Source organism: Pinus tabuliformis, chromosome 2_2 (genome assembly GCF_031772625.1).
Source record: "Pinus tabuliformis cultivar Carrire ecotype Pingquan chromosome 2_2, CPIR1, whole genome shotgun sequence".
In the NCBI taxonomy this organism is placed as follows: Eukaryota; Viridiplantae; Streptophyta; class Pinopsida; order Pinales; family Pinaceae; genus Pinus; species Pinus tabuliformis.
The window spans coordinates 1,282,312,748-1,283,197,747 of record NC_142300.1 but is presented as its reverse complement, the minus strand read 5'-3'; the positions used below and the strand labels follow the sequence as shown (position 1 = coordinate 1,283,197,747).

The following is an 885,000-nucleotide window of genomic DNA, read 5'->3' as shown; positions in this document are numbered from 1 at the left end:
CGGAATAAACACTTAAAAGAATCGAAAAACTTTAATACCCAATAAATCATATCTCCGGCCATTGATGCTACTCACACTCCAATATCAGACTTTCCGCTACGCTTGAGGCAGTCCATTTCCCTTTCATTTTCTGGCGTTGGCTCGATCAACACCGGTAGTAATGAATTCACACAATTACAGTATTATAGAACAAACTAAAACCATACTTCATTCGCCATCACCTGCTATAAAACATTCGCAGTTCGAATCACATTTTTTCTAGAAAATATGCATGTGAACAGAAAGAAACTCATTAGCTGTTAACTCGAAGTTACAATGAATTCACACAGGATCCAAATCACAGAAATGTCCCTCCACGCACAGAGATAGGTTGTCCCAAGCGCGAACTTTAGAGTAACAGCCAAGCGGAAAGACAGAGACGAACAAATTTACAAATGTCGCCCTTAGATTTACAAAATTCAGCCAAAATCTCTCATTCGTGTGGCACTTCCAAGCTCTGCTCACTCTAATTTGATGGTGTAAGGCTGAAGGGAATTGAGTGGTGAGCTTGGGGACCAAACATAAGTATTTATAGCCAATCTTCCATCAAGCTTTTGTTGGCTATGTGTGAAGTGTTCCACAGAACATGGTAGAGCACTGCATAGGGAGTAATGGACCACTCCAGGAGCTCCCAACAAGAAACTAATGAATTGCAATCAGTTTTTAAATTATCTGCGGCCGAATGGTCAGTTGGTTTCTAAATTATTGGCGGCCATTATGGGAGCTAACAGCCGTTATGGGAGCAACATCATTCCCATTGTAATTGCTCTCACATTGGTAAACAATCTCGATTTGGGCACCACATTAATATTCACAGGGGTCTACAACATCATCACAGGCATGCTTTTCGGAGTTCCCATGCCGTTCCAACCCAGAAGTCCATTGCTGTGGTGGCAATCAGTGAAGGAAAACTTTTGACCATTCCACAAATAATGGTGGCAGGGATTTGCACACAGGAACTCTGTTGGTCCTGGGAGTCACAGGCCTTATGGGCCTTATTTATAGGATCATTCCTCTTCTAGTGATCTGAGGTGTGCAGCTATCACAGGGACTGTCCTTTGCATTCACTGCAGTGAAATACATAAGGAACAATCAGGACTTGGCGAAGAATAAGTCTGGGAATGCAAGGCCTTGGTTGGGCTTGGATGGAATTCTGTTGGCTCTAATCTGTCTGTGCTTCATAGTGATTTTCAATGGCTCTGGTGATGATTCAAGACAAAGGATTGAAGAGAATCCAAATGATTAAATCCCTTCAAGTGTTGCTGCGCCAAGAAAAGATACCCGACACAATAAAATCGCTCTGGAATTTGAGAATTCTGTATGCACTACTATCTGCTCTCATTGTTTTTGTTCTCGGCATTGTGTTTGCAATTTTGTGCAAGCCCAGTGTTCTCAAGACATCTAAAATTAGGCCCATCCAAGCCCCAACTGATCAGGATTTCAAGGCATAATTGGAAAATAGGCTTTGTCAGATCTGCAATAAACCAAATCCCTCTCTCCATTCTTAATTCCGTGATTGTTGTCTGCAAATTGTCATCTGACTTGTTTCCCAACAAGGAAGTGACTGCAACTTCTGTGTCTATGAGTGTGGGGATAATGAATTTAGAAGGGTGTTGGTTCGGGGCAATGCCTGTTTGCCATGGAGCAGGTGGCCTTGCTGGGCAATATAAGTTTGGGGCCAGGAGTGGGGCATCTGTAGCAATTCTTCAAACTGGAAAACTAGTTTTGGGGTTGATTCTAGGAAGCCAACTGGTGAAAATCCTAAGTCAGTGCCCAATTGGGTTGTTGGGTGTATTGCTGCTCTTTTCTGGTATCGAGCTGGCTATGACTTGTAGGGACATGAATTCTAAGCTGGACTCATTTGTCATGCTCATGTGTACTGTTGTTTCGCTCGCTAGATCCAGTGCTGCCCTGGGATTTGGTTTCGGTATTGTTCTGTATGTGATTCTCAAATTCAGAGACAAAGGCTTTTCCGATTGCATAAACATATTCAAAGCCTTGTTGAACAGAGGAAAACTCTCGGACGAAACCTAAAAAGAAAGTCCATGGATACAAGGGAACCTGCTTATGATTCATATCCATTGCCCATTTCTGTCACATATTCCAGCTTTCTATATATACTGCTAATGTTTACCTTTCCTCTGTTGTTTTATAGTCCAACCACAAGTCAAATGGTTGGGATAGTTTATGTAAATACATGGATCCATAAATTTAAGAATACGTGAGAGTGAAACCTAAGATTGATCAAGGGAGAAGTTTTATCTTCATGACATTAGGCCAATAATATTACTGAATGCATGTCTTGAAGGTGTATTAGTTGTGTTACGAAATTGTTGGGACAGAAAGGAAGGATTTAAGGATTTAGGCTCTTGTAATTGATATGTCAACATCAGAGTGCTTCATGGCATTACAGGCCCGAAATCAGTTGATGAGAAGAACCGCTTGTTCATACATATTTAGAGGACGCAGATCCATCAGTCTGGCAAGTTTGAACTCTTGTAATAATAATCCTTTTGCTTTGGATATTGTGTTTTCTCAATGGATTTTATAGAAATTTTTTTTAATAATTTATGTTATATATATCTAGTAGTTCTTTTCAACAATGTTGGTACGTTGAATATATTTTAATAGGGAGGAATAATTTTATGAGATCATCTAGCTACTGTAATTTATTATTTTGCTGGAATAATGAATTTTGTTTAGATCCATTGAAAATACTCTTGGAATTTGCATTGATAGGTCATAGCCAAAGGTAGGTAAGTTTTCTTGTGCCTTAATGTGTAGAGGTAGACTGGGAGAATTTTGTTTAGATCCATAGAAAATACTCTTGGAATTTGCATTGATAGGTCATAGAAGGTAGGTAAGTTTTCTTGTGCCTTAATGTGTAGAGGTAGACTTGGAGAAAGCTTTGTTTAAAACAATTAAATTAACTTCAGATAATTGCAACCATATTCAAAAATTAGACTATGAATAGCTTTTTTCCAAGTGCAAGAGCAACAAAAAAACTAATAAAAAAATAAAAAGATCTTCAAATCCTCTTGGATCTTCAACACCCTTGTATTTAGCAGTTCATTTTGGAAAATTCATTCTTATGGCTAATGTATTCAAGGTTTTATTCCAATCACATCCTTTGATCTCTATTTCCATGAGGGAAACATTATGGTCTTACAATCAATTCTAATTGGAAATCATTCGGAAATATTATGGTCTTACAATCAATTGTAATTGGAAATCATTCAAAAGGACAAGCTAATGTTTTCTCATCTTCAAGATGCCCCATCCAAATCTCTTATTAAAACCTATGCACCTCCAAAATCCAGCCCCAAATATTCCACTCAAAATCCTTCTAACTCAGCTACAATCCCCTTCTCTAAATCTCAATTAGTTGTTAGAAATATTGAGAGGGGAGGAGAGGGGTTAATTCATTGGGGTAGGGGGTGGGGTTTGGGTGTGAATCAGTGTTTCATGCCCAATCAAATTTTACTTAGTTTATGCTTTCATTTCAAATTTATCTAATCCATTATTTCATTAGCAGTGTAATGTGTTGAATATCTAGGCATATCCAGTTAACCATGAGAAACATTAAACATAAGAGCATATAAACCACAAGTATGCAACACATCAACACATAGGGACACCAGATTTTTAGGTGGAAATCCCATATGAGAAAAACCATCATTATTGTTGTTTTCTCTTCTTCTTTTATTAAGAAAATATTCTTACATTTCGCACTAGCACAGACTCTTACCAATGCGCGGGCTCCTACTTGCTGGAGGCTGCCACCTCCTCTTTTCTCCAGCTACGACTGGAAGGAAGATACTACTCTCTGATCAAGTTTACTAGCCACCACCAGAATGAAGTTGCCACTCCCTCATTGAAGGCTCTAACCCTCAGTCCCCTTTTGGACCTTGTTTCAAAATATTTCACACTGGATCCACCTGAGTCAATCACAAATCAAACCCTGCAGGTCACGTTTCATCCAATTTCCAAACTAGATCCAAAAAAAACAATATACTCAATCTGAATAACTGAATACCAAAACCTTTTTGTGATAAATAACTGATCAACCAACAAATCTTCCCAAACAGTCTACAATAAAGCTATTATCGATAAATCATAAAACCCAGATTTTATGCAATAAATGTCATCAAAGTCTAATTCACCGAATGCCAAATATCAAGCCATACACTCTGCTCAAACAAAACTCATCAATGTTGTCGAATACCATGTCAAATCCTTTTCTCAACAACACCAAGCCAAACTCTTCTCTCATACTCATATATCATCACCATACTCATCTAGGCAATCACCAACAAATCAACTCTCAACAATATTGAATATAAGACACAACAAGATCCCCCATAACTCTACAATTAACTCAATGCAACCATCATGATACTATTCTCAATCTTAATACATTTCAACAAGATTTGTGACAATATAAAACATCACTATCAAGCCTTTCGTTGAAAAGGCTCTTAGACACATCACAGTAGCACCATCATGAGCTCTTCAATTTGGCATGTGAACTCTACAATAGGCTCATATTCATTAACAGAAAACATCAACATAAATTCGTACCATCAGTACCCATATAGGTCTCTACCATACCATGGTCATGAACCATCAACAACAAATAACTACAAGAAACCCTCTTTGCAGCAAATACAATCTCTGAAACACAATCATTATGAAGATACACTTGCATATTACAAATCACTCATAACACTGCCATAAACTCAATGCAATCATTCACATACTATAAACAACCCCTACAGAACATTCATGTCAGTCATAGAATTCCGCTACAACACTCTTCTACCAATGGCTCTCTACATATATCTCAACACTCAACCTCTTTGTCAAAAATACGAGCATACATGACTCCCTTATAAGAAGCCTATTGAAATCCAATCTTAATCATACAAACATATATAAAATGTGACAACAGTAGATCAAACATAAAGGGTCAACATGTCATTGTCAAATCAAGCGACTCAATCAATCAACAAATCCAATGATAACTACAATAGTTTTAATCCTTCATATCTTAGTGCATTAGACTAATCTCAGAAGTATATGCAAGATATGGAAGCAATATGAGGCTAAGTTATACATAAATAATTAGATTTATGAGATCTGAAACACATGGGTCAATATTTGTTTAGACTTTGCAAATAAAAAATCAAGCACTGCCTCACACTATATCCTTAGTCTGCATTAGATCTACGCAATCACATAACCAACCATTTGATCTTTTCCAAATAGTAAATCAAGCTTTGCCTCTCTGTTCAAATCAATCATATCTTTGTGATCACATAGCCAAATCTACAGTGAAATAGTATGTTAAAACCTTCAGCAAGATCTTCGGATTGTATCTAACCCCTTCAAACAAATGACCTCCCATATTAAAGGACAAACAAGCAATGGATAATTTTAAGCTAGTTTCCTTCATATCTCTCATTGAGTAGTTAGATCTTCGACTCCTCCTTGCGACCTGGTGCAAACCTGTTCCATAACAGATCACGAAAAATAACTCATCAAATGCACACACTAGTTGATTGGTCTCCTTATCCTTTTATAGCCTCTTTGTCTTGCCAATAGCAAAGGAAAATCCAAGCGATTTGTTGATGGTAATCCTTGACAAGTTCAAATAGACATTACTCATCGTTCCACACAAGAATGCCTTAGGCAATTCCATGGTTTCATCAGAGGTTTTTTATTTTTCTACACTTACAGGCAATAACGCTCCCTCTCATTTCGGGAAGGGGGTTATAACGCTCCTCTTGAACATGAAACCTACTTTACTTTGGTCTATAACACTCCCTCTACATTGGAAACCTACGTTATTGTGTCTTCTAAGCCTAAACTCAGTTAAAATTTAGCCAAAGCTTCACTCAAACTTCTTCTAAATTCTAGCATGCCTTCTTCAACACCTATGGGTTCTATCAAGCCTTGACAATGTGAAAATTTCACTACATAAATCATATTCCAACAACTAGAATTATTTCTTCTAATTGTAATTAATTTAACAGTTTATTGCTACGACAACAATGAATTAATCACACTACAATCTTCACAAAATTAAATACTATGGAAGATAAATTGGAATCTGAGAAAATACTGGCACACACACAATAAATTTGACACAGTTATTTTTTAACAAATATTCCTGGAAAAACCCAACTTAGGAAAATTGGTGCAATAACTGAGGGTTTTTATTATTAAGCAGCAAAGAGAAATTCTTAGTACAATAAAAATCGCCAAAACTAGCGAATCTATCCAAGAGGAATATTGAAAAAAAATTATCTAAGGGAATTTACCCTCACTCCGAGCAATCTCAACACTCTATTGCCTCTAAAAAGCTAGTTGTCCAACCAGCTCTACGCAGACCCTGCGTCACCCTAGCGCAGTCCCTCAAATGCTCTACCTAAATCAACTTTCAATCTAGTCATCCTACATGTTGCTAATTGGGAAAACACTTATCTAGCTCTCTATACATATTTCCTAACATGTGGAACTGAAAACGCCTTCCTCTTTGGCTTGATCAAATTTCCTTCTTGAGACTCTGTATTTCCTTTGTGCAACCTCTTGGAGAAAATCTTTGCCTCCTCTTTCTGACTCGCCAGAACTGGAAAAATTCCTTTAGACTCATAATCCCTGCCCCTCTCTGGATCGAACTCTTCTGGAAACTGTTGCTACGCTCTGGAAAATTGAACTGTCCTAGAAATGGATCTCAAGTGTGCGTTGTCCATTTATCCATCGACCTCCTCTTATAATATCTAGTTGTGACTCCATCGACCAAGATTAAAACATAATCGATGGCTGAGATCATATCTGGATTAATCCATGCGAGTTTCTAGATAATTCACACCTTTCTCAATTAATATTGATTAATTAACCCATTTTCCTATGTTTAGACTTAGGAAATATTTAAAAATAGGCTAATAATCTAATTGAGACACTTCTAGGTGGAATTTCCATAAATGATTTATGGGTTATGGAGAACTCCTATGCTTTAGTCTCTCCAAAAAGTTTCAAGACTAGAACACCTCGGATGCTACAAAAACTAACACTCCTTCTTAGCGAGGATGATGTTCTAGTGTTGCACTACTGCTACAACACCTTGTTTCTGTATCACCCTTTGTATACGTTGTTGATGTTTGGTCATTGTGGTTGCCTTCCACTGCCCACCAACCACTTCATAACTCAGATCTTGCATGTGTTGTTGTTGACACTACTATACTGCTGCCAACTCTGCATCTGCATTGCAACTCCCTCTCAATTGTTGTTGTTGCAACTGCAACTACTACAACTAAGAAGCACCCTAAATACTAGATTGATTGTATCTTCGCACTGCATCTACCTCTTGAGCATCTAACTACTACTAGCATATGCATTTTCCACTAGAGAATATACATTGTTGTTGACTCTACTAATGAGCCTCCTTCTCTGTTGTCAACACTACACTGCACTCCTCAGCACATGATTGCAACTAGTATGCAACTATTACTCGAGAATCTGACTACATCACTGACACTAATCCATCTTGCTACTAAATATTATGGGTCCATGTAGCAAGGTAATGATCCATGAGGAGGACATTTCAATGCACCTTGCCCAACCTCTGCAACTCTAGGACTATAGCTTCGTATCGCCCCACCTCACTCCTAGAGATATAGCTGCTAACATGGAAAAATCTTACTCCAACCTGGAAGACAACTTGTCTATCTCTACCAACATTTTTGCCTGGTCCTGCTTGTCCTTCTTCCTAAGAGGACACTAGGTACTGTAGTTTCCAAACTCACCACACCTGAAACACTTGACCTTAGATAGGTCCTTCTTCTTCTTCTTCTCCCCTTATCCTTGACTGGGACCCTTTGATGCTAAGGCCACATTCTCCTCCTCCTTCTTATATTTTGAGCCCTTGTTGCCGCTTCTACTGATGGTGCTCTTTAATAGAGCTTGCTTCAACTCCTCTTTTTGTAGGTCTGACTACATCTTGTCCCATCTAGGCAATGTGTCTCGGCCCAATATACTTTGGACAAAGACTTGCCACTCCTCTAAGACACTGTTAAGTGCCAATAGTACAAGCTTTCTCGGTTGAGTTGCCTCCTCAATGGCTGCAAGATAATCATGAACCTCCTGAATCTTGGTGAGGAAGGAATTTATTCTTTCACCCTTCTTCATCATGTTGCTTCTTAGCTTCTCCTACAAAAACATCTTTCGCTAATCGGAAGTGTTCTGATATAGCTAGAAGAGAGCATCCCACATCTCCTTGGCAATGCCTTTGCTAGATATATGTGAAACTATGGTCTCGGAATCCATCCATGATCAACCTCTTCGCCTTCACTATCTCTCTCCTATATTCTTTCAACTGATCTGCATCTTGGGGAACTGCCACTAAATTATCTATATAGGTTTTCAGGTCGTGTTCATCCAGAAGGAAGGATATCCTAGCCTTTTAGATGACAAAGTTGGAGTCTCCCTCAAACCTATCATGATCTCTAAGCCTAGTTGTGGCCATCTCTGAATATAATAAAAAATATCGCTCTTCCTTTGCTTGGTTGTTGAATCTACTATTCGCACTCCCTTTTGGAGTGAGAAAAAATGCTTGTAGCAACTACCAAATGCAAGTGGAAAAAATAGATTTCTAGGCTAGAAACCCTTTGAGACAAATTCTCTCTCTCTTTGTGCCTTTCTCATCCACCCAACGTTGATTCTACTACTAAAAAACCCTTCTGTGTCCAAACAAGGAATATGCTCAATGAAAATCCAAGCTACAGTTTCCCCTTTTCATGCTAGAATCGCTCGAACTCGTAAGCAGAATTTTTCTGCCAACCTGCACTGAAAAATCGAACTTTCTCAAGCAACTCGCACTGCCTAGCTTAGGCTCTACATAGTCACCAAAAAAATTTCCTGTTTCTCCCTCTGAACAACGAATTTCTTCTTCCACTTTTGAGCTTCCCTGTCTGATCAAATTCGCTCTGATACAATCTGAAAATTTCACTACTTAAATCCTATTGCAACAACTAGAATTATTTCTTCTAACTGTAATTAATTTAATAGTTTATTGCTATGAAAACAATGAAATAATCACTTTGAAATATTCACAAAATTAAATATTGTGGAAGATAAACTGGAATTTGATAAAATACTGGCGCACACACAATAAATTTGACACGGTGATTTTTGCACAAATTTCCTTGGAAAAACCCAACTCGGGAAAATAGGTGCATCAACTGAGGGTTTTTATTATTAAAAAACAATGAGAAATTTTGAGTACAATAAATATTTCCAAATTGGAAAATCTATCCAAGAGGAATACTGGAAAAAATTATCAGAGGGAATTTACCCGCACTCTGAGCAATCTCGACACTTGACTTCCTCTGGAAAGTTAGTCGTCTAATCAATTATGTGCAGGAACTGTATCATCCTAGCACAGTCCCTCAAATACTCTACCTAAATCAGCTACCAATCTAGCCGTTCTACCTGCTGCTGATTGGGAAAATGCTTCTCTGGCCCTCTAGAAAACTTTCCCAGCCTCTAGAACTATAAACACCTTCCTCTTCAACTGGATCGAATTGCCTTCTTGAGGCTCTACACTGCCTCTGTGCAACCTCCTAGAGAAAATATCGGCCTCCTCTTTCTGACTCTCTGGAACTGGAAAAATTCCTTCGATCTCACTATCATTTCCCCTCTCTGCTTCCCTTCTCTAACTCGAACTCTTCCAACAATTGTTGTTTCTCTCTGGAAAATTGAACTACCCAAGGAAATCAATCTCAAGTGTGCGTTCTCCATCAACCAAACGACATCCTCTTATAATCTTCAGTGGGACTCCAACGACCAAGATTAAAATATAATCAATGGCTGAGATCATATCTGGATCGATCTGTGTGAGTTTCTAGATAATTCACACACTTCTCAATTAATACTGATTAATTAACCCCTTTTCGTAAGTTTAGACTTAGGAAATGTTTAAAAATAGGATAATAATCTAATTGAGACACTTCTAAGTGGAATTTCCAAAAACAATATCTGGGTTATGGAGAACTAATGTGTTTTAGCCTCTCCACAAAGTTTCGAGACTAAAAAACCTCTGATGCTATAAAAACTAACAGACAAGGCTTCAATAAAACCTTAACAACCTCAGTAAACATTCTTCAATTAGTCACCTGTCTCCTCAATTGTCTACCAAGAAAAATATTTTCCATCCTCCTGCAACTGCTCCAGAGCCTGTGCAACCTTTTGCACCTCCTATTCTATCATCAAGACTCCTCCAACTCATTTGCAATCATGAAGAGTCATCATCCATCCATGACCCATCTAGGCACATCAATTTTGCATACTTGCCAACATTGTTATAGTGTGACAAGGTCATGATGACATAAGGTGACAAGAGTAACGTAATGTGACAAAACCATGATGAAAAAATGTGGCATGAACACGATCCAGGTTGACATCGAGGTTGACATCAAGGCCAACACATTAGCCATAATGTCAACACTAGAAACTCTTGTCTCTCCCTCTTCTCATTTATTAAATGTGATCCAACCTAAGAAATCCTAATCATAACCAATATTGGTAATCATAAGAAAAAAATCCTAACAATTAGAGGAATAAAAATTGAAGATGGGATGCCAAAGAAGCTGTGAAAAAAACCCTACAAAGACAAGCAAGAAGGTGTAGCCCTCAAATAAAAAAGTTTAGGTATCCAATCATCTATGGAAAGCATGTTAAGAAAAAGTAGTAGGTACATCCTCACACACTTTGAAGGGTTCCAATTTCTGAAGAGATGAAGGCCTTTACACTATTATAGGAGTTAGATCCTTGGAAGAAATTGAAGATTGTGGACCAGATGTAAAGATATGTATTATAGATTCAAGAATTTCACACTATCATCAAATTTCTTGAGATTTTATGTACTCTGAATGCTTCATATTAGATCTACAACTCTTGTACACTATTTTCAAGGTTAATGATTGATTGGTTGCCTTTGTTTCATTCAATTTTGATTCAATTTTTGATCTAGATAAGTGTTTAATTTGTGGGTTTTGCACTACTGTAAATTCCATTGAATTGTATTGATTAAATAAATCATTGAAATACTATCTTTTCATGGTGGAACTGCTAGATATCAAAATTGAGCAATGAATTTAGATAGATATGCATGTTATCATTGGAAACTATTTGGTAGTTTGATGACACATCTATCTTTGTTTTAATTGTGATTGCATTATGAGGACTATTTCCTTAATGAAATTGTACTGTGGATTTTGAATTCATTCATAATTGAATTGAAGTATTTTTTCATTTGAATCTTCATAACTATTTATGGAGATATGCATACCTGCACATCTTCCTTATTAGCTATAGACCATATGATCTATTTCTTTGATAAGTTAGCTCATCCTAATCTTAGGTTCAATTTTGGTCCATTTCTTTTTATCTTTGCTCTTGATTGGGACAATATCTATACCTTTTCCTAATCGAGATAAATTATATTTATGTTTATTGTTTGCTTATTAAGGTAGATTGCATTTGCATTTAGTTTAATTAAATACATTTTTGAAAGTCTCATTTCGTAGGAGCAAACATCCATGTGGCTTTGTTGTGTCGTTGTTTCAACTAAATCAAAGGATTACCTTGTTTAAGCAACTGCAAGTGGGTAATTCCTTTTTTTCTATTTGCTTATGACTACAAGCAACATCATACATTAGCAAACATAGGATAATTTTAGAGTTAGTTTATATTTTAGATTTAGATTAACATTTAGTTTAGACTAGTTTTAGAAAAAGGGTAACTAGACCCATTTTAACCAATGGAAATCACCATCCCAAATGGATGAGGGCCTACTTTGGGCCCTGAACAGGTGATGTCCCCAATGTTGATCATGGCTAATTTTGGCCATCAACAGTGTTGAAGGGGAATGCATGTGGAGATGAAAAATGTGCTCCGTTATTCTGCATATCAAAAATTTAAAAGTTACTTATCCTATGGAGTCAAGTTACAAAATTAGCTCTAAAATGCCAATCTAAAATTAGTTTTACAATTATGAATTTAGTTTTAACAATTCTAGGATTTGAAAGCCTAGCCACAAAACGTTTTCGTAAACTCCATGCATTTTAAACATGCAAAAAGAAGCATAACATATGGATGAAAAACATGAAGTTCCAAACCCAAATTTTAAATTGTAAAAAACCATTAAACAATGATTAATATTATGACATGAAATCATTGTAATGGCAACAGGTAGCGTAGAAATAGTTGGTAGCATTGAGTACCACAGTGTGCGAAAAAAGACAAATGCCAGAAAACAATCATCTGGAATAAATTGTATTGGAAAGAAGTAGTGTGCAAAGTAGATATGTATGGAATAAGTATATGGAGATGGAAATGCCTATGGATGTGTGGAACTGGGAATGTGTGCGAAAGAAACATAAAAAAAAACATGTAAAAATTGGACACAAATCTAGTCAAAGTAAAACATTATCTAGTAGCGAAGCAAGTTATCAGAGTAAATGCTATTAAGAACTCGAACGATATCTTGATTATGCATCTATTCGCCGAATAAATGCCGAAAAGACTTACATTTGCAAGCATCAGAGCTTTGGTTAATCATAGGATTAAGCCTTAATTAATTTTTTAATATGCGCTAGTCCGCAACGCGAGAACTTGATTGAGTTTATGTGACATTTCGCCAAAACGTTGCCGCGAAACGAGAAAATATGTGTGCCAAATAACATGAAAATTGACGTTCTGCAGTGTGTAGAAGAAGTATGCGAAGGGGGAATCTGTGTGGAGGTGCAGATGTGGGGGACTAAAAGTTCTCCCACACATACCCCTATTGTGCACATCATTTCAATGTGCTACAACGGATACTAGCTATGGAGCCCTCTACATCTTCTTGGTTTGTTTAGAGCTAGTGAGAATTATACAATGCTTTAGAGTAAATGCTATTAAGCACTCAAAAACGATGTTCTAATTACGCATCGATTTTTCGAATAAATGTAAAAATGACTTATATTTACCGACATGAGAGCATTTGTTAATCATAGGATTAAGCCTTAATTAATTTTTTAATATGCAGTGATATGTGCCACGAGAGGCTAGTTGAATTTATGTGACATTTTGCCAAAACGTTGTTGTGGAATGTAAAAATATGTATATAAAAAATGTGAAAGTTGATCTTTTGTAGTGTGCAGAAGAAGTGTGCAAAGGGGGAATGTATGAGGCGGTGAAGAATTGGGGGAATAAAGGTTCTGCCGCACATACGCCTCTTCTCCACATCCTTTATTCTGTACACTAAAAGTTTAAAAGCTATATTAAATTAAAAAATTAAAAAAACTGAAATTAGTTTTAAAATTCTTGTTCTTAGCCTAATGTGAACTAATATAAAATGAAAGTACTCATGTAGCTCCTAGTTAACCATTGATGTTTTGCAATGTGTGGAATAAATGTGTCGAAGGGGGAATTCATGTGGAGATGTAGAATCTGCTTTGTTATTTTATATACTAAAAAGTTAAAAGTTGTCTACTCTATGGAGTCAAGTTACGAAATTAGCTCTAAAATGATAATCTAAAATTGGTTTTACGATTATGAATTTAGTTTCACCAATTATAAAATTTGTAAACCTAATCACAATTGTTTTTCATAAACTCCATACAATTTAAAACGTGCAAAAAGAAACATAGCATATGGATGAAAAAAATGACTTTCCAAGCCCATTTTTTAAATTGTAAAAAACCATTAAACAATGATTAGTATTATGCCATGAAATCATTGTAATGAAAACAAGTAGTGTAGAAACAATTGATAGAATTGAGTACCACAATGTGCAAGAAAATGCATGCCAGAAAGCAATCATATGAAGTAGAGCATATGGGAAAGAAGCAGTGCGCAAAGTAGAAATGTATGGAACAAGTATATAATGAAGGAAATGCCTACAAATGTGCGAAAGTGGAAATGTGTGTGAAAGAAACATCAAATAAACATGTAAATATTGGACAAAAATATAGTCAAAGTAAAACATAATGAGGCAAGTTATCAAAGTAAATGCTATTAAGCACTTGAACGATGTCCTATTTACATGTTGATTCATCGAATAATTTCCGAAAATAATTAGAGTTACGAGCAGTATAGCTTTGGTTAATTGTAGGATTAAGCCTTAATTTTTTTTTAATATGCACTAGTCCACAATGCGGGAATTTGATTGAGTTTATGTGACATTTCACCAAAATGTTGCCATGGAATGGAAAAATATGTGTGTCAAATAATGTGAAAATTGATGTTTTGCAGTGTGTCGATGGGGAATCTGTGTGGAGGTGTGGATGTGAGGGAATAAAATTTATCCTACACGTACCCCTCTTGCGCACATCATTTCAATGTGCTACAATGAATACTAGTCGTAGATCTCACTGCACCTTCTTAATTTGTTTAGAACCAATGAACATTACACAATGCTTCTGAGTAAAAGTTATTAAGCACTCGAACGATGTTTTGATTACACGTCGATTTTCCAAATAAATGCCAAAAAAGCTTATATTTACCAACACGAGAGATTTTGTTAATTGTAGGATCACTAGTAAAAATGGGGTGAAAATATGGCGTATATTTGTCAGCTATTTGACTCATTATCATCTGTTATCTGACACATTAGAGCCATAATTTTCGTCAGTGGAATTTCTTCAAATAGTCAACACTTCACTAAGTTTCAGATATTCGACAACACTGACATCGAATATCCGACATCAAAGATGACAAAAAATGTGTTTAATCACTCAACACTTTTTGTTCAGATATTTGATGCAACAGGCATAAGATATGCAACAGGCCTAACATTAGATATCCACTGCCCAAGATGCCATGAATGTGTTTCATCATCCAATGCTTTTAGGTCAGATATTCAATGGCAACACCTTCGTTCTCTCGAAAATTTGGCATCAGATAATCGACATTATAATAGTTAAGTGTGACAGGAGTGTTATGGATTTGACGGTTGTTTGTCGGTATGGAATCAGAGATTTGATGGTTTTTTCTATCGATATGGAGTCAAATATTTGATGGTTACGATTTAAAATTCGAATATCTAATGGGTACATGAGCATTAAAAAAAATATAATTCACATATGGCATGCATGTATGGCGTGTTCCTTATCAACGTCAACATGGGGCCACTTGTCCTTCCCTTCAACATCCTTAGCCATGAACTAAGTTGGGAGTTAATTTCGTGTTCAAAATGGGCCTACATATATGTTTTCACTCCCAGAGACAACCTCAGATTGCTTACAAGACCAGTGCCTACGCACATCTAGATTTTGTGTGTCTCATATGATTCTCAGGAAACTGGAGACATCATATAATAAACAACATGGGTTGGTTCATTCATCTAAATGCGTAAGCCATATATTTCTGGTACTTCTTCACATATATAACTCACATAAATATATGCATAAAATAGTGGAGGCTGAGTAGTTTAAGGACCTACAGTTTAATAAGCTTTAAATAAGCAATGAGAGAGGATAAGGAGAATGAGAAACTCATCACATAGAGCTTGAAGCGTCAATAATTCTACACTTATCACATAGAGCTTGAAGCATCGAGGATTTCTACACTTATCACATAGAGCTTGAAGCATCAAGGATTTCTACACTTATCTGAGTTACAAGTAGACGCAATGGACGAAAGCGAGATTATGTGTGATGATTCATGGAGCGCAAGTTTAAAGATATAATCTCAACAATCCATACATGCACATGCATTAACCAGTCAATTCAAATGAATCTGTAAGAAAGCATGAAACATTTCTAGTGGCTATGATTACATGAATTCAGAGAGGAAACATGAACATAATGGAATTTAACAGAGGGATAACATACTGTAGTACTCGAAGGAGGAATCACCACAATTTCCTTAATATTCTGAAAGATGCATATCATAAAGGCAAACAATCTGAAAATTACATGTAGTTCTTTCTTTAGGATTATGAACTTGTGTAAGTGTTGCTTCCCACTATTTATCTAGAGAGGGGGGGAATTGATGCAGGAGCATCAAGGGTGTTTTTTTATTTTGTAAATATGTTAAAAGGGGGGTGTGATAATTTTTAATATTTTATTAATTAATTTGAATAAAATAGGAGAAGATGAGGATTTTTGTAAATATCTTTTTATTTAATAAAAGGATATGAGGGAATTTAATTAGTTGAAGGGTTTTAGGGATAAAGATCTATCCTTTAAGGATGTTGAGAGATTTAGGGGTTTGTTGAGGAATTGAAGGGATTGAGCATTTAATTAAATGGTTTTTAAAAATTGTATAAATAGGAAGGGGTTTTGAGAGAAAAACACATTGAGATTGTGAAAGAGTGTGGTCGAGAATAGGTTGAACAGCCAAGGCTGTAAGTCCTCTGGAAAATTGTAAGGGCCATGAACGTTGAAGATCTGGCCAACAAAAGGAAAAAATTTATATGCCACCATAAAGCGTGCTGATAGCGTGTTCATGAACAGTGATTGTTAATACTGGAGATGCAGAATCGACTTATGAAATTCCAACGAACAGCCGAAGAAACTGAATGTGGAAACAGGTAAAGGTGTTAAGGTCACAGAGAGAGTGGTTTTTGTTCAAACGCAGAGCAGAAAGCAGCGTTGAATGGTAAAGGAATGCGTGGACAGTTGAAATTGCAGAAATTATGAAGCCCAGGACTGCGTTGTGTAAGTTGCAGATGTGAATCGATTTGGATAGCGCTTGAAGGTAAAATTTGTTTAAATTGTGAGTCGAGTTGAATGAGAAGTAATCAATTTAAATTGCCGTCAATTGTTACTGTGAGGTCGATGTAAATGTACAGTTTTCAAATTCTGTTGTGTATATATAGTGATCAGTTTTCCTGAGATAATGGATCGAAGTTTGCAATGATCGAGTGGAGTTGGGTTTTTACTACTAGGACAGCCGATTTGAATATTGATTTGGTTTTGCATAAATGAATCTTGAGTGTTGTTGTGGTGATCGATTGTTATTGCCAGAAATTTTTAAATTCCATGGTGTAGATGTCAAGACACTTGTGGGAGAGTGCGCGCCAGCCAGTGAATGGGCGCAAAGGACCGGTTGGTGATTCATTTATGATACAAACCTGTGGCAAATATATAATTAAATGTAGCACTGGTGCAAATGCGTGGAGGAGGTAAGGTGACAAATCCAATTGTGGAATCCAAATGCTTGGTTCAAAGTTAATGTTGGATCCTTTGTTATTTTAAATGATGGTAGCAGTATGGAGTTCTATCCAAAACTCATCGATATCAGAATGCAGTGGTGTGAATTTGGCAGATTGCGCTTTTAAAGCATGGGCACATTTTGTTGACTTTTGATTGTAAAGAGAAACCCAGTTCTAAAAGTCATATGTGATGTTTATGAATGAAAGCTTGAGAGTTTAAATGGAAGTTATGATTGAAAGTTTGGGATGAAGTGTATAGATGTGTATTAATAATGGTTTCATAACCATTGTTGTTTGTAGCCAAGTACTTACCAAAAGATGATGAAATTGTCGTGTGTTGAGAAATTGTTTGAGGTGCAGGTTTGTATATGCATGAGAGAAAAAGATCCTGGTTATTTGCAGGCTAGCCCTGCGTCAATTTTTGGTATCAGAGCTTGGCTCTGTTGAAATGAAGAATGTTTGCTTTTCTGAATGAGGACAGAAGGTTTTGTTGAAAACTAAAGTGTGTTTGAATGTGTGATGAACGACTGAATGGGAGATCAGATTCTAATCTGATAGTCAAGCAACCAGAGTACAGCTGAATGAATGAAGAATTGTGCAGGTATTGTGTTGTTTAATTTTGATTTAAGTTTTACTGACAAAGAAATGGATTGAGGATTGATGGTTGCAGCAATGAAGTATCTCAACAAAGGAGATCAAGGGTTAGTAATGAAAGAAGCTGTTACTGATTTCTGAGTGGAAGAAACTCAACAAGGAAGGAATTGTTGCTGACAGCTAAAGTTTGCAGATAAAGCCAGAAGATTGGAAGAAAGGAACAGATTCTAAAATCTAATTGACAGTGAATTTTTGCAGAGGAAGAATAAGGATTTGCTGGAACAGATTTGCAAGAGTGATGAGATTCTGAAGGTAAATGAAGTGCAGGTGAATGGAAGGACAAGATCAGATGAGATCTTGGAGGTAAGATGATATGGTTTTATTTGAATAGAATATTGTAGTCTTTGCATTGAAGTATTATTGCAACTCCCAAAAGGCAATTGCTAATAGATAAAGGAAGCTGGTGAAAGTTTCTAAGTGAAAACATAGAGGTGGCAGAACCTTGAGGAATTCCAATAGAGATTGGAAAAGGAGGACAGTTGTGTTCTTAGAACATGCAGATGAGTTGAAGCTAGGAAGAGCAAAGAGAAGTGCTCAAAGGAGGTTCCAGAGATAGAGAACCAATTGCTTTCCAAAAGACTGAGTGAGGAGAGCTTGGTGAGGTAAGTGGCGGCAGGACAGGAAACGCTGCTAAAGAGGCTTTAGTGCAACTCATAGTAAAGTGAGTGAGGAACTCATAGAGATGGAAAGGATGACGACTAGTGATAGTCGTAACAGAGGTTCTGAAATAAACCACAGCAGAGGACAAAAGGAGAAGGATGCCAAGGCAATTGGCATACAGAGACAGTTAAGCAAAGAGGAATATGAGAAGGAGAAGGTTGAGATAGAAGTTCAGCTTGAGGTGTTAATGGAGATGTTGCAAAGAAATGAGGAAGACCAGAAGCATGGTTATGTCATAAGAAAGAAGCTGAAGTGGCATAAGCTACAAGAGAAGAGGAACCATCAGGTGAATATGCAGTTGATAAAGGAACTAAGGGAACTTGAACAGGTTATTGATGCCAGACAGAGAATAGAGAAGCTCGAAAGAATTGAGCTACAGCAAAAAGAAGATGTTGAAGTTTCGATATGTTACCCAGAGAGTGGACCATTACTTTTTGAAAGTGATGAAGAGCTAGAGGAGTTGAATCATATGAATGATTCGAAGCAGCCCGAGAATTTGATGACTGAAGCATCAAACAAGACCGTAAGGTCTTGTGATTTTAAAACTAACGATTTGTGTATGATTGCAGGTTTGGAAGAAAATGAAGAACATCTACTGAAGGATGTTAAGGAAGATTTAGCAGAAGAAAGACCATGTGAGGAAATGGAAGATCGTGTAAAATTTCCAAAGTCTACTCCAAGTAAAATCATTGAGTTATATAGAGAATTAGACTTTCAAAGGAGGAAATTGGAAAAGCAGAGGATGAATGTTCGGGATAGATTGCTGAAGAAGGATGACAAAACGATTTTCATAAATAATAATCAAAAAGAAATTGCAGATGGTGAGCAAAGGAATGTTGCAGAGGGAAAGGAAGTTTGGGAGGCCGCAACATTTATAGTAGCAACGACAGAAAAGGTGCACAACAGCAATAAGGGTGAAAAGGAAGCAATCAAAACAAGTGAAGAACAAGCAAGAATGAGAGTTCAGCAATCAAGAAATGGAAACAATCAGCAGACAGAGGACATACTGGACAGAGAAATTGAGTTGATAAGGAGGTTAATGATAAAAACATCCCAGAGAAAGATAGTAGCAAGAAAGAAAAGGAGCGACAACAAGAGAATGACAGCGAAAGATTGCAAGAGCAGAGCAAGTGGAGCACTACAACACAAAATATGGAAACCTGGAAGACAACAGCAGATAACAATAGCAGTAAAGCAATTGAAAAGCACAGAAAGATTACAAAATAAAATTTGGGATCCAGGAGGAAATATCCAGACTTATGACCAGGTGGTCATGAATTTTCTTACATGGGGATTCTGATGCAGGAGCATCAAGGGTTTTTTTTTATTTTGTAAATATGTTAAAAGGGGGGTGTGATAATTTTTAATATTTTATTAATTAATTTGAATAAAATAGGAGAAGGTGAGGATTTTTGTAAATATCTTTTTATTTAATAAAAGGATATGAGGAATTTAATTAGTTGAAGGATTTTAGGGATAAAGATCTATCCTTTAGGGATGTTGAGAGATTTAGGGGTTTGTTGAGGAATTGAAGGGATTGAGCATTTAATTAAATGATTTTTAAAAATTGTATAAATAGGAAGGGGTTTTGAGAGAAAAACACATTGAGATTGTGAGAGAGTGTGGTTGAGAATAAGTTGAACAGCCAAGGCTGTAAGTCCTCTGGCAAATTGTAAGGGCCATGAACGTTGAAGATCTGGCCAACAAAAGGAACAAATTTATATGCCACCATAAAGCGTGCTTATAGCGTGTTCATGAACAGTGATTGTTAATACTGGAGATGCAGAATCAACTTATGAAATGCCAACGAACGGCTGAAGAAACTGAATGTGGAAACAGGTAAAGGTGTTAAGGTCACAGAGAGAGTGGTTTTTATTTCAAACGCAGAGCAGAAAGTAGCGTTGAATGGTAAAGGAATGCGTGGACAGTTGAAATTGCAGAAATTATGAAGCCCAGGACTGCGTTTTGTAAGTTGCAGATGTGAATCGATTTGGATAGCGCTTTAAGGTAAAATTTGTTTAAATTATGAGTCGAGTTGAATGAGAAGTAATCAATTTAAATTGCCATCAATTGTTACCGTGAGGTCGATGTAAATGTACAGTTTTCAAATTCTGTTGTGTATATATAGTGATCAGTTTTCCTGAGATAATGGATCGAAGTTTGCAATGATCGAGTGGAGTTGGGTTTTTACTGCTGGGACAGTCGATTTGAATATTGATTTGGTTTTGCATAAATGAATCTTGAGTGTTGCTATGGTGATCGATTGTTATTGCTAGAAATTTTTAAATTCCATGGTGTATATGTAAAGACACTTGTGGGAGAGTGCGCGCCAGCCAGTGAATGGGCGCAAAGGGCCGGTTGGTGATTCATTTATGATACAAACATGTGGCAAATATATAATTAAATGTAGCGCTGGTGCAAATGCGTGGAGGAGGTAAGGTGACAAATCCAATTATGGAATCCAAATGCTTGGTTCAAAGTTAATGTTGGATCCTTTGTTATTTTAAATGATGGTAACAGTATGGAGTTCTATCCAAAACTCATCGATATCAGAATGCAATGGTGTGAATTTGGCAGATTGCGCTTTTAAAGCATGGGCACATTTTGTTGACTTTCGATTGTAAAGAGAAACCCAGTTCTAAAAGTCATATGTGATGTTTATGAATGAAAGCTTGAGATTTTAAATGGAAGTTATGATTGAAAGTTTGGGATGAAGTGTATAGATGTGTATTAATAATGGTTTCATAACCATTGTTGTTTGTAGCCAAGTACTTACCAAAAGATGATGAAATTGTCGTGTGTTGAGAAATTGTTTGAGGTGCAGGTTTGTATATACATGAGAGAAAAAGATCCTGGTTATTTGCAGGCTAGCCCTGCGTCAAGAATTGAACAGTAATTACAACAAAATATCTCAGCCAGGCCTCAGTTTTCAGATCGACTAGCTGTCTCAACTTGGGGTGGCTCTGTGGCCCAAAAATGACTACAAAAATTAATTGCTTCAATAAATGGCAACACATCACAGGGAAAACAAAACAAGTTAATCGATCAGATGAATACGCCAACAAAATATCTCCATGCCCATCCTCGTTATCGCTTTTGCATCAGGTTGTTTCTTGCCCACTGTTTGTTCATTTGTGTCACTCAGTTGTTTCCCATTGCTTCTACCTTTATAGCTCGAATCGTTTGTTCTTCAAAACTGGGAGTGGTCAACTATCAGTTTAATGCCATAGTACAGAAGCATAGGTCGTTTGGGTGGTACTTCATCTTCCCTCTGCGTGGAGCACCATGTTGGATCATCAATTCCTCCTGACCTTCCATTCCTTCATTTACTTTGTATTCATCGACCCTTGTTTCGTGTCACAAGGGGCCTTTCTGGGTCAAGCCATGCCGATTTTGAAAGGTACACCTCCTTTCTTAAATGCCTTAGCTGTCGACCCACCCCGCCTTTAAATCTTTGCATTACTTCATCATAGAGCTATCGCATCAAAGTTTTCCATTAAAGGTCCTTAGGGGATGGGAGTGCCTCCCCTTGATAATGGCGATCATCGATATGCGGGATTGGGCCCACTTGGGATATCGCAATTGGCCATTATCTAGTATTACCTTTGTGTGCCCTGTTTGGTTACCGTGCTGTTGAATATATGCCAAAAAATACCCCCGTCGTCCCACGGAGCGGAAGCGAAAGAGACGTCTTAATGCTCATTGATCTTGGTCGTTGATCCGGGTCAATTCAATCTGGGTTGTTGATTCAGGCCTGTTGGTATTGCAATCGCAATACAGGAGAGGGCCATTTTACCCTATTTCATAGTGCTTGCCGATTGCTCAGACGCGAAACTTCAATAGGGCATGATACATCAAATATCGCATCCGAGAGGGTTCTCACACATCACAATCGTAAGATGGAAGGGACTTCGACGGAGGAGGGAATTTATCGCGTGTGATCCCCAATTTTGATATCTCAATAGGGGGGAAAGAATTATCGTAATCGGCGAGGAGTGGTGACGGGCGGATATGGAGAACAATAGGGAAACATTGTGACATGCGATATCAACGGAGGAGGGATTCCATCTCAATCGGCGAGAAGGAGTGGTGATAGGAGGATAAGTATCACAAAAAGGGAAAGGGTCAATTGCGATTATGGTTTGTGGGCCCCGATTCTTAAAAAGGGTTTCAGCATGATTTCTGAATGTTTTAAAAATTTTCAAAGGGGAATGGGAAACACGACTAGAGTTGGGTATGCAAAGGGATTTCGGCTAAAGTTAAAAATGGGTCACTTGTTCCTCCTCCTCTCTGTTCTTTTGCCCTTTTCGTACAACTGGAACTCTATTTTTAGAAGGTGACATCATTAGCTCCATTTGGGGATGGGGCATTAGATTGCAATGTGTCGAGAACCTGCAGACTGTGAACTTATCTTTTGGGCATGGAGTCTTTTCTATACAAATGATAATTTTGTGAAAGTGGAATTTTCAAAAGAAACTGGAAATTTCATATAATAATTACAATATACACACTGGTATTTACAATGAGTGCAATACAGGTACCTCTAATTTTGGAAATAGAGTTTGAGGAACTGACCATTTACTGGCAACTCAAAATATTCACCGTCCAGATTTCAAGCAGGTATGTGTTATTTCCTTTCTCTTCTAAAATTTTATAAGGGCCAAACTAGAGTGGATCGAATTTTTCATGTTTTCCTTTTTCTTCCTTCTAGATGTCCCATCAGAGAACTAAATCTCTTGGTTGAAGAGTTCAATCCTTGGCCTTTTTTTCAAATAGGGATTTCATCTTCTGCTGGTAATTTTCCAATTTAGCTCCCACCTGTTCTATGTTTTCATGGAGTTTGACCAGTTGGTTTATCCTTCACATCAAGGCACTTGGATCTTCCTCAACTTCTTGTAATAACTTCGCACTGACATTTCTAATTGGATTGGGAAGACTACAGCCTTACCATATACTAACTCGAAAGGTGATTTTCCAATGGATCGTTTTGGAGTTACTCGGTTAAGCTAGAGGGAAAATTTCAGTTTTGAATCCCAGTTCCTCTGATTCGCGGTGATGGTCTTCTTCAACACTCTCACCACAATTTTTTTTAGGACTTATCCAAGCCGTTACCTTGAGGATAGTAGGTAGTGGAGTGCCTAATGATGATATTGAATTTCTGGTAGAAGCTGGTGAACTTTGTAGATTTAAAGACTTGAGCATTGTCAGTGATAATTTTGATAGGACCACTGATCCAAAATGGATCTTGGATATACTTCTAAGTCTAAAGTGTTCCTCACAGAGGAAAATGAAAGTCCAAGGATGCTCTTGGAAATAGTCACATTGCATAGATCTTCTCATTCTGAATCGACTACAACTTGAATGGGCTAAAATGCACTTTGGATGAAGAAGTTATCGTAGAAAGAAGGTTGCCTTTGTCCTTTGAAAAAGGAGGCATTTCTTCTAAAAATGGGCTAAAGGCCTTATAGAGGAAAATCACATCAGAAGGGTTAAGCGGAGGACTTAAGGCAAAGGCAGAAGGAACCCTCTACTGTGACCTTCGACTTATTGCATCGGAGGTAGGCCTTCGCCCAATATTGGGACCCCAGGCATAGCGACATGCGACTGGGTGATATGCGATTAGAGATTGCGATAATCGGTAATCAGAGAAATTGGAGGAGTAGAAGGCATAGACCCCTGGCGATGCGATATGCGAGGTGCAATATCGACAATCGGTAGATCGGCGGATCGACAGATCGACGATCGGGTGATCAGTGATCCCTGATACAAAGGGTCATTGGGCATGCGACTTGCGATAAGCCAATAAGGGTCAAACCCGATGGGAATTATAAGCCCAATTGCATAATATTTGAAATCCAGAAATTCAGATTTTCAATGTATTTCCCGTGTAAATGGGTTTTTAGCCAATACGCATGTGCGATCGCGAGATGTGATAAAGCCGGACCTGAAAGCTTTATAGATGCGGCCTTTGTGTTGTTTGAGTTCCATGGTAAGCGGGATTTCGGGAAGGCCTCAGGTGGTAAGTGGTATTGAACGGGCTCCGCACGAACCCATACACTGGCCGACACATGGCATGGCGTGATAGAGAGAAAACTGCCTTTTCGGGCGGGTAATCTCTGTGCACATAAGCCACCCGAAACGAACTATCAGCCGTTGGATCGGAGATCACGTAGATCAACGGTGGGCTTGCGACAACCATAAAAGGCAGACCTGAAAGGGTTTATAGGGGCGATTTCATAATGTTTGAAGTCCGGATTTTGCGCCCGATAGTGTATTTTCGAAAAATCTCTATGTATTGGAATTTTGTTCCATTTTTGGGTTTTCGCCTGAAGAAAGGGCCTGATTCCTTTGTAACTACCCCTGATCTTTGCGCCACGGTGCAAGTAGGAATTTTATAGGTAATGATGCATTTGTAATGCAGAGAGAGCCACAGAGCCACAGAGCTAGATGGCCAGTCGAAGAGACAAGGAGCAGAAGAAGCTGCAAAGCTGCAAAGGAATAATTACACGCAGAGAAACGGACAGGAAGCCGCAGAGTCGGAAGAATGCCTCAAAAAATCCAGATAGCATGATTGAGGGGTAGAGCAGGAAGCGCAGGTAGCTAAGGGAGTTTTTGGAGTCGCTTGGGGTCGAGCGAAAAACCAGAGAGCTAAAAGTTGTTGAGACAGTCGCTTGGAGGTCAAGCGAATTACAGAGGCACGCAGAGGCTGAGAGAGAGAGCTCAGAGAAGCCATACCCGAAGATCCGAGAGCTAGAGTGAGAGCCAGAGCTAGAGCCAGAGCCAGAGCCAAGAGCCAAAGCCAAGAGCCAGAGCTAGAGCCATAGCCAGAGCCAAGAGCCAAAGCTAGAGCCAGAGCCAGAAAGCCTGAGAGCTTCAGAGCCAACGATAAGATGTTGTTCTAAGCCCATTGTGTTCAGTGTAATCCAGTGGAGTTGAGAGTGGAGCTTGTAAAAGGACTTTGCGATAATCCCAGAGAGCCTAGTCGAGACGACTAGAGCTCAAGGAGACGTAGCCCAAGAGTTTTGGGTGAACTCCAAATTAATATTGTTGTTATGTGTGTTTGTTTTGTTGCTGCATTATTTACTGTCACATGTATTTAAATATCAGCATAAGTAACAGAACTCAAAGCACATAAACAGTTCAAAAACAAACATAAGCATACACCTCTTTCAAGCACTTTTAAATCCATAAATGGTTAATCATAAGATCTTGGGAATATTTAAGCTTTAGAAGTGGGAGAGGTTCTTGTAAGTTGACAAGAAGCCTTTAGTGCCCCATTTTCAGATCAGGTGGTATCAGAATCTGAGATTGATTAACCCCATCTTCAGGAAGGTGATATGAAAGTTGATTATACCAGAGCAAGTGGTATCAGATCAGAATTCTTGGTTGACAGAGCAAACATTGCTTGTCTAAAAGGTGTTTGGGAAGTCAAGGATTGATTGTCTGATTGATTGTATTCTTGTTGCAAACTGACTATTGTTTGAGTTTGTAGAGGTAAAGGGAAAGCTATTGATAGCTCAATCTAAGAGAGGATAGAAAGGAAGAAAGGCTGAAGGCATTCTTCTTATCCCAAAGGACCTCAAAGCAATCCTTGAAGCACAAGAGGTTTGTTGCAAAAGGTTGCTGAATAAGCTCTTTATTAATCTTGTTTGAAGTTCTTTTGTTCATTGGCATAATGAAAAGTTCTACAAGTGAAGCCTCAAATTCTTCTTTCTTCACAAGATTCTTTCATGAAGACAAGAAGAAAGACTTATTCACCATAATGGATATGGTGAGGGAAATGTATGAGGATGGAAGGAAGAGCAACATACTTCGAGAGTAGTTGAATTCCGTGGAGGAAGAGAAGCAATTGCTTTCTGAAAAATTGCAGGAAATGGAGAGGCAACTTCATATTGCAAATATGAACCTAAAAATGATGCATGAGTTGGAGACAAAGCTCTTTGTTTCCAAGGAAGCCCTAGTCAACACTTTCACCACGACAACTATGTAACTTCGACAACGACAGATTCAACCACGGAAACTATGACAATTTCAACCACGGAAACTATGATAGATTCAACCATGACAACTACAGCAGCTTCAACGATGACAGCTACGACATCTTCGACCACAACAACTACGACAACTTCGACTACAACAACTACGACAGCTTCGACCACGAAAACTACAGTATCTTCGACCATCGCAACTACGGCATATTCGACTATGGAAACTACGACAACTTCGACTATGGCAACTACGACATCTTTGACCATGGAAACTATGACAGTTTCAACAATGGAAACTACGATAGTTTCGACCACGACAACTATGGAAACTTCAACCAAAATTTTATGCCCAAACATAATTATCCTTTTTTTTCATCGTAAACAATAGTCTCCTTGTTCTTCTTGTCCTTTTGTCTTCTTTTGTACTTCGTATCTCTGAATTCTTGTGCAAATTACTAATCAAAATGAACTATTTAGACATCTATTTATAGATATTTCATTTATAACTAAAGGGACACGTCTATTTGAAGTGAGGTCGACTTGTATGACTAAGTATAGGTTAGCTCACTGCTAGGAATAATTTCCTTAACTTAAAAATTCAATATCTCACAAACTATTGGGAGTTTCAAGGCAAATAAAGGCTTGTTAGAAAGAGGAAAAAATGCTCTTTAATATGGTCTATGATCCATTTTGAAAGGATTCCTCCAAGGTGTCCAAAATAATTTCTCTTTGTGACTGTCCTTAAATTTTATGCATAAAAATGTTGGGGCAGGGTGTCTTCTTCATTGTTATCAATGTCATCATAGGATCATAGAGTCATTATGTAGGAGTGCAACATCCATGTAGCATGACACATCAACAATGTCATCATATACTAGTGCATTCATAGTGCAACATCATTAGGAGAACTCCAAAATAATCTTCCAACCATCAAATTATCTCCAACCATGTTATCAAGACCTCATCAAGTGCCATCATCAATTGTGGTCATTCATCAAGAGTATGACATCATCATCTGGAACCATGCATATATTGTCTCTAACCTTATCATCTCATTCTAGGGTTTCATGATATTCATTAGGCATCTCAAGAATTTTTCCATCTCGGCCAATGCCATATTAACATTAATTAACATTAGTGAGTTTTGTATCCAGCATCGACCAAAGACTTGACCAAAATGCACTCAGGAATCTGTTGTCCCAGTCTGAGATAATGGAATGTGGGATCCCAAAGTGTACCCACACTCGCTCAAAGAAGAGCTTAGAAATAGCCCCTATTGAGATACTCTTCTTGCAGGCCGCCATGATGGCCATCCTAGAGAATCTATCGATGACCATGAAAATGCAATCGTTGTCGTGCTTAGTAGAAGGAAGGCCCAATATATCATCCATGGAGACATATTCCCAAGGTCGGCTAGGAGTAGGTATAGGAGTATACATGCCTTGCTTCTTAATTGTTGGTTTGGTAATGGCGCAAGCGGTGCAGGATCTAATGTACTTCTCAACATCCTGACGAGGTTTCGGCCAATAAACATATTTCTACAATACCGCCACTGTTTTCTCTACTCCGAAATGTCTAGTGACTCAACTGTAGTGCGCCTCCCAAATCATCTTGGCATGCTCACTTGAAGGAATACATATGTGTCCCAAGTGGCATAACAGTGCATCCTAAAGGTGAAAATTTGGAACTTTCTTCCCTTCCAGGAGTGTCTGGTATATGCTGCTGAATTCTGGATCGCTCTTGTAAACATGCAGCTACCCTGATGTCTCATACCCATAGGAGTCGAGAACAGTGATCAGCACCATGACTGGTGGTCTGCTGAGGAAATCAACGACATTATTGGTGTTGCCCTTCTTATACTTAATGTTCAAATGGAACAACTGCAGATACGTGGACCATTTCTGACGGCGACCGTTCTGCAACTTCCCTTGTGTCTGTATGAACTGTAGTGGCCAGTGGTCTGTGTGGATGATTGTTTCCTTCCCCAGAATGTAATGCTTCCATTAACGACATGCTTGCACAATGGAATACATTTCTTTTTCATAATTGGGGTACTTTCGGACTGTGTCTAAAAGTGTCTCACTGTGGTAAGCCATTGGATGCCCATGTTGAGTAAGAACTGCCCCAATAGCACAGCCGGAGGCATCTATCTCAATCTCAAATGGCTGTTGTAGGTCTGGTAATGTGAGCACTGGTGCAGAAAAGAGGCAATTCTTCAACTCGAGAATGCTCGCTGCTGTGTTTCCAACCAAAAGAACTTTTCTTTCGCTCTACCTTTGGTGACTTGACTTAAAGGCCAAACGATATGAGAGAACCCCAACATGAACTTGTGGTAGAAATTGGCAAGACCCAAAAAGCTGCAGAGCTCTATTAGAGTGGTTGGGGCTGGCCAATCTTGAATGAATTGTATCTTGGATGGGTCCACATGTACACCCTCCTCATCAATGATGTAGCCCAGATATTGAACCTGGGTTAGGCCAAAGGTGCATTTCTCCAATTTAGCACACAACATGTGTTGTCGAAGGGTTTGAAGGACCTACCGAATATGGTGGAGGTGTTCTTCCCAACTCTGGCTAAAGATCAAGATGTCATCTAGATAAAACACCACAAATGCATTGGTGAAGGGTCGCAATATGTCGTCCATCAGTCTCATGAAGGTTGCAGGGGTGTTCGTCAATCTGAACGGCATGACCAACCATTCGAAAATGCCCTCCTTGGATTTGAATGCAATCTTTGATAGGCATATCAGAGGGTTCAATAGGCACCTAGTGATAACCTGACTTCAAGTCAATCTTGCTGAAATATTTGGCCCCCTTGAGCTGGTCCAGAAGGTCATCAATCCGCAGGATTGGGTACCTATTCCAGACAGTGATCTTGTTCAGCGCCCAATAGTCAATACATAGTCTCCAGGTCCCATCCTTCTTCTATACTAATACAATTGGGCTCCCACATGGTGATGAGGTTGGTCTGATGTGCCCTTTCTACAGTAGTTCCTGAATCTGCCTCTTGATCTCATCGTTCTCTAGAAGAGAGTGTCGATAGATTGGTCCATTGGGCAGCGATGCACCTAGGGTCAGATCGATGGAGTGCTTGGCCTGGCAATGCAGAGGTGCTCCTGTGGGTGAGATGAAAATGTCCTTGTAGTCCTCCATGAACTTTTCCATCTATTGTTGCTGTGCAGAGGAGCCCTGCCTGGAAGTCGTGGCCACAACCTTATTCTTGCCTTGGGGGCAAATCATAAGGAAAACAAATTTCCTAGTTTGGGTGATGGGCCTCTAAATTAGACATAAATTAAGTTCTATGACTATCCTTCAGCACATTAAACCTCTCTTTTTGCATTAGATAATTTATTTTTAACTTTAATATATTCATTAGGAAGGTTTATGAATAATTGAATATTTGTGCCTAATACTATTTATTTTTGTGGAATATTTTGAGAATATTGGGCAGGTTATGAAGAGTTGGAGGAGGAGATAATTTAAGGAATTTTTCCCTACTACTGGGGGATCAATAATAAATAATAATTCAACAAGATATTATGGAATTATGGCACAAACTGTGGAACTTCAGTGATTGAGAAAATCTAGGAATGTGTTCCACTAATCAAGGATTTCGGTGGGGAAAGCTTCCTCAATTCATGGGGAATGATTCTTAATCATTTTTTATAAGTACCAAGTCGAATTTTCCTCTAGGGAATGATTGAAAAAATCTAGGAATGTGTTCCCTGTCATTTAATGCAAATTCCTAGTATTGGACTAGATCCACTAATCAAGGGATTTTGGTGGGAAAAGCTTCCTCCATTCATGGGGAATGATTCCTAATCATTTTGTATAAGTACAAGTCGAATTTTCTTCTAGGGGGATATTTTTCATTAGTTTTATTATGGAGAGAGCTTGTATTTTTGCAGCTCCATTGTATTTTCTTGCAGGGATGTAATTCTATTGATGAAAATAATGAAGGTTGGTGTCATGTTCAGCTTCTAAATCTTGTTCTCCTCCATAGGTATCTGAATTTCCTTGGGCTTGGCCATCCCAGGAACCTCAGAGCCCTTTTGTATCATTTTATTTCCTTCTTTTCATTGCTTATTCACATGCATCTCTAGTTTTTATTTCTTTCCAATTCTGCATTTAGTATTAATGATTTCTTGTTGTAGGATTGAGTTAAATGGTTGATGTAAGTTATTTTGCAGGATCACAAGCATTATTTAATCCTTGGAAAATATTTTGAAGTTCATAAGAATCATTGATTTACTTGGATTATTCTTCTTATTCCCAGATCTAAATTGTTGGACCTCCTTTTTAGCGAAGAACAATAAATTTATGCTATTTTTTAGAGCATGCGAACGAGCTTCAATCGAATTAATTCCACTTAAATCAGATAAAAAAAACATTCTAGTTCATAACAAAAATTACCCATTGCAGTTTCACTTGATTTGGTTAGGCATTTTTTAGATTTACTAGCTAACTAGTTCTCGAAGTTCTAGATTTTCAACTAGTAACGTTTTTTATTTTTTTTTGCATGGGTTAATAGAGATCCTTTTGAATGATTCCACTTGGAATAGGGACCTAAGACATCCTAGTTAATAATTTTTTTTTCCCATCCAATTTGGATTTGATTTTCTTGGTCATTAAGCCCTCACCAATTTCATCATTTCACAAGGAAACTTCTCCAAGCTTTTTGAGCAAATCCATCCATCTCCCAACTTTGGTTTTGAGTTCTGAGTGATCCTAGGAATTTTCCCACTCCATTCCACCCATCACACACCTTTCCTAAGCCTCCCATCACCTCCAACACTTCACATTTTTCTCTCGGTTGTATCCTATAGGTTCACTGTAATTCCTATAGGATCATCCTGTAGGTTTCTAGTACATCCTGTGTGTTTTCCTGAAATGGCCTGTTTTGAGGCTGAATTGAGAGAAAACCTCTAGGAAGTCACCAAAAGCATCCCAAGGGTCTCCCACACCATCCAACCATCTCCTAACTCTTCCATCCATCCTCCAACATCCTTAATTCACCTGCCACATCACCAAAGGAAATTAGTCAGCATACTTGATTTTGCATGAAAAGACAAAAAGACAAAAACAGATTTATTTCAGTCCCTTTACTTGCACATTAGTGATGTTTTATGCTTCTTACTTCCATGCTTAGATAGTAGCATTTGGTTCATGATAATTTAGAATTATTGCAAAGCATAGTTTCTTGGAAGTTAATTAGGAAATGGTGGGATTTAGCATTGAATCTCCATCTCTTTCCTTGTACTTTCTTTCTTGCAATAGGTTAAGGTTCCATTTCGAACATTTCATTTTTTGCAATTATTTTAGGATTTGACTTCAGTACATGCACTCCATTACATCATGACAGCAAAGGAAGGACACATTGTATGCCACACATATAGTGTCGACACCTCTTAAGTTTGTACGAACCCCAGGTTGATAATTAAAGTCGGTAGCCTTGGGAGTTGTAGCATTCTTGTTACAAAACAGAGGTTCATCACTGGGAAATGATATTATTGCAATGCTTTGAAGTGATCAAAGAGATGGCGGTAGGCGGGGCTACCTACAGTATCCTGTACAACTTATTAGCCAAAGTAATAATCACAGAGCGAGGTCTAGACTCATATCAGCACGTCGCTTCCACAAGTATGGGTGTCCTAACAATACATCAGAAACTTCAAGAGGAGCAACGTCACACAATACCACATTCGTGAAGCGCTTGATGCTATATTGAAGGCAACACTATTGGTTGACGTGAAGATCTTGTCCTTGCTGAAGTCACCGAATGGTGCATGACTGTGGATGTGTTGTAGTCTTTAGGCCCAGTCGCTTCATGACTTCTGCTAAAAGGAGGTTCTTTTGGCTCTCGCTGTTGACAATGAACTGTAGTAGAGAACCCTTCACCCACATTTGTGAGTGAAATAGGCTGTTATCACTGAAAATTTTGTTGCCTGGTTGCTCAGACTAGCTTAAAGACAAAGTGTTTTCGCAGCGCATGAATCCTTTAGCAGTTTCGCAGCGCAACCTGTTTTAGTGATTTCGTAGCGTGCTACGAAATTGGGGATTTGTTCGAATCCATAGTAGCTGTCATGCAAAATAGTTCTGGGGTGGATATATTTTACAGGTGGCATGTTCTCAAGTTCCTGCATGTATGCTTGTCATCAGTTCTGAATCTGAAGGGAAATATTACGGGTGAAGGAGTGTTTTGAGTGGGATGGTGACTTTTATGCTTTGCATCCACCACTGTTGCTAAGCAGAGACAAGGGAAAAGTTTGAAGTGTTGCAGCCGCAAAACAACCTAATCCCCAAAGGTGCAGATATAACAAGATACAGGGACTACTTGAAGGACCTTGGTAAGAATGAAAGGATTGAAGTGATTGCACTGCCGAGTTCCTTAGTGCAGCGTTCTGTTTTTCAAGATGCACTAGATTTGCTGGTTTCTTTAGATGCTCTAAAGACACCATCTCATCATAGGGGAAAGCATGAACCAACATTATATGGCAATTTGCTTGGGAGTCTTCCCCTTTCTTTGAAGGCATCAATGCTTGTCATTAAGTTTGGTCAGTGTGAGTTTCTTAGAGAGGGTGCAATTATTGGTTCATTGATGGATGCATGACCAATGCCTATCATACAGCCAGTTGGGCAGCAATCTTTGTTCAATAAATATGTGGACAGCTATTACAATGATGCTAATGGATCTGTTGGTTCTTCATATCATACAAAGACACTTAAACTCACCCCAGCACGCAGAGGCATAATTTTGTACCTATGGAACCATCATGGACAAAGAATATTAACCTCAATGTACTTATTTTCTGTGTCTTGGTTTATAACGATGCGCATACATGATACAAACCATCTGTGTGAAGTTAAATAATGCTTCTCATTCTGGGGAGCAGTGAAGGAAGTACATTGTTATATGTTGAGAGATGAACTTGGCTCAGATGCAATCCGTATAGTTCTCTGTCGCAAGCATATGGCGACAGAAAAGTAGTGAATCAAGTCCATGACCACATGCGCAGACATGGACTTAGCTAGAATATCAATCTCGATACCAAGTCTGTAAGCAAGTATGCCACTTGCAGTAGTATGGAGAACGCATGCCTACTGTTTGGTAAAATGTATAAACCAGATATGTTCTTATGGAATGTTAATGTCAAAGGCTACATCTCAAGTGGTCTGTACAAGGAAGCCCTCACATTCTATATCTGAATCATTGTACAGGCAGATAGCCGGATAATTCTATATTTCTGTTTGTATTCAAGACATGTACTAAGCTCCCTGTTCTTCTAGAGGGGAAAAAGATTCATACCCATCTGATCATGGTTAGCGTATTGCTAGTGTGTGCGCACTTAGGGGTTCTACGACGTCGTGAATGGATCCATGCCCACATGATGAAGATTGAACTTGATCAAAACATTATCCCCAATCTTGTGATTATGTATGCCATGTGCAGTAGCATGGAGAATGCACGTAAACTGTTTGACAACATTAGTATTAGAATTTTCTCTTACGGAATGCAACGATTAAATGCCATGTGGCAAGTGGTCTTTATGAGGACCCCCCTTGCCATATTACCAAATGTATGGAATGAGGGAAGAGGCACGCATATTCAGGGTCTGCAGATTGTTGTGAAGATGCATCTCTTGCGGAACCTGGGCGACAAGCAACAGAGAAATCATCGGAAGCTTCTCCTCAGACTATCCTTTCTCTTGATCATCCTGTAAATCAGCCAATGGAGACACTTCTATTCTCAATTTATCAAGTATTTCTGTAAGCTGGAAAAACGGGACTTACAGCCCGAGAAGCGGTTTCAAGAATTCTTGAAAGGGGTCTACCTGGCCTTCATGAAGGAGGGGTGGTTCCAAGAATTGAAGTGGCTAGGATTTTAAGAACATCGCCATATTTTATGCAGCTTGAAGAATCAAAATTTGTCCTTTGCAGTGCTATCATTGGAAATGAAGGGCAGCATTTATGTTCTCCAGCTAATCTCATGGAGTCAAGAGAGGAAGCAGTAGCAGACGAAGTGCATGAAGAGGATGACTTTCGAATGAAAGAGAATCAGAGTGGGAGTTGGCAATATTTGGCGGCATTGGCAACAATTCGAAGGGCGAGAACAAGGAGACGGAGTTTAACATTGAGCCAGTTAAAAGTTGGCCCATTCTTGTCATGAACCTGTAGGTGAAAAGTGGAAGTTCATTGTTCCTAGGAAGCGGTGACTAAATTATCAAGCAGCAGTGCAAGACCCGCTTCCTAAATTTTGAAGCAACAGTATGAGACCTTAGCAACCGACATGATGTGAAAGGCTGGACAATTTCCCATCAGCAGCTAGATGCTACATTCAAGATCTAAATGGTGAACATACTTTGTCACTCTAATTGTTCAATAGAAGAATTATTTTTGCAAAAACAAGCCGAAAGAGGTTGCCGTTGGAGAATATTTGAGCTCTCAAGTAGATTATGGTAGGGGAAGTTTTGGTCATCAAGATTCTTCCAGCACAGTGCTTCGCTATTGAACTCTATTTGAGCATGATACTTATGTGCTTCCACATTGGAAGTAGATTATAAAATTTAATTTGGCTTAGGCCATTATTTAGTACTGCAACAGGAGGCATGTGGCGTGAATCTGGTAACTTCCATGATTCTTCTTTCCACTGTATACCCTTCTGCAGCAATTCATTAAAATTCCTAAAGTGTTGGATGCATTTAGGGCAGTGGTCAAAGTGAAATACACGAGGAAGTTAGAGGATGGCACCATATTTGAGGAAAAGGGATCTGATGAAGAACCATTTGAGTTTATGGCTGGAGAAGAAGCAGTCGAAGCCCTTGAAGGTCACTTGTAATCTCAACAATGCAGCTTGTAAACTAAAATTGAAAGACTATACACAAGCAGAAAAATTATGTACAAAGATTTTGGGTTGAAGCTATGTTTTTTAAATTACACAGCAGTTTCGTAGCGCGCTACGAAACTGCTGTAGGTGGTGATTTTAACGCAGAGCAGCTATTGTGATACTGTGAGCGGGAATTTTGAAAGAGAGACACCTGTCCATCAATACAACCTACAGCACATCAGAAACATGGCAGCGTTCCATACCTAGGGTTATTAAAGAGCTGGGAACATGTTCTTTAAATAGCGAAGAATGATGGGAGACAAGGACCGTGGAAACAGGGCACTTATCCTAATTGATTTATGAGCCATCTTCGCAACCAGTATCCAAAGCCAGCTCGTTCAGTGTATTCTCCTCCAACATATCTCGGCCAAAACAGAAAATATACAGGTGTCAAGGATCAGAAAGTCATCATGCTACGAGGAGGACAGATTTGAGTTTTGAATTAATTAGGATCTTTTGTAATTACAGTTCAGCACTTTTGTAATTAATGAAATAGTTAAACAGTAGATAGGAGTAGTGAATAGCAGCCTTTGAGCTCGCTCTAGGTGGTTAATAGTGTGTTCCTATATATGGATCAGAGATGAATGTAAAAAGGGTTGGATGTTTTTTGGAAAAAACAGAGTTTATATTGGCTTATGTAAAGACTTGTTACAGTAATATAAAAGACCACTTTTTTCTTCTCAGGATTCATACTTTGTTCAGATGCTCAAGATGTATGTGGCTTTGTCTTACCCTTTATGTTTTACAGCTTTATAGATACACAATCACTCTGAATTCACCTAGCTGCTCAGACTTCCTGTGTGTATTTATGAGTTGAGGTTCATTTGAGAAATGTTTTGAGTGTTTAAACATTACATGCCCTGATTTCCATGAATGAGTAGTTTTATGGTTTACTGAAATGGTGTTTGACTCCATGAGCCCAATGGAAGAAATCTTATGTTGTCTGTCCAACCAGCATGTTTATTAAGTTTTCATTTCAAGAGTTAGCCCTCTTAGTGTTAATCATGATCAATAGTTTGTTTGAGAGAGCCCTCTCAGGCTAGGGAGGCTAATCCTTAGTCAAGAGTCTGGTCTGAAATAGTTACATAGAGTCTAACTGATTAGCAGCCATCAGTACATGATTTTGTGATAACATTTTGGTGCGTCTGCCGGGAGCCTGAAGATTACTCATTCCCGTAGTTATAAGATTGAACTTCTGAAGGTAGCAGGAGCTCAGAAGGTTTTTGAGGTTGCAAATCTACCTTGGCGACTCCATTGTTGAAGAATTCGAAATTCATAGGTTCATGGTGATTCCACTGGAGTTATGAAGGACCCAGATGCTACCATTCTTACTTCAAGGTATGCATGCATAGATTTTTCAGGAATTCATGGTTTCCCAAATCTTTTTCCCAAGGATGCATATTTTCTAAGGAATGGTCCCAAATTTAATGGAGAAGATTTGAGTTTAACTCTGCAGCATATCTCAGATTTCTGTCATTTTGCTGAGCTTCTTAGAGTTAAACATGAGGATGTTTGCATTATGTTATTTTATGATTCACTTCAAGGGAAATGCAAACAATGGATTGAAAGTTTTCCTATCAAATCCGTTAAGTCATTTCAAGACTTATGGCTTATGTTTTTGGAGGAATGGATAGATAGGTCAGAGGTGGTGGAAAACTCTCCTTCGGTTGAGGGTTTCAAACAATGGAATGATGATCATATTAATGAAGAAATAGGTGAAAATTTTTCTTTGTCCCTGTCCTCATATCTAAAGTCATTTGACTGTAAAGCAAAGGATAAGATGAGATTTTTGGATGAAGTTGCTGAGGACATTGAGAAAGAAATTGAAGGTTTAGAAGGTTAAATTCAGGCATACAGTTTTCATAATCATGATCATTATTTTCGGAAGTTTTCTATGGCAGAACGCAAGGAGACAATGCTGGTTCCTTTCTCTTTCACGATTGAGGAACTGAACACTGTTGTTGAAGATCAGTTTGCACAACCTGAAAGTTACAAGAATCATCAAGCTGATCATGTATTCTGGGATCCTGTAGCTGACTACATGGAAGAGTTTTACTCTCAAGTTTTTCAGTTTTTCTATGAAGATCAGAGGCAATTTCAGTGGCAGTGGTCATCACAATATTATTGTGGCTCTGAGCTCCGATGCAGTCAAAAAACTCAAATATCAGATAAAATAGAGGATTGGCTACATTGGAAATTTCATATTGATTGAGCAGAAAGAAGTTGAAATTGTTAGGGTAGGTAGGTAGGTAAATGCAAATAAGCTCAAGGTCAACTGAGCATTTTTCAGTAGAAGTAGTTTTTTTTTTTTTTTCTTTCTCCTACAGTCATGCTGATCAAGCAAATTTCTGTTTGTCAAATAAATTTTATAAGGCACTGGAACTGCAGGTTCTTAGTGTACCACAAGGGCACACTATCCCAAGTGGAGCCACTGTTATCACTGAAAATTTTGTTGCCTGGTTGCTCAGACTAGCTTAAAGACAAAGTGTTTTCGCAGCGCATGAATCCTTTAACAGTTTCGTAGCGCAACCTATTTTAGTGATTTCGTAGCATGCTACGAAATTGGGGATTTGTTCAAATCCATAGTATCTGCCATGCAAAATAGTTCTGGGGTGGATATATTTTACAGGTGGCATGTTCTCAAGTTCCTGCATGTATGCTTGTCATCAGTTCTGAATCTGAAGGGAAATATTACGGGTGAAGGAGTGTTTTGAGTGGGATGGTGACTTTTATGCTTTGCATCCACCACTGTTGCCAAGCAGAGACAAGGGAAAAGTCTGAAGTGTTGCAGCCGCAAAACAACCTAATCCCCAAAGGTGCAGATATAACAAGATACAGGGACTACTTGAAGGACCTTGGTAAGAATGAAAGGATTGAAGTGATTGCACTGCCGAGTTCCTTAGTGCAGCGTTCTGTTTTTCAAGATGCACTAGATTTGCTGGTTTCTTTAGATGCTCTGAAGACACCATCTCATCATAGGGGAAAGCATGAACCAACATTATATGGCAATTTGCTTGGGAGTCTTCCCCTTTCTTTGAAGGCATCAATGCTTTTCATTAAGTTTGGTCAGTGTGAGTTTCTTAGAGAGGGTGCAATTATTGGTTCATTGATGGATGCATGACCAATGCCTATCATACAGCCAGTTGGGCAGCAATCTTTGTTCAATAAATATGTGGACAGCTATTACAATGATGCTAATGGATCTATTGGTTCTTCATATCATACAAAGACACTTAAACTCACCCCAGCATGCAGAGGCATAATTTTTTACCTATGGAACCATCATGGACAAAGAATATTAACCTCAATGTACTTATTTTCTGTGTCTTGGTTTATAACGATGCGCATACATGATACAAACCATCTGTGTGAAGTTAAATAATGCTTCTCATTCTGGGGAGCAGTGAAGGAAGTACATTGTTATATGTTGAGAGATGAACTTGGCTCAGATGCAATCCGTATAGTTCTCTGTCGCAAGCATATGGCGACAGAAAAGTAGTGAATCAAGTCCATGACCACATGCGCAGACATGGACTTAGCTAGAATATCAATCTCGATACCAAGTCTGTAAGCAAGTATGCCACTTGCAGTAGTATGGAGAATGCATGCCTACTGTTTGGTAAAATGTATAAACCAGATATGTTCTTATGGAATGTTAATGTCAAAGGCTACATCTCAAGTGGTCTGTACAAGGAAGCCCTCACATTCTATAGCCGAATCATTGTACAGGCAGATATCTGGATAATTCTATATTTATGTTTGTATTCAAGACATGTACTAAGCTCCCTGTTCTTCTAGAGGGGAAAAAGATTCATACCCATCTGATCATGGTTAGCGTATTGCCAGTGTGTGCGCACTTAGGGGTTCTACGACGTCGTGAATGGATCCATGCCCACATGATGAAGATTGAACTTGATCAAAACATTATCCCCAATCTTGTGATTATGTATGCCATGTGCAGTAGCATGGAGAATGCACGTAAACTGTTTGACAACATTAGTATTAGAATTTTCTCTTACGGAATGCAACGATTAAATGCCATGTGGCAAGTGGTCTTTATGAGGACCCCCCTTGCCATATTACCAAATGTATGGAATGAGGGAAGAGGCACGCGTATTCAGGGTCTGCAGATTGTTGTGAAGATGCATCTCTTGCGGAACCTGGGCGACAAGCAACAGAGGAATCATCGGAAGCTTCTCCTCAGACTATCCTTTCTCCTGATCATCCTGTAAATCAGCCAATGGAGACACTTCTATTCTCAATTTATCAAGTATTTCTGTAAGCTGGAAAAACGGGACTTACAGCCCGAGAAGCGGTTTCAAGAATTCTTGAAAGGGGTCTACCTGGCCTTCATGAAGGAGGGGTGGTTCCAAGAATTGAAGTGGCTAGGATTTTAAGAACATCGCCATATTTTATGCAGCTTGAAGAATCAAAATTTGTCCTTTGCAGTGCTATCATTGGAAATGAAGGGCAGCATTTATGTTCTCCAGCTAATCTCATGGAGTCAAGAGAGGAAGCAGTAGCAGACGAAGTGCATGAAGAGGATGACTTTCGAATGAAAGAGAATCAGAGTGGGAGTTGGCAATATTTGGCGGCATTGGCAGCAATTCGAAGGGCGAGAACAAGGAGACGGAGTTTAACATTGAGCCAGTCAAAAGTTGGCCCATTCTTGTCATGAACCTGTAGGTGAAAAGTGGAAGTTCATTGTTCCTAGGAAGCGGTGACTAAATTATCAAGCAGCAGTGCAAGACCCGCTTCCTAAATTTTGAAGCAACAGTATGAGACCTTAGCAACCGGCATGATGTGAAAGGTTGGACAATTTCCCATCAGCAGCTAGATGCTACATTCAAGATCTAAATGGTGAACAGACTTTGTCACTCTAATTGTTCAATAGAAGAATTATTTTTGCAAAAACAAGCCGAAAGAGGTTGCCGTTGGAGAATATTTGAGTTCTCAAGTAGATTATGGTAGGGGAAGTTTTGGTCATCAAGATTCTTCCAGCACAGTGCTTCGCTATTGAACTCTATTTGAGCATGATACTTGTGTGCTTCCACATTGGAAGTAGATTATAAAATTTAATTTGGCTTAGGCCATTATTTGGTACTGCAACAGGAGGCATGTGGCGTGAATCTGGTAACTTCCATGATTCTTCTTTCCACTGTATACCCTTCTGCAGCAATTCATTAAAATTCCTAAAGTGTTGGATGCATTTAGGGCAGTGGTCAAAGTGAAATACACGGGGAAGTTAGAGGATGGCACCATATTTGAGGAAAAGGGATCTGATGAAGAACCATTTGAGTTTATGGCTGGAGAAGAAGCAGTCGAAGCCCTTGAAGGTCACTTGTAATCTCAACAATGCAGCTTGTAAACTAAAATTGAAAGACTATACACAAGCAGAAAAATTATGTACAAAGATTTTGGGTTGAAGCTATGTTTTTTAAATTACACAGCAGTTTCGTAGCGCGCTACGAAACTGCTGTAGGTGGTGATTTTAACGCAGAGCAGCTATTGTGATACTGTGAGCGGGAATTTTGAAAGAGAGACACCTGTCCATCAATACAACCTACAACACATCAGAAACATGGCAGCGTTCCATACCTAGGGTTATTAAAGAGTTGGGAACATGTTCTTTAAATAGCGAAGAATGATGGGAGACAAGGACCGTGGAAACAGGGCACTTATCCTAATTGATTTATGAGCCATCTTCGCAGCCAGTATCCAAAGCCAGCTCGTTCAGTGTATTCTCCTCCAACATATCTCGGCCAAAACAGAAAACATACAGGTGTCAAGGATCAGAAAGTCATCATGCTACGAGGAGGACAGATTTGAGTTTTGAATTAATTAGGATCTTTTGTAATTACAGTTCAGCACTTTTGTAATTAATGAAATAGTTAAACAGCAGATAGGAGTAGTGAATAGCAGCCTTTGAGCTCGCTCTAGGTGGTTAATAGTGTGTTCCTATATATGGATCAGAGATGAATGTAAAAATGGTTGGATGTTTTTTGGAAAAAACAGAGTTTATATTGGCTTATGTAAAGACTTGTTACAGTAATATAAAAGACCACTTTTTTCTTCTCAGGATTCATACTTTGTTCAGATGCTCAAGATGTATGTGGCTTTGTCTTACCCTTTATGTTTTGCAGCTTTATAGATACACAATCACTCTGAATTCACCTAGCTGCTCAGACTTCCTGTGTGTATTTATGAGTTGAGGTTCATTTGAGAAATGTTTTGAGTGTTTAAACATTACATGCCCTGATTTCCATGAATGAGTAGTTTTATGGTTTACTGAAATGGTGTTTGACTCCATGAGCCCAATGGAAGAAATCTTATGTTGTCTGTCCAACCAGCATGTTTATTAAGTTTTCATTTCAAGAGTTAGCCCTCTTAGTGTTAATCATGATCAATAGTTTGTTTGAGAGAGCCCTCTCAGGCTAGGGAGGCTAATCCTTAGTCAAGAGTCTGGTCTGAAATAGTTACATAGAGTCTAACTGATTAGCAGCCATCAGTACATGATTTTGTGATAACATAGGCGTTCCCCCTCCTCTGAATCTTCAAGCTCAATTTTCTGGATCTTTGTGGTGGCCACGGTGGCACTGGGCTCCGGATCAATGATATGCTTCCCTTTGTCAGTCCCCTTATTGGGTTCTGATTTAGAGTCGGAACCTGCGTCTGATTTGGAAGCCTTCAGCTCGGCCACCAATCACTACTTGGCCCGACACTCACTTGTATTGTGAGTGGAGCTCTTATGGAACTCACACCATTTTCCCATGTCCTTCTTCATCTTTGTGGTGTTGTTCTTTGCTTGTGGCTTCAGCGGGTTGTCCTGGGTAGCCCCACCTTGGCTTGGTCCCTTGTTCTGTGGTTTGGGGGCACCTTTTCCTTGCTTTGGATTCACAACTCCAAAGTCTCGCTTCTTCTGTTTAAACTTCTGCTCAATCTTTACAGCATACCGATATGCTGTGCCGAGCAAGGAAATGTCTAGGAACTCCATCTCGTCCTATATGTACTTGTGTAGATAGTCGTGGTACTTGAGCACCAAATTCCGCTCAATATCCTTGATACCCAACTTCGTGTGAAGGGTATGGAAAGTATTTGTGAACTCTGACACATCTTGGTCCCTTCCCTGTCGTAGCGTGGTCCACTTTATGTATTTATCTTCATAGCTCCCGATAGGGTAATACTATTCCTTGATGGCATCTTGGAAAGAATTCCAAGTGGGTGCAACTGAAAACAATGAGGGTTCACTCTCGTCCTTTTGTTCAAAGTAGGTTTCCCACCAGTTCTTGATGTGTGGGGCGACTTTGAGAAGTGCAAACGTAATCTTTTCCCGATTGGAAAAGTCATGAATTGAAAAATATCATTCCAATAGATTTAACCATTTATCTATGACATCTGCATCGATCAGTCCTTCGAATATGGGAATATAGAAGTTAACTTGTACCTTAAAAGGAGTGGCGCCTCCAAAGTGGCTGCTAGATGAAGATGCATTGCCTATGGGTAGTCGTTGAAGGATCTCAGAAAATTTATCCATCATCGTGTCCCTTTGTCACTCAAGAGCTTCTTCGAGCAACATTTTGAAAGGATCTCCTTCCCCCTCGTCTTTCTTTTCTTCCACCATGGGAGGTCGTCAGGTTTTACGAGGCTGATCCTACAATGGTTCAACCAAATTGAGCCCTAATTCCTTATACCCTAACCTTGTTGGGGACATGCAAAGAAAAACAGAGAAAGAACAGATCGCTCTAATCCCACTGATTCGAACTTAAACAGGAACACAACAACTTATAGATATAATCATAAACACAGAAATGCGGTAGAAAAACACTTCATTTCATTAATGGAAAAGTACTGAACTATGCTTACAAACAGAATGGAAATAATATTGCTCAAGCGATGTTAGCCTATCTCTGAGGAGAGATGTGGCAGCTACATGCCTCTGAACTGTTTTACAATGAGGCTAAAAGGCCTATTTATTATTGAGAAACAATGGAAAACCCTAAACATCCAAAAACCGAACCCTAGGAGATGAAGCGCCAAAACTGTGGGCCCTGTTTGGGTAAATTGGTACATCAACTTCTCGGGGTCGTAACTTTTGCATACAATCTCCATTTGGCTATCATAATACCTCGTTTCAAAGATCACAAAGATAAGGAAAAAAACAAATGGGCATGCTGGTTTGGGACGTTTTCAATCTCTCCATTTTCCCTAAAAAAAGTTAATCTACGTTGTAATTGATGTCAATATGACATTATTTGAGATGGAAAATATTCTTGTGATGTCAATGAAGCTCATGCAAACCCTGGAGGTTGCCCTTAAATTATGAATATGTCAAACCATTAATGAAGAAGTCTAGTCTAAGATGCCCATGATGCCCTACACATAATAGATTGATGTAAATCCTAAGTGCCAATCAGGTGCCTATGATGAAAAGCCCTCCTTGATTGATTCTCATAATGATCTAGCCTTTAAGTACCAATTATGTGCCTAATATACAAGCCCTTTCCCTAACAATATGATGTACTTACCCTTGATGGATACTACACATGATGATGACATGAATGGTGATACCTTTGATGATAACCCTCATTCTAGCTCCATTAATATTATTCCCAATGTCTATACAAAAAATCAAAAAAAGTCACAAAAAAAATACTTTTTGACACCTTGGAGGCATCCTTTCACATTGGCTCCTTCACCATCTTGAAGAGGATTTTTTCCCCTTTCTAATGAGCCCTCACTTGCCCTCAAACTCCTAGTAGTTGAAGAGAAAATGAATTTTTATGATTGAGAAATATATAATTTTATTCTAAGTCGACCCAAGTTAACATACATATGTTGGCTCTCATTCTCCAACAGTCATGTCCTCTCTTCAAAGAAAGATATCAATATAAATAAGGTTTTAGACTTCATTTCTTAGGATCAGATTTCGGTGATCAATTAAAAAGAAGAATAGAGGCTGAGTAGAAGAAGAATATCAGAGAAGGAAGAAAGAGGCCGAGAAGAATTTTGGTTGGGCAATTTCAGTGATAAATTATCCTCGAACTTGAGACCTATTTGTACACCTGTTGTGAAGCTCGGATTGCATATTACAACTCGGTGCTTGAACCCCAGTCACATTTGGAGTTTGGACAACTGCCAAACCTTACCTCATTAACTCGGATCTGTGGGTAGTGTTGGAATATTAAGGCTTGAATCCCAGTCACATTTGGAGTTCGGACAGCTGCCAGACCTTACCTCATTAACTCAGATCTGTGGGTAGTGTGGGAATATTAAGGCTTGGACATGTAAGCACATATGTGATTGAAGGCTCGGACTTGGTGCAAACTTCAGGACAAAGGGGCAGTCACCTTTGAGAGGGCTTGGTACAATGACGGGTTATTGAAGCATAGACCTGTAGCTTAACCTATGAATAGTCAAAGCCTCAGACTTAGTGATAGTCTCAAGGCTAGGATTTTGATTATTAATTCAGGCTTGGGCCTATGTTTAAAAATACTCGGACTTGTGTAGAGAGGAGATTGGTCCTGTTGCTCACAATTGCATAGAACTATTATCATTGTGGTGGCTTGGACTTAGTTGAAGGCTCAAATTTGTATGAAGGCCACAAGAGCTCAGACCAGTGATAAGTTCACAATGAAGATTGACTATACTCAAACCTTTGAATCTTGGACAATAGATAGTTATCCTTGAAGGGCTTATACAACTACCTTGAGAAAGGCTCGGACTAAGGCTTGGAACTGTGGCACTTTTATGGTGCAAGAATATTGTTGTTGAATAGATGGTGCATAATTGGTGAGTTGTGGTGAAGAAGTGTTGGTGAAGTGCTGGTGCAGTATGGTGCAAGAATATTGTTGTTGAATAGACGGTGCAAAATTGGTGACCTGTGGTGAACAAGTGTTGGTGAAGTACTGGTGACATGTGGTGCAAGAACATTGCTGCAAAATTGATGAAGAAGTGTGGTGCAGAATAGATGTTACAGTATGGTGTATAAATATTTGTGTAGAAGTATTGGAACAGTTTAAACAATGGCCTGGTGTAGTGTGGTGCAAGGATATCTGTAAAGAAGAATTGTCACAATCAAGTGTTGAAGTCTTGGTGCAGCAGTGGTCCAATAGTCTTGAGGTAATCTGGTGTTGAACTTGGAGCAGTGCAGAAGTCACAGTGCACCTTTGGAGGTAACTTGAAGTATTCTTTGGAGCTGACCTTGGACCAGATTTGAAGAAGGTGCAGAACTATTATTAGAGCTGGTGCAGAACTTGGTGCAGTTCATTGAGGACACATTGAAGTGTTGTATTGAAGATCATAATACAGAACTGATGTCATCATGAGGTGACAATGGAGATTTTGATTAGGTACCATGAAGAACAGTGATGACACCTTCTAAGTTAAGGTTCTCATTGATGATGTGACATAGAGACTATGTGAAGGGATAACTGAAGATTGGTAGGGCTCGGTGAAGAAGACTTTGGGAGTTGTGAAACCAAACATATCTTGACAAAGTGAAGCTATAGGATTGGTGTCCTTGGAGTTGGTGCTCCTAAACTCAAGGTTGGTGCCTTGGATAAGATAGGGTCGAATCCCTAGAGGTCAGAGCCTCACTAAAGTCCAAGTTGGTGCTTGGTAATAGGTTGGAGCCTGGGAAATTGAAGATCGATGTCTTCATCTAGGGTTGGAGCCCTATATAAATTGTACTTAATTCATTGTAAATACTATATTAATAAAAGTGTTTATTCCTATTGTTCGTTTTATGTTCTAAATATAAATGATCTAACTGGTAAAAGTAACAATTGAAAAGAAATATTGATTCGCCCCCCTCTCTATATTTCCAACAATTGATATGAGAGCCAGTACCTTCACTTAAAGCCTAACAGCTTGAAGTTTTATCATTAGAGCACAAATGGTGAAGCCAAGGAAGAAAGTCTCCAATCCTCCTAAAGATGTGTCTCCCTCGACCACCGAAATTGAAATCAATCAATTTGTGAAGGCTCCATTGTTCAATGGAAACTTTGATATATGGGAGGCAAGAATGAGGAAATTCTTAAAGACTCAAGGAATTGAAGTCTGGAAATCAGTGATCATTGATAGCATGACGGATGGAGAATCCAAGGAACATAATACAAGAGTAATGAAAGCAATCTTGAATCGTCTCCCTGATTCTATGAAGGCCAAATTTGAAAAATGTTCATCAGCAAAAGGCATATGGGATAAACTTCATGATCTTCACTCAAAAGGAGCCTTGACAATGATCTCTAGTCAAGAAAATGATGGAAAAAAAGAAGGAAATCCAGAGCCCATCAAGGAAGTTGAAGATAAGAGTGATGACATCAAGGCTAAATAAGACCTAGAAGATGAAGAGAATGAAAAAGATTTTGAAGAAAACCTCCTCACTAAAATTACGGCTACCATGGAAGATATTAACAATTTAAAAAAGGAAAATGAGGAGCTTAAGAAGAAAGCACAAGTTGGTGACTAGGACAAGACAAGGAAGGAAGTTGACCTTGTCAAGCTTCAAGTACAAGGAAGAGATGAGGATCTCACCAAGATTAAGGAAGAATTTCATCAAAACAAGAGAAAACATCATGAAGAAGTCATATCCATGACAAATAAATTGGATAAGGCAAAGAAACGAGAATATACCTTGTTAACCCACCTTGAACAAAGGCACAAGAGCTTGAACAAAATTGAAGTAGAGAATGGTCAATACAAGGAAGAGGTCTCCTCCCTTAAATATCAACTAAAAGAAGCAAGGAAGCAAGCACAAGGAGCTGAGAAGGTGACGGAAGCTTTGACATCCATAGAAGGACAAGTTGATGAAGCAGAAAAGGACAGAAACACCATGATATGCCACTAGAAGAAAAGGATGATGACATCACCAAGTTAAAATCAGAAATCACTTATCTTAAGGCCCAATCATGTGAAGCAACCAAGATAATGGAAGAAATGAAGAAGCAACTAGTTATGAAAGATGAAGGTTGTGAAAAGTTGAAAGGAGAATTGTCTTTATTGAAAAGGAAGTTGACTTGCTGAATAAGAACTTGAAAATCTCTCAAACCCTAAATGACATCTTAAGTCATCAGAGGTCTCCCCTTGTTAAATCAGGGCTTGGCTATGCAGGTAAATCCTCAAGAAAGAATGATGCAAACCCTAATGTTTCAAACAACAAGGATGTGAGGAAGCCTGGAATAAATGTTGATGCTCCCAGTTCCAGAAAAGTCAAGGAGAAGAATCAAGACAACAATAGAAGAAATCCTACTCCAAGAAGACTTGCAGATAGTGTCAAGAATACAAGAAGCAATGGTTATCATCAAAGGATCCCAAGGAAAAAAGACTTCAAAATTACATTAAGGAAACCTTCTTCTCCCAGGTACCAAAGTTTATTTCTTGGTTATTATTATGCTTGTACAAACTTTGGACACATGGCAAAAGATTGTAGGGAATATCAAAAAGATAAATATTATGGTCCCCATCAAGCTCCGAGAAGAAATTTTGCAAGAAAAAGTCATGAATTTTTATACATGAACAATATAGAGTGCTTCAAGTGTCATAACATTAGACATATGGCATGCGATTGTAACTTGACTTGGGCCCCTACACAAGCTAGAACCATACCAGAGAAAAAGGTTACGCAAGTATGGAGAAGGAAGCAAACACAATCCAGAAGTCTCTTGAACACTCAGGCAAACAACACATGTTGTTGATCTCATAAAGTCACCCTTTATATTCCAAGTGTTTGATAATGAGACTCTACCAAAGGAGACCATGCATATTGTTAGGGGGAGTTTATGATTCTTAATCATTCTTGCAGAAGCTATCCGTGAATGGGCCCTATGAAATCCTTGATAAGCCACATGGACAATCATCCTTTGATAGATCGTATCTCAGGAGCAATTGCATTGAAGAACATGATCCCTTATTCATCCATGGACTATTATTGAAGATCTCTTCCACTTGATCACTAAGCAGGTAATCTTTCATGAAGTAGAGAAGGTCGTACAAACATGGGGAGTTGGTTCATCACATGAAGGAATGTAAGAACATCTATCATGGACCACATTGCCAGAAAGAAGAGCACCACGACAAGGGGAGTAACATAACCACGAAGATCTACTATTCATGAAGAAGAGAAGCAGCTTGACAAAGGGAGTACTTGGGCACCCCGTTTGGCATTAATATCAAGGGGGGAGAGAATGTTGGAAGCAAAAGAATATTGCCATCAATGAAAAAGGGGGAAATTGTTAATCTAGGTTGTCATTGATGTCAATATGACATTATTTGAGATGGAAAATATTCTCATGATTTCAATGAATATCATGAAAACGCTAGAGGTTGCCCTTACATTATGAAGATGTCAAACCATTATTGAAGAAGTCTGGTCTAAGATGCCCATGACACCCTAAACATAATAGATTGATGTATATCCTAAGTCACAATCATGTGCCTATGATGACAATCCCTCCTTGATTGATGCTCATAATGATCTAGACTTTAAGTACCAATTATGTGCCTAATATACAAGCCCTTTCCCTAACAATATGATGTCCTTACCCTTGATGGATACTACACTTGATGATGACATGAATGGTGATACCTTTGATGATAACCCTCATTCTAGATCCATTAATATTATTCCCAAGGTCTGTACAAAAATTCAAAAATAGTCACAAAGAAATATACGTTTTGACACCTTGGAGGCATCCTTTCACATTGGTTCCTTCACCATCTTGAAGATGATTTTTTCCCCTTTCTAATGAGCCCTCACTTGACCTAAAACTCCTAGTAGTTGAAGAGAAAATGAACTTTTAAGATTGAGAAATATATAATTTTATTGTAAGCCGACCTAAGTTAACATACATTTGTCACCTCTCATTCTCCAATAGTCACATCCTCTCTTCAAAGAATGAAATAAATATAAATAAGGTTTCAGACTTCATTTCTTAGGATCAGATTTCGGTGATCAATTAAAAAGAAGAATAGAGGCCAAGGAGAAGAAGAATATCAGAGAAGGAAGAAAGAGGCCAAGAAGAATTTTAGTTGGGCAATTTCAGTGATAAATTATCCTCGAACTTGAGACTTGTTTGTACACCTGTTGTGAACCTCGGATTGCATATTACAACTTAGTGTTTGAATGCTAGTCACATCTGGAGTTCGGATAGCTACTAGACCTTACCTCATTAACTCAAATCTGTGGGTAATGTGGGAATATTAAGGCTTGAATCCCAGTCACATTTGGAGTTCGGACAACTGCCAGACCTTACCTCATTAACTCGGATCTATGGGTAGTGTGGGAATATTAATGCTTGGACATGTAAGCACATATGTGATTGAAGGCTCAAACTTGGTGCAGACTTCAGGACAGAGGGGCAGTCACCTTTGAGAGGGCTTGGTACAATGACTAGTTATTGAAGCATAGACATGTAGCTTAACTTGTGAACAATCAAAGCCTCAGACTTAGTGACAATCTCAAGGCTAGGATTTTGATTATTAATTCAGGCTTGGGCATGTGTTTAAAAAGACTTAGACCTGTGTGGAGAGGAGCTCGGTCCTTTAGCTCAAAATTACAGAGAACTGTTATCATTGTGGTGGCTTGGACTTAGTTGAAGGCTCAAACTTGTATGAAGGCCACAAGAGCTCAGACCAATGATAAGTTCACAGTGAATATTGACTATACTCGAACCTTTGAATCTTGGACAATAGACAGTTATCCTTGAAGGGCTCAGCCAACTACCTTGAGAAAGGCTTAGACTAAGGCTTGGACATGTGGCACTTGCATGGTGCAAGAATATTGTTGCTGAATAGATGGTGCATAATTGGTGAGCTGTGGTGAAGAAGTGTTGGTGAAGTACTGGTGCAGCATGGTGCAAGAATATTGTTGTTGAATAGATGGTGCAAAATTGGTGAGTTGTGGTGAACAAGTGTTGGTGAAGTACTAGTGACATGTGGTGCAAGAACATTGGTGCAGAATTGATGAAGAAGGTGCATAATAAATGGTGCATTATGGTGTATAAATCCTTGTGCAGAATTATTGGAACAATTTAAACAATGGTCTGGTGTAGTGTGGTGCAAGGATATCTGTAAAGAAGAATTGTCACAATCTAGTGCTGAAGTGTTGGTGAAACAGTGGTCCGGTAGTCTTGAGGTAATCTGGTGTTGAACTTGGAGCAGTGTAGAAGTCATGGTGCAAACTTTGGTGCAAACCTTTGGAGGTAACCTAAAGTAATCTTTGGAACTGACCTTGGACCAGATTTGAAGAAGGTGCAGAACTATTATTAGAGTTGGTGCATAACTTGGTGCAATTCATTGAAGACACATTGAAGTGTTGTATTGAAGATCATAATGCGTCGTTGATGTCATCATGAGGTGGCCTTGGAGATTTTGATTAGGTACCATGAAGAACAATGATGACACCTTATAATTTAAGGTTTTCATTGATAATGTGACGTGGAGACTAAGTGAAGGGATAACTGAAGATTGACAGGGCTCGGTGAAGAATACTTTGGGAGCTGTGAAACCAAACATATCTTGACAAAGCAAAGCTGTAGGATCGGTGTCCTTGGAGTTGGTTCTCCTAAACTCAAGGTTGGTGCCTTGGATAAGATAGGGTCAAAGCTCTAGAGGTCGGAGCCTCACTAAAGTCTAATTTGGTGCTTGGCAACAGGTTGGAGCCTAGGAGATTGAAGATCAGTGTCTTCATCTAGGGTGGAGCCCTATATAAATTGTACTTAATTCATAGTAAAGACAGTATTAATAAAAGAGTTTATTCGTATTGTTCATTTTGCATTCTAAATATAAGTGATCTAATTGGTAAAAGTAACAATTGAAAATAAATACTGATTCACCCCCCTCTCATTATTTCCAACAAAAAACGCCGTTTAGGGCCTTAAAATAGCTCCAGGAGTTCAGGACCTGAAAAACTGCCAAAAATAGTAAACTGTGCTACAATTAAGGAAACTGGAAAACTAAAAGAGACAACATTGGGGATCCAAGTGGAATAGGCAGGTGGCCACCAATATCCACTTGGATCAATTACATATTTGTGATATGTTTGACAAAATTCTTGTCATGGCTAGTCGGGGTCTGGTTAAGGGCTTGTTCAAGTATTTACTTTTGCATCAATGTTTCCCTGTTATCTTATTGTCATGAAGGTGTCATTCAATTTTGAGCAGTGGCCTGGGCTCTGGGCCTGAAAAAGTGGCTCAAATCCCTAGGACGCTGGCACAACACTGAGCAAAATAGTCACTGGACGCTGGCAGGTCTATAGGATGAGTGCGTCCAGAGGTCAAGTGGTTAAAAAATTTAGTGGGACCCAAGGGCTAACTACCTGAGTGGTTGGGATGGTTCTTAGGAGTCTTGTAGCTGATGTGGAAGGTCTGTATGTTTTTTTTTTTTCGTCGATTCCACTTCCTTAAGGCCACATAGGAGGCTTAATCTAATGATAGTAGCCTCTCGTCACATATTTACCTTGGTTGGCCGATTACTTGGGTAGATGTGGGAGGATGGTGTTACAGATTTTTTTATGGTAATCTTTGACCAGATCAAATATACATTACTCAGCCTTCCGCACAAGAATACTTTGGGCAATTCCATGGTTTTGCCGAAGGTTTTTTATTTTAATTTTCTACCCTTACATGCAATAATAATCCCTCTCCTTTCAAGAAGGGAATTATAACACACCTCTTGAAAATGCAATATATGTTACCCTAGGATATAACGCTCCCTCTACGTTAGAAACCTGTGTTGCCGTGTCTTTTAAACCTAAAACTCAATCAAACTTTAGTTAAAGCTCCTCCACTTCTAGGATGCCTTCTTCAGCACCGGTAGGACCTGTCCAAGCCTTGACAAGTCTTAATAACATCCCAACAACCTCATCAACCTCTCTAATAATCAATAAACCTTCCTCAACCAATCACCTTATCTGTCATCAATTTTCATTACTTTCAAGCATTTACAAACTTTGTCCATCCTTTTGCAATTGTTACAAGCCCTGTGTAACCTTTTACAACTCATATGCAATCATCAAGACTCCTGCAATTCCTCTCCAATCATTAATAGTCAACCTTCATCCATGACTTAGATAGGCACACCAATTCTGCACATTTATCAATAAAGTCATAGTGTGACAAGATCATGATGACATAATGTAACAAGAGTGTCATACAAGAGAACAATCCAAGTTGACACCTAGGTCAACATCAAGGACAACACATTAGCCATAATGCCAACATTACCTAATGTACTATCAATAAGTGTCCCATTATTTGACATAGCTTCAAAGTCATTTATAGTTAGGATTAAGGTTCAAGTTTCTGCATGCCTCAACCATCAACCAATATTATGATTTTTGATCCTCTAGAACATTTTCTAAAATCATCACAACAATAGCCCCACTTGTTTGAGTACTAGGGATTGATGTGGCATCCGCTCAGTGCCACAATGGTCAATAAGATAAGTAAATGTAATTGTTTAAAAAAGTTACTGCAGTAAAAACTGAATGATATTGAGAACTTATTTTCTTTTAAAGAGTAATTTGTTGATTTGAATTATGCATTAAAGCAGTGTTTAAAGAATTACTCAAGAGCATTGAGCTTCCCAAAAGGGAAAACAGTTATTAGAACTGAAAGTAACCACCTTCCTTAACTGGAAAGATTTCCAGGAAAAAGGAAGGGGTGAATGGTTTTCTTTTTTGTGCTGTAGAGACAGACAAAAAGAGAAAAACAGAAAGAAGAAAAGAACTGGTTGGACTAAGTCTGGTAAGGACCAGATAGTCAAGCACACAGTGCTGGCTTACTGAGGATGGTGATCCGGTAAGCAGAAGCTTGGGGGGAGATTCAGGTCTTGTGAGACTGATCTCATGGTTGGGAGGATATCAAGCTTTACACAGATCTAGACAGGAGACTAAGCCAGACTCACCGTGTCCGAGCAGATCAGGTAAGTATCTGACCCTTATGTTTCCAAGGCTGTCTGTGTAAATGGTAAAGGTAGCTGTTACTGTCAGTTTACTATAGCTACAGATAGTAAGTAGAGTATAAGTAATACTATCTAAACAGAAGCAAAGACAGAACGAGAATGAGTATTGGACAGTTGTAATTATTTAGACATAAGTGAACATTGTGTGTCTATAGACAGGCTGAGCCAGCCTAGTTAGTAAACTGTGAACCTAATATACAAAGATTACAGCTATCGGTAAACTAGCAGAACATATTACAGTATCGGTAAGCAAGAAGCATATATGTTTCTGCATGTAAGAAATGTTATACTTTAGAGTGCTGTAGAACTCAGAGGACTAACAATTTAGGGACTGTCCACTAATAACTATAAAGAAAGACGAAGACAGAACAGTCTGTAGAAATAAATGATAGCCCGGTTCTGTATTAAGGATGGGTTACAAGAAACAGTTATATCTGAAGCGGATGAGGAGTTACCCTCATCTTGACCATATCCTGGTCGGCATAGCCATGCCTAAATAAACCGATAAGGCTCGAACCTATTCGGCTCGAATGAGCGAATACCTTCCCTTACAGCCACTGAATATTAAAGACGAACATGAATCATGTATGACCAAGGACGAACAATATTAAACATTGAAAACTGGAAAATCGATTCAGCTAACCCATGAGGGTTCTAGCAAGCCGTAGCAACGGCAGCTTAAACATCGTAATAGTTAAAGACTGTGAGGAGAATAGAGTTATAATATGTGCAGCATCCATAAAAGAGACCTGAAATTCATATTAAAAAAACGACAGTCGTCTTTGAGACAATGTAAACGCCGAATATAGATAACGAAATACATTCAGAAGTAACAGAACTCGATTACATTGAGTAGAGCCGTAAAGACGGTATTATTCTGTAAGAACTGTGGAAAATAACGCTTCGATAAGCAAAGAAATAAGATTCAGATACATTGACAGTATGTAAACAAGAGAACGAGGAATTCTGAATTTGACAATAACCATTAAGCAAGTTACAGCCATAAGGGTTTCCAACCTCGGAAGGCATCGCAGGTCACCCATACATCTATAGGGTCAGATGCGGGCGTGACCGCTTGCTGCCAGGGTGCATGAGCAAACCCTAGGTATAAGCACAAACCCTTAACGGGTGCAACCAAATATACATGCGAATAACCGGATTGAAACCAGATAACAAATATATGCAACAGAGCAACCATCAAACCTGTGTAATATAAAATAGGCTATATTCAACTCGTGTCCGAGAAAATTAACAAGCATATAAATATATACAGAAGTATGAAAATTCATAAAACTGAGAATTCGCAGAGGTTCATAGTTCAGTAAACCGAATACTGCCAACATCTAAACTCACGGCCGTAGCCACCAGCATATTCAGGATTATACATCGATTTAAGTAAAACAAATAGAACCTAAAGCTACAGAAGGCAGGGTAGTAACCCAGATCTTCATACAAGAGATGGTGCCGTAAATACCCCAAGACTTTATAGCCGGAACGAGACCAGGTCTTTGTATACCTGCGGCCAACCAGATATGTTCAGGTTGGGGTCTCATCCTTAAGCTAGAGCAAACCTCTGACAAACCGAGAGGGATAACGATGCAACAGTCATAAAAACCAAACCCTGATATCAGTTAAGTACCTGGAAGCTCGGCGGTCCTTGATGGCAGGGCTCTTCCAGATCCATCGGAGCAAGAGAAGTTGCTCATACCTGGCAAGTAACAGATCCGGCGTTAATCCGAGTTCATTAAAACACCAAATCGAAAAACAAATCTTTAAATTGTGAACATTTACCTGGCTAGGCCCGGACTGGGACTCCATGTGGAGAAATCTTGCTGTAAGAGGGTAAGAACTCGAAGTTACAGTGGCCTCGGGGCGCAATGGCACAGGAAACCCTTTGTCGTGAGGGCAGAGGAAGCTGATGGACGCGGAGCAAAAGAATAATCGCGAAGAAACCGGAAAAAAGATCTGTATATACCCTACCTGCCAGAGACAGAGACGTGGCGTAGTATTAACCCTCGATCTCTCATAGATCATACCCACCGTCGATGAGGGCGATGTAATCAAGGAGGAAGGCGCGGGAAAGCCCAAGTGTCGTGGCCATGCCACCGTCACGTGAACCGGACAGGGGAGACTCCACATTGCTGCCAAATGTCCCACGATGGTATTGCCAGATCCCAAAGTCAACACCGATTTGAAACATTAAAATGACAAGATTGATAATCACAGCCACGTTAACACCAGTCCATAGGTTATGGAAATCTATACCTGCCGCCATAATGTAATTGCCTTTGGGTTAGGCCGAATACATGGTTGTGGCAGCCAAAATTAATGTTCAAATATATTAATCAAGAATAGTGGAAACCTACGTTATAACAAATGCAGAGATACACCTATATGTAATTGCTGTCGATATTTATATTACACCAAAAAAAAAATTTACATGTGTAATTATATTCGTATAGGTATGTGACAACCTATAGGGGGCACAACTTTTGCAAGTGAATTATGATTGAGGTGATTTTCAAGTAGTGTTGGAATTTTTTGAGTGTGCCGAACAACTTTGAGGAGTTGATATCTATTATAGGATTACGAAAAGTGTGATTGGATGCCTAAAATCACTTTTGGAAGTTTTTAGATTCTAAATCACCAAACTAGGTCTAAATATTCTACACGCATACTATCCTTCTCAGGCTAAAGACTAACCCCAACTCTTACCTCCCCTGAATTTTAATTCCATAACTATTAAAAAAAAATGTGTAATAATAATTATTTCCATAAATATTAAAAATAAAATTGTATAATAATAACTACTTTAAAATGTAATTAATTTTAAACAATAATACCACACTATAAATGTAATTAATTAATTTAATATTTATAATTAAAAAAATAAAATATTAATTAACAAGCAAATAATAATATTTATTTTTTTAAATTCTGTTTTTTAAATGCAAATTCATTTATATATATTGGATTCTTCCTCATAATTGATTTTGGCGTCCATTATACTTTACCTAATTCCCAAAATATATATTCTCTAGAAGTACCCACTCCAAAAATTTGGGTGATTTGATACCACTTTGTAAACAAAAGGGTTGTTATTTGATGGAATCTCCCTTCAAATCTTTTTAAGTTGGTTCAAGTATCAATTTACAATACATTAGAAATGGAATGATTAGAATGGTTGGCTTTCTGGAAAACTAATCCACCATCTAAAACCACCTAATGTCCCCCAAGCAAGACTTAAACTCAATAAGAACCAAAGGAAACACTTCCTAAGTCTCTCATTGAAGCACTGTCTAAACAAGGTGATGGCCCCCGCAAGACTTAAGCTTAATGAGAACAAAGGAAAACACCCCCTAAGTCTCCTACTCAATAAATAAACTTTGTGTAACAAATGGCATCAATAAGTCACAAAAGTCCAATTAAATAAAACAATTGTGTGATGGAGAGCTCATTGGTTTTAGCACCACCATAACTCTCAAGGTTATGGTGCGCAAGAAAACTTGAGCTCTTACTCTTTGTACCATAGTACTTCAAATAGTGAAGTTCTTCCTTCTATCAAGTGTCCAAGTTCAACATTGAGCCTAAGTACCTCCCTAAAATTAGGTACACCCAAAACATCCTCTTACCCAATCAATTGATGTTGAAGTAGTTTTCAAGTTGCTCCCACTAATAATAAATCAATAACAATTCTTCTTTCTCAAGGAAACAACCATCATCCAACCTTCCTCCTTAGTGATAATTTTCCTCTTTTCTGTTTTCCCATAAGTAACAATGTTTTTCCAAGAAAAACTATTATTTTCCAATCCCCCTGTTCAACCCCCTTCTAAAATCATTTAACACACCTTGATAAGTTTAGGGGGAGATTAAGGTTAAAATTAAGAACATTGAGATTATAAATTAAGACTTTATTAATTAAAGCCTACCCCTTAGGTCTTTCACCCTAAATTAATTTATGAACCAATAATTAAAAATTTTAGATTAATAATTCTCAATCGTATGCCTTACAAGATCATAAAATAAACTTACACTTTTTATTGAAAAGTCCTTTTCCAAGAATGTGATTTCCACCACCTTATTAATATTTATTTAGATTACTTGTAACATCTAACTTAAACCAATATAAATCTCAAAATAATAAATATATATTTTGTCATTCTTCAAAACAAATAAATTAATACCTCAATAACATTACATTAATACACTAAGTATAAATCAACATAAATAAATCAAAAAATATTTCTTTTAATCATTAAAAAACAAATTAACACATAAATTATAATCATAAATCAATATATTAATTATACCTCTTCATCATCATAATATCTCTCTCATATATATATATAAATACTACAACCTCTCCTAATCAATTAGATAAGTGAACATTTAAAAATATATATATTTAAATTATAATTATAATATCTATAAAAATAACAATAAATATCCAACTACAAGAATATCCATATTTATAAAATTAATAAAAAAGTGCATAAATTAAATGTTTTTTTCAGAGAGACATAAATTAAATGTTATTGCTTTCAAAATGTCTACCAATGTAAGGCCACCCATTAAACCGTAGATTGAGAATTCCATTTTTTATTTTATAAATTCTATTTGATACTTTCCACTCTAGGCCATGGTTAAAACAATAATGAAGTACAATGACGATGACAGGAAAATAAATTTTTTAAGATTTAGAATATGACAGATGGAAGGTCCATTGCGTATAAAAATGGCGATGCATGATGCGAATGGCCGCCATATTTCAGGGGAGATACGTACAAATGCCATCGTTGAGCGTTACCTGTAAGTTGACTCTCAAAATTTAATGTTTCTGTCTTATTATTGCAAGAAAAATTGGCGGCTATGTGATGAATAAACCTGAAAGCAATTGATATGTGATCAATAAACCTGAAGGCAATTGATATGTGATGAATAAATCTGAATGCAATTGATATATAAAATGAATATATACTTTAATCATTAGATTTTTAGCTTTAAGTGGACAATGTATGGACGTCATTAAATTTTTGAATTAAGTGGCTCTGCTTTGTAATCAAGGGCCAAGTCAATGAAGGAAAAGCCACTGTGTGGTGCTTGTAGATCTTTATAAATTCTACTGCAAACAATAAAACTACTATCATATGATACTTTTATATCCTTGAGGCTTCTCAGTTTGAGAATCTGTATTGCTAAGATCAGTAGCTAACAAGTTTGTAGATATGTCACTGGAAATCCAGCAAAATCCATTGGGTTCCGACGCAAAATTTCAAGAAAGTGGTGGAGATAGACAAATCCTTGTCAAAAATGACTGTGAGTACCCATCAGAATTCCCAGAGCCAAGTTACAGAAGATTCTGGGAAAGATTGAAGAGCAATTTGCATTTTAAAGCAAGATGGGCAGAGGTGAATGGATCGTTGGGAGACTTGGGTACATTCATTCCCATTGTAATTGCTCTCACATTGGTAAACGGACTCGATTTGGGCACCACATTAATATTCACAGGGGTCTACAACATCATCACAGGCATGCTTTTCGGAGTTCCCATGCCGGTCCAGCCCATGAAGTCCATTGCTGCGGTGGCAATCAGTGAAGGAAAACTTTTGACCATTCCACAGATAATGGCGGCAGGGATTTGCACCGCAGGAACTCTGTTGGTCCTGGGAGTCACAGGCCTTATGGGCCTTATTTATAGGATCATTCCTCTTCCAGTGATCCGGGGTGTGCAGCTATCACAGGGACTGTCCTTTGCATTCACTGCAGTGAAATACATAAGGAACAATCAGGACTTGGCGAAGAATAAGTCTGGGAATGCAAGGCCTTGGTTGGGCTTGGATGGACTTCTGTTGGCTCTGATCTGTCTGTGCTTCATTGTGCTTGTCAATGGCTCTGGTGATGATTCAAGACAAAGGACTGAAGAGAATCCAAATGCTTCAATCCCTTCAAGTGTTGCTGCGCCAAGAAAAGATACCCCTGACACAAGAAAATCGCTCTGGAATTTGAGAATTCTGTATGCACTACCATCTGCTTTCATTGTTTTTGTTCTCGGCATTGTTTTTGCAATTTTGCGCAAGCCCAGTGTTCTCAGACATCTAAAATTAGGCCCATCCAAGCCCCAACTGATCAGGATTTCAAGGCATGATTGGAAAATAGGCTTTGTCAGAGCTGCAATACCCCAAATCCCTCTCTCCATTCTTAATTCTGTGATTGCTGTCTGCAAATTGTCATCTGACCTGTTTCCCAACAAGGAAGTGACTGCAACTTCTGTGTCTGTGAGTGTGGGGATAATGAATTTAGTAGGGTGTTGGTTCGGGGCAATGCCTGTTTGCCATGGAGCAGGTGGCCTTGCTGGGCAATATAAGTTTGGGGCCAGGAGTGGGGCATCTGTAGCAATTCTTGGAACTGGAAAACTGGTTTTGGGGTTGATTCTAGGAAGCCAACTAGTGAAAATCCTAAGTCAGTTCCCAATTGGGCTGTTGGGTGTATTGCTGCTCTTTTCTGGTATTGAGCTGGCTATGGCTTGTAGGGACATGAATTCTAAGCTGGACTCATTTGTCATGCTCATGTGTACTGCTGTTTCGCTCACTGGATCCAGTGCTGCCCTGGGATTTGGTTTCGGTATTGTTCTGTATGTGATTCTCAGATTCAGAGACAAGGGCTTTTCCGATTGCATAAACATATTCAAAGCATTGTTGAACAGAGGAAAACTCTCGGACGAAACCTAAACAGAAAGTCCATGGATACAAGGGAACCTGCTTATGATTCATATCCATTGCCCCTTTCTGTCACATATTCCAGCTTTCTATATATACTGCTAACGTTTACCTTTCCTCTGTTGTTTTATAGTCCGACCACAAGTCAAATGGTTGGGACAGTTTATGTAAATACATGGATCCATAAATTTAAGAAATACGTGAGAGTGAAACCTAAGATTGATCAAGGGAGAAGTTTTATCTTCATGACAGCAGGCCAATAATATTACTGAATGCATGTCTTGAAGGTGTATTAGGTGTGTTACGAAATTGTTGGGACAGAAAAGAAGGATTTAAGGATTTAGGCTCTTGTAATTGATATGTCAACTTCAGATTGCTTCATGGTATTACAGGCCCGAAATCAGTTGACGAGAAGAACCGCTTGTTCATACATATTCAGAGGACGCAGATCCATCAGTCTGGCAAGTCTGAACTCTTGTAATAATAATCCCTTTGCTTTGGATATTGTGTTTTCTCAATGGATTTTACAGAAAGTTTCTTTTAATAATCTCTGTTATATATATCTAGCAGTGCTTTTCAACAATATCGGTATGTTGAATATATTTTAATAGGGAGAAATAATTTTATGAGATCATCTAGCTACTGTAATTTATTATTTTGCTGGAATAATGAATTTTGTTTAGATCCATAGAAAATACTTTTGGAATTTGCGTTGATAGGTCATAGCCAAAGGTAGGTAAGTTTTCTTGTGCCTTAATGTGCAGAGGTAGACTTGGAGAAAGTTTTGTTTAAAACAATTAAATTAACTTCAGATAATTGCAACCATATTCAGAAATTAGACTATGAATAGATTTTTTCCAAGTGCAAGAGCAACAAAAAACTAATAAAAAAATAAAAAGATCTTTAAATCCTCTTGGATCTTCAACACCTTTGTATTTGTAGGATGAATAAGTGAAATAATGAAGAAAATAAGAAACTCAAGGATGAATAACCAAGATAAGAAACTGAATTAGAAACTGAATGTGTTATTCAACAATGGTTCTCCGCACTACATTTCATGGGCATTTGATAGTTTTATATCACCATCTATCGTTACATAACTAATTATTCAGTATACAACTGTCTATTTACATTTTACCTAAAGTTACTAATTCGTTGTCAAACTAATAAACTCCACCTTGACAACAATTTTCCCATTCATCATCTTTCCTGCAAGCCAAGAGAAGCTAAACACCATCGCAGCTTCTCTACTGTAACTGGCTTTGTGAATATGTCTGCACAATTTTCTCGTGTATGGACTTTTTTAAGAGCTACTTTTCCGCCATAGATCACATGTCTCAGAAAATGATACCTTACATCAATGTGCTTGGTTCTGCTTTGATAGGCAGGGTTTGTAGCCAAGTGAATAGCGCTTTGACTGTCACAAAGTACATTCACTTTCTCTTGCGTTCTTCCAATCTCATCGAGCAGACCCTTTAACCAAATTGCTTCTTTACTGGCATCTGAAGCAGCTATATATTCAGCTTCGGTAGTGGACAACGCAACTGTTTCTTGAAGCTTTGACATCCAACTAATTGCTCCACCTGCAAGAGTAAAGACATAACCTGTAGTAGATCTTCTTTTGTCCAAATCACCTGCATAGTCAGCATGTACATATCCGCAGACTGATCCTTCACTACCATTAAAGACGATGCAATGGCCACTTGTGCCTCTTAGATATCGAAGCACCCATTTCACTGCTTGCCAATGTTCTTTACCTGGATTTGCCATAAACCTGCTGACAACTCCAACTGCATGTGAAATGTCAGGTCTTGTAGATACCATCGCATACATTAAGTTGCCTACAGCGTTTGCATATGATACATGAGACATATACTGCTTTTCTTCATCAGCTCTAGGACTCAAAACCGAAGAAAGCTTAAAATGGGAAGCTAAAGGAACATTAACAGGTTTCACATTATTCATAGAGAACTTTTCAAGTACCTTCTCCACATACTTCTGCTGTGACAACCAAAGCTTACCATTTTTCCTGTCTCTGTGTATCTCCATGCCCAAGATATGTTTTGCTGCTCCAAGATCCTTCATATCAAACGTCCTAGAGAGTTGAACCTTTACCCTGTTGATCTCTTCCATGCTTTTGCTTGCAATAAGCATATCGTCAACATATAAAGCTAAGATAATGAATATGCCATTGAAACTTTTGAAGTACACACAATGATCATACTCACTTCTTATAAAGTTCTGGCTCACCATGAAGGAATCAAACTTCTTGTACCATTGTCTGGGAGACTGCCTCAGACCATACAATGATTTCCTGAGCTTGCAAACTAATCTTCTGCTGCGACCTCGTACAAAACCTTCTGGTTGTTCCATATATATCTCTTTGTTCAAATCACCATGTATAAAAGCTGTTTTAACATCTAACTGTTCTAACTCAAGATTAAGCAACGCAGTTAGTGCCAACACAGTACGTATAGAAACAAGTTTTACAATTGGAGAAAAAATCTCATGAAAGTCTATACCTTCAACCTGAGAATACCCTTTTGCCACCAGTCGCGCCTTATACCTTTCAATACTACCATCAACTTTCCGTTTCAGCTTGAAGACCCATTTACATCCAACAACACTTCCCCCTTCAGGAAGCTCTACAAGATCCCAGGTATTGTTCTTGGCTAAGGAGTCCATTTCTTCTTCCATAGCCATTTTCCATTTCTTGCTATCTGTATCATCTACTGCTTCCTGATAACAAGAAGGTTCCCCATCTTCAATAATCAAAGCAAAAGATGAAGCAGAATCTTCATACCTTTTGGGAGTTTTCCTTTCCCTTGTAGACCTTCTCAGAGCGACTGGTTGCTGAACTGGTTCAGAAACTTGCACTGGTTCACAAGCTTCAACGGCTTCCTTTGTGTCTTCAACACCTTTTTCTCCAGAAGTCTCTCCTTCCTTTCGACTGTCACCGAAAGGTCTAGCCTCCAACTGAACTCGTTGACTCGGCGATACCTGTTCCTGTTCAATTCTTTCAACATTTGATTTTAACAAAGAGGATTCATCAAATGTTACATCTCTACTAATGACTATCTTCTGCAATGTAGGATCCCACAACCTATATCCTTTCACTGCATAGTCATATCCAACAAAGACATAACATTTCGACTTTGGATCTAATTTTGAACGCTGATTTTTCGGAATAAGAGAATAAGCATCACAGCCAAATATCCTCAACTGTGAATAGTCACAAGACTGACCTATCCAAACTTCTTCAAGAATTTTACAATCAATTGCTACTGAAGGTGATCTGTTAACTAAATAACAAGCAGTAGATACGGCTTCTGCCCACAACTCCTTTTGCAAGTTAGCATTGCTAATCATGCTTCTGGCTCTTTCCATAAGAGTCCGATTCATACGCTCAGCAACACCATTTTGCTGAGGAGTATAAACAACAGTTTTGTGTCTAACGATGCCCTCATCCTTACAGTATTGTTCAAATTCAACAGAAGTGAACTCACCACCATTGTCAGTTCTTAGACATTTAATAGATTTGCCTGTTCTTTTCTCTACCATTACTTTAAATTGTTTAAAGACATTTAATACATCAGCTTTCCTTTTTAGCATATAGACCCAAACTCTACGGGAGTAATCATCAATGAACGTTAAAAAATACAATGCACCTCCATATGACACAACAGGGGAAGGCCCCCACATATCAGAATGAATGTAGTCTAAAACATCTTTACTATTATGATTTCCAACTTTAAATCTCTGTTTACACTGTTTTCCATACACACAATGTTTACAGAAATCTAAATTCAAGGATTTCAGACCTGGAAGAGATTTACGTTTCATCAGTATATGAAGACCTTTCTCGCTCATATGACCCAAACGCTGATGCCACAGACGAGTACCTGCTTCTTCCTTTTCTGACGCAACCGCTGCTTCACTGACCTGAGTACTTCCTTTTAACCTGTAAAGATTTCTGACCTTTTCTGCCTTCATAACCACAAGGGCTCCTTTAAAGACTTTCAATACGCCATCCTGACCTGTAAGCTTATAACCATCTGAATCCAACACTCCCAAAGAGATTAAATTTTTCTTCAAATCAGGTACATGTCTAACACTAGTTAATGTCCTAACTGTGTTATCATACATCTTAATCCTGATATCTCCCATCCCAACAGTCTGACATGACACATTGTTACCCATAAACACAGAACTACCGTTTACATTTTCATACGAGGTAAACCAATTTCTATGTGGGCACATGTGATGCGAAGCACCAGAGTCTAACAGCCAGCTATCAAAACTCTGAGAGACATTACATTCAGGTGAAGTTTCATCTATCATACATAATTCTTCAGCAGATAAAACTTCGTCTATCATACCTGAATCGACCTGATTCGCTTCGTTCTTTGGGTTTTCGAATTCCTTCCGTTTCCAACAGTCCTTCTTCAAGTGTCCAACTTTACCGCAGTTCCAACATTTTGCCTTACACTTCTTGCCCTTCGATTTCGACCTGGAAGACCCCCTTGGTTTTTCTCCTCTTTCCTTTGAGCGTCCTCTAGCGACCATGGCTTCTGATGTAGCTGTTTCAGTGCTGGATTTCCTTCGTACTTCTTCAGACAAAAGAGCTCCCACGACTGATTCAAACTTCAAAGAATCAGCAGAGCTGAAACTGATTGAAGTTACGAAGTGATCCCATGATTCAGGCAGAGAACACAGCAAGGTTATGGATTTATCTTCTTCCTGTATTTTGACTTCCATATCTGTTAATTGAAAAATTAGTGTATTAAAAACATTCAAATGTTCTGCAACGCTTGAACCTTCTTTCATTCGAAGACTGTATAACTGTCGTTTCAGATAAATTCTGTTGGTTAATGATTTTGTCATATAGAGGTTTTCAAGTTTTTCCCACAATCCTGACGCCATAGTCTCTTCAACAATGTTGAAGAGAACTTCATCCGCTAGGCATAACCAGATGGTACTGAGAGCTCGGGCATCCAAGTCCTCCCAGTCTGAAGTAGTCATGGTTGCAGGTTTCTTAGTTACCCCATCCAATGCCTTGTGCAACCCTTGTTGCACAAGCAGATCCTTAACCTTCAGTTTCCAAAGAGCAAAATTGCTCTTTCCGGTGAATTTCTCCACCTCGAATTTTGCATTCGACATCTTGGCCATTTTCTAAGACTTTCAATCTTCAGTCTAGGGTTTAAAAAAAATATTTCAATTTTCTTCTTCCAAAAAAAATTCAAATGCCAACCAAGGATTTCCCAATTGTTGTAACTCTCCCTACTTCAATTTTTTTTTTTTTAAATTCTGAATATTTTTCAGGGAAAAACCTTTGTTTTTGTCAATTCAAAGAAAACCCTTAAAAAAAAAAACTTCTTTTCTCCTTTCCTTTAAAAAAAACTGTCTTCTTTTCCTCACTATCTCACATTCACCACTGTATTCAAAACAATTTCTGAAACAAAAATTTCCTTTTAAAAAAAAAAAAAAAAATACCCGGATTTCTTTTGCTGATCGAAATCCTGACAGCACGCAGAGTAGTCAGCGAATGTCTGGCAAATACAGGTCACACCTTCCCAGCGTATACCTCACGCAGACTCAGGGGTTTTCTTTGCACGCAAAGCAGCCCACACTCTGGTCTTCAGACGCAGGAGAAACAGCGTTCTGGTTTCTGGTCTTTATACGCAGGTTCTGAACACTTCAACCTCACGCAACCTCACGCTCTGATACAGCCACCAGCTCTGTGCCTTTTTTTTATATATAACACGCAGCACTGAAAGCAGCCTCACGCAGGGCTTGACAGCGACCAGCTTAACACGCAGCACTGAAAAACTCCTCACGCAACCTCACACTCTGACAGCCACCAGCTCTGTGCCTTTTTTTATATATAACACGCAGCACTGAAAGCAGCCTCACGCAGGGCTTAACAGCCACCAGCTTAACACGCAGCACTGAAAAACTCCTCACGCAGGTCTTTCAGCCTCACGCAGGGCTTGACACAGTCACGCAGGTCTTTCAGCCTCACGCAGGCTTGACACAGTCACGCAGGTGGTACAGCCGCTTTATTCACAACAGACAGACAGCCTTTCACGCCCTCGGAGCTCTGATACCACTTGTAGGATGAATAAGTGAAATAATGAAGAAAACAAGAAACTCAAGGATGAATAACCAAGATAAGAAACTGAATTAGAAACTGAATGTGTTATTCAACAATGATTCTCCGCACTACATTTCATGGGCATTTGATAGTTTTATATCACCAACTATCGTTACATAACTAATTATTCGGTATACAACTGTCTATTTACATTTTACCTAAAGTTACTAATTCGTTGTCAAACTAACAGTATTTAGCAGCTCATTTTGGAAAATTCATTCTTATGGCTAATGTATTCAAGGTTTTATTCCAACCACATCCTTTGATCTCTATTTCCATGAGGGAAACATTATGGTCTTACAATCAATTCTAATGGGTAATCATTCAAAAGGACAAGCTAATGTTTTCTCATCTTCAAGATGCCCCATCCAAATCTCTTATTAAAACCTATGCACCTCCAAAATCCAACCCCAAATATTCCACTTAAAATCCTTCTAACTCAGCTACAATCTCCTTCTCTAAATCTCAATTAGTTGTTAGAAATATTGAGAGGGGAGGAGAGGGCATATTTCATTGGGGTAGGGGGTGAGGTTTGGGTGTGAATCAGTGTTTCATGCCCAATCAAATCTTACTTAGTTTATGCTTTCATTTCAAATTTATCTAATCCATTATTTCATTAGCAGTGTAATGTGTTGTAGATCTAGGCATATCCAGTTAACCATGAGCAACATTAAACATAAGAGCATATAAACCACAAGAATGCAACACATCAACACAGGGACACCAGATTTTTGGGTGGAAATCCCATATGAGAAAAACCATCATTGTTGTTGTTTTGTCTTATTCTTTTATTAAGAAAATATTCTTACATTTTGCACTAGCACAGACTCTTACCAATGCGCAGGCTCCTACTTGCTGGAGGCTGCCACCTCCTCTTTTCTCCAGCTACGACTGGAAGGAAGCTACTACTCTCTGATCAAGTTTACTAGCCACCACCAGAATGAAGCTGCCACTCCCTCATTGAAGGCTCCAACCCTCAATCCCTTTTTGGACCTTGTTTTGAAATATTTCACACTGGATCCACCTGAGTCAATCACAAATCAGACCCTGTAGGCCACGTTTCATCCAATTTTCAAACTAGACCCAAAAATAACAATATACTCAATCTGAATAACTGAATACCAAAACCTTTCTGCGATAAATAATTGATCAACCAACAAATCTTCCCAAACACTCTGCAATAAAGCTATTATCGATAAATCATAAAACCCAGACTTTATGCAATAAATGTCATCAAACTCTAATTCACCAAATGCCAAATATCAAGCCATACACTCTGCTCAAAACAAAACTCATCAATGTTTTCGAATACCAAGTCAAATCCTTTTCTCAACAACACCAAGCCAAACTCTTCTCTCATACTCATATATCATCACCATACTCATCTAGGCAATCACCAACAAATCAACTCTCAACAATATTGAATATAAGACACAACAAGATCCCCCATAACTCTGCAATTAACTCAATGCAACCATCATGATACTATTATCAATCCTAATACATTTCAACAAGATTTGTGACAATATGCAACATCACTATCAAGCCTTTCTTTGAAAAGGATCTTAGACACATCACAGTAGCACCATCATGAGGTCTTCAATTTGGCATGTGAACTCTACAATAGGCTCATATTCATTAATGGCAAACATCAACATAAATTTGTACCATCAGTACCCATATAGGTATCTACCATACCATGCTCATGAACCATCAACAACAAATAACTACAAGAAACCCTCTTTGCAGCAAATACAATCTCTGAAACACAATCATTATGAAGATACACTTGCATATTACAAATCACTCATAACACTGCCATAAACTCAATTCAATCATTGACATACTATAAACAACCCCTACAGAACATTCATGTCAGTCATAGAATTCTGCTACAACACTCTCCTACCAATGGCTCTCTACATAGATCTCAACACTCAACCTCTTTGTCAAAAATATGAGCATACATGACTCCCTTATAACAAGCCTATTGACATCCAATCTTAATCATACAAACATATATAAAATGTGACAACAGTAGATCAAACATAAAGGGTCAACATGTCATTGTCAAATCAAGTGACTCAATCAATCAACAAAGCCAATGATAACTACAATAGTTTTAATCCTTCATATCTCAGTGCATTAAACTAATCTCATAAGTATATGCAACATATGGAAGCAATATGAGGATAAGTTATACATCAATAATTAGATTTATGAGATCTAAAACACATGGGTAAATATTTGTTTAGACTTTGCAAATAACAAATCAAGCACTACCTCACACTATCTCCTTAATATGCATTAGATCTACGCAATCACATAACCAACCATTTGATCTTTGCAAATAATAAATCAAGCTCTACCTCTCTGTTCAAATCAATCATCTTTGTAATCACATAGCCAAATCTACAGTGAAATAGTATGTTAAAACCTTCAACCAGATCTTTGGATTGTCTCTAACCCCTGCAAACAAATGACCTCACATATTAATGGACAACCAAGCAATGAATAATTTTAAGCTAGTTTCCTTCATATCTCTCATTGAGTAGTTAGATCTTAGACTCCTCCTTGCGCCCTGGTGCAAACCTGTTCCATAACAGTTCACGAAAAATAACTCATCAAATGCACACACTAGTTGATTGGTCTCCTTATCCTTTTATAGCCTCTTTTTCTTGCCAATAGCAAAGGAAAATCCAAGGGATTTGTTGATGGTAATCGTTGACAAGATCAAATAGACATTAATCATCGTTCTGCACAAGAATGCCTTAGGCAATTCCATGGTTTCATTGGAGGTTTTTTACTTTTCTACACTTACAGGCAGTGACGCTCCCTCTCCTTTTGGGAAGGGTGTTATAACGCTCCTCTTGAACATGAAACCTGCTTTACTTTGGGCTATAACACTCCCTCTACATTGGAAACCTACGTTACTGTGTCTTCTAGGCCTAAACTCAATTAAAATTTAGTCAAAGCTTCACTCAAACTTCTTCTAAATTCTAGCATGCCTTCTTCAACACCTGTGGGTTCTATCAAGCCTTGACAATGTGAAAATTTCACTACAGAAATCGTATTGCAACAACTAGAATTATTTCTTCTAATCGTAATTAATTTAACAGTTTATTGCTACGACAACAATGAAATAATCACACTGCAATATTCACAAAATTAAATATTGTGGAAGATAAATTGGAATCTGAGAAAATACTGGCACACACATAATAAATTTGACACAGTTATTTTTGAACAAATATTCCTGGAAAAACCCAAATTAGGAAAACAGGTACAACAACTGAGGGTTTGTTATGAAACCAGCTCAAGAAAAGATAGATCAACGCCTTAGAATTCAGCCTCTTCGAGGGGGCAACCTCCTTTACATTACATAAATGAACAATTCTTGAATGATACAAATGACAAAAGCTCCTTTCTATATATAGGAGTCTAAGGAGTCACAATATAACCCAGCCGACCTAACAATAATAATATAAAGCCACAAAATAACAATAGAGGGATTCTATGGGGCACAATAATAACAATATGGGGGCAATAGGGGCACAACAATATTAATAAGGGGTATAACTACAATAGTAATGGGGTAATCACTAGTATTATAGGGACCCAACATGCCCCTCTCCTTCAAAAAAGTGTTGTCCTCAACGCTTGAGTAGTTCTGGATACTTCTGTATAAAATTCTCATCCTCCCATGTGGAATCTTCAGCAGATAAGTTCTTCCACTTGATAAGATAATCTGAAATTGATCGATTTCGTAGTTGTTGAGTTCTTGTTTCTGTGACTGCTTCCGGTTCCAATATAATTTTTCCTTCCTCGTCAAGTTCTGGCAATATTGTTTGAACTGGGAGCTTGTCGCCTATAACCTTCTTTAAACATGAAACATGGAAAACTGGGTGCAATCGAGAAGCTGCAGGAAGCTCCAATTTGTATGCCATAGTACCAATCTTTTGCAACACCTTGTACGGACCATAATACTTTGGTGATAATTTATTATCCTTCTTAGCTTGCTTGAGGGACATTTGCTTATATGGTTGTAGCTGTAGGAATACCCAATCACCTACATCAAAACTTCTTTCACTGCGATGTTGATCTGCCTGTTGTTTCATTCTATTCTGTGCCAACACGAGGTTATCCTTTAAGAGTTGGAGGACTTGTTGTTGATGTTCGATGTGATGTTCCACTGCCTGAACCTTAGAATTTTCTCTTAAATATGATGTGATGGATGGTGGTTGATACCCATAAAGTGCCATAAATGGGGTCATTTTTGTTGTTGTATGGAAGGAAGTGTTATACCACCATTCAGCCAGAGGCAACCATTTGACCCATTGTGTCTGTTTATCAGATACAAAGCAACGAAGATATCCTTCCAAACATTTGTTTACTATCTCAGTTTGCCCATCAGATTGAGGATGATAAGATGAGCTATGAGCTAACTGAGTACCAAGACAAGAAAATAATTTTGTCCAAAAATTTCCAGTGAAAATGGGATCTCTGTCACTTACAATAATCTTTGGGTTTCCATGTAGCTTTTGAATTGTTTCCATAAATGTAGTAGAAACTGTACTGGCTTTAAATGGATGTGATAATGCACAAAAGTGTGCATACTTGGTAAGTTTGTCAACTACCACCATGATGACACTCTTTCCCTCAGACTTGGGTAAACCTGTGATAAAATCCATTGAAACCTCCTCCCAACGTTGGCTTGGAATGGATAAAGGTTGTAATAGACCCGTTGTCTTAATTGTTTCAACTTTATTTTGTTGGCAAACCAAACATTCCGCCACAAACTTTTGAATATCTGATTTAAGGCCATCCCAAAAAAATTCCTTCTTAACCCTGTGGTAAGTTTTTAAAAATCCTGAGTGCCCTCCTAAGGGAGAAGTGTGCAATTCCATAAGAATCTTTTGTTTTAGCTGGGAATTCTTACAGAGGTATAAGCGATCTTTGTACCATAACGAATCATTTTTCCAGCTAAATGTATCAGACGTACTGGAATCTTGTTGTAACTTTCGAATAAGTGCCCACACTTCTTCGTCATTCTTCCATTCCTCCCTTGCTTCGTTTATCCAATCTGGTTGGATAATAGAAATGGCGCACAACAATGCTTCCACATCCTCATCCTTTCTTGAGAGTGCATCTGCCACCACATTTTGCTTCCCTTTTTTGTAGATGATTTCAAAGTCATAACCCAACATCTTTGTGACCCACTTTTGTTGCTCTTCAGAGGATAATCTTTGTTCTAAAAAGTATTTAAGGCTATCATGATCATTTTTTACCTTGAAGTGTCTTCCCATTAGGTAGGGTCGCCATTTCTTAAGTGCATGGAGTATTGCCAACATTTCCTTCTCATAAATAGCTTTGCTTAAAAACTTTCCCTTGATTGGACGACTTTCAAAAGCAATGGGTCTTTCATCTTGCATTAGAACAGCACCAATTCCATTTCCTGAAGCATCACATTCCACAATAAAGGTTTTTGTGAAGTTTGGTGTAGCTAAGACCGGTGCTTGGCACATTGCCTCTTTAAGATGTTCAAAGGCCTTTGTTGCTTCCGGAGTCCATGAAAATGCATCTTTTTTCAATAATGTTGTTAGAGGTGCTGCTATTCTTCCATAATTCTTAAAAAACTTGCGATAATACCCTGTCAACCCGAGAAATCCTCGCAGATGCTTTATGGATGTGGGGATTTTCCATTCCTTAATGGCTTTAATTTTTCTAGGGTCTACTTTAACTCCTTCATGAGATACAATATGACCCAGATATTCCACCTCCTGGACTCCAAAGAAACATTTGGATCTTTTTGCATATAATTGTTTCTCCTCCAATAGTTGTAGCACCCTGTCAACATGTTCAACATGATCCTTCCAAGACTTTCTGTAGATTAGTATATCATCAAAAAATACTAACACAAATTTTCTAAGGAATGGTTTGAAAATTGAATTCATCAAACCTTGAAATGTTGAAGGTGCATTGGTAAGGCCAAAAGGCATGACCAAAAATTCATAATGACCCTCATGAGTTCTAAATGTTGTTTTCGGAATGTCTTCAGTCTTCATTCTGATTTGATGATATCCTGAACGAAGATCCAACTTGGTGAAGTAAATTGATCCATGCAATTCATCCAGTAATTCATCAATGACAGGAATGGGGAACTTATCTTTAATAGTGAGCTTGTTGAGCTCCCTATAATCCGGACACATGCACCATGATCCATCCTTCTTGTGCACCAATACTACTGGAGCAGAGAAAGAACTTTGACTCGGTTGAATTATACCAGCCTCTAGCATTTCTGCAACCATATGTTCAATTTCACTCTTTTGGACATAGGGATATCTGTACGGCCTGATGTTTGGAGGAACACTTCCTGGAATCAGATGAATAGCATGATCATGATCACGCATAGGTGGGAGACTTTGGGAGTCTCAAATACCTTGGAATGATTGTCCAGGACTTTTTGGAGATCTGGAGAAATAGATGATTCCGATGTGGAAACATCTAGTGAACATAATTGTGCAATTACACCTCTTTGTTCCTTTTTTAGAAGCTTTGTCATACCATTAGAGTTGATTATCTTTCCTGGTTTCCCTGCAATACCCCTTAATTCAACTTCCTTTCCTTCCGTAGAAAATTTGATGAAAAGTTCTTGAAAATTAAAAGCTATTGTACCCAAGGATTGTAGCCATTGGACTCCTAGTACAACATCAGCACCTCCCATTGGAATGGAAAGCATTGGGCTAGTCAATACATATTCTCCCATGGATAGCTTGATATTATGGCACTTTCCAGAGCAATTTATTTTTCCTCCATTTGCAATCATCACTTGACACTCTAGTGCTGGATATAGGAAGCAATTCAATTCTTTTGCTACCTTACAATGAATAAAATTGTGGGTGCTTCCTGAATCAATAAACGCTATTACCTTTTTCTTCTTGATTTTTTCTTCATCTAGGCTTTGTTCCTGGAGTATATCCTCTTCTTTTGACCTTTCTTGCTCCTTTTCTTCTTCCTCTTCACAATCTATGTAGAATAATTTCTTCTCAACACACTTATGACCTTTAGTGTATTTGCTATCACAACTGTAACAAAGCCCTTTTGCTCTTTTTTCTTCCAATTGTTGAGGTGTCAACCTTATAGGTTGTGGAAGACTAGGGGCAACAACACTTCCGTCTTATAGTTGTGAGTGGTATGCTTCCTAGCTGCCATAATTTTGCTTTCCATTTTTCTTGCTAACCTGAATGCCTTCTCTAATGAATCAGGTTCCCAAAGGCGAACATCATGTTGGATATTATCCTTTAAAGACCCTATGAACACATCAATCCTATGTAGGAATTTACAGGGTAAGTTCCTCAGACAGAACACCAAAGGACACCGCTCACAAACAGATCACAGATCAATACACCAGTATTTTGACGTGGTTAAAACCCTCAAAGAGGGAAACAGTCCACGGCCTGAGCCAACGCGGCCACTTTAGGCAATTTATTAATAAAAGAATGAAATTTACATAAGCTTCTCTCATGAACAGTTAACCTACAAATGACCCTCCATGCTCTTTAAATAGAGATCATGGACCAATCGGGTGTTAAGCCACAGATCAAGTGTCGATAATACCGAGGAGAGATTGAACCGTCAGATCACTACATATCGTGACTGTCGGATTGTAAGTTACAAAAGTACATAGTAAAGAAACACACTTTACCTAACTCTACACTAGACCAAGTTATACTTAACTATTTCCTATGTGTCGGAATATCCTAACACCCTATGCTCCTCTGGAATATCTTTTACCCTTATGTTCAATTTTTGGAACTCCTCAATGTGCTCCATTATTGAACCCTTTTGTTTGAGACTTATCAATTGGCTAAAAAAAGTGTTGCTTTTTGTATCCTCATAATGTGCTATCAATTCTTCTGTAAAAATTGCCCAAGTTATAAATTGTTTACCAGTGCAAAGCCATTGATACCATACAAACTGATTTGGTTCCAAATATAAAGTTTCCATACGTACCTTTTGTGTGTTTTGCACATTATTGAGATCAAAGAATTGCTCCATTTGTAATATCCATGTGGCGAGATCCTTGCCATCAAACTTCCTCATATCGATTTTTGGAATATGGTGAGTCTTCGATCCAACATTAGAGTCTATGGAATCATGATTAACATTTCTTTTGTTCTCATCATGAGTTTCCTTTAGTACCCTTTCACCATTAGTGACCATTTCTTGTAGCAACTTATTCATATTTATCTTCAATTCTTACATCTTATCATCCATGCCATCAATTTTAGCGTCCATGCCATTCACCTTAGCTTCCATTCCATTCGTCTTAGCTTCTATGCATTTCTTTAAACAATCCATCTTAGCTTCTACACATTTCTTTAAACCATCCATCTTAGCTTCTACATCCTTCCTTAAACCATCCATCTTAGATTCTGTTGCTTTTTGTGCAAGTGACACTTGTTGCACTTGTTCTTATAATTTTGATATATCATATAGCATTTCTTCTTCTTCATGAGTCATGCTAGAGCTTTCAGGTTCCTTACTAGGTGTTTGCATTTTCTTTCCTCGGGGCATCAGTTACCGATAATAATGCTCTACTAGCCCTTTGAATTCCTTCAAAATAATTTTTCAAACCACTCTTAAGCAAAAATTTAAAAGAATCTACACACCTTTTTTTTCAATTTGTAGGAGCTTGATATTGCCTCTGATGTATCTCTGTACTTTGAGATCATCTAGTTCTGAAATTGCAACCTGTGGTAGCCCTCTGTGTCCTCTTTCCAATGCCACCAGTCTGATCCAATTTGGATTCTCCAAGGAAGAGTTATGCGAAATCTCCCATAGTGACCTGATTATAGACTAGTTCAGTAGAGCGAACTTGTACGACGTGCCACGAGTCACTGTTTCGTCCTTTGGCTCTGAAAAATATATACAAGAAACTACAGTCCGTCCTCTTTCTACACCTTCTTACGAAATTTCAATCCAATGCTTAGGAAAAACGTTATGATGATTTTCCCCAGGTCACCTATTTGGAATGTAATTCAGGAGTGTGCAAGAAGACCAAATTCCTCAAATCATATCTCTGCAAATATAGTGCACAAAGCTCTGAAATTAGGACCCAAGATTCAGTGCGATGTCTTCTCAAATGGGTTTTTTTTTAGCTTCTGAAACGTCGCAGAAAAAAATTTATAGCGAAAATGCCACGATGACCTGTTTGGAGCAGTGAAACCCTAGAATCCAAAGCTCCCATACCAAATGTTATGAAACCAGCTCAAGAAAAGATAGAAAAGATAGATCAACGCCTTAGAATTCAGCCTCTTCGAGGGGGAAACCTCCTTTACATTACATAAATGAACAATTCTAGGATGATACAAATGACAAAACCTCCTTTCTATATACATGAGTCTAAGGAGTCACAATATAACCCAGCCGACCTAACAATAATAATATAAAGCCACAAAAATAACAATAGAGGGATTCTATGGGGCACAGTAATAACAATATGGGGGCAATAGGGGCACAACAATATTAATAAGGGGTATAACTACAATAGCAATGGGGTAATCACTAGTATTATAGGGACCCAACAGGGTTTTTATTATTAAGCAGCAATGAGAATTTCTTAGTACAATAAAAATCGCCAAAACTGGCGAATCTATCCAAGAGGAATACTGAAAAAAAAAAAAAAAAAAAAAAAAAGAGAGAGAGAGATATATATATATAAAAGGGAATTTACCCTCACTCCAAGCAATCTCGACACTTTATTGCCTCTAAAAAGCTAGTCGTCCAACCAGCTCTACACAGACCCTATGTCAACCTAGCGCAGTCCCTCAAATGCTCTACCTAAATCAACTTTCAATCTAGTCGTCCTGCATGTTGCTAACTGGGAAAACACTTATCTAGCCCTCTATAAATATTTCCTAACATATGGAACTGAAAACGCCTTCCTCTTTAGCTTGATCAAATTTCCTTATTGAGACTCTACATTGCCTCTACGTAACCTCCTCGAGAAAATCTTTGCCTCCTCTTTCTGACTCGCCGGAACTGGAAAAATTCCTTTAGACTCACAATCCCTTCCCCTCTCTGGATCGAACTCCTCAGGAAACTGTTGCTACACTCTGGAAAATCAAACTGCCCTAGAAATCGATCTCAAGTGTGTGTTGTCCATTTATCCATCGACCTCCTCTTATAATCTCTATTTGGGACTCCATCAACCAAGATTAAAACATAATCAATGGCTGAGATCATATCTAGATCGATCCATGTGAGTTTCTAGATAATTCACACCTTTCTCAATTAATATTGTTTAATTAACCCATTTTCCTATGTTTAGACTTAGGAAATATTTAAAAATAGGTTAATAATCTAACTGAGACACTTCTAGGTGGAATTTCCATAAACGATTTATGGGTTATGGAGAACTCCTATGTTTTAGTCTCTCCAAAAAGTTTCAAGACTAGAACACCCCGGATGCTACAAAAACTAACACTCCTTCTTAGTGAGGATGATGTTCTAGTGTTGCACTACTGCTACAACACCTTGATTCTGTATCACCCTTTGTATACGTTGTTGATGTTTGGCCACTGTGGTTTCGTTCCACTACCCACCAACCACTTCATAACTTAGATGTTGCATATGTGTTGTTGTTGACACTACTATACTGCTGCCAACTCTGCATCTGCATTGCAACTCCCTCTCAATTGTTTTTGTTGCAACTCCAACTACTGCAACTAAGAAGCATCCTAAATACTGAATCGATTGTATCTTCGCACTGCATTTGTCACTTAAGCATCTAACTACTACTAGCATATGCATTTTCCACTGGAGAATCTACACTGTTGTTGACTCCGATACTGAGCCTCCTTCTCTGTTGTCAACACTACACTGTGCTCCTCAGCACATGATTGCAACTAGTATGCAACTCTTACTCGAGAATCTGACTACATCACTGACACAAATCCATTTTGCTACTGAATATTGTGGGCCCATGCTCCAAGGTAATGATCCATGAGGAGGACATCTCAATGCGCCTTGCCCAATCTCTGCAACTCTAGGACTATAGCTTCATATCGCCCCACCTCACTCCTAGAGATATAGTTGCTAACATTGAAAAATATTACTCCAACTTGGAAGACAACTTGTCTATCTCTGCCAACATTTCTGCCTGGTCCTGCTTGTCCTTCTTCCTAAGAGGACACTAGGTATTATAGTGGCCAAACTCACCACACTTGAAACACTTGACCTTAGATAGGTCCTTCTTCTTCTTCTTCTCCCCCTATCCTTGACTTGGACCCTTTGATGCTAGGGCCACATTCTCCTCCTCCTTCTTATCTTTTGAGCCCTTGTTGCTGCTTCTGCTGATGGTGATCTTTAATAGAGCTTGCTTTAACTCCTCCTGTTGTAGGTCTGACTACATCTTGTCCCATCTAGGCAATGTCTCTCGGACCAATATACTTTGGACAAAGACTTGCCACTCCTCTGAGACACTGGTAAGTGTCAATAGTACAAGCTTTGTCGGTTGAGTTGCCTCCTCAATGGCTTCAAGCTAATCACAAACCTCATGAATCTTGGTGAGGAAGGAATTTATGCTTTCACCCTTCTTCATCCTAATGCTTCTTAGCTTCTCCTACAATAACATTTTCCGCTAATCGGAAGTGTTCTGATATAGCTGGAAGAGAGCATCCCACATCTCCTTGGCAATGCCTTTGCTAGATATATGTGAAACTATATGGTCTCGGACTCCATCCAGGATCAACCTCTTCGCCTTCACTATCTCTCTCCTATATTCTTTCAACTGATCTGCATCTTGGGGAACTGCCACTAAATTATCTATATAGGCTTTCAAGCCATGTTCATCCAGAAGGAAGGATATCCTAGCCTTTCAGATGACAAAGTTGGAGTCTCCCTCAAACCTATCATGATCTCTAAGCCCAGTTGTGGCCATCTCTGAATATAATAAAAAATATCCCTCTTCTTTTTGCTTGGTTGTTGAATCTACTATTCGCACTCCCTTCTGGAGTGAGAAAAACTGCATGTAGCAACTACCAAATGTAAGTGGAAAAAATATATTTCTAGGCTAAAAACCCTTTGAGACAAATTCTCTCTCTCTGTGTGCCTTTCTCATCCACCCAACGTTGATTCTACTACTACAAAACCCTTCTGTGTCCAAATAAGGAATATGCTCAACGAAAATCTGAGCTATAGTTTCCCTTTTTCATGCTAGAATCACTCGAACTCGTAAGCAGAATTTTTCTGCCAACCTGCACTGAAAAATCGAAATTTCACAAACAACTCACATTTCCTGGCTTAGGCTCTGTGCAGTCACCAAAAATTTGTCCTGTTTCTCCCTCTGAACAACGAATTTCTTCTTCCACTTTTGAGCTTCCTCGTCTGATCAAATTCGCTCTGATACAATGTGAAAATTTCACTGGTTAAATCCTATTGCAACAACCAGAATTACTTCTTCTAACTGTAATTAATTTAATAGTTTATTGGAAGATAAACTGGAATTTGATAAAATACTGGCACACACGCAATAAATTTGACACAGTGATTTTTGGGCAAATGTCCTCGAAAAAACCCAACTTGTGAAAATAGGTGCATCAACTGAGGGTTTTTATTATCAAACAACAATGAGAAATTTTGAGTACAATAAATATTGCCAAATTGGCAAATTTATCCAAGAGGAATACTAGAAAAAAATATCAGAGGGAATTTACCCACACTCTGAGCAATCTCAACACTTGACTTCCTCTAAAAAGTTAGTCATCTAATCAATTTTGTGCAGGAACTGTATCATCCTAGCATATTCCCTCAAATACTCTACCTAAATCAGCTGCTAATCTAGCTATCCTACCTGCTGCTGATTGGGAAAATGCTTCTCTAGCCCTCTGGAAAACTTTCCCAGCCTCTAGAACTAAAAACACCTTCCTCTTCAGCTGGATCGAATTGATTTCTTGAGGCTCTACACTGCCTCTGTGCAACCTCCTAGAGAAAATATCGGCCTCCTCTTTCTGACTCTTCGGAACTGGAAAAATTCCTCCGGTCTCACTATCCTTTCCCCTCTCTACTTCCCTTCTCTAGCTCGAACTCTTCCAACAATTGTTGTTTCTCTCTGGAAAATCGAACTACCCAAGGAAATCAATCTCAAGTGTGTGTTCTCCATTTACCAAATGACATCCTCTTATAATCTTCAGTGGGACTCCAACGACCAAGATTAAAAAATAATCGATGGATGAGATCATATCTGGATCGATCTATGTGAGTTTCTAGATAATTCACACATTTCTCAATTAATACTGATTAATTAACCCCTTTTCCTAAGTTTAGACTTAGGAAATGTTTAAAAATAGGATAATAATCTAATTGAGACACTTCTAAGTGGAATTCCCAAAAACAATATATGGGTTATGGAGAACTAATGTGTTTTAGCCTCTCCACAAAGTTTCGAGACTAAAACACCTCTGATGCTATAAAAACTAACAGACAAGGCTTCAATAAAACCTTAACAACCTCAGTGAACATTCTTCAATCAGTCACCTGTGTCTCCTCAATTGTTTGCCAAGAAAAACCTTTTCCATCCTCTTACAACTGCTCCAGAGCCTGTGCAACCTTTTGCACCTCCTATGCTATCATCAAGACTCGTCCAACTCATTTTCAATCATGAAGAGTCATCATCCATCCATGACCTAGCTAGGCACATCAATTTTGCATACTTTCCAACATTGTTATAGTGTGACAAGGTCATGTTGACATAAGGTGACAAGAGTATCGTAATGTGACAAAACCATGATGAAAAAATGTGACATGAACACGATCCAAGTTGACATCGAGGTTGACATCAAGGCCAACACATTAGCCATAATGTCAACACTAGAAACTCTTGTCTCTCCCTCTTCTCATTTATTAAATGTGATCCAACCTAAGAAATCCTAATCATAACCAATATGGGTAATCACAAGAAAAAAATCCTAACAATTAGAGGAATAAAAATTGAAGATGGGATGCCAAAGAAACTGTGAAAAAACCCTACAAAGACAAGCAAGAAGATGTAGCCCTCAAATAAAAAAGTTTAGGTATCAAATCATCTATGGAAAGCATGTTAAGAAAAAGTAGTAGGTACATCCTCACACACTTTTAAGGGTTCCAATTTCTGAAGAGATGAAGGCCTTTACACTATTATAGAAGTTAGATCCTTGGAAGAAATTGAAGATTGTGGACCAAATCTAAAGATATGTATTATAGATTGAAGAATTTCACACTATCATGAAATTTCTTGAGATTTTATGTACTCTGAATGCTTCATATTAGATCTACAACTCTTGTACACTATTTTCAAAGTTAAAGATTGATTGGTTGCCTTTTTTTTCATTCAATTTTGATTCAATTTTTTACCTAGATAAGTGTTTAATTTGTGGGTTCTGCACTATTGCAAATTCCATTGAATTGTATTGCTTATTTAAATCATTGAAATACTATCTTTTCATGGTGGAACTGCTAGATATCAAAATTGAGCAATGAATTCAGATAGATATGCATGTTATCATTAGTAACTATTTGGCAGTTTGATGACACATCTATCTTTGTTTTAATTGTGATTGCATTATGAGGACTATTTCCTTAATGAAATTGTATTGCGGATTTTGAATTCATTCATAATTTAATTGAAGTATGTGTTCATTTGAATCTTCATAACTATTTATGGAGATACGCATATATGCGCATCTTCCTTATTAGCTATAGACCATATGATCTATTTCTTTGATAAGTTAGCTCATCCTAATCTTAGGTTCAATTTTGGTCCATTTCTTTTTATCTTTGCTCTTGATTGGGACAATATCTATACCTTTTCCTAATCGAGATAAATTATATTTATTTTTATTGTTTTCTTATTAAGGTAGATTGCATTTGCATTTAGTTTAATTAAATACATTTTTGAAAGTCTCATTTCGTAGGAGAGAACATCCATGTGGCTTTGTTGTGTCGTTGTTTCAACTACATCAAAGGATTACCTTGTTCAAGCAAGTGCGAGTGGGTAATTCATTTTTTTCTATTTGCTTCTGACTACAAGCAACATCATACATTAGCAAACATAGGATAATTTTAGAGTTAGTTTATATTTTAGATTTAGATTAACATTTAGTTTAGATTAGTTTTAGAAAAAGGGTAACTAGACCCATTTTAACCAATGGAAATCACCATCCCAAATGGATAAGGGCCTAGTTTGGGCCCTAACCAGGTGATGTCCCCAATGTTTATCATGGCCAATTTTGGCCATCAACAGTGTTGAAGGGGAATGCATGTGGAGATGCAAAATGTGCTCTGTTATTCTACATATCAAAAATTTAAAAGTTACTTATCCTATGGAGTAAAGTTACAAAATTAGCTCTAAAATGCCAATCTAAAATTAGTTTTACAATTATGAATTTAGTTTTACCAATTCTAGGATTTGAGAGCCTAGCCACAAAACGTTTTCATAAACTCCATGCATTTTAAAACATGCAAAAAGAAGCATAACATTTGGATGAAAAACATGAAGTTACAAACCCAAATTTTAAATTGTAAAAAACCATTAAACAATGATTAATATTATGCCATGAAATCATTGTAATGGAAATAGGTAGCGTAGAAACAATTGGTAGCATTGAGTACCACAGTGTGCGAAAAAAGACAAATGCTAGAAAACAATCATCTGGAATAGATTGTATTGGAAAGAAGTAGTGTGCAAAGTAGAAATGTATGGAATAAGTATATGGAGAAGGAAATGCCTATGGATGTGTGGAAGTGGGAATGTGTGCGAAAGAAACATAAAAATAAACATGTAAAAATTGGACACAAATCTAGTCAAAGTAAAACATTAGCTAGTAACGAAGCAAGTTATCAGAGTAAATGCTATTAAGAACTCGAATGATATCTTGATTATGCATCTATTCACTGAATAAATGCCGAAAAGACTTACATTTGCAAGCATCAGAGCTTTGGTTAATCGTAGGATTAAGCCTTAATTAATTTTTTAATATGCGCTAGTCTGCAATGCGAGAACTTGATTGAGTTTATGTGACATTTCTCCAAAACGTTGCCGCAAAATGAGAAAATATGTGTGCCAAATAACGTGAAAATTGACATTTTGCAGTGTGTATAAGACGTATGCGAAGGGGGAATCTGTGTGGAGGTGCAAATGTGGGGGAATAAAAGTTCTCCCGCACATACCCCTATTGTGCACATCATTTCAATGTGCTACAATGGATACTAGCTATGGAGCCCTCTGCATCTTCTTGGTTTGTTTAGAGCTAGTGAGAATTATACAATGCTTCAGAGTAAATGCTATTAAGCACTCAAAAACGATGTTCTGATTATGCATCGATTTGTCGAATAAATGTAAAAGAGACTTATATTTACCGACAGGAGAGCATTTGTTAATCATAGGATTAAGCCTTAATTAATTTTTTAATATGCAGTGATATGTGCCATGAGAGGCTAGTTGAATTTATGTGACATTTTTCAAAAACGTTGTTGTGGAATGTAAAAATATGTATATAAAAAATGTGAAAATTGATCTTTTGTAGTGTGCAAAAGAAGTGTGCAGAGGGGGAATGTATGAGGTGGTGAAGAATTGGGGGAGTAAAGGTTCTGTTGCACATACGCCTCTTCTACACATCCTTTATTATGTACACTAAAAGTTTAAAAGCTATATTAAATTAAAAAATTAAAAAAACTGAAATTAGTTTTAAAATTCTTGTTCTTAGCCTAATGTGAACTAATATAAAATTAAAGTACTCATGTAGCTCCTAGTTATCATTGTTGTTTTTCAATGTGTGGAATAAATGTGCCGAAGGGGGAATTCATTTGGAGATGTAGAATGTGCTTTGTTATTTTATATACTAAAAAGTTAAAAGTTGTCTACCCTATGGAGTCAAGTTATGAAATTAGCTCTAAAATGCTAATCTAAAATTGGTTTTACAATTATGAATTTAGTTTCACCAATTATAGGATTTGTAAGCCTAATCACAATTTTTTTTCGTAAACTCCATGCATTTTAAAACGTGCAAAAAGAAACATAGCATATGGATGAAAAACATGAATTTCCAAGCCCATTTTTTAAATTGTAAAAAACCATTAAACAATGATTAGTATTATGCCATGAAATCATTGTAATGAAAACAAGTAGTGTAGAAACAATTGATAGAATTGAGTACCACAATGTGCAAAGAAATGCACGCCAGAAAGCAATCGTATGAAGTAGAGCATATGGGAAAGAAGCAGTGCGCAAAGTAGAAATGTATGGAACAAGTATATAGTGAAGGAAATGCAATGTGCGAAAGTGGAAATGTGTGTGAAAGAAACATCAAATAAACATGTAAATATTGGACAAAAATATAGTCAAAGTAAAACATAACGAGGCAATTTATCAAAGTAAATGTTATTAAGCACTCGATTCGTCGAATAATTTCCGAAAATAATTAGAGTTACGAGTAGTAGAGCTTTGGTTAATTGTAGGATTAAGCCTTAATTATTTTTTTAATATGCACTAGTCCACAATGCGGGAATTTGATTGAGTTTATGTGACATTTCACCAAAATGTTGCCATGGAATGGGAAAATATGTGTGTCAAATAATGTGAAAATTGATGTTTTGCAGTGTGTCAATGGGGAATCTGTGTGGAGGTGTGGATGTGAGGGAATAAAATTTCTCCTGCACGTACTCCTCTTGCGCACATCATTTCAATGTGCTACAATGAATAATAGTCATAGATCTGTCTGCATCTTCTTAATTTGTTTAGAACCAATGAGCATTACACAATGCTTCAGAGTAAATGTTATTAAGCACTCAAATGATGTTTTGATTACACGTCGATTTTCCAAATAAATGCCAAAAAGGCTTATATTTACCGACACGAGAGATTTTGTTAATTGTAGGATCACTAGTAAAAATCGGGTGAAAATATGACATATATTTGTCAGCTATTTGACTCATTATCATCTGTTATCTAACACATTAGAGTCATAATTTTCGTTGGTGGGATTTCTTCGAATAGTCAACACTTCACTAAGTGTCGGATATTCGACAACATTGACATAAAATATTCAACATCAAAGATGACAAAAAATGTGTTTAATCACTCAACGCTTTGTGGTCGGATATTTGATGCAAACACGCGTAAGATATGCAACAGGCCTAACATCAGATATCCACTGCCCAAGATGCCATGAATGTGTTTCATCATCCAATGCTTTGAGGTCGGATATTCAATGGCAACACCTTCGTTCTCTCGAAAATTTGGCGTCAGATAATGACATCATAATAGTTAAGTGTGACGGGAGTCTTATGGATTTGACGGTTGTTTTCGGTATGGAATCAGATATTTGATGGTTTGTTCTATCGGTATGGAGTCAAATATTTGATGGTTACGATTTAAAATTCAAATATCTAATGGGTACATGATCATTAAAAATATATATAATTCACACATGGCATGCATGTATGGTGTGTTCCTTATCAGCGTCAACATGGGGCCACTGGTCCTTCCCTTCAACATCCTTAGTCATGAACTAAGTTGGGACTTAGTTTCTTGTTCAAAATGGGCCTACATATATGTTTTCACTCCCAGAGACAACCTTATATTGCTTACAAGACCAGTGCCTGGGCACATCTAGATATTGTGTGTCTCATATGATTCTCAGGAAACTGGAGACATCACATATTATATATATATATATATATATATATATAAACAACATGGGTTGGTTCATTCATCTAAATGTGTAAGCCATGTATTTCTGGTACTTCTTCACATATACAACTCACATAAATATATGCATAAAATAGTGGAGGTTGAGTAGTTTAAGGACCTACAGTGTAATAGACTTTAACAGAGCAATGAAAGAGGATAAGGAGAAGGAGAAACTCATCACATAGAGCTTGAAGCATCAATAATTCTACACTTATCACATAGAGCTTGAAACATCAAGGATTTCTACACTTATCACATAGAGCTTGAAGCATCAAGGATTTCTACACTTATCTGAGTTACAAGTAGACGTAATGAACGAAAGCGAGATTATGTACGATGATTCATGGAGTGCAATTTTAAAGATATAATCTCAACAATCCATACAGGCACATGCATTAACCAGTCAATACAAATGAATCTGTAAGAAAGTATGAAACATTTCTAGCGGCTATGATTACATGAATTCAGAGAGGAAACATGAACATAATGGAATTTAACAAAGGGATAACATACTGTAGTACTCGAAGGAGGAATCACCACCATTTCCTTAATATTATGAAAGATGCATATCATAAAGGCAAACAGTATGAAAATAACATGTAGTTCTTTCTTTAGGATTATGAACCTGTGTGAAGTGTTTCTTTCCACTATTTATCTGGAGAGGGGGAGCAATGAACAATAATTACAACAAATTATCTCATTCGAGCCTCAACCATCAGATCGACTAGATGTCTCAGCTTGGGGTGGCTCTGTGGCCCAAAAATGACTACAAAAATTAATTGCTTCAATAAATGGCAACACATCATAGGAAAAACAAAAAAAGTCAATCGATCAGATGAATACACCAACAAAATATCTCCATGCCCATCCTTTTTATCACCTTTGCATCAGGTTGTTTCTTACCCACTGTTTGTTCATTTGTGTCACTCAGTCGGTTCCCATCGCTTCTGCCTTTACTGCTCGGATCGTTCATTCTTCAAAACTGGGAGTGGTCAACTATCAGTTTAATGCCACAGTACAGAAGCATAGGTCGTTTGGGTGGTACTTTGTCTTCCCTTTGCGTGGAGCACCATGTTGGATCATCAAGTCCACGTGACCTTCCATTTCTTCATTTACTTTGTATTCGTCAACCCTTGTTCCGTGTCACAAGAGGTCTTTCTGGGTCAAGCCATGCTGATTTTGAATGCTACACCTCCTTTCTTAAATGCCTCAGCTGTCGACCCACACCGCATTTAAAGCTTTGCGTTACTTCATCACAGAGCTATCGCATCGGGGTTTTCCATTAAAGGTCCTTAGGGGATGGGAGTGCCTCCCTTTGACAATTGCGATCATCGATATGCGGGATTGGGCCCACTTGGGATATCACAATTGGCCATTACATAGTATTACCTATGTGTGCCCTGTTTGGTTACCGTGCTGCTAGATATATGCCAAAAATACCCTCGCCATCCCACGGAGCGGAAGCGAAATAGACGTCTTAATGCTCATTGACCTAGGCCGTTGATCTGGGTTGATTCAATCTAGGTCGTTGATTCAGGCCTATTGGTACCGCAATCGTAATACAGGATAGGGCCATTTACCCTATTTCATAGTGCTTGTCGATTATTCGGACGCTAAACTTCAATAGGGCGTGATACATAAAATATCGCGTCTGGGAGGGTTCTCACACATCACAATCGTAAGTTGTAAGGGACTTCAACGAAGGAGGGAATTTATCGCGTGTGATCCCTGATTTTGATATCGCAATAGGGGGGAAAGAATTATTGCAATCGGTGAGAAGGAGTGGTGATAGGAGGATATGGCGAACAACAGGGAAACTTTGTGATATGCGATATCAACGGAGCAGGGATTCCATCTCAATCGGCGAGAAGGAGTGGTGATAGGCGGATAAGTATCAAAAAAAGGGAAAGGGTTGATTGCGATTACGGTTTGTGGGCCCCAATGCTTAAAAAGGGTTTTAGCATGATTTCTGAATGTTTTAAAAAATTTCAAAGGGGAATGGGAAACACGACTAGAGTTGGGTATGCAAAGGGATTTCGGCTAAAGTTAAAAATGGGTCACTTGTTCCTCCTCCTCTCTATTCTTTTGCCCTCTTCGTAAAAATGGAACTCTATCTTTAGAAGGTGACAACATTATCTCCATCTGGGGATGGGGTATTGGATTGCAATGCATCGAGAATCTGCAGATTGTGAACTTCTCTTTTGGGCATGGAGTCTTTTCTAAACAAATGATAATTTTGTGAAAGTGGAATTTTCAACAGAAACTAGAAATTTCATATAATAATTACAATATACACACTGGTATTTACAATGAGTGCAAGACAGGTACCTCTAATTTTGGAAATAGAGTTTGAGGAACTGACCATTTACTGGCAGCTCCAAAGATTCACCATCCATATTTTCGAGCAGGTATGTGTTATTTCCTTTCTCTTCTAAAATTTTGAAAGGGTCGAACTAGAGTGGATCAAATTTTTCGTATTTTCCTTTTTCTTCCTTCCAGACGTCCCATCAGAGAACTAAATCTCTTGGTTGAAGAGTTTGATCCTTGGCCTTTTTGTCAAACAGGGATTTCATCTTCTGCTGGTAATTTTCCAATTTAGCTCCCACATGTTCTATGTTTTCATGGAGTTTGACCAGTGGGTTTATCCTTCGCATCAAGGCACTTGGATCTTCCTCAGCTTCTTGTAGTAACTTGGCACTGACATTTCTAATTGGATTGGGAAGACTGCAGCCTTACCATATACTAACTCGAAAGGTGATTTTCCAGTGGATCATTCTGGAGTTACTCGGTTAGCCCAGAGGGAAAACTTCAGTTGTGAATCCTAGTTCCTCTGATTCACGGTGACGGTCTTCTTCAACACTCTCACCACAATTTTTTTTTGAGGACTTAGCCAAGCCATTACCTTGAGGATAGTAGGTAGTGGAGTGCTTGATGATGATATCGAATTTCTGGTAGAAGCTGGTGAAATTTGCAGATTTAAAGACTTGAGCATTGTCAGTGATAATTTTGATAGGACAACTGATCCAAAATGGATCTTGGATAGACTTCTAAGTCTAAAGTGTTCCTCACAAAGGAAAATGAAAGTCCAAGGATGCTCTTGGAAATAGTCCCATTGCATAGATCTTCTCATTTTGAATCTACTACAACTTGAATGGGCTAAAATGGGCTTTAGATGAAGAAGTTATCGCAGAAAGAAGGTTGCCTTTGTCCTTTGAAAAAGGAGGCATTTCTTCTAAAAATGGGCTAAAGGCCTTATAGAGGTGTTATCAATCAGGTTGTCCCTTGGCTCCTTTAAGGGATACGGCCGAGGTAACCACAAACCAATCTTTGGACTGCAGGTCCTAGCCTACCTGCAATTAGAGAAGGCTCTCTCTTTCTGTTTTAACTTTTTTTTGGGTTGATTTTAGGCTAGTTATATGCTTCTTTGGGTTTTTGTTTAAGTTTTGGTGGGATGATTGATGTTTTCAAGTAAGGAGGCATGCATAGTGTGAGAGGTTCAAACCATTGGGCATGGAGTCATAGAATTGGGCTTCTGGTGCGTTTTCTTGGTCACAAGAGGAATATAGAGCAAGATAGCTACACATGAAACAATCATTCAAAGCTAAAAGGATGAAATGAAGGCTATGGAATGAAAGGCAATTAAGAATCTCTCATTCAGCTTAACATAGGGAAGGCGAGTGAAGTATATCTAGGAGCAGTCAAGAATTCCTAAATAACAGTCATGCATGAATGAAATAGAGAAAATATGATCCATGAAGAATTCATATTTATGCCTAAATCAGAAGAAATTCATATTTATGCCTAAATCAGAAGAAAACATATAGAAGTCACAGAAACTGAGCATAGAGTGCAATCACGCAAATTCTAAGCCAATCTTTCTTTCTGTAACTTAGATGGTGATATATGTATGATATAAACATATATGAATTGAAAACAGCGGTAAGAAACACTTATTGGGCCATGTAGCAACGCAAGAATTCTATACTTCACTCTTCAGCCATTAACAACACAATAGACAGTCCAACCTCCAATCTTTTCAGCAGTCTTTGATTATAGAAATTCTCAAACATACAGTGCGAGTACCGCATCTAGATTATCAAACAACCAACCCTTTAAACCATGAATTAGGGTGGTTTATATAGGGAAAATATCTAGAAATATCTATTACAGCAGACCTTAAACAGGTCTGAGGGAAATGCGTTCTTTAACCTAATCTTGTCGTGGAATTAATGCAAGAAGATATCTAAGTGTTGCGCTGGGGCAGCCGCCCCAAAAATGAGTCGAAATTTGTCCTTATGGCTCTGTGCTTTTCATTTAGCCATAACTATGCTTTGGGCTTTGATCAGGTGAGCTTTGATGGCCCAATACTACTTTATTGACTTTGATGGGGGCCTCTCAATGTTCACCCGCTTTGGTATTGCAGACCTGATACACTTTGCCGCTTCACTGATACTCTTTGATTGAATGTGGGCTTTATCTTTCCTCTGATACCCTTTAACACTTGAATCGGGCCACTTTCTCTCGCCCTGATATGCTTGAAACTGTCAGATCGCCCCTTTTCTGCCCTTTCAAGGTAAGAATGGCTGCTGTAAATGATTTTCGTGGCCTCTGGAATGCTACCGGCGCTGGCCGATTTGAATAGGAATCACAAATGAAGAATTTCTATCAAACTGCGATTTTTCGGGCCTGTTGGTAGCCGAGTAATATGAAGCCTTCCATTTTGGTCATTTTTTCTTAGCGATGCGCGATTAGCACTTACTGCCTCAGTTTCTCATTCCGGGCTCTCTTTGCTGTGATTTGCACCCTTCGCGCCTTCCTTTAGTGATGATGTCAATATGACGTCAGTAGTGGGTCCCAGTACGGTAGTGACGTGGCAGGGTGGTGTGGCAGGGTGACGTGGCAGTACGGCGGGGATTAAATCGGAGATCGACAATCGGCGGGGACAGGGGGCAATGGCTTTTATATATGTGATGCAATGGGAGCGATCGCCGATATCGGAAAAGCGATAAGGCATGCGGCTGTGCGAAAAAATGGGAAATATTTGCGGAAATGAGTGGATCGCGATGCGATATGCTTTCGGGTGCGATAGCAATATCGCATCGGTGGATGAGAGGGGCGCATATGTATATAGGTACGCGACTGCCGATCGCGAAATCGCATCGGTGAAATGATATCGGGGAGTTGCAAAAGGGGGCCGATGAATGAATGTTGCGACCTCCGACAACGATATCACGTCGGAGGGGGGGAAAACTCATCGGAGGAGGGTTAATGCGATCGGAAAAGGCTTTTCAAGGCTTTGGAAGGGTTCCTGAGGCCTCAGAAGGGGTCTGATAACAAAAAAGAGGGACTTCATGCCTTGGAAGGAGTCCAAAGACACTTTGAGGGAGTTTTTAGAAGCAAAACTGAGGGTTTTACTTAAGTTTCAGGCAAACTTAGTAATCCCGAAGCATATTTATGGTTATATCTCAACCAGAGGAGGGGATATGTAAATAATGGGGATTTTTTACTATATTTTTTAGTATGGGAAGGGGAAACAAGGAGGGATTTACATAATAGAGTTAAGAGAATATGAATTTTGTGAAAAAGGCACTAAGGATAGGAATCTTAGGCTTTAAAGGGGAAATCGGACCTGTATAAGAAATATAAGCATCCTTAAGCAAAGCAGATCTTTACTTAGGCAATGATATAACAAATGATGAAATTTAAGAGATATCAAGCAGATCTTGACCTCTTTGGGGAGGTTAGTGAATGATTTCGGGAACAAGAAGAAGGGGGAGTTAGTCATGCCTCGCTTGAGCTGCTCCAAGGGAAAATTGCCTTGCACTTGTGATCTGAAGTGAAATAACACTTTGAGATACAAAATTGATCACACTTATTCATTCTGCAACCTCAAAAACTACTTACCCAGCCTACTTACCTAACATTTTTTCTTCTTTTTGGTTTGGGTGCACTTAGACTTGCAGACCCTATTTATCTTCTTTTCTTTTGACTGCCCTCCTATCTACATCTACACTTATTTCATCCAGGGGCTCAGATTAAGCTGTTGAGCACCCTTGTTTCACTACCTATCTACAAATCTGCCAAGATTAAGCTGTTTGGACAGATAATGATTCTCTATATTCTACAACAAGAAATTGAAACCTAGGGAAGCCAGGATTAAACTGTTTGGCCTTCCCTTAACTGGAAATTTGTCAAAAATGGAACATAGCAGTGGCACTTAGACTAGCACACTTTCATGGCCTCTTCTTTGGCCTTCTAAGGAAATATGGAACATTGCAGCATGCAAAGTATGACATATTTGGTATGTAAAAATGTCGATCATGAAAGATGAATACCTGTTGCAACAGGAGGCTAACAGTGGCTCCACTTGGGGATGGCTTTTCCTTGTGAAAAGCCAAGAACAGCAGGTCAGACTGCCTTGATCTTCTATTGTTGCTGTGGAACTGAAAACAATTCTTCGTTGGCTGCTAAAAGACTAGAATTTTGAGATCTGAACAACACTCTCCTCAACTGAATTGCTGTGAACTATATAGCGTCGCCTGCTTTCTTCTACGTGCTTAATGTTATGTACAATGTTGCCTGAGCACTGCCCTTTGAAATAGTCTCAAAACATGGATAAAAAGGAGCATTTTCTCTAATTGGCTTCCACCTTATTTAAGCTTGAACTCTGAACGCTGCCTCATTTAAACATGACTCGCTGCATAATACAGCGCTACCTCTTTTTAACACTGAGTGCTATAAATACATCTTAATTGATCCTGAGCATCCTTCTGCACTTTATTTGCAGCCAGGGGTCAAATATGGATAATTATTTTTGGATTTGAATTTCACAAGAACAAAGAGCTGGGTGTTGCGTTCTATTGCTCCTTTTACTCAAAACTGCGCTGCGCACTTATGCTGAAACTAATGCAAAGACAGAGCGTTTGAAATGGATGATTTGCATGGACTGTGCCTTATAAACTTTGTTGTGTTGTTCTCCTAAGAATGATGCTTTGACAACCATTAAAATAGAGGACTACCTTGTTCTGCCTCCATAACTTCTCTGCTTGGTTCCAAGCAATCGGATTGCTTAAAAAAAAGGAAAGCGATGACATATATGCAAACATTAATATACAAATATATACACAGGGGCATTGTATCCCTTAAAAGGGATCTCAATAATGTTTCAACTTTCAGCCATTCACAGGGCCTTCTTCAATTGTGCTGCCATCTTCATGTTTGAGAAAATAGGTGTTATTGCCTTGCGCAGCGCTGATAACAAATAGGCCTTTCCACAGAAAATCAAATTTTGCATGCTTTCCCTTGTCTTCTCTTCGTGAGTCCCACCTTAGAACTTTGTTGCCAATGCAGAAATCCTCAGCCTTGGTCCTTTTGTCAAATGCTTTCTTCAGCCTCTCTTGCACAATTTGAGCTCTGTCATACACTTGTTCTCTGGTTTGCTGAAGATGAATGGTCTGATTTATTCTTCTTTAAACATCATTTGGTTCAGCTTGGATTTATTGTAACAGCTTGGTGATAGGGATACCCAAGGAAGATGGAAATCTGGCCTCCATACCATATACTAGCTCATAAGGGCTCATCCCAATGGATCTCTTAGTTGAAAGTCTGTCTGCCCAAAGGGCATTTGTGAGCTTTCTATGCCAGTTCTTCTTGTTTTCTTCTAAGATCTTCTTGATAATATTAATCAGGCTCTTGTTGGATGATTCGGCCAAGCCATTACCTTGAGGGTAATAAGTTGTAGAGTGGCCTAAGGTGATATGAAATTTATGGCAAAAATTGATCATCCTTTTGGATTTGAAGGTAGCAGCGTTGTCAGTGATGATCTTCTCAGGGCAGCCAAATCTAGAAAGGATGTTGCATTCAAGGAATTGGATAATGGTGGTGTCATTAGCTTGCCTACATGGGATGGCCTCAATCCACTTGGTGAAATAGTTTGTGGCTGTTAGAATCCATTTGTGCTGGCCTGAGGAAGAGGGATGGATTTCTCCAATGAAGTCAAGACCCCATTGTTGAAAAGGCTTTTCGGTTGAGATGGGCTTAAGGGGTAAAGGCAGCAGCTTTCTTTTGCCCTCAAAGATTTGGCATTTGTGGCATGAGGTAGCAAACTTCTTTACATCTGCAAACAAAGAGGGCCAATAGAAACCAGCCCTTAAAATTTTATCAGCAGTGGACTTCCAATATAGATGTCCTCCACAGTCCCCCGCATGGAATTCTTTCATGACATTGTTAGTTTCATTCATGGTTAAACAATTAAGCAATATGCCTTCATGATTTTTCCAAAATAATGCACCATCTAAGACACAAAACTTTAAAGCCTTCATTTTTAAAAATATTTTCTTGGTTCTGGACAACCCTGGGGGAGCAAACAGGTTTAATAATACAAAGCATATATCAGCATACCATGGGGATTGCAAAAAGGTTTCACTGATCTGTGGAGTCGCCAGCTCATGTTCATTGTCCAGTTGGTTAATGTCTAAGGCTTGAAAGTTTGTTTCGGACATCAGTTTGGCTAAACCTTGTCCCTTTATGAGTTTGGTTGGTTTTATTTCTATGTCATACTCAAGGATGTTAGCAATCCACTTGCCTCTTTTGCCTTCTAACCCCTCTTGGGTTAATATGTCTTTTACAACAGCATTTGGGACATAGGCAATCACATGTGAATATAAAATGTAAACTCGGAAATCTTTGATTGCTTTAACAAGGGCATAGGCCTGCTTCTCCATGATTTGGTACTTCAAAGGGGCATCTCTTAAGGCTCGGCTGAAAAATGCAATTGGCTTTTCATTTCCTTGGTCATCTTTTTGCAAAAGGACAGCAGTTATGGTGTGTTCAGATGCAAATGAAAAAATTATGAAATCCTTATTAAATTGAGGACTTGTAAGAACTGGGGCTTGGGTTAAGGCAGTTTTGATACTCTCAAAGGCTTGCTTGGTTTCAAGAGACCATTTTACCTTGGCATCCTTTTTTAACATGTTGCTTAACAGTCTTATCAACTCGGCTAGATTTGGGATAAATCTCCTTAGGAAATTGATCTTTCCCAGGAATGCTTGCAACTCTTTTATGTTTCTTGGAAATGGAATTTGAAGGATGGCTTGAATTCTTTCAGGATCAATTCTAATCCCCGCTTTTGAAATGATATGGCCAAGTAATTTGCCTTCTTCAAGGACAAAGAGAGACTTCTTGGGATTCAAGGAAATGCCATATTTCCTACATGTCATGAATATTTGCCTTAGGTGTTTGAGGTGCTCTTGATCAGATTTGGAGAAAGGGGTAAGGTCATCAAGATAGACAACCAAGAAATCATGGATTTCCTTGCCAAATGCAATGTCCATGGCCCTTTGAAAGGTAGCACCAGCGTTTTTAAGTCCGAAAGGCATCTTCACATATTTACATGTTCCCCACGGTGTGGTAAAGGTTGTCTTGTCTTGGTCATCCGAGTGAACCAGTATTTGATTAAAACCTGAAAAGCCATCTAGCAAAGAGATTCTAGATGACCCCACTACTCTTTGTAGGATGTGGTCCATTTTTGGCAATGGGTAGTGGTCTTTTAGGGAGACTTGGTTTAAATTTCTTAGATCTACACATAGCCTAATCTCACCTGGCTTCTTTCTTGTGGGAACAAGATTGGATACCCATTCAGAAAATCTGATGGGTGCTATGATACCTGCTTCAAACATTCTTTTTACTTCCTTTTCAATCAAAGGGAGAAGCACAGGATTGATTCTCCTTAGGTTTTGTTTGAGGGCCTTTTGATTTGGTTTTAAGGGAATGGTGTGTTGGATCACTGAGGTGTCATAGGACTTCAAGTCCTCATAACTCCAAGCAAATACATCTTGGAATTCTTTGAACAAATCAACATATTTGGGCTTTTGATCGGGTGGCAGAGATTGAGATAGTTTGATCATTTTTGGCTTCTCTGCTGTCCCAATGTTGTGTTCTTCTATAGAAGCGTTTAAGGGCTGCAATTTTTGCTTTTTGGGAACATCATTTGCATCAAACATATCTTCTAATGGAGTGAGGCCAGCAGGGAGAAAGTTATCCTTTAGATCAATGATCTCGACCTCTGTTTTGGCTATTTCCTCCAAATGCATTTGTTTCAGCTCTTCTATGTTTGCATTGTCAAAAACAGTTGGGTTTAACATTTGTTTGGTTGTTACAGCTGTTACAGCCTATTGATTTTCATTTGTTTGTTGTTGTTCATCCGTCATAGCATCCATGTCAATGTTAATATTTGAAAACTCATCCTCAAGAGTGAGGAAATTGTTAATCTGGGTATCATTTTTGAACACTTGCCAATATTTAACATTATTTGGGACAGCAGGCCTATGTTTTATCTCAGCAGTGAAATGGTGATTTGGCTCAAAGGGAAGCTTGCATGTACTAGCAAAAGTGGCTAGGCTGTGAGCATGAATGTTATGATTTCTTGAAATCTTGGCAAGCTTGGATTCAGAGAATGCACTGAGTATATTAGTGGCAGTTGTCCTATAGACCCTCATTCTATTGTCATTAGTAACAAAGTTACCTTTCATTTGTTGGATTACTAGGTCGGAGTCACCTAGAATAGACACTTTGGCAACTCCTAAAGCTTTGAGAAGCTTAAGGCCTAAGAGGAGTGCCTCATGGCTAGGCTGTGAGCATGAATGTTATGATTTCTTGAAATCTTGGCAAGCTTGGATTCAGAGAATGCACTGAGTATATTAGTGGCAGTTGTCCTATAGACCCTCATTCTATTGTCATTAGTAACAAAGTTACCTTTCATTTGTTGGATTACTAGGTCGGAGTCACCTAGAATAGACACTTTGGCAACTCCTAAAGCTTTGAGCAGCTTAAGGCCTAAGAGGAGTGCCTCATATTCAGTCTGTATGCATGACCTTGTGCATGATTGTTGTGTGTATTGTGAATCCATACACCTGCCCCTGCTCCTAACTTGTTAACAGAGCCATCAAAATCTAAATACCATGTGATTTCTTGCTTGTGATTAGTATTAAGAGTTTCAGTCATTCTTGAAGTGGGCAGATTTGAATTTTCTATTTGGGGAGGTTCTTCTTGTATGTTGGTTGCCTTGATTGTTTTGACAGCTTCATCAGTATGGGCAACCGATTCTTCATTGATGTGTGTGTCCAGTTCTAAATCCAACGGCTTATCATTAGTGGGAGGACTTGTTTCCTCATTAAATCAAATAAAAGAATCCATATCAGAATGGATTGAATAGATAGGGAAGTTTTGGGGCTTTTCCTCACTACTTACCACATACTTCATTAGTGTTTCTCTATACAGTCTCTTTGGTTGCCCAAAGACTGAAATAGTGGCATAGGAAAGGTCTAATTGGAGAGATCCTTGGAGTTTTGTCGTACTTTGGTGGAATGTCGACAACCACCACGTCCATTAGGATCGTTTTGTTGGGAAAATGGACTAAAGATACACAAAGGTCTTTGATTAAGCCTAAACACTTGACCTGACTAGAATCAAATGAGAACAAGTCTTTATAGGGTCTAGTGACATCAAGGTTTAGCTTCTCCATTACAGCTCTGGGCATCAGGTTGTGTGAAGCACCTGAATCAAACATAGCATTGTGTAACACTTTATCATGAATGTGCAAACTAACATAAAAGGGTAGAACAGCTCCATGTCCTGATTTACCATTGACTTCAGGACCAAAAAGTAATTCTGGTTGATTATCTAAGACATTAACATCATCCCTGTTCTCTGGCATTTGAAGTGATCTTTGGATTTTTTGCCTATATACATCATGCTTAGCAAGTTCAGATAGGGGGATGGATATCTTAAGTTTACCTATTTCTGCCTCTAAATCAAATGTTTTCTCTGATTGGGTTTTAGTGTTGTGATAGGCAGGCTTCCCTTTTTCCATGGGAATATCAGCGATTTGCTCTTGTTCTTCATTGATTTCTTGAATTATTTCTGATTTGGAAAGGCTTTCAGGAGTGTTGTTTATGTTTTCCTTTGAGGGAAAAGATACAAAAGGCTGATTCTCAGAGGGCTGAACATCTGTGATATCCTCTATGGTCACTTGTTTTGGATTTGGGACTGTTTTATCAGCAGTGTTTATGAGGGCAGCCTTTTCTTTGATCTTCTTAGGCTGCTTTGATTCCTTCTGCTTGATGGCCTCGGGCACATCAATTGTTCTAGTTCTCAGTTTATACTGTTTGTGGACCTCATAGACAGCTGAATCATAGCCTTGTTTGAAGTCAAACGACTCACCAGACTGAGTCTGAAATTGATTATAGTCATGCTCATCTTGGTCTTCTTGGGTCAGGAATACTTGTTGTTCACTTTTCAAACCCATCAAGTTTATATGAGTGTTTTCTGTCTGCTCACTAGATGTGGATGCTTCTGTATAGTTTTCTTGGAAAGGAGGCCTTATATCCTGGTCTGGGCTAGACCTACCAGCGTTTGTGTTCTGAGTTTTCCTGAAATTTGGGTTCCTTATGGTATTGGGATATTGTCCTTCCCATGTAGACTTCCTTTCAACGCTTTCCACTCTATCTCCCAGCCTGTGCATGCCACTGATAATAGCATCCAGCTTTTGGTCCTTAAAAGTGGTTCTTCTCTCAGTTCTAGCTCTGTTTCTTTTAGCAATTAGATTTGCCTCTAGACTGACAGCAACATTTTGCATGTCTGCTAGGCTTTGAGGGGCTCTTTCCCTTCACTGATAAGCCATGTCAGTATCAAAACCATCAAGGAATTTATACAGAGCAAGATTAGGTGGAGGCCTAAGGTTCTGTGGTATTGCATTATAAACATTGTTAAATCTTGCACAATAGTCTAAGACAGCCTCTTGAGGGCCTCTTTTGATGGTGTCATATTCAGATAATATGTGTAAGGGATCTTTCTTTTTCTCCCATCTGTTAAGAAATGTTTGGTAAAGGGCCTCTGGGTTAGCTATGGAATTTGCAGCAAGGCTTCTAAACCAGGGCCTTACATCTCCTGTTAAACTTTGGACAAAAATCTTCATTCTTACATTGTCATCATCTATCTCGTAGTTCTCAAAATAGTCTTGCATCTTCTTGGTATGTTGCAGGGTTGTGAAAGAACCAGTACCATCAAAATATGTGATTTTAGTTTGATAATCCTGAGGCATAGCCCTTGGATTTGCTGGAAACTACAACGGTGCATATCTATTAGCCATGTTTACAGGGATAAGTGGAGCAGTAGGGGTAAATGGAACGACTGGAACAGCGGTAATAATAGTGGTAACGGGAGTATGTGCAGTGAATGGAGGTGTGGAAGGAGTGCTTTGAGAGGTGGATGATGAAGTAGGCGAAGTAGGGTTTGAGCGAAATAAAACTTTGACAGGGGTTGGAAAACAACTAGGCTGAATTGTTTTAGGACTGGAATCAGCAAGCTCTCCTTGTTTTTGCTTGCTGAGGTTTCTGGAGATTAAATTGGGATTTTCAAAAACAGCTGGTGGATTTGGGTTTGGGTTTGACCTGGTATTATGTGTTTTCTTATTAGGAGCCAGCTCCTAACTTGCTTTTTGGAATTTTCTGAATAAGTCCCCAATGGAGTCGCCAATGTTGTTATCACTCAGGTTGTCCCTTGGCTCCTTTAAGGGATACAGCCGAGGTAACCACAAACCAATCTTTGGACTGCAGGTCCTAGCCTACCTGCAATCAGAGAGGGCTCTCTCTTTCTATTTTAACTTTGTTTTGGGTTGATTTTAGGCTATTTATATGCTTCTTTGGGTTTTTGTTTAAGTTTTGGTGGGATGATTGATGTTTTCAAGTAAGGAGGCATGCATAGTGTGAGAGGTTCAAACCATTGGGCATGGAGTCATGGAATTGGGCTTCTGGTGCGTTTTCTTGGTCACAAGAAGAATATAGAGCAAGATAACTACACATGAAACAATCATTCAAAGCTAAAAGGATGAAATGAAGGCTAAGGAATGAAAGGCAATTAAGAATCTCTCATTCAGCTTAACAGAGGGAAGGCGAGTGAAGTATATCTAGGAGCAGTCAAGAATTCCTAAATAACAGTCATGCATGAATGAAATAGAGCAAATATGAGCCATGAGGAATTCATATTTATGCCTAAATCAGAAGAAATTCATATTTATGCCTAAATCCGAAGAAAACATATAGAAGTCACAGAAACTGAGCATAGAGTGCAGTCACGCAAATTCTAAGCCAATCTTTCTTTTTGTAACTTAGATGGTGATATATGTATGATATAAACATATATGAATTGAAAACAGGGGTAAGAAACACTTATTGGGCCATGTAGCAGCGCAATAATTCTATACTTCACTCTTCAGCCATTAACAACACAACAGACAGTCCAACCTCCAAGCTTTTTAGCACCCTTTGATTATAGAAATTCTCAAAAATATAGTGCGAGTACCGCATCTAGATTATCAAATAACCAACCCTTTAAACCATGAATTAGGGTGGTTTATATAGGGAAAATATCTAGAAATAACTATTACAGCAGACCTTAAACGGGTCTGAGGGAAATGCGTTCTTTAACCTAATCTTGTCGTGGAATTAATGCAAGAAGATATCTAAGTGCTGCGCTGGGGCAACTGCCCCAAAAATGAGTCGAAATCTGTCCTTATGGCTCTGTGCTGTTCATTTAGCCATAATTGTGCTTTGGGCTTTGATCAGGTGAGCTTTGATGGCCTAATACTGCTTTATTGACTTTGATGGGGGCCTCTTAATGTTCACCCACTTTGGCATGTGGGCTTTATCTTTCCTCTGATACCCTTTAACACTTGAATTGGGCCACTTTCTCTCGACCTGATATGCTTGAAACTGTCAAATCGCCCCTTTTCTGCCCTTTCAAGGCAAGAATGGCTGCTGTAAATGATTTCCGTGGCCTCCGGAATGCTACCAGCGCTGGCCGATTTGAATAGGAATCACAAATGAAGAATTTTTGTCAAACTGCGAGTTTTCGGGCCTGCTGGTAGCCGAGTAATATGAAGCCTTCCATTTTGGTCATTTTTTCTTAGCGATGCGCGATTAGCGCTAAGCGCTAATCACGCATCGAAAACTGCCTCAATTTTTCATTCCGGGCTCTCTTTGCTGCGATTTGCGCCCTTCGCGCCTTCCTTTAGTGGTGACGTCAATATGACGTCAGCAGTGGGTCCCAGTACGGAAGTGACGTGGCAGTACGCCGGGGATTAAAACAGAGATCGGCAATCGGCAGGGACAGGGGGCAATGGCTTTTATATATGTGATGCAATAGGAGCGATCGTCGATATCGGAAAAGCAATAAGGCATGCGGCTGTGCGAAAAATGGGAAATATTTGCGGAAATGAGTGGATTGCGATGCGATATGCTTTCGGGTGCGATAGCAATATCGCATCGATGGATGAGAGGGGCGAAATGATATCAGGGAGTTGCAAAAGGGGGCCGATGAATGAATTATGCAACCTCCGACAGTGATATCACGTTGGAGGGGGGAAAAACTCATCGGAGGAGGGTTACTGCGATCGAAAAAGGCTTTTCAAGGCTTTGGAAGGGTTCCTGAGGCCTCGGAAGGGGTCTGATAACCAAAAAGAGGGACTTCATGCCTTGGAAGGAGTCCAAAGACACTTTGAGGGAGTTTTAAGAAGCAAAACTGAGGGTTCTTACTTAAGTTTCAGGCAAACTTAGTAATTCCCAAGCATATTTATGGTTATATCTCAACCAGAGGAGGGAATATGTAAATAATGGGGATTTTTTACTATTTTTTTTAGTATGGGAAGGGGAAACAAGGAGGGATTTACATAATAGAGTTAAGAGTTAATATGAATTTTGTGAAGAAGGCGCTAAGGATAGGAATCTTAGGCTTTAAAGGGGAAACCGGACCTGTATAAGAAATATAAGCATCCTTAAGCAAAGCAGATCTTTACTTAGGCAATGATATGACAAATGATGAAATTTAAGAGATATCAAGCAGATCTTGACCTCTTTGGGGAGGTTAGTGAATGATTTGGGGAACAAGAAGAAGGGGGAGTTAGTCATGCCTCGCTTGAGCTGCTCCAAGGGAAAATTGCCTTGCACTTGTGATCTGAAGTGAAATAACACTTTGAGATACAAAATTGATCACACTTATTCATTCTGCAACCTCAAAAACTACTTACCCAGCCTACTTACCTAACATTTTTTCTTCTTTTTGGTTTGGGTGCACTTAGACTTGCAGACCCTGTTTATCTTCTTTTCTTTTGACTGCCCTCCTATCTACATCTACACTTATTTCATCCAGGGGCTCAGATTAAGCTGTTGAGCACCCTTGTTTCACTACCTATCTACAAATCTGCCAAGATTAAGCTGTTTGGACAGATAATGATATTCTACAACAAGAAATTGAAACCTAGGGAAGCCAGGATTAAACTGTTTGGCCTTCCCTTAACTGGAAATTTGTCAAAAATGGAACATAACAGTGGCACTTAGACTAGCACACTTTCATGGCCTCTTCTTTGGCCTTCTAAGGAAATATGGAACGTTGCATCATGCAAAGTATGACATATTTGGTATGTAAAAATGTCGAACATGAAAGATGAATACCTGTTGCAACAGGAGGCTAACAAGAGGAAAATCGTATCGAAAGGGTTAAGCGGAGGACTTAAGGCAAAGGCGGAAGGAACCCCCGAATGCGAGCTCCGATTTATCGCATCAGAGGTAGGCCTTCGCCCAATATCGGGACCCCAGGCATAGCGACATGCGACTATGCGATATGCGATTAGCGATTGCAATAATTGGTGATCGGAGCGATCGGCGATCGAAGGAGCAGAAGGCATAGTCCCCTGGCGATGCGATACGCGAGGTGCGATATTAGTGATTGGCGGATCGGCGGATTGGCAGATCAGCGATTTGGTTATCGATGATCCCCGATACAAAGGGTCATTGGGCATGCGACTTGCGATAAGCCGATAAAGGTCAGACCCGATGGGAATTATAAGCCTGATTGCATAATATTTGAAATCCGGAAATTCGGATTTTCAATGTATTTCCCATGTAAATGGGTTTTTGGCCAATACGCCTATGCGATCGCGAGATGCGATAAAGCCGGACCCAAAAGGTTTATAGATGCGGCCTTTGTGTTGTTTGAGTTCCGTGGTAAGTGGGATTTCGGGTGGGCCTTAGGCGGTAAGTGGTATTGGACGGGCTCTACCCGAACCCATACACTGGCCGACACGTGGCATGGCGCGGGAGAGAGAAAACCGCCTTTTCGGGCGGGTAATCTCTGTGCACATAAGCCACCTGAAACGAATTGTTAGTCGTTGGATCGAAGATCACGCAGATCAACGGTGGGCTTGCGACAGCCATAAAAGGCAGACCTGAAAGGGTTTATAGGGGCGATTTCATAATGTTTGAAGTCTGGATTTCGCACCCGATAGTGTATTTTCGGTAAATCTCTGTGTATTGGAATTTTGTTCCATTTTCGGGTTTTTGCCTGAAGAAAGGGCCCAATTCCTTTGTAACTACCCCTAATCTTTGCACCACGCTGCAAGCAGGCCTCTTATAGGCAATGATGCAGTTGTAATGCAGAGACAACCATAGAGCCACAGAGACAGATGGCCAGTCGAAGAGACAAGGAGCAGAAGAAGTTGTAGAGGAATGATTACACGCAGAGAAACGGACAGGAAGCCACAGAGCCAAAAGAATGCCTCAAAGAAGCCAAAGAGCATGATTGAGGGGCAGAGCAGGCAGAGCGGAAAGCGCAGGCAGCTGAGGGAGTTTTTGGAGTCACTTGGAGGTCGAGCGAAAAACCAGAGAGCTGAAAGTTGCTGAGACAGTCGCTTGGAGGTCAAGCGAATTACAGAGGCACGTAGAGGACGAGAGAGAGAGCTCAAAGAAGCCAGAGCCGAAGAGCCGAGAACAAAAGCAAGAACCAGAGCCAGAGCTAGATCCAGGGCCACGAGTCAGAGCCAAGAGCCAGAGCCAGAAAGCCTGAGAGCTTCAGAGCCAGGGATAAGATGGTGTTCTAAGCCCATTGTGTTTAGTGTAAACCAGCAGAGTTGAGCATGGAGCTTGTAAAAATACTTTTCCATAATCCCAAAGAGCCTAGTTGAGCTGACTAGAGCTCAAGGAGAAGTAGCCCAAGATTTTTGGGTGAACTCCAAATTAATATTGTTGTTATGTGTGTTTGTTTTGTTGCTGCATTATTTACTGTCACATGTATTTAAATATCAACATAAGTAACAGAACTCAAAGCACATAAACAATTCAAAAACAAATATAAGAATACACCTCTTTCCAACATTTTTAATTCCACAAATGGTTAATCATAAGATCTTGGGAATATTTAAGCTTTGGAAGTGGGAGAGGTTCTTGTAAGCTGACAAGAAGCCTTTAGTGCCCCATTTTCAGATCAGGTGGTATCAGAGCCTGAGATTGATTAACCCCACCTTCAGGAAGGTGATATCAAAGCTGATTATACCAGAGCAAGTGGTATCATATCAGAATTCTTGATTGACAGAGAAAAGATTGCTTGTCTGAAAGGTGTTTGGGCAGTCAAGGATTGATTGTCTAATTGATTGTATGCTTGTTGCAGACTGACTATTGTTTGAGTTTGCAGAGGTGAAGGGAAAGCTATTGATAGCTCAGTCTAGGAGAGGACAAAAAGGAAGAAGGGTTGAAGGCATTCTTCTTATCCCAAAGGACCTCAAAGCAATCCTTGAAGCACAAGAGATTTGTTGCAAAAGGTTGCTGAATAAGCTCTTTATTAATCTTGTTTGAAGTTCTTTTGTTCATTGGCATAATGACAACTTCTAAAAGTGAATCCTCAAATTCTTCTTTCTTCACAAGATTCTTTGATGAAGACAAGAAGCAAGACTTGTTCAACATGATGGATATGGTGAGGGAAATGTATGAGGATGGAAGGAAGAGCAGCATACTTAGAGAACATTTGAATTCCATGGAGGAAGAGAAGCAGTTGCTTTCTGACAAATTGCAGGAAATGGAGAGGCAACTTCATATTGCAAATATGAACCTGAAAAGGATGCATGAGTTGGAGACACAGTTCTTTGTTGCCAAGGAAGCCTTAGTCAACACTTTCACCATGACAACTATGTAGCTTTGACCACGAAAGTTTCAACCACGGAAACTACGACAACTTCAACCATAGCAACTATGATAGCTTCAACCATGACAACTACGACAGCTTCAAGGAAGACAACTACGACATCTTCGACCACAACAACTACGACAACTTCGACCACGACAACTACGGCAGCTTTGACCACGAAATCTACGGCATCTTCGACCATGCCAACTATGGAAACTACGACAACTTCGACTATGGCAACTACGACATCTTCGACCATGGAAACTACGAAAGTTTCGACCATGGCAACTATGATAGTCTCCTTGTTCTCCTCGGCCTTCTGTCTTCTTCTCTACTTCGTATCTCTGAATTCTTGCACAAATTACTGATCAAAATGAACTGTTTAGACATCTATTTATATTCATTTATAACTGAAGGGACACATCTATTTGAAGTGAGGCCGACTTGTATGACTAAGTGTAGGTCAGTTCACTGCTACGAATAATTTCCTTAACTTAAAAATTCAATATCTCACAAACTATTGGGAGTTTGGGGGCAAATAAAGGCTCGTTAGAAAGAGGAAAAAATCCTCTTTAATATAGTCTATGATCCATTTTGAAAGGATTCCTCCAAGGTGTCCAAAATAATTTCTCTTTGTGACTGTCCTTAAATTTTATGCATAAAAATGTTAGGGTAGGGTGGCTTCTTCATTGTTATCAATGTCATCATAGGATCATAGAGTCATTGTGTAGGAGTGAAACATCCATGTAGCATGACACATCAGCAATTTCATCATATACTAGTGCATTCATAGTGCAACATCATTAGGAGAACTCCAAAATAATCTTCCAACCATCAAATGATCTCCAACCATGTTATCAAGACCTCATCAGGTGCCTTCTTCAATTGTGGTCATTCATCAAGAGTATGACATCATCATCTGGAACCATGCATCTATTGTCTCCAACCTTCTCATCTCATTCTATGGTTTCATGATATTCATTAGGCATCTCAAGAATTTTTCCATCTCGGCCAATGCCATATTGACATCAATGACAACATTAATTAACATTAGCGAGTTTTGTATCCAACATCGACCAAAGACTTGACCAAAATGAACTCAGGAATTTGTTGTCCCAGTCTGAGATAATGGAGTGTGGGATCTCAAAGTGTACCCACACTTTCTAAAAGAAGAGCTTAGCAATGGCCTTTGCTGAGATACTCTTCTTGCAGGCTGCCATGATGCCATCCTAGAGAATCTATCGACGTCCATGAAAATCATTTCCGTGTTTAGTAGAAGGAAGGCCTGACATATAATCCATGGAGACAGATTCCCAAGGCTGGCTAGGAGTAGGTATAGGAGTATACATGCCTTGCTTCTTAATGGTTGGTTTGGTAATGGTGCAGGCGGTGCATGACCTCATGTACTTCTCAACATCCTAACGAAGTTTCAGCCAATAAACATATTTTTGCAATACCGCCACTGTTTTCTCTACTCCGAAATGTCTAGCGACTCAACTGTAGTGTGCCTCCCAAATCATCTTGGCACGCTCATTTGAAGGAATACATGCGTGTCCCAAGTGGCATAATAGTGCATCCTAAAGGTGAAAATTTGGAACTTTCTTCCCTTCCAGGAGTGTCTGGTATATGCTGTCGAGTTTTGGATCGCTCTTGTAAACATGCAGCCACCGCGATGTCTCGTACCCATAGGAGTCGAGCACAGTGATCAGCACCATGACCAATGGTCTGCTGAGGAAATCAACGACATTATTGGTGCTACCCTTCTTATAATTAGCGTTCAAATGGAACGGTTGCAGCTAGGTGGACCATTTCTGATGGTGATCGTTCTGCAACTTCCCTTGTGTCTATATGAACTGTAGAGGCCGGTGGTCTATGTGGATGACCGTTTCCTTCCCTAGAATGTAATGCTTCCATTAACGACATGCCTGCACAATGGAATACATTTCTTTTTCGTAAGTGGGGTACTTTCGGACTGTGTCTAAAAGTGTCTCACTATGGTAAGCCATTTGATGCCCATGTTGAGTAAGAATTGCCCCAATAGCATAGTTGGAGGCATCTGTCTCAATCTCAAATGGTTCTTGCAGGTTTGGTAATGTGAACACTGGTGCAGAAAAGAGACAATTCTTCAACTCAAGAATGCTTGTTGTTGGGTTTCCAACCAAAAGAACTTTTATTTTGCTCCACCTTTGGTGACTTGACTTAAAGGCCAAGCAATATGAGAGAACCCCAACATGAACCTGCGGTAGAAATTGGCAAGACCCAAAAAGCTACGAAGCTTTTTTAGATTGGTCGGGGCTGGCCAATCTTGAATGACTTGTATCTTGGATGGGTCCACATGTACACCCTCCTCATCAATGATGTAGCCCAGATATTGAACCTGGGTCAGGCCAAAGGTGCATTTCTCCAAGTTAGCACACAGCTTGTGTTGTCGAAGGGTTTGAAGGACCTGTCGAATATGGTGGAGGTGTTCTTCCCAACTCTGCCTGAAGATCAAGATGTAATCTAGATACACCACCATGAATGCATTGGTGAAGGGTCGCAAGATGTTTTCCATCAGTCTCATGAAGGTTGCAGGGGTGTTCGTCAATCCAAAAGGCATGACCAACCATTCGAAAAGGCCCTCCTTGGATTTGAAGGCAATCTTTGATAGGCACATCAGAGGGTCCAATAGGTACCTAGTGATAACCTGACTTCAAGTCAATCATGCTGAAATATTTGGCCCCCTTGAGTTGGTCCAGAAGGTCATCAATCCGCGGGATTGGGTACCTATTCCAGATAGTGATCTTGTTCAGCGCCCAATAGCCAATACATAGTCTCCAGGTCCCATCCTTCTTCTGTACCAATACAATTGGGCCCCCACATGGTGATGATATTGGTCTGGTGTGCCCTTTCTACAGTAGTTCCTGAATCTGCCTCTTGACCTCATCGTTCTCTAGAACAGAGTGTCGATAGATCGGTCCATTGGGCAGCGACGTTCCCGGGGTCAGATCAATGGAGTGCTTGGCCTGAAAATGCAAAGGTGCTCCTTTGGGTGAGGTGAAAATGTCCCTGTAGTCCTCCATGAACTTTTCCATCTATTGCTGCTGTGCAGAGGAGCCCTGCCTGGAAGCCGTGGCCATAACCTTATTCTTGCGTTGGGGGGCGAATCATAAGGAAAAAAAATTCTTGGTCTAGGTGATGGGCCTCTAAATTAGACATAAATTAAGGCCCATGCCTCCAAATTAAGACATAAATTAAGGCCTATGACCATCCTTCAGCACATTAAACCTCTCTTTTTGCATTAGATAATTTATTTTTAACTTTAATATATTCATTAGGAAGGTTTATGAATAATTGAATATTTGTGCCTAATATTATTTATTTTTGTGGAATATTATGAGAATATTGGGCAGATTATGAAGAGTTGGAGGAGGAGATAATTTAGGGACTTGTTCCCTACTACTAGAGGATCAATAATAAATAATAATTCAACAAGATATTATGGAATTATGGCACAAATTGTGGAACTTCAATGATTGAGAAAATCTAGGAATGTGTTCCACTAATCAAGGGAGCAGATCCACTAATCAAGGGATTTCGGTGGGGAAAGCTTCCTCCATTCATGGGGAATGATTCTTAATCATTTTTTATAAGTACCAAGTTGAATTTTCCTCTAGGGAATGATTGAGAAAATCTAGGAATGTGTTCCCTACCATTTAATGCAAATTCCTAGTATTGGGGACTAGATCCACTAATCAAGGGATTTTGGTGGGGAAAGCTTCCTCCATTCATGGGGAATGATTCCTAATAATTTTGTATAAGTACCAAGTCGAATTTTCCTCTAGGGGGAGATTTTTCATTAGTGTTATTGTGGAGAGAGCTTGTATTTTTGCAGCTCCATTGTATTTTCTTGTAGGGATGTAATTCTATTGATGAAAATAATGAAGATTGGTGTCATGTTCAGCTTCTAAATCTTGTTCTCCTCCATAGGTCTCTGAGTTTCCTTGGGCTTGGCCATCCCAAGAACCTCAGAGCCCTTTTGTATCATTTTATTTCCTTATTTTCATTGCTTATTCACATGCATCTCTAGTTTTTATTTCTTTCTATTTCTACATTTAGTATTAATGATTTCTTGTTGTAGGATTGAGTTAAATGGTTGATATAAGTTATTTTTCAAGATCACAAGCATTATTTAATCCTTGGAAAAGATCTTGAAGTTCATAATAATCACTGAGTTGCTTGGATTATTCTTCTTATTCCCAAATCTAAATCGTTGGACCTCCTTTTTAGCGAAGAACAATAAATTTATGCTATTTTTTAGAGCATGCTAATGAGTTTCAATCGAATTAATTCCACTTACATCAGATAAAAAAAACAAACATTCTAGTTCATAACAAAAATTACCCATTGCATTTTCACTTGATTTGGTTAGGCATTTTTTAGATTTACTAGCTCACTAGTTCTCGAATTTCTAGATTTTCAACTAGTAATGTTTTTTATTTTTTGCATGGGTTAACGGAGATCTTTTTGAATGATTCCACTTGGAATAGTTACCTAAGACATCCTAGTTAATAATTCTTTTTTTTTGCCATCCAATTTGGATTTGATTTTCTTGGTCATTAAACCCTCACTAATTTCATCATTTCACAAGGAAACTTCTCCAAGCTTTTTGAGCAAATCCATCCATCTCCCAACTTTGGTTTTGAGTTCTGAGTGATCCTAGGAATTTTCCCACTCCATTCCACCCATCACACACCTTTCCTAGGCCTCCCATCACCTCCAACACCTCACATTTTTCTCTTGGTTGTATCCTGTAGGTTCACTGTAATTCCTACAGGATCATCCTGTAGGTTTCTAGTACATCCTGTAGGTTTTCCTGAAATGGCCTATTTTGAGGCCGAATTGAGAGAAAACCTCTAGGAAGTCACCAAAAGCCTCCCAAGGGTCTCCCACACCATCCAACCATCTCCTAACCCTTCCATCCAACCTCCAACATCCTTAATTCACCTGCCACATCACCAAAGGAAATTAGTTTGCATACTTGATTTTGCATGAAAAGACAAAAAGACAAAAACAGATTTATTTCAGTCCCTTTACTTGCACATTAGTGATGTTTTATGCTTCTTACTTCCATGCTTAGATAGTAGCATTTGGTTCATGATAATTTATCATTATTGCAAAGCATAGTTTCTTGGAAGTTAATTAGGAAATGGTGTGATTTAGCATTGAATTTCCATCTCTTTCCTTGTACTTTCTTTCTTGCAATAGGTTAAGGTTCCATTTCGAACATTTCATTTTTTGCAATTAGTTTAGGATTTGACTTCAGTACATGCACTCCATTACATCATGACAACAAAGGAAGGACACATTGTATGCCGCACATATAGTGTCGACACCTCTTAAGTTTGTACGAACCCCAGGTTGATAATTAAAGTCGGTAGCCTTGGGAGTTGCAACATTCTTGTTGCAATACCGAGGCTCATCACTCGGAAATGATATTACTGCATTGCTTTGTAGTGATCAAAGAGATGGCAGTAGGCGGGGCTACCTCCGGTATCCTGTACAACTTATTAGCCAAAGTAATAATCACAAAGTGAGGTCTAGACTCATATCAGCATGTCGCTTCCACAAGTATGGGTGTCCTAACAATACATCAGAAACTTCAAGAGGAGCAACGTCACACAATACCGCATCCGTGAAGGGCTTGATGCTATAGGGAAGGCGACACTATTGGCTGACACGAAGATCTCGTCCTTGGTGAAGCCACCGAATGGTGTACAACTGTGGATGTGTTGTAGTCTTTAGGCCCAGTCGCTTCATGACTTCTGCCAAAATGATGTTCTTTTGACTCTCACTGTCGACAATGAACTGCCTGCAAACCAAGTTGATGAACCAACAAAATATTAATAAGAGAAAAATGATAGACACTGTTAAGTTGCTGCTGAGGGCTTTTATGTTGTATAAAGGTGGTCATCCTCTCTATGTTCAGGCAAATGAAATACGGAATGTTCATCATCTATACCCTGGTGAAATGCATGAGCAACCTGATGTGATAAGCATAAAGACGAGAGAACCGTCCCTCACAGCTGAAATATTTCATGATCAATCTCATTAATGGAGCATATTCATCTTTCAGATATTGGAATGGAACACTCTCTTGAGCTGCCTCAAGAAACTAGTTTTGATGTATGGCTCATAATGTTGTCGGTCGATCTTCTGTTTCTTGTGCCATGGTTCACCAATGTTTGGTATACCAGTTGCTAATGAGACAGATTCTGGTGTAAGTGTGAAGGTGACACCAGCCAATATAGCTTGATCTCCGTGCAAGTGCAGCACAAAAAGACGAACCAACTCATGATGAAATTGGACACTAGCCACCTTTTGACAAAACTCATAGCATGACTGGTGCTGAAAACACTGCATAGCTAGAGGGCAGGCCTGCAATTCTGTAAGGGTGGTTGGTTCTTCCCTGACATGTCTGCCACTTCTATAAGGTCTACGGGGTGCCTGTTCTTCCAAGGGAGAGTCACTTTGGGTTTCCACCTCATATTCTGATGAATGCTCAGATGCCATGACTGTTGTACAAAATACCTTGAATGAAAGATGCTGTTGTATATGAAAACTGTTTTGACTGCTCTTTAGGGTGCAAAGTCTGCCAGCGAAGTCTGCCACCAAAGGGAAAAAACCAATGCAACAGGGACTGTTAGGAAGGGGAAACAGTAGTGAGGAATGGGAATTATTGGGAAAAATTTAATAGGGAAATATGGGAGAGGGTTTGAGGGATTGATGTATGGGAATAGGGTTTAGGGTTTGGGCTTATTGTATAGGTTTTGAGGTGTGAGGTTGGAGGATTTGGGATAGAGCATGTAGGAGAGGGGAATAATGAATTTAGGTGATAGGGAATTAGGGATTGGTGAAGACAAGGGAACAAGGGGAAGGAGAAATGATTTTGGTGGAAAAACTGTGAGTTCTGAAACCCTGGCAGCAAGTTTGTTTGTGTTTATAGAAAGAGGGTTTGAATTTTTGTTTCAACCTTTATCACCCCTAAACCACCATCTCTTATCATAAAATTTGATGCAACAGCAAGAAGAAGGGCCTACCTGGCAAATTCACGCAAGGTATGAGCAAATTGGTGAAGTTTCAAGCAATTTTCGGGCTTTAGGCTATATGCGCCGCGCTAAGAACCCAGTGCGCCGTGCACTCTCTGTGCGCCGCGCCCGTTCAGAATAACACTGAGCAAAACCTCCCAGTGCACCGCGCCACCTGTTATGTGCGCTGCGCTACCTTAAACTCACACAGTCGGCCTCTTTCAAACACAGTTTTTCTCTTACACTTTCAAAACACGATTTCTCCCTTGGATTCTGAAGGACACTTGTTGCAAAGGAATAAATAGCTTTGAGAAATATCTTGACAACAGATGGTTTTGATTTTTACTTCTTCAAAACCCATTTTGTAATTTTTTGAATCTGGCACTTTTTGACAATTAATAGAACTCTGACTTTTTTGTTTCCTCATTGATTTTTGGTTGAAATGATGAATTTTTTGGCAAATTTCTGCAAGAATAGCTGACATGGAATTTGGCAAAGGAGACCAGGGCTGCGCCTGAAGAATTCAAGAACTGAAAATTTTGGAAAATTATTACAAAACAAAATGTCGACTTGTCTTCAAAACAGAGTTTTGAAGAAAAGTCATAATCCATCCGTATGAAGATAAAAATCTTTGAAATAATAACTTATCAAGAACCTCCCTCTGGCCTGCTAGCTTTATTAGACCTTGTGAAGACACAGCTTGACTAACCCTAGACCTAATGACTAAAATGACTGTAATGACCTAGAAACTGAAACAGGACTGCAAATGACTTTTAAGACTTGATTTTGATGGACAGACCTGAGCCAGTAGTGCAAAGCATGAGGGGGATGAATGACAAAAGCCCTTCCGACAGATTTATGGCATGCTCCTAACGAAATGCAACTGATCAAGCGAGATGGGACACCTAAACATGAAATGCAAAAAGAGTTTTGATCTCTGACGGAGGGATGACCAAACCGACTCTAACACGGCACATCCTCTGATCCCTTCTCTGGTACGTTTTCTAATGATGAGAGCATCATAGAGATCATGATGCCAGATGATGCACCGTGGGATGACTATCACCATTGTTCCTCCTTGTCAGATTCCTCCGAGGATAATCTTAGTGATCTTTATTGGCCCAATACATTGAGATGTCTGCAAATTTTATATATATCCATGATATCGATTCTGAGAAGAATTTGTCAAATATTGAAGAGACTATTCCTCTTGATATTTCGATCAAACCCGGAATTGTCGAGAATGTACATATTGGTGCATCTTGCTCTCCCAATGAGATCAAGACCTATAAATCCCTTTTCCAGGAGTTTAGAGACATTTTCGCCTGGTCTTATGAAGAGATGTTAGGTATTGACCCAAACATTGTTGTACATGAAATCAAAACATATCATGATGCTATTCCATTTCGACAGTGCCTATGTCTAGTCCATCCTAAGAAGGTTGTTCCTATTAAGGTTGAAGTTTAAAAACTTCTACGTGTTGGTTTCATCTACTCAATACCTCTAACTGATTGGGTGTCGAACATTGTTCCTGTAATGAATAAATAGGGAAAAATTCATGTGTGTGTCAATTACCGGGCATTAACTGCGCTTGTTATAAGGACAATTATCCTACCTCATTTATTGACTAGATTGTTCATGATTATGGTGGAAGTGAAGTATTTTCGTTTATGGATGGTTTTTTCGTCTACAATAAAATCAACATTTTCCCATCGGACTAACATAAAACCGCATTTAATTGTCCATGGGGCACATTTGCATATCGAAAACTTCCTTTCACATTGAAAAATGTTGGGAAAACTTTTCAGAGGGCAATGAATTATGCCTTCCATGACATTAAGCACATCATACAACCATATTTGGACAACCTACCTGCTCACTCGAAACATCGTGTTGATCATCTGATGCATCTTAGGGATATATTTTTACATTGTCGACATTATAACATTAGGCTCAATCCACACAAGTGTGTGTTTTGTGTAAGCTTTAGTCGACTTCTCGGCTTCGTTGTATCGAAGCAAGGAATTCGTATTGACCCATTGAAAGTCCAGGTGATCCTAGATCTGCCTACTCCTTCCTCTCTTGTTCAGCTTCAATGACTCCAAGGGAAGGCTAACTTTCTACAGAGATTTGTTCCCAACTACGCCGAATTGACCAAAGGATTTACTCGCTTGTTAAAGAAAGGGGTTCCCTTCCATTAGGATGACACTTCCCAAAATGCATTTTATGCCTTGAAATATGTTATGATTTGGGAATAATTGTTATATCCCCCAGATTACCAACGTGATTACTTCTTGTACCTCGCCACTGCAGTTACTACCATCACTATGGTATTGATCCAAGAGGATGATGTAGGGAATGAACAACCTATTTATTATTTTAGTCATAACTTAAATGATACCGAGATCAAATATAATCATGTCGAAAAGTTAGCTTTTGCGGTTGTCCAGGTTGTCCACAGGTTTCATCACTATATCTTGATTCTAAGACTGTGGTTGTTTTTGATTGCAATGCCATGGCATACATCTTGTCACAAAAATTGTTGGGGGGCAAGTACTCCAAATGGATTTTCATCCTCCAGGAGTTTGATTTGGAGTTAGATTTTAAGTTCATCAAATCCAAGTCAAATAAATCCTTAGTCTTCGACCTTCCCAATGCCGAAAATGAAATGACGTTTGACAATTCTATTCCAGATGAGTCTTTATTCCTAATAGATTCATCTGACCCGTGGTAAGGAGATATCATCATACATCTCCAAACCCAGAATTTCCAGCCTGATAGCTCTTGCTCTTACCAGCGATGTATCTAATATCAAGCTAAAAATTATATTATAATTGGCGACACCCTTTATTGTCATAGTATTGATAAAAAATTTCGAAGGTGCCCCACTCATGAGGAGGTCGAGAAAGCTCTAAATGAATGCCATGTTGGGGCATGTGGTGGAAATATGTCTAGTTACGCCACCAAACAAAAGATTTTTTGGGTTGGATACTTTTGGCCTACTATGTTTCACAACCTCATCCTCGTGGTCCAAAAGTGTCATGCCTACCAGATATACGATCATAAAACCCATGCTCCACCAGCTCCTTTAAAACCTGCTATCATTGTTGGACCTTTCGCGAAATGGGGCATTAACTTTATGGCATGTAACCCTCACTCGGTCGGGGGACATGGCTACATCATTGTGGTGGTAAACTATTTTACCAAGTGGGTCGAGGTGATGCCTACATACAATAACACCAACTAAACAATTACTCTTTTTCTATTCAATCGTGTCATTGCAAGGTGTTCTTGGGCATGACCAACTACCAACGAAAGTTCGTAGAGGGGTACTCCAGGGACATTTTTCGGTTCAACCCAGTCCTCAATCGCCTTCACTCTGCTTGGCTCCATCCGTATGCACCCCTGACCAACAATATGTCCAAGGAACGGAATCTCGGTCTGAGCGAACACACACTTAGATTTCTTCAAGAACAACTGATTTGCCTTCAGTGCCTCGAATACCATCGCCAAGTGTTTCTTATGATCCTCCATGTTGTCACTGAACACCACTATATCATCCAAGTATACTACCACGAACGAATCCAAGTATGGCCATAGGACATCATTCATCAAAGTGAAAAATGTAGCAGGAGCATTACACAATCCAAATGGCATAACAAGGAACTCAAAGCTACCATACCTTGTTACTATCGCGGTCTTCTTCTCGTCTCCCTCAGCTATCCGCACCTGATAATACCCATGCCTCAAGTCCAGCTTGGAAAACACTCAGGCTTTCGCAAGATTGTCAAAGCAATCAGCCGCTAATGGCAAAGGATACCTGTTCCTTACTGTCTGCTTGTTCAATGCACGGTAATCACAGCACATCCGTAGTTCATTCGAATCCTTCTTTCGCTGAAACAATACCGGAGCTACATAAGGGGACCTCGAAGGTCTAATGAAACCTGCCTCAGTTAACTCCTTTAACTGGCATTTCAATTCCTCCAATTCGGGGCCCGACAATTGATAAGGTACTTTGGCCGGGGGCTGCTTCCCTGGCTCAAGCTCAATGCTATGGTCCACTGCACATCTTGGTGGAAGTTTCTTCGGAAGCTCATCAGGCATCAAGTCTGCATACTTGGTAAGTACACGAAGCGCACCCACCCGCCCGACGTCGGAGTAACCGGTTACTATTTGGGTATTGGCGGTGGGTCGTGCCCGGGGTGCGCCCGCCCGCCCACGACCAGTTCGTGCAACTGTTGAGTGTTGGTCTGTTGTGTGTCAGCGGTGGGTTGTGCACGAGGTGCGCCCGCTCGCCCAACGACGCAAGGATTGTGTAACGACTTTCGGTGGAGTCTTGGCGGACCGTCGTGCGGGTGTGCACGGGCGGTCGCCCTCCCAAGTTGTAAATTATTACCATTGTAATAAAGGATGATTTTTATCATATTACTGTGTTGGTTATTATTATGATGATGTTATTATCAAACATTGTTAATGATTTACGCATGTTAATGTTATAAATTCATAATTGTTATAAGTTGTTAAGGCGTAGTCCGTAAGATCGTTAATGATGGAATATCTTAATGGTTTAGGCGGTGCCGCACCCGCCCAATTAAGAAAAAAAAGAATTGGGGGCGTGACAGGTGGCTCGGGTGAGCACGCTCCTACCAAGAGAGGTTGGCATTGGATTGTAAAAAGGCTGTCTATGCCTATATTGTAAAAGATTCTAAGTGTTGGCCGAGGACTTTGCCCGGCACACTTGTATGTATTATTGAAGAATTTCATAATATATTATTATTGGGCGGACTCGTTCGGGAGTTGCCCCTCCCTCTATAATTGTGTACAATTGTTATGTTCATGGTTTAACTGCATATTGGTTATGAACGTGAATGATGATTAATGCATTTTACTTAATTGAGAAAGATGAATTAAGTATGTTTATGTGAAAGGCGTAGTCCATGTGTGCAAGTATTAATAAAAAGAAAGTACACGGTGGTGCCGCACCTCGCCAGACACGGTTGGAAGACTACCGTAGGCTTGGGGGCGTGAGTCGGTTTCCAAAGAACAAGAACCCATTTCAGTCCTCAGGATGAGCGGGCGGGCGACTCGTGAAGAGCTTGAAGAACTCCATGCACAACATGATGAGCTCAAGACACAGTATGAGTACACCGATCTTATGTGTACACAACTTGAAGTAAGGGTCAAGGAGGTCGAAGAATCAAGAGATCAGGGTCTTGCAGAGATCGTGAACTTGAAAGGAACTCTTGACAAGGTAAATAAAAATCTCGATCAAGCCAAGGATGAGATTGCGGTATTGAAGAGGGCCATGAGGCATAACTCAGGTGGAGGAGTGCCCCATGTGAAGGTTAAAGAACTGGAATCTTATGATGGTACAAGGAGTGCGAAGACTCTTGGAAACTTCTTGTGGGACATGGAGCAGTACTTGGAATGGTTGAGTCTACCTGATGGGGAGACACAAGTCAAGGTGGCCGCTCAATTCCTGACAAATGATGCCAAGATGTGGTGGCGAAGGAGGGTGGATCAGATTATCAATGGTAATGCTGATGACATCACTTCGTGGGATGACATGAAGAAAGCTTTGCAGACCCATTTCAGTCCTCAGGATGAAACGTGGGAAGCAAGGACGAAGATCAAGTTCATCAAACAAACCGGAAGCCTACAAGCATACCAGCGAGAGTTCTCAAGTGCAGCTCTGGAACTTCCCGACATGGCGGAAAGGGACAAGGTGTTCAACTTTATTATTGGGTTGAAGCCTTGGGCACGCAATGAGGTGAAGAGGCAGAAAATTAGAACACTTGAGGAAGCTTTTGCTGCGGTTGACAGGTTGGTGGACCACTACGATGAGACTTCTAATGAGAAAAAGAAGTCCGACAAGCCAAAAGAAAAAAAGAAGGAGGATGCTCCGAAATCAGATGATAGTCCGAAAGCAAAGAAGCCTTTGAAGTGTTGGATATGTGCAGGACCACATGTGGTGAAGAATTTCCCCTCTAAACCAAAGTTGGCCGCTGTTACACAACCTGATGAGGATGACAATGCTTCTGTAGGGATGATGCAGATACTTGGTGCCGCTGCTACTACGGAAGTGGCTTCTAGAAGAGATCCGGAAAGAAACAGGTTGGAGTATGTTCAGATGAAGATTGGTGATGCCAATGTACTCACTATGGTCGATAGTGGGGCTTCACATAACTTCATGAGTGAAGATACTGCAAGGAGACTTGGGCTGAAATTTGTACCAGTGAAGGCACAAATGAAGACAGTGAATTCTCCTCCTATGGAAATCCTTGGTATGGCCGAAAAGGTGGACACTACACTTGGTGGATGGACCGGAAAGGTGGACTTCACTATAGTGCGGATTGATGACTATGAGGCAGTATTGGGGATGGAGTTCATGAAACAGTTTGAGGCTATGGTTGTACCACATTTGAGGAAACTCTTCATTTATGATGGAAGGGAAGATGTGCCCATTGGTGTTCCAACCATTGGTGTGACAAAACCTGATCATAAGTTAGGAGGAATGCAAATGGAGGACAAGGTGAAGGTGGACAAGCGGTTGTCTACGGTGGAGACAAAGCTTGTGGAGCAGTCATTGGTCATCCAATCACTTTCGGATAGCATCTTGGACTTGTCAAGAAGGCTAGAGCTGGTGGAGGACGATGATGATGATGATGAGATATATGTGAGGCCGAATATCCAGAAGGAAGATCGGGAAGCATATCTACAAAGGATGGAGGTTGAGGATCCTGACAGATGGATTGAGCTGATTAGTGAGGGAGAGCCTTCAGGCTCTTCTCCCTCCACATCTTCTTAGATGACATAGAAGATGGGGCTCATTGTTAAGCTACTCATGGCAGTGAGCCCTCAAACATGGTTGAGCAGGTATGATGATCATAACGTGCTGCAGAAAGATGGGGTTTCCATGGACCTGAGCATGGGATCGTGGAGATGAGTGTTGGCACATGACTAGGATGTGTAGCACTTGTTGATGTACATGGGCAGTTTGCACATGGAAATGACTTGATGGAGACGGGTCCTTATATATGCAGTGATGTTGCCTTATATGGAGGAGTCTACATCATGGTCGATAAAGTCTTGGTGGAGAGCTATTGGGATGATGTGTTGTCTGGATGAAAACGTCTTCGGGTGGAGGAGAGTGTAACGCCCTCGCGACTTGGGCAAGTGCACGACGGGAAAAACGTCTTCACACGACGGTTAGGCAACAAGGCAACCCGTGGGCGACCCGTGCACGACGGGCGGGCGACCCGAGCGGGCGACCCGTGGGCGACCCGTGCACGAAGGGCGGGCGACCCGGGCGGGCGACCCGTGCACGGTGAGCCGGCAGACATACACAGCGAGCCGAGTTGCGGGTGCGGTCACCCGAGCTGGTGAACAGGCACGGCAAGTCAAGGTTCGGTGCGAGCTGCGGACAGGGCGAGCTGGTGCGGCGGACAGAAGGGCGACCCGTGGGCGACCCGCACACGACGGGCGGGCGACCCGTGGGTGACCCGCGCCCGATGGGCAGATGACCCGAGCGACGGACAACGCGGATGGACAACGCGGTTGTGTGGAGCGCGGGTATGACAGCAGCGGGCGCGATTCAACAAAGGCGGGCGCGGTTCAACGACAGCGAGGGCACGGTGCGAAGGAAGGGCGACCCGGGCACGATGGGCGGGCGCCCCTTCACACGACAGGCGACAGCAATGCAACGAATAGCGACCGGGCAGCGTGCGACAAGGACGAACAGCAGTGTGACGTAAGGGCGAGCTAGTTGCGACGTTATGGACAGGTCCTTATATATGCAGTGATGTTGCCTTATATGGAGGAGTCTACATCATGGTCGATAAAGTCTTGGTGGGGAGCTACTGGGATGATGTGTTGTCGGGACGACAACGTCTTCGGGTGGAGGAGAGTGTAACGCCCTCGCGACTTGGGCAAGTGCGCGACGGGCAAAACGCCTTCACACGACGGTTAGGCAACAGGGCGACCCGTGGGCGACCCGTGCACGACGGGCGGGCGACCCAGGCGGGCGACCCGTGGGCGACCCGTGCACGACGGGCGGGCGACCTGGGCGGGCGACCCGTGCACGGTGAGCCGGCGGACATACACAGCGAGCCGAGCTGCGGGTGCGGTCACCCGAGCTGGCGAACAGGCACGGCAAGTCAAGGTTCGGTGCGAGCTGCGGACAGGGCGAGCTGGTGCGGCGGACAAGGCGGACAGACGAGCTGGTGCGGCGGACAGAAGGGTCGACCCGCACACGACGGGCGGGCGACCCGTGGGCGACCCGCGCCCGATGGGCAGATGACCCGAGCGACGGACAACGCGGATGGACAACGCGGTTGTGTGGAGCGCGGGTATGACAGCAGCGGGCGCGATTCAACAAAGGCGGGCGCGGTTCAACGGCAGCGAGGGCACGGTGCGAAGGAAGGGTGACCCGGGCACGATGGGCGGGCGCCCCTTCACACGACGGGCGGCAGCAATGCGACGAACGACAGCGACCGGGCAGAGTGCGACAAGGGTGAACAGCAGTGCGACGTAAGGGCGAGCTGGCTGCGACGTTATGGACAGCACATATGACACTTAAGGAATTATGCGATGGAGTTTGCAGACTTTATAAGGGGCGTAGGGAGGCCTTGCACTTGGGCAAGGCCGACCTACTAAAATATAAAGTAGGGGCTCCTAAGCATGAAATATGGGGGTCGGCCCAAGAGCTGACACCCCTCCATCGAATGGATAGCCAGCGTATATATTGGCAGCGCAGAGGCTTCATTTCATCATCAAGCACTTCGCTCTCTCTCTACATTCGATCTAGAGGTAAAGAGGACGCAGCAAGAAGTGCGCATCTCTCATGCGCATAAGAGAAGTGCGCAGTTTTACCAAGGGACTGTTTGTGGGACGACGGTACACGGTAAAAGGCAGTTTGGTGCGGAATCGAATTGGAGGAGTTCTGGTGGCTCGGGTGAGCACGCTCCTACCAAGAGAGGTTGGCATTGGATTGTAAAAAGGTTGTCTATGCCTATATTGTAAAAGATTCTAAGTGTTGGCCGAGGACTTTGCCCGGCACACTTGTATGTATTATTGAAGGTTTTCATAATATATTATTATTGGGCGGACTCGTTCGGGAGTTGCCCCTCCCTCTATAATTGTGTACAATTGTTATGTTCATGGTTTAATTGCATATTGGTTATGAACGTGAATGAAGATTAATGCATTTTACTTAATTGAGAAAGATGAATTAAGTATGTTTATGTGAAAGGCGTAGTCCATGTGTGCAAGTATTAATAAAAAGAAAGTACACGGTGGTGCCGCACCTCGCCAGACACGGTTGGAAGACTACCGTAGGCTTGGGGGCATGACAGGTATAGTTACAAACCATGGGAAACATTTCCATAATCACATGATGTCTGACCTCACTACCAAGTTAGGCCTCCACCATGAAATCTCAACTCCCTACTACCCTCAAGCAAATGGGAAAGTTAAATCAATCAACAAAGTTTTGAAAACAATGCTTCAGTGCATGATAGGGATCCACAAATTGGATTGGCATCTTATCCTTTATGCAGCCTTGTGGGCATATCGAACCTCTGTTCAGACTGCTACCAGATTCACACCATTTCAATTGGTGTATGGTCTGGAAGCAATCCTTCCTATTGAGTGTGAAATTCCATCTCTGAAACTTGTTGTTGAACTCCTCCCTGCCACTTCCGTAGAAGAAGAGCGTCTCTTGCATCTGACACGCTTAGATGAAACCTGGCGTGATGTCGCAATGGATAATGAGGCCCATAAGAAACGCATTAAGGTGCAATACAATAATAATTTCAAGCCTCGTGCCTTCTCAGAAGGTGACCTTATCATGTTGTATGACCAAGAGTCTTATAAGTTAGGATCTAGGAAGTTTGAACCAATGTGACTAGGCCCATACATTGTTAAATCTATTCATGCTAAAGGGGCCTACAAGCTTGTTGATTCCGATGGACTTCTGTTGGCACGGCCTAAAATTGGGTTGTACCTCAAAAAATACTATGTTTAAGTTATTTTTGTGTAGTTCATTGTGTACATGTTGTATATAGGTGTGTTAAGTGTGTTTGCAGTGTGTTCCCTTCAAATTTTCCTACGATTTATATTAATTATGTTTACATTTGGTTTGCATATGTCAACATCCCTTTAACCATATGTTGGTTATGCTGATGGTGCTGGTCATAGTACTCGGAACCTTTCCTCTGTAGCATGGGTTATACATGCTCCAAGTGGTGAGTTAGTGAGTTTACAAGGGATTTGTATCAGTCGCTCTACCAATAATATCACTAAGTATAGCGCAGTGATCGAACTATTGTCTGATGTTATTTCTCATGGTATTTTTCGTATAGTTATCATACTTGACTCACAATTTGTAGTACTATAGTTGGCTAATGTCTATTTAGTTAGTAGTCCAAATATGCTTCGTATGTTATTGAGGGTTCGCCTTCTGGAAAGATATTTCGATTATATCCAATATCAACACATTCCTAGAAATCTAAATACATTGACATATGCATTGGCAAATCATGTTTTAGACAAACATTTGTGACATATGTAAATTAAAATTCAACACATCACATAAAATGAACAAGATAATAAAACGTATAAGAAACATCGATAGGTAGATAGTTGTATATATATCAAAGTTTGGTTTTACAAAAAATTGTGCTCGAGACACATATGGCCACATGGCCTGTCATATCAAAAATATACATGCAGTGAAAATATGGATATATAGCCTCCTAGTAGACTAATCATGATGATTCTCATGATAACAAGCAATTGTGTGAACCATCTTGCACAGCAGTCGACTGATACGTCCAAGCACACCAATAGTATGATGTTGCAGTCTCATAAGGATCTGATCGACCCTACTCTCAACTATGCCCTAGGACAATCCCTCCATATTCCGCTCAACCTCTACAAGAGTCTCAGCCACATTAAGATCCTGCAATACCTCTCGTCCCCCTACAACAACTTGTACTCCAACTGGTGCCTGTTGTGGGTCTCCAACATGCTAAAGATAGGATGAACCCATTGGTCGAACAAGTTTAATGTCTGCATGTAAAAATCTATTATCAGTCTTGGATACATCAAAAATAAGAAAAAAAATTATAAACTCAAAAAAAAATGATCAAAATGATTTTGTTTTACCTATGGCACCCCATCACTCACCATTAGGAAGCACGAGCTCTAGGTCCCCGCAGAAATCCATCCCAGTATATGGATAGTCTTCAAACATAATGAGTTGCATGTGCAGCCATCAGAAGAAGACTGGAGTGAAACTCATGGAAGATGGACTTGCATGTCTGGACATGAGATCCACCCATCGCCTCATCCATGGGATTCTAGGATCTGGAAGCTTGAGCGAGATATGTTGTGGTTAGAGTAATGGAATCTGCTCCAAGGAAAATGAGATCAAAATGGAACCATACCCGAATTTTTTCAATCGTCCATCCTTCGCCTTGGTGAGATGTTCCTTCATATTTGCTAGTACTCCCTTGCTTCAGTTTGTAGGAATTTACAGGGTAAGTTCCTTAGATGATCCAGATTTAAACAAGAACGCAATAAAATACAGAGATAACCATAAAGACAGATATACAGCGGAAATAATACCTCAATTCATTACTGTAAAATACTGAAATATGCTTACAAACAGAAATGGAAATAAACCAACTAGGGCGATGGTAGCTTATCTCTGAGAAGAGATGTGGTGGCTACATGCCTTTGAACTGTCTTACAATGAGGCTCGAAGGCCTATTTATTGTTGAGAAACAATGGAAAACCCTTCACATTCCAAAACCTAACCCTAGAAGATGAAACGCCAAATTGTGGGCCCCGTTTTTGGGTAAGTTGGTACATCAACTTCCCGGGGTCGCGAATTGGTCATACTATCTCCGTTTGACGTGCATGATAGCCTGTTGGAAAGATCTCTCTGAGGACTACGACGAAAAAGACGATTTTTAAACAGAAAAATCGTTGGCGGTAGATTTCCCAAAAAACGTCGTTTAGGGCCTCAAAACGGCTCCGGAAGTTTAGGACCTGAAAAACTGCTAAAAATAGTAAATTGTGCTATAATTAAGGAAACTGAAAAAACTGTAAGAAGCACTAGAGGGGATCCAAGTGGAATTAGCGGGTGGCCACCAATATCCACCTGGATCATTCCTTCCCCCCTTAGGAAGCAATGGTCCCCATTGCGTTGAGTTCCTCCATGAGATGAGGGAACTTCTGCTGCACTTGGTCCCTGGTGAGCCACTTGCCCTGGTGAAGGAGTTGTCCTGCTTTAACAACTCGATACAGTTTGATATTCTGTTGGTGAGTGTGCTTGATCTGTGTGTCCATGATCCGATCAGTTGCAGCTTCTTCCATGCAAGCTGGATTTAACTCTGTGGGTGTGAGTTGTTCTGCAATGTTGGACGTGTCTAGTAATGGTGGAAAGTATGGCCGAAGGCGGTCGACATTGAACACCAGGTGCAGGCCAAGGAATGGAGGAATGTTGAGCTCAAATGCATTGTCTCCCACAGCCTTGGTAATGGTGTAAGGGCCATATCGGAGTGGTCTGAGTTTCCGATAGGCTCCGGTAAGGCGTTCCTTTTGCAAATGCAACCAGACTTTGTCGCCCACTTGAAACTTGTGTAGCACCCGATGTTGATCATGTCGCTGCTTGTACTTGGCATTTGATTTCTCCAGAATGTCATGGACCTGCTGGCGAATATGTTGGATGTGCTCAATGAAGTTGTTTTCCTTATTTGTTTCGGACTGGACATGAGCAGAATCTGCGTGAGTAGCTACAGATGGCATGGCCACATCGATGGGACATAGTGGCTGGAACCCCAATCCCACCTAAAAAGGGTTGTGGCCAGTCGAGCTGTGGAGAACCCGGTTGTAGCTGTGCTGAACATAGGGGAGGCTCTCGTCCCATGTGCATGGATGCTTTGAGTTGTACACACGCAAAATGTGTACGATCATCCTGTTGACGACCTCAGTCTGGCCATCAGTTTGAGGATGGAAGGCTGTGGACTTAGTGAGTTTGGTGTCCAGCATCGACCAGAGGCTAGACCAAAATTTACTGAGGAACCTGCTGTCTCGATCTGAAATGATAGACTGTGGGATCCCAAAGTGCACCCATACTCGTTAAAAGAAGATTTTAGCAGTGGCTTCTGTTGTTATATTCTTCTTGCAGGCCGCCATAATGGCCATCTTCGAGAACCTGTCGACGACCACAAAAACACATTCATTTCCATGCCTAGTGGAAGGGAGGCCTGACATGTAATCCATGGAGATGGATTCCCAAGGTCGACTAGGGGTAGGCAGCGGGGTATAGAGACCTTGCTTCTTGATGGTCGGTTTGGCAATGGCGCAAGCAGTGCATGATCTAATGTACTTCCCGACATCCTGTCGAAGATTCGGCCAATAGAAATATTTCTGCAGTACTGCCACCATTTTTTTGACCCCAAAATGCCCAACGGCCCGACTGTAGTGTGCTTCCCAGATCATCTTGGCACGCTCGCTTGAAGGAACACAAAGGTGACCCAGGTGGCATAACAAGTCGTCCTGGAGGTGAAAATCTGGAACATGCTAACCCTCCAAGAGTGTCTGGTATGTGTGGCCGAATTCCGGAGCGCTTTTGTAGAGCAGTGGCCAATCAGAAGTCTCGTGCCCACAAGAGTTGAGCACGGTGGCTAACGCCATGATCGGTGGTTGACTGAGGCAATCTGCAACATTATTGGTGTTGCCCTTCTTATACTTGATATTCAAATGGAACTGTTGCAGGTATGTGGACCACTTCTGATGGCGATCATTATTCAATTTCCCTTGGGTCTGTATGAACTGCAGGGGTCGGTGGTCTGCGTGGATGACCGTTTCCTTCCCCAAAATGTAATGCTTCCATTTTCGGCAGGCCTGCACAATGGAATACATCGCTTTGTCATAAGTGGGATACTTCCGAACTGTGTCTGAAAGTTTCTCACTGTGATATGCCACTGGATGCCCGTGTTGGGTAAGGACTGCCCCAGTAGCATAGCCAGAGGCATCTGTCTCGACCTCAAATGGTTGTTGCAATTCTGGTAATGCAAGAACTAGTGCTGTGCAGAGTCGATATTTCAACTCTGTGAATGCCTTTTGTTGAGATTCAGACCAAAAAAAAATTGCTTTCGCTCCTCCCTTGGTGACCTGACTCAAGGGCCAAGTGATATGAGAAAATCCCAACACGAACCTGCGGTAGAAGTTGGCAAGGCCTAGAAAGCTGCGAAGCTCTGTCAGAGTGGTTGGAGATGGCCAATCCCGAATGACTTGGATCTTGGCTGGATCCACATGCACCCCCGTTCATCAATAATGTATCCCAGATACTGAACCTGGGTCATGCCAAAAGTGCATTTCTCCAAATTGGCACATAACTTGTGTTGTCGCAGTGTTTGGAGAACCTGTCAGATGTGGTGGAGGTGCTCTTCCCAAGTCTTGCTAAAGATCAAGATGTCATCCAAGTATACCACTACAAAGGAGTTGGTGAATGGCCACAAGATGTCATCCATTAGCCTCATGAAGATTGCAGGAGCATTCGCCAATCCGAAAGGCATAACCAACCATTCGAAAAGGCCCTCCTTGGCTTTGAAGGCAGTCTTCCACACATCAGAGGGTTCGATTGGTACCTGGTGATATCTTGACTTCAAATCGATCTTGCTGAAATATTTTGCCCCCTTTAGTTGGTCCAGGAGGTCATCAATCCGTGGGATTGGGTACCTATTACGGATAGTGATCTTGTTCAGCGCCCGATAGTCAATACAGAGTCTCCAAGTCCCATCCTTCTTTTGTACCAGCACGATCGGGCTCCCACAGGGCGATGAACTCAGACGGATGTGACCTTTTTGCAGCAACTCCTGAATCTGCCTCTTGATTTCATCGTTCTCCAGAACAGAGCACCGATAGATTGGTCCATTGGGCAGCGGCGAACCTGGGGTTAGATCAATGGAGTGCTTGACCTAACAGTGTAGAGGAACCCTTGCGAGGGAGGTGAAGATGTCCTCATACTCCGCCACGACCTTGTCCATCTGTAGTTGTCGTGCGGAGGGGCCCTGTCTGGAGGTCGTGGCCACCGTCTTCTTCTTTTCTTGAGGGCGTATCATCAGGAAAACAAACTTCCCGGTTTTGGAAATGAGCTTACTGCATTGTTTTGCAGTAACCAAAGAGATGGCGGTAGGCGGTGCTACCTCTGGTATCTTGTACAACTTATTTCCCAAAGTAACAATAACAGCACGGGGCCTTGACTCATACACAGCATGTCGCTTCCACAAGTATGGTTGTCCTAATAACACATCACAAACTTCAAGGGGAGCAATGTCACACAATACCTCATCCGTGAAGGGCTTGATGTTGTATGGAAGGCGACACTGTTGGCTCACGCGAAGATCCCGTCCTTGGTGTAGCCACCCAATGGTGTATGGTTGTGGATGTGCTGTGGTCAGTAAGCCCATCCGTTTCACGACTTCTGCCGAAATGAGGTTCTTTTGGCTCCCGATGTCAACAATGAACTGTAGCCGGGAGCCCTTTACCCACATCTAGGAGTGGAAGAGACGCTCCTCCTCCTCTGGATCTTCAGGTTCCTCCTTCTGGATCTTCGTGGTGGCAACAGTGGCGTTGGGCTCTGCATCGATAATCTGCTTCCCTTTGTCATTCCCCTTATCGGGTTCTGACTCAGAGTCAAAACATGCATCTGATTCTGAAACCTTTAGCTCGGCCACCAGTGACTGCTTGGCCCGACACTCACTTGTGTTGTGAGTGGAGCTCTTATGGAACTCACACCACTTTCCGGTGTCCTTTTTCGGCTTTACGGCGCTGTTCTTTGCTTGCAGCTTTGGCGGGTTGTCTTGGGCCGCCCCGCCTTGGCTTTGTCCTTTGTTCTGTGGTTTGGGGGCACCTTCCCTTGTTTCGGATTCGCAGACCCAAAGTCTCGCTTCTTCTGTTTAAACTTTTGCTCAACCTTGATGGCATATCGGTATGCCGTGCCAAGTGAGGAGATGTTCAGGAATTCTATTTCTTCTTGGATGTACTTGTGCAGGCAGCCGCTGTATTTTAGTACCAAATGCTGCTCTGTATCCTTGATACCCAACTTTGTGTGAAGGGTATGGAAAATATTGGTAAACTCTGGTACGTCTTGGTCCCTTCCCTGCCGTAGCGTGGTCCACTTTATGTATTGATCCTCATAGCTTCCGACAGGGTAGTACTGCTCCTTGATGGCATCTCGGAATGAATCCCAAGTCGGTGCGACTGAAAATAGTGAGCCTGTACTTTCATCCTTCTGCTCGCAGTAGGTTTCCCACCAATCCTTGACGTGGGGGGCTGCTTTGAGAAGAGCGAAAATAATCTTTTCCCGACTGGAAAAATCATGAACAGAAAAATAACCCTCTAGCACATTTAACCATTTATCGACGGCATCTGCGTCTATCTGACCCTTGAATATGGGGATTTCAAAATTAACTTGTACCTTAAATGGTGTGGCGTTTCTAGAGTTGCTGTTGGAAGCCGATGCGTCGCCCCTAGGTAGCCGTTGAAGGATTTGGGCAAAGTTGTCCATCATCGCGTTCCTTTGTCGCTCGAGGGCTTCTTCGAGCAAGATTTTGATAGGATCTCCTGCCCCCTCGTCTTTCTTTTCATCCGCCATGGGAGGCCGTCGGGATTTGCGAGGCTGGTCTTGCAAAGGTTCGACCAGTTCAAGCCCTAACTCCTTATATCCCGACCTCGTCGGGGACATGCAAAGAAAAACAGAGAAGAAAAGCAGACCGCTCTGATACCACTGATCCGGATTTAAACAAGAACGCAATAAAATACAGAGATAACCATAAGGACAGATATGCAGCGGAAATAATACCTCAATTCATTACTGTAAAACACTGAAATATGCTTACAAACAGAAATGGAAATAAACCAGCTAGGGCGATGGTAGCTTATCTCTGAGAAGATATGTGGTGGCTACATGCCTCTGAACTGTCTTACAATGAGGCTCGAAGGCCTATTTATTGTTGAGAAACAATGGAAAACCCTTCACATTCCAAAACCTAACCCTAGAAGATGAAACGCCAAATTGTGGGCCCCGTTTTTGGGTAAGTTAGTACATCAACTTCCCGGGGTCGCGAATTGGTCGTACTATCTCCGTTTGACGTGCATGATAGCCCGTTGGAAAGATCTCTCCGAGGACTACGCCAGAAAAGACAATTTTTAAACAGAAAAACCGTTGGCGGTAGATTTCCCAAAAAACGTCGTTTAGGGCCTCAAAACGGCTCCGGAAGTTTAGGACCCGAAAAACTGCTAAAAATAGTAAACTGTGTTATAATTAAGGAAACTAAAAAAACTGTAAGAAGCACTAGAGGGGATCCAAGTGGAATTAGTGGGTGGCCACCAATATCCACTTGGATCATCAGATAGAACACCAAAGGACACTGCTCACAAATAGATCACAGATCAATACATCAGTATTCTTGACGTGGTTAAAACCCTCAAAGAGGGAAACAGTCCACGGCCTGAGCCAACGCAGCCACTTCAGGCAATTTATTAATGTAAAAGAAAGAAAAATTACATAAGCTTCTCTCATGAATGGTCACCCTAAAAATGACCCTCCATGCTCTTTAAATAGAGATCATGGACCAATCGGGTGTTAAGCCACGAATCAAGTGTTGGTAATATCGAGGAGAGAATGAACCGTCAGATCACTTCATGTCTAGAGCATATCGTGACCGTCAAATTGTAGGTTACAAAAGTACAGAGTAAAAAAACACACTTTACCTAACTCTACACTAGACCAAGTTATACTTAAATATTTCCTATGTGTCGGAATATCCTAACATCCCCCCTTAAGAACAACTTGGGATAGGATTGAAGGATGTATAAATATGACACAATAGGAGAAGGAAGGAGGCATTAGATCCTATCCCCCCTTAGTGACAACTTCCTGAACTCCAACCATAAATCAAAGTTTAGTAAACTTCATCTCTTTGAGAGACTTTGTAAAGATGACTGCAACTTGATCATCGGTTGAACAATATTGCACTTCAAGAACATGGTCATGAATGAGCTTTCTCATGAAGTGCATGTGTAGTTCAATGTGTTTGCTATGCTGATGTTGGAATGGATCTTTGCATAGCTGAATGGCACTTTAATTATCACACCAAAGTGTAGTCGGATGCTGTTGCTGAAAGCCAAACTCTGACAGGATCTGACGAAGCCATGAGGCTTCCTAACTAGCTTCTACAACGCCATGATACTCTACTTCTGCTAAAGAAAGATAAATTGCAGTTTGTTTCTTGCAATCCCATGTAATAGGTCCAGAACCAAGAGTGAAGACATAATCTATAGTAGACTTTCGATCATCAGGGTCACCAGCCCAATCAGAATCAGTGAAACCAACCAAGAGAGGAAATGCTTCTGCACTGTAATGAATCCCAAACTGAATTGTACCTCAAACATAACGAAGTATTCTTTTTGCTGCTTTCCAATGACTTTCATGTGGGTTTTTCATAAACCGAGCAATAAGGCCAAAAACAAAGGAAAGGGCAGGAAGGGTATGGGTCAAATAAAAAAAAATTCCTACAAGTTAACGGTATAAGGTAACATCAACTTCAGGGGAAGTACAAGTGGCTGAAAGTTTAACTCCAAATTGAAAGGGAGAAGGGGATGGATTACAATCTTCCATGTGAAAGTGGCATAGAAGATCACAAGCATACTTGGACTGGAAAAGGGAAATATCTTCCTTGCATTGCAAGAAAGACCAAGAAAATAATGCAAGTGTCTTAAGTCTTTCATTTCAAACTGTTTTTTAAGGCTGGACTTCACATGGTTTATAAGGTTAGGATCACTACCAGTAAGGATAAGATCATCAACATAAAGAACAAGAATGATAAGAGACTTACCCACTTTCTTGGTGTAGACAGTATTGTCATAATGACACCTAAAAAAGCCAGTATCTAAAAGAAAGCCATCCATTTTGACATACCAATCCCGAGGGGCTTGGGCTTGCTTGAGATCATAAAGGGATTTCTTAAGCTGACATACAAGGCTAGAGTCTGTTTGTATAAATCCAGGAGGTTGTTCCATATAGATTTCTTCATGTAAGTGCCCCTCTTTTGATGTTCTACCTTCAAGGGTGGCGTAACGTATTGATACAGGAGTAAGTCGAGGAAAGATGAAAGAGAAGATCAAGTAAGGAAAGAGAAGATCGAGTAAGTCGGGAGGGACGTTGGTTGCTGTGTACCGACCACCACGATTAGGAACGAACTAGCGGAAAAAGCTCTATTGCTATTTCTGAGGGTAATCCACATTGGTACAATGATAGAAATGGACCCACCACAATAACGGAACGATCCGAATAATCAACTCGTTTGCCTAGTAAATTTTCACGAAATCTTCCCTCTTTGCCTTTTTGATTCTTTAATAAGAGAACAAGAAAAACTCTTACATCTTGGTCTTCTTAATCTGGAAACTCTTCTAAGAAACCCTTAGCCGCCCAGCAACAACCAAATTCAAAGAATCCTAAGAAGCAGTATCATAAAAAGATTGGTCCTAAACCAAATGTGTCTGTGCTACTCGAGATGTAGCAGGTGTTCTTGCAGGTGATCCTACAGATTAGTGACGTACACGTTCTCAGTTCGATAATGTGCGGAAGTGAATGATAATGTTATATTTTAAAAAAATCCCTCCCCTTTCCAAACTTAATCTAATTAGCTCAATTTAAAAATAAAAAAATAAAGATTTTATGTGACCCACTTTTATAAATAAGTGAAAGTCACTTTTACAATGGTACTTTATGAGCTACCCACTAAATTGTAACTTCAATAAAAGATAAAGAGACTTTAGAATTATAAGTGACTCACTTTTTATAATGGTTGAGAACGCTTTTAGAAAAAGTAACTTTAAAACATAAGTTACATGTGTTTTTTGAAAAAATAACTCGAAAAAAATAAAGACTTGAACTCAAGACCTTTATTCTCATAAAGTAACTTTGGACCAAGTGAGCTAGTTTAAAAGGTTAGTAATTTTTGGAAAAGAGAAAGGGGTTTTCTTTAGTCATTGAAGCTTTGGGATGCGTGCTTACTTGAAAAATCACTTTTTGCATACAAAATAAAAAAAAAACACACAACCCAACATGGACATACAAAAAAAACCAAACCTTATGGCTTGAAGTTAGCTTTTGTCGAAAACTAAATATTTTCCTCAATGTTTCTGATTTTCCGAGATCACACTAAGGTGCGGTGGAAAAGAGCATACGCATGAGAAAAATCATTCCTTTCTATTTTTAATTTGCCCAGATTGCACAAAGTCGCATGGCAAAGAGAATATACATAAATGAAAGGTATAGATCCAGTAATAAAAAACAGTGAGATAAATAAACCAAAATAAACATCTACAAATAAAGACTATATACCTCCAGATCTTAAAAATGACGTTGCTAGGGCTATCAGAAACCTTTTCGCATGAAACAAAAGGGATTCCTCACTGGAACAGATGCTCCTAACAAAATAGAGCAGTCCACTCAACCCAAAAGCAGTCAGAAATAGTAGATCTAGGAAACGACAGTCGTATGCAGTTGTACCAGCTTCCGATTTGGATCACCAACGATGCGGCCCTCAAATAGCTCTCATACCATGTACGAATTTACAGGGTAAGTTCCTCATATAGAACACCAAAGGACACCGCTCACAAACAGATCACCGATCAATACACCAGTATTCTTGACGTGGTTAAAACCCTCAAAGAGGGAAACAGTCCACGGCCTGAGCCAACGTGGCCACTTCAGGAAATTTATTAATGTAAAAGAAATAAAAATTACATAAGCTTCTCTCATGAACGGTCACCCTACAAATGACCCTCCATGCTCTTTAAATAGATATCATGGACCAATCGGGTGTTAAGCCACAGATCAAGTGTCAGTAATACAGAAGAGAGAATGAACTGTCGGATCACTTCATGTCTAGAACATATCGTGACCGTCGGATTGTAGGTTACAAAGTACATAGTAAAGAAACACACTTTACCTAACTCTGCACTAGACCAAGTTATACTTGACTATTTTCTATGTGTTAGAATATCATAACATAGTTAAATATTGTCGGCTCTATGCATTCTAAAGCATACTACATTTCGGACCCGTTAGCCAAATGCAAGGTAGTGTTGCTGGCTAATCTAGAAATAATAAAAAAACGTTGTCCTCAGAGGAAAACATACCACATCCTTTATCTTGATTGTCCCATAATTGGTTGGTTGGAATCGAAGTCTATAGTGTGCAGTGATATAGTCCTTGATAGTCTCTCCAACTCTTCTCGAACCAAATAGCGAGATAGGAGTGTTAGCGCTCAAATCTTGCCTCAGGCTGAGGAAGGCAAAACTCAAGGCAACATCAAACCAAGCTCAGCCTCGTAGCTAGCCCTACGAGGACAGGGTAGGGCTCTCTCCGGGTCTATCTCGGCAAAAGGTCTTCAAAGGGGCTGAGATGACCAATAAAGAATACTGATCTTAGGCTAGTAAATTGATAGGGAAAGTTTGATTTCAAATTTTTAGGGTTTTTTTGGACAACAGGGCAAGGCAATTTTGGGTGCGGGGATGAGACACAGTTTTTACAGAGGTCTTTTTGGGGGCAAGTTAGGTGATTGTTTTGATGCCTTTAAAGGAATTGAATGGATAGGTATGACTGGTGAGGAGCTAAGGAGAGAAAGAAACTTTCAGGAGTTCTCCTTAAACAGATGAAAACATAGATATTAAGCAAACTTAAAGGCAGAGCATAGAAAACCATGAATTCTACCTTAACAATTCATTTACTTAATTTGCAAAAGAGAATAGTAGGAAAATGATACACATAAAAAACTTACAAGTACATGAGAGTAACACACCATCAACACAAATAACCACAGGAATCCCAAATAGTGTTGCAAAACCCTGGTCTTTCCTTTGCCAAAATTGCAGAGATACAATGTGTAATACAGTCTAAGCTTATCCCTCAAGAGTCCAACCCTGAAAATGACTAAGAAGATACATAATATAGGCAATCTAACACATTTCCTTGCCTCTAGGGGTCGAGCTCATCATCCTAGGAGTTGTTTCAACCAATTCTAAACTGAGCACTACAATCTAGGCAATCAAAACAACTTGCCTCTATAAGCTAGGAAACCAATTCATTCATTAATTTGTTGCCATTTTATGAATGAATCTTCTAGAATGGGTAAAAAAGTGTCATGTCAACATGAAAATACATTAATTACATCAAAGAGGGTGAAAAATCCCATAAAAAGTCAAAACTGGTCAAATAGTTGCGTTGTCCTGTGCTGTAGATGAAAAACTGGAAAATTTCCCTGATGCGTAGCGCGCCTTTCAGCCCACTTTTGGGGCACTTCCCGGCATCCAAATGAGGCTCAAGTGGGCTTGTTGGAAATTTCTGGATGTCTACTTTCCAACCCAAGTGGAATTTCTCAATTTGGTGCCCATTTGCCCCTCCAAAAATGAATTCTCCCAAGACTGCTTCCTGTGTGTCCAAAAAGGGGCAGAAGGTCATTTTTTGCATGTTTTTTGACCTTTTGGGGGCCCAAAACTTGATGAAATGTCTTGGCAGTGGCTGAGCAGGTGTATTTTATCATGACAAATCCAAAAATGCAAACCTTTCTTGAATTGGGCCTCCCCATCTTCAGGGTAGCGCGCGGCGCGCTACGCGTTGAGGGCAAAAACCTGTTTTCAATACAAAAATTTCAAAATTGACCAAAACTTCTCCAAATTTTTTGAGATTTGAGTTGGGGGTGTATCATCAAGTACCATGCTCCTTCAAGGAAGCTTCGGCCAAAATTTGGAGTGGATCGGGCCTTTTTCACCGTTTTAATGCCTTGCTCAATCAGCTCTTAAGGATCTTCATTTTCGCTTTGCAAACATGCATGCGGGCCCAGTAATGATTCTTCATATGGCAGAGCATATCTTTGTCTCTGTTTGCCTTGGCTAACAATTTCTCTAAATGAGTGTTCACCCGGATGAGCATAGACCCTTGCTCAATAGGTGTCAAATCACCGGGTCTCTTGCGGGCCAAGTTTCGGTCTTCTCGGATTCGCCGCAACTCATCAAGAGTGTGTTCATCTTCTAGCTGCTTGTTACGCTGCTCCAAGTAGTTGATTGTCCAATTGGCCATTTCCAATTTCTGTTGCAACAAGCGATTTTCAGCCTTCTGTTGCTGAATGATCTCCTTTAGCTCCGAACTAGGAGAGCTGATGTCAAGGTCGATAATATCTATGTCCGGATCTCCTGATGGTCCCTCGTCAAATATGGGTTGCTTGCCTCTGCCCTGTACCTGTACCTGTGCTGTTGTCGAAAGCGAGGCCCCTTCCACACGAAGTGGAGATAACACTCGTTGTGCTGATGAAGAAGGCGAGACCCCTTCCACCTGATGTGGAGATAATACTCGCCGTGCAGATGCAAATAAGGCCCTGTGGCCTCTCTGATATGTAATACATGCTGGAGTGCTGACATGCTCGGGCTCTGGAATGTCAAACTGATGTGAAAGCCCTCCCTCATCATGGACAATCTCAGGAGGTGGTTGTGGCACCGTGAAAAAGTCGCGAGAAATAAAATCCTCCCAAGTAATACCCTGTTGTGCCAACTGATGCATCACTATGATTTTAATCAGTGCATAATGATAAATACTCTTGTGCTGCTATGCTGGGCTCTTCCTTTGTACCAAGGGCACCATCCTTTCTATATTGCGACACATGAAAAAAGGAATGTTCATCATTCGTACCCTTGTGAAATGCATCAAAGAACGAATATGGTACGAATAGAGACGTGAAAATCTGCCCTCACAAGTGAAATAGCGAATAATGAGTCTCATCAACGGTGCATACTCATCCCTTAGGAATCTGAAAGGAAAAATAGCAGTTAAGTGTCTCATACACCCGGGTTTGATATATGGCTCATAGTGAAATCTATCTAACTGTTGGCGCTTATTCCATTCCTCCCCTACATTTGGTATCCTGGTGGCTTGAGCAACAATCTCGGGTGATAGGGTGAAGTCCACTCCTGCAAGGTTCACATGACCATTCTGAAAATGTAGGACAAACAAGCGAGCTAGTTCTCTGTGATGTTGAATTTGTGAGATCCGCTCACAATATCCAAAACATGATTGGTACTGAAAACAGTTCATTGCAAGTGGACAAGCTTGCAAATGAGCCAAAGAAGTGGGCTCCTCCCTGACATGCTGACCACCTTTACCACCCTTGTGATGCCTCCTTGGCACTTCTATCTCTGGTGTTGAATCACTATCATAACTCTGCTCATAATCTGATTTGGTTTCTGACATAGTTTTGAAGACAGGATGGCTGAAATGTATATGCTGACTGTGCACACAATTGATTACTGTTTGACTTTTTCAAATGCTGTTACCAAGGGGACATAAATACAAGGGAATTGTTAGGGAAAGGGAAACATGAGGGAATTAGGGGCAATGAAAATAAACAAGGAATTTATGGAAGGGAAAGGGCATAGGAAATTACGATATTGTAGGGTTTTGGGGTGAAGTAGGTTTTGGGATTAAGTAGGGTTTGGGATATTATAGAATTTTATGGGAAATTTGAAGGGAAATGTTGGTGAATATGGGGGGAAAAAGAAGGATCAAAATGGGAAAACCTTGGGCAGCATATCACTTTGAAACCCTAGCAAACTTGGCCTTTAAATTCACACAGCAACTTAGGGTTTTTTGCTTTTAATTTTCATGGCATATTTATCATATTTCTTTCACATTCATCTTGCAAAAACAAAACCAGCCATGGAAAAGGAGCTTACTTGTATTTTGCTTGAGTTAAGAGAGGATTTGTGTACTTGCTGGCAAGTTACAGGGCGAAAAACCCAACGCGTAGCGCACCTTGCCCAACGCGTAGCACCCCTCTAGTGCGTAGCGTTTGAGCAAAATTACACTGAGAAAATCGCGCTGATGCGTAGCGCGCCTCTGGTGAAGGGCTAGTAGACCGACTCTAACATTGGCCCCAATGGGGATGGTAGCTCCTTGGAGATGCCAAGAACCTCAGACCTTTGGGAGAGCAGACCAGTGCTTTTAACCATTGGGCGATGGAGTCATTATTTTCACATTTGACACGAACTTTGACAGCTTTATTGACTGCAAATTTGACTGAAAATTGGACACAACTTTGACCCAAACTGACTCAATTTTGAACAGAAAATGGACTGATAAAAAACAACTTGACAAACCTGAAACCAACTAACCTTCATCTCCAGAATTATAGCCTTCACTGCGGGCCCCAGACTGAAGATGAAAGATCAGTACACACATGCGATAAAACAGAAGTAAAACGGTATGTACAATGATGATGACAAGAGCAGAAAATGCTCAGACATGGTACCTCTTTAGCAGCCGACCATTGACCGACCCTCCGGGGTAATCATCTCCGTTCATTTCTTTGAGAAGAAAAGCATTTTGGCCACGATATGCTGCGATCTTGTAGGGACCCTTCCATAAATTGTCAAATTTTCCGTGCTTCCCTTTGTCTTCATTCCGAGCATCCCACCTCAAAACCACATCATCTATTTGGAAGTCATCTGGTTTTGCCTTCCTATCATAAATCTTCTTTATGCGCTCTTGCAACTTGAGAGTATTTTGAAGTACTTCCTCCCGTGTCTGCTGTAAATGGATCATTTGATTAATCCACCTCTGCATGGGATCTTCCTCACTACCAGCTTCTTGAAGCAATTTGACCACCGGAATAGCAAGCGAAGTAGGAAACACCGCGTCTGTCCCGTACACCAACTCAAAAGGAGACATTCCAATTGACTTTTTCTGACTTACCCTATCAGCCCACAGTGCATTCACTAACTTTTTGTGCCAGCTCTTCTTATTGATTTCCAACAAATTTTTAATGATATTTACCAAGGACTTATTTGAAGATTCTGCCAGCCCGTTTCCTTGCGGATGGTAGGCGGTAGAATGCCCCAAGCTGATATTGTATTTGTAGCAAAAGTCAACCATTCTCTTTGATTTGAATGCTGCTGCATTATCTGTGATTAACTTACTAGGACAACCAAAACGTGACAGTATATTATTTTCAATGAAAGAAATAATTACCGCATCCGTGGCTTGTCGGGTGGGAATAGCTTCAATCCATTTTGTGAAGTAATCTGTAGCTGTCAATATCCATCTATGTTTTCCTGACGATGTCGGATGAATTTCGCCGATAAAATCCAAGCCCCACTGCTGAAATGGTGCGCTGACCTCAATTGGTTTGAGAGGCAATGGCTGTAATTTCTGTTTTCCTTGAAAAATTTGGCACTCGTGACAATTCTTAACAACTTTATATACATCTGAAAACAACGAAGGCCAATAAAAACCTGCCCTTAGAATCTTATTTGTTGTAGTTTTCCAAAACAAATGGCCCCCGCAGTCACCTCTATGAAAATCCTCCACAACTTTTTTGGCTTCCTCCTCGACCAAACAATTCAGCAACATTCCACCGGGGTCCCTCCAATATAATGCAGAATTTAGGATGCAAAACTTGGCAGCTTTCAATTTCAATGTCCTACTTTTATTTCGGGGCATCCCAGGAGGTGAAGACAAATTTTGAAGTACATATATAATATCAGAATACCAAGGAGAGGAAATAAAAATATCGGATACCTGTTGTGCTGAATTCTCCTCATCTTCATCGGACATGGCAGCCATCAAATTGATATCTAGGACATGCAGATTTGTTTCAGCCATTAATTTAGCGAGACCTTGACCTTTGATCAACTTTGTTGGTTTAATCTCCACGTCATACTCTAACAACGCAGCGATCCACTTACCCCGCCTTCCTTCTGGTTCTGCCTGTACCAAAACATCCTTTACTGCCGCGTTAGGAACATATGCTATAATGTGGGAATGCAATATATACACACGGAAATCCTTCAAGGCCTTCACAAGCGCAAGTGCTTGTTTTTCAATGATGTTATACTTTAATGCTCCGTCCCTTATTATACGGCTGAAAAAACCAATAGGCTTCTCAACTCCATCTCTTTTTTGCATTAGTACAGCTGCCAATGTGTGCTCAGAAGCAAATGAAAACAAAATAAAGTCTTGTGTGTAATCCGGACTGATTAGAGTAGGGGCTGAAGATAGAACCAACTTTACCAAATTGAAAGATTTTACCGCCTCTTCTGTCCACTTTAATTGACTGTCCTTTTTCAGCATGTTTGTGATTTCTCTAAGATGCTCAGCAAGATTTGGAATGAAGCGACGCAGAAAATTCAGTTTCCCGTTAAAGGACTGTATTTCTTTCTTGTTCCGAGGCTGCTCAATTTGCTGAATAGCTTCAACACGTGCAGGATCTATACGGATGCCGTCTTTGGAAATGATGTGACCCAAGAGCTTGCCTTCACTCATGGCGAAAAGACTCTTCTTTGGATTCAGCGAAATACCATATTTTATGCACTTTTGAAAAACAATTTTCAAGTGATATAAATGTTCTTCATCAGATTTCGAAAATACAGTCAAGTCATCAAGGCAAACAACCAAAAAAACATCTTTCTCGTTGGCGAAAGCCATATCCATCGTACGCTGAAAAGTGGCACCTGCATTTTTCAAACCAAACGGCATCTTTGCATAATGAAAAGTTCTCCATGGAGTGGTGAATGCAGTTTTGTCACGATCATCCTTATGCACCAAAATCTGATTGTACCCGGAATAGCCATCGAGTAGCGACATCCTTGATGCTCCAACTACTCGCTGCAATATATGATCCATCTTGGGCAGCGGATAATTGTCTTTTAAAGACACCTTATTCAAATTTCTAAAGTCAATGCATAAACGGATCTCACCGGTCTTCTTTCTTACGGGCACCAAATTTGATATCCAATCGGAAAATCTGATAGGCACTATGATTCCAGACTTGTACAACCTGTTCACTTCTTTTTCTATCAATGGCAGCAATTTAGGATTGATTCTCCTCAACTTTTGACGGAAAGGTTTCTGATTTGGCTTTATAGGAATAGTATGTTGAATGATATTGGTGTCATATGTTTTCAGATCTGAGTAATCCCATGCAAAAACATTAGAAAATGAAGATAACAATCTGATATACTCCTTCTTTACCTTTGGTGACAATGACTTTGATAGCTTTACCATCTTGGGATTCTCAGCTGCTCCAATGTTTACCTCTTCAACACCTTCTTCAGTTGGTCTCAATGTCGGTTTGCGGGCCACATCATCTTGATCAAACAACTCCTCCAAAGGAATCAATCCCTTAGGAATAAAATTGTCCTTAAGTTGCAGCACATCCATTTGATTTACTTCATCTGATTCTGTATCTATGGAGGTATCTTTAAACTCACCTTCAATCTGCAGAAAATCTTTGATTTCTTCATCATCCTGAAAGACTTGCCAACATCGTTGATTATCCGGAACTATGGGGCGGTGTTTCACATAAATCTCAAATTTGTTGTTGGAATTCATTGGAATTTTTAAATTACTTGTTGCCTTGGCCAGCACATCCGCAACACCATTTTGTATGCGGGGCACACATGTCAAAGTATGCTCAGAAAATAACTTCAAAATATCTAGGACAGCATTTCGATATGCCCTCATACGAGGATGCTTGGCCTGAAACTCACCTTTAACTTGCTTTATCACCAACTCAGAATCACCATAGACTGCAATCTTCTTTGCTTTCAGCTTTCGAAGAATTTTAAGGCCAGCAATGAGAGCCTCATATTCTGCCTCATTATTTGAACAATCGAATGCTAGTTTATAAGAACACACTCTCACCTTGCTTGGGACTTTGTCTCGGGCAGAGAAGGGACTTCGAATCCACACACCAATACCAGCGCCATCGCTGCCCACAGCGCCATCAAAATCCATGGTCCAAAGACCATCTTCATCCTCCTCCAAGTGCTGAAACTGTGTTACCTCTGTTTTTTCTGTTTGCTGCCCCTTATCTTCAGCTGTTTGCTCCATAGCAGCTGGCTTTTCTTCTCTTTCCTTCTGCAGAACCTCTCTAAAATTTTCAGTAATCTCCGGTATATCTTCTGCCTGAACTAACTGACTATCTATCTCATTAAAACTATCAGCAAACAAAACAAACGACTCCAAATCTGTATGTACATAATTTACAGGATGATTTATTGGCTTTTCTTTGCTAGTTATCATATATTTCATCTTTTTCTCCCGATATAACTTTCTCATTTGACCGAAGACTGGAATTGTAGCATATGAAAAATCTAGCTGAAGTGTACCTTTCAACTTAGCTCCCCAAGATCTTGAAAGCAGCATACCAAAACGCGGAGGAATATCTGCCACAACCACATCCATCAAGACATTCTTAGCTGGAATTTGATCTAAGCTTACCACCAAGTCCTTGATCAATCCGATACACTTTACCCGGCTGGAATCAAATGAATACAAATCATGGTATTTTCTTGTGATGTCTAATCCCAGCTTTTCCATGATTGCTTTCGACATCAAATTGTTCGAAGCACCCGAGTCAAACATAGCATTATGTAAAACATACTCGTGCAACCTCAAACTGATATAGAAGGGAGGAACATCACTTTCAGGAGACTCACCATCTAAAGCAGGCCCAAAAACTAATTCTGGCTGATCATCTTCTACATTTACCGTGTCAAGCATTGGATCAAAATTCAGAATTTTGGAGATTTGACCTCGGTAGCTGCTGTTTTTCATGATTTCAGTCAAAGGAATCAACACTTTCAGCTTTGAAATTTCATTCTCCAAACTAAATGCTGAAACCTTTTCACCCTCCTTGGCCGGAACTTCTCTTCTTTCAACTTTATCCCTCATTGTGCTTGGTGGCTGATTTACCTTATCTGCTGATGATTATTAACCTGCTGCGAGATCACTTATCTCTTTTCCTTTTTTCTGTGGGACAGTTGAATCATTTTTTGCTGAAGTATCTTTCTTCTTCTGAATAGGATTTATGGGCACAGCTCGATTTCTTAATTGTTTCTGCTGGGCAGACAAAGCGTTCAGGTATCCTCTTTGGTACTCCTCCGATTCTTCCTCAAGCGCTGCATCATTTGATAAGATATAATTCTCATCTTGGTGGATGATGGAGTTTCTCACAAATTCTTCCTCTTCCGTAACATAGGTAGGCAGATCATCAGGAGTAAAGAAATGATTTTCCTCCCCTACAGTATCACCTTCATCCTCGGATTCTTGGCTAACGAAATTCTGCTGAAGAGAAGTTTTTACTTGCTGCTGAACTGCTGACTCTTGTGTCCTTGTTTCACGCTGCTTAATTCTGTATTGTGGCTGCTGCGGACCTCGGAAATTAGGATTGCGAATCTGCGGCTCCGGCTTGTCGAGAGTGACCTTTTCGAGCATCCTCTCTACCTTGCGAAGAAGCTGATCTGATGTAGAGGCTTCTTCTTTGATTGTTACTCGCTTTTCAGCTTTCATCCTTGCTCTTTTATCATTCAAATTCGCTTCAACACTAACAGCGATTTTCTGCATATCCTCCAAGGTAGGCGGATCTCTATCTCGCAATGAATAAGCCATCTCCGGATCAAAGCCATCCGGGAATTTGAGAAGAGTTGATTTTCTAGATGGTCTTAAATCATCCGGAATAGCATTATAAACTGTGTTAAATCTGATAATATAATCTTGGACAGACTCACCATGATTACGTTTGAGATTGTTGTACTCGGCATTGATCTGAAGTGGATCCTTTCTGATTTCCCATCGGTCTAGAAACTGTCTCTGAAGTTCATCCAATGTGGGTATGCTTCTAGCTGTCAAACCTCTGAACCATTTTCTTACTTCTCCTCCGAATGTTTGCACAAACAAACGCATAGTTACATCTTCTTCGTCTATCTCATATAAATCAAAAAAAGTTTCCATTTTGTCTATATGCTGCTGAGCGGAAACACTTTGAGGAGTGCCATCAAACATGGGAATTTTTCTCTGATAATCAGCTGGCATATCATGCAGATTTTGAGGAAGAGCAAGAGGAGCAAACCGAGCAGCCATTGCTTTGGGTAGATTGGGTCTAGGAGTAGTAGGTGGAGTAGGTGTAGCTATAGTATGAGGAGTATGGGGAGGTGTAGGCGGAGGAGAAGCGATATGGGATGAAGGGGGAGAATTGACTGTAGATTCAGGATGTGTGACTATAGGGGAAATAGAAATAAAAGGAGGATTGGTCTGCTCGTGCGAAACAGAAGCCGTGATAGTAGATCCAATATTGACAGATACAGTTTCGAGGAAATCAGCAAGATTAGTGACTTGGATATCTGTCTGAAGGTGTCTTAGGATGAAATTTTCAACCAATTTATTGTGTCTCTCGATTTCAAGGGCAGCAACAAAATCAGGGTTGGGAACTAGAGAATCAAGTGCACTTTCAAATTTGGTTTTGAATAGGGACAACTCGAAGCTCTCGTCAAAATCAATGTCTTCAAGATACTTAAAAACAGCCGGACATGAATGAGATTTAAATATATGACTAGGATCTGAAGCCAGCTTGTTATTCTCAAAATATCAAGGAACAAATAGCCAATCAGCCTGTGAAAACTCTCAACTTATCATCAAAAGTTCAGAGTTTACAAATGTACTGGGGTAAAATGCAAATGAAGTGTTGTATTCACAAGCTCACGGAGATTGACTGAAGCAGCGTTTATCTACTTTCGCTTATGCAAAGCAAAAGCGTTTCGAAGGCTACCTGGCATAACTTCAGGCTCCGTCTAAGACTTATGAAATAAACACATCAACTGGCAAACAATTTGTTCTCCCCAGTATGGTCGCCAATATGTTAGCGCTCAAATATTGCCTCAGGCTGAGGAAGGCAAAACTCAAGGCAACATCAAACCAAGCTCAGCCTCGTAGCTAGCCCTACGAGGACAAGAGAGGGCTCTCTCCGGGTATATCTCGGCAAAAGGTCTTCAAAGGGGCTAAGATGACCAATAAAGAATACTGATTTTAGGCTAGTAAATTGATAGGGAAAGTTCGATTTCAAATTTTTAGGGTTTTGTTGGACAACAGGGCAAGGCAATTTTGGGTGTGGGGATGAGACACAGTTTTTGCAGAGGTCTTTTTGGGGCAAGGTAGGTGATTGTTTTGATGCCTTTAAAGGAATTGAATGGATAGTTATGACTGGTGAGGAGCTAAGGAGAGCAAGAAACTTTCAGGAGTTCTCCTTAAACAGATGAAAACATAGATATTAAGCAAACTTAAAGGCAGAGCATAGAAAACCATGAATTCTACCTTAACACTTCATTTGCTTAATTTGCAAAAGAGAATAGTAGGAAAATGATACACATAAAAAACTTACAAGTACATGAGAGTAACACACCATCAACACAAATAACCACAGGAATCCCAAATAGTGCTGCAAAACCCTGGTCTTTCCTTTGCCAAAATTGCAGAGATACAATGTGTAATACAGTCTAAGCTTATCCCTCAAGAGTCCAACCCTGAAAATGACTAAGAAGATACATAATATAGGCAATCTAACACATTTCCTTGCCTCTAGGGGTCGAGCTCATCATCCTAGGAGCTGTTTCAACCAATTCTAAACTGAGCACTACAATCTAGGCAATCAAAACAACTTGCCTCTATAAGCTAGGAAACCAATTCATTCATTAATTTTTTGCCATTTTATGAATGAATCTTCTAGAATAGGTAAAAAAGTGTCATGTCAACATGAAAATACATTAATTACATCAAAGAGGGTGAAAAATCCCATAAAAATTCAAAACTGGTCAAATAGTTGCGTTGTCCTGTGCTGTAGATGAAAAACTGGAAAATTTCCCTGATGCGTAGCGCGCCTTTTAGCCCACTTTTGGGGCACTTCCCGGCATCCAAATGAGGCTCAGGTGGGCTTGTTGGAAAGGTATGGATGTCTAGTTTCCAACCCAAGTATAATTTCTCAATTTGGTTCCCATTTTCCCCTCCAAAAATGAATTCTCCCAAGACTGCTTCCTGTGTGTCCAAAAAGGGGCAGAAGGTCATTTTTTGCATGTTTTTTGACCTTTTGGGGGCCCAAAACTTGATGAAATGTCTTGGCAGTGGCTGAGAAGGTGTATTTTATCATGAAAAATCCAAAAATGCAAACCTTTCTTGAATTGGGCCTCCCCATCTTCAGGGTAGCGCGTGGCGCGCTACGCGTTGAGGGCAAAAACCTGTTTTCAATACAAAAATTTCAAAATTGACCAAAACTTCTCCAAATTTTTTGAGATTTGAGCTGGGGGTGTATCATAAAGTACCATGCTCCTTCAAGGAGGCTTCGGCCAAAATTTGGAGTGGATCGGGCCTTTTTCGCCGTTTTAATGCCTTGCTCAATCGCCTCTTAAGGATCTTCATTTTCGCTTTGCAAACATGCATGCGGGCCCAGTAATGATTCTTCATATGGCGGAGCATATCTTTGTCTCTGTTTGCCTTGGCTAACAATTTCTCTAAATGAGTGTTCACCCAGATGAGCATAGACCCTTGCTCAATAGGTGTCAAATCACCGGGTCTCTTGCGGGCCAAGTTTCGGTCTTCTCGGATTCGCCGCAACTCATCAAGAGTGTGTTCATCTTCTAGCTGCTTGTTACGCTGCTCCAAGTAGTTGATTGATCAATTGGCCGTTTCCAATTTCTGTTGCAACAAGCGATTTTCAGCCTTCTGTTGCTGAATGATCTCCTTTAGCTCCGAACTAGGAGAGCTGATGTCAAGGTCGATAATATCTATGTCCGGATCTCCTGATGGTCCCTCATCAAACATGGGTTGCTTGCCTCTGTCTTGTACCTGTACCTGTGCTGCTGTCGAAAGCGAGGCCCCTTCCACACGAAGTGGAGATAACACTCGTTGTGCTGATGAAGAAGGCGAGACCCCTTCCACCTGATGTGGAGATAATACTCGCCGTGCAGATGCAAATAAGGCCCTGTGGCCTCTCTGATATGTAATACATGCTGGAGTGCTGACATGCTCGGGCTCTGGAATGTCAAACTGATGTGAAAGCCCTCCCTCATCATGGACAATCTCAGGAGGTGGCTGTGGCACCGTGAAAAAGTCACGACAAATGAAATCCTCCCAAGCAATACCATGTTGTGCCAACTGATGCATCACTATGATTTTAATCAGTGCATAATGATAAATACTCTTGTGCTGTTGTGTTGGGCTCTTCCTTTGTACCAAGGGCGCCATCCTTTCTATATTGCGACACATGAAAAAAGGAATGTTCATCATTCGTACCCTTGTGAAATGCATCAACAAACGAATATGGTACGAATAGAGACGTGAAAATCTGCCCTCACAAGTGAAATAGCGAATAATGAGTCTCATCAACGGTGCATACTCATCCCTTAGGAATCTGAAAGGAAAAACAGCAGTTAAGTGTCTCATACACCCGGGTTTGATATATGGCTCATAGTGAAATCTGTCTAACTGCTGGCGCTTATTCCATTCCTCCCCTACATTTGGTATCCCGGTGGCTTGAGCAACAATCTCGGGTGATAGGGTGAAGTCCACTCCTGCAAGGTTCACATGACCATTCTGCAAATGTAGGACAAACAAGCGAGCTAGTTCTCTGTGATGTTGAATTTGTGAGATCCGCTCACAATATCCAAAACATGATTGGTACTGAAAACAGTTCATTGCAAGTGGACAAGCTTGCAAATGAGCCAAAGAAGTGGGCTCCTCCCTGACATGCCGACCACCTTTACCACCCTTGTGATGCCTCCTTGGCACTTCTATCTCTGGTGTTGAATCACTGTCATAACTCTGCTCATAATCTGATTCGGTTTCTGACATAGTTTTGAAGACAGGATGGCTGAAATGTATATGCTGACTGTGCACACAATTGATTGTTGTTTGACTTTTTCAAATGCTGTTACCAAGGGGACATAAATACAAGGGAATTGTTAGGGAAAGGGAAACATGAGGGAATTAGGGGCAATGAAAATAAACAAGGAATTTATGGAAGGGAAAGGGCATAGGAAATTACGATATTGTAGGGTTTTGGGGTGAAGTAGGTTTTGGGATTAAGTAGGGTTTGGGATATTATAGAATTTTATGGGAAATTTGAAGGGAAATGCTGGTGAATATGGGGGGAAAAAGAAGGATCAAAATGGGAAAACCTTGGGCAGCATATCACTTTGAAACCCTAGCAAACTTGGCCTTTAAATTCACACAGCAACTTAGGGTTTTTTGCTTTTAATTTTCATGGCATATTTATCATATTTCTTTCACATTCATCTTGCAAAAACAAAACCAGCCATGGAAAAGGAGCTTACTTGTATTTTGCTTGATTTAAGAGAGGATTTGTGTACTTGCTGGCAAGTTACAGGGCGAAAAACCCAACGCGTAGTGCACCTTGCCCAACGCGTAGCGACCCTCTGGTGCGTAGCGTTTGAGCAAAATTACACTGAGAAAATCGCGCTGATGCGTAGCGCGCCCTGGGTGCGTAGCGCGCCTCTGCTGATGCGTAGCGCGCCTCTGGAACTGCCCGATTTGCTCAAGAATTTGTGAAATCGCCTTTGCAAGGATCCATTTTGCTTGTAAGAGATGAATGAGTTGTTAATGAAGAGGAATATGCTTAAATAGGCTCCTTTTTAATTTTTGCTTGACCAAAACCCACTTTGTGATGTTTGAGTGTTGACACTTTTTTGAATTAATAGGTTCTGACTTCTGGTTTCACTTTTTAAAATAAATTGGTTGAAATAATGATTTCTTCTGATGATTTTTGCAGGGATAGCTCTGAAATGCTTTGGCAAAGGAAACCAAGACTGCGCTTCAACCTTTGGAGAACTTGAAATTTTGACAATTTTTTACAAAAACGAGATGGTGACTTGTGTTTTTCAAAAACATAGTTTTGAAAACAAAGTCCAAATTTAGTTGTACAATGATGAGAATTGTTGAAATGATGCTCTATGAAGGACATCCCTCTGGCCTGCTGGTCCTTTATGACTTCTCAAGACAAAATTGACTCAACCCTAGACCTAAGACCTCGAAATTTAAAACAAGATGATGAATGACCCTTGAAGACTTTATTTACTTAAACATACCTGAACTAGCAGTGCCAAACACGAGGGGAATAAATGACACAAAACTACTCCACCAGAGTTATGGCATGCCTAATGGAATGCAACTGATCACACTGATGGGACACCTAACCATGAAATGCAAAGAGCTTTGATCTCTGGTGAAGGGCTAGTAGACCGACTCTAACAAGGAGCACCTCTCCTCGATAAACCTGTCAAGAAATAGATGTCTTCCACCTATATGTTGAGCATATCTGCTCCAAACCTGATAGCTTGTGCCCAAAAATCCCATGTCCGAACAAGATATTCTAATAATTCCATTTGTTACCTCATCTCAGGAAGCCAAAAGAATTTCAGAAGCCCACAGTTTCTTAACGTGTTGATGGTGGCTAGATTATTAGTAGCATTCATGTCTTGTTATTCATGTTCTCTTTCTCTCCATATCAGAGCCATTTTCGTTCCAATGGATACCTGAAACATGACAAGAAAAATCATTAGAGTGAATCCCATGAAAAAAACTGAGAGAAATTTGAGTGAAAAGAGCAAAACTATTTTTTGAAATGCTCACAACACACCCTGCCAAAGGGAGACAGTGCAATACAGTGCCCTCAATAGTTCAAATTTTTCTAGCCCAATGCACCTTTCGACACTCTTGGGGTGTGTTGGAGCTAGGGTGCAAAATAAATCCCTAGGTCACCCAAAACTTGAAAAAATATGCATGAAAAGAAAAATTGGAACCATAAAAATAAAGAGGAAGGTGAGATCTCCTACCTGGAAGTGATGACACTCGAAATGATCCACCAAATTAGCCGCAATCAACTGTTGAATATCGGGGGCAAAATGTACTCAAAGCTGACTCGCCTAGAGGTTGTAAAATGGTAAAAATGAAATTATTTTTTGCCTATTTATGGTCATTTTCATGATTATTTTATTAATATTTTATTATTTTGACCTAAATATGACTTAATTTTACCATGTATAATATATTTTAATATTTTAGTGATGTTTTGAGCAAGTTAACAATTGTTTGACGAATTTAATGATGTAATTGAAACAAATCATTTTGACCAAAGAGCATATTTTTATCACTTTTTTAGGCTCTTTAAAGTCACGAAAAAGGAACACCCTGGAGTCCTCTTTAAGCTTTTTTCAGAATCGAAAAATGTAAAAAGCTTGTCGAGCACTTGCCTTTTCGAACTCGTTAAAGTAAATTAAAGGATGTCTACTAAGTTATTGTGGCGGTTGCAACACCCTCCAAAATTTTGGACTACACTCTAATTTTGGAGCCTACTATGGATCATGTGATCACTCATTCCTTAGTCACGTATTAATCAATTGATGAGTTCAAGCTCCCTTCTTGGATCTCAAGTGTCGTTCACACTTTTATATTTATATAGGAAGTGTCGTATTCGGGCATGGGAATTATCACTTGTCATGCAAAGGGGAGTTATGGTTTGCTTCAAGGGGCTATCTTTGTGAAAATGAGTTGTTCTCATCATATAGACAGGTTTCGCAGTCATTTCCAAAGTTTCATGCTCTATTCTACAAGTGTCATCATTATCCTCACAAAGTCTATCGTTAGAGCCACACTTGTCATCAGTTGCCATAAAGGTTGTTACATTAATGGAAGTATATTTTCATATGTTCTCGATGATCTATGTTGTATCACTAAGTGTCCAAGTGTGTGGTTATAGTCAAGTTCTATCGCTGCTCACATCAGTTGGATTGATCCTACACTTAGCCAAATTCTAGATGATTCTTAGGAACCTATCCTCATCCAGACTTCCCAAACTACTCACTTCACATCTTCAACTTTCAATTTTTTCATTTGTCTACTGGAACTATGCAATACGAAGAAAGACTAGCCTCCCTTGGCCTCCAAAAATGAGTGAATGCTTCCTCCAGTGTCCTTCCCTCAGTCAGAGCTCACTGCCTCCAGAAACAACGTAGTTCTATCCCTCAATCCACTCAGTTGCCCAGTCCCCCTTGCCTCCTGAAATTGTGTAGTTTTTCCTCCTAGGACCCCATCCCGCAGCAACTACAACTACTTGAACTGCGCAATTTTGTCCCTCATTGGGCACTGCACAATTTTTTCTCTCTATGAGGACTGTGCAGAAATTTCCCTTAGTATGGCCTAAGTTGCGCATTACACAGTCTCAATGATCAAGCTTGACCCTTGGTTATTTGAACTGCACAATTGTATAGTCACTGGGCCTTCTCCCCTAACCTGTCACTCAGTCCTAGCCCAGTTCATGAATCCAAGTGCTTTATCTTAGGCTAAGGGTTTTCAGACTAATGTCGTCTTGTCATGATGAGTTGCAGATGCAAGTACTCTCTTACACTATGGTAATATGATGAATAAGTATGACATTCTAGATGACACTTAAGGATCTGAGGAGAAAAGATAATCATCATATAAGAATACCAAGGAACCCTAGGGTATGATAGAAGATCAAAGACCAGGACCACATGAAGACTCCATCTGATTCACAACCCTTTGGAGGGTAGTTACCATGACAAAGCACATATTTCATGAAGTTGAAATGCACCTCTTAGTGTAGTATGAAGGAAAACTTATCATTGTCTTATCATTATGTCTTCAATGAAATGTATGGTCGCAAACACTGAAAGTCATTCCATGTGTTTTCACTAAGTGTTTCGCTCCCTTTCGCAAGATAGGCAAGATGTCGTCTTTTTGCATGTTGGTTGTCGCACTTTATGCATAAGCTCATTCTGGTGGTTTCAAGGGCTCATATTTATGTTTATGAGTTTTCCTAACCATATAAACACCTTTCACACTCATTCACAATGTTTTGAATACTGTTGCACAAGTGTCGTCACAGTCGTCATAAAGTCTACCTTAGGTTTCACACTTTTCGTAATTGTTCATGAAGTGGGCACACACAAGCGAAAGTGTTGTTCATGTGTCATGGGTGATCAATGTTGTTGAGTCATCAAGTATTCTAAGTGTTGGGACACAGTTGAAGCTTTACCACTTCACTTGTTAGTCCCACTGGTCCAACACTTAGCGTTTTAATAATAAGCTTCCCAACCCTTCAACTTGGCTTCACCTAGCCTACCTAGACTACAGATTGTGCAGTTGCAGTCACCAGGTTGTGACCTTGACCCCTGAATCTGTGTAATGTGCACTTCTTGTCCCCCAGGCCTGTGTTGAGGTATAAAAGGTGTCTTTTTAACTCCTAATTATCTTCACATTAGTTATCAATCCGGGCAAGATTTTCTATTTCAAGAGTGTACACAGTTTGTGGCGGCTATTTACTCAAGAGTAATGTTTCTAAATTGCAATACAGTGCTTTCAAATACAAGAGTAAATAGATGCTTTAAATAAAACTCACTTGCAATTAAAGGAAACTCAATGCTCTGAAACTAAATCATTTATTCGACAAAGTAACAGCAATTATCAGTCAAGGATACAGTAGCAATAACTCATTCCTTGTTTAACTAATGTAAACTAAATCAAGCATAAATAAGATCCTCAATCTGAGAGCTTTGACAGTAATAGCCAATGTTCTTTACAGTTGTTGATCTCACACACACCACACTAAATAACCAATTGGAAATGGCAATGAATTAAATCAATAATTCTACTGCAACTGATTGAAATGAGATAATTATGCTAACTGTAAGAATGCTAAAAGGCAAACCTAAATGATTGCAGAAAGTAAATGAGCATCAACGCTATATAATAGAAATGAACAGCAAAACTTATGTAACTACAATGAACAACAATGAACAACAAAGCTAAGTTACTGAAATGAACAGCGAAGCTCTGTAAGTAAAATGAACAACAAAAATATACTTGCAAAAAGCAGTGATCTTGTTATGAGGGAAATGAACAACAACGCAATTCAATTAGATCATATAAAACCAATCAATTCATTAAGTCTGGAAATATGAAACAGTAAAGCGATGCAACTACAATAGATAGAAATGAAACCAAACCATCACACGGCAGAAATCGTAAAGGAATGATACAAGAACAGCAAGTGAATCCACCAGGGCTAGGCCCTTAGCTGCTAGTGAACACCGCCAAATTACTTCAGTATGAAAGAAGGAACAGCAACTGTATTATATATTAATCATATGCAAAATGGTTACAGCCAGTTCATACTCTGTTTCAACAATGAGAGTCAATGATCAAAGTAAAAATACAAAAGTAATTTCTGAATAATCTCCTCCTGTTCTTTACAATCGTTGTCCCTTTTATAATGGCCAGGTGGATAAAATAGTAACAACGGATAGAATAGTAACAGCGATCCCTCAGGATCAAGAGATCCTGAGAGATCCGCTCAATCTTCCATCTTTAGTTAGCTCTTTGTCTTTTGCGCTGATGTTGTGATCTTCTCTGTTCTTATCCATAACTATGTGCTCCATCCTTGGCTTGCTGCCTGTACGCTGCTTCCTAGTGAGGGAACAACAGTTACTCTACTTTGTCTTTTTCCTTCTCTCGGGTAGGGAACGGTAGTTTTCCCATTTCATCTTTTTCCTGCATGAGAAAAGACAATCATTAGCTAAATTGTAATAATAAATAGTTCCCTAGTTTTTACTATAATCCCTTGATATATGAATATCTTTAGAATATAAAGGGGATATAATTAAAGGAAAGGATGATGAAATAAATGGCAAATTCATACCTTTTCCATAGCTCAACACACTCCCCTGCTTACCCTTTTTCATGCCCTCATGAAAACCATGTAGTTTGTGTGCAACGCAGTCAAAGAATAGGCTAGAGAAGGGATGTCATGAGGTGGTCTAAAACCATGATTTTCAACTGTTCCCATGCTTGTTCTCAATCTCGAAGAGTGTCTATGTTTTTGTGGTCTGTTTGTTGTGCTGGTGGTCCTTTTTATTTTTGGGTAGGTAAGGCTAACCCCCCGTCTATAGCAAACACTAATTCTTCCCAACTGGTTTGCTGCTGGACAAGATTGTAGCTTACTATCAACCGAATTAGACAATGATGACTTACAACCGTATCTATATGCTGGGATTTCTTTATGCTTTGAGCAGCGTCATGCAACAAAAAATTCAAATATGCAAGCAAGTTTACAGAACATTTCTGTTTTAAAATTGCTAGTAATTTAAGGTGGCGTGGTCTTACCACATCCTTTCTTCCATCGCATGTAATGTAGCTTTGAACTACTCTAGCCAGCTCTATCCATGGTTGATCAGGTGCTCATGTCCTAAGTGTCGTAAAATGCTCAAAATTTAAAGTGCTTAGAACTAGTTCAAAGTTGAATGACTGGAAAGTGCTCGTCTTCCCGATTCCAGCACCGCAAACGGTTCGAAAAATAGTCGCCGTATGAGGAAGTTATGGCAAAAAGAAGAATTTGTCCATAACATTAGAAATTTTAATTTTTCACAAAAAAAATAAAAAAGGAATATTCTGCCTGGCACGAAATCCGAGGCAACCACCAAACATTAAATGTAACTGCAATTAAGTTGGCAGAATTTTGGCAGGAGCACCAAATTTGGTGGACTCGCCATAATTGGCGGAGCTAACTGGAGTTAACTAAAGTTAGCTGGAGTTTTTCTAGGGGAACACTGGAGAAACTTTAAATGGCCATAACTTTGGCTAGGAAAGTCGGTTTTGGACGAATGTTTTTTTTTATTTTGGATATTTTCGACCTTCTGAAGCCATTGGTGCAGGTTTCACAACCATCTGAGGTCATTTTCAGGTGTTTTAGCTTCGTGGAAGTTCCAGGAGCCACCAGGGCCAAATCAGTTTGGGAGCTACATTGGGAATTTTGCAGCCAGTGAATGTGGAACGAGGGTCATTCCTGAAGGTTTTCAGCATTTTTAATCCATTTCTACAGCTCATTTTTCCTTCTGAGGAATTCTTCTCACTGTTTAGCTTCAGGGAAGCTTTCAGGGCCACCAGGGCCATTTCAGGGATTGAGTTGTTTGAGGGCTATGTTCATCCGTTTTTGGTGATTCAAAAGCCTATGTCTGCTATTTTCGACCTTCTGAGTCTAATGGCAGAGGTTTTAGAACCAATTTAGGTCATATTCACCTCGAAATTCTCCATGCAAGTTTAAATGGACACCAGGGTCAATTGGGGAAAGTACTGTGTAAGGTACAAATTCACTATTTAGTGTTTTGGGAAAGAGCATGTTTGGCTAATTCCTATCTTCTGATTCTGTATTTACAGTTAGATCTATCCTTTGAGACACTCTTATTCTTGTATTAGCCTTTGTAGCAATTTTAATACAAGAGGACAAGCCTAGTTGGAGAGGTTTGGTCCAGCAGATGTAGCCCAGAGGGGGGGGTGAACTGCTTTATCATTTTGATGTCTTTATTTTCTGAAGATGATATGCTAAACAAAACTGATATAAAGTATTAAATAGCAAATAACTATAACTTGCATACACACATAATCACATGTTCAGCTGCAGAAAGTTACTTGTCTTTTTCCGCAAGACCTTAAACTTCAAGTATGTGTATGTCAAAGACTTCTAAGTGTTTACTTTGTTATTTCTTTAGCCAAAGCCTGTAGAGGGCCAGGTAGCCTCTGGAACTCATCCTCTTTTTAGAGGTGACATGTCCGGTGAATGCCCCTAGAGTCTATCTCTGTATAAGAAATAAGAAGTTTATACATTTTTAGAGGTCATTTGGAGTGTCTAGCTCACAGTTGAAATTATTGGAAATGGATACCTTGCACCCTTAAACAAGTACATTCCATTTTCAGATCAGATGGTATCAGAGCACTAGGTTGCTTGACTGACATCACTAGCTTGATTGTGTAGCTTGAAAGGTGTCTTAAGCAGTGTTGGAGATTGACTGCCTTATTATTCTGCAAAGTACTTGTTGTTTGAGTTTGTTGAAGCTCTTTGGTTCATTTTTATAATGACAATTTCCATAAGTGAGTTCTCAAAATCGTCCTCCTTCACAAGATTATTTGATGAAGGCTTTAAGCAAGAATTTTTCATCATGATGAATATGGTGAGAGAAATGTACAAGGATGAAAGAAAGAGCTCTAGACTTCAAGAGCCGTTGAATTCCATGAGGGAAGAGAATCAGTTGCTTTCTAACCAATTGCAGGAAATGGAAGGCCAACTTCATATTGCAAACATGAAGCTGGAAAGGATGCATGAGTTGGAGACACAACTCCTTGTTGCCAAAGAAGCCTTAGCCAAGTATCAACTTGAAGAAGAGGTAAACAATTCTAGTTTGTCTTCAAATTCTGATAAGAATGTTTATGTTGGTTCTTTTGAGAAACATACTAGAGGCATAGGGTCCAAGTTGATGTCCAAAATGGGATATGAAGGAAAAGGATTGGGCAAACATGCACAGGGTATAGTTGAGCCAATAATGGTTGAGGTAAGGCCTAAGAATTTGGGTCTTGGCTATGGACAATCTTGTGGAGAAAGTTCTAAAGCAGCCATGAAGGCAATTGAAACAGTTCCTAGAAGGAGTTTCATTTCAGATTCTCTATCTCAAGGTTGTAAAGGTTGTATCCTTGATGAATGCAATAGTTTGAAACAGACCTTGCAGGAAGAAGGTGTGCATAAGCATGCACTTGAACAAGGAAGTGGTGAAAGCTCTAAAGCCATTGCAAGGATTCATGGTGTTCCAAAAGGAGCTTCTTCTTCGTTTGATTCACCTCCTCATGAAGGTAATGAAGGTGAAAGGGAAAGGTATAAATCTGATTTCAGACATATTTCCTTTGATCATGTAAAGCATGGAAAATTTCCACATAAGCATTGGAAAAGAATTGCATGTTATTTTTGTGGTTTGTTTAACCATAGTGTTTCTAGATGTTGGAAAAGAATGGCAACATGCAGGAAACTTTTGAAGGAAAGGAGGCAAGAAGCCAAAGTTCCATTGAACAATGCAAATCATGCTGTCAAGAAGATGAACATGTGTTGCACTTATTGCCATAAGCAAGGACATACTATTGAAAGGTGTTGGACTCTGAATCCAACAATGCTTCCACGAAAGTTGAAGAAATTGGAGAAAGAGTATGGCAAGAATGGGAAGGAAGTTTCCATCATTGATATGTGTCAGGATGATACACATGTTGAAATCGATGTGCAGTTAAAGGAAGCGCCTTTGAAATGGATTGGTAATAAATGGTTAGAATTCTTATCCAATTAAAGTTGCATGTCTTTTGATTGAATGCATTTCTTGGTTAAGGGAATGCAAGTTGCAAGATGGAAAAGCTGAGTATGAGACTCACTCTATTTCAGCGAATGTTATATTCATTTCACCTTTGAAAGTACATGTACATGTGATCGAGGATATTGTACTTAAGAGAAAGTTGAAGGATAAACTGCATGCATGAGAATGATATGCATGAGCACAGGGATCATGATGATTTGCTTGTATTTTAAACATGTATGTGTGATTAACTTGAAGGGTTGATTACTTTGTTTTTAACCATGCATGTAATGTAATATTGACTTGGAAAAAGTTAATTTGATCTCCAAGATTGTAAAGAGGAGAAATGATGAGGTGTTTCATCTTTGTAAAAGCCTTCTCATTTGGGAGGCAGCTCTTCTTCTGGAGCGAAGGTGCCATGGATGGGCATCATGACAGCTGGCAAGCGCACATGTTCAGGGGAATATTTCAGCTCATATATCAGAAAGTTTCTTTGCTGGTTTCTGCAAACTTTCAGTTTGTCGGGCGAACAAGCTTGGTCGGGATTCGACGAATACTTGGTTTATGCAGCAACATTCGCCATGACGATAGTTCATAAGGCAGGACATTTTGGCATCAGTATGCTCTTTTGGCAGAACGGAAGAGGATATTTCTGTTCCTCAAGCGCTGTATAGTTCAGTTCAGAGATTCAGTGACCTTTTGGGGACCAAAAGCCTTCTCATTTGGGAGGTATGATCAGGTGCTCATGTCCTAAGTGTCGTAAAATGCTCAAAATTTAAAGTACTTAGAACGAGTTCAAAGTTGAATGACTGGAAATTTCTCGTCTTCTCGATTCCGGCGCCACAAACGGTTCGAAAAACGGTCGCCGTATGAGGAAGTTATGGCAAAAAGAAGAATTTGTCCATAACATTAGAAATTTTAATTTTTCAAAAAAAAAAAAAAAATGAATATTCCGCCTAGCACGAAATCCGAGGCAACCACCAAACATTAAATGTAACTGCAGTTAAGTTGGCGGAATTTTGGCAGGAGCACCAAATTTGGTGGACCCGCCATAATTGGCGGAGCTAACTGGAGTTAACTAAAGTTAGCTGGAGTTTTTCTAGGGGAAAACTGGAGAAACTTTAAATGGCCATAACTTTGGCTAGGAAAGTCGGTTTTGGACGAATTTTTTTTTTATTTTGGATATTTTCGACCTTTTGAATCCATTGGTGTAGGTTTCACAGCCATCTAAGGTAATTTTCAGGTGTTTTATCTTCGTGGAAGTTCCAAGAGCCACCATGGCCAAATCAGTTTGGGAGCTACATTGGGAATTTTGCAGCCATTGAATGTGGAACGAAGGTCATTCCTGAAGGTTTTCAGCATTTTGAATCCATTTCTACAGCTCATTTTTCCTTCTAAGGAATTCTTCTCACTGTTTAGCTTCAGGGAAGCTTTCAGGGCCACCAGGGCCATTTCAGGGATTGAGCTGTTTGAGGGCTATGTTCATCCGTTTTTGGTGATTCAAAAGCCTATGTCTGCTATTTTCGACCTTCTGAGTCTAATGGCAGAGGTTTCAGAACCAATTTAGGTCATATTCACCTCGAAATTCTCCATGCAATTTTAAAGGGCCACCAGGGTCAATTGGGGAAAGTACTGTGTAAGGTACAAAATTCACTATTTATTGTTTTGGGAAAGAGCATGTTTGGCTAATTCCTATCTTCTGATTTTTTATTTACAGTCAGATCTGTCCTTTGATACACTCTTATTCTTGTATTAGCCTTGTAGCAATTTTAATACAAGAGGACAAGCCTAGTTGGAGAGGTTTGGTCCAGCAGATGTAGCCAAGAGGGGGGGGTGAACTGCTTTATCATTTTGATGTCTTTATTTGCTGAAGATGATATGCTAAACAAAACTGATATAAAGTATTAAACAGCAAATAAATATAACTTTCATACACATATAATCACCTGTTCAGCTGCAGAAAGTTACTTGTCTTTTTCTGCAAGACCTTAAACTTCAAGTATGTGTATGTCAAAGACTTCTAAGTGTTTACTTTGTTATTTCTTTAGGCAGAGCCTGTAGAGGGCTAGGTAGCCTCTGGAACTCATCCTCTTTTTAGAGGTGACATGTCCGGTGAATGCCCCTACAGTCTATCTCTGTATAAGAAATAAGAAGTTTATACATTTTTAGAGGTCATTTGGAGTGTCTAGCTCACAGTTGAAATTATTGGAAATGGATACCTTGCACCCTTAAACAAGTACATTCCATTTTCAGATCAATGGTTCTCCCAGAGATGAAGGCTAGACTCCTTTACCTTTGACAATCAGGTTCTGTCCCTCATCCCAAAAGACGGCCATGGCATCTTGAAGCCTCAATTTTTTATGTGTCCATATGGGTCTGACTGCTGGTAGTCCAGATACCTTAGCTATTACTGTATCTGTCACTGTTATTCGTCTTCCTCTTACTATAGAATGATCATCCTGCAAATTCTGTAAAAATTTGATAGCCACGGTTTCATTGGGTTGTTGCAGTCGTGTAAAATATGCGACCCATCCAGCCCTTACTAGAATTTCTCGTGCGACATCGGAACTGCTAGTGTCTGTGGCTCACTGCGTACTGATCGTCCTCCCATTTTGTCTGAATTCTGCACACTGTTATTTTTACACAGCAATGCACAGAGCCAACAATGGAACAACAAACTATGAATATCGGATAATACCTTTTTTTTTAACATAGATACCGTTAAAACTTGCTATTATGGGATATCATGCAGCCTGGTACAACCAAATAAAAGACTGACACATATGCAAAAGTGCTTTGGAAGTCACTTGCACCCCCTTGAAAAATGATAGGTCGCCTTCGACCGGTTAAATGGAGGAACGACGTACTAACGGCAATCGTACCGTGGTGAAAAAATGGCAAGGTGTACATATTTATGACAAGATCACAAAAATATCGAGTTGCTGAAATCAATGCATTAGAATGGAAATTATGAATAAATATGGAGATGCTATGGAGTGATGCGAAAAAGGGAAAAGGACAGCTGACGTAGGTAAGATGCTATGCGGTCATTATTCCACTTAAACCGTTATGATTGACTTTTTAAACGATATTTCATGCATAAAAGGTTCAAAAGGAATTGGGAACATAATCTCTTTTGAAATAAAGATAAAGAAATAAGAAAAGGGTTTATAATTACTATTGATGTTTGAAACATATGACTCCAATACCATCAGCAGAGCTCTGTTGCCCACAGGTGTTTATAACCTTGACAAAGTTGCTTTTTCACCCTTTGGAACCATAATCCTTTATGTATGCCTAGGAAAGTGCCTTGTGATGTCAGGATGGAGGCCATTGTGCTGGCTTGGTAACCAGATGGATCACAATGCCATTCACTGGGAAGGAGTGAAAGGTGGACAGGTCGGCTCGTGATGAGACCTCCTGTTCCAAGGACTTTTATTTTTCTGATGTGTCCATTGGATCATATCCCTGGTGTGGTGGCCATAGTGGGAATGCCACTTCACTGCTTCCTTATGATCATGGTAGGCTGGCTCTTGATGAGACCCCCTATCCTCCATCTGAAAAATCATAGAATTGTGAGTAAACATTTTTTTTTTCTTTCCTTCTTTTTCTTTTTCTTTTATATAGCACTTCCTATTTATATATAGAGGATGGCTCAACACTCCTTAAGTGTAGGGATGGTGGAAGAAGTATGAACATATCAATAGAAGAAAATATGCCATTGTTCTTATTTACTAATAATAATCAAAGAGAATTATGAGAATTAGGGAAGAACCAGCATGATACAAGTAATCAATCAATTTGAGTTCTAGTGAAGATAAGGACAGCAAAGTAATATAGATAGTTGTGTCCTTCCCTTTTTCTAATCAATACAAAGCAATCTCATTAAAGATGATAATCTTTCTTTGATTTTCTTATTCCAGTAACCTCTAATTTTGTATCCTTGCATATATTTGTATTCTTGCTTTCAAAGGATCATGAAGAGTGAAACATTATTCTCACAAGAACAGCAAGTATACAAACAGGCGAGATTGTTGTTCCTTAACTGGAACAGCTGTTATTCCTTAAGAGGGACAGCAGTTGTTCCTTAAATGGAACAGCAAAAATAGACCACACGTGGATCTGTTGTTCCTTAAATGGAACAGCTATTATTCCTTAAGAGGAACAGCAAAAATGCAAACATGCAACATTGGTGTTCCTTAAATGGAACGGTTGTTGTTCCTTAAGAGGAACAATAAGAATATAAACACGGGCAAAAATGTTGTTCCTTAAATGGAACGGCTGATATTCCTTAAGAGGAACAGTAGTTGTTCCTTAAGAGGAATAGAAAAAATACAAACACGCAAATTGTTGTTCCTTAAGAGAAATGGTTGTTGTTCCTTAAGAGGAACGGTTGCTGTTCCTTAAGAGGAACAACAGTGGTTCTTTAAGAGGAACAGCAAAAAGAAAACACACGCAAAAAATGTTGTTCCTTAAATGGAATGGTTGTTTTTCCTTAAGAGGAACAGCAGAAAAATTTATACAAGAAAATTTAAAAAGAAAAGTTTATATACAAAATTCAAAAACAAATGAGTTGTTTACTGCATTGATGTTGAGGATGGGTTAACCTCCTCAGTGAGAATTTACATGGTGGAATCTTCCCATAACTGTTGGTAAAAGGACTCCCTGGTAAGAAGTTTGTGATAAAGTCGCACTCAATGACCATTCGCTTTGAAAGAATATCCAGATCCATCAATGGTTGTCAATGTAATGGTGCCATTATCATGCACTTTTTGTATCTCGTAAGGTCTTAGCCATCTGGTCTGGATTTTTCCAGGGAAATCCTGGAACCTTGAATCGTATAGGACTGTCCAATCTCCTTCGTGGAAGATCTTCTTTTTAATAAGGGCATCATGCCATTTCACCCTCTGCTGTTGGATTAATGTAGTGTGTTGAAGAGCTGAGAGCCTAATTTCATCTAATTCATTGATTTGCTGTAATCTATTGGTTTGAGCTTCATTTAAATTCAAACCCACCTCTTGCACTGTTCTTAATGTTTGAATCTCGAATTCGATTAGGAAGATGGGTTCCTTACCAAATACTAATTGATATGGTGAATATCCCGTGGTGTTTCTCCATGTTGTGCGGTATGCCCACAAAGCTTCTGGAAATCTTGAAGCCCAGTCACATCTGTGTGATGCAACTATTTTTGTAAGTATTGCCTCAACTACCTTATTAGTACTTTCTACTTGGCCATTTGTCTGTGGGTGGTATGGAGTTGTAATTTTGTGCAGGATATGGTAGTTTCTTAATGTTGCGGCAATCTTGTTACCTACGAATTGCGGTCCTCCATCTGTAATTATGTCTCTCGGAAGGCCATATCGCACAAATAATTGGAAAAGAAAATGTATTATTGAATCCTCTGTAGCTCTTGGCAACGCCTCTGCTTCAACCCATTTAGTAACATACTCCGTTGCAACCAGTATGTATGTTTTTTATTGGATGATTGGTTAATAGGACCAATAAAATCTAGCGCCCACTGCTCAAAAGGCTCGATTACTAATTGCAAGTTCAGAGGCATCTCATCAGATTGTCCATGGCTATCACAGGCTTGAACAAACTTTTTAGCATCTTTAAAGATAGTGGGCCAGTAATAGCCTATTTGTAAGAATTTTTTACCGGTTATGCGGTCTGCAAAATGTCCGCCACACAGCCTATCATGGCATGCTTTTAGAATGTCAAACACTTCATCTTCCCGGACGCATCTTCTAATGTGCATATTTGCCCCCGTATGGAATAAGTAGCCCCCGATCCAAGAGAATCGGGTACTGCGTTACACTATTTGTTTTCTTTCATTAGGCATTAGGTGCTTGGGTAATTGCCCACTGCCAAGTAATTTGCAACATCTGCATACCATGGTGTTCTGACAGTAACAACAAATAAATGTTCATCAGGAAATTGATCTTCAACTGTTGCTATGTCTGCTGGCTTTGGCATTCGCGAGAGAAAATCAGCTACATGGTTTTCTTTTCCAGGTCGATCCTTAATTGTGATGTCAAATTCCTGCAAGAGAATCAACCATCTTGTCACTCTTCCATTTGTAACAGGTTTATTTGCTAAATACTTTTTTTTTTTTTTACAAAATCGGGTACTGATATATTATAAAAACTTCCAGGGACTGAGTCCTATTACATGGATATGACAAACCAAGGCATTAAGGATCCAAAACGGGTTCGCAGACCCTTGATCCTTATTGCTACATAAACGGTAACTAAAATGAAAAAGGTAACGGCTATATTGCCGGATAAAAGAGCCTGCCAGCCAACAAAATTTGCAGTTCATGAGTCCTAGGGGTACTTCTGATTAACTGAGTCATCCGGGAGAGATTCCTTCCTTGCGCTGGCTCTGGTTGAAGCTTCCGCTTGCATACTTTGGGTAAGTGTCCTGATATGAGCTATAGCTTCCTCTAGGTGGGTGCATCTGTCCTTCAAGGCCTCGATCTCAGCTTTTTGTTTTTCCAGCTTCTTCCTTTTTGATCTGTTGTCCGCCTGATAATCATCTTTGAGGTCGTTGAATCGCTTGATGAATCTGGCTATCATGAAGGTGTGTGCTTTGCAGAGAGTGCACTCACTATTCGTGATGACATTTTCTAAGGGATTGGTAGCAGGCTCCTGAGCTCCCTGCTGTTCCTGCTGATCCGCCATTTCTCCTAGCTGGGAAAGAAAGCCAAAGTGCTGGTGTTGCAGATAGGGGCGGTTTCTGGGGATGAGGGCGAAATAGGGGAATAAGGCAAACAGAAAGGGGGAATGCAGAGCTTTGCACAAGGAGGGGACCAGAAGGGAGGGGGAGGAACAGGATGACGGAGGAGCAGAAGAAAGAAAGGGGGGAGCGCTGTGACAGCCAAACAAACAACCTGTTAGAAGGAAAAGAAACTCTGTAATTAAAATTGCCTGATTTTACCGCTGTCGAGGGTCGTGATCCAAGCTCCAGATGGCTGCGCCCTGCTTCATGAGAGAGTCTGTGCTGGGAGGAGGCGCGTGCCAGGACCTTCGTAGCGGTGGAGGATGAGATTAAATAGAGAGCCATACTGCTATAAATAGAGGGAGAGAGGTAGCTCGAGTGAGTGATCTAGTGCTGATCGGTTCGATTCCTGAGGTGACTGTGAGTCTAGGTAGAGATTTTGCTGCGCGCGATGGAGATTTTGGAATGATGTTCGTCTGAGCAGAACCTGAGAATGACGACGGAGGTCGAATAAAACACAAGATCAGGGCTGGGAGAGGTGACATATACGATCACAGGGGGAGGATCTGAGAGAGGAGGGACGAAGTGGCGCAGTCGAGGAGATTTGGTAGAGAGTGAGGAGATTCGGGGATGAGCAAATTTCGAGAAGGATGGGGTCTGAGGTGGCTCAGAATCTGAGAAGAGGGAGTGGGATAAGATTCTTTAAGGGATTGCTTTGTCATAGAAGGAGTCGTTTTCTCTGACTTGGCCTACGGGTCTACTGGCTGCCTTGTTGGCCTGTTCATCAGCCTCTTTGTTGCTGCTCCTTAGCACATGTTTGAGGGTGGCCCCATTTATGTCTCTTATGTTGTCGATGATCCTAGTTTTAATATTGTTCAGGGCAGTTTGCTTGAAATCCCTCCCCGAAACCATAGCAGCTATAATAATAGCTGAGTCACCCATTATGAGCGGATTTTGAAGACCAAGTCTCTTCAGAATGGAGGTTCCCAGGAGAAGACTATAGGCCTCGGCCCTATTGTTGGACATTATGCCCAATCCCCACTCGTAAGTCACTATAATTTCACCTTGATGATCTTTGATGACTCCTCCTGCACCTGCCTGACCCAGATTGTTTTTTGAGGCCCCATCGAACTGAAGGGAGGGCCTCTTTTGGTTTTGAATCCATTCTCTGATTTCCTCATTAGAGCCTCTTAGCTTCCAATCAATCTTTTTCTGACCTGTACTTGCTGCTTTGTGATTCCTTGATTCATGACTGAATTTGCCCATCCATTCAATTTCCCTTGGGTTCCCAGATTCTTGATCTGATTGGACTATTCCATTAGCACTGATGGTCTCAGAGATGAAGGAAATTGTTTTTGCAAGGGTGCTAGAGATGATGGCCTTCTTATTGTTAAAAATGCTTTTGTTTCGGGTGTTCCAGATTTTCCAACAAAGGGTTGGAGGGATGCTATTCCACAGTCTTTTGGCAAGGGTTTTGTTTTTCTTGGGGTAGGGATAGTTGTTCCCCCAATTTTTTTGAAGGAGGGTGATCTGATTGGGCAATTCACCTATCCTTAACGGACTGGTAATGAGCTTCCAGCAATTTCGGGCAAAGGAGCAATCTAGGAAGAGGTGATTGCTGCTTTCTTCCGCTGCTCTACACAGGCAGCATATTGAGGGACCGAGGATGCCTTTCTTCCTTAGATTTTCCGCTGTGAGGATTTTGCTTTTAAGGAGGGTCCAATTAAAAAAATTTATCTTTGGAAGGCATTCCGGATTCCAGGCCGCTTTATGAAGAGGCCAATTATTGGTGGCTGTGGCATTTTGGAGGATTTTGTATCCTTCTCTGACTGTGTAGTTTCCGCCATTGGGGTCCCAGACATACTTATCCTCGGACAAACTGTTAAGGGGAGCTGACCCTGAGAGAGATAGCTTGAGGTCGGCCCACAGTTCCCTTAGATTGTTTGGGAGGGGGAGATGCTTCCAGCCCAGCCACCTGTTTTGGTCCCAAGAGGAAATGTCATATAGGGACTTAAGATTTTTTCCTTCCATCCACAATTGCAGAGGTCTGAGATTTGGGAGAGCTTCCCTTGCTTCTGAGCCCATTATACGATCAGTCCAGATGTTAATGTCTCTTCCACTGCCCGGAGCTCTTGAGATATAATCTTTGAAATGGGGGAGAGTTTTTTTTATAAGTTTCCAGACTGGGGTGCACTGCCTCTCAACGATAGATTCTGATAGGATGTTGGAGTTGGGGCCATTCAGGTATTTTCTTTTGATGCTTCTGTCCACCAGGCGCCTTTTCCGTTGAGAATTCTCCAAATCAGCTTGAAACCCATGGCCATGTTGGCTAGTCTTGGGATTCTTATTCCTAGCCCTCCTTTTTCGAAAGGTAAAATAACCTGGTCCCATTTTACAAGACTGAATTTTTTGGAGTCCTGCCTTCCTCCCTGCCACAAGAAGCTCCTGATAATTAATTCCATGTGCTTATGAGTGTTGGCCGGGGCGAGAGTGGTTGCGAACTGATATATGGGGAGAGCTGAGAGGATGGATTTTATGAGAGTTGTTCTTCCAGCCAGGTTGAGCCAGGACACACCCCAACTCTGAAGTTTCCCTCTCAGCTTCTCTATTAGTTTCACCCAAATTTCAGTTTTGACCGATTCCTTTGCTAATGGCAATCCCAGGTACATGAAATGGCTCCAGTTCCTTTGAGCAGGGATGTCCAAGATTGAGGAGATTCTCTGAATAATCTGCCTGGGGACGTTCCAGGTATATATCATGCACTTATTGTTATTGAGCTTTCCTCCAGACACTTGTAGAAAGAGCTCTAACGTTTTCTTGAACCTTCTTGCCATGAGACTGGAAGCTCCTCCAATTAGGAGGGTGTCATCAGCGAAGAGAGAGTGGTTTATCCCCTTGGTTCCACGCACTATGCTGATACCTGTGATTTCTTTTTGCCTGCGAAGATTTTCCAGGTGTATGCTTAGCGTTTCGGCCATAATGATGTAGAGGAATGGGGAGAGCGGGCAGCCTTGTCTCAATCCCCTTGAGCTTCTGAAGAAGTTGCTTGGCCTGCCATTAATCAGAGGGGTTGTCCAAGGGAATGATAGACACTCCATGATCCTGCTGATGAAGGTGCTGGATATCCCAAATTTCCCAAGAGCTGCCTTAAGGAATTGATGGTTGACTCTATCAAAGGCGTTTTCCATGTCTAATTTAATAATCATACCCTTTTCCTTTCTATTTATGCTGCTGTGAATTGCCTCTTGGATAAGGATAACGTTATCCGTAATTTGTCTTCTGGGGACGAAGCCTCCTTGATTCTCAGAGATGAGGGAGGGGAGGAGCTTTTTTAGCCTGTTGGCTAGAATTTTGGTGATAATTTTATAGGAGACATTGCACAGGGAGATTGGGAGGAATTGGTCGAAGGATTGGGGGTTGGGATCCTTGGGGATAAGGGCTAAGTGAGAAGATTTAATGTTGTTCCCCATTTTGCACTTTGAGAAGAAATTCTTTACCATTCTAATGAAGTCTTTCTTGATGGTTTCCCAATGATTTCTGTAGAATGCCACTGTGAACCCGTCTGGGCCCGGTGCCTTGTCCTGCGCCATGCTGAAGATCGACCCCTCAATTTCCTCTGTCGTGACCTCTTGGTCCAGCTCGTTGTTTTGGTCTGCTGAGATTTTATTTTCGATTAGGCTGAGGAATTCCGCATTATCGTTGGGCTGAGTGTCTGCGGATAGGAGGGCGCAGAAGTGTCTGGACGCAGCCTCTTTTATTTCCTCTTGGTCTCTGAGCTCTCTTCCATCAATCATGATTCTCTCTATATGGTTCCCTGCCCGCCTGAGTTTTAGGCTGTTGTGAAAAAAGGAAGTGTTTTTGTCTCCGGCTTTGAGCCAAAGGCAGCGAGACTTTTGTCTCTGCTCTTCTTCTTCCATCCTGTTCTGCTTATACAATTCTTTGTACATTTCATTCTCTTTGGCCTGATCTTCCTCTGTATACTAGATTCGCTCCTTTTCCTAACTCCATTGTGCAAGCTGTGATTGGAGATCAGTTCTTTTTTTACTTTCCTCTGCAGCGTGGTTTCTTGCCCATCGTTTGATGACAGTCCTGAGGGATTTGAGCTTAGCTTCCCAAATATAATGGGGCGAGCCAATAATTTCTTTTGCCCACTGCTCCTTGATCAAGTTTCGGAATTCTTCTTTGCTGTCCCATGCCTTGTTGTATTTAAAGGGGAGAGGCCCCATGTTCTTTCCTTTGTCTAAAGTCAGAGCCACAGGTTTATGATCTGAAATGTATCCTTGGATGATTTTGCTTTGGATATTTGAAAATCTTGCCACTGTTCTTTCTTGAGCGAGGATTCGATCTAATCTCTCTTTTATATTGTTGTTGCCGGTTCTTTTATTGCTCCAGGTGAATCTCCCGTTGTGCGGAGGAATATCCACTAGATTATGGGTTTGGATTATTGCTTCTAGTGAGTCTCTTGAGGGATCAGCATAGTAGTTTCCTCCCAATTTCTCGTCAGCATTCCTTATAAGGTTTAAGTCACCTCCAAGGAAAATGTTCCTTCCCTGTACTGTCATGAGGTCTGATGTTATTGATTCCCAGCATGAAGCTTTGTCCCTATAATGATTAGGAGCGTATATGTTGTATATAGAGTATTCCTCTTTTGAGGCTTTGTTCTGCATGTCTGTTCTTACCCACCAGCTGTAAGACTTTTGCTCTTTGAGTTCCCATTTGCTTTTGTCCCATAGTGTTCCTATGCCTCCTGAGGCGCCAGCTGCACTTGTTGCTACGCCTGCATAGCTTTTGCTTCTTTTTATGTGATTTTGGAATTCTTGTTCCGTGATTTTGGTCTCCTGAAGTAGGAGAAGGTCTGGATGTTCAGATTTGAGGAGATCCCGGACTGCATTTGTTTTTAGGGAGGAGCCCATCCCCCTACAATTCCAGGAGACCAAAATCATCATTTTCCTTGTTTGGTATTTGCCCCGCTTTTCTCTTTCATTTTTTCTCCGCTTCCTTTTGATTTATCTAGAAATGTGTCCATTGGTTGCTGCATTCCGGTGGCCATTTCTTTTGCAGCGTTTTCATCTCTAATCTCTTTATTAGACTTTCTTCCAACTTTTCTGGGGGGATCTGTGGAGAGGTTGTTTTCCTTTGATTTATTTCTGGTTAAGATTCTTTCCACTGTTGGGGGAGGAGAGGGCTGGGGGAGGGAGATAGGGGAGGAGATAACGATGGCGGTACCTCGAGGGGAAGGGGGGGGGATGGAGGGTCCTCTGCGGACAGGGTTTCAAAGGGGTTGGAGGAGGAGGGGAAAGAAGGGGCAGAGCCAGAGGGATGAGAAGGAAGGGAGGGGTTTTCAGGGGGAACCTTTGAGCTTGGGCCTGGAGGGGGGTTTGATTTTTTCTTTTTGACGTGCTCCCAAGCTCCCTCGGGGGTTTCGACATTGCCTTCAGGAACATTTATTTTAGATTTGCTACATCTATTAGCGAAATGCCCATATTCATGACATACCTTGCACTTGAAGGGTAGCTGCTCGTAGTCCACTTGCTGAATGTGCGTCCACTGATCGACTTTGAGTTTGATTGCTTCCGGCAGTCCTTTCCCCAGATCTACTTCAACACAGATCCTTGCGCATGCATGCATGTTCTCCTTTGGTTCAGATCTATCAATGTATTTGCCAACTGCGTTCCCTATGGCTTTGACTGACTCATCCCCCCAGCAATGAAGCGGCAAGTGGGGCAGACGGACCCAGACGGGGACAGCGTTGGGGACATCCATTTCTGGGTCAAAGTCTGGAGTCCATCTGTTTAAGTAGAGTCCCCGGGAGTCCATGAAATAGGGGTCGTTTCTGAAGATGAGGTTCCTGTCCTCCATTGATTCGAATAGAAAGGTGTAAAATCCTCTGCCACAAAACCTGATTGCTATTTTCCCTTGCACCATCGAGTTCCAGTTTCTCTCGACCCATCTCTGAACTGATCTTGGGGAGGGCCACAGTCCCGTGAACTGGCCGACCAGGCCTCTTTCTGCTAAGGAGATTGCTGCTCTCCTCGGGAGGGAAGGAGGTAGAGATACTTCTGGTATTTCATCTAATTTCTTGATGAACTTGGAGGCTGTAGGACGGATTTTTCCCGCTGCGCTCTCGGGAATGAGAGAGGCAAACATTTTCTCAAAGTCTTCTGGATCCTGAGGCGGGGGATCCATTTCTGCCATTGGAGAGTCAGATCTCTGGGAAAACCTCGAGAGGACTACCGGGGGGAGGCCCCGGTGCTGGGGGAGGGCAGGAGGCCCAGGAGCGAAGAAGGGGAGGTCAGCAGATGAGGGGCGCGGGCCTAGCAGCAGCGCTGCCAGGCGCAGAGGCGCTGAAGCGGTGTCAGGGATTCTAGGTCGCGCGCAGGTCCTTCGATCGCCAGAGCATTTTTCTCCAAAAAAAAAAAAAATAATAAATAAAATTTATTTGCTAAATACTTAATGGCAGAGTGATCTATATATAAAACTACAGGATATCCATTTATATAATGTCTAAATTTATTTACAGTATATATTACAGCTAAAAATTATTTTTCAGTCACAGTACAGTTTAATTCAGCAGAAGATAGATTTTTGCTGATATAATATATTGCATATGGCTTTTCATCTTCTTCATGTCCAAGAACTACTCTGATTGCTGTGTCTGAAGCATCAGATGAAATCTGGAATGGCAAATCCCAGTTTGGGCCCCTTAGCACTGGGGCTGTTGATACAAGCTTTTTTAGATCCTCAAAAGCACAGTCACACTTATCTATCCAAATGAAATCAATATTTCTTGTTAGTGCATATAAAGGTGCAGCAATTTGAGAAAAATGCTTTATAAATCTTCTATAATAACCAGAAAATCCCAAAAAACTGCGTACCTCTGTTTGTGTGGTAGGGGTAGGTATTAACAAAATTATCTGAATTTTAGCCGAATCTACCTGTATTCCAGCTGCTGAGATATAATGACCTAAGATGAGTCCCTCGGTCATCATCATATGACACTTTTCATGGCTCAAACAGAGCCTGGTGGCAATGCATCTTTGCAGCACTTTTTCTAATGTTTGTAATGCTGGCTCAAAGTCATCCCCATAAGGTGTGAATTCATCCATATATACTTTGAGCCCTTCATTTATTAAATCTGAAAAAATGTTGAGTACAGCCCTCTGAAATGTGGCAGGTGCATTGCATAGCCCAAAGGGTAAGACCCTGTAAGCAAATGTTCCCCAAGGATAGGTAAAGGTAGTTTTATCCTGATCTTCAGGGGCAATCTGGATCTGATTGTATCCACTGAAGCCATTTAGGAAAGAAAATAATTTCTTTCCTGCTAAAGTGTCCAAGACCTGATCAATGAATGGAAGGGGGAAGTGGTCTTTCTGGGTTGCTTTATTCAGTTCTCTATAGTCAACACATATCCGCCACTTTCCATTCTTTTTTGGCACCACTACTAATGGAGAGACCCACTTGCTGTCAAATATTGGGTAGATAAAGTTTACATCTAAAAGTTTTTGCAATTCAGCTTTCACAATATCCTTAAGATGAGGATTTAATCTCCGTTGGGGTTGGCGAACGGGTCTAGCATCCTTTTCTGTATAGATGTGGTGCGTACACAACTGGGGATCAATTCCTTTCATGTCCGGGTAATCCCATGCAAAGGCTTCTTTATATTTTCTCAGGAGTTGAACCAGCTTTTCTTCTTGTTCAGCAGTCAGGTTTTTGTTAATGTTCAAAGTTTTTCCTAGCTCAATTTCTATGGTTTTGTTGTTATAAACAGAGGTGGTTGGTATTGATTGATCATGAGTATCTTTTAGGGGATCTTCTTCTACTTCATTATCGAATGTTGCTTCGATCATGTGACATTTTAGATGGGATCTAGTTTCTGGTTGGTTAATGAAGCTATTAATGATGTCGTCCTCTGTTTGGTCTTTAAATTCGAGGGCATCTTCTATGGTTAGTGGTGATCTAATGTTTTCAGTTAGGTATGATACAGGTTGTTTTTTTGTTTTGATTATTGTTAAACTTGGCTGGGCTGGAGGATATAAGGCTAAATTCTTTACATTGCTTCCTCTTGCTATAGTCATGCTACCTTGTCGACAGCCAATGTAAGCGTCAGCAGTTGCTAGCCAAGGTCTACCTAGAATTAAGGGGTGTCCATCCAGTCGGTTTCTAGGATTGATGATCAGAAAGTCTATAGGGTATTCCCAGGAGTCTACAGACACCATTACATCATGTAATGTGCCTTATAGTCTGACTACCGATTGGTCAGCCAACTCCAATAAGGTTGTGGTTGGGTCTAATGATGTAATGCCAAGTTTTTGACAAGTCGCGGTTGTAAGAATATTGATTGTAGCTCCTAAATCAACTAAGGCATTGGGGAAGGAGCATCCATTAATTTGCACCGTGACTATAGGATTTCCTGGGTCCTCATATTTTACAGGTGCTTCTCTTCCTGATAGTAAGTCAGATAAGGTGCCGACTACATGGACAATTGGATTTGTTGTTACTTTCCTCCTTGGCTTTTTCATACATAACTCTTTGATAGTTTTTGCATAAATCGGAATGTCTTGAATAGCCTGGAGGAGTGGAATTTTTATACACAAATTTTCTAGTTCTCCCAAAAGATCAAAATCAGGATGTTCTATTGGGCGAGGTATGATCAGTCGTTCTGGAAATGGCGGAGAAGAGGTGGTTGCTTGTTCATGAGTTTTCTGTCTAAGTAGATTCTCTTCTTATAGTGTTTGTTCTATAGGTAACGGATTTTTAGTTTGAACATTTTTATCTCCCTCTAATTCTATTATACGCCTAGATCTTAATTGAAGGTCATTGCACTCCCTTAACTCGATTTCTGGTTTTGGTCCTTCAATTATTTGCACAGATTGAACTTGTCTGTTGTTGGGCTTCGGGTTGGGTTGGGCTGGGAGCTACGGTCTTAAGTTGGTCTGGGGGTTTTGTTGTAATGTATAAGGTGCTAGCAGTGTGGGTTAAGGGAGAGGGATCATTCCAGCTGGCTGATTTATAGGTCTTTGCTAGTTCGACTTCTAGTTTTGACTCTGCGAAGTGGAGGGTGACCATTGTGTTGAATATGCATTATTTTGCCAAAATGGTGGACAGTAAGGAAAGTTCAGCCAATTGGTTTGATTTGTTTGATTTGGCCATGGTGATATGGGGAATGGCTGTTGTGACTAGCTGGAGAAAGGTGGCTGATTCTGCCACATTCCATTATACTGTTGAGCATTATACTGAGGAGGCTGAAAAGAAGAGGATGGATCAATGGGCATACCTGTTTGTCGCGACTGCCAGTGGCGGCACTGATTTAGTAGGTAAACTGGTTATGTTTCTTCTTCTGCTTCTTTGTAGACTGCTTTCAGTCCTAGGAGTGATGGGCAGCTTTCTATGGCGTGATCTTTCATACAAATAGCGTAGATTTTGACCGTATCCAACGGGCACTCTTTGTGGCTATGTTTCTTTCTGCATCTAGGGCAGAATATCGCCAAATTTTGTTCCGCTTCTGCTTGCTTTTGTTTAGCTTGCATAATGTCCAACTGCGTTGTCAGAGTCCCTAGAATATTAGTTTTGAAATCTTCTAGTAGATTGCCGATTTCTGCGCGGGTTATACCTCCACCGGAGATCTTGTTATCCCTTGTGATCATGTCACATTCTATTGGCTTCAGTCTTGTGCTGCCTCTTGAACTCCTGATACACAAATCAATGATGTCAGCAAAATTTTCCTGATATATGTCACCTTTACCCATAATGTTTAATGTTTCAATCCATTGTTCTTTCATCCCTTTAATTAGTGTAGTTTTTAACACATTGTCAGGCAAGGGTAAAGATGCATAAGGAGATCTCTGGAGATTGTATTGAAAGTGTTCTACATATTCCTCCAGTGTTTCACTAGGTCTTGCTGTCATTTGAAATATCTCATCCTTTAATTCTCTAGATCTGCAATAGTCCTGATATTTCTTTAGAAAAGTAGTTTTCATCTGATCCCAGTCGTTTATAATGCCCCCACCTAACCCCATAAACCATCGTAAAGCTGCTCCTTTTAATGTGGAGGGAAATAATTTTAGTTTTTGGGGATCGGTGGTATAGTCATACCCCCAACATAATACATCAAACTCAAACAGAAATGCATCTAGATCCTCTAACATTAGACCATAGAATGTAGGGATATTCTGGAGAGGAATGGCTTTCATAGGTGCGTTAACTGTTGTGTCCACGATGGGATACTGCAGTGTGGAGGTTTGAGGTGTTTGTTGGTTCTGGGCCATTTGATCAAATATGTGCCAATACCCTTCTGGGATTTCTAGAGATTTATTCCTAAGATGACTAGAAGGAATAGGAATGAACTTAACAGCACTTCCCTGGTCTAGGATAATGAGTGTTCCTTGTTGAATTACTACCTGAGGGGATCTTGGCTCCTCAGGTTCTCCTACTTCGTTTTGGATAAACTTAACAGCACTCCCCTTATCTGGGCTGCTGAGTTTTTGAATTATTTCAAGAGGGGATCTTGGCTCTTTTGTTTCCCCTGTTTCTCCTCCTCCTTCGCGGAGATTACTAGAATTCCCTTCTTGTAAAGAAATTGGATGAGAATTCTCAATTTCTTGAAAATCTTACTCATTTTCTTCTGTTTTGCTATGCACCTCAGCAAAGGCTACAAATGGTGAGTCTGTGGCCCAAAGGGAGCCAGTAGGTTGTCTAGAAGCAACTTTTCTAGGGCCTACTGATGGCTGAGATTCAGCTTTCTTAATGATATCGTCTATGAAGGTTGATCGACCAAGGGTCACCGGTCCCTTAGCTTTGTCAGGTTTGGATAGTGGTTTTGGATTATTTTCAAGTGTTTTCTTCTTAGTCATACACACAAATCAAATATTATTTCTACCCTAAGTTCTTTAACAATCCTGCTGGAAAGCGGGCGGGGGAGCAGGGCTTTTACATGCTCCGTACGCAGGTTCTTACCTTCCGTTTATAATACCCAACTCTTTCCTAACCGACACCCATCATATGTACACTACTCTTTAGAAATGGCTACACTCTCCCCGACAACGGCACCAAAATGTTGAGGTATAAATGGTGTCTTTTTTAACTCCTAATTATCTTCACATTAGTTATCAATCCGGGCAAGATTTTCTATTTCAAGAGTGTACACAGTTTGTGGCAGCTATTTACTCAAGAGTAATGTTTCTAAATTGCAGTACAGTGCTTTCAAATACAAGAGTAAATAGATGCTTTAAATAAAACTCACTTGCAATTAAAGGAAACTCAATGCTCTGAAACTAAATCATTTATTCGACAAAGTAACAGCAATTATCAGTCAAGGATACAGTAGCAATAACTCATTCCTTGTTTAACTGATGTAAACTAAATCAAGCATAAATAAGATCCTCAATCTGAGAGCTTTGATAGTAATAGCCAATGTTCTTTACAGTTGTTGATCTCACACACACCACACTAAATAACCAATTGGAAATGGCAATGAATTAAATCAATAATGCTACTGCAACTGATCGAAATGAGATAATTATGCTAACTGTAAGAATGCTAAAAGGCAAACCTAAATGATTGCAGAAAGTAAATGAACAGCAACGCTATATAATAGAAATGAACAGCAAAACTTATGTAACTGCAATGAACAGCAAAGCTAAGTTACTGAAATGAACAGCGAAGCTCTGTAAGTAAAATGAACAGCACAACAATATACTTGCAAAAAGCAGTGATCTTGTTATGAGGGAAATGAACAGCAACGCAATTCAATTACAGCATATAAAACAGATCAATTCATTAAGTCTGGAAATACAAAATAGTAAAGCGATGCGACTACAATAGATAGAAATGAAACCAAACCATCACACGACAGAAATCGTAAAGGAATGATACAAGAACAACAAGTGAATCCACCAGGGCCGGGCCCTTAGCTGCTAGTGAACACCGCCAGATTACTTCAGTATGAAAGAAGGAACAACAACTGTATTATATATTAATCATATGCAAAATGGTTACAGCCAGTTCGTACTCTGTTTCAACAACGAGAGTCGATGATCAAAGTAAAAATACAAAAGTAATTTCTGAATAATCTCCTCCTGTTCTTTACAATCGCTGTCCCTTTTATAATGGCCAGGCAGATAAAATAGTAACAGTGGATAAAATAGTAACAACGATCCCTCAAGATCAAGAGATCCTGAGAGATCCGCTCAATCTTCCATCTTCAGTTAGCTCTTTGTCTTTTGCGTTGAAATTGTGATCTTCTCTGCTCTTATCCATAACTGCGCGCTCCATCCTTGGCTTGCTGCCTGTAAGCTACTTCCTAGTGAGGGAATAGCAGTTACTCTACTTTGTCTTTTTCCTTCTCCTAGGTAAGGAACGGTAGCTTTCCCATTTCATCTTTTTTCCTGCATGAGAAAAGACAATCATTAGCTAAATTGTAATAATAAATAATTCCCTAGTTTTTACTATAATCCCTTGATATATTAATATCTTTAGAATATAAAGGGGATATAATTAAAGGAAAGAATGATGAAATAAATGGCAAATTCATACATTTTCCATAGCTCAACAGCTTGTTGCATTGCGCAATTTTTTAGCACAAGACCCATCCTTCCCTTCACGGATTGTGCTATCCTTTCAGTTAGCCTTTCCTTCCAGAATTGTGCAGAAGTTGTCTTTAGTGGCCCTCCCCTCATCCTGACCTACTATCTCCTAGAAATGTACAGAAGTTAGTCAAATTTCCTCTCCAGAACTACGCAAAAATCTTCCACAGTGGCCCCTCCTTCAGCCGAACTCACTATCTCCGAGAACCGCACAGAGATTGTCCCTCAACTTAGCCTGAACTATGCATTGTGCAGTTCTAGGCCTCAAGCCTCAACCCTGGCTACTGGGACTATGCTATGCATTGCGTACTTCTAGGCCTCAAGCCTCAGCCCTGGCTACTGGGACTATGCAATGTGCAGTCACTGAGCCTCCCTTCCCAACTTGTAACTTAGTTTCGACTCAGTCCTCGGACCAGAATGCACCATCTTAAGCTAGGAGGTTTTCGGGTTGATGTCGTCTCGTCATGAGTGAATTATAGATATAGGAACCTAGCGGGATGATGAAGAAGGATATGAATGAGGAAGCCATGTAAGTGAAATTCTTGTAGCTGAGCATGTAAGTTGATCTATCAAGGCAAAGCAAAGGGACACCAACTCGCGACCACAACCCAAGACTTGAGATCATTGAAGATTCTTGTCACCAAGCCATGAGGAGGTGGAAGACAAGAGTATTCTCAAGCAGACATCATTCACAATAGCAACAGTGGCTTGACATTGCCATATCACCAAACAATCCATGTCAGCAGTGTCATGTCATGTCATGCCATGAGCGTTCATATGCCACATCATCATTGTGGACCATGTATATTATATTCAAATGTATTGTAAAGTGGAAGTCCAAAGGACACACATGAATATGGAGAATCATGTAAGTTGAAAAGTCATAGGAAGTTGAACAGTCATGAGGGTAGTCAAAGAGTCACAAAGGGGAAACATCACCCCTTTGGTTACGTATACCCCCTCATTATATGAGAAGAGGACTTTTCACCTTGGCTCCTCCCGTAAGGCATTAGAGAGATCAACTAGTTCTTTGAGGAACAAGGAGTGGCTCCATTTTCCCACTATTGGGGCTAGTGATGTACATTGTAAACATGTGTCTTGGAAATTTTTCTTGGTAACAGAAGCCTTTTAAGGCCAGCACATTCTTCATGCATGAACTATGAATGTTTGTAAGATAATTTATGGATGTTTGCATTTCATGTTTGCTTTCACATGTACTAAGATAATTGAACTATTTTGGTTATTTTAGTGCTTATCTTATTGAGTAGGTGTTCTAATGGTTGTTATCGTTGTCCCTTCCTTGTGGACTATTCCTTGGGTACTAAACAGATATTTCCTTGATGTTAGTTATAATGATCGTCGCATCTGTTGTGGACTATTTCGTTGAATGTTAGACGAAGATTTCCGGTTCATGTGTGTCTCTTCCTAGGTGGTACTATTACCTCTCACTTAGAGGCTCACTTTTCTCCCCCCTTTGCAGTAGAAGAACCTTGACACAGTTGCAACTGCACACTCACCAGGCACACCTCCCTTTCTTTTCGAAGACACCATTGCATCACTCTCTTGTGCTGACAGCTAGAGCCAAGGCAAATCTTTAAGGATTTGGCAATTGAGCCTTTATACTAGATGGGACTCCTACACCAAATGGTGTGAGGTCTAATTGGGACTTCATATCGAGGAGATCCCCTTGGTTGATGGATTTCCAGCACTGTCAACAAAATGGCACTAGAAGGAGGGCCAGATGACAGGTTGTGCATATTGAGTCTGCTTTGAATCTATTATTTAAAATGGCTCTTCCCCAAATCATAATCCTGAGATGTTTTTCTAAAGAGCTTAATTGTACCATCCTTGCGGAAGTTATTCATAACTTGTCCGAATTTAAGTTCGATGGTGAGGGTGAATCAACTTTTCGTGAACATCTGTTTCAAGTTGTCTGTCTTTGTCTTTCTAATAGAATATGTTGCAAATATGTCATGGCTATATTACTCACCCTCACATTCGAAGGTCATGTTAATCGTTGGTGTCATACATTACCAATTGCTTCAATCCATTCATTCAACCAACTTGCCAAGAATCTTTATAAAGCTTTCGATAATTGTAACTACCAAGATGTTTTTTGAAGAATCAATCTTTTAAGAATGGATCCTGATGAATCAATTGAGTATTTTCTGATTGATTCCTTCACCTCTGTTATGAAATTTCTAAAAAACATCTGAACTGGTATTTCTTGAAACAAGAGTTTAAGTGCTTGGTTCTTGTTTTTTCATACGGTGAACCTGAACCTCATGATTTTCTGCTTCCCCAACTCTTGTGAATCATGAGACACCTCGAATTGCAAAGTAGGAACTTACTGCCCCTTTTGTTCTTTGTCCTCCTTCCTTTCCAGTCCTGATGCAAGTATCTACTTGCAGAGGTTGTAAAACTAGGAAATCTGCAAATCAAATCTCCAATCCATCTTCTCTTTCTTCTTCCACTTTTCATGATTTATACTCAATGGAGGAAATTCCATAATGGCTCATGAATCCTATGGTGAAGACTCACTCCTCCATCCCACAAGATGATGTCAGCGTTCACAACTCTAGTCTCAAAGCTAATCCGGATTTATGTTATCATCTATCATCTACACATCTTGACTCTTTGTACCATGACCTACTTGTTGGCATTATGATACAGGTGTTGTCCTTGATGGCAACTCACTCAGAGGTATGATACAGGTGATGGCAACTTAATCAGATGGCAGATCTAGTGCATTAGGTCAAAAGAAAGGTATACGCAGGTTAGACTTGATGAAAGCGTGTATACACACAGTTGAGCGGAGCAAAATGCGCGTATACGTACACACGCAAGTTCACAGAAGTAAATGCGCGTACATGTTGGAAAATGAAGTTTTGGGTCCGTGGTATTTAGACCTATGGTTTTGGTCCTTGGTATTGCGTCCGAAGTGTTGAACCCAGGTATTGGGTCCAAGGTATTGTTTCTACATGGTTTTGGACCATGGTATTGAGAGAAGCCTAAACCTATATAAGGAGAAGATCATTAGGCCAAGGGGAGGGTGAGAATGTGATGAATATCTGATGAAGTGGGAGATCTAGTATGCTAGTCATGAATTAGTTTTGCTTAGCTTGATCTGAACCAAGGATGCACCTATGCGGATGATGATGGATGATGGATCAGGATATTAAGGCTTGGAAGGTGTATGATTATATGGTTTGATTATGGATAGACTAGATCTAAATTATTGACGCATGTTTATTCTGTAAATGTTATGTTCTGATGTCTGAAATAGCTGCAAAGTTTTAAGTTAGAGTTTGCAGATCTGTACGCGGGTTGTATTTGGTAAAAGCGTGTATACACGCAGGTCGAGTTCTCCCGAGTAGCGTATACAGTATGAAGTATGATATTTGAAGATGCAGTTGGATCTAGTTGTTGTTGCAGAGTTATGTTGTATGTTCTGTGTTCTGGTGACTATGTTGTTGACAGGGTTTCAGTATTGGGTGATTCAGAGATTGATGATGCAGGTGTAGTTTTATGGATCTAGTATGAAAATGTATGAAACGTGGTCCCTGGAAGATCGTAAAGTTCAGTAGGCAGGCACCTACATACTTGTAAACATATTGGCCAGTACAAGAGCCAGGGGGTTGTAGCTCCCTTCCAGGAGCAGTTGGAAAACGAGTGAAGGTTGGAGCCTTCAGTAGGCCAGCGCCTACGTACTAGTAAATGGATCGGCTAGTACAAGAGCTAAGAGGGTTGTAGCCCTCTACAGGTTTCAGCCTGCGTACTGGTAAAGGACTGCACCAGTACATTGTAAAAGAAGTTTCTAATTGAAAGGAAGATATAAACAAATTGCAGCAGGTGGTTTCCACCTTATATCATGGTGTTCATGTGTGCTCTTTATGTGTGATGATCTGTTCTGTTTACTGTTCATATGGTTAATAACGTTATGATGCATTCACTGAAGATGAACTAACTAAATTATAAAGTCTACTGGATGTATGCTAGTTGCTTTAACACAGTCGCGTATATACGCGGATATCCTTAACTGAAGTAGCGTATATGAATCAGAATATGAAAATGAAAAAGTATCTGATTTGCTAATACTGATTTACCCCCCCCCCCCCCTCTCATTATTATTTCCAACAATTGGTATCAGAGCAGGTCCTTTGGTAGAAGCTTGATCGCTTGAAGGAGATCTGTAGAACAATGGGAAAGAAAGCATGTCAAAAGAAGAAGACAACTCAAAGGAATAATAACAGCCTGCTATTGAGTGGAAGAAAGTATTCAGATCCTGAATCACCTCAGATTGAAGATGGACAAGCAAATGAAGCATCAGACAAAATCATAGATCAACAAGATCTACCTAGCAAAAGGGAGAGTGCCCTCAAAGAAGAAATTATCAGCTTAAAAGCTCAGCTGGAATGTGCCTCCAGAGTACGACAAATGCTGCAGGTGCTAAATGAAGAGCAAGAAAATGAGATTCTCAAACTAAGGCAACAAGTGGAAGAAGGAAGAAAGTCTGAAGAAACTTTGACGAAGCAATGTCTGGAAAAGGAAGAACAACATCAAGTTGAGGTAAATATCTTGAAAGGTAAATTAGAAGAAAAAGATAAACTATTACGATTTCAAGATAGTACTAAGATCTTGGATGATATTATTAGTAGTCAAAGGTCGCCTGCTATCAAAACTGGTCTTGGTTTTTATGAATCTGCTAAAGGTGAATCTAGCTCACAAGGTGAGGCAAGGAACTCTAATGAGAAATCAAAAATGATCAACAAGGAGATGAGAAGACAACCCCATCAACAGCCAAGGAAAGGAATTCCTCAAAGGAAATTCTTTGCTCCTAACTTTGGAATTGATAGACGATTATTTCCTCCAATGAATAATATTGAATGTCGTGTATGTCATAATCTTGGACATGTTGCAGCCAGATGCAGAAGTAGAATGGTTCAAGACTGTCAAACAGAAAGATCATCACGTTCCAGGTACTTTAAGGGATATTGTTTTGCTTGCAATATGTTTGGTCACAAAGTTGCTGATTGCTACAGAAGGAATATGAAACATGTAAGATGTTATGCATGTAACAAGTTGGGACACATAGCGAAAGAATGCAGGAGAAGATTGTGGACACCAAACCAAAAAACACCATCACAGTTGAAGATATGGAAGAAAAAGGAAGTACAGCCAGAAAGATGTGGCATAGCAGTATACACAGACATGACAGACTCAGAGGAAGTTGAAAATGTGGAACCTCTGTGTTCTAAATCTCATACGCTTGTTTCATGAAGACAAGTCGCGTATATACGCGAGTTATATGCTGCACAGTCGCGTATATGATGTTCTGAAGAAAAGCAGCAGTACATAAGTCTGATATGTTTCAGTCACTGTTTTGATGATGGCATGGCACAGGTTCAGGGGGAGCACATACCTCAAATAATGCATTGTTGGCATTATGGTTAGAAGTCTTTGGTGATGATGCTTATTGACATATCTTGCTTGACCAAAAGAATGGATTGCAGGTTACAGGTCTGGATGCTAGATGCTTATAATGTAGATCATATGGTGTATGATAGCTGCTGATAACTATCATGGTCTTGTTTAGGTCCTTGGTCTTTGTGAGTCATATGATGTATTTTGTTACCCCACTATGCATGGGATGGATGATGTAATGAGTCATGTATAAACATTTGGTATATCCCCACTTGGTTGGGTGGATGAGTCAAAAATGATGTATGTATAGAGTCATGTTATGCTTTTGCAGACCTTGCATGTGCTCAGGGGGAGCATGGACAGATTAGTACATCTTGGCATATACAAAGGGGGAGCTCAATCAGAAACTTCAGCATGTACTCAGGGGGAGTATGGACAGCAGAATGTATATCAAAGAAGAGAATATCTTGGTCCGCACTTTGCCCTTGATGTCAAAGGGGGAGAGTGACTTGGTGTAGTGGTTGCCATCAAGTCCAAAGGGGGAGATTGTTGGCATTATGATACAGGTGTTGTCCTTGATGGAAACTCACTCAGAGGTATGATACAGGTGATGGAAACTTAATCAGATGGCAGATCTAGTGCAGTAGGTCAAAAGAAAGGTATACGCAGGTTAGACTTGATGAAAGCGCGTATTCACGCAGTTGAGCGGAGCAAAATGCGCATATACGTACACACGCAAGTTCACAGAAGTAAATGCGCGTACATGTTGGAAAATGAAGTTTTGGGTCCGTGGTATTTAGACCTATGGTTTTGGTCCTTGGTATTGCATCCGAAGTGTTGAACCCAGGTATTTGGTCCAAGGTATTGTTTCTACATGGTTTTTGACCATGGTATTGAGAGAAGCCTAAACCTATATAAGGACAAGATCATTAGGCCAAGGAGAGAGTGAGAATGTGATGAATATCTGATGAAGTGGGAGATCTAGTATGCTGGTTATGAGTTAGTGATGCTTAGCTTGATCTGAATCAAGGATGCACCTATGCGGATGATGATGGATGATGGATCAGGATATTAAGGCTTGGAAGGTGTATGATTATATGGTTTGATTATGGATAGACTAGATCTAAATTATTAACGCATGTTTATTCTGTAAATTTTATGTTCTGATGTCTGAAATAGCTGCAAAGTTTTAAGTTAGAGTTTGTAGATCTGTACGCAGGTTGTCTTTGGTAAAAGTGCGTATACACGCAGGTTGGGTTCGTTCGAGTAGCGTATATAGTATGAAGTATGATATTTGAAGATGCAATTGGATCTTGTTGTTGTTGCAGAGTTATGTTGTCTGTTCTGTGTTCTGGTGACTGTGTTGTTGACAGGGTTTCAGTATTGAGTGATTCAGAGATTGATGATGCAAGTGTAGTTTTGTGGATCCAGTATGAAAATGTATGAAACGTGGTCCCTGGAAGATCGTAAAGTTCAATAGGCAAGCACCTATGTACTGGTAAACATATCGGCCAGTACAAGAGCCAGGGGGTTGTAGCTCCCTTCCAGGAGCAGCTGGAAAACGAGTGAAGGTTGGAGCCTTCAGTAGGCCAGCACCTACATACTAGTAAATGGATCGACTAGTACAAGAGCTAAGAGGGTTGTAGCCCTCTGCAAGTTGCAGCCTGCGTATTGGTAAAGGACTGCACCAGTACATTGTAAAAGAAGTTTCTAATTGAAAGGAAGATAGAAACAAATTGCAGCAGGTGGTTTTCACCCACATTAGGTTTCCACCTTATATCATGGTGTTCATGTGTGCTCTTTATGTGTGATGATCTGTCCTGTTTACTTTTCATATGGTTAATAACGTTCTGATGCATTCACTGAAGATGAACTAACTAAATCATAAAGTCTACTGGATGTACGCTAGTTGCTTTTAACACAATCGTGTATATACGCGGATATCCTTAACTGAAGTAGCGTATATGAATCAAAATATGAAAATGAAAAAGTATTTGATTTGCTAATATTGATTCACCCCCCCCCCCCCCTCTCAATATTATTTCCAACACTGCTTGATCGATCTGCTCCACCAGCTGATTTTTCACATCCTCTTGATTCTCAAGATGTTGGCTCAAACTATGATCAGGTACAAAGCAATCACATTACGCAAGTAGAGGAGCAAAAAGGTGAAGACACTTTCAATCTTCCCTCTCTTTTTCAGAATGTTTCGTGTCAAGATATTATGTTTCCATTCTTGAATGATTCTCAGTCTACTAATCTTGGTAGAGAATCCAATGCAATCAGTTCTTTCAATCAACCCCCAGCCTTGGGCAGTGATCATTCCAATGATGATAACTCTATTTCTATATGTCGTGATGAATTCCCAAGCACATCATATGATCTTTTGGTTTCTCATGAAGATTTTGATTTAGATCTAGAATATGCTTTAGTCAAAGAAGATGTTCATATTGAAACTTCCTCTTCACCTCACTATCCATTGTGTCCTACCATTTGTAATACATCTATATGTGATGGAGATACTCCATGCTCTTTAGTATCTTCATCCGATGAGTTATCCCCTCGATTGGCACAAGGCAGTGAGGTTGTCCATGAAATTGAAAATGTTTGAACCATGGAGAACCCTTCCCACCCCTCATCATCTCTTCTCTTGCATGAGGACAACTCTTCAAATAATCTTGCTCATGAGATCTCACCGTTTCATTTATCTTTGAATTTGCAATCAGAGGAGTCTCCCGACTTGAGAAATTTGGTTGTTGAAGTTGAAAAATCCAGTAACATCTGTGACAGAGATAACTACTATCCAATGAGTAATGATTTTACTGAAACCAACAATAGCAGCTATCCTCAAACCATGCATGATCTAGTCTAAGATTCAAAATGTGATTCTACAATCCTGGGAAGTTCTAGGACCTGCCACGGAGTCGAGGCACTTCAAATTCTATTGATGGTTATGTTAGGATCTTGTGACTCTAGTAAGCCCCCAAAACTAACTTAGATCTAGTTTCTCTCGTACAATCTGTCTCTCTGCATGGTTTCACTCGATGTAAATTTCCTTGTGAAAATGTTTGGTATTCCAAGTGTGACCTTTCAAATTTTCAAGATTTTACTTCTGACTAAATTCAAGAATATGTTACAATTCATTCATCTTCATGAAAATCTCTCGCATCAAACTTGGGTTGGGAAGATGCATCTCTCATAGATTCATGGAATTACGATGTTTATCATCTCAAGGACTATATTTGCCCGAAGGAATCATCCTTATCGAATTTATCCCTTAATTGTCAGTTCATGGGTCTTCTTGCAAATTTGATGTTGCAAATTTGTCCTCTCATCGCACCAGAAATCCTCTTGAGTGATAATGAAGTTGTGCATTTGTGGTGTTAGCATCCTTTTTAAAATCTTTTGATGAATACGATGCTTATACAATTTGTCACAAGTTACGGGAAGGTGGTCTGTCATATTTGGATCACAAGGAACTTGGTTCGATTGTTCAGAGCATTTGCAAGATTGTTCAAATCGATTTTTCTTCATTTATTGCAATCTGGGAATCTTATGCTTCAATCAGATCATCTAACCATTTCTCTGTCTTTGGTGATTGTCATTCAACTTATCATTTTCCCATCAGCACATCCAATGACAGTTGTTTCACACCCCTTGATCTTCATTATTCAACATCTCTCTATTCATATTTTTTTCAAGCAGGCGAGGCACTTCAACCTCCACTAATGGTTATGGCAAGTCCTCACTATCTTGACATGACTGTCAAGTATGATCAAATCTATTTTTCCTCAGACAGTTCCCATCTTGATTCCACTCTTCTGATTGAAAAATCATCTTTTCCAAGATTTCAGGGATTTCAAGAGGACCATCATGAATTTTACGATCCAATCATTAAATGGCTGGAACAATATTACCTGGAAAACTCTATAGAAAACAACAAGTTTCAATCTTTCCTTGTTCCTGCTAAGGAGCTTGGTGTAGATGAAGACACATCCACAAGAAGCTTTCAAGGTTTGTTGAAAAATGGTATTCATCGGAAAGGTAAGCATGTGGATTGGATGAAAGTAGTGGTTGTGACACACCTTTCTGCCCACAGGCAATAACTTTTTTTTTTTTTTTTGCACATCACTTTATATATGTTTTAATTATTCATATCTTTGTAGATGTAGGTTGGGAATGAGTACGGTGGCTTCACTGGAAATTTCATTATACGTGACCTTGACCTTCTAGCTGTTAGGTTAGGATTAGGATTAGTTACATCCTAATTTTCCCTTTCTTGCACTCATTCTGCACTCGTTCTACATCATGTTTTCTTTAGCCATTTTGTTCTCTTGTCTTCTGGTTATGTTTCCTTGTTGTTTGTTTGATTCTTTTCATCTTGTTTTCCCTCTTGTTCAGTTTTTCCTTTTGTTTTCATCGTGCGAATAAGTGTCTTGCCTAGACCTATTTTTCCTTCTTAGTGTGTGTGTGGCCGAACTATAAAGAGTCTTGTGACACTTCAACATTTGGCTAGCCATCTATCTATCTTCCTTGTGTTGGTTACATCTTTTGGCCAATGAAGTTCCGATGGAAAATATGATCTGTACGTAAGGAGAGTTTTTGTCCAACCATGAACCCACGTCTAGTCTAGAAACCTCATGCCTATACTCAGTTTTTCTGCTTTGGTGTTCTTAATCTTATCCAACTAGTAGAAACAGAGAAGGGGAAAAATCTAAATGAGCAAACCTAAATCAAAGGTCTCTATATGATTCTGTGAAGGAACAACCTCTTGTGCTCTCAATAAGTCAGGATCCCTCTTACGCCCAAAAATAAATAAGCGTCAATGCATATTTCTCTTTAAATAAATAAGCGCAAAGAGGTGAAGTAGGAAACTTTGTCAGCGTATTGTCCATGCTCGCTGGTAGCGGAGCAATGTTTGTGTTCCTATGTGACTCCATCAGGGTACCGTCTAGGCTCGCTGGTAGTGAAGAAACACCAAAGATGAAAAAATTATACTTTGAAAATCTTAAGCTCACGAGCTACACTACCCTTCACAACTCGAAACATTATGATTATGTTGAATCTTATGTTGTGTTCGACCGATAAGGAACAAAGGGGACCATGTCTATTCATAGGGTAAGTGGAAAAGGCAAAAATGATCTACATGATGAATCAATACTCCTCGAAGAACCAAGGCTCTGCACGAAAGAGTTAACCAAAACAGAGAAGTTGGATTCTACCATTGTGTCACCAAGTGTTGTTGCGGTTGCAACACCCTCTAAAATTTTGGTCTACATTCTAATTTTGGAGCCTACATTGGATCTTGTGATTAGTCGTTCCTTAGTCACTTATTGGTCAGCTGATGAGTTCAAGCTCCCTTCTTGGATCTCAAGTGTCGTTAACACTTTTATCTTTATATAGCAAGTGCTGTCTTCGGGCATGGGAATTATCACTTGTCATGCAAATTGGAGTTATGGTTTTCTTCAAGGGAAAATCATTGTGAAAATGAGTTGTTCTCATCATATAGACAAGTTTCGCAATCATTTCAAAAGTTTCACACACTATTACACAAGTGTTGTCATTATCCTCACAAAGTCTATCATTGGACCCACACTCGTCATAAGTTGTCACAAAGGTTGTTGCATTAAGGGAATTATGTTTTCATATGTTCTGGTTGATATATGTTGTATCACTAAGTGTCCAAGTGTGTGGTCACAGTCAATTTCTATCATTTCTCATATCGGTTCCACTGATCCCAAACCTAACCAACGTAGCAACCTAGCCTCATCCAGCCTTCCCAAAATGTGCATTTCACATATTCAACCTTCAATTTGTTCCTTTGTCTGCTAGAACTACGGAATGCGCAGAAATCCCAGCCTCCCTTGGCCTCCAAAACAACACAGATGCTTCCTTCAGTGTCCTTCCCTTAGCTAGAGTTCACTACCTCCAGAACTATGTAGTTTTGTCCCCCAAGCCTCTCAGTTGCCCAGTCCTCCTTGCCTCCTGAAACTGCATAGTTTTTCCTCCCAGAGCCCCATCCCGCAACAACCATTTCTGCTTGAACTGCGCAATTATGTCCCTTAGTGGGCACTGCGCAAATTTTTCCCTCAATGAGGACTATGCAAAAATTTCCCTCAGTATGGCCTGAGTTATGCATTGTGCAGTCTCAGTGATCAAGCTTGACCCTTGGATGCTTGAACTAAGCAATTGCGCTTCTCCCCTGCCCTGTCACTCAGTCTTGGAAGAGTTCATGAATATAAGTGTCTTATCTTAGGATAGGTGTTTTTAGGTTTATGTCATCTCGTCATGAGTTAATTGCATATGCATGTACTCTCTTACACTATGGCAAGATGACGAAGAAGGATGAAATGCTAGATGACACTTAAGGAGATGAGGAGATAATATAATCATCAGATAAGAATACCAAGGAACCCTAGGGTATGATAGAAGATCGAAGATCAAGACCGCATGAAGACTCGATATGATTGACTCCAAAGTGATAGAAGATCGAAGATCAAGACCGCATGAAGACTCGATATGATTGACTACCCTTTGGAGGGTAGGTACAAAGAACAAAGCACATCTTTCATGAAGTTGAAATGCACCAATTAGTGTAGTATGAAGGACAAAATATCATTGCCTTATCATTATGTCTTCAATGACATGTCTAGTCATAAACACTGAAATTCATTGCAAGTGTGTTCGCTAAGTGTTTCACTCCCTTTCACAAGATGAACAAGATTTTTGCATGCTGGTTATCACACTTTATGCATAAGCTCATTCTGGTGGTTTCAAGGGCTCATCTTTGTGTTTATGAGTTTTCCTAACCATATAAACACATGTCGCACTCATTCACAAAGTTTTGAACGTTTTCGCATAAGTGTCATCACAGCCGTCATAAAGTCTACCTTAGGTGTCGCACTTGTCGTAACTGGTCATGAAGCAGGCACACACAAGTGAAAGTGTTGTTCATGTTTCATGTTTTATCAATGTTGTTGAGTAGTCAAGTATTCTAAGTGTTAGGACATAGTTAAAGCTTCATCACGACACTTCCTAATCTTACTGGTCCAACACTTAGCCTCTTCCGAAGAAGCTTACCAACTCTTCAACTTGGCTTCACCCAGCCTGCCTGGACTACTCATTGTGTGGTTCTAGTCAGCAAGCTATAATCTTGACCCCTGGATCTGTGCAATGTGCACTTTCTGTCTCCCAGGGTTGCTGCATTGTGTAATTCATGATCCCAATACCCAACCTTCCCTTCCAGAAGTGCGCAATCCTTTCAATCAACCTTCCCTTCCAGAACTGCGTAGAATCTATCTTCAATGGTCCTCCCCTGATCCTGACCCACTGTCTCCTAGAAGTATGCAAAATTTAGTCAGCCTTGCTCTCCATAACTACACACAAATCTTCCACAGTGGCCCCTCCTTCAAAGCGAACTCATTGTCTCCTAGAACTGCATAGAGAATGTCCCTTAGCCCAGCCTGAATTGCACATTCCACAATTCCAGGCCTCAAGCCTCAGCCCTGGCTTTTGGGACTGTGCAATGCATAGTCACTAAACCTCCCTTCCAAACTTGTAACTTAGTTTCGGCTCAGTCCCCGGACCAGAATGCACCATCTTAGGCTAGGAGGTTTCCGGGCTAATGTCATCTCGTCATGAGTGAATTGTAGATACAGGAACCTAGAGGGATGATGAAGAATGAGACGAAGGAGGAAGACATGCAAAGGACATTCTTGTAGTTGATCATGCAAGATGATATATCAAGGCAAAGCAAAGGGACACCAACTCACGACCACAACCCAAGACTTGAGATTATTGAAGATTCTTGTCACCAAGCCATGAGGAGGTGGAATACAACAGTATTATCAAGCAGACATCATTCACATCAGGAGCAGTGGCTTCACATTGCCATATCACCAAGCAGTCCATGTCATCAGTGTCATGTCCTTCCATTCCATGAGAAGTCATATGCCACATCATCATTGTGGACCATGTATATTATATTCAAATGTATTGTAAAGTGGAAGTCCAAAGGACACACATGAATATGGAGAGTCATGTAAGTTGAAAAGTCATAAGAAGTTGAACAATCATGAGGGTAGTCAAAGAGTCACAAAGGGGAAGCATCACTCCTTTGGTTATATATACACCCTCATTATATGAGCAAACGACTTTTCACCTTAGCTCCTCCCGCAAGGCATTAGAGAGATCAGCTAGTTCTTTGAGGAGCAAGGAGTGGCTCCAATGTCCCACTATTGGGTCTAATGATGTACATTGTAAACATGTGTCTTGGAACTTTTGCTTAATAACAAAAGCCTTTTAAGGCCAACATGTTCTTCATGCATGAACTATGAACGTTTGTAAGACTATTTTGTGGACGTTTGTATTTCATGTTTGCTCTCACATATACTAATATAATTGAACTATTTCAGTTATTTTAGTGCTTATCTTACTGCGAAAGTGTTGTAATGGTTGTTATCATTGTCCCGTCCTTGTGGAATATTCCACAGGATACTAGACAAACCTTTCCTTGATGTTGGTTATAATGATTGTCGCATCTGTTGTGGGCTATTCCATTGAATGTTAGACAGAGCGTTATGGTTCATGTGTGTCTCTTCCTGGATGGTACTATTACCTCTAACTTAGAGGCTCACTTTTATCCCCCCTTTGCAGTAGAAGAACCTTGACATGGTTTCAACTGCACACTCACTAGGCACAACTCACTTTCTTTTCGAACACACCATTGCATCACTCTCCTGGGCTGACAGCTAGATCCAAGGAAAATCTGTAAGGATTTGGCAACCCGACCTTTATACTGGATGGGACTCCTACACCAAACGGTGTGAGGTCTAATTGAGACTTCGTATCAGGGATCCCCTTCGTTGACGGATTTCTAGCACCGTCAACATCATTATATGTTTAATCATTTTCCATACTGAGATGGACTATTTACGAAAAAGGAATACCTTAGTCGAACATGGCTAATAGGTTCTCCTGAGCATCATTTTTTGCTTTTTCGGACTCAAGAGATTATTTACGAAAAAAAAAAACAAAACAAAACAAAAAACAAAAAACAGAAAACAGAAAACAAAACACAAAAACAAAAAACAAAAACAAAAAACAAAACAAAATAAAACAAAACAAAACAAAAACAAAAAACAAAAAAAAAAATCAAAAAAACAAAAAACAAAAAAACAAAAACAAAAACTTTGGAGTTTTATTTTTTGCCTCTTTTTCAAACTCTCTAAACATGAAAAAGGAGTCGAGTTAGACCTTCATTGGACTCGTAAAAACATCAAACAATGATGGACTCGTCGAACATGACAGGGTTGAACCACTCCTTCTCAAGGTTCATTAAAAATACTCAGAGGGAGTCATCCGAAGGATGAACTTACAAATCAAGCATATGTTATCCTCCTCAAGATTTTTAAAAAATAAAGAGGTATTGACCAGAAATAGTTGGGCAAATTGGGAACAGGGTACTCTATCTATTAATGGCAGTGAGTCGCCCTTGAACATGTCACTCTTTCACTTCATCTCTGTGACTGTTGGGTTGGGAAATCTACTTGCCTTTTTTATTCATCACACCATATCAAAAGCCTTTGCATTCGATTTTGGGTCAATACTGCCAACTCCATGAAGTGTCGTCGGTATGTTCAAGAGAAGTCCTTTAGTTGATATCTTCTACGATACTCCTAAGCCTTCATTCATGTCTGTCATTCATGAATTAGTTCCACATAAGCATCATTTTGTCTCAAATCTTGATACTCATTTTGTGTCGTTTATCGAGGATACATCAAGGCACTCCTGCGACGGGCCGCTTCCTGTCAACATCAACTCATTATCCAAAAATTTGACTTATATAATCCCTTTAATACCTTGGTGCTTGCACACATCAATGGCAAGCTTCCTTTCTCTTAGCAACAGGTTTTCATCATTGACCTTTGATCGAAATATTCTGTGTGTTGTTCGACTTCATCTCATTGATTCATAGCATACATATTGTACTACAGTACCTTGAGAGCCATTAACATCATTGATGGTTTCTCTCACATTTGTTAACGACTTACATCATTGGCCAGTAATCAGATGGTGTCTACCATGTTCGACTCTAGATCATTTTTTCACATGGTTAGACTCGTACATTGGACGATTAAGTGAACGAGATAGAAGACCCCAAATCTAGTTCCATCCATCTGGGTTGCGATTTCAGGATTAATGCAAGATTACAAAGCATGATGGCCATGATCATATAGACAGTCATCCAAGCATGGGTCCACACTTTGTCATCAGTGGACACAACTTCTTAATCATTGTACATGTAATGTTAGCTTATATGTTGAGCATGGGTATGCCTCCTGTTGGAAATAATATTGAGAGGGGGGTGAATTAGTATTATCAGATCAATAATTTAATTTTCCAAACAGATTTGTATACGCTACTTCAGCTAAGTGAACTAGCATGTATACGCGACTGTACTTAAGGCAACCAACGTATATGCAGAGAAGTTTTGATTTACCCAATTTATCATGCATTGAACTTTAATCAATATATCATAAATTCATTAGACAGTGCAGTAAAAGCAAAATAAAGCATCATACATGAACACCAAGATATAAGGTGGAAACCCAATGTGGGTGAAAACCACCTGCTGCTGTCATCTTTGTATTCTTTTAATAATAAGAAATCTATTTACAATTTTGTACTGGTGCAGACTTATACCAGTACGCAGGCTTCTACTTGCAGAAGGTTACAACCTTCTCTCGTTCTCCAGCTTCTCCTGGAAGGGAGCTACAACCCCCTAGCTCTTATACTAGCCGATATGTTTACTAGTACGTAGGCACCGACCTACAGAAGGCTACGGCCTTCTCTCTTCCTCCAGGGACCACATTTCATAAATTTTCAGACTGGATCCATCAACAACATCATAACTGTAATTCAGTCATCAAATACATCTGTATCAACCAATCACTTTCTGAACCAACCACAACTGAATCAATCAATCACTTTGACAACCCATCAATCTGATCATTTAGAATACTGTCACCAGAATACAGTAACCATAACCCAAACCAGAACCCAGAACTTTGCAACAGTAAACAGAAACAACTAAAACATATTTTATAAGGTATACACTACTTCCATGTGTCGAACCTGCGCGTATACACGTTTTCTTCAAAGCCAACTAGCATATACATCTGCAAATATTAATTCATAATTCTGCAGCTATTCCAAACTTCAGTTATACCTAGATCATAATATTTACAGAACAACACATGCGTCAGTATACAGATCTAGAATAAACATGATCAAACCATATAAAGATAGTTCATTTCAAGACTTAAGATATCGATCCATCATTAGATCTTATCCTCCATCAACCGCTAAAGTTCATCCTTGGTTCAGATCAAGCACAGCACCATAAGCTAATAACCTACATACTAGATCTCACACTTCATCAGATATTCGATACTTGCACACTTTGGCCTAATGATATTCTCCTCCTTTTATAGTTTTAGGCCTTTCTCAATACCATGGACCAAAACCACCTAGGACCAATACCTTGGACCAAATACCTAGGGTCAATACCTCGGACCAGATACCTTGGACCAATACCATGGATCAAAATACCATGGACCAAATACTTCGAACCAAAAACTTAGTTTTCCAAGGTATACGTGCTTTTCCTTCTGTGAAAGTGCATGTGTACGTATACGCTACTTGTGGTCAGTGAACCTGCGTGTATACGCAGCTTGGTCAAGGTGAACCTGCGTATACCTCTCTTTCTTCATTCTGTGTAGACTGATCTGTAATTCTTTGTTGTTAACCTGTTGTACTGTGATCTTTCATCTGAGTGAGTTGCCATCAAGGACAATACCTGTATCATAATGCCAACAATCTCCCCCTTTGGACTTGATGGCAACAACAACACCAAGTCACTCTCCCCCTTTGACATCAAGGGCAAAGGGTCATGCTCCCCCTGAGCACAAGCAAAATCTGCAAAAAGATTTGCTAAAAGAATAACATACATCACCAATGACCTTCCTATCACCAATGACTCATACATACATCCATCTCCCAACCAAGTGGGGATATACCAAATTTGACTCATCCACCCTGTTGTAGCATTTTTTGGTTTTGATTAGATAGAACATTTCAAAAATGTTAAGTTAGGATATGGACATAACATAGTGAAAAAATATATTTTTAATGATAATGTCCATATCAAAGAAAATGTTAGGTTAGCTACTCTAAAAAAAATCAAGGCAAAAGAAAATGTTAGGTAGAAAGAAAACAAATAAACTCTGAAAGTGAGCAAGTCTAAATGCCACTACTCTGTTTCTGCAAAATAATGGATGTGTGCAACTTGTTTTAAATGCCACAACCCATGACAGTCAAATTGTTTAATCTTGACTACTTCATGCTTTAAATTTGATGTTATAGTTAGAGAATAAAGATCTGTCCAAACTGTTTAATCTTGGTAGATCAGTAGTTAGGTAGAGAATAATAAGGTGTTCATCAATTTAATCTGAGCCCTTGGAGGTTATAAAGGTAGAATTAGATAGTTTGTTTTTATTAAATAAGAAGAAAGGATAAGGTTTTGCTAGCTTAAATGCACCCATTAAGTGAAGGAAAAAAATGATAGGATAAGCAAAGGGTAAGTAGAGAAAGGTTGCAGAAGTTTGATTATTCATTGGACAAAGTATACATTTATCATGTTTCATCATATGTTTCTATGTCCATGAGGCCATTACACAAAGCAAATTGAGGTCTGCAAGATCAATTACTTAACTTCCCTCATCCTTATTCATCCATATATTGACTAATTTCCCTTCCTTTCATCATACAGTTTATATTTATTCATTTTGATAAAAAATCCCTTTTTTACCTAGGAAAAGTAAAAAATCCCATACAAAATCCCTTTTTACCATTAAAATCCCTTTTTACGATGTAAAAACATTTTTTACTATGGAAAATCCCTTTTTACCATGTAAATTCCCTTTTATCCGAAAAACCCATAAAAATAACTTTACCCTAAGTATAAATGCTATATGAAAAGTCAAAACATTCATAAACCAAAAAGGGCATTTTACTTAGTGTTATTCCCCTTTTCCGCTATATTCCATATTAACACTAACTTAGTGTATTAAACCCTTAATTTTCCCTTTCCTGTATAATATAACTCCATTTATTATAATAACCCGAAAATCCTTAGTTTTTGTTTAAAAACTATGTAATATATACAAATATCGCATCGGCAAGACCGCGGGCTTTTAAACATGCAAATACCATAGTTTTATTAATAAAACTATGTATTTAAACATATATCGCATCAGCGGGATCAAAGAACCCTTTAAACATGTATACACCCACGCATTACGATATGAGATGGGAAGCCCGGACCTGACGCATATATATATCATGTTTCATTCCATATCGCATCTGCTTCCCTCGCAGTCCCGCTAATAATGCATTCCCCTCCGCCTATTGCGATTCCCGACTACGATATGGAAGACCCGGACCCGAAACAATATATATCACAACTCAGTACTATATCGCATCCGCCCCTCATCGCAGTCCCGCTAATACCATAACCCTTTGCGCATTCTGATCCCTGACTGCGATATTAAAGCCCAGACCCGACATAGTTATATGTCATATATTATTTCACGTTGCATCCGCCCATTATTATATGCCTTTGCGAAGCGCTTTCCCCCGCCATACTACGATTGCGATATGCGAATAAAGCCTGGACCCGATATCATTATCTGCTTCGATTTATATATATTCAAGTCCGCCCATATGCGTTTTGTAAAGGTTTTCTGTGTAAAATCGATTTTTTGATTTAAACGAGAAATGACCCGAAACCTCCATTTTAATGCTAATCACGTTTTAACCACCATTAAGCTATTCCCGCCATGATTAATCCCTCCGTACTCTCTCCATCACTGTTCACTTTCGCCCGATAGTTCAAAGGTTAACTGTTTTTCCCCATTAAACACATAAAAGCCATCTTTTGCTCTATTTTTCCTGTTTTACACAGCGCAGCCCAATAATGCCTCTGTGGCTCATAAAAACCATCATTTACCCTCCGATACGCCCCAGACTCCTCCGATAGCATTTCAAGCTCAGCAGAGCCATTAAAGACCTCCTTTGTCACCATATTTTTTCTTAATGATTTCTGGATTTTGCAGGTGAAGACTAATGTTCCAGGTTTATAAACAAAAAGCCTGCGTAACAGTTTGAAGACAAAATATGAGCGATTTACTGTAAAAACACAGTAAAAATTGGAATGCACAGTAAAGATAGAAAGGAGCACAGTAAAGGTCACTCAGCCAGGTCAAAAGAGATTAAACAGAGATTTTAAACATATCAAATAAAAGGTTAAAAGAAGCAATCGGCCAGCGTGAAGAATGTAAACAACCAAGCAGCATAAAGGGGCAAAATATCATACAAAAAGCCAGCACAACCTGAATAAAGGGGACAGCAAGAAGCAGTTCAAACAGCTGCCCCTATCTTCTTGCCATGAAGATCTTTTCCTTTCCTTGAATAAATCTTAAACAGTTTTAAGATATTTGTAGTTTTATTATTGTATAAATAACTCTCTTCTTGAGATGTTATGGGTTCGGAGTTGAAGATTCATAGTTCATTGCTTGTAAAGTCTTGACTGTTAATTCTACTTTGAACCTGGAAGTCACCTTTGAAGGAAGCTTTTGTAGACACTTGATGTACTCAGTCTTTCTGGGGCCTTAATACAAAACAGAGGATTTTGAATCTGGTTTTACATAGTTTTGTGTTATCCTGTAAGTTTTTCCAGTTTTCAATCATTATGTTTTTCTTCATATGCTTATGACTTATAGAGATATCTAGGTAGGAACAATTAGAGTTTCAATTGATTCCTATAAGCTCCTGAAGTGATCATCTATTAAGAGATTGGATTAATGCAACTGTCTGTGTAGCTAATCCCCTCTAATCAATAAATCATCAGCATCTTGTGTAAGCTTAAGTATACTGCCTTGAATCTTTTGAACGTAGTTTAGAAGGTTTTCCAACTTATGATTGTTCTATTTTATAGTTTGGAAACTGTGATAATCATATTTTTTGTTGTCTTCTACTCACCACTATTTTGATCTATATCACTGTGTAATGCTTTATAGCAGCCCTCTGCTGAAGTATTAATATAACCCAAAGGATTAATTACTTTAATTCTACATCTGTCTTCTTTCATTGGTCTTCCAAAATTAAAACCAAAAACCCCCAAAACAATTATTTTAGATGCTCTGGCATTGGTAGCTTGACCTACTACTATCTCAGAGGTACAACATCAGACTGGCGCCATTGCCAGGGATTTGAATTTCATTCAAGTTTCCCTTGGGACAACGATATTCATTCATTCTTTCCTTTAAAGGTGATTAAAGGTTTAGAAAGGTTAAAATCATTCACCTAGGTGACTCCACACTCCCAAGCTGGCACCTTATAAACATACCAGATCTCGTTCAGAAGCTGACATAGTTAAACCTCTGTTAGATCCTGAAAGGCTTCTGAGAAAAGCCAGTTCTAAAAGGGGACACCAACCATCTTCTTCTTCCTCTTCAGTCCTACAGTCTGAAGAATTAGAATCATTTGACCCTTATAGTAATATCCCATCTGATCCTGATTACTCCCATTTATCACCTAGGGTTGCTAAAATTCTAAATAAAGGAGTTGATTTTAAGTCAGCATACCTTATTCATTCATTAGAATCTCATCCAAGACCCACACCACCACCAGGATCACCTAAAACGGAATCTGATTTGGGTGTCAATCTTCCTGAATATAAACCCACAGATTTCATATCCCCTACCACCTACCCATTTCCTTCCATTTTTTACCAACTTGAAGCTTCTTCTTTTGAACAGACTGAAGAGACCTTTTCTGTATATACCAATCCTCTCTTTGAATCAAAATAAGGTATTCCTTTACAAGTCCCAAAGCTAGTTCTTAAGACTCCTTTGAAGTCTTTCAGGAGCTCCTCCTCCTTCACCTCAAACTAGTTCATCAGCTCCTAAAACACCAACTTCTTCCTCTATTTCTTCTTCATCCTCTACATCCACACAAACACCTCAAACACCACCTGCTATCATGGCTTTCCGACCTATTGTACAGGCTAGATATGTTGCCTTAGTCTTACCTAATAACCTTGATGCATTCCCACCTAGATACTTAAAATACCTTCCCAAGTACAATGGAGAAACTAGTCCCTCAGCTGAAGACCATCTTCAAGCTTTCCTAGACTTTGTAGACAACATGAATACTAAACAAGAGAATGTTTATATGAGATTGTTTATATAGTCACTTGAAGGAAATGTGAGGATTTGGTTTAGGCAGTTACCAGCAACTACCATTAGAAATTGTAAGAGCTTACAACCATATTTAAAAATCAGTGGGGTGTCAAAAACGGTCCTCTTTACTTCCTCACAGAATTTGAAGAGCTTAAAAGGAACTTCGGTAAACCAGTTTCAGATTTTATCAAGAGATTCAACAAAATCTATTACAAAATGCCTACTGATTGTAAGCCTCCTGTATCAGCAGCTAGGTCTAGATTTTCCAAAGATTTCGATGATGACTTTGTTGTTATGCTACGAGAGAGAACTTCAAGAACTCTTGAAGACATGCAAACAAATGCTATAGAAGTAGAAGCGAATAGGGCAGCCTCAACTTCTTTAAAACTTAAGGAAGAAAAGTCCCAAAGAAAACTCAAATCTGTTCAAGAAGCCTCTAGTTCCTCTAAGACTAAATCAGAAGACTCAAAAATAGATGAAATAACATCTCTTCTTAGAAACCTATCAAATAGGATTTCAAATATTGAGACCCAACCTAGGACCATACAACAAACAGTTACTAGGCCCCAAAACCAAAATCAAGGTCAGTATAAAAGAAACCAACCACTACAAATTCTTCAGAGACCTACCAATGATCAACAGGTTCCTACTCCTCTATTGATAGATGACCAACAACCTGATGATAATACTATGACAATTACTGAAGATATTAATAGTATGGATTCTTCTTCTTCCAATCAAACAGCCATCATTCCTCTCTCACAACAGAATCAGGTTCAAGAAGAACAGGAAGCTGCACAGGTATCTAAATATCATGCTTTTTCTGAATTTTTAATTGTAGAATTAAACAAAAGGTATGATCTTAGGCCTAGGCTTGGTCCTGGGAGACCTCCAAAGGAAGCTCCAATGATTGAACCACGTGCCAAAACTACTAAAGCTCAAACAACTCTTATTCAGCCCTTAGATCAGTTAATTGATACTACCCAAGCTGGTAAAAACATTTTGACTGCATTTAATGTTGAAAAATAATTAGAGAGGGTTAAAATCCTAATTCCATTGTCAGAACTTTCTAAAAACCCTGGTTACAAAAGCCAAGTCACTAAATGGATTCAAAATACCTCGGTAGATGCAGAAGGTGATGTCATATGTCTACAAGATGAAAAACCAGCAGTAGTCTTTGGCCCTAGTTCAGACATGATATATGAGATAGTACTGCCTTTCTATGTAACTCTTAAAACAAATGACTCCATGTTATACAATTGTATGCTTGATTCAGGAGCATCACACAACCTTATGCCAAAATCCATTATGGACCTTTTGAAATTAGACATCAGTAAATCCTACCATGACCTGTACATCTTTGATTCTAAAAGGGTGCCCTGTCTAGGATTGATCAAGGATTTAGTGGTTACCCTTGCCCAAATCCCAGTCAAAAGTGTAGTACTTGACATTGTTGTCACAGATATCCCTCCCAAGTTTGGAATGCTCCTTTCTAGGTCATGTTGTGCCAAACTAGGGGAACTCTACAGATGGACATGTCATATGCTACTATTCCTGTTTATGGAGGAGAGCAGTTAAGATTATATAGAGAGGTAAAATTTGCACATACTATTTGTAAGACTGACCAGCCAAGGAACCATCCAATTTATGCCATAGCTCAAGACTTTGGATGTTTTCATCTCACTTCAAACCAACATAAAACTCAATTCAAGATTGAAGAGGTAGTTGAAAGTTCTGAACCAAACCAAACCGATATTTGGAAATTGTTCTTTGATGGCTTTTGCACGAAAGATGGGGCAGGAGCTGGAGTAGTTTTAATTTTGTCTAAAAATGAAAATATAACACAATCATGTAGATTAGATTTTGAAGTTACCAATAATGTTGCTGAATACGAAGCTTTCCTTTTAGGATTGCAGCTAGTCAAAAGCCTAAAAGTTCAAAACTTAAACGTTTTTACTGATCTTAGCTTATTGTTAGGCAAGTAAAGAATGTTTGTCAAACCAAGCACCCAAGACTTAGGTCCTATCGAAATGAGGTATGCAATTCAGTTGAAAACCTGTTCAATGCTTTTAATTTGACTCACATTCCCAAAGATCAAAACGTTCACGCAGATGCCTTAGTTGTCTCTGCCGGCGCTTTTAAAATTCCTGATCATACTGATGTACTATATCATATTCAAGTCAAATACAGGCCTTCTATCCCAGATAACCTCAAACATTGGCAAATATTTGAAGATGATGAATAGCTGAAATCATTTTTGCAGGTAATAGATGATTTTTCATTTCTGCAAATCGATGAAGATAAAGCTGAAACAAAAGAAAACGCATAAGCGAATGATACTTCAGATTTTAAAGCCCAGATTGCTAATCACGACAATATCCAATTATCAAATAATTTTATTCCAAAGGGACTCATTCCTTTAGAAAAATTATTCGATCAAAACGATGTTTTCAGAAACCCGCAGTCTATTTCTTCAGAAGATGACGTAGAAGAAATTAACGTTGGAACTGATGAAGATATTGAAAACATCAAATTATGCACATCTCTAGACCCAGAAATCAAAACTCAATATTTTAAGTTGCTGCAAAATTATAAAGACATTTTTTCCTGGACTTACGCTGATTTAAAAACCTATGATACATCGTTAATACAGCACAAGATTCCTCTGAAGCCAGAAGCAAAACCGTATCAACAGAAGCTTAGAAGGATAAATCCAGCGCTTTTACCAACTGTAGAAAGAGAAATTAAGAAAATGTTAGATGCACAGATCATCCTCCCTCTTAGATATTCTAATTGGGTTGCAAATCTGGTTCCTGTTAGAAAGAAAAATGGAGAAATAAGACTCTGCATGGATTTTAGAAATCTGAATAAGGCATCATTAAAAGATAATTATCCTTTGCCCAAAATGGATCAGTTACTGCAAATGGTTTCAAGAGCACAAAGACTGTCTAGGCTTGATAGTTTTTCAGGCTATAATCAGGTAAACATTGATACAGCAGACAGAGAGAAAACAACCTTTACTACACCCTGGGGTACATTCATGTACGCAAGGATGCCATTCGGCTTAACAAATGTTGGAGCAATGTTTCAGAGAGCTATGGACATCACTTTCATGGGTTAGGTAAATAAATTTGTGTTTATTTATCTTGATGATATAACTATTTTTTCTAAGTCTGATTAGAAACATTTAAAGCACCTGATGAAGGTTTTTGACAGGTGTAGAAAATTTGGAATATCATTGAACCCAAAGAAGTCCTTGTTTTCTGTTAAAGAAGGAAAATTGTTGGGCCATATAATTTCGAAGGATGGCGTAGTAATTGATCCCAAATGAGTATCTGCCATAGAATCATTGACCTTGCCTAGAAACAGAAAGGAGATTCAAGCTTTTCTGGGCAAGATTAATTTTCTAAGGAGATTCATTCCCAATTATGCAAAAATTGTCAAAGATATACCAGACATGCTCCGAAAGGATCATGAATTCAAATGGACTCCTTCTTCTAGGCATGCATTTGAACAAATAAAAAGGGCTATCTTCGAAGCTCCCATCTTAGCCAGACCTGATTATACTAAGCCATTTAGTATTTTCTCTTTTGCCTCTGAAACAACCCTTGCTGCTATTTTATTACAGAAAAATGAAGATTCCCATGACCAACCCATAGCCTTTTTCAGCAAGGTTATGAGAGATGTTGAGCTAAAGTATGACATCATTGAGAAGCAAGCCTATGCCCTTATTCAAGCCCTAAAATCATTCAAGATGTATGTCTTACACTCACCTATTATTGCTTATGTCCCAAATAGTGTTGTAAAAATCGTCTTAACCCAACTAGACACTGATGGGAAGAGAGGTAGATGGATCACTCAAATTCTGGAGTTTGATCTAACTATCAAGACTACCAAGCTAGTAAAAGGTCAAGGATTAGCTAAGCTTCTGGTTGAATCAAACTGCAAAGTTCTTGGAATCAATTATGTTTTAGAAATACAAGGTAAGAATCCACAAGAACCTTCTGTCCTTGCAGAAGGGGAGAATCCACAAGAACCTTCCCTTCATCCTACAGGGGAGAATCGACAAGAACCTCCATATTCAGAGTAGATCAGTCCTATACACATTGATGAAAAATTCTTGTTGTCAAAATGGTATCAAGATATTATAAATTTCTTGATCCATTTTGAGTGTCCAGCATCATTCTCCAAAACCCAGTGTAAAACCCTCAAGTTAAAATCAGTCAAGTACTGCATTATAAATGCAAATTTATACTGGAAATATCCACTTAAAATTTTGTTATTATGTTTAACAGAATCAGAAACTGAAGGCATCATTGATCAGTTTCATACAGGATTTTGTGGGGGGCACTATGATTGGAGAGCAACAGCATACAAGATTTTGAGGGGAGGATTTTATTGCCCTACATTATTCTTACAAGTAGGGGCAAAGGTAAGAGGATGCATTCCTTGTCAAATGTTTGCTGGTAAACAAAAATTAACAGCTCTTCCACTCATTCCATCAATAGTTTCAGCGCCTTTTTCTCAATGGGGATTAGATTTTATTGCAGAGATTCACCCCACTTCAAGTAATCAACATAGATGGATCCTCACTGCAACAGATTACTTTACTAAATGGGTGGAAGCAATTCCAGTCAGAAATGTTACTGATGCAGTAGTAATTAAGTTTATTGAGGAGAATATCTTGTCTAGATTTTGTTATGCTCTTAACCTGCAAAATGATACCCCAAATATAGAATATGCGAAGAAAAGAACACAGAACAACAATGATTTTATTATTCAGAGAGTAATGTTCACTTGTCTCTTCGAGGGGGCAACCTCCAATAGAGCAGAGCTCGCTTACAAAAATAAGACACGATGCTCCTTGCAGGGAGTCTCTATCCTTTATATATGACTCATACATGCAATACCACGGATCAATACCGTGGGTTTTATTAATACCATCTATCTAATACTACGGCCATTTGCAACTAACTGTGGTCCCGTCATTAATTGTGGGTTAACCACTTACAAGTATTAATATGGGCTTTATTGACTCTTGACTATGACGTGATCCCATTACATAAATAAGGGGGTTAGGGTGGGACCCTAACATGCCCTCCCCCTTAAGACTAGCCTTGTCCTCAAGGTTGAAGCTGCGGAAACTGCTGAAGAATAGTGGTCGGTTCCCAAGTTGCATCTTCTCGAGAGGTGTCTTTCCATTTGACGAGGACTTCCTTAATCATGCGGCCGCGCAGGTGCTTGTCTCGTGTGTCTAGGACCTGTTCGGGTTGAAGCCAGATTGACCCTTCTTCGTCCAATTCAGGTAGACTGGTCTGAATTCTGCAATTGTTCCCAATCACTTTCTTGAGGCATGAGACATGGAAAACTGGATGGATTTTTGCAGTAGGCGGCAAGGCCAACTTGTAAGCCACTTCTCCAATGCGCTGAAGTACTTGATATGGTCCGTAGAATTTGGGAGATAGTTTCTGACAACCCTTGTCTTTGAGTGATGTTTGCTTATATGGTTGCAGCCGTAAAAAGACATGATCCCCTTCTTGAAATTGGCGCTCTGAGCAATTATGGTCTACTTGTTTCTTCATGCAGTTTTGAGCTTGATGAAGATTCTCTCAAAGATGGGAGAGCATGGTGGCGCGGTGTTGTAGGAGTTGATCCACTGCTTGTACCTTCGAGCATCCCTTAATATAAGAAGTAGGGGAAGGAGGGAGTTGACCATAGACTGCTTCATAGGGAGTCATTTTGGTGGTGGCATGATAGTTGGTGTTATACCACCATTCAGTCAGAGGTAACCATTGTACCCAAAGAAGTTGCTTTTCTGAAGTGAAACACCTAAGGTAGGTTTCCAGACATTCGTTGACGACTTCAGTTTGACCATCCGTTTGTGGATGATAGGAAGTACTGAGTTTCAGTTGAGTGCCTTGTAGCCTAAAGAGTTCCTGCCAAAAATTACTTGTGAATATTGGGTCACGATCGGACACAATAGAAGTGGGCATGCCATGCAATTTGAAGATCTGATCCATGAAAGATTGAGCGACCAAAGTTGGTGTAAACAGGTGGGGTAGGGCGCAAAAATGAGCATACTTCGAAAGTCTGTCCACAACCACCATGATGACTGACTTGTTTCCTGACTTTGGAAGACCTGTAATGAAATCCATAGAAACCTTTGTCCATATTGATGTCGGGATGGGCAATGGTTGTAATGTGCCTGGTGTATTGACTGTCTCCCCTTTGTGTCGTTGACAGACATCGCATTCGGCTACGAAAGTAAGGATGTCCTTTTTCATACATGTCTAAAAAAATGATCTTCTGGTGCGAGCATATGTCTTCTGAAAGCCTAAGTGTCCTGCAATGGGGGATGAGTGCAATTCTGCCAAAATGCGACTTTTGAGGGTGGAGGTTGGTGATATGACGACTTTGTCCTTATAGCGAAGAATCTCATCCTGCCACGAGTAGCCCTTGTTGGAATTTGGATCCGTCTACAATTGAGAAATGAGTTGGGAGAGCCTGGTATGTGAAAACCATTCCCGGCGAGCTTCTTCAATCCATTCTGGAATGGGAAGGGAAATTGCTAGCAGGGTACTTTCCTCCTCAAATTGGCGAGACAATGCATCTGCTACCCTATTTTCTTGCCCTTTCTTGTAAATGATCTCATAATGATATCCCAGCATTTTGGCTAGCCATTTATTTTGTTGTGGGGAGGATAGGCGTTGCTCCAAAAAATATTTAAGACTGTGATGGTCTGTGCGGATTTGGAAACGTCACCCCAATAAGTAAGGTCACCAGGTCCCGACTGCATGTAAGATGGCCATCATTTCCTTCTCGTAGGTAGATTGGCCCAGATTCTTCCCACTGAGTTGTTGGTTGGTGAAGGCCAAAGGTCGTCCTTCCTGCATTAAGACTGCCCCAATACCTGTACCCGAAGCATCACATTCAATGACAAAAGATTTGGTGAAATCAGGTAGTGCTAAGACTGGATTGGAACACATGGCATTTTTGAGAGTTGTAAAGGCCTGTTGTGCTTCCTCATTCCAGAAGAATGAATTTTTCTTCAGGATTTGAGTGAGGGGCTTTGCTATGCAACCATAATTATGGACAAATTTGCGATAATAGCCTGTGAGACCCAAGAATCCTCTCAGGCTTTTCAAGGTCCGAGGTTGAGGCCACTCCTGCATTGCCTGGATCTTTTTTGGGTCCACCTTGACACCTTCACGCCCCACAATGTGGCCCAAATACTCAACTTCTTTCATGCCAAACGCACACTTCGACATTTTAACAAATAATTTATGCTTGCGGAGCAGTTGTAGGAGTAGATCTACATGCTGAAGATGTGCGGCCCAAGTGCAACTATAGATGAGGATGTTATCGAAGAAGACAAGGACAAATTTCCGGAGATATGGTTTGAGAAGGTGGTTCATAAGGCTCTGAAAAGTAGATGGGGCATTACAAAGACCTAATGGCATGACTAGGAACTCATAATGGCCTTCATGAGTGCGGAAAGCAATTTTTGGAATGTCGACTTCCTTCATGCGAATTTGGTGGTAGCCTGAGCGCAGATCCAGCTTAGTGAAGAATTGAGCCCCATTGAGTTCATCCATGGTTGAAGGGAAAGTACCCCTAGAGTCCTTTGGGCTGAGACTCTACCAGACTGAAAATTGCTTATACAAAGAAACACACACACACAGCCATCTTTTTTACTTTTAAGCAAATTCTAATGTTTAGGGTACATACCTAAGGTCCTACGTCCGAGAAGACCGTTAGGGTGCAAACCCTTCTTGGAGTTCCCTTCTTCTTTCTCTGACCTGCAAGACAAACAAATCAAAGAACACAACAGTACATGTATAAAAGTTTATGTATAAATCATCTTTATGCTATAAAGTTAGTTATAAATAATCTTTAAGTAACTACTTTCATAAGAATTCACCACAAGAATCTCATAAGCATAAAGAAAGATTATTCGGGAACAAAGACGTGTTTCTTTATATATAAAGGCAAATAAAGTACATATATCGGAAAGATATCACCTGAACACCTTCAGCAGGCTCCAAGCAAGCTTCCTCCCGGATTCGTTCCAGCCTCCAGCCTTCAACAAGAGCTCCTTCCAAGTCTTACTCAATGATGATGTCAAGGATGAATGATCACCAATACACATGGAAACAAGGGTTTCCTATGCAAAATGGGGGAAGTGCAGGATGCACCAAGGACTTCAGACCTGGTCTAAGGGAAAAATCTCAGCATAATAATCTTGCTCTCCTTTCTCTCTCCCCTTGGCCTTCCCTTTGATGTCTTTTTATACCCTCTCCAAAGTAGTTTTTTAGTTAGGAGTTGGTTGGGAACAGTTGGGCCACGGGCACTAACAAGTGATCCAGCAGGTAAACCCGCGATCACCGCCCGAAAAAGAGGAAATTATATTTTTTTTAAGTGTTTTAATAGATACACGCGGGTTGGGTATGACAGACCCGCGTGTACACGCGTTTAACACAGGGCAAAGTCGCGTACAGGGAATAAAACACTGTTTTTTAAATTTTTGGACCAGGTCTGGAAGGAGGGGTTGCCCTAGGCCATAAGTGCAGCATCACAAACCATAAGTGTGAGATTTGGAGCTATAACAGATGCCCCCTAATGTATGAGGTCAGAAGGGGAACATGATGGCCGAAATACATTAAGTAAGTACAAGGGAAGGAACTCTGCCGAAAAACCGAGGAGGACTTCACCAGAATTCAGCCTGCCAAGCCACCGAAAGGAGATCAGAAAGAAACACTGTCTGAGGCGGGCATACCCATGCTCAGGAAAAGTAAAGCATGTCCGCATATCAAGTACAAGCGGATCCACTAAGTATACAAGTATAAATGACTGTAAAAATACATAATGGATCATCTGATCATAATGAGTAAGTACATGTCTGAATATCACATATAAAACTGTCAATGATGCTGAAAGATGCAACGGATCACTGAAATCAAAGACTGATCCCATAAGGTACCAACTGAACATGATGGAATAGGATGGTACTACACTGCAAACTCAGGTGCCAGCATATAGAATGTCGCCATGACTGACTGCAACATATAAGGTGGAATGGTATCAACTAGCAGCAACAGGAGCAACTGTCAAGTGAACCAATGAATGCTGATACAACCTGAGGTCTTCACCGACCGCCGTGGTACATTTCTACACCATGGGAATAAATGATCTGAAGTCGACCATGTGAGAAATCGTTTGATTACCGGTCATTGATGTATACCGTTAACAAACGCGAGACTACTCACCGATAATGATAATGAGCGTCAAGGTACCCAGTACAATCTAACAAGTGTGAATAGATGAGCTGAAGTCGAACACCTGTAAGAATCTATCAATCAGGAGACAATGATGGTTTCCCACTGTCGATAGCGAGGAATCTGCCACTAATGACTGCAAACCCCAAGGTACTGCCAAATGGACTCTAGATCTTTGCCCCAGAGCAATGAGTCGGAGTCGATAGGGAAAGATCCGCTAGAAGGAAGGCATTAAGGCATCCTCCATCAATCTAGCGCGAGTGTAACCCGTAGGCCAATAATGTGGAAGGAATCGGACGAAAAAATGTAGTAACCCAACCGAAGTACGTTTCCGGCGTACACAAGATGTGGCTAGCGCACGGCAGAAACCCTCTGAACCAACCAATAATGAAAGCTGACACAGAGGCGAGGTATCCACCAATAGGGTCAAATGGAAACCAAGGTACTGCACGAATCCCAATGTGTGATAATGTATGCTGATGTCGAACACAAGGGAAACCACTCAGTCAAAGACCCATGATACTGATCGATGCTGAGCACAAGGTGACCTATCAATAATGAAAATAGGGCCAGGGTGCGGTCTCTAGGTCTGCCCTCAGAGCAATGTGTCGTCGTCGATAAGGACAAGACCCGCCAGCAAGAAGTCAATGGGGACCTTCTCAAACCGGCACGAGTGAAGGACCAATATAACTGATGTGATGATAGACATGACACTGACAACCAGGGATGGCCGACTGAAGAATGAGTCAAGAGACACCGCAGAAAGGCCGACTCAGGCTAACTTCCCTTGAACAAAAGCACGACTCAATGTGACTATGTGGCAGCATATAATGAATCTGTATAAGTTCGTCATGCAGGAGGCACGAACGAACCCTCCATATGATTGGAAGAGATAACCAATCGGGGGAGAACTGACGCGATAACAAGGTTATGGCTTACCTAAGTCAAACTAAATCCCACCCAAGCGGAGGAGACTTTGTTTTGAGTGCTTTGTTCAAGGGCGACACGACTGACTCTAGCTGCCAACAATAAATGGAAATAATGTCCCTGTTCCCGCTCTTTTTGGAATATTTAATTTTTTTGTCTTTTTCTGATAAGCCGGAAAAAGAATAAAAGAATGCTATGGTACAGTGGAAAGAACGAGTGTCGGTGAAACAGATGCTCTAGTTCCTGGGAAAGGAACGTTCCTATGCTCAATGCAGGGAGGTGAAAAACTGGTCAGTGACACTCAGAGGTATGTCCCTTCCACGGATCTGGGTATGTCAAGCTGCAGAGTTCAAGGGTATGCAAGGTTGATTTTTTGCAGACGTCATGGTCAAAAGTGGGCTTAAACACGAGTCCAAGTGAAGCCGGCTATAGGCCAAAAGGTGCAAATGGTCAACATGCAATGCAGAAGTACAACTCAACACACATAGGAGCCTCTAGGGTATAAGGCCAGAACGAAGCGAAGAAGCAAGGAAGAATTAGTCTTCAACGCATAAGTCATGGCGGGACTACAGAGGACTCCCGAGCCTACTCAAAACGAAGCAGCATGGGCAACAAATGTCAGTGAGGTGCTAACTAGGATGCCCATGTAAAAGGATGGCTCTACCATCATGTCATGATTTAAAGAATCGGCGAGTGAAAATGGCTTGCGAACCATAACATGATGGGGTCGACCCTACGGCAGATGTATCGGTCAAATGGAGGCTAGTATGCATAATGCAACGGAAAAATGGTGTCCCTAACCTATATGCCAGTGAGAACACGATACCTGCCATGACGGGTCAGCAGTCATGGAACCGTCTCGAACCGTCGAAAAATGTCCAAAATGTCCTGAAAAAACAACTCAATCTCGACATTCCAAGCTCCCAAGTTAAAAGTGACATGAAACCAAACAAAATAAAATTTTGAAAAAATTTTGCATTTTCAAAACTTATAAAAAGAAATTTTGGACTTACCATTTTCACCGTTTGACTTGGAGAGCAAATTGTGGAGCAAAAGGAGCAAACTTTCCCCGTGACTTATTCAACCGTTCAAACTTGCCGAAAACTTCCAGGTAAGCACTAAACTTGTCTTGCAATCAATTGTGATAGTTTTTAGGAAGTTTAATTAATGTTTCACCGTTAGATTTTTGCAAAAAATTGCTCTGCGGCGTACACGCGGGTTGGATGTATATAAATCGCGTATACGACGGCCCTACACGCGACTGTGTATAGGGTAAACCGCGTGTGCGCAGCGAAAAATTTTTATATAAAAAACTAATGGATGAAATTGATTTTTTCTTCCAGGATGACTCTCACATGGCGTGAAAGAGAGCACTCAGCTGTAGATAATGAAGTTATGGAGAATGATGAGGCATTAGATGCCTTACGGGGATGCGGATTGTTAAAATTCTTTAAGTTGCCGAATATGAAAGCAAATGTGCGTCTGCTCGAGAGACTTATTGATTACTGGGATGTCGAGGAAGAAGCCTTTATGATTGATCAAATGCCACTTAGGATAGAAGTGGAAGATATATATTTCATCACGGGCCTTTCCCGAAGGGGAGAGGTAGTCCACTCCCGGGGCAGGACCCGGAATAGTCTCAGCGTAGACGACTATGTACAACTTTACTGCCCAGGTCATCGGAAGGTCGGGAGTCAGATCTCGATCCCACACGTGGCGAGTTTGTCACTGCGGATAATCCTGTTCACCATAGCTCGAGTGAACGGGTCATCTTTGCTACATCAGGCATCACGAGTAAACATGAGCGTAGCAGTGGACTGTCTCACCACGGTGTTTGACTGGTGTACTCCCCTACTTGCCAACATGAAGGAGCAGCTTGCTTCTATCAGGAAGGGACAGACCAAGAACTTTGGGTATGGGACCATTTTATGCACATTTTTCTTCGAGAAGGTTCCTGCACTCCGCCCCAGGGTAGCAGTTCCCATCAGTAGTCCACGTGATCCACGTATGGGCCGGTGGGCTGACTTGATGAAACGTCTGGGGGGTGGGGAAGTGCCCAGGAATGCATTCGACGACGACTTTTTTGCTTGGTGGGAGCAACAGATCATCGCCATAGACGACTACCCCTATGCTGGACTGGATTTCCGAGGAGATCCTGACCTAGTGCTGCCACCAGATGCAGCATGGGGCGAGATCGGTAAGATTTTTTTGATTTTTATGATTTTATGATTTTTAGGATTTTTCAAGCATAATGATGAACTTTGAAAAATATATTTTTTTTTTGATGAGATTCAAATGACTGATATGATGATCATGTTTCAGACATTGGGCCTGTGCGACCAGATGGATTCCCACGGCACGGACGGCGTGGCCGAGGAGCCGAAGAGGCGGCTGCGGATGCGGAAAGGACCCTCGCCAACGTCCAGCGACACTTGGCGAGATTGAGCTATCAAGTACCGATGGCCGAGATAGAGGACCTTCCTCCAGATATGCAGCGTCATGTGGTTGGGATGCCACGTGACTGGGTTCGCGTTTTTCGGCGCGTGGCCAATGCTATAGTTAGTTATTTAGCTGCTCATCCAGAGCCGAGGCATTAGATATGCCTGACATGATTATGGGCATTTGAGTCCCAATTTTGTATATTTTTGGACACACATATGTACACTCGAGACGCTTTGTGATATATATATATATACAGTTTGACTTTTTGATGCATGATTTTATGATGATGAATGATTGATATGCCAGTCTAATGCTTGATTAGCGATAGAATCAGCTAACCAATTTTGAGATCTTGGAATGTGCAAATAATTAATGTAAATAAATGATCTTTGCAACAACCTCACCCTTAAATATTGGCGATATAATGATGGATCTCTAACCCGATAAATGTTATTTAACTGAGACACTATCAATTGAGAATCAAGATACACTACCAACGAGTCGATCCCGTAAGAGATTGCCTCGGATAATAAATTGATAACAGCTGTATACTCGGCCATATTGTTTGAAGCAGGACCGATACACACGCCTCTCGATGTCACCAACTGACCAGATGGGTAATAAAGTACCCAAGCTGCGGAAGCAAGATTCCGAGTGTGCCGACTAGCACCATCGGCGAATCCAAAATAAACCAAATCATCCATCAACACCTGCCAAAGCAGACAAAAAGTGCTGATATCAGAAAAACGCTCGATAAGATATGTACAAATATACATAAAATACAAAGAAGCCATTGCCTGGTAAAACTAAGCAAAATACTTCTTTAAATAGAGCCCATTTCGGGGCTCCGCCAGCTTGTTTCCTTCGAAATCAATTAACTCATACGATCCTTTTTCTAAGACTCGTTTGATAATGAAAGGACCGTACCACATAGGCTTGAATTTGCCTGCCCCCAAGGCGTCCTTATCTTGGTCATAGACCAAGACAAGGTCACCTTCAGAAAAAACACGAGGTCTGACAGACTTATCATACTGAGTTTTGACCCTTTTCTTATGGGCCTCATTCGTCGTGGCGGCATCTCGACGCTGCTCATCGAGATGTTCCAGATGAACTAGGCGCTCCTCGAGACTCGAAGTCTCAGGAAGAAGCTCGACAGCCAATTTCAGAGATGGAATTTCACATTCGACCGGAAAGATAGATTCCACCCCGTAAACTAACTGAAAAGGAGTAAAACCAGTAGCCGTTTTAACGGAGGTTCGGTATGCCCAAAGAGCCGGATACAACATAATGTGCCAATTGGACCGATTTTTATCGATTGTCCGTTGGAGTATCGTCTTAAGAGTTTTATTGACCGCCTCGACCTGTCCATTGGCCTGAGGATAGTAAGGAGACGAATGCTCTTGACGGAAACCTAATTTAAAAGCCAATTCGGACATTAGCTGATTTTGGAAATGACTGCCATGGTCAGTGACAATCTCTCTTGGGATACCGAACCTTGAGATAACTTGATTGAAAAGAAACAAAGCTGCCGTGTCACTGTCGTTCTTATAAGTAGGCATGGCTTCAGCCCACTTCGTGAAGTAGTCTACAGCCACGATAATGTACTTGTGATTTGCCGCTGAAGGCGGATTACAAGTCGTAAAATCAATACCCCACTTAGTAAAGGGACCGACGGTGACAACGGGAAAAAGGGGAGCTGGATGCGCGCGCATCTTGCGAGTAAAAATTTGACACGGGTGACAGCGTTTTACCGCTTCCACACAGTCCTTAAAGAGTGAAGGCCAAAAGTAGCCGGCACGTAAGATGCGCTGGGCTGTAGCAAGCCCGGATAGATGACCACCACAAGCTCCACTGTGGCAATCATTAAGAACAGACTCTGCTTCCTCTAAGGTTAAACAACGTCGAAGAATTGAATCAACCCCTCGACGGTATAAAGTGTCACCAATGATAACATAGTTTTTAGCCAGGTGACGTAACTTGCGACGTTCATCCTTGGAGGAAGTAGAGGGAAACTTCGAAGTCTGGAGATAAACAAATCAAAGAACACAACAGTACATGTATAAAAGTTTATGTATAAATCATCTTTATGCTATAAAGTTAGTTATAAATAATCTTTAAGTAACTACTTTCATAAGAATTCACCACAAGAATCTCATAAGCATAAAGAAAGATTATTCGGGAACAAAGACGTGTTTCTTTATATATAAAGGCAAATAAAGTACATATATCGGAAAGATATCACCTGAACACCTTCAGCAGGCTCCAAGCAAGCTTCCTCCCGGATTCGTTCCAGCCTCCAGCCTTCAACAAGAGCTCCTTCCAAGTCTTACTCAATGATGATGTCAAGGATGAATGATCACCAATACACATGGAAACAAGGGTTTCCTATGCAAAATGGGGGAAGTGCAGGATGCACCAAGGACTTCAGACCTGGTCTAAGGGAAAAATCTCAGCATAATAATCTTGCTCTCCTTTCTCTCTCCCCTTGGCCTTCCCTTTGATGTCTTTTTATACCCTCTCCAAAGTAGTTTTTTAGTTAGGAGTTGGTTGGGAACAGTTGGGCCACGGGCACTAACAGGTGATCCAGCAGGTAAACCCGCGATCACCGCCCGAAAAAGAGGAAATTATATTTTTTTTAAGTGTTTTAATAGATACACGCGGGTTGGGTATGACAGACCCGCGTGTACACGCGTTTAACACAGGGCAAAGTCGCGTACAGGGAATAAAACACTGTTTTTTAAATTTTTGGACCAGGTCTGGAAGGAGGGGTTGCCCTAGGCCATAAGTGCAGCATCACAAACCATAAGTGTGAGATTTGGAGCTATAACAATCCAGCAAATCATCAACCACTGGGATGGGAAATTTGTCTTTGACTATCAACTTATTGAGAGCCCTTAAGTTCGGACACATCCGCCACTCCCCATCTTTCTTCAGCACCATAACCACCAGTGATGAATAAGGACTAATGCTGGGACGAATGACACCTGCTTCCAAAAGTTCCTTGATTATTTTTTCTATTTCATTCTTTTGGGTGAACGGATATCTATATGGGCGCACATTTGGGGGTTGGGCCCCTGGAACCAAGGTGATGCTATGATCATGTTCCCCTCTTGAGGGTGGAAGCTCATGAGGCTTGTCAAAGACCGGTCGATGGTTATTTAAAATCTGTTGCATCTCCGGATGAATTGGCAGAGACTTGGTTGCGACTGCCTGGATGGCATTAAATTGAGCTATAACTCCATGATGGCCCTTTTTTAGCAATTTTTCCATCCTATGCGAGCTGATGATAGAGGGAGCTCCCGCCTGGAGTCCCCGGAGGGTATGTGTGGAGTTTTTCTGCTTAAAACTCATATATAACTCATGTAAATCCATTGTGATAGGCCCCAGAGTGTGGAGCCAGTCAGCGCCAAGGACAATGTCGCATCCTCCCATGTGTATGGAAAACATATGGGTCTTCAACTGATAATCCCCCATTTGAAGTTTGACATTTTCACAACGGCCTTCACAATTCATTGTGCCCCCATCCGCAATTTGAACTTGGAAGTTAGAAACTGCTCGTACAAAACAATGCACTGCTTCCGCGACTTTTTGATGGATGAAATTATGTGTACTTCCACTATCAATCAAGACTACTACTGGGTGATGTTCAATAAAACCTCTGATTTTGAGAGTTTGAGGTGAAGAAATCCCTGCCAAAGCATGCAGCGAAATAACTGGTTCATCAGGTACATTGTCCTGTTGGTTGTCCTCTTCTACCTCCTCATGTTTCTCCAGTGGTCGATCTTCCTCCGATGAGCTATAGTCAGTGGCATCAATTTGAAAAAATTTGGGCTCTTTGCATTTATGACCTGGGGAGTATTTTTCATCACAGTAGTAACATAATCCTTGCTTTCTTCTTTCGGCCATTTCTGCAGGTGACACCTTTTGGACCTTAAGTGTTTGAGTGGTGCTGTGAGCCTGTGGGGAGCGACCCTTAGCGGGGAAATTTGGGCGACTATACTGGGTTGCTAACGCACGTTCCACGTTAAGAGCTACCTTGCAAGCCTCTATCCACGTGGGAGGGTGGTGCAGTTGGACTTGGGCTTTTATGGCTTCTTTAAGGCCGCTGATAAAACATTCCGTGTAGAACGCATTTGAGAGATCCTAGGTGCGGAAGGCTAAGGCTTCGAAGGCTGTAATATATTCGTCCACTGTGCTAGTTTGTTGGAGCTTAGTAAGACGACCCAAAAAATAAGATTCTTGGTCAAAGCGGTCTTGAAGAGCTTTTTTGAAGGTGGTCCAAGTCCGAAAAGATCCACTGCAACGTTGATGCCATTCCCACCATTGCCACCTTTCATTGTCCAAGTACATGCTCGCCACCATAAGTTGAGTATCATCATCTAAGATGTTATTCACATTGAAATGCTACTCCATTTGTGCTATCCATGTCGTCGGCTGAGACCCATCAAATTTATGCATATCCAACTTGGGACGTCACTGACGAGATTGTTGGTGGGTGCCCCAGGCGTGAGGAGAGTGGCTAGACTCACCCTCACTGTGTCCCTTGCCATTATACGCCTCCTCGTGGGCTTCCTCCTTGCCCTTCAAGATTAGTTTTGATAGGCTTTCAATTTGATTTTGGATGGATTGCAAGGTTGTTTCAAGGTTGTCCATCCTCTCATTGGCCATAGCTTGAGCTCTAGTTTCTACCATGCACCAATCAGATGTTCTTGAGATTTGGGACCGCCCAAAAAAAATTCAGTAAGAATTGAATGGTACCACCTTGCTCAGCTCGTCGTCCTGATTCTGATGGGCTAGATCACCAATAAGCGCCCCGAGAGATCTCAGACTAAAACTCCTAACGGAGTTTTACTCCTTCCTTATGAATACTGCAGTCGCCAAATCTTCAAAATGTCAATGCTGCAAAAAGTCCTGCGAAAATTATGCCCCGGTATAGGAACCCCACACACTACTCAGATCCGGTATCTGAATGGCGGATATGATGGCTTTGCAGCTCTGATGGATCTAATAGATCCGAATCACTGATCTGCGAACTTGAGACTGTGGGACTGATGTCTGCTGCTGTTGCACCCCTTTTTCACAAGCAGATCTGGAAGAGATGATGCGTGATCCCCCGATAGAAAAGGGAACTATGGTCTTGAGGAGTGTCAGGTGCTACAGATCGCAATATACATAAGGGTCTGGCAGTAGTGCTCAGCCCAATGTTTCAGGGCTCTAACTAAGGAGGATCGACCGTACCCTTAGCCATACAACCCGATTACCCTATCGTACAGGCAAGTAATCTCTCCGAGTGCTGTTCTCGGTGTATTGTAGCCGCAAGACGGCCGACGGTTTATCTATGGCGAGGTTTCAAGGGAGCCTAGGGGGCTTCCTATATACCCAGAGGGTACGTGGAAGACAGTCCGTGAGATTTAAATGAACATTTAATCTCAGCCTTAGATCTCAATCTATTTCAGCCATTGGATTTAGGGATCACCCAAAAGTCACTTGGGGTTAGATTAAAGGAGGAAAAGGTCATTCATTCTTTCATGAGCAGATTGAGAGAAGGAGAGCAAGAGAGCAAGGGAGATTTCTGGACAGTGAGCTGCGGAGTTTCAGCAGCGAAGTTTCAGCAGAGCGGAGTTTCAACATAGTGGAGTTTCAGCAGCGGAGTTTCAGCAGGGCGGAGTTTAAGCAAGTCTGTACAACGAAGTTTCAGCAGGGCGAAGTTTCAGCAAGGCGGAGTTTCAGCAAGGCTGAGATAAGTTGTAAAAGTTTGCTTGCTGATTTTTGCTGAATATTTCTCTTACTGTAAAAAGGAATTTTCCAGAAATAAAGAAGAGCTCTCAAACTAGTTTTCCCCAAGAGTTGTAGGGGGTTTTTCCAGGGTCACATTGACCAAAAATCTCAGTGTTTAAATGTGTTTTAATGGCTGTTTATTACTGCTAATTTTTATTTCTGCAATTTCCTGCATTTTGTAAAATTTCCAGAATTTGTGTTTTCAGTAAATTTATTTTTTCCAGCTTGTTAAATGTATGGTTATGGGAAAGGGCATTTAACTATATGGGATAAATAAGGAGAAACTGAAAACCGGGGTGGGAAATGAGAAATTTCTACATGGTATCAGAGCTTGAGTGCTGAAGGACAGTTTGGGACAGCAAAAGGAAAATTTCAGCTGCTGATTTTTCACTCAGAAAATTCCAGCAAGCTGATTTTTTTCATAAACAACAGTTTTATCTTTACTACAGCAGTGCTATTTTTCAGTTTTAGGACAGCAGGATGTCATTGGGATTGAGGGTGGAGGATAGGCTGGATGGGCATACAAATTACAGCGTTTGGAAGGAGAGAATGCAGAGTATCTTTGAGGAGGCAGAAGTCTGGGATATCATGGTGCATACCACACAAAACCCTGTTGTTGTGCCTACTGATGCTACTCAGTTGACAACTTATAATAAAAAGAAAAACAAGGGTAAGAGGCTGATTCCAGACGGAATCAAAGACCATTGCATTCCTCATGTGAGAGGAAAGGGCAATGCCCATGAGATGTGGACAACATTGTCCAATCTCTACCAGAGTACCAATGAGAACCGGAAGATGGTCCTGAAGGAGAAGCTGAAGAACATTAAGATGGGTAATGATAGTGCAGCTGGATATCTCACAAAGATTACTAATGTGAGAGATGAGTTGGCAGCGATTGGAGAGGCCATTCCACCCACTGAGTTGGTGTGGATTGCAGTGAATGGCCTCCCCCGTTCATGGTTGAACTTTGCTGATGGGGTTTGTGCACGTGAGGCCCTTCCCACATGGGAGAGGTTTTGGGATGATTGCATTCAGACAGAGATCAGAAAAGGTCAGCTTGGGGCAGCGAAGCCAGTTGAGCAGGATGAGGATGTAGCACTGGTGGCAGGAGGCAAGAAAGGCAAAGGGAAGAAGCAGGCTTCCACAAGCAGTGGTGGGGGCAAAGGCAAAGGCAAAGGTAAACAGGGGAACACACAGAAGGACTATTCCAAGGTGAAGTGTTGGAATTGCCAAAAGATGGGACACTATGCAGTTGTGTGTCCGGAGAAGAAGAAGAAGAAGGGGAAGAACCAGGACGTGGCAGCTTCAGCAGAGATTGAGGACTTTGCAGGTCGTTTTGACCGGGAGTTTGTGTTCACTACATGTGAGTCCTCTAGTGCAGGATCACCTGCCACACAGGTTCAGAGGGAGCATGCTTTTCCCTCGATTAGCAGAGCATCTTCAGGTATCTGGTATGTGGACACTGGGGCTTCACGTCACATGACAGGAGTCCGTGAGTACTTCTCAGAGCTTTCAGAGAGTGGCACTGATATAGAGGTAGTACTCGGTGATGACAGAGTTGTTAGAGTAGCCGGGGTGGGGACACTAACATTTCAGAGGGAGTCCAAACCTCCCTTGAAAGTGTCAGATGTTCTTTATGTGCTAGGGATGAGGAAGAACCTCATATCCGTCTCAGCTTTGGAGGACAGAGGATATGAGGTACTGTTCAGGGGAGGACAGGTGTTGATGTATCCCAGGGGCACTCCAGCTGATTTAGCTAGAGTGATAGGTGTACGCCATGCAAAGGTGTACAAGTTTGCATTCCAGCCCCTTTTGGCATTAAGCAGTAGTACCGATAGTAGAGCTAGCAGTTCTGAGCTGTGTGAGATTTGGCACCGCAGGATGGGACATATGTATCATGGAGCCTTGAGGACATTGCGGGAGATCATTACAGGTGTGCCAGATTTCAGTACTGATCACTTTGATACTTGCAGAGGTTGTGCGATGGGCAAGTTTTCCAAATCCCCTTTTCCCAGCAGTGACAGCAGAGCGACTGGGATACTTGATTTGATTCATTCCGATGTGAGCGGTCGGATGTCTCATGTTTCCTTGAGTGGATATGAGTACTATGTTTTATTCATTGATGATCACTCTGTTAGAGTTGGTCCTTACATCCCTCCGTCAGAGATCTTTTCGCTTTTGCACGTCATTTTTAGGTGTCTCGCTTGTTCCACTTCGTTGCATTTCGCTAGGGGCATGCCATTGACTGGCGAGGGGGTCTGGTTGTCTTGTGTTTCCTCATGTTTGTCCCTGCAGGGTTAGTGAAAAAACAAATTTTCTCAAAAATCACTGAAGTCCATAATCATGCATTCATTGTCATAAAAGTTTTGTTTCCTTAAAAAGTCCTAGAGTCTAGGGTTGTCAGTCCTTTGCATATACATAATACAAGCCTGCAGGCCATGAGGTTGATTTCAAAAGACTCTTATTTAATAGTTTTTTCATAAAGCATTTTAAAACATTTTTAGTCCAAAACTCTGTTTTGGAACTAAAATTTGTTATTGTAAATAATTGTAATTGTTTTATCTCAAAGGGTTTCAGAGCAAGCCTCTGATCTTCTCCAAAGCCAAAATGCCAGATCCCTGCAAAAATCAACAAAAATGATTAGTCCAAACCTCAGAAAAGCATGAGAAAATCAAAAAGCAGTGTTGTATTAAAAGACCAAAGGTGAAAAAGTGCCAAACATTACAAAGTGGGTTATTGGATCAATTTAAATCAAATCAGATTTGGTGAGATATTTTGTTTGTATATAAAAGGGAAAACAAGTCTATTTGTTCACAAATTCCCAAAGCAAGATCGTGTTCAAGTGTTTGAAGGCTGAAACTGTGATTGCATATCCGTGGACAGCGTTGGAGGTGTGCGTTGCGCATAGGAAGTGTGCGCTGCGCATTGGGTGGTGCACTACGCATTGGGCCTCACTGGCCAGTGTATATTTACAAGGGCGTTGCGCATAGAAGGGTGCGCTGCGCATTGGGTTTGCGCGCTGCGCATTGGGTAGCAGCAACAAAAAAAACTTGGTACATGCGCCCAGATCATACCCAAATTCACTCCAAGCTTGCAAGTAGGTATTTTATTGTTGCCTAGTCAATGTTAGGATGTTTGAAGTATGTTTCAAAGATGGGAATTTGATGTATTGGGTCTTGGAAAATGAAACCCTAGGTTCATGATAAAATCATTCTTTAAGGGTTTTTTAAAGATATGTGGGTGGTTTAGTGAAAATTTCTCATCCTCCATTGATGAAAACCAGCTCCATGCTCATTTGTAAACCCTAGTCGACATTTCAAAGGGCACACATTATATTTTGTTCATTTGTCAAGCAGTGACTGTTTTGTGCCAATTCATTGAAAACAGAGCATTATCATTATGGCTTAGTTTGTAGGATGCTTTGGTAAACATAGTAGAGTTTTGAGTATACATTGAAGTTTGACTCCACCACACCTATATCACTATACATATCACAGACATCTTGACACCAAAGCCATGTCGGACAGGGATTCAGAGTATGAGCAGCAGTATGACAGTGATTCTACAACAGAGGGTAATGTGCCACGAAGGTCTCGCAGAGGTGGCAAAGGTGGTAAGCCTCTCAGGGAAGAGCCTATTTCTTTGGTTCAATTGCAGGCTTGCCCACTTGCAATGGATTATTTTCGTCGTCAGTCATGCTATCACTATTGTGAGCTAATTTCACAAATTCAGCATCATCGTGAATTAGCTCGCTTGTTTGTTCTACATTTGCATGATGGCCATGTAAACCTCACCGGAGTTAATTTCATTTTGTCACCAGAGACTATTGCAGAGGCCACTGGGATACCAAATATTGGAGAGCAATGGAATAAGCGTCAGCAGCTAGAGAAGTCCTATTATGAGCCATACATCAAACCTGGGTATATGAGGCACTTGAGCAGGGTTTTTCCTTTCCAATACCTGAATGATTAGTTTGCACCTTTGATGAAACTCATCATTCGGTATTTCAGTTGTGAGGGCAAATTCTCTCGTTTTTATGCATACCATGTTCGTTTGTTGATGCATTTTACAATGGTACGTATGATGAACATTCCATACTTCATGTTTCGCAACATAGAGAAGATGGTGCCTCTTGTACAAAGGAAGACCCCAGCACAGCAGCATAACATATTTATCATTATGCGTTGATCAAAATCGTAGTGGTTCATCAGTTGGCACAGCAGGGCATCACTTGGGAGGATTTTATTTCTCGTGACCTTTTCACAGCACCTCAGCCAGCTCCAGAGATAGTTCATGATGAGGGAGAGTTCTGAGAGGTGCGTGGACGAAAACAGAGCTTCTATTATACAGTTTTAACAGAGATTTTAATGAAAAGATACAGCTCTAGCTCCTAAGATTCCTGTGGTATGACATTTGACATATGTTTCTTCTCTATCTCATACATTCCTTGTTATGTTTACTGTTTCATTTCATAATCATTTCTAGATGAATGCTTTTAAGTAGAAGGCCAGAATCCAGTTTACTGCTCTGCCTTGGGAGGTATTCATTTTCTATGTTTTCTTCAGTTTGATAAGGATTCAACTATTGCCCTTGTCAACCTCGCAGCGGTCTTTCACTACATATAATTCCAATTTGATTGTTAAACTTCATGCTTATCTTGCCTCAGGAGATAATATGCGTTTTTCATTTAATCTCTGCTCTTTCTGTATTTGCCCCATGCAGCCCAGAAAACCCAATCATTTATTAAAAACCCCTTTCCATATCAATTTACTAGCCTAAAATCAGTTCCCATTCTAGAGTCATCTCGTACCCTATTGCTCATTTTATCGAGATTGACTGGAGAGAGCCCTCTCCTGTCCTCGTAGGGCTAGCTACGAGGCTGAGCTTGGTTTGATGTTGCCTTGAGTTTTGCCTTCCTCAGCCTGAGGAAGATTTGAGCGCTAACATAGTGGCGACCATACTGGGGAAAAACAAAAAAAATTGTTATTGTTTGCTGGTTGAGGTGTTTTTTTTCATGAGTCTTAGACGGAGTCTGAAGTCATGGCAGGTAGCCTTCGAAACGCTTTTGCTATGCATAAGCGAAAGTAGATAAACGCTGCTTTAGTCGATCTTCGGTGAGCTTGTGAATGTAGCACTTGATTTGAAATTTACCCCAGTATACTTATTCGTTCTAGACCTTGGATGATTGAGTCTAGAAGTTGATAGGCTGAAAAACTTGTTTGTGTCCTTTTGATTGTTCGAAATAATTCCACACTGGCTTCCAGAAGACATACAAGATTAAATCCTGATCCAGATCCACCCCTAGTATATGAGAACCCAAATCTGATTGCGAGAATACACCGACGAGAAAGTCCCATTATTCCTTTGTTTAAGTCTCATTCTTGTCCTGCAATTTTTAAATATCTTGAAGAACTTGACTTTGACGAGAAGTTTGAATTGTCGTTGTTTAAAACTGAATCCGAAAGTGCACTTGATTCTCTCGTTCCAAATCCTGACTTTGCTGCAGCTCTTAAAGTTGAAAAACATAATAAATTAATTGAAAATTTTATCTTGAGGCACCTTCAGAGTGACATTCAGGCTGCAAATCTTGCTGATTTCCTAGAAGCTGCATCTGCGAATATTGGATCTGCTGTCACGGCTTCCGCTTCGAAAAATCCTACCGAACCGCCTTTCATTCCCACTATTCCCCTGCAACCTATAATCACATATCAACAGTCCGCAGTGAATTCTCCTTCCTCATCCCACATCGCTTCTCCTCCTCATACTCCTCATACTTCAGCTACACCTACTCCACCAACAACCCCCAGACCAAATCCGCCTAGAGCAATGGCTGCTCGTTTCGCACCTCTTGCTTTACCTCAGCAATTGAATGATATGCCCACGGATTATCAGAGTAAGATTCCTATATTTGATGGCACTCCTCAAAGTGTGTCCGCTCAGCAACACATAGACAGAATGGCAGATTTTTGTGATTTACATGAGATTGATGAGGAGGATGTAACTATGCGATTGTTTGTGCAAACATTTGGAGGAGAAGTAAGAAAATGGTTCAGAGGCTTGGGAGCTAGAAGTGTACCTACATTGGCTGAGCTTCACAGACAGTTTCTAGATCGTTGGGAAATCAGAAAGGATCCACTTCAAATCAATGCCGAGTATAACAATATCAAGCGCAATCCTGGTGAGTCTGTCCAAGACTACGTTATCAGATTTAATACAGTTTATAATGCTATTCCAGATGATTTAAGACCATCTCGAAAATCAGCTCTTCTTAAATTCCCGGATGGTTTTGATCCGGAGATGGCTTATTCATTACGGGACAGAGATCCGCCTACCTTGGAGGATATGCAAAAGATTGTTGTTAGTGTTGAGGCGAATTTGAATGATAAAAGAGCTAGGATGAAAGCTGAAAAGCGAGTGACCATCAAAGAAGAAGCTTCTACATCAGATCAGATACTTCGCAAGGTAGAAAGGATGTTCGAAAAGCTCACTCTTGACAAGCCGGAACCGCAGATCCGCAATCCCAATTTCCGTGGTCAGCAGTAGCCACAATTCAGAATTAAGCAGCATGAACAAAGAACACAAGAGCCGGTAGTTCAGCAGCAGGTAAAAACTCCTCTTCAGCAAAATTTTGTTGGTCAAGAATCTGATGATGATGGTGATACTATAGGGGAGGAAAACCATTTCTTTACTCCTGATGATCTGCCTATTTATATCACGGAAGAGGAGGAATATGTTGAAAGTTCCGCCACACACAAAGATGAGGATTTTATTCTATCAAATGATGCAGCACTTGAAGAAGAATCGGAGGAGTACCAAAGAGGATACATGAATGCTTTGTCCGCCCAACAGAAGCAATACTCATTAAGAAATCGAGATGTGCCCATAAACCCCATTCAGAAGAAGAAGGAGATTTCAGCAAAAAATGATTCAGCTGTACCACAGAAGAAAGGAAAAGAGATAATTGATCCCGCAGCAAGTAAATCATCATCAGCAGACAAGGTAAATCAGCCACCAAACACAATGAGGGATAAAGCTGAAAAAAGAGAAGTTCCGGTCAAAGAGGTTGAAAAGGTTTCGGCATTTAGTTTGGAGAATGAAATTTCAAAACTGAAAGTATCTATTCCTTTGACTGAAATCATGAAGAACAGCAGCTACCGAGGTCAAGTCTCCAAAATTCTGAATTTTGATCCAATGTTTGACACGGTAAATGTTGAAGATGATCAGCCGGAATTGATTTTTGGGCCTGCTTTAGATGGTGAGTCTCCTGAAAGTGATGTTCCTCCCTTTTATATCAGTTTGAGGTTGCATGAATATGTTTTACACAATGCTATGTTTGACTCGGGTGCTTCGCACAATTTGATGCCAAAAGCAATCATGGAAAAGTTGGGATTAGATATTACAAGAAAATACCATGATTTGTATTCATTTGATTCCAGCCGTGTAAAGTGTATCGGATTGATCAAGGACTTGGTGGTAAGCTTAGATCAAATTCCAGCTAAGAATGTCTTGATGGATGTGGTTGTGGCGGACATTCCTCCGTGTTTTGGTATGCTACTTTCAAGATCTTGGGGGGCTAAGTTGAAAGGTACACTACAGTTAGATTTTTCTTATGCTACAATTCCAGTCTTTGGTCAAATGAGAAAGCTATATCGGGAGCAGAAGATGAAATACATGATAACAAGCAAAGAAAAACCAATCAATCATCCTGTAAATTATGTACATACAGCTTTGGAGTCGTTTGTTTTGTTTGCTGATAGTTTTAATGAGATAGATAGTCAATTAGTTCAGGCAGAAGATATACCAGAAATCACTGAGAATTTTAGAGAGGTTCTGCAGAAAGAAAGGAGTGAAAAACAAGCTATTATGGAGCAAACAGTTGAAGATAATGGGCAGCAAAAAGGAAAAACAGAGCTAACACAATTTCAGCACTTGGAGGAGGATGAAGATGGTCTTTGGACCATGGATTTTGATGGCGCAGTAGGTAGTGATGGTGCTGGAATTGGTGTGTGGATTCGAAGTCCATTTTCCGCTCAAGATAAGGTTCCAAGCAAGGTGAGAGTATGTTCCTACAAACTAGCATTTGACTGTTCTAATAATGAAGCGGAATATGAGGCTCTCATTGCTGGCCTTAAAATTCTTCGAAAGCTGAAGGCAAAAAGAATTGCAGTATATGGTGATTCAGAGTTGGTGATAAAGCAGGTGAAGGGTGAGTTTCAAGCCAAGCATCCTCGTATGAGAGCATATCGAAATGCAGTTTTAGATATTTTGAAACTCTTTTCTGATCATACTTTGACGTGTGTGCCTCGCATACAAAATGGTGTTGCTGATGGACTGGCTAAGGCAGCAAGCAATTTAAAAATTCCAATGAATTCCAGCAACAAATTTGAGATTCATGTGAAACACCGCCCAACTGTTCCAGATAATCAGCGATGTTGGCAAGTCTTTCAGGATGATGAGGAGATTAATGATTTTCTGCAGAATAAGGGTAAGTTTAAAGATACCTCCATAGATACGGAACATGATGATGGTAATGTTGATATACAAGTAAATCAAATGGACGTGCTGCAGCTTAAAGATAACATTATTCCTAAGGGATTGATTCCTTTGGAGGAGCTGTTTGACCAAGACGATGTGGCCCGCAAACCGACATTGAGACCGACTGAAAAGGGTGTTGAAGAGGTAAACATTGGGACAGCCGAAAATCCCAAGATGGTAAAGCTATCAAAGTCATTATCACCAAAGGTAAAGGAAGAGTATGTCAGATTGTTGTCTTCATTTTCTAATGCTTTTGCTTGGGATTACTCAGATCTGAAAACATATGACACTAATATCATTCAGCATACTATCCCTATAAAACCAAATCAGAATCCTTTCCGTCAAAAGTTGAGGAGAATCAATCCTAAGCTGCTGCCATTGATAGAAAAAGAAGTGAACAGGTTGTATAAGTCTGGAATCATTGTGCCTATCAGATTTTCCGATTGGATATCAAATTTGGTACCCGTAAGAAATAAAACCGGTGAGACCCATTTATGTATTGACTTCAGAAATTTGAATAAGGTATCCTTAAAATACAATTATCCGCTGCCCAAATGGACCATATATTGCAGCGAGTAGTTGGAGCATCAAGGATGTCACTACTCGACGGCTATTCGGGATATAATCAGATTTTAGTGCATGAAGATGATCGTGACAAAACTGCGTTCACCACTCCATGGGGAACATTTCATTATGCAAAGATGCCGTTTGGTTTGAAAAATGCAGGTGCCACTTTTCAGCGTGCAATGGATATGGCTTTCGCCAATGAGAAAGATGTATTTTTAGTTGTTTACCTTGATGATTTAACCGTGTTTTCAAATTCTGATGAGGAGCATTTATATCATTTGAAAATCATTTTCCAAAAGTGCAGCAAATATGGCATTTCGCTGAATCCAAAAAAGAGCCTTTTCGCCATAGATGAAGGTAAGCTACTTGGCCACATCATATCAAAAGACGGCATTCGTGTTGACCCTGCACGTGTTGAGCCTTCACAGCAGTTTGACATCCCCGAGACCGAGCATGTCAATGCTCCAACATATGTGACATATCAGCGAGGCCACAGGGCCTTATTTGCAGCTACACGACGAGTACTATCTCCACATGGTGTGGAAGGGGTCTCGCTTTCTTCTTCAGTACAGGTACAGGTTCAGGACAGAGGCAAGAGACCAATTTATGAGGAGGGCCATTCAGGTGGTCATGATGTTGATGTTGCATTGGGTGATGTGGATAAGAGCTCTCCTAGATCGAAGCTGAAAGAGATCATCCAAGAGCAAAAGACCGAGATTGATAGCTTGAATGAGAAGTTGCTAAAGGCAGAATGTCTAATCAAATACTTGGAGCAGCACAATAAACAGTTAGAGGATGAGCACACACTTATAGAGCTGCGACAAATCCGTGAGGACCGAAGGCTAGCCCGAAAAATACCTGGTGATTTGACACCTGTTGAGCGGCAATTTTCGCTTGAGAAAGTCAATCGACATTTGGAGGAGTTGTTGGTGAAGGCCAATAGAGACAAAGATATGCTTCGTCACATGAAAAAATCATTATTGGGCTCGCATGCATGTTGGCAAAGCAAAAATGAAGATTTTGAAAAGGAGGTTGAGCCAAGCACTAAAACGGCGAAAGAGGCCGGATCCACTTCGAGTTTTGGCCGAGGCTTCGCTAGTTGAGCATAACACATGATGGAGGGTCTTCACTCCAAATTTGAGCGAATTCGGAGAAATTTTTGTCATTTTGAAATTTTTGGTCCCAAAAACAGGTTTTTCGGCTATACGCGCAGCGCGCATGCGCGCTCGCTTTTGATTGGGACACTTTCTGGAGGAAAACTTTGTATTTTTTGGTTTTTCATGGTAAGTTACGCATGCTCAGCTATTTCTGAAGTATTTCATCAAGTTCTGGATGGTCAAAAGGCACAAAAACACCATGAAAACCACCTTGCTGCCACCTTTTGCAACAGCAGGAAGTACCTCTGGGAGAATGCAGTTTTGAGAGGGAAAATGAGCTCCAAATTGGAAAATTCCACTTGGGTTGGAAAGTAGACATCCAGGGCTTTCCAACGAGCTATCGTGAGCTCAATTTGGATGCCGGGAAGTGCCTCAAAATCAGCCTGAAAAGTGCGCTGCGCATAGAGATCAGGGCGCTGCGCATAGAGGATTTTGGCCAATTTTTCACCTTCCAGCTCAGAATTTCGGCCAGTTTTCACCAGTTTCACTCCTTGATGTGATTTTTGACTCAACATGATGTAATTTGATGTATGTAAGGTAACATGGCACTTGTCTACCTTCTTCTAGATGATTCATTCACAAATTAGTAAGAAATTAATGTAATGAATCAGTTTCCTTCTTTTTAGAGGCAGGTTGATTTGGTCACCTAGATTCTTGCTCCATGTTTAGAATTTGTTCAAACTGCTCCTAGAAGGAGGAGCTCGACCCCTAGAGGTTAGGGAATGGGTTGGCATGGTCTATGTAGTGGTTCTAGCTAGGGTACTAGACTAGACTCTATATTTAATATCGACCGAGGTGCATAAGCTTAGAGGCGTGGTCTAAAATATATAGACATAAAGAATCTCTGGCCAAGTGAGTAGGATGTAGGATACAATGCTTCTTTACGGAAGACCGGAATATGTAGCCTATCATTCACACACCTAGATTACCCTACTGATATGCTTGATTACAGTGCTTGTTATGAGATGCATCTATCAAATCAAACCATGAACCTAAGTACTGTGTATGACTGTAACAATGGTTTTAACCTCCTTACAGAGATATCACTCAGAAAACCCTTGTTTGGTAAACACACACACAGCATGCAAAGATATTTACACTATCAAACCATATAAAGAGAGCATAAATGAACTGTAAAGAAAAACAGAGTTTATGATATAATGTCTCTGAGTCACATAGGGATTGAATCCCTTACAAGACTCCCTTCCAGATCCTAGCGCTGACCATTCAACATAACCATAAACCATTCATAAGCGCACACAATATACATGCAATGAAAATCAAAGGCTATTGAAATCAAAACTATGTAACTGCTATGCAAACCGTGAACTGTATAAATCGAAAGCTATGTAATCGTACTGTGATGCAAACCATATGCGATATAAATCAAAAGCTATGTAAATATTGTGCGAACATGTGATAACTGGAATGTAACAAAACAAGTGAACAGTATACCAATCGAAGAACGCAGGGCCCGTCCGCGCCTAAGGGTATACTGGTTACAACTGATCAGCTATCAAATCAACGCAAGAAGGATACACACGGTCGTGACTGTAAATAGGTCTGTGTATTAACTTAAAACTCTGTTCTGAGAAATACAATTTAACAATTCAACAACTAAACTCTAAACATAACCCTGACTGTATTTACATATGCGTATGCACAGCCATGTCATCGATACAATGAATGTACATTTGGCTGTTGCCGCTTTTACCACATAAGCCTTTTCAAAATGTTTCCATGCCAAGTGTTTCAAAAAGAACAAAAAGACTAAAATGAAAATGGAACGATGTTGTTTCTGCTTTTGTCTGTCAGAGTGCCCTGCTTTGACTTGAGTTGACCGCATACATAGGAGGCTCGATTTCGCTGGGAGAGAGGTGTTTGTCCATGCTTGGACATTCTGCTTTTCGCCCATGCCTTTCGTTCCAGCTCATCTGCTGCGCCACATGTCAAACGATAAGCTCATTACAGGATGTGGGTACTTCCTGTAACCAAGTCATCAAAAACTTCCAATTCTTGAACATAAAACCCCTAAATTAATTTCTATGCAATTTAATAACTATAAAACGATTAATAATCAATATTCAAGGATTTTGAGGGATATATGATGAAAATGTATGGATAAATGACATGTTTTTGGGAAGGAAAAAGGGTCTTGGGATGATACCAACATCTCTCCCCGACTTAAGGACTTAGCATGTCCTCATGCTACCCCAGAAGTACTCCCCTTGAACTCTGTCCCTGCATGGATCTCTGCTGCCTTGAGCAAGGTATCTACATTCTTCTGCACCTGGTGATCTTTCTGTCCCTTGAGCTCCTGCTTTAACTTTTTATATTTTTCTTTAAGAGCTTTCTTCTGATTATACCACTTAGTGGCCTAGTTGGAAATCTCAGTTTGCTCAGTCTCCAACTCACTGATTCTTTCCTTTAGCTTTTCATTTGTTTTCTGTGTTTCTTTACTTTGCGCCCTGAGCATTTCATTTCCCTTTTAATAACTTTTTCCAACATGTTAGCTTCCATGAGCTCTTCCTTCAATTCTTCAATCTGTTTTTCTAATTTCTTCTGTCTTTTGGTGGGAGGTGGTGAACATTTTTCTTGTTTGTTATGGCTCTCCACCTCTATGTCAACTTCTGGTGCTGGTAGTGAATGGTCACCACTCTCAACATCCATTTGTGCAGGTGCATGAGATTCAAACTGGTCTTCTTGCAGCTGAGTTTTTGGTGTCCTCCTTGTTCTTCGTGAGTAGGTGGTAAAAATTTTGTCTTTCTCAGCCCTCTTGGCATCCTCTTTTTGCATGTTCCTGGTCTTTATGCTGCCCACAGGTAGAGGTGCTCTGCTGGCTTTGGACACTGGAAGTTCCTCATCAATGTCCTTCATAAACCCTTAATCTTCTTGCACTTCCTCTTTTTCCTCCTCATCTCTGATTTGATTGATAGCTAAGAATTCTTTCCATGGCTTCCCTCGCTTCTGCAACTCATGTTCAATGAGGATTTTAATTAGGCCAAAATGATACAGGCTTTTGTCTTCATTCCCTTTTTGCTTCTGGATAGTTTTGGCCATCTTTGTTAAACTTTGCAGCAGAAAATATGGCACACTGATTACACATTGTTTCTTTACATGGAGGAGTAGCTTGATGTGGTATAGATAAACAATACTATACCTACCTTCACAGGTTATGAACGTTTGAATAATGTAAACCATTTCATCCCAAGGATGAACTAACCAGCTTCTTGGAACACCCTTCTTCCAGTTTACTAAAGAAACTCTAGATCTGGACATGAACTGTGTCCATGATTTCTCCTTGAATTGTTTGGTTTTAAAGTACTTCTCTCCCTCAGGACTGAGTCCAATTGCCTGAGCTATAGTATCCTCTGAGATTCTGAAGGAGAAGGTGCCTATTAGGGCCTTTTCTCCATTAAAGGTGAAGGCAAATTGTTTGGTGATTTCCTCATTACTCCCATGGAATTTTTCCAGAAAAGGTAACCACTGTGCTTCTCTAAGAATCTCAATGCAATCTTTATGGTATTGTGAGCTGTCAAATGTACTGGGTTCGACCCTATTAGTCATGGTGATGGCAGAGGGTTGTGCCTCGAACCCTTCTCTGTCTATACTCTTTAAAATTTAAACACAGAAATGCCAAGTTGGTTACCTGGTATATATCGCTTCTTTCAGCCTTCAATATGGTGCTTGGCCGGTCGATATGACTGTGATGGGAGTTAGAAGTAGAATGGTGATGCTGTCCCCTTTCGGCGCTCACTGGTTTCACTGTGTAAACCGACCCCAAACGGTGATACTCTCCTCGACGCTCCTTGCTTCAAATTTTCACTTTGTAACTCCACCAAATGATAATAATCTCCTCGCGTTCCTTGCTTTTGATTCTCACCAACTCCACCCAAATGATAATAATCTCCTCGCGCTCCTTGCTTTTGATTCTCACTTTGGAAGTTATGGGAATCGAGGGTGGAAAGGGTGATGAAATAACCCTGTACTCACTTCACCATATAATCATTCATTTAAAACAGAGTGTTGTACGCTTGCATGCATGTCATCACAAGAATGCTGAGAGCGTACCCATAGTGCTGGGCTATAATGCTGGGTGGCGAAGTTATGATTCGGCTGTGTGTGTGGAGTCAAATATATATATAGGCCGCTTTTTATGATTTGACTGTATGGAGTGAAAAATATATATATAGGCCGCTTCCACATCTATCTCATCCTTTCTATTTAAAAATACACAGCTCACCACGTGCCCTCTCCAATTAGCATTCGGTCACATAGAGAATGTTGGTATGCCTGTAGGGTATATGACAAGGTAGATGTGTTGGTAATGGATATGGATAGGTTAATGTAGGGGAATGATGAGAATTGGTGGGATAAGGGCAATGGATTGATGTATATGGGTGTCCTTGAAATCAATTACAACAGCTTATAGTCACCAAAGTTACATTAAAAACCAATCTAGGAAATTAAATGCTTAAGAACAGAAATACATTACTCCTTTATTGATCATTTGACATGCTGAGTTGCTAATTCTTTTTTACTGTTCTTTTTGGCAGGTCCTCTGAGGGAGGTTGAATGCACAGGTCACAGGTCTTTTGAGAAATTTTTTTGAAGATATAACAGGTCCCTTTGAAAGATTTGAATGTACAGGTCCCTTAAGAAAACTGAAGGTGTTCATGCAGCTCTTTGTATTGTTACAGGTTCACTGAGCTTGCCATTTGCTGAAGTGTTGGTGCCCAAATCCTTGTAGAAGCTTGGTGGAAGTCTGTTGAAGTAGCCTTAGGTGTCAAAAACTTTGTTTTAACAGGTCCCAACTGAATGTTTTAAACAGGTCCCATTACTGCTGGTTGGAATGTCTTAACAGGTGTCAATTGCTGAAACAGGTCCCTTCTGAAAATCTTAAACAGGTCCCATGACTGCTGGTGTTGGACTACTGGTGTTGGTAGCATAGATGTCTGAACAGAACAGGTCCCTCTGAAATAAAATCATGACAGAACAGCTTATTTGTTAAAGTCTGGAATTACTGCTGGTAACAAGCTGCTGTTGGAAAATTTACAGTGAAATATAGAATAAGAAATCTGAAGTATTTACAAGGGAGAGATAAAAGTAACAGAACAGGCATGCTGATGCCTCTCTCCCCGACTTAAAGGTTGACTTGTCCTCAAGTCATGATGCAACTGAGAAATGAAACAATAAACAAGAGAAAGAGAATTCATACCCGCCAAGAAATTGGTTTTCAGGTAGGAATTCGGGGTTAGATTGTGCCAGATACTGGTTTTCACAGCTAACCCATTATTATTTTTTTAGTTTTTGTTTTTTTTCTTTTTTTTCTTTTTTTCTTTCTTTTTTTTGATTTTGAAATTGAAAGGAAATGAAATTAAGGCAGTGATACTGCAGCTGAGGGCTGCAGTATCTCAACCTCTTCTTGCTGAGATAGTGTATGGAGAAAATCTTGCTTGCTGATGGGCTTGTTGTACAGCTTCAGGCGATGACCGTTGACTGTGAAGGAATGACCTTCGCCATCAATAGTTTGGAGTTTTACTGAACCATTGTCATAAGCCTGAACAATTTCATAGGGGCCCATCCAGTGGGTGGTGAACTTAGCTTTATGATCCTTGAATTTTGAATCAAAAAGCAGAGCCCAGTCACCTTCCTTGAAGTGCTTCTTCTTAATGTGTGAATCATGCCATTGCTTCCTGTGTTGTTGCATGAGGATGGTGGTTTGTTCTGCTTGCTGCCTCATCTCATCCAGCTGGTTCAACTGCTGGATTCTCTCTTTTTGTGCTTGATCCAAATCAATTAGTAAATCTGCAGCTAATTTAAAAGTGTGAATTTGGAATTCAATAGGAAGCATGACATCCTTACCATACACCAATTGGTATGGTGTAAATCCGGTGGTATCTTTCCAAGTAATCCGGTAAGCCCAGAGTGCCTCTTTGAGCTTTTCCTCCCAGTTTTTCCGGTTCATTGCAACAGTTTTGGTAATGATCCCCTCCAAAATCTTGTTGGTTGATTCCACCTGCCCATTGGCCTGTGGATGGTAGGGGGTACTTTTCCTATGCTTTATTTGGTACTTGTCTGTGATGTCTTTCATGAGTTTGGAGGTGAATTGAGTACCTTGATCAGTGACAATTTCTCTAGGCACTCCATACCTCACAAAGATCTCCTCAAAAAGGAAATTGACTACTGTGTGTTCGGTTGCTCTTACCAGTGCTTTTGCTTCTGCCCACTTGGTGACGTAATCAGTACATACTAGGATGTACTGCTTACCATTAGAGGCTGGGTTGATAGGTCCTATGAAGTCCAGAGCCCACTTATCAAATGGTTCCAAGTGAACTTGGGGCTGAAGGGGCATCTGATCGGTAGCTGTTGGTCTGCCCATTCTTTGGCAGTTGTCACAACTCTTTACATACTTCTTGGCATCCTTGAAAATGGATGGCCAATAGTATCCAAGAGTAAGAACTTTGAAGGTTGTCCGCTTTGCTGCAAAATGCCCACCACAAGGTTCATCATGGCAAGATTTTAAAATGTCAATTACCTCATCATTGCGTACACATCTCCTAATGATCATGTCAAAACCAGTGTAAAAGAGATCGCCATTAAGCCATGAATATCTAGCACTTTGTTTGATTAGTCTTTTCCTCTCCTTTGCAGTGAAATGTGGAGGTGTTCTACCTGTAGACAAGTAATTAGCTAAATCAGCAAACCAAGGAGTTACTATGGAAATTGCAAATAAGTGCTCATCCGGAAAAGAATCCTCAACAGGAACAATCTCACCTGGATTTTGCAGTCTAGACAGGAAATCTGCCACCTGGTTTTCTTTGCCTGGTCTATCTAACACTGTGATGTTAAATTCCTGTAACAATAGTAACCATCTGGTAACTCTGCCACTAGTTATTGGTTTATTCATAAGATGTCGAATGGCAGAATGATCAGTATGTACAAAGACTTCATAACCAGTTATGTAATGGCGGAATTTATTCACAGCATAAATGATGGCAAGTGTTTCCTTTTCTGTAACTGTATAGTTTAGCTCGGCAGGTGTGAGATTTTTACTAATGAAATAAATTGCATATGTACAAGATTCTTCTTTTTGGCCTAAGGATGCACCTATGGCAGTGTCAGATGCATCGGTAAAAATATGAAATGGTAAACTCCAATTAGGCCCCCTCAGGACTGGTGCGGTAGATAGTTTCTTTTTGAGTTGTTCAAATGCATGCTGGCAGTTTGCAGTCCAATTGAAAAGTACATCTTTGGCTAAAAGTTTAAACAAAGGTAAGGCTATCTTGCTAAAATGCTCAATGAATCGGCGGTAATAACTAGCATAGCCAAGAAAACTTCTTACCTCTCTCTGATTCTGTGGAATAGGCAAATCGGCAATAATCTGGATCTTGGCTGGGTCAACCTGGATGCCTTGAAAAGAGATATAATGGCCCAACACTATCCCTTCATTTAACATCATGAAGCACTTTTCGTTGCTGAGGGACAGGTTAGCTTCAATATATCTTTTTAAAACTCTTTCTAGATTTTCTAATGCATGTTCAAAAGAATTCCCATATACTGAAAAATCATCCATATACACTTCAACACAATCATGAATTAAATCAGCAAAAATAGCTAACACAGCTCGCTGAAATGTAGCTGGAGCGTTACAAAGTCCAAATGGCAAAACATTGTAGGCATAGGTACCCCAAGGACAGGTGAAGGTGGTTTTGTCCTGGTCTTCAGAGGCAATCCGGATCTGGTTATAGCCACTGAAACCGTCAAGAAAGGAAAATGATGATTTGCCGGCTAGGGTGTCTAACACTTGATCAATGAATGGCAGTGGGAAGTAGTCTTTGAGCGTTGCTTTATTCAGCTGTCTGTAATCAACACAGATGCGCCACTTGCCATTTTTCTTGGGCACAATAACCAATGGGGATACCCACTGACTGTCAGAAATAGGATATATAAAGTTGACTCTCAAAAGTTTTTGCAACTCTTCTCTGACAATGTCTTGGAGCATGGGGTTCATTCTTCTTTGCGGTTGCCTCACCGGTTTAATGGTGTTATCTGTGTAGATGTGGTGAGTGCATGTGTCGGGGTGAATCCCATGCATGTCAGTGTAATCCCAAGCGAAGGCTTTTTGATACTTCGTCAAGAGTCTAATCAATTTGTCTTGTTGAGATGAGTCTAGGTGGTTGCCGATGTTCAAAGTTTTCCCTGGACTGATCTCTATGACTTGACTCTATGTATTGGTGATGGATTGAACTAGAAAGATGTCATGAAATGTAGATTGCAAGGAGTGGATAGTGCATGTTTCTTGAAAATTTTGGGCCAGAAGTACATCTGCAGCATTATATTGTTCATTTCTCAAATTTTCAGATACATCAGGTTGAGAAAGAAATAGTTCTACCAAATCATTATTGTCTTCGTGGAAATCATAGATCTGGTCAATGCTAAAAACAGATTGTACTTCCTCTTTGTCATTAAATTTATCATCAAGCCACAAGTTATGTGTTACTGCACGTGATTGTGCCGATGGATAGAGGGTGAGTTGTTTCCTTTCGGTTCCTCTAGAGATAATCATGTTACCTGATCGACATCCAATAAATGCATCAGCAGTCGCTAACCATGGTCTACCTAGAATGATAGGATGTCCTCCTAGATTGGATTTGGGTTGAAGGACTAGGAAATCCACTGGATACTCCCAAGAGTCCAGTGAGACAATGATATCTTCCAAAATCCCCTCAGGAATGACTTTGGACCTATCAGCTAGTTCAAGAACAATCGTGGTATGTTGCAAATTCATAAGCTGGAGTGTTCTCATGGTTTCAAGGGTCATGACATTGATTGCGGCTCCTAGATCTATCAAAGTGTTTGGAATCCGTATGTTGTTAATGATGGTGGTCACTTTTGGAATGCCCTGATCAACATACTTCTCCATGGAGATGGTATTGGTCATAAGGCCTGCTAAATTTCCTAAAACATGAATGGTCTGAGGATCAATCCTCTTTCTAGCAGGTTTCTTGAGACACATGTCTTTGATGGCTTTGGTGTAGATAGGAATGTCCTTTATAGCTTGCAGCAAAGGGATTTTTATGTAGACATTTTTAAGTTCATCCAAGACATCAAATTGTGGCGGAGGCAGTGGTGGTTTTACTTGAACCAAACGGTCCGGAAAAGGTGGTTGCAGTGATTGCATCTGTTTGTCCTTGGTTTCACTGCTTGGTTTTGTTTGAGTGGTCATTTCATTTTCTTTTTCTAAGTTTTCTTCTTGCTGATCTGTTATTAGAGAATCCTTCTGAAGCACCCTACCAGACCTCAGATTAATGTTTTGCAAAGGCAGTGTGGAGTAGGAGGTTCCTTCCTCTACATTATAAGCTGGCCTCTCTGCTCTATTGTTCGGATTTGGGACAGTTTGAGCAGGTATTTGTGTGGGTCTGGGAGGTTGTGGGTTAGTTGGAAATTGAAGTTGTGGTACATTTATTTCTGGAGGAGCAGGCAAGGTCTGTTGAGAGGGTTGGGGCTGATAAACAACTTGCTGAGGGTGCTACTGATATGTTGGAGACTGTGATTGATATGGTTGTTGGTACTACTGATAAGGCTGTGAATAAGGTGGGTATGATTGCGGATATGGATGGTAGGATTGGGAATACTGTTGAGACGGTCTCCATTGATTTTGTTGTTGGTTTCCATGCTGCCATGGCATAGGTATATTCCATGAGTTTTGTGCATACATCTGATCATTCATAGGAAATTGCATATTTTGATTAGGAAACATACCTTGGGGTGCTTGCCTTGGCTGCCATGGTCGCTTTGCACCCATGTAGTACACGTTCTCCATCTCTGTGCTGGCTGCCATGTTACAGTTCTGCAAAATTTTAACTTTAGGACAGTTAAACATGTCATGATGCTCAGTACAGAAAGCACATACTTGGATATTCTCTAGGGGGCAGTCTTTTAATGCATGTTTCTTGCGACACTTGGGGCAGAAAATAGCCATGATATTGTCTTCTTCCTCTTGTTTCTTTTTGGCTTTTAAGGTATCAATTTGGTTTCCTAGAGTGCTCAACAAATCTGTTTTGAACTCCTCTAAAAGATTACCAATTTCAGCCTGGGTGACACTAGCAGAGGCAGTTTTTGTGACCCTAGATGACAAGGTTCTCTTTCCCATTTTGGCTTTACTTCTTGAATATTTTTCACACAGTTCAGCTATTTCTTCAAAGGGTAAGGCAGAGATGTCACCTTTGCCCATTAAGTTGAGATCATCCATGTATTCTTCCCGGATACCTTTCAAGAATATTGTGCGGACTAGATCAGGAGGCATTATTCGGTGTTTTGATTTTTGCAAGTTATAGACAAACCGTTCTAGATATTCTTCTAAGGTTTCATCCTCCTGCTGACTCATTCTAAAGATGTCATCTTTAGAGTCCTTGGATCTGCAATAAGGCTGATATTTCCTCAGAAATATTCTCCTCATGCCATCCCAATCTACTATGGCATGCTCACCTAGCCCCATAAACCATTTCAAGGCTGCTACCTTTAATGTAGCTGGAAACAATCTGAGTCTATGAGCATCATCCGTATAGCCATAAGTTCGACATACAATGTCAAATTCGAATAAGAACGAGTCCGGATCCTCTGAAGCCATACCATAGAAATTGGGTAGCACGGATGGGGGTATATTTTTCATTTTGATCTCCTCATCCTCCTGTGGTTCTTGTATAGGGAATTTAAAAGTTGATTCCTCCTCCTCTTGATGGGGAACTGATCCAGATCCCTCCTCAGCCATTCTAATTGGTCTCTTGGCGTCTCTTGGTGGAAAAGAGAGAAAGGAAGATTGCTTGGTAATGGTACTACTTTTCCCTTGTGTAGAAGATTTAGGAAAGTGTTGCTGCAGTGATTTATATGCAAATAGAGTTTCCCTCTCAGCAAGAGTAATGTGCTGTCCTGAATAGAATCTTTCTGCCAATGTTTGAATATCCTCCTCAGATGGTGTTGTATTCCCTGGAGAGTCTGCTCCTGATGATGATGGGTTAGTTTTGAGATGGTGGGGGGTTCTCACAAATCTCCCTTGATTGTCCCTAAGTCTAGGCATAAATGAACATGATTTCTAGCTGTGTTTTTGTTTGTTTTTGTGTATTGAAATTTTTTTTATTTTTGTGTTTGAATCCTTTACGTACGCCTCCCCGGCAACGGCGCCAAAATGTAGTGGTTCTAGCTAGGGTACTAGACTAGACTCTATATTTAATATCGACCGAGGTGCGTAAGCGTAGAGGCGTGGTCTAAAATATATAGACATAAAGAATCTCTGGACAAGTGAGTAGGATGTAGGATACAATGCTTCTTTACAGAAGACCGGAATATGTAGCCTGTCATTCACACACCTAGATTACCCTACTGATATGCTTGATTACAGTGCTTGTTATGAGATGCATCTATCAAATCAAACCATGAACCTAAGTACTGTGTATGACTGTAACAATGGTTTTAACCTCCTTACAGAGATATCACTCAGAAAACCCTTGTTTGGTAAACACACACACAGCATGCAAAGATATTTACACTATCAAACCATATAAAGAGAGCATAAATGAACTGTAAAGCAAAACAGAGTTTATGATATAATGTCTCTATGAGTCACACAGGGATCGAATCCCTTACAAGACTCCCTTCCAGATCCTAGCGCTGACCATTCAACATAACCATAAACCATTCATAAGCGCACACAATATACATGCAATGAAAATCAAAGGCTATTGAAATCAAAACTATGTAACTGCTATGCAAACCGTGAACTGTATAAATCGAAAGCTATGTAATCGTACTGTGATGCAAACCATATGCGATATAAATCAAAAGCTATGTAAATACTGTGCAAACATGTGATAACTGGAATGTAACAAAACAAGTGAACAGTATACCAATCGAAGAACGCAGGGCCCGTCCGCGCCTAAGGGTATACTGGTTACAACTGATCAGCTATCAAATCAACGCAAGAAGGATACACACGGTCGTGACTGTAAATAGGTCTGTGTATTAACTTAAAACTCTGTTCTGAGAAATACGATTTAACAATTCAACAACTAAACTCTAAACATAACCCTGACTGTATTTACATATGCGTACGCACAGCCATGTCATCGATACAATGAATGTACATTCGGCTGTTGCCGCTTTTATCACATAAGCCTTTTCAAAATGTTTCCATGCCAAGTGTTTCAAAAAGAACAAAAAGACTAAAATGAAAATGGAACGATGTTGTTTCTGCTTTTGTCTGTCAGAGTGCCCTGCTTTGACTTGAGTTGACCGCATACATAGGAGGCTCGATTTGGCTGGGAGAGAGGTGTTTGTCCATGCTTGGACATTCTGCTTTTCGCCCATGCCTTTCGTTCCAGCTCATCTGCTGCGCCACATGTCAAACGATAAGCTCATTACAGGATGTGGGTACTTCCTGTAACCAAGTCATCAAAAACTTCCAATTCTTGAACATAAAACCCCTAAATTAATTTCTATGCAATTTAATAACTATAAAACGATTAATAATCAATATTCAAGGATTTTGAGGGATATATGATGAAAATTGTATGGATAAATGACATGTTTTTGGGAAGGAAAAAGGGTCTTGGGATGATACCAACAGTCTATATTATGTAAATTTTCAATCAGTAGCAGAGGTTGGACTCTTGGGAAGATTTTGGCACACTATTGTACATATTTTTCATATTTTGGCTAAGGAAAGATCGGAGATTTTGCAGCACCTGTTGGGATTCTTGTGGCTTTTAGCTCTTGATGGTGTTTTTTCTTAGTTATTGTAAGTTTATTCATGTTTACATGTATGCCATTCCTTCTTATGCTTCTGAAACTAAATGAATGAGTAAATGAGGTTGAATTCATTGTTCACAGTGCTCTTCCTTTAAAATTTGTTTAGTTTTACATGTTTTCGTCAGTTTGGAGAGGATCCATGTTCTCCTTTGCCCTCTTCAGCCCCTTGTCATTCTAATCCATCTATACACCTAATCAAAGGCATCAAGACTATTGCCTACCTCGCCCCAACTCGATTTCTGCAAAGATCTGACCTCAATCCCCGCACCCAAAATTGGTTTTCCCATTTCTCCAACAAAAAACTCAAAGATCTAAAGAAAAATTTCCTATCTCTTTACTAGCCTAAGATCAGTATTAAATTGGATTCATCTCAGCCCCTTTTGAAGACCTTTTGCCGAGATAGACCCGGAGAGACCCTCTCCTGTCCTCGTAGGGCTAGCTACGAGGCTGAGCGTGGTTTGATGTGGCCTCGAGTTTTGCCTTCCTCAGCCTGAGGCAGATTTGAGCGCTAACATAGTGGCAACTCCACTGGGGAAGAAAATAGTTTGTTTGTTAATGTCATTTGTTTTATAAGCTACAGACGGAGCCTGAAGATTAGCCAGGTAGCCTTCGAAACGATTTTGCTTTGCATTAGCGGAAGTAGATAAACACTGCTTCAGTCAATCTCCGGTCTAGCTTGTGATCGTGACATCTAACTTGTTAATTGCCCCAGTACATGTATCAAGTTCAGATCTGATTGTTGATGGTGGACAATGGTCAGACACATATGAAGGCTGAGACATTCACCTGGCGACTCCAGCTCGATCCAGAGATTCCAGTGCTCACTGATCCATTCATGCAATGGTAGGGTATGTGGCAAACCCTGCACTTTGTGAAGTTGTAAAAGAAATTAGAGATCAGTTAGCAGATTTTGAAATTGATGAAAGATTTTTCAGTGTCGTGCTTCAATGTTTAAAATCTCTGAAGTTTCCTCTTGAAGCTAAAATGGGTGTCTGTGAGTTAATTGTTGAAAGAATTGAGAAGGAGATTCAGTGTTTAAATGATCAGATCCAATCATATGATTTCCGAGATCCCAGAAAGTTCTTGGAAACTCTTCCTCCTTCAAAACAAGAAAAAATAGAGCTACCCGTAGATGTTTGCATTGGCAGTTTGCAATTGGAGGTCTATGTTGAGGAATTAGGGCAGCAAACAGAGTCTGGTTACTTTGATCCTATTGCAACATACATGGAAAAAAAATTCAATTTGAATGATAGATCAAATTGTCTTTTACACAACCAGACTCGTTATGTGCATGTAGGGCTGCAAGAAATTGCATCTGTGATCTGGTTGATGCACTCTCAAGTAGCATTCTTCTCAAATTTACTTGATTGGTTGATATGGCATTACAACATTACTTGATCTATCAATTTTGCAGCAAAGTAGGTTAGATTTATACATAAATAAGATGCCCGAGGCAACATTTCAGTTTGCAGTATTTGTTTATGTACATGTTGTAGCATGTATATGTTTTTGGATTGGTATGAGTTGTTTTGGGTTTACAGTTGTTTGAACATCCATGCCCAATGGAAGAGGCACTGTCTACTTTCCAGAGATCTGTAGTTCTTGGCACCTCCAAGGAGCTACCATCCCCATTGGAGCCAATGTTAGAGTCGGTCCTTACAGCCCTCCGTCAGAGATCTTTTCGCTTTTGCACATCATTTTTAGGTGTCTCGCTTGTTCCACTTCGTTGCATTTCGCTAGGCGCATGCCATTGACTGACGAGGGGGTTTGGTTGTCTTGTGTTTCCTCATGTTTGTCCCTGCCGAGTTAGTGAAAAAACAAATTTTCTCAAAAATCACTGAAGTCCATAATCATGCATTCATTGTCATAAAAGTTTTGTTTCGTTAAAAAGTCCTAGAGTCTAGGGTTGTCAGTCCTTTGCATATACATAATACAAGCCTGCAGGCCATGAGGTTGATTTCAAAAGACTCTTATTTAACAGTTTTTTTTTCATAAAGCATTTTAAAACATTTTTAGTCCAAAACTCTGTTTTGGAACTAAAATTTGTTATTGTAAATAATTGTAATTGTTTTATCTCAAAGGGTTTCAGAGCAAGCTTCTGATCTTCTCCAAAGCCAAAATGCCAGATCCCTGCAAAAATCAACAAAAAATGATTATTCCAAACCTCAGAAAAGCATGAGAAAATCAAAAAGCAGTATTGTATTAAAAGACCAAAAGTGAAAAAGTGCCAAACATTACAAAGTGGGTTATTGAATCAATTTAAATCAAATCAGATTTGGTGAGATATTTTGTTTGTATATAAAAGGGAAAACAAGTCTATTTGTTCACAAATTCCCAAAGCAAGATCGTGTTCAAGTGTTTGAAGGCCGAAACTGTGATTGCATATCCGTGGACAGCGTTGGAGGTGTGCGCTGCGCATAGGAAGTGTGCGCTGTGCATTGGGTGGTGCGCTGCGAATTGGGCTTGCGCGCTGCGCATTGGGTAGCAGCAACAAAAAAAAACTTGGTACATGCGCCCAGATCATACCCAAATTCACTCCAAGCTTGCAAGTAGGTATTTTATTGTTGCCTAGTCAATGTTAGGATGTTTGAAGTATGTCTCAAAGATGGGAATTTGATGTATTGGGTCTTGGAAAATGAAACCCTAGGTTCATGATAAAATCATTCTTTAAGGGTTTTTTAAAGATATGTGGGTGGTTTAGTGAAAATTTCTCATCCTCCATTGATGAAAACCAGCTCCATACTCATTTGTAAACCCTAGTCGACATTTCAAAGGGCACACATTATATTTTGTTCATTTGTCAAGCAGTGATTGTTTTGTGCCAATTCATTGAAAACAAAGCATTATCATTATGGCTTAGTTTGTAGGATGCTTTGGTAAACATAGTATAGTTTTGAGTATACATTGAAGTTTGACTCCACCACACCTATATCACTATACATATCACAGACATCTTGACACCAAAGCCATGTCGGATAGGGATTCAGAGTATGAGCAGCAGTATGACAGTGATTCTACAGCAGAGGGTAATGTGCCACGAAGGTCTCGCAGAGGTGGCAAAGGTGGTAAGCCTCTCAGGGAAGAGCCTATTTCTTTGGTTCAATTGCAGGCTTGCCCGCTTGCAATGGATTGTTTTCGTCGTCAGTCATGCTATCACTATTGTGAGCTAATTTCACAAATTCAGCATCATCGTGAATTAGCTCGCTTGTTTGTTCTACATTTACATGATGGCCATGTAAACCTCGCCGGAGTTAATTTCATTTTGTCACCAGAGACTATTGCAGAGGCCACTGGGATACCAAATATTGGAGAGCAATGGAATAAGTGTCAGCAGCTAGAGAAGTCCTATTATGAGCCATACATCAAACCTGGGTATATGAGGCACTTGAGCAGGGTTTTTCCTTTCCAATACCTGAATGATTAGTTTGCACCTTTGATGAAACTCATCATTCGGTATTTCAGTTGTGAGGGCAGATTCTCCCGTCTTTATGCATACCATGTTCGTTTGTTGATGCATTTTACAAGGGTACGTATGATGAACATTCCATACTTCATGTTTCGCAACATAGAGAAGATGGTGCCTCTTGTACAAAGGAAGACCCCAGCACAACAACATAACAGTATTTATCATTATGCGTTGATCAAAATCGTAGTGGTTCATCAGTTGGCACAGCAGGGCATCACTTGGGAGGATTTTATTTCTCGTGACCTTTTCACAGCACCTCAGCCAGCTCCAGAGATAGTTCATGATGAGGGAGAGTTCTGAGAGGTGCGTGGAGGAAAACAGAGCTTCTATCATAGAGTTTTGACAGAGATTTTAATGAAAAGATACAGCTCTGGCTCCTAAGATTCATATGGTATGACATTTGACATATGTTTCTTCTCTATCTCATACGTTCCTTGTTATGTTTACTGTTTCATTGCATAATCATTTCTAGATGAATGCTTTTAAGTAGAAGGCCAAAATCCAGTTTACTGCTCTGCCTTGGGAGGTATTCATTTTCTATGTTTTCTTCAGTTTGATAAGGATTCAACTATTGCCCTTGTCAACCTCACAGCGGTCTTTCACTACATATAATTCCAATTTGATTGTTAAACTTCATGCTTATCTTGCCTGAGGAGATAATCTATGTTTTTCATTTAATCTCTGCTCTTGCTGTATTTGCCCCATGCAGCCCAGAAAACCCAACCATTTATTAAAAACCCCTTTCCATATCAATTTACTAGCCTAAAATCAATTCCCATTCTAGAGTCATCTCGCACCCTATTGCTCATTTTATCGAGATTGACTAGAGAGAGCCCTCTCCTGTCCTTGTAGGGCTAGCTACGAGGCTAAGCTTGGTTTGATGTTGCCTTGAGTTTTGCCTTCCTCAGCCTGAGGCAGATTTGAGCGCTAACACACTCCAGGAGGACCTGGATTTATTTTTTGAAGACCAAGAGTGAGGTCTTCAAGCGGTTTCAGGAGTTCAGAGCTCTTGTGGAGACACAGACAAGTTGAAAGATCAAGTCCCTGAGGTTGGACAATGGAGGAGATTAAACCCTTGGAGAGTTTGTTGACTATTGTGCGGAGACAGGCATTAGGAGGGAGTTCACTGTTCCTTACAACCCCCAGCAGAACGGGGTTGTAGAGAGGAAGAACAGATCCATCATAGGGGCTGCCAAAGCCATGTTACATGATCAGGGGTTGCCATTGTTCTTGTGGGCAGAGGCCGGCAACACAACTGTTTACTTGCAGAACAGGAGTCCGCATCGTGCATTGGGGCACATGACTCCGGAGGAGGCTTTCTCTGGGAAGAAGCCTGATATTGGTCATCTTCATATCTTTGGATGCAATACATACTCCTATATACCTAAGGAGAAGAGGACCAAACTAGAGCCCACCGCAAAGAAGGGTATCTTTGTGGGCTGAAGTGAGACCTCAAAGGCCTTTCGGATTTACATTCTTGCACAGAGGAGAGTTGTTGTCAAACGGGATGTGAAGTTCGAGGAGGACAGGGCCTTTAGGAGGTCACGGGAGTTAGAGTATCTGGATCAGCCAGACCCTCAGCAGCAGTTGAGTCAGTCGCAGGGATCTAGTTGGCAGGGATCAGGAGGATCAGGAGGTACATCTATGAGGATGTTAGGTCCGTCAGTGAGCAGTGGCTCACCGAGCCAGAGGGGTGGTGCTCCGGGCAACATGCAGAGCAGTTCACATAGCAGTTCACTAGGGAGTCCACTGATGGACAGTTCACACGGTACCTCAGCTTCTACAGGTTCAGGTGCAGGCAGGAGGACAACAGAAAGACAGTCAGGAGTTCAGGCTCATGATGATGATGAGGAGGAGGAGTTTCATTCTCTGGTGGGAGAAGTGCGCTTAGGGAAGAGGAAGCCCAAGTGGCTTAAGGACACCTTGAGAGATGCCTCATCTGTTGCTAAGCCGAAGAGGCCGGTCAGAGAGAGTAGACCACCTGAGAGGTTTTGTAGCTATATGGCGATGGTTACCAGCATCCTTGACTCTGAGCCTTCTAGCTATGAGGAGGCAGCTAGCCAGCAAGTCTGGAGAGAGGCCATGCAGGAGGAGTATTCTTCTATCATGAAGAATGATGTTTGGGAAGTGGTGCCGAGGCCTAAGGGCAAATCCGTGGTTACTTCCAGATGGCTTTACAAGGTAAAGCATGCTGTAGATGGCAGCATTGAGAAATTCAAAGCAAGGTTTGTGGCTAGAGGGTTCTCCCAGGTAGAGGGAGTTGATTATGAGGAGACCTTCGTTCCCGTGGCTCAATATACTTCGATCCGCTCCATTATATCGATAGCAGCAGAGATGGGTTGGAAGATCCACCAGATGGATGTGAAGACTGCAATTCTCAATGGCTTCATACAGGAGGAGGTGTACATTGAACAGCCACAGGGCTTTGAGGTGCATGGGAAGGAGTCCCATGTGTGCAGACTGAAGAAGGCCCTTTATGGCCTGAAGCAAGCTCCCAGAGCTTGGTGCTCCAGGATAGATACATATTTGCAGGGGATGAGTTTCACAAAGAGTGAGGCAGATCCGAACCTTTACTTTATTGTTATTGGTGAGGAGCCTCTCATTCTGGTGCTGTATGTGGATGACTTGGTCATTACAGGTGCAGAGAGACTCATAGAGCATTGTAAGAGAGATCTTGCGACGGAGTTTGAGATGAAGGACATCAGCTTGATGCATTACTTTTTGGGCTTGGAGGTGTGGCAGGAGGAGGGGCATTTCTTCCTGGGGCAAGGGAAGTATATTGTGGACATCCTTAGCAGATTCCACATGGAGGATTGTAGACCCATGTCGACACCGATGATCACCAACTGGAAGAAGCTTCATGCTTCGGATTCCGAGTTGGTGGATCCCACATTGTACAGGCAGCTGATTGGTTCCTTGATGTATTTGGTCAACACTAGACCAGATATATGTTTTGCAATCAACACGATGAGTCAGTTTATGTGTGAGCCTAGGAAGGTTCACTGGGTGGCTGCAAAACACATTTTGTGGTACTTGTAGGGGACAGTGGATTATGGTCTGGACTACAGGCAGGGAGATGGAGTGAGATTGGTAGGATACACTGATTCTGATTGGGCAGGTTGTGCTTCTGATAGGAAGAGCACTTCAGGGTGCTGTTTTGGGTTGGGTTCAGCAGTAGTGTCATGGTTCAGCCAGAAGCAGCAGTCAGTAGCACTGAGTTCAGCGGAAGCAGAGTATATGGCAGCCAGTCTAGCTAGTTGTGAGGCTATCTGGCTTCGCAAGATGTTGTTTGGCTTATTTGGTCAGCCGTTGAGACCTTTAGTGATTTACTGTGATAATTAGAGTTGCATTAAACTCACGGAGAATCCAGTATTTCATGACAAGTCAAAGCATATCGGGATCAGATATCATTTCATCAGAGACTATGTTCAGAAGGGAGCTGTGAAGTTTGAGTATATTTCCACTAATGAGCAGGTTGCAGATATTCTTACCAAAGCCTTACCACGGGGCAAGCATGTCTACTTCAGAGACAAGATGGGTGTGGTGAGGAACACCTTCCTCGGTAAGAGGGAGTGTTGAAATTTGGTACCGGAGGACAGGTGGTTCCCTTAGGCTTTGATTTTTGGCCTAGGGAAAAGTGTCCAAAAGAATTTAATTTTTCTCCTAAAGTGACTTTATAATTTTATAAAGTTAAATCTAATTTAAAAGTGACTTTAAGTGATAAAGTTACTAAGTCTAATTTTAAAGTGACTTTTATAAAGTCAATGAAAAATTAGAAAGGAAAAGTGACTTTGGAAATAAATGACTAAGTGGGTCTTTATTAAAGTGGGGTGAATTAAAAAATAAAAAGTGAGATTTAAATGAGCATTTAATCTCAGCCTTAGATCTCAATCTATTTCAGCCATTGGATTTAGGGATCACCCAAAAGTCACTTGGATCACCCAAAAGTCACTTGGGGTTAGATTAAAGGAGGAAAAGGAGGAAAAGGTCATTCATTCTTTCATGAGCAGATTGAGAGAAGGAGAGCAAGAGAGCAAGGGAGATTTCTGGACAGTGAGCTGTGGAGTTTCAGCAGCGGAGTTTCAGCAAGTCTGTACAGCGGAGTTTCAGCAGGGCGGAGTTTCAGCAAGGCTGAGATAAGTTGTAAAAGTTTGCTTGCTGATTTTTGCTGAATATTTCTCTTACTGTAAAAAGGCATTTTCCAGAAATAAAGAAGAGCTCTCAAACTAGTTTTCCCCAAGAGTTGTAGGGGGTTTTTCCAGGGTCACATTGACAAAAAATCTCAGTGTTTAAATGTGTTTTAATGGCTGTTTATTACTGCTGATTTTTATTTCTGCAATTTCCAGCATTCTGTAAAATTTCCAGAATTTGTGTTTTCAGCAAATTTATTTTTTCCAGCTTGTTAAATGTATGGTTATGGGAAAGGGCATTTAACTATATGGGAGAAATAAGGAGAAACTGAAAACCAGGGTGGGAAATGAGAAATTTCTACACAGAATAAGATGAAGGTCTTGTTTGATAGAAGAGCTAGGGAAAGGGACTTTAAGGAAGGTGATCTAGTTCTAAGATGGGATGCCAGGAGAGAAGAGAAAGGAAAGCATGGCAAATTTGACAATTTATGGTTTGGACCTTTAGCAATTTCTAAAGTGAAGGGTAACAACACTTTTGTGCTGCAAAATCTTGAGGGGCTATATTCCACTTATCCTGTAAATGGAAGGTTTCTCAAACATTACATTCAGTACTAAGAAGTTGAAATAGTTTTCATTGTAAATACTCTAGTTTTCTTTTCCTTTCCAAGATGTCAGTGTGATATTTTTTACAGCAAGGACTCCATAGCCCGAGGAGAAGGCACATGGATCTGCAGGTTCTTTGCATTCTATAGGAGAAAGCAGTCCCCAGATGGAGCCAATGTTGTAGCATTTTTTGGTTTTGATTAGATAGAACATTTCAAAAATGTTAAGTTAGGATATGGACATAACATAGTGAATAAAATGCTAGTGAAAAAATATATTTTTGATGATAATGTCCATATCAAAGAAAATGTTAGGTTAGCTACTCTAAAAAATCAAGGCAAAAGAAAATGTTAGGTAGAAAGAAAACAAATAAACTCTGAAAGTGAGCAAGTCTAAATGCCACTACTCTGTTTCTGCAAAATAATGGATGTGTGCAGCTTGTTTTAAATGCCACAACCCATGACAGTCAAACTGTTTAATCTTGAATGCTTCATGCTTTAAATTTGATGTTATGTTCAGATTTGAAGATTCATAGTTCATTGCTTGTAAAGTCTTGACTGTTAGTTCTACTTTGAACCTGGAAGTCACCTTTGAAGGAAGATTTTGTAAACACTTGATGTACTCAGTCTTTCTGGGGCCTTAATACAAAACAGAGGATTCTGAATCTGGTTTTACACAGTTTTGTGTTATCCTATAAGTTTTTCCAGTTTTCAATCATTATGTTTTTCTTCATATGCTTATGACTTATAGAGATATCTAGGTAGGAACAATTAGAGTTTCAATTGATTCCTATAAGCTCCTGAAGTGATCATCTATTAAGAGATTGGATTAATGCAACTGTCTGTGTAGCTAATCCCCTCTAATCAATAAATCATCAGCATCTTGTGTAAGCTTAAGTATATTGCCTTGAATCTTTTGAACGTAGTTCAGAAGGTTTTCCAACTTATGATTGCTCTGTTTTACAGTTTGGAAACTGTGATAATCATAGTTTTTGTTGTCTTCTACTCAACACTATTTTGATCTATATCACTGTGTAATGCTTTATAGCAGCCCTCTGTTGAAGTATTAATATAACCCAAAGGATTAATTACTTTAATTCTACATCTGTCTTCTTTCATTGGTCTTCCAAAATTAAAACCAAAAACCCCCAAAACAATTATTTTAGATGCTCTGGCATTGGTAGCTTGACCTACTACTATCTCAGAGGTACAACACACCCAACCAAGTGGGGATATACCAATTGTTTATACATGACAAAAACAAGAAATATTACATCATCCATCCCATGCATAGTGGGGTTACAAATTAGGCCTTTTCATGACCTTTACATTAAATGATATGCATGAAATTTATATTAAGGACAACCGATCTAAACAAGACCATGATAGTCATCAGCAACTATCATACACCATATATGATCTGCACCATCAGCAACATCAGGATCAACAGCCTGTATATTTCCATCATCAAAGGAGTCACCTAAATCAAAACAATTATGCAGATTTGTACCAAGATCTTCTAAGATAATGCCAACAATGCATTACTAGAAGCATATGCTCCCCCTAAACTTGTGCCAGATGTTCACTGTCAGATCTGATTATTGCATATATCAGTAAGAGATATCAAAGCATCATCATCAATCATATATATATCAAGTTATCAACAACTTTATGAGGACCAATATATTTCCACATGTTATCAGCAGATTGTAACCATCATCAAACAGAGCAGATAATTGACAGAACCATATTAGACCCCTTTTTCTTGAGTCTGGCCCACTGCTTTTCCTCAAACCAACATATACGCGACTGTGCCCACAGAAACCCACGTATGTACGCGACTACGCTTCATGAAACTCACGTATAGAACCCTTTCTCTGAAAAATAAGATTTAGCAACAAGATGATGCAGCAACTACTCCTAGATTTTGTCTGAGATATTCAAATGTCTCTCTGGGCAGTGGTTTAGTGAATATATCAACAACCTGTTCTTTGGAGGGAACATACTCCAGTTTGACCTTTTGTTCAAGCACTTGTTCACGTAGAAAATGATATTTGATGGGTATGTGCTTGGTCTTGGAGTGCATGACTGGATTCTTTGAAATACTGATGGCACTTGTATTATCACATAGAATGGAGATGGGTGGAGTACATGTGATCTAAATGTCTTGTAAGGTTTGCATCATCCAAAGTAGTTGTGTGCAACAAGATGCAGCAGCCACATATTCTGCTTCAACTGTAGATAATGCAATTGAACTTTGTTTCTTGTTGAACCAAGACACTAACCTGGAACCCATATAGAATGCACCACCACTAGTGTTTTTTCTGTCATTAGCACTTCCTGCTCAATCTACATTTGTATATGCATGAAGAGTAAGATCTGTATCTCTAGGATACCATAAACCAAAGTTCTGTGTTCCTTGAAGATATTTGAAAATCCTTTGACTGCCTGAAGGTGTGATTCCTTTGGATTTGCTTGGAATCTTCCAACTATTCCTATTGCATGCATCATGTCAGGTTGGGTACCTGTTAGATAAAGCAGACTGCCAATCATGGATCTGTAAGTTGGTTGATGTACTGCTGCTGATTCATCATTTGAGCTGAGACTACATCCTGTTACCATTAGGGTACATACTAGTTTAGAATCTTCCATGCCGTACTTTTTCAAGATTTGTTTGAGATATTTTGTTTGTGAAAGAAAAATACCATCTTTATTTTGTTGAACTTGTAGACCAAGAAAATAGGTAAGCTCACCAAGCAAGGACATTTCAAATTATTGCTACATTACTGAAGCAAAATTATGACTCACGGATTCTTCATTGCTACCAAAGATGATATCATCAACATAAACAACAATTATTAGCAATTTACCAGTGTCAGTCTTTGTATATAGATTGCTATCTGCTGACCCCTTTGAAAAACCTTGTTGGTGGAGATATTTGTCAAGACGGTAATACCAGGCCCTTGGAGCCTTCTAGTTGTTCAATATAGACTTCTTCTTCTAAGTCTCCATTAACGAAGGCAGATTTTACATCCATTTGGTATACTTTGAATTTCTGAAAACTAGAAAGAGCAAGAAACATCCTTATGGCTTCAAGTCTAGCAACAGGTGCAAAAGTTTCTTCAAAATCTATACCTTCTTGTTGAGCATATCCTTTACAAACAAGTCTGGCCTTGTTTCTAATAACTTCTCCATTTTCGTTCAGCTTGTTTTTGAATATCCATTTAGTTCCTATGATATTCTTATCATGAGTTCTAGGAACTAATTCCCAAGTATTATTCTTTTCAATTTGCTCAAGTTCTTCATTCATGGCCTTGACCCAACATTCATCTTTGCATGCTTCATTTACATTTTGAGGTTCGGTGGAAGATAGTAATGCTAGATAGCTTGAGGTTTCTGTAATAGTTCTTCTTGTCTGTACACCTGCCTCTTTTTCCCCTAAAATTTGAGTTTCTGGATGATTTTTCTGAACATACCTGGACAGAGTCTTTTCTTCTACCATTATCTCTTCTTCTGGTGCTTCATTGGTTTCTTCTTCAGAATCAGTGTGATTTGATGTGGGAAAATAATCCCCATCTTCTTCATTGTCATAATCTTCAGTTTTTATCTGTTTTGGAATTTTGCATGCTTCATCAACCACAACATCAATACTTTCAATAATTTTCCCAAGTCTTTTATTATAATATTTATATCCTTTTACTTTGGGAAGAGTAACCAATAAGAATACCTTCATCTGCTCTGGGTTCAAACTTACCAAGTTTTTCATCAGTCCTTTTGATGTAACATTTGCTTCCAAAAACTTTAAAGTATTTTACAGTAGGAGTCTTACCATACCAAAGTTCATGTGGAGTTTGAGTGTTGTTTACCTGAACATTTGCTTGGTTGAGAATAGTGACGGCGACGAATGCAGCTTCACCCCAGAAGGTTGCAGGAGTTCCAGATTCATCTAGCATAGCTCGAGCCATTTGTTGAACAGTTCTATTCATTCTTTCTACCACTCCATTTTGTTGAGGAGTCCTTGCGGTGGAGAACTGCCTTTTTATTCCATGTTGTTCACAAAAGTCAAAGAATTCATCCGAGGTAAATTCCCGTCCTCGATCAAATCTGAGGCATTTGATTCTGTGATCTGATTCATTTTCAACCAAAGCTTTGAACTTTTTACATGCTTCATCTTTATGCTTTAGAAGACCTATCCAACACATTCTGGAAAAATCATTAATGAACAATATAAAGTATTCTTCTCCATGAGGTGACTTTTTCCTTGATGGTCCACATAAATTAGTATGAACAAGTTCAAGAGGCTTACTAGCTGACCCTTCTTTTTCAATGAAGTGAGATCTGGTTTGCTTACTGAATTGACATGGTTTGCATATTGTATTTTCAGGAATGCTGATATCTGGAAGATCATGAACAACCTGGAATCTACATGCTTTTGTTATTTGAGAAAAGCTTAGATGTCCCAATCTTCTGTGCCATAGCCAATTTTCATCATTTTCGCTTAGATAGCACTGTTGTTGTACTCCCTTGAGTATGTATAAGTTGTTTGGAGTTCTTGTACCTTTGATCACGGTTTCTCCTGTATCAAGCTCACGAACAACACATCCGTTTGATCTAAACACCACATCATTTCCTTGATCACACATTTGACTGACACTCAATAGGTTATGTTTTAGACCATCAACATACATACCGTTCCCAGCTTTAACCTTTTCTTTCAAGAAAACAGATCCTTTACCTTTTATGATAGCAGGAGTGTCATTTCCAAATGAGGCATTCTTTTCCTTTTCTAAGGCACTATATGAGTGAAGTTTTTCTTTGTTACCTATCATGTGTTTTGAGTATCCACTATCGATGTACCACTGATTTTCTTGTCATTCTGCATACAAGGCTATACCACATCTTTCTGTTTGCAGTTCTTTCTTTCTCCATATTTTGGGATTTAATGGAGTTTGCTCCTTTCGAGATATTTGCCTAAATTTACTCCTGCATTCAAATTCTTCATGGCCAAAGTTGTTACAGATTGAGCATTCCATTTCATTTTCAAGAAGAGAAAAGTTACTGTAGGAACTTTTCTTGATCCCTGTCACATTCCTTTGATTTCGTGCTTCTCTATTCATGATGGTATTGTAAGCAACACATTGAGCAGCTTTCTATCCAAAATTATGACATGAGAAACATTGACCATTAAAGAAGCTCTTGCGATTATCGAATCTATTGACCTGGTGATTGTAGTTTCTATTGATATTCATCTTTGAAGAAAATTGAGTATGATTTACCTGAGGTTGGTTGTGGCTTTTGTTCATCCTTGAAGTAAATTGAGCCTGATTTACCTGGTGATCTGCTTTATGCCTTTGCTGACGATTGTCATACTGTTCACTGTTCTTTGCTGCATCAAGATAGCTTTTAGTGGAGGTTGACGACTTCTGTGATTGAGATGCTTCTTTAGTATATCCAAGACCTATCTTTATCAGAGGAGAACGCTGCACTTTGATAATTTCATTTAAGGTTTCTGATCCTTTAGCAAATCTAAGATTGAGAGCTTTTGTTTTCTCAAGATCCTTTCTTAGACCCACAATTTCACATTCTAGTTTTTCATTGTGTTTTTCTCTTTTAGCAAGTTGGTATGTCAAGGTATCTATAATCATATTCTTTTCTTCTAAACAGATTTTGATTTTAGAGATTTCTTCATGAAGGTCATCTTCTTCTAAAGCATCCCAAAAATTATCATCTTCATAAGCCATTAGAAGTCTATAGTCATTACTATTTTCATCTTTATCACTATTTGATAAACGATCGCTATCTTCAGTATAGTAGCTCTTTTTACTTACACTTTGTTTTATATTCCATTTTGTAGATTCCTTCCCTTTATCATATTTATCTTTATGAGGACATTTGGCAGCATAATGACCGACTCTACCACAGGCAAAACATTTGAAAGGTATTTTACCTCTAAATCTTTTGGAACCTCGTTGAAGCTTCTTGACAAAGTTTACTTCATCTTCTTCTTCTGAAATATGTCCTGATTCATTGAGTTCTTCCTTTCCTTTTGCTAAAGCTTTAAATGCGGCTTCTCTCATATCTGATGGGCCTCCTTTTCTCATCTCAAAGGCAGTTAAGATTCTGTGAAGTTGTGTCATAGTGATAGTCTCTAGATCTCGTTTTTCTTCTATGGCAGATACTTTTGATTCAAATTTAGTAGACAAGGATCTTAAAACTTTCTCAACTAAGGTAACTTCCTTTATTTCTTCACCCATATTCTTCATGCAATTAACAACCTCATCTATACGTAAGAAGTAACTAGCTATACTTTCATCATTGTGCATCTTAAGAGTTTCATATTGAATTCTGAGATTTTGCAGTTTAGCACATTTTACCTTAGAGTCTCCTTCGTAGCTTAGAACGAATTTGTCCCATATTTATTTGGCTGATTTGAGCTGCATAACTTTGACAAACTTTGATCATGACAGACTTCCCAATAATATATTGATAGCCCTGGCATTGGTTTCATATTGCTTTTTACCTGTTGTATCTGTAGGAATTGCTGATGGAAATGTATATCCTCCTTCCACGATTTCCCAGACATTTGTTCCAAGTGATTGTAGATAGGTTGTGGATCTTATCTTCCAATAAACAAAGTTGCTCCCATAAAAGATTGGCGGTCTGATGGATCCCATGCTTTCTTGATTACTCATGATGATGGATCTCCCTTCAAGCGATCAAGCTTCTTCTGAAGGACCTGCTCTGATACCAATTGTTGGAAATAATACTGAGAGGGGGGTGAATCAGTATTATCAAATCAATAATTTAATTTTCCAAACAGATTTGTATACGCTACTTCAACTAAGTGAACTAGCGTGTATACGCAACTGTACTTAAGGCAACCAGTGTATATGCAGATAACTTTTGATTTACCCAATTTATCATGCATTGAACTTTAATCAGTATATCAGAAATTCATTAGACAGTGCAGTAAAAGCATAATAAAGCATCACACATAAGCAACACACATGAACACCAAGATATAAGATGGAAACCCAATGTGGGTGAAAACCATCTGTTGTTGTCGTCTCTGTCTTCTTTTAATAATAAGAAAATATGTTTACAATTTTGTACTAGTGCAGACTTATACCAGTACGCAGTCTTCTACCTACAGAAGGTTACAACCTTCTCTCATTCTCCAGCTTCTCCTGGAAGGGAGCTACAACCCCCTAGATCTTGTACTATCCAATATGGTTACCAGTACATAGACACCGACCTACAAAAGGCTACGACCTTCTCTCTTCCTCCAGGGACCACGTTTCATAAATTTTTAGACTGGATCCATCAATAACATCGTAACTGTAATTCAATCATCAAATACATTTGTATCAACCAATCACTATCTGAACCAACCACAACCGAATCAATCGATCACTTTGACAACCCATCAATCTGATCATTCAGAATACTGTCACCAGAATACAGTAACCAGAAACCAGAACTCTGCAACAGTAAACAGAAACAAATCAAACATATTTTATAAGGTATACGCTACTTCCATGTGTCGAACATGTGTGTATACGCGTTTTCTTCAAAGCCAACCAGTGTATACATCTACAAATATTAATTCATAATTCTGCAGCTATTCCAGACTTCAATCATACCCAGATCATAATATTTACAGAACAACACATGCGTCAGTATACAAATCTAGAATAAACATTAATAAACCATATAAAGATGGTTCATTTCAAGCCTTAAGATCTCGATCCATCATTAGATCTTATCCTCCATCAACCGCTAAAGTTCATCCTTGGTTCAGATCAAGCACAACACCATAAGCCAATAACCTGCATATTAGATCTCGCACTTCATCAGATATTCGATACTTTCACACTTTGACCTAATGATCTTCTCCTCCTTTTATAGTTTTAGGCCTTTCTCAATACCATGGACCAAAACCACTTAGGACCAATACCTTGGACCAAATACCTAGGGTCAATACCTCGGACTAGATACCTTGGACCAATACCATGGATCAAAATACCATGGACCAAATACTTCAAACCAAAAACTTAGTTTTCCAAGGTATACGCGCTTTTCCTTTTGTGAAAGTGTGTGTATATGTATACGCTACTTGTGGTCAGTGAACCTGCGTGTATACGCAGCTTGGTCAAGGTGAACCTGTGTATACCTCTCTTTCTTCATTCTGTGTAGACTGATCTGTAATTCTTTGCTGATAACCTGTTGTACTGTGATCTTTCATATGAGTGAGTTGCCATCAAGGACAATACCTGTATTATAATGCCAACACCTCCATCAGCAAAGATATCATGATGAAAAATTATTGTAACAGATAATGATCTTGACGAGTTATTCTTGATCTCAACTTGTCACAAGGTAAAGTACTTCAATCATCAACTAGCATTTCTGACTTTATGCTTTAGGGGGAAATCTGTTCTAATCCATTTTGTCACATATGGTCAATAGGCCTACAAACTGGATTAATCCACATTTGTGAACATGTTGTGATCATCCCTACATAAAGCCTTAAGCACGAACTTTCCAAAAAGTTCGAGTTTATGGGATTAACTGCTCAAAATCAATGTTTTTAGCCCCAATGAACCCTGCCTCTTTAGCCACATGCATTCAACACTGGTTACTCCCTTATGCACCAGCAGTGGTCAGCGCTAGTTACTCCTTGCTTAGGGTGCTTTGATTCTAGAAATTCAGGAAAATTAAAAAGATTTATGAAGCGTCCCCTTCAGAAGCTTCCAGGGGTTGTTTTAACCATTTATCTCGGATAACAAGCTCGAATCCTATTTGATCCTACCTTAGAGACTTCACCTATTATCCCTTGAGTTCATCCTCTCATCATAAGTGTATCTCAAGCTCATTATGGTAAATCCTAAACTACCATCCCTCTCCTATAAATTTACTGCCATCCATGGCATGAGGGTTGGCTTTTGGAGATTGATTATGCCCTCATGTTGCTGCCTTAAATATAAAGGAGTTATCATTTCCAGGCATTAGGGTGACATTGAGGTGTGCTTTGTGACCAAGAAGGACAAGTCAACTTGGAGAGATCTCTACAAGATCAACTACTATTCTTGGTTGTAAACTCTCTCCTATTTTTAGTAATACAAAGAGTATCTTGTTTTCCTATATGTGTTGTGTTATATTTACATTAATTTATTTCAATGCCTTGTTGATTCATTGAATAAAGTAGTTGAATTATGCTACGTAGATGTTGTGGATCCTTGGCTTGCTTTAGTTGTATGTGCAGTAACTAATTATAGTAATTGAAGCTATGATTGGAGTTTACAAGCAAGGAGGAAAGTAAAGCATGCGGCGAATTCCAAGTACACTTCTTTCCCATTCTTCAACTTCTCTAAGGAAAACTCTATATTCTTTGCCTTATGTTGTTCTAGACGAGTCCACTAGGTCTAGGGAAATTACTTTTTTCTACAAGCTTAAATTCTGCATAACACTTGGGAAGTTTTTTACTACATAGGAAGTGTCCTAAAAATAGGAGGACAAAATGAAGTTTGGAGGGATGCGTTGAGAAATTAGTGCTAGTAGTATTCAGGTTAGATTTCTCTTTCTTGATAATTACTTGTGAATTACGTTGGCTTCTTTTACTTCTTTATTATATTATCTTTCATCAATCAATTACCAAATTATGTGTGTATGAAGATCACAAGAACAAGAGACACAAATGTAGGCACTCAGCCAGGGCAAAACCCTTATCTAGGGGATAATCCAGTCAAACTTATTCCTTCAATAGTTAAGATGAGATAATCCAAGACTCTTCGACCGAGACACAAACTTCCTCCAACCACCAAGTCAACCCTTCCTTCCAGCAACTTTGTTCTAGACCTTTGACCTTGCAGCAATAGAATTTTGACCTTACCAACAGCAGAACTTCGACCCAACAAATAGCCCAGTAACTTCACATAAAAGAGAGAGAGAGATAACCCAGAAACTTCGACTTGTTCTTCTTATACAATCCTTCCTTCTTCTCCTTGAACTTCACACTTTTCTGCACTTCCTTCTTATGTATCGAACTTGTTGATTTGATGTCCAAATAGATCGAACTGTTCTTTTATATATAACCTCTTTTGTTGGTTGAATTTTCCTCTTATAGGATGACTTTATCAGGCAAGGGCCAACTTGGTGTGGAGGTGACGAATTACATATTTGACTCAATAATGATTCTTTTTACATGATTCAAAAGCCCAAGAAGGGTCTCATTGAATGGACAATGACTCCAATGACTCAATATAAAACCCAGAAGTCCTCAATGGGGACTTTGACCTATAAAATGATGACCCAAGCATGAAACGCATGCTTTAATAAGTCATTGTAATAATAATAAAATTTTATTTTTCATTCTTTGACTCAAATATAAATATGAAGACCGAACCTAGTTACATTCTTCAACACTCCCTCTTAACTAGGTAGGTATTCCTAACCTACACATGTGTACATGTATAAGGAAGATCTCAAAACACAACAACTACGAAGAGTTTAGGCACACACGGTGCCACGGACTAGATTCCTAACTAGGGCAATCTATCCGGGTGGGACTAAGATGGACTAAAGCTTTTAGCCTCTCTAGGTACCATCAGACTTACTTGTTAACTATAAACCTAGGGAACCAGGTGTGTAATGCAAGGTTAGAGCTCTATGACCAACGCCACCTTCCCTACTTCCGGAACTAGACATGAACACATAGGCTGTACAGATGTCCTCCCTGACATTTTACACAATATGCCTCCTCAAATCTCTTTCAAACACTTATCATCAATGAGATTAGTGATATCAACCAAACCAAGAATGCTTCTAAGATATTCAAATTTATTATTAGGAAGGGACTTTGTTAACACATCAATTACATGTTCGTCGGTCGGGACATATTGTAGCTTCACGATCCCATCTTGTACAAAACTTCTAATGTAGTGGTACTTATTGTTGATATGCTTCGTCCTTGCATGGAACATAGGATCTTCAGACATCTTAATGTTGCTTTGATTATCACAATTTATCATAGTAGGACTTAAAGGTTTCTCAAATAAATATGACAGAAGTTTCCTCAACCATATAGCCTCCTTTCCTACTTCACATGCAGCCACGTACTCAGCTTCAGTGCTACTCAAAACAACAAGATCTTACTTTCTACTCATCCATAAGATCATCACAGATCCCAAACTAAAACATCCACCAATAGTGCTTCTTCCATTAGTCTCACTGCCACCCCAATCAAAATCTGTAAAAAACTGTCAACTTGACTTCCTTGCTATCATACTTTAGGCAGTGATGTATCGTGCCATGTAGATATCTTAATATATGCTTAGCAGTTATCCAATGATCATGACAAGGCTCCAACTGATATGGACTAAGAAAGTTCACAACAAAACATATATTTGGTCTAGTATTTACCAGATACATCAAAGAACCCACCAACTTATGATAGGTGGTAGGATCTACGAGACTCGAGTCAAAGCTTCTCAACTTCTTGAGATTGGTGATCATGGGAGTAGTCATGGGCTTGGAATATATCACATTGAATTTCTACAACAACTTGATTATATACTTTCCTTGCCCCAGATATATCTCTCCAGGTTTCTACCATACTTCTAGACCTAGGTAATAATGCATAAGTCTCAGATCCTTCATCTCAAACTCGGCTGCTAACAACTTCTTACATTCTTGTATCCTTCGCTCTACACTTGTAATAAATAGATCATCCACATATAGTAGAATAATGACTCGTTCATTATCCACAACTTTGATATAGAGATTTGGATCAACAGTGCTTTTGATGAACCCAATTCACAGAAGTATGCATCCATTATTGTAGACCATGCCCTAGGAGCTTGCTTCAAACCATATAGGGCCTTCTTGGGTTTACAAACATGAGTGTATTTTCCATTTATTTCAATGCCTTCAGGTTGTTCAATGTATACTTCTTCATTGATGGTTTCATTCAAAAATGTTATTTTTACATCCATTTGGTGGATATTCCATCCCATTGTTGTAGCCAACGAAACCAAATATATTATTGCGCCAAGAGGCGCTCTACAACCCAGTATGGGGGTAGATCTCACCTAAAAACGTAAACGCGTAAACATGTAAAGGTAAACGTAAAGTAATGTTTAACATTTAACATTTTTAATATAATGTCGGCCATATTTAAAAATCAATCTAATTATTATTATGTATAAACACAATATAAATTTAAAATCTAAGAGGTTTACGAACACTAAAAAAAGATGTATGGTAAATAAACAAAACCTTTTTTTTATATTTAATGCAATATGGTAAATAAATAAAAATATAAATAAACTAGAGGTATGGTAAATAAATAAAACCTCTTTTTATATTTACTCTATAACTCAAAAAAGAGGTTTTATTTAGGTGAAGCCTATGGGCCAAATACCATATTTATAAAAGAGGTATGGTAAATAAATAAATATAAAAGAGGCATAAAAAGGTATGGTAAATAAATAAAAATATATCAAATAGGATTAGAAATCAACATCTAATTATATACCAAGCCTATGGGCCAAATACCATGGTAAATAAAGAGATTTGATAAATATATATATATATATATATAAACCATAGGTATTGTAAATAAATAAAACCTCTTTTTATATTTACCCCATAAACCTCTTTATACTTACTAAAACTCAAAAAAGAGGTTTTATTTTGGTGAAGCCTATGGGCCAAATTATTATTAATACCATGCAAAAAAAACATTATTAACCCTAATATTAATATGAAAATATCACTATTATTATTATTATTAAATCTAATATTCATATTAATATATTTTTTTCCTAGGAAAAAATCGAACTTTTTATTGCTGTGACAAAAAGTTACATTGTATATGCTGTTAGGCATTCAGATGACTGTATGATTTTCAATCATAGAGTTTGTTGAGATGTTATTTGAAGGTTTCTCCTTCTACCATCTCACTTGTCTAACATTGAATCACTGATCTATTTTGAAAACAAGGGCCTCCTCAGAGAGGAAAACAACCCCGTTTGATCAGCTTTCTGAGTAAAATAAACGACATCATATGTCTCAAATATAAGCAAGAACACAAACTGATGGGGCTGAATCATTCCTGGGTCTCCTCAAAGAGGAAAACAACCCAAACAGGAATGAGTCAGCTGAATGTTTTATGGGAGTTAAAAGTTTGTTATGGAAATGAAAAAAGAGTAACTGTCTGCTGTTTTTTGAACGGAAAAAAGTGAAACAAAGGAAATTGCCTGAAGCTAGGCTGTAGACATAGAGAATATGGATTTTTAAACATATGGTGGAAGATCTGACACACGGATCGCATCCATATCAGATTCCTCTATCCTCCAACTACCCAGATCTTGTTGCAAACCCGCTTTAGAAAGTTGGTCTATTGTATCATTGTGTTCCCTGTAAATGTGACATAAAGAAAATTCATTAAAAAAAGACTTTAAATGCATGGTTTCTTCTAACAATGGTGATAATATGTAGTTCTAACATCTGCTTATTCCATTAAACCATTTGATAATATTTAGTGAGTCCCAAAATATCTGAATCGTGGGTATGCCCAGGTGGGTAAGCCAGCAGAGTAGAAGTTTTAAGGCTGACAGTTCTATGAAGTTGTTGGTTTTGGTCCCTAATCCCACTGAGGCTTTGAGGCATCTATGAGAGTTTAGATGAATAACCAACCCAACGCCACATTTGTTATTTTGGTTGGAGGCCCCGTCAAAGTATGCCCAAGGGACTCCTTCCTTAATGCGTTCTTCTCTAACAGGGCGAGGTATTTCCTCATGGGATGGCTCAGGAATACTGGTGAAGATAGTCGCGCATCCAACAACTGTGTTCCCCACCGAGGGGGTTTGTTCTTTAAAGATACTTTTATTCCTTGTGAGCCATAGCCCCCAGGAAATGATTAAGGGAAGGTTTCTCAGGTTCTCTTCAGGGTGTTTCTTCCACCAAGATTTCCATACTTTAGCTACCGTCCTCCCATCCCATGATACCCTTTTATGGATCAGTCCCCCAACAACTTGCCATACCTCTCTTGAGAAAGAGCATTCTACAAAGAGGTGATGAATTGATTCAAAGGCAATTTTGCAAAGGGCGCATCTCCCTAGACCTGACTTATATCTTTTCTGAAGAATATCCCAGGTTGGCACCTTCTCCTTCAGGATGCACCAAAAGAACAATCGGGCTTTTGTCGGACATTGCAGTTTCCAGATTGAGGTAGCCCACCAATCCTGATTTCCCCAACCTTTCTTCGTCATTAGGTACTTATATCCTTGTTTTGGGGAATAGTTACCCAAGTCTGCATGTGCCCAGACTAGATGATCAGGTCTATTTCTAAGCCGGACATTGGATCGAGACAGCTCTGTGATGAAGGTGTTCCATTCCCCTCTCCATTGATGATTGAGGTTTAGGTCTATCCCTGAAAGCCAAGCTTGTCCCCAAATGGAGGAGTGGCCATGGTTCTCAATCTGACTGAGATTTTGGATGCCTCTTATGTCGAGTTGGTTGATGAGGCCCGGGGATAGAGTGAAATCTTCGTTGCATCCTACCCATGGATCCTTCCCTATTCGGACTTGTTCTCCATTTCCTACCTGATAGGATAGCCCTTGTTCAATGATCTTGAGGCGCTTCCTTTCTTTTTATTTGGGCTTCTAATCCAGTCTTCCAACGACATTGGATCAATGTATTTCCTCTTGACCACCATAGTCCAGAGATTCTCCATTTTGATTAGCCTTCATCCCAGCTTTGCTGCTAGCGACGACCCGAAAGCAGTTAGGTCTTTTATTCCCCATCTACCCCAGTCCTTTGGCCTTGCCACCTTCTCCCAAGCCACCCATGGTAGTACCGAGTCTTCCTTTGAGCCTGTCTATAGAAATCTGCTACAAACTCTTCTAATTTTTTCCAAAATCCCTTTCAGAACCCAGGTTAAAGTAGCCCAGTAGACAGGTATAGCTAGTAGAACCAATTTAATGAGGGTCAGTCTACCAACTCTAGATAGCCATTTAAAATTCCAGTGGGTGATCCTTGATTCGATTTCTGCAATCAGTCGGTGCCAATCCTGCTTCCTATATGAGCAGGGCTTCAGGAAGAAACCTAGGTATTTAAAATTGTCTTCTAGCTTCCGATCTTCGAAAGGAAAATCTTCTTTAATTTGGTTTGCTTCCTGCCTGTTGAAACCTTCCAGCAGTAGTTGTGATTTTTCTTTGTTAACTTGCAAGCTTGTTGCCTTTAAGAAGAGATTCAGTATCCTTTTTAATTCCTGTGTTTCACTCCTTCTTCCATTACTGAAGAGAAGAATGTCATCCACGAACAAGAGATGGGTAATTTTTAAGTTGACTGCCACTTCCAACCCTTTGATAACCCCTTTTCTTCTGGCTTCTAAGAGCAGCTGACTGAGTCCTTCCACCGCCAGAAGGAAGAGGAAGGGTGAGAGGGGGAATCCTTGTCTCAATGCTTTTTGACCTTGAAAGAAAGGAGAGGTTGCTCCATTAATAAGCACCGCAAAGCTTACACTGTTTAAGCATCCCATCACCCAGTTTATAAAGTCAACTTGAAACCCCAAGTGTGTGAGAAGCATCCAAATATACATCCAACTGACCCTGACAAAGGCTTTTGAGAGGTCTATTTTCACTACTGCTCCTTTGCTTTTCTTTTGTTTGATGCTATGGATGGTTTCCTGGGCCACTCCAATTGCTTCATGGATCTGCCTCCCGTTCAGAAAGTCGAACTGTTATTTTGACATGTGCCTAGATAGAATTGGTTTTACATGGAGAGCTATCACCTTCGCTATGATTTTGTAGATATAGTTACAGAGGGAGATCGGTAAGAAATCCTCAAAGGAGGATGGGTCTTCTTTTTTCGGAATGAGGGCTATGAAAGTTGAGTTGAAAGGGGGATATATTACCCCTTTCCTTCTAGATTCTTCAACAACTTCGGTGAGTTCGTGTCCAATTTTCTCAAAGAAGTGCTGGAACAGCTCCACCGTCCATCCATCTGGACCTGGGCTCTTATCCTTTGGCATTGCTTTTATAATTCCTTCCACCTCCCCCCTTGTGACTTCTCCCATTAGTTCCAATGAATCCTCTTCATCCACATAACGAGGAAAGTTCTAGGTTGTTTGGATTACTTCAGCCAAGGAAGCTTCCGTTGGGGCAGTGAATAGGTTTTGGAAATGTCTTATGCCCATCTGAGATAGGTCCTCAAAGGATCGAGCCTCTCTTCCTCCCTCTTCCTTCAGTTTCCAAATGGTGTTCACATTCTTCCTTCCTCTGGCATAGTTTTGGAAGAATTTGGTGTTCTCATCCCCTGCCCTTAGCCATATGGCTCTGCTCTTCATTCGCCACTGTTCTTCTCTTGCTGAGAGGATTTTATTCCTTTGGGATTCCAGCTGCATGATTCTTTCCCTTTTTTCTTGAGTTTCATAACCGTCAGCTTCAGGGCTTTCGAGCAATTGAAGATTCCTTCCTATTTGGATGAGATCTTCATCTTCTTTCAGTTTCTTCTCCTTGGCCCAGCTCACCATAGCTTTTTTAAGGTGCTTCAGATTCTCCATGAAGAGGAAAGCTTTATCTTCGGAGTCACTGGCCCTTGCAGGTCTCCAGGTGACCTTAAAGAGAGAGTTGAAGGATTCCTCTTGTAGCCAAGCAGGATTGAATTTGAAGGGGGCTGCCAGTTTTTTGGGGGCTTGGATAGTTCTAGCAATATTGGCATATGATCCGAGATTCCCCCTTCACCCACCCACTGGCAAAAGGTTGGAATCTTTGTTGCTGCTTCCTCACGAAGGAGGAAGCGGTCCAACCTTTTTGCAACACGACCTTCCCCTATTCTCCTATTCCTCCAGGTAGGTCTAATCTTCAATAAGTTTATGTCCAACAGCTTGTTTTCTCTTAATAAATTGGTAAAAAAAAATCTGATAACTGATCTTCTTTGGCCGAGGGGCCCCATGTTTCGGATGAGCCAATGGAGAAGTTTAAATCTCCCCCAATGACCAGATTCAGGTTGTGTTGACATGGCGAATGTTCATTATACCAACAACGGGAACTAACCCGATCACAAGCCCCAATTAGACCTACTTTCGTTTGGAATGGCTAGTTCCAACGGGTTTTAAGGGACCCCGCAAACTGTTAAATGCATTGATAGATTGCTTCCGGGAGGAAGACTTCAATTAAATCAACAAAATAAAACAGCTAACCTCTATGTATTAAATCCTATCTACACTACTTCTAACTACTCTAATCTAGTTCTAGCTATCCTAATCTATCCTGCAGGAGCATGATGAAAGAGAGGTTAAACATCATATATGAATCCCAAGTCTAAATGAGTCAATTATTGGTTCACATAAGAACAAGGCTGCATCAATTCTAAATTGCAATCCAATGACTCATACGAGAATACACATTCCTTTTATGGCATTAAAGCTTACAATTGATGTTTAACATAGTTTCAAATCACAGACTACTCATGAATTAACTATGATGAAGAATCACATTCAAACAACCAAAGCTAATCATAGACTGTAAGTCATCAATGGGCACAAACACAAATCACATTCATATTTATGCTCACAACAACATCATGATTCTTAACATATAAATAAGAGGAAAATCAATCTGAGAAAAGGCTCCTTCTCTAACCCAAACAATCTTCCTTACTCACAATAAACAAAAGTTGTTCTGCCAAATGAAAAAGCCCCCATATCTTCTTTGGAGGGAATATTTATGCCCCTGGAAATGACTCTTGGTCTTCCCTTTCACCCTTCGCCTTCCCTCTCCTTCCTTCATTATACCAATCAGAAGAAACAGAGGAAGACAGTCGGTGTCACTGTTGACACGTAGAGGGCGTTTCCTGTCATTAGAGCGCTTCATTTCCTGGGAACTGAATGGTTATTGATTAGAGAGGATGACTGTGTGTCATCTCTTCATGATGCAATCTGGGGCGGTTTCACTTTAGGAATATATAGGCAACATCTGGGCATATGACCGCCACGCCATAGAGCCCAATCTTCAAATAAACATATCCGCAAGGGTAAACTCTTCGGATCTACGCATGCATCTTTTATTTGGAGTCAAGCTTGAAACTTATGCATCCATACTTAGGTTTCACTTGCCTTCTCTCGGTCCTCACCTGCAGAGATGGCCAACATCAGTTACACATATATAGATATGATAAAAAAATGCTTAAAAGCACAAATTTTGCATTTATGAAGCATTTATAACATCAAGAGTAGCAATCGCGAAAGAATCGGCCCCTGGTCTTTAATCTACGTATTGATTTGGTCTTGTAGGTGAAAATCCGATTTACACTGAAAGTCCTCGCAAAACACAGGGCTGCATCCAAAATCCAGACTTGAAATACTATAGGCAGGAACCTATACCCTATCGGGTCCGCCATATCGCATCACATCGCTTTAATGGGCTTTCCCTTTGAAAAACCCGACTATGGCATTGTATCGAATACATAGGAAAATACGGGAAAAACCCACGTTCGGCCGTACAATGGATTTCAAAAATTATATATCGGAGCCTATAATCATTGGTAGGTCCGACGTATGGTGTCGCACCTTATGCATGAGTGCTAAACCCTGCCAATAGCGATTTGCAATGGGGAAGGGCAGACCCGATAACATATATATTACATTTAGTCGGATCGGCGTGTCTACCATATTGCATACCGCAATATGCTCAGGCCTAGGGCATCGCCGATTGCGATATGCGATTGGTTCCAGACCCGATAATGTATATGTTGCAGTTGATAATCTTTGCGCGTCTGCCTTGTAAACCTTCCCTTTGAAAAAGCCCAATTTCCATGTTTTTTCGAAAACACAAGGGTATATGGCAAAACCCACGTTCGTCTGTATAGGACGGATTTGAGATATTATATGCCAGGTTCTATAATCGTCGGTGGGTCTGACATATAACAATGTGCCATATATATAGGCCCGGGGCCCCGCCGATTACGATATGCGATGGGGCTTTCGGAACCGAAATATATGAATTCTAGTTTATAGCACCGTCGGGTCCAGTGCCCCATGGTATGCGTTGCGCGCCAATGTTGCATGCGATAAGTGAAAAGTGTTAGGATATTCCGACACATAGGATATAGTTAAGTTCAACTTGGTCTAGTATAGAGTTAGGTTAGAGTTAGGTAAAGTGTGTTTCTTTACCGTTGTACATTTTGTAACTTACAATCCGACGGTCACGATATGTAGTGATCCGACGGTTCACTCTCACCTCGGTATTACCGACACTTGATCCGTGGCTTGACACCCGATTGGTCCATGAGTTCTATTTAAAGCGCATGGAGGGTCATTGTTCGGGTAATCCGTGCATGAGAGAAGCTTATGTAAATTTTCATTCTTTGATTAATAAATTGCCTGTAGTACCCACGTTGGGACAGGCCGTGGACTGTTTCCCTCCTTGCACTCTGAGGGTTTTAACCACGTCAAAAATACTGGTGTATTGATTTGAGATCTGGTTGTGAGCGGTGTCCTTTTGGTATTCTTTCTGTGGAACTTACCCTGTAAATTCCTACATGGTATCAGAGCTATTTGAGGGCCGCGTCCGTTGGTGATCCAAATCTGAAGCCGGTAGAACTGCATGCGGCTGTCGTTTCCTAGATCTGCTGTTTCTGACTGCTTTCGGGCCGAGAGGACTACTCTGTTGCGTTCGGAGCATCTGTTCCAGTGAGGAACCCCTTTCGTTTCACGCGAAAAGGTTTCCGGTAGCCCTAGCTGCGTCATTTTTCAGATCGGGAGGTATACAGTGTTTCTTTTGCAGTTTACTGTTATTTTCTCTCTGCTTATTTCGGTCTCAGTTTATTTAGCCTTTTTTTTTAACCGGATCTATACATTTCATTTCTGCGTATGCTCTTTGCCCTGCGACTCTGTGCGATCTGGGCAAATCAGAAACAGAAAGGAAGGATTTTTCTCATGCGTATGCTCTTTTCCCTGCACCTTAGTGTGATCTCGGAAAATCAGAAACATTGAGATAAATATTTAGTTTTTTGGTTAAAGCTAACTTCGAGCCGCAAGGTTCGTTTTTCTTTGCATATTCGTGTTTGGTTTTGTGTTTTGTGTTTGGTAGGGAAAAAGAGCTTTCTCAAGGCAAGCACGCAAACCAAGGCCCCCCCGCCCCCCCCTCTCTCTCTCTCTCTCTCTCTCAAATTTTTTGTATAGATCAATTGGTTCAAAGCTATTTTAAGAGAGTAGAGGTCTTGGGTTCAAGTCTCCATTTTGTGGGGGCGGATTTTTTTCATTCCCGCACATTCGCGCACTTTGCCGGCAACGTCAACAATTTTTTTTCAAAAAGCCATAACTTGTTCATCCGGAAGCCTTTTTCAGAGCCGTTTTTTTTAAAACCGCCTATTTTTTCGAGATCTATCCGTTGGAACACTTACTTTCAGCATCTTCAGCTTCAGTTTTTTTTTTAAAATGGAAAGTCCATGCCAAGTCATTCTTGACAGCACTAACTACTTCCAATGGGTAGAATACATGGAAGATTTACTAAGAAATAAAGGTCTCTTCAGAATAGCCACAAACCAAGAGAAGAAACCAAAAGATGAAGACAAGGTGGCAAAATGGGAAAATAGACAAGATCAAGCACGTGGTTTGATAGGTATGTCTATTTCTCCTGATCTTAGATTCCACATTGCAGGACTTGAGACTCCTCATGAAGCATTAGAAAAACTTGCTAAAGTTTTTGGGATTAAAAATGAAATTAGAGCCCATCAACTTGAAAATGAGCTGCTTACTTTGGATCCTAATAATTTTTCTTGCATTGAAGATTTCTTGTCCAAATTCAAGACCCTTAGATATCTCTTGGAAGGTGTTAAAGTTAAGAAAGAAGATGGTAACCTTATTTATTCCATCCTTACTAAGTTGGGACCAGCCTACTCTGTATTTGTTTCCACTTTCCATTCTACAAGGGAAGCTTTCATTTGTCAAGGACAAGACTACAAGGCCCCTTCCTTTGACTCCTTTTGTGATTCCTTAATAAGAGAACAAGAAAAACTCTTACACCTTGGTTTTCTTAATCTTGGAAACTCTTCCACGAAAGCGTTAGCCGCCCAGCAGCAACCAAATTCAAAGAATCCTAAGAAGTCATATCCTCAAAAGAATGGTCCTAAACCATCTCAGCCTCAAAATGAAAGATCATTTCAGCAAAATGATAAGACCAATAAAAACAAATGGAAGAAGACTGATAGACATTGTAACTTTTGTAATCGAGATGGCCACTTAGAATCTAAATGCTTTAAGAAGATGGAAGCCTTGGAAGCCGCAATGAAGAAACATAACATCCATGTGGAGCCTACTTCAACTTCAACTTCCGGAATGGCACTTTCTGCATCTCATTGTCAATCATCTCAGTCTGGTTATGCATTAAATGTATCTTCTTCTTCTTCTCATTCTCATGAGTGGCTCATTGATTCTGGAGCCTCTTGTCACATGGCCAAAAACCAAGCCATGTTTTCTTCTTTAAATGATTGTAACACCAAAAATATATATATTGGTGATGATAGATCTCTTAATGTTGTAGGGACTGGAACTGTTCATCTAGACAATGGTCAGTTTAATGATGTATTATGTGTTCCAACCTTATCCTGCAACCTTCTATCTGTCTATCAGATAACTCACTCAGGTGAAGGTAAAATTGTTGAATTTTCACCTCATGATGTTGTAATCAAGGATCTAAAAGATCCTAAACAGATTCTAGCTACTGGTCTTGCTGATGATTCCAAAAGGTTGTATAAGTTTCACAACTTTGGGTCATCCAATCTTCCCTCAGTATTTGTTGCTCATAATGATGAAGTGAGCAAACTTTGGCATGAGCGATTTGGTCACTTAAACTATCGCTCCCTTCAGCATCTATGTAAAGAAAATATGGTGACAGGTCTTCCTATGGTATCTTGCAGAGATGGTGTTTGTTCCGGATGTGTACTCGGAAAACATCATCGGGACAGTTTTGACAAACGTGCCTCTTGGCACGCCTCAGCCCCTTTACAGCTTGTGCACAGTGATTTATGTGGTCCTCTTCCTGTTGCTTCATTCTCTGGCTGCAAGTACTTCTTAACTTTCATTGATGATTTCTCCAGACGCACTTGGGTATACTTCTTAAAACTCAAGAGCGAAGTATTTAACACTTTTTTGGCCTTCAAAGCCTTTGTTGAAAAACAATCTGGACATCAAATTCTTAAGCTAAGAACTGATAATGGTGGAGAATATGTTAAAAACACATTCATCAACTTTTGCACCGAAAATGGAATTCAAATGCAACATACTGTTCCATACACTCCACAACAAAATGGTGTAGCTGAAAGGAAAAATTGCACCTTAAAGGAAATGGCTAATTGTATGCTGCAATCTAAAGGACTCAGTCTTAGTTTTTGGGCCGAAGCAATTAATTGTGCAAATTATATAATCAATCGCACTCCTACTAAGGTTCTAGAGAATATCACTCCAGAAGAAGCTTGGAGTTCCATTAAACCAGATGTAAGTCACTTTCGTGTGTTTGGAAGTGAAGCATGGGCCCATATTCCAGATGAAAAGCATAAAGCTTTAGAACCTAAGAGTGAGAAATGTACTTTTGTTGGATATTCTGAAGATGTAAAAGGTTATAGACTTATTCCATTTAAGTCCAAAAATGTTATCATTAGAAGAGATGTAAAATTTGATGAAAATAAATCGGCCTGCGAGCCTAGTCCGGCGGATGTGCCACCTCTTCCTATCTCTTCTACTTTTGAAAACCTTTCTTCTTCAGATGATGAAAGCGAGGATGATAATCCTCGTCCACCTTCTCAGGATCCTCAACTTCCAAGATGGGTCCGTGCTACTCGGGATGCAGCAGGTGATCTTGCCGGTGATCCTACAGATCAGCGACGTACACGTTCTCAGTTTGAAAGAGCCTCTTCTTTACTGGCTCAAGCTCCAGTAAATCATGATCCTGACACTTTTGCAGAAGCTTCAGGCCATCCACATTGGGACGCAGCTATGAATGAAGAATATCATTCATTAATGACAAATGATACATGGGATCTTGTTCCTCTACCAAAGGGACGCAAACTTGTTAGATGTAAATGGGTTTACAGAACCAAGTATGGACCAGATGGGAAAGTTGATAAACATAAAGCTCGTCTCGTTGCTAAGGGCTTTTCACAGGTTGAAGGCATTGACTACACTGAAACCTTCTCCCCTGTTGCCAAAATGAACTCTATCTGCCTTGTTCTTTCCCTTGCTGCCTCTTTAAAATGGGAAGTCCATCAGATGGATGTTAAATCTGCCTTCTTGCATGGGGACTTGCAGGAAGAAATCTATATGGAACAACCCATTGGCTTCATACAAACAGACTCCAGCCTTGTTTGTCGACTTAAGAAATCCCTTTATGGCCTTAAGCAAGCTCCTCGGGCTTGGTATGCCAAAATGGATAACTTTCTTTTAGAATCTGGCTTTTCTAGGTGTCATTCTGACAATACTGTCTACACCAAGAAAGTGGGCAACTCTCTTATCATCCTTGTTCTTTATGTTGATGATCTTATTCTTACTGGTAGTGATCCCAACCTTATAAACCATGTGAAGTCCAGCCTTAAAAGGAAATTTGAAATGACAGACTTAGGACATTTACACTATTTTCTCGGTCTTCAAGTCTTGCAATCCCAAGAGGGTATTTTCCTTTCCCAGTCCAAGTATGCTTGTGATATTCTTCGTCATTTTCACATGGAAGACTGTAAGCCAGCCCCTTCTCCCTTTCAGTCTGGAGTCAAACTTTCAGTCTCTTGTACTTCTCCTGAAGTTGATGCTACCTTATACCGTCAACTTGTCGGAAAACTCTTGTATTTAACCCATACTCGTCCTGATCTTTCCTTTGCTGTTGGCCTTGTTGCTCGTTTTATGCAAAACCCCCGTGAAAGTCATTGGAAAGCAGCTAAAAGAATACTTCGTTATGTTCGAGGTACAGTACAGTTTGGGATTCATTACAGTGCCAAAGCAGCTCCTCTGTTAGTTGGTTTCACTGATTCTGATTGGGTTGGTGACCCTGATGATCGGAAGTCTACTGCCGGTTATGTCTTCACTCTTGGTTCAGGACCTATTACATGGGCTTGTAAGAAACAGGCTGCCATTTCTCTTTCGTCAGCAGAAGCAGAGTATCGTGGTGCCGTGGAAGCTAGTAAGGAAGCCTTGTGGCTTCGTCAGATCCTATCAGAGTTTGGCTTTGAGCAGCAGCATCCAACCACACTTTGGTGTGATAATCAAAGTGCCATTCAGCTATGCAAAGATCCAGTCCAGCATCAGCGCAGCAAACACATTGAACTACACATGCACTTCATCAGAAAGCTCATTCATGACCATGTTCTTGAAGTGCAATATTGTCCAACAGATGATCAGGTTGCAGACATCTTCACAAAGGCTCTCACAGAGGCGAAGTTCACTAAACTTCGATATATGCTTGGAGTTCAGGAAGTTGTCACTAAGGGGGGATAGGCTCTAGTGCCTCCTTCCTTCTCCTATTGTGTCATATTTGTAAATCCTTCAATCCTATCCCAAGTTGTTCTTAAGGGGGGATGTTAGGATATTCCGACACATAGGATATAGTTAAGTTCAACTTGGTCTAGTATAGAGTTAGGTTAGAGTTAGGTAAAGTGTGTTTCTTTACCGTTGTACATTTTGTAACTTACAATCCGACGGTCACGATATGTAGTGATCCGACGGTTCACTCTCACCTCGGTATTACCGACACTTGATCCGTGGCTTGACACCCGATTGGTCCATGAGTTCTATTTAAAGCGCATGGAGGGTCATTGTTCGGGTAATCCGTGCATGAGAGAAGCTTATGTAAATTTTCATTCTTTGATTAATAAATTGCCTGTAGTACCCACGTTGGGACAGGCCGTGGACTGTTTCCCTCCTTGCACTCTGAGGGTTTTAACCACGTCAAAAATACTGGTGTATTGATTTGAGATCTGGTTGTGAGCGGTGTCCTTTTGGTATTCTTTCTGTGGAACTTACCCTGTAAATTCCTACATGGTATCAGAGCTATTTGAGGGCCGCGTCCGTTGGTGATCCAAATCTGAAGCCGGTAGAACTGCATGCGGCTGTCGTTTCCTAGATCTGCTGTTTCTGACTGCTTTCGGGCCGAGAGGACTACTCTGTTGCGTTCGGAGCATCTGTTCCAGTGAGGAACCCCTTTCGTTTCACGCGAAAAGGTTTCCGGTAGCCCTAGCTGCGTCATTTTTCAGATCGGGAGGTATACAGTGTTTCTTTTGCAGTTTACTGTTATTTTCTCTCTGCTTATTTCGGTCTCAGTTTATTTAGCCTTTTTTTTTAACCGGATCTATACATTTCATTTCTGCGTATGCTCTTTGCCCTGCGACTCTGTGCGATCTGGGCAAATCAGAAACAGAAAGGAAGGATTTTTCTCATGCGTATGCTCTTTTCCCTGCACCTTAGTGTGATCTCGGAAAATCAGAAACATTGAGATAAATATTTAGTTTTTTGGTTAAAGCTAACTTCGAGCCGCAAGGTTCGTTTTTCTTTGCATATTCGTGTTTGGTTTTGTGTTTTGTGTTTGGTAGGGAAAAAGAGCTTTCTCAAGGCAAGCACGCAAACCAAGGCCCCCCCCCCCCCCCTCTCTCTCTCTCTCTCTCTCTCAAATTTTTTGTATAGATCAATTGGTTCAAAGCTATTTTAAGAGAGTAGAGGTCTTGGGTTCAAGTCTCCATTTTGTGGGGGCGGATTTTTTTCATTCCCGCACATTCGCGCACTTTGCCGGCAACGTCAACAATTTTTTTTCAAAAAGCCATAACTTGTTCATCCGGAAGCCTTTTTCAGAGCCGTTTTTTTTAAAACCGCCTATTTTTTCGAGATCTATCCGTTGGAACACTTACTTTCAGCATCTTCAGCTTCAGTTTTTTTTTTAAAATGGAAAGTCCATGCCAAGTCATTCTTGACAGCACTAACTACTTCCAATGGGTAGAATACATGGAAGATTTACTAAGAAATAAAGGTCTCTTCAGAATAGCCACAAACCAAGAGAAGAAACCAAAAGATGAAGACAAGGTGGCAAAATGGGAAAATAGACAAGATCAAGCACGTGGTTTGATAGGTATGTCTATTTCTCCTGATCTTAGATTCCACATTGCAGGACTTGAGACTCCTCATGAAGCATTAGAAAAACTTGCTAAAGTTTTTGGGATTAAAAATGAAATTAGAGCCCATCAACTTGAAAATGAGCTGCTTACTTTGGATCCTAATAATTTTTCTTGCATTGAAGATTTCTTGTCCAAATTCAAGACCCTTAGATATCTCTTGGAAGGTGTTAAAGTTAAGAAAGAAGATGGTAACCTTATTTATTCCATCCTTACTAAGTTGGGACCAGCCTACTCTGTATTTGTTTCCACTTTCCATTCTACAAGGGAAGCTTTCATTTGTCAAGGACAAGACTACAAGGCCCCTTCCTTTGACTCCTTTTGTGATTCCTTAATAAGAGAACAAGAAAAACTCTTACACCTTGGTTTTCTTAATCTTGGAAACTCTTCCACGAAAGCGTTAGCCGCCCAGCAGCAACCAAATTCAAAGAATCCTAAGAAGTCATATCCTCAAAAGAATGGTCCTAAACCATCTCAGCCTCAAAATGAAAGATCATTTCAGCAAAATGATAAGACCAATAAAAACAAATGGAAGAAGACTGATAGACATTGTAACTTTTGTAATCGAGATGGCCACTTAGAATCTAAATGCTTTAAGAAGATGGAAGCCTTGGAAGCCGCAATGAATAAACATAACATCCATGTGGAGCCTACTTCAACTTCAACTTCCGGAATGGCACTTTCTGCATCTCATTGTCAATCATCTCAGTCTGGTTATGCATTAAATGTATCTTCTTCTTCTTCTCATTCTCATGAGTGGCTCATTGATTCTGGAGCCTCTTGTCACATGGCCAAAAACCAAGCCATGTTTTCTTCTTTAAATGATTGTAACACCAAAAATATATATATTGGTGATGATAGATCTCTTAATGTTGTAGGGACTGGAACTGTTCATCTAGACAATGGTCAGTTTAATGATGTATTATGTGTTCCAACCTTATCCTGCAACCTTCTATCTGTCTATCAGATAACTCACTCAGGTGAAGGTAAAATTGTTGAATTTTCACCTCATGATGTTGTAATCAAGGATCTAAAAGATCCTAAACAGATTCTAGCTACTGGTCTTGCTGATGATTCCAAAAGGTTGTATAAGTTTCACAACTTTGGGTCATCCAATCTTCCCTCAGTATTTGTTGCTCATAATGATGAAGTGAGCAAACTTTGGCATGAGCGATTTGGTCACTTAAACTATCGCTCCCTTCAGCATCTATGTAAAGAAAATATGGTGACAGGTCTTCCTATGGTATCTTGCAGAGATGGTGTTTGTTCCGGATGTGTACTCGGAAAACATCATCGGGACAGTTTTGACAAACGTGCCTCTTGGCACGCCTCAGCCCCTTTACAGCTTGTGCACAGTGATTTATGTGGTCCTCTTCCTGTTGCTTCATTCTCTGGCTGCAAGTACTTCTTAACTTTCATTGATGATTTCTCCAGACGCACTTGGGTATACTTCTTAAAACTCAAGAGCGAAGTATTTAACACTTTTTTGGCCTTCAAAGCCTTTGTTGAAAAACAATCTGGACATCAAATTCTTAAGCTAAGAACTGATAATGGTGGAGAATATGTTAAAAACACATTCATCAACTTTTGCACCGAAAATGGAATTCAAATGCAACATACTGTTCCATACACTCCACAACAAAATGGTGTAGCTGAAAGGAAAAATTGCACCTTAAAGGAAATGGCTAATTGTATGCTGCAATCTAAAGGACTCAGTCTTAGTTTTTGGGCCGAAGCAATTAATTGTGCAAATTATATAATCAATCGCACTCCTACTAAGGTTCTAGAGAATATCACTCCAGAAGAAGCTTGGAGTTCCATTAAACCAGATGTAAGTCACTTTCGTGTGTTTGGAAGTGAAGCATGGGCCCATATTCCAGATGAAAAGCATAAAGCTTTAGAACCTAAGAGTGAGAAATGTACTTTTGTTGGATATTCTGAAGATGTAAAAGGTTATAGACTTATTCCATTTAAGTCCAAAAATGTTATCATTAGAAGAGATGTAAAATTTGATGAAAATAAATCGGCCTGCGAGCCTAGTCCGGCGGATGTGCCACCTCTTCCTATCTCTTCTACTTTTGAAAACCTTTCTTCTTCAGATGATGAAAGCGAGGATGATAATCCTCGTCCACCTTCTCAGGATCCTCAACTTCCAAGATGGGTCCGTGCTACTCGGGATGCAGCAGGTGATCTTGCCGGTGATCCTACAGATCAGCGACGTACACGTTCTCAGTTTGAAAGAGCCTCTTCTTTACTGGCTCAAGCTCCAGTAAATCATGATCCTGACACTTTTGCAGAAGCTTCAGGCCATCCACATTGGGACGCAGCTATGAATGAAGAATATCATTCATTAATGACAAATGATACATGGGATCTTGTTCCTCTACCAAAGGGACGCAAACTTGTTAGATGTAAATGGGTTTACAGAACCAAGTATGGACCAGATGGGAAAGTTGATAAACATAAAGCTCGTCTCGTTGCTAAGGGCTTTTCACAGGTTGAAGGCATTGACTACACTGAAACCTTCTCCCCTGTTGCCAAAATGAACTCTATCTGCCTTGTTCTTTCCCTTGCTGCCTCTTTAAAATGGGAAGTCCATCAGATGGATGTTAAATCTGCCTTCTTGCATGGGGACTTGCAGGAAGAAATCTATATGGAACAACCCATTGGCTTCATACAAACAGACTCCAGCCTTGTTTGTCGACTTAAGAAATCCCTTTATGGCCTTAAGCAAGCTCCTCGGGCTTGGTATGCCAAAATGGATAACTTTCTTTTAGAATCTGGCTTTTCTAGGTGTCATTCTGACAATACTGTCTACACCAAGAAAGTGGGCAACTCTCTTATCATCCTTGTTCTTTATGTTGATGATCTTATTCTTACTGGTAGTGATCCCAACCTTATAAACCATGTGAAGTCCAGCCTTAAAAGGAAATTTGAAATGACAGACTTAGGACATTTACACTATTTTCTCGGTCTTCAAGTCTTGCAATCCCAAGAGGGTATTTTCCTTTCCCAGTCCAAGTATGCTTGTGATATTCTTCGTCATTTTCACATGGAAGACTGTAAGCCAGCCCCTTCTCCCTTTCAGTCTGGAGTCAAACTTTCAGTCTCTTGTACTTCTCCTGAAGTTGATGCTACCTTATACCGTCAACTTGTCGGAAAACTCTTGTATTTAACCCATACTCGTCCTGATCTTTCCTTTGCTGTTGGCCTTGTTGCTCGTTTTATGCAAAACCCCCGTGAAAGTCATTGGAAAGCAGCTAAAAGAATACTTCGTTATGTTCGAGGTACAGTACAGTTTGGGATTCATTACAGTGCCAAAGCAGCTCCTCTGTTAGTTGGTTTCACTGATTCTGATTGGGTTGGTGACCCTGATGATCGGAAGTCTACTGCCGGTTATGTCTTCACTCTTGGTTCAGGACCTATTACATGGGCTTGTAAGAAACAGGCTGCCATTTCTCTTTCGTCAGCAGAAGCAGAGTATCGTGGTGCCGTGGAAGCTAGTAAGGAAGCCTTGTGGCTTCGTCAGATCCTATCAGAGTTTGGCTTTGAGCAGCAGCATCCAACCACACTTTGGTGTGATAATCAAAGTGCCATTCAGCTATGCAAAGATCCAGTCCAGCATCAGCGCAGCAAACACATTGAACTACACATGCACTTCATCAGAAAGCTCATTCATGACCATGTTCTTGAAGTGCAATATTGTCCAACAGATGATCAGGTTGCAGACATCTTCACAAAGGCTCTCACAGAGGCGAAGTTCACTAAACTTCGATATATGCTTGGAGTTCAGGAAGTTGTCACTAAGGGGGGATAGGCTCTAGTGCCTCCTTCCTTCTCCTATTGTGTCATATTTGTAAATCCTTCAATCCTATCCCAAGTTGTTCTTAAGGGGGGATGTTAGGATATTCCGACACATAGGATATAGTTAAGTTCAACTTGGTCTAGTATAGAGTTAGGTTAGAGTTAGGTAAAGTGTGTTTCTTTACCGTTGTACATTTTGTAACTTACAATCCGACGGTCACGATATGTAGTGATCCGACGGTTCACTCTCACCTCGGTATTACCGACACTTGATCCGTGGCTTGACACCCGATTGGTCCATGAGTTCTATTTAAAGCGCATGGAGGGTCATTGTTCGGGTAATCCGTGCATGAGAGAAGCTTATGTAAATTTTCATTCTTTGATTAATAAATTGCCTGTAGTACCCACGTTGGGACAGGCCGTGGACTGTTTCCCTCCTTGCACTCTGAGGGTTTTAACCACGTCAAAAATACTGGTGTATTGATTTGAGATCTGGTTGTGAGCGGTGTCCTTTTGGTATTCTTTTTGTGGAACTTACCCTGTAAATTCCTACAAAAAGGAGTGTTATGTGTATTCCTGTTATAAAGAGTCATGATGGAAATAAGGACGCAATGGAATATTTCGTGGGTTAAGGACACAAACGATTATAATAAGGGTGGGGGTGATTGTTTGTGCGTGCATAAATGTACCATGCATGTTTGTGAAGATTAAAAGGTCCCGATGAAGGGAGTGAATAAAGGGCTACGTTGTGTCAGGAATGAACCATGCAGCAGAGGTTTATTCAATGGCTTAGCCATGAGGCAAAGAAAATTTGACTCGGCAAAGAGTTAACATCCCTATAATAAAACAGATCATTCCGAAAGATGAAAGATCAAACTTCTAGGGGACCCATTCAAAAATTTGCTATCAGAGCATGTTTTAATAGGGTGGTAGTTGTGGCCACAACAAATGGCGAACCGTTGGGTGAACCAGTTATCTTTGTTTCCAAATAATCCTCAGATCAATAAAACATCAAGGTGTTAAGATAAACTTGAAATGCAAACTATATAGATGGACAAGCATGGGTTCCACTTCAACATCAATTGCTTCAGGTGGGATAGAGACAAATAGCTTCTACTTACTGATAGGATTTTGATAGGCATTCTCCAATGGCAGTGTTATGGGATTTATTAACCTTCCTTTACCTATTTCCTACTTTCAAAAATCCTTTTGGGGCCATCACTGGTCTGTCAATACCTGTTTAGGTGTGTACCTCAGCTCTTTATTGTTCATCAAACTTGATGTAGATATGTTTATCTACACTTTATATGAGAATTTCAGTGCTATATTTTCATATGATTGAATGGGGCGCAGTCATGGATCATGCCATATTTTTAAACTGCTTAAGCAAGGTTGGGCTTGTTGTATCAACCGATACTCTGAGTCTAACAACAGTCCTTACTCTAATCGGCTTCCCAAACAACCTATCCTTCCAGATTGGCACAAGGACTTGACATTTCATTTTCTTTTAAATAAGTCCTTCCAGTTTCAGGCACAAGGACTAGAGCACAATTGGATTTGCCACATGGTATATGACAGTGAGCTTAGCCCATGAAAGGAGGTTTACTTGTAGATAATAGGTATTGGACAATTTAGTGTGGTGTATGGGACCAGTGGAGAATGACTGTAAACCTTATAGGCAAGTATATGCTAGGTCTGAGTGGGAGTTATTCAAAATGTGGCATCCCTCCATGCCAGTCCAGCTATAGTTACACATTCTTGTTTTATAAAGATGCCCCTACATGCTCCAGATATCTAAGTTATCAACAGATCTTACCTAGTTCTCAACAGATGCCAATGAGTGGCTTGGTTTGAATTCTACAGCTTATTTTCAAGTTCTCATGGGCTGATAGAAAGTTTGTTTGATTTGCAAGGTAACGATGGATTTAGGATCAGCAGATCCATCAGTAGGTTAATGAGGGATGAAAAAGCCGAAGGCAGTGAATGAAGGCAATCTGAAGAGGTTTGAGAAGGTGAAAACAAGGCTGGAAGATAGAAATCAGATGGATGCAAAAGACTAAAATTGCAAACAGCAGAAAAATAAACTTTGCGCAAAATGGGAATGGACAGGATGAAAATGAAACTAAGCTAACAACAAAATAAAAGGAGTCCTAACCTACTCAGGAGGTAACCACCGTGCGTGGCTACTGGAAGTATCTTTTGAGGTGTTGGCCATTAACAAGGAGTTTTTCAGTTTCTCCCTGTAAAATTTTCAGTCTGTAAGTTCCCTGACCAATTTTTTCTTTTATTTGGAATGGGCCCAGCCATAAGTGCTGAAACTTCGTGTGTTCACCTTTCGGCTTACTCAGCTTGCCCCAGTTTAGGACTAGCTCTCCGTTTCCTTGGGGATAATAGCCTGATGCGTGCCTTATGTGGATTGGTTATAGCAAATCCAGTCACTTTAAGAGATGAAAGGTAAGAAGCACTATCAAATATGAGAGCGTAAAGGATGATGAACCTGTTGATAATAGATTTCTCCATAAAAGATATTACCTCGTCCTTATTAACCTTCCGAAGCGGGATGGCTTTGGTCCATCTGGTGAAGTGGTCGGTTACCGTGAGTATATACTTACGCTCCTTTTCACCAATGAATGTATTTTTGAATGCCTTTTCGCAATGCAGGAATTCAGGGATTTGATTATCACCTTCGAACACCTGCCAATTTGAGATGTTATCAGGTACGGATGGTCTGAAAATTAATTCAACATAAAATTTATTCTTGTTCAATGTAAGATCAGGCAAAAGTTTAGCCGCCATAACAGCATCTTGGTTTTTCCCTCGAGGTATATATGTGATATTAAAAGAGTCAAAACTGTCAATTAAGTTCCATACCTCATGCTGGTACCTCACCAGGTGTGGTGAATTGCAATGTATCCTTTTCCTTACTTGATCCACGATTATCTGTGAGTCACCAAAGGCTTTAAGATTTTTTACATTCATATCAATGGCTTTCTTCAGGCCTTGCAGCAAGCCTTCATATTCTGTTGTATTGTTGGTGCATGCAAACTCCAACCGGCTGGCCATCAAATGTTGGTTCCCCTGTGGGTCTATGAGAATACTCCCATCACCTGCACCTTCAAGGCAGTTAGAGCCATCAAAATAGAGTGTCCAGAATATAGAATATAATGTTACATCAACTGAACTACTATCTAAGAAATTAGTCCTATCATCTACTATAATACAGGACAGTTCATCAGTTGGATTATGGGAGGGAATTTCCAACTGTGTGTATGTCAAAGTTTCTTCAACTGTTTCTGCCTGGAATTCTCCGAAACAGGTTTCGGTGGTACAAAGGTCGAAACTATAATTCCCAAGGATGGAGTTAGTAAACATTACAGGTTCATTGGGGTTGTTTAGTTCTGTTACCACATACTTCATGTATCTTTCTCGATCAACTCTCAGCATATCACCTTTTCCCCTCTGAGGCAACAAGAGATGGGACCAATCAGTTGAGAAATATCCATTTAGATTTGATGACCAGTCCCTACTGAGCAACATTCCATAAGCCTCGGGTATGTCGACTACCACTATATCAACGAATTTGTGTATCTTATGGTTTAGTAGCCATCCGAATCAACACATCCTTTAACTCCCCAAGTACTTTCACATTTGTTCTGTCCAATTGCATAATTCGGGTTCCAGTTCTCTCAGGTATTGCATGCAGTCTTTTAGCAATAGCGTAAGGCATAACAGTGGATGAGGCACCAAAATCTACCAAGCAATTGTGTACATTCATGTTGAATATTTCAAATGTGATAAGGAAAGGTGGAGTCATGGATTTTGATTTCCTCCCTATCATGGCTGCACTGACATCTTGGGGGTTTCGATTCATTTTGGACAGAGTGGCTTCCATAGCTGATGGCTTTTGGGCTGTGCTGGGGGTACTAACAGGTCTGGATGCCGACTTCTTGGTTTGGCTACTCGGATTGGTAGGAGGTTTGCAATTCCGCTCATTCATAGCTTTCAGGAGCAGATCCCTTTGCTGCATTAATTTTAGCAAATCGAAGTATGTTATATTAGCCCTAGATTTCTTAAGATCATCTACAATGTTGTAATCAATGTTATAAACAGGGTAGGGCAGAGTAAACATACCAATTTTGTTGTTCTTAGGCGGGAGTTTACCATTTTGGGTCATCTTCGTTGCAGCCGGAGACGTATTCTCTTTCTCTGGATAGTTCGCGACTGGTGTACTCTTGGAATCGCCACTAGGTTTACCCTTCTCAACAGGGACCTTGGGAGTGGATGCTTTCAAAGGGCGAGTATCTTTCTTTGTCTGGTCTACAGGCTTCATGGTGCCTGCAAGTGGCCCTTTGCTTCGTGTGTGGATTTCATTAGCGTTTATTTCTGTCGTGCTACCTCCTTCATCGTCATCGTTCTCATTAGTGTAGAAATCCCACAATACATTGATTTGAGATTCTTCATCCGAGGGTTCTTTTACCTGGTACTCTTCCTCATCTTCTTGTTCTGGTTCAAGCTCCACTATAGGTTCTTCTTTGTTAAGGAGAGATCCAATAAGAGATAGCTCTTTTGTGTTTAAATCTCCTTCATTGGGTGGAGCAAGAAGTGCAAGTCTATCTTCTTACGATAGAAAGGCTTGAAAGGTCTTCTGTTGTTATAATCTCCTCCATTCCCACTAGTACTCTCTCCAGAATTCCTTTTCATATCGATGACTGTGTTGGTCAGTTTCTTAATAATCCGATGCAAACCTTCCACATCTATGGTGTCCCTCTCTTTGCCCTCAGCCACTTTGTTATCACTTCCACTACTCTTCTTGGCTGACTGAGAGGCTTTCTTTCCTTCAGTCGTATGATGACATGTCGTGAGACTAATCATTTCATTCTCAACTTTTATTGCTTCCTCGATAACACATTGTAAGGTTTGTGAATTACTTCTCTTAACCCACATCGCAGTAGGGATAGGGAGAGAAGAGATGTATAATTCCATGAGCACCTCATCAATAGGTCTAGCAGTAGCCAGGATTCTGTTGAACAAAGTATTGAACCAGATGTTAAAATCCTTGACCCTTTCTTTGGTGTCCATTTTCAAATGGGATAGCTCTAAAACTAAGGCCACAGGTGTTTTGTCATTGCCGAACTTGTCTAAGAAGGCCTGTTGAAAGGCACCCCATGAGGTAATCGATCCTATTCTCAAGCTAAAGTACCATGTGGAAGCCGAACCAATCAGAGTAAAAGGGAACAAGCGACATACCACATCCTCATCGGCTACCCCTAACATGTGCACAGCCAGGAAGAAAGAGTGAATATGGTTATCCGCAGTGTCTCCCTGCTCAGGGTCGAATTTGGGCAGTACTCTTTCTGCATTTTTGGGTAAGGCATGCTGCTGTCCAGGTATCGCTACGACATCCTGTGCAAGCCAAGGAGGGAGTGCTCCCGGAGGAGGTGGAGGTTGATTCCCACCTGGAGGAGGCAGTGGAGGTTGATTCCCACCCGGAGGAGGAAGTAGAGGTTGATTCCCACCAGGAGGCGAAACGTTAGCCATATTATGGATAGGGAGGTTCTGGTCGAGGGTTTCTTCATTAGGATTTTCCAAATCGGGCCAGGGATTGCCTTCAGAAGGGGAATCTTCAGGAATTTCTTCCCAAGGAGACTCAATACTTTGCGAAGAATCAAGCACAATATCTTCAAGAGAAGGGGCTACAGATGTCTCTTCGTTTATGTGATAGACCCTTGGCTTTCTTTTTGTTGTCGGAGGTAAAGACTGAAAGATAGCGAGTTGTGATAGGGAACAAGCATAAGCCAGAGTAAGTCTTCTGACTGGTTGTCCCTGAGTGATAGGATACTCCCATAGTGTCTCTTCCTTGGGTGACCTAGAAACATGACTTAGAAGGGTCTTTGTTTCGTCGAAATGAGGCTCTTTCAAATGGGTGGAATGGTCTTTTCGGCCTCTACGATCCATACATTAATCCTTTTGAATCCATGGGTGGCATTTATAGATGAATCTTGAAAAGCTGTGGACGGCGGTTCAAGCCCTCCTTCTAGCGCCAATTTGTTGACATGGTGAATGTTCGCTATACCAACAAAGGGAACTAACCCGATCGCAAGCCCCAATTAGACCTAGTTTCGTTTAGAATGGCTAGTTCCAATGGGTTTTAAGGGACCCTGTAAACTATTAAATGCATTGATAGATTGCTTCCGAGAGGAAGACTTCAATTAAATCAACAAAATAAAATAACTAACCTCTATGTATTAAATCCTATCTACACTACTTCTAACTACTCTAATATAGTTCTAGCTATCCTAATCTATCCTGCAGGAGCATGACGAAAGAGAGGTTAAACATCATATATGAATCCCAAGTCTAAATGAATCAATTAATGGTTCACATAAGAACAAGGCTGCACCAATTCTAAATTGCAATCCAATCACTCATACAAGAATACACATTCCTTTTATGGAATTAAAGCTTGCAACTGATGTTTAACATAGTTTCAAATCAGGGACTGCTCATGAATTAACTATGATGAAGAATCCCATTCAAACAACCAAAGCTAATCATAGATTGTAAGTCATCAATGGACACAAACACAAATCACATTCATATTTATGCTCACAACAACATCCTGATTCTTAACATATAAAGAACAGGAAAATCAATCTGAGAAAAGGCTCCTTCTTTGACCCAAACAATCTTCCTTACTCACAATAAACAAAAGCTATTCTGCCAAACGAAAAAGCCCCCATATCTTCTCCGAAGGGAATATTTATGCCCCTGGAAATGACTCTCGGTCTTCCCTTTTCACCCTTCGCCTTCCCTCTCCTTCCTTCATTATACCAATCAGAAGAAACAGAGGAAGACAGTCGGTGTCACTGTTGACACGTAGAGGGCATTTCCTGTCATTAGAGCGCTTCATTTCCTGGGAACTGAATGGTTATTGATTAGAGAGGATGATTGTGTGTCATCTCTTCATGATGCAATCTGGGGCGGTTTCACTTTAGGAATATATAGGCAACATCTAAACATATGACCGCCACGCCATAGAGCCCAATCTTCAAATAAACATATCCGCAAGGGTAAACTCTTCGGATCTACACATGCATCTTTTATTTGGAGTCAAACTTGAAACTCATGCATCCATCCTTAGGTTTTGCTTGCCTTCTCTTGGTCCTCACTTGCAGAGATGGCCAACATCAGTTACACATATATAGATATGATAAAAAAAAATGCTTAAAAACACAAATTTTGCATTCCTGAAGCATTTATAACATCAAGAGCAGCAATTGCGAAAGAATCGGCCCCTGGTCTTTATACGCATTGATTTGGTCTTGTAGGTGAAAATCCAATTTACACTGAAAGTGCTCACAAAACACAGGGCTACATCCAAAATCCGGACTTGAAATACTATAGGCGGGAACCTATACCCTATCAAGTCCCCATATCACATCGCATTGCTTTAATTGGCTTTCCCTTTGAAAAACCCGACTATGGCATTGTATCGAATACATAGGAAAATATAGGAAAAACCTGCATTCAACCGTATAGTGGATTTCAAAAATTATATATCGGAGCCTATAATCATCGGCGGGTCCGATGTATGGTGTCGCACCTTATGCATGAGTGCTAAACCCCGCCAATAGCGATTTGCGATGGGGAAAGGGCGGACCCAATAGCATATATATTACATTTAGTCGGATCGGCGGGTCCGCCATATCGCATACCGCAATATGCTCAGGCCTAGGGCCTCGCCGATTGCGATATGCGATTGGTTCCATACCTGATAATGTATATGTTGCAGTTGATAATCTTGGCGCGTCTGCCTTGTAAACCTTCCCTTTGAAAAATCCCGATTTCCATGTTTTTCCGAAAACACAAGGGTATATGGGAAAACCCGCGTCCGGTCGTATAGGCCGGATTTGAGATATTATATGCCAGGTTCTATAATCGTCGGCGGGTCTGGGGTATAACGATGTGCCATATATATATAGGCCTGGGGCCCCATCGATTGCGATATGCAATGGGGCTTTCGGACCCGAAATATATGAATTCTGGTTTATAACGCCGTCGGGTCTGGTGCCTCATGGTACGCGCTGCGCGCCAATGTTGCATGCGATAAGTGAAAAGGAGTGTTATGTGTATTCCCGTTATAAAGAGTCATGATGGAAATAAGGATGCGATGGAAGATTTCGTGGGTTAAGCACACAAACGATTATAATAAGGGTGGGGGTGATTGTTTGTGCGGGCATAAATGTACCATGCATGTTTGTGAAGATTAAAAGGTCCCGATGAAGGCAGTGAATAAAGGGCTAGGCTGTGTAAGGAATGAACCATGCAGTAGAGTTTTATTCAATGGCTTAGCCATCAGGCATTGAAAATTTGACTCGGCAAAGAGTTAACATCCCTGTAATAAAATAGATCATTCCGAAATATGAAAGATCAAACTTCTCGAGGACCCATTAAAAAATTTGCTATCAGAGCATGTTTTAATAGGGTGGTAGTTGTGACCACAATAGGTTGTTCAATAAAGATTTGGAGAGAAGGGTCTTCCAGAAGAGGGCTCTTCCTTGGCATTGCCCGTATATGTTTACAATCAACATATTAGTGCATAGTTATTGGGAATAGACTTCCATCCCCATTACTTGGTCCATCCCCCAGGAATTTAGGGCTTTGAATTTCCCTTCCTTAAACCCCATAGCTATGCCCCAGAGTGACCTTTGGCATCCAAGGCCTGGATGCTCCAGCCAGGCAAAATTTTTGACAGTGATTTTGAGACTTCTTCTCCTGCTCCCAAAGTTTCTTGAAGGAGGAGTATGTCTGGATTGTAGGTCTAGATTACCTCTTTTAAGGCCAACTTTTTAGGGTTGCTAGCTAAACCTCTACAATTCCAGGAGAGGATGATCATTGATCGACCTCAAGGGGGGGTTTTGTTGCTCTAAGCGCCCCAGAAATGGACATTTGCTTGCCGTCTGCAATATCTAGCTTGGCTCTTAACTGAGCCTTCGACAGGTTTGTTTTCCTCCCTCTCACCTTACGGTCGCCTGGCTGGGTGGATTGCATGTCGATTCCCCCCACTACCCCCACCACTCCCCATGGGGGAGGTTTTTTCTCTCGAGGCCTGATGTTATAAGGGTTAGATGCAGTGAGGGTTTCATCTCTCAAAAAGGCATCATTGCTTCTGGCATATTCACGATTCAGATCTAGATTGGGAATAGAAGTGATTATACTCTCAACTTGCATATTATCTTAACTTAAAATAGGAATGACAATGTTCTGTTGCCTGGAGGGACCAGGCACAGATTCAACTAAATTTAAAGAAATAACAGGAGTAACAGAAGGTAGGGTTAAATCCAGACCCATACCCTCTTTGTCGATTGATTGGCTCTCATCAATGTCTGCTACTATGTCCTGGTTCTGTACATTCCTTTAAAACTGTTGAGGTGTCGATATCCCCGGGTGGGTTCCTTCTGCTCCTCCATATTTCCGACTGGATCCTCCAGAGTTCCGTCTGTTTCCATCGGCTCCTCCCCCTTGCCTTTCCCCGAGGGTTTATTTTTTAGATCTTCCTCAGCTGCCTCCCCTGTCTCTGCCTTCCCTTGCTTCCTTCGACGTCTGAATTCCATCGGGCATTCTTTTGCCAAGTGTCCATAAATGTGACACCTATGGTAGCAAAATGGCAAATGCTCATAGTCTAATTGTTGCAAGTATTTGAAGTCTTTGTATTGCAGCTAGATTTCTTCTGCCAGTCCTGCCCAAGGGGCTAGGCTTACCAGGATGTGAGCCATCCCCTGGTCTCTGGTTTGCAGAAAGGAAATGTTTGTTTCCATATATTTCCCAATAGTCTTGAAGACCAATTTTACCCAGAGAAACGAAGGGAGCCTTGGCAAGTGGACCCAAACTGGTAGTTTGTCAACTCGTTCCCTCTACGCATCAAATAGTGGGTTCCATCGTTTGATTAGGATCGGGTACCTCCCAAATGCCCAATTCCTTTCCAACACCCAATTCGTTGCTTTTTTTTTTTTTGAATTTTACCATAAACCATCCCTTTGCTAGCGTTGAGACTTGAAAGACTAAATCCGAAGCCGCCTTCCAGTGGTGGGAAGCCCATTCTTGAATGTAGTTAGCAGAATATTTTTTCCCTCTTGCCCTTCCAACCAGCGTTAGATCTGCGACTTCCATAGCTTCATCTATTGTTACATCCATGCCAAGGACCAGATTTGCTACTGATTCTTTTCTCTTTATTATTTTGGGCTTTTTCCTCTTCTCCCTCACCTGCCTCTGTCGTGTCCCTTCCTCCCTACGTTGTGTGGTCACTTCCACATTTTCTGTTGCTACTTGGAGTGTTTTTGCACTCCTTTCTTCTTGAGTAAAACCGCTCCCTCCTTTTGGTCTGCCTTCTGCTTGTCCTCCTTCACCCCTTCCCTCTGTCTCTACCAGATCTGCTTCCTTTCCCTTCTTCAGCCCCCCCTCCACAGCCTTCCCTTCTGCCTCGAAACCCTCTGTTAATTTCAGAATCCCCGCAAACCCAGACCCCGAGACCTGGTTTTGTTACTTTACCTAACTGTGGCTGAGGGAATTTTGGAATTTTACCATCTGATCTAGACTCCAACGCGGCTCTTCAGCTTTACCTTGCTCCACTCCCAGCTTAAAGCCTGGGTTGTGTTTCTCGTTGCTTCTAAAATCGCAGCTAATCACTACATCCTCTAACCCTCCAGAATAGAAGAGGCTAAGGGGATGGGGGTTTTCGAAAAATCACTGCTTCAAGTTCTTTTTGAGCCTGCATCTCCTGAATGAAGGGGATTTCTTTCCGGCTGTTCAGAAACGATAGACCTAGGCTGTCCTCCAACAGCCCTAGAGTTTCCTTTTGTTTCCAGGCCTCCTCTGAACCTCATGTTTCCTTCCCATGTCGTCCATCTGGACATATATACTATTCAATTTGCTGGTCTGTGACCTCCAGACCCTAGACCGACAGGATGTCGCCAGGTTCGGGGTCCAGATCAACGGTGTCATTCGGGTTGACCATCCTCTTGCTGACTGCGCCTTGATAATTGCTGGCTACACCTTGGTAACTGCTGAGCGTGAAAATCACCCTTCTCCAAGCTTTCGTCGTTTGCGTGTTGCGGGTTGAGAGTGGCAATGCTACTAAGCCTACTGCTTAACCCCGTTTTCCTTCCAACCTCCATTTTCTTAAGCCGCACATGGATTTTGGATTTACTGTTCCGGGGCTGATCCCATCTGTCGTCTGCATCCACATGTCTCCTGCAACGAACCCGGTTCTGACATCCTTTTCCGTGCTACAATCATCTGTCTTCCTCTCGTACGCCTCCCTGTCACTGTCCCGGCCCTATGGCCTCCACCTGCAAGGCCTTCTTGACCCTACGCCTGCCATCTTCCTTGCTTCAAACCCTAGCCATATTAATATATTATAATATTCATATTATTAAATTTAATAACTTTGGATTAATGCAATATTAAAATTGTTATATTATAATATATATTAATATATCATGATATATATTAACTCTAGATATATATGGGAGGGAAGAACAAAGACATAAAGTGATAGAGGTGGAGAGAGGAGGAGAGTGATGGGGTGAGAGAGAGGATTGGAGGGAAAAGATAGAGAGAGAGAGATGGGGTAAGAGAGAGGGAACTAAGAGAGAAAGGGAGAGAGAGAAAGTACGAGAGAGCAGACTTGAGAGACAGGAGGAGAGATGGAGTTGGAGGGGGAGAGAGGGAGGGAAGAAGAAATACATATAGAGTGAGAATTGGAGAGAGAGAGGGAGTGACAAGGGAGAGATGGAGAGAGAGAGTGTATCTTTGGGGGTGAGATAAAGACACAAATAAGGAGAGATGGAGAGAATGGGGGAGAGAAGGAGAGAGGAGAGAGGGATGGATATAGTAACAGAGTTGGAGGGTGAAGAGAGATAGAGAGAGGTGGAAGAGAAAGGGAGAGAGAATAAGGAAGAGAGGGAGCATGTGAGAGAGTGGAGAGAGGGATGGAAAGAGATATGGAGTTGGAAGGGGGAGAGAGGGAGGTAAGAAGAAATAAATAGAGAGAGAAAGGTGGAGAGAAAGAGAGGGAGTGATAAGGAAGATGGAGAGATAAGGAGATAGGATAGTAGGAGGGAAGAGAGATAGAAGTGGGGGATAGGGAGAGAAGGGGCAGAGAGAGAGAGAGAGGGAGAGAGGAGGAGGGAGGGATAGATAGATAGATTGGAGAAAGAGAGTGCATGTTTTGGGGGTGATATAGAGAGACAAAGGGAGATAGAGATATATATGGAAAGTAAAGAAAGGGAAGAAGAGAGATATGGAGAGAGGGAGGGAAGGACATAGGGATTGATAAATATGGAGTGAGATAGCATGTGTGTTTAGGGGGTCAAGATAGAGAGACAAAGAAGGAGAGATGGAGTGATCTAGGTGGATATTGGTGGCCACTCGCCTATTCCACCTAGACCCCTAGTCAGTTTCATTTGTTTCCTTGTTCATTTCAACATTTACTATTTTTAGCAGTTTCTTGGGTCCTAAACTTCCGAAGTAGTTTTGATCCCCTAAACGGCGTTTTTTGGGTTTGTGGCAGGTCCATCACCACAAGTAAGGGCATGCAACAAAACTTGTAGCACTCAAGGAGACCTTTCCAACAAGGTATCATACGTGCCAAATGGAGATAATATGACCAAGTTACAACCCCGGGAAGTTGGCTGCTCAACTAACCTGAACAGGCCCCACAAACTCTTTGTGTTACATCTCTTGGGGTTAGGGTTTTAATTGTTTATGGTTTTCTCATGTTTTCCAATAATAATTAGGCCCTTGAGCCTCATTGTAACACAGTTCAGAGGTATGTAGCCGCCACATCTCTTCTCAGAGATAAGCTACCATCGTCCGAGCTATCTTATTTCGATTCTATTTGTAAGCATAGTTCAATATTTTTCTATTAATGAAATGAAGTGTTTTTCTGCTGCATCTCTGTGTTTATGATTATATCTGTAAGTTGTTGTGTTCCTGTTTAAGTTCGGATCATGGAGGGAGATATAGATATAGATGGAGGGGGAGCGAGGGAAGAAGATTTTTTGCACTAGATGCATTGATTTCAGTGTAGATGGTGATTTCTAATCCTATTTAATTGCTTGCACTAGATGCATTGATTTTAATGTAGATGTTGATTTCTAATGATATTTGATTGCTTGCACTAGATTCATTGATTTCAATGTAGACGATTTCTAATCCTATTTGATTGATTGCACTAAATGCAATGATTTCAGTGTAAATGGTGATTTCTAATCCTATTTGATTGCTTGCACTAGTTGCATTGATTTCAATGTAGAATTTGATTTCTAATAATATTTGATTGCTTGTACTAGTTGCATTGATTCCAATGTACATGATTTCTAATCCTATTTGATTGCTTGCACTAAATGCATTGATTTCAGTGTAGATGGTGGTTTCTAATCCTATTTGATTTCTTGCACTAGATGCATTGATTTCAGTGCAGGTGTTGGTTTATAATTCTATTTTCTTACTTGCATTAGATGCATTGATTTCAGTGTAGATGTTGGTTTATAATCTTATTTGCTTACTTGCACTAGATGCATTGATTTGAGTGTAAATGTTGATTTCTTGTCCTATTTGATTGCTTGCATTAGATGCATTGATTTCAATGTAAATGTTGTTTTCTAATCTTATTTGATTGCTTACATTAGATGCATTGATTTCAATGTAGATGTTGATTTATTATTTGATGTAATTGGATTTATGATGGTACATTAATTTTAAAGTGGTTGGATTAACATTGTGCATTGATTTTAGTGTAAGCACAAAAAAATATTGACAATGTACATTGATTTTTGTGTTATAGTAATTCAACCTATTAATATTGGAGAGAAAGAGAGACAAGGTATGATGTTTACTAGAATAGCTCGAGCTAAATATTTAAATGGTTTACGATTTAACCTGTCTTTTTCATATAATTGATATGAAAATATGACAATCGTTATGAAAATATGACAAAAGTAACAAGGGTGACAATAAAAATAGTAGAAAAAAATAGTTTGAGATTAATCACAATGAAGACTATTTGTAATTGACTATATTCTTATTATTCACATTTTCTATCATTCAACACTATTACATTGTCACTTTACATTCCAAATTTTCATCATTAAAGTTATTAACAATATTTATCATCTCAACAAACTCAGATAACTAAGCAAATTTAAAATTATAATGACCAGATTGACCTAAGACATATTTAACATATTTAAAATGATTATATTAATAGTAGATGAATTTACATATTATTGATAAAATTAATCATATATTCATTAGATTTTCTTTGGCCATACACCACTGAAACCAACGTAGATCCATCTTAACTCTGAATCTATCAAGCACCGAGAGGAATCAAATCTCTTGAGGTGCAAAACTTTCTTCAAGTTTTGCACTAAAAAAAAGGTTTGCATCTCTATAGATTTGATCCCTCTCGGCACTTGATAGATCCGGAGTTAAGATGGATCTAGGCTGGTAGTAGTATATCTTGCAGTAGGTGCAAAGGCTTCTTCATAGTCTATGGCTTCCTTGAGAGAAAACCATTGCAGCGAATCTAGCTTTGTACTTGTCTATGCTTCCATCAACAACATGTTTGATCTTGTAGATCCATTTAGAAGTGACAACCGATTTGTCACTTGGTCTAAGAACGATTTCCCAAACCCCATTCTTCATGATGGATTGATATTCTTCCTACATAGCATTCTTCCATACTTCTTGATGAGCAACTTCCTCAAATGTAGTTGGTTCAACTTCTATTAGTTTAGTCATGTATGCAACATATCCATAATATCTTTTTGGACTTTTTCTTTCTCTAAAAGTTCCTTTCGCAACCCCATGTCTTTCGACTCACAGGTTGAATAGGCTCACTTGGTCCTTGTTCTTCTTCTTTGTGATTTGTAGTAGGATTGTCGTGGTGCTCTTCTTCTTCAAATAATGGTATATCTTCATCTTCGTAATTAATAGGAATATCCTTGGATATTTTGTAGGCATGATTTTCATCAAATATAACATCCCTGCTTACTTCAGTATGTCTTCCTTCCTTGATGTAGATTCTATATGCCTTTGAAGAAAGACTATAACCAACGAAAATCCCTTTAATGCTTGTAGAATCTAGATTCTTTCATTTGTCCTTTAGAATGCGGATATAGGTGGGACATCCAAAGATTTAGAGATGGTCCACACATGGCTTCCTTCCTGTGAATTCTTCTTCGGGTGTCATATTATCAAGGATTCTTATACAACAGTCATTGTTGCTTCTCCCCATAGAAATTTTGGTATATCTTGATCAAAAATCATTGTTCATATACATTCTTCAAGTGTTCTATTTTTCCTTTGTGCAACTCCAATCTATTCAGGATTGTAGGGAATAATAAGCTCCCTCTTAATTCTTTCTTCTTTGCAATATGCAATTATTTATTTTGAAGTGTATTCTCCACCATTATCAGATCTCAAAGTCTTTATTCTTCTTTCGCTTAAGGTCTCTCCTTCAAACCTAAATTCCTCGAACTTTTCAAATACTTCGTCCTTTGATTTGAGTAGATAGAGCCATGTCTTTCTAGAGTGATCATCAATGAAGGTTACATAATAAATATGACCTCCAAGTGATTTGTCAACTATAGGTCCACACATATCTGAATGAATGAGGTCCAATATTACCTTAGACCTTATTTGACCGCTTGTAAATGGCTTCCTTGTATTCTTTCCCAAGGTACATCCCTTACATATTCATTCACGATCTTCTTTGGTATTGAGAATTCCATTTACCAATTTATTGAGAGAGGGAATAACCTTATAATGTAAATGTCCATATCTTCTATGTCATAGTTCAATGGGATTGATTTCCATGTGAACTAGGGCTTGAGGAGATGGTGTTATGACTCTATATAGACTTCCTTCACGTATTCCAATAACGCTAGCTTTATCGATGCTTGAATCTTTTCCCCAAGCCAAAAATTTTCCATCTACAAAAGCAATTCTATCACCTTTATCTTCTAAGCAAGAAATTGAAAGTAAATTATTTTTCAAACTTGGAACATAAAGTATATTGTTGAGATTTAGCTTTGCTCCATTGTCCAACTTCAAAGAAGTTGATCCCAGGCCTTTAACAACATAGCTTTTATTGTCTCTCAATTCCACTGCATGAGAAGATTGTTCCTTTGATAGAGTGTGAAGTTGTTTGCTATCTCCTGTCACGTGTCTTGATGCTCCATTATCAATAATCCATACTTTGTCATCATTAAGTGAACCTATGAGTGCAGCCAAAAGCCCTTTGCTTTTGACCTTATTGAATAAGTTGTAGATGACTCTTTTGATCCAACTTCATGCAATATTGAATCCCATTTTCAAGTATCTCATCATAGAGGGAGTAGCCATTTCTTTTAAGCTAACAGAGTGATCTCCAATTTTCCTCGACCTTAGCTTTGATACCATGTTGAGAAATCAATGCTAGTAATATTAGGGTTAGATTTCTCTTTCTTGATAATTACTTGTGAATTATGTTGGCTTCTTTTAATTATTTATTATATTGTCTTTAATCAAGCAATTACCAAATTATGTGTGTATGAAGATCACAATAACACGAGACACAAGATGTAGGCACTCAGCCAGGGCAAGACCCTTATCTAAGGGAAAACCCAGCCAAACTTCTTCCTCCATTAGTTAAGATGAGATAATCCAAGATTGTTTGATCTAGACACAAACTTCCTCCAACCACCAAGTCAACCCTTCCTTCCAGTAACTTCGATCTAGACCTTCAAACTTGCAACAACAAAACTTTGACCTAACAAATCCAGAATTTTGAACTTCCCAACAACAGAACTTCGACCAAACAAATAGCCCAGTAACTTCGCTTAAAAGAGAGAGAGAGAGATAGCCCGGAAACTTCGACTCATTCTTCTTTTGCAATCCTTTCTTCTTATCCTTGAACTTCACACTTTTCTACACTTCCTTCTTATGTATCAAACTTGTTGATTTGATGTCCAAATAGATCAAACTACTCTTGTATATATAGCCTCTTTTGTGGGTCGAATTGTCCTCTTGTAGGCCGACTTCATCAGGCAAGGGCCGACTTGGTGTGGAGGTGAAAAATTACATATTTGACTCAATAATAATTCTTTTTACATGATTCAAAAGCCCAAGAAGGGTCTCATTAAATGGACAATGACTCTAATGACTCAATATAAAACCTAGAAGTCCTCAATGGGGACTTTGACCTATAAAATGATGACCCAAGCATGAAACCCATGCTTTAATAAGTCATTGTAATAATAATAAATTTTTATTTTTCATTCTTTAACTCAAATATAAATATGAAGACTGAACCTAGTTACATTCTTTAACAAGATGCTCAAGGCTATGTTTGGCTCTAGATATGGTTTGAGCCACAAATGTTGAAAGTATAGAGGCCCAATTGAAGGTTGTACTAGTATGGGTAGTTGCATGGATCAAGGGCATCAATGATTCTTTAAAGTGTGTTGCATCTTCCTCACTATATAGTCTGCTAATCAAAGGCATTGTTATTTTATATTTTGTTCTTAAATTCTTTTTTGAATAATCTCCCAATCTCCTAGATTTGGATGCTTTGGGACTGACCCACCAACTCTTGAGGATCTCAACAATTCAAGGAAAATTGTGGAATCCAATCCTTTATGAGGTTGACAACTGGTTGGAGACTTTGTGGTGGACTTTTTGGATTGAGGGTTGGAATAAGGGGATAGCTTTCCTGAAAGTGTCTCTAACTAATTTGTTCCCAATGTCCTCTTGGATGATCAATCATAAAATGACTTCAATGCAAGGGAATATTGCAGGATTGGCTACAACCTTTGTGTAACCTTGATTTCTTAAATTTTTAGTAGAATCTAGGTTTGGGTTTACCTCACCAGGAAAAAGAGAGCGTTTTGGTTAGGTTCCCTCCTTGAATATTTGATAGAGTACATGCCATTTGTAAGCGATGTCCACATCCATCCTACATAAAAAGTCTCCATAAATAGGTCTATAGATGTTCACCCCTATGTCAAGATTTATTATTTCTTCCATTCCTAGACTTAGATCAATCACTGGTTCCTTTTGTTTGATGCTATCTCTAGATCCTATGACTCATCCATTTCAGAAACACAACACATTAGTAAATTTAAGAGCAAAATCAATGCATAATTTCCATTTTGATGAAATATTTTTCTATTTAAAATAAAGACTTCCAAAGAAGTGGTTTTAGGATTTGTATCTTTCCATGTTGGACAATCTATGGGTACTTCAAGTGCTTCAACTAAAGATTCCACTTTGTATGTGTTATTGAGCTTTAGGGTCAAACATTGCAACCTTTGGTTCAAAGCAATGCTAAATGGTGTGAGAAACTTGTGCTGAAAGGAAAAACAAGATTTGAAAATCTGGGGCCTATGACATTTTAGGCTTATCTCTAATGATTGAGAGTTGAGTGCTTTTTACATTGGGATTGATGGTTAATTTGTATTTAATTCATTTTGTCATGTTTGTTTACTATGAATCAAATCATAAATGTGGTTTTGATGAAGGAAGAATCATCAAAAGGTGGTGTTACTGCTTGAAATATCACTAAATGAAAAGTTTTGACCTTTGCAGGAGATCCCAAAAGAAACTACCAAAAAAGCCACCCATCGTCACATCAATGTCCTTGCCTCTCACTTTAAGGCTAAGAAAGGGGCTCTTCTAGCCTAAGGGGGGCTTCCCTATGGTCAAATTAAGCTAGATGGTTGGTGGGAGTGGGACCTTCTTCTAACTTAGATTCGATAAATAATAACTTTTAGTTCACAAGGTATGAGATAAGTTGGAGCATGCAACATGTTGCTATATTAATGAGTTTTAAATGATTTCAAAGGACTATGCTTAAAATGGAGTTATATCATACTAGAAAACCACATGAATGCCTTAGTAAAACCAAATGCCAATGACAAATGATTATCCAAACCATACACTAACCAAAAGATATCAATGATTTACTCCAGTGTTTTTTGTTTTCTAGAGTGACCTCAACTTGCAGGACCTGCCTGTGGTTTAAGAAATCACAACCTAGGGGCATCCAAGCCTTCAAAATCACCCAGGGATGTCACGTGGCCTAGGCCACACGAACCCTTAACATGGTTGGATATTTTTGGTGTCTCCTCCCAACTACACAAGTTTCAAACCTTGGTTGCCTTACAGAATGAAACCCTCCCTCCATTCACGCTAGTGGGATTTCACAATGATATACTAAAGTTAATTAAATGTGCATAATGAGATATATGATCATGTTAACTGTTATTGTTAATAGCATAAATGTAAAGCAATAATAACCTATTCTTCAAAGTGGTTCCATAGTTTATGTAAATTTGAGTAATGTTGGATTTAGGTCAAAGGGCACTTTATAACAATATCATAGGGAGATGCTTAAATATTATCCACGAGTTGCTATTGCTTATAAAGTCATTGTCCTAAATTAAAGAGATTGAGTGCAAGCATCATAAACTTGTTATGCGTTTAGACCATTCATAAAGTAGATTAATTTGAGAAAGTAAAATATTCAACATCTCATGGTTAAGTAAATTAATTTGAGAAAATAAAATATTCAACATCTCATTACCATGGAAACATATAAATGCCAGAGGTGTTGTTATTTCATGCGCTCAATTGTCAAAATGAAAATTGGCCATGACATATAAATGATTATATCATTCATTCACCATGGTTTTAGAGTAATTTATTTATTTATTTTTCTATCCATAATATTTAGAAGAGATTTTTTCGGAGAGATCATATCGAATAATTTTTTGGAGCCAACGTTTCGAACCCTCTATTGTGGTTCATCATCAAGACAAAAGTGGAGTATCTAATCTAATATTAACAATACATAGGTGTAGATGCTTTAGAGAACAAAAAAAAACAAATTGATCTCTTAAAAACTCAAAATATATATATATATATATATATATATATTTTTTACTCTATAGAGTCAAAGTAAAAGTAAAATGAGACATGATTCCATCAAGTGCGTCGTTATTCTTGCAAAGGGTGAGGTCAACAAATTTATCATTCAAAGTATCGTTCAATAACGAACATTAAAATATCAATCCAATACATGATTAAAATGTGAAGTTATGTCATTAATTGGACATGCAAAATACATGATTAAAATGTGAAGTTATGTCATTAATTGGACATGCAAAAAGGATAAATCGCTGGTATGCTGTCCAACCGAAGCTACTGCAATTGCCGGCTTCACTCTAAAGAAATCGCTGGTATACTGTCCATTCGAAGCTACTGCAATTACCGGCTTTACTCGAAAGAAATCGCTGGTATACTGTCCATTCGAAGCTACTGCAATTACCGGCTTCACTCGAAAGAATTCGCTGGTATACTGTCCATTCATGGCAATTTCAATAAACGCATTCCTACTGTTTTTCTTTCAACATTACATCTACATAAAATTAGACAGATTCAGCTGGATTTCCTCAGGATTTCATTTGAGAAGTTTTGAAATTTGTAGGGTTTAGCAAGGTTTATAGATTCAGACTCGGGAGATGGTGCGCTTCAACCAGAAAGCTAAGAGAACTGGTTCTGACTTCAAGGTCGTTTCACTTGATCTCTGTCTGTCTGTTTATTATAACCATATGATGGAAGCCAAATAGAGTATTTTACTGATTAAACTTTTTACTCTGCCTATTGCAGAAAATAAAGCACAAAGTTGGAAGAAGGTTGCCACAGCCAAAAAATGCAACGAAGATTGAAATAAAATGGAAAGGTAGTTGATCCTTACATCTTTGAGCATGAGAGTGTTTTACTATAAATTGATGTAATTTTTTCCAGGCTTAATTAGATATATAAACAATGTTGCTCTGTCTACAACGTACATTCAGTGCTCAGTCTTGGGTTCAAAACACTCTGAAGGCTTTACTATGTTAAATGCCCCTACCAGAGTAAAGTACCACATCCGAGACACTGTGAGAGGCTTTGTGAGTTTGACGGCCTGCGTATTCATCGCATCTCAGTCAAAGTCACCACACTTGACTTTGCACAAGAGTCGTTTTTGGCCAGCGATAAGCAACATGCAGATCAGCTTTCTGGAATCTTGCAAATTTGCATGGTTCCACTCACCCTGTCTATCACATCGAGGTTCTGGGCAGAAAGTTTGCCTTGTGCATATTAATCACCCTATTTTTGTTCCAACAGTCAAACTTGACTTGTGACTCAGCAAAATTTGCCGTCAACCCAACAAAAACTTGGCTTCGAGAGGAAAACAAAGATGTAGATTTCTAGAAATATATTTTCTTTTGAGGCTGTGTGAAATGGTCTCGTTGGCTTCTTATAAAGAAGGCACACTAGTTGACCTGCAAACACCTGTAGGGTCTAGCTGAGTTTTTTCAGAACTGGTTGGTTCAACACAGGGCAAGGTGGCTTGACCATACCTCTCTGGTTCTAGCCAGTTCAGGACCCCAATTCGACCTGGTAGAGGGCTTGAATAAGGTCAAATCAACGGTTTCTAGTCAATTTGGCCAAATCCCTGTTATCATGATCTCAATCAATGTGATCAATTCAGAACCGGTTTGCCAAAACTGGCAGGTTCTACCAGTTTAGAAGGCTCACTGGTTCAAATCAAGTGCCCAGACTGGAAATGACCGGTTTTGGTCTGAATAGGAACGAAACTGGTCTGAGCAGGTCCAGAATCTGTCAGAACTGGCTGGGTTGGGTTAACCAGTTTTGCACTTCCTTCATCCAAAAAGACCAAAAATTTGAGTGATCATAGAGTTTGATTTGATTTTAGCCTATAGTATAATTAATTTTTGGACTTTGCAGGTCATTTAGAGCCTCAATGTAGTTGTATTTTGGTTTAGATATGTATTGCACTTGGTGTCATTTTGCTATATTTCACCCTTACAATGCTATATACATGAGAAACTTTTGTATATTTGTGTCTAATGGTTTGGATTCACATGGATGTACATGAAGATATTTTTTAGTTGAAATTTGAATGTTTTAAGAATTTTTTGGTTGATCGTTTTTTCTGTCTGGGTTTTAACTGGGTTTGGTCTGCTTCATATTTTTGGCGTCGACCAGTTTGGTCACTAGTCCAATTTTGATAGGGTTGATATCAATCGATGAGGCCAGGGCAAGTCTTGGGTGAATTTGATGGAATGGATATGCCTTCCTCGGTCATGGCATCTAAGTTGAAGGTAAAGCCACTTTGTTAACAAAGGCCCATAAAAAAGAAAAGAAAGAAAACTCTATGACTAAACAAAAATTGAGAAAATCATAATGCAATGTTACCTTGAGTTTTCTGGATGTAGTGATGCAGGAACACATTTTGGAGACATGTGAAGACACCTCCCAAATTTTAGGGAATGTCACAGGAGACCCTGCCCGTACTGAATGTTTAAAATTTAAATATATGAAAAATGACAGTATTACTCGTAATAGAATGATACATTGATATATAACATTGGACATGCATATATAACATACATAATAAGTCAAAATGGTGCATAGCATAAATGATAATAAATTAATAATTACCAACCAACAAGCGTCGTTGTGTTTCTCATTTTATTTATAAAATTTAAAAGATACTCATTAGCGATACATCAAATGACAAAATGAAATATACTGATGGTGATATTTATGCATTGAACTTTTCAAATGTCTGGACTCTGAACACTATCATAGTAAAAACTTCACAGTTTGAAGTTTTAAATGGTATTTTTTACTCTGAGTGTCACAGCTTTACTCTCAAAAGGAAAATGAAAATAATTTAAATGGAAAGGGTAAAGGGTAAGAATTAGGGTTTACTGTAGGGTAGGCATCTTTTTAGAGTTGATTCTTTTCATGTTTCTACTTTTTCTTCTCAAAGCTTGTTTTTCTTTTTGAGGAGTGCCCTAATGTACCCCTTCTGGTGGGATACTTCTTAGAGTACCTTTTCAAAGGGAATGGCCCCCTAGGAAATTTCAAATGATACCTAGCGCATTTCCTCACATTCACTTCAAAAGTGAATGGTAGGAATTATCCCACCTGGAGTTTCTGTGTCCTGGGAGTGTGCTTCTTACCCTCTAGAATGTGCTCCCGAGTAACATTGATAAACTGTCAAAATGCCATATTGTAAACAAAATTTAGGAAATTGAATAGTTCAAGCCTATTAATTAATATGAATACTTTGATTGTCAAGGTAGTGTTGCTTGAAGGAGTTTTATCTACTGGAGTGGCATCGTTTCAACCAGCATGATAAAGTTTTTGTCAAAACTTGATGCCTGTCTTTGGTCGCTTTTTCTATCTGAATAATCCCAATTGTCCTCAGGTTTGTTGCTTTATCCTCTCTTTCATATCTTATTGTCGGTAATCTCTCTTTTCTAGCTCCCCTTAATTTTAATAACAATCCCTACTCGAGTTTGAAGCCTTACCAAGTCCCACAATCCATGATCATTTTTATCAAAGTGCATGTTAATGTCCATGATAGCATACATTTGGTGGAATTTTGAGGTTATCCCGATTCCCAATTACAGTTCATGGCATTGTAATCACTATTCTAACACAGTAGAAACTAGATCAATCATGGCAATAATCAGATTCTCTCATCTTGCTTACAGATAAGCTATATGAGAATTGTCTCTTTACTCCAGATCAAGTTTCTCTTGACATGACTCTTCCTAAGCTTCTTCCTATAACCAGGGTGCATAAAAGACAACTTTGATTCTTGTTGATTCATGCTTTGATATATTTGAATCTAGGGGCGTCTTAGTTTCCTCTATGATGTGATAGTCACGAGAAACCCACACAAGTATGTGGGTAAGAAATGCAAGCCGCAATTTAATAGGAGAAAGATATATTTTGTTCTCTTTTAATATGGCATGGATGTCAATACATATATGGGAGACAATGTCTTGTATCAAAATCCATACAACAACTTTAACAATTAGAATTTAATCTAACCTAATCCAACTTAAATTTATTTAAGACATGTGACTTAGTTAACTCAATTCGCTTTATTATGATGTCACTTTATTACATGACTAAACTCCCAATAAATCATTTGACCATTACAATATGCTAAATGCTAACACCCTCCCTCAATGGTGTTGAAGTTTCTAAGTCTACCAGTTAGAAACCCTCCATGCACTTTATTTGATTTATGCCTACCTACTTGTTCCGTTACTTAACAAGTTATTTACAACGTAAATACTGAAAATAAACACTAGTGCATGCTCACCATATTACAGATCAACAACTGAAGGAAACAAAAACAATCACACCAAATGACACCGTTATTTTTGGACCAATGTCCCCGGAAAACCCAATGCGGGAAAACCAGTGCAGCTATCTGAGGGTTTTCTTATTAAGCAATTTCAGAGTACAATTTGGGTGCCCAATTCGGGTTACCCAACAGAGAATTTCCTTGGCAGTAATACCTCTCAGTTTGAGACAAATGTCCCTGCTGAAACCCTAGATAAACCTTTCAGCAACTCCATAGCTCCAATCTGCCCCAGAAACCCCAACGTTTGCCTTTCTGGATTGCGTCAGCCTCTCTCTGCCCAGCGCTGGCCCTGCATCACCCTGGGGTCTGCGTCAGCCTTCTGGCCCTCTGCGTCAGCAACGCTGACCTCTCTGAAGCACTGCACAGCTCCTGTTTGCCTCTGCGTGGCCCTGCTTGAGCTCTAGCTGCTACTGTGTCACTCTCTCTGGCTCCTGCGCTGCTCTCTCGGCACCATCTTTGCCTCTCTGTCTCTCTATACTCACTGCCCCTCAGCTGCAACTCCGATCATTGATTCTATCTCTCTTAGCAAACCTCGCTTTAGAGAATAGAATCACTGATCATCTGGTGTACTCTCCAAGTGACCCTCAAACCTCCTCTTATACTTTTCTCGCTGATATATCAACGACCGAGATTAAGTCCCTAATCAATGGCTAAGATTAGATCTGGCTTGATCCATATCTTTTGGACCATTCTAACACAGTTTTATATTAATCCACATTAATATTTCAATTTCCCTAAGTTTAGACTTAGGGACTCCATTAAAAATATTAATTATTTTAATATCTCTTGAACTGTTTAGAATCTGCCCAAACCCTTTCTATGTATTGGAGATCTCATGTGTCCCAACCTCTCCACCAAATTTCGTGGCTAGAGCACATCCGATGCTAGTACAAATCAACACTCCCTCTTAGCGAGGACTGTGCTCTAGCAATACTCCTCAATGAGTATTACTCTGATCATCCGGCATCGGTCCCTGTGCTGATGTTAGGCCTGTTGCCCACCATCCTCTGCACTGCTGCATCCTGTACTGCTACCCATGGCCCTGCCACTGCCACTGCTGCATCCGTACTGCAACTCCCTCTGCATCTGTGCTGCTGCTAGTCCTTTCTCCCAACACTGCATCCGCACTGCAACTCCTCTCATCATGCTGCATCGTGTTGCCCACTGCTGCACTGCAACTCAGTTACTGAGAAGTAACTGATCTCCCAACTCTAACCTCTCTGTTGGGCTAGAGACACCCTCTGAAGCTCCCTCTGCTACTGACAAGTGCTCCCTCTCTGACCTCTGTGCTGCTGCAACAACTCCCTGCATCTTGCACCGTTGCACACCTCTCTGTGCCATCTTGCACTGGTGCAACACTCCCGTGCCTCTCGCACTGTTGCAGCCTGCTAGCCTTGTGCTGTCCTGGGAATCCTGCACTGTAGCTCTCTCTGTCACTTCATCCGCATCCATCTCTACCCACATCCGCCAGTCCTGCTACTCCTCTTCGAGGCGCTTGTAGCAAGGTCTAATCCAAGAGGCTGGGTACCTCTAGGATTCTGCCCCTCATTGCCTGTAGTTCGCCTGACTACAACTCGATGTCTCCCCACTTTCGCTCAAGTGGTGCGTGTGCACTCATGGCACAATCATCGTTTGTCAACACTTCCTTCTTTGCCCTTGTTGGTGCTGCCTTAGTCTTGGAAGACTCTCCCTTACTCTTCTTCCTTGGACACTGGGTCGCATAACAATCCAACTCCCCACTGTGGAAGCACTTGATCTTGGAGAGATCCTTCTTCCGCTTTTCTTGCTTTCCCTCAGATGCTAGGGCAACATCTTCCTCCTCCTGCTTGACTTTGATCCCCTTACTACTGCTTCTTGCCTTTGACTGCCATCTGATCTCTTCCTGGCGAAGAGCCGCCCACATCTCATCCCAAGGTGGAAGTGTCCCTCTGCAAAGTATACTCTGGACAAATACCTCCCAGTCTTCTAAGACAACATTCAGGGCTGTCCTCATCATCAATTCCTGATCCGGCGTGGCTTCTATAGCAGTCAACTGTTCTTGGATCTCATTCAGTCCTCCGAGGAAGGTGTCAATCAGTTCTCCCTTCATCTGATACAACCTCAACTGATTTTCTAGTACATTCTTCTCTGCACAGAAGTGTGCTGGTACAATTTCTTAAGGGCCTCCCACATCTCATATGTCGTTTCCTTCTCGGCAATGTGTGGTACTACATGGTCCTTGATCCCATCAAAGATGATGCTCTTGGCCCTTACCATTGCCTCTTCGGACTTATCGTTATCATTTGGGTCAAATGGGATAGCTATTGTCTTCAAGTTGAAGTGCTTGACACGATTTCTGTCAAGTACGGATAAGATTATGGCCTTCCAGACTGCGAAGTTTGATCCTCCATCTAGCCCATCCTGGTCTCTTACTCTGTGTAGTGCCATGATGCTCTTCTACTTCCCTCCTGGAAGTTCTCGATCTGACTCCCTCTGAGTCTTGATTTCCCTCCTGGAAATCCTTCTGCCGATGTCGAGATGCCCCCTACTCTGATCGTCTGTGCAACTGCACCACTGATCTGGGTTTCTCGGCTAGAAACCCTTGGTAGCAACTCCCTCCTCTTGGCCTTGCCCTGTCAGGTACTGTTCTGACTACAGTACCTCACCAGCTCCACTCTGCAATGTTCCCACAACCTTCTAAACCCCAACAACCTGAAGGTGAGAGCTCCTAGGCTCTGCGCAATCCCGACACCAGCAACCCGGCCTCCTCAGCCAACTGTGTCAGCCCTCCTAGCTTCTGCGTGGCTCTGCGTGAGGCTCCCTTTGCCTCCCTTAGCCTCTGTGCTGCCTCTTCCTGGCTCACCCTTGATGACGCAGGCATTGTGTCACCCTTCCCTTGTTGCTGCTCTGCTAGAAACAACTTCTGTCACTTGGGACAACTGTTTTCTGCTGCTATTGCTTCGCTCGTTTGATGTCCTCAGTTCTCCTGTGATCTGCAACCACATTTTGATACCATGTTGAAGTTTCTAAGTCTATTAGTTAGAAACCATCCATGCACTTTATTTGATTTATTCCTACCTACTTGTTCTGTTACTTAACAAGTTATTTACAATGTAAATATTGAAAATAAACACTAGTGCATACTCAACATATTACAGATCAACAATTGAAGGAAACATAATCAATCACACCAAATGACACCGTTATTTTTGGACTGAGGGTTTTCTTATTAAGCAATTTCAGAGTACAATCTGGGTGCCCAATCCGGCTTACCCAACAGAGAATTTCCTTGGCAGTAATACCTCTCAGTTTGAGACATATGTCTGTCTACATGTGATTTACGGCGAAGTTATTCTTTCAACTATTATGGATCACAGAAGCCTCAATTCAACTATTGAGACAAATGTCCTGGCTGAAACCCCAGATAAACCTTGTGGCAGCTCCACAGCTCCAATCTACCCCAGAAACCCCAGCCTCTGCCTTTTTGGACTGCGTCAGCCTCTCTCTACCTGGCGCTGGCCCTGCTTCACCTTGAATGGGTCTGCGTCAGCAACGCTGGCCTCTCTGAAGCACTGCGCAGCTCCTGTCTGCCTCTGCGTGACCCTGCGTGAGCTCTGGATGCTACTACGTCACTCTCTCTGGCTCCTGCGCTGCTCTCCCGGCACTATCTCTGCCTTTCTGTCTCTCTATACTCAATGCCCCTCAGCTGCAACTCCGATCACTGATTCTATCTCTCTTAGCAAACCCCGCTCTAGAGAACAGAATGACTGATCATCTGGTGTACTCTCCAAGTGACCCTCAAGCCTTCTCTTATACTTTTCTCGTTGACATATCAACGGCCGAGATTAAGTCCCTAATCAACGACTAAGATTAGATTTGGCTTAATCCAAGTCTTTTGGACCATTCTAACATAGTTTTATATTAATCCACATTAATATTTTAATTTCCCTAAGTCTAGACTTAGGGACTCCATTAAAAATATTAATTATTTTAATATTTCCTGAACTGTTTAGAATCTGCCCAAACCCTTTCTAGGTATTGGAGATCTAATGTGCCCCAACCTCTCCACCAAATTTCGTGGCTAGAGCACATCTGATGCTACCACAAATCAACAAATGGTCACATGGAAAACAATATTTGAATGCAACTTTATCTAGATCAGTCACTAAATGTGTCAAGGATGTCTATAGTCTACTTCCCAAGTGCACTCCAAAAACCAGATTTTGAGGCTATCCACAAATGAGTAACAACGTTGACTGCATGACATGTAACTGACATCATTGAGGCAATGTAAATGCCTCATCAACCATCGACTCTTCATCTAGATGAGAGTTAACGTTGGTGGAACATTTTAGGTCATATAGCACGTATGTAGAAGTTGTCCTCTTCCATAGCTAGGCACCAAAGTGTTACAAAATCCATAAACCATTCTTTTAAAGCATGCTATAGTATGTAAAGAGCCTCATCCACACTTGCAAACTACACCTTTTGTGGCTAATCCACAACTTCTTGTGACTGAACCAAATTCTTCTGTGGCTCATTTTGAGTCCCTTTACATCCATCCACCAATCGTTGCTTTTCCACAGTTGGGACTAATTGACACACGTCCAGCTACCCAGGCTTAAATGTAAGAACCATGAGTGTTTTACTACACTCTTCTTTTACATCAACCTGGATTCAACAAATTTGAAGAAGCAACCTAATCAAAAAAATGTTGAACATATTGCTGACCTTCACTACCAAGCATGCCACTAACTTCTCCATCATTGAAATTTGGAATCTCCTCTCTTCACGTCTTCAAGCCTTCCACCTTTTCCTCCATCATTGGAATGTGGTAGGTCTTCCTCTTTCTCATCTGCCTCGTCTTTTGACCCAAAAACATCTCTCACTTGGTACATTCTTTGTGGTTTGGGCTAGCTATTTGGTCAACAAAGGTCTCTCACTCCAGCATTGAAGGCAGCCTCACAAGCGAAGGATAAGGGACTGGTTTTAGGGTCATACACAGTCACATGTGCGGAAATCTGAAGCTGTTCTTGCAGCTAGGGTAGCAGAAAACTACAATCACACATCCACCCTTGGTTGAGGCTGAAACTAGGCCTACAAGGCCTACTACTCTAGAGTAGAAGAAAGACCTTCAAGCGAGGAAGAAGGGCACTCCAACAAAGAAGAAAAGGAGGCTACAATAGTCACACGTGCAAGGTGCAGGAAGGGCTTGACAACAGTTTAGGGCAGCAGCATAAGAGGCCTATTTCGGATGAGCAGTTGGGTCTACAAGGTCTCCTAAGGACAACAAAGAAGGATCTCCTTATAACGAAGAAGAGGAGCCCTAACCTAGGGTATCCTAACCTAGAAGAGAAAGTGCCGGAAGATGTGCCGGAAGTGACAGTGCAAAAAGAGGAAGGATTTGGCTTATGCTTGGAGGAGATCTTAGTCAAGGGTCTAGGGTTTAGCAATTGTTCAAATAAGAAGCTTCAATAAGAGAAAACTTACAAAGGGTTTCCCTCTCAAGAGTGGAGAGGGTTTGTCCCTGGCAGAGAGCCAAATTCTGTGTTCTTGTTATTTTGTTTTGGTAGCAGTTTGATGAAGCACACACATATGCACTAATAAGATGAAGAAGAAGTATCAACTAACTAAGAAAAGTAAAAAGACTTCACAAATTGTTATCAAGTCTCAAAGAATCATCACAACACTACTTTGCCCTAGATTCTCTAACATGGTATCAGAGGGATAGGTGACACATCAAGGAAAGGGCAACTCAAGAACACTCAAGCATCTACAAAGTTGAAACATCAAGCTTAGAAGGCTCAACCACTTCAAGGACAAGAAGGGTCTTCAACTCATCATTCATCAAGGAAGGCTACAAAGCTAGAAGAAGAGCCTCATATAAAGGCACCTACAAAGAAGAGCAGATCTACATCAAGCTACAAGTCTTCAAACAAACCTCATCACCAAGCAGGTCCACTTGGAGAAGACAACTTGAAGGACATCAAGATCCAGGAAAGACAAGCCATCAAGCTTTCAAGGAGGAAGCAAATCCATCAAATCTCAAAATCTATCAAGTAAGTACATGTCCCCTTTTGAATATACATCAATGTCTTTTTACAAGGAAAGCAACAAATTGGTAGGCACTAATAACTTTCTTACATGGAAGAAGAGGATTGATCTACTTCTCAAGGAGAATGAGCTCCTAGAATATGTCAAGGGGAACATCGCTGTCCCTGCTAAGGAACAGACTCAAGCCTTAGCCAAGTACAATAAGGATGAGACAAGAGCTCAAAGGATTCTGATAGAATCAATCAAGGACTCTCTCATTCCCTATGTCTCCAAGTTTGAGACATCAAAAGAAATTTATGATAAGCTAGTAGAGCTATTCGCGGTATCCACCACCGGAGAAGTATTATCTCTGAGGAATGAATTATACAAGATGAAGATAACAAAGGAAGGAATAGCTCCCTACTTCATGAAAATCTTTGAGATGAGAGATCAACTTCAAGAGCTTGGGGAAGTCATGTCTAACAGAGAGATGACAACTGTTGTACTCAATGCTCTACCTGAGGAGTGGGGAAACTTCACATCAAGCATTTATGCCAAGAAGGAAGCAACCACTCTCAGTGATATGTGGTCTCTATGCAAAACAAAGGAGACTAGACTTAAGGCGAAAGAAGATGTGGGATCAAAGGAGCAAGCATTTGCTACCATGGCCAAAAGAAAGGGTAAATTTGGCAAGTTTGGTCCACGAAGAACAAACAACAAAGACATGTCCAAGATCCAATGTTTTGGATGCCAAGAATATGGACACTACAAAAGGAATTGTCCCAAGCTTAAGAAGGACAACAACAACAAGAGAAAGAGAGAAGAAGCTCATATAACTCAAGAGGTGGAAGAGGAAGGAAAGAAGCAAAAGAAGGAAGATCCTTCGGATCTCTACTATGACTAGGTCAAACTCTTTCCTTCTAGACTTCTTTCAAAGTTTTGAGTAGAATAGGAGCATGTAGGAATAAATTAAATTGCATGGCTAGAATTACCCTCTAGAATCTAGCAGCATGATGTACATGGAGTTCTAGACACTCATGTAGATGTAGCATTTATGAGAAGAACAAAAATGCATAAGTAGAAATATCTTCTAGAATATAGGAGCATGGCAAATATAGCTCAAAGATATTCATGTAGAAGGAGCATACCTAGAATAGGACCTCATATATGATGGAAGAAAACTTGATCATGACAAGAATCTTAGAAGACCTAAATCATCAAAGGTAGGAAACATTTGCAAGGCGAGGATCTTTAAGATCCTATGATGGAATCTTCAAGAGAAGGTTCGTGAACCAAGGCAGATGTCTCATTGGGAATCCCACTCATGGGATTCAAGAAAAAGGGATGATATGTAGGCAGGCTAAGATGAAGCAAGAAGGGCTACACCAAAGAATGATCAAGGAGGATCAAGATGAGGTATGTATGCATCAAAGTTTAAGTCATGTCATCATTTGTATATTATTGAGTCATGGGTATAGTTCTATAACATGATCAAGCATGAAAGGATCTCTTTCACCAAGAACATGCTCGAAGGCATGTACCACGATGCAATGAAGGTCAACAAAAGAACATGCTCACATAAGGAGCATAAGATTGCTGACTAAGAAGCAAGAAGAAATGCTGACAAGTCCAAAAAGCAAGGGATGAAGGAATGCTTCCACAAGAAGCATTAGGTGGTTGACCGATCTATCTGAGAAGAAGCAAATGAAGAAAGAGATCAAGCATGTGAAGAACATCATGATCACTGAGAATCACTATCTGACAAAATGCCTTGAAAGATATCTTCCGAAAGAAGGTAGGATAACTCTAATGAAGGAAGAAAGGACCCTTGACACCTATGAAGGCCTTGGAGATATAAAAGGTGCAGATAACTGATTCTACTCTATGAAGATGTCATAATGAAGAAGCCATCCAACAAAAGGAAAAAAAAAATGTTGAAGCAATATCAATATGAAGTCATGATGGGCTACCAGGTCAAAGCATATAACCTAGAAAGTATGATGGAGCATCCATGAGGAGAGCATTTCGAAACATGGACAAGATGACAAAGGAGTAGCCAAGATGACTAGAAGAACCTGATAGTCACTTTCCATGAAGCAATGACATGACTAACCAAGAAGGAAAGTGATGGATGGATGGTGCCCTACCGAGAAGAAGTTTGATCGAAGACTTCATGACATCAAGAAAGGAAGGAGTTCATGCAATTGAAGGACCCACGAAGAAGAAGCTGCTGATGAAGGAAAGAGTCTCGAGTTAAGAGGGAGCTCTGACAAGTCCCTGATCAAGAGGGAGTTTTGAATCAACCCTGATTACAAAGGAGTGACTATTGTGTTTTCCATGTCATGGGTCATGCAGGACTAACAACCATAAGTCTAGATGAAGGCCATGAATGGAAATGTAGACACAAGATAGACACAACATTTTGGTCTTCACTTGGGAAGAAAGAATGGGAGGATTAGGTAATCATCTGGCATCCGATACTCTTTGAGCATGTGTAGGGCATCCAAGACAAGAGTAGGCAAGAGGACCGATATTCTTTGAGGGTTGGGAACCCAAGATGAGAATAATCCTAGAAGGTCATACTCGAGAACACCTGAGTGGGTATGTAACTTGAGAGAGAATGATGAAGGTGTCTATAAATCATTGGTCTCGCTAGCATTGTGGCTCATGGTCTCGTAAAGAGATGGAGCTGTTAGTCAAGGCCTTGCATTATGACAATGCTGATGAATATGATGCTATAACAGATGGATTGCTAATGCGGTTTCTCTTATGTGAATTCTTCAAGATTGAAAATTGCCAAACACCTTGTAATGTTGTATGAATACCTCCCTAGTTAAGAGGGAGTGTTGGAGAAAATGTAACTAGCTTCGGTGTTCATATATGTAATTTTGGTATTTGTACTTATTCAAGAAAAGAGATTTTTTTTGTATTATTTATATTATTTGTCAATGAGTTTCTTGCTCATTGAAAATAAGTTAAGCACATTTTGAAGTGCTTCTAGAGAGTCAAAGTCAAAATGTAATTATGAAAAGACCCTTTGAGGGCATGTACATCATGTAAGTCATCATAGAAGGTCAAGGAAATAACTCCAAGCATTGTCAAATCCTCTCCAAGCTCCAACGAAGTGTACAAGCAACAAAAACAATGAATAAATGTGAAATATAATGCAACTGTCAAGTCAGCCTAGAAGACAGTCAAGTCGGCCTAATGGACAGTCATGTTGGCTTGAGAGAGGAGGGTCAAACCTCTATAAATAGAGGCTGTCCACTCCTCATTTGGATAGATACACTCAAGCTCTGAAATCCGCAAGAAAGGAGGTGACAAAAGGGAATAAGGACAGCCAAGTAAAGGTGGATAAGAAGTCTGTTAGGGCAGCGAAGGAACAAGGAAGAACAACGAAGTTAAGGGGCTACTTTCTAGGGTTTCTGCAGCCACACGTGCGAAGAAACTAAGGATAGTCTGTGGCCAGATCAACAGGGGTACATTCTTTGTGGTTTGGGCTAGCTATTCGGTCAACAAAGGTCTCCCACTCCAACATTGAGGGCAACCTCACAAGCGCAGGATAAGGGATTGGTTTTAGGGTCATACACAGTCACACGTGCGGAAATTTGATGCTGTTCCTGCGACTAGGGCAGCAAAAAACTACAATCACACATCCACCCTTGGTTGAGGCTAAAACTAGGCCTACAGGGAAGAAAAGGAGGCTACAACAGTCACACGTGCAAGGTGCAGAAAGGGCTTGACAATAGTTTAGGGCAGTAGCATGAGAGGCCTATTTTGGATGAGCAGTTGGGTCTACAAGGTCTCCTAAGGACAACAAAGAAGGATCTTCTTATAACGAAGAAGAGGAGCCCTAATATTCTAGGGCATCCTAACCTAGAAGACAAAGTGCCAGAAGAAGTATCGAAAGATGTGCCGAAAGTGACAGTGCAGAAAGAGGAAGGATTTGACTCATGCTTGGAGGAGATCTTAGTCAAGGGTCTAGGGTTTGGTAGTTGTTCAAATAAGAAGCTTCAATAAGAGAAAACTTACAAAGGGTTTCCCTCTCAAGAGTGGAGAGGGTTTGTCCCTGGCAGAGAGCCAAATTCTGTGTTCTTGTTATTTTGTTTTGGTAGCAGTTTGATGAAGCACACACATATGCACTAATAAGAAGAAGAAAAAGTATCAGCTAACTAAGAAAAGTAAAAAGACTTCACAAATTGTTATCAAGTCTCAGAGAATCATCACAACACTACTTTGCCCTAGATTCTCTAACATGAAGGTGGGCCATCCAATCCCAAAGGTATGGTTTTTCATTATGTAATGTTGATTTGGGGTAGCATCGGATATGCACTAGCCACGAAAATTGGTGGAGAGGCTAAAGCACATGAGATCTCTAAGACACAGAAATGGTTTGGGCAGAATCTAACTAGTTTGGGGGATATTAAAATAATTAATATTTTTAATGGAGTTCCTAAGTCTAAACTTAGGAAAAATAAAATATTAATGGGTATTAATATAAAACTGGGTTAAAATGGTCCAAAAGTCATGGATCAAGCCAAATCTAATCTTAGCCATTGATTAGAGATTTAATCTCGGCGGTTGATGGACCAACGAGAAAAGTATAAGAGGAGGCTTGAGGGTCAGTGGGAGAACACAACAGAGTGACCAGTCATTCTATTCTCTAGAGCAGGGTTTGCTAGGAGAGATAGAATCAGTGATCGGGAGAGCAGCTGAGGGGCTTTGAGTACAGAGAGACAGAGAGGTAGAGATAGTGCTGGGATTGCAGCAAAGCAGCCAGAGAAAGAGACGCAGGAGCAACTAGTGCTCACGCAGGGCCACGTAGAGGCAGCTAAGTGTTGCGCAGAGCACCAGAGGGGCCAGTGTAGTTGACGCAGAGGCTCAGAGAGCTGATGCAGGGCCTCCTGGGGCTGACACATGGCAAGATAGGTTGACACAGTGCCAACGCTGGGCTAGGAGAGGCTGATGTAGTCCAGATTGGGCAGACGCTGGGGTTTCAGGGGCAGATTGGTGCTGAGTAGCTGCCAGAAGGATTATCTAGGGTTTCAGCCAGTAGATTTGTCAGAAACCGAGAGGTATTACTGCTAAGGAAATTCTCTGTTGGGTAGGCCAGTTTCAGCACCCAAATTGTACTATGATATTGCTTAATAAGAAAACCCTCAGATAGCTGCACCAGTTTTCCCGCATTGAGTTTTTCCGGGGACATTAGTCCAAAAATAATGGTGTCATATGGTGTGTTTGTTCTTGTTTTTTTTAGTTGCTGATCTGTAATATGTTGAGCATGCACTAGTGTTTATTTTCAGTGTTTACATTGTAAATAACTTGTTAAGGAAAAATAACAAGTAGGTAGGAATAAATCAGATAAAGTGCATGGAGGGTTTCTAACTAAGTAAACTTAGAAACTTCAACATGTAATTGGGTGTTTATGCTTGTTTTTCTTAGGCACACTTGGGCATGGATGTTTGGGTGACTTGGAAGAAGGAAGGGCTTTGACTGTACTCTTGTTCCTTTACCTCAACTGGGGGGTTAATCCTGAATCCTAGTCCCATGGGATCTTTTTTATTGGCTATTAGCTTTAGGAGTGGCACTATACGAGAAACTCTGATTTTGGTTGAGTGGTCCCGCTTTCTGATACCATATATCTCACTCCCCTCCATTTATTACAATCCCTTTTCACATTTTCCCTATCTAGGTCCACAAGGTGTTAACATCCCCTTCCCCTTGCCCACACCTTGGTTAGGCTTGGAACGATGCCCCGGAGGTTGATGCAGCTAAAAAAAGATAAAAGCATAATATGGCCACATACAACAAGAAATGTACCACAAAATGCAAAAGATGGTTGGGACAATAAAATTTAGCATGTGGGAAAAAGCCAAACATGAGCTCTACCCCCTTATCATTATGGCCATCACCCTGGTTCCTAGGGCCCCTATGAGTGCCCCTTGCATCATTAAGGAACCCATGAATGTCCCAACCCTTGGTGGGCGATGAATTGCCCTACTTTAAGGGGGTAATCACTGCTATATCTTACACATCATGCTCTCATCCCCTTGAGCCCCGAGCAGTAAAATGAAGAAAAATCAATAAAAGGCAAAAGGAAAATGAAGAAGGGTGGAAAAACAAAGGTTGGGGTAATTCATGTACCACAATTGCTCCCTCCTACATTCATACAACCAAGGTGTGTGGCTCCCTCATCATAGCTACCCTTGTACCATGGCATGTGGCTTGGAGCCTTTCCTTTGCCCCTACTCCGTTCCACTATTATTCCATATGACACCTGCTACTTAAAGGATCTATCGTGGACATGTCATTCCCTTACAGGTTGAAACCGCCTAATAGGGTCCTAACCATTCCTACCCAGGAAGGTAACACAAGTACATGTTCAAAGCTCCAAATTTGGAAGGGACCCCCACTATGAAGTGTCCATTTTTTCCTTTGATTAACAAGCTTACTCACTCAATTTCACTAATGAATCTTTTGGAATTTCTAAGTCTGACACGTTAGAAACCCTTCATGCACTTTACTGATTTATTCCTGCCTACTTGTTCTGTTAATTAACAAGTTATTTACCATGTAAATACTGGAAATAAATACAAGTACATGCTCAACACATTACAGATCATCAACTGAAGGAAATAGAAACAAGCACACAAGTGACATTGTTGTTTTTGGACTAATGTCCCCAGAAAAAACCAATGCGGGAAAACCGGTGCAGCTATCTGAGGGTTTGATTTATTAAGTAGTTTCAGAATACAATCTGGGTGCCAAATCTGGCTCACCCAACAAAGAAAAATTTCGGCAGTAGTACCTTTCTACTCGGAAGCAGATATTCCGACTTGAACCCTGGATAAACACTCCGGCAGCTCCACAGCTCTAATTTGCGCCACGAAACCCCAACGTCAGCCTCTAGGGACTACATCAGCCTCTCTCTGGCCCAGTGTTAGCCCAACGTCACTCTGGCTTGGCTTGCGTCAGCCTCTGGAGGCACTACGTCAGTCCTCTGGCCCTCTGCGTCACCCACGCTGGCCCTCTGAGGCACTGTGCAGCTCCTGGCTGCCTCTGCGTGAGCCCTGGCTGGCTCTGTGTGAACCCTTGGCTGCTTCTACGTCCCTCTCTTCGGCTACTGCGCTGATCCTCCCAGTGCTATCTCTGCCTCTCTGCTTCTGTATTCATTGCCCCTCAGCTGCAACTCTGATCACTCTCTCAACTTTCTCAGCAAACCTAGCCCCAGAAAGTCGAAATCTTGATCTCTTGGTGTGTTCTCCAAGTGACCCTCAAGCCTCCTCTTATACTTTTTTCGTTGACAAATCAACGACCGAGATTAAGTACCTAATCAACGACTAAGATTAGATCTGGCTTGATCCATGACTTTTGGACCATTTTAACACAATTTTATATTAATTCACATTAATATCTTATTTTCCCCAAGTTTAGACTTAGGGACTCCATTAAAAATATTAATTATTTTAATATCTCCCAAACTGTTTAAAATCTGCCCAAACTCTTTCTGGGTATTGGAGATCTCATGTGCCTTAGCCTCTCCACTAATTTTCGTGGCTAGAGCACATCCGATGCTACCCCAAATCAACGCTCCCTCTTAGCGAGGACTGTGCTCTAACAAAACTCCTCACTGAGTATCACCCTAATCATCCGGCATCGGTCCCTGTGCTGATGCTAGGCCTGCTGCCCATCATCTGCACTGCTGCATCCTGTACTGCTACCCATGGCCCTACCACTGCTACATCCGTACTGCAACTCCCTCTGCATCCGTGTTGCTGCCCATGGCCCTGCCACTGCAACTACTGCGTTTGCACTACAACCCCTCTCATCATGCTGCCTATAGCACTACCATTGCTAACTGCTGCATTGCAACTCAGTTACTGAGAAGTAAGTAACTGATCTTCCAATTTTGACATCTCCGTCAGGCTAGAAACACTCCTGATGCTGAAGCTCCCTCTGTCATTGACAAGTGCTCCCTCTCATACCTCTGCGCTGTTGCAACAACTCCATGCATCTTGCACCATTGCACACCTCTCTATGCCATTCTGTACTCGTGCAACACTCCCGTGCCTCTTGCATTGTTGCAGCCTGCTAGCCTCGCGTTATCCTGGGAATCCTGCACAGTAGCTCCCTCTATCGCTGCATCCGCATCCGTCTCTATTGACATCGCGAATACTGCTACTCCTCTTCGGGGCTCCCTTAGCAATGTCTAATCCAAGAGGCTGGGTACTTCGAGGATCCTGCCCCTCATCGCCTGTAGTCCACTTGACTATAGCTCGATGTCTCCCCACTTTCGCTCAAGTGGTGTGTGTGCACTCATGGCACAGTCATCGTTTGTCTCCACTTCCTTCTCTGCCCTTGCTGGCGTTGCCTTGGTCTCGGAGGCCTCTCCCTTACTCTTCTTCCTTGGACACTGGGTCGCATAATGACCCAGCTCCCCACAGTGGAAGCATTTGACCTTGGAGAGGTCCTTCTTCTTTCGTTTCTCCTGCTTTCCCTCAGATGCTAGGGCAGCATCCTCCTCCTCCTCCTCCTTGATTCTGATCCCCTTGCCGCTGCTTCCCGCCTTGCTCAGCCTTCTGATCTCTTCTTGGCGAAGAGCAACCCACATTTCCTCCCAATCTGGAAGGGTCGCCTTGCCCAGTATGCTCTGGACAAACACCTCCTAGTCTTCTGAGACTGCGTTTAGGGCTGTTCTCACCATCAATTCTGGATTTGGTGTTGCCCCTATGGAAGTCAGCTGATCCCGGATCTCCTTCAATCGACCGAGGAATGGGTCGATCTGTTCTCCCTTCTGCATCTAGTATGATCGCAGTTGATTTTCTAGTAGCATCTTCCTCTGCACGGAAGTATGCTGATACAACTTGGTCAGGGCCTCCCACATCTCCTGTGCCGTGTTCTTCTCGGCAATATGTGGTACTATATGATCCTTGACCTCGTCAAGGATGATACTCTTAGCCCTCGCCATTGCATCCTCGTACCTGTCGTTATCAGCCGGGTCAACTGGGACTGCTATCGTCTTCAAGGCGAAGTGCTTGACACGATTTCTGTCAAGTACAGATAAGATTCTGGCCTTCCAGACTACGAAGTTTGAGGCTCCGTCCAGTCTGTCCTGGTCTCTTACTCCGTGTAGTGCCATTTCGCTGCTCCTCTACTTCCCTCCTGGAAGTTCTCGGTGTGACTCCCTCTGAGCCTCCTAAACCCCAACAAACTGAAGGTTAGAGCTCCTAGGTTCTGCGCAATCCCGACACCAGCAAATCAGCTTCCTCAGCCAACTGCGTCAGCCCTCTTGGCCTCTGCGTGACCCTGTCTTTACCTCCCTCAGCGTTTGCGCAGCCTCTTCTTGGCTCAATCTTGATGACGCAGGCACTGCGTCGCCCCTTCCTTGCTACTACTCTGCTGGGAACAACGTTTGTCACTCGGGACAGCTGTTTTCTGCTATTGCTGCTCTTGCTCGGTTGATGTCCTCAGTTCTCCTGTGATCTGCAACCACGCTCTGACACCATGTTGGAATTTCTAAGTCTGACACGTTAGAAACCCTTCATGCACTTTACTGATTTATTCCTACCTACTTGTTCTGTTAATTAACAAGTTATTTACCATGTAAATACTGGAAATAAATACAAGTACATGCTCAACACGTTACAAATCATCAACTGAAGGAAATAGAAACAAGCACACAAGTGACACCATTGTTTTTGGACTAATGTCCCTGGAAAAACCAATGCGGGAAAATTGGTGCAGCGATCTGAGGGTTTGATTTATTAAGTAGTTTCAGAATACAATCTGGGTGCCAAATCTGGCTCACTCAACAGAGAAACATCTTGGCAGTAGTACCTCTCTACTCGAAAACAGATATTCCGGCTAAAACCTCGGATAAACACTCCGACAGCTCCACAGCTCTAATCTGCGCCACGAAACCCCTGCGTCAGCCTCTCTTTGGCACAGCGTTAGTCCAACGTCACTCTGGCTTGGCCTGCATCAACCTCTGGGGGCACCACGTCAGTCCTTTGGCCCTCTGCGTCACCCATGTTGGCCCTCTGAGGCACTGTGCAGCTCCTGGCTGGCTCTGCGTGAGCCGTGGCTGGCTTTGCGTGAACCCTTGGCTACTTTTGCGTCCCTCTCTTTCGCTACTGCGCCGATCCTCCTGGTGCTATCTCTGCTTCTCTGCTTCTGTATTCATTGCCCCTCCGCTGCAACTCTGATCACTCTCTCAACTTTCTCAGCAAACCCAGCCCCTTGGTGTGTTCTCCAAGTGACCCTCAAATCTCCTCTTATACTTTTCTCGTTGACAAATCAACGACCGAGATTAAGTCCCTAATCAATGGCTAAGATTAGATCTGGCTTGATCCATGACTTTTGGACCATTCTAACACAATTTTATATTAATTCACATTAATATTTTATTTTCCCTAAGTTTAGACTTAGGGACTCCATTAAAAATATTAATTATTTTAATATCTCCTAAACTGTTAAAAATCTGCCCAAACCCTTTCTGGGTATTGGAGATCTCATGTGCCTTAGCCTCTCCACCAATTTTCGTGGCTAGAGCACATCGGATGCTACCCCAAATCAACAAGATCATTGTATTTGAAGGTGAGGAGATGCATTAGATCTTACACGGGATTGTAGGTGGGTTTTCATCTTGGACTTGGCCTCCCTATACGGGATCCAAGCTCTCAAGAGGATCACACTAGCATTTGTAGGGTGAGCGTTGAGAGCCATGGGCCTCCATTCATGCAAAGCATTGATTGCCACACCATGGGCTTCTTTAGCACCACCATTCGCTTGTTCGTGCCCCAGTTATTTGAGATGATGATGCACTTGGACCACATTGCCTCAGTCGGCTACACATTGCACCCGACACTTGGTCACTGATCCAAGGCCCAGAGGAGATTATGTCTTTCCTAGGGAAACATGGGAGGGCATGTGTCATCTTCTAGCCCTCATTGATGGGGCATCGACTTGATTATTGAGCTGCTTGGAGACCCATGAGACCCATTTGGAGCCCGCAAAGCCCAAATAGGGGTTTGGAGATGTTTTGCAGCATAAGGAGGGTATCACCCTCTTCATCATTATTTTTGAGGCCCTCTCCCACATTTCAAGCACAAGAGGCCTCAACGCTGCCCCCTCTAGGCCTCCACACATGCTTGACGTCAACTTTGCGTGGGCTTAGGAGGGGGATTTAATTTAATTTTGAAGCTATATAGCATGGTTGGCTTGTAACCATTGGTGGGTTACTTAGCACATTAGGCATGTAAAGGGGCTTTGTCTTTTGAAATTTGAACTCATAACACTTGTATAATTAGACGAGTGTTGGAAATACTGAGAGGGAGATGAATCAGTATTTCCTTACTTTTAACAATTGGTTAGTTAAACTTTTAAACATTCAGAGCATTAATCAAGACAAAATCATAAATATCACATCAAAGATCACTATACAGGATATACCGTCTCAACAAGTGCTTGATTATGTATGATGTACATACAAGTTTACTAGATGATTAGTTCTCCTATGGTTTGGGATGATTAGTTCTCCTGTGGCAATTGTGGAACAGGATGATTAGTTCTCCTGTGGCAACTATGGAACAGGATGATTAGTTCTCCTGTGGGCCGGGATGATTAGTTCTCCCATGGCAATTGTGGAACAGGATGATTAGTTCTCATGTGGGCCCGGATAACTAGTTCTCCTGTGGCAACTGTGGAACAGGATGATTAGTTCTCCCGTGGGCTAGGATGATTAGTTCTCTCGTGGCAACTGTGAAACAGGATGATTAGTTCTACTGTGGGCCGGGATGATTAGTTCTCCCGTGGTGACTGTGGGGCAGGATGATTCATTCTCCTGTGGACAGGATGATTAGTTCTCCTGTCGAGGCATCCTACCCATGCAGTCTGGGACTCATGGGAAGTACCTCTCATCTGAGCAATGAGCAGGGAAATGGAGTTAGGGACCATAGTAGTACTATCGATGGACGCATCGATGTATCTACTGTACTCCCTATGCTAGGATGACCTCCATTGATCTGGGATCAGTATGAGTGGTTTGAGACACTCTCTTGTGATATTGATCTGGGATCAATAAAACTGACTTCGAGCTAGTAAGAGTTATGTGACACTCTCTTCAGATGAAACTGACTTCGGGTTAGTAGAGAATGGTATGAGACATTCTCGATCAATTCTTCTTCTTCATGGTTCAGCAGAGCAGAGCAAAGCAGAGCTCAGTAGAGCAGTGCAGGGCTCTGATGGCAGAGATAGTACAGTCGGACATATGGATCGGCGGATGGAGTTCTCCCTAGTTGAGAGGGAGTGGTAAAATTGGCAACTAGGGCCAAACTCCATGTGGGTCATCTTATTAATGGAAGCCGATATTTTTCTTGGATCCCTCTCATCGAGAGGTGTAGGATTGATTTAAAGATCATCCGATTTCGATAAGTATTCATGGAGATATGAATTTATGTGTTATGGGACAATACGTCAAGGTCGGCCAACAACCAAATAAACCCCACTTGTGCTCAATGTTTTAGTATAAATAGAGGTGGCCTTCAAGTCATTTCAACACACTTGGGATCTCTTCCTCTCTACTTGTCTTTGGGTTTTAGTAGGAGGAGAGATCCTAAGGGATAACGCTGTCCTAATCCAGAGGGCAGAAGACGGAACTGCCGGGAAAAGCCAGAACTGCCGAAACTGTCGGGAACTGCCGAAACTACCTGGAATAGCCGGAATTGCCGGGAATAGTCGGAATGGCCGGAACTGTCGGAACTGTTGGGAACAGCCGGAACAATTGGGAAAGTTGATACAGAGGGCAGAAGCCGAAACTGCCGGAATAGCCAGGAAAGCTGATACAGAGGGCAGAAGCCGGAACTGCCGGGAACTGCTGGGAAAAGCCGGAACTGTCGGAACAGCCGGAACCGCCAGGAATAGCCGGAACTGCCGGGAACTCTTGGGATTGCCAAAACTGCCAGAACTACTGGGAACTGCCGGAACAGGCGGGAAAGCTGACGTAGAGGGCAGAAGCCGGAATTGCCGGGAACAACCGAACTTGTCGGAACTATCGGGAACAGCCAGAATTGCCGGAACTGCCGGAACTTCCGGGAACAACCGGAACTGCGAGAACAGCCAGAGCATCTGTCTCCGAAGGAGAGCAGCATGCAAGGGACAACTAACTAACATTGGGACAGTTGTATGGTACTTAGCAGCAAATACACCAAGCATGCAATGTTACAGCGAGCATGCAAGGGACAGCTAGCATGCAACAACAAGCATGCAAAGGACAACAAGCATGCTAGGGACAACAAGCAAGCTAGGGACAATAAGCAAGCAAGATGCAGCCAACACATAGGTCAGTATGGCAACATGGTGCAACAATGGCACATAATGCAGTACAATGATGGGTACAGTCATGATTAATGAAGCATGATGAGATGCAACATAGTGATGATGGGTGCAGCATGGTGCAGCATGATGACGAAATGCAGCACAACAATAGGTGAAGGAGTCACCTTGGAGAATCAGTTGAAGTAGCATGTCTTCAACTGATCTCATGTATTATCTTCTTAGAGATGATCTATGCTCTTATCTAGATAAGTCAAAGTGCTGACTTCTGTTGTAAACATACTATCTCTCTCTCTTTCTGCTGAACTATTGAAGAACATATAAGAAGAATTGATCAAGGGTTTCCCCACATTGGGGTTTGTCCCTGGCTAGCGTCACATCTTGTGTCCTCTTGTCTTGGCTTGTCTTTTGCAATTTATGTTTATGTTCTATTTGTAGTTTACTTTAATGCTGATGTGATTGCTAATCTGGAAAAGATATTGAGCTAACAGTGAAAATTGAAATAAATTGCTCTAAGCATAAAACATACCTAAAATTAACATCCATCCACCCAAGGACTAGGCACTGGCCTTGCCTATTAGGTGATCAACCTTCTCTTATCCATATATTGATTTTCTCTCCTATCTCTCTATTTTCGGCCCTTTCAAGGATAAGCCCACTCAAATAGGGCTTGGAGCAAAATTGGCTAGACGAGGAATTTTAGGGTTTGGAAGGCTTCAACATCAAGTGTAGGATTGGTTGCCTCAAAATCATTCCCCTTGGTGGCTAATCTCTTCATTTTTCTCCATAATTATCTTGCCCTAACTATTTTGCTCTAGGAGAAACCCTAATTTGGTCAAGCTTCAACTCGAGGGCTTCTTGAAGGTTTCGTGTGCCATTGTTTTGCTAGCATACATTGTTCAAAACCTTTCTTGGTACCTTGACCTCAGGCCATTCCATTTTACACACTATTACTCAAGCCCTAGCCCTAGCATGCCCTAGATTGCCTTATCTAAGGATGCAAATTGCCTCCTTTTTGTTCGAGTCATCCTTTAGAAGCCTATTGTGTCACCTTAACTCTCTAAGCTTAGAATACCTCTTATAGGTGACCTATATATGGGGACTCCTCCCATTGATGAAAATCCATAAAGAGCAGGGGGTAGTGGCTGTGGTGACAGTGGGCCACTACCTTATTGTTGTCACTTGGTCTAGTGCTTGCCTTGTAGGGTACCCCTCTACAAGACCTGCTAGATTTTGTGGCAATAAACCCTAAGGAACGCCACACTGGTCTAGGGACAAGGGACACATGGTAACCACCAAGGTGAAGTAGGAGAACAAGTGCACAACTAGTAGCAGTCTATAATCCAATTTCAAGCTGTGATCCATACTAGAATGCCTTAGACATTAAATGAAAGCACTTGAGTGCAAACATGGTTATAATACTTGACAATAGATGATCCACCTTCATCGAATGAGTAAGTTGGATCAGTGAACACTGAATACTGACCAGATCATGGATCAGAGGCATTTGAGGCTGGCTATCTGTGGATCATGGTAGGGCTGCAGGCTGGCAAACTGAAACATAGGAGACTTTTTTTCTCCTTGGGTTATCCATGTATCTGGATCGGTAACAAGGCACAGGGCAGAATTGGAGCAGCTGAGGCATCTTCAAGTCATCCAGAACCAAGCATAGGACCAAGAAATGAGCTTCATCTTTAGTTCCTTGACAACTTATAGAACAGAGTTTTCTAGTCTGAAAAATGAAAACAATACTTTGAAATGCAAAATTGAAAATTTGGCCACTGCTTCCACTGTTCAGAGACAGTCTTCCAAAGGTTCTTATGTTCTGGTTGAAGAGGGCACAGTCAATCAATGGCAGTTGAATCAGGAGCAAGAGCAGATGAAACAAGAATGGTCCAAAGGAAATCAGCTTCTGGTGAATCTAGACTTAAAACTGTAACACTTGAATTCTGTTAGATGCTTTGCTTTGTAAGGATCTAAACTAGTTGTTTCTTAAGGAAGCTTAGTCCCCTTCAATTCTATTTTTGTATGAGGAGGGAAGACTGTATCAGTCAAATTTTGTATCAAAGCATATTGAAAGCATCTATATCTCTGCTGTCTTTATGCGGCATTTTATTAAATTATATCATTAACCATTTCTGAAAAAAGGAGCAACAGACAATAAACATTACAAAATATGCCATTCAGATGACTCTCAATGGCTGTACCTCTATATTAGCAGCTGCAAATCCTAGTGGCAGGTTTCATGATACTTCAAAGCCACTGAAGTACAATGTAGCACTACCCTCCTTGATTTTTTCCAGGTTTGACTTGGTTTATATAATGATAGATGAACCAGATGATCAGACAGTTCACCATATTGCAGATCATATGTAAAGTTCACCAAAAGCATGAAGAGGCATTATCTCCATCTTTACTACTAGTTAAATTCAGCAATACATTGTTTATGCAAAGACCCTTGAGCCAAAGCTAGTTACTGGAACTAGAAAGCCTAAAGGTCCTAGTTGATGCATATTTTTCCTTTTGGTGAGGTGATGCCGCACCTGGTAGTCAGGTTGCTAGGTTGGTGGTCCTAAGTACAAGAGCATTTTTCGTCTTTTAGAGAAAGTAAATTTGATTATGAAAATATTCTCTTTCCTCCTCCAAATTTCACATGTTTTCTCATCATCATTATGCTTATGTGGTGAAGCTTTTGTAGATTCTTTGTGTGAACTTGGATGCAGCTATTATGGCTTATTTAAATTTAGATCTGTCAAATCTAAGTTGGGTTCTGAGGCATTTATCCTCCTTGGATGTATTCTGGCAGTTTGATTAAATTTATTTCTAGTACCTTAATAACAATTGCAATGCATGATGTCTACTTAGACAGCAATACTGGACAAAATTACATGTCAGCATGCAAGTTTCCAATTTTTGATGATTTACTTTTGTGGGCAGCTATTATTCTACCTGAGCAGAGCTTGACTGTAGAGAAAGAAGGCTTGGCTGTCAACAGGAAGCAGCAAACCTTGAAAGAGCTTCTTATGCAGACTACTCATCATAATACTAGTGTTCGCAAAGGTATCTAGTTGACCACACAATCTAATGTTTTGCAGTTGTTATGGTTAGATCAGTTCTTTACATTTGAGCTCAGTAACTTAGTAGGACTTACTAGGAGAAGCTTGCTGGTGAACTTATCAGTTTACAAATACTTTCTTGATAGTTTCAGTACTTCTTTTCATGGTCTCTCTAGGCAAAATGTCCTTGTGTAAAACTTCATAAGATCTTCTCACTTTTAAAGTTGTACTAAAGCTAGTTCTCTAGAGTGGGGAAAATGTCCAAGCACAAGTGCACTACACAAGATGCACAAGTGCACATAAAAAAAAGAAGTTCTGATCACAAAAGAATGCCAAAGATGTAGGTGCCTTTAGGCAAAATACTTTATGAGAGAGATAAAAAAGATTACAAGGTGATAATGTACAAACAAGGTTACTTGGGAGCAGGAGCGGGGAGTGACATTTTCAAAAGCTCCCGGGTCCGGAGCGAATTGGGAGCACATTTTTATATACTATATATTTTTATATATTTTGATGCATACATGTCAACAAAAGCATGTAGAATGATGAATTAGATATAAAAAAACATAAAAATATGGATTAAACCATATAGCATCAATCATCTAGAAGTTATAATCTTCATCAACCATGTCCACAAGTTACAAGTTCTCACTTATATAGTATGTAAGGTTGCACATAACCAAAATAGCATCAAGTGCAATCCATCTTTGAACTGAAAATAATTGACAAATAGGCTCTAGATGGCCTCTAGCATCCAAAAAAATCATGCAACAATAGATAGCTACATATCATCAAAATTATTGCCTATCTTGGGATCTTTGTCATTAATATCACCCTCTAAGCAATTAACATTAGATAGAAAAAATGTAGCATGTCAAGTCAGGATTTTGTTTGAGTGATGGGTACATTTTTAGTAGGGTCATGATAGAGGAGTTTGACAACCAATGTCACTAAAATCAAGGTACATAGAGGGTTTGGTGCTCTTGATTAAATACGAGTTCCATACCCTAGTACATGACAACAGCCAATGGAAACATTGCAATCCCCCCAACCCTGAAAAACTAATAAGTTTGCTGGATTTTGAGTGAGAACTAAAATTCTACTTTCTCCATATGAAATCAAATGAGGTTGGAACCACTCTCAAACATCCTGAGTCATTTCATTGTTAATGTTAAAAATTTAAGTAAAATGATGAAAATGAAAGATAAAGGAGAATGTCACTTTTACTTTAAGAATTTAACATTACCATGCATTGCATATCAATACTAGGGCCATAGGCTTGAATATTAGGCTGCCCTACTAAAAAACTCTTTGTTTTGTTTTGTTTTGTTTTTTTGTTTTTTTTGTTTTGTTTTGTTTTTGTTTTTTTTTTTTTTTTTTTTTTGTGTATGGAACATCTTTGTGACAAAAAAATTGTGAAAAAGCTAGGGAGCGAATTCTTTTTTTGCCGAAGAGCTTTCCCCGGTCGCTCTCGCTTGAAGCGCGCTTCGGGAGCGATTCGAGGGGGGGCGCTTCCCTGCAACCATGTGTACAAATGAGAGTCATGGTGTATTTATACTTAACTCAAGTACCACATTACCCTTAAGAGGGGTTAATGATACTACATGTACAGTTTTGACTAGGTCATCCTTAATCATTCCCTAGTATTACAATAAATGATAATAAATGATCAAATGATGCTATAAGCCATGATTAGTGTTGCGAATAAAGTTCATAAATGCAATAGAATACTCATAATATCTGATATATGTAAATATCCTTTATAAGATAGTAATATTTATATATAAATGTTTAAAAGATATGAGATGATTACAACCGAGGGTCTAGTATATATACCTAGGTAGGTACCCTTTAATGATTGGTCATGTCCTTAGAGACATGCCTCTTCTATACTAATCACTAATTAATTAATCATTATCATAATTATCATTATTTTTTTTTTATTCATAACATTGCTGTTGATTTTGGTAGCTTGGGAGGTACTCCAAGCCCTAGGGTTCGAGGATTGGAGGTTGGAGCGCCACAAAAGTGACTTGTGGGCTTGAAACCTGTTGACCCCTACTGGTCAACTACCCATGCAGTGCACCCCGTTTTTCTTGACAGAAAGAAGCAACACCTGATCAGCATGTCCGTGCCATCCTGCCATCATCAGCAGTTTGATCTTTTTTGATTGTAAACCCAGTCTGCATGTATTAACTGTAAATAATCTTAGCAGACATGAAGTCATGTATGTAATTTGCCTAGGTGGACCTAACTTTCTGATGATAATCTACGTCCCGGAAGGTTTTTTGTCTCACCGATCCACGGATCGGCAGAGTTTTCCTTCAAACCTGACCCCAAAGCTGGGATTGATTTTGTCATTAGAACTTTAGGAGAATCCTAGTGTGTTGATCTGCTAGATTATCGTTGTGTCGCAGAGCTGGGTGTTTTGTGAGGGTCTGTATTAAATGGGTTTGTCCCTTAAGATGTAATTTTGTAAAAGTCATGATGTAATGTGTCCTGAGGGTCGAGAAATGTTTTAAATCCCCTCATGAGTCCTAAGTCCTAGGTCCTAGGTGATGTTTCCGAAGGCTTAGTTCAGTGATCCATTTTAAAATGATTTAAAAAATTAAAAAAATGAATAAAAATAATAAAATAATAAAAAATTAAAAAATGAAGCAAAAACCCTAACTAATAAAATAATAATATTTTAAGTTAATAAATCGACGGATGAGATCAAGAGATGTCTTGATCCTCATCAACGATCGAGATCATTTCTACATGGATCACTCGAACTAGCCGTTAGGATCATTTCCTTTATATAGGGTCTTAGGGGGTCATTTCAAAGGATCTGATCTGTGAGTCTGTACTGAAAGCTCTCTTGTAAGCTGATTTCTGATTAATAAAGAAGACTTTGGGGTTCAAACTGGCTGGTGTTACTCTCTGGAATTGCTGTGAGATGTTTGCTTTTCTGCATATTTCAGTTTTCAGCAGTTAAAATAGCTGGTTTTTTGTCAGAGCATTGTGAGTACAGGTATCTTGCTCACGTGTTAGGGTTTGAATGTTGTAGGGTTTCTGGAATAATGGCAGGTATCTCCATTATTCCTTGAATTCTAGCAGCATTTCTTGCCCTCTTTGCTGATGTTTGCTTGAGGTGTGCAGGAAACCTTTAGGTGCAGGGTATTTGTGGGCGTCTGGGGAAGTTCTGGGCTGAACCAGCCGACTCCCACAGGCTGTTCTGTGCAGAGCCCAGCTGATTGTGCCCTGGGTTAATTGTTTTTTTAAAGTTTATTTCATGATTTACATTGAGAAATTTTCTTTCTGCTCACAGTAAAGTTCAAATTTTCTGATATTTCAAAAGTATTACTGCAATTATTGTCAAATCTAGCTGTCCAGAGCTGTAATTTTTGTGATTTTGGGCAAATTTGCAAGGGTTTTACTGCAAAAGTTTGTGTATGTCCGCCAAATTCCGTTTTCAGTTTTGCAGGTTACAGGTACATCAAATCTAGAAATTTTTTTTTTCAAGTTCTCAGAAGCAGGGATCTGTGGGTCGTGTTTTTCGAAACGCATTTAGCACCAGCAATATCGTCAAAATCTGGATGAGATATCTGCGAACCAAGGCAACCAAGGCAAGGTCATCTTTGAAATCGATTTCCATTCATCAGTGACTGAGACAAGGCCCACTCGTTCTCGCGCAAGAGCAGCAACAGGTGAAAATTTTGCGTTTCAGGTGAGTACCCTTCTGTCCATCGCTGCCATTGAGAAATCTCGTGCTACACATTTCCTTTCACGCCATTTTAAAAAAAAATAAAAATAATAATAATAATCCCTTTGAAAAGTATGCACTGCTCACTGGTCTGCGTAACTCTTTGAAGCGTAATTGTGAGTTTTCGATTCCATAGTATAATTTCAAACCAGGATTTACGCTCCAGCGTTTGTGTGTCTCAGTCGTTTGGCCTTTGCTTAATACGTTTGCATTTGAAACCAAGAAGTGCCGTAGGAATCCATTTTAAGCTGAGCCGAAATCGCATTGAGTTTTGGTTTATGCCATTACGCATTGTCAGTTCTCGTCTTAGTTTCGTTTTCCTTACGATTTGCTGAGCCGTTTTTTAATAGCATCAAAAAGAAGAGTCGAGCGCAGTAGCTGGGTTCCATTTGCGCACAGCTCACCCCTTCAAACGCCTGGTTACACTTACCCTCGTCTCGCCTTCGAAACCTGTCACACAAAGCTTCCTTCGTTTTTCTCGCCTTCGATTCTGCGCATTGAGTCTGACTGTCATACCCTTTCCTCGTTTTTCTTTGGTGAGCGTTAGTTTGGAGTCGGTCTTCGTATCGTGCCTCAGACGTGAAGCGATTGCCCTTCAATTTTTTACCTGTCGTCATTTTTGCTGGGGTCGCACTCCGTCTTACAGTCCAAACCTGCATTTAGTCGTTTTTTCATAAATTGGGCGTGGTTACGATAGCGTATATGCATTTTTAGATATAGACGTAGGTCATTTTTTAGTTTAAAGTTTTTTTTTAGATTTCGTTAAAATTGTTTATAGTTTAGACTTTAATATTTAGTTTTGTTTAGATTTTAAATTTTAATTTTTTAGTTTAGATTTTTTTTTTGTTAGGATTTAAAGCCTTTTATTTTATAAATATAAAAATCAAATAAAAAAAAAAAAAAGAGATTGACATTCAGCTGGAAATTTAGCTTGAAATCTTTTGCCTGAAAATTTGGTGGAAATTCTTTTGGTCAAAGTTCAGTGATTTGGGAAATTTTTTTATGCTGAGATTTAAGGTTATTGATGCGGAATGAATGCTTTACCTGAACGATTATCTTGACGTGGTATCTGGTTAACAATTGGTGGTCTATAGCTGTGTTATCTTTCTCCTAATTGCCTGATATTGTTATTGAGTTTCCTTGATTTTTGTGGTTTACTGAATTTTCAAGCGTTGTTCAGGCTATTTGATCGTAAGTGATTGTTGTTCATGGTTTTACATTTTATATCATCTAACAAGTAATCGCTTTAAAGGCACTGGTCTGCTAAATCAAATTATCTTAGTGTTTGCCATATCGTGTCTCCGCCCAACTAGTCGATAGTTGGTCTCCTTCACCTCGTAGGGTCTACCCCCCTTAGCCTCAGGAGACAGGCTTAAACGGAGAGGCCGGGGATCAGAGTGACAGCCCCTGGTCTGAGCGTTGTCGTGTCAATCCGCGCGACAACAAAACCCAAGCCTGGGGTTTTGCACCCATAGTTGTTGGGCCAAAACCGTGAGGAGATTTCTACATGTGATGGATGGAGATGATAGAAGACGCTGAGACAAATTGGACGCAACGAAAATCATCGAAATCCGAGTTGTAGAAGTTGAGATATTAATTTTTGAAGTTAATGTATGGTTTGGTCAAGGTCGGCTAGGCGTTTAGAGGCCTTGTGACAAGTTGTCAAGCCCACACGTGATTTGATGGAGCCCTTGTATTGTGGATAAATATAAGGTGGAGGAGAGTCATTTGACACATCCAAGGAGCATCACATCAAGTCTCATCTTTGAAATACAATGCGAGTGCGGGTAGCTCGATTGCGGGCAATGTGAGTGCATGCAACACGAGTGTAGGCAATGCGAGGGGCGAGTGTAGGCTAAGCGTGCAACAGATTGCACTAGGGTGATGCAGAAGTTGCGCAGGGTTAGGTATGTATTGTATTGATGTGTTTTTAGGTGGATGGGTGTCCAAGAAGAGGACTGATTGGTGAAGTCTGTTAGCAGCTAGGAGGAAGGGTTTCCTAGGTGTTGGATGCCCTAACCAAGAGTAGATGCTACAACAAGCATTGGTCACTCATGGTCTGTTGGAGGGAAGCATGAGGGTGGACCAAGTGTGGATAGTGGATTGGGCATTTATGGTATGTTGGAGGACAACATGGTAGTGCCCAAGTTGGAGCTTGGTGTGTAGCACTTTGATGGACAAAAGTCGCTGCTAGAGTGGCAGTTGTTAAGCTCAAGGGTCTGATCAACTAGGACCAATGTGAGTAGCCCTACACTTGTGTGGAGAAGGACATCTACAATAGAAGATGGGCAGTCCTCATAGCCCATGTTCATTGTGGGATATGGACATCTTGTAGTGATAGATGGCAGCCCTCCGTACCTTATGTTAGTTTTCATTGGAGCAATGTAAGAAGACTATTGTGGGCTGAAGTCCTTGAGTAGTTGAGGAGCAGCAGTGGGCAGCTAAGAGTTGTTCACAATCGGAGTTGTGAACAACTCGACATGAGTCTCGATGTGTTGTGCCCTTGATGGGCTAAGGCACAACTATTGAATGAGAATTTGTGTAAGAAATATCTAATTTTCGATATATATATATTTTAAATATATATATATATATATATATATATATATATATATATATATATATAGTTTTTTTTTAAATAATATATAACATATCCGAACGTGTCCTGTTCTGGGGGGTCAATGTGTCCGTATCCGACACTTGAATCCCCGTATCCGTGGAATCTCGAATCCACGTGTCAGGTGACTTAGTTCATATGTGATGATGGACAAGAATATGTGAAGGCACATTATCATTCATGGCCCCGATGATTCATGTAGTTGCCAACACAACTACTAAGTTTACAGTTCAAACATACTAAGGATTTCAGCTTCCCTTGGAAAAGTACACGTGTCACAAAAACAAAGTCTTCTCTTCCCTCCCTGCTTCCCCCAAAGAAACCATGTGGTAAACATAAATCTTCGAGGTAGTTGGATCTTATTCTGGATAGAATTTTCTAAGGCTTTTTTTTAACACATTTGAGAATATTCTACTTTAAATGTTTATCATCCTTATTTTATATTGAATTTTACTTCAACAGCTTGAGAGTTGATTTTCATTAGATTCTTTTCACTATTTGTGACTTTAGTTGTGGATGTTGTCTTCTAGTTTTTTTACCAAGACATAGAATTCTTGTTGATTTGTGGTAGCATTGGATGTGCTCTAGCGATGAAAATTGGTGGAGAGGCTATGGCACATAAGATCTCCAAGACCCAGAAATAGTTTGGGGAAATTCCACCCGGATGGAGAGATATTAAAATAATTAATATTTTTAATGAAACCCTAAGTCTAAACTTAGGAAAATTAAATATTAATGTGTATTAATATAAGATAGGCGAGAAAGTTCTAAATGATGAGGATCAAGCCAAATCTAATCTTAGCCGTTGATTAGTGAATTAATCTCGGTCGTTGAATCGTCAACAGGAAAAGTATAAGAGGAGGCTTGAGGGTCAGTTGGAGACACACCAAGTTGATCAAAAATTCGATTTTCTGGGGTAGGGTTTGTTGAGAGAATCGAGTTAGTGATCTGTCGCAGCGAGGGGCAGTTCGACAGAAGGCCGAGAAAACATATCAAAGTGGCAAAGAAAGTGCCGCAGAGATAGCACAAAGCCCTGGAACGCTGACACAGAGGCAGCCAGGACTGATGCAGAGGCTGAGGAGGCCAACGCAGGGGACTTAAAGGGCCAAGAGGCTGACACAGAAGCAGTAGAGGCTAGTAGAGCTGACGCTAGGTTGAAGAGGCAGCGCTGAGGTACTTTCGTGGGGCAGACTGAGAGCTGAGAGGCAGATGCAGAGCTGAAGAGGGTGACGCAGTTCCAGAGAGAGGCTTGGAGCAGCTTTCAGTGTCCAGCTAAGGAGTTGTCGAAGTTGCTGTGGGATCAATCATCCGATTGCTGATTAGCCGGAATATCTATCTCTGAGGAGAGGTACTTCTGCCAAGGAAATTCTCTGAAGGGTGAGCCATTTCTGGAACCCTAGTTATATCAGAAAATTGCATAATAATAAATCCTCATATTTGTTGCACCGGTTTCTCGCATTGGGTTTTTCTGGGGACAATTGTCTAAAAATAACGATGTCCCTTGTGCGATTGTCTCAGTTATTTCAGTCGCTAATATGTATATGAGTTAAGGCTGCATTTGTGTTTATTCCAGTATTTATATTTATAAATAACTTGAGCATCACCGATGCAATGAGTGCTAAGTGAACTATTCAAAAATCATGAGAAATTAGTCAGTTACGACTACCTCTCATGGAAATGGTCATACGTGAATGACTTACTTAACGCAGTTGAATCCCAAAATGATATCTAATATAATGCACTGCGTAAACCCCCATACTTATATAAATAACTTGTTAATAGAAAGAACAAGTAGGAGATAATAAACCAGATAATGTAGTAGGGATTTCTAATGTATCAGACTTAGAAATTTCAACATGGTATCAGAGCATTGTAGATCATAGGAGGACTGAAGGCTCTAGCAGCTGTCCCGAGAGACAACGCTATTCCAAGTAGAAGCGGCAAGAGGAGAGGTGACGCAGTGCTTAAAGGGTGACGCAAAGGCTCACAAAGAGCCTGCGTCAGCATTTCGAGCTAGGAGGAGGGTCAACACAGAGGCAAAGGGGGGCAGATCAGACCTACGCAGTGCCCGGTCATCTTTCTCAGCCAGGAAGGATCAACGTTGTGGCCAGGAGGAGCAGATTCAACCTTTGTCGGGATTGCGCAGAGCCTGAAGGGCTCAGTTTCTTCAGTTGCCGGGGCTTGGGGAGCTGTGGGCAGATTGTGAGTTAAGGAGCTGGTGGGATGCTGTTTCTGTTGATACAAAACATTGTCCAAGGGGACAGAGCTAAGGTAGAGGGAATCACTACCTCAACGGATTTCTAGCCAAGGAATCCAGATCTGAGTTGCAGTTGTAAGGAAAATTGGAAAGGAGTGATTTGACAGCTGGCTAGAGGATTTCCAAGAGGGAAATCAGGACTTCGAGGGAGATTTCCAATAGGGGAATCGAGATTCAGAGGGAGTCCAGAAGAGGAGCTGAAATGGCAGTGAATGGATTGAGGGATCAGGGCAAGCTGGACGGGGCTTCCAAATTTGTCATTTGGAAGGCCAGGATCTTGGCAGTCCTGGATCATCGCATCAAGGACTATGCCTTGAAAACCGTGGCTATCCCAGTTGACCCATCTAAGAACAAGAAGTATGAGGATGCAATGGCGAGGGCGAAGTGCATGATCCTAGACGGGGTCAAAGGTCATGTCATACCACATATTGCTAAGAAGAACATAACAAAGGAGATGTGGGACACCCTGACCACCTTATACCAAGGCTCTTCTGTGCAGCGGAAGATGCTATTGGAGAATCAGTTGCGGTCATATCAGATGCAGAAGGGAGAGAAGATAGATCCATTCCTTCTTAGGTTGCAGGAGATTTGCGACCAACTTACTTCCGTGGGGTCTACACCGGATCCAGAATTTATGGTCAGGACTGCCCTGAATGCAGTCTCCGAGGAGTGGGAGACATTTGTCCAAAGTATTTTGGGCAGGGCTACTCTTCCTGGTTGGGAAGAAATGTGGGCAGCCATTTGCCAGGAAGAGATCAGGAGGATGACCAAGGCGAGGAGTAGTGGCAAGGGAGGTCGAATCAAGAAAGAGGAGGAGGAGGATGCGACTCTAGCATCTGCGGGACAACAAGGGAAGAGGAAGAAGAAGGACATCTCCAAGGTTAAGTGCTTCCATTGTGGGGAGCTAGGACATTATGCATCCCAGTGTCCCAGGAAGAAAAACAAGGGAGAGACTTCTGATTCAAAGGCAACTCCAGCTAAGGCGGAGAAAGAGGTCGAGACTGATGACAACTGTGCCATGAGTGCTCATGCACCTCTAGAGAAGAGGTGAGGAGACATCAAGTTGTAGTCAGGACGACTACATACTAGGGGCAGGATCCTTGAGGTGCCCAAACTCTTGGTTCACATCCGGCTACGAGAGCCCTTGACGACAATAGCATGATGACAGATGTCGGGTGGAGCAAAGTGTGAAGGAGTGCAACAAGGCAAAGCTAGAGTGCAGAAGTCTGTAGTAGCGCAGTAGAGGTTGTAGCAGTGCAAGAGGCACAGAGGTGTTTGCAGCAGCGCAGTGGCAGCAGAGGGAGCACGGGTTAGTAGCAGAGGTAGCTTCAGCATCACGAGGCTTCCAGACTGACTGGGATGTCAGTATTTGGGGGAAGTCAGTTACCTACTTCTCGGTAATTGAGTTGCAGTGCAGTAGTTAGCAGTGGCAGTGCTAGGGGCAGCATGGGCAACATGTTGAGAGGGAGCTACAGTATAGATGTAGCAGTGGTAGTGGCAGTGTCATGGGCAGCAGTATAGGGAGAAGCAATGCAGGGGATGTGAGGCAGCAGGCCAAGCATCAGCACAGGTACCGGTGCGAAGGATCAGTGTGATGTTTCAGTGATGGAGCATTACTAAAGCCTAAGTTGCACGATACGGGGAAACGAGTACGAGTTTCCGAAATGGGAACGGGTACGAAACGTGGCCCCCCCAAATTTTGGAAATGGGGAAACACAATATATATATATATATATATATATATATATATATATATATATATTAGGACATTTAAGAAATATGTGCAATAATAAAGCATACATGATACATTCTAATTTATTACATTATGATTAAATTGTCAATTGTCAATGCATAAACTATAAGTCTCTAAATTTACATCACATTTACTCATGAATGATCACATAATGAAAATAGCAATATCCAAAATCAACCACGAGAAATTTCTAATTTCTTGTCTCGTGCTTGATTGGGAGTCTCCTCCTACATAGTCGAACGACCTTAGTGCTCTTGATTAAATACAAGTTCCATACCCTAGTACCCTAGGTGCTCTTGATTATTGGGAGTCTCCCCTGCATAGAGGGTTTGGTTCTCTTGATTAAATACAAGTTCCATACCCTAGTACATGACAAAATCCAATGGAAACATTGCAATCCCCCCAATCCTGAAATCCTGAAAAACAGACAAGTTTGCTGGATTTTGAGTGAAATTTAAAATTCTACTTTCTCCATATGAAATCCAATGAGGGCGAAACCACTCTCAAACATCCTGAGTCATTTCATGGTAATGTTAAAAATTTAAGTAAAAGGATGAAAATGAAAGATAAAGGAGAATGTCACTTTTACTTTAAGAATTTAACATTACCATGAACTGCATATCAACACTAGGGCCATAGGCTTGAACATTAGGCTGCCCCACTTAAAAAAATCCTCTTTTTTTATAACTTGAGAGAGGCATCTAGAAGCATCCAGAAGATATTTTACTCACCCAATAAAAAATTAGAAGTGAAAAAATAAAAAATAAAAAATAAAATAAAAGAAAACGTCAAGTGTTAACTGGAAACTCTGTCGTACGGCTTGGAAACTCATTTCCAGCCGTAATGGCCACATTTCCCTGGCTTGAAATGGGCCAGTATGGCCGGAATTGAGTTTCTAGGCCATACGGTACGAGTTTCTTCGTTTCCGTTTCGTTTCCGGCCAGAAACAGACCCCTAAGCAACATTTCTTGCAACTTAGACTAAAGCACATTCCTCACTAAAAGGGAGTGTTGATTTGTGGTAGCATTAGATGTGCTCTAGCCATGGAAATTGGTGGAGAGGCTAAGGCACATAAGATCTCCAAGACCTAGAAATCGTTTGCGGAAATTCCACTCGGATGGAGAGATATTAAAATAATTAATGTTTTTAATGAGTCCCTAAGTCTAAACTTAGGAAAATTAAAATATTAATGTGTATTAATATAAGATGGGTGAGAAAGTTCTAAATGACGAGGATCAACCCAAATCTAATCTTAGCCGTTGATTATAGACTTAATCTTGGCTGTTGAATCGTCAACATGAAAAGTATAAGAGGAGGCTTGAGGGTCAGTGGGAGACATGCCAAGTTGATCAAGAATACGATTTTCTGGGTCAAGCCTTGCTGAGAGAATTGAGTTAGTGATTTGTTGTAGTGAGGGGCAGTTCGACAGAAGGCCGAGAATACATATCAGAGAGGCAGAGAAAGTGTCGGAGAGACAGCGCAAGGACTTGGAAGGCTGACGCAGAGGCTGAGGAGGCCAACGCAGGTGATGTAGAGGGCCAAGAGGATGACGCAGAAGCAACGAAGGCTAGTAGAGCTGACGCTGGGCTGAAGAGGCAGCGCTGAGGTACTTTTGTGGGGCAGATTGAGAGCTAAGAGGCAGATGCAGAGCAAAAGAGGGTGATGCAGTCCTTCAAGCGTGACAGAGTTCCAGAGAGAAGCTTGGAGCAGCTTTCGTTGTCCAGCTAAAGAACTGTTGAAGTTGCTATGGGATCAATCATCTGGTTGCTGATCAGCCGGAATATCTGTCTCCGAGGAGAGGTACTTCTACCAAGGAAATTCTTTGAAGGGTGAGCCATTTTTGGCACCCTAGTTGTATTCAGAAAACTGCATAATAATAAAACCCTCATATCTGTTGCACCGGTTTTCCCGCATTGGGTTTTTCCGGGGACGATTGTCCAAAAATAACGGTGTCCCTTGTGTGATTGTCTCAGTTATTTCAGTTGCTGATCTGTATATGAGTTAAGGCTGCATTTGTGTTTATTTCGGTATTTATATTTATAAATAACTTGTTAATAGAAAGAACAAGTAGGAGATAATAAACCAGATAACGCAGTAGGGATTTCTAATGTGTCAGACTTACAAATTTCAACAATTCTCTGTAGTAATTCTGTTTTCATTTCTTTCATTTGCTATATGCTGCCAATTTTGAAAATTAATTCTGGTCGTTTGAATAGTTAACATTTTTGCATTTTCCGTTCTTATTTTTGTATGGTCTTCACTTTCAATGCAATTAGTTAGATTTTTATTGTCATGGAATATCTTGTAGCTTTTTAATAATTTAAAATGTAAAGTGAGAAGGGTATCTTTTTAGGGCATGATTTCATGCTAAGCATGAAGACTTTTACAAGAGCTTTAGATGTCTTACTGTTTTTTTTGTATTGCAGATGCATTGTCTGGAATAAAAGATTTGTTTATACGGCATCCGAAAGAAATAAAGTTGCATAAACTTGCAATAATTGAGAAACTGAGCCCTCGTATTAGTGATGCTGACAAGGGTGTAAGGGAGACTTTGTTTCTACTGTTTAAATCATCAATATTTCCATGTCTCGAAGAGGTACAGATATGATGTTTGCTGGTTTTGCACCTTTAGGTATGGATTATGTTGCTAGTTAGTATCATCATATACAAGGGTTATTAAAGTTGCAGTTTTGGGTTAATGCTGCGTATTTGATAAGAAGAAAATGGATGTGAAGTTCCTTAGCATTTAGAGGAGGACAACGAATAATTTTTACAGCTGAAGTTTTGTTCTTTTGCCCCTTTTCTTTCCAAGTGAAGTCGCAATTTCTGGATGCATAGAAAACAAAAATGATTACAGGATCTTTGAAAACAAACATGATTGTATTGCACACATTCCTAAGAGTTTAACATTCAATAAAGAGGGTACTTTAGAATCTAGATTAAACTGCAAAATTAAGATACATAATTTTTTTTGATACAAGTTCAATTCTTTACTTTTTTGGTCATAATGAGTGTAAAATTTGCTACCACTGCATGTTGATTCCGTTGAGCAAAGAGATTAAAATAAGAGAGAAAATTGTGCACAATGCAAGTTAATAATTTCATCATAGAAGATGACTTTATGTATGTTGCTTTTGAGATAATGACATAACTCCGAAAAGTACATTAGCATGCCTTAATATCTATTCAACTCATTTAACTGACATATGCTTTATTTACTAGTCTAAAGACACATTAACTTTATAACTATCCTGCTGCATAACACTAAATTTAGTTGCAAAAGTACGTTAACATTTGTCATTATTCTATCATTTCCCCTTTATAACCAATTCAGTAACTTTTTACATCAAGCTTTTCATGGAATTTTACAAATTTGTTTCTTGACAGATGATTGATAAATATGTCAACTAACTGGTCCAATGAAGAACAATACAATAATAAAATTTCGCTGTTCTGAACATTCTTTCTCCCAAATGAAGTGATGGTGAACTTATATATGTTTTGTCCTTGATTGGAAAGCCGATTTTTTCATCATCTGCAAAGAGAGAAAACCCTTGATGCTGAGAAGAGACAGATCCACAGTCCAACACAGAGTGCAGTAGCAGACAAAGATGCAATTCAATTTCTCTGCTTTAAACAAATGTGGAAAAAGTTGAAGTCGGGATTAATTCGGCAAGGGTCAAAAAGTTGAAAAACTCGTCAAAGTCGGGAGTTTTTTGAAAAAGTCGGCAAAAAGTCGGCAAAATTAAAAAAACACAAAATTATTCATTTTTATTTTTTTATTTTTTTTAACATCTAGAGTATCCACAACATCAAATAAATGCATTTCCACATAAACATGTAAAGAAAGCTAATATATAATATGTATATGAAATCTAATGCTACATCACATATCAAAATAGTGAATCAACACCTGAATTTTGAGTCCTGTCCGAGTCTCAACTCTCAAGAGTCAAAATATCAACAAAAAATATAATAACTGTATATCATGAATCATCTAAAAGTCATCAAGTAATTAGTCACTGAGATCCTCTTCCCCTTTTAATTTTTGTTTCCGCTAATTGTATTAAGAAATAAGTCATGCATTTATTCAGTAGATTGTAATCTGCTTGGGTAATAAGGTGTTAGGTGGTAGGTCCAATGAAAATTGACAGTGAGTATCACAGTAGATGTGAAAATTAACGCTTTGTGAATCCAAGCTACTTATTTTCTGAGAAAACAGTGGATGTCAAATTATTAACCTAGCCTTGGCATCTATTATTCAAAAACTCTTGGAGGTAAAATCCACTTCTGATACATAACCTTTCCCCACATTTACAGGGAATTCACCACTAAAGAAGATTCCCTTTCAAAACCTGCTCTCATTGCAGGAAGGATCTTTGCTGTCACAAGATTTCACAGGTACTTTGTTCCTGTCTGAAAAATGGGTTCTTTTTTGAGGCATTGGTTTTGTTTTTTTTGGACAGGTTGTTGCTATTTGATCTTCATTACCTCCTCTTTGTTGTTTCGTCTGGAAACATTCAAGAACTGTAACAATGTTTTTGATGGTGTGGGGTTCTTTCTATGGAAGACTGTTGTATGCTTGTCCTTTTGGTACTTTTGTAATCTTTTGAAGGGGCAGTGGCTGTTAGAGTCTGGATCACTGAAAGCCTGGAGGCTTATCCAATGTATACTTTGCTTTCTAACTAGAAATATGAAGTATAAAGATTTGTTTTTCCTTGGAAAACAAAAACATATCTTAACCTCAAAACTAACAGATTACAAATGAGACTGCTATGTTCGCAAGAACTATGACAAACAATACAATGCAATAACTTGAAAATGCATGGATGAAAGCTTCAATTTACAGTTTTTTCACCTTTGTGGCCTCTTTATCCGCGGCCTGGGAAGGGAGGAAGACTTTTTGGGTCGACTCCCGATTAAATCGGTAGTATAAGGAAAAAATCGCGATTTTTTCGTTTGTGAAAAAGTCGCCAAAAAGTCGGGGGATTAAATTGTTTAGTTCAAAAAATCGCGTTTTTAGGATTAAATCGGGATTTTTTGCAGACTTTTTCCACACTGCTTTAAACATTCTCTCTCCCGAATGAAGTGGTGGTGAGCTTCTGTATGCTTGGTCTTTGATTGGAAAGAAGAGTTTTCCGTCATCTGCAATGAGAGAAATGTTGAGAAATCAATGCATGTAGTTATTAGGGTTTGATTCCTCTTTTCTTGATAATTACTTGTGATATGTGTTGGCTTCTTACTTCTTTATTATGTTGTCTTTCATCAAGCAATTACCAAATAAAAAATGTATGAAGATCACAAGAATAAGAGACACAAGATGTAGGCACTCAGCGAGGGAAAAACTCCTCTCTAGGGGAAAACCCAGTCAAATTCTTTTTCAATAATCAAATCAAGACGAAGTAAGACAATACAAGACCTTTAGATGTAGACAAAAACCTCCTCCAATCACCGAGTCAGCCCTCCTTTCAAGTAGATAGATTCTGTCAAAGTCAACGAGGGTAACTTCCTTCAAAACTGCATCTGGAATTTCACCCCCCTGGAACTCAGAATTTCGGACTTGCAGTTACTACAGAAATTTCAGCCCCTACAACTTGCCCAGAAACCCTAGAAACCTCACACGTGTGAGAGAGAGAGGCCCCAAAAACTTCAATTTATTCTTCGTTTCCTTGACTTTGCTCTCCTTTTTCTTGCTCTTGTATTGCAAATCGAACTTGTGGATGATGGATGCCAAATAGGTCGAGCTCTTCTTCTATTTATACTGCTTCCACAAGGTCGAATAGCCCCAATCTGGGCCGACTTCTTCAAGGCAGGGCCGACTTGGTGAGGAGGTGACAAATGACTATTTTGACTCAAAAATAATTTTCTTTACATGATACAAAAGCCCAAGAAGGGTCTAATAAATATGACAATGACTCTTATGACTCAAGAGAAACCCTATAAGCCTACAATGGAGGCTTTGACCTAATAAATAAATAAAATGAGCATGAAACCCATGCTTGAAAATAATTTTCTTTTTCTTCTTTTTCAATTTTACAATAAATACATGATAAAATACAATAGCAATTATGAAGACCGACCATAGTTACATTTTCAACACTCCTTAACTAGGGAGGTGTTCATAATTATTCTAATAGGTACAAGGATATACTTAAAATGACATTGTTCACTGAAGAGTTACAACATACACAATCCTAGGGATACTCTAACTGCGAAATTATCCACACAACAGGAATGAAGGTGTCATCTAGGCATTTTCCACTATAGGTTCCATTAGGCTAAAACCCTAGTATCCATCCAACAGGATGCCATCTAGGCCTCCATGCCCTAGCACCAACCCTCACAAGGATCCAGGTATCAACGCTAAACCGGAGCTCCAACTGATACCCTCCCTTTGGGATCTAGACATCAACCGAGATCTCAATACTAAGCAGGCCATAATGTCCTCCCAAGTACCATCATACAAACAATTTTATGGTACTTCATCTCTCCCTCTCACCCAAATCAAAAATATCCACCAATCTGAGCATGCTCCTAAAATAAACTAACTTCTTTTTGGGAAGAGATTTCGTCAATGTTGGAATTTCTAAGTTTAACCCGTTAGAAACCCTTCATGTACTTTTTTGATTTATTTTTGCCTACTTGTTCTGATTAATTAACAAGTTATTTACCATGTAAATACTGAAAATAAATACAAGTACATGCTCAATGAATTATAGATCATCAACTGAATGAAACAAAATAAGCACACAAGTGAAACTGTTGCTTTTGGACCAATGTCCCCGAAAAAACCCAATGCGGGAAAACCGGTGCAGCTATCTGAGGGTTTTAATTATTAAACTGTTTCAGAATACAATCTGGGTGCCAAAACCGGCTCACCCAACAAAGAATAATCTCGGCAGTAGTACCTCTCAGTCGGAGATAGATGTTCCGGCTGAAACCCCGGATAAACACTCTGACAGTTCCCATCTCCAATCTGCCCCACGAAAGCCCCAGCGTCAGCCTCTAGGGATTGCGTCAGCCCTTTTTGGCCTAGCGTCCGCCCAGCGTCACCCTAGCTCGCCCTGCGTCAACCTCTGGAGGCATTGCGTCACCCACACTGGCTCTCTAAGGCACTGCGTAGCTCCTGGCTGCCTCTGCATGAGCCCTGGCTGGCTTTACATGAACCTATGGTTGGCTCTGCGTCCCTCTCTCTCGGCTTCTGCGCTGATCCTCCTGGTACTATCTCTGCCTCTCTGCTTCTGTATTCACTACCCCTCAGCTGCAACTCTGATCACTCTTTTGACTTCCTCAGCAAACCCTACCCCAGAAAATCGAAATCTTGATCAACTCGGTGTGTTCTCCAAGTGACCCTCAAGCCTCCTCTTATACTTTTCTTGTTGACAATTCAACGGTCGAGATTAAGTCCCTAATCAACGGCTAAGATTAACTCTGGCTTGATCCATGACTTTTGGACCCTTCTAACACAGTTTTATATTAATTCACATTAATATTTTATTTTCCTTAATTTTAGACTTAGGGACTCCATTAAAAATATTAATTATTTTAATATCTCCCAAACTGTTTAGAATCTGCCCAAACCATTTCTGGGTATTGGAGATCTCATGTGCTTTAGCCTCTCCACCAATTTTCGTGGCTAGAGCACATCCGATGCTACCCCAAATCAATACTCCCTCTTAGCGAGGACTGTGCTCTAGTAATACTCCTCACTGAGTATCACCCTGATCATTCGGCATCGGTCCCTGTGCTGATGCTAGGCCTGCTGCCCAACATCCTCTGCACTGCTGCTAGGCCTGCTGCCCAACATCCTCTGCACTACTGCATCATGTACTACTACCCATGGCCCTACCACTACCACTGTCCATCTGTACGACAACCCCTCTCATCATGCTGCATCGTGCTGCCCATAACACTGCTATTGCTAACTGCTGCACTGCAACTCAGTTACTGAGAAGTAATTGATCTCCCAACTCTTACATCTCTGTCAGGCTAGAGACACCCTTGATGCTGAAACTCCCTTTGTCGTTGACAAGTGCCCCTTCTCTGACCTCTGCGCTATTACAACAACTCCATGCATCTCGCACTGTTGCCTCACGTTGTCCTGGGAATCCTGCACTGTAGCTCCCTTTGTCGCTCCATCCGCATCCGTCTCTACTGACATCTGCCAATACTGCTACTCCTCTTCGGGGTTTTCGTAGCAAGGTATAATCCAAGAGGCTGGGTACCTCGAGGATCCTGCCCCTCATCCCCTGTAGTCCGTCTGACTACAACTCGATGTCTCCCCACTTCCGCTCAAGTGGCGTGTGAGCACTCATGGCACAATCATCATCTGTCTCCACTTCCTTCTCCGCCCTTGCTGGCGCAACCCTGGTCTCGAAAGCCTCTCCCTTGCTCTTCTTCCTTGGACACTAGGTCGCATAATGACCCAGTTCCCCACAGTGGAAGCATTTGACCTTGGAGAGGTCCTTCTTCTTCCGTTTCTCCTGCTTTCCCTCAGATGCTAGGGCAACATCCACCTCCTCCTCCTTCTTGATTCTGACCCCCTTGCCGCTGCTTCCTGCCTTGGTCAGCCTTCTGATCTCTTCTTGGTGAAGAGCCGCCCACATTTCCTTGCAATTTGGAAGGGCCGCCCTGCTTAGTATGCTCTGGACAAACACCTCCCAGTCTTCAGAGACTGCGTTCAGGGCTGTTCTCACCATCAATTCTTGATTTGGTGTGGCCCTTATGGAAGTCAGCTGATCCCAGATCTCCTTCAATTGATCGAGGAAGGTGTTGATCTGTTCCCCCTTCTGCATCTAGTATGACCGCAGCTGATTTTCTAGTAGCATCTTCCTCTGCACGGAAGTATTTGATACAACTTTGTTAGGGCCTCCCACATCTCATTTGTCGTATTCTTCTCGGTAATATGTGGTACTACATGGTCCTTGACCTCGTCAAGGATGATGCTCTTGGCCCTCGCCATTGCATCCTCGTACCTATCGTTATTAGCTGGGTCAACTGGGACTACTATTGTCCTCAAGGCGAATTGCTTGAGACGGTTCCTGTCTAGAACGGATAAGATTCTGGCCTTCTAGACTACTAAGTTTGAGGTTCCGTCCAGTCTGTCTTGGTCTCTTACCCCGTTCACTGCCATCTCGCTGCTCCTCTACTTCCCTCCTAGAAGTTCTTGGCGTGACTCCCTCTGAGCCTCGATTTCCCTCCTGGAAACCCTTCTGCATATGTCGAGATGCCCCCACTCCGATTGTTAGTGCAACTGCACCATTGATCCAGATTTCTTGGCTAGAAATCCTCGGTAGCAACTCCCTCCTCCTTGGTCTTGCCCTGTTAAGTACTGTTCTGACTACAGTACCCAACCAGCTTCACTCTGCAACCTACCCACAGCCTCCTAAGCTCTTGCAAACTAAAGGTTAGAGCTTCTAGGCTCTGCGCAATCCTGACACTAGCAAAATCCGCACCTCCTAGCAACGGGCGTCAATCCTTCATGACTGAGGAAGATGACCGGGCACTGCGTAGGTCGAGTCTGCTTCCCTCTGCCATTGCGCTGATCCTCTTCCTGGCTCAAACTTGATGATGCAGGCACTGCGTCACCCCTTTCTTGCTGCTTCTCTGCTAGGAACAACTTCTGTTACTCGGGACAACTGTTTTCTGCTGCTGCTGCTTTACTCGGCTGATGTCCTCAGTTCTCCTGTGATCTGCAACCACGCTTTGATACCATGTTGGAATTTCTAAGTTTAACCCGTTAGAAACCCTTCATGTACTTTTCTGATTTATTTCTGCCTACTTGTTCTGATTAATTAACAAGTTATTTACCGTGTAAATACTGAAAATAAATACAAGTACATGCTCAACACATTACAGATCATCAACTGAAGGAAACAAAATAAGCACACAAGTGACACCATTGTTTTTGGACCAATGTCCCCGGAAAAACCCAATGCGGGAAAACCGGTGCAACTATTTGAGGGTTTAAATTATTAAGTAGTTTCAGAATACAATTTGGGTGCCAAAACCGGCTCACCCAACAGAGAATAATCTCGGCAGTAGCACCTCTTAGTCAGAGAAAGATGGTCCGGCTGAAACCCTGAATAAACACTCCGACAGCTCCCAACTCCAATCTGCCCCACGAAAACCCTAACGTCAGCCTCTAGGGACTGCGTCAGCCCTTTCTGGCCCAGCGTCTGCCCAGCGTCACCCTAGCTCGCCCTGCGTCAGCCTCTGGAGGCACTGTGTCAGCCCTTAGAGCCTCTACGTCACCCATGCTGGCTCTCTAAGGCACTGCGCAGCTCCTGGCTACCTCTGCGTGAGCCCTGGCTGGCTCTGCATGAACCTCTGGCTGGCTCTGCATCCCTCTCTCCCAGCTTTTGCGCTGATCCTCTTGGTACTATCTCTGCCTCTCTGCTTCTATATTCACTGCCCCTTAGCTGCAACTCTGATCACTCTTTCGACTTCTTCAGCAAACCCTGCGCCAGAAAATCGAAATCTTGATCAACTCGGTATGTTCTTCAAGTGGCCCTCAGGCCTTCTCTTATACTTTTCTCGTTGACAATTCAACGACTGAGATTAAGTCCCTAATCAATGGCTAAGATTAACTCTGGCTTGAGTCATGACTTTTGGACCCTTCTAACACAATTTTATATTAATTCACATTAATATTTTATTTTCCCTAAGTTTAGACTTAGGGACTCCATTAAAAATATTAATTATTTTAATATCTCGCAAACTGTTTAGAATCTGCACAAACCATTTCTGGGTATTGGAGATCTCATGTGCTTTAGCCTCTCCACCAATTTTCGTGGCTGGAGCACATCCGATGCTACCCCAAATCAACAGTCAACACATTAGCGACTTGTTCATCTGTTGGCATGTATTGTAGCTTCACGACCCCATCTTGAACCAAACTTCTAATGTAGTGATACTTATTGTTAATATGCTTAGTCCTGGCATGGAACACGGGGTCCTCAAACATCTTGATGCTGCTTTGATTATCACAATTTATAATTGTGGGATCCAAGGGCCCTCCAAACAAATCTGATAGAAGTTTCCTTAACCAAACTGCTTCTTTTCCAACTTCACAAACAACAATGTATTCAGCCTCAGCAGGACTCATCCAAGAAATCATAGCGGATCCCAGACTAAAACAACCACTAGTAGTGCTTCTTCCATCCTTCTCACTGCCACCCCAATCTGAATCTATGAAACCTGTTAATTTGATCTCCTTTCCATCATACTTTAGACAGTGATGAATAGCCCCACACAAATACTTCAAAATATGTTGATTTTTGGTGCATCAGATGTGCTCTAGCTATGAAAATTGGTGGAAAGGCTAAGGCACATGAGATCTCTAAGACCCATAAATCGTTTGGAGAAATTCCACCCAAATGAAGAGATATTAAAATAATTAATATTTTTAATGAGACCTTAAGTTTAAACTTAGGAAAATTAAAATATTAATGTGTATTAATATAATATGGGTGAGAAAGTTCTAAATAATGAGGATCAACCTAGATCTAATCATAGCCGTTGATTAGGGACTTAATCTCGGCCGTTGAATCGTTAACAGTAAAAGTATAAGAGGAGGCTTGAGGGCCAGTTGGAGACACACCAAGAGTGATCAAGAATTTGATTTTCTGGGGCTGGGTTTGCTGAGGAAATCGAGTGTGTGATCTGTTGCAGCGAGGGGAAATTCAGAAGGAGGCTGATAATACATATTAGAGAGGCAGAGAAAGTGCCGGAGAGACAACGTAGAGCCAAGGAGGGCTGACGCAGAAGCAGCCAGGACTGACACAGAGGCTAAGGAGGCCGCCGCAGAGGACGTAGAGGCTAAGGAGGTCAACGTAGAGGACGCAAAAGGCCGTAAAGCTGATGTAGAGGCTGACGTAGATAGCGCAGAGGGCTGTAGGGTTGACGCTGAGTTGAAGAGGCTGCGTTGAGGTGTTTCTGTGGGGCAGACTGAGAGCTGATCAGCTAACGCAGAGCCATAGGAGGGTGACATAGTCCCTGAAGAGTGACACAGTTCCAAAAGATAGCTTGGAGCAGCTTTCGCTGTCCAGCTGAGGAACAATTGAAGTTACTGTGGGGCTAATCATTCGGTTGCTGATTAGCCAGAATATCTCGCCGGAAAGAGGTATTGCTGCTAAGGAAATTCTTTGAAGGGTGAGCCATTTCTCGCACCCTAGTTGTATTCAGAAATCTGCATAATAATAAAACCCTCATATCTGTTGCACCAGTTTTCCCGCATTGGGTTTTTCTGGGGATAATTGTCCAAAAATAACGGTGTCCCTTGTGTTGTCTCGGTTTATTTCAGTCGTTGATCTGTATGATTGTGAAGGCTGCAATTGTGTTTATTTCGATATTTATGCATATAAATAACTTGTTAATGTAAAGAACAAGTAGGAGATAATAAACCAGATATTGCAGTAGGGGTTTCTGATGTGTTAGATTTAGAAATTTTCACATGATATCACAGGGATTGCAGATCATAGGACACCAACAGAAGAAATCTGAAAAATTTACAGCAGAAGCAGTTGTCCCGAGAGACAACGTTGTTCTAGAGCTGAAGCGGTAAGAGAAGAGGTGATGCAGTGCTTAGAGGGTGATGCAGAGGCTCACATAGAGCCTGCGTCAGCATTTCGAGCCAAGGGAAGGGCCAACGCAGAGGCAGAAGAGGCTCACGCAGAGCCACGTCATCCTTCTCAGCCAGGTAGGATTGACGCAGTTGGCTAGAGGAGTAGATTTAGCCTTCGCCGTGATTGCGCAGAGCCTGAAGGGCTCAGATTCTTCAGTTGCCGAGGCTAAGGGAGCTGTGCAAATTGTGATTTGAGGAGCTGGTGGGATGCTAATTTTGTCTGTGCAGAACAATGTCTAAGGAGACGGAACCAAGGTAGAGTGAATCACTACCTCGACGGATTTCTAGCCAAGGAATCCAGATCCGAGTTGCAATCGCAAAGGAGGATTGGAGAGGAGTGGTTCGATAGTTGGCCAGAGGATTTCCAGGAGGGAAATTAGGACTCAGAGGGAGTCCCGAAGAGGAGTAGAGATGGCAGTGAATGGACTAAGGGATCAGGACAGATTGGACGAAGCTTCCAATTTTGTCATCTGGAAGGCCAGGATCCTGGTAGTCCTGGATAGACATTGCATCAAGGACTATGCCTTGAAAGTAGTAGCTATCCCAGTTGACCCAGCTGAGAATGAGAAGTATGAGGAGGCTCAAGCGAGGGCGAAGTGCATGATCCTAGACGGGGTCAAAGATCATGTCATAACACATATTGCTGAGAAGAACACAACAAAGGAGATGTGGGACACCTTGACCACCTTATACTAGGGCTCTTCCATGCAGCGGAAGATGTTATTGGAGAATCAACTGAGGTCATATCAAATGCAGAAGGGAGAGGAGATAGATCCCTTCCTCCTCAGGTTGCAAGAAATTCGGGACCAGCTTACTTCCGTGGGGTCTACACCGGATCCAGAGTTTATGGTCAAGACTGCTCTGAATGCAGTCTCCGAGGACTGGGAGACATTTGTCCAAAGCATCTTGGGTAGAGCGACTCTCCCCAGTTGGGAGGAGATGTGGGCAGCTCTTTGACAAGAAGAGATCAAGAGGATGACCAAGGCGGGGAGTAGTGGTAAGGGAGTTTGAGTCAAGAAAGAGGAGGAGAAGGATGTGGCTCTAGCATCTGTGGGACAACAAGGGCAGACGAAGAAGAAGGACATCTCCAAGGTCAAGTGCTTCAACTGTGGGGAGCTGGGACATTATGCATCTCAGTGCCCTAGGAAGAAAGGCAAGGGAGAAGCTTCCGATTCAAAGACAGCTCCAGCTAAGGCGAAGAAGGATGTCGAGACTGATGATGATTGTGCAATGAGTGCTCATGCGCCTCTAGAGAAGAGGTGGGTAGACATTGAGTTGTAGTTGAGAGGACTACATGTAGGGGCAGGATCCTTGAGGTGCCCAAACTCTTGGATCACATACAACTACGGGAGCCCTTAACGACAGTAGCATGATGGCAGGTGTCGGGTGGAGCAAGGTGCGATGGAGCGGCAAGGCAGTGCTAGAGTGCAGAGTCTATAGCAGCGCAAGAGGCACATAGGAGGTTGCAGCAGTGCAAGAGGCACATAGGTGTTTGCAGTAGCGTAGTGGCAGCAGAGGGTGCACAGGATAGCAGCAGAGGTGGCTTCAGCATCACGAGGCTTCCAGACTGACCAGGATGTCAGTGGTTGGGTGAAGTCAGTTACTTCTCGGTAACTGAGTTGTAGTGCAACAGTTAGCAGTGGCAGTGCTATGGGTAGCATGATGCAGCATGTTGAGAGGGCGCTGCAGTACGGATTTAGCAGTGGCAGTGTCATGTGCAGTAGTATAGGAGGCAGTAGTGCAGGGGATGTGAGGCAGTAGGCCAAGCATCAACACAGGTATCGATGCAGAGGATCAGTGTGATGTTTTTATGGTGAAGCATTACTAGAGCACATTTCTCGCTAAGAGGGAGTGTTGATTTTTGGTAGCATCGGATGTGCTCTAACCATGGAAATTGGTGGAAAGGCTAAGGCACATGAGATCTCCAAGACCTAGAAATCGTTTGGAGAAATTCCACCTAGATGAAGAGATATTAAAATAATTAATATTTTTAATGAGACCCTAAGTTTAAACTTAGGAAAATTAAAATATTAATGTGTATTAATATAATATGGGTGAGAAAGTTCTAAATAACGAGGATCAAGCCAAATCTAATCATAGCTGTTGATTAGGGACTTAATCTCGGTTGTTGAATCGTCAACATGAAAAGTATAAGAGGAGGCTTGAGGGCCAGTTGGAGACACACCAAGAGAGATCAAGAATTCAATTTTCTAGGGTTGGGTTTACTAAGGAAATCGAGTGTGTGATCCGTTGCAGCGAGGGGCAATTCGGAAGGAGGCTGAGAATACATATCAGAGAGGCAGAGAAAGTGCCAGAGAGACAACGCAGAGCCAAGGAGGGCTGATGCAGAAGCAGCTAGGACTGACGTAGAGGCTAAGGAGGCCAGTGCAGAAGGCTGCAGGGCTGATATTGAGCTGAAGAGGCTGCGCTGAGGTGTTTTTGTGGGGTAGACTGAGAGCTGATCAGCTGACGTAGAGCCATAGGAGGGCGACGCAGTCCCTGGAGGGTGACACAATTCCAGAAGATAGCTTGGAGCAACTTTCGCTATCTAGCTAAGGAATAATCAAAGTTACCGTGGGGCCAATCATCTGGTTGCTGATTAGCTGGAATATCTGTCTCGAAAAAGAGGTATTGCTGCTAAGGAAATTCTCTGAAGGGTGAGCCATTTCTGGCACCATAGTTGTATTTTGAAATCTGCATAATTATAAAACCCTCATATCTGCTGCACTGGTTTTCCCGCATTGTGTTTTTACGGGTACGATTGTCCAAAAATAACGGTGTCCCTTGTGTTGTCTCTGTTTATTTCAGTTGTTGATTTGTATGATTGTGAAGGCTGCAATTGTGTTTATTTCGATATTTATGCATATAAATAACTTGTTAATGTAAAGAACAAGTAGGAGATCATAAACCAGATATTGCAGTAGGGGTTTCTGATGTGTTAGATTCAGAATTTTTCACAATATATGCTTGGCAACTATCCAATGATCATGATGTGGCTCCAACTGAAATTGAATTAGAACATTCACTGCATAACATATATCAGGTCTAGTATTCACCAAATACATCAATGAGCCAACCAACTAACGATAACATGTAGGATCAACGAGGCTAGAATCTGAACTTCTCAATTTCTTTAAATTGGTGATCATTGGAGTTGTCATAGGCTTGGAATCCATCATACCAAACTTTTGTAGAATCTTGATGATATACTTTCCTTGACCAAGATAGATTTCTTTGGGTTTCTGCCAAACTTCCAAGCCCAAATAGTAATGCATAAGTCCTAGATCTTTCATTTCAAATTCTACTACCAACATCTTTTTGCATTCTTGAATTCTATGCTCCACACCTGTAATGAGTAAATCATCCACATATAATAGAATAATGACTGGTTCATTCTTTACTACTTTGATGTAGAGATTTGGGTTTGCAGAGCTTTTGACAAATCCAATTCTTAAAAGATAGGCATCCATTCTAGCATACCAAGCTCTAGGTGCTTGTTTCAAGCCATATAGAGCTTTCTTTAACCTGCAGACGTGAGATTCCCTGCTATGTATCTCAAAACCTTCTGGTTGTTCAATGTACACTTCTCAATTTCCGTTTTTGGGCGATGTGGATATCGGTATGGCTTGATGTTGACGGGGTTTGACCCTGCCTTGATTTCTATTGTATGCTCAATTTCCCTATTAGGTGGCATCTTCATAGGTAGGTCTTGAAATACTTTTTCATGCTTATGAATTAGATCTTGTATCTCTGGTGACTCTTCACTGGTCATATTTGCAGCTAACATTTCTAATTGGTGACATTGTACTACATAAGCGGGTGCTCCTTTTCGAATCATCTTCATCATCTGAGATGATGATACAATTTGATTCTCTGGTGCTTGGAATCCGTGTAATTTGTACTTTTGACCTCTCCATTTGAATTTTATAAATTGTACTTGATGGTTGGCGACACAAGTACCTAAAGTTCGTAGCCATTGGATACCTAAGACTACATCTACTCCTCCTAACGGTACCGTGAAGAACAGAGACTCTAAATTAAAGTCTTGAATCTGCAAATTGACCTTATGGCATTTCCCCACCTTTTCAATCTTCTTACCGTTAGCTACCATCACTTTCATGTTTGGTAAGGGAAATGAAAAAATATTAAGTCTCTTTGCCATAGTTGCATCTAAAAAATTGTGTGTGCTACCAGAGTCTATGAGAACCACTACGTTGTTCTTCTTTATGTGTCCTTTTAACTTTAAGGTCTGAGGTTGTGATATACCTGTCATAGCTGATAGTGACACTTGCGGAATACTTCTGTCATCTAATTTTGGTGAGAATTCTAGGGCATCTTCTGATTCTTCTATGTCAGAATCTTCACTATTTGAATCATTGGTTGCTTCACAATTATATAGGTTCTTTGGTTCTTTTCCTTCAGCACATCTATGTTTGGGGTCCCACTTCTCACCACAGTGTTTGCATTTACCCTTTTTTATTCTTTGCATTTCCACATTAGACTTTTCATCTTCACGATGATGTGGTGGAACATATCTCATATTATTTGAGTCCACATACTGGGGTATTCTTCGTCTTGAATATGTTTTTTCCGCTTTTGACCAAAATATTGGTTCGAATTTCTTTTCGGCTGTTTTTGCTTTTCGTCTTGCTACTTCTGTTGATGTAATGTCATGCATCTCAAGTTCTACTTGTAAATGGGTTTTGAGTCCCAAGACGTATCACTGAATTAGACGAGATTTTGACAACCCAGGTACTCGTGTTACTAAGGTCTCCCATTCTTGAGTGTATTCGTCTACACTTCCTTTTTGTCGTAATTTGATGAGTTTTGAAAAGAACTCTTCTTCCTTTACACCTTGGAATCTTTTAAAGAATGCATCCTTAAATTTTCTCCAACTAATGACGTGTGTTGTCTTTTTCCACCACATATACCAATTATATGCTTCCCCTTCCATTTTCATGGATGCGTACCTGAGCTTTTCGTCATCATCATTGATGTCATATATCTCAAAGTATTCTTCTGCTTTATTTATCCATGCAACATTGTTTTTTTCATTTCCATCGAATTTAGGCATCTCGACTTTTGCCCTTCGCTGGTATGTCACTAATGGTTGAGCGAAAAAGGGGTGTTGATTGGTAAAGGTATCCCAGAGTTGCTTGTTTGTAAGAGTCGCGTTACTCATTTCTTGGTGGGGTGTCGCTGATTTTTTTGGGGATTCAACTTTTTCATGAGAGTTTGTTGACTTCGTTGAATCTGATGAGTTGTGCTCTTGATTTTCTTTATTTTCTTGTAGTAGTTGTGCGGGTGTATAATTCATCTTTTTACATAGAAGTTTCAGCAATGTTAAGGTCTCTTTGAGATCTACTTCTGTTTGGACACGATGATTTTCCATCTTTATTTCTATTCGATTTGTCGTATCCTGAAGATTTTTGATATTGTCAGCGTACCCCTTAAGCTTGATTTGGAGATTGTCTAATCTTTTACTGACCTCATCGTGGTTGTTATTTATCTTATGTTCCGCATCAACCAATTTTTTTTGGAAATCTGCCATTGTCATTGTTGACATTGAGCGAGTTTGTGGGGGCGTGTATTTATCTGCCAGCTTAATTTTTTTTTTTTTAAATTAATTAATTAAACTAACGTTATATGTAACTTATATATAATTATATTATATATTATATATAATTTAAGGTATCATATACATATATTATAATTAAATTAATGTTATAATTATATTATATATATATCATAAACGTCAACTACGAATAGTCACGTCTTATCTTTTGACTGTTCAGAAAAACTAGTGAAATATCACCGCGGATTTAACGCTAGGCTACGGATTTGGGTGGAGCCGATAAGGAAATGCGAGAACAAGGAGGTGGACGTGGTGTGCCGCTGGACCACAGACGCTTAAGATTACAGACCTCCCGTGGATCCAAGAGGCCCACAAGACTATAGACCTTCCGTGGATGGAAGAGGCCTTCTTCGGGTTTCAAAAAATTTCGGAACAAAGGCGGGTTTTATAAAAAAAAAAATTATATAAAACTTCAATACGTACGCAGCTCCTTTGTAATACGCGGAACCCACGTGAGGTTGAATTCGGTCAACACAATTCCGCATTTTAGTCTTTTAACGTCCTACGCATTCCTGACCACTGAAATGCCGCACAGCTAACCCGATTTAGTTTAACGAGAATTGCGTGGTTCTTTGTACTAAAAAAGTGCGAGATTTGCGTGGTTCTTAACGGTTTGACAAATTTGTAACGCAATTTAAAGGACTACAGGCCACTGATGGATGCAAGAGGCCCACAAGACTACAGGCCATCAATGCAGCGTGTGGTTAGCGGGTAACCTGTGGGTAGTAGCGAATGGAAGGAGGCCGTGTGACAGTTTCAACGGCGGTCGAAATCGGTGGACAACGAGTCAAGGAACGGCGGAAAGCATCGGACAGGGTGTCGGTAGTGAGTATGGCAGCGTAAGGTAAGTATAGTGATAGCAGTGGGTGGATGCGTGAACCCAACACAGGTGAGAGGATTCGACCCTCTGATACCAGATGAAGTGAAAAACTTCTTGATACACAGAAATATATATATATATATATATATATATGTATTAATGGTTAATTGACTGAAGATGATTGTTTACAGTGGGGGTTTCTTGCTTATATACCGCCATGGGCACCCTTTGGGGAAATGGCCTGATCTTATGATCGTGCCCTTTCGTCTAATTAACCTAAAAATTAAATACTAACTAATTTTTTACATAACAGAATTTTGGAAGGTCTTGATCAAATATCATGGTTCTGATGCATTCCTCAATAGTCCTATTCTTCCTTTCTGCTACTCCATTTTGTTCGAGATTATAGGGAACTATGAGCTCCCTCTTAATACCTGCTTCCTTGCAAAAGGCTATGAGTTCCTTAGATGTATATTCACCACCATTGTCAGATCTAAGAGTCTTTATCTTTCTTTCTCTCAAGTTCTCCACTTCTGATTTGAATTTCTTGAATTTTTTGAAGACTTCATCCTTAGTTTTGAGAAGATAAATCCAAGCCTTTCTAGAATGATCATTAGTGGTGGTCACATAATAAAGATGGCCTCCAAGAGATTTATTTGCCATTGGTCCACACACATTGGAATGAATGAGGTCTAATACTTCTTTAGACCTTGAGTCACTACTTGAAAATGGTTTCCTAGTATTCTTCCCCAAAGCACAACCCTTACATACTCCTTCATGATCCTCCTTCAAGTTGGGGATTCCTTTTACCATTTTACTTAAAGAGGGCAATATTTTATAATGAAGGTGCCCATATCTTCTATGCCAAAGTTCAGAGGGAGTAATATCCATGTGAACAAGAGCTTGAGGAGAGTTTGTTAAAAGTCTATATAGCCTTCCTTCACGAATCCTAATAACCCTTGCTTTTTCAATACTTGTTAAAACTGGCAACTAGGGCCAAACTCCATATGGGTCACCTTATTTATGACAACTGATATTTTTCTTGGATTCCTCTCTCTGAGAGGTGTAGGATTGATTTAAAGCCGACATGTATTTATGGAGATATGAATTTATTTGTATTATGGACAATTTGTCAAGGTCGGCCAGCAAGCAAAAAAGCACTTTTACCCCCAGCTCATCCTCAACGTTGCATTTAAATAGAGGAGACCACAAGTCATTTTAGAAGCACATCATCTCATGGTCTCTCTCTCCACTTGTTTGGGTATGTCTTCTCAGAAGGAGGACGTGGTGGAAAGAAAGATCTAGGGCCCTAGCCGCAGCAAGAGAGGAGGCCCTAGCCGCAGCAAGAAGGAGCCCTAGCCGTAGCAAGAAGGAGCCTTATCATAGCGTGAAGGAGCCTAGAAGACAGCATGGGTATTGACAACATTGAATAACGCTGTTCTAGTGCATGAACCAAGGTCTGGTTTAGGTGTGAGTGCTAGGCAGGGAAGCCGCGGTCACAAGGAGGAGAAATTCATTGAAGACAGATCAATGTAGGGCTGGATATGCATACGGTTGGGTACTGGCAAGTGCAGTCAGCTAGGACGAGTTCATAAGGAAGGTAACACAGCTGTTTGGGACTGTTTGGGCAAACATTTGTGAAGCCGAAAGCTACAACAAGCTGTTGTTCTAGGCTGTAGGCCATAGCACACAGCTGGAGGTTGTGTTAAGGGCTGTCTTGGGTGGACAACACCTCTAGGTGGCAGCGTGGTATGAGAGGAGGGTCTGCAAGGTAAACTGCAACTCTAAAAGTACTTGTCTCTTGACTATATGGTGGATCTAAGGCTACAGGACGTGCCCTAACCAGAAGTGAAGCAAACAGCAGTGCAAACATGGTGCAACAGTGTTTTGTGGAGGGCTGCTAGATTGATGAACTCCTCAAGGGTATGCCACATGGAATGTTTCGAGACTGTCAAGGAAGCTTAGAGCTGCAACAAGTACCCTAACCAAAACTGCAATCAATAGCAGAATAAAATCAGAATTATGAGCAGTGTTTGGGCTGATTGAGCTAACTGTTGGAGGATGAAGTTGACTGGGCTTGACCAAGCTACTTAGAAGAAGATTTCCATCTTGTTTGATTAGCACAGACATTTCTGGTCTAGGCTTTATTGCTGCTGTCATAAATTATCAGAATTGTATATTTGTACTCTCTCTCTCTGCTGAACTATTGAAGAATATAAGAAGAATTGATCAAGGGTTCTCCATATTGGAGTTTGTCCCTGGCTGGTGCCACATCATGTGTCCTCTTGTCTGGCTTGTTTTCTATTGTTTATGTTTATGTTCTATCTGCATTTTACTATCATACTGATTTGATGGCTAAACTAAATATTGATATTGGGCTAATTAAGAAATTGAAGTAAATTTCTCTTAAGCATAGAACATACCCAAAATTAACATGGTATCAGAGGTGAGGTGAAGACAAAGCCCAAGCAAGAGTGAAAGAGCAATCACTGAAGATAGTTGGGCAAGGAATAAAGGCTCAATGGGTTCCTCATCCCACTTCCCGACTGAAGATGAGCTCCGTGAAAAGTTTGACTATCATGGATGGAAGATGTCTCTTGATCCGACATTGGAAGAACAAGAAGTGTTGGATTATGTGAAAGGTAAAATCCCTGTGCCTCCTTCAAATGCACCGGATGCTACAAAGAACAAGTACAACAAGGCCGAAGTCAAAGCGAAGAAGATTATCAGAGATTCCATTGACAAGCGTCTGGTGGCCTACATCTCCGATCCAAACACCTCCAAGGAAATCTACGACAGGCTGGTCAACATGTTCAAGGTTAGTGATGCAAATCTGTTAAAATTGGTAACTAGGGCCAAACTCCATGTGGGTCATCTTATTCATGGCTGATAATATTTTTATTAGATTCCTCTCGTCGAGAGGTGTAGGATTGATTCAAAGATCATCTGATTTCGATAAGTATTTATGGAGATATGAATTTATTTTGATTATGGAATAATTATCGAGTCGACCTACAACTCATGTAGGCTCAGAAGCCCCACAGTCGCATCTATTCAAACATCTACAATTGTGTATAAATACAGGAGGACTTTTCCTCATTTGGACTCACTCATCTCATCACATCTCTCTCTCTCTCTCCTGCGCAGAAAAGAGGCTCTTCTCTGCTGCGCAGAAAAGAGGCTCTTCTCTGTTGCGCAGAAAAGAGACTCTCTCTCACACATGTGGAAGGAAGGACACAATTTTGGAGCAGCAACTGCAGAACCAAAGTTTGACCAGCGTTGACTAGAAGACTCCCTCCTCAGAACTGCGCTGTAGGTCCATCTGGACCTCCTCTGAAGGCCACATTTTTTGGTGGTGGAATCAAGTCGATCTGACGGTCGGTTTGCGAGATATTGTTTGCCCTAGTTTGGGACTGATCTAGGGCTTTCTATTGCTAATGTAAATCTGATTTATGTACCATTTCTCTCTGCTGGATTATTGAAGATAAAGGAAGATTTGAGCAAAGGGTTTCCCCACATTGGGGTTTGTCCCTGGCTAGCCGCCACATCTTGTGTCTTTTGTCTTGGCTTGTTTTCTGTCGATCGTTTAATTTTCTATCTGCAGTTTACTTTATGTACATTGATTGCTAATTTGTGGATAATAATAAGAAAGATAAGTAAACTGTTATAAGCATAGAACATACCATAAATTAACAAAATCAAATTTTATTTCTCAAAAATAAGTTGAAGGATTTTGAGAAGGGCAAGGACGAGCATATTCAATCCTTCTTCTTAAGAATCATCGAGATCAAGAATGATCTTCTTGCGATTGAGAAATCATATTTGACAGGGAACTTACTATCACTACCCTTGGAGGGCTCCCACTTGAGTGGTATATATTTAGAACCACTATTCTCAATAATGATCGAATTCCGGGGTTTGAGGAATTGATGGCTAGATGTATTCAAGAAGAATCAAGAATGGTGCAACAAGAGATGCCTTATAGAGGCAACCCTACTGCATTCTTCGCTCATGCCAAAAGGAGAATCAATGCTGGGTCTAAAGGTCATTTCCATGGAAAGCCTGGATCTAAGGGAGGAAGGAAAAGCAGGTGCTTTGTTTGCAATAAGATTGGCCACTATGCAAGGGAGTGTCCAAATAGAAGGGACACATCACATGATGATGATCAAAATCACTCCAGGGGCAACTACAACAACCATGATCAAAGAAATGGCAGGTCCAATGGCAAAGGAAAAAGGAATGCAGAATATCAAGGAAATGGTCGACCCTCCAAGAAAGCAAGGAACTCTAGGTATGAAGAATCACATGTTGTTAATAATAAGCAAAAGGAGTATTATCTTATATCGGTCCGCTCCACTACCTCTCCTCCGGACACTTTGGGGAATTGGCTTATTGATAGTGGTGCCTCAAGGCACTTCACCGGATATAAGGAAGCTCTCTCTAATTTGATAGAGAAGGATACAAACTTGGAGATTATTCTTGGAGACGATGCCACCTATCTCGTAAAGGGAGTAGGAAATGTTACCCTTCAATTGAATCAGGGTAACACGATTCATTTACAAGAAATTCTTGATGGACCTTATCTCAAGATGAACTTGGTGTCCATTTCGGCAATGGAAGGCAAAGGATACAAGGTGGCATTTATCGATGGAAAGGTACGTGTTTGGAAAAAGAATTTTAAAGATGCTTTTACTCTTGGGTTCCGGGTTGACACTTTGTATGAAGTTGGAGGAAGTCCATTGGGAGCTATGTCTTGCGACACATCTTTACAATCTGAACTATGGCACCGGAGGTCTGCCCATCTTCATTATAAGGCCCTACCCGATGTGAGACAGATGGTGACAGGGATACCCGAGTTCAAAGTAGAGCATGAAGTTATATGTCCGGGATGTACCAAGGGAAAACTTACAAGGGGACCATTCCCCTCAAGTAATAGCAAAACCACAGATGTATTGCGGTTGGTCCACTCCAACATATCTGGTATGATGCCCGTAAACTCTCTGGGAGGATACTTATATTATCTCACCTTTACAGATGACTATTCTTGGAAGGATGAAGTATTCACTTGGTTCTGTCACTTCAAAGTCTATGTGGAACAACCCAAGGGGTTTGAGGTTCATGACCGGGAATCTCATGTATGTAGGTTGAAGAAGGCTCTCTATGGCTTGAAGCAAGCACCTCGGGCTTGGTATGAGAGGATTGATAGCTATCTGATGAAGCTGAGATTCACTAGGAGTGAAGCCGATCTAGACCTTTACTTTAAAGTTGAAGATGATAAACCCTTCATATTGGTACTTTATGTGGACGACCTCTTTCTGACAGGTGCAAACCTTCTCACTCACAAATGTAAGAGGGAGTTGGCTTTCGAATTTGAGATGAAGGACCTAGGACTAATGCACTACTTCCTAGGGTTGGAGGTCTGGCAAAAGCTAGGAGAAATTTTCCTATCTCAAGGAAAATATGTTGTGAAGATATTGAAAAGGTTTGGGATGGTGGATTGCAAGCCTGTGACTACCTTGATGGAGCTTAACCTTAAGAAGTTATGCGGTAGTGTTGTCGGATCTGAATTGGGAAATGCTTCTGAGTATCGTCAACTCATAGGAGCACTGATGTTCTTGGTGAACTCCCGTCCGAATATATGTTTTGCAGTCAACACGTTGAGCCAATATATGGTTGAGCCTCACCACATACATTGGATTGGTGCCAAGAATCTTTTGAGATATCTTCGGGGCACAATCACTTATGAAATGAGAGACACTGCCGGAGATGTGAGGCTGCATGGTTATTCTGACGCTGATTGGGCAGGCAATGTGGTGGATCGCAAGAGCACTTCTGGGTGCCGTTTCTCTTTGGGTTCTACTTCAATATCCTGGATGAGCAGGAAGCAGAAGTTGGTTGCTTTGAGCACCTCTGAGGCCGAATACATAGCTGCAAGTATGACCTCCTGTAAAGATGTTTGGTTGAGGAAGCTCTTCAGTGAGCTGTTTGGACATGTGCTGGATACCATCGTGATCCTTTGCGACAACCAGAGTGGGATTCGATTATCAGAGAATCCCGTATTTCATGATCACTCCAAGCACATCGATATCGGGTACCACTTTATCCGGGATATGGTACAACGAGGAGCAATAAGGCTCCAACACATTGGGGTTGATGAGCAGGTCGTCGACATTCTGACAAAGCCCCTGGGAAAGGTCAAATTCTTGACTTTTCGAGAACGACTAGGAGTCGTGGAGAGAACCTTTTATGAGGGTCCTGTATGATATGGACATTGAGCTCTGGGAGCTCCGGGGGGCTTGGGGTACTTCTTGGAGTGATGAGCAACCATAGGGTGAGTGTTTCAACCTTCCCCTAGTGGTTTGCTATGTATAGGGTGAGTGGTTCAGCCTTCTCCTGTGATACCCTGTGGCGACATGTAGGCAGGAAGAATGGTTCATCCTTCTCCTGTTGAGACATACTACCCATGTAGTCTGGGACTCATGGGAAGTACCTCTCATCTGGCCAATGAGTAGTGAAATGAGGATAGGGACCATAGTACTATCGATGGACGCATCGTGTAATACTGTACTCCCTATGCTAGGATGATATTGATCTGGGATCAATTGGAATTGACTTCGGGTCAGTAGGAGTGGTATGACACACTCACTTTTGATTGGAACTGACTTTGGTAGTGGCATGAGACACTCTCTTTATTTGGGACTAACTTCGGGTCAGTAGAGAATGGTATGATACATTCTTGATCACTTCTTCTTCATAGTTCAATAGAGCAGAGCAGTGCATTGTTGGCAGATATAGTACCGACTAGCAGATGGATTAGCAGATGGAGTTCTCCCTAGTTGAGAAGAAGTGTTAAAATTGGCAACTAGGGCAAAACTCCATATGGGTCACCTTATTTATGACAACTGATATTTTTCTTGGATTCCTCTCTTTGAGAGGTGTAGGATTGATTTAAAGATCATCCGATTCCGACATGTATTTATGGAGATATGAATTTATTTGTATTATGGACAATTTGTCAAGGTCGGCCAGCAAGCAAAACAAGCACTTTTACCCCAAGCGCATCCTCAACGTTGCATTTAAATAGAGGAGACCTCAAGCCATTTTAGAAGCACATCATCTCGTGATCTCTCTCTCCACTTGTTTGGGTATGTCTTCTCACAAGGAGGACGTGGTGGAAAGAAAGATTTGAGGCCCTAGCCGCAGCAAGAAGGAGCCCTAGCCGCAGCAAGAAGGAGCCTTATCATAGCGTGAAGGAGCCTAGAAGACAATGTGGGTATTGACAGCATTGAATAAGGCTGTTCTAGTGCATGAACCAAGGTCTGGTTTAGGTGTGTGTGCTAGGCAGGGAAGCTGCAGTCACAAGGAGGAGAAATTCATTGAAGACAGGTCATTGTAGGGCTGGATATGCATGCGATTGGGTGCTGGCAAGTGCAGTCAGCTAGGCCGAGTTCATAAGGAAGGTAACGCTGCTGTTTGGGATTGTTTGGGCAAACATTTGTGAAGCCGAAAGCTACAGCAAGCTGTTGTGCTAGGCCGCAGGCCATATCACACAGCTGGAGGTTGTGTTAAGGACTGTCATGGGTGGACAACACCTTTAGGTGGCAGCGTGGTATGAGAGGAGGGTCTTGATGGGACGAGAATTTGGGGGTTGCCCAAAATCCCAATTCCCAGATAAAATTTGATCCTAGATCGTGGGTTATGGCCCACTAAGTCCCGTCGGAAGCGATTTATATTAAATATTGATCATTCCTTTAACCCAAAACAAGCATGCACTATGAATATTCAAACCTCGCCGCCACATGGTAATACAATACATATAGCAATAGATGGATTTTAAAAAATATAATAGGGCACCGCTATAGACATCAGCGGCCCACATATCCCAACTCCGATCAGATTGTTCACACACGCCATTCAAAATAACATTTGACTACATAAAGCTACACGCCTTTTATTCAATTTGACTGATGCTTCCAAACATACGCTACAACTTATCCTATTTGGTGTTTAACCACAATTGATACGGTGTTACCACACCTTCTCAACCGCAATTCGCTTCGACTTGAATCTGCACTGATACAATATTAGTCGGCGGTCTCCATCATTTGAATGTCACTTGACTGTCGCCGATTCCACCATTCCGGTCCAATGCAAATATGAAACTCATCCGGTCCGATTCACATCAAAACTGATTTATAATTGATCGCATCCGTTTCTGCTGTAATATGGGAGTCTCTCCGGTTCCGATGTGATGTAGATTATTCCGCTTCTCTGTAGTCACTGTCCTCACGTACAGCAAACCTGATCTTCAGCTCCTTCGCAGTCTTCATTCATACAACTCTCGGCATGAACTCTATCTGAAATCTCGCTATTTATAACTATCTACTGAAACAATTAAACCAACCACACGACACATGCAGAGCTATAATCGACCAGCATATATACCGGTTACACAATAATTCAAATCGGCATTGATCCTGTAAGTGATCAATGGCAATCAAGTTCACAGCACGAAATTAACGCAATTATAAAACACACACAAATGTACGCAACAAACACTAACCCAGGGTTTTATATATCACATAAAACGGTTATAAAATTAAGGCATTTCAGCCTTGAGAACGAGCTCACGCTCGGCTACATCTTGCCCACTCACAAATGCCTCACTAATCAGCTATCTCCCACACCCTATTGCATTACATTGATATAAGAAGTCTTAGGAAGGATCGATCAGATCTTCTCCTAGTTTTTCTACAATGAAAGCTCTCCAAAAAGCGTGCATGGCTGTTATCAATAGCAAGTCTCCTCAAGACATATCCGCTTTAAAGCTACTTTAAATTTATCCGCTTTAAATCCGCTTTAGCTCTGTTTTTCTGCTTTAAAACAGACTTTCCTCTGTTCTGATCCTCTGGTCCACATTTGCTTGCTTTGGTGCTGGTGCTCCCGCATCATACTCCCGAGGCACAAAAATTTATGACCTCCTGGTCATATGCTTCTCCTGGTCTTCGTAATAACTTCAACTTGTGAGCTGCAATCTGCCTCTGCAACAGCAAGTCCTCCTTGTTGCATCTTACCTCACCAATCCTTTCCTCCGGATCTGGTCTTTTGGTAATCACTCTAGGCTATTGCAATCTTCTCACCTTCCTCTACAATCTTCTCACCTTCCTCTGCTGCTACCTACACAAAATATAAAGACCATACATACTTTATCAAGAACTGTACCTCCTTCCGCAGAATCTTTTTCTCGCTCTGATACCAAACTGATGGGACGAGAATTTGGGGGTTGCCCAAAATCCCAATTCCCAGATAAAATTCGATCCTGGACCGTGGGTTATGGCCCACTAAGTCCCGTCGGAAGCGATTTATATTAAATATCGATCATTCCTTTAACCCAAAACAAGCATGCACTATGAATATTCAAACCTCGCCGCCACATGGTAATACAATACATATAGCAATAGATGGATTTTAAAAAATATAATAGGGCACCGCTATAGACATCGGCGGCCCACATATCCCAACTCCGATCAGATTGTTCACACACGCCATTCAAAACAACATTTGACTACATGAAGCTACACGCCTTTTATTCAATTTGACTGATGCTTCCAAACATACACTACAGCTTATCCTATTTGGCGTTTAACCACAATTGATACGGTGTTACCACACCTTCTCAACCGCAATTCGCTCCGACTTGAATCTGCACTGATACAATATTAGTCGGCGGTCTCCATCATTTGAATGTCACTTAACTGTCGCCGATTCCACCATTCCGGTCCAATGCAAATATGAAACTGATCCGGTCCGATTCACATCAAAACTGATTTATAATTGATCGCATCCGTTTCTGCTGTAATATGGGAGTCTCTCCGGTTCCGATGCGATGTAGATTATTCCGCTTCTCTGCAGTCACTGTCCTCACGTACAGCAAACCTGATCTTCAGCTCCTTCGCAGTCTTCATTCATACAACTATCTACTGAAACAATTAAACCAACCACACGACACATGCATAGCTATAATCGACCAGCATATATACCGGTTACACAGTAATTCAAATCGGCATTGATCCTGTAAGTGATCAATGGCAATCAAGTTCACAGCACGAAATTAACGCAATTATTAAACACACACAAATGTACGCAACAAACACTAACCCAGGGTTTTATATATCACATAAAACGGTTACAAAATTAAGGCATTTCAGCCTTAAGAACGAGCTCACGCTCGGCTACATCTTGCCCACTCACAAATGCCTCACTAATCAGCTATCTCCCACACCCTATCGCATTACATTGATATAAGAAGTCTTAGGAAGGATCGATCAGATATTCTCCTAGTTTTTCTACAATAAAAGCTCTCCAAAAAGCGTGCATGGCTGTTATCAATAGCAAGTCTCCTCAAGACATATCCGCTTTAAAGCTACTTTAAATTTATCCGCTTTAGCTCTGTTTTTCTGCTTTAAAACAGACTTTCCTCTGTTCTGATCCTCTGGTCCACATTTGCTTGCTTTGGTGCTGGTGCTCCCGCATCAGGTCTCCAAGGTAAACCACAACTCTAAAAGGACTTGTCTCTTGACTGTATGATGGATCTAAGGCTATAGGACATGTCCTAACCAGAAGTGCAGCAAACAAAAGTGCAAACATGTTGCAGCAGTGTTTTGTGGAGGGTTGCTAGATTGATGAACTCCTCAAGGGTATGCCACATGGATTGTTTGGAGACTATCAAGGAAGCTTAGAGCTGCAACAAGTACCCTAACCAAAACTACAATCAACAGCGGAATAAAATCAGAATTATGAGCAGTGTTTGGGCTGATTGAGCTAACTGTTGGAGGATGAAGTTGACTGGGCTTGACCAAGCTACTTAGAAGAAGATTTCCATCCTGTTTGATCAGCATAGACATTTCTGGTCTAGGCTTTATTGCTACTGTCATAAATTATCAGAATTGTATATTTGTACTATCTCTCTCTCTCTATTGAACTATTGAAGAATATAAGAAGAATTGATCAAGGGTTTCCCCACATTGGGGTTTGTCTCTGGCTGGTGCCACATCTTGTGTCCTCTTGTCTTGGCTTGTCTTCCACTGTTTATGTTTATGCGCTATCTGCATTTTACTATCATACTGATGTAATTGCTAAACTGGATATTGATATTGGGCTAATTAAGAAATTGAAGTAAGTTGCTCATAAGCATAGAACATATCGAAAATTAAGAATACTAGAGTCCCTTCCCCAAACAAGAACGTTTCCATCTACAAAAGCAATCCTATCTCCTTTATCTTCTAGACACGAAGTAGAAGTAAATTCTTTTCAAACCTGGAACATAGAGGATGTCTTTGAGATGAAGCTTTCCACCATCTTCTAGTTTCAATGAGGTAGATCCAAGACCTTTGATTGCATAACTATTGTTATCACCAAGCTGCACTGAATGAGATGATGATCCTTTTGATAAAGTTTGTAGATGTCCACTTTCTCTTGTCATATGTCTTAAGGCTCCGTTGTCAATGATCCATGCATTGTCATCATCAAAATGTACTTGTAAGTGCTGCTAGAAATCCTCCACTCCTGATTCTCCTAAGTAGATTGTAGATGATCTTGACACCATAGCTTCTTGCAACTTTTAAGAGATCTTTAACGGTCTTGAGTCCCATCTTCAAATAGCTCTCCCTTGATGAGTGAAATCTTCCTTGAGAGAGCTTTCTTTCCTTCAAATGATAGCCAACAAAGTGATCTTCAAATAGTCCTTCCTTCGCCTTAGCTCTAATACCACGTTGAGAAATCAATGCATGTAGTTATTAGGGTTTGATTCCTCTTTTCTGGATAAATACTTGTGATATGTGTTGGCTTCTTTACTTCTTTATTATGTTGTCTTTCATCAAGCAATTACCAAATCAAAAATGTATGAAGATCAGAAGAACAAGAGACACAAGATGTAGGCACTCAAAACCCCTCTCTAGGGGAAAACCCAGTCAAAATCTTCTTCAATAATCGAATCAAGTCAAAGTGAGACAATCCGAGACATTTAGACCTAGATAAAGAGCTCCTCTAGTCACCAAGTCAACCCTCCTTTCAAGTAGATAGTTTTTGTGAAAGTCAACGAGGGTAACGTCCTTCAAAACTACTTCAATCTAGAATTTCGCCCCCCCAGCAACTCATAATTTCGGAACTGCAGTTACTGCAGAAATTTCGGCCGCTGCAACTTGCCTAGAAACCCTACAAAAATCGCATGTGTGAGAGAGAGATAGCCCAAAATATACAATTTAGTCTTCCTTTGATTTATTCTTCCTTTTCCTTGACTTCACTCTACTTTTTCTTGCTCTTTTATTGCAGATCGAACTTGTGGATGATGGATGCCAAATAGGTCAAGCTTGACTTCTATTTATACAACTTCCTCAGGGTCGAATAGCCCCAATGCGGGCCGACTTCTTTAAGGCGGGGCCAACTTGGTGAGGAGGTGACAAATGCCTATTTTGACTCAAAAATAATTTTCTTTACATGATACAAAAGCCCATGAAGGGTCTAATAAATATGACAATGACTCTTATGACTCAAGAGAAACCTTAGAATCCTACAATGGAGGCTTTGACCTAATAAATAAATAAATAAAATGAGCATGAAACCCATGCTTGAAAATAATTTTCTTTTTCTTCTTTTTCAATTTTACAATAAATACATGATAATAAAATACAATAGCGATAATGAAGACTGACCATAGCTACATTTTGTTAATTTTAGGTATGTTCTATTTTTAGAGCAATTTATTCCAATTTTCACAGTTAGCTCAATATCTTTTCCAGATTAGCAGTCACATCAACATTAAAGTAAACTGCAGATAGAACATAAACATAAATCGCAGAAGACAAGCCAAGACAAGAGGACACAAGATGTGGCGCTAGCTAGGGACAAACCCCAATGTGGGGAAACCCTTGATCAATTCTTCTTATATGTTCTTCAATAGTTCAACAGAGAGAGAGAGAGATATTACATTTACAACAGAAGTCAACACTTTGACTTATCTAGATAAGAGCATAGATCATATCTAAGAAGATGATACATGCTGCTTCAACTGATTCTCCAATGTGACTCCTTCACCTATCATTGTGCTGCATTTCGTCATCATGTTGCACGACACTGTGCTGCACTGCACCCATCATCATAATGCTGGACCTCATGACCATGCTGTACACATCATACTGTTGCACCTTATGCTGCATTGCTGTCCCATGTGTCATTGTTGAACCATGTTGTCATACAACATGTCTCATGTGCTTGCAGCACCATGCTTGCCACTGCTATCCATGCTATCCATGCTTGTCCATGCTGCACCATGTTGTCCATGCTTGCCATGCTGCACCCTAAGTCACCAGGTTCGAGTTCGAGTTCGAGTTCGAGGACCATGAAATTCGAATAAAGTTCGGCAACTCAAATTTTGTCGATAAAATTCGACATATAGAAATTCGAAAAAAAAATGTATATTAAAGATAGATATATCAATCAAGGCATGAAAAACAAGCCAAACCATCTTCCTATTATTTAGATATACTATTAAGCTACCTAATTGTTCTCGCATAAAAATAGTGATCCAATCCCTCTCACCTCCATCAAATCCTCCATCAAATTATTAATCATCTCCATCCTAAAAATACTAAAATATTTTTAAATATATTTCTTATAAAATAATATACTTAATTTCTCCAAATTTTTTAAAATTATAATTTTATTATTTTTTTTTCACATTAATATTAAAATTTAAAATCTAACTGTAAACCCATTAAAAAGGTGAATTCATAGCCATTAAATTTATTATTATATGACCTTTTCTTTTTATACGTGATATCTATATAGAACATATATTACAATCTTTTCGATTCTAAGAATGCAATATATAAATTACATATGCAATCTTTTCGATAATACACTTCATTCGATCTTAGATTCTGGAATACGGTTTATTATTTTTATTTCTATTACATTATATATTTTGGTGAAATGTTTATAATTATATATTTTTAACAAGTTTATAAAACGAAAACATTAAAACGCTACTATCCTTTGCTGCAAAGCGCGGGGAATATCCGTGGAAAAAGTGCTCGCTGCAAAGCGCGGGGACCATCCGTGGAAAAAGTGCTCTAACAATTTTATTTAAGTAACCTTAATAAGATTAGGGCAATGAAAAGATTGGATTTGATCGTGAAATTTAGATAAAATAATTGACATATTAAATATGTTTTATTTGAAAAATGGATATACGTTGCTGCAGAACGTGGCGGGCAAGTGGAAACACGACTGATACTTTGAACCAATAAACAAATAGGTTCGCCATTTGATTCACGCTACGCAGCAACAAAAGCCCACGGTTTATGGATTGAATGTGGGCGAACATATGCAGGAACGCATCAAATACTATACACTCTCGCGGGCGTTCTGCCAGACGTACTCGCAGATTTAAGTAACACTCATATGTCCTACTGCAAATTGTATCCATAATATCATTGCCCTCGGTTTTTGCGAACACATGGAGAAGGCCCACTGGTTTTGGGTTCTTTAGTTACACCTCACGCCTATTTCTATCGTGAAACAATGAAACCCGAGTCAATGAAACAGTCAATGAAACCTAAAACTAAAACCCGCGGGCGAAAAAAAAACGAATTTAATCATCAGCAGTCGAATTTCAACGTATTCAAACGAATTTAATGGCGATTTTATTCGTCTCAAATTCGAATTCAACATGAAATTCGAGTTCGCCGAATTTAATGGCGAACTCGAACGAATATGTTCGTTTGGCCTTCAAATTCGCCGAATTTCGAATTTTATGGATAAAAAACGGCGAATCCGGTGACTAAGGCTGCTCCATGCTTGCTGCTATCCCATGTTTGCCTTAGCATTCCTTTGCTGTCCCATTTACTATGCAGCTATCCCATGTTTGCCTTAGCATTCCTTTGCTGTCCCATTTACTATGCAGCTATCCCTTGCCACTGCTGCCTAGATATATTGCTGTAGCTGTTGTCCCTAACAATCATGCTATACCTTGTTGCTGTCCCCTTAGCCTTGCCATACCTTGTTGCTGTCCCATGTGTCTTAGCATACCTTGCTGCTGTCCTATGTAGGAGTATAGGGCTAACACCAGCACCTATACTCACCCAACAACCCATAGATTAGAGCTCTGACTCCTTGAGCAATCCGTTGTTCCAATCAACCTTGGTAGAACTCGCTTATTAGAATAATCCTATTTAGTATTTAATGCTCATTCTTTTAGCTGTTGCTATTTTTATTCTTTTAGCAGTTTCTTAGATGAAACTGATTGTTTCCATGTCCTAAATAGAAACTTGATGTTTCTATTACTGTAAATATCTTTGTATTATTATTGAGCTTCAGCTTGCTAATTAATTCATTCAATTCATTATGGTATCAGAGCTAAGTTAGCTTTTCGAAATAATTTTTCAGTGTGTGAAAAATTCTGTGTTTCATTTTGAAACTGCTTTCTAGGGGCCTGCATCTGAGTGTTTGTTTTCACACTGGTTGACGCTGTTCAAACTTGAAGAGCGATTCTCCGTTTTACCTGACATTGTCGCTTGTTGAGTAGAGGACGGGCTCTGTTTGGGGTTTCACTATTACCCTGCTCGTTCCTTAGTTGTATAAGCTCGTTTCTCGTGCGCTGGTGTCGTTTGAAGCTGAGTCCACAGTAAAAGCCGCAGGCAAGCCGAGTCCATAGTTGGAAGGGCCGTGTTCATTGATCGCTGTTAGGGTCTTTCGTTGAGACAAAATTGTTATTTTATGCGGCAGAGAGAACGAAAGTAACGAACAACCGCAGGAACAAAGCGTACAAAAGCGACCGTCGGCTTGTGTCGATTGTCATTTTCTCTCAGCTTCGGTTGTCGGTAAGAAACGCGACGACGCCATCAAACGTTTCTGTCACCGAAAATTTTCCTGGCAATTGGCCGGTTTCTGCATTCGACTCAGCCAAAGTTTTTTGAATTAAGAAGAGCGGGATCGTGGTGATCGTGGTTTCGGCGGCACCGTGCTCGGCGTCAAGCCGGAAAACATTCACATTTTTTTGTTTAGTTTATTCGTCCGCCTGCTCCGTTCCAGTTTTAATCTGCGTGTTCTACGACAGCGTAACGACCAGAGGGCAGCACGCTGTGCCATCACCGACTGCGCCATTAATTTAGCATTTCCGCAGACGGACATATAGCTGGGAGCGGCTACAACGGTAATAAATTATATGCAGCGTTCAACAAGTTTCAAACGTTAAAATCATTTTCCGTGCCCGTTGATTGGGTGTCCTGCCATTCACAAGTTGCCATACGAGTTCCAGCGTAAGTCCGTAGCAGTTTTTTTTCTTCAGTCAACGATTGTGAAATCCACGGTCATCTTTCACGTAGAAAGTTTTTTTATATTGTGGGTTCAAGGGATAAATTGCACGTTGTTGTTCTGTTTTTATTGCAAGTAGCTCAATTTTGTTGCTGTATTTCAAATTAAACCAGTTCCTAAACCAGTGATTAGTTACGTAAATCGTGCTTCTCGGTGTTCGATCTTGCGTGAAAGAATCAACATTTGGCATCTCTTCCTGCCTAAGCTTATCAGAACGATTTCTGGTAATATTTTTTTTCCAGCACCTGTCAGTTTTTTTCCTGTATCTTGGGAAACGTGCAGATGGCCTCCCTTACCAACCTGATGTTGGAAGGTAGTCAACGCTTTAATGGCACCAATTATAACATCTGGAAACAGAGAATGTTGACCATTTTTGAATATAGGCGTCTTGATCAGCTTGTTTTAGGAAAAGAGCTCAGTCCTGGTACACCTGGTACTGATCAAGATAAGTTTGATGATCGAAATCGAGAGGCTGTTATGCTTCTTAAACTTTCTGTCACTGATGATCAGTTACCGCAGATTCCTTCCGGCAAAACAGCTGCTGAAATTTGGCAACATCTTAAGGAATTGCACGAGACATCCGACAAGAGCAGAGCCTTCTTTCTCAAGAATCAGCTGTTCTCCATCATGATGGACGAACATATATCTTTACAGGAACATCTTAACAGGATTAAAGACATTCGAGATCAGCTCGAAGCCATTGGTCGGACCATGGAAGAAGAAGATATGGTAGTCATCACTCTGAAAAGTCTACCGAAATCTTATGAACACTTCATAGAAACACTCAACATTACCACCACAAATGTTGATTTGAAGTTTCCAGAGTTATGCACCAAACTCCTGCAGCAGGATCGTTGGAAACAGCAGTTTGGTAGTGGTGCTTCATCAGTGTCCTCGGAAAATGCGTTTGCTGCCAAATATCAGTCCTCTCAGTCCTTTCAGCAGAAAGGCTCTTCTCAGCCTTTTGATCCTGCTAGGAAGAAAAGTGTGCAGTGTAATTACTGTCACAAGTTCGGTCACATGAAGAAAGATTGCCGACAGAGGATTGCTTCTGAACAGAAGAAACAGGGAGGGCCCCATCAGACAACAAATGTTGCAGAACATTCCGAGCAGACAGAATCTGCCTTTTACGCCTTTATGGCTAAAAGGTCGTCAGATCATGTCCCGTCTTCTGCTTGGTACATTGACTCTGGTGCATCACGCCATTTCTCTCACAGGCGTGACTGGTTTATTGACTTCTCACATTTCAGTGATTCCGTGGTATTTGGTGGAGGTGAAAAGTACACAGTGGTTGGCAGAGGTACCGTTCAGATCCAGTCTGGTGGGCGCACACTCATCTTCTTGAATGTGTACTATGTTCCTGGTATGGAAATTAATCTGTTGTCTGTCAGCCAGATTATGAGGAACTCTCCTCAGCTTGATGTAGTGTTCAGTGCGCACAAGTGCTCCATTATCGACAGGGAGACTAGTCTTACAGTTGCTGTTGGCCTAGAAGATCATGGTCTATACAGGCTTCTTGACACTGGTGATTCTCCAGAAGTGGCTCTAGCAGCGCGTGTTTCTCCCATCAGCACTCTGTGGCATCAGCGATATGGGCATCTAAACATGCAGTATCTCTCTCAGCTCTCTCGGGAGGGACTTGTGTCAGGGTTACCTGATATTCAGACTCAGCAGTTGGGCGTATGCAGTGCCTGTCAAGCTGGCAAGCAACATCGGTCTTCATTCAAGGATGGAGAATCTTGGCGCGCATCTAAGGTACTCCAGTTAATTCATGCTGATATTTGTGGTCCTATGAATACATCTTCTATCACTGCTTGCAAATATTTTTTGCTTATTGTAGATGATTTCAGTAGAAAGATGTGGGTGTATTTTCTAAAATATAAATCTGATGCATTTAGTACCTTTCAGAAGTTTAAAACCTTAGTTGAAAAAGAGTCTGGCTGTAATATCATGACTCTTAGGACAGATAACGGGGGGGAATTTTGTTCTTCTGCTTTTTCCAACTTCTGTGATACTCATGGCATCAAACGCCAGTTAACTACACCCTACACTCCTCAGCAAAACAGTGTTGTCGAACGCCGTAACCGCACGGTTGTTGAAATGGCTCGTTCCATGTTACAACACAGGAGTGTTCCGAACAAATTCTGGGCTGAAGCAGTATTTACTGCTGTTTATCTTCTTAACCGATCACCCACTCAGGCTGTTAAGGGGAAGACTCCCGAAGAGGTTTGGTCTGGCCGTAAGCCTAAGATCAGTCACCTCAAAGTATTTGGCTCAGTTGCATATGTTTGGATTCTAGCTGCTAAGCGCTCTAAGTTGGATTCCAAAAGCCAGAAACTCATGATGACAGGGTACAGTGATCATCACAAGGCCTATAGGCTGATAGATATAGCCACTGGTCGTCTTAGCTTCAGTCGGGATGTAGTATTTGATGAAGACAGAGGATTCTTTCAGTCTTCTCCTTCTGAGCAGTGTTCTGAGGATCAGCCTCACAGTGTTCTTCCGGTCAGTCCACCTGATGGGAGGGATGATGCAACATCAGTGTTTGATAATACTCTATCTGAGCTTCCTCCAGAAAATAACCCTCCTCTTGCTGCCCCTATTGTTCTTGAGCCTTCTCCACCTCCTCCTGATATTGGTTCCTCTACTCTTCGGCCTAAATGGTGGGCTAAAACCATTGGTGATCTCCGGGATGATGAGCTCCTTGAAGGTAGAACTTCTAGACATAAGAGCAAACAACAGTCTACAGTCAATTTTGCTCTTATGGCTAACCTACACAGTATTTTTGAGCCTCAAACCTATTCAGAGGCTAAGGGTACATCTGAGTGGGAACAGGCTATGGAAGTTGAATTCCAGAGTCTTCAGAAGAATCACACATGGACCCTTTCTGATCTTCCTGCAGGGAAAAAGCCCATCAGCTGCAAATGGGTGTATAAAGTGAAATACAAAGCTGACGGAACCATAGACAAGTATAAAGCTCGTCTTGTGGCTCAAGGGTTCTCACAGAAGGAAGGCATCGACTATGAAGAGACTTTTGCTCCTACAGCCAAGATGAGTACCATACGGCTTGTCCTTGCCCTAGCAGCTCAGTTCAATTGGAAAGTTCATCAGATGGATGTAAAGAGTGCTTTCCTAAATGGTGACCTACAAGAAGAAGTCTACATGACGCAGCCTCCAGGATTCAAGGTTGCTGGTCAAGAACATAAACTGTGTAGATTAGCTAAAGCACTCTATGGATTGAAACAAGCTCCTCGGGCTTGGTACATGAAAATTGATCAGTACCTGATAGATCATGGCTTTCAGCAGAGCCCATCTGATGCAAACCTGTATATCAAGCATACTGGTGATGATATCTTGTTTGTGGTTGTCTATGTGGATGACCTTATCATTACTGGCAGCTCTGCACATTTGATCCATGGGATCAAACAAGACTTATGCAGAACCTTTGATATGACAGACTTGGGACTTCTTCATTACTGTCTGGGGGTTGAAGTTTGGCAGACTGAAAACCACATCTTTCTCTCTCAGTCCAAGTATGCCAAAAATCTTGTGGACAGGTTCAGAATGCAGGATTGCAAACCAGCCACGACTCCTATGGAACCAGGGCTCAAACTTTCAGCTCAGTCATCCTCTCCCCTTGTGGATGAAACTTTATTCAGGCAATTAGTGGGCAGTCTCATCTACCTTACTGCCATTAGACCTGACATCAGTTTTGCAGTGAGCTACATTTCCCGCTTCATGTCAGCTCCTAAAGCTAATCATTGGCTAGCAGCAAAGCGTGTGCTACGATATGTGCGTGGCACTTCTGATTATGGCCTCCTATACACTCGAAGTTCCGATCCTATACTCAGTGGTTACACAGATTCTCACTGGGCCGGTTCAGTTGATGACCGTAAATCTACAGCTGGGTATGTGTTTAGTCTAGGATCCGGTGCTGTTACCTGGACTAGTAAGAAGCAACAGGCAATGGCTCTCTCCTCAAGAGAAGCAGAGTATCGGGGAGCAGTTAAGGCATCCTGTGGGGAAGTTTGGCTTTGACGTATGCTTGCGGATATGCATGTTTCCCAGACAGGTCCTACTTCCTTGTTTTGTGATAATCAGGGAGTGCTCAAACTTGCCAAGAATCCAGTCTTTCATGAACGAACAAAGCATGTGGAAACTCATTGCCACTACATTCGCCAGCTTGTTGAAGACGGATCCATTCAGTTGCAATATGTTCCCACAACAGAGCAGCCCGCAGACATCTTCACCAAGCCTCTTGGCCCTGATAAGTTTGTAAAATTCAGAGGGTCTATTGGTGTTGTAAATAGATTGAGCATTAAGGGAGGGTATTAGAATAATCCTATTTAGTATTTAATGCTCATTCTTTTAGCTGTTGCTATTTTTATTCTTTTAGCAGTTTCTTAGATGAAACTGATTGTTTCCATGTCCTAAATAGAAACTTGATGTTTCTATTACTGTAAATATCTCTGTATTATTATTGAGCTTCAGCTTGCTAATTAATTAATTCAATTCATTATCGCTGTCACCTAAATCAACATATATCCTTCACACTGTAATACTAGGTTCAGCCTTCTGATTAGGGCCTCACAAACTGCGGTTAGAAGGCTGTGTATTAGGGCCTTTTGTGACAACAATAAGGACCCTTTCTGATCTGCGTATGTATCTTCTTGACAGCAGATTAGGGCACAAAGGGACTGCATATAAGGGCATCTTTAAACAGCGTATAAGGGCAGTTGATTAGGCCTCTAGTAAGGCCTGCATTTAGGGCATAATGGCACTTCTAAGACAACGAATGTGTCTCCTCCTTTAGGACAACGTTTAGGTCATCATTAGGGCTTCCTGAAACAATGATCTTGGACAGCGTTCTAGCCTCTCCTTGCTGCACTATAGAAGTCTCCTTTAGGACAGCGTAGGAGCCTCTCTTTGCTGTGATAAGACTCCTCCAAGACTGCGGCTAGGGCATGCTTCCTTGACAACATTTTAGACTTCTCTTTGACAGCGTCTAGGGCTTCCATTGACAACTATAGAAACCCTCTCCTTGCCGCTAGAAGAGCCTCCTCTTGACTGCATATAAACCTGCATAGAGCCTTCTCCTTTTGATTGCATCTAGGGCTAGGGCATCTCCCTTAGTCTTCTTTCCTCCAACGTCTAGGGCTTCCACTCCTAGATTTCGCTTCCACTAAAACCCAAGACAAGTGGAGAGAAATCAAAAAAGAAGTGTGTGTAGAAATGACTATCAAGTCACCTCTTTTTATACTAAATCATGGAGCACATGTGTGGATTATTTGGTTGTTGGCAGACCTTGATGAATTGTCTTATAACACAATTAAATTCATAACTCCATGAATACTTATCGGAATCGGTTGATCTTTAGATCAATCCTACACCTCTCGATGAGAGGGATCCAAGAAAAATATCAGCTGCCATAAATAAGATGACCCACATGGAGTTTGGCCCTAGTTTCCAATTTTAACACTCCCTCTCAACTAGGGAGAACTCCATCCACTAATCCATCTGTCTGATTGCACTATCTCTGCCATCAGTGCCCTGCACTGCTCTACTCTGCTCTGCTCTGCTCTGTTCTGCTGAAGCATGAAGAAGAAGAATTGATCGAGAATGTCTCATACCATTCTCTACTGACCCGAAGTCAGTGCCATATGAAGAGAGTGTGTCATACCACTTTTACTGATCCGAAGTCAGTTTCTTTCATCCCAGATCAATATCACAAGAGAGTGTCTCAAACCACTCATATTGATCCCAGATCGAGTTCATCCTAGCATAGGGAGTATAGTAGATACAACGATGCGTCCATCGATAGTACTACTATGGTCCCTAACCCCATTTCCCTGCTCATTGGCCAGATGAGAGGTACTTCCCATGAGTCCCAGACTGCATGGGTAGGATGCTTCGACAGGAGAACCACTCATCTTGTCCCTAAGTCGCCACAGGGTATCACAGGGGAAGGATGAGCCATTCACCCTGTGCACAACAAACCATTAGGGGAGGGTGAGTCGCCCTATGGTCGCGAGATCAATGCATGCAACATGTAGGACCCTCATAAGAAGGTCTCTCATCGACTCCAAGTTGTTCGGGAAAGTCACAAATTTGACCTTTCCCTGGGGCTTTGACAGAATGTCTACGACCTGTACATCAGTGTCAATGTGATAGAGCCTCCTCGCTCATCGATATACCATATCCCAGATAAGGTAGTATCTGATGTCTATATACTGGAGCAATCATAGAATACGAGATTCCTCAACAATCGAATCCCCTCCTGGTTGACACAGAAGATCACGGTGGTATCCATCATGTGTACAAACAGCTCACTGAAGAGCTTCCGCAACCAGGCAGCTTCACATGAGGTCATACTCGTAGCTATGTATTCGGTCTCAACGGTGCTTATAGCAACCGACTTCTGCTTTCTACTCATCCAGAATATCGAGCAGAACCCAAAGAGAATCAGCACTCAGAAGTGCTCTTGAGATCCTTCACACTGCTTGCCCAGTCAGCATTCGAATAATCATGCAGTTTCATATTTCCGGTAGTGTATCTCAATCCATGAGGGATTGTGCCCCGAAGATATCTGAGAAGATTCTTATCACCAATCTAGTGAGGCTCAACCAAAATATGAGCCCAACATGCTAACTGCAAAACATATATCCGGACAGAAGTTCACCAAGAACATCAATGCGAATGAGTTTATGAAACTCAGAGGCATTTCCCAAATCTGGTCCGACATCACTACCATATAACTTCTGAAAGTTAAGATCCTCGAGGTAGTCACGGGCTTGCAGTTTACCATTCCACATCCGGAATCCAACTCCCTCTTACTTCTGCAAATGAGAGGGTCTGCACCTGTCAGAAAGAGGGCGTCCTCAGAAGGTGCCAGTATGAGAGGTTTATCACCCACAACCTTCAAGCAATGGTTTGGATCGGCTTCACTCCTAGTGAATCTCAGCTTCATCAGACAACTATCAATCCTTTCATACTACGCCTGGGGTGTTTTGCTTCAAGCCATAGAGGGCTTTCTTCCACCTGCATACATGAGATTCCCGATCATGAATCTCAAACCCCTCGGGTTGTTCCAAATCTGTGGACCTGCTACATGAGGGGAATGGTTCCCTTGTAAGATTTTCCTTCGGTACATCACAGACATGTACCTTCATACTCTTTTTGAATTCAGGCATCCCTGCCATCATTTGACTTACAGACCTCTGGTGCTGTGTCAACTGACATGGTCTCCAATGGACTTCTTGCAACTTGATACAAATTGCCAACCCTGAACCCATGAGTAAAAGCATCTTTGAAAATTCTATTTTCAAACATGTACCTTTCCATCGATGAATGCCAAACTGAAACCTTTGAGTTCCATTGCCAAAATGGACACTAGGTTCTTCTTGCGATCAGGTACATAAAAGAGATTCTGTAAATGAATCGAGTTACCCTCATTTAATTGAGGGGTAACATTTCCTACACCCTTTCTGGGATAGGTGGCATCGGCTCCAAGTATAATCCCACGATTGTTTCCATCTCTACTAAATTAGAGAGATCACCCTTCTATCTGATGAAGTGCCTTGAAGCACTACAATCAATAAGCCAGATTCTCAAAGAATCTGAAGGAGAGGGCCAATACAAGATAACGCTTCTTTATCTTATCAGAAACAACATTTGATTCTTCATACCTGGGGTTCCTTGCTTTCTTTGAAGAGTCAGCCGTTTCCTTGATGACCTGCATTACCTGTCATTCCTTCAATCATTGAAGATGTCTGTGGAATGATTGTTATCTTCATCAAGAGATGTGTCCCTGCCATTTGGACACTCCTTCGCATAATGGCCGAACTTATTACAAACAAGGCATCTGTCTTTCTTTCCACCCTTAGATCCAGACTTCCCAATGAAGTGGTCTTTAGGTAGGCCATCAGAAGCTTCCACTGTGCCATTCTAATAATATTCTCTGCTTCAACTTCACCCTTGGCGAATTTGAAGAGGAATGAGGAATCCATTTATCCTTTTGTCCTTTCCCAACTGTCTTTGGTGATTGCTCTTTCACTCTTGCTTGGGCTTTGTCTTCACCTCAGCTCTGATACCATGTTAATTTTAGGTATGTTCTATGCTTAGAGCAATTTATTTCAATTTTCACAGTTAGCTCAATATCTTTTCCAGATTAGAAATCACATCAGCATTAAAGTAAACTGTAGATAGAACATAAACATAAATCGCAGAAGACAAGAGGACACAAGATGTGGCGCTAGCCAGGGACAAACCCCAATGTGGGGAAACCCTTGATCAATTCTTCTTATATGTTCTTCAATAGTTCAGCACAGAGAGAGAGAGAGAGAGATAGTACATTTACAACAGAAGTCAACACTTTGACTTATCTAGATAAGAGCATAGATCATCTCTAAGAAGATGATACATGAGATCAGTTGAAGACATGTTGCTTCAATTGATTCTCCAAGGTGACTCTTTCACCTATCATTGTGCTGCATTTTGTCATCATGTTGCACCTCACCGTGCTGCACCATGCTGCACCCATCATCATAATGCTGGACCTCATGACCATGCTGTACATATCATACTGCTGCACCTTATGCCGCACTGCTGTCCCATGTGTCATTGTTGAACCATGTTGTCATATAGCATGTCTCATGTGCTTGCAGCACCATGTTTGCCACTGCTGTCCATGTTGTCCATGCCTGTCCTTGCTGTCCATGCCTGTCCTTGCTGTCCATGCTTTCCATGCTGTCCATGTTTGTTGCTGTCCCATGTTTGCCTTAGCATTCCTTTGTTGTCCCATTTACTATGCAGCTGTCCCTTGCCACTGCTACCTAGATATATTGCTGTAGCTGTTGTCCCTAACAATCATGCTATACCTTGCTGCTGTCCCCTTAGCCTTGCCATACCTTGCTGCTGCCCCATGTGTCTTAGCATACCTTGCTGCTGTCCTATGTAGGAGTATAGGGCTAACACCAACACCTATACTCACCCAACAACCCATAGATTAGGGCTCTGACTCCTTGTGCAATCCGCTGTCCCAATCAGCCTTGGTAGAACTCGCTGTCACCTAAATCAACATATATCCTTCACGCTGTAATACTAGGTTCAGCCTTCTGATTAGGACCTCACAAACTGCAGTTAGAAGACTGTATATTAGGGCCTTTTGTGACAACAATAAGGACCCTTTCTGATCTGCGTATGTATCTTCTTGACAGCAGATTAGGGCACAAAGGGACTGCATATAAGGGCATCTTTAAACAGCGTATAAGGGCAGTTGATTAGGCCTCTAGTAAGGCCTGCGTTTAGGGCATAATGGCACTTCTAAGATAACGGATGTGTCTCCTTCTTTAGGACAAGTTTAGGTCATCATTAGGGCTTCCTGAAACGGTGATGTTGGACAGCATTCTAGCCTCTCCTTGCTGCGCTATAGAAGTCTCCTTTAGGACAGCATAGGAGCCTCTCTTTGTTGTGATAAGACTCCTCCAAGACTGTGGCTAGGGCATGCTTCCTTGACAACGTTTTAGACTTCTCTTTGACAGCGTCTAGGGCTTCCATTGACAGCTATAGAAACCCTCTCCTTGCCGCTAGAAGAGCCTCCTCTTGACTGCATATAAACTTGCGTAGAGCCTTCTCCTTTTGACTGCGTCTAGGGCTAGGGCATCTCCTCTAGGGCAGCTCCCTTAGTCTTCTTTCCTCCAACGTCTAGGGCTTCCACTCCTAGATTTCTCTTCCACTAAAACCCAAGACAAGTGGAGAGAAATCAAGATAGAAGTGTGTGTAGAAATGACTATCAAGTCACCTCTTTTTATACTAAATCGTGGAGCACATGTGTGGGTTATTTGGTTGCTGATCGACCTTGACGAATTGTCTTATAACACAATTAAATTCATAACTCCATGAATACTTATCGGAATTGCATGATCTTTAGATCAATCCTACACCTCTCGATGAGAGGGATCCATGAAAAATATCAGCTGCCATAAATAAGATGACCCACATGGAGTTTGGCCCTAGTTGCCAATTTTAACACATTTTCAACAAGAAAACCTATCGATGCAGAGCAGAAACAAAGCCCCAGAAAACATGGTGCAATAGCAGACATAGATGCTGAGTTTTTGTAGAAGAATCATGTCCACCAATAGCAAGACCTAGTGGCAAGGTGAAGAATAGATGTCTAGAGCATAATTGTAATAAAAATGAGAAATATCAAACCCAAAATGCATTGTAACCCCGACCTCATAATGCATCTACAAAGGTATTTTTTATTCTGAAGATTTTTTACAGTGACACCAAGAAGAAGATAAAGCCCTAAGTTGCATAATCGTCATTCCATTAAAACATAACTTATTTCCAAAGTATTTGAAGGTTATAGATACACAGAAATTGCTAAGGAGTTTCCAGAAAGATAAATTTTTGAGGGCTTTTATTCTTTAGATTTGATTAGTTCATTTTTTGTAAATGGCAATGAGCATTGCTATTATTAACTTGATTACCTTTGAAAACTCAATGAACACATTTTCACACATGGAAGGTGAAAATTCATATGCAATTAATGAACGAATACTTATGGGGTATGTAACAAACAATCCCTGTTTGTGTTGAAGACAATTATTTTTGTAATAAATTATATTGATTGATAGAATGAATAAGAATGATGATATTACAATAAGGGGCTCCCACTATAAATACCTAGGGGGGTGCCTTTTCGTACCAAGGGACAGTCTTTTGATAAGACATCTTTTCATTTAATCATATTTATTTAGATTTTTTATATTTATGTTTGTTACATTGCCGTCCTCTTCTGGAATACTTTGTCCTCAAAGCATAGCAAATAGGATTTTCTCTAGTTAGGCACATTTTCGTGGTGAAATGAAGTTGATCTGTTTTAATGGGTTTGGCTTCGATCACCCTTTGAGTGTTGGTGAGGTTCCTGTGCATTGTTTGCGTCTTCTTGAGGGTGGAAGGTTCAACATTATATAATTTATAGTATTGTGCTTGCCAGTTTAACTCTGTGAACTGTTCTTCAAGGTTTATAGTATAACTTCCGAATTGCATCAACCATTCTACATCTAGTACTATATCCATTTCTTCAAGCCATAAAGCCTATAGTTTTGTTTGTAGATCTAGTTCTTGTATCTGAATCGAAACCTTGTGACATTTTGCTACTTCTTTGACCTTTTATCCATTAGTGATTGTCATGATGAGGCCCTTGGTGTGGTACACATAAAGGTTTAGTTGTTTAGCAACAACAATGATTATACAACTGTGAGTGTTGCCTAAATCTACGAGTATTGTGACATTTGTATCTCTTATGACTCCTTTAAGCTTTAGGATCGTCAGTTGTGGTTGCCTTATCATGGTTGTTGCTGGAACTATATGGTTTCTCTTTTTTTCTTAAATAATGGATTCTCTCCTTTTTGAGATGTGGTGGAACCTATTTTGCAATTGGTGTTTGTAATTAGTCTTTTGGAGTAGTTATTTTTCTTTGCAGTTTGTTGTCTTCGTTTCTATTTGGTTGGGCTCATGAGATTGAAGCCAGTGATGCTTTTTACACTGTATTGTCATGGTAAGATTCTGCGTTATACGATATTGTGATTTCATCATTTAGCTTCTGTACTGTTAACCCTAGTTGCGCTTCTTGCTACTGAAGGGTTAAGGTCTAGTAAGACTCAGTCACACTGGTCTATTTCTAGACACTTCATGGCATAACTATTGATCAAAAGACCTTTTATATTTAGTTTAGTTAGTTTTCAAGAAATTGCTATTTTGGGTAGTTTTCTTTTTCCAATATTCAGACTGTCAGGGGCACACATTAGATTTGACTACTTAGCCCTTGGGACCTGGTTACTAAGGGAGTCACTCTAGAGTGTTTTTTTACTTAATATTTTTTTTTCGTTTTAGCGATAAATAATTAATTAATTGAGTTTTTCACTCACATCCTCCAAAGCTAGAGCACATCTTAATAACTAGGCCTTGAGTGTGTTTTCTAAGTCTGAGTCGTTGTATATTATCATGCTAGGCATTATCTAGAGTCTCACGGAATTGCAGTAGGTTTTTATAGGATTTTTTAATAATTAAAAATTTCCCTCGGGGGTGCAATTCAATCTCTTCTTTGTTGAGCAGGGAGGACCCTTCCTCTTTCATCTTTTCTCGAAGAATGCTATCTAAGGTCTCCACTACATGAGTTTGATAGAATACTTCAAGGAGAAGGGCATTAATAGGGTTCTTGTTATATTCACATTTCATATTATAGAGCCTTTTCGACTGTTCATATAAGTGGGAGAAAACATCTTTGGAGTTATATGTAGCCACAAGCTGCTTGCAAGATTCGTCATATTCCATCATCCTTTCTTGCAACACCTGGAGGCTCTTGGGGTCCAGATCTTCTTCATCATCCTCAAAGGACATGCTTTCCAATTCACGAGTCTCTTTTTCGGCACAATCCTCGAGGTATGCATCAATAACTTGATCTTGATAATTTGGAGAAGGATCAGGATATTCTTCCTCAAGCATATAACCATATTCAATAACTTCCTCCTCTCGAAAAGCCACCTCCAGTATTTGGCATATGTCTTCATTAGTTTGCAAATCTGGCCCTTCATGCAAGAGGAAGTGCACAACCAACATTGAGAGAGAAGGAATGCTTTTAGGCTCACATGACTCAAGCCAATTGGTATTTGGGGCAATGGATAGGACAAACAATTCCATTTGGTCACAAGGTTGAGTTATATTTTTCCTTGAAACATACCTCATGAACCTTACAACGTGATTGGCTATGGAATGTGAGTCCCCATCGAACATTTGCATATTCTTTATGTATTCTAATGCAAGATATTGTGGGGTCCTTGTCATATCTATGGTGGGAATATATGTGGTCAACATGTTGTTGGGTCTTTAATGACATGGGAGTCGCCAGGGGGAATGAATTTGCCTTGACAAATGCTTGCTTCACCCTACAAGCATTGACCTTAAAGCTCAATAAATAACTAGGGCTTCGTTCCAATCGAGTTGCCAAGAATGATATATCGATATTGGCGTATGGGGAACAAGACACACGTCTCGTGTCCTCGACAACGATGCCAAAAATGATATTGCTCAAACTAGCAAGGGTCCTAGGGGGATCCTATCAAGAAACTACTAGGTCAAGTGGTAACAATGGAGCGATAGCCCACTGTCACCTCAGCTAAAATTCCTTGCTTTTTACGAACTTTCACCGATGGGAGGAGTCTCGATATTACAGGAATCACAAGGATAGAGAGATCAGTGATAAGAGGTGGAGTGATTCCTAAAGCCTATTCTCAAGAAAGGCTCAGATAATTGGCTTGCTTATTTTGGAAGCAAGCTGATTGGCTCTCTAAGAAGGGTTGAGGGGATACCTAGACCTAGGTTTGGAGAATATCCCTTCACAAGAGGTATCCTAGACCTAAAGATACCAAAGGAGAAATGGTTTCTATGTAATCCTTGTGGAATTTGAGTCACAAAGTTGTGGGACCACAAAGAACCCAAGTGGGCCCAAACTAGGTCAAGGATGTGGAATTGATCAACAAAAGATAGACTTGACTAGGTTAGGGAGAAGAATAGGATCAAGAATAAATTTCCTTTTTGGAATTTAAATGCAATGATCCAAATGAAGACACTAACCTAAAGGAACTTAAGGAAAAGAACGGTCTTCGAGCTAGGGCTTGCAATATCTTGGGATTCCACCGTTGGATTGAGCTCAAAATTGGAGGACCCCTCAAGAAGATCCCAACGCAGTTCTAGACCGATTTTCAAGGATTTTTTATGGCTACAAATGATTTCGTATGATGCCCTAGGAGACCTTCTAGGGTTAGGCCTAGAGTTGGAAGAGAGAAAGAAAAGAAGGGTTATTTTGACCACCAAAGGAATGCGAGGATCAGTGCCTTGCTTCTTGGGCCTAATGGAGTCAAGATACACCTAGATCGAGAATTTTCATATGCTAAGGAGCCCTAGATGACTTTTGCTAGCCTTTCCAAGTGTAGCAACAAGGTCATTTAGGGATTTATACTTCGATTTGCAAAGGAGATGAAGTTTCAAGGAACATTCACTCTCTCTCTCTATGACCAACACATGCAATATATCAATTATTCAAGACTTAAGAAGAATTTCGCATTACTTAGGGCCTGTTGTCGCACAGATTGTCACGACAACGCTCAGACCGGAGGCTGTCACCCTGATTCCTGATCTCTCCGTTTAAGCCTGTCTCCCGCGGCTAAGGGGGGTAGACCCTATGGGATAATGAATGGCCAACTGGGGACCAGTTGGGTTGGGAGACATGAGGGGGAACAAGCACTTAATTGATTTTACTAAGTTAATAGACCAATGCCTTATGAAATAAATGATGAAACGATTATTTATCAAATGCTGCAGAAATATAAACTCATGTAAAACAATCATTTATCATCAAATAACCTGAGCGATATAAGACATTCAACAAATGCACAATGCCTTAACGATGATCCAACAATTAAACTTCAAGAAAAAATAAATGCTTTAAATGATCATAAAATTTAAATGCTGACCACCTACCACTTTCATATAGCCAATTTATAAATAAACATTTAAATGCATTTAGCTATAGAGAAATGGAACATAAATACCACAAGAAACTCCAAAAAAGGAATTTTCGAACTAAGCTTTTTCAAAATATTTTTTAATTTTTATATATTTTTTATAAAATTTTAAGTCAAAACTAAAATCCTAAATAAAAAATAAAATCTAATCTAAACTAAAGTTTAAAAAGTAATAAGAAAATTTTTAACTTTTTTATGAATTTTTTATTTTTTTATTTTTTTATGTTTCTTATGATATAAAATTCTAGAACTTAAAATTTAACCTAAGCAAAACTAAAAAGAAATAAATCTAAAACCAAAGCAAAACTTTAATTCTAGAACTAAAACCTAAGTTAAATGAACTCAAAAGTCTAATTCTAAAAACTAACATCTTATCACATATATGTAACGGCCCATCTAAACTAATCCACTATATAAAGTTTCAAACTTTATAATAAAACAAATGTGATGAATTTTAAATAATAAATTTATTTAAGTTTTATAAATATCATTTTTAAAAAAGAAACTTTATAAAATATAATTCTAAACTTTATAAAATATATATATATATATATATATATATTAAACTTTACAAAATATATAAATTAACTTTATAAAATATAATTATAAATTAAACTTTGTAAAATATAAGTTAACTTTATAAAACTAAATTATATAAAACAAGGACCCTTATACAAGGGGGACGTTTAATTCCAACAAGATATATATCAGAGCGCACAAGACAGCAGGGAGAGAACCGCAATGCGTAGAAGGCGTGTCGGGACAAGGGAAGGCGGTGGTTGCATGCTGGAGGGCGGCCACCGCCAGGCCCGTGGTTAAAACCGGGATTATGAACGGAGAAGGGGGGAAAAATTCAGCAGTGAAACCAGAGGAGGAATTCAGCAGTGAGAGAGATTTGCTATTGGAAGAGCTTTAATCCGTCTGAGGTTCTGGGCACGGGGGACAGTGGGCTTCTGTGAGAAGCTTGCTGGATTGAGTAGCCAGCCTCTACTCAATCAGGCTGGGCGGAATTGGTCTCCCTGGGTAATTGGAGCTCAACATCAACAGTATCGTCAACTGCACGGGATCAGCTAGCAGTTCAGGTAAGTGCAAATTAAGTTTTTATGCTTCCTGTTTTCCAGTTTATGAGTATTTACATGTTTCCTGTTTTCCAATTTATGGGCATTACACATGGTATCAGAGCTGCGTTCAAACCCTTTGGGACCTCACAGGCCCTACACAGCTAGAATTTCGTATAAACCTCTGTCTGAGCGTATAAATGGCTGTTAGACGGCTAGAATTTCAAATTTCTGGTTAAGTGAGCGATGTGTCTTTTTAAATGTTGGGAGGGGTTTCGATCCTTTGCTTTATTCCTTGCAATTAGTATTTTCTTTTCCAGGTCTATAAGTACGTTGCGGTGAGATTCCTTTTCCGATTCTGCGACTCCGTGAGGGATTGTGGTCTCTGCTGCTAAAGAGATTTCCCTTTGGATGCTTTGCATCTATTGAAACTGTGAGGGTTTTAACATCCAATCCTCTCCATCCTTCATTTTCCTTTTCGCATTCTGCAGTTATTGCTCCAACAGATTTATCAAGAGGGCGCTTCACATTGATACTGGATCGAAGACTTTCCTGCAGAGTAGGAAAAATCGAAATCACAAGGTATTAATTTTGGCGCAGTTCTAAAAATCCCCATTTTGATTGAAGGTAGGTTATCTGTTAGGGAAAAAGCGAAAACACACGGGTGTTTTTCTTCTGAATTTTTGCTGTAAAATTCCCCACTGGTTCGAATCTCTGCGACTGCAAAAATGTTATCATCTCCAGGATTTTCGCCCCGGCACATATTGCCCTCGCCCTCACCCTCGCCTGCGCCTACGCCTTCAAGTCTTAACAAATCCTCTGATGATGGAAAAAAGGCTTTGCTCATGGGGCCTCCGGCTCCCAAGAAGAGGAAAAATCCCGAAACTGTATTAGATGACGAACACAACTGGCAGGCGTACATACCCTTACCAATTAAAAGACTATATATTTTCTTTATTAAAATTAAAACTAGATTTTCAAATTTAATCGGTTTGACGAAGCGCAGCTATCAATTGTAGTGATAATGATATCATCATCTCTCTACAAATGCACCGGCCTTCGTACCTCGTTCACCTCCCGGTGGAGGAGTTTACACTGATAAAATTTGTTGGTGAGAAGCAATTTAAAACCACTTTATACCAGTGGTCGGCAGCACTTTATACCAGCGACGGAAGAATGAGGGCTCAGAAAAAGGTGTGAAACGCGTTAGCGACTGCGAAATTGGACGTTTCCTTTGGGCGGTTGGACGGCATCCGCAGAGTTGATAAATTGACTGTTTCCTTTGGGCGGTTGGACGGCAGCCGTTCGGGCAAACAGTAATGCCGTCAAATGGGTCAAATTTGATTGCATTATTTGAGCACTATCATCGTTATTGTGGAAAATAATTGCCAGCAGTTTTACTGTTAAGGGTGTTTTTTTTAAATGTTTTTTTTTGGTTTGGAATTAGGTAAGGCTGTATTAGAACGACAAATTTGAATTGAACATTTTTCACAATTCGAATGTTTTAGAAATTTTCATCATAGCTATAGTGACAAAGAGCTAAAGGAAAGTGCTGGTAAAGGTCCAGGTATTGCATTGATCGGCAGTCCAGGGGATCTGCTTGAACACCAATTTTACAGGAGAATAACTTTATCATGGGATTTTCTTAGCTGGAAATCATAACTTTTCTTTAAGGTATTTGAATAATTGCTCTTAATATATATATATATCTCAGACCAACCTTGAAGAATTCCAATATGTGTTTTGGGAATTAGTATTTATAAAGCCTTTTAAAAGATATTTTAAAATTCATGGAGAAAGAAAATATATGAGTTCTATAGGATAAAATGGCAAGCAGATTCAAGGAAAATTATTTAGCAGTCACAAACAGATTTAGGGCACTGAGGCTCTATTCATAGGCAGAGAATCTGCCTATGAATCTGTTGCTGACATAATGTTAGGGTGTCAACATGGTACAACAGCAATCTGCAGCTATTACAATTGCAAAAGCACATGAATTGCAGAAGAAAAGCAGAGTCTGAGAGATACAAGTGCAGAATTGCTGCAGAGAAGAGTCTCAATTAGTGCGAAGACCTGTCACACATTGTTACACATGCAGAAGACATAGTTGGGCACAGGAGAAATGCACCAGAACAGGTATATCTGTCGCACACACACAGAATTGTTACAAGCAGATCAAGGAGACAGTTTAGATGAAGGAGCGACTTTATAAACTGAAATAAAGCTGTAGTGAAAGAATTATATACAAGGGCCAGCATGTGAGGGTCAAACAATAAACAGACACGTAAGACCAAACCGAAAAGCGAACCACACTTCAGCTGTGCCATCCAACCATTTACAGACGTTATACAATTATTATATTTGATCTTTAGCTGATCATAGGAATGTTATTAGTAAATCAGTTTGTGGCTCTATTGTAAGTGCACCTGTAAGCTTTATTACCTTGAAGCTAAGTATTCGTTGAAACATCTCTTGAATTTAAGCATACTTTGATAAGTTGAAGGAGTCTTGGAAACCATCTTAGATGCTGACAGCTACCATTGACAGCTGTGTTATGTATTTTTCAACCATTAGAAAGTTGCTGCAACCCTTTCAATTATTTTATTCAAAAGCCTTGGTTATTTATTGGTCACCATGAATTATAGGTTGTTGCTGTTGCTGTCATAATTTTGCATGTTGTACAGAGTGCATAACAACAACCATGATAGAAATCATTAAATCAAAGATGGCATGTGCGGGACCCATTTGAGTATCTCCAGGTCTCTGAACCATAGGTTCTCTACACTCCTTAATCTCATCTCCATTTTGCCTGTTGCAATAAATATGAAAACAAATGGTAATTTATACCATAGGCACTTGTGTCACCACAAAGAAGTCATCGAAACCTTGCTATTGCATCAATTCCTTTAATAAGGAATCGAGAAAAGGCAGCGTTATTAGTTTAAAAATAATACAAAGATTTGGAAAGAGGTCAACCATTTTCATAGATTAATTGCTCCAGCATCATGAATTTTTGCAAACACCGGTATTAAACTCAGTAAACTAGTATTTTTCCAAAAACATAACTTTATGATCTTCCAGTACAATCTCGTGAGCTTATAAACAAAAATTAGATATACATAAACGTACTTACATACAACGATTTGTGTTTAGCTACAGAGTAGTTTCAATATAATGCATTGCTAGGTCATCTCTAAAGTAACTCTAACATTGCCATGATCTTACAAAGTTTTGATTTTGGTAGTCCCGTTACATAATGCCTGTAGGTGGCTCTTAAACATCTAGAAATGAGATGGTGCACTAATGTAGGAAAGGATAGTATAGATCATTTTATTTACATACTATTAAACTAACCTCTTATAATCTTTACACTGCCCCAAATGCATTCAAGTTTACTGAATGCAAATGCCAATTACCCCTCTGTCATGTGCCATGGTGAACTGTTAAAATTGCATACCTTATATTGCCTTTATGCTACATTATCTGCTGAACTGTATTTCTTCTAGATTGTAATCATGACATGTCTATGGTAAATTTTCCGGCTAAAGGACAAACTGATTTGGAACCAGAACAACCCTCCATTTTATTATAGGTTTAATCCATATCTAAGTAATATATTCAAAAATATAAGTATGTATGACCTTCTTTAAAGGAAATAGCTAGATTGAGGTATGACGGGTATGTTACCGAGGTATATTGTAACGAGACATTTAAACATTTTCATTTTGTGGATATTATTTAGATGTTTGATCTTAGGAGCTAATAACCATACACTTCTGCATTATTCATACTAGGATAGAATACCCTGCATTAGGACAAGGAGGTCGCGAGACCACCCTCCTTGACCTCGGTACCAGTAAGATCCGCCTAGCGGATAAAAATAGCAAAACTATACCCGTTTATGAATGTGAAGTCGCAAAAGAAAATTATGCGTTAAATTCGGTTGTCTACCTCAAAATTTTGATAAAATTTTATTATGTGTTCAGGAACCATTACAATGGTAAGGACGTATGAGCGACGACGACGTGATCGGGCAGCATCACCACCATTAATGCCGCCACCGTCGCCATCATTGTCCCCATCGCCACCACCATCACCATCGTCACCACCAAGACCATTGTCAACATCAAACGCTCCAGCGCCAGAATTGACTGTGATAATGAACTCTTTGGAAGCCTTATTGGAGACATTAAAGGAATCCACTAAGGCCAGAACCAAAGGGGAATTTCATCATGTAGCCACCAGTTCAGTAGAACCAAATAATTATGAGCCCAGAAGACCAAAAGAAGACATTTCCAGGGAGCTTCAGAAAATTAGACTCCCAGAATTCTCAGGAGGTCGAGCAGGTGAACGCGCTGAAGCATGGTTAGAAGGAATGAACAGATGCTTTAGGTTAAGAGAATATTCGTCTTCGGCAAAAACAAAAATTGCCGTGTTTCAACTAAAGGAAAGTGCCCTGATTTGGTGGGGAAATCTGGAAAAGCAGCTACACCTTACATCAGATAATGCCCCTTGGGAACTATTTGAGGAAAGGTTCCGCGCAAAGTATTTACCTCCATACTTTCAACAACAGCAAGCGAGAGCCTTTCATACATTAATTCAGGGAAATAAAACGGTGGAAGAGTACGAGATTAGGTTTATGGAGCTTGTAAAATACATTCACTACTTAGATTCTGATGAACGTCAAGCTGAACGCTTCATATTTGGGTTAAATCCTCGCATTAGAGCCTTGGTAAGCATGTGGAAACCGTCATCAGTAGCCGAGGCGGTTGAGTGTGGTCGTTATGCAGAAGAGCACCTTGGAATCAGAAAAGAGATAGGGCTAGCAGAACCTTTACAATCAGGATTTCCTGGAAAGACTCCTCGAAACTTTATCAGTGGAGGTAGCTCAAGGCCACCTTACGATAACAGGTCTACCTCTAGAAATATAGTAACAAGAGCTCCCATGGCAGTAAACACTATAGCCTCGGAATCATCAAACGCTAGGTCATGGTCATCTCAAGGGACTGCCAGCAGAGGTAGAAATTCGAGAGAAATCAGCATGAGAGGACGAAGCTCGTTCTCTAGAAATTCACGTCCTGAGTCAAGAGGATCAATGCCGCTAAATTGTTGGGGATGTGGGGGACCGCATTTTCAACGGGATTGCCCTGAAGCTTCGTCGAATATGTCGCATAGGACTGGAGAGGGACCAATATCAAACAATCAAGATAATCATAGAATTCATGCAGTAATCAGCAACGACCAAGCAGCGCATCAACCCACTATAGCGGGATCTTCAGGTATGGAACAAGGGAATCGTAACGGTCGAACCATTACGTATACTGGGACGTAGGGTTCGATAGCTGAGGAACCGCCTGGTGGACCAAGTTAGGGTCCATTGGGACAAGTACAGTCCTGGATCAGCAACTTGGGAAAATACAGAGGACATATGTCAAAGATACCCTAGACTATGTCAATTTTGAAGAACTTTAAACTATGTTTAGTATATATTTTTACTCTATTGCAGTCAGAGACCCAGAAACATTTTGAATGATTATAGATAAACGTGAAATTTTGTGACATAATATATGTTTAACTTCTGCTGGTACATGGATACCAAAACGATATATGTGGTTCATTTTATTAAATTATAGTTGTCGAAGGAAAGTTAAGACAGTTAAAGGATTTTACTTCTAATAGAAAATAAGATATTGTAAATCTGTTTTGTTTTTACATGTCAATATGATCAATGGCATAGAAATCAGGAAGTGAATACATTTTAGATGGAAGTCAAAAGACATGCATAGAAAATGGTAAAAATATGTTATACTGTAGTATCATATGTGAATAATACATGAGTTATTTTGAATATGCTGATGCACATTTTACGAATGCATGAGTGAGTGTATGATTGCAGATTCAAGTATCCAATTACCGGGATGACCACGTGATGACAGAACCTCAGAACAATTAAAGCTCCAAGTGATTCTATGATAGGGTGTTAGCCCTAAGTTCTATTGGGAGGGGTGGAGGTGTTGCCCACCGTTTATCCTCCGAACCCTGGGGTCATGGGAGGACTGTGTGAATCACGCTCCCCTAGACGTGTGATGATGACTGCCGGATGCCTACTGGGAATCAGGTCGGTATAATCGACGCTGCCACCTTAGAGTTTATGAATGGTTAGGTCAGTAAAACTGACGCCATGGCATACTCCAGTAGAGGACGGATAGGATGGGAGCGGAAGAGATTAGGAAGGATAGGATGATTTTAGAATAGCTTGGGAACTTGGATAGGGTAAAATTTATCCATCAAAATCATAAACTTAAAACTCTCTAACTTCGGGACGAAGTTTTCTGAAGGGGGAGTGTATGTAACGGCCCATCTAAACTAATCCACTATATAAAGTTTCAAACTTTATAATAAAACAAATGTGATGAATTTTAAATAATAAATTTATTTAAGTTTTATAAATATAAATTTATTAAACTTTATAAAATATAATTCTAAACTTCATAATATATATATATATATATATATATATATATATTAAACTTTACAAAATATATAAATTAACTTTATAAAATATAATTATAAATTAAACTTTGTAAAATATAAGTTAACTTTATAAAACTAAATTATATAAAACAAGGACCCTTATACAAGGGGGACGTTTAATTCCAACAAGATATATATCAGAGCGCACAAGACAGCAGGGGGAGAACTGAAATGCGTAGTAGAAGGCGTGTCGGGACAAGGGAAGGCGATGGTTGCATGCTGGAGGGCGGCCACCGCCAGGCCCGTGGTTAAAACCGGGATTATGAACGGAGAAGGGGGGAAAAATTCAACAGTGAAACCAGAGGAGGAATTCAGCAGTGAGAGAGATTTGCTATTGGAAGAGCTTTAATCCGTCTGAGGTTCTGGGCATGGGGCACAGTGGGCTTCTTTGAGAAGCTTGCTGGATTGAGTAGCCAGCCTCTGCTCAATCAGGCTGGGCGGAATTGGTCTCCCTGGGTAATTGGAGCTCAACATCAACAATATCGTCAACTGCACGGGATCAGCTAGCAGTTCAGGTAAGTGCTAATTAAGTTTTTATGCTTCCTGTTTTCCAGTTTATGAGTATTTACATGTTTCCTGTTTTCCAATTTATGGGCTTTACAATATACAACAAAAATGAAAATCGATTATTTTTTTAGTTTAAGTTTTATTTTTAATTTTTATGATTTTTTAATTTTTATGATTTTAATTTTTTTTAAACAAAATTAACTAAATTAAAAATAAAGATTAATCTAAACTAAAAGATAAACTAAAAACAAGGCTTAATTCTAATTCTAATTCTAAATCTAATTATAACTTTATGAAATTTAAAACTAAACAACAAAAAGGGAAATTGAATTTTTTTTTTTTTTTTTTTGTGTATATTAAAAAAAGCACACTTCATGAAAAAAGAAATACGTTATTAAAAAAAAAATAAAAAATCAGATGCTTTCTATCTATACTAAACTAAAATAAAAGAAAAAAAAAAAACTAACACCTGTTGGATAATAAAAATTGAAATCTAAATCTAAATAAAAATCAGACCAAGATCTATATTTACCAAAATATTTACTATACGCATCACCCAAACTCATCATAATTTTTTTTTGAATCTGTTCTGTTCGCTGTTGACGGCAGAAGAGAAATACACAGCTAGAGAAAGACGTGAGGAGCTGTGCGTTTGTCTGCAGGTGCGTGGAGTGATTGCTCGCAGATGGAAGCTCGCTGAGGAATGATGCAAGTTAGAGCGTGAAACGGAGAGGTCGTTAATGGCTGAGAGATTCGCTGGTTTAATAAGAATGCATGAGCAGGGATGTGTGGGCATGAGTATAGCTGCGTGGAAGAGTGCAGGCAGGAGAGACGGAGTTGCAGCGTGAAGGAATCGAGGGTTGTAGGGATGGAGTTTGAGGCAACAACGTACAGGAGGTGCAGGGGATACGTTTTTATGGTGAGCTCTATATATATATTTTTATTTTTTTTATTTTTTATTTTTTTTGTTTGCTGTTGCAGGTTTGGGTGAGCGTGGAGATGAAGGGAATGGCTGAGAATGCAGGAGGCTGTGGGTAGAGCGAATGGGCAGCGATTTGATCCGCTGAATGGGTAGCGATGGGATTGCAGGCTTGCAGCACGCTAGGAAAAGAACTGGACGAGGCAGCGTGAAAGGAACAAAGAAATACGCAGGTGGTTTTGCTTGCAGGTAAACAGGAATAGAAGAGCAATGATGGGAGTGCTGGGCAGCACGTTTGAAAATGCGTGGATCAAGAAAACGCAGCACAGAAAGGGAGTGCTACAGGTCAGTGTGAATGGTAGCAGCAGCCTGGTGATGATGAGGCTGAGATCCATGAAGAGCGGGATAATTTGCGATCCTGGCAGTAAACAAAAAAATGAATGGAAGCCCCAAAAAACTTTAAAGGTTTCTCAGAAATTCCTATTTAAGAGGCTATACTTCTGGTTCAGATTATTCAGTGAAAACCCTGCAGATTCTTCTTCAGATAAAATTTGCAAACCCTGGATTGCAGAAATAATGCCCCTGCAAGAGATTGTTCTGATGTAATAGCAAGGGGCTGGTCAAACCCTTGGACAACAAAAACAGCTTAGATAAACCTTGGAAATCTTCAAAAACCCTGCAACCTGTAATGGAAAAAACACCCAAAAATAATATGTGCAGAAAACGAAACTAAAACCCTAGATCAGCTAAGCAATTACAACATTTACAATTTTTCGACTCTTAAGCAGCCAGATTTGTCAGTAATCCACATAATATTTTCGGAATATCAAATTTACTATGAGATACTTTAGAAAAACTCTCATGTATTCATAAAATAAACTTAAATGATAAAACCAGGATCGAAACTGGCTGGGCTCTGCAAGACAATGCTTTGTGGGAGTTGGTTGATTCAACCGAGAACTTCCCCAAACGCCCACTGATTTCTTGAATAAGGGTTTTCTGCACAGCTCACTTCAACCATCAATAAAGAGGGAAAAAACATGACTAGATTCTGGATGCAATGGAGATACCTGCCATTATTTCAGAAATACTGTTAACATTCAAACCCTAGTAAGTGAACAAGATACCTGTGTTCAACAATACTCTACATCAAGCAATTACTAATGGCTGAAAATAAAATTACGCAGAAAATAAAACAGCTCACAGCACTTCAGGAGAGTAACACCAGCGAGATTTCAACCCCAAAGTCTTTCTTTATTGCACAAAAAAGACTACAAGAGAGCTTTCTTTAGCACCAGTCTCTCAGATCAAATCTGATCTCAAATGACCCCTAGCACTCTATTTAAAGGAAAAATTCCCAACAGCTAGTTCGAGTGATCCATGTCAAACTAATCTCGACCGTTGATGAGGATCAAGATTTCTTTTAATCTCATCCGTCGAATTTTTAAATGCATTTTAATATATTAAAAATTTAAAATCTTGCATTTATTTACTCAGAACTTTGACTTATTATTATTTTATTTTATTTTTCAAAAGTTTTTATTTATTTTTTAATTTAATTTAATTTAATTTTTAATTTTTTAATTTTTTTTTTTAATTTTTATTTTTGAATCCTCGAACTTAGTTTTTGGAAAAATCACCTAGGACCTAGGACTTAGGACTTATGAGGGGATCAAAACATTTCCTAACCCTCAAGACACTTTACATCATGACTTTTACAATTTTACATCCGAAAGGGGAAAACCCATTTGACATAGACCCTCATAGACCACCCAGTTCTGCGACCAAATATAACCTAGTAGATCAACACACTAGGATTCCCCTAAGATTTTAATGACAAAATTCATTCCGGCTTTGGGGTTAGGCTGAAGGAAAACTCTGCCGATCATGGATCGGTGAGACAAAAAACCTTCCGGAACGTAGATTATCACTAAAAAATTAGGTCCACCTAGGCAATTTACATACATGACTCATATCTGCTAAGATTATTTACAATTTACACATGCAGACTGGGTTTACAACATAACATGATCAGGTCGACGATGATTGTCGAATGGCACAGACATGTCGATCAGGCGCTATCCCTTTTGCGAAGAAAAGGGGTGTACTGCTATGGGTAGTTGACACGTAGTGGTCAACATCTGGCTCTACTTGGGGACACGTTGTTGCACTGTAGGAATGTGAGAATCCAGAATCTGCATCCATGCAACACACAACAAAATATAAGTAGCGTCCGTCCAAAAAATCATCATATAATATTAAGCACATGAAAGATATAAGCTCTTCATTTATTAACTATCTGGAAAAGTAAATCTAATCCTAAAACATAAATGAAAATGTTGAAAAACAAGGAGTAAGGTTAGAAATACAAAGGATGCCCCATGGCATTAGATGTGTTCAATATAGTGTATACTGAGCATTTGCCTGCTTTCAGGCAAATCTGTCGGCTGCTTGTCGGATGTGCCATGTCCAATTCTGCAGATGGTAGGACTTTTTCCTATCCGAAAATCAAGTTGCTCGCGGCCGTCTGATGCATCAAATCTTCTTCTCATTTTCTTCCTCTTGCGCTTTTTCTTCCTGGCAGGCTGTATTACTGATGACGTGGAACTTTCTGCTTCAAAGCTCTCAGATGAAGTATGTAAGATATGCGTGACATGTCTTTCTTCATTCTGCATCTGCCCTGCCAAGGATGATGGATCAATCTCACAGGTGCCATGAGTTATAACTTGATCTTCTATGACTGGTGGATTAACCATGTCACCTTCAATTATCCACTTTTCAATGGAACAAAGGACCTCATAATATGATGGAGCTTGCTGTAACAGATAAGGAGGCTCCTGATCTATTGACGTTCCCTGGTTTCTTTCATCTTCTGACCATTGTTGAAATTTCTGAACCTGTATTTTGATGGCATCTATCTGACTAGAGTATTCAACCTTTATAGCACTGATTTCCCTAGCATGGTCTTCTTCCATGGTCAATAACTTTTTCTGAAGACATATCTGATTAGCTTCCATATCTTTTATTACTTTATCATCTTTTTCTTTTATGGTCATCAAGCAATGCTGCATAGAGTTTATTTCTTCCTTATGATTTACTTGCATAGTAGCTAACTGATTATTATGATCGAACGTCATGATAGTCATTTCTTCATCCATAGTTAACAACCTGTCTTGCATAGAATTAATTTCTCTATCATGATTAACTTTCATGGTCGTCATATTTTCCTCTAAGCCTGACAACTTGCTTTGCATAAAACTAATTTCTGTGTCATGATTAATCTTCATGGCCTCAATTTCCTTAGTATGCTGATTTTGCATGATCTCCATCTCCCTATTACGTTTTTCCAGGTGGGTGCATAAAGTTCTCACATCATTGGCATAATTAGCTTGATTGATCTCCATATTTTTTACTAGCAGCATTAGTTCTTGTATAATTTGCCTTTGATCTTTCTTTTCATTGTCATTTGTCACTGCTTTTCCACTTTCATGGATTTGATCTGCAATGGTACAGGTGGATGTCACATTCTGATATGAAGAATTGTCTTGGAATCTTTCACCGACAGCTGAACCTTTCATAAGATTACTTTCATTCTGTTGCACAATTTCAGGGGCACAAGGCGAGCTATCTAGATTACCATATCTATCTTTAAAAGCATTGACCATGTCTTGTAAATAAGTGAAAGAATCCTTAGGACAATTGTTAAACCAATTCAAAGCATCACCCTCTAAAGAAAAGACAAAAAGACGCATTTTGACATCTTCATGGTTATACTGAGGGGGTCTACAATATATGATCATTATACGAGTAAACAAGCTTAGATGTCTTTTAACAACGTCTGAATCACCATTTGAGAACAAAGGTAATTTAGAAATGGCCACTTTCGGAATATCATGGAGGTCATCAGTAAAATGACATGGTTTAAACGAATAATCCATGATGAATAATGATGGACCAAATGGATGATAGAACGAGATCTCTGCTCAAGAAAATCAATAGATGAAAGAAGTGGAGTCGCCACTTGAACAATGAATCTAATTCTAGGATCCAAAAAGCAACCAATAAGCAGATATGAGGGAGGCTTCTTGTCTGGGAAAAATAAGAAAATGGAGTCGCCACCCAAACAAGAAACGAATCGAAGAGAAGTTGCTGATATGACGAAAGATAAGGTGATGAAAAAGATCCAAATGATGCCAAAAAATGTTGAATCTGCCAGCTCAAATGCGAGATGAGAAAGATGAAAGAATGATGAGAAATGAGAATATGAATGTCGAATAAACCAAGGACAGAAAAAACTTTGTCCCCGTCAATGGCGTCAAAAAATGTTGGCGTTGCCAGCTCAAACGAATGATAGAAAGATGAATGATGAATGACGAAAAGTCGTTGAAACATCGAGAATAAAGTATCCCCACCAACGGCGCCAAAAAATGTTGTCGCACAGATTGTCACGACAACGCTCAGATCGGAGGTTGTCACTCTGATCCCCGATCTCTCCGTTTAAGACTGTCTCTCGCGGCTAAGGGGGGTAGACCCTATGGGATAATGAATGACCAACTGGGGACCAGTTGGGTTGGGAGACACGAGGGGGAACAAGCACTTAATTGATTTTACTAAGTTAATAGACCAGTGCCTTATGAAATAAATGATTAAACGATTATTTATCAAATGCTGCAGAAATATAAACTCATGTAAAACAATCATTTATCATCAAATAACCCGAGCGATGTAAGATATTCAACAAATGCACAACGCCTTAACGATGATCCAGCAATTAAACTTCAAGAAAAAATAAATGCTTTAAATGATCATAAAATTTAAATGCTGACCACCTACCACTTTCATATAGCCAACTTATAAATAAACATTTAAATGCATTTAGCTATAGAGAAATGGAACATAAATACCACAAGAAACTCCAAAAAATGAATTTTCGAACTTTTTGGTAAGCTTTTTCAAAATATTTTTAACTTTTGTATATTTTTTTATAAAATTTTAAGTCAAAATTAAAATCCTAAATAAAAAATAAAATCTAATCTAAACTAAAGTTTAAAAAGTAAAAAGAAAAATTTTAACTTTTTATGAATTTTTTATGTTTCTTATGATATAAAATTCCAGAACTTAAAATTTAACCTAAGCAAAACTAAAAAGAAATAAATCTAAAACCAAAGCAAAACTTTAATTCTAGAACTAAAACCTAAGTTAAATGAACTCAAAAGTGTAATTCTAAAAACTAACATCTTATCACATATACAACAAAAATGAAAATCGATTATTTTTTTAGTTTAAGTTTTATTTTTATTTTTTTATGATTTTAATTTTTTTTAAACAAAATTAACTAAATTAAAAATAAAGATTAATCTAAACTAAAAGATAAACTAAAAACAAGGCTTAATTCTAATTCTAAATCTAATTCTAACTTTATGAAATTTAAAACTAAACAACAAAAAGGGAAATTGATTTTTTTTTTTTTTTTTTTTTTTTGTGTATATTCAAAAAAGCACACTTCATGAAAAAAGAAATACATTATTCAAAAAAAAAATCAGATGTTTTCTATCTAAAAAACAAAAAAAAAAAAAAAACTAACACCTGTTGGATAATAAAAATTTAAATCTAAATCTAAATAAAAATCAGACCAAGATCTATATTTACCAAAATATTTACTATACGCATCATCCGAACTCATCATAAAAAAAAATTGAATTTGTTTTGTTTGCTGTTGACGGCAGAAGAGAAATACACAGCTGGAGAAAGACGTGAGGAGCTGTGCGTTTGTCTGCAGGTGCGTGGAGTGACTGCGCGCGGATGGAAGCTTGCTGAGGAATGATGCAGGTTAGAGCGTGAAACGGAGAGGTCGTTAATGGCTGAGAGATCCGCTGGTTTAATAAGAATGCGTGAGCAGGGATGTGTGGGCAGGAGTACAGCTGCGTGGAAGAGTGCAGGCAGGAGAGATGGAGTTGCAGCGTGAAGGAATCAAGGGTTGCAGGGATGGAGTTTGAGGCAACAACGTACAGGAGGTGCAGGGGATACGTTTTTATGGCGAGCTCTATATATATATATATATATATTTATTTTTTGCTTGCTGTTGCAGGTTTGGGCGAATTTGGAGATGAAGGGAATGGCTGAGAATGCAGGAGGCTGTGTTAGAGTGAATGGGCAGCGATGGGATTGCAGGCTTGCAGCACGCTAGGAAAAGAACTGGACGAGGCAGCGTGAAAGGAACAAAGAAATACATAGGTGGTTTTGCTTGCAGGTAAACAGAAATAGAAGAGCAGTGATGGGAGTGTTGGGCAGCATGTTTGAAAATGCGTGGATCAGGAAAATGCAGCACGGAAAGGGAGTGCTACAGGTCAGCGTGAATGGTAGCAGCAGCCTGGTGATGATGAGGCTGAGATCTATGGAGAGCGGGATAATTTGCGATCCTGGCAGTAAACAAAAAAATGAATGGAAGCCCCAAAAAACTTTAAAGATTTCCCAGAAATTCCTATTTAAGAGGCTATACTTCTGGCTCAGATTATTCAGTGAAAACCCTGCAGATTCTTCTTCAGATAAAATTTGCAAAGCCTGGATTGCAGAAATAATGCCCCTACAAGAGATTGTACTGATGCAATAGCAAGGGGCTGATCAAACCCTTGGACAACAAAAACAGCTTAGATAAACCTCGGAAATCTTCAGAAACCCTGCAACCTGTAATGGAAAAAACACCCAAAAATAATATGTGCAGAAAACGAAACTAAAACCCTAGATCAGCTAAACAATTACAACATTTACAATTTTTCGACTCTTAAGCAGCTAGATTTGTTAGTAATCCACATAATATTTTCGGAATATCAAATTTATTATGAGATACTTTAGAAAAACTCTCATGTATTCATAAAATAAACTTAAATGATAAAACCAAGATCAAAACTGGCTGGGCTCTGCAAGACAATGCTTTGTGGGAGTTGGCTGGTTCAACCGAGAACTTCCTCAAACGCCCACTGATTTCTTGAATAAGGGTTTCCTGCACAGCTCACTTCAACCATCAATAAAGAGGGAAAAAACAGTACTAGATTCCGGATGCAATGGAGATACCTGCCATTATTTCAGAAATACTATTACCATTCAAACCCTAGTAAGTGAACAAGATACCTGTGTTCAACAGTACTCTACATCAAGCTATTACTAATGGCTGAAAATAAAATTATGCAGAAAATAAAACAGCTCACAGCACTTCAGGAGAGTAACACCAGTGAGATTTCAACCCCAAAGTCTTTCTTTATTGCACAAAAAAGACTACAAGAGAGCTTTCTTTAGCACGAGACTCTCAGATCAAATCTGATTTCAAATGACCCCTAGCACCTTATTTAAAGGAAAAATTCCCAACAGCTAGTTCGAGTGATCCATGTCAAACTAATCTCGACCGTCGATGAGGATCAAGATTTCTTTTAATCTCATCCGTCGAATTTTTAAATGCATTTTAATATATTAAAAATTTAAAATCTTGCATATATTTACTCAAAACTTTGACTTATTATTATTTTATTTTATTTTTCAAAATTTTTTATTTATTTTTTAATTTAATTTTTAAATTTAATTTAATTTAATTTTTAATTTTTTAATTTTTTAATTTTTTAATTTTTATTTTTGGATCCTTGAACTTACCCTTTGGAAAAATCATCTAGGACCTAGGAATTAGGACTTATGAGGGGATTAAAACATTTTCTAACCCTCAAGACACTTTACATCATGACTTTTACAATTTTACATCCGAAAGGGGAAAACCCATTTGACATAGACCCTCATAGACCACCCAGTTCTGCGACCAAATATAACCTAGCAGATCAACACACTAGGATTCCCCTAAGATTTTAATGACAAAATTCATTCCGGCTTTGGGGTTAGGCTGAAGGAAAACTTTGCCGATCATGGATCGGTGAGACAAAAAAACCTTCCGGAACGTAGATTATCACTAAAAAATTAGGTCCACCTAGGCAATTTACATACATGACTCATATCTGCTAAGATTATTTACAATTTAGACATGCAGACTAGGTTTACAACATAACCTGAACAGGGCCCATACAAGAACAATGATAAAAATTTCATGCATTAGACAAGTAAGAAAGACAAAATAGCATTAAATTTCACTTACAAGAGAGACGAGTATATCCATTCATCATCTTCGCATAGAAAGAAGCTCCAAAGACAATAGCGAAAATCCAAACATAATAGTGCATCAAGAAACTCCAAAATTTTGTCCAAGAAAGCGTAATTTCACCACCGACCCCTTTTCATCTCATCACCATTGACACTCTTACCTTGGACCTAGGAAGTGCGAAAATCTCTAGAGATACTAATCCAATCCAAGTGATGATGAGAGGGATGAATGAGCCTCTCTGTTGATTAGTGGTTGTCATTGATGTCAACCTAAGCAGCACTAGGGGCTACTCAGATCTTGCATGGGCATTTTGACTTGACAACTTACTCTATTCTGAGTCAAGGATCTTCTAGATGGATTCTACTTGTTGATATGTTTCCGCTGATATATGGCATGCCACGTAATTCTTCATGGTTTGAGAGATATTCATGTTTGAAGTTAGTAACCCTAGTTAGTGGGCTAAAACCCTATGGGGTTGTGGCATGGCACTCATAATTGGTTGTGGTCATTGAATAGTAAATAATTAATAATGTTTTTTTTCCTAAAATCCCTCCAACTTTCACTTGTTGAGGACCCTCTCAACTCAAGACATTCATATAAATAGTGACCCTCATATCCTCCTCTAGTAGGGATTTTGTGGCTTCAAACAGGTCATCGTGGCATTTTCGCTATAACTTTTTTTTTCTTTTCTGCGAAGCTTCAGAAGCTGAAATTAAAACCCATTTGAGCCGAAATCTTGATGAACCTCGTGATCGAATTTCAGATCTTGGTTCACTATATTTTCGGAGATATGATCTGAGGAAGTTAGGGTTTTTGTAGGCTCCCGAATTCCATGTCAAACAGGTGACGTTGGGAAAATCGTCATAACTTTCTCTTTGAGCATTGGATTCCAATTTCATAAATAGTGACAAAAAGAGGACAAACTGTAGTTTGTTGGGTATCATTTTCAGGGCCGAAGGTCGCAACAATGACATGTGGCACTTTGTACAAGTTCACTCTACTGAACCAGGCTATAATCAGGCCATCGTGGGAGATTGGGCATAACTCTTTCTTGAAGAATCCAATCTTGATCAGACCTATGGGGTTGGAAAGAGGACACAGAGGGCTATCATAGGACGAAATTTCAGACCCTGGAGATATGAAATTACATGGATAAAACAAATTCAATATCGAGCTCCTAGAAGGCAAGAAAAAGCATGCATTCAAGGATCACTGCAGTAAGGACCACACATCAACAGTCAAGGGTAAGTCTCCTACAACAAGGTATGTATGATTAGTGTTTACATTTGAATTTTGAGTATCATCTCTGACATATGTTTTTGCAGGACAACATAAGTATATACAGTGTCTCAATTATATCTCTATGTCTCTATATGTCACAATTAGTTTTTCGGATGTCCTATTCTTGATACTACACATTTTATGCTACATATTCTTGATGCTACACCAAGTTTGCTAAATCTATATGATGTTGTAAGTTCATGTTACTTTTCTTGTCATAGTTGATAGAATGGTCTTTGTTATTGTACTTAGAACTTGGTCCATCACAAGTCTAGGGTTTGTCATCATTTTTTATTGTATATATCTTTAGGTTAGTTTTGGATATAGTCTTGCATAGAGTCCAGGCCTATATCAAGAGTGGGAGTATTTGTCTACTGCTGCAACAAGTCAACAACAAAAGTGACAAGCACACTTCAGGTACACATTGTAATTTTTAATTTGTATTTATTCATTATTATGCACTTACATGTGTTTTGTAGGCAGAGGTAAGTTGAAGGGTATTTTGTTTTGTTTTGGGATTGGTTTCGCCGGGCAAATTTTGCATGCAGGTAGAAGAAGATTCAAGTACAACATCAAGCAAGAATTCAAGAGCAGAAGTATCAAATCAAAGGAAGCATTGCAGCGAGACATCCTTGAAGACATGACAACCATTCAAATATCGTGAAGTATTGTTAAGGCCAAGAGTCATTATTGTAAAGTTGTAAAAGAGTCATTTATAAAAGAGTCATCATTGTAAAAGAGTCATTTGTAAAAGAGTCATCATTGTAAAGTTGTAAAAGAGTCATTTGTAAAAGAGTCATCATTGTAAAGATTGTAAAAGAGTCATTTGTGAAAGAGTCATTTTGCCTAGAGTCGAAGAGGCAGTGTTGGGAGGTATAGGAGTCACTGTTGGGATGATGTCATGGTTGGGTTGCAGGTCATAGAGTGATTGGGTATTTGGTCAAGTACACGAAAATCATTGTACATCTTATTGTATCGTGGATTATTGTCCTTGGTTTGGGAATCCATAGTCTTGTCTTATTTCAGTCATTATAGGGTGGCAGGGAGGTGCTAGGTAGGTGTATGAAGTCGCCTATAGGTTGGGGCCTGTGAACACTTCAGGGTGGTAGGGTGGTGCTAGGGTGAGTTGTGGCTCGCTAGGGTGTTGGGGCATCCATTCAGTTGATTATTGAAGAAACCAGGCGTTGGGGCGTCCTTCCAGTGGGAGCTGGAGAAGAATGCTTTTCTAGAATTCTAGGAAGTTGTTGCTTTCATTTCAGTTGGGGCTGAAGATTAAAGAATTTATTAGAAAAGCATTCGGTGGTTTTTGACCCAGAGGGGGTTTTCCACCTAAAATTCTTGTGCCTACTGTGTTCTTTTATTTACTGTTATCACTGCATAAAGATTAATACTAATCGAAGATTACCTAATGCTATGAAAAGATTTAAAAGTGCTAATTGCTAAGGAATATTGATTCACCCCCCCTCTCAGTATTTCCAACAATTGGTATCAGAGCTTGGTTCCTTCAATAGCAGTCTAACAACTGGAAGGAGATCATGGAGTATACTAAGAATAGAGTTCCTTTGTTCAATGGAAATAACTATGCACTTTGGAGTGGAAGAATGCAGGTTCATTTGTTGGTGCAAGGATACGAAGTATGGGAAATCATTGACAAAGGCTTCACACCGACCCAAGATGAACAAGGTAAGAAAAATATGGTATATGATGCAAAGGCTAAAGATCTTATTATCAGTGGGCTTATCGAATCTGTTTATCTTAAGGTATTGAGTTGCAAAACTGCTAAAGAGGTATGGGGCAAGCTTGAAAATATATATGCAGGTGACTCAAAGGTGAAAGAAGCAAAGCTTCAAATTTTCAGGGCAAAATTTGAGCAACTCAAAATGAGGGAAGATGAAGATATTGCTGCATACTTTCAGCGTGTTGATGAAACAACAAATACATTGGAAGGTTTGGGAGAACTTGTTGAAACGAAAATTGTTGTTCGAAAGATCCTTAGAACCTTGCCAACAAGATTTAACCCTAAGGTATTTGTCTTGGAAGATAGATCGAATCTAACCAATCTCAGCATAGATGAATTGCATGGAATTCTTATGACATATGAAATGAGGATTGAAGAAGAGGATGGCACATCTCACTTAGAAACAACATTTGCCGTATCCACAAAGAATAGTAAGGACAAGCAGACTTCGAAAGCAAAAACTTGCAATTGTAAGGATGAGGAAAAGGAAGAAGATGAAGAAGCATTCTCAGATAAAGAGTTTGCCTACTTCATGCAGAAAATGAGAACGGGTACGAGAAAATTCAAAGGTAAACTTCCATTAATATGTTTTGATTGTGGTGAGGTTGGAAATTTTGCAGCCAAATGTCCTCACAAAAATGAAGCTGTTACAAAAGGACAGAAAAGTCCGAGGAAGTTCAACAAGCAAGGCAAGAAGAAATGGTGAAAAGTTTCTTCCACAAAGAAGATAGCTCCTCATCCGAAGAAGATAGTGATAATGAAGAAGAATTCAATGGAAGAGTATTGTTTATGGCCAAGCACAATAAGCAAGAGGCATCTGACAAAGAAGGAGACGAAGAAGAAGAAATGATCGAGGTTGAATTTCAAAACGAACTAATCAGGGTTATCAAAGAGCTCAAAGCCGAGAAGAAGCACGTCAACACTCTTGAAGATGAATTAAATACAGAAAGGGAACAGGTCCTAAATCTTAAAATCAAGGTTGAAGAATACAAATGAATTGAAGAATCACTCAGGAAAGAATTAAAGGAAAGCAACAAGGAAAGAGAAGCATTGGAAGCTGAAATCGTTTCTTTACGAAAGGAAGTAAAAAATGGAAAAACTCTTCAAAACTATGCCAACAACTCAAAGACTTTGGATGAACTCATCAGCAACCAGCGATCATGCAGCGACAAGACTGGTCTTGGTTACAAAGAAAAATTCGAAAAGGAGTCAAGTCCTTCTATGACAACTAAAGAAGATGGATATGCAAAATCTACCAAGCAGGTAGATCTCCCAGCTAGATCAAGAGATCAAGATTTGCAGGAAGAACCTTGGAAGACAATTCCTCGAAGAAGATTTCCTCCCAGGTATCAACCTATCTTTTATGGTCATTATTATTCATGTGGAAAGTTTGGACATAGAGCTGCAGAATGTCGCATGTATGTTTGGAATGAATATAATTCCAGGAGATCTCTTAGAAATGGATATTCCAAATCTCAACAGAATATCAACAGATATGATCATTTGAGAGATGATGTCGAATGTTACAAATGTAACAATTTTGGACACCTGGCCAAAGATTGCAGACTTGGAAGCTCTTCAAAGGAATTCTCGCAAAATCAGAATGAACAAGTATGGAAAAGGAAGACTGAAAGGTGTGCTCTCGCTCTCAAGGCTCAAAGCAACAAAAACATATGGTATGTTGACAGTGGTTGCTCAACACATATGACTGGAGATAGAAATAAGTTCATATCCTTGAAAGAAAAGAAGGATGGAACAATGCCTTTTGGAAATGGCGGGTCTTCAAACGTCATAGAAGTAGGTACGGTCACTCTTGGAAGCAAGGATGTGTTGCTGGTTGAAAATATGAATCACAATTTGCTTAGTGTTGGACAGATATGCGATCAAGGGCACACGATGTTATTCAACTCGAAGAAATGTGAAATCAAGAAACACAAGTTTGGTAAAATTGTGGCTACAGCGAGCAGAGCTCCAAACGACATATATATTTTGGATGAGACACCTAAAGGGTGTTTCTTGGCAAAAGAAGACGACAGTTGGTTATGGCACAAACGAATGGGACATATAAATTTCGACAATTTGGTTAAGATCAACAAAAAGGAAGCAGTTAGAGAAATGCCGAAAATCTCAAAACCTACCAATACGATATATGAATCTTGTCAGCATGGCAAACAGACAAAAGTCGAGTTCAAGACAAAGGAACATTTTGCATCACGTCCATTGGAATTAATACATACTGATCTGTGGTCCTATGAGAACAAAAGGTTTAGATCAATGTTGCACGAAGCGGGAGTGAAGCGGAAGCGTTTTTTGGAAGCGGGGACGCCGAAGCGTCATTTTCCAAAAATCTAGGAAGCGAAGCGTCCGCGGAAGCGTCTGCTATATATATATATATTTATATTTTTTTGCATTTATACTCAAAACAAACATCCCAAATACCAAATTAATTGTAGAAGACATGAAAACATGCATATTTTTGCATAAATCAAGATAGATATGGCATCCATGATTCCATTGTAGTTACTAGTATGTACAACAATCATCTATATTCTAGCTATTACAAACATACATCAAATTTTTAAGCATATTATAAAACATAAAACATTTAAGCATATTATAAAACATAAAACATAGAGCATATTATGATTTATCTAGCAAGTGAGCAACTGTCAACATTTGTCATGTCCAAAATTCAAATAATAATGTTTACAAAATATGTCACTTGGTCACCGCCAAGCCAAAAAGGTTCAAAATTCAAATTCACAAGTCTACAAGTCTAATGAGTAATCTATGACAAAAAGTAGTAGATTGTGAATATATCTACTAATCTCTCCTCCTTCCACCACGAATAGAACGTGGTGGCGGGCCTCCACGTGGTGGCAATGAAGAAGATGGTGCCTGTGGAAGTCGTGGCACTGAAACTGATGAAGAAGAACCCCCTGCTGTTGGTGTTGAACCATGGAACCTAGGAACCAAGGGACCAGATGGGGGTGGGGGTGGTGGCATATCAACACGGTCATCATCATCCTAGAATCGCTCAAAAAATTCATGCAAAAAAAAAAAACACTAGTTAACAAAAAAATTAAAAACATGAATTAGAGAAATGCTTTATAAGGGAAAATTGGAAAATTCATACCACAATGGACATACCTGGATAAGAGCATCCTCTAATTGCTCTAGTCGCAACACTCCATCCTCCAAATTGGGCTCCTCTGGATTCTTGTCCCAAATCAACAAGTCTTTATTAGACTTTGCATCTTCACAGTAATGGGACAACAATCGCAAGTTGTAATGAACATAAACCAAGCTCTCTGCCCGGTCTAAACTCAACCTGTTCCTTTTAACACTGTGGATGAAAGAATAAGAGCTCCAACACCTCTCTGCAGAAGAAGTGTTTACCACCTGTGATAGCACCTGCAATGCCAAACTCTGTAGAAGTGGAGTACCCCCTCCATGCATGTTCCACCACTCAAGAGCAGAAAAAGTCTCTCGATCTTTAATTGCATGCATGCTCCCAAATGGACCAGTGTTGAGCATATAGTTGCTCACCTGTCTCTGTACCAATGCAGCCTCCTCCTCATCAGGGATTAATTTACTCAATGCAGCCATATATTTTTGGTGAACCTCTTGATCTTGGTGTGGTTTTCTCCTGCTTCCCCCCCCAGGTGCTGGTGTTGAAAGCCATGATGGATGATAGTATTTAGGTGTCAAAACATATGCTAATGCATGCAATGGAACATTTAGCATTTCCCATCGGTTTTGCACCTCTACACGAATATAATTGTACAAGGTGATATCTCTAGGCTCAACAATGTCTTTAATCTGCCCCAACATGCTATCCATTTGCTCATACACCTCCCCAATTACTGGTCGATCTGAATCTGCAAACTTGATCATGTAATAAATTGGTTTGGTGAATTGCAAAACATATTTAACCTGTCCCCAAAAGTAACTGTCAAGAACAGTGTCCTTGACTGCATTAGCACCATCTATGTCAGTGTTAATTTCATCCCATGTTTCAGCACACACCAGATTAGTTAAAGCTTGTCTCACCTTCACTAGCCGCCTAAAGGTGAGGTAATAACTAGCAAATCTTGTCTTTGCAATTTTAAGCAATTGCAACTTGGAGTAAGTGCCATAGAAGTAGTTTACCCTTGTATGCCCTGTGATGAATTTAATGAGCTGCTTCCCTCTCCTGTAAACCTCAGCAATCCACCCACATTCTTTGTGTTTCACAATATCATGCATCAAAAGGTTCAATGTGTGAACCAGGCACCCAGACCAAAAGATGTGTGGATGAGTACGCTCAATAATTTTTCCTGCTGCCTTACAATTTGCTGCATTATCTGTGATCACTTGAACCACATTATTCGGACCAACATCTTTGATTGATTTCAATAGGAGATCTGCAATGTTTTGTGCAGATGCAGTGATGGAGGAGGAGTCATGACATGCAATAAATACTGCACCACTAGAAGAAACACCAAGAACATTTATCAAATGTTGGTTTCTAATATTTGTCCACCCATCTGATACAATGGATACCCCAGAATCTACCCACTCATTTGTAAAACGTGTCAAAGCTCTTTGAACCTTAGCTTTTTCTCTTTCTAATAACACTGTTCTAGCTTTCTCATAGTTGGGGGCCTTGTATCCTTTTGGGGCTTCATTGATGGCCTTTACCATTTCATGCCAATAGGGAGAGCGAAGCACATTGAATGGTACACCGCAAGCACAAAGAAAACGGACTATCTTTCCATCCACATCATCCCTCCCAGCAACATTAAGGAAATCCCCTATTGTTCTTCTACCTCCAGAGCTTGCAGAAGTACCATGAGGAGATGAGCAACTACCAAATTTAGAGGTTGCACTTGATTCAGAATGAGTTTTTTGTTTCTTGTTTTTTTGTTGTGCAGCCATCTCTATTTGGATGTATTTTCTTCTTTCTTCAGTTGAAATGTTTGGGCAAATTTGTACCCCCACAGAACCCTTTTTTTCATCACTGTCCAGCACCCCACAAAGATGCCTCCTCAGACGAGTATATGAACCACAATATGGTTTTCCTCCATGACAACCATGAGGGCACACAAATTTGTAAGATCCACCACCCTTTCCCCCATCAAGTTTGGTCACATAGTTCCACAAGGGTGTTGATGTAGCTTTCCCATCTTGTGTTTCAGTGTCCCCTTCAAGTTCATCCCCTTCCTCTTCAAACCCTTCCTCCTCATCATACATTGGGTCACTACTATTAGGACCATCACCAATGTCCTCTTCTGTTTCTTCCCTTCTATTCCTCACCCTTGCCATCATTAAAACCAAGAGTGGAATGATACATAGAAGCCAAAAGAACACCATCTTGGAATATGGATATAGGTGGTGGACAACGGCAACCTATAAATAAAGGAGCAAGTAGAAACAATGGGAAAGAGTAGGAGAGGGAGGAGAAAAATACAAAAAAATTGTCAAAAAAACAAGGGAGTTTGGGGTTTGAACTTACCTCTTTAGCTCTTGTAGATGAAGTCCTCCAAGCTCTTGCTCCAAGCTCCTCCTCCTTCTCTTAGCTCCTCCTTCTTCACTCCTCCAAGCTCTCCTCTCTTCTCCTCTCCTTTCCTCTCTTCTCTTCTCATCTCCTCTCTTCTCTTCTCCAACTCTCATAAACTCAAAGTGAGAAAATGAGGAATGAATGGGGGCTTTATTCTTTTCATTCCTCACCTTAACCTCACTCTAACCTCACCTTAACCCACCCCCTTAATGTTGAGTTAACATAACTTAAAACAAAAATTAAAAAAAATGCGTTTTTTTCCCTTGGGCGCGCCCCTTTTCGCCGAAGCGTACGGAAGCGTGCGTGAAGCGCACGCTTCCTGCTCCGAAGCGCCACGCTTCGGCGGCCCGAAGCGCCATGCTTCGGCGGCCCGAAGCGCCGTACGAAGCGCGCTTCGGAGCCATGGAAGCTGCGCTTCCGGCCGGCGCTTCGGAAATTCCAGGAAGCGTTTTAAATTGCCGAAGCGCCGCTTCCATAATTCCGAAGCGCGCTTCGTACGGCGCTTCCTAGGCGCTTCCGTACGGGGCGCGCTTCGGAGCTTCGATCCGGGGGGGGGGGGCGCTTCGTGCAACACTGGTTTAGATGGTGAATTATACTTTATGTTAATGATAGATGATTACACCAGAAGAAAAAGTCTGAGGCATTCGAATGTTTCAAAATCTACAAGGAATTGGTTTTTGACAACATTATCTATCCTTATCAATGCTTTTTGGACAAAGCATCTCTGTAGGGGGAGGCAATGTAACATACATAAATATGTACTTTTGATAATAATAATAATAAAACTATAATAATCACACTAATAATTAATTCATCAAGGGTCATTTTCCTTCACACTCATGACTAGTCATTGTGTGTGTGTGTGTGTTCACACACTCAGTTATGAGGGATTGTAAACCACCATTCATTCATTATTCAATATATAGTATATACCACCATTCATTTCATGTTATCTCATAATGGCACCGTTTATGCTTAATATAATATGTTTTTGAGAACTTACGAATAAAAGTGTTTCGTTTTTACAAATTTTTATGATATCTACTCTCTTGTCAATTGTTCTAAGTCACTGCTCCTGGGTTCTAAGTTATTCTCCCATGCATGAAGTCAACAAAAAATGGTAGAAAAATGTAATATCCCACTTATATTTATGCACATTGCATGGCAAAGTCCATGCTGAAGGTTTGGACAGCTTTCTGTTGTATACGCTTTTTTGCATTGATTGCTTAGAATAAGAGATTAAAATAAATTATTCAATGAAAATAGACAATAATGCTTTATTCTATTTTAGTATGGAGTTTTGCTTGTTCATGCATTTTCTTTTAGTGTTATTCTTGGAAGGTTTATATTTAAGATGAGAAAATATGTGCTTCATGTTGATTTTCTTACTAGAGACAAGATGATCGTTCATACTGATCATCTATTTGAATGCTTTGTTACAGGCCACAATGGGACCCCTTATTTCAATAATAATGGCACATATTTTCAATGCAATGACACAGTTGGCATTTGACATACGCTTAATGGCATTCAAATTCCTCGATCTTGTTGTACAGCATTACGAATCAACTGTTGTCCTTAATTATGTTCGTAAGGTACATCTCAATTCTAAAATTGAAATTAATTTTTCAATTTGATCAAACTATTACTATTCAGGAAAGAAAATTGAGGATTGGCTCTTACAAATCTGTGATCCATTAGTGTATATTTATCATTGTAATGATGTCTTGGGGTCAGTGTAATTGATTTAGATATTTTTTCTTCAGCAAGGGTCTTGATGTTTGACAACTGATTTGTGGCGTGTTGTGCAGGTTTTGCGACACTTTGCAGACTTGTTAGGAAAAACTAGTGGTTTTATCCAAGACAAAGGCAAACTAATGGATATTCTTACCAGCTTAGTGCACTATTTGTCTTGTTTGCAGTCAAGTACACAGCTAACGAACCTGACACCTGATCAAGTATTACACTGAAACTTGTGTATGATCATTTTTTGTTAATTTTCTTTCCAGTGTCGATGATGATCCAGTTCAGTAGGGTGGTACAGGAGAAAAATGAGTTCATATTTGAATGAGATAATATGATGAAGGTAGAGAGTGTAATCAAATTATCATTTAACCATACCATTGCCCATGCATAGTTATGTAGTTATGGTGTTTCTGTTTTTCCCACCAAATTTTTGATCTCATTGATCTTTCCAATTTTGGGTAATACTAGTTTCAGTATTTTTCACAAAATCTAGAATTTACTCTTTTGAAACTTGAGTAAGTCAGAAACCATTTAGTGTTGAAATCAGGCCTTTTTTTGGTCGTCTTTAGCAGTATGCTGGTGTGGACTTTGAGGCAACCAGTGGGGTTATTCAGGATAATTTAATGCTACCATCAGGAATAGTTTAGTTTTGAAAACAGGTCTTTTGAGTAGTGTGTCGTTTAAAGAGGATGATATAAAGCTGCTCTCATTTAACTTTTTGGATGATTAATGCTGTCTCGGATACGATAAGATAATTTTATTAATGTCCAACGAATGACGATAAATTTGAAAGATACAACCAGTTCTAGTACAATGTGGGAGTGCAAATGCAACTCCTAGAAAATGCCAAAGCTAAATCTAGAATAAAATGAAGTAGAAAGGGATACAATAATAGGGCAGCCTCATAAACATGTGCATAACTGGATCATGTAGAATAGGTATTACCAAATCTTACCCCTAAACAGAGAGGCTTTGGTTGACATAAAATTAATTTGTTGGCTTCCATCTGTGAGTTTGGAAGTGCAAGTTAAGTGTGCCTCTGGAACTAGTAGCAATTCTCAGACCTTAAATTTGTTATGCATGGTTACATTGCTGCCCAACATCAATAAATCCTGAAGGACAGAGGGGTTCAATCATACATCCTGCACTGATTAGGTTCCAACTTTCAGGATGATTTGGATTTTACACACTGGTTGCAAAGACCTGTTTATTAACAGTTGAAAAAATCACTGCCTGTCAACCTAACCCGAAATCTACTTGCCTTTTTGCTTATTTTTTATTATGTTTTCTTGCCAGCAACCATAGTTGTAGCAATTGGTGCCATCATGATGCTCCTTGGTAAAACATTTCATTCATGTTATACAGCAGCCAGTATGATAGAATTAGATCATTTATTGATTTAGTAGCAATTGGTGCCATCATGATGCTCCTTGGTAAAACATTTCATTCATGTTATACTGCAGCCAGTATGATAGAATTAGATCATTTATTGATTTAGCAGAGGACATAACGAAATTTATGCTTTTCTTTAATAAGCTGGAGAGCCCAACATGACGTTATCATTCTCTGAATTTCTGCAGGAAAAAGACAAACTGGGTACTTTGCATGGATACAAGAGTAGTTTGCCAAAGAAGATTTCAGCAATTGGCATAGAGAATATTGCCGAGAATGGTAATGGAATAAGTTTAAATTTCTTCCGCCCAACTCTGATACCATGTTAATTTTTAAGGCTAGATTGTTTTTTGCTATAGATAATTGCATTTACAAACTTGTCATCATTTACATATTGCATTCAGCCCATAACATCATAACATCATTAACAATTATGTAGAAAGAACAATAACACCAACAGTGCAGCGGAACAGAAAGGAACAACAAAAGAAAAACATGCACAATAGAGACACCAAGATTTAGGTCAGAGGCCAGGGCAAAACCCCACAAGGGGTGAAACCCAACCAGATTCTTCTTCTATTGAATGCTCATAAATTTCTCAGCTGAGATACAAAGTACAATAAGAATAAGATACATCAATCACATCAGGCCTCTGTAACGACCACTAATCGTATACGCAGCGGAAATATTAAAATACTTTGTAAACAAATACATCCATTGTAGGATAGTAAGTGTAAATTGCATATTATATAAAGAATTGATGTAGGATGATACAAATGAGAATGAGGGTCTTGTATATATAGCCAGGTAAGTACCCTTTCGCTAACAGTTATGTCCTTAGGGACATACCTTTTGATTAATTGCTAACTAAGTAATCATTAATCTTATTTGTTGTCTTTTACATTATTTGTGTTTATTTTTATATAAATTTAGTTTGTTACATTGCCTTCCCTTCAAAAAGCTCTGTCCTCAAAGCTTACTGATGAAGGATCAATTCTCTTTTGTTGATTGTCATATCTTCTTATCTCTGAGCTTTCATCTTTGTTGATACAAGACGATATGATGTTCTGAGCGATAGACAGAATTGTCGTACTGAAAATGGATCAGACCATCCTAGATTAATCTTTTGGGAAATCTTCTGACCCTTGGAGCTGTGTGGTGAATAGTTATCATATGACTGGATTGAGCTCACTTCAGTATTCTTCGGAACATAAGTTTGTTGTTTATGTTCTGTGTGATATAGACTTGTTGATTGATTAAGGTGTCTACTATTGTGATTTAGATGTAGATAAGGAATTTTTCTTCTTTGAACTTCCTTAAACCTTTTTGTGGTTGTTTCTTGATTTCCATCAGGTGTTTTTGTTGTTGACTTAACTACTGAATCCTTATTTGGGGTGTCCTCCGTTTGAACAACAACCTCTAAGTACGTTTTTACTTCAATAAGGTTTGGATTTGCCGGAACTGCGAGATTAGTGGTATTGATGTTTGTTTCTTCAGTTTGGACTGCTACATCTGGAGATTTTTAATCAATGAATGAATTGAATTGATTTACAATGAGCAATGAAGTTCAATAAATAATACAAATGTATTTACAGAAACAACAGGTTTCTACTAAGAAATAGAAACAACAAGTTTCTAATAAGAAACTTCTAATAAGATCACAGACGATCTTATCTACATAAATGAACATTAAACACTAAAATAGCATTATTCTAATACCCTCCCTTAATGCTCAATCTATTTATAACACCTATAGACCCTCTGAATTGTACAAACTTATCAGGACCAAGGGGCTTGGTGAAGATGTTTGCTGGCTGCTCCGTGGTGGGAACATATAGCAACTGAATGGATCCGTCTTCAATAAGTTGTCGAATGTAGTGACAATGGGTTTCCACATGCTTTGTTCGTTCATGGAAAACTGGATTCTTGGCGAGTTTGAGCACTCCCTGATTATCACAGAACAAGGGAGTAGGACTTGCCTGGGAAACATGCATAATCGCAAGCATACGTCGAAGCCAAACTTCCTCACAAGATGCCTTAACTGCTCCCCGATACTCTGCTTCTGTCGAGGAGAGAGCCACTGCCTGCTGCTTCTTACTAGTCCATGTGACAACACCGGATCCCAGACTAAACACATACCCAGCTATAGATTTACGGTCATCAACCGAACCTGCCCAGTCGGAATCTGTGTAACCACTGAGTGTAGGATCTGAACTCCAAGTGTACAAAAGTCCATAATCAGGAGTGCCACTCACATAACGCAGCACACGCTTCACTGCTATCCAATGATCAGCCTTAGGAGTTGTCATGAAGCGTGAAATGTAGCTCACTGCAAAACTGATATCAGGTCTAGTGGCAGTAAGGTAGATGAGGCTGCCCACTAATTGCCTGAATAAAGATTCATCCACAAGTGGTGAGGATGACTGAGCTGAAAGTTTGAGCCCTGGTTCCATAGGAGTCGTGGCAGGTTTGCAATCCTGCATTTTGAACCTGTCCACAAGACTTCTGGCATACTTGGACTGAGAGAGAAAGATGTTGTTCTCAGTCTGCCAGACTTCAACCCCCAAATAGTAATGAAGAAGTCCCAAATCTGTCATATCAAAAGTGCTGCACAAATCCTGTTTGATCCCATGGATCAAATGTGTTGAACTGCCAGTAATGATAAGGTCATCCACATAGACAACCACAAACAAAATATCATCACCAGTATGCTTGATATATAGGTTTGCATCAGATGGACTCCACTGAAAGCGATCATCTGTTAGGTACTTATCAATTTTCATGTACCAAGCCCGAGGGGCTTGTTTCAGACCATAGAGTGCTTTGACTAATCTACAGAATTTTTGTTCTTGACTGACAACCTTGAATCCTGGAGGCTGCGTCATGTAGACTTCCTATAAGTCACCATTCAGAAAAACACTCTTTACATCCATCTGATGGACTTTCCAACTGAACTGAGCTGCTAAGGCAAGGACGAGCCATATGGTACTCATCTTGGCTGTAGGAGCAAAGGTCTCCTCATAGTCTATGCCTTCCTTTTGTGAGAACCCTCGAGCAACAAGGCGAGCCTTATACTTGTCTAGGGTTCCGTTAGCTTTGTATTTCACTTTATACACCCATTTGCAGCTAATGGGCTTCTTCCCTGCAGGAAGATCAGAAAGGGTCCAAGAGTGATTCTTCTAAAGACTTTGGAATTCAGCTTCCATAGCCTGTTCCCACTCAGGTATACCCTTAGCCTCTGAATAGGTTTGAGGCTCAAAAACACTGTGTAGGTTAGCCATAAGAGCAAAATTTACTGTAGGCTGCTGTTTGCTCTTATTTCTGGAAGTTCTACCTTCAAGGAGCTCATTATCCCGGAGATCACCAATAGTTTTAGGCCACCATTTAGGCCGGAGAGTAGAAGAACGAATATTTGGAATAAGTGGAGGAGGCTCAGGAACAACAGGAGGAGTGAGAGGAGGATTATTTTCTGGAGGGAACTCAGGTAGTGCATCATCAAATACTGATGCTGCATCATCCCTCCCATCAGGTGGACCTAACGGAAGAAGAACACTATGACGCTTATCCTCAGAACACTGCTCAGAAGGAGGGGACTGAAAGAACCCTCTGTCTTCATCAAATACTACGTCCCGACTGAAGATAAGACGATCAATGTCTATATCTATCAGCCTATAGGCCTTGTGGTGATCACTGTACCCTGTCATCATGAGTTTCTGGCTTTTGGAATCCAACTTAGAGTGCTTAGTAGCTGGAATCCAAACGTATGTAACCGAGCCAAACACTTTGAGGTGACTGATCGTAGGCTTATGGCCAGACCAAACCTCTTCTGGAGTCTTCCCCTTAACAACCTGAGTAGGTGATCGGTTAAGAAGATAGACAACAGTAAACACTGCTTCAGCCCAAAATTTGTTCGGAACACTCTTGTGTTGTAACATGGAACGAGCCATTTCAACAACCGTACGGTTGCGACGTTCGACAACATTGTTCTGCTGAGGAGTGTAGGGTGTAGTTAACTGGCATTTGATGCCATGGGTATCACAGAAGTTGGAGAAAGCAAAAGAACAAAATTCCCCCCCGTTATCTGTCCTAAGAGTTATGATATTACAACCAGACTCTTTTTCAACTAAGGACTTAAACTTCTGAAAGATACTAAATACATCAGATTTATGTTTTAGAAAGTACACCCACATCTTTCTACTGAAATCATCTACAATAAGCAAAAAATATTTGCAACCAGTAACTGAAGATGTATTCATAGGACCACAAATATCAGCATGAATTAATTGGAGTACCTTAGATGCGCGCTAAGATTCGCCATCCTTGAATGAAGACCGATGTTGCTTGCTAGCTTGATAGGCACCGCACACTCCCAAATGCTGAGTCTGAATATCAGGTAACCCTGACACAAGTCCCTCCCAAGATAGCTGAGAGAGATACTGAATGTTTAGATGCCCATATCTCTGATGCCACAAAGTGTTGATGGGAGAAACACGAGCTGCTAGAGCCACTTCTGGAGAATCACCAGTGTCAAGAAGCTTGTATAGGCCATGATCCTCTAGGCCAACAGCAACCGTAAGACGAGTTTCCCTGTCAATAATGGAGCACTTGTGCGCACTGAACACCACATCAAGCTGAGGAGAGTTCCTCATAATCTGGCTGACAGACAGTAGATTAATTTCCATAGCAGGAACATAGTATACATTCAAGAAGATGAGTGTGCGCCCATAAGATTGGATCTAAATTGTACCTCTGCCAACCACTGTGTACTCTTCACCTCTGCCGAATACCACGGAATCACTGAAAGATGAGAAGTTAGTAAACTAGTCACGCATGTGAGAGAAATGACGTGATGCACCAAAGTCAATGTACCAGGCGGAAGACGGGGCATGATCTAAGGACCTCTTAGCCATAAAGGCGCAAAAGGCAGATTCCTTCTGCTCAGAATCTTCTGCGACATTCGCTTTTTGATGAGACCCTCCCTGCTTCTTATGTTTAGAAGCAATCCTCTGTCGGCAATCTTTCTTCATGTGGCCGAACTTGTGACAGTAATTACACTGCACCTTTTTCTTCTTAGCAGGATCAGAAGGTTGAGAAGAACCTTTCTGCTGAGAGGACTGAGAGGACTGATATTTGGCAACAAAAGCATTTTCTGAGGAGGTTGATGAAGCACCACTACCAAACTGTTGTTTCCAACGATCCTGCTGCAGGAGTTTGGTGCATAACTTCGGAAACTTCAGATCAACATTAGTGGATGTAATGTTGAGTGTTTCTATGAAGTGCTCATAAGGTTTTGGTAGACTTTTCAGAGTGATGACTACCGTATCTTCTTCCTCCATGGTCCGACCAATGGCTTCGAGCTGATCTTGAATGTCATTAATCTTGTTAAGATGTTCCTGTAAAAACATATGTTCGTTCATCATGGTGGAGAACCACTGATTCTTGAGAAAGAAAGCTCTGCTCTTGTCGGATGTCTCGTGCAATTCCTTCAAATGTTGCCAAATTTCGGCAGCTGTCTTGTCGAAAGGAATCTGTGGTAACTGATCATAAGTCACAGAGAGTTTGAGAAGCATAACAGCCTCTCGATTTTGATCATCAAACTTATCTTGATCTGCACCAGGTGTACCAGGACTGAGCTCTTTGCCCAAAACGAGCTGGTCAAGACGCCTATATTAAAAAATGGTCAACATTCTCTGTTTCTAGATGTTATAATTGGTGCCATTAAAGCGTTGACTGCCTTCCAACATCAGGTTGGTTAGCGAGGCCATCTGCACATTTCCCAAGACACAAAACAACAAAGGAGTCCGGCACGGATTTCAATGCAGATGCTTGCTGATCCGGACAAAATCTGACAGGTGCAAAAATTCCCCACGCTCAATAATTATGTTTGCATAAACATGCATTTGCATGCACTGAAAATACGTGTCCAATCGCCGACTTCTGAAAAGGCTGAAAAAGAAATGCCCTCGGCCCCCACCGATTATGCAATCAAGTGTTTCGACTAAAGTTCCACGCTGAAACCGCTCAGACAAAATGATTAAGCAGAAAACCAACACCACGCCGACTGTTTTAGCGGAATTCCTGTGCTTAAAAAACGTTGTTTCCGCTACCAATTCGACGCAGCGAACATGGGCATGAATAAAAAAAAAACTGTGCCCCGATAGTCAACCAGGGTCGATTATGGAGGTCCCGTATTCAATACTCGACGAACAAGTTCGGACTCTCAAATAAACCTAATTGTTGTGCTACTGCGGCTCAGAAATTGTGACAAATCGAGACGTGTCGAGACGTGCAGACACAAGGATAACTAGATCCGGAGGACCAGAAACCCTCATGTTTAAACGATTGATACGACTCACCAGAATCACTATCCAAAGAACAATTTTCCTCTGCACAGAATGGCAGATCTATTTTCTCTCTCCACAGAGAAACGAACGAGGAATTCAGTGAATCGATGGAGAAACCCTCCTTCTTAGCCTCTTCCAGAATAGAATTTGACCTGCCAGGGGAGAAAAAAAAAGCGTTTGGAGCTCAAACCACACACCAAACCCGGGGGCAAATCATTGGACTCCCTGGCCTTTTCCTTCTCTCGGGACGCGTAGGCTGTCTAGCGTCAACGCCGTAGTCGAAGACGTCCCAGATTCGAGAAACAGGTACCCTCGAATTTAAAGGATTGTGATGATGGTTCCAGAAACGCCCGACAACAGTGGATTCTCTGCTGCTATAATAATGTTTCGATCCAGTAGAGAGCAATTTCGAAATGAAGCATGAAAATTTTCAAACAATGAAAAATTATTTCGAAAAAAATACCTGAGCTCTGATACCATAATCAATGAATGAATTGAATTGATTTACAATGAGCAATGAAGCTTAGTAAATAATACAAATGTATTTACAGAAACAATAGGTTTCTACTAAGAAATAGAAACAACAAGTTTATAATAAGAAACTGCTAATAAGGTCACAGACGATCTTATCTACATAAATGAGCATTAAACACTAAAATAGCATTATTCTAATAATTTTAATGCTTCCTTTGCGACAAGTTCTTTGAACCTATTCATCAATGATTTATTTTCGTCGTTAAGTTTTTTAATCTGTTTGAGCAGATTTTGATTATGATTTTTGAGACGTAAGCATTCCTCATTCTCTGAGTCAAATTTATTTTGGCCTTCACGCTTCTCGTCTTTTAAACACTTAATTTGTTCTACTAATGTTTGGTTAAGGCTCTTTAAACGTAAATTTTCTTCTTCTTGTTCTAATAAATGCTCCTTGAGTTCCTTCTTTGATGCTTTAGCTTTCTTGACTTGTTCGAGTAGTTTTTCTTGGTGATCTCTGAGGCGTGAAATTTCTTTGTCTTTGCTGCAAATGACTTCTTCAAGCTCTTTTTGCTTCTTTGATATAGTTTTTTCATTATCTTGAAACATCAAGTCTGAGATATAGTTTTATTGATTTTGATTTACTTGTTATGTCTCAAAATGTGACCATCTTCCCTTTATAAGGAAACATCAAAACTTGTTTCTCTATGTTTAACATGAATGTACCCAAATCCTTAAACCAGGGTTGACCGAGTATGATGTCTGTCTTTTTATCCGTCCTTACAACATGAAATCGAGATATGTACTCATAATGACCTATTGTCACTTGTAGATCACTAATTTTATACTCTTTTTGGTCAAAAATATTTTTCTTTACACCAATGCTTAGATTTGGAATTAATAGTTGATTTGCCAAGTTGATGTTGATATAATTTTTATCGTTGCTTGGGCTGATAGCGACATTAACTTCTCTTCCTTGGATACTTCCTTTTAATGTAATTACTCCGTGATCTGTAACTGAAAGACCATTATAGGAAAACCTTTCTTCCTTCGTCATTTTAGAATTGAGCTCCATCATTTTTTTTTCAATGATTGATCCCATTTGTTTTGTCGAGATGACTTAAGGTATTATGTAATCTAAATATATAAAATTTCTTTTAATTTGATGGATTGTGAACACTTAGCTATCAATTGGAATATTCTCCAAATTCACCTTTTTATGTTTTATAAGAATATATATCTTCCCTTTAATCCACTAAGGAATAAAATTTAATACTACCCTTTTCTTATATTCACTTATATATATTTGAATGTTTCTCTTTATACTTATATAAAGAGATATGCTTTCATGTAACCTTCTTAATTTTAATTTTATTTTTTTTAAACTTTATATTCTCTCCTTTTTTTTTTTGACTTGAACTTTTCTTTAAAATACCCCTTTATAATATAAAACTTCTCTTTATATATCTTTTATTTATAATCTTTTTTTTTTCTTTTTGAAAAGTTACAACCCTAGTGAAACACGACTATTCATCTCTTTGGGGTATAATATAAAATATATGTCCACTTATGTTCCTTTGACTCGGTTAATTTTCTCCACGTAAAAGTAAAACTTACCATTCACATATAGAGTTTTTGTATTCCTTTTGTTTTTCTTTTACCTTGAAAATACCATGGGCAATTTGTTGAAGAATCTAGGCCTTGACAAAATTAAGATGATTCTTCGTTATATGGTAACAATTTGTGAAGTATTTAAACAATTTATCTTAGCTTGATGTTTACTTAATTATTAGCTTTATCAAACTACTATCAAAACCAAAAGAGACAAGAACCCAAATGTTTGGCTATCTTCCAGGGCCAAAACCTCTCCCTTTTGGAGAGGAAAAACTATGCGAAAAATTCTTCTTATAGAGATTCCATTGACGAATACCAAGACCATGACCCTTGACACATCCTGCCTCTCCAAGACCAAGACATCAATCCTTTAGCTCAAACTACTGCATCATTGAAGACATCTTTTTGCTGCACTTCAGAGACTTGGCTTATGCATTATATCACTGAGGTCTTCATTATGATTGTTATTTATCAGATCTTCATTACCATACTCCAACATTTCTCTTGATGCTAAGACTGTTCCTTCGTATATCTGTGATACTGCTTATTACAATGACAATGATTAGGTTTATGACATACATCAGTACTGTAATTGCCCTTGAGTTATGCGAGTTAATAGAAACAAATATAAGTGTATGCCGAGATCCTTGTTACAGGACTTAAGACCCTTCAGCTCCATCCGGTTGATGACAACACCTACAAGTATGTCGAGATGTTGCTCATAGATATACCGAGATCATCATTAGCCTTCTCTGATTTATTCATCCGAAGATATTTCCTTCAGGTCACAGGTATGCTGAGTATCACATATTTCATCATTGTGACTATGCCAAGACAGTCATATATATATGCAAGACTGAGATAATCACTTAACGTGATCTCCATTTAGCTGAGACAGTGTTAGTGGCTGCCGAGATAGCATGCTGTTGAGAGAGTACCCATATACATTTATATACATGTGCTTAGGCTGTTTAGAAGGTAGGTCCAAAGTGATGTTTCTGTAGTGCGGATTGCAAGGGTTTGATTTTCATCCTCATTACTTCACCAAAACCCTTATCATATATGCTTAACCGAGACTTGATCTGACTGTATTCTTACGAAATACTTAACCTGCACCTTGACACCAAGAACCTGTACTCACCTGAGATCAACGTCATTCTTCCTGCAGTGCGGATCTGCTCCCATACATGCGAGGTCTTGACTGCACCTAAACCCCAACCGAGGTGCAGTCAAGCCTTAACTGTGGCTCTGCTCCTCCATGCGAAAATTCAGAGGCATCCGAATTTTCTTATGTCATTTTCGTTGACCCTTCATGGGTATTTATAGTGGTTAGCCTCCTATTTTGAGCCGACATTCATTCATGAACCGACATGTCCTTTTATCAAGCCGACATAACTTTCATTTATGTATTTAATTTATATTTGGAGCTAACATGAAGTATTCTTCCTTGTTTTCGCATGCAGACTTCTTGTGCTTGTTCTTGAGGCATTGATCTTGGTCTTGGAGGGCTGGTATACTTGTTAAGGACTTGTATACATTTATATGGACTCATGACATGATTCTTTGACATAGAAATAAATCCTAAAGACATCAAGAAGAAGTCTTTTACCTAGTGACACTTCTTGCTCATGAAACCCATGCAGCAAGATTACAAAAATAATTTATTCTCTTTTATTACATCAAATACAAAGATCATGTCATTATGAAGACTGAACCTAGTTACACTTTCTTCAACACAATTACCATGGGTTACTAAAACCATGGGCTTGTAAACCACTTAATGAAGAATCAAGATAATGTTATATACTCTTCCTTCTCTTACATATAGTTTTAAAGATATTTGGAAAGATTCCCTCTTAAATTTATCATGCACTTTGTATCAATAATGTAGAACCTTTTTATATATATGAATGTTCTCCTTCAAATTTTACACCAGACTATATATATCTTTTTTTTAATAGTATATTTTTATATGATTTTTTTTGCTTTAATTTTTTTTTAATCTTTATATGTACTTTTTTTTCTTTGACTATCTTCTTTTTTTCTTTATTTTTTTTTTGTTTAATGGCCAAAGGCCTCTGACTAATTAGCGACGGAGAAACTCCCAAAAGTGTAACGAAACGCTTCAATCTTGATGGCAACAATGTTGATGAAACCTAGATGGCCAAGGGCCTGGATCAGAGAGCGTGACTATGTGTAGCGGTGGAGCGGCCAGAGGATCGAACAACTCTGATACCAATGTAACGACCACTAGTCATATACGCAACGACTATTAAAATACTTCATAGACAAATACATCCATCATAGGATAGTAAGTGTAAATTGTATATTATATAAAGAATTGATGTAGGATGATACAAATGAGAATGAGGGTCTTGTATATATAGCCAGTTAAGTCCCCTTTCACTAACATTTATGTCTTTAGGGACATACCTTTTCATTAATTGCTAACTAAGTAATCATTAATCTTATTTGTTGTCTTTTACATTATTTGTGTTTATTTTTATATAAATTTAGTTTGTTACAGCCTCCTAGGGCCAACCCAAGTTAGTTCACAACTACGTTTGTGAACTAAACGATCATATCTCTCGAGAGATGCTGCCATATCATTGTCTCAACACGCAACATCAAATATATATTGCCATCAAAGATTACTGTTATGAATATGCTGCCATATGCCAAAATCCACTGCCATTTCAAGGTCATTGCATTAAGATGATGTTGACGGTGCTGGACCTGCCAACATTCAAGGGATCACCCCGGCATGAAGTCCCAACTAGATCTCACACCGTTTGGTGTGGGAGTCCCATCCGGTATGATGGCCCGATTACCATTGTCTTAAGGATTTGCCTAAACTCTTGCTTGTCAGCACAAGAGAGTGGTCTGCTCTGCCTTCGAGAAGTGAGGTTTGCGTGCCTAGTGAGTGCTAGTGTACTCGTGTCAATGATTCTTTCACTGTAAAGGGAGAGGGTGAGAGTGAGTCCCAAGTTGGTTGGGATGCAGTCCCAACTTGGCTAGAAACGCACAACACAACAGGATGTGCACAGCTTCCGGAGGAGCAGTCCACACGGATGCGACAGTCACAACACACAAGGTAAGATAACCCGTACAACACTCAACGAATGAGTCTAAACGAGTGCAACGGTTGTTGCAGCAAGTTCTATGTGAAAGGTCTGTCTGATGTCCAGGAGAGTAGTCTACATGGGCGAGACAACATTAACAGCATATACAACACATTTCCATTAATAACTTATATATTACAACAAATGAAATAGTTCAGATGTAGAACACAGGTTAAAGCAACATGCATTACAAGTGTTAAAGATTAGTCTTACAACAGATACAATGCATGTGTGAAAATGTGCTAGCCTGTTACCAAGCTTCTAAATTAAGCGAATGTTCCAAGACACATCATTACACCATACATCACTAACCTCGAGCGCGGGGCGTTGGAGCCACTACTTACTCCTCAAAGAAAAGATTATACTCTCTTGGCTATGTGGGAGGAGCTAAGGTTAAAAAGTCCCTTGCATGTACAAATGAGGGGGTATTTATAGCCAAGGGTGAAACTGACCCTTGTGGCTGTTCGACTACCCTCATGATTGTTTGACTTCCATGACTTTTCGACTTTACATGACTCTTTGTACAACAAGTGGGTCTCTTGGACTTCCACGTTACATTACATTGATTGAAAACATAGCCCATAGTAGAGATGTGGGTGACATGACTCATGACATGACTCGACATGATAGTGCTGGTACATTCATGCTGCTACTAGAGTGCATGTCGAGCTACAGTGCTGCTGGGTGATGGATGTCTTCATGGCATATCACAGCTTCACCACTGCATTGGAAGTGTGCGGAGTCTTCGATGGTCTTTGGTTCGCTTGATGATGCTTAGGCACGTTGCTCCTTGCTTGCATGTTGTAAGCCTTGATAGGCTCGTCTGTTCGCGAAAGGTGCATGTTCGTCCGTTCGTGAGCACATCTTGCATGTTTGCTCGTCCGTCCGTCTGTGGACATATCTTTGCATGATCATTCGTTCGAGAGCATATCTCTTTGCATGCATTGTTCGTTCATCCGTTGGTGAAACTGTCCTTCTGCATGTGCTTCCTTCATTCATCTCGTTCGTCTTCGCGCCATGTTTGTTGGTGTACCTGTACCTGTAGTCACTCATGACGAGACGACATCAAATCCAAAACCTCCTAGTCTACCATGAAACACGACCATTTCGGATGCAGGTAATAGAGAGAGGTAGCAAGGTTGTGAAGCAGGATGATGGCTCCGGGCACTGCTGATGAAAACTGTGCAAGAGTCATTGAGTGATGGAAATGGGCAATCCAAGTCGACAGTGGATAGTGATCCGGGAGGTGTGCTTGCTCCCTTGCTGGTGGAGGCTGCGTTGTTGATCATTGTCTGTCCCAATGCACGCAGCAGGATATCTCGTTGACTCTGGACTTTGGCTAACTCGAACAAACTGATGTTCGCTCAAGTTTTCTTCATGTCATCAACTATGTTGTAGTCTAGAGGTGGTCGACTCACCAAGGTGTCCGGGGTGGAATGGATGTTCGTGTCGTCTGGCAGAGTGTTTTGCAACTTGCTGCTCATGGATGTACTCTTATCCGCCGCTGTCTTCCCGGACTTGCTTTGTGTTTGCTGCTTTGAGGCGGCCGATGGATCGGCCTTCTTTATCAGCAGTCTCACCTTCTCTTGCATTTCCCCAAGTGTAGGGGGAGCCCCTTTACTCCTAAGATTGTAACGATCATTTTGCTTTTGGGGCTGCTTCTCAGTGTTCGTCTTCGACATTACTTGCGAGCATTGATATGCATTCACCACATGCCCAGAACTTGATGTTTCATCAGGTGCAACCTCTTCGTCATCGTCAGTGTCTTCCGGCTACTCCTGCATATTGCTTTCTGCATCAAGTGTATGACTACAGACAGAGCTAACGACTCGCTTCCAATCTGAACAAGAGTTCTCGGGGTGATGTTCTTCGTGGAAGGAATAGAACTTAGGATCTGCGCATTGTTCGAGTTGGAACACAGGCTTCTGCACATTTTTTGAAGTGAACCGGTTGTTGCTTGATGAGCTGGTTGATGAACTGTTTGCCTGTCTCTGTCTGGGTGGATGACTGCTTGCAAATGTGTCTGTTTTCCGTTGCTTGAGCTCGGACACTTCCATGGTCAAGTTCTTGACAAGGCAAGTGAGGGTCTCAATATCGGTTGCTTCCTTGTCTCTACCCTTGCTCGCCGTTGCTTGGGGCTTCCTGCTCGCATCCTTGGAGTCCTTCGTTGATTCGTCATCCTTGATGACTCCGATTGCACGCAAGTCCTTTTCAATAGCAATAGCCTCTTCGCAACTTTCCAAGAGTGTTGGCTTCGCAGCTCGCTTGACGAACTGCGCAATGTTGGTTGGCAGTGCAGACGTGTAATAGTCAATAGTGATGGAGTCATGAGGTTTAGTGTCTGCTGCAAACTTGTTCAAAATACGTGTAAACCTCTGATTGAAGTCTTTCACTTTCTCTTTTCCCTCCATCTTGAGGCTTCCCAATTCTTTGAGTAGCATGGCTGGGGTCTTGTCATCAACAAACTTTTCAAGGAACATACGTTTGAAAGCACCCCAGTTTTGTATCGAGTTGGGTGGAAGGCTGTGATACCAAGCAGTTGCGCAGCCGTCCAAGGTACATGGGAACAATCTACATGCTACATCGTCATAACGTACCTCAAGGGTTTGCAGTTGTAGGTAGAAGTTGTCTAAGTGGTCTTCTTCCTTCACCGTGCTGTTAGGGTTGAACTTGATGTTCATTCTCTTCGCTCGCTTCGGCATCTTGTGTAAAACAGCGGGGAGAGCCAATGGTCCCTGAGTCATCCATTCAAGATTTGGGTCAACCAATCTCTTCTTCCCCACTTACCCCATGGACATACATGGTTTACCCTTTGCCAACTCAGTCAAACACAATCAAAAGTCCATCTTGATCTCAGTGTTTCAAATTCGGGAAGGGTAGCTTAGCTTGTGAGTTGAAGATTTTCAGAGTACAAGTTTTCATCTATGTTGTTGCTCTGTTGCCAGCAGGCTTGGATAGTACCCCGAAAGAGTCACACAAGAACACACACATTGCTCCACTGCCAGCAAGCCTGGTCAGTACTCGGTGGAGTTGCATGCTCTGCGCAGGAAGCCTTTCTCTTCTTTTACCTTTGTATTTTTCAAGAGGACTGTGCATAGGCACTTATTTATTTTTGGGGCGGAAGAGGGATCCCGACTTATTGAGAGCAGAAGAGGTTGTTCCTTCAGAGAAGCATGTAAGACCTCTGACATAGGTTTGCTCGTTTAGATTTTCCCCTTCTCCATTTCTACTAGTTGGATGAGCTTGAACACACAGAGCAGAAGGCTGAGTACAGGCATGGGGCTTCCCAATGTGGACATAGGTTCATGGTTGGACCAAAACTTCCCTTGCAGACGGTTCGTATTGGCTGAAGGTGATAACCAAGCATAGAGAAAACAGACACAAGACTGGCCAAGTGCTGCAGTGTCACAAGTTTCTTCAAATTTCAGCCACATACTCTATTCAAAAGCCAGAACGTAGTAGTTGGCAGCACTTATTTCCGGAAACAAAAATAGTAATATATCAAACAAACAAAACGAACGTGAACAAAAATAGTAAGCAGAATCAAACAAAGCAAAAACAAAGATAATAAGCAAAGCAAACCAGATGAAAACAACAAGTAGCAAGCAGACTATGTACATGGCACGGGCGCGGCCCGACCTATTGAAAATAATGTTTGAGATCTTGGTCGTTGGCAGGAAGGTTGTCAATCCTCCTGCCCAGTGATTGCAAATGATACGTGTGTGGGCCAAGCTTCTTGTAGACCAGTGCAAGTCCACCGGGCTTTGTTATGGGAACCTGGTGGCATTCCAAAAGACCTTCTAGTGAAGACAACACCACTGTTATAGGTACTTCGTGCAACATGGGCTCGGATGACGGCACGGGGTAGTTGTTTTATTCCAGGGAGGGTTCAAGTTTCTGAAGTCAATGGGCAACCCTTAAAGACAGTAGCATGATGACAGGTGTTGAGTGGAGCAAGGTGTGATGGAGCGACAAGGTAGTGCTAGAGTGCAGAAGTCTATAGCAGTGCAATGGAGGTTGCAGCAGTGCGAGAGGCACAAAAGAGGTTGCAGCAGAGGGAGCACAGGATAGCAGCAAAGGTAGCTTCAGCATCACGAGGCTTCCAAACTAACCAAGATGTCAGTGTTTGGGTGAAGTCAGTTACTTACTTCTTGGTAACTGAGTTGCAGTGCAACAGTTAGCAGTGGCAGTGCTATGGGCAGCATGAGGCAACATTTTGAGAGGGAGCTGCAATACAGATGTAGCAGTGGTAGTGGCAGTGTCATGGGCAGCAATACAAGAAGCAACAATGCAGTGGATGTGGGGCAGCAGGCCAAGCATCAACACGAGGATCGATGCAAAGGATCAGTGTGATGCTAAGATGGTGAAGCTTTGTTAGAGCACATTCGTCGCTAAGAGGGAGTGTTGATTTTAGGTAGCATCGGATGTGCTCTAGCCTTGAAAATTGGTGGAGAGGCTAAGGCACATGAGATCTCCAAGACCCAGAAATCGTTTGAATCCACCTAGATGAGGAGTTATTAAAATAATTAATATTTTTAATGGGTTCCTAAGTTTAGACTTAGGAAAATAATAATATTAATGTGTATTAATAAAATATGGGTGAGAAAGTTCCAAGTGATGAGGATCAAGCCAGTTCTAATCTTAGCCGTTGATTAGGGACTTAATCTCGGCCGTTGATTTGTCAACAGGAAAAGTATAAGAGGAGGCTTTAGGGTCAGTTGGAGACACACCTAATGATCAAAGAATTTGATTTTCTGGGGCGAGGTTTGCTGAGGAAATTGAGTTAGTGATCAGAGTTGCAGTGGGGCAGTTCAGCAAGGGATTTTCATCCGAGGCTGAAGAATACATAAGAGGGAGGCAACACAGTGCCGGGGGAGACAGCGCAGGCCCTAGAAGGGCTGACGCAAAGGCCAAGGAGCTGGCGCAGGGGACGCAGAAGGCTGATGCAGGTAACGCACAAGCCATAGAGGATGGCGCTGGGCCTCAGAGGCAATGCTGGGGAGATTTTGTGGGGTAGACTGGGAGCAGATCAATAGACTTTGAGCTAGGAGAGGGTGACGCAGCTCCTGGAGGAGTGACGTAGTTCCAGAGCAGTGCTTGGAGCAGCTTTCGTTGTCCAGCATAGGGAACAACCAGAGTCACTGTGGGGTTTGATCATCCGATTGCTGATTTGCTGGAATATCTGTCTCCGGATAGAGGTACTACTGCCAAGGATATTCTCTGTTGGGTGAGCCATTTCTGGCACCCTAGTTGTATTCATGAATCTGCTTAATAATACAAACCCTTTATATGCTGCATCGGTTTTCCCGAATTGGGTTTTTCTGGGGACGATTGTCCAAAAATAACGGTGTCCCTTGTGTTATTGTCTCTATTTATTTCAGTGCATGATCTGTATATTTGTGAAGGCTGCAATAGTGTTTACTTCGATGTTTATGCAATTAGATAACTTGTTAATGTAGAGAACAAGTAGGAGATTATAAACTAGTAATTGCAGTAGGGGTTTTAGATTAAGGAATTTTCACACATGGCGGTCGCAAAGCTGCAGATTTTGTTGTTGAAAATATTGGAAAGAATATTGTCAACGCTTTGATTCAGCGAACGAAAGATAAATTACAAACAACAAATGATGAAGAAGACTATGACTATGGGATTGTCAATATTAATAAAAATAATCTTCTAGACCAAAAGAATCTTGAGGCAGTGAAAGCCGGGTACTTGAGAGCAGATGATGAGTTTTTGAAACAGGGTGTTTCCGGCGGTACTACTTGTGTCACCGCTCTCATTATAGGTGGTAAGTTAGTGGTTTACAATGTTGGAGATTGCAGAGTAGCTATTAGTAGAAGAAAAAGGAGGAAGTTAAATGAAAGTCTAAGACAAGCAGAGGTACAACAACTGCCATTGCCATTGCTGCCAAAGTGGAACCATGGTATAACTGTAAAACAAGCAACTTCTTCCACTGCAACTTATCCCAATATTCAAAATGTGAAGGAAAATCTAAAGCAGGAGGACAATCCAGCTTCGGTTTTAGCTTCATTCGAATGAGACCTCAAGGAATTATATGAAACTAACAAAACCAAAAAAGCTCTTTTGACTGTGACTACATTAGCCGTTATTAAAGCAGGTGTTAGAAACACATTTGCCAATGAGATTGTAAAGCTACTAGTTAATAGAATGGAGAAAGAAACTGTGCCTGCATGTTTAAGCGATTCTCAGAGGCAAGCAACAAAGGACGCTGGTGTCATTGTTGACTTAAATGTTATCAAAATTATGAACGAGCCCACTGCTGCTGCTGTTGGCTATGGAATGGACAGGAAGACTACCAATGTTAGTAAAATCAATATTCTCATTTTTGACTTGGGTGGAGGTATGTTTAATGTTTCTGTTATGACAATTGAAAGTTGTCTTTTTGAGGTGAAGGCCACAATTGGTGATAACAATTTGGGAGGCAAAAATTTGATAATAGATTGGTTAACCACTTTATACGAGACATTGAGAGAAGGTATAGAAAGGACATTAGTAGCGACACCAAAGCCCTTGCGAGACTGACAAAATCCTGCCGAAGGGAAAATATAACTCTCTCGTCAAATGCCGAGACCACGATTGAGATTGATTCCCTTTTTGTTAAAATTGGCAATTAGGGCCAACTACCACCTTAGGACAACTCATATGATGGAGATGATTATTGCATTAGATTCCTCTATCGGAGAGGTACAATTTTGATATAAAGATCATCTCATTCTGACAAGCAGAAATGGAATTTTGAATTTATTCTTTCTCATGGACAAATTGTCAAGGTTGGCCTCAGTCAAATGTAGGCTCATGAAGCCCAATGAATGGGTCTCCTCACCCTCAATGAATTGTATAAATAGGAGTGACCCTTCTCTCATTTGGACACTCACTCATCTCATCACATCATCTTCTCTCTCCTCTCTTGATTGGTTTGTACAATTTGGAGGCTCTTTTCTCTTTGCACATGTGGAAGGAACACTGTTTTTGGAGGTCGGAATTTTCTGTGATTAGAGCAACGTTGACTTGGGTACATTGACTGCAGCGTTGACTTTCTGTTTGACTGCAAAAATTACGCAAGCATTGTTTGGGTTGGCCGAGCTGTTTTGGGTTGACTTTGACCCTCTCTTGTGGCTGTACTATTCCGCTGTTGACCGAGCTAATTACAAGTTGATTTGGGGCAACTTTGACCACCGTTGAATTTTTGGTTAGGGCTGCATTGACTGCTGATTTGGCAGATATGTTTTGGGCTTGTACTTATGATATTAGTACTCTCTCTCTCTGTTGAATTATTGAAGAATAATAAGAAGATTTGATCAAAGGGTTTCCCCACATTGGGGTTTGTCCCTGGCATCTGCCACATCTTGTGTCCTCTTGTCTTGGCTTGTCTTCTGCATATGATTTTATGTTCTATCTGCATTTACTGTCAATGTTTATAAGTTAATGTGATTGCTATTGGATATAATTGGAAATTGTCATTGGGTTGCTAAAGGAACATTGAAGTAAATTGTGCTTAAGCATAGAACATACCATTGTTATCTAAAATTAACATGGTATGAGACTTCAGGTGAAGACAAAGCCCAAGAAAGAGTGAAGCAAAGCAATCACTAAGAAAAGCTGTTGGAAAAGGACTTGGAACTAGTCCCAATGACGACTACATCTTTCTTCAAATTTGAGGACAAGCTTAAGGACAAGTCCGACTATCATGCATGGAAGATGACTTTGGAAGAGAATGATGCCATGGACTATGTCAAAGGAAGAATAGCCGAGCCTCCTTCAAATGCATCCGCTGTTGCACAAACCAAGTACAAGAAAGGTGAGGTAAAAGCTAAGAAGATTATTGTTGATTCCATTCATAAGCCTTTGGTTGACTATATTTCTGATTTGGAAACATCTACGGAGATGTATGAAAAAGCTGGTTGGGGTGTTCAAAGTAAACAATGCAAATCAAATTCTCTTTCTCAAGAACAAGTTGAAAGATATCAAGATGGATAGAGGAGAATCCATCCAATTCTACTTCATGAGGATTACCGAGATCAAGAATGATCTCCTATCTATTGGTGAAATCACTGCTGACCGGGAACTCTCCCTTATTGCACTTGGGGGCCTTATAAGAGATTGGGATGTGTTCAACACTACCATTCTCAATAATGATAGGATTTCGGGATTTGATGAACTATTGGCCAGATGCAGTCAAGAAGAAATAAGGATGATGGAAAGAGACAAGCCCTCAAATGGAAGCAATCCTACTGCCTTCTCCGCTCATTCTAAGAGAAGGAACAATGCTGGTCCAAGGAATCAAGGACAAGGGTTCAAGCCGGGATTCAAAGAAGGAAGAAAAGGAAGGTGCTTCAATTGTAACAAGTTTGGCCACTTCACTAGAGAGTGTTCTCACAAGAAGGATACTCTAAGAGATGATGACAATAACAACAACTTCAAGGGCACTTGCAATCAAAGGAACAACAGGTTCAATAACAAAGGAAAGAGGACTGCTCATGCTGCTCGAAATGGAGGTGTTCGTCCTCCCAAGAAGTCGAGAAACTCCAGGTATGATGAAGTTAATGTTGAAAAGCAAAAATAATTTTATCTTATTTGTGCCCTCTCCACCGCCTCTCCTCTGGATACATTGGACCATTGGTTGATTGATAGTGGTGCCTCAAGCCACTTCACTGGGTACAAAGAAACTCTCTCAAACTTGGTTGAAAAGAAGACAAATATGGAGATTATACTTGGGGATGATGCCAATTATCATGTGAAAGGAATTGGGACCATTACTCTTCATTTCAATCAATGTCAAACCCTTCACCTATAAGAAGTGCTATATGTACCTGACTTGAAAAAGAACTTGGTTTCTATTGCTGCGATGGAAGACAAAGGTTTTAAGGTGTCATTCACTGATGGGAAGGTTCGTCTTTGGCAAAGGAATCCAAGAGATGCATTCACTCTAGGATTTAGGGTTGAAGGTCTCTATCAGGTTGGAGGAAGTCCGTTGGGAGCAACGAATTGTGATATTTCCGTTGGAGGAAGTCCGATGTAAGGAAGATGGTCACAGGTATGCCCGGATTCAACTTAAATCATGAAGGTGTTTGTCAGGGATGTGAAGTTGGAAAACATACAAGGGGACCATTCCCCTCAAGTGAGACTCAAACCACCGATATTCCTCAATTGGTCCATTATGATCTATTAGGTATGTTTCCCATGACATCTTTGGGTGGATATTTGTATTATGCTATTTTTGTGGATGACTTTTCTCGCAAAACATGGACCAATTTCTTAAAGAAGAAGGATGAAGTATTCAAATGGTTCCTCTCTTTCAAAGCCTTGGTCGAGAATCAAACATGGAAGAAGATCAAAATATCGAGGACCGATAACGGGACTGAATATGAGTCAAATGAATTCAAATATTATTGTAGAGAAGTTGGCATTAAGAGGGAGACTACAACCGCTTATACTCCTGAACAAAATGGTGTTGCTGAAAGGAAGAATTATACTATCATTGAAGCCACCTGGGCTATGCTTCATTATCAAGGTCTTCCGAAGTTCTTATGGGAGAAGTTGCTAACATCGCTGTGTATGTCCAAAACCGATGCCCACATCGAGCTTTGGAATTCAAGACACTCGAAGAAGTATTCACTGGTAAGAAACTTGATGTTTCTCATTTTAGAATTTTTTGTTGTCTCGTATACTTTCATTTGCCGAAAGAGAAAAGAAACAAGCTAGATGCATCTGGGAAGAAAGGAACATTTGTGGGCTACAATGAAACTTCAAAGTCATATAGAATCTCTGTGCTTGGTCAAAGGGAAGTGGAATTAAGTCATGATGTCAGTTTCGATGAAGATTCTGCTCTTAGAAAGATTCGAGATCTTCCTATCCCTAGGAAGGCCAATGATGATGCTGATGCAAAAAAGCAGGATGAACCTCCGTCCGATGAAACGATGCTTGATGTTGAAGGTCCGATGGATCCCATTGATCCACCTCCTAGTGAGTCCTCTACTTCAAGAAAAATACCTTTATGGCTCAAAGATACTCTTGAAGATGTGGAGAAACACATTGCACCGAGGGGACATTTCATGAAAGCAAGAAGCCGAATAGGCACCAAGGGTACTTAGTTGCCATGAGTACCATTGTACAATCTGAGCCTTGTACATTCGAAGAAGCCGAGAAGCAACATGTTTGGAAGGATGCGATGAACGAGGAATATGACTCGATCATGAAGAATGATGTCTGGGATGTGGTTCTTAGACCCAAGGTGATCCAAAATGGATCCAAGAACTCTCTAAGTCTTCAAAATCACTTAAAAGATCAAAACAATCACATGAGAAAACCTTCATAAAACAGTAGAAAACACTATCGGGACCTAAAACCACCAAGAAACAGTGGAAAACAGGCTTATCAGCGGCTTGAACAGTGAATGCACAGGAGTCGTCGGATCTGGCCGATCAACGGTCCAGATTCGATCGGCAAATCGCAAATCGGCGGTGGCAAGTGAAGGCTATCGGCGGAGACCACGTGGGATACGCGATAGTGATCAGCGGGGTCAATGAGGACCGTTGATCAAGCGCGCAGATCGACGGCCCACGTTGCATCGCAGAATCGTAGTCGGCAAACACAAAGGAGCGCTTACAACGGCCCGATGTATGAGCGATACGCGATTGCGATTAATTGCATCGCGATATCGCAATCGGAAAACACAATAGACCGAGGCTATAGACATATACATATGTGCGATGCGATTAGCCGGACCCGATGGAAATATAAACGCGATTTCATAAGATTTGGAAATATAAAGCCATTTTTACAGAATTTTTAGTGTTTTTTCGTATTTTCAAAATGCAAAGGGGAATCATAATCCAAGCGGGATTTCGGGAGGCCCAAAGGCGGTTAGTGGTTTGGGCCGGGCTCCGCCCGAGCCCATACGTTGGATGCCACGTGTCTAGGCTGAGGAGAGAGAAAGCCACCCTCATCGGGCAGCTAACCCCCGTACGAAAGGGCCGCCCGAAATGAACCACAACCGTTGGTTCTGGATCTCCCAGATCAACGGTGGAGATGCAAAGTCAACCTAAAGGCGGATTCGATAGAAGTTATAAGGCGAATTCATAATGTTTCACGTCTGATAAACGGAAATTTAACGGAGTTTCACAGTTTTCACTGTATTTCTCTATGTAAACACAGAATGGCCGTTTTAGGGATTTCAAAGGCCCGATGCATTCATCCATTGCAGAACAGGTGGCCACCTCCCCAAAAGGCGTTATGCAACGATTGCTAACGCTTAGAAGAGGGATCTGAGCTGACAGAGGCTGGAAGCTAGAAAGCCCGAGAAGAGGAAATGAACAGTCAGCGCAGATTGGCTTTAAAGCCACAGACAAAGAACAAACAGAGCAAGCAGTGCTGAGATAGAGGAAAGACAGAGACAGAGAGTGATAGAGAGAGTCTGTGTACTCAGAGAGGCTTGAGGGGTTCAAGCAAAACTCTCACTGTTGTATTTGTTGTGTGTTGAGACTCAAATTGAGCTCATACTTTGTAAAACTCTGTTTTGAAGACATAATAGAGAGGCCACCATTGAAGGCTGGACCAGGAGATGTAGCCCAGGAGTTTTGGGTGAACTCCATATTAAACTTGATGTGTTTATGTGTGGTCTATTATGCTTCTTTACTGCTTCATTGTCTGTGTATTTCGCAATCTTATCGATCCATTGCATAAAGTAACATAGGCAAATCCATGCACATGAGTCTGTAATACCTTAATAATTGTCTTAGATCTCATTATCAGATCAAGTGGTATTAGAGCTTTAGGTTTGCTAAGGTTAGACAAGCTTGTGCTGGATTGGTGAATGCTAATTAGGTCAAAGCTCAAATTAGGAGAAGGAGAACTAGTTGAGACTAACCCAGAAATTGGAAGAGTCTATCCTAGGAGGAAAATGGCCAAAGAAATTCCCTCAGAATCAAACTCTCAGTTCATGGACAGTCTCATGACGATGAGAGCCATGGTAGAAGAGATGTATCGAGAATTTAAGAAAGTTAGAAGTGAAGATTCTTCAACCTCCAAACAAGACAAAGGAACAGAAGAACCTCTTCTAGATGGTCATTCTGAAAGCAAAGGGAAAGGAAAAGAGGCTCCTCTATCAACACCTCTTTCTAGCCCTTTGATTAAATTAGATGTAAAATTTGATTTGCTAATATATGATGGAGAATTAAATGCATAAAAGCTAGATAACTGGATTAGACAGATTGATGTATATTGCAGAGTGCAGAACATCGATTTAGAAAGGAGAAAGATTCCGCTGGCTAGCCTACGCCTTGGAGGAACTGCCCTAGTGTGGTGGGAAGGAAGGACCCAAGCTGATTTGAAGAAGCATGGTAAGATTCTTTCTACCTGGAGTGAATTTGTTTCTGCCATTAAAAAACAATTCTATCCACTAGCTTATATGCAGCAAGCAATGATGGGTTGGCAAACTCTTCGCCAATTAAAGGGGCAAAGTGTACAAAGCTATACCCAGGAATTTAGAAAAAGAGCTTTAATTCTAGTCATTTCTCTAGACTCGCCTGAAACTTTGTTGAAGTATATAGGTGGTCTGCATAGTTATTTGAGGCACATCATTCTCATGTTTAACCCTACTAGCATAGATGAGTTATCTGTTCAGGCTACACATCTAGAGGCTAGAGGCAAGAATGTGAACCCAGAGATTGGGGGATCATCAAAACCCACTGCAAGCAAGAACAAGGAAAAGAGGAAGCAAAAATGGAAAGAGAGGAAGGCAAACGCTGTACAGAAAGACAAACCTTCATGCACTCACTGCAAGAAGGATGGACATGATGATGAACATTGCTGGTCTTTGCATCTGGAGCTGAAACCCAAGAAGTTCAATGGCAAGAAGAAGAAGACTGCTGCTGCTATTCAGAAAGATTTGGGGTCAGACTCAAGTGATGAAACAACAGTCACAGCTACAGGTATAAAAGATAAAAATTCTGAAGCATCTACTAGTAATTCTGCACAATTTAATGATAATGAAGAAAATGAGAGGAAAAGACATGAGCTTTTTCATATTAGAGTTATTTCCAAGCATCAAAAGATTGATACTTTATTTGATAGTGGTTCACAAGTAAACTTGATTTCTGAAGCAATTGTAAAGAAGTTGGGACTACTAACCACACCTCACAAGAAGCCATATCCATTAGGTTGGGTATGTGATAAAGCAAAGCTGCAAGTGACTAGACAATGTAAACTTAGGTTTGCTTTTGGGTCAGCATTTGTAGATGAGGTTGAGTTAGACATAGTTCCCTTGGATATATGTGGTATTGTTTTGAGAAGTCCTTACTTATATGATCGAAAAGCCATTTTCTATAGAGCCGAAAATAAATATCAACTCACAAAAGATGGAATAGAATATATTATAAGAGCTCATCAACTCAAAAATAACTACACTCTCATAAATTCAGGGCAGATGAAAAGAATTGTAAATTCATGCAAGCAATTTTTACTGATGGTTGTAAAGGAAAAGAAACCTGATAAGACCAATGTATTTGAGGGCTGTGATGCTAAACAAAAATCTGATTTAGAAAAAGTTGTTTCATAATATGATATCCTATCTCAAGAACCTAAAGGTCTGCCACCCAAAAGGAAAATTGTACATGATATTCATTTGCAGCAAGATGCTCCATTGCTTAACATCGGAATGTACAGGGTATTCGCTTTAGAGAATGCAGAGATCAAGAAGTAGGTACATGAGCTGCTTGAGAAAGGGTTCATAAGGCCAAGCACATCACCATGCGGATCTCCAATTGTGTTGGTGAGAAAGAAAGATGGTTTGTGGAGGATGTGCATTGATTACAGAGCACTGAATAAAATAACGATCAAGAATCGTTATCCTCTTCCTCGCATAGATGATCTATTAGATCAGTTGAAAGAAGCTGTTTACTTTTCCAAGTTGGACTTGCGTAGTGGCTACCATCAGGTCAGAGTTGCAGAGCAAGATGCATGGAAGACTGCTTTCAAAACGAAGCAAGGGTTGTATGAATGGCTAGTTATGCCTTTTGGCTTAACTAATGCTCCTGCCACTTTCATGAGAGTTATGAATGATGTACTCCGACCTTTTATTGATGATTTTGTAATTGTATATTTGGATGACATTCTTGTTTTCAGTAAAACATGGGAAGAACATTTGAAGCATGTAAAGCAGACTCTAGATGTTTTGAAAAAATAAAATCTCTATGTTATCAAAATGTGAATTTGGCAAAACATCTTTGAATTATTTGAGTCATATTGTAGGGGGTAGTGAATTGAAAATAGATCCCTCTAAGGTCGAAGTCATTGTGAACTGGCCTAAACCCAAATCTGCTACAGAAGTTAGAAGCTTCCTAGGGGCAGCACAATATTGGAGAAAGTTTATTGCCAACTTTTCCTTAATTGTAGCTCCCTTACATGCTTTGACAGGATTGAACAAGGTGTTTCAGTGGGGAGGCAAACAACAGAAAGCTTTTGACACCTTGAAAGAAAAGATTAGTACAACACCAGTACTAGCATTGCCAGATCTTCAAAGACCATTTGAGATTGAAACAGATGCTAGTGACTATGCCATGGGAGTAGTGTTGATGCAACATGGTAAACCCATATGCTATCACTCTGAGACATTTAATTCTGCAGTAGTTAATTATCCCACATATGATAAAGAATTGTATGCATTAGTGCAGAGTGTGAAAAAGTGGAAACATTACCTATTGGGCAAAGAAACAGTTATACATACTGATCATCAATCACGTCAATATTTACATTCACAAACTAAGTTGCAGCAATTAATACACTATAGGTGGATGGGTTTTCTACAACAGTTTCATCTAGTCATCAGATATAAGAAAGGCATACACAATAAAGTTGCAGATATGTTGTCTAGACCAATCATAAATGCATCTACTATACTTAAGCATAATTCAGTGTTGCATGAGAGCTACATTGAACAATATGCTCAAAATGTAGATTTTAAAGATGTATATGCAACTTTAAGTCATGGCAAACAAGTAGAAGAATTGGATTATCATATTAAGGACCAACTCTTGTATCATTTGGGAAAGCTATGCATTCCACAAACTAAAAGAGTTAATATAATCCGAGAAGCACACACTTGTCTAATATCAGGTCATTTTGGTTTAAGTAAAACAGTTGCACAGCTGCAAAGATTCTGCTATTGGCCAACAATGCATGAAACAGTTTCTAGATATATTAAGGGTGTACCATGTGTGGTAAAAGCAAGCCCAACAATAGAAAACTAGGCTTGTACACTCCACTTCCAGTTCCTTCTCATCCTTGGGAAAGTGTTTCCATGGACTTTGTTGGGGGACTGCCAAAATCTAGAAAAGGTCATGACTATTTATATGTTATTGTGGACAGGTTCAGCAAAATGTGTATTTTAATACCCTGTAACAAGCAGATTACAACTGAACAAACAACAAAGTTGTTCTTTCAGCATGTCTGGGTGCATTTTGGGTTACCCACTTCCATAGTATCTGATCGAGATTCCCGATTTGTTGGGAAGTTTTGGTCAAGTTTGTGGGAATTAATGGACACCAGACTGAAGAAGAGCACAACCTTTCATCCACAAACAGATGGCCAAACAGAGGTGGTCAACAGGACAGTGATCCAGTTGCTCAGGGGTTATTGTAGCAAACATTCCAAACTTTGGGATGAACATTTATGTTATGTGCAACATGCTTACAACCGTGCTAAACATTCTTCTACACAAAGATCTTCTTTTGAGACTTGTTTTGGTTTCATACCAAGGTCTCCCTTGGATTTTGTCTTTAGTAAAGAAAATGGTTGATAGACACAGTGATGTGGACAAAGCAACCAGGTTCATTGAACAGATCCAAGAAATTCACCAGGCAGTGCAGGAACAGCTGGAAAAGAGCCAAGCCAAGTACAAGGCAAGGCATGATAAGCATCGGATGGAGCATAGCTTCCAAGTTGGTGATCAAGTCTGGCTGTATATCAGCAAGGACAAAAGGCAAGGTGAAGGAAAGAAGCTGAAGCCAATAAGGTATGGGCCTTTCAAGATACTTGAGAAAATTGGTGAGAATGCTTTTCTTCACCTTACATGCACATCTATTCAGTAGTTAATGTAGAGAACTTGAGACTATTTGAATCTTCATTGATTAAAGATCTCGAAGAGCAAAGTCAGTTGCCTTCTGTTGCCTGAATATCTCAATGAGTTGCAGGAAGATACAGTTCTGGATAGGAAGGTGAGAACTACGTGCAGAGGGGATGTTGAGTACCTCAGAATCAGACTCAAAGGTTCAAAACCAAGCAGTGCAAAATGGATAGAGATTGGGCAAGTGAGGGAGCTGTATCCTCACTTGATTGATGCTTAGAAACCAACTTTTGGTGGTCCAAAAGCCTTTTCAGTGGGAAGGTGTGATCCAAAATGGATCCAAGAACTCTCTAAGTCTTCAAAATCGCTTAAAAGATCAAAACAATCGCATGAGAAAACCTTCATAAAACAACAGAAAACACTATCGGGACCCAAAACCACCAAGAAACAGTGGAAAATAGGTTTATTGGCAGCTTGAACAGTGAATGCACAGGAGTCGTCGGATCTGGCTGATCAACGGTCCAGATCCGATCGGCAAATCGCAAATCAGCGGTGGCAAGTGAAGGCTATTGGCGGAGACCACACGAGATATGTGACAAAGATCAGCGGGGTCAATGAAGACTGTCGATCAAGCGCACAGATCGACGACCCAAATTGCATTGCAGAATCGCAATCGGCAAACACGAAGGAGCGCTTACAACAACCCGGGGTATGAGCGATACGCGATTGCAATTAATCGCATCTCAATATTGCAATCGGCAAACACAATGGAGCGAGGCTATAGACATATACATATGCGCGATGCGATTAGCCGGACCCGACGAAAATATAAACGCGATTTCATAAGATTTCAGATCCGTCAAAAGCCATTTTTACGGGATTTTTAGTGTTTTTTTGTATATTCAAAATGTAAAGGGGAATCATAATCCAAGCGGGATTTTGGGAGGCCCAAAGGCGGTTAGTGGTTTGGGCTGGGCTCCGCTCGAGCCCATACATTGGATGCCACGTGTCCAGGTTGAGGAGAGAGAAAACCACCGTCATCGGGCGGTTAATCCCCGTACAAAAGGGTCGCCTGAAATGAACCACAACCGTTGGATCTGGATCTCCCAGATCAACGGTGGAGATGCGAAGTCAACCTAAAGGCGGATTCGATAGAAGTTATAAGGCGAATTCATAATGTTTCACATTCGATAAACAGAAATTTGGCGGAGTTTCACAGTTTTGACTGTGTTTCTTTGTGTAAACACAGAATGGCCATTTCAGGGATTTCAAAGGCCCGATGCATTCATCTGTTGCAGAATAGGTGGTCACCTCCCCAAAAGGCGTTATGCCATGATTGCTAACGCTTAGAAGAGGGATCTGAGCTGACAGAGGCTGGAAGCCAGAAAGCCCGAGAAGAGGAAATGAACAGTCAACGCAGATTGGCTTTAAAGCCACAGACAGAGAACAAACAGAGCAAGCAGTGTTGAGACAGAGCAAAGACAGAGATAGAGAGTGATAGAGAGTCTGTGTACTCAGAGAGGCTTGAGGGGTTCAAGCAAAACTCTTACTGTTGTATCTGTTGTGTGTTGAGACTCAAATTGAGCTCATACTTTGTAAAACTCTGTTCTGAAGACATAATAGAGAGGCCACCACTGAAGGCTGGACCAGGAGATGTAGCCCAGGAGTTTTGGGTGAACTCCATATTAAACTTGCTGTGTTTATGTGTGTTGTCTATTATGCTTCTTTACTGCTTCATTGTCTATGTATTTCGCAATCCTATCGATCCATTGCATAAAGTAATATAGGCAAATCCATGCACATGAGTCTGTAATACCTTAATAATTGTCTTAGATCTCATTATCAAATCACAAGGATAAGTCCTTGGTCACTTCAAAATGGCTCTGCAAGATTAAACATGGAGCTGATGGGAGTGCTGAGAAATTCAAGGCTAGATTTGTAGCTCGAGGCTTCTCTCAAAAGGAAGGTGTAGACTACGATGAGATATATGCACCAGTTGCTCGATATACCACCATCCGTTCGATCATAGCCCTTACAGCCTCGCAAGGACGGAACCTACACCGGATGGATGTCAACACTACCTTCTTGCATAGTTCGCTTAAGGAGGAAGTGTATGTGGAACAACCCTAGGGGTTTGAGGTTCAAGATCGTGAGACACATGTATGCAGGTTGAAGAAGGCCCTCTATGGGTTGAAGTAAGCTCCTAGGGCTTGGTATGAGACAATCGATAGCTATCTTATGAAGTTGGGATTTACAAGAAGCAATGCTGACCCGAACCTATACTTCAAGGTTGAAAAGGACAAACCTCTCATTTTGGTCCTTTATGTGGATGATCTCTTTCTGACAGGTGATGGCCCTCTCATTCATCAATGCAAGAGGGAGTTGGCTTCCGAGTTCGAGATGAAGGACCTAGGATTGATGCATTATTTCCTAGGGTTGGAGGTCTGGCAAAAGCTAGGTGAGATTTTCCTTTCTCAAGGAAAATATATTGTGAATCTACTTGAGAGATGGGGGATGGTGGACTGCAAGTTCGTGACTACTGCAATGGAATTCAATTTTAAGAAGCTATGTGGAAGTGTTGTTGGGCCTGGATTAGCGAACCCTACTGAGTATCGTCAACTTGTGGGGGCACTGATGTTCTTGGTCAACTCCCGTCCTGACATATGCTTCGCTGTGAACACATTGAGTCAATATATGGTTGAGCCTCATCACATTTATTGGATTGCTGCCAAGAATCTCTTGAGATATCTCCGGGGCACAATCCACTATGGACTGAGATACATTGTCGGGGATTTGAGACTACATGGATACACAGATGCTGACTGGGCTGGTAGTGTGGTGGATCGTAAGAGCACGTATGGGTGCTGCTTCTCTTTGGGATCTGCCTCTATATTTTGGATGAATCGGAAGCAGAAATCGGTTGCACTAAGCACCGCGAGGCCGAATACATTGTTGCGAGTATTGCTTGTTACGAAACAATTTGGTTGAGGAAGCTCTTCAGTGAGCTATTTGAGCACATCTTAGATACCACCGTGATCTTCTGCGACAATTTGAGTGGGATTTGTCTATCAGAGTATACGTGTTCCACGACCTCTCCAAGCACATTGATATTAGGTACACCACTTTATCCCGGATATGGTACAATGGGGAGCAGTTAGGCTCCAACACATCAGGATAAATGAGCAGGTTGCAAACATTCTCACGAAGCCTCTCGGGAAGGTCAAATTCTTAACCTTCCGAGAGAGACTTGGAGTCATGGAATGACCCTCCTATGAGGGTCCCATATGAGTTGGACATAGAGCTTTGGGAGCTCCTGGGGGCGTGGGGTACTTCTTGGAGCTAGCTATGAGTGACCATAGGGTGAGTTGTTCACCTTCCCCTTTGATACCCGATTATGGTTGACATGTGTGTAGGGTGAGTGGTTCACCTTCCCCTACCCGGACACATGTATGTAGGGTGAGTGGTTCACCTTCCCCTACGATTGACATATGCATAGGATGAGTGGTTCACCTTCTCCTATGGCATATGAGCAAGATGAGTGGTTCACCTTCTCTTGCTGATGCCCTGACACACATCCTACCCATAGAGTCTGGGACTCATGGGAAGTACCTCTCATCTGGCCAATGAGTTGGGAAAAGCTAGTTAGGGACCATAGCACTACCGATGGACGCATCGTGTACTGTCGTACTCCCTATGACTAGGATGCTTGGTGTTCAACAACTTGATCTGGGATCAAGGACTGACTTTAGTCAATGGAGAGTGGTATGATACACTCTTGATCACTTCTTCTTCATTATTACTTCATGGTTCAGCAGAGCAGGGCAATGATGGCACGATGGTTCAGGATCACAGGTTAGCATGATGATGGATTGGCAGGTGGAATTTTCCCTAGGTGAGAGGGAGTGTTAAAATTGGCAACTAGGGCCAACTTCCACCTTAGGACAAGTCATATGATGGAGATGATTATTGCATTGGATTCTTTTTTTAGAGAGGTACAATTTTGATATAAAGATCATCTCATTCTAAGAAACAGAAATGGAATTTTCAATTTATTCTTTCTCATGGACAAATTGTCAAGGTCGGCCTTAGTCAAACGCAGGCTCATGAAGCGCAATGGATAGGTCTCCTCACCCTCAACGAATTGTATAAATAGGAGTGACCCTTCTCTCATTTGGACACTCATTCATCTCATCACGTCATCTTCTCTCTCCTCTCTTGATTGGTTCGTACAAATTGGAGGCTCTTTTCTCTTTGCACATGTGGAAGGAACACTATTTTTGGAGGCCGAAATTTTCTGTGATTAGGGCAGCATTGACCAACGTTGACTTGGGTATATTGAATGCATCGTTGACATTCTGTTTGACTGCAGAAATTACAGCAAGCATTGTTTGGGTTGACCGAGCTGTTTTGGGTTGACTTTGACCCTCTCTTGAGGCCGTACTATTCTGCTGTTGATTGAGCTGATTACAGGTTGATTTGGGGCAGCTTTGACCAACGTTGACTTTCTGGTTAGCGCTGCATTGATTGCTGATTTGGCAGATCTGTTTCAGGCTTGTACATATGATATCAATACTCTCTCTCTCTGTTGAACTATTGAAGAATAATGAGAAGATTTGATCAAAGGGTTTCCCCACATTGGGGTTTGTCCCTGGCATCCGCCAAATCTTGTGTTCTCCATTCTTGGCTTGCCTTCTGTATATGATTTTTTGTTCTATCTTCATTTATTGTCAATGTTTATAAGTTAATGTGATTGCTACTGGATATAATTGGAAATTGTCATTGGGTTGTTGAAGGAACATTGATGTAAATTGTGCTTAAGCATATAACATACCATTATTATCTAAAATTAACACTTTTTGATGGTATTGACTTTATTTCCACCATTACTCGGATCATGTTCGAAGAAATTAACATAGATTTGTTAAGGAAAAGTATGGAGCTTGTTGTTCCATGGCACTTTGAACCAACAAAAGTCGACCTAGTTCCAGGGTCTGTTCTGTCTAAGACAGCAGTTCCATGGAGTGCAAGGAAAGGGAACATGAACATCTGTTCCTCAGTCGAAAGTACAGAAGGAAATATCAGTATTCGATTCATGCATGGCCTGTTTAAAAAAAATGTTGACAATGATTTTTGATTGAAGTCGACTATCTATAAAAATTATTCCATATGGAACAATCTAACCACGCTAAACACATTTGTCATAACCATATCATACCCTGGAACGTAGCTGTCACTAGGGACACAACCTTACGAATCATTATGGTGACTATTAGTCATGGTGACTATGAGACGCCCTATCCCTAAGATCAAGGGCTGAGATAAGATCTCAACTTCTGTTTATCAAGGGTGGAGATCTAATCTCAGATTGACCCCTCTCATGTCTCCCCCTTCATTAATGAGCCCCTCTAGTCACTTTAATAACTTTTTTTTGTACCATGTACCTTTTTCTCATAAAGTCACTTTAAAAACATAAATTCACTGTAATATTATAAAGAACAATGTACTTTTAGAACCTCATAAAGTGGCTAAAAAGTCACAACTTTAATAATCGCATAAAATTACACTAAAAAGGTGGTATCACTTTGTGTTCTTAGGCTTAGGCAAATATCACTAGGAAACTCCTCCTTTGTACCTTTTTCAACATGGAAATCACATAAATCTATTACAGTTACAATGGTACCTAACAAACAGGCTGCAAGTACTTGCTATTACAACAGACTCAAACACACACTAAAGACTCTGCTGGCTCAGAGACTAGTGCACCATCCTTCATCTTATGAGCCAAGGAGAGGAAGGGGTTACAAAGTGGCCATCAATGGCCTTAGGGAGTGTGCTCTTTGTTGATTTGGGGTAGCATCGGATGTGCTCTAGCCACGAAACTTGTTGGAGAGGCTAAGGCACATGAGATCTCTAATCCCCAGAAAGGGTTTGGGCAGATTCTAAACAGTTTGGGAGATATTAAAATAATTAATATTTTTAATGTAATCCCTAAGTCTAAACTTAGGGAAAATAAAATATTAACGTGAATTGATATGAAACTGTGTTAGAATGGTCCAAAAGTCTTGGATCAAGTCAAATCTAATCTTAGCCGTTGATTAGGGATTTAATCTCGGTCGTTGATTTGTCAACAAGAAAAGTATAAGAGGAGGCTTGAGGGTCACTTGGAGAACACACTGAGGGAGACCAGTCAGTTCAATTTCTGGAGCGGGGTTAGCTGAGAAATTGAACCAGTGGTCTGGTGAGCAGTCAGGAGGCAGCAAGTACGAAACAAAGAGATGAGAGATCAGTGTAGAGGCAGAAAAGGCAGATGCAGGGCCAGGGGGAGCCATGTAGAGGCAACAGAGACTGCGCAGAGCCGCAGGGCTTGCCTCATCCACGCAGAGGCTATAGGAGTGATGCAGAAGGTCAGAGAGGCTGCGCAGAGTCTCAACTGGCTGACGTAGACGGTTTCAGGCCACGCAGAGGTCAGCACGGCTGACGCTGGGTTTAGAAGAAGTGCTGGAGACTTTGTCTATCTGTGGGTAAGCCAGTTTGGCGCCTTGTTTTACTAGAAAATTGCTGAATAATAAAAGCCTCCCTTGCTGCACCGGTTTTCCCACATTGGGTTTTTCCGGGGACATTAGTCCAAAATATTTGTGTCAATGTGTTGATTCTTGTGCATATGTTTGTTTCTGTATTACCGTGTGATCTCTGCTGCAATATTCATTTTAATGTTTATTGAAGTAATTTCATGAATAACTTATAGTGGAATAAGTAGGAAAAGTAAATCAGTGACTGCAGTGATAGAATTTTCACATGGTATCAGAGAAAGTAATCAGAGACAGAAAGGGAAAATCAGTTATGGGTCGAGACCATGATGCAGAGGCATCCACGTCAGGGGACTCACGCAGATTTTCAAAAGATTACACAAGAGAAAGAGATTTCGATTTCTCTATGTTGGCTTTGAGGCTGCATGACCAGTGCTGCATCATCAGAAGTATGGTATATAGACAGTGGAGGCTCGTGGCATATGACGGGAATCGGGGAGTGTTTATTAGAATATCGAGAAGAGAAGATGAACTTTCAGATCACCATGGGGAACAAGGCAAAGTGTACTCCAGTAGGGAAGGGTACCATAGTTTTTCAGATAGAATTGGGAGAGCGGTTCCGTGCCACAAATGTGTTGCATGTACCAGGATTGGGCATGAATTTACTTTCCGTGTCTCAACTACAAGGCAAGGGCTATGACGTCTACTTCATCAAGGAAAAGGTATACGTCAAACACCTGAGCTGGAAAAAGAAAGTGTAGATCAGGATCAAAAGTAATCGATTGTATAGATTACAACTAGAATCACCAATGGCACTAATAGGCAGTCATGGGGAGAAGGACTTGAACGAACTATGGCACAGAAGGATGGGTCACTTGCACCATGGAGCTCTGAGAATTCTCAGGAGCACTATAATAGGATTTTCGGATCTGAGTACGAACGAGATGATGTATGTAGGGGATGCGGTCTAGGAAAGTATGACAAGGCGACATTTCCTAGGAGCAAACACAGGGCCAAGAGTGTACTAGGATTGATACACTCAGATATCTGCGGACCTATGTCCGTCAAAGCTCTTAGTGGTGTCGAGTATTTCCTTACCTTCATTGATGACCACTCGAGGAAAACTTGGATTTATTTTTTGAAAACCAAGGATGAGGTTTTCTGTCGATTCAAGGAGTTCAAGGCTCTGGTGGAGAATCTGACTGGGAAGAAAATAAAAGTTTTGCGCTCAGATAATGGTGGAGAGTATGTCGATAAGGACTTCACTGATTATTGCGCTAAGGAGGGCATCAGAAGAGAGTGGACAACTCCCTACAATTCGGAGTAGAATGGGGTAGTAGAAAGAAAGAACAAGACTATTGTAGAAGCAGCTAGGGTCATGCTGTATGATCAGGATATGCCAAAATTCCTGTGGGCAGAAGCATGCAACATAGCTGTCTATGTTCAGAACAAGACTCCTCATCGGGCATTGGGCAAGATTACTCCAGAGAAAGTCTTCACTGGGAAGACGCTTGAAGTCAGTCATTTCAGGATATTTGGGAGTTTAGCATATTGCCACATACTCGAAGAAAAGAGGAAGAAGCTGGATCAGACTGCGGAAAAGGGATATCTAGTGGGATATAGCGAGAACGCTAAGGCATACAAAATCTATCTTCTAGGGAGCAGGAAGGTGGTAGTACGGCGAGATGTAAAGTTCATGGAGGACAAAGCTTTCAAATGATCTCGCGAAATGCCTTTCGAGGAGTAGTCGAAAGAGGATCCATTGGTCATGCCTCTTCAACCAACAGAAGTGAAGAATTCTTCCTCAGGTCAGGAAGATTCTCAGGATGAGGAGGAGGAGAGAACAGAAGCACCTGCTGGCAGAGGAAGAACTAGTAGGGAACTTCGTCAGATTCTGTGTGATGCAAAGAACTTCATCGATGAGCCAAGGAACAGTAAGAGGGAGCGAAAACAACTAGACAGATATTAGGTGTTAGTAGCTCAAGATGGAGAGCCTGCCATCTTCAAGGAGGCAGCTCAGCATCAGGTCTGGCTAGATGCGATGGTAGAGGAGTATAACTCCATAATGGTGAATGATGTCTGGGAGGTGGTGTCAAGACCTCAAGACAGATCTGTGGTAGGTTCGAGATGGATCTACAAGATCAAATATGCTGCGGACGACAGTGTTGAGAAATACAAGGCCAGGTTTGTGGCTAAGGGGTATGCTCAAAAGGAAGGGATTGACTATGAGGAAACCTTCGCCCTGGTAGTCAGGTATACATCTTAGGACTGTTATATCTCTTGCAGCCCAGATGGGATGGAAGATCCATCAGATGGATGTCAAGACGACATTTCTAAATGGGGTAATAGAAGAAGAGGTATACATTGAACAACTAGAGGGCTTTGAAACTCATGGGAAGAAATATCATGTATGCAGACTGAAGAAAGCCTTGTATGGGCTGAAGCAGGCACTAAGAGCATGGTATGGTCGAATAGATGGCTACTTGCAGAAGATGGGGTTTGTTAAGAGTGACGCGGATCCGAATCTCTACTATCTGGTCGTAGAGAACGAGCCGCTTATCTTAGTATTATATGTGGATGATCTCTTTCTGACAGGATCATCCAGACTCATTGAGGATTGCAAGAAGAATCTAGCTACAAAGTTCGATATGAAGGATCTAGGACGAATGCACTTCTTCCTAGGGTTGGAAGTTTGGCAGCAAAAAGGAGAAATCTTCCTTAGGCAAGGGAGGTATGCTACAGAAATCCTGAAAAGATTCGGGATGGGAGACTGTAGACCTATGGCTACACCAATGATCACCAACTAGAAGAACATTGATGCATCAGAAAACAAGGATGTCGATCCCACCCTACCGGCAGCTCATAGGGTCCCTGATGTATCTGGTCAATACCAGGCCAGATATTCGCTATGCTGTCAACATCCTTAGTCAGTTCATGGTGGAACCAAAGAGGGCACACTGGGCAACAACTAATCACGTTCTCAGGTATTTACAGGGAACAATTGATTATGGGCTCTTATACACCAAGGGGAAGGATAACAGGTTGAGTGGATTTACTTATGCAGATTGGGCAGGAAGTTCAGTGGATCGGAAAAGTACCTGTGGGTACTTTTTCAACATTGGATTAGGAATGACCTCTTGGTGCAGTAGGAAATAGAAGTCCGTGGCTCTGAGCTCATCTGAGGCAGAATATATGGCAACAAGCACAACTTCGTGTGAGGCCATATGGCTTAGAAAACTGCTGGTGAACCTATTTAGAAGAAATATGAAGGCGACCAGGATCATGTGCGATAATCAGAGTTGCATCAAACTCTCTCAGAATCTAGTGTTTCATGATAGGTCGAAGCATATTGATATTTGGTGTCACTTTGTCAGAGACTGTGTCCAACGAGGAGCTGTACAGTTGAGTTACTGTCCTACAGGAGAACAGGTGGCAAATATCCTCACCAAGGCCCTTGGAAAGTCAAAATTTGACTACTTCAGGGAAAAGATGGGGATGGTAAAGAACCCCTTTCAGAAGTAGAAATGAGTGTGTTAGCAACACGAATGAAGAGGGAGTTGCAGTGCAGATGCAGTGTTGGGAGAAAGGACCAGCAACAACACAGATGTAGAGGGAGTTGTCGTATAGATGCAACAGTGGCAGAGCCATGGGCAGCAGTACAGGATACAATAGTGCAGAGGATGTTGCGTAGGAAGGCTTAGCATCAGCACAGGAACCGATGCCAGATGATTAGGGTGATGTTCAGTGAGGAGTATTGCCAGAGCATAGTCCTCGCTAAGAGGGAGTGTTGATTTGGGGTAGCATCGGATGTGCTCTAGCCACGAAACTTGGTGGAGAGGCTAAGGCACATGAGATCTCCAATACCCAGAAAGGGTTTGGGTAGATTCTAAACAGTTTGGGAGATATTAAAATAATTAATATTTTTAATGTAATCCCCAAGTCTAAACTTAGGAAAATAAAATATTAATTTGAATTAATATGAAATTGTGTTAAAATGGTCCAAAAGTCCTGGATTAAGCCAGATCTAATCTTAGCTATTGGTTAGGGACTTAATCTCGGTCGTTGATTTGTCAACAAGAAAAGTATAAGAGGAGGCTTGAGGGTCACTTGGAGAACACACTGAGGGAGACCAGTTAGTTCAATTTCTAGAGCGGGGTTAGCTGAGAAATTGAACCAGTGGTCTGGTGAGCAGTCAGGAGGTAGCAAGTACGGAACAGAGAGACGAGAGATCAGTGCAGAGGCAGAAAAGGTAGACGCAGGGCCAGAGGGAGCCACACAGAGGCAACAGAGACTGCGTAGAGCCAGCAGGGCCTGCGTCATCCACGCAGAGGCTGTAGGAGTGACGCAGAAGGCCAGAGAGGCTGCGCAGAGTCTCAACAGGTTGACGCAGAGGGTTTCAGGCCATGCAGAGGTCAGCAGGGCTGACGCTGGGTTTAGAAGAAGTGCTGGAGAATTTGTCTATCTGTGGGTAAGCCAGTTTGGCACCCTGTTGTACTAGAAAATTGCTGAATAATAAAATCCTCCCTTGCTGCACCGGTTTTCCCACATTGGTTTTTCCGGGGACATTAGTCCAAAATATCTGTGTCAATGTGTTGATTCTTGTGCATATGTTTGTTTCTGTATTACCGTGTGATATCTGCAACAGTATTTATTTTAATGTTTATTGAAGTAATCTCATGAATAACTTATGGTGGAATAAGTAGGAAAAGTAAATCAGTGACTGCAGTGATAGAATTTTCACACTCTTCACAGGTAATTAAATTCCTTCAAGGAGTGCTCCCCATGGAGTGGAATTTCTAAATCAAATGCATCCAGCTGCCTTGCAATAAATGCTCCTAGTTAAGTGTGGCCCCACATGGCAAGTGTAACCTCCAAGGATAAATGCACAATCCAGGGAAGAACCCACAACAAGAGAAGTTGTTTTAAGGTATGCGCTCTGTGTCTTGAATCCACAATAAATCCTGCAAATTATAAATGTATGAGAGTCCGGAAAGCAAAATGACCTCATGAGTATGACACTCACAAGTGTGCCATCTCTCTCCATGTGCTGCGGTTGCTTGCCACTGCTGAAGATGATCTGCTGTTGCTTTCCCAGGCTGAAGATGAACAACTTCTGAGCAAGAAGGTAATTTAATAGGGGGCACTGTCCAGCTGTCCCTGAAATCTCTCCTCGTCTGCTCTACCCCTGGTCCTTGAAGCATGGTGCAACATAACTATTATGCTCAGTAGTAAAGTGAGGCTAATAAATATGCAATACATGGTGCATTTTTCTAGATTTAAGTTAAAGTAATCAGCAATTCATTACAATGATTAAAAAAGACCTAGGTGTTAATATGCCTGGTTCACTATTTGTCTACGTCCAACTTACAGATCAGGGACTCTGCATACATAGAATAGCAGGAGTATGTTAAAGGAACTAATATCTTGTGAGGCACTGTTTATATTCAGTGGCTACTGTTGAATAATTCTTCACAGTGAAATTCTCTGAATTTAAGCGTTGGTTCATTAATAGTTCTTATGGGCAGTGCCATTTCAATCTTAAAAGTCTGTTTTTTCAACTAGAAGGTCAAATGGTTTATAATTTCTAGAGGACAATCTTTGAATCCTGGTTCACATCATGAAGGTGATTTTTTTATTATTTGGTAAATATTACAAGCTACTATTGCTAAATGTTAAAATGATTAGTTGAATCTTTATTTTCCCATTTCTTCAGGGATATTTGGCCTTGTTGAATGCTTGCAAGCGCTTGTACCAGTTTTGCTCGAGGGTTGGGCAGAGTGTGCTCCCTCAGTGTGCTCAGTGCCTTCTCCTGATAGTGCTTGTCTTGAGTGTATGGTCTGTATACTTCAGGGGTTGAACCTTGTATTCAAATGCATGAGAAGGATGGAAGTGTATGATTCAAGTGAATTATCAACCGGAACTATATCAGCAATACAAATCAAGGTGGCAATGGAGAAGTGGGTCAAGGCTATGCTGCCTTTCCTAATACACCGGTTGCTTACTCTGTTTCCTCTTAGTCCATCACTTCAGTGTTCACACAAGGTCAGTTGTGGTTTGTATCTCTCTATTGTTGTTTTGCGATATTCTGGAATCTGAATCTTTCTCCAAGTGATATTTGCATGTTTTCTTAAAATACATGGTTTCTGTTTATATACCTTGTCTGATTTTCTATTGATGTTTTTTGGGTAACTATAGAGTCAATATTAGCCTCTTTTATGTAGCTTTGACAAGCAAATTCATCTTACTGGTCACATAATCATCACTCCAAAAGAATATTGTTAGTACAAAAGTTAAGTGTTAACTTTTTCATTTACACATGGTGTTCTGATAGGACATATCATTATCTTGTTCACATGGAACAATCTGACATGTGAATTATTAGATCATTGTGTTGGCAAAGGGGGATACTTTTTTACAGTATTTCAAACAGACTAACATGGGATGGATTGTAGAGATCAATTAATAAATGGAAAGTAGAACAGCAGAACAGCAGTGACTTTAGTTCTTTGTAAGATTCTTTGAATACAGATTAGTAGATGAGAGAATTAAAAAATTGTCTTTCTCCAGAGGCATTGAACTGTCAATTTCACGTTAAACAGTAATAAATCATGTTCAGGGATGTCTTTCTTGTACTTACATTTTATTTTCTATCTTCACTTAGCTAGAGATTTAGCTTTTAGCTATCTCTTGTGGGTGATCCCACAGGAGAAAGTTTCTCCTAGATTTGTCTTCAACCAGCAACCAGCAACCCTTTGTAGCCACCTGATAGCTATCATTCTCCACCACCTGAGCCAGCGATTGTGTACCCTCGTTCATCTGTCATGATCATATGTTTGAAGGTGGGCCATCCAATCCCAAGGAGTATGAATTTTCATTATGTAATCTTTATGCTTGTTTTTCTTGGGCACACTTGGGCATGGATTATTGGGCAACTTGGAAGAAGGAAGGGCTTCGACTGTACTCTGTTGAATTTTCGAAGTCTATCCGTTAGAAAATTAATCTGTATTCTGCTGGTTTATTTATTTTACTTGTTTAAATTCGAACAAGTTATTTAATACAGTTAAATACCGAAATAAACACAATACAATCACAACATCTACAGATCAATAGTTGAAAGAAAACAACCACACAAGTGACACCGTTATTTTTGGACAAATGTCCCTGGAAAAACCCAATGCGGGAAAACCGGTGTAGCTATTCTGAGGGTATATCATTATGCAGTCTTTCTGAGTACAACTGGGTGCCTAACTGGCTCACCCGACAAAGAAATACATGGCAACAATACCTCTATATTCGGAAACAGGTATTCAGAAAACCTGTCCCACAAAACCCTCTCCGACGACTCTGAATCTCAACGCTGGCCCTTCTGGCCTTTGCGTCAGCCACTTGTTGACCTGCGTCAGCCCCAGGACCCTCTACGTCAGCCCTCTGAGGCACTGCGCAACCTCTGGGACCCTCTGCGTCACTCCAACAGCCTTTGTGTGGATGACATAGTCCCTTTGGCCTCTACGCTGTCTCTGCTGGGCTTTGCGTAGCCTGGACTAGTTGCTGCTCTCGCTCTCTTTGCTTCTGCATTGGTCTCTCAGTACTGTCTCTGCCTCTCTGCCTCGTACTCACTGCCCCTCGCTACTGATCACTGATTCAACTTTGCTTAGCAACCCCGCTCTAGCAAAATGAATGACTGATCACTTTGGTGTATTTTCCAACTGACCCTCAAGCCTCTTCTTATACTTTTCTCGTTGGTCCATCAACGGCCGAGATTACATCTCTAATCAACGATTAAGATTAGATTTGGCTTGATCCATGACTTTTGGAACCTTCTAACCCAGTTTTATATTAATACCCATTAATATTTTATTTTTCCTAAGTTTAGACTTAGGAACTCCATTAAAAATATTAATTATTTTAATATCTCCCAAACCGGGTACAATCTGTCCAAACCATTTCTAGGTCTTGGAGATCTCATGTGCTTTTGTCCCTACACCAATTTTCATGGCTAAAGCACATCCGATGCTACCCCAAATCAACATACTCTTGTTCCCTTACCTCAACTAGGGGGTTAATCCTATATCCTAGTCCTGTGGGATCTCCTTTACTTCCTATTAGCTTTAGGAGTGGCACTGCATGGGAAACCTTGATTTTGGTTGCGTGGTCCCGCTTCCCGATACCATATATCTCACTCCCCTCCACTCATTACAAGCCCTTTTCACATTTTCCTCATCTGGGTCCACATTTGTCCATTGGGTTTGTTACCCACCATTTTGTGGGTGATATCCCTAGGAGAAATTTTTTCTCCAAGATGGTTCTCAACCGGCAGCTAGTAGCCCCTTGTAGCCACCAACTAGCTCATTGTGCCACTTCTTCGCCACCTGAGCCATCCATGTGGTCCCTCACCCATCTGTCATGATCGTATGTTTGAAGGTGGGCCTCTCGAACCTAAAGGTATGGCTTGTCATTTGGTAATTGAGTATTGTAGTTTGCTTATCATAGATACTTCTGGGCATGGATTAATGGGGGGATTCGGTCGAAAGAATGGACTAGGTCTGTGCTCTTGTCCCGTAGGCCTCTTTTTGGATATTAACCTTGGATTCTAGTCTCGTGGGATCTCTTTTACTGACCATTTGGCTTTAGGGATGACATTTCACGGGAAACCCTGATTTTGGTTGCGTGGTCCCTCTCCCTCATCCACATATATTATCCCCTTTCACTCATTATTACCCCATTCATCATTTCTCCCACCTAGGTCTACATTCCTCCACTGGGCCCACATAGGGTTAGCTCTCCCCTACCCCTTGCCCACACCTTGGGTTAGGCTTGGAATGATGCCCCAGAGGTTGATGTAACCTAAAGGAAAAGAAAAAGCAAATTTGGCCACATTCAACAGGAAAACTTACCACAAAATGCAAAAGATGGCCGGGACAAACACATTTAGCACGTGGGCAAAAGCCAATACATGAGCTCTACTCCATCATCATGGCCATCACCCTGGTTCCTACAAGTTCTATGAGCCTCCTTCATCATATAGGAACCCATGATTGTCCCAACCCTTGGTGGGCAATGAACCACCCTACTTTAAAGGGGGGTATCCACTGCTATATCTCACACATCATGCTCTTACCCCTTGAGCCCCGAGTAGCTAATTGAAGAAAAATCATAAAAATGAAAACGACATATAAAGAAGGGTGGAAAAATCGAGGTTGGGGCACCTCGTATACCACGATTGCTCCTTCTTATACATTAGATACCCAAGTGTGGGCTTCCCTTCTACTAGCTACCATTGTACCTCAACATGTGGCCCAAGGTTGCCCCTTCTAATCCCCTACTCCATTCACCTCTTTATCACATACCACCACCCTTTAAAGGATGTACCTTGGACATATTATCCCCTTTAGAAGTAGAAACCACTTAATGGGATACTTGGTTAACCCCGTTTGGAGATTGGAGACATTAGCACATGCCAATGCTTATTATTGAAGGGCAGGCCATTATGAAGTCTCGACTTGTGGTCCATGGTTTGTAAGCTCTTTTACTCGATTTCCTTGATGACTTGTTATACTGGAAGGCTAGGGGATGCATTGGATCTTATGTAGGATTGCAGGTGGTTTCCATCTTAGGTTTGGTCTCCCTATATAAGATCCTAACCCTTTAGAGGGCTACATTAGCACATGTGGGGTGTGTGTTGGGAGCCATGGGCCTCCATAGCAGTAGACGACACTCCATGGATCCCCAAAGATGTTCAGAGATTCACTTGAGATCCACCTATTGGATGAGAAAAATGTACTTGGTTCACCTTCGCCCAACCAACCCCATAGATGTACCATGCACTTGGTAGTTGTCCCAGGACTTGTAGGATGATGTGGCATCACCTACACCATCATCTGAGCCCTTGCAGATGGTCTACAAGCATCTTTGACTCAATTGGAGACTCATGAGGTTATTATTGTGCCCCCACACCCACTGGGAGTACCACAAGTTTATTGTTTGGAGAACAAGGGGCCACCCTCTTGTCCATCACTTTTTTTTTAGGCACAGGGTGAATCGGTAACTGCCAGACCTAATCTAAGGAAGACCGAGGATCAATTCTCGTAGCTACCACTATAACACCAAGAGTACATCCAACAACCTGCAAGCAGATATACTAATTTCTTATAATTTTGGCAAGAGCTAAGACTCACGGATAAGGGGAGTCTACTCCTTGAGCTGCACATCATAGCAGGATAATATACTCAATGTGATTTGACCCCTGACCTTGTGGGTTTCACCCAACGAACTCAGCCGCCACACCACACATCACTGTATCCTTGTCCATCACTTTTGAGGGTCCTATTCTTCATAATGGCACCTATGGACCTCATCAGGCCTCTTGGAGGCCCTATGCCATGCATCGTTTATCATTTAACCTCTTGAGAGGCTTATTATTTCATTTATGAGCGAGTTTGGTGGGCTTGTCACCAAAAGTTACATTATTAGCACATTATTTTATTTTTGGGGCTTATGTAGGCCTAAGAGACTAATTCAAACTCCTAATTAGTGTATAAATACAAGTGAGATGAATTCATTTTCTCATCATTACTTTGGTTTGGGTCTCTCTTCTCTTTAGAGAATTTCACGCTTTTTTTTTGGGATTAAGAACTAGAGCATGGATGAAGTTTAATGTTTGGATTGGAGTATTTTATCTTGGAGCTTCTTTATTGTCAAATTGTTGGTGGTTGGGTATGTTCTATTACATGTAAGTACACATTTTTAATGCTATTCTAGTTTTACTTTTGTCATATGCATTGAATGAGATTTTCGCTATAATAGGGCTAATTGCTGCATTGCATTATTACAAATTTGTGGAATTATTGTTTCCATATAACATCTCTCAATGTTTGGGCAATGCATGGAATGAAATATCCTAGGGATAATTCTACCGGGGAATTTCGCTTGATAAGCCATCTCTTTTGCCAAGCGAAGGATAAAAGCTTTGAGGTCTCTTCCTCTTGCCCTAAAGGCTAAGCGAAGAGGTCCTTACGACTTCCTTGACTGAAATACAAGTTCCTTTTTCATTATTCTCCTAGAATCCATTCTCGCCAAGGGAATAAGGCACTGGTCTTCCAATAGGTGATCACTCAAAGAATACTTTTCTTCACCTTTCCCTCTCTCTTCTAGGTCTAGCCAAGCTGGGTCACCTAGGGCATCATTTTCCTGACAACATAGCCCAAGAAAAAGGTCGATCTCCTAGCCTCCACTGTGCTCGTGTGTCCTCAAGGCCTCCTCCAATTTTGAAGCCATTCCGACGGTGGAGTTGTGAGATAACCCAAGCCCTAGCTATGAGATCAAACATTGCCCTGGTGTTCCCTAGGCTAGTACCTCATAGGATCAATTTGACACCTTTAAGTGAATATTCTTGTCTTGATCCTTCCCCCTTCTTTGTCTAGGTTAAGATCATCATTGGTTGCTAGTTTCTCTCTCCTTAACCTAGGCTGGGTCCACTTGGTCCCATGTGGTCCCACACCTTGAAAAGTCAAATCTTCAAGAACCATTCGGGATGTCAAGTCCAATAAGGATTTTAGGTTTGGGAAACTCCTTTACTAGGCATATTCCTCTAACCTAACCCTCAAATCCTCAACTCCATATCTTAGAAATCTTTGTACCTTGCTTAACAAGCAAGTAAGCTCTATTCTTGACCCCCTTCTAGGAAAAGGACTATTAAGGTCACTTTACATCCATTGGCTGATCCATCCTTCACAAGTGACTTTTTATATACCGAGTCTCCTCCCATCGGTGAAAGTTCAGTAAGAGTAGGGAGTCTTAACTAAGGTGGCAGTGGGCTAAGCCTCCATCGTTGCCCTTTGATCTAGCAATTGTCCCTTTAGGAGTCCCTTTTATGCCCCCTGTTAGTTTGAGCAGTAATAGGGTCCACAAGGTGTTAGCCTCCCCTTCCCCTTGTCCACACCTTAGGTCGGGCCTGGAACGATGCCCCAAAGGTTGATGTAGCTAAAAATAAAGATGAGCTCTACCCCTTATCCTTATGGCTGTCACCCTAGATCCTAGGGCCCCTATGAGTGCCCCTTGCATCATTAACGAACCCATGAATGTCCCAACCCTTGGTGGGCGATGAACTGACCTACCTTGAGGGGGATAATCATTGCTATATCTTACACATCATGCTGTCATCCCATTGAGCCTCAAGTAGTAAAATGAAGAAAAACCAATTAAAGGCAGAAGGAAAATGAAGAAAGGTAGAAAAACAAACATCAGGGTAACTCATGTACCATGATTGCTCCCTCCTACATTCATACATCGAAGGTATGGTCTGTCGTCATCATAGCCACCTCTGTACCGTGGCATGTGGCTTGGAGCCTTCCCTTTGTCCCCACTCCGTTCCATCATTATTTCACATGACAACTGCGACTTGATGAGTGTACCTTGGACCTGTCATTCCCTTAGAGGTTGAAACCACCTAATAGGGTCCTTCTGCTTCATTAACCTCTCTAGCCGAGGGAGGCAACACCAGTACATGTTTAAGGCCCCAAATTTGGAAGAAAACCCCACTATAAAGTGTCCAGTTCTACCCTTGATTAGCAAGCTTATTTAATCAATTGCACTAATGAATTATTGTATTGGAAGGTGAGGATATGCATTGCATCTTATATAGGATTGTAGGTTGGTTTTCATCTTGAACTTGGCCTCCTTATACGACATCAAAACCCTCCAGAAGAACACATTGGCATTTTTAGGGTGAGCGTTGAGAGCCATGGGCCTCCATCCATACAGAGAATTGATTACTGCACCATGGGCTTCTTCAACACCACCATTTGCTTGCTTGTGTCCCAGTTATTCAGAGATGATGATGCACTTGGACCATGTTGCCCACCCGGTTACATATTGCACCCGACACTTGGCAACGGATTCAGGACCAAAAGGAGGTTATGTCTTTCCTAGGGAGACATGGGAGGGCATGTGTCATCTTCTATGTAATGTCCTTTACAAATTGAGGTCGAAAGGGACTCATTACCCTATCTATCCCCGTAGGCTATAATCCACCAAAAAGGGGAAAAATCCCAAAATAACCATTATTAGGCAAGTTTTGGGACAATTGGGCTTAGAAAAAGCCGAAAGTTGGGGTTTGGAGTAAGGTTTACTCAATCACTTAAGAAAGAGGACTCCCCTCTATAAATCTATAAATGAAGAAGGATTGAAGTCATTTTGGAGCATCAAGTGTGGATCATCTCATTATGTTTTGAGTGTTAGCTTTGAGGGTTTTAAGACCCCTATTACATCTGATCAATTTCGGTAGTGAAAGATTCCACCCTAGTTGACACATTTCTATTTTCCTTCATTGTTCTGGCATAGGATAAAACACTCAAGGAGGACAACGAATTTTGTGATAATCTATCTCTGTTTGGAACAACGAATTAGGTGGGGACAATCTCGGTTTGGGAAATGAAGTTCCTTGGGGTTTGGTTCTTGGTTACCTATGACTCGGGTTTGGGTACAAAGACGTCTAGAGGAGGTAGCGGATTTTGTTTGGCACAATGGAACCCCTGAAGAGATAGTGAGACCCTGTTCTTGCCTCGATTTTGATCATAGGAAATTCTGTTAAGACGATGTGACCTTGAATGTGGTTTCTGAAGAAGCATCAATCAACTCCTCTAACCATTTTGTGTGGCACAAGGATGAATTTTCTCTGAAGATAGAGGGATTTTTGGGATAGATGCCACATAACTGATTCGACTGGAGCAGCGAAGCCTGGACGGATTTGCTATTCGGTTGTAGGCACAGGAAATAACTTTAGGAGCCAACACGGGAAACATTTGGATCTTTTAAGGCGAGGGTCTATAAATCATTACAACAGTTGATCGTGACGTGTCGAGTCTGTAATTCCATCTGAAGATCTGTGGAATCTGCGACTATCAATGTTCAAAGAAATCTGCATTGAATTAAATCGGCGACCCAAGGGTTTGACTCGCAACCGTTTGACTCACAACTCGTTAGAAAGTTCTAGCGTGTTAAGGAGGCATAGGGCCCACGGGTTAGGGAGAAATATATTTTTTCATTGGAACATTATTATGTCATAGGGGTAGCGTAATGGAAGATTAATCTAGGATGGTCATATCCATTCTCAGTCTGGCAATTTTGTTTATCAGTCAGAGCATCATATCGTCTAGTTTCAAGGAAGATGAAAGTTCAGAAGCGAGAAGATATTCGAAATAGGAAAAGAGATCAAGCCCTTTAATCAGTAAGCTTTGAGGACAAAGCTTTTTGAAGAGGAAGGCAATGTTATGAATAAAAGCTTTGTCCTCAAAACTTACTGATGAAAGGGTTTGATCTCTTTTCCTGTTTCGAATATCTTCTCGCCTTTGAATTTTCATCTTCTTTGAAACTAGACGATATGATGCTCTAAGTGATAAACAAAATTGTCACACTGAAAATGGGTCTGACCATCCTAGATTAATCTTCCGTAGAATCTTCCATTCACTGGAAATTGGTAATGAATGGTATCATAGGATTGAGTTATGCAAACATTAGTATTCCTTGGAACATAAATCTGTTGTTTCTATTTTGAATGGTTCAAATATGTAGGTTGACTTAGTTGTCTGCTCTTGTGATTTGGATGTCGATAAGGAGTTCCTTTGGACTGACTTTCCCTTATCAAGTGTGTAGCAATTTCCTGATTTACTTCAGGTACTGTTGTTGTTGTGTTGGTTTACGGAATCATGATTTGGAATGTTCATCATCTGAATTGAAACATGTGAGTGTGTTATTCCTTCAACCGATTTATCATCTTCTTCAGTTGTGGTATTGACTGGTTTAGTATTCATTCCTTTATCTTCAATTGGAGCTATTATAACTTATGACTGGCGACTTCGATACTTCCTCTTGAATGCAATGTTCTAACTTGTGTTTTAATGACTTCTTGTCCTTCTTGAGCTTCTTAATTTGTGTTAGTAATTTTTCGCTTTGGTCATGTTATCGCTCAAACTAGCAAGGGTCCTAGGAGGGAATCCTAAAGAGACAATTGCTAGGTCAAGGGCCACAATGGAGTAATAGCCCACTATCACCTTAGCTAAAGCTCCCTATTCTTTACGGGATTTCACCGATGGGAGGAGCCCCGATATGATAAGGATCACAAAGATGAATAGATCAAAGCTAGGATGAAGGGTGATTCTGAAGCCTATTCATAAGAGGGGCTCACGATTGTGGCTTGCTTGTCTTGGAAGACAAGATGGAAGGCTCTATAGGAAGGGCTTGGGGAGAATTTCAAGGGTTAGGTTTTGAGTATGTGTCTTATAAAGGAGATCCCTAAGCCCTAGAATTCTTGTGGAAACTTGGGTTCCAAGTGATCTTTGAAGAATTAACCTTGATAGTGCATGGGACCACATGGGACCACGTGGACCCGAGGTTAGGTCAAGAGGATATGTTTCGCAACTGATGATATACTCAACCTAATTAGGGAGGGGAAGGGATCAAGGAACGAATTTTCAATGAAAGGTAATGCAAGGATCCCAGTGAGGTTTCTAGCCTAAGGGAAACCAAGGGCAAGAATTGGTCTTCGAGTTAGGGTTTGTGATATCTCAAGATCCCACCGTCGGAATCTCATGAAATTTGGAGGGCCGCTTAAGGACACACCAACACAGTTTTGGACCAAAATCAAAGCATTTTGATGGCTAGATTGTGAGATAATTGATGCCCTAGGTGGCCTATGTAGGCCAGGCCTAGAAAAAGAGGGGAAGGTGAAAGAAATAAGCTTTAAATTGATCACCAGAGGAGGACCAATGCTTTGTCCTTTGGGAGAGATGGAGTCATGGAAGATTTAGAGTTTGGATTGATTTTCAGTTGTCAAGGAGGCCTGAAAAACAACTTCGTTGGGCATTAGGGCTTAATGGAAGTAGCTTCAAGGTCGTTTATACTTCGTTCAACAATATTTGGTGATTTGTCAAGACAAGGATGTCTCTAGGAACATTCATTCATTCAAACATGGCCTAATCATGATACAATACTATTTTTAGATTTAATGTCCACAATTTCGTTTCAAGAAAAACAACAAATTAACCTTAGAATAGTGAAAATCCCAATATCATGAATGCAACAAAATAAAGAATCAAAATAGCATTAACATAGTACTTACATGTAAGAAGAATATATTCAATCACCAAGATATGCCAATCATAGAAGCTCCAAGACAAAGAAGAATAACCAAACATCGAAATTCATCTATTCATCCAAAAAGTTTCATTCTCAAAAGATAGCGAAAATCTCACAAGAAGATATGATCCAATTCAAGTGATGATGCTAAAATGAATTCACATTACTTGTATTTATACACTTCTAATGAGTTTGATTTAGCTATTTAGGCCTACATTAGCCTCTACAATAAAATAATGTGCAAAATAACTAACTTTTCGTGACAAGTCCACCAAACTAGCTCATAAACAAAATAATAAGTCTCTCAAGATGTCGAATAATGAATTGTGCATGTTGTTGGCCCTTGGAGGAGGCCTAATGGAGTCCATACGTGCCATAATGTGTAGTTGAACTCCCAAAAGTAGTGGGCAAGGGGTTGGCCTCTTGTAATAATCTGTGGTGCTCCAAATGACATGTGGTGGCACACAAGTGCCCTCATGGGTCTCCAAACAAATCGAACATGCCTGTAGATTGCCTGCAAGGGCTAGGATGATGGTGTAAGTGATGCCACATCATCGTGCAAGTCCTGGATCATCTGCTAAGTGTATGGTGTAACTCTGGGGCCAGTTGGGCATGATGGACCAGGTGCATCTTCCTTGTCCAATAAGTGAACCACAAGCAATCTTTGAATGGATTTGGGGATCCATGGAGTGTTGTTTGTTGTTGTGGAGGCCCATGGCTCTCTACACACACCCTACATGTGCCAATGTAGCTCTCTGGGGTCATGACCCCGTATAAGGAGACCAAATCGAAATGGAAACCACCAACAATTCTGAATAAGATCCAATGCGTCCTCGTGCCTTCCAGCACACTAAGTCATTAAAGAAATCAAGTAAAAGAGCTTATAAACCATGGATAACAAGTGAGCACTTCATAATGACATGCCCTTCGATAATGGGATTTAACATGTGCTAATGCCTCCCAGCTCCAAATAGGGTTAACCATGCATCCTATTAAGTGGTTTCTACCTCTAAAGGGGGTGGTATGTCTATGGTACATCCTTCAAATGGTGGTGGCATGTGGCATAATAATGGAATGGAGTAGGGAATGAAAGGGGGCAACGTGGATCACATGCCATGGTATAAGGGTAGCTAATAAAAGGGAAGCCCACATTTGGGTTAATAATGTGTAGGAGGGAGCAATTGTGGTGCGTGAGTTACCCCAATCTTGATTTTTCCACCCTTCTTCATATGCCTTTTTCCTTTTTATGATTTGGTTTGATTAACTGCTCAGGGCTCTAGGTAATGAGAGCATGATGCGTAAAGTATAATAGTGGATACCCCCTTACAAGGTGGGGCAATTCATCGCCAACTAGGGGTTGGGACAACCATGGGTTCCTGAATGATAAAGGAGGCTCATTGAGGGCCATGTAGGAACCATGGTGATGGCCATGGAATGGGGTAGAGCTCATGTTATGGGTTTTGCCCACGCGCTAAATGCTTTTGTCCCGACCATCTTTTGCATTTTTTGGTACAATTTCTTGTTGAATGTGGCCAATTATGCTTTTTCTTTTTCTTTTAGCTGCAACAACCTTCGAGCATCATTCTAGGCCCGATCCAAGATGTGGGGCAAGGGGAGGGGGTGGCTGACCCTATGTGGACCCAGTGGAGGAATGTGGACCCAGGTGGGAGGAGAGATGATTGGGGGTGTAATGAGCGGAAGGGGAGTAATATATGCGAATCGGGGAGCGGAACCACACAACCAAAATTAGGGTTTCCCATGTAGTACCATCCCTAAAAACAATGTCAGTAAAAGAGATCCCACTGGACTAGGTTGCAAGGTTAACACCCTGAAAGAGACCTAGGGGACAAGAGAAAAGACGTAGACCACTCTTTCCACCGAATCCCCCCATTAATCTATGCCCAAAGTTTCCATGATAAATAAACTAGAATACTCAATTACCAAATAACAAGGCATACCTATAGGTTTGGGAGGCCCACCTTCAAACATACGATCATGTCAGATGGATGAGGGACCACATGGGGTCCAGGTGGCAGAGAAATGGCACGTCGAGCTAGTTGGTGGCTGCGAGGGGCTACTGGTTATCGGCTAAGGACCATCATGGAGAAAAAATTTCTCCTAGGGATATCACCCACAAAATGGTGGGTAACAGGTCCTTAAGTCAAAAGACTTCTTCATTTCTATCGATAGTGATTTGTCAATTTCATTTTGCATATTTTGTAGTGCTTTTTTACCTTCTTGAAAAATTATTTTTGAAATATCTTGTATGTCTTCTGGTGTTACTAAATTTGGCTTTAATGTAACATCTTGTAGTGTTATTTTTCTCTTTTTGTATGAAAATGTCAAAAACTTCTTTTTCGTATTCAGGATGAAGGAACCTAGGGTTTCCATCCAGGGTGAACCTAAAATAATGTCACCTTGATCACTCCATAGGGTTTGAACTGAGAATTGTGATATGAATGTATAATCTCCAATGTTTAATTGTAAATTGGTTATGTCATATTTTTTGTTGTCATAACAGTCTAATTTTTCGATTATATTTGACTCAGGAATCACTAATTGGTTTGTGATTTTAGGTTTTATATAATTTTTATCTTTAGCTGGCGAGATAGCGATAGTAACATCTTTTCCCGCAATAGACCCTTTAATTCTAAATAGCACTGAGGCATAGTTATATGAAGTTTCTGGAAATCTTCCTTCCTTTAGGTCTGACTTGGACTCCATGTTGTATTCGTTAATATTTTCGTCAAATGATACTTTGACTATGAAGCTTATGTATCCTTCGTAACAACTAAGTATACAAAGTGTGATAGTCCCACTTTTTAAATATACTTTTAGTCTTCCTTGATAATACTTGTTCTCTTATATATTATAAATCCAACTTTCAATATCCTCAATTAACTTTCTATTATAATCCTTTGTATCAGGACTTTTTTTTAATAAAAAAATATACTTTTTATAACCTTTTTAATCTTTGATTGTTCTTAACAAAATATATATCTTCTATATGTTGATTTGGGGTAGCATCGGATGTGCTCTAGCCTCGAAACTTGGTGGAGAGGCTAAGGCACATGAGATCTCCAATACGTAGAAATGGTTTGGGCAGATTCTAAACAGTTTGGGAGATATTAAATTAATTAATATTTTTAATGGAGTCCCTAAGTCTAAACTTAGGGAAAATAAAATATTAATGTGAATTAATATAACACTGCGTTAGAAGGGTCCAAAAGTCATAGATCAAGCCAGAGTTAATCTGAGCCGTTGATTAGGGACTTAATCGCGGCCATTGGACTGTCAACAAGAAAAGTATAAGAGGAGGCTTAAGGGTCACTTGGAGAATACACCAAGTTGATCAAGATTTCGATTTTCTGGGGCAGGGTTTGCTGAGGAAGTCGAAAGAGTGATCAGAGTTGTAGCTGAGGGGCAGTGAATACAAAAGCAGAGAGGCAAAGATGTAGGAATTTATAGGGTAAGTTCCTCAGATAGAACACCAAAGGACATCGCTCACAAATAGATCACAGATCAATACACCAGTATTTTTGACGTGGTTAAAACCCTTAAAGAGGGAAACAATCCACGACTTGAGCCAACGTGGCCACTTCAGGCAATTTATTAATAAAAGAATGAAAATTTACATAAGCTTCTCTCATGAACGGTCACCTTACAAATGACCCTCCATGCTTTTTAAATAGAGATCATGGACCAATCGAGTGTTAAGCCACAGATCAAGTGTCGGTAATACCGAGGAGAGAATGAACTGTCGGATCACTTCATGTCTAGAACATATCGTGATCGTTAGATTGTAAGTTACAAAAGTACATAGTAAAGAAACACACTTTACCTAACGCTATACTAGACCAAGTTATACTTAACTATTTCCTATGTGTTGGAATATCCTAACAAGAGATAGTACCAGGAGGATCAGCGCAAAAGCCGGGAGAGAGGGACGTAGAGCCAGCCAAGGCTCACGCAGAGCCAGCTAGGAGTTGCGCAGTGCCTCAGAGAGCCAGCGTGGGTGATGTAGAGGCTCTAAGGGTTAACGCAGTGCCTCCAGAGGCTGACGTAGGGCGAGCTAGGGTGACGCTGGGTAGATGCTGGGTTAGAAAGGGCTGACGCAGTTTCTAGAGGCTGACGTTGGGGTTTTCGTGGGGCAAATTGGCGCTGGGAGCTGTCAGAGTGTTTATCGGGGTTTCAGCCGGAACATCTATCTCCGACTGAGAGGTACTACTGCCGAGATTATTCTCTGTTGGGTGAGTTGGTTTTGGCACCCAGATTGTATTCTGAAATTGCTTAATAGTTAAAACCCTCAGATAGCTGCACTAGTTTTCCCGCATTGGGTTTTTCCTGGGACATTCGTCCAAAAACAACGGTGTCACTTGTGTGTTTGTTTTGTTTCCTTCAGTTGATGATCTGTAATGTGTTGAGCATGTATTTATATTTATTTTCCATATTTACATGGTAAATAACTTGTTAATTAATCAGAACAAGTAGGCAGAAATAAATTAGAAAAGTACATGAAGGGTTTCTAACAGTCAGACTTAGAAATTCCAACACTATATATATATATATATATATATATAAAGAATTAATTACACCAACTTCAAAACATCTAGTTTACTTTATATAATTCCTCCTCAACTTGTTTATCACGTCATTTTTTTCTTTCAAATGCTAGCCTCCACCATATACCATAGAATTATACTTTAATTAATATGAATCCAATTAATTAATATGAGTCGCGATGTATGATGCGATGTTTTGGAAAGCGCTTGAATCCTACCAACACAACAACATGCTAATAATTTGCAATGCTTAATCTTCTTGTAAAATTTAGTATGTCGAATTTCGTACAATAAGAGGGGCATGTACAAAATATTAAAATTGGCAGCACGATGTACAGATTAATTATGGGTGGATGTATACTGGTTTTGATGTGTCGTAAGCTACAAAATTAAATGGCAGCAACGACAAGGTATGGATGTGACCCGGGCTACGACTGTGAATTTTTTCTAAGAGTCAATTGAATTTAAATGCTACAGCGATGGATACTATTTTATTTGGTTTTTCGTTTTTTTGTTTTTTGGTTTTATTTTTATTTTTATTTTTAATGTACTTAGAATTATACGACGGTATAACGACCCCTATACGACTGATCAGAAATGTGTACAGATTGTAAAAAATGGCAGCGAAAATTCTTAATTTGTGTTTGTTCCTTCTATTGTGTGGACAAATTAGAGATGTTGTGACAAGTTGGTGGCAGGTACCCAGTGGCTTGGTGTCTCTGCATCAAGGTTGGGTAGCGGAAGTGGGGCTCGATGTCTGTGGGGCTCGGCGAGGACGACAATAGTGGCGTGTGGAGGCAGCTGTCGCAGGTAAGCGATGATGGTTGTAGGTGGGTTATGATGGTCTGCAGAAGTCAAAGAGGGCCCGCGACTGTGGTGTGCTATTGGTAAGTTGATCGGACGGATGCAACAAAAACGATTTAATTTTTGGTGCCCAATGTTGAATTCTTGTATATAATTTTTTCTTTTGACTTTTTCTGTTTATATATATATCTATGTTGCACGAAACTTCTAGGAGCCTGATGTTTTGGGTGGTACCCGTACCCAAAACTATGAAACTTGGTTTAAACTCGACCATCATGTAATCATCTACGAGAGTTAATATAGACTTGTTTTTCCTTCTAAATTGTGATCTATGGGTCGTATTCCCTTTTTTAATGTGGAATTCACTTATTTATTTATATATATTTTTATATATACATGTATGACGTTTAGGTCGACGTTTCCATTTTTGGGAGGTGATGTTTCTAAACGTACTCGTTTCGGAAACTCTGAAACATTTCAGCGTTTTGTGCAACTTATATATATATATATATATATTTTTAATTTATATGTACACTCTTTTTGTTGGCTTTTTTATATATATTTTCTTAAGTTTTCTTTTTTAATGTTTTTTTTTTTAATTATTGTTTCTATATTATCTGCTGTCTTTTTTTTTCAACAAATTTTTTTGTTTGTTAAAGGCCAAAGGTAGGTTTGTTTGTTTTTTTTTATTCCTTAAAAATGGCTAAGGGCCTCTGACAAAATCAGCAAACGAAGAAACTCCAAAAAAATTGTATAGCGATAATGCTTTCAGTTTCACGACAACAAAGTTGATGCAAGGTTGATGGCCAAAGGTCGGATCAGACTGGCTCTATGTAGCGATTGGGCGGCCAGAGGATCGAACAACTGTGATACCAATGTTATGAACAAGGTTCGTTATAACAGGTTAAACATTCCAAAAGACTTGGAATATGTAGATATTCATTGAAGATACAGGAATATATATTAAAATGTATGAATGAGGATGATGTTACAAATGAGAGTGAGGGCCTGCTTATATACCCTAGGCAGGTGCCTCTTCATGGAAGGTGTAACAAACTAAAATTATATAAAATATAAACATAAATAATGTGAAAGATAACAAATAAGATTAATGATTAATTAGTTAGCAATTAATGAAAAGGTATGTCCATAAGGACGTGTTCGTGAAAGGGTACTTACTTGGCTATATATACAGGACCCTCATTCTCATTGTAATCATCCTACATTCAATTCTTTATACAATATACAACTTACAATTACCATCCTACGATGGATGTCTTTGTCTACGAAGTATTTTAATATTTCTGTTGTGTATACGACTAGTGGTCGTTATATACAGGACCCTCATTCTCATTGTAATCATCCTACATTCAATTCTTTATATAATATACAACTTACAATTACCATCCTACGATGGATGTCTTTGTCTACGAAGTATTTTAATATTTCTGTTGTGTATATGACTAGTGGTCGTTACATACCTCTTCATTAACTAATTACTAGTTATAATCATTATTTAGTGTTTCTGTTGTTTACATGATTTATATTATTTTATATATATATTATTCATAACAAGTAATGGGTTATAATAAAAATTGCCCGAAATTATATTTTAATTGTGGATTGGATATACCTTGTTTGTGATGGTGGGTTGGATTCGATCTACCCAATAACAATTTGTTAAAATTATATGGTGGGAAAAAATTGTATAGCAGTTTGGTTCCGTTAATGCAATGGTGATCATCACATGAGGATCTGTAGAAATATATTGAGAATTGTAATTTCAATATTGATTATTGTTGCTTGCGTTATCTATTTGTGTACCCTCTATTGAATTTGTATTGGAACCCTAGGGAAAGCTAGGGAAAATTTGGCTTAGATCATTACATTCTAGCCTTCATTGATGGAGCATCGACTTGATTATGAGCCACTTGGAGACCCATGAGACCCATTTGGAGCCCACAAAGCCCAAATGGGGGTTTGGAGATGTTCTGCAGCATATGGAGGGCATCTCCCTCTTCATCATCATTTTTGAGGCCCTCACTCTCATCCTTAGCACATGAGGCCTCAACGCTACCCCTCTAGGCCTCCACGTCAACCTTGCATGGGCTTAAGAGGGCTAATTCGATTTAATTTTTGAGCTATCATGGTTGGCTTGTAACCATGGGTGGGTTACTTAGCACATTAGGCAAAAAAGGGGCTGTCTTTCATATTTTGAACTCTTAACACTTGTATAAATACGAGAGACCTATCTCATCCTAGCATCACACTTTGGATTTTTGATATCTATTCTTGAGAATTTTGGACCTGCAATTTGAGGATGAATTTGGACGAGTTGGATGAATTTTAATGTTTGGTTAATTTTTCTATCTCTCTTGGAGCTTCTTTTTGGCATTGTGATAGATGGATATGTTCTTCATTGTCTTATAAGTGCTATTTAATGCTATGTTTCTAATTTTGATTAATGTCTAATGCATGGAATATTGTCTCATGGTTGTTAATGTGCCCTAATTGATGAAATATTGTTTAAAGCATTGAAACTATTGGGAAATTTTGCATGTGTTACTAATAGATGATGAATGAATGAATATTCCTAGAGCATTCTTTGCATATGTATCTTTGAAACCACATTATCAATTGCCGTCGAAGTATAAATATCTAGAAGTGTTGTGTAGTTGCTTCATTAAGGGTAGCAAAGTTGCTTTTAGGTCTCCTTGAAGAGTGAGTTGCCTTATCAAGATTATCTTTGACTCCAATTCTCCCAATTGCTAGGCATTGGTGTTAAATCCTTGGTGATCACCCTAAACTTGAAAATTCCTCTTTTCTTCGTCTCTTTTCCTTGCCCCTTTAAGGATAAGGAGGCCTCTCTAGGGCTTGGTGCGAAATCCATTACAGGAGGGCGTTTTGAATTTTACCTGGATATAAGGGATATAACTCATCCTTAGTGTCTCTAGTGATCCTCAAGTCTTGTTGGATTTCCCACAGTGGAATCTCAGGAAATTTAATGCCCTAACCATCACACCAAGAGGGAAACCTCGAAGTTAATCCTTTAACTTAGGGATTTCTTTGAAGGCATTTGCTTTGGTACTCGTCGGAGTAAATCATTAATTACCTTTTCTCTTGGAAGATGCACCAGAAGAGGCTTTTATAGGAAAGAAGCTAGAGGTTGGGCATTTCAGAATCTTTAGCAGTATAGCTTATTCTCACATGCTAGATGACAAACGCATCATGTTGGATCATATTGCAGAGAAGGGATATTTTGTTGGGTACAATGAAATGTTCAAGGTGTATAGGATCTATATTCTTGGTAGCAGGAGGATCATCGCGAGACATGATGTTAAATTCCAGGAGGAGAAAGCCCTCAAAAGATCTCGCTAGTTGCCAATGTTGATTTCTTGTAGCATCGGATGTGCTCTATGTCTCAAATTTTGCAGGGAGGCTTGGGCACATGTATTCCAAAGAACCCAGAAAGCGTTTTGGGAAATTCTACCCGGAGACAGTTTTATTAAAATAATTAATTATTTTTAATGGGACCCTAAGTCTAAACTTAGGAAATTAAAATCATTTATGGGTATTAATCTAACTGTGGGTGTAACTTCTAGAAGAAGACGAGGATCAAGCAAAAATGATCTTAGCCATTGATTAGCTTCTAATCTGGGCCATTGAATGTCAACGAGAAGATTATTTAAGGAGGCTTGATGGTCATTTGGAAGACACACAGAGAGTTGATCAGTCAGATCGAATTGTTGAAGCTAGAGGCAACACAGTGATTTGTAGTGATCACGCAGTGAGGGGCAGAGGGAGTTTTGGCTAGAGGATCTTCTCTTGAGCCAAGGATACTCAACAGAGAGGCAGAGAGACCCAAAGATTAGGCAACACAGAGGGCAGAGAGGGTAACGCAGAGCCAGGAAGGGCTCACGCAGACACCATGCAAAGCAGTGCAGAAGTCCGAGTTCGCTGAGGAGGCTGACGTTTTTGAGCCAGGAGGGTTGGAAAAGGCTTCTGAGGACAAATCGATTCCCAGTTGAGCTGACGCAGGGCTTTAGAGGATAACACAGGGCCCACGCAAGGCAACACAAAAGTAGTCGGGGAACTCGTTGGTTCAGCTGTCGGATCAGCCGAGACTTGTAGTGTAGAGTGAGGTAATCTCACCAGTTTCTTTTGCCAAGCGATATTCTCTGTAACTGGATTGCCGGGAAGGCATCCAGTAGTTGTATTCGGGAATACTTCAGCGTAATAATAAAACCCTTAGATCTGCTGCACCGATTTTCCTGCATTTGGTTTTTCCAAGGACATTTGTCCAAAAACAACTGTGTCATTTGTGTGTATCTTTCTCTGTTGTTCAATTTCTTGTTTCGGCATATTATTTAATTGGTGTAGGCTGCAGTGTATGTATTTCGATGTTTGCCGTAGGAAACTGCAAATAACTTGTTCATGTAAATCTAACAAGTAGGAGAAATATCATCAGTTGCTGCAGTAGAGATTCTGGGCTTTAGGATTTTTCACATGGTATCAGAGCAGTGTAGGTGAAGCAAGAAGAACAGTGCCAGAGAACCCAGCCCTGAGCGGAAAAGAAGAGATCGAAATAGCTACAGGAGGCAGCAATTCGAATCCTTAGAGGGATTGCGCTGTTCAAGTTAGGAGGGTAGAATTTTCGAGACAGTCTCTCTTTGAGTGAGTCGAAAGAGAGGAAGGGCTTCCAGATTGAACTTTTGGCTTGACAAAGGGAGCAACACTGAGCCTCAGCGTGATGAAGAGCTGGTGGGACACAATTTTTCTGCAGGCCATTTTGCTGGGCAAAAAGACGTCAGAAGAGAGGAGAAGCACAATGAGGGAATTTTTCCTCCGTAGACTTCCCGCTAAGAACTCTATTTTCTTATTGGCTAAGCAATAACAATAAGAAACAGAGAGGAGCAGTTCGACATTTTTGTGGCAGAGATGGCAACTAGTGGGCTGAGAGATCCGTACAAAGCAGAAATGGCGAAGGCAAAGAGAATGATCCTCGACGGAGTGAAGGATCATGTAGTCTGTCACATAGCTAGTAGAGGGACTGCCAAGGAGATGTGGGATGTGTTATCTATGCTGTATCAGGGATCTTTCGCGCAGCGGAAGATGTACTTAAATCATAAGCTGAGATCTGCTCAGATGCAGAAGGGGGAGTGCATAGATTTGTTCCTCACGAAGGTTCAGGAGACCCGTGATGAGTTAACATCTGTGGGGTCTACACCTCAAGGGTCTGAGTTGGTTAGACTGGTCCATAATTCAGTGTCAGATGAGTGGCAAGTCTTTGTCCAGAGTATCCTAGATAGGGCGACTTTGCCAAATTGGGATGAGATTTGGGTAACTCTTAAGCAAGAGGAGCCGAGGAGAGACTTGGTCAAGTGTAAGCTTGACGAAAGTAGAAACAATGGGTCGAAGCCCAAGGAGGAAGAAGAGAATGCAACCCTTGCATCCAAGGGGCAGCAAGAGCAGCGGAGGTGGAAGAAGGACGTCTTGAAGATAAAATGCTTCAGGTGTGGTGAAATGGGTCACTACGAAACACAGTGTCCTCTCAGGAAGAAGGACAAAGATGAGAAGCATGATCCGAAGGTTGCACTCGCAAAGATCGAGGAGGAGGAGTTCACCATGACAACCGAGATACCTCCAGGAGGGAGGTGGGTTGATTTGGAGTTGTAGTTCGAAAGAGCTACAAATGGGAAGGATCCTTGAGGAGTCCACCTCTCAAATCAATACCTTGCTACGAAGCCCAAATTAGTAGTAGCGGGATGGACAAAGTGTCAGATGGTGCCGAGGGGTGTTGGAGGGGCAGATGCATTGGCTAGAATGCCAAGTCTGAGCAGCGTAGTGCAGAGTTGCAGCAGTGTAGGGAGGCACACTGCAGTAGTAGCAACAACATCGTAGCTTCAGAGGGATAACGTGGGACTAGCAATAGTCAGATCTTCAACATCAAGATGCATCTATGCTGAACACTTGTTCAGTAATATGGGATGTTTTTCCGTTGTTGATGCAGTAGCAGCAACAGTTTGTAGTGCAGGGGCAATTGGCAGTGGTAATGCCAGCAGCAACACGGATGCAGAAATTCAGAGGGAGCTGTAGTACAGATGTAGTGTTGACAGTGGCAGTGTCAGTAGCAACGCAGTGGTTGGTGTACAACATGTCAGACATCAGCGGTGAAGAGGATGATGTTATGAAGTCAGGGTGATGCTTCAATGAGAGGCATTGCTAGAGCACATTCCTCACTAAGAGGGAGTGTTGATTTCTAGTAGCATCAGATGTGCTCTAAGTCTCAAATTTTGCAGGGAGGCTTGGGCACATGTATTCCAAAGAACCTAGAAAGCGTTTTGGGAAATTCCACCTGGAGATAGTTTTATTAAAATAATTAATTATTTTTAATGGGACCCTAAGTCTAAACTTAGGAAATTAAAATAATTAATGGGTATTAATCTAACTGTGGGTGTAACTTCTAGAAGAAGACGAGGATCAAGCAAAAATGATCTTAGACATTGATTAACTTCTAATTTGGGTCGTTGAATGTCAACGAGAAGATTATTTAAGGATGCTTGAGGGTCATTTGGAAGACACACAGAGAGTTGATCAGTCAGATCGAATATCTGAAGCTAGAGGCAGCGCAATGATTTGTAGTGATCACATAGTCAGGGGCAGAGGGAATTTGGCGGAGGATCTTCTTCGGAGCCAAGGATACTTAGCAGAGAGGCAGAGAAACACACAAAGGAGGCAACACAGAGGGTAGAGAGGGTGACATAGAGCTAGGAAGGGCTCACGTAAGCCCCACGCAGAGCGGCACAGAGGCGTCTAGCGCGAAAGTCGGAGTTTGCCGAGGAGGTTGACGTTTCTAAGCCGGGAGGGTTGGAAAAGGCTTCTGAGGACAAATCGATTCCCAGTTGAGCTGACGCAGGGCTTTAGAAGTTGACGCAGGCCCCACGCAGGGGTAATGCAGAAGTAGCCAGGGAACTCATTGGTTCAACTGCCGGATCAGCCGGGACTTGTAGTGTAGAGTGAGGTAATCTCACCAGTTTCTTTTGCCAAGCGATATTCTATGTAACTGGATTGTCAGGAAGGCATCCAATAGTTGTATTCAGGAATACTTCAGCTTAGTAATAAAACCCTCAAATTTGTTGCACCAGTTTTCGCGCATTAGGTTTTTCAGGGGACATTTGTCCAAAAACAACTGTGTCATTTGTGTGTTTCTTTCTCTATTGTTCAGTTTCATGTTTCAGCATGTTATTTAAATTTGTGTAGGCTGTAGTGTATGCATTTCGATGTTTGTCGTAGGAAACTGCAAATAACTTGCTCATGTAAATCTTAAGAAGTAGGAGAAATATCATCAGTTGCTGCAGTAGGGATTCCGAGGTTTAGGAATTTTCACAACCAACAAATGATCAAAGTGGGCCAATAAAAGCTCCAAGGGTTGAGCAACAACCGCAGGGACAACATAACACAAGTATAATTACTAGTATGAGCACTAGCTCAGGTGCAAGTGCTCCAGTGAGTTCATAACAGACGGAGCAACCAATGTTTTAAAATCCGGAATCGGTGACCGGACCGGTCCACCTAATGAATCGGGTTTCGAACCAGAACTGGTTGAACCAGGATTGGTCAGGTCTAAACGAATCGGTTTAAAAAAATACATTAAATAATTAATTTTTAATGAAAAAAACTATTTATAAGATTTAAAACCATGATTCCAAGCCAATAGAAACAAAATAAGCAAGGTTTTCTCATCTTTATACCATGTAAAGGTGAATATATCAAAATGGCATCAAGTGCAATACATATTAGCAACAAACTACATAATCAATGAGGCTCTAAATGGCCCCTAGAGTCCGAAAACAATGCTCTAAGCTATGGGGCCACTGAACTACTACAAGTCTACCTATCAGTGATCAACAACATGATCACTCCTCATCATGATCAAACTCATCACCACTACTAGACAAGAGATCATTAACATGACCTACATAAATAATATGCCTCCGAGTTTGAGGACTCCTAAAACTCCTCTAGAACTTTAGTAGTAGTAGCAAAAATAGACATCAAAACTACAAATCATTGATCAACATGGTCACTAATGAAACTCATCATTGATTCAACGCTACTAGAAATACATAAACATCATCAACAAGAGATACATGAACATCATCTAGCTCAATGTCTTCAGACTTGGATTGCTCAACCTCATAACATGATAGAAATTGAAAAGGTTTAACACGCCTCACCAATGATTTGGTTTGAGTGAAGGGTTCATCTCCTCAACCTTATAATGTGGTAGAAAAAGATTAGCATGCCTAACCAGTTGTTTTCCTTTGAGTGAAGGGTGCCTTCTTGTTAAGGCCATGGTAAAGGAGTTCAACAATTAGTACCACCAACATCAACAAAGTTCAACAATCAATGCCACCACGATCAAGGTTCTTAAAGGGCTTCATGCTCTTGATCAAATGCCAATCTCATACCCTCACGCATGATAGAATCAAATGGAAACATTGCAATCCCCCAAACCATGAAATCTTGAAAAGCATTAAGTCTGCTGAATTTTGAGTGAAATCTAAAATTCTAGTTTCTCCATATGAAATCCAACGAGGTCGAAACCACTCTCAAACATCCTGAGTCATTTCATGGTAATGTTAAAAATTTAAGTAAAATGATGAAAATGAAAATTAAAGGAAATGTCACTTTTACTTTAAGAATTTAACATTACCATTAATTGCCAACATTGTTAGGGTTGAGACATGTCAGGGAAATGAGAGGGTAGGCACGTTTTTCTTGGAGGGACTATTTTTGGAGGAAAACAACCCCAAATTTCCCTCAAACCAGCTTCAAAACTCACAAAAATCCATTTTGTTGGGGTTATAGTTTCCCTGGCAATAAACCGGCCGGTTTAGTACAAAACTGGCTGGTTGACCACAAACTGGCCAGTTCCGTCCTAAACCAGCCGGTTAGGCCAAAAAAAGGCGAAATGAGGAGGTAAACCAGGTTTTTAAGCTGGTTTGACCCGGTGGGATTGCTAACCGGCCGGTTTGACTGGTTACCGGTTTAGACTGGCCAATTTTTAAAACATTGGTCCGAGCAACAGGGGTAGGATGAGGAGCGTGAAGCTCTACCCAACACCAGTGAAAGAAGAAACAAAGAGGTGCTTCAGACATTAAAGGATGCGAGGAGTTTGTGGGAGCTCCTAGGGCGAGCACTAGAGAGCACAGACAACCAGATAGGTATAAGGTGTTTGTGACAGAGGATATTGACAGGGAGCCTTCCAACTATCATGAGGCTGCACAACATCAAGTGTGGCAGGATGCGATGGTAGGAGTACAACTCCGTCATGATTAATGATGTATGGGAGGTCGTGCCTAGACCAGTGGACAAGTCAACAGTGGGCTCTCGATGGATCTATAAGATCACGTATGCTACAAATGGCAGCGTGGAGAAATATAAGGCTAGGTTCATGGCCAAGGGTTATGCGTAGAAGGAAGACGTAGCCTACAACAAGACTTTTGATCTAGTGCTCTGATACACTTCTATTAGGGCCGTGATCTCATTTGCAGTGCAGATGGGGTCGCAGATTCACCAGATGGATGTCAAGTCAACTTTTTTTGAACGGGGTGATAGAAGAAGAGGTGTATATCGAATAGTCAGAGGATTTGAGATGCATGAGAGAGATACACGTTTGCTGGTTGAAGAGGGTAATTTACCGACTCAAGCAAGCTCATAGGGCATGGTATGGTCGGATCGACAACTACTTGCAATAGATGGCCTTTGTGAAGAGCGAGGCAGATTCAAACCTCTATTATTTGATGGTAGGAGGTGAGATGCTCATTCTCGTATTATATGTGGATGATCTATTCTTGACAGGATCATTAGGGTTCATAGAGGATTGTAAGAGGGATTTAGCAGCAAAGTTTGAGATAAGGATTGGGATTGATGCATTATTTCCTAGGATTGGAGTATGGTAGACAGATGGGTAGATCTTCCTTGGGCAAGGGAGATATACTATGAACCTCAACGATCAATCACAAGCAAGGTGAGATTTAATCTCAACATCAATCACTTTAGAGATTAGAGTTAGGGATTCAGTCATACTCAAGCTTTTAAAAGAATGGCTAGGCCAATGGAGAAGACACACAAACAATGAGTGAGCACAAGACATTGAGAGGAGGAAATCTCAGTGCTTCAGTGGTGTTGACCACTACGTGTCAATGACCCATAGCAGTACACCCCATTTTTCGCAAAAGGGATAGCGCCTAATCAATGTGTTCCTACCATCCAGCTATCATTGTCAGCTTGAGGATCATCTTATAATGTAAACCCAGTCTGCATGTGTATAATGTAAATAATCTTAGCAGATCCGTGTCGTGTATTTAATCACCTAGGTAAACCTAGTTTTCTGGTAACGATCTACATTTGTAATATTCCTAATTAGCCATGGCTAATTGGAATATTCGATTTTGCTCAATTTTTGCCTTCTATAGTTATTTATAAATAAAAAGGTGAGAAAAGGGGACATAACTCACTTTTAGAATAAAAGTCACTTCCTAGTAGCACAACGTTGTGACTTAAAGGGGAGCCAAGGGGGCCAAAGGGGGATGCAAAGATGGAGCCCACGCAGACACTTGGAGGGACTGCGCAGAAGGGAAGAAACACGTGGCAAGAGAGGAATTACGTTGGAGGAGGTGAGCCTTGGGATTGAGAGAGGCAAAGGCTATAAAGGAGAGAGAAGCCCCCTCATTTTGATCATTCGATTATGTGCATTTGAGCTAGTCACTTTGACTTAGAGCACGCTGGGTGTTTAGCTAGTCTGCAGCACTGTTTAGTGCATTGAGTGTCTCTGTTCGGAGATCTCACCCTTAGTCTCGGGGGACTTCGAGTGCCTGCTCGGGCAAGGTATTTCCATCAGCATTTTTGCAGGAGTTTCATCAGCATTTTTGGTAGGAGGATTGAGCATCTTGGAGGACTGCGCAGCACTGAGAGGGATGACGCAGTTCTTTCTGGCAGGAGTTCTAGATTGAGGGTTGCAGCAGGATTTGTGCTGGGAGATTGAGCAGGGGATCAACCCTTGCATATTGGAGGGTTTTGGTAGAGGTTTCAGGTAGATTACTGGAGAGTTTCATTCAGTGGCAGCGTAGAGCATTGAGGGACTGCGTAGAACCCCAAGGGGGTGATTTTCGGGGGTCGGCCATTTCAGAAAAGCTTTCTGCGTTTTTCTGGGTTTCTTGAGCAGAGTCCGATTCCAAAGTTTTAGCCTTTTCTGAGGAGGGGAACAGCCCCAAATCCTCATTTGATTTCCAGTAGCAGCAGTAGCACGGCAGTTCTGCAGCAGCTGGGACGCAGATCAGAGAGAGGCCATTCCTTTGCTATTCTGAGTGTATTTCTTCACTTGCCTTGTGCAAGTCGAGGTGCCATCTTTCTGATCACCTCCTGTACTCATTCTATTGCTTAGTATAATAAAATGGCTTAGCATTTCTCTCTGCATTTCTTGAGTATCTGCTTATATTTCATGTTTATATTATTATATATTGCACCACTGTCATTTTTATCATTTTGAGCTTCCCGGTTATTATATCATTTGTACGTATTTGGTTGGAGTTACTGGGGTTTTGGAGAATATCTCTGAAACGGGATATTACAGTGGTATCAGAGCATAGATCTGGCTCAGCCTGTGGAGCTAGCAATCTATGACACCGGGGGAAAAACCCTACATCTGTTACAGAGGTAGGAGATACAGAGACACTGGGCGTAGGTTGGAGAATACCTACGGAGAGGGTTCTGGTGGTGGACGCAGAACATGAGGAGCCTGTGGTGGACGCAGAGCAGAAGGATCTAATAGCAGACGAGGACGGGAAGAGATTTGCGGATATGCTCCTCAAATCAGTGCAGGATCTGTCGAGGCAGATTGAGGTGATGGGGCAGAGATTCACGGCAGTAGAGGCCAGACAACGTGAGAGCCCACGGGTTTTTCAGATTGGTGAGGGATCGGGTGCATCCCATCATTTGCTAGAGCAGTGTGATACTTCGCAACAGGTGGCCTTGCATGCCCCTACACGCTCTACCATGCCCACATTCTTAGGAGCAGACACGGGGGCCAGAGCCCAGCAGGAGGCAGAGCCCGACCATATGGGCGATTATTTTGCAGAGTACCAGGCCTATGGGCAAGAGTTCAGGGATGCTCTTTCATTCAGAGACTTTGTTCAGCTCCAGTGGGATAGTAGACCCCGCGACCATCACAGAGGACACCGGCATTATCACGATGGAGACACCCACCGCACAGCTAGTAGATTCCACTTGCCTACGTTTGATGGTTCATCAAACAGTTTGGCAAGGTCTTGGGTGGAGAAGCTGGACATCTATTTCCAGCTTAACCAGATGTCGGAGGCAGAGGCCATCAAGGTGGCGACATTACATTTGGATGGTGAGGCCCAGGATTGGTGGTTCCATGGGATGGTTACACTCGGACATTCCACAGTGACGACGTATGCCGAGTTCACCAAGAGATTGATGGAGAGGTTTGACCGGAGGGATCCGGAACAACACTTTGTTGAGCTGACAAGGCTCAAGCAGACAGGGAGCCCAGAGACCTACATTGCAGACTTCTTGAGGGTTTCAGTGATGGTGCCAGATCTATCCACGACACGGAGGATCTACATGTTTGTTGAGGGGTTAGCAGAGCCACTTCGGGGTCTAGTCAGATCCACTAGACCAGCCACACTCTAGGATGCTATTAGTAGGACCCGGGACTTACAGGATGCCTTACCCAGGACTCGGACACCTTACCCCCAGAGACAAGCTTTCCAGCCTAAGGGGAAGGATGTGAGGATTCTACCTCCGAAGGGGAATCCAGGACGTGCACAGATTGATGATGACGTTAGGAGGGAGTTGAAGAAGAAGCGGTTGTGCTTTACCTGTCAGGAGCCGTGGGCACTAGGACATAGATGTGCTGCTGGCAAAGCACATTTTATAGAGGTCTTCTCCGAGAGCAGCGGGGAAGAAGATGAGGAGGATGATGTAGAGGCAGGAGATAGTCATTTAGTGCAGGGTCCCTTGCCGCCTCCACCACTAGCAGCAGGTGGTGTAGCTTTTGCACCTACCGGAGGAGCCCTTGCAGCATTGTAAGGAGTTCCCAAGTATTTGACGCTGCGTGTAGGGGGGACAGTACATGGCCAACGAGTATCAGTTTTGGTTGACAGTGGGGCAACCCACAACTTCATCGATGCACAGATGGTTGAGCGGAGACGTATACCAGCGGAGAGGTATACCGACAGAGAGCTTCGATGGATTTTTAGTTTTGGTCCCAGGAGATCAGACCATGGTGTGTGCTCGTTATGTCCCAGAGTTATCAGTGACGATGGGCACTTACACACTGACTGACCACTTTTTCGTGGTCAACATTCCGAACACCAACGTAGTACTGGGTGTTCAGTGGCTTATCACTCTAGGGAAGGTCACTACAGATTGGAAGGCCCTAGAGATGGAGTGGGATGATGAGAAGACAGGGAGGCATGAGAAGATACGGGGACAACACACATATCTGCCTTAGACAGTTTTGGCTCATCGGATGGAGGCAGTCTTCCGAAAGGGAGACATAGAGTGGGCAGTGGAGCTGCGTGCATCAGAGGCAGGGACTATAGGATAGACAATGGACCTGGAGATACAATCCATCCTTAATCGGTATGCCACAGTATTTGGGGAGAGATTCCGCCGGGACAGCCACCGGACCGGGGGTTTGAGCACACCGTTGAGCTTGAGCAGGGCATACAGGCAGTGATTACTACCCCCTATAGGCATCCCAAGGCCCATCGGGATGAGATTGAGCAGGCCATTCAGGAGTTGCTGGCTCTTGGGCACATTCGGCCGAGCACGAGTCCTTTTTCTTCTTCTGTGGTGTCGGTGAAGAAGAAGGACGGCACATTGAGGATGTGCATTGACTACAGGGCCCTGAACAAGAAGACATTGAAGAACAGGTACCCCATACCCAGGATCGATGAGTTGAGAGGAGCACGGTTCTTCTCAAAGATTGATTTGAGATTTGGGTACCATCAGATTCGCGTGAGGGAACAGGACATTCCCAATACCGTCTTCAGGTGTCACTATGGGCACTTTGAGTTTTTGGTGATGCCCTTCGGGCTAACCAATGCCCCAGCTACATTCCAGTCTTGCATGAATCACATCTTCCGCAGTCACTTAAGGAAGTTTGTGTTGGTATTCTTTGATGATATCCTCATTTACAGCAGGACTTGGGAGGAACATCTCCAGCATATAGAGACAGTGTTGCGTATCTTGCAGGAGCAACAGTTCTATGCCAAGCTCTCCAAGTGTGAGTTTGGGTTGACGGAGATGTTGTACTTGGGACACATCATAGGAGTGGACGGAGTGAGAGTCCACGAGGAGAAGATCAGGGCCATCAGAGAATGGCCAGAGCCGAGGAACGTGACAGAACTTCGAGGATTCATTGGCATTTGCACCTACTACCGAAAGTTCGTCAAGAGTTTCTCACAGCTTGCTGCACCCCTGACAAATTTGACGAGGAAGGGGGCATTCAGTTGGACAGATACAGCGCAACGAGCCTTTGATAGGCTCAAGGAGGTTATGAGCAGCTGCCTAGTGCTTGCACTACCAGATTTTACGCAGCCATTTGTTTTGGAGTGTGATGCGTCGGGAGAGGGGATCGACGCAGTATTGATGCAGGGAGGACACCCTATAGCCTTTGAGAGCTGGAAGCTCCTTCTGCATGAGAGGTTGTATTCTATATATGACAAGGAGATGCTAGCCATCATGCATGCATTGGCCAAGTTCCGACAGTATTTGGTAGGTAACAGGTTCAGGGTGAGGACTGATCACAACAGCCTCAGGTTCTTTTTGGAGCAGAAACAGCTACAGGAGAGGCATCAGAAGTGGATCAGTAAGATCCAAGCATATGACTTTGACATTGAGTATGTCAAGGGTAAGAACAACGTGGTAGCAGATGCCTTTTCACGTAGACTAGCCACTTTTATGAGCTTGGATACAAACTGGAGGGCTTGACTCTTAGTAGAGTACTCCAAGGACAGGTTTGCATGTGAGGTTCTGGATGGGCAGGTGGCAGATGACAAGTACAGGGTGGTCGATGAGATCATCTATTACAGGGACCGGACCTTCTTGACTGAGGTCTCAGCTCAAGAAGAAGATACCACAAGAATCACATGATTCACCGTTGGCAGGCCATCAGGGGTTTACCAAAACCTACAGGGCCATTAGAGAGAGGTTCTCATGGAAGGGCCTCAAGGAGGACGTACTCCAACATATCCGGGAGTGCGATGTTTGCCAGAGGAACAAGGGAGAGATGAGCCATCCCGTGGGATTATTGCAGCTGCTTCCCATTCCGGAGGGGAAATGGGAGAGTATTTCGATGGATTTCATCACAGGGTTGCCCATGGTACAGGGCAAGGATTGTATCTTTGTCGTCGTTGATCGACTGACAAAGTACGCACATTTTTTTGCCATATCCGCACACTATACAGCAGCACAGGTGGCTGAGCTGTTCTTCAGAGAGATCTTCAGGCTACATGGTCTTCCTAAGACCATTGTCAGTGACAGGGACAGCTATTTCATGGGCAGGTTTTGGCAGGAGACTTTCCGGTTGGTGGCGATGGAGTTGACACCGAGTACCAGTTATCATCCACAGACGGACGGGCAGACAGAGATAGTTAACAAGTGGCTGGAGGGCTACTTGCGTAACTATGTCAGTGGGCAGCAGCGAGCATGGCTGAAGTGGCTGCATCTGGGGGAGTACTGCTACAACACTACACATCACATGTCCATTGGTATGTCACCATTCTATGCCTTATATGGGTATCATCCTTTATCTTTTGCTGACGTGATGTTTGGTGATAACAAGGCTCCTAGAGCCAAGATTTGGATCCAAGAGAGTCAGGATATCCTTCGAGCTCTCAAGGATAACATGGCTACAGTGCAGAACCAGCATAAGCTATATGCCGACAGGGGTCGAATGGAGAGACAGTTTGAGGTAGGGGACATGGTCTACCTATGATTACAGCCATACCGACAGTCGTCACTGAAGCAGAAGGGGGTTGAGAAGCTCAAGCCCCGCTTTTATGGGCCATACAGGGTGATACGCAGGATTGGATAGGTTGCATATGAGTTGGAGCTGCCCCAAGGCAGCAAGATTCATAATGTTTTTCATGTATCATGCCCGAAGAAGGCATTAGGGCAGCAGGTGACAGTGACAGATGAGCTACCACCCATGGATGATGAGGGGCATTTGGTGTTGCAGCCGGAGGCTATTATTGATACCAGGGAGAGGCAGCTGCGGAGCAGGACGGTCCAAGAATTCTTGGTGAGGTGGAAGAATTTGCCGGATGAGGATGCCACTTGGGAGAGTGAAAAAATCTTGCAGCATCCATCACTTGAGTTGCTTGAGGACAAGCAATATTTTGCCGGGGGAGACTGTAATATTCCTAATTAGCCATGGCTAATTGGAATATTTGATTTTGCTCAATTTTTGCCTTATATAGTTATTTATAAATAAAAAGGTGAGAAAAGGGGACATAACTCACTTTTAGAATAAAAGTCACTTCCTAGTAGCACAACGTTGTGACCTAAAGGGGAGCCAAGGGGGCCAAAGGGGGATGCAGAGATGGAGCCCATGCAGACACTTGGAGGGACTGCACAGAAGGGAAGAAACACATGGCAAGAGAGGAATTACGTTGGAGGAGGTGAGCCTTGGGATTGAGAGAGGCAAAGGCTATAAAGGAGAGAGAAACCCCCTCATTTTGATCATTCGATTATGTGCATTTGAGCTAGTCACTTTGACTTAGAGCACATTGGCTATTTAGCTAGTATGTAGCATTGTTTAGTGCATTGAGTGTCTCTGTTCGGAGATCTCACCCTTAGCCCCGGGGGACTTCGAGTGCCTGCTTGGGCAAGGTATTTCCATCAGCATTTTTGCAGTGGTTTCATTAGCATTTTTGGTAGGAGGATTGAGCATCTTGGAGGACTACGCAACATTGAGAGGGATGACATAGTTCTTTCTGGCAGGAGTTCTAGATTGAGTGTTGCAGCAGGATTTGTGCTAGGAGATTGAGCAGGGGATCAGCCCTTGCATATTGGAGGGTTTTGGCAGAGGTTTCAGGTAGATTACTGGAGAGTTTCATTTAGTGGTAGTGCAGAGCATTGAGGGACTGCGCAGAACCCCAAGGGGGTGATTTTCGGGGTTTGGCCATTTCAGAAAAGCTTTCTGCGTTTTTCTGAGTTTCTTGAGTAGAGTCTGATTCCAGAGTTTCAGCCTTTTCTGAGGAGGGGAACAACCCCAAATCTTCATTTGATTTCTAGCAGCAGTAGCAGCACGACAGTTCTGCAGCAGCTAGGACGCAGATCAGAGAGAGAGAGGCCATTCCTTTGCTATTCTGAGTGTATTTCTTCACTTTCCTTGTGCAAGTCGAGGTGCCACCTTTCTGATCACCTCTTGTACTCATTCTATTGCTCAGTATAATAAAATGGCTTAGCATTTCTCTCTGCATTTCTTGAGTATCTGCTCAAATTTCACGTTTATATTATTATATATTGCACAACTGTCATTTTTATCATTTTGAGCTGCCCGGTTATTATATCATTTGTACATATTTGGTTGGAGTTACTGGGGTTTTGGAGAATATCTCTGAAACAGGATATTACAGTGAAAGTGAGTTATGTCCCCTTTTCTCACCTTTTTATTTATAAATAACTATAGAAGACAAAAATTGAGCAAAATCGAAAATTCCAATTAGACATGGCTAATTAGGAATATTACAACATTCCGGGAGGTTTTTTGTCTCACCGATCCATTCTCAGATGGTCGGCAGAGTTTTCCTTCAGCCTACCCCAAAGCCAGAATGGATTTTGTCACTGGAATCTTAGGGGAGTCTTAGTGTTCTAGATCGAGTCTATGTAAAAGTGATTTGGGAATATTCCTAACTATTTGGTCAGGTTATTTTAGTATAAATTGCTTGATCTGCTAGATTATATTTGTGTCACAGAACTGGGTAGTCTGTGAGGGTCTTTTGCAAATGGGTTTCCCCCTTGAGATGTAAAAATGTAAAAAAATCATGATGTAAAGTGTCTTGAGGGTTAGAAAAATAATTTATCCCCTCATAGGTCATAGGTCCTAGGTAAATTTAAGTTTTCTAGAGGTAAAATTCGTGGATCCTTTAAAAAATTAAATCTTAACATGTCCAGGGACTAAGATTAATTGATTATTTTGCTAAATTTTATGCCTTGGGTCCCTGGGGTTAAGTCAAAGTCAAAATTTTGAGAAAATAAATGCAAAATTTTAATTTTTGAATTTATTGAAATGCATTTAATTGAAAAATTCGAAATTTCCTCAATATTTAAAATTTCGACGGATGAGATTAAAAGAAATTTTGATCCTCATCAACGGTCGAGATCTCTTTGACAAGGATCACTCGAATTAGCCATTGGAGGATTTATCTTTAAATAGGAGGTCATTTTGTTAGTCAGAATCATCCGATCTTTTGATCGTGTACTAAGCGAAAAGCTCTCTCTTGTAATTTTTTATGAGCAATAAAGAAAGACTTTGGGGTTAATTTCTGCTGGTGTTACTCTTCATGGAAATGCTGTAAGATGTATTATTTTCATGCGTAATTTCTTTTTTGCCATTAATAATAGCTTCTGAAGAGTGATTTGAGTACACGTATCTTGCTCAATCGCTGGGGTTTGAATGATAATTTAGGTTTTGAATATAATAGTAGGTATCTCTATTAAATTTGAATTTTATTATCGTTTTCTCGCTCTATGTTGATGACTGAATTGAGTTTTGTAGGAAAATCCTTGATTATTAGATCATCGGGCGTTCGGGGAAGTTCTCGGCTGAACCAGCCAACTCCCGATCCGTGTTTTCTGAAGAGCCCAGTTTAAATTTGATCCCGAGCTTATCATAAGATTTTTTTTTTATGGGTGATGCATGAAGGGTTTTGAGCTTAGTACCTCCTCTAAAATTCAAAAAATTTTAATTTTTCTATGCTAAATCATTAGATCTGGCTGTTGAGAGCCTCAGATCATCAGATCTGGGAGCGGAGTCGGACTCACACTCCCTAGATTTGATAGATCTGCCATTTATGTACATAGATCTGTAATTAATTTTAGTTTTCTAACTTTGGTTTTCAAGGTTTTAGTGTTTTTTGGGTCATTGTGTATATCGTTTGGGTTTTTTTTTTGGTTGTATTGCAGCTGCAGATCTGAAGCTGAGAGCTGTACAGAGTCCAGATCTAGGCCTTGGAGGGTAAGATCTGGATCTCTAGAGGTCCATCAACACCATTTTTGCAAGGGTTTAAATTTAGTTTTCAAGATCTGGAATTTCAGTGAGGGTTTCAGGGTCAAATTTGAAGCAAGCTGATTCAAAATTTTAAATTTAGATTTCTTGAAAATTCTTAAAGGAGTTTTGGTAAATTTTAAGGGGTTTTTTGGCCACCAGTTTGCTGATTGGTTTCTGGGATTTGTTGCCTGGTTTTTGGGTTTCACTGTGCATTTAGAATTTTTTTAAAGGACCCAGCCCTGCTACCTGCTTTCTCTTCGAATCCGCGTTGCTAGCCGCCATTCCAAACCTGCAGAAGGAGAACAGAAAGCCTCCTCAAATCCCTTTCTTCGCTGCCCGAAATCCTCATGCTGTTCTCAAGCCCTGAAATATATAAAAGAAAAGGAGAGGCCTGCAGTCTAATCTGCGTTGTCCATCGTTCATACGCACCCCTGATTGGAACCTTCATGCTGCTCTTCTCTTCATTCCCTCACTTGCTCATCCTTATACTCATCAACCCACAACCTTTCCAACCTGCTGTCTGCAGCTCCAACGCTGCCATACCCATCGCAGCCTTTCCCTTTCCTTCCGCGTCCTCCAACCCTCGCTGCATCTTGTTCGTTGCCTCAAATCCATTAATATGCAGTTGTAAACCCTGCGTCTTCTGCCCTTTCCGTCGTCCATCTCTCTCCATCTGCCCTCGATACAGCCTTCCTTGCTGTCATTCCTATGTTGACCTACATCACTCATCCTTTTTTTGTCCAACTTCTCCCTTTCCTCCTCTGCATATTCATTTCCCTGTCGTCTAGCTGCTCATTCCAGCTCCCTCCACCTTCTCTCGAACTCTTTCCGCGGTTGAGTTGCTGTGCCTCCTTCACCTGCACACACGCACAATAAAAAGGTTAGATTTTTTATGCTTTATGTGTGTTGGGTTAGATATCAGTTTTATTTAGTTTAGTTGGATTTCATTACTTTTATTTAGTTTAATTTAGAATAATCGATTTTCATTTTTATTTGAAACTTTGTTTAGTTTAGAGTTTCGATTTTCATTTCTTTTTTTTATTTTGATTTGATTTGATTTATTTATTTATTTTATTTATGATTTTAAAAATATAAATTTAGAAAAAATCTAAAATATAAAAATTCTTTTAACATTTGATTTTCCCCCTTTTTTTATTTATTTTCGATTTAAAATTCTAAAAATTAAAAAAATCATAATATTTTAAAAAATCTTAAAAACATCTAAAATATTTAAAATCCTAAACATTAATATATATATATATATATATTTTTTTTTTTTTTTGATTTTCTCTAAAAATCCTAAACATTAAAAAATTTTAAATCTAAAGAATATAATTTGGTGACTATGGCTTTAAAATAAAATTCAAGGGTTTTTTCGCTTAAACTCTAGAATTTTTAATGTGGCCTATGTCCCAATAAAAATTTTGATTCTTTAACCCTTTGATTAAATTAAGTTCCTAAGGAATAATTAATTTTTTTTACCTAAAGTTCCTTAGTGTCATTTGGTCATTAAATGTAATTTTTATGATTTTCCTATGGTCAAGGTGCGATAAACATTTTTAATCATATGTGACTGTTGGAAAAGGTTAATTAATTCTAGATCTTGGTCATTGACAATAATCATCTTAAATCTGGAATATCTTGCGTTTTTGTCGATTATTTATGATTGTCACTTTTCGTCACATTTTGAGAATCGTTCTGGATAACTTGTTTTATTGATGGTTAATTCAAATATCGAAGGCACTGGTCTATAATTGTTTCTATTTTGTGGTCATGTCTTGTTTACGTTGGTGTTTAATCTATCAATCTGATTTAATTGTTTAGATTCATCAAGTTGTCCATCATTAAAATCTCTTAGAGTTCGTGATCCACAAGCTTTCTCATCCATTTACCTTAGGGACTACCCCCCTTGACTTGCCTAGGAGAGAGTTTAAATGGAGTGAGTAAGGATTAAGAGTGACAGCCCTTACTCTGAGCGTTGTCGCGTTGCCTAGACACTTTGTGCGACAACATTTTTGGCGTCACTGCCGGGGACATTTTATTCTCGGTGTTTCAACGACATTTCTTTGACATCGTTTCAATCATTTCATCTATTCCGCCATTCATTAGCGTGTCAAGCGGCCAACTTTTCTTGGCATCATTTGATCTTTTCATCGCCCTATATTTTGTCATCTTGTGAATCGTTTCATCTGCACCTTTAGCACCTGGACATTTCGGTTCGTTTCTTGTTTGGGTGGCGACTCCACTTCTTCCATTTATTATTTCTCAGACAAGAAGCCCTCCCTTATATCCGATTGTTTGTTGCCTTTTGGATCCTAGAGTTAGATTCATGTTCGAGTGGCGACTCCAGTTCTTTCATTTCTACAAGAATTTCTACTAAAAGCTCCCTTCTTGTGGATCTCTTCATTTTCTTGAGCAGAGGTCTCTCTCTATCATCCATTTGGTCCCTCATTATTCATCATGGATTATTTGTTTACCTCGTGTCATTTTATTGATGTTCTCCATGATATTCCGAAAGTGGCCATTCATAAATTGTCTTTGTTCACAGGTGGTGATTCAGTCGCTGTTAGAAAGCATCTATGCAGGTTTACTCGTACAATGCTCATATATTGTAGTTCTCCTCAGTATGATCATGAAGATGTTAAAATGCGTCTGTTTGCCTTTTCTTTAGAGGGTGATGCTTTGAATTGGTTTAATAATTGTCCTGAGGATTCTTTCGCTTCTTTACAAGATATTGTCAATGCTTTTAAAGATAGATATGGTTATCAAGGTAGCTCGCCTTGTCCCCCTAAAATTATGCAAGAGAATGAAAGTGATTTTGTGAAGGATTCAGTTGTCGATGAAAGATTTCAAGACAATTCTCCATATCAGAATGTGCCATCCACTTGTACTGTTGCAGATCAAATCCATGACAGTGAAAAAACAGGGACAAGTTGTCAAATCAGTGTCGACAATGAAAGGGAAAATGATAAGCAAATTATAGAAGAGCTAATGCGGCTGATAAAAAATATGGAGCTTAATCAAGAAAATTTTGTAACTGATTACGTCAAGGATATGAGAACTTTATATACTCACCTGGAAAAACGGGACAAGGAGATGGAAATCATGAAAATTAAACATTCTGATCACGTGACCGACATGCAGAAGGAAATGGAAACCATGAAAGGTAATCATGACAAGGAAATTAATTCTATGCAAAACAAGTTATTAACTATGGATGAAGAAATGACCATCATGACATTCGATTATAATAATCAGTTGGCTACCATGCAAGCAAATCATAAGAAAGACATAAACTATATGCAAAATTGTTTCATGGGCTTGAAAGCAAAGAATGAAAAAGTAATAAAAGATGTGAAAGTTGGTCAGATATGCCTTCCGAATAAGTTATTAAGCATGGAGGAAGACTATGCCGAGGAAGTCAGTGCTATGAAGGTTGAACACTCTAGCCAGATGGATGCCATAACAATACAGGTACAGAAATTTCAACATCGGTCAGAGGATGAAAGAAATAAGGAGACGTCGACAGATCAGAAGCCTCCTTATCTGCTGCAGCAAGCTCCATCTTATTATGAGGAGGTCATTTGTTCCATTGAAAAGTGGTTAATTGAAGGTGACCCGGATAAAATTGAAAACGATAAAAATCAGATGCAAAATGAAGAAAGACATGTCACGCATATCTTACATACTTCATCTGAGAGTTTTGAAGCAGAATGTTCCACATCATCAGTGATACAACCTGCCACAAAGAAAAAACGCAAGAGAAAGAGAATGAGAAAGCGATTTGATGCATCAGATGGCCATAAGCAGCTTGATTTTCAGATAGGAAAAAGTCCTACTATATGTAGGATTGGACATGGCACATCCGAGAAACAGCCGACAGATTTGCCTGAAAGCAGGCAAATGCTCAGTATGCACTATATTGAACGCATCTGATGCCATGGGGCATCTTTGTATTGTATTTCTAACCTTATGCCCTGTTATTTCAGTGTTTCATTTTGTAGTTAGATTTGGTTTTTCATGTTGTTAGACTAGTTAATAAATGAAGAGCTTATATCTTTCTTGTGCTTAACGTTATATGATGATTTTTGGATGGACGCTACTTATGTTTTGTTGTGTGTTGCTTGGATGTAGATTCTGGATTCTCACATTCCTCCAGTGCAGTAACATGTCCCCAAGTAGAGCCAGATGTTGACCACTACATGTCAACGACCCATAGCAGTACACCCCATTTTTCGCAAAAGGGATAGCGCCTAATCGACGTGTCCCTGCCATCCAGCTATCATCGTCAGCTTGAGGATCATCTTATAATGTAAACCTAGTCTGCATGTGTATAATGTAAATAATCTCAGCAGATCCGTGTCGTGTATGTAATCACCTAGGTAAACCTAGTTTTTTGGTAACGATCTACATTCCGGGAGGCTTTTTGTCTCACCGATCCATTCTCGGATGGTCGGCAGAGTTTTTCTTCAACCTACCCCAAAGCCAGAATGGATTTTGTCACTGGAATCTTAGGGGAGTTCTAGTGTTCTAAATCGAGTCTATGTAAAAGTGATTTGGGAATATTCCTAACTATTTGGTTAGGTTATAGTTTTACAAATTGCTTGATCTATTAGATTATATTTGTGTCGCAGAATTGGGTAGTCTGTGAGGGTTTTTGGCAAATGGGTTTCCCCCTTGAGATGTAAAAATGTAAAAAAATCATGATGTAAAGTGTCTTGAGGGTTAGAAAAATAATTTATCCCCTCATAGGTCCTAGGTCCTAGGTAAATTTAAGTTTTCTAGAGGTAAAATTCGTGGATCCTTTAAAAAATTAAATCTTAACAGGTCCAGGGATTAAGATTAATTGATTATTTTGCTAAATTTTATGCCTTGGGTCCTTGGGGTTAAGTCAAAGTCAAAATTTTGAGGAAATAAATGCAAAATTTTAATTTTTGAATTTATTAAAATGCATTTAATTGAAATATTCGAAATTTCCTCAATATTTAAAATTTCGAGGGATGAGATTAAAAGAAATTTTGATCTTCATCAACGGTCGAGATCACTTTGACAAGGATCACTTGAATTAGCTGTTGGAGGATTTATCTTTAAATAGGAGGTCATTTTGTCAGTCAGAATCATCCAATCTTTTGATCGTGTACTAAGCGAAAAGCTCTCTCTTGTAATCTTTTTATGAGCAATAAAGAAAGACTTTGGGGTTAATTTTTGTTGGTGTTACTCTTCATGGAAATGCTGTAAGATGTATTATTTTCATGCCTAATTTCTTTTTTTCCATTAATAATAGCTTTTGAAGAGCGATTTGAGTATAGGTATCTTGCTCAGTCGCTGGGGTTTGAATGATAATTTAGGTTTTGAATATAATAGCAGGTATCTCTATTAAATCTGAATTTTATTATCGTTTTCTCGCTCTATGTTGACGACTGAATTGAGTTTTGTAGGAAAATCCTTGATTATTAGATCATTGGGCGTTCGGGGAAGTTCTCAGCTGAACCAGCCAATTCTCGATCCGTGTTTTCTGAAGAGCCTAGTTTAAATTTGATCCCGGGCTTATCATAAGATATTTTTTTTGTGGGTGATGCATGAAGAGTTTTGAGCTTAGTACCTCCTCTAAAATTCAAATTTTTTAAATTTTTCTATGCTAAATCATTAGATCTGGCTGTTGAGAGCCTCAGATCATCAGATCTGGGAGCGGAGACAGATTCACACTCCCTAGACCTGATAGATTTGCCATTTATGTACATAGATCTGTAATTAATTTTAGTTTTCTAACTTTGGTTTTCAGGGTTTTAGTGTTTTTTGGGTCGTTGTGTATATCGTTTGGGTTTTTTGTTGTTGTTGTTGTATTGCAGCTGCAGATCTAAAGCTGAGAGCTGTACAGAGTCCAGATCTAGGCCCTGGAGGGTAAGATCTGGATCTCTGGGGTCCATCAGCACCACTTTTGCAAGGGTTTAAATTTAGTTTTTCAAATCTTGAATTTTAGTGAGGGTTTCAGGATCAAATCTGAAGCAAGCTGATTCAAAATTTAAAATTTAGATTTCTGGAAAATTCTTAAAGGAGTTTTGGTAAATTTTAAGGGGTTTTTCAACCACCAGTTTGCTGATTGGTTTCTGGGATTTGTTGCCTGGTTTTTGGGTTTCACTGTGCATTTCGAATTTTTTTTAAGGCCCCAGCCCTGCTACCTGCTTTCTCTTTGAATCCGCGCTGCTGGCCACCATTCCAAACCTGCAGAAGGAGAACAGAAAGCCTCCTCAATTCCCTTTCTTTGCTGCCCGAAATCCTCACGCTGTTCTCAAGCCCTGAAAATATATAAAAAAAGGAGGAGAGGCCTATAGTCTAATCTGTGCTGTCCATCGTTCATACGCACCCCTGACTGCAACCTTCACGTTGCTTTTCTCTTCATTCCCTCACTTGCTCATCCCTATATGCTGCTCTCCTTATACTCATCAACCCGCAGCCTTTCCAACCTGCTGTCCATAGCTCCAATGCTGCCATACCCATCGGAGCCTTTCCCTTTCCTTCTGCGTCCTCCAACCCTTGCTGCATCTTCTTCGCTGCCTCAGATCCATTAATATGCAGTTGTAAACCCTGCGTCTTTTGCCCTTTCCATCGTCCATCTCTCTCCATCTGCGCTCGATACAACCTTCCTTGCTGTCATTCCTGCGTTGACCTGCATCCCTCATCCTTTTTCCGTCCAACTTCTCCCTTTCCTCCTCTGCATATTCATTTCCCTGTCATCTAGCTGCTCATTCCAGCTCCCTCAACTTTCTCTCGAACCCTTTCCGCGGTCGAGTTGTTGCGTCTCCTTCACCTGCACACACGCACAATAAAAAGGTTCGATTTTTTATGCTTTATGTGTGTTAGGTTAGATATCAGTTTTATTTAGTTTAGTTGGATTTCATTACTTTTATTTAGTTTAATTTAGAATAATCGATTTTCATTTTTATTTGAAACTTTGTTTAGTTTTGTTTTAGTTTAGAGTTTCGATTTTCTTTTTTTTTTTTTTTTTGATTTTTTTTTTTTTTGATTTCATTTCATTTATTTATTTATGATTTTAAAAATATAAACTTTCAAAAAATCTAAAACAACTAAAATATAAAAATTCTTTTAACATTTGATTTTTCCCCCTTTTTCTATTTATTTTTGATTTAAAATTCTAAAAATTAAAAAAATCATAATATTTTAAAAAAATCTTAAAAACATCTAAAATATTTAAAATCCTAAACATTAATTTTTTTTTCTAAAAATCCTAAACATTAAAATTTTTTAAATCTAAAGAATATAATTTGGTGACTAAGTCTTTAAAATAAAATTTAGGGGTTTTTCGCTTAAACTCTAGAATTTTTAATGTGGCTATGTCCCAATAAAAATTTTGATTCTTTAACCCTTTGATTAAATTAAATTCCTAAGGAATAATTAATTTTTTTTTACCTGAAGTTCCTTAGTGTCATTTGGTCATTAAATGTAATTTTTATGATTTTCCTATGGTCAATGTGCGATAAACATTTTTAATCATATGTGACTGTTGGAAAAGGTTAATTAATTCTAGATCTTGATCATTAACAATAATCATCTTAAATCTGAAATATCTTGGGTTTTTGTGGATTATTTATGATTGTCACTTTTCGTCACATTTTGAGAATTGTTTTGGATAACTTGTTTTATTGATGGTTAATTCAAATATCGAAGGCACAGGTCTATAATTGTTTCTATCTTGTGGTCGTGTCTTGTTTACGTTGTCGTTTAATCTATCAATTTGATTTAATCGTTTCAATTCATCAAGTTGTCCATCATTAAAATCTCCTGGAGCTCGTGATCCACAGGCTTTCTCATTCATTTACCTTAGGGACTACCCCCCTTGACTTGCCTAGGAGAGAGTCTAAACAGAGTGAGTAAGGATTAAGAGTGACGGCCCTTACTCTGAGTGTTGTCATGCTGCCTAGACACTTTGTGCGACAACAGGTGGAGAAGGACTTCCATACAAGTGTGCCAGGTTTGAGGAAGGTGCTAGGGTGTAGCAAGGAATGTGTTAGAGCAGCCAAGGCTAGGGCTTGATCAGTTGAATGCGATCCTAATTTGTTGTATGTATTTTCCCTAGTTTGGGCCATTTTCCCAAATAGGGTGTCCAAGTAGTTTCTGATCATTATTAATGAAGAAATGTTGATTTGGAAAAATATATTTGTGTAATGTGTTATTGAGATTGGTAATTCTTCTGTTGAATATGTTTATTTATGTTAAAAGTCCGGTTGTGTTTTTATTCAGTAGATATGAGCTGAAAGATTGCGCATAGGTGCCAAGCATTGCAGGGAAGTAGGGAAAGAGTGACAACTAAGTTTATAAATTTTTAACCCCTGTATGACGTGGGTTGCAAAGGGGGTTGATTGAGTGAAGGTTAAAAAAAAATATAAAATAAGGTGAAAGGGGCTCGACAAGGGTGTTCTCCAATCCCAAACCAAAGCTAGCAGCTTTGGCAGCATGACAGACAGACTGTTGCAAGAGACAAGGGATGCAGAAAGTAAGGGCTGGATTCGACATGTCAGGAAGTGATGTTTGGTCAGTGGGATTTGGAACTAGGAGACATGAGATAGATTTCAGTACTTGCAATAAGTGGTTAGGTTGTTCAGGGTGACAAGGATGCCAACAAGCCAACAAATAATGTCATTGACAAATTTAGGTTGTGAAGAAAGGAATCGCCATGACAAGGACTAGTACAAATAACAACTTCTAGTTCATAGGACGATAGTCGTGTTGCACTAGGCAAGGCAAACAACACCAATTGAGTCGCAAGTTGGGGATGGGTGCAGTGTAATCGAGTCGATAGACAACAGTTAGTGCGAGACATAGGGTATTTGAATTTTGTAGAAGTTACCGAGTAGGATCTGGTTGTGAGGAAATGAAGCCAAGAGTTGATAGACAACTGTCGGAACCTAGGTGAGGGGGAATAAGGGCAGAGCTAACATTGGGTTAAGCAACTTCCATTATAGTAGGTTGCACAATTTTGAGTTCAAGGATTTTTATGTGGTTGTACAAAGTTGTACCACATAGTAACAAAGTCGTACATGCGCCAGTAGTTCGAGCAGTCACCAACTAATGTTGGATGGAAGTACAACAAGCAGATTACAACCAGTGGAATTGGTGGAGTTCATTCTTTAAAGGGAGAGAGGGAGATCGTACTGATTAGAAAAGTATATTTGTGGGTATCTTTGAGGATCGTAATGGATTAACAAGGAAGATATTTGAAGATCTGTAAACCAATGATTTTCTTGTGGGTGCTTAAAAGACTAAGCACAAGGCTAGTTATCAGATCAGAGATGGTAGTGACCGGGCTTAGATTCTAGGATTGGTTGGATGGAATATCAATTTTTTTGCGTTAGAAGGCAAGAGTCTTTGTTGCTGAAGGAGAATGACCTTTGGGAGTTTGTGGGAAAGGAGACCCCATTGCCAATAGATCCTTCATAGTTGGTAGCTCACAAAAAGAATGACATTAGAGTTGAATGTGTAATCATGGATGTCGTGGAGGATCACTTGATTCCTCACTTGGAAGAAAAGTAGATAGCTAGGGAGATGTAGAAGGCTCTAGTGGACTTGTTTTATAGCAACAACATGAACTAGAAGATGGTATTGACAAATAAACTCAGATCCATTCAATTGTCAAAATTTGATAATATTACTAGTTTCTCCACGAAGTTCACCCAGACACAGGAGAAGGTAGAAGACTCAAAGCTCGTGAATGTGGCATTGAATGTGAAAATTTCGCAAACCGGAATCCCTACTGCAACAACTGATTAAACTTTTCCTATTTTTTAATTACTGAAACAAATTATTTACTGCTTCCTACAACAAATATTGAAGCTAATACACTACAACCTACACCAATTAAATAATGTGCCCAAAACAAGAACAAAACAATAGAGAAAGATACAACACAAATGACACCTTTTTGGACAAATATCCCTGGAAAGACCCAATGCAGGAAAACCGTTGCAGCAGATCTGAGGGTTTTTATTATTATGCAGTAATTTTTTGAATACAACTTTGGATGTCGTCCGAACAATCCAGTTACAGAGAAATAAACTGGCAGAAGAAATTTGTGAGATTACCTCACTCTACCCAGCAAGTCCTGGTCGATCTGGCAGCTAAACCAACGTGTCCCCGACTATTTCTGCGCTGCATCTGCGTGGGCCCTGCGTTAGCTCAACTGGGAATCGATTTGCCTTATGGAGTAGTTTCCAGACTTCCCGGCTCAGAAATGTCAGCTCTCTCAGCAAATTCGGACTTTTGCTTGGAGAATTGCGCTTCCTCTGTGTGAGCCCTTTTGCCTCATCGTCAACCTTTGCATGAGCCCTTTTGGCTCAGCGTCAACCCCTCCTGGGTACTGCTTTGCCTTCTCCTGGTGTCTCTCTCCCTCTCTGCCGCATATCCTGGCTTAGGAGAAGACTCTCCAACCAAACTATACCTGCCCCCCACTGCAAAAGCTCACTATCGAAATTCTCCCTGTGGCTGCTGTGCTTTAGAAAATCGAACTTATGAACTCACTCCATGTGTCTTTCCAAATGACACTCAAGCCTCCTTAAATAATCTCCTCGTTGACATTCAACAGCCCAGATTAGAAACTAATCAATGGCTAAGATCATTTCTGCTTGATCCTCATCTTCTTCTAGAAGTTACACCCATAGTTTATATTAATACCCTTTAATTATTTTATTTCCTAAGTTTAGACTTACGGTCCCATTAAAAATAATTAATTATTTTAATAAAATTGTTTCTGGGTGGAATTTCCCAAAACACTTTCTGGGTTCTTTGGAATACATGTGCCCAAGCCTCCTTGCAAAATTTGAGACTTAGAGCACATTCGATGCTACCAAAAATCAACACTCCCTCTTAGTGAGGAATGTGATCTAGCAATGCAACCTACTAAAGCATCACTCTGTTTTGTAACATCTCTCTCTGCGTCGCTGATGTCTGGCATGCTATCCACCAACCACTGTGCAAACGCTGCATCTGTACTGCTATTGACCCTACCACTGTCAACATTGCATCTGTACTGCAACTCCCTCTGAATTTCTACATCTGTGTTGCTGTTGGCTTTGCCACTACCAACTGCCTCTGCACTGCAAACTGCTGCTGCTACTGCATCAACAACGGAAAAACATCCCAAATTACTGAACTAACTGTGTTCAGTATGATACCATGTGAATGTTGGAGCCTGACTGCTGCTAGTCTCTGCGTTGACCCTCTGAATCTACTGCATTGCTACTGACCTCTGCTCTGTGCCATCTGCACTGCTGCCAACTCTGCTCTGCACTGTTTAGTCTCTAGCGCTCCTAGCCACCACAACTGTCTCTTCGACACTCCTTGGCACCATCCGACACTAGTCCATCCCGCTACCACAAAACTGGGCTCTCGTAGCAAGGTATTGATCCAAGAGGTGGGCTCCTCAAGGATCCTGCCCATCTGTAGCTCCTTCGAACTACAGCTCCAAATCAACCCAGCTCCCTCTTGGAGGTATCTCGACTGTCATGGAAAACTCGTCCTCCTCGATCTTCGCAGGTGCAACCTTCAGATCGTGCTTCTTATCTTTGTCCTTCTTCCTGAGAGGACACTGTGTTGTGTAGTGACCCATTTCACCACACTTGAAACAATTGATCTTTGAGACGTCCTTCTTCCGCCTTCGCTGCTCCAGCTGTCCCTTGGATGTAAGGGATGCATTCTCATCTTCCTCCTTGGGCTTGTTGATTTGGGGTAGCATCGGGTGTGCTCTAGCCACGAAATTTGGTGGAGAGGTTGGGGCACATGAGATCTCCAATACCCAAAAAAGGTTTGGGTAGATTCTAAAGAGATCAGGAGATATTAAAAAAATTAATATTTTTAATGGAGTCCCTAAGTCTAAACTTAGGGAAAATAAAATATTAATGTGTATTAATATGAATCTGTGTTAGAGTGGTCCAAAAGACATGGATCAAGCCAGATCTAATCTTAGCTGTTGATTAGGGACTTAATCTCGGCTATTGAGATGTCAACAGTAAAAGTATAAGAGGAGGCTTGAGGGTCACTTGGAGAACACACGAGAGTGATCAGTCATTCTATTCTCTAGAGCGGGGTTTGCTAAGAGAGATAGAATCAGTGATCACAGAGCAGCTAAGGGGCATTGAGTATAGAGAGACAGAGAGGTAGAGATAGTGTCAAGATAGCAGCAGAGTAGCTAGAGAGAAAGACGGAGGAGCAGCCAGTGCTCATGCAGGGCCACGCAGAGGCAGCTAAGTGTTGCGTAGAGCACCAGAGGGGCCAGCGTAGCTGACGCAGAGGCTCAGAGAGTTGACGCAGGGCCTCCTGGGGCTGACGCAGGGCCAACGCTGGGCTAGGAGAGGCTGACGCAGTCTAGATTGGGCAGACGTTGGGGTTTCTGGGCAGATTGGTGCTGAGTAGCTGTCGGAAGGATTATTCGGGGTTTCAGCTAATAGATTTGTCAGAAACTGAGAGGTATTACTGCCAAGGAAATTCTCTGTTGGGTAGGCCAGTTTTGGCACCCAGATTGTACTCTGATATTGCTTAATAAGAAAACCCTTAGATCGCTGCACCGGTTTTCCCGCATTGGGTTTTTCTGGGGACATTAGTCCAAAAATAATGGTGTCATATGGTGTGTTTATTCTTGTTTCTTTTAGTTGCTGATCTGTAATATGTTGAGCATGCACTAGTGTTTATTTTCAGTATTTACATTGTAAATAACTTGTTAAGGAAAATAACATGTAGGTAGGAATAAATAAGATAAAGTGCATGGAGGGTTTCTAACTAAGTAAACTTAGAAACTTCAATAGGGCCTCGACCCACTACTGTTGCTTTCGTCAAGCTTACACTTGACTAGGTCTCTCCTCAGCTCCTCTTGCTTAAGAGCTGCTCACATCTCATCCCAATTTGGAAAAGTTGCCCTGCCCAAGATATTCTGGGCAAAGACTTGCCACTCATCACTGAATTGAGGGTCAGTCTAACCAACTCGGAATCTTGAGGTGTAGATCCCACAGCTGATAACACATCTCGGGTTTCTTGAAGCTTTGTGAGGAATGGATCCACACGCTCCCCCTTCCACATCTTGAGTAGATCTTAGTTTCTTCTCTAAGTACATCTTTTGCTGCTTGGAAGCTCCCTGATACAATGTAGACAAAGCATCCCACACCTCTTTAGCAGTTCCTCTGCTAGCAACGTGATAGACTACATGATCCTTCACTCCGTCGAGGATCATTCTCTTTGCCTTTGCCATTTCTGCTTTGTACTCTTTCAGCGGATCTACATCTACATGCACAACCACCACGTTGTCGACATATGTCTTGAGAGCATGCTCATCTAGAAGGAATGACATCCTTGCCTTCCAGATGATGTAGTTGGATGCTCCATCCAGTCTATTTTGATCCCTCAATCCACTGGTTGCCATATCTGCCACAAAAATCTGTCAAACTGCTCCTCTCGGCTTCTTAGTGTTGCTACTAAGCCAATAAGAGAATGAACTTCTCGGCAGGAAGTCTACTGAGGAAAAGTTCCCTCATTGTGCTTCTCTTCTTTTTTGACGTCTTTCTGCCCAACAAAACGACCTGCAGAAAAACTGCATCCCACCAGCTTTTCCTCACGCTGAGGCTTCAGTGCTGATCTCTCTTCCACGTCATGAATTTGATCTGGAAGCCCTTCGCTCTGTCGCCTCACTCATAAAGAGACTGCCTCAAAATTTTGCCCTCCCAGCTTGGACTGTGCAAACCCTCTGGGGTTTCCAACTGTTGCCTCCTGCAGCTGTTTCGACCTCCTTTCCTGCTCAGTGCTAGGTTCTCTGGCACTGTTCTTCTTGCTTCACCTGCACTAGCTCTGATACCATGTGAAAATTCCACAAACCGGAATCCCTACTGCAACAACTGATTAAACTTCTCCTATTTGTTAATTACTGAAACAAATTATTTACTGCTTCCTACAACAAATATTGAAGCTAATACACTGCAACTACACCAATTAAATAATGTGCCCAAAACAAGAACATAACAATAGAGAAAGATACAACACAAATGACACAGTATTTTTTCGGACATGTCCCTGGAAAAACCCAATGCGGGAAAACAGGTGCAACAGATCTGAGGGTTTTTATTATCATGTAGTAGTTTTCTGAATACAACCCTAGATGCCCTCCCGACAATCCAGTTACAGAGAATAAACTGGTAGAAGAAATTTGTGAGATTACCTCACTCTACCCGGCAAGTCCCGGCTGATCCAGCAGCTAAACCAACGTGTCCTCGACTATTTCTGCGCTGCCTCTGCGTGGGCCCTGTGTCAGCTCAAATGGGAATCGATTTGCCTTTTGGAGCATTTTCCAGCCCTCCCGGCTTAGAAATGTCAGCTTCCTCAACAAATTCATACTTCTGCTTGGAGAACTGCGTTGCCTTTGGATGAGCCCTTCTGGCGCAACGTTAACCTCTGTGTGAGCGCTTCTGGCTCAACGTCAACCCTTCCTGGGTACTGCGTTGTTTCCTTTTCGTGTCTCTCTGCCTCTCTGCTACGTATCTTGGCTCAGGAGAAGACTCTCCAACCAAACTATCCCTGCCCCCCACTGCAAAAGCTCACTATTGAAATTCTCCCGGCAGCTGCTCTACTTCAGAAAATGGAACTTCTGAACTCACTCTGTGTGTCTTTCCAAATGACCCTCAAGCCTCCTTAAATAATCTCCTTGTCGACATTCAACGACCTAGATTAGAAGCTAATCAATGGCTAAGATCATTTCTGCTTGATCCTCCTCTTCTTCTAGAAGTTACACCCACAATTTATATTAATACCCTTTAATTATTTTATTTTCCTAAGTTTAGACTTAGGGTCCCATTAAATTTTTTTAATTATTTTAATAAAACTGTTTCTAGGTGGAATTTCCCAAAATGCTTTCTAAGTTCTTTGGAATACATGTGCCTAAGCCTCCCTGCAAAATTTGAGACTTAAGAGCACGTTCGATGCTACCAAAAATCAATATTGAATGGTCTGCCCATGTCATGGGAATCATTTGTCAAAGGAATCCACGCTAGGGAGTACCTTCCTAATTGATAGAGACTTTGGGATGACTGCGTCCAAGAAGATACTTGGAAGGAGTCTAACGCTGACAAGTAGGAAGATGAAGAGGAGAACTTGGCCTTGGCCAGTACGACCAAGAATGAGAAGGAAAAGGGTTCCAAAAGTGGTAACAATGAGGGGGAAACCACTCATCCGGTGAAGAAGAAAGATTTGAGTAAAATTAAATCCTTCAGTTGCCACAAGAATGGGCACTATGCATCATAGTGTCTAGAGATGAAGAAGGGCAAAAAATATATGTTGCTAGTTGTAGCTACAACAGTAATTTTCTTGCCCTAGCAATTATGTAATTAGTTCCGAGGAGAATTACATATACTGAATAAAAACACAACTAGATTATTAACCAAAATAATCACAACAAAAGCAAACTGACCAATTCTCAATCACATAAATGACACACAAATTCTGCCCAATTCGAGTTCTTCATTAAGCTTTGAACTTATTTGGGCTCCCTTCTTGGGAAAATGGCTCGGCTGAGGAAAATACATACAACATTGGATTTAATCTAGTTGGTTGACCCTCCTTGGTTGATTTGGATCTCCTTGCTCCCCCTTCTTCAGATCCAACACACTTAGAGTATCACACTTCTCATTGAGATGCATGTATCAGTCTTCTTTTACCTAGCCTTGCTTTTACATTGAGCTAAATCTCTAACACTAATCTCCAAAATTAGTGACAATTGAGATTAGATCTTACCTCACTTGAGATCAAGGTCTGATATTAAAAAATATCACTAAATTAAGTTATTGTGCTTTTCCTAAGTTTACTTTAGCTCAATAAACAAACATATTAAATATGTGGCATGTGCTTTTCCTAAGTCTAATTAGGGTAGGTTACATTAGCAACTTGCTCACACTACAACAAGTGTTGTATGGAGATCTTGGGTGACTTTTGCATGCCTAGATACTTAGACCTATGCAGAGTACCTGTTTGAGCTACGAACATCAACAATTTACTACCTTTTCTTGTGCACCATACTAGTTGGTGCATGGTTATTGGATAGTGGAGCCACATGTCATATTACAAAAGCACGCGAGTTGTTTGACGGCCTGACAAAGTGGGACCCAAAGATGCATGTTGAGTTTGGTGTTAATACCAAATATGCAATGAATAACATTGAGTGAAATCCATCTCTGAACTAAAAATACATCACAAACAGGCTCTAGATGGCCTCTGTCATGCAAAAAAATTCATGCTACAACAAATACCTGCATATCATCAAAATCTTTGCCTTTATTAGGATCTTTGTCATCAATATGACCCTTTAAGCATTAAAATAAGATGGAAAAAGGTAGCATGTCAAGTCAAGATTTTGTTTGAGTGATGGGTACATTTTTGGTAGGGTCATGATAGAGGAGTTTGACAACCAATGCCACTAACATCAAGGTACATAGAGGGCTTGGTGCTCTTTATTAAATACTAGTTCCATACCCTCATACATGGCAAAATCCAATGGAAACATTGCAATTCCCCCAATCTTGGAATCTTGAAACATTGCTAAGTCTGCTGGATTTTTCGTGAGATCTAAAATTCTACTTTCTCCATATGAAAGCCAATCAGGCCAGAACCACTCTCAAACATCCTGAGTCATTTCATTGTAATGTTAAAAATTTAAGTGAAAGGATGAAAATGAAAGATAAAGGAGAATGCCACTTTTACTTTAAGAATTTAACATTACCATGAATTGCATAACAATACTAGTGTCGTAGGCTTGAATATTGGGCTACCCCACTCAAAATTTCTTGTTAAAAAAAAAAATTGCACTTGAAACATCTATGGTCAAATTGTACGAAACCGGGTAGTTCGGTACAAAACTCGGGAATTCAGTGAAAAAAGTTCGATTTGGTACTAGACCAACCAATTACAAAACCAGCCAATTTGGTACGAAATCGACCATTTTTGGTTCCAAACCTCGAACCGGACCGGTTTGACGCCCAAACCGATTGGATTGGCCAGTTCCAGTCCAGTGCCGATAACACTAGCTGGGACAATGTTATTCTAGCTTGAGACAAAAGGTGTGTTGAAAGTAATGGATGTGCTATGGGTGTCAGAACTCAAGAAAAGTTCTCTCAATCTTTATGATAGAGAATAAGGGGTTTTTTGTAGTGTTCTAGGATGGATAGTCCTTGATCAGACCCACAAGAACTAGCTCTGGTGATGGCCACATCATTGGAGTTAGAAAGGCAAATTTGTATAGGCTAAAGGGCCAACCTATTCGAGAAATGACAAACAAGAAGATAGTGACAGAGAAATAAACCAGGAATCTTTGAAGCTTGAATAGAACAGAGGGAGCGACATTCAGGCTGAGGTGAGGAGTAGTCAACAAATCCTTCCAAGTATGTTATGAAAGTCTCATGGCATGAGATAACTTTGCAGGATGTTCAGGAGTAAGAGGATTTTAGGAGCAAGTTCAAAGGGTGTAGGGCTTCGAATTAGGTGGCAAGGAAAGCTTCCAGTTTGGAGGGAGTAGCCATGGTAGTAGATGAGGTGTGGGACATTATTCCAGGATCAAAGGTAGAGCAAGTTTCGGGTGGTAAAAGTACCACCCTTGCTAAGAGGGAGCGTTGATGATTGTAGCTTGGGAAGGTACTTATGCATGCAAAAGAAAAAGCATTATTCTGAAGAAGTAAAAGACACACTAGAGGGGTGGAAAAAGCAGGCCTAGCAAGGTAATTCATGCCTCCACGATTGCTCACTCCATTACATCTATACGCTCAATATGTGGACTCCCATTAGTTGGACTGCTTGACCATGAAGCCTTTCCCCTCCATTGCCACTCATTTGCACCAACACCTATTGATTGAAGGGTTAACCTTGGAAATGCCACCTCCCCCTTGGGGGTTGGAAGCACTTAATAGGGTTGAATATTATCCAACCCTACCAAGGTAGGGAACACCTTTACGAGACTTGGTCTAGTTAGATTTTAGAAGGTGATCCCGATTTGAAATAGTAATATGCCCTTAACATACAAGTTTGGTCCACTTTGATGCTTATACGTTCTTAGTCTCTAATGAGTGGTTGCTTTCATTGGAGTTTAAGTTGGTCTTGCTAGGTGGTCTACAACATCACAAGCCTTGAGGGTTCCCACTCCACAGGTACCCAGGCCTTTATAAAGAGGTTGATGAGTTAGCAGATGCATCGTTGTGCACTTCCATTAGAGTGCTGGGTAGTATGATGACTTGAGCAATTGATACACATCCCAGAGTATCCCTAGGTTCCACGATGCTGATCTTCTTTTGCCTAGCCCAAAGGATTCTTGATGATTGCACCACAGGACCCAATATGCCCCTAGGTTGGCCTTAACACTACTTGATAGGTAGGTCGTGATTCAAAGCCCATATGAGTATGGTCTCCCATGAGATGACTTGTTGCACCTGATGGAGCCCTAACGTTGGAGAAAGGAGGCACCACGTTCAACATTGGAAACCCTTGGAGATGACGTGGGGGCACCTCAACTTGATTTGAGACCCTTGGAGTTGCTTTGAGGTTGGATTTGAGGAATAATCCTCAAATGATGCATGATCATAATGCTTGGAGACACATTCAGCCTTCTATTCATCATCACCTAACATTTGGAGCCCAAAAAGGGCATGGCATCATCATATTAGAGGCTTATGGCTCGCACATGTGGGTTTATTTTGGCCTTTTTTTCATGTTGAACTAGTGGGTTGGGTTGTAACTCAAGGATTATTTTATGTTTACTCATTATCAAACTTGTTTAGGGGCTTCATTAGTTAAAATTAGGTGAGGTAGACCTCATATAAATAAAAGGTCACCTCACCTTGTTCATTGATCATCACTTGTGGACTGTTTCAACCTAGCTCTTGTACCTCACTATTCTTGTGGAGATGTGATCTTTGTGGATATTTTGCTATTGGAGATTAGCCCTTGTTGTGAAGATTGCATTTTGGGATAATGAAAGATTGTTCATTGGCATCTTGTGAATACTTTTATTGTTATTGTATGCAATGCATTTTGCTAGGGTTTCCATATTCCATGTCTAAATGCATATCTCTATATGAAATTTTTGGTGAAATGTTGCATTCTTTAATTAAAATCTTGTACATCCCTTGAGAACCTCCTAGAGAGCTTTTCTCTTTCTTTCATCCCCATATTGAATGATAGGCAGGGTTCTAAAAGTGGAAACTTAGGGTTTCCCCCCTTAATCCTTTCAAGGGTTTGATATTTCCATAGTAATCTTCCCGTAGACTTCATCATCCAAGTAGTCAGTAGGCATTGGCTTCCACACAAATGGTCAAAACTATTAAAACTTCATTCTTTTCCTTCTCCTAATCAATTTCAGCGCTTCATGGCAAGCCACTAGGGCTAGGGCATAGGGCTGAATTCAACTAATGTTGAAGCATTGGCTTGTTTTGAGGTTTCTTTTGCTAGTTGGACCTTACAACATCTAAATCTTGCATTTTGCATGGTTGGAATAGCCTCCTTACTTCTTACATCACAAACCCTAGGGAATTCTAGCCTAGGAAACCCTAACCTAGCATTAGTGCTTCAACTTAGGGCTTGTTGAAGGCTTGTGGCTCCATTTTGTTGATCATATCTTTCTTGCAAGCCTTTTCTTGGCCTTGTATGTCTAAGTGTGCCATTTTTGTTGAGTATCATCTAAACCTCAGGCTACAAGCCCCTCTTGTGGGCTCCTTAGAGGGTACGCTATTCCTTGTCACATTGGATTGAGCCTTGTTCTTTGTTTGGTGCCCTACCTGAGCCTATTAAAGCTATCACCTTTGAGCCATTACCTTAGAATATCCGTTAGGTGACTTATACTAGGAAGCCTCCCTTGTGGTGAAATTCTATTAAAGAGCAAGAGGTGGAGCACTGAGGTAACAGTGGCCTCCACCCCATTGTTGTATCATGGTCTAGCCCTTATCTTGTGAGGCCTTTCACAAGACTTGCTAGATTTTGAGGCAACATGTCCCGTCCTTGTTTGAAAATCTTTGTTTAACACTTGTTGAACACTCTCCATGCCAAAGCTATAAAAAAGATACACAAGAAATAAAAAATGTGTAGATGTCTCTGCATGTCAATAAATATGTCATCTCTCGTGATTGATGTAGGTATATTGTCTAGATGTTCAAAAAATTTACATCTTTACGTCAATATCTCATTTTTGTAAATTTAATATTTTTAAAATTTCAACTATATATATATATATATATATATTTAAATCTCAACTATGATTTTTTGGCCTAGCTGATTCTTTCAAGATTGAAAAAATTGCGATTTTATCGTAACCACACAAAAAAATCAGCAGTCGACAGAAAAAATCATTAGGCTAGGGATAGGGGCGATAGAAGCAATGTTATAAGAACCAGACTGAACAAGTCCCTTGGAACACACTTTTTTTATTATTCTATTTTATTTTAAAAAGCAATAATTAATGAGTGTGCCAGCCTAATATTCAACCATAGGTCCCTACTAATGCTTTGTAATTAATGGTAATCGGCTAGGCCAAAAAATCATGTTTTCCAAATTTTTTGTGATAAAATTGCAATTATTTGCAACAGTGATTTGGACCCAAGCCTTCTTAGCAATCTCTGGCATGAAATTTGTCAGTCCAAAACAATTGAGCTAACCCGCCCACCTCCCCTGCTCCCCACCCCCCCCCCCCCCCTCTCTCTCTCTCTCTATATGCCATTGTCACATTTTGGGGTGTCTGCCAATGACTGGTATAATATTTATTTAACAAGATGGAAAAGTTAAATCCATAAATTATTTGTCCATAAGACTGAACTTAAATTTATAAATATTTGTCCACAAGACTGAAAACTGAAATCCATAAACTATGTTAGGTGCAAATTTATGCTTTGAAATATTATTTTTCGTTGCTTTTTGATTCTTGTTCGAGTCTGCTTGTCTCTGCTTCTCTCAATGTAAACATTATTTTCAAAGAACTAATCCTTTTGATTGTCTTTAATCAGGTTGAAGAACAATTTGTCACCTTAAATACTGGTATTTGTGAGATCGCTTTGGAGATTACAAATTGGGTTGGCATTAATTGTCTTCCTACTGAAAGAATTCTTCAATTCATGGAGAATTCATTAGAGGGCCAGGTTTTCCTCGTATGTTTTCTCTAGAAATTAGACATGTGGTCTTTGATGTATTATAGCATGCGTGGTTGCATGTTGAAGAAAACCCCCAATATGCTCATTTTGTCTTTATGGTTCTTTGCTTAGTATGCATGTCTGTTTATATTAGTATTGCAAACGTCAGTCTCAATAGTAACTCATTGAGTGTTCAAAAAATGAAAATTTGGAAATCATAAAAAAATTAGGAAAATTTGCTGAGCAGTTAAAAAGGCGTAAACTTCATATTTTTTCAATTGGATTGAACAATATACTTGTGTTTTGGTAAATAAAGAATATTTTATTGAGATAAAGGAAAACATATATGCTAGCTTCATGGTAGAATGTAGAGAATACAAGTATTAGGTCCTGATAAAACTTTCAGAATGGAATATAATATTTTAAAAGAATGTGTGTCCCAACATTTCCTGTGTTTCTAGTTCAGTGGAAAGAAATAAAAGTGCCGGAAGGATAATCTCTCACATCTTTCTAAAAAGCTTTCAAATTCAAGATTAATTATCTCCATAATAGCCTGACACTGATAACATAGTTCCCTGGTGAGTAAAATGGCATAAAAACAGCCATAATGGAAACACCAGTGCTATGTTCTACGCACATTCTATGGACAACTCATACTCTCTATCTACTGCATATTTTAGCAACTTGTCTGTCTTTTATGAGTAGATATGTTGCATGAAGGCTGCTTGCGGTTGTAGAAATCTAGTATCCCTGCATATTAAGTGGAAATATGGAAGGTCAGGCTTTTGATTTTCTGCAAGTCTAAATGAAAGATTCTCAACCTCTATTTTGTTTTGGCTTGGACTTTGAACCTGTTGACCACTCTGTGTCAACTACCCTATAGCAGTACACATTTTCGCAAAGGAATTCCTTCATGTTCGAGCATTAAGAATATCCTGGATTCATCATCATCAGTTGTCAGTTTGTCAAAGTTGTAAACCCATTCTGCAAAATTTTAATGTAAATAATGCTAGTAAGACCAAATATGTGTGTAACAACCTAGGTAAGCCTATTATTTTGGCGACGAATTTTATTCTAGGAGGTTTTTTTTCTCATTGATTCATCTGTGTTTCTAAACACGAATGATCGATAGAGTTTTTCCCTCTAGCCTCACCCCAAAGCTAGGGTGGAATTTATCGTCAAGGTCTTAGGTGAATCCTAGTGTTTTAGTCGAGTTTTTTGTAAAAGTGATTTGGAAATAATTTAAGCTAATTGGATAAATTATTTTATTACAAATCACTTGGTCTACTAGATCATATTGAGTCGCAGAATTGGTTAATATATTGAGGGCCTATAACGAATGGGTGTTCCCCATTTGAAGGTGTCAGAAGACCCACCTTCAAACATATGATCATAAGAGATGGGCGAGGGACCATATGGCTGGCTTAGGTGGCAGAGATAGTGGCACAACGAGCTATCTGTTGGCTACAAGGGGCTGCTGGTTGCCGGTTGAGGACCATCTAGGAGAATTTTTTTCTCCAATGGATACTACCCACAGGTGGTGGGTAATAGGGGCTAAGGAAAGAACTTGAGAAAACAAAAGCTTAGTTGAATCCAAGTCTCAGATTTACAAAAGGGTCAGAAACATTAGAAGAGATTATTAAGGTTCAACGTTTCCCATCAATCAAGACAGGCCTTGGATACAATGCAGATCAGAATAAAAAAACTCTGAATCCATGACATCTACTGGTGCAGGTACAACAAGTTATGCTAATGCTGTAAAAATTGGGAATGATCAAGGCAACAAGACTCAACAAAGGCAAGAAGGATCAAGCCATGCAGATCTAAAGCAATGGAGGCAACCAAGGCTAGAAAGGTACTCATTTAATCATCAAGAACCGAGTTATTCAAGAAAATCCTTTGCTCCTAGGTACTCTTACTTCCATGGTTACTGCTTTGTTTGTCATAACTTTGGTCACAAAGCAATTCACTGTGTAGCTTATGAAACTATCAAGACTAGAGAAGCAAGAGCCAAGCATAATTTAAACAAGTCAAGGAAGTTCTCCAATAATGTTTTCTCTCCTCTTATGAATGACATTAAATGTATCATATGCAATAACTTTGGGCATGAGGAAAGTAAATGCAGAAGCAGGATGGTTCCTTCTTATCAACATGAACAAAAGACAGAGCCTCCCAAATTTTGGAAAAGAAAGACCACTTCTTCTAAAAAATGCAGTTTAGCCCTATATGCAAGGGGTCAAGAGAATTTGTGGTATATTGATAGCGGCTGCTCGAAACACATGATAGGTGACAAAGATAAGTTTGCTTCTTTTAATGAAGTTCAGAAAGAAAATAATGTCTCCTTTGGTAATAATTCTCCTGTTACTATTAAGGGAAAAGGATCTGTGATCTTAAAGGATAAAATCAAAGTTGAGAATGTATTGTTTGTAGATGGCTTGAAACATAACTTGTTGAGTGTCAATCAAATGTGTGATTAGGGGCATGAAGTTACTTTTAGATTTAAAGGTTGTTTAATCAAAGAATTGGGCACAAGAAAGAACATATTTAAAGCAACCAGAACTCCAGATAATTTATACATCTTAGAAGGTGACAGTGAGCATTGCTTCTTGAGCAAAACTGAAGAAACCTGGCTATGGCACAAAAAGCCGGGACATCTCAGTTTCAGTCATTTATATAAACTAAGAACGAAGCTATTCGTGACATACCATATATCATACGTCCGAAAAATAGCATCTGCAAATCCTGTCAATTTGGTAAGTAGTCAAGAGTTCAATTCAAAGTAAAAGAATGCTCTTCGGAAAAACCTCTTGAATTAATTCATACAGATTTATGTGGACCAATGAGAAAGAAATCTCCTCGAGGTGAGCAATATTTTATGCTATTAATTAATGACTACAATAGGATGTGCTGGGTTGGTTTGCTAAAATTCAAAGATGGGGCTTTTGAAAAATTTAAAATATTCAAGGCTATGTTTGAAAATGAATTGGACTTAAAAATCAAATGTCTCAGATCTGATAGCGGAGGCGAATTCATATTAGATGAATTCTTTGATTTTTGCGATCAACATGCTATCAAAAGACTGCTTTCTATAGTCAAAACTCCTCAACAAAATGGACTTGCAAGAAGATTGAATAGAATAGTTCAACAAATGACTCGTGAAATGGTTGATGAAACTGGAGTGTCACACACTTTTTGGGGATAAGCAATACAAACAATAGTTGAGCTCCTCAACAAAGCTCATGTAAGAGTTATCAGTGACAAAACACCACATGAACTATGTTATGGCAAACCCACAACTGTTAAGCATTTCAAAATAGTTGGAAGCAAATGTTTTATCAAAAGAAATGATGATAAACTTAGCAAATTTGAACCTAGAGCCGATTAAAGAATTCTCCTTGGATATTCCTCCAGAAGTAAAGGGTACAAATGTTACAATAATGTTAAATTATGGTATGTTCTATGCTTAGTGCAATTTACTTCAATTTCTTCTTATTTGCCCAATGTCAATTTCACTGTTTAGCAATCACATTAACATAAAGTAAAATGCTGATAGAACATAAATAAGTCGATAGTAGATAAGCCAAGACAAGAGACACCAGATGTGGCGGCTAGCCAGGGACAAACCCGAATGTGGGGAAACCCTTTGATTAATTCTTCTATAATCTTCAATAATTCAGTAGAGAGAGAGATAGTACAATATCAGAAATCTGATATTTTATATCAACAATAATGAAATCAGCTACCTGCAAAGTCAAAGCTAGTCAAACACCCCCGGATTGACCTCTAGTCAACCTTGAAGAACTCAGTCTTCAACAACAAACTTCAACAACCCAAAACAACCCTCAGTCAACAGTCAAAATAACAGTGAATTATCAACAACCTGCGGTTAGCCCTAACCAGTCAACATTGGTCAACAATTCGGTCAATGCTGGTCAACGCAGCACCCAAACAACATGCGCAGGTCAATGCACCCTTTAATAGCCCTGCACTTGGTCAACGCAAACCTAGAAAAGTCAACGTTGCCCTAGAATCAGTGAATGCTGCCCTAAAACAGAAAATCCGTCCTTCCTCTTGCATGTGTGAGAGAAACTGCTCCTACGCTGGCCCAATGAGATTAGGAGAGAGAAGATGAGTGTTGAGATGATGTGAAATAATGCCACAAGGTGTCTTCTATTTATATGAATCGTTGAGGTTAAGCTGGGGTTGTGCCAAATAGTTTATCTTGCTAGCCGACCTTGACAAATTGTCAAGTATATACAAATAAATTCAGATCTCCATAAATACATGTCGGAATTAGATGATCGTTAGATCAATCCTACACCTCTCGACGAGAGGATTCCAAGAAAAATATCAGCTGCCATAAATAAGATGACCCACATGGAGTTTGGCCCTAGTTTCCAATTTTAACAAATAAGAGGCTTCAAAAAATTGTCGAATGTATAGATGTTACAATAGATGAAGGATTTGTGTGCCCCAGAAGAAAAATGCAATTTGATGATGAACAACTCACCACTGAGATCAAAGAAATTGTAGGTGAAGAAGAAGGATGTTGAAATTTGGGGGCAACTAAGGGAGAAATTTCTCTTAGAAACCCTAGGCCACAAGAAGATCATTTTTGAGCAATCATTTAAAAAGGGGAAACTCTCCAAAGAAGAGAAGTCAAATTCATTAATTAAAATTTGAAATTTGAAATTTTCCCTCCTATTCTATGGGTCAACTACAATTCAAATTTGACAAATGGGACAAGTCGGCTTGCCTCCAAGAGGCACCTTTTCACATTGGCAATCAAATATAAATACCCTCCAAGGCAGTGTTTCGATGAGGTACATTGATTCGGAGCATTTTCGGATGGTTGAGGATTAGTCCAAGGTTTTTCTCTTTTGCTTTTTCATGGCACAGGTCTTCTGTTGGCTACAAGTCTCTGTTGGAATTTCTAAGTCTAACCCGTTAGAAAGTCGTCATGTACTTTTTGATTTATTTCTGCCTACTTGTTCTGATTAATTAACAAGTTATTTACCATGTAAATACTGAAAATAAATACAAGTACATGCTCAACACATTACAGATCATCAACTGAAGGAAACAAAGCAAGCACACAAGTGACACCGTTGTTTTTGGACCAATGTCTCCGAAAAAACCCAATGCGGGAAAACTGGTGCAACTATCTAAGGGTTTTATTATTATGCAGTTTCTGAATACAATCTGGGTGCCAAAACCGGCTCACCCAACAGAGAATAATCTCGACAGTAGTACCTCTCTACTCGGAAGCAGATATTCCGGCTGAAACCTCGGATAAACACTCCGACAGCTCCTAGCTCCAATCTGCCCCACGAAAACCCCAGTGTCAACCTCTAGGGATTGCATCAGCCCTTTCTGGCCCAGCGTCTGCCAATGTCACCCTAGCTCGTCCTCTGGCTCTGCGTGAACCTCTGGCTGGCTCTGCGTCCCTCTCTCCCAGCTTCTGCACTGATCGTCCTGGTACTATCTCTGCCTCTCTGCTTCTGTATTCACTGCCCCTTAGCTGCAACTCTGATCACTCTTTCGACTTTCTCAGCAAACCTTGCCCAAGAAAATCGAAATCTTGATCAACTCGGTGTGTTCTCCAAGTGACCTTCAAGCCTCTTCTTATACTTTTCTCGTTGACAAATCAACGGCCAAGATTAAGTCCCTAATTAACGGCTAAGATTAACTCTGGCTTGATCCATGACTTTTGGACCCTTCTAACACAGTTTATATTAATTCACATTAATATTTTATTTTCCCTAAGTTTAGACTTAGGGACTCCATTAAAAATATTAATTATTTTAATATCTTCCAAACTGGTTAGGTTCTGCCCAAACCATTTCTGGGTATTGGAGATCTCATGTGCTTTAGCCTTTCCACCAATTTTCGTGGCTAGAGCACATTCGATGCTACCCCAAATCAATAGTCTCTCACATACTGCTCAAGACACGCGCATTTGTCAACAAGACCTATCTCGCATGGCTATATTCGCAACCTACAGGATCTCTCTCGTAGAAGTTACAGGGCTACTATCATGATGTCTGTCTGGCTATATGACACATAACATCCCTATCAATTGACATGACTGTATGGCACTTGATTTTTCTCTTTGTCTCACTATAATGGCATATACAATCACTGTATTGATTTAGGGCTCTCACTCATATAGAATCGATGCAATGATTTTGGGATCTCACATATGGTAATGGCATTACAGGACTTATGTTACATCGATACAATCTCGATAATACTTATATGTTCTGCGACTTGTATATCCGTTTGATGGTCCACATCTCACATTGACAATACGTTCATAATCCATGGCTCACATTTCTTTCTCTCCTTGGTCTCACATTTAATTGACGTTCACAGAGTTGTTGACTCGATGGTCCACACCAAGATCACTCATAGTACTTGGTTTATATGGCTCGGATGGCTTGTCGCAGTATGTCCCGGTTGGTATGGTCTCTCTCTGTATATGGCATCGTAATTCATTCCTGGCATCACGGTTATCTTATGGCATCACGCAGTTTCATTTCTTACGACACGATTATTTTATTGCATTGCAGTCTCATTATTTATGGCATCGCACAAATCTCATGGCATCTATATATATCATCCTCTACTTAAGCATAGAACCATTGGCATCGAATTTATGTTGCAGTCCAGGCATCACATATATGTTAGAGTTCTTGGCATCACATATATCTTTAGTCTTGGCACCGCATTTATATTACAGACTAGGCATCATATATATATATATTATAGTCCTGGCATCGCATATATCTTCAATTCTTGGCATCACATTTATATTACAGTCTTGGCATCACACAATTATGGTTCCTCTTTATATGTAGTCTTGGCTCTGCATTATTTTAATTTCTCAATGTATGGATGGACTCAAGCATTATGTCTATAGTCGTGTCTCTGCTCTGGTGTATTGATTGGTGTTGGCACTACTACATATATTGTCCTTGGCAGTGGTATACACGTAAGTCTCTGCACTGTGGTATATGCCAGTCTCAACACAATTTCACATCATTGACATCAGATTCATATATGGCATTGTTGAAGTTCAGAGAAGAGATAACATTTACATGTTGTAACCCTAATGCCAAGTACAACAGGGTATTGATGATAGTATTATGTACCTACATTATCAATTAATCTTGTTCACATACGAAGTTGTGAACAAGACACATATATGGCCTTGGGCAACCTGTTGATATTTGCACTTTGTATCTCATTTGAACGATTGACGAAATCTAATAGAAGAAGAAGAAGAATAAATGTTCCACCAAGGTTCCGGGATGAGGGCGTGAGGGAGCGAGGATACGCGGGAGCGGCCTATGCAAAAGATCCCCACCATTTTTTAGGAAACGTGGGGGGACACCAGGGTCTTAAAAACTTATAAATATAAAATATAATTTATAAATTGAGTCCACTATGACAATTGGGTTTGAATTGAAAAGCTACAAAGCATGATCATTGATATGAATATCATAATCTAATATCATATAAATTTAAAATTCTAATTTATAATCATACATCATACATTATGATTAAAGTTTAAACCATATTGATGTTCCACTTCCTACTATGAACACTGAATACTGAACAATGAATATTGACATAAAATTATAAAAGTCAAGTCTGATACATCATACATCAACGATGGCTTGGCTTCATTGCTTCAGTGCTTGTGTTCGAGGCTCCACGCTCCAGCGGAATGGCGACCAACGAGAATGGCGACGGACCAACAACTTGCAAGGTGAATGGCGACGGGGGAGGAATGCTGCTCGGCGGTTTGACGTCTTGCGAATGGAGTGAGGGGCCAGGGCGAATAATGAATTAAATTTATAAAAAAACGAATTGAAACCCTAAAGTTTTAAAACTAATGTTAAATTTTAATTATATTCAAAAGTTTTTTTTTAAAAAATCGGGCCCCTTGACCCCCCACGTGCCCCCTCGACCCCCCACGACCCCCCTCGACCCCTCACGACCCCTCACAACCCCCTTTTCGGAAACGACCCCTCAAGACAAGGAAACGACCCCCTGGCACGTCCCCCTACGTACCCTGTTTTTTGGGAGCATGGGGAAATGACACCAAGTCCCCGGAGCGCGGGGGAGCTAGGAAACTAGACCCCTGGGGGGGGGGGGGGGACGGCGAGTCCCCGTGGGACACTGAGAAGAATTGATTAAGGGTTTTCCCCCTTGTGGGGTTTTTCCCTAGTCTCCGACCAATCTTGGTGTCTCTTTGTGTGTATGTTTTTCTTCTGTGTTCCTTTTACTCTTCCGCTGCATTATTGATGAAGTTGTTCTTTCCACATAATGGCACATGACATAATAATGTTACAATTCTATGGGGTGAATTTAATGTGTTTATGATATAATGCAACTATCAAAGCAAAGAACATTATAACCCTTAGAAAAATTAACACGGTATTAGAGCTGGGATGAAGAAAAGTCATGGTTATTAGCCCTATGAAGACACTGTTGATGGAAGCAAATAAAGATACCAAAGACCTAAAAGAATGCTAGGGTTTGAAGGAAACCCTAGGCACCCTTGTTTAGTGTTTGTTGGATAGCATAAGATTAGGGTTTGGAAGAAACCTTGAAGAATGGCTTGGAAATTTTGAAGGCCTGAAGTCTTGAAACCATAGTGACAAATTTAGTATAATTCTAGATTCACTCCAGGAGACAGTATGTTTGGATATGTTGTTGATAGTTAAGGCATCTCCTTCTCTGCTAATGTTTGTTGATGACCTATGGCACCTTATGTTTAAGAAAGGACTTGGAACAATGATTCTACAAATGATTGCATTTCTTTTGCAAGCTCTCGGTGATAGGATCAAGAGGGAGCTAAACTCTTCCTTCAATCCTCGTTTAAGATAAGTACCTTCTAGACTTATTTCTTTATGACCCCGCTCTTGTTTTAAATATATAATTTTGATCATTGTTTAGCCTTCTTGCATATTTGAAAATTTTAATAATTCTAAATGAAGGTGTGAATAGTTGATCTTTCTTAAGGATCATTTGAATGCTCGCTGGTGCAGGAAGAAGTTGGTGCGGCAACAGGATGAAAGCTAGTACAGGAAAGAGGAAGCTAGAGCAACATGAAAAGCTCTACTACTTCCAATGACAAAGCATATATGTTGATAAAGGTATTTGAATATTACGAGGTATGTATGGTATACTGTTTCAGTTTTGTTGCAATGTTGGACATAAAGTTAGGCCTAGAGGTATGACAATAATATCTCCTTCATAGACGATGTTGGGTGATTTAATGGTTAATTAAATCCCTGTCATTTAATTTGTCAACCCGGGGGTTTCGTAAACTGATGAGGTATACCTGTACTATATGTACTAGGTGGTTATCTTTCAGATTAGATTAATCTAATGCAATCTAAAACTAATTACAAAACAAATTAAATCAATCAAAACCAAACCAAATTGAAATCAAACATAAATAAATTGAAATCACACTTACATAAAGGAAATCACACTTGCTTGAAAGTAAATCACACCTACTGAAAGTAAAAGCACACTTGCATGAAATGGAAACACACTTGCTAAAAGTAAAAGCACACTTGCATGAAATGGAAACACACTTGTTGAAAGTAAAAACACACTTGCATGAAAATAAATGAAATAACAAAACTATACTATGTTACAAATGTACAAAGATGTGCAAACTGTGGTTGATGGGGGCCCTCCATTCCTCAACAAGCACACCAAACTACTATCACATCTTCAAAGTAACAATATGATGGAGAATCTTGGATTGAACTATTTTATTGATTGGAAGAATAGAATACATAGATAGATAAATGGATTCCTTTGAAGGATGCACCCCTATTTATACAAAAATTGAGGATGATTGATCAATAAATGCAGATATCTCTCCTAAATCCACATTTACCTCATGTGGTTACAACCAATCTCCTAAAAATGTGAGATACATATCCCCTCAAAATTCTCTCATCCATGATTCTTATCCTTTGAATATGCATAGATAATGATCCTCATCTTTTGTAATTACTCCACAAATCTTCTTGAGTTGGAACTTGAAATTCGAATTTATAGTTAGTAGGCCAAGTAGGACCCTTCTAGAAGCTCCAAGTAGGCCTACAATATTACAAAACTTATACCACTTTCATGCATATATGAGAACATGTTAATTTTATAATATTTAATCACAGATTCACTTAAAATACTTAAAATAAATGACTTTGGAAAATATAATGCTAAACCCATATGATCATGAAAATGGTTACTTAATGTAGGGTTATGTAGTTACAGAGTTACGAAATGAGGGTAAAATGATGGACATTAAGGTGAAAGTGGAAGACATTTTTGAGGCTCAACAGATGACTTATGCATGCCAGTTACATACATATGAGAGTAAGTTTGACCTCCGGTACATGTGATATGCTATGCATTTTATAGTCATAGCTAACATGATCTTTTTGATGTAACCAGTGAATACCTACGACCTTGATGGATATCCTGATTGTTGTCTAAGATAAAGAAACATTGACTTTTATATACCGCAACTTGATATTGTTTTCAATGCTTGTAATAAATGCGGTAACCCTAATGGCATTAGTGTGGTTGTAAGATTGATACTCAGGATTTACTAACTTCTTTCTTGTTGATCTTAATAAGGCCTTGATAAGCTGTAATTTTGCTATAAAGTCCTAATAAATTTGTAAATGTGACAAATGGATACCTTGACTTAATGATGGGACTCTGCTGAAATATTTATATAATGCGATAAAGAAGATGGATGTTTAAAGTTATGTTCATATGTGACAATGAAGCAACTAATGATGATGACTTGTCATGACCATGATGTATATATGTATGAGAACCTGATATAATTTGACTCTGTGATCTGACAATTTTGTTGATGCATGACAATAATATGAGGAATAGGTTGATGTCGTGATTAATGATGATTGAAGAAGCTTCCCATTTAGAGGGAGAGATCCTTGATGAGATCCCAACACCTACTATTTATTTATGATGGATAATTAGAAGTCCTATGATTACAAAATGAAAAATGTCTTTTGGACATGAATTAATGAACATCTAAAATTGTGAATGATATGTCTTTGCTTATTAATGAGCTAACAATTCTTTGATGACGGGATTGGATCCACCTCTCATATAGAAGTGTTTTTATGGCATATTGTTACTGATGGATCCTTGTATGCACTCTAAGTTAGACAAATTCTGTTCATAACTGGGACAAAGACATAATGTTGCTATATGAGACAAGCTTAAGCTTGTGGTTATTGCCTCCCTGCGTGAGAGGGAGTAAAGATGAATATGGTATTCTTTTTCTTTATGTTATATATTTTTGCTCTGACACTTGATGTCTTATATGAATAGAAAAACAAAAAACTACTGCTCTTGGTAATGTATGAAGTAGTATGTTTGAACTCTTCAATAAGTTGTTTGAGTTGGTACCGAATACGAGCACTTTGATATGTTTTTGAACTTCAAAGAGCAACATGGATTGATGGATGTGACCCTCCTGGGCAAGGGTCCGGGTTGATCAAGGACATTGAGCTAGCTCTTCCCCCCTGTTTGAGCTCCCAGGGTGAGGAATTGAGCCAAAGAGCTCCTAGGGTTGAGGGAACTCTGTACAATAGGTGTGCGTGATCCTACTCTTGCAGTAGGTCGGGTATCTCCCCTATTGTCACCCATAGGGTGTGTGTGATCCTTGTCCGTTTTGACAAGTTGGGTATCTCCCCTTATCTTGGTCTAGCAGAGTATACCCCAGTTGGCATCATACCCACAAGCTAGGCTTGTTGGGATTGTCCCTCCCCGTCTGGCCAATGAGTTGAGGAGGCTTGGGGGTGTGTGATCCTTACCTTTGGTAAGTTGGGTATCTCACCCAAGCTCGGATTATGATGCAGGTGTTCTACCACATGACTCTTAAGGGTCATTGCTGGGAAGATCAATAGGAAATAGGATGGTTGTGATCCTTACCTTGTATAGCAAGTGGTATCTCACCCATTGATTGCACAATGGGATGGTTGTGATCCTTGCTTGGTAAGTGTCATCTTACCTATTGCTCGATATAGGGTGCTAGCCGGATGCTCCCTTATGTGAGATGACTTGGAGTGAGAATGTCCCATAGGACCTTCCTTATTGTGAGAGTGTCCCATAGGACCTTCCTTATTGTCATTGGATTTCGGGTGGTAGCATTGGCTCCCTGATGATGAGTTTCCCAGGTTGTAACATTGGCTCCTCGCTAACAGATATTCCAGGTTGAGCTGGGCTCCCCTACGATGTCACATTCCTCTTTAGATTTGAAATTATTTATCAGACAAAGACGGACAAAAATGAGCCGAGAGGAGATATGACTTAATGACGATGACAATTCTATTTGAGATGACCGCATTGATTATTGGATATAGGATGGAAGCCAAATGCTTCCCTATGATGATTTCTTCTTCTTCTTCTTCTATTAAATCAAGATTGTTCAACTGATGATCAAAGGAATTGAGTTGTGTTGAGATGTGATGAGATGAATGTTTTGTTGATATAACTAAGATGGAAATCGTGAGTCTTAACTGAAAGACAGGGTTTGAGGATTGATCTTCCCTTTCATTGTTTGTGCATTATTCTTCTTCTATGAGATGAGATAATATGAGATGGGTCTTATTGATGATGCAACTGCCTGCCTTCTTATATTGAGAGATGACATCCAAAATGGAATTTATGACGGTCACTAGCTTGAGAGTTATGATGCAATGGAAATTCCTCCCTAGCTGAGAGGGAGTTGAAATTTGGGGGTAGCTAAGGGAGAAATTTCTCTTGAAAACCCTAAGCCACAAGAAGATCAGATTTGAGCAATCATTTCAAAAAGGGAAACTCTTCAAAAAAGAGAAGTAAATTTATTAATTAAAATTTGAAATTTGAAATTTTCCCTCCCATCCTATGGGCCAGCTACAATTCAAATTTGACTAATGGGACAAGTTAGCTTGCTTCCAAGAGGTACCTTTTCACATTGGCAATCAAATATAAATACCCTGCAATGCATTTTTTCGATGAGATACATTGGTTCAAAGACAAATCTGTGGTAACTTCCAAGTGGATCTATAAGATCAAACATGCGGCATATGGAAGTATAAATAAGTATAAGGCAAGATTTGTGGCTAGGGGTTTCTCTCAACAAGAAGGCATCGACTACGAAGAGACATTTGCTCCAACAACAAGATATATGATGATTCATTCATTAGTCTCTGTAGCAACGTCGATGGGATGGAACATCTAGCAAATGGATGTCAAGACTGCATTTCTGAATGGCACAATAGATGAAGAAGTCTATATAGAGCAACCTTTGGGATTTGAAGTTAAATACAGGAAGGCATATGTTTGTAGATTGAAGAAAGCATTAGATGGCCTGAAACAAGCACCAAGGGCATGGTATGCTAGAATGGATGCATACCTACAAATAGGCTTCACAAAAAGTTCTACTGATCCGAACCTTTATATCAAGGTTGTAGATGGAGAACCTATAATCATTATTCTGTATGTAGATGATCTTCTCTTGACAGGTGTAGAAGGTCGAATTGAAGAATGTACGAAGTGACTAGCAATAGAATTTGACATGAAGGATCTTGGGTTGATGCATTACTATTTGGGACTAGAAGTTTGGCAAGGACCTGATGAAGTTTATTTGGGTCAAGGAAAGTACGTGATCAAGATGTTGAAGAAGTTTGACATGATGGACTGCAAACCTATGACCACTCTGATGATCACAAACTTGTAGAGACTGAGGAGTTCTGAATCAAGCCCTGTGGATCCTTCCAAGTATAGACAATTAATTGGTTCTTTGATGTACTTGGTGAATACTCGACCAGACATGTTTTTTAGTAAATATTCTCAGTCAATTCCAAGTGGAGCCAAGGCATGATCATTGGATAGTAACAAAGCATATTCTGAGATATCTACAAGGAACCATTCATTACTACCTGAAATATGACAAAAGAAATAATGTCCACTTGATAGGATATACAGATTCCGACTGGGGAGGTAGTGAACAAGATGGTAGAAGCACTACTGGAGGATGTTTCAGTTTAGGATCCTCCATGATCTCATGGATGAGCAGGAAACAAGACACAGTTGCATTAAGTAGTGCTGACGCTGAATATGTTGTAGCCTGTGAAGTAAGCAGAGAAGCGGTCTGGTTAAGGAAGCTGCTATCTGACCTGTTTGAAGGACCGATGAACCCTACAGTGATACTTTGTGATAACACCAGTTGTATACGTTTGTCTGAAGACCTAGTATTTCATGGAAAGACAAAGCATATAAACAACAAGTATCACTATATTCGAGAGCTAGTACAAAATGGTGTGTTGTAGCTACAATATATCTCCACTAATGAGCAAGTAGCTAACATATTGACAAAATCTATTCCAAACAAGAAGCTTGTGTACGTGAGAGACAAGCTTGGCTTGGTTGATGTATCCTCCCTAATTGAGAGGGAGATATAGACACTACATTCTTGTCTTCACTTGGGAAGAAAGAAAGGAGGATTGGGTAACCATCTGGCATTCGATACTCTTTGAGAATGTGGTAGGGCATTCAAGACAAGAGTAGTTGTGGACTGATATTCTTTGAGGACTAGCTATCCAAGATAAGAATAGTCCAAAGAAGGTCATACTCGGTGAACACCCGGGTGGAGTATGTACCTTGAGAGACAATGATGATGGTGTCTATAAATCATTGGTCTCGCCAACATTGTGCTATGATCTTGTGGAGAGATAGAGCTGTTAGTCAAGGCCTTGCTATGTGATGATGTTGGTTAACATGATGCTAGACAGATGGGTTACAGAAATGAGTCGAGACAAGATATGATTTAATGACGATGATAATTCTATTTCAGACGACCGCATTGATTATTGGATGTAGGATGGAAGCCGAATGCTTCCCTATGATGATTCTTCCTCTTCTTCTTCTGTTAAATCGAAATTGTTTTGTTGTTGATCAAAGGAATTGAGCTATGTTGAGATGTGATGAGATGAATGTTTTGTTGATATAACTGAGATGGAAATCGTGAGTCTTGACTGAAAGATAGGGTTTGAGGATTGATCTTCCCTTTCGTTGATTGTGCATTCTTCTTCTTCTATGAGATGAGATAATATGAGATGGGTCTTATTGATGATGCAACTGTCTGCCTTCTTATATTGAGGCTGTAAAAATTTCTGTTTTCCCACCCCGGTTTTCAGTTTCTCCTTATTTCTCCCATGTAGTTAAATGCCCATTCCCATAACCATACATTTAACAGACTGAAAAAAATAAATATTGCTGAAAACACAAATTCTGGAAATTTTTCAGAATGCTGGAAATTGCAGAATTAAAAATCAGCAATTAAAAACAGCCATTAAAACACATTAAAACACTGATATTTTTGGTCAACTTGACCCTGGAAAAACCCCTACAACTCTTGGGGAAAACCAGTTTGAGAGCTCTTCTTTATTTCTGAAAATTGTCTTTTTACAGTGAGAATTATTCAGCAAAAAATCAGCAAGCAAATTTACAACTTATCTCCTTTCCCGTGCCTCACAGCAATCTGGAAATTACAGCAAACAGGACAGCAATAAATGCTGTACGACCTCTGTTTTGTGTGCAGAAAAATCAGCAAACTGCTCCTCGATTTTTGTGCAAAAATCTGCCTTTCACTATGTGCTGAATCAGCTGTACAAATCTGCTCAACTGCTGCCTTGGAATGTGTGCCAAGCTGCTGTCTCCTTCTCCTTCCTGCTCAGAAATCTCTCTTGCTCTCTTGCTCTCCTTCTCCCAATCTGCTCATGAAAGAATGAATGACCTTTTCCTCCTTTTCCTCCTTTAATATAACTCCAAGTGACTTTTGGGTGATCCAAGTGACTTTTGGGTGATCTCTAAATCCAATGGCTGAAATAGATTTAGATCAATGGTTGAGATTAAATGCTCATTTAAATCTCACTTTCTATTTTTTAATTCACCCCACTTTAATAAAGACCCACTTAGTCATTTATTTCCAAAGTCACTTTTCCTTTCTAATTTTTCATTGACTTTATAAAAGTCACTTTAAAATTAGACTTAATAACTTTATCACTTAAAGTCACTTTTAAATTAGATTTAACTTTATAAAATTATAAAGTCACTTTAGGAGAAAAATTAAATTCTTTTGGACACTTTTCCCTAGGCCAAAGATCAAAGCCTAAGGGAACCACCTGTCCTCCGGTACCAAATTTCAACAGAGGCATGACATTCGAAATGGAATTTATGACGGTCACTAGCTTGAGACTTATGATGCAATGGAAATTCCTCCCTAGCTGAGAGGGAGTGTTGAAATTTGGGGGCAACTAAGGGAGAAATTTCTCTTATAAACCCTAAGCCACAAGAAGATCATTTTTAAGCAATCATTTCAAAAAGGGAAATTCTCCAAAAAAGAGAAGCCAAATTTATTAATTAAAATTTGAAATTTGAAAATTCCCTCCCATTCTATGGGTTAGGTACAATTCAAATTTGACTAATGGGCCAAGTCAGCTTGCCTCCAAGAGGCACCTTTTCACATTGGCAATCAAATATAAATACCCTCCAAGGCATTTTTTTGATGAGGTACATTGGTTTGAAGCATTTTTGGATGGTTGAGGATTAGTCTAAGGTTTTTCTGTTTTGCTTTATCATGGCATAGGACTTCTACTGGCTATAGGACACTCGCATACTCCTCAGGACACTCGCATTTGTCAACAGGACCCATCTCGCATGGCTATATTCGCAACCTACGGGATCCATGGTTCAACACCAACAACAGGGGCTTTGTCTTCATCAGTTTTAGTGCCACAACTTCCACCAGGCACCATCTTCTTCATTGCCACCACGTGGACGCCCACCGCCACATACTCTTTGTGGTGGAAGGAGGAGAGATTAGTAGATATATTCACAATTTACTACTTTTGTCATAGATTAATCATTAGACTTGTAGGCTTGTTGTGAATTTGAACCTTTTTGTCTTGGTGGTGGCCAAGAGGCCTATTTTGTAAACATTATTATTTGAATTTTGGACATGACTAATGTTGACAGTTGCTCACTTGCTAGATAATATGCTTTATGGTTTATGTTTCATAATATGCTTAAAAATTTGATGTATATTTATAGTTGCTAGAATATAGATGGTTGATGCTCGAATAATTAATCATTGATGTACAATGGAATCATGGATGCCATATTTCTCTTGATTTATGTAAAAATATGCATGTTTTCATGTCTTCTACAACTAATTTGGTATTTGTGATGTTTGTTTTGAATATAAATGCAAAAGAATATAAATATATATAAGACACTTCCGAGACGCTTCGCTTCCTAGATTTTTAGAAAATGACGCTTTTGCATTCCCGCTTCCAAAAAACGTCCCCGTTTCGTCCCCGCTTCATGCAACGTTGATTGGGAGGCTAGGGGATGCATTGGATTTTATGCATGATTGTAGATTGTCTCCATTTTGGGTTTGGTCTCTCTATATGGGGTCCTAACCCTCTAGAGGGCTACATTGGCACACGTAGGGTGTGTGTAGAGTGCCATGGGCCTCCACAACAGCAGGTAACACTCCATGGATCCCTAGAGATGTTCAAAGATTGCTTGAGATTCACCTGTTGGACAAGCAAGATGCACCTGGTTCACCATGCCCAGCTGGCCCCACAATTGTACCATGCACTTGGCAGATGACCCAAGACTTGTATGTTGATGTGGCATCACTTACACCATCATCTGAGCCCTTATAGATGGTCTACATGCATCTTCAATCTACTTGGAGACCCATGAGGTTACTTGTGTGCCCTCATACCCACTGGGAACACCACATGTTTATTATTTGGAGAACAAGGGGCCAACCCTTTGTCCACTACTTTTGGGAGTCCTATTCATCATTGTGGCACATATGGACTTCATTAGGCTTCTTAGAAGGCCCAACGACATGTATTATTGATCATTCGACCTCTTGAGAGGCTTATTCTTTTGTTTATGAGCTAGTTTGGTGGGCTTGTTGCCAAAAGTTAGTTATTTTGCACATTATTTTATTATAGGGGCTAATGTAGGCCTAATTAGCTAAATCGAACTCATTAGAAGTGTATAAATACAACTGATGTGAATTCATTTTAACATCATCACTGGGATTCGACATGTATCTGTCTTGAGAATTTCGCTATCCTTCTTGGAGGACGAATTTTGGAGCATGGAATGAATTTTGATGTTTGGATTATTTTCTCTTGTCTTGGAGCTTCTTGATTGACAAATTCTTGATGGTTGGATATAATCTTCATACATGTAAGTACAATTTAATGCTATTTTTTTCTATTTTTGTCACGTACATTGTTGCTGGGATTTCGCTATACTAGAGCTAATTTACTGCATCCATTTATGCAAAGTTGTAGAAATTCGATTTCTAGATAGTGATGCTTCATGTATTGGCCATGTATTATAACGAATGTTCCTAGAGATACTCATTCAAATTCATCTTGATAAGCCATCAATCTTTCAAAACAAAGTATAAAGTTCTTGAAGCTGCTTTTGTTGCTGCCCTAATGCTATGCAAAGTTGTCTTTGAGGCCTTCTTGACATTGAAAATTCAATGTCCATAGTCATAATTACTCTTGACTCCAAATCTCCCCAAATGATTTGGCATTGGTCCACCATAAGATGATCACCTTAAACCTATTTTCCTTCTATCCTCTCATTTTCTCTAGGTCTAGTCCTCTAGGTCACCTAGGGCATCAATTATCTGACAATCTAGCCGTCCAAATACTTATAATTTGTGTCCACAACTGCGCTAATGTGTCCTCAAGAAGCCCTCCAAATTTCATGAGATTTCGATATTGGGATCTTGAGATATCGCAAGCCCTAGCTCGAACACCAATTCTTGCCCTTGGTTTCCCTTAAGTTAGAAACCTCACTAGGATTCTTGCATTGCCTTTCATTGAAAATTCATTTCTTGATCCCTTTCCCCTCACTAATTAGGTCAAGCATATCATTGGTTGCTAAATCTTATCCCCTTGACCTAACCTCGGGTCCACTTGGTCCCGTGTGGCCCCATGCACTATCAAGGTTAATTCTTCAAAGATCACCTAGAACCCAAGTTTCCACAAGAATTCCAGGGCTTAGGGATTTCCTTTATAAGACACATACTCAAAACATAACCCTTGAAATTCTCTTGAAGCCCTGCCTTGAGAGCCTTCCATCTTGTCTTCTAAGACAAGCAAGCCACATATTTGAGCCTCTTTGGTGAATAGGCTTCCAGGATCACCTCTTGCCCTATTATTGGTCAATCCATTTCGTGATCCTTATCATAATGGGTTTCCCCATCGGTGAAAGTCTGTAAAGGGTAGGGAGCCTTAGCCAAGGTGACAATGGGCTATCGCTCCATTATTGCCCTTAGCCTAGTAGTAGCCCTACAAGGATCCCATTTTAGGACCCTTGCTAATTTGAGCGATAACAGTTACTAGTGCTTGCCCTGTGGAGATCTGGATATTCATTTTGGGTTATTTGTTTTGTTCTGGTACAAGAAATCAAGGAGATATGGATTTATTTTGTTTGTTTTGTTTTGGCACAGGAAATCATGGAGAATGAGTGAGTAATCTACCGTTAGGTCTAATTTTGTTGTAATGGCTATATGCTAACATGATTTGAAGTGCATGGAATTTTTTACATGTTTTGAGTTTATTCTGAAGCTCTGCGTTTTTCTGAAAGTTTTTGGTTATACTGTTGAAGTTGATGCATTGACTTATTTATATTTTCTAAGATCTATATGCTATTTTTGTTCATGAATATCGTGTACATAAGTAGATCTTCTTTTGAACAGTGGCGTATACTATTTGAGTAAATGAACCTTGATTAATGTTGTTGCTTGTTGTTAGTTCGTATAAATTTGGTCATTATTGCTGGTTGATTGATGTATGTGAGGGCTTGTTGAAGTCACTGTAATCATTAATGCATGGTATGCTGCCAGGGTTTGGTGAAAAACATGAGAATAATGACTTGAGATCTGTATGTTGTTGTTATGCATTAGAAGTGCGTATATATGTGGATCTCTTTAACATCAGTTGCACATATATTTTGATTTGATTCTGATCAGAGATTTATTGAAGAGTTTTGGGTTTGATGGTTTACTGAGTATATTTGATCAATGTTTGTTGGAGAGAGGTTATGGTATCTTGGTTTCAGCATATTGTTGGTTGTGGGTCAAGTTTGAAAATTGGATGAAACATGGCCTACAAGATTGGACTTGTGTTAGGTGGATCCAGTGTGAAATTATCTGAGTACAATCTGGATGTCGAAAATTGGCAATCCTACGAAGAAAAATACTGGAAATTTTTTTCTAAGGGAAATTACCCTCACTCCGGGCATCTACCATATGTGTTGCTTGAATCGACTGCCAATCTAGCCATCTTGCTTGTTGTTGACTAGGAAAACGCTTCTTCGGTACTCTGGAACCCCTTCCTCGCCTCTAGAACTAAAAATGTCTTCTTCATTCAATAAATCTTCTGCGCTACCTCTGCGTAGCGTCCTGGAGAAATTTCGGCCTCTCTGTAATGTACTCACTGGATCTGGAAAAATCTTCCTCCGGCTTCATTATCCCTGCCCCTCTCTGTCTCCGCTTCCCTTCTGAAGCTCGAACTCTTCCAGCCACTGCCTCTGGAAAATCGAACTCACTAAGGAAATTGATCTCTGTGTGTGTATGTTCTCCATCTAACCATCATGTTCTTCTTATAATCTTTTGTTGGAACTCCAACGATCAAGATTAAAACTTAATCAAGGGCTAAGATCATATCAGAGTCGATCCGTGTGAGTTTCTAGATGATCCACACCTTATCTCAATTAATTTTGATTAATTAACCCCTTTTCCTAAGTTTAGACTTAAGATATATTAAAAAATAGGCTAATAATCTAATTGAGACACTTCTAGGTGGAATCTATAGAAACGATTTTTGGCTTATGGAGAACTCCCGTGTTTAATCCTCTCCACAAAGTTTTGAGACTAGAACACATCTGATGCTACAAAAACTAACCGGCCACTAATGAATAGTCTGCCTACCTAGATTGACATAATTTGAATGTCAAGTGGACATATCGAGTCTTGTGTGGTTTAGATAGGAGTGCAACAATTGATTGTCATTACGGATGAATGGGATTAAAAATACGATGAGTTCTGGATTGATTGCTCATAATCTTAACGTTTGTTTTTGCTGCTGATCTGCTCATTGGAGCTGCCTTATATGTGATCTTAGACAATCTCTGCGGCTTGAGCATTTTACTCTGGATATATTTATATATATTTATAAACTCTGCAATGTTATTTGAGCTCTGCAAAATTATTCGAGTTGTGCAAACTCTGTGGTACTATACGAGCTCTATGGTTGACATCTCATTTTTGTGGATGCTTTGCTCTTGCTTACTTCTTATTTGGGATCGCAGCCAAATTTTTGTCCAGAGGGTCTCCGAATGAAGGATTGGATTGATTGACATATTAATTGAATGATCGATCTCTATCAAATGTATCTGGCAGCACTATTGAGAGCTTGCTTCTGGCACAGGAAGAAGTCAGTTCACTAGATCCTTACACTGACCATTTGCTGAAGATATTAAAGCCAGATAGACAACTTATTATGTGGAGCCATTTGTATGAGCCAGAACTCATACCATGACTATAAAGTCCATTGTTTGACAAGATAAGTATGGTTGGTGCAATAATAAGCTAAGAACTAGTATGATATAATGAAGACTAGTAAGAAACAACGGGTGGAGTAACAGTCAATGAAGTGTGTAACAAAACAAATAATAAAGTTTGTGTGAGTAATGATGATAATGGATATCTTAGCCAAAATTTATTGCTGTTTGGATTGGTAATTGGGCATCCATAAATATACTCAGATTTCACTGGTGCATAATAAAATAAAACCCTCAACTGCTACACCGATTTTCCCACACTGGGTTTTTCCAGGGACATTTGTCCAAAAATAACGGTGTCCTATGTATTAGTATTTCCTTGCTCAGTTTCCATGTTTCAGAATCATATTTAATTTGGTGTAATGTAATTTATGATCTAGGTGAAGTAGATTCAGTTGGTTGCAGTAGGATTCCTGAGATGGTTAGATCTAGGAATTTTCACATGGTATCAGCATTGTTGATGTGAAACAGGAAGAGGAGATCTAGCACTGAAGCAAGGGCCAACTTGCTGCAGTAAGCAATAGTTTGAATCCCTTGAGGGATTGCATAGTTCTAGCCAAGATGGTGATATTTTCGGGGTTGTCTCTCTCTGAGTGAGTCAACAGAGAGGTAAGACTGCCAGATCGAGAATTTGCCAAGGCAGAGGGAACCACACAGAGCATGAGCGCAAAGCTAGAGGGATGCTTTTTTTTGCAAGCTGAGTGCTGGGCAGAAAAACCGTCGGAAGAAGGAAGCAGATCGCATAGTGAGGGAATACTTCCTCAGTGATTTCTTGCCGAGGAAATCAGTATTTCTCATTTGCTGAGCAGGAGAGGAGCAACAGGCTTACCAGCTCCATCAGGGAGTGCGTAAGCCAGCCTAGAAGCTACGTAGTAAGGAGAAAGAGGGGGTTGTTTGACCGTTTTCGGAGGATATAGCAACCAATGGCTTGAGGGATTAGGACAGGTTGGACGGAGCTTCTGTGAAAATTCTATCACTGCAGCAACTGATTTACTTTTCCTACTTATTCCACAATAAGTTTTCATGAAATTACTTCAGTAAACATTAAAATAAATACTGTTGCAGATATCACACCGTAATACAGAAACAAACATATGCACAAGAATCAACACATTGACACAGTTATTTTGGACAACAGTCCCCGGAAAAACCCAATGCGGGAAAACTGGTGCAACAAGGGAGGTTTTTATTATTCAACAATTCTTCAGTACAACAGGGTGCCAAACTGGCTTACCCACAGAGAGAAATAATTCTCTAGCACTTCTCCCAATCCTAGCGTCAGCCCGGATGACCTTTGCGTGGCTCTCCAACCCTCTGCATCAGCCCTTGCTTGACTGCGTCAGCCCTGGGCCTCTCTGCGTCACCAACGCAGGCCCAACTAGTGATTGCGCAGTCTTCTGCTGCCTTTGCGTCTGCCTCTCCTGCCTCAACGTTGATCTTCAGTGACTGATCCCGTCTCTCTGCTTCGTACTTGATGCCTTCTGACTGCTCACCAGACCACTGGTTCAATTTCTCAGCTAACCTCGCTCCAGAAATTGAACTGACTGGTCTCCCTCAGTGTGTCCTCCAAGTGACCCTCAAGCCTCCTCTTATACTTTTCTTGTTGACACATCAACGGCCGAGATTAAGTCCCTAATCAACGGATAAGATTAGATTGGCTTGATCCATGACTTTTGGACCATTTTAACACTGTTTTATATTAATTCACATTAATATTTTATTTTCCCTAAGTTTAGACTTAGGAACTCCATTAAAAATATTAATTATTTTAATGGCTCTCAAACTGTTTAGAATCTGCCCAAACCCTTTCTGGGTATTGGAGATCTCATGTGCCTTAGCCTCTCCACCAATTTTCGTGGCTAGAGCACATCCGATGCTTCCCCAAATCAACACTCCCTCTTAGCGAGGACTGTGCTCTAGTAATACTCCTCACTGAGCATCACTCTGATCATCCGGCATCTATCCCTGTGCTAATGCTAGGCCTGTTGCCCAACATCCTCTGCATCCTGTACTGCTACCCATGGCCCTGCCACTGCCACTGCTGCATCCGTACTGCAACTCCCTCTACATCCGTGTTGTTGCTGGTCCTTTCTCCCAACACTGCCTCTGCACTTCAACTCCCTCTGCATCTATGCTATTATTACTCCCATTTTTGCTACTTAGATGGGTTCTTTACCATCCCCATCTTTTCCCTAAAGTAGTCAAACTTAGTCCTTCCAAGGGCCTTGGTGAGGATGTCTGCCACCTGATCTCCTGTAGGAGTGTAGCTCAACTGTACAACTCCTCGTTGGACACAGTCACCGACAAAGTGACACTAGATATCGATATGCTTCGACCTATCATGAAACACTGGATTCTCAGAGAGCTTGATGCAACTCTGATTGTCGCACATGATCTTGGTCGCCTCCATATTCCTTCTGAATATGTTCACAAGCAATTTTCTAAGCCATATGGCCTCACACGAAGCTGTGCTTGTTGCCATATATTCTGCCTCAGATGAGCTCAGAGACACGGACTTCTATTTCCTACTGCACTAGGAGGTCATTCTCGATCCAATGTTGAAACAGTACCCAGAGGTACTTTTCCGATCCACTGAACTTCCTGCCCAATCTGCATCAGTAAATCCACTCAATCTGATATCCTTACTTCTGGTGTATAAGAGTCCATAATCGACTGTTCCCTGTAAGTACCTAAGAACATGTTTGGATGCTGCCCAGTGCGCCCTCTTTGGTTCTACCATGAACTGACTGAGGGAGTTGACAGCGTAGCAAATGTTTGGCCTGGTATTGACCAAATACATCAGGGACCCTATGAGCTACCTGTATAGGGTGGGATTGACATCCTTGTCTTCTGATGCATCAATATTCTTCCAGTTGGTGATCATTGGCGTAGCCATAGGTCTACAGTTCTCCATCCCGAATCTTTTCAGGATTTCTATATCATACCTCCCTTGCCCAAGGAAGATTTCTCCCTTCTGTTGCCAAACTTCCAACCCTAGGAAGTAGTGCATTCATCCCAAATCCTTCATATTGAATTCTGTGGCTAGATTCTTCTTGCAGTCTCCAATGAGTCTGGATGATCCTGTCAGAAAGAGATCATCCACATACAATAGTAAGATTAGCGGTTCGTTCTCTACAACCAGATAGTAGAGATTCAGATCCGTGTCACTCTTAACAAACCCCATCTTCTGCAAGTAGCCATCTATTCGACCATACCATGCTCTCGGTGCCTGTTTCAGCCCATTCAAGGCTTTCTTCAATCTGCATACATGAGACTTCTTCTCATGAGTTTCAAAGCCCTCTGGTTGTTCAATGTATACCTCCTCTTCTATTACCCTGTTCAGAAATGTCGTTTTGACATCCATCTAATGAATCTTCCATCCCATCTGGGATGCAAGAGATATCACGGTTCTAATAGATGTATCCCTGGCTACCGGGGCGAAGGACTCCTCATAGTCAATCCCTCCCTTTTGAGCATACCCCTTAGCCACAAACCTGGCCTTGTATTTCTCAACACTGCTGCATGCAGCGTATTTGATCTTGTAGATCCATCTTGAACCTACCACTGATCTATCTTGAGGCCTTGGCACCACCTCCTAGACATCATTTACCATTATGGAGTTGTATTCCTCCACCATCGCATCAAACCAAACCTGATGTTGAGCTGCCTCCTTGAAACTGGCAGGCTCTCCATCCTGAGCTACTAATGCCTGATATCTATCTGGCTGTTTTCGCTCCCTCTTATTGTTTCTTGGCGCACCGATGAAGTCCTCTGCATCTCGCAGAATCTGACGAAGTTCCCTGCTAGTTCTTCCTCTGCCAGCAAGTGCTTCTGTTCGCTCCTCCTCCTCATCCTGAGAATCTTCCTGTCCTGAGGAAGAATTCTTTACTTCTGTTGGTTGAAGAGGCTTAACCAACGACTCCTCTTTTGACTGCTCCTTGAAAGGCATCTCATGAGATCTTCTGAAAGCCCTATCCTCCATGAACTTTACATCTCGTCGTACTACTACCTTCCTGCTCCCTGGAAGATAGATTCTGTATGCCTTAGCGTTCTCGCTATATCCCATCAGATATCCCTTTTCCGCAGTCTGATCCAGCTTCTTCCTCTTTTCTTTGGGTATGCGGCAATATGCTAAACTCCCAAATATCCTGAAATGACTAACTTCAGATGTCTTCCCTGTGAAGACTTTCTCTGGAGTAATCTTGCCCAATGCCTGATGAGGAGTCTTGTTCTCAACATAGATTGCTGTGTTGCATGCTTCCGCCCACAGGAATTTTGGCATATCCCGATCATACATCATGGCCCTAGTTGCTTCTACAATAGTCCTATTCTTTCTTTCTGCTACCCCATTCTACTCCAGATTGTGTTGAATTTGCTAAGTTTACTTAGTTAGAAACCCTCCTTGCACTTTATCTGATTTATTCCTACCTACTTGTTATTTTCCTTAACAAGTTATTTACAATGTAAATACTGAAAATAAACACTAGTGCATGCTCAACATATTACAGATCAGCAACTAAAAGAAACAAAAACAAACACACCATATGACACCATTATTTTTGGACTAATGTCCCCGGAAAAACCCAATGTGGGAAAACCGGTGCAGCTATCTGAGGGTTTTCTTATTAAGCAATATCAGAGTACAATTTGGGTGCCGAAATTGGCCTACCCAACAGAGAATTTCCTTGGTAGTAATACCTCTTAGTTTCTGACAAATGTCCTAGCTGAAACCCCAAATAATCCTTCCGGCAGCTACTCAACACAAATCTACCCTAGAAACCCCAGCGCCAGCCTCTCTCTGGACTGCGTCAGCCCCTCTCTGCCTCACGCTGGCCCTGTGTCACCTTGAATGGGTCTGCGTTAGCCCTGGGAGGCCCTACGTCAGCCCTCTGGCCCTCTGCGTCAGCAACGCTGGCCTCTCTGAGGCTTTGCGCAGCTCTTGACTGCCTCTGCGTGGCCCTGCGTGAGCCCTGGCTGGCTCTGCGTCACTCTCCTTGGCTACTGCGCTGCTCTCCTGGCACTATCTCTGCCTCTCTGTCTCTCTGTACTCAAATGCCCCTCAGCTGCATCTCCCGATCACTAATTCTATCTCTCTTAGCAAACCCCGCTCTAGAGAATAGAATGACTGATCACTCTGGTGTATTCTCCAAGTGACCCTCAAGCCTCCTCTTATACTTTTCTTGTTGACAAATCAACGACCGAGATTAAGTCCCTAGTCGACGGCTAAGATTAGGTCTGGCTTGATCCATGTCTTTTGGACCATTCTAACACAGTTTTATATTAATTCACATTAATATTTTAGTTTCCTTAAGTGTAGACTTAGGGACTCCATTTAAAATATTAATTATTTTAATGTCTCCCAAATTGTTTAGAATCTGCCCAAACCCTTTCTGGGTATTGGAGATCTCATGTGCCTTAGCCTCTCCACCAATTTTTGTGGCTAAAACACATCCGATGCTACCCCAAATCAACACTCCCTCTTAGTGAGGTCTGTGCTCTAGCAATACTCCTTACTGAGTATCACCCTGATCATCCAGCATCGGTCCCTGTGCTGATGCTAGGCCTGTTGCCCATCATCTGCATTGCCACATCCTGTACTACTACCCATGGCCCTGCCAGTGCCATTGTTGCATCCATACTGCAACTCCCTCTGCATCCGTGCTGCTGCCCATGGCCCTGCCACTGCCACTGTTGCATCTGCATTGCAACCTCTCTCATCATGCTGCATTGTGCTGCCCATAGCACTACCACTGCTAATTGCTACACTGCAACTCAGTTACTGAGAAGTAAGTAACTGATCTCCCAACTCTGACATCTCTGTCAGGCTAGAAACACTCCTGATGCTGAAGCTCCCTCTGTCACTGACAAGTGCTCCCTCTTTGACCTCTGCGCTGCTGCAACAACTCTGTGCATCTTGCACCGTTGCACACCTCTCTGTGCCATCTTGCAATGGTGCAACACTCTTGTGCTTCTCGCACTGCTGTCTTACGCTGTCCTGGGAATCCTGCACTATAGCTTCCTCTGTCGCTCCATCCGCATCCGTCTCTACTGACATCGCCAGTATTGGTACTCCTCTTCGGGGCTCCCGTAGCAAGGTTTAATCCAAGAGGCTGGGTACCTCGAAGATCATGCCCCTCATCGCCTGTAGTCCGTCTGACTACAGCTCGATGTTTCCCCAATTCCGCTCAAGTGGTGCGTGTGCACTCATGGCACATTTATCATCTGTCAAAACTTCCTTCTTTGCCCATGCTGGTGCTGCCTTAGTCTCAGAAGACTCTCCCTTACTCTTCTTCCTTGGACACTGTGTCGCATAATGACCCAGCTCCCCATAGTGGAAGCACTTGATCTTGGGGAGATCTTTCTTCTTCCGCTTCTCCTGCTTTCTCTCAAATGCTAGGGCCACGTCTTCCTCCTCCTGCTTGACTTTGATCTCCTTGCTGTTGCTACCCGTCTTCGACTGCCATCTGATTTCTTTCTGGCGAAGAGCTACCCACAGCTCATCCCAAGGTGGAAGTGTCCCTCTGCCCAATATACTTTAGACAAATACTTCCCTGTCTTTTGAGACAACATTTAGGGTTGTCCTCACCATCAGCTCCTGATCTGGTGTCGCCCCTATAGCAGTCAACTGATCTCGGATTTCATTCAGTCCTTCGAGGAAGGTGTCAATCGGTTCTCTCTTCATTTGATATGACCTCAACTGATTCTCAAGCAACATTCTTCTCTGCACAAAAGTATGCTGGTACAACTTCTTGAGAGCCTCCCACATCTCAAATGTCGTTTCCTTCTCGGCTATGTGTGGTACTACATGATCCTTGACCCCGTCAAGGATAATGCTCTTGGCCCTCGCCATCGCCTCCTTGTACTTGTCATTATCATTGGGGTCGACTGGGATAGCTATTACCTTCAAGGCGAAGTTCTTGACACGATTCTTGTCAAGTACGGATAAGATTTTGGCCTTCCAAACTGCGAAGTTCGATGCTCTGTCTAGTCTATCCTAGTCTCTTACTCCGTGTAGTGCCATGATGCTCCTCTACTTCCCTCTTGGAAGTTCTCTGTTCGACTCCTCTGAGTCTCTACTTCTCGTCTGGAAGTTCTCTTCTGGACTCCCTCTGAGTCTTGATTTCCCTCTTGGAAATCCTTTTGCCATTGTCGAGATGCCCCCTACTTTGATCGTCTTGTGCAACTGCACCACTGATCTGGGTTCCTTGGCTAGAAACCCTTGGTAGCAACTCCTCTGGCCTTGCTCTGTCAGGTACTGTTCTAACTACAGTACCTCACCAGCTCCACTCTGCAATATTCCCGCAGCCTTCTAAACCCCAGCAACCTGAAGGTGAGAGCTCCTAGGCTCTGCGCAATCCCGGCACCTCAACCGACCTCCTCAGCTAACTGCGTCAACCCTCCCAGCTACTGCGTGGCTCTGTGTGAGGCTTCTCTTGCCTTCCTTCGCCTCTGCGCTGCCTCTTCCCGGCTCACCCTTGATGACGCAGGCACTGCGTCACCCTTCCTTGTTGCTACTCTGCTAGAAACAACTTTTGTCACCTCGGGACAACTGTTTTCTGCTGCTATTGCTCCGCTCGGCCGATGTCCTTTAGTCCTCCTGTGATCTGCAATCACGCTCTGGTACCATGTTGAATTTTCTATGTTTACTTGGTTAGAAACCCTCCATGCACTTTATCTGATTTATTCCTACCAACTTGTTATTTTCCTTAACAAGTTATTTACAATGTAAATATTGAAAAGAAACACTAGTGCATGCTCAAAATATTACAGATCAACAACTAAAAGAAACAGAAACAAACACACCATATGACACCATTATTTTTGGACTAATGTCCCCAGAAAAACTGAATGTGGGAAAACCGGTGCAGCTATCCGAGGGTTTTCTTATTAAGCAATATCAGAGTACAATCTGGGTGCCAAAACTGGCCTACCCAATAGAGAATTTCCTTGGCAGTAATACCTCTTAGTTTCTGACAAATCTCCTGGTTGAAACCCCAAATAATCCTTCCAGCAATGACTCAGCACAAATCTGCCCCAGAAACCCCAACCACAGCCTCTCTCTGGACTGCGTCATCCCCTCTCCGCCTCACGCTGGCCCTGCGTCACCCCGGATGGGTTTGCGTCAGCTCTGGGAGGCCCCGCGTCAGCCCTCTAGCCCTATGCATCAGCAATGCTAGCCTCTCTGAGGCTCTGCGCAGCTCTCAGCTGCCTATGCATGGCCCTGCGTGAGCCCTGGCTAGCTCTACGTCACTCTCCTTGGCTATTGCGCTGCTCTCCCAACACTATCTCTGCCTCTCTGTCTCACTGTACTCAAATGCCCCTCAGCTGCATCTCCCGATCACTAATTCTATCTCTCTTAGCAAACCACGCTCTAGAGAATAGAATGACTGATCACTCTGGTGTACTTTCCAAGTGACCCTCAAGCCTCCTCTTCTACTTTTCTCGTTGACAAATCAACGGCTGAGATTAAGTCCCTAATCGACGACTAAGATTTGATCTGGCTTGATCCATGTCTTTTGGACCATTCTAACATAGTTTTATATTAATTCACATTAATATTTTAATTTCCCTAAGTTTAGACTTAGGGATTCCATTAAAAATATTAATTATTTAATATCTCCCAAACTATTTAGAATTTGCCCCAACCCTTTCTGGGTATTGGAGATCTCATGTGCCTTAGCCTCTCCACCAATTTTTGTGGCTAGAGCACATCTGATGCTACCCCAAATCAACAGATTGTAGGGAGCTGTTTACTCTCTTCTGATGCCCTTAGCGCAAAAATCAGTGAAGTCTTTATCGACATATTCTCCACCATTACCTAAGCGCAAAACTTTTATTTTCTTCCCAGTCAGATTCTCCACCAGAGCCTTGAACTCCTCGAATCGACATAAAACCTCATCCTTGGTTTTCAGAAAATAAATCCAAGTTTTCCTTGAGTGGTCATTAATGAAGGTAAGGAAATACTCGGCACCACTGAGAGCTTTGACGGACATAGGTCTAGAGATATTTGAGTGTATCAATCCTAGTACACTCTTGGCCCTGTGTTTGCTCCTAGGAAATGTTGCCTTGGCATACTTTCCTAGAGCACATCCCCTGCATACATCATCTCGTTTGTACTCATATCCGGAACTCTTGTTACAGTGCTCCTGAGAATTCTCAGAGCTCCATGGTGCAAGTGACCCATTCTTCTGTGCCATAGTTCGTTCAAGTCCTTGTTTCCATGACTGCTTATTAGTGCCATTGGTGATTCTAGTTGTAATCTATACAACTGATTACTTTTGATCTCGATCTGCACTTTCTTTTTCCAGCTTGGGTGTTTGACGTTTACCTTCTTCTTGATGAAGTAGATGTCATAGCCATTGCCTTGTAGTTGCGATATGGAAATTAAGTTCATCCCCAATCTTGGTACATGCAGCACATTTGTAGCATGGAACCGTTCTCCCGATTCTGTCTGAAAGACTATGGTGCCCTTCCCTACTGGAGTACACTTTTCCTTGTTCCCCATGGTGATCTGAAAGTTCATCTTCTGTTCTCGATATTCTGAGAAACACTCCCTGATTCCTGTCATATGCCACGAGGCTCCACTGTCTATATACCATACTTCTGATGATGCAACACTAGTCATACACGCCACTTCTTCTTCCAGCCTAGAAGCTAACATAGAGAAATCGAAATCTCTTTCTCTTGTGCAATCTTCTAAAAATCTGTGTGAGTCCCCTGACGTGGATGCCTTTGCATCGTGGTTTCGACCCATAACTGATTTTCCCTTCCCGTCTCTAAGTACTTGCTCTGGTACCATGTGAAAATTCTATCACTGCAGCGAATGATTTACTTTTCCTAGTTATTCCACTATAAGTTATTCATGAAATTACTTCAATAAACATTAAAATAAATACTGCTGCAGATATCACACCGTAATACAGAAACAAGCATATGCACAAGAATCAACACATTGACACAGTTATTTTGGATGATAGTCCCTGGAAAAACCCAATGCGGGAAAACCGGTGCAGCAAGGGAGGTTTTTATTATTTAGTAATTCTTCAGTACAATAGGGTGCCAAACTGGCTTACCCACAGAGAGAAATAATTCTCCAACACTTCTCCCAATCCCAGCGTCAGCCCGGCTGACCTCTGCATGGCTCTCCAACTCTCTGCGTCAGCCCTGGGCCTCTCTACGTCACCCATGTAGGCCCAGCTAGTGACTGCGCAGTCTTTTGCTACCTCTGTCTGCCTGAAAAGCCCTGTGTCTGCCTCTCCTGCCTCAACGCTGATCTTCAATGACTGATCCCGTCTCTCTGCTCCATACTTGCTGCCTCCTGACTGCTCACCAGACCACTAGTTCAATTTTTCAGCTAACCCCGCTCTACTAATTGAACTGACTGGTCTCCCTCAGTGTATCCTCCAAGTGACCCTCAAGCTTCCTCTTATACTTTTCTCGTTGACACATCAACGACCGAGATTAATTCCCTAATCAACGACTAAGATTAGATTTGGCTTGATCCATGACTTTTGGACCATTCTAACGCAGTTTTATATTAATTCACATTAATATTTTATTTTCCCTAAGTTTAGATTTAGGGACTCCATTAAAAATATTAATTATTTTAATGTCTTCCAAACTGTTTAGAATCTGCCCAAACCCTTTCTGGGTATTGGATATCTCATGTGTCTTAGCCTCTCCACCAATTTTTGTGGCTAGAGCACATCCGATGCTACCCCAAATCAACAGCTTCCAACTACGTCATCTGGAAGGCTAGAATGTCCTTCCTTCTAGATGAGCATGCCCTCAATACGTATGTTGATAGTGTGGTAGCTGTCCCCGCGGATGCAGATCCATTGAAGAAGTATAGAGCTGAAATGGAAAAGACCAAGAGGATGATCTTGGATGGAGTCAAGGATCACGTGGTGTGCCACGTTGTTAGCAGAGCAACTACTAAGGAGACGTGGGATGCTTTGGCCACATTGTATCCGAGATCTTCTGAGCAGCGAAAGATGTACTTGGAACAAAAGTTGAGATCTGCACAGATGTAGAAGGGAGAATATGTGGATCCATTCCTCACGAAGTTGAAGGAGACCCGTGATGAGTTGTCGATTGTGGGGCATACACCTCAGGATTCAGGGTTAGTGAGATTGGCCCTAAATTCTATCTCGGATGAGTGGCAATCTTTGTCTAGAGTATCTTGGGCAGAGTAGCATTGCCAAATTGGGATGAGATGTGGGTAGCTCTAAAACAAGAAGAGCTGAGGAGAGACCTGGTCAAGGTCAAACTTGACGGAAGCAGCAACAACAATGGGTCGAAGCCCAAAGTAGATGAGGAGGATAATGCGGCCCTTGCATCAAAAGGTCAACAGGGGCAGCAAAGACGAAAGAAGGACGTCTCCAAGGTGAAGTGTTTCAGATGTGGCAAGATGGGCCACTATGCATCCTAGTGTCCCTTGAAGGAAAAGGACAAGGATGAGAAGCACGATCCTAAGGTTGCAACCACAAATATCGAACAGGAGGAGGAATTCGCCATGACAGCCAAGATACCTCTAGGAGGGAGGTGCGCTGATATAGAACTGTAGTTCGATAGAGCTACAGATGGGCAGGATCCTTGAGGAGCCCACCCCTTGGATCATCACCTTGCTACAGGAGCCCATGATCAATAGTAGTAGGATGGAAGAGTTTTCATTTGGTGCCATGGAGTGTTGGAGCGACAAATGTAGTAGTTAGCAACGCCATAACTTGAGCAACGCAAAGCAGAGAGGCAGTGGTGCATGGAGGCACAATGTAGAGCTTCAACAACATAGTGGCTTCAGAAGACAACGTGGGTCTAGTAGCAGTCAGACTTTCAACACCAAGGTGTATCCACGAGATACTTATCTAGTTTTGGGTGTTTTTAGTTGCTTCTCCCAACAACTGAGTTGTAGTACGGATGCAGTGTTAACAGTGGCAGTGCTAGCAGCATAGCAGATGCAGCATTTGAGAGGGAGCTGTAGTACAGATGTAGCATTGGTAGTGGCAGTGTCAAAGGCAACAATACAATAGCAGCAACAACACAGTAGTTGGTGGACAACATGTCAGATATCAATAGCGTAGAGGACGATGCTTCAGAGTCAGAGCAGTATGCAGTAGTAGTATATTGCTAGAGCACATTCCTCGCTAAGAGGGAGTGTTGATTTGGGGTAGCATCGGATGTGCTCTAAGCCTCAAATTTTGTAGGGAGGCTTGGGCACATGCATTCCAAAGAATCCAAAAATCGTTTTGGGAAATTCCACCTAGAGACAATTATATTAAAATAATTAATATTTTTAATGGAGTTCTGAAGTCTAAACTTAGGAAATTTAAATTATTAATGGGTATTAATCTAATTGTGGGTGAATCTTCTAAATAAAGACGGAGATCAAGTCAAAATGATCTGAGCCTTTGATTAGGAGTTAATTTAGGCCGTTGGTTGTCCAACAAGCAGATATAAGAAGGGGCTTGAGGGTCATTTGGAAAATACAACGAGAGATCAAGAGATCGAATTTCTGAAGTGAGAAGTTCTTAGGAGGAAATTCTGATCGAAGAGATCATTTGCAGTAGAGGGGCAATGACAGTGATCTGAAGGAAGATTTCCAGATCCAGAGATGCAGTAGCAAGAGGTTGAGTTATTCCCAGTGTAGGAACTCGCGAGTGCAGGAAGGCGCAAGTGTAGGAATGCGCGAGTGTAGGAACACGAGTACAAGAATGCAAGTGCAGGAACGTTTGTGTAGGAACGCGCAAGTGCAGGAATGCACGAGTACATGAACGCGTGAGTGCAGGAACACGAGTGCAGGAACTCGTGAGTGCAGGAATGCACGAGTGCAAGAACGCGCAAGTGCAGGAACGTGCAAGTGCAGGAACGCACAAATGCAAGATCGTGAGTGCAGGCAATACGCATGCCGAGGTTGCTTAGGGAATATCTCTGCTAGATTTTCTTGCTGTTTGGATTGGCAGTTGGGCATCCATAGATGTACTTAGATTTCACTGCTACATAATAAAATAAAACCCTCAGCTGGTGCATTGGTTTTCCCACATTGGGTTTTTCTAGGGACATTTGTCCAAAACTAACGGTGCCCTATGTGTTTGTTTTTTCTCGCTCAGTTTCTATGTTTCAGAATCATATTTAATTTGGTGTAGGCTGCGTCAGTAATTTACTTCAATGTTTCAAGAAGAAATCTGAAATAAGTTTGTAATGTAATTTATGATCTAGGTTAAGTAGATTCAGTTGGTTGCAGTGGGATTCTTGAGATTGTTAGATCTAGGAATTTTCACCGTTACAATGAGCACACAAGGACAAGGAGGTGGCCAATGGAGTAAAGGATTCGTTGTTTAAGGCAATGTCAAGAGGAAGGCCCCATATAAGGACAAGGAGGTAGGAGGCCAGTGGAGTAAAGAAAGCCTTTTAGAGGTTATTTCCAGCTGCTTTACAAACTAATGTAAGGGAGAAATTTGCCTATTTGGCTGCTAGATTAGAGGATTTGGCAGACATATCAACTTTGGATGAGTGCAGGACCATGAACCCAGTTTAAATGGTGGACTTGTCATGGGGCAAATGGTGTTTATTTGCGAAGTCTTGCCACATGTATTCTGTCAGAAGTGGCAGGCTCTTCATTAGCAGAACATAATTGGAGCACTTATAGCTTCATTCACTCTGTGGAGTACAACAAATTGGGATCACAAAAGGTTGAGGATCTTGTATATGTTCATTCAAACCTACGCCTTGTGTCTTGTAGGGGTGAAGAATATACAAGTGGACCTCATAAAGATTGGGATGTGGAAGCAAAATATCTAGACTTAGAGCTCTCTTTATGTTCTTGATATTAGTGCTAGTGGTGATGCAAGTGGAACTACAATGGAAGTACTAGTAGAGTTGTCTCTTCTGTTGAACAAGCATCCTATTCTATTTTTGTTGTTCAGGATGAGGGTTTTTATGATTAATGATATGTTAATGTAGCCAATAATTGTATCTAGCTCATGTTTTATTTCAGTTTTAGCACATACAACCTCATGTATAAAGACTAATTTTGGAGCCTTCAATGTAAAGCCTCATCTATAAAGGCTAATTTTGGATTTTTGCATCATGCAATCATCTATTGGAGTTAACATAGACTTGGTTTTCCTGTTAAGACTTCATTTGTGTCTCATTCTTTCTTTTCTTGCAAGATAATGTGTTATTAATGCATTTATAAAATATATATAATGTTTCGGCCGACGTTTCCAATTTCCAGGGGCCACATTTTGAGCTGTACCCGTTTCGGAAACTTCTAGACATTTCAGCGTTTCGTGCAACTTATGTAACCATGAATAGAGGACCATGCCATGACAATCCATTACAAAGGGGAAATGTGTCTCCTCCAATCCAAAGTACTCAAGTAACCCAATTGAAGTACTATCCTCATGAAGCTATTATCTTGCAAATACCTGTACTCTGTGATGAAAATCACGTGTAATTTTCATGCTATATGAGGGTAACACTGTTTATTCTGGATCAGTTTATGAACCAAGTTCTTCATTTCATATTCAGTAAATGAAATTTGTTCATTTCAGTATACTTCTAATTCCATCTCCAAACATCCTAAAATGTGGTTCCTAATTCAACTTTTAATGTTAAAATCGAAAATAATAAACGGGAAATGTAAGTAAAGGTAAATGGTAAAAGTTGAATACCATTAAAAATAGAGATCTCATTTTGTGTGCTTTTCAGGGGTTCTTGGTGTTCCGGTTGGGGATATATGGAACTAACCATTTGGATCAGTTCATAGCTGAACCAATTCCAAACCAGTTCAGAGGGTTGGTGTGGACTGGTTTTGGAATAGTTTGATTTCTGAACTAGGTAGTTTGGAACTTAACTGGCTGGTTCTGATAACTATGTCCTTTCCATTTTTGTTGAATTTAAAAACCATGGATCTAAGAGGCGCAGGTAAGAAAATAACTCATTTGGATTTTAATTTATTGATACTTTAGCTTCTAAGTGGTAAGTGGTCTCTCACAATTGTGTGCATTAGTATAGGACTTGGCTGCATAACTCTGTAAGCGGGAATCCTCTCCAAAGTCCATGCATCATGAGTATTTTCAGTCAACACTTTGAAATCCTCGTAGATAATGTATTTTTCCTATGGAATCCTATTGAAGGTGAAAGCTAGTAATCTCCTTTAATTCTTTATCCTGCACAGACTTGATAGTTGAATCCGATGTGATGTAATCATTCGAGTGCTTCTTTTAAGCTAAAATACTTTAGGTGTTATATAGTTTTAAGGATATGTACATCTAGGTGTTCTAAACTTCTATAGCTTAGCCATAGGTTTAGGGACATATAGACATGTATCTTGTAGTAAGCAAAAGTTGCAATATATCTTGTAGTAAACAAAAGTTGCAATATCACTGTTTCCTATTTTCACTGTTCAGATACGACATTTTGAGAATGTCTTCTTGTTGATTGCACAAGTTAATGCTTGCACTCCTGTTTCCTCCTTTTTTCAAGGAGAGTAGACTGATCCAACACCCAAATCTTAAAAAATAAACAAGAATTTACCTCAGAATTGTATGCTTTTCGAAAGATGCTGCATTTGCTATTAATTTTTTTATTGGATATTTATGTTGCATCTTTAAGGCTGATGTGTCTAATTGGGATACAAATGTTGAAAGTGTTATTAATTGCATGCCAAACATAAAGCTATGGGGCAGATGTCCGTCAAGTATAATAACGTTTTTAACCACTTGGTATTATATTTCCTTACTCTGTAATATTGTGCAATATAATAAATATACTCTGGGGTAAACCGTAACTTTATTTGTTTGGTTAAGAAGTGGCAGTGTTTTCTGATGGCGTTTTTGTATTCACTTTGCAGATGCTGCCAGCATACTCTAAACGGTTTTCTGAAAAGCACGTTGTTTCCTTAGTTCCTTTTATTCCAAATCTCATATTGAATATATCTGTAGACTGGAAAGAAAGGCTATTGAAGGTAATGGGTCAACCTGTCATCAAGGTTTCTTGTCTGATGTTGTTGGTACACAGGGGCTAGTTTGTATTTCATGTTAAAATCAAAATAGCACTGAAATATATTATAATTTCTGAGCATAGTTCTGTTGCACCATCTATATATATATATATTTGTGTGTGTTCATTATCTTCATGATGCTCAAATGTGCAACTTGACAACTTAAATTTATTGTGATAGTATGGCTACTGATCTCAAATCTTTACAACATTGGGTTTACTTAGGGGTTAGAGATACAGGTCCTACTATATATACATGATAAAAGTTAAAACTCACTTGGGATGCTATTTTTTTAAGGTGTATATACATGTTAAAGAAATGTGGAGGTGACTTTTGACCTCTCAAAGAATCTCTCGCTTTTGGGGGATGTTTCTGCCTAAATCCACACCTGGGCTAATGTGGAGAAATCTTTAATCCACCTGGTGTGGCCTTGGGGGCAAGTCTTGTTTTGAGCAGCTAGAGGGGTGGACCCTATGAGGCTACTAAGGCTTAACAAGCTTTAGCAAATGAGAAATATTTGTTCTAGGAGTTGATTAAGATTGACCAAGACACATTCAACCATCAATATGTATATTACAACATGTTACATCAAAGCATGTAAATAAAATCCTTGAGCATAAATGACCATAATCATTCATAAACAAGAGATATAACAATGATAATCAATGAATGAAATACTCTCAAAGCAAAAGATGTAACAAGTAGAGACTAGTGCCAAATAAAGAGTACTTGAATGCTCTAAGTAAGTGATAATTGCTTGAAAGTAAAGTGCTTGAAAAGTAAATACTTGGAAATTGAAAGCTCAAAAGTAAACGAAAGATGATTGCTTGGAAATGAAAGTACTTGAGCTTGGAAATGAAAATGCCCCAAAGTAAATGTGCTTTGAAAATAAATGTGGCAATTGCAAAAATGACCAGGTACCAAATGTTGTGAATGAAAATGTTGTGAAATGTTCTTGGTTGATTTTAGTTAAATTAGATTTCACTTGGACTTAGGTTAGTTTAGTGTGTGAATGCACAACATGAAATATGTGATTGCAATAAATTAAGTCTAACTATGGTTTGTGTCCTCTTCCAGCCTTATCCTCATTGGGTTAAAGAAGGCTGCAAGGAGATCCAACAGGAGGAAGCTAAGGCTTCGTGCACTACCCTGATTTCACAAGTTAGTGCCTCGCAAGGAGATCCAACACTAGGACAACCTAGTCTGATTTCACAAGTGGTCTTTTACTGATTTCCCTTAATCTCACAATAAAAAGATGTAGAATAAATTTTCCCTATTTAGTCTAATTCAAACAATAGGCCTTCTCTAATCATGCAAGAGGATCAAGCTAGGCTTGCAACTTGCATGAAAACATATCAAGACTTGAAGGAGATTTATTACTCTTTGCAAAGATGGAAATCTAAATTAAAACAGGAATTGAAATCTAATCTAAAGAAATTAATAAAATTTAATCTAATCTAGGATCATAAATGAAATTAAATCTAGATTGAAATTGGATTTAATCTAATGAAAAGAAAATTGAACTAATCTAGATTGTGATGTGCGTTTGAGCTAATCTAAGGTTAATTTTAATCCCACAATAAGAGCAAACCACAAAGAGACACAACCACAAGAGATCCCCACTAGGTAGGGGGGATGCTTAGGAGACTCTCTTAACTCCCAAGATGATTACAATGCTTGATGAGTCCCTTGTAAATCAAGGGATCAAAAAGATGGATTCCCTTATGAATAAAGGGATCCAAAAAAGGATGGATGAAATTACAATGGTGATTTTTTTTTTTTTACAAAGGGTCCAAAATAGGTTGCTTCTGAATGCTTGAGATCTTCGATTTTGAGTGAATTTCGGCAACAGCTCCCCTTGTAAAAGCACGGGCCTACTAAAAACCGTCAAGAAAATTATATTAGAAATGCCAAAAATGGATTTAAAACAATCAAACAATGTTAGTATTTGTAACCCCAAAATGCCAAGTAAAATTCTAGAGTTAAAAATGCTATGTTCCTACACTAATTGGCTAAGGAAAGACCAAAGGAACTTGGCCTTTTCTCAGCCAATATAACTTCTCTTAGTGCAACAGTCAATAGATAGCCTTTAGAAGCTAGATATGTCAATAGAATGCTTGAATAAGAACCAAGAATTGCTGCTAGAAATTTTGTGAGGAGAGAAGAGAGAGTAGGGGCACTTTTGAAGTCATATGAAACCCTTTGAAGGCACTTGAGCTGAGTGGGACTAATGCTTCTTTAGGTGCTTGAAGATTGGCTGGTTCAACCAAAAACTTCCCCCAACTCCAGGTTTGAGGAACCTATAACACACTTAATATCTTGCAAAAGAGATTAGTAGATAGGTGTAGTTTGCACATCAAACAAAGTAAACATGTTATTCAACTAAGAAATGCATGTAATACTAAGTTCTAGAACACAAACTATCAAGAAGATGTAATGTTCCCTATGAATTGATTGCCTACGGAAGGACAAATTAGCCTATCCGACCCCATAGGCTATAGTCTCGATAAAGGGGTAAAAACCCAATTTTTCCAATGTTGGGGCAACATTGTGCAAAGGTTGGGTTAGTTGGGGCAAAAAACCCAATGTTGGGGCAACATTGTGCAAAATTTGGGTCAATTGGGGTAAAAAAAACCAATATTGGGTGTTGCACCCACAACCCCTCACATTTTGGAGCCCATGGATAAATCTATAAATAGAGAAGAGTTGAGATCAAATCATCATCATCGAATTGGACCAAATACATTTGTTTTCTTGAGTTGTGGTTCTGAGGGTTTTAAGACCCCTTTTCTCCCCTAGTAATTTCGATGGTGAAATATTCCACCCTAGTTAGTAAATTTCTCATTTAGCTTTTGTTTCTAATTTAGAAATCGTGGGATTCATCTATCTAGAAAGACAATAAAGTTGGTGGCATTTTTGAGGCAAAATTCGTGGTATCTCTTGGAGCAAGTTCAGTGCATGGTTAAGGAGTTTTCTTGGGTTATTTTGTAGAAGCAACAAGTCTTGCAACTGCAGGAGCCGTAGGCACACGGATTGCAAGGACCGCAAGGTGCAGTCGTAGGAGTCTACTCTAGGGACGCACTTGTACAAATATTATTTTCTAAGATTCCGACCCTCCCATGCAAAATTGTGAAGACATTATGTTATAATGACAATCTGCTATGGTTTTGGTCTGTCCAGGATTGTAGGTTTATATTTAGGGAGTTGATACAGTATCAATCCATCTTGGGCATAGTCTATAAGGATTCAACCTTTCCCGGGATACAAATGATTTTAGGAGGACAACTGAACTTCCATATGAGATATTTGGTCCATTACAAGTTGAGTTCACTTAGGATAACTTTGGCCACAGGCATCTCAGGTTATAGCTAAACGTCTTGGCATAGAATAACCGAATCTTTTGTTAGATGCTAGGTTAAATTGCAGAGTTTAAAACTTAGTCATAATTTTGTTAATACTCGAATTGTTTATCAAATCAAGGTTGAATAGTCATCGTGCTATACTCTGGGGATATTGTGTTTCTTATGTTGATGATCATTTCCAATTTTTGCATATTGATGGTTCATGTATGATCACCATTATTGTTAGATGAATTCTTTATTTTGATGAAGTAAATCATTGTTGAATGAGCAAAAGAGTTTGGTGAGAAACTCTACTTACCTGAGAAGCCCTAAAGGCAAAAAAATTGTATTAGGATACTACAGAAGATAGCAAGCACTTACTATCTTCTCCTTTGGGAAACAATTTCTCTATCAAGGCCTAAACTATAAACTTTAAGAAATTGAATTGAAAGTCCAACAAGTTACCTTAATGCAGAGCAAATTAAACCACACAAAATTGCTAGATCATGGACCTCCGAAGTCTTCTTGTATTATTATCAATGATGGAAAAATTACAACAATGTTTCCCCAAGCTCAGGCTTCCTACCCCCTCTTGTAATAGAGCAGAGAATTACATTTATAGAAATGGGAGCAAATCCTAATGCATATGATGATCTAAAGAGAGGTCCACAAATTACCCAAGTGGCATGGTGTTGATTTCCAAGCAAAAATGAGTTTCTCCATGTGTCAAGTAACCTGCTGCGTTGATCTTCCAAATGGCTGTATACAACTGCTAATGATGGCAACATATCTCCTAGAGGGAGCTGCATATGGGTAGGTGGAAGGCAGTGTAGCCAAGTGTGCAATGAGAGGGAGTGGATGGGGAGATAACTCCCCACTCAACTCGTGGTGTTTGTTACCTCTCAAACTAGCAAGGGGCCTAGGAAGGGATCCTATAGGGCTTCTACTAGGTCAAGGGCAACAATGGAGCTTTAGCTCACTATCACCTCAGCTAAGGCTCCCTACTCTTTACAAAATTTCATCGATGGGAGGAGACCTGGTATGTAGGGAATCACCTATGAAGAGTAGATCAATGAAATGGATAGGAAATGATTCCAATGACCCTTTCCTAGGACAAACTCAAAATTAGGGCTTGCTTTCTTTGTAAGCAAGGTGTAGGGTTCTCTAGGAAGGGTTGATGAGGATTTGAGGGCCAGGTTTAGGGAATATGACTTGCAAAGGAGCTTCCTAATCCTCAAAATCCTTATGGAACTTGGTTTCCCAAGTGGTCTTTGAAGAACTAACTTTGATAGGAAATGGGACCACACAGGACCAAGTGGACCCCAGGTTAGGTCAAGGGGATAGGGTTTAGCAACCAATGATGGGCTTGACCTAATCAGGGAGAAGAAGGGGATCAAAGAAAGAATTTTCAATGAAAGATGACACAATGATCCCTTGAGGCTACTAGTCAAAGGAGACCATAGGCTAGAAACGATCTTTGAGCTAGGGCTTGAGTTATCTTGGAAACCAACTATTGAAATTGTCTCAAAATTGGAGGGCACCTAGGAGAAACTCTAGCGCAACTCTAGCCTCAAGATCGAACTTTTTTGGTGAAGGGATCCTCGGGAAAAATGATGCCCTAGGTCACCTATATGAACTAGGCCTAGAAAAGAAAGGAAGAGGGGAAAAGTTTAGGGTTTTAGGGTGATCACCTATGGTGGACCAGTGCCTAATCCTTTGGGGAGATTGGAGTCAAGAATGATTATGAATTTAGATTTGATTTTCTAGGTCAAGGAGGCCTTAAAGACAACTTTGCTTAGCATTAGGGCAGAAGAAAAGCAACTTCAAAGACTTTACACTTCGTTTTGCAAAATAGATGGCTTATCAAGATAAATTTCAACAATGAAATATCCCTAGGAACATTCATTCATTATACATGGCCCATACATGAAGCAACACTATCTAGAAACAAAATTTCCACAACTTCACAATAATGGATGCAGTAATTAAGCCCTAGTATAGCGAAATTCCTAGCAACAATGTATGTGACAAAATAAAAAAAGAATAACATTAAATTGCACTTACATGTATAAGAATATATCCAACCATCCAAAAATTTGCCAATCAAGAAGCTCCAAGGCATGAGAAAATGATCCAAACATCAAAATTCATTCCATGCTCCAAAATTTCGTCCTCCAAGAAGGATAATGAAGTTCTCTAAAGAGATATAAGTCCAAAACCAAGTGAATGATCAAATGATTCCATCACACGTTTATTTATACACTTCCTAATGAATTCGACTTAGCTAATTAGGCCTAATTTAACCCCTAGAATAAAATAATGTGCATATGAAACAACAAAACTAATAACTTGTTGGCTTGAATGTAAAAATACACAAGAGGTATTTTGTAATAATAATTTATTATATATATAAATGTACAAGTGATGTAGAATGTTACAATGAGGACCCACATATATACTAGGTAAAATAGAGCAACATGCAGGTGGACATTGTTGCTAGAGCACTTTCCTCGCTAAGAGGGAGTGTTAATTTTTGGTAGCATCGAAAGTGCTCTAGCCTTGAAAATTGGCGGAGAGGCTAAGGCACATGAGTTCTAAAGAACCCATAAACCGTTTTGTGAAATTCCACCCGAATTGTATTTTATTAAAATAATTAATATTTTTAATAGAGTTCCTAAGTCTAAACTTAGGGAAATTAAAATATTAATGGGTATCAATCAAAATATGGGTGAGAATGATCTAGAAGGTGGATCAAGTCATGTTTTAATCTTAGCCATTGATTAGAGACTTAATCTCGGCTGTTGAAGACTCAACAAGAAAAGTATAAAATGGAGGCTTGGGGTTCATTTGGAAACACACACAGTGAGAAAGAATTGATCTAGAGTTCGATTTCTGTGGCTAGGAAGCTAAGAATTCGAACTAAGTGATCATTTTACAACAGAGGGGCAGTGGGAATATGGTAGAAGGACTTTTTGGAGAATACTGATAGAGAGGCGGAGAGAGCTTGCAGAGAGGCAACAGAGTAGCAGGGAGAGTTGACGCAGAAAAGTTGCCTATCACGCAGAATCTAAAACTGCCGGAATAGCCGAAACTGCTGGAATTGCCAGGAACTGCTAGAACAACCATGAGAGTTGACGCAGAGGCAACGTAGTAGCTGGGAGAATTGATGCAGAAAAGCTACCTGTCACGCAGAATCCAGAATTGCTGGAACAATTGAAACTGTCGGGAACTGTCGAGAACTGTCGGAATAGCCGGGAGAGCTGACACATAGGGTAGAGAAGGTGACGCAGGGCAGACGTAGAGCCAACACAGAAATAGCTGGGGTTAGCCAGTCTTGTGTTGGATCAACCGAAATTCTGCCGGGTGAAGTGAGGTAAAACTCACTCAGAATTTTTGCCAGTATTTTCTCTGTAAAGGATTTCTAGATGAGCATCCTAAGTTGTATTAAGATATTTCTCCTACATAATAATAAACCCTCAGAACTGCTGCACCGATTTTCCTGCATTTGGTTTTTTTGGGGACTATTGTGTCCAAAAATATGTGTGTCCTATGTATGTTGTTCTTTGCTCTGTTTTCTGTTTCATGAGATCAAATATTTAATTAGTGTAGGCTGCAGAAGTAATCTGCTTCAATATTCAGAGGAATAACTTGATGAATGTAATTTAAAAATCAAGTAAGTGAAGTAGATTCAATTTTGCTGCAGTAAGGGTTCCTTCGAGTGTAGGAATTTTCACATTTCTTGACTTTCCTTTTGAGTAGTTTCTTGATTTGTCATTACCGACATATGTTATTTTATGGAATTTATACTTTCGTTCAATAATTATTGCTGCATGTCCAACTTCTTCAATGTATTTAGGTTTATGTAGATTTAATTCTTCTCGAATATACTCTTTAAGCCCACATATATACATTTTTAGCAGTTCTTCATCGGAGAAGCCCCTTTGTCTTATAGCTAATACTTCCCACTCCTGGGTGTATTCGCTTACAAATCCTTTTTGTTTGAGGTGAATGAATTTTTCGTAAACATCGTCTTCTCCCTCGTCATGGAACCTTTTGAGCAGAACTTCCGCAAAATTTTTCTGATGGCGGTCTGGGTACAGGAAGGAGTGATAATCTCCCAAACTGTGAGATTATATCTTCTACTGTCGTTTCTGGGTGTAATTGCTCGTCCAATGGACTCTCTATCATCCACCGATAACCTTTAGGGCATCACTAGGTTAGCGGACACCTCCAAGAACTGTAGAGTTCCACTAGTTTGGACCTGACGGTGATATAAACCATAGCTTAATAAAACTTGAAATCCGCCTTTAGAAACCCGGAACCATACAACTTAGCCGATTTTCTTTATAAATCGGGGCCACAACACTTTAGCGGAAATACATAGAATTACATGGAAAACAACGTGCCAACACAAAAGCCAGACTTTAAAGATTATATACCCGCGTTTATAATTGTCTTCAGCTCCTCTTCTTCACCGTTGATCTATCCAAGATCCAATAGTTACAATACTCCCTGATCTCGAACCTGCTCTACCTCTGTCAACTGTCGATCTCACACCAACAGATCTGACGGCTCACAAACATATCGGCCGGCTAACCTGCGCACCTTAAACCCACTCGATAAGTGGTTTCTCTCGCTCTCCTCTTCGCTACGTGGCACGTTCTGTATGGAATCGGAGCCCAAACGGTGAATATCGCTTACGGCCTTTCTTGCACCCGATAACCACTTGGGGTTTCTTCAAACCACTTCGTTAACTATTGGTTGATTTCTGCGCCGAACATTGTTGATCTGCCTTGGTCTCTGTCTGTGGTTTTCCCTCTACAAATCTCAACCTTCCGCTTGATATACTCAGAATTTACGATAAATTCAGTTTAAAAGGAAAACCTCGAAATCTAACACAATCGACACAATCTTAACCAATTTCACAAAACACCATTTAAACTTGGAAATTCACAATAAAATAGAGATTTCGAAGGAGATTATCCTTTGGGATTTGACAGAGAATTTATCATTCACATACGCAGAACTAAATCTTCCAAATCTACTGAATTCGCTCCAAGAAAGCCAAGTTTCTTCTACAGTCAAAATCCCTTTACAATAGTGTGAAAGTTACATAAGTACTGGTTCATCCTAACAACCAGATCCTAATTCAAAGGCTAAAATCTATTAATCCTATCTGTTCTACGAGGCATCCTCCTCGAGAATTTCCACTATAGCTAACTAACTAGAATTTATTACATCATGATCAAATCCTATATTCTAGCTCTATGCTTAACTAGGAAAACATGGAAATTGATGGCTAAAGGATCCCACTCATTTGCTTGTAGATTTTTTTTGTATTTTTGGAATAATTCTTCGAATTTGTCTTCAAGCCTTATGCCCCTGCATTAAACTCCTGCGGACAAAATTCTTCATGGGCTCTTGTCCATGAGTTCTTCTATAGAATTGCCCAATTTCTGTAGCATGTTTTCTGCTACTCAAGTAGCTTCAGTAATTGGCTGATCCTTCCATTTGACCAAATACTGGAAGTACTCCTGTCCTCTAGTTTTCTTGAACACTTTTTTGTCCAAAATCCTTTCTGGCTGTAATTCCTTTGCTGTAGGTAACTGTTTTACCCAGTCAATTTCTTGTGTCTCTTGGTCTTGTTAGCCTTGATGGCAAATGGCCCAAAAATGGATCCAAATAGGCTCCAAAACACTCCTAAAGTCTTCAAATATTGCTTATTGCTTAAAGTCTTCAAATGGAGCAAGTGTTAGCCTTGATGGCAAATGGCCCAAAAATGGATCCAAAATACTCCCAATGTCTTCAAATATTGCTTAAGATCATCCAAATATCGAAATAAGCGCAAGAGGAGAGCCATTGGAAGGGCGGAAATACACTATCGGGAGGCTAAAACATATTAAAACAGTCAAAAAACCAAGTATCGGAGGCTTGGACTGAGCAATGCACAGGAGCCGTTAGATCTGACCGACAAATCGCAATCGGCGTTGTAGAGAGGACGACTTAAGGATGGGCGCAAGACCCTACCGATCAGCGATCTCCGATGATCGGATCGGCGGGTCGCATCGACAGAGGTATCGGTGATTACAGTAAGGGCCTTGGGCATGAACGATAAGCAATTGCGATTAGATCGCATTGCTATATCGCAGTGGAGCAGCACCAAGGGGTAGAGCCTTTACACCTTCATATGTGCGATGCGATGATGCGGACCCAACAGTATTCTAAATATTATTTGATAATATTTTAGGTCCGCGGGTAGGTCGGTTTTAATGCATTTTTATGTATTTTTCGTTATATAACGAAATACAAAGGGAGCACAGGGCAGTGCCGATAGTGATGAGTCTCAGACCCGAAAGGGTCCAGGAAGTGAAATATATAATATTTAAAGTCCACTGAAGGCCATTTTCATGTGTTTTTAGAGCTTTTTAAGCGTATTTCAAAATACAAAGGGAGCAAGGGACTAGGCCGTCTGCGATAGGCGACACCAACCCAAAGGGCGGACCCGATAGGAGGATAAGCCACATTTAAGGACTTTTGAAGTCCAGAAAAGCAGAAATGGGCGGGATTTACAGTATTACAGTGTTTTCTATGTAAAACAGAAAACACTCATTATTAAACATGTTAAAGGGAAAACAGAGGCCCGAATAGCCATTTCAAGACAGAGACAGAAGGCTGGAAGGGGAAAAGCGACAGCCCAACACGCGCAACTGTCCAAAACAAACAGAAACATCAAGGGCCACAACACAACACAGCCACAAGAGAAAATGATCATGGAGCATCAACAGCCTAGCGCAACTCATCAAAACAAACATCATGGGGCATCTTTGGCACGAGAGAGCTCCCAGACAGCGCATCAAACTACCTGAAGGTGGTTATTCCTCTGTTAGAAGGAGAAAACCTCCGAGCCATGCTTGCCTATTCAAGGAATCAAACAGTTAAGGGACAGAGAGGATAGATTAAGACTCCGAGCCTTTGAGAGCTCAGGAGCATTGTAAAAGGCCTATAAAAGGCTGAAAACTAAATGTAACAAGGGTTCAACTTCTGGAGATTGTTGCTACTCTGTTCCTTCAAGCTTCTCATCTTCATTCTAGCAATATAAGCTTCTTTTGCTGTTATATGTTCAATGTCCATTTTCTCTGTTGTTCTATGCTTGCACTTGAATAGGTTATTCATGTTTTCTGTTGTGTCTAATGCCAGATAACTGTCATCTTATCTCTGCATTGATAAATTAGATTTGCAAGTCTCATTTACTTCTTGTAGCTGGCCATTCATATGTGTTTATGTATGCAATCTGCTAGTATAGTCAGTATTCTCCATCTATCCATTGAATCTATAAACTATTGAGCATTAGTGGTCTAAAGCCTTGTATTGTTGAGGGTGTTCATGCATGTCTTGAGTGAGAATAGAGCTGAAATGGTTATTTGACTTGATCCAAACCATCATCCATTCCAATAGTTCTGAGAACAATATTGAAGATTATATGTTACCAGGCATCTCCAAGCTGCAACCTAAGAGAGTTTCCTGGAGTGATAACATAATTGGCGCTATTCCCGGGGAGAGGAAATTGAAGCTCAACTTCCTTGGGAAACGATAGAGATCCAGCTTTGATGATAGACAAAGTCTGGGCACTTTTTTGGTTGTAATCATCTATGCGGGGACTCTACTGGAGGTCGAACCTCTTGGCGACTCCACTTCATAGTTCTAGCTCAGTTTGTGAGGTATACTCGGAGAAATCCTTAGAAGCTACAAGTTGACCCAGTACCTGACCCTAAAAAAATCATCAAAGAGAGAAAGGTATTGCAGAAAGGAGCATCAGGTTCAGGTAAACCTAAACAATCTCCTATATATCTTCAAGAAAGGCCCGTAATAGAACAAATACATGTTGAGAGTATAGCATCTAATACTAGCAGAGAAGCTCAAGGGAAATGTTGATAGAAGAAGACAGAGGGGCGAGTCTTCATCATCTTCAGATCTCAAGATAGATAAAATGACCAAAATGATAGAGTCATTAGCCTCTGAAATCTCCAAATTAAAGGTTGAGCAGCACCCTGGGAAAGGGAGAGTTCCTAATACCTTTGCTCCTAGAAATCCAAATCCAAATCCAAATCCATATAGAAGAACTAATGAGCAGTTGCAGATTTTGAAAAGAATCAAAGATGCGAATGAAGACCAAAGGGTGAAGACCCCTTTCCAGAATGTAGTCATGGAAGAAGAGCAGCTTGAAGAAGATGATGAGATCCATTGTTTGGAAGACAAAGGCAATGCCTCCTTTTGGACCTCAGCTGCCTATGAAAAGTCATTATTTAATGACCAGATCAGCCAAGAGTGGGACGGTGAAGTTGTGCTACAAATTGAAGATCAGTAAAGATATAATCTGAGGTCAAAGATGAATAATGCCAAGGAAGCTTCTATTCAAAGAGCTAAGTGGGCTTGATTGTGGGGAAAAACTCCACAGTTAAGCGCGCTTGAGCCAGAGGAGTTCTGGGATGGGTGACCTCCTGGGAAGTCCTGGTTACCGGGTGCAAGCCCCGGAAGTGATGATTGATGCTATGTGATTCGTTCTCCACATTTCACTAGTTTCAATCCCACTTCTTCACCCCTGTGAGCATCACCCGATGCAATGAGTGCTAAGTGAACTATTCAAAAATCATGAGAAATTAGTCAGTTACGACTACCTCTCATGGAAATGGTCATACGTGAATGATCTTACTTAACGCAGTTGAATCCCAAAATGATATCTAATATAATGCACTGCGTAAAACCCCCATACTTAAATTCAAAAAGAGTTAAGGGATCTCTACTTGAATGGTTCATGAGGCACAATACTTGCTAAGGTTTTGCAAATGGGGTAGCAAGCTAAGTGGGCTTGATTGTGGGGAAAAACTCCACAGTTAAGCGCGCTTGAGCCAGAGGAGTTCTGGGATGGGTGACCTCCTGGGAAGTCCTGGTTACCGGGTGCAAGCCCCGGAAGTGATGATTGATGCTATGTGATTCGTTCTCCACATTTCACTAGTTTCAATCCCACTTCTTCACCCCTGTGAGCATCACCCGATGCAATGAGTGCTAAGTGAACTATTCAAAAATCATGAGAAATTAGTCAGTTACGACTACCTCTCATGGAAATGGTCATACGTGAATGATCTTACTTAACGCAGTTGAATCCCAAAATGATATCTAATTAAACATGTTAAATGTTGAAATTTGGTACCGGAGGACAGGTGGTTCCCTTAGGCTTTGATCTTTGGCCTAGGGAAAAGTGTCCAAAAGAATTTAATTTTTCTCCTAAAGTGACTTTATAATTTTATAAAGTTAAATCTAATTTAAAAGTGACTTTAAGTGATAAAGTTACTAAGTCTAATTTTAAAGTGACTTTTATAAAGTCAATGAAAAATTAGAAAGGAAAAGTGACTTTGGAAATAAATGACTAAGTAGGTCTTTATTAAAGTGGGGTGAATTAAAAAATAAAAAGTGAGATTTAAATGAGCATTTAATCTCAGCCTTAGATCTCAATCTATTTCAGCCATTGGATTTAGCGATCACCCAAAAGTCACTTGGATCACCCAAAAATCACTTGGGGTTAGATTAAAGGAGGAAAAGGAGGAAAAGATAATTCAATTCTTTCATGAGCAGATTGAGAGAAGGAGAGCAAGGGAGATTTCTGGACAGTGAGCTGCGGAGTTTCAGCAACGGAGTTTCAGCAGAGCGGAGTTTCAGTAGCGGAGTTTCAGCAGGGCGGAGTTTCAGCAAGTCTGTACAGCGGAGTTTCAGCAGGGCGGAGTTTCAGCAAGTCTGTACAGCGGAGTTTCAGCAGGGCGGAGTTTCAGCAAGACGGAGTTTCAGCAAGGCTGAGATAAGTTGTAAAAGTTTGCTTGCTGATTTTTGCTGAATATTTCTTACTGTAAAAATGCATTTTCCAGAAATAAAGAAGAGTTCTCAAACTGGTTTTCCCCAAGAGTTGTAGGGGGTTTTTCTAGGGTCACATTGACCAAAAATCTCAGTGTTTAAATGTGTTTTAATGACTGTTTATTACTGCTGATTTTTTTATTTCTGCAATTTCCAGCATTCTGTAAAATTTCCAGAATTTGTGTTTTCAGCGAACTTATTTTTTCCAGCTTGTTAAATGTATGGTTATGGGAAAGGGCATTTAACTATATGGGAGAAATAAGGAGAAACTGAAAACCGGGATGGGAAATGAGAAATTTCTACATGGTATCAGAGCTTGAGTGCTGAAGGACAGTTTGGGATAGCAAAAGGAAAAATTACAGCTGCTGATTTTTCACTCAGAAAATTCCAGCGAGCTGATTTTTTCATAAACAACAATTTTATCTTTACTACAACAGTGCTATTTTTCAGTTTTAGGACAGCAGGATGTCATTGGGATTGAGGGTGGAGGATAGGCTGGATGGGCATACAAATTACAGCGTTTGGAAGATGAGAATGGAGAGTATCTTTGAGGAGGCAGAAGTCTAGGATATCATGGTGCATACTGTTAGCGCTTGAAATTTCACCTCACGCTGAGAAAGGCAAACTCCAAGGCAACATCAAACCACTTAGCCTCGTAGCTAGCCCTACGGGGCAGGAGAGGGCTCTCTCCGGTCTATCTCGGCAAAGATCTTCAACGGGCAGAGATAACCAATAAAGAACACTGATTTTAGGCTAGTAAACTGATAAAAAGGTTTGATTTGCGATTTTTAGGGTTTCGGTGGAAAGTTGGGGAAAGGCAATTTTGGGTGCGGGGATTGGACACAGTTTTTGCAGGGGGTTCTTTGGGGCAAGGTAGGAGACTGTATTGATGCCTTTGAAAGAGTCAGATGGGCAAGAATGACTGGTGAGGAGCTAAGGAGAGCAAGTAAACACCTTGAATTCTCCTTAAACAGATGAAAACATTGATATTAAGCAAACTTAAAGGCAGAGCATAGCAACCATGAATTCTACCTTAACACTTCATTTGCCTAATTTGCAGAAGGAAAAGTAAGAAGATGATTCACATAACAAACTTACAAGTACAAAGAGAAACACACCATCAATACATGTAACCACAGGAATCCCAAAAAGGACTGCAAAACCCTGGTCTTCCTTTGCCAAAAATTGCAGAGATACAATGAGTAATACAATAGAAGCTTTCTCCCTCAAGAGTCCAACCATGAAAATGACCAAGAAAGTACATAATATAGGCAAGCTAACATATTTCCTTGCCTCTAGGGGTCGAGCTCACTATCCTAGGAGCTGTTTCAACCAATTCCAAACTGAGCACTAAAATCTAGGCAGTCAAAACAACTTGCCTCTATAAGCTAGGAAACCAATTCATTCATTAAATTTTTGCCTATTTCATGAATGAATCTTCTAGAAGAGATAAATAAGTGTCAAAGTATCATAAAATTACATCATTTACATCAAGGAGGATCAAAATCCACTCCAAAAAGTCAACCCTAGTCAAAACTGCGTTTTGCTGAGCTGTAGGTGCATTTCTGTGAAAATAGCCTGATGCGTAGCGCCCTGAATCTCAACGCGTAGCGCGCCTATGAGCCCACTTTTGAGGCACTTCCTGGCATCCAAATGAGGCACAAGTGGGCTTGTTGGAAAGGTCTGGATGTCTACTTTCCAGCCCAAGAGGAATTTCTCAATTTGGTGGCCATTTGCCCCTCCAAAAATGCAATCTCCCAAGATTGCTTCCTGTGTGTCCAAAAAGTGGCAGAAAGTCATTTTTCGCATGTTTTTTGACCTTCTGGAGGCTCAAAACTTGATGAAATCTCTTGGCAATTGCTGAGCAAGTGTATTTTTGCATGACAAATCCAAAAATGCTGAGTTTTCATGAAAATGAATTGCCCATCTTCAGGGTAGCGCGCGGCGCGCTACGCGTTGGGGAAGAAAACTTGTTTTTTGCCCAAAAAATTCACCAATGACCAAAAATGCTCAATTTTTTTTGAAATTTGTGCAGAAGGTAAGTCATTTAACACCATGCTCCTTCAAGGAAGCCTCAGCCAAGATGTGGAGGGGATCGGGCCTTTTTCTTCGTTTTAGTGCCTTCGCCAACTGTCCTTTGAGCACCTTCATTTTTGCCTTACATACGTGCGTTCGAGCCCAATAATGGTTTTTCATGTTCCGGAGCATGTCCTTATCTTTGTTAGCCTTGGCCAGCAACCTCTCCAAATGAGCATTGACTCGGAGAAGCATAGCCTCTCGCTCAATGGGTACCAAATCATCGGGTCTCTTACGAGCCAAGTTGCGGTCTTCATGGATCCTCCGCAACTCATCGAGAGTGTGCTCATCCTCTAATTGCTTGTTGCGCTGCTCTAAATATGTGATTGTCCATTGTGCCCTCTCTAATTTTTCTTGCAACAAGCGATTTTCAGCCTCCCGTTGCTGAATGATCTCCTTAAGCTCCGAGCTAGGAGAACGGGTGTCAAGATCAATGATGTCAATATCTGGATCACCTGACAATCCCTCCTCAATCATGGGCTGCTTGCCCCTCTCTGATACCTGTGCTGCTGTCGGAAACGAGGCCCCTTCCACCTGGTGTGGAGATAACACTCGCGGTGCTGATGAAGAAGGCGAGACCCCTTCCACCTGATGTGGAGAAAATACTCACCGAGCTGATGCAAATAAGGCCCTGTGGCCTCTCTGATATGTGACCAATGGAGGGGAGCTGACATGTCTGGGCTCAGGGATGTCATACTGCTGTGAAGGTCCTCCCTCCTCATGAACAACCTCAGGGGGTGGTGGCGCTGTGAAGAAATCTCGAGAGATGAAATCCTCCCATGGAATACCCTGCTGGGCCAACTGATGCATGACCACAATCTTGATCAAAGCATAATGGTAGATGCTCCTGTGTTGCTGTGCTGGGCTCTTTCTCTGCACCAAGGGCACCATCCTCTCAATATTCCGGCACATGAAGAAAGGAATGTTCATCATCCGTACCCGTGTGAAATGCATCAACAAGCGGATATGATACGAATAGAAACGTGAAAATCTGCCCTCACAGGTGAAATAGCGAATGATGAGCCTCATCAAGGGCGCATACTCATCCCTCAAGAATCTGAACGGAAATACACCAGTTAGGTGCCTCATATATACAGGTTTAATGTAGGGCTCATACTGGAATCTGTCCAACAGCTGGCGCTTGTTCCACTCTTCTCCAACATTGGGTATCCCTGTTGCTTGAGCAACAATCTCAGGTGACAATGTAAAATCCACCCCTGCAAGATTCACATGCCCATTGTGCAAATGCAAAACAAACAAGCAGACCAATTCCCTGTGGTGCTGAATTTGGGAAATTCTCTCGCAATATTCATAGCATGATTGATGACAGAAACATGTGACTGCAAGTGGACAAGCTTGCAAATAGGCCAAAGAGGTGGGCTCCTCTCTCACATGCTGACCACCCTTACCACCCCTGTGAGGCTTCCTTGGCACCTCAACCTCTGGTGTTGACTCACGGTCATCACTTTGCTCATAATCTGTTTTGGTTTCTGACATGGTTTCAAGAGCAAAATGGCTGAAATGTACTGCTGCTTCTGCTCAAATGACCTGCTGTTTTGACTGTTTGAATGCTGCTCCAAGGGGACAAAAAACACAAGGGAGATGTTAGGGAGGGGGACTTTTGAGGGGATTTAGGGAATATATATATAAAAGGGAATTTAGGGAAAGAATTGTGACATATACATCATCACATAATCATAATTTGCAGGGGTTTGATAGGAGGTAGGGTTTAGGGAGATTTTATTGAATTTTAGGGATAGGTAGGGTTTTAGGGCTTTTGATTTTTTTTTTGTTAGGGAGATTAGGTGAAAATGACAAGGGAGGGGATAATGGGAATGTGGGGAAATGAGGGAGTGAAAAAGGATGACCTTGGGCAGCAAATGTAAAACCCTAGCTCACATGCATTTGAATTTTTTAAACATAATACATATGAATTTTCCATTTCAACTTGATGGCATTTGACACATTTTCACGCTCATGTTATCTTTACAAAACAAGAACTTCAATGATTTGAGGCCCACCTGAAGAAATTGAGGAGGAAGAAGTCGATTTGTGGCTCACTGGCAAATTTCTGAAGGTGGAAACCCAACGCGTAGCGCGCGGGCTCTGGAGCGTAGCGTGCACCCAATGCGTAGCGCCCGACCAATTTTTGCAATGCAGAGACTGCCCTGACGCGTAGCGCGCGCCCAACGCGTAGTGCGCAGGCCCTGATGCGTAGCGCGCAGGTGCAGTCACCAAATTCGCCCAGTTTCACACTAAATCGCCTTTCACACTTGCTCTTGGAGTCTTGGAGGCAAAAGAATTACAAAATGAGGAGTGAGGGGCTTTTATAAGCTTGATTTAAATTTATTTCCCCTCAAACCCACTTTATAATGTTTATGCAATGACACTTTTTTAAAACTAATTGCTGCTGACTTGTGGTTTCTTGTTTGTCATGAAATTGGTTGAAATGATGCTTTTTCTTGAAAATTTTTGCAGGGATAGCTTCTGAGGAGTCTTGGCAAAGGAGACCAAGGCCACATGCCGACCTCTGGAGAATTTGAATTTTTTACAAATTTTACAAAAATGAGAAAATGACCTTGCCTTCTGTTAGTGTCAGTCTTTCCAGCCTTCCTCCAGTGATCAAATATGCTCTTACACAGTGGTCTCAGAGTTTCCAAGTCAAATTTTGTCATTTCAGTGAGTCTTCAAACAAAATTTGGTCACTAGGCATTAGGTCTAGGGTTTGCCCAAATGTCAGTCCATGTCATCATTCAGCTGAGCCTATCATCATTCAGAGAGTTTTCATTATCATGTCAGTGTCGAATGAGTCATTTCACACCTTGTTCATGCTTCAGTTGTGCCTTGGCAAGGTCATTTCCCTCTCCTAGGGTTTTGAAAGCCAATTTCTCTTGGACAGTCAAATCATCGGCAAAACTTGTTTCCAGATATTCATACACCTTCCCCTATCCTTAAAGTACCTTACCAAATGCTTCCCATCCCTTAGATCCCTCAAAATCCTCATTTTTGCACAAACCCTAGTTTCTAGCTACAACTTGGCAATTTTCTAGGTTGGGCCTGTGTTTTGCCCTTTTGGAACCCTTCCCCTCACTCAATCACTGAGATTCCACTTTCCCCTGCTTCCTAACATCCCTCCCCACTCCCAAAAATTTCCCCAAGAATTTAGAAGCCTTCTATCCCCTTCATTCCGCTTCATTTCGACAAAATTCCTTGTTTCACACATCGGGACAAGTTTCACTCAAAAGCTGTTTCTGAGCAATCAAAGATGAATTTTTCAAAACTGAGAGAGGTTTTTGTCCACAACATGCCAAGGAAGAAAAACCTCCTTCACTTTTTGCACAGGTGTCATTGTTTGAGAGAAATGTCAAGAATACCGTTGCCTTAGGAGAATCAAAGACACCTCTGAAGTGACCTTGGGAAAATCAAGTTTTCTCCTAGCTGGGTTGGCCAAATGATTTTCTTGATGGGTAAAATGATAACTAGACACAAAGAGCTTTCCAATGAGCTATCATGAGCTCAATTTGGGGTTGAGGAAGGCATTCAAAAGTTGACTGCAACAGCACTCTTCTTTCAGGCAGCCTCATTTGGCACTTTTTGACCAGTCTTGGGAGATTTGATTTTTGATAGGTCAAATCAACTCCAAATTGAAAAATTCCACTTGGGTTGGAAAGTAGACTCAAAGACCTTTCCAACGAGCTATCCTGCGCCCGATTCCGACACCGGGAAGGCCCTCAAACAAGGCTGTGAATGTGCGCTACATGTTGAGAGGTGCGCTACCCGTTGAGAGGCTGCCCGCAGTGTTAATTTTGAACTGGCGCTACATGTTGGGAGGTGCGCTACCCGTTGAGCTGTAAAAGCCAGAATCACCTCAAACTCACTCAAATCTTCTTCAAATTTGCAAATTGGGTTGAGGTAGGCTCTATACATGTTGTTTGATGGGTTGATGATGGTTATGGGTCTACATGCTTGCGATTATGCCTCCAAGAATACAAGGGAAAAAGATATTTGTAACTGTTTGTCAATGTGGGCAAAATGTTAGGGTTTTATGTTTGTTTCAAGGTTTTTTTGGTCCCATTTGATTCCCTCCCTTGTTCCCCCTTTTCTTCACAAAGTCATGCTTATGTCTCTGCCCTTATTATTTGCAAAGAAATGTAAATTTCCCCCATGGCCTAATATGTAAACCCTATCCCTCCCCCAAGTCCAAAGAAGGTTGTCCGAGGCCCTCAAGAGGAAGAAGAAGACCAACCCACTCCGTATCTTGGCTGAGGCCTCTCTCACTCACCATGATACTCATTAGCCTCTTCCTAGCCGCTAGCACAAGAAATTTTGAAAGTTTTGAGGCATTTTTGGCATTTTTTGGGAAATTGACAGGTTTGGCCTTTTGACATGCAGCGCCCCGTGCGCTACGCTACATGGGGGCAACTCAGAACGGGAAAAACTCAGCATTTTTGGAATTGTCATGCAAAGTTACACCTACCTATGGATGGACTTCAGTTTTTATGGAGATTTGGGCTTCCAAAAGCTCAAAATACATGCAAATTTTGACTTTCTGCCCCTATTTTGAGTTGCAGAAAGCTGTCTTGGGAGAATTGAGTTTTGAGGGGTCAAATGAACTCCAAATTCAAAAATTCCGGTGGGGTTGGAAAGAAGACTCGCAGACCTTTCCAATGAGCTAGCTTGCACCTGATTTGGACATCGGGAAGGCCCTCAAACAGGCCTCTCAATGTGCGCTACGCGTCAGGCACATGTGCGCTGCATGTCAGGGAATTTTGCCTATTTTGACCAGTTCGGCCAGAAAAGTACAGTTTTGACTTGGGTTACCTTTTTGGGCATGTAAATCATGGATTTTTATGTAACTTTCATGGCTCTATGATGCTTTTACTCTCCTTGATCACTTCTAGAAGTTTCTTGAATGTAAATGGTAAATATTTAATGCATGGATAGATTTCCTAAGTTTTAGAGGCAAGTTGTTTTGACTGCCTATTTTCTAGTGCTTAGTTTGGAATTGGTTGAAACAGCTCCTAGAAGGATGAGCTCGACCCCTAGAGGCAAGGGAAGAGGTTGGCTTGCCTATATTATGTATTTTCTCAATCATTTTCATGGTTGGAGAGGTTGGACTCTTGAGGGAGAAGCTCCTATTGTATATTTTACTTGTATCTCTGCAATTTGAGTAAAGGGAAGACCAGGGTTTTGCAGACATCATTGGGATTCTTGTGGACTCTTGTGTTGATGGTGTGTTCTCTTATTGTAATTGTAAGTGTGTTTATGTGTTCCATCTCTTTCTTTACTGCATCTTATTAAACAAATGAAGTGATAAAGTTTGAATTCATGCTTGCCATGCTCAGCTTTCAAATTTGTTTAATGTTTATGTTTTCCACTGTCTAGAGAGGATTCAAAGTCATTGTTTGCCCTCTTTAGCTTCTCTTTTTTCTTCTTTGATCATCCATCTCAGCTAAAGGCATCAGCACAAACTCCTACCTTGCCCCAAAGACCCACCTACAAAAACTGAGTTCAATCCCCGCACCCTGAATCGCACTCCCTCCAATTGCCACCAAAAACACCAAAAACTTTAAATCAACCCCCCTTATCAGTTTACTAGCCTAATATCAGTGTTCCTAATTGGGTCAGCTCATCCTATTGAAAGATCTACCGAGTTTGACCGGAGAGAGCCTTCTCATACTCCGTAGGGCTAGCTACGAGGTGAAATGGTTTGATGTTGCCTTGAAGGTTTACCTTCCTCAGCCTAGGGTGAAATCTCAAGCGCTAACACCTTCAAAAACAGGGTTTTTGAACTCAAGGTAGAAATTAGTTGTACAATATGAAATTCTTTGATGAACATCCCTCTGGCCTGCTGGGCATTTATTGACCTCAAAAGACATAACCTCAAAAGACAAAATTGGACTAAACCCTACACCTAGGACTTTGACTTCAAGACAAGACCAATGACCCTGTAAAAATTATTGACTGAACAAAAACATGATCCAGCAATGCCAAGAGGGGAATAAATGACACAAGCTTCTCCATCAGGGTTATGGCATGCCTAATGAAATGCAATAAGATGACACTGATGAGACACCTACTTATGCAAATGCAAAGAGCTTTGATCGCTGATGGAGGGCTACTAGACCGACTCTAACACATACCACACAGAACCCCGTTGTTGTGCCTACTGATGCTACTCAGTTGACAGCTTATAATAAAAAGAACAACAAGGGTAAGAGGCTGATTCTAGACGGAATCAAAGACCATTGCATTCCTCATGTGAGAGGAAAGAGCAATGCCCATGAGATGTGGACAACATTGTCCAATCTCTACCAGAGTACCAATGAGAACCGGAAGATGGTCCTGAAGGAGAAGCTAAAGAACATTAAGATGGGTAATGATAGTGCAGCTGGATATCTCACAAAGATTACTAATGTGAGAGATGAGTTGGCAGCGATTGGAGAGGCCATTCCACCCACTGAGTTGGTGCGGATTGCAGTGAATGGCCTCCCCCGTTCATGGTTGAACTTTGTTGATGGGGTTTGTGCACGTGAGACCCTTCCCACATGGGAGAGGTTTTGGGATGATTGCATTCAGACAGAGATCAGGAAAGGTCAGCTTGTGGCAGCCAAGCCAGTTGAGCAGGATGAGGATGTAGCACTGGTGGTAGGAGGCAAGAAAGGCAAAGGGAAGAAGCAGGCTTCCACAAGCAGTGGTGGGGGTAAAGGCAAAGGTAAAGGTAAACAGGGGAACACACAGAAGGACTATTCCAAGGTGAAGTGTTGGAATTGTCAAAAGATGAGACACTATGCAGTTGTGTGTCCGGAGAAGAAGAAGAAGGGGAAGAACCAAGACGTGGCAGCTTCAGCAGAGATTGAGGACTTTGCAGGTCGTTTTGACCGAGAGTTTGCGTTCACTACGTGTGAGTCCTCTAGTGCAGGATCACCCGCCACACAGGTTCAGAGGGAGCATGCTTTTCCCTCGATTAGCGGAGCATCTTCAGGTATCTGGTATGTGGACAGTGGGGCTTCACGTCACATGATAGGAGTCCGTGAGTACTTCTCAGAGCTTTCAGAGAGTGGCACTGATATAGAGGTAGTACTCGGTGATGACAGAGTTGTTAGAGCAGTCGGTGTGGGGACACTGACATTTCAGAGGGAGTCCAAACCTCCCTTGAAAGTGTCAGATGTTCTTTATGTGCGAGGGATGAGGAAGAACCTCATATCCGTCTTAGCTTTGGAGGACAGAGGATATGAGGTACTGTTCAGGGGAGGACAGGTGTTGATGTATCCCAGGGGCACTCCAGCTGATTCAGCTAGAGTGATAGGTGTACACCATGCAAAGGTGTACAAGTTTGCATTCCAGCCCCTTTTGGCATTGAGCAGTAGTACCAACAGCAGAGCTAGCAGTACTGAGCTGTGTGAGATTTGGCACTGCAGGATGGGACATATGTATCATGGAGCCTTGAGAACATTGCGAGAGATCACTACAGGTGTGCCAGATTTCAGTACTGATCACTTTGATACTTGCAGAGGTTGTGCGATGGGCAAGTTTGCCAAATCCCCTTTTCCCAGCAGTGACAACAGAGCGACTGGGATACTTGATTTGATTCATTCCGATGTGAGCGGTCGAATGTCTCATGTTTCCTTGAGTGGATATGAGTACTATGTTTTATTCATTGATGATCACTTCAGGAGGACCTGGATTTATTTTTTGAAGACCAAGAGTGAGGTCTTCAAGCGGTTTCAGGAGTTTAGAGCTCTTGTGGAGACACAGACAGGTCGAAAGATCAAGTCCCTGAGGTCGGACAATGGAGGAGAGTACACCCTTGGAGAGTTTGTTGACTATTGTGCGGAGGCAGGCATTAGGAGGGAGTTCACTGTTCCTTACAACCCCCAGCAGAACGGGGTTGCAGAGAGGAAGAACAGATCCATCATAGGGGCTGCCAAAGCCATGTTACATGATCAGGGGTTGCCATTGTTCTTGTGGGCAGAGGCCTGCAACACAGCTGTTTACTTGCAGAACAGGAGTCCTCATCGTGCCTTGGGGCACATGACTCCGTAGGAGGCTTTCTCTGGGAAGAAGCCTGATATTTGTCATCTTCATATCTTTGGATGCATTACATACTCCTATATACCCAAGGAGAAGAGGACCAAACTAGAGCCCACCACAGAGAAGGGTATCTTTGTGGGCTACAGTGAGACCTCAAAGGCCTTTCAGATTTACATCCCTGCACAGAGGAGAGTTGTTGTCAGATAGGATGTGAAGTTCGAGGCGGACAGGGCCTTTAGGAGGTCACGGGAGTTAGAGTATTTGGGTCAGCCAGACCCTCAGCAGCAGTTGAGTCAGTCGTAGGGATCCAGTGGGCAGGGATCAAGAAGATCAGGAGGATCAGGAGGTACATTTATGAGGATGTCAGGTCCGTCAGTGAGCAGTGGCTCACCGAGCCAGAGGGGTGGTGCTCCGGGCAGCATGTAGAGCAGTTCACAGAGCAGTTCACTAGGGAGTCCACTGATGGACAGTTCATACGGTACCTCAGCTTCTACAGGTTCAGGTGCAGGCAGGAGGACAGCAGACAGACAGTCAGGAGTTCAGGCTCCTGATGATGATGAGGAGGAGGAGTTTCATTCTCCGGTGGGAGAAGTGCGCTCAGGGAACAGGAAGCCCAAGTGGCTTCAGAACACCTTGAGAGATGCCTCTGTTGCTGAGCCGAAGAGGCCGGTCAGAGAGAGTAGACCACCTGAGAAGTTTTGTAGCTATATGGCGATGGTTACCAGCATCCTTGACTCTGAGCCTTCTAGCTATGAGGAGGCAGCTAGCCAGCAGGTCTGGAGAGAGGCCATGCAGGAGGAGTATTCTTCTATCATGAAGAATGATGTTTGGGAGGTGGTGCCGAGGCCTAAGGGCAAATCCGTGGTTACTTCCAGATGGCTTTACAAGGTAAAGCATGCTGCAGATGGCAGCATTGAGAAATTCAAAGCAAGGTTTGTGGCTAGAGGGTTCTCCCAGGTAGAGGGAGTTGATTATGAGGAGACCTTCGCTCCCGTGGCTCGATATACTTCGATCCGCTCCATTATATCGATAGCAGCAGAGATGGGTTGGAAGATCCATCAGATGGATGTGAAGACTGCATTTCTCAATGGCTTCATACAGGAGGAGGTGTACACTGAGCAGCCACAGGGCTTTGAGGTGCGTGCGAAGGTGTCCCATGTGTGCAGACTGAAGAAGGCCCTTTATGGCTTGAAGCAAGCTCCCAGGGCTTGGTACTCCAGGATAGATACATATTTGCAGGGGATGGGTTTCACAAAGAGTGAGGCAGATCCGAACCTTTACTTTATTGTGATTGGTGAGGAGCCTCTCATTCTGGTGCTGTATGTGGATGACTTGGTCATTACAGGTGCAGAGAGACTCATAGAGCACTGCAAGAGAGATCTTGCGACGGAGTTTGAGATGAAGGACATCGGCTTGATGCATTACTTTTTGGGCTTGGAGGTGTGGCAGGAGGAGGGGCATTTCTTCCTGGGGCAGGGGAAGTATATTGTGGACATCCTTAGCAGATTCCACATGGAGGATTGTAGACCCATGTCGACACCGATGATCACCAACCGTAAGAAGCTTCATGCTCCGGATTCCGAGTTGGTGGATCCCATATTGTACAGGCAGCTGATTGGTTCCTTGATGTATTTGGTCAACACTAGACCAGATATTTGTTTTGCAGTCAACATGATGAGTCAGTTTATGTGTGAGCCTAGGAAGGTTCACTGGGTGGCTGCAAAACACATTTTGCGGTACTTGCAGGGGACAGTGGATTATGGTTTGGACTACAGGCAGGGAGATGGAGTGAGATTGGCAGGATACACTGATTCTGATTGGGCAGGTTGTGCTTTTGATAGGAAGAGCACTTCAGGGTGCTGTTTTGTGTTGGGTTCAGCAGTAGTGTCATGGTTCAGTCGGAAGCAGCAGTCAGTAGCACTGAGTTCAGCGGAAGCAGAGTATATGGCAGCCAGTCTAGCTAGTTGTGAGGCTATCTGGCTTCGCAAGATGTTGTTTGGCTTATTTGGTCAGCCGTTGAGACCTTCAGTGATTTACTGTGATAATCAGAGTTGCATTAAATTCACGGAGAATCCAGTATTTCATGACAGGTCAAAGCATATCGGGATCAGATATCATTTCATCAGAGACTATGTTCAGAAGGGAGCTGTGAAGCTTGAGTATATTTCCACTGATGAGCAGGTTGCAGATATTCTTACCAAAGCCTTACCACGGGGCAAGCATGTCTGCTTCAAAGACAAGATGGGTGTGGTGAGAAACACCTTCCTCGGTAAGAGGGAGTGTTGAAATTTGGTACTAGAGGACAGGTGGTTCCCTTAGGCTTTGATCTTTGGCCTAGGGAAAAGTGTCCAAAAGAATTTAATTTTTCTCCTAAAGTGACTTTATAATTTTATAAAGTTAAATCTAATTTAAAAGTGACTTTAAGTGATAAAGTTATTAAGTCTAATTTTAAAGTGACTTTTATAAAGTCAATGAAAAATTAGAAAGGAAAAGTGACTTTGGAAATAAATGACTAAGTGGGTCTTTATTAAAGTGGGGTGAATTAAAAAATAAAAAGTGAGATTTAAATGAGCATTTAATCTCAGCCTTAGATCTCAATCTATTTCAGCCATTGGATTTAGCGATCACCCAAAAGTCACTTGGATCACCCAAAAGTCACTTGGGGTTAGATTAAAGGAGGAAAAGGAGGAAAAGGTCATTCAATTCTTTCATGAGCAGATTGAGAGAAGGAGAGCAAGAGAGCAAGGGAGATTTCTGGACAGTGAGCTGCGGAGTTTCAGCAGCGGAGTTTCAGCAGAGCAGAGTTTCAGCAGAGCGAAGTTTCAGCAGCGGAGTTTCAGCAGGGCGGAGTTTCAGCAAGTCTGTACAACGGAGTTTCAGCAGGGCGGAGTTTCAGCAGGGCGGAGTTTCAGCAAGGCTGAGTTTCAGCAAGGCTGAGTTTCAGCAAGGCTGAGATAAGTTGTAAAAGTTTGCTTGCTGATTTTTGCTGAATATTTCTCTTACTGTAAAAAGGCATTTTCTAGAAATAAAGAAGAGCTCTCAAACTGGTTTTCCCCAAGAGTTGTAGGGGGTTTTTCTAGGGTCACATTGACCAAAAATCTCAGTGTTTAAATGTGTTTTAATGGCTGTTTATTACTGTTGATTTTTATTTCTGCAATTTCCAGCATTCTGTAAAATTTCCAGAATTTGTGTTTTCAACAAATTTATTTTTTCCAGCTTGTTAAATGTATGGTTATGGGAGAGGGCATTTAACTATATGGGAGAAATAAGGAGAAACTGAAAACCGCGGTGGGAAATGAGAAATTTCTACATTGAAGGGAAAACAGAGGCCCGAATAGCCATTTCAAGATAGAGACAGAAGGCTGGAAGGGGAAAAACGATAGCCCAACACACGCAACTGTCCAAAACAAATAGAAACATCAAGGGCCATAGCGCAACACAGCCACAAGAGAAAATGATCATGGAGCATCAACAACCCAATGCAGCTCATCAAAACAAACATCATGGGGCATCTCTGGCACGAGAGAGCTCCCAGATAGTGCATCAAACTACCTGAAGGTGGTTATTCCTCTGTTAGAAGGAGAAAACCTCCGAGCCATGCTTGCCTATTCAGGGAATCAAACAGTTAAGGGACAGAGAGGATAGATTAAGACTTCGAGCCTTTGAGAGCTCAGGAGCATTGTAAAAGGCCTATAAAAGGCTGAAAACTAAATGTAACAAGGGTTCAACTTCTGGAGATTGTTGCTACTCTGTTCCTTCAAGCTTCTCATCTTCATTCTAGCAATATAAGCTTCTTTTGCTGTTATATGTTCAATGTCCATTTTCTCTGCTGTTCTATGCTTGCACTTGAATAGGTTATTCATGTTTTCAGCTGTGTCTAATGCCAGATAACTGTCAGCTTATCTCTGCATTGATAAATTAGATTTGCAAGTCTCATTTACTTCCTGTAGCTAGCCATTCATATGTGTTTATGTATGCAATCTGCTGATACAGTCAGTATTCTCCATCTATCCATTGAATCTATAAACTATTGAGCATTAGTGGTCTAAAGCCTTGTATTGTTGAGGGTGTTCATGCATGTCTTGAGTGAGAATAGAGTTGAAATGGTTATCTGACTTGATCCAAACCATCATCCATTCCAATAGTTCTGAGAACAATATTGAAGATTATATGTTACCCGGCATCTTCGCACTGCAACCTAGGAGAGTTTCCTGGAGTGATAACAAGTCTTCTTCTTTATCTTTTGCAATTTCACCTTCATACTTATACAGATCAACAACATTGAAAATTGGAGATATTCCAACATCAGGGGGTAATTCAATTTCATATGTATTTGCAGAAATTTTTCTTAATACTCTGCATGGTCCAATTTTCTTGAACTTCAATTTGTTATACTCCCTCTTTGGAAATCTTTCCTTTTTTAGGTGTGCTAAAACCAAATCTCCAACTTCAAAGTTCACTTCTCTTCTTCTCATGTCTGCTCTGTTTTTGTACTTGATGTTGCTATCCTATAGCTGTTGTTTCACCTGTTCATGTATTGCTTGTATTTTTGAAGGAAATTCTTCTCCCTTTGCACTTCTCATCTCATCTTTTCCTAAGTTTCTTAACTCAGATACTCCTCTTGGAGGCATTCCATAAACTATATGGAATGGACTCTGTCTTGTACTCCTGTTAGGTGAGTCATTATATGCATATTCAACCTGTGCCAACACTTGATCCCATTGCTTTGGATTTTCTGCAGTAAGACTCCTTAAAAGATTATCCAGACTCTTGTTCACAACTTCAGTCTGTCTATCAGTCTGTTGATGATAGGCAGAACTGAAACTCAGTTTAGTTCCCAACTTTTTCCATAGTGTCCTCCAGAAATGTCCAACAAATTTGGAATCCCTGTCTGAGACAATACTCTTAGGCAATGCATCCAATCTTACAATCTTCTTGCAAAACAAATTAGCGATGTGAGTAGCATCACTGGTTTTATAACATGGAATAAAATGTTCCATTTTTAAAAATCTATCCACTACAACAAAAATTGAATCATTTCCTCTTTGAGTCTTTGGTAAGCCCAAAACAAAATCCATACTTACCATATCCCAAGGCCTATTTGGAATTGGTAATGGAACATACAAACCTGTGTTTTGGCTTCTTCTTGTTGCATATTGACAAACTTTGCAAGTTTTCACATACTTTTCCACTTCAGATCTCATTTTCGGCCAGAAATAAAATTTGTTCAACTGTTCATAAGTCTTATCTATACCAAAATGTCTTGCAAGTCCACCACTATGTTTCTCTTTGATTAAGTTCTTCCTCATAGAACAATTTGGTATGCACAACTGATTTCTCTTAAACAATAATCCATCTTGTAAGAAATAATCCAACCATTTATTCCTATCCATCAAAACAGGATTCTTACAAGCTTCAAATGCTTCCTTCAAATCTAAATCTGTCTCATACAATTCTTTAAGAAAATCAGAACCCAACACCTGAATTTGACTCTCTTGAAATAATATATTTCTCCTACTTAAAGCATTTGCAACTTTGTTTGATTGGCCATTTATGTGCTTCAAGACAAAATTGAAGCCCTGAAGATACTCTACCCATTTGGCATGTTTTTGGTTAAGCTTTGGCTGTTGCATAATATACTGCAATGCATGGTTATCTGAATAAAGTATGAATTCTTTTGACATTAGATAATGTCTCCACTTCTTCAATGACTGCACAACTGCATAAAACTCTTTATCATAAGAAGAATACTTCTTCTTTGAGTCATTCAACTTTTCACTACAATAAGCTATAGGTTTGTCTTTCTGACTTAAAACACCTCCAATAGCTTCTCCACTAGCATCACATTTCACTTGGAAAGGTTTACTAAAATCAGGTAGAACCAAAATAGGTTTTTCAGTGATCTTCTTCTTCAACAGCTGAAAATTCTTTTATGCTTTAGCAGTTCATCTAAATGGTTGTTTATCCTTCTTTATAGTTTCAACAATAGGAGCGTTGATCTTACTAAAATTCTTTATGAATTTCCTATAAAAACTAGAAAGACCATGAAAACTTCTTACCTCAAAGATACTTTTAGGTGAAGGCCACTCCATGATTGTCTTGATCTTCTCTGGATCCATCTTTAATCCTTCAACAGAAACAACAAAACCCAAATACATTAATTCCTCTTTCATGAATGAACATTTCTTCAAATTCAGCAATAATTTCTCTTGTTGTAACCTTTGTAAGACATAATTCAGATGTCTCATGTGCTCCTCCTTAGACCTGCTATAAATTAATATATCGTCCAAATATACTGTTACAAATTTATCAATAAACTCCTTAAGAACTTCATTCATGAGTCTCATAAACATACTTGGTGCATTTGACAACCCAAAAGGCATTACTCTCCATTCATACAATCCTTCATTTGTCTTAAAAGCAGTTTTCCACTCATCCCCTTCTCTTATCCTTATCTGATGATACCCACTCTTAAGATCTAGTTTTGTAAAATACTTTGCTCCACTCAAACAATCCATCAAATCTTCAATTCTAGGTAAAGGAAATCTGTACCTGATTGTGATTTTATTGATGGCTCTTGAATCAGTACACATTCTCCAGCCTCCATCTTTCTTTGGACTCAACACTGTTGGTACTGCACAAGGACTCAAACTTTCTTTGATCAGTCTTTTGTCAAGCAGTTCCTGAACCTGCTTTCTAACCTCTTCATTTTCTGTGGGAGTCATTCTGTAAGCTGCTTTGTTTGGTAGATTTGCTCCAGGAATCAAATCTATATGATGGCTAATTCTTCTAATGGGTGGTAACTCATTAGGCAAATCATCAACAATGATATCACAATAGTTGTCCAACATTTCTTGAATTTCAATGGGTAAATCAGAAACTTTAGTAGAAGTCATTATTACCTTGGGCTTGCAAATTACAACAAAATTTACCTCATTCTCTTCAATCTGCTATAAGTATTCCTTTCCTCCTAGTAATAGAGTTTTTGGATCAGTCTTCTTTCTTGATGCATCCTCTTCTCCCATAGGTAGCAATGTATGATTGATACCATCTTTACCAAACTTGTAGGTGTTTCTTTTCCCATCATGCATAGCTCCTCTGTCATATTGCCAAGGTCTTCCAAGCAATATGTGACACACATCCATGGGCATCACATCACATACAATTTTATACTTATATTTGCCCAACTGCAACTCCACTTCACACCATTCATTCACTAACAACTGATGTCCTTTTTGTAACCATGACACCTTGTAAGGTGTTGGATGTCTCATTGTCTTCAGCTTCAATTTCTCCACCACTTCTGTAGAGACCAAATTATCAGTGCTGCCACTATCAATGATCATCTGATAGCATTTCCCTTGAAACTTACACACTGTTCTGAACAAAGTCTTTTTTTGTGATGGTTCAACTATCTGCTTTGCTGGCTTGAGCAAAACTTTATTGACTACCAAAGATTCTCCTCTCTCTGGTACATTTTCTTACTGCTGTTGCTTCTTCCTCAACTTGAGCAACAATTGCATTCCTCTGACTTGTTCTTGTATTCTCTGGGCACTCAAAAGCTCTGTGTCCCAGTTTGTTACATCTGTAACATCTTACTTCTCTTCCTCTGCCTCTGTGTCCTCTTCCTCTAGAAAAACTCCCTCTGCCACCTGTATCACCTTCTGTGGTTGCATGCTGGTTTGAGCTGCCGCTAGCTCCATCTTTAGGTGCTGTAGATATTCCTCTACCACCTTGACTTCCTTTTCCTTGGAAAGTACCTCTTCCTCTGGCAGACTGCTTCCTCATGAGTTTTTCTTCAGCTTTCAGTACCATCTGATAAGCTTCTTCTACTGTTTTAGGAGACAATATACTTATCTCATCTTGAAGGTCCATCCTAAGACCATTCACATATCTAGCCACCTTCTCATCTGTATCCTGAGTTTGTCCAGCTCTTATACTTACCTTATAGAATTCCTCTGTATATTCTCTCACTGTCATAGACCTTTGTCTAAGATTCTGCATCTGTCTAAACAAGGTTTGCTGATAATTACTTGCTAGAAACTTACTTCTTAGCTTTGCTACCATCCTATTCCAATTTCTGATTGGTTGCTTGCCAAGACTCTTTATTTCTGCCTGCACTCCATCCCACCAAAGTGATACATGTCCCTTTAGCTTGGTGACAACAAACTTTACTTTCTTCTCATCTTCGATTTCTTCATAGTCAAAGAATTTCTCCATGCCATTAATCCAGTCTATTAATTCTTCTGGATTCAATGCTTCTTCATATATTGAAACCTCAGTTTTTGGCCTAGCTGTGGATCTCAACACTGATTGGAAGAATCTCATCTCAGGAGTAACTGCTACAGTTTCCTCCTCTTCTTCAGTTTCAACCTCAGGCTCACTAACATCCCCATCATCTATATTTCTCCCTGTTGTTAATGCTTCTAATCTAGCTTGCATCTGTTGCATAGCTTCCATCACCTCAGCATTTGCAATTGGTCGTCCTCTTCTACCACGTCCTCGTCCTCTTCCAACTCTGAAAGCCATATTAAATTTCCTTCTCTTGCTTCTGAGATTCAATTCAGTGTCAACAGGTTGCTTTGATACCACTAATGATGGTGGTCTAGGTACAGGAAGGAGTGATAATCTCCCAAACTGTGAGATTATATCTTCTACTGTCGTTTCCAGGTGTAATTGCTCGTTCAATGGACTCTCTGTCATCCACCGATAACCTTTAGGGCATCGCTAGGTTAGCAGACTCCTCCAAGAACCGTAGAGTTCCACTAAACCTCCACTAGTTCGGACCCGATGGTGATATAAACCATAGCTTAATAAAACTTGAAATCCGCCTTTAGAAACCCGGAACCATACAACTTAGTCGATTTTCTTTATAAATCGGGGCCACAACACTTTAGCGGAAATACATAGAATTACATGGAAAACAACACGCCAACACAAAAGTCGGACTTTAAAGATTATATACCCGCGTTTATAATTGTCGTCGGCTCCTCTTCTTCACCGTTGATCTATCCAAGATCCAACGGTTACAATACTCCTCGATCTCGAACTTGCTCTACCTTTGTCAACCGTCGATCTCACACCAACAGATCTGATGACTCACAAACATATCGGCCGGCTAACCTGCGCACCTTAAACTAGCCCAATAAGTGGTTTCTCTCGCTCTCCTCTCCGCTACGTGGCACGTTCTGTATAGAATCAGAGCCCAAACAGTGAACACTGCTTACGGCCTTTCTTGCGCTGATAACCACTTGGGGTTTCTTCAAACTACTTCGTTAACTGTTGGTTGATTTCCGCGCCGAACACCATTGATCTACCTCGGTCTCTGTCTGTGGTTTTCCCTGTACAAATCTCAACCTTTCGCTTGATATACTCAGAATTTACGATAAACTTAGTTTACAAGGAAAAACACGGAATTTAACACAATCGACACAGTCTTAACCAATTTCACAAAACACCATTTAAACTTGGAAATTCACAATAAAACAAAGATTTTGAAGGAGACTATCCTTTGGGATTTGACAGAGAATTTATCATTCACATACACAGAACTAAATCTTCCAAATCTACTGAATTCGCTCCAAGAAAGCCAAATTTCTTTTACAGTCAAAATCCCTTTACAATAGCGTGAAAGTTACATGAGTACTTGTTCATCCTAACAACCAGTTCCTAATTTAAAGGCTAAAGTTTATTAATCCTATCTGTTCTGCGAGGCATCCTCCTCGAGAATCTCCACTATAGCTAACTAACTAGAATTTATTACATCATGATCAAATCCTATATTCTAGCTCTATGCTTAACTAGGAAAACATGGAAATTGATGGCTAAAGGATCCCACTCCTTTGCTTGTAGATTTTTTTTGTATTTTTGGAATAATTCTTCAAATTTGTCTTCAAGCCTTATGCCCCTGCATCATTTTCCAATTGAACAAACGAGCCTCACATCTGTTGGATCACCATAGGAACCAAATGTATGCTTCAACTTTTAGGTTGTTGGATGTAATCACGATATTCTCTTGTTCTCCTATTGGTGGGTTTGGCCCGGAATGGGCATACATTTTATTTACCCACACAATGGCACCTCTATGGTCCTTACCATCGTACTTAGGTAATTCCCTTTTAATTTTTTAGTACTCTTTTGTGAAACTTTGTATAGTACTGACTTCCTCAGAACTGTGTATGCGGTTCGACGAAAATTCATGACTAGTAAAAGCTTCACCTTCTAGAGTCTTGGGACTTTGTGGCAATTCTTGAGTGATTAAGGGATTAAAAGATGGATTGACTCCACCCATTAACTGGCTCATCATGTTCTCTATTTTTTTGATATTATTTGCCATTTGGTCTTGAGTACTAATTATCCTATCTTGGCCTTTTCCAAATTTATCCTACTTCTTTTCAACATTATCAAGGCGTTGGAGTATTTTATCGAGTTCCACCTGAAATTTTCTTGAATTCGCATCGTCATTGCTACTCCCCATTTTGTTCTTCTTTTTCTCAGTAGACCCAATTTTTATTAAATGTTTTTTTTAAACAATTAAATTAATTTAATTATATAATAAAATCAATTTATAATATATAATATTATGTAACTATAAATATATAATATTATCGTTTATTTTGAAGACGTGACCCGAGAGTTCACCATTTGACCGAGAGTTGCATCGTTTTGACTGCGGTAAAAACAAAACGGCAGACAAAATTACTACTGGAGTTTGTCGGTTTGTCGGCCAGAAATGAGCGCAATTCAGATGCAGGTGACGGCGGGGTGTCGTGGTTGTGGAGAGTGGCTGCGTGTGGTGGTAGGAACAATAGAGCAGGGCACGGATCGATAAGGGATAGGGAGTAGTAGACGCCTGGTCGAGACAGGGTTGTCGGTTGACAACGATTGGAGGATCGTGGGCGTGGTTGAGCGCTTTACGTACAACACGGACCAAGAGTAGCGAGCAACACGAAACGGTGGTGGCAGTGTTACGTTGGTCGTGGAGTGTGGACAAGGAGTTGTGGAATGGACAGGAAGCAACAAACAAGGACAGGAGGTTGAGCGTTGAAAGGGATGGATGGGTGAGTGAACAATGAGCATTCCACAGTGCGTGAAACCAACACAGGGATGATTCGATGGCTCTGATACCACTGGAACAAACACAGGGAGGATTCGATGGCTCTGATACCACTGGAACAAATAAACCCTTGTTCTCGGGATTTTGCCAATTGTAGACACATTTATGGCATAACAATATTTATTTTGTTATTCAATATTCAGATGATGGTTTACAAGTCCTTGGGCGGTTCACCGTTATAGGAGTTGACTAGCTACAAAGACTAAAGAACATGCCTTTTGACATAAGTGCCCTTTTATAATTAATGGGCAACTTAATTTAATTCATTTTTTAATTATTAATATTTATGAATTTATTATTTATTATTTATTATTTTATATATATATATATATATATATATATATATATATATATATAGATATGAATATTTTATTCATAACACCAACCTCATCAGAATTCATATGGAGAAAAAAGAATTTCATATCCCATTCCAAATTCAACAGACTTAACAGTTTCAGGATGAATGGGATTGTGGCGTTTCAGTGGATTATATCATATATGAGGGCATGTGATTAGCATTTAATCAAGAACACCGAGTCGTATATGTACTCCAGTGTTGGTGTTGTTTTTTGTGGAACTTCTTTGACATGGCCTTAGCAAAAATGTACCCTCCACTCAAGTCAAAATCATTGATCAGGCATGTTAAGCTTTCTCTACCATATTATAAGGCATGGATTAGGCCTGTTACTGCTCAAACTAGCAGGGGGCCTAAAAGGGACTCCTAAAGGGACAACTGCTAGATCAAGGGCAATGGTGGAGACTTAGCCCACTATCACCTCAGCTAAGACTCCCTACTCTTTACAGACTTTCACCGATGGGAGGAGACCTGGTATATAGAAAGTCACTTGTGAAGGATGAATCAACAAATGGATGTGAAGTGACCTCAATGATCCTTTCCCTAGAAGAAGATTAAGAATGGAGCTTGCTTGCTCTTTAAGCAAGGTACAAAGCTTTCTAGGAGAAGGAGGTGAGGATTTAAGGGCTAGGTTAAGGGAATATGACTTGTAAAGGAGTTTCCCAATCCCTAAAATCCTTGCAAAACTTGGATTCCCGAGTTGTCTTGGAAGAATTGTCTTTGATGAGAAATGGGACCACACAGGGCCAAGTGGACCCAACCTAGGTTAAGGGGAGGGAGTTTAGCAACCAATGATGATCTTAACCTAAACAAGGAAGGGGAAAGGATCAAAACAAGAGTTTCCACTTAGAGGTGCCAAATTGATCCTATGAGGTACTAGCCTAGGGAACACCAGGGCAAAGTTTGGTCTCAGGGCTAGGGCTTGGGATATCTCGCAATCCCACCGTCAGAATTTCTTCAAATTTGGAGGAGACCTTGAGGACACACCAACGCAGTAGAGGCTAGGAGATCAAACTTTTTCTATGGCTACTTTGTCGGGAAAATGATGCCCTAGGTGGCCCAACGTGGCTAGACCTAGAAAAAGGGGGAAAAGTGAAGAAAAAGAGGTTTTAAGGTGATCACCTTATGGTGGATCAGTGACTAATTCCTTTGGATATATGGATTCAAGAAGAATTATGAGAGTGGATCTTGTTTCTAGCTCAAGGAGGTTTGAAGGGCAACTTCGTTTCGCATTAGGGAAAAAAGGAGAGTGACCTTACGTGTTTATACTTAGTTTGCAAATCAAGATGGCATCAAGATAACTTCGATCTCTAGGAAAATTCGTTCAACACACATGGCCCATACATAGAGATATGCTATATAGAAACATAATTCCACAATGAATCAGTAAATCCATGTAGCAATTAGCCCTAAAATAACTAAAATCCCATGATCAATGTATGTGACAAAGTAAAATAAAATAACATCAAAATTGTACCTATATGTAAGAGAATATATCCAACCATCAATACATTTGCCAATTAAGAAGCTCCAAGATAAAAAAATGCAATCCAAACATCAAAATTCATCCATGCTCCAATTTCGTCCTCCAAGAAGGAAATGCGAAACTCTCAAGAGAGAGAATGATCCAATCTAAGTGATGGTACAAAATGAATTCATGTCGCTCCTATTTATACACTCATTAGGAGTTTGAATTACCTAATTGGGCCTACATTAGCCCTAAAATAAAATAATGTGCAAAGTAACTAACCTTTGGTGACAAGCCCACCAAACTAGCTCATAAATAAAATAATAAGCCTCTCAAGAGGTCAAATGATAAATAATGCATGTCGTAGGGCCCTCCAAGAGGCCTGATGAAGTCCATAAGTGCCAAAATTATGAATTGGACTTCCAAAAGTAATGGACAAGGGGTTGGCCCCTTGTTCTCCACATAACAAACATGTGGTTCTCCCCATGGTTGTGAGGGCACACAAGTGACTTCATGGGTCTCTAAGTAAGTTGAAGAAGCTTATAGACCATTTGTAAGGGCTTATATGATAGTGTAAGTGATGCCACAACAACATACAAATCCTGGGTCATCTGCCAAGTGCATAGTACCATTGTGGGGCTGGCTGGGCAAAGGTGAACCAGGTGCATCTTCCTCGTCCAATAGGTGAATGTCGAGCAATCTCTGAACATCTCTGGGGATCCACTGCTGTGGTGGCCCATGGCTCTCAACACACACCCTACATGTGCCAATGTAACCCTCTAGAGGGTCAGGACCTCGTATAGGGAGACCAAACCCAAGATGGAAACCACCTGCAATACTGTGTAAGATTCAATGCGTCCCATAGCCTTCCAGTACAACAAGTCATCAAGTAAATCGAGTAAAAGAGCTTACAAATCGTGGACAACAGGGGGGACTTCATAATGGCATGCCCTTCCATAATGGGCTTTGGCATGTGCTAATGTCTCCAAGCTCCAAATGGGGTTAACCAAGTATCCCATTAGGTGGTTTCTACTTCTAAAGGGGATAATATGTCCAAGGTACATCCTTTAAAAGGTGGTGGCATGTGATAAAGAGATGAATGTAGTAGGGAATGAAAAGGGGCAACCCTAGGCCACATGCTGGGGTACAAGGGAAGCTAATAAAGGAAAGCCCACACTTGGGTATATAATATATAGGAGGGAGCAATCGTGGTACATGATGTGCCCTAGCCTTCGTTTTTCCACCCTTCTTTAGATGCCGTTTTCTTTTTATGATTTTTCTTTGGTTAATTGCTTGGGGCTCAAGGGGTAACAACATGACGTGTGATATATAGTAATGGATACCCCCTTTGAGGTAGGGTGGTTCATTACCCACCAGGGATTGGGACAATCATGGGTTCCTAAATGATAAAGGAGGCTCATCTAGGGCCTATAGAAACTAGGGTGATGGCCATGATGATGGGGTAGAGCTCATGTATTGGCTTTTGCTCACGTGCTAAATGTGTTTGTCTCGACCATCTTTTGCATTTTGTGGTACATCTCCCTGTTGAATGTGGACAATTATGCTTTTACTTTTCTTTTCAGCGGCATCAACTTCCGGGGCATCATTCCAGGCCCGACCCAAGGTGCGGTCAAGGGGAAGGGGAAGACTAACCTTACGTGGACCCAATTGAGGAATGTGGACCCATGTGGGAGGAATAATGAATGGGCTTATAATGAGTGGAAGGGGAGTAATATATATGGATGAGGGAGCGGGACCACGCAACCAAAATCAGGGTTTCCCATGTAATACAATCCCTAAAGCCCAAGGGTCAGTAAAAGAGATCCCACAGGACTAGGGTCCAAGGTTAACATCCAAAAGGGGTCTAGGGGACAATAGCACAGACCTAGCCTATTCTTTCCGCCGAATCACCCTACTAATCCATGCCCAAAAGTGGCCATGATAAGAAAACTACAATACTCAATTACCAAATGAAAAGGCATACATTTAGGTTCGGGAGGCCCAACTTCAAACATACAATCATGGCAGATGGGTGAGGGACCACATCGCTGGATTAGGTGGCGGAGAAATGGCACAACGAGCTAGTTGGTTGCTGCAAGGGGCTGTTGGCTGAGGACCATCTTGGAGAAAAATCTTCTCCTAGGGATGTCACCCACAAAATGGTGGGTAACAAGGCCATTTGATCAAAATTGGGCAACGTTGACTAATATCCCTAGAGAATCGAAGTACAGGCAAAGGTTAGACAAGAAAAGAGGAATCTAGATTCTAGATGGTTGATGGTAGAATAACTAATCATTGATGTACAATGGATGCCATATCTATCTTGATTTATGTAAAATATGCATGTTTTCATGTCTTCTACAACTAATTTGATATTTTGGATGTTTTTTTGAATATAAATGCAAAAAAATATAATATAATATATATATATATATATATATATATATATATATATATATATATATATATATCTATATATATATATATATATAGTAGACTCTTCCGTGACATTTTGCTTCCTAGATTTTTGGGAAATGACGCTTCTGCTGATGTGCTTCCAAAATACGTTCTCGCTTCGTGCAACATTGCTCATACCCCCATCAACTTCTATATACATTACATTTTACAATTTACATCAAAATATTTATTAAAATCCCGGCCAGTGGGAAATTTTGATAATTAAAATTATACACTTAGACTTAAACCAAATTTTGCAAGACTTTAGATATGATCTAGTATGACATTATATATTGACGGTATACTCTAGGACTCACCTAAGACATCACCATCGAGCCCCACTCTAGCTTTGGGGTATACTTGGGAGAAAAACTCCGCTAATTATTTAATGTTTAGGAAAAACATAAATAATTAATTAGGTTAAAAAAATTGAAAATTTCTTAATCTACACATCAAAAATCCTACTGCAATCACTGGTTTATCATCTGCTACTTGTTCTTTAGATTCACAAGTTATTTAATTACTTAAACAACGATGAAAAACACTATTGCATCCTACACATACATACAGATGATGGACTGAATTGAACTGAGACAATCACACAAGGGACACCGTTATTTTTGGACAATCCTCCCTGGAAAAACCCAATGCGGGAAAACTAGTGCAGCATATAGAGGGTTTGTATTATGAAGCAGATTTTTGAATACAACTAGGGTGCCAAAGCCGGCTCACCCAACAGAGAATAAACCTGGCAGAAGTACCTCTATCCAGAGACAGATATTTTGGCAATCCAGTAACTGGATGATCAAACCCCATAGATGACAACAACTGTTCCCAGCGTTGGGCAACGATCGCTGCTCCAAGCTTTGCGTTGGAACTGCGTCACCTCCTCTAGGAGCTGCATCACCCTCCCAGTGAACCTCCCTTGCTCAGAAGTTGATATGTTGAACTGCTGCTCTCTCTGCCCCAAGAAAACCCCAGCGCTACCTCTAAGGAACTGTGTCAGCCCCCTAGCTTCTGCATCACCCTCTCTGGAGCTGCGCTATCTCTCCTATTGCTGCTCTGCGTCTCTGCTATTCATTCTCAGCTTTGGATTGAAGTTCCTCTGCCGAACTGCCCCTCATTGCAACTCAGATCACTTTGCTCGACTTTCTCAGCAAACCACGCCCTAGATAAATTGAACTCTTTGATCTCTTGGTGTGTCTCCAACTGACCCTCAAGCCTCTTATATGTTTCTTGTTGATGAATCAACGGCTGTGATCTAATCTCTAATCAATGACTAAGATTAAACAGACTTGATCCTCGTCACTTAGAACCTTCTCACCCATATTTTTATTAATACACATTAAAATTTTATTTTCCTAAGTTTAGACTTAGGAATCCATTAAAAATATTAATTATTTTAATGACTCCTCATCCGAGTGGAATTTCTCCAAACAATTTCTGGGTTCTGGAGATCTCATGTGTTCTAGCCGCTCCACCAAATTTCGGAGCTAGAGCACATCCAATGCTACCCAAAATCAACAAAAAAACTCCCTAAAGTGAAACTCTTTGCTGAAAATTCTTAAGTTTACCTAGGTGTGTTACATGGATTTATAAACATACTAGAATCATTTTTACAATGATCGCCCATAGGGCTGCAGAATTTGGATTGACAACTTTGACCATATCGCTGAGAGATGATGATGATCTTTGGATGTGTGGCTACTCAAACATGATGGAATGTTTTGAAAAAAATATGCACTGCTATAGTGTAGTTGACACACAGTGGTGAATAGGACCAACCTATATGTCTTCATCAGCTGTAACAGATTTTGAAATTAGTGCAATGCCGAAGACTTCCTTTGACTGTTTAGAGGCGTGCTTCCTTGATCTTCCCATCTTTGATCTTCCGAGATCTGCCTTCCCGGTATTAGGTTGCGACTAAAGGAAACAACTTTGATACCAATTGTTGGAAACACTGAGGTGGTGGGGCGGGGGGGGGGGGTGAATCAATGTTTTAGGAATTATTAATCAATTTTTTTACCAGTTTTAACCATTAATGTATGTAATAATAAATGACTCACCTTCATTTGATGAGTAACCTAGATGAAAAAAAGCACTGACTGGATCATGGATGGAATCACTTTGAGGCTAGCTATTTGGTAAATCATCATAGGCTGTCGGATGACTGAACAAATGGGAGGAAAATTTTGTTATAGGGATTACCCACTTGGGTGGGTAACAGGACCCTCTGCTCATAAATAACATTTTCAAGTCTCCTCTTGAATATGGAGTTAACCTATATCCCATGGTTGTGACTCACTTAGAGTGTTCCATGTGAAAATTTCTAAATCTAACAAATCAGAAATCCTAATGTAGTAAATTGATTTGCATTACCTACTTGTGTTCTTCATTTTAACAAGTTATTTTCAGAATTATTCAGAAATTTTTAATGCAAATACACTGCAGCCTACACCAATATACAGATCAATTACTGAAAAGTAAATGAGACAACCACACAAAGGACACTCTTATTTTTGGACTAAACGTCCCCGAAAAACCCCAGTGTGGAAAAACCAGTGCAACAGATATGAGGGTTTTATTATTATGCAGATTTCTGAATACAACTAGGGTACCAAATCCGGGTCACCCAACAGAGAATAAAACCAATAGAAGTACCTATATCTGGAGACAAATATTTTGGTGGATCCAACAATTGGATGAACAAACCCCACAGGTCACTGCATTGTCCCTAGTGCTGCGCAGCGATGGCTTCTCCCAACTTTGCACTGGGACTGTGTCACCTCCTCTAGGAGTTGCGTCACCCTCCCAGTGAGCCTTCCCCTCTCAGAAATTGATCTGCTAAACTGATGCCCGATCTGCCTCACAAAAACCCCAACGCTAACTCTATGTGATTGCGTCAGCCCTCCAGCCTCTGTGTCACCCTCCTAGAGTTGCGTTGTCTCTCCCTGGTGCTGCACTGCCTCTCTGTTATGTATTCTCGACCTTGGATGAAAGTCCCGCTGCCGAACTGCCCCTCTCTGCACTAGAAGCTTACTTTGAAATTCTCAGCAAACCACGCCCCAAGATTTTGATCTAGTTCAAGTGCTGCTCTGTGTGTATGTGTTCTCCAACTGACCCCAAACCTTCCTTTATACTTTTCCTGTTGAGAAATCAACGACCATGATCTAATCTCTAATCAACGGCTAAGATTAAATTAGACTTGATCCTCGTCACTTAGAAACTTCTCACCCATATTTACATTAATTCACTTTAATTATTTTAATTTCCTAAGTTTTAAGTTAGGTGCCATTAAAAATAATTAATTATTTGAATAACACGCACTCTGGGTGGAATTTATCCAAACGATTTTGGGTCTTGGAGATCTCATGTGTTCTAGCCCCTCCACAAAATTTCGGAGCTAGAGCACATTCGATGCTAACAAAAAATCAACACTCTTAGCGAGGAATGTGCTCTAGTAATATTTCCCAGCAAAAGTATCACACCAATGCACGACATTGGTCCTCTGCACTGCTGATGCTTGACCTGTTGCCCCTCATCCACTGCGTTGTTGCGATCTGTACTGCTGCCCATGACACTGCCACTGTCACTGCTGCATCTGTATTGCAACTCCCTCTCAATATGTTGCATCATGCTGCTCATAGCACTGCCACTACTAACTGCTGCACTGCAACTCAGTTGTTGAGAAGTAAGCAACTGAAAAGCCACCCAAATGTTGACATGCTGGTCAGTCTGGATGCCCCTTGACGCTGCAACTACCTCTGCTGCTAATATGTGCTCACCCTTTGATGCTACTGCGCTGCTGTTGTATTTGCTCTGTGCCTTCCGCACTGCTGCAACACTCCACTGCGCTGCTTCAGACTTTGGTGCTCTAGCTCTACCACTGTTGCTCCATCATCCCTCGCACCAACTGACTCCTGTCATTCTGCTACTGTCATTAAGGGCTCCCGTAGCCGTATGTGATCCAAGAGTTTGGGCACCTCAAGAATCCTGCCCCTTTACTTCACTGTAGCTCCAACTACAGTTCTATATTGCCCCACCTCTTCTCTAGAGGTGCATGAGCACTCATGGTGCAATCATCATCATCCTCTTTGTCAGCTTGCACTGGAGCAACCTTTGAGTCAGACTTCTCTTCTTTGCCTTTCTTCTTCTGAGGGCACTGCGTGGCGAAATGACCCATTTCTCCACATTTGAAGCATCTGACTTTGGATATGTCCTTTTTCTTTCGATTTCTGTGCCAAAAATCTGTTGTACAACCTCCTTGAAAATCGTGCCAGCAAACTCAGATTTCTGCTCCTCGATTTCTGTGCAAATTGCTGTACGGCCTCCTTGAAAATCGTGCCCAAAAATCTGCCTTTCACTGTATGCTAACTTAGCTGTATGGACTTGCTGGAATGCTGCCTTGGAATGTGTGCCAAGCTGCTGCCTCCTTCTCCTCCCTGTCCAGAAATCTCCCTTGCTCTCTTGCTTTCCTTCTCTCAATCTGCGCATGAAAGAATGAATGACCTTTTCCTCCTTTTCCTCCTTTAATCTAACCCTAAGTGACTTTTGGGTGATCCCTAAATCCAATGGCTGAAATAGATTGAGATCTAGGGCTGAGATTAAATGCTCATTTAAATCTCACTTTCTATTTTTTAATTCACCCCACTTTAATAAAGACCCACTTAGTAATTTATTTGCAAAGTCACTTTTCCTTTCTCATTTTACATTGACTTTATTAAAGTCACTTTAAAATTAGACTTTAGTAACTTTATCACTTAAAGTCACTTTTAAATTAGATTTGACTTTATAAAAATTATAAAGTCACTTTAGGAGAAAAATTAAATTCTTTTGGACACTTTTCCCTAGGCCAAAGATCAAAGCTCTAGGGAACCACCTGTCCTCCGGTACCAAATTTCAACACTCCCTCTTACCGAGGAAGGTGTTCCTCACCACACCCATCTTGTCTCTGAAGTAGTCATGCTTGCCCCGTGGTAAGGCTTTGGTAAGAATATCTGCAACTTGCTCATTAGTGGGAATATACTCATGCTTCACAGCTCTCTTTTGGACATAGTCTCTGATGAAATGATATTTGATCTCGATATGCTTTGACTTGTCATGAAATACTGGATTCTCCGTGAGTTTAATGCAACTCTGATTATCACAGTAAATCACTGAAGGTCTCAACGACTGACCAAATAAGCCAAACAACATCTTGCAAAGCCAGATGGCCTCACAACTAGCTAGACTGACTGCCATATACTCTGCTTCCGCTGAACTCAATTCTACTGACTGCTGCTTCCGGCTGAACCATGACACTATTGCCGAACCCAACCCAAAACAACACCCTGAAGTGCTCTTCCTATCAGAAGCACAACCTGCCCAATCAGAATCAGTATAACCTGCCAATCTCACTCCATCCCCCTGCCTGTAGTCCAGACCATAATCCACTGTCCCCTGCAAGTACTGCAAAATGTGTTTTGCAGCCACCCAGTGAACCTTCCTAGGCTCACACATAAACTGACTCATCGTGTTGACTGCAAAACAAATATCTGGTCTACTGTTGACCAAATACATCAAGGAACCAATCAGCTGCCTGTACAATGTGGGATCCACCAACTCAGAATCCGAAGCATGAAGCTTCTTCCAGTTGGTAATCATCGGTGTCGACATGGGTTTACAATCCTCCATGTGGAATCTGCCAAGGATGTCCACAATATACTTCCCCTGCCCCAGGAAGAAATGCCCCTCCTCCTGCCACACCTCCAAACCCAAAAAATAATGCATCAAGCCGATGTCCTTCATCTCAAACTCCGCCGAAATATCTCTCTTGCAGTGCTCTATGAGTCTCTCTGCACCTGTAATGAACAAGTCATCCACATACAACACCAGAATGAGAGGCTCCTCACCAATCACAATAAAGTAAAGGTTCGGATCTGCCTCACTCTTTGTGAAACCCATCCCCTGCAAGTATGTATCTATCCTGGAGTACCAAGCTTTGGGAGCTTGCTTCAGGCCATAAAGGGCCTTCTTCAATCTGCACACATGGGACTCCTTCCCATGCACCTCAAAGCCCTGTGGCTGCTCAATGTACACCTCCTCCTATATGAAGCCATTGAGAAATGCAGTCTTCACATCCATCTAGTGGATCTTCCAACCCATCTCTGCTGCTATCGATATAATGGAGCGGATCGAAGTATATCGAGCCACGGGAGTGAAGGTCTCCTCATAATCAACTCCCTCTACCTGGGAGAACCCTCTAGCCACAAACCTCGCTTTGAAGTTCTCAATGCTGCCATCTACAGCATGCTTTACCTTGTAAAGCCATCTGGAAGTAACCACGGATTTGCCCTCAGGCCTCGGCACCACCTCCCAAACATCATTCTTCATGATAGAAGAATACTCCTCCTGCATGGCCTCTCTCCAGACCTGCTGGCTAGCTGCCTCCTCATAGCTAGAAGGCTCAAAATCAAGGATGCTGGTAGCCATTGCCATATAGCTACAAAACCTCTCAGGTGGTCTACTCTCTCTGACCGGCCTCTTAGGCTCAGCGACAGATGTGGCATCTCTTAAGGTGTCCTAAAGCCACTTGGGCTTTCTCTTCCCTAAGTGCACTTCTCCCATAGGAGAATGAAACTCCTCCTCCCCATCATCATCAGGAGCCTGAACTCCTGACTGTCTGTCTGCTATCCTTCTGCCTGCACCTGAACTTGTAGAAGCTGAGGTACCGTGTGAACTCTCCATCAGTGGAATCCCTAGTGAACTGCTTTGCATGCTGCCCGGAGCACCACCCCTCTGGCTCGGCGAGCCACTGCTCACTGACGGACCTGACATCCTCATAGATGTACCTCCAGATCCTCCTGATCCCTGCCCACTAGATCCCTGTGACTAACTCAACTGCTGTTGAGGGTTTGGCTGATCCAGATACTCTAACTCCTGTGACCTCCTAAAGGCCCTGTCCTCCTCGAACTTCACATCCCGCCTGACAATAACTTTCCTCTGTGCAGGAATGTAAATCCGAAAGGCCTTTGAGGTCTCACTGTAGCCCACAAAGATACCCCTCTCTGCGGTGGGCTCTATTTTGGTCCTCTTCTCCTTGGGTATGTAGGAGTATGTAATGCATCCAAAGATATGAAGATGACCAATATCAGTCTTCTTCCTAGAAAAAGCCTCCTCTGGAGTCATGTGCCCCAAGGCACGATGCAGACTCCTGTTCTGCAAATAAACAACTGTGTTGCAGGCCTCTGCCCACAAGAACAATGGCAACCCCTGATCATGTAACATGGCTTTGGCAGCCCCTATGATGGATCTGTTCTTCCTCTCCTCAACCCCGTTTCGCTGGGGGTTGTAAGGAACAGTGAACTCCCTCCTAATGCCTGCCTCTGCACAATAGTCAACAAACTCTCCAAGGGTGTACTCTCCCCCATTGTCCGACCTCAAGGACTTGATCTTTCGACCTGTCTGTGTCTCCACAAGAGCTCTAAACTCCTGAAACCGCTTGAAGACTTCATTCTTGGTCTTCAAGAAATAAATCTAGGTCCTCCTGGAGTGATCATCAATGAATAAAACATAGTACTCATATCCACTCAAGGAAACATGAGACACCGACCGCTCACATTGGAATGAATCAAATCAAGTATCCAAGTCGCTCTGCTGTCACTGCTGGGAAAAGGGGATTTGGCAAACTTGCCCATCGCACAACCTCTGCAAGTATCAAAGTGATCAGTATTGAAATCTGGCACACCTGTAGTGATCTCCCGCAAGGTCTTCAAGGCTCCATGATACATATGCCCCATCCTGCGTTGCCAAATCTCACACAGCTCAGAACTGCTAGATCTGTTGTCGGTACTACTGCTCAATGCCAAAAGTGGCTGGAATGCAAACTTGTACACCTTTGCATGGCGTACACCTATCACTCTAGCTGAATCAGCTGGAGTGCCCCTGGGATACATCAACACCTGTCCTCCCCTGAACAGTACCTCATATCCTTTGTCCTCCAAAGCTGAGATGGATATGAGTTTCTTCCTCATCCCTGGCACATAAAGAACATCTGACACCTTCAAGGGAGGTTCGGAATCCCTCTGAAATGTCAGTGTCCCCACACCGACTGCTCTAACAACTCTGTCATCACCGAGTACTACCTCTATATCAATGCCACTCTCTGAAAGCTCTGAGAAGTACTCACGGACTCTTGTCATGTGACATGAAACCCCACTGTCCACATACTAGATACCCGAAGATGCTCCGCTAATCGAGGGAAAAGCATGTTTCCTCTGAACCTGTGTGGCAGGTGATCCTGCACTAGAGGACTCATATGCAGTGAACCCAAACTCCCGGTCAAAACGAACTGCAAAGTCCTCAACCTCTGCTGAAGCTGCCACGCTCTGGTTCTTCCCCTTCTTCTTCTTCTCCGGACACACAACTGCATAGTGTCCCATCTTTTGACAATTCCAACACTTCACCTTGGAATAGTCCTGCTATGTGTTATCCTGTTTACCTTTGCCCTTGCCTTAGCCCCCACCATTGCTTGTGGAAGCCTACTTCTTCCCTTTGCCTTTCTTGCCTCCTACCAACAGTGCTACATCCTCATCCTGCTCAACTGGCTTGGCTGCCCCAAGCTGACCTTTCCTGATCTCTGTCTGAATGCAATCATCCCAAAACCTCTCCCATGTGGGAAGGGTTTCACGTGCACAAACCCCATCAGCAAAGTTCATCCATGAACGGGGGAGGCCATTCACTGCAATCCCCACCAACTCAGTGGGTGGAATGACCTCTACAACTGCTGCCAACTCATCTCTCACATTAGTAATCTTGGTGAGATATCCAATTGCACTATTGTTACCCATCTTAATAGTCTTCAACTTCTCCTTCGGAACCATTTTCCGGTTCTCATTGGTACTCTGGTAGAGATTGGACAATGCTGTCCACATCTCATGGGCATTTCTCTTTCCTCTCACATGAGGAATGCAATGGTCTTTGACTCCGTCTAGAATTAGTCTCTTACCCTTGTTGTTCTTTTTATTATACTCAGCCAACTGAGTAGCATCAGTAGGCACAACAATAGGGTTCTGTGTGGTATGCACCATGATGTCTCAGACTTCTGCGTCCTCAAAGATACTTTGCATTCTCTCCTTCCAAACGCTGTAATTGCTATGCCCATCCAACCTATCCTCCACCTTCAATCCCAATGAATCATCTGACTTTGGATATGTCCTTCTTTCGTTTCCGCTGTCCTTGCTGTCCCGCTGATGCGAGAGCCGCATCCTCCTCTTCCTCCTTCTTGATTCTGATCCCTTTGCTACTGCTTCCCGCCTTGGTCCATTGTCTGATCTCTTCCTGTCGAAGAGCTGCCCACATCTCCTCCCAACTGGGAAGAGAAGCCCTGCCCAAGATGCTTTGGACAAAGGTTTCCCAGTCTTCAGTGACTGCATTCAGTGCAATCCTGACCATAAATTCAGCATCTAGTGTAGCCCCTACAAAAGTTAGCTAGTCACGGATCCTTTGCAACCTGAGAAGGAAGGGATTGATTTCTTCTCCCTTCTGCATCTGAAACTATCTCAACTGACTCTCAAGCAACATCTTCTGCTGAACAAAAGTTCCCTCGTACAATGTGGTCAAGGCCTCCCACATTTCCCTTGTTGTGTCCTTCTCAGCAATATGTGGGATCACATGATCCTTGACCCCGTCCAAGATCATGCACTTTGCTTTTGCCTGAGCCTCCTTGTACTTTTTGAGAGGATAAACATCAACCAGAACAACAACCGTCCTTAAGGCATAATCCTTGATGTGATTTTTATCCAAAACTGCCAGGATCCTGGCCTTCCAGATGACGAAGTTGGATGCTCCATCCAACCTATCTTGATCCCTCAGTCCGTTAACGACCATCTCTGCTCAAATGAATGTTGAACTGGTTCTCCCTCCTCTTTCGTTGCTAACCCAACAAAACTCAGATTTGGATTTCTTTGGCACTAGAAATCCTCTAAGGAACAAGCTTCCTCTGAATTTCGATTTCCTTCACGGAAGTCCTTCTGCCAACCACTGTTGAACCACCTCTCTGATCTCTCTTTGCTGCTACTCAGCACTAGATCTAGATTTCTTAGCAAGAAATCTTCTGAGGAACTGATTCCCTCTACTTTGCTTTTGCCCCATTAGGTACTGTTCTGCACCAACAAAATCAACACCCCACCAGCAACTCCAGATAAAATCTACGCTGCACCCCCAGCCATAGCAACTGGAAAACCAAGACTCAATAGTCTCTGCACTGGCCCAGTAACCATTGCGCTGCCCTCTGCAGCAACAACGTCACCCAATTAGGCTGACGCAGGCTCTGCATGAGCCTCCTGTGTCACTCCTCCTTTGCTCTCTTGGCCTGAAACTACGCAGTCTCTCGGTGGTGCTGTCTTCATGCACAAATTTTTCCTCTCCTTTCGCTGATGGCTTCAGTCCTCCTTGATCTGCAATCGCTCTGATACCATGTGAAAATTTCTGAATATAACAAATCAGAAATCCTACTGCAGTAAACTGATTTGCATTATCTACTTGTGTTCTTCATTTTAACAAGTTATTTTCAGAATTATTCATAAAATATTAATGCAAATACACTACAGCCTACACCAATATACAGATCAAGTACTGAAAAATAAATGAGACAACCACACAAAGGACACACTTATTTTTGGACTAAACGTCCCTAGAAAAACCCAGTGTGGGAAAACTAGTGCAACAGATATGAGGGTTTTATTATTATGTAGATTTTTGAATACAACTAGGGTGCCAAATCTGGGTCACCCAATAGAGAATAAAACTGATAGAAGTACCTCTATCTGGAGACAGAATCCAGATATTTTGGTGGATCCAACAACTGGATGAACAAACCCCACAGGTGACTGCGCTATCCCCAGTGCTGTGCAGCGATGGTTGCTCCAAGCTCTGCGCTGGTATTGCGGCAGCTCCTTTCCCGACTCAGAAATCAATTTGTTGAACTGATGCCCGATCTGCCTCACAGAAATCCCAGCGTTGCCTTTATGTGACTACATTAGCCCTCTAGCCTCTGCGTCACCCTCCTGGTGCTACGCTGTCTCTCCCTACTGCTGCACTGCCTCTATGTATTCTCGGCTTGAGACGAAAGTCCTGCTGCTGAACTGCCCCTCTCTGCACTAGAAGCTTACTCTGAAATTCTCAGCAAACCACGCTCTAGAATTTCGATCTAGCTCAAGTGCTGCTCTCTGTGTGTGTTTTCCAACTGACCCCAAGGCTTCCTTTATACTTTTCTTGTTGAGAAATCAATGGCCGTGATCAAATCTCTAATCAACGACTAAGATTAAATGAGATTTGATACTCGTCACTTAGAAGCTTTTCACCCATATTTACATTAATTCACTTCAATTATTTTAATTTCCTAAGTTTTAACTTAGGCACCATTAAGAATAATTAATTGTTTGAATAACATGCACTCCGGGTGGAATTTTTCAAACGATTTATGGGTCTTGGAGATCTCATGTGTTCTAGCCCCTCCACAAAATTTTGGAGCTAGAGCACATCCGATGCTACCCAAAAATCAACATTCCACAACCAAATAACCATCCTGGATGTCCATATTATCTTGCTTGCAAAAAGGGCTTTTACGGCCATAAACATTAAAGATAACCAAGACTAAGAGTCTATGAGTCCCAGACTCAAGTGAGCCATTCCATCTTTACCCATAATCATGAAAAGCACATCATAAGAACCCATTAAAATTCAATAGGTAGGCATATGAATAATACACAGCCAACACAACCAAAATCACCAATTAATTCCATGAAAGTGTAGCACATAGACCAAGATGTCAATTCAGCAGGAAGACATTACAAGTGCATAATCATGAACATCCTTTTTCATTATATAAAAATGAATTACATTTGAAGTCTTAAACAAAAGAAACTTAACTGATCAAGATCAATAGCTGCCTGAAACCGTTTAATAGTGAACCACTTTCCACCCAACCATAGGCTCAATTGATTACTCTATTCTTTGCAGCTGGCCACTCCGACCTAGACCATGAAGCCATGAGATGAAATTTTTAACTCAATAATTAATGGTGGAGTCATGAAGGCACTCTCATTCATCAATTCAAAGTCAGCAAGTTCCCCTTAAATCCCAAAGAGCCAAGAGTGTGCATGTCTGTGGGTGTCTTTTTTCAGCTGTCTTGCACAGCACAAAGGAAGTACCTTCACTGCCCACCAGTCCCTCGGTGACCTTCCCCTATCTTAGTGCTCAATGACCTATCTAACAAGCATCTGGAACAACGCTCAATAGCTTGGGATTGGGAGACTTGCCATTAAATTTCTCAGGCCAGGATCGGATCTATCTGATCCCTCACTACATTGCCATTTTGTTGAGACTAGAAAGCCTCCTCTGCTCTCAAACTGTGGTTGATCAAATGATCAATGATTGGTTGTCCCCCAATCCTCATGGGTTTCTTCTCTATTTGATGTTGTGTCAGGTCTGCCAATTCATGGTTAGTTCAGAAGCTTCTAGTCAGGTCCCAGAAATTTCTCAATGTACTTTGCCCATACCTTGGATGGAACAGTTGGGTACAGATCCCACCTAACCTCATAATTATGGGAGTTGTGGCTCTACTACCAACTCCTTCCCCATTAGTTATTTCTAGGGTAAACTTGACAAATTTGAATATTCAAAATATTTGGCTGAACCAAAGAGTTTAATGACAGGGAATATATCCATGGTTAGGTTTGCTACCATGTCCCCCCTTTATGGCTTTCCTCTATCATGGCTTCTCATGGTCTCTATCATGCCTTGACCTCTTCATCAGTTAGTTGGCAATTTACATTCAAAATATAATCAAAATTGTTCTAGGTCTTTTAACTGGTTCACATTTACATGCCCACACAGGCCGTTAACCTGATTGATTACAATGTCAGTGAGGGATTAAAGGATGGGGTGTTACATGAATCTTTTTGTTGTCCTGTTATGGTGTTTTCTACGAAGGTGTTTTTCCTGCCGAATTTCTTGGATGTAGTTTTGGCATTATTTTTTCTGGAGAGGTTGTTTCCTCATGAATTTCTGGGAGGGCTTATATATTAAAAAATCCTTTTTAAGGGGAAATATTTGTGGAATATTGGAAGAGTGACTGGTATTGAGCTTCAAATTTCTGTGTGATTTCAACAACCTCTGTCATGTTTTTCAGGTATGAAACTACTGGAGATTGATTAAGAGGAAACTTTATGCCTTGCAAAAATTGATGAACACATGTCTCTGATTTCCAATTTAGAGAAATGAGAATAAATTGTTACCCTTATGGTTGAACTTTTGCACTTTCCTAGTATTGATTTTTAATGTCTTGAGAATTGGGATAGTTGCTTTCATGCCCAATGAGAAACTGTGACTGCACACTGGCATTATTAATCTAGTCCTTCTAAAAAAATCGAATGATTTTATTCAGATTCACCGTCTCCAAGGATTTATTGTATTAGAAAACAATCATGATCTACAATCAACCTACCTCGATTGCTGTTCTCTAGCATTGTATCTACAATTTTATTTCAATGCAATTTTTTACGTGGATATCTAGAAAGTGATTAGATTCCTTTTTTTGGGGAAGGGGTTTAAGTCGGCAATGTCTTTTGTGTTTTAGTGAATTTTTGCTGGAGTCAAGCATGTGATGTATGGGAATATCTAAGGCTTTTAAATAATGTTGCTAGGTTTATTTTAATCACTTGTTTTATTGACATGCCATTTCATTTTTTGTTTTGTTTGTTTTGTTGATGCAGGCTTTTACTCGAGCATTTGCAGAGTGTAATGCAAATTCGACAATGAAGCTCTCATGCCTCTCTTCAATTGAAGACATGCTTTTTCATGTAAATTACATATTCTATGAAACCTGTAGTGGATACCTTCATATGGATCTATTTTTATGGTTGAGTTTCTAAGTATTGCTCTTATCATTGGATATCAAACTAATAATTGCCAAAATTGATAAGGGATGTGCTTTTATCCCATTTATTCTATTGGAATTTGTTTGGCAAAATCATTTTTGTTTTCAACTGATGTTGTTTACTACCAATCTCATTATACTTGAGAGTGTCATATTATAAGTTCTCTTCATGCATGTTCATAATTCGCTTTGCATCTAATTTTTATAATCAAGGAGGGAATACACTATATTTTTGTATACAGGATGTACAAGATAGTGTTCTTCTAGTATTTCAAAGGGAATGGGTCAATTTTCTTCCGAAGCTGTTATGGGAGTTGAGGCATGACAACCCCAATACATCCAAGGTGTGGGTTATAGCATCCTAGCATTTTTTGATAATCAGTTTTGGTTAAAATAACTATATTCTTTTTGAATTGTCAATGCCAATAATTATTTTTGGGAGAGAGTTTAGTGATTCATATTGTCTTAAAGAGTGATGGATTCAAGTCATGATTGTTAATTCCACACTTTTGCTTAACCAGGTTGGTTGATGGTATCAGTTGCTACCAATTCTAGTACCATTATGTATACCAAGGAATAAAATTGTTTGATGTCATCTCAAATGTAAGAAAGTAGATTCCACTTGTGGCTTATCAAAGTGCTTGGAGTTTTAGATTTTAAATTTTTCTTGGGGGTTAGTTTTATCTTTGTTGCATAGGAGTGTTCTTGTCCCTCTTGCTTCCACTTTGGAAGCACAGTCCGAATAGGAGTGCTACATTATTGATTTAGGGAGCATGCTCCTTCTTATTGCTGAAAGCTGTCCTTTGGAAAATGTCCCGAGGAAGGTTGAGTGGCCACTCAGGAAAAACATTCCCATTACTAGTACTCCTCTCATTGTGGAGTAAGTATCTGCTAACCAAAGGGGGAATTCCTATGAGAAACTTAGAACTTCAGATTTATATTTCAAGTGTATCACTGATTCTAATTCAGTGGGTGATGAAGAGAGTGAAGAAAAAAATAGTAAGGTAATTGATTATTGAATCATACAAATTAGAATCTTGACAAACAATGATGTGGTAAAAAAAGAGATGCTGCTCCATAATTCATAATAGGTAAACATCTTCACAAATTAGAAGAACTTGTGTTTCTTTAAATAGGGTTGGTGGAGCATAACTCTTTTACAAATCAAGCTCACTCCAAGGAATTGGCGGGGATGTAGACAAAATTCACAAATCAAAATGTTGTTAACTGACTATCTATCAATCTGCTACTCTAGACTTGGATGTCGGAACAGGAGCAATAAGATATAGGTGAAAATTCACCTCGAAAGGAAACATGCATGGCGTCGCCCATTGGAAGCATCCTCTTCCATTTAATTTTTTGTCAAAGTTTGATAATTAGGACATGTTTAAATAATCCTCCCGTGATTCTTCTGCCCGTCGTATCCAATGCTTCATTTTCTTTCCCATTATCTGCATATAAGGGCTTTCATTAGATATCATACCATTCAATCTCCAACTAGAATTGTGTGTAAGCAAACACTAAAGGTGGTTTACTCTTGTCTTGTATAAATAATACAAAAACCATAATGGATATCTAGTTAGCTTAGATTCTGTTTACAAAGCTTCACAAGGAAACAATGGATTCAATAATTAATTATCATGGTGAGTTCTTACCATTAGGAATCTAAACCAAAGCTTCCTTAAAAGGGTCTAGCATACAACTCTAGCATGGGAGATCACAATCCAGCACATCATGTTGAGAAATTGAGGGGGCAACAAGTGTAGGTGATTTCTCTTACTTTCATAACTGCTTGTGATGTATTTTTACTTTACTAGATTAACTTCTTCTTTCCTTTATTATTATTAGTGTGCTCTCTCATCAAAAAAATACCAAATCATAAAGAACAATGAGACAATAGGACACAAGATATAGGTGATCAGCCAGGGCCAAAACCTCTCCAACTGAGAGGAAAACCCATCATAATCTTTCTCTTCTTATAGAACTTCATTTGACGAATTCCAAGACCTATTACCCTTGACCAAGACCCTGCAAGACCAAGTCATCCTTCCTTCTTGATGAGCTTTCTTTCTAGCAACAAACTTTGACCTTCCAACAACTTCTCCAGCAACTTCGTCCTTAGCAACAATTTCTGCAACTTCGACCTAGTAGCTTCAACAACTTCGACCTAGCAACTGTTGAAATTTCTTAGTATTACTCGTTAGAAATTTTATCTGTATTCTCTGGTTTATTTCTCCTACTTGTTAATTACAAACAAGTTATTTAAACATATAAATATCGAAATAAACACAATACAATCTCAACCATCTACAGATCAACAACTGAAAGAAATAGCAAACACACAAGTGACACTGTTATTTTTGGACAACTCGTCCCCAGAAAAACCCAACTTGGGAAAACTAGTGCAACAATTCTGAGGGTTATTTTATTATGCAGTCTATCCTTGAGTACAGTTGGTGCCAAACTAGCTGACCCGACAGAGAAAATAATCCGATAGTAATACCTCTCTATTTGGAAGTAGATATTCAGAAAATATGCCCCACGAAACCCTGCCCAGTGCAATTGAAGCTCAGCGTCAGCCCAACTGGCCTTAGCGTCAACCCTCTGAGGCACTGCGCGGCCTCTACAACCCTTTGTGTAACTCCTACAGCGTCTACGTGGATGACACAGGTCATTCTGGCCTCTGTGCAGTCTCTTCTGCCTCTATGTGGCTCCCTCTGGCTCAACGTCTGCCTCTCTCTGCTTCTGCATTGGTCTCTCAGCACTATCTCTGCCTCTCTGACTCATACTCACTGCCCCTTGCTGCAACTGACCACTGATTCGACTTTTCTTAGCAAGCCCCGCTCTAGAAAATCGAATGGCTGATCACTCTGGTGTGTACTCCAACTGACCCTCAAGCCTCCTCTTATACTTTTACTGTTGGTCCTTCAACGACTGAGATTACATCTCTAATCAACGACTGAGGTGTGATTTGGCTTGATCCATGTCTTTTGGAACCTTCTAACCCAGTTTTATATTAATACAAATTGATATTTTATTTTCCCTAAGTTTAGACTTAAGAACTCCATTAAAAATATTAATTATTTTAATATCTCCTAAACTGGGTAGAATCTTCCCAAACCATTTCTGGGTCTTGGGATCTCATGTGCTTTAGCCTCTCCACCAATTTTCATGGCTAGAGCACATCCGATGCTACCCCAAATCAACACTCCCTCTTAGCGAGGACTGTGCTCTAGTAATACTCCACACTGAGCATCACTCTGATTATACAACACCGGTACCTGTGCTGATGCTAGGCCTCCTCGCCCAACATCCTCTGCACTGCTGCATCCTGTACTGCTGCCCATGGCTCTGCCACTGCCACTGCTGCATCCATACGACAACTCCCAACATTGCATATGCACTGCAACCCCCTCTCATCATGCTGCATCGTGCTACTGCTAACTGTTATTGCATTATAACTCAGTTACTAAGAAGTAACTGATCCACCCAACTACTGACATCCCTATCAGGCTAGAAACACTCCCGATACTGAAGCTCTCTCTGCCGCTATCAAGTGATCCCACTACTGCCTCTGTGCTGTTGCAACAACTCCCTGCCTCTCGCACCACTGCAAACCTCTCTGTGCCATCCTGCACTGTTGCAACCTCCTCTGTGCCTCTCGCATTGCTACAACCTACTAGCTCTGCGCTATCCGGGACTACTGCACTGTAGCACTCTCTGCCGCTTCATCTGCATCTGTTTCTACTGATATCCGCCAATCTTGCTACTTCTCACTTCGGGGCTCCCGTAGCAAGGTATAATCCAAGAGGTTGGTACCTCAAGGATCCTACCCCTCATCGCCTGTAGTCTTCCGGACTATAGCTCAATGTCTCCCCACCTCTTCTCTAGAGGTACATGAGCACTCATGGCACAATCGTCATCCTCTTCTACCTCCTTTCTTGCCTTCGCTGGTGCTGCCTTGGAGTCAGACGCCTCTCCCTTATTCTTCTTCCTCAAACATTGGTTCACATTCCCCGTAGATGCCAGCCCTGCATCTTCTTCCTCTTCGTTCTTGATCCAGACTCCTTTGCTGCTACTTCCTGTCTTGGACAACTATCTGATCTCTTCTTGGCGAAGAGTCGCCCACAATTCTTCCCAATTTGGAAGATTCGCCTTGCCCAGAATGCTCTGGATGAATGTCTCCCACTCCTCGGAGACTGCGTGTAGAGCGATCCTCACCATCAAATCCTGATCGGCGTGGCCCCTATGGAAGTCAGTTGGTCCTAGATCTCCTTTAATCTACCAAGGAAGTGATCTATTTGCTCCCCCTTCTGCATCTGGTATGACTGTAGCTAATTCTCAAGTAACCTCTTCCTCTTCACAGAAGTATGCTGGTACAAGATCTTCAAGGTGTCCCACATTTCCTTTGCCGTTTCCTTCTCGGCAATATGTTGGACCACATGATTCTTGACCCCATCAAGGATGATGCATTTTGCCTTGACCATTGCCTCCTCGTACTTTTCATTATCAGCCGGGTTAACTGGGATAGCCACTGTTCTCAAGGCGAAAGCCTTGATGCGATGTCTATCTAGAATGGACAGGATCCTGGCCTTCCAGACCACAAAGTTGGACGCCTCGTCCAACCTGTCTTGATCCCTCAGCCCATTCATGGCCATCTCTCCACTCTTCCTTTTGACTCCTCTGAGTCCCTAGTTCCCTCTAGAAGTTCTCTCTTCGACTCCCTCTAAGTCTCGATTTCCCTCCTGGAAATCCGCCTGCCAACCATCGAGTCGCACCTCTCCGATCTCCTATGCACCTGCAACACTAATCTAGATTTCTTGGCTAGAAATCCGCCTAGGTAGTGACTCCCTCTACCTTGATTTTGCCCCATTAGGTACTGTTCTGTCTTGGCAGCAAGAACACCCCACCAGCTTCACTCCCCGCAATCTGCCCACAGCTTCCTATGCCCCAACAATTGAAGGACTGAGCCTATAGGCTCTGCGCAATCCCGACACTAGCTGAAATTCTCCCCTAGCCAACTGTGTCAACCCTCTTGGTCTCTGTGTGGCTCTTTGTGAGCCTTTTCTGCCCTCAGCCTCTGCGTTGGCCTCTCTTTGGCTCGAACTGATGACGTAGGCCCTCTGCATCAACGCTTCTCTGCTACTTTCTGCTAGGAACAACTTCTGTTACTCAGGACAACTAATTCTGCTGCAAATGCTCTGATTCAGCTAGTGCCTTAAACTCTCTTGTGATTTGCAGCCATGCTCTGATACCATGTTGAAATTTCTAAGTATTACTCGTTATAACTTTTATTTGTATTATCTAGTTTATTTCTCCTACTTGTTAATTACAAACAAGTTATTTAAACATGTAAATATTGAAATAAACACAATATAGTCTCAACACACAAGTGACACCATTATTTTCTGACTACTTGTCCCTGGAAAAACCCAACTTGGGAAAACCAGTGCAACAATTCTGAGGGTTATTTTATTATGTAGTCTATCCTTGAGTACAATTGGGTGCCAAACTGGCTCACCCGACAGAGAAAATAATCCGGCAGTAATACCTCTCTATTCGGAAGCAGATATTCAGAAAATCTGCCCCACAAAACCCTCTCTAGCACAATTGAAGCTCAGTGTCTGCCTCTCTCTGTTTCTGCGCTGGTCTTTCGGTACTACCTCTGACTCTCTGACTCGTACTCACTGCCCCTTGCTGCAGCTTGCAACTAATTACTGGTTCGACTTTTCTTAGCAAACCCCGCTGTAGAAAATCGAATAGCTGATCACTCTGGTGCGTTCTCCAACTGACCCTCAAGCCTCCTCTTATACTTTTCTTGTTGGTCCTTCAACGACCGAGATTACATCTCTAATCAACGGCTAAGATTAGATTTGGCTTGGTCCATGTCTTTTGGAACCTTCTAACCCAGTTCTATATTAATACCCATTAATATTTTATTTTCCCTAAATTTAGACTTAAGAACTCCATTAAAAATATTAATTATTTTAATATCTCTTAAATCGGGTAGAATTTGCCCAAACCATTTCTGATTCTTGGAGATCTCATGTGCTTTAGCCTCTCCACCAATTTTCATGGCTAGAGCACATCCAATGCTACCCCAAATCAGCAACAACTTCACAGCTTCGACCTTGATGCAATTGTGAAAATTTGTGAATCTTTACAAACAAAAATCCTACTGTAGTTACTGGTTTAACATCTCCTACTTGTTATTTCATTCAACAAGTTATTTAATTAGATAAACAATGATGTAAGCACTACTACAGACGACACTAACATACAAATCTTAAACTGAAACAATAATGAGACAAACACACAAGGTACACCGTTATTTTTGTTGATTTTGAGTAGCATCGGATGTGCTCTAGCCATGGAAGTTTGTGGAGAGGCTAAGGCACATGAGATCTCGAAGACCCATATATCATTTGGAGAAATTCCACCCAGATGAAGAGATATTAAAATAATTAATATTTTTAATGAGTTCCTAAGTCTAAACTAAGGAAAATAAAAATATTAATGTGTATTAATATAAAATGGGTGAGAAATTTCTAAGTGACGAGGATCAAGCCAGTTCTAATCTTAGCTGTTGATTAGGGACTTAATCTTGGCCGTTGAATCATCAATATGAAAAGTATAAGAGGAGGCTTGATGGTTAGTTGGAGACACAACAAAGATAGATTAGTCAGTTCGATTTTCTAGGGCGAGGTTTGCTGAGGAAATTGAGGAAGTGATCAGTTGCAGTGAGGGGAAGTTCGGCAGGAGGCCGAAGAATACATAGCAGAGAGGTAGTGCAGTGTCGGGAGAGACAGCGCAAGCCCAAGAAGGGCTGACGCAGAGGACGCAGAGGGCGTAGAGGCTGATGTAGAAGCTGTAGAGGTTGATGCAGAAGTCGTAGAGGGCTTCAGAGGTAGCATTGGGAGATTCTGTGGGGCACACTGGGAGTAGATCAACAGATTCTGAGCCTGGAGAGGGTGACGCCGTTCCAGAGTAGTTTTTGGAGCACCTTTTGTTGTCTAGCATAGGGAACAACCGAAGTTGTTGTGGGGTTTGATCATCCGATTGCTGATTTGCCGGAATATCTGTCTCCGGATAGAGGTACTACTGCCGAGGATATTTGCTGTTGGGTGAGCCATTTCTGGCACCCTAGTCGTATTCACGAAATCTACTTAATAATACAAACCCTCTATATGCTGCACTGGTTTTCCCGAATTGGGTTTATTCGGGGACGATTGTCCAAAAATAACTGTGTCCCTTGTGTTGTTGCCTGTGTTTGTTTCAATCCATGATCTGTATATTTGTGAACGCTGCAATTGTGTTTACTTCGATGTTTATGCAGTTAAATAACTTGTTAATGTAAAGAAAAAGTAGGAGATTGTAAACTAGTAATTGTAGTATGTGAAAATTCTATCACTGTGGCAACTGATTTACTTTTCCTAGTTATTTCATCATAAGTTATTCATGAAATTACTTCAACAAACATTAAAATAAATATTGTTGCAGATACCGTAATACATATACAAACATATGCACACATTGACACAGTTATTTTGGACTAACGTCCCCGGAACCCAATGTGGGAAAACCATTGCAGCAAGGGAGGATTTTTATTATTCAACAATTTTCTAGTACAATACGGTGCCAAACTGGCTTACCCACAGATAGACAAATTTCCAGCAGCTCTTTTGATTCCAACGTAGGCCCTACTGACCTTTGCATCAGCTTGAAACACTCTACGTCAGCCTACTGAGGCTCTGCGCAACCTCTCTGGCCTTCTGCGTCACTCCTGCAGCCTCTGCGTGGATGAAGCAGGCCCTTCTGGCTCTGCCTAGTCTCTGCTGCCTCTGCGTGGCTTCCTCTGGCTCTGTGTCTGCCTCTTCTGCCTCTGTGCTGATCTCTCGTCTCTCTGTTTCATACTTGCTGCCTCTTGACTGCTCTCCAGACCATTGGTTCAATTTCTTAGCAAATCCCACTCCAGAAATTGAACTGACTGGTCTCCCTCAGTGTGTTCTCCAAGTGAACCTCAAGCCTCCTCTTATACTTTCCTCGTTGACAAATCAACGGCCAAGATTAAGTCCCTAATCAACGACTAAGATTAGATCTAGCTTGATCCATGTCTTTTGGACCATTCTAACACAGTTTCATATTAATACACATTAATATTTTATTTTCCCTAACTTTAGACTTAGGGTCCCCATTAAAAATATTAATTATTTTAATATCTCCTGAACTGTTTAGAATCTGCCCAAATCCTTTTTGGGTATTGGAGATCTCATGTGCCCTAACCTCTCCACCAAATTTTGTGGCTAGAGCACATCCGATGCTACTCCAAATTGACACTCCCTCTTAGCGAGGACTATGCTCTAGTAATACTCCTTACTGACTATCACCCTGATCATCCGACATCGATCTCTGTGCTGATGTTAAGCGTCCTTGCCCAACATCCTCTGCATTGCTGCCCATGACTCTGCTACTGCCACTGCTGCATCTGTACGATAGCTCCCTTTGCATCTGTGCTGCTGCTGGTCCTTTCTCCCAACACTGCATCCGTGCTACAACTCCCTTTTCATTCATGTTGCTAACACACTACTTTTGAAAGGGGTTCTTTACCATCCCCATCTTTTCCCTGAAGTAGTCAAATTTTGACTTTCCAAGAGCCTTGGTGAGGATATCTGCCACTTGTTGCCCTGTAGGAGTGTAGCTCAACTGTAAAGCTCCTCGTTGGACACAATCTTTGACAAAGTGACACTGGATATCAATATGGTTCGACCTGTCATGGAATACTAGATTCTAAGAGAGTTTGATGCAACTCTGATTATCACACATGATCCTAGTTACCTTCATATTTCTTCTGAATAGGTTTACCAACAGTTTTCTAAGCCATATGGCCTCACACGAAGTTGTGCTTGCTGCCATATATTTTGCCTCAGACGAGCTCAGAGCCACGGACTTCTATTTCCTACTACACCAGGAGGTCATTCCTGATCTAATGTTGAAACAGTACCCAGAGGTACTTTTCCTATCCACTGAACTTCTTGCCCAATTTGCATCTGTAAATTCACTCAACCTGATATCCTTCCCCTTGGTGTATAAGAGCCCATAAGCAACAGTTCCCTGTAAATACTTGAGAACGTGTTTGGCTGCTGCCTAGTGAACCCTCTTTGGTTCCACCATGAACTGATTGAGGGTGTTGACAGCATAGCAAATATCTGGCCTGGTATTGACTAGATACATCAGGGACCCTATGAGTTGTTGGTATAGGGTGGGATCGACATCTTTCTCTTCTGATGCATCAATCTTCTTCCAGTTGGTGATCATTGGCGTAGCCATAGGTCTACAGTCTACCATCCCGAACCCTTTCAGGATTTTTGTAGCATACCTCCCTTGCCCAAGGAAGATTTCTCCTTTCTGCTGCCAAACTTCCAACCTTAGGAAGTGGTGCATTCGTCCTAGATCCTTCATATCGAACTCTGTGGCTAGATTCTTCTTGCAATCCTTAATGAGTCTGGATGATCCTGTCAAGAAGAGATCATCCACATACAATACTAAGATAAGTGGCTTGTTCTCTACGACCAGATAGTAGAGATTCGGATCCGCATCACTCTTGACAAACCCCATCTTCTGCAAGTAGCCATCTATTCGACCATACCATGCTCTTGGTGCCTGCTTCAGCCCATACAAGGCTTTCTTCAGTCTGCATACATGAGACTTCTTTTCATGAATTTCAAAGACCTTTGGTTGTTCAATGTATACCTCTTCTTCTATTACCCCGTTCAGAAATATTGTCTTGACATCCATCTGATGGATCTCCCATCCCATCTGGGCTGCAAGAGATATCACGGTCCTAATAGATGTATACCTGGCTACCGGGGCGAAGGTTTCCTCATAGTCAATCCCTTCCTTTTGAGCATACCCCTTAGCCACAAACCTGGGCTTGTAATTTTCAACACTGCTGTCCGCAGCATATTTGATCTTGTAGATCCATCTTGAACCTACCACAGATCTGTCTTGAGGCCTTGACACCACCTCCCAGATATTGTTTTCCATTATGGAGTTATACTCCTCCACCATCGCATCTAGCCAGACCTGATGCTGAGCTGCCTCCTTGAAGCTGGTAGGCTCCCCATCCTGAGCTACTAATGCCTAATACCTGTCTGGCTGTTTTCGCTCCCTTTTATTGTTCCTTGGCTCTCCGATGAAGTTCTCTGCATCACGCAGAATCTGACGAAGTTCCCTGCTGGTTCTTCCTCTGCCAACAGGTGCTTCTGTTCGCTCCTCTTCCTCATCCTGAGAATCTTCCTGATTTGAGGAAGAATTCTTCACTTCCGTTGGTTGAAGAGGCATGACCAACGGATCCTCTTTCGACTGCTCCTCAGAAGGCATTTCGCGAGATCTTCTAAAAGCTCTAACCTCCATGAACTTTACATCTCATCGTACTACTAGCTTCCTGCTTCGCTATGTCACAGGGTTCGGCGAACTTGAAGGTTCAGGTTCGAAATTCGGCGAACCTGAAAAAAAATTTGAAATTCGTTCAGGTTCGCCGAACTTGAAATTCGAACCTCAACGAACTCGAACCTAAACGAACCTCAACGAACTTGAACGAACTTGAACGAACCTGAAGGCGAATTTTAACGAATTTTTTAAGGTTCGATTTTTTTTAATGATGCACTGAGAACTTCATTATGACAGCCATGATAGCTGTTTTATCCTACCTTCATCATTGTACTCTAGACCATCATGTTGACTGTGATCATGCGAGAGTGTATTCCATGACTGCAGGATCATTGTGATCTTTCTTACACCGAGACAGTGAGATCATGTAAAGATAGTGAGGGATCCAAAGATCTTTCCATTACATATATATATACATTGACTGTTAAGAAATAGATCCACCGAGATGAGATACTATTCCTCACTATACTGAGGTCCTTACTATCTCATTTATTCCGAGACTGTAATGGTTACTGTGGCTCTTTGTTATGCAGGGATTGTATCCTCCGAGAATGATCATTTCTGCGGCTTTGTTATTGTGCCACAATTGTAGTATATATATATATATGTGTGTGTGTGTGTGTGTGATTGAGACAACGTCTAACATCAATCTTATTAGGCCGAGAGAGAGGTTCTATCACTGCTGTTCTTTGTCTAGAGTCTAGACTTCTACAGGAGTATCACCAAGGCCTTGATGCCAAGACTGCTATGCGAGATCCATTGACACTGTCCTAGATCTTTGCTACTCCATTCAACTGAGATCCTCACAGGTATGTCGAGATCACTAGCTGTGCAATTGTGATGTGTCTAGGTATATTTGTATGCTAAAACAGATATGTCAAGAATGTCTAATACTTCAATCTTTGCAACGTCCATTATACAAGGTTATTTCTGCTCCATTAGACTGAGGTCATATATATATATATATATTGAAAAATATGTATAGTCGAACCTAATGCCGAACCTCATTCGAACCTGATCGGAAAATTCGAATTCGAATCGAACTTAATCGTTGTCGAACTCGAATTCGAACTCGAACCATGTGACATAGCTGCTTCCTGAAATATAGATTCTATATGCCTTAGCGTTCTCGCTATATCCTACTAGATACCCCTTTTCTGCAGTTTGATCCAGCGTCTTCCTTTTTTCTTCGGGTATGCGACAATATGCTAAACTCCCAAATATCCTAAAATGACTAACTTCAGGTATCTTCCCAGTGAAAACTTTCTCTAGAGTAATCTTGCCCAATGCCCGATGAGGAGTCCTGTTCTGAACGTAGACAACTGTGTTGCATGCTTCCGCCCACAGGAATTTTGGCATATCCTAATCATACAACATGGCCCTAGCTGCTTCTACAATAGTCCTGTTTTTCCTTTCTGCCACCCCATTTTGCTCCGGATTGTAGGGAGCTGTCCACTCTCTTCTGATGCCCTCCTTAGCGCAATAATCAGTGAAGTCCTTATCGACATACTCTCCACCATTATCTGAGCGCAAGACTTTTATTTTCTTACCTGTCAGATTCTCCACTAGAGCCTTGAACTCCTTGAATCGACAGAAAACCTCATCCTTGGTTTTCAGAAAATAGATCCAAGTTTTCCTCGAGTGGTCATCAATGAAGGTAAGGAAATACTTGGCACTGCTGAGAGCTTTGACAGACATAGGTCCGCAGATATCTAAGTGTATCAATCCTAGTACACTCTTGGCCCTGTGGTTGCTCCTAGAAAATGTCGCCTTGGCATACTTTCCTAGAGCGTGTTAGGGTCCTATAATAATAGGATTTATAATTTTGAATTGGCTATGGTTAGTCTTGTAATATTGTACATATTTTTGCTTTCTGCAAAATGTTTTCCCATATTAAAATTAAAAAATGTAAAGAGGGTATGTCCTAAAAGAATAATCAAAGGACAAAAAGAAAGAAAAATATCAAAAAAGTAGAAAATATGAACCCCAAAAAAAGAGATAAAAATAGATCATGAAAGTGTGCAAATTCAAATGCCACTACTTTTTACTTTACCTTGCAAAATAAGATTGTGTGCAGCTTGTCAAAAATGCCACAATCCATGATGGTCAAATAGTTTAATCTTGATTCATTCATACTTTAAATTTCATGTTGATAGATAGAGAATGAAGATCTAGCCAAACTGTTTAATCTTGGCAGATTAGTAGTTAGGTAGAGAATAAAAATGAGCTCAACAATTTAATTTGAGCCATTGGAAGTTATAAGGTTAGAATTAGATAGTTTGTTTATCAAAAGAAAAAGAAATAAAGGGTCAGCAAGCTCAAATGCACCCAATGAATGAAGAGAAAATGTTAGGGTAAATAAAGGGTAGGTAGAAGAAGTTTTGCAAATGCACAAGGTTGCTAAGTCAAAAAGCACATTCATTATGCTTAATCCTATGTTTCATGTGCAAGAGGAATTGTGAAAGAGAGAGGATATTCACCAAAGCTGGTTTACTAATTTCCCCTCATTTCACTAGACCCCCACATACTTATTTGCTAATTTCCCCTCATTTCACTAGACCCCCACATACTTATTTGCTAATTTCCCCTCATTATCCTTTCATTACTTGCAAAAACCCTTTCCCTTCAATTTGACCTTTTATTTCTTTGGTTTCACACATTTCCCTAGACGTTACCCTTCAAAATCATCCGCCCTTCCCAAAACCCCTTTCCCTAAGTGTGAAACCCATTCCCATTACAAACACTACATTCCCCCCTTATTAATTTCGCTTTTTCCCTTTAAAAAACCCACAAAACGCCTTTTATCCTAAGTTATTTACTATACCCCCGCATTATATAATTCAACTCCCCCATGTTAATATTCCCGACACCCTTTTAACTCACCAAACCTTGGTGTATAGTTAAAACCCCCGCCATATAACCCATGGTTCCACCTTTATTAACCATTTTCTTATATTAAAAATCTCGACATTATTCATTAATTAATTACAATTCTTTGTAATTAAACCCCAGGCCTCGCCAATCACTTTCCCAACTCCGTCCATGCAACTTCACTGCGCGATATCCCTCTGATCTCCCACCCCCAGATCCAACGACGCACAACCATATCGCGCGGATTCATCGTCCGATAGTTAATAGCCCGAGAGCACGCGAGATTCGCGGTTTGGCCGGGCACTATTCTACTACGTGGCGGCACTAGGTTATATCGCGTGCTCGTGAAAAATACTGCCTGCCATCCAAAAGTGGTGCGATATCACACAAAACCACCTCCCCGCCTAAAACCAAAACTGCCCACTGTTCATTCAATAATACTCGCGCCAAAATCTAACCGTTATGGGTTAAAAGGCCGAAAAAGCCCCAATTTGTTCTTTTCGCTCGTTTTCACAGTAAACCTCTGCTAAACCAATTCTGACACCCTAAGCCTCTGAGCGACCAATTTTTGCCACCTGAAGACGCTGCAGACACCAAATTGAAGCAACAAATAGCCAGTTGAAGCCTCAATACCTTCTGCAGCTACCACAGAAACCCGTCTGCACACCAAACCGTTAAATTCTAGGTATTCTTGATATAACTAGAACGACCCTGTAATTTGAAGTTATACATAGTAATTATCCAAGGTTAATTAATTAAATTAATAAAAAACCTTCCTAAACTCAAAGAAAATCTTACTGTGCACCCAAACCCCTTTTTACAAACTGTTATTACTCTCCCCATGGTTCCAGACCTTCAGACCTTACCCCTAAAAGCCACAGAAAGAGTAATTTAGTTGAATAAACTAAATTATGGCTTCCCAAACCTCCCTGGATGTAAGACCTTTGCAAACCCCTCACCTGGACATTGACCACCTTCCATTAGCCGACAGAGAATTTCAAATCAAGGACACTGTTTCCCCTGCCTACCTACTGAAACTCCACTGCTGGAGTAAAGACAAGTTTTTGAACCAGAATGATGACATTCACCTTTGGGAGTCAAATTTGCCCAAGTACTTGTTCCCACAGGTACACCCATTCCCAGAAATCATCCACTTCTGCCAAGCCTGCTATATTCCAAGTCAGAGAGCCATAGTCACCCCTGATCAATAGGTTTTGTTCACCATTACAACAGAATCTATAAATCAAATGCTGCAAATCTAGTCAAGTCCAAATGAAACCCCACTTTCCATTGAAGGTTTACTTGAACTCTACACAAAGCTAGACATTCCCAAGAAAGCTCAGATCATTCAAACTTTCATCATTAAAGAGTCTCACACTCCAACAGATAGTCCTCCATATGTTGCCACCATTTTCTCTGAGAGAGGCAGACAAATTATTACCATGCTCTCTTGCATTCTAGGGTACACCACAGATGAACATGTGGATGAGGTTGTCCTTGCTTTCCTTTCTATCTTTTGCCCAGGCAAGCCTCCTGCTACAATTTACAACTATGCTCAGTTCTTGGCAGATAGAATCCATGAACAACTTATCAAATTGCCAAATGAGAGAGTATTCAAATACTCATTAGTGTTATTTCACATGTTCCTGTACTTTCAGTCAGATAAGTTCCCTATCAGTATCCAAAAGTTAGATACCAAGGGCAATCCAAGATCTGTCATCCTTTGGGCACCAATGATCCAAATGTATTCCACTGTATTTACTTACAAAGACTTCATTGATTCATTTGTTTATCCAGTCATAAACATGCTAACCAATAGCTATTAGCCCAGGATCAATCAGGAGATGAAAGGAGTTTTACAATTGGCCAAGAACAGTAAAGTGGGAGACTGGTATCTATACCAGGACCACACAGAAATTAGAATATATGGATGCCAACATACTGCCTACAAACTGCCCAAATACCTCCCCATGATGATATTTGCATTAGAGTATTTCAGACAAATCATAAACTCTGATGAAGTAAATTTCTTGTCAGCTAAGAAGAAAACCCAATTTAAAATGAAAAATCAATTGGGCCCCTTTATTTGTAATAATAGGGAAGCTGGACCAGAGGCAGATAAACTCTTACAAGAGATGAACTTCAAGAGTAGTTTTATGTGGCAATATGACCCTCATGGAGTCATAAATAAACTAAGGCTCAAATTCAAATTGAGTCCTTTCATACATGATCCTAGGCCAGACATTGAGAGATTTGCCAACCAGTCAGAATGGTTGGAAAAAACTTTGATAGATGTGGATAATACTGTAGTAGATGTGGAGAATAATTTGATAGATGTGGAAAAGCAGATTGATACTAGTTCCTTTCTGCAGGTTCTAGCCCTAGAAGAACAAATGAATATTCCTCCTATTTTGCAGACTCCAGCCAATGAAGACAGAAATGCAAAAAGAACCAGGGAAGAAGGTTCTAGCTCAGCAATGGACACTACAGATGAAAGATTTGAGATCAGTTACAGGAAGAGGCCCAAGCTTAATCCTGTAACTGAACAAGAAGACACCATTGGAACAGTGGAAATCACTGACACTGACACAATGGTTGGAAGGAGTAAAGGCCCAGCAGCTTCAGGTGAAACTCAACAGCCTTGTTGTCGCGCAAACTGGCACGACAACGCTCAGACCGGGGGCTGTCACTCTGATCCCCGGTCTCTCCGTTTAAGCCTGTCTCCCACGGCTAAGGGGGGTAGACCCTGAGGAAAGATAAAGGCCAACTGCCACAACAGTTGGGCCAGGAGACGAAAAGCACTAAAATGACTTGGCGAATTGAGCAGACCAGTGCCTTAAAAGATCTAAATGATTACTAGCTAGATGATCGAAGAACATGAACCACGACCAGCAATCATCAGGAAAAGAGAGCAATGCTTTAAATATTCAGTAAAACACAAAGCTCTTCGAATGACGATATCCAGCAAAACTAAGAGATAATTTCGCTTCAAATAACAGTAAAACCAGATATCTAATTTGGATTTCAGATCTCAGCGTAAAGATATGCAATGATAAACGACTGAAAGCAATAAAAGTAATTCTCCAAACAATTTTTTTTTTTTTTTTTATATTTTTTTTTATTTTTTATTTTTTATTGAAAATTAAAAAAAAAAAAAAAATTAATCTAAGACTGAAAATAAAACTAAGCCTAAGATTTAATACATGAACCAAAATAAATAAATAAAATGAAACTATATGCAGCCTATATACCAAATCGCATTTCTTTTTTGCTCTTTTCTTTTTTTTTGTATGTAATAAAATGAAACTATGTAAAAAAAAAAAAAAAAATTAAAATCTAAATACGTAACAAACAAAAACCTAAACTAAACCTGCGATGAACCTATGCTGAAGAAATCAAAACGCATCGAATATTAGAGCTAAAACACCCACGCGAATACCCTAAAGGAAAACACGCAGACGGCTTTATCAAATACGCACAATGGAAATTCGATTTACCTGGTTTGCAGATCGACCGAAGCTTGACGGCGGTGGTAATTTCAGATCGATTTTAGATGTGCTGACAACCTGTGGCAATGACCAAGTCTGGCCACCGAGGATTAACGTGTTGTAACTTTGCAGCTGCTCTTTGCTCTCGTGAAATGATGTTGGGTACGGTCCGTTTGGTAACTAAAGGAAACTCAGTGGTGATTGCAGGCCCACGAAAATTTTGCAGCGGCCATTATACGCTACAATCTTGTTTTTTGCTGCCCTGATACCAAACGCAGATAACTTGTGACAGTATACAAATGGACAGAGAAAGCTTTAAACAAATCGAACGTGACCCTTTTTTCTATTTTGCTTTACGTTTTGGCAGTTAAAGGGTTATTTGCAATCATACAAAATGATGGATTCAACAAATAAGCCTGAGACTGAAATTGACACCACGCAGAGCTGATTTCGAATGAACGAAAGCGAAATAATAATTTACCAAGTCTGCAATCTTGTGTTTTCTTGCGCCAGACAGCGGCAATTGAAGGAACAAGGCAGTGATAACGCGTAGGTTATAAGACCAACGCATACAGCAGTAAGCCCGACAACATATAAGAAACTAAGTCTGCTATTTGAAATTACCTGAGCACTTTGGAGCGAAGACAGCACACCTTGGCGGGCTATTACCTGGACTGAATGTCAAATGCGCTGAAAATGATTTTGTTGACCACTTTCACACTTAAAATTCCCACTAAAAATAAATGTCCAACGCACGCTGGACGCAGTGAAGATCAGTAGAGCAATTATGCTCTTTTTTGTCTGAGGAGTCTCTGAGCAGCAAGAAAAAAAAAAATTTCCAGATCTGCAAAACCCTGGACGGCAAACGATAACCCTGCAGAAAATTGATTTTTCCTTCTGTTCTTTTTTTTTTTATCTTGGGCCTGTGACCTGTCCAAAGGAAAACGAAAGCACGGCAGATATATGGAAAGATTTAAGACAAAACCCTTCAAATTCAGCTAAAGATCACAAAATTTTTGCAGCTCTAGAACAGCCAGATTTAACAGTAATGACAGTAATGTTCTTGAAATATCAGAAGTAAATTCACTGTGAACTTCACTGTAAATCAGAAAAAATTTCTCAATGTAAAACATGCAATAAACTTTAACAGATTAACCCGGGGCACAATCAGCTGGGCTCTGCACAGAACAGCCTGTGGGAGTCGGCTGGTTCAGCCCAGAACTTCCCCAAACGCCCACAAATAGCCTTCACCCTAAAGTTTCCTGCACACCTCAAGAAAACATCAGCAAACAAGGGCAAGAGATGCTGCTAGATTTCAGAAGAAAATGGAGATACCTGCCATTTTCCAGAAACCCTACAGCATTCAGACCCTAGCACGTGAGCAAGATACCTGTGCTCACAATGCTCTGAAAAAAATCAGCTATTTTAACTGTTGAAAAACTGAAATATGCAGAAATTCAAACACCTCACAGCAGTTCCAGAGAGTAACACCAGCCAGTTTGAAACCCCAAAGTCTTTTTATTAATCAGAAATCAGTTTACAAGAGAGCTTTCAGTACAGACTCACAGATCAGATAAAACTGAAAATGACCTCCTAAGACCCTACATAAAGGAAATGATCCCAACGGCTAGTTTTGGGTGATCCACAAAAATATTATTATTTTATTGCTTAGGGTTTTTGCTTTATGCTTTTTATTATTTTTTATTTTTCAAATTTTTTAAATTTTTTAAATTTTTTAATTTTTTTAATTTTTTATTTTTTATTATATATGAATTTATTATTTTTATTCATTAATTTTTTTTTTTAAATTTATCTTAAGACGGATCATCAAACCCAGCCGTTGGAATCATCACCTAGCACCTAGGACCTAGGACTCATGAGGGGATTTACAACATTTTCAACCCTCAAGACACATTTCATCATGATTTTTTACAATTTTTTACAATTTACATCTCAAAGGGATGAATCCACTTTAACATAGACCCTCATAGACCACCCAGATCTGCGACACAACTATAATCTAGCAGAGTAACACGCTAGGATTCTCCTAAAGTCCTAATAACGAAATGCATCCCGGCTTTGGGGTTGGGTTTGAAGGAAAACTCTGCCGATCCACGGATCGGTGAGACTAAAAACCTCCCGGGACGCAGATCGTCATTAGAAAGTTAGGTCCACCTAGGCAACTTTACATACATGACTCTGATCTGCTTAGATTATTTACATTTCAAACATGCAGACTGGGTTTACAACAAAAATGATCAAGCTGTCGATGACTGTAGGCTGGCATGGACATGTCGCTCAGGAGCTATCCTTCTCTGCCAACAGGAAGGAGGTGTACTGCATGGGTAGTTGACCAGTAGTGGTCAACATCTGGCTCTACTTGGGGACACGTTGCTGCACTGGTAGGAATGTGAGAATCCAGAATCTGCATCCATACAACACCAAATAAAAATAAGTAGCGTCCATTCCCAAATCATCATATGCATTAAGCACAGGAAAAATAAAAGCTCTTCATTTATTGACTAACTAATAACATGAAAAGTAAATCTAATCCTAAAAACAGAAATAAAATGCTGAAAAGACAAGGAGTAGGGATAGAAATACAATACAAAAGATGCCCCATGGCATCAGATATCATCTCTGAAGAACAGCTTGAGCATTTGGCCGTTCGCTGGTAAATGAAGTGGTTCACCATCCAATCTGCTCAAGTGGAATGAGTTTGGTCCAGCTATATCTCTAATGATGTACGGTCCCAACCACAAGCTGTCAAACTTTTTATGCTTTCCTGGTTTTTCATTTTTGCGATCCCAAAGTAAAACCATATCTCCAACCTGCAAAGATCTAGATCTAGAGCATTTATCAAAGCTTTTCTTAATATTAGATTGATTTTTGCATATATTTTCAAAAGCTGTCCGACGTGTCTCATCTAATTCCACAATCTGATCTATCCTATTCTGAACAACATCTTTATCAGTGGAAAAATTTTGGAGGAGCTGATAGGCTGGCAATTTTAGGTGCACAGGTAAGGTAACATCCAAGCCATAAACCAATTCAAAGGGAGATTTACCAGTAGACTTCTTCTTAGTTATTCTGTCTGCCCACAAAGCATACTTGATTTTGCTGTCCCAAGACTTCTTGTTATCTCCTACTATTTTCTTGATAATGGTTATGAGATTTTTATTACTTGATTCAGCCAAACCATTACCCTGAGGATAGTAATTCGACGAATGAGATAAGACAATGCCATATTTGAAACAGAAAGATGTAAACTCTGAGGAACTAAAAGCCTTGGCATTGTCCGTAGTGATTTTAGCGGGGACACCAAATCTAGTAATGATGTTATTCTCAATGAAATCCATAATCACCTTTTCAGTGGCATTCTTAGCAGGAATGGCTTCTACCCATTTAGTGAAGTAATCAGTAGCAGTCAAAATCCAAGAGTAGCCATTGCTAGAATTTTCATGGAACTTCCCTATGAAGTCCAGACCCCAATGCTGAAAAGGTGCCTCTACAATAACAGGCTGTAGAGGAAGGGCAGCAAGCTTCTGTTTCCCAGTGAACAGTTGACAGGCTTGACACGATCTAACAAACTTGTGCACATCAGAAAAAATCGAAGGCCAATAATAGCCAGCTCTCAGGATTTTGTGGGCAGTAGTTCTAGCGGCATAATGACCACCACAAAATCCTGAATGAAATTCGGAGATTAATCCTTTGGACTCAATATCGTCAACACACCTAAGCACTATGCCCTCAGGATTTCTCCATCCAAGGCCATCCTTCATAAGGCAATACTTAGTGGCCTTTAGTCTAAGAGCCCTTCTCTTATGAGCGACTAAATGGTTAGGACACGCAAGATTTGTCAAATAGTAAACTATGTCCTTATACCATTCATGCTCAGCTAACCTTCTTAATTCTGGTGAAGAAAGATCGTCAAGGCAAAACAGACCAAGAGTCTTTTCATTACTTTCAGCTAACATTTGAGCTAAACCTTGGCCTTTGATCAGCTTAGTGGGTCTAATCTCTAAATCATACTCCTGTATCTTAGTAACCCACCTAGCACGAGTCCCTAAGCAATCAGTTTGAGTTAATATGTCTTTTACAGCAGAATGTGGGACGAAAGCGATGATCTTAGAATAACCCACATAAGTTTTAAAATGCTTAAGAGACTTGACTAGGGCATAAGCCTGCTTTTCCATGGTATTGTACTTCAATTCGGAGTTTTGAAGTGCTCTACTCATGAAAGCGATAGGCTGCTCGTGACCCTCTCTATTCTTTTGAAGTAAGACACCGGCAATGGTGTCCTCAGAAGCGAAAGAAAAAATCATGAAATCTTTGGAGTAATCAGGACTAACAAGGACAGGAGCTTTCGCGATAGCAGACTTGATTTCTTGGAAGGCCCTTTTGCCCTCTTCTTGCCAGACAAATTTCACATCTTTCTTCAGAAGACTTTGAATGGGCTTAGCTATTTCCGCATAATTCGGGATAAATCTTCTAATAAAATTTATCTTTCCAAGGAAAGACTGAAGGGACTTGAGGTTGTGCGGGAGAGGAATCTTTTGAATTGCTTCAACACGTTCAGGATCGACCTTGACTCCTTCCTTAGAAATGATATGGCCCAGAAGTTTCCCTTCAGTTACCCCAAAGACAGATTTAGCCGGATTCAAAGAGATCCCATATTCTCTGCATCTATCGAAAACTTTCCTAAGATGATCTATATGGCTGATACCATCTTTAGAAAACACAGTAAGATCGTCTTGGTAAATCTCGATGATTTTCCCAATTAACCCCTTGAAGGCATAATCCATGGCCCTCTGGAAAGTAGCCCCAGCATTTGTTAACCCAAACGGCATTCTGATGTATTCAAAAGTGCCCCATGGTGTTGTGAATGTGGTCTTGTGTCGATCTTCCTTTTTAACCCAAACTTGATTATACCCAGAAAAACCGTCTAGCAATGACATCATTCTAGACCCAGTTACTCTTTGCAACAAAGTTTCCATTTTTGGCAAAGGGTAATTATCCTTCTTGCACGCTAGATTAAGGTTCCTAAAATCGACACAAAGTCTTATTGTACCATTCTTCTTCCTGACAATCACCAAATTCGAACACCATGTCGAATGCCTAGTTTGAGCGATGATTCCTGCTGCAAGCATCTTCGCAAGTTCTTTTTGGACCAGGGGGGCTAACTTAGGATTAATCTGCCTAAGTTTCTGCCGAAAAGGTTTAGCATTTTCGTCTTTTAAGGGAATAGTATGCTCCATAATATCTTCCCTGTAGCCCTTCAACTCATCATAGGAAAAAGCCAAAACATCTCGATATTCATGAAGTAAACCAATTAACTTTTTCCTTTCCTCCAGACTAGTACCTTTACCGATTTTAACCATTTTCGGACTTTCAAAAGTACCAATGTTAACTTCAAGGTACTCGCCTGGGTCCAACTTGTCTTCTTCTCTCAGCTTCGTGGCATCATGCCGATCAAAATATTGCTCTAAGGCAACTACATTTCTGGGAGTGGGATTTATGATATGTCCTTGATCTAAAGACCCATCCTCGCCAGAAACTAGCCGGAAATCCTCAAACTCGTCTAAACTATTGAGAAAACGAACGACTTGCTTTTCATCATTAAAAACTTGCCAATGCTCTGAGTTGTCTGGGACAGATGGTCTGAATATTATCTCCATTTTAATTTTATCGTTGATTAACTCATCAGACAACTGGAAAGTGCTAGCAGCTACGGCAAGTTCATCTGCCGAACTATTTAGCTCTCTAGGAATTGCTTCAAGGTTAAGGGCATCGAAGTGCTCCATAGTATCCCACACAGCATTTCGATAGTTTCTTAATCTCTGATTTCTACATGTGAATTTGTTCTTAAGCTGCATGATAACCAGATCGGAATCCCCCTTTATGTTAAGCAATTTAATCTTCAAAGCTTTGGCCAATTCAAGGCCCAACAATATGGCTTCATACTCAGCGACATTGTTGGTTGCTTCAAATTCTAGACGATAGGCAAACTTGAATACGTGACCAAGGGGAGACTTAAGCACAATCCCAGCACCCTTACCATGACTAGAGGAAGCACCGTCGAAATACATATACCAGACTTCACCCTTAAGATCTTTAATCTCATCATCGGGAGGAATTATGAAATTGGACATGATAGCATAGTTCCCGATGTCAGATTTTTCTTTAATTATCTCGTTATGAGGCTTTTTAGGATTTTCAACATGAAATTTCCTCTCAGGCTCTCTATTTAGTCTAACAAAACCGTCTCCGCTAGGAGAAGGAATCATAGCATATGACCAATTCATCTGAATGCTTCCCCCTAGATCAGAGGCCCACTTCCTAGATAACAGCATACCCCAAGCATCAGGTACATCAACGACAACAATATCCATAACAACCATGATGTCTGGGTAGACCGAAAGATGAACTTGCAAATCCTTGATTAAACCATGTACCTCGATCTTCTTAGAATCCATGGCGCATATATTATAGTAGGGTCTGGAAACTCTTAAGTTAAGCTGTTCCATAACCCTTTTAGTCATAATACAAGCAGATGCGCCTGAATCCAACATGCAGTTATTCAATTTATACCCATTGACTAATAAGGTGATAAAGAAGGGTTGATGATCCTTGTTATCAGCATCTACGCTTTGCAGATAAATAGGAGCATCATGATAGTCAACCTCACGAATCTTCTGTTGAGAAGCGTTGACTTGAGGACCCTGAATTGCTTTTAGTAATTTGTCTCTTTGGGAAGGGATCTTAGCGATCTCAGAGACAGGAACCCAGATTTTAGCATTATTAAACCAACTCCCCAAATCGACATCTATTCCCGAATTTATACCAGGGTTTAAAGTTCGAGGAGGAATTTGATTCCCGCTCTGATCCTTATCCCTTCTCTGGTATGTCAAACCCTTATCTCTAGCAATTTCCAGAATTTTCTCAGGAGAAGGTTTCTCACCATATAACCTAGCCAAAATGTCATCTTCGTCTTCAAGGTTATTTATGCTAAAAGCGGATTGAGGATTCACAACATCATAGCTCCTTTCCTTAACCTCTATCCAATCATTCATGGGCAAAGGGAACTTGCTCCCTACTACGTTTATTTGCTCACCTGTCCCAAGCATTCCATTATCGAGAAGTCTTCTGATAATGGGACAAGAGGACTCTTCGTGAAAATCAGCACAAGCACGACAGTAGGGAGGAGCATCATCCACCAGATTGGTAAGCGGATTAGGGGGCCTCTGCTCACTAGTTTGACCCTTTCTTTGCCAGTTACTATTTCTGTTATTATTATTTCGAGGCTGAAAATTTTGCGGTTGCGCTCTTTCCATTTGAATTAACCTATTCTGCAAAGTGTTTATCTCCTTGTTATGATTAATTTCCATGGTTTCAATTTTCTGAAGCAATTTGAGAACAAGTTCATTTTCAGGCTCTTGGGCTGCTTTTCCCTTAGTTTCCTTCAGTTTTGTAGCAGCCCTGTCGTAACCTGGGATTTCAGACTTCCCAGAAGCTGCCTTGTCCTTCTCAAGTTCTACAGCTAAGGTTTGGCAAGCTCGATAATCAGTAAGTTTAGCACGCCTTAACTCATAAGATGGCTCAGGACCAAAGGCATCAATATAAAAATCTTGGAGAGTTTTATCTGAAGGTTTATAATCTTGAGGTAGTTCTTTAATAATGCTATTAAACCTTCTATTAAATTCCTCAACAGTTTCGTCTTCTCTCTTTCTCATCAGTGTAAGAGCTCTTACAAGATGTCGTCCCTCTCTTTTATCTCCATATTTTTCTCTAAATGAATTAATGATTGATTGTAAAGAGTCAAAAGAATTAGGAGGTTTTTCTGTAAACCAGTCATGAGCATCACCTCCTAGAGTCAAGATAAAAAGGGTCATCCTGACATCCTCATGATCAAAATCAGGAGATCTAGCGTACTTAGCCATCCATATGTTGAAATCTCGCAAATGGGAATTAACAGTAATGGCATTATCTCCATGAAAGCTAGGCAATTTGTCTATCCCAACAGATGGAATATCATTGGGGGCTCCAGGAATGTTAGAGAAATCACAAGGACCCAACAGACTCATGGTGTTGCGCCTAACCTGACCCCTAAAGAGCAGATGAACGTCAGAAAGGGCTTCTTGTCCAAGATTTGTAAGGAGTGCACGAGAAGCGAGTTTGTGTGATCGCACCCTGTAAACCTTTTCAGGATCCGGAGTGGGGTTGCACAGACTGCCTGGATGTCTTCTAGTGTACACTCTCGCAGGTAATAAAGGAAGTGGAGTCGCCACTTGAACAAGAAGTTAAGCACAGCAGGGCTTGAAAAACAAGGACCAAGGACAGAAAAACTCTATTCCCCGGCAACGGCGCCAAAAAATGTTGTCGCGCAAACTGGCACGACAACGCTCAGACCAGGGGCTGTCACTCTGATCCCCGGTCTCTCCGTTTAAGCCTGTCTCCCACGGCTAAGGGGGGTAGACCCTGAGGAAAGATGAAGGCCAACTGCCACAACAGTTGGGCCAGGAGACGAAAAGCACTAAAATGACTTGGCGAGTTGAGCAGACCAGTGCCTTAAAAGATCTAAATGATTACTAGCTAGATGATCGAAGAACATGAACCACGACCAGCAATCATCAGGAAAAGAGAGCAATGCTTTAAATATTCAGTAAAACACAAAGCTCTTCGAATGACGATATCCAGCAAAACTAAGAGATAATTTCGCTTCAAATAACAGTAAAACCAGATATCTAATTTGGATTTCAGATCTCAGCGTAAAGATATGCAATGATAAACGACTGAAAGCAATAAAAGTAATTCTCCAAACAATTTTTTTTATTTTTATTTTTATTTTTAATTTTTATTTTTATTTTTTTTTATTTTTTATTTTTTATTGAAAATAAAAAAAAAAAAAAAAAAATTAATCTAAGACTGAAAATAAAACTAAGCCTAAGATTTAATACATGAACCAAAATAAATAAATAAAATGAAACTATATGTAGCCTATATACCAAATCGCATTTCTTTTTTGCTCTTTTTTTTTTTTTTTGTATGTAATAAAATGAAACTATGTAAAAAAAAATAAAAAAATTAAAATCTAAATACGTAACAAACAAAAACCTAAACTAAACCTGCGATGAACCTATGCTGAAGAAATCAAAACGCATCGAATATTAGAGCTAAAACACCCACGCGAATACCCTAAAGGAAAACACGCAGACGGCTTTATCAAATACGCACAATGGAAATTCGATTTACCTGGTTTGCAGATCGACCGAAGCTTGACGGCGGTGGTAATTTCAGATCGATTTTAGATGTGCTGACAACCTGTGGCAATGACCAAGTCTGGCCACCGAGGATTAACGTGTTGTAACTTTGCAGCTGCTCTTTGCTCTCGTGAAAGGATGTTGGGTACGGTCCGTTTGGTAACTAAAGGAAACTCAGTGGTGATTGCAGGCCCACGAAAATTTTGCAGCGGCCATTATACGCTACAATCTTGTTTTTTGCTGCCCTGATACCAAACGCAGATAACTTGTGACAGTATACAAATGGACAGAGAAAGCTTTAAACAAATCGAACGTGACCCTTTTTTCTATTTTGCTTTACGTTTTGGCAGTTAAAGGGTTATTTGCAATCATACAAAATGATGGATTCAACAAATAAGCCTGAGACTGAAATTGACACCACGCAGAGCTGATTTCGAATGAACGAAAGCGAAATAATAATTTACCAAGTCTGCAATCTTGTGTTTTCTTGCGCCAGACAGCGGCAATTGAAGGAACAAGGCAGTGATAACGCGTAGGTTATAAGACCAACGCATACATCAGTAAGCCCGACAACATATAAGAAACTAAGTCTGCTATTTGAAATTACCTGAGCACTTTGGAGCGAAAAACAGCATACCTTGGCGAGCTATTACCTGGACTGAATGTCAAATGCGCTGAAAATGATTTTGTTGACCACTTTCACACTTAAAATTTCCACTAAAATAAATATCCAACGCACGCTGAGCGCAGTGATGATCAGCAGAACAATTATGCTCTTTTTGTCTGAGGAGTCTCTGAGCAGCAAGCAAGAAAAAAACTTCCAGATCTGCAAAACCCTGGACGGCAAACGATAACCTGCAGAAAATTGATTTTTTCTTCTGTTCTTTTTTTTTTTATTTATTTATTTATTCTTGGGCCTGTGACCTGTCCAAAGGGAAAAACGAAAGCACAGCAGATATATGGAAAGATTTAAGACAAAACCCTTCAAATTCAGCTAAAGATCACAAAATTTTTGCAGCTCTAGAACAGCCAGATTTAACAGTAATGACAGTAATGTTCTTGAAATATCAGAAGTAAATTCACTGTGAACTTCACTGTAAATCAGAAAAAATTTCTCAATGTAAAACATGCAATAAACTTTAACAGATTAACTCGGGGCACAATCAGCTGGGCTCTGCACAGAACAGCCTGTGGGAGTCGGCTGGTTCAGCCCAGAACTTCCCCAAACGCCCACAAATAGCCTTCACCCTAAAGTTTCCTGCACACCTCAAGAAAACATCAGCAAACAAGGGCAAGAGATGCTGCTAGATTTCAGAAGAAAATGGAGATACCTGCCATTTTCCAGAAACCCTACAGCATTCAGACCCTAGCACGTGAGCAAGATACCTGTGCTCACAATGCTCTGAAAAAAATCAGCTATTTTAACTGTTGAAAAACTGAAATATGCAGAAATTCAAACACCTCACAGCAGTTCCAGAGAGTAACACCAGCCAGTTTGAAACCCCAAAGTCTTTTTATTAATCAGAAATCAGTTTACAAGAGAGCTTTCAGTACAGACTCACAGATCAGATAAAACTGAAAATGACCTCCTAAGACCCTACATAAAGGAAATGATCCCAACGGCTAGTTTTGGGTGATCCACAAAAATATTATTATTTTATTGCTTAGGGTTTTTGCTTTATGCTTTTTATTTTTTATTATTTTTTATTTTTCAAATTTTTTAAATTTTTTAAATTTTTAAATTTTTTTAATTTTTTATTTTTTATTATATATGAATTTATTATTTTTATTCATTAAAAAAAAATTTTAAATTTATCTTAAGACGGATCATCAAACCCAGCCGTTGGAATCATCACCTAGCACCTAGGACCTAGGACTCATGAGGGGATTTACAACATTTTCAACCCTCAAGACACATTTCATCATGATTTTTTACAATTTTTTACAATTTACATCTCAAAGGGATGAATCCACTTTAACATAGACCCTCATAGACCACCCAGATCTGCGACACAACTATAATCTAGCAGAGTAACACGCTAGGATTCTCCTAAAGTCCTAATAACGAAATGCATCCCGGCTTTGGGGTTGGGTTTGAAGGAAAACTCTGCCGATCCACGGATCGGTGAGACTAAAAACCTCCCGGGACGCAGATCGTCATTAGAAAGTTAGGTCCACCTAGGCAACTTTACATACATGACTCTGATCTGCTTAGATTATTTACATTTCAAACATGCAGACTGGGTTTACAACAAAAATGATCAAGCTGTCGATGACTGTAGGCTGGCATGGACATGTCGCTCAGGAGCTATCCTTCTCTGCCAACAGGAAGGAGGTGTACTGCATGGGTAGTTGACCAGTAGTGGTCAACAAGCCTTCTACTTCAAACACTCAACTTATAGAGAAACAACTCAGCGTTGAAGCCTCTTCATCCACCAGGCCCGTGGATAAAGAGAAAGATATAAAAGAAAAATACAAGGAAATTAAGTTGAGGAATGAGACATTGAAGGCTGAGACTTATGCCTAGTACTTCAAGCAAACACCTGCCAATCAAAATAGATTAATGTCAGCCTTTGACATTAAAACAGGTAAAATGCAAATGACATTCATGTAGCCTACATTCCAGCAGCCCAGATCATCAGCGGACTACAGGAAAACAAATTTTGAGGTTTTGGCTAGGGATGTTCACCCCATAGACCAAATTGAGTTCCACAAACAGGCAGGTGAGATGATTTACTCCATAATGACAAATAAAGCTATGAATGTGCACAAACTCCAAAGCTCACTGGATAATATCACAGCACAGTATAAACTGGAAAAGGCATCTTCACAGGCCAAGGATAACAGAATCAAGTCACTGGAAGACTTGGTGGTTGAGCTTGGATATAGTCCCAGTGATGTCAAAGCTGCAGAGAAATTGATAAAGAAGAAGAATGAGGATATTGCTGCTCTGAAAAAACAACTAAAGCTGCCTCATTCAGAGCATCCACAGACCAAGGAGGTCCTTGAGAACCAAACCCAACAAGAGGAGATGATGGACCTCATTCTTCAATTGAAAGAAATGGAGGAGTTGGACAGTTTGATACAGTTAAAACAGGCCAGCCTTGAGACAGCCACTGCCACTGCCATTCCAATAGTCACTACAATAGTACCATCAACCTTGGCAACTTCATTGGCCCCCATAGCTCCACTGGCTACAACACTTCCAGCTGCAACAACATCTACATCAGCAACAGGTTCAACAATAGCAGCAGCTCAGCCAAGTGATGAGGCAAGCAAATTGGTCAAAGCAATGGAGGACATGTCCATTCAGACCTCTGAGATAAATAGACTCAAAGAATAGTTAAGGAGTCTAGAGGATGAGAAGAAAATAGCTCAGATTATGCACAAAGATGAAGTTCAGAAGTCAACCAGGATGAATGAGAGGATAAAGAACTTAGAGAAAGAGCTAACATTGAAGGAGCCACTTGCCCAAGCTAAAGAACAGCTATGGGCCAATATCATTGACTCTGTCAATGATATTTGGCCATCTATACAAGTCATCTTTGAACAAAATGATTTAGTCAAAGAGGCTACAGAAGCAATTCAAAGAGTTAAGGCTGAACTTGGAGACATGCTAGAAGAAGCCACCAGAATAATCCACTTCCTTAACTCCAAAAGTAAATATGAATTGCAGGAGTTAGACATAGCTGACAGGATTGGCCCCATATTAGAAGTGAAAAAAGTGCTCACCAAGGGGAATTTAATGATGAACCTTGAGGACAAATTCCAAACCATGTAGCTAGCTATAGACAGATTCATGGTTAAGTTTGATGCTTTAAAGCAGAAAGGTTTGCCAAATCCCTTGGTGATAAATGATAAATTAATGCCACAAGAAGACTACAACAAGAGAATCAAAGAAGGGGCAAGGGATTAGGCAAATAATTCTTCTATGAAGGGGATGCCTACAAGAAAGGTTCTATACCAAACTTTTGAGAACCTATTTTACCTCCAGCATGAGGTAAAACACCTTTTTGTAAATAAGCCCACCTTTTCCAAGTATACAAAAGCAAATGAAATCTACAGAAAAATGGTAAATATTAAATTACCAGATGTAAACACATGGGAAAAGTTAAATGATTTACTGTAAAAATTGCAAGTTAAAAAGTGAAATACAAGGCAGTAAAAGAAAGTAACAGGTTAGCCCAGATGAAAGAGTATTAGATGAAAGAGTATCAGTTGAAAAGCCAAAGTAAAAAGAACAATCAGCGTGGAAGACCAACAACAAAGGAGAATAAACAGCAAAAGATCAAAGCATAAAGATAGCACAACCAAATAAATAGGGACAACTTACATCAGTTGAATATTTGTCTCTATCTTCTTGCATGAAGATATTTCTTTCTCCTAGATTAATTCCCAAGACAGTTTGGGATATTTTGTAAACTATTTTTGTATAAATACTTCATAATTCGAAGTATAGGGGTGGATTTCTTGACATTACTATAGTTGTATTGATCTGAAACTTAAGGGTTATTTGTACCATTTTTCAAGTCAGCAGACTGGACTGAATAATAAAGAGATTGCATTACAGGATTCATGTGTTGGGCCACTTCAGTGAAGTACTTTCTTTTTGTCAAATTGTTATTTTCTTAAGTGTTTCACAAACTTGCATGTTATCTAAATTGAATGAATTAACTAGAATTATATTACAGAATTTGTTTAAGTACACTCTGTCTTGAACAGTTAATCATTTTAATGTTTTCTACTAATATCCAGATTAGGGAATCCTTCATTGCTCCCTAGTTTCGATTGACCCCTACCATTTCCTTCATTATCTGGTTTGAGGAACCCTTAATTGCTCCTTGACCCCGATTGAAAACCACTTCACCATCCAACCTTAAGATCTGAATTTACTCAGCTACCTTGCCCTGTAAACACTATCTTTAGAACTTGATCCAGTCCTGTTTGCTTGACACTTGACCCCATAGCCCAATGGTAAAAGACATCCCTCTATCCTTCTAAGTTAGTGATTTCCACCACCAACTCAAAATCAACACCCAATCAAAGCTTAAATAACTAGCCTAAAATCAATTAACTAAACAAAGTTAAATCATAAAGAGAGAGCCCTCTTTGAGCATTAGGAAGGCTAGATCCTAATCTCCAAAGTAGGTTTGTGGTTACCTCTATTATTTCTTTCCTAACAACTCTAGAGAAATTTTGGAGTGATAATAGAGCGCATCCCCTGCATAGATCATCTCGTTTCGTACTCAGATCCGGAACTCCTGTTACAATGCTCCTGAGAATTCTCAAAGCTCTATGGTGCAAGTGACCCATCCTTTTGTGCCATAATTCGTTCAAGTCTTTGTCCCCATGAATGCCTATTAGTGCCATTGGAGATTCTAGTTGTAGTCTATACAACCGATTACTTTTGATCCCGATTTGCACTTTCTTTTTCTAGCTCGGGTGTTTGACGTATACCTTTTCCTTGATGAAGTAGACGTCATAGCCCTTGCCTTGTAGTTGTGACACGGAAAGTAAGTTCATCCCCAATCCTGGTACTTGCAGTACACATGTGGCGCGAAACCGCTCTCCCGATTCTATCTGAAAAAATATGGTACCGTTTCCTACTGGAGTACACTTTGCCTTGTTCCCCATGGTGATTTGAAAGTTCATCTTCTCTTCTCAATATTCTGAGAAACACTCCCTGATTCTCGTCATATGCCACAAGGCTCCACTGTCTATATACCATACTTCTGATGATGCAAAACTAGTCATGCACGCCACTTCTTCTTCCAACCTGGAAGCCAACATAGAGAAATTGAAATCTCTCTCTCTTGTGCAATCTTCTAAAAATCTGCATGAGTCCCCTGAGGTGGATGCCTCTGCATTGTGGTTTCAACCCATAACTGATTTTCCCTTTCTGTCTCTGATTACTTGCTCTGATACCATGTGAAAATTCTATCACTGCAACAACTGATTTACTTTTCCTACTTATTTCATCATAAGTTATTCATGAAATTACTTCAACAAACATTAAAATAAATACTGCTGCAGATATCACACCGTAATACAGAAACAAACATATGCACACATTGACACAGTTATTTTGGACTAATGTCCCCGGAAAAACCCAATGTGGGAAAACCGGTGCAACAAGGGAGGATTTTTATTATTCAGCAATTTTCTAGTACAACAGGGTGCCAAACTGGCTTACCCATAGATAGACAAATTTCTAGCAGTTCTTCTGAATCCAGCGTAGGCCCTACTGACCTTTGCGTCAGCCTGAAACCCTCTGTGTCAGCCTACTGAGGCTCTGCGCAGCCTCTCTGGCCTTCTGCTTCACTCCTACAGCCTTTGCGTGGATGACGTAGGCCCTTTTGGCTCTGCATAGTCTCTGTTGCCTCTGCGTGGCTTCCTCTGGCTCTGTGTCTGCCTCTTTTGCCTCTGTGCTGATCTCCCGTCTCTCTGTTCCGTACTTGCTGCCTCTTGACTGCTCTCCAGACCACTGGTTCAGTTTCTCAGCAAACCGCGCTCCAGAAATTGAACTGACTGGTCTCCCTTAGTGTGTTCTCCAAGTGACCCTCAAGCCTCCTCTTATACTTTTCTCGTTGACAAATCAACGGCTGAGATTAAATCTCTAATCAATGGCTAAGATTAGATCTGGCTTGATCCATGTCTTTTGGACCATTCTAACACAGTTTCATATTAATACACATTAATATTTTTTTTTCCCTAAGTTTAGACTTAGGGTCTCCATTAAAAATATTAATTATTTTAATATCTCCTAAACTGTTTAGAATTTGCCTAAATCCTTTCTGGGTATTGGAGATCTCATGTGCCCCAACCTCTCCACCAAATTTCGTGGCTAGAGCACATCCGATGCTACCCCAAATTAACATAGTAGGAGTTTCTGATGTGTTAGATTCAGGATTTTTCACATGGTATCAAAGCAATTGCAGATCATAGGCGACTGAAGGAACCAACCAAGAAATCTGAGAATTTGCAGCAGAGAAACAACTGTCTCGAAAGAGGGCGTTGTTCCAGAACTGAAGAGGCAAGAGGAGGAGTGATGCAGTGCAAAAAGTGTGGCACAAAGGCTCACACAGTGCCTGCGTCAGCCTTTTTGAGTTGGGAAACGAAGACACAGTTGCTGGGAGGAGCCCACGCAATAGTTGTGTCAACCAGAAGGGCCAACATAGAGGCAAAGGAGGGCAGATCAGGCTCATGCAGAGCCAAGTCATCTTTCTAAGCCAGGAAGGATTGATGCAGTTGGCCGGGTGGAGTAAATTCAACCCACGTAGTGATTGTGTAGAGCCTAAAGGGCTCAGATTATTCGAGTTGTAGGGTCTAAGGGAGCTGTGTAGATTTTGATTTGAGGAGCTGGTGGGACGCTGTTTCTGTCGGTGCAGAACAGTGTCTAAGGAGATTGAACCAAGGTAGAGGGAAGTACTACCTCGACAAATTTCTAGCCAAGAAATAGATTTGGGTTGCAGCGGCAAAGGAGGATTGGAGAGGAGTGATTCGACAGTTGGACGGAGGATTTCCGAGAGGGAAACCAAGACTCAGAGGGAGTCTAGAGAAGAGGAGCAAAGATGGCAGTGTATGGATTGAGGGATTAGGACAGATTGGACAAGGCTTCCAAGTTTGTCATCTGGAAGGCTAGGATCGTGACAATCCTGGATAAACATTGCATCAAGGACTATGCCTTGAGAACAATAGATCTCCAAGTTGACCCTGATGTAAAAGAGAAGTATGAGGAGGCCTAGGCGAAGACGAAAAGCATGATCCTAGACGGGGTCAAGGATCATGTAATACCACATATTGCTGAGAAGAACACAATAAGGGAGATGTGGCAGACCTTGACCATGTTATACCAGGACTCTTCTGTGCAATGGAAGGATGTTATTGGAGAATGAACTGTAATTTTGTTTTAATTTGATTTTTTTTTGTTGTTGTTTGGTTATTCTCCATTTCCTTTTCTTATTTTTGTTTTATTTATTTATTTATTTTTATTTTTGTTTATTTATTATTATTTAATTTCAATTGACTTTAGTTTTGTTTTAATTATTATTCTTCTTTTTATTTTAATTTCGTTTCATAAACAAAAATTCAAAAACATTTAAAAATCTAAAAAAATAAAAAAAATTAAATTTTTTTATTTGGTGACTTTGACATTGAACGGAATGAATCAAAAGGGAATCTAAGCTTTCACAATTAAGAAATTTCTATTTTTATGTGGCCTACGGCCCATAAAAATTTAAATTTAATTAAGGTCTTTTGATTTGATTTTTAGTCACATTAAAAAATTCATTTGCCACATTAAATTTTGCTTCATAAGCTTAGCACATTAAATTCTAATCCAAATTTCCTTGGTGTCTTTTTGTGTGTTAAGTGTAAAATTTTAATTTTTGTGGTGGTGATGTTTCTATTGTCAAGTGCGATTAATGGTTTAAAATCATATTGACTATAGGAGAAATATAAATTGCTAGAAGCTCTTGCATGGTAAATTTTTTAGGCGTTGACATTTAATTGTTCATGATCGTCGCTTTGCCACATTTATAAATTGATCTGGATAACTTGTTTTTATCTAGTTTATGGTTAATTGAATATAAGGCACTAGTCTAAAATCATTTATTTCTTGTTATTGTGTCTTACTTGTCTTAATTGCTAGATCTATCAATCTCGATTAACCAGGGTTTGTTTCACATTCATCAAGTTGTCCATTTTTAACTCTCCTAGGGTCTGTGTTTCACAGGCTATCCTCATTCATTCATTCCAAGGACTACCCCCCTTGACTTGTCTAGGAGAGAGTCTAAACGGAGTGAGTAAGGATAAGAGTGACAACCCTTACTCTGAGTGTTGTCGCGGTGCCTAGACACTTTGTGCGGCAACAGGTCCCATTACAAATAATTAATTATTTTAATAAAATTGTCTCCTGATGGAATTTACCAAAATTCTTTCTGGGTTCTTTGTAATACATGTGCCCAAGCCTCCCTGGAAAATTTGAGACTTAGAGCACATCCGATGCTACCATAAATCAACAGACTAAAACTGCAGAGGGTAGTGATGTGACACCTCCTACGATTGTCAATATATGACATTGTTTATCACCATAATCTCACCACGTATAAGTTACATAACTCGAAGAACCAAAGACAATAAACCAATCACTGACTTCACAACCTAGGTAGGACCATATGCACTAAGGCAATCATTGATTTCAAAATTTTAGTGGAATTAATTTTTTTTCTAAATAAATATTAATAAGTGGTTCTTTCATAGAAAGTAAGGCAAAAGATCCTAAATATCAAACAAATTCAAAAGATCCTAAATATCCTAAATATCCTCTAACGTCTAACTTAGAAGCCCTCATTAGCCCAACCCAACTCTATAAAAGAAGACCTATTGAACTCTCAAATTCAACAATGATCTTTTGAGCATAGCTCTGAAATTGAACTTCGACTCCTGAGGTAGAAACAACGAAGCATTTTCAGAAATTAAGGTGTGTTTTCCCGTATGTTGGGTGGTCCTCTTGGAGGATCCTTTTAGTGTTGGTCACTCTCTTTGTTGAAGATGAAAAGTCTATACACTTCGGATCTGAGGTAAGTTTCAGACCTGTGCAAATCAATGTTTCCTTTTTGTTTTGATGAGATTTGTTTCATGACCTTCTTCATCATAGGCCTAGACCGAGGCCTCCTAATTAGCAAGTACTTTTTGTTTGGCTTGGATTTGTATGGACAAAGCACTAATCCTTCTAACCCTCGGCTTTCTACAACAAATACCAGTTACTAACTTTGGCTCTGTATAGGAAGGGTTTCTCATTTTTTGCTTGGATGTAAGACCATGGCTAGGCCGCAGGCCTATTTTGATGCTTGACTATCTATTAAAGAGAGCTTATTACATAAGTTTTGTTTTTGAGAAAACTAATCTAGGACCAAAGATAAACCTGTGCAAAGAGGATGTAAGAAACAATTTTTAGAGCTCGGTCTGGGCTGCTGTAGCTTGTAGAGGACCATTTGTAAACATTTTAGGGTCAGTTTTGAGTAGGGGTAGTCCAGTGACGTTAGACTACAGTTAAGGCTTGGTTACAAGCTTGATTAGAGACTGCTGTTAGGATCTGCACTGTGATTTTAGAACCCCAAGTGACCTAGACCATGACTTGACACCTTGGTTGTTTTGACGAGTAATGTGTGCAACATACATCTTGAATGTGACATAAGAATCTGTAACTTGAAGTGGTGATAAGTTGTAAAAGTAATTTCTGAGTATAGGTAACAATATTGACATTCTCTTGTGTTAATATGACAACCTTAGTACATGAAGTAACAGCATCTTTGTACTGTGTTGATCGACTTAACATTGATGCCTTACCGTGGCAAGTACTATGATGAGTTGATTGCTTTGACTCAACTCATTTGACCTTGACACTAATATCACATTAATACACTGACTTAACTTTGATAGTGACAGCATGTAATGGACAGCAAGGTAGGTGTGAGCAAGATCTTGTGACTTAGAATTTGATGACAGTAATGAGACTGTAATTTCTTATACAGTGAGAAGGGGACAGCAAGTAAAATTTGACCTCATGACAATTAGACATAACAGTTTGCTTGACCTAATGACATAACAGGTTGGCTGACCTAATGACATAACAATTTGCTTGACAAACAATATGCTATTAGACATAACAGTTTTCTTGACATAACAATATGCTATTAGAATGCTTGACATGAAACTTGACTGTGGACTCTGACTCATTGATAGCAGATGACATTGTGAGTAGATTTGACATCTCACATACAAGATAACAATCACCTTGACTTTGACACACTAAGTCATAACATGTATGATGACAACTACCTTGATTTTGACTTACTAAGAATGGGTTGGATTTGTGTGGTGACATTTTGCCTTGACTTTGACTTTGTAAGAGTAGATCTTATAGACATGACACATATGTTGACATTTTGACTTTGACTAGATTTGACACTCTACATGCAAAATGATGGTTGACTGACATAACAAGTTATTGATATGTTGACTTTGACTAGTAGAACCTTGAGTTGACAATGACTATGATAACCTAGGATAACTTGAGTAACATAATATGACCTTACAGGGTAACAGGTTTCTGAGGATACATCACCTTGTTGTATAGCTTATTGAAGTAATGATGTGTTGAAGTTTCTAAGTCTAACAGTTAGAAACCCTCCATGTACTTTCTGATTTATTCCATCCTACTTGTTCTGATTAATTAACAAGTTATTTACCATGTAAATATTGAAAATAAACACAAGTACATGCTCAACATATTACAGATCATCAACTGAAGGAAACAAAAACAAGCACAAAAAATGACACCGTTATTTTTGGACTAATGTCCCTGGAAAAACCCAATGCGGGAAAACCGGTGTAGCTATCTGAGGGTTTGATTTATTAAGCAGTTTCAGAATACAATCTGGGTGCCAAATCCGACTCGCCCAACAGAGAAAAATCTCTGCAGTAGTACCTCTCCTTCGAAGACAAATGCTTTGGCTGAAACCCCGGATAAACACTCTGGCAACTCCTCAGCTCCAATCTGCACCACGAAAAACCTCAGTGTCAGCCTCTTTTGCCCTCTATGTTAGCTTTCCCTGTAGTTCCGGCTGTTCCTGGCAGTTCCGTCTTCTTCCCTCTGCGTTAGCTTTCTCGGTAGTTCCGACAGTTTCAACTGTTCCCAACAATTCTGTCTTTTGCCCTCTGCGTCAGCTTTCCTGGCAGTTCTCGACAGTTCTGGTTGTTCCCGACAGTTCCGACTTCTGCCCTCTGCGTCAGCTTTCCTTACTGCTGCCCTGATCCTCCCGGCACTATCTTTGCCTCTTTGCTTCTGTATTCACTGCCTCTCAGCTGCAACTCCAGATCACTCTCTCAACTTTCTCAGCAAACCTAGCTCCAGAAAGTTGAAATCTTGATCTCTTGGTGTGTTCTCTAAGTGACCCTTAAGCCTCCTCTTATACTTTTCTCGTTGACAGATCAACGATTGAGATTAAGTCCCTAATCAACGGCTAAGATTAGGTCTGGCTTGATCCATGACTTTTGGACCATTCTAACACAGTTTTATATTAATTCACATTAATATTTTAATTTCCCTAAGTTTAGACTTAGGGACTCCATTAAAAATACTAATTATTTTAATATCTCTCAAACTGTTTATAATCTGCCCAAACCCTTTTTGGGTATTGTAGATCTTATGTGCCTTAGCCTCTCCACCCAATTTCGTGGTTAGAGTACATCCGATGCTACCCCAAATCAACACTCCCTCTTAGCGAGGACTATGCTCTAGCAATACTCCTCACTGAGTATTACTCTGATCATCTGGCATCGGTTCCTGATGCTAAACCTGCTGCCCATCATTTGTACTGCTGCATCCTGTACTGCCACCCATGGCTCTGCCACTGCCACTGCTGTATCTGTACGAAAATTCCCTCTGGATCTATGCTGCTGCCCATGTTCCTGCCACTGCCACTGTGTGTCTGCACTGCATCCCCTCTCATCATGTTGCATCGTGCTTCCCATAGCATCGCCACTACTAACTGTTGCACTGTAACTTAGTTACTGAGAAGTAAGTAACTGACCTCCCAACTTTGACATCTCTGTCAGGCTAGAGACACTCCCGATGCTGAAGCTCCCTCTGTCACTGACAAATGCTCCCTCTCTGACCTCTACGCTGCTGCAACAACGCCTTGCATCTTGCACCATTGCACATCTCTCTGTGCCATCCTGCACTGGTGCAGCACTCCCATGCCTCTCGCACTGTTGCAGCCTGCTAGCGTCGCGCTGTCTTGGGAATCCTGCATTGTAGCTCTATCTGCCGCTCCATCCTCATCTGTCTCTACTGACATCCGCTAGTCCTGCTACTCCTTTTCGGGGCTACCATAGCCAGGTATAATCCAAGAAACTGGGTACCTCAAGGATCCTGTCCCTCATCTTCTGTAGTCCTCCTGACTACAGCTCGATGTCTCCCCACTTTCGCTCAAGTGGTGTGTGTGCACTCATGGCATGGACATCGTCCGTCTCCACTTCCTTCTCTGCCCTTGCTAGCGTTGCCTGGGTATCGGAAGCCTCTCCCTTGCTCTTCTTCCTTAGACACTGGGTCACATAATGACCCAACTCCCCACAGTGGAAGCATTTGACCTTGGGGAGGTCCTTCTTCTTTCGCTTTTCTTGCTTACCCTCAGATGCTAGGGCAACATCCACCTCCTCCTCCTTGATTCTGATCCCCTTGCTGTTGCTTCCCGTCTTGGTCACCCTCCTGATCTCTTCTTGGCGAAGAGCCGCTCACATTTCCTCCCAAACAGGAATGGTCGCCTTGCCCAGTATGCTCTGGACAATCACCTCCCAGTCTTCTAAGACTACATTCAACGCTGTTCTCACCATCAACTCTGGATCTGGTGTGGCCCCTATGGAAGTCAGTTGATCTCGGATCTCCTTCAATCGACCGAGGAAGGTGTCGATCTGTTCTCCCTTCGGCATTTGGTATGACCGCAGCTGATTTTCTAGGAGCATCTTCTTCTGCACGAAAGTATGCTAATACAACTTGGTCAGGGCCTCCCACATCTCCCGTGCCGTATTCTTCTCGGCATTATGTGGTACTATATGATCCTTGACCATGTCAAGAATGATACTCTTGGCCCTTGCCATTGCTCACTCATACCTGTCATTGTTAGTTGGGTCAACTGGGACCGCTATCGTCTTCAAGGCAAAGTGCTTGACACGATTTTTGTCAAGTACGGATAATATTATGGCCTTCCAGACTACGAAGTTTGAGGCTTCGTCTAGTCTATCTTGGTCTCTTACTTCATGTAGTGCCATTCTGCTGCTCTTCTACTTCCCTCGTAGAAGTTTTTGGTGTGACTCCCTCTGAGCCTCGATTTCCCTCCTGGAAATCCTTCTGCCAATGTCAAGATGCCCCCTACTCTGATCGTTTGTGCAACCGCACCACTGATCTGGATTTCTCAGCTAGAAACCCTAGGCAGCAACTCCCTCCTCCTTGGCCTTGCCCTGTTAGGTACTGTTCTAACAACAGTACCCGACCAACTCCACTCTGCAACTTATCCACAGCCTCCTAAACCCCAACAACCTGAAGGTGAGAGCTCCTAGGCTCTACGAAGTCCCAACACCGATGAACTAGCTCCCTAAGCCAATTGTGTCAACCCTCCTGGCCTCTGCGGGGCTCTACGTGAGCTTGTCTTTTCCTCCCTTAGCCTCTTCTTGGCCCGAACTTGATAGCGCAGGCACTGCATCACGCCTTCCTTGCTGTTTTGCTGCTAGGAACAACTTCTGTCACTCGGGACAACTGTTTTTTGTTGTTGCTGCTCTGCTCGACTGATGGCTTTAGTTTTCCTGTGATCTGCAACCACGCTCTGAAACCATGTTGAAGTTTCTAAGTCTAACAGTTAGAAACCCTCCATGTACTTTCTGATTTATTCCTTCCTACTTGTTCTGATTAATTAACAAGTTATTTACCATGTAAATACTGAAAATAAACACAAGTACATGCTCAACACATTACAGATCATCAACTGAAGGAAACAGAAACAAGCACACAAATGACACCATTATTTTTGGACTAATGTCCTTGGAAAAACCCAATGTGGGAAAACCGGTGCAGCTATCTGAGGGTTTGATTTATTAAGAATTTTCAGAATACAATATGGGTGTCAAATTCGGCTCACCCAACAAAGAAAAATCTCGGCAGTAGTACCTCTCCTTCGGAGACAGATGCTCCAGCTGAAACCCCGGATAAACACTCGGCAGCTCCTCAGCTCCAATATACCCAATGGAAAACCCCAGCGTCAGCCTCTAGGGACTGCGTCAGCCTCTTCTGCCCTTTGCGTCGGCTTTCCTAGCAGTTCCGACAGTGCTCGGTAGTTCCGGCTATTCTTGGCAGTTTTGGCTTCTGCCCCTTGCGTTAGCTTTCCCGACAGTTCCGACAGTTCCTGGCAGTTCCGGTTGTTCCCGGCAGTTCCAGATTCTTCCCTCTGCGTCAGCTTTTCTGGTAGTTCCGGCTGTTCCCGGCAGTTCCAGCTTCTGCCCTCTGCATCAGCTTTCCTCGCTGCTACCCTGAACCTCCCGACACTATCTTTGCTTCTCTGCTTCTGTATTCACTGCTCCTCAGCTGCAACTCCAGATCACTCTCTCAACTTTCTCAACAAACCTAACCCCAGAAAGTTGAAATCTTGATCTCTTGGTGTGTTCTCCAAGTGACCCTCAAGCCTCCTCTTATACTTTTCTCGTTGATAGAGCAATGGCTGAGATTAAGTCCCTAATCAACGGCTAAGATTAGATTTGGCTTGATCCATGACTTTTGGACCATTTTAACACAGTTTTATACTAATTCACATTAATATTTTAATTTCCCTAAGTTTAGACTTAGGGACTCCATTAAAAATATTAATTATTTGTATATCTCTCAAACTGTTTAGAATCTGCCCAAACCCTTTCTGGGTATTGGAAATCTTATGTGCCTTAGCCTCTCCACCAAATTTCGTGGCTAGAGCACATCCGATGCTACCCCAAATCAACACGATGGATAACAGTGTGTGAGTAGTGCTCAATAGTGAAGGAACATATGCTAGTAGTTCTCTATGGGAAAACCTTGAAAGCAGTGGTAGTAGGTCATAGGGATGACCTGTGGCATCTGGGATTGTGCCATTTTCAGACACTTTTATATGACACTTGCAATAGTATAGTGTGATTGGTTCAGTGATTTGGCAGTCTGCTTATGAGCTCTTGACGATTACTCATTCATGAGTAGTGCAGTGACAGTGGATATGACATTGTTAGTTTGAGCATTGACAATGATGTACAATTATCAATAAAGTGATCAGTGATGAGCAGTGTTCAACGATATGTAGTGATTGTTCAGTGGGTTGACTTGGTAGTGATCGGTTGAGCAGTTTTGTGTAGCAAGACTTGACAGGATATACATATCGTGTAGAGTATTATTATCTCCATTACAACCTTATATTGATTCAGAGCACAAGGGGATCCAGTGTGAAAATTGTGAAATGTGGTCTTCTAGCTCTTCAGGGTGGCAAGGTTGTGCAAGGCAGGTGATTGAAGTCGCTTTCAGGCTGTGGTCTGAGAACACTTTAGGGTGGTAGAGTGGTGCTAGGGAAAGTTGTGGCTTGCATAGGGTGTTGTGGCGTCCATTCAGTTGTGGCTAATAAACTAACAGGGTAGTGAAGCATCCTTTCCGACAACAACTGGTAAATAGAGTGTTGGGGCACTCATCAGGTTGTGGCCTGATCTACAGGGCATTGGGGCGTCCTTCTGGTTGCAGTAGGATATTAGGGTTTAGTAGCATCCTACAGGTTGTGGCATGTGAATTAGGGGGTTGACGCATCCCTCAGTTGTAGCTGAAATCTTGATGTAATTAATATTTCTTTTAAAGAGAGAAGAAGACAATTACTAGAGAAGCGTTCGGTGGTTTTTGACTCAGAGGGGGTTTTCCACCTAAAAATCTCTGTGTCTATTGTTTTATCTTCCTGCATTGTTGTATGGTGTTGTCTACTACTGATTATTGTTTATAATTGTTGAAGAAGAACATTAATAATAACTGAAGAATAACTAATGCTCTGAAAAGGATTAAAAAGTGCTAATTGCTAAGAAATACTGATTCACCCCCTTCTCAGTATTTCCAACACTTTTAACTTTAATGTCCGCAGTTGAGATATACCTGTCATGGCTGATAGTGACACTTGCAGAATATTCTCACTATATGATTCTAGAGAAAATTGTTGAGGATCTTCAACTTCTTCTATGTCTGATTCTTCACTATCTGAATCATTGGTTGCCTCACATGTATACAGGTTCTTGGTCTATTTTGCTTTAACACATTTATGTTTAGAATCCCATTTTTCGTTATAACGTTTTCACTTACCTTCTTTCATTCTTTGCATTTCCAAATTAGTTTTTCATCCTTCACGCAACTGGTGTGGAATGTTGATTTGGGGTAGCGTTGGATATGCTCTAAGCCTCAAATTTTGCAGGGAGGTTTGGGCACATGTATTCCAAAGAACCCAAAAAGCATTTTGGGAAATTCCACCCAAAAGTGATTTTATTAAAATAATTAATATTTTTAATGGGGTTCCTAAGTCTAAACTTAGGAAAATTAAAATATTAATGGGTATTAATCTAATAAGGGGTGAAACTTCTAGAAAAAGCCACGGATCAAGCCAAAATGATCTGAGCCTTTGATTATGATTTAATCTACGCCGTTGATTATCCAATGGGAAAATATAAAAAGGGGCTTGAGGGTCATTTGGAAAACACACAGACAGATTGAGAAAATCCATTATTTGAAATGAGAAGTTCTCAGGAGGAAAATCGATTGAGGAGATCTTTTGCAACAGAGGGGTAGTGAGAATCTAGAAGGAGTTTCCGAAGAGTACGAGGCAAAGAGAGAACAGAAAGATGTCCAGAGGAAGGTTGAAGGTGGCCTAGAAGTGCTAACGCAGAGGTAGCACAGTGCTTGAGGGGAAGTCAAGTTTCAATTGCCGGACGCCGGGGTGTGAGTCCAGGAGGCAGAAGGTTGATTTCCCAGCCATCAAAGGATCCACAGGAGAGGAAACGTAATACCTAGGAGGGGTGACGCAGAAACTACCCAGAGTGACACAATTCTGTGCAGAGGCCATGCAGAGGGTGACACAGAGTCTCCAGAGCTGAAGGATCAGTCACTGATGCTGTAGTGATAGGTTGAGATAATTTCACCACTCTTTTGTTCAGTATTCTCTCTGTATCGGATTGCTAGTTAAGCATCCTAGAACTGTACTTAGAATTTCTCCTGCATAATAATAAAACCCTCGACGCTGCTGCATCAGTTTTCCCGCATTGGGTTTTTCTAAGGACTTTGTTATGAATATAATTCTTAACAAAATAAATATAAATAATATAAATACTAAGTAATCAAGTAGTGATTATGTTAAGAAGTCATTAGTTAAGTGAAAAGGCATGTCTAAAAGACATGCCTGGTCACGAAAAGACACCTGCTTAGGTATATATATGCGGGTCCTCATTGTAACATTCATCACTTGTACAATTTTAAATATGATAAATTATTATTACAAAATACCTTTTGTGTATTCTTACATTCAAGCCTCCAAGCTATCAGTTTTCATGCTTTAGTAACAGTTTTTATGCTTCAGTGGTATCAAAGCCATGGCACATAATATAATCATGCGGGTCTTTGAACGTTGTTCACCGCACAATGTGCCATTACGTTCACGTCCTGAATGCGTTGAACAATCTAGTAAAATTCAAGAAGCATTTCAGCGTCGAGAAAAATCATATGCAGAAGTTAAAGCATGTCAAAAGGAAATCAATAATAAGGAAGATGATAGCGATGGTAAAAAGAAACAAGGTGGAGCATTAGATGATTATAATATTGAAAATGAAGATGTTGCAGGAAATGATCAAGATGATGATCCAAATGAAGATGATGATGATGAGGTTGTTGTTACAATATAGTAATTAAATTAATTTAATTTAATTATTAAAAAAATCATAATAATAATAATAATAATATTATTATTATTATTAATAAAAAAATTATAATTATAATTATAATTATATATATATATATATTAAAAAAATATTATTATTATTAAAACAAATTATATAAAAAAACTATATTAAAAACTAAGTCACCGGATTCGTCCTAAACCCCCTACGAATCCCGAATCCAGCGAATCCGACACGATTCGGTCCGGATTCGTGTCCAAATCATATGACACGTCGTGTCCTTTTCCGACACGTCGAATCCGAGGTCGTGTCACGATTTTCAAAAGCGTGTCGCGATTTTGGGAAACGTGTCCTGTTCATGGTAATGTTAAATTCTTAAAGTAAAAGTGACATTCTCCTTAATCTTCATTTTCATCCTTTTACTTAAATTTTTAACATTACCATGAAATGACTCAGGATGTTTGAGAGTGGTTCCGGCCTCATTGGATTTCATATGGAGAAAGTAGAATTTTAGATTTCATTCAAAATCCAGCAGACTTATCAGTTTTTCAGGATTTTAGGATTGGGGGATTGCAATGTTTCCATTGAATTTTGTCATGTATTAGGGTATGGAACTCATATTTAGTGACATTGGTTGTCGAACTCCTGTATCATGACCCTCCTAATAATGTACGCATCGCTCAAACAAAATCTTGACTTGACATGTTATGCTTGTTCTATCTTATGTTAATGCTTAAAGGGTGATATTAATGACAAAGATCCCTATACAGATACAGAGGTAATGACAAAGATACCTCTGGATATTAATGCTTAGAGGGTGATATTAATGACAAAGTTCCTGATTTTCCAACAAGACTAAAAAATTAGACATTTCTCGTGGTGGCAAGAGGGCCAAGCATAAGAAATAGATAATAAATTGACATGTATTTGAATTTTGTATGTACTATGCATGCTAATAGCTATAGATGAAGATCTATGTTTGAAATCAATAAATTTGTATCATTAATTAAAATTTGTGTAAGAAATATGATAATATCTAATTTTTAATATATATATATATATATATATATATATATATATATATATATATTAATAAAATAATATATAACATGTCCTGTTCTGGGGGGTCAGCGTGTCCGAATCCAACACCATGAATCTCGAATCCTACGTGTCCTGAATCCCCGTGTTAGGTGACTTAGATTAAAAACTATATATATAATTATTATTATTAAAAAAAAGATTTGAGTTGAAAGAAAAACATAAATAAATAAAAAATCCAAGGGAATATTATTGATGAGCTACATGACGAGAGGATGGCCAGATTATATACGTCGAGGCAACAAGTACTAAGTGAAGAAAATCCACAGCGTTAAAGCTTTGAGGACAAAGCTTCCGAAGGGAGGGGCTATGTTATGAATATAATTCATAACAAAATAAATAAATATAAATAATATAAATACTAAGTAATCAAGTAGTGATTATGTTAAAAAGTCATTAGTTAAGTGAAAAAGCATGTCTAAAAGACATGCCCAGTCACAAAAGGATATCTGCTTAGGTATATATATACGGGTCCTCATTGTTACATTCATCACTTGTACAATTTTCTATATAATAAATTATTATTACAAAATACCTTTTGTGTATTTTTACATTCAAGCCTCCAAGCTATCAGTTTTCATGCTTCAGTAACAGTTTTTATGCTTTAGACTTTTGTCCAAAAATAACTGTGTCCTATGTGTTTCTATTTTCCTTGCTCAATTTCTATGTTTCAGAATCATATTTAATTGGTGTAGGTTGCTTCAGTAATTTACTTCAATGTTTCAAGAAGATATATGAAATAAGTTTGTAATGTAATTTACAATCTAGGTGAAGTAGATTCAGTTAGTTGCAGTAGGATTCCTGAGATTGTTAGATCTAGGAATTTTCACATGGTATCAGAGCAATTGATGTGAAATAGGAAGAGCGGATCTAGCACTGAAGCAAGGGCCAATTTGTGCAGCAAGTAACAGTTCGAATCCCCTGAGGGATAGTGCAGTTTTAGCCAGGAGGGCTATATTTTCATGGGTGTCTCTCTCTGAGTGAGCCGACAGAGAGGTAAGACTGCCGGATCGAGAATTTGCCGAGTCAAAGGGAGCTACGTAGAACCACGCAGAGCTAGAGGGACATAGTTTTCTGCAAGCTAAGTGCTGGGCAGAAAAGTCCTCAGAAGGAAGAAGCAGATCGCATAGTGAGGGAATACTTCCTCATTGATTTCTTGCTGAGGAAATCAACATTTCTCAATTGCTGAGTAGTAGAGGAGCAACAACTTACCAACTCCATCAAGGAGTGCGTAAGGTAGCCTAGGAGCTACGCAGCGAGGAGAAAGAGGGAGATGTTTGACATTTTTCGGAGGATATGGCAACTAGTGGCTTGAGGGATTAGGATAGGTTGGACAGGGCTTCCAACCATGCCATTTGGAAGGCTAGAATGACTTTCCTTCTAGATGAGCATGCCCTCAAGACATATGTTGATAATGTGGTAGTTGTCCCTGTAAATGCATGTCCGTTGAAGAAGTACAGAGCTGAGATGGCTAAGGCGAAGAGGATGATCCTGGATGGAGTCAAGGATTGTAACGACCCATCCTTAAATACTCATATTATATGCCCTGTATAAATATACATTAATAAATAAATAAAAATGATATTTATAAAATAAAAAAAAATCAAGTATTAATATCAAAAATTAATTAACCTAAAAATTCTAAAGTTTATATTAAAAGAAAACAAACATACATAAAGTGATAAGGTACATACTAAATATTATAAAGTTATAATGTAAAAGGCTAAAGTTTATAAACCTGAATACTCCCCATAAACACCTGTGCGAGAGGATGACTCATGCTGGAGGAAGCTGTCACCACGGGAGGAAGCGGCGGAGTCGCTGGTGTACAGGGCGGCCACCGCTTAGCCCTGGCTATAAAACGCAGAGATGAGGCTGAGAACAGGGGGGGAAAAATCGAGAGTGGAGGGCAGGAGCTGAAAATCAGGAGTACAAACCAGAGGGATAAGATTTACCAGTGGAAGAGCTTTAATCGGTCTGAGGTTCTGGGCACGGGGGCAGTGAGCTTCTGCGAGAAGCTTACTGGATTGAGCAGCCATCTGCTCAGTCTGGCTGGGAGGAATTGGTCTCCCGGAAATTGGATCAAAATAGCCACGACATCATCAACGACACCAGTTCAGTAGCAGAATCAGCAGCAGTTAGCAGAATCAGCAGCAGTTAAGGTAAGTACAAACTTAAATTCTTCATGCTTACTGTATTTCTGTTCTGGTTATTACCGTATATAAGTTTATGATCACTACAAGGATCACGTGGTGTGCCACGTTGCTAGCAAAGGGACTGCTAAGGAGATGTGGGATGCCTTGGCCACATTGTATTAGGGATCTTTCGAGCAACGGAAGATGTACTTAAAGCAGAAGTTGAGATCTGATCAGATGCAGAAGGGAGAACGTGTGAATCCATTACTCACGAAACTGAAGGAGACCCGTGATGCACTGTCAACTGCGGGGCATACACCTCAAAATTCAGAGTTAGTAAGACTATCTCTAAATTCCGTCTCGGATGGGTGGCAAATCATTGTCCAAAGGATCCTGGGCAAAGCAACATTGCCAAATTGGGACGAGATGTGGGTAGCTCTGAAACAAGAAGAGCTGAGGAGAGACCTGCTCAAGGTCAAACTTGATGGGAGCAGCAACAGCAGTGGGTCGAAGCCCAAAGTAGAGGAGGAGGATAACACAACCCTTTCATCGAAGGGATAGCAGGGGAAACAGAGACGAAAGAAGGACGTCTCCAAGGTGAAGTGTTTCAGATGTGGCGAGATGGGCCACTATGCATCTCGGTGTCCTTTGAAGAAAAAGGACAAGGATGAGAAGCATGATCCTAAGGTTGCAGCCGCTAAAATTGAACAGGAGGAGGAGTTCGCCACAACAGCCAAGATACCTCCTGGAGGGAGGTGGGCTGATATAGAACTGTAGTTCGATAGAGCTACAGATGGGCAGGATCGTTGGGGGGCCCACCTCTTGGATCGTCACCTTGCTACAAGAGCCCATGATCAGTAGTAGTAGGATGGTGGAGTTTTTAGTTGGTGCCATGGAGTGTTGATTCGACAGATGCAATGGTTAGTAGTGCCAGAATGTGAGCAGCACAGACCAGAGAGGCAGCAGTGCGAGGAGGCACAGTGCAGAGCTACAACAGTGCAGTGGCTTCAAAAGACAGCGTGGGACTAGTGGCAATCAAGTTTTGGGTGTTTTCAGTTGCTTCTCTCAGCAACTGAGTTGTAGTACAAATGTAGTGTTAGTAGTGGAAGTGCTAGTAGCATAGCAGATGCAACATTTGAGAGGGAGCTGTAGTATAGATGTAGCATTGACAGTGGTAGTTTCAACGACAGTAGTACAGTAGCAACAACAACGTAGTAGTTGGTGGACAACATGTCAGACATCAACAATGTAGAGGACGATGCTTCAGAGTCAGAGCAGTATGCAGTGGCAGTGTATTGCTAGAGCACATTCCTCGCTAAGAGTGAGTGTTGATTTGGGGTAGCATCGAATGTGCTCTAAGCCTCAAATTTTGTAGGGAGGCTTGGGCACATGTATTCCAAAGAACTCAGAAAGCGTTTTGGGAAATTCCACCCAGAAGTGATTTTATTAAAATAATTAATATTCTTAATGGGGTTCCTAAGTCTAGACTCAGGAAAATTAAAATATTAATGGGTATTAATCTAATTAGGGGTGAAACTTCTAGAAAAGGCCACAGATGAAGCCAAAACGATCTGAGCCTTTGATTATTATTTATTCTAGGCTGTTGGTTGTCCAACAGGAAGATATAAGAAGGGGCTTGAGGGTCATTTGGAAAACAGACAAAGAGATTGAGAAAATCAGTTTTTTGAAGTGAGGAGTTCTCAGGAGATCTTCTGCAGCAGAGGGGCAGTGAGAATCTGGAAGGAGGAGTTTTCGTTGAGTATGAGGCAGACGGAGAATAGAAAGACATCTAGAGGAAGGATGACGTTGGCCCACGAAGTGCTGACGCAGGGGCAGTGCATTCCTTGAGGGGAAGTCGAGTTTACTGCTGAGGGAAGTCGAGTTTTAGTTGCCGAAATTCGGGTTGTGAGTCTGGGAGGCAGAAGGTCGATTTCTCAGCCAATAGATGATCTAGAGGAGAGGCAGCGTAATACCCAGGAGGGGTGATGCAGAAATTGCCCAGAGTGACGCAGTTCTGCACAGAGGCCATGTAGAGGGTAATGCAGAGCCTCCAAAGCTGAAGGACCAGTCATTGATTCTCTAGTGAGAGGGTGAGATCATTTCACCACTGTTTTTTCAATATTCTCTCTGTATCAGATTGCTAGTTGAGCATCCTAGAATTTTATTCAAAATTTCTCCTGCATAATAATAAAACCCTCAGAGCTGCTGCATCGGTTTTCTTGCATTGGGTTTTTTCGGGGACTTTTGTCCAAAAATAACTATGTCCTATGTGTTTCTATTTTCCTTGCTCAGTTTCTATGTTTCATAATCATATTTAATTGGTGTAGTCTACTTCAGTAATTTACTTCAATGTTTCAAGAAGATATCTGAAATAAGCTTGTAATGTAATTTACAATCTAGGTGAAGTAGATTCAGTTGGTTGCAGTAGGATTCCTGAGATTGTTAGATCTAGGAATTTTCACATGGAACATACTTTGTATTATCCACGTTAGCAGTTTGGGGAAATCTTTGTCTCAAATACACTCTTTCAACTTTTGGCATCTGTATTCTTTTGAGCTTCTTTTCTACAACTTTTTCTTTCTGTCTTGCTTCTTCTATAGAGATGATTTCATGGAGGTTAAGCTCATCATAGAGGTGTGGTTTGAGTCCCGTAATGTATGATCGAATAAGACAAGTTTTGGATAACCTAGGTATGAAGAATTTCAACCTCCACTCTGGTTATCAGTTTTCCTTATCACTCCATGCATTTAGTTTTAAATCCAAGCATGATAAAAATTCTAAAATCTGGAAATGACAATATTTTCTGAAAACACAAATTTAGAGATTTCACAACTGCTGAAATTGCAGAAATAAAACACAACAAAATTATGACAGCCACACATAGAAAATAACACAGTGATTTTTGGTCAATGTGACCCTGGAAAAGCCCCTACGATTCTTGGAGAAAACTAGTTTGAGAGCTCTTCTTTATTTCTGAAAATTCTTTTACAGAGAAACTGAAATACACAGTAAAAATTCCAGCAACCACAAATTACAACTTATCTCGATTTCTGTGCTTGAACTCTGCCTCGAAAATCGTGCCAATCAGCAAACTACCAAAACATAAATTTTTCCAGCAATAAAACATCATTAAATGCTGTATGACCTGCCTCGAAAAACACGCCCAGAACCTGTTGTACAAACTGTACGAATTTAAACAATATTAATGCCTTGAAAATCGTGCCCCAACTTTCCTCAAAATTTGTGCCCTTGCTGTTTTCCCTCTTCCTCGATTTATGTGCCTTTCTCCTACTGTACAATTTTGCCTTGGGATGCCTGCCAATAAATGTTGCTGCCCAGATTTGCTAAAATGTCTTCTTTTTGCTCTCCTTCACTTCCTCACTCAGAAATTTTCTCCTTGCTCTCTCTTCTCTTTCTCTCAAATGCTCATGAGAAGAATCAATTGATCTCCTTCTCTTCTCTTCTCCTTTTACTCTCTAAATGACCTTTTGGGTTACCCTAAGATCTAATGACTGAGATTTATTTAGATCTAGGGATGAGAATAAATGTGCATTTAATTTTCACTTTCTATTTTTTAACTCACCCACTTAAATAAAGACCCACTTAGTCTTTTATTTCCATACTCACTTTTTCACTTTCTAATTCTTCATTGACTTTAATAAAGTCACCTTTAAAGTAGATTGTAGCTTTACCACTTATAAAGTCACTTTTAAATTAAATTGACTTTACCACTTATAAAGTCACTTTTAAATTAAATTGACTTTACCACTTATAAAGTCACTTTTAAATCAAATTGACTTTACCACTTATAAAGTCACTTTAGGAGAAAAGTACAAATAAATTTAGACACTTTTCCCCAGGCCAAAGATCAAAGCCTTAGGGAACCACTTGTCCTCTAGTACCCAAACTTTAACAAGGTACTCGTGTAGCCAAAGTTTCCCATTCTCTACTATATTCATCCACATCTTTTTGTTGTAGCTTGGTGAGTGTCGAGAAGAACTCTTCTTCTTTGACACCTTGGAACCTCTTAAAGAATGCATTTTTGAATTTCCTCCAACTGATAGCATGTGTTGTTTTCTTCCACCACATATACCAATTATATGCTTTGCCTTCCATTTGCATGGATGCATGCCTAATCTTTTCATCGTCATTGTCAATACCGTAAATCTCAAAATATTCTTCTGCTTTATTGAACCATGCAACACTATATTTCTCGTTACCATCAAATTTGGAAAGCTCAAGTTTTGCTCTTCGTTGATATGTAGCAATTGTTGGGGTGAAGAAGGGGTATTGATTCGAGAGCTGCATATTTGGGTATTGATTCGCGAGCTGCATATTTTGAAAATTCGTGTTACTATTGGGTATGGAAGATGCTTTTTGAGAATCAGGAGTATGATGTGAGTTTGTTGAATTTGATGTATTTGAAGGATCTTGGTGTTGAGTAGCTTCATTATTTTGGGGTAGTTGATCAAGTGTAATTTTTGAACTTTCACAAATAGAGTTCAACATCACCATTGCTTCATTATGAGCTATTATTGCTGCATTATGATTTCGATCCACCTTATTTGAAAAGATTGCATGATCCCTTTTAAGTTTTTTAATGATTCTGCTCGCGTTGATTCTCTATTCTTTTTGTTGTGTTTTGGAGCTCCTTGATATCTTCGACATGTCCGATGACTTTATTCTCAAGATTTATCAATTTTTTTATTAAGATTAGTTATTGTCATGGAAGAAGACATTGACCGGGTATGTGGTGGTGTATATTTATCCAATTTAACCTTCTTCCTTAATTTGACCCTAATATATATATATATATATATATAATTATTACGACTATATAATAGGTAATATATAACTAGATAATTTATTAATTTTCTGATTCTTATATATATAATACGTATTGAATCATATAATGGGGAGTTTGTGAATGAGCGAGCGTGGTCGTAATTGGGGCGACCAGGTCAACATAAAAGCGACACACACGGTTAGGATTGTGGGGAACAATCAGTCGGCAGCTATATAGTATCTTGGACCGCCGGAGATGACGCAGGGAACGGAAATGTCGGGGAACGATAGCAGGCGACAGGCGAATGCAGGGAGCAGGTGGCGGAGCGAGGCAGGAACCGGAACGGAATGGACGATGAAAAGGGTGGTGGTTTGCACGATGGTGTCGAGCAGCGAACAAAAGTTGCAGCAGCAGCTGGCTCTGATACCAAATGGAGCATATAAACTCAGTTTTGACAGAAAAATATATAAATATATTTATTAATACTTGAATGATTAGATGGATTTTACATAGAGGGCCGCCTGGCTTATATACAGCCTAAGGTGCCTTTTCATGGAAGGGCATGATTTTCTGATCGTGACCTTTCCCTAATTAACTACAGTTACATAAAATCATATTACAATTTTTACATAACAATATGAAATAGGAGCTTTAGGTCTAGACTCTAGACTCTAAACCATGGTCAGAAAAACCTTCCAAGTTTTTATAGATATTTGTACTCTGGCATTTTCATTGGCGCTGTATGATGAGTCTAGATCAAAGCATTGACCACTTGGGGGCAACTCAGAATTATTGCCTAAAATATGAAAATTTATGTCATTGATAACCAGAATATCCCCTCACCTCAAAATTTTCTTTCCCTTTTCTTAATTGATATTATCTAGATTTGCTCTCGTTGTCATATCTATGTGGCTTTATTTTTCGGCTTACTTCCTGTGGCTCATTAGAATGTCCTATATTTATAAATCTAGTGGGTTTAGATAGATGTAGTTTCTGGTTGCTGTTTTAGCATGATTCTTATCTTTTTGGGAATTGTTAAATTGAAATCATGCTCTAATTCCAAACACTGTTTAGTTAGTCTCGAGTGTAGTTTTCTTGCATTCTACGTCAGAATTTCATAGAAATGATTAATATTTATACTTCTCCCAATATATAGATTGTTTTGAAAAAAATTGTAGTGACAGATCTCTTTTTCTGAGGGGAGATGTTCATTTCTTTATTGTGCTCATTGTCACTTCTGTCATGTGTTATTCAATTCTTAAATGACAAGTTAAATGTAAATTTGCAGGCTGTATTGAAGGTTCTTCTTCATATTGGTCGTTCTGCTTCTGTAGATTCTATGCTGCATGCAGAATATACAGAATTACAGCCAATGTTTATGCCATTTTTCAGTATGCATCTATCAACATGCCAAAATAAAGGTGCAGTGCAGCTGCTAATTTGAACTGGTGGAAAACTAGGTTTGTGTTCCTTACATTTATAACATTTTAATCTCTTTACAATATGTTTTTGCAGTAAAGGTGGTCTATGGTCCATTCGTAAAACTTCCAAAAGATTGCCAGGAGCTTGCGGTTGATTCTATTTATTATTATTCCAATTTCTCTTTGACATTCCTTGAATCTTTGGCCCGTTGCTGCATGTGTAAGTTACTGACTGGCTATCCTCATTTAGTTTTCCGTTCCTACATTAGCGATGATGTACGGTTTCCATTAGGTTCTATGATTTCTTATACATTCTTCTATACCTCTTGTTGGTATTTTTGTTTGTTTTTCTCTAAAGCAACAATAAATTTTGGTGACTTGGGAAGCTTGCTGAGTTGCGTCAGCTTCCATGCCTGCCCTGAGACTCATCTGTACAGCACTTGACTGAGTAAAACTTGCATGCTTTCTGAAATTCAAATTGATAGGTCAATGCTAGTTAAACTTGGTTAAATTGATTTGAATTGTAGTTGAACAAAGTAGCTGTTTTGTTTCTTTTTGTTTCATTTATGATTTTATGTAATTTGCAGTTTATACAAGGAAATATATACTAGTGAAAATGAGTGTCTCTATATGGGTTAAAGTTCTCCCCTTTTCAAGGAAACACATATCTTTGTGGAAACAACTGTTGTGGGGCTGTTATCACTCAAATCTGCATGCACAAACCTGCATGACACTTTTAGACAGTCAACCATGTCACAGTTGAAAGTCATTCCATTTGGACAGGTATTTTCCAGTGTTAGGGCATGTCCCTAGATGATGTATGCTGTTATCAACTGAATGTTCCTTGTAAAACTTCGATTTGATTTGCATACCATAAAATCTCACTTTTGATCTGCTCATGAGTAATCAAAGGTGAGTTAAATCTGAAACAAATTTAGAGTGGTTGAAAACAGATTTTTTAATATACTAGCAAAAACAAAATTAAATATCATGTAAGAAATGAATGTCTTCCTTAAGTGAATTAATTCAAAACAAGTGCACTCTAAGCTATCATCACACTATAAAGAATTATTCAAAAGTTTAGATCAAACATAATTGAATAAAATCACAGATTACCCAAGAAGTTGGTTGCACTTTAAGAGTCCTAGGAGATAGGTTGCCATGAGTTCCTTTGTGTGTGGTGGAGATAGTTGTCTGAGAACTGGAGCATGGAAAAGTAAGGGGCTGTCTGCTGCTACCAAAGTGTCTAAAAAAATCAACAGTTGAACCTCTCTACTGCTTCTCTGAAATCTTTATGTAACAAATTATATCCTTTCTTAAGATCTAGTTGACCTGCTTGTTCAAGGAGAGAAGCAACACCAGAAAAGGCCAGAAAACTGTGTGCCAGTTAGCTTTTTTTCTTTTCAAATGCTTTGTCTCTCTTTGGTTTGATTTTTTGCTGTTTACTATTTCTTTTGGGTTTTTTTGTCCATAAAACTTTTCTGCTTCTCAGTTATTACCTCAACCGCTGCTTTTTCCTTTTAAGTTGAACTTTTCCTTTTCATGATAACTGCTGGCCAAAAGACGTTTTCACTCTTTGACTAGTTTTTACTTTACTTACATTGCTTTTACTGAGATTGAAGGTCCTAGACTCCCAATATGACTGGTGATTGCAAGGGAATAAAGCTGGAAAGGCTGCTGTTTACTTTATGAGCTTTGTTAACCACTCAAATTGCATTTGAGGATTTGCCAAACACTCCATGATCAAAGTACAATTGAAGCATTCCAGCACCATCATATCATGTCAGAATTCCAGAATTCATCTCTTTTTCATCACTTTGTTGTTCAGATTCCACAACTCTACTGGAATATTGTAAAAATGATTCTAGTATGATGAAAAAGAGTCATGTAAAAGGCCTAGGTAGCTTAGGACTTTACTAGCAAGTGAGTTCACTCTAGAGAGTTTTTTTTTCCTTAGCTCATTATTTGTGTTTTTCATAACTTGTAATCAATTAAGTTGTTCTCCCAGATATACCCCAAAGCTACAGTGTGGCGTCATGTTAGAGTCTTAGGTGAGTCCTAGTGTCTAGAGTCAATGTATATTAACATACTAGATCATCTCTAAAGTTACGAAATTTGGTTGTGTCCAGGTGTCTATTTTAATTGTTAAAAATATCCCATTGGACAAGATTTTTAATAATTATTTGATGTAAAATGTAACAAGTGTTGTCTATACAAGTTGTAGGGGGGTATGGGTACTCAAAATTATACTTCTACACCTCAACTTTCTATTTAGACACATTTTGAGGGTAATAAAATGTGTATTTACCCCTCAACGCATATTTTCCATTTTTTGGCAAAAGTTGGAAAATAATAAGCCAGAAATTAAAAATGGGAAGTGTTGACCACACTTTGTCAACAGTCCAAGGAAGAAGAATTCAAAGATATGAAGAAATTTTTTCAAAGTTCAAAGTCATCAACCAACCCTATTATATCATTGTAAACCCAATTTTTGCAAGTTATATTGTAAATGATGCTAGTATGACAATTTAATTATGTAACAACACCTAGATAAGCCGTCGATTTTGGCAAAGGATTTCATCCTAGAAAGATTTTTTAACCTCATCCAATTATTTGTGTTTCTAAACACAGATAATCGACAAAGTTTTTCTTCTAGCTTAAACCCCAAAGCTAGGGTGGAATTCGGTGACAAGGTCTAGAGTTGTTGTAAAAGTGTGTATAGGAATAATTTAAGCACATTTGGCTAAATTATTTTATTACAAACACACTTGGTCTATACTAGATCATATTGTGTCGAAAAATTGGGTAAATTATTTAGGGTATGAGTCTAAATGTGTTTTCTTCTTTCAAGGGTTGATATTGTAATAATTTGATGTAAAAAATATTTTAGTGCATAGTCCCTCATATTCAAAAACCACGGCTAAAAGTATTTGATGGTGGAAATATTATTAAATCCCCTCTAGTGTCAATTAATTAATTTTTCTAACTAAATTAAATTAAAATCCTAAGTCAGAAAAATAATTAATTTTGAGTCAATAAATAATTTTAGAGAAATTAATCTCTCCAAGTGGAAAATAATAAAAAAATTGTGGGTCAAAGAAAAGTCATTTTTTGGAGGTTCTCCACCAATGGAAAACTAGATATGTTAAGAAAATTTGAGCCCTTAGACCTTGGTGGTTAAGTCAAAGTCAATTTTTTGAGGAAATTAATCCAAAATATTAATTTTTGGATTAATTAAAAGTGGGTTTTAAGAAAAATTCGAATTTTTCTTCAAAATTAAAAATTTGACAGTGGAGATTAAAAGATAATCAAGTTATTTTCAATGGTCGAGATTATTTTGACAAGGATCAAGCCAACTAGTCGTTATTTTCCACTTGGAGGGTTTTCTCTATATAAAGAAGCTATTGAGCTTCTATTTGATATCTTTGGATGATGTAATTCTTGAATGTTGTTATTGAGTTGCTGCTTTGCTAAGAACATTATTCTATCATAATAGAAAGACTTTGGGGTTCAGTTCATGGTGTTCTTCTTCTACTGATCTGTGGTATGTGTTAGCTATGTGTGATCCTATATTGTGCTGAATATTGTTAAATAATTGTTATTTCATTTGTCGGTGATAAGAACATTCTATTGATACATGTTATCTTAGGTGATCTGATTCACCATATGATCTAACAGTTTTACTTTGAGAAAAATTATAGAGATTTACAGGTATGCTAGCCCTTGGACTACAAGTTCACAGACCGTGGGGAAGAGTCGACTATGTTTGGGCTCTGAGATTTTGTTGTGGTAATTGATTTTGCAGGAGGGTTTTGGCCAATGTCTATTTTTCGAAATTAAATCTTCCATTGCTATTTATTAAAAAATATTTCTCCAAGATTATTATTGTATAAATATTGTACATTTGTAAATAATTTCCTAACCCAATTTATTTTGCAGCATTTGGGGTTTTATATTTTTGTATATATATTTGGGGTTTGGCATTCTTTGATTCAATTTTTGCAGGTAATAGCTCAAGGGTTTGAAGTAGAAAAATTTTTCTGGGCTATTCAACTAAGCAAGGAAGGCTGATCTAGGCCCTTGAGGGTAAGATCAAGCCTCCCAACTTCCTCCAAGCGCAACGTCCAACCCAAGAAGGAAGCCATCCAACATTTTGCAGTGAATTTATGGAATTTTTTTTGTTTGCAGGGATTCGAAATTTCTTTTAGGTCCCAAGGCCTAGCCGTCCTCCATTCTTGGCCTTGCCGTGAGGCCTAGTGGCCTCCTAGGGCCCTTAGCCCCCCTGTTTCCCTTAGCCGCAACCCTTTTAGGGCTTGCCATGGCACCTAAAGGCCCTCGACCCCCCATTAAATTGTAGTCGTAGGCTGACAGAGGCCTTGACCCCCCTCTAGCTCAGCCGTCTAGCCCTCTATGGGGATGGGCCCCCTCCCTCTTGCTTGCTTGCAACCTTGGGCTGCCCTTAGGAACCCTCAACCTCCCTTTTTGCTTAGCTGTAGGCCCTCAAGGGCCTTCCCTTGCCTAGTGTCAACCCTTCTGGGCTTGACGTCAGCCCTAAGGGGTTTCCTCTTCCCTACTGGAGCCTTCTAAGGCCTCGTCTCCCACTTCTCTACCTTTGTTTGTCTCCTCTAGCCCTAGTTTGGGGTTTTCCTAGCCTTAGCCTCTCTTCCTAGCCCTCATTTAACCATTATCTTTAACATTTGGTTTTGCAGCATTTTTAGAGCTAACGTGGTGGTTGCAGGTTCTTAAGTCCATTGGAAGCCTCACTATCCATCTAGAAGGTCACTAGGCCTCTTGGTTTGCTCTCTAGCCCTCCATTTTCATCACTTTCCTAATTTAATTTCTGAAGTATTTTATGAAAACAGTATAATTAAGGCCTAAACACATTTTTAATAAGCCTAAATTCATTAATAACGTGCCTAATGCATTGATAAGTAAGCCTAAGTCAATTTAAGTGCATATAAGTGAGTTTCTTGTGGGCTGTTTGGTTTATTTCAGATCTGATATGTTTGCTACAACCACATAAAAACACTTACAAAAGTGATTAAATTTTATAACAGTGGCATAATAACTCATTGGTAATCATACTTCATCATTATATTGTCACTTGCAGTGAAACAGGAATCGCCGATTTTGCCGATTACTCGCGATTCCAACTCTGCTCGCCCATGAAATGATCCGAGTCGAATCTTTGCGAGTCAAATCACGTTGACCGAGTTTGACTCGTGGTCAACGCGAGTTTGACTCGCGAGTATGGCGATTATTCTGATTTTGCCGATTCTGCGTTTTTTTCCCAAGTCTCGCCAGTTTTGGGTTTAGGGTTTATCGGGTTTTGGGTTTCGGATTGTCGCTTTGTAAGTTTATCGGTTACGTCGTAGAGCTATTTCATAGTCCAGAGTCCAGACACTGCAGAGCCAGATTGTTGACAATACATATTACATACACCGCAGAGCCACAGAGGCATTCCATACACCGCAGAGCCGGATTGTTGATAGACACAGTTACACCGCAGAGCCGCATTCGACGCCGCAGAGCCAGATTGTTGACATACACCTGCGTGAGCCTTGAGGTAACCTGCGTGAACGGTGAGGTATTCATTTTAAGTTCTCAAAGCTGTAATGTGCAGTAAATAAAGCAGAGGTTTCCATTTCGAATCTTATTTCAAACCCAACATAGAATTTGTATTAATGGGCTGAAAGTTTCAGATTGCATTCTCCACTAATCATTGAAATGTGGACCTGTCTCATCATGCAAACAGCCTGCAAACTCATAGAAATTTGTTATCTACAGTAGTATTTCTAGTCCTGAATACGTATTAATAGTGTCGCTGTTACTTGCCTTGAGTTCTGACCTTTCCCTTTCACCTGTTGAGCAACATGTAGATTATGTAGCACTAAGGTGCAACATCCTACAGGGATCAAACTAAGTACTTGGGTAAATGGAACTCTGATTATGAATCAAGGTGCTCAATTATGGCAATCCATTCATATGATAATGTATCAAGAGATGGGAAAATAGGGCAGTTTACAACTGTGATAGTTATCTGAAAAGTTTAAAGAAGCACCAAATTTTTAACATTCATTTTAATATTCTGCAAATGCCAAAAACATATTGCTTGATACAATAAATTTCCATTGCCTTTGAGAAACAAATTGCACTGTTTTCGAACTCTGATATGAAGCATATCAGATCTATTTCAAATCCACGTCTAATGAGGTAGCTTACTCCCTAAGCTACGTTCTTGGGATATACACATGGAGGACCAACATATGGAGGTTGCTTACACCTTAGGCTAAGTCAAATTCACCTGTGAAGACTTTCTGTTATTTTGCATGATCAATAAACAAGCTTGAAAATTACTTATTCCAAGCACCTTTTTCGAGATTTAATGAGAGATAAGTCAACCTTAGAGGAGGGTGCTACTGTTACTGCTGTTGGTGTGATGGAGAGCACAATTTTTGGATCTCTTTCGCATGAGATAGGGTGTTGAGTATGTTTGCTTGGTAAGGAGACGCACTTCTTAAGGAATTTTCAAGCAGTTAAAGTGCCATTTTTTGGTCTGCTTCGCATGTCATTTGTGTCGCTATTATGACTGTTCTCAACCAGCAAAAGGCAGTACTGCACTTTGGCCTTTCAGCATGACATGGCACTTTCTTGGTGTGATTTTGTGCCAATTTTTAGACCTATGTTGTGCTCCATTGAATAAAACTAGGGTTCTGCATGTTTTCTATCTATATATTATATATACATCAAAAATCATATAATTGGACCGTGAATCTTAAATCATTTCCCTTGCTGTATGAAAGTCCACACAAAATCTATCCCATTGCTTATTTGCAGAGGCATTTTGAGCTACATGTTCACTGCCAAAAAAATTCTTATTTAAGGGCATATGTGATACAAGAATCCGCTGTACTACACTCTAAAATTTGAGGCAACCAAGTATCATGAACTATCAAGTATCACATACAATAGATTGTGCAAAGATGCCAAGCATTCACTCCAGGGACTTTTATCACCAACTTCCTTTAGCTTTCCTTGCCAGCAGAGAGCATTTATTACACAGATTATATGTCTCATCCTACAAAACCTGCATCATATCAGGTTTGCTTTTCTCACTATAATTACAATCAATAATTACATCAATCAAAAGTTAAAACTCTCCAAAAATTCAACCAAACTCTGGTTTTATTGTATCAAGCAATATGTAACCTGCATTTCATGTATCAAGCAATATGTTTTTCTGGTTTTATTGAAAGGCAACATTTCTATATGTTCATTGTTTACTGACATCCGTCTTTCATTTAATTTTTTAGATTTCTTGCATATTTTAAATTTTTGGATCATTTTTAAATTTGATTTTTATTGTCTTTCACAGAAGCCACAAATTAAATAGAAGCCACGACTACAAATCTTAACAGAAGCCACAAATTGAACACAAGTTCAAAGCAACAACAATGCCGAGGGAGAAGGACTTTGCTTGGGCTTATTGTGACAAGATTCCTGGAGACCCCAGGCTCCTTTGTAAATTTTGCAAAACGAAATGTAGTGGAGGCATTTATAGATTCAAGTTCCACCTTGCACAAATACCTGGCCATGATATAAGTCTTTGCAACAACGTTGACGATAATGTCAAACACCAAGCAACCTTGGCCCTTGATATGTTAGATCAACATAATGCCAAGAAAGCAAAGCAAAATACTGAAATAGGAACTCTTGGAGTTGATAGTTTTTCTACCACTAGCCCCATGTCACCTCACTCTGTTGAATCCTCAATGCCGTTCCCAAGTTTCCCACACATGCCTCCAAGGCCAAGTCAAACTCAAGGCCATACGAGTCCTTTGACTCCTTCCTTCAACACTAGAGGTGGAAACATAAACACCTTTTTTGCTCCCCGCACAAAACCCGGTTCCCAACCTACCTTGGATGCCACTGATTGGAAAAAAAATATCCATAGTCAGGCAAGGAAGGCCATTGCTAACTTTTGGTACTATTCTGACATACCTTTCCACTGTGCCAAAAGTCCTTATTGGCAAGCTATGATTGATGCAATTGCTATTGCAGGTCCAGGGTTCAAAGCCCCTACATCAGAGAGCCTTAGGACAGATATGTTGTTAGAGAGTGTTGAAGATGTCATGCTTGTGCTAGCTGAGTTTCGTTCATCATGGGTAGAAATAGGGTGCACCATCATGAGTGATGGATGGACAGATAAGAGGAATATAACTTTAATAAATTTCCTTGTATCTTGTCCTGCAAGCACAATGTTTCTCAAATCAGTGGATGCTTCAGACAAGGTTAAGATTGCCCAACTTATCTGTGAAATGATGGAGTAAGTCGTTCAAGAAGTGGGAGAAGAACATGTTGTACAAATTGTCACCGATAATGCAGCTAATTATATGGCTGCTGGTAGACTTTTTGAGATTAGGCACCCCACTATTTTTTGGGCCTCTTGTGCTACCCATTGCATAGATTTAATGCTTGAGGACATTGGTAAGCTTCATTGGATACATGAGGTTGTGGAGAAGGCAAAATCCATAACCAAATACCTATACAACCACACTATTGTCCTAAACGCTATGAGAAAATACACTGAAGGTAAAGAAATTGTTCGACCTGCAGTGACTAGATTTGTAACAAATTTCATATCTTTGCAATCTGTGGTTGAGCAAAAGAAAATTTGAAGAGGATGTTCTTGGGACCTGAGTGGATGGGATCTAAACATTCCAAGATCCTTGAAGGCATCGAAATTGCTGCACTTGTGTTTAATGATGGTTTCTAGAAATATGCCGAAGAGATTATTGCTGTGACAGAGTCCCTTGTTAAAGTTCTCAGGTACTTCAAGTTCTCAGGTATTCTGTGGCTAGGTTCTTCTTGTAGTCTTTGATGATCCTGGATGATCTTGTCAGGAAGAGATCATCCACATATAACACTAGGATTAGAGGCTCATTCTCTACAACCAAATAGTAGAGATTAGGGTCTGCGTCACTCTTGACGAACCCCATCTTCTGCAAGTAGCCATCAATTCGACCATACCATGCCTTAGGTGCCTGTTTCAGCCCATACAGGGCTTTCCGTAATCTAGATACATGAGATTTCTTCTCATGTGTCTCAAAACCTTCTAGTTGTTCGATGTATACTTCCTCTTCTATTATCCTATTCAAGAATGTCGTCTTGACATCCATCTGATGAATCTCCCACCCCATCTATGCTATAAGAGATATCATGGTTCTAATAGAAGTATACTTGGCTACTAGGGCGAAGGTTTCTTCATAGTCCATCCTTTTCTTCCGAGCATACCCCTTAGTCACAATCCTGGCTTTGTATTTCTCCACACTGCCGTTTGTAGCATATTTGACCTTGTAGATCCATCTCGAACCTACCACTGATCTATCCTGAGGCCTAGGTACCACTTCCCAGACATCATTGACCATTATAGAGTTGTATTCCTCCACCATAGCATCCACCCATACTTGATGCTGAACGACCTCATGAAAACTAGAAAGTTCCCAACTGGAGCTACTAAGGCCTGGTATCTGTCTGGTTGTCTTCGCTCCTTTTCACTATTCCTAGGTGCACCAATGAAGTCTTCAACATCCTGTAGAATCTGTCGGAGTTCCCTACTCGTTCTTCCACTGGTAGTAGGCACATCTATCAGCTCTTCTTCTTCCTGAGATTCCTCCTGTTCTGAAGCATTGTCTTTAGGAGAATTTCTAGTACTTGTTTCTACTGGTTGAAGTGGTCTGACCAATGGCTCGTCTTTCGACTGCTCCTCGGAAGGCATTTCTCGGGATTTCCTGAAATCTCTATTCTCCATGAACTTTACATCCCGTTGAACTACTATCTTCCTACTCTCTGGAAGATAGACTCTGTATGCCTTGGCATTCTCACTATATCCCACAAGATATCCTTTCCCAGAAGTTTGATCTAATTTCTTTCTCTTCTCTTCGGGTATATGACAATATGATAAACTCCCAAATATCCTGAAATGATTGACTTCAGGTGTCTTCCCAGTGAAGACCTTCTCTGGAATGATGTTGCCCAATGCCCTGTGAGGAGTCCCGTTCTGGACATAAACTGTCGTGCTGCATGGTGCTGCCCACAGGAATTTAGGCATATCCTGATCATACAACATTGCCCTAATTGCTTCCACAATAGTCCTGTTTTTACTTTTTGCTACTCCATTCTGCTCAGGATTGTAGGGAGCTGTCCACGATCTTCAGATGCCTTCCTTAGCGCAAAAAGTCAGTGAAGTCCTTGTCAACATACTTTCCATCACTGTCTAAGCGCAAAACTTTTATCTTCTTTCCTGTCAGATTCTCCACTAAAGCCTTGAACTCTTTGAATCGACCGAAAGCCTCATCCTTGGTTTTCAGAAAGTAGATCCAAGTCTTCATGGAATGGTCATTGATGAAGGTGACGAAGTATTCGGCACCACTAAGAGCTTTTGTGGACATCGGTCTGCAGATGTCTGAGTGTATCAATCCTAGCACACTCTTCACCCTATTGTTACTTCTGGAAAACACAGCTTTGGCATACTTGCCTAGAGCGCACCCTCTACATACATCATCCCATTCAGTACTTAGTTCTGGAATTCCTGATACTGTTTTCTTGAGAATTCTCAAAGCCCCATGGTCTAAGTGTCCCATCCTCCTGTGCCATAGCTCATTCAAATCTTTGTCTCCATTACTACCTATCAGTGCCATTGGTGATTCTAGCTATAACCTATACAACCTGTTACTTCTAATTCCAATATGAGCCTTCTTTTTCCAACTTGGGTGTTTGACATATACTTTCTCCTTAATGAAGAAAATATCATAGCCCTTGTTTTGAATTTGAGACGCAGAAAGTAAGTTCATCCGCAATCCCGACACATGCAGCGCATTGGTTGCCCGAAGTCGCTCTCGTGCTTCAGTTTGAAAAACTATAGTACCTCTTCCTACTAGAGTACACTTTGTGTTATTCCCCATGGTGATCTGAAAATTCATTCTTTCTTCTTGATAATCTGAAAAACATTCTCGGATTCCTGTCATATGCTAGGAAGCTCCACTGCCTATATACCAAACCTCTGAGGAGGCAGAGCTTGCAAGGCAAGCGACTTCTTCTTCTAATCTGGAAGTTAACATAGAATAATCGTCCCTTGTGCATTCTTCTGGAAATCTGCGCGAGTCCCCTTGAGTCGATGCCTCTGCATCATGCTCTTGACCCATAATCGATTTTCCTTTCTTGTTTTTGGATCTCTGATTTGATACCATGTGAAAGTTTCTAAACTGAAATTCTATCACTGCAACATCTGATTTATTTCACCTACTTATTATTCACAATAAGTTATTTACGAAATTCTTTCAGCAAATATTAAAATAAATTCTACTGCAGTTATCACACAACTACCCAGAGAAAAATACATGCACAAGAATCAATCACATCAACATAGTTATTTTTGGACAATTGTCCTCGAAAAAACCCAATGTGGGAAAACGATGCAATAGATGAGGGCTTTATTAATCTTCAACATCAATTGCTTTTACAAGGAATGATTTTATAGAGAAACTGAAAGAAAACACCTGAGACTTTCCCTCTGAGACCATCTACACTTTGGAGACCTTGCTCCCACTTCTGCGTCACCCCTACGACACCCCTACATCACTCTGATTGACCCGGCGCGGCTCTGAGTGGCTCTGTGTCCCTCTGCTTCAGCTTGTGTAGGCTCTGCGTCTCTCTAATGGAATGGGTCTCTCTTTCTACGCTTCTTTCCACTGTCCCTGTGTCACCTCCTCCTCGGTCACTGCCTGCTATCGAAGCCCTCCTCTTCCTCCACCCTACAACTCCCTCTGAAATCGATCTCCTCTTCCTTGAGATACTGAGTATCTACCGGTGTGTCTCCAAATGACCCTAGAGTCTTCTCATATACTTTTCTCGTTGACGAACAACGACTGAGATTAAGTCCCTAATCAATAGCTAAGATTAAAACAGACTTGATCCTCGTCTCTTAGACGCTTCTCATTCTTATCTTTATTAATACCATTAATATATTTGATTAAGTCCCTAATCAATAGCTAAGATTAAAACAGACTTGAGCCTCGTCTCTTAGAAGCTTCTCATGCTTATCTTTATTAATACCATTAATACTTTTTTTCCTAAGTTTTAGACTTAGGAACCCATTAAAAATATTAATTATTTTAATAACTCCTCATCCAGATGGAATTTCTCAAAATGATTTCTGGGTCTTGGAGAGCTCATGTGCCTTAACCTCTCCTCCAAATTCAAGGCCAGAGCTTATCCGATGCTACCAAAAATGAATAGTACCTCTATCCGGAGAAAGATATTTGGCGGATCCAACAACTGGATGAACAAACCCCACATGTGATTGCGTTGTCCCTAGTGTTGTGCAACAATGGATGCTCCAACTTTGCGCTGGGACTACGTCACGTCGTCTAGGAGCTGCGTCACCCTCCCTTTGAGCCTTCCCAGCTCAGAAATCGATCTACTGAATTGATGCCCAATCTACCTCACAAAAACCCTAGCGCTGCCTCTGCGTCACCGTCCTCGAGCTGCGCTATCTCTCCTTGGTGCTGCGCTACCTCTCTGCTATGTATTCTTGGCCTTGGATGAGAGTCTCGCTGCCTCTCTGCCTCTCTGCACTAGAAACTTACTCCGAAATTCTCAGCAAACCACGTCCCAGAATTTCGATCTATCTCAAGTGCTGCTCTTCCTGTGTGTGTTTCCAACTGACCCCAAGCCTTCCTTTATACTTTTCCCATTGAGAAATCACCTACCGTGATCTAATCTCTAATCAATTGTTAAAATTATATTAGACTTGATCCTCGTCACTTAGAAGCTTCTCACCCATATTTACATTAATTCACTTTAATTATTTTAATTTCCTAAGTTTTAACTTAGGCACCATTAAAAATAATTAATTATTTGAATAACATGCACTCCGGGTGGAATTTCTCCAAACGATTTTTGGGTCTTGGAGATATCATGTGTTTTAGCTAGTGTTGCAAACATCGCGATTTAATTGCGATGTTTTAAAAAATTGCGCTTTTTTTAGCTTGCCGATTAAATTGGGCGATTTTTTGAGCATTTTTTTTTATTTTGAAAAAATCGTGAAAAAATCGTGGGGGTTCGAAACGTGTTTTAAAAGCGATTTTTTTGTTTTTATTTGTCATTTTTTGCAGACAATGGGCTTGTTTGAGAGCTGAGGAGGAGAGGAAGGTGACTACTAGGGCAGAGGAGGAGAAAAACAAAAGATTTTAGCATCCCAAGCAAAACAAATTCGTATTTGGATCAAATTTCTTTGGCAAACCATGGTTTCCAGGTATGGGCACCAAATTTGGTTTTTTTTTTGGTTTTTTTTTTTTTTGTTTTTGCTTGGGTTTCTATAACCCATTGATTATCAATGATTTTTGAGTGGACTTGATTTTGTGTTTTTTTTTCATTTTTGTTGCATAGAGTGGAGAGGATTCATTTTGGTTGAAAATGCTAAAACTTAATTGTTAGATTTATTAGTTTAATTTCTTCTTGTGCTTTATTTTTTTGTCATTTTTGTTTGGGTTTGAATGTGCATTTTTTCTATTATTGTTGCGTTGAGTTGAGTTTTTCTTTTGTTGTTGTCAAAAATTCAATGTGTTGTGTTATGTATGTAATTTTTTCTAATTTTTTAACTTGCAATTTTTCTTGTGTCATAGGTTCAACTTCAAACTTCATCTTACATTAAAACTCAAGAGTTCAACCAAGTTACAAACATGCCAAGGAAATTGGACCCTCTGTGGGAATTTGGTGAACCTGATGGAGGGTTTGATAGAGCAAACTTGTCTTGCAAGTTGTGTGGGCATCATATGATAGAGGGGTTTATAGATTGAAGTATCACCTTGCAAAAATCTCTAGACATGAGGTAGTGCCTTGCAAAAATGAAAATCTGGAAATCATCAGAAGAGCCCTCAGATCATTGGAAGAATTAGAGCAAGCCAAACTGTCCAAGTCAGATCTGAGGAATCAACTAGCAGGGAATAGAGTGTTAGGAGGTGAATATGATAGTGGCACTGGTTCTACTTCAGCATCAATATCTACAACCAACCCTGTAGCTACCTCATCATATTTTGTTCCTAGAACCACGGCTGGTTCACAACCATCTATCTTTTCAATGCTTAAGAAAAAAGAGAAAGAAGAAGCTGACAAGTTGTTAGGCAAGTTTCTTATTTGGAGTGATATTCCTTTCAGCGTTGCAAGGACTAATCCAATTTTTGAGCCTACCGTTGAAGTTGTTGCAATTGTTGGCCCAGGGTACAAAGTCCCTTCTTATGATGACTTTAGAGGCCGCGTTCTTCAAGATGAAAAGGTTGACTGCACCAAAAGATTGGAGGAGTTTAGGGCATCATGGGCACACACAGGATGCACTGTGATGTCAGATGGTTGGACCGATCAAAAGGGGAGAAGCTTTATAAACTTCTTGGTTAATTGTCCCAAGGGGACAATGTTTATGAAATCTATTGATGCATCTACACATGTCAAAGATGTAAAATTATTATGTGATTTGCTGGATGTGTTTATTTTGGAGGTGGGTGCAGAACATGTTGTCCAAGTCATAACTGTTGATGCATCTGCACATATCAAAGATGCAAAATTATTATGTGATTTGCTGGATGTGTTTATTTTGGAGGTGGGTGCAGAACATGTTGTCCAAGTCATAACTAACATTGCTGCAAATTATGTTGCTACTGGCAAGATGCTTATGGAGAGGCATCCTACTTTATTTTAGACACCTTGCGCTGCGCATTGCATTGATTTGATGTTGGAGGACATAGGAAAAATTATTTTTGTCAAAGATATTATTGACTCATCAAAAAGCATTACAAAATTTATATATAATCATGCATCTGTGCTTCATTTGATGAGAACATTCACCAACAACAAGGAGTTGGTGCACCCCGCCATTACACGGTTTGCCACCAGTTTCATATCTCTTCAATCCCTCTTGAATTCTATGTGGGATGTGAAGAGAATGTTTCTTTCAGATGAGTGGCGTGCTTTGACATTTAGCTGCAAACCAGAGGGAGAGGCCATATGCAGATTAGTTTCATACCAGGAAAACTTCTGGGCGGGAGTGCAGGAGGTGTGCAACATTACTGAACCTTTGGTAAAGGTTCTTCGATTAGTTGATGGTGACAAGCCTGCAATGGGCTACTTGTATGAGGCCATGGACAGGGCCAATGAATCTATTTGGGCCTACTATGATGATAAGGGAGATGAGGGGTTTAAGAAACAACTCCTCCTATGGGAACTGATTGATGGACGATGGAACAACACACTCTATCGTCCCATTCATGTTGCAAAGATCTACCTCAACCCCACATTTTCTTACCCCTGTGGGTTCTTATTTGATGCTGAGGTCATGGATGGATTCTTCACCTGTGTTCAGAGGATGGTGCCATCTCTAACAGAACGTGCAGAAATCTCCAAAGAAATGGAGATATACAGGATGGCAGGTGGCACATTTAGCTTTGATATGGCTGTGGTTGATAAGAAGACTAAAATGCCAGGTATTTTTTAATTTGTTTCAAATTTCATTGTCTCTTCAAGTTCATAACTTCATACTTCGCTTCAACTTTCAAATTTCATTATTTTTTCTTATGTTTATCTTATTTGTAATTTTGTTGTAGATGCATAGTGGAGAAGCTATGGTGCCAGAGTACCCCATCTGCAAAAGCTTGCCATTCGAATCCTCAGCCAAACATGTAGCTCCTCAGGATGCGAGTGCAACTGGAGTGTATTTGAAAAAATACACACCAAGAAGCACAACAAGTTAAACTTAAAACTTAAAATATTCCAAATTTCCAATTAATTTTTTGAATTCATTAAATAATTTTTTTATGATTATTATTTTATGATCTTTGTACAGGTTTGAGACCTAACGACTTAATGACATGGTCTACGTCTACTACAATCTTCGATTGTGGGTGAGGCAACTTGAGAGGACATCTGATATGGAGGTCATCTCATTGGATGGGATTGACACCACTGCTGCATGGAGGTTTGAGGCCGAGAGGCCTCTCATGGAGTTTGTCGATGATTGGTTAGAGTAGGAGGTAGTGGAAGGCATAAAGGGGGTGGAGGAGGAGGAGGAGGAGGAGGAGGAGGAGGAGCAACAGGAGGAGGAGGTGACACCACCTACCCAGGCTACCCCTGCCACTAGTAGAGGACGTGGTCTACCTCCTATAGCTCCTAGTTTTTCAGCTTCTAGAGCACATCAGCGTCCACTGTCAACTCCATCGGCATCTACATCTAGAGGGAAAGGGAAAGTTATTGCATTTTATTGCAAGAGGGGCAGAGGAAATCAATATTATTAGTTATTTGGTTCATTTCATTGTATATGACATTGCGACTCATGATATGAGATACATTATTATATTTTTGTTGATATTTTGAGGCTGAGTTGGGACTCAGGAGTCAGGATTTACTATTCAGGACATGATTCACTATTATGTGTGATGTAGCACTAGAAATGATATTACACATCTTATATATTAGTTCTTTTATCATATTTATGTGTCAATGTATTTATTTTATATTGTAGATGCTTTAGATATTAAAAAAAATGAAAAAAATTGAATATTTTTGTATTTGTCGATTTTTTCTTGATTTTTACGATTTTTCCCGATTTTTTTCCCCTCGTCGATTTAATCCTGATCATGATGCTCGCGACACTGGTTCTAGCCCCTCCACAAAATTTCAGAGCTAGAGCACATCCCGATGCTACCCAAAAATCAACACTCCCTCTTAGCGAGGAGTGTGCTCTAGCAATACTTCCCAAGAGAAGTATCACACTGATCCATGACATCGGTCCTTTGCACTGTTGATGCTCGGCCTGCTACCCTTCATCCACTGCGTTGCTGCAATCTGTACTGCTGCCTATGACACTCCCACTGTCATTGCTGTATCTGTACTGCAACTCCCTCTCAATATGCTGCTTCATGTTGCCCATAACACTGCCACTGCTAACTGATGCACTGCAACTCAGTTGTTGAGAAGTACGCAATTGAAAAGCCACTCAAACGCTGTCATGCTGGTCAGTCTAGATGCCCCTTGACGCTGAAGCTACCTCTGCTGCTAATCTGTGCTAAGTTGCTAACCCTTTGATGCTACTGCGCTACTGTTGTATCTGATCTGTGCCTTCTGCACTGCTGCAATACTCCACTGGGTTGCTTCAGATTTTGGCGCTTTAGCTCTGCCATTGTTGCTCCATCATCCCTCGCACCAACTTACTCCCCTCATTCTGCTACTGCCATTAAGGGCTTCCGTAGCCGTATGTGATCCAAGAGGTTGGGCACCTCAAGGATCCTGCCCCTTACTTCACTGTAGCTCCAACTACAATTCTATATCACCCCACATTTCTAAAGGTGCATGAGCACTCATGGTGCAATCCATCTCTGCTCAAATGAATGTCGAACTGGTTCTCTTCTCCCTCTTTCGCTGCTGCCCCAACAAATCTCAGATCTGGATTTCTTTGGTGCTAGGAATCCTTTAAGGAACAAGCTCCCTCTGAACTTTTATTTCCTTCACGGAAATCCTTCTGGCAACCACTGTTGAACCACCCCTCACTGATCTCTCTTTGTTGCTGCTCAACACTGGATCTAGATTTGTTGGCAAGAAATCTTCTGAGGAATTGATTCCCTCTACTTTGCTTCTACCCCACTAGGTACTGTTCTGCACCATTAGAATCAGCACCCCACTAGCAACTCCAGATAAAATTTGCGCTTCACCCCTGGGCACAACAACTGGAAAAACGAGACTCAATAGTCTCTCTGCTGGCCCAGTAACCACTGCGCTTCCCTCTGCAGCAACAACATCACCCACTCAGGCTGACATAGGCTCTGCGTGAGCCTCCCTTGGTGACTTCGTCACCTCTCGTCTTCTCTCTTGGCTTGAAACTGCTCTATCTCTCAGGACAACTATCTTCACACACAAATTTTTCCTCTGTCGTTTTGCTGATGGCCATAGTCCTCCTTGATCTGCAATCGCTCTGATACCATACAAGGTAGGTAGAGTTCATGCTAGGCTTTTGCACACATGCTAATCTTTATTTCGCAACCATCTTTTGCATTTTAATTTTCTTTCTTTCGTTTTGTTCTGGCCATGTTATGGTTTTTCCTTTTCTTTTAGCTTCATCAACTTCCTACGGAAAGGTTTCTGGGCCCTACTTAAGGCATGTGAACGTATGAGTGCCAAATCCCGAAGAGACAATGATAGGTTGTACCCGAAGAATGGAGGTGAGATATGGGCTTGTAATGGGATGGAAGGTGGTAAGTATGGCATAGAGAAAATGGAACATGCTATCTCAATCATGGCTTTCCAAGTAGTGCCCCTCCTATAGCCCAAAGGGGCCTTGAGGTCCCACTAGACTAGGGTCAAAGTTTAACCCCTTTGGTATGGTGAGATAAGAAAAATACGGTCAAGGTCTGTGAATCTTCCAGATCACCTAGTTATCCATATTAAATGTCCAAAACAAACAAGTATAAGCGCTCAATTGCAAAATGATCAAGGTACCTTTTTGGTAGCGGCCCACCTTCATCCAAGTGTTAATGTCGGATGGCGAGAGGCACATGGTGTTAAAATTGGAAACTAGGGCCAAACTCCATGTGGGTCATCTTATTTATGGGCAGGCAGTGTGGTGGACTGAAAGAGCACTTCTGGGTGCTGTTTCTCTTTGGGTTCTGCCCAATGTTTTTAAAACCGGAACCGGTGATCGGACCGGTCCACCTAATGAACCGGTTTACCGACCGGAACCGGTCTAACCGAGACTGGTTTGGTCTAAACGAACCGGTTTTAGAAAAATATATTAAATAATTATTTTTTAATGAAAAGACTATTTTTAAAATTTAAAACCATGATTCCAAGCCAATAGAGACAAAATATGCAAAGATTGCTCATTTATATACCATGTAAAGGTGAATATATCAAAATGGCACCGAGTGCAATACATATCATCGACAAAATACATAAGCAATGAGGCTCTAAATGGCCTCTAGAGTGCAAAAACAAAGCCTACAAACTATGGGGCCAGTGGCCTACTACAAGACTTCAGTGTAGACTCTACATATATGATAATAGTAATACTATAATAGTGATCTACATTATCACTTGAAGTTGAAACTTCTCATGAGTCTCGGTCATCATGATCAAACTCAGTTGGTTGAGTCTCGACTCCCAAACTTTGCAGTCACAAACTTCTCTATTGGTTCAGTGACTTGAGTCTCAAACTTCTGAAGGTATTCTGCCCTAATATGCCCTATTATTTCATTTGGAGCTCCACATGGCTTTACATGGCCTCCTATCCCAGCCAAGTGTTGCTTGCACCTGTTAATACCCCCTCCTTGAATGGATTTTTGGCAATATTTGCAGATCATTTTGCCATCAATGATATCACAATGAGCCCATGCAGTATCTCCGGCTTTTGGAGGCATGATGACTCCCTGGATGGTAGATCATAGAAGTGAGAAGTTTATAACACATAAAAAAAATTAATTCATGGACAACAGTCAAATAAGGAATTTTCAAGTGCAAATCCTTACCTGGAATTGCAAACTAGCTTCCTTCGCCTCCTCTTGAAGATGGCAACTCCACTGACAGCTACACATTATCTCCAAAATAGCTCCAACTCCAACTCCAAGATGACTACTTCAGCAAAAACTCAACACTCTCCAAGCTCACAAACAAACTCACAAACACTCACAAACACTCCAAATCAGTTGTGTGAGACAAATGAGAGTGAGAGGGGCCTCTTATAGCTTGGAGAGGGTGTTTTTGGAGGGAAAACACCCTTAGTTCCCCCCCAAAACCCCTAAACCACAATCAAAAAACCGCTTTTTGCAAGTTATGGTGGGCATGCCAAAAACCGGCCGGTTTAGGATGGAACTGGCCGGTTTTCACCGGTTAGGGCCCAAAAAAGGTGAAATGCAAGGTATAACCGGGTTTTTTGGCCGGTTCGGACCGGCCAGCTTGCTAACCGGCCGGTTTGACCGGTAACCGGTTTTTCAAAACGGTTTTTAAAACACTGGTTCTGCCTCAATATATTGGATGAGCAGGAAGCAGAAGTCAGTGGCTTTGGGCATTGCTGAGACAGAGTACATTGTTGTGAGTATGGCCTCCCGTGAGGTTGTCTGGTTGAGGAAGCTCTTCAGTGAGCTGTTTGGACATACATTGGATACTACCATGATCCTCTGCGACAACCAGAGTGGGATTCGTTTATTCGAGAATCTCGTATTTTATGATTGCTACAAGCACATCAATATTGTTACCACTTTATCTGGGATATGGTACAACGAGGTGCAATAAGGCTCCATCATATCGGGATAGATGAGTAGGTTGCCGACATTTTGATGAAGCCCCTGGGAAAGGTCAAATTTTTGAATTCTGAAAATGACTAGGAGTCGTTGAGAGACCCTGTTATGAGGGCCCTGAATGATGCATACATTGAGCTCTGGGAGCTCCGGGGGGCTTAGGGTACTTCTTGGAGCGACGAGCGACCATAGGGTGACTCACCCTCCCCTAGTGGTGTGCTGTGTATAGGGTGAATGGTTCAACCTTCCCCTGTGATACCCCATGGCGACATGTAGGCAGGATGAGTGGTTCATCCTTCTCTTGCCGAGACATCCTACCCATGCAATCTGGGACTCATGGGAAGTACCTCTCATCTGGCCAATGAGTAGGGAAATGAGGATAGGGACCATAGTAGTACTGATGGACGCATCGTGTATCTACCGTACTCCCTATGTTAGGATGACATTGATCTGGGATCAATTGGAACTGACTTCGGGTCAGTAAGAGTGATATAACTTACTCTCTTTTGGAACTGATATGGGATCAATGAGAGTGATATGACACACTCTCTTCATTGGGATTGACTTCGGGTCAGTGAGAGCGCTATTGGGCACTTTATTTTGTCTGGGACTGACTTCGGGTCAGTAGAGGATGGTATGATACATTCTTGATCATTTTTTCTTCATCATAGCTCAACAGAGTAGAGCAGAGCCGAGCCAAGCAATGCAAGGCAATGCATTTGATGGCAGAGATAGTACTGGTAGACAAATGGATTAGTAGATGGAGTTCTCCCTAGTTGAGAGGGAGTGTTAAAATTGGCAACTATGGCCAAATTCCATGTGGGTCATCTTATTTATGGCAGCTGATATTTTTCTTGGATTCCTCTCATTGAGAGGTGTAGGATTGATCTAATGATCATCCAATTCCGACATGTATTCAGGGAGATATGAATTTATTTGTATTTCTTGACAATTTGTCAAGGTCGGCTAGCAAGTTAAATTGTGTGGCACACCCCCAGCTAAACCTCAACATTGCATATAAAAGAAGGAGACATTGTGTCTCATTTCACCATCACTCATCTCATCATCTTCTCTCTCCTAATCTGATTGGGCAAGTGTAGGAGCAGCTGATCTCTCACACATGCAAAGAAGAGGACGAATTTCTGTTTTAGGGCAAACGTTGACTGCGTTGACCGAGCTGCAGGACTGCTGACCGTTGACCGAGCTGTTGGGTAGTGCGTTGACCAGATCTTGACTGCAGATTTCTGTTTTGGGTGATACGTTGAGTAGCGTTGACCAAACATTGACCAGCGTTGACTGGTTAGGGCTGACCGCAGGCAGTGACTTTTGTTGACTGCTGTTTGACTGTTGACCAAGGGCTGTTTTGGGCTGCATATACTTGCTGTTGGAGGCCGAGTTCTCCTAGGATGTCTTAAGGTCATTAGTGAGTTGTTTGACTAGCTTTGACCTTGCTGATTTGAATTATACTGCTGCTGTTGTAAATCACTGATTTGTGATATTGTACTATCTCTCTCTTTCTCTGCTGAATTATTGAAGAATATAGAAGAATTGATCAAAGGGTTTCCCCACATTGGGGTTTGTCCTTGGCTAGCTGTCACATTTGCGTCTCTTGTCTTGGCTTGTCTTCTCTTGATTTTATTTATTTTCTATCAGCATTTTACTTATATGTTAATGTGATTGCTATACTGAGAATTGACATTCGGCTAATATGGAGAATTGAAGTAAATTACTCTAAGCATATAACATACCATAATTTAACACATGGCTTATGCAAATGGCGAAGGCACATGGCATATGATCATCTAATGGTGGTTTGTAGGGGCTGTTGGTTGTCTGGCTGACCAAATGGCGGTCAAATGTAGGAGAAATTTTCCTTCCTATGGGGTTACCCATTTTGGTGGGTAACAAGTCTAGTGTGATGGAATTTCATTGGATCAACCCTCTTGTTGCACAAGTGCTATTGGGGGTTAACAATATCTTTTCTCCTAGATTTCATTGTTGGTTGGGGTAAATATTGTCTTCTATCTCTGCTGTTTTTATCAATTATTGAGAACTGTCCCAACACTGAACATTCATAGAGTTAAGATGTGGGAAGCCTCCAGGAAAGAGGTGAAAATTCTAAAGTTGCATTAGTTCCCCCGTTTTATAAAATGTCTACATGATGTAAGTGCTATGAGGACCACTATGTTGTAAGTAAATGAGTTGGAAGGTCTAGAAGGTGCGATTAAAGTGCACATTCTGGCTTGAAGGAGGACTACGGAGTTAAAATACTTGTCTTTATTTCACTTTGAATTCTTTTGTTTTGCATGGCTTGTATTATGGCATTAGATTTTATCATGTTCCTAATCGAAGCACATATTTAGTGTATTAAATGATTTTAGATTATTTTTATAAGGTTGGTAGGTGTGTGGTTAAATGCTGGTTGTTTTTATGTTAATGATTAGCAAGAAGGAAAGTAGAGGTTTGGCATCTTATCCAAGAAGCAAAGAACAAGTTGTTTTATATGTAGAGTTGGAATTTATAACACATTTAATATTAAAGTACTAATATTTTTCATGCTTCATTAAAAGGATATGGATACACATACATATATATTTAGGTACATGTATAGGTATGTATGTATACATTTATTGATGAATTCATATTTATATTTTCTTGCATATATATAGATGTAGACGTGAATGCATGTAAAAGTCCATATTCCTTGATATTCTTTTTTTCGTAGTTGCATTTCATATCATTTACATATGTTAATGGTGATTTCTTCTAGTATACTATTGTCATGCTATGTTTCATTTGTTGGTATTTTTTGTTCTTGTTGTCTTTTAGTTTTATAGGTTCTCTTTAGCATTTTTGTTATTAAGTTAAGATTGATTATCCTTGTCACTTGGTTGATTTTTTTCAACTTTTTGTGTTTCAGATCCTCAATTGGATTTGAGTATAATGATATGCATAATTCAAGTACTACAAGCATCATTTTGCAAAGGTCATATCAAGATGGCATATCAACTTAACTTCTTGCTTACGCTTATTGTGTCTTGCAAGGCTAATCATGGTAGGTGATATTGATATTTTTGGCTTTATGATGCTTATGTAGAGTAAAGATTGTTTAAAGGCCTATGAAAGTAAATATATAAAACTCTGTTTATATTGGTGCAAACATATGTTTTGATTTGTTCTACAGCTAGTTGAGTGAAAATGTGACATTAATATGGATTGCAAACGTAGTCTCTTACTTATAATGCTTTTGCTTTCCAAGTTCTTGCCCAACTTTTGATTCTTTTTTTGGATGTTTAGTGTCTTTACCTTTAATTTGATATTGGTTTCAAAGAAATGAAGTGGTAATTATTTGGTAGAAGGAAAATAAAGAAACTATATTAATGTTCACAAATCACTGGAAAGTGTTATTGGGGCTTGTTATCCACCCATGTGGGTAACCGCTAGGACAAATTTTTTTCTCCAATTGTTTCAACTTTTTAGCCAAAAATCCTATCATGATCCACAGATAGCTAGCTTTAGATGACTCTCATCTACTCCGTTGTCAATGCTTTCTTTCATCTAACCTACTCATCTGATGAAGTTGGGTGATCTATTATGACGTACATTAACCGTTTTTGTATTCAAGTGATTTGATTTAATGTTTAGATGCATTCTAGTAAATCGTAGGTTGAATTGGATAATAGACCGCTATTGGTTGTGTTGTGTTAGGTCTCTATAATACTAGTGATTACCCCATTACAATTGTAGTTGTATCCCTTATTAATATTGTTGAGCCCCTATTGTCCCCATATTTTTATTATTGTGCCCCATAGAATCCCTCTATTGTTATTTTTGTGGCTTTATATTATTATTGTTAGGTCGGCTGGGTTATATTGTGACTCCATAGACTCCTATATATAGAAAGGAGGTTTTGTCATTTGAATCATCGAAGAATTGCTCATTTATGTAATGTACAGGAGGTTGCCCTTTCGAAGAGGCTGAATTCTAAGGCGTTGATCTATCTTTTCTATCTTTTTGTGAGCTAGTTTCATAACATTTGGTATCAGAGCTTTGGATTCTAGGGTTTCGCTGCTCCAAATAGGTCATTGTGGCATTTCCACTATAACTTTTTTTCTGCGATGTTTCAAAAGTGAAAAAAAAACCCATTTGAGACGAAATCACACTGAACCTCGGATCTGAATTTCAGAGCTTTTCGCGCTACATTTGCGGAGATATGATTTGAGGAAGTTGGTTTTTTTGCAGACTCCTGAATTACATTCCAAACAGGTGACCTGGGAAAAATCGTCATAACTTTCTCTCTGAGCATCGGATTGAAATTTTTTAAGAAGATACAGAAAGAGGACGGACTGTAGTTTCTTGTATATATTTTTCAGTGCCATAGGTTGAAACAGTGGCATGTGGCACTTCATACAAGTTCGCTCTTCTAGAAAGGTCTATAATCAGGTCATCTTGGGAGATTGTGCATAACTCTTTTTTGGAGAATCCAATTTGGATCAGACTGGTGGCATTGGAAAGAGGACGCAAAGGGCTACTAGAGGTCGTAATTTCAGAACTGGATGATCTGAAATTATAGAGATACATCAGATTCAATATCAAGCTCCTACAAAGTGAAAAAATGTGTGTTGTTTTTTTTTTAATTTTTGCTTAAGCTTGGTTTGAAAAATTAGTTTGAAGGAATTCAAAGGGCATAGTAAAACATTATTATCGGTAATTGATGCTTCGAGGAAAGAAAATGCAAACACCTAATAAGCAACCTGAAATCTCTAGCATGACTCATGAAGAAGAGGAAGAAATGCAACATGATATATCAAAATTACGAGACCAAGTGCAACAAGTGTCACTTGCACAAAAAGCAACAGAATCTAAGATGAAAGATATAGAAGCTAAGATGGATGGTTTAAAGAAAAGTGTAGAAGCTAAGATGGATTTTTAATAAAAAGGTGTAGAAGCTAAGATGGATGGCATGGAAGCTAAGATGAATGGCATGGACGCTAAAATGGATGGCATGGAAGATAAGATGGAAGAATTGAAGATAAATATGAATAAGTTGCTACAAGAAATGGTCACTAATGGTGAAAGGTAGTAAAGGAAACTCATGATGAGAACAAAAAAACTGTTAATCATGATTCCATAGACTCTAATGTTGAATTGAAGACCCACCATATTCCAAAAATCGATATGAGGAAGTTTGATGGCAAGGATCCCGCAACATGGATATTACAGATGGAGCAATTTTTCGATCTCAATAATGTGCAAAACACACAAAAGGTACGTATTGCAACTTTATATTTGGAACCAAATCAATTTGTATGGTATCAATGGCTTTGCTCTCGTAAACAAATTATCACTTGGGCAATTTTTACGGAAGAATTGACCGCAAATTATGAGGATACAAAAAGCAACACTTTTTTTAGCCAATTGATATGTCTCAAACAAAAAGGTTCAATAATGGAGCATATTGAGGAGTTCCAAAAGTTGAACATAAGGGTAAAAAATATTCCAGAGGAGCATAGGATTGATGTGTTCATAGGGACTTTAAAGGATAATATCCAACATGATGTCTGCCTTTGGGAACCTGATTCATTAGAGAAGGCATTCAGGTTAGCAAGAAAAATGGAAAGCAAAATTATGGCAACCAGGAAGCATACCAGTCACAACTATAAAGATGGAAGTGTTGTTACCCCTAACCTTCCACAACCTATAAGGTTGACACCACAACAATTGGAAAAAAAAAAGAGCAAAAGGGCTTTGTTACAGTTGTGATAGCAAACACACTAAAGGTCATAAGTGTGCTGAGAAGAAATTATTTTACATAGATTGTGAAGAGGAAAAAGAAAAGGAGCAAGAAAGGTCAAAGGAAGAGGATATACTCCAGGAACAAAGCCTAGATAAAGAAGAAATGAATCCGACCATATCTTGTAATGCATTGGCTGGAATTACCACTCCTCAAACCATCAAGATAGAAGGACAAATCAAGAAGAAAAAGGTAATAGTGTTGATTGATTCAAGAAGTACCCACAATTTTATTCATTGTTAGCAAAAGAATTGAATTGCTTCCTATATCCAGCACCAGAGTGTCAAGTGATGATTGCAAATGGAGGAACGATAAATTGCTCTGGAAAGTGCCATAATATCAAGCTATCCATGGGAGAATATGTATTGACTAGCCCAATGCTTTCCATTCCAATGGGAGGCGCTGATGTTGTACTAGGAGTCCAATGGCTACAATCCTTGGGTACAATAGCTTTTAATTTTCAAGAACTTTTCATGAAATTTTCTGCTGAAGGAAAGGAAGTTGAATTAAGGGGTATTGGAGGGAAACTGGGAAAGATAATCATCTCTAACAGTATGACAAAGCTTCTAAAAAAGGAACAAAGAGGTGTAATTGCTCAATTATGTTCGCTAGATGTTTCCACATCAGAATCATCTATTTCTCCAGATCTCCAAAAAGTCTTGGACAATCATTTGAAGGTATTTGAGACTCCCAAAAGTCTCCCACCTATTCGTGATCATGATCATGCTATTCATTTTATTCCAGGAAGTGTTCCTCCAAACATCAGGCTGTACAGATATCCCTATGCCCAAAAGAGTGAAATTGAATGTATGGTTGTAGAAATGCTAGAGGCTGGTATAATTCAACCTAGTCAAAGTTCTTTCTTTGCTCCAGTAGTATTGGTGCACAAGAAGGATGGATCATGGCGCATGTGTCCGGATTATAGGGAGCTCAACAAGCTCACTATTAAAGATAAGTTTCCCATTCCTGTCATTGATGAATTACTGGATGAATTGCATGGATCAATTTACTTCACCAAGTTGGATCTTCGTTCAGGATATCATCAAATCAGAATGAAGACTGAAGTGTAGTGAACAAACACCAACAGTAACTAAAATCTGAAATAACTTTTCGCACAGAATTTAAAATCTGAAATACAGAAGCCTGAAGAATCAATTTGTACTTACCTCAACTGCTGCTGATGCGGCTGATTCTATTGGTGCTGCTGATCGTGCTGGTGGTGTCGTGATTATTGGATCCAGATTCCGGGAGACCAATACCACCCAGCCAGATTGAGCAAACCTAGCTGCTCAATCCAGAGAACTTCACAACAGAAGCTCTCTGTCCCTCCGTGCCCAGAACCTCAGACCCTTAAAGCTTTTCCAATGGATAGTTATCTTCCTCCTGGTTTTCTCCTGGTGAATTTCTGCTCCTGGTTTTGCCCCCCCCCCTTCTCTCGGATCAGGCCTCTGCTTTTATTGACGGTTCTGGCGGTGGCCGCCCTCCTCCCTGCAGCCACCGCCTTTCACGCATTGAAGGCTCTCCGATATTTTCTACTGACCTTTACGCTCTGTTATAACTTCTCAGTAGGTGGAACGCGCTTCTGATTAATGGACCCTTTAATGAGGTTGTGTTTGTACGCTGCCTACGTATTTATAAGTTCAGCCAGATCTTTATAACATTTAAGTTATCAATTTATATCATAAGTTCCATTATATAATATATAAGATTTATATTATAAGGTCCATTATATAGTATATAAGATTTATGTTATAAGGTCAATTATGTAGTATATAAGATTTATGTTATAAGGTCAATTATGTAGTATATAAGATTTATGTTATAAGGTCAATTATGTATTTTGTAAATTAAATATATATATATTATAAGGGTTTAATTATACTTTTTATAAAGTTTAACTTATATATGTTATAAATTTAAATTTTATTTATAAAAACTTAACACATTTATTGTTTGAATTTCATCACATTTGGTCTTATTATAAGGTTTAAAACTTTATATAATGGATCAATTTATCAGGGTCGTTACATGAAGACATTTCGAAAACAACATTTAGAACTCATGAGGGTCATTATGAATTTTTGGTCATGCCTTTTGGCCTTACCAATGCACCTTCTACATTTCAAGGTTTGATGAATTCCATTTTCAAACCCTTCATTCGAAAATTTGTGTTAGTATTTTTTGATGATATACTAATCTACAACAAGTCTTGGAAAGATCATGTTGAACATGTTGACAGGGTGCTACAACTATTGGAGGAGAAACAATTATATGCAAAAAGATCCAAATGTTTCTTTGGAGTACAAGAGGTGGAATATCTAGGTCATATTCTATCTCATGAAGGAGTTAAGGTAGACCCTAGCAAAATTAAAGCCATTAAGGAATGGAAAATCCCCACATCCATAAAGCATCTGCGAGGACTTCTCGGGTTGACAGGTATTATCGCAAGTTTGTTAAGAATTATGGGAGAATAGTAGCACCTCTAACAAAATTATTGAAGAAAGATGCATTTTCATGGACTCTAGAAGCAACAAAGGCCTTCGAACATCTTAAAGAGGCAATGTGCCAAGCACTGGTCTTAGCTACACCAGACTTCACCCCTTTATTGTGGAATGTGATGCTTCAGGAAATGGAATTGGTGCTGTTTTAATGCAAGATGAAAGACCCATTGCTTTTGAAAGTCGTCCAATCAAGGGAAAGTTTTTACACAAAGCTATTTATGAAAAGGAAATGTTGGCAATACTACATGCACTTAAGAAATGGCGACCCTACCTAATGGGAAGACACTTCAAGGTAAAAACGGATCATGATAGCTTTAAATACTTTTTAGAACAAAGATTATCCTCTGAAGAGCAACAAAAGTGGGTCACAAAGATGTTGGGTTATGACTTTGAAGTCATCTACAAAAAAGGGAAGCAAAATGTGTTGGCAGATGCACTCTCAAGAAAGGATGAGGATGTGGAAGCATTGTTGTGTGCCATTTCTATTATCCAACCAAATTGGATAAACGAAGCAAGGGAGGAATGGAAGAATGATGAAGAAGTATGGGCACTTATTCGAAAGTTACAACAAGATTCTAGTACATCTGATACATTTAGTTGGCAAAATGATTCGTTATGGTACAAAGATTGCTTATACCTCTGTAAGAATTCGCAACTGAAACAAAAAATTCTTATGGAATTGCACACTTCTCCCTTAGGAGGGCACTCAGGATTTTTAAAAACTTACCACAGGGTTAAGAAGGAATTTTTTTGGGATGGCCTTAAATCGGATATTCAAAAGTTTGTGGCAGAATGTTTGGTTTGCCAACAAAATAAAGTTGAAACAATTAAGACCCCGGGTCTATTACAACCTTATCCATTCCAAGCCAGCATTGGGAGGAGGTTTCAATGGATTTTATCACAGGTTTACCCAAGTCTGAGGGAAGGAGTGTCATCATGGTGGTAGTTGACAGACTTACCAAGTATGCACACTTTGTGCATTATCACATCCATTTAGAGCCAATACAATTTCTACTGCATTTATGGAAACAATTCAAAAGCTACATGGAAACCCAAAGATTATTGTAAGTGACAGAGATCCCATTTTCACTGGAAATTTTTGGACAAAATTATTTTCTTGTCTTGGTACTCAGTTAGCTGATAGCTCATCTTATCATCCTCAATCTGATGGGCAAACTGAGATAGTAAACAAATGTTTGGAAGGATATCTTCGTTGCTTTGTCTCTGATAAATAGATACAATGGGTCAAATGGTTGCCTCTAGCTGAATGGTGGTATAACACTTCCTTCCATACAACAGCAAAAATGACCCCATTTATGGCACTTTATGGATATCCGCCACCATCCATCACATCATATTTAAGAGAAAATTCTAAGGTTCAAGCAATGGAACATCACATCGAACATCAACAACAAGTCCTCTAACTCTTAAAGGATAACCTCATGTTGGCACAGAATAGAATGAAACAACAGGCAAATCAACATCGCAGCGAAAGAAGTTTTGATGTAGGTGATTGGGTATTCCTATGGCTACAACCATATAAACAAATGTCCCTCAAGCAAGCTAAGAAGGATAATAAATTATCGCCAAAGTATTATGGTCCGTACAAGGTGTTGCAAAAGATTGGTACTATAGCATACAAATTGGAGCTTCTTGCAGCGTCTCGAGTGCACCCAGTTTTCCATGTTTCATGTTTAGAGAAGATTATAGGCGACAAGCTACCAGTTCAAACAATATTGCCAAAACTTGACGAGGAAGGAAAAATTATATTAGAACCGGAAGCAGTCACAGAAACAAGAACTCGACAGCTACGAAATCGATCAATTTCGGAGTATCTCATCAAGTGGAAGAACTTATCTACTGAAGATTCCACATGGGAGGATGAGAATTTTATACAGAAGCATCTAGAACTAGTCAAGCGTTGAGGACAACACTTTTTTGAAAGAGAGGGGCATGTTAGGTCCCTATAATACTAGTGATTACCCCATTACTATTGTAGTTGTATCCCTTATTAATATTGTTGAGCCCCTATTGTCCCCATATTTTTATTACTGTGCCCCATAGAATCCCTCTATTGTTATTTTTGTGGCTTTATATTATTACTGTTAGGTCGGCTGGGTTATATTGTGACTCCATAAACTCCTATATATAGAAAGGAGGTTTTGTCATTTGAATCATTGAAGAATTGCTCATTTATGTAATGTATAGGAGGTTGCCCTCTCGAAGAGGCTGAATTCTAAGGCGTTGATCTATCTTTTCTATCTTTTTGTGAGCTGGTTTCATAACATGTTGTCGCCCAGATTGTACAGGCACTGCAACAACCGCTCAGGGTAGGCGCTATCACTCTGATCCCTGCCCACTCCGTTCTAGATGTCTCCCAACAACTGGCTATGGAGGGTAGTCCCAATGGAATGAGGTGAAGGAAAACAAGTTGGAAACCAACTTGTTTGGGAGACGCGGATGAGTGGCCTAGTTACTTGGTTAAATTTAGCAAGATTAATGATTAGATTAGATTTTAAGTATAAGACCAGTGCCTTAATGGAGTCACAATTCTTGCTTATGGTAATTTGAAACCGAGTGATCAGATGGTGTTAAAGTTTAGGTATGTTCTATGCTTAGCGCAATTTACTTCAATTTTTCCATATTAGCTCAATATCAATTCCAGATTAGCGATCACATTTAGCATGATAGTAAAATGCAGATAGAACATAAACATAAATCGTAGAAAACAAGCTAAGACAAGAGGACACAAGATGTGGTGCCAGCCAGGGACAAACCCCAATGTGGGGAAACCCTTGATCAATTCTTCTTATGTTCTTCAATAGTTTAGCAGAGAGAGATAATACATATATATCAGAAGTCAACACTTCGACTTGACAAGATAAGAGCAAATATCTTCACCATGAAGATAACATAATTAGGTAGCTGATCAAAACTCAGGTGAAGGCATACTGCTTCAACTGATCCTCCAAGGTGACTCCATCACCATGCTGCACCCATCACTGTACTGCACCCAATCACCGTGCTGCTCTCATCACTATGCTGCTCTCATCACTGAGTAGTACCTCATCATCATGTTGTACCCATCAAGCTGCTCTTCATCATCATTAAGCTGCATCCTTCATGCTGCACTATGTTGTACCCTTCATTGCACTATGCTGCACCCAAATGCATACTGTAATACATCATTATCATGCTGCTGCAATACATTCTTGTTGCTGCTATACATCCATGCCCATCATCACTGTGCTGCACCATGCTGCGCCATGCTGCACGATGCAGCACGCATCCTCACTGTCATGTATATGCTGCATACTTCATCGTCTCGGTGCTGCACCCAAATATCACTGAGTTGTTCTCAACATCATTGATGTCACCTACATCATGTTGTATTAAAGTTAGTCCTTGATACAGTCAACAACTCAAAGACTACAGTGATCCAAGAGAGGTTCCAACACTACCATTGATTAGTGCAACCCTTAAAGTTCTATGCTGCTGACTATGGCCTATGGCCTAGCTCAGTAGCAAGATAGGTCTACACACAACACCCAAATATCTTATGTAGGAATTTACAGGGTAAGTTCCTCAGACATAACACCAAAGGACACCGCTCATAAATAGATGACAGATCAATACACCAATATTGTTGACGTGGTTAAAACCCTCAAAGAGGGAAACAGTCCACGACCTAAGCCAACGCGGCCACTTCAGGCAATTTATTAATAAAAGAATGAAAATTTACATAAGCTTCTCTCATGAATGATTACCCTACAAATGACCCTCCATGCTCTTTAAATAGAGATCATGGACCAATCGGGTGTTAAGCCACAGATCAAGTGTCGGTAATACCGAGGAGAGAATGAACCGTCGGATCACTACATATCATGATCGTTAGATTGTAAGTTACAAAAGTACATAGTAAAGAAATGCACTTTACCTAACTCTACACTAGACCAAGTTATACTTAACTATTTCCTATGTGTCGGAATATCTTAACATGCCCCCTTAAGAACAACTTGGGATAGGATTGAAGGATGTACAAATATGACACAATAGGAGAAGGAAGGAGGCATTAGAGCCTATCCCCCCTTAGTGACAACTTCCTGAACTCCAACCATAAATCAAAGTTTAGTAAACTTCGCCTCTGTGAGAGCCTTTGTAAAGATGTCTACAGCTTGATCATTTGTTGAACAATAGTGCACTTCAAGAACATGGTCGTGAATGAGCTTTCTGATGAAGTGCATGTGCAGTTCAATGTGTTTGTTGCGCTGACGCTGGACTGAATCTTTGCATAGTTGAATGGCACTTTGATTATCACACCAAAGTGTAGTCGGATGCTGCTGCTGAAAGCCAAACTCTGACAGGATCTGATGAAGCCACAAGGCTTTCTTACTAGCTTCTATGGCACCACAATACTCTGCTTCTGCTGAAGAAAGAGAAATGGCACTTTGTTTCTTGCAAGCCCATGTAATAGGTCCTGAACCAAGAGTGAACACATAACCTGCAGTAGACTTCCGATCATCAGGGTCACCAGCCCAATCAGAATCAGTGAAACCAACCAATAGAGGAGATGCTTCTGCACTGTAATGAATCCCAAACTGAATTGTACCTCGAACATAATGAAGTATTCTTTTAGCTGCTTTCCAATGACTTTCATGTGGGTTTTGCATAAACCGAGCAATAAGGCCAACAACAAAGGAAAGGTCAGGATGAGTATGGGTCAGATACAAAAGTTTTCCTACAAGTTGACGGTATAAGGTAGCATCAACTTTAGGGGAAGTACAAGTGACTGAAAGTTTGGCTCCAGACTGAAAGGGAGAAGGGGCTGTTGAAAATGGCGTAGAAGATCACATGCATACTTGGACTGGGAAAGGGAAATACCTTCTTTGGATTGCAAGACTTGAAGACCAAGGAAATAATGCAAGTGTCCTAAGTCTGTCATTTCAAACTTCTTTTTAAGGAAGACTTCACATGGTTTATAAGATTGGAATCACTACTAGTAAGGATAAGATCATCAACATAAAGAACAAGAATGATAAGAGACTTGCCCACTTTCTTGGTGTAGACAATATTGTCAGAATGACACCTAGAAATTCTAGTTTCTAAAAGAAAGCTATCCATATTGGCATACCAAGCCCGAGGGGCTTGCTTGAGACCATAAAGGGATTTCTTAAGTTGACATACAAGGCTAGAGTCTGTTTCTGTAAAGCCAGTAGGTTGTTCCATATAGATTTCTTCATGCAAGTCCCCATGCAAGAAGGCAGATTTAACATCCATCTGATGGACTTCCCATTTGAAAGAGGTAGCAAGGGAAAAAACAAGGCGGATAGAGTTCAATTTGGCAACAGGGGAGAAGGTTTCAGTATAGTCAATGCCTTAAACTTGTGAAAAACCCTTAGCAACAAGACGAGCTTTATGTTTATCAACTTTTCCATCTGGTCCATACCTGGTTTTGTAAACCCATTTGCATCTAACAAGTTTTTGTCCCTTTGGAAGGGGAACAAGATCCCATGTATCATTTACCAATAATGAACGATATTCTTCATTCACAGCTGCGTCCCAATCTAGATGGCCTGAAGCTTCTGCAAAGGTGTCAGGATCATAATTAGCTGAAGCTTGAGCTAGTAAAGAAGAGGCTCTATTGAAATGAGAACGTGTATGTCGCTGATCTATAGGATCATCGGCAAGAGCACCTGCTGCATCCCAAGTAGCACGGACCCATTTTGGAAGCTGAGTGGCTGAAGGAGGATCCTGAAAAGGTGGGGGAGGATTGTCATCCTCGCTGTCATCATCTGAAGAAGAAATATTTTCAAAAGTAGAAGGGATAGAGAGAGGTGGCACATCTGCCGAACTAGGCTCTAGGCTGATATATTTTCAGCAAACTTTACATCTCTTCTAATGATAACATTTTTGGACTTAAGTGGAATAATTCTGTATCCTTTGACATCTTCAGAATATCCAACAAAAAACACATTTTTCACTCTTAGGTTCTAAAGCTTTATGTTTCTCATCTGGAATATGGGCCCATGCTTCACTTCCAAAAACACGAAAGTGACTTACATCTGGTTTAATTGAGCTCCATGCTTCTTCTGGAGTGATATTCTTTAAAAGCTTAGTAGGAGTGCGATTTATTATGTAATTTGCACTGTTAATTGCTTCTGCCCAAAAAATAAGACTAAGTCCTTTAGATTGAAGCATACAATTAGCCATTTCCTTTAAGGTGCGATTCTTCCTTTCAGCTACACCATTTTGTTGTGGAGTATATGGAACAATATGTTGCATTTGAATGCCATTCTCAGTGCAAAAGTTGATGAATTTGTTGTTAACATATTCTCCGCCATTATCAGATCTTAGCTTAAGAATTTGATGTCCAGATTGTTTTTCAACAAAGGCCTTAAAGGCCAAGAACATGTTAAATACTTCACTCTTGAGTTTTAAGAAGTATACCCAACTGCGTCTAGAGAAATCATCAATGAATGTTAAGAAATACTTGTAGCCAGAGAATGAAACAACTGGAAGTGGACCACATAAATCACTATGCACAAGCTGTAAAGGCACTGAGGCGTGCCAAGAGGCATGTTTTTCAAAACTATCCTGATGATGTTTTTCAAGTACACATGCGGAACAAACACCATCTCTACAAAATACCATTGGAAGACCTGTCACCATATTTTCTTTACATAGATTTTGAAGGGAGCGATAGTTTAAGTGACCAAATCGCTTATGCCAAAGTTTGCTCACTTCATCATTATGAGCAACAAATACTAAGGGAATATTTGATGACCCGAAGTTGTTAAACTTATACAACCTTGTAGAATCATCTGCAATGCCAGTAGCTAAAATCTATCTAGGATCTCTTAGGTCCTTAATTACAACATCGTGAGGTGAAAATTCAACGATTTTACCTTTACCTGAATGAGTTATCTGATATATAGATAGAAGGTTGCAGGATAAGGCTGACACACATAATACATCATTGAATTGACCATTGTCTATATGAACAGTTCCATTCCTTACAACACTAAGAGATCTATCATCACCAACATATATATTTTTGGTGTTACAATCACTTAAAGAAGAAAACATGGCTTTGTTTTTGGCCATGTGATAAGAAGCTCCAGAATCAATAAGCCACTCATGAGAATGAGAAGAAGAAGATACATTTAGTGCATGTCCAGACCGAGATGCTTGACAACCACATGCAGAAAGTGCTATTCCTGAAGATGAAGTTGAAGTTGTTGAGTGCTCCAAATGGATGTTATGCTTCTTCATTGCTGCTTCCAAGGCTTCCATCTTCTTAAAGCATTTGGATTCTAAGTGGCCATCTCGATTACAAAAGTGGCAATGTCTATCAATCTTCTTCTCTTTGTTTTTATTTGCCTTATATTTTGAGACTGAAATGGCTTAGGGCCCTTGTTTGGTTTAGGACCATTATTTTTAGGGTACGACTTCTTAGGATTCTTTGAATTTGGTTGTTGTTGGGCGGCTAAGGCTTTCTTAGAAGAGTTTCCAAGATTAAGAAGACCAAGATGTAAGAGTTTTTCTTGTTCTCTTATTAAAGAATCACAAAAGGCATCAAAGGAAGGGGACTTGTAGTCTTGTCCTTGAGAAATGAGGGCTTCTCTTGTAGAATGGAAGGTGGAAACAAACATAGAGTAGGTTGGTCCCAACTTAGTAAGAATGGAATAGATAAGGTTAGCATCTTCTTTCTTAACCTTAACACCTTCCAAGAGAAGTCTAAGGGTCTTGAACTTGGACAAAAAATCTTCAATGGAAGAAAAATTATGGGGTCCAATGTAAGCAACTCATTTTCGAGTTGATGGGCTCTAAGTTCATTTTTAATTGCAAAAACTTTAGTGATTTGTTTCATTGCTTCATTAGGAGTATCAAGTTCTGCGATATGGAATCTAAGGTCTGGAGAAATAGACATCCCTATCAGCCCACGTGCTTGATCTTGCCTATTTTCCCATTTGGCTGCCTTCTCTTCATCTTTCGGTTTGGTTTCTTGGCCTGAGGCTATTCTGTAAAGACCTTTACTTCTAAGTAAATCCGCAATGTAGAACCACCATTGGAAGTAGTTGGCGCTCTCAAGAATAACTTGGCATGGACTTTCCATTTTAATAGAAACTGAAGCTATAGATGCTGAAACTAAGTGTTCCAATGGAAAGATCTCGAAAAATTAGACCGATTAAAAAAAACGGCTCTGAAAACGGCTTCCGGATGAAAAAGTTATGGCTTTTTGAAGAAAAGTTGTTGAAGATGCCAACGAAGTGCGGGAATGTGCAGAAATGAATGATAATGTTATATTTAAAAAAAAATCCACCCCATTTCCAAACTTAATCTAATTAGCTCAACAAAAAGAAAGACTTGAACTCAATACCTCTATTCTCATAAAGTAGCTTTGGACCAAGTGAGCTAGATTAAAAGGTTAGTAATTTTTGGAAAAGAGGAAGGTTTTTTTTTTTTTTTTGTCACTGAAGCTTTGGGGTGCATGCTTGCTTGAGAAAGCTCTTTTTTGCCTACAAAATAAAAAACACAAAACCCAACACTGACATACAAAAAAAAAAACCTTACGGCTTGAAGTTAGCTTTACCCGGAAACTAAATATTTTCCTCAATGTTTCTAATTTTCCGAGATCACACTAAGGCGTGGCAGAAAAGAGCATACACATGAAAAAAATCCTTCCTTTTTGTTTCTGATTTGCCTAGATTGCACAGAGTCGCGGGGAAAAGAGCATACGTAGAAATGAAAGGTATAGATCCAGTAATAAAAAAAACGAAGAGCTAAATAAACTGAAATAAACAAAGAGAAAATAACTAAAAACTGCAAATAAACATTGTATACCTCCAGATCTTAAAAATGACATAGCTAGGGCTACCAGAAACCTTTTCACGTCAAATGAAAGGGTTTCCTCATTGGAACAAATGCTCCTAACACAATAGAGCAGTCCTCTCGGCCCGAAAGCAGTCAGTAACAGTAGATCTAGGAAACGACAGTCGGATGCAGTTCTACCGGCTTCAGATTTGGATCACCAACGGATGCGGCCCTCAAATAGCTTTGATACCATGTAGGAATTTACAGGGTAAGTTCCTCAGACAGAACACCAAAGGACACCGCTCACAAACAGATCACAAATCAATACACCAGTATTGTTGACGTGGTTAAAACCCTCAAAGAGGGAAACAGTCCATGGTTTGAGCCAACGCGGCCACTTCAAGCAATTTATTAATAAAAGAATGAAAATTTACATAAGCTTCTCTCATGAATGGTTACCCTACAAATGACCCTCCATGCTCTTTAAATAGAGATCATGGACCAATCGGGTGTTAAGCCACATATCAAGTGTCGGTAATACCAAGGAGAGAATGAACCGTCGGATCACTACATATCGTGACCGTCAGATTGTAAGTTACAAAAGTACATAGTAAAGAAACACACTTTACCTAACTCTACACTAGACCAAGTTATATTTAACTATTTCCTATTTGTCGGAATATCCTAATATCTTGACCCTTGAACAACTTATCCTTGAGGCTGTACAACTGTCAAATCCATGTTGTCTAAGCTCCTTCTATGACTGCACCTAGTCATCGAGATTCTATACCCAAGTCTGTAGTATATACCGAGACTATAACAACATGTATGACTTTCCTTAGGACTGCACATAGGTGCCCTTATTCAAGCCTGCATTAAGCCTTCTTACATACGTTAGGGCCTGTCTTTTAGGCCTCCATTATACAATCATGAGCCCTCCTATTCTCTGTGGCTAGGGCATAATATGTCCCTCCTAAATCAACGTCTAGATGTCAGTCATAGACCTGCGTTTTTGCCCAATCTTTTCTATGATTCCATGACCGCATTTAGAGCAGCGTTAGAGCTGTGTTCTAGGATTGCAGTTAGGGATTTTGTGGATCTCCCTTTAGCTGTGTTCATGATTGCATTTAAGTGTCTCTTCTCGCTACGTATTAGACAATGTATTAGGGCATCAAGTGGCTTCTCCATAACAGCGTTAAGGTTGGCTTTATGGACTATAATTTAGGGCAACGTAGGTCTCCTTAGAAAACCTTTTCAGCTCCACATCTAGGGCTTCTCCTTGACAGTATATAAGAAACTGGGTCTCCTCCATGACAACGTTATGGTCTAGGGCTTCTTCTAGGGCAGCGTATCATCTTAAGATCTCTCCTCCAACCAAATCCCAAAGACAAGTGGAGAGGAATAGATCACAAGAGGTGTGTGAAATGACTTGAAAGTCACCTTTATTTATAGTGCTACATTGAGGATGAGAGGGGGCAATTTGGTTGCTAGCCGACCTTGACGAATTGTCCCATAACACAAATAAATTCATATCTCCATGAATACTTATCGGAATTGGATGATCTTTAGATCAATCCTACACCTCTTGACGAGGGGAATCCAAGAAAACATCAGTGGCCATAAACAAGAAGACCCACATGGAGTTTGGCCCTAGTTGCCAATTTTAACACTCCCTCTCAACTAGGGAGAACTCCATCTGCTAATCCATCTGTCAGACTGTACTATCTCTGCCATCAGTGCCCTGCACTGCTCTGCTCTGCTGAACTATGAAGAAGAAGAAGTGATTGAGAATGTATCATACCATCCTCTACTGACCTGAAGTCAGTCCCATATAAAAGAGTGTCTCATACCACTCTTATTGATCCGAAATCAATTCCAAATAAAGAGAGTGTGTCATACCACTCTTACTGATCCGAAATCAGTTCCAAATAAAGAGAGTGTATCATACCACTCTTACTGATCCGAAATTAGTTCCAAAAGAGAGTGAGTTATATCACTCTTACTGACCCAAAGTCAGTTCCAATTGATCCCAGATCAATATCATCCTAGCATAGGGAGTACGGTAGTAACACGATGTGTCCATCAGTACTACTATGGTCCCTATCCTCATTTCCCTACTCATTGGCCAGATGAGAGGTACTTCCCATGAGTCCCAGACTGCATGGGTAGGATGTCTCAGCAGGAGAAGGATGAACCACTCATCCTGCCTACATGTCGCCAGGGGTATCCCAGGGGAAGGCTGAACCACTCACCCTATACACAACAAATCACTAGGGGAAGGCTGAACCACTCACCCTATGACTGTGTCTCAGCAGGAGAAGGATGAACCAGTGTTGCGAACATCTCGATAACATCTCGATTTTATCTTGGAATCACGATTTTTTTGTTTTCTGGACCCTTGCTGATTTTATCCCAATGTCAATGTTCACAACATTGGGATGAACCACTCATCCTGCCTACATAACAGACCACTAGGGGAAGGCTGAACCACTCACCCTATGGTTGCTCATTACTCCAAGATGTACCCCCAGGCCTCCTGGAGCTCCTAGAGCTCAATGTCCATATCATACAAGACCCTCAGGAGAGAGTCTCTCCACGACTCCTAGTCATTCTCGGAAAGTCAAGAATTTGACTTTTATTAGGGGCTTCAATAGAATATCGGCAACCTGGCCTCTTTAAGATGTAGTTTCAGAGATATTTCAGATCTGATATGTTTGTTTCAGCAGTATGTAAACCACAGATCAGCAAGCTAATGAGGCTAATGACAGTGCCCAAAATCCCCAAAAATAGTAAAATTTTGCCAAAAACTGAAAATTCAAATTGTTTAGCTCTCTTTAAGTGTTTGATTCAGAAATTGTAGTCTTGATTTAGTAATTTACACACAAAATTCCAGCAAACATAAATCCAGGTCTAGGCTAGATCTAACATGCTCAAGTGGCCAAAACTCATGAAAATTTAGATTTTACAATTGTAAGTGATTTTGACCATTCAACATGTGATTTTAGGGCTTAATTATTATTGATTTGACTGCTGTAATAAAACAAAGATAAAACTAGGGTTTAAAGGTCAAACCCTAGGCTTCAAGCCTTGTAGAAGCACTTGTTCAAGTGGCCCAAGAATTTTGGATGAAGATGCCACTTGAAAATCACAATTTTGAAGGCTTTAAACCTGCAAAACCACCAAGGAATCAGTCTTAAAAAATTCAGATGAGGGTTTAGGGCAGATTAGGGAAGAAAATGACCAAGGAAGGGCAATGCTAGGACAAGGAAGGCCAACGTTGGGGGATAAAGAGGCTAGAAAGGTAGAGTGGCCAATGTTGCACGAAGCGGGGATGAAACGGGGACGTTTTTGGAAGCGGGGGCGCGGAAGTGTCATTTTCCAAAAATCTAAGAAGCGAAGCATCTCAAAAGCGTCTACTATATATATTCTTTTGCATTTATATTGAAAACAAACAACCCAAATACCAAATTAGTTGTAGAAGACATGAAAACATGCATATTTTTACATAAATCAAGATAGATATGACATCCATGATTCCATTGTACATCAATGATTAATTATTTGAGCATCAACCATCTATATTCTAGCAATTACAAACATACATCAAAATATTTAAGCATATTATAAAACATAAACCATTTAAACATATTATAAAACATAAAATATAGAGCATATTATCTAGCAAGTGAGTAACTATCAACATTTGTCATGTCCAAAATTCAAATAATAATGCTTACAAAATAGGCCACTTGGTCACTGCCAAGACAAAAAGGTTCAAATTCACAACAAGCCTACAAGTCTAATGGTTAATCTATGACAAAAGTAGTAAATTTTGAATATATCTACTAATCTCTCCTCCCACCACGAAGAGAATGTGGCGGTGGGCCTCCACGTGGTGGCAATGAAGAAGGTGTTGAAGAAAAGTGTAACTAGGTTCGGTATGTGTCAATGTAATTTTGACCTTTGTACTTATCAAGAAAAAGAAATATTATTTTTATATAATTATATGAATGAGTTTCTTGCTCATTCCATAGGTCTAGGAAAGTCAAAGAGTCAAGATTACGTTAAAGAGATCTTTATGAGCATTTATGTAATGTACATGGGTCAACCTAGTCTCAAGAAGCCTTCTAAGACAAGCACCATTCTTCAACAAAGAAGACTACAAGCAAAACGATGAAGAAAACATCATGTCGGCCTGCAAAAATGAATTAAACAACTAAAAGATGACATGTCGGCTCATATAAATGACACAACAGTTCACTTGGTCATGTCGGCTCAAATTCAGGGTCAAACCACTATAAATAGGCGTGTAAAGTTTAGAATTACAGTCAGATAATTTCGGATATATCTGCAACTTTAGAGGGGTAGGAACTCGCATTTTTTTGAGATGATTCGGTGAAGAACAAGGACTGTAATCCGCATTATAGGAAAACAGTATCTCGGACCTTTGAAATCTCAAACAAGCTACAGGGGTGCAGACATCTCATATAAAGTGCAGAGGGATAGTATTTCGGATAAATGAAGTGGCTCAGAATCTCAAATGAGGACAATAGTCCTATGTTTCTCGGATGGACATCATGATCTCTATCTCAACATACCTAACACGTCATGTGTGATGTGGAGTATCCATGTGATCTCTGTTGAAGTTTCTAATTTTCCTTAGTTAGAAACCCTTCATGCACTTTTTTTGATTTATTCCTACCTACTTGTTATTTTTTCTTTAACAAGTTATTTAGAAAGTAAATACTGAAAATAAACACCAGTGCATGCTCAACATATTACAGTTCAACAACTAAAAGAAACAAGAACAAACACACCACATGACACCATTATTTTTGGACCAATGTCCCCAGAAAAACCCAATGCAAGAAAACTAGTGCAGCTATCTAAGGGTTTCCTTATTAAGCAATATCAGAGTATAATCTGGGTGCCGAAACTAGCCTACCCAACAGAGAATTTCCTTAGCAGCTATACCTCACAGTTTGAGAGAAATCTCCTGGATGAAACCTCAAAAAATCCTTCCGGCAGCTCCTCAACACAAAACTGGTCTGCAACCCCAGCGTCTGCCCAATCTGGATTGCGTCAGCCCCTCTGTCCCACGCTAGCCCTGCGTCAGCCTTTTTTGGCTTGCGTTAGCCCCAAGAGGCCCTGTGCCAGCTTTCTAGGCCTCTGCGTCAGACACGCTGGCCTCTCTGGTGCTCTGCGCAACACTTGGCTACCTCTGTGTGGCCCTACGTGAGCCCTTGCTGGCTCTGCGTCACTCTCCTGACACAATCTTTGCCTTCTTTGTTTCTCTGTACTCGATGCCCCTCAGCTGCTATCCCGATCATTGATTCTATCTCTCTTAGCAAACCCCACTCTAGAGAATAGAATGACTGATCAATTTGGTGTTTTCTCCAAGTGACCCTCAAGCCTTCTCTTATACTTTTCCTGTTGACATATCAACGGCCGAGATTAAGTCCCTAATCAATAGCTAAGATTAGATCTGGCTTGATCTATGTTTTTTGGACCATTCTAACACAGATTCATATTAATACACATCAATATTTTATTTTCCCTAAGTTTAGACTTTGGGACTCCATTAAAAATATTAATTATTTTAATATCTCTTGATCTGTTTAGAATCTTCCCAAACCCTTTTTGGGTATTGGAGATCTCATGTGCCCCAACCTCTCCACCAAATTTCATGGTTGGAGCACATCCGATGCTACCCCAAATCAACAATCTCATAGTTACATAGTTATAGTCTCATGAGGAGGATCTCGATGTGGCATACATCCTAAACATAGTCATGACCTCGACATAGTTGCAATCATGATGAAAAACTCAGTTCAGCTATCATATATATACCTCAGAATGAAGATCTCATTGTTATAACAAAGACCTCAGTGAAGATGTAGCATTGGTGTAGCAGTGTTGAAGATCTCAATGAAGGTGCGATCATGGTGCAACAATAATGAAGATCTCTGTGGTGCAATAGTGATGGCCTCAATGGTGGAGCAATGATGATGATCTCAGCAATGACAAAGAAGAGGATTGCTTTCTTGGTCATGGAGTGGAATAATGGCTCAAGGGTCAAGGTCTTGGTGTTTGTCAATTAGAATCTCTATAAGAAGAATTTTGTGCAGGGTTTCCTCTCCAAGAGGGAGAGGTTTTGGCCCTGGAAGAAAGCCAAACATCTTGTGTTCTTGTCTCTTTATTTTGGTAGCAGTTTGATGAAACACACAATAATAATAAGAAGAAGATCAAGCTAAGATAAATTGTAAAAGCACTTTACAAATTGTTATCATGTCTAGAAGAATCACATTAATCCCACTTGCCCTAGATTCTTCAACATGGTGTTGAAGTTTCTAAGTCTATCCATTAGAAATTTAATCTATATTCTTCTGGTTTATTTCTTTTCCTTGTTAATTACGAACAAGTTATTTAAACATATAAATAACGAAATAAACACAATACAGTCTCAACCATCTACAGATCAATAGCTGAAAGAAAGCAAACACACAAGTGACAACGTTATTTTTGGACAACTCGTCCCCTGAAAAACCCAATGCAGGAAAACCGGTGCAACAATTCTGAGGGTTATATTATTATGCAGTATATCCTTGAGTACAACTAGGTGCCAAACTGGCTCACCCGACAGAGAAAAATAACTAGCAGTAATACCTCTCTATTTGAAAGCAGGTATTTAGAAAACCTGCCCCATGAAACCCTCTCCAACAACATTGAAGCACTGCGTCAGCCTCAGACCCTTCTGCGTCAGCCCTCTAAGGCACTGTGCAGCCTTTGGGACCCTCTGTGTCACTCCTGCTGCCCTCTGCGTGGATGACGCATATGCGCCCTCCGGCCTCTGCGCTATCTCTGCTGAGCTCTGCGTGGCCTGCTCTGGCTTCTACGTCTGCTTCTCTGCCTCTGTGCTGGTCTCTCGGCACTATCTCTACCTCTTTGTCCAGTACTCATTGCCCCTCGCTGCTGATCACTGATTCGACTTTACTTAGTAAACCCCGCTCTAGTAAATCGAATGTCTGATCACTCTGGTGTGTCTTCCAACTGACCCTCAAGCCTCCTCTTATACTTTTCCTGTTGTTCCTTCAATGGCCGAGATTACATCTCTAATCAATGACTAAGATTAGATTTGGCTTGATCCATGACTTTTGGAACCTTCTAACCCAGTTTTATATTAATACCCATTAATATTTTATTTTTCCTAAGTTTAGACTTAGGAACTCCATTAAAAATATTAATTATTTTAATATCTCCCAAATTGGTTAGAATTTGCCCAAACCATTTCTGGGTCTTGGAGATCTCATGTGCTTTAGCCTCTCCACCAATTTTCATGGCTAGAGCACATCTGATTCTACCACAAATCAACACTCCCTATTAGCGAGGACTGTGCATTACTAATACTCCATACTGAGCATCACTTTGATTATACGGCACCGGTACCTGTGCTGATGCTAGGCCTCCCCACCGAACATCCTCTGCATTGCTGCATCCTGTATTGCTGCCCATGGCCCTGCCACTGCCACTGCTGCATCCGTACTACAACTCCCTTTGCATCTGTGTTGTTGCTGGTCCTTTCTCCCAGCAATACATCTGCACTACAACCCCCTCTCATCATGCTACATTGTGGTACTACGAACTGCTACTGCACTGCAACTTAGTTACTGAGAAGTAACTGATCCACCTAACTTCTGACATCCCTATCAGGCTAGAAACACTCTCAATGCTTAAGCTCTCTCTGCCGCTATCAAGTACTCCCTTTATGGCCTCTGCGCTGCTGCAACAACTCCCTACATCTCACACCGCTGCAAACCTCTGTGTGCCATTTTGCACTGTTGCAACACTCTCCATGCATCTCGCACTGCTGCAGCTTGCTAGCCTCGCGCTGCCCGGGGACTCCTGCACTGTAGCACTCTCTGCTGCTTCGTCTGCATCCCTCTTTACCGACATCCACCGGTCCTGCTACACTCTCTTTGGGGCCCCCGTAGCAAGGTATAATCCAAGAGGTTGGGTACCTCAAGGATCTTGCCCCTCATCGCCTGTAGTCTTCCTGACTACAGCTTGATGTCTCCCCACCTCTTCTCTAGAGGTACATGAGCACTCATGGCACAATCGTCATCCTCCTCTACCTCCTTTTCCACCTTTGCTAGCATTGCCTTGGAGTCAAACGCCTCTCCCTTGTTCTTCTTCCTCGAACAGTAGTTCGCATTATGACCAAGTTCCCCACAGTTGAAGCACTTGACCTTGGAGAGGTCCTTTTTCTTCCTCTTCTCCTGCTTCCCTGCAGATGCTAGAGTTGCATTCTCTTCCTCTTCCTTCTTGATCCAGACTCCTTTGCTGCTACTTCTTGTCTTGCTCACTCGTCTGATCTCCTCTTGGCGAGGAACAGTCCACAATTCTTCCCAATCTGGAAGATCCGCCCTGCCTCGAATGCTCTGGACAAATGTCTCCCACTCCTCAGAGACTGTGTTTAGAGCGGTCCTCACCAACATCTCTTGATCTGGCGTGGCCCCTATGGAAGTCAGTTGGTCCCGGATCTCCTTCAACCGACCGAGGAAGTGATCTATCTGCTCCCCCTTCTGCATCTGGTATGACCACAGCTAATTCTCAAGTAACATCTTCCTCTGCACGGAAGTATGCTGGTACAACGTCTTCAAGGTGTCCCACATTTCCTTTGCCGTATCCTTCTTGGCAATATGTTGGATCACATGATCCTTGACCCCATCAAGGATGATGCATTTCGCCTTGGCCATTGCCTCCTCGTACTTCTCATTATCAACCGGGTCAACTAGGATAGCCATTGTTCTCAAGGCGAAGGCCTTGATGCAATGTCTATCTAGAATGGACAGGATCCTGGCCTTCCAGACCACAAAGTTGGACGCCTCGTCTAGCCTGTCCTGATCCTTCAGCCCATTCATGGCCATCTCTTTGCTCTTCCTTTCGATTCCTCCGAGTCTCTCTACTTCCCTCTGGAAGTTCTCTATTCGACTCCTATTGAGTCTCTCTACTTCTTGCCTGGAAGTTCTCTGCTAGACTCCCTCTGAGTCTTGATTTCCCTTTTGGAAATCCTCCTACCAATCGTCAAGTCGCACCTCTCCGATCTTCTGTGCACCTGCAACATTGATCCGGATTCCTTGGCTAGAAATTTGCCTTGGTAGCGACTTCCTCTACCTTGGTTTTTCCCTGTTAGGTACTGTTCTGCCCATAGTACCCCACCAGCTTCACTCCTGCAAACTGCCCACAGCTTCCTATGCCCCAGCAACTGAAGGATTGAGCTTCTAGGCTCTGCGCAATCCCATCACTGGCAAAAAAATGCTCCCGCAGCCAACTGCATCAACCGTCCTGGTCTCTGCGTGAGCCCTTTTTTTCCCTCCTCAACCTCTGTACTGGCCTCTCTTTGGCCCGGGCTGATGACGCAGTCCCTTTGCGTCAACCCTTCTTCTGTCACTTTCTGCAAGGAACAACTTCTGTCACTCGGGACAGTTGTTTCTACTGCAAATGCTCTGCTTGAGCTGATGCCTTCAGCTCTCCTGTGATCTGCAACTACGCTCTGATACCATGTTGAAATTTCTAAGTCTATCCGTTAGAAATTTAATCTGTATTCTTCTAGTTTATTTCTTCTCCTTGTTAATTACGAACAAGTTATGTAAACATATAAATAACGAAATAAACACAATATAGTCTCAACCATCTATAGATCAACAACTGAAAGAAAGCAAACACATAAGTGACACCGTTATTTTTGGACAACTCGTCCTCAAAAAAACCCAATGCGGGAAAACTGGTGCAACAATTCTGAGGGTTATATTATTATGCAGTATATCCTTGAGTACAACTGGCTTTCAAAGACGAAAAATAAGTTGCTTTATAAAAAACAAGTGATACCGGAATGTCGAAGCGTGAGATGATATTCTGCTGGAGGAAACTGATGACCTCTTGGTCATTCACTTGTTTGAGCGGAACTGCCTCTGTCCACCGCGTGAAGTAGTCAGTTGCTGTTAGGATATAGCGGTGTTGCTTTGACGAATGAGGAAAAAATTCCCCAATAATGTCCAGGCCCCACTGTTGCAATGGTTCAGTCACTGCAACGGGGTGTAGTGGCGCTGTTGATCTTCGTGTTTTGCTGGCACACCGCTGATAGACTTGGCATTTCTGGGCATAGGCATGCGCATCCTTGAATAATGTGGGCCAGTAAAAACTGGCTCGCATAACCTTGTGTGCTGTGGTATTCCCTGCAAAGTGACCCTCGGCGGGTCCGTCATGCAGATCTTGAAGTACCTTCTCTGATTCCTATGCCTCCAGGCACCTGAGAAAAACTCCATTACTGTGCTTTCTGTAAAGCACTCTGTGCACTGACTGGTATGCTAAGGCTTTCAAGTGTAATTCCCTCTTTTGTCTGATAGAAAAGTGAGAGGGTATGGTGCCATGCTCAAGGTACCGGTGTATATCTGTGTACCAAGAGGTTCCGTTTTTCGTGGGGGCTGCTCGCCTTATTTCATACATTTCAATCTCCTGCTCCAAAGTAGCGAGCTCTTCTTCGCTCTCACGGCCGTGTAATGCTTCATCGGCAAGTCTGCAGAGCCCATGTCCTTGATCATGTGTACTGGTTTGATTTCAAGATCATATTCTTGCAAACCTATCATCCAGTTCACACGTCGTTCTCCCAACTCTTGTTGTACCAGCAATGTATGCATTGCTGGGTGGGGAACGAAGACAATGCAATGGTTTTTCAACAAGTAGGGCCTGAAGTGTTTCACCGCCTTGTAAACTGCATAAGCTTGTTTGTCAATGGCGGGGTAGTTAAGTTTTGGTCCCTGCATGCTTGCACTCATGAAAGAGATGGGACGTTCATCATTAGCTTCGTCTTTCTGAGTGAGCACTGCAGCTAGCGAGTTGTCGGAAGCGAAGGTGTATAGCAGGAAATCCTTTTTGAAATCTGGGTTGTACAGTGCGGGCGCTTCGACAATGGCTTGCTTAATCTGGGCGAATGCATGCTTTTCTTTCTTGCCCCAGGTGTACACTGCATCTTTCTTGATCATGTCCTGCATGGGCTTGACTATTTGTGCATAATCCGAGATGAATTTCCGGAGGAAGTTTATCTTGCCCAAGAAGGACTGCATGGCTTTCTTGTTGACCGGGTGAGGAATGCATGTGATAGCTTGGACCCGGTCTGGATCCACCTTGATACCACTCTTGGCAACAATGTGTCCGAGGAGGTTCCCCTCCGACATGGCAAATACGCTCTTTTTGGGGTTCAAGGAAATCCCATATCTTCGACATCGCTCAAAATTTTTCTTAAGATGGCGTATGTGGTCTTCTCATCTTCGGGAGAACACAGTCACATCATCGAGGTATACCACCACACTTTGCCCAATGAGTCCGCAAAAGGCGATGTCCATAGCACACTGAAATGTTGCGCCTGCGTTTACAAGCCCAAATGGCATCCATCTATAAGTGAACGTACCCCACTTGGTATGGAAAGTAGTTTTGAGTCTATCAGGTTCTGCTACCAGAACCTGATTGTATCCTGAAAAACTGTCAAGGAGAGAGAACATCTGTGCCCCAGATACTGTTTGCAAGATATGGTCCATAAACGGCACGGGGTAGTTATCTTTGTCCGAGGTGCGGTTAACGTTCCGAAAATCAACACACAAGCAGATTTCCCCGGACTTCTTTCATACAGGCACAAGGTTAGAGACCCAAGTGGAATGACGAACTTTGTATATGATCCATGCATCCAACAATTTAGTAAGCTCTTTCTGTATGAGGGGTTCAAGTGACGGATGTACTTTTCTCAGCTTTTGTTGATATGGCTTGACCCCTTCCTTGATTGGGATGATATGTTGGATGATCTATGTGTCATAAGTTTTCAAATCATCATACGTCCATGCGAACACATCTCGGTACTGTTTGAACAAGCAGATGAAGGCTTGCCGTTCTTGCTGTGTACAACATGTACCAAGGTTGACAAATTTCAGATCCTTTTCTGTTCCCAGGTTTATCAGTTTGTGCCTCATGGTGGAACTATGGGTCTTGTTGTTCCTTGGCCCTTGGAACCGCTCTTGCAAGTCATATAGCTTTTCTAGTGATACCACACCTTTTGTGATAATGTGGCCTTTCATGTCATCAGCTCCTGCTTGCAGAGAGCGCTCGTGCTCGTCGTCATCTATTGCTGCATCTTTGAAAATGTCAGCGTTGGCCATAAAATGTAGTATCTGTTGATCATCATTAAACACGCGTAAGTTAGTTATGTTATCCGGGATAGATGGCTTGTACAAAATTTCAATAGTAAATCTATCCCTAATCGGTGACATTCTTGAGGCTGCATTTGCTAATGCATTGGCAGCTGCATTACGCGTACGTGGCACAACAATGATATTAAACGCTTGGAAGTTTGAGATTAGTTGCCATACCTCTTCTTGGTAGTTTTTTAGATGTGGTGATAAACAATGAATGGTGTCACGTACCTGCCGTACCACTATCTCTGAATCACCTACCACTTTAAGCATGACCACATTGAGGTTGATGGCTTTCTGCAAGCCCAATACGAGTGCTTCATATTCTGCTACATTGTTCATGCACTCAAACTCCAAGCGGCTTGACACCAGATGCTTCCTGTTGCAAGGGTCGATCAGAACACACCTGACTCCTGAGCCGTCCTGTGTCTTTGATCCATCGAAGTACAAAGTCCACAACTCATTTATACATGAACCGCTTGATGTGCTAGTACTGCTGCTATTGCTGTCACTGCTACTACTGCTACTATTGGTACAATGTGCTGTACAAGTTTCATTACCATCAGTTGGGCAAGGAAGGAGTCCCAACTGTGTGTCTGGTGGGGTTGGAGCTGGCCGTGCAAGATAACACCCCAACATTGTTTCAAGGAGGCAGTTGCCGAACATGAGTTCTGCGAGAGCCAATGGTTCATTCTCGCCATTGATGGGAGTGACATTATGCTTCATGTACCTCTCAGATTCTACCCAGATTTGGTTGCACTTGCCCTTGTATGGAAGCCACATGTGGGACTAGTTTGTAGAAAAATATCCATCCAACTTGCTGGACCAGTCCCTACTGAGTAATAGACCATATGCTTCCGGAATGTCCACGACCACTATATTGATGCATTGGTGGACTCGACAGTCATGGGATAGTCAGATGATCATGTCACGTAGTTCACCAATGGCTGGTACGGATGTTCTATCAAGTTGGATGATTCTTGTGGATGTTTTGCTCCATTGTGCATTGATCCTCTTAGCAATGGAGAGTGGCATGACATTGGCTGCTGCGCCGGAATCAACCAAGCAGTTGTGAACATTGTAGTTGAAGACTTCAAAAGATAGTAGGAATGGAGGGCAACCTGAGTTTGCTTCTTCCATCCGGAGTGTATTGAGCACAGTTGAAAGTGCTCTAGGAGGGGTGCTTGCTGCCTTGCTTGTAGAGGCTACGTTGTCTGTCGATGTCTGTCCCAAAGCGCACAACAGGATATCTCGCTGACTCTGGATCTTAGCCAACTCAAACAAACTGATGTTTGCTCGAGTTTTCTTCATGTCATCAACAATGTTATAATCCAGAGGTGGTAGACTCACCGAGGTGTCCGGGGTGGAACGGGTGTTCGTGTTGTTCGGCGGAGTGTTTTGCAATTTGCTACTCATGGACGTACTCTGACCCGCCGTAGTCTTTCCGGACTTATTTTTTGTTTGTTGCTTCAAGGCAGCCGGTGGATCGGTCTTCCTTATCAGCAGTCTGACCTTTTGTTGCATCTCCTCAAGTGTGGGGGGAGCCCCTTTACTTCTAAGACTGTAATGGTCAGTTTGCTTCCGGGGCTGCTTCTCGGTGTTCGTCTTTGCCATTGTTTGCGAGCACTGATATGTGTTCACCACATGCTCAGAGCTTGATGGCTCATCAGGTGCAACCTCTGCATCGTTATACGTGTCTTCCGGTTGCTCCTGCATATCGCTTCTCGCCTCGAGTGTATGACTATAAAAAGTATTTGTGACTTGCTTCCAGCCCGGGCAAGAGTTCTCAGGATGATGTTCTTCGTGGAAAGAACAGAATTTCAGATCTGCACACTGTTCGAGCTGGAACACAGGCTTCTGCACAGTTTTTGGAATGAACTGGTCGTTGCTTGATGAGCCAGTTGATGAACTGCTTGCCTGTCTCTGTCTGGGTGGGTGACTACTTGCAAATGTGTCCGATCTGCATTGTTTGAGCCTGGACATTTCAGTGAACAAGCTCTTGACAAGACGAGGGTCTCAATGTCAGTTGCTTCCTTGTCTCTACCCTTGCTCGTCGTTTCTTGGGACTGCCTGCTTGCATCCTTGGAGTCCTTTGTCGATTGATCATCCTTGATGACTCCAACTACACGCAGGTCTTTCTCAACACTGATAGCCTCTTCACAGTTTTCCAATAGTGTTGGTCTTGCAGCTTGCTTGACAAACTGCGCAATGCTAGTTGGCAGTGCAGACGTGTAGTAATCAGTGGTGATGGAGTCATGAGGCTTAGTGTTTGCTGGGAACCTATTCAGTATATGCGTGAACCTCTGATTGAAATCACTCACTTTCTCTTTTCCCTCCATCTTGAGGCTTCCCAATTCTTTGAGTAGCATGGCTGGGGTCTTGTCATCAACAAACTTTTCAAGGAACATACGTTTGAAAGAACCCCAGTTCTGTATAGAGTTGGGTGGAAGGCTGTGATACCAAGCAGTTGCCTGGCTGTCCAAGGTACATGGAAACAATCTACATGCTACATCGTCATAACGTACCTCAAGGGTCTGCAGCTGTAGGTAGAAGTTGTCTAAGTGGTCTTCCACCTTCACCGCACTGTTAGGGTTAAACTTGATGTTCATTCTCTTTGCTCGCTTCAGCATCTTGTGTAGAACAGCCGGGAGAGCCAATGGTCCCTGAGTCATCCATTCAAGATTTGGGTCAGCCATCTCTTCGTCCTCTTTGTACTCTTCCTCTCCTTCGGAGTCTGATGTGTCCGACTCTAAGTCCGTTGGTCCATCTCCGCCTCTGCCTCGTCTACTGCCTTCCCCTCTGCCTCCTATACCCAAGTCTGATCCCGAGACGACAAGAGTGCCTTGTTCACTTTGCTGGAGGATGGGAGATTTCTTTTCGTCTTCGATAGCTTCTCCTAGACCTTCAAGTGTGGCAAGGGTTGCTTCTTCCACTGACGATACAACAACACTCGTAGGATTGGCCTTTGGCTTCCTCGCTACATGTGGAAGATGTTGTCTCTCTAGGATCAGTCCGACTGCTTTCGCGAACTAGTGAGTGATGGGGCGAACGGAGCGAAGGTGTTGATTTGAGTCTCGTGCTTAATACTAGGAGGTGAGGAGTAACCAACCACTGAGTCGTGTAGGTGAGAGAGAGTGCGAGTTACTACCTTGACCAGATGTTTGTTGAATGAGTGTGAGGGGAATTTCAGCCATGTACAACTGGCTGCCCTCCTTCTAGCGCTAGAAATGTTGACAGTGCTGGACCCACAAACATTCAGGGGATCACTCTGGTATGAAGTCCCAACTAGACCTCGCATCGTTTGGTGTGAGAGTCCCATCTGGTATGATGGCCCAGTTGCCATTGTCTTAAGGATTTTCCTCAACTCTTGCTTGTGAGCATAGGAGAGTGGTTCGCTTTATCTTCGAGAAGTGAGGCTCGCATGCTTGGTGAGTGTAAGTGTACTTGTGTCAATGGTTCTTTCACTGTGAGGGGGAAAAGGTGAAAGTGAGTTCCAGGTTGAAAGGGATCAGTCCGAACTCGGCTAGGAACACACAACACAAAGGACATACATAGCTTCCGGCAGAGCAGTCCACTCGGATGCGGCAGTCACAACATACAAGGTAAGATAACATGCACAACACTTGCGGATCAGTCTGAGACGAGTGCAACGGTTGTTATAGCAAGGTTCATGTGAAAGGTTTGTTTGATGTCCGATAGAGCAGTCGACACGGACGGGATAGCATTAACAACATATACAACACATTTCCATTAATAGATTATGCATTACAACAAATGAATCAATTCAGATGTAGAACACATTGTTAAAGAAACATGCATTACAAGTGTTAAAGATCAGTCTTACAACAAATACAATACATGTGTGAAAACGTGCTGGCCTGTTCAGAGGCTTCTGAATTAAGTGAAAGTTCCAAGACACATCGTTACATGTTAAAATTGGCAACCAGGGCAAAACTTCATGTGGGTCATCTTATTCATGGCTAATAATATTTTTATTAGATTCCTCTCGTCGAGAGGTGTAGGATTGATATAAAGATCATCCAATTCCGATAAGTATTCATGGAGATATGAATTTATTTTGATTATGGAATTATTATCAAGCCGACCTACAACTCATGTAGGCTCAGAAGCCCAACAGTCGCATCTATTCACCCACCAACGTTGTGTATAAGTATAAGAGGACTTTTCCTCATTTGGACTCACTCATCTCATCACATCTCTCTCTCTCTACTGCGCAGATATGAGTCTCTTCTCTACTGCGCTGAAATGGGTCTCTCTCTCTCACACATGTGAAGCCGGAAGCTGCTGAAATTGAAGCTGCAATTGCAGAAGTAAAGATTGACTTGCGTGGCCTAGAAGATCTCTTCATCTGAACTGCGTTGTAGGTTCATCTGAACCTCCTCTGAAAGCCGCAACTTTTGGTGGTGGAATGAAGTCAATCCGACGAACGGTTTGCAAGATATCGACTGCCTTAGTTTGAAGCCGGAAACTGCTGAAACTGAAGCTGCAACTGCAGAAGTAAAGATTGACTTGCGTGGCCTAGAAGATCTCCTCATCTGAACTGCGCTGTAGGTTCATTTGAACCTCCTCTGAAAGCCGCAACTTTTGGTGGTGGAATGAAGTCAATCCGACGAACGGTTTGCAAGATATCTACTACCCTAGTTTGAAGCCGGAAACTGCTGAAACTAAAGCTGCAACTGCAGAAGTAAAGATTGACTTGCGTGGCCTAGAAGATCTCCTCATCTGAACTGCGCTGTAGGTTCATCTGAACCTCCTCTGGAAGCCGAAACTTTTGGTGGTGGAATGAAGTCAATCCGACTGTCGGTTTGTGAGATATGGTCTGCCCTAGTTTGATAATGAAGCTGCTAATGCTGATGCTACTGATCTAGGGTTTGCTACTGCTGATATGAATCAGATTTATTGTACTATTTCTCTCTGCTGAATTATTGAAGATAAAAGAAGATTTGATCAAAGGGTTTCCCCACACATTGTGGGGTTTGTCCCTGGCTAGCCGCCACATCTTGTGTCTCTTATCTTGGCTTGTTTTTTGTCGATCGTTTAATGTTCTATCTGCACTTTACTTTATGTACATGTGATTGCTAATCGGTGGAATGTAATAAGAAAAAGAAGTAAACTGTTATAAGCATAGAACATACCATAACTTAACATGGTATCAGAGCTGAGGTGAAGACAAAGCCCGAGCAAGAGCAAGAGCAATCATTGAAGAGAAGATTGACAAGGCTATCCTAAAAGAACTATGGGGTCCTCAACACTCTTTCCTGCCGAAGACAAGCTCTGTGAGAAAGCTGACTATCACGGATGGAAGATGTCTATCGATCTAACCCTTGAAGATCAAGGAGTGCTGGACCATGTAAGAGGCAATATTGTTGAGCCTTCATCAAATGCATCTGCTGCTGCCTGGAACAAATGGAAAAATGGAGAAGTCAAAACAAAGAAGATCATACGGGACTCTATCGACAAGCACTTGGTGGCCTACATCTCTGAACTGGACACCTCCAAGGAAATCTACGATAGACTGGATTGCCATTTGAATGGTATGTGTTCAGGACTACTCTTTTGAACTATAATGTAATTCCTGGTTTCGAGGAATTAATGGCTAGATGCATTCAAGAAGAAACAAGGGAAGAAGTGCAAGAAATGCCCATGCCTAAAGGTCCTCCTGCTGCCTTTTTTTCTCATGCAAAGAAAAGAAATAATTTCGGGACTAAATCAAAAGGAAAGGCTGGACCTAAGGCTAGAAGAAAATGACGATGTTACATTTGCGATAAAGCAAGTCACTATGTATGAGATCATGAGCATCATGATGAATGAGATCATGGACATAAAGGGCAACATGAGATCATGGACATATAGGATAGCATGATGATGATGCACACTAGTTTGAGCAGCATTATGATGGATAAAATCATGGACATGGGCAGCATGATGATAATCATGATTAGAGAAGCATGGTACAGTATGCAGTGGTGCAACTTGAAATCCCTCTGATGGCAATCAAAGGAATGACAAATTCAACAGCAAAGGTAAGAGGAGAGTTGGGAATCAAGGAAGAGGACAAGCATTCAAGAAGGCTAGAAATTCCAAGATGTATTAAATGCACCCGACCTCAAATAGAACCTAGTGTCCATCTCGGCAATGGAAGACAAAGGCTACAAGGTAACCTTCAGCGATGGCAAGGTATGTATATGGAAAAATAATGTTAAAGATGCCTTTACTCTTGGGTTTAGTGTTGATTCATTATATCAGGTCGATGGAAGTCCGCTAGGTGTCATGTCTTGTGACACAACTATTTAGTCCGAACTTTGGCATCGGAGGTTTGCCCACCTTCATTACAAAGCTCTACCCGATGTAAGATAGATGGTGATAGGGATGCCCGAATTCTGAGTAGAGAAAGAAGGTGTATGTCCAGGATGTGCCGAAGGAAAGCTCAAAAGGGGACCATTCCCCTCAAGCCAAAGCAAGACCTCCGATATATTACAATTGGTTCACTCGGGCATACCTGAGGTTGGCATTAAGAGGGAGACTACTACACCACATACTCCTGAGCAGAATGGTGTGGTGAGAAGGAAGAACCGCACGATAATGGAAGCTGTCCGGGCCATGCTACATGATCAAAGACTTCCGAAGTTTCTATGGGTTGAAACTACAATCACCGTTGTATATGTACAAAATCGATGCCCTCATCAAGCATTGGGTTCCTAAACTCCTGAAGAAATGTTCACCATCGGTCAAAGGGAAGTCGTGATTAGTCATGATGTCACCTTTGACAAAGATATGGCCCTCAGCAAGGTGGACAATCTGCTGACTTTGAGTAGCTCTCAAGAAGCCGACACCAGGGAACCGAAAGAAAAGGATGATGAATCAATGCCTGATGTAGAAGAACCCATGGATCCGATTGATCCTCATCCACATGAGCCTTCCTCTTCTAGGAAGAGGCCTTCATGGCTTAGGGGGATACTTGATGATGCTGAAGGACATGCTGCACCTTGAGGAACCTTCCATCAAAGTAAGAAACTTAATAGGTATCAAGGATACCTGACCATCATGAGCACGATCATACAAAATGAGCCTTCGTCATTCTTAGATGCCGTCAAGCATCAAGTATGGAAGGATGCTATGACCGAAGAATATGAGTCTATCATAAAGAGTGATGTTTGGGAAGTAGTTCCCAAACCCTAGGACAAGACTGTTGTTACTTCCAAATGGCTTTACAAGATAAAGCATGCAGCAGATGGAAGCACGGAAAAGTATAAGGTTCGTTTTGTTGCTCGAGGTTTCTCCCAAAAGGAAGGTATAGACTATGATATTTGCACTTGTTGCCAGACATACGACCATCCGCTTGATCATAGCCCTTGTGGCTTCACAAGGATGGAACCTACATCAGATGGATGTCAAGATCGCGTTCTTACTTGGTTCTATCAAAGAAGAGATCTATGTGGAGCAACCTGAAGGATTTGAGATTTATGATTGAAAAACTCATGTATGCAGGTTGAAGAAGGCTCTCCATGGGCTGAAGCAAGCACCCCGAGCATGGTATGAGAGGATCGATAGCTACTTGACGAAGCTGGGATTCACTAGGAGTGAAGTTGATCCTAACCTTTACTTTAAGGTTGAAGATGACAAGCCTCTCATATCGGTGTTGTACGTGGATGACCTCTTTCTAACAGGTGCAAACCCTCTCATTCACAAATGTAAGAGGGAGATGGCTTCTGAATTTGAAATGAAGGACCAAGGACTTGAAGTATGGCAGAAACCAAGGAAAATTTTCCTATCTCAAGGAAAATATGTGGTAAAGATATTGGAAAGATTTGGTATGATGGACTGCAAGCCTGTGACTACCTCGAGGATCTTAACTTTTAGAAGTTATATGGTAGTGATGTCGGACCAAACTTGGGAAATGCCTCTGAGTTTCAAAAACTCATTCGCATTGATGTTCTTGGTGAACCTTTGTCCGAACATATGTTTTGTAGTTAGCATTGTGAGCTCATATTTGGTTGAGCCTCACTGGATTGATGCCAGGAATCTTCTGAGATGTCTTCAGGACACAATCTCTCATGGATTAAGATACACTGTCGGAGATGTGAGACTACTTGGATATACTGATGTTGATTGGGCAGGCAGTGTGGTGGACCGTAAGAGCACTTCCGGGTACTGTTTCACCTTGGGATCTACTTTGATATCCTGGATGAGCAGGAAGCAGAAGTCGGTGGCTTTGAGCACCGCCGAAGCAGGATATATTGTTGCTAGTATAACCTCATGTGAGGCAGTCTGGTTGCGAAAGCTCTTCAGTGAGCTGTTTGGATTTACATTGGATACCACTGTGATTCTCTGTAACAACCAGAGGTGGGATTCGATTATTGAGGAATCCCGTATTCGTCAATTGCTCCAGCAGATAAACATCATCTGGGATATGGTAAGTCGATGAGCAAGGAAGCTCCATCACATTAAGATGATGTACAGGTTGATACACCTTGTCAAAGCCCCGAGGAAAGATCTAATCTGTGATTTTCCCAAATGACTTGGAGTCGGCAAGAAACCCTTGTACAAGGGTCCTGCATGTTGCATACATTGAGCTCTGGGAGCTCTGAGGGCTTGCGGTTCCTACTGGAGCAACATATGACCACAGGGTGACTCACCTTTCCCTAGTGGTGCACACTGGAACAAGATGATTCGCTCTCTTGTGGGACAAGATGATTCGCTCTCTTGTGGAACAAGATGATTCGCTCTCCTGTGTAGCAGGATGATTAGTTCTCCTGTGAGGCCTGGATTGATGTGTTCTCCATGGCAGCCTAGATTGATGTGTTCTCCATGGCAATTGTAGCAGGATTGATGTGTTCTCCTATGAGGCCTGGATTGATGTGTTCTCCATGGCAATTGTAGCAGGATTGATGTGCTCTCCTGTGAGGCCTGGATTGATGTGTTCTCCATGGCAATTGTAGCAGGATTGATGTGTTCTCTTGTGAGGACAGGATTGATTAGTTCTCCTGTCGAGGCATCCTACCCATGCTGTCTGGGACTCATGGGAAGTACCTCTCATCTGATCAATGAGCAGGGAAATGAAGTTAGGGACCATAGTAGTACCGATGGACGCATCGTTGTAACTACCGTACTCCTTACGCTAGGATGACCTCCATTGATCTGGGATCAATGATACTTGTCTGGGACCAGTGGTAGGAGTTGTACCATACTATGACGCTGACTTCGAGTCGGTTGAGACTGGTCTGGGATCAGTGGTACATACTATGAGACTGACTTTGAGTCAGTAGAGGATGATATTGGTCTGGGACCATTGGAGTTGTACTCACTATGACGCTGACTTTGGGTTGGTTGAGACTGGTCTGAGACCAATGGTACATACTCTGAGACTGACTTTGAGTTAGTATGATACATCCTCGATCATTTCTTCTTCTTCATAATTCAGACAAAAGCAGAGTAGAACAGAACAATGCAAGAGCAGAGCAGAACAGAACAAAACAGTACAGATCAGTGCAGGGCAGAACAAGACAAAGCAGAACAGGCAAAATAGAGCAGAGCAGGGCAAGGGTCAGGCTGTACAAGGCAGTGCATTTGATGGATGAATAGTAATGACCGATAGACAGATTGCAGATGAAGTTCTCCATGGTTGAGAGGGAGTGTTAAAATTGGCAACCAGGGCAAAACTTCATGTGGGTCATCTTATTCATGGCTAATAATATTTTTATTAGATTCCTCTCGTCGAGAGGTGTAGGATTGATATAAAGATCATCCAATTTCGATAAGTATTCATGGAGATATGAATTTATTTTGATTATGGAATTATTATCAAGCCGACCTACAACTCATGTAGGCTCAGAAGCCCAACAATCACATCTATTCACCCACCAACGTTGTGTATAAATATAAGAGGACTTTTCCTCATTTGGACTCACTCATCTCATCACATCTCTCTCTCTCTACTGCGCAGATATGATTCTCTTCTCTACTGTGCTGAAATGGGTCTCTCTCTCTCTCACACATGTGAAGCCGGAAGCTGCTGAAATTGAAGCTGCAACTGTAGAAGTAAAGATTGACTTGCGTGGCCTAGAAGATCTCCTCATCTGAACTGCGTTGTAGGTTCATCTGAACCTCCTCTGAAAGCCGCAACTTTTGGTGGTGGAATGAAGTCAATCCGACGAACGGTTTGCAAGATATCGACTGCCCTAGTTTGAAGCTGGAAACTGCTGAAACTGAAGCTGCAACTGCAGAAGTAAAGATTGACTTGCATGGCCTAGAAGATCTCCTCATCTAAACTGCGCTATAGGTTCATCTGAACCTCCTCTGAAAGCCGCAACTTTTGGTGGTGGAATGAAGTCAATTCGACAAACGGTTTGCAAGATATCGACTGCCCTAGTTTGAAGCCGGAAATTGCTGAAACTGAAGCTGCAACTGCAGAAGTAAAGATTGACTTGCGTGGCCTAGAAGATCTCCTCATCTGAACTGCGCTGTAGGTTCATCTGAACCTCCTCTGGAAGCCGAAACTTTTGGTGGTGGAATGAAGTCAATCCGACTGTCGGTTTGTGAGATATGGTCTGCCCTAGTTTGATAATGAAGCCGCTAATGCTGATGCTACTGATCTAGGGTTTGCTACTGCTGATATGAATCAGATTTATTGTACTATTTCTCTCTGCTGAATTATTTTTTTTTTTTTAACACTAGGACAATCGGTAACTGGTGAGAGTTATCCTGGGCAGGCCCAGGATCAAATCCAACTGGCTGCCACTATAAACCTAGGCTAGGTGCAGCAACCTGCAAGCCACACATAGCAAGATCTTATGCCTCAACAAGAGCCGAGACGTCCACTCTGGGGTCGCCTACTCTTCTAGCCAAGACACAACAGGCCATGTACTCAACGAGATTTGAACCTCCGTCTCGTGGGTTTCACCCAACGAAATTTACCGTTAAACCCCATATCACTGTACAAGGTAGTGGGCTTGGCCCGGTTCGGTTACTATTCGCACGACGAGCACCGACCTTGCTCGGGATCGAACACAAGACCGGTCCGTCATGACGAGGTCGACCTTACCACTACGCCGCCTCCACGACCTTAAAAGGTAGTGGGCTTGGCCCGGTTCGGTTACTATTCGCACGACGAGCACCGACCTTGCTCGGGATCGAACACAAGACCGGTCCGTCATGACGAGGTCGACCTTACCACTACGCCGCCTCCACGACCTTAAAAGGTAGTGGGCTTGGCCCGGTTCGGTTACTATTCGCACGACGAGCACCGACCTTGCTCGGGATCGAACACAAGACCGGTCCGTCATGACGAGGTCGACCTTACCACTACGCCGCCTCCACGACCTTTCTCTCTGCTGAATTATTGAAGATAAAAGAAGATTTGATCAAAGGGTTTCCCCACACATTGTGGGGTTTGTCCCTGGCTAGCCGCCACATCTTGTGTCTCTTATCTTGGCTTGTTTTCTGTCGATCGTTTAATGTTCTATCTGCACTTTACTTTATGTACATGTGATTGCTAATCGGTGGAATGTAATAAGAAAAAGAAGTAAATTGTTATAAGCATAGAACATACCATAACTTAACATTACACCATACATCACTAACCTCGTCAGTAGGGCATTGGAGCCACTACTTACTCCTCAAAGAAAAAATTACAGACTCTCTTGGCTATGTGGGAGGAGCTGAGGTGAAAAGTCCTTTCATGTACAAATGAGGGGGGTATTTATAGCTAAGGGTGAAACTGACCCTTGTGGTTGTTCGACTACCCTCATGACTGTTCGACTTCCATGACTTTCCGACTTACATGACTCTCTGTTCAACAAGTGGGTGTCTTGGACTTCCATGTTACATCACATAGATTGACAACAAGCCCATAGTAGAGGTGGGCAACGTGGCTCATGACTTGACTCGACATGACTTGACATGACATTGTTGGTACATTCGTGCTGCTGCTGGAGTGCGTGTCGAGCTAGAGTGCTGCTGAGTGATGGATGTCTTCATGGTGTATAATAGCTTCCCCTCCGCATGGCGAAGTGCGCAGAGTCTTCAATGGTCCTTGGTTTGCTTGATGAAGCTTTAGGATGTTGTTCCTTGCTTTCATGCTGGAAGGCTTGACAGGCTCACTTGTTCGTGAAGGTGCATGTTCGTTGCGTTTGTCCGCTTTGCTTGTTCGTCCGTTGGTGAACCTGTCCATCTGCATGTGCTCCCTTCGTTCATCTCGTTTGTCACCTTGACATGTTTGTTGGTTTACCGGTACTTGCAATCACTCATGACGAGACGACATCAAATCCAAAACCTTCTAGTCTACCATGACACATGATCATTCGAATGCAAGTGACCGGGAGAGGCAATAGGGTTGTGATGCGGGATGATGGCTCCGAGCAACTACTGATGAAAACTGCGCAAGAGTCACTGAGAGATGGAGACAGGCGATCTGAGTCGACAGTGACTGACTGCAAGGTCTAGCTCGGCTAGGAGGCAAAATTGCGCAGATTTTGGGAGGAACAGTTCGGCCTGCTAGAAGGCAAAGCAGGCATGCTCTGCGCATTTTCCAGAATGAACAATCAACAAGGGCTAGACAGCCAAATTTGCGCAATTTTCCAGAGGAATGGGCCGGGTTGCATGAGGGGTCAACAGGCAGGGATTGCGCAATTTTTCTGGGGAACTGCTCGAGAGACTGGCAACCAGATCTGCGCAATTCCCAGAGGGAACTGCCAGTTGGCTGCTGGGGTCACTGGCAACCAAACTTGCGCAATTCCCAGAGGGAAATGCCAGTTGGTTGCTCAGTCACTGGCAGCAGAAATTGGCAATTCCCGGAGGGAACATGCAGTTTGCTGATGGGAGCTGTTGACTGGGAAAATTGCATTAAGGCCAAGAGGTCGGCTTGCTGATCATCTTTGTGCAATTGCGGAGCTGAGCTAACTGATGGGCAGCGGGAGGCCTGCTCATGAGAATTGCGTAATTTCTGAGATGAACAGTCGGTCGACTGTCTGGTGGCCAGCATGAGTGCTGATTGAATTGCTTGCGGGACGCACAACTTGAAAGAACTAACTTGGTGCTTCTGCGCTGTTTTGGTTGACAGTCGATCGAGTCGAAAGCAGGGTGATGGTCCGGCTATCAGTGAGGAGTCTGGTTGTCAAAACTTCAACAAAAATGACTAAGTGTGTGAACAGTCGAAAGATGCATAGGTGATCATACGGACACACTCGCATGACTTGACTACGAAACGACCAAACCATTCGGACACACATGTTCAACATGATTGACCGACGGTGCAAGCAACAAGTGCAACACTCGTGATTGATCATTCATGATTGAGACGATACTTGCGCGACAGTGAATATGACTCCGTGTGTGAGTGCGACAAATGCCTTCATGGCGAACACAACAAACACATACGAAGCAAAGACTTCGAGCGTAACCAGAAAATGGTCGCAAGCATGACTTAGACATCAACATGTAGAGACTTGAGTGCAATAAACAAGCAAGGTGAATGTAAAGACTCACATGAGCTCACGGAGTGAACTCGAGTGCAGTCATCAATTGAAACTCTCCAAGGGAGGCTCCGAAATTGGTGCAGGCCAAAATTTTGGAGGGTGGTTGTAGCCGCTTCAATAGTATACCTGGCTACTGGGGCGAATGTTTCTTCGTAGTCTATCCTTTCCTTTTGAGCATACCCCTTAGCCAGAAACCTAGCTTTGTATTTCTCTACATTGCCGTCTGCAGCATATTTGACCTTGTAGATCCATCTCAAGCCTACCATTGATCTGTCCTGAGGCCTAGGTACCACTTCCTAGACATCATTGACCATTATAGAGCTGTATTCCTGCACCATAGCATCCACCCATACTTGATGTTGAACGACCTCCTGAAAACTAGAAGGTTCCCCAACTTGGGCTACTAAGCACTGGTATCTGTCTGGTTGTCTTTGCTCCCTTTTACTATTCCTTGATGCACCAATGAAGTCTTCAGCATCCTGTAGAATTTGTCGAAGCTCCCGGCTCGTTCTTCCACTGGTAGTAGGCACATCTATCAACGCTTCCTCTTGTTCTGAAGCTTTGTGTTAATTTTTGGTATGTTCTATGCTTAGAGCAATTTACTTCAATTTCTCATATTAGCTCAATAACAATATTAAGATTAGCAATCACATCAGCATGATAGTAAAGTGAAGATAGAACATAAACATAAACAATAGAAGACAAGCCAAGCCAAGAGGACACAAGATGTGGCACCAGCCAGGGACAAACCCCAATGTGGGGAAACCCTTGATCAATTCTTCTTATATTCTTTAATAGTTCAACAAAGAGAGAGATAGTACAAATATACAAGACTGATAATAAATGACAACAATAGATAAGACCTTCAACAGAAAGCTCAATGTATTTTCCTTGCTGTTTGGAAGATGGCAACAACAGACTGCTGCAATCATGATTCAATCTAGTCAACACATTGACCCAACACTCCTTCACAAAGTGCTGCTGTCCACCATTGTTTGCTTGCTGCTTCTGCAAGTCTGGTTAGGGCAGAAGAAGAAACCCCTTTAACTTTTCACGTTGTCTGTCAACTAAGCCCTTCAAGGGCTGCAGTCCACCTAGGAGAGTCTCTCCTAATCCACGCTGCTTCCTGTGATCAATGTATACTGCAATGCTGCCTTGGGACAACCTTAGCTGCTTGCTATGGCTTGCAGCCTAGCAAAGCAGCTAGTTGTAGCTTCAGATTCTAAATGAATCCTTAACTCATGCCTAGTCATAACCTTTGTCACCTACAACAATTCATGCCTCCTTCAAGCTACGGATCAGACCCTCCTTGGCTGTGGATAGACCACTTTTGGACAACGTCTAAAATCCTCTTGTCTGCAGCTAGGTGACCTTGCTTTTGTTGCGAATAACGTGTTGATATCTGGTAGCAGCGGATGTGCTCTACCCACGAAATTTGATGGAGAGGTTGGGGCACATGAGATCTCCAATACCCAGAAAGGGTTTGGGTAGATTCTAAACAGTTTAGGAGATATTAAAATAATTAATATTTTTAATGGAGTCCCTAAGTCTAAACTTAGGGAAATTATAGTATTAATGTGGATTAATATAAAGTTGTTTTAGAATGGTCCAAAAGACATGGATCAAGCGAGATCTAATCTTAGCCGTTGATGAGGGACTTAATCTCGGCCATTGATATGTCAATGAGAAAAGTATAAGAGAAGGCTTGAGGGTCACTTGGAGAGTACACTAGATGAGCAGTCATTCTGTTCTCTAGAGCGGGGTTTGCTAAGAGAGATAGAATCAGTGATCGGAGTTGCAGCTGAGGGGCATTGAGTACACAGAGAGAGAGGCAGAGATAGTGCCGGGAGATCAGCGCAGGAGCCAGAAAGGGTGACGCAGTAGTAGCCAGGGCTCACGCAGGGCCACGCAGAGGCAGCCAGGAGCTACACTGTGCTTCAGAGAGGCCAATGTTGCTAACGCAGAGGGCCAGAAGGCTGGCGCAGGGCACTCTTGAGGCTGACGTAGACCCATTCAGGGTGACACAGGGCCAACGCTGGGCAGAGAGGCTGACGCAGTCAGAGAGAGGCTGACACTGGGGTTTTTGAGAGAGATTGGAGCTAAGGAACTTCTAGAGGGTTTATTCAGGGTTTCAGTCGGGACATTTGTCTCAGACTGAGAGGTACTACTGCCAAGGGCATTCTTTGTTGGGTAAGCCAGATTTGGCACCCAGATTGTACTCTGAAATTGCTTAATAAGAAAACCCTCAGATAGTTGCACCAGTTTTCCTGCATTGGGTTTTTCCGAGGACATTGGTCCAAAAAATAATGGTGTCATTTTTGTGTGCTTGTTTCTGTTTCCTTCAATTAATGATCTGTAATATGTTGAGCATGCACTAGTGTTTATTTTCAGTATTTACATTGTAAATAACTTGTTGAGTAATGGAACAAGTAGGTAGGAATAAATCAGTAAAGTGCATGGAGGGTTTCTAACTGGCAGACTTAGAAACCTCAACATGGTATTACACCGTGGTTGCAGATCATAGGAGAACTGAGGACATCAGCCGAGTAGAGCAATAGTAGTAGAAAACGGTTGTCCCAAGTGACAGAAGTTGTTTCTAGTAGAGCAGCAACAAGGGAAGGGTGATGCAGTGCCTGCATCATCAAGGGTGAGCCAGGAAGAGGCAGCGCAGAGGCTAAGGGAGGCAAAGGGAGACTCACACAGAAGCTAGGAGGGCTAACGCAGTTGGCTGAGGAGGTCGGGTTGTTGGTGTTGGGATTGCGCAGAGCCTTGGAGCTCTCACCTTTAGGTTGCTGGGGTTTAGGAGGCTATGGGAAAGTTGCAGAGTAGAGTTGGTGAGGTACTGTAGTCATAACAATACCTGACAAGGCAAGGCCAAGAGGAGGGAGTTGCTACCGAGGGTTTCTAGCCTAGAAATCCGGATCAGTGGTACGGTTGCATAGACGATCAGAGTAGGGCGCATCTTGACATCAGCAGAAGGATTTCTAGGAGGGAAATCGAGACTCAGAGGGAGTCACATCAAGAACTTCTAGGAGGGAAATAGAAGAGCATCATGGCACTACACGGAGTAAGGGACTAGGACAGACTGGACAGAGCCTCAAATTTCGCAGTCTGGAAGGCCAAAATCTTATCCGTACTTGATAGAAATCGTGTCAAGCACTTCGTCTTGAAGACGATAGCTATCCCAGTCGACCCAGCTGAGAATGACAAGTACAAGGAGGCAATGGCGAGGGCCAAGAGCATCATCCTTGACAGGGTCAAGGACCATGTAGTACTGCACATTGCCGAGAAGGAAACGACAAATGATATGTGGGATGCCCTAAAGAAATTGTACCAGCATACTTTTATGCAAAGAAGGATGTTACTAGAAAATCAATTGAGGTCATATCAGATGAAGAAGGGAGAACCGATTGACACCTTCCTCGGAGGACTGAATGAGATCCGAAATCAGTTGATTGCCATAGAAGCCACGTCAGATCAGGAATTGATGGTGAGGACAACCCTAAATGTAGTCTCAGAAGACTGGGAGGTATTTGTCCAAAGTATACTGGGAGAGGGACACTTCCATCTTGGGATGACATGTGGGTGGCTCTTCGCCAAGAAGAGATCCGACGACAGTCAAAGGTGGGTAGCAACACTAAGGGGATTAGAGTAAAAAAGGAAGAGGAGGAAGATGTTGCCCTAGCATCTGAGAGAAAGTAAGAAAAGCGGAAGAAGAAGGATATCTCCAAGATCAAGTGCTTCCACTGTGGGGAGTTGGGTCATTATGTGACCCAGTGTCCAAGGAAGAAGAGTAAGGGAGAGTCTTCCGAGACTAAGGCAGCGCCAGCAAGGACAGAGAAGAAAGTGGAGACAGACGATGACTGTGCCATGAGTGCACACGCCACGTGAGCGGAAGTGGGGAGACATCGAGCTGTAGTCAGACGGACTACAGGGGATGAGGGGCAGGATCCTCGAGGTACCCAGCCTCTTGGATTATAAAAGAGGAGTAGCAGGACTCCCTGATGTGGGGAGAGATGGATGCGGATGAAACGACAGAGAGAGCTACAGTGCAGGAGTCCCAAGACAGCGTGAGGCTAGCAGGCTGCAGTAGTGCGAAAGGCACGGGAGTATTGCACTAGTGCAAGATGGCATAGAGAGGTGTGCAACGGTGCGAGATGCAGGGAGTTGTTGCAGTGACGCAGAGGTCAGAGAGGGAGCACTTGTCAGCGACAGAGGGAGCTTCAACATCAGGAGGGTCTCTAGCCCAACAGAGAGGTCAGAGTTAGGAGATCAGTTACTTACTTCTCAGTAACTAAGTTGTAGTGCAGCAGTGGGTAGCACGATGCAGCATGATGAGAGGAGTTGTAGTGCGGATGTAGTGTTGGGAGAAAGGACCAACAACAACATGGATGCAGAGGGAGCTGTCGTACAGATGTCGCAGTGGTAGTGGCAGAACCATGTGCAGCAGTACAGGATACAGTAGTGCAGAGGATGGTGGGCAGCAGGCCTAGCATTAGCACAGGGACCGATGCCGGATGATCAGAGTAATACTCAGTGAGGAGTATTGCTAGAGCACAGTCCTTGCTAAGAGGGAGTGTTGATTTGTGGTAGCATCGGAGGTGCTCTAGCCACGAAATTTGGTGGCTTGGTTGGGGCACATGAGATCTCCAATACCCAGAAAGGGTTTGGGCAGATTCTAAACAGTTTAGGAGATATTAAAATAATTAATATTTTTAATGGAGTCCCTATGTCTAAACTTAGGAAAATTAAAATATTAATGTGGATTAATATAAAATTGTGTTAGAATGGTCCAAAAGACATGGATCAAGCTAGATCTAATCTTAGCCGTTGATTAGGGACTTATTCTCGGTTGTTGATATGTCAACGAGAAAAGTATAAGAGAAGGCTTGAGGGTCACTTGGAGAGTACACCAGATGATCAGTCATTCTATTCTCTAGAGCGGGGTTTGCTAAGAGAGATAGAATCAGTGATCGGAGTTGCAGCTGAGGGGCATTGAGTACAGAGAGACAGAGAGGCAAAGATAGTGCCAGGAGATCAGCGGAGGAGCCAGAGAGGGTGACACAGTAGTAGCCAGGGCTCACGCAGGGCCACGCAGAGGCAGCTAGGAGCTGCGCAGTGCTTCAGAGAAGCCAACGTTACTGACGCAGAGGGCCAGAAGACTTACGTAGGGCCTCCTGAGGCTAACACAGACTCATTCAGGGTGATGTAGGGCCAACGCTGGGCAGAGAGAGGATGACACAGTCTAGAGAGAGGCTGATGCTGGGATTTCTAGGGCAAATTGGAGCTGAGGAACTGTCGGAGGGTTTATCCGGGGTTTCAGTTGGGACATTTGTCTCAGACTGAGAGGTACTACTGCCAAGGGCATTCTCTATTGGGTAAGCCGGATTTGGCACCCAGATTGTACTATGAAATTGCTTAATAAGAAAACCCTTAGATAACTGCATCGATTTTCCCGCATTGGGTTTTTCCGGGGACATTGGTCCAAAAATAACGGTGTCATTTTTGTTTGCTTGTTTCTGTTTCCTTCAGTTGATGATCTATAATATGTTGAGCATGCACTAGGTGTTTATTTTCAGTATTTACATTGTAAATAACTTGTTAAGTAATGGAACAAGTAGGTAGGAATAAATCAGTAAAGTGCATGGAGGGTTTCTAACTAGTAAACTTAGAAACTTCAACATAAGGGCTATACTTTACAGTGTATGGGAGCTTCTCTTAACAACGTATTATGTCTCCTTCTCAACAGCGTATTAAGGGCCTTTCTCTACAGAATTGAGTCTCTTCTAGACCGCGTATGGGAGCCAACCCTATGACTGTAGCTAGGGCTTCCACTGACTGCGGTTAGGGCACATTAAGACAACAAATTGAACCTCTTCTTGCTGCATATAAAACCCTCCTTAAACTGCGGCTAGGACACCCTTAAATGTTGCGGATATGGTGCTTTCTTAACTGTAAGTAGGGCTTCTTTATGACTACATCCTAGTCTCTTTCAGAATTGTGGATTAGGGAAAATTGTGACTGCGGATTAGGGCATGGCAGATCCCCTTCAACTGCATCTAGATGATCCTCCCTTGACTGCGGCCAAATTGCTGCTAGGGCTTCTACCTTTTAGATCTGTGGCTAGGGATAGATCTCCTCTAGGACAATGTACTCTCTTAGAGACTTCTCCTTCCACCAAAACCCAAACAAATGGGGAGAGAGAGAGACCACAAGAGATGTGTGTGTAAAATGACTTGCAAGCCACCTCTATTTATAATAAAATGTTGAGGATAAGTTGGGGTAATTTGGTTGTTGGCCGACCTTGACGAATTGTCACATAACACAAATAAATTCATATCTCCATGAATACATGTCGAAATCGGATGATATTTAGATCAATCCTACACCTCTTGATGATAGAAATCCAAGAAAAAATATCAGCTGCCATAAATAAGATGACCCACATGGAGTTTGTCCCTAGTTGCCAATTTTAACACTCCCTCTCAACTAGGGAAAACTCTATCTGCTAATCCATCTGCCTGTCCGTACTATCGTTGTTATCAATGCAGTGCCCTACACTGCTCTGCTTTGCTTTGCTGAACTATGAAGAAGAAGTGATCGAGAATGTATCATACCATTCTCTACTGACCCAAAGTTAGTCCCATATAAAGAGAGTGTATCATACCACTCTTATTGATCCGAAATCAGTTCCAAATGAAGAGAGTGACTCATACCACTCTTACTGATCCAAAATCATTTCCAAATAAAGAGAGTTTCTCATACCACTCTTACTGATCCGAAATCAGTTCCAAATAAAGAGAGTGTCTCATACCACTCTTACTGATCCGAAGTCAGTTCCAAATAAAGAAAGTGTCTAATACCACTCTTACTGACTTGAAGTTAGTTCCAATTGATCCCAAATCAATATCATCCTAGCATAGGGAGTACGGTAGTACACGATGCGTCCATCGGTAGTACTATAGTCCCTATCCTCATTTCCCTGCTCATTGGCCAGATGAGAGGTACTTCCCATGAGTCCCAGACTGCATGGGTAGGATGTCTCAGTAGGAGAAGGATGGACCACTCATCCTGCCTACATGTCGCCATGGGCTATCCCAGGGGAAGGCTGAACCACTCACCTTGTACACAACAAATCACTAAGGGAAGGTTGAACCACTCACCCTATGATTGTGTCTCAGCAAGAGAAGGATGAACCACTCGTCCTACCTACATAGCAAATCACTAGGGGAAGGCTGAACTACTCACCCTATGGTTGCTCATCGCTCCAAGAAGTACCCCATTGCCCCCTAGAGCTCCCAGAGCTCGATATATCATACAGGACCCTTAGGAGAGGGTCTCTCCACGACTCCTAGTCGTTCTTGGAAAGTCAAGAATTTGATCTTTCCCAGGGGCTTCATCTGAATATTAGTGACTTGCACATCAATCCCAATGCGAATGAGCTTCATCGCTCCTCAATGTACCATATCGCGGATAAAGTGGTAGGTGATGTCTATGTGCTTGGAGCGATCATAAAATACGGGATTCTCCGACAATCGAATCGCACTCTGGTTGTTACAGAGGATCACATGTCCAAACAACTCACTGAAGAGCTTCCTCAACCAGACAGCTTCGCAGGAGACCATATTAGCAACTATGAATCCGACCTTAGCGGTGCTCAAAGAAACCAACTTCTGCTTCCTGCTCATCAAAGCAGAACCCAAAGAGAAGTAGCACTTAGAAGTGCTCTTGTGATCCATCACTCTACCTACCTAATTAGTATCAGAATAACAATGGAACCTCACAGCTCTGACAGTGTATCTTAGTCCATGAGTGATTGTGCCCCAAAGATATCTCAGAAGATCCTTTCCACCAATATAATGCGAGTGATGAGGCTCAACCATATGTTGGCTCAACATGGTAACCGCAAAACATATATCTGGACAGGAGTTCACCAAGAACATCCATGCTATTATGAGTTTATGACACTCAGAGGCATTTCCCAAATCAGGTCCGGCAGCACTATTGCATAACTTCTTAAAGTTAAGCTCCATCAGGGTAGTCATGGGCTTGTAGTCCACCATTCCAAATTTGGAATCCAACTCCCTCTTACTTTTGCAAATGACAGGGTTTGTACCTGTCAGAAAGAGGTTGTCCTCATATGAGAGGTCTATCATCCACAACCTTAAAGCAATGGTTTGGATCGGCTTTACTCCTAGTGAATCTCAGCTTCATTTGATAGCTATCAATCCTCTCATACCAAGCCCGGGGTGCTTGTTTCAAACTAGAGACAACTTTCTTCAACCTGCATACATGAGATTCCTGATCATGAATCTCAAACCCCCCAGGTTGTTCCACATCTGAGGTCTTGCTATTACATGAGGGGAGTGGTCCCCTTGTAAGTTTTCCTTCGGTACATCTCAGACATGCACCTTCATGCTCTTCTTTGAATTCAGGCACCCCTATCACCATTTGTCTCACATTGGGTAGGGCCTTATATTGAAGATGGGCAAACCTTCGGTGCCATAGAAGAGATGTGTCACACGACATGGTCCCCAATGGACTTCCTGCAACTTGATACAAATTGCCAATCCTGAACCCAAGAGTAAAAGCATCTTTAAAATTCTTTTTCCAAACACGTACCTTTCCATCAATGAATGCCACCTTGTAACCTTTGTCTTCCATTGCCAAAATGGACACCAGGTTCTTCTTGATATCAAGTACATATAGAACTTCTTGTAAATGAATCGAGTTACCCTGATCCAATTGAAGAGTAACATTCCCTACACCCTTTACGGGATAGGTGGCATCGTCTCCAAGAATAATCTCCAAGTTTGTCTCCTTCTCTATCAAATTAGAGAGAGCTTCCTTGTATCCGGTGAAGTGCCTTGAAGCACCACTATCAATAAGCCAATTTCCCAAAGAGTCCAGAGGAGAGGAAGTGGAGAGGGTCGATATAAGATAATACTTCTTTTTCTTATCAGAAATAATGTTTGATTCTTCATACCTGGAGTTCCTTGCTTTCTTGGAGGGTCGACCATTTCCTTGATGTCCTGCATTCCTTTTTCCTTTGCCATTGTACCTGTCATTCCTTCGATTGAAGTTGCCCCTAGAATGATTGTGGTCATCATCATGTGATGTGTCCCTTCTATTTGGACACTCCCTCGCATAGTGGCTAAACTTATTGCAAGCAAATCATCTGTGTTTCCTTTTGCCCTTAGATCTGAGCTTTCCATTGAAGTGACCTTTAGACCCTACATTATTTCTCTTTTTGGCATGAGCGGAGAAAGTAGTAGGGTTTCCTTTATTAGAAGGCATTTCTTGTTCCACCATCGAGGTTTCTTCTTGAATGCATCTCGACATCAATTTTTCAAATCCTGGAATTCGATCATTATTGAGAATAGTGGTTCTAAATATATACCACTTGGGTGGGAGTCCTCCAAGGGTAGTGATAGTAAGTTCCCTGTCAGATATGATTTCTCCAATCGATAGAAGATCATTCTTGATCTTGGCAATCCTTAAGAAGTAGGATTGAATATCCTCGTCCTTACCCTTCTTAATATCCTTCAACTTATTTTTGAGGAACAAAATTTGATTTGCATCACTAACCTTGAACATCCTTACCAGTCTATCATAGATCTCCTTGGAGGTGTTCAAATCAGAGATGTAGGCCACCAATCGCTTGTCAATGGAATCTCTGATAATCTTCTTCGCTTTGACTTCACTCTTGGTGTACTTGTTCTTTGTAGCAGCTGGCACATTTGATGGAGGCTCAGGGGTTTTACCCTTCACATAATCCAACACTTCTTGCTTTTCTAATGCTAGATCCAAATACATCTTCCATCCGTGATGGTGAGACTTTTCACGGAGCTTATCTTCAGTCAGGAAGTGGGATGAGTAATCCATTGAGCCTTTGACCTTGCCCAACTGTCTTCAGTGATTGCTCTTTCACTCTTACTTGGGCTTTGTCTTCACCTCAGCTCTGATACCATGTTAATTTTTGGTATGTTCTATGCTTAGAGCAATTTACTTCAATTTTTTATATTAGTTCAATAACAATATTCAAATTAGCAATCACATCAGCATGATAGTAAAGTGCAGATATAACATAAATATAAATAATAGAAGACAAGAGGACACAAGATGTGGCACCAGCCAGGGACAAACCCCAATGTGGGGAAACCCTTGATCAATTCTTCTTATATTCTTCAATAGTTCAGCAGAGAGAGAGATAGTACAAATATACAAGACTGATAATTAATGACAGCAACAGATAAGACCTTCAACAGAAAGCTCAATGTATTTTCCTTGCTGTTTGGAAGATGGCAGCAACAGACTGCTGCAATCATGATTCAATCTAGTCAACACATTGACCCAACACTCCTTCACAAAGTGCTTTTGTCCACCATTGTTTGCTTGTTGCTTCTGCAAGTCTGGTTAGGGTAGAAGAAGAAACCCCATTAACATATCACATTGTCTGTCAGCTAAGCCCTTCAAGGGTTGCAGTCCACCTAGGAGAGTCTCTCCTAATCCACGTTGCTTCTTGTGATCAATGTATACTGCAATGCTGCCTCGGGATTCGAAATGAATCCTTAACTCATGCCTAGTCATAACCTTTGTCACCTACAATTCGTGCCTCCTTCAAGCTACGGATCAGACCCTCCTTAGCTGTGGATAGACCACTTTTGGACATCGTCTAAAATTCTCTTGTCTGTGGCTAGGTGACCTTGCTTTTGTTGGAAATACTGAAGTGGGGGGGGTGTGAATCAGTATTTTCTTTCAATTGTTATTATTACCAGTTTAATTCTTCACAATTTAAATAGAGAAATGTATAAGTATAATTTTATTGAATAAAATAATAAATACAATATAAATGTGTTCCAAGCTCCAACTTGGTTTTGATGAGGCTCCGACCTCTAGGGCTTCGACCCTATCTTATCAAGGCACCAACCTTGGATTTAGGAGCACCAACTCCAAGGACACCAATCCTTTCAATTCTGAGGTATCAACCCCAAGGGCTCCGACCCTATCTTTCAAGATGAATCAGGTCAAAAAGATTGTCCTCCCACTCTGTCTTCAGCTTCCTTCTTCGCTTAGCCTTCAGCTTCTACTGCACCTTCTGCGTCTGCTAGACCTTCGGCTTCCTCTGTTTCTTCCAGTTCACAAGTTGTGAACTTTCCTTATTCTCTGTGATAGATGCCTGATACGCCTCGCTTAAATGAATCGTTTCAACTTGTATATATATATATATATATATATATATATATATGTATATGTATATATATGTATATATATATATGTATATATATATGTATGAGTTTTGCTAATGAATCGAAACGACTTGTTCAAAAGGTGAAGGGGTCGACTTGTCTATTAAAATTATATATCGGAGAGTCTTTTATCCATAGACTTGATTTTTCACGGAAACCATATAAGAGCTGCTATACCCACATGGAGGTCCCACATGCCACGTCATCACCTTTAATCCCGCAATCGCAACTTTCGGAGGTTTGCACATAACATAGCCGATTCCCCTACTACCAACGGAGCAGATGCGATATTTCTTTAGGGCGTGTTGTAATAGGACCATCGGGTCCGCAACTTAGTGAATTAAAGCCCGATCACTTTATGACCCGATATCCGTTGGATATAAGAGGCCATCAAATCTACGGCTCGCGGGACTCCAGCTAGCACGCGGATTAACAATGGCTTATCCCCCCGTAGTTGACTATGACCGAAAAGTTTGAAAATGAGATCGACGACTAAGAGTGAACGCGGGGCTTCAACCTCGATTAGGAAATCCGTACACTCCTACCTCCCGCAGTTGCTAATCACTTTTGATCTAATGGTCCTGATATATTCCTCTGCCATTAATATCCGTTGATCTCAAGGATCCGACAGTTCCCGTTCATCGTCACTTCATTTCTTTGACCTTCCTGATATTATATACTGTTGATACGATTTCTCAGATAACTCTGTTTATGCTCCTCTTCTGTTTTCTTCTTTACTCCTCGGTTCCATTGTTTCTATTATGTCTGTATTCAATCCTTGGATCATCCATGAACAATATTATGTTCAAAGGGCATCAATGGGAAACCACACATGTCACAAGAATTTTCCATCACAAATACTGCTATATTGACATCAATGACAACCTAGATTAACAATCTCCCCCTTTTTCATTGATGGCAATATTCTTCTTCTCTCCCCCTTTGACATCAATGGCAAAGGAGTGAACAAGGACTCCCCCTATCATGCAACATCTTTATGAATCAACTTAATAAGATGCTAGAGAAATAACCCCCATCTTTTGGCGAAGATGTTCAAATGCTTCTGGAGGAAGATGTTTTGTGAAAATATCATTGATATGTTCCAAGTTGATGTTTTGTTCAACTACTTGTTCACAAAGCTAATGATACTTGATTGGTATATGTTTGGTCTTTGAGTGCATCACTGGATTTTTGCTGAGACTGATAGCACTTGTGTTATCACAATAGATGGTGATTGGTTGATTGGTACCTATGTTGACATCTTTCAGAGCTTCCTTCATCCATAATATTTGAGTACAACAATCTGCAGCAACTATATACTCGGCTTCAGTTGTAGATAGTGATATGGATGTTTGTTTTTCGCTGAGCCAAGATACTAGACAATCTCCCGGGAAGAATGCATTTCCACTAGTACTTTTCGATCATCAACACTTCCGGCCCAATTAGCATTGGTGTATGTAGTCACAGTAAGAGTTGAGCTCTTAGGGTACCAAAGACCAAAATCAGGAGTTCCTTTCAGGTATCTGAGAATTCCTTTTACAACCAAAAAATGGGAATGTTTAGAAGCTGATTGAAATCTTCCCACCATTCCTACTGCTTGCATAATGTTAGGTCTCGTAGCAGTTAAGTATAGGAGGGCTCCAATTATTGACTTGTAATGAGTTGCATCTACCGGAGGAGAGTCATCATCTTTGCTTAATTTGCAATCTGTGGTCATAGGTGTGCTCATGGGTGCACAGTCTTCCATTCCATATCTTTTAAGCATCTCTTTAAGATATTTTGCTTGAGATATGAACATGCCTGCCGTAGTTTGAGATATTTGTAGTCCAAGGAAGTAAGATAACTCTCCTATCATCGACATTTCGAACTCTTTTGACATATTTTGAGCAAACTCATGGCTCATCTCATCATTATTACTAGCAAAAATCAAATCATCAACATAGACAAGAGTGACTAGTAACTTATCCTCATCCATCTTTATGTAGAGATTACTTCCTGCCACCCCCTTCTTGAAGCCTTGTTGTTGTAGATAGTGATCCAATCTTGTGTACCAAGCTCTAGGAGCTTGTTTCAACCCATATAATGCCTTTTTCAACTTACAAACAAAGTCTTTTCCTTCTGCTAGATTAAACCCTTCTGGTTGCTCCATGTAGACTTCTTCCTTGAGTTCCCCATTCAGAAATGCTGATTTTACGTCCATTTGATAGATTTTAAATCCTTTTGAGCAAGAAAATGCCAAGAACATCCTTATAGCTTCCACACGAGCTACTGGTGCAAAAGTTTCTTCAAAGTCGATTCCTTCAATTTGTGAATAACCTTTACAAACAAGCCTTGCCTTATTTCTGATGATTTGTCCATCTTCATTCATTTTGTTTTTGAACACCCACTTGGTTCCAATTATATTTTTATCCTTTGGACGAGGTACCAGTTCCCATGTTTCATTCTTCTTGATTTGAGACATTTCTTCTTCCATGGCTTTTACCCAATGAGGATCCTTGCTTGAGTAAATGTTTCTGGTTCTATCATAGATAGGAGAGCAACATCATTTTTCTTTGGTGTACTTGTCATCCTTCTTCGGGTTTGCATCCCTTCATCTATATTGCCAATAATCTGCTCTTCTGGGTGATATTTTTGGAGAAACTTCATCTTAGAAGGGGTTTGAGATGGTTCTTTTTCCTTGTGTTTTTCTTGATCTTTTTCCTCTTTTTCAAGTTCTTCTTCAATGAGAGGGTCAACTTCATGATCTTCAATTTCTTTTTCTGGAAGGTCTTCATCAATCTTCATGTCAATGCTTTCCACTATTTTTCGTAGTCGATTATTGTGGCACTTGTAGGCTTTGCTCCTTGTAGAATATCCAAGGAATATTCTTTCATCAACCTGAGAATCAAATTTTCCTAATGAGTCATCATTGATTTTTATGAAGCACTTGCTTCCAAAAATCTTGAAGTATTTTACTGAAGCAGGTCTTCCTTTCCATAATTCATAAGGATTCTTCTCATTATTTGGTCTTAATTGAGTTCGATTCAAGGTATAAACAGCTGTCCCGATTGCTTCTCTCCAGAATTTTGGCTGCAAGTCAGCTGCTATTAACATTGTTCTTGCCATTTCTTGAACTGTTCGGTTTCTTCTTTCAACTACCCCATTCTGCTTGGGTGTTCTGGCAGCAGAGAGTTCTCTTTCGATTCCATGTTCTTTACAGAATTCATCAAATTCTTTTGATGTGAATTCTCCCCCTCTATCCGTTCTAAGACATTTAATCTTAGAATCCTTTTCATTTTCTACAAGAGCTTTAAGATTATTAAAACACTCAAATGCTTCAGATTTATATTTTATGAAATATACCCACATCATTCTAGTATAGTCATCAACAAATAAAGCAAAGTACCTTTCTCCTTGGAGTGCCAAAGTTCTAGTTGGTCCACATAAATCAGCATGGATGATCTCCAAAGGTTTTGATGTAGAAAACTCCTTGGTCTTGTGGCTGGTTCTAGTTTGCTTTCCATGTTGACATGGACCACATACTCCTTGATTTGGCTTGAATAACTTTGGGATGTCTCGTACTGCATTAATCTTGTTGATATTGATCAAGTTATCGAAACTTGTATGTCCAAGTCGCTTGTGCCACAGCCAACTTTCATCTGTTTGACTTAAGTAACATTTATCTTCTTGAATTTTGTTCAGAATGTAGACGTTATCTGATGTTCTAACTCCTTTCGCCACAAGTTCCCCTGAGGAAGAGTTCCTTATTTCACAATCTTTAGTGCTAAAGACAACATTATGTCCTTGATCACAGATTTGGCTAACACTCAAGAGATTGTGTTTGAGCCCGTTTACTAGCAAAGCATTTTGAGCCTTTCCTTTTCCATTAATAAGGGTAATAGTTCCTTTTCCAGCAATTTTGGCAGATCCACTTCAATTTTGGTGTTTCATTCTTACGGGCCATGCAATGTTTAGCTTGATGACCAAAATTTTTACAATAAAAACAATGCCCAAAAAAGATAGTTTTGTACCTATTGTAATAGCCATGCTTTGAATCAACATTCTTCCTTGGAGTTACTCTCTCTCTTCATTCTTTGGATTTGAGATGGGCCTTTGATGAAATAATCTTTCTTCTTTGGGGTTGCTGGAAAGTATGTCGGCATAGCTTTTCGGATTATTCTTAGTACTTGATGATTCTCCTTTAAAACCTATCCCAGATTTGTCATGTTGAGGTTTTTGATCATTTAGGATAATGTCAAGTATTTGAGAGCTTTCCCAACCCTTTTTGACTTGCTCCAATTCCTTTCTTAGAGATACTATTTCGGCTTTACGTTCTTCACAAATTTCTTCTTTTTCTTTTAGCTTATTTATCAAGAGGTCTTCCCTTCTTTTTGCTTCCTCGTTTTCTACCTTGAGAGAAATGATTTTATTTCGTCTCTTTTTCTTCAATGGTACTCATTAACAATTCATCTACATTTCCTTCTAGACCTGAATCATCATCATTTGTGAATGCCACGAATAATACTTCTTGGCTTCTAACACAATCATTTTCTTCATCTGATTCATCATTACCTCCTTTGCAATGAGGGAATGATTAGTTGATTTCTTTTTGATGACTACAAATTCACCTTCATCAGACTCATCTTGCTTAGAGAAGAAATTCTTCTTATTGAACCCTTTTTTTTGTATACCATCCTTTTAGAATTTTCCTCACCATCACTATCATGCTTAAGAGGACATTTTGCAGCATAATGACCTATTCTTCCACATTTGAAACAAATAAGAGGGTACCTACCTTTTATCTTAGATCCTTTCTTTAGTCTGCGTACAAATTGTGCCAATTCAGATTCAACATCGGAGTCATCACCACTGGTATCCCATTCTTTCCCCTTTTTTGATTTTGAGGCCTTGAATGCTGCATCTTTAGAACTTGGGCTTCCTTTTCTCATCTCATAGGCAATGAGGATTCCATGAAGTTCATCCATCTTGAGAGTATCTAGGTCCTTCATTTCTTCTATAACACTTACTTTGGAGTCAAATCTGTCTAGGAGAGATCTTAAGACCTTTTGAACAATAGTGCTTTCTTCAATGTTTTCTCCCAATCCTTTAAGAGAGTTGACCACTTCAGCTACTCGGAGAAAGTATGATGCAATATCTTCTTCATCATCCATTTTCAGACTTTCAAATTGTTTTCTATAAGTTTGAAGCTTTGCCTTCTTAACTTTGGAGTCCCCATCGTATAAGCTAACTAGCTTATCCCATACTTCTTTGGCCGAGCCACAATTCATGACTTTTGTAAATTCAGAATCAGTGATTCCACTAGTGATGGAATTTAAGGCTTTTGCATTTGCAATGTAAGCTTTCCTTTCGTCTTGATCTGTTGGAAGAGTGGAAGGAACTGTGTACTCATTTAAAACCAAATGCCAAACTTCAGGTCCAAGGGACATTAAGTAGTAGGACATTCTTTTTTTCCAAAAACCAAAATTTGTGCCATCGAACAAAGGAAGTCTTCCTGACACTTCTTGATTTCTCATTGTGACTAAGAATCCTTCTTCTAGCTGTTAGGCTGATATGAAGAAGTTGGCTCTGATACCAATTGTTGGAAATACTGAGAGGGAGGGGTGAATCAGTATTTTCTTTCAATTGTTATTATTACCAGTTTAATTCTTCACAATTTAAATAGAGAAATCTATAAGTATAATTTTATTGAATAAAATAATAAATACAATATAAATGTGTTCCAAGCTCACACTTGGTTTTGATGAGGCTCCGACCTCTTGGGCTTCGACCCTATCTTATCGAGGCACCAACCTTGGATTTAGGAGCACCAATTCCAAGGACACCAATCCTTTTAATTCTGAGGTATCAACCCCAAGGGCTCCGACCCTATCTTTCAAGATGAATCAGGTCAAAAAGATTGTCCTCCCATTCTATCTTCAACTTCCTTCTTTGCTCGACCTTCGGCTTCTACTGCACCTTCTGTGTCTGCCAAATCTTCAACTTCTACTACACCTTCTGCATCTACCAAACCATCGGCTTCCTCTGTTTCTTCCAATTCACAAGTTGTGAACTTCCTTATTCTCTGTGATAGATCACGGATACGCCTCGCTTAAATGAATCGTTTCAACTTGTATATATATATATGTGTGTGTGTGTGTGTGTGTGAGTTTTACCAATGAATCGAAACGACTCGTTCAAAAGGTGAAGGGGTCGACTTGTCTATTAAAATTATATATCGGAGAGTCTTTTATCCATAGACTTGATTTTTCACGGAAACCATATAAGAGCTGCTATACCCACATGGAGGTCCCACATGCCACGTCATCACCTTTAATCCTGCAATCACAACTTTCGGAGGTTTGCACATAACATAGCCGATTCCCCTACTACCGACGGAGCAGATGTGATATTTCTTTAGGGCGTGTTGTAATAGGACCATCGGGTCCGCAACTTAGTGAATTAAAGCCTGATCACTTTATGACCCGATATCCATTGGATATAAGAGGCCATCAAATCTACGGCTCGTGGGACTCCAGCCAGCACGTGGATTAACAATGGCTTATCCCCCCACAGTTGACTGTGACCGAAAGTTTGAAAATGAGATCGACGGCTAAGAGTGAATGCGGGGCTTCAACCACGATTAGGAAATCCGTACACTCCTACCTCCTGCAGTTGTTGATCACTGTTGATCTAACAGTCTAGATCTATTCCTCTGCCATTTTCTTCTGCCATTAATATCCATCGATCTCAAGGATCTGACGATTCCCGTTCATCGTCACTTCATTTCTTTGACCTTCCCGATATTATATACTGCTAATACGATTTCTCCGATAACTCTATTTATGCTCCTCTGTTGTTTTCTTCTTTACTCGGTTCCACTGTTTCTATTATGTTTATATTCAATCCTTGGATCCTCCATGAGCAGTGTTATGATCAAAGGGCATTAATGGGAAACCACACATGTCACAAGAATTTTCCATCACAAATACTACTATATTGATATCAATGACAACCTAGATTAACAGCTTTTGTTGCGGATAAGGGCTATACTTTACAGTGTATGGGAGCTTCTCTTAACAGCATATTATGGCTCCCTTTGAACAACGTATTAAGGGTCTTCAAGGACTGTGTAATAGCTGCGTTTGAAACCTCCTTTCTCTGCGGAATTGAGTCTCTTCTAGACTGCATATGGGAGCCAACCCTATGACTGCGGCTAGGGCTTCCACTGACTGCGGTTAGGGCACATTAAGACAACAAATTAAACCTCTAGCAATATAAAAACCTCCTTAAACTTCGGCTAGGACACCCTTAAACGTTGTGGATATGGTGCTTTCTTAACTGTAAGTAGGGCTTCTTTATGACAGCATTTAGGGCTTCTGTAGGCAGCATATAAGTCCTCCTTTGACTGCGTCCTAGTCTCTTTCAGAATTGCAGATTAGGGCAAATTGTGACTGCGGATTAGGGCATGGCAGATCCCCTTCAACTGCGTCTAGATGATCCTCCCTTGACTGCAGCCAGACTGCTGCTAGGGCTTCTACCTTTTAGATCTGCGGCTAGGGATAGATCTCCTCTAGGACAACGTACTCTCTTAGAGACTTCTCCTTCCACCAAAACCCAAACAAGTGGAGAGAGAGAGACCACGAGATGTGTGTATAAAATGACTTGCAAGCCACCTCTATTTATAATAAAACGTTGAGGATAAGTTGGGGTAATTTGGTTGCTGGCCGACCTTGATGAATTGTCACATAACACAAATAAATTCATATGTCCATAAATACATGTTGGAATCGGATGATCTTTAGATCAATCTTACACCTCTTGATGAGAGAAATTCAAGAACAATATTAGCTGCCATAAATAAGATGACCCACATAGAGTTTGGCCCTAGTTGCCAATTTTAACACTATGTTTTCAAGAGAATTTCTTGTACTAGTTTCCGCTGGTTGAAGTGGTTTGACCAACGGCTCATCTTTTGACTACTCCTCGGAAGGCATTTCTCGGGATTTCCTGAAAGCTCTATCCTCCATGAACTTTACATCCCACCGAACTACTACCTTCCTACTTCCTGGAAGATAGACTTTATATGCCTTAGCATTCTAGCTATATCCCACAAGACATCCTTTCTTAGCAGTTTGATCTAATCTCTTTCTCTTCTCTTCGGGTATACAACAATACGATAAACTCCCAAATATCATGAAATGACTGACTTCAGGAGTCTTCCCAGTGAAGACCTTCTCCGGAGTGATTTTTCCCAATGCTCTGTGAGGAGTCCTGTTTTGGACATAAATTGTCATGCTGCATGCTTCTACCCATAGGAATTTAGGCATATCCTGATCATATGCACATAATACATTAAAGTAGTGGAGCTGACAGGGATTGAACTCGCCCAACCCACGTGGGCTGACCCCCACCGGTGGCCCCATGTGCCAAACCGTAACCCAAAACTCAACAACAAATCAAACATTCATTCGTAATTGCTGTCGACGGTTATCAAACCACAACCCAAAACTCAACAACAAATCAAACATTCGTTCGTAATTGCCGCCAATGGTTATCAAACCGCAAACGTAAAAAAAAATGCACGCCGAGTTTGGGAGGGGCGGGATTTGATCCCCCGACATCTCCGCCTCCATTCCTCTGCCTAACCACCGTGCCACGGGTGGCAGCTTTGTAAAGTCCGCCACCCTACCACCATATAAACGTGCCTTCAGTGCAGTGCCAAGGGGAGGAGCCGACACGTTATTCAACGAATAATAATATTTTAATTTCAAGGTAGCGAAACCCTGATTCCGAGACTTGGAGCAGTGTGAAACCATGACGCAGTTCCAGGGGACAGAATGATGGCACACTTTTCGAGGCAATTTTTTTGCAGAGAATCTTAAGACGTTAAAAAGATTCCCTGAGATAAAAATTCATTTTTTCAGAATGTAATCAAGTTTACAGTCATTTTTCTCAGAATCTCGCAAGGATCTCAATGGCGAGATCAGTTTTTTGATTTGAGTTGTAGATCTCCAGTCAACCCAAAGGAGGGAATCTTTGGAGAATCATGGGGGAATCTAAAAGATTCCTACAGGCCCAGATTTTGTCGGTGTCAAAATTCAGAAAATGGATAGTCGATTTTACACCTCTCGACGACACAAATTCAGTGGTGTAGTCAGTTTTTGCAGCTAAGCCTTCTATTTTTCGACCATTTTCCAGATTGGAGTGACAGTGTTAGATTTCAGAGTGTGGACAGTTGATCTTATGCCATGCAACGCCACGATTTCGATGGTGCATTCAGATCCAACAACTGAGTATTCCATTCTTCAGTCAGCATCAGAGTTGAGGTATATGAAGTGTTGTTGTCATGTACTTCTTTGATCATTTGTTGTGAGATGTACTATGTTGTTTCGATTCCTGCTTGATGTATGATGCAGAATCTTTGTGTCTATTTCATGTGAGATGTATTCATCATGGATTGTTATGTATGTTTTGATTGAGATCCCTTTGTTGCCATGATGGCGGGATACTCATTGTCACCATGGGTGTTTTGGTTGAGATCCCTTTGATGCCATGATGGCAGGATACTCATTGTCACCATGTGTAAGATTATGTCATGCTGATAGGAGGTCTATTGTGAGTGATAGTTCCTGTAGCGGAACGTCTCGTGGAGAGACTTTGCCACTCATGTAGAGGGCACATGTCCTTGTATGACAGAAAACATAGTCCATGTACATCTTCACCATTTCCAGCGCTAAATAAAACGCCAACACCATCTTGACACTGGGCCCGGAGATGTAGTCCACACTAGACGAACTCCGTTATCAACATCTCATGGCTATGATTTGCTGATTGTCATTATGTTTCCATCTGTTTAAGCATGCATATATGTTCATTTATGCTCTTATAAAATGCAATTATAACTACATCACGGAAGCAAAAGATCTTGGTTAAATCCGGAAGTTGAGTCAACTTGGATCAGTGGATGCCTCTACGTTGTGCTCTTGACCCATAATCGATTTTCCTTTACTCCTTGCCGGATCTCTGTTCTGATACCTTGTGAAAATTTATAAACTGAAATTCTACTACTGGAGCAACTGATTTATTTCACCTACTTTATTATTCACAATAAGCTATTTACGAAATCCCTTCAACAAATATTAAAATAAATTCTACTGCAGTTATCACAGAAGTACCTCGAGAAAAATACGTGCACAAGAACCAATCACATCAACACAGTTATTTTTGTACAATTGTCTCCGAAAAAACCCAATGTGGGAAAACCGGTGTACCAGATGAGGGCTTTATTAATCTTCAGCAACAATTGCTTTTACATGAAATGATTTTACAGAGAAACTGAAAGAAAACACCTGAGACTTTCCCTCTGAGACCTTCTGACATTTTGGAGACCCAACTACCACTTCTGCGTCACCCTTGTGTCACTTTGATTGACCCAACGTGGCTCTGCGTCCCTCTGCGTTAGCCTGCGTAACCTCTGGATTGCGTCTCCCTCTCTGCGCTGTCTTCCACTATCCCTACGTCACCTCCTCCTTAGTCACTACCTGTTGTTGATGCCCTCCTCTAACTCCACCTTGTAACTCTCCCTCTGAAATCGATCTCCTCTACTTTTCTCCCTCACTTTTCTCTGTCTCTCTTGCTGTGGGTGTGTGGGTTTGGCAGCATTTTGGAGGCGATTCATCTTATTTGGATTACAGTGTTGATTTGGGGTAGCACCGGATGTGCTGTAGCCACGCCATTTGGTGGAGAGGTTGGGGCACATAAGATCTCCTATATCCAGAAAGGGTTTGGGCAGATTCTAAACAGATTAGGAGATATTAAAATATTTAATATTTTTAATGGAGTCCCTAAGTCTAAAATTAGGGAAAATAAAATATTAATGTGTATTAATATGAATCTGTGTTAGAATGGTCCAAAAGACATGGATCAAGCTAGATCTAATCTTAGCCATTGATTAGGGACTTAATCTCGGCCGTTGAGATGTCGACAGAAAAAGTATAAGAGGAGGCTTGAGGGGCACTTGGAGGAGACACTGAGGGAGACTAGTCAGTTCAATTTCTAGAGCAGGGTTCGCTGAGAAATTGAACCAGTGGTCTAGAGAGCAGTTAGGAGGTAGCAAGTACGGAACAGAGGGACGGGAGATCAGCGCAGAAGAGGTAGATGCAGAGCTAGAGGAAGCCATGCAAAGGCAGCAGAGACTGCGCAGAGCTATGTTGCAGGAAACGTGGTAGGCAAGTTCGTTTCCTTACGGAAACTGGGACGAAACCGAAAACACGTTTGGTACAACCGTGAAACGCGTTTCGTCCCAGTTTCCGTAAGGAAACGAACCTGCCTACCACGTTTCCTGTCGTACCAAACTCTTTTCGCGGCCGTACGACCCGCGTTTCCCAATTAACTTGTGTTTTTTTTTTGTAAATTGTTTTTTTTTTTAGGGTTATCTAGTGAGTTCTAGAAGCCTATCTAAACTTATAAAAGAGAAGTTTGTCTCATTCTCTCATCACACTATTTAGCAAGTTGTTTCTCTTGGAGACTGGCAATTGTTTCAGCTAGGGTGTTTTGAGGAGTGAGCAAAGTAGATTTCAGCAGCAGGAGCAAGAGATTTCAGTAGCAAGAGAAAGAGATTTCAGCAACGGATTTCAGCAGCAACAGATTTGGCTCAGCTACAGTGATATTTCTCTTCTCTTTTCTGGGATTTTGGGGTAGCTTCAGCTACAGAAAATTAATTTGAGTAAGCAACATTCATCTTGTTAGTTTTTTCCTACTATTTCTTCAATTTTTCTAGGGTTTATGTTGCCAAAAATATGAAAAACGTTTTTTATTTATAGATTTGTTTTTTTAATTTATTTTTGCAGCAGATTTGGCTCAGCTACAACCATATTTCTCCTCTTTTCTGGCATTTTAGGGTAGTTTCAGCTACAAAAAATTAATTTGGGTAAGCCACATTCATTTTGTTAGTTTTTTCCTACTATTTCTTCAATTTTTCTAGGGTTTATGCTGCCAAAAATATGAAAAACGTTTTTTATTTACAGATTTGTTTTTTTAATTTATATATGCAGTAATGGCTTCCAGCCAAAGTGCAACTGCAAGTTCAAGCCCTAGGGCCAACCCAAGGGCTGAATATTATCCTCTTTGGAGGCCTGTGACGAAGCTTCAAAGATGTGGAGGTGGTGGCTCATGGGAATGGCGATGCAATCTTTGCAATAATTCGTACAAGGGCTCCTACCCAAGAGTGAAGGCACTTCTATTGCATGGAGGAGGACAGGGGGTTTTAGGTTACACAAAAACAACAGATGCATTGGCAAGGAGGGCTTATCAAAGAGAGCAAGATGAAGCGGATGGTACTAAGAGAAGGCATGATGACCTTACTCAAGCTCCATCTAACATTGAGCTAAGGATTGTAGCTGAAGCAAGAAAGAGGAGAGCCGGTCCCACTCAACAACATGAACAACCAGCACCCAAAAATACCAGAGGCCCAGGGGCATCCCCTTCAGTTCAAGATAGCAGAATTGCTAGATTGGTGAATGTACAAGCAAGAGAAAAAACTGATTCCAGAGTGGCTAGGTGCATTTATGCATGTGGTATCCCATTCAATGTTGTTCGCTCTCCTTACTGGCAAGATATGATAAGGGCAGTTAACAAAGCTCCTCAAGGGTACAAGGGGCCCAACTATGAGAAAGTCAAAACCCAACTTCTCAAAAATGAGAAGGACCTTGTGGAGGAAATTTTAGCTCCAATTCGTTCTTCCTGGAGTAGCTCTGGGTTACCATAGTCTCAGATGGTTGGACAGATATAAGGCGCAAACTATTTATTAATATAATTGCCACTTCCCCCAAAGGAGTAATGTTTATCAAGGCAGAAGACTGCTCAGGAGAGGTGAAAGATGCACAGTTCATTGTTGATGTTATTATAAAAGCTATTGAACAAATAGGGCCTAACAAGGTGGTGCAAGTTATCACGGATAATGCACCAATTTGCAAAGCTGCAGGTTTAATTATTGAGGGGAGGTATGACCACATCTTTTGGACACCATGCATTGTCCATAATCTGAATCTGATCTTAGAGGAGATCGACAACAAAGTTTCCTGGATAAAGGAACTCACAGGGGAAGCATGGGAGATTGTCAAATTCATCACCAACCACCACCAATCTCAGGCCATATTTCGAGAGTACTCCAAATTGGAGTTGTTAAAAGTTGCTGAGACAAGATATGCCTCAAACTTCGTGATGTTGCGCTGCCTTGTTGAGGTTAAGCATGCATTAGTTTTTATGGTGGTGAGTCAACTTTGGATTGAGTGGAGACAAGCAGATTCAGAGCGGGGATCTATGGTGCGTAGATTGTGCCTTGATGAGGATTGGTGGAGCAAGGTAGATTTCTTGCTAAAGTTCACAACCCCTGCATTTGAGCTTCTCCAGAGTGCTGACACTGACCAACCTTTCTTGGGAGAGGTATATGATGGCATGGATTCCATGGTTGAAAAAACTATGGAAATCATTTCGCAAGAGTCTCCACAACTTTTGTTTGTTGATGATCATTTTGCTGGTTTGATCAAGAAAATCATTGTTGATAGGTGGAACAATTTCAACACTCCATTGCACACTTTAGCGCATGCTTTGAACCCCAAATTTTATGGTGAGGAGCTTATTGCTCAAAGCAATGGGAAGAGGAAGGCACCCCATAAGGATAGAGAGGTGGCTAATGGGGTGAAAAAAGCCCTTATGAGAATGTTTCCTTCTCATCTACACAGGGAGGTAAAGGAGGTATTTTCCAGTTTCGCTGTAGGAATAGATGATTATGCAGATATATCAGCTTTGGAGGAGAGAAGCACCATGAATCCAGTTAGGTGGTGGATTTGTCATGGAGAAAATGGTGTACATTTACAAAACCTTGCCATTCATATTCTTTCACAAGTGGCAAGCTCTTCATCAGCAGAAAGGAATTGGAGCACTTATGGTTTTATTCATTCTATGAAGCGCAATAGGTTGGGCTCACAGAAGGCAGAGGATCTTGTTTATGTGCACTCCAACCTTCGTCTTGCATCTCATAGGGATCCAGAATACAACAATGGTCCTTCTAAAGAATGGGATGTGGATGTAGAAAATCCCGATTTGGAGCTCTCTCTTGCTGCCCTGAATATTGAGGCCGAGTCTGGAAGTGGAATTGGTGCATCACCTTCTTCATCACCACTATCCACTGTTGAGCATTGTGCTGCTTCTATTTTTTATGAGGATTGGTATGACGAGGATTAGTCTTTTGTCTCTATAGTTCTTGCAGCCTTATAGTCTTTATTGTACTTGCAGCCTCATATATTAATATAAATAAAAGCTGATTTTGAGATTTTGTACTTGCATATATAATAAAGGTTGCTTTTGGATTTTCCTATATTTTTATTTTCATTATGTGATCATTCATGAGTAAATGTGATGTAAATTTAATCTTAATGTTCAAATGTAATAAATTATAATGTATCATTAATGCTTTATGATTGCACATATATATATATATATATATATATATATATATATATATATATATATATATATATATATATATATATTCGCGTTTCCTCGTTTCGTGCAACTTAGGCGCAGATCCAGAAGGACCTGCATCATCCACGCAGAGGTTGCAGGAGTGACGCAAAAGCCTAGAGAGGCTGCGGAGAGCCTCATTAGGTTGATGCAAGGGTTTCAAGCTATAGCATAGGTCAATAGGGCCTACGCTGGGTTTAGAAAAGTGTTGGAAGTTTGTCTATATGTGGGTAAGCTAGTTTGGCACCCTGTTGTACAAGAAAATTGCTGAATAATAAAATCCTCCCTTGCTGCACCAGTTTTCCCACATTGGGTTTTTCTGGGGAAATTAGTCCAAAATAACTGTGTCAATGTGTGCATAATTTTGTTTCTGTATTACGGTGTGATATCTGCAGCAATATTTATTTTAATGTTTATTGAAGTAATTTCATGAATAACTTATGATGAAATAAGTAGGAAAAGTAAATCAATTGCTGCAGTGATAGAATTTTCACATGGTATCAGAGCAAGTAATCAGAGACAGAAAGGGAAAATCAGTTATGGGTTGAGACCACGATGAAAAAATATCCACCTCAGGGGACTCACGCAGATTTTTAGAAGATTGCACAAGAGAGAAATTTCGATTTCTCTATGTTGGCTTCCAGGTTGCAAGAAGAAGTGGCGTGCATGACTACTGCATCATTGGAAGTATGATATATAGACAGTGGAGCCTCGTGGCATATGACGGGAATCAGGGAGTGTTTCTCAGAATATCGAGAAGAGAAGATGAACTTTCAAATCACCATGGGGAATAAGGAAAAGTGTTCTCCAATAGGAAAAGGTAACATAGTTTTTTCAGACAGAATCGGGAGAGCGGTTTTGTGCCACAAATGTGCTGCATGCGCCAGGATTGGGGATGAACTTACTTTCTGTCACAACTACAAGGCAAGGGCTATGACGTCCACTTCATCAAGGAAAAGGTATACGTCAAACAACCGAGCTGGAAAAAGGAAGTGCAAATTGGGATCAAAAGTAATCGATTGTACAGATTACAACTAGAATCTGCAATGGCACTAATAGGCAATCATGGGGACAAAGACTTGAATGAACTATGGCACAGAAGGATGGGTCACTTGCACCATGGAGCTCTTAGAATTCTCAGGAGCACTGTAACAGGGGTTCCGGATCTGAGTACGGAACGAGATGATGTATGCAGGGGATGCACTCTAGGAAAGTATGCCAAGGCGACATTTCCTAGGAGCAACCATAGGGCCAAGAGTGTACTAGGATTGATACACTCAGATATCTGCGGACCTATGTCAGTCAAAGCTCTCAGCGGTGTCGAGTATTTCCTTACCTTCATTGATGACCACTCGAGGAAAACTTGGATCTATTTTCTGAAAACCAAGGATGTGGTTTTCTGTCGATTCGAGTTCAAGGCTCTAGTGGAGAATCTGACTGGTAAGAAAATAAAAATCTTGCTCTCAGATAATGGTGGAGAATATGTCGATAAGGACTTCACTGATTATTGCGCTAAGGAGGGCATCAGAAGAGAGTGGACAAGTCCCTACAATCCGGAGCAGAATGGGGTTGCAGAAAGGAAAAACAAGACTATTATAGAAGCAGCTAGGGCCATGCTATATGATCAGGATATGCCAAAATTCCTTCGGGTAGAAGCATGCAACACAGTTGTCTACGTTCAGAATAGGACTCCTCACCGGGCATTAGGCAAGATTACTCCAGAAAAAGTCTTCACTGGGAAGACACCTGAAGTTAGTCATTTCAGGATATTTGGGAGTTTGGCATATTGTCGCATGCCCGAAGAAAAGAAGAAGAAACTGGATCAGATTGCAGAAAAGGGGTATTTGGCAGGATATAGCGAGATGGCTAAGGCATATAGGATCTATCTTCCAGGGAGCAGGAAGGTAGTAGTATGACGAGATGTAAAGTTCATGGAGGACAGAGCTTTCAGAAGATCTCGCGAAATGCCTTCCAAGGAGTAGTCGAAAGAGGATCCGTTGGTCATGCCTCTTCAACCAACGGAAGTGAAGAATCCTTCCTCAGATCAGGAAGATTCTTAGGATGAGGAAGAGGAGCGAACAGAAGCACCTGTTGGCAGAGGAAGAACCAGTAGGGAACTTCGTCAGATTCTGTGTGATGCAGAGAACTTCATCGGAGAGCCAAGGAACAGTAAAAGGGAGCGAAAACAACCAAACAGGTATCAAGCGTTAGTAGCTTAGGATGGAGAGCCTGCTAGCTTCAAGGAGGTAGCTCAACATCAGGTCTGGCTAGATGCGATGGTGGAGGAGTATAACTCCATAATGGTAAACAATGTCTGGGAGGTGGTGTCAAGGCCTCAAGACAGATCTGTGGTAGGATCAAATGGATCTACAAGATCAAATATGTTGCGGACGACAGTATTGAAAAATACAAGGCCAGGTTTGTGGCTAAGGGGTATGCTCAAAAGGAATGGATTGACTATGAGGAAACCTTCGCCACGGTAGCCAAGTATACATCTATTAGGACCGTCATATCTCTTGCAACCCAAATGGGATGGGAGATCCATCAAATGGATGTCAAGACGACATTTCTGAACAGGGTAATAGAAGAAGAAGTATACATTGAACAACTAGAGGGCTTTGAAACTCATGAGAAGAAGTCTCATGTATGCAGACTGAAGAAAGCCTTCTATGGGTTGAAGCAGGCACCAAGAGCGTGGTATGGTCGAATAGATGGCTACTTGCAGAAGATGGGGTTTATCAAGAGTGACGCTGATCCGAATCTCTACTATATGGTCGTAGAGAGCGAGCCACTTATCTTAGTATTATATGTGAATGATCTTTTCCTGACAGGATCATCCAGACTCATTGATGACTGCAAGAAGAATCTAGCCACAGAGTTCGATATGAAGGATCTGGGACGAATGCACTATTTCCTAGGGTTGGAAGTTTGGTAGCAGAAAGGAGAAATCTTCCTTGGGCAAGGAAGGTATGCTATAGAAATCCTAAAAAGGTTTGGGATGGGAGACTGTAGACCTATGGCTACACTAATGATCACCAACTAGAAGAAGATTGATGCATCAGAAGACAACAATGTCGATCCCACCCTATACCGACACCTCATAGGGTCCTGATGTATCTAATCAATACCAGGCTAGATGTTTGCTACGCTGTCAACACCCTCAGTCAGTTCATGGTGGAACCAAAGAGGGCTCACTGGGCAGTAGCTAGGCACGTTCTCAGGTATTTACAGGGAACAATTGATTATGGGCTCTTGTACAACAAGGGGAAGGATATCAGGTTGAGTGGATTTACTGATGCAGATTGGGCAAGAAGTTCAGTGGATTGGAAAAGTACCTCTGGGTATTGTTTCAACATTGGATCAGGAATAACCTCCTGGTGCAGTAGGAAACAAAAATCCATGGCTCTGAGCTCGTCCAAGGCAAAATATATGGCAGCAAGCACAACTTCGTGTGAGACCATATGACTTAGAAAACTGTTGGTAAACCTATTCAGAAGAAATATGGAGGTGACCAGGATCATGTGTGATAATCAGAGTTGCATCAAACTCTTTGAGAATCCAGTATTTCATGATAGGTCAAAGCATATTGATATCCAGTGTCACTTTGTCAGAGATTATGTCCAATGAGGAGTTGTACAGTTGAGCTACACTCCTACAGGGGAACAAGTGGCATATATCCTCACCAAGGCCCTTGGAAAGTCAAAATTTGACTAGTTCAGGGAAAATATGGGGATGGTAAAGAACCCCTTTCAGAAGTAGTGTGTTAACAACACAAATCAAGAGGGAGTTGCAGTGCAGATGCAGTGTTGGGAGAAAGGACCAACAGCAGCACAGATGCAGAGGGAGTTGCAGTGCAGATGCAGTGTTGGGAGAAAGGACCAATAGCAGCACAGATGCAAAGGAAGTTGTAGTGCGGATGCAGTGTTGGGAGAAAGGACCAGCATCAACACAGATGTAGAGGGAGCTATCGTATAGATGCAGCAGTGGTAGTAGCAGAGTCATGGGTAGCAGTATAGGAGGCAACAGTGCAAAGGATGTTGGGAAGGAAGGCCTAGCATCAGCACAGGTATCGATGCCGGGTGATCAGAGTAATACTCGGTGAGGAGCATTGCTAGAGCACAGTGCTCGTTAAGAGGGAGTGTTGATTTGGGGTAGCATCGGATGTGCTCTAGCCACGAAATTTGGTGGAGAGGTTAGGGCACATAAGATCTCCAATACCCAGAAAAGGTTTGGGTAGATTCTAAACAGATCAGGAAATATTAAAATAATTAATATTTTTAATGGAGTCACTAAGTCTAAACTTAGTTAAAATAAAATATTAATGTGTATTAATATGAATCTGTGTTAAAATGGTCCAAGAGACATGGATCAAGCCAGATCTAATCTTAACCGTTGATTAGAGACTTAATCTCGGCCGTTGAAATGTCAACAGAAAAAGTATAAGAGGAGGCTTGAGGGGCACTTGGAGGAGATACTGAGGGAGACCAGTTAGTTCAATTTCTGGAGTGGGGATTGCCGAGAAATTGAACCAGTGGTCTGGAGATCAGTCAGGAGGCAGCAAGTACGGAACAGAGAGATGAGAGATCAGTGCAGAAGAGGCAGACGCAGAGCTAGAGGAAGCCACGCAGAGGCAGCAGAGACTGCGTAGAGCCAGAAGGGCCTGCGTCATCCACGCAGAGGTTGCAGGAGTGACGCAGAAGCCCAAAGATGCTGCACAAAGCCTCAGTGGGTTGACGCAAAGGGTTTCAGGCTGTAGCAGAGGTCAGTAGGGCCTATGTTGGGTTTAGAAAAGTGCTGGAAGTTTTTCTATCTGTGGGTAAGCTAGTTTGGCACCCTGTTGTATAAGAAAATAGCAGAATAATAAAATCCTAAGTTGCTGCACTGGTTTTCCAACATTGGGTTTTTCCGGGGACATTAGTCCAAAACAACTGTGTCAATGTGTGCATATGTTTGTTTCTGTATTACGGTGTGATATCTGCAACAGTATTTATTTTAATGTTTGTTGAAGTAATTTCATGAATAACCTATGATGAAATAAGTAGGAAAAGTAAATCAGTTGCTGCAGTGATAGAATTTTCACATTGGTCACAATCTAAGAAACCAGATTCGTCCTAAATCCTCTATGTCCTAAATCGGTCTAATTGGACACGATTCGGTGGGACACGTGTCCTCCGATGGTGTCCCGATCGTGTCCAATTGTGTCTGGGGAATGAGTCCATCATGTCTCGATTTTGGGACACATGCCTCTTGATTTGATGTACCATAAAGGCCGGTTTTGGATCGTTTCTCCCTCACTTTTCTCTGTCTCTCTTGTTGTGGATGTGTGGGAGCGAATAGCAAAGGGTTTGGGAGAATTTTGGAGGCGATTCATCTTATTTCAACAACAATGTTGAGTTGGCATTGGCCAACTTAGATCTTAATGAGCCAATGGTAGAGCTTGTCGCTTTTGGTGATGGTGATACTATTGAGGGGTCATCCTCCACACCAGCAGATGCAGAGATGACATTGGATACAGAGGAGGAGGACGCAGTAGAGGAGAGTAATGATCACCATGATGATGATAGTGATGCTGCTTTTGATGATGATGATTGATGACTCATGAGCTACCTACTACCTTCAGGCTTGTAGTTGTTTTGTATTTGCTAGTTCTATTTGTCATTGGCATTGCTACTACCTATGTAACACATTTTGATTTTGATGACTTAATGAGAAAACTGCAGTTTCTTGTCTTTATCCTATTGGATGATTGATGAATCTGTCACAATTGTATTTGTATGCATAATGTTACTTTGTAAAACTTACATTTAGATGAAGATCTATCTTTGAATCAATGAATTTGTATCATGAATGAGAATTTGTGTAAGAAATATCTAATTTTAACACACACACACACACATATATATAACGTGTCCTGTTCCAGGGGGTCAATGTGCCTGTGTCGGACACCAGAATCCTCATGTCCCGTGTCCCCGTGTCATCTGACTTAGGTCACAATCCTTTGAGATCTTCAAACTCTCATACTTGCACTGAATACTACATTGAATCTGAGTATGGGGTAACTGCTCTGCTGATTCATCTAATATGTAACTCCGATATATCCACTGCATCTACCTGTGTGAAAGTAACCTTTCCGAACTCAATAATAAAGACACCCCGCCATGTGCCAAGTTTCAAGGGAACTCAACAAATTGTGGATGCTGCTTCATGCACCAGCTCACCAGTCCACCCCATAACATATAAACCATTGATGCTGAGTGGTGAACTCTTTAACAAAGAAGTCATCCCAGATATTATCCATGAATATGTACAGTAGATAAACACTCAGTTTTATAAGGTCAGACCTGGTGTGAACAAGTGTGTCAACATATTCAGCAGTATTAAAAATTGCAAAAAGTTCATTTTAATTCAAGGGAAAATTACTTATGCAGATGGGAAGATTGATCTGGGATACTTGTCGTATGAGTACTCACCAATACCCTAGAATTTTGTCAATATTGACTGGTCAATACTCACTCAACCGGCGTTGGAAGACATGACCTAGAGCCAGCGTCCTAGTATTGGGGAGTACCTGAGAGTATCAGGACTATGGTTTTATTGATTCACAACTTGTTTCATTTTAAGATGGGGATACTGGTAGATGTCATAGTGAAGTGTTGAGTTTTAATTTTGAATTCTATTTTGTCATTTGTTTTTTATGTTTTCGTACATGCTTATTGCTTTTATGACTTGGCTTTATTCTATTTGTCCTTTACTTGTTAAGAACATTAGCCCGAGTTTGTTTATAGATCTGACATTATCTTTTTGTTTTTCATGATTATTGATGTCTTCTCAGATAATCCACTAGTATCTTTTGAAAGTAAGGAAAGTGAGAGAGCTCTGGGTCTGGGGATTGCAAGATACAAGGCTGTTACCCGCATTGTTTGTTTATGTCTCTCTGAAATGGGTGATGAAAGTCTTGTGTTGCATCTTGTGCAGCCTACAATCTTTCAAGAGCTTGTAAGTCTATTGTAAATATTATTTTCTTTCTATTCCTAGCTACATGGATATAAAAAATCCTTTAGTTAAAAGGACTTATTGTGCTTCTATCCCAGATATTGGTAGTTATGGCAATCATCCCTAGATTGTGTAAGTTTTATTACTTTTCATAATTCAGGATGTCTCTCTTTATGAACTCGTGGAAAATGTTCAGATGATGTCAACAAAGTTGGTGTCTCAAGAATCTCTAGTTTTTTAATTCCTCTTGAATACAGTATTCACGAATGACCTAAGTTTTGTGGTTGTTTGTTATATATTAATAAGATTATCATAGTATTTCTCAATACGATTGATAACAAATGTCTTGCTGATGCTTTGTAACTACTTTGTTGAAGTTGCAGGTCCATAATCCACCTCTTGACATCACTTGTGCCTTGCTTAGGGTGGTGGTAGTGCTTAGCTCAAAAATGATGCAACTACCTGTACAGTTTATTGATGTTTTGCCCCAGTATATTTATGAGTATATGATAAATATCAGTCGTGTAAGTTTTCCAGCAGAACTCATATAAGGCATATCTCTGATTTTCCACATATCGTATGGTTCATTTCTGTCGTTATTGGTATGTAAACTGTTTTCTTGATAGGCATTAACCCAGGGATGTTCTTAATGGCTTCCATCTTTCTGTTGATTGGATGAAAGATCACTATCTCGACTTTGAACCAAAGGATTTCTTCTTTTTAGTCATTTTTCTTCCTATTAAATCTTTTCTCATGTGCTGACAGTTAAAAAATCAGTTGATCTTTTTCCTCAACATTTAAAATATGGACTTCTAGGTAATGCCACAATTTGAGTAATGTTTTGGGATTAATCATAAGATAAGATAATTTTATTATTAGCAAGTAGGAGAAGTAATATCAGTTTGCTGCAGAAGGGATTTCAGTCTCCAAATTTTTACACAAGGTACATAGAGGGTTTGGTGTTCTTGATTAAATACTAGTTCCATACCCTCGTACATGACAAAATTCTATAGAAATGTTGCAATTCCCCCAATCCTAGAATACTGAAAAACTGTTCAATCTGCTGGATTTTGAGTGTGATCTACAATTCTACTTTCTCCATATGAAATCCAATGATGGCAATGTTACATTATCACGAATTGTGTGGCAATATTAGTGCCACAGGCTTGAATATTAGGCACAAACTTTGGGCTAAGAGAAATAAAAAGAAAAGAAAAGTGCATAACAGGGTCCACTTGCTGCGTTGTACGCAGCTTTACTGAACCAGCTGGTTCGGTGAAAATAGTCAATTCGGTACTGAACCGGCTGGTTCCATTATAGAACCGGCCAATAACGGTTTAGGAGCCTGGTCCAAACTGGTTCTGCCCTCCAACAGTCAACCAGTCAGACCAGCTGGTTCAGAGCAGTTTGGTTCGGTTCCAATAACACTGATTATGTCACAGGCTCCATTTGGGCCCATGCACACTATTAAGCTCATGGAGAATGAACATGGTCCTTGGTTTTAGTATGGATTCTATATGACATCATGATGATAGGGAAATTGGGTAGATGTTTTTAAGACATGTGTCCATGCCCCATCAAGTACTAAGACGGACACTTTTTCTAATTATTATTTTGTTATTTAATTACTATTCATACAAAGTTGTTATGAAGAAGGTGGTTGACCATGGATATGATTCTTAATGTAGGTTCCAGGCAACAAGTATCGAGCTTATAACATCCATATTAGAATTGAGTTTCAATCTTCATTCTCCTAATTAATAACTCCATATAAGAAATGACTGAATTAGATACTTCCTATGAATGGTACTAGTCTGTAAACAGTAATGCATTTTAATAAGAGATTTTCTTTTTAAACTCATCTACTTGTACTTATTTGTTATCTGACTCTTCATTTACAACAAACAGGATCACATGATGAATGAGGAGACCCAACAATTAAAAGTTCCTTATAGATACTATATCCTGCCATGTATTTTTCTGTTCTCTAGAAATGAGAAGCTTACAAGTTTGGTGTTTGAACTTTTGGAATCATCTTTATCAGAAGGTATTTTCTTTAAAAGTTATTTTTTCCCTCTATTACAACCACATCCTATTGTAGACTTTGTGCTGGAGCAACTAGTAATGTTTTTTTAACTTGCTTGCAGGTTCTGAATCTCAATCTGAGCACTTACAACATCTATGTGCAGTTTTGTGGGTTGTTATCCAAATTTATAATAATGAAAGTCTTCATTACAGACTTTCAGTTTGTGAGTCGTCAACTAAGACTATTTTAAAGAATATAAATGGATTTCAGGTAAGCGAGTTTGTAAGTTTCTCATTCAGTAATTGTTCATGATTGACATGTATGCTAGTATTATATAGTTATTTATTTCTGCGAACATGCTTTTATGCACTGCTCTGTTAGAGTTTAAGGCTTCAATAATGCAATAAAGTCATGTTGTATAAGTGACCAGTCATTAAGTTTAATAGGTGCCATTAACAATGTTATTAATAGAAGGTAATTAAGTCATGGAATGCTGTAAAAGAGACAATGCTATTGTAAAAGTGCACACCACAGTTAATGAAATCACAGTTACATTTTTGCATATAACTCTTTTATGCTCACGGTATATTTCATTCTATTGTTGGAAATACTGAGAAAGGGGTGCAGGAGGGAGGGGATGGGGGAGAGGGCGGTGAATCGGTTTTTCTTTCAATTGTTAATTAGCCAGTTAAAATTTTTCTTTGATTAGAAGCACAATATACCAGAACACTGAAAAAATAAAAAATAAATTTATTAATATAGAAAGTGAGGACTCCAATCCTCTTCAACATGTACAACATAACTCTCCAATTTCTTCAAGGCTCCAACCTTGAATGAGGGCTCCAATTTTCAAATACCAGTCCAGGCTCGAACCCGGTCTTTCACAAAGCTCCAACCTTGTATGAGGACTCCAATCCTCAAATATCAATCGAGGCTCCAACTTGGTCTCTCACAAGGCTCCAACCTGAACTGCTTCAAAGATTTCAAACACTGCTTCAAAACATCATCCAAATGACATCAACACTACTACAATAAATTTCTCTTCAAAGTGCTCCAAAGATTCTTCACATGCTGCTGCAAAGGTCTGCTCCAACAAATGGTCAAGAATTCTTCAACAAGGCTGTTACAAGAGGTCTTTAGGACTGCATCAAAGATCTTTTAAATCAAGCCATCAACTAAGTCACCTGACATGGGGACACGGGACATGAAAGACACGAGTTTCTAAGTGTCAGACATGGACACGTTGACCCCCCGGAACAATACACGTTAGGACACGTTATATATTATTTTATATATATATATATATATATATATATATATATATTTCTTACACAAATTCTCATTCATGATACAAATTCATTGATTCAAAGATAGATCTTCATCTAGATGTAAGTTTTACAAAGTAACATTATGCATACAAATACAATTGTGACAGATTCATCAATCATCCAATAGGAGAAGTACAAGATACTATAGTTTTCTCATTAAGTCATCAAAATCAAAATGTGTTACATAGGTAGTAGCAATGCCAATGGCAAATAGAAATAGCAAATACAAAACAACTACAAGCCTCAAGGCAGTAGATAGCTCATGAGTCATCAATCCTCATCATCAAAATCAACATCACTGTACCCATCATCATGGTCACCATTGCTCTCCTCTGCTGCGTCCTCCTCCTTTGTATCCAATGTCATCTTTGCATCTGTTGGTGTGGAGGATGACCGCTCTATAGTGTCACCATCATGAAAAGTGATAGGCTCTAGCACTGGCTCATTAAGATCCAAGTTAGCCAACACCAACTCAACACTGTTGTCCAAACCCATATCATCAGGGAAGACATCCCACATCTTTGTCTTTCCCTTCAACCACTCATCCCTCTGCCTGTAAATAAGACGAAGGTTGGTGTGCACATACACCATTGTCTCTGCCCTGGACTGCTAAAACCTGCTCTTCTTGACACTATACAAATTCCCATATGTGCTCCAATTCCTCTTGCAACAAGAGGATGAAGTCACCTGAGAGAGGAGCTGTAAGAGCCCTAAATTCGAAACTTAAGAGGGTTTAACAATAATTTGTTCATAAAATACCAGAATATGTAATTTAAATACAAAATTTAAACAATTTATCTAATGAATACCAACCTGTTTGCTCTGCTGCAAATCTTGTTCCGGCTGCATTACCAAAACGACCAAAACCTCCCTACCGAACTGGGTACAACCTAGGTACTCAGTCTCAGAATGCTTTCCAATTGAAGCAATCTGATCCCCCGTGCCCAAAAACTCCAGTACAATCAAGACTCCTTCCTGTTTGTACCTCTGTGTTAAAATTGTTCTCCTCCCTCCCCCCTGATTCTTCTTCCTTTGCCTTCTTAAATAGAATTTCCCCCTGCCTCCAAGCGGTGATTTCTCATGTTCGAGGTTCCTCTAGAGAGGGATAAGGGATAAGCTCAAATTTATAGATTGAGCCAGCATACATCACTTGAATTAGTGGTTGACAACAATCCCTTCTTTATAAAATATCTGCTTTATTTGAATTTATGTTTAAAACTCCATGTCACTTTATATTATGATTATATATAATGGATTCTTTTTAGTTAGTTTAGTTGGTATATTATAATTTCTCCTTTTATTTTTATTTTTATCTTATAACTTTATAATAATATTTTTCTATAATTCCTTTGTATATTTTATATAGTTTGTATTTATTCAATTTATTTTTGTATTAGATATATTATATCCCCTTTTATATAATACATGTATTTCGTTCGTATTTTGTATAGTTATATATGTATGGTGATGGTACATACATTAAGTACCTCACTCATTGTATTTAGTATTTTGTCAGTTATGTATTCACTTAGAATTTACCATAATTAATTCATTTATCTTTCACTTGGTAATTTCATAATAAGTTAATATGTATACTAGTGCAGTACATTCGATGCATGCAGATGTAGCTATCATATGTACGCATTGTATGAATGCTAATAATCGTGTTTTATCTGTAATTCGAGATGGCCATTACAGGAGCCCCATGGCTAACTGCTGTAGAGGAGGGCTTGTTGCCCCATGAGTTGCTCACCAAGAATAGGGCTTCTTAGTCCCTGTCTCTAATCACATCATATTTTGCAAATCGACTAGTGCCAATGGAAAACTCTGCAAAGGCATCCTCCACCTCATCAAGGGATGCTCTATCCTAAAAAATCCCCCTCAATGCATCTTTCCTCCCCTGTGAAATTTCACTATCCATGTGAGGAGGGAATCCGCGGGAAGGTACACCATTCAGCCACTCATGGTTGTAGTATTTTGTGTTCAATGAGTGAGCCAAACAATGTAAAAGTGTGCAATTCTTGTCCCATTTGCTGACAAGAATATGCTATATGGTGGTGAAGAAGGTCTCTGATGATGTCTCATGCTCAGGCACTCTTTAATGTTCTGAAATAGGAAAAATAGTGATATGAAAAGCAAATAACAAATACAACACCTAAAATTTCAAACATTCAGTGAACACCCATGTAAACTCCAGAAATAAGAACCTGCTGAGCCATTTTATTAATGAAATGGAGCAAGTACAATAATATGGAGAAATGCACCTAGGCTTGCCTCAAGGGCAAGCTTGATAGGACCCAGGTGATAAAACAATAATCTCGAAGCTCAAAATGACTGCTCTAATGCTTTGCGTTGTCCCCAGAAACTACACTACTGGCTGGAAATGAACTGTAAGAGACCCCATCTCTGGTGCTCAGAAAATGCTGAAACTTTATATCTAGGATCCTTGTCAAAAACCTAGAAAAACCCAGAAATGGTTTGGGCTTAATCCAACCTCCCAAATTCGGCCTCCATTATGCCCTACACAATCCCCAATAATTCTGAACTGTCTGCTGCAAAGATACGGCCAAAAATCCCACCTTTGGTGCTCAGAAAATTATGAAACATTATATCTGGGATCCTTGTCGAAAACCCAACAAAACCCATAAATGGTTTGGCTGGATTTTGAACTTCCAAAATTGACCTCCAATATACCCTACGCCCTCCAAGATGCTCCAAAAAAGGGCCTGCAATAAATCCCAACGAAATCCTCCTCCAATCTCATGAAAATGCAACAATCACTTCTCCAAATATTTCCCTTAACCTCCACGGTAAAGTTCAGCCTCAAAGACTGATACTCTACCCTCCACGTGAACACCCAGTGTTGCCTTTGCGCTAGCCCAGGAAGTGCGAAAATCACCTTATGAAGTAGCACACTCCTCCAACTCCAAAACTTCTCCCAAATGCCAACAATCCTCCTATGCCTCCTCTCCGAAAAATCCTTCACCCAAACTCCTCTACAAGAGGCCACAAGCAAACTCGGCCTCCTCTTCACTGTGTCCTCTAGTAATATGCACCACTTGGAGATGGATGCAATTGCTAGGAATCACACTGAGATCCTCATCCTCAAGAAATGAAAGAAAACCTTCCTAGGGTGGAACTCGAAGTCCCCTAAAGAAAGGGTGAGCTCTTCGGTTGAAGAACTCATGCTGAATAGCAAGTGACTCAGCTAAGCAGCTCAACCGACCAAAGAGAAATCGGTATTACCAAAAAGATGAATGAATGAGATGAGGAGAGTTGCCTTCCTTATATAGATTTCATGGCGCACTTTTCCCTCCAATTTGTTCTCCATTATGGGCCCTCACTTCACCACCATCATGCAAAACTTAACCACCTCCATGCAAATCCAACTAGGGAGTGCATAACTTAACTACAACACAAATAACTTTTCCAAAGTCTAATCTCCTAATAAAACTGAATGGGGTCCACTAGCTCCAAAATTGGTCCTATAATACAAAAATTAATCTTGTTCCAAAATGATTTAGGAAGGGATATGACACACTCACTCTGTAAAATAATGCTCCTCACAGACTCAATCATGGAATCCCATCCCTCATAAACCTCTCCTAGGATTGGTAGGTCTGTATATGCAAATCGAAGCAAAGAAATGATAGGGTCCATGATTTGAATAAGTAGATCTACCCTTTCCTACCAAGCATCATCTTACACTGCGTCCTTCACTCTTTTTGAGGCTGCTTGATCTGTCTTCCTCCAAAAAGACCAAAATTCTGAAATAACCATGGCCCCAAGAGTGGTCTTTAGTCACTTCAAGGAGTTTAAGGCTCTAGTAGAGAATGCGACAACCAAGAATATCAAGGTACTTCACTCAGATAACAGAAGAGAGTACAAAGATAGTGACTTCATAGGATTTTGTGCGAAGGAAGGCATCAACAGAGAGTGGACAACTCCATACAACCCACAACAGAATGGGGTAGTGAAGTGGAAAAACAAGTCAAAGTTGGGGCTGCGAAGGCAATGTTATATGACCAAGACTTGTCCATGTTTTTATGGGCGGAGGCATGTAACAAAACAATGCATATCTAGAAAGAGGTTCCTCATGGGGCGTTGGGGAAGATAACACTAGAAGAAGTCTTCTCAGGAAAGAAGGTAGAAGTAAGTCACTTCAAAATCTTTGGCAGCATAGCTGATTGCAATATCCCAGATGAAAAACGTGTTGATTTGTGTAGCTTGGGAGGTACTCCAAGCCCTAGGGTTCAGGGTTTGGAGGACAAAGCACCACAAGGGCAGCTTGTGGGCTTGGAACCCAAGTGTGGGGTTTTGGCACCCATCGTGTTTTGGGGCAAAACCATGATGGATTCACGGCATGTGATGGATGAGGATGATAGTGCTCAGAAAGACGATTCCAATGCATCGAAAATCGTTCGAATCTGAGTTGTCGTTAGAGAGATATGAATTTTTGAAGTTGACATAGTAAATATTGGATTTTCAAGTAGGCCGACTTGAAGAAAATTCCAAGTAGATGTGTCTCTTTGAGTGAACTCGTTGGAGGCCTTAAAGCCTATATATTGAGGACGAGTTGAGTCATTTTAAGCATCCAAAAAAAGGCAATACACCTCTGAAATTTTCAATGGAGAAAGGTGAGCCTTAGCCGCAGCAAAAGGAAGCTAAAGGAGCAGCGTGGAGGCCTGTGGTAGGAACAACTACTGTAGGTGACAGTGGATCTGTTAAGGGCAAGTTTAGGGCTATTTCTAGGTATGGTTAAGTGCAGGAAAGGCAAGCAACCAGGTCGAGGAGAATAGGAGCAATATGATGTTGTTGGAGACTGTTTTGGGCACCATTATGTGGAGGTAACAGCTACAGGATTGTTGTTGTGCTTGGCCGCAGGCCTAAGCACACAGCTGTGATTACGTTAGGGGTGTTAAGGGATGATACACATCCTAAGGAGGCAACATAGCTAGGGAAGAAGCTTGCCAAGGTGGGCCGTAGTCCTTAAGGGACTTGTTTGATGACTGTTAGGTGGAGTTAGGGTTGTGGAACATGCCCTAACCAGGACTGTCACAAATTGCAGAGGCAAACATAATAACAGTGTGTTTGGAGGTGTGTTGGGTCATGTATTGACTAGAGCTTGGATCAGTTTTATAAGCAGCCTGTTGGAGCCAATTGGAAGACATTCCAGGGAGGGAAGGTGTCTTCCTAGGTGCAGATCCAATAGTGATAGTATTGGGTGTCATAGAGTTGTTGGAGGGCAGCGTGTTGGCTACCCAAGGTAGCCCTAGACAAGCTATCTTGAAGGACGAAGAGCCGCTGAAGGTTGGGTGAAGGACGGTGCCGAAGTGCAACACTTTGATGGACGAAAGTTGTTGCTAGCCTGGCAGATTGGAGCTCCAGTATTGGCCAGCCCAGAGAACAGTTGATGAGCTCATGTTCATTGTAGTAGATGTGACTTGTAGCAGTGATAGGAGGCATCCCTCCTAGAGTCTCGATGTGTAGTGGCCTTGATGGACTAAGGCACTACTAGTGAGTAGTACGGGTGCGACGGACCGACAGGACAAGATACGACATAGAAGTGTTGCAACCAATTTTGTCATTGTATCTTGTAACCATAGGCTGTTGTATTTATCATATTTGGATTAACATAACGAAGATTGGTGATTATACATTATTGTACAATTTTATTTAAGACTATGTATCATTGTGCGTATTGATTTACGACTTTATATTTCTGCTGTGCAAAGTAGTTTATGGTTGAGATTCTTGGTTTGGTAGCATCAGTGATTTTAAGACTCTAACCTAGACCCAATGTTGTGGAAATTCAACAAAATGCACAAAGTTGTATTTGGTTGTAGAGAAGTGGTTCTTCGTTGGGTATAGTGAAACTTCAAAGGCATAAAGGATCTATATTGTTAGTAGCAGGAAGATTATCGTGAGACAGGATGTGAAGTTCATGGAGGATAGAGCCTTCAAGAGATCTTACGAGTTGCCAGTAGGTGATCAGAATTGACCAAGAGAAGCTCCATTGGTCCAGCACCAGGGGCAACCACACGGACATTCACAAGGATCTAGTATAGTCACCAATACCAGCACAACCTCAAGTACAGGAGATCCTGTGAGTTCGTAGCAGACGGAGTAGCAGAGGCAGGATGAGGAGCTAGTCGATCCTCCCATCACTAGTGGATGTACCAAAAAAGAAGTTTGTCAAACATTGAGGGACACAGAGAAGTTCATAGGCGCTCCAAGGATAGACAGAAGAGAACGTAGACAACCAGACAGGTACCAAGAATTGGTGGCACCGGTTGTAGAACCTTCTAGCTATCGGGAGGCCACACAACATCAGGTGTGGATAGATGCCATGGTGGAAGAGTATAGCTCCATCATAACAAATGACATTTGGGATCTCAATGGATCTATAAGATCAAGTATGTTGCAGATGATAGCTTGGAGAAGTAGAAGGTTAGGTTCCTGGCAAAGTGGTATGCGCAAAAGGAAGGGATAGATTATGCGGAGACCTTTGCCCCAATTGCCAGATATATTCCCACCCGATCAATTATATCTCTAGCAGTGCAGATGGGATGGCAGATTCACCAGATGGACATCAAGACAACCTTCTTGAAAGGGGTGATAGAGGAGGAGGTATATATAGAACAACTAGATGGCTTCGAGACACGTGTGCAAACTGAAGAAAGCTCTATACAAGCTCAAGAAAGATCTAAGGGCATGGTATGGTCAGATTCACAACTACTTGCAGTCGGATGTGCTCTAGCCATGAAAATTGGTGGAAAGGCTAAACCACATGAGATCTCCAAGACCCAGAAATGGTTTGGGCGGATTCCACCCAGTTTGGGAGATATTAAAATATTTAATATTTTTAATGGAGTTCCTAAGTCTAAACTTAGGAAAAATAAAATATTAATGGGTATTTACTATTAATATAAAACTGGGTTAGAAGGTTCCAAAAGACATGGATCAAGCCAAATCTAATCTTATACGTTGATTAGAGATGTAATCTTGGCCATTGAAGGACCAACAGGAAAAGTATAAGAGGAGGCTTGAGGGTCAGTTGGAGAATATATCAGAGTGATCAGTCATTCATTTTGCTAGAGTGGGGTTGGTAAGCAAAGTTGAATCAGTGATCAGCAGCGAGGGACAATGATTACGAGGCAGAGAGGCAGGAACAATACTGGGAGACCAGCACAGAAGCAGAGAGAGTGAGAGCAGCAGCTAGTCCAAGCTACGCAGAGCCCAACAGAGTCAACGCAAAGGCTAGAGGGACTGCGTCATCCACACAGAGGCTGTTGGAGTGACGTAGAGGGTCCTAGAGGCTGCGCAGTGCCTCAGAGGGCTGACGCAAAGGGTCCTAGGGCTGACGCAAGTCAGCAGAAGGCTGATGTAGAGGCCAGAAGGGCCAGCGCTGAGCTTCAGTTGTGCTGGAGAGGGTTTCGTGGGACAGGTTTTCTGAATACCTGTTTCCGGTGTTGGAATTTCTAAGTCTAACCCGTTAAAAACCCTTCATGTACTTTACTAATTTATTCTTACCTACTTGTTATGTTAATTAACAAGTTATTTACCATGTAAATACTGGAAATAAATACAAGTACATGCTCAACACATTACAGATCATCAACTGAAGGAAACAGAGACAAGCACAGAAGTGACACCATTGTTTTTGGACTAATGTCCTCGGAAAAAAGCAATGCGGGAAAACCAGTGCAACTATCTGAGGGTTTGATTTATTAAGTAGTTTTAGAATACAATCTGGGTGCCAAATCTGGCTCACCCAACAAAGAAAAATCTCGGAAGTAGTACCTCTCTACTCGGAAGCAGATATTCCAGCTGAAACCCCGGATAAACACTCTGGCAGTTCCACAACTCCAATCTGCCCCACGAAACCCCTGCGTCAGCCTCTCTCTAGCCTAGCGTTAGCCTAGCGTCACTCTGGCTTGGCCTGCGTCAGCCTCTGGAGGCATTGCGTCAGTCCTCTGGCCCTCTGAGGCACTGCGTAGCTCTTGGCTGCCTCTGCGTCAACCACACTGGCCCTTTGAGGCACTCCGTAGCTCCTGGTTGCCTCTACGTGAGCCCTGGTTGGCTCTGCGTGAACCCTTGGCTGCTTCTGCGTCCCTCTCTCCAGCTACTGCGCTGATCCTCCCGGTGCTATCTCTGCCTCTCTGCTTTTATATTCACTGCCCCTCAGTTGCAACTCTGATCACTCTCTAAACTTTCTTAGCAAGCCCAGCCCCAGAAAGTCGAAATCTTGATCTCTTGGTGTGTTCTCCAAGTGACCCTCAAGCCTCCTCTTATACTTTTCTCGTTGACAAATCAACGGCCGAGATTAAGTCCTTAATCAACGGCTAAGATTAGATCTGGCTTGATCCATGAATTTTGGACCATTCTAACTCAGTTTTATATTAATTCACATTAATATTTTATTTTCCCTAAGTTTAGACTTAGGGACTCCATTAAAAATATTAATTAGTTTAATATCTCCCAAAGTGTTTAGAATTTGCCCAAACCCTTTATGGGTATTGGAGATGCCATGTGCCTTAGCCTCTCCACCAATTTTCGTGGCTAGAGTGCATCCAATGCTACCCCAAATCAACACTCCCTCTTAGCGAGGACTGTGATCTAGTAATGCTCCTCACTGAGCATCACCCTGATCATCCGAAATCGGTCCTAGTGCTGATGCTAGGCCTGCTGCCCAACATCACTGCTGCATCATGTATTGCTACCCATGGCCCTGCCACCGCCACTACTGCATCCGTACGACAGCCCCTCTCATCATGTTGCATCGTGCTACCCATAGCACTACCACTGCTAACTGTTGCACTACAACTCAGTTACTGAGAAGTAAGTAACTGATCTCCCAACTTTGATATCTCTGTCAGGCTAGAGACACCCTCGATGCTAAAACTCCCTCTGTCACTGACAAGTGCTCCCTCTCTGACCTTTGCGTTGTTGCAACAACTCCATGCATCTCGCACCATTGCACACCTCTTTGTGCCATCTTGCACTGGTGCAACACTCCCGTGCTTCTCGCACTGCTACCTCACAATGTCCTAGGAATCCTGCACTGTAGCTCCCTTTGTCCCTTCATCTGCATCCGCCTCTATTGACATCGCCAGTATCGCTACTCCTCTTCGGGGCTCGAGTAGCAAGGTCTAATCCAAGAGGCTGGGTACCTCGAGGATCCTACCCCTCATTGCCTGTAGTTCGTCTGACTACAGCTCGATGTCTCCGCACTTCCGCTCAAGTGGTGTGTGTGCACTCATGGCACAGTCATCATCTGTCTCCACTTCCTTCTCTACCCTTGCTGGCGCAGCCTTGGTCTCGGAGGCCTCTCCCTTGCTCTTCTTCCTTGGACACTGGGTCGCATAATGACCCAGCTCCCACAGTGGAAGCATTTGACCTTAGAGAGGTCCTTCTTCTTCTGTTTCTCCTGCTTTCCCTCAGATCCTAGGGCAGCATCCACTTCCTCTTCCTTCTTGATTCTGATCCCCTTGCGGCTGCTTCCCGCCTTGCTCAGCCTTCTAATCTCTTCTTGGCGAAGAGCCGCCCACATTTCCTCCCAATTTGGAAGGGTTGCCCTGCCCAGTATGCTCTGGACAAACACCTCCCAGTCTTCTGAGACTGCGTCCAACGTTGTTCTCACCATCAATTCTTGATCCGGCGTGGCCCCTATGGAAGTCAATTGATTCCGGTTCTCCTTCAATCAACCGAGGAAGATATCGATCTGTTCTCTCTTCTGCATCTGGTATGACCGCAGCTAGTTTTCTAGTAACATCCTTCTCTGCACAAAAGTATGATGGTACAACTTCTTTAGGGCCTCCCACATCTCATTTGTCATGTCCTTTTCGGCAATATGTGCTACTACATGGTCCTTCACCCCGTCAAGTATGATGCTCTTAGCCCTCGCCATTGTCTCCTCGTACTTGTCGTTATCAGCTGGGTCAACTGGGATTGCTATCGTCCTCAAGGCGAAGTGCTTGACACGATTCCTGTCTAGAACGGATAAGATTCTGGCCTTCCAGACTACGAAGTTTGAGGCTCCGTCTATTCTGTCCTAGTCTCTTATGCCATTCACTGCCATCTCGCTGCTCTTCTACTTCCCTACTAGAAGTTCTTGGTTTGACTCCCTCTGAGCCTCGATTTCCTTCCTGGAAACCCTTTTGCCAATGTCGAGATACCCCCACCCCGATTATTAGTGCAGCTGCACCACTAATCCAGATTTCTCGGCTAGAAATCCTCATTAGCAACTTTCTCCTCCTTGGCCTTTCGCTGTTAGGTATTGTTCTGACTACAGTACCCCACCAGCTCCACTCTGCAACTTACCCACAGCCTCCTAAACCCCAGCAAACTGAAGGTTAGAGCTCCTAGGCTCTGCGCAATCAGGCACTAGCTGAAATGCTCCCCTAGCCAACTGTGTCAACCCTCCCGGTCTTTGCGTGAGCCTTTTCTTCCCTCCTCAGTCTCTGCGCTGGCCTCTTCCTTGCTCAATCTTGATGACACAAGCACTGTGTCACCCCTTCCTTGCTGCTACTCTGCTAGGAACAACTTTTGTCACTCGGGACAACTTTTTTCTGCTGCTGCTGCTCTGCTCAGCTGATGTCCTCAGTTCTCCTGTGATCTACAACCACGCTCCGATAGCATGTTGGAATTTCTAAGTCTAACCCATTAGAAACCCTTCATGTACTTTACTAATTTATTCCTACCTACTTGTTCTGTTAATTAACAAGTTATTTACCATGTAAATACTAGAAATAAATACAAGTACATGCTCAACACATTGCATATCATCAACTGAAGGAAACAGAAACAAGCACACAAGTGACACCGTTGTTTTTGGAATAATGTCCCCGGAAAAAACCAATGCGGGAAAACCGGTGCAACTATCTGAGGGTTTGATTTATTAAGCAGTTTCAAAATACAATCTGGGTGCCAAATCCGGCTCACCCAATAGAGAAAAATCTTGGCAATAGTACCTCTCTACTCGGAAACAGATATTCCGGCTGAAACCCCGGATAAACACTCCAGTAGCTCCACAGCTCCAATCTGCCCCATGAAACCCCAACGTCAACTTCTAGGGACTGCGTCAGCCTCTCTTTGGCCTAGCGTTAGCCCAGCGTCACTCTGGCTTGGCCTGCATCAGACTTTGGAGGCACTGCATCAGTCCTTTTGGCCTTTGCGTCGCCCACGGTGGCCCTCTGAGGCACTGCACAACTCTTAGCTACCTTTGCGTGAGCCCTGGCTGGCTCTGCGTGAACCCTTGGCTGCTTCTGTGTCCCTCTCTCCGGCTACTGCACTAATCCTCCCAGTGTTATCTCTGCCTCCCTGCTTCTGTATTCACTGCCCCTCAGCTACAACTCTGATCACTCTCTGAACTTTCTCAACAAACCCAGTGCCAAAAAGTCAAAATCTTGATCTCTTGGTGTGTTCTCCAAGTGACCCTCAACAGATAAAATTAGATCTGGCTTGATCCATGATTTTTGGACCATTCTAACGCAATTTTATTTTAATTTACATTAATATTTTATTTTCCCTAAGTTTAGACTTAGGGATTCCATTAAAAGTATTAATTATTTTAATATCTCCCAAACTATTTAGAATCTGTCCAAACCCTTTTTGGGTATTGGAGATCTCATGTGCCTTAGTCTCTCCACCGATTTTCGTGGCTAGAGCACATTCGATGCTACCCCAAATCAACATCTGGATATAGAGGTATTGTTGCCATGTATTTTTCCCTGTCGTGTGATCCGATTAGGCACCCAATTGTACTCAGATACACTGCTTAATAATATAACCCTTTGAATAGCTGCACTAGTTTTCCCGCATTGGATTTTTCCCGGGACATTGGTCCAAAAATAACGGTGTCACTTGTGTGCTTATTTTCTTTCAGTTGATGATCTGTAGATGTTGTGACCTATGTTGCAGGAAACGTGGTAGGCAGGTCTGTTTCCGTACGGAAACTGGGACGAAACGCGGAAACGCGTTTGGTACGGCCGTGAAACATGTTTCCGGTCGTACTGCCGAATAGTGTGATGAGAGAATGAGACAAACTTCTCTTTTATAAGTTTAGATAGGCTTCTAGAACTCACTAGATAACCCTAAAAAAAATTAAAAAATAACTATAAAAAAAAAATTAAAAAAAAACACAAGTTAATTGGGAAACGTGGGTCGTACGGCCATGAAACGCGTTTCCGGCCGTACTGGCCATACGACCCACGTTTCCCAATTAACTTGTGTTTTTTTTTTAATTTTTTTTTAAAGTTGTTTTTTAATTTTTTTTAGGGTTATCTAGTGAGTTCTAGAAGCCTATCTAAACTTATAAAAGAGAAGTTTGTCTCATTCTCTCATCACACTATTCAGCAAGTCGTTTCTCTTGGAGACTGGCAGTTGTTTCAGCTAGGGTGTTTTGAGCAGTGAGCAAAGTAGATTCCAGCAGCAGGAGCAAGAGATTTCAGCAGCAAGAGAGAGATTTCAGCAGCAGATTTGGCTCAGCTACAGCCATATTTCTCCTCTTTTCTGGCATTTTGGGGTAGCTTCAGCGACAAAAAATTAATTTGGGTAAGCAACATTCATTTTGTTAGTTTTTTCCTACTATTTCTTCAATTTTTCTAAGGTTTATGCTGCCAAAAATATGAAAAACGTTTTTTAGTTATAGATTTGTTTTTTTAATTTATTTTTGCAGCAAATTTGGCTCAGCTACAGCCATATTTCTCCTCTTTTCTGGCATTTTAGGGTAGTTTCAGCTACAAAAAATTAATTTGGGTAAGCCACATTCATTTTGTTAGTTTTTTCCTACTATTTCTTCAATTTTACAAGGGTTTATGTTGTCAAAAATATGAAAAACGTTTTTTATTTACAGATTTGTTTTTTTAATTTATTTTTGCAGCAATGGCTTCTAGCCAAAGTGTAGCTGCAAGTTCAAGCCCTAGGGCCAACCCAAGCGCTGAATATTATCCTCTTTGGAGGCATGTGACGAAGCTTCAAAGATGTGGAGGTGGTGGCTCATGGGAATGGCGATGCAATCTTTGCAATAATTCGTACAAGGGCTCCTACCCAAGAGTGAAGGCACATCCAGTGTTTTAAAAACCGTTTTTGAAAACCGGTTACCGGTCTAACCGACTGGTTAGCAAGCCCGCCGGTCTAAACCAGCTAAAAAAACCCGGTTTAAATGCTGATTTCTCTATTTTTTTGCCCTAACCGGTGAAAACCGGCCGGTTTAGGACAGAACCGGCCGGTTTGTAACAAACCGGCGGGTTCTGTCCTAAACCGGCCGGTTTTAGGCAGGGCCATGTCTACATTTCAACTGTCACCATTTGGACTGTCCACATATCCATCTTTAACTATGAGAGGATCCTCATTCACCAACTCCGTAATCCACAAGTGTCAAGGACCTACCAGAAACCCCTGATCTCCCTGTATACTAGTAATTTGAGCCAATGTACCAACTTCCATTACATATGTTAGATTAAGTAGAATATCTCCACAGGGTGCATTATATCCAAATGCCTTCAACTTTGATGATAACTGCCTTTTCTCTGCTCAGTCCTTTTCTGAAAGGAACTTTGCATTACGGCATTACAACTTTATGAGTTAAGTCAGTTGGCTTGGTTATCATAAATAACTGGCCACAGCAAGAACTTTACACCCCATTTTAGTATTCAACTCATCATTATTATCTCAGTCCAACTCCTCACATTCAAATACACAGAATACCAAGGAAGAATTTTTACAAATTTAAAATGAGCAACTTCTTTTTGGATTTCTTGGACGAATTCTACAGTAGATATGTGGCTCGTAACTTCACTGCAATCATATGTGTCTTCTAATAACATCCAAGACATTGCACGACTCCTCAAGGCTGCAAGTTCATCCTCTGCGTCAGCCTTCAGGTCTCGCCCATGTACAAACTTGTTTAACGTGGTTGACATTTGCAATTTGGGAAGTCCATGGATCCAACTAATGAGTTCCATCAAGCTTACTTTGCTTCACACCACCCTTTTCTTCATAAAGGCACCTTCAGGCCCCCTTTTTAGTCCAGAAAAAAGAGTGCGTAACAAGGCCAATGGGCAAGCCTTCATCTTCACACGCTGCCCTTGGGCAGTGGGCCTTCTAATAGAGGCCTCTATAGTAGTTAAAGCCTAAAAGAGAAGAGTGCATTTTCAAGGGCTAACACAATGGAAACATATACACTTACACAGAATACCTAGTAGGCCAATGGCCTCATAGCTTGCAGCATTGTTTTTGGACTTTATAGGCCATTTAGAGCCTCATTTCTTATGTATTTTGCTATTTTTTTGATGATATGTATTGCACTCAGTGCCATTTTGATATATTCACCTTTACATGGTATATAAATGATCAAACTTTGCATATTTTGTCTCTATTGGCTTGGAATCATGGTTTTACATCTTAAAAATAGTTTTGTTTCATTAAAAATTAATTATTTAATGTATTTTTTTAAAACTGGTTCGTTTAGACCAAACCAGTCCCGGTTAGACCGGTTCCGGTCGGTAAAACCGGTTCATTAGGTGGACCGGTCCGGTCACCGGTTCCGGTTTTAAAAACATTGGGCACATCTATTGCATGGAGGAGGACATGGGATTTCAGGTTGCACAAAAACAGCAAATCCATTGGCAAGGAGGGCATATCAAAGAGAGCAAGATGAGGCGGATGGTACTAAGAGAAGGCATGATGACCTTACTCAAGCTCCATCTAACATTGAGCCAAGGTTTGTAGCTGAAGCAAGAAAGAGGAGAGCCGGTCCCACTCAACAACATGAACAACCAGCACCCAAAAATACCAGAGGCCCAGGGGCATCCCCTTCAGTTCAGGATAACAGAATTGCTAGATTGCTGAATGTGCAAGCAAGAGAAGAAACTGATTCCAGAGTGACTAGGTGCATTTATGCATGTGGTATCCCATTCAATGTTGTTCGCTCTCCTTACTGGCAAGATATGATAAGGGCGGTTAACAAAGCTCCTCAAGGGTACAAGGGGCCCAACTATGAGAAAGTCAGAACCCAGCTTATCAAAAATGAGAAGGACCTTGTGGAGGAAATTTTAGCTCCAATTCGTTCTTCCTGGAGTAGCTCTAGGGTTACCATAGTCTTAGATGGTTGGATAGATATAAGGCGCAGACCATTGATAAATATCATTGCCACTTCCCCCAAAGGAGCAATGTTTATCAAGGTAGAAGATTGCTCAGGAGAGGTGAAAGATGCACAGTTCATTGCTGATGTTATTATAAAATCTATTGAACAAATAGGGCCTAACAAGGTGGTGCAAGTTATCACGGATAATGCACCAATTTGCAAAGCTGCAGGTTTAATTATTGAGGGGAGGTATGACCACATCTTTTGGACACCATGCATTGTCCATAATTTGAATCTGATCTTAGAGGAGATCGACAACAAAGTTTCCTGGATAAAGGAACTCACAGGGGAAGCATGGGAGATTGTCAAATTCATCACCAACCACCACCAACCTCAGGCCATATTTCGAGAATACTCCAAATTGGAGTTGTTAAAAGTTACTGAGACAAGATATGCCTCAAACTTCGTGATGTTGCGCCGCCTTGTTGAGGTTAAGCATGCATTAGTTTCTATGGTGATGAGTCAACTTTGGATTGAGTGGAGACAAGCAGATTCAAAGCGGGGATCTATGGTGCGTAGATTGTTCCTTGATGAGGATTGGTGGAGCAAGGTATATTTCTTGCTAAAGTTCACAACCCCTGCATTTGAGCTTCTCCGGAGTGCTGACACTGACCAACCTTTCTTGGGAGAGGTATATGATGGCATGGATTCCATGGTTGAGAAAACTATGGAAATCATTTCGCAAGAGTCTCCATAACTTTTGTTTGTTGATGATCATTTTGTTGGTTTGATCAAGAAAATCATTATTGATAGGTGGAGCAATTTCAACAGTCCATTGCACACTTTAGCACATGCTTTGAACCCCAAATTTTATGATGAGGAGCTTATTGCTCAAAGCAATGGGAAGAGGAAGGCACCCCATAAGGATAGAGAGGTGGCTAATGGGGTGAAAAAGGCCCTTATGAGAATGTTTCCTTCTCATCTACACAGGGAGGTAAAGGATGAATTTGCCATTTTTGTTGCAGGAATAGATGATTATGCAGATATATCAGCTTTGGAGGAGAGAAGCACCATGAATCCAGTTAGGTGGTGGATTTGTCATGGAGCAAATGGTGTACATTTTCAAAACCTTGCCATTTGTATTCTTTCACAAGTGGCAAGCTCTTCATCAGCAGAAAGGAATTGGAGCACTTATGGTTTTATTCATTCTGTGAAGCGCAATAGGTTGGGCTCACAGAAGGCAGAGGATCTTGTTTATGTGCACTCCAACCTTCGCCTTGCATCTCGTAGGGGTCCAGAATACAACAGTGGTCCTTTTAAAGAATGGGATGTGGATGCAGAAAATCCTGATTTGGAGCTCTCTCTTGCTGCCCTGAATATTGAGGCCGAGTTTGGAAGTGGAATTGGTGCATCATCTTCTTTAGCACCACCATCCACTGTTGAGCATTGTGCTGCTTCTATTTTTGATGAGGATTGTTATGATGAGGATTAGTCTTTTGTCTCTATAGTTCTTGCAGCCTTATAGTCTTTATTGTACTTGCAGCCTCATATATTAATATAAATAAAGGTTGATTTTGAGATTTTGTCCTTGGATATATAATAAAGGTTGCTTTTGGATTTTCCTACATTTTTATTTTCATTATGTGATCATTCATGAGTAAATGTGATGTAAATTTAATCTTAATATTTAAATGTAATAAATTATAATGTATCATTAATGCTTTATGATTGCACACACACACACACACACATATATATATATATATTTTAATATATATATATATATATATATATATATATTCGTGTTTCTCCATTTCCAAAATTTGGGGAGGTCGCATTTCGTATCGCTTCCCATTTCGTAAACTCGTTTTCGTTTCCCTGTTTCGTGCAACTTAGGTTGTGACTATATTGTGTTTATTTCGATATTTAAATGTATTAAATAACTTGTTCGGATTTAGACAAATAGGAGAAATAAACCAGCAGAATACAAATTAATTTTCTAACGGATAGACTTAGAAAATTCATCATGGTATCAGAGCGTGGTTGCAGATCACATGATAACTGAAGGCATCAACAAAGCGGAGCATTTGCAGCAGATTCAGTTGTCCCGAGTGACAAAGCTGATCTTTGCAAAAGGCAACAGAGGAAGGGGTGACGCAGAGGGACTGCGTCATCATTCTTGGCCAGAGAAAGGCAGCACAGAGGCTAAGGGAGGCATAATCAGGTTCACTCTGAGCGACGCAGAGGCCAGGAGGGCTGACACAGTTGGCTAGGGGAGTTGATTTGCCGGTGTCAGGATTGCGCAGAGCCAAGTGGCTCGATCCTTCAGTTGCTGCGGCATAGGAGGTTGTGGTAATTTGCGAAGCGAAGCTGGTGGCGTACTGTGGTTAGAACAGTACCTAACAAGGCAAGACCAAGGTGGAGGGAGTTGCTGCCGAGGCGGATTTCTAGCCAAGGAATCTGGATCAGTGCTGCAATTGCATAGACGACCAGACTGGGGCAACTCGACGTTGGCAGAAGGATTTCCAGGAGGGAAATTGGGACTCAGAGGGAGTCCAGAGGAGAACTTCCAGACGGGAAGTAGAGAGACTCAAGTGGAGCCGAACAAAGGACTTCCAGGAGGGAAGTAGAGAGACTCGGAGGAGTCGACAGAAGAGTAGCAAGATGGTCGTGAATGGGGTGAGAGATCAGGACAAGCTGGAGGGAGCGTCCAACTTTGTGGTCTGGAAGGCCAGCATCTTGTCCATTCTAGATAAACATCGCATCAAGGGCTTTGCCTTGAGAACGATGGCGATCCCAGTTGACCCGGTAGCGAATGATAGGTACAAGGAGGCAATGGCTAAGGCAAAGTGCATCATCCTTGATGGGGTCAAGAATCATGTGGTACCACATATTGCCGCGAAGGAAACGGCAAAGGAGATGTGGGACACTTTGAAGACATTGTACCAAAATATTTCTGTGCAAAGGAAGATGCCCTTGGAGAATCAGCTAAGGGCATACCAGATGCAGAAGGGAGAGCATATAGATGTCTTCCTCAATCAGTTGAAGGAGATCCGTGACCAGCTAACTTCCATAAGGGCGACGCCACATGAGGAATTAATGGTGAGTACCGCATTGAACGTAGTTTCCGAGGATTGGGAAGTATTTATCAAGAGCATACTAGGTAGGACAAAGCTTCCAGATTGGGAAGAACTGTGGGCGGCTCTTCGTCAAGAAGAGATCAGATTGTTGACCAAGGCGAGGAGTAGCGGCAATGGGGTCAGGATCAAGGAGGAAGAAGAGGATGCAGCTCTAGCATCTACCGGAAAGGAGGAGAAGAGGAAGAAGAAGGACCTCTCCAAGGTCAAGTGCTTCCATTGTGGGGAATTGGGTCATTTTGTGAACCAGTGTCCGAGGAAGAAGAACAAGGGAGAGGCTTCTGACTCCAAGGCAGCACCAGCGAAGGCGGAAGTGAGGTAGAGGAGGATGACGATTGTGCCATGAGTGCTCATGTACATCTATATAAGAGGTGGGGAGACATCGAGCTGTAGTTAGGAGGACTACAGGCGATGAGTGTCAGGATCCTTGAGGTACCCAAACTCTTGGATTATACCTTGCTACAGGAGCCCCGAAGTGAGAGTAGCAGGACTGGCGAATGTTGGTAGAAACGGATGTGAATGAAGCGGCAGAAAGTGATACAGTGCAATATTCCTGGGCAGTGCAGAGCTAGTAGGCTGCAGCAGTGCAAGATGCACAGAGAGGGTTGCAACGATGCAGGATGGCACCAAGAGGTTTGCAACGCTGCGAGATGCAGGGAGTTGTTGTAGCAACGCATAGGCAGTTGAGGGAGCACATGTTAGCAATAGAGAGAGCTTCAGCATCGGGAGTGTTTCTAGCCGAATAGGGATGTCAGTAGTTGGGTGGATCAGTTACTTACTTCTGAGTAATTGAGTTGCAGTGCAGTGGCAGTTTGCAGTAGCACGATCCAGCATGATGAGTGGGGGTTGCAGGGCAGATGCAGTGTTGGGAGAAAGGACCAGCAGCAACACAGATGCAGAGGGAGTTGTTGTACGAATGCAGCAGTGGTAGTGGCAAAGCCATGGGAAACATTACAGGATGCAGCAGTGCAGAGGATGTTGGGCGAGGAGGCCTAGCATCAGCACAGGTACCGGTGTTGTATAATCAAAGTGATGCTTAGTGTGGAGTATTACTAGAGCACAGTCCTCGCTAAGAGGGAGTGTTGATTTGGGGTAGCATCGGATGTGCTCTAGCCATGAAAATTGGTGGAGAGGCTAAAGCACATGAGATCTCTAAGACCCAGAAATGGTTTGGGCAGATTCTACCCAGTTTGGGAGATATTAAAATAATTAATATTTTTAATGGAGTTCCTAAGTCTAAACTTAGGAAAAATAAAATATTAATGGTTATTAATATAAAACTGGGTTAGAAGGTTCCAAAAGACATGGATCAAGCCAAATCTAATCTTAGCCGTTGATTAGAGATGTAATCTCAACCGTTGAAGGACCAACAGGAAACGTATAAGAGGAGGCTTGAGGGTCAGTTGGAGAATACACCAAAGTGATCAGTCATTCATTTTCCTGGAACAGGGTTGCTAAGCAAAGTTCAATTAGTGATTAGCGGCGAGGGGCAGTGATTACGAGGAAGAGAGCCAGGGACAATACTGGGAGACCAGCATAGAAGCAGAGAGAGCGAGAGCAACAGCCAATCCAAGCTACGTAGAGCCCATTATAGTCAGCGCCGAGGCTAGAGGGATTGTGTCATCCACGTAGAGGTTGCTAAAGTGACGCAAAGGGTCCCAGAGGCTGCGCAGTGCCTCAGAGGGCTGATGCAGAGGGTCCTGGGGTTGACGAATGTCAGCAGAAGGCTGACGCAGAGGCCAAATGGGCCAGGGCTGAGCTTCAGTTGTGTTGCAGAGGGTTTCATGGGACAGGTTTTCTGAATACCTGTTTCCGGATATAGAGGTATTGTAGCCGTGTATTTTTCTCTGTCGAGTGAGCCGGTTAGGCACCCAATTGTACTCAGATAGACTACTTAATAATATAACCCTCTGAATAGCTACACCGGTTTTCCCGCATTGGGTTTTTCTGGGGACACTGGTCCAAAAATAACGGTGTCACTTGTGTTCTTATTTTCTTTCAGTTGATGATCTGTAGATGTTGTGACTGTATTGTGTTTATTTCAATATTTAAATGTATTAAATAACTTGTTCGGATTTAGACAAGTAAGAGAAATAAACCAGCAGAATACAGACTAATTTTCTAACGGATAGACTTAGAAAATTCAACATAGTATCAGAGCGTGGTAGCAGATCACAGAATAACTGAAGGCATCAACCAAGCAGAGCATTTTCAGCAGATTCAGTTGTCCCGAGTGATAGAGCTAATCTTTGCAAAAGGCGACAGAGGAAGGAGTGATGCAGAGGGACTGCGTCATCATTCTGGGCTAGAGAAAGGCAGCGCAGAGGCTAAGGGAGGCAAAATCAGGCTCACGCTAAGCCACGCAGAGGTCAGGAGGGCTGACGCAATTGGCTGGGGGAGCTAGTTTTCCAGTGTCGGGATTGCGTAGAGCCAAGTGGCTCAATTGCTGGGGCATAGGAGGCTGTCGGTAATTTGCGGAGCGAAGCTGGTGGGGTACTGTGGTCAGAACAGGACCTAAAAGGGCAAGACCAACGTGGAGGGAGTTGCTGTCGAGGGGGATTTCTAGCCAAGGAATCTGGATCAGTGGTGCAGTTGCACAAACAATCGGAGTGGGGCAACTCAACGTTGGCAGAAGGATTTCCAGGAGGGAAATCGGGACTCAGAGGGAGTCTAGAGGAGAACTTCCAAACGGGAAGTAGAGAGACTCAGGAGGAGTCGAACAGAGGACTTCCAGTAGGGAAGTACAGAGACTCGGAGGAGTCAATAGAAGAGCAGCGAGATGGTCGTGAATGGGCTGAGAGATCAGGACAGGCTGGACGAAGTGTCCAACTTTGTGGTCTAGAAGGCCAAGATCTTGTCCATTCTAGACAGACATCGCATCGAGGGCTTCGCCTTGAGAACGATGGTGATCCCAGTTCACCCAGTAGCGAATGATAGGTACGAGGAGGCAATGGCTAAGGCAAAGTGTATCATCCTTGATGGGGTTAAGGATCATGTGGTACCACGAATTGTCGAGAAGGAAACAACAAAGGAGATGTGGGACACTTTGAAGACATTGTACCAGCATACTTCTGTGCAAAGGAAGATGCTCCTGTAGAATCAGCTAAGGGCATACCAAATGCAGAAGGGAGAGCAGATAGATGTCTTCCTCGGTCGGTTGAAGAAGATCTGTGGACAACTAACTTCCATAGGGGCTACGCCAGATGAAGAATTGATTGTGAGGACCGCTCTGAACGTAGTTTCTGGGGATTGGGAAGTATTTGTCGAGAGCATACTTGGCAGGACGAAGCTTCCAGATTGGGAAGAACTGTGGTCGACTCTTTGTTAAGATGACTGACCAAGGCAGGGAGTAGCGGCAATGGGGTCAGGATCAAGAAGGAGGAAGAAGAGGATGCGGCTCTAGCATCTGCGAGAAAGCAGGAGAAGAGGAAGAAGAAGGACCTCTCTAAGGTCAAGTGCTTCCATTATGGGGAACTGGGTCATTTTACGAACTAGTGTCCGAGGAAGAAAAACAAGGAAGAGGCGTCTGACTCAAAGGCAGCGCCAGCGAAGGCGGAAAATAAGGTAGAGGCGTTTGATTTCAAGGCGCTGTCCTGGGAATCTTGCACTGTAGCTCCCTCTGTCGCTCCATCCGCATCTGTCTCTACTAATATTGCTAGTACTGCTACTCCTCTTCAGGGCTCCCATAGCAAGGTCTAATCCAAGAGGTCGGGTACCTCGAGGATCCTGCCCCTCATCGCCTGTAGCCCACCTGACTACAGCACGATGTCTCCCCACTTCTTCTGAAGTGGCACGTGAGCACTCATGGAACAATCATCGTCTGTCTCCACTTCGTTCTTTGCCCTTGTTGGTGCTGCCTTAGTCATAGAGGCCTCTCCCTTACTCTTCTTCCTTGGACACTGGGTCTCATAATGACCCAGCTCCCCACAGTGGAAGCATTTGACCTTGGAGAGGTCCTTCTTCCATTTCTCTTGCTTTCCCTCAAATGCTAGGGCAACATCTTCCTCCTCCTTCTTGATTCTGATCCCCTTGCCACTGCTTCCCACCTTGCTCAACCTTCTGACCTCTTCTTGGCGAAGAGCAGCCCACATTTCCTCCCAATCTGGAAGGTTTTCCTTGCCTGGTATGCTCTGGACAAACACCTCCTAGTCTTCTGAAACTGCGTTCAGGGCTGTTCTCACCATCAATTCTAGATCTGGCGTTGCCCCTATGGAAGTCAGGTGATCCCGGATCTCCTTCAATCGACCGAGGAATGGGTCGATCTGTCCTCCCTTCTAGATATGGTATGATCGCAGCAGATTTTCTAGTAGCATCTTCCTCTGCACAGAAGTATGTTGATACATCTTGGTCAGGGCCTCCCACATCTCTTGTGCCGTGTTCTTCTCGGCAATATGTGGTACTATATGATTCTTGACCCCGTCAAGGATGATACTCTTAGCCCTCGCCATTGCATCCTTGTACCTGTCGTTATCAGCCGAATCAACTGGGATAGCTATCGTCCTCAAGGCGAAGTGCTTGACACGATTCCTGTCTAGTACGAATAAGATTCTAGCCTTCCAGACTACGAAGTTTGAGGCTCCGTCCAGTCTGTCCTAGTCTCTTACTCCGTGTAGTGCCATTTCATTGCTCCTCTACTTCCCTCCTGGAAGTTCTCGGTATGACTCCTCTAAGCCTCGATTTCCCTCCTAGAAACCCTTTTGCCAATGTCGAGATGCCCCTCTCCAATTGTCTGTGCAACTGCAACACTGATCTGGATTCCTTGGCTAGAAATCCACCTCGGCAGCAACTCCCTCTACCTTGGCCTTGCCCTGTTAGGTATTGTTCTGACTACAGTACCCCACCAGCTTCACTCTACAACTTACCCACAGCCTCCTAAACCCCAACAAATTGAAGGTTAGAGCTCCTAGGCTCTGCGCAATCCCGGCACTGGCAAATCAACCTCCTTAGCCAACTACGTCAGCCCTCCTGGCCTCTGCGTGAGCCTGCCTTTGCCTCCCTCAGCCTCTGCGCTGCCTCTTCCTGGCTCAATCTTGATGACGCAGGCACTACGTCACCCCTTCCTTGCTGCTACTCTGCTAGGAACAACTTCTGTCACTCGAGACAGTTGTTTTCTACTGCTGTTGCTCTGTTCAGCTGATGTCCTCAGTTCTCTTGTGATCTGCAACCACGCTCTGATACCATGTTGGAATTTCTAAGTCTGACACATTAGAAACCCTTCATGCACTTTACTGATTTATTCCTACCTACTTGTTCTGTTAATTAACAAGTTATTTACCATGTAAATACTAGAAATAAATACAAGTACATGCTCAACACATTACATATCATCAACTGAAGGAAACAGAAACAAGCACACAAGTGACACCGTTGTTTTTGGACTAATGTCCCCGGAAAAACCCAATGCGGGAAAACCGGTGCAACTATCTGAGGGTTTGATTTATTAAGCAGTTTCAGAATACAATCTGGGTGCCAAATCCGGCTCACCCAATAGAGAAAAATCTCGGCAATAGTACCTCTCTACTCGGAAGCAGATATTCTGGCTGAAATCCCGGATAAACACTCCAGTAGCTCCACAGCTCCAATCTACCCCACGAAACCCTAGCGTCAGCCTCTAGGGACTGTGTCAGCCTCTCTTTGGCCCAGTGTTAGCCCAATGTCACTCTGACTTGGCCTGTGTCAGCCTCTGGAGGCACTGCGTCAGCCCTCTGGCCCTCTAAGGCACTGCACAGCTCCTGGCTAGGTCTGCGTGAACCCTTGGCTGCTTCTGTGTCCCTCTCTCCAGCTACTGCGCTGATCCTCCCGCGCTATCTCTGCCTCTCTGCTTCTATATTCATTGCCCCTCAACTACAACTCTAATCACTGATTCTATCTTTCTTAGCAAACCCCGCTCTAGAGAATAGAATGACTGATCACTCTGGTGTATTCTCCAAGTGACCCTCAAGCCCCCTCTTATACTTTTCTCGTTAACAAGTCAACGGCCGAGATTAAGTCCCTAATCAATGGCTAAGATTAGATCTGGCTTGATCCATGACTTTTGGACCATTCTAACACAGTTTTATATTAATTCACATTAATATTTTATTTTCCCTAAGTTTAGACTTAGGGACTCCATTAAAAATATTAATTATTTTAATATCTCCCAAACTGTTTAAAATCTACCCAAACCCTTTCTGGGTATTGGAGATCTCAAGTGCCTTAGCCTCTCTGCCAATTTTCGTGGCTAGAGCACATCCTATGCTACCCCAAATCAACAGAATAAATGCATATAAAATTTGAAAGTTGATATTTTAGAGCTAGAAAAGAGTCGATAAAGAAACATCAAGTTTTTGCATGGAAGAACAGTAGTTGTTGAGTTTGGTTTTGCTGCCACTTGCAATCAAGCTGTCACGTGGTTTTGAGGTCTTGATACAAAGGAACCAAATTACTTGTTGTCAAAGGAGTCACTGCCATATCAATGGAAAAAGCAAGGCGCTGCCATATTTTATCAAAGAGATGGTTGCCAATGTGGATGAGCTGGCCTATGCTAATATGAGAAGATGACCTTGTACTAGAAGAATTTGTTGCCAAGAAAAAAAATGTAGATCATAGAGGAATTTGAAGCCAACATTCATTGATAGAGTAATAATTCTCGTAACTATAGAGGTATTTCATATATATCTAAAGATAAAGCCCTCAATTGCAGAATTAGTATTTCATAAAATAGAGGCATTTACTTCAAAGATTCTAGTTTTAAATTATTTAACCAGTTCTAAGAGTGGAAATAGTGCCCATAATTTTAACACCAAGGTGGTAAAAATGGAAATGCAATTAATGAGTAGAAATTTGCAAGAAATAGTGAAAGGCACCGAATTAGGTTATACAACATAGAATTGGAAAGTAAGAGTGGATGATCTCCTAAAGGGAAAGGTTACATAAAAAAGAAAAGAAAACATAATGTCGCTCTAACAATTGAAATAATCATTCAATATTGACTACGAGCTTGATGACAATGCAACAATAAAGGTTTTCATGTCTTGAGAGGCCAAAATTTTTAAAGCCAGAAGGGATTCAGAGTAGATGTAGCTCAATATGGATTGTTGTCCTATAATTTGGGAGATGTAGAATTCAAGTGATTTGGAATGTGATATTCAAGAATTCGGGAATTTTTGAGAGTTGGAACTTGTGATTTTTACCTTTACTAGGGTAATCAAATAGCTTGATGAAGTACTGATCTAGTTCTAAGATTGTGGAGAAGAAAAGTTGCTAATGAAGTTTATTTTTAATGTTTCGTCACCAGTCAAGTTTTTAATAATTAATATTTTAGCATTAAGAGGGGGTTTTAGAATGTTTTGTCGCACAGAATGTCTAGGCACTGCAACAACGGCTCAGATCGGGGGTTGTCACCCTGATCCCCAATCTCTCCGTTTACGCTGTCTCCCTACAGCAGGCTAAGGGGGGTAGACCCTATGGAAAAATGGAATGAAGAAGAACTAGTTGGGAACCAACCAGTTTGGGAGACACAGTGAAGCGATCAAGTACTTGATTAAGATTTATCGAGACTTATAAGATTTGATTAGATTTTAAACGATTGATATCAGTGCCTTATGGAGTCAACGATCTTGCTAGGGAAATTAAGACCAAGTAATCGATTAGCAACTGCTGCTTAGATGAATGACTATTTTATATGAAATGCAGATCCTAAAACTAATGTGAGATGCAAGAATCTTGGTTAATTTTAGTTTACATACCTATTTAAATGTGAACCCTTCAATCCTTTCTATGTTGAGCCTGATTTCGTAGTAATTGGAAAAGAGAAGATCAGGAGAAGCACACTAAGGTGTGATGAACGATACCTCTCCTGAAATTCTAACATACCCGGTGCCTCCGACGCTGCAGAAAATTGTGGCTCTGACGACTACAAGGTCACCGTTTTAAGTACTATTAAAACCAATGTTCCACCAAGACTCTGGGACGGGGAGACACACAAGGGGGACGTGTGGGAGTACCCTCAAATTTTAGGGAAATTTAGGGGGGACAAGGCGACGTCGGGGTATATAATTTTTTTAATATATATATATATATATAGATATAGATATATATTTCAAATTCATATTCAATAGTGAAAGCATAAATACAATGATACATACATAATTGAATTAAGTAATGAAATACATTGATCCATACTCATCATCCTTACTAATACATAAATGATTCATCCGTAGACCACGAGATTCAATAATGAAATACTCTTATACATATTCATCATTCATTATTCACCATTCTAGAATCTACATTGATTTAAAAATTAAATTCATCATTCATCATTCTAGATTCTAAATTGATTTAAAATTAAAATTCATCATTCATCATTCTAGAATCTAATTAGTACTAAGCAAAATAAACTATAATAGATACTGAAATCTAAAGACTGGAATAGTAAATTGATATAACTAAACTCAAAAACAGTGGAGTGATGAGTCTAAAAGTCACTCTAAAGTACACAGAGGGCTTGGTGCTCTTGATTAAATACTAATTCCATACCCTTGTACATGACAAAATGCAATGGAAACATTGCAATCCATCAAATCATGAATTCCTGAAAAACTGTTTAAGTCTACTGGATTTTGAGTGAGATCTAAAATTCTACTTTCTGCATATGAAATCCAATGAGGTCGGAACCACTCTCAAACATCTTGAGTCATTTCATGGTAATGTAAAAAATTTAAGTAAAATGATGAAAATGAAAGATAGTAAAGGTGACATTCTCCTTTATCTTTCATTTTCATCCTTTTACTTTAAAAATTTAACATTACCATGAATTGCATAGCATTAGTAGGGCAATATGATCAAATACTAGGTTTCCCCTGTCATAAATCATTGTTTACAAGCAAATTTAAGGGGGGCACATAGCCCATTTTGAGGGGGGACGCCTAGGGAGTCGTGTCCCCCACACTGGGGAAATGTCCCCCTTGCGTCTCCCCACGTCTCCCCAAAAGGGGATGTGGGGAAACGTTTCCCCAGACGTCCCCCCGTCCCAGGTGCGTGGGGTGCGAGGGGTTTGCACACTTGACTTTGGGGGACGCATCCCCGTGGAACATTGATTAAAACAGGCTTCTCAAGAAAAGACAGATGGATATCTATCTGTCTGTCGACCAAGCTTATGCTTGGAAGTAAATTTTATCTATGCAAAGTTAACTTATATGCAAATGCACCAGAAGATGAGATGAAGTTAGACTCGAGAATGGGAAAACACTTATGCCGCAAAAGCCTCAATTACCCAAATGAAATGCTCGCCCTTTTTTAGATGAAGACTTAGAAAATAAACTCTTGAAGATACTATAGTTAAAACACCAACTTATTTCAAATCTTCTTGATACAATTTAACTCAAAGAGAACAAAAAACAACTTTGCAATTCGATATCAATGTCAACAGATGCTAAAAAACAATTACTCAGTTTATGAAACAAAGGATATACATTTTATCACAATTCCATGACAGAGTACTTCAGAAATTAATTTTTAGGACAACAGTAAGAAAAAATTTATGACATCAGCGATATGACAATGAAAATAGTAAGCTATCAATGATATCTTTATGCCAAAAATTTATCGAAATTTTTCCAAACTTGCCCACATGAATTATCAAAAATTTTTAGTCTGTTATGTGATTTCCGGAATTATATCAGATCTGATATACTTATTACAGCCAGCAATTAAAACATGAAATAAGCCTAATGATGAATGCCCAACTCAAAAATTAATTCCTAATGTATGAGACAACTTAGGCACTGATTTTAGGCTAACCCACATGAAATTTTTCCACTATTACATTTCAGACTTCAGAAACAGAATTATTCGGAGATAACAGTGACCCAAAATGTAGATCTAGGTTGAATTCTTGATACACATCAAACATAAATGATTTATTAATGTATTTAGCAATTTTTTAGTTAATTTCAAACCACTTAGATGTGTTTTTTACCACTATTAGAAAGGTATATGGCTGTTGTAGCAAACAGTGAGGAAAAAGATAGTTTAGAGATCAAACCCTTATGCCCTAGGCCTTGAAGATCACTTGCCCAAGTTGCCAAAAAAAAAATTCAATATCTGAAACACAAATTTTTACCAAATTTTTTTGCAAAAATCCACCAATGATTAGTTTCAGAAAATCAAATATTCAAATTTAAAATGAAGCAAGAGAATCTAGGGCCAATGAGAGCTAGCACTAGGCCCAATAGAATTAGCGTTGGGCTAGGAGAAGGCAGATCTAGGCTTAGGAGCCCCAAAACTTGAAACCCTTGTTCTGATAAAAATTATTTTGCTTCAAATTTTCAGATTTATTGCAAAATATTTAATGGTTGGCCTTGTAAAAAGATTTGAGATAAGATATTGCCCTCCAAGGCCTAGATCTGTCTCAAAACCCCCAGATGTGCTTGAAAAATCTCAGATCTAAAGATTTACTTGGTTGCTTTTTCAAATCTATTCCTACAAACAATCTTTGAGCCCAGATCTTGCCCTCCAAGGTCTAGATCTAGCTTAGATATGAAGATTTTCTTGGCTGATTTATCAGATCTATTTCTGCACAAGTGAAAAGAGAAAAATCCAATACCCAATATGTACAAAAATAGAGAAAATCCCAAAAACCCAAGTGTTAAAATTCAAAATTATGTTACAAAATTTCATATCTACACAACTAAATAACAGACCTATACAAATAATTTATAGATCTATCAGATCTGAGGAGTATGAGTCCAACTCCGCTTCTAGATCTGATAATCTAAGGCTTTTAATAGCCAGAGTCTATCAAAATTTTCACAAAATATTTAAAAGATTTTGAAATTTTAGAGAGTTACTAGCCCAAAAACACCCTGCAAGAAAAAAATTATCGTTAGATAAATCCTGAGGCTTATATGAAGTAGGCTCTTCAGAAAATATGTGTTGAGAGTTGGCTGGTCCAACTGAGACTATCCCCAAACGCTCAATGAGAACCTGAAAGATCTTTTACAAACACTAGATCAACCATCAAATCAAGTAGAGAAATACAACAACAATAAAATTCTAAAAAAATAGAGATACCTGCTACTTCAATCAAAATTAAAAATGTTACCCTAGATCCAACAAACTGAATAAGATATTTGTATTCAAATTATTCTAAGAGAGCTATTGATTGATAGTTTTCACATAATATTAAGCAGAAATTAAAACAATGTTACCATAAATTCATGAAGAGGAACACTACAGCACGTTGAAACCCCAAAGACTTTTGCATTAATTCAAAAAAGTATACAAGAGAGCTTGAGAGCTTAGTACATGATTCAGAGATCGGATGATCTCAACTGACAACTGACCTCCTATTTAAAGATAAATCTTCCAACGGCTAGTTCGAGTGATCCTTGTCAAAGTAATCTCGACCATTGATGAAGATCAAAATTTCTTTTAATCTCATCCATCGAAATTTTAAATTATTGAGGAAATTAAAAATTTTCAATTAAATGTATTTTAATTAATTCAAAAATTAAATTTTTGAATTAATTTCCTCAAAATTTTGATTTTGACTTAACCCCAGGTACCAAGGGCTTAAAATTTAGCAAAATAACTAATTTACCTTAGTCCTTGGACCTCCTAAAATTTATTTTTTTAAGGACCAACGAATTTTGCCTTCGGAGAATTTAAATTTACGTAGGACCTAGAATTAATTAAATTTTTGGCTTAGGATTTTAATTAATTTTGGCCAGAAAATTTAATTAATTAACCTATGAGGGGATAAATTATTTTTCCAACCCTCAGGACACTTTACATCATGATTTTCACATTTTTTACATCACAAAGGGAAACCCCATCTGAAAAGGACCCTCACAGACTACCCAGTTCTACGACACAAATATAATCTAGCAGATCAAGCAATTTGTAATAAAATAACCTAACCAAATAGTTAGGATTATTCCCAAATCATTTTTACATAGACTCGATCTAGAACACTAGGACTCCCCTAAGATCCTAGTGACAAAATCTACTCCGGCTTTGGGGTAAGGCTAAAGGAAAACTCTGCTGACCATTCGAGAATGGATCGGTGAGACAAAAGACCTCCCGGAATGTAGATCACCACCCAAAAAATAGGTTTACCTAGGCAATTACATACACGACACGGATCTATTGAGATTATTTACAATTTACACATGCAAAAAGGGTTTACAATATAACATGATGATCAGGCTGATGATGATAGTTGAACAACACGGACACGTCGATCAGGCACTATCCCTTTTGCGAAAAAAGGGGGTGCACTGCTATGGGTCGTTGACACGTAGTGGTCAACAGAATGTAAGGCTTCAATAATGTAATAAAGTCATGTTGTATAAGTGCTTAGTCATTAGGAATTTAGTGAGTATGTGTCATTAATAGGGTTATCATTAGAAGATAGATAGTTCATGCAAATTTATAAATGAAATCGATTCTATTATAAACGTGTGCTCCACAAGTAATGAAAGAACTTTGTTATAGTTTGTGTGTATCTCTTTTGTGCTTGTTACCCGTCTTTCAGCAAGCATACCTATATATTCATTACAACATTCTTAAACACCATTATAAGCCAAAGGTCACAAGTCAAATCCATGTAACAACCATGTGAGGCCGTGTAGGCATCCCAAACCTTGCGTCATGTTGATTTCACTTCAGGTTCACTTTCATCTTGGATAGGATTGGAGGTCCTTAGGTGAGCTTATATGTGGACTCATGGTTTTAGAGGAGCCTTCCTTTTGTAGGGGTGATCACTAGTGCAGGGGCTAGTCCAATGCATGTCAGGTGCACCTGTGTCTTTCCACGAGGTTTCTTCTTTGCATTGATAGCAAAAGAGAGATTTAACATTTTTCTGAAAGTTCTACATGTTGATCGTTCTTCCATTCACATTGGGGCTGGCCCTAGCCTATGCTCTATTAATTTTTCAATGTTCTATGTTGTAATAATTCTTCTTCCAATAGCAATCACTTTATCCAATTATCTTCAATCTTTCGATAATAGTGAGCAACTTTAGATAGAACATAAAACCTTATGCACAACAAAAGACAGCATAGAACAATAGAGACACATGGATTTGGTCAAAGACCAGGGAAAAACCCCACAAGGGGGAAAACCCTTCCCAAATTTTCTTCTATTAGATTGTCATCAAATGTTCAACAGAGAGATACATAGACCAAGTACATCAACAATGAGTCAAAGGTCAAAGCCTTGACTCTCCAAATCAGCCAACCAATATCCAATCCAATAAGAGCATAAAAGTCAGATCTAGTCAAAAGTCAAATCTGTAATTTTCTGTCAAAGTCAACAGCAGTAAACCCTGCCCTAACCAGTCAACAGTCAACAATCAAAGTGCCAGAAAATTTCGGTCAAGGAAGCAAAATTTCGGCCTCTTCTGCTTAATCAACCTTAGTCAAAACAGTCCTCAAAACAGCCTTCAAATTTGGTCAAAGTCAAAGAGTTGACCTGTGAAAACCTTAGCTCAGAAACTGCAGTCAAGACTGGTCAGAGTGCACAGAAATATTCAGTCAACGTCCCAGTCAACTTGGCCCTCCAAACAGATCCAAAAATCATTCAAATGAAGTCAAAACCATCCAAGTTAATGCTGGTCAAACTGCCCCAAAAACAGAAGTCAACGCTGGTCAACAGATTTACTCTCTCTCTCCTTCACACATGTGAACTAAGCCCTGCAATTTCACACTTGTACAAACCAATGAGATGAAGAGAAGATGTGATGTGATGATCCAATTGATGTGACCTTAGGTGTATTTATATGAGGTTGTGGTGGACGAATTTTCTCTTCCAGGTCAACTTGTACTTTTTGATGTAACATGGTCCAGCATTAAAATAATAATTTTCCCATGTGCAAATTAAATTCTTCCAAGGGCTAGAGGGGTATCCTTAGGGCAAGAAGGGGTTTCCATGGAGGGAATTTCTCCCGGAGCTGCCAAATTTCAACATGCCCAGCCTTGTTCTGAAAAAAAAATATAAATTTCTCATTTTCGACATGCTTGTAGATTTTAGTTGAAGAGAAAACTACAGCTTGTGAAGCTGCTGTTTATCTGTCATTTTTCTTATGAAGGCTATTTCGTGAATTGCAGGTTTCTCAGAATATGAAAATATCTAATGAAGAGGAAGAGAGATTACAGAAGTTCTATAGCCAGTTGAAAGCCACTGCCAGTGCAGTACATAACTGGAAGACATTTGGAGAAGGTAATTAGGAATTTCCTCAACAGACACAGGATCTTGGTTACAGAGAGCATGCTAAACTACCAGTTGATCTATGATTACAAACAGCATGCTGAACTGCTGGTTGATCTCAATAAAATGATTTTGTGCTGTTTACCATTGTAATTCTAATCTGTGGAATGATTTAAATTCCTGGAAGATTATATTTATCCTTTCAGGTACTATGATATCTGAAATCTATTCACATGTTCCATATTTTTGAGGAATTACCTTCCTCTTATGTATTAACAGTTTGCCTATGATGCCCCATTGAGCAAATTCAATCTGTTTTTGAACAGAAGTTACCATTGTGGGTTGCCTTATCATTTGTATTCTTATTTTTCATATTTTCTCTACTGATTACTCAATATGAGACAACCTTTGGTTTTATTTGGTTGAATTCATCGTTAAGAAAGAAATGAAACACTAGAGATTTTATATATAAAGTAAATAATAATAATAATAATAATATAATAAATGAAATGGCACATCCTAACTAAAAAAGACAGGACCAATCAACCATTATCACCAGTCAATGATACTAGTAACCATCACATGACATTGTTATCATATTATTCATTCATATTCCTACTCATTATTTTAGATATATTGTCTTTTAGGTATGTGAACCTGTTTTCCTTATGTTTGATTTTTCCTAGTAAATGAACTGATATTCATTGCATATTTGGCATTTCCTCAATCCAAACGTTTAGTTTTGTCAATCCCTACAGTTAGGATCTGAACTTTATTTAGATAATCAGAAATAAATGAAAGGAACTAGCGGTAAATCATACATCAAGTAAATATCATATCGAAATGAACCACTGTGAACCCCCACCACACCTTCCCCACCCAAAATTTAGGCAAATGTTTGCATGAAAGGTAAATATAAAATTCACCATAACTTTTGGAGATGAGCTTTCCTAAACTAAAATTGGGAAATATCCATGTAGTTAGGTTAGGTTATCATTATCGTGGTTAGACTATATCTTAGCTCAATGATAAATTGATGTATCTCAAGTAACCTAAAATACAAACACGAAGAATATTATGATGATTAACATGTAATTCATGCAGACAGAATAAATTGCAGCTGTGTTGCTCAAACCATGCATTGATTTTGCTGTAAATGTTGCCACATCTTAGGGTAATGTTTTATGGCTATCTTGTAAAAACTCCTTATGAAGACCTATGATCAAAAGCTCAATGTAATACTCTCATCATGACCACTAAAAATAGTAAACATCAAGTATACCGAACAACAAATCAATATTGTGTTTCAACATCTTCTTAATACTTTTCATTATCTTGAAATCAGGACATAGGCTTTCTCCAATGCTTTCTCCTTATGTAGAATTCATTATCTTCATTCAACCACGAAGTTTTGATGATGATGGCAAGTGATTCTAATTTACAAGCACCATTATTTTCTACAAATCACGGATGTGTATAACAGTAGCCAATAGCTTCCATGGGAATATAGTAACTATCATTACTACCCTATAAGCCATTACAACAATAAGCCCAAGAAACAAAATCATAACAACAATCTTTGCAATAAGTTTATACCATCGTATTGAAAAACTTGTACACAACATGTAGGTAGAAGTTCCCACTGTCTAGGTTGGAATATATCATCTAGGTAATCATACTATGCGACAAATATACATGTTAATTGTTGATTTGAGGTAGCTTCATATGTGCTCTAGCCATGAAAATTGGTGAAGAGGCTAAAGCACATGAGATTTCCAAAACCCAGAAATAGTTTTGGAAAAATCCATCCGGATGAAGAGTTATTAAAATAATTAATATTTTTAATGAGTTCCTAAGTCTAAACTTAGGGAAATAAAAATATTAATGGGTATTAATAAAGATAAGGATGAGAAGCTTCCAAAAGATAAGAATCAAGTCTATTTTAATCTTAGCCGTTGATTAAGGACTTAATCTCGGCTGTTGATTCATCAACATGAAAAGTATAAAAGGGGACATGAGGGTTAGTTGGAGATACACTGAGGGAGACCAGTGAGTTTGATTTCTGGAGTGGGGTTAGCCGAGAAATTCGAACTAGAGCTCTAGAGCGCAACAAGAGGTAGCGGGTACAGAACAAAGAGTTAGGAACAACACTAGAAGATCAACGCAGAGGTTAGAGAGGCAGATGCAAAGGCAATAGGACTGCGCAGTCACTGGAGGGTCTACGTGGGTGACGCAGAGAGGCAGGAGCTGATGTAGAGGGTCTGGGAGCTGCGTAGAGGCTAGCAAGCCTAACGTTGAGTCTGGGAGAAGTGCTCGAGAATTTTTTCTCTGTTGGGTAAGCCAATTTGACACCTAGTTTTACTGAAGAATTGTTGAATAATAAAATCCTCCTCCGCTGCACCAGTTTTCTCGCATTGGGTTTTTATGGGGACGATTGTCTAAAATATATGTGCTGATGTGTTTGATTATTGTGCATGTATTTGTTTTTGTATTATGGTGTGATATCTGCAGCAGAATTTATTTTAATGTTTACTGAAGGGTCTTCGTAAATAACTTAATGAGAAATAAGTAGGTAGAATAAATTAGTTGTTGCAGTGATCGAATTTTCACATGGTATCAGAGGAAGTAATCAGAGACTGGAAGGGAAAATCAATTATAGGTCGAGACCATGATGCATAGGCATCTATGTCAGGAGACTCGCATAGATTTTCAAAAAATTGCATAAGAGAGAGTAATCTCGATTTCTCTATGTTGGCTTCTAGGTTGGAAGAGGAAGTTGCTTGTGTGACTAGCTCTGCATCATCAGAGTTATGGTATATAGACAGTGGAGCCTCTTGGCATATGACAGGAATCCAAGAATGTTTCTCAGATTATAAGGAGGAAAGGATGAATTTTCATATCACCATGGGGAATAAGGCAAAGTGTACTCCAATAGGGAAGGGTACCATAGTTTTTCAAACAGAAACGAGAGAGCAGTTCCGTGTTACCAATGTGCTGCATGTACCAAGATTGGGGATGAACTTACTTTCTGTATCGCAACTTCAAGGCAAGGGCTATGGCATTTTCTTCATCAAGGAGAAAGTATATGTCAAACACCCGAGCTGGAAAAAGAAAGTGCAGATCGGGATCATAAGTCACAGGTTGTACAAACTACAACTAGAAACACCAATGGCACTGATAGGCAGTCATGGAGACAAGGATTTGAATGAACTATGGCACAAAAGAATGGGGCATTTTTACCATGGGGCTCTGAGAATTCTCAAGAAAATTGTAACATGAGTTCCAGATCCTAGTACAGAACGAGATGATGTATGCAGAGGATGTGCTCTGGAAAAGTATGCCAAAGCAACATTTCCTAGAAGTAAAAATAGGGCCAAGAGTGTACTAGGATTGATACACTCAGATGTCTGTGGACCTATGTCCACTAAAGCTCGTAGTGTTGCCGAGTACTTCATCACTTTCATTGATGACCACTCAAGGGAAACTTAGATTTATTTTCTAAAAACCAAAGACGAGGTTTTTTGTCAATTCAAAGAGTTCAATGCTCTGGTGGAGAATCTGACAGGGAAGAAAATAAAAGTTTTACGCTCAGACAATGGTGGGGAGTATGTTGATAAGGACTTCACTGATTTTTGCGCTAAGGAGGGCATCAGAAGAGAGTGGACAACTCCTTACAATCTGGAGTAGAATGGAGTAGCAGAAAGAAAGAACAGGACTATCGTAGAAGCAGCTAGGGCCATGATGTATGATCAGGATATGCCAAAGTTCCTGTGGGCAAAAGCATGCAACACGACAGTCTATGTTCAAAATAGAACTCCTCATCGGGCATTGGGCAATATTACTCCAGAGAAAGTCTTCACAGGGAAGACACCTGAAGTCAGTCATTTCAGGATATTTGGGAGCTTAGCATATTGTCGCATACCCGAGGAAAAGAGGAAGAAGCTGGATCAAACTGCAGAGCAAGGATATCTAATGGGATATAGCGAAAACACTAAGGCATACATAATCTATCTTCCATGGAGCAGAAAGGTAGTATTTCGATGAGATGTGAAGTTCATGGCGAACAGGGCCTTCAGAAAATATCGAGAAATGCCTTCCGAGGAGCAGTGAAAGAATGAGTTGTTGGTCAAACCTCTTCAACCAACGAAAGTAAAGAATTCTTCCTCGGATCAGTAAGAATGACAGGAGGAGGAGGAGCTAATAGAAGCACTTGCTACCAGAGGAAGAACGAGCAGGGAGCTTCGTCAGATTCTGCGAGATGTAGAGGATTTCATCGGTGCACCAAGAAACAAGAAAGAGGGAGCGAAAATAGCCAGATAGATATCGGACATTAGTAGCTCAGGATGGGGAGCCTACTAGTTTTCAGGAGGTTGCTCAACATCAGGTATGGTTGGATGCAATGATAGAAGAATACAAATCCATAATGGTGAACGATGTCTAGGAGGTAGTACAAAGGCCTCAAGACAGATCGATGGTAGGTTCGAGATGGATCTACAAGATTAAATATGCTACAAACAGCAGTGTGAAAAAATACAAAGCTAGGTTTGTGGCTAAGGGGTATGCTCAGAAGGAAGGAATTGACTACGAAGGGACCCTCGCCCTAGTAGCTAGGTATACATCTATTAGGACTGCGATATCTCTTGCAGCATAAATGGGATGGGAGATTCATCAGATGGATGTCAAAACAACATTTCTGAACGGTGTGATAGAAGAAGAGGTATACATTGAAAAACCAGAAGGCTTTGAGACACATGAGAAGAAGTCTCATGTATGCATATTGAAAAAAACCTTGTATGGGCTAAAACATGGTATGGTCGAATTGATGGCTACTTGCAGAAGATGGGATTTGTCAAGAGTGACGCAGATTCAAATCTCTACTATCTGGTTGTAGAGAATGAACCTCTAATCCTAGTATTGTATGTAGATGATCTCTTCCTGACTGAATCATCTAGGCTCATCGGGGACTGCAAGAAGAATCTAGCCACAAAATTTGACATGAAGGATTTGGGACAAATGCATTATTTCTTGGGGTTGGAAGTTTGGCAGTAGAAGGGGGAGATCTTCCTTGGGCAAGGGAGATATGCTACAAAAATTCTGAAGAGATTCAGGATGGAGGATTGTAGACCCATGGCTACTCCAATGATCACCAACTAGAAGAAAATTGATGCATCAGAAGACAAAGATGTTGATCCCACCTTATACAGGCAGCTCATAGGGTCCCTGATGTATCTGGTCAATACTAGGCCAGACATTTGTTATACTGTCAACACCCTCAACCAGTTCATGTTGGAACCGAAGAGGGTGCACTGGGCAACAGCTGAACATGTTCTCAGATATATATAGGGAACAACCGATTATGGACTCTTGTACACCAGGTGTAAGGATATCAGATTGAGTGGATTACTAATGCAAATTGGGCTGGAAGTTCAGTGGATTGGAAAAGTGCCTTTGGGTACTATTTCAATATTGGATTGGGAATGACCTCTTGGTGCAGTAGGAAACAGAAATCTGTGGCTCTGAGCTTAGCGGAAGCAGAATATATGGCAGCAAGCACAACTTCGTGTGAAGCCATATGGCTTAGAACACTGCTTGTGAACCTATTTAGAAGGAAGAGGGAAGCGACCAGGATCATGTGTAATAATCAGAGTTGCATTAAGCTCTCTGAGAGTCTAGTATTTCATGATCGGTCAAAGCATATTTATATTCGGTGTCACTTTGTCAGAGATTGTGTCCAATAAGGAGCCATACAGTTGAGCTACACTCCTACAGGAGAACAAGTGGCAAACATCCGCACTAAGTGATCCGGATTTAAACAGGTATGCAACAAATTACAGAGATAACCATAAACACAAAGATGCAACAAAAATAATACTTCATTTCATTAATGTAAAATATTGAAATATGCTTACAAACAAAAATAAAAATAAACTAGCTAGGGTGATGGTAGCTTATCTCTGAGAAGAGATGTGGCGGCTACATGCCTCTGAACTGCGTTACAATGAGGCTCAAGGGCCTTTTTATTATTGAACAATAAGAAAAAACCCTAAACAACCAAAACCCTAACCCAAGGAGATGTAACACCAAGAGTTTATGGGCCCCGTTGGGGTGAGTTGGACAGCCAACTTCCCAGGGTCGCGAGTTGGTCATATTATCTGTGTTTGATGCACATGATAACCCGTTGGAAATATTTCTCCCAGGACTACGTCGGAAAAGATGATTTTAGATAGAAAATCGCTCCAGAAGTTTAGGGCCTCAAAACGGCTTCGGAAGTTTAGGACCCAAAAAACTGCTAAAAATAGTAAACTGTGCTACAATTAAGGAAACTGAAAAAATGAAAGAAACAGTGGTGGGGGTCCATCTGGAATTGGTGGTTGGCCACCAATATCCACCTATATCACCAAGGCCTTGGAAGAACCAAGTTTGACTATTTTAGGGAGAAGATGGGGATGATAAAGAATCCATTTCAGTAGCAGAAATGGGTATGGTGTTGCAGTGCAGTAGCAGTTAGCAGTAGCACGATGGAACATAATGAGAAAGGGTTGCAGTGCAGATGCAGTGTTGGGAAAAGGGACCAGCAGCAACATGGATGCAGATGGAGTTGCAGTGCAAATGCAATGTTGGGAAGAAGGACCAACAACAACACTGATGCAGAAGGAGCTGCAATACAGATGTAGAAGTGGCAGTGATAGAGCCATGGGCAGCTGTACATGATGCAGTAGTGCAAAGGATGTTGGGCAGGGAGGCTCAACATCAACACAGGGACCGATGTCGTATAATCAGAGTAATGCTTAGTGAGGAGTATTACTAGAGCATAGTCCTTGCTAAGAGGGAGTGTTGATTTAGGGAAGTATCGGATGTGCTCTAGCCATGAAAATTGGTAAAGAGGCTAAAGCACATGAGATCTCCAAAACCTAGAAATAGTTTTGGAAAAATCCATCCAGATGAAGAGTTATTAAAATAATTAATATTTTTAATGAGTTCCTAAGTCTAAACTTAGGGAAATAAAAATATTAATGGATATTAATAAAGATAAGGATGAGAAACTTCCAAAAGATAAGGATCAAGTCTATTTTAATCTTAGCCATTGATTAGGGACTTAATATTGGTCGTTGATTCATCAACAGGAAAAGTATAAAAGGGGACTTGAGGGTCAGTTGGAGATACACTGAGGGAGACTAGTCAATTCGATTTCTAGAGGGGGGTTAGCTAAGAAATTCAAACTAGAGGTCTGGAGCGCAGCAAGAGGTAGCAGGTACGAAACAAAGAGTCGGGAACATCACTAGAAGATCGGTGCAGAGGTTAGAGAGACAGACATAGAGCCTCTCAGGTAGACGCAGACACAGCAGGATTGCGCAGTCACTGGAGGACCTGTGTGGGTGACGCAGAGAGGCCCAGTGCTGACGCAGGGAGGCAGGAGCTGAGGCAGAGGGTCTGGGAGCTACGTAGAGGCCAGCAAGCCTCATGCTGAGTCTGGGAGAAGTGCTGGAGAATTTTTTCTATGTAGGGTAAGCCAGTTTGGCACCCAGTTGTACTGAAGAATTGCTGAATAATAAAATCTTCCTCTGCTGCACTGATTTTCGCGCATTGGGTTTTTCCAGGGACGATTGTCCAAAATATCCGTGCTGATGTGTTTGATTATTGTGCATGTATTTGTTTCTATATTATGGTGTGATATCTGCAACAAAATTTATTTTAATGTTTACTGAAGGGTCTTCGTAAATAACTTATTGATAAATAAGTAGGTAAAATAAATCAGTTGTTGTAGTGGTAAAATTTTCACATGAACAACCATATGAATAAATATGGCATTAACAACAAATGCTACATTTCTACATCATTGTGTTTAGTACCATATGCAAAAACATTGCAAATAGAGTAGAACTACACTATACATGTGAACAACCATATGAATCAATATGACATTAACAAAAAATGCTACATTTCTACATTATTGTGTTTAGTACCATATGCAAAAACATTGCAAATAGAGTAGAACTACACTATTATGGACCCAATAGCAAATAAGCATAAAAAAGACTCATTCAATGATGTCATGCCTAACTGAAGTGAAAGAGTGAATGAATAGGAAGCCTCTTTGAGGGGACGAATTTCAAGTAGCCAAAGGACCCATACAAGGTCTAAGTGCACTATTATCCTCTCAATGTGTGGTGCCACAATTATTCCAACTAAGCAGTATGACCAAATTGAATGCACTAAGCTTGGATTATGCCTACTCATTACTCCTTATTAGATTAAGCATTGTTTCATCACAATTCAACACCCAACCGTTCTAATCATTAAAAAATACAAATTGCACAATCACATAGAACACAAGTAGTTTTGTTATATACAAGTGGCCCAATCAGTGTTGTTACCCACCAAAAGTGGGTGACCCTTAGGAGAAATTTTTCTCCTATTCATCTCTTCCATCTAGCAATCAGCAGCCCCTAAGAGCCACTTTGTAGCCAATGTGATGTGCCATTCATATCTCTACCACCTAGATCAGTGATATGTTTCCTTGTCCATTTGTCAAGAGCACATGTTGGAAGGTGGGCTTCTAATCAAAAGGTATTTTATTCATTATGCAATTGGGTGCTTATGCTTGTTTGTATTTGGGCATTCTGACATGGATTATGGGGTGACAATTGGAATTTGGTTGTCATTGATGTCAACCTAAGCAATAGCCACAAGAAGCCTACCTTTGATGAAGAAATTAGCAGGGAATATCAATGTTTTTGGGTTCAAGACCATCTTCATTTGATTCTCCTTGTCATACCAATGCCAATGGTAGGTGGAACACCACATAACTCCTCACAATTGAGGAGACATGTCTATTTTTGATAATGTATTTTGGATTAATCACATCTTAAATTGTTGGTTGACGTTTCAAACCATCTAATGTGGTTCATCCAACAACTTCAGATGTGATTAATCTGAAAGACATTATCAAAATCAGTATGGATCACAAAAGTCTGAAATCAAGCGAGATATGTCTTATCAAAGTTGGTGCCCCAATGTATGTTTAAATTGCCTCAGTAAGAGATGTTAAGGACGACTTGTTGATAGGCTTATTAGTGGTATTATCCTCAAGAAAATTCAATTAAACTATGATGGGCCTATTAACCTCTCAAATAAGGAATATCCTAGCCAATTTGGCTTGCAAAGGAGGACTTTGTCAAGGGTATATTAATTAAAAATTGGAATTCAAGTAAGACTCCAAGGGAAATTTAATTGGTTTCATAATTTTCAATTTTGAAAATTGAAAATTCAAATTGTGTTAAGGTTGACCTCCCCCTCTAGAAGTCTCTTCATCTAATATAAACAAGGGCTCGAGTTCCCTACAAAGACACAAGCTAGCGCACACCTTTTGCAAAGTTGTCTTTAATTTCCTGTGGCCTTGTATAGCCATTCATACTTGGAGTAGTAGGTTGAGCTTTTGGAGACAGATTGGGCATAGTTTTCATCCTTTGGTTAATGGTTTCTCGCTGGTTTTGTGGAGTGATTTGAGCAAGGTTTTTGTGCACTATTTTGGCTCTATTTCTGACAGAATATCGGCCCCCCTTTGGAAAACCTTTGTGGAAACTATTATGTGGCCTATTCACACTCTTTGTTGTGGCACATCTCACACTAAACTTCAAGCTAACTTTTGCAATAAACCTGAGGCACCTTGGCTACCTCAAAGGCCGAATTTTAGCTTTAAGGTCATATCTTTGAGACAAGGATGTTGGTTTTGAGGCCTAATATCGACACATCCGAGGCCTAATTTGGTGGAAACTTCGGATCTGTTTGTGCTTCTTTTGATCAAAGATTGAGGGCAAGTGTAACGAACAAGATTCATATGCACAAGATAGCAAACTCCAAAGACTTGGAAGACGTAAACATCTATAATAGGATAGTAATTGTATATTAAATATCATATAAAAATTGATGAGATATGAGATGATTACAAATGAGAATGAGGGTCTGTTTATATATCTTATGCAATTGCCCTTTCATGAATGATCATGTCTCTAAGACATGCCTCTTCATTACCAACTAACTATTAGTTAATTAATTATTACTTATTATTAATATATTTATATTTAATATTTTTATATGAATTATATTCATAGCATTGCCTCCCTCTTCAAGAAGCTTTGTCCTCGAAGCTTATTGAGAATATCTTCTCGTGTATGAACTTTCATCTTTGTTGATACAAGGTGATATGATGCTCTGAGTGATAGATAAAATCGTCGTATTGAGAACAGATTGGACCATCCTAGATTAATCTTCTGTGGAATCTTCTGATCTCTGAAAATTTGTGATGAATAGTTATTGTAGGACTGGATTATGCAAACTTCAATATTCTTGGGAACATAAATTTGTCGTTTATGTTTTAAGTGAACCTGGTACATAAATTGATTGGAAAGTTTGCTCTTGTGATTCAGATGTTGATAAATAATTCTTCTGGTTGGACTTTCCCTTATCATGTTAGTGGTTGTTTCCTGATTTCCTTCAGGTGCTGTTGTTGTTGAATTGGCTACTAAATCATCATTTGGAATGTCCATCATTTGAACTGCAAGTTCTACATGTGTCTTCACTTCAGTAGGTTTATCCTCTGCTTGAGTTACGATTTTGACTGGATCAGTGTTTGTTTCTTTATCTTCAATTTGGACTGAAACGACTAGAGACTTCAATACTACTTCTTGAAGTTGTTCTAACTTGTCATTTAGTGATTTCTTGTCACTTTCAAGCTTTTTTATTTGTGTAAGGCTTGGTTATGATTCTTTAGGTGTGAAAGTTTACCATTTTCGGAATTTTTGACTTTGTCCTTAGTATCTTTCTCTTTATCTTTTAAATATTTTATTTGCTCTAATAATTTTTTATTAAGGGTTTTTAGGCACAAATTTTCTTTTTCTTTTCCTGATAGATTCTCTTTTAGTTCCTTATAAGAACTTTCATTTTCATTTTTTAGTCTTTGTCCTTAACCTTGGACTTTTTAATCTATGAAAATAATTTCTCATTATGGTCCCTTAGACGCCAAATTTCTTCGTTGCTTTCTCTTGATTTTTCATGAAACCGATCTTCAAGATCTTTATATTTCTTCTCTGACGCGTCATTCATTTGTTGAAGTTTTGTGATTTCTTCCTTTAATCGTTTTATTTGCATCTGCTCATTGTTTTGATATTTTTTTATACTAAATAATCTTCCACACGTTGGGAAATGTAAATTGCACTTTTTTTTAATATATGTATATCCAGTTTTGTCTAGACAAGTTGGAAATTTAGTCTAAAATAATGATTTTTGTGTGGGACTCATCTTGACTACTTCCTTCATTATTTTCAAATTAAACTCCATTTTTTTTCGTGTTAAGATGAACTTAGGGTTTAAAAAGCAACCCTTTTATTCTTATTATTATTTTATAAATCTTCGAAACCCTACCTTCCTTCTAAGTATTGAATTCTTGAATAATTTGGTTCAATTTTTTTTTCAATATTTTATCTATTTTTTATGAGCTCTATTAATATAGTGATTTATTCTCATTTACTGTTCCCAAATGACCTTGTTATAATTCTCTTAACCCTTTTTTTTCACTTTATCTTTATCCTTCACCCTTCTGCTTTCTTTGAGTTGTTGTTTATATCTAATATGTAAGTATAATAATAATTCATTTTTATAATATTTTTGGCACCGAATTAGATTTAAATGACTTATATAGAAAATTGACCTACTTCTCAATTCCTTCATAAAGTTGACATCCAATGTTTCTTGTTCATAATCACCTTTTGTTTAATTAACTTAAAATAGATTAAAGTATGCTCTTTTTATTTATTTATTTATTTTTTTCTTTTATAGTACCAAATGTTGTGATTATTTTTTAACAGTTACAATCATCTTTCGAGGATCGTAGCCATGCGAAAACACCATTCTAAATTGGTGTTGTATGGATGCTCTATAGTTGGCACTACAGTGGCTGGTGTCTTGGTGGGCAGTGTTGTCTCTGCATCAAAATATGTGTTTATCTGAGTAGGGGCGAGTGTGGTGTGCTCGAGGGCAGAACAAAAATGGCTCGAATACTAGACAACACCTTGGGTTGGCGATAGCTGATCAGTGACAGTGACGATGAATTTGGTGGCATATAGTGGCCGCACTGTGATGCAGACGTGACTGTGGCACGATGGCATACAATGTATGGCAGGTGGTCATGACCAGTCGACAATGGTGAGGACGACTTTGGGTTCTGTTAGCGCTTGAAATTTCACCTCAGGCTGAGAAAGGTAAACCTCAAGGCAACATCAAACCACTTAGCCTCGTAGCTAGCCCTACGGGGCTGGAGAGGGCTCTCTCCGGTCAATCTCAGTAAAGATCTTCAATGGGCGAGATGACCAATAGGGTAACACTGATTTTAGGCTAGTAAACTGATCAAAAGGGTTGATTTGGGGTTTTTAGGGTTTTTGGTGGAAAATTGGGGAAATGGCAATTTTGGGTGCGGGGATTGGACACAGTTTCTGCAGGGGGTTCTTTGGGGCGAGATAGGAGACAGTATTGATGCCTTTGATTGAGGTGGATGGTCAGGAATGACAGGTGAGGAGCTAAGGAGAGCAAACAATAACTTTGAATTCTCCTTAAACAGTAGAAAACATTGAAATTAAACAAACTTAAAAGCAGAGCATGACAGTCATGAATTCTTACTTTAACACTTCGTTTGCTTAATGTGCAGAAGGAAAAGAAAGGAAATGATTCACATAACACACTTACAGGTACATAGAGAAACACACCATCAATACATGTAACCACAAGAATCCCAAAAAGCACTGCAGAACCCTGGTCTTCCTTAGCCAAAAATTGCAGAGATACAGTGAATAATACAATGATAGCTTCTCCCTCAAGAGTCCAACCTTCCAACCCCTGAAAATGATTGAGAAAATACATAATATAGGCAATCCAACCTCTTCCCTTGCCTCTAGGGGTCGAGCTCATCCTTCTAGGAGCTGTTTCAACCAATTCTAAACTGAGCACTAAAATCTAGGCAGTCAAAACAACTTGCCTCTATAAGCTAGGAAACCAATTCATTCATTTAATTTTCACCTATTTCATGAATGAATCTTCTAGAAGAGGTACATAAGTGTAAAAGTGTCATAAAAGTACATTAATTACATCAAATAGGATAATAATCTATCCCAAAAAGTCAAACAGGGTCAAACTGCGTTTTGTTGAGCTGTACACTGAAATCTAGAGAAGTTTGCCTGACGGGTCGCGCGCCTCTGCCTGACGGGTCGCGCGCCTTTGGGACCACATTTGGGGCACTTCCAGGTGGCCAAATTGAGCAAGAGTAGGCTTGTTGGAAAGGTCTGTGAGTCTACTTTCCAACCCAACTGGAATTTCTGAATTTGGTGGTCATTTGCCTCTCCAAAATTGCAATCTCCCAATATTGCTTTCTGCAACTCAAAAATGTGGCAGAAAGTCAATTTTTGCTTGTTTTTTGACTTTCTGGAGGCCCAAAACTTCATAAAATCTCAAGTCCATTGATGAGCATATGTAACTTCTCATGACAAATCTGGAAATGCTGAGTTTTTGCAAAATGGAGTTGCCGGGATGAAGGGTCGCGCGGGGGGTGAGACCCGTTAATGGACAAAAACCTGTAAATTGCCTGAAAAAACCAAAATTTACCCAAAATGCTCAAAATTTCTTAGGATTTGTGCTGTGGCTAGGCTATTTGGTGCCATGTTCCTTTTGATGTGATGCATTCTCAGCCAGAGGTGGAGTGTTGCTTTCCACTCGAGGTGAAGTGTTGTTTTCTACTCGAGGTTAACCACTCTGAATACACCTGTTGACCTCTTCAGATGCCCTATGCAATGGAAACATGTGTTCATATGGAGCTGACACATTTGGGTATGGTCCACCTTGTTGATAGTCATTAGAAATCCCCCGAGTTGCATTGCCCTTCACCAGCCTTGTGTGTAATGTTTGAAAATTTTGTGGCTGCAAGTAAGCATCCTCTACAACCATCTTAGACCGAGAGTCTTCACGTTTTATATCATCCTGTGATATCCTAGTGCATAAAGAAGGATTCTGGGGCCCAATCACAGCATCCACTTGAGCTGCCATTGGTTCTCTAATTCTGTTATCATTAGATGCAGCACCACCTAGAACTTCACCATCCCTACACGACTTAATGAGACGATAAGCAACACCAACACGATCAAAACTTCCAGATAGTGGTGTTATAAGGAATTCATACCATCTAAAATGACACACAGCAACTTTGTCTCTTTTGAGGAGATAACCAAGAAATGTCTCAAATTCTAACGATTGTTGCCGATTCTGGCCAGCTGCATGAAAATAAACCCGAGGCAACTTTGATAGTGGAAGCATTGCCGCTGGAGTCATCTCCTTAACATGCAAGGCTACAGGTATCTTCACTAGAGAATTGGAGCATGAAACTTGGCTGATTGGCTTTCCATCTTTGTACAACATAATAAAGGTATTTGACTCATCTTCTTCAGGGACCTTATTCAAATCCATCAACACCATTCTCATCCTCGATTAAGCAAACCTTGCAAAATTTGGCAATTTGTGGCTCCTTGGCAAATTTGCAGGCAGTTTGATATTGAGGGCGCTGACGGGTCGCGTGCCTCACCCAACAGGTCGCACGCCACTGACGGGTCGCACCTGTGTAAATTTTGCATTGGAAAAGGCAGCCTGATGGGTCGCGCGCCAGGCTCAACGGGTCGCGTTTTTCAGGAGGCTTTTGGAGGCCTTCCCGGTGTCGAAATCGGGCGCAGGATAGCTCGTTGGAAAGTTCTTTGAGTCTACTTTCCAACCCAACTGGAATTTTTCAATTTGGAGTTCATTTGCCCTGTCAAAAATCAAATCTCCCAAGACTGGTCAAAATGTGCCAAATGAGGCTGCCTCAAGGAAGAGTGCTGTTGCAGTCAACTTTTGAATGTCTTTCTCAACCCCAAATTGAGCTCATGATAGCTCATTGGAAAGCTCTTTGTGTCTAGTTATCATTTTATCCATCAAGCAAGTTATTTGACCAACCAGGCTAGGAGAAAACTTGAATTTCCCAAGGTCACTTCAGAGGTGCCTTTGATTCTCCTAAGGCAACGGTATTTTTGACATTTCTCTCAAACCATGACACCTGTGTAAAAAGTGAAGGAGGTTTTTCTTCCTTGGCATGTTTTGAACAAAAACCTCTCTCAGTTTCCCAAAATTCATCTTTGATTTCTCTAAAACATCTTTTGAGTGAAACTTATCCCGATGTGTGAAACAAGGAATTCTGTCGAAATGAAGCGAAATGAAGGGGATAGGGGGCTTCTAAATTCTTGAGGAAATTTTTGGGAGTAGGGAGGGATGTTAGGAAGCAGGGGAAAGTGGAATCTCAGAGATTGAGCGAGGGGAAGGAGTCCAAAAGGGCAAAACACAGGCCAAACCTAGAAAATTGCCAGGTTGTAGCTAGAAACTAGGGTTTGTGCGAAAATGAGGAATTTGGGGGATCTAAGGGATGGGAAGCATTTGATAGGGTATTTTAAGGATAGGGGAAGGTGTATGAACATCTGGATACAAGTTTTGTCGATGACTTGACCGTCCAAGAGAAATTGGCTTTCAAAACCCTAGGAGAGGGAAATGACCTTGCCTGGGTGCAACTGAAGCATGTACAAGGTGTAAAATGACTCATTAGACACTGACATGATGATGACAACCCTATGAATAATGATAGACTCATCTGAATAGTGAAATAGATTGACATTTGGGCAACTTTGAAAAGAATGAAAGCAACCCTAGATCTAATGCCTAGTGACCAAATTTTGCTTGAAGACTCACTGAAATGACAAAATTTGGCCTTGACACTCTGAGACCACTTTGTAAGAGCATGTTTGATCACTGGAGGAAGGCTGGGAAGAATGACACTAACAGGTTCAACAGTGTGGATGACGATTGTTGGACGATAACACGACAATGGCAACAACTGATTTCGACATTTCCGCTATGTGGCAAAGACCATAACCTGGTCAACAAGGCAAACAAGATCCAACAACGGTGGCGATGATGGTCAGGTTGATGACTATGAAGACTGGTTTATTGTGTTTTGTTGTTGTAGCGAAACGTGGGCTGTCAAAAATGCGGGAGAAATGGTAGAGGTGGTGGTTTGCGGGGGTTAATAACAGAGGTTGATGGTTGTTGTCAAGCAACGATTGTTGCGATCGTGGCGGGTGATGCTAGCTGCGCACGACCAAGGGTAATTTGTTTGTTTTTATTTTAATTTTTATTTTTTTTTAGTACATTTTTTTTAATATATATATATATATATATATATATATATATATATATATAACTTTTTTTTCTCTCTCCTAATACCTTTTTTATAAATAAAAAAAATTAATGGTTGAAGGCCTAGTGGAAAAATGGAAAACCTTCAAATTCTATGTAGTGAAAACGCTTGATTGTGACGACAACAAGGTTGACCAAGACTTTAATGGCCAATGGTCGGGATCTGAGAACGTGGCTCCGATACCAATGTAATGAACAAGGTTCATATATGCAGCAGAGTAATCTTCAAAAGACTTGGAAGACATAAACATCCATAGTAATTGTATATTAAATATTATATAAAATTTGATGAGATATGAGATGATTACAAATGAGAATGAGGGTCTGCTTATATACACTAGGCAGGTGTCGTTTCATGAATGGTCATGTCTCTAAGACATGCCTCTTCATTACTAGGTAACTAACCATTAGTTAATTAATTATTATTTATTATTATTATATTTATATTTAAGCTTGGTGTTTAGCTTGATGTGTTTTATAGGTATGTATAGGTGGTGATGACCAAACCCAAAAGTGGTTGCCATCAAGTCCAAAGAGGGAGATTGTTAGCATTATGACTAATGTGTTGTTCTTGATGGCAACCTACTTAATGTGTTGTCTTTTGATGGCAACCTACTTGATGAAGATGTCAACAGGATGTGTGTACATGTGAAAAATATTTTGGTCAAAGGCATAGCAGTTCAGAGATAAAGGAATAATAAATATGAAGTTTGAAGAAGTATACGCAGGTTATATGAAGCAAAGTCGTGTATACGTACATATGCAGGTTTTGTGAAGCAAAGTCGTATATACGTAGGTTCTATGAAGCAAAGTCATGTATACGTACATATGCAAGTTTTGTGAAGCAAATTCGTGTATACGTAGGTTCTATGAAGCAAAGTCGTGTACATACTTAGGTTTTGTGAAGCAAAGTAGTGTATATGCAGGTTCTATGAAGCAAAGTCACGTACATAGGCGGGTATGAAAAAAAAGAGGCATGTACAATTTCTGCACCATGGTATTTTAAATACCAAGGGTCTTTTCCATAGTATTGAACCATGGTATTGATCCCAGCAACGGATATTTGATCCCATCAAAGAATACCATCAGTATTAGTGTGGTTTTGACATGTAGTATTAGATAAGGGTTAAGTTATATAAGGAGATGAGTATCAAAGTGTTTGGGTGTGCAAGTGATGAATATTTCATGAATAGTTAGATTTGAAGCAAGTGTGCATGTAATGGGCTATTAAAGATTTCTTGATCTAAAACTAAATTTGCACCCAGGAATTTGATGATGGATCAGATCCAATACATCTGAAATGACTATATTGATAATGGATTGGTTAGATCTATGATATTATGTCTGACGCATGATTATACTGTATATGTCGAGATATGGGTATGTCTAAAGTTTTGTTGTGCAATCAAAAATTGCAAATATGTAAACGGGTTTTATAACCTGAAAGGCGCATACCGTTACATTGGTTTGATGTTGGTAATTCTGTACCTATTCAGATTTGTATGTGGGTTGCATTCCTAAAAAATGCGTATACACGCAGAAACACTTTGTGGAAAGCGCGTACATAAGTTAAGGTTTTGCTGATGAGGATGTTTGATCAGTCTAATCAGTCTTCTTGTGTTTTGGTTGTCTGTCAATGAAGTATTACTTGATGATCTAGGCTTAATAGTGATGTTTGAAGATGAATTGAATGAGGATTGATATGTTGATGAATGATGATGCTACTAGGTATATGTGATTGAAGATCAATGATGTTTCTGTGATTATTTCATAATGATTCAGTGGTTTTGTGTGTGATTCAGAGTTTATTTCAGAATGACAGTGATTCATTTTCAGGGTCCAGCGTTTTGAGCTCTGTATGCAGGTATTCTTCAATGAAGTCGCCTATATACGTGGATTTTCTAAAGCAAATTAGCGTATATATTCTGATATTTTATTGATCAGGATTTTTAGTTGATTCAGTAAGTTGATGCAGTATGTGGGTTCATTATTAGTATTATGGTTAGAGTGATATAACTTCTTTGGTTGTTTAAGAATAAGTTGATTGATTTGGGTCTCGGTTGAGTGATTGGTTGATTCAGTTGGTTCTATGATTGAGTGATTTGTTGTAGTGATCAGTTTCAGTTTTGATAATTGGTATTGGGCTTAAATGATGGTAGTGGGTCCAGTCTGAAAATTTGATGAAAAGTGGCCTACAAGTTATGATGTTTTGTAGCATGTGGATCTAGTGTGAAAATTTATGGAACGTGGTCCATGAAAGTGTCAAGAGTTGGAGCCTTCAGTGAGGAAGTCAAAGCTTCCTTCCAATGGTTGCTGGTAAATGAGATCAGGGGGTTGGACCTCCCTTCCAGTGGATGTTGGTAAACAAGATCAGGGGGTTGGAGCTCCCTTCCAGTGGGTGTTGGAGAATGAGAGAAGGTTGTAGCCTTCTGCGAGTGGGTGCCTGCGTGATGGTATGAATTTGCGCCAGTACAATATTGTAAGATGTTTTCTTTTTAATATAATATGAAGACAATGATGACAACAGCGGTGGTTTTTTCCCATATTGGGTTTCCACCTAATAAATATTGTTGTTCATGTGTGTTGATATGTTGTTTATGTGTAGTGGTTTATTCTATTCTTACTGTACATGGTTACTCATTAATTAATGCTTGTTTAAGTATTCATACACTGGTTTAAGTTAAACAGATGATGAATTAACTAAAAAGTAAGCTAATTGGATATACGCTAGTTGTCTTCATAACAATCGCGTACATACGCGGGTTTCTTTCAGTAAAGTCACGTACAAAAATGTAAGCAAGAAAAGAAAAGTTTAAGTGGTTTTAAAATACTAATTGACCCCCCCCCCCTCGCCTTCAGTATTTTTCCCAACAATAGGAAACTTCAGTTGAACTTGGTCCTTGGTGAGCCACTTTCCTTGGTGCAGGGGTTGGTCGTCTTTAATAACATGATATAGCTAGATCCTATTTTGGCGAGTCCTCTTGATTTGTGTATCCATGATCTGATCAATTGTGGTATGTCCAATGTAATCTTGGTGGAGCTTTGTTGGTGTCAACTATGCAGCAATGTCTAATGTGTCCAATAATGGTGGAAAGTACGCTCGAAGGCAGTCCACATTGAATACTGGGTGAAGGCCAAGGAATGGGGGGATACTTAGCTTGAAATCCTTGTCACCCATAACCTTGGTGATGGTGTAAGGCTCGTATTGGAAACTATATTACTATTGAGAGGGGGGGTGAATCAATAGTAACTGTGATTTTGTAACTTTTAATTATTTTTACTAAAACATTGAATGATTAGTGATCCAACATCAAAATAGAATTAATAGCATGCATAATAATTACAAAAACAAAGTAAAAACACCATGAAGAATCAACAATAGACCATGCACATAATAGTACACAATGTTTCTGGTGGAAAACTCTCTCATGGGAAAAAACCACCCGTTGTTGTTGTTGCTAAAATCTTCTATTATGCTGATTTTTTTTTACATAGGGGAGCTAACACCCATTAGCTGGAAGACTTGACTACTATGAAAGTCTACTAGCAATACCATATAGAAAGACTCTTCTCTCACGACTCTATGAACACGCATTCGCTAGAAGCCACCACGACCAACAAGCCTCACCCAACACTACTGGACTCTAGAGAAATCTGCTTCCTGTTTTTATTTGCTGACTAGAAGGCCCCCACCTTCTCTACTCATTGTCTGCTCTGAAGCCTCAACACATTCAACACCTCCATGCAAACCATGTTTCAAAATGTTTCAAACTAGGTTCTCAAATTTGCTCAACATGAGCAACCCAACAACTAGTATGAACTGAGAATAATATTGCATAAAGTTTACAACTCCGCACAGCTACAAATATGCAATATGCTAGGTAGATCACTGTATCACACTCTCACTCTCATGCCAACAATCAATCCACAACACCTTCTCACACAAATATAAGCCAAAATATCCTCAATAATTCTCCACGCGAGTACCATAGGAAAATACCATGGTTATCCCAATACCACAGACACATGTGCTATGGTAATATCCAATTCAATACCATAGGTAAATACCATGCTCATGCCAATACCATAGACACTTGTACCATGGTAATCTCCAAGTCAATACCATAGGTAGATACCATGGTTATGTCAATATCATAGACCCTTATACCATGGTAATCTCCAAGTCAATACGACGAACCCCTGTACCATTGTAATCTCCAAGTCAATACCACAAGTAAATACCATGTTTATGTCAATACCATTGACACTTGTACCATGGTAATCTCCAAATCAAAGCCACAGGTAAATACCATGGTTATACCAACACCACAAACTCCTATACCATGGTAATCTCCAAAACAATACCATGGGAAAATACCATGATTATGTCAATACCAAGACTCTCTGCACCAAGGTAATATCACATGCCAACTTACTCCACACACATACCAATACCATGGTAATGCTAATACCAAGAATACTTGTACCATGGTAATACTCTACTCATGAAATATGCAAGATGCGTAAGGAAACCAAAGAAAATGCTCAAACAGAACTAAAAATAACTCAACTCCAAAACATCTGACATAAACCAAGCCAAATCACCTGCAACAATAAAAAATCTGCAACCAGTGGCACAAACCAACAAATCCATCTGTAACAAGCCACAAACCATAGATCAAATCTCAAACCACTTGCAACACAATCATCTGCAATACATGCCCAGGTTGACATCAATGCCAACCATCAATCACTGCAACCACCAACTGCACCAACAATTGCATCCTCAGTGCCAACAATCCCCCCTTTTGGCATTAATAGCAACCCCAGTTGAACCATCCAACTATCCTTTGAACAACTAATCTCCTCAATAACTCCCCCTTTGACATCATTGGCATGGGGTTAAAAATCTCATAAATGGTGGCATCACTATACTGATCATCCAATGAAAAGAAAATAGCTCCCCCTAACTTAAAAACATCAACAACAAAACAAATATGATCACCATCATCAAGAAGCACCAGGTTATATCCATCATCAACATAGTGTGAACAACAACAACAACATCGTCCCATGCAGCAACATACCATAACCAACAATAATAGCAGCAAGCATCCGATTGACATCAACACCAATAGTAGCAAAGCATATCATGACCATCAACAATAGTAACATAAGCTCTCTATCTCCTAAGGTAGAAACAACAAATATAATCAATGACTCTTGTTGGAAATACTGAGAGGGGGGTGAATCAATATTTTCTTTCAATTGTTATTATCACCAGTTAGATTCTTCACAATTTAATCAGAGAAATGTATATGTATAATTTTATTGAGAATAAACAAATAAATACAGTATAAATATGTTCTCGAGCTCCAACTTGGTTTTGACGAGGCTCTGACCTCTAGGGCTTCGACCCTATCTATCTAAGGCACCAACCTTGAGTTTAGGAGCACCAACTCCAAGGAAACCAATCCTATTGTTGTTTAGTATAGAGAATATAGAATGTACTTACTTGATTGTCAAGGGGTTCTTCACTTGTTTCAAGATTTGATCTGATAATCACTCTATGAGTGCCATCAGTTAAAGATTTATTAAAACAAAAGGTATTACAGACTCATGTGCTGGTGTGTGTTCTATGTTATTTAAGCAATGGATCGATCAGATTGCCAATACATAGACATTTAAATGGAAAGACAATAAAGAAATACAGTAAGCAACACAAAGACACAAACAATTTTAATAAGGAGTTCACCCTATTCTCCAGGGCTACATCTCCGGTCCAGCTTCAGTGGTGGCCTTGTTTTATTGTGTCTTTAAGCAGAGAATTACAAATACAGGGACTAAATGCGAGTTTTCCTGAAATAGGTTTTGCTTGACAGGGTGGTTCTTGGATTCCCCAAGCCACTCAGAGTACACAGACTCTTGTTCTTCCTACCAGCTCTGTGACCCTCGGTCTACAGTGGAAAGAGCCAACTGTGATGCTCAATCCGGATAGATTCCTCTATGGGAAGGCTTGAATCTTCGAGCTCTCTAGTGCTTGATGTTGCCTGTGGTCAGCTCGGCCCTCTGTTTCCCCTGCTTGGCTTTACTATTCTCTGTGTTCAGTCCTCCTCTCAGGGTTCACTGTTCACTGTCTTTCTTGGTCTCTCGGACTCCCCTCTATTCCTCCTTTTATTCGACTGTCTCTATTCATGGCTTTAGCCATTCAATCCTCATGCCTGTTCAGTTCCTCCTCTCCCGCCTGCGTCGATTCTCCTTTCGCCTGTGTGCTGGGAGTTCCTTGTTCGGCGTCAGCATGAACGCTTGGGAAGTAACCACATGTCCCCATTGGAACAGCGCCAGCCTGCTTGTCGATTCATTTCTTCCGTTATGTCGTGTATGCGTTCTTTCTTCATCGTGGTTTTCAAACAGATTCCAAATCCCTTTAGAACGCGGCTTAATTTCCTATCGATTCTGCTTCTTTCCATCGGGTGCAATCTCAGCTGTCCGATTTGGGCTCCTCCAGATCCAACGTCATACGCACGTCGAGCGCGGTTAACTTGCTCGACCGATAACGCGCGATCACAGTGGTTTTCCTCTCACCTCCACTGCCACGCGTTGATCGCCGAGTGTGATCGCTATGCTTCCTCCAAAACCTCTTATCGTTCAAGGGTGCCCTGATCAATACGCCGATTTTCTAGAGCGCGGGTCCCGCCTTTGTCCTTTATAGCTTTTTGTTTCTCTGCCCACGATTTTCCAGCTCCCAACACGACCAAAGGCTTAAGGCCCCTCCATTTCAGCCCTGTTTTCCCAGCGATGCGCGATTAGTGCGTGCATCAAAATCGCCTCCTTTTCCCAATCCGAGGCTCCTAGGGGTTGTTTTGGCCTCCTGCGCAGTCTCCATGGGCCTCGTTCAGTGCGCTTTGACTGAGGTCCTCGTCGTTCCACGTTGGCGGCCATTGCCATTGGTTCAAGGCGTTTTTGATCACTGTTTTGGAATTTTCAAAGATTTGTTCGACCTGATTTAGTCATAGTTCTTGATAGTCTTTTATGGATCCGATTCGGATCACGACCTCCCTACTGAAAAGCTTTTGGACCACCAAAAGTTGGTTTTCTTCAAGCATCGACTAAGTGAGGAAACTGTTGTCTCACTTGTCCAATCTCAATCCATTTCACACTGCTCGACTTCAAACCTTTAAGCCCAATCCTGAGGTATTCCACTTGTCCACTGCGCGTCGTCCTTACCTTCCTGTCCAGTACTGTATCTTCTTGTAACTCATTAAGATATTCAGGTAGTAGGTCATCAACAGAAGGTAATTGACTTTGCTCTTCAGGGTCCTCAATCATTGAAGGTTCAAACAACCTTAAGCAATCTGCGTTCACGATTGAGTAGATGTGCATGTAAGATGGTAGATCAAGGCGAAAAGCATTTTCACCAATCTTCTCAAGTATCCTGAAGGGTCCACACCTGATAGGTTTTAGCTTTTTACCTTCACCTTGCATCCTGTCCTTGCTGATATATAGCTAGACTTGGTCTCCAACTTGAAAACTATGCTCCATCCGATGCTTATCATGCCTAGCCTTGTACTTGGCCTAGCTCCTTTCCATCTATTCCTGTACTGCCTGGTGGATCTCCTGGATTTGTTCAATGAACCTAGTTGCCTTGTCCACATCACTGTGTCTATCAACCATGGTATCTTTACCAAAGACAAAATCCAAAGGAGACCTTGGTATGAAACCAAAAAAGGTCTCAAAAGGAGATCTCTGGGTAGAAGAGTGTTTGACTCTATTGTAAGCATGCTGCACATAGCACAAGTGCTCATCCCAAAGCTTAGGATGTTTGCTGCAATATCCTCTCCATAACTGGATCACTGTCCTGTTAACTACTTCTATCTGGCCATCTGTTTGTGGATGAAAAGCTGTGTTTTTCTTCAATTTGGTGTCCATTAGTTCCCACAGACTGAACCAAAACTTCCCCACAAATCGGGTGTCTCGATCAGATACAATAGAAATGGGTAATCCAAAATGAACCCATACATGTTCAAAGAAAAATTTTGCAATTTTTTTAGCTGTAATCTGTTTACTATAGGGTATTAAAATACACATTTTGCTGAACCTATCCACAACAACATATAGATAATCATGACCTTTCCTAGATTTAGTCAGTCCAACAAAATCCATGGAAATTTTTTCCCAAGGGTGAGAAGGAACTGGTAATGGAGTGTACAAGCCTAGTTTTCTGTTACTGGGCTTGCTTTTAGCACACATAGCACATCCCTTTACATATCTAGAAACTGTCTCATTCATTTTCGGCCAATAGCAGAACCTTTGCAGTTGTGCAACTGTTTTACTTACCCCAAAGTGACTTGATATCAGAGAAGTATGTGCTTCCCTAATTATCTTTACTCTCTCAGTTTGTGGAATGCAGAGTTTCCCACAATGATATAAGAGTCGGTCCTTCACATGATAGTCCAATTCTTCTACTCTTTTGCCTTGACTCAAAGTTGCATATACATCTTTAAAGTCCATGTCCTGAGCATACTATTCTATGTAGCTTTCATGCAGCACAAAATTATGCTTAAGTATGGTAGATGCATTTATAATGGGTCTAGATAACATGTCTACAACCTTGTTATGTATGCCCTTTTTGTATCTGATGACTAAATGAAACTGTTCTAGAAAACCCATCCATCTGTAATGTCTTTATTGTTGCAACTTAGTTTGGGAGTGTAGATATTGAAGTGGCTGATGATCAGTATGTATTACTGTCTCTTTTCCCATTAAATAATGTTTCCACTTTTTCACACTCTGAACTAATGCATACAATTCTTTATCATATGTAGGATAGTTAACTACTGCAGAATTAAAAGTCTCAGAATGATAACATATGGGTTTACTGTGCTGTGTCAACACTGCTCCCATGGCATAGTCACTGGCATCAGTTTGGATCTCAAATGGTCTTTGTAGATTTGGCAGTGCTAGTATAGGTGTTGTACTAATCTTTTCTTTCAAGGTGTCGAAGGCTTTCTGTTGTTTTCCTCCCCACTGAAACACCGTGTTCAATCCTGTCAAAGCATGTAAGGGAGCTGCAATTGAGGAAAAATTTGAAATGAACTTCCTCCAATATTGTGCTACTCCTAAAAAGCTTCTCACTTCTGTAGCAGACTTGGGTCTAGCCCAGTTTACGATGACTGCCATTTTAAAGGGATCTATTTTCAATTCACCTCCCCCTACTATATGACCCAAATAATTTAGAGAGGTTTTGCCAAATTCACATTTGGAGAGTTTAACATAAAGTTTTTCTCTTTTCAAAACATCTAATGTTTGCTTAACATGCTTTAAATGTTCTTCCCACATTTTACTAAAAATCAGAATGTCATCCAGATACACAAGACCAAAATCATCAAGAAAAGGTCTGAGTACATCATTCATTAATCTCATGAAAGTAGTATGGGCATTAGTTAGGCCAAAAGGCATAACCAGCCATTCATACAATCCCTGCTTTGTTTTGAAAGCAGTCTTCCATGCATCTTGTTCTACAACTCTGACATGATGTTATCCACTGTGCTGTTGACACCTAATCCGAAACGGATGAGGTGAAGTCGGACAGTCATCTAGAAGATGAACTGATCCGTTTTATATGTGTATAAATAAAGTGCTGGCTAATGAATAAATCAATCAATCAGTGTTTTCTCATTCAAGTGTTTTCTTGCGCTCATTGCTGGAGTTACCCTGGCCTGACATGGTATTAGAGCACAGGTCCCAAATTGGTTGTAACTCCTGGTCAGTTCTGTGTTGAACGCCTCTCAGACTGACACTGCTCACTGGCTGCCAGAGACTGTGCCTCTGGAGACTGCGCCCTCAGACCTTGAGTACTGCGTCCGTTACCTATGCGTTGATGCTGTTGAACTAAGAACTGAGGTATCGTTTTCTTTTAATGGTGCCTGTGGTATGCATTCAAGATTTTGGCTGCCTTCTTAGTTTAATGAAGAGTGACGGTGAATGCGTTGAAGTAATGGTAGAACAGTGTATTGCTGCGTTTAAAAAGAACTGTGGTTTATTACTGCGTATTTTAATGATGTATTGATGCAAGCTGAGACTGCGATTTTCAAATGCTGGATGCGTATTTTAATGATGTATTGATGCAAGCTGAGACTGCGATTTTTAATGCTGGATGCGTATTTTTAATGACCATTGCATGACTGTGTTTTTTGAGAAATACATTGGGAGACTGTGTTTTTTAAAGAACTGTGGGTATATGGTGACTGGTATATGGTGAATGGTGATACCTGCCTGCGTTGTAAGAACTGCGGCATCGCTTTCTTTGAAACAGTGGCATTGCTTTCATAAAACAGTGGTATCGTTTTCATAAAACAGTGGTATCGTTTTTAATAAAACAGTGGCAGTTGTTATATTGACACCGGTTTGAGTAGTGTATAGCCATCCGTTTTTGTGCTGGCGGTTTGAATATACGTGCTATATCCATTCAATTGATCTCGGTTGGTATCGGTCTCTGTCTATATAACCCTCGGCATGAACTTGGAAGAAATTTTAACCCACGTCAAGGATACTTCAGGGATGAACCTCTCAATCCGAAGAAATTTCTTTTCATGAGTGGAGCCAGTGGTGGCCTTAATGGGCTATTTGCATACTTATTTTGAATAGTTGCGTTCTGCGCTCTGGATGGAAATGAGGTCATTCTTTACAAAAATATTAAATGATATAGCAATGTGCTAACATTTCCACTGTCATAATGTTGAACCTTTCCAACGCTAAAGTGTTCTGCAAGTATATGCTGCCAGCTTATCAGATTAAATTTTCAATTCATGATTATTGTACTTCCAGGCATCTGTTACCTGTGTAGATTTGTAACACTGAGGTCTAAGTGATATATATATTTGTAACCTGTCGCAGTTTTTCAAAAGCAGTCAGAGTGATATATATATCAGAATCATTATATCAGTCAGAGTTTCAAAGCTTATGTAGTATTGCAGTGATTTTCAAAGCATATGTAGTATTGCAGTGATTTGAGCGCCCTTGATTTTTTCATTGAACAGTGATATATGTTGAAGATACAGCACTCTCCTTTTTCTCTATTGAACAGTGATATATGTTGAAGATAGATATGAGCGCTTTCTTTTTCTCTGTTGAACACTAATATATATATAAGATTTTTTTTCCAGCAGAAGTCTTGCTGTGACATAAGGATTTTTTTTTCCCAGCAGAAGTTTTCTATCAACAGAAGCTTTTTTGGCAGAGATAATTTTTTTTTTTACAGAATGCATTCAATCATTTCTATGGTCGGAATAGTTCTCACTGGCAAGGAGAACTATTCTGAATGGTCTCGGATGGTGAAACACACCCTCATCTACAATGAGCTGTGGAAAGGAGTGTGTGTCGGAGAAGAAGACAGAGACCCTGTGCAGCCCACATCAGACAAAGAACTCGCCATTTGGGAAAACAAGAACAGCAAAGCCTTTGCATTGATCGCAACATCTGTCAATGAGGAAGTAAGTCGTCATATTTCCTGCTATTCCACTGCCTTTGAAGCTATACAAAAGCTGAAAGAACTCTATGATACACATTCTGCACTTGAAGTTGTTCAACTCATGATTAAACTCTTCACTCTTGAACTGAAAAATAATGATCCTCTTGCTCTTGCATCTGAAATAAAGTCTATAATGCATGATATAAAATCCACTAAGGTTGAGCTGGATATATCTCTTATTGCCTTTCTCAAAGCACTCTATCCTACCTACTCCAATTATCTTGAGTCTTTACAAGCAAATGGAAACCTTAAAGATATAACCTTTGACTCTCTTGTGAAAAAGTTTGTTGAAAGAGAGAAAGCCTTTGGAAAGAAAACAGTCCCTGAATCTTCTGAAGAGACTGTTTGCCTTGCTCACAAAGAAAAGCATCCTGCTCAAGATTCTGCAAGAGGAAGAGGTGGACGAAGAGGAAGAGGAAGATACTTCAGAGGAAGGGGGGGCAGACATTCTCAAGCAGAAAAGGCAGATCTCCATTGCATTCGCTGCAAACGAAATGGATCACATGATGCTTCTACATGCAAGCTACCATGGGACAAAGTTGAGCAGAGAAGAAATCAGCAGAAAGGTAAAACTGATGACTCAGACAAAGGTAAAGCACCCGAATCTGCACACTATATTGAGGCACAATGTAATATTGGAGTAAATGAAGATTTGTTTAATGCTTCACTTGCTTCTTCGAAAAATGACTGGTTGCTTGATTCAGGAGCAACCTGTCATATGACTCATAGGAGAGATTTCTTTGAAGATTTCACTAACAATGTTGATGGAGCAGTATACTTTGCAGATCAGTCAAAAATCAAGCCATCAGGGCTTGGCACAATCAGGCTTAAACTGCCTGGTCTTCCAGACTTTCTTCTGGATCATGTTCTATATCTCCCACAGCTGAAGAGAAACTTGCTGTCCCTGGTTCACATCCGCCAGCAAGGTCACTCCATTCACATGTTTGATGGCAAGCTTGCGGTAAGAAAGGCATCTGACCACTCACTTGTCATGAGGGGTATAGAAGAAGAAAGACTCCTTAAACTGCAAGGAACCTCTGCTCATGCACATCATTTCTCATATATTTCTCATCATGAAGAAGGTGCACTTCCATCAAGTTTATTATGGCATGCTAGATTTGGGCATTTAAACTATGATAGTCTCCGCTTGTTGAAGAAAAATGGTGTTGCTGGTTTGCCTACAATTCCTAGAAAACATAAACAATGTGATGTTTGCATTCTAGGAAAGCATAGCAAACAGTCTTTTCATGATTCACATTCAAGAGCACATAGGAAGCTTGAACTTATTCATTCAGATTTATGTGGTCCAATGCCTGTTCCTTCTGCAAATGGAAATAAATATATCATGACATTTATTGATGATTACACCAGAATGTGTTGGGTTTACTTATTGAAGAACAAATCTGATGCTTTTCAAACATTTAAGAATTTTCATAAGTGGATTGAAAATGATGCACAATCTCATATTGGGTCTATTCGCACTGATAATGGAAAAGAATATACATCAAATGAATTTGAACACTATCTTCGCCAACATGGGATTAAACATCAAACAACTGTGCCTTATAATCCTCAACAGAATGGTGTAGCTGAAAGAATGAACAGAACAATTTTGAATATGGTACGATCTATGCTTTTCTTCAAGAATGTAAAGACAATGTTTTGGGCTGATGCTGTTCTATGTGCTGCATATATAAAGAATAGATGTCCATCTAGTGCTATAAGAAACAAGACTCCTTATGAATTGTGGTATGGACATGTTCCTTCGGTAAAACATCTCAGGATATTTGGTTCCACCTGTTATGCTTTAATACCAAAGGTACATAGAAACAAACTTGGTGCTAGAAGTCGTAAGTGTATCTTCCTGGGGTATTCAAACACATCTAAAGCATACCGCCTTTATGATGAAGTAAATAAAAAGTTTGTTTTATCTAGAGATGTAATTTTTCTTGAATCATCCAAATCTGACAGTGTTGTTGAGCGGCAACTTGATCGCTTGGATAGATTCACAAAACCGAAATCATTTCAAGAGTTTGATAATCAGATTCCACATCTTGAAGGGGGGATTCCTATACTAGATCAACATGTGGAATCTTCTTCTGAAGAACAATCTCCCCTGCCTGACACTCCAACAACGGATGATGCTTTAAGTGATGTAATTGATAGAATTGGGAGACTCAATCTTGATACAGACCCAACTCAATCAACAGAACAGCCTGGACCATCTCAGAAAGGTCCCCCAAAGTGGCTGACAAAGACACTTGAAAGTGTTCATCCTGATGAAATTGGAAAAACAGGAACCCGAAATTCAAACCGACAAGATGGAGGTGATGTAGATAACTCTAATTCACCTGTTGATATGGATGTTACTTATGATTGTGAATTGAACTTGTCTACAGATTTTGAACCAACTTCCTTCAAAGAAGCTGCTTCTCATGATGAATGGAAAGAAGCAATGCAGAAGGAGTATGATGCCCTCATAAAGAATGGCACTTGGAAGCTGGTTGATCCTCCATTTGGAACCAAACCAATTGGCTGCAAGTGGGTCTACAAGAACAAGTACAAAGCTGATGGCTCACTTGACAAGCACAAAGCTAGGCTTGTGGCAAAAGGTTTTGCACAGAAGGAAGGGGTCGATTATGAGGAAACTTTTGCTCCCACAGCAAAATGGGCCACCATCCGGACACTCTTTGCACTAGCTGCTCAGAACGGTTGGAAAGTCCATCAAATGGATGTAAAAATTGCATTCTTGAATGGAGATCTAAAAGAGAATGTTTTTATGTCCCAGCCTGAAGGATTTGCTGTGAAAGGACATGAACACAAAGTATGCAAACTTGTGAAGTCCTTGTATGGCCTCAAACAAGCACCACGAGCCTGGTATGAAAAACTAACTGAGCATCTTCTGAAACTCAACTTCAATCATTTTGATCTTGATGATGTAACTTTATTTGTCAAGAAAGTTGGAAAAACAGTTGTATATCTTGTGGTATATGTAGATGATCTTTTAATGACAGGGAACAATGAAAGCTATATTGCATCCATAAAGAAAGAATTAGGAAAAATCTTTGAAATGACTGATTTGGGCTATGTTCATTACTATCTTGGCATTGAAGTAACCCAACATCCAAAGTCCATATTTCTTTCTCAAAAGAAATACATTGGAGATTTGTTATACAGATTTGGCATGACAGAGTGCAATCCCCTCTCTACTCCAATGGAACAAAACTTGAAGCTCACATCTACTGAAGGAAAGGAATTTGAGGATGCAACAAAGTATAGACAGCTTGTAGGAAGTCTCATCTACCTCACTACTACCAGACCAGACATTTCATTTGATGTTGGAATCCTCTCCAGGTTTATGCAAAGGCCTTGTGAGGGACATTGGTCTGCTGCAAAAAGAGTTCTAAGGTACTTGAAGGGAACTCAAGACCTTGGAATCAAGTATACACAGGTGAACGACTTCAACTTGATTGGATACTCTGATTCAGACTTCGATGGAGACAAAGAAACCGGGGTATCTACTTCAGGATATGCTATGAGTCTTGGATCAGGAGCTGTCTCCTGGAGATCACACAAACAATCAGTACCAGCAGATTCCACAACAGAAGCAGAATACGTGGCAGCAGCTGAAGCAACGAAAGAAATTGTGTGGCTCAGGAAAATTCTTGAAGATTTGCAGGTAAAACACATACAATCAACTCCACTCATGATTGATAACACATCTGCAATAAAGTTGGCCAAGAACCCAAAGTTCCATGATCGTACTAAGCACATCAATACTAAATATCATCTGATCTGACATCATGTTGAGGCCAAAATAATCCATCTTCGTCATTGTTCCACAAACGAGCAAATTGCAGACATCTTCACCAAAGCGCTTGGAAGAGAAAAGCTTGAAAAATTCAGAATGATGCTTGGACTCACCAACATCCCTTCAGATTAAGGGGGGGAATGTTGACACCTAATCCGAAACGGATGAGGTGAAGTCGGACAGTCATCTAGAAGATGAACTGATCCGTTTTATATGTGTATAAATAAAGTGCTGGCTAATGAATAAATCAATCAATCAGTGTTTTCTCATTCAAGTGTTTTCTTGCGCTCATTGCTGGAGTTACCCTGGCCTGACATGTGCAAATCCAGCTTGATGAAATAAACATCTTCCTTTAATTGATCTAAAAGATCATCTATGCGAGGAAGGGGATAACGATTTTTTATTGTTATCTTATTCAGTGCTCGGTAATCAATGCACATTCTCCATGAGCCATCTTTCTTTCTCACCAAAACGATTGGTGACCCACATGGTGACATGCTAGGCCTGATGAACCCTTTCTCGAGCAACTCCTTCCCCTGCCTCTTGATTTCAGCATTCTCTAAAGCAGACAACCTGTACATCCCAATGTTAGGCAAAGGAACATCTTGCTGCAAAATAATATCATGTACTATTCCCTTTTTGGGTGGCAGACCTTGTGGTTCTTGAAATAAGACATCATACTCTGAAACAATCTTTTCTATATCAGCTTGCTGATCAGCATTACAACCCCCAAATACATTGGTTTTATTAGATTTCTTTTCCTTTACAACCATTAGTAAGAACTATTTGCATGAATTTATCATTATTTTCATCTGTCCTGAGTTTATGAGAGTATAATTATTCTTGAGCTTATGAGCCCTTACAAGGTATTCGATTCCATCTTTAGTGAGTAGATACTTGTTCTCAGCTCTATAGAAAATAGCTTTTCTATCATACAAGTAGGGACTTCCTAAAACAATTCCACATATATATAAAGGAATTACGTCTAACTCAACCTCATCTACAAATGTTGACCCAAAAAAAAACTTTAGTTTGCACTGTCTAGTCACTTGTAGTTGTGTTTTATCATTCAACCATCCTAATGGGTATGGCTTCTTATGAGGTGTAGTTGCTAATCCAAATTTCTTTACGATTGCTTCAGAAATCAGATTTACTTGTGAGCCACTATCAAACAATGTATCAATCTTTTGATTTTTGGAAATAACTCGAATATGGAAAAGCTCATGTATTTTTCTCTCATGTTCTTCATCAATAACATATTGAGCAGAATTACTAGTAGATGCTTCAGAATTCTTACCTTTTATACCTGTGGCTGCAACGATTGTTTCATCTCCCGAGTCTGACCTCAAATATTTCTGAATAGCTGCAGCAACTTTCTTCTTCTTGCCCTCAGACTTCTTAGGTCTCATCTCTGGATGCAGAATCCAACAGTGCTCATTATCATGCCCCTCCTTTTTACAGTGGGTGCATGAAGCTTTGCCTTTTTGTGCAGCGTTAGCCTTCCTTGCTTTCCACTTTTGCTTCCTTTTCTCCTTGCTCTTGCTTACAGTGGGTTGGTATGGTCCCCCAACTTCTGGATTTCCATTCTTTCCTCTAGTTTCTAGATGAGTAGCTTGTACAGATACCTCATCTATACTAGTGGGATTAAACATGAGGATGGTATGCCTCATGTAGCTGTGTAGACCACCAATGTACTTCAAAAGAGTCTCTGGTGAGTCTAATGAGATACCCAACATCAATGCTCTTTTTTTGAACTCTTGAGTATACCCTTGCACACTTTGCCCCTTCAACTGCCGAAGAGTTTGCCAACTCATCATGGCTTGTTGCATGTAGGCCAATGGATAGAACTGCTTTGGATTACAGTAACAATTCACTCCAGACAGAGATGTTCTTATATTAGATATCATTTTTGGGATTCAACTGCGTTAAGTAAGTCATTCACGTATGACCATTCCCATGAGAGGTAGTCATAACTGACTAATTTCTCATGATTTTTGAATAGTTCACTTAGCACTCCTTGGATCGGGTGATGCTCACAAGGGTGAAGAAGTGGGATTGAATCTAGTGAAATGAATCACATGGCGTCAATCATCACTACCGGGGCCTGCACCCGGTAACCAGGACTTCCCGGGAGGTCACCCATCCCATATCGCCTCTGGCTCAAGCGCGCTTAACTGTGGAGTTTTCCCCACAATAAAGCCCACTTAGCTTGCTACCCCATTTGCAAAACCTTAGCAAGTATTGTGCCTCATGATCCATTCAAGAAGAGATCCCTTCACTCTTTTTGAATTTAAGTATGGGGGTTTACGCAGTGCATTATATTGATATCATTTTTGGGATTCAACTACGTTAAGTAAGTCATTCACCTATGACCATTTCCATGAGAGGTAGTCATAACTGACTAATTTCTCATGATTTTTGAATCGTTCACTTAGCACTCATTGCATCGGGTGATGCCCACAGGGGTGAAGAAGTGGGATTGAAACTAGTGAAATGAATCACATGGTGTCAATCATCACTTCCGGGGTTTGCACCCGGTACCAGGACTTCCCAGGAGGTCACCCATCCCAGATCGCCTCTGGCTCAAGCACGCTTAACTGTGGAGTTTTCCCCACAATCAAGCCCACTCATCTTGGGTTCTGCCTTCCCACCAAACCAAGGCAGTGCCTCCTAGGCATAGGCTTGCCAGCTGAATCTTACTCTTGTCTGAGTCTATGTTCTATACTTTGCAATACACATCAATTTGTCTAATCCAATTGTCCATCTTTTCAACATTTAGCTCTCCATCATATATAGGCAAATCAAATTTAACATCTAGTTTAATCAAAGATGCTTTCTTATTATGCACAGGGCTATTAGGAGGTGTGAGAAAGCTTTCTTCTTTCCCCTTTCCTTTAGAGTGGTCATGGGAATGAGATTCATCTTCTTCTTTATCTTGTTTAGAGCCTGATGAATCTTCATCCTTATGCTTTCTAAAGTCCCTATACATTTCTTCTACCATAGACTTTATAGCTAGGAAACTTTCTATAAATTGAGGGTCTGGCCCTATAGAGCCTTCCTCTGACATTGTCTTCCGAGAATAGACTCTCCCAATTTTAGGATTAGTTTCCACCAACTCTCCTTCTCCTAATTTGAGCTTTGATCTAGTGAGCATTCACAGCTAAACCAACACAAACTTGTCTAACCTTACAGCCTAGAGCTCTGATACCACTTGATCTGATAATCACTCAATGAGTGCCATCAGTTAAAGATTTATTAAAACGAAAGGTATTACAGACTCATGTGCTGCTGTGTGTTCTATGTTATTTAAGCAACAGATCGATTAGATTGCCAATACACAGACATTTAAATGGAAAGACAACAGAGAAATACAGTAAGCAACACAAAGACACAAACAATTTTAATAAGGTGTTCACCCTATTCTCCAGGGCTACATCTTCGGTCCAGCTTCAGTGGTGGCCTTGTTTTATTGTGTCTTTAAGCAAAGAATTACAAATACAGGGACTCAATACGAGTTCTTCTAAAACATGTTTTGCTTGGCAGGGTGGTTCTTGGATTCCCCAAGTCACTTAGAGTACACAGACTCTTGTTCTTCCTACCAGCTCTGTGACCCTTGGTCTACAGTGGAAAGAGCCAACTATGATGCTCAATCTAGACAGATTCCTCTATGGGAAGGCTTGAATCTTCGAGCTCTCTGGTGCTTGATGTTGCCTGTGGTCAGCTCGGCCCTCTGTCTCCCCTGCTTGGCTTTACTGTTCTTTGTGTTCAGTGCTCCTCTCAAGGTTCACTGTTCATTGTCTTTCTTGGTCTCTCGGACTCCTCTCTATTGCTCCTTTTATTCAACTGTCTCTGTTCATGGCTTTAGCCATTCGATCCTCATACCTATTCGGTTCCTCTCCTGCCTGTGTCGATTCTCCTTCCGCCTGCGTGCTAGGAGTTCCCTGTTCGGCGTCAGCATGAATGCTCGAGAAGTAGCCACGTGTCCCCATTGGAACAACGCCAACCTGCTCGTCGATTCATTTCTTCTATTATGTCGTGTATGCGTTCTTTCTTCATCGTGGCAGTCAAACAGATTCCAAATCCCTTTAGAATGCAGCTTAATTTCCTGTCGATTCCGCTTCTTTCCATCGGGCGCAATCTCAGCCGTCCGATCGGGACTCCTCCAGATACAACGTCATACGCACGTCAAGCGCGGTTGACTTTCTCGACCGATAACGCGCGATCATGGCGGTTTTCCTCTCACCTTCGCTGCCACGCGTCGATCGCCGAGTGTGATCGCTTTGCTTCCTCCAAAACCTCTTACCGTTCAAGGGCGCCCCAATCAATACCGCCGGTTTTCCAAAGCGTGGGTCCCGCCTTTGTCCTTTAGCGCTTTTTGTTTCTCCGCCCGCGGTTCTCCAACTTCCAACACGACCAAGGGTTTAAGGCCCCTCCATTTCGGCCCTGTTTGCCCAGCGATACGCGATTAGCGTGCGCATCAAAATCACCTCCTTTTCCTGATCCGGGCTCCCAAGGGCTGTTTTGGCCTTTTGCACAGTTTCCATGGGCCTCGATCAACGCGCTTTGACTGAGGTCCTCGTCATTCCACGTTGGCGGCCATTGCCATTGGTTCAAGGTGTTTTTGATCACTGTTTTGGAATTTTCAAAGATTTGTTCAACCAGATTTAGTCATGGTTCTTGACAGTCTTTTATGGATCCGATTCAGATCAAGATCAGTTGTACTTCATTTATTTGCTTTGTCCACCACTGTTGTACGAGATGACACCTTGAGTTACTGGTTGCTACTTACTGCCTCTATCCAAGTTATCACTGTATGCATTTTTCATTAGAATCTGAAAGAATTTGCCTTCACTGTTTGTTCTCACTTTTGTCACCTTGTGAATATTCAAAATACTTCACTGCATAAAATTTATTTGCAGGGGTGAGACTCTATCCCACTGCAGAGACCTGAGAAGCTCAACTGTGGAAGTTTGAAACACTGCCACGTTATAGAGACCAAACCACTGTGCCAACGAGGAACTGTTTTGCTGCTATATCAGAGACTGAGGATGTGCCAAACTTTATTCAACACAGCTATGATAGAGACCGAGGACCTGTGGGCCTGTGAAAATGAGAAACTGTGGAACCCAACAAATGAAGAAAGTCTTTTTTTTCGGCTGTTCGAGAAGGTGTAATCTTGTGTTTGTTTATCTTTCAGCTATTCACGGGATGTGAACAAGTTTCGTTGTATTTTATGAGTTATATCTCGTGAATAAGTTTCGTTGTCTTTTCTGGAGTTATCCGCTTAACTTCTGTAATCTACTCCGCATATTTCTTCTGTCCACGAACAACAAATCATATATATATGCAATAGAAATCGTGATTTTTTTATGGGTCGACTAGGTGTTCGAATGGAGCCGACATATGTTTTTTGTTTTTGGTGAATTCGATATATAATCCATAATGGTGGATGATTGTTGATGTGCGTTGCGTGGGGACCATAAAAAATGTTGGATGTGGGGACTGCCAGGGTGCCAAGATATGGTAGACCATGACCGCTAAGATGAGGGGACCACTAAGGCGGAATAACCAGTCGATAAATTGGACGCTAATATGAAGACCATATGTATTTATGCGAGATTAAGTTTAATATAGAGTTCTATTATATATGTTATATCATATAAATAATGTATATATTTATTTTTGACAAAAACACACATATATATATGCCAAAATATTATTATATTATATATATGATTATCATATATAAATTGTAATTCAACCAATTATCTTATATGCCAATATGGTTGTCATACTTTAAGGCTTTGTTAGCAATAAAGGGTTTGTAAGATAATACAACTAGGGTTTGTAATTAGGTTAGGGAAACATCGTGTATCACAAGGACATTTGTAGCAAGAATATTTTCCATCTCGGCCAATGCCATATTGACGTCACTGACAACCTAGATTAACAATCTCTCCCTTTTTCATTGATGTAAATATTCTTGCTCTTCCAACATTCTCTAGTCCTTTGACATCAATGGCAAACGGGGTGGTCAAGTATTCCCTCTGTCACACTGCTTCTTTACAAAAATAGTTCTTCATAGGTATGTCACTCCCCCTATCGAACTGCTCCCCTTGTCATGCAACATCTTTAAGAACCATCTTAGTGTGATACTAGAGCAATAACCCCCATCTTTTGGCGAAGATGTTCAAATGCTTCTCGAGGAAGAGGTTTGGTGAAAATATATGCAATCTGCTCCTTAGTATTGATATACTCAACTTGATGTTTTGTTTAGCCACTTGTTCACAGAGAAAATGATACTTGATTGGTATATGTTTGGTCTTTGAGTGCATCACAGGATTTTTGCTAAGACTGATAGCACTTTTGTTATCACAATAGATGGTGTTTGGTTGATTGGTATCTATGTTGACATCCTTCACAACTTCCTTCATCCATAATATTTGAGTACAACAATCCGCAACAACTATATACTTGGCTTCAACTATAGATAGTGATATGGATGTTTGTTTTTCGCTGAGCCAAGATACTAAACAATCTCCCAGGAAGAATGCATTTCCACTAGTACCAAAATCAGGGGTTCCTTTTAAGTATCTGAGAATTTTTTTTACAGCCAACAAATTGGATTGTTTAGGAGGTGATTGAAATCTTCCCACCATTCCTACTGCTTGCATAATGTCAGGTCTTGTAGTAGTTAAGTATAGGAGGGATCTAATTATTGACCTGTAATGAGTTGCATCTACCAGAGGAGAGTCATCATCCTTGCTTAATTTGCAATCTGTGGTCATAGGTGTGCTCATGGGTGCACAATCATTCCATATCTTTTAAGCATGTCTTTAAGATATTTTTCTTGAGATATGAACATGCCTGCTGTGGTTTGAGACAATTGTAGTCCAAGGAAGTAAGATAACTCTCCGATCATTGACATTTTGACCTCTTTTGACATATTTTGAGCAAACTCATGGCTCATCTCATCATTATTGCTAGCAAAAATCAGATCATCAACATAGACAAGAGTGACTAGTAACTTATCCTCATCCATCTTCATGTAGAAATTACTTCATGCCACCCCCTTCTTGAAGCTTTGTTCTTAGATAGTGATCCAATCTTGCGTACCAAGCTCTAGGAGCTTGTTTTAACCCATATAATCCCTTTTTCAACTTACAAACAAAGTCTTTTCCTTCTGCTAGATTAAACCCTTCTAGTTGCTCCATGTAGACTTCTTCCTTGAGTTCCCCATTCAGAAATGCTGATTTTATGTCCATTTGATAGACTTTGACTCCTTTTGAGCAAGAAAATGCCAAAAACATCCTTATAGCTTCCATACGAGCTACCAGTGCAAAGATTTCTTCAAAGTTGATTCCTTCAATTTGTGAATAACCTTTACAAACAAGCCATGCCTTATTTCTGATGATTTGTCCATTTTCATTCATTTTGTTTTTGAACACCCACTTAGTTCCAATTATATGTGTATCCTTTGGATGAGGTACCAGCTCCCATGTCTCATTCTTCTCAATTTGAGACATTTCTTCTCCCATGGCTTCCACCCAATGAGGATCCTTACTTGCTTGAGTAAAAGTTTCTGGTTCTATCATAGAGAGGAGAGCAACATCATTTTTCCTTAGTGTATTTGTCATCCTTCTTCAGGTTTGTATCCCCTCATCTACATTGCCAATAATCTGCTCTTCCGGGTGATGTTTTTGGAGGAATTTCATCTTTGAAGGGGTTTGAGATGGTTCTTTTTCCTTTTGTTTTTCTTGATCTTTTTCCTCTTTTCCAGGTTCTTCTTTGTTTTCTTTAATGAGAGGGTCAGCTTCATGCTCTTCAATTTCCTTTTCTGGAAGGTCTTCATTAATCTTCACACCAATGCTTTCCTCTATTTTCCATAGATGATTATTGTAGCACTTGTAGGCTTTGCTCCTAGTAGAATCTCCAAGGAATATTCCTTCGTCAACCTGAGAATCAAATTTTCCTGGTGAGTCATCATTGATTTTTATGAAGCATTTACTTCCAAAAATCTTGAAGTATTTTATTGAAGCAGATCTTCCTTTCCATAATTCATAAGGAGTCTTCTCATTATTTGGTCTTAGTTGAGTTCAATTCAAGGTATAAACTGTTGTCCCAACTGCTTCTCTTCAAAATTTTGTTTGCAAGTCAGTTGCTAGTAACATTGTTCTTGCCATTTCTTGAATAGTTCGGTTTCTTCTTTCAACTACCCCATTTTGCTTGGGTTTTCTAGCAACAGAAAGTTCTCTTTCGATTCAATGTACTTTACAGAATTCATCAAATTCTTTTGATGTGAATTCTCCCCCTCTATCCGTTCTAAGACATTTAATCTTAGAATACTTTTCTTTTTCTACAAGAGCTTTAAGATTGTTAAAACATTCAAATTATTCGGATTCATATTTTATGAAATATGCCCACATCATTCTAGTATAGTCATCAACAAATAAAGCAAAGTACCTTTCTCCTTGGAGCGTCGGAGTTCTAGTTGGTCCACATAAATCAGCGTGAATGATCTCCAAAGGTTTTGATGTAGAGAACTCCTTGGTCTTGTGGCTAGTTCTAGTTTTATTTCCATGTTGACATGGACCACATACACCTTTATTTGGCTTGAATAACTTTTGGATGTCTCGCATTGCATTAATATTGCTGATATTGATCAAGTTATCGAAACTTGTATGTCCCAGCCCCTTGTTCCACAACCAACTTTCATCTGTTTGACTTAAATAACATTTATATTCTTGAATTTTGTTTAGAATGTAGACATTATCTGATGTTCTAATTCCTTTTGCCACAATTTCTCCTGAGGAAGGGTTCTTATTTCACAATATCTAATGCTAAAGACAACATTATGTCCTTGATCACATATTTGGCTAACACTCAAGAGATTGTGTTTGAGCATTTCCTTTTCCATTAATAAGGGTAACAGTTCCTTTTCCAACAATTTTGGCATATCCACTTCCAAAGGATACATTTCCTTCCTTTTTTTTCAATGAGACAAACTTCCTTTTGTCACCTGTCATATGTCTGGAGCACCCACTAACCACAAACCAATGATTTTCATCACTGTGAGCACATAGAGCTAAGCCACATTTATCCGTGTTGGGATTCTCATCTTTTTCTTCTCTTCTTTTGAGGGGGAAATTTTGTTCATTATGTCCATTATCATTAAATAATGAGCAAATTTGATCAAATTTGGCCAATGGATCAAAAGAGTTGTAGGTCTTGATTTGTCCTTGCCTTTTGAGACCGTATCCTTCAATTTTGATGTTTCATTCTTACGAGCCATGCAATGTTTAGCTTAATGACCAAAAGTTTTACAATAATAACAATGCCCCAAAAAAGATAGCTTTGTACCTATTGTAATACCCATGATTTGAATCAACATTCTTCCTTGGAGTTACTCTCTCTTCATTCTTTGGATTTGGGATGGGCTTTTGATGAAATTATTTTTCTTCTTTTGAGTTGCTGGAAAGTATGTCGGCATAGCTTTTTGCATTATCCTTAGTACTTGATGATTCTCCTTTAAAACCTATCCAACATTTGTCATATTCAGGTTTCTGAGAATTTAGGATAATGTCAAGTATTTGAGAGCTTTCCCAACTCTTTTTTACTTGCTCCAATTCCTTCCTCAGAGATACTATTTCAGCTTCATGGTTTTCACAAATTTCTTCATTTTCTTGTAGCTTATTTTTCAAGAGGTCTTCTCTTCTTTTTTCTTCCTCCTTTTCTACCTTGAGAGAAATGATTTTATTTCGTAATTTCTCATTTTCTTCAATGACACTCATTTACAATTCATCTACATTTCCTTCTAGACCTGAATCATCATCATTTGTGAATTCCATGAATAATACTTCTTGGCTTCCAACATAGTCATTTTCTTCATCTAATTCATCATTACCTCCTTTGCAATGAGGGAAATGATAGTTGATTTCTTTTTTATGACTACAAATTCATCTTCATCAGACTCATCTTGCTTAGAGAAGAAATTCTTCTTATTAAACCCTTTCTTTTTGTATACCATCCTTTTAGAATCGTCCTCATCATCACTATCATGCTTATGAGGAAATTTTGCAACATAATGACCTATTCTTCCACATTTGAAACAAGGGTACTTACCTTTTAGCTTGGATCCTCTCTTTAGTCTTCGTACAAATTGTGCCAATTCGGATTCAACATTGGATTCATCACTGCTGGTATTCCATTCTTTCCCCTTTTTTGATTTTGAGGCCTTAAATGTTGCATCTTTGGAACTTGGGATTCCTTTTCTCATTTCATACGCAATGAGGATTCCATGAAGTTCATCCATCTTGAGAGTATCTACGTCCTTCAATTCTTCTATAGCACTTACTTTAGAGTCAAATCTGTCAAGGGGAGATCTTAAGACCATTTGAACAATAATACTTTCTTCAATCTCTTCTCCCAATTCTTTAAGAGAGTTGACCACTTCAACTACGCGGAGAAAGTATGATGCAATATCTTCTTCATCATCCATTTTCAGAGTTTCAAATTACCTTCTATGAGTTTGAAACTTTGCCTTTTTAACTTTGGAGTCCCCTATTGGAAATAATACTGAGAGGGGGGGTGAATCAGTATTATCAAGTCAATTATTTTTATTTCGCACCCAGATCATATACACTAATTCAGTTAGAGAAAACTGCGTATATACGCAACTACAGATAAGGAAACCAGCGTATACCATGTAGACTTATAATTTAATTTATTCTATAGATGTTGATCATTAATCTGTGCATCATAATCATATAAACAGTAACCAGGAACAGTAAGATAGAGTAGAAGACAATCACACACAAGAACACAAGATATAAGGTGGAAACCCAATGTGGGTGAAAACCACCTGCTGCAATTTGTCTCTATCTTCTTTTAATTAGAAACTTCTTTTTACAATGTTTATGTTCTGGTGCAAACTTATACCAGTACGCAGGCTTCAACCTGCAGAAGGCTACAACCTTCTCTCGTTTTCCAGCCTCTCCTGGAAGGGAGCTACAACCCCCTTAGCTCTTGCACTAGTTGAGGTACTAGTACGTAGGTGCTGACCTACAAAAGACTACAACCTTCTCTTTCTTCCAGGGACCACGTTTCATAAATTTTCAGACTAGATCCATGAATAACATCAACCAAACATCAAGAATCTTTGCATCAAACAATCTCCTTTTCACCAATCTAAACTGAATCAAATAGACACTTCTCTGACAGCTGTACCCAGTACACAGTAACAGTAACTATACACCAATTTTGAACCCAGATCACTGCAGTAATCAATAGAAGCAGCTAGAACATAATTTAAGAGACGTATGCTACTTCAATATTCAGAAACCTGTGTGCATACGCTTCTGTGTTAAGGCCGACCTGCGTATACGCACTTTTGACTTCCAGAAACTACGTGTATACGCGCCTTCGCTTTACTGAACCTACGTACAGATCTATAAAGATAATTCACTCCTTCAAATATTCAGACATTAATTAACCCAGATTATTAGATCAAGCGTGCGCCACATATAACAGATCAAAGTCATACAAAGATACTATTACTCAAGCCTTAAGATTTTGACCCATCAATAGAACTTATCCTTTTCTTTGCGCTTAGGTTCCTCCTTCGTTCAGATCCAGCTCTGCACCTTAACCTCAATCACCAGTATTCCAGATCTAGCACTTTATCGGATATTCAATAATTCAGATTGTGACCTTGCCTAATGATCTCCTTCCTCTTTTATAGTCTTAGGCCTTTCACAATACCATGGTCCAAAACCATAACAAATCAATACCATGGACCCAATACTTGGGATCAACACTTCAGACGAGATACCATGGTCCAAAACCATAGGTTCAAATACCAAGGACTAAATACCACGGACCAAACATAAGTTTTCCCACATGTATGCGCTTTTCCTTACGAGAAAGTGCGTGTATACACATACACTTCTTTGGAACGTATAACCTGCGTGTATACGCAGCTTGGTCACGATGAACCCACGTATATATATTTTTCCTTCATTTTGAGAACCTGAACTGAGATCTGTCACCAGAGTGAGTTACCATCAAGGACAACACTTGTGCCATAGCGCCAAACCTGTGTCATAATGCCAACAATCTCCCCCTTTGGACTTTATGGCAACCCCAAGATCCTCAAAGCCATTCTCTCCCTTTTTCATCAAGGGCAAAGGGTTATACTCCCCCTAAGTACATGCTGAAATCTGTGCTGACCATGCTCCCCCTGACTGTAGGCAAGATCTGCAAAAAAGGTGTTCTTCAAGAAGAACCATGACTTATACATCATAAATGACCTTCCTATCACCAAAAGACTCTATACAAACATCCATCATAAAACCAAGTGGGGATCATCCACCCAAACAAGTGGGGATACATCATAAGTTTACATATGACAACCAAGTACATTACATCATTCATCCCAGGCATAGTGGGGAAACCAAAATAGGTCGTTACATGACCTTGACAAGAAAAGATATACATGACATAGAGACGAAAATTTTAGACCAAGACTATGAAAGTCAACAATAACAAATATCAGCAGCATCATTATTCAGATCAGCAACCATGTTCTCCTTCTGCACCTGATCCACCTGAAACCAAAAACAACTTGTGTACATGAACCAAGAGTTTCTAATGTAATGCCAACAATGCATTATTAGAAGTATATCTGCTCCCCCTGAACCTGTGCCAGACGGTCTCTGACAGACCCATATCAGACTCTCTTCAACCAGAGTCTGTCCCCACAGATTTCCTTCAAATCAACATATATGCGACTGTATCTGCATAAACCTGCATATGTACGTGGATCCTCCTCATGCAACTCGCGTACAACCGCTTTTCTCTGAAACAGACAAGTTTCAACAGCAAGATGATTCATCAACTACTCCCAGCTTCTGTTTGAGGTATTCAAAAGTTTCCCTGGGCAGAGGTTTGGTGAGAATATCAGCAACTTGTTCCTTAGAGGGAACATACTCCAATTTGACCTTTTGTTCTAGTACTTGTTCCTGAAGAAAATGATACTTGATCAGTATGTGCTTAGTCTTTGAATGCATGACAGGATTCTTTGAGATACTGATAGCACTTGTATTATCACAAAAAATGGAGATAGGTGGAGTACAAATGATTTGAAGATCTTGCAATGTTGCATCATCCAAAGGAGCTATGTGCAGCAAGATGCAATAGCTACATATTATGCTTCAGTTGTAGATAAAGAAATAGAACTTTGTTTCTTGCTAAATCATGATACTTATCTAGGACCCATGAAGAATGCACCACCACTAGTGCTTTTTCTGTCATCCACGCTTCCTGCCCAATCCGCATCTGTATATGCATGAAGTGTGACATTTGTATCTCTAGGATACCATAAGCCATAGTTTTGAGTTCCTTGAAGATACTTGAAAATTCTCTTAACTGCCTGAAGATGAGTTTCCTTTGGATTTGCCTGAAACCTTCCAACTATTCCCACTACATGCATAATGTCTGATCGGGTACCTGTTAGATAGAGTAGACTACCAATCATGGATCTATAGGTTGTTTGATGTACTACTGCCGATTCATCATTTGCGCTGAGGCTGCATCTTGTCACCATAGGGGTACATACTGCTTTCAAATCCTCCATCCCATATTTCTTCAAGATCTACTTAAGATACTTGGTTTGTGATAGAAAGATGCCATCTTTGTTTTGTTGGACTTGTAAACCAAGAAAATATGTGAGCTCACCAAGCATAGACATTTCAAACTCTTTCTGCATTACTAAGGCAAAATTTTGACTCATATCTTCTTCATTGCTACCAAAGATGATATCATCAACATACACAACAAGTATTAGCAACTTATCATTGTCAATTTTTATATAAAGATTGCTATCAGTTGATCCTTTTATAAAACCTTGTTGATGGAGGTATTTATCCAAGCGATAATACCAAGCCCTTGGAGCTTGTTTAAGGCCATAGAAAGTCTTTTTGAGTCTGCATACAAGCTTTGGATCATTTCCAAGGATAAATCCATCTGGTTGCTTAATATACACTTCTTCATCCAAGTCTCCATTTAGAAAAGCAAATTTCACGTCCATTTGAAATACTTTGAATTGCTGAAAACTAGAGAGAGCAAGGAACATTCTGATGGCCTCAAGTCTAGAAACGGGAGCAAAAGTTTCTTCAAAGTCAATTCCTTCTTGTTGAGCATACCCTTTACAAACAAGTCTGGCTTTGTTTCTAATAACTTCCCCATTTTCATTCAACTTGTTTTTGAATATCCATTTTGTCCCTATGACATTCTTATCTTTAGGTCTAGGAACCAACTCTCAAGTGCTATTCTTTTCAATCTGCTCAAGTTCTTCATCCATTGCCTTGACCCCGCATTCATCTTTGCATGCCTCTCTTACATTTTGTGGTTCAGTGGAGGAGAGAAATGCCAAATAGCTTAAAGCTTCTGCAATTGTTCTTCTTGTTTGTATCCCTGCCTCTTTTTGCCCCAAAATTTGAGATTCTGGATGATTCTTCTGAACGTATCTGGATGGAGTCTTTTCTTCTATCCTTATTTGTTCTTCTGGTGCCTCATGGGTTTCTTTTTCATCGTGAATTTGATTTGACATTGAGGGATAGTCCTCATCATCTTCGAAAACTTCAGATCTTTCCTGCCTAGAGGTATTTCCTTCTTCATCAATTACTACATCAATACTTTCAATAATTTTTCCAAGTCTTTTATTGTAACACTTATATGCTTTGCTATGGGGAGAGTAACCAAGGAGAATGCCTTCATTTTCTCTAGGTTCAAACTTGCCAAGATTTTCATCAGTCCTTTTATTGTAGCATTTGCTTCCAAAAATTTTGAAGTATTTTACCGTGGGAGTCTTACCATACCAAAGTTCATGAGGAGTCTGAGTGTCGTTTACCTGGAAGGTTCTTGACAAAATTTGATTCTTCCTCTTCTTCTGACATATGTCCTCACTTGTAGTAATCTCCTTTGCCTGAAGCTTTGAATGCAGCTTCTCTCCTGTCTGATGGTCCTCCTTTCCTCATTTCGTAAGCAGTTAGAATTCCGTGCAGCTGTGACATGGTAAGGCTCTATAGATTCTGTTTTTCTTCTATTGCAGAGACTTTTGATTCAAACTTAGAAGACAAAGATCTTAGAACCTTTTCAACCAAAACAACCTCTTTTATTTATTCACCCAAGTTTTTCATACAATTAACAATCTCATCTATACGTAAGAAATAGTTAGCCACACTTCCATCATTGTGCATTCCGAGATTTTCATACTGAATTCTGGGAGTTTGAAGTTTTGCTCATTTTACATGTTCATCTCTTTCATAGCTCAGAACAATATTGTCCCATATTTCTTTTGTGGCTTTGAGCTGCATAACCTTGACAAATTCTGTTTGAGATAGACTTCCAATAGAGTATTGACAACCTTTGCATTTGTTTCATACTGCTTCTTATTAGCCGAATCTGTAAGAGTTGTTGATGGAAATGTGTACCCTGTATCTATGATATCCCATACTTCTGTATCAAGAGATTGAAGATAGGTTGTAATTCTTACCTTCCAATAGACGAAGTTGGTCCCATCAAAAATTGGTGGCCTGATCGATGCTTCTCTCTCATAGTTGCTCATGATGATAGATTTTCCTTCAAGCGATCAAGCTTCTTCAGAAGGACCTGCTCTAATACCAATTGTTGGAAATAAAACTGAGAAGGGGGGTGAATCAGTGTTATCAAGTCAATTATTTTTATTTCACACCCAGATCATATACGCTACTTCAGTTAGAGAAAACAGCGTATACCATGCAGACTTATAATTTAATTTATTCTACAGATGTCGATCATTAATCTGTGCATCAGAATCATATAAAAAGTAACCAGGAATAGTAACACAGAGCAAAAGACAATCACACACAAGAACACAAGATATAAGGTGGAAACCCAATGTGGGGTGAAAACCACCTGCTGCAATTTGTCTCTATCTTCTTTTAATTAGAAACTTCTTTTTACAATGTTTCTATTATGGTGCAAACTTATACCAGTACGCAGGCTACAACCTTCTCTCGTTTTCCAGCCTCTCCTGGAAGGGAGCTACAACCCCCTTAGCTCTTGCACTAGTTGAGGTACTAGTACATAGGTGCTGACCTACAAAAGACTACAACCTTCTCTTTCTTCCAGGGACCATGTTTCATAAATTTTCAGACTGGATCCATGAATAACATCAACCAAACATCAAGAATCTCTGCATCAAACAATCTCCTTTTCACCAATTTAAACTGAATCAAATAGACACTTCTCTAACAGCTGTACCCAGTACACAGTAACAGTAACCATACACCAATTTTGAACCCAGATCACTGCAGTAATCAATAGAAGCAGCTAGAACATAATTTAAGAGACGTATGCTACTTCAATATTCAGAAACCTGTGTGCATACGCTTCTGTGTTAAGGCCGACCTGCGTATACGCACTTTTGACTTCCAGAAACTACGTGTATACGCGCCTTCGCTTTACTGAACCTGCGTACAGATCTATAAAGATAATTCACTCCTTCAAATATTAAGACATTAGTTAACCCAGATTATCAGATCAAGCGTGCGCCACATATAACAGATCAAAGTCATACAAAGATACTATTACTCAAGCCTTAAAATTTTGACCCATCAATAGAACTTATCAATTTCTTTGCACTTAGGTTCCTCCTTCGTTCAGATCCAGCTCTGCACCTTAACCTCAATCTCCAGTGTTCCAGATATAGCACTTTATTGGATATTCAATAATTCAGATCGTGACCTTGCTTAATGATCTCCTTCCTCTTTTATAGTCTTAGGTCTTTCACAATACCATGGTCCAAAACCATAACAAATCAATACCATGGACCCAATACTTGGGATGAACACGTCGGACGAGATACCACAGTCCAAAATCATAGGTTCAAATACCAAGGACTAAATACCGCGGACCAAACATAAGTTTTCCCACATGTACGTGCTTTTCCTTGCGAGAAAGTGCATGTATACACATACGCATCTTTGGAACGTATAGCCCGCGTGTATACACGGCTTGGTCACGATGAACCCGCGTATATATATTTTTCCTTCATTCTGAGAGCTTGAACTGAGATCTGTCACCAAAGTGAGTTGCCATCAAGGACAACACCTGTGCCATAGCGCCAAACCTGTGTCATAATGCCAACATCCCCATGGTATAAGCTAACCAGCTTATCCCATACTTCTTTGGCCAAGTCACAATTCATGACTTTTGTGAATTTAGAATCAGTTGGAAGAGTGGAAGGAGTAGTGTACCCATTCAAAACTGAATGCCAAACTTCAGGTCCAAGGGACATTAAGTAGTAGGACATTCTTTTTTCCAAAAACCAAAATTTGTGCCATTGAACAAAGAGAGCCTTCCTGACACTTCTTGATTTTTCATTGTGACTCAAAATCCTTCTTCCAGCTGTTAGGCTGATTATGAAGAAGCTGGCTCTGATACCAATTGTTGGAAATACGAGGGGGTGAGTCAGTGTTTTATTTCAATTGTTATTATTACCAATTAGATTCTTCACAATTTAATAAAAAAAATGTATAAATATAATTTTATTGAGAATAAACAAATAAATACAATATAAATATGTTCCCAAAGTCCAACTTGGTTTTGATGAGACTCCGACTTCTAGGGCTTCGACCCTATCTATCCAAGGCACCAACCTTAAATTTAGGAGCTCCAACTCCAAGGACACCAATTCTATTGTTGTTTAGTATAGAGAATATAAAATGTACTTACTTAGAAAATATAAAATGTACTTACTTGATTGTCAAGGGGTTATTCACTTGTTTCAAGATCAGTTGTACTTCATTTATTTGCTTTGTCCATCACTGTTGTACAGGATGACACCTCGAGTCACTGGTTGCTACTTACTGCCTCTTTCCAAGTCATCACTGTATGCATTTTTCATTAGAATCTGAAAGAATTTGCCACTTCCTTTACCTTGTGAATATTCAATATACTTCACTGCATAAAAATTCTTTGCAGGGGTGAGACTCTATCCCACTGCAGAGACCTGAGAAGCTCAACAGTGGAAGTTTGAAACACTGCGACCAAACCACTGTGCCAACGAGGAACTGTTTAGCTGTTGTATCAGAGACCGAGGAGTTGTGCCAAAATTTATTCTACGCAGCTATGTCAGAGACCGAGGATGTGACAAACTTTATTCAACGCAGCTATGACAGAGACCGAGGACCTGCGGACCTGTGCAAATGAGAAACTGCGGAACCCAGCAAATGAAGAAAGTATTTTTTTTCGACTGTCCGAGAAGGTGTAATATTTTGTTTGTTTATCTTTCAGATGTTCACGAGATGTGAACAGGTTTCGTTGTCTTTTCTGAGTTATCCGCTTAACTTCTGTAATCTTCTCCGCGTATTTCTTCCGTCCACCAAAAACAAATCATATATATATGCAATAGAAATCGTGATTTTTTTTAATGAACAGACTAGGTGCTGGAATGGAGCCGACATATGTTTTTTTCTTTGGGTGCATTCGATATATAATCCGTAATGGTGGATGATTGTTGACGTGTGTTGCGTGGGGACCATAACAAATGTTCGATGTGTGGACTGCCAGCGTGCCAAGATATGGTTGACCATGACCGCTAAGATGAGGGGACCACTGAGGTGGTATAACCGGTCGATAAATTGGACACTAATATGAAGACCATATGTATTTATTTGAGATTAAGTTTAATATAGAGTTTTATCATATATGTTATATCATATAAATAATATATTTATTTATTTTTGACAAACGCACATATATATATATATATATGCGCCAAAATATTATTATATTATATATATGATTGTCATACACTGTAATACAATCAATTATTTTATATGCCAATATGGTTGTCATATTTTAGGGCTTTGTTATTAATAAAGGGTTTGTAAGATAATACAACTAGGTTTGTAATTAGGTTAGGGCAACATCGTGTATCACAAGGACATTTGCAGCAAGAATATTTTCCATCTCGGCTAATGCCATATTGACATCAATGACAACCTAGATTAACAATGAAAAGCAAATAGCGCCCTCTAACTTAAAAACATCAACAACAAAACAAATCTGATCACCATCATAAAGCAGCACTAGGCTACATCCATCATCAAGAACATAGTGTGAACAACAACAACAACATCGTCCCACGCAGCAGCATACCATAACCAACAACAATAGCAGCAAGCATCCGATTGACATCAACACCAATAGTAGCAAAGCATATGATGGGGATGAGATTCTGGGGTGAACCAAAATCCCATTTCCCCAATAAATCATTCTTCAGGCCTGTGGCTTATGGGCCCAAAAAGCCTATCCGTAACTACATTCTGATCTCACTTGCTTTATTTGGAATACTGAAGGCCCTCGCCAGAACAAACCAAGTGACAATGCATGATGACGATGTCATCTTCTTCATCCACGCACGCACTTTCTTTTCGGGTTCTTTGATCCTGTTGTTTCCACGAGTTCTTGCTACCGCTCCTTCTGACCAAAGCCACGCTTGGCCCATCCACGCTCCAGCTGCGGTTGAACCCAACAAACCCGTAGGCACTACTATCAAAAAGTCTCAGTCAATATTTTTTTTAATATTGTAGGAACACGAGAACCCGAGCCTACAACTTCAATAGCATGAATCTTATCTGCAGTAATTCCTGCTTCAATCAAGCCTGCACGCATTCATATTTCTGCCAATTAAATCTTAAATAGCCGCCCTCGATACTGACTGCAACTTCGGATAGCTTTATGCTAAAGATCAAACACAGTACATGTGACCTTCGTCATTCTCTTCTCCCGTCATGACTGCAACCTCCTCAACATCACTCTCCAGGTCTTCGTCTCTGTCTTCTTCATCGCCGGTTGAAGCTGCTGAACCTTCGCCTTCTTCTTCCCGGGTCGAAGCACTCCTTTCATCTTCAGAAGATGGCCCACCTTCATCTTCACTCTCTGGCCACGCGATGAAACCCCATCTGTAGCAGTTTAGGTCTGCGAGGGGCCCACTTTCATTATCAAGACCTTCAGTCATTGCATGGGCAAATATGTTGCACTCCTCTAAAACAAATAGCCACTCAATTCGGTCTGAAGGGACAGTCTCAAATCATTCCAAAAGATCCGCAACCGCAAGAAGACCTACAACAGCCCACTCTGCCACTCTTATATCCTTCACCAGACTCTTAACGACAAATGACTGGAAGAAAAAGAAGTCTGACCCAGTGGATTTCTATTTTCCACCCGCCTGGGCCGAACAATAAATACACAGACACAAGTTCACATAAAACACATTTTTATTATGTACAAACTCAGATTACAATTTTAAGGCATCTCAGCCTTAATCAAGATTTCTCTAGCAACTACATTTTTCCCTTTCTCACATGTACAGGGTTTTCCTCCCTTTCTTGATTCACTTATGAATCCTTTAGTTCTTGTTATACATACATTCAGTTTTACTGATTTTTTTAACTAAAATTAGTTCATTAACCAAATCTTGTTCAAGGTTGGCCTGATTGTCCATGTGGTTGTCCACGTGTCTTCTTTCTCTAATTTTTTTCCACTGAGGTGTCCGGATGCTCCTGCATCAGCATATCATGACCATCAACAATAGTAACATAAGCTCTCTATCTCCTATGGTAGAAACAACAAATATGATCAGTGACTCTATTTACATCAAACACTCTCAACCAAAATAACAAGATCATATTAAAAGCTACAAATAGATGTATCCAAGTAGTAGTAAACTCAATTAATATCTCCATCTCTATCAATATCGGCCCCCCTTTGGAAAACCTTTGTGGCAACTATTATGTGGCCTATTCACACTCTTTGTTGTGGCACATCTCACACTAAACTTAAAGCTAATTTTTGCAATAACCCTGAGGCACCATGGCAACCTCAAAGGCCGAATTTTAGCTTTAAGGTCATATCTTTGAGACAAGGATGTTGGTTCTGAGGCCTAATATCGACACATGCAAGGCCTAATTTGGTGGAAACTTCGGATCTATTTGTGCTTCTTTTGATCAAAGATTGAGGGCAGGTGTAACGACAAGATTCATATGCACAACATAGCAAACTCCAAACACTTGGAAGACGTTAACATCTATAATAGGATAGTAATTGTATATTAAATATCATATAAAAATTGATGAGATATGAGATGATTACAAATGAGAATGAGGGTTTGTTTATATATCCAAGGCAATTGCCCTTTCATGAATGATCATGTCTCTAAGACATGCTTCTTCATTACCAACTAACTAACTATTAGTTAATTAATTATTATTTATTATTATTATATTCATATTTATATTTATATTTATTATTTTTATATGAATTATATTCATAACATTGCCTCCCTCTTCAATGAGCTTTGTCCTCAAAGCTTACTGAGAATATCTTCTCGTGTATGAACTTTCATCTTTGTTGATACAAGGTGATATGATGCTCTAAGTGATAGATAAAATCGTCGTATTGAGAACAGATTGGACCATCCTAGATTAATCTTCTGTGGAATCTTCTGATCTCTGAAAATTTGTGATGAATAGTTATTGTAGGACTGGATTCTGCAAACTTCAATATTATTGGGAACATAAATTTGTCGTTTATGTTCTGAGTGACACTGGTACGTAAATTGATTGGAAAGTCTGCGCTTGTGATTCAGATGTTGATAAATAATTCTTCTGGTTGGACTTTCCCTTATCATGTTAGTGGTTGTTTCCTTATTTCCTTCAGGTGTTGTTGTTGCTGAATTGGCTACTAAATATCATTTGGAATGTCCATCATTTGAATTGAAAGTTCTACATGTGTCTTCACTTCAATAGGTTTATCCTCTGCTTGAGTTACGATTTTGACTGGATTAGTATTTGTTTCTTTATCTTCAACTTGGACTGAAACGACTAGAGACTTCAATACTACTTCTTGAAGTTGTTCTAACTTGTCATTTAGTGATTTCTTGTCACTTTCAAGCTTTTTTATTTGCGTAAGGCTTGGTTATGATTCTTTAGGTGTGAAAGTTTACCATTTTCGGAAATTTTGACTTTGTCCTTAGTATCTTTCTCTTTATCTTTTAAATTTTTTATTTGCTCTAATAATTTTTTATTAAGGGTTTTTAGGCACAAATTTTCTTTTTCTTTCCCTGATAGATTCTCTTTTAGTTCCTTATAAGAACTTTCATTTTCATTTTTTAGTCTTTGTCCTTAACCTTGGACTTTTCAATCTATGAAAGTAATTTCTCATTATGGTCCCTTAGACACCAAATTTCTTCATTGCTTTCTCTTGATTTTTCATGAAACTAATCTTCAAGATCTTTATATTTCTTCTCTGACGCTTCATTCATTTGTTGAAGTTTTGTGATTTCTTCCTTTAATTGTTTTATTTGCATTTGCTCATTGTTTTGCTATTTTTTTATACTAAATAATCTTCCACACCTTGGGAAATGTAAATTGCACTTTTTTTAATATATGTATATCCAATTTTGTCTAGACAACTTGGACATTTAGTCTAAAATAATGATTTTTGTGTGGGACTCATTTTGACTACATCCTTCATTATTTTCAAATTAGACTCCATTTTTTTTCGTGTTAAGATGAACTTAGGGTTTAAAAAGCAACCCTTTTATTCTTATTATTAATTTATAAATCTTCGAAACCCTACCTTCCTTCTAAGTATTGAATTCTTGAATAATTTGGTTCAATTTTTTTTCAATATTTTATCTATTTTTATGAGCTCTATTAATATAGTGATTTATTCTCATTTACTGTTCCCAAATGACCTTGTTATAATTCTCTTAACCCTTTTTTTCACTTTATCTTTATCCTTCACCCTTCTGCTTTTTCTTTGGGTTGTTGTTTATATCTAATATGTAAGTATAATAATAATTCATTTTTATAATATTTTTGGCATCGAATTAGATTTAAATGACTTATATAGAAAATTGACCTACTTCTCAATTCCTTCATAAAGTTGACATCCAATGTTTCTTGTTCATAATCACCTTTTGTTTAATTAACTTAAAATAGATTAACGTATGCTCTTTTTATTTATTTATTTATTTATTCTTTTATAGTACCAAATGTTGTGATTATTTTCTAACAGTTACAATCATCTTTCGAGGATCGTAGCCATGCAAAAACACCATTCTAAATTGGTGATGTATGGATTCTCTATAGTTGGCGCTACAGTGGCTGGTGTCTTGGTGGGCAGTGTTGTCTCTGCATCAAAATATGTGTTTATCTGAGTAGGGGCGAGTGTGGCGTGCTCGAGGGCAAAACAAAAATGGCTCGAATACTAGGCGACACCTTGGGTTGGCGATAGCTGATCAGTGACAGTGACGATGAATTTGGTGGCATATAGTAGCTGGACTGTGATGCAGACGTGACTGTGGCACGATGGCATACAATGTATGGCAGGGGGTCATGACCAGTCGGCAATGGTGAGGACAACTTTGGGTTCAACAGTGTGGATGACGATTGTTGGACGATAACACGACAATGGCAACAATTGATTTCAACATTTCCGCTATGTGGCAAAGACCATAACCTGGTCAACAAGGCAAACAAGATCCAACAACGGTGGCGATGATGGTCAGGTTGATGACTATGAAGATTGGTTTATTGTGTTTTGTTCTTGTAGCGGAACGTGGGCTGTCGAAAATGCGGGAGAAACGGTAGAGGTGGTGGTTTGCACGGGTTAATAACAGAGGTTGATGGTTGTTGTCAAGCAACGATTGTTGCGATCGGGGTGGGTGATGCTGACTGCGCACGACCAAGGGTAAGTTTGTTTTTATTTTTATTTTTAAATTTTTTTAGTACATTTTTTTTAATATATATATATATATATATTTAAATAACTTTTTTTTTCTCTCTCCTAATACCTTTTTTATAAATAAAAAAAATTAATGGTTGAAGGCCTAGCGGCAAAATGGAAAACCTCCAAATTCTATGTAGTGAAAACGCTTGATTATGACGACAACAAGGTTGACCAAGACTTTAATGGCCAATGGTCGGGATCGGAAAACGTGCTCCGATACCAATGTAATGAACAAGGTTCGTATATGCAGCGGAGTAATCTTCAAAAGACTTGGAAGACGTAAACATCCATAATAGGATAGTAATTGTATATTAAATATTATATAAAAGTTTATGAGATATGAGATGATTACAAATGAGAATGAGGGTCTGCTTATATACACTAGGCAGGTGTCATTTCATGAATGGTCATGTCTCTAAGACATGCCTCTTCATTACTAGGTAACTAACCATTAGTTAATTAATTATTATTTATTATTATTATATTTATATTTAAGCTTGGTGTTTAGCTTGATGTGTTTTATAGGTATGTACAGGTGGTGGTGACCAAACACAAAAGTGGTTGCCATCAAGTCCAAAGAGGGAGATTGTTAGCATTATGACTAATGTGTTGTTCTTGATGGCAACCTACTTAATGTGTTGTCTTTTGATGGCAACCTACTTGATGAAGATGTCAACAGGATGTGTCTACATGTGACAAATATTTTGGTCAAAGGCATAGCAGTTCAGAGATAAAGGAATGATAAATATAAAGTTTGAAGAAGTATACGCAAGTTCTATGAAGCAAAGTTGTGTATACGTACATATGCAAGTTTTGTGAAGCAAAGTCGTGTATATGTAGGTTCTATGAAGCAAAGTCATATATACGTACATATGCAGGTTTTGTGAAGCAAATTCGTGTATACGTAGGTTCTATGAAGCAAAGTCGTGTACATACTTAGGTTTTGTGAAGCAAAGTAGTGTATATGCAGGTTCTATGAAGCAAAGTCGCGTACACATGCGGGCATGAAAAAAAAGAGGCATGTACAATTTCTGCACCATGGTATTCTAAATACCAAGGGTCTTTTCCATAGTATTGACCCATGGTATTGATCCCAGCAACGGATATTTGATCCCATCAAAGAATACCATTAGTATTAGTGTGGTTTTGACATGTAGTATTAGATAAGGGTTAAGCCATATAAGGAGATAAGTATCAAAGTGTTTGGGTGTGCAAGTGATGAATATTTCATGAATAGTTAGATTTGAAGCAAGTGTGCATGTAATGGGCTATTAATGATTTGCTTGATCTAAAACTACATTTGCACCTAGGAATTTGATGATGGATCAGATCCAATAGATCTGAAATGACTATATTGATAATGGATTGGTTAGATCTATGATATTATGTCTGACGCATGATTATACTGTATATGTCGAGATATGGGTATGTCTAAAGTTTTGTTGTGCAATAAAAAATTGCAAATATGTAAACAGGTTTTATAACCTGAAAGGCGCATACCATTACATTGGTTTGATGTTGGTAATTCTGTACCTATTCAGATTTGTATGTGGGTTGCATTCCTAAAAAATGCGTATACACGCAGAAACACTTTGTGGAAAGCGCGTACATAAGTTAAGGTTTTGCTGATGAAGATGTTTGATCAGTCTAATCAGTCTTCTTGTGTTTTTTTTGTCTGTCAATGACGTCTTACTTGATGGTCTGGGCTTAATAGTGATGTTTGAAGATGAATTGATTGAGGATTGATATGTTGATGAATGATGATGCTACTAGGTATATGTGATTGAAGATCAATGATGTTTCTGTGATTATTTCATAATGATTCAGTGGTTTTGTGTGTGATTCAGAGTTTATTTCAGAATGACAGTGATTCATTTTCGGGGTCCAGTGTTTTGAGCTTTGTATGTAGGTATTCTTCAATGAAGTCGCGTATATACGCGGATTTTCTAAAGCAAATTAGCGTATATATTCTGATATTTTATTGATCAGGATTTTCAGTTGATTCAGTAAGTTGATGCAGTATGTGGGTTCATTATTAGTATTCTGGTTAGAGTGATATAACTTCGTTGGTTGTTTAAGAATAAGTTGATTGATTTGGGTCTCGGTTGAGTGATTGGTTGATTCAATTGGCTCTATGATTGAGTGATTTGTTGTAGTGATCAGTTTCAGTTTTGATAATTGGTATTGGGCTTAAATGATAGTAGTGGGTCTAGTTTGAAAATTTGATGAAAAGTGGCCTACAAGTTATGATGTTTTGTAGCATGTGGATCCAGTGTGAAAATTTATGAAACGTGGTCCACGAAAGTGTCGAGAGTTGGAGCCTTCAGTGAGGAAGTCGAAGCTTCCTTCCAATGGTTGCTGGTAAATGAGATCAGGGGGTTGGATCTCCCTTCCAATGGATGTTGGTAAACAAGATCAGGGGGTTGGAGCTCCCTTCCAGTGGGTGTTGGAGAATGAGAGAAGGTTGTAGCCTTCTGCGGGTGGGTGCCTGCGTGATGGTATGAGTTTGCACCAGTACAATATTGTGAGATGTTTTCTTTTTAATATAATATGAAGACAATGATGACAATAGAGGTGGTTTTTTCCCATATTGGGTTTCCACCTAAAAATATTGTTGTTCATGTGTGTTGATATGTTGTTTATTTGTAGTGGTTTATTCTATTCTTAATGTACATGGTTACTCATTAATTAATGCTTGTTTAAGTATTCATACACTGGTTTAAGTTAAACAGATGATGAATTAACTAAAAAGTAAGCTAATTGGATATACGCTAGTTGTCTTCATAACAATCGCGTACATACACAGGTTTCTTTCAGTAAAGTTATGTACAAAAATGTAAGTAAGAAAAGAAAAGTTTAAGTGGTTTTAAAATACTGATTCACCCCCCCTCCGCCTTCAGTATTTTTCCCAACAATGGGAAACTTCAGTTGAACTTGGTCCTTGGTGAGCCACTTTCCTTGGTGCGGGGTTGGTCGTCTTTAATAACATGATATAGCTAGATCCTATTTTGGCGAGTCCTCTTGATTTGTGTATCCATGATCTGATCAATTGTGGTATGTCCAATGTAATCTTGGTGGAGCTTTGTTGGTGTCAATTATGCAACAATGTCTAATGTGTCCAATAATGGTGGAAAGTACGCTCGAAGGCAGTCCACATTGAATACTGGGTGAAGGCCAAGGAATGGGGGGATACTTAGCTTGAAATCCTTATCACCCATAACCTTGATGATGGTGTAAGGCTTGTATTGGAAACTATATTACTATTGAGAGGGGGGTGAATCAATAGTAACTGTGATTCTGTAACTTTTAATTATTTTTACTAAAACATTGAATGATTAGTGATCCAACATCAAAGTAGAATTAATAGCATGCATAATAATTACAAAAACAAAGTAAAAACACCATGAAGAATCAACAATAGACCATGCACATAATAGGACACAATGTTTCTGGTGGAAAACTCTCTCATGGGAAAAAACCACCCGTTGTTGTTGCTGCTAAAATCTTCTATTATGCTGATTTTTTTTTACATAGAGGAGCTAACACCCATTAGCTAGAAGACTCGACTACTATGAAAGTCTGCTAGCAATACCATATAAAATAATCTTCTCTCACGACTCTATGAATACGCATTCGCTAGAAGCCACCACGACCAACAAGCCTCACCCAACACTACTGGACTCTAGAGAAATCTGATTCCTGTTTTTATTTGCTAACTAGAAGGCCCCCACCTTCTCTACTCATTGTCTGCTCTGAAGCCTCAACACATTCAACACCTCCATGCAAACCATGTTTCAAAATGTTTCAAACGGGGTTCTCAAATTTGCTCAAATGAGCAACCAAACTAGTCTGATCTGAAAATAATATTTCATAAAGTATACAACTCCACACAACTACAAATATGCAATATGCTAGGTAGATCACTGTATCACACTCTCACTCTCATGCCAACAATCAATCCACAACACCTTCTCACACAAATATAAGCCAAAATATCCTCAATAATTCTCCACGCGAGTACCATAGGAAAATACCATGGTTATCCCAATACCACAGACACATGTGCTATGGTAATATCCAATTCAATACCATAGGTAAATACTATGCTCATGTCAATACCACATACACTTGTACCATGGTAATCTCCAAGTCAATACCACAGGTAGATACCATGGTTATGTCAATATCACAGACCCTTATACCATGGTAATCTCCAAGTCAATACGACGAAGCCCTGTACCATTGTAATCTCCAAATCAATACCACAAGTAAATACCATGTTTATGTCAATACCATTGACACTTGTACCATGGTAATCTCCAAATCAATACCACAGGTAAATACCATGGTTATACCAATACCACAAACTCCTATACCATGGTAATCTCCAAAACAATAACATGGGAAAATACCATGGTTATGTCAATACCAAGACTATCTGCACCAAGGTAATATCACATGCCAACTTACTCCACACACATACCAATACCATGGTAATGCTAATACCAAGAATATTTGTACCATTGTAATACTCTACTCATGAAATATGCAAGATGCACAAGGAAACCAGAGAAAATTCTCAAACAGAACTAAAAACAACTCAACTCCAAAACATCTGACATAAACCAAGCTAAATCACCTGCAACAATAAAACATTTGCAACCAGTGGCACAAACCAACAAATCCATATGTAACAAGCCACAAACCATAGATTAAATCTCAAACCACTTGCAACACAATCATCTGTAATACATGCCCAGGTTGACATCAATGGCAACCATCAATCACTGCAACCACCAACTGCACCAACAATTGCATCCTCAGTGCCAACAATCCCCCCTTTTGGCATTAATAGCAACCCCAACTGAACCATCCAACTATCCTTTGAACAACTAATCTCCTCAATAACTCCCCCTTTGACATCATTGGCATAGGGTTAAAAATCTCATAAATGGTGGCATCACTATACTGATCATCAAATGAAAAGAAAATAGCTCTCCCTAACTTAAAAACATCAACAACAAAAAAAATATGATCACCATCATAAAGAAGCACCAGGCTATATCCATCATCAACATAGTGTGAACAACAACAACAACATCGTCCCAGACAACAACATACCATAACCAACAATAATAGCAACAAGCATCTGATTGAAATCAACACCAATAGTAGCAAAGCATATCATGACCATCAATAATAGTAACATAAGCTCTCTATCTCCTAAGGTAGAAACAACAAATATAATCAGTGACTCTTGTTGGAAATACTGAGAGGGGGGTGAATCAATATTTTCTTTCAATTGTTATTATCACCAGTTAGATTCTTCACAATTTAATGAGACAAATGTATATGTATAATTTTATTGAGAATAAACAAATAAATACAATATAAATATGTTCCCGAGCTCCAACTTGGTTTTGACGAGGCTCTGACCTCTAAGGCTTCGACCCTATCTATCCAAGGCACCAACCTTGAGTTTAGGAGCACCAACTCCAAGGAAACCAATCCTATTGTTGTTTAGTATAGAGAATATAGAATGTACTTACTTGATTGTTAAGGGGTTCTTCACTTGTTTCAAGATCTGATCTAATAATCACTCTACGAGTGCCATTAGTTAAAGATTTATTAAAACAAAAGGTATTACAGACTCATGTGCTGGTGTGTGTTCTGTGTTATTTAAGCAACGGATCAATCAGATTGTCAATACATAGACATTTAAATGGAAAGACAACAGAGAAATACAGTAAGCAACACAAAGACACAAACAATTTTAATAAGGAGTTCACCCTATTCTCCAGGGCTACATCTCCGGTCCAGCTTCAGTGGTGGCCTTGTTTTATTGTGTCTTTAAGCAGAGAATTACAAATACAGGGACTCAATGCGAGTTCTCCTGAAACAGGTTTTGCTTGACAGGGTGGTTCTTGGATTCCCCAAGCCACTCAGAGTACACAGACTCTTTTTCTTCCTACCAGCTCTGTGACCCTCGGTCTACAGTGGAAAGAGCCAACTGTGATGCTCAATTCGGATAGATTCCTCTATGGGAAGGCTTGAATCTTCAAGCTCTCTGGTGCTCAATGTTGCCTATGGTCAGCTCGGCCCTTTGTCTCCCCTGCTTGGCTTTACTGTTCTCTGTGTTCAGTCCTCCTCTCAGGGTTCATTTTTCACTGTCTTTCTTGGTCTCTCGGACTCCCCTCTATTCCTCCTTTTATTCCACTGTCTCTGTTCATGACTTTAGACATTCAATCCTCATGCCTGTTCAGTTCCTCCTCTCCCGCCTGCGTCGATTCTCCTTCCGCCTGTGTGCTGGGAGTTCCCTGTTCGGTGTCAGCATGAACGCTCGGGAAGTAGCCACGTGTCCCCATTTGAATAACGCTAGCCTGCTCGTCGATTCATTTCTTCCGTTATGTCGTGTATGCGTTCTTTCTTCATCGTGGTAGCCAAACGGATTCCAAATCCCTTTAGAACGCGGCTTAATTTCCTGTTGATTCCGCTTCTTTCCATCGGGTGCAATCTCAGTGGTCTGATCTAGACTCCTCCAGATCCAACGTCATACGCACGTCGAGCGCAGTTGACTTTCTCGACCGATAACGCGCGATCATGGCGGTTTTCCTCTCACCTCCGCTGCCACGCATCGATCGTCGAGTGTGATCGCTCCATTTCCTCCAAAACCTCTTACTGTTCAAGGGTGCCCCGATCAATACCGCCGGCTTTCCAGAGCACGGGTACCGCCTTTGTCCTTTAGCGTTTTTTGTTTCTCCGCTTGCGGTTCTCCGAGGTCCTCGTCGTTCCACATTGGCGGCCATTGCCATTGGTTCAAGGTGTTTTTGATCACTGTTTTGGAATTTTCAAAGATTTGTTCGACCTGATTTAGTCATGGTTCTTGACAGTGTTTTATGGATCCGATTCAGATCAAGATCAGTTGTACTTCATTTATTTGCTTTGTCCATCACTGTTGTACGTTACTGGTTGCTACTTACTGCCTCTATCCAAGTTATCACTGTATGCATTTTTCATTAGAATCTGAAAGAATTTGCCTTCACTGTTTGTTCTCACTTTTGTCACCTTGTGAATATTCAAAATACTTCACTGCATAAAATTTATTTGCAGGGGTGAGACTCTATCCCACTGCAGAGACCTGAGAAGCTCAACTGTGGAAGTTTGAAACACTGCCACGTTATAGAGACCAAACCACTGTGCCAATGAGGAACCGTTTTGCTGCTATATCAGAGACTGAGGATGTGCCAAACTTTATTCAACACAGCTATGATAGAGACCGAGGACCTGTGGACCTGTGAAAATGAGAAACTGTGGAACCCAACAAATGAAGAAAGTCTTTTTTTTCGGCTGCTCGAAAAGGTGTAATCTTGTGTTTGTTTATCTTTCAGCTATTCACGAGATGTGAACAAGTTTCGTTGTCTTTTCTGAGTTATATCTTGTGAATAAGTTTCGTTGTCTTTTCTGGAGTTATCCGCTTAACTTCTGTAATCTACTCCGCATATTTCTTCTGTCCACCAACAACAAATCATATATATATGCAATAGAAATCGTGATTTTTTTATGGGTCGACTAGCTGTTCGAATGGAGCCGACATACGTTTTGTTTTTGGTGAATTCGATATATAGTCCATAATGGTGGATGATTGTTGATGTGCGTTGCATGGGGACCATAAAAAATGTTGGATGTGGGGACTGCTAGGGTGCCAAGATATGGTAGACCATGACCGCTAAGATGAGGGGACCACTAAGGCGGTATAACCAGTCGATAAATTGGACGCTAATATGAAGACCATATGTATTTATGCGAGATTAAGATTAATATAGAGTTTTATTATATATGTTATATCATATAAATAATGTATATATTTATTTTTGACAAAAACACACATATATATATGCCAAAATATTATTATATTATATATATGATTGTCATATATAAATTGTAATTCAACCAATTATCTTATATGCCAATATGGTTGTCATACTTTAGGGCTTTGTTAGCAATAAAGGGTTTGTAAGATAATACAACTAGGGTTTGTAATTAGGTTAGGGAAACATCGTGTATCACAAGGACATTTGCAGCAAGAATATTTTCCATCTCGGCCAATGCCATATTGACGTCACTGACAACCTAGATTAACAATCTCTCCCTTTTTCATTGATGTAAATATTCTTGCTCTTCCAACATTCTCTAGTCCTTTGACATCAATGGCAAACGGGGTGGTCAAGTATTCCCTCTGTCACACTGCTTCTTTACAAAAATAGTTCTTCATAGGTATGTCACTCCCCCTATCGAACTGCTCCCCTTGTCATGCAACATCTTTAAGAACCATCTTAGTGTGATGCTAGAGCAATAACCCCCATCTTTTGGCGAAGATGTTCAAATGCTTCTCGAGGAAGAGGTTTGGTGAAAATATATGCAATCCGCTCCTTAGTATTGATATACTCAACTTGATGTTTTGTTTAGCCACTTGTTCACAGAGAAAATGATACTTGATTGGTATATGTTTGGTCTTTGAGTGCATCACAGGATTTTTGCTAAGACTGATAGCGCTTTTGTTATCACAATAGATGGTGTTTGGTTGATTGGTATCTATGTTGACATCCTTCACAACTTCCTTCATCCATAATATTTGAGTACAACAATCCGCAACAACTATATACTTGGCTTCAACTATAGATAGTGATATGGATGTTTGTTTTTCGCTGAGCCAAGATACTAGACAATCTCCCAGGAAGAATGCATTTCCACTAGTACCAAAATCAGGGGTTCCTTTTAAGTATCTGAGAATTTTTTTTACAGCCAACAAATTGGATTGTTTAGGAGCTGATTGAAATCTTCCCACCATTCTTACTGCTTGCATAATGTCAGGTCTTGTAGTAGTTAAGTATAGGAGGGATCTAATTATTGACCTGTAATGAGTTGCATCTACCAGAGGAGAGTCATCATCCTTGCTTAATTTGCAATCTGTGGTCATAGGTGTGCTCATGGGTGCACAGTCATTCCATATCTTTTAAGCATGTCTTTAAGATATTTTTCTTGAGATATGAACATGCCTGTTGTGGTTTGAGACAATTGTAGTCCAAGGAAGTAAGATAACTCTCCTATCATTGACATTTTGACCTCTTTTGACATATTTTGAGCAAACTCATGGCTCATCTCATCATTATTGCTAGCAAAAATCAGATCATCAACATAGACAAGAGTGACTAGTAACTTATCCTCATCCATCTTCATGTAGAAATTACTTCATGCCACCCCCTTCTTGAAGCTTTGTTGTTGCAGATAGTGATCCAATCTTGCGTACCAAGCTCTAGGAGCTTGTTTCAACCCATATAATCCCTGTTTCAACTTACAAACAAAGTCTTTTCCTTCTGCTAGATTAAACCCTTCTAGTTGCTCCATGTAGACTTCTTCCTTGAGTTCCCCATTCAGAAATGCTGATTTTATGTCCATTATTTGAGATACTAATAGCACTTGTATTATCACAAAAAATGGAGATAGGTGGAGTACAAATGATTTGAAGATCTTGCAATGTTTGCATCATCCAAAGGAGCTATGTGCAGCAAGATGCAATAGCTACATATTATGCTTCAGTTGTAGATAAAGAAATAGAACTTTGTTTCTTGCTAAACCATGATACTTATCTAGGACCCATGAAGAATGCACCACCACTAGTGCTTTTTCTGTCATCCATGCTTCCTGCCCAATCCGCATCTGTACATGCATGAAGTGTGAGATCTATATCTCTAGGATACCATAAGCCATAGTTTTGAGTTCCTTGAAGATACTTGAAAATTTTCTTAACTGCCTGAAGATGAGTTTCCTTTGGATTTGCCTGAAACCTTCCTACTATTCCCACTACATGCATAATGTCTGATCGGGTACCTGTTAGATAGAGTAGAGTACAAATCATGGATCTATAGGTTGTTTGATGTACTACTGCCGATTCATCATTTGCGCTGAGGCTGCATCTTGTCACCATAGGGGTACATACTGCTTTCGAATCCTCCATCCCATATTTCTTCAAGATCTACTTGAGATACTTGGTTTGTGATAGAAAGATTCCATCTTTGTTTTGTTGGACTTGTAAACCAAGAAAATATGTGAGCTCACAAAGCATAGACATTTCAAACTCTTTCTGCATTACTAAGGCAAAATTTTGACTCATATCTTCTTCATTGCTACCAAAGATGATATCATCAACATACACAACAAGTATTAGCAACTTATCATTGTCAATTTTTATATAAAGATTGCTATCAGTTGATCCTTTTATAAAACCTTGTTGATGGAGGTATTTATCCAAGCGATAATACCAAGCCCTTGGAGCTTGTTTAAGGCCATAGAGAGCCTTTTTGAGTATGCATACAAGCTTTGGATCATTTCCAAGGATAAACCCATCTGGTTGCTCAATATACACTTCTTCATCCAAGTCTCCATTTAGAAAAGCAAATTTCACGTCCATTTGAAATACTTTGAATTGCTGAAAACTAGAGAGAGCAAGGAACATTCTGATGGCCTCAAGTCTAGCAACGGGAGCAAAAGTTTCTTCAAAGTCAATTCCTTCTTGTTGAGCATACCCTTTACAAACAAGTCTGGCTTTGTTTCTAATAACTTCCCCATTTTCATTCAACTTGTTTTTGAATATCCATTTTGTCCCTATGACATTCTTATCTTTAGGTCTAGGAACCAACTCCCAAGTGTTATTCTTTTCAATCTGCTCAAGTTCTTCATCCATTTCCTTGACCCCGCATTCATCTTTGCATGCCTCTCTTACATTTTGTGGTTCAGTGGAGGAGAGAAATGCCAAATAGCTTAAAGCTTCTGCAATTGTTCTTCTTGTTTGTATCCCTGCCTCTTTTTGCCCCAAAATTTGAGATTCTGGATGATTATTCTGGACGTATCTGGATGGAGTCTTTTCTTCTATTCTTATTTGTTCTTCTGGTGCCTCATGGGTTTCTTTTTCATCTTGAATCTGATTTGACGTTGAGGGATAGTCCTCATCATCTTCGAAAACTTCAGATCTTTCCTGCCTAGAGGTATTTCCTTCTTCATCAATTACTACATCAATACTTTCAATAATTTTTCCAAGTCTTTTATTGTAACACTTATATGCTTTGATATGGGGAGAGTAACCAAGGAGAATGCCTTCATTTTCTCTAGGTTCAAACTTGCCAAGATTTTCATCAGTCCTTTTAATGTAGCATTTGCTTCCAAAATTTTTGAAGTATTTTACCGTGGGAGTCTTACCATACCAAAGTTCATGAGGAGTTTGAGTGTCGTTTACCTGGAAGGTTCTTGAAAAAATTTGATTCTTCCTCTTCTTCTGACATATGTCCTCACTCGTAGTAATCTCCTTTGCCTGAAGCTTTGAATGCAGCTTCTCTCCTGTCTGATGGTCCTCCTTTCCTCATTTCGTAAGCAGTTAGAATTCCGTGCAGCTGTGACATGGTAAGGCTCTATAGATTCTGTTTTTCTTCTATTGCAGAAACTTTTGATTCAAACTTAGAAGACAAAGATCTTAGAACCTTTTCAACCAAAACAACCTCTTTTATTTATTCACCCAAGTTTTTCATACAATTAACAATCTCATCTATACGTAGGAAATAGTTAGCCACACTTCCATCATTGTGCATTCTGAGATTTTCATACTGAATTCTGAGAGTTTGAAGTTTTGCTCATTTTACATGTTCATCTCCTTCATAGCTCAGAACAATCTTGTCCCATATTTCTTTTGTGGCTTTGAGCTGCATAACCTTGACAAATTCTGTTTGAGATAGACTTCCAATAGAGTATTGACAACCTTTGCATTTGTTTCATACTGCTTCTTACTAGCCGAATCTGTAAGAGTTGCTGATGGAAATGTGTACCCTGTATCTATGATATCCCAGACTTCTGTATCAAGAGATTGAAGATAGGTTGTAATTCTTACCTTCCACTAGACGAAGTTGGTCCCATCAAAAATTGGTGGCCTGATCGATGCTTCTCTCTCATAGTTGCTCATGATGATAGATTTTCCTTCAAGCGATCAAGCTTCTTCAGAAGGACCTGCTCTGATACCAATTGTTGGAAATAATATTGAGAGGGGGGGTGAATCAGTGTTATCAAGTCAATTATTTTTATTTCACACCCAGATCATATACGCTACTTCAGTTAGAGAAAACCAGCGTATACCATGCAGACTTATAATTTAATTTATTCTACAGATGTTGATCATTAATCTGTGCATCAGAATCATATAAAAAGTAACCAGGAATAGTAACACAGAGCAAAAGATAATCACACACAAGAACACAAGATATAAGGTGGAAACCCAATGTGGGGTGAAAACCACCTGCTGCAATTTGTCTCTATCTTCTTTTAATTAGAAACTTCTTTTTACAATGTTTCTGTTCTGGTTCAAACTTATACCAGTACGCAGGCTTCAACCTGCAGAAGGCTACAACCTTCTCTTGTTTTCCAGCCTCTCCTGGAAGGGAGCTACAACCCCCTTAGCTCTTGCACTAGTTGAGGTACTAGTACATAGGTGCTGACCTACAAAAGACTACAACCTTCTCTTTCTTCCAGGGACCACGTTTCATAAATTTTCAGACTGGATTCATGAATAACATCAACCAAACATCAAGAATCTCTGCGTCAAACAATCTCCTTTTCACCAATTTAAACTGAATCAAATAGACACTTCTCTAACAGCTATACCCAGTACACAGTAACAGTAACCATACACCAATTTTGAACCCAGATCACTGTAGTAATTAATAGAAGCAACTAGAACATAATTTAAGAGACGTATGCTACTTCAATATTCAGAAACCTGCGTGCATATGCTTCTATGTTAAGACCAACCTGCGTATACGCATTTTTGACTTCCTTAAACTGCGTGTATACGCGCCTTCGCTTTACTGAACCTGCGTACAGATCTATAAAGATAATTCACTCCTTCAAATATTAAGACATTAGTTAACCTAGATTATCAGATCAAGCGTGCGCCACATATAACAGATCAAAGTCGTACAAAGATACTATTACTCAAGCCTTAAAATTTTGACCCATCAATAGAACTTATCAATTTTTTTGCACTTAGGTTCCTCCTTCGTTCAGATCCAGCTCTGCACCTTAACCTCAATCACCAGTGTTCCAGATATAGCACTTTATTGGATATTCAATAATTCAGATCATGACCTTGCTTAATGATCTCCTTCCTCTTTTATAGTCTTAGGTCTTTCACAATACCATGGTCCAAAACCATAACAAATCAATACCATGGACCCAATACTTGGGATGAACACGTCGGACGAGATACCATGGTCCAAAATCATAGATTCAAATACCAAGGACTAAATACCACGGACCAAACATAAGTTTTCCCACATGTACGTGCTTTTCCTTGCGAGAAAGTGCGTGTATACGCATACGCGTCTTTGGAACGTATAGCCCGCGTGTATACATGGCTTGGTCACGATGAACCCGCGTATATATATTTTTCCTTCATTCTGAGAGCTTGAACTGAGATCTGTCACCAGAGTGATCAAGGACAACACATGTGCCATAGCACCAAACCTGTGTCATAATGCCAACATCCCCATGGTATAAGCTAACCAGCTTATCCCATACTTCTTTGGCCAAGTCACAATTCATGACTTTTGTGAATTTAGAATCAGTTGGAAGAGTGGAAGGAGTAATGTACCCATTCAAAACTGAATGCCAAACTTCAGGTCCAAGGGACATTAAGTAGTAGGACATTCTTTTTTCCAAAAACCAAAATTTGTGCCATCGAACAAAGGGAGCTTTCCTGACACTTCTTGATTTTTCATTGTGACTCAAAATCCTTCTTCCAGCTGTTAGGCTGATTATGAAGAAGCTGGCTCTGATACCAATTGTTGGAAATACTGAGGGGGGTGAGTCAGTGTTTTATTTCAATTGTTATTATTACCAATTAAATTCTTCACAATTTAATAAAAAAAATGTATAAATATAATTTTATTGAGAATAAACAAATAAATACAATATAAATATGTTCCCAAGGTCCAACTTGGTTTTGATGAGACTCCGACTTCTAGGGCTTCGACCCTATCTATCCAAGGCACCAACCTTAAGTTTAGGAGCTCCAACTCCAAGGACACCAATTCTATTGTTGTTTAGTATAGAGAATATAAAATGTACTTACTTGATTGTCAAGGGGTTATTCACTTGTTTCAAGATCAGTTGTACTTCATTTATTTGCTTTGTCCATCACTGTTGTACAGGATGACACCTTGAGTCACTGGTTGCTACTTACTGCCTCTTTCCAAGTCATCACTGTATGCATTTTTCATTAGAATCTGAAAGAATTTGCCACTTCCTTTACCTTGTGAATATTCAATATACTTCACTGCATAAAAATTCTTTGCAGGGGTGAGACTCTATCCCACTGCAGAGACCTGAGAAGCTCAACTGTGGAAGTTTGAAACACTGCCACCAAACCACTGTGCCAACGAGGAACTGTTTATCTGTTGTATCAGAGATCGAGGAGTTGTGCCAAAATTTATTCTACGCAGCTATGTCAGAGACCGAGGATGTGACAAACTTTATTCAACGCAGCTATGACAGAGACCGAGGACCTGCGGACCTGTGCAAATGAGAAACTGCGGAACCCAGCAAATGAAGAAAGTATTTTTTTTCGACTGTCCGAGAAGGTGTAATATTTTGTTTGTTTATCTTTCAGATGTTCACGAGATGTGAACAGGTTTCGTTGTCTTTTCTGAGTTATCCGCTTAACTTCTGTAATCTTCTCCGCGTATTTCTTCCGTCCACCAAAAACAAATCATATATATATGCAAATCATATATATATGCAATAGAAATCGTGATTTTTTTTATGAACAGACTAGCTGCTGGAATGGAGCCGACATATGTTTTTTTTTTTTTTGGTGCATTCGATATATAATCCGTAATGGTGGATGATTGTTGACGTGTATTGCGTGGGGACCATAACAAATGTTGGATGTGTGGACTGCCAGCGTGCCAAGATATGGTTGACCATGACCGCTAAGATGAGGGGACCACTGAGGTGGTATAACCGGTCGATAAATTGAACACTAATATGAAGACCATATGTATTTATTTGAGATTAAGTTTAATATAGAGTTTTATCATATAAATAATATATTTATTTATTTTTGACAAACGCACATATATATATATATATATATGCGCCAAAATATTATTATATTATATATATGATTGTCATACACTGTAATACAATCAATTATCTTATATGCTAATATGGTTGTCATATTTTAGGGCTTTGTTATTAATAAAGGGTTTGTAAGATAATACAACTAGGTTTGTAATTAGGTTAGGGTAACATCGTGTATCACAAGGACATTTGCAGCAAGAATATTTTCCATCTCGGCTAATGCCATATTGACATCAATGACAACCTAGATTAACAATGAAAAGCAAATAGCGCCCTCTAACTTAAAAACATCAACAACAAAACAAATCTGATACCGCTCCTTCTGACCAAAGCCACGCTTGGCCCATCCACGCTCCAGCTGCGGTTGAACCCAACAAACCCGTAGGCACTACTATCAAAAAGTCTCAGTCAATATTTTTTTTAATATTGCAGGAACACGAGAACCCGAGCCTACAACTTCAATTGCATGAATCTTATCTGCAATAATTCCTGCTTCAATCAAGCCTGCACGCATTCATATTTCTGCCAATTAAATCTTAAATAGCCGCCCTCGATACTGACTGCAACTTCGGATAGCTTTATGCTAAAGATCAAACACAGTACATGTGACCTTCGTCATTCTCTTCTCCCGTCATGACTGCAACCTCCTCAACATCACTCTCCAGGTCTTCGTCTCTGTCTTCTTCATCGCCGGTTGAAGCTGCTGAACCTTCGCCTTCTTCTTCCCGGGTCGAAGCACTCCTTTCATCTTCAGAAGATGGCCCACCTTCATCTTCACTCTCTGGCCACGCGATGAAACCCCATCTGTAGCAGTTTAGGTCTGCGAGGGGCCCACTTTCATTATCAAGACCTTCAGTCATTGCATGGGCAAATATGTTGCACTCCTCTAAAACAAATAGCCACTCAATTCGGTCTGAAGGGACAGTCTCAAATCATTCCAAAAGATCCGCAACCGCAAGAAGACCTACAATAGCCCACTCTGCCACTCTTATATCCTTCACCAGACTCTTAACGACAAATGACTGGAAGAAAAAGAAGTCTGACCCAGTGGATTTCTATTTTCCACCCGCCTGGGCCGAACAATAAATACACAGACACAAGTTCACATAAAACACATTTTTATTATGTACAAACTCAGATTACAATTTTAAGGCATCTCAGCCTTAATCAAGATTTCTCTAGCAACTACATTTTTCCCTTTCTCACATGTACAGGGTTTTCCTCCCTTTCTTGATTCACTTATGAATCCTTTAGTTCTTGTTATACATACATTCAGTTTTACTGATTTTTTTAACTAAAATTAGTTCATTAACCAAATCTTGTTCAAGGTTGGCCTGATTGTCCATGTGGTTGTCCACGTGTCTTCTTTCTCTAATTTTTTTCCACTGAGGTGTCCGGATGCTCCTGCATCAGCATATCATGACCATCAACAATAGTAACATAAGCTCTCTATCTCCTATGGTAGAAACAACAAATATGATCAGTGACTCTATCCACATCAAACACTCTCAACCAAAATAACAAGATCATATTAAAAGCTACAAATAGATGTATCCAAGTAGTAGTAAACTCAATTAATATCTCCATCTCTATCAATATAACCCTTCAATAAAAACAACAGCAACATATGATAAGCATCTGCATCAATATATCATGAGTAGGAGGACGCTTTCCTAATCTCAATGAGCAGAAACATCATCATCACCAATCATTAAGCCTTCACCAAGACATTGTATCGACACATACATAGCAACGATCATGATCATAACATCTCTGCTCAAGTAGAAACAACATACCATAAAATATCACGAGAAATATGGTGTGGTCATCAACACCCTCTCTTTGTCTCTAATAGGTGAACAATTATGCCATCATCATGTCTTTTCTCACTGCATATGCTCCTCTTGAAGATGTACAAGAGGCTATAACTGTCTCACCAAGCTATTGAACAAAATAATTCTGCAACAATCATTTCCTCCATGCCACATGCAAGAGGCTACCCCAAGAGAACCAAGGACTATGACCCAAAAGTATTTGCAATGAAGGTACAAGGCTTCATAGGCATATTACATGACCACATAAGTGATAAAAGGTGATTGTGCAATGCCTCCTCAAAGCTGAAATATGACTCCTCACTTATGCATGATCATCACTCATATGACTCAGCTAATGACACAAAAATGATACATGATATTACATGGATGCATAATGAATCTGGAAGCACATACATGGCTGCAAGACATAGCATATACCAACAGAAACAAGTCTGAAATGACTCTCAAATCTCTCTTTCAAGACAATCTTGATTCATGACCACAATTATCTCCATTTCATGAATCACTCAACCAACGCAATAAATATAAGAAATGATAATACAAGGTTTCATAATGAGATTATAAAGCTATAACTCATGAGTATAATGTTGTGACAATGCAAATAATGGCCCATGATCAAGATCTAGAAATGAATAACTAAATGCCAAAGGAGTATACACAATTTCTCTCAAAGAATTTAGTCCATGTCATCAACAACATATGTCATACACTATCAATCTACATCATCAATAGTTAGTAGCACCAACATCACAAGGCTCCAATAATACATTATAGCAAAAAACCTCCATCAACATGCAACAATGAGCAACAAAATACTACTATCCATCCACATGGATCAATCAGCACTATAGCCTCCAACTAAAGAGCAAGCAACAACAAGCCTCTAATCATCAAGAAATTATCATATGATAAAACATATATATGCCATCAACACTGTTGTCCTTTGTAGACAATTCTAGGATAAGGAATTGTGTCAAATCATCTAAAATGTTGTTTTAATTTGGGGTTTGGATTACCAATGTTTTAAACTGTTAAACAGATGTAGATCCTAACAGAGTTAAGTTTTAAATTGTTTATGAAAGGTAGAATTTAAGATGATATATATGATTCCTTAAACATTCAAATAGAATATTTTAATTTTCATATATAGATGATGTGTGTAAATACTTTTTACAACCAAACAAAACATGTCCAAAGATAACATGAAGCAACAATTAAATTATGTAGAGTAATCAACTTAAGCAAATAGTTTGAGTTAATTAATCTTTGTAATTAATTATAAATTTACAGGGGATTTCAGAAAGATTGATATTCAATCTTATCTTACCTAGATTTCCTATCAACTTTAAGCATGTGTAGAAACAAATAAAGATGGAAACACAGTAGAACACAAACTACTTCAAAAGGATTCCATAATCCTTCTATTAATTTCGGAAATAGCTTAGAGAGTTAAAATCATGCTTAATAGCTTATCACAAGGGTTCAACCCTTCATACTTCGAATTATAAGAGATTTATAGAGTTTATTCTAAAAATATCTAGACTTAATGACAAAATTTATTACAAAATATCGAATCCAATTAATTGGGATTTTTTACAAAAATAGAACTAGGAAATAGTAAATCTGAACTAATTTGACATCTTGCACAAAATTCGAGGAAAATTGCTGAAGACTTGGAGCTATAAAGTTGTTGTTTTGTTTGTTGTTTACTCGAAATTTGTTCTATGCTCCTGAAACATCTGTTGCCCTGTCAGTCGATTAGCTCACACAGTTTGTCCCGTCTTTTGTCAGTAGGAATATAAAATTTTATTAGCTTTCTGTATGCTTCATCGACTTCATTATACTTCTCAAAATTTGGTTCAGTTATGAATAAATGTTTTACCTCATGTTGAATTAGTAAATCATAACTCAAAACCCTCCATGAAAGATTTACCAGTGATGGTCCCTTTAATTTTTGCAAATTTTTCTTTATCTACTGCTATGTCATTTAGTCTATGCTGATAATCTTCAAGAGGAGTTAACTTATCAGCAATGTCTTGCAGACCTGGAAGTCCTTTTTGGTGTAAAATGTTAAATTTTCTGTGAAACTTCTTAATCTGAACTTCTAGATTATGACACTTATTTTCTAGTTGAAGCATTAAGTTTTTTTTGGTCAACACTCCTCACCTCTAGGATAGTTTTTTTTATGTCTTCGATTCCACATTCTTCAAGCTCTTCCTTTGTTTTAGAATTTAGAATTTTGATAAATTTGGTAGCATCTCCTGGTTTTTTATCCAAGTTTCTCTTTACCTCTGCTACTGCTTCCTTTGACTTCTACAACAATTCTTCTTATTCAAAAATTATTTCTATGGATTGCCACAAGTCAGTCATAGATTCATTTATATCTAACCATATTCTTTTATTTGCTTGAGCAATGGTTTGAGCCATTACTGATTCACTTTCATATGTAGCTATTTGTTTTGTTAACTTAAAAAAAAATTGTATTTCAGCTACATATACATCAGTCTTCAGTTTTTGTTCCTATATTTATGTAATTGTAAACTGAGTTTTTCAATTTCTGGACCTTTCGCTGTCAAGTCTGCCATGGATTTAGATAAATTTGCTACCATATCACCTAATTGTGTGTTTGCTGGAATAGTTGTTGCTATGGATGTTCCTGTTGTCAAAGTACTTGCAATACAAGTTGTTGATATGGGGATAGCTACTGAAACACTAAGTTGTTGTTATTTTTCTTTTAATAATGTTTCCATTTCAGCTTCCATTTTTTGTATTTGGAGGTTTTGTTCAACTATCATTTTGAACATGTTTTCCTTATAGACCTCCAGTTGTCCAACTTCTTTGGCTTGTGGGTGTTCTATAGTTGGAAGCTTCAGTTGCTTCCTTAATGTTGGGATATCAACGTTCTTACTTTTCATCATTTCCTCGGTTGCGTTTACATCCCCAAGATTATATCCTGATTTTACTACAAAATCCTCCAATGATTTTATCATGGTATCTTTTGCCAGAGAAGACATATTCTCAATCTTTAATTGTGAATCAATATTGTTAAGTGACACATGTAGTTTTGATGATGCCATGGTTGAACTGGTTAAAGTGGAATAAATCATTTCACCTGCTTGTTTATGAAAAATCAATTTGGTCAATTGCATGGATCTATTTAGTGTCAATGGAAAAAACAGATGTCTTGTAATCATTACCAGTTTTGGGAATTGAAACTTTGGGTTCCAAGAATGTAAGTTGAAACAGTCCCATCTCTGTGTCTATCGCAGAAAGAAGTATGTGTTGAGTAGATGAGGTTTGTTTCCAAAACTCGGAGTATGTAGTGGCTTTGACTGCCTCATTCTTTCTTTTGATTTCTTTATACTTGGAAAAAATATTATGTTGCTTTGTACCTTGGGAAACTGATGACATAGGAGAATCTGGGGATATCTCCTCAATCCTTGGAAATGTTGTAGTATGTAAACCTATCAGTACCATTGTTTGTTGCTCTTGTGAACTTGTTACTTGAAAAGGGTCTCCCTAAGTATTATTTTTATTTCTTCTTTTAAACACCTGAAAGTTTGTCTCTTGAATTTCTAAAACTGAAGGAGATAAACTTTCTCTTGGCCTTTTGATTTCTTTCTCCTGTGGAACTAGAGTTTGTGAAGTTGTTGAAGTAATAACTTGTTCCTCTGCCTCTTGCAGTGTATTCTCCTGCCACTCTTCTTGATTGACATATTTTTCTATTTATGGCCTTGGTGTATGTGCATAAGGAGTTGTCTTCTGTTCAACTCTTAATTTAGAAATAATGCCCAAGGGGTCATAAGACCAGGTGAAACTCAATTTGAATTTCATTTGCTTTAACATAGAATCTGCCTCCTTTGTTGTTTCTCTAGTGTTGACAATGAATGGTCCTATCTATGCTTTCAATTTGAACTGAGACTTCTTCTTACTAGAAACAAAGTGTAGATCATCCATATTCATCATTTGTCTTATATATTCTAGTGCAAAAATCCTGACTGGTACAAATTTAGGCAACCTGTAAGGAGGTAACTCACATCCATAAACTTTGATCTTTGTGTAATTCTGGTAAAGATACCATCCTCCAATTTTTGTTTTCTCACTGAGGAGAAGAATTCTTTTAATTTCAAGTGAAATCCTCGGAATTACATCACTACTCAAGAGACATAGGGTCATGTGCAGAAACTGATTTACATAGTATGAGAAAGAGAATTATTATGTATTCTTCCTTACCAAGGAAGTCCAATGAATTACAGACTAGGGGTTTCCATGTGCATCTAATCTTTGTAATGGAAACTTAAAACTATCTGCTTGGAAGAATAGGAGCAAATATACAAGGAAAAACTAATGCTTGAAGGCATTTTCAGTAGAAAACTTGAGAAATTGATCATGAATACATTCCGCCAGAAACTCACTGTAATTGAAATATAATATGGTTTTTCTCCTACTGAAAATACTGATAAAAATCCTAAAATTACTTCATCAACCCACTAGTCACTTGGATAGCCTAACATAGATGAAACCATGGAGATAACCTGCCTGGACATCTCTGGAAATATGGAAGAGGAGTAAAGTGGATTTGTTTTTGGTAACTCAAAGTTTTCAGGTAAAAAGGTTTCAAAGATTTTATCTCTCTGAGGGAATGTGAATTCCTGATAGATCTCCATAAGAGAATCTACAGAAAATGGGTGCAGGGAGACTATAGGATTGACCTGAAGGATTTAGGAAATTGACTCAGGGGTGACAGTGAACAAAAATTCATTATTTTGGGCAATAACAACCCTCTGACTTGAGATGTACCTGAAATTACACCAGGTAACAAAGTCTAGAAAGAAATGGGTTTGGGGAAAAACGAATTGAGGCAGGAAGGAGTCCCACATACATAATTCATCATTGACATCAAGATATTTATGCTTCGCCCAGTTGTGCAGTTCATAGAGATCAAACTCGCACTGGGTTTCACAAATTTTGTACTTCTTGTCTACTAAACAAAGATCATCTAAATTCATAATACTAGGGGGAAATATTGGACTTTCAACTACTATTTTAGACTTTCCCTTTGAAGAAGGCATGTTGAATTGAGGACGGGTGTACTGAATTACCAGAAAATTCGTCATTTGCTTATATGGCGACTGAATATAGCTCGATGAAAATTGGATTAGTTGTGTTGTTGCAAAAGAACGAGAGGAAAATAATTTGAATGGTGGTGGGATGATTTATAGCTTATTCGGGAAGCTTACTTTTTTGGCACATCTAATTAATGCAATGAGATGTTGGCAGGGAAAATACAATGGTTAATTGGCCATTGGATGATGGGATAACAGTATCATAGGTGGGTGAATGAGTTAGGGACATTTGGCAAGGTGGGCGGAAGTGTCGACAGGAACAGAGTGGTAGAAAGGTTTGGGGGGGTAGACAGTAAGTAATTTTAAAGGTGGGGGGAGGGGTTTCCGAAATTTTTTGATGCAGACACATACCCCTTGGCGATATTTATTTATTTATTCAATTTTTCACACACACACACAAATTTTAAATCCCAATTATTTTTATATTTTTTCATTTTTATTATTTCTTTTTATTTTTGCATTTCTTTTCTTTTCAATTTTTTTATTATATATTTTCTATTTTTCTATTTTTCAACATAAAAATAAAATGGAAAATATGACATGATAAAAATAAGTTACAACATTGGCTCGATCTCGGCACTGCTTCCCCCTGTGGGATGTGGAGAACGTGAAGATCCATTTGCCTTCTCCTCGGGATATGGAATCCTTGCTGTAAAAATCACATTCTGACAGTGAAATTTAAAGAAAACCATAAATTTACAATGAACCATGGTTGCAAGCATCTTAAATATTAAATGTAATGTTTGAGATACTGTCCATTGATTGGCAATGAAGAGTATTGTCCTTCCAGGTTCTGCAAAATAAAAGTGTTATTACCTCTTACTTATGCAATCTTGAATGGTCCCAACCACACGTTGTCAAATTTATGATGCTTGCCTTTGTCTTCTCTTCTGGTATCCCATCTTAAAACTAGATCACCTTGTCTGAAGTCTCTTTCTCTGGCCTTTTTGTCAAATAAAATTTTCATCTTATTTTGATATTGCCGAAGTTTGAATCGAACTTCATCTCTATCTTGATTTAACTCAATGATCTAATTGATCCTCCTTGAAAAATCATCAATGTCCTCATATGATTCTTGTAGAAATTTCATAACTAGAAATGCTAGTTGTGTAGGAAAAATTGTCTTAGTTCCATAGACAAGTTGAAAAGGGGACTTACGTGTAGATATTTTAGGTGATATTGTGTTGGCCCAAATTGCATATTTAAGATGACTATCCCAACTCATTTTTATGGTCTGCCAATACTTTCTTAATGACCTTGACCAAAATTTTGTTGGATGATTCTGTTAATCCATTACCTTGAGGTAATAAGGTGTAGAATGATGTAATGTAATCGGTTACTTCTAATAAAACTCTAGCATTTTAACACTACTAAAAGCGTGTGCATTATCAGTAACTATTTGGTGTAGAATGTTAGTGTCTATGAGTCACCGATCATAAAATGTACTCTTTCCATGTGATTGATAGGGTCTTAAGTCAAATTGTTATATTTTCAAATAAAATTTGACATGTCTTTTTATTGTCAAATGAGCCTTGAGTCATGTCCTAGGTGTCATTACTACTCCCTCCATTTTCAAGGTCATAAAATATCATCATGGTCATGATTCGAATTGGATCCTTAAACGCTCTTAAAGTTCTTTGAACTATGTAAAACTCATACCGAAGTTTCAAAGTATTATGGATGTCGAAGCTTATCAGAAATTACCTCTGAACAATGGCAATTTTTGGTCAGCACGGAACAACGAGGACCCTCGGTTAAAGAGTGCAGACCGTTGGCCCATGGTGACTGCGTAATGGCACAAATTGACAAATGGGAGGTCAAATCCAAAAATAGAGGCAGTTTTTGATACGTGATTTAGCGCAGGACATCCCCCTCAGTGAAGGAAAGCCCCCAAGCGCTCGGTCACGAGGAAAAGCATAAAAATGTACGGAAATCGCCGATTTTGTTAGAAGGCGGGTCCCGCGCTAAAACTGGCAGGATATCAGAAGGGCTTCAAGTGGTAAGCGGGTTCGACCGAGTCCTGCCCGATGCCATACACTGGGTGACACGCGTCCATTGGATGAGAGATAAAACCACTCACATTGCACGGGTAAAGGTCATGCTACTTAACTGCGTGATATGGACGGAGACCATAGGATCTGGAGGCTCCAGATCAACGACGAAGAAACGATCTGATGGATGACCAAATTTGATGGGGAAATAGGTTGAGTCATATAAGATTTGAGGTCCGGCATGACCGATGAGTTGGCAGAGGAATCAGTTTCGCGGGCAATGTTGGAGCAACAGAAATAACGAAAATTCAAAGAGAACTGACACTCAGTTCGTGAGAAAACAAGTGGCCACCTCTTTGTGAAGCATTACACAGTGATGATGACACAGAGTAGGGGAATTCAAGCGGACAGAGGAAGGAGATCCAGAGAGCCGGGAAGTAGAAACAAACAGTCAGGGAGCAAATTGGCTTTAAGCCACGAACAAAGAAAGAGTAAAGGGAGTAGAGAAAGAGAAGCAGAAAGCCGAGAGGCAAGAAAGAAGTGAATTGTAGAGAACAGAGAAGCCGAGCTGACCTACAGAGTAAAGGCAGCATCAAGCAGACAGAGACAGAGAGAGTCCGAGAGTCTGTGAACTCCAGAGAAGGCTTGAGAGGTTCAAGCAACTCTTTTGTGTATACCTGTCGGGTATTGAGTACCAAATTGGACTCATACTACTGAGACCAGTTGAGGTCAAGATTCAGTAAGGGGAGTCTATGTACTCTAGAGATTTGGGGGATCCAAATACAATCCTATCAATCATCATCTGTTAAGTGAAACTCAAATTGAGCTCCTTATTGTGAAAACTCTGCTTTAAGACACAATAGAAAGGCCACCACTGAAGGCCTGACCAAGAGACGTAGCCCAGGAGGATTGGGTGAACTCCTTATTAAATTTTTTGTGTTTATGTGTTTGCTTACTGTGTTCTATTACTGTTTCATATCTGTGTATTTCACAATCTTATCGATCCATTGCATAAAATAACACAGGCACACCCCAGCACATAAGTCTGTAATACCTTCATTAATTAACTGAGATCATTTAGGGGGTGATTTCAGATCATGTCATGTCATCATTCCTTGTCATAGGTCATCAAATGAATGTCTTGGTCATCATTTTGGTCATTAAGTCATTCATGTGCATACTTAAAGGGTTCGAAGTTCCAAATCATGGTTAAGATATGCATTAGGTGTCATCATTTGCTCATGTCATCAAAATTTACATGGGAGTCATGTCATCACCATTGTCACCATCATGGGAGTTAGTAATTAGGGATAAGTTTGTCAAAAAGGTATCAAAGGTACATTTACCCCACATGGAGATGTAGCCTTTCCAAACAAAGTAATAAAGTTGCAGTACACTACCTCATCAAGTCACTTTTCAAAGTACATGATAATTTCACACCATCACCAAAGTAAGAAGCTCAAGAAGAGAGAAAATTTATACCTCCTAGCTTATGCCTCCTTAGTGGCATAAAATTGGCCCAGAAAATAAGAAAAGGCATCAAATTTTTGAATTTTTGAGTATTTTTGCACACAGTCAAAAGGGCCACTCTCAGAAACACAGCATGCCCACGCTGCGCTTTTTCTGAGGACCTCCAAATGACAAATGGAAAACATGTACATGTGTCTTATGGTTAGTACATCTTAGAAATCTACTTTTGGTATCTTGTCAGCTCATGGATTTGCAGGAAAAGGTCGAAAACCACTAAAATTTCACCTTTCTACCATTATTTTTGGTCACACGCTGTGCTTATGGAGTAGTTGTGGACATTTGAGTTATAAATGGTCTTGGAGAAGTATTTTTGCTGATTTCAAGCTTCTGCGATATAGAGGAAATCCCCAGCTACAAGTACCAGCCATCAGTTCAAATTAAAGATGCACCAAAGTCATTCAACCAGCCTTCAAACTTTTGTTGCGCTTCTGTGCCTGCACGTTGCGCTTTTGGCTCTATTTTTGGTCATAATTTTAAAAAGATGTTTATGACCAACTGAAGATGAATTTTGGAAAACCAAAGGAGGTGTTTGTGAAGGACAGACTCAATCACAATAACATCCTTCAATTTCTACACAAGTTTCATGGATTGGGAGATATTCAAACTTTCCTGGAGGCCTATTTTAGAAAATCAAATTCTCCAATTTAATTCCCTGTTTTAGTCATTCTTTTTGTTGGACATAGATTGTCATTGATGTCAATATGGCAATATTTGAGGAGCCGATGGAGCCAAGAGGAGTAGAACAGAAGCATGAGGAACAAAGTACAGGATCAAACAGAGAAAACAGAGGATGCAGACAACGATCAGAGCAACAGAGGAACAAGCAGAGCTATAAGGAAGTAGACAAAGCCATTAGAGGAGCAATGGGTGTGTTAGTGTCGGTCTTGAGCCCTCCATCAGTGATCAATAACTCTTTGCATATGCAGTTATAGGTGTCTCATCAGTGTCAATTTTGCATCCCACTAGGCATGCCATAACACTGAATGGAGGAGCTGGTCTTTGTTCCCTTCTTGGCTTTGCTGGATCAGGTCATACAACAATGTAATTGAGTCATGCTTGTTCTTATTTTTTGTCTTGAGATCCCATGGTCTTAGGTCTAGGGTTTTGAGTCAAAATCATTTCAAGGTAATGAGTCATGGTCAGTAAGTGCCCAGCAAGCCGGAAGGAATTTTGTACATATGTTTCATTATCATTTTCTTCAGCTACAGCTCACTTTATGCCTTGGATTTAAAAAAAACCTTGTTTTTAAGTCCAAGGCCATGAGGAATTTGTAAAAATAAAGAAATGTTCAAAAATTTGTAAAAGTGCCGGCAACAACCCTGGTTCCTTCACTACAGTCCATCAGGCGGTCAACCTGCAAAAAGAACGGAGTCAAACGCATCAAAAGAGCTCATTTCAGGACAAAAAGACTCTAAACAGTGTTTAAAGGAAAAGCAAGTTGAAAACATTAGAAAGTGGGTTCTAAAGTTAAATTTTTTTAAAGTGAACCTATAAAAGCTAATTTCCCTCTCTAGTCACTCTTATTGTGCAAATGAAAGTCAAAAATTCGTGTTAGAGGCAAGAGGAGGCAATTTTGGCAAGTTTCTGCAAGTTCCGAGGTTAGAAGTGGTGCGCGACCATTCTGGACAGGTGCACGACCACCTGGGTGCGCGCGACCAAACGGAGGCCAAAGCGCAGTGTTAAATAACACGGGCGCGACCAAACGAAGGGGCGCGACCATTCTGAGGGCGTGCGCGACCAAAAAGTCTGCCCGCCTTGAAACTCTCCCAAACGCCAAATCTCCCTCAAATTTGCTCGATTTTGTTGAGGTATGTCTCTTCCACGTGTTGTGTGATGGTTTTGTGGTTGCAAAGGAAGGTAATGGTCATGATTTTATGCAAGGAATCAATAGAGAATAAGCTAAATGACTTGATGTTTTGCAAGCAATATGCATGGACAGTTTGTTTGTTTTTCAAGGCAATTTTTCCCTTATGTCCCTCCTTTCATTTTCCCATGTAAATTACATATGTTAACATGTCATATTTATTGATCTCATTTGCAAATTAATCATACCAACCCTAGTCCTTTCAAACCCTATAAACCCTACCTTTTCCCCATGTATAATGATCAAACCCTAAGCACTAGTATACACAGCAAATTATATATGAAATGCACAGCAAAAGAATGAAAAGAAAACAATGTAAAAAAAAAAACAAAAAGAAAAGTGATGACAAGGCATGCACACAAGAATTGTAAAAACGGTAAAAATTGTTACTTGCATAGCCTTAGAAAAAAATAAAGAAAATGTCATCTTGCTGTATGATGTCAAGGACTTCAAAGCTCAATAAGGTCATGACAAAATTTCATTTGCATAGACATCAAAGAAATCAGACTTGCTGTGGTTAGGGTTTGCAGTAACATGGTATCTTTTTCCCCTCCTCAAAACTCTGTTTTTTCCCCTACCTAATTCCCTATGTAAACCCTAATTCAATTGCTTGTCCCTTCAGTTAAACTCCCTAGGCAATTGAATATCCCTCCCTATGATCAAATCACACAGTGAAACCCTAATTACTCATGGCAAATGAAAAAATAAGGCTGCCTCTGTTTTAAATGAATTGCTGCTACAAAAATTGATTGGCAGCAGACTTTGTTGATGGGTTCCATTATCCCCCCTAAACCTAATCCTAATATCCTCTATTTTCCCTCATTCCTATGATACAATCCCCTCTCCTTTCCACTGTAAAATGATCACAACAACCCCTTCCCTTCCTCTTACAATCAGAAACCCTAAATCCCTGTTTCCCAAAGCATCAAATGGTCATTTTGAAATTATGAAAAATAGAGTATACTCCTCAAGGACATGCAAAAGCAAAATGAAATGAGCTGCCTGTTACTTGTACATAAGTGATGCTGCCCTATCCCCCTATGCCCATGGCATCCTCCCCTCCATCATGAATATTTTCATTGTCCTTTCCCTTGATGCTTAAAAAACACAGTTTCCCTAAATAAAGTATTGATTTGCAAATGGTGAGAGATGGAATGACATGTTTAGCATTATGTGATGTTTTCCTTCAAAATTCCCTGCTTATATATATTTTTCCCTTTCCTATATGTAAATTCCCTCCCCTAACACGTCCCTCATGATGTTTCCCCTTGAAAACAGCATACTTCTCAGCATTTTGCAGGCAGGGCAGCAGTCATCTTTGCCTAATCTTGTTCCACCTTGCTCAATAACATCTTGTCAACCACTGAAACTAATGAGCAAGGTGATGACCGGTCTTCTTCTACAGAGGTTGAGACACAGCAGAGGCCTCGTAAGGGTGGCAAAGGTGGTCATCATTAAGGTTACATGTTTGCAAGGCAAAAATGAAAATTCTCCAACGAAAGCTGTTAGAGGCCCGGAAGAAGAGGAGGAAAAGGAAAAATCCGCTCCGTATCTTGGCTGAAGCCTCCCTCTCTCATCATGGTACTGATCAGCCTTGATCTAGCATCAAAATGTGAAAATTTTGAGAATTTTGGAGCATTTTGGAAATTTTTGGTAAAATTACAGGTTTTGCCCACGGTTTGGTCTCACCCCGGGTGAGACCATTTTGGAGGACTGCTCGGAATTTTGAAAACTTGGCATTTTTGGAAAGGGCATGCAAAAAGAAAAATTACCAATACTTGGGAGAAGCCTGATTTTGAGATTTGAGCCTCCAAAAGCTCAAAATACATCAAAACAATGACTTTCTGCCCACTTTTTGAGTTGCAGAAAGTGACCTTGGGAGAATTTATTTTTGAGGGGTCAAATCAACTCCAAATCCAGAAATTCCACTTGGGATGGAAAGTAGACAGATCAAGCTTTCCAATGAGCTATCTTGCACCTGATTTGGACCAGTGGAACCCACTCAAAAACAGCTGTGAAGGTGCGCGACCAAAACTTCAGGGGGCGCGACCAAAAGTTCCAGCTTTGCCAGAATTGACCTTTTTGGTCAAAAAACGCTGTTTTGACTATGGTTGACTATTTTTACTTGTAGATGAAGGATAAATGTAATATTTTCATGGCACTTTGGTAGATTTTATCTCTCTTTACCCTTCTAGAAGCTTCTTTGATGTAAAAAGTGAAAAATTAATGCATGGATGAGTTAGCTAAGTAATAGAGGCAAGTTGTTTGGCTGCCTATTTTCTAGTTCTTAGTTTAGAATTTGTTCAAACTGCTCCTAGAAAGCTGAGCTCGACCCCTAGAGGTGGGGAAAGGAGTTAGATGGTCTATATTATGCTCTCTCCTTCTCATTTTGATGATTGGACTCTTGTGTAAGGAAGCTTTATTGTATATTGTGCATCTATTTCTGCAATTGAAGGCAAGGAAAGCCATGGTTTTACAGACATCTTTGAGGATTCTTGTGGATCTGATTGTTGATGGTGTGTTCTCTACATGTTCTTGTAAGTTTGTTTATGTGTTTCACATCTCTCTTATGCTTCTAAATTGGACAGATGAAGTGGTAAAGTTTGAACTCATGTTTTGACATGCTCAGCTTTTTAGTTTGTTCAATTTTAATGTTTTCTACTGTCTAGAGAGGATTCGAATTGTGTGTTTGCCCTCTTTAGCTTCTCCTCTATCATCTCTGATCATCCATCTCAGATTAAGACATCAGCACTCACTCCTACCTTGCCCCTAAGATCACCCTGCAAAAACTGTGCTCATTCCTCGCACCCTGAATTGCACTTCCACCAATTGCCACCAAAAACCCCAAAAATCATCAAATCAACCCCCTTATCAATTTACTAGCCTAAAATCTTTATTATTAATTGGTCAGCCTAATCATATTGAAAGATCTATCGAATCTGACCCGAGAGAGCCTTCTCATACCTCGTAGGGCTAGCTACGAGGTGAAATGGTTTGATGTAGCCTTGAAGGTTTACCTTCCTCAGCCTAGGGTGAAATCTCAAGCGCTAACATAGTGGCGACCATACTGGGGAGAACAAACTTGTTTGTGTGTTGATGTGTTTGTTTCATAAGTCTTAGACGGAGCCTGAAGTTACGCCAGAAGCCTTCGAAAACGCTCTTGTTTTACATCAACGTTAGTAGATAAACGCTGCTTCAGTCAATCTCCGTGAGCTTGTGAATACGACCACTTCATTTGCATTTCACCCCAGTACATATATCAAGTTCAGATCTGATTGTTGATAGTGGACAACGATCAGACACTTGAAAGGCTGAAATCATTCACTGGCGACTCCTTCACTGAAAACTCCAGAGATCAATGCTTCATGGTGACTTCACTGCAGATAGATCAGTGGCTTTGAGATTTTCATGATGGACCTAATTGCAAGAAGATATGCTCCCTTGAGCCGAGATCACATTCCAGGTTTTCCGAATAAAATTCCAAAGGTAGATTGGTCAAGGAATTTGCCTATATTTAATGATGATGGTAAGAAGGATGCTGCTTTACATTTGATTAGATTTCATATGCATATTCGCAAATTCAAGATCGATTTTCCTGAGGATTGCTTGATGAAGATATTTTTGGCCACTCTGGAAGGTAAAGCTCAATCATGGTATGAAAGTTTGCCGCCTGCTTGTATTTACTGTTTGAAGGATTTTCATGTCTTGTTCATTGAAAGATATCAAGCATCTTATCCATCATTAAATTTGGTTCATGACTGTTGCAAGCATGCTCATAATTTTATTGAAAGCCTTGAAAAGTTTTATGAAGATGACAATTTCATGGATGAAGAGATCATGGAAGCCTTGTATGAAAATCCATTTCAGCAGCACACAGAAATCTTAGATACTTGTCAAGATCAACAGGTTGAAAATGGCCATATGGCTGAAAATGATGAAAGAGAAGGTTCTATTACAGATCTGCCCAAAGAAAAAGACAGCATGCAGATTGAAGAAGACAAGCCAACTACTTCAGAACTACATTCAGATCATGATGACCAAGAATACCTTGTGTTGAATCCTGAAAAGGAGAATTTTGGTGTTGAGATCATAGACAGCGGTATGGATTCAGATATTCATGAACAGCAAGGTGAGATCTTTGTGCAAGTAAGTGATGAATCTCCTTTCAATAATTCAGTAATAAATGATAGTTTGAGTGCCTTGTCATATGAAGATAATTATTGTTTAAGCAGAAGGAAACAAAAGGCATTGTCTCCTTTGTCTGAAGATGAAATAGATCAACTCTTGAAAGGTCATGTTTCAGTCGAAGTTACAGCAGATTTGCAATGCACACATAGTCAGGAAAGTGTTGGTGAAACTTCTTCCTCTTTTGAAAATGATGACAGTCTTGTAATTAGTTTTATAGATCAGCAAACAAATAATGTTTTCCTTCACAAAGATGATAAGGCTGTCATGTTTGAGGACCTTGAAGATTGTTTGTTATTTAAGAATGACCTAGATCATGAAGTAGAGGAATATATGCCCGAAATTCTCACGGTCAAGGAATGTACAGTCAACACTCATATGGCAGAAGTTTACACCTCTTCGTGCCTTCCTATCAATCAGCAACCCACTGTTTTTTCAGATCAGAATGAAGCAAGTACTTATATTTTTGCAGCTGGATCTCCAAACAAGATAGTGCTTCAGGATTATCAAGATCCCTTTGGAATTCTTCTGCAAGCACTAGAGAAGATAAATTTTACCTGGTTCATTATCATAAGCTTTGGTTTCAGTGGTTATTTTGAGTTGCCTACAGGTTCATCGTTCCGCCTGCTCGAGATACGTGAGAACATAAATTTGGTATGTAGCCATCTGCTGGATTGGTTACATTGGAAAGCTCATTATACATGATTGTACATATTTCATTAGTATGCAGGTGGTTGTCATCATGATTCCAGATCTTGATGGACTGCTGCCCTTCAATAAGCTTTGTAAGTTCTTGTTTTAGTTAAGTCAGTCATGAGTCAGTTTGTGTCTTAGTCCCTTTAAATTTTCAGTTTAGTCAAAGTCCTTTCAAAGTTTTCAGTTTATAGTCAAGTCAAATAAAGTCTTTTTGAGTTGGTTATTTTTTCTATTAGTTGACTCCATTGCCCAATGAATAAAGCACTGGTCTGCTCTCCCAAGAGGTCTGAGGTTCTTGGCACCTCCAAGGAGCTGCCATCCCCATTGGAGCCAATGTTAGTGTCGGTCTTGAGCCCTCCATCAGTGATCAATAACTCTTTGCATATGCAGTTATAGGTGTCTCATCATGTCAATTTTGCATCCCACTAGGCATGCCATAACACTGAATGGAGGAGCTGGTCTTTGTTCCCTTCTTGGCTTTGCTGGATCAGGTCATACAACAATGTAATTGAGTCATGCTTGTTCATTTTTTGTCTTGAGATCCCATGGTCTTAGGTCTAGGGTTTTGAGTCAAAATCATTTCAAGGTAATGAGTCATGGTCAGTAAGTGCCCAGCAAGCCGGAAGGAATTTTGTACATATGTTTCATTATCATTTTCTTCAGCTACAGCTCACTTTATGCCTTGGATTTAAAAAAAAACCTTTTTTAAGTCCAAGGCCATGAGGAATTTGTAAAAATAAAGAAATTTCAAAAATTTGTAAAAGTGTCGGCAACAACCCTGGTTCCTTCACTACATCCATCAGGCGGTCAACCTGCAAAAAGAACGGAGTCAAACGCATCAAAAGAGCTCATTTCAGGACAAAAAGACTCTAAACAGTGTTTAAAGGAAAAGCAAGTTGAAAACAATAAAATGGGTTCTAAAGTTAAATTTTTTTAAAGTGAACCTATAAAAGCTAATTTCCCTCTCTAGTCACTCTTATTGTGCAAATGAAAGTCAAAAATTCGTGTTAGAGGCAAGAGGAGGCAATTTTGGCAGGTTTCTGCAAGTTCCAAGGTTAGAAGTGGTGCGCGACCATTCTGGACAGGTGCGCGACCACCTGGGTGCGCGCGACCAAACGGAGGCCAAAGCGCAGTGTTAAATAACACGGGCGCGACCAAACGAAGGGGGCGCGACCATTCTGAGGGCGGGCGCGACCAAAAATCTGCCCGCCTTGAAACTCTCCCAAACGCCAAATCTCCCTCAAATTTGCTCGATTTTTTGAGGTATGTCTCTCCACGGGTTGTGTGATGGTTTGTGGTTGCAAAGGAAGGTAATGGTCATGATTTTATGCAAGGAATCAATAGAGAATAAGCTAAATGACTTGATGTTTTGCAAGCAATATGCATGGACATTTGTTTGTTTTTCAAGGCAATTTTTCCCTTATGTCCCTCCTTTCATTTTCCCATGTAAATTACATATGTTAACATGTCATATTTATTGATCTCATTTGCAAATTAATCATACCAACCCTAGTCCTTTCAAACCCTATAAACCCTACCTTTTCCCCATGTATAATGATCAAACCCTAAGCACTAGTATACACAGCAAATTATATATGAAATGCACAGCAAAAGAATGAAAAGAAAACAATGTAAAAAAAAAAAACAAAAAGAAAAGTGATGACAAGGCATGCACACAAGAATTGTAAAAACGGTAAAAATTGTTACTTGCATAGCCTTAGAAAAAAATAAAGAAAATGTCATCTTGCTGTATGATGTCAAGGACTTCAAAGCTCAATAAGGTCATGACAAAATTTCATTTGCATAGACATCAAAGAAATCAGACTTGCTGTGGTTATAGGGTTTGCAGTAACATGGTATCTTTTTCCCCTCCTCAAAACTCTGTTTTTTCCCCTACCTAATTCCCTATGTAAACCCTAATTCAATTGCTTGTCCCTTCAGTTAAACTCCCTAGGCAATTGAATATCCCTCCCTATGATCAAATCACACAGTGAAACCCTAATTACTCATGGCAAATGAAAAAATAAGGCTGCCTCTGTTTTAAATGAATTGCTGCTACAAAAATTGATTGGCAGCAGACTTTGTTGATGGGTTCCATTATCCCCCCTAAACCTAATCCCTAATATCCTCTATTTTCCCTCATTCCTATGATACAATCCCCTCTCCTTTCCACTGTAAAATGATCACAACAACCCCTTCCCTTCCTCTTACAATCAGAAACCCTAAATCCCTGTTTCCCAAAGCATCAAATGGTCATTTTGAAATTATGAAAAACAGAGTATACTCCTCAAGGACATGCAAAAGCAAAATGAAATGAGCTGCCTGTTACTGTACATAAGTGATGCTGCCCTATCCCCCCTATGCCCATGGCATCCTCCCCTCCATCATGAAGATTTTCATTGTCCTTTCCCTTGATGCTTAAAAAACACACAGTTTCCCTAAATAAAGTATTGATTTGCAAATGGTGAGAGATGGAATGACATGTTTAGCATTATGTGATGTTTCCTTCAAAATTCCCTGCTTATATATATTTTTTTCCCTTTCCTATATGTAAATTCCCTCCCCTAACACGTCCCTCATGATGTTTCCCCTTGAAAACAGCATACTTCTCAGCATTTTGCAGGCAGGGCAGCAGTCATCTTTGCCTAATCTTGTTCCACCTTGCTCAATAACATCTTGTCAACCACTGAAACTAATGAGCAAGGTGATGACCGGTCTTCTTCTACAGAGTTGAGACACAGCAGAGGCCTCGTAAGGGTCAAAGGTGGTCATCATTAAGGTTACATGTTGGCAAGGCAAAAATGAAAATTCTCCAACGAAAGCTGTTAGAGGCCCGAAGAAGAGGAGGAAAAGGACAAATCCGCTCCGTATCTTGGCTGAAGCCTCCCTCTCTCATCATGGTACTGATCAGCCTTGATCTAGCATCAAAATGTGAAAATTTTGAGAATTTTGGAGCATTTTGGAATTTTTGGTAAAATTACAGGTTTTGCCCACGGTTTGGTCTCACCCCGGTGAGACCATTTTGGAGACTGCTCGAATTTTGAAAACTTGGCATTTTTGGAAAGGGCATGCAAAAAGAAAAATTACCAATACTTGGGAGAAGCCTGATTGAGATTTGAGCCTCCAAAAGCTCAAAATACATCAAAAAAATGACTTTCTGCCCACTTTTTGAGTTGCAGAAAGTGACCTTGGGAGAATTGATTTTTGAGGGGTCAAATCAACTCCAAATCCAGAAATTCCACTTGGGATGGAAAGTAGACAGATCAAGCTTTCCAATGAGCTATCTTGCACCTGATTTGACCAGTGGAACCCACTCAAAAACAGCTGTGAAGGTGCGCGACCAAAACTTCAGGGGGCGCGACCAAAAGTTCCAGCTTTGCCAGAATTGACCTTTTTGGTCAAAAAACGCTGTTTTGACTATGGTTGACTATTTTTACTTGTAGATGAAGGATAAATGTAATATTTTCATGGCACTTGGTAGATTTTATCTCTCTTTACCCTTCTAGAAGCTTCTTTGATGTAAAAAGTGAAAAATTAATGCATGGATGAGTTAGCTAAGTAAAAGAGGCAAGTTGTTTGGCTGCCTATTTTCTAGTTCTTATTTAGAATTTGTTCAAACTCTCCTAGAAAGCTGAGCTCGACCCCTAGAGGTGGGAAAGGAGTGAGATGGTCCTATATTATTCTCTCTCCTTCTCATTTGGATGATTGGACTCTTGTGTAAGGAAGCTTTATTGTATATTGTGCATCTATTTCTGCAATTGAAGGCAAGGAAAGCCAGGGTTTTACAGACATCTTTGAGGATTCTTTGTGGATCTGATTGTTGATGGTGTGTCTCTACATGTTCTTGTAAGTTTGTTTATGTGTTTCACATCTCTCTTATGCTTCTAATTGGACAGATGAAGTGGTAAAGTTTGAACTCATGTTTTGACATGCTCAGCTTTTTAGTTTGTTCAATTTTTATGTTTTCTACTGTCTAGAGAGGATTCGAATTTGTGTGTTTGCCCTCTTTAGCTTCTCCTCTATCATCTCTGATCATCCATCTCAATTAAGACATCAGCACTCACTCTCCTACCTTGCCCCTAAGATCACCCTGCAAAAACTGTGCTCATTCCCCGCACCCTGAATTGCACTTCCACCAATTGCCACCAAAAACCCAAAAATCATCAATCAACCCCCTTATCAATTTACTAGCCTAAAATATTTATTATTACTTGGTCAGCCTAATCATATTGAAAGATCTATCGAATCTGACCCGAGAGAGCCTTCTCATACCTCGTAGGGCTAGCTACGAGGTGAATGGTTTTGATGTAGCCTTGAAGTTTACCTTCCTCAGCCTAGTGAAATCTCAAGCGCTAACAGGGTGTATTTATATTATCGGGAGCTATCAGGCCACAAAAGAGTTATATGCATGCAAACGCAGGTGAGGAGCATATATTATATATATGTGTGCTTTCACACTATTGGAGCACAAAACAAATATATATATAAATAAATATATATATATATGCATTTAAAACACACTATTGGGAGCACATAACATTCGGGGGCCATATATGCTAAAGGAATATGCAATTGGGAGCACATATCATATATATGCCACAACCACATGTATCGGTGGCTAAATCATATATATGCATGCTTTTACACTATCGGGAAGCAGAAAAGGTAGAAAGATTGAGTATAGGTAAATACACTATCAGAGGCGGAAAGTGGACTTGAAACTTAATACACAGGAGCGGTGAGTCATATCAAGTCCGAAACCTAATATCGCATCGCTACAATGAAGTGGTTTGTGTTAATTCCAAGCCTTGAACCCTTGCGACTTGCGATTGCTAATGTATATTGCATCGACACTTCGGGAGCGAAGCTACTATGTGTCAAGCGATCCATTGCAATCGCCGATAGCGATTTGCGACATCGCATCAGACCTCTGCCACAGACAACTCCTGACTGTGATGCATATCCATGTGGACCCATCGCACATTGCAATATGACTTAATCTGTCATTGCATCCGTCACATGTTGGAAATACTGAGGGGGCGGTGAACCAGTGTTCCTTTTTCCCACTATTGTTTCACCAGTTAAAACACATATATTCAGAACACAAGATGAACAGCAAGAATAAATGCTTTTATTAATATAAACTGTGTAGTAAAATAGATACAATATATAGATGATTAAAATCAGTTGCCAAGCTCCAACTTGGACTTTGGTGAGGCTCAAACCTCCAGAGCACCAACTCTATTTCGCCAAGACACCAATCTTGGACTTAGGAGCACAAACTCCCAAGGACTTCAATCCTTCCTACTTCTGAGGCATCAACCCCAAGGACTCCAATCCTGCTTACTTCTGAGGCACTAGCCCCAAGGACTCCTATCCTTCTTGCTTTTGAGGCACTAGCCCCAAAGGACTCCAATCTTGTCAAGGCACTTTTGATAATAATGTTCTATTCTCAGAACTCTTCTCTGCTGAGTTTTGTCTATTTACAGCTTTCACTGTAGTCTCCAAACTATAGTATCAATGACAACCAGTCTTCTTATGAATGAGTCTTTACAATTCTGCACACTGCCCACGCATAGTCTGCAATAGCCTTCATGCTCTCTGATAATGTCTTCACACAACTCTAGTGAGTCCACTACAACAACACTAAAACTCTACATAAGAACCTACTTTCAGTTCAAGCATATGTTCTCTGCTGCTACTTCTCCCCTTCGGCTGTCTGCTGTCCTGTTAGCCCTGCGGCCCTCTTTCTGTTCTGTTTTTTTCTCCAACTGCTTCAATAGTGTTCAACAGCTGCAACAGCCTTCACCAGCGTTCACCAGCAACTTCATACAATGCTTAACCACCTTTGTTGCCTCTCCTACCTCATATTCTGATTTTTCGCAACAACAACAACAACTATAGTCCTCTATGTTTATTGTTTTATACATTCCCATGCCTTCATCCATTCGTTTCCTCTTACACTGCCTCTTAGACTTCCTCAACGCTCGCTGTTATTTCCTCTGTGCTCGCTTGCTTCTTCAGCTTCCCGTATTTCGGTTTCCTCAGTCTATTCATGCTCACAGGACAGGTTGAATCAATGGCTAGGTCCAAACAATCCACGAAGAACCCATCTTCCCTGTTTACCGTAACAGTGCTTCGTTTGGCAATGATGTCGGGCATACACAGATTTTACATTTAACGAACCTTCCACGTCCTATCGCAATCGCAATCGGCTTGAATCTAGTCTTTTGAGCTATCGGGAGCATTACTTAACGTATCTATGTCTCCAAACCCCGTGCAAGCAATATATACAAATACACAGGAATTACGATTGAACATAGGCAAAAACTAAAGGGCGGACTTCAGAAAATATTACACTCATATTTATTTATGCATCAGGTCCGCGCTTAAATCGCAATCGGCGATTCGTGACTACCAGGGATCCTTTATATATCGAACCCATGACTCCGCCGATGGTCGATGACCAATCCTCCTATGGACACGATATAACAATGAACCATAGTTAATATTCACGTCAGGTCCGCAACCTTATCGCAATCGGTGCTTGGGTGTGGCAAGGCTTCTTAACATATGCGATTTCCAATGACTGATTCCCCTACTGGACGTGATATTATATAAACTATTTTTGATGAGTCCATCGAGTCCACGTACATTATCGCAATCGGAGGTTTCAGTGGCACATAGCTGAATCGCCGATTAGCAATGTCGCCGATATACATATATATGCCGATATATATATATATAAACTTCTTCGCGGATAGTGTTTTGCCATATATATATGTTTTGGCCTCTGTTTTCCTTCCGATAGTGTTAAAGCCATATAACTATGTTTTTGTTGTCGATGGGTAAATGCATATATGTATAAGTCTTTCGCCTCCGTTTGTGTTAAATGCATATTTATATCGTTTTTAACCGCCGATATAATCTACTGCTGCCACCTCTTATAGTATATATTGCTCCACCCTTGTAACTCTGTTTATATATACTCCGTTGTTTCCTTTCTATCGGTTCTATGTGGCTCCTCCAATATTATATACTGCTCCGCTATAATACTCCTCCCTTAACTGCTCTTCCGCTATGTCCTCTGCTCTTCCTCAATGCTCCTCTGATCGGTCTTCCTCTGGATTCTGACAGCTGTGTTTGCTGCGTCCCATGGCTCTGTTTGCTCCTCTGTTTTCTCTATGTGATCCTCTTCTTTGGCATATATATATGACATATATATATTATATATATGTGTGGCTCCTCTTGTAGCTCCTCTTGCTCCAATGTGGCTCCTCTGGCTTGGTAGTGTCTTTCAAAGATCTCCTTGCATATATGAACACCTCTCTTGCTTTGATATCCTATAATGTGCTTTGATATGCCTCCTTAGGTAGCTCCTCTTTGCTTATGGCTTGGCTATCCTGATGGCCTTGCTCCTGTCTCTTCATAAATCTGCTTTGCATCCCCTTGGCTTCATGTCATCCTCTAGTATCCAGAATATTTCCATATTGACATCAATGACAACCTAGGTCAACAATCTCCCCCTTTGTTATTGATGGCAATATTATTCTTCTCTCCTCCTTTGACATCAATGGCAAAGGAGTGCTCTGGGACTTCCCCTATCAAGCTGCTTATGTTCTTCATCAATGGTAGATCTTCATGGGTCTGTGACTCCCCCTTTCATAGTGTTCTTATTCTTTTTAATCAAGATAGAAGGATTGATGCTTTATCATCAATTTGCACATTATTCCCTCTTCATGTCTCAAAACTGCTTTATCATGGCTTCAACAATGCTTAAGGATACTCTACTTCAATGCTTACAGTCAGATTTCAAATAGCTATACACCAAGTGTCCAAGTCTAGGCTTTTATGCTTCAATTCATATTGTTGTCTCCACAGGCAGAATTGAGAGACCTTCATAGTTCGAATCTAGAGAGACTACCATTAAGATTGTCTTTCTTGTTATCTTTCTTCAAATTTGAGTTCCTTTGTGTATCTGTGCTTCCCCTTAAGTTACTGCCATCTAGTATTCAATCATCATTGCATTTGGACAAAAATGTGAGGCGTTGTGCCTTACTGTTGCTATATTTCTTAAGTGATTTGTATCAACTTAAGTTATTCTTGACTGCACAACATTCTCCTTCCTACGAGCCATATTTTCCTTGCGTTCTTGTACATATCCCAGCTAGTTATTTCCTCTTAGCAGATTTAGATATCCAATCTGTGACTGTATTTTAAATACAATTGCTAATCTGCATCTTCATGCAGTACTTCAGTTTTGATATAGGCTGCCAGCTACTCTAACTTCAAACTCTATTCCAGATGTATCTGTTTGTATGAAGACCGCCTCTATTAGTGTCTAGAATTTATCTGTTCTCACATTAAATTCCTGAGTTAATACATAAACTTTTGTGATATTAGCACCATGGTTGTTTGCCCTATTTCTTTAACAACAGTCCAAAGAATGGTTACAAGACCATATGCTTCAATGGAGTGCTCTTGAGACATGATGGGCTCCCCCTAACTGTATGCATCATCGCTTTTGGGCAGAGTCTGTCCATCTAATGCTTAGATTGTCAAAATTCAGGCCAATGACATATGCTGTTGGCTGAAGAACTCAAGGGAATTTCGGATTGTATTTCCTTCCTTCTCCATACTTGTGTAACTTTCTTCTTTTGCATGGTTCTAGCTTGTGTAAGAGCCCATGTTAAGTTACAACCACGTGCCATATGACCAATGTTATGACACTTGAAGCATTCTAAATTGTTCATGAATAAGAATTCATGATTTCTTCTTGCAAAATTGTTTCTTGGAGGTTGTCATAGACTATAACATCTATCTCTATGAGATGGTTTGGGACCATAACATCTATCTTTATGATATGCTTTACAGTCTTTTTCCATATGACCAAAGTTTGAATAGGAATAACAATAACCAAAAAATGAACTTTGGTGCCTGGGAGATGGAGGTTTCCTTGATGTACTTCTGAAGCCTTTCTACCTTGAGATCCTTTGATGATAACCACTGCCTCTCGCCTCTTTGTCATCATCTACATTTCTTCTTGGAGTTGGTTCTCTTCTATTGTAGCCTTGATTTTTCTCCTTGCATTTGCTAGAACTGGGAGCATCACCATTTCTTTCTGGCTTCTTCACTTCTCTTTTGTTTAAAGAATTTCCATTCTTGTTTGAGGGTTCACCTGCATACCCGAGACCTGATTTATCATATGGAAATCTGTGATAGCTGAGCATGTCATCCAAGGCTTGAGAGTTCTTCAAGATTTTGTTCATCCCTTCAACCTTTTTTCTGAGGAGGACAATCTCTTCTTCCAATCTTTCACACTCATTATTCTTCTTTGCAAGTTTTTCCTCAGTTTCTTCCTTGCTATGAGTAGCTTCAGCTGCTACTATTTTAAGGGAGATGATATCTGACTTCATTTTGAAGATTTCTTCATTCTTTTCTTGACTGCTCTCCATTCTCTTCTCAACTCCTTGTGCCTATTTCCTGGCTTCTTGTAATTGAGACTTAAGGGAGGAGACCTCTACCTTGTACTAACCAATCTCTTCTTCAAGTTTTTTCACACTCTTGTGCCTTTGTTCAAGTTGACTTGACAAGGTATTTTCCTGCTTCTTTGCTTTATTGATTTGTCATGGATATGACTTCTTCATGATGCTTCCTTTTGCTTTGATGAAATTCCTTCTTAAGCTTGGCAAGCTCTTCATCCCTTTCTTGTACTTGAAGCTTGATGAGGTCAACTTTCTTCCTTGTTTGATCTTGGTTACCAACTGGAGCTATCTTCTTAAGTGCCTCATTTTCCTTTTTCAAATTGTTAATCTCTTCCATGGCAGTCATAAGTTGAGCGAGGAGTTCTTCTACAAAGTCTTTTTCATTCTCTTCATCTTCTAGGTCTGCTTCAGCCTTGACATCATCATTCTTATGTTCGGCTTCCATGATGGGTTCTAGATTTCCATCATCTTCTTGACTGATGGTCATGGTCAATGCTCCTTTTGAGTGAAGGTCATGAATTTTGTCCCATATACCCTGTGCTGATGAACATTTTCCTAGATTGTTCTTTACAGAATTAGGGAGCCCATTCAAGATTGCCTTTACTGCTTTTGCATTATACTCCTTGGATTTTCTCTCCATCCTGCTATCATCAATCACCGATTTCCAGATTTCAATGCCTTGAGTCTGTAAGAAATTCCTCATTCTTGCTTCCCATATATTAAAGTTCCCATTGAGACTTGGAGCCTCCTCAAATTGATTTTCTTCTATTTTAGTAGTAGAGGGAGACACATCCTTAGGAGGATTGGAGACTTTCTTCCTTGACTTCATCATTTGTGTTCTAAGGTTCAACCTTCAAGCTGTTAGGCTTTGAATGAAGGTACTTGCTCTAATACCAATTGTTGGAAATACTGAGAGGGGGGGTGAATCAATATTTCTTTTCCCACTATTGTTTCACCAGTTAAAACACATATATTCAGAACACAAGATGAACAACAAGAATAAATGCTTTTATTAATATAAATTGTGCAGTAAAATAGATACAATATATAGATGATTACAATCAGTTGCCAAGCTCCAACTTGGACTTTGGTGAGGCTCCAACCTCCAGAGCACCAACTCTATTTCGCCAAGACACCAATCTTGGACTTAGGAGCACAAACTCCCAAGGACTTCAATCCTTCCTACTTCTAAGGCATCAACCCTAAGGACTCCAATCTTTCTTACTTTTGAGGCACTAGCCCCAAGGATTCCTATCCTTCTTGCTTTTGAGGCACTAGCCCCCAAGGACTCCAATCTTGTCAAGGCACTTTTGATAATAATGTTCTATTCTCAGAACTCTTCTCTGTTGAGTTCTGTCTATTTACAGCTTTCACTGTAGTCTCCAAACTACAGTATCAATGACAACCAGTCTTCTTATGAATGAGTCTTTACAATTCTGCACACTGCCCACGCATAGTCTACAATAGCCTTCATGCTCTCTGATAATGTCTTCACACAGCTCTAGTGAGTCCACTACAACAACACTAAAACTCTACATAAGAACCTACTTTCAGTTCAAGCATATTTTCTCTGCTGCTACTTCTCCCCTTCAACTGTCTGCTATCCTGTTAGCCCTGCGACCCTCTTTCTGTTATTCTGGACCCTCTTTCTGTTTTGTTGTTTTCTCCAACTGCTTCAATAGTGTTCAACAGCTGCAACAGCCTTCACCAACTTTCACCAGCAACTTCATACAATGCTTAACCACCTCTGCTACCTCATATTCTGATTTTTGCAACAACAACAACAACTACAGTCCTCTGTGTTTACTATTTTTATACATTCCCATGCCTTCGTCCATTCGTTTCCTCTTACACCGCCTCTTAGACTTCTTCAACACTAGCTGTCATTTCTTCTGTGCTCGCTTTCTTCTTTAGCTTCCCGTCTTTTAGTTTCCTCTGTCTATTCATGCTCACAGGACATGTTGAATCAATGGCCAGGTCCAAATTGTCCACGAAGAACCCATATTCCTTGTTTACCATAACAGTGCTTCGTTTGGCAATGATGTCGGGCATACACAGAGTTTTATGTTTAACGGACCTGCCACGTCCTATCGCAATCGCAATCGGCTTGAATCTAGTCTTCTGAGCTATCAGGAGCATTCCTTAATGTATCTCTGTCTCCAAACCCCGTGCAAGCAATATATACAAATACACAGGAATTACGATCGAACACAGGCAAAAACTAAAGGGCGGACTTCAGAAAATATTACACTCATATTTATTTCTGCATCGGGTCCGCACTTAAATTGCAATCGGCGATTTGTGACTGTCGGGGATCTTTTATATATTGGACCCATGACTCCGTAGATGGCCGACGACCGATCCTCCTATGGATTCAATATAACAATGAACCATAGTTAATATTAACGTCGGGTCGCAACCTTATCACAATCTCGGCGCTTGGGTGTGGCAAGGCTTCTTAACATATGCGATTGCTGATGACCGATTCCCCTGTTGGACGCGATATTATATAAATTGTTTTTGATGAGTCCATCGGGTCCACGTACATTATCGCAATCGGAGGTTTCAGTGTGGCACATAGCTGAACCACTGATTAGGGATGTCGCCAAATATACATATATATGCTGATATATATATAAACTTCTCCGCCGATAGTGTGTTTGCCATATATATATTTTTTGGCCTCCGTTTGCCCTTCGATAGTGTTAAACGCCATATAACTATGTTTTTGCCACCAGTGGGTAAATGCATATATGTATAAGCCTTCCGCCTCCGTTTGCGTTAAATGCATATTTATATGTCTTTTAACCGCTGATATAATCTACTGCTCCGCCTCTTATAGTATATATTGCTCCACCCCTGTAACTCTATTTATATATTGCTCCGATGTTTCTTTTCTATCGATTCTATGTGGCTCCTCCAATATTATATACTGCTCCGCTGTAATACTCCTCTGTTAACTGCTCTTCCGCTGTGTCCTCCGCTCTTCCTCAATGCTCCTCTGATCGGTCTTCCTCTAGATTCGACATTTGTGTTTGCTGCATCCCATGGATCTGTTTGCTCCTCTATTTGCTCTATGTGCTCCTCTTCTTTGGCATATATATAGACAAATATATATATTATATATATATATGTGTGGCTCCTCTTGTACCCTCTTGCTCCAATGTGGCGCCTCTGGCTTGGCAGTGTCTTTCAAAGACCTCCTTGCATATATGAATGCCTCTCTTGCTTGAGATATCTTGTAATTGTTTGATAGGCCTCCTTAGGTAGCTCCTCTTTGCTTATTGGCTTGGCTATCTTGAGGCCTTGCTCCTCTCTTTCATGAATCTGCTCTGCATCCCCTTGGCTTCATGTCATCCTCTAGTATCCAAATATTGCCATATTGACATCAATGACAACCTAGGTCAACATCACATATCACATATTATGAAGCCTTGCCACACTAAAGCATCGATTGTGATATGGACTGGACCCGATACAGGAATAGGTGTGGGTCTAATATTTCATGAAGTCTTCCCTTTAGTCTTTTTGACTTTTTTCTCATATTCTCTGTGTAATGAAATAATTTGGCTTGCATGGGTGTTTTAGTCCGAAAGGCTTACAATAGTTTGTTCCGATGGTTCAGGAGGGTGAACA

General features: G+C 40.4%; 3 protein-coding genes, 1 long non-coding RNA gene and 1 pseudogene across 11 annotated transcripts; 3 read left to right on the top strand and 2 right to left on the bottom strand.

Moving 5' to 3' along the window:
• Nucleotides 1-2,073, top strand: part of LOC149198161 (molybdate transporter 1 pseudogene) — an 8,319-nt pseudogene extending 6,246 nt beyond the window's left edge.
• Nucleotides 2,074-54,596: 52,523 nt separating this feature from the next.
• LOC149198160 (uncharacterized) lies at nucleotides 54,597-55,642 on the bottom strand. Its single transcript, XR_016254254.1, has 3 exons — nucleotides 55,180-55,642; nucleotides 55,028-55,096; nucleotides 54,597-54,904 (listed from the first exon to the last, which is right to left on the bottom strand). It is a non-coding gene; the product is annotated as an uncharacterized LOC149198160 (long non-coding RNA).
• Nucleotides 55,643-58,400: 2,758 nt separating this feature from the next.
• LOC149198159 (molybdate transporter 1-like) lies at nucleotides 58,401-60,622 on the top strand. The gene has a single exon (XM_089404073.1). The coding sequence runs from the start codon at nucleotides 58,614-58,616 to the stop codon at nucleotides 60,114-60,116; it is 1,503 nt and encodes a 500-aa protein (XP_089260199.1). The 5' UTR covers nucleotides 58,401-58,613; the 3' UTR covers nucleotides 60,117-60,622.
• A 235,386-nt stretch (nucleotides 60,623-296,008) lies between these two features.
• LOC149198157 (uncharacterized) lies at nucleotides 296,009-784,359 on the top strand. 8 transcript variants are annotated; one of them, XM_089406134.1, is made up of 21 exons: nucleotides 296,010-296,229; nucleotides 296,364-296,445; nucleotides 296,546-296,618; nucleotides 322,398-322,520; nucleotides 335,315-335,484; nucleotides 410,089-410,241; nucleotides 410,458-410,604; nucleotides 411,973-412,063; nucleotides 451,660-451,988; nucleotides 507,776-507,907; nucleotides 545,475-545,588; nucleotides 598,129-598,215; nucleotides 598,535-598,636; nucleotides 652,154-652,286; nucleotides 652,381-652,506; nucleotides 675,540-675,674; nucleotides 748,044-748,207; nucleotides 748,588-748,728; nucleotides 750,113-750,251; nucleotides 750,352-750,500; nucleotides 783,877-784,359. In XM_089406134.1, the coding sequence occupies exons 2-21, from the start codon at nucleotides 296,398-296,400 to the stop codon at nucleotides 783,994-783,996; spliced, it is 2,676 nt and encodes an 891-aa protein (XP_089262260.1). In that variant the 5' UTR covers nucleotides 296,010-296,229; nucleotides 296,364-296,397; the 3' UTR covers nucleotides 783,997-784,359. The 8 variants fall into 8 exon arrangements, with proteins under 8 accessions (XP_089262262.1, XP_089262265.1, XP_089262260.1 ...); XM_089406133.1 differs by having other exon boundaries at nucleotides 748,582-748,728; XM_089406132.1 differs by having other exon boundaries at nucleotides 507,776-507,916.
• Nucleotides 405,743-408,224, bottom strand: LOC149198158 (uncharacterized). Its single transcript, XM_089404072.1, has 2 exons — nucleotides 406,255-408,224; nucleotides 405,743-406,131 (listed from the first exon to the last, which is right to left on the bottom strand). Exons 1-2 carry the CDS (start codon nucleotides 408,022-408,024, stop codon nucleotides 405,928-405,930), a joined length of 1,974 nt encoding a protein of 657 aa, XP_089260198.1. The 5' UTR covers nucleotides 408,025-408,224; the 3' UTR covers nucleotides 405,743-405,927.
• Nucleotides 784,360-885,000: the final 100,641 nt, after the last annotated feature.

Bases quoted from the DNA above. Each gene is read 5' to 3' on its own strand.
- LOC149198159 (XM_089404073.1), top strand. From the start codon at position 58,614: ATGTCACTGGAAATCCAGCAAAATCCATTGGGTTCCGACGCAAAATTT.
- LOC149198158 (XM_089404072.1), bottom strand. From the start codon at position 408,024: ATGGCTGCACAACAAAAAAACAAGAAACAAAAAACTCATTCTGAATCA. The intron at 406,132-406,254 runs GTATGTCCATTG...GAGCGATTCTAG, and splicing joins TAGAGGATGCTCTTATCCAG to GATGATGATGACCGTGTTGA.
- LOC149198157 (XM_089406131.1), top strand. From the start codon at position 296,398: ATGGTGCGCTTCAACCAGAAAGCTAAGAGAACTGGTTCTGACTTCAAG. The intron at 598,637-652,153 runs GTGTGGGTTATA...GTAAATTTGCAG, and splicing joins ACAACCCCAATACATCCAAG to GCTGTATTGAAGGTTCTTCT. The intron at 652,507-675,539 runs GTAAGTTACTGA...TTTGTGTTTCAG, and splicing joins TTTGGCCCGTTGCTGCATGT to ATCCTCAATTGGATTTGAGT.